At 46.9% G+C, this 1103109-nt stretch overlaps 1 protein-coding gene across 2 annotated transcripts; it reads left to right on the top strand.

Annotated features, from left to right (window-relative positions):
* The first annotated feature begins 163058 nt into the window (after positions 1 to 163058).
* On the top strand, positions 163059 to 1054149 carry NUP58 (nucleoporin 58). 2 transcript variants are annotated; one of them, XM_069640545.1, is made up of 16 exons: positions 163138 to 163462; positions 281951 to 282096; positions 283336 to 283371; positions 285177 to 285329; positions 285743 to 285868; positions 319850 to 319966; positions 343296 to 343320; positions 381208 to 381273; positions 403375 to 403549; positions 469521 to 469600; positions 469737 to 469855; positions 521187 to 521269; positions 656325 to 656526; positions 659389 to 659475; positions 819775 to 819867; positions 1051433 to 1052310. In XM_069640545.1, exons 1-16 carry the CDS (start codon positions 163359 to 163361, stop codon positions 1051597 to 1051599), a joined length of 1779 nt encoding a protein of 592 aa, XP_069496646.1. In that variant the 5' UTR covers positions 163138 to 163358; the 3' UTR covers positions 1051600 to 1052310. The 2 variants fall into 2 exon arrangements, with proteins under 2 accessions (XP_069496647.1, XP_069496646.1); XM_069640546.1 differs by lacking the exon at positions 819775 to 819867 and having other exon boundaries at positions 163059 to 163462; positions 1051433 to 1054149.
* The last annotated feature ends 48960 nt before the right edge of the window (positions 1054150 to 1103109 follow it).

The following is a 1103109-nucleotide window of genomic DNA, read 5'->3' as shown; positions in this document are numbered from 1 at the left end:
ATCTCAGAGGATGTCCCAGATAGAGTTTTTTTGCACAAAAGATCTACTTCAGTGGAAAAAGCTCTCTTAGCTGCGAAAGATGAAATATTATCTTATGGCTTCGACATCCAAGTTGAAAAACAACAAACCGACCAGGCAGAAGCTAGTACATCGCTGCCTGCAGGCGCAAAACTGTCAAATTAATCAAGAAGAGAGGTGTTAAGGCAACAATTCAAACTGAAATCGCCTATACCCTCCAACGAAGCACGTTACCAACAGGGCAATGACAATAATTGGAGAGGAAGTGCCCACTTCAGACAAAATTCATAACTAGCATACCTCAGTGGAGAGGTATCGTGTGGGTTAATATCATGGAACACAAGAGGTTTTAATCATCTGTTCCAAGACTGGTCTTTACCCTTGGAAAACAACTTTGCAATATTTCTCCATGAAACATGGTTGCGCGAAACCCCAGTAAAAGACGGATATACAGTACTGCTAAAAACAAGATGGCCCGTCCCTTTTCTGGGTTATTAACTTTGGTGAACAACGCCTACGGTTGGAAGATCACTGAAACATGCAACCCGAATCTCCATGTACAAGGGACTTTGCTGGTATTGGACACGGAAAATAAAAAGGAGGCGAAACACTTGCTATTGATAAACATTTACTGGAATCCAGTCATGATTTCTACAGCACATTTCATCTCTTCCGTTACTTCGATCATCGATCCGTGTTTAATAAAACACTTAAACCACGTTATAATAATTTGTGGAGATTTCAACTTCTCCTGGTACGAAGAACTGCAAACAAGCCGAATTTTGCCCACTACAAGCAAGTCAAGAGGTGAGTGTTGGAAACAAGCAATGAAAGCAAGAAATTGCGAAATGATAAATAGTAAAGTACAAGGAGACACTCCTGCTGGCTTCACATGGCAGAGGGAGAGCACTAAGAAAACATTAGACTACTTCTGGATCAGCTCCACACACTGGTCAAAAATTGAATGCTTAGATATACATAAGTCATCCAAAAGCAACCACCAATGTTTTGGAGCTGTCCTTGCTAATGGTAAGGTGTGGTGAAAAACGAATGTACAGCTGTCCACTAAAGATAAATCAAGCCGCAAACAGACTGAGAATACAGAATAGCCAAATTTAAATGCTGAATAAAAATCTAGAGGAAACGACCAAAGCTGTAGCGAAACGATTACATTTTTCACCTCTGCTTCAACAATTTTGTATTAAAACTCCTCAGTTGAGGAATACCAGTCAAACAAATAAATACACATTCAGTGTGTCGGTGAGCACCGAGAAAAAAAAATTGACTAAGGATATAAGACTGTTGAAAAAAAGCAGAGGCTGCGACATAGCGAGTAAAATCAGAAAGAGCAAGTCGAAATATCGTAATTGGCTCAAATCATTCAAACTAATAAGAGACCAAGAACGCGCACAACTTATGCTGAAGCTGATTGCACAACACAAAGCAAAAGACCTTTGGACAATTCCTAATTAAGGATCTCTCTGTCAAGATGCAAAGTTAGCAAATGGAATTTCAGCCTCTGCTTGGGAAGACCATTTCAACTCGGTGAATCAAGACAAATTGACCAAATAATTCTGGACTGTACAGCACCCTGGGATATGAATGAATCAAAAGATAAGATCTCGATAATGATTCAACAACTAAAAAACTCACATGCAGCAGGCCCTGACGGGTTGTTCAATATTATGCTCAAAGAAAAAAAAGAATTATGGGCTGAATTCATTGAGAAACTGTTTCAATTGATATCGACCTCAAAAAATATTCCAACGTCGTGGACAACATCAGTTATTGTGCCAATATTTAAAAAGGGCAATAGGGACGATCCGAAAATCTATGGCCCTGTTGCCCTCCTGGCCACATTAGGAAAAATATTTACAACAAAAGCTAACATCATGGGCAAGTGCTGCTGGGCTAATGGATTGTCGACAAACAGGCTTCACCAAAGATACAGGAACCGAGGTGAACTTATTAATACTAAATGTGTTAAAACTTGATGCACTAAAGCATAACAAGAAATTGTTCATAGCCTTTATTGATATGCGTCAAGCCTTTGATACAATTAATCATAGAAAACTGTGGATTAAACTTTTGTCATGGTCCTGTCCTCTGGAATTACTTCAACCACTGATTGCATTGCATAATGAAACCTCTTCCAGAGTACGCCTGGATGCATCTTGTCACTTGACAAATGAAATAAAAATCTCCAAAGGTGTAAAGCAGGGGTGCCCTGTTTATATTATTCATCTTGGATATCTCAAGCACTTTAGAAAGTACCCATGGTTTTCCTCCAAAATTGAATGGGCATCAGATCAGTTGGGCATATTCTGCAGACAATATAGTACTGTTCGATTCAACCCAAATTGGTTTGCAACGACTTTTGACCAATCCAGTCACTTATTTTCAAGAAAACGACCTTGCAATCAACACAGAGAAATCCAAAATTATGGAAATTGGAACAGCACTCAGAAATAAATCCAATCAATTCAAGTGGATGGCAGCAGGTGAGACAATCAAGACTGTATCAGTAATCCGTTATTTGGGTGTGCAAATAAACAGCTTTATTTGTGAATCGGATTGGGTGGTCGACTTGAAAAATCATATGTCTATACTAACAATGCAAGCTCAAAAGTTACATTATGAATACGGTAAATTCACGCTCCTACCATTTCTCACGGAATTCCCCCCTTCTCACCTGAGATCGCTCTTTGCAGGATTTCTTGGAGATAGTCTTCTTGCGCACGGATCGGGTTTTGTACAAGCCCGCGCAAGTCTCCTCTGACTCCAGCGTGCGTTCAGCGTTCCAGGATACTCGAATGCTCAGGCCGTCCAGGAAGCGAGGAAGTGTACACGAAGGAGGTAAACGAAATCGGGGAAACAAGGTAAGAGATGAGGGAGGAATGAATTGGGAAAATTAGAGGGTCCGGGAACCAAGGACAGGGGAATAGTTCAGCGAACTACGGAGTACACGTCTAGTCACTACCAGCGATAGCATTGAGACGCATGGGCCGTGGGGGCGTGGTCTATTTGTAGAATGTGCTACGTCCGACGAGGAAGCTGGTGCAAGGCGTACCACGTTAGACGGCCATGTTGGGAGTATCAAAGAGTGCAAGCCCCGTTGTGGCAAGGACCAGGAAGTCCAAAAGGGGCGCGTTCTGTGGATCATGACACCATTATGGACCTTCTACATACAGAAAGTAATTCCAGTAATTACGTATGGGGCAGAAGCAGGATGGAACATCGACAGCCGAATTTGGGCTGCATTGAAAGGTCAATTTTGAGTATTGCGTCTCCCAAGCAGCACTTCGATTGCTGCATTAAGATACGAACTGGGTCTGGAGGCATTGAATGGTACCATTCAATGGAAATCAATCGCAGTACTATGCAAAATGCATCTGTCAAATATAGCACCAGCGTATAAGATATTTGAACCAGCACTAAAGAATCCTCATACAGGAATGCTACTGGTTTGTGCTAATAAAATCAGAGAAATCTAGAGATAGCTGATATCTCGTGGCAGATGGTAATAGCAATGCCCCAACTTGCGAAGAAAAAACGAAGACAGTAGGAATTGGATCTCAAAGGAATAACTGTGAATGACAATGTCGTCATCCCTGAATCTAGGTCTGTCATGCAATTGTTTAGACAAACTTCCAAAATATCTATCAAGATTTCCTTCCCGACTGCATCGAAATAAGTTTCTGAGGTTAAGCCTGAACGTGTAGAAAACTAAAGAAGTCCTATGGAGAAGACATGATATGAAGACTGTAGATAATCTTTGTCGATTTTGTACAACTGAAATAGAATCACTAAAACATTTAATCATGGAGTGTCCCATATTAGCTACCCAACGGTCATGTTATTTAGGCAGATTTGCACCTACTGGTACCAGCCCAGAAGAATGGTGGTGGCGGCTGTTAACTGGTAACAACGTGATGTTAACCTGTTCAGTGATTGATCTCCTTGAGAAACTTTTGGAATAAGGATAAGGCTCCAAGTTGATTGTCTCAAATGGAGGCAGTACTCTAATAACTGAGCTACTATGTGCGATCAATTATGATAAGGCAATAGATGAAAAACGTTGCGATGGGAGAGTGAGAGTGATGTCTTTTTTTGTGATGTTTTGGTTTTCCTTTTGTTCTGTTATGTTTTGTAATTAAAGTTTGTATGAACTAATTGTTACAATAAAAAATAAAAAGTAAAAAGTCTTTCTTTTAAGCTGGACCAGCATTCACAGTGCCAAAAAGGTCCCTCGCTCACTCGCGAGCGATCCAACCTGCTCAGAGCACACGGTTTACCCCAAAGCATCCCGGAGTCACTCAAAATCCTTTGACTCACCGGGTGCACTATGTCCGGTACTGTTCTTTGCGTCGCCAGGCTCTCTGTGGCTGTCGCTCCTCCTGGCTCGGCATTCCTCAGTTACAGGATCTTTGCTGCCTCGGTTGAATGGAGAATACGTTCCTCCAACTCATGAGGGCTGCAGACCAGTTCTGCCACCGGGGACCTTTCCCACTTCTGCTTCAGTGACTCTGCAGCTCCTGGACATTTCGGGCACGCATCTCTCTGGTCTCTCCTCCAGCTTCTCCTGCAAGCGTTCCACAGGCGATCTCATTAGCCTCATCTGACCTGGCCATTTATACCGCCCTCCAGGTCCCAGGTGCAGGCAATGTTCTTTTACTGACTAACGGTCATGGTACTCAGCATCCCCCTTCCTCGTTCCAGTATCAGAGTGGTATTTGTGAATGTATTTGTTGATAAAGAGAGAATGTATAACTCTGGGTTGTCTCTTCCTCATCTCAGTACCTGATTGGGGTATATTGAGAGAGTGTTTTCTGCAATAATAGGGTAGGGCTTGAGACTACCCTATAAAGGCTTGGGGAATGTTTGGCTCCTTGTGAAAGGAAAATGGGGGAAACCAAGGGTGCCTCATCCCCACTCCACAAGTCTCCTCCACACAGGTGATCCTCCCTCACATATCCACCCCCAGGGTCAGGATCAGAAAGCAACAGCCTTTCCATGGCCACCTGGGAGGAGGCTATATTGGGGAAAGTAGTGAAGACGCCCTCAGATTCCTCACAAGAGTCAATGTGCAAGAGGAACAAGCTTAAGCCAAAGACGTACAACAAATCATCAGCTATGTGGGAGATTTAAAACTTGTGCGTCTGGCTATGCAACATGGTGTAGCAGTAGAGGAGGTGGTTGTAGTTCGGAGGAAGAAGAAGGAGCAGAAAGCCACAGAGGAAAAAGCAGGAGACAAGCTTTGAAGCAGAGTCACAGCAACAAGCTGTGCTGAAGAAGGAAGATGCTCACAGGCACCCTCCGTAGGCGTCATGTACCAGAGGAGAAGGACTCTGGGGAAAGTCAGAGGCTGTATTACCGGGTGAGAGACGGTCGTGCAGAACAGCAAAGGTTCCATTCCCTGAGGCGCAAGAGACAGTTGCGAGAACCAAGAGAGACTCTGTGTGAGCGAACAATGGTTCTTCATTAATGTATTCATTAAAGACACACACTAAGCCAGTGAGCCAGCCAAAAGTAGTTGGGGGCCACGGGACGTGTTATAAAGTTAAACGACACTTGAGCAGGCAATTTGAATATTATACAGAAGAGCAACAAGCGTACAATTCCCCTCATATGGGATGTCAGTTTGGGGAAACCTGTAACCCGCACTGCTGACAGCCAAAAGACTTTGAAGAAGAGAAAGAAGGCACAAAGCATGCAATTCTCCTCACGTGAGAAATCCGTTTGCGGAAACCTGGAATGCACATTGCCATAAGCAAAGAATAGGGCAAACATTGTGCAATTCTCCTCATATGGGATGTCAATGTGGAGAAACCTGGAACAAAGATTGCCACAAGCAGAGAAAGAGAGACATTAACAAGTGTGTGCAGTAGAGGCCATTCCTGGCAGGTGAGTAAACCAGCAAAGGAGCAATTTTGTCAAGTAAAAACCATTCCTGGTAGGCCAGTAAACCAGGAAAGAATCCCTTGTGTGAAGTAGAAACTACTCCAGGCAGGCGAGTAAACCAGGAAAGAAGAAGCTGTGTAGAGTGGAAATAATTCCTGGGAGGCGAGTAAACCAGTTACTAAACAGTCTTGTGGAAAGAAAACATTTACTTTATCATCCTGACATACTATTGTACAACAAGAGACATTTGTTATGCCATTCTGACAAAAGTGTTCTATGAGAAAAACACTTACTAAGACCACCTAAGAAAGACCTTCTATGAAAGAAACACTTGTGTTAACATCTTGACGAAGGTTTTCTATGGAAAGGACTGTTGTTACATCTTCCTACATATTCAACTTTAACATCTGGAGAAGAATATTTCATAAGAGAAACTGTTTTATTGGTTTTCTATGGAATATACATTTACTTTGGCCATTTCAGGGAAGTGTTGGATGAAAGAGACATTTTACGTTGAGCTGAATAGAATATTGTAGGAACAGGACTCTTTCAGAAGTCTTCCTAAATTGATTCAGGGGAAGGGAGTCAATCCCTGGATGCAAGGATTGCTTTGTTGGAGTCATACTTGTGAACCTTTGCACATTTTTGTTGAACTCAAAACAGACACATTTACCTTACACGTGTTGGTTCTATATGTTAGTGTGAGGGTCAGATATATTTGGACACAAGGTCAATTTTCTTTAGCTTTAATTTGATAGGCAGTGACATTCTTGTTAGGATAGGGACAGATATGACTTTATCCTATCCCCCTTTTAATTTTAATAAGCATGGCAAATGTTGAGAAAATTACACATTTGTGTGCGCCTCTCATTTATGACTCCTCACATATGGTTTCAGAGTGGGATTGGATACAGTTAATACAAACTGGGGATCCTACAAGAGTATGATAGGCTCTAGCCCTATCTACCTTATGTCTACTGAGAAAAGCCCAAGGAACACTCCTCTGACTACCAGGTCTTACCCCCAAGAGAATGAAACACATTCCCTTTCCTTAACTTCTATATCTGGGGACCAATTCCACCCAGATCCCTTTCCCATTAGGGGAATGGGATCTTTAAGGGAAGACAATGAGAACAAATGTTTTTGCAATCCTAGTATGGGGTTGGGTTTTCAGTTTTTGTCTAATCAGGCTATTCTACCTATTAGGAAAACAAAACTTTAGAAGGTCATATCAGTTGAAGATGGAGTTCCCTGTTTATATATTCATCTACATTATTCCCTATAAAGAAGGGGCAGTGAAAATGTTTACTTTACTGTCTTGTGGAGAAGAATTGAAAGCGGGTGAAGGTATCTCACCCACTAGTCCCAAGGGGTCTGTCATCCAGGTGGCCAGGACACAGCCATTGCTTTTGTATCCAGTTCCTGGGGTGGACAAGTGCGGGAGGATCACCTGGGCGAGGGGTGTTTGGGGAGTGGAAGTGGGATAACGGATGGTGGGAAGCAGTATCCCCTTCCCTGTAACACCTTTACCCCATCCTACCAGGTAGGATATTAGGAACTCAGCCCCCCTCTTTTCCAACACAAAGACTTTCTCACACTGTGAGAGAAAATGGACTAACACCCGAGCCATATACCTCACATGTCCTAATACAATGGTCAGGCAGGCTCAGGCAATTACTGATCATTACACTTCCATCACACTTCCCACATGGATAAAAGGTGGAGCACGAAAGCACAGTCTGAGCAAGGTAAAGCACACGAGGAAGCAGCAGTTTCAAGATGCCAATTTAATACAAGGCGAAAGACGGCAAGACCGAAGAGGGTTGCAAGGACGGAAATGCCCTTGACCTTTTCAACGGAAGACCATCTGGAGGCGCTAGTGCGGCTGGAGAAGGGTTGTAGGGAGATAGCGGCTATTCGAACGATGGAGGGGGAGGTCATGGTGAGGCTGGAAGAGATTGCAGGTACATTCCAGGGATACTACTTTCATGAACCTTCGAGACTACGAAATGTAAGACCCGATATCAAAGCTGAAGAATCGTGCATTGTGTGTCGGAGGTACCTGGGGCTCTCCTGCATCGATAGTCAAGATGGGGAGAATCGTTTGCCGCCGTGGTACTGTTCTTGGCTCCTACAACAAAGCAGTGCCAGTGAATTCAGGCCAGCCGGTGAGTGGGGAGACTGATACCAGACCAGTCTATGTTGAAGACAAAGGTCGAAAGAAGCAACATTGTATAGTGAAAACTGAAGTGAACAGTGTATGAAGCGTATGTGGCAAGTAACACAAAAATAATTAAACAGCAGATGAGTGATTTAACCTTGAATCCAAGATACTATACCATAGACACAGTGGTCCAGCACCACGTGGGTGCTCATTCGAAAGTCTCTGTTAGTTATCCAACTGAGAGGTGGCAAATGTTACAAGAAAATGAATTGTGAAATCAAAGTGGTCCTGAAACGGGTCAAGCAAAACACTGGGCACATTCGAAACTCTTCGATAGTAAGAATATAAAGAAAGTAGAGGAAGTTGGTCCAAGCCCGGTGGAGAAAGATCAGGTAAGAACTTTTGTTAAAGCAAATTTGTGTTACAAGTTACATGTGAAATTGAAATTGGTCCGAACCCGGCTGAGGGAGACTAATTGTGTTAAAAAGGATCACTCGAGAAAGAATATCGTACAAACATTGTAAAAGAGGATCTGAGCCCGTATGAGGGGGATCCAAGGTGAAGAACATTGTGATAAAAGGATCTGAGCCCGGCTGAGGGGGGATCCGGAGTGAATCGTGAATCGCCTAAGAAATTGAGGCCAACGGTCTGAACATTCTGACATATCCTTTTGTGAACACTTTCTTTTTCCTAACATTGTTTCCCACACTATTTATGTTTTGAGGTAAGGATTGGCAATAGGTTTATTAGTATAGGCCCTTTTATTTTGACAAGACACACTAGGACTGCATTATTATTATTTGATGGTTGTAGCTTGCTCCCATCTGTATATTTAGGATTAGATAGGTGTTTTCAACCTTTTTTGAACTTCAATAAAACACCCTTGAACTGTGGTCACTTACTGTCTGTCGTAATGTTGATACCATGCCTTCCTTACACACTCAAGGGTGCCTCATCCCCATTCCCCAAGTCTCCTCCACCCAGATGATTCTCCCTCGCAAATCTACCCCTAGGGTCAGGATCCGAAAGCGATGGCCTTTCCTTGGCCACCTGGGAAGTGGATATATTGGGGAAAGAAGTGAGGTCGCCCTCAGATTCCATGCAATCCCCAGTAACTGGGTTCTGTTCATCCCGTGCCTGCTGCGATTGCACAGAGCCTGGGGCATGTGGCATGGTCAGGATTGCATCTGCAGAGCTCCCATGTTAAAATACTATGGCCGGTCATGACAATCTCGTGACACATTGTCCCAATTGTCCCTGCTGTCCCTCCATAGAGTTCGTAATTACAGGCCCTTCCAAACAAATCTTCTCCAATTCTTTCTGCACAAGCTTAAACTCTGCTTTTTGTGCTTGCTTCATACTCACTCTTTCTTTTTCTTGCCTCCTTTTACAAAAATGTACAATATGTGCTTGAATCACCCGCCAACTCTTGGCCTCCATTCCTACCACCTTATCAAAATCATGCTGGACTTCCTTAAGGAGTCCCTCCACGCATCGGCACCATGTTTTTGGGCTCATTTTGCACATGGACTACACTGCCTTCCAGTATGAAGGCTCCTTGTCCTGCAAAGTTCCTCTTGCAGTTCTTCCGGGATCGTTTCCAGCGTCCCGACTTCCTGGTCTTGTCCCAACATAGCGAATTCTCTCCTTCACCCCTTTATGGTTGTTTCTTCTTCTTTTATACACCTGAGCCCCGTTAAGGGTTTCAGGTGTGCGCTGGTCACTTGATTTGCCTGGCTATTAGGAGCCCAATTAGTGGGACATGCCTGGCCTTCAGTACTGCATGCTCGTACACCTCTCTTCTTCGTCTCAGTACTAGAGTGGTGTTTGTAATATGAAGTGTGCATTGCTCCTAGTTGCCTCTTCCTCTTCTCAGTACTTGGTTGGCCTTTACTGCTCTGAAATATAGAGCATGTGTGGACATAGCTGTGAGAAGCCTGAGGGTGTTCTCCCAAGTAGATCCCGGGAAACAAACTAGCCCTCTCTTACCCCAACCCTGAAGGCAAACGATTAGGGAAAGATCACCTGGGTAGGGGAATCCAGGGTTATGCTCGGCAAAATGCCCAAGGTGAGGTGTGGTATTGTGCCAAAGAAGGAGCGGAGGGTGAGATATCTCAGGCTTTCATGGGCTGTAATGCATCTGCTTCCCTTCTTTCCATTACATCTCTCCGGCCCAGATCCAACAACCCCTCCATACGTAATCAATCCTCTAAGGTCCCAAATCTGGTTAATCCCAAAAAGCATAGCTACCAGAATCCTTGTTTCATCGCTCTCCATTCAAATACTCCCCATCCTTCTTCTTCTCGTCCCTCTGATTATTATTTTCCGCACTCCCAACCTGATCAGACAAAACACTACGATTCCACCAATCTCCTTTGTTTATGTCACGATCCCAGCTATTCCCGCTTAACCTGCAAACCCTACCAATCCAGTCCCTTTGATTATAATTTTTCCGAATTCTCACAAACCCTCCTGCTTATTTCACAAAACCTACTCTCCTGAGGGCATCACAAACCCCAATCCTAGGGTTTTAATTCCATGTATTACCTCTTTACCTTCTGACCCTTTAGGATATTCAAATTCTTTAACTTCCACCCCTTTCCGACACGAAAACCTTTGCACAAAGGACTTGTAATAAAACTGTTTACCTAACATGTCCCGACACAAGGGCCAGGCAATTGACTTAAATCACACACACCTGACGGCCCTTCCTTTTCCCCAAAGGGATAAAAGGTAGAGCAGGAGAGCGCAATATGAGCAAGGCAAGCATGGCAGACAGCACGACGAGACGGCTAATCAAGCGAGGCAGTTCGAAGGGAAGGTGAAAGGTGGGAGGAATGGAGTGGGGGGCGAGGAGAGAAGTGACCTTGCCCTTTTTGTCCCAGATCTGCAGAACCTTTGTGGAAGAACGACAAAGACCGCGAACAATAGCACCAGTGTCTTGCAGCAGAAGTCAACGGTACACGGGGCAAGCCTATGCCGATAAGCAGGAGCGAGAGAAGCACGCGAAACCGTAGTACAAGCCTTGACTCCAATGAAAATGAAAAGCCAAGCGCTTCATCACAGCCGGTGAGTCAAAGGGAAAACAATAAGAACCAGGCTGTGTTGAGTGAGAATCACAAAGTGGCAAGTTTTGAAGCAAAGTTTGATGAACTGTGAAAGAACTGTAAAGAGTGCAGAGGGGAGACCAGTGGCAGATGGAAACCGGCACCACGTGGGTGCTAAACTCAAGAAACTCTGGTTGATCCCCATCTGAGCAAAACTACAATTACCAGAAGGGCATAGGAGGGCCAGCAAAATAGGTCAAAGGGGTCATACCGAGGGTCAAGCAAAATCGATGTACAATCAAAAGACTTTGATCTCCAAGCAGTGTGAAAGAAAGGGAGGTGAATCCCACGAACAGTGAACTGAGTAAAAAGAGAACATTGAAATTAAAGAGGGGTAAGCGCCCAGAAGAGGGGGACTGAGGGATGAGCCACTATCACCCTGATCGAAAGCCACAGTAAACCCAGTGAAGGTAGGCTAAGAATTGAGAGGGGTCAGAGCCCGGCAGAGGGTGATCCAAGGGTGAAAGGTTGTCACCCCAAGAATGAGAATAGTGAAAGCTAAAGTTAAGAGACGGCATGAGTGAATCCAAAGGAGGGATGCCAGAGAAGAAGGGTCCGACCACGGCAGAGGGAGATCCACGGGTGCAACCATTACCCGAGTACTGACATTCAAGAGGGGTCCGAGCCCGACTGAGGGAGATTCAGGGGTGCAGCTATGATCCAAATTTCAAGTAAGAAAATAACTGACATATAAATTGAGGAATATGATACATGAAGGGTTAGCGCCCAGAAGAGGGGGACCCAGGTGTGAAACCATCACCCTATCTGAACTGTGGATTACAATTGAGAAGGGTCAGCGCCCAGAAGAGGGGGACCCATTGGGTGAATAATTATCAACCTAACAAACTTTTATTTGGTTAAATGAACTTTTTGTTTTGTTATATGAACATGTCAGGCCCTGAAGGCAAGATATTCTTAAAGGAAGCAAGACTTGGCCATCAACAATCCTGAGAACTGCCAATGGAACTGTTGTCTCGTGCTGAAGAAGCCCGAGACGGTACTGTGCACCAAGCTCCCATCTTGCCCCGTACTAAAAAACGTGAGGTAGGGAGACCCAAGCTACTGCATCCTGACATATTATTTGAGAACACTTCTTTCTTTTCTTGAGAACTATCCCACACCCCTTTTTGTATTTGTTGTAAGGTTTGGCAATAGGTTTCTTAGTATGGGCCCTTTTATTTTGACACAATGCCACTAGGACTGCCTTATTTTCATTTGATGGTCGCCGCTGTCATGATTCCGAGGTCACATTAACATTTTCGGGCCTCGCATTCCCGTGTGAGAATGCCTGCTTCCCGACATCTGCAACGCCTGGCTGCCCCGTTCTACTGATGCTGGTGGTTGCAGACTTCCATTGCTGCACCTCACATATCATCAGAGGGTCATGTGACTAGATCAGCAGGTCAGCGCGGTAGGCCCCGCCTCCTGCGTTCACTTAAGAGCCTCTCAAGCATGTCACTCACTGCTTCTGATTGAAGTTAGCTTACCTTGTTTGTGTCTCTTCGCTTTCTGGAATTCAGTTCACAGCCTACTGACTCCTGCCTGCCTCACAGACGCCTACCGCCTTCTGATTTTGTACTTCACTTGACACGCCATTGCTGACTCCTGCCTGCCTCACAGACTCCTAGCCTCTACTGATTTTGCACTTCACTTGCCACGCCATAGCTGACTCCTGCCTGCCTCACGGACTCCTACCACCTACTGATTTTGTACTTCACATGCCACGCCATTGTTGACTCGCACCTGCTGTATGGACCTTCCTCTGCCTTCCACCTGAGAACCTGATTACTCCTCGCTTCGCTTCAGGAACGGGTAAGGACACATTTCCCCAATGCGTGCTGTTGTGCTTCCGAACCCCAACCGTTTCCTGTTGGGAACATACAGAGATGGGCTATTCCATCTACAGGATCTGTGTGCACTTATTCAGGATGCTCTGCAGCCATCACCGGTGCACCACCCCGGAACAAGTGCGTCCCTTGTGCCGACCGGGCTCAGATCCCTACTAACCTTCCCTTTTTATTATTTGGCACTTACCTCGTTTGTTCAAGTGGAATTCGCTTCTTGCAACAATCCTCATCACCCTTCACTGAGCACCGGTAAGATAGTAGTCACTCAACCTAGCAACCCTACGTTACCTCATAGTCTCTTTGACCATCAGTGTAAACCTATCCTTATTGTTACAAGGTACCAGGGTTCTGGAAGAGAATAACACCATTGCTTTTCCCTGAACGCCCAAGATAAACAAAACAGGTTATTCAATTTCAGTAGTGTTCTTGTATACCTTTCTTCACTGACTACCATTAACCTCTGTGCTTTTTCCTTGCAGCCTGGTACCGTGTCGTTCTCCCTGCTCTTTCATTTGATCTGCTCCTCCGTCCTTTCCTTGTTATGATACAGTGTTCCCTCAAGCGAGGAGGCTTGGGTTAAGGACTAACCTAGCTCTTCAATCAATTAGGACAAGCCAGAAGTTCAGTACTCACCTATCATTGTCCCAAAATTGTACGAGGGATTGTACGAGTATCAAATAGATCATCCTTTCCTTGCTCCTGAAGACCCAAATTCACTTAGAAAACAATAATGTCAAAAACCTATACATATAATGAAAAGAGTCCATTTTTTGAAAAAAAATGTCAAAAAAAATGTCAATTAGCACTATCAATAAATACATAAACAAGAAGAGTATCATTTACTAGGGGGGTTTCCCCCCAATCCTCTTCACCCAACACCCCCCGGCCACCCCCCCAGGGCCCCACCACCCTCTCATCCCTCATACTCAACACATTTTAATTATATATATATTTATTTATTATTTTCTAAAAATTCAAAAAAATGTAGAAAAAATTCGACATTATTGTTTTTCGACATTATTGTTTTCTAAAAAATATTTTAGATATTTTGACTTTCTAAATTATTGCATTCTAAAAAATGACTGACCACCGAAATTTGGATTGGAGCTTGCAGTGTTTGGTGCTCGCTCATAGTGTCACAAGTTTTTTAAGCCACACGAAAGCATTGGCAAGTGCTATATAAGAGGAAAGGGAACAGATTTAAACATGGAAGACATAACTCCATTAGCACACTTATGCAAGCAATTGCCAAAGCACGTGTCCAAGCTAAAGAAATATAGCACTGAGTGGGTTAAAGGTACTGCCCATAAGATGTTTATGCCGTGGCCACAAAATGGGTCTTTATCTAAAGCCGTCTTATAACATATGACAACATATACAGGCAAGAAGTTAGAAAAACCTCTTGCTATTCTTGAATTGTGGAAAATGTACGAACAGGTAAAGGAAGAAGAGCCGCCAACAGATTGGATACTTAATGTATGCACTGAGGGGGGTGAGACGCCTACCGCGCCACCTGCCCCACACGAAACGAAAGATGAAGGAAGTAAGGTTGAGGGATTATACCCGTTGAGGGAACTTAAAGCAGCCACGGGGTACAGCAACCCCGCATATGAGTCACCTACACATAGTAGTGACAAAAATCAAGGGAAGGATAAGGACAAGAACATTACCTCCACAGTCCCAAGGAACAAGGGGAGGCGCGATGATGAAAGAAAAGATCAGGCACAGACAAGTGCATCTCTTGACAAGGAGAGAGAAGGGAAGAAATGGAAAGGGAGCGGAGACAGAACTGATGAGATAGCATTCGTGAAAGACGAATGGATGGGAGGACAAATTTTATTGAAATTCGATGGTAAAGGCATTGATGACACGAGACCAAAGGAGAGGTTAGATGAAACAGAGAGAAAGGGGAAAGAAAAGGAATTAAGAGACGAAAGGATAAGAAGGAAAGACAGACAAAGGCGAGAGAAGCTATATCGCGAGGAGCAAGAAAAACAGCTCGATCGCAACCCAAGAGCAGCCTACGATCAAGACAGACAGAAACAGCAAAGGTTAGAAGAGCAAAGAATACGTGAGAAAAGAATAAAAAGACAAAGAGATGAGGAAATACGAAGGGCAGATGAACGTAGAAATGAAAAGAGAAAGGAAGAAGATAGGGTCAGAGCAGAGGCGAGGAAGCGCAAAGAATTTGATGACGATATCGAACGTAAGTGAAGACAGAGAGCACGCGATCTTGAATATTTGGAGAGGGAGGTTAAAAAACCCGATCCAGTTGTAGACTGGAAAGACATTGAAGAATTTTTTCCTGTGTACGATTCATTACCAGGTACATCTAGGGCGAATATTGACGATGACTTCGACACCAGAAGCATCGGAGAAACGATCAATAGACTATATGATGAAATGGGGCTAGAACAAGTACCCAAGGGGAGGGGGAAGACGAGCGCCTGGAGAGCACTCAGCTGTATGACACTGAGGATGTCACCCGAAGTAGTGGGAAAAAAGACCTATCCCTGGATAGACCAGAAATAAGTATGAATAAAGAGGATACAAGAAGTTGCATAAATTGTGAACACACAATGTCCGACTCCGAAGGAAAGGAGCGCGAGGAAAGAGAAGGAGGGAGACAGAACGAAGGACATCTCCCAAGAGAAAAAGGGATATGATGGTCAGATACTAGCGAGTCTGCACCGAGGGCATCAGAGTCAGCCACGCGGTCTGACCGACATGAAGAAGTGTCTCACGGTCAGAGGGCGGTGTCTTCACCGCCTTATGTGGACAGACTAAGGACATTGCCAGGTAGACGGCGATGTAGGAATGTTACCCCTGCTATAGAATGGAGAACAATGAGAGAAGAAAATGAGGGCTACGCATTCCAGTTTCCGCTACTAGAGAAGGGGGGAGTAAGACCACAATATATTATGGATCGGGAAAACAAGCTTCCAATGCGGACATCGGGAGCCGGAAAATGAATACATCAGTTAGAAAAAATGACAGGGGGAAACACGTTAGCCTTAGGGGACATTAAGGGTCTCCTAATCGCCATACTCGGTGAGAGAGCAGACGATGTGTGGGCACGGGCAGGGTACACCGGTGTAACCACAATCAATACCGCACATGACAGAGCGCCATTTAACAATTGCAGAGCAGCAGTATGGAAAGCGCTACGAGTACTTTACCCAGATACTTCCGATATGGGAGCTATAAAGACTTGAAAAATGAAGGATTCTGAAGATCTGTTAATTTATATACAGAATGTCCAAGACACGTGGGTGCTCGAAACGCATGATTCTTGGACAAAATCCATACCTGTGTTTTACCATATATTGTGCCAAGGATTGCCAGAACCAGTGCAGAAACAACTCAAGAAATTGGTAGGAGTTGAGGCTAAACCTTGGGCTGAAATACAATTGACTATTGCACATTATTGCAGACTATTACAGGAAAAGAATCAAAAGAAGGAAGCAACTAGAAAGGGTGGGGAAGCGAAACTGGTGCAGAAGAAACTATCAAAGTATGCTCTTGAAGGAGCCATGCTAACTAACGCAGCTGAACAAAGCATGCAGCAGGTGGCTTGTCCACAACAGAATAATCAGGGTAACGCAGGATTTTACACACGGGTGTCACAACCCAGAGGTTGTTTTCTGGTTGTATGCAGTATTTCCTTTTGCTCAAGTAATCCTGGGCTTTTATGGAGATGCGCCCAAGACTTCCCTCCCAAGAGCTCAGCCTTCAGGGATAAATAAACCTGACAGGTTGGGGGCTTGAGCGAAAAGGCCGGAGCAGAATCGTCAGAGCTAGAGGGACAAAGAACAAAACAAAGAAAACAGTTGTTCAGAAAAATGCAGCCAAGTAGTGTTGGATAACAAACAGCCAACACCACCCCCAATCCCCACTCTTACCTGCACCGTAGAAATAATATACCAGTAACCTACTAGTATCGAATTGTAGGGAGGGAGGAGTGGAAGTTTGCCAGTATCTTAGGATCACCAGGGCGAAGACCGCAGAGCGTCCCAAGTAGGTTCAAGGCAATCCAAAGTATAAACAGCAGAGCGTCCCAAATAAAGGTTCAAAGCAATCCAAAAGGAAAACAGCAAAGCGTCCCAAATAAAGGTTCAAAGCAATCCAAAAGGTAAACAGCAAAGCGTCCCAAATAAAGGTTCAAAGCAATCCAAAAGGTAAACAGCAAAGCGTCCCAAAATATAGTTCGAAGCAACAGAAGTAAAAGGAAAATTGAAATGGGAAGTGAGCGTTCACTTCACGCTAATTTCCTTACGGAGATGTTCGAGGTATCGGGTCACCAAAGTTTAAGGATTTAGAATTAGGAGGTCGAGAATGAGTAAGCCGGGTTCAGAATATCCAAGGGGAACAATCGAGGGAGGCTGGCGTCGGGAAGCAGGTACGGACAAGGCGAAGGCAATAAGTTAATTCAGGCGCTGGTTAGTCAAGGATTCAAGAAACGGGTCCGGGAGCTCGCAACTAGCAACAGTTTAGGAGCACTCGATCTCCGGGTAGATGGGAGTTATATATCGTTCCCAACAAATGAAATCCTCGCAACGTCACGCGTACTTCACGCGGCTATGATAGCAGGCGTTGTGGGAGTTGTAGTCTCAGGGACTTTTACTTGCCGAATAGCGCTCGGATAATCGCCAAGGCAATTTCCAACCTGGCCGGGTCGTGACAACGGGAAAGAGGATTTAGGGGAAGAGGATGGCAGAGCAAAATAATCAGGGAGGCTTCCAAAATAATCAGGGAGGCTTTCAAAATATGCAAAATGGAAACCCAGATATGTCTAATGGGCAAAAAGTCCGACCACCGCCAGTATGCTAGCTGTGTGGAATGACAGGGCGCTTGGGGCGCACATGCAGAAATCAAGGCATGATGCAGAACGGCCAAGGGATGGGAGCAGGCATGGCGAATCCACCTGCAGTTGTACAACAGGGTGTTGCACAGAATCACATGGTGCAACAACAAGCACAAGGAGCGCAGCACGGAGTGCAACCTCAGAGCATGGGCAGTTTTCTGCAAGGACATATCCAACAGGCAATGAGCACAGGGCAGACCCAGAACCCTGGAAGGGGAAGCAACAATGGGAATGGGGAAAATCTACAAGTGCACAGTGGGCCAAACTTGAATATGAACTAGGACAGCTCACTGGGAACCCTGATGTGCTCTATCCTATCAGTGACAAACCCTCATAGGGAACCTAGGGTGGATGTCGTTATAGGGGGCAAAGATTATTCCTTCCTAGTAGACACAGGTGCAACACGCTCGTGCATACATGAAGGCAAGCTTTCCTTGTCCAGCGAGGCCATAGATACTCAGATTTGTACAGGAGTTCACAGTCGAGTTTCCTTTACAAATGCACTCCCAGTCTCCATAGGAGAGTGGGAAATGAATGTACCCTTATTATACTCACGTCAGACCCCAGTAAATATTTTCGGTTGAGACCTAATGACAAAGTTGTACATGACAATTTTGTTCACGGAGGAGGGCATAGTATGCTCAACTTCAGTAATGCACTACTAAAATGTATGTGAAATAATTAGAGCATACTCAGGACACATTGCCATGAGGGCCATACCATTAGAGCCAGAAATGTTCGCATATGGCATGCGTGTGCTTATGGCGGGATTGCCAGGCCTTGCAGATTAAGTAATGAGAACCCCTGATGAGTTCTTATTCACACCAGGAATACCAATGCATGAGGAGGAGGGACAAGTATTTCACTTAATAATACACGCTGCCGCAGTGCGAGGGAAATTGGTTTTGGTTGACGGTTACGATGAGGAGGGCAGACAATGGTGCGCGATTATCGCCATTGAAGAAGGATATCGAGTGACTGATGTCACTGATGATGATCTGTTTGAAGAACAAGCAGAAATGGGAGAGACAATGGTAGAAGTAAGCCTCACCTTTCTGGTAAAGATGATCAAAAGAGAGGTACCTCAGAGAATGATGTTGGCACTAAAACATCCCGAATATTTTGATGACGACATAGCTAAAGTACCTATCTCAGTGTGGACTACTGGACCCTATGACGTGGGTCTCCTGAAGGGGGTGGGAGAAGTAAGAATTAAATTGAAATCAGGAGCAATCCTACCAAGAGCTCGACAATATCCCATGTCCAGAGAGGCAGATGAAGGGATTTCTAATACAATTTCTGCCATGATGGACCAGGGCATCATAGTGACGTCAGAGTCACCATATAATACGTCAGTTTATCCTGTCAAGAAATCAAAGGGGTAGGGGGTCTTGAGGCTAATTGAAGATCTTAGACCGATAAACAATATTGTTGAGGCAGAGTTCCCTTTAGTCCCTAACCCGTCTACAATTTTATGTAATATACCTGTTGAGGCAAAATATTTCACGGTGATTGACTTGAAAAATTCATTTTTCTCAATCCCGTTACACCGTGACTCACAAGATCTGACGTCATTCACGTTCAGACAAATGCGTCTGAAAAGCACAAGGCTGCCACAAGGGTACTGTGAGTCTCCATCCATTTTCAACAGAATCCTGCAAATGGATTTGAGCAATATTATATTAGAACATGTTGTTTTACAATATGTGGATAACATCCTGATTTGCAGCACCACAGAAGAACAATGCAGGCACGATTCTGTTCAGCTATTGACTATATTGGCTGAGAAAGGATATAAAGTTGATAAGGAAAAGTTACAATATTGTCAACAAGAAGTGCTGTACATAGGCCAGTTGATCTCACATGAAGGAAAGAAAGTGACCCCAGAAAGGGCTGAAGCGATAATGAACACGGCTAAGCCACACATGCAATTATGTTAGAGCATGGGTTTTCGATTACAGCTCTTATACTAAGCCTTTACTTCAGGCTCTAAAGAAGGCCCAAGTGACAAAAGAAAAGATTGAATGGTCTGAAGCCATGGAGGAAGGGTTTGCTGAACTCAAGAGAGCAATGTGTACACCTCCAGTTCTCGGAATTCCCAATTATGCTGAGGGATTCTACCTGTTTTCACACACAAATGGCAGCGTCATGGCGGCAGTGCTCGCTCAAAGAACCTCCTTGGGGTACAAACCCCTAGCATACTACAGTGGGAATCTGGACCCAGTAATGAGAGGCCACTTCCCATGTGAACAAAGTTTAGCTGCAGCAGCATTCGCCATGGAGAAGGCTACAACCATTGTGATGGGATGCTCCATGACGTTGTACGTCGAGCACTCACTATTTGCCATTCTAGAAAAACCAAAGGGCACATTAACATCTCAGAGAGCTTCTGCTTATGAAGTGTTCATATCAAATCCATCGATCAAAATAGTCCAATGTAAGATAGTAAATCCAGCCATGTTCATCGCAGAACCAAACACTGAGGGAGAGCCGATACATGACTGCGAGAACTACGAAGAATTCTATGATGAAATTCCCAGGGTAAAAGAAAATGCCCTCGCAGGAGGAGAGATCGTCTTTATTGACGGGTCATCGAGAATCGAACAAAGTGATGGGCAAAGATACACAGGCGTTGCTGTGATAAAGCACACTGCAAATGGAGAGTTTCAAGTACTTCTTAGTGCACGAATACCATCTCACTATTCATCACAGGCTGCAGAATTATTGCTGTTGATGCTCGCCATTGAGAATCACGCAGACAGGAAGTAACGGTGTACAGTGACTATGCATATGTGACGTCGACAGTGCACGCAGGCTTAGCGCGCTGGAAAATGAGGGGCTACCTCCGAGCGGACGGCATGCCAGTGCAGCACGCAGCCTTATTGGACAGACTGATTAAGGCACTACAGCTTCCAGTCGGCATAGCGGTCTTGAAATGCACCGCCCACACTAAGGGTACAGATTTTGTCTCACGCGGGAACCAAGTAGCAGACACAGAAGCCAAGCGTATGGCATCCGAAAGTGAGACGATTCTGGAAGTGGAAATGGTGTGCACAAATGAAAGGATGATGGTTGCTCGAGAAACTTCCGAAGCCTATAACGATCTAGGGCAAACCCAATTAATGGAGCTCCAAGGGACAGCACCGCAGGAAGAGAATAACCTGTGGAAAAGTCGAGGACGTTCTTTAAACCCCTCTGACAGCTTGTGGTGAGAAGACAGTACTGGTAAACCAGTAATGCCTGTAGCCCTATTAAAAATAGCGCTGAAGCAGTTACATTACCCAGCGCATATGTCAAAAGAGAATCTAGCAGTAACGCTCGCGGAAGACTGGTTCATACCGAATTTAGCAGAGCATGTTACATTTTTTATGGTGAACTGAATAATCTGCCAGCAATTCACCGCTGGGCACACATTAAAAGTAATAAGAGGAGTCATCCCCAGGCCAAATGGGCCTTTTCAGCACTTGCATGTCGATTACGTCGACATGATTCAAGTTTGCAATGGGTACAGATACTAAATTGTTGTGGTGTGTCCATTCTCTAGATGGATAGAAGCAGGTCCATGTACACACCCAGACCCTACCTGTGCGGCCACATTTTTAGTGAGGGAAGTGTTTCCCAGGTGGGGGGGTGTGAAGTCATGAGATCAGATAATGGGGCCCACTTTGTTAATACAGTGTTTGAGCAGATTAGCTTGCTGCTTGGTATAAAACACAAGTTCTCGTCGGCGTAGCATCCGGAAGGTAATGGAATATGTGAGAGGCTCAACGGCTTGTTAAAGGAGAGAATAGCCAAGTTGAAGCTTACTCTAAAGAGGGGGTGGTTGCACTGCCTTCCATTGGTACTGTATGCTCTTCAGAACCAACCTGGCTCCAACCATCATCTTACGCCACACGAGATAGCCACAGGAAGAAGAATGAGAACTCCCCTCACACCCCGAGACAGAGCTAGATGTGATGCCCAGTCAACAGGAGAGGTTTTAGGGTCTGAAATGCAAAACTATCTGAACTGTATGACATCTTGCCTTACTGTAATTTCAGACCAGCTGCAGCAACGACAAAAAAGGTGCAGTGCAGCACAGAACACAGAAGGAGATACTGCATCAGCCTCAGTTCAAGGTCTACATGTCCCACTCCTCTTCCCTGGTGACGCTGTCTTGGTGAGGAATCATACAAGGAAAAAGTGGGACGAACCAAGATTCAACGGTCCTTTCATTATAGAGGACTGCAATCAGTCCGCTGTGAAGCTACAGGGCAGGAGAGCTTGGATTTCTCTTGGTGACATTAAACCTTACATCGGAGAAAGCCCCCTGCCTGCACCCCAATGAGAGGAATCGACGAGCAACGGGGAAGAACCACAGCACGTGCAGACAAGATCCATGACGAGGAAGAAGGACGCACGACCAGCAAAGTAAAGACAAAGAACTTTTGCCAAAGGATTGTGATGTCATTTTTGGGCATTCCTCTAAGCAAAAAAGGGGACAAGGACATAAAAACAGATACTCTGTGCATCCTAGTTGCAGGGTGCAGGGTGAAGAAGAACATTTTGCTTATCAGCCACAACATAGTCTGTTGATTTTGAACTTTGGACTGAGGCACGCTAAAAAGCCTTGATCAGAAAGAATATGCCAAATGTTGACCAAGGAAACATGAATTGAAATTTGATACAGTACCCTAGTTCCTTCCACACCGAGACCCTACTTGCAAGTCACTTATGGTGTCCCATGGTAGAGACATCACAAAGGACATAGTTACCTACTTCAACCTAGTGCTAAGATCATAGCCGTCATTAGTAGGAAGAATCACAAGTATCGCAGACTTTCTCCAAGATCCTGAAAACGAAAAAATAATAAGGCAACTCCTTACTGTCATTGCAGAACAATTCATTGTACTCCCTGAGTACAGTGAGAAAGATGCAAATGTTCCCAACACAGGCAGAAATAGATGAGCACATCAACACACTGTTCTTTCACATAATTGAAGAATGTCCATCTATTGTCGGGAGAACAACGGATACGTTAACATTCCTTCAAGATCCAACGAATACAGAAAACCTAAGTCGTCTCCTAAACAACATAATCTTTTTGGTCGCACTTCACGCAAACGGACAGTGCAGACATTTGGGGTCATTATGAGTATGGCGGTAGGGGTGTAACGGCACCGTTAAGGATGGCAGTGCCGTTAAGCCCCTACTGCCATATTCCGAGGTCCCTTAGCGGGTCCCAGCAGGAACGGCTGGTCTGACCAGCTGTTCTTAGCGGGACCCGTTAAGGTACCTTGGAGCAAATAACGGGCCCCTTATTTGCTCCTTCCCCATTTCCATTGAGCCATATGGGGGTTCAAATGGGAATAGGGAATGGTTTACTGAATGGGGATTTACCGGGTCCTCCAAGGTTGGAATGACCCAGTAAGTCCCCATTCAGTGAGACCGGACCCGGGTTTGGAGGTAGCCATGGCGCTAATAGCACCATGGCTACCTCCAAACTCGTAATGACCCCCATTGTTTACATCAAGGAAAAAACAGACAATCCTGAATCCCAGCGCAGACTGGACCGATGTCTCTATCACCAGAGGACAGCAGGCTGGTGCATAATGTTCTGTTTCGCCTAGTCACTGACTTCCCACAGCTAGTGGGGAGTCCAATCGATGTTGATGTTCTCACATTCATCAGAGATCCAGATGATATTGCACAAATGAGAACGCTATTGCACGGATTTATGCTGAAAGTGGAACTTTCCAATTATCAGAGAAGTTTTCTGACAAGATCGTGAAACCTTCCGTCGAGGGACAGATCGAGGGAGCAGAGTCAAAAACTCCATTTGTTAAATTTGTTGTTATTTTTCCCTATTTCTTCATACCAACCAGTGTCCAGCATGTCCTCAAGACTGAAGCAGATTCGGGGGATGGATTGGGAACCCACCCACTTTGAACATGCACAGTAGAAAAGACACACCGAAGTATTACTTAAATTGATTCCCTTTCCACAGTCTAGCAAAAGAACTGTATCCTGAAATAAAAGACAATTGTCACATGCAAGAAGGGGAAGGGGAACATCTTTTGATCAACTGACAATTCTAAACTCAGAACTTGAAGGGCGACATTGAATAAGGAAATACTAACATTAACAATTGGTGAATGATCAAGATGGGGGCCCAGAGCAGCAACCTGGTCCTCCCACAAGAAGAGAGGCATCCTGGCTTCTCTGGAAGGAAATGCTGTCGCCTCACGTATCAAACCATTATGTACTTATGCATTGTATTCATCATTATTTTACTGTCATTAACAATCCGAACTGCATTCTATATTGGTGCAGAAAGCGTTCCAATTTCAGTGCACCCACCTAATGATATACGCATGAAACCCACAAAAGCACCCAGACCTTATATAGTAATTCTAGTTCCTAGAAGATCTGATGGTGGAGTGAGTGAACTTGAAATGGATGTGACTAGCAATGATACACATACTCTTGTGGTAATGAATGAGCAGAAAAGCCGGAGACAGGGTCGGCACAAACTGAATGAAGAACAATTACTGACAACTACACGCACACAAACACTGAATGTCCTTGAAATAGGCCTAGCATTAATGACTGCAGAACCACAAATTAAAGCAGCAGAAAGGAAGAGACTGCCTGCCCTAAGAGACGTCACAGAAGCTGTCATGAGAAAGCAAGAAGAGTTAAAGGAAAAGCCAACAGAAGCAGTCATATCAGAACCTTTTGATAAAACAAGGGCAAAATCAGAAAAACTCTCTGAAAGGACACAAATGTTGATAGACCTACTATTCCCGCACATAGACAGAGCAAGGAAACTGCATGAGGAACTGAAAAATAAAACCGCAGAGACTGTATCGCCCAGCATACACGGTCCAACACAAAGGACAAGTACCAGTTCCACAGTACAACCATATACCGGGCCAGTGCCAGGTTGGTTGGTATGGGCATTTGCACGCAGCAGAGAAAAAATCCATGAAGAAAAAGGAAGAGATGCCAGACTCCTGTCCACTCAAATGGCGCAGATGAGAAGGCCTGCACCTTGGATCAGGATACCTGAGAACCCTCCAGCAAGAAAAAGCTACACAAATGCATTCAGAGACGTAGTCATAGCAAACTACATGAAAACCTTACGAATCAAGAGAAGTACACACGAAGACGACAATGAACTGAACGATTACCTGGATAGCACAGCACATCTAGGAAAAAACATTTGGTCCGAGCACATGAAGGAAGTTGGAAGACGAATTTCCGAAGGGGAATGCTATGTTTGTGCTCTCCTACCGTATAGCATGGGAAAATCCAAGATCTTCGTGGCTGTAGAAATTAATAGCCATGTGCAAAACTAGAGGCCAGTTAATGGGAAGTGACGCTTCACTGATATGGGCAACTGAAACAGCCTATCCCGATGAAGATGATTATGTTCAGGACATTAAGACAAGAAAAAGAGCTCATATCAGGAATCATGTGATCAGATACGAGAAGCCTGGAGTTAAAGGAGCAGGAATAAGATGGGAAGTGAACCCGAGAATAAATGTCCAAGTAAAAACTCCAGAGGAAGCTCGAAAGTGGAAAAACAGAGCCCAAATGCAGATTTGGGGAACAGTGCTTTCACCAGACGGATGGGAGAAAGGAGTGGTGATTTGCAGAGCTTGGATGATCACTGGACTCTACAAAGAAACTGTTGACATTGTGCAAAATGTCTGCAAGCCATTATAGCCAAAACTTGCAAAACTACTAACATTGGTCGAAGACAGAGGACGACCCTTGCAGATAGTACCACTGGAAAGCCCAAAATTCTGCTTCAGAAACAATGGCACAAGAAAGATGGCAGAGAATCAGAACTGTGGACGAGTTTTTGATGCTCCAGGAATGGTTCATGAAACAGCAGTGATCATGGATCATTATTGGGCATGTGGATCCAAAGCATACATCAGACTGCCAAGAGACTGGGGAGGCATATGCACGATTGTGAATGTCCACATTCCAGCATTAGTGATCCCGAAAAGTGACCTGTACATTGACAGTTTCCCGAAAGCAGATGGTCACCTGAAGAAGAAGAGATCTGTGGAACTGATAACTCGAATGAAGAGAGAGAATTACTTTTCTGCCAAATCAGAAGAAGCTGGTCATGCAATCCCATATGAAAACCGGCTGTTCAGCCTCACCTCATCAGTGTTCACGACAATCTTCATGCCAAGATTCCAAGTTGGAGCCAATACTAAATGGTTGCAGATAACCAGATGAGAGTTACTGCAGACCATCAACACGACCATAAAAGGATTCAATGCAACCAGGGAAGAGCTAAGAGCCACCCAACTGATGACTCTCCAGAACAGATATGTCCTTGACATGATCCCAGCTATGGATGGAGGAGTTTGTGCAAAAATAGGAAAATCATGTTGCACATTTATACCTTCTCACGACGAGGAAAATGGAACCTTAACAGAGGCTATAGGAATGCTGACAAACCTACAGAACCAGATGATCAATGAAACCGATGAAGTTGATGATGACAGCTGGTTTGGATCTCTGTTTTCATGGGTTCCACAGTAGATGGCGGATGCATTCAAGTTTCTAGGAGTCTTCCTAGCGATGATATTGCTAGCATTTTGTGTTATCAAGATAATAATCTCACAGTGCCAGAAAACTGCGAAGAAAGCCATAGGGATGAAGATCATGATTGATGTCAAACCAGGAAGGAAGTTCAGAGATCTGACTGACAAAGAAATAAGAGACTTTGTGAAGGCTAGCAAGCATGCACCAGAAGGTACAAAGTTTCTCTATCCCAGGAAATGCAGAAATTATGTGGGAAAATTGATTTATTGCAACCCAAATGGACAATGTCAGCTGATGACATAGAACAAAGACGAACATGTAAAGACAGCAGGAAACCTGAGAGGAGTGATAAAGATATGGACGCCAAAAAGACACTTCTTCAAGCCATCATGGACAGAGCCAGAAGATGAAGAGGGAATGAGCCCAGAAGAGGATATGAAGATGAATACAGAAGAACCAAGTAAAATGAATCCAAAGGAGAAAATAGAAGTGTTTGATAAATCGACCAGAGGGGGGAGTGTAGAGGAGGTCCCAAATAAAGCCTGCACTCCAGTCGCCCATTTTTAAAGTACCAGGAACATTCACACCGAAATATGTGATGTATGATGAGCAAATAAACCAGAAGAGAGCCGCAGTAGGGCTCTGCCCAGTACCTATCAGAAGAACAATACCTATTGAAGTACCAATAACCAGACAACCATGTGCAGTAAGATACCCATTGAGAAAACCCTACCAGCAAATGAGACGAAATGAAGATTGTTTAAGTACTGTACAGGAACAAACCAGAAAATTGTCATGCTGCCTACCCCCGGGCATCAGGACCAAGGCCCTCAGCTCCGGGAGCAGGCATCCAGACATTTGTTTAAACCTCAGCAGCCCCGGCTAGGGGCTGTCTGGGTTCAGTCCTGGCGCCTTAGGCGCCAGGCTCATCATAGAAATCAGTCCTGGCGCCATAGGTGCCAGGCTCATAGACTTTACTTACCTGATGCAGACCATGCTGCAAAAGAGTCCAAGCCTACATGAGGCCTGCAAGGGACTATTTTGTTACAGGGACTATTTTTTACTCTGGGTGTGGCTCTAGGGAACTTCTTATCTGGAACTACTTTGGAGGCTATTTAAACCAAACCCGAACAGCAGCACTGTCACGGCTCGCTCCCTTCGCTCCCGTTCCCGCCACTTGGGGGCATGTTTTGGGGTTTATTCCCTACTGGACATTTCCTCCGAACCTTATGCTACAGTGTCCTGATGAATTGGGAGCGCTAAAACCTTATTTCCCAAATTACTTCCCTTCCGGATCCATTCCAGGTTTTTGGCAGCCAGCATGCTACTGCTACTTTAATCAAATGACTATGCTTCCCAGAATGCCTGGCTCACTGCTTCAGCTCCTCCCTTGCAGGACAAGGCTGGGTGGAGGATAGGCAACACCTGTGGCTGCAGGTGCAGCAGGCGGCACGCCTGAGGGGTGTGCTCGTTAAGCAGCTTTAAAAGCCTCAGTTTGCTTCAGTCCAGCGCTGGTCATTGTTGCTGTGTTCCTGTTGTGACTGGTCCCTTGTTCCTTGTTCCTAGCTTTTGTGCCTAGTACCTAGTTCTTGTTCCTTGTTCCTATCTTTTGTGCCTAGTACCTAGTTCCTGTTCATCGTTCCTAGCGTTTGTGCCTAGTACCTAGTTCCTGTTCCATTCCTAGCGTTTGTGCCGAGTTCCTAGTTCCTGTTCCTTGTTCCTAGCTTTTGTGCCTAGTGCCCAGTTCCTGTTTCTTGTTCCTCTGCCCTAGATTTCAGATTCTTGTGCTTAATTGATTTCTGCTCACTGGATTTCCCTTTCTGTCTTCCTCTGTCTGCAGGCAGCCTGTCTCTGTGCTTTACCCTTTGATGCTGCCCAATTCGCCTGTGTTTTCTGTTTCTTTGTTGCTGTCCTTTGCTACTGAAGAACCTGATGCTTTAGTCTTTCCCTTTATAGATTTAGCTTCCTGCCTCAAGGTTTCCTTTTGTGATGTCATTTTCCCTGCTCCTGATCCTTACTTTCTATTGGGATCCATTCCATGTTTTCCATCTCACTTCTGCATTCATTTCCCATGGATTATTAGGTGTGGGTGTTATTGTAACTAGTCCCAGTGTAAATGCCCTTTTGTTTCCTCACTATTTTATATCACTATTTGTACTCGCCCCTTGACTAGGGTCTTATGTATTTAGTTTCCTCCACCCATTGCTGTTATAGCCTTCAGGGTTCCTGTTTGATCAACTGGGTTCGTGAGTTTACTGACATTCAAGTGGTCTTTCCGGTCCTCGTGAGTACAGTTTCTAAGTTCCTTATTCTGTATCATCCAGAGTGTCAGCTCACAGATCCTGTCCTTGCTTGCCCTCTACGTGGGTTTAGCGCTGTCAGTATCTGTAATAGCATAGTGGGTAAGGAGTTTGCCGACTTTCCTTTCAGTCATAAGGAGGTTCTAAGTGCTTACCCCACATTCCTTTTCATATATAGGTATTATTGTTTCTCCTGGGTTTTAGTATACACAAGTCTTGGCTTTTGTATGCACATATTTAGATTCAAAGTTGTACACTGTGAGATTCCGTGCACATTGCCTTCTTCCTTTCTTAACAGAATGACCAGCCGTTATTCCCGTTTGAATATGGCCAGTTTAAGAAAGAAAGGCAGCAAGGTAACTAACAAGTTAGTACAGAAAGTTTCCCCTAAGTCTACCTGTGACAATCAAATCATTGATCCTGACTTAAAAGAACTCCTTGATACAAATGGGTATTTACGTGCTGAGTATTTTACCCACAGGATGGCCCATCGTACATTGCCTGATCCTAGTTCTGTCTTTAATTTTGATCCAGATTCTATGTCCGCACAAGCCTTAGCAGCGGAAAACAACACACTGTTAGATTTATTACACACGAGAATGTCTGTTGTTGAACCCCATGATTCCGGTTGTGCTTTACCTCAGATTGAACAGTTTCATGATTCAAACATAAAGAATGGAGGGGTTCATTGCATATCTTCTGTTTTCAGCCCTCAGTCAACTGCTTACTCCTCTGCACAAGTACTTACTGTAGTCCCTAATGTCAAGAGGTCTGATGTCAGTAGTCTGCTTAAGGGTAACACAGACCAAGTCGGTAAGAGTGAGTATAGATCACAAAACCTGCAAGCAGCAAATGACAATGTACAATCAGTGCACACCCGGATGGTTAGGGCAGGATCCAGCCCTGATGCCACCATGCCTTCCCCTGTGCCTACTGATAGGGATGTACAGTTAAGGCGGGGCATGCTAAAAGCTGAACTTGAGGAGTTAAAACAAGAATACATTACTTTACTAGAGGAGGATAAGACTTTACGGTCTTTTCTGAATACACCTCAAACTTTATCCGTTGATGAAGTGAATACTGTTCAATCCCTGAGTGCGGAGGTTTTTGTAGGTCATGATACTTGTCAATATGAAGATTCTATTGGGAGTGAAAGTTCTCTTTCTAGCACAACACTTATTCAGGGCACAGGTTCTGACAATTGTTCTACCGTTTGTCAGGAATTGCCGTTAACTGAAGATTTACAAGCCACTCCTTTACCTAAGATTTCCTGTTTAGCAGTCAGTCATAATTCTGAGCTTGAACACATACATGCTTCTGATTCCCAAACACAATCCACAATGGTGGCATACACAGAATCAGTCACTACTGTAGGCTTAGGTTCAGCCCTTGATCTAGCTGCTGAGACTGAAGTAGACATTCAAGCTGATGTGGAAAACGATGCTACCTCTGTGTTCGCTCCTTCTTCTGCCAATTTTTGTCTCAATGAACAGTCAAAGACAGTACAAGATTCATGTTTTGATGGACTCATTCCACAGTATACTGAACCAAAGACCCGGCAGGCAATTTCTGAACTGTTGATTGTTAATATGCCACTTTCAGAAGCTAAGTCAGAGGAATAGACATTTGACGAAATCCTGATTAACAGAGACTTTACTATGGTGATTCCTCTGGTTGATTTTGACTTTTACAAAGGAAGAGACTCTGTGTCATCCACTAAGGAGAGGGACGGCATGGTTACAGCTCAGTCTTTGGTTACTGGTGCCAAGGAGTCAACCGCCCTAAAGGTGCATTCCATTCCTGAGCCACAAATGTGTCTGTTGACTTCTGGGACTTCTGTTTGTCCTCCTACAACCATTGACTCTTCGATTATCCAGTCCATGGCTCTGCAGTTATCATTGTCTAACGTGTCTTCAATCAATGAACAATTGCTATGTCTGCCAATCACTCAAGAGCCTTCACCATGTACGTGGTCAGAGTCAAAGACCTTGACAAGTTTGTCATCAGCTAACGAGACGGCTCCAGCTTGCATGCCCTCAGCCTCTGAATTTCCTCTGGCATGCCTGTTTTCGGCTACAGTGACTCATCCAGCGGATTATCCTTCAGCCATGGAGCCTCCGGTAGCACATCCTGAGTGCCTGTCTTCGGTCCCAGAGCCTACTGCTAATTTGGCTTCAGTTCATGAAAGACCTGTATCCTGCTCAGCCTCGCTGCCAATATCGGAGGTGCACCTGTCTGCTCTGTTTGATCGTGTTGCAGATTCATCTACTTCAGAGCTACCTCCTAAATCCCAACCATTTATTACGGATGAACGTCCAATCTGCCCTTCTTATGCTTCAGGAGGATCACCAGAAGGCCTGCCTTTTACACAAGTTAATTCTCCCAACTGCTTGACTGTAGAATCAGCATCTCCCGCATATGCTACATCTGAGTCTGAATCTTCTGCCAGAAACATCAAGCTGGATCACGACTCGGGAGGGCCTTACATGCAAGGCCGTTGGACTTGCCTGGAGTGTTACAAATGGGAGACGGATACCATCCGCCATGGCCCAGACATCGAACAAGTAGCCAACCAGGATAACGGGCTGGACGGTTCACATTTGGGGGCCGGTTTGGATCAGCCGCTTGACAGCCTTTTTGTTGCCGGATCCCACATGAGCCTGAAGGAAGGGACGGGCACGGCCCCCCAACTGCTGCACCATTCGGGTGCTAGTAGCCAAAGGAAGGATATGACTGCTGCAGTTCAAAATGTGCCCGTTATTGCTCCTGCTGCGAATGTGCCTGATGTGCCAAGTACTGCGTCTATCACTCCTATCGGTATGCCAAACGTTCCTGAGGTTGTATTCCATGTGCAACAAGGTGGCTACATGACTGACACCAGGAGTGCCAACCTCGTACAACCCATTGGACTTCCAGGCCCCCAAGGCGTGGGACAGATGCAGTCGAACCTTGGTCACCCTCAACCATAGGCCTTTAATCAAATGGATGATGAGAGAAGATCCGAACCTCTACCTTGGCCGCCACCTTCTTTGTCTGAACATGAACATTTCCTGAAACCTGCTGATTTCTCACCTCCTGTGTGTCCGCTCTCAGCAGGGGGGCTACCAGAGCATCAATCATTGTCCAAAGCATGTTGCACCAGCCTGCCTCCCTCCTCAATGATGTATGAGTGTTCGCTCCCAGAGACTGAGCTTCCTGGACCTTCCAAATCTGCTTCAGGTCCTGCAAGTCCTTCATGCCTTTCTTCGACCCATGAGTCTCTTCCTCACCGAAAACCTGCCTATGGCTCTTATAGACTGCGGTCTGATTCTATTCATTCCAGTCCTTCTGCTTCTGCCTGTGGGTCATCGTTTCCGTCAGTGCCACTACTGAAGACAAAGCGCTCCTGTCATGGAAAGAAGATGTTTTGTGCGAGTAACGGCCGCCTGGAGTCGGCCGTGGGAGGGGGTATAGTGTCACGGCTCGCTCCCTTCGCTCCCGTTCCCGCCACTTGGGGGCATGTTTTGGGGTTTATTCCCTACTGGACATTTCCTCCGAACCTTATGCTACAGTGTCCTGATGAATTGGGAGCGCTAAAACCTTATTTCCCAAATTACTTCCCTTCCGGATCCATTGCAGGTTTTTGGCAGCCAGCATGCTACTGCTATTTTAATCAAATGACTATGCTTCCCAGAATGCCTGGCTCACTGCTTCACCTCCTCCCTTGCAGGACAAGGCTGGGTGGAGGATAGGCAACACCTGTGGCTGCAGGTGCAGCAGGCGGCACGCCTGAGGGGTGTGCTCGTTAAGCAGCTTTAAAAGCCTCAGTTTGCTTCAGTCCAGCGCTGGTCATTGTTGCTGTGTTCCTGTTGTGACTGGTCCCTTGTTCCTTGTTCCTAGCTTTTGTGCCTAGTACCTAGTTCTTGTTCCTTGTTCCTAGCTTTTGTGCCTAGTACCTAGTTCCTGTTTATTGTTCCTAGCATTTGTGCCTAGTACCTAGTTCCTGTTCCTTGTTCCTAGCTTTTGTGCCTAGTGCCCAGTTCCTGTTTCTTGTTCCTCTGCCATAGATTTCGGATTCTTGTGCTTAATTGATTTCTGCTCACTGGATTTCCCTTTCTGTCTTCCTCTGTCTGCAGGCAGCCTGTCTCTGTGCTTTACCCTTTGATGCTGCCCAATTCGCCTGTGTTTTCTGTTTCTTTGTTGCTGTCCTTTGCTACTGAAAAACCTGATGCTTTAGTCTTTCCCTTTATAGATTTAGCTTCCTGCCTCAAGGTTTCCTTTTGTGATATCATTTTCCCTGCTCCTGATCCTTACTTTCTATTGGGATCCATTCCATGTTTTCCATCTCACTTCTGCATTCATTTCCCATGGATTATTAGGTGTGGGTGTTATTGTAACTAGTCCCAGTGTAAATGCCCTTTTGTTTCCTCACTATTTTATATCACTATTTGTACTCGCCCCTTGACTAGGGTCTTATGTATTTAGTTTCCTCCACCCATTGCTGTTATAGCCTTCAGGGTTCCTGTTTGATCAACTGGGTTCGTGAGTTTACTGACATTCAAGTGGTCTTTCCGGTCCTCGTGAGTACAGTTTCTAAGTTCCTTATTCTGTATCATCCAGAGTGTCAGCTCACAGATCCTGTCCTTGCTTGCCCTCTACGTGGGTTTAGCGCTGTCAGTATCTGTAATAGCATAGTGGGTAAGGAGTTTGCCGACTTTCCTTTCAGTCATAAGGAGGTTCTAAGTGCTTACCCCACATTCCTTTTCATATATAGGTATTATTGTTTCTCCTGGGTTTTAGTATACACAAGTCTTGGCTTTTGTATGCACATATTTAGATTCAAAGTTGTACACTGTGAGATTCCGTGCACATTGCCTTCTTCCTTTCTTAACAAGCACATGCTTCGCATTATTCTGCATCCAACAGCGTGACACTCACCGTGCCTGCAGCCAGCATCCACTCTTCTGCCACGCCTGCGTGCCTGCAGCCAGCATCCAGTCTTCTGCCATGCCCGCCTCGAATCTGGAGCTCCTAGAATAAAGAAGAAGAAAAGGACAAGGTTAGAAAACAAACTTATTTCAAATTCCTCACCTAATTCCGGAACCATTTCATCTCCGGACCTGGAAAGTACATCAGTCCTGCACGCGTCGCTTCGCCAGCTCCAGCACGGCGGCCATACTCACCAGTTCTCACAGCATCTTTCGATCCGGCACTACTGTCTCCATCATTTCTTCGCCATAATCCGGCACCTAGGGGACACAAGAAAAAACAAGGTGAGCCAAGGGAATCAACAAATACAACCTCTTACCACCATAGACTTACCTGATTTACCACCGGCGGTATTATTCCATAACTCTCCACATTTTCATATGCCGCATCTGTAAAGAGGGAGAAAAACAACACGTTAACGCATGCAATAGTTACCGGACAGCGTTGGGTAACACAAACTCCTATCTGAACGCCAGCAGCAGCTACGAGACCTTCTTCTCACGAACTCAGTTGCAATTTAAGGAAGGAAGGGGACAAGAGTGAACATCGGGCACATTGAACTCTTTGAACTTGATACTTAACAATCCCGCCAGGGACTTCAGAGTCAATACTTACCGGAACTCTCCCAACGCCTTCAAACCAGTGAAGTAACTGGTATCTATGCGCCCCTGCAAGACACGCAGGATGGAGAGCTCATCTTTTACGAACATAAGGTGAGGTTACTAAGGGGATATCGGAGGTGATTAGTGGGGGAGAGCGAGAACAGTTGGGAGGCCATCACTAAAACCCACAGGTGGTTAATCCCTGTCTCCACTTGCAGAAAAATACTTCTTCGCGTCCAGCAGACAAGACTAGGCGGGCCAGTCCAGACAGTCATCTCTGCACTACGCATCACGTTGAAGGAGACCGCAGCTGTCCGGGTCCGATCGACACCCCTGTGGGGTCCAGGTGAGCGTAACAAATACCCTTAATGCGGGGCGAATGGTGACGTCACGAGGGCCCGGACTAACGTACAGATAGAAGGCATGACAACCCAAGGATGACACAAAGAGACGAAACACCAGGAATAAAGATGTCGTGAAACTAAAAGAAGAGAACATTGTTGAAATACGAGAGAGCTTAAGCTGAAAGCATGATGAAGATATTCAACCAGCTAACGCCTGTACATATGCTTGGAACCGCTAGAAGCTAAAGAAAACAGTGCGGCTTGCTATGCTAAGTAGAAGAATAGAGCGCAAGCGCCATTGTACATAATCTACCTCAAAACGAAGCACAATATTATAAGTGCGGGTCCACTTTGCATAAAAAGCAGAACCAACACAGGTTATTACAGCCAAACGCAAGAAGTTTCATATTCTAGCACCAAGAGGAAAAAGGCTGAAACGAAACTCGGCAGAGGCAGCTTGTGCCAGGGAAACCGAGGTCAAATAGATAGAAGCTGCAGACAGTAGCTACTTTTAATTTAAGCTAAGAACAGAATATCCTGCCTCTGAAGAATCGAGATAAGAAAGTGAAGGCAGGTGGCAGGGTGAAATGAAAATCAAATGCACAAATGGAGAGAAACAAGGCAAATCCATGGTGTACTAGCACGTGACCAGCCAAGCGAAAGGAGGCATGGTTTCACATCTACGCCTGGCACCGGCCCAGACAGAGATATCAAAACTTTTCCAGACAGAAGATGCAGTTTCGGGGCCAACTACAGTGAACTAATTGACACATAGCCCATAAAGTGATGATTGATTGATGGAAGGCAGGGTGAGCTAAGAAACGTCCTGCACCTGGTTGACCATTCTGCATGCTGCTAGGCAAAGTGGAGAGTTATGCATGGGGTTGACGCTAACCCAATCACAGTGGATCATGTAATCTACGGTCCTATAGTTAGTAGAACCAATGAGACGTCGTACTTTTAGTGACATTTACAGTAGTCATTTATGAAGGAAGGGCTTAAATGTCCACCTGACAGTATTTACCCAATCCTCTCACTCCGTTACCATATACAGATATAGCACCTATATTAAAGTTACCTTTTTCCAACCAATAGAATTGCATGTTAACTTCTGGGTGTTACACGTCTGATTATGATGCATTTTTGGTATAAAGGTTATGTTTTGTATGAAGTTCGGGGGAGTTGAAGCGAGACGGGCTGTCACACTGCTCTAGATTTCCATGTTTCCCTGTTTTTTGTACTTGTCATTAACCCTTTAAGTGATAAGGACGAGGTATCTCGTCCTTGGAAGTGCACACGCAGTGCCAAGGACGAGATAGCTTGTCCTTTTCGGCACCTTGTTTTGAGCGATCCCTGCAAAGCAGGGATCGCTCAAAACTGTAATCCAACCCCCGGGCTATGTGAGGGGGAGGTCCCCCCTCACTGCCAGGGGGCTGGATTACCTTCAGTTTCATGTCGGCGTGCGTAACGCACGTCGGCGTGAAACTGAAAGTAAATTCCCTGCAGCAGCCATTTTCGGCTGCTGCGGGGAAGAGAGAAGGTAAGAGACCTTCTTTGTCCACCTCGATCTCCGGCTGTATTTCAAGCCGGAGATCGAGGCGGGTATCGTTGGAAAGGGGAGATTCTCCCCTTTCCAACGATACCCATTGGGTGGCATTGCTGCCCGCGGATCGAGCGCAGGGCGCGCGATCCGTGGGCAGCAATGCCACCGGATCAATACAGATCCGTTTGTGACGCAGGGGGAGGAGGGGGCTGCTTACTAGGTAAGCGCCCCCCCTCCCCCGTGGCCCCAAGGCATGGGGCCACAGCGGCAGAGACCCCTGGGGGCAGATGATCACTGCCCCCAGGGATGAAATAAAAAAAATAAAAAATCGAGTGATGGAGGGAGGTGGGAGGGGGTTTGGGGCCCTGGGGCCCACTAGACCACCAGGGATTTTGTAAAAAATGGTGTCCTTGGAAAGGGGGGGTTCCCCCCTTTCCAAGGACACCACATATAGGAGGCATTGCTGGTCACGGATCGGCGCAGAGCGCTCGATCCGTGACCAGCAACCCACTAGACCACCATGGATCCGTTTGTGGGGGGGGGAGGGGGCTGCCTCAAGTAAGCAGCCCTCTCCCCCTCCCGGCCCCCAAAGCATGGGGGCACATGCATGAGAACCCTGGACCATGATGGCTGATGGTTGAGGGCCACCCCCCGTTGCGGTACATCATGCGCTGCCAATTTAGGGTGCCCTCAGCCCCCCCTAAAAAGCAGCCTGTGATTTTGTATTTTGTTTTTTGTTTACCCTACTTTGCTTGGTGCAGATGGCCACATTAGTGTGGCTATCTGCCCCCAGGGTGCCCAAACCCTACTGCCCCATCTATTGGGGGTCCTGCCCCACCTTTTGGGGTGGCCCTCTCCCCCCTCACCCCAAATGGAGGTGGGGTGTACCTCACGCAGCCGTTTGGAGGGGGCCCAGGGAGGCCTGCATGAGGTGTGTCCCCCAGCCATTGGGGGTGGGGTGGGGGGGGCACCCCAAAAGGTGGGGCAGGACCCCCAATAGATGGGGCAGTAGGGTTTGGGCACCCTGGGGGCAGATAGCTACACTAATGGGCCCATCTGCACCAAGCGAAGTTGGGTAAACAAAAAAAAATATACAAAATCACAGGCTGCTTTTTAGGGGGGGCTGAGGGCCACCCTAAATTGGCAGCGCATTATGTACCGCAACGGGGGGTGGCCCTCAACCCCCCCCACCCCAAATGGAGGGCCCCACCTCATGCAACCCTCCCTGGGGGCAGATATCTGCTCCTAGGAAGGGGTATCTGACCCCAGGGAGGGATGCATGAGGTGGGGCCCCCCCTATCTGCCCCCAGGGTGGGTTGCATGAGGTGGGGCCCTCCATTTGGGGTGGGGGGGGGTTGAGGGCCACCCCCCGTTGCGGTACATCATGCGCTGCCAATTTAGGGTGGCCCTCAGCCCCCCCTAAAAAGCAGCCTGTGATTTTGTATTTTGTTTTTTGTTTACCCTACTTTGCTTGGTGCAGATGGCCACATTAGTGTGGCTATCTGCCCCCAGGGTGCCCAAACCCTACTGCCCCATCTATTGGGGGTCCTGCCCCACCTTTTGGGGTGGCCCTCTCCCCCCTCACCCCAAATGGAGGTGGGGTGTACCTCACGCAGCCGTTTGGAGGAGGCCCAGGGAGGCCTGCATGAGGTGTGTCCCCCAGCCATTGGGGGTGGGGCGGGGGGGCACCCCAAAAGGTGGGGCAGGACCCCCAATAGATGGGGCAGTAGGGTTTGGGCACCCTGGGGGCAGATAGCCACACTAATGGGCCCATCTGCACCAAGCGAAGTTGGGTAAACAAAAAAAAATATACAAAATCACAGGCTGCTTTTTAGGGGGGCTGAGGGCCACCCTAAATTGGCAGCGCATGATGTACCGCAACGGGGGGTGGCCCTCAACCCCCCCCACCCCAAATGGAGGGCCCCACCTCATGCAACCCTCCCTGGGGGCAGATATCTGCTCCTAGGAAGGGGCATCTGACCCCAGGGAGGGATGCATGAGGTGGGGCCTCCCCTATCTGGCCCCAGGGTGGGTTGCATGAGGTGGGGCCCTCCATTTGGGGTGGGGGGGGTTGAGGGCCACCCCCCGTTGCGGTACATCATGCGCTGCCAATTTAGGGTGGCCCTCAGCCCCCCCTAAAAAGCAGCCTGTGATTTTGTATTTTGTTTTTTCTTTACCCTACTTTGCTTGGTGCAGATGGCCACATTAGTGTGGCTATCTGCCCCCAGGGTGCCCAAACCCTACTGCCTCATCTATTGGGGGTCCTGCCCCACCTTTTGGGGTGGCCCTCTCCCCCCTCACCCCAAATGGAGGTGGGGTGTACCTCACGCAGCCGTTTGGAGGAGGCCCAGGGAGGCCTGCATGAGGTGTGTCCCCCAGCCATTGGGGGTGGGGTGGGGGGGGCACCCCAAAAGGTGGGGCAGGACCCCCAATAGATGGGGCAGTAGGGTTTGGGCACCCTGGGGGCAGGTAGCCACACTAATGGGCCCATCTGCACCAAGCGAAGTTGGGTAAACAAAAAAACATATACAAAATCACAGGCTGCTTTTTAGGGGGGGCTGAGGGCCACCCTAAATTGGCAGCGCATGATGTACCGCAACGGGGGGTGGCCCTCAACCCCCCCCCACCCCAAATGGAGGGCCCCACCTCATGCAACCCTCCCTGGGGGCAGATATCTGCTCCTAGGAAGGGGCATCTGACCCCAGGGAGGGATGCATGAGGTGGGCCCCCCCTATCTGCCCCCAGGGTGGGTTGCATGAGGTGGGGCCCTCCATTTGGGGTGGGGGGGTTGAGGGCCACCCCCCGTTGCGGTACATCATGCGCTGCCAATTTAGGGTGGCCCTCAGCCCCCCCTAAAAAGCAGCCTGTGATTTTGTATTTTGTTTTTTGTTTACCCTACTTTGCTTGGTGCAGATGGCCACATTAGTGTGGCTATCTGCCCCCAGGGTGCCCAAACCCTACTACCCCATCTATTGGGGGTCCTGCCCCACCTTTTGGGGTGGCCCTCTCCCCCCTCACCCCAAATGGAGGTGGGGTGTACCTCACGCAGCCGTTTGGAGGAGGCCCAGGGAGGCCTGCATGAGGTGTGTCCCCCAGCCATTGGGGGTGGGGTGGGGGGGGCACCCCAAAAGGTGGGGCAGGACCCCCAATAGATGGGGCAGTAGGGTTTGGGCACCCTGGGGGCAGATAGCCAAACTAATGGGCCCATCTGCACCAAGCGAAGTTGGGTAAACAAAAAAAAATATACAAAATCACAGGCTGCTTTTTAGGGGGGGCTGAGGGCCACCCTAAATTGGCAGCGTATGATGTACCGCAACGGGGGGTGGCCCTCAACCTCCCCCCACCCCAAATGGAGGGCCCCACCTCATGCAACTCTCCCTGGGGGCAGATATCTGCTCCTCGGAAGGGGCATCTGACCCCAGGGAGGGATGCACGAGGTGGGGCCCCCCCTATCTGCCCCCAGGGTGGGTTGCATGGGGTGGGGCCCTCCATTTGGGGTGGGGGGGGTTGAGGGCCACCCCCCGTTGCGGTACATCATGCGCTGCCAATTTAGGGTGGCCCTCAGCCCCCCCTAAAAATCAGCCTGTGATTTTGTATTTTGTTTTTTGTTTACCCTACTTTGCTTGGTGCAGATGGCCACATTAGTGTGGCTATCTGCCCCCAGGGTGCCCAAACCCTACTGCCCCATCTATTGGGGGTCCTGCCCCACCTTTTGGGGGTGGCCCTCTCCCCCCTCACCCCAAATGGATGTGGGGTGTACCTCACGCAGCCGTTTGGAGGAGGCCCAGGGAGGCCTGCATGAGGTGTGTCCCCCAGCCATTGGGGGTGGGGGGGGGCACCCCAAAAGGTGGGGCAGGACCCCCAATAGATGGGGCAGTAGGGTTTGGGCACCCTGGGGGCAGATAGCCACACTAATGGGCCCATCTGCACCAAGCGAAGTTGGGTAAACAAAAAAAAATATACAAAATCACAGGCTGCTTTTTAGGGGGGGCTGAGGGCCACCCTAAATTGGCAGCGCATGATGTAGCGCAACAGGGGGTGGCCCTCAACCTCCCCCCACCCCAAATGGAGGGCCCCACCTCATGCAACCCTCCCTGGGGGCAGATATCTGCTCCTAGGAAGGGGCATCTGAACCCAGGGAGGGATGCATGAGGTGGGGCCCCCCCTATCTGCCCCCAGGGTGGGTTGCATGAGGTGGGGCCCTCCATTTGGGGTGGGGGGGGTTGAGGGCCACCCCCCGTTGCGGTACATCATGCGCTGCCAATTTAGGGTGGCCCTCAGCCCCCCGTAAAAAGCAGCCTGTGATTTTGTATTTTGTTTTTTGTTTACCCTACTTTGCTTGGTGCAGATGGCCACATTAGTGTGGCTATCTGCCCCCAGGGTGCCCAAACCCTACTGCCCCATCTATTGGGGGTCCTGCCCCACCTTTTGGGGTGGCCCTCTCCCCCCTCACCCCAAATGGAGGTGGGGTGTACCTCACACAGCCGTTTGGAGGAGGCCCAGGGAGGCCTGCATGAGGTGTGTCCCCCAGCCATTGGGGGTGGGGTGGGGGGCACCCCAAAAGATGGGGCAGGACCCCCAATAGATGGGGCAGTAGGGTTTGGGCACCCTGGGGGCAGATAGCCACACTAATGGGCCCATCTGCACCAAGCGGAGTTGGGTAAACAAACAAAAATATACAAAATCACAGGCTGCTTTTTAGGGGGGGCTGAGGGCCACCCTAAATTGGCAGCGCATGATGTACCGCAACGGGGGGTGGCCCTCAACCCCCCCCCACCCCAAATGGAGGGCCCCACCTCATGCAACTCTCCCTGGGGGCAGATAGGGGGGGCCTCACCTCATGCATCCCTCCCTGGGGTCAGATGCCCCTTCCTAGGAGCAGATATCTGCTCCCAGGGAGGGTTGCATGAGGTGGGGCCCTCCATTTGGGGTGGGGGGGTTGAGGGCCACCCCCCGTTGTGGTACATCATGCGCTGCCAACTTAGGGTGGCCCTCAGCCCCCCTAAAAAGCAGCCTGTGAATTTGCATTTTGTTTTTTGTTTACCCAACTTTGCTTGGTGCAGATGGCCACATTAGTGTGGCTATCTGCCCCCAGGGTGCCCAAACCCTACTGCCCCATCTATTGGGGGTCCTGCCCCACCTTTTGGGGTGGCCCTCTCCCCCCTCACCCCAAATGGAGGTGGGGTGTACCTCACGCAGCCGTTTGGAGGAGGCCCAGGGAGGCCTGCATGAGGTGTGTCCCCCAGCCATTGGGGGTGGGGTGGGGGGGCACCCCAAAAGGTGGGGCAGGACCCCCAATAGATGGGGCAGTAAGGTTTGGGCACTCCGGCGCCAGATTGGCACACCAATGTGCCCCTGTGCACAAAGGGGAGTTGGGTTACCAAAGGAAAAAAGTGAAATTGTTGGAAGGTTTTTTAGGGGGGGCGGTGGGGCACCCCAAAGGGTTGGGAAAGTTTCTAAAGGAATGGGGCGTTAACCCCCCCCCTGCCCACAATGGAGTGGGTGCCATGTCATGCAGCCCTCTCTGGGACCAGATATCTGCTCCTAGGAACGGACGCCTGAGCCCAGGGAGGAGTGCAGGACAGCCTCCCCCCTTATCTGCCCCTTGGGAGGGCTACATGAGATGGGCCGCCCCTCAAATTGGGGTGGTGGTGGAGAGGTGCAACCCCCCTCACGTTAGAAAATTCCACAGCGGTGTAGGGGGCCCCTCCGCCCCCACAAAAGGGCAGCCTGGGTTCTTCGTTTACTATACCTGCCTTGGCGTAGAGGGGCACATTGGTGTGCCAGTCTGGCGCCGGGGTGCCCAAAACGTACAGGCCAATGCAACAGGGGGGGCCAATATGGGTGGTCTGGTATGTGGGTGGGCTGACACAGATAATATATGTTTTGTTCTTCCCTTTACAGGTCTTGAGCAGTTCAAGCTTCTCCCTTGTTATGTACGTATGAAATTTTGCTTATTCCAACATTTTATAGTGGGTGGAGGGCACATTGCTATTGGGATGGGGGTGAACAGGGCCTGTAGTGTTCTGTTGTGAAGGAAGTGGGTGCTCTGGGGAGGTATTGGGGTGGCCAGGAACACACTTGCCCGGGTTGCGGACAAAACACCCCCCAGTGCAGCTGAACAGTGCTGTTTCCCTGGGAGGGAAGTTTGCCACTTAGCCATCTGTGCAATGTTTTTTTTGTGTGCTGGGGGTTGCCATACACCCATTGGTCTTAGGCCAGTTTGCTATCACTGTGCAGTCCAGCCTTCTGTGGAGGTAGATGACTGAGAAGTTTCATGTATGTGGTGAAAGGAGCTGAGAAATGTACAGATATATGCCAGACAGTTTGGATGTGTTATTGGTAGGCAAAGCACTGAATGTAATTATTTTATGTTTCTGTTGCAGTTGCGGCTACTGAAAAGCTTATGCTGACTTATGTAAGTACCACATATATTACTTGGTAATGTGCGGGTGGAGGGTTACTGTGGTGGGAGAAACTGTGGCTGCAGTGTCAGTGGTATGGGTGAGAAAGGGTAGTAGGGCGGTTCGGGGGCCAGTGATGAGAGTGCCTTGCATTGAGGAAGGTGGCTGCTTTGCAGAAGGAAAAATTGGCCGACATAAGTAGCAGCTCCTTTTCAAAAATGTTGCCGGTAGTAATGCAGATGGTCATTTTGTTCTGAGCATGGTACGCGTACTTGATACAGAGAACACTACTTTTACTGCAACGATTACCATTTCTGTGTTCCTTTTCCAGCAGTCGTCCCAGTGAGCCCCGCCAGGCTCCCCATCCTTTTGCAGGGGGAAAAGCTGTAACGCAGGGTAGCTAGAGGGGCAGGAGGGGTGGGGGGTGAAGTCATTAGCCTTGGGCTTCCATCTCCCAGATGGATATTTTGTCCCTCAAAAGCAGCAGTGGGTGCAGGGTGCCCCGGCACGGTCCCCATCCCGTCCTAGAGGGGACAGCTGCAGTGCTGGCCAGGCAGAGATGTAGGGTGGTGGCGGTTGATGTGTGTGACCTTGGCTGCCTCTCTGCCTTGGTAGTCGAATGGCCCCAAGTTCACCAGTACTTTAGGAGCTGCGCTCCAATTTCTCACAATCAAAGTGTCCAAATTTGCATGCATGTGTAATGAATGGCGCACATTCTGTCAGAGTAACTATATTCGGAGAGGTTACAAAGCACCCTTGCTGCACAGGTCATATCCTCTGTCCGACTAGTCACCCTGCCAAAGTGTTATGGTGTAGCATGTGGAAGTCACCTTACCACCGTGCAGTGCAGGCGGTGGGCCACAGGAGCAGACAACCTTTACTGATTACAATTGCCCCAGCACAACTGTGTTATTGGCACAAGGTGACATACTGTCTTCTTCACCTCTTTCCCACCTCCTTCCCCTAAAACACAAGTGCCAATTACGTAATGACCTGTAAATTCACATGAGAGGTGCATTTCCGAATGGGTGAAGTGTGTGTCTGCGATTGTTACAAGAGCCATGTGTTCACACAATCATTCAGCTAGTTGGTAAACTGTATGTATAGGCATATTCATGGGGTTTCACTTGTTTCCATATCATAGTGACGATGAGGGTTGTGTAGATAATTGCCTACTCTTTCACCCAAAGGGCTGCACGATTTTCCGAGGGCCAACCACATCTGGCTCTCAAAGGGATGCCCTCCTGGTGCATTGCTTTGGGGTTAGGGGGAAGTGCTTTCACCAGCTCAGAGGAGCCATCAGCGATGTCCATGCAAAAGGAGATGCAACCCCCCCACCCTACAGTGGTGCACCTGGGAGGAAAAGATTTAGCGTCTGTGGGAGGGGAAGGGATACATGAGCTGCTAATGGAGGAACTGGAATGGATAGCACAGATGTTTCCAAACAGTGATGGTTTGGTGCCAGATTTCCGGGATTTATTTATTTTTATGTTTTTTCTGCAGGATGCCATATGCCCACTTGTCTTATTTCCATTTCCAATCCGTGTGCAGTCTAGCCTTCCGTAGTGGTAGATGACTGAGAAGTGTCATGGAACTGGTGGAAGGAAGTGAAAAATGTACAGATAGTTGCCAGACAGTTTGGATGTGTAATTGGTAGGCAAAGCATTGATTTTAATTCTTTTATGTTTCCTTTGCAGTTGCGGCTACTGAAAAGCTATTGCTGACTTATGTAAGTACAACATTTATTACTTGGTAATGTGGGGGTGGAGGGTTACTGCGGTGGAAGGAATTGTGGCTGCATTGTCAGTGATAAGGGTGGGAAAGGGTGGTGGGGAGGGTCGGGGGCCAGTGATGGGTGTGCCTTGCATTGAGTAAGGCAGCTGCTTTGCAGAAGGAAAGGTTTGGCCGACATAAGTAGCAGCAAATTTAAAAAAAAATTTTCCAGTAGTTATATAGATGGTCATTTTTTCTGAGCATGCTATGCACACTTGTTACAGAGCTCATTCCTTTCACTGCAAAGTTCACCATTTCTGTGGTCCAATTTCAGCAGTGGTCCCAGTGTGCCCTGTCAGGGTCCCCATCCTTTTGCAGGGGGAAAAACTGTAACGCAGGGTAGCTAGAGAGGGGGGTGTCATTGGCCTTGGGCGTCCGTCCCCCAGGTGGATATTTTGTCCTCCAAATTCAGCAGTGGGTGCAGGGTGCCCTGGCAGGGTCCAATCCCTTCCAGGAGAGGAAAGCTGTAGTGCTGACCAGGAAGCTATGTAGGATAGTGGTGGGTGATGGGTGTGACCTTGGCCACCTCCCTTCCTTGGTAGTGAAGTGCCCCCAAGGTTACTAGTGGTCCTGGAGCTATGGCCGAAACACTCACATTGAAAGTGTCTGAAGGTGCACCCATTTGTGGTAAATGTGGCACATTCTGTCAGGGTACCTATATTCAGAGAGCGTACAAAGCACACTTCCTGTGGACTTCATATCCTCTGTGAGACTAGTCACCCTGCCAAATTGTAATGATGTAGCATGTGCAAGTCACCTTACCACCGTGCTGGGCAGGCGGTGGGCCACAGGAGCAGACAACTTTTACTGATTACAATTGCGCCAGCACAACTGTGTTATTGGCACAAGGTGACATACTATCTTCTTTACCTCCTTCCCCTGAAAATAATGTGGCAATTATGTGTCGACCTACTGTTATCTCAAAAGAGAGGTGGTTTCCGAATGGGTGAAGTGTGTGTCTGGGATTGTTACAAGAGTCATGTATTGGTGCAATTGTTGTGTAATGTGGTAAAATGTATGTGTAGCCATAATCATGGGGGTTTTCCTGTTTCCATTTCCTAGTGAGGATGAGGGTTGTGTGGATTTTCGGCCACTCTTATATCCAAAGGGCTGCACGACTTTTCCGAGGGCCACCTACATCTGGGTCTGGAAGGGATGGCCTTGCAGTGCATTGGTTTGGGGTGGGGGGGATGCGCCTTCACCAGCTCCGAGGAGCCATCATCGCTGCCCAAGCAAAAGGAAAGGCCCCCCCCCCCTGACCTTATAGTGGTTCACCTGGGAGGAAATGATTTTGCGTCTGTGGGACGGAAGGTGGTACGGGAGCAGCTCATGGCAGACCTTGAATGGATTGCACAGAGGTTTCCAAACACTGTGGTGGCCTGGTCCCAGATGATTCCCAGGATGGATTGGAGAACTCAAGGGAATAGAAGGGCCATCAACCGCTCGGTGTGGAAAATGAATGGCGAGTTCACTAGACTGACAGAGGGCAACACCAGAATACGGACCATTCACCATGGCAATATCAAAGGTGCTGTGATGTTTCACAGAGATGGGGTGCACCTTTCCAAAACAGGCATGGAGCTGTTCATTGGAAACATAATGGATTTTGCCCAGACGCTATTTTAGGGGGGGTTTGCCCAGTGACTGATGGACACACTGGAAGATGTGAAAAGTGAATAGAAATGGTAGTAAGTATGTTGGCAGTGAGACTTCCACTTTCTAGCAATTGTTTGCATTCAAGGCATGTCAAAGCATTCAGTATGTTTCTGCTACTTATTTCTTAGGTACCCATCACTACTTGCTTCAGCCTACATCAATTTGCTTGGCCTTGCAATAATTTTGTCCTTGTGAGCTTTCCCCTTACAATAGACACCCCTATATGAATGAGCAGGTGTTTTTGTCAAAAGTGTGCCAGCAGTTGCCCGGAAGGGCCAGCCGTGTACGTTATTTATCTTCCCTTTCTGCTTCTTCATTGCCTATGGCTTTTCAACTCACCCAATCACTAATACGTTGCATGGTTCCTTCTCACCTCGATTTCCCATCCACAAGCATCCCATGGAGGAGGGCATGGTGCAAAGCATGTTGGCTGTTTCTGAATAGGTAGTGTGGCTGAAATCCTCGTCCCCACGCTTGTATTTCTGTACAGTTTAGCGGAATAGTACATTGTCCATAGATTTTTTGTTCTCTTTCTTTTAGGTGCAGGTGTGTTGTAGCTGTCTACCCACTTGTAGGAAAGCAGTCAGCTGGTCCTTAGCATTTCACGTGAGTGTTTGCAAAGTACTACTCCGTTTATTGTAGCGTGCAGGGACTACGTCATATTGCAGAGGGCTGCTACAGTTTGTGAGCAAAGTCTGGACCTTTTGGTGTACTTGTGTGGAGTAGGTTTGTGGCACTGAATACCACTTACTGTGCTACGTTCCATACTTTCAGAAGCACACATACTTCTTGTTTCAGTCTTCATCTGGTCTTTGGGCAGTGAAGGGTTCCATAGCAAAGGTACTCATGGCTTCTCGGCGATCAATGTCTGGTGCGGAGGCATTAGCTGCAGTGATGGAGTCTGGCTCAGAGCAAGGCACAGATGTGTACATGCATTCTGAAACAGATAGTGCTTCTGAGGGGCACGAGGGAAGTGATTGGGGAAGTGAGATGGCCATTGACGAAAGTCCCTCCTCCCACTCATCATCGTCATCATCTGATGATGAAGAGGAAGGAAGAGTGCGTCCACCTTTTCGCACACTTCCCACACGCAGGGGACCTGTAAGGGGGAGGGGACGTGCAAGACGGCCACGCAATGTGGCAGTTCCTGACACGACTCAAGAGTCGCTCTGGGTGCCTCCAGCAATGGGTCAGCCTGTTGTGCCCCCTTTCACTGGTATATCAGGGTGCACAGTGAATACAGAAGGGTTTCAGCCTATTGATTTTTTCAACCTTCTTGTTGATGATGGGTTCATTGCAGATGTGGTTCAGCAAACCAATTTATACGCTGCACAGTTCATGAGGTCTAGGGGTCCCACTCTGAAACCCCACTCCAGAGCACAAGCATGGGTACCCACAAACGATGTTGAAATGAGACAGTTTTGGGGTCTCATTTTGCTCATGGGAATTGGACACAAGCCGTCTGTCGCAATATACTGGTCTACTGTAGCACCACTTTATTACCCGTTTTTTCCAGCTACAATGAGCAGAAATCACTTTCAAGCACTGCACCGTATGTTGCACTTCAATGACAACTCGGCAGCATTACCCAAAACGGACCCAAACTTTGATAGGCTGTTCAAACTTACGCCATTTCTGGACCACTTCACTCACTGATTTGCAGAGGTGTATGTTTCTAGCCAGAACATATCCATTGATGAATCGTTGGTGTTGTTCAAAGGTCGCCTTCTATTCAGGCAATACATTCCTAGCAAGAGATCACGATATGGAATTAAAATGTACATGTTGTGTGAAAGTACCGCTGGGTATGTCAGCAGCATGAGTGTCTACACCGGTAAAGACTCTACCCTAAACCCTCCGGGCTGCCCAGCCCATTTAGGGACAAGTGAGAAGATTGTTTGGGATCTTCTCACACCATGGCTCCACAAGGGACATCATTTGTATGTAGACAATTTCTACACCGGAATTCCACTGTTCAAGGAATTGTTCAATGTGGGCACACTGGCATGCGGTACAATCCGCAGTAATCGCAAAGGCTTCCCCAGACAACTTGTGTGTAAGAAGTTGGCCAAGAGACAATGTATGGCATTGCGGCAGGATGAATTGTTAGCAGTGAAATTCTGCGACAAAAGGGATGTGTACATGCTAAGTACTATTCATGATGAAAGTGCTTCAGCTGTCCCTCTGCGCAGGCAGACTCAGCAAGTGTTGAAGCCCAATTGCATTCTGGATTACAACAAGTACATGGGTGGAGTAGACAAAAATGACCAAGTGCTTGAGTCATACCACGCTGAACGCAAGTCGCGTTTCTGGTACAAAAAGTTAGCCACACACATTGTGCATATGGCAACGTACAATGCTTATGTGGTGTACCGTGCAGCTACTCCAGAAAACAAGCTCTCCTTTTTGGATTTTTAATTAGAAATTGTTCAATCTCTGGCTAATGTTCATGTACAAATTCCCTCCTTTCCAGAGGTCGAAGATGTGGCCAGATTGCAAGAGCGACACTTTGGTGATTATGTTCCTCCCACTGCCACGAAGGCACAACCGTAACGAAAATGTAAGGTGTGTACAAAACAAGGAAAGAGGAAGGATACTCGGGTGTACTGTCCCCAATGCCCTTCCCAGCCTGCCCTCTGCTTTCAGCCTTGTTTCCTTTTGTATCATAAAAGGAAAATTATTGGGAGATCGACTGATTTCCGAAAATGCCCATCATTCCTTGAAAGGGACCCTTAGCCACTGAAATCGTGCATGTCTTGTAAAGGAATGGCACTCTTGCACCCTGCCCTGGAGGTGTACCTTCAATGAAAATGCAACAGGATGTCAACTCACTTCACTTGATTTAGCGTGCATTCACAAGCATCGCTAGTTCTGCTTCCTCCACTTGAGGCTTGCCTTGGAAAGGCAACCACAGCCGTAGCTTTCCCTTGAGGCCTGTCAAGAAAATGTACATCAGTCTAGATCCCTCAGCTCAAAGCGTGACTTGCAAAGGAACGCTAATCAGGCTCCTTCCATTGGAGGCGTGCCTACGAAATAGTAAACATTATGAGACCCTGTACTTGAGTTGTGCCATGCGGGTCTTTCCCCTTTGGCGTGCTTTGGCAAGCAATGCTAGTCCTGCCCCCTCCACCTGAGGCCTGCCTGGGAAAGAGACATCACCCCCGGTACCTTTCACTTCAGGTCTGCCTCATAAGGAAAAGGCAGTCTAGCTCCCTCTGCGCGTGGTGTGCCTTGCAAAGTAACGCAATGCTTGTTTCTTCCAAAGCAGGCACATCTTGGAAAGAAATGCCACTCTAGCTCCCTCCACTTGAGGTGTGCCTTGGAGTAGGTGGGGACAGCACTCTGCTTTACTCCCCTTTGGCGTGCTTTGGCAAGCAATGCTAGTCCTGCCCCCTTCACTTGAGGCCTGCCTGGGAAAGAGACATCACCCCCGGTACCTTTCACTTCAGGTCTGCCTCATAAGGAAAAGGCAGTCTAGCTCCCTCTGCGCGTGGTGTGCCTTGCAAAGTAACGCAATGCTTGTTTCTTCCAAAGCAGGCACATCTTGGAAAGAAATGCCACTCTAGCTCCCTCCACTTGAGGTCTGCCTTGGAGTAGGTGGGGACAGCACTCTGCTTTACTCCCCTTTGGCGTGCTTTGGCAAGCAATGCTAGACCTGCCCCCTCCACTTGAGGCCTGCCTGGGAAAGAGACATCACCCCCGGTACCTTTCACTTCAGGTCTGCCTCATAAGGAAAAGGCAGTCTAGCTCCCTCTGCGCGTGGTGTGCCTTGCAAAGTAACGCAATGCTTGTTTCTTCCAAGGCAGGCACATCTTGGAAAGAAATGCCACTCTAGCTCCCTCCACTTGAGGTGTGCCTTGGAGTAGGTGGGGACAGCACTCTGCTTTACTCCCCTTTGGCGTGCTTTGGCAAGCAATGCTAGTCCTGCCCCCTCCACTTGAGGCCTGCCTGGGAAAGAGACATCACCCCCGGTACCTTTCACTTCAGGTCTGCCTCATAAGGAAAAGGCAGTCTAGCTCCCTCTGCGCGTGGTGTGCCTTGCAAAGTAACGCAATGCTTGTTTCTTCCAAAGCAGGCACATCTTGGAAAGAAATGCCACTCTAGCTCCCTCCACTTGAGGTGTGCCTTGGAGTAGGTGGGGACATCACTCTGCTTTACTCCCCTTTGGCGTGCTTTGGCAAGCAATGCTAGTCCTGCCCCCTCCACTTGAGGCCTGCCTGGGAAAGAGACATCACCCCTGGTACCTTTCACTTCAGGTCTGCCTCATAAGGAAAAGGCAGTCTAGCTCCCTCTGCGCGTGGTGTGCCTTGCAAAGTAACGCAATGCTTGTTTCTTCCAAAGCAGGCACATCTTGGAAAGAAATGCCAGCACTCTGCTTTACTCCCCTTTGGCGTGCTTTGCCAAGCAATGCTAGTCCTGCCCCCTCCACTTGAGGCCTGCCTGGGAAAGAGACATCACCCCCGGTACCTTTCACTTCAGGTCTGCCTCATAAGGAAAAGGCAGTCTAGCTCCCTCTGCGCGTGGTGTGCCTTGCAAAGTAACGCAATGCTTGTTTCTTCCAAAGCAGGCACATCTTGGAAAGGAATGCTACTCCACCGCCTCTAGTTGAGGCGGGCCATGGAGAAGAAGGGTGGAGCACTCTGGGTCACTCCCCTATGGGAGTGCAGCTTGCTCCTGTTCGGGATCGCCTTACAAAAAAAAACATCTGGAAAACCCCATCCGCTTCCGGCGTACTTTGGACAGGAACCCAAATCTGGCTCCTTCTACCTAAGGTTTGGCAAGCAAAGAAAGGCCAGTCCCGCTCCCTCTACTCAAGCCGTGCGTTGTGGAAGACCAGAACACCATTCAGGTTCCCTCCACTCAAGGGGTGTCTTTTCAAAATAATACACGCCACTTTGGCTCCCTCCCTTGAGGTCTAAGTGTCATGAAAGTGGTACTTGGACACCAAATATATGGCAGCGGTGTCTTGCGTACCTCGTAAGATCCGGCCTTGTTTATTGTTTTACTGCAAGTGATGTTATGTGTGGTGTAAGTGACACGTCTTCTATAGGAATGAATTGGATATGATTGGTGTGTGAATTAGGTAAAGATACAAAGAACATGCAGATGCAATTTCTGTGAATGGACTTTTCCAGCACTGCCGAAATGATTGTCATGTTGCAGGATGGCTGTTTTGTGTGGGTACGGTGGAACATAAGAATGTTTGCCCATAGTTGCTATGGGCATACTGAAAGCTGGTGTGGAAGATAGCGCCTGTAGGGCAGGGTAGCGAAGTCAGCCAGTATGCACTTGCTATCACTGTCCACATGTGATTGCCGGCACATAAAGTTTGCATGCAGACACAGTTGCTATGAAATTGATGCCAAATGATAGTTAAGATATTGCTAGAGACACAGTTGCATTGTACACACATGTCCATGTGGTATAAGTGTGTAGATATGCTCATGTGTAGATACACTTGCTCTGGTGCTAGTGTTTTGGTAGAAGTGCAACTGCTGAAATGGATGCCAACTGACTGCAGACACGAAAGGGATACGAATGGCCAGTGATCCGGTGGGTGCCTTGTCGTGGCATCACTGCTCACAAGGACAAACCTTCTTGTGCAACACAAGGAGGTTTGTCCTTGTGCTAAATCCCACCTTGCGTGTCTAACTGCATTGCGTCTGGTATGTATGGGAAGTGTGAGGAAAGGTGCATGTGAAATGGCTTACTGCCAGTACTTTACTGTTTCCTAAGCGCACTACAGCGAAGTTACTATACTAAAGATGTACCCATTGTCACTCAGGTACCACACCTGCACACAAGAGGTCAGCCTCTCATTGGGACACGTGTGGCGATGCGGGAAGGTAGGCCACGTGTTGTTGGCGGTGTGTTTCGGTGAGTGGCCAGAGGGAAATGTCTGAGAATTGTCTTCATTTCCGGCCAATTTCAGAGACATTTCCCTGTGTCCACTCACCGAAACACGTCGCCAACAGCAGATGTCATACCTTCTCATGTTCCCACAGGTGTCCCGACGAAAAAGGTACCTCGCATGTGTGGGTGCACCTACCGGGGTCGCAAAAGGAAAAGGGTAACCCGCTGGTAACCCCAAGCCTTTCGCCACAGCACAATTTGTTCATGTGGGCAACCTACAGATTTGGGCCTAGGGTGTCGAAGCCAGCAAGGAAAACAGGGAACCCCATGCATTTCCCAAAAGAGGACACCCGTGGGAAAGCACAGAGGTCTGATTTGCGCGAAGCGGGCCAGAATTTATTACCCAGACACCCCCGCAAAGTCCGAAATGTGGGGAAAAAAACGCATTTTCCGCACATTTCACTCGACGCACCCATCGAAACACGCCCCCAACAACACATGGCCTACCGTCCCGCGTTCCCACAGGTGTCCCGATGAAAACGGTACCTCACATGCGTGGGTGCACCTACCTGGCCGGCAAGGGGCAAGCCGAAAACGCAAGCAACCCCCAGTCTGTTTGCAGAGGGGAATCTCAGCCATTCTGCCGACCGGCACAACATACAGATATGGGCCTCGGGTGTCCAAGCCACCAAGGAAAACAGGGAGCCCCATGCATTTCCGAAAAGAGGACACCCGTGGGAATCTGCAGAGGTGTGATTTGCGCACATCGCCCCAGATTTGTTTACCCAGACACCCCTGCAAAGTCCGAAATGTGGGGACAAAAAATGCTTTTTCCGCACATTTCGCTCGACGCACCCGTCGAAACACGCCGCAAACAACACATGGCCTACCGTCCCGCGTTCCCACAGGTGTCCCGATGAAAACGGTACCTCACATGCGTGGGTATACCTACCTGGCCGGCAAGGGGCAAGCTGAAAACGCAAGCAACCCCCAGTCTGTTTGCAGAGGGGAATCTCAGCCATTCTGCCGACCGGCACAACATACAGATATGGGCCTCGGGTGTCCAAGCCACCAAGGAAAACAGGGAGCCCCATGCATTTCCAAAAAGAGGACACCCGTGGGAATCCGCAGAGGTGTGATTTGCGCACATCGCCCCAGATTTTTTTACCCAGACAACCCTGCAAAGTCCGAAATGTGGGGAAAAAAATGCTTTTTCCGCACATTTCGCTCGACGCACCGATCGAAACACGCCCCCAACAACACATGGCCTACCGTCCCGCGTTCCCACAGGTGTCCCGATGAAAACGGTACCTCACATGCGTGGGTGCACCTACCTGGCCGGCAAGGGGCAAGCCGAAAACGCAAGAAACCCCCAGTCTGTTTGCAGAGGGGAATCTCAGCCATTCTGCCGACCGGCACAACATACAAACATACAGATATGGGCCTCGGGTGTCCAAGCCACCAAGGAAAACAGGGAGCCCCATGCATTTCCGAAAAGTGGACACCCGTGGGAATCCGCAGAGGTGTGATTTGCGCACATCGCCCCAGATTTTTTTACCCAGACACCCCTGCAAAGTCCGAAATGTGGGGAAAAAAATGCTTTTTGCGCACATTTCGCTCGACGCACCCATCGAAACACACCCCCAACAACACATGGCCTACCGTCCCGCGTTCCCACAGGTGTCCCGATGAAAACGGTACCTCACATGCGTGGGTGCACCTACCTGGCCGGCAAGGGGCAAGCCGAAAACGCAAGCAACCCCCAGTCTGTTTGCAGAGGGGAATCTCAGCCATTCTGCCGACTGGCACAACATACAGATATGGGCCTCGGGTGTCCAAGCCACCAAGGAAAACAGGGAGCCCCATGCATTTCCGAAAAGAGGACACCCGTGGGAATCCGCAGAGGTGTGATTTGCGCACATCGCCCCAGATTTTTTTACCCAGACACCCCTGCAAAGTCCGAAATGTGGGGAAAAAAATGCTTTTTCCGCACATTTCGCTCGACGCACCCATCGAAACACGCCCCCAACAACACATGGCCTACCGTCCCGCGTTCCCACAGGTGTCCCGATGAAAACGGTACCTCACATGCGTGGGTGCATCTACCTGGCCGGCAAGGGGCAAGCCGAAAACGCAAGCAACCCCCAGTCTGTTTGCAGAGGGGAATCTCAGCCATTCTGTCGACCGGCACAACATACAGATATGGGCCTCGGATGTCCAAGCCACCAAGGAAAACAGGGAGCCCCATGCATTTCCGAAAAGAGGACACCCGTGGGAATCCGCAGAGGTGTGATTTGCGCACATCGCCCCAGATTTTTTTACCCAGACACCCCTGCAAAGTCCGAAATGTGGGGAAAAAAATGCTTTTTCCGCACATTTCGCTCGACGCACCCATCGAAACACGCCCCCAACAACACATGGCCTACCGTCCCGCGTTCCCACAGGTGTCCCGATGAAAACGGTACCTCACATGCGTGGGTGCACCTACCTGGCCGGCAAGGGGCAAGCCGAAAACGCAAGCAACCCCCAGTCTTTTTGCAGAGGGGAATCTCAGCCATTCTGCCGACCGGCACAACATACAGATATGGGCCTCGGGTGTCCAAGCCACCAAGGAAAACAGGGAGCCCCATGCATTTCCGAAAAGAGGACACCCGTAGGAATCCGCAGAGGTGTGATTTGCGCACATCGCCCCAGATTTTTTTACCCAGACACCCCTGCAAAGTCCGAAATGTGTGGAAAAAAATGCTTTTTCGGCACATTTCGCTCGACACACCCATCGAAACACGCCCCCAACAACACATGGCCTACCGTCCCGCGTTCCCACAGGTGTCCCGATGAAAACGGTACCTCACATGCGTGGGTGCACCTACCTGGCCGGCAAGGGGCAAGCCGAAAACGCAAGCAACCCCCAGTCTGTTTGCAGAGGGGAATATCAGCCATTCTGCCGACCGGCACGACATACAGATATGGGCCTCGGGTGTCCAAGCCACCAAGGAAAACAGGGAGCCCCATGCATTTCCGAAAAGAGGACACCCGTGGGAATCCGCAGAGGTGTGATTTGCGCACATCGCCCCAGAATTTATTACCCAGACACCCCTGCAAAGTCCGAAATGTGGGGAAAAAAATGCTTTTTCCGCACATTTCGCTCGACGCACCCATCGAAACACGCCCCCAACAACACATGGCCTACCGTCCAGCGTTCCCACAGGTGTCCCGATGTCTGGGTAATAAATTCTGGGGCGATGTGCGCAAATCATACCTCTGCGGATTCCCAGGGGTGTCCTCTTTTCGGAAATGCATGGGGCTCCCTGTTTTCCTTGGTGGCTTGGACACCCGAGGCCCATATCTGTATGTTGTGCCGGTCGGCAGAATGGCTGAGATTCCCCTCTGCAAACAGACTGGGGGTTGCTTGCGTTTTCGGCTTGCCCCTTGCCGGCCAGGTAGGTGCACCCACGCATGTGAGGTACCGTTTTCATCGGGACACCTCTGGGAACGCGGGACGGTAGGCCATGTGTTGCTGGGGGCGTGTTTCGATGGGTGCGTCGAGCGAAATGTGCGGAAAAAGCGTTTTTTTCCCCACATTTCGGACTTTGCAGGGGTGTCTGGGTAAATAAATCTGTGGCGATGTGCGCAAATCACACCTCTGCAAATTCCCACGGGTGTCCTCTTTTCAGAAATGCATGGGGCTCCTTGTTTTCCTCGGTGGCTTGGACACCCGAGGCCCATATCTGTACGTTGTGCCGGTTGGCAGAATGTCTGAGATTTCCCTCTGAAAACAGACTTGGGGTTACTTGTGTTTTAGGCTTTCCCCTTGGCGGCCAGGTAGGTGCCCCCACACATGTGAGGTACCGTTTTCATCGGGACACCTGTGGGAACGCGTGACGGTAGGCCATGTGTTGTTGGGGACGTGTTTGGATGGGTGAGCCGAGCGAAATGTGCGGAAATTGCGTATTTTTTCCCACATTTCGGACTTTGCGGGGGTGTCTGGGTAATAAAATCTGGGGCAATTTGGGCATATCATACCTCTGCGGATTCCCACGGGTGTCCTCCTTTCAGAAATGCATGGGGTTCCATGTTTTCCTCGGTGGCTTGGACACCCGAGGTCCATATCTGTATGATGTGAGAGTGTGACATTTCCGGTGTGAAAACAGACTTGGGGTTACTTGTGTTTTAGGCTTTCCCCTTGGCGGCCAGGTAGGTGCACTCACACATGTGAGGTACCGTTTTCATCGGGACACCTGTGGGAACGCGTGACGGTAGGCCATGTGTTGTTGGGGGCGTGTTTCGATGGGTGCGTCGAGCGAAATGTGCGGAAAAAGCGTTTTTTTCCCCACATTTCGGACTTTGCAGGGGTGTCTGGGTAATAAATTCTGGGGCGATTTGGGCATATCATACCTCTGCGGATTCCCACGGGTATCCTCTTTTCGGAAATGCATGGGGTTCCCTGTTTTCCTCGGTGGCTTGGACACCCGAGGCCCATATCTGTACGTTGTGCCGGTCGGCAGAATGTCTGAGATTTCCCTCTGAAAACAGACTTGGGGTTACTTGTGTTTTAGGCTTTCCCCTTGGCGGCCAGGTAGGTGCACCCACACATGTGAGGTACCGTTTTCATCGGGACACCTGTGGGAACGCGTGACGGTAGGCCATGTGTTGTTGGGGGCGTGTTTCGATGGGTGAGCCGAGCGAAATGTGCGGAAATTGCGTATTTTTTCCGCCATTTCGGACTTTGCGGGGGTGTCTGGGTAATAAAATCTGGGGCAATTTAGGCATATCATACCTTTGCGGATTCCCACGGGTGTCCTCTTTTTCGGAAATGCATGGGGTTCCCTGTTTTCCTCGGTGGCTTGGACACCCGAGGCCCATATCTGTATGATGTGAGAGTGTGACATTTCCGGTGTGAAAACAGACTTGGGGTTACTTGTGTTTTAGGCTTTCCCCTTGGCGGCCTGGTAGGTGCACCCACACATGTGAGGTAACGTTTTCATCGGGACACCTGTGGGAACGTGTGACGGTAGGCCATGTGTTGTTGGGGGCGTGTTTCGATGGGTGAGCTGAGTGAAATGTGCGGAAATTGCGTATTTTTTCCCACATTTCGGACTTTGCGGGGGTGTCTGGGTAATAAAATCTGGGGCAATTTGGGCATATCATACCTCTGCGGATTCCCACGGGTGTCCTCTTTTCGGAAATGCATGGGGTTCCCTGTTTTCCTCAGGGGCTTGGACACCCGAGGCCCATATCTGTACGTTGTGCCGGTCGGCAGAATGTCTGAGATTTCCCTCTGAAAACAGACTTGGGGTTACTTGTGTTTTAGGCTTTCCCCTTGGCGGCCTGGTAGGTGCACCCACACATGTGAGGTACCGTTTTCATCGGGACACCTGTGGGAACGTGTGACGGTAGGCCATGTGTTGTTGGGGGCGTGTTTCGATGGGTGAGTCGAGCGAAATGTGAGGAAAATGCGTATTTTTTTCCCACATTTCGGACTTTGCGGGGGTGTCTGGGTAATAAATTCTGGGGCGATTTGGGCATATCATACCTCTGCGGATTCCCACGGGTGTCCTCTTTTCGGAAATGCATGGGGTTCCCTGTTTTCCTTGGTGGCCTGGACACCCGAGGCCCATATCTGTATGATGTGAGAGTGTGACATTTCCGGTGTGAAAACAGACTTGGGGTTACTTGTGTTTTAGGCTTTCCCCTTGGCGGCCAGGTAGGTGCACCCACACATGTGAGGTACCGTTTTCATCGGGACACCTGTGGGAACGCGTGACGGTAGGCCATGTGTTGTTGGGGGTGTGTTTCGATGGGTGCGTTGAGCGAAATGTGCGGAAAAAGCGTTTTTTTCCCCACATTTTGGACTTTGCAGGGGTGTCTGGGTAATAAATTCTTGGGCGATTTGGGCTTATCATACCTCTGCGGATTCCCACGGGTGTCCTCTTTTCGGAAATGCATGGGGTTCCCTGTTTTCCTCGGTGGCTTGGACACCCGAGGCCCATATCTGTACGTTGTGCCGGTTGGCAGAATGTCTGAGATTTCCCTCTGAAAACAGACTTGGGGTTACTTGTGTTTTAGGCTTTCCCCTTGGCGGCCAGGTAGGTGCACCTACACATGTGAGGTACCGTTTTCATCGGGACACCTGTGGGAACGCGTGACAGTAGGCCATGTGTTGTTGGGGTTGTGTTTCGATGGGTGAGCCGAGCGAAATGTGCGGAAATTGCGTATTTTTTCCCACATTTCGGACTTTGCGGGGGTGTCTGGGTAATAAAATCTGGGGCAATTTGGGCATATCATACCTCTGCGGATTCCCACGGGTGTCCTCTTTTCGGAAATGCATGGGTTCCCTGTTTTCCTCGGTGGCTTGGACACCCGAGGCCCATATCTGTACGTTGTGCCGGTCGGCAGAATGTCTGAGATTTCCCTCTGAAAACAGACTTGGGGTTACTTGTGTTTTAGGCTTTCCCCTTGGCGGCCAGGTAGGTGCACCCACACATGTGAGGTACCGTTTTCATCGGGACACCTGTGGGAACGCGGGACAGTAGGCCATGTGTTGTTGGGGGCGTGTTTCGATGGGTGCGTCGAGCGAAATGTGAGGAAAATGCGTATTTTTTCCCACATTTCGGACTTTGCGGGGGTGTCTGGGTAATAAATTCTGGGGCGATTTGGGCATATCATATCTCTGCGGATTCCCACGGGTGTCCTCTTTTCGGAAATGCATGGGGTTCCCTGTTTTCCTTGGTGGCTTGGACACCCGAGGCCCATATCTGTATGATGTGAGAGTGTGACATTTCCGGTGTGAAAACAGACTTGGGGTTACTTGTGTTTTAGGCTTTCCCCTTGGCGGCCAGGTAGCTGCACCCACACATGTGAGGTACCGTTTTCATCGGGACACCTGTGGGAACGCGTGACAGTAGGCCATGTGTTGTTGGGGGCGTGTTTCAATGGGTGCGTCGAGCGAAATGTGCGGAAAAAGCGTTTTTTCCCCCACATTTCAGACTTTGCAGGGGTGTCTGGGTAATAAATTCTGGGGCGATTTGGGCATATCATACCTCTGCGGATTCCCACGGGTGTCCTCTTTTCGGAAATGCATGGGGTTCCCTGTTTTCCTCGGTGGCTTGGACACCCGAGGCCCATATCTGTACGTTGTGCCGGTTGGCAGAATGTCTGAGATTTCCCTCTGAAAACAGACTTGGGGTTACTTGTGTTTTAGGCTTTCCCCTTGGCGGCCAGGTAGGTGCACCTACACATATGAGGTACCGTTTTCATCGGGACACCTGTGGGAACGCGTGACGGTAGGCCATGTGTTGTTGGGGGCGTGTTTCGATGGGTGAGCCGAGCGAAATGTGCGGAAATTGCGCATTTTTTCCCACATTTCGGACTTTGCGGGGGTGTCTGGGTAATAAAATCTGGGGCAATTTGGGCATATCATACCTTTGCGGATTCCCACGGGTGTCCTCTTTTCGGAAATGCATGGGGTTCCCTGTTTTCCTCAGTGGCTTGGACACCCGAGGCCCATATCTGTATGATGTGAGAGTGTGACATTTCCGGTGTGAAAACAGACTTGGGGTTACTTGTGTTTTAGGCTTTTCCCTTGGCGGCCAGGAAGGTGCACCCACACATGTGAGGTACCGTTTTCATCGGGACACCTGTGGGAATGCGTGACAGTAGGCCATGTGTTGTTGGGGGCGTGTTTCGATGGGTGAGCCGAGCGAAATGTGCGGAAATTGCGTATTTTTTCCCACATTTCGGACTTTGCGGGGGTGTCTGGGTAATAAAATCTGGGGCAATTTGGGCATATCATACCTTTGCAGATTCCCACGGGTGTCCTCTTTTCGGAAATGCATGGGGTTCCCTGTTTTCCTTGGTGGCTTGGACACCCGAGGCCCATATCTGTATGATGTGAGAGTGTGACATTTCCGGTGTGAAAACAGACTTGGGGTTACTTGTGTTTTAGGCTTTCCCCTTGGCGGCCAGGAAGGTGCACCCACACATGTGAGGTACCGTTTTCATCGGGACACCTGTGGGAATGCGTGACAGTAGGCCATGTGTTGTTGGGGGCGTGTTTCGATGGGTGAGCCGAGCGAAATGTGCGGAAATTGCGTATTTTTTCCCACATTTCGGACTTTGCGGGGGTGTCTGGGTAATAAAATCTGGGGCAATTTGGGCATATCATACCTCTGCGGATTCCCACGGGTGTCCTCTTTTCGGAAATGCATGGGTTCCCTGTTTTCCTCGGTGGCTTGGACACCCGAGGCCCATATCTGTACGTTGTGCCGGTCGGCAGAATGTCTGAGATTTCCCTCTGAAAACAGACTTGGGGTTACTTGTGTTTTAGGCTTTCCCCTTGGCGGCCAGGTAGGTGCACCCACACATGTGAGGTACCGTTTTCATCGGGACACCTGTGGGAACGCGGGACAGTAGGCCATGTGTTGTTGGGGGCGTGTTTCGATGGGTGCGTCGAGCGAAATGTGAGGAAAATGCGTATTTTTTCCCACATTTCGGACTTTGCGGGGGTGTCTGGGTAATAAATTCTGGGGCGATTTGGGCATATCATATCTCTGCGGATTCCCACGGGTGTCCTCTTTTCGGAAATGCATGGGGTTCCCTGTTTTCCTTGGTGGCTTGGACACCCGAGGCCCATATCTGTATGATGTGAGAGTGTGACATTTCCGGTGTGAAAACAGACTTGGGGTTACTTGTGTTTTAGGCTTTCCCCTTGGCGGCCAGGTAGCTGCACCCACACATGTGAGGTACCGTTTTCATCGGGACACCTGTGGGAACGCGTGACGGTAGGCCATGTGTTGTTGGGGGCGTGTTTCAATGGGTGCGTCGAGCGAAATGTGCGGAAAAAGCGTTTTTTCCCCCACATTTCAGACTTTGCAGGGGTGTCTGGGTAATAAATTCTGGGGCGATTTGGGCATATCATACCTCTGCGGATTCCCACGGGTGTCCTCTTTTCGGAAATGCATGGGGTTCCCTGTTTTCCTCGGTGGCTTGGACACCCGAGGCCCATATCTGTACGTTGTGCCGGTTGGCAGAATGTCTGAGATTTCCCTCTGAAAACAGACTTGGGGTTACTTGTGTTTTAGGCTTTCCCCTTGGCGGCCAGGTAGGTGCACCTACACATATGAGGTACCGTTTTCATCGGGACACCTGTGGGAACGCGTGACGGTAGGCCATGTGTTGTTGGGGGCGTGTTTCGATGGGTGAGCCGAGCGAAATGTGCGGAAATTGCGCATTTTTTCCCACATTTCGGACTTTGCGGGGGTGTCTGGGTAATAAAATCTGGGGCAATTTGGGCATATCATACCTTTGCGGATTCCCACGGGTGTCCTCTTTTCGGAAATGCATGGGGTTCCCTGTTTTCCTCAGTGGCTTGGACACCCGAGGCCCATATCTGTATGATGTGAGAGTGTGACATTTCCGGTGTGAAAACAGACTTGGGGTTACTTGTGTTTTAGGCTTTTCCCTTGGCGGCCAGGAAGGTGCACCCACACATGTGAGGTACCGTTTTCATCGGGACACCTGTGGGAATGCGTGACAGTAGGCCATGTGTTGTTGGGGGCGTGTTTCGATGGGTGAGCCGAGCGAAATGTGCGGAAATTGCGTATTTTTTCCCACATTTCGGACTTTGCGGGGGTGTCTGGGTAATAAAATCTGGGGCAATTTGGGCATATCATACCTTTGCAGATTCCCACGGGTGTCCTCTTTTCGGAAATGCATGGGGTTCCCTGTTTTCCTTGGTGGCTTGGACACCCGAGGCCCATATCTGTATGATGTGAGAGTGTGACATTTCCGGTGTGAAAACAGACTTGGGGTTACTTGTGTTTTAGGCTTTCCCCTTGGCGGCCAGGAAGGTGCACCCACACATGTGAGGTACCGTTTTCATCGGGACACCTGTGGGAATGCGTGACAGTAGGCCATGTGTTGTTGGGGGCGTGTTTCGATGGGTGAGCCGAGCGAAATGTGCGGAAATTGCGTATTTTTTCCCACATTTCGGACTTTGCGGGGGTGTCTGGGTAATAAAATCTGGGGCAATTTGGGCATATCATACCTCTGCGGATTCCCACGGGTGTCCTCTTTTCGGAAATGCATGGGTTCCCTGTTTTCCTCGGTGGCTTGGACACCCGAGGCCCATATCTGTACGTTGTGCCGGTCGGCAGAATGTCTGAGATTTCCCTCTGAAAACAGACTTGGGGTTACTTGTGTTTTAGGCTTTCCCCTTGGCGGCCAGGTAGGTGCACCCACACATGTGAGGTACTGTTTTCATCGGGACACCTGTGGGAACGCGGGACAGTAGGCCATGTGTTGTTGGGGGCGTGTTTCGATGGGTGCGTCGAGCGAAATGTGAGGAAAATGCGTATTTTTTCCCACATTTCGGACTTTGCGGGGGTGTCTGGGTAATAAATTCTGGGGCGATTTGGGCATATCATATCTCTGCGGATTCCCACGGGTGTCCTCTTTTCGGAAATGCATGGGGTTCCCTGTTTTCCTTGGTGGCTTGGACACCCGAGGCCCATATCTGTATGATGTGAGAGTGTGACATTTCCGGTGTGAAAACAGACTTGGGGTTACTTGTGTTTTAGGCTTTCCCCTTGGCGGCCAGGTAGCTGCACCCACACATGTGAGGTACCGTTTTCATCGGGACACCTGTGGGAACGCGTGACGGTAGGCCATGTGTTGTTGGGGGCGTGTTTCAATGGGTGCGTCGAGCGAAATGTGCGGAAAAAGCGTTTTTTCCCCCACATTTCAGACTTTGCAGGGGTGTCTGGGTAATAAATTCTGGGGCGATTTGGGCATATCATACCTCTGCGGATTCCCACGGGTGTCCTCTTTTCGGAAATGCATGGGGTTCCCTGTTTTCCTCGGTGGCTTGGACACCCGAGGCCCATATCTGTACGTTGTGCCGGTTGGCAGAATGTCTGAGATTTCCCTCTGAAAACAGACTTGGGGTTACTTGTGTTTTAGGCTTTCCCCTTGGCGGCCAGGTAGGTGCACCTACACATATGAGGTACCGTTTTCATCGGGACACCTGTGGGAACGCGTGACGGTAGGCCATGTGTTGTTGGGGGCGTGTTTCGATGGGTGAGCCGAGCGAAATGTGCGGAAATTGCGCATTTTTTCCCACATTTCGGACTTTGCGGGGGTGTCTGGGTAATAAAATCTGGGGCAATTTGGGCATATCATACCTTTGCGGATTCCCACGGGTGTCCTCTTTTCGGAAATGCATGGGGTTCCCTGTTTTCCTCAGTGGCTTGGACACCCGAGGCCCATATCTGTATGATGTGAGAGTGTGACATTTCCGGTGTGAAAACAGACTTGGGGTTACTTGTGTTTTAGGCTTTTCCCTTGGCGGCCAGGAAGGTGCACCCACACATGTGAGGTACCGTTTTCATCGGGACACCTGTGGGAATGCGTGACAGTAGGCCATGTGTTGTTGGGGGCGTGTTTCGATGGGTGAGCCGAGCGAAATGTGCGGAAATTGCGTATTTTTTCCCACATTTCGGACTTTGCGGGGGTGTCTGGGTAATAAAATCTGGGGCAATTTGGGCATATCATACCTTTGCAGATTCCCACGGGTGTCCTCTTTTCGGAAATGCATGGGGTTCCCTGTTTTCCTTGGTGGCTTGGACACCCGAGGCCCATATCTGTATGATGTGAGAGTGTGACATTTCCGGTGTGAAAACAGACTTGGGGTTACTTGTGTTTTAGGCTTTCCCCTTGGCGGCCAGGAAGGTGCACCCACACATGTGAGGTACCGTTTTCATCGGGACACCTGTGGGAATGCGTGACAGTAGGCTATGTGTTGTTGGGGGCGTGTTTCGATGGGTGAGCCGAGCGAAATGTGCGGAAATTGCGTATTTTTTCCCACATTTCGGACTTTGCGGGGGTGTCTGGGTAATAAAATCTGGGGCAATTTGGGCATATCATACCTCTGCGGATTCCCACGGGTGTCCTCTTTTCGGAAATGCATGGGTTCCCTGTTTTCCTCGGTGGCTTGGACACCCGAGGCCCATATCTGTACGTTGTGCCGGTCGGCAGAATGTCTGAGATTTCCCTCTGAAAACAGACTTGGGGTTACTTGTGTTTTAGGCTTTCCCCTTGGCGGCCAGGTAGGTGCACCCACACATGTGAGGTACCGTTTTCATCGGGACACCTGTGGGAACGCGGGACAGTAGGCCATGTGTTGTTGGGGGCGTGTTTCGATGGGTGCGTCGAGCGAAATGTGAGGAAAATGCGTATTTTTTCCCACATTTCGGACTTTGCGGGGGTGTCTGGGTAATAAATTCTGGGGCGATTTGGGCATATCATATCTCTGCGGATTCCCACGGGTGTCCTCTTTTCGGAAATGCATGGGGTTCCCTGTTTTCCTTGGTGGCTTGGACACCCGAGGCCCATATCTGTACGTTGTGCCGGTTGGCAGAATGTCTGAGATTTCCCTCTGAAAACAGACTTGGGGTTACTTGTGTTTTAGGCTTTCCCCTTGGCGGCCAGGTAGGTGCACCTACACATATGAGGTACCGTTTTCATCGGGACACCTGTGGGAACGCGTGACGGTAGGCCATGTGTTGTTGGGGGCGTGTTTCGATGGGTGAGCCGAGCGAAATGTGCGGAAATTGCGCATTTTTTCCCACATTTCGGACTTTGCGGGGGTGTCTGGGTAATAAAATCTGGGGCAATTTGGGCATATCATACCTTTGCGGATTCCCACGGGTGTCCTCTTTTCGGAAATGCATGGGGTTCCCTGTTTTCCTCAGTGGCTTGGACACCCGAGGCCCATATCTGTATGATGTGAGAGTGTGACATTTCCGGTGTGAAAACAGACTTGGGGTTACTTGTGTTTTAGGCTTTTCCCTTGGCGGCCAGGAAGGTGCACCCACACATGTGAGGTACCGTTTTCATCGGGACACCTGTGGGAATGCGTGACAGTAGGCCATGTGTTGTTGGGGGCGTGTTTCGATGGGTGAGCCGAGCGAAATGTGCGGAAATTGCGTATTTTTTCCCACATTTCGGACTTTGCGGGGGTGTCTGGGTAATAAAATCTGGGGCAATTTGGGCATATCATACCTTTGCAGATTCCCACGGGTGTCCTCTTTTCGGAAATGCATGGGGTTCCCTGTTTTCCTTGGTGGCTTGGACACCCGAGGCCCATATCTGTATGATGTGAGAGTGTGACATTTCCGGTGTGAAAACAGACTTGGGGTTACTTGTGTTTTAGGCTTTCCCCTTGGCGGCCAGGTAGGTGCACCCACACATGTGAGGTACCGTTTTCATCGGGACACCTGTGGGAACGTGTGACGGTAGGCCATGTGTTGTTGGGGGCGTGTTTCGATGGGTGAGCTGAGTGAAATGTGCGGAAATTGCGTATTTTTTCCCACATTTCGGACTTTGCGGGGGTGTCTGGGTAATAAAATCTGGGGCAATTTGGGCATATCATACCTCTGCGGATTCCCACGGGTGTCCTCTTTTCGGAAATGCATGGGGTTCCCTGTTTTCCTCGGTGGCTTGGACACCCGAGGCCCATATCTGTACGTTGTGCCGGTCGGCAGAATGTCTGAGATTTCCCTCTGAAAACATACTTGGGGTTACTTGTGTTTTAGGCTTTCCCCTTGGCGGCCAGGTAGGTGCACCCACACATGTGAGGTACCGTTTTCATCGGGACACCTGTGGGAACGCGGGACAGTAGGCCATGTGTTGTTGGGGGTGTGTTTCGATGGGTGAGTCGAGCGAAATGTGAGGAAAATGCGTATTTTTTCCCACATTTCGGACTTTGCGGGGTTGTCTGGGTAATAAATTCTGGGGCGATTTGGGCATATCATACCTCTGCGGATTCCCACGGGTGTCCTCTTTTCGGAAATGCATGGGGTTCCCTGTTTTCCTTGGTGGCTTGGACACCCGAGGCCCATATCTGTATGATGTGAGAGTGTGACATTTCCGGTGTGAAAACAGACTTGGGGTTACTTGTGTTTTAGGCTTTCCCCTTGGCGGCCAGGTAGGTGCACCCACACATGTGAGGTACCGTTTTCATCTGGACACCTGTGGGAACGCGTGACAGTAGGCCATGTGTTGTTGGGGGCGTGTTTCGATGGGTGCGTCGAGCGAAATGTGCGGAAAAAGCGTTTTTTTCCCCACATTTCGGAATTTGCAGGGGTGTCTGGGTAATACATTCTTGGGCGATTTGGGCTTATCATACCTCTGCGGATTCCCACGGGTGTCCTCTTTTCGGAAATGCATGGGGTTCCCTGTTTTCCTCGGTGGCTTGGACACCCGAGGCCCATATCTGTACGTTGTGCCGGTTGGCAGAATGTCTGAGATTTCCCATTGAAAACAGACTTGGGGTTACTTGTGTTTTAGGCTTTCCCCTTGGCGGCCAGGTAGGTGCACCTACACATGTGAGGTACCGTTTTCATCGGGACACCTGTGGGAACGCGTGACGGTAGGCCATGTGTTGTTGGGGGCGTGTTTCGATGGGTGAGCCGAGCGAAATGTGCGGTAATTGCGTATTTTTTCCCACATTTCGGACTTTGCTGGGGTGTCTGGGCAATAAAATCTGGGGCAATTTGGGCATATCATACCTTTGCGGATTCCCACGGGTGTCCTCTTTTCGGAAATGCATGGGGTTCCCTGTTTTCCTCAGTGGCTTGGACACCCGAGGCCCATATCTGTACGTTGTGCCGGTCGGCAGAATGTCTGAGATTTCCCTCTGAAAACATACTTGGGGTTACTTGTGTTTTAGGCTTTCCCCTTGGCGGCCAGGTAGGTGCACCCACACATGTGAGGTACCGTTTTCATCGGGACACCTGTGGGAACGCGGGACAGTAGGCCATGTGTTGTTGGGGGCGTGTTTCGATGGGTGAGTCGAGCGAAATGTGAGGAAAATGCGTATTTTTTCCCACATTTCGGACTTTGCGGGGTTGTCTGGGTAATACATTCTGGGGCGATTTGGGCATATCATACCTCTGCGGATTCCCACGGGTGTCCTCTTTTCGGAAATGCATGGGGTTCCCTGTTTTCCTTGGTGGCTTGGACACCCGAGGCCCATATCTGTATGATGTGAGAGTGTGACATTTCCGGTGTGAAAACAGACTTGGGGTTACTTGTGTTTTAGGCTTTCCCCTTGGTGGCCAGGTAGGTGCACCCACACATGTGAGGTACCGTTTTCATCGGGACACCTGTGGGAACGCGTGACGGTAGGCCATGTGTTGTTGGGGAAGTGTTTCGATGGGTGCGTCGAGCGAAATGTGCGGAAAAAGCGTTTTTTCCCCCACATTTCGGACTTTGCAGGGGTGTCTGGGTAATAAATTCTGGGGCGATTTGGGCATATCATACCTCTGCGGATTCCCCGGGTGTCCTCTTTTCGGAAATGCATGGGGTTCCCTGTTTTCCTCGGTGGCTTGGACACCCGAGGCCCATATCTGTACGTTGTGCCGGTTGGCAGAATGTCTGAGATTTCCCTCTGAAAACAGACTTGGGGTTACTTGTGTTTTAGGCTTTCCCCTTGGCGGCCAGGTAGGTGCACCCACACATGTGAGGTACCATTTTCATCGGGACACCTGTGGGAACGCGTGACAGTAGGCCCTGTGTTGTTGGGGGCGTGTTTCGATGGGTGAGCCGAGTGAAATGTGAGGAAATTGCGTATTTTTTCCCACATTTCGGACTTTGCAGGGGTGTCTGGGTAAAAAAATCTGGGGCAATTTGGGCATATCATACCTCTGCGGATTCCCACGGGTGTACTCTTTTCGGAAATGCATGGGGTTCCCTGTTTTCCTCGGTGGCTTGGACACCCGAGGCCCATATCTGTATGATGTGAGAGTGTGACATTTCCGGTGTGAAAACAGTCTTGGGGTTACTTGTGTTTTAGGCTTTCCCCTTGGCGGCCAGGTAGGTGCACCCACACATGTGAGGTACCTTTTTCATCGGGACACCTGTGGGAACGCGTGACAGTAGGCCTTGTGTTGTTGGGGGCGTGTTTCGATGGGTGAGCCGAGTGAAATGTGAGGAAATTGCGTATTTTTTCCCACATTTCGGACTTTGCAGGGGTGTCTGGGTAAAAAAATCTGGGGCAATTTGGGCATATCATACCTCTGCGGATTCCCACGGGTGTACTCTTTTCGGAAATGCATGGGGTTCCCTGTTTTCCTCGGTGGCTTGGACACCCGAGGCCCATATCTGTACGTTGTGCCGGTTGGCAGAATGTCTGAGATTTCCCTCTGAAAACAGACTTGGGGTTACTTGTGTTTTAGGCTTTCCCCTTGGCGGCCAGGTAGGTGCACCTACACATGTGAGGTACCGTTTTCATCGGGACACCTGTGGGAACGCGGGACAGTAGGCCATGTGTTGTTGGGGGCGTGTTTCGATGGGTGAGCCGAGCGAAATGTGCGGAAATTGCGTAATTTTTCACACATTTCGGACTTTGCTGGGGTGTCTGGGCAATAAAATCTGGGGCAATTTGGGCATATCATACCTTTGCGGATTCCCACGGGTGTCCTCTTTTCGGAAATGCATGGGGTTCCCTGTTTTCCTCGGTGGCTTGGACACCCGAGGCCCATATCTGTACGTTGTGCCGGTCGGCAGAATGTCTGAGATTTCCCTCTGAAAACAGACTTGGGGTTACTTGTGTTTTAGGCTTTCCCCTTCGCGGCCAGGTAGGTGCACCCACACATGTGAGGTACCGTTTTCATCGGGACACCTGTGGGAACGCGGGACAGTAGGCCATGTGTTGTTGGGGGCGTGTTTCGATGGGTGAGTCGAGCGAAATGTGAGGAAAATGCGTATTTTTTCCCACATTTCGGACTTTGCGGGGTTGTCTGGGTAATAAATTCTGGGGCGATTTGGGCATATCATACCTCTGCGGATTCCCACGGGTGTCCTCTTTTCGGAAATGCATGGGGTTCCCTGTTTTCCTTGGTGGCTTGGACACCCGAGGCCCATATCTGTATGATGTGAGAGTGTGACATTTCCGGTGTGAAAACAGACTTGGGGTTACTTGTGTTTTAGGCTTTCCCCTTGGCGGCCAGGTAGGTGCACCCACACATGTGAGGTACCGTTTTCATCGGGACACCTGTGGGAACGCGTGACGGTAGGCCATGTGTTGTTGGGGGCGTGTTTCGATGGGTGAGCCGAGCGAAATGTGCGGAAATTGTGTATTTTTTCCCACATTTCGGACTTTGTGGGGGTGTCTGGGTAATAAAATCTGGGGCAATTTGGGCATATCATACCTTTGCGGATTCCCACGGGTGTCCTCTTTTCGGAAATGCATGGGGTTCCCTGTTTTCCTCGGTGGCTTGGACACCCGAGGCCCATATCTGTACGTTGTGCCGGTTGGCAGAATGTCTGAGATTTCCCTCTGAAAACAGACTTGGGGTTACTTGTGTTTTAGGCTTTCCCCTTGGCGGCCAGGTAGGTGCACCTACACATGTGAGGTACCGTTTTCATCGGGACACCTGTGGGAACGCGTGACGGTAGGCCATGTGTTGTTGGGGGCGTGTTTCGATGGGTGAGCCGAGCAAAATGTGCGGAAATTGTGTATTTTTTCCCACATTTCGGACTTTGTGGGGGTGTCTGGGTAATAAAATCTGGGGCAATTTGGGCATATCATACCTTTGCGGATTCCCACGGGTGTCCTCTTTTCGGAAATGCATGGGGTTCCCTGTTTTCCTCAGTGGCTTGGACACCCGAGGCCCATATCTGTACGTTGTGCCATTTCGGCAGAATGTCTGAGATTTCCCTCTGAAAACAGACTTGGGGTTACTTGTGTTTTAGGCTTTCCCCTTCGCGGCCAGGTAGGTGCACCCACACATGTGAGGTACCGTTTTCATCGGGACACCTGTGGGAACGCGGGACAGTAGGCCATGTGTTGTTGGGGGTGTGTTTCGATGGGAGAGTCGAGCGAAATGTGAGGAAAATGCGTATTTTTTCCCACATTTCGGACTTTGCGGGGGTGTCTGGGTAATAAAATCTGGGGCGATTTGGGCATATCATACCTCTGCGGATTCCCACGGGTGTCCTCTTTTCGGAAATGCATGGGGTTCCCTGTTTTCCTTGGTGGCTTGGACACCCGAGGCCCATATCTGTATGATGTGAGAGTGTGACATTTCCGGTGTGAAAACAGACTTGGGGTTACTTGTGTTTTAGGCTTTCCCCTTGGTGTCCAGGTAGGTGCACCCACACATGTGAGGTACTGTTTTCATCGGGACACCTGTGGGAACGCGTGACGGTAGGCCATGTGTTGTTGGGGGCGTGTTTCGATGGGTGCGTCGAGCGAAATGTGCGGAAAAAGCGTTTTTTCCCCCACATTTCGGACTTTGCAGGGGTGTCTGGGTAATAAATTCTGGGGCGATTTGGGCATATCATACCTCTGCGGATTCCCACGGGTGTCCTCTTTTCGGAAATGCATGGGGTTCCCTGTTTTCCTCGGTGGCTTGGACACCCGAGGCCCATATCTGTACGTTGTGCCGGTTGGCAGAATGTCTGAGATTTCCCTCTGAAAACAGACTTGGGGTTACTTGTGTTTTAGGCTTTCCCCTTGGCGGCCAGGTAGGTGCACCCACACATGTGAGGTACCGTTTTCATCGGGACACCTGTGGGAACCCGTGACTATAGGCCATGTGTTGTTGGGGGTGTGTTTCGATGGGTGAGCCGAGCGAAATGTGCGGAAATTGCGTATTTTTTCCCACATTTCGGACTTTGCGGGGGTGTCTGGGTAATAAAATCTGGGGCAATTCGGGCATATCATACCTCTGCGGATTCCCACGGGTGTCCTCTTTTCGGAAATGCATGGGGTTCCCTGTTTTCCTCGGTGGCTTGGACACCCGAGGCCCATATCTGTATGATGTGAGAGTGTGACATTTCCGGTGTGAAAACAGTCTTGGGGTTACTTGTGTTTTAGGCTTTCCCCTTTGCGGCCAGGTAGGTGCACCCACACATGTGAGGTACCGTTTTCATCGGGACACCTGTGGGAACGCGGGACAGTAGGCCATGTGTTGTTGGGGGCGTGTTTCGATGGGTGAGTCGAGCGAAATGTGAGGAAAATGCGTATTTTTTCCCACATTTCGGACTTTGCGGGGGTGTCTGGGTAATAAAATCTGGGGCGATTTGGGCATATCATACCTCTGCGGATTCCCACGGGTGTCCTCTTCTCGGAAATGCATGGGGTTCACTGTTTTCCTTGGTGGCTTGGACACCCGAGGCCCATATCTGTATGATGTGAGAGTGTGACATTTCCGGTGTGAAAACAGACTTGGGGTTACTTGTGTTTTAGGCTTTCCCCTTGGTGGCCAGGTAGGTGCACCCACACATGTGAGGTACCGTTTTCATCGGGACACCTGTGGGAACGTGTAACGGTAGGCCATGTGTTGTTGGGGGCGTGTTTCGATGGGTGCGTCGAGCGAAATGTGCGGAAAAAGCGTTTTTTCCCCCACATTTCGGACTTTGCAGGGGTGTCTGGGTAATAAATTCTGGGGCGATTTGGGCATATCATACCTCTGCGGATTCCCACGGGTGTCCTCTTTTCGGAAATGCATGGGGTTCCCTGTTTTCCTCGGTGGCTTGGACACCCGAGGCCCATATCTGTACGTTGTGCCGGTTGGCAGAATGTCTGAGATTTCCCTCTGAAAACAGACTTGGGGTTACTTGTGTTTTAGGCTTTCCCCTTGGCGGCCAGGTAGGTGCACCCACACATGTGAGGTACCGTTTTCATCGGGACACCTGTGGGAACCCGTGACTATAGGCCATGTGTTGTTGGGGGTGTGTTTCGATGGGTGAGCCGAGCGAAATGTGCGGAAATTGCGTATTTTTTCCCACATTTCGGACTTTGCGGGGGTGTCTGGGTAATAAAATCTGGGGCAATTCGGGCATATCATACCTCTGCGGATTCCCACGGGTGTCCTCTTTTCGGAAATGCATGGGGTTCCCTGTTTTCCTCGGTGGCTTGGACACCCGAGGCCCATATCTGTATGATGTGAGAGTGTGACATTTCCGGTGTGAAAACAGTCTTGGGGTTACTTGTGTTTTAGGCTTTCCCCTTGGCGGCCAGGTAGGTGCACCCACACATGTGAGGTACCTTTTTCATCGGGACACCTGTGGGAACGCGTGACAGTAGGCCATGTGTTGTTGGGGGCGTGTTTCGATGGGTGAGCCGAGTGAAATGTGAGGAAATTGCGTATTTTTTCCCACATTTCGGACTTTGCAGGGGTGTCTGGGTAAAAAAATCTGGGGCAATTTGGGCATATCATATCTCTGCGGATTCCCACGGGTGTACTCTTTTCGGAAATGCATGGGGTTCCCTGTTTTCCTCGGTGGCTTGGACACCCGAGGCCCATATCTGTACGTTGTGCCGGTCGGCAGAATGTCTGAGATTTCCCTCTGAAAACAGACTTGGGGTTACTTGTGTTTTAGGCTTTCCCCTTGGCGGCCAGGTAGGTGCACCCACACATGTGAGGTACCGTTTTCATCGGGACACCTGTGGGAACGCGTGACGGTAGGCCATGTGTTGTTGGGGGCGTGTTTCGATGGGTGCGTCGAGCGAAATGTCCGGAAAAAGCGGTTTTTTCCCCACATTTCCGACTTTGCAGGGGTGTCTGGGTAAAAAAATCTGGAGCGATGTGCGCAAATCATACCTCTGCGGATTCCCACGGATGTCCTCTTTTCGGAAATGCATGGGGTTCCCCATTTTCTTTGGTGGCTTGGACACCCGAGGCCCATATCTGTATGTTGTGCCGGTCGGCAGAATGTCTGAGATTTCCCTCTGAAAACAGACTTGGGGTTACTTGTGTTTTAGGCTTTCCCCTTGCCGGCCAGGTAGGTGCACCCACACATGTGGGGTACCGTTTTCATCGGGACACCTGTGGGAACGCGGGACGGTAGGCCATGTGTTGTGTTTGTGTGGTTTTCATAACGTTTTGACCCATTTGCTGGAGCCCTTTGTCTCACAACCCTTTCTTTTCCCAAATGTGACCTACATTTAGTCGCTGCTTTAGCCACCATACACTTTTGTAACCTGCACAAGTCACCTACCCTTGAAAAGGTCTGCCTGTGCTCTTTCAAAAAATGTATGGCTGCCGTTCCTCACCACATTGGTTTTCCCAATTTACACATGCTAAGTGCGTCTGGTCAGGCCGTGAGCGTAAAACTCCTGTGTACCATGGCTCAGTGTTTGGCTTGTGGTATTGCTTGTTTTGTACAAACACCACGAAAATGGTTTGCTCTCCTAACTGCAAGAGTCGGGGGAATGTAGCGGAGCATTGCTTTTCTCAAAATTCATAGAAGCCATTGCCGTACCAAGCCAACCATGTCGAACACATACCTTTTTTTTCAGTCATTTTCCCGCTTTTCCCCCATTCGATGGCAGTTTCCCCTACCTAGTTGTTGCCTGACCTATGCAAATCACCCCTTCCTAAACTTGGAATTTTGTCTACTTTTCAGAAATATATGCCTTTCTGTCCTCCAATTTGGCTTTCCTGCCCTTTTCTTCCATTCCGTCCATGCATGTCCAATTGGCAAAAATGGCAAAAATCGCCTACCTCTCACAAAACGGTTGATAACCCCATCAAAATAATTTTTTTCCATTTCCACTCAACCTGTTCCTGAAAGCCAACGCATTGGGGAACTCAGCACAGCAAACCATTTGTTCCTAGCTCTTACAAGGAAAAAACCACAGGCTTCTTTTTTTTTTTTCTTTTTTTTTTTAAATTTATCTTTATTGACAATTTACAATTTAGGTTGGGCCTAACGGTCGACCCAACCGGCAAAAACAGCAAAATGAACCACATTGTCAGTAACATTTTCTTTTTCATTACCTTAACTCCCCTCCCCATTTCCCCCCTCCCGTACCTCCCCCCCAAACGATCAACATGCCAAGTTTAGAAGTGTTGCTAGTAGTTATAACATAGGGGGGGACGCTTGCGTACCACATGGTTGCTAAGAGCATTCCTTGAAACAGTGGGGTATAACCGGGAAACCATTAGGTAGGGGCCAGACCGGGACTTTGAGGGCTATGAGGGAATGTGCCATGCTCTCTCTTGTTCACTCTCTCATTTACAGGCGCATGGAAATACAATCATCATGCAGTAGAACTGCTGTCCATTCTTGTGCAAAATCAGGCAAGGTATCATTTGTTATTGCTGTGAGTTTTTCATATGTAAAAATCACCCTGAGTTTGCAGAGCCATTCCTCTTTGGAGGGGGCCGAGACACTCTTCCATTTTTGGGCTAGCGCCAACCTCCCTGCTCGCAGCATGGCACCGATGACCTTGGGGTAAACATTTACTTCCGACTCCGGCATGGGGATGCCCAATAGGCTTTCCAGTGGGTGCAGGGACGGACCATACCCCTCAATATCTTTGATCCAGCTAAGCAATTCCGTCCAGTAAACCTGTATAACCGGGCAGCTCCACCACATATGAAACCAGGTTCCCCTTTGGTGACATCCCCTAGGGCAGAAGGGGGACACTTCCCGAAACATCCTGGACAACAGGGCCGGGGGGCGATGCCAAGAATGGAGGATTTTAAAACTGTGTTCCATGGCAGCCGTGTACAGGGATCCCGTAAAGATGCATTTAAAAACCGCCCTCCAAGTGTGATCATCCAGTGTCATCCCCAATCTCTCCTCCCATATGCGTTTCAAGGGTTGTCTACCCTCTAGATCTGATGTTATCAGTACACTATAAAGCTTGGATAGCGAGCCCTTTCGAGATGTACTTTTAGCCAATATGAGTTCAAATGGGGTGAGGGGGCGACTAAGTTGTTCGGTCCACCGGGGTTGGGACAAAATCCCTTTCAACCGCAGGTATTCGAAGACCGTGGGGGGCCTATCCACCAGAACCTCGGCCAGGTTGTCATACTCTATGAAGCCCTCTTCACGTGTGAGTTGGGAGACTCTTTCCAACCCCATATCAGACCAGGCCTGAGTGTCGCGGAAACCCTTTGTGCCAAGGTCAATGGGAGGCCCCCAGAGCGAAGAAAGCGGCGAAGGCCAAGTAGTCAGTAGTTTATTAGCTTTACTGGGTTTCCATAGCGCCCACAGGGCTGATAGGGTAGGATGCCTTCTGAGCTGTAAGGGGATAGCCCTAGGAGCGGTCCAAAAAAAATCCCTAACCTTTCTCGGGTGAGCGTGAATGTCTTCGACATATGTCCAATACGTTCGCATGTCGTCCCGCATATGCTCCAACATCACCCTGAGCTGCGCTGCTTTGTAATATATCCTGAAGTCGGGGAGTCCAAAGCCACCATGAGTCTTTGGGAGGGTCAGGGTGGATGTTTTAACCCTTGGCCTTTTTCCGTTCCAAATAAAGTGGAGGATACGGGATTGGAGCACCTCGAAAAAGGTCTCGGGTATCACAGCGGGAAGGGCTGTGAAAAGATAGAGTAGGCGTGGCAGGATATACATCTTCACCGTGACCATGCGCCCCAGCCAGGTAAGCGTGAGGGGTGCCCATCTCTTAAGATCGCTACTGACCTGGGCGAGGATCCCCGGGAAGTTGCACTGGTATAGTTGTGTTAAATCTCTGGGGATGGTGGTGCCCAGGTATCTAGTGGATTTTCGTTCAATTTTGACCCCCAGAATCTCCACTTTGCTCCCGATGTCTTGGTCCCCCGCACCCATAGGCATGATACTTGATTTAGATGTGTTTATTTTCAGCCCAGAGAAGGAGCCAAAATAATGTATGAGATCGAACAACCGCGGTAGGGATTTTGGAATATTGGTTAAATAACTCAGTATGTCGTCTGCAAATAGGGAGAGTTTAAAGTCACACTCCCCACACTGTATTCCCGTGATTTCCGAGTCGTTCCTGACCGCTATGGCCAGGGGCTCCATTGCCAGGGCATACAATAGAGGCGACAAGGGGCAGCCTTGCCGGGTGCCTCTGGAAAGGGAAAAGGGCTCTGAGGGACCCCCGTTAACCAACACTCTCGCCGAAGGCGAGTTGTATAGTGTCGCGACCCACCCACAAAAGTTTTCTCCCAGACCCATCTTCCGGAGAACCTTGCCCATGTAAGGCCACTCGACACGGTCGAAGGCCTTTTCTGAGTCTAGCGAGAGGAGGTACCCCTCCACTCCCTGTCTAGTTGCCTCGTGCATAAGGTCGAGGGTTTTCCTTATATTGTCTGACCCCTGGCGCCCCGGGATGAAGCCCACTTGATCCCCATGAACTAGGGTTGGGAGGTGCTTTGCTAATCTATTCGCCAGGAGCTTGGCCAGTATTTTAACGTCGGTATTAAGGAGTGATATGGGGCGATACGATTGGCAATAAGCGGGATCCTTGCCCTCTTTAGGTAGGACTACAATTAATGCTGACATCATCGTGGGTGGGAGAGTACCTTGGACCAGTGCAGCATTGAACATTTTAGCCAAGAATGGGGCAAGTGTAGACCTATAGGTCTTGTAAAACTTGACTGTGAAGCCATCATCTCCCGGGGCAGTGCCGCTCTTTAAAGAAGTTATAGTATCTACTACTTCTTCGGGGGAAATGGGTATTTCTAGCGCCTCAGCTTTGTCGGGGAGGAGGCCCGGGACCGGGAGAGAATCCAAGAATCTGTCAATGTCCCTCCCATCCCCCGAATATTCTGTGCAATATAGTTTTTCATAGTATAGCCTGAATTGTTCTGCTATTTTGGAGTCCCTCGTGGTTGAGTCCCCTTCCGGGGTGTTGATTGAATTCACCCTCCTGCTTTTCCTAAGTTCACAGAGTCTCCAGGCCAATATCCTATCGGCCTTTTCCCCCTTTTCCATGTACTTTTGTTTTAAAAATGAGAGCTTCCTTTCCACTTGACCCACCTGAAGGTCGGCCAACCTGTCTCGCAGCCCCTGCAATTCCTCCCACTGCCCAGGAAACATCTGCGTTTTCAACTTCCCTCCCGGTTGAATAGCCTCTATCTTGCCCTTAAGCACCTTCTCTTCGCGGTCCCTCTCCCTCTTTCTCCCCGCCCCTATGCCTATAAGGGTGCCTCTAATAGTTGCCTTAAATGCCTCCCATACTCCCATGGTGCCAACCTCCCCGTTGTCGTTAAGGGTAAAGTAGTCTTCTATGGCTGTTAGGAGGGTTTGGCGTATCTCCCTGTCCTGTAGGAGAAGGTCGTTACAGCTCCACCTGGATCCGGCTATCGGGGGAGGGGGAAGGCCAATCCTAATCCTTACCATATCATGGTCCGTCCAAGGGACGGTCTCTACTCCTAAGCTCGAGACCTCTCCCTGCAGCGAGGAATCTACCAGGATGTAGTCTATACGTGAAAAAGCAGCATGTGGTTTTGAATAGAATGTGTAGCCAGGGTTCCGACCCTTCTTAGGTGTACAAGTATCACTTAAACCCAGCTCCCCATTCACTTCCAGAAAGGTCAGCGCCATCTTTTTGTAGTGACAGATGTTAGGGCAAGGATTCACGGATTTCCTATCCCTCTCGGGGCAAAGCACCATATTGAAATCCCCCCCCACCAGAAGGGTACCCTCAGCGAATGCCATTATTTTCCCTTTCATACTTTCCCAGAAGGTGTCCTGCGCTTCGTTTGGGGCGTATATGCAAACCAAGGTGAACAAACGGCCTCGTACATCTCCCTTTACCATGAGATACCGCCCCTCAGGGTCTGTCTTTGAGGCTTTAAACCCAAAATGGGCCCCGGGGGACACCAGTAGAGCTACTCCTCTTTTCTTTGCCTGGGTAGAAGCCATATACACCTGATCTATTGTTTTGGCCTTGAGCTTAGGCTCCTTCCCTCGAACCCAATGAGTCTCCTGCACGAAGAGGAAGTGTAGCCTCGTCCTCACAAATTCTCTTATAAGTAGCGACCTCTTCGTAGGCGAGTTTAGTCCACGGACATTCAGTGTCCCCACTGTCAAGGATTGGAGTGAATCATCCATTAGATTGCGGATCGAAGCTCATACCTCCATTTTCAACACAGCAAGCATTATTACTCCCCCGATGCTTTAGCAACCCATAGCCGTCTCGAGACAGCCCCTGGGGTGCAAGAGAATCCCCTTCCCATTCCACTGGGCCCTTTTTGCGGGCCAGTTCGAGGATCCTGCTTTTTTCAGAGAAGTAGTGAAAGCGGACCAAGACAGATCTGGGGCCTCTGGAGGATGTCCCCGCTCTGTGGGCCCTGTCGATGGTAGGTTCGTTGGTGTTGGCCCCCTCAAACAGCACTCTTATTACCTCGTTAACGGCCTTGATAATGTCCGTTTGCGTTTCACCGTCGTGCTCCGGGAAGCCTAGGAAGCGCAAATTACAGCGGCGTTCCCTATTCTCCAAGTCGTCAATTTTTAAGGAACATTTCTCTTCTCTTCTCTCGAGCTCGGACAGGCGCATGTCAAAATGTGTCTCGAAGATGTCGCTCGAGGCTGTAGTGTTCTCCAATGCCTGGACCCTGTCATCGATATTGTCCACCTTTTTGTCTAGGGTGTCCAGTCTTAGGGTAATATCTGCCCTGAAGCCTCTGATTTCCTCCAATAGGGCCGCCATACCCCTGGTAACCGTGCTTGCATCTGCGGATTCCCGTTGCGTTTGGGCCTCCATTTCAGGGGCTGTCAGGGGCTCGGGAGGCGGGCGGCGGAACTTTTGCAAGGTTTCTCTCCAGGTCATATGCTCTCTCCGTGTTCCTCTGTTCTCCGGGGGCTACCCCCCGGTGTTTGTGGGCGATGCGGCCTGCTTATCTCCCTCTTGGGGGGTGGGGGGGCCCTGTCTGCCTTGGGGCAAATGGGCAGGGACACAGCCCCGGGTGATACGTCCCCCCAGGGATCCCCCCACACCTCTCGATCCTCAAATGGCTCGACTTCCCTCCCTTCGAAGCCGTGTCGGTGTTTGTTGCCCCCGGGGGCGTTCGCGCGAAGGAGAGATCTCAGGGCCCGTAGCCTGTCCTTTCGCGAGGCCTGCTGGGGGTGCTTTCTTTCAGCCGGGCCTCAAGCGCGCGGCTGGGGAGTGCGCCGCACGGGAGAAGCCTCGTTGTCCCAGGCCCCTTCGGGGTTCGCCTGCATGCCGGGGGCTCACCCCCGCCTTTCTCCTGCTTCCCCCTTGGGTAGTCTCACTCTCCCGGAGGTTGCCTAGCCCCAGTCCGGACCTCCTTACCTCTCCGTGGGGGTTTGCATGTGGTACGTTCTGACCTGCGAGGGGCACCGCCTGTCTCCTGCGCCGCCGCCTGAATCTGCTCGCTCCTTTCTCCTTTCTTTTATTTTTTTCCTTTATTATTTTTTTTTATTATTTATTTATTTATTTTAAAGCGGGGTCCTCCGCTTTTCCGGTGCGGCCACCTCCCGAACCCGGGCCTGCCGCGTCTGCCCCCAGGGTCGTCCCGCCGCCGCCAGGTGGTTCAGGGCCAGGGCGGGAGCTGCCGGCCAGGAGTCGCAAGGGCCTTCTACAGGCCTCGCTCGGGCCCGGGCTCGCCTTAGATCTCCACGGAGCCGCGGGGCCGCAGGGGGGAGGGACTTCAGTCCTTCGAGACTCGAGGGTTCCAATCTCCGGCGCCGCACCTCGTTCGTGGCTCAAATTCGAACCGGGGGTGCCCGGCACCTTCGTACTGGCGTGGGTGGTGTCGGCTCTTCACTCCGGGGGTGTCGGGGGGGCTCAGGTCCCTCGAACAGTGCCCTGCTGGGGAGGCGAGCCGAGATGCGTCAGTCCATCTCTGCGCCCCCTGGTGGATCCATTCCACAGGCTTCTTTGTACATCATTTTATTGGCATTTTTTGAAAAAACCCAAAATTTTCGCACATTTTCCTTATTTTCTCTCACCCCCCTACAGCAACCTGGGATTCCTGGGTGGCGTTACGACCGCCTACATGTGGGAAAAAAAGGAGCCAAATCTGGCCGAGATATCTCATGTAACGAAAAAGTTACAAGCCATTGAATGGCCACATACCAAAATCACCAAAAAAAGGCTCTGGCACTGGGGAGAAATACCCATGGCACTTAAAGGGTTAAACGGACTCCCCTTTGCCAAACCATTGAGTTGTCCTTATTGATTGGTGTTGGAGTAAAATACCATGCACCACCATCCATCTCAAGGTGCAGCTATCTCGTCCTAAAGTATTGCAGAGCAAACCCCGACTCTATGGGCCGGCCGGGGGTCCCTCAGTACACACTGCTGCTGCAGGTACCGATTGCCAGGCAGAGGAACACCAGAATCGAGTGAGGGTCTTTAAGTCGGACCCGAGCTCCAGGAAGATCCTCCGGACTCCCATGAAGCAGGACTGACCAAGTCTGAGCCACCTCAACAGAGTGCTGGACCCCAGATGCGAGGAAAGTTCATAGTGGTATCCAAGAAGCGCAGTGGTGCTATTTGGGAGAGTAGTGAGAAGCTGAAACCGCGAAGTACCGCTGATCTGAAGCTTGCACACTGTTGCTGCCGACCTTCAATTCGTAGTGCAGGAGTCCCCAGGCGTCCTCCCTCTTGTCCCCACGACTGAGGCTCAGGAACAACAGGATCTGCAGACCTACACAGGAACAGAAGCCAGCTGAAACCAATTTCCTCTAACCAAAGGTACTGTAAAACTAAGGGGACTTACCTTTTATTGTGTGGCCTTGCTAGTTCTCAGTTGAGACTTGTCTTGGTTGCTTTTGCAGAGTTGCTTGCACCTTTGCCCCTCACAAGCCTCCTAGCTTGTGGCCCTAAAGTTATTTCATTTTATACAAAAACTTCTAAAACATTGTGCAAGACTTTTTACTTACCTGTAAGAAGTGCTTCAGCTCACCTAGACTTTTGCTCAACTAACATTAACTGTCCTTGCTCCCCGAAAGACTCTTCTTACCTCTGACTTTGTGCTTTGCCTTTCCCCCAGGAAAGGGTTAATTTACTTTGTATTGGAGTGTTCAAAAAGTACTTAAATGCTTAAGAATATTTGTTAACCATTGTTATATTCCCTCAACTTCTTCTTTTGACACTAACCTCAGAATTGCTCTAAATATACCAGTAATATATTATGTCCACAGTGTCCTCGTTATTTAAGTCACCTCAGGGTGTAGGAAGCCTCTGTGTGCCATCCCAAATGGGTATTTACTGATTTAAAGAAACTGAGAGTGTGCATTTTGAAGTATATTTTTGTGTTACATATATATTGCTCCCTTTGAAAGAAGGCTTATTCAACTGACTGTTAAATAAATTAATAATTGTTTAATCAAGAAACCTTGAGTGTAAGTGCTTATTTTGATACTTGTCACTGTGAATCTCTGTGTGATATCCCTACAGCTCACATTGACCCCTCTTAAAATAAGCCTGGCTGCTCGGTCACTCTACCAACGGGTGTAGTACATGCGTATACCAAAGGTTGGGTTAACTATTGCCAAGAGGTCAAGGTTGGTGCAGTCTCCCACAGGGTAATGCATACAATCTTGCCTAGCAAATACGATATGTGAAGGGTCATCACCCTATCTGAACTGTCTATTACAATTGAGAAGGGTCAGCGCCCAGAAGAGATCCAAGGGGTAAATCATTATCACCCTAACAAACTTTTATTTGCTTAATAACTATCCCACACCCCTTTTTGTATTAGTTATAAGGTTTGGCAATAGGTTCCTTAATATAGGTCCTTTAATTTTGACACAACGCTACTAGGACTGTCTTATTTTCATTTGATGGTCGCCGTTTGCTCCCATTTTAGCTTGGGGAAACCATGTGTGGCGATGACTTTCTCCATCATGAAGGGCTGTGGAGACAACAAACTACACTTTTGGATAACGGGACCACTGGTCTACCATGACCATAAAATGAGAGTCCCGCTGAGTGGATCCAAAATACATGTGCAAACACTCCCAAGCCGTTTCGCTCTAGGCCATGCACTCAATTCGGGGCTCTTTATGCTTTGGGGCAGCCGCCTTACACCATACAAATGTCTTCGACCGTTGAGTGCCGGAAACCAAACTTTGAGGCGCAAACAAGCCTTTGTCTACTTTTCCATTCACCCCTCATCATGGAGTCCCGCAAGAGGATGAAGCATTCCTCCTTTGCAGATTCATCCCTCAACTCTGTGACCTCCATTGAATTCGTAACAACCCCTCTAGTGACCAGCATCACAAAGTCCTCTGTTTCAGCTTCATCCCTTGTAAGTCTTTCGGGCGCCCGACCAGGTGTAATCAGTAATCAGCAGCATTCCCCGAACCTGGCCAATACACCAGTGCCACATCATACTCCTGCAATGGAAGGAGCCACTTCTCAATCCGTCACAGGTTTGCCGAATATTTTACAGATTATAGTGGTGACAGTCCCACAGCACTGCCAACGTCTCCCACTCAATCTGGGAGTACCGCCACTCTGTCATTGACAAAGCCCTACTGGCGTATGCCATCAGCTGGACTTACCCATTCCGGTCATACTGAGTGAGAACAGCACCCAGACCAAATGGGCTAGAGTCCACAACAATGTCCGTGTCCAGGCTGGGATAAAAAAAAAGCCAACGTGCACTCAGCCAAGAAGGCTGCCTTTATGTCCTCAAAAGCTCTTTGCTCCAGGGGGCTTCCAATGCCACGCCAAGTCTTTCCTTGTGAGCTGCCTGAGACACTCTGAAATGGTCGCCAGGTCTTTGGTGAACCGGCCACAATACGTGACCATGCCCAGAAAGCTCCTGACTTCAGACACCATTTCGGGGGCGTTTGCTTCCTGAATGTCTTTCACTTTAGCAGGGTCCGCCGAGATGCCTCCCACTCGGAATATGAAACCTCAAAACTAAATTTGTCTTTTCAGGAACTCACACTTTCCCCGGTTCTATGTCATTCCATTGGCCATTTTTTTAACTGCATTTTTTGCCACTCATTTCTTGCCACAAAAACTCATTAAATGGTTTTTTTGGGTGATATCCCCCAGAACTCCCTTCCCAGCTATTTACAACTTAGTTCCCACATCCTCCTACCCTTTATTTCCCTTAACCCCCCACCCTCAATATTTTTAGATGGGTTTATGTGGCAAACAATTCAGCAGCAAAAAGGCTGCGGAAAACAAATTGGCTGATGAATGAATGTCGTACCCTTTTCCTCATGGAGTGTCAACTCCAGAAAGCAAATACTTTCCAAGACCTTCTCAAGGCACACATGGTGCTCAGCCTCAGACCGGGAAAATACCAAAATGTCATCGCTGATGTTCAGCGCCCCTTGAATACCCACCAGAGCTCCACGGATGGCATTCTGGAAGACTTCTGAAGCCGAAGAAATTCTGAAACGGAGTCTCTTGTGACGATAGAGTCCCTTATGAGTTGTAAAAGGTGTTATATACCTTGAATCTTGATGCAGAAACAGCTGAGGGTAGCCAGATGTGAGGTGTCAGAAAAATGAGACAGGCACAAGGTCATAGTTTTCTTAAGGTTTGTCATTTTTATTGAAATAAAAAGGCATAAGATAAATGAATGTAGTCCCTATTCTAACAAGAAGGTCCCTATCTAGCAAACTAAGTACTAAAGAAGGATGACCTAGTGTCCGAATGACACTCACACTAACACAAATAACCAAAGTGTACAAGGAAAATATATCTGATTTCAATTCAACAAAACAGTGCAAAAGTGTAACCTTATAATTCTTTGAAAGTACTCCTTGTGACCAGGGTTTGGTTCCCTTCTCCTGGATCAATTCAGGAAAATCCTTGAAAAGTTCTGATTCAACAATGTTCTATTCAGTTCAACACAAAAAGTATTTTCCATCCAAGACACTTGCACTTGGTAATGAAAATGTATTTTCCAAAACCATTGTTCACAACCCAAAGCAATGGTTTCCTTCCACTTGGTAAAGTAGATGTCTTTTCCACAAAATACTTATTCACACCCCAAAGCAATGATTTTCTTTGCAGGATGTAAACCAAATACAAGAATATCACGATTGTACCAGTGAAATACTTTTGTGAGGACAGCACAACAAATGTCTTTTGTAAAGCAACAAAGTTTTCAGGATGACAAACAGTTTGTTTCCACAATTCTTTTTCACAACCATATTTCTTCAAACCCAATCTTTCTTTACTGGTATACTCGCCTGCCACGACTAACTACAGTTGATTCCTTTCCTGGTTTACTCCCTTACTAGGAAGAAAACTCCTACAAATACACTTGGTCTCTTCAATTATGGGCAATATTTGTTCCAAGGTACTCCACACCAGTATCCTAAGTGAGGAGAGTTGAACATAGTCCGTCTTTCTTTAAGGTCCCTTGACTCTTGGCAATGTGGGTTACAGGTTTCCGCAAACTGGCATCTCAAGAATGGAGAATTGCACCCAAGTTGCCTCTTTACTGCTCCTTTATAGCTTCTTGGCTGTTGGCAGTGTGGGTTACAGGTTTTCCCAAGTTGATGTTTCATATAAGGAGAATTGCGCCCTTGCTCTCTCTTTACTGCTTCTGTATAGCCTCTTGGCTGTTGGCAATGTGGGTTACAGGTTTCCTCAAGTTGACGTTTGATACAAGGAGAATTGTGCCCTTGCTACCTCTTTACTGCTTCTGTATAGCCTCTTGACTATTGGCAATGTGGGTTACAGGATTCCCCAAGTTGATGTTTCATACAAGGAGAATTGTGCCCTTGCTTCCTCTTTACTCTAATTGTTCAGTATTAAAGGTTATTTATTAGTGAAGGTTCTGGTCGGTGGGCCCTGGGGTTACCTTTTCCTTCAGGCCAACTCACCGGTCTTCTTCAACATCTCTGCGTTATTCCCTGCTGCTGCGACAGACCTTCTGCAATCTGCCCCTACCTTTGACAGCTCCTGAGTAGCTTCAGTGGTCTGCGCGGCTCTTCTCCGGAGCACCACAGGCTCTGTTGGATCTCCACGTCCTTCCGCACACCTGGGCAACTCTGTGACGGTGTGTTTAGACCTGGCAGGCTCACGTGTATCATAATATCTAATGAAGGCATAAACCAGGAAGTCCTACCTGTATGAACCCTGTATGGACTTTCCTCTAATGGCTTTTGGCTGTCATGTTTTGGTTACCTAGGAGACGGTGGCTTGCGCAGAGGAGGGGGAAAAAGACGGTTATGCTTGGGTGTATTGAGGAGGAGACTTGAAATGAAGAGGCTGATGGCTTTGGGCTGAAATAGTTACAAAGTTGCGCCGTTGCACCGATCCGAGAAGTTGTTTGTACATCTCAACAAAGCGATCGTTGTCGCTTACATGAGCGGGGAAATCGCCGCTGTGAAACGAAGAAGACAGCCGAGTCCGAAGGGGAACAGCTGATCACGTTCGTCTTCGGAAGAAGTAGGCGCCGGTGCGCTTGTAGTCAAGAGAGACCAGGAAATAATGAAAGATTACGCCGATCGAGGTGTTGCTGTAGCGTCTGGTCCCTGAATGAGGGATACAATTACCGGCTTCGAGAAACTGTAAGTAGAGGAGCCGCTCTGCTTAAGTGCCATTCCATTGGGAGCCGAGTGCCTGATAAAGACTTATACGTGCGGCTGTGTAGATAAACAGCAACCTGAAGAGTTTCTTTAAGTGCCTTGCCATAAAGAGAGAGAGAGAGTGTGATACGCTGAATCCGGTATCACTATAAACAGGAACTAGATTAAAAGGGGAGTTTGAAGGAGTGTTTACAGTATCATACGAAAGGAACTGTCACGTTTAAGAGAGGCTGTACGAACTCTGTGACTGTGTGTTCTAAACGGATATTCTCAAACATTAGCCTCTGCAAACAAACTAGAAGAACAGACATTAAACATGTTTGTGCTAAGTGTAAAACAACAATAGAAAGAAACTTAAAGGAAGAGAGACTGTATAAAGAAGGAAAGGAAGTCAAGAGAAAAGAATAGAACATTGAATAAAGAAAGGAAAGAGAGACATTTTGAACTGTTTTACTGAATGAGGAAAATACAGTCAGAGAACAAAGTATGGAGATAATGGATGTTAAAGAGACAGATAACTTACCCTGAGCCTGATGATCTGCCAATCCTGATACCACGTTTGGAAGATCCTGCATAAAAGACGTATCCTTTTCTTTAAAGCTGCATGAGAAAGAAAGAAGGAAAACACTGTTAATAAAATATTTGGGTTCTCGTTGAATTCCATACAAACTACTTATTGGCTCACAGTTTTATTTATACAGTACTGAAGTCAAGTACCCACATTTGGTGTCAGAAGTGGGATTGTGAGAACGCCATGGAGGACCTTATCAAGACCCTAAGTAAGGGACAACAACTGTTACAGCAGGCCTTGCAAATGCAGAGCCAACAGGCCCAAGCAGACAGACTAGCATTTCAGCAAGCATTACAAATGCAACAAGCCCAATTATTAGAAGTTACTAATACCAGGAACAACCCTCAAGTACCTACGTCTGTCTTGCAAAAAATACTCGGCCGGGGAAGATCCAGCACATTTCTTCGTAAACTTCGAAAGGGTAGCTAGAAAAGCCCAGTGGCCAGCCGAGAGATGGTGCCATTACATCGCACCATTGATGACCGAGGAAATGCAATCCGCCTATCAGGCCGCAAACCCAACGGGAGATAACCTATATGGAGATATGAAGAAAGTGGTGCTGGAGAGAATGGGTCATGATGAGGAAACGTACCGAATCAAGTTTAGAGAAGTCAAATTGGTTGGAGAGGAAACCCCCAGACAGTTATTTTATAGAGTAAAGGAACTGGCGGAGAAATGGTTACAACCTAGTCTGACCACTACAAATGAAATAACAGAAAAGGTGATCTTGGAGCAGTTCATTGAGGCCCTTCCCGGTCCTGTTCAGAGATGGGTCAAGCAACATCATCGACTGACTCTACAGGAAGCGGTAGATGTGGCCTCAGTTTATCAGAAAGCAGGACAGGGCCGGATGATCTCATATACCACAGGGTATAAAGCACATACAACAATAAATAAATTTGGGCCTCAACCAAGATGGCCTCACTCCATGCTGAGAAAGCCAGAAGGGGAAGTTCTACGGTCCAGACCTAACAGTGAGGGCCCCATAAATTATCGTCCGTCCACCACAACAGTCCGAGGACCTCAATGTTTTGACTGCGGAGACTGGGGCCACCTTGCTAGATTTTGCCCAAAGAAACTGAAAACGGAGCCAATGGATGTGGGGGTCTTCGACTCCATTAAAGAAAATGAATACTTTGAACAAGCGACTGGAAGGCAGTCACAATACCTGTATACTTGCGAGGCTGAGGTTGATGGAAAACCTACAACTGCCCTAGTCGACTCCAGGAGCCTTCAGACCGCAGTGACATCGGAGTTGGTAGGTGAAAGTTATCATTCCTCAGGGGAGATCCCAGTTCGCTGTGTCCATGGGGATGTAAAGGCTTATCCATCGAAGTACATCCAGATTAAGTTGGGCGGGGAGGAATTGGGGGTGAAAGCAGCCGTACTACCTTCTTTACCAAAACCCTTATTAATTGGGTCAGACATACCTGAATTTCCAAAGTTAATACATGAAATTGAGAAGAGCTGGTGGGAAAAGGCCCCTTTCAGTGAAGAAGAAATCTCCGCCCCATCCTGCAAACAACCTAAGAGCAAGAAATTAAAGAGAATCCTAAAAAGGGAATAGAAGAACAAGAATGTGCTTCCATTAGCAGTTGATTGGAGGTTGGAAGAGGATGGCGATAGTTTTAGGTCCGCTCAAGCGCTGGATCCGTTACTCCAATATGCTCGAGAGCGAGCATTAGAAGATCCTACGGGACAAGGTCCACATTTCATAAAAGAGAATGGGTTGTTATACCGAGTGAGTAAGTCCCAGAGTGGAGATGAATTGAAGCAGCTTCTAGTTCCAAGAAAATATTATCAGACAGTTCTAGAAGTAGCTCACTTACAAGTTGGTGCGGGGCATCTCAGAACGGAAAAGACTACTAGGAAAATTTTTGATAGATTCTACTGGCCAGGGGTATACCAACAATTGGTTAGGTTTTGTCAGTCTTGCGAGGACTGTCAGAAGAAGAATAGAGCCAATATAAAGAAAGCCCCGTTACAACCTATGCCACTTGTTCTAGAACCTTTTAGTCGAATTGGACTCGATATTGTCGGTCCTATAGACCCCACGAGAAGAGGCAATAAGTACATCCTCGTTGTGGTAGACTATGCCACGCGATACACAGAAGCCTTTCCCTTAAAAGCCACTAATACAAAACAGATATGTGATGTATTGATCCCCTTTATTGGACGAGTGGGGATTCCAAGAGAAATCATCACAGACCGGGGATCAAACTTTATGTCCAATGTCTTGAAGCAAGTCTGTTATATCCTGAAAATTGAACATCTAAAAACAGCTGTCTACCATCCACAGACTGATGGGTTAGTTGAGCGCTACAACCAAACTATTAAGCAGATGCTAAGGAAGACAACTTCGCCAGAAAACAAAGACTGGGACAGGGTGTTGCCGTGGATATTAATGACCCTAAGAAACACCCCACAATCATCAACAGGTTTCTCACCTTTCGAGTTACTGTTCGGAAGACCAGTAAGAACTTTATTAGATATTCTGAAAGAAAATTGGGAGGAGCAACCAGATCAGGAGCTGACTTTAACAGAATACGCATCTCAGCTACAAGATCGAATCGAAAAGCTACAAGCTATAGCTAGAAAACAACCTTCTTCAAGCTCAAATGAAACAAGAAAAATATTACACCAAAAGGCCCAGTTAAGTACTTTTAAAACAGGGGATCAGGTGCTAGTGTTACTGCCCACCTCAGACAATAAGATGTTGGCCAGCTGGAAGGGACCTTTCGAAATTCAGGAAGTACTGGGGCCTTTAACGTATAAGGTGAAGCAGCCGGGTAGTAGACTGACTTGTCAAACCTATCATGTAAATTTACTTAAAAAATGGATACCTCCAGTGCAAAACATTGCTATGATCACTAATGAAGTGCCACCAGAAGAGAACTTCCCGCAAATTAAGGAGAGGATAGGTGTGGAAAGCTTAAACATTAACACCGAATTGACTACACTGGAAAAATCTGACTGTCTCTCCTCTTACAAGAGTTTGCTGAGATATTCTCATCACTTCCAGGAAGAACTAAACTGACTTGCCATCGTATAGATACTAAACCCGGATCTATAGTAAGGCTCAGACCTTATCGTATACCTGAGTCAATGATAAAAGCCATCAACCAGGAAGTACAGGAAATGTTAGATTTGGGAATCATCGAGCCATCGTATAGTGACTGGAGTTCACTGGTAGTCTTGGTACCAAAGCCAGATGGCAGTGTGAGGTTCTGCATGGACTTCTGGAAACTGAACGAAATTTCTAAATTTGATGCTTACTCCATGCCACGCATAGAAGATCTATTGAATGATCTAGGGAAAGCCAAGTTCTTGACCACCATTGATCTAACCAAAGGCTATTGGCAGATACCGTTATCACCGACCGATAAGGAAAAGACGGCCTTTGCTACTCCTACCGGCCTATACCAGTTTACGGTGTTGCCCTTTGGGTTACATGGAGCACCTGCAACATTTCAAAGGTTGATGAATTACCTCATAAAAGGTCATGAAAATTACGTTGGGGCATATCTTGATGACATCATTATCTATAGTCACTCCTGGCAAGAACATCTGGTTCATCTGAGGAACATACTCACGACTTTGACACAGGCTGGATTACACATAAAACCTAAGAAGACCCATGTAACAATATTCCCTAATAAATATTTGGGATACTATGTGGGCCAGGGAATGATTAAACCCCAAGAGGAGAAAGTGAAGGCTATCAAGCAGATGAAGTTCCCGGAAACTCCAAAGCAAGTACGGGCCTTTCTAGAATTTGTGGGGTACTAGACAAGGTTTATCCCGCATTTTTCTACTTTAGCTACCCCTCTAACAGATCTGCTGAGAAATCCCACTGTACATAAGAAAGATTGGCAAACAGTTGAAGCGCTAAAAGCCTTTAATGCTCTAAAAGAGGCCCTAACCAGACGAGCTGTTTTGCAATGTCTGGACTTTAAGTCTCCGTTTCTTCTTCAGACTGATGCTTCAGGAACGGGACTCGGAGCAGTTCTTCTTCAGAACCAAGGCGAAGGGGAAAGGCCAATACTGTTCATCAATAGGAAATTGTTGCCACACGAATTAAGTTACCCGACCATAGAAAAAGAGTGTTTGGCCGTCAAGTGGGCCATTGATGCTCTTAGGTATTACCTGCTTGGTCGAGAGTTTACGCTAATTACGGATCATGCTCCCTTGGTCTGGTTAGCCCGTAATAAAGACTCAAACCAGAGGGTACTCAGGTGGTTTCTTTCCCTCCAGCCCTTCTCCTTTAAAACTGTTCATAGACCTGGAAAGCTGCTGTCACAAGCTGATTATTTGTCCAGAGCAGAAACCCTTCCTGAACGTAAGGGTTAAGTAGAGGGGGTGTGACGGTGTGTTTAGACCTGGTAGGCTCACGTGTATCATAATATCTAATGAAGGCATAAACCAGGAAGTCCTGCCTGTATGAACCCTGTATGGACTTTCCTCTAATGGCTTTTGGCTGTCATATTTTGGTTACCTAGGAGACGGTGGCTCACGCAGAGGAGGGGGAAAAAGACGGTTATGCTTGGGCGTATTGAGGAGGAGACTTGAAATGAAGAGGCTGATGGCTTCGGGCTGAAATATTTACAAAGTTGCGCCGTTGCGCCGTTCCGAGAAGTTGTTTGTAAATTTCAACAAAGCGATCGTTGTCGCTTACATGAGCGGGGAAATCGCCGCTGTGACACGAAGAAGACAGCCAAGTCCGAAGGGGAACAGCTGATCACCTTCGTCTTTGGAAGAGGGAAGAAGTAGGCGCCGGTGCGCTTGTAGTCAAGAGAGACCAGGAAATAATGAAAGATAACACCGATCGAGGTGTTGCTGTAGCGTCTGGTCCCTGAATGAGGGATACAATTACCGGCTTTGAGAAACTGTAAGTGCCATTCCATTGGGAGCCGAGTGCCTGATAAAGACTAATACGTGAGGCTGTGTAGATAAACAGCAACCTGAAGAGTTTCTTTAAGTGCCTTGAAATAAAGAGAGAGAGAGAGTGTGATACGCTGAATCCGGTATCACTATAAACAGGAACTAGATTAAAAGGGGAGTTTGAAGGAGTGTTTACAGTATCATACAAAATGAACTGCCACGTTTAAGAGAGGCTGTACGAACTCTGTGACTGTGTGTTCTGAACGGATATTCTCAAACATTAGCCTCTGCAAACAAACTACAAGAACATACATTAAACATGTTTGTGCTAAAGGTAAAACAACAATAGAAAGAAACTTAAAGGAAGAGAGACTGTATAAAGAAGGAAAGGAAGTCAAGAGAAAAGAATAGAACATTGAATAAAGAAAGGAAAGAGAGACATTTTGAACTGTTTTACTGAATGAGGAAAATACAGTCAGACCACAAAGGATGGAGATAATGGATGTTAAAGAGACAGATAACTTACCTTGAGCCTGATGATCTGCCAATCCTGATACCACGTTTGGAAGATCCCGCATAAAAGACGTATCCTTTTCTTTAAAGCTGCATGAGAAAGAAAGAAGGAAAACACTGTTAATAAAATATTTGGGTTCTCGTTGAATTCCATACAAACTACTTATTGGCTCAGAGTTTTATTTATACAGTACTGAAGTCAAGTACCCACAAACTCACGACGGGTTTGGGGCACATCTTCCACGCGGCTGGGCTTCTTTCCCCACTGCCTCCATGACTCTGCTTCCTGCTGCGCATACTCTGCAATACCGCATACCTTCCTTTCCTGTGTCGGCTTCAGCTGGTGCTCTTCCTTCTGCTTCTGCTGCATTCACAAAGCTTCGAACTGCTTCTGCCTCTGCTATTCGTTCCTCCAGCTGTGGCTCATTCTCAAGTATAAATGTACCCCGCAGGTGTCTTGTTTTACAACAACTAGACTGCACATTCTTTCCAGTAGCACTTCTAATCCTTACTAACTCTAGGTCCCTCTTCCTCATCCCAGTACCACAGGCATTATGAATCCTGAAGTCCATAGTAGTTTTGTTCTTTTGTAGTCATTTCGTTTTGATGGATTTATAGATTGAATATAATCAGAACTTGGAGAGGTTATGTGAGTAGCAGTTAAAATGCTTGGCTCTACTTTACAATGTGATATGATATGGTTCCAGCAGAATAGAGGAATCATGAGAATTAGAAGGTGTCCCGTTTGACTCAGGAACTCCAGCTGTACCAAACATATTCTGTCTAGAGGACTTATCAAAGAATGTTCTTTCAGTTTTCTCATGGGAGGGACTTGTGCATTGACAGCATGCCATCAGACATTTGGGAACTATAGGTCCTCATCCTCATAAGATGACGTAAACTGCATCCCTCCCAAAGGAGTCACCACTTACCCTTGACAGCCATCTCCTCCCATGTGATCCTCGTTCAGAATGCCAAACCCAGGATTGGGATCAGGTAGCAGTTGCCTTCCCCTGGCCACATGGCAGGAGGATTTAGGCTGCGGTTCAGTGATGACTCTGCAGAATTCATCACACAGCCCTCAGATCCAATTTCGAGAAAAACGTAGCACCCTGCAGGTCATCCATGATGTCATCGGTGGTGGGTGTGATATGGCACTCCCTTTTTATCACCTTATTTTTGTGAGGTGCATATCCACATAAATACAGACTTACTCAGGCTGCTTAGGTTTGCGGGCAATAATAGTGGAGAGACCTATGGAGTGGACCTATCCACTGGTTCAATGATGTCCAGTTGGAAGAGATTTTGAAGTTCCTGCTCAATCTGCTCACGCAGATGAAATGGCACCCACCTGTGCTTTAGTGCCACTGGTTGCACAGTCTCACAAATGTGAAGATGGATGGGCTCTCCTGTCATGTGTCTGATGCCAGTGAAGACATCCTTGAATCATGCCACTGGAGACTGCACGTCCTCCATGAAAACACCAAACGCAAAATGGGCCAACTTGAGTGCCTCTGTCTGTTGCTGCACACCCCGATAGGGTCTGTTCACTGACCTTCAATACAAAGAAACATGCTCTTATAGTCACTTGTTCATCCTGCACTGATCCCACAAATACGCCTTTGACGGTCAGGGGGGACTTACCCGCAAAAGTGAATATGCGCACACTGGTGTATCGTAGTGGCAGAGGATGGTGCCGAGCTTTGTAGTGTGCGTCAGCCATCTCATTGACAGACACACCAGTGTCAATGATCACAGGGTGCTTGTGTTCAGGATTTTTACCATGCACCTGGGTTGGCGCTTCATCTTACCCCAAGGTTCATCACCGTCAATATGAAGATCTCATCCTACTTATCCTCACTGTAAGGAAGGTGTGGTATTGTAGTAAGACAAACACAAGGGATCACAGTTCAAGGGTTTTTATTAAACTGTAAAATGGGTGAGATAAATGCCTAATCTAAACCTAAATCTAAGATGGGAGCAAGATACGACCATCAAATAATAATAATGCAGTCCTAGTGGAATTTAGTCAAATAAAAAGGGCCTATACTAAAAAACCTATTGCCAATCCTTACTACTATGCTACAAGAATGTGAGGGATAATGTTCACAAGAAAAGATCAGGATCTTATGGGCGGGTTCTCCCTTCTCCCCATTTTCTAGCATGGGGCAAGGCGGGACTCTTGAGCACAGCACACTCCTGGGGTTCTCCAGCACAAGGTTACAGTTCCTTTTCACAATATCAGGACCTTCTGTGTCCAAGTCTCTTTTATACAAAGTCTCTTGTTTCAGAGGGCCTGATGTATCACAAACAACAAAACATTTATCTTCACGTCAGGCGATTACTCTTCACCCCTTGCATCCCCCTCAGCTGGGCTCTGATCCTTCTCTCTATGTGAGCCTCCCTCAGTCGGGCTCAGACCAATCACTAACTGTGGACATCCCTCAGTCGGGTTCACACTTGTCATCACAAGGTTCACAGGTGTTTTAACACCATGCACGATTCACTTCCTGTGAATTTCTCCTGGCATCCCTCTGTCTGGTTCATGTTGCCCCTTTTATGCAGTTCAAAATAAAAGTCATTCTAGACCCCTTTGGTTCTTCCCTTTACCGAAGTCTGTGTCTCAGCCCCCAGTCAGGCTTTCTCTAAAGCCCCCAGTCAGGCTTCACACAGTTCATTCATCACAATGGGCTCGCAGGCTCAGAGTTTCACAACCCTCAAAGAGTTTGCAACCTGCCAAGGACTTTCGACTGTACAAGGGGTTTGGCTCGACCCTCGTATGACCACTTTGATTTCCCAGTTCAACATCTTCTCCGTGTTCCAGAAGAGCGAGGTATCAGTTAGAGTCCTTCCATTGGACACTCACGTGGCTCCAGACCACTCTAACTGATAACTATTTTGCTTACAAAAAATACTTTTGCCTCTAGTCTCGCCTCTCCTCGTCACCCTCTTGATTCCTGCCGCCTTCTCCTTCTTGTGAACTGCTGCACCTGCTTGCTGTCTTGTCGTGCTGTTTGCTGTACTCACCTTGCTCGTACTGCGCTCTCTTGCTCCACCTTTTATCCCTGTGGGGAAAAGGAAGGGCCGTCAGGTGTGTGTGATCTAAATCAATTGCCTGACTTTGCCTGACCCTTGTGTCGGGACATGTCAGGTAAACAGGTTTTACATTAGTCCATGGTCTTGGGTGTGAAAAAGTATTTGTGTCGGAAAAGGGGGGTGGGGGGCTGGAGTGTCAGAGTTTCCTATGGGACGGGATAAGGAAGGTTTGAAATTTGTGTAATTGACCGGGATGAAGAATAGAACATAGGGTATTGTGGGAACAGTAGTGTTCTGTCATAGTAGGTTGGGATTTTGGAAAATGACAATCAGAGGGACGGGATTGGTAGGGTTTACAAGGTCAGCGGGAATAGCTGGGGTCGTGACATGAACAAAGGGGATTTTGGGAATCTTAATGTTTTGTCTGATCAGGTTGGGAATGTGGCAAATGATAATCAGAGGGACAGAAAGAAGAAGCATAGGGAGTATTCGAATAGAGACCGGTGAAACAAGGATTCTGGGAGTTATACTTTTTGGGTGTAACCGGGTTTGGGACCTTAGAGGATTGATTACGTATGGAGGGGTTGTTGGCTCTGGGCCGGAGAGATCTAACAGGAGGAAGAGAGGCAGATGCAATACGCCCATGGAAGCCTCAGATATCTCGCCCTTCTCTCCTTCTCTGGCACAATACTGCATCTCAGCCGGGCTATTCCCTCGAGCATAACCCCGGGTTCTCCTACCCAGGTGATCCTCCCCCACTGGTCCACCCCCAGGAACTGAATCCAATAGCTATGGCCATGTCCTGGCCACCTGAATAAGGGATTTTCAAGGTCTTACTGGGAGAATACCCTCAGGTTTCTCACACTAGCTACATGTCCTGTTTCTCTATAGGAAAAGCAGACAGGAGGAGATGGTCTGCTTCCTTTAATTTCCTCCTTTCTACTTTCCTCTTTGGTTTTAGGATCAGCTCCTCTGATTTCTACTTTTTCCTGGGGCATCCCTTCTTTAATTCTATATGACCCTCCTTGTTTATCTATTCCCTGAGGTTGAGGTCAGTGGATAGGTCTATGATCCTTCCATTCCTCCCAACAATGGGCTGGGTGGAATTGTTTAGCTGCATCTGAGTAGTTTGTGCATTGTCAATGGCCGTGGCTAGGGTAGGTCGATTTAGCTGTAGAACAGCTTTCTGCAAAAAAGGGAGTAAGGCATTAGTTAATTGTTCTAGGGTTAACATCTCTGTCAGTTCTTCTAAGAATTTGTTATTAATCAACAGTGCCACAGTGTCTTTGAAACGTTCACCCATTTCTCAGGGGGTTTCTCCTGGGTTTAATCTTTTGCCGATAAAAATTGCTGGTTTCCCCCACTCTTTTTAACAGCCCCTCTTTAATGGATAGAAAGGTGGCTCCCTGTGCAAGATTAAGTAGTTGTCAGGAGGTTTGTAGTTTGCCTTTCAACAAAGGGGCCAAATAGCATCTTTTGAGGTTCTCCTCCTATCCTAGTTATTCAGCTAGGTGTTCGAAGTTTAAGAAAAAATTTCCTAAATCTTCACCTTCAAGATATGGTTGAAGTACCCCTTGTGGTAGTAAGGGTCTCGCTTGCAATTCAACCAATTTAGTTACACCTTCTTGGAGTCTAACTTCGGCCTGCATCTGATGGGCCGCTAACTGGGCAATGACATTGGCTAGGTTGCCCATTTCTTCTGGGGGTATAAGAGTTCCTTCAGTGGATGGTTCTGAATCAGAAAAGAAACAACTTTTGATCCCTTCGGATAAGGTTTTGAAGTCCTCTGATCCTTTGATTCTGAGTCTGCCGAACAGGCTTGGATAAGTTAATGTCTAATGTAAGGACCTCATGGTGGAAACAGTAAAGACAGACACAAGTGATCACAGTTCAAGGGTGTTTATTAAACTGCATAGGTAGGTTGGAAAAATGCCTAAATCTAAACCTAAATCTAAGATGGGAGCAAGCTACGACCATCAAATAATAATAAGGCAGTCCTAGTGGTGTCCTGTCAAATAACCGCTGAGCACAGCAAATTCTCAAGTTTTCCCAGCACGAGATGACCGTTCCCTTCTAAGTTATCAAGTTCTTGGATGGTTAAGTCTCTTTTATACAAAAAGTCTCTTGCCTCCCAGTACCTGATGTGTTCAAAATAACAAACAAAAAGTTCCTTTCCGTAGGTACGTTGGGAGATGGCTTTTCACCCCTGGATTCTCCTCTTCCGGGCTCAGATCCACAAAACAATCCTAGCGATATCAGGACCTTTGGTGGTTAGATCTCTTGCTTCCGAGGGTCTGATATGTTCAGAATTACCAAAAAGGTTCCTTCCTGATTGCATGTAGGATGACGATGCTTCACCCCTGGGTCCCCCTCTTCTGGTCTCAGACTCCTCTCGAATGTCAGCTTCCCTCCGTCGGGTTCAATATGGCTTGTATTCAAAAGATTTAATTTGTTGTATTTCATTTGTTGTATTCACGTGCCGTTGGGTGATGGCTTTTCACCCCTGTGATCCCCCTCTTCCGGGTTCAGACCCTTCTCAACTGTTTGCCTCCCTCTATCAGGTTTACTGCTGCTTTTACTCTCGAATGTCATCCTCCCTCCGTCGGGTTCACTATGGCCTGTATTCATATCAACTTCACTTATGGCATTCACAAATCTTAATGTCTTTTTAAATAGCTCACAGTCAACACACTGTTCATTGGGACTTTTAGGCTTCGCCCCTTCCATCGTTATCTCTCCGTCGGATTCACTCTTGCCAACTTTTGCCAATCACACAGTTCCTTCCACTTTTCTTACGCTACAGGATTCACTTTCCTTAACTTTACAAACATCTGTCGGTCAAAGATCTTCGACTGTGCAGAGGATTCTGCTACACCCCTGTATGACCACTTTGACCCCTTTCTTGCGCCTTTCCCAAGGCCAGCTGGTAATGGTATTTTCAACAATAGGGTAATCACCCAGAGTTTCTGGAGTGAGCACCCACGTGGTGCCGGACCCCTCTGAAGCTGGTTTCTCCCCCTCATATTAACAGTTCTTTGTATTTTCTATAATTAGCCGTTTGCCACTTTTGTTCAACACAGTTCGGTTTCTTATCGGCTCTCCCCTCGACTCAGCGGCTGTCATGAACCGCTTGGCTTTTCTTGTCTCTGGAGTCAAGGATGGTACTACGGTAGCAGGCATCTCTCCTTGGCTTGGTTATTAGCGAATGAACGACCCATGTACTGTTGACATCTGCTGGGTATTGTTTCCAGTTTTACGATTCCTTCCACAGAGGTTTCACGGGCCTTGGTTGGAAAGGGCAAGGTCGCTTCTCTCCTTGTCACCCTTTCGGTTCCTGCTGCCTTTCCCCTCCTCTTCAACTGCCGTGCTTGGATAGCTCTCTTGTCGTGCGGTCTGCCTTGCTCTTATTGTGCTCTCGTGCTCCTTGTGGGTCATCAGGTGTCTGTGATTCTGGTCAATTGCCTGACCCTTGTGTTGGAACATGTCAGATAAACGGTGTTAGTCTGTTGTCTTTCATGATGTGTGAAAGTGTTTGTGTTGGAAAAGGGGTGGCGGGTACAGTGTTTGAGTATCCTACGGGGTAGGATGGATAAAAGGTGTTATAAGAAGGGGGATACCGCATATTACCCATCAGTGTCCCACTTCCAATCCCTGAGGACCCCCAATCCAGGTGATCCTCCGTCACTGGTCCACCCCCAGGAACTGGATCCAATAGCGAAGGCTGTGTCCTGGCCACCTAGATGACAGATCCCCGGGGACTAGCAAGTGAGACACTGCTAGGTTTCTCACACGAACCCTGATGGTCCCGCAATGGATGCCAATTGGGTGCCAAAAAAAAGGTTTGGAAGGGGGGTTAAAAGCACTAGGACTAATAAAAGTGTGAGAGATGACGGGGGTCTAATAACACTTGAGGTTTAAGGAACAGATTATGTTGACCGGTCGGGATACGAAGTTGGGAGAAAAGCACCTCTTTTAGTCTGGATATGCAGTTGTAGTCAAGGAGTCCAACAATTCTATTTTCCCCTTCCGGTGGTACAATAATTCAATAATTATCAGCATGGATTTCAATTTGTATCAATCGAATCAAATCGCACTATTGGCACCATATATAAGGCAGGCGTGGTATCAAAGTAAGACAGACACAAGTGATCACAGTTCAAGGGTGTTTATTAAACTGTAAAATGGGTGAGATTTTATGGCCGAGGTCTCCCATCCCCATGTTTTCTAGCAGGGGGCAAGGTGAGACTTTTGAGCACGGCACAGTCCTGGGCTTCTCCAGCATGAGGTTAGAGTTCCTTTTCACAATATCAGGACTTTCTGTGTCAAAGTCTCTTTTATACAAAGTCTCTTGTTTCAGCAGGCCTGATGTATCACAAACAACAAAACAAAAGTTCCTTCTATTTATCTTCACATCGGGCGATTACTCTTCACCCCTTGGATCCGTCTCAGCTGGGCTCTGATCCTTCTCTCTATGTTAGCCTCCCTCAGTCGGGCTCAGATCAACCACTCACTGTGGACATCCCTCAGTCGGGTTCACACTTGTCATCACAATGTTCACAGGTATTTTAACACCATGCAGGATTCACTTCCCGTGACTTTCTCCTGGCATCCCTCTATCGGGTTCACATTGCCACTTTTATGCATTTCAAAAGAAAAGTCATTGTAGAGCCCTTAGGTTCTTCCCTTTACCTAAGTCTGGGTCTCAGCCCCCAGTCAGGCTTGCTCTAAAGCCCCCAGTCAAGCTTTGCACAGTTCATTCATCACAATGGCCTCGCAGGCTCAGAGTTTCACAACCCTCAAAGAGTTTTGCAACCTGCCAAGGAGTTTCGATTGTACAAGGGTTTTGGCTTAACCATTGTATAACCACCTTGACACCTCACGCCAGCCTCCCAAAGGGCCTCTGGATCTTTGTAGTTTCAGCACAAACCGAAGTCTTTTGACTGTACAAGGGGTTTGACTCGACCCTTGTATGACCACTTCAATTTCCCAGTTCAACATCTTCTCCGTGTTCCAGAGCTAGGCATCAGTTAGAGTCCTTCAATTGGGCGCCCACATGGCGTCGGACCACTCTAACTGATAACTATTTTGCCAGAGTGATGCCCGGCTCACAGAGGATCTGCCGCTGCATCTTGACCAACAAGCAGCCATGAATGAGTTGCTGCCTCACCTCCTTGTCTTCATTGGTCCATGCACATGTTGACGTAAGTTGGCAAATGCACCCGTGAAAAGCGTTCAAACTTTCACCGGCCGTCTGAAAGGCCAACCGCATAACAAATCTCTTGTAGCCCATATTCACCATGGGGCAAAGTACTCAGTGAGAGCAGCAACAGCAGCCACATACGAGCCATCAGCTGGATGTAGTGTCTTAAAGATCTGACATGCATCAGGATTCATTTCTTGTTCAGACGAAATAAGTATTAGAGCCATCACACTTAAGAATATTTGTTCTTATCACTGTATGTTAGGTGTCGAATTACTGTATCTGTTTCAATTTGTATGCACCACAATGTACTAGCTTTAGTTTTAGTTTTTTGGTGTATCATGTAAGAGAGACCTGTTTTTGTTCATTTTACCTTAAATGTTTGTAACCACCTGTTTAACAAATGTTATTAGTATATAATATTGTTGCACACAGGAACAACAAATAAATAGATATATGTTTCTACAATATGTATTGGTGAATAGAAACATGCTTTAAAAAAACAAAAACATATTTTCTTTGGGTTAAGGTTCTTTTTATACATCCAAGAATTTGTAACTTAGCATTTTTATCATGCAAACACATGTTGGTAACCCACCTATGTATTATTTTTTAAAGAGCTTGTGAACTGCTAGGCCAGCCAAATAAATGAGCATGGACAGTACATGTCGGGGTGCTGAAGCCACAGCCTCCACTGCGGGTCTAAACTCGTAGGAGAGCCATCCACATCAAACTCAATTAGGGATGCCAAGCAGATTTGCTGTCTGCCCCTGGGCGGTGCTCTTGCGTTGCCTCATCAACAGACATAATGCCACCCCAAAATCAAGGCCTGACTGTGAAGAAAGCCCTGGTTTGGGTCCCACTGCCACAGTCAGAGATGAAAACACCAGGCCGCAGTAATACACCAAACTTCTAGGGCGCTAGGGTGCATTAGCACTCACACTGGAGCTGCAACCCCAAACAGGCATATCCGTCACTGAAGTCAAAACATCTCTCCATAGAGAGCTGCAACCCAGGACATACTTGGTAACCCAGCACACTTGCAGAGTGCAGGCAAAATGGAGAAAAGAAAATGTTTCCTACTGCCACCACAGGAGGAGACTGTGAGAATCAGATAAGAAGTTGAAGCATAATGCTCGCCTCCGGTCTTGACATAGAATCAGGGCATGATGAAGACAGTTTGAAGTATGTCCACCCTAGGCAGGTCCCAACACAACCCATGGGGGGAAAGGTCAGGCAGTACCTGCCCACCAGACAGCACAAACAGAGTACGCCCCAGGAAATCCCTCTCCACGATCCCCTGGGGGAATGTTCCAAAAATGTGGTGCTCCGCACCAGTAAACCCTCACAAAATATGTCCAAACATCATCAGGGGAACCACAACCCACTCCTCCTTACAGGCGGCATACGTGGCATGATGAAACAATAAATAAAAATGACTGCCGTATCCTGAACGCTGCTGGAGACACCGAGTATATCACACACGGCCGCATGCGCTCCTGCAGCAGAGTTGCTGGCATCTGAGGTGGTCGCGTGAGTCCACAGCTCAATGCGCAGAGCCGCTGGGCCCCCTTGTTGCCATTTGTGGTGCAAGGGTACATGGATGCTCTCCCAGGCCGTAGAACAAAGGACACAGAGACAAGATGTTCACTCTCTGGTCCACACTCGTCATCGCACCTTAAAGAAACACACACCTCAGTAACTATTAGCAGCGACTTTTGTCTCGCAAAAATTCAAATGGTGGGTGATGAGAAATGTCTGCAGTGTTAAATAATGACTATGGCCCTCAATATAAGTATGGCTGTCTGGAAATATGGGTTCTGGTAGCAACAAACCGGCACCCTTTCCAGACCGCCATACTACAACAATGCCAGTAGGTGCCACTGATCCCCCGGCAGGCCTTACCGTCTGGGTTTTCAGGCCCCTACCAGCATGGTTGTCACTGAAGCACTGGCACCGTTAGCAACAGGGCTGGTGCTTCATGTTCCTATTGGACTCCATGGAAATGGGGATTTACCATTACCGCTGCAGGGATATCAGGCGGTGGTAAGGGTGTTACAGGGTTGCCAGTAACCCGCCACCTTACGGCAGGGTTTTACCAGCAACCCTGTAATGAGCATCTATGACTTAAACTCGAAGTGAGAACTGTTTAGGCCTGTGGTCTTCAAACTGTGGGGCTGCCCTCTCTAGAAGTGCCCAAAGGAATTCCAGGGGGGCGCAAGACCCTTCAAAAGGGGAGTATCGTAATTCCTATTAATAGTGAATACATGAAGAGATGGTATCTGGGGCTGTCAACAATATTTTTACTCAAGAGGGGGTGCTCAGCAATAATATTTTTACTCAAGGTGGGGCTCAGCAATACTTTTTGTACTTAAGGGGGGCCTTAGAATAAAGATGTTTGAATACCACTGGATTAGGCTCACATGTGGCCTCCTGTGGTGTCGTCAAAGAACACATGTCATGTGACAGGGGGCACAGGGATACAGGATCTGGAGGGGCGTGTAGCGGAAAAGGGAATTCAGTTTGAGGTTGCAGTTCATTAAAGAAAGGTGTTCTGAACCTCTCTCCGCCTCCCGCCTCGTATGTCAGGGTGATGCATGCTTGAGGCCCGGGAGGGACTCTGAGGGTCCACCAACAATTCCACACTGGCGGTGAGTTGCATATGAACCCGAAACGTTCGTACACCCTGCGCTCGTGGCAGGGATCAAGGAAGCCACTTGAGCAGCGGTGCCACCATCCAGCAGTAGGCGGAAGAATTTTCCCGCCAAAGGTGAGCAGCGGGTTGGAGCGAATCGGCTCCCCGCCGGTGGGCAGTGCGGCCCTCACCCTCATCCTGCAACTCCAGGCAGTCGAGGAGTACATCTCCTACCAACGGCAACGGTTCCCAAGCAGGTCGGAGCGAGGTGGCTCCCTGAGGGTGGGTAATACCCCACTTCCCCTCACCCAACAACTCTGGGCGGTAGAGGAGTATGTCTCCCACCAACAGCAATGTATTCCAAGCGGGCAGGAGCACAAAGCTCCCCCCTACTAGCAGCACTCCCGAGCGGTTCAGCGCGCCTCCCGCCAACAGCTGCAAACCCTGCCAAGACAAATAACGCGGTCACTGCAACCGCAACCGAAGGCGCCAGGCCCCAAACAAGAGCATGTGGCGCACAACTAACGCAGTGTAGGGCACAAGAAGACGGTGCTACAACTGCGGCGCACGTCGAAAAGGAGCAAGTCTCAACACACGTGGCGCAGGAGCCGTGTGTGCAACAGAAACGTCGAAGTAACATGCAGAGACAATAAAAACACTGGAGCACGTGGCCTCACCATCTGGCGATCCAGAAACCTGATTCCAGCACACAGCAGCACACGTCAAGAGCACATAGAAACAAGGTCAGTCTGCACACCAACAGAATTTGCAAAAGTGATCACTGCACAAAGCACAGTCTGATAAATTACACAGACAGTCAGAATGTCACTGTCAGGGGAGGACTCACTAACTGTCTGGCTGACACCCGCTCAAGCACTCCCCGCCAGGATGAATGACAGCCTTATGACACAGCTGCCCACAAATTTCGACCTCACCGACTCCGACACATAGAGCCCACGCTGGAAGAGGTGAATAAGAGACTTTGAAGTATACCTAAAGGCCACTGGCCCATTAGAAGATGAAAGAAAACACAGCCTATTGACATTCTCGATCGGCTCGAATGTCAGGGACATCGTTGACAAGCTTCCCGCAAGTGCCACTGACACTTACACGAGCCTAAAATCAACACTCACCAACTACTTTACGCCAAACAGGCAAGGGGTGAGACCACGGACGCCTTCGTGATGCGTTTGAGGCTCAAGATGAAGCACTGTGACTTCAATAATTACTCTAACTATGAGGCATTGCATTCACAAATTATAGTCGGGTGTGAGAGTGCAGACTTTAGAAAGCGTCTTCTAAAAGAAAACGCAACTTGGAGAAAATCCTGCATTTGGCTCGCTCAGATGCTGCATTGGCTGCACAAGTAGAAGGGTTAGACAACTTTAAGATCACCCAGGCAAACATGAGAGCATCAACAAACTGGAAGGGGCCACAAAAGGGAATGCTGAGCCGTTCTGCTATAGGTGTGGCTATGAGTACCCACACGAAGGACAGTGCCCGGCCATGGGACAGCAATGTGCGGCTTGTGGAGGGGACAACCACTACAAAGCAGTTTGCAATATATACCACAACAAAATGCGAGGGGAAGGATGGAGCGGGAGTCCCTCACAAGACAAGGAACAAAAGCTAAAGAATCCGCCTCGAGTGGTCACCCAGGCGCATGAAGCCCTTCAACGAAGGCACAAAGATGAAAAGCAGGACAGAAGATGGGAACAGACCTCTGGAGACTGGAGAGAGAGCCGACCACCCACATCCAGGCCAAGACAGAGACCCAGGAGATATTTCAGATATCTGGTCGAACAATCGCAATCTGACAGTGGTTCTAGTGTGTCCTCGGAGGAAAGCTCCAGAAGAAACGAAAAGCCACGGTAAGAACCCTGAAGGAAAGGATACTTGTATGCGCTGGGCACCCCAACAGCAAAAGAACACAGCCCAACATTAATCGTACAGATCAACAAGACGGCGGTCGAATTCCTGGTGGACACGGGGGCCACCTTGAATGTGGTGAGGAAATATACAACAGCATACCACACGCCCCACGCCTGCGACCCGCAAAAGCATTAATCTACCCGTACGGTCAAAGACAACCCTATTGTGCAAAGGCTATTTCACTGCATCGTTTAACTATAAGGGACAGTCCAAAGAAATCCCCATGCATGTGCTAGAAGCCGCCACCGAGAGTGGGATTATCCTAAGCTACAGGGCTGCCATCGACATGGGCCTCATCCATGTCCTCTACAGACTTATGGTATACAAATACCTAGACCCCACCACAAACATCGAGCAGGTATTCCCCACACTCTTCAGAGGACTGGGAAAGATGAAAGGCTGCCAGATTGAGCTGCACATTGACACCAAAGTCACCCCAGTAGCACAACACTATCGGGGAATGCCCATAAACATACAAATACAAGTGGAGGAAGAACTAACAAAGCAACTGGAAGCAGACATCATCGAACCAACAGAGGGTCCCACACCGTGGGTATCCCCCATAGTGCCCGTACCCAAGAAAGACTCAACAGACATCCGCATTTGCATGGACATGCGACGGCCAAATTAAGCTATACTCCGAGAATGCCATCAAGCCCCACGCATCACGGATATGGTGCACCTACTCAATGGGGCGACAATATTCTCCAAACTGGACCTCAACAAGGGGTACCATCAACTAGAGTCCAACAAAACATCTGATACATCATCACTTTTGCCACCTACCTGGGCTTACACAGATATAAGTGGCTCAGTTTTGGTGTCTCATCAGTGGCAGAAATATTTCAGTCTGAGACCCATAATGTCATTAAACACATACCCAACTGCCTGGACTACAGTGATTACATCCTACTGTTTGGGCAGAAACAAGAGCAACATGATAACACTCTCATGAGAGTGTGCATGGCCCTCGAAGAGGCCCACCTCCCCCTGAAAAAGGAGAAATGTGAATTCCGAAAACAGACATTTTGCTCCTTTGGCCACATATTCTGCTCCGTGTATAACTGGGGGGGTGGTAGCCGCCAGTTTAGAATTTGAACATATCTTGAGTGTAGGATGTTATAATATTCTGACATAGCTAAGTTGGTGTTTGTAACAATCACCAAGAACCCAACATGAAAGTATTCTGAATAGTGCTCACATGCGGTGAGGTTATGAGGCTAGATTGGAATGAATCACAAATCTGCTCCTGTTCAATAAGTCTCAAAAAAGGTTCATGTGTTTATTTACATGTTGTAGAGATAAAATAAAATGATGTTAGAACAATTAAGGTAGTACATATCATTTTAAGTATGCAAACAAAAGATAAAGACAGTATGCATATACATAAGGACCCACAAAAAAACTAAACATTGGTCTTAGAGTTGTGTGGCAAAAATTATTTACATAGAAAGGACATTACTCTTGCTATAAAAGGAACCAATCCTTACATTCAAACAAATCAAGAAAAAAATAAAGAAAAAAATCATTGCATTACAATTCTTGCAGTGCACTTATGAACTTCAATGAAATCAATATTTCAAAAGTAAATGAAGAAAAGAAAGAGAGAACAAAGCAAAAGATAAGCAATGTGTAAGTTAAAAAGTAAATAGTTGCTGTCTAGTAATAATTCCAGAGCACGTAAAAGTACTGAATATAAGAGGTACACAAAGTCCACTATCCAAAGTAAACATCAACTGGATTGATTACTGTAAGTGAAAATCCTTATTGTTATAAAAGGTGGACAGGGGTGGGAAAAGGTGTTGCACACTAGTTTGGTAATGGCCAATCCACATATTCTCCTCCAACGGGATGACACCAGATCCGGAAAAGGTCAGCACCCTCACAGACGCGGACCCACCCAACTCCACAACAGACCTACGGTCATTCCTTGGACTAGCGAGTTATTGTACATGTTATATAAAAGACATTGGGCCTCATTACAACCCTGGCGGTACGGGGTAAACGGCGCCGTAAAAGGTGCTGGCGCCATTTACCCCGTTCCGCCTCATTACGAGGTCCCCTCGCGGGACACAGGAAGCAACGCATGGTCAAACCAGGCGTGCTTACCGGGTCCCGCGAGGGGAAGAGGGAGCAAACAACGGGCCAACTCGTAATGGCCCGTTGTTTGCTCCTTCTCCCATTCCCATTCAGCCCTATGGAGGCTGAAATGGGGAAGGACCAGGTCCGGGTCCTTGGAGGGAGGAATTACCGGGCCTTCCGAACTCGGAATGGCCCGGTAGTTCCTCATTTTGAGGACCCGGACCCGGACGCGATTTCGGCAGCAGCCATGCCGCCAATAGCAGCATGGCTACCGCCGAGGTCGTAATGAGGCCCATTGTGTCTGTCAGTGAACCCCTGAGGGCCCTCACCAAGCAAAACGCAGAATTCAAGTGGACGGAAAAGTGTCAACAGGCGTTCCAATTAATAAAGCAATGCATATCTGACGCCAAGAACATGGCCTATTTCAACCCTAGGAAAACCACTGAATTGGTAGTGGACGCAAGTCCAGTGGGTCTGGGGGCTATTCTGAGCCAACTTGATGAGCGAGACAATGGGCCTCATTACGAGGTATGCAGTAGAGGGATAATGTGGCCAGTCCGTTATCCCTCTACCGCCCCATTACGAGGTCTCCTCGCGGGACCCGCTAAGGACGCCTGGTTTTACCAGGCGTCCTTAGCGGGTCCCGCAAGCAGACCATTAACGGGCCCGTTGTTTGCATCCTCCCCATTCCCATTGAGCCCTATGGGGGCTCGAATGGGAATGGGGATGTACGGGGTCTGGGTTCCCGGGAAGGGGAATTACCAGGCCCTCCAAGGTCAGAATGGCCCGGTACTTCCTCATTCCGGGAACCCGGACCCGGTACCTGGTATGGGGGTAGCCATGCTGCTAATAGCGGCATGGCTACCTCCATACTTGTAATGAGGCCCAATCAGGCAAACACATTGGGGGTCATTACGAGGTAGGAGGTAACCATGCCGCTATTAGCGGCATGGCTACCCCCTTACCGGGTACCAGGTCTGGGTTCCTTGAATGAGGAATTACCGTGCCATTCCGACCTTGGAGGTCCCGGTAATTCCTCATTCAAGGAACCCATCCCCATTCCCATTGGAGCCCCTATAGGGCTCAATGGGAATGGGGAGGGTGCTAACAACGGGAATGTTAATAACGGGCCCGTTGTTAGCACCCTGGTCTGCTCGCGGGGCCCGCTAAGGACGCCTGGTTTTACCAGCCGGTAAAGGTGCCGGAGCCGTCAACCCCTTACTGCCTTATTACGAGTTCTGCTCGCGGGACGCGCTAAAGACACCTGGTTTTACGTCCTTAGCGGGTCCTGCAAGCAGAACTCGTAATAAGGCGATAATGGGTTAATGGCTCCGGCACCTTTACCAGCGCTGTTACCCCCTTACCGCCTACCTCGTAATGACCCCCATTGTGTCTTATGCCAGCAGAAGCCTATCCAAAACCAAACAAGCCTACTCACAGGCCGAAAAGGAAGGGCTAGCCGTAGTGTGGGTCTGTGAGCACTTCCACCTATTCCTAACCCTTCACAATTGTCACAGGTCACCAGGCATTGCTATTCATTTATGGAAATGCGCAGGCCAAAATGCTGTTGAGAATAGCGAGATGGGCTTTGAGACTACAAGACTATCACTTCAATATAATCCACAGGCTGGGGAAAGACTACAACCCAGACGATTTTCTCTCACGGCATCCCTGCAAGGAGGCCCAGCCATCTCCATGCATTGCAGACTAATACATCTGCTACGTAATACACAAGAACGCTCTGAAAGGCCTCAACTCTCATCAAATAGCCCAAGAGACAAGCAACGATCAGGGAATGCAGATCATCCTGAGATGCTTGGAGACCGGACACTGGAAACAGGCCCGACAGTTGAAGGAAAACACGAGGGAGGATGTTAAGCAAGACATCACCTGTCTCCTTGCCGTCAGAGATGAACTGACAAAATCCGAAGAAGGAATGCTACTAAAGGTCACCAAACTAGTAATTGCACGAAACCTGAGACGAAAAGTTCTGGAATTGGCACATGAAGGCCACAGGGGCATAGTGTCCATGAAAGGGATGCTTAGACAGAAACTCTGGTTCCCACATCTCAATGCGCAAGTAGACGATCGACTCAAACACTGCCCCACCTGTGCTGTCATAAACCCCACATGAGACCAGAACTGTTGTGCATGACAGCTCTGCCAGAAGGAGCCTGGGAAGAAATAGCTGTGGACTTCTTCGGATCACTAAATGGGGGAAAATACATACTAGTAGCCATGGATGAATACTCCAATTTTCCAGACATCCAAATTGTGCCATCCACCCCGGCATTCCACATCATCCAAACTCTCGACAAAATGTTCGCCATCTACGGCATCCCAAAGGTAGTAAAGTGGGACAATGGGCCCCCATTCACAGGGCAGGACTTAAAGACATTCTCCGAATACATGGGATTTCACCACAGGAAGATAACTCCACTGTGGCCCCAGGCCAATGGCACAGTAGAGCGTTTTATAAGCAAGAGAACTGTACACATTTTGTATTTTATTTAATGTTTTATTGGTTTCATGATGAAGAAAAACAAACAGGTTGTTTACAAGATACAATTAAATCATTAGTATCGATCCAGTCCCATGCCTGAAGCTTCTTCTTGACCCTAGACGGGTTACACATTAAATCATCCACTTTAATATCCCTTCCCTTCAAGATTTTCTCCAATTTCAATTTCCAACATCCTAACTGACTCTCCAACTGCCCCTGCCCACTTTTCAATATCTCAAAGGGCAGAGCAGGAGACTCCTCCATGCATTTCCGATATAGGGGGCCATTGTTTTCCATATTACCATGGATTCAAGGGACTGCAAATTCAGCTCTTGCCTTATCACACAGATTGGTAATCCATTGTTAAGTCAGGAGATATTCCTTGACAAAGTAACCAGAATCCTGACTTCAAGATTTTGAACTCGTCGTGTAGAGGACGAATTCTTTTTGTCAATGTACCCAACAGAGAGGTAGAAGAAACTCTCTGACCAGTCAATTGACCAAAAGATGAGAGGACGTCACAGGAACCAGTCAACCTGCAAAGGAACCGTACATTAGTAACAGAAGACAACTTGAATAGCAATGCTCAGACAACCCAACCTCAAGTACCTGAAAATAGACTATAGTCGACTGACTGGCAAATCAGAATGGGAAGGTGGCGTCAGAATTCTAAGGGGACAAGAATAACCAGTAACTAACCGGAAACCATACAAGGACCAAAAAGTAGAATTAGAAAGAAAGGAACAGTCTTACCGGATGAGAGTTTCCAAGGAAGTCCAAAAACTGAAGGAATAAATGAAGAGCAGGAGTGATCCACCTACCCACCGCCGGCACGAGGACGCCTAAACAAGAATCCGGTAAACAGCAATGTCCACCTGAAACCGACGGCACGCGGACGCCTAGTATAAAGTCTCCAGTTCCAAGGGGAAATGAGGAAGTCCGTAGAAAAGTTCCAGTAGCAGCAGAATGGATGACGTAGATGGTAGCACCAGCCAAAAACAATGACAAGAAAAAATCTGTGAACCGTTCCAGGAGTCGAAAACCAAGCGGGCAAAATTCGAGCAGATGTCCGTGATCCGTAACAGTTCCAAATAGCAGTTCCGAGGGTCGGGACAACAACTAGAGGGGCACACAAGCAGGAATCCAGTAGGCGGTCCGGGTCAAAACACTAAATTCAACAGGAGCAAAGTCCGATACGTAGCGGCAAGAGAAATAACAATTTCAGAAGCAGCGAGTAGCGGGGAGGCGGGGCATAAGAACGAAAACCAAAAAGTCACGTGAGGTTCTAACAATGTGTAAAGACACGTGACCTCAAGTACGCAGAGTGACTGCGTTTCCATGGTAAAGCCCAGCGCTGCTTAAAGAACACAGAACGAACTGGCTGAGCAAACTTCCGTGTTCTGAAGCAGCGTCTTCGTGACAAAAGCGAAGGAACCCCAGGTGAGGAAAGTAAGCGAGTAGGAAAGGAAAGATTGCCAGTATGCCTCCCTGATTTACGAATCCTGACAGCATCCTCCCCCAATGAAGCATTACCCCCACGAGAGGCCAAGAATCGAGACATGAGATCAGGAGCATGGATATTGGAGGCCGGTTCCCAGGTCCTGTCTTCTGGACCATAACCTTTCCAGTCCACTAGAAACAACTGCTTGCCCCTGACCGTCTTGACATCCAGGATAGCCTGCACCTCATATTCTTCCGTACCCTGGACCATAACAGGTGGTGGACGAGGGAGAGAAACAACCGGTGAGAGGCAAGATTTGAGTAATGAGACATGAAAAACTGGATGAATTTTCCAGGACGACGGGAGATCCAATCTCACCGCAACTGGATTAACCAAGGAAAGCACAGGAAAGGGACCCACAAAACGAGGTAAAAGACATCTGCGACCTGGTATACGGAGATTCTTGGTGGACAACCACACTTTGTTCCCCGGTGTATACTGAGGGGCTGGTTCTCTATGCCGGTCAGCATACTGCTTAGCATGATCTTTCGCTAATTTTAATTGACGAAGTACAGCCTCATGAACCGTTGTAACGTCTCATAGACAACCCTGTACTGCCGGGTTAGCAATGTCCGTGACGAAATCCAGCAGAAGGGTCTGGGGATGTTGGCCATACATAGCAAAAAATGGTGTGGTGCCGGTGGAAGTATGGACAGAGTTGTTATATGCAAACTCGGCATGGATCAGCACCGAAAACCATGATTCCTGGAATTGCAATGTTAGACAGCGCAAATATTGCTCGAGGGTGGCATTGAGCCTTTCGGTCTGACCGTCAGTTTGTGGGTGGTAAGCACTGGAAAAGCGGTCGTCGATGCCCAATGAACTAGTAAGATGCCTCCAGAATCTTGAGGTGAATTGAGACCCCCTATCAGATATAATAATATCTGGGAGACCAAAATCACTGAAAACATGACGCAGAAATAGATCCGCAAGAACAGGAGCAGTAGGCAAACCTTGGCAGGGAACAAAACGAGCAAGTTTGGTGAAATAGTCCACAATAACCCAAACCGTATCAAAACCTTGAACAGGCGGGAGCTCGACAATAAAATCCATGGATATCATTGACCACGGACGTTCAGGGACAGGTAAGGGTTGCATAAGTCCCATAGGTTTCGTGGTAGATCCCTTGCACTGGGCACAGATAGAACAAGCGGAGACATAAACAGAGACGTCTCGCTGTAAAGACGGCCACCAACACCAGCGACGTAACAATTCCTGGGTCTTGCGTCTCCCTGGATGGGCCGCCAGCAAGGAATCATGGCACCATTGCATTGCCGTGCGCCGTGTAGCCAAATCGGGTAAATATAGGCGACCTTGAACATAAGGCAAGGAATTGACGATGTCCATGCTATATTCTTTTAACTCACTTGGTTCTGAGACCACCCAGTCCCGGATGGAGGAGACTAGTGAGGGTTGTAAGGTACAGGCCCAGACTACCTGGTGACTCTGAAGTATAGTACCCCCCCAAGAACGCAACGCGTTTCCATGCAGTCTTGACAAGGCATCAGCCTTGGTGTTCAAAGGTCCAGGACGATATGTGAGTGTAAAATTATACATGGAGAAGAACTCATGCCATCTGGAATGACGGGCCGTAGTACACTGTAAGGATTGTAAGGCCAGAAGATTCCTGTGATCAGTGTACACTTGCACAGGTAAGACTGCCCCCAGTAAGTGATGTCTCCAAACAATGAAGGCATCCCTTACGGCCAAGAGCTCCAATTCTGAAACGGTATAATTCTGTTCGTAAGGGGTGAGTTTGCGTGAATGATAAGCCACCGGGTGGAGTAAACCAGTATCTTTACACATTTGGGACAGAACTGCGCCGACCGCAACCTCAGACGCGTCTGCCTCCACAAAAAACGGTTGGGTCGAATCTGGATGCTGAAGCACCGGTGCAGTGGTAAAGGCTTGCTTCAACGCGTCAGATGCTTGTTGTGCCTCAGTATTCCAAACAAAAGGCTGTTTACTACTGGTCAATGCAGTGAGTGGAGCTACTGTTTCAAAGAATGAACGAATGAACCGACGATAGAAATTAGCAAAGCCAAGAAAAGACTGTAATGCTTTGATAGTAGAAGGAGTCGGCCAGTCCAACACTGCTTGAACCTTGACATTGCTCATCTTTATGCCAGTATTAGTTATGTCATAACCAAGGAACTCTACCTCGGTAACATGAAACAAACACTTTTCTAATTTGGCATATAAGCGGTTTTCTCGAAGACATTGCAAAACTGCAGATACGTGTTTTACATGTTCTTCATAGGATGAGGAGTATACCAATATGTCGTCAAGATAGACAACGACGTGACGATCCAACATGTCGCTGAACACATCATTAATAAACCTTTGGAAAGTAGCCGGAGCGTTGCACAGACCAAAGGGCATAACTAAATATTCGAACAACCCATATTTAGTTTTGAACGCTGTCTTCCACTCATCTCCTTTCCTCATTCTGACCAAATTGTAAGCTCCGCGTAAATCAAGTTTAGTGAACAATTCTGAAGAACCCAGTTGGTCTAGGAGAACAGAAATCAATGGAATAGGGTATTGGTTTCTGATGGTAACAGCATTCAGTTCGCGATAGTCTATGCACGGTCTCAGATCTCCCTCTTTCTTCGGCACAAAGAAGAGCGGAGACGCGGCAGGGGAACGAGAAGGACGGATAAAACCATTGGTTAGGGCTTTATCCAAATACTCCTTCAAAACGAGGTTCTCCTTTTGAGTAAGTGAATATATGCGTCCTGAAGGTATTTTTGCGCCTTCCAGTAAGTCTATAGGGCAATCGTAGGGACGATGAGGCGGAAGGGTATCGGCCCCTATCTTATCGAATACATCCTTGAACTCCTCGTATTCTTTAGGCAAGGCTGAGGAAACGCCACCAACCTCCGCGGCCGTATCCAACAAGGAGATGCAAGGCCCACAAGACTTCACAGTTACTGACAGAGAGTGCCTTTTGCAATGGTCTGAAGAGAACGTAATACAACCAGACTGCCAATTGACCAATGGGTTGTGGTGCACCAAGCAAGGTAACCCCAAGATGATCTTATATTGAGGTGCGGAAATGACGTCAAAAGTTATTTGTTCAGTATGGCCAGAGTCTAATGTCATAGTGAGTTCAATGGTGCGCTCCGTGACCAGACCTGACAATAGAGAGGTGCCGTCCACAGCGTTGACCACCTCTGGAAACTCCTTGGGTTCTACAGGGATTTTCCATTCCTGTAAATACTGTCCGTCTATGTAATTTCCCGTGGCACCGGAATCCAAGACAGCATGGACAGTCCATGGACTGGCAGACTGAAAGGCTAAAGTAGCTGGAACAAAAAACAGGACGGAGTGTCTGGAGTCCTGACCTAGTTTGCTCGGCAATGGGACACCATCTATTGCCGGGCCCTGGAGTTTCCCTGCTTCTTGGGCTTTTTAGGGCACTGTCTCAAAAAATGTTCGGCCGAACCGCAATAAAAGCACAAATTACTCTTTTTGCGATGTTCTCTTTCCTCCGTGGTTAATGGACCCCGTACTGCGCCTATCTGCATAGGTTCCTCGTTGCCTGGCACAGGGGTATTTATGGAAGCGGTAGCAGGAACGGGGCCCCGTTTTTCACCCTTCCGCTCTGCCCGACGGGCATCTATCTGGAGGACTAGATCCAACAATTCCGGAAACGTGGAGGGTACTACCGGGACTGTGGCCAGTATATCTTTCAGGGATTCAGAAAGACCCTTATAAAACAGGGCTGCCTTTTTCTCATCAGGCCAACCGGCTTCTGCTACCAACTGATTAAACCTAGCCAAATAATTCAATAAGGTAGTGTCACCTTGTTGCAAAGAGAGAAGTTCCAGATCGGTGGCCTGGGTCTTATACCTGGTATCAAAAACCCGTGACAGGGCTTTAATTAATGCATCACAATCATAGAGTAGATGGCTTCCCTGCTCCAACAATGGATTAGCCCAAGTTGCCGCTGTGCCACCTAAATATGACAGTACGAACGCTGCCTTGGTAGTGGAATCAGGAAATGAAGTAGGGCGGCACAGAAAATGCAATCGACACTGATTAATAAAGGTCCGAAATGTTTTTGGATCCCCGTGAAACCGCTCCGGTGGAGCCAGAGGGAATTGGGCAGCAAGAACCACGGGAGCGCTCTCGGGGTTGATAGGAGCAGATCCCGAACCGGCACCAGAACCAGAGGAGAAACCAGAGGTGCCGGCCCCAGCAGATTGAAGGCCTAATCGCAACTCATGGATGTTGCGTTGTGTGTCCTCATGAGCTGCTGTCATGTCAGCCCGTAGGTCAGCCACTAGTTGAGCCAATGCGGTTAACGGGTCACCTGTGACATCCATAATAAGGCTTCTGAATATGTTAAGTCAGGAGATATTCCTTGACAAAGTAACCAGAATCCTGACTTCAAGATTTTTAACTCGTCGTGTAGAGGACGAATTCTTTTTGTCAATGTACCCAACAGAGAGGTAGAAGAAACTCTCTGACCAGTCAATTGACCAAAAGATGAGAGGACGTCACAGGAACCAGTCAACCTGCAAAGGAACCGTACATTAGTGACAGAAGACAACTTGAATAGCAATGCTCAGACAACCCAACCTCAAGTACCTGAAAATAGACTATAGTCGACTGACTGGCAAATCAGAATGGGAAGGTGGCGTCAGAATTCTAAGGGGACAAGTAACTAACCGGAAACCATACAAGGACCAAAAAGTAGAATTAGAAAGAAAGGAACAGTCTTACCGGATGAGAGTTTCCAAGGAAGTCCAAAAACTGAAGGAATAAATGAAGAGCAGGAGTGATCCACCTACCCACCGCCGGCACGAGGACGCCTAAACAAGAATCCGGTAAACAGCAATGTCCACCTGAAACCGACGGCACGCGGACGCCTAGTATAAAGTCTCCAGTTCCAAGGGGAAACGAGGAAGTCCGTAGAAAAGTTCTAGTAGCAGCAGAATGGATGACGTAGATGGTAGCACCAGCCAAAAACAATGACAAGAAAAAATCTGTGAACCGTTCCAGGAGTCGAAAACCAAGCAAAAATTCAAGCAGATGTCTGTGATCCGTAACAGTTCCAAATAGCAGTTCCGAGGGTCGAGACAACAACTAGAGGGGCACACAAGCAGGAATCCAGTAGGCGGTCCGGGTCAAAACACTAAATTCAACAGGAGCAAAGTCAGATACGTAGCGGCAAGAGAAATAACAATTTCAGAAGCAGCGAGTAGCGGGGAGGCGGGGCATAAGAACGAAAACCAAAAAGTCACGTGAGGTTCTAACAATGTGTAAAGACACGTGACCTTAAGTACGCAGAGTGACTGCGTTTCCATGGTAAAGCCCAGCGCTGCTTAAAGAACACAGAACGAACTGGCTGAGCAAACTTCCGTGTTCTGAAGCAGCGTCTTCGTGACAAAAGCGAAGGAACCCCAGGTGAGGAAAGTAAGCGAGTAGGAAAGGAAAGATTGCCAGTATGCCTCCCTGATTTACGAATCCTGACAGCATCCTCCCCCAATGAAGCATTACCCCCACGAGAGGCCAAGAATCGAGACATGAGATCAGGAGCATGGATATTGGAGGCCGGTTCCCAGGTCCTGTCTTCCAGACCATAACCTTTCCAGTCCACTAGAAACAACTGCTTGCCCCTGACCGTCTTGACATCCAGGATAGCCTGCACCTCATATTCTTCCGTACCCTGGACCATAACAGGTGGTGGACGAGGGAGAGAAACAACCGGTGAGAGGCAAGGTTTGAGTAATGAGACATGTTCTGAAGCAGCGTCTTCGTGACAAAAGCGAAGGAACCCCAGGTGAGGAAAGTAAGCGAGTAGGAAAGGAAAGATTGCCAGTATGCCTCCCTGATTTACGAATCCTGACATCCATTAGGGAGATTCAAAACCTTGCGCCAGAATAAACCCTCCAACTTATCCCACAGAGAGAAGGAAAGATGGAGGACAACTTCGGCTCCATAGCTGATAATTTGGGACACTTTCTGTTTATAAAAGGAAATTATGGGGATAAGCGTGAATTTCCCATATTTCTTTTGCAAACTCATTCCCTGATTTATCAATATTGAGAGCCTAGATCTTAAATACAAGTAGTGATCTACTTCGCTTCTGCTTTTGTTGATTGTTACTCCCAAATATATAATCGTCTCAACCATTTCTAACGGGGTCCCCTCCATTCTCCAAGAGAATCTTTCCCCATTCCTTTTACTGGCTGCTTTCATGGCCATGATTTTCGATTTCCCGGCATTGATTTTCATGCCGTTTAGGTTCAGGTAGGACTCGAAGGCACTCACTCTCCTTTGCAAACCAATCTGCATCAGATCTAAAAAGACGAGATCGTCCGCAAAGAGGACCCACGGTATCTGCAATCCATTTATCTTTGCAGAAACGCCCTTACTGCAGTTTGCCAGTCCGCCAGATCCGCAATGTATAAACGGTATTACCCAAATGTACCTTTTACAATTGACCTTTTGCACAATTGACCTAATTCTAATTGGCCTAATTGACCTTCTGCACAATTGACCTTTATATTATTTTAGTTATTGTATATATGTATTGGGTTGGTTTTGGATTATAAATAATATAAGGGGATTGGATCAGGGGTTGCAGGGGGTTTGGGATTGGGTGGGGGGTTGTGGGGGTTTCCCCCTGCATATATGTCCTAATTCACCTTCTAAATTAGGTCAATTCTCCCGAGGTCAATTCTCCCGAGGTCAATTGTGAAAAGGTCAATTAGTATATAACCTTATAAACAGAATAGGAGTGGGGACAGAGTGCATCCCTGTTTTAGCCCCCCAGAAGGTGTTTATTCTCTCCGAAAGTAGTCCCTTATTTGACAAACGGATCAGGACAGAAGTGTCTGTATAAAGGGCTTCAACCAGATCTAAGGGGCATCTCCATTTCTTCAATTTGGCCCATAACCTTCCCCTGATAACGCCATTGAAGGCCTGTTGAAGGTCCATAAGTGCGAGATAGAGTGTTTTTCCCGAATTCAACGCCTTTTCTTTCAACAAATTTATAATAAAGAGATTCAGGGATATACCCACCCCCTTCACGAACCCTGTTTGTCGCGGGTCTAGTATACCACTCTTTAGTGCCCAAGCTTTTAGATCTCTTAACAAAACTGTTGAAAAGATCTTCCCTATAGAATCTAGCTGAGCAATAGGACGATAATTCCTAGGTTCTGCTTGACTGCCTTTTTTAAAGATGGGCACTATATTAGCTTCTCTCCAAGAAGCTGGTATCTCTTTATTAGCCATAATCTGCGAAAACATGATAACGTGTAACTTTGCCCAATGTACTTTACTCTTTTTCAGTTCTTGGTTGGACAGGCCATCAGGCCCAGCCGCCCTCGAGGAGCTAAGATTACCAATCATCATGTTAGCATCATGTTCATCAAACTCGAAATTCCACATTGAGGGTAGATGTTCAGTCATTTCCTCATCCTTCCAATCAGGATCTGCAAAGCGGGAGGCATAGTGGTGGACCCAATCTCCTTCGGACACCATATTCAAGGAATTTGCTTCTCTAAACACCCCCCACCCCGTTGTTAATTAATTCCCAGATGTCTTTTGATTTTTTCGCACAAACTGCTTTCAAGGTTACTCAGCATCGTTTTGCGATCTAATGGCCCTATAACTTTTGCACCAATTTTTGAATTTCTGCTGGATCTTCCTAATTCGTTCTGGCTTAGCCGGATAGGTATCTTCCATAATAGCTCTTATCACCTTTCTCATATTGGATCTCCTATTCACCAAATCCGTGTCATAAACATGTTTTTGAGACCAGACACTTCCCCTCCTTCCTTTATCCTTAAGATTAAATTCCTTAACGATTCCTCTGTACTCGATTTTATTGGGATTTTCCTGAATTTGGGCAGCATATAGACTCACTACTTCGTGTACTTCTTGATGTTTCAAATTCAACCTATTTCCCCGCCATCCAACTCCACTTTTCACATTTTTTAACTGAGGGTCTACACTCCCCCATACCGTTATATGAATGTCCAATAAATCGTGGTCACTCACACATTGAGGCTTTATAGAAAACCTCTCAATCATCTCTCTAAGGTTATTTGACACGAAGCAGTAGTCTATGCTCAACTCCAATTTGTCTGCTCTCCATGTGGTACTAACGAGTATATCACCCACTGTCTGACCATTTAAGAGGTGCATCCCTCTCATTAACATATTTAGCATCCATTCTCGCTCTCGTTCCATCCACTGACTCTCCTAAGGGGGACACCCAATTTATCCAACAATTTGATATTTAAGTGTCCGCAAATGACAATCTTAATCTCATCCCATTCATGCATCACTTCATTCACCACTTCCATCACTGAGGCTACCAGCTTTGTTTCCTTGGCCATATTAAAGCGCCAATAAATATTGATTAACAAAAGGAATTTCTCTCGGCTCCCACCCCCCCCATGCTTCAAGACAAGCGCTTGCACATAGGGACTTGGGCATTTGACCTTCCTTACATTCCAACCCGAGTCTATTTTGATTAGAGACAGTAGGCACACTGATGGGTGCCACCATTAATCCCTTCAAGGCTAAATTAAAAAATACAAGGTAGTCATCACAAACCAGCTGCCTTATTAGCCATGTTTCCTGGAACACTATATTTCAAACAAGTCCAAATCTGTCACTTTTTTCATAAACAAGGATCGAAATCCCCTAGTGTTCCAGCATCCAATTCTCAAAGAACCCTGGGTCAATACTTGATGAATCTAATCATGCGTAGGCCTATTTAAGGTACTGGCCAACCGTGACCACTTTCCCTCCTCCTGCAGTTTTTCCTTTGGTTCCTTTTGCTCATTATGTTCTTTCAGATTTGCTACTGTAAATTTCAAGGAGAGTAGGTCAGGCTTCACATAACTAGTTACAATGTCCCCTTTCTTTGGCATTGGCTTTTTTTCCTCCTTACTCCCATCATGATCCAAGGATTTGGATGGCATATTCTTCATATCACGTGAAATTTTCTTCACTTCCTTATTGCTCTCATAGTGGGTTGTAGATTTGGGTAGATTTTTTTTTACCTCCCGCGGCACTGTTGCCTCCTTCCAACTAGCCACAATTTGTTTTCATAGTCACTCACTTCATATCCTAGCCTTAAGAACTTATCTCTACTGGCTAGTATTAGATCTTTCTTGTGATCAGAAAGCATGTCTAAGAGGACCCAATCGGTCCGCTTCTCTCCCACAAACTCCACAATTTTAATATCCCTTGAGGTCACTTTATGTGTTGGGATAATACAATTTAGTAGCCTTAACACATTATGCCTATTTAGTACAGGCATGGGAGATCCACCAACCACCCTTTCTATATATATTCTCGAACTTTTCATCTCCTTTTGCACACGGCTCTCATTCCTCTTGTACAAATAGCTCAAAAAACAGGGGAGCCAGTGGAAAAGATGCTAGAAAAGATGCAAGAAAAGATGCAAGAAAAGATGCTAGAAAAGATGCAAGAAAAGAGCTAAGGGGAATGACCTAGAGCCTGGAGATCTGGTGATAGCCAAACAAGTTCAAAGCCGCAAGAGCATGGCTGCTTTTGGAGAAGAACCCCTGACCGTTATTCAAGTGAAAGGGTCCCTCATCACCGCTAAAGGTGACCAGAAAATCACATCCAGGAACTCCTTGCACTATCGGATGCTGGGAATTGTGCCAGTCGCTGATGGATCTTCACCCGTCACGAACGCTGAATGGGACTCACCTTACGAAGGGGATGGAGAAGACTCCAGTACAGAGACAACGCGTGGCTCTGTGAGGTCTGTGAAGAATCAGGGGAGCAGAGACTCCAAAGAGTGTGCAAGAAACCACAAAGACTCATTGAGGAAATGAACTAGAGTGGACTTCATGTTTAGTATCGGGGGAGGAGGGTGTCGCCAAAGAACACATGTCACGTGACAGGGGACACAGGACGGAGAGGGGCGGGAATGGGAATTCAGTTTGAGGTTGGAGTTCATTGAAGAAAGGTGTTCTGAACCTCTCTCCGCCTCCCGCCTCGTATGTCAGGGTGATGCATCCTTGAGGCTGGGGAGGGACGTTGAGGGTCCACCTACAATTCCACACCTCCCATTCGAAATGGGTAAATTAAAGCAAAAGCCATGCTCTTTTTGCTCAACATGTTTCTATGACAATGTATGTAGCGTAAGGTTAGTTTATTGTGAAATGCTTGTTTATTATGTAATGTTTGTTCTGTTGAAGGCATTGCTATAAACAAAATATTATTTTTTATTTTTATTTTTTTATTTGTGTTTAATCTAAAAGATTTTTACAAAAGAACAGCACAGAAAAGTTGTACGAAAATTTCACATTTCTTAACGAAATGACAGTTTTGTCTCAATTTTGAACGGTAGGGGCCGTTTTGTCTGTTGGCTGTTTGCCCGGTAAGTCAATGTGGTGTAGTATTTTGTAAATTACTAACAGCCACTTCGTTTTGTCCCCGCCGATCAATTTAGCCCAGCATGTAGGTTCATCCATTCGATTGAAATTCGACAAAATCGGCCACAGATATCGGGTTCTGCTCTGTTGATTGCCCGGACAATGAAGCAGAAGATAACAAATGGTTTCTTTTTCCTTAGTAGTGTTACAGAATCGACAGCTATTGATATTTGAAAGTCCTCTCACTTCCAAGATTTCATTCGTTGGCAGCAAATTTAAGCGGGCTCTTAGCAGAAAGTCTCTTCCTTGTCTACTTTTTTGATGTATGGTTGCAGTTCGTTTAATTTCCTTGTGTTTGTTGGAAGGTGAATGGTCAATTTGTTGCCTGCTGCTGCATCTAATGTCTCTATCCAATCTAGCTCTTTCCGTTTTTTCTGAATTCTTACTGGGTTATTTAACAGCGTGTCAACGTCACATTCAATAGACTTAAGAGACTTGATGTTGTTGGTTTTCCATAAAGACAGTGTGCCTCATTATGAGATGCCCGCTAAAAACTGAGTCATTACCGGCATGGAGGTATTAGCGCGTCTGTGCACCCTTGACGCCACTAATAGTGGCTGATTATGAGTGCTTGAGCACGCGCGAACCCCCATGCCGGTAATGGCTACACCGCCATGCCACTAAAGGCCCTCCAACTGTCATGGTCACTAGGCAAGAGCCTAGTTCTCCGCTACAGACAGGGTTCCAATGGACCCAGTCTTGGCACCTATGGCACCAAGCTCATTTCAAAATGTGCTCAGCACACAGAACATCAGGGCATCAGTGCAGCAAGGCCAGGCGTGGCCCAATTACCACTGAGAAGGCACGTGCAGAAGAATGAAGGAGGAGCTAGGTGGGGCCACAAGGCGGAGCCTACAGGGAGTGGCTGGAGCCAGGCTATATAATCCGGTCCCACCCGAACACTGGCGCTTCGCGTTAGTTTGCCATCAGCAACTTAACGCTCACCGCAGACCTGAAGCATCTTACCTGATCCAGCACGTGCTCTCCCAGTTTCCGGACCCCTTCGCCACCTACCTGATTCAACGCGCGCACTCCCAGCCACCTCGACCATCTTACCTGGAAAGCATCATCATTGGAGGCCTTGTCATTCGCTTCCTCTCTACAATCGCTGCGCTCGCCTTACCTTAGATCGCACCACCGTCGGAAGCACAGCCATCTGCCTTCACTCAGCGGTCGCATCGCAAGCGTTACCTGTGATCGCTTCATCACTGGAAGCCTCGCCATAAGCTCCCGACTCAGCCATAAGCTCCCGACTCAGCCGCAGTCATACTCACCCTCTCGGAGTCCTCGACAGGTACATCCAACAACCTTACCTGTACCGCATTCCATTGACTTAGGACCTTCTTGGGTGCTGTCTCCACGCGAACCTACGTCTCTGACCACCATCAAGAGCCAGGTACTGGCCTCCAGCCATCGCCAACCTGCCGTATCTGCAAAGAGAGTAAAAGAGACAAGGTGAGCGATAGCACAGACTTTAACCATTAAAGCGGCATAACTTATGAACTTGGTGCAATCTCAGAAACCACCAGCTTACCTACCAGTGGTGGAAATTTCCAGAGCTGCTTCCTTTTGCCATCATGCGCTCCTGGGTCATCTTCATTGCTACAGGGATGAGAAAGGACAACATACCCTCACGAACAATAAGTGTCAGTACAAGGACACAGACAATACGAAAGTCATAAGAACACTTATGTTCAAGACGGAATGGTTGCAGCTGGTCTGGACCGCTGCAATCAGGACCAGTGACATAACTAGGTCCATCCGCAGCGCCCCTGCTGAAGGAAAGCATGACAGAGAGCTCGCCCTTACATACTATGAGGTGAGCCTGCATGGGTAAACTTCTGTGCACCGTATTCTGGCACAGGAGGGCAGAAGAGAATCACGATTCCACCACTCAATCCTCATTGTCTCTCACCTTCTCGCCAGAACAGGTTCCGCCTTCCACGCCCACGAAGAGGCAGTTGTTGGGGGAGAGAAGCTGTCTGAGGGAGTCAACTACAGGGAGGGCTCCAACCGTGCCCCAACGCCCCTGCAGAGACCAGGTGAGCGTAACAGAACACAAAGCCTCTCTGAACCTCTGCCTGGGAGTTATGAATACCTCTGAGACCGACCAGTTGGCCCAATTGCTGGGGGATTTACGGGCTGAAGTACACGCCTCCAGACAAGAGACAAACTCTTTAAGGAGGGACTTAATCATTGCCCGAGAACGAACCGACGATCTGGCAAGACAGGTGCTTCAATCACATGCGGGGCAGGTCCTGTTACCTGGGAATGTGTCAACCCCTGTACCATCATCGGCACTAGTCCAAGTAGTACTCCCAGGGGTGGTACCACGGTCCCCACCAGAACGGTTTGTACGTGATCCCACCAAATTTGCTATATTTATGAGTCAGTGCCGCCTGCACTTCCTGTGCTGCCCAGGTGCATTCCCAAACAACACTTCTAGGGTGGCTTTTGTTCTTTCGCATCTAGGAGGCAGTGCTATGGACTGGTCGTTACCTTTGGTCAACCAGAATGACCCTGTGCTGCACAACTTCGGGGAATTCCAACGGGAATTGGAGAAACTGTTCGCAAGACACACTCAGGGACAGCCCTTAAATAACGAACCGTTGTCCCTCAGACAGGGGAATCAGAATTTACTTACCTATATAACCACCTTCAATCGTCTTATTGTACAAACCAACTGGCCTGAGGAGAAAAGGACTACGTTGTTTTACCGAGGGCTACGAGGGGAACTACAGGACGTGCTAGCTCAAGAAGTCAACCGTCCTGAAGCCTGTGCCGAATACATCAACCTAGCATTACAACTGGATCACAGACTACAGAGCCGAAAGATGGACCGCACTAGGTCTGAAGGGAGACCTGTCTATGTGAGATCCAGGGACAATCCAGGCAAGACCCACACAACCACTGAACCAATGCAAATCGGAGGTTAAGGGCCCCTATATCTAAAGCTGAGAGAGAAAAACAGAGGCAGGAACAAGTATGCCTATACTGTGGTAAGGCAGGACATTTCCTTCGGGATTGCCCCACTAAACCTCCTAGGAGAACTGTTGGTGCCACAGATAATACCGATAAGGAACAGGACATGGTTCCGGTAAACTCCAGTGGCCGGCAAGGGTAGGGGTCCCCTTGTCAAGCAAAAACCAGAAAGTAGTTCAGACCTCACATCTAGTCATTCCAGTACTCATAGCTCACCACCAGCAACCATCGAAGGTACACGCCTTGGAGGCATATATAGACAGTGGAGCAGTTGGTAACTATATCGATCAGGCCCTAGCCACACGAATTGGCCTCCCTCTTTGGCGCAAACCTCAGGCGGAGAAGGTTACTGCTGTGGATGGCTCACAACTATCCCCTGGGCCGGTAACGCAACACACCGAAAAGGTTACGCTGATTGTCAAGAAGGTCACCGAGAGGATATCTCTTTTGATCTTATTGGGGCTCCACAGTTCGAAATGATCTTAGGGATGCCGTGGCTAGAGGCTCAGAATGTCATGATCTCTGCTTCCAAAAGGTCAGGGTTTTCCCAACTCCCTTGGAAGCAGATCCATAACCCAGGTTCCGAGGGCCAACCAGTCCCAATTGGGACCTTTTGGACCCAGTCCTGGCGCCAGTGGCACCAGGCTCATAAATGTGCCCAGTCCCAGCGCTGGAAGCGCCGGGCTCATGATGCTTGGGTGGACTTACCTGCAGCAGACCATGCTGCTTACTTGCCTGCCAGCTGAGCCTCTGATCCTCTTCTGTTTGGAACTACTTTTCCTGTTGGGTGGGGCAGGAGCCACTCCCTAGATTCAGAACACTGGAACTCTTCTGGAAAGCAGGAACTCTTTTCTTACCTAGGCGTGGCTGTGGAAGGAGACACCTAAGCACTACAGGAGGCTATTTAAACCACACCCGGTGGATGAATCTTGCTTTGCGTTATTCTGCATCCTCTGCAGCAGAACGCTCATCGTGTCTTCTGCATCGGATCCTGGGCCTAAGGAAAAAGGCTTACCATCCTGAATCCAGTCTTCAGCAACACCTATAAAGACAAGAAAGAACAGGTTAGCATTCCGGCATCTGAAAGACAAAGGCTTACCTACTCTTCGTGCGCTCCGGAGGTCTTCACACTGCATTCCGGCATCTGAAAGACAAAATCTTACCGACTCTTCGCACGCTCCGGAGGCCTTCGGCGCTGCATCCTGCATCTGAAAGACAAAACAAGGTGCGTTTAAAGACATTGGGGAACTTTGATACTCACGTGCCATTACTCCTTTCCACATCAACCCCAGTGGGTATTCCGGCACCCTGCAGCCGCTCCGAACTCGTACCTGCAAAATAAAAGACAGTTAGAGCGCATCGTGAAGCAGGCAACAAGCGCTTACTTACGTGCTTCCAAGCGCTTCTATTCATCATACGGACTCCATCTTCAACTCACTTCAGCCCGTCATCCGCCATCGCCGGAACCTGCAAAACAAGAGACATCATTGCTAAAGACTTTAAAGACAATAGAATTACTCGAAACTTACCGTTCGTGCAGTAAACGACGGACAGCAGTCCTCTGAAGTCAAGAGGCCTGCGCTACCGATCCAGTGAAGAAACTGGTTACAGCACCCTGCCCCGAGGCAGATGGAGAGCTCGGCATTCACTTACCTAAGGTGAGAGCATTAACCTTTGGGGGTCTACAGGAGAGCAAAAAAGGGAAGAGATAGGGACACCCCAATAACCCCAGTTCATTAATCCCATATTTTCTGTCTGCAGACATCTTACTCTTGAAGTCAGGCATACAGTGCACAGAGGTCCAGCCCAAAGAGCCAACCGGGTGCTACACATCACCTTTGAAGATACGGTAGTCGCCCAGTCAAGACCGGCGCCTCTGCGAGAATCAGGTGAGCGTTACAGAACGCAAAGCCTACCGCAAAACTCTCGCCCAGGCGCTATGGAAACCTCGGATACTGACCATCTAGCCCGGTTACTTGGGGAACTAAGGGCAGAAGTGCATGCAGCTCGTCAGGAAACGAATGCTCTAAGAAGGGAACTAATTATTTCCAAGGAGAGAACAGACGGTCTTGCTAGACAATTGCTACAGTCACAAGCCGGACAAACCCCGTTACCCGCATCAGGGGCAAATCTTCCTTCAACATCCTCTATGAATCCAGTGCAGATCAACCTACCTGGGAATGTACCTCTGGCTCCGCCCGAATGATTTTCTGGTGACCCAAAGAGGTTTGCAGTATTTATCAATCAGTGCCGGTTGCACTTCTTATGCCGGCCAGCAGCCTTTCCAACTGATCAAGCTAAAGTAGCTTTTGTACTTTCGTACCTTAGTGGCAATGCCGCAGACTGGTCGATCCCTCTAGTTAATCAAGATGATCCGGTTCTCCATGATTTTCAAGCCTTTCAGCTTAGTATGGAAAAACTGTTCGCAAGACATTCACAGGGGCAGGCCTTGGACAATGAGCTTCTTTCGTTGCGACAGGGTAATCAAGACCTTTTGGCTTATATTGCATCTTTCAATAGACTAATAGTGGAAACTCAATGGCCTGAGGACAAAAGGATTACGCTGTTTTACAGAGGTCTACGTGGAGAGCTCAAAGACGTTTTAGCCCAAGTAGTGAATCCCCCACAAGACTGTTCGGATTATATAGACTTGGTCGTTCAAATAGATCATAGACTGCAGAACAGGAAGGCCGACCGTTCCAAGTTTGATGCTCGAGTATTTTCCAAACCGCCAACTCCTTCCAAAGGAGTAGACTCCGGGGAACCCATGCAAATCGGGGGTCTGAAAGGTCCTCTAACACAAAAGGAGCGGGAAAGGAGAAAACAGTTGCAATTATGCCTATATTGCGGAAACTCAGGGCACTTTCTTCGAGACTGTCCGATGAAACCTGCCAAGAAGGCAGTAGGAGCTGCAGTTACCAAAGTTACAAACTCTGAGCAGGGAAACGACCTCGCCCGACAAGAATAGAGGTCCTCTTGCCGAGCGTGAAAACCAGTTCCGTGACCTCGCATTTCGTGATACCTATGGTCCTCATTAGCCCTGATAATCCGGATCGATTACATGCAATTGAAGCTTACGTCGACAGCGGTGCCATCGGCAATTATGTGGATCATGAAATGGTTTTGAGGATGAATCTAACTCTTTGTCCCAAGGCTGTAAAGGACGTCATTACTACAGTGGATGGTACGGAGATAGCCTCCGGGCCAGTAACGCATACCACTCAAGAGGTGACGCTAGTAAGTCAAGATGGACACCATGAGAAGATCGTGTTCGATGTGATCAAGGCCCCTCAGTTTCAGATTATTCTAGGAATACCTTGGTTAGAGAAACACAATCCTCTGATCGATTGGCGAGCAAGAACGGTCCAGTTTCCAGAATGTGTCTCTACTTGTCACCCTCCACCTGGTGTTGCACTGGCAGCAATTTCTTCAGAGACTCCCCAGTTACCTCCCGAATACCTTGAATACCAAGATTTTTTCCGGAAGGATCAGGCTAACACTCTACCTCCTCATAGGTCTTATGACTGCCAGATAGACCTGATACCTGGATCTACTCCTCCTTGTAGTAGAATTTATGCCCTCACTGAGCCTGAGAACCTTCACCTTCGACAATACCTGGATCAATACCTGGCGAATGGGTTTATTCGTCCTTCCAAGTCCCCTGCTTCTTCAGCTTTGTTCTTCGTTCCAAAAAAGGAAGGAGACCTTAGAACTTGTATCGATTATCGCTCCCTGAACCAGATCACCGTTAAGAATAGATATCCGTTACCTTTGATCCCTGAACTCCTGGACCAAGTCAGAAAAGCATGCATATATACAAAGCTGGATCTTAGAGGAGCTTACCACTTGGTACGAGTAAAAGAGGGCGATGAATGGAAGACTGCCTTCCGCACCAAGTATGGGCTATTTGAATATCAGGTCATGCCCTTCGGACTTTGCAATGCCCCGGCCGCCTTTCAATATTTTATGAACGATGTCCTCAGAGAGCTCATAGATGTGTGTGTTGTTGTTTACATTGACGACATCCTCGTTTATTCTTCATCGGAATCTGAACATCGGAAACACGTGAAAATGGTCCTCGAAAGATTGCGTCAACACAAACTTTTCGCTAAGTTGGAAAAATGTGTTTTCAACGTGACTGAAGTTGAATTCTTGGGATTCATATTATCACCTGGCGGAGTACGTATGGATTCAAAGAAGGTCGATGCAGTTCTCAAATGGCCATCACCATCCTCCGTAAAAGGTGTGCAAAGCATGTTAGGCTTCGCTAACTTTTACCGCAGGTTTATCCCCGAATTCTCTCGAATAGTCCAGCCCATCACTGTCTTGTTAAAGAAAAACAAACGTTTTGAATGGTCTACCGAGGCGGAACAAGCTTTCCAGGATTTGAAGACTAAATTTATCTCTGCACCAATCTTAAAACACCCTCGCCCCGAACTCCCCTACATCGTGGAAACTGATGCTTCAAGCCTTGCCATGGGGGCAGTTCTATCACAAAAGGACCCGGTAACCAATCAGTTGCATCCCGTGGCATTTTGGTCCCGCAAATTCTCGCCTCCTGAAATCAATTACACGATTACTGACAAGGAACTTCTGGCTATCAAGTCTGCCTTTAAGGCTTGGCGGCATTATCTGCTGGGGGCCCGACACACCGTTACTGTGATTACGGATCACCGAAACCTGCAATATTTGAAAACCGCAAAAGCCCAATCCTCTAGACAACTCCGTTGGGCATTATTCTTTGCCGAGTTTGACTTCATAATTACCTATCGACCTGGTACAAAGAACGGTAAAGCTGATGCCCTTTCTCGGATGGGAGTGGAAGAACACTTGATCAACCCTAAACCTGTACCAATCATTCCCGAACAAAGAATTCTGGGTGTAATCGCCACAGAATCCATAGAGGAAGTTAAGGATAAAGCCAGGCAACTTGTAACTCCAGCAGACATACAGAATTGGCATCTGCAGGGAAAGGACTTTGCAGTAAAGGACAACTTATTGTATTTCCAAGAACGATTATACCTACCCAGCACAGATTTACAGAAAAAAGTAATCTCCTGTTATCACGATTCTTTAATGGAAGGTCATCCCGGTATGGCCAAGACCTCAGAAAAGATCAAGCGCTACTTCTGGTGGCCGTCTTGGAAAAAAGATATTAGAGACTTTATAATGGCCCTCATTACGACCCTGGCGGAATTCGGAAAACGATGGCGGAAATGCAATACCGCCATCGAATAGCGCTCGGTGCGACTATGACCCGTCACCGCAAAGTACGATGCCATTAGCGACACCGTAGTGAACGCCAACGCTAACTGCACCAAGCACGCGCGCGCGCGCCATGCCAAACCGTAAACACCACCATGGCGCAACGGTACGCCAATTCCGACCCCAGCGGACATGTACCTAACGCCATCAAGCATGGCGGAATGCACCATACCGCCATGGTGAGAAGTACGGCATCGCGAATCAACCGTAAACGGCCCCACTGACTGCCCGTACACCGCTCCCTGCCCACAAAGTACAACTCCCCGTAGGTGCAACGAAGCCACAATGCAACCAGTGAAATGCACAAGTCACCCATGCATGCCAACGAACAAATGGACCCCAAGAGGGGCCAATGGGAGCTGCAGGGCACAGATGGCACGAATACAGACGCCATCCCAATGGACATGACCACAGTCCCCCACCAAGAAACGCACGCAAACACAGGCACCTGTGACCAGCAATATTCAGAAAATCACAACATTCCACCAGTCCACCTGGCTGACCGGCATCTGTCACACAAAACCCAATCCCCCGCCCCTGAGCATGACAACATTCAAACTGTCATATTGGCAGCCCCCATCCCTGACCTCACGGGCTTCGTAGGCAAACGCGCCCAGTACAGGACCACGCAACAAAACTCCGAAGCTGGAACCCAATGCAGATCCCCTCACAATACATCGCTCCCCAAATAGGAATATGCCACATCACTTGCGAAGAAGAACGCTACACGGCCCATATCAGAATAGAATTTTAATGCACATCAATATCACCAAGCCCATACAGCCATCAGGCCATGAACTCCAAAACACATTTCACCATTGTGGGCTGCATCCGCAAGAAATGACCAGCCACTACTCGTGTGACGCCCTGTTCCCTCATGGTACACAGAGCCACATACACGTACGAAAAGGCAACATGGAAGCACACAGAACCGCAGGGCCGTCCCAATGGGGAGGCACTAGTCCAGCTGAAAGGCCGAAATGTTGCTCCGAGCCACCAGTACTGCGTAAGGGCATGTGGCCCATTGGCGATCGTCCCATAAGATCGTAATGCTGCTCCACTGATTAACACGAAGCAGCAGGTGTCGGGAGTAAAATCCATCTGCAGGAGTGGCATACAGATGGCAGTGGCAAAAGGGGAGGAGATACCTGTCAACCAAAAGAAAAGAAATAGAATAGAATGGCCATCAGAACTACATTCGAACAACTCACATCAATGATCACACTAGATTCACAGCCATATGCATGCAAGCCCACTCCAAAGGATCATCACCACCCCAAAACCACTTGCGAATCATAACTATCTATATCGAGGTGAAAACACCATCACAAACGAGTGTACCTGTGCATGCGCCTCTGAAAACAGAATCCTTCAGATGGGATTGGTAACGTGCATGGACACAAGTGTCTGAAGGCGCGTCGAGACAGGAGGGCTCAACAAGGCCAGATAGACGATGGTCCCACTATGGCAGCCCTGCATCACATAGCGCAGGGGGGGCGGACAGATCCCAAGAAGCCCTGTACATGGCAAACACTGTATCAAATCACCTGCCCATGCATCCATTCATCATTCCCTCATCCCGTAATGAAAACGCCTGAATATTTACTCACATAACATTAGAAATATCCATTGAGTCTGTGCGTTATGCAGCCTGCAAAATCCACAGTGCCCCAGCACGTAATTCCAGTCTAGTGAAGTAACATGTATTTGGGAACGTCCTGCCTTATCGTCCACTACGCAATTGCGCATCCCATACTATTCATATCAATCATAGCATTCTCGCCATGGCCCCTGTCCCAAGGACATTGAACAATAGAACGTTATATTTGCAGTCAGACCTGTGGGCATCTCCTCGCCGCTAGCTGAAAACCGAAAGCGCCGCCCTTCGAATTCCTCATTTGCAACATCACGTCGAAGAGGCATCTGTGGCCGTTTGAAAACACTAATTAATCCATCGAGTGCGGCTGTGTGTGAAAATGGCAACTGCCTTCACCCACGAATGGGACGCCCCGCCCGTCGTTGCAACTCGGTACAGTGATGAATGAGGGCCCACCGTTACTCGAGTACTACGTTCCACTGACCCTTCACAACTCTGTTCGCGACTGCACAGATAGTATGTGAAACAATGGGACCACAACAGAATGTACATATCAACCAATGTTACACGGCCATCGGGTACAAATACAAGATTGCAATAGCAAGATGCCATTCCACGAATTGCAGCGTTGTGCGCGGGACGTGCTCGGCCGAAGGGGAGAGCAGTTTGCACAGGTGGAATGAATCACCACAGGTGGAGGCCATTCAGCCTGGAAACACATAAATTGCACAGCCAGTCTCCTCCCACACCCACTCCGAAATGCTACCGGCAGGACTCGCGATGTTGGCCCTGGGGGACCTGATAGCACTGCAAGTACTCCAACTCCAAGAAGAAGACGAACACCAACTACAACCGGCCGCACGGAGGAGACCCAGGAGGAGGAGGAGGCCAAGGCAGGGCCAGCAAGGGCCGCCAGCACAGCCACTACCACCACGCAGGCAGCCCGCAATCCCACGCCTCCGAGCACATCCGTTCAACCTCACTGATGAGCAGATCCACACCCTCTACCGTCTGGACCGGGACACCATAACCGCCATTGTGGACATGACACAGGCTGACCTTGTCAGCATGATAGATAGCCCAACCGCCATCCCACCCCTACTGAAGGTGGTGTCTGTACTCCACTTCCTGGCCACAGGCACCTACCAGCACACAGTCGGACAGTTGCATGGCATTTCTCAGCCACTGCTCTCACGGACACTATTGCAAGTGCTCGATGCCCTCCTGCAGCACGCAGACGACTACATCTCTCTACCACGCTCGGAGCAGGAAATTACCAACACAAAAGTGGGATTCCATGCACTTGGCGGCATACCGGGTTGCATTGGTGCCATCGACTGCACCCATGTTGAATTGGTCGTCCCACATGCCATGGAGGCCCAGTACCGCAACCGAAAACAATTTCATTCCCTGAATGTACAAATGGTGTGTGACTCCAACAGGATCATTACTCATTGTTGTGCCCGATTCCCTGGATCAACCCATGATTCTATGGTCTTGAGGAACTCTACAATACCACGCTACATGGAGCGACACGCAGGGAACAGATCCTGGCTACTCGGTGAGTCTCATTACATGCATGATAATGTGGGGTATGTGATTCGGCAATGACCTGGCAGGAAGGGGGGGGGTGTGCGTACGTAGCAATGGCATTCCACATCATACGTTTCTCGTCCACATACAGGTGATGCTGGATATCCACTGAAGAGATGGCTCCTCACACCAGTCCGGAACCCACGGGACCAGCATGAGGAGGACTACAACCATGCCCACTCACGTACCCGTGTAGTCATTGAACAGGCATTCGGCCTACTGAAGGGTCGTTTCCGCTGCCTCAGCAGGTCTGGCGGGGCACTCCTGTACCGCCATGAGAAGGTTGCAAAGATGGTGATGGCATGTGTCATGCTCCACAACATGTGCGTACGTAGAAATGTGCCCATGCCCCCTGACGCAGAACTGCAAGCACCTGAAGATGGTCATGATGAGGGTGGGGATGTGGCAGCACCTCAAGGAGTCTGCGAGGCACCGGAGGCCCGTGACATTCGTCAGCATCTCATTGATGCATGCTTCTAGCACTCACGCCTGGTGGCTGATACATGGACACGGGATGCGTGGCACTGTGTGTGTCTGGTACATGCACAATATGGACTGTATGCCTATAATGGCCTAGTACACAAAGATCAATGTCCACACATCTCATTGGTTGATCGTGCACTTTTTATGGCATATGTGATATCATGTTGTACACCCTATCGACCCGCCACCCAAGTGAGCCCAACACACCCCCTCCACCCTCCCACCTCCCCCCCGAACACCAGTGTCCAAAGATGCTCATCGTCCGTGGGCAGTTGCTATTGCAAGCCCCCTCTGCGGGTATCAGGGGCACCCCTGCCTGTGGAGCGCAGGTTCCTCCCAGATCTACGTTGGGGGCTGCCCTGGACGGAACTTGCAACGGATGATGTCTCTGCCTGCTCACGTCCATGCATGTCCCTAAGGGTTTGCGAGAGCTCAGTGAGCACACGGCGCACTGCGGCAAGTTCACCACATACGTCTTTGGACGTCGCATGCAGTTCCCCCCTCAGGCTCTCGGTGCTTCTCTCCATTTGGACTCTCAGGCTCTCGGTGCTACTCTCCATTTGTGCCCTTAGTGTCTCTGTGCCACTCTCCATTTGTGCCCTAAGTGTCTCAGTTGATGTTTCTATGTCTGCCTTAGTGCCCCCACATTCATCGGCATGGTCCTTGAGGAGCGTGGCCAGTTGCTGCTGTTGCACGATTAACTGGTCGAGGGACTGTTGCCTCTGCTGGGCCATGGCCATTTGCGGGGGTGTCACAGAGGGGCTGTTGTCCTCATGTTGCCCTGCCACAGGGCTTGTGGGGGATGGCCAGTCGTCGTCTTGTGGGTGCCCCTGCGTGGTATCCTCATGTGGTACGGGATGGAACAGACAGGGGGATTGGGACAGGTCATGGATGGATCTGACTTCGACATCCCCGTCTTCTCTGTCGGAGCATGCTGCCATCAATGGGGTGTCACCTATGGTGCTGCTGCCACCGGAGGCAGTGCCTTCTGTGGCATCCGTTGGGGGGACCTGTGGTGGTGGTGTTGTGGCCATGCTGGCTGCTGGGGTGCCTGTTGATGTTCCCTCCTCTGTGCTGCCACCTGATTTGTGCTGCTGCCGTGTCTTGATGCGTGCAGCTGAGGTGGAGGGTCTTTGGCCGTCGGTCTTGGCCCTCTTTGCAGGTGTGCTGGTAGGGGTGTCCTGCAGCTCGTCGTTTGGATCGGACCCTGTGGTCGAGTAAAGGAGGGCGAGGGTTATTGGTGGGTCTGTGGGAATTGGAATGGCAATGTATCACATGCCTTGGGGTGGTACCTGAGGGTGATTTGGGTCGGGGCCTTGGAGGTGCTTCCATTTGTGTGTGGAGTGAGGGTGCAGTTGTTTGGCAGCCTGCAGTTAGGGTGTGCCTGCTGCACGTGTAGTGCGTGTTTTAGGGGTTTTTAATTATTTATGTATTTATTGTGGGTTTTAACGTGCGCTATCAGGCCAATGTGTGTGGACGTTCTCCTGGACATGTGTTTCTGTTGCACTATGGGGACACATGGTGCTTCGAATGGATGGACTTTGTGGATTTAGCATTGTTTCATTAGGCCCACCTACCTGAATCTTCGGATGTCTGCACTCCTTTCTCCATCCCTCCGACTCCCTCTATGCTCTCCATTCCGATGGTGGAGGCACAGATTTCTTCCCAGGGGGTCAGCTTGATTGGTGATTCCGACCCTCCCCCGGTGGCTGTGGCAATGTTGCGGTTGGCAGAGAGTATGCTGCGGACGCGTATCCGCAGGTCGTCCCATCGCTTGCGGCATTGCTGTGGGGTGCGGGGTGCGGTCCCCACCGCACTTACCCGCTGTGCCACCAGAGCCCATATGGCCTTCTTGTTTGCGAGTGCCGTCCTGGTCATTTGCGTGGAGAAGACGACGGCAGCATTCTCCTGGAGGGTCTCTGTTAGCACGGTGAGTTCCTCACGGGAGAAGTGGACCTGCCGCTTGCGGTCGCACGCTTTCTTCTCTACTTTTCCCATTTTTCTTGGTTTCGCTAGGGTGGATGACGGGTTGGGTTGTGTCTCAGGGTGGTGATTTTAGTGGTTGTGTGGTTTTAGTGGTTTTATAGGTGTACGGCGGGTTGTTTCCCGTTCCGGGCCCGTGTTTTAACTTCCGTTTCCGTATATTTCCGGTCACCGTACTTTACGGTAGGCGCACACTGCGGTGTCCGCTGTGATGGGTGGCGGTATTGCACCTAGGGCGCCGTACGGCGGCGGTGTGGGCCGTTTTGGGGTCATTTCCGCCATCGCGGACTTTGCACTTCCGCCATGCCGTGGTGCTCGTGCCCGATGGGTCGGAATGGGCCGCACTTTGCTCCTTCTTGCAATGGCGGAAACGCTATTTACGCTGTGGCGGTCCGGTCAGTCACTTTCCGCCAGGGTCGTAATGAGGGCCAATGTCTTGTGGAGTATGCGCCCAAAACAAGAGTCAAAAGGAAAGACCAGCAGGCCTCTTACGCCCTATTGACATCCCACCTCGCCCTTGGCATACGCTTTCTATGGACTTCATCACCGATCTACCTCCATGCTCCGGATACAATACGATTCTAGTAATCGTGGACTTATTCTCCAAGATGGCGCATTTCATTCCGCTCAAAGGCTTGCCAACAGCAGCAACTCTGGCCCGAGAATTTCTCGAAAACATCGTCCGACTACACGGTTTTCCTTCGGTTCTAATTTCGGATCGAGGTAGTCAATTTATTTCTCATTTTGGGCGAAGTTGCTGTCGGTCGGCTCAAATTGATGTGAGACTATCGACCAGTCACCACCCTCAGACCGACGGACAAACCGAGAGGACCAATCAAACTCTGGAACAGTATTTACGCTGCATGCTGCAACAAACTGAAAAAACTTGGAAAGACATCCTTTGGATAGCCGAATATGCCTACAATAACTCTGTCCATTCGGGAACTGGGAAAACACCGTTTTTTCTTTTGTACGGCAGTCACCCTCGAACCTCGGAGTTGGATCCCCTCCAAGATCTTGAAACACCAGCAGTAGACTACCTGCATTCTACAATCACCCAAGCCTTTAAGGAAGCTGTTTCTCACCTTCAAAGGGCTAAAGAACAATACAAGAAAGGAGCAGATCAACATCGGAAGGAAGCCCCTCAATATCAAGTAGGGGACCAAGTCTGGTTATCCACCAAATATCTACCTCTAAAAGGGCCACGCACATTCAACCCAAGATACCTTGGTCCCTATTCCATCACTACCATAATAAACCCAGTAGCGGTCAAGTTGGACTTGCCCCCTCACATGAAGATACATCCGGTCTTCCACGTCTCTCTATTAAAACCCGTGCAACCTCAAACCCGACTAACTAAATCTCCAAAACCCATCCTAGTTGATGGAGAACTCGAGTTTGAAGTCAAAAGCATTCTGGACTCCAAGATCTCCAAATCTAAACTATTTTACCTAATTGACTGGAAAGGCTACGGCCCCCAAGAGAGATCCTGGGAACCTGCTGAATATGTCCACGCTCCTCGCCTAATCAAAAGATTTCACCGAACATTTCCTGACAAGCCAAAACCCCCGGAGAAGCCCGGTTTGGGAGGGGCCCTGAGGGGAGGTACTGTCATGATCTCTGCTTCCAAAAGGTCAGGGTTTTCCCAACTCCCTTGGAAGCAGATCCATAACCCAGGTTCCGAGGGCCAACCAGTCCCAATTGGGACCTTTTGGACCCAGTCCTGGCGCCAGTGGCACCAGGCTCATAAATGTGCCCAGTCCCAGCGCTGGAAGCGCCGGGCTCATGATGCTTGGGTGGACTTACCTGCAGCAGACCATGCTGCTTACTTGCCTGCCAGCTGAGCCTCTGATCCTCTTCTTTTTGGAACTACTTTTCCTGTTGGGTGGGGCAGGAGCCACTCCCTAGATTCAGAACACTGGAACTCTTCTGGAAAGCAGGAACTCTTTTCTTACCTAGGCGTGGCTGTGGAAGGAGACACCTAAGCACTACAGGAGGCTATTTAAACCACACCCGGTGGATGAATCTTGCTTTGCGTTATTCTGCATCCTCTGCAGCAGAACGCTCATCGTGTCTTCTGCATCGGATCCTGGGCCTAAGGAAAAAGGCTTACCATCCTGAATCCAGTCTTCAGCAACACCTATAAAGACAAGAAAGAACAGGTTAGCATTCCGGCATCTGAAAGACAAAGGCTTACCTACTCTTCGTGCGCTCCGGAGGTCTTCACACTGCATTCCGGCATCTGAAAGACAAAAGCTTACCGACTCTTCGCACGCTCCGGAGGCCTTCGGCGCTGCATCCTGCATCTGAAAGACAAAACAAGGTGCGTTTAAAGACATTGGGGAACTTTGATACTCACGTGCCATTACTCCTTTCCACATCAACCCCAGTGGGTATTCCGGCACCCTGCAGCCGCTCCGAACTCGTACCTGCAAAATAAAAGACAGTTAGAGCGCATCGTGAAGCAGGCAACAAGCGCTTACTTACGTGCTTCCAAGCGCTTCTATTCATCATACGGACTCCATCTTCAACTCACTTCAGCCCGTCATCCGCCATCGCCGGAACCTGCAAAACAAGAGACATCATTGCTAAAGACTTTAAAGACAATAGAATTACTCGAAACTTACCGTTCGTGCAGTAAACGACGGACAGCAGTCCTCTGAAGTCAAGAGGCCTGCGCTACCGATCCAGTGAAGAAACTGGTTACAGCACCCTGCCCCGAGGCAGATGGAGAGCTCGGCATTCACTTACCTAAGGTGAGAGCGTTAACCTTTGGGGGTCTACAGGAGAGCAAAAAAGGGAAGAGATAGGGACACCCCAATAACCCCAGTTCATTAATCCCATATTTTCTGTCTGCAGACATCTTACTCTTGAAGTCAGGCATACAGTGCACAGAGGTCCAGCCCAAAGAGCCAACCGGGTGCTACACATCACCTTTGAAGATACGGTAGTCGCCCAGTCAAGACCGGCGCCTCTGCGAGAATCAGGTGAGCGTTACAGAACGCAAAGCCTACCGCAAAACTCTCGCCCAGGCGCTATGGAAACCTCGGATACTGACCATCTAGCCCGGTTACTTGGGGAACTAAGGGCAGAAGTGCATGCAGCTCGTCAGGAAACGAATGCTCTAAGAAGGGAACTAATTATTTCCAAGGAGAGAACAGACGTTCTTGCTAGACAATTGCTACAGTCACAAGCCGGACAAACCCTGTTACCCGCATCAGGGGCAAATCTTCCTTCAACATCCTCTATGAATCCAGTGCAGATCAACCTACCTGGGAATGTACCTCTGGCTCCGCCCGAATGATTTTCTGGTGACCCAAAGAGGTTTGCAGTATTTATCAATCAGTGCCGGTTGCACTTCTTATGCCGGCCAGCAGCCTTTCCAACTGATCAAGCTAAAGTAGCTTTTGTACTTTCGTACCTTAGTGGCAATGCGGCAGACTGGTCGATCCCTCTAGTTAATCAAGATGATCCGGTTCTCCATGATTTTCAAGCCTTTCAGCTTAGTATGGAAAAACTGTTCGCAAGACATTCACAGGGGCAGGCCTTGGACAATGAGCTTCTTTCGTTGCGACAGGGTAATCAAGACCTTTTGGCTTATATTGCATCTTTCAATAGACTAATAGTGGAAACTCAATGGCCTGAGGACAAAAGGATTACGCTGTTTTACAGAGGTCTACGTGGAGAGCTCAAAGACGTTTTAGCCCAAGTAGTGAATCCCCCACAAGACTGTTCGGATTATATAGACTTGGTCGTTCAAATAGATCATAGACTGCAGAACAGGAAGGCCGACCGTTCCAAGTTTGATGCTCGAGTATTTTCCAAACCGCCAACTCCTTCCAAAGGAGTAGACTCCGGGGAACCCATGCAAATCGGGGGTCTGAAAGGTCCGCTAACACAAAAGGAGCGGGAAAGGAGAAAACAGTTGCAATTATGCCTATATTGCGGAAACTCAGGGCACTTTCTTCGAGACTGTCCGGTGAAACCTGCCAAGAAGGCAGTAGGAGCTGCAGTTACCAACGTTACAAACTCTGAGCAGGGAAACGACCTCGCCCGACAAGAATAGAGGTCCTCTTGCCGAGCGTGAAAACCAGTTCCGTGACCTCGCATTTCGTGATACCTATGGTCCTCATTAGCCCTGATAATCCGGATCGATTACATGCAATTGAAGCTTACGTCGACAGCGGTGCCATCGGCAATTATGTGGATCATGAAATGGTTTTGAGGATGAATCTAACTCTTTGTCCCAAGGCTGTAAAGGACGTCATTACTACAGTGGATGGTACGGAGATAGCCTCCGGGCCAGTAACGCATACCACTCAAGAGGTGACGCTAGTAAGTCAAGATGGACACCATGAGAAGATCGTGTTCGATGTGATCAAGGCCCCTCAGTTTCAGATTATTCTAGGAATACCTTGGTTAGAGAAACACAATCCTCTGATCGATTGGCGAGCAAGAACGGTCCAGTTTCCAGAATGTGTCTCTACTTGTCACCCTCCACCTGGTGTTGCACTGGCAGCAATTTCTTCAGAGACTCCCCAGTTACCTCCCGAATACCTTGAATACCAAGATGTTTTCCGGAAGGATCAGGCTAACACTCTACCTCCTCATAGGTCTTATGACTGCCAGATAGACCTGATACCTGGATCTACTCCTCCTTGTAGTAGAATTTATGCCCTCACTGAGCCTGAGAACCTTCACCTTCGACAATACCTGGATCAATACCTGGCGAATGGGTTTATTCGTCCTTCCAAGTCCCCTGCTTCTTCAGCTTTGTTCTTCGTTCCAAAAAAGGAAGGAGACCTTAGAACTTGTATCGATTATCGCTCCCTGAACCAGATCACCGTTAAGAATAGATATCCGTTACCTTTGATCCCTGAACTCCTGGACCAAGTCAGAAAAGCATGCATATATACAAAGCTGGATCTTAGAGGAGCTTACCACTTGGTACGAGTAAAAGAGGGCGATGAATGGAAGACTGCCTTCCGCACCAAGTATGGGCTATTTGAATATCAGGTCATGCCCTTCGGACTTTGCAATGCCCCGGCCGCCTTTCAATATTTTATGAACGATGTCCTCAGAGAGCTCATAGATGTGTGTGTTGTTGTTTACATTGACGACATCCTCGTTTATTCTTCATCGGAAACACGTGAAAATGGTCCTCGAAAGATTGCGTCAACACAAATTTTTCGCTAAGTTGGAAAAATGTGTTTTCAACGTGACTGAAGTTGAATTCTTGGGATTCATATTATCACCTGGCGGAGTACGTATGGATTCAAAGAAGGTCGATGCAGTTCTCAAATGGCCATCACCATCCTCCGTAAAAGGTGTGCAAAGCATGTTAGGCTTCGCTAACTTTTACCGCAGGTTTATCCCCGAATTCTCTCGAATAGTCCAGCCCATCACTGCCTTGTTAAAGAAAAACAAACGTTTTGAATGGTCTACCGAGGCGGAACAAGCTTTCCAGGATTTGAAGACTAAATTTATCTCTGCACCAATCTTAAAACACCCTCGCCCCGAACTCCCCTACATCGTGGAAACTGATGCTTCAAGCCTTGCCATGGGGGCAGTTCTATCACAAAAGGACCCGGTAACCAATCAGTTGCATCCCGTGGCATTTTGGTCCCGCAAATTCTCGCCTCCTGAAATCAATTACACGATTACTGACAAGGAACTTCTGGCTATCAAGTCTGCCTTTAAGGCTTGGCGGCATTATCTGCTGGGGGCCCGACACACCGTTACTGTGATTACGGATCACCGAAACCTGCAATATTTGAAAACCGCAAAAGCCCAATCCTCTAGACAACTCCGTTGGGCATTATTCTTTGCCGAGTGAATTACCTATCGACCTGGTACAAAGAACGGTAAAGCTGATGCCCTTTCTCGGATGGGAGTGGAAGAACACTTGATCAACCCTAAACCTGTACCAATCATTCCCGAACAAAGAATTCTGGGTGTAATCGCCACAGAATCCATAGAGGAAGTTAAGGATAAAGCCAGGCAACTTGTAACTCCAGCAGACATACAGAATTGGCATCTGCAGGGAAAGGACTTTGCAGTAAAGGACAACTTATTGTATTTCCAAGAACGATTATACCTACCCAGCACAGATTTACAGAAAAAAGTAATCTCCTGTTATCACGATTCTTTAATGGAAGGTCATCCCGGTATGGCCAAGACCTCAGAAAAGATCAAGCGCTACTTCTGGTGGCCGTCTTGGAAAAAAGATATTAGAGACTTTATAATGTCTTGTGGAGTATGCGCCCAAAACAAGAGTCAAAAGGAAAGACCAGCAGGCCTTTTACGCCCTATTGACATCCCACCTCGCCCTTGGCATACGCTTTCTATGGACTTCATCACCGATCTACCTCCATGCTCCGGATACAATACGATTCTAGTAATCGTGGACTTATTCTCCAAGATGGCGCATTTCATTCCGCTCAAAGGCTTGCCAACAGCAGCAACTCTGGCCCGAGAATTTCTCGAAAACATCGTCCGACTACACGGTTTTCCTTCGGTTCTAATTTCGGATCGAGGTAGTCAATTTATTTCTCATTTTGGGCGAAGTTGCTGTCGGTCGGCTCAAATTGATGTGAGACTATCGACCAGTCACCACCCTCAGACCGACGGACAAACCGAGAGGACCAATCAAACTCTGGAACAGTATTTACGCTGCATGCTGCAACAAACTGAAAAAACTTGGAAAGACATCCTTTGGATAGCCGAATATGCCTACAATAACTCTGTCCATTCGGGAACTGGGAAAACACCGTTTTTTCTTTTGTACGGCAGTCACCCTCGAACCTCGGAGTTGGATCCCCTCCAAGATCTTGAAACACCAGCAGTAGACTACCTGCATTCTACAATCACCCAAGCCTTTAAGGAAGCTGTTTCTCACCTTCAAAGGGCTAAAGAACAATAGAAAGGAGCAGATCAACATCGGAAGGAAGCCCCTCAATATCAAGTAGGGGACCAAGTCTGGTTATCCACCAAATATCTACCTCTAAAAGGGCCACGCACATTCAACCCAAGATACCTTGGTCCCTATTCCATCACTACCATAATAAACCCAGTAGCGGTCAAGTTGGACTTGCCCCCTCACATGAAGATACATCCGGTCTTCCACGTCTCTCTATTAAAACCCGTGCAACCTCAAACCCGACTAACTAAATCTCCAAAACCCATCCTAGTTGATGGAGAACTCGAGTTTGAAGTCAAAAGCATTCTGGACTCCAAGATCTCCAAATCTAAACTATTTTACCTAATTGACTGGAAAGGCTACGGCCCCCAAGAGAGATCCTGGGAACCTGCTGAATATGTCCACGCTCCTCGCCTAATCAAAAGATTTCACCGAACATTTCCTGACAAGCCAAAACCCCCGGAGAAGCCCGGTTTGGGAGGGGCCCTGAGGGGAGGTACTGTCATGATCTCTGCTTCCAAAAGGTCAGGGTTTTCCCAACTCCCTTGGAAGCAGATCCATAACCCAGGTTCCGAGGGCCAACCAGTCCCAATTGGGACCTTTTGGACCCAGTCCTGGCGCCAGTGGCACCAGGCTCATAAATGTGCCCAGTCCCAGCGCTGGAAGCGCCGGGCTCATGATGCTTGGGTGGACTTACCTGCAGCAGACCATGCTGCTTACTTGCCTGCCAGCTGAGCCTCTGATCCTCTTCTGTTTGGAACTACTTTTCCTGTTGGGTGGGGCAGGAGCCACTCCCTAGATTCAGAACACTGGAACTCTTCTGGAAAGCAGGAACTCTTTTCTTACCTAGGCGTGGCTGTGGAAGGAGACACCTAAGCACTACAGGAGGCTATTTAAACCACACCCGGTGGATGAATCTTGCTTTGCGTTATTCTGCATCCTCTGCAGCAGAACGCTCATCGTGTCTTCTGCATCGGATCCTGGGCCTAAGGAAAAAGGCTTACCATCCTGAATCCAGTCTTCAGCAACACCTATAAAGACAAGAAAGAACAGGTTAGCATTCCGGCATCTGAAAGACAAAGGCTTACCTACTCTTCGTGCGCTCCGGAGGTCTTCACACTGCATTCCGGCATCTGAAAGACAAAAGCTTACCGACTCTTCGCACGCTCCGGAGGCCTTCGGCGCTGCATCCTGCATCTGAAAGACAAAACAAGGTGCGTTTAAAGACATTGGGGAACTTTGATACTCACGTGCCATTACTCCTTTCCACATCAACCCCAGTGGGTATTCCGGCACCCTGCAGCCGCTCCGAACTCGTACCTGCAAAATAAAAGACAGTTAGAGCGCATCGTGAAGCAGGCAACAAGTGCTTACTTACGTGCTTCCAAGCGCTTCTATTCATCATACGGACTCCATCTTCAACTCACTTCAGCCCGTCATCCGCCATCGCCGGAACCTGCAAAACAAGAGACATCATTGCTAAAGACTTTAAAGACAATAGAATTACTCGAAACTTACCGTTCGTGCAGTAAACGACGGACAGCAGTCCTCTGAAGTCAAGAGGCCTGCGCTACCGATCCAGTGAAGAAACTGGTTACAGCACCCTGCCCCGAGGCAGATGGAGAGCTCGGCATTCACTTACCTAAGGTGAGAGCGTTAACCTTTGGGGGTCTACAGGAGAGCAAAAAAGGGAAGAGATAGGGACACCCCAATAACCCCAGTTCATTAATCCCATATTTTCTGTCTGCAGACATCTTACTCTTGAAGTCAGGCATACAGTGCACAGAGGTCCAGCCCAAAGAGCCAACCGGGTGCTACACATCACCTTTGAAGATACGGTAGTCGCCCAGTCAAGACCGGCGCCTCTGCGAGAATCAGGTGAGCGTTACACAGAACCCCAGAATTGACTGGAGAACACGAGTGCTGACCTTTCTGCAAGAATGCGCCAAAACCTGTTATTTGCAGCAACCCAAGACTGAGACCAAACCTCTTCTGGCCCTTGCTGGTGTCCTTCTCCCGGAATATTTGGACTATCAAGATGTATTTCAGAAGGAACAGGCAAATACCTTGCCTCCTCATAGACCCTATGACTGCCAGATCAACCTGATACCCGGAGCCCAAATCCTGTGCAGTCTAATTTATGCCCTGACTGAACAAGAGAACCAACACTTGCGAACCTACCTAGACCAGTACCTAGCAAACGGGTTCATCCGCCCATCCAAGTCTCCTGCTTCCTCAGCGCTCTTCTTCGTACTCAAGAAGGAAGGGGACCTTAGAACGTGCATCGACTACAGGGCGTTGAACCAAATAACTATCAAAAACAGATATCCCTTGCCGCTCATCCCAGAATTGCTCGACCAGGTAAAAAGCGCTCAAATCTATTCTAAACTGGATCTTCGGGGAGCCTATCACCTCGTACGAGTTAAAAGTGGTGATGAGTGGAAGACCGTTTTCCACGTTAGGGCGGTGTTGGAAAAACTCCGCCAGCATCGACTGTTTGCTAAATAGAAAAATGTTCCTTCCACGTCACAGAGGTCAAGTTTTTGGGCTTCATGCTTACTCCAAGAGGATTTCATGTGGCCACACGTAAGGTTGAAGCTATTCTTCGATGGCCTTCCCCAACATCGATCAAAGGGGTACACAGTGTACTAGGCTTTTCTAAATTTTATAGAGGCTTTATACCACAATTCTCGCAAATTGTCCACCCGATCATGTCTGTTTTGAAGAAAAACAAGAAATTCCTTTGGTCAGCAGAGGCCGAACTTGCCTTCCAAGAAATAAAACAAGCCTTCACTTCAGCACCTATACTCCGACACCCTCGGCCTGACCTACCTTACGTAGTGGAAACAGATGCCTCAAGCATCGCCATGGGGGTGGTCTTATCACAAAAGGATCCTGAGATGGGGCAGCTTCATCCTATAACATTCTGGTCTGCAAGTTTTCTGCACCTGAACGAAATTACGCGATAACCGATAAGGAGCTCCTGGCGATCAAAGGAGCCTTCAAGACGTGGAGGCATTACCTTTTGGGAGCCAAACACATGGTTACTGTCATTACCGATCATCGTAATCTACAGTATCTGAAAACGGCCAAGGCACAATTCTCTCGCCAACTCCGTTGGGCATTATTCTTTGCGGAATATGATTTTGTGATCACCTACCGGCCTGGAGTTTGCAACAATATCTTGTCAAGAATGGGAGGGGATCAGGATGCCTTCAGCCCATCCGATCCCATAGCTATTATCCCCGAGGAGCGGATTCAACAACAAATAGCCATTACTACCTGCTGGGAAGAAATACAGACTGACCTTCAAGCCCACATGGACCCCACTGCCCAAAAGGAGTGGATACGTAAGGGAGAACAATACTCCATCAAAGATAATTTGCCATACTTCCAGGAAAGGTTGTATGTTCTGGACAAGGGATTACACACCAAAATTATAGCCAATTACGATTAGTCCTTAGTGGAAGGACACCCAGGGGTCGCCAAGACTAGATCAGGAAGCAAAATGAGTGGGCACCACTGGAAAATTCATCCACTTGTAAAAGGTATACCAAATCTCAAGAAGATACCAGTCTTTTCAAAAGTAGTCTTTTGTGCAGGAGCAGGCTGTAAAAGGTTTGGAGACACCCAAGCCAACAATAACAACTGAAGCAGGAGACCAGGTGAAATACCCAGCCATACAGCCGCTCTCCGAGATCCCAATCTGGGTTATAATTAATTTCAGATCCTATAGGCATTCAGTATCAACTGTAGAGGTAATGTTAAAAAAAACTCCAAAAATGCTGTTGTGTTTCAATGATGATTTTATCTGTAAAACCATAGTTTTATGAAAAAGTAGAAGGTTGTCACTAATGACGTTTTAGTGAGGAAGAATTTGCCACAATAGCTCAATAATCAGACTAAGTTATGCCAATGCATTTCGGAATAGATATTCCTTCATCAGGGCAAGTCTAAACAACATAAACATTATATGTACATTCACATAATTAAAGCAAACAGTGCATAATCCAAATTTCCCATACAATACGACAAGTATAAAGTACATACCAATAAGTAGGGTTTGCAGAAGCAAAAGGTAGACCGAATCAAAGAAAACAAAAGAAAAAGGAAAACCAATCAGTATTTAAGGTGAGTGCTAACTTAATGTAGCTATGTATAAAGAAAATAGTCAATTACCTGAGAATGGTAAATCAAACGTAGCAAATTGAATTAGGGCTGTCATAGTCAAATAAACGAACTGCCCCGCCGAGCTCAGTGAAGTACGTGTCACTGAAAAGCGGTATCTGTAAGCAGGAGGTCGTGTTAGTTTCTTTCAAGAAGCGTTCCTGGTTAAAAGCGTTGTTAAACGTATCATTGCTAGCAGAACGTGTATGTAAAGCTTACTGTCACGGAGAATGGAGCGGAGCAGTTCTCTCTGGGTCTGCCGATAGCAGACTGACCTCGCCGCATCGGAGCGTTGCTAAGCAACGATGTAATATACGACACGTGATCGCGGCCCCTCTAGAAGGGCGCGCGCTAATTGTCGAGGCTGCAATCAAGCCAGTGGGCTTGAGTAAGGTAGAAATAAATATTTATAGGACCTAACAGGCTCATGATAGGAAAACTAGTCATTTAAAAATAGAAATTCACTGGGCGAAAAAAATCATAGAAAGGGAAGAAATCCTCAAAACGAACCATTGGCTATACGATCACAGTAAATCGTCAAAACATCACCAATGAAATGGATTGAGATTCATAATTAGATACATAACAATTTCATCAATCACAGGTATACATCAATGCTGCCAGTGGTGTCGTCCGTAAGGGCGGCACCTTGGGTCCTGGACAGAGGTCCAGGAAATGCAGCATTTGTAACAGTAATACATTGTGTGTTGCATAGCCACCTGTAAATATAATACCAGAGTGTACCACCACGATTTCAAATTATCATCCACAATCATATCATTTGGGTCATGGTCCCACTTGTGCCTGAATCTAAATTTAAACAACTAAGTCCAAACAGAGAGAGTAACATGCAATTAAAGAAAACAATGATAATTAATATCCTCGTTTAGTCCATTAGGGACTAAACTGCCAAGTTTGTCTATCCAGAAGGTCTCTCTGCGATTCAGGCGTTGGCATAAATCTTCATGAGGGTTGTTTTTGGTTAGTACCTCCAAAATCACAAATCTTATCTGTGTCACATTATGTCCATTGGCCACCCAATGTCGTGCCACAGCTGAGTTGGTATTTGCATTTCGGATGCAGGACCGATGTTCACCCCATCTTATTTTGGCTGTTCTTGTCGACTGTCCGACATAGAATTTACCACATGGGCATTTAATACCATAAATAATATTGCTGCTGTCACAAGTGCCAAAAGTCTTGAGCAGAATCTTTTTCCCTGTTCCGGGATGATTAATGGTGTTGCCCTTAACAACAAAGTTACAATTAACACAATGGAGGCAAGGAAATGTTCCAGTGCGTTGAGTTGTGGCTCCCTTCGGTGTAGGTTTGGTTTGCACCAGTTCATCTCTCAAGTTTCTACTGCGTTGGTACGCGAATATTGGTGTCTCACTAAATAGATTCTGTACCCTGATGTCGTTTCTAAAGATCTCCCAGTGTTTCATGATGGTTTTCTTGATTTTGTTGCTTTGAATGGAAAATTTGGATACGTATACCGGTGATTTGAGTTTTCTTTTCTTTTTGGTGTCCTGTGTAGATAATAGGATCTCTCGTGACAAGGCATTGACTTTGTCAGACGCAATCTCAAGTTCATTTTGTTTATAGCCACGGGCCAGAAATTTCTCTTTCATCTCCATCTGTTGCATTTTACAATCTTCAGGGTCACTCACTATGTTTTTAACCCGTAATAACTGACTGTACGGCAAATTTCTGAGCAAACTAGGCTGGTGAAAGCTGAGGCGATGCAAGAGGTTATTGCGATCCGTCGCTTTCCGGAACAGTGAGGTTCTGTAGCACAGATGGGCACAGATGGCACGAATACAGAAGCCATCCCAATGGACATGACCTCAGTCTCCCACCAAGAAACACACGCAAACACAGGCACCTGTGACCAGCAATATTCCGAAAATCACATCATTCCACCAATCCACCTGGCTGACCGGCATCTGTTACACAAAAGCAAATCCCCCGCCCATGAGCAGGACATCATTAAAACAGTCATATTGGCAGCCCTCATCCCTGACCTCACTGGGCTTCGTAGGCAAACGCGCCCAGCACAGTACCACGCAACTATACTCCGAAGCTGGAACCCAATGCAGATCTCCTCACAATACATTGCTCCCCAAATAGGAATATGCCACATCACTTGCAAAGAAGAACGCTACACGGTCCATATCAGAATAGAAATTTAATGCACAACAAATTCACCAAGCCCATACAGCCATTAGGCCATGAACTCCAAAACACATTTCACCATTGTGGGCTGCATCCGCAATAAATGACCAGCTACTTCTTGTGTGACGCCCTGTTCCTCCATGGTACACAGGGGCTACATTCTCGTACGAAAAGGCAACATGGAAGCGCCTAGAACCGCAGGGCCGTCCCAATAGGGAGGCACTAGTCCAGCTGAAAGGCCGAAATGTTGCTCCTAGCCACTAGTACTGCGTAAGGGCATGTGGCCCATTGGCGATCGTCCCATAAGATCGTAATGCTGCTCCACTGATGAACACGAAGCAGCAGGTGTCGGGAGTAAAATCCATCTGCAGGAGTGGCATACAGATGGCAGTGGCAAAAGGGGAGGAGATACCTGTCAACCAAATGAAATGAAAAAGAACAGTATGGCCATCAGAACTTCATTAGTATTAGTCACTTCAATGATCACACCAAATCCACAGCCATATGCATGCTAGCCCACTCCAAAGGATCATCACCACCCAAAAACCACTTGCGAATCATAACTATCTATATCGAGGTGAAAACACCATCACAAACGAGTGTACCTGTGCATGCGTCTGTTAAAACAGAATCCATCAGATGGGATTGGTAACGTGCATGGACACAAGTGTCTGAAGGCGCGTCGAGACAGGGAGGGCTCAACAAGGCCAGATAGACGATGGTCCCACTATGGCAGCCCTGCATCACATAGCGCAGGGGAGGCGGACAGATTCCAAGAAGCCCTGTACATGGCAAACTCTGTATCAATTCATCTGTCCATGCATCCATTCATCATTCCCTCATCCCGTAATGAGAACGCCTGTTTCCATACTCACATAACATGTGAAATTTCCATTGAGTCTGTGCGTTATGCAGCCTGCAAAATCCACTGTGCCCCAGCCCGTAATTCCAGTGTTGTGAAGTAACATGTATTTGGGAACGTCCGGCCTCATCGTCCACTTCGCCATTGCGCATCCCAAACTATTCATATCAATCATTGCATCCTCGCCATGGCCCCTGTCCCAAGGACATTGAACAATAGAACGTTATATTTGCAGTCAGACTTGTGGGAATCTCCTCGCCGCTAGCTGAAAACCGAAAGCGCCGCCCTTCGAATTCCTCATTTGCAACATCACGTCGAAAAGGCATCTGTGGCCGCTTGAAATCACAAATTAATCCATCTAGTGCGGCTGTGTGTGAAAATGGCAACTGCCTTCACTCACAAATGGGACGCCCCGCCCGTCGTTGAACCTCGGTGCAGTGATGCATGAGGGTCCACCGTTACTCGAGTACTACGTTCCACTGACCCTTCACAAGTCTGTTCGCGACTGCAAAGATAGTATGTGAAACAATGGGACCATAGCCGAATGAACATATCAACCAATGTTACACTGCCATCGGGTACAAATACATGATTGTAATAGCAAGATGCCATTCGTCGAATTGCAGCGTTGTGTGCGGGACGTGCTCGCCCAAAGGGGAGAGCAGCTTGCACAGGTGGAATGAATCACCACAGGTGGAGGCCATACAGCCTGAAAACACATAAATTGCACGCCCAGTCTCCTCCCACAACCACTCCGAAATGCTACCGGCAGGACTAGCTATGTTGGCCCTGGGGGACCTGATAGCACTGCAGGTACTCCAACTTCAAGAAGAAGACGAACACCAACTACAACCGGCCGCACGGAGGAGACGCAGGAGGAGGAGGAGGGCAAGGCAGGGCCAGCAAGGGCCGCCAGCACAGCCACTACCACCACGCAGGCAGCCCGCAATCCCACGCCTCCGAGCACATCCGTTCAACCTCACTGATGAGCAGATCCACACCCTCTACCGTTTGGACCGGGACACCATAACCGCCATTGTGGACATGACACAGGCTGACCTTGTCAGCATGATAGATAGCCCAACCGCCATCCCACCCCTACTGAAGGTGGTGTCTGTACTCCACTTCCTGGCCACAGGCACCTACCAGCACACAGTCGGACAGTTGCATGGCATTTCACAGCCACTGTTCTCACGGACACTATTGCAAGTGCTCGATGCCCTCCTGAAGCACGCAGACGACTACATCTCTCTACCACGCTCGGAGCAGGAAATTACGAACACAAAAGTGGGATTCCATGCACTTGCCGGCATACCGGGTTGCATTGGTGCCATCGACTGCACCCATGTGGAATTGGTCGTCCCACATGCCATGGAGGCCCAGTACCGAAACCGGAAACAATTTCATTCTCTGAATGTACAAATGGTGTGTGACTCCAACAGGATCATTACACATTGTTGTGCCCGATTCCCTGGATCAACCCATGATTCTATGATCTTGAGGAACTCTACAATACCACGCTACATGGAGCGACACGCAGGGAACAGATCCTGGCTACTCGGTGAGTCTCATTTCATGCATGATGATGTGGGGTATGTGATGCGGCAATGACCTGGCAGGAAGGGGGGGGGTGCGTACGTAGCAATGGCATTCCACATGATTTGTTTATCGTCCACATACAGGTGATGCCGGATATCCACTGAAGAGATGGCTCCTCACACCAGTCCGGAACCCACGGGACCAGCATGAGGAGGACTACAACCATGCCCACTCACGTACCCGTGTAGTCATAGAACAGGCATTCGGCCTACTGAAGACTCGTTTCCGGTGCCTCAGCAGGTCTGGCGGGGCACTCCTGTACCGCCATGTGAAGGTTGCGAAGATGGTGATGGCATGTGTCATGCTACACAACATGTGCGTACGTAGAAATGTGCCCATGCCCCCTGACGCAGAACTGCAAGCACCTGAAGATGGTCATGATGAGGGTGGGGATGTGGCAGCACCTCAAGGAGTCTGCGAGGCACAGGAGGGCCGTGACATTCGTCAGCATCTCATAGATGCATGCTTCTAGCACTCACGCCTGGTGGCTGATACATGGACACGGGACTCGTGGCACTGTGTGTGTATGGTACATGCACAATATGGACTGTACGCCTATAATGGCCTCGTACACAAAGATCAATGTCCACACATCTCATTGGTTGATCGTGCATTGTTTATGGCATATGTGATATCATGTTAAACACCCTATCGACCCGCCACCCAAGTGAGCCCAACACCCCCCCTCCACCCTCCTACCTCCCCCCCGAACACCAGTGTCCAGAGATGCTCATTGCCAGTGGGCAGTCGCTATTGCAAGCCCCCTCTGCGGGTATCAGGGGCACCCCTGCCTGTGGAGCGCAGGTTCCTCCCAGATCTACGTTGGGGGCTGCCCTGGACGGAACTTGCAACGGATGATGTCTCTGCCTGCTCACGTCCATGCATGTCCCTAAGGGTTTGTGAGAGCTCAGTGAGCACACGCCGCACTGCGGCAAGTTCGGCACATACGTCTTTGGACGTCGCATGCAGTTCCCCCCTCAGGCTCTCGGTGCTTCTCTCCATTTGGACTCTCAGGCTCTCGGTGCTACTCTCCATTTGGAATCTCAGGCACTCGGTGCTACTCTCCATTTGTGCCCTTAGTGTCTCTGTACTTCTCTCCATTTCTGCCCTAAGTGTCTCAGTTGATATTTCTATGTCTGCCTTAGTGCCCCCACATTCATCGGCATGGTCCTTGAGGAGCGTGGCCAGTTGCTGCTGTTGCACGATTAACTGGTCGAGGGACTGTTGCCTCTGCTGGGCCATGGCCATTTGCGGTGGTGTCACAGAGTGGCTGTTCGCCTCATGTTGCCCTGCCACAGGGCTTGTGGGGGATGGCCAGTCGTCGTCTTGTGGGTGCCCCTGCGTGGTATCCTCATGGTGTACGGGATGGAACAGACAGGGGGATTGGGACAGGTCATGGATGGATCTGACTTCGACATCCCCGTTTTCTGTGTCGGAGCATGCTGCCATTAATGCAGTGTCACCTATGGTGCTGCTGCCACCAGAAGCAGTGCCTACTGTGGCATCCATTGGGGGGACCTGTGGTGGTGGTGGTGTGGGCATGCTGGCTGCTGGGGTGCCTGTTGGAGTTCCCTCCTCTGTGCTGCCACTTGATTTGTGCTGCTGCCGTGTCTTGATGCGTGCAGCTGAGGTGGAGGGTCTTTGGCCGTTGGTCTTGGCCCTCTTTGCAGGTGTGCTGGTAGGGGTGTCCTGGAGCTCGTCGTTTGGATCGGACCCTGTGGTGGAGTAAAGGAGGGCGAGCGTTATTGATGGGTCTGTGGGAATTGGAATGGCGATGTATCACATGCATTGGGGTGGTACCTGAGGGTGATTTGGGTCGGGGCCTTGGAGGTGGTTTCATTTGTGTGTGGTGTGAGGGTGCAGTTGTTTGGCAGCCTGCAGTTAGGGTGTGCCTGCTGCACGTGTAGAGGGTGTTTTTAGGATTTTTAATTATTTATGTATTTGATGTGAGTTTTGATGTGTGCTATCAGGCCTATGTATGTGGACGTTCTCCTGGACATGTGTTACTGTTGCACTATGTGGGCACGTGGTACTTCACATGATTGGACATTGTGGTTTTGGCATTGTTTTATTTGGGCCACCTACCTGATTCTTCGGATGTCTGCACTCCTTTCTCCATCCCTCCGACTCCCCCTATGCTCTCCATCCCTATGGTGGAGGCACAGATTTCTTCCCAGGGGGTCAACTTGATGGGTGATTCCGATCCTCCCCCGGTGGCTGTGGCAATGTTGCGGTTGGCAGACAGTATGCTACGGACGCGTATCCGCAGGTCGTCCCATCGCTTTCTGCATTGCTGTGGGTTGCGGGGTGCGGTCCCCACCGCACTTACCCGCTGTGCCACCAGGGCCCATATGGCCTTCTTGTTCGCAAGTGCCGTCCTGGTCATTTGCGTGGAGAAGACGGCGGCTGCATTCTCCTGGAGGGTCTCTGTGAGTACGGTGAGTTCCTCACGGGAGAAGTGGACCTGCCGCTTGCGGTCGCACGATTTCTTCGCTACTTTTCCCATTTTTCTTGGTTTCACTAGGGTGGATGACGGGTTGGGATGTGTCTCAGGGTAGTATTTTTAATGGTTGTGTGGATTTAGTGGTTTTATAGGTGTACGGCGTGATGTTTCCCGTTCCGGGACCATGCTTTTACTTCCGTTTCCGTATATTTACGGTCACCGTACTTTCCGGTTGGCGCTCACTGCGGTGTCCGCTGAGATGGGTGGCGGTATTGCACCTAGGGCGCCGTACGGCGGCGGTGTGGGCCGTTTTGGGGTCATTTCCACCATCGCGGACTTTGCACTTCCGCCATGGCGTGGTGCTCGTGCCCGATGGGTCGGAATGAGCCGCACTTTGCTCCATCGTGCAATGGCGGAAACGCTATTTACGCTGTGGCGGTCCGGTCAGTCACTTTCCGCCAGGGTCGTAATGAGGGCCATTGTGTTAATTGTAACTTTGTTATTAAGGGCAACACCATTAATCATCCCGGAACAGGGAAAAAGATTCTGTTCAAGACTTTTGGCACTTGTGACAGCAGCAATATTATTTATGGTATTAAATGCCCATGTGGTAAATTCTATGTCGGACAGTCGCCAAGAACAGCCAAAATAAGATGGGGTGAACATCGGTCCTGCATCCGAAATGCAAATACCAACTCAGCTGTGGCACGACATTGGGTGGCCAATGGACATAATGTGACACAGATAAGATTCGTGATTTTGGAGGTACTAACCAAAAACAACCCTCATGAAGATTTATGCCAACGCCTGAATCGCAGAGAGATCTTCTGGATAGACAAACTTGGCAGTTTAGTCCCTAATGGACTAAACGAGGAGATTAATTATCATTGTTTTCTTTAATTGCATGTTACTCTCTCTGTTTGGACTTAGTTGTTTGAATTAAGATTCAGGCACAAGTGAAACCATGACCCAAATGATATGATTGTGGATGATAATTTGAAATCGTGGTGTTACACTCTGGTATTATATTTACAGGTGGCTATGCAACACACAATGTATTACTGTTACAAATGCTGCATTTCCTGGACCTCTGTCCAGGACCCAAGGTGCCGCCCTTACGGACGACACCACTGGCAGCATTGATGTATACCTGTGATTGATGGAATTGTTATGTATCTAATTATGAATCTCAATCCATTTCATTGGTGATGTTTTGACGATTTACTGTGATCGTATAGCCAATGGTTCGTTTTGAGGATTTCTTCCCTTTCTATGATTTTTTTCGCTTTGTGAATTTCTATTTTTAAATGACTAGTTTTCCTATCATGAGCCTGTTAGGTCCTATAAATATTTATTTCTACCTTACTCAAGCCCACTGGCTTGTTTGCAGCCTCGACACATAGCGCGTGCCCTTCTAGAGGGGCTGCAATCACGTGTCGTATATTACATCGATGCTTAGCAACGCTCCGATGCGGCGAGGTCAGTCTGTTATCGGCAGACCCAGAGAGAACTGCTCCGCTCCGTTCTCCGTGACGGTAAGCTTTACATACACGTTCTGCTAGCAATGATACGTTTAACAACGCTTTTAACCAGGAACGCTTCTTGAAAGAAACTAACACGACCTCCTGCTTACAGATACCGCTTTTCAGTGACACGTACTTCACTGAGCTCGGCGGGGCAGTTTGTTTATTTGACTATGACAGCCCTAATTCAATTTGCTACGTTTGACTTACCATTCTCAGGTAATTGACTATTTTCTTCATACATAGCTACATTAAGTTAGCACTCACCTTAAATCCTGATTGGTTTTCCTTTTTCTTTTGTTTTCTTTGATTCGGTCTACCTTTTGCTTCTGCAAACCCTACTTATTGGTATGTACTTTATACTTGTCGTATTGTATGGGAAATTTGGATTATGCACTGTTTGCTTTAATTATGTGAATGTACATATAATGTTTATGTTGTTTCGACTTGCCCTGATGAAGGAATATCTATTCCGAAATGCATTGGCATAACTTAGTCTGATTATTGAGTTATTGTGGCAAATTCTCCCTCACTAAAACGTCATTATGACAACCTTCTACTTTTTCATAAAACTATGGTTTGACAGATAAAATCATCGTTGAAACACAACAGCATTTTTTGAGTTTTTTTTAACATTACCTCTACAGTTGATACTGAATGCCCATAGGATCTGAAATTAATTATAACCCAGATTGGGATCTCGGAGAGCGGCTGTATGACTGGGTATTTCACCTGGTCTCCTGCTTCAGTCGCCAAGACTAGAGCCAAAATCCAAAAGAATTACTGGTGGCCCTCCTGGAAGGAAAGACGACTCCCCGTTCATTACCACGTGCGGTGTCTGTGCGCAAAATAAATCCCAAAATGAAAATCCGGCAGGGCTGCTGAGGCCTCTTGAAGTGCCACCAACACCATGGCATACATTATCGATGGACTTCATCACTGATCTACCACCCTGTGAAGAGTTTAACACTATCATGGTCGTGGTAGACCTGTTCTCCAAAATGGCGCACTTCATCCCACTGAAACGATTTCCTACCGCCGCTACTTTGGCTACAGTATTCCTAGAACAGATCGTCCGACTACATGGATTTCCATCCGTACTAGTCTCGGACAGGGGGTCCCAGTTCATTTCAGCCTTCTGGAAAAGGTGCTGTAATCTAGCCCACATCGACCTTTCGGCTCTCTATTAGTCACCATCCCCAGACTGATGGTCAAACGGAGAGGACGAACCAAACGCTTGAACAATACCTGAGGTGCATGTTACAACAAACTGGGGACTCCTGGAAAGACATTCTCTGGTTAAGTGAGTTTGCCTACAACGACTCAATGCATACTAGCACTGGTCAGACCCCGTTCTATGTAATGAACAGTCGGCAACCAAGAACATCCTCTTTCGACCCTCTGGACGAGTTGGAAATGCCAGCAGTGACATTGTTGCATAAGAGAATCACTCAATCCCTTAAGGAAGCCAGTGAGAACCTAAAGCGAGCCAAGGAGCAGCAGAAGAGATTTGCGGACCAACAAAGGAGGGAGGCCCCACAATATCATGTTGGGGATAAAGTATGGGTGGCGGCTAAACACATTCCATTAAGAGGACCCCGTGCCTTTCGGCCGCGATATCTGGGCCTGTTTTCTATCAAGGCCATCGTAAATCCTGCAGCCATGGAATTAGATTTACCACCCAACTTTTGAGCCCACCCAGTTTTCCACGTCTCCCTTCTAAAGCCAGTAGAATAAGACACACGGATTCTAACACCACCACCACCGGAGGTCATAGCCAGAGAACTGGAATACGAAGTGAAGAACAACCTGCACTCCAAAAAGGTACGCTCAAAACTCTACTACCACAGAACATCAGGGGCATGTGCAGTAAGGCCGGGCGCAGCCCAATTACCACTGAGAAGGCACGTGCAGAAGACTGAAGGAGGAGCTGGGTAGGCCCACAAGGCGGAGCCTACAGGGAGTGGCTGGGGCCAGGCTATTTAAGCTTGCCCCACCCCAACACTGGCGCTTCGCGTTAGTTTGCTATCAGCAACGTAACGCTCACCGCACACCTAAAGTATCTTACCTGATCCAGCACGTGCGCTCCCAGTCTCTGGAGCCCTTCGCCACCTACCTGAATCAATATGCGCACTCCCAGCCACCTCGACCATCTTACCTGGAAAGCATCATCACCAGAGGCCTGGTCATTCGCTTCCTCTCTACAATTGCTGCGCTCGCCTTACCTGAGATTGCACCACCGTCGGAAGCACAGCCATCTGCCTTCACTCAGCGGTCGCAGCACAAGCCTTACCTGTGATCGCTTTGTCGCTGGAAGCCTCGCCATCAGCTCCCGACTCGGCCGCAGTCATACTCACCCTCTCAGAGTCCTCGACAGGTACAACCTTACCTGTACTACATTCCATCAATTTAGGCACTTCTTGGGTGCTGTCTCCACGCGAACCTACCTCTCCGACCACCATCAGGAGCCAGGTACTGGCCTCCAGACATCGCCAACCTGCTGCATCTGCAAAGAGAGTAAAAGACACAAGGTGAGCGATAGCACAGACTTTAACCGTTAAAGCGGCATAACTTAAAAATGTGGTGCAATCTCAGAAATCACCAGCTTACCTACCAGTGGTGGAAATTCCTGGAGCTGCTTCCTTTTGCCATCACGCGCTCCTGGGTCATCTTCATTGCTACAGGGGGGAGAAAGGACAACATACCCTCACGAACAATAAGTGTCAGCACAAGGACACGGACAATACGAAAGTCATAAAAACACTTACCTTCAAGACAGAACGGTCTGGACCTCCGCAATCAGGACCAGTGATGTAACTAGGTCCATCCGCAGCGCCCTTGCTGAAAGGAAAGCAGGACGGAGAGCTCGCCCTTACATACTATCAGGTGAGCCTGCATGGGTAAACTTCTGCGCATCATATTCTGGCATGAGAGGGCGGAAGAGAATCACAAATCCACCACTCAAGCCTCATTGTCTCTCACCTTCTCGCCGGAACAGGTTCTGTCTTCCAGGCCCACGAAGAAACAGTTGTTGGGGAAGAGAAGCGGTCCGAGGGAGTCAACTACAGGGAGGGCTCCAACTGTGCCCCAACGCCCCGCAGAGACCAGGTGAGCGTAACACCAACCCCCCCATAGCGTCATCACGGGACTCGTCGATACCGCCACCGCCAAGGATCAACCCCTTAATAACGACCCGGTAATAACAACATGCTAATACCGGGCACGCAATACCGGACCCGGAAGGAACGTCATCGCGTCGGAATGGGAAATGCACTGGCGGCCATCTTTAAAAACACAATCCATTGCAAACCTCTCAATCCAGCAGTGCTACAGAGGAGAGAGCAGGGCCATAGCATCCAGAATGTCGAAGGCTACCCGCAAAACTACTCTCCGCCTGCGCAGTAAGCGCTTCTCTGATGAGGAGCTAAATATGCTGGCTGATACCCTTTGAGCCCATGCAGAAGAGGTTTTTGCTAATAACCTCAAAAGGGAGGTCCAGCTGAGGGAGAAAGAAATCTGGGAGGAGGTTGCATGCAAGGTGTCAGCCGTTGGCACCACCCCACGCACAGTCAAAGACTGTAAAAAAAGATGGGACGACCTCCATCTCAGGGTCCGGAACATCCTGTCCAGCAATCGGAGGGAGGCCATGGCCACAGGCGTGGGTGCCTACTCACCAGTGAAAATGATGCACTGGGAAGAAACCTGCAGCACGACCATCCAAATGGCGTCCATAGAGGGCTTTGGGGAAATGGAGACGGGTGCCGCGAGATCGGGAGATGGAGGTGAGTGACCCTGCAAACCCCAGTAGGCCAAACCATGACGTAGTACAACTGATGTGAAAGTGAGCCAAGCCAATGCATGGCCCATCATACACACATATACAGATCCATGTCCAGATGGAGGCCCAAACCCTGCCACAATGAAATGCATGCTGTGTGCCAATCCCATTACCAACAGACGCCAAACACACAGGGACCATTTGCATGTCTTTCATCACACAAACCACAATACAATGGCATGCCAGGTGGTACGCATCAGTGCCGAATGGAGACACTGCGGCTTATGCCAATATGCCCCCTCCTTGAAACTACCTTGTGTGACACACCTATAAAATTGCAATGCATGAGAAATGAAATACTGTACAGCACCAACTCCTGCATCTTGCATGTAACACCATCACTGATGCCCTGCATCTCTTCTCCCCCACAGGCACTGATGCAGAAGGCGAAGGTCAGGATCCTGCCCCAAGGCCATCTACATCCAGGGCCAGACCACAGGGCACTGGCCATTCCACCTCCGGGGCAGCACCGCGGCCCACAGTGCAACCGAGGGCATGTGCACAGGCCAGGCAGGCTCATGAGGAAACCACAGCAGCGGACGAGACTGCGACTACTGAGCTTCCCACAACAGCTGAAGGGGAGGCTGATGGCACACAGTCCGCTGCCACAAGTCCAGTGGGTGAGGGAGCAGCCACAGCCCCACTCAGCGTAGTGGATGTGGAAGCGGAGGAGTATGAGGACCTTGATGGCACAATCCATGTGGAATGTCCCCACACCCCAAGCCCCCCGTCAACTCCCCCAACACACCACTCAGGGCACACTGTCCAGCCCCATGCTGGATTCTGCAGTTCAACTGCACAGTCCACATCTCACAACCACCCCAGAGGGCAGCCCTGCAATGGCCCACCCAGCCGCAACACCCTCTACCTCCACAGCCCCCACTGACATGGAGGCATGACTGTCAAGGGTAGTGGCCCGGCAGGACTCGATGATCGAGCTGGTGCGCCAATATGTAGCCGACGACAAGGAAACATGCCGAGAGATCCGGGAGGCCAATGCTGGGACCATTGCGGCCATAAATTCAAGTGCAATCATGATCCGTGACAGTTTGGGGGGCGTCAGACAGGTCCTAACCAGCATGCTCCAACACATGCAGCGCCAACAACCTGCACCTACGGTGCAAATCCCATCCACATCCACCCCATCATCCACACCTGCAAGCTCCGCTCCCTCCAGCCCTGTGCGGATGACGAGTCGCAGTGCAAGGCAGACAGAAATGCTGCCCCTGGACACAAAAAAAGCCCGGAAATAGTGTGGGATGACAATGGGTGAGGGGAGAGGTGGTGTTGGTGGTGTAGAGGGGATTAAGGGGGTGTTTATTGGGGGTATGGGGTGTTGGGGGGTATGTGGTGTTTGGGTGTTTTGGGAGGAGGAGGGAGGGCGTGTGAGTGGTGGAGGGAGGAAGCACTATTTTGTAATTTTTCTTAATACACCCGTTGTGTTCAAAATCATTTAATGCCTGGACATTGTTCATTTTGTGTGTGTCCATTCAATTCAAGACAGCGCACACTGCACAACTCCCCACACACCCTGTGTCCATGTCCACACGGTCCCAGTGCTCAGTGTAGCACTGACAAATAACCATCAATGTCCCTGTGGTTCAGAAGTAATCGTCAATCAGTGATTGGCGTACAGCACGGTCATCTTGTGCATCACGTACTGGCAGGGGTGCTGCTTCTCCTCCATCATCATCCTCATCATCCTCACCTGGTGCATGCATGTCAATGTCAGGTGGCAGTGGTACATTTTTCTGGAATCACATGTTGTGCAGCATTACACAGACCATGGTGATTTTTGCCACCTTCTCAGGGCCATAAAGAAGTGCTCCACCAGACCTGCTTAGGCAGCGGAACCGTGCCTTCAACAGTCCAAAAGTCTGCTCAATAACGACACAGGTACAGGTATGAACCTGATTGTACTCCTCTTCGTGCCTGTTACGTGGGTTCCGCACAGGGGTAAGTAGCCATGGCTTCAAGGGATAGCCTCCATCACCTGCATGGGAGGTATGTGTGAGTCAATCTGAGCTGACACCTTTAGGATTCACGGCTATGGCCGCAGCTATTTGGTGTTGACATGCACATGTCCCTGTTTTTATGCACACAGATCAATTTGATGCATTGTGTACTGCAATATGGTCTGCTAGTGTTGATTGCGTTGTACAGATGATGCAGGGTGTTCACTTGCATGCTGATGCGGATGTACTGTGGATGCAGAATAATTTCTTGCCACCCATAATTGCAGTGTATGCTACTCTGTACCTAATCACACTGGCGGCATTGCCATAGTTGTAATCATGTTTAGTCATGCATCGCTTGACATAACTATGGTGGCCTGCTTGTGCGTCTTGCATGTTATCATTGATGTACGACATTGGTCTTATGTATGGCATTGATGTGTCATGTTCGGGTTGGGATGTTCAGGTCAACAGTCTTTAGCTCTGAGTGCATTGTCCACTCACCGCCCATTACCAACCAGGTGGAGTATGCATCCCCCCCAACCCCACCCAGGTGGAGTATGCATCCACCCCAATCCCACCCAGGTGGAGTATGCACCCCCCCACCTCACAACTCCGATGCACTGCCATGGGCCAGTCAGGCAACTCACCAAGCAGCCAGGCACGTCGTCCAGCATGTCGTTCCATGTTACAGGGTAGCGTGGAGTTCCGCAGCACCATGGCATCATGTGTATATCCGGGATATTGGGCGCAACAATGTGTGATGATCTTGCTGGAGTCACATACCATCTGCACATTGATGGACTGGTATTGCTTGTGATTACGGTACACCACCTCATTGGCATGAGGGGCCGCCAATTCTACATGGGTGCAGTCGAGGGCACCGACGCAATTGGGCATGCCTGGCAGTGCATGGAAGCCTACTTTGGTGTCAGCGAGCTCCTGGCCAGTCCGTGCTAGGTAAATGTGGATGATTGCATGCTTCAGGAGGGCATCAAGCATTTGGGTCAGCATGCGGGACAAGAGTGATCGTGATATGCCATTCAGCTGGCCCACTTTGTGCTGGTAGGTGCCTGTGGCCAGGAAGTGGAGCACAGACACCACCTTTAGTAGAGGGGGGATGGCAGTGCGGATTTCTATCAGGCTGACGATGTCGTTGTGTATCATGTCCACAATGGTGGTGATGGTGTCCTGGTCCAACCGGTACAGGGTGTGGATCTGCTCAGGGGTTAGATTGAATGGACTGGGTCTGATGCGAGGGATTGGTGGCTGCCTACGTGGTACCACTGGCTGCACTGGTGGAACTTGCTGGGCCTGTCTCACCCTCCTTCTCATCCTGTGTCTCCTCTGTGCTGCCTGTTGTTGTAGCTGTTGCTGTTGTTGTAGCAGTACAGGCATGTCCTCCAGCCGCATGATTGCAACAGCTAGTGGGAACATTTTGGTGTAGGAAGGGGTGTGGTGTGTGAGTGTACTCCTTTTGTACTGGGACAGGCTCCATTGACTCCACCTGTGGTGATTGTGTGGACCTGTGGCAGTTGCCTGCACTGCAGGTTGCTATTTGCGGGTGGTCCGCGATGCCTGTGTTGCCGCCGTCGTGGACGCCCTAATTACCGCCATTGGGATGCCGGTAAGTGTATGCCCGCGTAACTTGTGATGCCCTCCTGTTAGCTGCATCCCGGTATTGGCACCGTGTAGGGGCGCGTGTACGTGCGCATGCCGGTAAGAAGGGGCACGGTATGGGCGGTGGCGGTATTGGCGGGTTGTCGGCTCATAATGGCCTGGACCCGTTAACGATGCCGGTAATGCCATTCCGCCTTCCTTTTTTCATTACCTCCATACTCTTAATGAGGCCCAGTGACTTGCTGTTGGAGGTCTCCAGTTCTTGATTTATTAGGTTGTAGATAGAAGGAACTTCTGCCAATTTACACTTTCTGTAGAGCATAAGGGTCGTGTATCTAACTTTACCCTGGAGGGAAAGTAAGCTGAGTTTGTGGTGGATGGAGGCAACCTGTGTTGAAGTTGGCAGCGACAGGACCTTTCTCCAAAATAGAGCTTCCAGCTTGGACCAGATAATCGGTGGAATGTTTGGAAATGCTTCAGCTCCATAGGTTAGTGACGGTATCACTTTTCTTTTATAAAATTCAAGTACAGGGACATCTGAATATCGTTCATATTTTCGATCTATAGCCTTGCCTTGTGTTGCTAGTTGTTTTGCTTTTTCCTTGAGTGTCTCTTGCATCGCTTTGTCTGTTTTTGAACTGTCTAACATTACACCCAGGTATTTGAAGTTTTGGAGTTTTTCAATAGGGTTTCCATTCAAAGTTAGGTGAATTTTCTCTTTGCTCCTCTTAGATTTTTCCAGAATCATAAACTTTGTTTTTTTCCCGTTAATTTCGAGGTAATTTTTCTGTGTGTATTGAAGTAAATTGTTCAGCTGGCGTTGCAAGCCAACTGGGGTATAGTCAAGCAGTATCAGGTCGTCTATTAAAGCAGATGAAAATCAAACCAAAGCCAAATACGTATTATCAACTAAACATGGGAATATTTTTGGTCAAGTGTTTAATTGCCCACACCCTGGCTTCACCACTTAACAAAGTGTATGATCGTGTCCAAATCATTTACTCTCACTGTGTTGTATCTGGAGTCCCTGTAAATTATTAACTTCATAGCTTATTGTATTATATTATTAAAAAATATAATTGTTTTTATTGGCATTTCGTAATAAATATATGTATATGCTATTCTTAAAAAAAACTCACTCATGGTTTAATGACTGTCGAGTTGCTCCAGATATAATAAACCGTTAATTGCCACTACCCTTACTTATGGCAACTTCTTGTAAACTCACTTCCCACTGTGCCTTTAAGCATGCTCCCTGCAATCCTGTTTTCTATGAAGTCACTTCTGTTGGCGTCAACACATACGCAAATGAGGATGTTTGCATACATTTTGCCATGCAGGATCTGGAGACAGCACGTCACGGGTGAGTGTGATGCATGTATGATGGTCCTACAGTTTTCTTACATGATGTGCTGCGTTTACATTAAAAGTCAATTTCTGCCACTAATGTTACCAGACACGGTGCTGTGAGGATTGGGCTCGAATGACAGACACCCTTTGAAACCGTGGGCACTGTACCGTCTAAACATTCCGGTAAAATCCTTGGTAAAGTTGGCCACTGCAACACTATGGAATCGTATAAGCATCGCAAAGCCCCGCCTCTGCTAGGGAGACCTCCCTGAACCCAGCATGCTTTGCGTGCCGCCGTACGTCCCTCCTAGTGCCGTGGGCCTGGCTGTGTCGTTAGTGTGATTGTGCGCAGTAGTACTGCTCATAGTGTGCGCGGGTATATCTCTTTCGTGCCATGATGTTTACATGAAGTTTCCGTGTAAGCGCCGGTTTCATGTCACTTTTTACACCTGGAACGTTAGCCACTAACTACCGTAGCCAGGACTGTAATATTCACCTCTCGCTGAACCGCATGAGCCCAGACCTAGCCACAAGTCACGGGGGTTAATCCTGGGACATGGCTACCGGCTTCTCGTTCGGGGCCGGCACTGCCACCCTGGGGGCGACAACTGGGGGTAGTGCTGCAGGCGGGGGCTTTTCATTCGGAGCGGCTGCGTCAAGGTAAGCAGTATCGACGAGGACAACCTCATTTACATGTGATTTAAACTCTCCAACACTCTATGCATGTTAATTGTCTAGGTTCGTGTTTCATGCTTGAGCTTGTGACAGCAACCATTATCTGCTGTGACTCGATTTTCGGTTTTACATTTCTTGAATGGGCACTAGAATAGGAGAGCCAAGCGAGTACAATTTCAACTGTTAAACCAGCAGCCGTCATCCGATTTTAGTAGCTTTCCTGTCTGTTAAAATTCTGAAACCGGTCAACGGCACACGTTGTTTACAAAATCTTGCTAACGCCTCAACTTCACAGGCAGTTCGCGTTCCTTTGTAAGTATGCATGCTCGCCATATACTCTCTCTTCCGTTACTGTCAAAGGAGTATCAAGAGTTGTGTGAGGGGTTTTCTGACACTGCAGGTGGCCAGTCCCCCGCCCCCCCTGCTGCCACCACCCATAGCTGCTCTACATTGTTGACATATTTGGGGTTACACTGAAGCTTGTACCTGCTCATTGTGGTTGATGGATGCACTGGCTATCGCCACTTAATAATCAAAGTGAGTCTGAGACAAGTGCAGGGGCTCAAAAACAAGTGCTTTGGCTAAGCCATTGTAAAACCCCCCAAACATTAAGCACTGAGTCCGCTCCACTCTGAATGGCACACATATTACACCTTGTAACAGGTGTTGATGTTAACTGCCCAAGAAAACCAGCATTGGCAATGCCACCAGTTTGGGATTTTGTGTAGGAATGGGAAAGGCATTTGCTAGCCACTGTCATAGCGGTATTAACTGGCCATAGATGGTAGCAGCTGCAAAATGGTGTACTTGGACATAGGGCATAAGTAACATGCACATGTAATCTAACATTAAGTAATTTGAGTAACATTAATGTATCTGTAACCAAACTCTGAGAGTAACATGTAAGTAACAGCACCCTGATGCCTAAGGGCTTGGTGCGCTATATAAATGTAAAATAAACCAAAACATAGAATAACGGTGTCTTGCAAATGCCCAATACATATACACAAGCCAAAACTGTTGGCTTTTCCAATGCGTGTTTTTTTAACAGGGCTTCAGTGAAGGACACACATAGTGCTTATAAATCGAGTGGTAGAAGGCAGACCTGGTTAAGACTTTATTACACTAGTAGTGCTGCTGCTCCTATTAACTCTCAGAAGACTTTGAACAAACAGTGGCCCTTCAAGCACAAAGTTGTATGCTAAGACTTGACAAAGTTAATTCAAAGAGACTGCAGGAGGATGTGTTCTGGGTGGGGAGGGGCAGGACGTGGGTTGGAATGGCCATAGCGATTAGCAGGTCCATGGCCAGTCAAGAGGTGGGTAAGTAACCAAATGCCTACGTGCTTGTGTCCCTCCCCATATGCCATTACTCCCAAGTTTTACTCTAATGCAATACAAGTTATAAATTCGTTTTCAAAAATGGATTAGCAGAATTTGCTAATTGAAGTAATCTGCAAACTAACTTGTTTGATTAACATTTATTACTAATATTTTTAGATGCCACCAAAAGTTATTTGTACCAAAGACATAAAATGAGCAACAATACAGCATTTTTTGTACCGCTTAAGCAAGACATTAGTGAGATGAGTCACTGTAAAATGTTAAGGTTAGCTGCACGATTGGACACAAATAGTTTTCAGAGCAAGGCTCTGTGGAGTCGGTGTTGCACAGGGCAGTGTCCCGTATAATATATGCTTGACCCATCATTTGCTGTGTAAGGTTCACAAAGTTAACGAAACTTCATAGCCTGAGACCAAGTATGTAGTATGGTGTTGCAGTAGGCAGAGTAATTGTCAACTTCACAAGATGAGCCTTGCCTGCAATTGATATTAACTGTTTTCAGTATAGTGTTAAACACCACTTTCAGGAGATGCAGGGCGCTAAACGTCTTCAAGCTCGAGACAGGTAGGCCTAAGCACAGCATTCTAGCCATGTGCACCCATGAAAGCAGTATTTATCACTATTAGCAAATAGAGCCGCCAACTGGGTTGCTGATACTTTTATTTGTTATTTTTTAAGGGAACCAGGCTTTGCGCACTTCATGCTTTCTGTATGTCTGCAACTGTACTATTTCCAGAACCTGGAGATGAGCCGGGAGGTGCGCATGTGCGTGGGCAGCAGGGTTGGGGAGGTCGATGTGTTGCACCCAGTGGAGACTTGACCTGGGGCAATGCCTCCATGGTCAGGGTGAAATGTGTACGTCTTCTTGCAGGTTCCATTTGCAGTCCTGAGCTCTGGATTGGCCAGCTTTCTCCAGCAAGTGCTACTATGTAATGCAATCATATTCGTGGAGCAAAGCAAGCTCCGGAGGCAAACTACAGTGAATGGTATTGCAGTAGATCTGTAAATGTACAGACTGGAAGGAACTAGTGAGCACTACTTGGCATATACATCTAGTTTGCTTTGTTTTATTCCTTTACGTAGGAAGAAAGAAGTAATACTAAGCAGAGTGGATGTTCAACAGGGTTCGAAATTGAGATTCGATGAGCAGGAGCTAAATCCAGCTCCTGGATTTTGGGCATCACTCTGTAGGCAGGAGCTATCGTGGGGGAACTAGGAGCTACCAGAAATTCTCCTTTTACTTTTTGTCCATTTTGTATGAACCTTTGTGTTTAAATGTATATTAGATGTGTTCTAATTCTTTATGTCACATTTACATTTTTGGAAGTCGCCATTTGGCCATAGGTGACTAATGTAGCTGTTGATTTCAGGCTAACCAGGCTCTACTATGTTGGAAGCAGGAGCTAAATAGCTCCCAGCTCCCCTAAATTTCCAGCCCTCGTCATATCGTGCAGAGAACTGGGCAAAGTAGGTAAAATATTGTGGTTTCTGACCAGCTCACTTTCAGGGTAGTTGATATAAACTAACAGGGTGATAAGATAGACTATCAAATAGTTTGGTATAAGCTCATAGGTTGAGCACCTGATGCAAAGATGTATGCAACCAGCAGGTCTCGGAAGTAGGTTTGCCATCAAAAGCATTTGGTTTATGATCATGTACATTTTCAAAAGTGATCACTCATCAATATGATGCACCTTCCCCATCACAATTAAATATAATTGATACTGAGATTTAGATGTACTAACTACTGTTTTGCAGCAGCAGTACTGTAATTATGCATTATGTAACAACTTGCATTTAGAGGAATGGAATTGCAGGACTGGGTTTTAAAAATAAAGTTAACACATACTGTTCTTTGCCAAATGGGATATAGTTAGCTTAATAAAAGTATCATCCGATTACTTCTGGTTTGCAATTATTTGGAAAAAGATAACTTTTCTTGCCTAGAACTCCCACATAGGCCATTGGCACTTTTTAAGATTGGAGAGGATTACTGCTGCACATATTCTCCTTTAGCCCCTTTGAATTGGTCAAGAGAGAAAAGAGGGCAGAGAGAGCAATGCAGGGTGACCTGTGCTTTCACTGAACATGGTAATTTAAAGGGCTATCTGTGCTACACAAGTCAATTTAATTAGCAAACCTAAAGAATTGCATAGCAAATTGCCATGCGACACTGCTTATTTTATGCCTTGCATTAGTGCCCCCTAATAGCCAAAACTAAAAATGGATGCCTCTCAACAGTATATGCCAGCATTGCCCCGCTTTCAAGTAGGTTCTGATTAAACCGGATATGAGGTACGTTCCCCTTTCATGCACTTTGTGCCCAAAGAAAGTAATGAGTGTGGTCTGAATAATACATGCCAGGATTGCAGCTGTAAAACACATATGTTCATTCTTTGAGTTGCCCAAAAGGCCTATCTGAGCAATATATGTCCACACTGCCCACCTTTTATGATGCTAGTATCAAATCCTGCATTCGAAGTCAATATATGCACATGCTGACCCCAGTTCGGCCTCATGTTGCTCTCAGTGCACACAAACTCCACCTTTGCCCCAGACATCCACACGCATACCCATCCCCACATGCACACAAACGCATTCAAACAAAGCGTTAAAAAAAGCCCTCTAAAATGTTTTTTATTTTATTAGCCTCTAAGCCAAACAACTATAATTGTTTTATTTGCATATCCTGAATTAATAAACTACAGGTCCCAGATTACAAATAAGTACATGTCTAAAGATGCTCTTTTACACTACTGTAATTAAAGCATGTTTAGACATGGAATAAAATAAATTTTGTACGTCATTGGGCATTTGTATAGCGCCTTTCACCATTGGTATGATCTCAACGCGCTCTGGGTTGAACACTCTCAGGGACCGCAGGAAAGTAGGGTGGTAAGTAGTGCGTGTGTGCACTCAATATGTGTGCAGCTATACCAAAATTTGTGGTGGGTAGCTGCATTCGAATACAAGTAGTGGGGAGGTTGTGTGAGACCAGTAGTATGCGTGCAGCTAGGCCGAATTGTCATGGGTTGCTGCGTTCTAGCGGAGGTGGTTGTATGGCAAGGCCCTTTCTTCTGCCAATAACGGTACTCAAAAAGCCAACAAATCCAATGCACAGGATATAAGAAAAACCAAAAATGTATTGCAAACTAATCAAGCAGGGAAATATCAACAGACATTCAACTTGTAATGGTGTGAGTACAGGCTTTTATTACGTTTTATAGAAAGCAAAAATGCAACAATTTTGAGCACTGCGTCTTCTTGATTGGCTGGTGTAAGTAATGATAGAAATGGTTGTAATCATTATACATTTTCATTGGCCTATTCTAAACCTATAGTAGAATATCAGATGTACAGTCATCTCTAATGAAGTCATTTTGTTTCACACAAGTTGGGATTTGTCGAAAAACACATGTAGCTAATTAGATTGCAATTTCTATTGGTTGCCTCAGTAGGTGTAAGAGTGGAGTGGTATGAATACAGTTGTTATAACCAATTATCTGCCTGTGAGGTAATCCATGTGACATATAAAATATAACTTTTTGTTCCAGAATCCTCTTCGGGTTACCATCAAAACCCTTTGACATTAAGATCTATGTTACATTTTGTAACTCTGCTCAGTGGAAACTTACTTGTACACAGTTTTCCTATTCCCATGACTCACCTATGTCCTGTCTCTGACCTTCTATGCAGGGCTTAGCTGCTTGTGAATTTGGCTCATTCAAGCACGTACAAATGTTAGTGCAGTGCACATAACAAAATGGCTTTATTTTCCTAATGCATTCAAACGGTGTGTCTTAAATATGGATTACTGCATTGCCCTTAGGCTCCCGGTTTAATGCTATGGTATAAATAATGCTAATTTTGTATGGTGTGACATCACAGGTTGTCTTTTATTAATGGGGCATTCATGTGGAGGTGTCTGTTTTTCCTACTATCTCTTGAAAGCCTGTGCTCTAAATAATGGTTTCTTCATAACGATTTGTTAGAAAAAGAGCTCTTGCACATGCTTATTTAGTCCACAAATGGCAGTGTGGTACTGTGCTCAATCTATAGCTATGAATGTCTGGCTGTTCCCTTTTTCTGCCAGAACACGGCATTCAGGTGTCTAGCCTGAGGGCACCATTTGTTATAGTTGTTCTAAAATCTGTCTGTGTGACTTGATAACCTTGTGTCATCTCAGCTAATCAGTACACCAAGTCCTGTCCTCGCCTCTGGGGTGACTATATTTTGAAAGTTGCATTTATCGTTCACTGCTGGGAGCTAAACTAGTGTAGGAAAAAGCTGTAGTCATTCTTAATTGTTGCACTGTCAATTTCTGCACGATATTAGGCTTCTCTGTGCAATGTTGCGAACTCTGGAATTAATTGTCGAATATCTTGCTCTGAGAGAAGGATTATGTGCTTGAAGAAAAATTAACTCAACTCTGGACTATGTGTGTTGCATTTAGCTAAAGTAAAATAATCAATACTCTTCCTATAGACGTTTCTAACTAAAATGATATTATGCTAATTGAGCTAGAAAACACATGATTGTATGTAATATATAATGTACATGGTGTGTGTTTCCATATGAGCCTGCATGCTATTTCATGCTCAGACTGAGGGAGAGAAAAGCTGTCTGAATTTGGAACTCTCATGCATTGTGTTTGCCAATATAAACTGGCAGCACTCCTGTATTTCATAACACCCTTTTATATATTTCTTAAGCTGATGCAAACTGCTACTATGATATGTCAAAGCACATGCATGCTTTAGCTAAATGAATATGTAGCTGTCATTTCCTGTTGGTCCTACATGTAATGCCTGTCACTAAATGGGCTTGTTTATTGGTTTTTCTCATCTCTCTATTTTTTAGAGGGGTGTCCACAGGTTGCATTTTCAGGTAGCGTCAAGGTGCTTAATTCACATCGTCCCCTATTATGGTGCTTGTATGAGATTGTGTGCATTTAAGCGAAAAAAGGACCTTAATTCACATCGTCCCCTATTATGGTGCTTGTATGAGATTGTGTGCATTTAAGCGAAAAAAGGACCTTGGCCGTGAAACCAGCGGTGCGGGCTGCACTCCCCAATTCCACACAAGCGGTATAGTTCTTTTCATGTGGTCTTAAGATTGGCTTTTTTCAAAAAAATCATCTCCATTTCGGGTGTATTTTTTCAAAATATGCTTATTTATAGTTCCACAGTTTCACGTCACTGTTGGGGCAGATGCACCAGAAAAGCTATCTTTGGCCTATGCATTTCGGATTGATATCCTTCCTCGGGGCCAGCTCATGCTGGTTAGTACGTTTTTATAACCCATATAAATAATACCCCACCATTCGTGTAAAAACCAATAATTCACATGAGTATGCGCAAAATTCCACAAAATGTTCATAACATCATGCCACACATTCATAGAATCCATCAATCACATAAACAAAGATAATCCGTATCATTGCCAGATTCCATTCATTAACGTCAAATTTTTATAGGACCAGTCCCGGGTTTCCCCCAGTTCGCCATCCCACATTGTCAGTACACAGTGGTAGCAGTCAATATGCGTTGCATAAAACCAAATTAATGCTGTCATACTATTGCATATGCATACATTAGCAATCATGTTCAATTAGTGAAAAGTATATCAAACATGTACATACGTGTTTTCATGTTGCCACGTGACATATCAGAGGTGCAAGGTAAAGGAAAAAATACATAGTGATCTGAATTAGCAAGGGTAGATATTCCTAAAGTAACCCTTGTTACAATATATAATACACGTGTCGACATGATGATCCACATAAACACTAACCTGTGCTTGTTGCTGCCAACGAATAATCTAAAATATATAAGTAAGAGTATGGGTTGGGCCAAAGAATCCTAATTCACGCCTTGTTATTGTAAAACCCTAGTGTGCAAATGGATCTTGGCTGTATCTTATCTATGTGCTTCAATTGTGGGCTGTAAAGCAGATTTCTGTATAACAAAGTACGGACTGCGTGCTGTAAAGAAACACGAGAGAGTGAGATTAGGGCGCTGATGACAATTAGTGTTAATGTACCACTGTAATGCAGCATAGTTCTCTTACCTCTGATCTGGTAATGACTGTCTCTAGAGATGCCTGGGGTGAGCACGCTCCGTTGCTGGGTAAGTAAAGGTATTGAGGTGGTTACCATGGGAACGTCAAAGGCAAGAAACGGCGGCGGCCATCTTAAGCTAGTCAAGACTGTATTAACTAACATGTTAGCACCCGTAACTCTCACTAGTTGTAATTTTGTTCAACGGTTTGTAACCAATATGTGTGAAATCTATACTGATGGCGCCTACCTCATACTCATTGCTCTGAGAGAATGTTTGTTGCACTGTTCTTCGTACGTATTCTGATGCTAACGATGTTTCAGAGGTGGGCACAGTTGGTGAACTATAATGGCTTAATGCTGTGGCTGCTACATGTTGTAGCTTGAGTCTAGTCAGCGTGGGAATATCCTAGTGTATATTCATGGCGGTAATTGTCTATAGATACAGCTCGTAAATTTAACATGTGTGCTGCCCTCGTATTATCACTTGGTGCGATTAATACTGTATCCGAGATAAGTCTAACATCAGATAACTGAATCTGGTGAATTTAAATATTGATATCTGCGCAGTGCTGACAGGAGCCCTAGAAACATCATGGTGAGGGAACTAATGCTGTTCTGCTCTACCCTGGTACTTACCATGAAAACACACCTTCTTTATGACAGATATGGTAATGACCTATTCTTAACTATTCATAGTGTCACCCTACTTACGGTTTCATGTTAATTATCATAAAGTTGCACACATCTATCACATGGTCTCTGGTACCACCTTGAACGAGGTTTGATCTTCATTATCACGAAATGTAGCTCCTCAGCAGTCTATCGTATAGATTCTGGTGTACATTCATGATAGGGTACATTACTAATCTCAGATTAGGATGTGGCGACAGCTATGTCTCGTGTGCATCTAGGCAGTTTTGTTTCTTCTTTCTTTGTGGGGGCTAGCTGCGCTCTAAAGATTGAGTTGTGCATGATGGTGTATAATTATGTGTGCAACTAGGCCGCAGGTAATCATGGGGGATAGCCGCATTCTATTGTTTTTTGGTGCAGAGGAGAGTCGGCATACTGGTAGGTATGTGCGAATATCCGTGCAGCTTGAAGAGGTCCCATCTAAATGCAACACATTTCCATACCGCCCAAAGACATTAAGTGCAGTACATAGTTCCCTAAACCTCTAACTGACTATCTTCTAGACCAGTGGTCTTCAAACTTTTTTGACCTCGGCAGAATTTGGGCATGGTTGTGCCCCCCCAAAAATGCCAAATGGACATTATGTATTGTGCGCCATCACCGCAGCACCCTACTCCCAATATAGTCCCTGGGCTCCCACACCTGCTCCCATCACAGTCGCTGGGCTCCCTCATCCCGCTCCTACCCGGTTCTGGACTCTCCCCACCCCATCACACACCCTGGGCCCCCCCCCCCCCCCTGGTCCCACCACTATCCCATGGTTCCTGCCCATCGTTCTCCCACCACAGTCCCTGGGCTCCCCCCATCCCGTTCCGAACAGTCTAACGGCCGGTGGTGGCTGGTGAATTTTTTAAGTGGAGGGGCAAAACTATTTCCCCCAGAAATGGCACAGCGACTGAGCGCAGCGAGGGAGCCCAAACCAAACCATTGTATAGCATACTTAAAAAATAAAAAAAATGGGGTAAATAGCCAAACAGTGCAATTGGTGCTGGGGGGGCCAGAGGGAAGGCATGACATGTTTTACTGGACAATCTATTATAGATGTCCAGTAAAAATATACCCTCAGAAGGAGAGCTGATTTTGGCAGGTGGGTGGGGGGGATACTGCATCAAAGGCATTTAGGCATTTTTAAAATGCCTTTGTTGTACAACCCTCTTTCCCATCTCTATCCCACCACTTGCCAAAATGAACTCAACTGACCAAAACAAACTAACACACATACATTCATACAGCAATCACTTTAGCATTCACACAAGCATCCATCACCATACACTCACTCATAACACAAGCATAAAAGAAAGAAAATGAACATGAACATAAACGTACCTTCTGCATTGGCATGCGTGTGGGTGCTGAAATGCCCTCCTCCAGGCTGCTCTGTCCGTATGTGCGAGGAGGTTCAGGAGCTCCCCCTCGCACATGCAGTGCCCCAGCCAGCATTTCCAATGAGCTATGCAATGCTGGCGAAGCAAACCTCCCCTCCCCCCCCCCCCACCCCTCCCCCCAGCCTTGCATGGCTCAGTGAGCATGTGCGGCTGTGTAATGTCAAAAGGAAATAGTGTTTCTCTTTGACAGTTCTGCTAGCCGAGGAGCACTCCACCTAGCTGGAAAAAGCAGCTGAGGCAGTGCTCATTGTTTCACTGGGCTGGCTCCTTAGCTCCTCCATAATCGGTGAAGGGGCCACTGGGTGTGCACCCACTCGCCATATGGATGAGCCGCGACACTCGGACCGGCCTATAGGGCAATACCTGTACCAAAAATACTATTGTGGGCCAGTCAAAATGGGCCACCTTTTTGGCTAATGTGGGCCAGTTTGATGAGTTACTTCACTATGCAGTTAGTAATTATGACCTTTGTTGCTGAATAAATATTCTTTAAATATCAAAATGGACTTATATTTTAACATAAAGTACTACTCAAAGTCTGTGACTAAAGGAATGAATATCCATTTACAACTGCGGGCCACTTTCTCATTGGTGCCTGAGACAGTTTCTTGCTTCAGCCCGACCATGTGAGCCGCCCCTGCCCGTTTCTTCCAATCTAACAGTTGGAATACCACTGTTCTAGACTAACGAAAGATCAGTGGAGATAATGCAGCTAGATTCAAAGCACACAGCAAGATAAACAGTTGTGGGGAGGAAAAGCATTCTGTGAAATGCCTAACATAGCTCATGCGTTCTGTTGTAAATCCTACGTGTGGATTGATCGACATGTGAGAGATCACAGTTAAGAAGAAATAGTTCAAACAGGATCGACAAACAGTGCGCTCTGTACCCAACAAACAAAGCACTCTTGCAATATATTCAAGTGAGAGCACTTATCTCAGGCCTGGTGGGGGAGGGGGTCTCGCCAGCACCTCCCCAGGCAAAGGTTTCTCCAGCGTTGAAAACGTACTCCTGCCGTGTTGCTCTCCTTTCCAGCGGGGAACAAAATACTGCTTGCAATGCAGCGTTTCACCGCCTGGCCTGGGTCTTGTGCACCCCCACACATAGTCTGCACCCCTGCTCCCCCCGGCTCGTGCCTGCCACAGCAACAATTGCCAACAGGCAGCAGGGGCTGAGGGATGCCTTAAATCGCCAAATGAAAATACCTGCCTCACTCCGGACCAACAGCACCCCAGAGGATCATGGGGATTGTAGTCTTTACCTGATTTCGCCCGAAACATTCTCCTAAAGCTGCATTTCAGGTCCTTTTTCATTGGTGCTTAATGCAAAAAACAGATTAGAAGCTTGGCCCTCTGAATTATGACTCTGCCCTCTTGTCCTACCTTTCTTCCAACTGATGATGGGTAATGTCTGGTTAGTTTTGGTTTATTACAGTGTAGTACCTATTTGTTTATTCATTCAGATTAGGTTACAATTACATTTTGGTGGACAAGCTTATTAGCATACTATACCACAAAATGCTTTAGTTGGGGTCTTATCTATATTCCTGGCTGGGGTGGTGGCAGCCCCTGGCTTGGGATGGCTTAAGCCCTTTGTGCCCAAGGTCTCCTTTCTTCTTTTTTTAAAAACATTTTATTGGTTTTCAGATAGAACATAACAGAACCTTACCAAGCTATACCCCACCCTTCCATGTTTCCCCCTCCCCAGTTTACAGGTCTTGACATTTTTCAACAGGTCTCAGAATGTCTAATATTTGTAATTTTTTCAGGCAATATTGTTCCATATAATCTCCATGTGAAAAGTCCAATATAGACGCCCATTCAGCCGAGAGTCTTGTGTGCTCCCCTTGATTCGCATACGTGACCCTTTCCAAGGACTTAAAGTTTCAGAGTTTGTGATGCCAGTCTCTGATATGCAGTGTGGGGGGGGGGGGTATTTGGGGTTTTTGGATTATCTTGAGCTACCACCAGTAGTGCTGCCATCTGTAAGATACAATATGCTTTTCTTCTTTGTTTCGGCCATTGTCTGGTTTCCTGTCTAGCCATGCCAAGAAGGCATTGCCCTACTGGTCACTCAGATTTTACTTTAAATATATCCTGGATATTTGTATTCACTTCTTCCCAGAATGGTTGTAATTTAGGGCAGGACCACCAAATGTGTAACCAGTGGCTCCACCCCCCCCCCCCACCCGACACAATTTCCAGCATGAGTCAGAGATGCTAGGTGTCATCTTGTGTAAGTCTTCAGGAATGTAATGCCATTGGAACATCAATTTAAAACCTAATTTCTAGATCTGGAGAGATCTACTGGGAATATCGCCCCAAATGTTAGCCCAGGTCTCTTCCGATGGCGTATAACCCAGTGTTCTCTTCCACCTAGTTTGGTAAGGTAGTGTTGTCTTCTTTGGCTCATCCGTCAAGAATGTGTATATCTTTGAGATCCTGTTTTCTTTCCTCGGAGTTAGAGCCCATACATTTTACGAATGGTGTGAGGGCTTTCTGTGCAGCGGATCTGTTTGAAGGGGCCATAAACCAGTGAGGAACCTAAAAGCATTGATACCTCTGATTCTCTTGAATCATTAGTTCCTCTTTGCATAAGTTAAATGATTTGATATTGTCACCCAAAAACATATAGCAGAATTTTGCACACCCCGCTATTTTCCAGTGTGAAAATTAGTTGGCGTTTAGACCTGGGATAAATTGCCGGTTCGCAAATAGGTGGTATAAGGGGAGGGAAATGTTGTGATACAGTGTTGTCGAATTGCTTGGTCTCATGAGTCTTTGACTACTTTGTAATCGTGCTGAGGTGTATATTCCGTGGCCTATCTGATCTCGGTAACCAGTATTTGTCCCCCGTTCTGCAGCCCACCACTGCCTTTTCCATCTGCCCCCATCTCCTATTTGTACCCTCCCCAAACTAGGTTTCAATCACTCGTAATTGAGCCGGCCAGTAATATTCGTGAAAATTTGGGGGACCTACTTGGTGGAAGCATTAAAGTTTTCAGCGCTATGCAAGGGGGCAGGCGTTATTTTTCTGAATAAAATTGGATATTGTCTTATGAAGAGTACGAAAAAACACGGTCACAATCGGGAGGGCTTGAAAGAAATAGAGCACCCGGGGCAAAATGACCATTTTGATAGTATGTATCTGCCCCAACCATGACATTGAGAGAGGATTCCACTCCTGTAGTTTGTTTCTGGATTTCCACTAATAATGGCTGAAAGTTAGCTAGGTATAATTCCCCAAGTGTGCATGTAACAGTCATCCCTAGAATTTGAATTGCCTTGGGGACCAAGCGAAGCTGTGTCGCTGTTTTGGCTTTTTCCAAATCCTCTTGTCCGACCGACTAGTTTATAATTTCAGATTTTGTAACATACATTTTTAGTCCGGCGACTGCGCCAAACCTTTCCAACTCATGAAGCGCTGCTGGGAGCGAAACAACCGCGTTAGTGACAGTAAGGAGCATGTCGTCCGCATAGGCAATCAGTTTGTGGACATCGCCTCCAAATGGTATTCCTTTTTAATAGTCTTTGATTGGCGCAGTTGTGACAACAGCTGTTCTAAGTGTAGCGCGTAAAGGAGAGTGGAAAGGGGGCATCCCTGTTTCGTGCCCCAGTAAGAGAAGTGACCGTTTATTAATCCGTGGGGTTGAAATAATTGACTTGTGTCATGGCTATAAATCTAGGGCCAAAGCCCATTTCTAGGAGGGTATTGAAAAGAAAGGACCACTCGACCCTGTCAAATGCTTTTTCTGGGTCGAGCGACACAACTACCACTGCATCCCCTTTCTTAGCCACTTTCTCCAGTAAATGCCACCCTCTTCTAATGTTATCGTTGGTTTGACGAATTTTGGTAAACCCTGTTTGGTCAGGGTGATTTAGTGTGGGCGTTACTTTTTCCACCTGGTTCGCAAGAGTTTTAGTGTATAACTTTGCATCGATGTTCATAAGTACGATTGGGCGCTATGAACCACATTTGTCTGGATCTTTCCCAGGTTTAGGGAAGAGAATTATCTTAGCCTCTTCCAGGGAAGGTGTTATTTTGCCAGCGGCACCAAACGAGTTGAAAAGGTCTATCAATTTGGGGGCTAGAGTTGCACGAAATTTCTTAAAGAAAGATGCCTGGTAGCCATCCTGGCGCGGCAATTTATTCACTGGCAAGTTCGCTATCACGTGGAGAACCTCCTCCCTGGTCATCTCTCTAATTTCTACCTGTCCAACAAAGAAATTTCATTTAATGGAATTGTGTGTAAGTGTTTGACTTTAGAAATATGATCAGGGTGATCTGACTCATACAGCACAGAGTAAAAAGATTGAAATTGTGCAGTAATGTCTTCTGTCACCGTCACCCTGTTCCCCATAGGATCCTCCACCCCCAGTATTGTTTGGGCCGTGCATTTCTGTTTAAGTTGCCTAGCTAGCAGCATATCTGCTTTGTTTGCCTTTAATATAATGCTTCTGCTTTAGATAAATTGGGCTTAATTCCGCTCGTTTCGTGTGAAGGAAATCCAATTTACCTTTAGTGTTCCTCTATAACTCATTTATTTATTTTTTATTTTATTTTTTCATTGGTTACACGCCCAGCCCCTGGGGTATCACGGCGTGGTTACAGACAGCTTAGAAATCAGTCATACAATTGTACAGTGTGCATAACGTTATTACAGCAAGCAGAATAATATACAATACACTCAAAATATTATTTACAGTTGGATCAGGTGTGCTTTGTTCTAATATTGGTTGAATAGCCATGTTTTTTGCAGTTTTTTAAAGCCGGGGAGCGAGGTCTCTTTTTTGATAATGATAGGGAGGGTGTTCCAGTGATTGGGTGCTAAGACCTGGAAGCTGCTACCCCCCGCTCTGGTGTTTTTATTCCGGAGAGTCACTAAGAGTAAATTGTCGTTAGACCTTAGAGTTCTAGTGGACACCCGAACTGGGGTCTAACTCTATCTATTTGAGTGTGCCCTTAACTTCTATTTCTAGTTCAGCCTTTCTTTGAAGTTTCCTCCTATGTGCTTCAATCGTTATGATCTCGCCTCTCAGTGTAGCTTTAAAGGCGTCTCGGACTACTGCTGTACCTGTTTCACCATTAGTGTTAGTATTGAAGTGAGCTACCATTTTGCTTTCTAGCTTGTCCAGATGACCTGGTCCGTCAGTAGCACCCTAGGGAATCTCCAGCTCCATAGTTTGGGTTGTAGTCTGGGGAGCTTAAGGTCAAACGGCAGTGGGACATGGTCTGAAATTGTGATTTTGTGAGTATCTGTGTTCTGTTTTTCCTATCAGCGTGGTTGATGCCCGAAAGTAGCAAGCACATTGGAATAGTAAGTATTAGCTATTTCCTTACCCTTCAAGGTGTTCCAGACTTCGCTGGCGTCAGTCGTTCAAATTTAGATTTGAGGGCAAGTGTTGGTGTTGGTTGAGTGTATTTTTTTTTTTTTAGCTTCTATCCCTAAGGAGATCCCATTGCAATATTTAGGTCTTGCATCAGCGTTATTTCTGGTTTGGCTAAAAAGTTCTAAACCGTAGAGGACCGATTTAAGAAACCCCTCTTATATGGACGCCATTGTTAGGGTTAGAGATTCAAGTTGTATCAAAAGAAAGAGAAACCGACCCTCTCTGTCGGCATTAGTATTCAAAATGGATACTTGGGTGCCTGCCCTGAAAGCGACAATAACCCCAACTGTCTTCTTCCTAGTGTTTGCTTGTATGATTGTTGGGTAATTTCTTGTCTTTAACTTATGACTGTCTTGGACTTCGATATACATTTCTTGAAGTGCGAGTATGTCTGTGTGATGTGTGGAAAGACGTTCCAATGTCCTCCTTTTGATGGGGGTATTTAGGTCCCTAATGTTAAGTGTGAGGCACCGGAACATGATTCTTTTTTCGTGAGGTTTACGCTTCTTCTAGGCATCCATTTACCAAGCGCTTGAAAGGAGGCAGAGAATCTATCTTGGAAATCCAGGAAGCAGTACTACACGTCCTCTTTGGAGGCAACCATATCGGGGTCTAGTGTGTTTGGTAGGTCTTTGCGGTGTCTGATGTACAATATGGGTTCGACTGTGCCTATGCAGACCTTGCGATCTTTGAGCGGTACCCAGTGCTTTTTTAAGCCACTGGTACCATGATAGATTGCCTTCAATCTAGATCGGTAATATGTAAGCCATAGATTTTATAATATACACATTACCTTTTTGTTTATAGGATTGGGATATCGTACTAAGAATCACTTACGATTTTTTTGACCACAATCACTGATCACAGCAACAGGTTAGTGAAGTAACTAACTCAGCTCTTTATCATTATTTCAGTTACTAATTAATTCAACAAATTATAAAATTAATACTACCATATCAATTTATTTAGAGTCAACTGATATCAATACCTGAAGAAGGGTTTAATAACCCAAAATGCGTAGTATGAGACAGAAGAGAAAACAACAAAACTTTCCTGTCCAGATATCATATTACCGGACTATAACTTGTATCTAACAGATCAAAATTGAATGAAATATTTATGCTGTTATCCAATGTTTAAAGAATGAGATATGTTTGTGTAATTTGAATCCAAATATTTGTGTTCTGTTTTTTTGATATAATTGTATGAGAAACTTGCTCTAATGAGAATCGCGTCTTTGTTTGAATACTATGTATAGAGTACAAACCAACAAGACTGTTGATTGGTCACTGTTATCAGTAATATTGCCTTGTATTTAAAGATTATCGTGTGGAATAATTTTGTCTAAATAATTACATTTCTTAAAGAACATATTTTAGTAGCTATTGGGCTGCTGTTGTTTGTGCACCTGTTTGTACCTCGAGTTGTCTCGAGGTACCATCCCTTTCCTTTCCCTATGTAGACCTTAGCCAACAGCTACAGATTGGGTATGCTTTGGAGGTATGCTGCCGTGTAGGCTTTTTTTTTTTTTCTTTCTTTCTTTCTCCCGGGTGCCTGGCATTGACCGCTAGCTCTTCTTGAGGGTCTCCACTAGTTTGTTTTGATCAGGTTACTTTATCTCAAACATGCACACGGGGAGATTGTCCCAGTATGCTCCAAGATCAGCCCACCCTGAGGTTCACCCTAATGTATGTGCATACCGCCCAGCATTGACTCTCCAGGGCCCAAATAATACCGGGATGCAGGGCACACCCCACGGGGGGTTCCAAGACCTCCAGGTGAGAGGATGGGGGAGGGAAGAGGGGAGCAGCTGATCCTGCATGTGCCCAAACTGGCTGGCGATTTGTGTCCCATACCCCCTCCCAACCCCCAGGGGGTCCGGGTGCTGTTCTGCTGCTAGCTTGTTACTCGCCATTCACTTGTTGGGGTGTGGGGGGGTGAGGGGAGGATATCTTCAGAAGTCACAGCCTGAGAGGCCCGCACCAAAATCTTCCCCTGCAGGGGGAGGTGACGCGACGCTCCTGCAACCCTGTGTGTGCGGTTGCGCCTCTTTCTAGGTAGATGGTTGCTCCTCTTAGGCCCCTGGGACACCTCCGGTCTCCAACGTGCTGCGACCCCTCCACCGGCTGGAGCGTTCACAGGGCCGGAGTCTGGAGGGCCCATTTCTGCAGACCGAACTCCCCCTGCCAGCCGGGCAGTGAAATCTGCAGTCAGCGGGATATGGGAACGAATGTGAGTTGACCCGGTCCCCCGTTTCCCTCTGGAGAGTGTCCACTGCTTCCTCTATCCACTGTCTCCACTCCTCGCCGTCTGCCTCGCAAAGGCCGTGGGCTGTGTTGCTAATGCGTCGTCAGGGTGCTTCCTGTGTTAGCGTATTGCAGAAGGTGCCAGCGCTTGTGGATTGATGGACCTCCAGTCGGGCTTCGGTCCTTCTGATGCCTTTTGTCACTGAGCTGGGTTTCTTTTAGGAATGGAGATCATACGACTGTTACTGAACTAGCAGGCGGCCATCTTGGAATCCTTTCTAACTTATTTGGAGTGTTGTAATGTTCAATGTCAGTATTAAGTGCTGTTAAGTGAATATCTTAAAGGAAGTTTAATGACATTACCATCTATCTGTTGTGTGTTTCTAGGATGCGGCCAGATACCCATCTATAGAAGTAGATTTGTATAATGTACAAAGAGTATTGTGAAAAAACATTTAGGCCTTTGTCTATGAATGCATTCAATTCCAAATAAGAAAAATTAAGCATGGTAACACATGTTCAAGTCCCCACAATGATGGTACCAGTGCTCCAGATAAGATTTCAGTGGTGGGAGCATTTTACCCTCTATTTTTAAACTTTGAGAGTAAATGTGATTTTAAGAGAGTAAAAATGACTTTTTTCTCCTTTGCAAGAGAGTAAACTGTATGTGACATCCAGCCGACATGTGCAAAAACTGTATGGAAATAATTACTATGCGGCAGCTTTCTGCATTGTGACAGAATACACCCTTCATTATTTCTGGCCATTTGATCTCTCATGTATATATTTAAATGTTGAAATCACAAAAACCTAGCCAATTATATAGTAAAGCAAACATGAATTGTGTTTTGAGATTTGATAATAGAATTGTCTTTTGATGTTTAATGAAAGTACTAATTTCCTGGAGCTATTACTACCTAGTGGTATGCCAGTGTTATGATACAACAGTGCAGAGAGGCAAGAACTCAATGCTAAATTCTATATCTAATCTAGTGGTCAAATGGTTATTTAAATAGCTCTTTTGGCAAAGTGCTGTTCATAGAACATTTATCACAATTGCCACCAAACAAAAGTCGGTACTCCTTTATTGACCTCGAAAGGATGAAAGGCTGAGTTGGACTTGCTGGGATTCGAACACGCAACCTACAGATCACACACAGATTGCAGCAACAAGTGCTGAACCGTCTGAGCTACCTTTTTAGCTAATATCCTTCAGAGGTTGGTTAACTGAATATCGACTGAGTTATAATAATCACAGTACCTAGATGTATGACGAGCCATTCATGAAGTGCTACATAAAGTTAAATACCTATCTGGATTATCACAAGGACCGGTTTTGCTGAGTTTCAATTTCATTTACCAATGTAACTTTCATTTGTTTTTGAACAGCGCTTGCACTTCCTTGAGTCAGGTTTTGGATGTTTCAATTGTAGTCTTGAAGATTTGAGAGGCTAGAACACCTGTGATCAGTGTAATGACAATCACTCACCCTTGAGCAAAGACTCTGCTGCCACTGACCATTTGTAGTAATGTACCCCATTGACTGCAAGGTTGAATGGATGTAAACTAGACTGTGCATAGTCATTTTACACACTGTTTTTATAATTAGAGTGTAAATTAAATTCTAAGTGTAAAAATGATCTGCCTCCGCATGATTGTGCACACAGCACCGGAACTTTGAAAAATGCAACTGTGCAATACTGGTTTGCTTTCACTGAAAATAAAAGCATAACTTGTTGAAAAATATGAATTCTCAATTTCAACTTAGTTTTCCATCTCTAGAAAAACATTCACAGTGCTTCTGAAGCTGCATGGAAAGAAACCATTCCTTTTTATCAGAGTGTGCAGTTTATTTTTTTGAAAGGCTTCAGAAAATACATTCTGTTTCAGAGGTGGCTTGCAATTACATCCACGTAGATAAACATCAAAAGAAGCCTTCTGGTTTTTGTCAAGTAACCTGACCTTTGTACTGCCCTCTGCTCTCAATCTGTGTAAATGTACCCAGGAAAATAATTAATCTTGTAAATACGACGGCAGCTTTTCATGCGTAAAAATACCTGGTACCCACCTTATCTGGAGGCCTGGATGGTACCGTACACGTGTTTAAAAATAGGCATTTGTGCATATTTGAAGCTGCATCCTATATTATTTATTTTCTGAACATATTTCTGCTATTTGTATATTTTTAAAACGCTGGGAAGGGTTAGTACTCACAAGACTGGTTTTCACACAGTCCCCACAAGGTAAAACGTGTGTGTGTGTGTTTGTGTATTATAATATAAAAATAAATGATGTCCTGAGTCACCATAACCACTGGCCAGTTCGAATTGCACTCCCAGCCAAATAATGTTAGTGTAGCAACCATCGGCCAAGAAACACAACAGGGTGCAGGAGTATATCTTGTTCCTAACGCAAGCTAACATTCCTCGCGCTCCATTATCTGTTTCTTAACTAAATAGGTCAGTCTGCATTTCGGCTCAGTAGCTCGGCTTTCAGAAATACACATGGCGTGAATTGTGCTTTTAATCATCTAGACACACATTTACACAATTAGGCGCAAGAAAGTTAGGAGTCAGGAAGACTGGAAGGCACCTAATTTACAGATTAGCTACATTTGTGTCAGCTCTTAAAGGCCCTACATGAAAGACAAACAATGGGCTTCAGCATTTCTCGCATTTCTGTTCAGGGGCATGTTTAAAGAGCTTTCAGAGTGGTGACTTTGTGAATCTTAACCTTCGGAAGATGCTAGGAGAGTTTTTGATCTCCCATCTGCAAGTTATAAGGAATGGCCTCTAAGTGGCCTGCAGTTAAGTCGCCCAATTCTGGCAGGTTTTCCATCTGCAGGTTATACCACATCGCCAGCAGGTGGAGTGCCAGGGTCTCTCCTCGTTATCAGGAATGGCCACCAGAGGGTGATGCATGCCTAGAATCCTGGGAAGTGAAAGGTAAACTATCAATTTTGTGTGTGGTATTTTTCATAATCATAAGTTTAAACCGGGACTTTTTTGTTTGGGAGGAAACCGTTTTGTCAGTTGAATAGATATAGCCTGGCAGCGATTTTTATGAAAGGGAAGCCTTTCCTTGGTTACCTTTTAAGGCATGTGCTTAGGCCAATACAACATAATACAGAATGGATGTACTTTTACAGAGGTACGTGTTATAGCGACTAAATTTGCGAAAATTACTCTCAATTCACTGTCACGTACTCATCAATAGGTTAAAATTATGCATTCAGTTCATTATCTGTGAAATCAAATTACATCTAATATGCAAAATGTCATTATTACGTGCATGCAGACAGAGCGAGTTCTCATAATGTCCCGTTTACTGCTTGATGTCAATACAGCATTGGCAATGCAATCCATCCTCTCGCAGTATTGATAACAGCTACAGTTGCCACGTTACCCCGAATGACTCACATTGAAACCAAGTGCCACTAAGGTGCTGCCAATGCTGTCATGCAGAAATAATAAAGGGACAATTATATGTGCATCTGATGTGACCTATACCCATGCATGTGGTGACACGTGGTAATGTAATAATGGGCCTGTTGTGAAATGTTAAGTGCGTATGGCATAAGAAGTCCTTCCCAAACTCGCAAGAGTGTTGCAAAACTATGCAAACACCCATAGTACGGTGCCGATGCTAACATAGCTTAACTCTAGTGACAACATGACTATTGTTATTGTTGCCTACTTAAAGTGCTCAATGCAATATGGCATAACAAGTCGATCCAAGACCTGTCCAAATGTCACAACAATGTGCAAACACAATTGGTAAAGTGCTTAAGCAACAGTAAGGTTTACGAGCACTAAAGTGCTAAATGCAATTTAACATAACAAGTCCTGGACCTGCCCTAGTGTGGCAACACTGGGCAAACACTCTAGCAAGGGTAACCGTATAACATAAAATATGGAAGTGCCAATTACGGCAAGGTGACATCCCAAGTGGATACCTAAAAGTGCATAGTGGAAACCTGCTAAAGTCACACAAAGTAGGGCTGAAAGTCCATGGGCCATATCTAATTAGAACCCACCCTAAACGGGGAGGGCCAAAATTGACATGCCGCTGGGCCATGTAGGCATGTAGACAAGAACGCCACATTTGTGCGATACTACGAATGTGACTGCGGGGAGATATTGCAATGAGGGCAAGATACCCAGGGATGCACTCCACCTGCCCAGCGATTCTAATGGGAATTTTTCAAATACATCTAAAATGCCACACAATACAAACCTGATGACCGCTTGTATTAAAAATCTTCATGTTCTCTATAATAGTCTATTTGTCCGATCTACTGCCTCACTCAAGAAATGGCATAATGCAAGATATTATAACGTACTGAACACACAGGTGCTTCTTCATAGGCAAACATAAGTGTAACAATTAAAATCGCATAATAATGCAAATTTTGAAAGGAGAAAAAAAGTTTACTTGGTGAAAAGAAAAAACAAGACCAGAGACAGAAAAAGATGCAGTAAAGTCACAATATTCGTGAAAAGATGCTTGTCACATAATACAGGCTAGTGCACTTCACCCACGTATTACATACATCCAAGGTATCCATACGCCTAATAAAGTGTACAACTCTTCATCTACACTGTGTCTTATTGGGTTCTTGGTTTCAAAGTCCAAAATGCACTGTTTCCTGCTGGCCAACATGGGTTCCCTATCGCCTCCCCTGGGTCCCAGGACTACCCTATGGATCCCAAAAAAGGAAAAACCATCTAGTTTACCCTCCTGTGTCTCCCAAAAATGTTTTGCCATGGGTTAAGTGGCATCATGATAATTAATTGCACGTACATGTTGCAAAATGCTGACCTTCAATTTGCATTTGGTGCTCCCAATGTACCATTTGTTGCATGTGCATTTGAGTACATATACCACAAAATCAGATTCACAGGTGATCTTGCAGTTGATCTTGATTGTGGTATTCAAGATAGGATGTTGGTAAGTGGTGCAATTATTGCCAAATTTGCAAATTTTACATTTGGTACATTTATGGAAACCCAAAGTAGCCTCATTGAGCCATGCGTGTCCTGCTTTCAAGTGTACGTCTTCCATGAAACTGCTCACTAGAGTATCTTTAAAGGATTTGTTCTTGCGAAAGCACCCATTGGGATATGTCCCAAGACCACAATTCAGGTCCGGAACCGCCATAAGTATTTTCCAATGTCGGCTAATAATTTACTTGATCGGAGTCACTGAGGTTCCATAGGTCAGTATAAGGCATGTGGCGTTTTTGTATTTAGATAGGTGACTGTTGGATCTATTGTTTGACCGGAGTAATGTTCTATCACACTTCGGGGCTTTGATGTAAGCTCTTTCAATAAAGAGTATGCTTCTAGAATTCCCCATACTGTAATTTGGCTTTCCCTGTCGAAAGCTTATAATTTAGAACAGTTTCTCTGTAGTTTTATAAACTCCACATACAGAATACTCCAAATTACTTTCTTGGAATGACAGCTTGTGGCATGTAAGGGCGTGTTAGCTCCTGTAGGCTTGCGGTGTAGCTCACTTATCAAATGATCGCCTTCGACAAGTACAGTCACATCCAAGAAGACGACTGATTTGGAGCGTGTTTTATAGTGAATTTCAAGTTCAATTCATTTCTCTTGAGTAGTTTCACGAAATCCAACCATTCCGCTGGACTGCCTCACCAAATAATGAAGAGGTTGTTGATGTAGCGTAGCCACTTGATGATCCTATTCATGTGGATTTCGTTCTCTTCATTCCAAACATTGAACTTGTCTAAAGTATTGATTATTAAACAAGAATACATTGTTTGTAAGGCACAGCGTGTTTGTGCATTACGGTAAGTGGAACATGTGTGCTTGCATTCCTGCTTTAGGGTGCAGAGGTTGGGTAGAAGTGCTGGTGCCTATGTTGCCTTTCTGAATTGTGGCACATGTCTACATGTTCGCCTGCATGGTGTTATGTTATATTGTGGTGGGTGTGGGCAAGGCCTAGACTGTTGGGTGCATGCCCGAAGGCCGTAGGCCATGCACCAATAGGCTAGGCCTTCATCACAGCCACCGCAATGCAGTCATGCACTTGTCAGTCTGCATGCATGTCAGGTTGGTGACTTGTACCCAATGGTTGTGGAGGACATGGTAGACTTGGTACAGTAGCCGAAGTGAGCTGCTATGGGTACATTACCATACGGTGCACATCATTGACCCTGTTCACAATGGGGAGCCACGTGTCACCATTTGCGTTTGCTATGGTTAGGCCCTTAGAAGAAGCTTGCTTTAGGAAGTGCTGTAAGATATGGCAGCATGAAAGGACATGCTCAGCAGCACACGTGTAAAACATTGGCAATGCACACAGCCTCCTACATACCGTTCATCACACCTGCACCCAACAGCCTTGGCCTTCATTACAGCCACCACAACATAATGCAGCCATGCAGTTGGCACTCTGCATGCATTTGAAGTTGGTGATTTTTACATAATGGTTGTGGAGGACATTGTACACTTGGTCGACCAGCGGAAGAGCTGCTATGCTTAAATTAGCATATGGTGTACATCATTGCCTCTGTTGCACAATAGGGTGCCACATGCCACCATGTGCATTTCATATGGTTTGCCCCTTATTAGCCCCTTGCTTTACAGAGTGCTTTAAGATATTGCAGCATGAAAGGACGTGTTTAGCACACATGTAATCTATGGCTAATATACACAGCCTCCTACATACCGTTCAGCACACCCAATGGACCGTTATGCAGCCATGGATCCAAATATGTGTCCAGCGTGAAAGCTGGCAGGCTCAACTGAAGATGGGGAGTGCAGTGCACATGGCATGAGCATTTAAACATAGCATGTACGATGGTGTCTTTATGCATTTGAAGTTGGTGACTTTTGCACAATGGTTGTGCAGGACATTGTAGACTTGGTACAGCAGCAGAAGTGAGCTGGTATGCATACATTTGTATACAGTGTACAACTTTGCCCCGTTGAACAATAGGGAGCCACATGCCACCATGTGCATTTCCTATGGTTTGGCCCTTATCCCCTTGCTTTTGGGAGTGCTGTTAGATATTGCAGCATGAAAGGCCGTGCTCATTAGCACACATGTAAACTATGTCTAACGTACACAGGCTCCTACATACTGTTCAGCACACCCAACGCAACCTTATGAAGCCATGCGTGCAAATATGTGCTAGGGGTGAAAGCTGGCAGGATGAATTGCAGATTGGGAGTGCAGTGCACATGACATGAGAATTTAACCATAGCTTGTACTATGTTGCGTTTTCTGTGGGGAGGGCATAGCGCCTTGCATGCATGGCTGGAATGGAAAGTGAAAAAGAGTCCTGCTTTACTGGGGCGCGGCACTCCTGGTTCTTGGGGAAGCGTACGTGGCACATTCTGCGTTTCTCACCATGCCGGCCAATGTAAATGGGACTATGGCCTTTGTCCAATCGGGGTGTGCGTCACAGGCAAGAGCACCAATGGGGAGAAGGACGACTCCTGCTCCACTGGGGCGTGGTACTGGGGTGGGGGGAGGCACGTGCCGCATTTTGTGCTTCTCACCATGGCGGCCAATGGAAATGGCACTGTGGGGAATGTCCAATCAAGTGCTCAGGGCAGCAATCATTTTTTCCATTCTTTTGTGTAGTGCGGCTGGCAAACATGGCAAGACGCAGTTTTCGTTGTGGGTTATGCCTTTGTGGATGATCTGTTCATGTATGCCCTCCAAGAAGGATTTTGTGGCAATTTCGGTTTGGAGGGAGTAAACGTTTTGTGCTGCAGTGTCGAATTGTGCTGTTTTGGTGGTGTGCTTGTAGAATGTCGACGCATGGCCTCTTCGGGAACTGTACATGTTGTGCACTTTGTAGGCTTCTTTTTGAGTTCCATGCCTTGTTGCTGTGTGTACCGTCAACTGAAGAAATGATGAAAGCAGTGCAGTGCATTTCTTTTCCCACTGCCAAGGTGCTTTCCTCATGTATACCCACGAGAATAGTGTGGAAGTATTCCATTGATTCCTGTCGACAGATGGAGGTCGGAAGGGGTCTCATCAACAGAAGCATGCGTGAGAACATTGGTACTCTATCTATAAACCTTTTCAAAGGAAATGGCATGTCTTTGTCGACCAGTGGCAATGACGTTTTGTTTCACAATCTACAGGCTGCACTGAAGACCCCTATTGTAAATGTGAGCTGACGTTGAAAACACAAAATTACTTATGAAAAATGCAAAGAAAGGTAGGGGGGGTGTGTGTGTGTGTGTGTATATGTTATATATATATATATATATATATATATATATATATATGTATATATATATGTATATATATTATGTGTATGTATGAACAAGGAGAAGTAAATGCACTTTTCCACACAGGGACAGCACTCAAAGCGGTCCGGACGCCAGCATAAATCTCCAGAAAATAAATCAATCCATCATTCGCCAAAGTTCTTGTGCCATATCCAGCTTTATTGAAAGCATTGCAACCTACGACGTGTTTCGCAACGCTCCCGTTGCTTGTTCACATACAAAACAGAAAACTGCACCATGCTTTTATATACAGAAGGGCTCAATCTCTATGGTTCTGCCCAGCACATTTTGTCCCTTTTCTCTTTCAACTCTTAAAATGTCCCATAGACATTCTATGTTGAATGCATGCAGCCATTTTGGAATGTGTCACACTCTTAATGCGTTTAAGCTAGTCCTTTATATATTTGGAGATGTTACATTAATCTTTTGGAGCCGCTCAGTGCACAGTGACAGGTTTTCATTTTTATTTACACAATAATTGAAGTTTTATAGTGTCTCTAATATTTATTGATTAGAGTCAAAGCCTGCACACTTGCACTTTTTTTTCCCAATCAAGGCCTGGATTTACAATTCAATACTGGCATCATAAAATGATTAAAATAATTTCACACTGTCGCCAATAAATTTCCTATTTGCCAAATATATATGTGTGAGGAGACAGCATTTCGATCCTTTGATCTTTTTCAGGTTCAAGATTATAAAGTGCATAGTGCTGTAAACATGACTCTCAATTCACCTTTAAAAACCTAAAGTGCATAGTGCAATGTGCTTTGTTGATATCTTGAACTTTGTTCCTCACAAATTATCAATTGGATTTTGTAAATATTTACTTGGAAATTACAATTATCGTCTGTGATAGCGAGGTAGAAAAGATACTTAAGTGCTAAGTGCTGTAAACATCCAATAGTACTTGCGGCCAGTATACAATATAAAACCAGGGTTTGGGCAATATAAATAAGTGCACATAAAAGAAAAGGGGGGAGAAGGTGGTTTGAATCGGGACTAAAAGCTGTGCAGTTCTCACTGTTACATAGAAAGTTAACACACAAAAAATAGAAAAAGTTAAAACAAGCTCAACTATCAATCTCAGCAAAGGGTATTTTCTTATACTGCTAACTTCAAGAGACTGTCGAGACTAAGGCAGAGGACGAAATTTATGTTCCAAGGAATGTATACAGTTCTTCATCCAAGTTATGTCCTCCTGGTTTCTTGGTTTGGAAATCTAAGATAAATCGTGTCTCCATCTGACGTAATTCCAGCTTGCGGTTCCCTCCACGTGGATTAAGCTTAATATGGTGTACTCCAAAAAACCTAAAACTGTCCAATTTGCTCTGATGTTGATCTCTAAAGTGGACTGCCATGGGGTAGGAAGCATCTGTTTTTTATGGGCCGCATATGCTGCAGTATTCTCAATTTCAGTTTGCCAATGGTGTTTCCCACATACCACAGATTGCATGAACAAAGCAGTACATATACAACGAATTCTGTTATTATGTTATTTTGGTTTTCACCTCAATATTATGGCCTAATATTGGATGTACAAAGTTTGTTTTATTCAGAGCAAATTGGCATGCTTCTTCAAAAAGAAAGGAGGAGCGGATGAATCGCACTCCCGCGGGCCAGAGGCAAATGCCAAACTCAATAATGAAAAAAACCCACCATGTAAGAAGTACAACGGGGGTATTTTATTAAACAAACGAAGCTGTGCAAAAAAAAGAAATGCACAGGAGGCAGCAAAATACAGACAGACAGAGGCAGGACGCCATGGGGCCCGGCATGCAAACAACGCGTTTTGCACTTGACTGAGCGCTTGATCACTTAGGGGGGAGGAGGGAGGACAAGCGTACATATCCCACATGGAGAATAGTCCTTCCACTCTGTTAGTTGGCTCAGTAAGGGCCAGACAATGCAGTGATAACACTGGCGGCCAAGGTGGAATGGACTAGGAAGCATGTAAATAAATGTGGACCAAATAAATAACAGAAAGCCATGTACATGGATGCATAGTGCAATAATGCCGGTGCCGAAAAATGACAATATGGCAAAAGCAAGAAAAGTAAAGCCGTCTGGTATACAATACATCAAATATATGTCAAAATGACAAAAGCACATGGAACATGCACAACCAGCAACAATAATGAGCACAAAGGCACCGCATGGCGAAAATGGTCCTCAAATTGAAATTAGATCATACATGCAAGTAAATGATAAGATGACAAATATTGTGAAAAATGGTCAAATACACAAACAATACGATGTTAAAGTATTAAAACCAAACAATAGTAGGCAGTAAAAAAAATGACCAACAAGAGGTGTGCATACAGGTGACATAAATGTTAAAAGCCCATACCGTAACAGACAGCAATGGTGGTTGGCAGGCTGTTAAAACCTCTAGTAAACATTACTCAAGTGCAAGAGTGGAGAAAAAAGAAAAAATATTTTTTCTTTTTCCTCACCATCAATAGAAGTGAGATATAATATCTCACAATAACAAGTCACATGGTAAAAAGCCAAAACCAAACTGGACCAAACGGCATAGTAATTATGCGTGGTCCTGTATGACATAGGGCACAACCCTACAGAGTTGGAAGCACATAGGGTTTAAAGAAACAATATGTAAGAGCACACCTCAATATAAAATGTACAACAATGTCATTCCATCATGAATGCCAACTGCGGCTGCCAATAGATGAACTGGTCAGTGGTATAATCATGAATAGGGGCAGAATATTAAAACACATACAAATATGGACAGTTCAGGCATAAAGTGCATAGGTAGCAAATAGCTAAGCGGAGAAATCTCCATGCTAAAGTGCAAGTGCAGAAAGAAAGCTCGAACAGTCCAGGCAGTCAAAAATGACAATGGCAATTGAGCAAAGCATATGTGCAAAAAAAAGGCCCAGAGGAAAAACCCTCAAATCAAAATGAAATTCATAAACTCAAATAAATAGGACCAACCAACTATATGCAGAAAGACAGAAATAAAACGGAGGAAAGGACCAAGAAAAAAAAATCTTCCTCCTAGGGCCAATTGTAGGCAAAAATAAGAGTCTAAATGAATAAGATAAAACTGATCAAATCCAGGGCTAGAAAAATTCCTGCAGGAACAGTGAAAATTCATAAGAGCATAATCCTGGAAGAAAAGAGGAGAGGCAAAGAAGAGCAAAATGAAGAAGAATACACAATAAAGAGAGAAAATAGGTCCCCAAAAAGGTATATAACTCCTCATCCACATTGTGGCCCTTAGGCGACAAAGTCCAAAATGAATCTTGTCTCAAGTTGTCTGAGTTTTAGGACACAATCCCCGTCTCTGGGATGTATGGGTACATGTGCCACTGCAAAGAAGGTTAATAAGTTAGTCATTCCCATGTTCCTGTTTAAAGTGTTTGGCCATTGGGTCCGAGTTCTTAATGGCTCTAAGATGTTGCAGAATACGGAGCTTGAGTTTGCAAGTTGTACTCCCAATGTACCATCTCATGCATGGGCAAGACAGGACGTACACCACAAAAGTAGTGTTGCAATTTATAGAATATTTGATCTTAAAAGGAATTGCGGTGACTGGATGTACGAATGACTTCAACACAGTGGCATGTGCGCAGGCTTTACATTTCATGCATTTGGAAAATCCTATAGAGGAGACGGGTAGCCAGGTCATACTAGGTACATTCATTTCAATGGGGGGAAAAAACTGGACCCCAATTTATCTTTTGGCGATGGCACACGTTTAAAGGTCATAGTAGGACGTTTGGACAGTAAAGAACTGAGATCATTGTCTAAAGTTAAGACACGCCAGTGTTTTTCCACGATTTTACATATGTCATTGGAGGCAGTGTCGAAAGAGATGATCAATCTAGGGTCATCATTGGTACTGGGTTTGACAGGTTTATTATCATACAAAAAGTTTGTCTCTAGACATGCCATGTGCCTTGGTGTATGCCTTCTCAATAGTGCTTTTGTCATAATCCTTGTTTCAGAAATGAAGCCGTCGCCAATGCACAATGATGGTCAAACCAGACAATGTTAGTACAATTTCGTCAAACTGATAAATTCACTGTAGGGAATTGATTTATTGCACGCTGGAGGATGGCAACTGTTGGCATGGAGGGGCAGGCCAGTATTGGAAGGTTTTTTGTGTAATGCCGTGTGAATGCCAGTGCTGTCTAGCATAACAATGACATCCAAATAAACAATCTCGGAACGGCTTGATGTCCTTAACAAAAGATAGCCAGTCATTCTCCATGCCCTTCCAAATAATAAACACATCGTCTATGCACCGCCACCAAGAAACAATTTGTGTCGGAAAACAAGATGAAAGTAAATCAGACAAAAAAGGGAAGGCATATCTGTGATAAGGTGATCGGTACCACCGGTACGTTGTGTTGAGCACTTGGCAGGTGTGGGATTGGCAACAAAACTTTTTTAACTTAATTTTGCGCAGGAACTTATCCAGGTCAATACGTGTTTGTACATAGTCAAAGTTCATGGTAGGACAAAAGTTTAGACCAAGAGACAAAAGCGAGGTTTGTGATGCAGTGAGGACGTGGGACGATAAATTAATAATTTGGCAACACTTCATGGTTTCCGTAGTTAATTTCTGATCCCAGAGCGCATTGATCTGCCCTGTTGCTGCCCCTTTAGACCGTTTCCCACGTCGGCCTCGTCGGATGACCCTCCTGCCTTGTATTTCTTTCCTCTTCCCCTTGTTTTGCCACGAGCCCTGCCTCTTTTCTGATTTTTTTCCATCTTGGCATAAAAGCCGCATTTCGTCTAAAAAAAAAAAAAAAAAAAATTGAGGTATGCGCTCATTAGTTTCAGACGCAGAAACAAATGATTTGGATGCGGCAGCAGCTGAGAACAGCCGACTGATTGTGTGGACGGCTGATAAATCTGGAACGCACTTTCAAAATATGTCAGCTACGCAGTTAATACAAAAAGTACAAGAAAAGATGAGGTTTTACAATCAAGTATAACAAATTTGTTTGCAAACATGCGTGGTACAAAGGAATACTGGTTTAGACGGCACGGAGACGTGCGTTGCATGATCAGAAACCTTGGACCACCAACTTGGTTTGTTACGCTCAGCTGTGCAGAATATGCATGGGAAGATTTACATGAGTTCTTAGAAGCAAACAGCAACAAAAACAACATAGATATATTAACACCTGGAGAACTTTGCTCTCTAGATCCAGTTAATGTCTCAAGATCTTTCCATCATCGTTTCATTGCAATGCTACACTTTATTTGCAATAAAACTGTTCTTCCCCTTGGAGAAGTGCAGCACTTCTTTTGGAGAAAAGAATATCAAGCGAGAGGAGCACCACATATTCACATGCTGTTATGGATCAAAGGTGCACCGAAATTTGGGCACGACAGTGATGGCACTGTTTTGCAGTTTATCCAAAAATATGTCACATGTGAAATCCCTTCACAACAGACACATAGTGAGCTAAAAACAAATGCACAGGCAGAATACGCCTATACGTATCTAACTGTTAAAAATCGGCAGGAAGGCAACAAAGAAAACATTAATGGGAAAGATGAAGGAAACCTGATGTAACAACGACACGAATGAAGGAGTATCACAAATCTGTAGGAACAAATGCACAGTTAGAATACGCCTACAGGTATCTAACTGTTGTTAAAAATGGGCAGGAAGGCAACAAGCATAACATTGATCAGAAAAATAAAAACACTGAAAGGAAAAAATGAAGTACTTAGTTGCATAATAAATGAAGGTTTTTTTAATCCGACAAGGATTTTTTTCCCCAGACCCAAGGATAAGAAAAGCAAACACAGAAACTGAGCGCAATGCACAGTACACTGGTTTGTGAACTAAATATGAGGGTCTAAAAAAAATTAACTGTCTATTATGCAATGTGGAAAAACTTCAAACATTAACGCACCTTTTTCTTTCATCACAGAAATGGAAAAAGTGATACTTCCGGCAAGTACGAAAACCAATTTAAAAAAAGTTTATGGATTCTGAACAAAGTAAGGAGTAAGTATATTGGCAGGCATTTTCTACGCATGGGAAGCTACTCGTCTAATCTATGGTAGTAATATGCTGCAGTGCCTGTAGGCTGGCCTTTCGTCTGCGGTGAGTAACCTACCACCTACGCCTTACAACCAAGTTTCAAGGAGTACAGTTCCTATCCACAACCATCGCTGCATATGTAAAACATGGTCCTTGTAAATTAGCTGCTTATAAATTTACTTTTCGGACCATCGTCTGCAGCCATGAAGTGAAGAAACTAGTGCATCAAAACAACAACCACAATCCACCACACCCATATTAACTTGTAACTCCACTGCTTATGACTTCAGTCTTGCATGCATGGGCTTTAGCCATGCACCCAAGACTGCAGGATCTCCCCACACCCACCTTGGTGATGTGTGGTAGTCGGGGTTATTCTATAGGTGTGTTATCCTTCAGTACCTCTGCCCAGAGGCTTCCGTCCTAGGTTTATCTCTGTAGATCTTACATGGGATGGGTGTGCAGTGTCTTCCAAGTCTAGTACTTGCCACTTTGTTCTTGGTTGCATGGCCTTTGGCCATGCACCCAAGACTGCAAGCACTCCCCACAACTTGCCAATCAAAACGCAACACTACGGGTGTGTGCATGGGTGGCACATGTGGCGGTGGTTGTGGCCAGGGCCTACAGTCTTGTAAGTAAGGCCTTTGGCCGACGGCCATGCATCCAAGACTCTAGGCCCTGGCCACAACCACTGTAGCATGTGCCACCCATGGCGGCGTACTCATGAATATAATAACAATTAGAAAAAATAATGCATTCATGGCATGTTGTCAATTTCAATGTTCACTAACACCACACATGTCCTTAAAAATCTAACCACTCTCCTGTGCACTGCACTGGCTGAAATACTGGCCTTATTGGACCCCTCATTTTCTGTGCGTACAAGGAGGCCACAGGACATATGTCATAAAGTAGGTATAAGTGTACTATTAGGTGCATGGCCTTTGGCCCTGCACCCAAGAGTGCAGAATCTCCCCACAACCGCACCCAACACTGCACACACTCCCCACAACTTGCCAATGAAAATGCAACACAAGGGGTGTATGCTTGGGTGCCACATGCGGCAGTGGTTGTGGCCAGGGCCTACAGTGTTGGAAGTAAGGCCATCGGCCGACAGCCATGCATCCAAGACTCTAGACCAGGGGTGCACAACTGATTTTGACAGAGGGCCGAAAGTACCTTACATGAGGGCTATAGTGGGCCGAAAAGTAAAAGTGGGCAGGGCGGTAGGCGGGACATGTCAGGAGGCTTTTTCAACCCCCAATTTGTATTAAACACATGGAAAAAGATGTTTTTGAGGGGTAACGATTTTTATTGCATTTCAAACTTACATTTTGTACTACACATTTTCCATTGCTATCATTTATTTCGATTTAGTTATTGTATATCGTCTGTTTAATTAAATTATATATATTTTATTGACCCTTGATTGGACATTCTGTTATTTTGGACTGCTATAGTTTGCTGTTTGGGTTACCCAAGAGGAGTATGGCCTTCGTTGAGTCAGGTTTCCTCAAAAAAGCAAAGGATGTACATCTCCTAACTGTGCCTGTTTTAGCTTTATTATTGAGTTCACTCTTGGAGTGCAACACTATGCCCCATGGCTCCCATCCCCAACCAAACACTATGCCCCACGGTCCCCTCACCCCCAACCAAACACTATGCCCCATGGCTCCCATCCCCAACCAAACACTATGCCCCATGGCCCCTTCACCCCCAACCAAACACTATGCCCCATGGGCCCCTCACCCCCAACCAAACACTATGCCCCCTGTCCCTCATCCCCCAAGCAAACACTATGCCCCCTGTCTCTCACCGCCAACCAAACACTATGCCCCGTGGCCCCCACCCCCAACCAAACACTATGCCCCCTGTCCCTCACCCCCCAAGCAAACGCTATGCCCCCTGTCCCTCACCCCCAACCAAACACTAGGTCCCATGGCCCCCTCACCCCCAACCAAACACTATGCCCCATGGCCCCCTCACCCCCAACCAAACACTATGCCCCCTGTCCCTCACTGCCAACCAAACACTATGCCCCATGGCCCCCTCACCCCCAACCAAACACTATGCCCCATGGCCCCCTCACCCCCAACCAAACACTATGCCCCCTGTCCCTCATCCCCCAAGCAAACACTATGCCCCCTGTCTCTCACCGCCAACCAAACACTATGCCCCATGGCCCCCACCCCCAACCAAACACTATGCCCCCTGTCCCTCACCGCCAACCAAACACTATGCCCCATGGCTCCCAACCCCAAACAAACACTATGCCCCATGGCCCCCTCACCCCCAACCAAACACTATGCCCCATGGCTCCCACTCCACCCAAACACTATGCCCCATGGCCCCCTCACCCCCAACCAAACACTATGCCCCATGGCCCCCTCACCCCCAACCAAACACTATGCCCCATGGGCCCCTCACCCCCAACCAAACACTATGCCCCATGGGCCCCTCACCCCCAACCAAACACTATGCCCCATGGCTCCCACCCCAACCAAACACTATGCCCCATGGCTCCCACCCCAACCAAACACTATGCCCCATGGCCCCCACCCCCAACCAAACACTATGCCCCATGGCCCCCACCCCCAACCAAACACTATGCCCCCTGTCCCTCACCCCCCAAGCAAACACTATGCCCCCTGTCCCTCACCCCCCAAGCAAACACTATGCCCCCTGTCCCTCACCCCCAACCAAACACTATGCCCCATGGCCCCCTCACCCCCAACCAAACACTATGCCCCCTGTCCCTCACCGCCAACCAAACACTATGCCCCATGGGCCCCTCACCCCCAACCAAACACTATGCCCCATGGCTCCCACCCCAACCAAACACTTTGCCCCATGGCCCCCTCACCCCCAACCAAACACTATGCCCCCTGTCCCTCACCGCCAACCAAACACTATGCCCCATGGCCCCCTACCCCCCAACCAAACACTATGCCCCATGGCCCCCTCACCCCCAACCAAACACTATGCCCCAAACACACTCAAGCATGCACCCATACAGACCCGAACCCCCCACCCGCCCCAACTCAGCGCACACACACATGCACCCATACAGACCCGAACCCCCACCCCCCAACTCAGCACACAAAAAACATTCAAATCAAAACATTCATACACATCCCGACCCCCGCATCTCAACATACACACAAAATACATTCAAATACAAACATTCACACCCCCCCACATCTCAACATGCACACAAAATACATTCAAATACAAACATTCATACACATCCGACACACCCCCCAACCCCCGCATCTCAACATACTCAAAATACATTCAAACACAAACATTCATACACATCCGACACACCCCCCCACCCCCGCATCTCAACATACACTCAAAATACATTCAAACACAAAAATTCATACACATCACACACCCCCCCGCCCCCGCATCTCAACATACACTCAAAATACATTCAAACACAAACATTCATACACATCCGACACCCCCCCCCACCCCCGCATCTCAACATACACTCAAAATACATTCAAACACAAACATTCATACACATCCGACACACCCCCCCACCCCCGCATCTCAACATACACTCAAAATACATTCAAACACAAACATTCATACACATCCGACACACACCCCCACCCCCGCATCTCAACATACACTCAAAATACATTCAAACACAAACATTCATACACATCCGACACACCCCCCCACCCCCGCATCTCAACATACACTCAAAATACATTCAAACACAAACATTCATACACATCCCCCCACCCCCGCATCTCAACATATACACAAAATACATTCAAACACAAACATTCATACACACAAACATAAAGCAAAACAAACCCGACACACAAATGGACCACTTACCGGAGACGTGCTGGAAGGCAGGCAGGTAAGCTGGAAGTCGCTGGAATCGCACTACGGCTGGCGTGGTCCAAGGCTGAAATGCCTTCCGGCATCAAGCCTTATGGGCCAGGCCAGCCGTAGTGCTGGCCCTCCATTGGTGCAGCACACACGCATTACGTGGCTCGTAGGAGCGACGTGATGCGTGTGTGCTGAGCCAATGAGGGCCAGTGTTTTCACCGGCCCGGAAGACAACAAAGACTTTCCTAATGGAGGGCGGCCGCGGGCCGCCCTCCATTAGGAAAGTCTTTGTGCCTCGCGGGCCGGTCAAAAGGGCATGGCGGGCCGCAACTGGCCCGCGGGCCGTATGTTGTGCACCCATGCTCTAGACCCTGGCCACAACCACTGTAGCATGTGCCAACCATGGCAGCGTGCTAATGAATATAATAGCCATTGGAAACAGTAATGTATGTGTCCTTACAAATCTAACAACTCCCCTGTGCACGGGCTGAAATACTGGCCTTATTGGACCCCTCCTTTTCTGTGCGTACAAGGAGGCCATAGAACAAAAGCCATTAAGTAGGTATAAGTGTACTGTGCATACAAGATGCACATGCACATTACATCATGACGACCGACCCCGAGAACAAGTGCATTAATCACCCATATGTTAAGACTGTAGCCCCTGGCCACTACCACCGTAGCATGTGCCACCCATGGCGCCGTACTAATGAATATAATAACCATTGGGATAAATAATGCGTTCACGGCATGTTGTTAATTTCAGTATTGCCTACCTATACCCGTGTGCTTTCAAGAGTTACACATTTCCTGTCCACTACATGGACTGAAGTGCTATCGTTATTACCCTCCACATTTACTGTACGTACAAGGTGTCCATAGAAATGACACCATGACTGCCGAAGAACAAATGCATAGATCACCCATTTCTTACTGTGTGAACCTTTCCCAATGCTCTGTGACACAGCAAAATAGGGTAATGAAAAAGCATGTGTACGCTGGTTGTTGCTCCGCTTTCCGCGGATCCAAGATGTCGGGCGCATCCAAACCATCTGACGCAGAACACGTCTCTCAGCAGCCAATGGGCAGAGACGTCGCGTGTAGGTGGTCATGACGGCAGCCCCTTAGCCAATCGGTTTCTTGTTCGTCGACCGAACAGGGAAGTGTGACCGCGGAGATATCACTAATTATTTCAGACCAACTTTTTCATAATTATAAATAAATGTACTGCATGTATGGTGACACAATTTACAAAAGCACGCTTTCTGTTCCAAGCCCCTGTGCCTGCCGCAGATTTCGTCAAAATCCGTCCAACGGTTTCACCTGTAGCCATGCGCAAAGTTTTTTCCCCCCATTCAGTCTATGGGAAAAAAGGACGTTTTGGGACCCGCTCCCCCTGGACGATTTCTCACCAAACTTTAGAGTGGCCCATATACTTTTTGCAAAGTTTGGTGAGGATTCGTCCAGGGGGAGTGGAGTTATAAGCCGCCGAAAAAGTGCTCCTCCTATGGAAACAGCAACTTAACCATACCTACAAGGCAGCTACCGCGGGCCGTGTTACACAGCCCGCGGTAGCTGCCTTGTAGGTATGGTTAAGTTGCTAAACTTGTAGGAAGAGCACTTTTTCAGCGGCTTATAACTCCGCTCCCCCTGGACGAATCCCCACCAAACTTTGCAAACAAAGTATATGGTCGGCAAGTTGGGGGGGGGGGGGGGGGGGGGTCAAGGTCACAGAGGGGTCCCAAATATTTTTTTCCCCATAGACTGAATGGGGAAAAACTTTGCGCACGGCTAAAGCCTGGACAGAATTTCACCAGTTTTGCAGCAGGAGCGGGGCTTTGGGTCAGAAAGAAACGTGCTTTTGTGTCTTTGGAGGGAATCTGACCAGTACTTTTGTTTGAAACGACTGAAATGTACGTCTCTAAAAATTTGTGAAATCTGGGTCCACTCAGTGGACCCATTTCCCTGTTTGCGCCGAAGCGGTGTTGGCCTGCGGTACGGCGTGCTGTCGGACAACTTTGGACGCGGCCGGTGGTTGGCTGGAGGGAAGCATGCTGTGCGTCAACAATGTTTGCGAAACTCTGCCATGGTGTCTCGGAGGAAAGTGCGCCGGCGGAAGGGTCTGCAAAATGTACCGGATGCCATGTGTTGGCCGCAGCAAGGGAGGGAGAGGGTGGGGGAGTGACAAGTGGTTAATGTGACATATGTAAGTAGGTGGAAGAAGACGGAGGAGTGGCTGCAGTATTGGTGCGTATACCGCGATTTGCCAGGTACCTAGACAGCCGACAATTTTGTGTTGTGGTTTGAGGCAGCTGTCGTAACGGCACGATAGCTTCTGCCGAGATCGGTTTGCAGCCACCTCTTTCCGTGGTGAATGGTGGCAGGTGATTTTCAGAAGGGGAGTGAATTGCACATGGCATAGGGTGGGAGGGATCTCGGGTGTCTGTACGATGCGGATGGATTGCGGTAGTTGGGGACATGGTGGCATGCATGGGTACATGTAGTTGTGGTGGGTTTGTTGAAGGATTAGACTATTGGGTGCATGGCCGTAGGCCGGAGCCCATGCTCTGAAGAGCCTAGGGCTTCAGCTCACCCACCGCAACTATGCATGTTACCCTGTCTCTGGTAGAGGGGGGTGCTTGCATAGTGTGGTGTGTGCAGATTGGTTGGAGTAGGGCTAATGTAGCGAACACTATGTGGGTAAGTTGGCAGTGATACTATACTTTGTGAATGGAAGTGGGTACGTCCGTAGTATGTGAATGAAAGTGCACAGGGGTGCAGGAGACAGTGTTTTGGTTCTATATTGGCGACATGTCTGCGGCAACCTCTTTTCGTGGTCAGTGGTGGCAGGTCAATTTTAGAAGGGGAGTAAATTGGTTATGGCATAGGGTGGGTGGGAGAACGGGTGCCTGTGCTATGCGGATGGAAGCAGTAGCTGGGGGGATGGTGGCATGCATGGGTGCATGCAGTTGGGGGTGGGTTTTCACTGTTGGGTGCATGGCTGAAGGCCATGCTCTCAAGAGCCTGGGGCTTCAGCTCACCCACCGCAGACTCTGTATCCCGTAGAGGGGGGGGGTGGTGCTTACATAGTGTGGTGTGTGCAGATTGGTTGGAGTAGAAGCAATGTTGCAAACAGTATCTATGTGGGTAAGTTTACAGTGACGCATTTTTTTTTTTATTATTGTTTTTAGTTGAGATTAATCAACTTTACAATTTATTTATCAATACAAAAACGAAAAACATGATTATGACGATAAAAGTTCATTTAAAATGGATTTAGGCGTCAGAAGGGAGCCAGTTCACAACAACAAGGTCAAATGTGCCCAAATTAATCGCATTAGCGTAGCATTTACTTTACATAAAAACATTTACATAAAAGTTCACTTCATTTTAATTTTCTTTTTCAGCATCAGAAGATGTTTGATTTTTATCTGGATTCGTTGATTCATTCCTTGTTTTTATCTTGTGTTCTCAGCTCTTCTAAACTATTTAAAAAATTTAAGGCTCCCATTCTTAACCGGATAGAAAGTCCACCAACTATCATTTTCCATAGGGTGTTATGTGACAGGTTTGTGTGATCTTTTACCGCTGGTTTTAAGAATTTAACCCTTTGGTTATAAAGTTCACTGCAGTCAACCAATAGGTGGCGTAAGGTTTCTGTTTGTGATGTAATTTTACAGAACCTGCAACCTTTTTCTGTTAAATTTTTTTTCCTTTTTGCTAGAACCTCTTGTGTTAACCACAGATTAAATCTTAATCTCATAAACTCTTTTCTATGTTGCACAGATGGGCTTATTAGTAAATATGGTTCAGCCAATGTGTATTTCTTATGTATGAACACCGTTCCATCGAAATCGTTATATCTTAAGCACGTATTTCTATTTCTACCCCAGTCCCACTGGAATAGCTTGGTTTTGACTGCATTAGGGTTTTCAATTAATAGCTTCAGTGTAACATCGGCATAAGCCATTGCATTTATGACCTCCTTGCGCAAAGGTGTCATCTGAGCAGAGTATGTGCTGTGCCAAAACTCCTATGAGCATGTTTGAATTGATTGCTAGAATGCACTTCCTGCTTAAAGATATTAAGTACCACAAATAGCGAGCGTAAATAGAAATCAGTCCCAATTCATTTCTGATTAATGCTATTGGAGTGCAGTTTGGTAAATTTAAAACACTCTTCCAGAATTTTGATTCGAATTTAGCCCATAAGCTTTCATGAAGGGTTGGTAGAGTTTCAGCTCCATACAGTAGTATCGGTGTTACCTTTTGTTTGAAATATGTCAGGATTGGTGAGATGGAAAACTTCCCATATTTTGCTTGAATTATTTTGGCCTGCGAGATCAACATGTCAAGTTTATTGGACCATTTTGATATTTGTGCTTCATGAGTATCTCCTGTGATTATCATCCCCAGGTACGTATATTGTTGAACTTTTTCCAATTTTTGTTTCTGTATTGTCCATATGTAGTTCCTGTTTTTTTGCAATGATGGCTTATATACCATGACCTTGGATTTTTCCAGATTAACCACTAATAAGTTTTCTGTTACGTATGTAGATAATACGTCCAGCAGTTTCTGTAGTCCCACAGGTGTTTTTGACAAAAGTATCAAATCATCGGCATATAACAAGGCCGGAATGCTTTTGTTGGCTATTTTAGGTGCATCTGCAGATATAGCAGTAAATATCCTACGTAAATCTGCTATAAAAAAGCTAAATAAAGCAGAAGCAAGAATACATCCCTGCCGAAGTCCTCTGTGTTTGAATAGCAGGGGACAAAAGGCCCTCTTGGTTTATCCTTATTTGGATACTTGTGTCCGAGTATAAAGCTTTTATTAAAGTAATTATGTACAACGGGCAATTTTCTTGAATTAGCTTTTGAAGCAACATTTCTCGTGAAATTGAGTCATAAGCAGTGCGGAAATCTACAAATGTCATGTACAGGGGTTGTCTTGTTTGTTTGTGATGTTGAATTATTGAGGTTAGGGTTAATAGGTTGATTGAGGTGCCAAGGCCTGCTATAAAGCCTGTCTGGCATGGGTCTCTTTTGTCGTTGTTTGTTGCCCATTTGTTGAAATCCCTCAAAATAAACCTAGTAAAGATTTTCCCTGGTACGTCTAAAAGGGCAATCGGTCTGTAGTTGGAAGGACATGTCCGATTGCCCTTTTTGAAGATGGGTACGATTATTGACTTCCGCCATGATGCCGGGACTATACCTGTGGTTATAATCAAGGAAAAAATGTTGAAGAGAATTTTTGACCACTGCTCAGGATGTTCTTTGAGCATATAATTACTCAACCCATCAGGGCCCGGTGCTCGTGATCTACTAGATTTCTTTAGGAAGCTTAAAATGTCTTCTTCTGAAATAAGTAATTCTTGAAAGTTGTCTTGGTTTTTTAAACTTTCTGGGTTTGTTATCCCTGTTCCAGCGTATAGGTCTTGATAATGTCTAACCCAATCCGATTCTAATACACCATTTATTTGTACTGACAGTTGGGTAGATTGGTTTGCGTTATTTAACAGTGTCCACATTTCTGAGATATTTTTGGATTCCAATGCAGTTAACATTTCCTCTCCTTGGTTTTGGTAGAGCCATGCTTTATGTGTTCTTAACCAGTTCTTATATTTGTTTTTTAAGGTTTTAATGATTCCACCTCTACCTTCCATTGATAAGGTCTTTGCCAATTTTATTTCCTTTCTCAAATTATTTTTACGCTGTTGGATTTTTTCATCAAACTTAAATTTGGAGGCATAAAAATTTTGATTACCCCTACTTGGGGTTACTTTATACACTTGTAAGCACGAAATATAAGAATCTTTTACAGCTTCATTTTTCTTAATTCCTAGTGTAATATCATAATTTAGTTTTTCTAAATTAATTGGGTTCCACCTAAAACTAGTTCTTGAGTTGTTAATCATTAGCACTGGAATATATCCTTTATTTTTAGTCATTTCATTCAGTTGTGTATTCTTCCAAGTAGCAGAAAGCATTTCATGGTCACTGTGTTTTTGGTGCAACACTTCAAAATTAGTTATTTGACTGAAAGTTTTAATGTCAACATACATATAGTCAATTATTGACTTACACGTGCCTCTTGCCCACGTGTTTTTGGGTGGTATATCATTTTTTTGAGACCCATTTAGCATGATAAAGTTGCAGGTTTTCATCAAGCTTTTCCATCTAAGACACACTGCATTTTTCTTATGAGTCACGGTAGATAGGCAATGAAGATTTAGATCACCCGCAATCAGAGTATTTGTTATTTCTTTCGTCATTAGAATAATGTTTAGTAAATCTTCTATGTCTTTGAAGAATTTTGAGTCTGTGATTCCCATCGGATTTCTATATATGTTGAGTGCTGCTATTGTGCCATGTTTATAGATAATTTTAACCAATTGTAGATATGGGTTAGGCGTACTCCAAGGTTCCAATGTGAAACCTCTTCCATTTTTTAGTGCCACTAACATACCCGAAGCTGGTCTACCATTTGTTTTGATTGCAGGAGATGAGATTATCTCATAGCCATTCCATAATGGTGTTGTGAGCAACCAAGTTTCCTGTAACATTACTATTGTGTGTGGTAAAAGGCTTGAGCAGTCATTAAGTAAGTGTACATAACCACATGTGTTCCAACTAACTATGGAGAGGTGTCTTACATCGCCCTCCTCCGATAGTTATGATGAGTTTCTTTGTAATTGAGATACAGATCTAGATGTTTGATATATTTCATTCATTTGGCTTTGTGGTTGATGTCGCTTATCCAATTTGTACACGTTCAGCTCTTTGGTTCTGTTTTTAGTTGTGTTTATATCCCACTCAATTTCATCATCATAATTAGTCGGGTCAATAGCAAGCAAAAATCCCAGTGCAAACAGTTCAAGTCGAGATTGCCAGATCACATTTCGAACCACATTCGAAGTGATCCACAGTCTGACCACCGCCAAGTTGTCATCGTTTAAGAATTCTACTTGTGCTATGTCACCAGACGTAATATCACTCAAACTCGGTAGATCACTAAAAATGCCCATTATACTTGTTCGGCACATATCATATTGCGGAAATGGTTCTACCCGGCATTTGAGGATAAATCTATGATGTATATTTATTTGGATTAAGCTTATGTTTAGAATCTCTTAAAGATTTTGTTTTTGTTTCTGCAAGTCTCCCTTCGTTACTTTTTTTGGTCGAATCTGTGACTTTTCCTACTTTTCCTCCTTGTGTTTCAATTTTGTTTTTTTGATTATCTTTTAGTTCCTCTTCTTTGTTCAATCCCCGATAGTTCAATTGAAAGTACTCGTCCATTGCTTTGTGAATTGTGGTGTGGAAGTTTTTTTCCATACTACTATCTGTTATGGTTTGAGCTTTACTATAGGGTATTGGCTCACTGGAGTTAGTTTCTGAGATCTTGGCAGCAATTTTTTGTGCTTCATGAATTAGTGGTGTTTTTGTACTATACTCCAGATTTTTCTCTGCAGATATCAAGGTTTTTTCATGTCCAGAATTAGGGATTTCAATTTCTGTTGTCGTGATCTCTTTTAGATTAGAAAATCCCTCCTTAAATTTCATATAGTCATCAAGAGATCTTTTTATCTCTGCTCTTATATCTTTTAAAATATCATCTGAGTAGAGAGTTTTGTTATCTATTTTTTTGGGATTTTCTTTCAGGAATGGTTGTACAGAAAATAGACTTGTATCAGTTTTCAGTGTTTCTTCTTGTGTTGTCTGTTCCATACTCACTAAAGATGTTTTCATTTTGTCTGGTTTTTCAAGCAAAGAAATTATGTCATTTAGAGGTGCATAGTCCTTATTGCTGTCTGCTTTTTTTATATAGAGGCTTCTTGTCTTAATTTTGTTAGATGATTATGCCGTAGTGATGCCCGACTGTCCGTTCTGGTTGCAAGTTTAAAACTTTTCAGCCGTTGAATGAAATTTTTAATATTTGTTTTTTTTTCTGATTTTTGGTTTTGTTTTGTATCTTTATCTTGAAATTTGATTTTTCTGAATTTGGGCTATTGTTGCCCAAGTTCTTATTTGTTTGTCTTCCAAATATGTTATATGTTAGTCCTATTTTAGGTGTTACACTTGTTTGAGCTGGCGATTCATCACTTGGTCCATATACATCTTCTTTTTGATCTTCTAATGTGACTGGGCGAATGATATATTCGAAGAAAGGGAGAGGCTTAGTGACCAGAATAGGGGTTAGGTTTGTTAGTATGTCTACATCTTTTGGTATTTTATCGATGGTTTGTATTTCAGTTGATGTATCCATAGTCAAAAACATCTTTTCTGCCTTCTGTTTTGCCTCCCAATCTTTCATCCATCTTCTGATTGCATCAATCTTTTTTTCCTGATTCCCTATTTTTGCTTCTAGTGTATTAAATAGTTTGGACATAGTCATTATTGTTGTGTTCATAGCCTGCAAAGTAATATCTAATAAGGCAACCCTTTTTCAGCAACTTTTCGAGGTGTAGAAGTAGTAGAAGAGCTACAAGGAGCAACAGTCTTTCGCGGAGTTGGTCGTGCGAAAGATCTAGATTGTTGCATTGATTCACTACTTAAATGGTCAAACAGGCTCGGTGACTGGTAAAGACTGATTTCAGCTTCCGCCATAGTTATTTTATTAATTATTTTACTTTTGGATTCTGATATGTTTATAGCAGAAATCTCATTACTTTGTGAGTCGGCCTCCTCCTTGTCTAATTCCAATACTTCATTTTCCATACTTTCTGGGTCACTTATCTGTTTCTGCAGATCTATCACTTCTTTGGCGATTTCGGATAGTTTTGTCGCATCATTTTGTTTAGCTGCATTCACCGTCATCTCTGTAATTTCAGACATGATTTGTGTATCAGATATTGTAATGTTCGATATTGGAATTAAATTCGTGTTATCACACAGGTCAGGGAACTGACCATTACTAAGATTAGGGCTTTTGGAGGTTAGATCATATGTATATAAAGTACAGAACTCACGAATGTCACCTAGAACCATACGTTTGTCTGGTATTACAATTGGGCATCCGCTAATTTTCCTCTTCATCGCAATTGTTGGAGAAGGTTTTGCTGGGGATGGTTGTAGCGTGACTGATGCTCGTGTTACCATGACATTGAGAGGCATTCCAGTTTTCAATGTTAAAAGTTTACTTTTTCCCGTCATATTTCCCCCGTATCACTTAAATTTATCTTCCGGAAAATGTTTAGTCAGCTCCCAGTCACCGGGTAAGGAACGCCCGACAGCTTAAGGAGCTGCCAGAGTCCGACTCTCCCCCCTTACCTCGGTGACGTATGGAATTCAGGGCCAACGTTATTACAAAGGAACTTCAAATCTGTAATACTCACTGAACAGGCACAGGTCACAGCCAAACAGCTTAACAGCGTTTCTCTCCAGCCCTTACTGCCTCCAGGGCTTAAAGCCGCAAGGGTGGATATACCGGCAATTTATGCTGGGATGAAATCACGTGACCACTCACGTGTGCGCGATAGGCCCCGCCTCCTCCAGGAAGCAGGGAAGGCAGCAAGAGCTCGGCTCGCAGTGCTGCTGGGCTCAAATTTCACTGCAGGCAATTCCAAACGCTCCGTTCATGAAGCGCACCTTCCAGTTGTTCAAAACACACAGTGACGCATTACTTCGTGAATGAAATTGGGTACGTACGTACTATGTGAAAAGTGCACAGTGGTGCAGGAGACAGTGTTGTGCTTCTACGTTGTTGTAAGTGTAGCATTTTTCCTGTATAGCTGTATGGTGGTGTGCAGGTCGGGGTAGGAGTGCTGGTGGCAGTGCTGTGTATGTGGATTGTCTTAGTTGGTGACATGAATTGTGCCATTATGTAGCAGTGAGAGTGTTGAAGGCCTGGACTGTTGGCTAGGACTTTAGGATTCACACGGCAGTAATGCATTTTGGATTCTGCAGCATTAGAGGGTTGTGCCTTGACGCAATAGAGCAGGAGAAGTGAGGTGCCATGCGTGCATGTTTGGTTTTGCAGGTGAGGACACTGTTGCAACATGGTAAAGTTTTTGATGTGCACTTGGCGATGGTGGTGTGAAAAGGCATGCAGTGTGGGCACTGGGTGCTGGGTTTGCATACTGTCAGTATGGAAGAGGATATGGTGGAAGTGAACCTTAAATGTGTGTTGTTACTATGCTGTGTGCTGATTTGTTGAAGTAGGGCCAATGTTGTGAAAAGGTTGTGGGTAGGTTGGTAGTGACACAATACTTTGTGAATGGCAGTGGGTAGGGGTGATGGAGGCTGTGGTATGTTTGTGGATGCTGCTAATTGCGACCTGTTTTCGTGAATGGGTGCTTTATGGTGTGAGGGAATTGGGTTGAAGTGCCGCTACATATGTTACGTTTGTGCACAATGTTAGCCGCCCACATGGTCGCATGCATGGATTCATAGTGTTCTGGGTGAGGGCAAGGGTGGACTGTTGTGTACATGGCGAAAAGTGTGTTGCGTGCGCTGCAGGATCATTGTGGCTGCTGAAATAGAGCATCCTGTAGGAAAGGTTTCTGGTGTAGGGGCTTTGGAAGCAAAGGGAACGTGTTTAACGGGAAATATGGAGTTGTGTACAGAAATTGTGTGCAATGCCGAGGTTCAGTAAGTGATTGGTGCAGGCTTTTTTGAAAATGTCAGTCTCCAATAGCCGCCAGTAAGGGAGTGTTGGAAAATTTGAGTGCAAAAGGAAGAAGTATTGTCTGCTTTACTGGGGGGTGGCCCTAGCTGTAGCTGGGAAAGTGCACATGTCACATCATGGCCTTCTGAGCATGGAGCCTTCGCAAATTGAACTGTGGGGATTCTCCAATGAGGATTCGAGGGTGAATACACTGGAAGGGGTGGTGACCTATTTACCCAAAGTTCGATGCAGTGAAGTTGGCAGAGATGGACAGATGGCGAGTGCTTATAGTCGGTGATCTTTTGTGCATGATCTGCCTTTGTTTGAAAGAGTGCAGGCCTTTTGGGGTACAGTTTGAGTGGGGTTTCGGGTGCATGGATCTGCTTTGCAAATGTGTGGCCTCTGTTGGTACTGGAGATGTGGTGGTTGTGCATTTTGGAGGACTATATTTGGGGCACATGTCATGCTCACGCTTGCTTACTTACAGAAGTTGATGACAGCTGTGATGCAGATATTTTCTACTGCAAAGGTGATTTTCTCATCGATGACACCAAGTGGACATTGGGAGCATGCTGGTGTAATTTGTCCACAGCCAGAGGTTGGGAGACGTTGGATAAACGGAAGCATGTGTGACTTTATGTGCAGTCGTGGGATGTTCTGCACCGACTATGAAAGCATTAATAACCAGCAAGATTTCCAGTGGTTCCAAAGAAATGGCATTTATTTGACTTCTATTGGCAATGCTGTTGTGTGTGCACTCTGCACAAACCTTTGCAGAGAATCCTGTAGCAATGTAAGATAACCGTTTATCTTCAGGCGAGAAAAATGCCAGGAGGAGAAGCAGACAGTGAGCAATGAATGCACATACATAAACACACGACAAAAATGTGTTTTTAGAGACCATCCTAAAGACACAATCCCCACCCCTGTCTTACATTCAAGCCCCCAATACAGCATGAACCCCCTCCCCCTGCAGTTTCTAGCACGGTAATGCCACGGTTTCCACAGAACTTTGAGGATTAGATGTGGCAGATCTTGCTGTTTTTAGGATGGCACCTATAGCATTGGCACTGTGGAGGCTAAGCCATTGGGCAATCTGGTTGCTGGTTGTGGTGTGTACACAAACACTGTGACACAAGGTCTGTTTGTAAAGATAAATGTAGGAGGCTATGGTGAAGGGAATTTCAGTACATGCATTACAATGGGAAGCCCATATTGTGAAGTGTACAAGTTATGTGGCAGGCATCATGTTGTTATGAGTGCAGTGTGCATATGATATGATGTGAAATGGTATTTTGTGCCATTTGTATCGTGTCACCATACAAGTGTGTGAAGGCGCGCCGAGGAAAGGGAGGCGGAATGGTGGCCACACAGAGACATTGATTCCTCGAGGCCAGTTGACCCTGAGAGTGCGCAAGTGAATGGGAATGGGGAGGGCAAAGTGCAGAGAGGTCGAGAGACACCGCTCGCAAGAGTGGTCGGCACGAGTCACGGGAGAGGTCCCGTTCGGACAAGGAGACTCGTTCTCGACGTACCCGTTCCAGGTCCCGGTCCTCGACGCGTTCGAGACCGTGTGCACCTGTGAGGTCTTCGAGGAAGACATCGACGTCTGAGGCGTCGAGGGCGTCGACAGGCTTTCTCGAGGCTCCGGCTCCGAGGAAGCCGTCGAAGCCGTCGATGCTCAGGTCGTCGAGGGCTGCGTCGATGCCGCCGATGCTGGCGGCGCTGCATCTGACGTCGACGTCGAGGACATCGGCGCCGATGCTGGTTCTCTCGACGCTGGCGCCGATTCGCTCGACGCCTTTCGTCTCGGAGGTACCCCGTGGCACGGGTGAACCCCCTAGGAAGGCTCTGGTTAAGAGCAAGCACTCTCGGGTGCCTTCTTTTCGCCACCTGGACTATATTTCAGAGGCGGATGAGGATTCTGATGGCCTGGTTCCTAGTCAGGTTCCAGATGAAATTGTCTCGGGCCATAGTCAGTTTGACGATTTGAGACAGTCACTGCATGATGCCAGTGGACTGGACACCTCTCCGGAGGTGGAGTTTTGTAGGCCTGAGCCTGGCTCTCATGCCGATTCCTCGTATCGGCGCCTTATGGCTAGGGTTTCTGAGTACCTGGGATGGTCTGCTCCCCCAGGGGAGTTTGTGCAGGATGATCTAACGGACATCCTTGTTGTTGGTCCCCCAACTGATCCGGTACTCCCGTTCCATATGGCTTTACAGAGAAGGGTGGCGGCGGCTTGGACTGCTCCGGAGAGTCTCCCGGCGGTGGGCAGATCCTTGTCGCGAAAATACCGTCCAGCCAGTAGCGACCCCTGCTACTTGACCAGGCACCCCACTCCGGAGAGTTTGGTGGTGCAGGCGGCCACGGCCCCGGCAAAGCAGGCGTCGTACCCTACCATCCCTCCTGATAGGGACGACAAACGTTTTGATGGCTGGGCGAAGAAAGTGTTTTCTTCTGGTGGTATGGCGCTTCAGGCGGCCAACTCCATTTGTGCCTTGTCTCGTTTCACACACACTCTGTGGAACTGTGTTGCGTTAGCAGCTGAACATATTCCCGAAGGGGACGAACGGGATGGTTTCCTTGCTATGGTCCAGGATGGTAAGGATGCCATGTGTGAGTCCGTTCAGTCGGGTTTGGACTTAGCTGAATGCGTCAGTAGGTCCATGGCGGCGAGCACCGTGATACGCAGGTTTGCGTGGTTGCAGAAGTCGGGGTTTGCTCCTGATGTGCAGTCTCAGCTCCTCAACATGCCCTTTGACGGTGAACACCTTTTTGGCAGCAAGGCTGACGAGAGCCTTGAGAGGTTGCAGACCTCGAAAGCTGCAGCGAAGTCGTTGGGCGCTGCAGTTCGCCAACCTCCGCCTTTTCGTCCTAGGGGACAGCAGTGGAGGGGTGGTTCCTTTCGCTATTACTCGTCCTTCAGTAAAGCGAGAGGAGCTGGCAGTCAAAGAGGCCAACGCAGGGGTACCAGAGGTGGACGACAGGGTACCCGAGGTGGACGACAGGGTACCCGTGGTGCCAAGGCCGCTTGGGCAGTTGCCTCTTTGCCCTCAGGTAACGCCGCGGCCGCTCCCACTCAGTCATGAGGCCATGTCCCATGGTTCGCCGGTTGGGGGAAGGCTGGCGCAGCATCTTGTAGAGTGGCAAGCCATTACTTCAGATGTGTGGGTTCTGGAGATCATAACCCACGGCTACTGTCTTTCCTTTCGGCACAGGCCTCGCGACAATCCACCGGGGAACCTCTCTTTGCAGAGTCCGGATCCGCTCCTTGCGCAGGAAATTCAAGCCCTGCTGGAGAAAGGCGCCATAGAACTGGTGCCTGTAGCGGAGAGGAACAAGGGATGGTATTCCCCTTATTTTTTGATTTCGAAGAAAGACGGGGGATTGAGACCCATCATGGACTTGCGCGGTTTGAACAAACTCCTCAGGAAGGACAAGTTCAGGATGGTTACTCTCTCTCAAGTCCTCCAGGCCCTTCAGCTTCAGGACTGGTTGGTGTCACTCAACCTCAAGGATGCTTACTTCCATGTGCCGATCCATCCCAAGCACAAGAAGTACCTGAGGTTCGCGTTGGTGACTCGCACTTTCAGTTTCGGGTCCTGCCGTTTGGATTGTCCTCCGCCCCGAGGGTTTTCACCAAGCTCATGGTGGTGGTGGCAGCGCATCTCAGGCAAGGGGGGATTCACGTCTACCCCTACCTGGACGATTGGTTGATCAGGGGGAGCTCTCCCGAGCAAGTCCTGGATCATCTGTCCGTCACCTGCCACTCTCTTCACAAGCTGGGCTTCTCCCTCAATTTAAAGAAGTCCCATTTGACGCCAACACAGCGGCTCCAGTACATCGGAGCAGTGCTCGACACTTCCATGGGCAGTGTTTTCCTCCCTAGGTGAGGGCTCTTCACATTCAGCAGATGGTGCACAAGTTTCAGCATGCCCAGACGCTCCCAGCGTTCGAGTTCTTGAGGTTGCTCGGCCTCATGGCATCCTGCATTCTTCTGGTGCCAGAGGCTCGCCTGCGGATGAGATCTTTGCAGTGGGTGCTCAAGACGCAATGGTCGCAGTCCTCCGGCAGGATGTCGGACCCGGTTCAGGTGCCGCCCTCGGTCGCCCGGGACCTTCTGTGGTGGGCCGTCGAAGGCAACTTGATGAAGGGGGCTCCATTTTGGCTTCCCTGGCCGGAGGTGACGATCGTGACGGATGCATCCCTCACGGGTTGGGGAGCTCATGCCAACTGGCTGACAGTCAGCGGTCGTTGGTCTCCGTCGGAGTCCAGACTCCATATCAATCTGTTGGAGCTGAGGGCCGTCAGGCTAGCCCTGAAGGCTTTTCTGCCGACTGTGCGAGGAAAGAGTGTCCTGATCCTGACGGACAACACGGTGGCCATGCACTACCTCAACAAAAAGGGGGGGGGGGAGGGTCACTTCCTCTGTGCAGGGAGGTGATGCAGCTCGAGTTCTGGGCCATCCAGCAGGAAGTTTCGATCTCGGCAGTTCATCTGGCCGGAGACGAAAACGTGACGGCGGACGCTCTGAGCAGGCAGAGCACAATCTCTCACGAGTGGGAGTTGGCTCAGGAGATTCTCCTGGAGATCTTCGCCCTTTGGGGGACCCCTCAAGTGGATCTCTTCGCCTCCAGTGTCAACCGGAAGTGCGAAAGGTTTTGCTTGCGGGAATTTCCTCCAAAAGGAGCCTTAGGAGACGCGTTCGTGGTGGAGTGGTCATTCCCGCTGCTGTACGCGTTTCCTGCAGTCCCCGTCATCCCGCAAGTGCTGCGGAGGTTACGGAAGTTCGGTTCCCGGATGATCCTCATTGCTCCGGCGTGGGCTCGGAGGACGTGGTACCCGGACCTTCTCGACTTGTCCATCTGCCCTCCGCGTCGTCTTCCCTACCGAGACGATCTGCTCTCACGGGAGGGGGGTCAGGTTCTCCATCCAGAGGTCAGATCCCTCAACCTTCACGCTTGGCTTCGGAAAGGTTGAGGTATAGGGATTGGGACCTCCCTGAAGACGTGATGGAGGTGTTGCTTTCGGCCCGAAGGCCAGCAACAAAGTCTCTGTACCGTTGGCGTACGTTCTGCGACTGGTGCAGAGTTCAGAATGTGGATCCTTTTGCATGTGACATCCCCATGGTTCTGTCCTTTTTACTTTCTTTGGTCCACAGGGGCTTGCAAGTGGGTACCATTAAAAGGTTACCTGGCGGCGCTGTCCATCTTTAAGCGCTCGTCTGAAGAGTGTTCTTACTTTAAAATCCCTTTAATTTCACAGTTTCTGAAAGGGCGCACTGTGTTCCCTCCGTCACCTTTCCTGGTGCCCGATTGGGATTTAAACCTTGTTCTTAAGTTTCTTATGGGTGCTCCGTTTGAGCCTTTACATTCTTGCCCTTTGAGGCTGTTAACTCTGAAAACTGTGTTTTTAGTTGCGGTTACTTCCGCTCCCAGAGTGAGTGAGTTACAGGCACTTTCAGTTAAGCCACCCTTCACTGTATTTCACAAGGACAGGGTTGTCCTTAGAGTTCGTCCTTCTTTTCTTCCGAAGGTAGTGACGGAATTTCATTTGGCCCAGAAGGTTGTTCTTCCGGCATTCTATCCTCCTCCGCATCCTGGTAAGGAAGAGGAGAGGCTCCATAGGCTTGATCCTAGGAGAGCTTTAAGCTTTTATGTTTCACGCATGTCCCGGGTCAGAGTGGACGATCAACTCTTTATTGGTTACGCTGGAAAGCGTTTAGGGCAAGCTTTGACGAAACAGACTTTGTCTCGCTGGATTATTTTGGCCATCTCGGAGTGCTACCGCTTGGCGGGTAAGGACCCACCGGCTGGCTTGCGGGCCCATTCTACCAGGGGTATGGCTGCGTTTACTGCCCTGCAGAGGGGTGTTCCTATTGGCAACATCTGTGATGCAGCCACCTGGGCTTCAGTACATACATTTGTACGTCACTATTCCCTCGATTCCATCCGAGCACAGGATCTGGCCTTTGGCAAGGCGGCCCTTTGCTCTGCTATTTGATTGGCTATTCTAAATTTTGATTCTAAATTCTTTCCCTCCTCCTTGCTCTGGTACTGCTTTGGGAGTCTGTCATAGATATGGAATACGTCGGAGGACCCAATCCCCTCGAAGAACAAGTTACTTTCTTACTTGGTAACGTTCTTTCGATGGGATGGTCCGACGACGTATTCCATATCGCTCCCGCCCTGCCTTCCCCGCTGCAGAATTTCTTTGCGATTGCAGCATACGTTCCGCAAGGCTTTGTGTCTGACTGGCAGTTGTCTAGTGTCACACGTTCTGGGGGAAAAAACTACAACTGAGGCTACGGGCGTCGTGCGTCCTACTTATCACATCGGATGACGTCGGAGGAGGTCCTCGACGACGGCGCATCGACGTCATCGACGCAGACGCCGAAAAGTTTCCGAAGCAGCACAGCTGTGGTGATTACATGTCATAGATATGGAATACGTCGTCGGACCATCCCATCGAAAGAACGTTACCAGGTAAGAAAGTAACTTGTTCTTCTCATGTATACCACCAAGTCGGTATATAACTATTCCAATGAATGTTGTCGGCAGCCAGAGGTGGGAAGGCGTGTTATCAACAGAAGCATGTGTAACTTTTTGCTTGCTGCTGGAAATTACTCCTGTGAGAATGACAACATTGGTTATCGATATGTGCACCTTCTCAATGGAAATGGCATTTCATTGTCACCCGGTTGCAAGGACATTTGATTTTCCAATCTACAGGCTGCACTGAAGACGCTTTTGTAAGAATGTGAGGTGCTGTGCAACAAATAAAAACAATTATAAAGGCCCAGAAAAGAGTTTACTGTGAAGCTGTTTTAAAAAATAACAGCTTTTTAAGAGCCACAACTACAAAGGACGTCTCCTATCCTGGTTGATTGTTTATTCCTCTACTCCCGCGCGCGCACACCTGCAAAAGTCAGCAGACATCATAACAGTTGGAGGGTTGTACGTGTAACATTCGCCCCTTTTGCATATGCTCATCTTACGTTTGGGATTGTGGGGGACATGGGATTGCACAATAAGCTTTCTGGGTATGAAGTGCACGCACTGACTGTGGTATACGGTATATTTTTATACCTAAATGCAGAGGGTAAACTTATGGCTGTGTGTTGTACACGCCACAGAGTATGCTTTGTGGGTGAATTGTATGTACATTACTTGACAGTGAATGGGAGTATGGTGGGAGTTGTATGGAGTTTATCATGTGGGTTTGTACGCGTATGGAGCACCTACACTGCAGTGATTGCTTTTCGTTTGTGTGTGTGAGAGACTTTGGTGACACTTGGTCCCGACGATGATGATGATGTTGTTGATTGTGGAAGGACAAATGCACACCATGTAACACGATTTTCAGTGGCGTTTATGCTGAGGGAGGTAGTAGGCCAGGTAATGCTTTTGTTTCCGATCTCGTGCATAATTATGTATCCCAATATGCAGACACCCATGTAAGCGTGTTATTTTTTATTTGGTCTGGAAATTGAGAAAGCGGGGTACATTGTGAAGAACTGTATTTGTGTCTTTTTACAACTTGTGCCATTGTCGTACTGCAGAAATGGGAATCTATCGTTTCACAGCACAAGCAGTTTCCCCCACAAATAGCGTTCTTGTTGATATTACTGCATTTCCGTATTCTGCACACACTATACACATTGTCTTCCCTTTTTGGAAGTATAGGAATAATGTGTGTGCTTGCTGTTGCGCACTTGCGCTCTTGAAAACACACTGCAACACGCATAACCATCGATTTCAACAGCCACCCATTTCTACCTGTTTACACTGCAGTGTTTTCCACAGTACCACGGTTCCTTCCATTTAGCACACAATTATGTGGAGGGTATATGATGCACGTTGCACAGCAGCCCTTCATTTCCACTTACATTGTGACACTCTACAAGGAGCTTTATATCGTATTCGGGCACAAAAAATAATGCTAAAGGGACACCTGCCGGTATAGCTGAATGTATTGCAGATAGTCTATTTAGTAGATGGTATTTGAATCATCTATAATGTTCAGCAATGGTGCCTGGCAAGACAGATTATAAGAGGGACTGATGCGGCTTTGCGCTCTGCTTCTACCGAATGCACGTACCCTGGGGCATAATGGTTGAGGTGTTATCATGAGTGGTAAACTTTAATAATTCTATTATATAGCACACTTGCGCTCATGAACACAAGAGATGGAAGAATGACAGCGATGAGCAGAAAACTCGCCCCCAATTTCTCGTAGACTTTATAGACATGCATTTGATGTATTGAGTAGATGGTATTTACGTAACTATTCATAACCATTTGGTCATTCTAATATGGCAGACTGATTCGTCTGGTATTGGATGTAGACATCAGCGATCACATGATCGGAAATAACGGGGAAAGGGGAGGAGCCTAATGCTCACGCCGGTTTTCTTCCTGTTTTAAATGTGTTGGTGTTTCACAAATGTGGATTGTAATTAGCCTGAGGAAGCTTGTTGTTTTCAAGCTGAACGTGTGGCGACTTCCACCCTGTTGGGGTGAGTGTTCATTTACCTGTATGCCATTAGGCTAGGCTTGTTATTTATGCCTGCCTTTAATGCTGTAATGCATTGTTGGTTGCACGTTTTTGATTCAATAAAGACTGGTTTTTCATAGAAGGTGGCATGGTCATGTATGCAAGGGAAGTTTTGTAACATCTTTCTTCAGAGGGTTTTTTGGAGTGTAACAACCCACTGTGACGTCGGATCTTTCACAAAGTCAAATTCCACATGCTCTAATATTGGCTTTGCCACCCGTTTTAGTTCTTTGTGTAAAAGCCATGGTGTAACAAAGCACACTGAAATGCCTACCATTTTTGCGTGTTCCCTACCGAAGTTCTCATTGTGTGCAAGTACAACCAGCCTTGTTCTGACATCCATTGCAGTCTGTCAAAAAGCAACCTTTTAGTCCTGTACTTGAGGCACATCCTCCAAATCACCACTGTGGCAAAATTCTGTCGGCACTTCAATCTGGTAAGCATTTTGTCGCACACAATGTTTTCAAGGGCTGTGTGAGGAAGGGAGCCTTTCATCAAACACTTTTCTTACATTCGTGCTCCTCACCTAAAGGTCCAGCATTGAATCCCACTTTCCAACAAGAATTTATAGGAAACCCTTACGTTTTTGAACTCCACCCAAGATGGTTGTTGATATACTCTGGCCATTTAAACCTTTCTTATGTTTTTTTTAATTTTTTTTTTTACAAGCAGCTGTTGGGATATTGACATCAAATTTCAAAGAACAATGTGGTCATCCACAAGCAACTATTTTGAGCTCTCATGCGAGTTGTGCCCTTTTGATAAGGGCGTGGGTGTATAAGGATAAAGCGAGTTACAGAGCACATGGTCCCATCCTAGGACACCGAGATATGTTGATTTCAGGGACAGAGTCTTCAAAAGGAATTATGGAGACACTGGGTCTACGGTGGACAATGGTCCCTAGAGGCAAGACTCCTTTTGACGACTTCATGGTATTCGGCACCTTGTGCCTTCCCATCCACTCGGCCCCCTTTCGAGCGCACAGTCACAGGTGACAACTGCCATATACTGGAAGGGGGGATGGATGTGGATGAGAAGTGCAATGGGACCGGAACCTCGTCTAAGGACCGAGAGCCATGTTAATTGCAGGGACAAGGATCTTCAAAGGTGAGTATGGAGACAACAGGTCCTGATTGTCGATAAACGCTAGAACACGTTGAGTTGTACGTTTACTTGCACTGTGTTGGACCTGCAGACCCAAAAATAAAAAAAAACTTTTAAAGGCTTTGAATAAATTAGTGCCTTTATAAGGGATAACTCTTTAGTTACATTATGCTATAGTATGAATGATATGTAAAAAATTGATTTCAGTAACACGAAAGTTTCTTGATGGAGATGGTATGGCATACATTTTTCGTTGGCGGTGTTGGTTTCTTAGAAATTACTTTTTATTCAATTGTCATATTGCCACATTGATTTACTATGAACAGTAACTGTTACCATGGTTAACTTGAAGGAGTTGTTTATTCATAAATAGAAGGTATTCTAATATAGATTACATGAAGGCAAAAAGTAACATGTGAATAAATGAAACAGGATTTTTCATTCATCCTTTGCATGTATAGATTTTTTTATTTTCACTGTAGTTTGTGCTCTGATGTCAAACTTTAAATGAAACATAGTAAATTTAAATAATTTGAACATTATTTTATACATTTTCTTTATTGAAAGTTACATTTTTTGAGTAAAAAACTACTTTTAAAATGAAACGTTGATGGAATATACCAACTACAAATTATACTGCTGTTGTTGAGGTAATGTTTGTATATGTCCCGTGTAGTGTCCAGAGTCACTAGGGAATGGTTCACGAATGGCTCGAGCCAGACAGGCAGGTATTACTCGTTGAATGCGTAATCAGAATCTTCCATTAATCCACCATTTGAACGCTTGATGGGCCACAAGCATATACCTTCTGTGGAACGAACACAGACAATGTTTTGTTGAATGAATCCAATAGTTAAAATGCAAGGGATTAGTATGTTTGAAAAAAGTACCTTTGTGAGTAAAGTACTGACAGTACAATTATTTTCAAGTAAGCGTGATCTAGATATGTGAATGCCCTTTTGAACAATAGAACATAGGAACATATGTAAATGTGTTTTTTTGTTGTTTTTTTAGCTTTAAAGGAAAAGAAGCGTTAATGCTAGGTTGTTAAAAATGTTGAATAGTTTGGCTTGAAGTAAGAACTAGCAAACGTAGGCAGGAGGAACCCCCTACTGGCAGTGATTGCTGGGATAATCTAACCACACAAAACAAAAGGTTCCACCACTGGAATTTCTTATTGTTCTTATTGATCTATTTTTTTTATTCTTTTTTATTTGTATTGGCTGAATTTAATCAACCTTTCAAATATACAAAAGCATTAATACAGTTCCAATAAAATTCACAATTGTTAAAACAATTACATAAAAAAACCAGTTGCAAAATAATTTTTTTTTTTTCCAAAATTGATTTTATTGATTTTTTAAAACAAGGTCATTGTGGATATCAATACATTCGTAACAGAGTAACAAGGCATTGGTAAACTGAGAAGAGAAAGGGAGGCAGAGGGGGGAAGTGGATGGGGGAGAGAGAAGGGGAGTGAGAGAGAAGGATTAAGAAAGTGAAGAAGTTGCGTTACATTTCTTTTTGATGCCAAATATCCCTGTTTTGATCCCTGCCCCCCCCCCCCCACCCCACACCCACCAACCCTGACGGATATGGTAATAAGTACAATTAAATAAAAGTCTGCGAGGGGAGTTCTGGTATGCTTTCAGATACTGAGACATCAGGAAATCGAGTAACAGACGACACGGTTGAGATTAAATGCTGCTCGATACAATGGGGTTCAGACAAATTCTATTGCACACTTGGTTTTACGTAATGTACTTGGCTCGAAATTCAGACCACTCATAATCAATGGAGGTGCGGTCTCCGTGGATGGCTGCTGTAAGTTTGTCCATGTAGAAGATGTTACGGGAGACATTGATCCACTCCGCTTTCGTTGGTAGGCTTGTCCTTTTCCAGACGGTTGTGAGACAAGCTCTTGCTGCTAAGAGGAGGCCGTGCGTCATTTTGGGTAGTTTAATCATTGTCATCCGTCTCCTCTAGGCCAAATAAGACCATGAGTGGTTGCTTCTCCCTATCCCTATCCTCCTGTGTGCAGGAGGATGTCACCTGCATATAGAACTAATTTATATTCTTGGTCTCCTACTACAATTCCCTTCACCTTCTTGTCAAGCCTTAGTCTCTGTGCCAACAGTTCAAGGGATACCACAAATAATATGGCTGATAGAGGGCAGCCTTGTCTGGTTCCCCCTCTCCAATGGAAACCACCTTGAGTAACCACCATTTACTGCCACCTAAGTTTTAGGGGATGTGTATATTGCTTTGATGGCTCGGCAGAGTTTGGGCCCGAGACCTATCCAAACCAGTATCCTTTCCAAAAACTCCCAATCGATTCTGTCGAACGCCTTTTCGGCGTCGAGTGATAGGAGAGTTGGGTTGTCGTGCCTGCCCTGTGCCTCATATATTAAGTGTAAGGTCTTCCTCATCGTGTCCACGCCCTGTCTACCCATCACAAAGCCGACTTGGTCAGAGTGTATTAACCTCGGTAGGTGCGTTTCCAACCTAGCCGCGACTACCATGGCGTAGATTTTAGCGTCTATATTAAGGAGTGATATTGGGCGGTACGACCCACAATGTTTTGGGTTTCTGCTCTCTTTCGGAATGACCATTAGGAGGGCCTGGGTAAATGTTGGGGGTGCTCGGCCTGTCTCAAAGATGTCCTTAAATAAGGTCGCCAGGAAGGGGGTGAGGAAGGCAGTGAACGCTTTATAAAAGCCAGGGGTGAATCCATCATCTCCCGGTGCCTTCCCTAACTTAAGTCGTTTGATAACATCGGCGACCTCGTCCTCGGTGACTGGTGTGTCGAGGACCTCAGCCTCCGAGTGCGATAGTGCAGGGAGGCCGATTTCCCTGAGATAGTTATCTACGCTCCCTGGCGGAGGGGGAGGGTCACTGGTGTATAGGTCTTCATAGAAGAAGGTGAATGCCTCCTGTATTCCTTCTGGGGAAGATTCTATTGTGTCTATTAAAGTGCCATCTGTCCTTTCTATCGTGTCCACCCATCTTTCTGCCCTTTGCGCCTTAAGCTGTGCCGCAAGGAGGGTGTCAGCTTTGTCTCCCTTTTCGTAATACTTTTGCTTCAAATATTGTAAGGTCTGGGTAACCTGGCCTATCTCAAGGGCTTTCAGCTCGTCTCCGAGTTCCTTGGCTTCAGCAAGGTGTATGGGTCGGCTTCGTGGGGATGTCTAACGCTCACCTGATTACCACAGAGGCGCCGACCCGTTCTGGACTGCTACAACTTCTTCCACGGTAAAGCGTAGTGCTTGGAAGATGGACTGGACTGGACCCCCAAACCTAGTCTGTCTGGCCCGTAGAATAATCCTTCTGTAGGTGGGAAAAGGGAGTTAACTGTCTGCTAGATTGTGTGTGAGATTCCCCCCTTTTTCCCCTTCTCACCCTCCTCGAACCCTAGCTGTGCCTTCCGCAGACTCTCACCTTAATTTCTGTATGGACGAGCTCTCTATCCTGCTTCTGACGCAGGGGCGTGTAGATTTCCAGTTACTTCACTGGATCTCGGATTTGGCGAGGGTTCGATGTCTGCTTGTCTTTACCAAAATGCTGCCGTAAGTATATAGTTCAAAAGCTCAAGTCTTATTTGTCCCTTGGCCTTTGTTTAATTTTCAGGGACTAGGTGAGGAATCCGTGTGGAGGAATGGATTCGCTGAGGTAAGCTCAGGTGAGTACTTTTAATGAAGGTGTGCCGTAGTGGTTTGCTCCGACACCTTAATGAGTGTGTCTTATTTCCCCATAGGGGCCGGGGTACGGAAAAGCCAGAAAAGCCGCTCCGACCCGAAAAGGGAACTGAGGTCCCAATAAAATTCAGGCAAGACTTAAGGTGAGTAATCTGTCCTTTTGCAATTCGTTGCTCACCTTGTTTTGTCCTTTTTCTCCGTAGGTCTTGAATGCGACCGATGTCGCCTAAGGGCACTGAAAAGGTTGCCGGCGCCACGTGAAGGTAAGTGGAAGCGGCGCGGCAGCGTGAGAAGCGGAGCGCTTCTAACTATTGGCTTTCTTTTCTGTAGGTGCTGGAATGCGGCCGATGTCGCCTATGACCGCTGAAGAGCTAGACAGTGCCACGTGAAGGTAAGTGGAAGCGGTGCTGCAGCGAGCGATGAGATGCGTTTCTAACCCTTGACTTTCTTTTGCAGGATCGACAGAGTGAAAAATCCGGATGCTGGATGAAGGTAGGTAATGGCCTAATGCTTGCCTTTCTCTCCTTGCAGGTGTTCCAGGTGCTGGCGGGCGTGGCAGGAGCCAGGATGCAGGAGCCGACTCAGTGAGCGTCCTGCTGCAGATGCAGAATAACGCGAAGCCCGTGTGGCCATCCGGGCGTGGTTTAAATAGCCTTGGAAGAGCTTCAGGTCAGTGTTCTTCCACTGGCCCCACCCGAGTAAGAAAAGAGTTCCTGAAAGAAAATAGTTCCTCCCCAGCCTTAGTTGGCTTGGACCTTCAGACAGCATGGTCTGCCTCGGGTGAGTATGCAGCATGGTCTGCCTCAGGTGAGTTCACCCAAGCATTACCATATGTTCTGCCATGATGAGCCTGGCGCCTATGGCGCCAGGACAGATGCCTTTTATGAGCCTGGCGCCAAAAGCGCCAGGGCAAGGTCCAAAGAGCCCCTATAGAGGTTTGCTGGGTCCTGCTTGGTGAGAATGAAGTCTGCTTACGGGGACGCTGGGCCTGACCTGGCTCCTCGGGAGCAGGCATCATGACAATGTCTGAGCTAGGTTCTCCGCTGTGGCCAATTTCTTTCTGAGGTTGTACTCCATCAAAGTGCGTTCTCTTTTCTTCCTGGCCCCTTCTCTAATCAGGACCCCCCGCCACGTGGCTTTTGCTGCTTCCCACACATTCGTTTTCGCAACCTGACCAGTATCATTAGTTATGAAGAATTGTTTAATTTCATTTTCCAGTTCCTCCCTAAAGGCTACGTCAGACCATAATGATTCATTGCATCTCCACTTAGAGTTGCGTGGGGGAAGACCGTCCCAATCTGGGTCCACCACGACCATATCGTGATCTGACCATGCAATGGGGTGTATGTCAGCGTTCTGAAGTATCTTCATTAGGGCTTCGGAGAGAAATACGTAATCTATTCTAGTGAGCGTGTCGTGGGGGAGAGAGCGGAAGGTGAATCCTTTGTCCGCTGGGTGTAGGCGACGCCAGCTATCCGAAAGGCCGTACAAGGCAAGGGTTGTGTAGATGTCTGCGTACTCATTTGCCTTGGAAGGGTGGGAGGTGTCGCATGAGGTTTGCCTGTCCATGGTACTATTCATCCATGTATTAAAGTCCCCCCCCCCCCCCCCCCCAAGTATTGTGTGCAATTGTGCTTTGTGAAACAACCATTCTGTCGTTTTAAGGAGGAATCTCTTCTGGCCCTGGTTAGGTGCATAAATTGTAGCTAGGGTCACAACAGTATTCTTAATGGATCCTACTACTACTAGGGCTCTACCCTCAGTGTCGGACCAGGAATTGAGGATCTTCATGCGGAGGTTCTTCCGGATCAGGATCCCAACCCCAGCTTTTTTCAGGACACCCGAACTCCAGAAGGTATGCCCCACAAGACCGCTGGGGATCGCTCTCTTCCCCCTTCTGATATTTCGTTTCCTGTAGGAACATATCTATGTTGGTTCTCTTAAATTCTCTCGCCACTAAAGAGCGTTTTGTGGGGGAATTCAGGCCTTTCACATTGAGTGTGCATGTACGTAATTTATGGCTTCTAAGTGTCGTCGCCATTGTTATTGTCTTGTATAAGGTAGCCCATTATCTGCATCTGTCTTCCTATCTCAATATCTGGTTCGAGCTGTGTATCGGAATTTGTGCGCGAGCACCAAAGACTGAGCGGTCTTGATAGGACCGATTCATATTCTGGATGCTCTGTAGACTGAATTTTCATGACTATTTCCATCTCCCCTTCCCTCGCATTTCGTTCCGTCCCTTTGGGTTGTGTTTTCCCAACCCTCCCCTCCCCCCAAACCACACGGCGTCCGATTCGGCTGGGTTATCTTCACCCAGACGTCCTCGGACCACCAGCGGGAACCGTACATCGAACGGTCCCAATTATAGTGTTACAACATAACAATGAACCCCCAACTTCCCCCTTGCAATTCAAACGTTTGATAACAAACTGAACCATTATGCCAGTTTACATCACATTCCCACTTCTTATGCCTCCCTCGCCTCCAGGTGGCTCATGAACCCTTGTCCCCCCCCGCCCGACCCAAGTGTCGAGCAGAGCGCAAAGGCTCCTGTCTCAAGTGTGGAACCTTGTCCCCGGCCAGTTTCTGGGTGGGATGTCCGCCTTGATATGGGCAGGGTAAGGGGGGTTGTAAGTCTCACCTTCGTTCATGGTCATTCGGTGCATGACGATGCGTAGTTATCGGCAGACGTCAGTGAGCTACGTGTCCGACTTAGGGTGCACCCATGGAAAGGTAGTCCAACGCTCTGGGCAACATCATTGCTCGGCGTTCGGGGAATTGTTCATCCGCCTATATTTCCTAGCACCGAGCATCTTCTTTCTTCGTGGACTCTTAGTGTGCCATTCCCCAACCTCAGATCTTTTCCCACTCTGCGATAATTCTTCTGCATGGGTTCCTAGTAGGTCGGCAATGCAATTCTGCACGTCCTTTTCGGTGATTAGTTTTATGGCGCTGCCCTCCCATTCGAACGCGAGTGAGAAGGGGTATCCCCAGCGATATCTCACCGCCTTCTCTTTCAACATTTTGGTGAGAGGGAAGCACTTTCTTCTCATTGCCAAGGTGAGTGAGGAGAGGTCCTGGTAGATGGTGACATTTGCGGTGCCCAACCTCACTTGTGGGGTGTGTCTGGTCTTTTCCAAGACCCTGGCTTTGTCTGGGTAATTGTGGAACCTGGGCGAGGACTGATCTAGGACCTCTTCGTTTTCCACCGGCTCTGTGGATGCGGTCAATTTTGGGCTCATCAACCGAGTCATCATTGAACAACGCCTTCATTAAGGTGTGCAGAGTTCTCTTCAAGTCCATCTCAGTCTCGCCTTCATTTTCTGGAATGCCAAAGATGCGTATGCTATTCCGCTGTTCCCTATTTTCCAGATCGTCAATCTTTAGGCGGAATTCTTACTCTCTGGCTTCAAGCTCCGTAATGCGTACATCCATTTGAGTCTCTAGAGTGGTCAGGGATGTCTGATTATGCTCTACCTCCTCTAGTCTGTCCTCCATCTTATCCATCCTCTGGGTGATTTTGTTTAGCTTACCACAGATATCTGCTCTCATACTCCTCATCTCCGCAAGGATATCAGCAACATCCGCTTTAGTCGAAGCTGCTTCAGGTTTTTGTAATGCCATCGTAGGGGAGCGAAGTGAGCAGTGGTTATCCGACTGTGGCGAGAAGTGGTATGGGGCCAATCTCTCCTTGGCGTTCATGTGACAGTTTGTGAGATGGTTGTTTTAGTGGGCCCTTTCGGTATGCGCTGAAGGGTGGGTGGTGGGGCAGAGGTTCTGCTGTACTTTTGAGTTCGCCGGGGTTCCCTGAATTGTTCAGCAGGTGGAGATGTGAATAGAGGGGCAGATCTGAGAAGGGCACACGCCCTGCAACGCAGGGGCCCAGCTCTCAGCAAAATTAGCTCAGGATTTCCCAGAGGTGTTCAAAGAGGTGCGGATTCAGTCTGCTTTTCACTCCAAGTTCTGTGGGTTGCTGACCCCTTTCAATGTCCAGCTGTTGGGTCAGGGATGTTCTCCAGCATGGGGTCTGGCATGGATTCACATGCTCATGAATATTCCCCGTCGTCAGGATGGGAATCCTCGGTAAAGAAAAAACCAGTATCAGTTTCGTTTCTGATCTGTCTTTCGTAGTAATATCCAATCACTGGTCTCTGCGTCATACTGACCACAGCCAATGACTGCCCTCTACCTAAGCACCGCCTCTGGCAGCCATCTTCAGATTTTTACCGCACGTTCATGTGTTGGGATCCTCGTGCTATTGCTCTCGAGCGTTAGTGCTACTTTTTCATGTTTTTTCTCAAAAAACTTCGTTTTTTTTGTCAAAAGAGCCTCAAGCTCCACCGACTCTCCATCCGATCAACGGGGACCCGTGTCGGATTCGTCTGCGCCCCTCAAGGGTGAAGATTTCGTCGAGCTACGCTTTTGGAGGACTCAAGAAGTTTCTCAGGCCCGGACATGGCCCAGGAGAAGGGATGCTTGACGCCCGGAAAGCTGTTCAGGGTCTGCCCTGGATGCCAGCTGCAGAACGTCTTTAAGGAGGACGAACACTCCTTTTGTCTCTACTGCTTACATGAGGACAAGACGCACGTGGAGAAGGACTGTGCGTTTTGCGGCAACATGTCGGAGCGGACCATGAAGGACCGCCATCAACGTCTCGCCAACTGGCTGGAATGTAAAAGCCCGTCAGGCGAGAAGAAGAAGAAGAAATCCGAGCGGTCTTCTAAGACCTTTGAGGACGCCCCGGCGACGGGGGTCCAACACAAGGCAAAGCACCGCAAGTCCGCTGGCACCGGGAGCGCCGAACGGTCGGGCTCTACGGGCGCCAGGCAGGGCGCACCCTCCCCGGCACCATCAACCACGAGCCAACGCTCTGGGTCGGGTAAGAGGAAGGCCGAGCACCCGGCGAAGCTCCTGGAGAGGCCCCGGTCGAGCTCGAAGGTCCCATCGGAGGGGGAGCGAGGCAGTGTCCCCCCCCCCTCAAGGATAAGGCGGTGAGCGCACCTAAGGTGGTGAAGGCCTTAATCCATCCGGCCAAGCCCTCTATCGAAACTGTCGCGGCGGCCCTGGCTCAGCCTGTGGGGGGTACACCAGTGGTGGCGACCTCGGGGCTCAGAGTCTCCCTGCCACCTCGGAGGGAGTCCTCTTTTGTGCCCATCGATAGGGCCCCCGTGAAATCCCCCGTGGGGAAGAAAAAGGGGGGGCAGGGCGTCGTCGTAGATTCGGCCTCAACCTCGGAGGAGGAGCTGGTCGAAGTCTTAAGCCACGGCCTCGGCGTGGAAGAAGACCGGCCCGTCGGGATGGATCCCGACGCAGGCGACGACGACATCATCGAGGGTACCGACGGGGCCCCTGATCGCCCGTCGGATTCCCCTCTGCCAGCGCCGCGAGACAGCTCGGCGGCCATTTTGTTGGCTATACAGTCCTTATGCTCAGAGATAAGGACGAGACTACCGTTGCCGACGGAACCTCTCCCGTCGGGGGACCCAGAACCGGGACCTTCTGGTGTTCCCCCTACCAAGAAAAGAAGGATCCACCCTCCGCCTCCTTTTCAGCCGTCGCGCCCCTTCCAGCCCTCCTCCCCGTCCACCCGAGGGGATGATACGGGGACTGACACGGCAGCGACGGGTACGGACGACGAGGTATACGACTAGGATGCACCGTCGTCGCCTCCCACCAGGGCTTCTCCGCCCGACGAGATTGGATCGTTCCACTCCATGATCACCAGGGCATCCGAGCTTTTCCAACTCTGCCCTGAGGAGAAGAAGAAGGAAGGTTTCCTTTATCAGCGGCGCAAGGCCAAGAGGAAGACGGTCCTCTCAGTGCCTCTATTGGACGACATTTGGGATGAGGGCCTCACCCTCCTCAAGAACCCTTCCACGACGCCAGCTAGAAGGGATCGGTACGAGAAGAAGTACCGGGTCCCGGACACGGCCCCCCTGTGCCTCCGGGCGCAGCCTACCCCGGACTCCGTCGTCTCCGCGGCGGCCAGGAAAAAAGCGGGGAGGGGGGGTGCGGCCTCCACATCGACTTCCCCACCGGACGGCGAGGGAAAGAAATTGGATGCTATGGGACGCAGAGTCATCTCGTCTGCGGCGACGACGATTAAAGCGGCCAACGCCTTGGCTATCGTGGCCCGCTACGACAGGGAGCTCTGGTACAAACTGGCTCCCCTACTGGACTTCTTGCCGGACGACAAGAGGGCAGAGGCCCTGGAGATCCTGCAGGAAGGTGAGGTGGCTTCGGACCACGCCATTACCGTTGCGACGGACATCGCCGACACCGGGTTCCGCCAGTTGGGCAACGGCGTTTGCCTTAGGCGGCGTGGATGGCTCAAGGCTACGGACTTCCGTCAAGACGTTCAGACCAGAGTCCTGGACATGCCCTTCGATGGGAACAACCTGTTTGGGAAAACAGTGGACGATTCCCTTCAGGCCATTAAAGCGGACACCGAGACGGCCCGGGCCCTTGGAGTTCTCCAACAACAACGGACGCCCTTTCGGAGCAGCGGAGGCAAGGGCGCCTCCAAAGGTTCAGGCGGCGGTTTCTCCACCTACCGTCAAGCGGCCCGCTCGTCGGCTCAGGAGGCCTACAGAGGACGAGGCAAGTCTGGCGGACCCCGCCGTTGTCGCCAAGGAGGTCAAGGCGGCAAAGCCTCGTCGAAGCAGGATTGAACCGACCGTGGGGTCGGGCCCCCACCGAAGCACCCCGGTGGGAGGCCGGCTGGCGAGATTCGTCAGCGTGTGGGAGTCCATCTCCACCGACCGTTGGGTGCTGGACGCCTTGGCCCGGGGCCACGCGCTCGAATTTCAAAGAAGGTGTCCGCGCGTCCCCCCCGTGGCCAGGAAAGAACTTCACGTCCCTCAACTTCTCCTGGAGGTAAAGGCGATGCTGAGGAAGGGCGCCATCGAACTCGTCCCAAAGAGACTTCGGGGCTCCGGAGTTTACTCGAGATACTTCCTCGTGAAGAAGAAGACGGGGGGATGGCGCCCCATCCTGGACCTGCGACGTCTGAACAAGTTCATCAAGGCGCAAAAGTTCCGGATGGTCACCCTCCAGCACGTCCTGGGTCAGCTGGAGGAAGGAGACTTCCTGTCGTCGTTGGATTTGGAGGATGCCTACTTCCATATTCCCATCCTAAAGGGGCACCGAAAATTCCTCCGGTTTGTGGTCCAAGGGCGTCACTACCAGTTCAAAGCCCTCCCCTTCGGACTACGGTCGGCCCCCAGGGTATTCACCAAGTGCCTTGCACCGGTGGCGGCGCAGCTGCGCCGCGAGGGGATCCACGTCTACCCCTACCTGGACGACTGGCTCATCCGAGCCAAGTCGAGGGAGCTCGCCCTGGATCACACGGCAAGGACCGTCCGACTTCTCACGGACTTGGGATTCTCCGTGAACTACGCCAAGTCTCACCTGGTACCCGCGCAAAACGCACTGTTTCTGGGAGCGAAGCTCGACACAGTGTCTCTTCTGGCCTCCCCGTCGGAGGAAAGGACCAGGTCCATCCTGGGCAAGGTACAGCGGATGTTGGTTTCCGACGTGGCCAAGGTGAGGTCCATCAAGTCCCTCCTCGGAATGATGTCTTCCTGCATCTACCTCATTCCCATGTGCAGGCTCCGGATGCGCCCGTTGCAGGAGTTCCTGGACGCGCGCTGGATCCAAACGACGGGCAGCTTCGAGGAGAGGATCACACTCGACGAGAGTTTCCGCCGAGTGGTCCGGTGGTGGGGCAACCGCACGCATCTGACGGCGGGCATGGACTTCCAGACCCCAGATCACCAGGAGACAGTGACCACCGATGCCTCCCTGGAAGGGTGGGGAGCGCACACCGAAAATCTGCACGCGAGAGGCCTTTGGCTCCCGACGGAGAAGTCCCTCCATATCAACGTCCTGGAGCTCCGTGCAGTGTTCTGGGCCCTCAGGTCCTTCCTTCCGACTCTCAAGGGCAAGGTGGTGAGGATCTTCACCGACAACACCACCACCATGTTTTACATCAGGAAACAGGGCGGAACCAGGTCCCCCAGCGCTGTCCAAGGAGGCGCAGGACCTGTGGCATTGGGCCGTCGCCCAAAGGATGTTTCTGGTGCCGTTTCATCTGGCAGGGATAAAAAACACCATCGCCGACTCACTCAGCAGGGAGCTGCGCTCGTGCCACGAGTGGGAACTACGGCAGGATCTAGTGGATCGCCTCTTCCGACGGTGGGGCACACCCCAGATCGACCTGTTCGCGACGGCGACGAACTCCAAGTGCCGGAGGTTCGCCAGCAGGTTTCCCCAGGCGAGGAGCATGGGCGATGCCTTCTCGTTCCCCTGGGAGGGCCTGTTCCTCTACGCGTTCCCTCCTTTGCCACTGCTAATCCGGCTCGTCAACCAGCTCAAGAGGTCACGGTGCAGGATGATCCTCGTCGCACCTGCGTGGCCGAGGCAGATATGGTTCCCGGACCTTCTGGACTTGTCAGCGTCCCCGCCAATCAAGCTGCCGGTGGACGCGGATCTTCTCTCCAGGGAAGGAGGCGCCATCCTCCACCACGACCCGAAATCGCTGAACTTGCAGGCCTGGCTCCTGCAGCGCTAGAGTTTGGAGGATACGACATACCGGCCGACTGCAGAGAGGTTCTTGCAAAGGCCAGGGCGTCCTCGACTCTTAAATGCTACGGACACAAATGGAAGAGGTTCTCTGTCTGGTGCCACGCACAGAAGATTAACCCTCTACGGATTACGGCTCCCCAGGTACTGCCGTACCTGCTGACGCTGGCCAAAGCTGGACTGGCACACGCGTCCATCAAGATTCATCTTGCTGCGATCTCCCGATACACCAGAACCACGGGCCGGACGTCCTTGTGGTCTCATCGTCTGGTGAAGGAGTTCATGAAGGGACTGTTCAGATCGTTCCCGCCGGTGAAGGCTCCGGCCCCGGCGTGGGAGCTCAACGTGGTGCTGACCAAGCTCATGGGACCTCCGTTCGAGCCTCTGCACTCGGCCCCGTTGAAGTTTCTGTCGTGGAAAACAGCGTTTCTTGTGGCCATCACCTCCGCACGACGGGTGGGAGAGATCCAGGCCCTTTCATGCAAGGCCTCGTACTTGACTTTTCACGACACGAGGGTAGTGCTCAGGACGCACCCCTCCTTCATGCCCAAGGTACCGTCGGACTTCCATCTCAACGAACCCTTGGTGTTACCTGTGTTCTTCCCGTCGCCTTCGTCGCCGGCTGAGAGGACTTTGCACTCGCTGGATGTGGCTAGAGCGCTGAAGTTCTACGTGGACCGCACGAAGTGTTTTCGGAAGACGTCACAACTCTTTCTGAATTTTGGACCTGTCAATCAGGGGAAGGCTCTCTCGAAGGCTTCCATTTCCAGATGGCTCTCCGGCTGTAACATGTACTGTCATCGGTTGGCAAACCGACCGCTGCCTGGCCGTCCGAGAGCCCATTCCACCAGAGCGATCGCAGCTACCACGGCGTTCCTTTCTGGTGTGCCCCTGCTGGACATATGCAGGGCTGCTACGTGGAGGTCGACGCACACCTTCACGAAATTCTACTGCGTCGATCGGGATTCCAGGGAGGAGTCCAGGGTCGGCCAAGCAGTGCTGCGCAACCTGTTCGCCTGAGGTGAGCCTGGTGAGGAGGTAAGATGCTTAATGTTGAGTTGGATGTACTGCTTAATGTTGAGCCTTTGCCACCTCCCATGGTTGTGCATGTGTGTACTGCTATGTATTCTTTATTCATGAGCATGTGAATCCATGCCAGACCCCATGCTGGAGAAGGAACAAGTTACTTACCTGTAACTGTTGTTCTCCAGCATGGGTCTGGCATGGATTCACATGCGAACCCTCCCGCCTACCCCTCTGCGGCTCTTCACTTGGTCATACTGCCACTTCACGTGCTTCCAAATCTGAAGATGGCTGCCAGAGGCGGTGCTTAGGTAGAGGGCAGTCATTGGCTGTGGTCAGTATGACGCAGAGACCAGTGATTGGATATTACTACGAAAGACAGATCAGAAACGAAACTGATACTGGTTTTTTCTTTACCTAGGATTCCCAGCCTGACGGGGAATATTCATGAGCATTTGAATCCATGCCAGACCCATGCTGGAGAACAACAGTTACAGGTAAGTAACTTGTTCCTTCTATTTGCCCCCTCGGTCAGCAGGTTTCGTGGCGTTGTGCTGGGTTGCCCTGCAGTGGCGTAGTCCCTGTTAACAGATTCGGAGGGCCTGTCCGGCACTGAAAACCCACCCCTATCGCGGTTTACTATGGTGTCCTGAGTGGGGGGAGGTGGCGGAGGCCCTCCTCGATTGTCGCCACCGGATCCAAAGCCAGGTACTCAGGCGAAATTGGTTCAGGAAATTGCCTGCGGTCGCTCACTGGGCTAAGTGGATTGTGCAGAGCAGTCCCATGGGGGGCTACCCCGCTCAGGGCCCGTGCACGCTCTCCCTCCAGAGAGGTCCGGGCACGTGCCTCCCTTTTCGCAAGTGGGGCCCGGCGTGCCGGCCTAAGGATACTGTGGGGATTTGAAACAAAGCCCCGCACGGAGGGGCCGTCGCAGGGAGCCGATCTCAACGGGAGCACGGGGGCGGGGGGGTGGAGGGGTCCCCACAGCGGAGAGCCTCTTTGGTGGTGGTCAGTGAGGCGGGACCTCCCCCCCCGGGCCGCGCCCTGCGCCAGCTGTACCTCTCTTGTGAGGAGTGCAGGCGTCTTCAGAAGCTTGTGGGGTCTGGGCTGCCGGGTCCCCGACCGACGAGCTCCCGGCCGCTTCCCGCGAGGTGTGGGTCCCGTGCAGGGCGGCCAGCGGGTGGATGGGTCCGCCGCTCCGGAGAGAGTATGTTGGGCCAGGCTGGGCTGGTGCCGAGGGGAGGTCTTTGCATTAGAGGCGGGGCGTGGGAACCCCGGCCTCGGTCAGTCCGCCTACGCAGTTGCCGCTCTGGGTTTCTCAAGTCGATATCTCTGCGAAAACACCTCCGTTTTTCAGTGTGCTTTTCACAGGGCGTGCAGCAAGCCTTGGGGCATCCAGATCAGTCGGTCATGTACCAAGGGGGGGGTCCAATAGTGGGGGCTCATACCACTTTTAATGGACCTCGGTGCAGAGCTCACTCGGAGGAGCATGCCATCCGTGCGCCCCCTGGTGGCCAGTGAAAACATTGTTTTTTGTATACATCCTTCTAAACTAAATACAAAAACATTAATAAGAAAATCTAGTTATTTAAAATAAGAGAGACTTAGGAAACCAGTACAAAGAAAGTCTATGAAGATTAAAATTAAAAGAAAAAAATGATCAATATTGGAATTTAACAGATGCTTCAGATATCACATCAAAGATGTTTTACAGACACCTTAAAAGGAAACACTTTATACAAAATTGCTAAATACACGTATTTGTCATTGAGCAGACAACTTCAGTCAGAACTTCAAATCTTTCTTTTAACCCTTTACATCTCAGTATCAACTCCCTCTTCCAATTTTAATTGTGAGAAAATTGATGGTAGCTATTTGAACAGGCATAATGTTCAAACCTAATATTATGGACCAACATTCTTGCTGTGTGATGTTACCCAATCGTATACAATGTCTACCAAAAAAGATTTCTCTTTTTGGTTGAAGCACATGGCATTCAGTGATATATATGAACTAGGGTTTTGCGTGTCCTTCACCGCGCAAAACGACATGAGTTATTTTCAGAAGACAAAAGTTTCAATTTTTCTTTAAGGTCTAGTGTGGCCCATAAATTAAAACGTAGGCGGAGTATACCACTTCTAATCTTGACTGAGGGACAACGTAACAAATATTGTGGTAGAATACACATTTTTTAGGCAGAAATCGAAGCACGTCCCCACCTCGGTAAGTCAAACATAGTTATCTGAATTTTATCCAGTCGAGCTGCTAGATCTTTAGTTTGGCTTTATCCGGAATTGCCCAACAGTGTCTCAATCGATATTTCTGTTTCAGCTGATTATTTTGTATACATTTCCTAGCCAATTAATTACAAATAAATGTTTAGCTGTAAACATATATAGTGCGAGACCACCTTCAATAAGACATTTAGTTCGGTTGACAATAAACATTTTCTGACAAGAGAGCACACTCGCCAATTGTAGTGAGCCTGGAGCAAAACCAGCCTAAGCTCATACCTAATCCAAGCTACCGGGATACATTGAGGGAGATGTAATACCGCTCTCCAATATTTAGCCTCCCATTTAGAGAATTGAAAGTAAGAATCACTGGGGATGGTTTCCAATCCATACATTAAAGATGGTATGGTTTTCATTCTTCAATAATGCCAGGCCGTCTTAATTGAAAATTGTCCGTATCTATACAAGATAATACGTGCTTGGGAAATGGCTGTGGCTAGTTTCGCTTCCACGTGCTCCAAATGGCCCTGTGCCTTCCCTTTCCCTTCGAAGAACATTCCTAAATAATTGTAATGTTGAACCACCAAAATGGGGGAGCTATTGATATTCCACTTTGGAGAATATTGCACAATTTGTGTCTTTGTTATGTTGATTTTAAATTCATTTAGCTGTATATATGCCAAAAAGGCGTCAAGTAACCGCTGAAGTCCCATCTGGGTTTTTGATACTAGTACGAGATCATCCGCATACATTAGGGATTGTATTTAATGGGAGTTAAATTTAGGAGAATCGGATGTTAATTTAGACAAAGGTATGCTGACATCATGAATGAAGTAGTTGAAAATCGCGGATGCCAGTGAGCATCCTTGCTTCAGACCTCGATACGTATGAATTTCCTTAGACAGTAACCCATCAGTGGTGATACGAACCCGAATTGTTGTATTTGAATGTAGCGAATGTATGATGTCCTCAGGCTGTTGTGCGCTATATAAATACGAAGGATGTCGTATAGGGAACTTGGGCAGAGATCTCTTTAATTTAGCCATCCATAGTCGACTAACGGAGTCAAATGCGGAGTTGAGGTCTATAAATGCAAAGAAAACTTGCTGTTTCTGAGCATGACATTCAGCTTTAATGGCATTTAATGCCAACAAATTGATATTTGTGCCCATATCCGCCACAAAGCCCATTTGGTTTGGGTCTCGTAGATCAGTTTTTTGTCCATTCATTAAATTTATTCAATACCAATTTGGTGAAGGTTCTTACCGGGTACGTCCAACAAGGCCATAGGGCGATAATTTGATGGGACGCACCGGTCTCCCTTTTTAAATATGGGGATGGTGAAGCCCGCGTGGAGTAAAGGGAGCGCTGTTGTCTGCTGTGTGGCTGCTACATTGAGACAAGAACTCTGTTTGGAGATATTGCATATACTTGCCTTTCGTACACGAGGAGCTTCGTTTGACAATTCCTCCAGCCGCTCCGAATCGCGTAAGTCTCACGGCCCAGCTGCGAGCAGTTGAAGTGAGCGGTAGCCTGCTGCAACACGTGACTCGTGTCACGTGACCTACAGAAGCCACTCCCCCTGCTGCAAGCCTCAAAAGCAGAACAGCGCGACCATTGCGGCGTGAAGCCCGCGTGGAGTAAAGGGCGCGCTGTTGTCTGCTGTTTGCGGCTGGTCAAGGCGGTAAGTGCTGATCAACAGATCTGAAAATCCCTTCCTGTGTCATACGCCCAGTTGAGTTGCAGAACCCAGCAATGGAAACACAAAAACCAAGAACTAGGCTACAAGGGAAGTTAGAGGAATCTACTGCACAAATTCACAAAAATCCCGTTGCTCATACGACAAGAGGAAAACACTCCACATGATGATAACAAAACAGAACATATACTCGTAGAAGGAAACAATGAAACACCGAAAATAAATGTAAGAGCAATACCGAAAAAAGAAAATGTACTCCCATTTCTTAAAGGGCAGTTGCCGACTAAAGATAATATAGCTGTAAAAGCTTCAACAGATTCGAATAGACCAAATAATCACAATGCGCAAAAATCGATTGCATTTAAAGCTGCGGGAACAAACAACTCTATGCTTGTAAATAGTTATTCACTGAACCCTCAACTAGAAGAACTAATGAATAATAATCAAGGAGATACATGTGTGGCGCAGATGACTCCATCTGATGGTATATCACACCCAGATCAACCAATAGGGAAAAATCGGATGAAAACAGGTGAAGAAGATAACTGCGTTACCCCGTCCTTACAAGAGCTAGCTAAAGCGGCCAAATTACTTCGGCAGTCAACATACACACCATCAGGGATTAAGACCATTGATCACAACAAACCTATAGCTCTCAGAATCGCTCGCCTATCTCTTGATATCACCAAAATTGACGCCATTATGGAGTCCCAGGAAAAAAGAAACGAAGTCTTTGATGGGTTAATTACGCCAAATCACCAAGACCTCCACGCCAATTATCCGATCAAGTTCCAGCTCAATTGGTGCTAAAAAGACAATCCAGTTGAACAAAGTGTCACCCAAGCCAAAGACGGAAGAATCCGACACCTCCGCCTTGAATTTAACAGCGGAACACCAATCCCAAGCACCGGAATCGCAACAAAGAATCCGAACGACCATGTTAGACCTACAAAATACATTGGTAGCAGTGCTGTCGACTGCAACGATTCCGTTTTTAAAGATACAGGAATATATGGCTGATTCTACAAAAGATCAGGCAACGTTGCTGGCAATGATAATGACTAAACAAACATATTTGGAAACATTCATAAATACTATTCAAGAACTGCTAAAACAAGAAGCCGAAGCATCTAGAGTATGGCAATCGCGATTAGCTGAATTGGCAAAAGTCGACCGACTAGACAAACAGAATCTCTTGGAGACGGTGTCAACGATTACCAAAAAATTGATGGATGATCAAACAAAAAAACAGGCGCACATGATGGAACAAAAACAACATGCAACAATTCAGACGCAAACCGAAGTTAGAAATAAAAAAGAAGATAAATCAGACCAGAGTTCTCAATATGAAATCCAAATCATCTTGATGACGCCAATAAATTTGCCAATACCCACACATCCAGTTAATACCGAACCACCAGCTTGTACCCCGTTCGATATATTTGATCTCTCGAAGCGTGGAATTGTGGGACAAGATCTAATAACTAAACCAAAGAGTAATAAAAAAAACCCAGAATGGATCTCGCGCATTTCTGAGAAAAATTAAGTTAACACAGAAAACATTAGCAGATAAGGCAAAGAAGGCCAACAACCAGCCTACTCTAAAACAAAAAGCTACACAACAAAAAACCATTGAAAGCAAAAAGGCGGTAACACAAAAAGAGCAGACCAATGTAGATATGAACATAATGCCCGAACCATTGGATGACCTGCTGGAAATAATCAATAACAAGATACCTAGTCAATTAAAAAAACCTACTCCATTAATAGACTTATCAACTGCTGATGATGAGTGTCCATAATTCCATATCAATTAATTCACAAGACGCGACTCTGATTGTCGTCGATGAATACCAAGATACGCCGATGGAACAAACCTTAACTGAATCTGAGGAGGAAGAGACAAATAGCTTTGCATTGGAATATTCAATAGTATCCAACGATGAATCATCGTTATCACTAGAGACGCAACCTGAAGATAGCAGACCTAATAGCCTGATGTCACAATCAAGTCCCATTTCAAAATCCACAGAATACAAGATCCGCCTATAGAATAGCTCTATTTCCAACGACAGCTATTACAGAAGACCCGGTAATAATGAATAGAGCCAATATTCTACGGTTGTTCAAAGCAATCCCACAAGTGGAGAAAATAAAATCGGATGATCTAGATCTAGTACTCTTTCCAAATAAGCAAGATATGGAAGAGGTTCAAATTGACTTTTACAATCAAGATATAATGGATTTGGTATTGAGGAAATCTTTGTCTCTCGGGCATTAGCTAAAAAAAAAGCAAAATTTCTGGCTCCATTTAGGCATCAGAAATCAATCAATGATGAGGACCAGAACAAAGGGATAAAGGTTGTTCAAAATCGGAATAACCCAAACACAAAGATGCAGGCCCAAGATGACCCGCACTCACAAGCTATATGGCGAGATTATCGCGAGATCCCACAAATGAAACCAAATTTGAAGACTAAGCAAAGTGGAACGAAAACCTAGCTATAACAACGAAAAAAGAATGAAACCCAAAAGTGTAGAATTTCACTGGGATCGTGGAATACAAGAGGAAATAATCATCTACTAGAAAAACACTCAAAATGCCTAGACAATTTGGATATCATCTGTTTGCAAGAAACATGGCTAACTGAAGAGGTGATTGCGATGGGTTTATTTAGTACACTAATGAATCCGGCGATTACAGCACAACAGGGTAGACCCGCAACAGGAATGTTGATACTATCAAAAATATTCCCAACATGGACAATCATAGCAAGTAAAAACATACATCCGTGGGCGCAATATGTAACCATCAAAATGGCAACAGACAACAAGGATGAAACAGTGGTCGCTTGGATGACTATTTGATATCCATCTTTAATGTATACTGGAACCCTAATGCAATGTCGGGGACGAAATTTATCGATTCCATATACGATGAAATTGATAACGTGGCCAGCGATAACAGCGGAACGGATTTCATTATAGTAGGGGACTTTAACTTTCATTTATTTGATAAAGGTGAGATGTTAGACCCTAGCTCACTGTCGAGTAGAGCAAAAAAATGGATGAGAGAAATGAAACCGAGAAACATAGATTTAAGTACACAAGACAGTGAAGGAAAACCTTTACCAACATGGTCAGGTGTAACATCCAATTCAATTATCGACTACATATTTAAATCGGAAAGAATCAGAAGCTTAACCACTTCAACAGGAAACTCAATTCAGCAGGATAGCGATCACCATTTAATCCAGATAGACTGGTCCAGTCAGCCAGCAAGTGACCCACGCCTAATACTACCTGACCTTGAGCTAACAAATGGGATGAACGGACTCAGGATAAAACTCAACCAAATGTCGGAAAACGTCTCAACCTTTGAAGGTGCACCAATCCAAGACAACATAAAAGTGGATTATGGTTGGATCCTAGAAAAATACCAACCTCAGGGTGGAAAGAATAAGCAAAAACCAATTCACCCTCATTTCTTCAATATCGAAGTTCAAACAAAAAAGAAACACTACAAATCGTTACGAAAATTGCGAAAACTCAAAGCTCCTAATTTTGAAATGGAAATAAAAAAAGAAGAGTAAGTATTCCAATGCAATAAAAGCTATCGAAGCATCGTTAAAACAGAACGATGCAGAAGCAATCTTGGCAGCACTTAACCAAAAAACTACGCGTCAGCTACGGTCAATGTTGAACATATCAGCGTCAAGACAGAATATGATTGAAGAAGTGGATGCAAACAGATGGGTGATGCCCTATTCGACATTATACAAAAAGACTGTACAAACAGATAGGAATGTTAGAGAAAGAGATGAGCCGTGGGACCTTAAATGGGTCAATGAAGACCTCATTAATACCATCAACTTAATCAAATCGTCGAGCACTCCAGGACCTGATGGGCTAGCAAACGGCGATCTAAAAGCAGCCCCAGACCAGTGGGCCAGGTTTGAGTCATCTATTAGGACTAATTGAAAAGACGAAAAAGATACCTTAGTCCTGGACTACAGCGGTTTTGATCCCAATTTACAAAACTGGAGATGGAAAAGATCCGGCCAATTATAGACCGATAGCTTTGCTGGACCCTTTGGGTAAATTATTTGCTGGCTTCCTACAAACCAAGCTGAATCTATGGGCGAAAGACGATAATAAAAAAAAGCCAAAAGACAAACAGGCTTTGTCAAACACATAGGTACCAATGTCAACCTCCTACTGCTGAATATGTTGAAACATGAAGCAATGGCTAAATCGCAACAACTCTATGCTATCTTCATAGACTTAAAAACTGCTTTTGATTCAGTTAATAGACAACTCTTATGGGCTAAGTTAAGAGACTGGGGTTGCCCTTCAAATATTCTGAATCCAATAAAAGAACTATATTCGAATAAGTCAATATGTGTCCGTTTGACAAAAGAGGGAAGAGTGACTGACTTCATTGAAGCTGAGAACGGCCTAAAAGCAAGGCTGTCCATTAGCCGCGTGTATAACCTTTTTACTTAAGACTTCGGAGAAAAAATTCAAACCAACTTAATGAATCCACCAAAAATCAATAGCAAAACCATTCAAACGTTAATCTATGCAGACGACATTATTATTTTGGACAAAACATTGAAAGGATTGCAGCAAACGGTGAATAAAGCACAAGATTACATGGTCGACAACAAGCTACAAATCAACATCGACAAAACAAGAATAATGAAACTGATTAATTTAATAATAAAGACACAACATAATATGAAGATTCAGATAGAAAATCAAGTGATCATCACAACCAAAACAATCAAATATCTAGGGGCTATAATCAATATTTCAGCTAACGAAGCAGAGTGGCAAGAACACATTGAAGCAAAAGCGAGATCTTTGGCAAAACAATGACGTCTTTCACTTAAAATACAGAACCTATTCGGCAAAAGCCACGATTCTGCTGTACAAACAAGTCATCCCAATTTTGACATATGCAAGCGAAACTCATTAATCAAAAAATAATGAGATGGCCTGTTTATGAGGCACTATTCTGGAGGAAAACACTTGCCTTGCCTAAAACGTTTCCTATGAACAGATTAAGATTCGAATTAGCCTTACAATCGGTACAATCGATAGTACTATGGAAACAAATGGGCTTGCTAAGAAAAATCATGTATGAAGATGAAATACCAGCTTTGGAAATCCTAAAAGAAGAAAAACAAAGCTTTCCAAACAGCAGCATTACTTAAATGGTCTAATGAAATCAAAGTGAAAATGAGAGCGGAAGACATCACAGAGGAATTGTTGATTAATAGACCACAATATGCAAAACGGAAAATACAAACAAATGTTTGCTTAAGAACAGTGGAATTGCAGAAAAAGTACAAACGGCACCTTCATGCAGAAACGGAGGTGAGGGCACTTAATCAATTACCTAAATATTTGGTACAGTTCCCCAGTTGCAATATTCGTGATTTGTTCCTGCGCTTTCGACTAAATATATTGCCTACCCGCGAATATCAAGCATTGATAGATAAAACGCATAATAAATCTGATGCCTGTCGCTTCTGCAACCAAGCTAGACCAGAAACCCTCTTTCATTTGATCATGATATGTCCAGCCTTGAAAGCGAAAAGAGACTTATATAAAGATTTCTTTAAAATTTCTGAAAAACAATTGACAACAGAGGAAAGATGGGCGGAACTTCTCGAAGGAAGCAACCAACGCCTAATATTTACTGTGATCAAATTTTGGAATGACTTTACTAGAGGAAACGTAGATGAATAACTCGAATGATAACGTGTGACAATTTTTATAGATATGGACAAATGAAAAGTTTGTTAATTCAAACAAAACATTTTAATAAAAAAAAAAAAATATGGGGATAAGTGAAGTTCTCCACGATGGTGGAATGTCTTTTGATTAATATTTCTTTAAAGCTGGAGTACAAGGTAAGTGCCCATTCGTGTGGATTCCTTTTAAACATGATTGGACAATCCATCGGGTACCGCCGCTCTTGAGCTGCTATTCTTTATTATCAGAGCATGTATATTATCGTATGAGGCCTCAAGCTGCCAAGCTAATTTGGATGTTGGTTCATATCGAAGCTTAGCATAGAGTGAATCTGCATATTGTGCAGTAAAGTGTGCAATCCACTCATGTTCCTGGACTCCATTTATTTGCACCTCGCCTTGTTGATGCTAGGTGCGATTGTTCAGAAGATGCCACATTTCGGAAGAATTCTTATTGCACATTGCATGGGTCATAGCTTCACTATCATGTTGGAACAAGAGTGCTCTACGCCCTCGCAGCCATTTTTTATATTTACATTTGGCGGTGGCTAAATCTTGCCAGCGTGTAAGTGAGGTAGATTTTAACAGGAATCTTTTAGTTTTCCTGAACCCAACCTTAATGCGCGATGGGTTTCATAATCAAAGACATGGGCATGACGGATTCTATTATGTGAATCGTAATTTTTTTTGCAAAAGGAATTAATAAGTCAGAATACTGTTTTGATTGCATAGAGCCCGAATTGTGATTTATGGCATTCTTGAACATGTCTAGTGTGTTAACATTCCAGATTAATCTCAATTGTGCAGAGTTTACTGTTAATTGGGGATAATGTATACTTGTATGTGTTTGTATGTGACTCCATTCTAACTGCAGGATCAGCAAAATGTGATTGCTATTTAAATGATCTTTGATGGTTAAATTTTTAATGTGCTAACAGAGTTTACGATCAACGTAGATATAATCTATAATGCTAGAGCTCCGTCCCCGATGCCATGTATAATGTGGCAGTGAATCACCCAAGACAGCACCATTGACCATGATGTAATTTCGTTCACTCATAAAGGTGATACATTTTTTTGCATGGTGTGATTTTCATAGCTCTCCTTCCAACAGTCTAGATTCAAATCTCCGACAATTATTGTGTATGTGATAGTATCTAGCAAAATACTGTGAAAGATATAATTAAACCAGCATAGAATACCTCATCAGTCATTGCTGCTACATTGTGATAGATGTTGATCAAGGCAAGGGATGTGTTATGGTGTGAGATTTTAACAAGCCGGATATGAGCACCCACAGAATCCCAGGGGGTGATCTTGAGGCCTGATTAAATGTGTACCGCTACAAGTAGACCAGATGTCGGCCTACCCCCTCGCAGGACAGCCTGTATCAGTGCAAGCTCATTGTTGTCCCAATTTGGAGTATTGACTAACCATGTCTCCTGTAGTGCTATGATGTTATACAGTTCCGACGTGTCTATAAATGAGCATGGCCTCGAGTGTTCCAGCTTACAATTGTTAAATTATGCGGGGTCGGTCCAATTAGTGGTAACTTGCGCGAATTCACCGTTCTTGTCGGTTCGAACCTTTCTCCATTGGAACCCCTGAAGATATTTAATTTTGTTTTGGGGATTTGTCCTCTTGGTGGAATGCTCACTGGATCCTCAGCTAATAAAAAACCCATTTATAAAAGTTGCATCTTGCAACGCCAGATGGATTGCCACACCATTCCTGAAGAGATCCATACTCTCACTACTGATGATACATTATCTGAGATGAATTCAATTTGATCAATAGCCAAAGTAGAAATATATATACTGGGTAGTTACCCTCTCTACATTTTAGAATGAAAGTAAAAAATAATTCTCAATATGGATGGGCATGTCAAGATGTGACCGGCAACTTAATCTTACGAGAAAACCATTTAGGTTGTGCTGTCTTATCATGAGACCTTTGTACATTCTGTTCATCGGACCAAGCTCTGTCAACGGGTCTCATGAGCATATCTGTTAGTTGGCAAGGGCGTGTCTCCAATACACCGCGAGATGCTTCCACCTTGGCGCATTGCAGCAATAATGGGTTGGAGAGAGCTTTGGCCAAGTTAATTGCTATATATTCATCTACTTTCTTTTTTATTTCATCAATTGCAGCTTATGTCATGCCAGACTCCTTTAGGGAACTTGTGTTGGGTAGTGGGGCAAAAGACACTGTTCTGGGTTGTAGCACAGGTTCAATCCCGGGTGGATGCAACCTCAGGAATTCCTGAGGAGTGTGGGCCACAGGTACAAGCAGGCCAACAGCGACTCGTGGATTCACGTCAATTGGTGCTTTTTTAGATGTAATGTTTGTGCCAGGCTTAACTATCCCCTCCACATGTTCGGATGCCAAGGCATTGTCCTTTAGTGTTACAGGGCACTTACCAACTGAGAAAGTGGAGAAAGAGAGTTTGTTGCACATTAAGTAGGCCCGGTAGCACTCACTGGTGGTCTCACTGGTGATATGCACCAATTATCAACTAACCCCTTCTTCACTGGTTCCACATTGTTTGCTGTTATGGCCACAGGCACCTTTGAAGAAGATCTAACTAGCCTCCTATCCGACAACACTAAAGATCACTCTCAAACACTACTGTTGGGAGATTTCAATCTAGGCTTTAATGATACAGACAACAAACATGCTGATTCTATTGCAGCCTTACTAAATGACCACGGTTTTACGCAAAAAGTCCTCTCCCCAACGCACATCAAAGGAAGGACTCTTTACTGGGTATCCAAACTAAACTGCAATATCAACATTACCGATATTGTCCCACAATCTTGGACAGATAATCACTTAATAAACTTCTCTGCCGCATTAGACCTTCTTGGCCCTAAGTCTAACAACATGGGACCGCCTCTCCCCACCAGAAGTAAGAAGGATATTACTGTTGAAAAACGTATCCCGCTTCTCCTCCCGGCCATCTCTGGAATGGAAAGTAACAATCCCGACGCTTTGGTAAATACCTTCAATAATGCAATGACTAAGGCAATCGACATGATCGCTCCTGTCAAATTTCGCAAAGCTAGGAAAGTAGCGCACCTGAATGCCTGGTTTACCCCCCCAACTCAAATCCCTTGGATCACAAAAAAGGAAACTCCATCTATCTGGCCTCACTCTCCCTCTGAAAATAACAAGAATAATCTAACGGAATTTGCAAAAATGTACAAAAAAATCACCAAAGCCAAAAAGACCACCTTCAATGACAGGATCGAGAAAGCTAAATCTAATACCAAAGAATTTATTCTCCATCCTCCGTGAGCTAGAATCCCCAATCCAACCGGCAAACAATATCCCAAATGGATAAAGCATGGTGTACGAGCATAGAAAATGCTCTGTCGAACAAAATCTCGTCCCTACAATGTAAAATTGCTAAAATAAAGGCCTCTCTAGCACCCCCTGATCAACAAACCACTCAACCTTTGGTGACTAGGACAACTACACCCTTTAGATTCAAGACCATCTCCATAATTGAAAAAGAAAAAATAATACTTTCCCTTAGAGGGTTTAACTGTAAAGGAGACACTTACCCAGCACAGATAATAAAGGATGCAGCTAGAGACTTAGCCCCTTTTATTTCCAAGCTTATAAACTCCTCATTCAAATCTAATACAGTACCGGCCAATCTCAAAGAATCATGGGTCCTCCCGCCACTTAAAAAAACAACCGCTGGACCCCACCATCCCCACCAATTACAGACCTATCACCACTGTGCCATTTCTACTCAAAATCTTAGACATAGCTGCTTACATACAAATCCAGGACTACCTGGAAGCAAACTACCTACTCGGCTCACGACAATCGGGCTTCCGCCTCCTCCATGGCACTGAAACAGCGCTGATAGACCTTAAGACACAAATTGAAGAACTAAAGGATAACGGAAAAATAGCCTTGCTACTCCTACTGGACGTGTTGGCAGCATTCGACTTGGTGGACCATGCAGTTTTATGCAACCACCTCCAATCTGCCGCCAACTTCACCAAAGATGCTATATCTTGGGTCCAATCCTTCTAAGCCAATATGACCATGAGAGTCTTCTCTACTTCAGCTGCTGCCGACCCTATCAAAATAACCTGTGGGGTCTCACAAGGTTCTTGCGTCTCCCCTACCATATATAATATCTTCACCAAGCCTTTGTTTGACAAGTTGGACAGACTGGGTGTCACCTACACGAACTATGCAGATGACACACAGATCCTCATACCCCTTTTGGGCAACTTCGAGGCGGACATAGCCTTGGTGAACAAGATTTACACCCTCATTCAGGCATCGATGGCATCCCATGGCCTCTGCTTGAATGACGAAAAAACTGAGTTACTAATCCTAGGTTCTGAAGCCAACATCCAAAAACTCAGCCCAAACTACTCTTCCTTCAACATTGATAACCACCCTATCAAGGTGATGTCTGTAGTTAAAACTTTAGGATTCTATCTGGACTCCTCTCTCACTCTCAACAAGCAAGTCAACTCTCTCGCCTCATCCACAACCTATACTTGCAAACTCATTAGAGCTTCCAGACCTTACCTCTCGAGTGCTAGCTGTATCACTCTAGCCAATGCTCTTTTCATGTCAAGATTAGACTATTGTAACACCCTGTACTCAGGAGCCAACAAATATCACAGACAAAATTCAAAGACTGCAGAATAACGCCCTGAGGGCAGCGTTGAACATCCCCTACAGAGAGCATCTTACCGAATTCAGGAAAGCGGCTAACTGGCTTAAAATAATGGATAGAATTCTCCTCAAAACAGCATCACCTACATCCAAATGCCTGAACAACTTAGCACCTCCATACCTAGCGGATAACATTACCAGTAGAACTACCCGTCCCACGAGAACTGCCAATTCATTTATGCTGTAGATTCCCAGGTTCAAACGCTCGACAGCGGGAGGAACCAGTTTCCCTGTTAAAGCTGCACAATCTTGGAACAAACTACCCCTTGACCTCAGACTAGAACAACCTTACCCTAAATTTAGATATAAAATACTCAACTGGCTACACACTAATGACACCTAACTGACAATGTACACCTCTACCTCTTAGGCCCCTACATGACCCTTGCCTTCTGCTAAATCACACTGCACTTTGGTTAACCGTGCACGCATGGCTATCTGCTTTGTCACATATGTATGTACCATGAATATACGTCGACAGACTTGTATGGTAGTATATACATATGTGCATATGTATGTGTGCATTCACTGATACTCAGGTTAACACCTCCTTGACTTACTAAGGCCATTGCTATGTATTTTATTTATCTTGTATCTTGCTCCTATTGCAATCTCCTTCTCTATGTACTGCTACCCTGTACTGTAAGTCATAAGATTTCTTGTTTCTGTTGTGCCCGTCTACCTAAGGGTTTGGCGTGCATTACCAAACAAACAAACATACATTGTTTTCCCGTGATGGGTGTGCGGTGGCAGATTTCTCAAGCGCTTTAAAAAAGGCATTAAGTGTTGTTTTGGGCTGCTTCAGTCCCGGCATGTTCTTTGTTTTTTTAATAAGCGCTAATTTGTGTTTTATTTTTGGGTGAATTTCACATTTCTGACTTGTAACTGCTGAATATGCTCAAAACCAGAATGTGGGATTCATCATCTTTCTTTTTATTCGATTCAACCGTAATGACTTCTGCAACGCTAGGAAGCGGCTGATTTGGCTGAACATCTAGAATGGATTGTGCAATTGGCAATGTTTCCAAATCACAAATTATACCTGAGATTGGTGGTATTAGGCATGGCCACAGGCAAAGCAGCTACTCGTGTCCGAGGAGCAGACTCCTCCACCTTAGGCACCTCCATACACACAACCGATTTACTCTGCACCATAGATTTCAACTGACTATGGCTCCTGTTATCTTCTTTAACTAGGTTCTGAGAACATAGCCATTTCATTAGTTCCTCAAATTGGTGTGTTTGATTAGCCAATTTGGAATGACTTGAACAGTTTGCATAGGCTGTATACAGCAGTATTTATGGCTGTGAGAGCTGGATGAATCATAAGCAATTGTTGGGGTGTATTATCAGAGGTAAAGGGATTATTGGGACGAGGGGTGGGGAGAGCGAAAGATTGCAACATTGGATTGGGATGCACTACGGAGTGACTGGTCATTGAAGTCACTATGGACTCTGGGCACACATGAGGTTGATTTCTGACTAGGCGTTATGTTCACTTTCTCCAATGAAATTGGAGACTCGAGTTCGCTTGCATGAATTGAAATGACAGAATGGTCAGGAAACGGAAGCGGGAATGCAATAGGGGAGATAATCTTGTCTAATTTAGACAATACGTGTCTATTTTTCAATGATGCTATCATAGTGACATCTGAAATGGGGTGTAGGTTAGCTCGTCCTAATGGCGTACAATTTGCTATATGGACTTCCCCTATGGTCGGGGGGAGAAAGCGTACCCGCACTTAAACAGGCAGGAAGAGTGGATGAGGAAGTCTGAACCACTCGGTTTGAATGGATTTCAAATGGGAATCTGGCCTGTGTATTTGTCGCACAAGCAGTTGGCGTGCAGGAGGAAGCAGAAAAAAAAGTTTGGAGATTTGTGGCTGAACCGGGCATATCTGTAATTAAAGGGACAGGGCAAAAGGAAGAAGTTGGCATTATTAAAGGTGCGAGTGGCGGCATGTTTGTCGTGAGCTTGTATGTCGAAAAAGCCATCCTTTCGCACAAAGTATATAATCAAGACAGCAAATAGTGTCAACAGCAATGTTCACAGCAACGCTAACACTGAGACCAAAGCGGTCAATTGTTTTCAAACACTCACAAACTGATTTTTGACACCAGTCCCAATTGTTCCCAATTGGTCCTTCAATATGCCCCTGAAATAACTACCATCCAAAAGCAACTGGGCTAAATAAATCCTATTATAGGATCTGACCTAATGATTATTCCCCTCCGTGCTTTTGTGGCTAAGTGTACTTACACAAGTACTTGCTAACGAGTGCGGGTGCGCGTGCAAACTCGTATTAGTAGAAAGCTGTAATTGGTCAAATGGGAGGGCGGGACCTCCACAGAAACACATTTTCCAAAGTTAGTTCGAAGTGTCCAATATGTTTCCTCTTACACTGGTAGGCAAACACTGGCTTACTTAGTCCACAATTCACGATCCAGGAAGGCACTGAAGCGAAATGCACTCTATCCCATCACGGGCAGCTGCAGGAGCAAAAGCACCCAACCGGCCAAGTGTACTTACAGAAGTACTTGCTAACGAGTGATCTAATTTGATTCTGTTGGTATCTGAACCTAATATCTCGCTTGCTATTTTTCTGGTATACAGAAAATGCAAGGAAACAACAAAACTTGTAGTGGTTGTTTGCTTTTTTTTCTAACGTTTCTACAGTCTGTTAAAGACAGATATGTAATACAACATAAATCAAACATTAGACAAAAAATGACATAGTGCCAAGGGACAGAACCGTGGACTAATAAATCAAAGGAAATAGAAGACCCAAAAGGTGTTTTAGCCTTTATCTCGGCAAGAATCCCTCTATACTGAAACATTGCTGAATAAATACAAAATGTAATTAAGAATTTATAAAAAGGATCAAATATATCCAAGGTTGGTAAAATACAAAGGTACTTATTTCCTTCACTTCCCAACAATTTTGGCAGGAGATGTAGAACCAGTGTATCTAGTCATTTGGTTTTCTTTGTTTTCAGCTAGATAATCATTATTATTTGCACCAAGAATCAATATTTGACCAAATAATTTTGTCAGTTCATTTCGTATCTCTTTTTCTTAGCGTAACATAGGATGTCTTTAAATAATGTTTTTCGTTACTAGAATCTTTTCTATATAGGGTCTGCCAACCTGTGTGTGTGTGTGGCATCACAAAGGTGTTGGGGTAGGGGGAATCGTGCCAGTTAGTCGGAGACCCCAGATGTTACGGTAGACAAAAGTGCTGGTCAAATCTCCTTCCTCAGGGCAGGTTCGAAGATCCTGTAAGAACATGTAATTGCACTTTAGACTCATGCCAGAAACTAACCTCAAATGTTTAGAAGTAATTTTGTCACCATGTCCGGCTTACCATATAAATGAGCAGGGGTGCTCCAAGCATCTTCTCCTCTCTCGGTGACAGAAGCCGGCAGTGGAACTCGTACTGCACTTGGAAAGTAGCTCCAGGAAATGGTCTTGCTGTTGCGTGTTGTCTGTCGGACTCCTTTACTCTGGGATCTGAGATCCTCGGATCTGGGGGAAGAGGTTAGAGAGCGATCATGTATTAATAGTGGGGGAGAAATAGGAAAAGCCCCCCCCCCCCTCATGTTGACAAGAATCGTGTCTAACAGGCCTCCAGTGTCTTTAGTGGTGACACCATCCTGCAATTTTAAGTGCAGGAGAAGAAAAAGTAAATTGCTGGTGGAAGAAATGAGAAAATTCAGGCATGGCCAACACTGTGGCGTCCCAGTTTAAACCCAGCATGACCAGTAGGAAAACAGGCTTGGAAACGTGCCATTCCTTATTACCCCTATGTAGTGCAGGGAGTTTGATAGACAAATGAATGTGACTCTCCCCAGCGTGAGAATAGAAGGATGCCATGCATTTATATTATAGTTTTCACAAAGTAGAGGGTTTAAGAAGTGCCCACATGGTGAATTTCCCTGTACCTCTTAGTGGATTGGTAGGGGCGTATCCTTCTGGGCATAAGAGCAAAGTCTCTGTATTCGAAGTGATTCAGGGTGTAGCCATCCGTCGTGGCTGTTTATAATCTGCAATTGGTACATCCAAAGTACATAAGTAAGAGGAGGGCACAGCGCACGTTTCGGATTAAAAGAATATTCTGCTTGCAGCGGTCTATAGAGGTCGACGGACTCGCCTTGTTGTTAAATGCAGGATGCCCACCGTCAAACTGTAGAGTGCCCGAGTGTTCAGATCAGGCTGCAATGTAGAGTCCGATGTTGTCAGCGTAGTTATGGAAACCCAGGACTCCATCCTAATAGTCAGTTGTGTCTCTTTGTGTTGACGTCATCATGTTAAACCCATTCTGTACACAGAAATGGAGTTGTAAAGCGGCCTCTGAATCCCACGCTGCGTCCAAAAGCAACCAGAAGAAACGTGCAGATCTGCTGTTCAAAGTATTAGATTGGGCCCTACAGGGTTGCACAATATAAATCGGCAACAGAGAAGCCCTAAAGCCTGAAGGTGAATGTGAATACTTCCATGTGCTACAAGGGTGTGCCCGTGCCTGTAGAACACTGGGGCTTCCTGGGTTCACCTAATTAATGACTTGTGTGACGAGGGGCAAATACAGACCGTGAAATCGGTCCATTAGGCCCGATGGACAAAAGTAAGATTCATACGAGGGGTCCTGGTACACAGGCGACATGTATAGTGTGTAATATCTGATTGCAAATTACTACAAATAATTTCAATCCCGGATGAGCTGGACATAGAATAGTGTGTGCTCTCCTTATGTAGTATTACTGAAGGGGTGATGGGCGGCATCAAGTACTCCAAGGAGTGCCATAAAGGTGATGTCTGTCTGTCGTAAATAAAGTTATGTTGTCTTACTCTATGGAGGGGATAGAAATTCCTTATTGAAAGCATGATTGTAGGTGGCAGGCCCAGTGTAGCTGGGAGAGTGTATTCAAGGCACATGCCTTTTCAATTGAAGAAATCCCTAGTTGAATCCATGAATATAGAAGTTTGGTAGTAAGTGATGTAGTGTCTTCAAGGCATGTACCTGATATGAAGTTAATTGTGTTGTCTTACTCTATGTAGGGGGTAAATCATTCCTCATTCAGTCCATGGTTGTAGGTCTGGTCTAGTCTATGGATCCATAGAGTTTATTTATCCAATAGACTTCTCTGTATGTTTGGTGCCTCTTTCACTACATCAAGTACCTGCCATAGTAGGTCATTGGATGAGTTTTGGAAATCGATGTAGTGGTTGACCATGGGTGCCATGGTATTTCTATATAGAATTTTCGATCTGTGCTCCCAGATCCTGGTGTGAATTGACCTCATGGTTTGCCCCACGTAGCAGAGACCACAGGGCCATTTTATACAGTTGTCCACTTGACTGGTTTTACAGTTAAATTGTGAAGTGTTCAGACCCTCTCGCCTATTGTGAATGTTTGCATTTTCTTAGTGAATTTCCAGGCGACACAGTTCCCACTAGTAAGTTCCATAAGCCTGTTCTTGATGCCTCTTTGATGAATTGAGTGGAACAGATAATCTCTGAGAACATTTGCCCGTTTGAAGGCAACGCATGATAGTGGTTCTCCTGGTGCCAATGTCCAGTATTTACATATCCGTTTTTTACCTGAAATCCATGTGTGCCATGTGTCATGAATGACATGTGCCATTTGTTTGTTGGTATCATTTTCTATGTGTTTCTTGGGGGTCAGAAGGGCTTATTTGGCTGCAAATCTTGCATGTTTTTCTGATCTGGTAAGCAAATGTCTAAGCTAGCCACATGCTGTAAGCCTGTAATCTAGTTCTGCATGTTTGTAGAATTCGTAGAGGGAGGTGCAGTTCCTCCTAATCCTTAAATATTGGCTGTATGGTAGATTCTCTTTGATATGTACAGGATGATTACTTTCAAAGTGCAAGAGTATTCCTATTGCTGGGCTTACGTTGGAGACTTCATTCCAGTTTGCCATGATGGTGTCTAATCAACCGGTCCAAAAATGGATTTCTGAATTACTTGTGTTCCATCATGCATTGACTGTTGTCAGTTATTGAGCCAGGTTAGAAATAATTGTAACCTTTCCTCAGTCATCCCATCCCATCATCAATGTATCATTTCCAACATTTAAGCTGTTCCGTGAATGGGTTCTGATCAGATGAGACCGGATTCGACTCATATCAGGCCATTAATAAAATCGCCAGACTGGGGGAGAATGTTGCCCCCCCATTGCAGTGCCTTTGGTCCGTAAGTAGAACTGTTTGTTGAACATTAAGAAGTTCTTACATAAGGCTTAAGTCCTATGTTCTACAATGACATTTTGAGGAACATGTGTCTGTAGTTTATATGCATTAGATATTCATGTATGCATTCAATAGGTTGATCTTGCGGGATACTTGTATTTAGAGATTTTATGTCCATCGTGACAAGTAGTTGGTTTCTTGGATAAACATTTTCCTGCTCAAATATTTGTATGGTATGCATTGTGTCTTTTAAGTATGTTTCAGTCGGAACACTGATGGGCTTCCAGAAAGTATCAACAAATTTGCATAGGGGTTCCAAAATGGAGCCTCATCTAAATACTATCGGTCTACCGGTTTTTATTTCGGTAACACTGTTTTGGGTAGGGCATAAAAAGTGGGGATATGTCCCTGCATACTGTTAAACTCTGATTCATTATCAGAAACCCTGTCCCGTTGGTGTCCATAGACCACAATTTCAGAGATGCTTTGGTGTAGATCCTTGGTGGGATCTTCTGAGTAGTGTGTAACTATCTGTGTCATTTAGTAGGGCATAGACCATCTCTGGGTATTCACCAGCAGTCATCACTTTATCTGCTTGTTTTATAAGTATGTTCGAGTTTCCGTGACAGAATTTGAAGCGCTTCCCTTTCTTCTTTAGATATGTTATGTTGAAGGGTCACCTTTTTATGTTTCAGCATGTTAGGATCTCTCAAGATACATTTTTCAAACGTGACAATGTCTCGGGAATGTGGTTATCAAGTGGGGTAAAAGATGGTATATGGAGACCTGAGTCTATTTACCTCATTTGATCTAAGTGTTACTTAAAGAAAGTTTGTAGCCGCACAGTTCTCAGAAATCTACAAACTTGCATCTCGGTGTCAAACCAATCCGTCTGACAGTACAAACGAGAGGCCTTTTTAGATAATGTAGAAATCTGGGCGAATGAGTTCTATTTTTGCCCAGTTGAATATAGGCATGGTTTGGGGGTCATTCATTGTTGAATGAGACACAGGAGACTGTCCTTCCATCTCCTCCCTATTGCATATTATTGTGCCCATGGTGGAGCCTCCATTTTTCTCCTCGGAATCCTCCTCTTCCTAAAAAAGGGGAGTGGAGGAGTTAAGTCATTCCTAAATGTAGGTTGTTGGTTGTACCTGGTATGTTCCTCCAAAGGGAAGTCACTACTCGAATCTGAGAATGTGCCCCACCCACCTTCTTTCAGAGGGCCTCTATTGTGTCGAGCGTCCTACTTAATGGTTTGCAAGTAGTTATCCGATGTGCAGGGATATACTTGTTCTAATTTAAATTCACGAATATCCCTCAAGTCTTTTTAGTTATGGTGGCAGATTTAAAATCATCAGAGTTTAATATCTCGCAGTTGGTCGCATGCATTAGTTAGCGTGTTGGATAGGAACTTTTCTTCCTCTAAATCTAGAGCTCTCTGTATCCCTGTGCTCACTCTTTGGGCCTTAGTCGTTGTCAAGATCTTTAGATCGTGACTACACTTGGTAGCAATAGGACAGAAATGTGTAGTGCATTCCTAGGCACCTAAGAATAGACGAGGTTTGTTTCTTACTATTAGGCTTGCTGGTATAATATTGGCCTTTAAGTATTCACGTAAGAAGTGTCAGTGGAGCTAGGTCTTGAAGTGCTTCTTCAATTTTAGGAGTTGTTGCTTGTGTTGGAATTGAAAACAGTTTGGTTCGTGCCCGTGGGATCGAAAAGTGACGGGCCCCTGATCACCTCTGAGATTTGTTGTTCTGTATAGCTCAGTTGCATTTTCTGCCATACTTGGATGTAAGATAATCTGGAAATAAATATATTGTAGTAAGAACTATACATTTATTCAGAAAAAATGAATATTTGTATCATCTGTCTCCTATTTAGTAGGAGAACAAAAACTGCTACAGTTCAAGGTTGTCACAAATAAAATGTATAAACACAAAACGTACTCATTACGAACGAGGCTGAAGTGTTGCTCTAAGTTTGCATCAGGACCATGATCATCCTCCTAAAGAATGGTCTTGTAAGGAAATTAATTTGTAACAAAGATATATATGTATGTATGTATGTATGTATGTATATATATATATATATATATATATATATATATATATATATATATATATATATATTTCAGTATTTATTTTTTCTTTTTGCGTTCCGTACAAACGCATGCTTTATTTATTCGTTAAAATCACATAGAACCGTATTGAAGTATAAAAGCAACTGTGAGAAAAAGTAAATGTGCCATCCATTTGGCTAAAGAAACGCAATGAGGTTTTAGTTTAAAATTCAAGGTTAAGTAAAATTATGAGGAGACCGACGTTTTTCAAAAACTCATAGTGCAAAAAGAGGGGGGTCAGAAATGTGAGGTGGACAAGTTTGTAAAGGTCTCTCAGCTTGGGTACTGGTGGTATGTTTGGGGTTCTAATAAGGCCACCCCACCAGTTTGTGGATATTTGCCCAAACATATACTTCATTCGTGGACCTTGTTTGGTTTAATGTCAGCCCTCTTTGTAAGTTGGCAATAGTTTGGTATTCATAAGATTGCTTAATTTGCCTATGAGCCTGCCTTTGTAACTTTGTAACTGTTTGGTATTTGTAATGCTTATTAGTTTCTCTTTGTACGTTAACCACAGTTCGGTATTGGTAGCGTTGCTTAGTCTGCCTGCCACTTGCTCACGAGTTATCCAGCCTGCTCTGAACTCATAGCTTGCACTGGAGTGCCCTGGAGTCACTTGCGTGGGTTAGATTCACCGGGTAAGCCACTTCCTGGTGCTTCTCTCTGTATTTACATTACTGCTGCACTTGTGACACCCGGCGCACCTTCTCCCTTTGGTCGCTGCCACCTCAGCCACATTGGTTTGGAGTCATCCTGACTCCTGAGAGTCTCAGGTGCAACTCTGCCACCTGAGCCTCTCAACTGCTCACACTACACCTGCATTCCGCTGCACCTGCTCTGCATGGCGTCCTCTTGGGTATGCGGTTCTTTCACACACTTCCAGCTGCGCGACCTCTGCAGTATAGGATAATGTAGGCACAGACCCGCTCATGACTAACAGCGGTCCTGGCATCTTCCAGCTTCTCCACTCCTCCACTCCTCTCCAACAGCATACACAGCCTCTGCTTCTCAAACTGCTTTGTCTTTTTCTTTCTCTCCTACCTGAGGGGTCCTTTTATGCCTCCCCCTCTCCCTCAGGTCATTCTGGCTAATTGGCTGACCACTTCTACATCTTGGTTCTTCTGTATCCCTCTTTCGAGGGGATTGGGTCCTCCGACGTATTCCATATCTATGACATGTAATCACCACAGCTGTGCTGCTTCGGAAAAATTTTCCTGCGTCGATGACGTCGATGCACCGTCGTCGAGGACCTCCTCCTCCGACGTCATCTGATGTGATAGGTAGGACGCACAACGCCCGTAGCCTCAATTCCTTTTTTTCTGCGAACGTGTTGCTTCGTGAATCTCGGCTAACGCCTCGACTCTTTGGAGTTCTGTTCTTCTCGGTTCTTCGAACCTGTTTGTTTTTGTGAAAATCCTTCGTGTGAAGATGTCTTCTACTCAGTCTTCGACCCCGCGTCCGGGCTTCAAGAAGTACGGGGAGTGTGGGTCCAAGATGTCGGTGACAGACTCGCACGACGCCTGCCTCTGGTGCCTCGGGGAGGCCCACGACACGGATGACTGTATCGACTGCCAGTCGCTCACGTCCAAAGCCTTACGTGAACGTAAGAAGAAGTTGTCGGTAGGTCAGGAGTCCAAGCCCAGGAAGTCGAAGTCTGCGGGTCTTTCGACGGATGATTCGAGAGGTGACTCTCCGCGTCATCGTCGGAAGTCTCGTGGGTCTCCTTCTAGGAGTCGGTCTCGCCACTCCTCAGCCTCTTCGAGGCATTCTCGGAAGCGTCGACACTGGTCGTCTTCCAGGTCCTCTTCGGAGGACTCTGCCCGGCACGTCGCTTACCCCACCAGCCGTGCGACGCCGGAGGAATGGGCTTCCTTCGGGAAGAAAATGCTGGCGATTCTTGAGTCGCAGGGTACTAAGCCATCCGCGCCCCCGAGTGGGGTCGGTCGTGAGAGGTCGAGAGACACCGCTCGCAAGAGTGGTCGGCACGAGTCACGGGAGAGGTCCCGTTCGGACAAGGGAACTCGTTCTCAACGTACCCGTTCCAGGTCCCGGTCCTCGACGCGTTCGAGACCGTGTGCACCTGTGGTGTCTTCGAAGAAGACATCGACGTCAGAGGCGTCGAGGGCGTCGACAAGCTTTCTTGAGGCTCCGGCTCCGAGGAAGTCGTCGAAGCCGTCGACGCTCAGGTCGTGGAAGGACACGCTCGGAGCTCCGGCTTCGAGGACTGTGTTGACGCCGCCGATGCTGGCGGCGCTGCATCTGACATTGACGCCGATCCTCTCGGCGCCGATGCCTGTTCTCTCGACGCCCTCGCCGCCTTTCGAGGCCGGGGTGTCGGAGGTACCCCGTGGCACGGGGGAACCCCCTAGGAAGGCTCTGGTTAAGAGCAAACACTCTCGGGTGCCTTCTTTTCGCCACCTGGAATATATTTCAGAGGCGGATGAGGATTCTGATGGCCTGATTCCTAGTCAGGTTCCAGATGAAATTGTCTCGGGCCGTAGTGAGTTTGACGATTTGAGGCAGTCACTGCATGATGCCAGTGGAGTTTTGTAGGCCTGAGCCTGGCTCTCATGCCGATTCCTCGTACGGACGTCTTATGGCTAGGGTTTCTGAGTACTTGGGATGGTCTGCTCCCCCAGGGGAGTTTGTGCAGGATGATCTCACAGACATCCTTGATGTTGGTCCCCCAACTGACCCGGTACTGCCGTTCCATATGGCTTTACAGAGAAGGGTGGCGGCGGCTTGGACTGCTCCGGAGAGTCTCCCGGCGGTGGGCATGTCTTTGTCGCGAAAATACCGTCCAGCCAGTAGCGACCCCTGCTACTTGACCAGGCACCCCACTCCGGAGAGTTTGGTGGTGCAGGCGGCCCCGGCCCCGGCAAAGCAGGCGTCGTACCCTACCATCCCTCCTGATCGGGACGACAAACGTTTTGATGGCTGGGCGAAGAAAGTGTTTTCTTCTGGTGGTATGGCGCTTCAGGCGGCCAACTCCATTTGTGCCTTATCTCGTTTCACACACACTCTGAGGAACTGTGTTGCGTTAGCGGCTGAACATATTCCCAAAGGGGACGAACGGGATGGTTTCCTTGCTCTGGTCCAGGATGGTAAGGATGCCATGTGTGAGTCCGTTCAATCGGGTTTGGACTTGGCTGAATGCGTCAGCAGGTCTATGGCGGCGAGCACCGTGATACGCAGGTTTGCGTGGTTGCGGAAGTCGGGGTTTGCTCCTGATGTGCAGTCCCGGCTCCTCAACATGCCCTTTGACGGTGAACACCTTTTTGGCAGCAAGGCTGACGAGAGCCTTGAGAGGTTGCAGACCTCAAAAGCTGCAGCGAAGTCGTTGGGTGCTGCAGTGCGCCAACCTCTGCCTTTTCGTCCTAGGGGACAGCAATGGAGGGGTGGTTCCTTTCGCTATTACTCGTCCTTCAGTAAAGCGAGAGGAGCTGGCAGTCAAAGAGGCCAACGCAGGGGTACCAGAGGTGGACGACAGGGTACCTGTGGTGCCAAGGCCGCTCGGGCAGTTGCCTCTTTGCCTCAGGTAACGCCGCAGCCGCTACTACTCAGTCATGAGGCCATGCCCCATGGTTCGCCGGTTGGGGGAAGGCTGGCGCAGCATCTTGTAGAGTGGCGTGCCATTACTTCAGATGTGTGGGATCTGGAGATCATAACCCACGGCTACGGTCTTCCCTTTCGGCACAGGCCTTGCGACAATCCACCGGGGAACCTCTCTTTGTAGAGTCCGGATCCGCTCCTTGCGCAGGAAATTCAAGCCCTGCTGGAGAAAGGCGCCATAGAACTGGTGCCTATAGCGGAGAGGAACAAGGGATGGTATTCCCCTTATTTTTTGATTTCGAAGAAAGACGGGGGATTGAGACCCATCATGGACTTGCGCGGTTTGAACAAACTCCTAAGGAAGGACAAGTTCAAGATGGTTACTCTCTCTCAAGTCCTCCAGGCCCTTCAGCTTCAGGACTGGTTGGTGTCTCTCGACCTCAAGGATGCTTACTTCCATGTGCCGATCCATCCCAAGCACAAGAAGTACCTGAGGTTCGCGGTTGGCGACTCGCACTTTCAGTTTCGGGTCCTGCCGTTCGGATTGACCTCCGCCCCGAGGGTTTTCACCAAGCTCATGGTGGTGGTGGCAGCGCATCTCAGGCAAGGGGGTATTCACGTCTACCCCTACCTGGACGATTGGTTGATCAGGGGGAGCTCTGCAGTGCTCGACACTTCCCTGGGGCAGTGTTTTCCTCCCCAGGTGAGGGCTCTTCACATTCAGCAGATGGTGCACAAGTTTCAGCATGCCTAGACGCTCCCAGCGTTAGAGTTCTTGAGGTTGCTCGGCCTCATGGCATCCTGCATTCTTCTGGTGCCAGAGGCTCACCTGCGGATGAGATCTTTGCAGTGGGCACTCAAGAAGATGCAATGGTCGCAGTCCTCCGGCAGGATGTCGGACCCGGTTCAGGTGCCGCCCTCGGTCGCCCGGGACCTTCTGTGGTGGGCCGTCGAAGGCAACTTGATGAAGGGGGCTCCATTTTGGCTTCCCTGGCCGGAGGTGACGATCGTGACGGATGCATCCCTCACGGGATGGGGAGCTCATGCCAACGGGCTGACAGTCAGCGGTCGTTGGTCTCCGTCGGAGTCCAGACTCCATATCAATCTGTTGGAGCTGAGGGCCGTCAGGCTAGCCCTGAAGGCTTTTCTGCCGACTGCGCGAGGAAAGAGTGTCCTGATCCTGACGGACAACACAGTGGCCATGCACTACCTCAACAAAAAGGGTGGGGCAGGGTCACTTCCTCTGTGCAGGGAGGCGATGCAGCTCGAGTTCTGGGCCATCAAGCAGGAAGTTTCGATCTCGGCTGTTCATCTGGCCGGAGACGAAAACGTGACGGCAGACACTCTGAGCAGGCAGAGCACGATCTCTCACGAGTGGGAGTTGGCTCAGGAGATTCTCCTGGAGATCTTCGCCCTTTGGGGGACCCCTCAAGTGGATCTCTTCGCCTCCAGTGTCAACCGGAAGTGCGAAAGGTTTTGCTTGCGGGAATTTCCTCCAAAAGGAGCCTTAGGAGACGGGTTCGTGGTGGAGTGGTCATTCCTGCTGCTGTACGCATTTTCTCCAGTCCCCGTCATCCCGCAAGTGCTGCAGAGGTTACGTAAATTCGATTCCCGGATGATCCTAATCGCTCCGGCGTGGACTCTGAGGACGTGGTACCCGGACCTTCTCGACTTGTCCATCTGCTCTCCACGTCGTCTTCCCTACCGAGACGATCTGCTCTCACGGGAGGGGGGTCAGGCTCTCCATCCAGAGGTCAGATCCCTCAACCTTCACGCTTGGCTTCTGAAAGGTTGAGGTATAAGGATTGGGACCTCCCTGAAGACGTGATGGAGGTGTTGCTTTCGGCCCGAAGGCCAGCAACAAAGTCTCTGTACCGTTGGCGTAAGTTCTGCGACTGGTGCAGAGTTCAGAATGTGGATCCTTTTGCATGTGACATCCCCATGGTTCTGTCCTTTTTACTTTCTTTGGCCCACAGGGGCCTGCAAGTGGGTACCTTTAAAGGTTACCTGGCAGCGCTGTCCATCTTTAAGCGCTCGTCTGACGAGTGTTCTTACTTTAAAATCCCTTTAATTTCACAGTTTCTGAAAGGGCTCACTAATGTGTTCCCTCCGTCACCTTTCCCGTGCCCGGTTGGGATTTAAACCTTGTTATGGGTGCTCCGTTTGAGCCTTTACATTCTTGCCCTTTGAGGCAGTTAACTCTGAAAACTGTGTTTTTAGTTGCGGTTACTTCCGCTCGCAGAGTGAGTTACAGGCACTTTCAGTTAAACCACCCTTCACTGTATTTCACAAGGACAGGGTTGTCCTTAGAGTTCGTCCTCCTTTTCTTCCGAAGGTAGTGACGGAATTTCATTTGGCCCAGAAGGTGGTTGTTCCGGCATTCTATCCTCCTCCGCATCCTGGTAAGGAAGAGGAGAGGCTCCATAGCTCCATAGGCTTGATCCTAGGAGAGCTTTAAGCTTTTATGTTTCACGCATGTCCCGGGTCAGAGTGGACAATCAACTCTTTATTGGTTACGCTGGAAAGCGTTTGGGGCAAGCTGTGACGAAACAGACTTTGTCCCGCTGGATTATTTTGGCCATCTCGGAGTGTTACCGCTTGGCGGGTAAGGACCCACCAGCTGGCTTGCGGTCCCATTCTACCAGGGGTATGGCTGCATCTACTGCCCTGCAGAGGGGTGTTCCTATTCGCAACATCTGTGATGCAGCCACCTGGGCTTCAGTACATACATTTGTATGTCACTATTCCCTCGATTCCATCCGAGGACAGGATCTGGCTTTTGGCAAGGCGGTCCTTTGCTCTGCTATTTGATTGGCAATTCTAAATTTTGATTCTAAATTCTTTCCCTCCTCCTTGCTCTGGTACTGCTTTGGGAGTCTGTCATAGATATGGAATACGTCGGAGGACTCAATCCCCTCGAAGAACAAGTTACTTTCTTACCTGGTAACGTTCTTTCGATGGGATGGTCCGACGACGTATTCCATATCGCTCCCTCCCTGCCTTCCCCGCTGCAGAATTTCTTTTGCGATTGCAGCTTACGTTCCGCAAGGCTTTGTGTCTGACTGGCAGTTGACTAATGTCACACGTTCTGGGGGAAAAAACTACAACTGAGGCTACGGGCGTCGTGCGTTCTACTTATCACATCGGATGACGTTGGACGTCGGAGGAGGTCCTCGACGGCGCATCGACGTCATCGACGCAGGACGCAGACGCCGAAAAAAGTTTCCGAAGCAGCACAGCTGTGGTGATTACATGTCATAGATATGGAATACGTCGTCGGACCATCCCATCGAAAGAAAGTTACCAGGTAAGAAAGTAACTTGTTCTACTCGTCTCAGTACTGAGTGAATTATGGGACTCAGTCCGCATTAAAGTTTTTCTCTACTCTTTCTACATTGCAAATTTGCTTTCGACTTTCTACAACGTTTAACAAAGGCTTATTCTCAGAGCCTTAAGGCCGGGTTGAGAAGAGGAACCTAGTTCTTTACTCATAAGACTTCCCTTCTTATACAACTTCCTCTTATTAGGATTTTGGGAACTGGGCGGATTATAGAATTATGATGGCAACAAGCCATTACATACTGTGGTAATGGTTGATTGTCCTCTCGACAAGAGGTTCAATAGTGTGTCTCATCCCATAGGTTGTCCCCCCTCTCCTGACCCTTTTCTCTTCCTGGGTGATCCTCCCACAGTATAGCACCCCAAGGTCAGGAAGAGTCTGCCTTCCCTTGGCCACCCGGGAGGATACTTTAGGTAGGGTTTCAGTGAGGGATCCATAGGATTAATCACAGAAGAGGAAAGGAATAGGTCCAAACATTGAAAATTCGTATTGGCACTGTAAGGAAGGCATGGTATCAACAGCAAGATGGACACCAGTGACCACAGTTCAAGGGTGTTTATTGAGCTTCAAAAAGGGTATGATAAACGCCTAGCTAATCCTAAATCTACACATGGGAGCAAGCTACGACCATCAAATAATAACGCAGTCCTAGTGATGTCTTGTCAAAATAAAAAAGCCTATACTAAAAGACTAATAAAAAACTATTGCCAATCCTTAGCTCTAAATATAAATAGTTTGTCGAATAATATTATGAAAAAGAAAGGTGTTCAAAATGACATGTCGGGATGTTCAGACCGTTGCCCTCCCTTCCCCACGTTTTTAGCACTGGGAAGGGCAGTTCATTCGAGCATAGCACAGTCTATGGATTATTTAGCACGAGTATACAGTTCGATCATTAGCATCGGGCCCTTCTGTGCGCAAGTCTCTTTACTTCTCAAAGTTTCTTCATTCAAAGGGTCTGATGCAACCAAACAAAAAGAAATTACAATTGTTTTCCTCTTGGGATTTTCACACATATTCAATTTAGGTGATTCAGTATTCCCCGGGATCGCCCTCAGTCGGGCTCAGATCCCTTTTTCCACAATGTTGGCAGGATATTCTTTTCAAGTGACTCACGGTTCATCCTGGATCCCCGTCAGCCGGGTTCAGATCCCTTGAGTACACAATTGGTCTTCCTCAGCCGGGCTTGGACCAATTTCAATTTACTTCAAGCATCAAACACTTTTGAATGTGCACAGGGTTTGGCTTGACCCGTTGCAGGACCACTTCGACTTTACAATTCGTTCTTTTTAACCTTTGTCACGTTTCAGTTGGATACCCAACAGAGACTTTCGAATGAACACCCACGTGGTGTCGGACCACTCTGTTTACAGTATCAAATGTTTAGTTTCAAAGTTCAGTCACTCATCTGCTGCTTTACACTTCATGCACTGTTCTCTCCAATTTCCTTTATACAATGTTGCTGCTTGCAACCTTGATTTCTGCACACCCCGGGCTGGTATAGGTCTCCTCAACTCACTGGATGTGCTGACTTCACTGGCGTTGCTTTTTTGTAGGAGCCAAGGAGAGTGCCACAGCGGCAAATGATTCTCCCCGCCTTGACTATTGACAAGGGAGAGCCCTGGGTACCTCCACACACAATGCAGGTTTCTTCAGCTTCAATTCCAGGTCTTGCGTTTCCTATTTTCGAAGACTCATGAAAATGATGGTCTTTTTGGTGAAAAGGTCAAGGGCACTACCATCCTTGCAATACTCTTCGGTTTCACCGTTTTTAGCCTTGTGTTGAACTGCCATCCTGGAACTATTTCCTTGTGTGCTTTGCCTCGCTCAGTGTGCTTTCGTACTCCGCCTTTTATCCGTGTGGGGAAGTGTGATGGAAGTCAGGTGTGTGTAATGATCAGTAATTGCCTGAGCCTGCCTGACCATTGTATTGGGATGCGTCGGGTATATGGCTTGGGTGTTCGTCTGTTTTCCCTCACAGTGATTTGTCTGTGAGAAAGTTTTCGTGTTGAAAAGGGGGTGGGGAGGTCTCTAGGTATCCTACCTGTTACAGGGAAGTGGATACTGTGTCTCGCTATCCGGTGTCAAACTTCCACTTTCTGAAGACCCCTCATCCAGGTGATCCTCCCGCACTGGTCCACTCCCAGGAACTGGATCCAAAAGCGTTGGCCATGTCCTGGCTACCTGGATGACAGATCCCTGGGGACTAGCGGGTGAGACACCTTCAGGTTTCTCTCAGCACATGTAAAAAAAAAAGTCCTGTAAATATAAACCCTTTTAAATGGTTTAGTAAAGACATTTGTTAATTGTATAAAAAATATTTTAAATATAAAGCGCTAACAGTTAATTAATTTGAGGTAGTGCAAGTACATGTTCTCAGTATGTCGTACTTGGTAGATAGCTGAACAGCGCAAAAAAATCGTGGAGGCTTGAAATTAAATATTGACACCACAAAGTTACAAAAAACTCTAATGCTGTCTGATCAGAGAGGGTTTGTTGATACTTAGCGAGGAAAGAAGCGTTGACATTTCCATGGAGACACCGATAGATGCGTACAGAGGACCTTCAAATGAGACGTACAATGGCAGTGTTACAAGAGGCCTAAGCGTCTAACGATGTCAGTTTGAGTAGCAGTGATCTGATTTACGCGAGGACACTTGAAGCAATGGATCAATATATAAGATTAGCACAAGATGGAGGTTTCCGACCCATGAGTTTCGTGTCTGTAAATGTGAGAAAATCGAAGGTAATATGCATTGGATTTTTTTTCTCGGATCGATGGATATATGTTCAAAAATACATTCCCGATCCTTTGGGCCAATACAATTCCTGAGAGAATTTCCCCGTTTAAATAGATTGCAATTTAAAGCATGGACAAATGGAGTATTGGTTATGGAGAGTCTGGTTGTCTGGATAGGAGTATTCTCGAAAAAGCCAGGTCTGGTGATTGGCATGCTGGAGCCAAGGGACTTGCAGAAATGTCTGGAAAAGGTGAGACTGAGTAAGTAGGCTGCCTCTGACATACTGGACAGTGGACTATTGGTTGAGGATTTTCTTTCTAAGTTTTGTTTCGTTCACAGGGTCATAACACATAAAGGGGGCGGTCTGGTGGGTGGATCAGATTGTTGCTGTGTGCTGTTGGAGTAAGCATGTAGCTCTGTTGATTATCCTGCAGGAAAATAAAGCTCGGTCTTTTGCTACTACTCTGAATTGACTAGCCTGAGCGATTACTTTACATGAGAGAAGCCTTCTACATGCCATATCTCGATAGGCATTAAAGAAATAATACTTAACTGAAGAAGCAGTTTTGCACTCGTAAGAGGAACATCCCAGATGAGATGTACAATTCTTCAATTAGTTCACAAGTATCTTTTGGTTTTAACTTGTTAAGAGTTTGAATGTAATAATTGAATGCGTCCTTTTGCTTTTTTTTTTTAGTATTGATATAAAGCGCTCACCATACTTTGTGTATCATTGGTGGGATTTCAGGAAATATTTATATTGCTTTCCTCTTGATAGTTTGTTTGCCAAGCACTAATTAATACACAGCATTGTTTGGTGTTATTAAAATGCATTATTTTCTATGGAAGCTCTTATTTCCTTTGTAATGTACCTGTCCGTTTTCACAAGGCATGATATATATTATGTATGAATCTTGGTGATATGGTGATGGTTAGCACAATTAACATTGTGTTCCAGATAGAATTTTATGAACGTTGTTGGTCTATTTTTCCAGAGCTCTCGGGTCGTTTTCCAAAATTTCAAACGGGAAACAAAAAACTACAAGTCCCTGAATGTGGAGGGGGCAGGGGGAAACAAACTGGATGGCCTTCTCTTGTGTGGCCATGCGAAACCTGAGAGCTCTGCATTTCTCTGATAATTGGATGAGATAACATTTCTTACTTTTTCTGATAATTCTGAACTTCATACATACAAGGACTAGGGAAGAATGTATCCTTGATGATTGGCACTCCATTAACAATTCTTCTGTCCCGAAGAAGGCACAGGAATGAATTATGTACCTTATCATGCCGAAACTGTGATTACTGTTGTGATTTTCCTTTTGGGTTTGTCAAATATTGTTTTTGTGGATTTAATAATTGAGTAGATGTTGAATAATTTGTTTTAGGTTTGTTTAATCGATATGTTTTAACAAGATACAATTGTTTTGTTATGCAGTGCCGTTGATATGTGCTTTTAATGTTTTTCCTGGTAATTGTTAGTGATTGTACATGTTCTGTCAAGCTATACCGAAATTAATTGCCTTTCTATTTTTGTTTTAATACAAGCAGTACTTTTGAACTTGAGGCGGTACACCTAATCATTTATGTGGGGATCTGTCTGGACATTCGCAACAGCTGTGTTTATGCATCTATCCTACAGCAACTCCAGCAATGCTCAACTGACTATATTTTTAAATTGTTTTACTTAAGCTTGGCTGAAGACATTAACATAGCATTTGAACAAAAGACCCTTTTTCTTGGCATCTCTTTTTCCCCATGTGCTCCGGTGTGTTTTTAATGTTACTGCTTCCAAAGTTCCTTCCCTCCTGTACTGCACCCAGGTACTGAATCAACATGTGCCGATAACAGAGAATCTTTTCACTATACTTTGGTATACCACACACCAACCCAATTGGCGCTGATACAATTGGGCACGGAAGCACTGCTGGTGAATGAACATGACTCTATTTGAAAAGGCCCGGCATCTAACTGCTGTATCATTCTCCAACTCTACTTCCTCCCTCCCTCCCTGTGCTTTCCGGCACCCTCCTCATGTCACATGATCCTGCGCACAGGCTTAGGGACATCACAAGCCCCCCCCCTTTTTTTTAACATGTCAACTCTCAACTCTTAGTCTGTCTCCTCAATGAGTCTGTGCGGTCTGTTTCTCGCTCTCTGCGGCCTTCCAGTGCTACTGTCCTCTGTCAGGGCTAGGTCCACCCGGCCGCTCTGCTAGGTCATCACCCGAGTCCTCCCCATCACCTTTGTACAGGGTATCCCAATAGTCCGGATCCGTCTCCTCTCCTCGTGATCTTCTCAGGATGATACCTGGCGTTTTCTAAAAGTGTGATGAATTGGGGTCCAATTCCTCCTGTCTCCTTCTGTGATACTGAGGGACCCCTTCACTTACGTAACTGTCCGCAGGACACCTCTGAAGGCTGCGGTCTGTTTGTGGCTCCGGGGTTTTGCATTATCACTGTGTCCCTGGGCAGTAGGGCTCACTCTAGCTTTCCGTGTGGCATCTGCTCGCCACTTCGTGCTCCCCTTGGCCTGGGCATCCTGCTCACTCATGCCCTTGTCACTGGCGTAGGCCTCTTCTGTGAGTGTAACATGTGGTAATCGTGTCTGGATTTATCAGCCGAACATGACCTCAGATGAGGCCCGGCCTGTCGTGCTGATAGGGGTGTTAAGGTAGTCCTGAAGCAGTTAATACACTGCCTTCTCTACTGGCTCCTGTTAAATGGGCATGTTTCAATTTACTCATTATAATGTTCATGTCTTTTGCTTCTTGGTTTGTTGCTATGCCAAAGTTTTCTAGAAGGTTGTTTTCAGGTCAATGTTATGAATTGCTATTGCTTTTTGACTTTTCCATCACACCTTTTCTGCCCCCATTCATTCATTCATTCATTTATTTATTTATTATTATTATTTTTATTATTATTTTTGTAAATATAAATGTTTTTTAATTAATTTTATTAATTTTTTTTCTCAATATATTTTTCATTATTATTGTAAGGATAATTGTCTATTGTATCTCTTTATTGCACTGATTTCTTCTGTTAATATTTAATAAATTGGTTTACATTAAATGGGCAATCTGTACATTCTGCTTGATCATGCGCATGAAACCTTCCACTGTTCCATTTCCCGAGGGCCACAAAGGCGTGACCCTTTGGTGCTTGAACCCCTTCTATTGGGCAAACGTTTTGAAGTCTTGTCCTGTGAAAGGTGGTCCATTGTCAGATTTGACAACTCTCGGTACCCCATAGGCAGTTAACATTCTATCCAGCGCCGGGATAGTATGGTAGGCAGCTGTACTCACCAATTGAATTTCCTGGAAGCAGGAGTATTTGTCCATTGCCACTAAGATGTATTCGCACTCCTCAATGAGACCAAAGAAATCAATGGCAACCTCGTCCCATGCTTTCTCTGGTAATTCGGTCGTGCGCAGGGGTTCCGGCCGGGTGTACGGGTTGATGACTGTGCAGGCAGTTCTTGAGGAGTGTTCCACTTGAGTGTTGAGTTGGGGGAACCACACCTTTTTGTCTCGGCATTCTTTTTGTGGACACTATCCCCCGGTGACCCTTGTGAGCCAACTCTAGTATTCTTCTTTGCAGCGTCTGGGGAATGACAATCTTGGCTCATTTGAGTAGTATGCCGTCCACTGACAGTGTCAGTTCCTCTTTGACCAGGACGAGGCTCCCAATGTATTGTTGTACCTCCGGTCTGACAACCTCTCCCGCCTGCTTGGCCTGTTTCCACTGGGCCGACTCCAGACACCTGATGATGGTCTGGACCGATTGGTCATTCTATCTCCTGCCCAATGTCCACTCCTTTCGGGGCCACCTGAATGATGTAGTGTATACAGTGCTCCAGATAAGATTTTTTTTTAAGTTGGGAGTAAAACAATTTTTAGGGAGTAATTCGTATTGCAAGTAAAAATCTTTTTACTGAAAAACCAAAGTTTTTGTTATATATTGTTTTCCAGCTAGTTATTCATGCACATGAAAAGATGCATGTTTACGTCTTACAATCAGGCAGTTCAAATAGTTTCTGTCTGTGGTACTACGTGTACTACTGGTACAAACATATCCATGGAGTTGTGAGGGTGAAAGCAGGGGTGCAAGATGCTATGTCGTCTTCCTATTTTTTTTTTTTTGGTGCTGGGAGTATTTTTGCTACACGTTTTTATTTTATGGGAGTATTTGCTAATTTTTTGTGAGTAAAAGTGGTCGATACTCCCCTTATCTGTAGGGCTGAGTGTATGTATTGGTCAGCAATGGAGGGACTTGAGACAGCCCAGGCGATGGGATGACGAGATAGAAAGTCATCCGGGTTTTCCTCCTTTCCTGGTCGATCGAAAATCTGGAAGCTTGAATCTTGAAGCCGTAAGCCCCATCTCGTGATCCTGTGGGGCATTTTCACTTGCAGGTTTCCCTAAATGAAAAACAACGCTTGATGATCGATGAAAGACTTGCCTTAGAGGAACATGAAAATGTTTGCCGGCCCATACTAAGGCCAGACCTTCTTTCTCAGCCTGCAAGTAAGTTTGCTCTGTTTAGGAGAGACACCTGCTGGCGTAAGAAACAATGTGTCCTTTCCCTTCCTCCATTGGCTCTATCTGTGTCAGTATTACACCCAGCCCCACTGGACTGGCGTCGACTACGAGCTACGATTTCCTGGCAGTGTTAAAATAAGCCATGTTCTCTGCAGATGAAATGCGTTGTCGAATGCTCTCGAATGCTTGCTGGCACGAATGGAGTCTGTTTCTTCGTGAGGGATCTGAGGTTCGTTCACCGATGCAAAGTCTTGAATGTAACGAGTGCAATAGCTGGCTAGCCCCAAGAAGGAATGCAGGTATGTTGGAGGGAGGCGTTGTGTTGTTGAGTGCAGCGACCTTCTCAGCGTCTGGCGTCACGCCCTGAGCTGAGAACATGTGTCCAAATAAACAGAGGGTGCCTTTCCTGAACTCTCACTTCTTCCTGTTGAGCGTGAGATGGGCTGCTTGCAGCGCCATGCATACCCTCGCCAGCTTGTTGTGCTGCTCTTGATCTTTCCCACACACCAGTATATCACGGCTGTAATTGAGACGTTTGGGGATATGCTTAATGACATTGTGGATCTCGGCCTGAAAGATCTCCTCCGCTGACGACACCCGAAGCTAAGGCGCTTGTATCTGTGAAGGCCCAGATGAGTGACGAAGGTTATGTACCTGGACTCTTCACTGAGTTCCAGCTGTTTGTAGCCTTTGTTGAAGTCGATCTTGGAAAATACGGTCGCCTCATCTAGCAGATGGACTATGTCTGTGATTCTTGGGACTTGGTGTCGTTCTCTCATGATGGCCTTGTTTGGCCAGCACATTTGCATGCATCATCTCATGGCATCAGCGACACCCACGGGGTGGACCATGCTGCTGGCTTGATAATGTCCTGCTCTAGCAGCTTATGTAATACAATATTTATTTATTTTAAATTCAAAGAAAATCGCACACTTTTAATATAGGGCAGCAATCACCAATGGGGATAATTACAATGCAAACTGATGAAATACACTTGGTTGACCTTCTACTAGAACATATCCAAAGCACAGATGAATAGGAGGAATGCTACTGTTCAGATAGATAGCACCCGAGTTAAGATTTCTCCCTGCAATGCTCCCTCAAACCCCAATTAATTGTAATTTAAGTGGATAGGAACGAGCAGCAAGGAGTCAGGGATATTAGGAAGCAAACAGAATTAAAATATGACCTTCCCTCACAAAATAAGAGACAAACACTTTGCAATTGCATAAAATGACACTCGGAATTGGTAAATAATTAATTTGACGTGTGGTTGAATAAATGAGTTAAATATGATTTATCACAGTCTCAGGGAAGTAATGTTATGGGTGAAATAGACAGAATCGGAATGCGTTTTTTAGGCTGGGTGATATATGCACATAACAGGGATAATATAGAAGTGAAGGGATGACTAGCTGAATAACTGGATGAGATTTGCAATGTGGAAGTAGATTTGGTTTTGGGAAAATAAAAGCAATTAAAAGAGAAAATTGGTTTGGAAAGAAAGGACAAGTTTTATTTAAACTAGATTATGAAGACTAGATTGTTAAAGAAAGACACAATACGCTCCAAGGTTAATTTGCAAAGTTCACCTTTTCACTCCTCGTTCAGTTCTATGTGGGAATTACTTAACGTATTCAAAATATGACTAAGGGTCTATGCAAGACAGAAATGAAAAGAAGAATGGCGCTAACACTTGGAGATCAAGGACAGGAGGCACAGAGAATTCAGATAGTTTATTAAAAAAAAAAAGTTTTATTATTTTGAAAACAAATAAACAATACAAACCAAACTTGCAGCATTATTTACAACAGACTCGTGAACATCAATTAACGCACGTTACTGCTCCCCAAATCCCTCCCCCCTCAAGAGCTTATTTGCATTTCTCGTTCTGTATCTGCTGCGTGTGGCCGGGTATCGCTTCCTTCCGAAGCTGCAGAATCCACCAATGTGCCAAACAGTCCTGTTATTAACATTCTCCAAGCCATCAGGTTACCCACTTCTTCCCCGCACTTGCTACATGCCTCCTGCCACACTACCGTTTCAGCCTCCGCCCATTTTTGCAAGTCCCGCCACCATACCTCAACCCGTGGCTTGTGGCACTGCTTCTAGCCCATGGCAATCCTTCTTTTAGCAAGCACATATGCCAGGTCCCTCAGTTTCCCAACATGTTTAGTATTCCGTGGTCTGGGAAACCCTCCCAACAGGCAGGCCCAGGCCGTATCTATGGTGAGCGTGAACCCTTTATCCGCTAGTTTTCGTGCCACTTCCCCCCCAAAAAGCTTCAATCACTGGGCAAGACCAGAACATGTGTGTCATATCAGCATTTTCTTCATCGCATTTTGGGCATGCTTGTCTTCCCACATCCCATCGGTCATCTGTGCCCCCACCTCCGCTTCCCAGTCCAGCCTCAAATGAGTCAAACCCTTCCCCTCCCGGGTCATCACCATCTCTTACAGTCTAGAGATCTCGTGCCATCCTTCTGATATGTCATATATTGTTCCCATTAGGACGTCTGGCTCCTCCGCCAGTACAGTTTCTGGCCAGGTTTTACGAATAGTCTGCACTAGCCTGAGATACGTGACATATTGGCCTCTGTGCAAACCTGCCTCTTCTCCCAGTTCTTCGAAATCTTTAATAATCCCTTCTTGCCATACATCTCCTAATGTGACCAGCCCGACCGATTCCCAATAGGTCCTAATTATCATTCTGAGTTGGTTGTCTCCCCCAGCTAAGGCGACTAGCGGCACCTGTGGGGAACACGGGTACGGGTTCTCCATCAGTTGGCATACTCTGCGCCACATCTTCCACCCAAGCCACATCATACCCGGGCGTTCTTTAATTTCAAGTCTAGGCACCCAGATAATCTCCTTTAGGTAAAACGGGGTGCAGTCCTGCCCAAACAGCCTAAATTCAGGAGTTACGTCATCAGAGAGCCATTTGGTTACATATTGCAACTGACTAGCTACATAATAGGCCTCAAAATTCGGCAGCTTAATGCCCCCTCTATCATGGAAGTTCTGCAGCTTCCATAGCGCCACTCTATTGCGAGTGCCATGCCATAGGAAGTCCCTGCACATGCTGTTCAGTTTGACAAAAAACTTTTTGGGGTATCGAGTATGGTATATTACTGAAGAAATGTAACAGCCTGGGCAGGACCACCATTTTGAGCATCGCCCCCCCCGTCCCATCATCGCCAGCGGCAGCTTCTCCCAAAACTTCATATTTGTTCGGATTTTTTTCACAGCCACCTCGGTATTATGCAAGTGTTCCCCCTACACCGTATGATACACATCTATTCCGAGGTTGCGGAAGGAATCAGCCGCCCAAGGTACGGACACCACTGGCAACCGCTCTAGAGGGGCTCCTGTGTAGCTCCCCAATGGGAACATGCTCGATTTTTGGGGGTTCACCGCTATGCCGGATAGTTCTGCATACTTTTCCATAACCTCTAGAATATACTGAAGATTATACTCCGGATATTTCAAATATAGTAGTAAATCGTCAGCAAACAAGGATATTAGGTTTTCTCTCCCCCTACCTCAATACCGACCATGTCATATTGTTGTCAGAGGTACACTGCCAGGGGCTCCAGGGCTAGAATGTATAACATCGGGAACCAGGGGCACCCTTGTCTGGTGCCTCTACTGAGTTACCACCTCTCAGATATCACCGATCCTGTGCGTACTCTGGCCAGTGGTTCACTGTATAGTAATTTTGCCCACCTACCTAACATAACCCAGCCCCATCCCGTATTCTTCCAGGGCCTCCAACAACCATGGCCACCTCACTGAATCAAAAGCTTTGACTGCATCTAGGGACACCACCGCCATTTCCCCCTCGCCCGGTGGAGTCGCCTATGGTTGTGGGTTATATTTCTGTTGGGGACATAACCTGTCTGGTCGGGTGTATCAGTTTGCTAATAACTCTACATAGCCTATTGGCCAGGACCGCCGTCAATATCTTGCTATCCTGGTTCAACATTGACTACGGCCTATAGGAGCCGCAGCTATGCCCTGGCTTGTTGGGCTTAGGGAGCGGCACAATTAACGCTTCTCTAAGCGATTCCGGCAGCCGACCCATCTCAAAAGACTCATTGAGCATCTCTAGCATAGGGGGGAGTACTTTCACTGTATATGTTTTATACAACTCGCCAGGGAATCCGTCCGCGCCTGGGGTCTTGCAGGTGGGCAGCTGCTTCACCACCTCCTCCAATTCCTCTAAGGTAATCGGTGCGTCCAGCTCCTCCCTTTCTTCAGCACTAATCTTAGGTAATTCCATGTCTTTTAGAGTTTCTCTAATCTCCTCTCGATTGTCCCCTCCTCTGTCCTCATATAATGTCCTATAATAGTCCAAGAATGCCTCGTTGACTCCCTCCTGGGTGTCAACCACCTCCCCGCCGCCTTTAGTTATTGTTCTAATCGGGGGGCCTAGGGGTTTCGCTCTTATATAACCACGCCAACAAGCGGCCAGTTTTATCCCCTCCTGCATGTTGCCTCTAGACATACTTCTTATAGTTAAGGTTGCAGAGCCTTTCCCAAAGCTCTGCGCACCTCTGCTGTAACTCGAGTACAAGTTCCGCATCCCCTCCCGCCCTGTTGCTTTCGCGCTCCAGTTTCTCTTCTGCTTCCTCTAGTTCCGTTAGGGCACCACCCTGTAGGCCTTTTGACTTAGCAATAGCAGCACCCCGCAATACCACCTTAAAGGCTTCCCAGAGCGTGCGCGCTGAGTTTACGCTGCCTGTGTTTACCTCAAAGTACTGTGTGATCGCATCCCTGATATCTTCCCTGAAGACCGGGTCCCGGAGCGCCTCCGCCCGGAGGCGTCATGTCGGTATCCGCACCCTGGGGCGGCAGCACTGCCAACTCGGCACCAGAGGCGAGTGGTCCGACAGGACCCTCGCTCTATAGTCTATTTGGGTGGTCTCTATCACCACATATGGCGTGGCAAAAAAGTAATCCAGCCTCGTATGCAGCTGCTACGGAGCTGAGTAATGCGAGTACTGTTTCATTAGGGTGTTTCAGCCTCCAAACATCTGCGAGCCCAAAGTCGTCTAGTAATGTCTGCAATACCCTGGCCGCTGGGGTGGGCCTATGAATCTTCCCATCAGATCTGTCTGCCTTTGGGTTGAGCACACAGTTGAAATCCCCTCCCCAGATAACCGCTCCTCCCATACACGCGCCCAGATGAGTACACAGGGTTCTAAAATACGTCGCAATGTTTTGGTTGGGGGCATACGTATTCATAATGCACACCTCTCTATTCTCTACCAAAGCCTTTAATATGACCAACCTCCCCTCCGTGTCCACCACCTCTTGTGTAAGTTGGAGCGGAACGTGCGGTGCCACCCAGGCCAGCACTCCCCTAGCATAGGCAGAATACGGAGAGCCTACTACAGTACCTCTCCACTTCTTCCCCACCAGTTCCAATTTTTGCTGGGTCAAATGTGTTTCCTGCAACAACGCAATATCAATCTTCTGTCTTTTTAAGTACATCATGACTTTGTTTCTCTTTAAGTAACTGTTAAGTCCACTGACATTCCATGTTACGATCTTAAGGTCCCCCCTGGCTCATGAGTGTCTTCTTGCCTTCCGTGTAGCGACTCCCCTTTGCCCACGTGATACAGATACAGCTCTCCATCTTTGCTTGTAGCTTCTCGTACCAGCTCAAACTCCCCATAACTATGTACACAGCAAATTCCCAACTTCCCTCCCCTCCCCCCACCCGTCCCTTCCCGAACATCAAACACCCCCACTGCTGCCCAGCTCCATTCTCGGAACTCGGGCACCCCCACATCTAGCCCTGCAAGCACCAAACAATGCACAGAGCTCAGTAGGGTGAAGTCGCCCTAATGGCCACTTAACTAAAATTGTTGTGGGGTAAAGAGATCTGCTCTGTAAGGCTCCCGTTAATTCAATAATAACTACAGTGCTTATAACATTTAGTGCAATAGTCTGACCTTCTCTACTGAAGGCTGCGCAAACGACTATATTCAAGTCTCATGTGCCGCGCCATCTTGTGGCACCTTCCTCGTGCATTACTTATCTCTTCCGTGCTCTTTCTCCGTTCGAACTTCTGACTCCTGGGGACATCCCTGCGCATCAAGCCATCCCATGGCATCCTCCGGGGTCTCAAAAAACAAAGTTTTGTGTTTATGAATGACTTTCAATTTTGCCGGATACAGTAACATATATTTGTGGCCCGCCTCTCTCAATCCCCGCTTTACCGTCCCAAAGTTCATGCGGCTACGCTGCACAGACAGGGTATAGTCCGGGTAGGCCGTGATGTTTGCTGCTCCTCGTGTAATCGTTCCTCCCTTACGAAAGTGTTCCAATATCTTCTCCCGATCACGGTAATTAAGAATTTTGGCTATCACCGGCATAGGCGGGTTCCCCGGCGGCGGCCTCCTTGTTAGAGCTTTATGTGCCCTTTCCACCGCAAATCCTTGAGATAGGGCTCCTCCGGGTATCTCTTGCAGTAGCATGGACTCAATGAATTCCGTGGGATCGTGGCCCTCCAATCCCTCCGGCAGGCCCACGATGCGGATGTTGTTTCGTCGGGCTCGTCCTTCCGCCTCCTCCGCTCTGCTCTCCAAGTTGCCCACTCTTTGTATCAGGGCATGCAATTCGGCCTTATGGGAGGCGCAATCCACAGTATTCGGGCTAACTTCCTTCTCAAGGGACTCTGCGCTCCGCCAAGGCCCTGACGTCTTGTCGGAGTAGATTAATGTCCTCCTGCACCTCTCCGACCTTGAGGTCCAGTGCCGTTTTCAGTTCAGTGACGGCTAGTTCGTGTTTAGATTCCCAGCCCGCCCAATCGCAGCTAGGACTTCTTGGTTAGCGCCTGATGTCGTCATGCCGCTTGCAGGCGGCTTGTCCCTGCTCTTGGTATTGTCTTGACCCGGGGACGTTTTAGCGAAGTCGTCTAAGGTGGGCTGTTTCGCCTTCGGCCTCACCGTTCTATTCGACATGACCCAGAGGACCTGTATTTTGCACAAATGACAAATGCGCACTCAGTACGCCCCTTTCGCTCGGTCACCGTGCGGCCTGCTCCTTCCTTTGTTCTGGACATTGGTCGGCCATTTTGTGTCGTCTTTCGTCTCCGGCGCTCCTTATCTTTTCCACACATCTCTGCTGCCGTTCTTCCTACACCATCCAGAAGTTCACCACGCGTGGCCCGATCATTCACACGCCGACATATGTATTTTCAACGGTCGTCGGCCCATCGTTACGCACTTTTTCGCCCGGATCATTAAAGGATCTCGGGAGCTCCTCCAGATCACGTCCTCCTACATGGCCCTCGTAGCCACGCCCCCAGCAGCTTATGTAGCTCCTCTTACGTTTGCCTCTGTATATTCACGGGGATACCTCGATAGCGTTGGGCCACAGGGTGTACCTCAGGGTTAATGGGTAGGGTGCTCTCAGTTCTTTAGCTTCCCTAAGCCCTGAAAAAGCATGGAAAGCAGTTGTTTTGCTGATGGGTCGATTATACTTGGCACAGTAAGATTTCCGTTGCCCAGCAGGGTAATCTGATGTCTGCTTGCTGGGAACCCCTTTGCCCCTTCATCAAAACACTGCTGCTGTGCCTGTGTGGTCACATGCTCCTTTCCTGCACTTGGGCTACTGCTTGACATGTGCCCCTAAATGACACTGAGGCAATTGCTGCTGGCCTTCTGTCCCAACACCCCAACTTCCTTATGAACTCCTCCCTGCACCACTGTTGCTGCTGGCAATCACTTCCACTTATCTGGGGAAAACTCCTCCCTTCATCCCCTTCTTCACTGTAGTTCATGCTCTCTGGAGGCAGGCTACTTAATGCACGTCCGCCTCATGTGAGCCTGCGTGAGCTGCATCCACTTCCTGGCTCTCCCCCGAGTGAGAATGCTCACCTTCTTGCCGGTGATGGTGGCCTGATGTGCCACATGCTGCCGCACCTGCTCCCGCTGTTCAAGGGCGGACCTTGTGCTGCGGGAGGCAGATCTGATGCGGCTGGTGCTCTGGGGCAGGCAACACGGCGAAGCCACTCTTGAAGCAGGTTGCACCCCACAAAGCGCGTTTCTCGCTGTCACTGGTACACCACACCACACCAGCTCGGCACGAGCAGGGTTGACTGCCTCGTCGCCACTTTGGTATCCCATACGGCAAACTAATTGCAGCTGACAGGCGAGCAGGCACTGCGGGTGACTGAACATGACTTCATTTTAACACTGTCAGTCTAGAAAAACTAGACACCCCTCGAACTGAAGGTAATGCATGAGAATTGGTTGGCCGAGGACCAACCACCTCATTTAAAGTGTTAAGAATATATGCTCATTAGTCATTACGTAGCTATTAGCTCAACTAGAGTGCGGCCATTTTAAGATGACCAGAATCGCCATTTTGTTTTCCCTCTGCTCTCTCTAACGTTGCCACTTTGCCTCATGTAAAACTGCTTTGCTGTAGATATTATTTTGCTTCAGTGGTCCAAGGTTACTAAAGACATGTTGAAACATTACGCTGGAGAGCCAGACAGAAATGCCCGGTTCCCTTCCTCACATATCCTTGAAGGCAAGGAGCAAGGCATTTTAATCAGTACACGGATGCCAGCGAGTCTCTTTAAAAGAATAGCAATGTACAAAACTAATATTAAAAGGTTTGAATTATGCTCTTCTTACGGCCCCCCTTTCTGAGCACTGTGAGGCCCCAGGGAGCAAGCTGACCTCTAGAGCGTGAATCGAAACCAGGAGATAGTGAGGCCTGGAATGTGCCAGTCCCCTACGCGCAGCTTGCCCATGAAAACAGAAGCGCTGTGTTCTCTCAAACAAAGAATGGTGTCTGTAAATTCGAGATTGCAAACTGTTACTAAATATGGTAGTCTGAGGTGTCATATTCGTCACCATGGTCAATCATCGCCTCCAATTCAAAGGGAATGAATTAGGGGTGGCATTGAATGTGTCATTACTGATTATAAGATGCTCATTTTGTATATATGTAACTGATGTAAAATTTTCGCTCTCTTGTGTCCCCCGAGGTCTGTTAGACACGTCGCGGGGTTTGGGACCATTTGGCCAACTGGGACTATTTGTTTTGCAATAAACCCTAGATTCTGGGAATACAACCTTGTGTCTGGTGTATCAGTTTGTGTGTGGTGATTGTGCCTTGTTTCCACATCCGAGGGTCCCTGAGGGGCCCCTTCAACTGCTGGCTTCTAACTGCTGTACCATTCCCCAAACTCCTCCTCCTCCCACCAAGTTCCCTCCCCATGTCACGTGACCCTCCGCACAGGCTTCAGAACATACACATAAAATGGCCAAAACTGGGTTGCTCTGCTTTTTTTATTAATTATTTTTGAGGTCATGGGATTATGTGGAATGGCAGTGGAGCACTGCTACCATGTGCCCTGCAGCGGCGTCCTATAATATCTCATGGCATTCAAACGTCATGAGGACCAGAAGACATGCTATGCCTAGCAGAGGCCTCTAGTCTGTAACCTCACTGGATGCGTGCTGCTACGATTGCATGTGAGCATTGGGTGGCAAACATGATGCCTGCACTTAGCCGATTGGAACAATTTTTGCACGTTATAAAAATGCTGGGCTGTGTTGATTTGGACTGACAATTCATCTGCCATGGCCTAGGTCAACAAACGAGGGGGTTTTGGGTCCAGGGCCCTAAATGTTCTGGCGGGTTGCTTCAGGGTTTAGGCTGAACAGCATTTGCTTTCCCTAGAGGCGGTACACATTCAAGGGGTGTATAATGTGGTTGCGGATCACCTCAGTTGGGTGTTTCTGGTATGCCCGGAGTTGATATTGTCTGATCTGGTGTTTGCAGGGGTTTGTCGCCGGTTCGGGACTACACTCTTGGATATGTTTGCTTCCCCCTCCTTGGCCAAGGTTCCCAGGTTTTGCTCACGGTTCCCGTCTGTGGGGAATGGGGGTGAAAGCCTTGATTATAGAGTGGCCTCATGGTCTCCTGTATGCCTTCTCTTCTCTTGCTCTTATTTCCCCGGTGGTACAGAAAATCTACTCAAGTTCTCTGCTGGTGATCTTGGTGGTTTCCAGTTGCTCATGGATCCCCAGGTGCGGGAGGTCGAGATGATTCCCTGCTGGCCTTGCCCTGTTCCGGTGGCAGGAGTTGCCTGTTATCCACTGGTCAGCTTGGATCCTGAGAAGGCATGGTTCTTGAATGTGGGGTTCTCAGCTCTGGTGGGGGAAACCATTCTCCATTCCAGGTGTCCCAGTACCTTGAAAGCCTATGATGGGTGTTCGGCCCATTTTTTCAGCTGGTGTGATGGAGCCGGTGACACCCCCCCGCCCCCCTTTCCGGGTTGTGGTGGCACAAGGGTGTTGCGGTTTTTGCAGTATGATTTTAATAAGGGGTTGGCAGTGGGCTGCATTGGAGACCCTGTTGGAAGGTTATGGTGTTCGCCTGTTGGTTTTGGGTCTGGTGAGTACATTCCTTAGGAGCATGGCATCTTCCAGGCCTCCTGTGTTCAGGTCCCCAGATCCCCTGCCCACTTGGATCTGCCCCTGTTGTAGCATTTCCTTCAATCGGCTCCCTTTGAACCAATTGGCCTTGTGAACACCTCTGATTGCCATCACTGCTGCACAGCGTCTTGGGAAGATTGGGACTCTCCTTTGCCGCCTCCTTTTCTTCGTGTCTTACCTGAATGCTTGGTGTTGAGGTGTGATCTCTGGTTCTTGCACAAAGTTGCCACTAAGTTTCATTTGCCTCAGGAAGTGGTCCTACCAGCCTTTTTTCCTGATCCTCTGTCCCTGAGGAGGTGTCTTGGCACTCCCTTGATGTGCATCGTACGGTCCTGGAGTGCCTGGCCAGGACGGAATCTGTTTGGCTTTCCGACAGGCTTCTGTTGACTTTTGGTTTAGCTGGTGTGGGAGGAATGCTTCGGTTGTTTTCATTAATCATTGGATCAAGTTGGTGATTTCTATGGCGTATTTGGTCTCTGTTCTTTCTGTCCCTCTGGGTGTGCAGTGTCATTCAACCAGTGGTATGGGCGCTACCTGGGCAGACCACCATACCTTTATTACGCATTACAGGCTTAATTTAGGCACTTCTAGGGATGGTTCCTTTGGTGTGGGTGTGCTGTCTGTGGCCCAGCTATGATTTTCTGTTGTTCAATTACTTAATAAACTTGGTGTTTTTGCATTGATTCCTGAATATCGTCTTGCTTCTGCTTTCCTTCGGGCTCTTCCACTTGATGTGGCTTGAGTATACCTCATAGCCGAGTACTGGGCCGTGGAAGAGGGACGTGAAGGTAATGCTCAGATTACTTACTGGTAATCTTCTTTACTCCTAGTCCTATTTTCTCTTAACAGTACTACCGACCCTCTGTAACCTCTCGTGGTGTAGATGGGCCCAGTGTCTGTACAGGTTTGCTATGTATTGGTATATTGTGGGTAAGTGGGAGGTTTAGAACTCCCGGGAGAACAAAGTTCCTTTTGGAGAGGCGGGCCTTTGGGTACTGTGATGAGGAAGAGTAGGACTAGCAGTAATGCAGATCACCGATAAGTAGTCCTTCTTTTGGCGGGTGCCTACTACTGCGGCCCCTCTTTGTAGTCTTGTAGATTGTGGACATTTGTCCTCTGCTCACTGTTAAATAGGATTATCCATACAGTGGGCCTCATTCCGAGTATGGAGGTAGTCATGGCGCTATTTGCGCCATAACTATTTCCCATACCGGGTCCGGGTCCGACCTGGTTCAATGGGGACTTACAGGTCCATTCCGACCCTGGAGCGAACTGTAAGTCTCCATTAAAAAAATCCATTCCCCATTCCCATTGAGCCCCCATAGGGCTCAATGGGAATGGCAGAAGTAGCTAATAAGAGTACCGCGGTTCCCGCTAAGGGTGCCTGGTAAAACCAGGCACCCATTGCGGGACCCGCTAAGGGACCTCGGAATAGGGCGAAAAGGGATTACCGGCACCGATGTCCTTAACGGTGCTCGGTATCCCTTTGCGCCCACCTCGGAATGAGGCCCAGTATGTAGCCTTTGCTTGCACAGTGTGCAAACTTAACATTGCCCTATAGTCAGGGCCGGCCTTAAGGGCAGCGGAGCCCTGGGCGAAATGACACCCCCCCCCCCTCGCCCACCGCGCCCCCTGGTTAACAGGGGGCGGCGCGGAAGGGGGCAGGGCCAGGATGGGCAACTTTTTTTTTTTCTTTTTTTTATAACCTCCTCGCTGAGGCGAGAAGGTTAAATAGGTGCCATTAGCACCCCATTGTCATTGAATGAGCCCGCCATTGCGGGTTCATTCAATGCCAATGAGGCGCCTGCCACACCTTCTGCCACCACGCCAGCTCGGAGAAGCGCTTGAAAGCTGGCGTGGTGGGGGGCTAATTGCGCCTTTTCTTGTGAAAAGTGTCCACGGCGGAGGGGCGCATTTAAATGCACCCACCGCCGCGGGCACCTTTGACAGTAAAAGGCCACCTGCTGCGCCTTGACCCACAACGCCAGCTCGGGGGAGCCCTAGAAAGATTCTCCCGAGCTGGCGTGGCAGGGGCAAAGGGCACCCTGGGGGGCCTGGCGCCCCGGGCGGTCACCCGGGTCGCCCCCCCGGATCCCCCCCCAAGACCGGCTCTGTCTATAGTGTTTTAATGCCGTAAATTTAGAACTTTAGAAGTAATCTATTTGCGTAGTTTGATACTTAATAATTCATTTAAACTGGCAGACTATCCATTTTAATAACTATTTGTTTCTATTGTTTTTTTGCAGTTCTAACCCTGGAACAGCAACCGGGTTAAGTTTTGGTACGCTTGGAGCAGCCACTACTCAACCATCTGCCACTCCAGGAACGTTCACTGGTGGGCTCTTTGGCGCTAAACCTGGTACCGGGTTCACGTTGGGAGGAACAAATACAGGTTTGTGGCGTTCCCACCCTTTTTCTTTAAACGCTTAGGTTTTATACTTGCTGCTGGTCCATCTGTTATTCTTTTGCAGATAGTCTAAACAACTTTTATGTTCATGGGTGCCAAAAGTGGGAGAATGGGTGTTTGCGTTTGAAGAAAGATGGTGGCTTAGTATCAAAGACTAGGCAGTGCATTGACTGCTTATGTTGGCTTGGATTTTATAGGCCAGCGTCCGATAGTGTCGTTTATAATGATGGTGTTTGTTTTTTAACGGGTTTTCTGTGAGGCATGCAAATGTGGCACAATGATGTTTGAATTATGGCATTTTGTGGTTCTGCTAAGGACTCGATTAATAAAAAGTGAGGAAGAGACTGACACACCTATTGGGAAGTAACGTCATAGAAAGTGAACATTTCCATAAGTTACATAACTTTAATTCAACTTGACTTGCACAATTGAATAACATGCACAGGAGAGATAAAGCTGCCAATAGAACATACTTTCCCATTACATTGCTGGTTAGTTATAAAACATTAAAAAAATGTTTAGATCTAAGAATCCTAACCAGACATGTTCTGTATAGCAGCATGTCGATATGAGCTATGTTATTGGTATACTATTCTATTGTTATACGATACGCGATTCGTGTGTATTTGTAGTTAAGCATCTTTCCCTACAGCCGCACGCCCAGAATGGAATCTTCTCAGCGTCAATGCCCACTTCAATCGTGTACAGCAAATTGGTATTTTTAATTCCTTAAATACACAGGGCGGACCAAGTCCACCTGGGTCATCCCTCAACCTGTGCCCTGGTTATTCAGCCAATCGTGCGTTGATTGGGTCGTTCACGCATTCCCTTTAATCAAAAACTGATCAGGGACTGCGAGTGTCTTCCGAGCACAGGGCTAGAGTTTTTACTGGATTAGGTATCTAGCATGCTTTTGCAGTGTGACTTGTTGGGGAAGGTGGGGAGGGGTGGGGGGGTAGCGGAGGGAGGGTAGCGTGTGGGCGGGGGGTGAAGCTGGAGCTATAATACATCAGATGCTTGGGATTTATATTGAATGATTGGGTGGAGTTATGCTGCCTCAGTTTTAGTAGGCCGTTTCTGGAGTAAGTCCGCCCCATGAATGTTTATTTCTAAAGATAATCCATTGCCCATTTAAACGATAACGTAATCGCAAGGAAATGCACACGTGAAGTCAGTGAGGTTTTCTTTATTTCCGTAACATGATTTGGATTTTTCTCTTTCCAGGAACAGTAGCACCCCTTTCAACAGGATTACAACTAGGTAAGAGATGTGCAGTAGTTTAACTTTTTTTAAATTATTTTTGGGTCAACCAAATATTTTTTTCATAGATAATGGTTAAGGTTATGGATATTTGGGTGCAGTTAAATATCCAACATAGAAAATATATTGCTTGTGTTGACTGAATTTGACTAACTCGCAGTATCTATATTTGTTGCTTCTTCATATGTCCCAGTCCACAAACTGGTTTCTGTATGTCTAGAGTGTTTGCATTAGTTTCACCATCGGTGGTCCCGATTGGACCACTGCTAGGGTGTGTGTGAGGGCCAGATCTTCCCTTGGGTGAGCTGAGTTTCTGTCTCGCCTGAGTTTCTGGTTAAATCCTGCAGCCATGCCCCAGAGATCCTGGGGACATGCTGCAAAGAGCCAAGTATCCTGCCCTGCTGTGAAGACTGTGGAAGACCTGTGGACTGCCCTTAGAAGGCCTGGCGGCTAACCTTTGCTGTAGTCCCGGTGGAGCCCTGTTTAGCTGGTGATCTTCAGAAGGCCTTCACTGGTACTTCGACCCTTTGAGTGGTGGGACCCACCATTCCCGACATCTGCTCGGTGCCCAGCCATCTGGAGTCTTTGGAAGCATCCTGTGGACTGACAACTCCAATGTGGGCTACAGCAGTAGAGGCACTGTGGTTCTGGGTTTTGACTCAGAACTTTGGGGACCCTCAGCCTTTGCTACCAGGGTCCCACCTGCGAAATATCGGCCTTACAACTTCAACGTAACCGGAGATAGGAGGCCGACTCCGACTGTGACAGCTGTGTCCCTTTGTGTCACCGTTCATGGGTGACTTATCGAAACTGGCTTCCCCGCATCTGGCCCACTGCCTAAAGAGTGCGGCATCTGTGTCAGTTGCATTAATCAACCGGAACAGGTTGCACCAGCTTCTGTGTCCAACCAGGACAGCTCTTGCGCCTGCAACGCCTTGCGACTGGAACCAATGGCGGGAAAACCCGAAACTCAGACGACCTGCCAAGTCTGAAGAGACACCGGAGTATGGGTGGAGGGGGTGAGGTGTTACAGCCATACTCACCCCCCCCCACACCCTAATCTCCACATATAAAGGTTTTGAACACTTTCAAAAGTTTTTTATCTTGTTTGGCTCTGGAAATACTTGTTGCCGAAAGCCCTCCAAAAGTGGGGGACAGTTTATTTACTAGAATAGATACTTACCTGACTTTTGTAACTAATTTCCCATCCACAAGACCCTCCACATAACTTTTTCCTGGCGATTGTGGACTGTCATTGCACATCTGCCCATCCCCTTTCCTTTCAGTATTGTGGGATGGTGGTATTGTGGCTTTCTTGCACTGGAAACTAGGACTGTATGTGTTTATTATAAGAGTTTTGTGATATTATTACTTGCTTATACTCGTTTTTATAGTGTTTACTTGCCATAAATATAGTAATTGTATAACTACTGGTCTAAGAGTACTCCTTGATTACTTTCACTCTGGACACATTGTGGACCCTTGATCAGGCTCACCCCTTCTGAGACTTTGCCTAGATCACTCTCCTTGATCCCTTGATTCGTTTGACTATAGCTACCAGAGTTTTCCCCGTTTACTAACTAAGCTGGCCACTTATACATCTGTCCACCAGGTCTAGTATGATGGAAGTCCAGTCTAACATGCAACGCATTTTACTCAAATGTTTTAAAAATAATTTTGGCCATGATAGAGATTGGGCAAAGATCACTAATCCAGGTGATTTTTAAAGTACCACAACGTATAAAAGGCTGTCTGGTGTACTCTGGTTGCTCATGCTGAATTGCTGATATTTGTTTTAATTTTAGGCACACCTGCTACAACATCTGCATCTACATTAGGCTTCAGTCTAGGATTCAATAAACCCACAGGATCAGCCACCCCCTTTGCTCTGCCCATCACAACTACCTCAGGAGGAGGCCTTTCTCTCTCGTCAACGTTGACATCCACTCCGGCAACAGGTAAACATTTAATTAAAAAGGTTGTGTGCTGATAATTTGTTACCTGTGTGTGTGTCTACCCTCTGCTGTACATGTTCTGTAGTCTCTCTTAGCATAGACTGTGCTGGAACACCTGTTGTTGCCCTTGCAGTGCCTTTGCTGTAGCCTTTTTTTGCTGCAGTTTCACTGCTTGTGTTGCAGCTTTCTAACGTTGCACTACTTGTTGCTTCCTTTCACGTAACTTTCATTGTTTGTTCCCTGTTCTTCTACAGGTAGTTTTTTTAAGCCTTGTTGGTCTTGTGTTGATTTGTTTGAATGGTTGCTGACATTTCATTAAGCTACATGCAAGATATTTTCATGAATTCACCTGTTGCGTCATTAGAAAAACCTACTGTATCAAGAGTTGCTGAATTTATATATATCTTTCTTCTCAGGCTTTGTGTTAAACTTGGGATCCACCCCGGCTACAGCTACAACTGCTGCAACAGGCCTCAATCTTGGTGGAGGTTTGCCTAGTTTAGGGACCTCCCTTTTCCAGAATGCTGGCACTGCAACGACAGGCAAGTTAATGCACTTCCCTTCAAACCTTTGCTTTGTTCCTTTTGTGCCCTATTCAGTGTCCCTCTTTGTTGCTTGCTTTTTTGCCTGTTGTATTTGTGGTCTGCTTTGAATCTAGTATTTTAAAAGCCTCCTGTTTCTCTCTGGATATCTAAAAGGGGTTTGAGTACTGTGGTGGATCGGAAGGAGGAGTCAGACAAGTTAAGGACATTCTGGCTTGCTTTTTAATTAACTTATGAGAAGGCCTATCTTTCTGTACAGCTGGAGCGGTTTCCCTGCCTATCTAAAGGAACAAAAAGGTGCTGGTCTGTTGTCAGGAAGTCACAAAGAAAATGTCCTCCGTACCAAATCTAATTCTACTTGATCCTACCACTAACGCAACCAACATAACCGAAGCCAGGAAAATAGCTTCATTGCCCTGGTATTCGGTTATCCTTTTTATATCAATGTCTCTCATTCTTGTGTTTGTTTCCTAACATGGATTTCTTTAATAGTCTCTGGATATCTTCTTGATTAATTCTTGTAACTCCTCCACCATATTCTTGGGTCTTGTATTCTCTTTAGTGATGTGCCTGCGACCCCTTTCCTTGTGATGCTTTCCCACACTTGTCTGAACTTGTAGACCTCCCATAGTCTGTTAATTCAGGCTTTATGCCATGTTTTCTGCACTCTTCACCTTTGTTTGTTTGTTTATTGAATTTATATAGCGCTTCAAGCCAAAGCGCTTTACAATAGAACAGGTACAAAAGTGAGAGAAACCTATATACAAGCATGAACAGGTAATTAGAACAATAAGTAGAACTATTTACTAGGGGGGGGGGTGGGAATAGGGTAGAGGAGGGGGTAGGAGAAGGGAGTAACGGTGTAGGATTTGAGGTGGGGGGGGTGGACGAGGGAGGGGAAGGGAGAGTTATCTGGTGTCCTCATTGCCTTTAAGTGGTATGTGTTACTAATTTAAGGTCAGAGGGGAAGGGGAGAGGATGGGGGAAAGGAGGGGGGCATGGGAAGGGGAGGAGGGGGAAGGGAAGTCAGGCGGGGGGGGGGAGTGTAGAAGATGAGCTTTCAGGGAGTGGCGGAAGAAGGGTAATTTACTTTCTTTCACTGTCTTTGTTCCCAGTCTTTATGTACTTCCCACACAGGGATGCTTGCTCTTCTTTTTCTATGCTTTGCACAATTCAAGTTCAACACTTTTAGTATCTCGTCATTACTGGGCCAAGTTTTTCTCGCTGTATAATATTGCCCCGACAGTCTCCCGTTCTCCTCGTTACCCCTCTTTATGCAGGGGAACGTTGCAGTGCATAGCATTCGCTCTGCTATTCTTGAGTGTTTGGCTTATCATTCCTTGGTTTCGCCGGTCTCCGTTCTCGGCTTCTCCTCTGGCTGCAGCGGTGTACGGGTGCTGGAGTTAGTAAGCTGTTTGTGCTCCCTTCACGGAGGGTCTCGGCGTGGTTTGTTGGGGGTCCTGCCCACCATGCTAGGGACATGGTCCCGCTACCACCTGGTACAGGATTCCGCTCTCCTGGTTCACAATGGTTACTCTGCTGTGGCAGACCTATGGCATATCAGACTGGCTTACTTTGCCTCCTCGAAAGCTGCGCGCTTCGTGGCTCGTCTCTGGTCCATTTCTCCAAGGTGATTGTCAGGGGGCTTCCCCTGCACACACTGCTTTTCCTTGTTACTCCACTCGTCTCAGTTAAGTACACGTTTCATCTTAAAGAGACACCTTTTCCTTTTTTTTAGGCTGCTTTTGATTCAGCATTGCCTTCAGCCAAATATGCAGCGCTCACAGTATTCTTTGTAGCAGATGCTACTATGGTGTGTTGCTTGGAGTTCCTCACATGAATGGGAGTCCTTGCTAAGGGACAGTCTCTCCAAGTGAGGTTCTACTTGACCAGACCCCTAAGGATGGTCTTGGTGAGTGGGCTCCCCTCCCTAGCCTCAAGGGGGGAGGGAATACCCAGGGTTTGTCACACTATGCAGACATTTTGTAACCTTTTGATTGCAAGTCGTCAGAGAAGATGCAGTAAGCTTTGTGCTTCAGTACTAAATGAGCCTTGTTGCGTCTGAGGTGACTCTGGTGAACCAGGAGGTAAGACGTGGAGCAGAAGATATTTTCACAACCTTTTTATTTGAATAAAAATAAACCACCTTCCTAGCCCTACTTCCAAAGGGGATTCTGCTCATGAAGATGTTGAATAATTCCAAACGATTTCCTTGGTCCTATCTTGTCGAACTAACTGGCCCTACCACTAGATGTAAAAAAGCAAACAAAAACCAGAGAAAGTGTCTTCACACTGGAGGTCGTCAATGCTCCTAGCTGATCCTTCTCTCCCGATGTATGGCAAGAAGGCCTCAAAGCGATGTAGCAACCAGTTCACAGCACCAGCGGTGAAAGGTCGACTGGACAAGAAATATAACCCCCCGCCCCCCACCCTGAGAGCACACCAATGTGCCTAACTTCTTAATCTGAGTCAGTGGTATCGCCGGCAGGCCTCAAGGCCAAGTCGTACAAACAGAAGTTCCCAGTACCCCTGGCCCGCAAGCAAGACAAGTTTGGGAAGAGGGGCTTCTACAGTAAGGCAGCAAATTCCCTGCGCTATTGCCCGCTATGACAGGGAAATGTGGCACAAACTGGATCCAATCCTGGTCATCTTCCGAAGGAAAAAGGCAAAGGTGATCCGTGAGGAAGGGGAGGAAGCCTCCAACCATAGCATCAATATGGAGATGGTCCTCGCGGGGATGGGCTTTAAGCAGGTAGGGAATGGCGCCGTCCTGAAGTGGCAGGCGTGGCTCTGATGTATGGATTTCCACACTGACAGCCATCCTAAGGTGGTGGACATGGCATTCGAGGGGAAGGAGCTCTTCGGCCCAAAGATCGGTGAACCCTCCAGGCCATCAAAGCCGATATGGACACAGTCCGGTCCCTAACATCTCTGCATAATCGCCAGGTAGGGAGGGCGTCCACATCCTCCTCTAATCGAGGCGGCAGGCAATAATCTAGGGGGAGGGGGGCCCATCGTACTAATCCCAGGGCTTCAAAAGATCGTACCAAGGGTATCAAAAGTCCAAGAATTCCAGGCAGTCAGAACGGCGGAAACAATGCTCCAGCTCTCAGAGGGCGGCAGGGTAAAACCCAGCAGTGACTGTGTACCACAGCTCAGCTCCATAGGGGGGGGGGGAGGGGGCAGATCTCCAGGTTTGCCCCCAACTGGAGACAAATGACAAGTGGGTGCTGGACACAGTATCATACGGACACCTCCTGGAATTTAAGGGGCGAGTTGGGGGGAGTGGGTGGGGACGAGGCAGTGGGCGGGGAGGGAGTGTACTCTCGGTACTTTGTCGTCTGCAAACCGGATCGAAAATGGAGGCCCACCCTGGATTGCGAAAACGCCAAGAAGTTAATCATGGTGATCTTGCAGGAGGTGATGGAAGCAGTTCATTAACATGACTTCCTGGCATCCCTGGATCTCCAAGACGTGTACTTCCACGTCCCCATCCATCAGGCCACAGGAAATATCTACGGTTCCTGGCCAATGACTCTCACTATCAATTTCGGGTGCTTCGGTTTGGCTTAAGGTCTGCACCTTGCACTTCAACAAATGGCCTCGCACCGGTAGCAGCCAGTCTCCGCAGGGAAGGCTCCCCGTCTCCCCATATCTAGACAATTGGTTGGTGCAAGCACCATCCATGGCAAAGGCAAGGCAGTCCATGGCAGCAATGGTGCGTCTCTTCAAGTACCTGGGCTTTGCCATCAACTGCATCGTCAAAGAAGCTAGTGTTTCTTGGAGCAGAGTTTTCAACGCAGGAACCCTAAGTGTGCCCATCTCCGGAAAGGTTGGACACCTTCTAGGCTCCTGACGTTCACACTAGGCACGTGGCTGACGGTGCATCACTGCATGCGGCTCCTCGGAACAATGACATCCTGCAAACCCCTCATCCCACACTGCATTCTCTGCTTGAGACCGCTAACTGAGTTCCTGGCAGACAACTGGTCCCAGGTCTCCGGGTCATGGGGGGGACAAAGTACAGCTCTCTTCCGAGCTCACAGCACAGCTCGAATGGGGCCAACCTCAACAAAGGGAACCCATTCCAAGAGCTGGCTCGGAGCAAGACACTTGTCACAGATGCCTCCCTACATGTGTGGGGTGCACATGTGGACCAGCTACACGTTGGGAGGAGGAGGAGGGGGGGGGTGGAGAGGGGCAGACTGGGTGGGGAGGTTATGGTCCTCCCACAAACCCTCCCTGCACACCAACGTGCTCAAGCTCATGGCGGTCAGGTCGGCACTCAAGCCCTTCCTTCCGGTACTCAGGGGACAGACAATCAAAGTCCTAACTGACAATACAACTGCAATGTATTATCTATGGAAGCAGGGAGGGACGTGGTCCAAGGCTCTGTCTCAGGAAGCGCAACGCATCTTGCACTGGGCCATCTCGCACGGCTTCGCCATACAGGCGTTCACCTTTCAGGAGTTCAGAACCAAACAGCGGACAGCCTCAGCAGGCAGATGTCGCAGAGCCATGAATGGGAGCTCGACCCCACTGTATTACAGTCTCTCTTCTGACGGTGGGGCCACCCGTCTACGGATTTTTTCGCCACAGTTCACAAAAAGAAATGCAGGCAATACCCCAGCAGGATACCCAAGCAGTGGCAAATGGGGGGGACGCATTCGCCTTCGTATGGAAACGGACTGTTTGTGTACACCTTTCCACCCTTCCCAGTCCTGCGTAAAACGGTACAGATCAGGAAACGCCAAGCAAAGTAATCCTCATTGCCCCAAACTGACCGCGTCGGACCTGATACTCTGAGCTCGTCCAACTTTTGAGGGACAGGCCAATGAGGTTATGCAATCACCCGAGCATCATGCAGGACCAGTGGAAGTTATTACATCACAGTATGGTGTCCCTCCCCCTAATGGCATGGCTCCAGACTTTGTGGAGCTTGGAAGCCTAACCATCTCTGAAGAATGCAGAGACGTCTTGTCAGTGGCCAGGGCCCCCTCCACAAATAAATCGAATAGCCTGAAGTGGAAATGGTTTTGTGTATGGTGTAAAGGTCAATGGGACATCAACCAAAGTAGCCTTAACCTGTTCGATGTTACGCTGTAGGAGATGCTGCCATACCTGCTCTCTTTGGCCAAACAGGGCCTCGCCCAGAATGCCATAGGGGTACACCTGGCTGTCATTTCGAGATACACAAAAAGGGCACCCCCCTTTATGGCGATAGGGCGGTCAAGCATTTCTTCAAAGGCTTGTTTCAGACTTTTCCTCCAGCGTGATGGATCTCGCTGAAGTGGAGTTTAAACACCATGTTGTCATGCCTCATGAAGCCTTTTGAACTGATGGCCACTGCGTTACTTTGCTACTGTCATGGAAGGTAGCATTTCTGGTGGTGGTGACATCAGCCAGATAAGTAGCCGAGCTCTTGCATTCAACCATCCATACCTGCGTTTTCATGGACATAGTGCTCCTGGTGACTAATCCACGCTTTATCTCCAAGGTCACTACGGATTTTCACAAAAACGCAGTAATTGCATTATCAGTCTTCTTCCAAAAGCAAATCTCTCTGGCGGAGGTAGCCCTACATTCGCTGGATGTCAAACGGCAGTGAAATACTACATTGACGGGACTCGATCGTTCCGCAGTTCAATGCAGCTCTTACTAGCTTACAGACCTTCTAGTAAAGGCATATCACGATGGATCTCCTCTACCGTTGCCTGCTGCCATAATCAGCAGGGAAGGATCTGCATGTCTCCCCCACGCCCCCACATGCGCACACTCCATGCGATCTACAGCAATATCAGTGGCATGGTGGGCAACATCTGCCAGGCGGCTACCTGGTCATTGCTGCATACATTTACGAAGCACTACTGTCTGGAGAGACAGCATGCCGCAGATATGGGCAAGGTACTCTCTTATGTTTGGGGGTTGAGAATATACGGTTTTATTCTCTGCACCGCCAATACCTGTGTACTGCTACTTGATCTATTCACAGCATGCAATTCTATGAAAGATCCAATGGTGGTGAAGAAGAAAGTTTCTTAACTGTAACTCCTGTTCTCCAGAATTGGTATCTTTCTTAGATTCAAACGTGCCCTCCTTCCACCCCTGAGTGTAAAAACGATGCTTGCCCTCTCGCTGGTCATAATCATAGGTCCGGATCCGAAGGGAGGAAGATGGACTCGTTTCTAACTACTCAAGGTCCTATTGGTTGGGACCAAAACCACCCATAACAAGGGTGATGACCTACAAAATAAGTTTTTCTTGCTTTTAGCAAGGGAAACAAAGGATTCCCCAGCCTGACGCTGGGGAATCTTCACAGCATATGAATCTATGAAAGATACCAATACTGGAGAACAGGCGTTTCAGGTAAGAAACCTTCTCATTACTGCATTCAGCCCTTTCTCTGTCCCATTTGTCAATTGTAACCGCTCGTAATTTGCAGCCATTTGGTGTTGGCTGCCATCTGAACACTGTTAGGCAAAGTTTATATGCAGTACCCTTTGGGAATTCTACAAACAACTATGATTACAGGTATAGGCAACCCAACCTTTGGTATAAGCTTGTACTACACAGTTTTGGTATCCTGTTGAGCAGCCAGGCTTATCTCAAGAGAGGAAATGTGAGCTGTAGTGGAGTTACACAAAGATTCACAGTTAAAATAAACTCTTGCACTGAAGGTTTCTTGCATACATAATTAATTTATCAGTCGTTTAAAAAGCCTTCGTCAGATGGGAGCAATAAAATAGCACACAAATCTACTTCAGTACTGTACACTCTGGGTTTCTGAATCAGACAAGACCCTTTTGGGATGGCCCACAGACACAACCTACACCCACAGGTGATTTCAGTACAAGGGTGCTGGGGACATTAATACCATACTGTTGGCATTCAGAATCCTCTTTAAAAGTTGGTAAAAGGCAAAGGTTATTAGAACACAAGAGACCAGAAATGTTCCTAAGCAGTGCAAATAATTAGAGTTCATTTGAAGAGTCATTCAATTCAATTGGCTAAGCCAAAGTCAATGGGCAAAAAGTCTTGGATAGGATAAAGCACTTCTGGTAAGTAAGGGGAAAGTCTTTGCACAAGTTCTTAGGAGTCTTTGATGAAAAGGAGAATTAAATGTAGGGCCACAAGCTGATTAGACTTGAGTTGTGGATGTTACAAGCACTTCTACAGTAAGTGGTAAGTTCTCTTAGACTTGCTTTGCAGTACCTTGGTAAAGAGGAAAAGATGCAGCTGATGATTTCTGTTCCTTTGCAGCGCTGCAGATCTCACTGTTCCTGGTCTCCAGTCGTGGGGACAAAAGGGAGGACGTCTGACTCCTGCACTGTACTGGCACTGTCAAAACTGCAACCGGCAAACTTTACTTTCAATGGCTGTTTCGCCCTTCAGCTCCTTGTAGTACAGGAAATGGCAATGAGCGCGGTTCCTGGTTGTCAAGGTGCACTGTCCTCACGTCTGGGATCCTGCACTCTGCTGAGGGGGCTCAGGCTTGGTCAGTCCTGCTTCGTGGGAGTCCGGAGGATCTTCCAAAAGCTTTAGGCCAGCTTAAAAGTAACGCACACAATCTGGTGTCCCTTTCCCTGGCTATTAGGTTCCCGCAGCAACTCTGAGGAAGTTCAACCAGCTCTGAGATGGTGTCCAAGTGGCTTACTTTGCAGTTGAATGGTCCCGCCAACTCAAAGGGAGAAGTCTTCCTTGCAGGGACTTCTCTGTCGATGCAAACTTGGCAATTAGTCACTGCAGCAGGGCTTCATTGGGCAAACCAATGGTCCAGGAGTTGCAGCAGACGTCCTCTTCCATCTTTTCTTTGTTTCCTTCATCCAGTGCTCGACTCTGCCTTCTAAGCCAAAAGATTCACCTTTTATTGGGAGCGTAGCTCAGTGGCAACCTGCTCGCCTTGGAAGCAAGAGGACAAGAAGCAACACAGGTTCGATCCCCGGGTCTGCAGTTAGAAACCTCAGGGTATTAAGTGCGTTATAAATAACCTATGAAATATCATATTCAGTTCTCTCCCATTCATTCCAGCCTAGCTGTTACTCACCTAGCAGGGTGGCTGTCCTTGCCAGACAGGCAGCAAGCCAGTCACCACAGAGTGCATTTGGGTCTCCTAGGAGACTAAGCACAGAGATTTTCGGGCACCTCCCTCTCTTCCTGCCCACCCCAAACGCTTTGGAGCCAGAGGCTGATTTCACTCCTGAAGCTTGCCAAAGGCGAATGAACAAAGAGACCAAACCTAGTTTGGCACGCAGAGAAAAACTCTACAAGGACCTTTCCACAAAGACATGGCGAAAAACAAAGACCGGGGACCATTTTAGCAACCATGGCTAGACACCATTTTGAAAAAGATGGCTCCCGCGGTTCACGTTACTGGGTCAGCGAACGGTTGCAGTAAATGCAGACCTTGGTAGTTCAAAATGAAACCACTGCCACCAGCCAGTCAATTGAGGAAAGGGTAACACAAAAGATGTTACATAAGCATTTAGACACAGGGGATACGAAGTTACCCCTCCAGCACTCTATTTTAAGATAGGGTGTGCTGGGTCTAGCAAGTACAATGCTAAGTAAAACCGATTTCACTCTAATGTTCTGGGAAACAGTTTATCTCAGAGAAGGTATTTAAACCTTGGGAAATCTAAAAGACCCCCTGTGCCAGTGCACTGAAGGTGCTGTGTGACACAATTGTAAAAGATGATGCCTATGGCACTCCCTGTGCCTAGTCTCCTTGGTTACAGGAATGCACCCAAAGGTGATTGGCTGGCTGTCCTCGGAGGACAGCCACCCTGCAATGTGATGACAGCTAGGCTGCGAATGTGGAGAAACATGCATAAAAGGCAAGGTCTTTTTTAGACAGAAGGCAGAGTCGACCACTGGACGAAGGAATCTGAAGAAGAACTTGGAAGAGGCGCTTGCTGCAACTACAGGACTGTTGGTTTTCCCGGTGAAGCCCTGATGCAGTGCTGAAGCTCCACATTTGCCTCGACTAGAGAAGCCCTGCAAAGGACGACTTCTCCCTTTGGGTTGGTGGGACCAATCGACCCCAAGATTAACTTTCTGGAAATCCTGTCGAAGCTGTCTGTACTTCCATTTGCTGCTGCAGGAACCGAGTGCCAGGAAGAGGAACACCAGAATCGAGTGTTGTTTTTAAGTCATACCCGAGCTCCAGTAAGATCCTCCAGACTCCCTCGAAGCAGGACTAACCAAGCCTGAGCCACCTCAACAGAGTGCTGGACCCCAGAACCAAGGAAAGCCCACAAGGTATCCGAGAACCGCGTAGGTGCTATTCGCGAGAAGCTGAAACTGCGAAATGCAGCTGATATGAAAATTGGCAATTGCTGCCGCCAACCTTCAAACCGTAGTGCAGGAGTCCCCAGACATCCTCCCTCTTGTCCCCACGACTGAGGCCCAGGAACAACAGGATCTGCCATACTACAACAGGAACAAAAGCCAGCTGGAACCAATTTCTTCAGACCTAAGAAACTGTTAACTAAGGGGTACTTGCCACTTGCTGTGTAGTTTGCTTGCTCTCAGTTGATACTTGAAGTTACTGCCTTTTTGTAGAGTTGCTTGCAGCTCTGCCTCTCACAAGCCTTTCATATTGCAGATCAGTCTAGGTACTTCCCATGGAGTGGTGACAGCAGGCAACTTGGTGGAGAAACCAGATATTAGCATTGAAACCAAAATTCCTTGTCCCAACCCTCTCGCTTGTGTCCAGCTCGTAGACCTCTTATGTTATGATCTCCTCCTCTAAAAGATTGTTCTCTGACAACTAAAAGTAGGCAATTTGCCTAAAAAAGTACCTCTAGTGAACTGAACTGTAGAACACACTACCTTCTCTGAATCTTGGGCAGCAGAGACTTGAAAATGCTCGTTTAAGCTAACATAGAAGATAACCGGCTTGAATTAATACAGTGCCAGCAATAACTTTCTAATCCAATCAGCTTTGAAAACGTTGCTATGTTGTGGGGCAAGATGGTGGTGGAGGGGCATAGTTTGGTGAAGCCAGACAGTCTGTTGACAGGGGCAGAATCTGTTGAACGTCTGGAATCTGGCACTGGTAGAATAAAGTTGGGGAGTGGAGGAGGGCGGGGTGGATGCACTTAGCTGAGCCTAGAGTAGCTGAAAGCACAAATACTCCACTGTCCACTGAAGATCACCTGTCATTGCCTGACCGTCGCGATTACCATTGCAATAGTTATTCGCTCCCGGTGGTCGCCTGCTCCGCCAAAGTGCTCAACTTTTCATTGCCAGGATGTTCAGCTGGAAGGTGCCTTTGAACAGAGATCTAAGCACCGTGACCAGCCAACTAAATCGTAGCCAGAAAAGTGACCTCGGCACCCACGATCCCTGGACATTCCTCTACCGGAACAAGCACAAACAATTGTGTTCCCAAAGGATTCCCTAACCTCAGCATAGGTCTATGGAGAATCTGAGTCAGGGGGCCAAGTTAACATACACACCTGTTCCCCACGCCTGACACTGCCCCCCCACACCACGCCCCCCCTTCACCTCGCCTCCAGTTGGGGGCTCCTATTGGAGTATCTTGAAATTGTGACCCGGCAAAGAGACCGCGACTCAACAAACGTCACCTGAAGAGATGACCACAGGGCAGCAGAGACTGTAGCAACCAAGACGGTTACAGGAGCAAAAAACTGTCCAGCTAGGGTCCCAGGTCAGCCTTGGGAGGAGTGGGGGAGAGGAGAAGGGTACAGCCAGCAAGCAGACCGTCCCATGATGGAGCCAAAATGTACCACGACTCAGATAAGTCGGCACTGCAGTAAGCCAATCTGGTTTCCAAGACAAAGACCACGAGAGACCTCCCCCCACCTCACATTAGGCACTTTAGACCAGAAGGAAGTTACTAATGGCCCAGCAACTACAGGTGAGGAAGAGACCAGCTAGTCCAACCAAATAAGAAGATGGCATGAAGCAAAGAGCCTTGGAAAGGATGCCACCAGCGGGGAGGAACAAGATGCACAGCTAAATGAGCCAGGATCTGACCTGCAGGGCCAAATGGGGATCTGGAGCAACAGCCCATCCTCAAGCAGTTTTCAGGTAAGAATCAAGTACAGATTGGAGGAATGCATAGGGTCCCCTACAGATTGACTTGGGCTGGTCCAAGCCATCCCACCCATCACATTCCAGGTAGTACGCACATGTTGAAAATTGCTAAAAACACAGCACTCTTGACACTAAATGTAGATTGCTAAATCTGGAGGACTTTAAACTAGTGGACATCAGTTTCAACCACAACCAAGAGTGCTCTTGTGGTCTCAGCATGAGCCGCTTCATCTAAGTGGCCATTTTGGCTGTGCTTTTTTGTCCACACACAGTGATGGACAGGAGCAGGGCTTAAAATGCTTTCTTACACCACTGGCTACCATGCATTTACTTTCGGCTAATAATGCAGTAAAAGTCACTACAGTCATGGTGTTGCTCTGGTGTTGGCAAAACTAAATCACAACACACTTTATGGGTGATCGCACTGTTAGGACAGTTTTTCTTAAGTCCAGTAAAACCATTCAACTGAGACAGTACAAACCTCCACTCTTCGTATAAGGCTATACCACCTGAGTTCAGGCTAGCTTAGACAGAGCAGCCAGGCTTATCTTAGGAGGGAGAGCGGGCTGTAGAGTCAGTACAAATAAATGGTATTATAAATATGGTCCAAAGAAACACTGACACAGTATGTATTGTAAAAATAAAGTATTTTATATACAAGCAGACCAAGGGATTCTTGGGTAAGTAAGTACCATCATAAAGCATATAAACACATAAACACAGCACTATGCTTTAAATACACAGATGAAAGCATGGACCTTATTTAGAACACCTAACAGTATTTCAGAGGGGGGGGTAGGATCATAGATTACTTTCTGATTATTTTCAGTAATACACGGGTAGTAGTGCAGGGAAATCATAGTCAACCAACTTGCAAATATACTTTTCTGAATAGTGGAACACAGATTCAAGTAACAGTGTATACCTCTACTACTTTTGTGATAACACAGTTATACCAGGTGAGTAAGACATGGTTGGTGTAATATACAATTACAGCTGCTTTTCTGCTTTGTGGAACACAGGCAAGAACTCTTTATCCTAATTTTGGATGCTTCGGGCAACCCAAGCTCAGCTAGAACTAAAGGAACACTTTCCAGGAATGGCACACAGCTATTCTTGGCAGGTAAGACCTAATGTTGTAATATTCTATTTGTTTGCTTTTCTGATCAGTTCAACACAGAGGTACGCAATAACTCTAACTTGTTTTAGGATGGCACACTGCTAACACAAAATAAGTAAAACCTAGATACTTTTTAAAGGGGCCATTAGTAACTTAAAAGTAAGCATAACCTTAGGCCGACTTATTCTGGACAGGCTGACAGCAAGTCAGGGGAAGCAAGACCCAATAGGGGACACTCGTACAGGAATAGTAAAGTGAAACCAACAGCATGACTTTTGAGGAAGAGGCACAACCAATTCACAGGTGTGTAAATTAACCTTATACATTACATACTTTTCAGAATAGTGCAACACACATTCAAGCTAAGTATAAACTTTTGTAACTGCCCACTCTGAGTAACAGTTACCACCCAACCTCTTTTACAAGTAAGCAACTTTTGCACACTTGTTATACTTAAAAATGCGGAACACTTTTCATATCCAGTCCTTCCCTTATTCTATAGCATGAGTTCACTCAGGGGCAGTAGAGGGACCCTAGTGGTTTAGGTGCCAGCTATAGGCAGGGTGAGAGAGGGTTCAGTTGCAGGCAAAGTCAGAGTTCCAGAGGAAGACTGTTCAAACAAGAAAGTATTTAACTTTAAAGTTAGTTCAGTGTCCAGGGACTTCAGAGAAGACACCCTAGGAGGATTCTGCAGTGGGCCTGAGTGAACTGGATGAGTAGCCTCCCAATCACAGAAGAACACCCAAAGCTATACAGAAATCACTAAGGCTTAAGGTAGGTTAAATACCCCAGCCAACACAGTTCTTCGAATTGCAGCAGGAACGCTTCAGGATCTGCATCCAAAAACCTGGTCGATGGATTCCTTTGTCAAGAAGATGGAAGGCAGGACTTAACTTTTGCAGCAGGATCACAGGCGAAGGCTCCAGGCAAAAGTCTCCTCGTGCTGGATGCAGCTCTGTGGATTTGGTGCCTTTACAGGAGCACAGAAGAAGACAGAATATCGCCAGTCGGATTATCGTCATTTGTAAAGTGCAGCCATCTTGTGAGGGGAATTATCGGACCTGAATCGTACCTATGGAGATCCAGCAGGATGGCCACCAAGTTTCGGCAAGATTCGGAAGACCGTGCACCGCACAATGGTTCGAGGTCACAGGGTATTGAGGTATTGCAGCCCCGCAAGGTTGCAACATGACATGGGATGGTTCAAAATGCAGGTCGTCTTGGGACTAGAGGATACCACCAGCCTTTGGGTAGGAGTCATGTTCTGGACTCCCAGGTCGATTGGAAGGAAGGGCTACAGCAGGCCCCAGTTACCAGCAGGCTCTCTGGTCGCTGCAAATCTTCTCAGCTGTGATTTCTTCATCTTCCTCTTCGGTTTTGGTTCCAGTGGTTGACTACCTCTTCAGCTTCCAGGATTGGACTTTTATGCAGGAACCCAGCCAATCAAACAGCCTTGCAACATTCAAACTTGGGGGGGGGGGGGGGAGGGTGTAGGGTGGGAGGGGGGGTAGAGTGGGTTGGCAGTCCTTTCAGGACAGCCAGCCTTCCAGTTTGAACTGGATTCTTGCAGTCAGACTGGAAGACAAATGGCTGCAGAGTTTTGGACTCCTTGCTTTCTGCCTTCACAGACACTCTGGAGCCTGAGCCCACGTCATGCTGCAACCTTGCACAAGTGAATTTCCAGCCCTGGATGTCAGGGAAAGGAACAAGAAATACCGAAGACTAAAATAGCGAAAAAAGGACGGGCCATTTTGGTAAAATGAGCACCCATGGGTTCCTTTACCGGGGCTGTGGAAACAGCCTGCGTTAAAGATGCACCGAATTAATAAAGTTCACTGCCACCAGCCATTAAAGGCAAGTTTGTCCTTGTAACACAAAGGTGTGGGGATTCTCAGTATCTCCCCAGCACTCCACATAAGGTGGTGGTCAGGGGGGCTGCTTGTCTCACTTGAAAAAATGTAAAAGGGATTCAAAGATCCTTTCTACCCTTGGGAACTGTAGTTCTCACAAGGTTAGCCAGAGAGAGTTAAACGGGGAGCCCCCAGGGCAACCCAGCGACAATAGGCACTTTCTTACACAATGTATACATAACATTCCATTACATAGAATCATAACTTATTAAAACCATGCAATACATTGCTACAATTACATTCTGTTAGGCAGAAACCTGTGCAGTTCCCTTAGGGACCACTGCAAAAGATTTAAGACTACAGGTGTTGGCAGTAAACCCACTTGGTAGCAGTCTGTACCACCCAGATTTACCTGGTAGCTGTGGCTGAGCAGTCAGACTTCCCTCAAGAAGAGTTAGGCAGTATGCAAAGTATACACAATAGGCACTCAGATACAATAATACAAGCAAACACTGACCAGAGCTTTGGTATCAAATTATATCATTATTTATTTAAAAACACACTGTTGAAAACACTCCAGCACTCTTATTGTAAAATATTCCAAACACAGTTACTATTATAATATATACACCCCTTTTTCCTTATCAGATAAGTCACAGTAAAACACCACTTATTTTCATACAGAGGTGAGCGCTTAACTAGATGGCACTCCAATAAGTTTGTGAAAAAGGGAGGGAAAAAGACACAATATGAAAAGTTACACCACTCTAAGATTCAGGAACACTGTTAGCAAGGCAGAAGAGCAAAAGTCACTGGTGAGCCAAAGTCCAAAGGCTGGGCCCACTCTTAGAGAGAGCAGAGCACAAATGCGCCTAAGATCACACAGTTACACTAGGCTTAGAAAGTCTTGCAGAGGGTTCAAAAAGAGTTTAGAGAGGCTTAGGAAAGTTTAGCCAGGGTGTCCCAGGCTAACCCAGGTTCAAAAACCGGGGGCTAAATCTACCCCGTACAGTTGGTAGCAAGGGAAGCCAGGCAGGACACGGTACATTAAGTGGGAAGAATCCTCCAGCGGTGGCAGTTGTTCCTGGTAGTGGGTGCAAGTTGCGTTGTCGTCCAGGGGAAGAGAAGATCTCGACTTGGAGGAAAGATGAAGGTCGTTGCACTACCAGGGAAGGAACCAGCCGCAGAGTTTTCCGGTTAAAGGTGGTACCTTCGTTTCGCGGTCGTGGTAAAACGTGATGCCGGGGTGCTTGGCACGGGCAAGGCGGCCACGAGGTACGTCGGGGAAAGTGAAAAGACGGTGAAACTGGTTATCCCCACCAGTCAAAGGAAGAAGACTCTCCGGCGGGAGATCTTCTCTGTTGTTGGGAAAAGTGGTGAGGCAGTCCAGCAGGGCTCCACCGGTGGTGGTGTCGTGGCAGGTCGGCTCAGCTTCTCCCTCGTCGGATTCTTGGGTCCTGTGGCGACTTCTGAAGTTCCAGTCCCCAAAGCCCTGCTTTTATGCAGCAAACCCCCATTCACTCAGCCTAGCTGTCACTCAAACATGCTAAGTGGTGAGCCGGCCGGCTCACCACTTGGGCCAATCAGGATGGAGTGCGACTTGAGTTGCCTAGGCAACTCAGTCCAGGGTGCCTAAATTTCCCTCCGCCCCTCCTAAGTACCCCAGACAGAGTGGCACCACTTTGGGAGGGCTTCTGTGGAGAAGCCCGCCAAAAAGTGGAACAAAGGACTTGACTTGGGTTGGAGTCACAGAAGAGAACACAAACGCCATTTTAGAATCAAGTTTTGGCAAAAAATACCAACCGGAGAATTAATATTAATTAAATAAACCGGCTGTATGTTCGAGGCTACCGTAAATAATTAAATAAAGATAGTAGCCTAAAACAATGGGAAATCCCATAGGAAAATATTCGCGGTTGAATATAAAAAGTAGTATCCACTGCCACCAGCAAAAACTCGATCAGGGGGGACGGAGACGTGCCCCCTCGACTAACAGACCCTGGGGCAATTGAATTGCCCCAGCCAGTACGTCCACAATATGATGGTTTGTACTGGTTCTGGTCAGAATTTAAGACTAGTAAAGTCAATGGTGACTTTACATGCCCTGGGAGACGGTCAGTCCCAGGGTATGGAGTCTATACTGGGGGGTCACTATGACACCCCTGTGTTACTGCACTGAGGGTGCTGTGTAACACACATCACAAAAACACATGAAGCCCAATGGAGTAAAAGACCCCATAGCCCATTAAACACATCTAGATTCAAAGAAACACACTCAAATCATGCCCAAGAGTGAGGGTAAAAGAGTCTCACTCTTGACAGGAGAAAAAAATAAACCCCAAAAATCCAGCAAAGCTGCTGGGGGACTCACTAGGTTAGGAAATTCAGCCTAAACAGAGAATTCTCCCTAACACATTCAATATTCATTTAAACAATTTCCATTTCCTACATAATAAAATTGTTTGAAAAATATTAAAAAGGAGCATATAATACCATTAGTTATCTTTAATGCCATATCTCTATTGGTTGAAGCAGTTGAGTATCGCTTTAGGGTATGAAAAGAATTTCTGTGCAAAACCAGATAACGTAGACATCTACCCTAGCATCATTTCATTCAGTCTAAGGGTGATTTTCTTCCATATATAGTATGCATCTCCCACATATACCAGAGTTTCTGCCATGTAAATGGTAGACCAAAATTGGTCTCTAGTTATCATTCTAAGGTCACATACTAAATCATTATAACCCTTATAATACCATTCCTGTAGGCAGTTACATGCTGTTAAGAGGTGCCTAATCGACTGTACCTCCTTTTGGCATAACATGCATACTCTTTCATCTAGGTGGGACAAGTGTCCAAGCCCCCAAATACTCCTAGTACGGCAGGATGTTAAAGCGGAGAAAGGCAATACATCTTGAAAATTCTTTGTTTTTTAGTAAATATTTTCGGGGTGTAGATATTTGTAACCCCCTGCAAGCTATATAAAACAAAGTTTCTTGACAGTCTAGCTGGGTTTTTGGCTGCATCCCATTCCACAGCCTTTGTTTTTAAACATTTATTCATAGATTTAATTTTGGATACCTCCCTCAGTATGCACAAGCCAATATCATTTAGGAAGGAATTAACAGTGAACTGTAAACTTTTCATTAAGCTATTAGGTTCTTTCATCATATACATATTCCTGCCAATCGTACTCATCAGGCTGTTATCCTTGCTTTCTAATATCCTGATTTTAATGTACAATTTGCAACAACATATCTTCCACAATGTCATTAAAGAGGTAAGGCCCAATTCGCATCTAATGACTTCTTGGAACAGACCATGGCAGTCTCAATACTGGTCTCCAGAGTTTACCCTCTATTTTATCCAGGCCAGTAATATATCTGACCTCCAGAAGTCTCAAGTGCATATAATGCTCCTGGCACAATGCTACTCTTATATATTTCAAGGAACCTTCCAATGAGTGCCCCCCCTCTTTTTAGCCATGTATCTCCTCATAACATTCATTTTCGAACGGATTGTGTCCAACGTATTCCACATCTTTGTGACGTTTTCCATATCTTTGACATGTAATAGCCACAGCGTGTACATCGGAAACTTTTTCGGCAGAGGGAGTCCTGTGTCCATGGCGTCTGGTCGATGTCCCTCGAAGGCCTCCGTCGAGGGCGACGTCACCGGATGTTATAAATAGGACGCACGGCACCCATAGCCTCAGTTCATTTTTTTTCCGCAAACATGTTTGCTTCACAGACTTGGTGCGCCTTGTGTATTCCTCTTGAAAGTCTTCTTCGACCCCTCCGACTTCGCAGTGTGGCTTCAAGACTTGCCGGGACTGCAAGTCTAAGATGTCGATTACCGACCTGCATCGCATTTGTTTGTGGTGCTTGAGCGAGAGTCACAACACTGACGACTGTTCCAAATGCCAGTCGCTGACTGCTGAGGCCTTGCAGGAGCGCAAGGGGAAGCTTCAGGTAGGTAGGGGTTCTAAACCCAGTAAATCCCATAAACCTAAGTCAAAGGGGATGTACACCGACTATTCGAACGGGCGACTCTCCGCGTCGGTAGGAGTCCTGGTCGTCTTGGTTCTGGAGTGGTTCCCGCCATTCGTCGTCCTTGTCTCTGCATTCTAGGAAGCAGTGTCACCGGTCGCCTTCCCTGTCGTCGTCTGAGGATGGAGCTGCAAAGAAAGTGGCTTGTCCAACAAAGTCCTCGACTCCGGAGGAATGGGCTGCCTTCATGGAGCAGATGCTGGCACTTTTCCAATCCCAGGGCACAGTGCCGTCTGTGCCTTCTGATGATGAAGCCAGCAAGGAACAGTCTTGATCCGTGGCTCATCCGCCTTGGGGCTCGGGTTGCTCCTAATCGGGAACCTTTGAGGTCCCCTTCGGACAAGGCTCGGGATGGTCGCAAGAGACGTTCTTCCAGGTCTTGGTCCTCGTCCCCAGCGAGAAAGCAGAAACCTGCTAAGGGCTTGAGGTCAGTTGCGACTCCGTCGGCGCTGTCTGTCGGATACGGACATTGAAGCTTTGCCTTCGTACCAGCCCTCAGCGCCGTTGTCGACCCCAAAGCCGTCAGCACTCTCGATGCCTTTGGGGCCTTTTGGCCAGGATTTGCTGTCCGAGATCTCTGGTACTGTGGATCCTCCAAGGAATGCTACTTCCAAGTCTGTAAGGCCTGATAAGGACTCCAGACCCTCGGTTGTCCTGAGACAGGACTTTTACCTCCCTCTGGATGACTTCTATGAGGAGGAGGAGGAGCAGTCAGATTTAGATTTTGACCCTGTTGAGCCTGATGTGGCTCCTGTGTTTTCTGGGGATTGTCAATTGGAAGAGTTAAGGCAATCTCTTCATGATGCCAGTGGCTTAGGCACTTCTCCGGAGGTGGAGTTTGACAGGCCTGAGCCTGGGGCTCATGCTGAGTCGTCCTACAGGAGACTGATGGCTAGGGTCTCGGAATATCTTGTTTGGTGCACTCCTCATGTGCCTCATGGCATAGGGCATTTATCTGGTGCCAGAGGCCAGGCTGAGCATGAGATCCCTGCAATGGGTCCACAGATGCAGTGGTCACAGTTCTCAGGCAAGATGTCGAATCCCGTTCAGATTCCAATCTCGGTCTCCGAGGATCTTCTGTGGTGGCCCAACGAGGGGAACCTGATTAAGGGGGAGTAGTTTTGGCAGCCGTGGCAGGAGGTGACTGTAGTGACGGACGCTTCCCTCACGGGATGGGGAGCTCATGCCGAAGACTTGGCCGCCAGTGGTCGTTTGTCTCCATCGGAGTCTAAACTCCACATCAATCTGTTAGAGCTGAGAGCCATCAGGCTGGCCCAGAAGGCTTTTCTGCTGTCTGTGCGGGCGAAGAGTGTCCTGATTAGGACAGACAACACAGTGGCCATGCATTACCTCAACAAAAAAGGGGGGTGTAGGGGGTCACTCCCGTTGTGCAGAGGCAATGCAGCTCTGGTTCTGGCCAATCCAGCATGAAATTTCGCTCGCAGCAGTTCATCTGGCCGGAGAGGACAAAGCGGCGGCGGAAGCTCTGAGCAGGCAGAACAGGATCTCGCACGAGTAGGAGTTGGCTCAGGAAGTCCTTCTGGAGATATTCACCCTTTGTGGAACCCCACAAGTGGATCTCTTCGCCACCAGTGCCAACCGGAAGTGCGAGAGATTCGGCTCAAGGGAATTTCCTCTGAGAGGAGCTTTAGGAGACTCATTCGTAGTGAATTGGTCGGGACTCTCAACCTTCACGCTTGGTATCTGAAAGGATGAGGTATAAGGATTGGGACCTTGCATATGACGTGATGGAGGTGTTGCTTTCGGCCAGGAGGCCAGCAACAAAATCCCTGTACCGTTGCCATAAGTTTTGCGACTGGTGCCGAGGACAAAATGTTGATCCTTTGCAGTGTTCCATTCGCCTGGTTTTGTCTTTCTTGCTTTCTTTGGCCCACAGGGGCCTTCAAGTGAGTACCATTAAGGGTTACCTGGCGGCGCCGACTATCTTCAAGCGCTCGTCTGAAGAATTATTTTAATTTGATTCCTTTTGATTTCCCAATTTCTTAAAGGGCTCACTGTGTTCCCGGCGTCCCCTTTCCAGGTGCCGGTTTGGGATCTGAATTTGGTTTTGAAATTCCTGATGGGTGCTCCGTTTGAACCTTTGCACTCCTGTCTTTAGAGATTGTCTTTCAAGATGGTGTTCTTGGTTGCGGTTACTTCCGCTCGCAAAGTGAGTGAATTGCAGGCACTTTCATCTAAGCCACCCTTTACTGTGTTCCACAAGTATAGGGTTGTACTGAGGGTACGTATTTATTTTCTACCTAAGGTAGGGTCTGAATTTCCATCTTTCTGTCCTCCTCATCCTGGTAAGGAAGTGGAGCGGCTCCATAGTTTGGACCCTAGGAGAGCTCTGAGCTTTTATATTCCTAGGTTATCCAGGGTCAGAATGGAATATCAACTCTTTGTGGGATATGCTGGACACCGATTGGGCCAGGCTGTTTCTAAACAGACCTTGTCCAGGTGGATTATCCTCACCATTACTGAATGTTACCGATTGGTGGGTAAGCACCCTCCTGAAGGGTTGCAAGCGCATTCCACTAGGGGCGTGGCTATTTCCACAGCCCTACAACGGGGAGTTCCTATTACGAATATTTGTGATGCAGCCACATGGGCTTATACCCACACCTTTGTTAAACATTACTCCCTGGATATGCTGCATGGTCACGATATGGCCTTTGGTAAGGTGATCCTTTATTCCGCCATATGATTGGGTGCTCTAAATAATTTTCCCTCAATTTTCTGGTACTGATTTGGGAGTCTGTCAAAGATGTGGAATACGTTGGAGGACACAATCCATTCGAAGAACAAGTTACTTAGCAACTGGTAACGTTCTTTCGATTGGATGTTTCTCCAACGTATTCCACATCGCCCTCCAGCCTGCCCCTCTGGAGAATTTCCTATGCGATTGCAGCTTACGTTTCCGCAAGGCTATGTGCAGTCATTGGATATGTTCATGTCACACGTTATGGAGGAAAAAACATAAACTGAGGCTACGGGCACCGTGCGTCCTATTTATAACATCCGGTGACGTTGCCCTCGACGGAGGCCTTCGAGGGACATGACCCGATGCCTTTGACGCAGGACACCTTCTGCCGAAAAAGTTTCCGAAGTACACAGCTGTGGACATTACATGTCAAAGATGTGGAATACGTTGGAGGAACATCCAGTCGAAAGAAAGTTACCAGTTGGTAAGTAACTTGTTCTTCTTTGTTACCTTTGCTTCAATTACATTGTTATAAAAGGTTTTCAGAGTATTATTCATGATGGGGATTCCCAATAGGGATAAACATCAACTACTTCTAACAGCACTGTATCAATCTTCCACTTAAAGCCATACTTTTTCTTGAGTCTATGCCCCTCCAAACACCATGATCTTGGTTTTGTTTGCATTGATACAGAAGTTATCTTTCGCATATAAATACATAGCATTCCCTGCAAACCTACCACTGTTTTATCCAGGGTGACCTTATCGTCTGCATACGTCATCCAACTAATGGCAACATCCCCAACTTTAGGGGGGTGGTTTTGTACGGTTTCCCCTCATCTCAGCTACATAGAGGTTATATAGGACGCGAGATGTGAGGCATCCTTGTTTCAAACCCATGTTTGTATTGACAGCAGGGGAAGTAATCGCTCCCTTATCCAGGCAAATAGTAACTTGTTTCAGAGTACATGGCTTTTAGAAAGTATAGAACTCTAGGGCAAACTTCCCAATTCGCCAATTTACTCCAGAGTGTATCCCTATCTACAGTCAAAGGCTCTTGAGTAATCTATAAAGCACATGTACAAGTTGGTATCCTTCGTACTAATTGTATCTGTGATAACATGGTTCAATGTTACCATGTTATCTAGGGTACTGTGACCTTGTCTAAAACCAGTTTGCTGTGGGCATAATAGGCATTTCTCCCTGATCATCTATTGATTTCCAACAAAAGGGTACAGAAAATCGTACAACTTGTCAGCCATGGCTAGCAGTCGATAGTTACTAGGACTGATTCTTTTCCTTATTTTTTAAAAAGGTTACTAGTATTCCCTTCGGCCAGCTTTCTGGAATAGTACCACTTCGCCAGATATAGTAAACAACTGGTTGAAGCGCATAAGTCCATTTATTCGGGTTTTGTTTAATAAGAGCATTTGCTAGCCCTGGGGCTGTTGATGATTTCATTTTCTTAATTATCATAAGGATATCAGCCAGATCAAAAGGACATATTGCTTTACTACTATCCCAAAACTTTACATTTATCCCGCAGGTCTTATGCTTCCTATAATATAGATGGCATACATATTTTAACCATTCCTCCACTGTCATTACATTTACATCTTTGTTATCATCCTCTATTCGATGTCTCTACAAATACCAACACTTTTGTGTTATTGGTTTTGCATAGTATGAAGACTTTTCTCCAATTAGCATTGTTAATATCATGTTTATGGCTATATGTTTCCGCCTTATTTATCATGCTATCATACGTTTATCATGCTATCATACGTGTTATGTTTCTTTCCAGTATGTTGAGTGACAATCATTCTACTTCTAGTTTTTTGGATCATTCCAAGCAGATCACTCACCACCTCGAGGCCATTTGAAGCAATCTCCTCTTCATCTATGGATAATATATTAAACACATGATCAAATTTATCCAGTTCTTTTTCAGTCCATAGTATTCCATTTCCTCCTGCTATGCTGTGGATATTCATAGTATCTCCCGTCTGGTGTAATTTCTTTTAATAAGTTTTGCAAAGTTTGCATTTAAGCGTAGTATGACTGCTTAAGGGGTTGAGGACATGTTTGAAATTATCCACTTGTTTGCGTATACCACTGCTAATAAACATGTAATCTATTTAACCCACTTTTCCATTTGTCCAAGTTGCTTGTTGGCTCCCCCCATATCGGTCGTCCAATACCACTACTAAGTGCTGGCTTAACCAAAATATTAAAGGCATCAATCGGAATGGTACCACTTACCCATGTCTCCTGAAAGGCAAACGCATCACAGTTCTCCATATAGCTTTTTCCATCTTTTTGTCGGAAAGAGCGGAACCCTCTGGTATTCCAAGAGATGATAATCGGCTCATGGCTCGTTTCCATTTCTCAAAGCTCTTCAAAATAATCCCTATTTGTGATCCACGTATCCATTCTCCTTTTTAGTTTGAGATTTGATCTGTGTTCCAGCTATGATTACTTGCTTTACCCTTTTTGGGCTCACTATTAATAATTTTGTTACAAATTACTATTTTGTAGCCCTTATCCCTCAGCATGTTCACTAATGAGTTCCACTATGACAGGTGTCACAAATTGGACAGTTGCCCAATTATCCCAACTTCCATATTCGGGGAGTGTCACCTTTTCAATATCTGTCGTTTATTATACCCTGAAGTTGAGGGACCCATGTAGGCGTTATAGGAGCCATGTTTGATTAAGGTAAGGGCTATCCTCTGAGGTATTCCTCTATTATCTTGATGCACGTGCTACCATGCCTACATTATCTTCAAATGCACCTGTGGGTTTTCCTATATAGTCCCTATAGTTAGTTATAGCCAATCCCTCCATTTCACCCAAACAGATATCCTTTTGCCTAGTAATAAGAGATCCTACCACCTTGTTCGACAAGGAGGTTCAGGTATCTCTCAATTCTCCCCTTACATTTCTCCTCTTCCACATTTTCCACAATGGGTGAAATGAGTGGGTCTACATTGATGTAAATTGCCCTCTGCTTGCCTTTTTAACCTTTCTTCCATCCCTATCTATACCATCTTTATTTGTGATTTTTCTTACTTCATTTTTTTCCTTGGAGGCTGTTAGGGAGAATTCTCAAAATTGTTTTAATTCCTCCCACCTTAGACCTCCAGCTCTTTTGCTGAACTTTGGACTTTTAAAATTCTTTTTCTGTCTGTGCTTCTTTTGGTTATGGAGTCTGACAAACTCTGTAGGCATCATCTTTTAATCTTTTACAACTGTGTCACACAGCACCTTCAGTGCAGTGGTACAAGGAATTCTTTTAGATTTCCCAATGTTTAAATACCTTATCTGGGATAAACTGTTTCCCAGAGCAGTAGAGTGAAATTGACTCTGCTTAGCATTATACTTGCTAGACCCAGCACACCCCATTTTACAATAGAGTGCTGGAGGGGTTAATTAGTATCCCCTGTGTCTAAATGCTCATTTAACATCTTTTTTGTAACCCTTTCCTCAGTTGACTGGCTGGTGGCAGTGGTTTTGTTTTGCGGACCCAGTAACATTAACCGCAGGAGCCATCTTTTGCAAAATGGCATCTAGCCGTTGTTGTTAAAATGGTCCCCGGTCTTTGTTTTACGCCATGTGTTTGTGGAACGGTCTTTCTAGAGTTTTTCTCTGCGCGCTAGACCAGGTTTGGCCTCTTGTTTCATTCGCTTTAGCCGTGCTTCAGGAGTGAAACCGGCCTCTGGCTCCAGAGTTTATGGGGTAGGCAGGAAGTGAGGGAGGTGCCCGAAACTCCCTGTGCTTGGTCTCCTAGGAGACCCAAATGCACTCTGTGACGATTGGCTGGCTGACTGTCCGGCAAGGACACCCGCCCTGCTGGGTGTGAGTGGCAGCTAGGCTGGAATGAATGGGAGAGAACTGAATAAAAGGCGAGTCTCTTGGCTTGGAAGGCAGAGTCGACTACTGGACGAAGGAACCAAAGAACTTGAAGGCTGCTGCAACTCCTGGACCGTGGGTTTTCCCGGTGAAGCCTTGCTGCAGTTCCGAATCGCCAAGTTCGCAAGGACGACTTCTCCCTTTGAGTTGGTGGGACCAATCAACTCCCAAGAAAGCCACTTGGACACCCATCTCGGAGCTGGTTGAATTTCCTCAGAGTTGCTGCAGGAAACCATAGAGCCAGGGATAAGGACACCAGATTGCGTGCGTTGCTTGTAAGCTGGCATAAAGCTTTTGGAAGATCCTCCGGACTCCCACGAAGCAGGACTAAGCCTGACACCCCCCCCCTCAGTTGAGTGCAGGACCTCAGATGTGAAGAAAGTCCACCTTGACAGCCAGGAACTGCGTGTTTTGCCATTTGCTGTACCGCAAGTAGCTGAAATGCGAAACAGCCACTGAAAGTAAAGTTGCCCGGTTTGCCAGCTTTGACGGTGCCAGCACCGACGTCCTCCCTCTTGTCCCCACGACTGAGGCCCAGGAACAGTGAGACCTGCAGAGCTGCACAGGAACAGAAGTCTTCAGCTGCATCTTTTTCTTCTTTACTAAGGTACTGTAAAACTAGCTTAAGAGAACTTAACTCTTACTGTGGAAGTGCTTGTAACTTCCACAACTCAAGTCTAATCGGCTTGTGGTCCTACATTTGGTTCTTCTTTTTATCAAAGACGCCTAAGAACTTGTGCAAAGATTTTTCCATTTACTTGCCTGAAGTGCTGCATCCTATACAAATACTTTGGCCTATTGACTTTGGCTTAGCCTATTGAATTGAATGACTCTTCTAAGTGCTGTCTCAAAGTATTTGCCCTGCTTATGAACATTTTGTAAATTTCTTGTGTTCTAATAACGTTTGCCTTTTATTTGCATTTTATGAATATTCTGAATGCCAACAGTAAGATATTGATGTCCCTAGCACCCTTGTTACTGAAGTCACCTGTGGGTGTAGGTTGTCTGTGGGCCATCCCAAAAGGGTCTTGGCTGATTCAGAAACTCAGAGTGTACAGTATTGAAGTGTATTTGTGTGTTACTGTTTAATTGCTCCCTACTGAAGAAGGCTTTATAATTGACTTAAATTAATTATGCAAGAAACCTTGAGTGTAAGAGTTTATTTTAATACCTGTAACTGTGGATCTTTGTGTAACTCAACTACAGCTCTCATTTCCCCTCTTGAGATAAGCCTGGCTGCTCAACACGCTACCAAAACTGTGTAGTACAAGCTTATACCAAAGGTTGGGTTGCCTATACCTGTAGTCATAGTTGTTTGTAGTGTTCCCAAAGGGTACTGCATACAAACGTTGCCTAACAGAGGCCACACTTAATTCAAATCTATCACCCATGGCTACACATATAACATTCTCTTTTACCGTCTCAGCAAGTGCTGTGCTATTCCTTTTTACACTAGTATTTTTGCTTACTCTTCCGAATTTTGCCCTTTTTTTGGCACTTATTGCTGAAAAGTTGTGAAAGAGAATAACTTTTAAAAGACACTATGGAGAGTATTAAACATTACACACACAAAGAGTAAAAGACTCTGTGAGTGTGGAAAAAGATTCCCACTCACTGAGGTATAGGGAAAAATAATCTGCCAGTTCAGCAAAATGTTCTGGAGTTCACACAGATCAGGAAGATGTATCACATCAGAAAGGAGGGACACCGGGACATGGGGATTTGAGTAGAAGCACTGCTGGTTCTATAAAACAAGTGGAAAATCCTTTGAAGCTAACAAAAGATTGGGGACCCGCAAAGATGGGATGCAAGAACGTGGGAAAAGGACCACACACGTTCTTGATCTTCCAAAGCATCTTTTCACTCACTGGTTGGTCTGGTGCTTTAAGTTTTCAATAATCTAATTAAGGTACACAATAAGTAACAGTTGCATCTGTATAATTTCAGAGGCTGTTGCTGATTGATGTAATCTGCAGGGCATCTACCTATTTGTTCACATCCTGCTACTGCAAACACTACTCTTTGAATGTTTATTGGAGTGATGCACAGTTTGGGCAGGCAAGTCTCTGAACCTTTTTGGTTAATTATAGATTTATGTAAGAATAATGCTTTGGAAATGTCCCAAAAGTATGCAGGAAAGGCGACTTATCTTAGCATTATGTGCCAGTTAATCACTGTGATCACTAATGTACTGACAGTCCATGGATTCCGCCATACTGCAGAAACCCTCTCACCAAAATCCTGCCTTTCTGCAAATTCCTGCCCCCTTAAATGGAAAAAGACGGAAGGGTGGAGACAGTATTTAGGCTTTCTGCTGCCTTAGGCACAACTAAGTGCATGCGCCCACATAACTTTCCCCCATCCATTTGCCAGACTCTACCTTCACTAGACTCCGCCCTTTCACCAGACTTCGAAAGTAATTTCTCTGACAATTCAAGCATGTTATCTGTTATGACACCTGAAAGTGTTTCCAAATCTCTGATGCCCAGGATTCGGGGACGACAGGGTGTTCTACAGTTGACTATACCAGAACAACCTTTAGAGCGCAATTACATACTTTTTGTTAGGTCAGATAATCCTCTTTTAGAGGAAGAGATAGGAACATGAGTTTTCTTCCAACTGAGCACAAGTATGGGAAGGTTGGAATGTAGCTTTTTAGTGTCAATGCTAAAACCTGCTTTCTCGTGAGTCACCTGCTGCCACCACAAATACACAGCTCCTCGACCGGTCTGTAATATGAATGGTTCATACAACATAACTAAAAATGTTAATGTGTGATCTTGTCAAATGTAAAGTGTACATATAAAATATATGCAGGTGATACTGGCACAGTTAAAAGAAAATGATTAAAAAGAACAAACCTTTCTCTCCTGATGCTAATGAGATGTTACTACTGTTGGATTAGCATTGGATATCATTTCAAAGGTTTCTTGAAGCGCTTAGATTTTCCCTTCCCCATCTTAACTTCAACACCATCTATTTCATGCTTTCTCCTTTCGGGTGGCGACAGACTTCCAAAATGTGGGCCAGCGAAGGAAAATAGTGCTCGTTTCTAAACACGTTTTTATACCCCACCTGTGGTAACTCCACGCTTGACTTAAGTGTAAGCATTCATTTAATATTATTGAATGGTGCATCATTTGTAACCTTTACTTTTTTGGAGGGAAAATGCCTGATTTTTGGAATGGTTTACAAAATGCATGTTATGTCGTGCGTTTGAACATGAACATTATTATGTGAAAAGTAAGGAGCAGTGTATGTGCACAATGATAAAAAAAAAAAAAAGTGAGCATGGATCGGGGCAGAAATAAAACCAGTGTGTTCTGACTGTTTGGCATAACCAAGAGCATTTGGGTAAAATAAGAAACCACTCTTAATAGCTGACAAATATGTCTGTGATAGTGTTGAATGACTGAACAGCTAATGAACACTTGGTTTTGTGCTAATTTCCTTTTTTTTTCAAAAGTGAACCTAAGAATAAGGCTTTTATAAAGATGAAACATATTTATGTTGGGAAATTAAATATTTTGGATGAGAATCTATGAATTCAAATCATTAACTCACATTAATTTGGGCCTGCTGCCCTTTGCATATCCGTGGGTTCCCTTCTGCACAATTAGGCCTGTGTGTAGAGGCCCTCACGGTGACCTGCTGCTTGTGCTCTGCTGTGAGCAGAAAGGTTATCAGTGCAAGCATCACATGTTCTTGTAGATAGGACTCCCCAAATAATAAAATTAGCTTTCATTTAAAAGATGACAACTAGTATAGTAATGGTACATAAACATGCAGCTCCACTGGCAATTTGCTGCTCTAGGGTAAGGCCTAGTCAGCCTAATTGTAAGTACGCCAGTGGGTGGAGCATTTGCAGAGCATGGTCATGCGCTAAATGAGTTTGGTTGCTCTACATACAAAAATAGGACTAGCCCCACAGATTGGCAGAGTGGTTGTTGGGGGAGTTTCCTGAAGCCCACTAGTAGGTAAGACTCTATAAAACTATCCCTTGGTATACATGTCCCTAACTTGTAGTTTAAGTCTGTACTACCCAAAAGATTGGTAGAATGGCAGAGCAGCAGGCTTATCTTTTGAGGAGGATGAGAGCTGTAGTAAGTACAATGAACCCAGTCAATACATTAGCCCAATGAAACTCTTAAACACTGGAAGTTATAATAAAATAAAAATGTATTTTATAAACACAAGGAAAGTAAATACTAATTTAGACTAATCAATACACATAGGAACTAACAGTACTTTTCATAAATGACTGTTTCAATAGTAGTTGCTTGTGCCCACAATTGTTACAGAAAATGACAGTAATGACAGTTACACTGTTTAAATAGTAGTGGCGCGCACCCGCATTTGTTAAATTGACAGTTTCAATCATTTACAATGTCACTCAAAGTCTGTAGGAAGGGACATTTGTATTCAGTACTTGCAGCAGTGATTTACTTCTTAGCAACACTTTTCAACGCTTTGAATGCTTTAGCAGTACAATCCCTAACTAGCCCAGAGTTCATCAAAGGCAGTGTAGGATGGGAGCAAAAGTCTTCTACAGTAGCAGGAAAGGCAGTTTAGTTACTTTTAAATAAAATGCTCTAGTAGGATAACACAACAAATCGGGACCTGCAAAGGACTCCCTAAAAGAGCACAAGCTGTTAAGCCTGGGCAAGGGTGGACACCCAAACACCTGTTATCATGCTCCAGTCATACGAGAGCAACAATTTGTCTTGAGGTAAATTCTACCTTGAGCCTCACAGTACTTTAGGGTCGTTGAAGAAAATGCAGCCGGATTCTTTCCTGGGCAACGGCGACGGACCCGGTCTCCTGATTCCTCAATCTGTTGACGAAAGGAAGGACTCTGAATGGGATGTCACAGCAGCAGTCGCGAGAAAGGATCCTCAGCAAGGATTTCTTTGATCTCCCACAGCGATCTACGGGCTTGGAGTCTTTTTATCAGTCTAACAGGGAGCAGTTACTGCCCGGTCGATCCGTCTCAATTCTGCACTCTGATGAGGGGACTTGGATGAGTGGGATTGTGCCTCTGGAGGTCCAACTGGAGCTCACCAAAGTTCTGGGAGGATTTGTTGATGCAAAGATGCTGCACTGCAATTGGGTCGGAGGTCCCCTTGTACTCGTGATTTACAGCCCTGGAAGGTCACAGCACATTGCGGGATGGCTTGATCTGCAGTTCGTCTTGGGGCTGGTTGGTCCCACCAGCCAAAGAGGAGTGGTCGTCCTCTTCAGAGCTCCTCGGACGATCAGAAAGCAGGGTCAGGGCAGCAGTGATTGCATCAAGATTACTGGAATGTTCTGCCGGTGTCTCTGATCATCTTAAGCTTCAGATCGCCTGTTCGAGTGGTCGACTTGACTTCTGCCTCAGGAACCTCATCTTTTATTCAAATTTCCCATTCACTCCTCTGCAAACTCTCCTGTAAACTTACAGAAAGGGGTGGGTGGCGATCCAATTGGGACAGCCAGCCCCCTGTGCGAACTGGTTCCATTCAGGCTCCTCCCATACTTGCTGTCCTCATACACACTGGAGCCTAGGCAGGCTTCTGTGAGGGAGGCATGATATCACAAGTACACTGATGCAAGAGCTGCAAGTTTCAAAACCTTTATTGCTTGTTTAAAAGGGGTTGGAAAACTCCTATCTTGCCCTATAGCTAAGATGCGAGTATTCTCGACCATCAAACAAAAAGAAAATGCAGTCCTAGTCAGTCCTTAGTCATGCCTGCCCTCTTTCTAATACAATAAATGTGAAAAGGGAATGTGTAATGCAAAAAAGGAAAATGTGTTCAAAAGAAAACTCCCTTCCCCACGTATTGTAGCACGGGATAAGGTGGCACACTTGGACCTTGCCACACGCGCTGGCTTCGGACACAAGGATGCAGTTTGTTTCATGGGCCAAAGCCCACTAGTTTATCCGCTGGACCTCTCGGCTTTCTCTCACTCCAGCTGAGGTCACCTTTTAGCTTATACAGTTCAACAAAAGTTTGTTTCCTTGTGGTTACCACAATGCAGTCCAGGTTTCTCTCTGCCGAGCTCAAACATTTCAATCGCAATTTGGGGTTCCCTTCCCCAAGTTTCAATCACACCTTCATAGGCTTCCGTCAGTCGGGCTCAAGCTTCCTTTCACTTCCCTTCCGCTGTCAAACTTTTGAAACTGCAAGGCTTTTGCTCTTAACTCGGCATGACCACTTCGACCTTCTTTCCTCAAATGTCACTTTTTCTCACCTACACCAAGGCCTCTAGATAAACGTTATTTCGAGCACAGTACTTACTTCAAAGTTGAAAGATATCTCTCACATACAGGTTACCCTCTGCTGGGATCAAACGTAGCAGTTCCAATCTTGCATCTGTTTCTTTCTCTTCCCGCCGCTTCTACGGCATCAGACATTTCAGAGACTTTAAATTGGGCAATCTTCTTTTGCCGGACCAGTGTGTTACTTTGTATCTTTAATTTACAGTTCTTTACAATACTTTGCTTTCTGTCACGTTTTATTGACGCACGCACAACCTTCATTCGTCGGATACTGTTGCCATCAAGTTTCATTTAACACAGACCGGGCTTTCATTGCTTTCATCAACTCATCGGCTGTGTTAATTCATTTTAATTTTCATCTTTTGCGGCTTTGATCCTGAAGTCAAGGCTGATGCCATAACTGGTGCTGCACCTCCCTAACTCTGCCGTTCAACCGGGAGGGTGGCTAGTATCTTTAAAACACAAGAGTTTTGTCTCTTCTCTCTAGCCTTCACCCAAGTCCGTGTCATTTCTTACTTTCCTTCTTTAATATCACAGTTCGTTCACTTAACCTCCAATGGGTCTCCCTCAGCCGGGCCCAAACCCTCCTTTTTACTTCTCACACGAGTCTCCCTCAGCTGGGCTCATACCCTCTCGCTTTGCACAAAAAGTTCACCCCAGAAAAATGTCTCTTGACTTCAAGTCCCATATGCAATGTTCGTATTTTGCACCCCCTTTGCCAGCTCCCCAAAATCAGTATTTTGGTGGTTTTAGGAGCTGCAGGTTTTTAAATGTTTCCTGAGGTCAGGGTCTCACCACCTGCCCTTCAAAGGCCTGGGCTTTAGTTTCTGACCCAGGGGAGTAGCTCTGGCCTGGGCATTGCCAGGGAACTCCAGCGGCCCCTGGTTTGGCTCTCTGGAGACAGAGATCCCTGCCCATACTGCAGCCTTCCCTCTACTCGCAGGCTCCATATTTTGCCAGTCCTTCCTCCAGGCCTTCCAGGGTTCCTCCAGATGCTGTTTCTTCCTTCTGTGCTTCCTCAGCTTCCCCATGTTGCTCGGTGTGCTCCACCATTTATACTGGCTGGGAGAATTAACAGTAGCCAGGTGTGAGTGGTTGTCCAGCCCTGCCTGACTCTGCTTGACCTGGTGTACGCTACACGATGGTACACTGGTTCCTATGGGTAATCTTCATAGTTCCACTTTGCCTCTTCTGCGTCCCAGTGGTTTTGGGAACAAACAGTGGGGAGGAATTATGGGAGTTGTAGTGGTGGTAGGAAAATTAGAAAAAATGCTGTTGGGAGAAGGCAAACAATCTTGGTGCTGCAAAACATTGGGTGATATGTGTTCTTTTTAAGGAGAGGGGGACACAATGTTTCACCTTTGGACTCCTCCCTCTCTGGGCCAGACCCTACAGCAGTAACTCCTCCTAGCCACCCCCGAAGAGGGGATGGGTGAAGAGCACTTGGGTTTTTCACACTAAACAAAGGGTTCCCACCAAAGGCAAAACGCACATTCCGACCTCTCCCTCACAGAATGGTAGAAGGGCTAACAAAGGACAACCGCACACAAATGGCGATAAATGAAAGAAGCCATCATGTTGGAAGATAGATGACCCTTTTGTGCATACCTGCAGCTGGGAATACAGCCTGCAGGAGAAAAATGCACAAAAGTTGGCAGAACACGTCCACTGCCACCAGCTTTAACTATAGGCTTGTCAATTTGACCAAAAAGTCACAGGAGCAGAGAGAATGGGGTTACTAGGTTTCCCCTTAGCACTCCACATAAGGTGGGGTGTGAGCATTCCACATAAAGTGGGGTGTGCTAATCTCATGTCGAAGTTTTACGAAGGATACCAAGTACCTCTGTTTTCTTAAGAACAGTAGTTCTTAAAAAAAAAATATATATATATATAAAAAGGAGAACCCAAAGGGTTCCCAGCAACACTGTACAGAGCGTGCCGTGTGCTGCAAAAGTATAACACGGATGCCCTTAAGAGATCTAGAGCAAAGCAAGACTCCATAAAAATAGGTAAAACATAAAGAACAGAATTCCCATGGTTGGAGCATGTAAGAATGAATGAGGGGGGGAAAAGGGCTCCCCTCATTCAGGAGAACAAGAAAAAGAGCCAGAAGTGTAGCAAAAAGTGCTGGGGGGGGGGTCCGCACTAGGAGAGGGGATTAAGCATAAGAGATAAATCTCCTGAACATTGGTGACTATGACCTAGAACATGACTCATTTTTTTTTTAATATATATATTTTTTAAACCTTGCTCACATGGTAACATATATATTTTAACCCACTCTTGCATTACTTTCCTGCTTTAGATGTAGGGTTACAGTAGCAAGTAGCACATTGATACACTACTGCAAATCATAAAAAGGCAAACGCACACCCTCAGTCACACAGAATGAATTGTAGGATCCACATGAAGTACTGCAGCATGGATAAGGTGTTCCTATGGTTTAATGACCATTTACATACATATTCAAAAATGCTAGAACTTGATAATGTTTGAAATGATTATATTATTTTGATGAAATAATCCAATATACCCATTCCCCCCCTATCCTCTTCCCTCCTTATCCTTATATGTCTCTAGTCTGTCTCCCTGTACGTCTCCCCCCAAATCTCTATTTTCACTACATATAAATCACTCGTTGCAGACCTGTGATATAATCAATTCTAAACTACATGTTATATTAATGCGGTTTATATCTATTATAGTTCATATTACATTCGCAAGTGAATTTAACAAATGACTTAGCCTTATAGAAATACTATTACAAAGGATCAAAATCACTTACTATGTCATTTCTCTGTGGTTCTTGTTTTATTCAAAGTCTGTAACCTGTTGATATCTGTATCAAAATCAATATTTTAACAATAAAAATCATTAAAATAAAAAAAAAAAAAATGAAAATACGTAGAAACAAATACTTAGCAATATCTAATACTTGTTAGTCTTGTAACCTGCTTTTTTTTAACATTTTTGGGGTAATATGTAAACGTGAATGCTTAATCACTGGATTTGTTTTATTTTATAGGACTTGGACAAAATACTTTGGGGCTGGGTTTAGGGTGCGTAGTTGCACCTGCAGCAACTACAACTACTAATGAAGGTCTTGGTGGAATAGATTTCAGCAGCTCGTCAGATAAAAAGTGTAAGTAAAGGCTGTTTTTCACATTTGATCTTTTGATGGGTATGAATATTTATTTTAGCTGAGTCCTCAGTCTGTCCCATTTCGAATGCAATGTTTTTAAACATCTCACCAGACTGAAGAATTGGACAATGGGAGCTATCCGATATACCAGCGATGTTCATGACCTAAGCACACCCCATAGTTTGTGAGACATGTCCAGGCATGCACAAGCGTTCTGCAGAGCTGATATTTGTATTGTTCCCCCTACCCCATCTAGAATGTTTCCATCAATGACGTCTGGTTGTGGCAGAGAACCAGAATTACTTTCTCCTGTAGAACAATGAGCAATTGATCTAATGTCTTTAGGTAGTTTGAATTCTGAAGTATGCCATTGTTTCCAGTGTCCTAAGAGGGATTGGTCCTTCTGACTGGCTTTCACTCTTTATTAACTAAACCAATTGTTGGCTATTTCAGAACCGTCACTAGTGTAGGTTTTTGAGAAGACTACTCTACTGGACCTGCAAAGGTTTAGCAAAGTCTACCCAAGCTCTGGTGTAAAGTACAGTTGCGATAAATGAGTATCAAGCATTAGATTGCTCTCTCAGGAGGTAAATATAAAAATATTCAACGCTGAGGCAGTAGGTCAAAACAAAGAAAGGTAAGAAAAGCAGTAGATGTACATATACACTCCACTTGCCAAATGGAGGACACTCCACATTTGGGAGTTACAGTTCTAGTTTAATTTACTGTGAAATAAAGTAGGGGTAACATATGATTATATAGGTTATCACAGGCCGTTTTAAAATTGTAATCCTGCCGTAACCTAAGAACAAGTGTTGAGATAGATTTCCAAAATCCACATTGGCGGCCCTGGTGGTGGGGGTTAGGGGCAAATTATTTTGAGAGGCCAACCTATTATGGTGAACAGGAAAGACACTGAAGTTTCGCCAAATCCAATCAAGGAAGGTAGCAAAGCGGTAAGGTTTAGACTTTGGAGGGAGTGCAAGAGTGGTCTAGGGTGACAATGTCCACACAGAGCAACACAATAATTCCTTTTAGACAGAGGAGACAAAAATATACAATGACACACTTAGCAAGCAACTTCTAGGCAAATATTGTGTCACACTATAAAATGACAAATCCCAGGTGTGGGCGAAACGTGATAGTGTTACATAGTGTTCTCTTATATCCACCTTTTGAAGCCGAATAAAAAATGTATTTCGAATGGATTGTGTCCCCCCACATATTCCTCATCTTGTGATAATTAAAACATTTCGGCAGAGGACGCTGTGCTCGAGATCGTGGTGTCGAATGTCCCTCGACGGGCTCCGTACCGTGTCGACATCACCGATGGTATAAATGGCTTGAGCCGTGCCCGTTGACTTCAGTTCAGTTTTTCCGATTGCTTCATTCTCGTGAACGGCGCGCTTCGAGATTTTCTGTCAAGAAAATGTCTTCATCGACGACTTCGACTCCCAAGACTGGGTTTAAGAAGTGTAATGACTGTGGATCGAAGATGTCCATCACCGATACTCACCGTATCTGTTTGTGGTGTCTGGGCTCAGACCGTCGACTGTGGCCCCTGTCCGTCTATGACGGAGAAGGCCCTCCGTCAGAGGAAAAGTAAGTTAGCGGTGGGGCGGGAGGCGTCGAAGAACTCTTCGAAAGCCTTATCTAAAAAACATAAAAAATCGTCTGACTCTAAAGAATCGGAATGCCATAAAAAGCACTCTAAGAGATCCCGATCCCGTAGCAGGTCAAGACGATCTTCGTCTTCCTCTAAAAAGCTCAAAAGGAGACATGAATCTCTGTCGTCATCGTCCGATTCGTCGACAGAATTGGTTCAATGTCCGACTAGATCGGATTCCCCTTCAAAGTGGGAGAGCTTTAGGAAAAGAATGTTGCAGGTCTTTGAGAATGCAGCCTTGACCCACTCTAAGAAACCTCAGAAAAGGCAGACCTCGGTTGCTCCTTTGGACGACGCAGGGAAGTCGAGAACTACAATGGTTAAGCCTAGTAGTACCCATAGATCTCGAGTCGACAAGTCGTCGAGAGATCCTCGAGGATAGAGTGCCTCTCCGATCCCTCATAAGAAACAAAAATTGTCATCGGCGCCGACTGCTCGGATGATGAAGCCTGGTTTATCTTCAACGCCTTTGTCGAAGGCTTCGTCGAGTGTGTCGAAGGTTCCTTCGACTCTCTCGAAGAAAACACTGATTCCTTCGACAAATGATGAGGAAGAAGAGAGAAGGTTTACACCTTTACCAAGATCGGACTTCTTTATGTCCATGACTTCAATTTTTGAGGAATCTGGTTCAGATGATGGTGAGGAGGTAACTCCTTTTGGAGTAAAATATGGAACTAGACAAGTTCCAGAGGAACTGATAAATCCTGACACAAAAATGAGAGATCTTTCTGAAACTCTGCATTCTGCTAGTGGCGTGGACACATCACCCGAATTGGAGTTTACTGCACCTGATCTTGCAGAACATGCAGACTCCAGGTATAGGAATTCGATGAATAGGGTGATTGAGTATATGGGTTGAACAAGACGATATGATGGATAGTCCGAGGACCCCGGAAAGATCCAGTTCTCCCCTTTCATAGGGCATTACAAAGAACACTTGAGAAAAACTGGGAAAAACCTGATAGCATTGCTGCAGTAGACAGCAATCTCCCAAAAAAGTACAGACCTTCCACTTCTGACCCAGAGTACCTGAGTAGACGCCCTTCTCAAAGCTTGGTTATTCAGGCAGCTACTACATCCAGGCAGACAGCATACCCAACCATACCTCCGGACAGGGAGGATAAAAAGGTTGATGCCTGGGCTCGTAAAGTTTTTACGTCGGGTAGCATGGCCTTGACATCTACCAATGTCACCTGGACAGGTTCACACATACCCTGTGGGAATGCATTTCGGCGGCGGCTGAGCATATTCCGGAAGGCAAGGAAAGGGAAGGCTTCCTGAATTTAGTCAATGACCGTATGGTGGCAATGGGGGAATGCCTCCAGTCTGCACTGGATACTGCTGATGGTATTAGCAGGTCCATTGCATCAAGCACAGTGCTTCGCACATTTGCGTGGTTGAGAAGGTCGAGGTTTGCACCAGATGTACAGACCAGGCTTCTCCACATGCCCTTTGATGGCTCGAGGCTGTTTGGTAGTAAGGTTGATGAGAGCCTTGAGAAACTACAGACCTCGAAAGTGGCCGCAAAGTCCCTTAGTGCCTCCATGCGACAGCCTCAGAAACTCTATTCAGGCTCATCTTCCTGGAGGGGTCGTCCTTTTCAATACTACTCCTCTGTTGGTAGAGGAAGGACAGGCTTTTCAAAGGGGCAGAAGAAATGTCACTCATGGTGGACGAGCAAAGACTACAAAGCCATCTTCAGGAACGGCATCTATGCCCTCAGCCGCTCATGCAGCAACCTCCAAATCTCTCTGAGGTCTTATCATACGAAACACCTGTGGGAGGCAGAATCTCTCAGCATCTGAAAGAATGGTGGGGCATTACTTCAGATGCATGGGCACTGGAGACAGTAGCTCAAGGTTACTGCCTACCCTTCATAAAAAGACCTCAAGATCATCCACCCGGAGCCAGCTCTACAGGAATTGCAGATCCGCTCCTTTGGCAGGAAATTATAACCCTGCTAGAGAAGGTGCAATAGAACAGGTACCCCTGTAGTGGAGAGGAACAAAGGCTGGTACTCCCCACCCCCCGCCCCCCTATTTTCTCATCCCTAAAAAGGACGGAGGATTGAGACCCATCATGGACTTGAGAAAATTAAACAAATTCCCCAGGAAGGACAAGTTCAAGATGGTAACGCTTTCTCAGATTCTTCAGGCTCTCCAACTCCAAGACTGGTTGGTATCATTGGACCTTCAGAATGCTTATTTTCATGTACCAATCCATCCCAAGCACAGAAAATACCTGAGGTTTGCAGTTGGCGGTTCTCACTATCAGTTTAGAGTTCTGCCATTCGGGCTGACCTCCGCCCCGAGGGTTTTCACCAAACTGATGGCGGTAGTGGCAGCGAGTCTCAGGAGAGGGGTGGGATTCACATATACCCCTACCTGGACGACTGGCTAATCAGAGCACGTTCTCTAGAACAAGCTCAGGAACACCTGTCGATCACCTGCCACTTCCTCCACAACCTGGGCTTCTCCCTCAAATTCAAGTCGTCCCACATGGTACCATACCAACAACTCCAATTTATCGGAGCAGTCTTGGACACTTCCTCGGGGAAAGCCTCGCTGCCCGAGGTGAGAGCTCTCCACATCCAGCAGATGGTAACAAAATTCCAAAAACCCCAGCATCTACCGGCCTTCGATTTCTTGAGGTTGCTCGGCCTCATGGCATCCTGCATTTTTCTGGTGCCAGAGGCCAGATTGAGAATGAGATCCCTCCAATGGGCCCTCAGAACTCAGTGGTCCCAATTCTCAGGGAATATGTCAGATCTTCTGCAAGTCCTGAGTGCAGTTGCTCAGGATCTATCATGGTGGGCTTGCAATGACAACATCCTCAAGGGAGAATCTTTTTGGCAACCATGGCCGGAGATGACAGTAGTGACGGACGCCTCACTCACGGGGTGGGGAGCACACACCAACGATCTGACAATCAGCGGATGTTGGTCTCCATCGGAGTCCAGAGTACACATCAACCTTTTGGAGCTCTGAAGGCCTTCCTGCCCTGCGTACAGAGAAAGAATGTCCTGATAATGAGGGACAACACAGTGGCCATGTACTACCTTAACAAAAGAGGAGGCGTAGGATCTCTACCTCTGTGCAGAGAGGTGATGCAGCTCTGGTTCTGGGCAATACTAGAAGGAATCTCTCTATCGGCAGTTCACCTAGCCGGAGAGCAGAATGCGGCGGCAGATGCTCTGAGCAGGCAGAGCACAGTCTCCCACGAGTGGGAGTTAGCTCAGGAAGTCCTTCTAGAGATCTTCGCCCTTTGGGAAGCCCCTCAAGTGGATCTGTTTGCAACCTCGGTAAACCAGAAGTGCGATCAGTATTGCTCAAGGGAATTTCCTCCGAGAGGAGCTCTAGGAGATGCATTCGTAGTGGATTGGGATTTTCCCCTGCTGTACGTGTTTCCTCCAGTCCCCGTGATTCCTCAAGTAATCAGGAGGTTGAGAACATTCAGGAAAACCATGATCCTAATTGCCCCGGATTGGGCCAGGACGACGTGGTACCCGGACCTTCTGGACATGTCCATCTGCCCTCCAATACGTCTTCCACAAAGAGAGGATCTTCTCTCGCAAGAGGAAAGTCGTGTTCTCCATCCAGAGGTCAACACACTCAACCTTCATGCATGGTTTCTGAGAGGTTGAGATACAAGGATTGGGATCTTCCGGATGACGTAATGGAGATTTTCCTTTCGGCCAGGAGGCCAGCAACAAAATCTTTGTACCGGTGTCGTTGGAATAGATTCAGTAACTGGTGCAAGGATAGAGATGTGGACCCTCTTCAATGTGGCACACCAATAGTGCTTTCTTTCCTGTTACATCTAGCCAATCTGGGGCTCCAGATCGTAACAATCAAAGGATACCTTGCTGCGCTGTCCATTTTTAAGCGCTCCTCGGAAGAGGTCTCTGTATTTAAAATACCATTATTAATACAGTTCTTAAAAGGACTTAGAAATGTATATCCACCAATACCATTTCATGTTCCAACCTGGGATTTGAATTTAGTTCTTAAATTCCTAACATGTATACCATTTGAGCCTCTGCACTCATGTCCATTGAGGCTTTTAACGCTAAAAACTGTCCTTCTTGTGGCATTAACATCAGCCCGCAGGGTTAGTGAACTACAGGCTCTCTCATGTAAACCTCCATACACCACTTTTTATAAAGACAGTGATTCTGAAAGTAAAACCATCTTTCTTACCGAAAGTAGTTTCCGACTTCCATTTGTCGCAGAAAATTCTTTTACCAACATTCTATCCTCCTCATTTGGGAAAAGAAGAGGAGAGGTTACATAGGCTGGACCCCAAGAGGGCTCTCAGTTTTTACATTGCAAGAATGTCAAAATTACGTCAAGACCAACTTTTTGTGGGATACACAGGTCGTAAATTGGGGTTAGCGGTGACAAAACAAACCATATCCCGCTGGATTATTCTAGCTATATTGGAATGCTACAGATGAGCAGGAAAGGACCCGCCGGATGGGTTACGTGCTCACTCCACAAGGGGAATGGCTACTTCTCCAGCATGGGGTCTGGCATGGATTCACATGCTCATGAATATTCCCCGTCGTCAGGCTGGGAATCCTCGGTAAAGAAAAAACCAGTATCAGTTTCGTTTCTGATCTGTCTTTCGTAGTAGTAACCAATCACTGATCTCTGCGTCATACTGACCACAGCCAATGACTGCCCTCTACCTAAGCCCCGCCTCTGGCAGCCATCTTCAGATTTTTACCGCACGTTCATGTGTTGGGATCCTCGTGCTATTGCTTCGTTTTTTCGGTCAAAAGAGCCTCAAGCTCCACCGACTCTCCACCCGATCAACGGGAGCCCGTGTCGGATTCGTCTACGCCCCTCAAGGGTGAAGATTTCGTCGAGCTACGCTTTTGGAGGACTCCAGAAGTTTCTCAGGCCCATCTCGGTCATGGCCCAGGAGAAGGGAAGCTCGACGCCCGGAAAGCTGTTCAGGGTCTGCCCTGGATGCCAGCTGCAGAATGTCTTTAAGGAAGACTAACACTCCTTTTGTCTTTACTGCCTACATGAGGACAAGACGCACGTGGAGAAGGACTGTGCGTTTTGCGGCAACATGTCGGAGCGGACCATGAAGGACCGCCATCAACGTCTCGCCAACTGGCTGGAAGGGAAGAGCCCGTCCGGCGAGAAGAAGAGGAAGAAATCCGAGCGGTCTTCTAAGACCTTTGAGGACGCCCCGGCGACGGGGGTCCAACACAAGGCCAAGCACCGCGAGTCCGCTGGCACCGGGAGCGCCGAACGGTCGGGCTCTACGGGCGCCAGGCAGGGCGCACCCTCCCCGGCACCATCAACCACGAGCCAACGCTCTGGGTCGGGTAAGAGGAAGGCCGAGCACCCGGCGAAGCTCCTGGAGAGGCCCCGGTTGAGCTCGAAGGCCCCATCGGAGGGAGAGCGAGGCAGTGTCCCTCACCCTCAAGGAGAAGGCTGTGAGCGCACCTAAGGTGGTGAAAGCCTTAATCCATCCGGCTAGGGCCTCTATCGAGACAGTCGCGGCGGCCCTGGCTCAGCCTGTGGAGGCTACACCAGTGGTGGCGACTTTGGGGCCCAGAGTCTCCCTGCCGCCGCGGAGAGAGTCCTCTTTTATGCCCATCGACAGGACCCCCGTGAAACCGCCGACGGAGAGGAAAAAGGGGGGGCAGGAGGTCGTCGTGGATTCGGCCTCAAACTCTGAGGAAGAACTGATCGAGGTCTTAAGCCACGCCGTTGGCGTGGAAGACCACCAGCCCGTCGGGAGGGATCCCGACGCAGGAGACGACGACATCGTCGAGGGTACCGACGGGGCCCCTGACCGCCCGTCGGACTCCCCTCTGCCAGCGCCGCAAGACAACTCGGCGGGCATTTTGTTGGCTATACAGTCCTTATGCTCAGAGATAAGGACGAGACTGCCGTTACCAGTGGAGGAACCACTCCCGTCGGGGGACCCGGCCCTTCTGGCAGCCCCCCTCCTAAGAAAAGAAGGATTCACCCTCCACCTCCTTTTCAACCGTCGTGCCCCGTTCAGCCCTCCTCCCCGTCCACGACTCGAGGGGATGATACGGGGACTGACACGGCCGCAACGGGTACGGACGACGAGGTGTACGACGAGGATCTTCCGTCGTCACCTCCCACCCGGGCTTCCCCGCCCGACGAGATTGGATAATTTCACTCCATGATCGCCAGGGCATCCGAGCTCTTCCAGCTCTGCCCTGAGGAGAAGGAAGGTTTCCTTTATCAGCGGCGCGAGGCCAAGAGGAAGACGGTCCTCGCGGTACCTCTACTGGACGATATTTGGGATGAGGGCCTCGCCCTCCTCAAGAACCCATCCACGACGCCGGCTAGAAGAGACCGGTACGAGAAGAAGTACCAGGTCCCAGACGCGGCCCCCTTGTGCCTCCGGGCACAGCCTACCCCGGACTCCGTCGTCTCCGCGGCAGCCAGGAAGAAAGCGGGGGGGGTGCGGCCTCCACGTCGAATTCCCCGCCTGACGGCGAGGGAAAGAAATTGGACATGATGGGGCGCAGGGTCATCTCGTCTGCAGCGACGACGATTAAGGCGGCCAACGCCTTGGCTATCGTAGCCCGCTACGACAGGGAGCTGGTGTACAAACTGGCTCCCCTGCTGGACTTCCTACCCTACGACAAGAGGGCGGATGCCCTGGAGATCTTGCAGGAAGGTGAGGTGGCGTCGGACCACGCCATCACTATTGCGACGGACATCGCCGACACTGGATTTCGCCAGTTGGGCAACGGCGTGTGCCTTAGGCGGCGTGGATGGCTCAAGGCTACTGACTTCCGTCAAGACGTACAGACCAGAGTCCTGGACATGCCGTTCGATGGGAACAACCTGTTTGGGAAAACAGTGGACGATTCCCTTCAAGCCATTAAAGCGGACACGGAGACGGCCCGGGCTCTCGGGTTCTCCAGCAACGGCGGCCGCCCTTTCGGAGCGGCGGAGGCAAGGGCGCCTCCAAAGGTTCCGGCGGCGGATTTTCCACCTACCGTCAAGCGGCCCGTTCGTCGTCTCAGGAAGCTTACAGGGGACGAGGCAAGTCAGGCGGACCCCGCCGTCGTCGCCAAGGAGGCCAAGGCGGCAAAGCCTCGTCTAAGCAGGATTGAACCGGCCGTGGGGTCGGGCCCCCACCGAAGCACCCCGGTGGGAGGCCGGCTGGCGAGATTAGTCAGCGTGTGGGAGTCCATCTCCACCGACCGGTGGGTGCTGGACGCCCTAGCCCAGGGCCACGCGCTCGAGTTTCAAAGTAGGTGCCCGCGCGTCCCCCCTGTGGCCAGGAAAGAGCTTCACGTCCCTCAGCTTCTCCGGGAGGTAAAGGCGATGCTCAGGAAGGGCGCCATTGAACTCGTCCCAAAGAGGCTTCGGGGCTCCGAAGTTTATTCAAGATACTTCCTTGTGAAGAAGACGACGGGAGGATGGCGCCCCATCCTAGACCTACGACGGCTGAACAAGTTCATCAAGGCACAGAAGTTCCGGATGGTCACCCTCCAGCACGTCCTGGGGCAGCTGGAGGAGGGCGACTTCCTGTCGTCGTTGGATTTGGAGGATGCCTACTTCCATATTCCCATCCTAAAGGGGCACCGAAAATTTCTCAGGTTCGTGGTCCAAGGGCGTCACTATCAGTTCAGAGCCCTTCCCTTCGGTCTACGGTCGGCACCCAGGGTATTCACCAAGTGCCTTGCACCAGTGGCGGCGCAGCTGCGCCGAGAGGGGATCCACGTCTACCCCTACCTGGACGACTGGCTCATCCGTGCCAAGACGAGGGAGCTCGCCGTGGAGCACACGGCAAGGACCGTCCAACTTCTCACGGACCTGGGATTCTCCGTGAACTACGCCAAGTCCCACTTGGTACCCGCGCAAGACGCACTGTTTCTGGGAGCGAAGCTCGACAGTGTCCCTTCTGGCCTCCCCGTCGGAGGAAAGGACCAGGTCCATCCTGGGCAAGGTACAGCAGATGTTGGTTGCCGACACAGCCAAGGTGAGGTCCATCAAGTCCCTCCTCGGAATGATGTCTTTTTGCATCTACCTCCTTCCCATGTGCAGGCTCCGGATGCGCCCGTTGCAGGAGTTCCTGGACGCGCGCTGGATACAAACGGCGGGCAGCTTCGAGGAGACGATCAACCTCGACGAGAGTTTCCGATGAGCGATCCGGTGGTGGGGCACCCGCGCGCATCTGACGGCGGGCATGGACTTCCAGACCCCAGGCCACCAGGAGACAGTGACCACGGATGCCTCCCTGGAGGGGTGGGGAGCGCACACCGAAAATCTGCACGCGAGAGGCCTTTGGCTCCCGACGGAGAAGTCCCTCCATATCAACGTCCTGGAGCTCCGTGCAGTGTTTTGGGCCCTCAGGTCCTTCCTTCCGTCCCTCAAGGGCAAGGTGGTGAGGATCTTCACCGACAACACCACCACCATGTTTTACATCAGGAAACAGGGCGGAACCAGGTCCCCAGCACTGTCCAAGGAGGCACAGGACCTGTGGCATTGGGCCGTCGCCCAAAGGATGTTTCTGGTGCCGTTTCATCTGGCAGGGATAAAAAACACCATCGCCGACTCACTCAGCAGGGAGCTGCGCTCGTGCCACGAGTGGGAACTACGGCAGGATCTAGTGGATCGCCTCTTCTGACGGTGGGGCATACCCCAGATCGACCTGTTCGCGACGGTGACGAACTCGAAGTGCCGGAGGTTCGCCAGCAGGTTTCCCCAGCCGAGGAGCATGGGCGATGCTTTCTCGTTCCCCTGGGAGGGCCTGTTCCTATACGCGTTCCCCCCACTGCCACTGCTGATCCGGCTCATCAACCAGCTCAAGAGGTCACGGTGCAGGATGATCCTCGTCGCACCTGCGTGGCCGAGGCAGATATGGTTCCCGGATCTTCTGGACTTGTCAGCGTCCCCGTCAATCAAGCTGCCAGTGGACGCGGATCTGCTCTCCAGGGAAGGAGGCGCCATCCTCCACCACAACCCGAAGTCGCTGAACCTGCAGGCCTGGCTCCTGCAGCGCTAGAGTTAGGAGGATACTACATACCGGCCGACTGCAGAGAGGTTCTTGCAAAGGCCAGGGCGTCCTCGACTCTTAAATGCTACGGACACAAATGGAAGAGGTTCTCTGTCTGGTGCCACGCACAGAAGATTAACCCTCTAAGGATTACAGCTCCCCAAGTACTGCCGTACCTGTTGACGCTGGCCAAGGCTGGACTGGCACACGCGTCTATCAAGATTCATCTTGCTGCGATCTCCCGATACACCAGAACCACGGGGCGGACGTCCTTGTGGTCTCATCGTCTGGTGAAAGAGTTCATGAAGGAACTGTTTAGATCGTTCCCGCCGGGGAAGGCTCCGGCCCCGGCGTGGGAGCTCAACGTGGTGCTGACCAAGCTCATGGGACCTCCGTTCGAGCCTCTGCTCTCGGCCCCGTTGAAGTTCCTGTCGTGGAAAACAGCGTTTCTTGTGGCCATCACCTCCGCACGATGGGTGGGAGAGATCCAGGCCCTTTCCTGCAAGGTCCCGTACTTGACTTTTCACGACACGAGGGTGGTGCTCAGGACGCACCCCTCCTTCATGCCCAAGGTGCCGTCGGACTTCCACCTCAACGAACCTTTGGTGTTGCCTGTGTTTTTGCCGTCGCCTTTGTCGCCGGCTGAGAGGACTTTGCACTCGCTGGATGTGGCTAGAGCGCTGAAGTTCTACGTGGACCGCACAAAGTGCTTTCAGAAGACGTCACAGCTCTTTGTGAACTTTGGACCTGTCAATCAGGGGAAGGCTCTCTCGAAGGCTTCCATTTCCAGATGGCTCTCCGGCTGTATCATGTACTGTCATCGGTTGGCAAACCGACCGCTGCCTGGCCGTCCGAGAGCCCATTCCACCAGAGCGATCGCAGCTACCACGGCGTTCCTATCTGGTGTGCCCCTGCTGGACATATGCAGGGCTGCTACATGGAGGTCGACGCACACCTTCACGAAATTCTACTGCGTCGATCGGGATTCCAGGGAGGAGTCCAGGGTCGGCCAAGCAGTGCTGCGCAACCTGTTCGCCTGAGGTGAGCCTGGTGAGGAGGTAAGATGCTTAATGTTGAGTTTGATGTAATGCTTAATGTTGAGCCTTTGCCACCTCCCGTGGTTGTGCATGTGTGTACTGCTATGTATTCTTTATTCATGAGCATGTGAATCCATGCCAGACCCCATGCTGGAGAAGGAACAAGTTACTTACCTGTAACTGTTGTTCTCCTGCATGGGTCTTGCATGGATTCACATGCGAACCCTCCCGCCTACCCCTCTGCGGCTCTTCACTTGGTCATACTGCCACTTCACGTGCTTCCAAATCTGAAGATGGCTGCCAGAGGCGGGGCTTAGGTAGAGGGCAGTCATTGGCTGTGGTCAGTATGACGCAGAGATCAGTGATTGGTTACTACTACGAAAGACAGATCAGAAACGAAACTGATATTGGTTTTTTCTTTACCGAGGATTCCCAGCCTGACGACGGGGAATATTCATGAGCATGTGAATCCATGCCAGACCCATGCTGGAGAACAACAGTTACAGGTAAGTAACTTGTTCCTTCTGCGGCTTTGAAGAGGGGAGTCCCTGCAAAAGATATTTGCTCAGCTGCAACATGGGCATCAATGCATACCTTCATCAACATTACTGCTTAGATGCCTCATCCTCAAATGAGGGTCTTTTTTGCCAGAGCAGTACTTCACTCTGTACATGAAAACAAAAACTAGCACTCCCACCTCCAAATTGGTCACGGCTATGGGAATCTATCACAAGATGAGGAATAGTGGGAGGACACAATCAATTCGAAGAACAAGTTACTTACCAACTGTAACGCTCTTTCGACTGGATGTTCCTCCCACGTATTCCTCATCGAGCCTCCCAGCCTACCCCGCAGTATAGTTTAGATTCTCTTACAATTTCCTCTCACGATGGGCCTATCAGTCACAGCATACGCCCAGATGTTCCACAAGTATTTCCTCGAAAAAACAGAACTGAAGCCAACTGGCGCGGCTCAAGCCATTTATACCATCAGTGACGGCGACATGGTACGGAGCCTGTCGAGGGACATTCGACGCCAAGACCTCGAGCACAGCGCCCGCTGCCGAAATTTATTTTCCGATGCAGCAAAGCTGGCGAAACAAATGATCACAAGATGAGGAATACGTGGGAGGAACATCCAGTCGAAAAAATGTTACAGTTGGTAAGTAACTTTTTCTTTGGTGAGCTGGAGGACTGATTTATGTGGGAGTGCCACCTCTGTGTGAGCCCTGCTGTGTTGCTTAAAATATAGATTTTTGAGGCTTGTAGATGTGCTTAGATCACATGCTATGCATAGGCCGCTGTCTAGTGGTAGTTGCAGAGTATTGCATGACTTGTTTTCGAAACTCAAAGGGATGTCGACTGGGCATTTGTAATACTATCCCTAGTGTGACGTCTACTGGTACCCATGGTCCTTCATGCATTGAGGTCCCTCAGATTTTTCTGTTTCCTCCATCCTAGTTGGTTGTGTGTTGCAGAGATATCTGGCTATATGCTTTTATTTTTAGAGTTTTAAATTTATATTTGCCGTTCCAGCCCTTAATCGCCTCTTGGTATCAAGCAACCTTTGGCGCTCTCTCGATGGATGGCTCTGGTTACCTGCATGGAAGAGGAATCCTCAATCTCTTGCAATCGCAAGTGCCCCTGGAAAGACGCACACCCTGTGTAAAATCATTATCTTCCATGAGATCATGCCGAAATGCACTCCAAGTCTTGCAAAATGTTCAAACCTACAACTTTAAAGGCTCGCCTCACGAAGCATTGGGCCGGCCACGCCAAGCAGGCCGAGACGTCCATCGACGTTGCAGGCGAGTCTGACGAAGGCAGCTACGGCGCACACAACTGTGACACCGAAGACTATCAGTGTTCCGCGGATCACCATCTGCTGGCCCTTGACTCTGGTAAGCAGGCCATCGGCCCTGGGATGGAGTCCACTCCCATACCTCCACCACACATATGCACAAACACACAACCCCACAGCCATATTCCGTTCATGTCGGAAAAACACAGCCACATGGTGTTGAGGGAGAAATAAAAATAAAAATGCCCACTGTCCTCTGGGTCCTGGCGATAACCACAAGACAAACGAACTCCTAAACAGGCGCTAAGTCGGTCGCTTCCGACAGTGCTCCAAAAAAGACCCATCTTTCGCATGCCGAAGAACATAAGTTTTAACATTAACCTTTGACGCACACCTCAGGCCCGTCAAATGCAACCATTTTAAAAATAAAAAAATGTTGAATGGATTGTGTCCTCCCATGTATTCCTCATCTTATATCTTTGTTTCCAGCTTCAGCTGCTTTGGAAAACATGTTCTTCTCTGCAGAGGGTGCTGTGCATTGAAACGATTAACCCAATGTCCCTCGAGGACCTCCACCTTGGTTGATGTCATCGTCGAGGACATATCCCATGTGCAGCGCCGTTTGGCTTCAGGTTTCTGTTTTTCCACGAATACGATTGCTTCAATTATTATGGTGCGCTTCAGTTTTCCACTAAAGCGTTTCAAGGTGGCCTCCTCTTCGACTCCTACTACCCCGAAGACGAGCTTCAAAAAGTGGCTAACTAAAATGCAGCAGAAAAATGTCCATCACGGAACTGCATAAAATATATACCTGCTCCCTGGGCGTCGAGCACAAAACCCCTGACTGTCAATCCCGTCAGTCGATGACTGGTAAGCCCTTAAAAGAGCGAAAAGGTGAAACTGTCAGTGGGTAGGATTGGCCCCAAATCCCTGTCCACTCCTTCGAAATTTGGGTCATCCCACGAGTCGAGAGATTGATCTTCTCACAAAAAAAGGTCAAAAAATCAATCTCACTCCAGAGGCAGACGCGCCGCTTTGTCATCAAAAAATCAGAAGAGAAGGCATAGATGACCACCTTCTTCTTCCTCCTCCTCAGATAACCCACAGAAAAGGCATAGTCCTCCAAAGATGAGTGGGACCTCTTTCGAAATAAATGTTGGAGGAACCGGCCCGTCCGCCTCTAAACATAAGAAAAGTGGCCATGCTGCGGTTGATGAGAAGCCTGAACGTTGCTTGCCACTGATACACTGGGAGGGATTTGGTTCCTGATCAGGTTGGAAACTAGGGAGAACTAAAAGATTGAAAAAAGAAAATTACTTTAATGGTGATTCTGGTTCTCATAATCCCTGCTTCACAACACCCACCGTCCATGGCCAAGACGACATGCATGATCCACCCGTTCATGGTATTGTGGTGAGGGATTGTTTGGTGCGGAATACCTCATGGAATACAGAGTGACTCTTGATTTCTCAACAGTGGTAGGGGGGGGGTCCACTCATGAGTGGCATGTAAAGCCCATTCCTACTGCATTACTGCATTACATTGACGGTACATCTTTTATAAATACTTGCAGGCCTTCCTGACGGTGCATGGATATCGTAACCGAGTTACGAAGGAAGCAGAGCAAGGACTAAAAGAACCAGAATCGTAACGATCATAACTTTTCATACTTTGCCCTCATGCCATGAAATAGGCTTGGTATAATCCACTAACAAATGCATATCTAGATCACGATAATTTTAAGGTGTGGAGAATAGTCTTTCTTTTACCAGTGGAGTTTTTTGCACTCCAATCACTTCAGGTTTGGGTTTGGTTTTGTCCCCAAAGTTGCAGTCACAGAAAGTGGAATCCAGCAAGACCACTTTCCATTCATGCTCATGGAAGGGAACCAGCCCTGCAGGGTCCTTTTTTTTTTTTTTTTTTTTTTTTTTTTTTTTTTGCTTGTCCCCGCTTTCCTTTTTATGGATGCGGGGGCACCTCCCGAAGTCCCAGAATGTCAAAGGGGAGCAGGGGATAGCCCTGCTTCCCTTGATCGACATTTTTGGAAAACTTTTATTTTCCCAAAGCCTTTTCTGTGTTTTCTTCCTTTCGTTTATTTGTATGGATTCCCTTGCATTGTATAGCTCCTCCTGTCCTAGTTTATGGCTTTGAAGCCCTTAGGCTTACTTCCCTGGAACCCCAACATTATTTGGTTGGGGTTGTACGTCAGATATCCAAATTTGCCAAGTTTGCAAAAGCCAGCAACAAAAGCGCAATTTTTTTTTTTTGCTCATTTGTCATGGTTACCAAAACCCTAGTCTTGTGCAGAAAATGTGCTTCTGGCCAGACTTTAAGCCTTCCAGTGTCATGGTGATCAAAGACGTGTTGAAAACCATGCCCAAGAAAACGCAGCGTGTAAAGCCCCTCTACTTCCTCGCATAGGTTGTTAGAATTGATGCAGTTGCGCAGCACTTAACTGCTTGATATTAGGTAAGCCACCTTTTGGTATAGGTCTGTACTACACATATTGGTAATGTGACTGAGCAGCCAGGCTGGCCTAGCTCGAGAGGGGTAAATGTGAGCTGAACAAATTAAATCCGTAAATACAAGTAACACTTACACTTTAGGTTTCTGGTATAAATAATTATTTATTTAATATCAGTTTTTACATACATGTTCTTTAAAAAGGCAATTTGTGTAACCATGTAAATATGCTTTAAAATTACTTTTTAGAATCCATACAAGTTAGTGGATATTGTTTGGATATGCTTCTTGCACAATTCCTACACCATGAGGTGACTTCCATCACAGGGAGAGTAATGGCATTTATATATTATACTTTGCGAATTCTGAGGTTGCAGAAAGTAAAGGTTTAGGGAAGGAAAAGGTTAAACGGCTTCTCAGTAAATGTGAGCACAACTAAATCTTCCAATGAAATCTAGAAAAGCCTTTCCCCAGCAGTAACAATTCACAACAAGATACCACATATGAGGGACTAACGATATCAAAGTCAATGGACTAGAAGAGTCTGCAGGAAGCCAGGGCATCCTAAGCCAATTAGAACAGTCTAGTTTAAAAAGGACATCCTGGTCTCCAACCCAGGCCTCCCTATCGCTAACACCTGTACCAGTGCCTCTTCCAGGGACACTTTCACAGACATCCTCTTTGTTGTTCCCTCTCTTGACCTATGGACCCCAACTATGCTCTCTATGCTCTCTCCTTTCTCTTCTTTTCCCATTAATGGTGGCACCCGTTGGGATGCCCTCCTTCCACTCCTCTAAGGTCATCATTAATGTCTATGTGAATAGCACCGTCCTGGTACAAGGCCCTCAGGCCAACCTTCACCTCTTCGATAGATGCTTCCCACGCCTCATTTTATTTTTTTTTCATCCGGCTGTCGCCTCTCCTTCCTACACGACATCCTGGCATCCCCCATCTGCCTCCTCCTCTGCTACCTTGCCCTCTCCTTCCCTCTCTGCCCCCCTCGACCTCCTCATGCCTCCCCCTCTGCTACCTTGCCCTCTCCTTCCCTCTGCCTCCCTCTACACCTCCGCAGGGCGTACCTCTGATTTGTACCCCTCCCCGGAAGTCCTTCAAGGATGACAACCTTCTCCATATTGCCACTCTCAACGCTCGCTCAGCTGTCACACTCCTCTGACATCTGCCGCCTTCTGGAGGAACTGCACCTTGATGTCCTTGGTCTCACTGAGACATGGTTCACGGCCAGCTCTGTCGCTAGCTTTGACATGCTCCTCCCTGACGGCTACAAGATCTTCTCCGCACCCAGGCTCAACCGCTCCGGTGGGGGTGTAGCCCTCATTTTCCCTGAATGGACTCCTGCCTCTGTCATTCCCACGCAGGCCTACGCCACCTTTGAATGCCTCTTCTGCAGACTCTCCCTTTGCCATTCCCTTACGGTGGCTACAATCTATCGGCCACCTGGTCAGTTCTCCTCCTTCCTCTCTGAGTGGACGGACATCTCCTCCCCACTCCTGATCTCGACCTCTCAACGCCTCCTTCTTGGAGACTTTAACATCCATCTGGATGCCTCATGTCCTCCCTCTGGACTCTTTCGCGACCTCTGCGACTCTCTCTCTATTCTCCCCTCTGGCCCAACTCTCACTGCAGGGCACACTCTGGATGTTCTGATCTCTTCAGACCTTCCCCTTTCTGCCCCTCTCATCACTCCTCTTTCCTGGAATGATCACTTTCTCCTTTCCTCCCATCTCACCCTCTCTACCCCTCAGGCCAAGCTACTACCATCATTGCCACCCACCTTCTCGGTCATCCGACCCATGAAGCGTGTCTCAGTTGAGGCTTTCGCTGCCACTTTCTCACCGCCCTTGGCTGACTCTCACCCTGACACAGCCCTTTCTTTGCTCCACTCTGCTATATCTGATACACTGGATAGTCTTGCCGCTGTCATGAGAATCTGCCTGAAGCCCAAAGCCAAGTGCAACACCTGGTACGACTCAGACCTTGTCACCCTTAAACGCAAGTGCAGGGTGGCTGAGAGGAAATGGCTTGCTTCACGTACATCCTCTGACAAACTGGCCTGCCGCCTGCTCCAAAGGCATTACCGCCTCTGTCCTCACCAAGAAGAGAGCTGTCAACCAAGCCTGCATCTCTGCGGCATCTAACAACTCGGCTGAACGCTTTGAAATCTGCGAGGAACTGGCCAATCCCGCCGCAGTCTCTACCTCTCCTGTCCCTTCCCATGCCCTCTGCACGGCACTGGCTTCTCACTTCATCTCCAAAACTCAGGACATCCTGTCCTCGCTCTCCTCCTCCCTCCCTCCCTCTACTCCCTGCTCTTCCTCTGGCCCTTCTGCAGCCACCTCTCCTCCATCCTTCTCTGCCTTTCCCCTGTTCTCACAAGTCCGATCTATGAAAGTCTCGTCAAAACAGGTACTCCCATTCCTCCAAAACCATCAAGGACCACATTGACTCCCTGGCTGCTGCCCTGGCCAACTTCTGCAACCACTCCTTTGCCACTGGAGTCTTCCCATCCCCCCTGAAGCACTCCCTTGTTCACCCTCTTCTTAAGAAACCCTCTGCCGATCCCTCCTGCCCGGCTAACTATCGCCCAATCTCCATCACTCACTTCCTGGGCAAACTCATCGAAAAACTGGCCATCTCCCAGCTTAATTTCCACACTGAATCTGTTGGTTGTCTACATGACCATCAGTCTGGCATCAGAGCTGCCAGAAGCATGGAAACTGCTCTCCTGGACATCAGTGAAGACCTGCTCGCCAACCTGGGTTCTAACACCCCGTGTCCTCATCTTGCTTGATCTCTCTTCTGCCTTTGACACTGTCAACCATGCCATCCTGCTCAAATGTCTCTGTGATAACCTTGGTATCACCGATCAGGTCCTGGCTTGAATGACATCTTTCCTCTCTGACTGACCCTCCCAGGTCCAACTTGGCCCTTCCTCTCCGCTATCGTTTGCTCTACCTGTGGTGTCCCCCAGGGGTCTAACCTCTCTCCCTGGCTGTTCAACCTATACCTGGCACTTCTTGCCCACTGCATTGCCGCTCTCTGCCCTAACTTTCAGTGCTATCCAGACAACACTCAGCTCATTTTCAGGCTACCTTCGGCCACCTCTTCTGTCTCTCATCTCCGACTGTCTGTCTGCTATCCAGGAGTGGTGTGCCACAAACGACCTCTGTCTTAATGCCAGTAAGACTGAGATTCTCCTCATCTGCACACCCGCTGCCTCCTTTCCTGTTGCTCTCTGGTTGGCCTCTATTGGCCCTCCTTTTCCAACCTGCGAGGCTAAAAACCTCGGGTTATCTTGGACTCCTCACTCTCCTTCTCTCCTCACATCTGACGTCTCTAAGAAGTCTCACTACCAGCTGCACCTCCTCAGAGGTATTCTACCTTTCCTCTCCTTCCCCCAGAAGCTCACTGTCTCCAGAGCTCTGGTTCTCTCTAGGCTGGACTACTGCAACAGCCTCTTTCTAAATCTGCCTTCCTCTACTCTCCGCCCTCTGCACCTCATCCGGAACAGGACTGCGAGAATTGTCCTTAGCCTCAAGCCCAGGGATCGTATCTCTGCAGGACTGAAATCTCTTCACTGGCTCGCAGTGGCTGCGAGGATCAAGTTCAAAACCCTCTGCATTGTCCACAAGGCCTTCTGGTGCCTGGGTCCTCAATACATACAACTCTCTTGCTAAATATCTTCCTTCTCGAGCTCTTTGCTCATCCGCCTCCAACTACCTCAGGGTCAGTCGCTTCTCCAAGCAACAAGTTGGTGGTAGATCTTTCTTTGGCTGTGGCTTCCCTCTGGAACAGCCTCCCAGAAACTTGAGGAGAACCATCTCTGGTTCCGGAAGCACCTCAAAACCTTTCTCTTTGCTTCTGCCTTTTCTCCTCCTCTCCCCTTCTGACCTCCTGGCTGAAACAGAATCTGCAGTGGTTACCTGGCCACCCTCTGATCCCGAGCCCAGGTCCCTCCCCCGCCAGTCACACACACCTGCACTGCCTGCCTGGCATCCCCCCGCACTTGGGGACTGATATGTATCCCTTCAGTCCCACTACCAGCACTTGACACCTGATGTCTGCACTTACCTCTGCACTTGCCCTCTGCTTGCCGTTAATTTTACTTATTATTTTATTCCCATGTACTGCACTGCCCCTTCCCTGACTCTAAAAGGTTAGCCACTGCAATTTCCCAACTGAGAAAAGCATAGCTAAAAGACAATGAGGTAAGTACCCTAAACCTAAATGGTACCTCTGGTTTGAAGAGTGGTCTAGCTGAATTCTGTCTTGCTACAGCGTTGCAGACCCTGTGTTTCTGAGCCTCAGTCGTGGGGACAAGAGGGAGGACGTCTGGAGGGCTCCTTTGGTCCTGCACTCTGGTGAGGAGGCTCAGGATCTGGTCGTCCTGCTTCTGGAGGGTCCTTGGGAGACTCCTGGAGCTTCTATCCAGATTCGTTACTGCATCAGACGTTTCACTCTGGGTTAGTTGGTCCCACTAACCCAAGGGGAGAAGCCGTCCCTTCCGGAGCTTCTCTGTCAAAATTAAATCAAAGGTCCAGGAGGATGCAGCTACCTATGTCACGGTTTCTTAATCGGGTGTTTCTCCTAGTAGTCGACTCTGCCTCTCGTCCCAAAACCCTCACCTTTTTAAGCAGGTTTCTCCCATTCATGCACAGCATAGGCAGTCAATCACACAGCAGGGTGGCTGTTCTGAAAGGACAACCAGCCAATCAGGACTGGTTGCATTCAGGCATTCCTAGAGACAAAGGAGCAGGGAGATTCTGGACCCTCCCTCCCATCTTTTTCTTCCAGAGGCTCAAACCTGGGTCAACACATTGAGTAAAACCTAAGAAAGAACTCACAAACAGAAAATGGTGAAAAAAGAAGTCAGGGGGCCGGGGGGGATGGACCTTTTTGACAAATTGGTCACCCATGGGTGCTGCACTGCAGCTGAGTGTTCAGCCTGCGGTAGAAAAGCACAATGGTAGGAAAGATTAAACCACTGCCACCAGCCATTTAACGTAGTGAGAGTAACATAACAATGCTAAATGAGAATGTAGGATAAGGGGCTACTAGGTAACCCCCCAGCAGTCCACATAAAATGTGGTATGCCGGACCTAAAAAAAGAAAAGGTAAATGTTAGGGAGGATTCTCAGAAATGTGCTTATTCCCTTCACCTTGGAGACCCCCAGCAACTTGTTGCTGCATTTTTGAGGACTTGATTTTTTTCCTGGAGAGAGTGTGAGCCCTTTTCCCCACTCTCTCATGTATTTTGATGTGTTTTACTCTTGTGTTCTTTGATTATGGAGTTTTAGATAACTCCATAGGCATCATCTTTTCATTTTTGTGTCACAGCACCTTTAGTGCAGTGGCACAGGGATGTCCTGTGGACTTCCCAAGGTTTACATGCCTTCTCTGAGGTGAACTACTGTTCCCATGAGAATGTAAAGTTAAATTGACTTTACTAGTCTTTTTTTTAAATTCATAGACCCAGCACACACTATCTTCCTATAGAGTGCTGGAGGGGTTACTTGGTGTCCCCTAGGTCTAAACACTCTTGTAGCTGTCAAAAGCTACTCTTTCCTATTGAAATGGCTGGTGGCAGTGGTTTTATAACGAACTACCATGATTTTTCCTGACAGCAAACACCAGTAGCTAAAAATCAGGGCCGCCATGTTTTTCAATATGGCCCCAAGACCCCTCTATAAAAATAGACTTTGGTCATCTTTTTTCGCTGTTTCTTTGTGGAAAGGTCCTTCTGGTGTTTCTCTGCGTGCCAAACCAGGCTTGGTCCCTTTGTTCATGAGCCTTTGGCGGGCTTGAGGAGAGAAGTCCGCCCTCTGCGGCTGAGTGTCTGTGGTGGGCAGGAAGTGAGGGAGGTGCCCGAAACCCCCTGTGCTCGGTCTCGTAGGAGACCCAAATGCACTCTGGCGTGATTGGCTGGCTGACTGTCCGGCAAGGACAGCCACCCTGCTGTGTGAGTGGCAGCTAGGCTGGAATGAATGGGAGAAAACTGTTTAGAAGGCGAGTCTCCAGGACTGGAAGGAGTTGAGCGCTGGAACGTCCGAACCGAAGACGAGCTGTAAGAGGACAGCTGTTGCAACCACTGGACCGTTGGTTTGCCCGGTGAAGCCCTGCTGCAAATCCGAATTGCCAGAGCTCCATTCGACAGAGAAGCTCCTTCAAGGACGGCTTCTTCCATTGAGTTGGTGGGACCAATCGACTCATAAGACACCTGGATACCATTCTCAATGCTGGTTAAGGTTTAGCCAGGGAGAGGGAAACCAGTTTGGGTGTTGAAGCAACGGCTACTTGAACCAAAGTGACTCCATTTTGTTTGCTCGGACGACGTTCCCCGTGCAGTGTAGGAGTCCCCCCGACGACGTCCCTCTTATCCCCACAACTGAGGCTCAGGAACAGCGCGATCTGCAGGAACTGCAAGGAACCAACGTCTTCAGCTGCATCTTTTTGCTTCACATTAAGGTACTGTGCCATCCGGTTGAGAGATCCTAACTCTCGCGGTGAAAATTCGTGAAACGTTCCCAACTTGCAAGCCTAATCAGCTTGTGACCCCTCCGTCTGTTACCAGAACTGATCTGTCCTATCCAAGAACACTAGACTATTGACTTTGGCCTGGCCTATTGAATTGAACTGACCCTCCTGGTACACTGAATCTTTGCATTGCCTAAAAGAAGTGTTTTCTAACCCATTGTACGAACTTGTATCTTTCTATTCCCATTGAAAGTAATTATTGCGATTTGGCTCTTTTTTTCAGGGGAGCACACACTGTCCCTACAAAAAGTAGATGGCTATGGAGTTTGTCAGACTCCAAAAACAGAGAAAACACATAATCCCAATCAGGTCAAAACACATGAGTGAGAAAAAGGCCCGCTCACTCCAGGGTTAAAATCAAAAAGTCCAGCAAAAGAGCTGGTGGTCTCTTGGGGTGAAGGGAATTAGCACAGAAATGAGAATTCTCCCTAACATAGACCCCGAACAGCCAGATTCTATATATGGGATTCTGACCAGATCTTACTTTGGAGCAGAAGCTCAGTCTGGCCTTCCTGGAGATGCCAGAGTCGTGCTAGGGCCTTTAAGGTAATGGTTATATTGGTGTGTGAGCCAGCAATCCTCTTGTGCTCTTGATTTAAGGTAATGCCTTTCTCACGTTATCTTATAAGTTCATCTGTTAATTGGTAACACATGTATTTGAAATAGCTAAACTTGCTTCGTAATAGAGGAAACTGCAAGTCATATTTGTATTGAACTTGGTTAATCACATATCTCTATAGGTGAAATCATGTAACGGTTTTGTATTGCACTACTTAAACAAATCTTTGTCTTCTTTTTCTAGGTGATAAGACTGGAGTAAGGCCAGAGTAAGAGATTTGTATTTTCTATTCTCTTCAACATTTAATATTTGTGGTAATAGTATTTTACCGATCTCACTAGAAACCCATTTTACATGCCTAACAGATTGTGTTCCAAGAAATGTGTACTGCCCAATGTATGTGGATCCACTCAAAGTAATGTTCAACTGTTTTTCTTCTCTCCCCACTCCCTTACCCCCTAACCTCCCTGAAGATCAAGTAGTTGATCTTGTGGTCAACGTCACCTTATGGGTCGAATATCTTCCTTTCAATGGATGCAATCTGACTAATGTATCTCTGAATGGTTATTTGGATAGTCTTTGGACTTTAAAAAAGCACTATTGTTGTCATACTCAAGAAATCAACACTGGTACCTCTGTCTCTGAATTTTCGTTTTTAGGGCACTCATGTACCCTGCAATTCACATGAAATGGATAGTTGGGGACTGTGAGAAGCCAGGAATGAGACGCGGACACATAGATTATATTGGCTAGAAACCTATATTTAAAATGAAAGGGAGTTGGAAAATGCCTTGCTGTCCCTATTCGAGGAGGTGATTCCCTTCCTCAACAAAAACGAAGGCTGTCAAGTTTTCAAAATGTCCAAAGCAAAAATGTCCCGTGTCCGAAATACTATTCTTGCCCTCACATTTTAAAGTAACTGTAAGATGAAAAGGGTAATGTATTTGTCCTTGAAAGTGCACAAATGTTGAAGTCCAAAAGGAAAGGCGTAACTCAGTTCCCAATGTATAACGTTCACGTTTCCAGGGGATGGCTCCATTCCCCAGGTTTTCTCAAGATAATCATCATCTTTTACATTCTCACACAGCACCTTCAGTGCAGTGGCACAGGGAAGTTTTTCAGAGTTCCCAAATGTTTAAATACCTTCTCTTGGATAAACTACTGTTTCCAAGAGCAGTAATGTTCAATTGACTTTACTTACAATTGTAACTTTCTAGACCCAGCACACCCAATCTTACAATAGAGTGCTGGAAGGGTTACCTAGTATCACCTTTGTCTAGTTTCTCATGTAAAAAAATGTTGTTACCCTTTTTGCACTGAATGGCTGGTGGCAGTGGTTTTGTTTGAACTACCATGGTGTGCCTTTACCGCGGGCTGCGTTCGCAGCTGCAGTAAAGCACCCACTGGAGCCATCTTTGTCAAAATGGCCCCTGGTCTTCCTTTTTCGACATTTTTTTGTGGAAAGGTCCTTCTTGAGATTTGCTCTACGTGTCAAACCAGGTTTGGGGTCTCTGTTTATTTTGCCTTTGGCGGGATTCACGAGTGAAACCCGACTCTGGCTCCAGGGTGTCTGGGGTAGGCAGGACGTGAGGGAGGTGCCCGAAACTCCCTGTGCTTAGTCTCTTAGGAGACCTTAATGCACTCTGTGATGATTGGCTGGCTGACTGTCCAGCAAGGACAGCCACCTTGCTGGGTGAGTGACGGCTAGGCTGGAATGAATGGGAGAGAACTGAATATAAGGCGAGTCTTTTGGCTTGGAAGGCAGAGTAGACCACTGGGTGAAAGAACCGAAGAAGAGCTGGAAGAGGACGCCTGCTGCAACTCCTGGAGCATTGGTTTGCCCGGTGAAGCCCTGCTGCAGGTCCGAAACGCCAGGTTTGCATTCACAGAGAAGCCCCTGCAAGGATGACTTCTCGCCTTGAGTTGGTGAGACCAATCAAAGTAAACCACCTGGACATCCATCTCGGAGCTGGTTGAATTTCCACAGAGTTGCTGCTGGAAACCGTATAGCCAGGGAGAGGAACACTAGATTGTATGCAATGCTTTTAAGCTGGCTTAGAGCTTTTGGAAGATCCTCCGGACTTGCATGAAGCAGGACTGACCGAGCCTGAGCCCCCTCAACAGAGTGTGTGACCCCAGAAGCAAGGAAAATCCATCTTGACAGCCAGGAATCGCAGTGTTGCTATTTGCGGTAGACGCAAGGAGCTGAAACACTGAACAGCCATTGAAAGTGAAGTTTGCCGGTTGCGAGTTTTGACCGTCCTAGTTCATTGCTGGAGTCCGCCAACGTCCTCTCTCTTGTCCCCACAACTGAGGCCCAGAAACAGCGAGATCTGCAGAGCTGCACAGGAACAGAGGTCATCAGCTGCATCTTTTTCTTCATTTCTAAGGTACCGTTAAAGTCTGAGAGAACTTAACCTCTTAGTGTAGAGTGCTTGCAACTTCTACAACTCACAAGCCTAATCAGTTTGTGGCCCTACATTTGATTCTTTTCATCAAAGATTCAGCACCATTGTTATTGAAATCACCTGTGGGTGTAGGTTGCGTCTGTGGGCCATCCCAAAAGGGTTTTTACTGATTTAGAAACTAAGAGTATACAGTATTGAAGTGTATTTGTTTTACGATTTATATTGCTCCCAAGGCTTATTCTAACTGACAAATTAATAATTGTTAATGCAAGAAACGTTGAGTGTAAGTTTATTTGAATACCTGTAGCTGTAAATCTCTGTAACTCCACTACAGCTCACATTGACCCCTCTTGAGATTAGCCTGGCTGCTCAACACGCTACCAAAACTGTGTAGTACAAGCTTATACCAAAGGTTGGGTTTCCTATACCTGTAGTCTGAGTTGTGTGTAGTGGTCCCAGAGGGTAATGCATACAAGCTTTGCCTAACATAAACTCCTAACTGTATGAGTCTTCCATGGAATTCTATGGTTTAAAAAAAATAAAACTTGTTTATAAAACAACTTGGCTTTTAGTGCCAATGGCATAGTATACCTAGTGTACTCCCTGCCAGGTTTCTTATCCACTTTAATGTAAACTTTTCTCACAATTGTGGCTTTGCCTGATGTCTTTTCCCACCAGGACTTCCTCATGTGATTCCCTTTGCACGCTTACAGACTTGTAGGTTTCTTGCATTCATTCAGTTATTCTCACCCCTCTCCCTGCTCCGGTCCCTGTTCCTTACCTCTAAAGCGATTACATGACGAATATGAATAAAGGAACTTGCTATACCTTACTTGCTGCCTCATTGACGTTCTTTCTCAACTGGTGACAATCTGGTCCTTGATCTGGGCCCAAGAGGTGAAGGAAGATTGAGGTGAAAAAGACATCTGCAGATGCGAAGGAGGACAAGGAAAGGACAAGCTGCTGTGGGGTGGGGGCGGTTGGCTGGGGTGCGGTGGGTGTAGTGTAGTCAGAAGGAACATGTTTTTGGAGAAAGGAGAGCACCCTCCGCCCATCCCCCGCAGCAGCATACCGCCCAAGGAGGGCAAGTAAAGGAAAATTAGTGTGTCTCCAGTTTCAGGGTTTGCCCAAAGTGGTGAGTAGTGTCCCTAATGACTGAGAGGGAGTGGAGTCTGCCCTGTTCTGAGAATCTGTGCAGTGTCCTGGACCTCTGAGTAATCCTAGGAAGTGTTTTGCTCAGTGGTCGAAGTGTAAGAAAAGAAGTAGTGGAACGATGTTCCCTGCTGGCCTGCCCCGCTCCTCACAAACCCCATCACCCTGCCTCTCCCAGACACGATACAAACCCCCAAACACATTTGCCTGCTGTTAAAGGGAATGTTCAGTGCAGTGCACTGAAAGTGCAAGTTTCAACTTCTTCCTACACTGTTATTTTAAAACGAAACCGTTCAAGAACGGTTTCTTTTTAAAATAACAGTGTAGGAGCTGTAAAACGGAATTAAAAAAAAGTATAGGAGCACCGCTCCCGCTCACTTTGACCACTGGTTTGGCTGCAGACTTTGTATAATAAGCCAGGGAGCGCACTGCATACTCACCAGGTTTTCATGTTGATGAACATGAAATTGGAGCCCCACGGAGCGTTGACTTTGTAGTCGGCAGCCCTGTGGGTGGGTGGAGACACTGGCATTGGAGGCCAGTGTCGGTTGCTCTTTGAAGCATCAGCAGTTGCAGCTATTGGGCATGCAGAACTTTGTTCCCTGTGCTTGTGATGGCTAAAGTGAGGATGTCACTGGCACACCGTATGCTGGTAACAATGGAATGCCGGTTGTACTTTCTTTGCCTGCATTCTTTTCGGTTGTGACCAGCGTCAGCCTTTCAGAGGTTGCCGGCAGGTTTGGAGGAAAGGACCTGCCGAAGCCTATTAATGCGTGTTGGAGTCACGTTTTCTATATCGTGAAGCTGGTCTGAGATGTCATAGTTCAATCAGCAATGCTTTCTGCCGGTGAAGCTACTGCATGTTGGAGACCTGAATTGGTGTGTTCTGGTCGGAATGCTGTGCTGCTGCTACCAGTGGGGCGTCTTGGACATTAAGCTGCCAAGGGACCTTACAATGTCGGAGACAGTGCAAGAAATGAACTTTGCTAGTAATGCAGCTTGCAAGTAAGAGAGAACGTCAGTAAAGCTGTGCGAATTACCCAAATTGATGGAATAAAAAATGGTCCAATTTGACTTAATTTGGGCAGTACCATTTAACTAAAACCCAAAATACTGAATATGGGGAGCAGGGGTTGCGGGGGTCCCCCCTTTCCTTGACAATGGAAGCAAGGGACCCAGAAGCAACAAAAAAAGGGACCCTGCAGCGTCATATCCGACCCGCGTTAGAGGGACGGAACTGATGCCGCAGGGGGAATGGGAGAAGCGGCAGCCAGCGAAAAGGTAAGTAGGGGGATTGGGGGTTTGATTTAGGGGAAACGTTAGGGTTGTTTTGCTGAAGTACTAACAGAATTGTGGCGAAATATACTATGGTTAATTCCGCTGTGATTCCTTTGATTTCGGTAAAACAACCCAAATCAGAGCTGCGGCTGTGCGCCTTGTTAAAAGCCTCGCCGATGGAGTGTCGCTGGAATGTGTCCGACACTGCTCATATATTTATTTCTGACAGATGGCAGGCTGGGCTGTTGTGTCTCAGGGAGGCACAGTCCTTTGCATTGTAATTGTTAGAGTAACATTTTGATGAATTTTAGGGCTTAACTGAGATGCTGCCAGGTGCAGCATGGATTTATGGACTGGACTTTTAAGGATGTCGGCACGAACTGTATTGGTTTTTGGTGTGAGAGTTATTTGTGTTAGCTAAGGTAGTTTTAATATTTTGAGGATTTTCAGGTGATTGCTACAGGGACTTTTATGTGAAGGTAGCTCCGATAACAACCAGTCGGGATGGCAGTTCCAAGTAAGGTAAGTTGAAGGCAGGTAAGGTCTGGCACGGATGAGGATAACAACCAGTCGGGATGGCAGTTCCTGAGATAGGTAAGTCGAAGAAAACAGGGTTTCGGTACACTTGCAGGCGAAAACAAAGACAAAACTTTTTTCTAGCGGGGTCCGTGTAAGCAAAACAGAGGTTCGGTACACAGGAAGGCAGGTCAACAAGGGAATTCCAAATAGCGGGTCCAGTAAACAATCCGAGTCGATTCCGTAAGAAACAAGAGGCAATCGAAGAAGGAACTTCTAAATGCCGGGAATAGCTGTAAACAGAAGCGGCGTCCTGGCTGCATCCACGGACTACATCAGTGAGAGAGGCGGGGCAAGCCAACGCGAGGCTCTACCGGCGAACTACCGCATGGAGCCAGGTTTTCTGGGAAGTGTAGTTTTCGAGTTGCTAACTTCCACGGCAGCTGCCATTGTGCATAGAATGAGGCAGCATGATGCCGTAACCTTTTGGGGAGCGCTACAAACCTAACCTTCCTGGTAGCTGCACTGGGAAACCTAAGTGCTAGGGATGCAGGTGGCTGGGTTTTGCACACAGGACGAGTTGAACGTCGACCCATAACAGACCCATTGAAATAGTGGGACCAACTATTCTTGCACCTTCATCAAAACCTTCAAGTAAGCCTTCTTGGAAGTGTCCCTGGGCCAACCAGTGGACTGACCAGCTTACGCAGGACCTTTGCTCTGTCACTGCTGCCGTTTCGAGGAGGCCCTCGAAACTTGGTACATCGCAAGCTCTGTGTTCACAGCACTCTTGCACCGAATTTTGTACACTTGGCGTTCCCATGTCTGGAGTAAAGTGAGTGCACCCAAACTGGAGTATACGCGGTTAGTGTCGCCCAGCCGTGGTGACAAATTTAGCAAGTTCATTGCAGCTGTGGTCCTCTGTGCCCTGAAACCTGCTACAGCGGAACTGGCCTGATCGATCCACCAGGAGCGGAGAAATCACCACTGTCACGTAGAGGAATCAACGCTGTATCGTCGCTGAAAGCCGCAGAACCGAGAAATTGCCGCATTCGAACCTGCAACCGAAGTGGACTCGACTGCCAAAGTTTGGTCCGTAGTGCGCCTGGGTCGGTGAGTAATTGCAACCCTAACCGTTGGCCCCTACTGCATCCATCCATCAATTTTTACACACCAGTGGCCGCCTTGCCCCTCCTTTCCACTGCTAGTGCGAACTATTCCCAACTCTTGGACTCAACTCTGCCCTCAAGTGGAGGCACTCCTCGAATAGTGGGAACCTATTCTGCATCACCTCACCTACCTTCCTGAGCTGCTACAGCCCCTACAAAAGACCCTGTTTCGCCCATTTGAACTACCGCGTGTGCCAGCATTGCAAGTACATTTGAGCAATAGGCTCCACTCAATTTAGGGATTTACTGCCTTTCAGTTAGGACTGTTTTTGATACAGAAGGGCCTAAAGACTATTTGCACTTCCTGCTTCCTTCCCTGTTTAGTTTGTGGACCCATTGATGCATCCATCCTCTTGTATATATGTGTTTAGATAGGATCGTATTAGTTTGATTGTATTGCTGTGATTTTCTTACTTTATGTTGAATTGCAAAGGCCTTGGAATAAATGCATTTGTATTGTGTGTGTGTATGTATGTGTGTGTGTATATATATATATATATATATATATATATATTTTTTTTTTTTTTTTGAGGCTTGTGGAATCTGCTTAGATCACATGCTGTGCATAGGCCGACATCTAGTGGAAGCTGAGGAGTATTAGTTTGTTTTGCAAAACTCGGAAATGGGCGTCGACACAGGGCGTGCCAGTAATACTATCCCTAGTGTGACGTCCACTGTACCCATGATCCCTCACGCGTCTAGGACCCTCAGATTGTTTTTTTCTGCCAAACTGGTCGGAGTTCCCTGGCTTTAGCCATAATTTTGAAAAATATCATATTTCCCCATTTTCTCCATCCCAACATCGAGTCACCGAAGTTCGCCGCCGGCCCGAAGAAGAAAACAACCGTCGAGAGCTGCACGACAGACTTTGGGCCTCAGAAGGCCTCTGGCCTCGGCCCTGCAAGTAGGGAGAGTCTGGGTGGTACATACGCTACGCTTTTTAATTTTTTTTTTTTATTCAATATATATAATCTCTACACACACTAGCCCACTGCCACAAGGTGCGTATGGAGGGTACCCCTTTCCAATTTTGCCCCAAGTGCAACCGCAAGTCCCTTGGGTTGACATACCCGCCACCTGTAACCTCTGCTTGCCGAGTGACCACCCCGAGGCGAACTGCAAAGTGTGTAGTCGGTTTAAGCCGAAAACTCTAAAGGACCGTTCGATTAAACGTTGGGCCCACCACGCCAAGCAACAAGAGGCCATGGAAGCGGAGGGTGCCTTCAGTGATGGCAGCAACACCGTGCTATTGGACGGCGAGGGCAACGTGGTGTCGAGAGACAGCCAAGCGCAAGTCCCCGACCTCGGAAGGTTGTCGAGCAGGGCCGCTATGGGGAACACCCCCGGCGACACGAGCGCTACCCACACCACTTCCAATAAACACTCAAGTCCAACCGAGACTCAAAGCGTGCGTCTAGTTCCCGGAAAGAGGCACACGGAGAATGGTCCAGCGAATCAGTGTCCTCTGGGCGTTCGTGGTCAAGATCGCCGCATGACACCAGGCAACCATCCACTGTTGCCAACAGTGCCTCGCTCACTAAAGTAACGGAGGTTCGATCGTCGGAAGACTAAGCCGACCACCATCCCCAGGCCGCACTCCAGGAGTCAGCGTCAGCAGACAGCGTGACGGCTGCTCCCGTGTCCCGACCTCCACACTCTAAGGAAAGGGACACTACCCCCGAATCTCGACGCCAGACGCCGAAAAGCTCTGAAAAGATGAAAACACCAGGGAAGCGCTCTTCCACTCATGGGGAGGGAGGAAAGCAGCAGAAGATACATTCTCAGCCTTCTTCTGCACAACAGAAACATAAAGACAGGTCGCAGTCTTCTGTAAAGATTTCCAAGACCCCTGCACAAGGCCATAGGTCCAGTCAGGATATGGCAGGGAAACCCTCCCAGGAAAGGGTACTTCCCAGCTCCAAGGAATGGTCGAGTGAGGATATAGACAGTTATGTCTAGAATGTCATCCCTAGCAGACTTCCATGCTAAGAATCCAGAGCACTTCCTCTCCTATACCCCTGACGGGGCTACCCTCTCAGGGTCTAGGGACCCGCAACCCCCTGGTAAGAAACCTTGAGTTGAGGCACCAACGCAAAGCCGGTCTTCTGACCCTTTCTACATACAGCCATACTCTCGGTATGCTGAGGATCCATTACGCGAGGATCCAGAATTGGCCACGTTGGACGACCAAACTGGGGTGGATTACTATGGTGATGAGGACTAGGAGGAGGACGAAGATGACCCAGAAGCGTAGAGTAGACTCCCCAGTAGGCAAAGAACCTCCTGTTACCGGCTCTCCTGTTGACAACCAACCTCTCTTAAATGAGGTTTTATCCAGAGCGGCTGAACACTTCCGCATAGATACTCAGGGAGCACAGGAGGAGAGGAACTTTGCCCAGGAACTAGTGGGAGAAAAGAGACCTGTTGCCCAGGCCATCCCTATTCTCAAGTCTATACAAAGGAGAATGGACCCTTCCCTTCTCAATCCCAACCTCACCAGGGCAGTAAACCCCAGGATCGAAAAACTGTTCAGGGCAGCCCAATCAGACCCGCTGTACATAAGGGGGCAACTGAAACCGGACTCCCTGTAATGACTAATACCCGAAAGAGGGCGGGAACACCAGATCTATGGTTTGGGAAGGAAGGTAGTCTCCACTTCCGCCTACCAGGCAAGGATTGCCAATTCCACCACCCTGCTGGCGAGTTAAAACTGCCATCAGTGGGAAGAAGTTGCGGCACTCATTGCTCTGCCCCGGAACCTTTAAAAAGCCAGTTGACACAGGTTGAGTCGGAGGTAAGAGCCGTGTCCGGTTGCATCCTTAAGGCAACCTTTGATGCCGCGGATGACGCCGGCAGACTGATAGCAGAGAGCACTGTTATCAAAAGACATGTTTGGTTAAGACAATCTGGGTTTAAACCCGAAACACAAGCATCCTTAATAGACAAACCGGTGGAGCCTGATCTACTGTTTGGCAAGGCGTTAGAGGACGCATTAAAAAATGCCAAAGATGAATACGAGACTCTCAAATCCCTGGGCCAGTTAACCAACAAACCCCCTAATCAAAGAGGGAATGGCAATTTTCGTCAGCCACACGGCCAAAATTCACAAAGAGGCTCCAACTATTCCCAGGGGCAGGGTACACCATGGAATAACAACAACCAGCAGTCTACCCAGAGTTATGGCAGGGGTAACAAAAGGGGACGTGGTAAGGGTAGAGGCAGCCCCAATAGAGGCGGCGGCACGCCGCCTGCAAAACAGTGACATTCCGTTCAGGGTCCCTTCTCACGCATCCCCCCAGTAGGGGGACGCATTTCCAACTTCACCCAAGCTTGCGAAGGGATCACATCAGACAGATGGGTGCTGTCCACAGTGTCCGCAGGATACTGCGTAGAACTGTTAGAGCGTCCATGAAACCACCCTCCACATCAAAAAGTACATTCATTAGACCACCAGAAGATCCTCCTCGAAGAGATCGCCAATCTTCTAGCAAAGGACACGATAGAGCTCGTCCCGGGTCACCAGGTAAACAAGGGTATTTATTCAACTTACTTCCTTGTGCCAAAAAAAGATTTGACAATGCGCCCAGTATTGGTTTTACGGCCTGCAAACAAGTATGTCAAGCCCCAAAAATTTCGCATTACTACTCTCCAAGAGGTAATCCCCCTCCTAAAAAAAAACAGGAATTACATGGCAACATTGGACCTGAAAGATGCCTATTTTCATATTTCCATGTTCCAAGCGCACAGAAGATTCTTGCGCTTCAAGGTGGACAGTCAGCACTATCAGTTCAAGGTACTGCCCTTCGGTATAGCCACGGCTCCAAGGGTATTCACCAAGGTACTGGCAGTGGCGACGGCACACCTAAGCAGGGAGGCAATCCCAGTGTACCCTTACCTGGACGACTGGCTCATCACGGGGGAGACCCCAGTAATTTGCAGATCAAACATTCAAAGGACGATCGACCTCCTCTTCGAATTGGGCTTCTCAATAAACGAGAAGAATCCAGGTAACGGTGTGCAAAGCGATGCTTTTGCTGGGCATGATGGCGTCATGTATTTACCTGGTCCCCCACGCGTGCCTGCGTCCCATACAAGAATGGTTGGCGAAACAGTGGTCTTAGGCAAGTGGTTAGTGGGACGATCTAGTGGTTGTTTCGCCAACACTTGTACAAAGTCTTCGCTGGTGGACAAGAGAAAACCTGTCAAAGGGGAAACCCTTTTACGATCCCGAGGTCCAGGCTGTAGTCTCAACAGATGCATCCCTGTCAGGGTGGGGAGTACACCATCTCCACCACACAGCTCTGGGTCTCTGGTCTCACTCAGTGGCCAAGAATCATATCCATCTGCTAGAGCTTCTGGCAGTATTCAGAGTGGTTCAAGCGTTCGAGCCCTACCTGTTGGACCTGTCAGTACAGATCCTGACAGACCGCACAACAGCTATGTTTTACCTGAACAAGCAGCAAGGGAAATCCGTCCAAGCTTGCCCAGAAAATGTGGATATGGGCACTCAGACGTAACATCTACCTGTCATCTCAACATGTTCCAGGGGATCTCAATTCTCTGGCGGACGCTTTGAGCAGAGATCTCCTCCCGGAAGAACACGAATAGTGTCTACACAGAGAAATCGTAGAAGATCTCTTCTTTCAGTGGGGTTTCCCCACTATAGACCTATTCGCCACAAGCAAAAAACAGACAGTTTCGCATCCAGGTTCCCCCAACCAGACTCCCAGGGGAACGCCCTGTGGATGAACTGGTCAGGGATGTTTGCGTACGCTTTTCCACCAACCCCTCATCAGGAAGGTGGTCAACAAGATGCACATGGAATCGATGACGCTCGTCCTAGTTGCTCCCATGTGTGCGAGACAACCGTGGTTCCCACACTTAAGCAGACTAGCGGTGTGCGAACCCATCAAACTCGCGTGCTGGTACGACCTACTGTCCCAGCACCAAGGTCAGACAGTGTATCCTCAACCCAACTCAATGAACCTGGCAGCATGGCTCCTGAGGTCATAGAGTTTGGACATCTCAAATTACCTCAGAGATGTATGGACATCCTAAGAGAGTCTAGGAAGCCAAACACGAGACACTGCTACTTTGACAAATGGGAAAGATTTGTTATCTGGTGCCAGAATAAGCAAATCAACCCAGTTGATTGCACTCCTTCCACTATAGTCAGCTACATGCTCCACCTGCTGGACGCAGTGTTGGTATTTAATTCACTGAAGGTACACCTGGCAGCTCTGTCAGCATACACCACCTTGCATAACAAAGTATAGTGGTGGAAAGTACCAGTGGTTAAAGCCTTCATGGAAGGAGTAGAGTCTTCACCCTCCAATTTATAACCCACCACCAGGATGGGACCTTGGTGCTTGTTAACTCATGGGCCCTCCCTTTGAGCCCATGCATAAGAGCAGTTTCAAACACCTGACATATAAAACTGCCTTCTTGGTAGGCATTACGTCTATAAGAAGGGTCAGTGAAATTCAGGCTCTTTCAGTGCTGGATCCTTTCTTTACTGTCTATAAAGATAAACTGGTTTTATGAATACACCCTGGGTTTATTTCTAAATTCCACGTGAACCAGTCCATCGAGCATCTGGCTTTCTTCCAAGACCCACAAAGCTCGGCTGAGGTGAAACTACACACCCTGGATGTGCGTAGGGCAGTCCTATACTATGTAAACCAAACCAGACCGCTAAGGAAAACAGACCAACTGTTTGTTTCCGTAGCTACAGGCAGAGAGGGGGATCGCGTCTCTAAAGGTGCCATCTCTAAATGGATTATAAACTGTATCCAGCTGTGTTACTCCCTTTCTGAAAAAACTCTGCCTTTCACACCTAGAGCCCACTCGACAAGAGGCATTGGGCACACTCTGGCTTTCATTGCAAATGTACCCCTTGACCCCATTTGCAAAACAGCTATTTGGAGCTCTATTCACTTTTACTCCGCACTACTGCATCGACACCCATTCCAAGACAGATACCCAAGAGTGACAAGCGGGTCCAAGATATTTATTTGCTCATGACCCTTCTCACATCCCACCACCTTCTTCTAACACCGCTCGCTAATCTATGCACAGCATGTGATCTAAGCAGATTCCACAAACCTCAGAAGGGATACATTACTCACCGTAATCGTATTTCTGATGCTTGTATCTGCTTAGATTCACATGCGACCCACCCTTCCTCCCCTCTGAGAGAAGGCGCATGGATGCTTGTAGTCTCATCTTTCTATCTATCTGCTTGGATAATCTGTACTCGCGCTACTCCTCATGCTACCTCATGTCAGAAAAAATACAATCTGAGGGTCCTAGACGCGTGAGGGATCATGGGTACAGTGGACGTCACACTAGGGATAGTATTACTTGCACGCCCTTTGTCAACGCCCATTTCCGAGTTTCGAAAAACAAACTACTCCGCAGCTTCCACTAGATGTCGACCTATGCACAGCATGTGAATCTAAGCAGATACAAGCATCAGAAATACGATTATGGTGAGTAATGTATCATATATATATATATATATATATATATATATATATATATATATATATATCTCTGTCTCTGAGTGATTTGTAAGAGTCCTTTACTCTGTGCTCATTGAGGTCTTTCAGTCACCCTCACCCCTCCTGAGACCTAGTCTTGACCGCCGGCAAGCTACCTTGATTGGGCTGGCTTGTCTAGGTTACCCGGTTCCAAGAAACTAGGCTAGCCTTCAGAACCTCTGCCCACCAGGTCAGCGTTCAGAAATCTGTCTTAACAATGTTTGTTTATTTTATTCTGTGAGATGAGTCTCCGAGCTGTTGCCATGAATTGTGGTGCTTGTGTTATAGTGGTTGGGACACCTTTCACATTCATGCAGGTGTTTGTTGGTCCCAGTGGTAAAAGGCAATTTCAGCTTGCTTGGGAGCGTCAATCCAGTGGGAAAAGCCAAACCATTTTTATTATGCTTGCTGGACTTTTGGTGTTCTGGATTGGATGGGCTCGTTGATGTTGGCATTAAAGATTTGGAGTATGTATTAAACGGTTGAGGGCCGGAGCCCTGTCCAGGTAGACTTTTTTTTTTTTTTAACCAGAGCACTGGCAAACTTTCCATCTTGATTTTTTTTTGTATTTGGCAGTACTGTTTGGTATTTTAAAGTGCCTACGCTCTATGCCCGTATAACATGAAGGTGTTGATTTGTGGCATCAGCACCTATTTCTGTTCTCAAGTTGTATCATAGAAAGTGACATGGTATTGGTTGGTTCTAGTTTCAGGCCAGCAAAATAGGATTGGGTTGGTGTTGATGGCATACCCCGTGTGGCACCGATCGTGGGGATCGACTCTGCGTGACCCGCCACGTTTAGCTTTGTGTTTCTTGTTAGTGTGGTGATGCCAGGTGTGTGCATTCAGAGTTGTATGAATGTTGCTTGACAATTGTTGGCTCTGGCATGTGTTGGGTTTTCAGTTGTGTTAGTCAAGCTTGGTTTGAGTGGCATGTCTGTATGCCAGTGCCCTATTTGTGTGGCATTTGGTGCTTAGGGGTGGCAGCCCTTGGATTCTTAGGTGGCAGCGTTGGATAAAAGGTGTCTTGTGTCAGATTTGTTGGCTATGAATGAAGCAGTGTTGTTGCGTGCATGTTAGTGGATACTTATACTCTAAGGGTATGGAATCCCTCTTTGTCATTGGCTGTGATGATGGTGTGCTTGGTTACCTGGAGGTGTTGTCTGTGTGCTTGGTGTGCAGATTGTGCCCTGGTGGGTCAAGAAATGGAGATATTTTGTCTCGTCTTTTATGAGTGCACGGACTGAACGAGGTCGACGATGGAATGTTCTGTAGTTATGGAATGTTGTTGTGGTACGAGTGTTCCACCCATGCAGTTAGAGATGTAGCCTGAGTGGTGGGAGCCAATGGGCTCCCCCCTCTCGCTGCTCCTGTCCTTTTTCGTTATCTCTAAAGATATTACATGAAGAGTATGAATAAAGGAACTTGCTATACCTTACCTGCTGCCTCGAGGACTTTCATTCTTAACTGGCGACAAGCTATTCCTTGATCCGGGCCCAAGAGATTAACGAAGATGAAGAAGGTGAAAAAGACATCTGCAATTTTGAAGAATGCCCATGAAAGTAAGTTGCTGCGTGGGTAAAGGAGACACAGCAGCAGCTTTGGTCAGAGGTAAGAGGGGGTTGCCCTGGACACCTCTATGTGCACTGCAACGTTCTGGAGCAACTTCTCGGAATCGGGTAAGCAGTACCTTTTCCACCACAGTACCTTGAGTTGGAAGAAAGTTTGTTGGCTCCTCCGCAATGTCGCAGCTCTGCACCCGACTTCTGGATTCCTTGGTCTGGTGATAAAAGGCAGGACAATGGACAGTGTCTTCCAGCAGCAGTCTCGAGGGGGGGGACCTGTAGCACGACTTTCAGCAACTTCTTGGTTTATTCTGTGGTTTTGGCAACAAAAGACGAGGATCGTCCGGGCAATCTAGTTTGCTTCCTGCAGTCCCACACTCTGGTGAGGGCATCTGGGCGAGTTGGATCCGATCGGATCTCTGACATGTCCTTATGGGCTCAGCACAGATTTGGACAGATTCAGCCTTTCCTCCGTGGTGCACTCATAATGGTCAGCAGTTCACCTGGTGTTGGGGTTCCGCAGCTCTGGAAGCTCCTAGGGCCTCAGGAGATGGCTAGTTTCCAAGTTTGTCTCAGGACTGGTTGTTCACACTTGTCAAAGGTAAGGAGTCCTCTTTGGAGCTCCTCTGCTGCATAGAAAACAGGGTCAGGACAGCAGTGTTCATTTCACGGTATTGCAAAGGGTCTTCAGGCGTCTCTGGTCGTCATCTTCTATTTCCAGTCGTCGACTTGCTTTACACTCCAGAAGCCACACCTTTTTATATAGGTCCAGCACGCACTCCTCTGCAATCTCTCTCAGCATTTTACAGAAAGTGGTGTTTGGCTGTCCTGATTGGACAGCCAGTCTTCCTGTGGGAGCTGGTCCTAGTCAGGTACTCTGGGAGACAGACAGGTGGGGTGGAAGACACCTCCCTCATTTATTGTATGTATGTACACACACACATCTACACACACATCTACACACACACACACCTACACACACACACCTACACACACCTACACACACACACCTACACACACCTACACACACACACCTACACACACCTACACACACACACCTACACACACCTACACACACCTACACACACCTACACACACCTACACACACCTACACACCTACACACACACCTACACACACCTACACACACCTACACACACCTACACACACACACCTACACACACACACCTACACACACCTACACACACACACACACACACACACCTACACACACACCTACACACACACCTACACACACACCTACACACACACCTACACACACACCTACACACACACCTACACACACACCTACACACACACCTACACACACACCTACACACACACCTACACACACCTACACACACACACACCTACACACACCTTTAGGAAACCCAACCTTTGGTATATCTTGTACTACACAGTTTTGGTAGCCTGTTGAGCAACCAGGCCTATCTCAAGAGGGGTCAATGTGAGCTGTTGTGGAGTTACACAGAGATTTACAGTTACAAGTATTCAAATAAACTCTCAAGGTTTCTTGAATAAACAATGATTAATTTTATCAGTCAGAATAAGCCTTCTTCAGAAGGGAGCAATATAATAACACTCAAATACATTTCATGAAATACACAAAAATCAGTAGATGACATTTTGGGATGGCCCACAGACACTGCCTACACTCTCAGATGACTTCAATTGCTAGGGTTCTGCGGACCTGATTATATCACTGTTGCCTTTAGGATCATCTAGCAGTAAGTCAAAGGAAAAGATTTAGAACAAACAAGAGACCACAAATATTCTTAAGCAGGCAAATACTTTTGGATCCCCCCCCCCAAGAAGAGTCATTCAGTACAATAGGTTAGGCCAAAGTCAATGGGCAAACGTCTTATATGGGATGAAGCACCTTCTGGTAGGTAATGAAAAAGTCTTTGCACAATGTTTTCAAAGTCTTTGAAAAAAGAAGAATCAAATTTAGGGCCACAAGCTGATTAGACTTGTGAGTAGTAGAAGATGCAATCAACTCTACAGCAAGAGTTAAGTGATCCTAGACTTTGTACAGTACCTTTTAAAAAGAAGAAAACATGCAGCAGATGACCCCTGTTCCTGTGAAGCTCTCACTGTTCCTGGGCCTCAGTCGTGGGGACAAGAGGGAGGACGGAGGGGGACTCCTGCGCTGGGATGGTCAAAACCGGTAAACTTCACTTTCAGTGGCTGTTCAGTGTTTTAGGTCCTTGTCTCTACCGCAAATAGCAATACCGCGGTTCCTGGCTGACGAGATGGACTTTCCTTGCTTCTGGGGTCCCGCACTCTGTTGAGGGAGCTCAGGCTCGCGTAGTCCTGCTTCCTGGGAGTCTGGAGGATCGTCCTGGAGCTCTTTGCCAGCTTAAAAGCAACGCACAAAATCTGGTGTTCCTCTCCCTGGCTATACGGTTTCCAGCAGCAACTCTGTCAAAATTCAACCAGCTCCAAGATGGATGTCCAGGTGGCTTATTTTGGAGTCGATTGGTCCCACCAGCTCAAGGGGAGGAGTCATCCTTGCAGGGGCTTTTCCGTCGATACAAATTTGGAGTTTTAGCACAGCAGCAGGGCTTCAACAGGCAAACCAACAGTCCAGGAGTTGCAGCAGGCGTCCTCTTCAAGTTCTTGTTCGGTTCCTTCGTCCAGTGGTCCACTCTGCCTTCCAAGCCAAAAGACTCGCCTTTTATCCAGTACTCTCCCATTCATTCCAGCCTAGTTGTCACTCACCCAGCAAGGTGGCTGTCCTTGCCGGACAGTCAGCCAGCCAATCACCACAGAGTGCATTTGGGTCTCCTAGGAGACTAAGCACAGGGAGTTTCGGGCCCCTCCCTCACTTCCTCCCGACCCCAGACCCCCTCGAGCCAGAGATGGGCTTCACTCGTGAATCCTGCCAAAGGCAAAACGAACAATGGGACCAAACTTACGTGTGCTTTCCTAGCTACAGCGGGGGCTACACCCCAGTGAAGCAGGGACCGTCTTTGTCCCCTCTCCCCGCTCCACTGTTCTTCTTTCAGCACTCTCATTGAGTACTGTGAAATTATCATGCAGCAATCACAGCCAAGAACTCTGCACACTATCATTTCTGTACAGTACTCCATATTTACTGTTGAACACTCAGAGTACACGTTGTAGATGCTTCCAAAGCACCTTCAGTACAAAGGTCTGGAAAAAGATCCACAATGTCAGAATCCAGAGCGGCACCCAGCACGCCTTTGACCATGCACACAATAGTCTACTGCTTGCCCACACCCAGCACAACATAATGGAGCCATGAATGCAATCATGTGGCCAGAAACCACAATCCACAAACGTAACATAGCCAGCAGCACTTCTATCCAACCCCAGCACCACAAGACGGCGATGCATAGAAACATTTATTTATTTTATTTGCATTTTTAAAGTGCACAGCTGCCCTCGGGCATCGTGGCGCTGTTACAGAAGGCTCACTTCACAGTAGGATATTGGTTACAGACATTGCTTGTGTTCCGGGTTACATGGGAACAGAGACATGGGTACAGTATAAGGGCACCGTAAGGATTTGTTACAGACATTACACGTGTTCCATGTACCTGGGAAGTAGTGGGTTAGGTACACATTACTTGAATAGGATGGTTTTCAGCACCTTTCTGAAAGCCAAGAGGGATGTTTCCGATCTCAGCTTAGGTGGCAGTGAGTTCCAAGATTTTGATGATGGAACTTCGAAACTCGAATCACCGGCTTTGGTTCTGTTGAAGGTAGGGATTGAGAGTTGGTGTGTATACATGTCTCTTTTGGGTCTAAGTGTCTGCACTTGGTGTATTCGTCAGTTAGATAGCTGGGAGCCGATTGGGATAGGTATCTATGGGTTATCATGAGAGTCTTGAACAAGATGCGCTCTTTGACTGGGAGCCAGTGAGCTTTTTGTCTAGCTTTAGAGATGTGTTCCCTCCTAGGGATACTGAGGGCTGCTCTCAGTGCATTGTTCTGTGTGATTTGTAATCTATTAATGTATTTGGCAGAGGTGCCCAAAAGGACATTGCAGTAGTACAGTGTTGCACCTATAGGGGCCCTGGCAATGTTGAGGCAGTTTTCAAACATACCACTGCCTCTGCCACCCCTACCCACTTCCAGCCTAACCACACAATCTTCACAACATTGGGCCTACTCCCAGGAAGCTACACAAACCAGAATATCCAAGCACGTCGAACATTCACTTCAAGCCCTACCCTCTTCTATACTGACAGTATTCCAACACTGCACCCACTGGGCACACTGCATGACATTTCAATGCACAATCTCCAGCCATAGACCAAAAACCGTAAGATGTTCGAACAACGACCTCACCCATGGAAGCAACAATATATACATGTCAGCGCACTTCTGGTGCTCTGTGAAGAGTAAAATGTGCTCCACAACCATTCCGTAAAGGTGAGCACCCTCTGACAGATGCAGTCTAAACTGCATTGCTGCGATGGGTTTGGGCAAGGCTTAGACTATTGGGTGCATGGCCTATGGCCTACGCACTTTGGCCATGCACCCAATAGTCTAGGCCTTGCCCACACCCACCGCAACGTAATGTAGCCATGCATGGAAACATGCAACAGTTAGCAGATTCTACAAACATTGGACCGCCTCCGGCACCCATACCCACTTTCATTCACACAGTATGGTGTTAATCACAACCAAACCAGAAAAATGTCTGCAACAGTGGCCCTACTCCCAGCACTCTATTCAGTACACAAAAGCAATACCTCATAGTGCTGTATAGTAGTCAGCACTCCGTGCAATGGACACTACACAATCCTATCGAATATGCCGTTCACCCCTATCCACTTCTCTGCGTACACTATTTGAGTATTGCACCCACTTCACACACTGCAGTATCCATGCACATAAAAGATGCACTTCAACCCTACCCGCTTCTATGCTGACAGTATTCCAACACTGCACTCAGTGCACACACTGCAGAACTGTTCACTTCATTAGCTGCAGTCATGGAGTGAACACTGTAGGATGTGCTAACAAGCACCACACCCATGGAATCAACAATGTATGCAATGCTGACGAACCACACACAGAAGGCAACAATGTCAAACCTAATTGCAACCACGGCACATAGTGGTTGGTGCAAAGCCTCCACGGTACATCGAATTGGCTGCGGCCTTACCACATGCAACACACCGGTACACGCTGTATTACAATGTGCATGTCATGTGCAATGCACTCCCCTTCTGAAATTGATCTCCCATTAGTCACCATGGAAAGAGGTCTCTGCACCAGCTGTCCTGCCGTACCAAAGCCTGCCTGCATTCAGCACACATGTTAGTGGCCTGTGCAGAGACCTGCGAATTGGCACTGTACGGACGAATACTGCAAGCACAACAACGTCTTCGTCCCCTATTGACATAGCTCAGATGAATCACTTCTCACTCCCCCCACCCTTTCCATCCCTTCTTCCCACCATCACATTGTGTAATGTTTTCCAATGCACTCCCCTTCTACAAATCAGCTGCCACTAGTCACCACGGTAAGCGGTCGCGGCACGAGCTATCGCGCCGTAACAAAGGCTGCCTGCATTCAGCACACATGGTATTCACCTGTGCAGGACCCAGCGAATTGGCGCAGTACGCACGGATACTGCAGGCACACCAGTCTTCGTCCACTGTTAGGGAGAACTCTTTAAAATTTGCTATTTTAAAAAAGGTAGCAGGCGCTCCTCTCCAGTTTGCAGCACACGCTTTTTGCTCACTGTACCTTTCACAGATGGGAAATATCCATTTGCATATCAGTTTTTGTCCCGGCAATTCCTCTCTGAAAAAGAGCATTAACAGCAACCCCATACACATGTTTCAGCCTTGTTGGGCCTAATCAGTGAGGTGAAGCTGTGCCTCTGAGCAAAGTGAGCAGGGAGTCCATGTCTGGTTGCCCCCAGGTAACTTGGGGTGACCAGGGAAATGTCTTCTCTGTGAAAAGAACAGTTAGCTAAAGACTTGGTTGAGACTCTTCCAGGGGCCATCCACCCAAGAACAAGTCAATGGGCTGTGTTCGTGGTGGTAGTTTCCCAGACACCCCTCTCTTTTGCATACCAAGTAACTTTGGGTCTCACCCTAAATTACCAGGGGAATCCAGACGTGGACCCCTTGCTCACTGCTCTTAGAGAGGCACAGCTACCTGGAGAGAGTGTGACCTTTTTTCCCACTCATGTATTTTGACATGTGTTTTACTCTTGTGTTTCCTTTTGGTTATGGAGCAGTGGCACAGGGAAACCTTTTCAGGCTTTCCCAAGGTTTAAATCCCTCCTCTGGGATAAACTACTGTTTCCCAGAGAAAGTAAAGTGAAATTGACTTTATTAGTCTTTTTTAAATTCCTAGACCCAGCACACCCTATCTTACAATAGGGTGCTGGAGGGGTTACTTAGTATCCCCTGTGTCTAGATACTCGCGTAGCAGTCAAATGCTACCCTTTACTCTCAGAATGGCAGGTGTCAGTGGTTTTACAACAAACTACCATGATTTTTCCCCGACTGTGAACTCTTTGTAGCTCCGGTAACGTTACATCGCGGTAGCCATGTTCTTCAAGATGGCGCTTGGTCCTCCTTTGTTAAAACTGGCCCCGCTCTTCTTTTTCTTGCCATTTCTTTGTGGAAAGATCCTTCTAGAGTTTTTCTCTGCGCACCAAACCAGGTTTGGCCTCTTTGTTAATTCGCCTTTGGTGGGCTTCAGCAGTGAAGACCGCCTCTGGCGCCCGAGCGTCTTTGGTGGGCAGGAAGTGAGGGAGGGGCCCAAAACTCCCTGTGCTTAGTATCCTAGGAGACCCAAATGCACTCTGTGGTGATTGGCTGGCTGACTGTCCGGCAAGGACAGCCACCCTGCTGGGTGAGTGACAACTAGGCTGGAATGAATGAGAGAGAACTGAATAAAAGGCGAGTCTCTTGGCTTGGAAAGCAGAGTCGACCACTTGAGCGAAGGAATCGAAGAAGAGCTTGAAGAGGACGCCTGCTGCAACTCCTGGACCGTCGGTTTGCCCGGTGAAGCTCTACTGCAGGTCCGGATTGCCAAGTTCGCATCGACAGAGGAGCTTCTTCAAGGAATGAGTTCTCCCTTTGAGTTGGTGGGACCAATCAACTCCAAAATAAGCCACCTGGACACCCATCTCGGAGCTAGTTGAATTTGCTCAGAGTTGCTGAGAGTTGGGAGAGGGACACCAATTTGTGCGCGTTACTTACAGCCACTGAAATTGAAGTTTGCCAGTTGTGAGCTTTTGACTGTCCCAGTGCAGGATTCCCCCGACGTCCTCCCTCTTGTCCCCACGACTGAGGCCCAGGAACAGCGAGATCTGCAGGAACTGCCAGGAACAGAAAACATCATCTGCCTCTTTTTCTTCATTGTAAGGTACTTTAAAATAAGACTAAGAGTACTTGCCTCTCGCGGTGAAAGTGCTTGGAACCTTTGCAACTCACAGGCCTGATCAGTTTGTGACCCAACATATGATTCTTCTTTCTACAAACTACTTCTAAAAACTTTACTTACCAGAACCGCTTTATCCTATCCTAGACATTAGCCCATTGACTTTGGCCTAGCCTATTGAATTGAATCGACTCTTCTGGTGAACCCAAAGTATCTGCACTGGCTAAGAATAAGTGTAATCTTTTATGTTCTGATAACCTTTGCCTTTTACTCCTCTTGAAAAGTATTCTGAATGCCAACAGTAAGATATTTATGTCCCCAGCACCCTTGTTTATTAAAGTTACCTGTGGTTGTAGTTTGTGTCTGTGGGCCATCCCAAAAGGGTCTTAGCTGATTCAGAAACTTAGAGTGTACAGTATTGAAGTATATTTGTTTGTTATTATATGATTGCCTCCTAATTAATGTTTTATTACTGACTGATAAATAGATTAATACGTGTTTATTCAAGAAACCTTGAGTGTAAGAGCTTATTTGAACACCTGTGATTGTAAACCTCTAACATCATTACTGCTCTGTAACATCATTACTGCTCACATTTCCCCTCTTGAGATGAGCCTGGCTGCTCAACACGCTACCAAAACTGTGTAGTACAGACTTGTACCAAAGGTTGGATTTATTACACCTGCAGTCATAGTTGCTTGTAGTGTTCCCAGAGGGTACTGCATTCAAACTTTGCCTAACATCACACATCTCAGATGAACCACTTCTCTCTCCCACACCCTACCCATCCCTTCTTCCCACCACCACATGCCTTCCGTTATATTTCTCAGTCCCTTACGGCGCCGCACTGTCCACCGATACACCATGGCGGCATTTCCCAAAAATGTTGACGCACACCATGCTTCCCTCTGAGCGAACAGGGAAATGGGTCCGCGGAGCAGACAGATATCATTAATTTTTTGAGACGTGCATTTGAGTTCTTTGCAACAAAAGTACTGGTCGCATTTCCACCAAACACACAAAAGCACACTTTCGGAACTAAGCCGCCGCAAATATGGTGACCATCTGTCCAGCCGTTCGGGCTGTAGCCGTGCACAACATTTTTGCCCATTCAGTCTATGGAAAAAAAAGAGGATCCCCTATAACTACAACCCCCGCACGAAACCTCACCAAACTTGCCGAAAAAATGCAGAGGGGGCCATATACTTTTTTTTTTTTTTCTTTTTTTTTGGTGCAAAATTTGGTGAGGCTTCCTCCAGGGGGGGGGGGTGGATCAAAGTTATAAGCTGCTGAAAAAGTGATCCTCCTATGGGTTTAGCAACTTAACCATAACTACACGGCCGCTACTGCGGGCCGTGTAATATATTTGAGGCTTATGGAATCTGTTTAGATAACATGCTATGCATAGGCCGACATCTAGTGGAAGCTGCGAGTATTACAGATGTTGTTTTCGAAACTCGAAAAGGGACGTCCACAGGGCATGCCAGTAAACTATCCGTAGTGTGTCGTCCACTGTACCCATGGTTCTTTACGCATCGATGTCTCTCAGATTTTCTTTCCTCCATCATGAGCGGTCACTTCTCGCGGAGTACAAATTCCGGCTGACTTCATTTGCTTATGATAAGTTTAAATATAGTTAATCTTTCTGTCCTTTTCCTTTCCACATCGACGCAGTGGAAAAGACAAGACAGTGCCATCGGACGAAGTTTAGATTCGACAGACCCTTTCGGGCTTGGAAGGCACTTCGGGTCTAGGCCCTTACAGTAGGGAGAATGGGGGGGGGGCGGTCATTGTACAATTCATTTTCCCACCCTTTGTCACCCTGCTGCCTTTGCCAAACATGGATAGGACACCTTTCAAGTTTTGCCCCACATGTAATAAAAAGTTTCTGTGGATCTATAAAGAGTGTGTGCAACCTGTCTTACCTGTGATCACGACGAAGGGCACTGTCGAGCTTGCAAGCTCTTTAAACGTAAGACCCTTAAAGATCGTAGAACGAAGTGCTGGGCCCATCACACAATGCAGGCCGAGGCTGCCATTGACGTGGAGGGAGCCTCCAGTTATGGCATCATCGCAGTCTTTTCAGACGGCGAACGCGACGGGAAACAGCAAAGTTTCAGAGTGCAGGCCCCCGATTCTAAGAGATAGACTGACGGTACTGTTATGGGGACGACACCTGGCGGCAAGAGCACTACCCTTTCACACGCCACTAAACAAACATCCCGAGTCGACGTCGTCGACCAAACACCCAGATACGGCGTTTAGGTGGTAATCCGTAGATTCACTGTCCTCTGGGCATTTGAATTCCCCTTCGCCCCGGAAATGAAGACGCCACCCGTCAAACATTGACCGATCGTCGACAGACGAGGCAGAGGTCCATCCCACTGCCGAAAGTTGACAGCCTTTGTCCAAATTGGTAATGAGCACACAGACCAAAACATCTTCCTCTAAAAGTTCACTTCACAATGACAGTCCCAAAAGGACAGGTCTGCCCCTTCCAAATCTCGGAAGGAAAAATCTAACCCTTTCTAAGGAAGCTGTACTTGAAGGTTCCCTGGCTCAGGTACTACAAAATAAGGGCATACCCACACCTACACCCTTAGTCCAGCATCCTACTCCTCCTTAACCTGGAGTCATACCCAGTTCAGCCCAATGGACTGCAGAGGGCATAGATGGGGTAATGTCAAGAATGACCTTTTTTGCAAATTGTTTTGAGGAAAAACCTTCAGGCTCTCAAACTTCCAAATTACACCGCCTACTACTCAGGCTTCCGGCTCAAGGCCCTGAACTTCCACTCATCGGCCCCTGTCCTCATCCCAGCCACCAGCAACGAGGTCTTGTATGTCAGCTGATCTTTATGATATTAACACAGACACTGAAGGGGATAATGAGGACTACCAACACTCTGATCGTGATCAATACTATGATGGTGATGATGAAGAAGCAGAGGTGTATACTATGTCGTCACCAATTCAACATTATTCCCCAGTGCCTGATTCTCTGGTAGATAATCAGCCCCTATTCAACGACATTTTAATCAAGGCAGCTGAGCACTTCGGTATTCAAACACAGGAGACTCAGCAAGACCAGGATTTTGTCGAAGATATCCTGGGAAACAAAAAAAGCTGCCACCCAGTTCATCCCCATCTTAAAGTCTGTCCAGAGAAGAATCCAAACATCTCTGGAAACACCCAATCGAACACTGGCAGCAAACCCGCAGGTAGAAAAAAGTTTCCGCCCTGCGCCATCTGACCCTTTATCTATCAGGGGACAACTTAAGCCGGATTTGCTCGTTGTCACAACTACCCGAAAGAGGGCTGGGACACTACTAACCTCTTCAGAAACTCCCCCCAGATAAGGAGAGCAAGAAGCTCTATGCCATGGGAAGGAAAGATGCAATTTTGGCAGCGTTTCAAACTAGAATCGGCAACAATTCCACACTGTTGGTGAGCTATGATTGTCATAAATGGGATGAGATTTCTGCCCTGATTGACTCTGCTCCAGCTCCTTTAAAGTCTAAACTTGCCCTAGTCGCAGCGGAAGGCAAAGCCACTGCCAGCTGCATTCTCAAGAACAATCTTGACGCTGCCGATAATGTGGGCCGTATTATTGCAGAAGGAACCATTATCAAGCGCCACTCCACTCTTGGCTACACCAGTCTGGCTTTAAACTCGAGACCCAGGCAACGTTGCTCAACATGCCAGTGGAACCGACCATGCTTTTCGGCAAAGCGGTAGAGGCCGTTCTGAAATGAGCCAAAGAGGAATATGATACCCTCAAATCCCTTGGGCAACTGACTAATAACCTGGCCAGAGGTGGGGTCAGGGGAGGGGGGCCACAATTTTTGCAGTTTTCGTGGCCAAAATTCCCAAAGAGGCTCTGGATACGGACAAGGCCAAAATACATCATGGAAAAACCAGGGTCATTCGTACCATGGTTATCCAAGAGGCCAGGGCAGATCCCGCGGCCGGGGGAGAGCCTTCACATCTAGAGGTGGAGGAACACCTTCCAAACAATGACCGCCTGCTACAGGTCCCCTCCCATGCTTCCCCGATCAGGGGACGGATTTCACGCTTCACTCACGCATGGGAGGGAATAACCACAGACAAGGGGGTGCTATCAACAGTAGCGGGAGGTTGTGTGGAGCTCCTTGAAAAACCATTGAAGTATCTGCCGCGCCAAAGGAAGACAAAAAAGGAAGAACAGCTTATCCTGATGGAAGAAGTCAATGCGCTGCTTCTCAAAGACGCAATCGAGATTGGGCCGTCCAACGAGGTAAACGGGGGTATTCATTCAACATACTTCCTTGTGCCAAACTAAGATCTAACTATGCGCCCAGTATTAGACTTGCGCCCTGCCAACACTTATGTAAAGCCACAAAAATTCCACATGACAACGCTACAAGAAGTAATCCCCCTGCTAAAGCGAGGGTATTACATGGCAACAATGAATATGGAGGATGCCCATTTTCATATTTCGATGTTCCCAGCGCACAGAAAACTCTTGCGGTTCAAGGTAGAAAACCAGCACTACCAATTCAAGGTGCTACTCTTCGGAATAGCTTCAGCTCCAAGGGTACTCACCAAGTTACTGTCGGTGGCAGCAGCAAACCTTCGCAGAGAGGCAATCCCAGTGTACCCCTACCTAGACAACTGGCTGATCACAGGAGAAACAACCCATCTTTGCAAACAAAACCCGCAACAAACCATAAACCTTCTCTTCCAATTGGGTTTCTCAATAAACAAGAAAAAGTCAACCAAACACAACAAAACAGTTCCTAGGAGCTGTCTTAGACACAAGAGCAGGCTTAGCCTTTCCATCCTTGGAAAGAGTTCAAAACATGCTTACCCCAGTTTCAAGACGGTCTCCAGATAAGCGTACGCAAAGAAATGTGTTTGCTAGGCATGATGGCATCGTGCCTATATCTAGTCCCACATGCACGTCTGCGCATGCAACCGTTGCAGGAGTGGTTGGCGAAACAGTGGTTTCAGGCAGGCAGTCAGTGGGACGATCTAGTGGTCGTTTCACCAACACTAGTTCAGAACCTACGCTGGCGGTCAAGAGAAAACCTGTTAAAGGGAAAACCCTTCCACGATCCAGAAGTGCAAGCGATTGTTACAACAGACTCATCACTCTCCGGGTTGGCGGCTCATTACCTTCACCACACAGCACATGGTCTGTGGACTCGCATCACAGCACTGAACCACATCAACCTGTTGGAACTACTAGCAGTATTCAAAGCACTTCAAGCATTTGAAATGCAATTATCAAACTAGTTGGTTCTAATTCTAACCGACAGCACCACTGCAATGTTCTATATAAAAAAAACAGGGGGACACGGCCTCTCCAAGTTTGCCCGAGTTGGCGCAGAAAATATGGAAATGGGCACTCAGACGGGGGGATATACCTATCCTCAACACGTTCCAGGGGTACTCGACACTCTAGTAGACTCTCTGAGCAGAGATCCCCTACCAGAGGAACACGAGTGGCAGCTAGACCCAAGTGTCGTAGACCACCTCTTCTCTCAATGGGGTTACCCCACACTAGACTTGTTTGCAAGGAAAAGTGCATAACAATGTACTCGCCTGCTTTATTTCTCCTTATTATCTTGATGTACGTTTGATGTTGCTAGTTGATACACTATTCTTTTAGTTCTAACTACCTTGTGTATATATAAAATCACTTTTTTTTTTTACATAACTAAGGGTGTAAGTATTTCTTTGGAGGTCATTGCTCGGAAGAAAGTGACGTGAGTAAGCAGATAAGCATAACTATACAGGGTCATGCGAAATCTGATGACTTAACGGCCAGCCTTCACACAAGAAGCCTCCCCCAAGAAGTAGCACAAAACTGGCAATGGCTGGCAGCAACACTGAATAGTAACCAACCACAATAACGCCAGAAGGAGCTTGCCCCTCAGCAATGTTCATTAGGCTCCTGGAACACGCAAGGCTTTTGTCACCTGTTTAACAGTGAGTGGTTGGGTGACCTGTCTATTGCCTGTTTACAGGAGACTTGGCTAAGTAACACTCCGACTGTAATGGGCTTTCAGATCGCTGCAAACCCTGCCATACACCCTGAAAAGGGGCGCCCAATGGCCGGACTTATAACGTTGGTAAGAAGTGCATCTGGCTTCAACATTTCCAACTCTGTAAACCACTCTCCTTTTATCCAAGAATCAACAATCACCAGAACTGATTGTGTGTCTCTAGTAATTGATCAAATGACGATCATTAACGTATACTGGAATCATGGAAGAGCGGGGAAGGAAGAGTTTATTGATGCGCACTCTACCATTATAGACTGCCTACTTGTGGACCAAAAGGGCTCCAACATAATACTCTGCGGGGACCTGAACATGGACCACTTCCACGCTAGGACATCTTTGGTAAAAAATGTATCGTCGAAATGGACGAAAGAATTGCGTGCAAGAAACATGCAAATGCTGAATGGCCACACTCAAGGTGACATACCGCCGGCCCCGACATGGAACAACGGGAGCCAAGGCTCCATAATCGACTATATATTTGTCTCAGCAGACTTTCACAAACGAGTGACAACACTGAAAGTGACTCCAAAAGAAAGCAGCGACCATGACATGCTAATCATGGAATTCACAAATTCTATACAAAACGTTGGCTCCAAATGGCCGCAAAAGATTAAAGTAGAATCAAATAGAGTGAGGCTAAGGTTAGCTGAGGAAGAGGTCGTGCAGATATCCAACCAATACTGCATGGGAGGAACCACGCTTGATTATGCAGGCCTATTGGTCAACTTCATAACAAATAACGGTGGCCTAAAACACTTGACCATAAAACATTGCTTTGATCTAGACATACTGAAACAGAAACAACTGATGAGGCGCATTATTGGACAAGCTCAGACAGCCGATAAGGCCACCTGCACAGTAGCGAAGAAAGCCGCCAAACAGCGTTATAAAAATTGGATCAAAACACATAAATGCACAATGATGCAACAAGACTCGGAGCGTATGTTAGAAAGTCTCCAAAATAAGAACACTAGACTTTTGGAACATCATTAACGACGCACAAGCTCCCCAGGCCGCTCTTCAAGCATCTATGGTTCCAGAACCAGTGTGGATTGCCCACTTTAACGACTTATACAAAAAGAACTCAAAAACAACTGCCTTACCTGTCCCAATTAAAACTAAATGGGCCCTAACATTTCACAAAGACGACATTGTAAGCATACAAAGCTAACAACTCACGTGCACCTGGGCCGGATGACCTGACAAACTTTACGCTCAAGCAACATCCGGAGTTATGGGCCAACCTTTGCGTGGCCCTTTTTCAGAGGGTAAACGACCAAGGTCAAACGCCAAACTCATGGAAATCGGCCTTGATTGTGCCGGTGTATAAAAAGGGAGATAGAGCTTGCCCAAAAAACTACCGACCAATCGCCTTACTTGACGTCTTGGGAAAGATCTACGCAACTATGCTACAAGTCAGGTTAGTCAAGTGGGCTACACGATCAAACCATGTCGACATCAGACAGACTGGTTTTGTAAAACACGTCGGATGTTCGCTCAATCTATTGCTGCTGAACTTACTGAAAATGGAGGCAATCGGATCACAAACAGTTGTATACCTTGCCTTCATTGACTTCTCTTACGCTTTCGACACGATAGATCGCGAACTGTTATTGAAAAAACTGAGTACATGGGGCTGTCGCGATGAACTTTTGGCTGCAATAAAAGATCTACACACCGGCACCTCTGTCAGAGTAAGATTAGACCAAATCGGCACTTTGTCACCACCGATCGAAACATTTAAGGGAGTCAAACAGGGTTGTCCTCTGGCAGCCGCTATATTCAGTTTGTTTATATCTGACATCGGCAATTATATCAAGGCCGTACGATCTTTCCCGCCAAAGATGCATGGATCCAATCTGAGTTGGCTCTTGTATGCAGATGACCTCATACTATTGGACTTAACACCAATCGGTCTGCAAAGAAAAATGAACGCAGTACAGCAATACGTGGTCGAAAACCACTTACTCATTAACACAAAGAAATGTGAAATCCTTGCGCTGAAAAACCTTAAAAGTGGTCAGAGAAGAACGAAAAGAGCCAATCTTGGTTTATGGGACAAGAAAAACCTCTGATATCACCTAGTGTAAAATAAGTTGGAATGATCATTAGCTCTAGTCTTAACGACGATCCATGGACAACAGCGACAAAACGTAAATGTAAATCAAGCCCTAGTGCTAAGGAAAAGATTCGGGAGGTTTTTCCTCAAAGCAGTCCTTCGATTTTACCAACAAAAAGTAATACTAGCCCTAACATACGGGGCGGAAAATGCTTTGGGCTGTTCATGGGAGATGTGGTCAACGCTTGAGAACACCTTCTGGACAAAAGTTCTGGGTATAACGAAAGGCACTTCGATGGCTTCAATCAGGTATGAACTATCACTAATCTCTATTCACGCACGAGTATGTTGGAGTCTGTTATCCTTATACCGGAAAACAAAAGCTTGCGAACAAATTCCGCAATTTGCCATTTTTCATAATGCAGACTTGTCAGCCCCAGATGTTCTGGCCATGTGGTTGAAAGGCTGTGAAAGCTTAATGTCAGAGTATGACATCAAACCAGAGCTGCTACAGGGAAATCCGGATGCAGCAAAACTAAAATTGTGGCGCTTAGACTGGGAGTCGACATGCTCCGACAGAGGGGCCTCGACGCTACTGAGCGAAGTGCCCCCGGAGGCTCGGGCATTCAACAGCTTGCAAAAATATATTAAATTATTTCCAGATCCAAATGCAAGGAGGTTGTTCATGTGCTTTCGGCTTAACATGTTTAAAACCAAAGAACGCTTGAGAGCATGGTCAGCTAACGCGAACTTGAACCCTATGTGTCGATGCTGTGCTCAGGAACCTGAAACTCTAAAACATCTGGTGCTATTCTGCCCAAACCTATGTACTGAGAGAACCTGACTCCTGGGTACCTGGGGAGAGTGGGATCTATCCCTCAACGCAGAGTGGTGGCAACACATGTTCAGCAGAACAGACCTGAAATTGATACTGCCGCTGACAAACTTTTTGGCGATAATTGAAAAGCATTTATAGGTCTAATGTGTTGGACTATAAGAGATGTAATGAGGACTAATGAATGATCTTATTTTAAAGGTTTGTACGTAAACCAATAAAATTAATTAATAAAAAAAAGATTTCTTTGGAACTGTGTATGTTTTTCTATGTACTGATTTACAACTCACATTCCTCCTTCCAAAATAAGCCTGGAAGCTCTGCCACTCTACCAACCTTGGGTAGTACAGGTCTATACAAGAAGTTGGGGCCCTATAACCAAGGGCTAAGTTTTATAGGGTCAAATCCCAATTGTACTTTAGAAAAACCTACCTAACAGGGGCCTACATGCAAGGCTTAGTGGGAGGCCTTTACAGAGCAGATGCTCAAGATGTTTAAAAAAGCGGGTGCGGGGGACCCCTCGAAGCAGCAGGCTATGGTGGCGTCCGGTGACCCCAGCCCCAAGCTGACCAGTGTGACAACACCAAAGCCCTCGGGCTCTGCGCCGAGTGGGGTCTCGGTGCCAACAACCAATGTGCACCAGGCGCCGAACCGCCTTTCAACACCTATGGACACAGTACCATAGTTATTGGCGCCGATAGCCAAACTTTCATATGTACTGCAGCCGTGAACCAAGGATTTGGACAAAATGGCAACAATTTTCGATGACAATGACGACCAGATGTCATGTGGCTTCAATCCTGCTTATGCAGGTGCTGAAGGCAGAGATTTATTTTCGCTGCTCAGGAAGATTTAGTCTCCTAAACTGAGGTCCTCCATGATGCCAGTGGGCTGGACTGGACCCTTCCCTCGACTTGGAGATGCAGCAGACTCACCCTTATGCACATGCCAATGCCAAAGACCATGCCACGGTGGAAAGGGTGGTGGCTACCCTAGGTTGGAGTGCCCCGGCCAGGCCTTTGTCAGACTAAGAGCTCACAGATATTCTGGAGGAAAGGACCCTCTACTTAGAGGGCCATGCCTTTCGATGTGGCTATTGCCTACCCCATCGCCACCTTATGGCAGAGGCCGTGCACCACTCCCCTGGTCAATTTAGACTTCACAAAGAAGTATTGGCCGGCAAGGGGAGACCTAGTCTCTCGCTCTCCACTCGCCCTACGTCCGAGGGATTAATGGTGCAGGTGGCCACTGTTAACACTAGGTGAGCCACATCCACACTCCCTACGGACTCCCTATGGATAGGACAGGAAAGGAAAGGAAAGGTTGACACCCCCGCCAAGGTGTGCTCTTTGGGAAGTATGGCTCTTAAGTCTGTTAAGGCGTCCTGCGCATTCGCCCAGTACATGTTTGGCTTGTACGGTGTTAGGGAGAATTCTCAAAAATGTGCTAATTTCCTTCATCTTAGAGACCCTCAGCAACTTTGCTGTATTTTGAGGACTTGATTTTCTTTACCTGGAGAGAGTGTGACCCTTTTCCCCCACTCTCTCATGTATTTTGATATGTGTTTTACCCTTGTGTTTCCTTTGGTGATGGAGTCTAACCAACTCCATAGGCATCATCTTTTCATTTGTCACACAGCCCCCTCAGTGCAGTGGCAAAGGGAAGCCTTTCAGGCTTTCCCAAGGCTTAAATACCTTCTCTGGGATAAACTACTGTTTCCCAGAGTAAGTAAAGTGACATTGACTTTACTAGTCTTTTTTAAATTCCTAGACCCAGCACACCCTATCTTTCAATAGAGTGCTGGAGGGGTTACTTGGTATCCTTAGATACTCCTGTATCATTCAAGTGCTACCCTTTCCTCTCAGAATGGCTGTTGGCAGTGGGATTACAACGAACTACCATGATTTTTACCGACCGCAAACTATTCGTAGCTCCGGTAACGTTAAATCGCGGGAGCATGTTTTTCAAGATGGCGCCGAAGCCTGCTTTGTTAAAACAGGTCATGGTCTTCTTTCTTTGCCATTTCTTTGTGAAAACTCCTGGACCATTGGTTTGCTCGGTGAAGCCCTGCTGCAGGTCTGAATCGCCAAGTTTGCATCGACGGAGAAGCCCTGCAAAGGATGACTTCTCCCCTTTTGAGTTGGTAGGAGCAATCAACTCCCAAATAAGCCACCTGGACACCCATCTCAGAGCTTGTTGAATTTCCTCAGAGTTCCTGCAGGAAACCGTAGAGCCAGGGAGAGGGACACCAGATTGTGTGCATTGCTTGTAAACTGGCCTAAAGCGTTTGGAAGATCCTCTGGACTCCCACGATGTCGGACTGAACGAGCCTGACCCGCTTCAGCTGAGTGCAGGACCTCAGAAGCGAGGACAGTCCACCTTGACAGCCTGGACCAGCGTTGTTACCAGTGTGGTAGTTGAAACGCGAAACCGCCACTGAAATTGAAGTTTGCCAGTTGCCAGCTTTTGACTGTCCCAGTGCAGTGCAGGAGTCCCCCGACGTCCTCCCTCTTGTCCCCACGACTGAGGCCCGGGAACAGCGAGATCTGCAGGAATTTCCAGGAACAGAAGTCATCAGCTACCTCTTTTTCTTCATTGTAAGGTACTGTAAAACAAGATTGAGAGAACTTATCTCACTGCGAAAGTGCTTGAAACTTTTGCAACTCACAGGCCTAATCAGCTGTGACCCAAAATATGATTCTTCTTTTTACAAACTACTTCTGAGAACTTGTGCAGAGACTTTTTCGTTTACTTACCAGAACAGCTTTATCTTATCGACTTTGGCCTAGCCAATTGGATTGACTCTTCTGGTGAACTCTAAGTATTTGCACTGTCTAAGAATAATTGTGGTCTTTTATGTTCTGACAACCTTTGCCTTTTACTCCTCTTGAAAAGTATTCTGAATGCCAGCAGTATTAGTCCATGTCCCCAGCGTCCTTGTCACTAGTCACCTGTGGGTGTAGGTTGTGTTTGTGGGCCATCCCAATAGGGTCTTGTCTGATTCAGAAACGTAAGTGTAAATAATTGAAATATATTTGTTACTATATGATTGCCTCCTTCTAATGAATGTTTTATAACTGACTGATAAATCCCTAAGTATTTATCCAAGAAACCTTGTGTATGAGTTTATTTCTACAATCTGAGCTTGTAGACATCTGTGTATCATTACTGCTCACATTCCCCTCTTGAGATAAGCCTGGCTGCACAACACTCTATCAAAACTGTGTAGTACAGACTTGTACCAAAGTTTAGTTTGCTTACACCTGTAGTCCTAGTTGTGTGTAGTGTTCCCAGAGGGTACTGCATACAAACTTCGCCTAACATACAGCTATCGGGGAAGCCACTCAGTACATTCCTGAAGGGGAGATGAGGAGGGCTTCCAAAGGATTGTGCATTATGGGAAGGAGGTGGACTGGACGTTGCGGACTGCATATATCTTCACACAGAAATGTAAGGACTCAAAGTTGGCCGCAAAGTTTCTGGGCCTAGCTGTCTAGCAGCTGGCAAAACCTGCCTTTGACATCGCCTCAAGGAGAAGAGGTTACAGGTGTTGTGTTCCATTAGCCAGGAAGGCTCGCTTCCTGCAACCCAAGTAGGGGCAGAGGCGTTTCCTCTCATCCGGAAGTGGCAGGGGGGCCTCCAGATGCCAGCAGACGGCAGCAGCCACTTGGGAGGGAGGTGAGGGCTCAGTCCTTGAAGCCGCTTTGATTTCTCTTGCCCCCTACCCCCCTGTTTCCCTGGTTGGAGGACGGATAGGCAAGCACTGGCCCTAATGGCGGGATATTTTCTCGGATGCCTGGGCACTCCAGGTCATCCAGTGGGATTACTTTCTGCTTTTCTTAAAAGGCTGCCGGACAGGCCACCCACTTCCTCCCCAGCAACCAGAACAGGAGAACCAGGAAGGGCTGCAAGCCCTGCTTTTGATGGGTGCTGTGGAAGAGGTACCTCCCGAGCAGAGCGGATCGGGCTGGTATTTTCTGGTACCCAAGAAAGGGTGAGTACTCCATCCCATCTTGGACCTTAGTGCCTTGAACAAGTTCCTGAGAAAAGAGAAGTTCAAGGTGGTGACATTGTGAGAGATTCTCCACGCTCTCAGATTTCAAGACTGGCTGGTGTCTCCTGTGTCAGGCAGATGATTCAGCTGATCCAGTGCCACAGTACGGCCTCCTGCATCTTTCCTGTGCGTGAGGCCAGACTGCGGAGGTTGTCTCTATAATTGCTCCTGTGGGGGCCAATGGTCACAGTATTTTATCAGTTAAGACATTCTAAAAGTGTCCAGCTCAGTGACCAAAAATCTCTCTTGGTGGGCCAGCAGCGAGAACTGGCGTGGGAACCTTTCTGGCCACTGTGGCACAGGCCAGGGTGGTTACGGATGCATCACTGAAAGGTTGGGTTGCTCAGGTAAGCGGCCTTTGGTCTGTGATAGCTTAATGGCACATCAACAGGCTGGAACTGCGAGCGATCAGGTTAGCCCTGAAAGCTTTTGCACCCTCTCTAAAAGCGGAGCACGTCATGATCATGACGGACAATACAGTGGTCCTGCAGTACCTGAACAAGCAAAGTGGCTTGCGCTCCCCTTTGCAGAGAGACTATGCAGATGTGGTTCTGATTTTATAGAATCTGATCTGTTTCAGCAATACATCTGGAAGGGACAGTTAATAGATTGGCGGACGCTCTTCAGGCAGAGCACAGCCTCTCACTAGTGGGAAGTGTGCCAGGAAATCCTAGAGTAGGTCTTCTCTCAGTGGGGTACCCCAGTGGTGGAAGTGCAGACCATATTGGAACTTCAATCTCCACTATGATTTCCCTCAGATTGCTGTCATTCTGTGGGTTCTCAGGAGGTTGAGGTTCCGAGCAACCCTGATCTTGATTGACCCGTATTGGGCAAGGAGAACATAGTACTCTGAGCTTTTGCACTTGGCCATGCGCCAACCCCTCTGGTTGCCTCTGCAGTCATATTTCCGATCTCAGTCGGAAGGTCGAGTACTCCACCCGAAACCGGAATCCCTCAACCTACATGCCTGGCTCTTACATCCGTAATACCTCCAGGTACATGCGTGGCTCTTGAGAGGATGAGATATGATGACTGGGACCTCTTGGAGCAGATACTTGAGGGTGCTGCTGGTTGCACGTAGACCGGATTGATGTATGCATGCAGGTGGAGGGAGATTCGAGGCATGGTGCAGGGAAAGCGAGATTAACCCTATTTGGATCCACCCCCTAATCTCCCCCCCTCCCCCCCACTACAGCGATGGAGTTCCTTCTGCCACTGGCCTTCAGGTTGCCACAGTACGAGGATTCTTGGCGGCGTTGTCTGTGTTCCAACGGTCTACGGATTAAGGGTCTTTCTTTACGATCCCGGTGATGGCCCAATTCCTGAAGGGCCTTGTGAATAGGTTTGTGCCTGTTCCCTTTGTTGACCTAGACTGGGACCTTAACTTGGTTCTCACTTTCCTCCTGGTGGCTCACTTTAATCCTTTGCACTCTTGCTCGATTAGTTTACTCACTTTAAAGACTGCTTTCTTGGTGGCCATTATGTCTGCCAGACTGGTCAGTGAGCTGCAGGCCCTGTTATGTAAGCCACCATTTCTCCTTTTTTTTTCTGGGCGAAGGTTTCTTTGGGTGACTGGAGTTTTTACCCAAAGTGGTCTCAGAGTTCCATTTGTCCCAGGCTATTGACCTGCCAGTTTTCTACCCGCCTCTGCCCACCCCCCCCTCCAAGGAGGAGCAGTGGTTCCATAGGCTAGACCCGACAAGGGTTTTATGTTGGGAGAATGGCGGAATTTAAGAAAGTGGACCGACGGACGTGGTCTTCTCGCTGGCGAGAAAGGGTTGGCTGTCTCCAAGCAAACCATCTCTAGGTGGATCACACGCTGCATTTCAGAATGTTACCTCAATGCAGGGAAGGAGTTCTCTTCGGGCATCGGAGCCCACTCCACAAGGGGGGTGGCTTCCTCTTCGGCCCTGCAAAGGGGTGTTGCCAGTGAGAGCCATCTGCCGAACGGCAACTTGGTCCTCGCTTAATATCATCACCAAGCACTTCTGCCTGGATGTAGCCGTGGGGCTCATGCTCGTTTTGGGAGATAGGTTTTATGTTTCCTCGTGCAGGGACTTTCATCCCGCCTTATTCACACATACTGCTTGGAGAGTCTATCTGATGAGGAATCTGTGGGAGAAAGGCAATCTATTGAAGGAGAAATTACTTACCCTAATGTTCTTTCTATGAATTCTTCCCCCGCTGATTCCTCATCACCCTCCCATCCTACCCTGCTATGAAAGTGTCTGTAGTTAATCACTAACTTCTCTTTAGTAGAAAGAGGTGAGCTCTCGTTTAAAGGGCTTACGTTGAACCTATGAGTGTGTTTCCACATTCTTTGTGTGATCCCTCTTCCTCACGGTTCTGAAAAGAATAAAAGAAAACCGTGGCTAGGTTTTTTTTTTTCACTACGAGTTGTGGCTGTTCGGCTGAATCTTTGAATTCTTCCTCTGCAGCAGCTGAGCTTGGAGGGGAGGGAGGGAGTTGGAACTGAGGTACAAGGGTGTAGTGATGCAGTATACGTACGAAGACCACTGCATGTAGGCAAGGCGGATCGTCTGAGACGAGGTGCACTACGCCCCCTTTTTTAAAGTTTTCCGAGCAGTTGACGGCGGAATAGATATCTATCTGATGAGGAATCTGTGTAAGAAGAATCCATACCAGGAGCATTCCAGTAAGTTATTTCTCTATTGCTATATAACAGCATGCCCTTTCTCTTTCTGGTGCACCTCGAGATAGCCGCCAGGTGGACTCGTATGGATGCATGAGCTAGAGCCTGTTTAGCTAAGTAGAGTAGCTATGGAAGCAGCTGTTTTGGTTGCACCTGGAGTTGTTGTTTTTCACACCAAGCACACAAACCTTTCCATTTGAGGTTATATGATTTATTGGTGCCAGGAACCCTGGCCGCTGACCATATCTTTGTAGTCCTGAGTTATGGAGCCTTTTTGCTTGTGAAATGACATTGTGTTGAGTCACGGTGGCACACCTGTCCCAAGTACATGTTAGAAAACTATCCACAGTGGTCCTAGTATTGCCAGAAGTGAACCTTCTAATGTTATGCAATTGTGCATTGCTTATCAGTCACTCCTAAACTATTACATGCACATCTTATAACCTTAGATTGAAAATCGTGTTTTTTATTTTTCAGAGATAGTAAAGCACTGAAAGATGAAAATCTGCCTGTACTTATCTGCCAAGATGTGGACGCTTTCCAGTAAGTAGAATGACCCCACACTCCTCCCTGATCTGTTTTGAACCTGTGTTGGACTTTACAGCCTAAAATCTAGGTAGCTGTTACAAAACCAAAGACCCTGTCCTTTTTCAAAATGTCTTACTGCGTCTCAGACAAAATTAGGTACTCCCTCATTCATGTGGTAATCTCATACTCTGCAGAAAGTAAGACCTATTTAGCATCTGTTCCACATACATTTCATGAACCAAATAAATTCATAGCAGATAAAATGTTTGTTTCTCAAGAATGACGATCAATCAGAAATTAATCTGATCAAATGTCATCAAGCTGTGTTTGTGTTGCAGTAGACAAGGATGGTGCTCACTGGGATCTCTCAAGAGCAGGCAAAGCTAACCTACTGGTGATCAACATTATGTGATAGTTATAGCAACTCTTGCAGATGCAAATAATGTATTTGTTAGGAAAGATTTTATTTTTGCTTTTTTCCTCCCATAGACTCTGACCTGACATTTTGGAGGCAAGTTAAGCCTTCTGCTTTACTTACCTTGCTTTGTGCTCAATTTTATGGTGAGACTGATGTGCTGAATCGAGGAATGCGTCCCTTCTCCCCAAGGGGGAGCCTCTACCCTTGAGGCTAGGGAGGTGAGCCCGCTTCACAAGACCCACGCTAGGGGTTTGGACAATTGGAACCTAACTGCGAGAGACTTCCCCCTTATGGGACGAGACTACTGTTTCTTTGAGTAACTCCCAAAGCCATTCCCCATGGTAGTATACATGGGACTGTCTGACTCGAAGAACAACATAAAATCCGGACACTTGGCTGAAGGCAAAACTAAAATATGTTGTTGTTAGCAGGAAAAGGGTGCTGTCTCTTTAAAGAGAGACATCCACTCGATTGGGATAAGTGTACTGAAAAAGGACACTCTGAGCCAAGGAGAGGGAGAACGACGCAAGCAGGGGATGCCTCCTTAACACGTAGCACCTGAAAGGAGTCTACAAGAGCTGCAGAGCCTGCGACTTTGAGTTGTTCTGACAGCCAAAATGGAGCGCTGGAGCGCCAGCATTCACCCGCAACGAGAGACTGGAGAGAAAAGTATGTACAACCCGGTAGTGGTGTGACCTTGGTGACTTCGCAGTGGGCAGCGTGCCCGTCTAATGGCACCGAAACCACTCCAAACAAATAGCTTACCCGATAACAGGACACCAAGTGAGAGAGGATCAAGAATGGCAACTCTGTTGAAGGGAACAGACAGAGAAGCAGAACAAACCAGAACAACCAGAGTGAGTGTAGGCCCTGTAGAAGTTCCCCTGTAAGACCCGAGGTAACGGGAGGGACGCCAGGGAATCGTTATTTATCAGGAGAAACCCACCCCAGTGAAATTGACGAAGTCTTGAATGCAAAGTTAATGAAGTTGAACTTGGATAATGTATTGGAGAGAATCGTGCTTAAGCCTGAGTGGAAGGTCATTAAAACCTGGGTACAAATACCCTGGGAAGAGTGGGAAAGTAACCTACATAGGAGGAAGTAAAGAATGTGCTAACAGGAAGAGAGACTATTCCACTGAGTGAAAAGGAGTTCTGATTAAAAGTGAAAGAAAGATCATTAAGTTTCAAACACCAATACCTTCGGAAGAGGGGAAAATATCCAATATCCTAAGAAGTAGGGAAGAGTGGAACAATACAGGAAAAGAGTATACTAATGAGAAGAAGAAAGTGTAAGGGTGTAGAAGCATGAGACTGACCAACTGGGTGGCATGTAGTTTGTTATAGACGTTTATTTAAAACCAAAAGAAAAGGTAAACCCTAACAATCCCTATCTCTAAAAGGGGTTTCCCTGCCTATAATTAACTAAGGTTTCTGTCAGGAGGTTGTGTCAAAAGTGAATGGTCCACTGTTGTCATAAACCTATCCGCTTCCTTTACACTCTAAATCAACTAATGAGAAAAAGGATGATGATCTTGCTTCAGAAGAGTGATTCTTTATTCTGGATGATACCTCCACTTTCACTCGTAGGGCAAAATAAAATGTTCTGCGTCAAGGGCATAACGGCAAAACAAGGTCTCAAACGTTCATTGGACTGACTCTCCACCAAGGCACAAAAAATAGAATATAAAGTCCCTTCTCTTCATAATGTTCACATCTCCTGAGGGAATGTTTCCCTTCCCCAGATCTTTCTCGAGTTTCTTAGGATGCTAAGAGAATTGCTTCCTTCTCTTGGCTGTCTCAGAATGTTCACACCACACCAGGGGGCATGACTCACTTTCCCTGGTTTCAGACTTTGTTTTACCACCGACCTGGTTTTTCACTTGGCCAGGAATTACTATTACAATGCTCCTAAGTGTGTCAAGGGTAACGCTTCCCTCACTTTTGGACTCAGTCAGCCTGACTTGACTCCCTTCGCTGTCAAGGCACTAACTTTTAAGATTGATGTGGCTACTTTAATGGGTGTGGGTCCCAGACTTGCATGCACATTCCACCTGGTATATTCTCCTGCCAGTTACTGTTATTAGGCAGATCAATGTAGATGCTCTTTTGGGTGCGGTCCCCCACACTCAGTCCACCTGGTATACTGGTACTGTGACTATAATGGTGGCCTTGATCGCCTTTGAGTGTATATCCCCGACTCTCACTTTCTTCTTTCCACGTTCAGTCTGTTACAGGCTCGTCCTGCTCCCCCCCGATACCAGTGCTCATCCAGCTCCCTCACACCGTCTCAGGCATTCCAGGTACTCGGACACAAATAATACACAAGAGATGAGAAGTGGGGTGAAAAGCGCTGTAATGCTAACGCAGACCAGTGCTTGGGAGGGCTGCATATGGTTCTGGCCAGGCCTGGCTCATCCTTGTGTACATTGGAGCAGCTACATATTATTCTTTGCCCATTAAAAATGTATTATAACAAGGTGATTTCGCTGAACGGGGGGGGGGAGTCGAGGGGGGAGGAGAGGAGGGAGGAAGAAAGTACATTTCGTAACTGCAGCCTGTTTCTGCGAGGCAGCCTCTAGCAGCCTTGGGACTTGAGCCAGCAGCGTCATAAATGTGTACTTCTCAGGAGGGGCTGTTCATGCCCGTCTCTGAGGATTCAAAGCATTCGACAACTCTGCGATGGCCTGGCTTGAGTGTTCAGCTGTAGGCCAGTCTATCTGCATTAGGTGTATTTCAAGAAACCAAAAGAAAGTGCAGAATCAGAAATGTAACATGTGCCCACTTTTTTTCTCTCCTCATTTTATCTATGTATCGCTGACCAAAGTTTTGCACTAATTCTGCATAAAGCACACTGCAATAAACCTATTCTGATGCATAAAAACTCAATAAGGAAGCAAAGAAATCAAACTAAGACTTATTTTTGTCTTAACTCATCTAAAGCCATTCATTCACTGTACTGTATTGCATGAGCACCCCTGCCTACTAGCATCAGCCATAACCTAGGGTGTATCTAAAACAACAAAAACGGGCATAACTACATGTCCTGCATTTTCTAGCTCGGAATATCTGTCACTTTCAGCAGCACCCCCTTCATGCGTCTGTCATGTTTGTTTGTACTGTGAAAGCCAATGTTTCTCCTACTTTTGAGTATACAGTCAGCCTCTAGTACCTCCCAGTCCCTAGATGCAACCGCAGTCCGTGTCAGCAGCAACTTGTCAGTGCTTGTCATATTTTTCCCAAATAGCAGTGTTAGGCAAGGTTGTATGCAGTACCCTTTGGGTGCACTAAAACAACCCTGACTACAGGTAATAGGAAACCCAACCTTTGGTCTAAGCTTGTACTACAGTTTGGTAGCGTGTTGAGCAGCAAGGCTTATCTCAAGAGGGGTCATTGTGAGTTTTTAGGGGGTTACACAGGGATTCACAGTGCCAAATATTTTATTAAACACTTACTCACAAGGTTTCTTGAATGAACAATTATTTATCAGTCAGTTAGGGTACGCCTTCTTCTGAAGTGGGCAATATAACAGTAACACTCAAATATACTTCATGAAATACACACTCTTAATATCTCTAAATCAGTGAATACCCTTTTGCGATGGCCCACAGACACAGCTTACACCCTCAGGTGACTTCAGTAGCTAGGGAGCTGGGAACATTAATATATCACTGTTGCATTTAGAATCATTTAGGAGTAAGCCAAATTAAAATGTTATTAGAACATTCAAGAGACCACACATATTCTTATTCTTAAGCAGGCAAATCTTCTACTCCCAAGTCTAATTTGCTTGTGGCCCAACATTTGATTCTTCTTTTCTTCAAAGACTTCTAAAACATTGTGCAAAGACTTTTTCATTTACCTACCAGAGGTGCTTCATCCCATATAAGATTTTGGCCCATTGACTTTGGCTTAGCCTATTGTATTGAATGACTCTTTCTGGGGGGATCCAAAAGTATTTGCTTGTTTAATAATAATTGTGGTCGCTTGTATGTTTTAAATAATATTTTCCTTTGACATCTTACTCCATGATTTGAAATGCAACAGTGATGTATCAATGTCCCCAGCACCCTAGCAATTGAAGTCACCTGAGGGTGTAGGTAGTGTCTGTGGGCCACCCCCAAAGGGTAACTACTGATTTAGAGCTATTAAGAGTGTATTTCATGAAGTGTATTTGAGTGTTACTGTTATATTGCTCCCTTCTTAAGAAGGCTTATTTTGACTAATACATTAATTGTTATTCAAGGAACCTTGCGTGTATGAGTTTATTTGAATACTTGTAACTGTAAATCTCTGTGTAACTCCACTACAGCGCACATTGACCCCTCTTGAGATATGCCTGGCTGCTCAACATGCTACCAAAACTGTGCAGTACAAGCGTATACCAAAGGTTGGGTTTCCTACACCTGTAAGGAGTTGTTTGTAGTGTTCCCAGAGGGTACTGTATACAAACTTTGCCTAACAGAGACTATGATTAACTTGTACGCTTTCACAACTTCTTATACTCTCAGGGTAGGGGTCCCATCCCCTTGACTCTAGTTTCCCTTCAATTTCCCAGCTTCTACACATTGCTTTGCTCCCCTTTCACCTCCCCTTGCGTACCTGTCTCTATGGGCCGAAGTGCTCTTGTGGCTTCTGTAATGCTTCTGGCCCACCTCAGTGTTTTTGCCATTCAGCGGTAATCCTGATGCTTGTAGCAGCTGCGTGAGGCAAATTGTCTCCCAGCATTCGTGCATCCTGCTCTGCACATTCACTGTCCCAACAGGCCACCAGGAGCTGCTGCTTCTTCCTTCATAGAATGTCCTTACACACAGGAACCCTCCTTGTGGTGGTCGTTCTCCCTTTGCAGTGTCCCGGACTGCCTTCTCTCCCGTGATTCCTTCTCTGGACTCCTGGTTCCTCTCGGCAGGGCTCGACGTTAGTCTGAGTCCTTCCTCAGTTTTTATGCACACCAAGTCCATATTGACTAAACTGCTCACATTGGTTTTGCAGGGTATTCCTTAGTACTCTGCTCCTCTTCCTCGTCTCAGTACTAAATGGATCAGTCTCCCAACATCGAACACAGTTCATCATGGTCTTGGTATTAGGAAGGGGAACTTTATATGGGCAGTCGCTACTCTTCCTCGTCCCAGTACTAAATGAGTCATTCCCCCAGGAATTGATAGAGCCCTTCTTTATCTTGGTATTGTGAGGAGGAACTCTTTTCTGACAGTCCTTGCTGTTCCTCTTCCCAGTACTTCCTGTGCTGAAGTATAAGAGAAACGCATGGGATCAGTGGGAATGGTACTAGTATGGGTTGGTGAGGAAGGTGGGCTAGGGTAAGGTGGGTTGTGGGGATAACATGACCTTCCCAGGTCATCTCTAATCCCATAGGGGGTTTCCCCTCCCCACCTGCTGTGTACCACACTGTAGGGGAGGAGTGGTCCAAAAGACCCCCCCTTGCCTACACCTCCACCCCAGGTGAGGGCCATGGCTCATCGGGCGTCCCCTCCTTACCACCAGGGCCCAGGTGGTGGATGGCTCACCTGCTGAAGACATTGCCCGCACGTATAGAATTTAGCTAGGCCTCAGAAACCATTTTGTCTACTAAAAATGGTGTGAGCTCAGCGCACTGTAGCGCGGCCCCCACCTTCGGAAAGTTTCAGTTATCCCTGTCGCCGCGGCACCCTGGCAGATCCGCTGCGAGCCCGTTCCCACGAACAAGACGGACATGAGCTAGCGTAATACACTAACATTGTAACAGTTCACCTTCCGCAGTGTATCATCGCTCCCAGCATGACCCGGCCAGCAGGCCTGGGCAATGAAAAGAACAGTAAAATGGTCATCAGATGGCAGAAAGTCTCTACATATTAATGCCAAGACCACTTGCAAAGTATGCTTTTCTCCACAAAATCTCTTATATTACAAAAGCCTGTAAAATGTATAAACATAAGAAAGCATGCTTCCATGATATAAGCAATGGCGAGCCCACACCATTGCAGTTGGGTGCTAATAAAAAAGGAGCGTTCCAGGGATCTATTTGTCACGTGTATCACTGGGAAACCTACCCTCCATGGTTTTGCGCCATAACCGAGCTAATGCTGCTAGAGTACACGAGAAGCCATACTGTGGACTCATGTGAAGGATGCGCGAGAATGCACTTGTCATGTGTATGTCTAAGCCCCTTATGTGCCACCACCGTCACGTACAGTGGCGGGTCATTTTCTATGTACTCCACCAACCTGACTACTACCTCACTTACTGCAAATGTATATGCATATAACTAAATACTGTAGTTGTTAAAACATAGTGTACGAATACGGTGCTCAGACTGGGTATAATTGAGACACATCCAGCAAAGTTGAAATGCATGTTTTAAAGTGATTTGAATAAGTATTATAGAGTGTTCAAATGTTTGATGTTTTTACCTAAAGTCGGCAACACACGAGGGAGATACCTTTGTGATTACGTGCAAGGCCATTCCCCCTCCCACCCTGCGAAGGCTGCCAAAACATGAGAGCAGAGGCCCGCGCCGCGCTGCTCCACCTCCCCCAACCAGACTGGAGCCGCTTCAAAGATTAGTAGCCCCCTCTGCAGCACCCAAGGCCGCGGCCCGCCACCTGCATTATTTACAGCACAGCAGTAAACCTCTGCCTGAACACACACTTCCAAAGGCGCCCCCTCGTAAACCCCATAACCCACCGGATCATCTTAGACTTATGGCCCTGTGCAATCAGGACACCCAACACTTTGACAACACACAGCGGCACATCCATAACAACTTCTAACAAGACAGAAAGACCTGTACCGCCCGTCCCAGGCCCTGAAGCTTAGCACCTCGACCTATGGCCCCGGTCAACAGGACACTGGTAACCATGTCCTGACGTATTACCATCAGACCCCTCACAAGGTGCATTCCTCCTGTGTTGCGTTAACCTGTAGAATAACCTATTGGAAGATTTACTAAAGAAGATAATATTGCAATGACTGAATGACTGCGGTGTGCATGGCCTAGGGCAAATAAGTCAGGAAAAGACATTAATCTCTGACACTGGCCGCAATGGCACAACACCGCCCGGATGAACTCAGCCAACCTGCCAGGCCCAGCCCAACCCACGAGGCTGACCAGTGACGTCTTCCAGCCAAAGCCAACCGCATCGCAGCAGCACCCATAGTTAGTCATCGCCACCCAATCCCATCGAACTTGTGCCCCCTATAGTATGTAGGTTCTTATGACGTTTTTTGTAAATATATACGCCTGTCTTTGCTATTGTCAGACAGAGCGCTCTCGGAGTTTGCAGAGTTCTTTGCATGCCCTATTCTGATTGATAAACTCCCATTTAAGCTCACCCGCACTCTGTCTTGGCTTTATTCCCGATATTGGGAGAGTCCTTCATTGTCTCTCATTGCGGGGAGGATCGTGCTGGCTGGGGACGCTTGCCTTCAGTGGTGACCCCGAAAGCGTGATTATTATTATTCTTTCCTGACCTAACATTACCGTCCCCTTTTGGCACGAGAATCTCCGGTCGAAAAGGGATACGCACGGTGAGCCGGCTCCGGGAGGCTGCCCGCCAACGGCGACCGGTACACTAAGAAGTGCGCACTCAATAGAGAGAGGGTACGGGATCCCGGTTGAAAAATCCCCTTTGAGTACCGCTCGCCGGAGCCGGGGCTGACTGTTGAGCTGACGGCAACACTGCCTGGACGGACCCAGTTTCGGAGACTATCGGTTCAAGACGGGTACGTGAGTATTGAGTGCGAGCGATTGTAAAGGGAGTGGGGGAAGAAGTGTAGGACAGGGAACGAAGAGGGGGTTCGCAGATCTACTAAGGATCATCCTAAAATTTCCTTGCTTTTTCTTTGCATATGGCCATTAGGATTAAGAGGTGAATAAGAGATAAAAGTGACGGGAACCTAGCTCCGAAAGGGGGTGGAAGGCGGCGCCGCATAGTGCTATCTTGACTAGTACTGGGAATATATGAAGAAGTGGAATATAAGATAAGTGTCCAGCAAAAGGGGGCACTGAGAATATATTGGTGACCGCTATTACTTCTTTCTTTTCTTTTCTTTAGGGTTAGGGGGAAAATAAAAAGTGAGATTAGCACAAATTTAGGGAGAAAGTAAGAGAGAAAGAGTCCTACTAGAAGAGGGAAGAGCAGACCAATATATATATATATGCGCATCCATATATCCGAGTAAGACGGACAGGGACAGCCGGCTAGGGAGGAAAGGGAGGGCAGCTTGAATTGTGAATAGTGTTACCAAGAGGTGTGTGCACCTCGTATGTGTCAGACGACAATTTGATGTTGTGAATGTGTAAAACGGCTATAAATGTATAGTAGTTAAATGGTCATGGTAAGTGTGCCCGGATAGAACTTTTTGAAGACAAAAATGACACGGTGAAGTGAGTGGGTACCTTTTTGATTTCCAGGTTGATATTGTCAAAATAAATGATGGTTTGCTCTTGTATGTGCCCCCCAAAGAGAATAGAATAGAAACTGTGTACAGCCAGTTTTGTATTGTGCAGGCAGGGGGAAGAGCACAAAGGAGCCCATTATTGATTGTGAAGTAGAAAACGAAAAATAATATTGATAATACATCTACATTGTAGTTGCAAACACACAGAGACACACAAGTACTAGGAGGGCACAGAGATGGGGGCCGAAACACCCTTATCACATATTTGTAAGAATCTACCAGGGTACGCGGAGCGGATTAAGAAATATCACGACCAATGGATAACAGAGCTGAAGGGAGAGGGGCTACCCCAGATATGGCCAGAGGGAGAGGGTCCTTTGATAAAAGTGTTCTGGATATGGTGGCCACATGCATTTGTTTGAAATACAAGGGGAAGCACTTGCATAATAGGAGGGAATTTTGGATCTCTGGAGGTTATTTGAAGAGATACCACCGCTTAAGGCACCAGCAGTAAACCCTGACCTACCACCCACCACCATTAGAGAGCCCTGTGAACTAGAATGGTACCAGGAGGTGTGGGTAGATTTGGCAGGAGATGGCGAATGTATATACCTGACTTGTACCCCAGATGAATATGCCAGAAGAGGGGAAAGCTTACTGGGGGTGTGCAGAGCATGGATGCCCATAAAAGGCACACCTGCATGGGACGAGGCAGTAATGGACGAAGAAGAATGTAGAAGGCTGGAGGGCTTAAAGTATGTATTATCGGCTAGCGGCCTCACCTCCCCGACCTCATGAGATGGGGCTCCTCCTAGGGGACAAGTGACGACATCTGTGGATTTGTCACAAAAATAAGGAATACATTTGAACAGGTCGTCAGTAAAACAAGGACACCAAGACTGGGGAGGAAATAGTCCCTAATTCAGGAAGCACAAAGTGGAACATAAGAGAGAATTCTGTGAAGTAAAGGCAAGAGGAACCCATAAACACAAAGTAAATCCTGCCAGATGGAGAAAGTAAACACCTGGGGAAAGGAACATTACGAACCAAGAATGCATACCACAGTGTTACCGAAACCTCCAAGACATGTTAGCCTGAATCAAAGAATAACCCAGAGTGCAAATAGGGGCTCCTGGAGAACAACCCCTAAAGAAGGACAAGCCCAAAGGCCTGGTGAAAGAATTAAAAGAATTCATGCAGAGGGTGACATGAGCCCATTTAAGAATATCCTATTAGCAAGAGCTCTGAATCAGAAACATTTGAGACAATCGGGAGAAGGGAGACATTCTCCTGACCTTAGTTTGTTAGAATAGTGGTAGTGTCAGTTAGACTTAGTTCTTGGACAGCTGACTTATTCATTTGGACGTTTCCTTACGACTAACGAGCACCTTAGTTATTCACATAGGCAGGGAACCACCCACATAGAAATACAGTGAAGATAGGACTCGGTCTTATATTCTAAAATAACACTCAATAGAAATGTCAGTGTCCGTGCCCTCTTTCTGACTCTGCACACTGATCAGTCCAAATGACTAAAGGGCTAAGAGACTGTCTCTTTATAGATTTCTTGTTTTTTACTTGTGCACATTTGCAATTACTGCAAATTGCTACTAAGAGTGGCTAGCATTTAAGATGGATGTGCCATGAGATTTTTTGCCTATACTTTTGCCGTATTGTTGTTTGGCCGCCTTCTTGTTTGCTCAGGGCTGGACTTGCCTTATATGGAATGACGTTTCCCAGGGAAAGCTGCTGCTTTTGGAGGTTAAGGAGGTGTGTCTGTGCTGGGACGGCCTGGTCCTAGTACACATCGTGGCACCTGGTTGTCTGTTGCTGGGCAGATGTTTTGTCCATTGGCTATCCATGATTGCATATCAACTGCGGGTTTGAATAGTGCAGATCCTTTCCATTGGTTGACCTGGGTGAGCTTCCAGTCCAAATTAGAAAAAGGATTCCTTCAGCCAATCGACAGATCATCGTTGGAGCCAAGACCCCTATGAAGAAGTCTGCTGACAGCTACTCCTGCAGTGGACCAGCACCAACTCCAGTGAAGTCCCGGTGAAGCATTGCTTCTCAGCCTGATCTCAAGAAGACCCTAGTTGGTGCTTCCACCCCTGGACAGGTGGGGTAAAAACATTCTTGATCCATGAACAAGGATCCCTGCCTTCTGAGCTTTTCGTAAGTGTACCTGGACTAACTGGTGGACTTTCTGGGCTACCTTGCAGTAGCTGTCACCGTTCGGAGTGCGTCCTTGAAACTTGGAGGATTTTCAGCTTGTACTAAAAGATCCCTGGTCCTGCTGCCACCGGACGTGGTGACTTCAGTTGCAAACGGTTTTCTTCGCTTCCTGAGGTTGCTCATTTCTTCGCAAGGGTGTTCAGCTGGACGATGCCTGGAACAGAGATTCAAGCACAGTGATGAGCTGAAACTGAATCTTGTGTCCCAAAGTGAACTCTGCATGTGAGACCATTGGGCCTCCCTTGACTTGACTGGACTAAGCACAGAAGGCTTTGTCCCCAACGGATTGGACTCAGAGGAATTCTGAGTAAGGGGGGCTAAGTTAACATACCTGTTCTCCCCCCACACCCTTTTTATATACTCCATAGGGTTGCTTGAGCCTAGCGTCCTGTCACCATGTCTCACTTTCTTGACTTAGATCAGAGGTGATCTGGTCAAGGATCGTCTCCTAGGTCTATCCTAGTGTTGTGGAATTGACAGTGATCTTTCCTTAACTTTTTGAGCTCTGAGTCACAAGCACTGGCATTGTGCAGTCATATAGTAAACCTACCTGAAAATATAACTTTGTAACTGTTTATTTTAGGGCACAGGGCCCCAAAGAATCGTATGGCTGGACTCACTAAATGCTAGACAATTGCTTTATGGGTACTCAAGTGGTTCTACTTAACTTTATGCATGCAAGTACTTACCTGTGTTACTGCTTATTGGATGAAATCCGTTGTCTTCTCCTAAAGATTAATGTATATATATTTTTTGAGGTTTTTGCACCTGCTTATAACCACATGCTTTTCATAGGCCGACATCTAGTTGTTGGTGCAGAGTATTACATTATTTCTTTTCATTGAAAATAGGACGTCCGCGGGCATTCCCGTAATTCTATCCCTACTGTGACATGTACAGTACCCATGATCCTTCATGCATCAAGGTCCTGGGATGTATTTTTTTTTTCCAGTGTCTGTCGCTATATGCAGAGTTGGTAGATTTATTGCTATTAAGCTCGATCAAGCAAGATTGATTCTATTTATTGATAGTTAATGGTCATCAACACCATAGATCAGTTGACAGTCTACTTGCTTGAAACTATTAATTGTAAGCAGGCCTCATGATCTAGATCTACGGTCGACGTTGTTTTCAGGCCTTTTATGTTGCGTTTATATAGCACCTTTCAGTCATTAGTACCCTGCGTCGGCAGCGAGGGGGGTCGCAGCCTCTCAGCTAACGAGAAGGCTCGGAATGGGGGAATTACCAGCAGTAATCCCCCCCCACCCCGCTCCAACCTGCCTCACAGCTGGAGGCTGCCATCTTCCCCCGCTGGGGAACTAAGTGTGGTCCCCCTCCCTCCTCTCCCGTCCATTCCATCCACAGCATTTCCTCCCCACCCCCAGCTCCCAATTACCTTCTTTAAAGTCATTTTCGGGGCGTTGGCTCCCGATCTGCTACAGGCCATCATGGAAAGGAAGAAGCTAGCTGCATGAATGGACCCAAACAGAAAGAGTTATTATTTATTTATTTTTTTACATTTATTTTCTTTTTCTTTTAGTGTCTATTCATGCAGCTAGCCTTTTATGTTTTACAGACACTCCTCCAGGGTTTGCAAAGTCTATTCACCCTCTTGCATAGTCGAGTAGTTTTTTGGAAAGGGTACCATTTTCACGGGATGTTTAAAACTTATATTGAACATTTAGTTTGTTTACAGTAAATGTCAAATAAAAGTTTCACTGTGCATGGCTGGCAGCTGTGTGCCAAAGAAAGTGGGTTAGTGGTGACATGCACCATTTTACAGAAAGTGCATTTACATTTCTTTTCATCCATTGCTATGTGTCGAGTGTATTTCTCTTAGGTCAAGTAGGTAAACTGTTAATCGACCTGCAGGTGTGGCAGAATTGCAAAGAATTTGCAAGGCCAGTCTCATCTCACAAATGTCTTACTTAAGCAGTACACACTTGAGTACAGACATGTTATAAATTACTTATTTAATTATCACTAAAATGCAGCATTGTTGCTGATTTTATGTCTTGGACAAATGTCTTGTGACATTAAAAGTATTATTGCAACATTGCTAATCAAATGGGTGTGTTTGCTAATCAAAAACATTTTAATTGGCAATCTCTGCTAATCAATATTTGAAAACGAATGCCTTGAGGATACGTGGCTCCTCTGATCTGCTGGAATAGCAGCAAGGCTACTCCTCCTCTAAATTCAGGTGAGTAATTAAACTCAACCCTCCAATTGCAAGGATGGGCACCACTCATGCAAGCCAGCAGTGGTCCAATCAGGGACCACTGTGAGGCTGACTCATACTTGCACACAGACATATTGGCACCAGTTTGTAGATTGGGACCAGACAGTCCCTGCCCACTTTCTGAGTCCATAAACATGTCATGCACTAGCCTGCGAAACAGCAGCTTTCCTGGGAAAATGCATGACCATAAAAGGGAATTCCTGACTTGAGAAGTCAGGAAAAAGGCCAAAGAACAAAACAGCCAAAGAACAAGCGAAAAAACCTTGTGGAGCAGGCATCTTAGGCTACTAGTATTCTGAAGGGTACCTGGTTACTGCCTTGCTCTGCCCAGGTTGGTACAATAATATCAAAAAATGAATGAGCAAGGTCAGGTCAATCTTGCTGAAGAGTAACCACAGCTACACCCTGAGTGCGTGACCCCTTGTGTGGGTGGTGACAGAATTATCATGTCAAAGACATGTATTATATGTTGTTGTTCAACTCTTGATTGTGCCCACACTCTATGGGCCCCTCCACCTGTTTATGATTCCACTGAATTCTCTAAGCTTCCTTCCCAAGGAACCTATAGAGAATGAACAAACTGTACAGGTAGATGTCTCAAATATTGACTACTTGATCATTCGTACTTAGGTACTACACTTTGTATGTCCTCAAATGTGAATGTCCTATGTTTTTTTTTAAAAATACCAGTGTATTACTACACCACTGCACTTCAAAATAAAACCCTTTTGTGCAGAAGAACAGTTTCATGATAATTCTGTGACCACCCACACAAGGGGTCACCCACTCAGGGTGTAGCAGTGGTTACTCTTCAGCAGAGATTGACCTGACCTTGCTCATTCATTTTTTGATATTATCTTAGGCTACTAGCCACTGTTCGTAACCGAATGTGGTAAACGTGAGTGAGCGAACTAAAAATATAGCAACCAGAACAGAAAACCTGAGGTGTGCCAGGTGAATAGCGCTTGAGCAAATAAATATTGCAGAATTGACCCTGTTTAGCCTCAAAGGATAGGCTGCTGCACCCTGAGGGAAAAGCGGGCACCTCAAACCCACTTAACAAAACAAATGGAACACTGGGTATTCCCACATTTTGGATGCGCTACCAGAACAAATCATTTAAACATCCTGATATTGAAAAGTCCTCATGCACACCCCCTGTGCAATAATTGTTATGAATAACACATGAATAAAAGTTTTTCAAAATTTAATCTTCATCACATCCAGTATGTGATGTCACATGACAGAGTGATATGCCAACACGTGTTTCGACCTCTCTCGGTCTTTCTCAAGGCAAAACTCTGTTCAACAGTTATTGTGTACAATTTTTCAGTGCATACAAAAAGTCCCCATTTGTAAACCAGGACATAAAATACAGAGAACACAACAAACAAGGGTAATGAAATGTACGTATATACATTACCAGCAGCCGTCCGATACAAAAAACATTTTTCATCATCAGTAATAAGTCCACGCGAGTGCCATTTTTGAATAAGGTCAGATAGATTGGCAACCGTTTGAAGAGTTGGGTTCCCTGGCAATAATTGATAACAACCGGGGGTAGCAAGATGATCATTTGCCATCTGAATGTAATCGTCTCTATTTAGTAAAACTATATTGCCGCCTTTGTCGGCTTCCTTAATGACTATACCCGGATCCAACATCAAAGTAGTTAAAGCTTGTTGTTCTGCGTCAGAAAGATTGTTATGGTGTCGCAATCTGTTCTTTGGGTGATCCATGAGAAAATGCAAATCTTGTATAACAGCCTGGTGAAAAGTGTCTATTACACTCTCATTATGTGATGGTGGTACATATTTAGATGGCTTCTTATGTTCTACCAGTTTAAGAGGTAATTGTTGTATGCCTAGTTCCTGTTGTAATTGACCTTCCTGATAGTCAGAAGCTCTGACAAGGACAACAATAATGCCGTATCTTCAATATCCGATATCGGGATCTGACTAGGGGACCTTGGAAAATATAGCAAACATTGTAAAAATTTAACTGCTCTAAAGATAAAAGGGGGAATTCTGGGATGCACCTGTACCTTGGTATGTGCAGGCCTGACCCCACCCTGGAATCAAATTGTACTATGAAACAAAAGAATTTCAGGAAAAGCAAGGTATATGAGGTAATAGGAAAACAAAGGTGGTGAGTGCACAAACACACAAACTAAAACAATTACAAAAACAGAAAAGCTTTAATCAATTTTGCCAAAAAAGGCTAAAGATAACACAAAATGACAAATGCACAATCTTATTAGATGCTCAAGGAATCAATGGCTCATATACAAAACACTGCTTTAAGAGCTGCATATTAATAACGTGCTAGCATGACTCCAATTCAAACTAAAGTAGAACTAGCTATATTAGGGAACCAAATGAATCATCCTTGTTCGTATTAAATAACAGATCACACATAGTTGGCGTACTAGTAATAATTACAGACCCCTTGTTAGATACAGGGGCCATCACTCAACAGGTTTCTTTTCCTTATCCCAATATATGGTTGAGCTTTCCTCAGGAGTTGTTAAAGATAGTCACTATTTTTTATTGGGACCATTCTACCGATGTCCTAAATTAGCTCTAGTGTGCTGACAGAGCGTCAAGTCTTGCACAACACTTGTTTTCCCACACTGCAAAATTACCAAGAAAAACATATAGATAGCCATAAGTGCTCTATTGGTTAATTGGAAGCGTGCAACTACCCCTCCCATGCCTTTAGAAAAGCAAAGATAAATGATAAAATAAGTTACCTCTAAGGGCGTGTAGGAAACTTCTCTTAATTAGATCACAGGATTGCTTTTCCAATAAAAATTATTTGTAATTGCGTCTGTGAATACTGTAAGGGAAGGCATTGTATCAACAGTAAGACGTGAAAGAAAAATGGGCGGACCCTCTTTTTTATGGGGGCTTTGACTCAGGAGGGTGAATAGGTACAATGAGACAAGAAATGAGTCGAAGCTACCCTGATCAGTGGCGTGACATGGGTCACCGAGATTTGCTGTGGAGCTAGAAGGCTGTTAGCTCAAGTGGTCAAAAAACCCAGAGGAAGTGAAAAATAGCAAAAAAACAGGGTTTTTATTTTACACTAACACAGAAAAAGAAAAACAATTTATTTACAAACTGTGCCGTGGCGCTGAAGATATGCATATTGAGCACATTGGAGTATGCATTAATTTGTGAGTTAGTATGCAGAGTGAAAAAACACAGTATTTTACATATGTTGTTTCAAAAGACAGGACGTATCACCTTGTCTTAGAGTAGGCGATACGTCCTGTCTTTTGACTTCCTCTGGGTTTTTTGTCCACTTGAGCTAGCAGCCTTCTAGCTCCACTGCAAATCTCAGTGACCCCACGTCACGCCACTGGTCAGGGTAGCTTCGACTCATTTCTTGTCTCATTCAACAGTAAGACGGACACAAGTGACAAAGTTCAACTGTGTTTATTGGACTTCAACCAGGGTATGATAAATGCCTATCGAAACCTAAATCTACAGATGGAAGCAAGCTACGACCATCAAATAATAATAATGCAGTCCTAGTGGAGTCTTGTCAAAATAAAAAAGGGCCTATACTAAAACACCTATTGCCAATCCTTACAACTCATTTACAAATAGTGAGGTGATGCTCATGAAAAAGAAAGTGTTGACAAAATGTCAGGATGTTCTGGCTGTTGGCCTCCCTTCCCCACGTTTTCAGCACAGTGCAAGGCGGTTCACTCGAGCAAAGCACAGTGGCTTCTGCGGCACAAGGATACAGTTCCATTGCCAGCATCAGGACCTTCTGTGTCCAAGTCTCTTTTCTTCTTAAGTCTCTTGTTTCAGAGGGCCTAATATACAAAAACAAGATGCAAAGGTTGTTTTCTTCTTACCAATATTCTATTTGGAGGTTCACCCTGGATCTCCCTCTTCCGCGCTCAGATCCCCTTATTACAATGTTCAGAGAATATTCTTTCTCGCGTGAATCATGGTTCACCATGGATCCCCCTCAGATGGGCTCAGATCCCTTTCATTTACTCAGTCTCCCTCTGCCGGGCTCGGACCAATTTCAATGTACATTAAACTATCAAAGACTTTTGAATGTGCATAGGGTTTACCTTGACCCGTTGCAGGACCACTTCGATCTCAAGATTCCCCTTTCTTGCATTCAGCATCAGCTGGATACCTAACAGACACTTTCAAATGAGCACCCACGTGGTGCCAGACCAGTGTCTACGGTGTCTTTTCTTGACCTCCCAAAGTACAATCACTCCTTTTGGTTTCCAATTATATTTGCTTTGCTAGTCACATATTTCTCACACAATGTTCTCTTTAGATTTCTTCATACAATGTTGCCGCTTGCAACCTTGGTTCAAAACACAGGCTGGTTTGGTATCCGTCTCTCTGACTCACTGCTGTCTTTAGTAATGCTGCTTTGTTGTAGCAGCCAAGGCCAGTACCATGGCAGCAATCGTTCCTCCCCACCTTGGTTATTGACACGGGAGAGCCCCGGGCACCTCCGACACACCGTGCAGGTTTGATCAGCTTTAGTTCCTGGTCTTAGGTTTCTTACTTTCCAAGGTTCATGAGAGTAATGGTCTTTAAAGGTCAAGGGCACTTCCCTTCTTACAACTCTCTCACTGCCATCTTGGAACTACTGTTTCCTTGCGTGCTTTGCCTTGCTCAGAGTGTGCGTTCGTGCTCTGCCTTTTATCCATGTGGGATGTGGGGGGGGGGGAAGTGTGATGGAAGTCAGGTTCAGGTGTGTGTAATCAGTAATTGCCTGACCTTTGTAAGTCGAACTGTCAGGTATACGGCTCTGGTGTTAGTCCGTTGTTGGTCACGGTGAGCTGTCCGTGAGACCATGTTTGTTGGGCAAGGGGGCTGGGGAGAGCTTGAGTTCCTAGGTATCCTACCTGGTAGATATAGGGAAAAGATGTTACAGGGAAGGGGATAACACGTCTCATCCATTGTCCCACTTCCACTCCCAGAAGACCCCTCATCCAATTGATCCTCCCACACTGGTCCAAAAAGCGATGGCTGTGTCCTGGCCACCTGGATGACAGATCCCTGGGGACTAGCGGGTGGGACACCTTGAGGTGTCTCACAATACACAGAAATGTGTATTGGAGAAAACCAATTAGATCGGCTTCACTAGCAACAGCCCTCTGCGTTAACCGGGGGTCCCCAAAAGTGCAGGTTCAGGAGGTACAAACCTTATTTAAATTTGCTTCTCTGTACACTGTATGTAGGAACTTGATGAACTACCTGGAGAAGTTCTAGATTCTTTCTGTATATTCCAGTATTGGCACCTCAGTGTATAATCTGTAGTGGTAAAACAGTCCGATATTGCTCCACTATTTCGTTATGAGTTAGCAGCAATATCGTTTGTTTTAAGAAAAATCTACAATTGCAGGTAGAAAAAAGAATTGTGGGACACCCCAAAGGACACAGTGACATTTAAACAGTCCTCACCTGAATAACGATTAACTTGTGGTGAATGGACACTTGGATGCGTTGTAAAACGCTGTTTGTCCCATGTATGGTGAACAATATTGATGGTCTCTCGTAAAAGTAGAAATTCTAGTCAACTCTGCATAACCTGCTGTTTTTTTTTTTTTAACGAAAGGATAAGAAAGCGCCCGCGTTAATGCGCTAGCGCTAAAAGGCTAAATAAATATATAAACAGTGTTGTGAGGCAATAGGTGCAGTATTTCAAAAATATAAATACCATTCAGTCCATGTTCGTGTTGCAAGTTCTTACCAAAAAGGGGCGTGTGACTCGCCTGTAGAGCCTCTGCAGATGGCTTGATAGCAAGTCCCTGGCTAATGTGGGGAGAGGGAGTTTCACATTTATGGGTAGTTTTATGCTGTTTATTGTGCAATGGTTACATGTCGGACATCTTGGTATGGAGCAGGGCGGTCAAAAGCACAGTATACTAAGTGCTTCACTGGTTCTCATAATGATAAAATCTGCCACCTTCCAATTGAGAAAAGAGATGCCAGTCAATTTAAAATACAACACCATCCCTGTGAAAGATGGGTTGAAGAAAATATCAATTAATAAACCTATGAGCTAAATTCTAACAGGTTGGAGAGGTAGAGCATGCTGACTTAGTGCCTCGTGAGCCCAACTAAAAAATACTGAGGGGAAGTCGCCCTATTTCAAAGGCCTATGTCCTGTATGAAGCCCGATTTATTTGATTATGTGCCACTCCATGGCCTCATTTAGACCTATTGATTCGCTCTTAGTCAAAAATATCAACTTTGGTTCTCTTCCAAAGAGTTTCTCTTCTCTCGCTTTTAGACCATGTCCCTTTTCAGTCTGTAAAACTGCCCATTTCATATCCTCCCACACATGTTTTTTTCTTGGAAGTGTTTTGCCATGGGTACTTGTTCGATTTTTATTTTTGAGGCAACTACAATGCTCAATTTATCCTTGTTTTAACTTTGCATTTCGTTTTGCCTATACATTTTAATCCACGTGGGCAAATGATCAAATAGAGCACATGGGTCTGTATTGCAATTTGAAAATGTATTCAGTTTCCATGGTCTATCCAGACCAATATCTATCGTTTTACATTTCCCGCATGGGTAGTTTTCAGTGACTGGGTTGAAGCCCCATGTAGACATGACTGATGGTAAATTCTTTCTTTCTCTGTAGTTTCCTTTTGCTAATAGTTACCAATGGAAGTACTTTTTCCATAAGCAAAAATGGGCCGTTCCAACTGGTTATCAGCCCGTTGTAATACTTTCCAATGTTAATTAATGAATTTGTGAATTTTCCGTCTCTGGTTAGTAAATGTTGAAACACATATAAGACTGTTATAACCTGTCTTATTAGGGTTACTTTCTATGAGGGCTTCTCTAATTGTATATGCCCTTTTAGCAGCTCTTGTAATCAATTTTGTGAGGTGCCCCCCTTGCTTGTAATTTAGAAGATAATGCTGAAGCCTCATTTTCAAAGGCATCTTTGGTGCTACTATTTTGCTTGAGGCACATAAATTGCCCAAAGCACAGGTTGTCTTTCGTGTTTTTTACGTGAAGACTAGTATATTGTAGAAGAGAATTTTTTTTTAGTTACTTTACCATAGGGATTTAGCAATGGTGGTGGTGTTAGTGAAAGATAGTGATGTCAAATTATCTTGATAACTCATTGCTCTGGCTTTTAGTGAACTTTAAATAACTGCTTTGGTTGTTAAGCCATTCAAAGAACAAATTGACTGACTCCGTAGACCCTTCCCAGATGACCAGAATAGCGTCACTATACACTGGACCCGGTTTTATCTGTGCTTTGTAGGGGTTGAGGTAGGAATAGATCTTATTTTTCTTGAAACTCTCTACATAGAGGTTAGCGAGGCTTGGGCTCTTCCCTCGATATGTTGGTAAAATACCCCCGATAATTCAAAATAATTCTTGATTAAAGCAATTGTGATACACCACATTATGAAAGAGTACCTGATTTTCCCCTCCAAATTCTAGTACCAAACTCTTTCCCCCATAACAAATGAGCTGAAGGCTTCTTTCTCTGCAAGAAGTCGGGGCAACGGGTTAGATCCCTCTCGTACCGATACAGCGTTTGATCTCTGTATCGGTACGAGAGGGATCTAACCGGTTTATTGTGGTGGATTAATTCCAAATGTAATAGGGGCACTAGAGGAATCCAAGTAACCCTTCTAGCTATGTGGATGTCTGATTATATTCTATGTTTAACATGAAAAAATGTTTGACCTATGGTGCTATGACTGACTAATGGCCCTGATTTGAAAAAGGTCTCAGGGAGACCGAAACACGTGTCATCACTTAAAGGGCACTTTAAAAATGAAAAATAAAGAAACCTCTTTGATGATTGGGCGCAGTCTCCTTCCGGGTTATTCATACTTTATACTAGATGTAGTGTTGGCCCCCGGCCTTGAAAGATTTGTGGACGATGCAGAGGGTCTTGAACTTGATCCTTTCAGTCACCAGGAGCCAGTGGAGAGATTTCAGGGCCGGAGAGATAGTCCCTGGGCTTGAGGCCAAGGACAAGTCTTGCAGTCCTGGTCAGGATTAGTTGCAGAGGACGGAGAGTAGAGGAAGGCAAATTGAGAAAGAGGCTGTTGCAGTAGTCCAGCCTAGAGAGAACCATTGCTCTGCTTCTGGGGGAAAGTGAGAAAAGGAAGAATACCTCTGAAAAGGTGCAGGTGGTACTGGGCCTTCTTGGCAAGGTCTGTGATATGAGAAGTGGAGTTGAAGATGACGCCAAGGTTTTTAGCCTCACAGGAAGGCAAAGGAAGAGGGCTCAAGGATGGCGGCCAGAGTGAGAGAGGGAAAGCGGAGCACGGGTCCCAATAAGGATTTCAGTCTTACTGACATTAAGGCAGAGATCATTGGTGGCGCATCAATTCCGAATTGTGGATGCAGTCCGGAATGAGCGAGAGAGAAGAGGCTGATTGGAGCCTAACAGAGAGCTGAGGGTCATCAGCATAACGAGTTATTGAACTTTAGTCCTACTAAACTTAATTTTAAAATCCACCACCCACGAACTGGATTACATTAATGAGAACAAACCGGGATTTAATGGCTCTAAAATCTACCGTAAGTTTCTCATTGGAGATCAGTTCAGATATTTCCATTTACTATGGAGAAGCTTATTTTTTTCACCAGCTGATTAAATCTGAAGATAAGCCCCTATTTTGTAAATTCAATGGCAGTCCTAAAAATAAAGTGCCCAACTGCTAGTTGTAGCCGCCACACTTCAGTATATTTAAAAAGTGGAGCCCAACTTAGGTGAAATGTAGGGGATGGAAAGACATGTGTTACAGTTTCTTGTAGATCTTCTGGCTTACTATTGTATTTTTGTTCTTCTAGGAAATTTGTTAAGGAGCAGAAACAGGTCCAAGAAGAAATTGCTCGAATGTCCTCAAAAGCCATGCTCAAAGTCCAGGAAGACATAAAAGCTCTGAAGCAGCTTCTGTCCGTGGCTGCTAGTGGGCTGCAGAGGAATGCTTTAGCCATTGACAAATTGAAAATGGAGACTGCACAGGTATTGTAGAAATAATGCGCGCCTGCATTTAGTCTGTTTGTGTTAAAGTCTGAAACTGCTTAGCATATGAAAGTGAGATATCACAATGCCAGGCACTGGATAGGTTGTGATAGATATTCTTAAATAGGTTATAATTAGGGGGGACAGAACTTTGTATTCTCCAACGTTGGCTCTTACATAGATTCGCATGCTGCTTGAACAATCCAAGCCGTATGGCTGGAAATCCGCTGTAACATTAAAAGCAGTTGACATTTAAATTTTAAGACTGGTTTCACTTTAATGCTCTTTTGGCTGTGGGGGCAGTATGACCCCAGACAACTCTAATAGACTGGTCCCCCTTCGCTCCACCCCAAAAAGACCGCTTCACATTTTTTACCACATGTTCACTGTTGAAGTTCTCAAAACACTCTCTAAATCATTAGATTTTGAAGATAAAACTTAATTTACTCAACAGTTTTCTGAACTTGGAGAAGTTCAGAGTTCTGGCACTTCCATCGGTGGTTGGGTAGCGACATCTCGCCTGCTCTTGGCTGTTTCAGCTTCCATCGTGGAGGCCCTATTGGTGTGGTGTCCTTTGACACTAGGGCAGACTCCAGAAAGAGTCTCTTCAGGGCATGTTCATCTGCCACCTAAGAATGTCTTCATTGAACACCATCCCAACAACTCCCTTTACTGGCTGTACCCGGACCACGACATGACCTGTTCAAATTCATAAATGCCACAGACAGTTCCTGAGGTTTACTGCGGCAGGAATGCATCATCAATTCAAGGCCTTTCCCTTCGTCCTCAAGCCCGCTCCTTGGGTGTTCACAAACTGCCTTGCAGCGGCTCACCTCAGTCATTCGGGGATCCACGTCTACCTGTCCCTCGAGGACTGGCTGGTTAGGTGTATCTCGCTATCTCTCGCTCTCTAGCGAAGACTACAGCAACCTTGACCGCCTGGTAATAGGGAACACAACCTTTGATATAAATAAGTCTGTACTACACAGGTTGGTAGTGTGTCTGAGCAGTCAGGCTTATCTTAAGTGGGGTCAATATGAGCAGTAGAGTTTTTACACAAGAGATTCACAGTGACAAGTATTCAAATAAACTCTTACACTCAAGGTTTCTTGATTAAACAATTATTAATTTAACAGTCAGTTCTATAAGCCTTCTTCAGAAGGGAGCAAGATGTGTAACAATTATAATACACTTCAAAACACACTCTGTTTCTCTAAATCATATGATACCCATTGGGGATTGCACACAGACACTTCCTATACCCTCAGGTGACTTAAATAGCTAGGACACTGTGGACATTGATTTATCACTGGTACATTTAGAGAAATACTGAGTTTGGGTGCAAAGGGTTAGATAGGGGAATAAAACAAAGGTTAACAAATAATTAATAAACTGGTAAGTACTTTTAAAACCCTCCAATGCAAAGTAAATCGACCCTTTCCTGAGGGAAAGGCAAACGCACAAAGTCAAAGGTAGAAGAGTCTCTCACTGAGCCAGGACAGTCGATGTTAGATGAACAAAGTCTAGGGCAGCTGAAGATCTTCTTTGCAGGTAAGAAAGTATTTCACAATGTTTTTAGAAAGGTTTGTTGAAAGAAGATTCACTTGAAGGGCCACAAGCTGGGAGGCTTCTGAGGGAATTGCTATAAGCAACTCTGCAAGGGCACCCGAGACAAGTCTCAACTGAGAACATGTAAGGCTACAGAACAAGAGCTAAATCCTCTTAACTTTACAATACCTTTGGTTAGAAGAAATGGTTCCAGCTGGCTTCTGTTCCTGTACAGCTCTGCAGATCCTTTTGTTTCTGTGCCTCAGTCGTGGGGACAAGAGGGAGGACATCTGGGGACTTCTGCACTGCAATGGGAAGGTCGGCGGCAGCAATGAGCAAACTTCAATTCAGCGGCACTTCGCGGTTTCAGTTTCTTGCGTCTGACAGCAAATAGCACCACTGCAGTCTCTTCGATACCACTCTGGACTTTCCTCGCATCTGGGGTCTAGCACTCTGTTGAGGTGGCTCAGGCTTGGTCAGTCCTGCTTCAGGGAAGTCCGGAGGATCTTGGTTTGGTGTTCCTCTCCCTGGCACTTTGGTTCCAGCAGCAGTGCAAGTACAGCCGAGAGGATGTCCAAACAAGTTCACTTTGGGGTTGATTGGTCCCACCAACCCAAGGGGAGAAGTCGTCCTTGCAGGGCTTCTCTAGTCGAGGTGAATTCAGAGCTTCAGCACAGCAGCAGGGCTCCACTGGGCAAACCCAACGGTCCAGGAGTTGCAACAGGCATCTCTTCCCAGTTCTTCTTCTTAGTCCTTCGTCCAGTGGTCAACTCTGCCTTCCAAGCCAAAAAGCCTTGCCTTTTATGCAGGTTTATCCCATTCATTCCAGCTTAGCTGTCAATCACACAGCAAGGTGCTGTCCTGTAACCAAGGGGATTAAGCACAGGTAGTTTCGGGCACCTCCCTCACTATCTGCCAGACATACTGGATTCCCGCCAAAGACAACACACAGGGACCAAACCTCAAGAAGGACCTTTCCAGCAAGAAATGGCGTAAAAACAAGACCGGGACCATTTTGACAAAATGGGCACCCTTGGGTGCCTTACTGCAGCTGCGAACGCAGACTTCTGTAAAAATACAATTGTAGAAAAAAGTAAACCACTGCCACCAGCCATTAATTGTTTAAAGGGTAACATAAAAATGGTACATGAGAAACTAGACAAAGGGGATCCTAAGTAACCTCTCCAGCACCCTATGGTAAGTGTCTGCTGGGTCTAGAAAGTTACAAAATGTAAGTAAAGTCAATTTCACTTCAATGCCCTTGGAAATAGTAGTTTCATCAAGAGAAGGAATTTAAACCTTTGGTAAATCTGAAAGACTTCCCTGTGTCACTGCACTGAAGGTGCTTTGTGTCAGTGTAAAGATGATGCCTATGGAGTTTGTCAGACTCCAAAGTCAAAAGAAACACAAAAAACACATAGAATTAAAAGTACAGAGTACAGCAAAAGGGCTGGGGGTCTCTAAGGTGGGAGGAATTTAGCACTAAACAGAAAATTCTCCCTAACAGTTATCCTGCCTAACCTGCTTTGAAACATTTTCGGCAGGGGGCGTGGTCTGCTCGTTGTGAAAGACTCCCTCGTATACGGCCGCACCACTCCTTGACAACGGACGTGATGTTGATCGCTGTATTAAAGGAATGCACTCTGCCCCCCTTATGTTGGTTCCTTTATTCCATGCGCTCAGCACTCTAGAGCGAAGTTCTGTACTGGATGTTAGATCTGTGTTCTTTGACTCGATGCAGTCGATTCTTGAGGAGGAGGGTGAACAGAGAATGTTTGGCTTTGAGCCAATGGGGGTGCGGCCCTGGATTCGTGGTCAGATCTTATGGCAGACCAGGCAGGGCTACTGCAACTGGCAAGGAACCTCCATGATGCCAGTGGATTGGATACATTCCCTGATGTTGAATTCCAACAGTTCAATTCCTATGCTTACTCGAACATCCAATACAGCAAGGTGGTCGAGAAGGTCGGGGCTCAGCTAGCTGATGAAACCGGTGTTGCATTACGACCTTACCAAAATCCTGGACTTTGGGCCGCCGACCTGAGCAGGCTTTACTGTTCAATGCTGCTATAGCGGACCTGGTCATAGCCTTGTGGCAACTGTTGGGTAAGATTTTCATATTTATGATAAATCTTCCTGACCCGTGTTAACCCCAGAACTTTTTGCTTGGACTTGGTGATTATTTTTCCTTGTCGATACGTGAGTGGGAATCTTTTTCCCCTCTCACCTAGTCTTTTACTATTTTTATGGGTGACCTTTTTTTTGTCTCTCTGTAGTGTGTGTATGGATTTATAGTTCTCTAACTTTTCAGCTTAGGCTGGGTTGCTTCCCTTTGTAATTTCTTGTATTATCTCTTGGGCGAACTACAGTTCCCAAGAAGTAAAGTGGGATTCCTATCCCCTTTTACGTTTTATATAGTGAACCAGCACACACCACCTTATGTGGACTGCTGGGAAGATGTACTCTATCCCCATTCTCACTTACCTGGTAACATTTTTGTTACAATTGCAAGTTAACTTTAATGGCTCACGCAGTGCGGCTTGATGTGATTGTGAGCACGGCTGTAAGCGCCTTCCTCCAAGCCGAGGGAGACAGAGCTGGAGCTGAACCTTGCGCACTGAATCCTTCGAACCCTGCAACCTGTCTGCCCGCCTGCCCCATTGAGCGGCTGGCTGCCTGAGCCTGAGAGGGAGAGGGATTTGCCTGACTTGCCCCTGCAGACTCCAGGGTAAGCAGTGCTGGAGGACGAACTGGTACCCTGGGAATAAGTGTTTACCAACCTTTGCACAGGCTGTGCCAGTGCGGTGAGTGCAATCAGCACCCCGCAGGGTGTGAACATCTGTAAAGGGAGTCGCTGCAGGCTTCTGCAGTTATTGATGGTTGAAGTGACGTGCAGCATCTGTGAGCACTTTGGCGTAACTTTTTGGATGCCCTGTGAGACTTTGAATTTCTGGTCTAACGTGCGCAGTCTGTCTCGTCATCTTACTTGCTGCTGCCATGCCTTCCTATGACCTCCGCACTTACTCATTCGCACTTTCATTACCCAGCTCTGCTGTGCCTTGTCCTTGCCAAATGCGGACAATCAGCTGCCTCTTTCTAGTTCATCTTCTCCGGCAGGTGAGCAAACAGAATTTGAACCGGCAGGGGAGGAGCTAACGAAACACCTTGCTACTTCTGATTCAACCCATTCGCCTCAAGTGAACTTTGGGAGGGGAGATGTTGGAATCCTTCCTCCTAAGCAGCTGCAGGAATTGTTACTGGAGGCAGTTCCCTTGTTTTCTTCCCATGCATCGAAGCAAGTTTGCTTCCACGCTTCTGCCCAAACGTCAACGCAAAGACTTACTACTGCTAAACTGGGCCTCCCAAAGTCAGCCCCTCCTAGGGTCCCCATGGAGAATACAGAGGGCAGGGTGTTCCACTTTGGGAAGTCCCAATGTCAGTCGTTTTCCTTCCAGAATGACACCAATTGGGGGCCTCCTCCTCCTCCTCTTGTCGTTTCAGTACGACCCCAAATACTGCACTTAGCACAGTCACATAGGGTAACTTAATGGAGAACTACCCCTTTTTGGCCCTTCTTACTAAAAATAAGGAAATCCTGAAATGCAGACCTGGAACCTGGCTCCTTTAATGGGGAGTGTCTGGTCCCCTAGTCCTCTGACTAAAACCACTGTGACCGAAAACCAGACGGGCCTCAATGTGAATGCTTCTTTCTCAGACACCCTAGTAAATGATCTGAATAAAGCTGGTATTAACTCAAGGCTCCCTTCTCTTCCTTCTACTCCATCTGAACAATCACTAGGCAACTTCGAGGCCCTCCATCCAGCTTCTGTGCTTCAGTCACCCTTGGCTACTGTTTCTACCATCAATCCCCAGGGGTGTAGGGCTCAACCACACAGGCATTAGCTTAACCCTGTGCAGATACTGAAAAGGGAAGAAGCGGGCGGATGCTGTTTGCAGCCACTAGCTGAAGCTGCAGCCAGCTTCTTTGAAGACTCAGGGCATTATGGTTGAGGCATCGGTTTACATTGACCCCGCCGTTATGCAAACGGCTGAGTCCCTCCTGATAGAGGGAATGGGGGGGTTGTAATTTGCAATAGCCCGGATGTGGCAGCTTCCACCACTGAAAGCCTAGTGCCTTTTGCGATCTTTGTGGCTCGTGATATCAGTGCAAAGAAGGCCCCTAGGCAACCCAAAACTAATTTGACTGAGCAGAGGGCGTACAGGCCTGCAACCGCTGTTGTACCAATGAAATACAAAAATAGGAAAACCCTCCATAAGAATGTGGGCAGGGTTTCCAGAAGATTCTTGCTAAACCCAACTCTGCTGCAGCTACCTTTTTTAAGCCCCATTCTTAAAGGCCCCCTCCACCCCCCCCCCCCCAACTAAAAACTCTGCAGCAACCTGTGGCCTTGGGTCTGTGTGTATTGAAACCGTCGCAAACGGAAACTCCTATACTTGTGAGACTGACTCTCAGTGAAGCAGGGGATGGTGGTGCTGAGACTGGGAGGGGGTAGTGGTGACGTGGGAGTGGCCACCGTGGTCAGAAGTGACCTGGTGCAGCGAGAGCCCTGCATATCCCGGGCCCCGTTGGAGGGTTTTTCATCTATGCAGGAAGCGATCCCCTTGTGCTGGGCTCCTACTGGTCCTGCTCATATCCCTCTTGGAGTGTGTGAAGAAAAGCGTTGTGGAGCCCATTCATCAACAGATGGCTGACGGGAGGTTGTCACAGTTAACGGCTATGGAGGAGCGCTGCCTACACCACCATAAATAAGGGCTCTGTTGAGTCTCCGACACCCCCAATCATGGTGAACTCGAAATTGCAACTACTCTTGTCTTGGGAGTTAAAAGACTGCATACAACTGACTTTAAATAGGTCAGCAGTCTTGAAGATGCTAACAAAAGTGCCTTTGCTATCTCATGTTGGCTTGGTGGACATTAAGCAGGTGGAATTTTCGAACCATTTGAGATTGGATAAGGTAATTCTCCACTTCGGCTCTCATTTGGTTTTGGCATCCTCTGCCCAATTAAAATCATGGCGCTTTTCAATTGCTTTTTACTTTGGAAACCAGCCACAATCTATTTTGCCCATCTTGACTGACAGGTGTGAAACAACCAGCTTTGATCAAGTGCAAACGGTGTCGCAGTCTCCTCCTATCCTATCAATAACCTGCTCAAGGGAGGATTCTGTTGGTAGATATACCACCCGCCCCCTAATAGGCAATGTGGAATCCCATGGTGGCACGGATTGGAACTGGGTTGCGGCACGCTTGAACGCATGCAGTCACTAGCAACTCAAATTAAGTAGGGCTGTAGCTACTAAACACATGAACTGCCTTTCATGGACTTGCAGGCGTTAAACTACTCTACCCACGGTTTTGCCAATTTTTTAAAGCTGATTTGTTTTGTGTCCAGGAGTGTTGGCTCCTGGAGCCCCCAAGTGTGTAAGGATTTCATTCCTTGCTGAACCCGGCATATAAGGGGGTTAAAGGGAGACTGGCTTCCAGGCTATTGTTTGTCATTCGGAACGACATTAGTAACAGTGACCCCCTTTGTAGCTCTGAAAGCATTTGTGCAAGCAGTGGAATTAACTTGGGATAAGGAGTTGTATGCAGAAATATCTTCCACTCTTATAATTGATGTTTACTGGAACCCCAATATGATTGCACAAGACATCTTGTTTGACGCAATTGAAGATCTAATCTATGATTTGCAAAGTGTAAACAATTGTAACTCTATCATGCTTTGGTGACCTGAACGCATTTTGTTGGGAGCATGTTGGTTTGAGTATGTATGGCTGTAGTATGATGGCAAAGAAGCGGGGAGGCGCATGGATGGAACCTTTGAACTCCTGGGAGTTGAACATGGTGAGAGGTATGGTTACTGGGGACATTCCACCAAACCTGACTTGGCATCGGGGTACTTCAAATTGTATTTTGGGCTACTTCTTTGTCTCGGGTGAAATTCTACAGAATGCTAACTCAATGACGGTCATAAAAACAGACCTTAGTGACCATTAACCCTTACTTTTAGGGTGGAAAAAACGGGAGCAATACCTAGGACCAGGTTTTAGAGGTTGGGTTTGGTCAAATAGGGTTTGCTGGAATAAGACGAGTATGGAGAAGTTCTATGGCGCTCTTGGCCATTTATTCTCCTCAGACAAACTTGAAGTTGCTTTACAAACTGTCCCATATAGGCGCATCTTGGACCAAATGTATGACCTTATGCCTCGCCCCAGTCAAAGAAGGAAAATACTTCGGAACCATGTCTATGATCCCGTAGTTCAATAAAGAAAAGGGACTTGAGGCGTGCCTTATGCTGCTGCTTGCCATCTGAGGCTGAAAAAAGAAATGCATTGAAGTTGGGAAATGGACAATGGCCTTGATTCTACAAATATGACATCTTGTTAAATGATGCATCAAAAATGCTGCAGCTCGTAGGCTCAAAAGAGTGCTCGTCCTTTCGGCGAATGATTAATAATCTTGTGTCGCCACTCTCCTCTGCCCTGATCAATCCGATTGGAGAGCAGGGGTGGATTGATCACTTCACTAGAGTGTATAAGGGGGGTTTTGGGGAGCAGAATTGCCTCTTGAAACCGACATTGCGTTTGTGGCACTTGACCTGTTCAGAGGAGCACATTGTTTCATTAATGTTAAAGGACATTTGTACCGCGCACTATCGCCACCAAAGTGGTCCCCTGGCGCTCTGGCGGCTCTGAAAAAGGAGAGGAGAGGGGGTCGGTTAGTGGGAATAAGCTGGAAAAGTGCAAGAGAGCAGTGATGTGCTATTGACAGCCTCAGCCCGTTGGGTCTGTTGGCTGGGCTTGGGGTGTTTTGTGGTCCGTAGTCGTCGTGTGCTGTTGTGCAAGTATATGTGGTTTGTTTTGTTGTTGCATTGTTGTGAAGTTTGTGCGGATTGCTGCGTTTTAGGTTTGTGGTTGTGTTTGGGTATAGTTTGAGAGGTGTATGAAGAGGGATGGAATTGTTAGTTGGTTGGTTAGTTGGCATTGCTGTCCTTGCAATTGTGGGATTCCATATAGGTGTGGCACATGCCAACAGTCACATTTCCATCTAGATGCGACGCAAACTAGGTTCAGAATTCCAAGTGTGGTCATGCTGAGAATCATATATGCTAACAATCACATTTCACTCTAAAGTAAGAAATCCTGAGCCCAAGGGCCTGATGGTTTATCAAATGTGGTCCTAAAACTTGACTCCAGTTTATGGACACACATCTTGGGCACAATTTTCAACACAATTACCTCGCCAGCGAGTATGCCGACATCGTGGACTCAGTCCCTCATTGTCACGATTTTTAAAAAGGGTCAATGATCGTGACCATTTAACTCATTTAACTATAGACCTATAGTGCTTCTTGAAGTTCCTGCAAAGATTTATGCCAGCATAGTTCTGAGGCCGATAAAAGATTGGGCTTTTGGTGTGGGGAGATTGGACCCATTGCAAACGGGGTTCAGGAAGGGTAAAGGTAAGAACGCTAACATCGTAATTTTGGGTATGCTGAAAAAGGAAGCAATGATGAGATCAAAGCCCATATACATGGTGTACATTGACTTCTCCATGGCATTCAACATTGTAGATGGAACTTGTCTATGGTACGAACTCAGACAATGGGGGTGTCCCACTCATTTGCTGGGGATTCTTATGGCCTTACATTCTAACACATCTGTCGGACTTTGCCTTAATACTCAGGGCAAACTCTCAGCGTCTATTCCTGCAATGTGTGTTGCTCTTTAGACTTTTTCTTTCGGATCTTGCTGAGATCTTCCAGAGCATTTTCAGCTTTTCTCAGAGTCTGATTAACCTTAGCATGGATTACTTGCTGTGTGCTGATGATCTTGTCCTGTTTGACTACACTTCGATAGAACTACAGCACAAGCTAGATGCTTTGGCAGTTTATGCGGAAAGAAAATCACATAACTATCAACATAAAATAATCTCAGATACTCTAGTTTAGGCTGGGGGTGAAACAAAAATAGAAGACGTTTTTTCTTGGCACATGAGTAGTACGACCCTGGAAAGCGTCTTAAACTTTTGCTATCTGGGTTGTCGATTAACGGAACTTCAGAATAAAATGAAGTCTCAAAGTTAACATTGTTCCAAAATGTTAATGCTCGCCACTCAAGCATGTGCTGGAAATCAGAAATTAAGTAACTTTTTTCTGAAACCATTGCTAAAATTCTATAAAATCAAGTTCTTGCCGACTATAACATATGGGGGTGAGAGCTGGGGTCTCCCTATACTCTTGGACTGCGCTGCTCTGGAGGCGATGTTTTGGAGGAAGGTCCTGCAACTACCAAATGGAGTCACTGAAGCTGTTATTCGCTACGAGCTAGGCTTATCCTCCATACAGTTACATAATTGGAAGAACCTCTCGCTATTGAGGTATATTCCTTCTGCACAGGAGGGTTATGTTTGGTGGCTACTAAAGCAGTTGCTTAAGAAATCTTGGGCCGCTTTAAATACCTGGGAGATCGAGTGTAACTCAATCTGTGAGGGGCATGACATCTCGAAAGCCACACTTCTGTATAGACCAACTGTACTTAAATGGAGACTCAAAGAATGGGACTGGATTGACACAATCCACAAAGTCAGAATTTATCATCTATACGCTGATTTATTGATTGATGCTAGACCAGTCTGAACCTATCCTGATTACTTGAGTCAATTTACAGGTAGATTTTGGCTATCGAGAGTTATGAGACTGCGGCTGAATTTGATCCCGACAAACGAAATCATGGGTGCCAGTAATAAAACTCGGAGCCCTAAGACGGTGTTGATCTCCAGTATGGGGTCTGGCATGGATTCACATGTTCATGAATATTCCCCATTGTCAGGCCGGGAATACTTGGTAAAAGAAAAAACAGTTTCGAGGGGATTGGGTCCTCCGACGTATTCCATATCTATGACAGTAATCACCACAGCTGTGCTGCTTCGGAAAATCTTTCTGCGTCCTGCGTCGATGACATTGATACGCCACCCTCGAGGACCTCCTCAGACGGCCGACGTCACTAGATGTTATAAGTAGGACGCACAACGCCCTAAGCCTCAGTTCTGTTTTTTCCGCGAACGTGTTCGATTCGGAGATCTCGGCGCGCCTCGACTCTTTGGAGTTGCTGTTCATTCAGTTCTTAGAACCTGTTTGTTTTGTGTAAAGTATTATCGGGATGTCTTCCTCTTCTTCCACCCCGCGTCCGGGCTTCAAGAAGTGTGGGGACTGCGGGTCCAAGATGTCGGTGATGGACTCGCACAACGCCTGCCTCTGGTGCCTCGGGGAGGCCCACGACATGGATGATTGTGTCGACTGCCAGTTGCTTACGTCCAAGGCCTTGCGGGAAGGTAAGAAGCTGTCGGTCGGTAAGGTGTTCAAGCCCCGGAAGGCGAGGTCCACTGGGCCGGCTTTCGACAGACGATTCAAGGGGCAACTCTCCGCATCGTAGTCGTAAGTCTAGGGGGTCTCGGTCCCAGAGTGGGTCCCGCCACTCCTCTGCCTCTTCGAGGCACTCCTGGAAGAGCTGTCATCGGTCGCCTTCCCTGTCCTCTTCCGAGGACTCTGCCCGTCGGCGGGTTTCTTATCCCACCAAACGTGCCTCTCCGGAGGAGTGGGCTTCCTTCGGGAAGAAAATGTTGGCGATTCTTGAATCACAGGGCTCCGGTCTGTCTTCGCTTCCAAGAGGGGTCGATTGTGACCGTGTTGGAGAGACCGCTCGTACGCCTTCGGGTGGTCGGCACGATTCGCGGGAGAGGTCACGCTCGGACAAGGTGAATAGTTCCAGTCATGCCCGTTCCAGGTCCCGGTCCTCGATGCGCTCGAGCCCGTGTGCACCTGTCAAGTCTTCGAAGAAGATGTCGACACCAGTGGCGCTGAGGTCGTCAACGGACTCTCTCGAGGAGAGAGTCCGTTGACGTTCCTCAGAGAACTCAGAGAGTTCCTCTGAGGAGAGTTCCTCAGAGCTCGGCCTCTGAGGAAGTCGTCGACATCGGCGCCCAGGATGTCGAAGGACACGCTCGGGATCCGCCCTCGAGGCCTGTGTGGAAGCTGTCGATGTTGTCAGCGCCGCGCTCCAGGTCGAAGTCGATTCACTCAACGTCGATGCCATTTCGCTCGACGCCTTTTGAGGCTGTGGTGTCAGAGGTACCCCGTGGCATAGGGGAACCCCCTAGAAAGGCTCTGGCCAAAGCAAAACATGTCTTTCTCCCCTATTCAATGCCCACTTTACAGCCTATGGAATAAATTTCCGAGATGGAAGAGGGTTCTGAAGATGGGTTGGTTCCGGACACGGTACCAGATGAGATTCTTTCTGGTCATAGCCAGATTGAGGACTTGCGTCGGTCACTGCATGACGCCAGTGGTCTGGACACCTCTCCGGAGGTGGAGTTCTGTAGGCCTGAGCCTGGCACCCATGCCGAGTCATCGTACCGGCGCCTTATGTCGTGGGTCACAGACTACTTGGGGTGGTCGGCGCCCCCAGTTGATTTTGTGCAGGATGACCTTACGGATATCCTCGATCAAGGTCCACCCACTGACCCGGTACTGCCATTCCATATGGCTCTGCAAAGAAGGGTGGCAGCGGCTTGGACTGCTCCGGAGAGTCTCCCGGCAGTGGGCAAGTCTTTGCCGTGAAAATACCGCCCTGCAAGTAGTGACCCCTGCTACTTGACCACGCACCCCACTACGGAGAGTTTGGTGGTGCAGGTGGCTACGGCCCCAGCTAAGCAGGCGTCGTATCCTACAATCCCTCCTGATAGGGACGACAAGCGTTTTGATGGCTGGGCGAAGAAAGTGTTTTCTTCAGGGGGGTATGGCGCTTCAGGCAGCCAACTCTGGGTGTCCCACAGTTTCTGAAAGGTTGAGGTATGTGGATTGGGACCTCCCTGAAGACGTGATGGAGGTGTTGCTTTCGTCCAGAAGGCCCGCAACGAAGTCCCTGTACCGTTGCCGTTGGAGAAAGTTCTGCGACTGGTGCAGGGTTAAGAATGTGTATCCTTTTTCATGTGACGTTCCTATGGTTCTGTCTTTTTTGCTTTCTTTGGCCCATAGGGGCCTGCAAGTGGGTACTATCAAAGGTTACCTGGTGGCGCTGTCCATATTTAAGCGCTTGTCTGAAGAGTGTTCTTATTTTAAGATTCCTTTAATTTCTCAGTTTCTGAAAGGGCTCACTAATGTGTTCCCTCCGTCACCTTTCCAGGTGCCCGGTTGGGATTTGAACCTTGTCCTTAAGTTTCTGATGGGTGCTCCGTTTGAGCCTTTGCATTCTTGCCCTTTGAGTCTGTTGACTCTTAAAACTGTATTTTTGATTGCGGTCACTTCCGCTCACAAAGTGAGTGCGTTACAGGCACTTTCAGTTAAGCCACCCTTCACTGTATTTCATAAGGACAGGGTTGTCCTTAGAGTTCGTCCATCCTTTCTTCCGAAGGTGGTGTCGGAATTTCAATTAGGCCAGAAGGTTGTTCTTCCGGCATTTCATCCTCCTCCACATCCTGGTAAGGAAGAGGAGAGGCTCCATAGGCTCGATCCTAGGAGAGCTTTAAGCTTTTATATTTCACGCATGTCCCGGGTCAGAGTGGACGATCAACTCTTCATTGGCTACGCTGGTAAGCGTTTGGGACAAGCTGTGGCTAAGCAGACTTTGTCTCGCTGGATTATTCTGGCTTTTTCTGAGTGTTACCGATTGGCGGGTAAGGACCCACCGGTCGGCTTGCGGGCCCATTCTACCAGGGTTATGGCTGCCTCTACTGCCCCACAGAGGGGTGTTCCTATTCGTAACATCTGTGACGCAGCCACCTGGGCTTCGGTCCATACTTTTGTACGTCACTTCTCCCTCGATTCCATCCGTGGGCAGGATCTGGCCGTTGGTAAGGCGGTCCTTTGCTCCGCAATTTGATTGAGCATTCTAAATTTCTTTTGCTAAATTATTTTCCCACCTCCTTATGTTGGTACTGCTTTGGGAGTCTGTCATAGATATGGAACACGTCAGAGGACCCAATCCCCTCGAAGAACAAGTTACTCTTACCTGGTAACGTTCTTTCGATGGGATGGTCCGATGACGTATTCCATATCGCTCCCTCCCTGCCTTCCCCGCTACAGAATTCCTTAAGCGATTGCAGCTTGCGTTTCCGCAAGGCTTTCTGTGGTCATACTGGCAGACTATTGGTGCCACACATTCTGGGGAAAAACTACAACTGAGGCTACGGGCGTCGTGCGTCCTACTTATAACATCTGGTGACGTCAGCCGTCGGAGGAGGTCCTCGAGGACGGCGTATCGACATCCTCGACGCAGACGCCGAAAGATTTTCCAAATCCGCACAGCTGTGATGATTACTGTCATAGATATGGTATACGTCGTCGGACCATCCCATCGAAAGAACGTTACCAGGTAAGAGAGTAACTTGTTCTTCTCTGTGTGAGAGGAGCACTTTCAGTTTCGAGTGCTTCCTTTTGGCCTCTTTTCGGCACCATGTGTCTTTACGAAGATGATGTCGGTGATCGCGGCCTATCTTCGTCTGCAGGGTATCCATGTGCATCCGTATTTGGATGACTTGCTCTTACGCAGCCCTTGCCCTTTGAAAGCTGCCTGCAATCTTCAGTCTCTCTTCCAGCTCCTGTTCCACCTCGGGCTGTCAGTGAACTGGCGGAAATCTTCCATGACTGTCTCTCAGGACTTCATTTTCCTGGGTTTTCGCTGGAACACGATCGACTGCAGAGTGGTGTATCTGTTAGCCATGTGCACTGTCTCTGAGAGCATGTCAGCCTGGTGGTTTCAGAGGCTGCTGGGCCTCATGGCCTCATGCATTTTGGCGCTTCCTCTTGCTCGCCTCAAGATAAGGTGGACTTGGATGGTTCTTCGGAGTTCTTGAATTCAAGCTGTGGATCCGGACTCCAAGTTGATAACGATTCCGGCTTCCATGAGAGCGGACCTGGACTGGTGGTTGTCTCTCAGCAACCTGTCGGTTGGGGTAGTTTTTCAGGACCCAGCTCCGACGGTAACGGTCACGACGGACTCCTCCATTCTGGGGTGGGGTGCGACGTTGGATCTTCTTCAGGTCTCGGATCTTTGTTCGTCTCGGGACAAGCTCCTCCACATAAATCATCTGGAGCTCCTGGCGATCTTCCTAGCGCTCAGGGCGTTCAGACCGATCATAGCCAACAAGGTGGTCCGTATTCACAAGGATAATGCAGTGTCGATGTATTACATCAACAAGCAAGGGGGCACCAAGTCTCCCCCACTCATGGACCTGTTCACCCAGATTTGGGAATGGGCGGTTCAGCATGGTGTCTGGCTACTTGCAGTACACATTCCGGGCCAGCTGAATGTCACGGCAGATGCCCTCCGTCGGCGGATGATAGTGAGCTAGGAGTGGGAACTGAAGGCGGAGGTCCTCATGGATTTTCCTGCGCTGGGGCACTCCGAAAGTGGACCTCTTTGCTACGGCATCAAACAGGAAGCTTCCTCGGTATGCCTCCAGAAACGGACTGGGAGCTTCCTCTCTGGGGGGTGCTCTCGAGATTCCATGGCACAACATGAGGGTTTATGCCTTCCCGCCTCTGCCTCTAGGTCATCGGACTATTTCCAAATTGAAGAACTCTTGGTTCTCAGAACTTCAACACCTGTCGGTATGTCTGTCGATCAGGTTACCGGTGACCCCCGATCTTCTTCACCAGGGGGAACAACTGTGGCACCCCTCCCCACAATCACTCAGCTTGGCGGCATGGTGAGTTCAGGTCTTTAGAACATCTTAGCCTGTCTGTGGATGACTTGCGCATTATCCAGGCTGCCAGGAAGCCCTCGACTAGGTCCCAGTACAAAAGCAAATGGCTCAGTTTCTGTCATTGGTGTTTAAACAAGCAGTTGGACTCAAGGCATGACACAATTGACACAGTGCTGTCCTTTGTATCCCACTTAGCAGAGTCAGCTGTTCACTTTCTGTCATGTAGAACTTATCTTTCGGCGGTTTCCGCCTACCTATCTACGGACCAATGCTCTTACTCTGTCTAATCCAGTGATTAAGAGACATTTTGCAGGATTGAGACGCCTTTATCCTCCGATTCGTAGTCTGCACCTGGCGTGGTATCTAAATGTGATCCTGATGGCTTTGTGCCATAAACCTTTCAAACCAATGGCCACGGTGGACCTCAAGCACCTGGCATGGAAGGTGTCCTTTTTGGTTGCTGTCACTTAGGCAAGGTGCTTGAGTGAGCTCCAGGCTTTGTCAGTGGAGCATCCCTGCTTGGCTTTTCACAAGGATAAGGTGGTCCTACGGACAAATCCTGCTTTCTTGTCGAAGGTGGTTTCTGAGTTCCATCTAAACCAGTCTATCTCCCTGCCGGTCATTTTCCCGAACCCCGCTTCAGAGGCGGAAAGGGTTTTACACTGTCTGTATGTTAGAAGGGCTCTTTAATTCTATCTGGACAGAACATCTGAATTTAGGAGCTCTACTCAACTGTACTGACCTTTGGTAATCCACAAGGTAAGCAGGCCTCTAAGGCGACCATCTCCCGATGGATCGCTGCCTGCATTACGGAGTCTTACACCGTTCAAAGGCTGAAGCCTCCTAAAAGTATTCATGCACACCTGGTGCGGGGCAAGGCAGCTGCAGTTGCCTTTCAGAAATATGTCCCCTGGGAGACCATCGCAAAGGCGGCTACTTGGGCCTCCCCATCGGCTTTTTGTAAGCATTATTGTCTAGACCTGAGCTCAAGATCCGATGGCCAGTTTGGTCAGGCTGTGCTGAAGAACCTTTTTTAGTAAGGTTTTTTTCCATCCACCCATAGTTCCTGTAAGGAGTGCTTGGGAATCTCCCATAAATATGGAGGAAAGGGGACGGGACGTAGGAGTATAACCAGGTTACTCACCGTAGTGACCACCTTACTCCTAGTCCCCTTTCCTCCATATGCCGTCTGCCGTCCCCTCTAAGGTTCCTCTGTTATTGCTAAAATGTCTCTGACCTGGCGATAGAAAAGGACAGATGGGCGATGCGCGGGGCGGAGCTGAGATGGGCGGGGTTACGGCCGCGTGCCGGGCCCCGCGTAGAAAGAGGCGTGACTAAACATTTTTGGGAAATTTTGGGATGCTTTTACAAAGTGCTCCGGTCCCGTCCCACAGGACGGAGGAATGTCCCTTAAGTATGGAGGAAAGGGACTATGGACTAGGAGTAAGGTGGTCACTACGGTGAGTAACCTGGTTATTCTGTTTCACCTGGCGGGAGTCAAAAATAGTCGCCGACACTCTCAGCAGGGAGCTGCACTCTGTCCACGAGTGGGAGCTTAGGCAGGATCAAGTGGATAACCTCTTCCTCAGGTGGGGCAGACCCCAGATCGATCTATTTGTGACGGTGGTAAACACCAAGTGCCAGAGATTCGCCAGCAGGTTCCACCAGTCGGGGAGCATGGAGGACGCTTTCTACAGCATGGGGTCTGGCATGGATTCACATGCTCATAAATATTCCCCGTCGTCGGGCTGGGAATCCTCGGTAAAGAAAAAACCAGTTTCGTTTCTGATCTGTCTTTCGTAGTAATAACCAATCACTGGTCTCTGCGTCATACTGACCACAGCCAATGACTGCCCTCTACCTAAGCACCGCCTCTGGCAGCCATCTTCAGATTTTTACCGCACGTTCATGTGTTGGGATCCTCGTGCTATTGCTCTCGAGCGTTGGTGCTATTTTTTCACGTTTTTTCTCAAAAACTTCGTTTTTTCGGTCAAAAGAGCCTCAAGCTCCACCGACTTTCCATCCGATCAACAGGGACCCGTGTCGGATTCGTCTGCGCCCCTCAAGGGTGAAGATTTCGTCAAGCTACGCTTTTGGAGGATTCCAGAAGCTTCTCAGGCCCGGGAGAAGGGAAGCTCGACGCCCGGAAAGCTGTTCAGGATCTGCCCTGGATGCCAGCTGCAGAACGTCTTTAAGGAGGACGAACACTCCTTTTGTCTCTACTGCTTACATGAGGACAAGACGCACGTGGAGAAGGACTGTGCGTTTTGCGGCAATATGTCGGAGCGGACCATGAATGACCGCCATCAACGTCTCGCCAACTGGCTGGAAGGGAAGAGCCCGTCGGGCGAGAAGAAGAGGAAGAAATCCGAGCGGTCTTCTAAGACCTTTGAGGACGCCCCGGCGACGGGGGTCCAACACAAGGCCAAGCACCGCGAGTCCACTGGCACCGGGAGCGCCGAACGGTCGGGCTCTACGGGCGCCAGGCAGGGCGCATCCTCCCCGGCACCTTCAGCCACGAGCCAACGCTCTGGGTCGGGTAAGAGGAAGGGCGAGCACCCGGCGAAGCTCCTGGAGAGGCCCCGGTCGAGCTCGAAGGCCCCATCGGAGGGGGAGCGAGGCAGTGTCCCCCCCTCAAGGATAAGGCGGTGAGCGCACCTAAGGTGGTGAAGGCCTTAATCCATCCGGCCAAGCCCTCTATCGATACTGTTGCGGCGGCCCTGGCTCAGCCTGTGGAGGCTACACCAGTGGTGGCGACCTCGGGGCTCAGTCTCCCTGCCACCTCGGAGGGAGTCCTCTTTTGTGCCCATCGATAGGACCCCCGTGAAATCCCCGGCGGGGAAGAAAAAGGGGGGGCAGGGCGTCGTCGTAGATTCGGCTTCAACCTCGGAGGAAGAGCTGATCGAGGCCTTAAGCCACGGCCTTGGCGTGGAAGAAGACCGGCCCGTCGGGATGGATCCCGACGCAGGTGACGACGACATCGTCGAGGGTGCCGACGGGGCCCTTGATCGCCCGTCGGATTCCCCTCTGCCAGCGCCGCAAGACAACTCGGCGGCCATTTTGTTGGCTATACAGTCCTTATGCTCAGAGATAAGGACGAGACTACCGTTGCCGACGGAGGAACCTCTCCCGTCGGGGGATCCTGAACCGGGACCTTCTGGTGTTCCCCCGCCCAAGAAAAGAAGGATTCACCCTCCACCTCCTTTTCAGCCGTCGCGCCCCGTCCAGCCCTCCTCCCCGTCCACCCGAGGGGATGATACGGGGACTGACACGGCAGCGACGGGTACGGACGACGAGGTATACGACGAGGATCTACCGTCGTCACCTCCCACCAGGGCTTCTCCGCCCGACGAGATTGGATCGTTCCACTCCATGATCGCCAGGGCATCCGAGCTTTTCCAACTCTGCCCTGAGGAGAAGAAAAAGGAAGGATTCCTTTATCAACGGCGCGAGGCCAAGAGGAAGACGGTCCTCGCGGTGCCTCTACTGGACGACATTTGGGATGAGGGCCTCGCCCTCCTCAAGAACCCTTCCACGACGCCAGCTAGAAGAGACCGGTACGAGAAGAAGTACCGGGTCCCGGACGCGGCCCCCCTGTGCCTCCGGGCGCAGCCTACCCCGGACTCCGTCGTCTCCGCGGCGGCCAGGAAGAAAGCGGGGGGGGGGGGGTGCGGCCTCCACATCGACTTCCCCACCGGACGGCGAGGGAAAGAAATTGGACGCTATGGGACGCAGGGTCATCTCGTCTGCAGCGACGACTATTAAGGCGGCCAACGCCTTGGCTATCGTGGCCCGCTACGACAGGGAGGTATGGTACAAACTGGCTCCCCTGCTGGACTTCCTACCGGACGACAAGAGGGCGGATGCCCTGGAGATCCTACAGGAAGGTGAGGTGGCGTCGGACCACGCCATCACTATTGCGACGGACATCGCCGACACTGGGTTTCGCCAGTTGGGCAACGGTGTGTGCCTTAGGCGGCGTGGATGGCTCAAGGCTACGGACTTCCGTCAAGACGTACAGACCAGAGTCCTGGACATGCCGTTCGATGGGAACAACCTGTTTGGGAAAACCGTGGACGATTCCCTTCAGGCCATTAAAGCGGACACTGAGACGGCCCGGGCCCTTGGGGTTCTGCAGCAACGACGGACGCCCTTTCGGAGCAGCGGAGGCAAGGGCGCCTCCAAAGGTTCCGGCGGCGGTTTCTCCACCTACCGTCAAGCGGCCCGCTCGTCGTCTCAGGAGGCCTACAGAGGACGAGGCAAGTCTGGCGGACCCCGCCGTCGTCGCCAAGGAGGTCAATGCGGCAAAGCCTCGTCGAAACAGGATTGAACCGGCCGTGGGGTCGGGCCCCCACCGAAGCACCCCGGTGGGAGGCCGGCTGGCGAGCTTCGTCAGCGTGTGGGAGTCCATCTCCACCGACCGTTGGGTGCTGGACGCCTTAGCCCGGGGCCACGCGCTCGAGTTTCAAAGAAGGTGCCCGCGCGTCCCCCCCGTGGCCAGGAAAGAGCTTCACGTCCCTCAACTTCTCCTGGAGGTAAAGGCGATGCTCAGGAAGGGTGCCATCGAACTCGTCCCAAAGAGGCTTCGGGGCTCCGGAGTTTACTCGAGATACTTCCTCGTGAAGTAGAAGACAGGAGGATGGCGCCCCATCCTAGACCTGCGACGTCTGAACAAGTTCATCAAGGCGCAGAAGTTCCGGATGGTCACCCTCCAGCACGTCCTGGGTCAGCTGGAGGAAGGAGACTTCCTGTCGTCGTTGGATTTGGAGGATGCCTACTTCCATATTCCCATCCTAAAGGGGCACCGAAAATTCCTCAGGTTTGTGGTCCAAGGGCGTCACTACCAGTTCAAAGCCCTCCCCTTCGGACTTCGGTCGGCACCCAGGGTATTCACCAAGTGCCTTGCACCGGTGGCGGCGCAGCTGCGCCGCGAGGGGATCCACGTCTACCCCTACCTGGACGACTGGCTCATCCGAGCCAAGACGAGGGAGCTCGCCGTGGAGCACACGGCAAGGACCGTCCAACTTCTCACGGACCTGGGATTCTCCGTGAACTACGCCAAGTCCCACCTGGTACCCGCGCAAAACGCACTGTTTCTGGGAGCGAAGCTCGACACAGTGTCCCTTCTGGCCTCCCCGTCGGAGGAAAGGACCAGGTCCATCCTGGGCAAGGTGCAGCGGATGTTGGTTTCCGACGCGGCCAAGGTGAGGTCCATCAAGTCCCTCCTCGGAATGATGTCTTCTTGCATCTACCTCATTCCCATGTGCAGGCTCCGGATGCGCCCGTTGCAGGAGTTCCTGGACGCGCGCTGGATCCAGACGACGGGCGGCTTCGAGGAGAGGATCACACTCGACGAGAGTTTCCGCCGAGCGGTCTGGTGGTGGGGCACCCGCGCGCATCTGACGGCGGGCATGGACTTCCAGACCACCAGGAGACAGTGACCACGGATGCCTCCCTGGAAGGGTGGGGAGCGCACACCGAAAATCTGCACGCGAGAGGCCTTTGGCTCCCGACGGAGAAGTCCCTCCATATCAACGTCCTGGAGCTCCGTGCAGTGTTCTGGGCCCTCAGGTCCTTCCTTCCGTCCCTCAAGGGCAAGGTGGTGAGGATCTTCACCGACAACACCACCACCATGTTTTACATCAGGAAACAGGGCGGAACCAGGTCCCCAGCGCTGTCCAAGGAGGCGCAGGACCTGTGGCATTGGGCCGTCGCCCAAAGGATGTTTCTGGTGCCGTTTCATCTGGCAGGGATAAAAAACACCATCGCCGACTCACTCAGCAGGGAACTGCGCTCGTGCCACGAGTGGGAACTACGGCAGGATCTAGTGGATCGCCTCTTCCGACGGTGGGGCACACCCCAGATCGACCTGTTCGCGACGGCGACGAACTCCAAGTGCCGGAGGTTCGCCAGCAGGTTTCCCCAGGCGAGGAGCATGGGCGATGCTTTCTCATTCCCCTGGGAGGGCCTGTTCCTCTACGCGTTCCCTCCTTTGCCACTGCTAATCCGGCTCGTCAACCAGCTCAAGAGGTCACGGTGCAGGATGATCCTCGTCGCACCTGCGTGGCCGAGGCAGATATGGTTCCCGAACCTTCTGGACTTGTCAGCGTCCCCGCCAATCAAGCTGCCGGTGGACGCGGATCTACTCTCCAGGGAAGGAGGCGCCATCCTCCACCACGACCCGAAATCGCTGAACTTGCAGGCCTGGCTCCTGCAGCGCTAGAGTTTGGAGGATACGACATACCGGCCGACTGCAGAGAGGTTCTTGCAAAGGCCAGGGCGTCCTCGACTCTTAAATGCTACGGACACAAATGGAAGAGGTTCTCTGTCTGGTGCCATGCACAGAAGATTAACCCTCTACGGATTACGGCTCCCCAGGTACTGCCGTACCTGCTGACGCTGGCCAAAGCTGGACTGGCACACGCGTCCATCAAGATTCATCTTGCTGCGATCTCCCGATACACCAGAACCACGGGCCGGACGTCCTTGTGGTCTCATCGTCTGGTGAAAGAGTTCATTAAGGGACTGTTCAGATCGTTCCCGCCGGTGAAGGCTCCGTCCCCGGCGTGGGAGCTCAACGTGGTGCTGACCAAGCTCATGGGACCTCCGTTCGAGCCTCTGCACTCGGCCCCGTTGAAGTTTCTGTCGTGGAAAACAGCGTTTCTTGTGGCCATCACCTCCGCACGACGGGTGGGTGAGATCCAGGCCCTTTCCTGCAAGGCCCCGTACTTGACTTTTCACGACACGAGGGTAGTGCTCAGGACGCACCCCTCCTTCATGCCCAAGGTACCGTCTGACTTCCATCTCAACGAACCCTTGGTGTTGCCTGTGTTCTTCCCGTCGCCTTCGTCGCCGGCTGAGAGGACTTTGCACTCGCTGGATGTGGCTAGAGCGCTGAAGTTCTACGTGGACCGCACAAAGTGTTTTCGGAAGACGTCACAACTCTTTGTGAACTTTGGACCTGTCAATCAGGGGAAGGCTCTCTCGAAGGCTTCCATTTCCAGATGGCTCTCCGGCTGTAACATGTACTGTCATCGGTTGGCAAACCGACCGCTGCCTGGCCGTCCGAGAGCCCATTCCACCAGAGCGATCGCAGCTACCACGGCGTTCCTTTCTGGTGTGCCCCTGCTGGACATATGCAGGGCTGCTACGTGGAGGTCGACGCACACCTTCACGAAATTCTACTGCGTCGATCGGGATTCCAGGGAGGAGTCCAGGGTCGGCCAAGCAGTGCTGCGCAACCTGTTCGCCTGAGGTGAGCCTGGTTAGGAGGTAAAATGCTTAATGTTGAGTTTGATGTAATGCTTAATGTTGAGCCTTTGCCACCTCCCGTGGTTGTGCATGTGTGTACTGCTACGTATTCTTTATTCATGAGCATGTGAATCCATGCCAGACCCCATGCTGGAGAAGGAACAAGTTACTTACCTGTAACTGTTGTTCTCCAGCATGGGTCTGGCATGGATTCACATGCGAACCCTCCCGCCTACCCCTCTGCGGCTCTTCACTTGGTCATACTGCCACTTCACGTGCTTCCAAATCTGAAGATGGCTGCCAGAGGCGGTGCTTAGGTAGAGGGCAGTCATTGGCTGTGGTCAGTATGACGCAGAGACCAGTGATTGGTTATTACTATGAAAGACAGATCAGAAACGAAACTGATACTGGTTTTTTCTTTACCGAGGATTCCCAGCCTGACGATGGGGAATATTCATGAGCATGTGAATCCATGCCAGACCCATGCTGGAGAACAACAGTTACAGGTAAGTAACTTGTTCCTTCTCTTTCCCGTGGAAGGCCTGCTCCTGTACATGTTCCTGCCGTTGCCTCTGCTACTAAGAGTAATCGGTCAACTCAAACGGTGCCGGTGCAGGATGATCCTCCTTGCCCCGGCGTGGCCGAGGCAGATTTGGTACCCGGACCTTCTTAGCCTGTCAACACCACCTCCAGTCAATCTACCAGTGGTTGCGGACCTGCTTACCAGAGAAGGAGGCACAATCCTGCACCACAAATCAGTATTGCTAAACCTGAAGGCCTGGCTCCTGCAGCCTTAGAGTACAGCGGGTACGAGCTGCTGGCGGACTGCAGGGAGGTCTTTGCCAGGGCCAGAGCACCGTCGACTCTTCATTGCTACGGGCACAATTGGAAGCAGTTTGCGATGTGGTGCCGGTCGCAGAAGACCAACCCTCTGAGGGCCACGGTCCTTCCTTGTTTGTTGTCTTTGGCTAACGGGGGGCTGGCGCACGCCTCCATCAATGTGCATCTCCCTCTACACCAGGTCTCCGCTTTGGCCTCACTATCTAGTCAAGGAGTTCCTGAAAGGACTATTTTAATCCCACCGGTGAAGGCACCTTCCTTTGCGTGGGAACTCCACGTGGTGCTGACAAGGCTCATGGTGGCCTATGCATCAAGCTCCTCTCAAGTTCCTTTCGTGGAAGACAGTGTTTCTTGTGCCCATCATCTCTGCCAGGAGGGTGGGAGAGATCCATGGCCTGTCCTGCAAGCAGCCCTTTTTGACTTTCCACGATACAAGGGTGGTGCTCATGCCTAAGGTTCCGTCAGAATTCCATTCCAACAAACCTTGTGTTGCCTGTGTTTTTTCTGATGCCTTCGTCATCGGCTGAAAAGACTTAGCACCTCACGACTTTTCGTGAACTTTGGTCATGTGAACCATGGGAAAGCTTTGTCCAAGTCTTCCATTTCCATGTGGCTCTCCGGCTGTATCTCTCACTGTCACCGGTTGGCAAACCAACTGCTGCCTATCCGCCCGAGAGCCCACTCCACCAGAGCGATTGCTGCGACGACAGCATTCCTGTCTGGTGTGCCCCTGCTGGACATCTGCAGGGCTGCTACGTGGAGGTCTACGGACACCTTCACGAGATTCTACTGTGTCGAAAGGGGTTCCATGGTGGAGTTCAGAGTCAGCCAAGCAGCGCTATGTAACCTGTTCGCTTGAATGTGAGCCTGGTGAGGAGTTAAGAGTAATTGCTTCTGTTGAGCCTTCCCACTGCCTGTGTTGGTATGTACTGCTATGTGCTCTTTATTCAGGAGCATATGAATCCATGCCAGACTCAATGCTGGAGAAGGAACAAGTTACTTACCTGTAACTGTTGTTCTCCAGCATGGGTCTGGCATGGATTTACATGCAAACCCTCCTTCCTACCCCTCTGTGGCTCTTCTTCGTCATTTTGCCACTTTACATGCTACCAAATCTGAAGATGGCTGCCATAGGAGGGGCTTAGTCAGAGGCAGTCATTGGCTGGTGGCAGTATGACCCAGAGCTCAGTGATTGGTTTATAGTAGAAAGACAGTACGTGAAAGTGAAACTTTTTTTCTTTTACTGAGGTTTCCCGGCCTGATGACTGGGAATAATCATGAGCATGTGAATCCATGCCAGACCCATGTAACTTGTTCCTTCTGTTCCCTGTCTGATCATTCTTTTGTATTGTAGGGCTCTAGATGAGGGGCGTCTGTCCTATTTCTTCAACTTCATGCCCAGGTTTCTAGTGGAAGAGCGTGGCAGAATAAACTCTCATGGTCGCAATGACTGGATGGTTGCTGCAATTCATTTCTTAAAAGGTGTTTTGGAGTCACAGAAGCTAACATGATTGTTTCATTTTTGTGCTTCTTTTACGCTTTTGCTTTAATTATTTTCTTAATTTGTATCTGTATTCTGTATTTGGTAATTTTGTTGTATTTTTAAAAATGTTATGTATATTTTGTTAAAGGTAACTTGTTAACCAAATAATAAAAAAAATGTCTGGTTGCAGTGAAACTACTTTTATGACTTTTAGTCATTACTCACAGGCTGTAAAATCAGCCGCGGTAATACACAGAAGGGTCACCATTCTGCTAGAATGGGGGGGGCTCCTTTTTTTCACCATTTCTCGTTTGCTCGTTGTTTCTTAGGTCTTCTGTCGTCCTAGTCGGGAGCGATTTTATTTGTAGTTTTGTCTTTCACTGATATCCTTTTGAATTTCCCACCTGTGCTTCAGAGTGTCTGAGAAGGCAGGAAGGGAGGAGTCCAAAACTCAGCAGCTTTCATCTTGCCTGAATGAGATCTACTAGTCTCAAGACCACCTGCATTTTGAGCCATCCCACAGCATGCTGCGACCTTTCTGGGCTGTAAACCGCCAGTACCCCTGGACCTCGAGCCAGTGTGCACTGCATGTTCTTCAGAAGTCTGATTCCATCCGAAACTTTGCACTCCTTCTGGGCCTTCAGAGACACGATTCAATTCCCTGACATCCCCTCACCATAGTGTAGGAGGACCGAGAGTGTGGTGAAGAGAATCAGACAGCCGATATTCATTCTTCATCTGGCTCCTGTAAAAGGGTGCCAAATTCACAGAACCACGAGAATCTGTGAAGAAACCTTTGTTGGAAGCCTCCTCTGACTACTGCTGTTGCAAGTTCCCGTTCAGTTCTTTCATCTCCAGACCAAGTGTAAAAGTACTTACTTGCTAAAGAATGTAGTGTGGTAATTGTATCTCTGTAATAGAAGAATGGTGTTTCCGCCCCTTCTGAAAAGAAATGTGTTGGTACTGTTTTATTTTTCGGTACTGATTGAGTGTAAAAGCTTACCAATAGGGTTTTCCTACCTTGAGATATATTGTCTTAGTGTACCATTGAGTATTGCTTTCCCCGATCTGCTTAGTGCAGTTCTAAAACAGTATTGAAGTTAATACTTTACTCCTACGTCCCGTCCCCTTTCCTCCATATTTGTGGGACATCTCTCCGTCCTGTGGGACGGGACCGGAGCACTTTGTAAAAAGCATCCACATTTTTTTCAAAAATGTGTCCCTCCTCTCTTTCCTGCGCGGGGTCCGGCACGCAACCGTAACCCCGCCCACCTTGTCTCCGCCCCGCACATCGCCCATCAGTCCTTTTCTCCGCTCGATCGAGGCCGGATGCACTTGCATCATCGGAAGATTTTCTTCCCTTTTTTCCTCTCTGGCTCTCGCTAGCGTTCGTTTACTAGTCTGTCTTTCAAATTAGACTTTCCAGATTGTTCATCGTGTCACCGTCGCTTCACGAGGGCGGACCCCATCCTCTTTGTTTAAAGTGTTTGGGTCTGGAACACCGTTGGGACTCCTGTTTTTACTGTGACTCCCTTTCGGTCCGGGCACTTCAACGTCGGTTGGAGCGGTGGGAGGAGGTGTTCCGACGAACTCCTCCTTCGCATTTTCAGGCGTTCATCGACGAGAAGAAGAAACGCCCGGTAAGTGCTTTACTTTTCAGAGCACCCCGGCCGGGGGATACCTTTCCCGGTTCCTCTCGGTCCGGGAGGGCCGTTGATCGCTCTGTCACCAGGGTTCGCCCTGAGGTTGCCGTTGGGCCTAATAATTCTACCAGAGTTTTCTACGAGGGTCTCCGTAAGGGCCCTCTGAACACCGGAGTACGCTCCGAGGCCCTTCCTGTGGGGACTGTTTGTGGGCCCAGTTCTACTGAATCGTGGGGTACCGGAGCTTGCTCGGAGGCCTCTGTCGGCTTCCCTCAAAAACAAGACCGGGGTGTGCCCCGAGGCCTTGGCTGGGCTGGTTGTTACCGAATGGATGTTCGAGGCCTGTGCAGATAAGGCTGTTACCTTCTAGGGTGGGGTGCGACGTTAGATCTTCAGGTTTCGGACCTCTGGTCGCCTCAGGACAAGCTCCTGCACATAAATCATTTGGAGCTTCTGGCGATCTTCCTAGCGCTCAGGGCGTTCAGACCGCTCATTGTCAACAAGGTGGTCCGCATAAGAACGGACAATGTGGTGTCAATGTATTACATAAACAAGCATTGGGGAACAAAGTCTCCCTCCCCTCGTGGACCTGTCCATCCAGATTTGGGAGTGGGCTGTGCTTCATGGTGTCTGGCTGCTTGCAGTGCACATCCCGGGCCAGCTGCATGTCACAGCGGATGCCTTCAGCCGGCGGACAGTGGTCAGATACGAGTAGGAATTGAAGGCGGAGGTCCTCTCATGGATTTTCTCGCGCTGGGGCACACCAGAGGTGGACCTCTTCGCTACGGCGGTGAACAAGAAGCTTCCTCAGTATGCTTCCAGAGGGGGGCTGGGAGCCTCCTCTCTGGGGGATGCTCTCAAGATTCCATGGCTCAACATGAGGGCTTACGCCTTCCCGCCTCTGCCTCTAGTTCACCGTGCAATTTGGAAGTTGAAGAACTTGGCGAACTGTTCCCTTCTACTCATAGCCATGTGGTGGCTGGCCAGGTTTTGGTTCTCAGAACTTCAACACCTGTTGGTGTATCCGCCGATCGGGTTACCAGTAACTCCCGATATTCTTCACCAAGGGGAACAGATGAGGCACCCCTCCCCACAATCGCTCAGCTTGGAGGCATGGTGCCTGAGTTCAAGTCTTTAGAGCATCTGAGTTTGTCTGCGGATAACATGCGCATTATCCAGGCAGCCATGAAACCCTCGACCAGATCTCAATACAAGAGTAAATGGCTCAGGTTCTGTCATTGGCGTTTGGAGAAGAAGTTGGATCCAAGTGTGGCCACGATTGAAACGGTGCTGTCCTTCGTGTCCTCCCTAGCAGAGTCAGGGGTTCATGTCCTGTCATGCAGGACTTATCTCTCTGCGGTTTCCGCTTACCTTTCTACAGACCTGTGTTCTTATTCTCTAACTAACCCAGTGGTGAAGAGGCATTTTGCTGGCTTGACACACCTACCCTCTGGTTCGTAATCCGCACCCGCCATGGGACCTAAATGTAGTCCTGACGGCGCTGTGCCATAAGCCCTTTGAACCAATGGCTACGGTGGACCTCAAGTACTTGTCTTGGAAAGTGTCCTTTCTTGTCGCCGTTACTTCAGCAAGGAGAGTGAGTGAGCTCCAGGCATTGTCGGTGGAGCATCCTTTCTTGGTCTTTCACAAGGACAAGGTAGTCCTTCGGACAAACCCGGCTTTTCTACCGAAGGTGGTGACCGAATTCCATCTGAATCAGTCGATCTTCCTTCCGGTGTTTTTTCTGAACCCTGCCTCAGAGGCTGAAAGGTTTCTACACTGTCTTGATGTCCGAAGAGCTCTTAAGTTCTACCTGGACAGGACTTCCGAGCTTAGAGGGTCTTCTCAACTTTTTGTGACCTTCGGTAACCCTCGGGGCAAACCGCCGTCTAAGGCCACTATTTCTAGGTGAATCTCCGCCTGCATCAGTCTTTCACCGTCCAAGGGCTGAAACCTCCTAAGGGTATCCATGCACACCTGGTGCGGGGCAGGCAGCTTCGGTTGCTTTTCAGAAATATGTCCCCTGGGAGTCCATCGCTAGGGCAGCTACTTGGGCCTCCCCATCTGCTTTCTGTAAGCATTACTGTCTCGACATGAGCTCAAGAGCTGACGCTCAGTTTGGTCAGGCTGTGCTGAAGAACCTGTTTCAGTAAGGGGTATTTCCATCCACCTGTAAGGAGTGCTTGGGAATCTCCCACAAGTATGGAGGAAAGGGGCCGGGACGTAGGCGTATTACCAGGTTACTCACCGTAGTGACCACCTTACTCCTAGTCCTTTGAGTTGCTTGTAGCCCCTCTTAAAAGTTTACGGGTCTTTACTTAAATTGAATAGCTGGTGCTCTTCTAAAACTTGTAACCCTGGGTTGTGTTTTCCCTGGATTGCTTACTGCATTCTAAATTGAGTAGTCATACTTCTCATTGAGTAGCTTAAGAAAGTATGAGTTGCTTTACTAGCTCCGAACTATGTTCTACAAAGTAATGTTGCAATGTGTATACTTGTAAAATGGTTTGTCTATTACGCGATTTCTGTAACTGAGTGTCACTGCATGACTGACTGGGTCTATGGCCCTTGATTTGTCTGAATGTAATCCAAAAGTAACTAACTGTTTTACTCCCCAAGAATAGTTGAAAGCCATTCTGAATGTGTTATAGGTTTGACTCAACTTAAACTGGTGATTGCTATTCCTAATAAGGTTATACTTTGTTTTGTATACCATAAGTATTGTGTTGGTTTTTATAATTGTGTTTATATGCTATGTTATAGTACTTACTTCCCCAAGACTTATCTTCGCCAACTTGTATTTAAATAAACACTTTATTTTTACAGTACATAGTGTTTGTGTTTCCTTGGACCATATGTATGCTACAATTTGTTTGTACCAAACAGCCCTCTCTCCCTCCTAAAATGAGCCTGGGTGCTCTGTCTACGCTAACAAATGTTCTCAGGTGGTACATCCTTATACTAAGAGTTGATTTATATACTGCCTCAGAGGTATGGTTTTATGACGCTTAGTTGGATTTAGGAAAACTGCTAAAACACCTAACGCACGGTGCCCCCTTTCGCCCTCCAGCTCACCATGCCACAGTGACAATCGACACCTCCCTAGAGCAGTGGGGTGTGCACACCTGAAATATTCGTGCCAGAGATCTCTGGCTACCGGAGGACCAGTTGCTCTATATTGATATTTTATTTCTATCGCGCTCGTACACAAGTGTTTCAGAGAGCGTGACGATATCAATGTGTTAGTTCTGGGTGGAATTCTAGGCTCTTGTCTTTTTATCCCCAGCTGCGGAGAAAGGTGGTTTGCATATTTACAGACAAAGCTACCGGAAGCAAGCGAGGGGGCGACCTGCTCTCCAAGGGGGCTCAATCGCTGTGGCACTGGGCTATAGCTCAAGCAATGTTCCTCATTCCACTTCACCTGGCTGGTATCCACAAAACCATTGTGGATGCCCTCAGCAGGGAGTTGCGATCTTGCAAGGAGTGGGAGTTCCATCACAATCTGGTCCAGCAACTGTTTGGGGGATGGAGTCGACCTCAGATCGGGTTGTTCGCCACACGGGCAAACTCCAAGTGCCAGCAGTTTGCCAGTAGGTAGCCTCACGTAAGGAGTCTGGGGGAAGCGGTCTCCATCCCTTGGGAGGGTCTGTTCCTCTACGCGTTCCATCCGATCCCTCTTATTCCAAGGACCCTCAATGCACTCAAACAGAGCCGATGTAAAATAATTGATTGCCCCAGCATGGCCACGCCAAATCTGGTATTTCGACCTGCTGCCTCTGTCGGTTGCATCATGCATCAAGCTTCCTCCTCTTCCGGAGGACCTGCAGTCCAGGGACAACAGAGCCGTCCTTCACCGCGACCCAGCTTCTCTGAAATTGATGGCTTGGCTCATGTAGCCCTAGATTTTGGGCACATACAATTATCCGTGGAATGCTGCGAGGTTCTGGCCAAAGCCAGAGCTTATCTACTCTTTCCTGTTGCAAGTATAAGTGGAAGCAGTTCTCAATATGGTGTTGGTCTCAACATCTCGACCCTAGTCGGATCAAGGCTACCCAGGTCCTGCCTTATTTGCCGTCATTGACTAAGGCAGGCCTAGTGCTCGTTTCCATAAATGTTAATTTGGCTTCTCTCTTACATTTGGAGCACTGGCAAGCCTTCTCTTTGCTTGCATAGGCTTGTAAAGGAGTTCCTCAAAGGGCTTTTCAGGACTTTCCCCCCCAGTAAAAGCACCTGCTCCAGCATGGGAACTCAATGTGGTGCTTTCCAAGTTGATGGGCCCTCATTTTGAACCTCTTCACCAGGCGCCTTTAAAGTTTCTCTCGTGTAAGACTGCGTTCTTGGTTGCGATTACATCTGCCAAAAAACCCATGAACTGACGCATTTTCTTTGGCTTTCCTACCTTTACTGCGGATAGGGTTTTGCACTCAGGGGACAGTTCCAGTGCTTTAAAATGTTGTGGCACCCACAAACGACTTTCGCAAGACTTTGCACTTGTTTGTGTCTTTTGGGCCTGCTGAGAAAGGAAAGCTTTATCTAAAGCCTCCATCTCCAGCTATCCGGCTGCATTTCACATTGTCATCGGCTGGCTAACAGTCCTCTGCTGGCCAGGCTAAGGGCACATTCCACCAGAGGAATGGCTGCAACAATGGCGTTCTTTCCATTGCTGGACCTCTGCAGGGCTGCTACGTGGAGGTCTACCTCCACCTTCATGATATTCTACTGCCTCGACAGACTCCAGGGAGGAGTCTTGTGTTGGTCCGGTGGGCTACACAACCTTGATGCTTGATGCTGGGTAAGATTTTCATAACCACGATAAATCTTCCAGACCTGTGTCAACGCCAGAACATTTTGCTTTGACTAGGTAACTATTTTACCTTGTACTTAAGTGAAGGGGAATCTCACCCCCCCCCCCCCTCTCTCACTTAGCCATGTACTCTTTTTATGTCTCTCCATGGTGTATGGTTCAAGTTAGTTTCCTACAACCTTTGAGCTTAGGCCGGGTTGCCCTAGGGGCTCCTCTGTTAATTTATCTTTCATGTATTACAGTTCCCAAGTTGTAAAGGGGGATTTTCATCCCCTTTACGTGTTATATACTGTGCCAGCACACCCCACCCTATGTGGAGTGCTGGGGGGATACAATGTATCCCCTTTCTTATTCAACTAGTAACGTTGTGTTACAATTGCAAGTTTCCTTGAATGGCTGGTGGCAGTGTAATTACTTTTAGGACTTTTTAGTCTTCGATTTGAATGACGCCTTGCCTAGTAGGATCGTTGTTTGTCCTCCCATTGTCCCGTCCCCCCCGCCGCGCCTTGAAACACTTGTGCATAGGCGCGTTATAAATGCCATATTATATCATATATCATTACCCGCAGGCTGTTAGTTCAGCCTAGGTAAAGCACTGAAGGGCCAATATGTTTCTAAAATGGTGGGCTCCTTCTTTTTTTTTGCTATTTCTCGAGTGCTTGCGGTTTCTGAGGTCTTCCCCTGCCATTCTAGGTAGAAGCCACCTCAGTGGCTGCTTTGCCTTGGGCCGCGCCCAGGCTCCCGCAGGGTCTGGAAATGCAGGAAGCGAGGGAAGTGTCCAAAACTCTGCAGCCCTTCGCATTCACCTAGCCTGAAAGGAACACACTCCCAGTGGGGGGCTGGCTGTCCTGATTGGACAGCCAGACCAACCCTTTCTGTAAAATGTGGGGACAGAATGCAGAGGTTGTGCTGTAGTTCCTGATAAAACTCCAAACCTGGAAGCTGCGGTCAAGTCGACAACTGGAGCTGAAACCAACGAGGAAGATGACAAAATAGCTGTAGTGATTTCCAGCGACCGGAGAGCCTGCTGTGTAACCGGAGCCTGCTGTAACCCTTCTTTACAATCGACTTAACGATCCCGACCCAGAGCCTGGTGAGATCCACTAGATTAAAGAAGACCTGCATTTTGAGCCATCCCATGTCGTGCTGTGACCTTGCAGGGCTGCAATACCCTGTGACCTCAAGCCATTGTGCGTTGCATGGTCTTCCAAATTCCGAATCGAACTGAAACTTTGGTGGCATCCTGCTGGACCTGCGGAGATCTGATTCCAGTCCTCAAAGTCCCCTCACCAGAGTGCTGGTCCAGATTAGCGATGCAAATGCAATCAGCAATATTCTGTTTTCTGGCTCCTGAAAAGGGCGCCAAAACCAGAGCCGCATCCAGCCGCGAATACTCTTGCCTCCTGCCTTCCCCATTGATCCCTGCTGCAAAAGTCCTTGCAGTATCCTGTCTTCATGATAAAGGAATTCAGTGACCAGGTTATTGTCTGCAACCTCTTCTTCTGTGCTGTGTAAACCATGCGAATATCCTCTTGCCTAGAGCCTTCCCTGTGATATCTGCTGCAAAAGTCCTTCCAGTGTCCTGTCTTCAATCTTCATGATAAAGGAATTCAACAACCAGGTTATTGGCTTCAGATCCTGAAGGCTTCCTGATGCAACTTTGCTTCCATGTTAAGGTACTGTGTTGGCTGGGGTAATTTCTTAATTTAAGCCTGTGTGATTTCTGTAAAGCTTTGGTGTGTTTTCTGTGATTGGGAGTCCTCTCATCCAGTTCACCCAAGCCCACTGCTGGAATCCTTCTAGGGTGTATTCTTCGAAGTCCCTGGACCCTAACTAACTTTAAAGTGAACTACTTACTTGTTGAGCAGTCTTCCACAGGAACTGCGACTTTTGCCTGCAAGAGAAGCCTATCTCTCCCTGCCTAAAGCTGGCTCCTAGACCACTAGAGGCCCCTCTTCTGACTCTTGGTGAACTCATGTAATCGAATGGGGAAGGACTGGGTAAGTGAAAGATTCTGTCTTGAAAAGTATAAGAAGTGTTGAAAAGTATTTATTTGTGAAAGTTAGTTGGTAACTGTAAATCTGAGAGTGAGCAGTTACAAAAGTTCTTACTTACCTTGTTGGGCAAGATTGTGTGCAGTACCCGTTGGGAAACTACAGCAACCTTGACCTCCTGGCAATAGGAACCCAGCCTTTGGTAGAAGTCTGCACTACACAGGTTGGTAGTGTGGCTGAGCAGACAGGCTTATCTCAAGAGGGGTCAATGTGAGCAGTAGGGGTTTTACACAGAGATTCACAGTGACAAGTATTCAAATAAACTCTTGAGCACAAGGTTTCTTGATTAAACAATTATTAATTTAACAGTCAGCTGAATAAGCCTTCTTCAGAAGCGACAGTCAGCCGCCCAATCACCTTTTGGGTACATTCCTGTAACCAACGGGATTAAGCACAGGGAGTTTCGGGCACCTTCCTCCCTCACTTCCTGCCCTAGCCAGACCTACTGGAGCCAGAGCCGGGCTTCACTCGTGAATCCCGCCAAAGGCAAAACAAAAAAACAAAGGGACCAAACCTGGTTTGGCACGCAGTGTAAATCTCAAGAAGGACCTTTTCGACAAGAAATGTCGAAAAAAGACGACCAGGGCCATTTTACAAAATGGGCACCCATGGGTGCCTTACTGCAGCTGCGAACGCAGTCCGTGGTAAAAACACAATGGTAGTAAAAAGGAAACCACTGCCACCAGCCATTAACTGTAGAAAGGGTAACCTAAAAATTTTACACGAGAAACAAGACAAAGGGGGATACTAAGTAACCCCTACACCACCCTATGGAAAGATAGTGTGTGCTGCGTCTAGAAAGTCAATTTCACTATATTGCTCTTGGAAACAGTTGCACCACATTTGGGAAATCTAAGACTTCCCTGTGCCACTCCACTGAAGGTGCTGTGTGTCACAATGTAAAGATGATGCCTTTGGAGTTTGTCGGGCTCCCAAGTCAAAAGAAACAGAAAAATACATGCGAGAGTGAGAAAAAGGTCTCGCGCTCTCCAGGTTAGAAATTAAAGTACTAAAGTCCAGAAAAAGAGCTGGGGGTCTCTAAGGTAGAAGGGAACTGGTGTATATTTTCAGAATTCCCCCTAACACAATCCCTTACAAGGGCGGTTAACCCTTGAATGGAAAAGATGTTTAAACCTGCACCTTCTGATCCCATTTACGTTTGGGGCCATATTACAATCGAAACTCTAGTAGTTACAACTACTAGAAAGAATGCTGGGGTTACTCTGTCTAATGCAGAGGCACCTCCAGATAGGGGATTTGCAAAAAACCTTACGCTCTGGTAAAGAGTGACCACTTCTGCTGTTTACTCAACATGCATTGCTAACACCACTCTTTTGGCAAGTTAAAATTATGTTCAATGGGGGGTTACTAATTTAGATAATGCCCCTGAGCATGCAAAGTCCCAATTTCAGAAAATTGTCAGAGGGTAGGCAAGTTACAAATCATCTTAAAGAATACTCTCAACTCTGCAGAAACAGCGGGCAGAATCTTTGCTTAGGGTACTTTATTGAAAAGATACTCATGGCTTCGCAATACTGTTTTTAAACCTGAAACCCAAACCACTCTTATTAATAAACCAGTTTAAGAATCGGTCTTGTTTGAAAAAGCTGTTGATGCCATTGTAACAGCCAAAAAGGAGCATGACACATTTAAAAACCTTAAGTCAGATCTCCAGTAAACCATACGTTCATCAGAGTATTCAACACCCTCTGTTGCTTTCGTTACCAAACATTCGCCAGACCCATTAAATCGGGGTTCTCCTCGGGTTCTTCTCCCTGGTACTCAACGCAAGAAACATAGTACAATTTCCAAACCGCTCAGCTTTGAGGTTTCAGGCAGGGGTAGAGGTAGGAGCGCAGCCACTAGAGGCTCTGCTACCCTTGCCAATAAAGGACTTACCCGTCAGGGTCCACTCCCAGGCATCTCCGGTAGGCGGTCGAATCGTATAGTTGACCCACACATGGGAGGAGATAACTTCAGATCAGTGGGTGTTGATGACGGCCAATGCTTATTCTATAGAGTTCCTTCAGAGACCCTGTTACCATCTGCCACGATCCAGGAGGATGTTGCAAGACCACCAACTCATCCTACAGATGGAGATCCAAACATTAATCCAAAAAGGAGCGATGGAACTCGTCAGTGTTAGAGGTAAACGAGGGGATCTATTCAGTGTACTTCCTTGTACCCAAAAATGACTTAACCATGTTCCCTGTATTAGATCTGCATCCTGCAAACAAGTATGTCGAGCCTGAAAAATTCAGGATGACAACACTGCAGGAAGTAATTCCCTTGTTCCAGAAGAGGAATTACATTGCAACTTTAGGTATGAAAGTTGCATACTTTCATATTTCTGTTGCCTGCGCACAGGAAATTCCTAAGATTCAAAGTAAGACACACTCCCTACCAATTCAAGGTGCTTCCATTCGGCATAGCCTTAGCACCAAGGGTGTTCCCCCAAGGTTTTGGCAGTGGTGGCAGCCCACCTGCACAGACAGTCCATTCCAGTGTACCCTTATCTGGACGACGGGCTCCTTACAGGAGACACTCTTCAGGCGTGTCCAAAGAAACACGCAAGATAAATCAACCTACTGTTCCAACTAGGGTTCTCAATCAACAAGAAGAAATAGTCTTGTTCCCAGCCAAGGAAAACAGTTTCTTGGGGTTCAAATTTGGACCAGGATGGTCTTGTCTACAACACGAGGGTCCCAAAACATTATTTTCCGAATTCCACAATATATACCTGGCTGTCTGTTAACCATTCAAAGGGCCATGGGACTGCATGGAATTATGGTTTTGTGCATTTACCAAGTGCCACACGCTCGTCTGCGTCCAATGCAAGAGTGGCTAGCGAGACAGTGGTCTCAGGCAATCGGTCAATGGGATGATCTAGTGGTTGGCTTGCAGTACCTCATATTATCTCTGCGGTTGTGAACAAAAGATAATCTTTTGAAGGGGAAAATCTTTCATCACCCCCACAGTAGAAGCTACTCTAACCACAGACTTATTCCCCTGTCAGGGTGGGGAGCGCACTTTCTTCATGCGGCGAACAGCCTATAGACTCAGTCGTTAGCAGCCAAGCCCATCAGCCTTTTGGAACAACTAGCAGTGTTCAAAGCCCTAAAGGCTTTCAAAAACCAGCTACAAGGGACACCACTCCTAGTCCTTACCGACAGCACAGCAGCCATGTTCTATATAAACAAACCGGGTGGACTTACTCACCAGGTCTGTCCAAACCAGCCCTGATCATAAGGTTTTGGGCACTGAGTCACATGTTTCAGGGGAACACCATCTTCTAGCAGATGTGCTCAGCAGAAACGTATAACTCCCCATAGAACACGAATGGCAATTGCACGCAAACATTTTAGATTGCGTCTTCTCAGACTGTGGTCGTCCAGAAATCAAACTTTTCTCAATACTGGAGAACTCAGTGCCCAGACTACGCCTCCAGTTATCCCCAAACAAGATCAAAGGGCAAACCCCTGTGGATGAATTGGTCAGGGATATTTGCTTCTGTGTTTACCTCCCCCGACTCCTCATCAACAAGATAGTGTACAAGATGCACCAGGAACAAGTCAAACCTCATAGCACCAATATGGGCCTGTCAACCATGGTTCTCACATCTAATGAAAATGTCACTCTGCCCTCCAATCAGACAATTTATTGCATTTATCATACGCCCAAACCCAGGGGGTGTTGCGGCGTAGTTAGACAGCTTACTTTTAAGATAATACAGTACATAGTACAATTCACATAATTACTACAAAATAGTACATTTCACAACATTATGCTTTTAGCTGAGGATGGCAAAGCACGAGTTGTTCGGGAAAACGTGCTATTCGAGGGGTGGCCTAGTGCTTACTGGGTTTGGTGTCAGGGTGAGCAAGGGGGCTTTAGGTTCATATTGGTTGACTAGCCATGTTTTATATGTTTTCTTGAAGCATTGGTTTGAAGGCTCCGTTCTCACATGAAATAAGAGTGAGTTCCAGTGTTTAGGGGCCATTTATAGAAATCTGCTTCCCCCTGCTGTGGGGCATTTGAAACGTGGGACAAAGAGGTGTTCATTGTTAGATTTTAGTGTTCTCGTGTTTCTGTTTAGGGTAACTGTGTTGTTGATATACATGGGGGCCTTCTTGGCAAGACATTTGTGAGTGACGCAAAGTGTTTTGAAGATGATTCTGGCCTTGATGGGAAGCCAGTGGGCTTCCCTCCCGATGGCCGAGATGTGGTCCGATTTTATTATTTTGTTTTTTAGTCCAAAGGCTGCACACAGAGCTTTGTTTTGTAGAAGCTGTAGTTTGGCTAAATTGGCATTCGAAGTGTCTAGCAATAGTACATTGCAGTAGTCTAGCTTGGATAAGATGAGCGCCCTGGCTAACGTTCTGCAGTTTTGAGGTGTGAGAAATGTGTGACTTAATGCGATCAGTTTAGATGTGTAAGAAGTGGCCCGAAGAAAGGGTGTTTACATGTTTGGACATTGTTAGGTTTGGGTCTAGGTGAACACCAAAGGTTTTTACGTTTTTTTTTTTAGAACTGGAATAGCTGTTCCATCGATGATGATTGTGGAGTAGTCAGAGTGGAGGGCATTGATTTTGGCAGGGGAGACCACAATGAGAATCTGTTTTCTCATCGTGTAGGCAAAGGCTATTCACCGCCATACAATTTTGAATTATTGCTCATTTATTGTTAATCATAATGGTGTCCTGATTATAGTTCCCAGTTATAGTGTTTAGGATCTGCGTGTCATCAGCAAAATTCGTATAGATGACACCCATGGCATACAGCGCGTCGAATAGTAACTTGGTGTAAGCATTATAGAGGGTGGGCGAGAAGCATGACCCTTGTGGCACTCCTAGCGGAACTGGTATCGGGTCTGCAGCTTCTCTCCCAATGGAGACTCTGGAGGTGCGATCTGCCAGAAAGGATTTGACCCAGAGAGTGGCGGCATGTGAGAACTGGAAATTGTATTCTAGAGTGGAACAGATTGGTCCTGATCCACTAGATCGAATGCAGCGGATAGATCTAATAAAAGGAGAATGCAGAGTTTGCCAGCGTCTCTTATGGAGTCCATCTGGATTTTAAGATCCAGTAGAGCTGTTTCGGTGCTATGGTTAGGCCGAAAGCCTGATTGTCTCGCTCCTAGGAGGTGGTTTTGTTCAAGGTGAGATTGTATTTGTAGATAGGCTATTTTATCGATAATTTTCAATAAGAATGGAACCGTGGTTATGGGACGGTAGTTTGTGGGAACTGTTGGATCCAGTGTGTTTTTATTTTTTTAAGGAGAGGGGTCACCCAAGCGTCTTTGATACTGGCAGGGACTGTTGGTGCTAAACGATGCATTGACAAAATTAATGATAGGGGAGAGCATAGGAGGGCACAGTTTAACAGGGTGGGCTGGGAAGCTGTCACCTTTACAGTTGGGAGGTATTAGTTTGGAAATGTTGTCTAGTACTTGTGATACTGGGGTGAATTTAAATTGTATGCATGAGTTTTCGCTGGGGCTATCTATAGTTTATACGGGTATGTTTTTGTTGGCCAGTAACTTTCTTTTGCAGGCAATTTCCTCTTGGAGTACCTGTATTTTGGATGCTAGAGCATTTTGTATAGTAGTGCACCGTACTTTACTTGAGTTTACTTGGGTGGAAGGTGGGACGGAATTTTTCAATCCTCGCAGAACTGTAAAGAGCTCTTTGGATTTAAATGCCGCATTGCTGATGCAGGTATTTAGGGCGTTGGCTTCATGCGTTATAATAGCAGTTTTGTAGATTTTATTGGCTTCTCTGAAGGCTACTGAAGATTCATGGGATAAGGTCTGTTTATGGATATGTTCCAATGATTTTTTGTTGTGTCTGAGTAACAACAGTTTTTCATTGAACTAAAAAGTTGTAAGTTTGTCTGGTCGTCGAGTTTTAGTTGTAAGCAGGGCTAATGCTGACAGTTATGGTAGAGGTCGGTCAGACAGCTGGGATTAGTGCTCAAGATGGAGTTTGTAGGAAAGTCTTCCATAAGGATAGGGGTGAGGCTGTCTACTGTTAGGTTCAGTTTGTTCCTCATTTCTATAGTGTCCATTATAGTGGGGGTGAGGGAGATTGTTTTTTTCAAAGGATAGTGTGAAGTTAATGAGGTGATCAGTCCAATCAACTGCTACGTTGCTGTCTTAGTAGTTGGGTATTTAGAGTGAGTATCCAATCTAATACTCTACCTTAAACGTGTGTGGGGGCTTTAACTAACTGGGTAAAGCTCATCTCTGATGGGGAGGCATGAAGTGCCTTCACTTTATGGTCTTGTTTGTCATTGAAGCCTAAATTGATATCATCGAAGATGATCCATTTGGTGTTGGGTTTGAGGAGGGGCGTGAGAAGGAGTGGGATGCCCAACTCCGGGTGGCTGTTATTAATGGGTGCTCTGTAAACGGCCAAGATGTTGGTTGTGGTTTTAGGGTCTGTGGTCAGTTTGGCAAAGAGTAATTCATCGCCTTCTAATGGGTCGAGTGGGCAGACTCTTAGTTGGAGACTGGGTTTGGCTATTATGGCCACACCGCCTCTCTGTGCATTTGTTCCGTCGGTCCTCAGGATATCGAATCCTGGAGGGATCTCCAACGCTAGTAGGGGGCCCGAGGCAGGTTTTGGTCATTACAAGGTCGTCTAAATGTTGGTCCAAGATGAGGTCATGGATTTCAATAGCATGGGCGCCGAGTGAACAGACATTGAGAAGTGCACCTTTCATGCTAAGGGGGAGTTCAAGCAGGGGTGTGGGGTGGGGGGGTGGGGGGAGTGGGCACTACTACTTGAGGGAGTGTAGGTCTGGCCGGTGGAGGTACTAGATTGTGGTCTGGTCTTGTTGGGCTGTGGCATAGAAGCGGGCGTGATCAGCTTTGTAATGGTATTGCTTGTGGGAGACTTATGCGTCGAAATGGGCCGCGTAGCGAATCTACTGGAGCTAGTGATGGGGAGGTGGTAGGTTATTGTTCTTAGCCTACTTAGCCTGGTAGCACCCATGATAAGAGTATGAGGTCTTGGTGGCAGGTGAACTGGGTATGGTGTGACAGCTAGCGGTATCGCTAACGGTGGGACCTGTTGAAATGGGCATAGTTGAGTCGAGGTTAACTTTGGTTGTCTAAGGGCTATTACTGTTGACTGCGCATTGAACATTCCTCAGGGGTACAATGGATTGAAAAGAGGGGTGTTCGGTAAGAACGGGGGGGGGGACTGGGAAGGGGGTGGTGCTGATAGCATCCTAGTTTGGCAAGGCCATAGCCTACTGGGATGTAACTGCCTCTTGAGCATGGTATGGCATTGTCTATAATGTGGAGTGGGTACATGCTGCGCTGTATTCCCTGGGTGACTTGTGTGGAATGGGGGTAGAACGACGTGAGTGAGGTATGGCCTGTGGGCAGGTTGAGTGTCCCCTCTAACAAGATGGATGGCACTTTGTATGCACCGCTTGCACAATGGGGTTGCTATACAATCAAATGTGAGCTTGTTCATGCAAGTATGGCATTTTGTGTTAGAGTGGGTTTGGGGAGGTGCTGGTCTACTGGTCCTCTGTGACTATACTATTGGCGTGGTTGTAGTGCGGCAGCACCGTGGGGCAGTGGGAAAGCGTTTGGGTTCCTAGGTAGGTAAACGTGGAATGCAATGAACTACTATGGTAGTACGGGCCGGTAGCAGTTTACAAATAATGCAGCGAATAATCAGCACGCTATTTCACGCAATTGCAAGCAGGAATGCAATGAACTACTATGGTAGTACAGGCCGGTAGCAGTTTGCAAATAATGTAGAGAATAATTAGCATAATTTACAGTGGTTACACAGGTTATACACAACTTTTGACAAACCAAGCATTGCCTGGCATATTGGTCACATGGCGAGAGCAGGCATTTTCGTTCAAGAGAATGGGTGAATATGCTTAACGGTGGACTGATTTACACAGCTCTATAATGGTTGGCAAAAGTCAATGCGTTCCGCTTCAGGTGGGGCGGGCAGTGAGGTTGGGTGAGCTACGGCGGGGCTTGCATCTGTAGAAGCATACGAGTTTACTCACGATTTAGGAGGAAAATGTACAGTTCGAGGTAGTTGGCGTTCCTGCAATCCTCCCGGCTCTGACAGGCTTGGGACAGGAGCCTAGTTAGTTAGCCTCAGTAGTGGGCCGGCTGATGCCTTCCATGTTCCCTGATAAGTTAAGACCTATTGGGCAACCAATCCGGTTCCAGAAGGCGGCAACAGGCACTGGAGGTGTGAACATTTATGCGGCGGCCATATCGAACGCTGTTAACCTTGTGGTTAACTTAGGGTCCGATGTTACAAAATCAAGCAAACCTTCAGATCTTGGCGGCATGAACGACACATAAGAGCATCAACCTTGAATTATTGCACAGCATCTGTCACTCCTTTTTCAAAGTCGCAATGTAGCACGCCGATGAAAGGGGCCCACGGGCTTACCGCCAAATGTAGGGGGACTTCAGTGGATGCAAATGCTGCTCCAGCAGCACGCAGGCGGAGGGGAGCTCCAGCTCCACAAGGATTTGCATCCACTTGCAGGCTCGGGACTACCGTGCTCTTACAACATGCTGTCCCAAGATCAGGGGTCAACACTACATTCATGTCCTCTAACACTGAACCTAGCAGCTTGGCTCCTGAGCTCCAATACCTGACGCATTTATTTCAATAAATGTAAATGCTTTGTCATTTGGTGTATTTCACGTAGTACCAATCCAATTGACTGCACACCTCATATTTATCTATACCTACTTTACCTCTTAGACTCAGGACTAGTCTTTAATTCACTTAAAGTTTGTCTAGCTGCTCTGTCTGGATACACCACCTCTCAGAGTAAAGTTTCATGGTGTAAGGTACCTTCCATTTAAGCCTTTACGGAAGGAGTCAAAAGATTGCGCTTTCAAATCCAACTCCCGGATGGGGCGTGAATGTTGTCCTCACTAAACCTTTGGGTGCTTCTTTTGAGCCAATGCCTAAAACAAGTCTTAATTACCTTACTTCTAAGCCTGCTTTTCTCATGGCCATTACATCAATAAGGAGGGTAAATGAACTGCAGGTGCTCGCAGTTCAAGATCCATTTGTCACCCTTCACAAGGACACAGTGGTTTTGCACCCACATCCACTTTTCTCTTCCAAATTCATCATGAAGTTCCATGCTAATCTCAGTATATGTAACTTGCAGCTTTCTTCCAAAATCCTACAAATTCAGCAGAGAGAAGCCTCCATACATTAGATGTAAGGAGACGTGTAATGTATTACCTCAATAAGACAAAATCACTACGGAAAACAAACCGTTTTCATAACCACTGCAAGAGGAGATCCTGTATCCAAGTCGGCCATTTCAAAATGGATTGTAAAATGCATTCAGATGTGTCAATCTCTTTCAAAGAGAATTTACTTTTCATGCCAAGAGGCACAGGGGCTACATTCGCTTTCATTGCAAATGTACTTTGGGGCCATATTCAAGGCAGCTACTTGGAGTTCCGTTCACAACTCTACACAACATTACTGCTTACATACGCATTCTATGGGTGATGCACAGGTGGGTCAGGCGGTTTTCAGACATGTTTTTGCCACTGTACCTTCAAACAGCCCACCATAATCTCCTGCTCGCTAGTCTATGCACAGCATGTTATTCTAAGCAGATCCACAAGCCTCAGAAGGCATACATTACTTAATGTCATTGTATTTCTGATACTTGTATCAGCTCAAATTCACATGCACCCACCCTTCCCCCTCCTCTTGGAGTTGAAGGCACATAGATGGCTAACACTTTCTTTATCTTCTGTACTCACGCATACTTCATGCTCCCTCTTGTCAGAAACAAAACAGAGGGACCTCAACGCGTGAAGGATCATGTGTACAATATACATGTCACACCGGTATAGTATTGCAAATACACCGTCGACGTCCCTTTTCGAACATTGAAAACCAGATGCAATACTCAGACCTACCACTAGATGTCGGCCTAGGCACAGAATGTGAATCAAAGCAGCTACAAGCATCAAATATGATTACGGTAAATAATGTACGTCATTTTATAGTAGGTTTGTGACAATACTACCTTGAGGTTTCATTGCTTAGTATGTAATCAATCATTGTAGATTTATGTACTTAGCTGTCTGGAATTATTGTGTTGCTCTGTGTGGACTCATTTTGGCCTTAGTCCACCCACACCCTTCCTGAGTCTAAGGTTTGCCGCTCTGCCACATACCTTGATTGGGCTTGTCTAGACTTCATTGTCTTTTCTGTTCACCATAATGGGTTACCTTCCTAAATCCACCCCAATGGTTGATTTTAGAAATCCAACTTAACAGTGGAATTGGCACCAATTTATTATCCCCCCATGCAGCAACACTGGGTGATGAGGGAGCACAGCCATCCTCCATTGGTTCCAGAAGTATGGATTCTAAATATATATATATGACTTTGCACATGGGCCCTGTTAGGAAAGAATTTCTTTTTGCAGCTTTCCCTCCATTATTTTCTAGGGAGAGAGTGTTTTGAACCTCGCAGGCTGGCTGTATACTTTTATTAGTTTTTACTGTTTTAATCACCCCACATCGCTTTTAGCTTGTAGCTCTGTTCTTAGCATTGCTCATTGTACTTTTTTCATTCTTCATTGACATTAACGTACTTGCTGCTCTTTTAAATTCCTGACTAAATTGAACTGCACCTGACACTTTACTTGTGTATTTTGTTTTGCTGCTCTCAGACGAACATGCGATTAGAATCAGAGCAGCCTTACTCTGCACGCACACATGTGATCCCAGAAGAATTACAAATCCTAGCAAGATTGTAGCGCTTTCTGCTTACATTTTTGGTCCCCTGGCGCGTACGGGACTAGCCGGCCTGTGGCGGTCCGTGCTGGGACGTGCTAGTGCCACAGGACCCCTTAACCCTATTATTAGGACCAAACCTGCTCGGAACCCGCCAATCTGGATTCCGTCCCCAGCATGGAACAGAGACTGCCCTTATCGATCTCAAGGCCCAAATAGATCAATGTAGGGACAATGGCCAAGCAGCCTTACTCCTCTTGCTAGACCTCTCAGCAGCGTTCGATTTAGTTGACCATACAGTCTTATGCAGCCACCTAGACTCTGTTGCTCACTTCTCTAAAGAGGCCATATTATGGATCAAATCCTTCCTGAATAACCGCACCATGAGAGTCTTCTCTCCATCAGCCTCAGCTGACCCGATCCCTATAACGTGCGGTGTACCCCAGGGATCTTGTGTATCACCAACCCTCTATAACATATTTACAAAGCCGCTCTTTGACGAAATGGATCATCTGGGTATCGCCTACACCAACTATGCAGACGATACCCAGATCCTCCTTCCGCTTTCAGGAGATTACGTCGTGTATCTGGCCTTAGTGAATAAAATTTACAGCATCGTTCAGGCATGGATGGCCACACACGGCTTATGCCTCAACGACGACAAAACTGAGCTCATAATTCTAGGCACCCCGACATACATAACTAAACTTAACACTGACTATGCCAGCTTCATTATCGATGGGAACAATATCAAAGTAGCAAAGGAAGTCAAGACCCTAGGCTTTTACCTTGACGCCACCTTAAACTTTGGCAAACAAGTCCACTCCCTAGCCTCCTCTACAGCATATACTTGCAAACTCATTAGAGCCAGCAAGCAATTCCTCTCTACAGACAGCTGCATCACGCTTGCCAGAGCCCTTATACTGTCCAAACTGGACTACTGTAATGGTCTCTACATTGGGGCTAACAAACAGACTATCCAAAAAATCCAGGTCCTACAGAATAATGCCCTGAGAGCCGCGCTTAAGATCAACAGGAAAGAGCATATCTCCTCTATAAGAAGAGAATATAAATGGCTATCCACTCAGGACAAAATCCAACTTAAAATTGCCTCCCTTACTCACAAGTTCCTTAACATGGCACCACCCTACCTCATGGACAGGCTACACTTAAGAACCTCACCTAGACCAACAAGAATGGTCAATGCGAATTGCCTCTATGTCCCTCGCTTTAAACGTGCCACTATTGGAGGACATAGCTTTGCAGTCAAAGCAGCACAGCTTTGGAACTCCCTACCACATGACATAAGAGAACCCCAGCCCTTTACGAAATTCAGGCAGAATTTGACCAAGTGGCTGAGAGCTAATGACATCTAACTAATCCGACCTGCTTGACCTGACTGTCCCTACTAGCGACCCACCTGCATGCCCCAGCTCTGATACCACGCTCTGTATTTTACACCATTGTATATTACTGTACTTATTCCACTGTATATCACCTCCACATTGTTCACCTCTTGTCTGGACCTAGCTCCAGCCCTGCTCATTCTTGCTTATTGTATACTGCATTATGCCCACGCACATGTACCTGTATATATTTTATTTATTGCTGAATGTACTATGATTATGTAGATGTACCTGTAACAAAGTTGAGCATATTCTTGTCTTGTGCGCCCTGATGCTCCAGGGCTTGGCGCGCCCTACAAATAATAAACTAAACTAAAATACTCACTATGGGTATCGCAGAGGTACTCGAGGCGATCAAGGTCGCAAGATGAAAGTCATATGCTAAGTTTCCTAATGTCCCGGGCCGTCCTGGTGGAAATCTAACCCAGGGCGGTGACAAATATATATAACGACCACCCCCTGTGTTCTAATAAGGTAGGTGAACTCCCCCCGGTACCGCTATTATCGTGACATTGCTTGCCGAGGCTGCCCCTCACTGCGAGGTTGTTAACATAACCTGTGAGGGGGGAGCCCCAGTCAACACAATCGACAGAGGTGTTGTCATCAGTAGAGCGATCCCAACATGGGAAACACGACACTAAGAACTAAAAAACAGACCTTAAATTGCGGGGATGCTTACTGTCCTTCCCAAACCACTGTCGAAGCACCCTGTAACCATGAGGTTACCTACATGGCCCAGGAGAGGGAAGATCCTGAGATCCTGGTGAATGGGCTTTTGAACCCCCTGAAGGCAAACTAATTTAAACGCAGAGTTGAGGCTTTTGGGTGACACTCTCAAACCCACCTCTACTAGGGAGCAGAGTGAATCTCATATGCTGACATTTTCCCTGGAGATGCCCACTGCCAAATCCCTGAATTTCGCCCTGCTCAATACCACGTCATTAGACACACTTTGGACGGCCACAATTTTATTTTGGAGCACGATGTGGATATAATGTGCATCACTGAAACTTGGCTCTCAGAAGCCCATGGCCTCGTTATAGAGCAAGTGACACCCGCCCCTGGACTGTTTTCTTTGGGAAACACCCCGAAAACAGCCTAAATGGTGGAGTTGCTATTGTGTGCAAAAAGAATCTTGAGATGTATGAGGTCAAAGTGGAATGTGAAGGGTGCGACATACTGCATACCATGATTATTTCCAACCATAATGTTGGTATAAATATTGTAATGATTTACAGACCACCTAGTAAATCCTCTCGTTTCAATGAAGATCTTATTGATCTGTTATCCCCCATGCGAAAAACTAACACCTCTATAATACTTCTGGGAGATTTTAACCTCTGCAGAGGGAATTCGAATGATAAGAAAGCTATGGAACTGGAGACATTTTGAACAATTAGAACATGATTATTAATCTTTCTGAACCCACAAACATAAAAGGAAACCTCTTCGACTGGTTGACCAGTGAAAACATCATACTGACAGGGGTTACTACTACCCCGTGTGTGTGGTCATACCATCCCTCCATCATGTGTCCGATTCAACTTCCCACGCCATTTAGGCAGCAACATGAGCTGCCACACAAGGTATTGGGCAAGAACTGTAGGGCTATCGCATCCGCCGGTCCGACGGCCTTTATGGATGCCCTGATAACAAAATCTAATGATGCAGACTAACCCGAAATACTCATTGAGAACTCTAATAGGGATATGATGACGCTGCTTGATGGGCTTGCCCCGATTAAGGCAAATGTAAGGGATGCTCCAAACCATCACCAATGGTTTTCACGGGAATTGGCCCAGTTAAAAGCAAACAAGACAGGTCGAGCATGCCTGGCTCAAAGATAAAAATCCTAACAAAGCAGCATGAAAGCATAAAGAGAAGAAGTACAAAGATAAGATCACTGAAGCGAAATGTAATCATTATAATGATAAAATAAATAGGGCAGGGAACCAAACGAAGGAACTATTTTTTAAATAATTCAGAACATGGGAAAAACCCAAAGTCCTCAATCAGAATATAAAACCATCTCAGGAAGACTGTGAAAGAGTTCCAAAAGCCTTCTCAGATAAACCTCTGATTGCTCAAAACAAAATAAGGGAAGAGCTCTACAAACTGAGGCCTGTTGCTGCGGCAGTTAATACCAGAAATGGGTCATTGGATAAAACTGTCGACTCTACTTGCCCTTACTCTGGGGCGCAAAATCGGGAGGCTTCCCTTACCCTTTTTAGCTTTTCCATGATAACACCTTTGGAAACTCAGGACATTCTCAAGGCCATGCATGCAAGGTCATCCTGGAGCACTTTTGAAATGTTTGCCCCTTATTTGTGCCTATTTGTCAATGCTTCCTTCAAACATTGTTTCATTCTGCAATCCATTACGGATGTGGTGGTGACCCCACTTCTTAAGAAACGGGGCTTAGACCCCAATGACGCTGCAAACCTCTGTCCTATATGCAATACCCTGTTTTTCTTAAATCTGGTCGATAAGGTGGCCACTATACAGCTCAATTGGATATGGATGCTGCTAGTATTCTTCATAAGAAACAGTTGGGTTTTCAATGCTCACACGGCACGGAAAACTAGCTGATAGACCTGCAGACACAAATGCTGACGGTGTTGTAGAAAAGTAGGTCGGGGCTGCTGATTCTACTTGAATTATCAGCAGCCTTCGATTATCAGCGGCCTTCGATATACTGGACCACAAGATTTTGATGGAAAGACTGGCTACTGGGGGCTTTTCGGATGATGCGGCCAAATGGATGAGATCTTTTCTGGAAGGTCGTAGATTGAGGGCGTATTGGGGAGACAACTCGCCAAAGGCGGAACCTATTGGCTGTGTAGTCCCTCAGGGGGCATGCTTGTCCCCATCGCTCTTTATCATGTATATTCAGCCTCTGTGTTTGGAGCAGGAGAGATTGGGAATCTTTTTCACCAATTATGCTGACGATTTTCAGCTGTCGTTGGGGATTGGTGGGAATCATGCAGAGGATCAGGAAAAGCGAAATCATCTTTATCTGGTTATAATAAAATGGATGTCGACAAATTGGCTATGTTTGAATGCTGGAAGAACTCATCTCATGCTCTTTGCATTCAAACAAGCTAGGGTTGGCCTTGATCAGGCGTTCGCCAGCTTTGTGATTGAGGGCAGCCGGATTGTAGTAGCTACCAAAGTGAAGATCCTTGGTACATACATGGAGGCTAATCTGAATGCAGACGCCCATGTGGATTTTATAGTAAAAAATACAAAATAACATTTGAGAGTACTGTTAGGCAGAATTGTATGCGGTACCCTCTGGGACCACCACATACAATTAGGACTACAGGTGTAAGCAAAACCAACCTTTGGTATAAGTCTGTACTACAGTTTTGTGGTAGCGAGCTGAGCAGCCTGGCTGATCTGAAGAGGGAATGTGAACAGTACAAGGTTACACAGAGGTCTTACAATCACAGTGGTTCAAGTAGACACTTACAATCAAGGTTTCTTGGTAAAACACTTAATGTATTACACAATCATGTAGAAAACATTCACTAGAAGGATGCAACTTAATATTATACACAAACCCACTTCAATACCAAACCAATACGTTTCTGAACAAATTGGGCTCCGCTGAAATAGGAGCAATATGGCATTTGTTACTTTCAATGGGATTAAAAAGGCACAAGTTAGCAGAATAGATCACATACTTTCTTAGGCAGTGCAAATAGTTTTAGTTTACTAGAGGACTCGATTCAGTTCCATAGGCCTAGGCCAAAGTCAATGGTCTAGTGTCTTGGATAGGAAAGAGCACTTATTGAAGTTAACGGTTAAGTCTTTGCCAAAGTTCTCAGAAGTAGTTTGTACGAAAAAGAATTATATGTTGGGTCACAAGCTGATTAGGCCTGCAAATTGGTTAAGTTCCGTAAATTTTCACCGCAAGAGGCAAGTTCTCTCAATCTGGTAGGCACAGTACCTTAATATGAAGCACAAGATGCAGCAGAAGATGTTGGTTCCTTCTCCAGAGTTTTCAGCTTCCTATCATCAAGGGAGCTTGACTGGAGCTGCTCCTTTGACTGCGATTTGCCTGCATAAGAGGTCTTTGCGAAAGTCTGCATTTCTTCTTCGACTGGGCTTGCATCTTGCATCTTGTATTTGCACCCAAACTGGAAGAGCACTCGAACCTCTTACCTGAACAAAGGACAGAAGACCGCTCTCCAGGCGACCCCCAGAGGATCCATCTTGACCCCTGGGAAAATCAGTCAGGGAGATGGGGGGCTGGGGGAAGTAAGCATACCTTTGCCTGACCACCCATGTCCTCAGGAAAATAACATTGGGAATTGGGGCAACCCTTGGTCTCTTATCTCCCTTTGGTCAGCAAACCAGGGTCAAGTATTCTCGGTTTGCCTTGGGTCTGGAAGAGAGGGGACAACTTGACTATCTTCTGATAAATAGTTGTTGAACTCTTTTGAATCACCACCACAAGCCCATTGCATGCCTGCAGAGAATACCTTCCTGAGAGAAACCTTGTATTGGAACCTGTGACTTTTGGGCACTGGGCCACATACATCTGAAGGCTGAAGTTCAAAGGGATTTGCACCTGTGACAGATTTGCAGGTTACCTACATTGGAGTACTTAACCTGTTACACCTGGTTAGTTATTTAGTGATGTATTGTAAGTGAACCTACAGGTGAATGTATCTGTGTGCTATATCGTTACCTGCAAGTTTCATTTTTTGGTGTGTTCATAAAGGCCTTATTAACTTTTGTTTCTTTTTATAAAGAATTATATGAGCTAAATTATGGTATGTTGTGTGTGGACTCATTGTGGCTCCTGGCCACTCCCACTGAAACAGAGCCTTCACTGCTTTCCACACTACCTTGATTGATAGGATGGCTTACTAGAATCTGCCCACTACAGTTGATTTTTAGAAATCCATCTTAATAGACCAGCACCAGCGTTGAGAATCTAAAGAGGCTGACATGGTGGCTGCATCATGAGTTCCATTTTCGAGAGTCTTAAAACCATTGAATTGCTTTCGTCCTTTCAAGGATTCCATACCGGGCAACTCCTGCAAGAACACTAGAGTCAGCCAGACCTTGATAGTTTCTACAGAGACACTCCTCCTATTAGGAGGCTGAAAATTGACACTTGCATATTTCCTGGGTAGCTGAGGGAATATCTTGGAGAATTAGCTACAAATGATTTTTCATTTCATCTTTACTCACTCTACTCTCAATCTTCAGAGGTTCAAGACAATCCTACCTTTTCTTAGTGTTTCACTGTAAATGGGGAGGTGTTGATGAGATGGGATGGGAGGGGAGTGGTAGGGGTGTTGCTGCATATTGCATAAACATACCCTTGACTTGTAACACCTTAATAATATAGGCAGGCTCCATACACCTGGAGCCCAGGCGCAGTAATAGCTTTTGACTTTGACATGTTTTAGTCATCAAAGTGATGCATATTCATATGCGTGTCATGCTAATTGGGTTTGACATATTATTTTTTCTTTCAAAAATAGGTCACGTGCACATAGTTGATTAATATTGTCCACTGAATATGACGCTGGTGTAGTAAAACATGCGTCCACTGCTAGTGAACATGGAATGTGCAATAAAAAAAATAAACGTGCAAATATTTCATATTTACCTTGTTTTGCTTACAGATCATTTTGTGAAAATGTGGCTTTATGCTCCGTGAGTGCATACAGAACAAATATCATATATGCTAATTTTATTGTAAAACGGATGAGCACATTCAAAACCTATCAAGGCGATTTGTTAAACTTGTGTAACAATGTGTGTATTCAATATTGCCAAGAACTCTGGGACCAACAGCCCCCCCCCCCACCCCCACCCTCCAACCTCCACTATTGGCACCAGCTGCCTTATCCAGAAACACACGCAACATCACAGCAAATAATATCCTACCTTTGCTATACCCATAACGTCTCACCTAAACACAGGGACTAACGACTCCTCAATCATGGTTGATCTATACAACCAAACCATCCTTGCAGCCATCGATTAAAATAGCTCACTTATCCTTGCGCAAAGCTAAACCTCTAGCTGACCTCAACTCTTGGTACACTCCCAACTTAAAAACCCTCCGTAGCACTAAGAGAACTGCTGAGGCTAACTCGAAAAAATTCCCAACCGAACAAAGCAAACTTCGCAGAGTCGTCCAAAGATTAGAAACGGGCAGTCCTTCATATGAAATATTCCACGAGAGAATAACTAACGCCAAATCAGGAACTAAGCATCTCTTTACTATCCAGAGTCCCCAGTGCCACTAATAGAAGTCTGCAACAAAGGCACAACCTGGTGCACCGGCATTTCAAAAGCCAGCCTCAATAAAATAGCCCTCTTAAAATCCAACATTGAAACGAAAATAATCATTAAACTGGCCCAACAACCTCAACTGACTACGAGTCACACTAGTCATAAGACGGCTGCACTATTCGAACTCACACCTGTCTCTAACTCAGAAGTCCCGAAAATCATTTCCAGTCTCAAACCTTCAAGATGCCAAGGTGTCCAATGCCCAGCTGTGCTTTTCAAAGACTGTGCGCCTGAGCTTAGACCTTTCATCACAAGACTAATCAACACCTCCTTTGAAAGCAGCACCGTCCCAACTAATGTCAGACACTTGGGTCCTCCCTTTACTAGAAGAAACCTACTCTAAACCCTAACATCCCGACAAACTATCTACCTATAACCACAGTGCCCTGCCTCCTCAAAATCCTGGACATAGTATCGTACCTCCAGATCCCAAAGTAGCTGGAAAGTAACTCCTTGGCCTATGCCAATCAGACTTCCGCCCTAGACATGGGACAGAAACAGCGCTACTAAACTTGAAAATTCAAATGGATGAGTTTATAGACATAGGCAAACTGTGTTGTTGCTTGACCTGTCCGTAGCGTTTGGCCTAGTCCATCACAAAATACTCCGTAATCATCTTGCGTCAGCGGCCCACTACTCACTGAAAGCCATTCAGTGGATACAATCTTTCCTTACAGATAGAACCATGAGTCTTCTCACCCAGTGCAGTAGCACAGCCAGCACCGGTCACCTGTGGTGTACCACAAGACTGTGTCTCACCCACACTAAATAACATTTTTATGAAACACCTATTTGACAGCCTTGACGACTTGGGTGTCACCTACACTAACTATGCAGATGACATTCAAATCCTCATTCCTATCTCAGGCTCCTATGACATTGTTTCTGCATCACTTAACATAATCTATCAAACCATGCAGACCTGGATGGCCCAGCACAGATCATGCCTGAATGATGAAAAAACCAAACTTCTCCTCATAGGATCACAATACCGCTTGAAAAAAACTTGACTCCTTTAAAGCCTTAAATATAGACGGCATCACCATCAACATTTCAAAGGAAGTAAACACCCTTGGCTTTTATTTGGACTCGGCCCTTACTTTAACCAAACAAGTCCACGCCGGAGCGTTGGCAGCAGCTTATACATCTAAGTTCATTAATGCTTGCAGACTCTTCCTGTCACCCGACAGTTGCATCACCCTAGCCAGAGCCCTCATTTTGTCCAGACTGGACTACTGCAATGCCCTTTACGCTGGCACCAAGAACCACAATATTAAAAAGCTACAGGTGATTCAAAACAACGCCTGTAGAGCAGCTTCAAAAATCCCTAAAAATACTCACATTTCCATGCCTAAAAGGAACACCCATTGGCTACCTGTCCAGGAGCGCATCCTCTTCAAAACTCTCAATTTGGCGCACAAATGTCTACACAAGTCAGCCCCTAAATACTTGGCATAAAAACTCAATACCTCTCAATCCAATAAGCCTACGTGTTCGGCACACCTACACCTGCTCTCCACACCGAGATTCAAACTGAAGGAAGCCGGAGGCAGCAGCTTCCCAGTGGTAGCTACCAGACACTGGAAAACATTACCAGCTTCACTAAGGTCAGAATCTTCCTTCTGGACCTTTCGCAAACACTTGAAAACATGGCTCTTCACACAGGAACTACAAAAATAAATCTTGATCGTTATTAACTATAATCCCTGTAATTTAAGATGTTATAATCCAACTTCTTTGAAATGTATGACTTGTATATGCATAACTATTTAACCTGTGTTTTTTTTTTTTATAACTCTTCAAGCATAGCGCCCAGATGCCTACAGGTTGGGTGTGCTTTACAATTACAAAATAAAGACTGGAGGGAGGTATCTGTATTTCTGCCCTATACATGGTTGGGACAAAGGTACAGAGCACCCCAGACAACGTTCTCTATATGGTAGCATGGACGAGCAACCAAGGCTTAAGCACTCAGGAGGGGATGCAGACAGGTTCTTAAGTACAGTGGGTCCCCAAGCCCCCACAAAGTAATATCCACACACACACTGTTAGGTGATAACAGCTTCTTTATATAAAATAAGATGGCGTAATATATATTTCTGGAGCTTGTGGATCTGCTTGGATCACATGCTCTGCATAGTGTGACATCTAGTGGAAGTCAGAGTATTAAAAGAATTGTTTTCGAAACTCAAACAGACGTTGACAGGGTGCGTTTAGTAATACTGGCTTTATTGTACTGTGTACTGTACCCATGGTCCTTCACATGTAGAGATACCTCAGATTGTTTTTTTCTGTCATCGAAGTTGGTCGCAAATGCAGAGTTCTCTTCCAGGCTGATGCCTTTTGATTAGCTAAAGTTGTACATAGACTTTCTTTCCTTTTGTTGTTCGCCTTGCAGCATGACTGCTTGATTGCTCCTGATGAACACCCTCATCATCGTCGTCGTCAACGACGTACCGATAACCAGAAGCGGCCTTCAGAGGCCTCTTCGGGTTTCAGCCCATTACAGTAGGGATAGAGGGGGAGGTTCTTCATACTGACCTCTTTAGAGAATGCTTATTCCATCATCCCCTTTCTCCTTTTCTCACCCATCTGCCCTTCTAAAATACAATGGACAAAACCCCATTTGGATTTTGCCCCTCCAGCCACTGAAAATTCCTGTCGAAAGACACGCAACACGTGTGCAATTGCTGTCTTCCGAGGGATCACGCCGAAAAGGATTGTAAATCCTGTAAACGTTTTTGGCACAACACCCTAAAGGATTGGCGGACCAAACGCTGGGCTGCTGACTTCATGCAGGCCGAGGTCTCCATCGACATGACGGAAGACTCCAGCGAGGCCAGTATTGGGGTCATGAGTGATGCTGAGGGCAAGGGGGGTCCATCGGAACCCCAGGTGCGGGCCCCCACCCAAGAATTAGACCGGCAGTTCTGTGATGGAGTAGACACCCGGTGGCCCAGGCACACACAAACACACTAAAGACATGCCCCACGGCCGACTGGACGGGAGTGTCGAGGCCCATGCTGTGTCCATCGATAAAGCCTCAGGTTCTTCACTGTACTTGTTAGGCAGCATTGCATGCAGTACCCTCTGAGACCACAACATACAATTAGGACTACAGGTGTAAGCAAAACAAACCTTTGGTATAAATCTGTACTACAAAGTTTTGTGGTAGCGAGCTGAGCAGGGAGGCTTATCTCAAGAGGAAATGTGAGCAGTACAAGAGGTTACACAGAGGTCTTACAATCACAGTGGTTCAAGTAGACACTCAAGGTTTCCTGGTAAAACACTAATTTATTACATTTATTACACAATCATTTAGAAAACATTCACTAGAAGGAGGCAACTTAATATTATACACAAACGCACTTCAATAGCAAACCACTATGTTTCTGAACATATTAGGCTCCCCTGAAATAGGAGCATAATGGCATTTCAGTTACTTTCAATGGGAGTAAAAAGGCACAAGTTAGCTGTGATTGATCACAAATATTTTCTTAGGCAGTGCAAATAGTTATAGTTCACTAGATGACTCGATTCAGTTCAATAGGCCTAGGCCAAAGTCAATGGACTAGTATCTTGGATAGGAAAGAGCAGTTCTTGAAGTAAACGGTAAAGTCTTTGCCAAAGTTCTCAGAAGTAGTTTGTAAGAAAAAGAATCATATGTTGGGCTCCAAGCTGATTAGGCCTGCAAATTGGGAAAGTTCCATGAACTTTCCCCGCAAGAGAGGCGTTCTCTCAATCTGGTTGGCACAGTACCTTAGTATGAAGCAAAAGATGCAGCTGAAGACGTTGGTTCCTGGCAGTTTCTGCAGATCTCACTGTTCCTGAGCCTCTATCATGGGGACAAGAGGGAGGATGTTGGGGGACCCCTGCACTGCACGGGATCGTCAGAAAACGCTGACAAAATGGAGTCACTTCAGTTCAAGTAGCTGTAATTCAAGCACACACGCTGGTGTTCTTCCCCCTGGTTAATACTAACCAGCTCCGAGAATGGTATCCAGGTGGCTTACGAGTTGATTGGTCCCACCAACTCAAAGGAAGAAGTCGTCCTTGAAGGGGCTTCTCCGTCGAGGTGAATTTGGCAATTCGACCTGCAGCAGGGCTTCACCGGGCAAACCAACGGTCCAGGAGTTGCAGCAGCCATCCTCTTCCAGCTCGTCTTCGGTTCTTTCGTTCCAGTGGTCCACTCTGCTTTCCAGTCCAAGAGACTCGCCTTTTAAACAGTTTTCTCCCATTAATTCCAGCCTAGCTGCCACTCACCCAGCAGGGTGGCTGTCCTTGCCGGACAGTCAGTCAATCACGCTAGAGTGCATTTGGGTCTTCTAGGTGACTAAGCACAGGGAGTTTTGGGCACTTCCCTCACTTCCTGCCCACCCCAGACACTCGGTTGCCAGAGGCGGTCTTCAGTCCTGAAGGCCGCCAAATGCATGGAAACAAAGGGACGAAACTGGTTTGGCGTGCAGACAAACATTAGAAGGACCTTTCCAAAAAGAAATGGTGAAGAAAGAAGACTGGGACATGTTTAAACAAAGGGGCTTAAGGCGCCATCTTCAAAAACATGGCTCCTGCAATTTTTAGCTACCAGTGTTCGCGGTCGGTGAAAAATCATGGTAGTTCGTTTAAAAACCACTGCCAACAGCCATTTCGATAATGTGCACTACCGAAGCTATGGACATAGCCTGCGTTATAAAAAATACACAACAGTTGGTAGAACACGTCCACTGCCACAAGCCATAACTAGGTAATTGTCTGTGACTTAAGTCACAGGAGCAGAGAGATGGGCGAAACTAGGTATCGCTTTGGCACTTCGCTGAAGGTGGTGTGTGCTCCTATCTCTCACTATAGTGTTTTGGGGGGAGATATTAAGTGTATCTCTATCCTTAAGAACTGTAGTTACTTGAGGATATAGAACATTATTTCAGAGGTGCACCCTAAGGGCCCCCAGCAACACTGCCATAAGGAGCTGTGTGGTGCAGTAGTAAAAACATAGATTCCTTTAAGAACTATGGAGCAGACAGACTCCATAATATAGGTAGGATACAAAGAACAGCGTTTCAAAAGACAGAGCCCACAAGAATGAATGCATGGAAAAAAGCTTCACTCATTCAGGATTGAAATAAAAGTTCTAGAATTCCAGCGAAAAGTGCCAGGGGTCTCACTAGCCGAGGGGATGAAGCATGCAAATAATAAGTTACCCTAAAAGGCAAAACACACATTCAGACACCCTCTCCTAGAATGGTGGAAGAAGTGCTAACAAAGGACAACCACGATCAAAATGGTGAAAAAATGAAGGAGCCCCCATGTTGGAACACAGGTGAACTTATTGTGCATAACCAAGACTGTGGATTTAACCTATTTAACACTTTATTTAGAGACTTAGTTGCACAAAATGCAGAATAAGATCATACATACAGCTGCACTATGATGATGAGCTTTAGGGACATCCTATCGATAGCCTTGCAACTTGGTTCAAATTGTGATGTACATAGTGATCACATGTACATGTCGGGAATCGCAATTCCATCGTATAAAAATGCATACCCTCAGCCAATAATTAATTGGAGTATTCCAGACCATCACTCAGGGCAAATTATCCATGGGTTACTGCAAACATGTGATTGCTGTAAGAGGAAGTTTCTGAAATATACCCAAATGTCCTTATGCTTGGAGGACTGCTTTAGCATGGTGGCAGACAGTTCTTCATTATCATTGGCCAAAGTTACTACTTCAACTAGTCCTTGACCAGGGGGAGCCCTGCGTGCCCAACACTTAAATATACATTGATTTGCCAGCAAACCACACAATTTCACAAATCTTTGTATGATTGTGACATTGCATCTAGTATTCCAAACCAATCAAAGGAGACAAATCTATAGTTTCATCAAACATATTCGAGAGCGACATGCACACCTGACCCCAAAAATGGCATAATGCCTACCCGCTCCTGATCATGTGCATATAGCCAGCCAAATCTGGGGAAATGACCCTGGCATATAATGGAGTCTGTGTAAAACTTTAAACTGCATTATTCGGAATCTAGAATTGTAGAACACATTGCCTGTGAGTTTTCACATATTTTGCTAGTTCATCTGTAATGTGTACCTTCAAGTCAATTTCCCATTTGCCTCTCAGTTCAGTCAGAACTATCGTTGAATCCTTTTGCAGAAAGGAATACAGTGCTGTGACTATATGCCTGCAACCTTGTAAGTTAGTGATTTATGCAAGGATTGGTTTATCGGGGGGAGGCAGGGAGAGATGACCATTCCATTCTAAATGCTTTATTTTGACAAATTGTGATAAAAGTAACAATTACCACAATACATTAAAACAATGCACAAGAAATCAGCAGAAATATTACGAATCCAATAAATATTTGCTAAAATGTTTCATTAAGCAGTGAATAATTCATAAATGTCTAAGCCCGACTTCGTTGTCATTGCACCATGTTCTTTCTTGCTCTTAGTCTCCATGCCCTGTGAGAAACCTGAAGGTATCCTCACTCCTACACCCCCTGTATCCTCTTCTCAGGTGGGCAGCGAAAGGCCATCACTTTTGGCAGACCCAAGAACCAGACTGTCGGAAGCGGCGGAGTTTGTTCTATCAGTGCGGCTTGACGGTTTTTTGGTGTGTTACGTGTTACGAGTGGCGTGTTACGAGTGACGTCCACTCGGTCTCCAGGTCCTTTCCTCTGATCCTGCTTTGTTGTAATCGGAGTTTGGAGTTGGAGTCGGCTACCCCATGCGGTGTCCGGGAGCCTGGAGTCGGGTGCCGTTTGTCAGTCCTGCTAAGCGGAGCCTCGCGGATCCTCCTGTGCGCTGTGGAGTGTGCTGCAGGGGCTGTGGGAACAGCGAAGGTTAAAGCGGGGGGGGGGGGTGTGTGTAGCCGGGGAGTGACAGCCTGAAAAGTGAAAGAGGCTACACTCCACCTGACTTTTAAATAGATCTGCAGAGTGGTTCGCCTCTCTTCAGCTTCCGCGGCCCTAACGAGAGACGAAAGCGGGAGTGGGATTTGGGGGTAAGTGGGCAGGGACGAAGTCTGCTGGCCGTCCGCTATACCTTGTTTTTTGCACTTTCTGCACTCTTGGGGCTCTGCTACTTTGAGCTATTTTGAGCTATCTTTTCTTGGAAGTTGGGCATTTTGGCTGATTGCTGATGACACTTTTGATTTGAGTTTTTTAGTTTTTCTATTCTGCTTCCCTGACGTGCGGACTGTTGGCATCTTCTGCTTTTGATCTAAGGAAGTGTGATTATTGGCTCAAATCAAATACTCTAGTACAAAAGGGGGAAATGTATGACCTCCGTAGCGCGGCTCTACCCGCGGAAGCCCATAGACCACTACAATTTGCTCCGGTGGATGCGGGCAGGAAGCCATCGCGCAAAGAAAAGGAAAGGGTGAGAGCATCTTTTTTCAAACCGTACAAATCTGGTGGTGGTATTTTTCTTCCTCCACCCAGCGTTTATCCCTCAGATGACCAGTCACCTGCAGGCTCAGGTTTTCAGGATTCACTATCGCAGATGAGGCCGTTAGAGGGCCAGTCAACGCCTTTAAATCACCCCATCCGCGCGCATTTTCAAGGTCATCTTCATTTTACCCTGAGGACTTCTACTATGAAGAACGTGATCTCAAACCATCTAATCTCTACTAGTGAGCCATCTCTGACTAATATTATGCCTCCTTTTTTAGTGCCAGTGATGGGCTCAGTGCAATTAGAGACTTCCTTGACTCATCGGTGTGATGATTTTAGTGAACCTAGAGATGATGATATGCTGGAGCTGGAAGCGGTAGTCTTGGCCTCCGACGTCTGGGGGACTTTGAGACCGGTTGAAGAAAGGTCTCAGGAGACCCCCCATGACCAGCCAATTGTATCACCTGAACAAGAGAGGCCTGTTGATTATGTTCAGAACTCCCGTGAAATACTTGTGCCACGGACTATAACGGCTCTAAATTTTGTTCTATCCTCTTTGGTTAAGGTTTTTTGAAAATCTGAAAACTGAGATCTACCAGCATACGGGTATACTATTAGAGATTACTAAGGATTTGGAATTAAATTAAATTGCTATGGTGGCCTTAAAATCAGCAATTAATGTCTCACTGGGAGGGTTTCTGACTGAACTCCATAAAGAAGTAAAGGACCAATCATGTAAAATGGCTCATTTGACCGAATTATGTGGGGATTTAAAGATTGTGTCTGTGACTCTACTAGAAAAAGCAGAACGCTATGATAACCAGACACAGGAAGGTCCCCCAGGATCTTTTGCCCCTATTCTACCTGAGGCCACTTTTGATGATACTCCCCTCTCAACATCTGTGCTGATGTTAAGCTCTACCTAAACAGAGATGCTCTTCTTGCTGGCCAAATGCTCGCTCTCATCTCTTCCCCTGCCGATTCAGTTCCCACCTGACACTCTCCCCCTATTCTTCAGCTAGAAACCTTTTCATCTCCAAAACTGCAACAGCAGTTTGCTTCAACTTCCTAAATATTAGAGCAATCGGGCAACTGCTTCCTTTCAACACAAGCAAGCATCTCTTAACCACTCTTGTCTTCTCTAAACTGGACTATTGTCCAGGATCCTCTTTGGTCGCCCCACCTGTGTTTTCTGTCCTCTCGAGAAAGATCATTAACTTTGCTACCAGGACTCTTTGAACTCCCTCACTTCACACCTACTTCCTCATACCGTCTTTAGGCTGGATGCAAAACCCAGCCAGATTGAAATGTCTTCTCCTGGTTCATAAATCTTTCCACGGTAAAGCACAACCATCTCTATCCTCTTTCCAACTGTACAAGCCTTCTTGTGATCTCTGCTATGTCTCCTTGCCTACCCGTGTGGCTCCTTGTACGCCCTGTGCTTCCTCTTGCTCTCTCTCTCCTTGCTCCACTAGCATGGAGTTCTCTTCCCCGGACATTCGATAAACCGTCCACACGGATATGTTTATAACCAAACAAATAGCCTACCGCCTGGACTCATAATTACCCTCTTAACCTACCTCTCATCTGCCTTATAGCTAACTTTGTTCTTTCGCATCGAACATGCCTCTGTCCTTCACTTTCTCTGCCTCCACTCTAGCCCTTCACCCATTATGGTCCCATCCCGAGCAAAGCTGTCTGTACTGCCTACCTGCTCTTAATGGCCAATGTTGGCAGTCCTTAATCTGTCTATCCACTTATGTATTGTCCACAGTGATTTACTTCCCCTGGCCTCCCCCCACCCCCACAACCTGGTCAGAATGTATTTATTTATACTGCGCCAGGAACCCACAGGTATCAGGGCACCAACACAAACACGAAGGGACATGTAAGAGGACGGGGCATACATGAAATGTTCAGACCCTTTCACTGCTTAATTAATGGTTCAAATGTGCGAGTTCTTTTGAAGAGCAAGGTTTTCAATTGGTTATGGAAAGTGTTAACTTTTTTTTCCAGACTGGGCGAGCTTGGGACTGAATTCCACACGTATGCTTCCCTCGTGGGGAAATCTCAACCAAGTGCGTCTTAGATGTTTCCGGAGATTGCAGTGGTTTCACTGTCCTCCAATTTACATCACAGTTCCAGGAATGATTCTTCTAATGAGAAAGCTTATTTGTCTTTGGGATTGTGAAGCCATCAGTTTAAATCGCCTACTACCAGCGTGGAACAATTCGGGCCATTGATGGTTTTTACAATTTGTAGATCTTTAAAATGGGACATATCCTGGGGTGGCCGATACACTAGGATAAGGTTAAAGCTGCTACACGGATAGGGTGTGAGTTTTAAGTGTAGTACCTCACAGTCGTCACAGGTGCTTTAAAAAAACTGAAAGCGCTTTTTTACAATAACTGCCAGTCCACTTGCATATCCTCCGGCTTGACTTTTTGCTAATAATGAAGTATCCTTGCCGGAATTGCGTAATCGATGGTTGGACTGTTGGTATCGGTCAACTAAGTTTCGGTCCAACAGAAGATATCAAGGTTGTGGGAAACAGGAAAATCATGGATATCTAAAGCATGTTTGTTTAGTGATCTATTTCCCCTCCAATCTGGTTCAGACGACAGTCGATATTAGGGATTTTCTCTGTGTGGTTTCTAAATTGCAGATTTCATTTGTACTTGGGGAGCCTACTGTTCCGTAGGTCTTTGACTTATGGGCCGTTTCAGTAAGCTGTGTTTGGGGCATTTGGGCTGCTTAGATGTGTTCACAACACACATCCATTACTACATCGGGCACAACTGAAACACAAGTCTTTCCCTGCCTCAATCCGGGCATTGACATGAGAGGGAGGGTTTTCATCTAATTTCAACGCTAGACAGTTAACTACAATGGCAAGTCTTGCTGCTTTTTGAGCTGCCAGAAACAGGGAAAGTTGGGAGGGAAGCCCATAACTGAGCCTTGCTTCCTCTAGTATTGTGGCCAAGATCAGACGTCAGTCCTGTGCGGTCACTTCCGTGGATTCGTGTCTTGGCATTCCGACGACGCCGGACGATGACTGGCGAAGACCAGCTTTGTCTCAGTTGCACCTGCGCTGGCCCTCAAACTTAACCCATTGGAAGAAGTTCCCTGCTTCCCATCAAATATGATTTATATTTTTTATGTTCTTGTGATCAAATGAGCATTGTTCCTCCCTGCATGTAAATATAAAATATAAACAATAGTGTATTTTTCATTATCTCACTGTGGGTGTATACTTATGCCATTTTTGGGAATAACTGTACTTTATTACCAGACTGCTCTGCCACTGTGGTCTTCCCTTTTTGGTGAGACACACGCCTGTTGTACCTTTTGGGGTAGATGATTACACCGGCCTCACCAGAGGGTTGTGCCAAGCATCTCCCTAACACCACCTAATGGCTTCAGTATCAAACTAGTCCTAACCATTGTTTATGAGACACATTAACCATGGTTTAGATGCCTTCTGCTGAAGATCAAAGTAAATTAAACCGTTTTCTGTTAGCAGGAAAAGCAAAACCATGTTCCTTCTGCTCTGCTGTTGAAAAAGGGTTTTTTTTGGCAACTTTCCCTCCATAGTTTACTATGGAACTTCATTCTTTTTGCTCCGTTTTTGATCCTATCATGACTTTTTTCAGGGGAAGAAAAGCTTTCAGCTTCACTTCCTTATGTCTCATTTATAATGGGGAAAGTCATTGGTCCTTCAGACTCCATACTGGGTAACGTTATTTCCTTTTTCAATCCATGTATTTTTACAATTGCACACAGCACTTTACAGTGGAATGGGGGTAACTTTGTCACCCTAGCTTTTTAGACATGGGGCTTTTGGTTACTTTTATGTGCTTAAAGACAATCTGGTGGGTAGCAGTTAAATTTGTTTAGTTTTTTTGGCATTATTTTGGCATTTACCACGTATGGCCCTAAAATGGCCATCTAAAAAACAAAAAACGTGTATCGCTACACGTCAGCCGCCAGTGCACTCCAAAGGGAAATAAATCCCAGTTCTGTCTGTTTAGCAGGTTAAAAGAAGTCTAAGTTAGACTCTAATGCCTGCAATTTTTTTCTGTTCTATATTTATTATTGATCTGTATTCGAAAGGTGGATATATTAGGTCCGTAGAGATCAATGTCTTCTCCCAGACGTGGTGGTTAATTAACTAAATGTTATTCAGTATAGACATTTCATTTTTCTTTAAATTCAGAATTTCAAACATTTTCATTCAACACAATTTTGCCCAATGTTTCAAAGAAGCAATTTCAAGAGGCAAAAAACTTTTTTTTAACAAATACTGTGCTTTTTACTTCAAAACACCAGATCTTTTTTTTTCAGAAAGAAAAGAAAACACTACATTATTCTCAGTACATTACAAATCTTGTAACCAATAATTTTTTTAAACAAAAAATGTCTCCTCAAAACATATTTTTCATTCTCTGTGTATAACATAAGAGTCGGCTTCACCTGGCGAACCAACAGCTTGAAACACTATTGTTCACAAAGCCTTATCAAAAACTTTTTCTATGCACAATTATAGAAGTCTTCTTGGCCTATATTCACAATGTCCATTTATAGTCATAAAGAAAAGAGTCTTTAGGTTGAAAGTCACCAATCCCAAATAGCACCAATTATTCACTGTACTGCCAACGCGCTTCAGATTATACAAAAGTCCATCTTCAGGGCAAAGAATGCTACTGGTTCCAAAACATAGGTATATCCACACCTTCAATTCCTATTGGGAAATATATGAAATGGCCATGCCACAATATTTTCGCTTGTTGCGCATGCAGGTGCAGGCACTGAATAGTCTCAGTCCACATAACTGTTGCCAGAAAGTCTGCTTATGGGGCAGATGTGAAACCAGTAGCTGTCCCTGATTGGACAACTACTGGCTGTTTTAATGGTGCAGATCCTTCACATTGTTGGGCTTGATCCAGCTCGTATTTTGGATAAGAGGAGGCTTTCTGCAGCTATTCTTCAGCTCTACTTTGGAGCCAAGAATCCCTCGAAGAGAAGCCAGTTGATGACGCAATGTCTATTCCTGAAGTGGCCCAACATCCCCTCCAATGTCCGGCGAGGTGAAGCCCTGCTCCTTTGCCTGATCTCCAAAGACGCGGAGTGGTGCTTCAGCTCTTGGACTAGTGGGACCAACTTGTCTTTATGCCTTCTGGAGGATCCAGCACCCTCAGAGCCTTCGGTAGTATCCCTGGACTGCCCAGTGTACTGACTCGCTCTCTCGTGGTCTACCTTGCCAGAACCATCGCTTTTCAATGGTCAAGCCCGTAGCTTTGGTGGTAGCTAGCTTGCGTCACAAGTCAACTTCTCCCCTTCAGCTTCCTATCTGGACAGGAACCTGTCCTGGAACAGTGTCTGTGACTGGAAGGGACGCCTGTCCCCCCGCAAACAGTGACCATCGCTGGAACTCACCTTCCTCCATCCATAGTAGTGTCCTGAAGAGGTCTGCATCGTTTGATTCTGCATTTCTTCACCAACCGGGATTGCATCTTGCAGTTGCACCCGACCGCAAGAAGCCTCAAACCTGCAACCCCTGGGCACCTCTCACTGGAACAAAGGATGGAAGACCTCAGTGACCCACTAATTCAGCCCATCCCTTGGACAATCGGATTCACTGGGGTAGCAAAGCAGAACTGTGGCCGTACCCCTCTATCCTCTATTGCATAACCTTAGGAATAAGTTACTTGGTCTTCTGGTTACCTCTCACTCACCTTTGGTTGTCGAACCTGCGTTTGGTATCCTGCCCCCGGCTTATCCTTGGGTCTGGAAGAGGAGAATGTACCGGTCTCCTGTTAAATTGTTATTGAACTATTAATTAGTTTGAAGCTAACCGCCACCACAAGCCCATTGCATCCTTTTTAAGAGAACTCGTACCTGTGAGAAACATTGTGTTGGAATCTATATCTATTGGGCACAAAGCCCCATATATCTTGGGGTTTAGACTTTATTGTACTTTTAACTGGTTGCCATCATTTTACTGTATCTGCGTTATTTACTGCAAGTTATTTGATGTTGCATATTAAGTGAACCTAATGGTGATTGTATATATTCGTATTAGTGTTGTGACAATACTACCTGCTAGTTTCTTTTTTTCAGTGGTTTTTTTAAAGGCTTAAATAGTATTTTCATAACTGTCGAAGCCGAATTATGTGTTCTGTGTGAATTCATTGAGGCCACTGACCGCGCGCTCCCAAGACTAAGCCTTGACTGCTCTGTACACTACCTTGATTGGAATTTGTGTAGACTCTGAGCTTCCAGTTGACCATAACTAGGGTGGCCTGCTCAAATCTCTCCATCGGGCTAGAAGCTAGGAATTCATCTTAAACACCCACCTAAAATATGGTTTAAAAATTCATGCCTGCTTGGGCACTTTGATTTCACTGTGGAAACAAGATTTGATGACCGTATCCGACAGTCTGATTCACTTTTGCATTGTTTGCATGGGTAATAATATACCAGACTTTGCCAGAACTAAGTTTCTGTATAAAGTCCAACCTTTATTACCCACTTGTTAGTCTTCATCAGTCTTGAATCGTATTCAGGGTATTCCAACTGTGCATGAAAGCGGACATATCTGAACTTTTACAAGTTCCCATGTGTTCCTGAATAGACAGCATTACAGATAATGTGCTTAAAGCATAAAACGAATAATGCTCCAAATGTTTTCTAATGTGCCCTTTGCTTTACTTAGGAACTGAAAAATGCTGAAATAGCCCTCAGGACACAGAAAACGCCACCTGGTCTTCAGCATGAAAATACAGCCCCTGCTGAGTATGTTTATATTTATCTTCTGATGTGTGCTCTAGATGTGACTTAATCTAACAATTATGATTCTTGTGCTACAGTATGTTTTAGGTATACATTTGCAGATTTCTGATGTAATCCAAATATTTTCTTTTTTGTACAGCTATTTTAGAACATTGGTAGAGCAGTTTGAAGTACAATTACAACAGTACAGACAGCAGATTGAAGAACTGGAAAATCATCTTGCCACTCAGGCAAACAATTCACATTTGACTCCTCAAGGTAAGTTTGCCATGTTCATAGGTCTTCTCCCTTGCTGAAGTGCAAGAACGTAAAGGTTTTTGATTATAAGGTTATTATGTTCCAAATATTTACAAGCCTGGGACTTTTGAATAAGCAATGGTAGAGTCCAACTAGATAAACAGGTAACATCACTGGAGAACAATATGGAGAAGGATGCATGGCTTCAAACCAAAATCCTGGACAATTGTTTGAGTTCCTACAAAGTATGAAGAAATGCATTGGCAGGCTCTTTGAAGTCTAATGAGCATGAAAACGCAAGCAGCAGTCTGGAAACTGAGGTATTTCCCTGACTCCTTCCTTAGGCTTGAGGGAGGACTGTGGAGTTACAGGAAAGCAGGCCTATTAAGGTGTTGCCTGAGCCATGCGTTTCCTGCAAGCAGCACAGTGCAGAATGGGGCTGTGGGGGTGGCGGGCAGTCAAATGCGGGTGTTGCAGACCAGAAAGTGGGCTGGGACAGGCTGGTCCCAATCTACACACTGGTTTCTGTATGTTTGGAATGTATGCATGAGTTTCACTAACAGTGGTCCATGATTGAACTACTCTGTGCTCACCTGAGTGTTTGGGTAAGAGGTGTCCTGCAGCCATTCCCCAGAGATCTGAAGAGGAGCAAAGTATCCTGCAAGGCTGTGAAAACATCAGAAGACCCGTGGACAGATTGAGAAGGCCTGGAGATCAACTTTTGCTGCAGTCCCGGTTGACCCCTGTCTGGCTACTGATCTTAGAAGATCTTCGTTGGTGCTTCGATCCTTTGGAGTGGTGGAAACAACCATTCTCAATGTCTTCTTGGTGCCCTGCAATTCGGAGTCTTCAGAAGCGTTTCTGGGCCATCCAGTGGACTGTTCCAACATATTCTAAGTGGGATGGATGATTTTACATCATATACCTGGGTGGTATATCAATCCTCAGCCCCACGTGGAGGAACATATTGGACACCTGGATATAGTGTTTCAGGGCCTTCATCCATGTCCATGAAGGCAACCCTGTGCCAGATTGTTCAGCACTCAGTGGTGTACCTTAGACATGAAATTGGTATTGTGGAGGACAAAACTTCCTCTTCTCAGTGAAGTACACTCTGTACAGAAGTGGGCAATCTCCCCTACCAACACCCAAGTGAGGACTTTCCTGGGCCTCACTGGAAAATACAGGAACTTTATTGGCAGACAATGGAAACATAGCTGTCTCTCTGACTGCCCTCACTACTTCCAGAAGGCCTGAACTTGATTCTTGGTCTATGGAGTGTGAGAAGGCCTTCCCGAACGATTCTCTTAGTCAGGCCCCTGTTCTTAGGCCACCTGATGATTACAGGAGATCATTCATTCTCAGTGCACACAGATGCCTATGACACTAGGATAGGAACAAGACAATCACAGCTAAATGACAATGGTGAGGAAGTTCTGTATGTTACAGCAGTTACCAGTTTAGGGGCAGAGAACTCGCGTGGCCCACTGTGGAGATGAAATATAGTTATCTTGTATAGAGCCTTAGGAAGTTGATTGATATTTTATTTCTATCACGCTGGTACACAAGTGTTTCAGAGCACAAATTGCAGTCCTACCTCCATGACACTCACGTCACTGTGTATACTGACTGTTATCACCTTGGAGACCCCCAGCACTTTTGCTGGAATCTAGGACTTTTTAATTTTCAACCTGGAGAGAGTGAGACCTTTTTCCCACTCATGTCTTTTACTGTGATTTTAAACTGTTTCTTTTGGTTTTTGGAGTCTGGCAAACTCCATAGGCATAATTTCTTTTACATTGACACATAGCACCTTCAGTGCAGTGGCAAAGGGAAGTCTTTCAGATTTCCCAAAGGTTTAAATACCTTCTCTTGGATAAACTACTGTTTCCAAGAGCAGTAAAGTGAAATTGACTTTTTACAATTTTTCTAGACTCATCGGACACCATCTTATACAGGGTGCTGGAGGGGTTACTTAGTATCCCCTTTGTCTAATTTCTCATTTAACAATTTTATGTTACCCTTTCTACTATTAATGGCTGGTGGCAGTGGTTTACTTTTAACTACCATTGGGAGTTTTACCGTGGGCTGCGTTTGCAGCTGCAGTAAAGCACCCATGGGTGCCCATTTTGTCAAAATCGCACCAGTCTTTGTTTTTTCGACATTTCTTGATGGAAAGGTCTTTCTTGCGATTTACTCTGCACGCCAAACCAGGTTTGGTCCCTTTGTTCGTTTTGTCTTTGGCAGGATTCACGAGTGAAGCCCGGCTCTGGCTCCAAGTATTTTGTATTGTTTTGTATAGCGCCTTAATCCAAGGCGGTTTACAGTTAATAAGTAACACATAAAACATGGAACAGTAGAAGCAAAACAGTAAACCTGAATCAAGCCATAAAATCGGTATTTAGAGTAATTTGCAAGTAAGATGGGAGAGGAGGGTGGAAGAGAAGGATCGAGAGAGTAATGAGTGCAGTGAGCAACAAAAGACAGATCATCATAGGAGAGACAGGGACAGAAAGATAACAGAGGATAATAGAAGGAGGGAGAGGATAGAGAGAGGGGGAAGGTATCGGGTAGGGGAGTGAAGAAGTTCTTTCAGTGAAGAGCGGAAAGAGGAATAGGTGAGGGAAGAGCGGATAGAGAGGTTGGGAGTTGCAGTGTAAGGGGGCAAGAAGCTGAAAGGGTCGGAAGCAAGAAGAGGCAGATGGTGGTGGGGGAACAAAGTAAGAAGAGATCAGCAGAACGAAGGGAGCGAGAGGGGGTATAGAATGAGAGAGAAGAGGGGTAAGGAAGAGCAACGTCATGAAGAGATTTAAAGACAAGACAAAGGAAGTGAAATTTAAGCTGGAAGTGGAAAGGAAGCCATCCTAGGTAAGAAAGTGAGTTGGGAATAGTCATGAGAATAGGGTAGACAGAGAGTACATATGTCAGTGATAAAGGGATTTGAAGGGGGCAAGATGGGAAGCGGGAAGACCGAAGAAGAGAGAATAGAAAAGGCGAGCGAAGATGAGGGAGGAAATTAAGAGGTCGGTAGCATGGAAGGTGAGGGAAGGACGGACTTTACGGATGTTGAAGAGATGATAGCGACATGCCCGAGTAGTGAGGGATATATGATGAGAGAAGGAGAGGGAAGAGTCAAAGTATATGCCTAGATTACGAGCATCGTTGGAGATTGGAAGATGAGAAGGGGGGAACATGTATGGAGTTAGGGGGGAGATGGAGAGGGTAGGGCGTTGGAAGGAAAGAACAAGACTTCAGTCTTGTCAGTGTTAAGAGATAGTGAGATGACATCCAGTCTTTAATGGCAGTAAGACATGAAGAGAGGTTGAGATGTAAGTCAGAGGTGAAGGATGAAAAGAGGAACAGCTGGGTGTCATCGGCGTAGAAATGGTGAGAAATCCTGAAGGAAGAGATAATGGGGGCAAGGACAGAGGTGTAAAGAGAATAAGCAGGGACCGAGGACCGAGCCTTGGGGGACGCCGTAATTAAGAGGAAAGGTAGTAAAGGTTCGGCCTCCCCAAGAGACTGCTAAGGAGCGGTGGGAGAGGTAAGAGGAGAGCCAGTTAAGAACAGATCCTTTGAATCAAAGAAAGGAAAGCGTGTTGAGAAGTAAGGGGTGATAGACCGTGTAGAAGGCAGCAGAGAGGTCGAGGAGGATGAGGATCGAGGAATGTTTAGAATAGCAAGCAGTAAAGAGGGAGTTAAGGACATAGGTAAGAGTGGACTCAGTGGAGTGTTTGGGGCGGAAGCCAGATTGAGAGGGGGGGGGAGGAGAGAGTGGGTAGTGACGAAAGTTGAGAGCTGAGAATAAGCTAAGCGTTCAAGTAATTTAAAGAGAAAAGGTAGAAGTGAGATTGGACAAAAATTGGCGGCAAGAAGAGGATTAGCAGAACGGTTTTTTTAGTATAGGGATGATAGTGGCATGCTTGAAGGCAGAGGGAAAGGTGGCCGTGGATAAACAAGTGTTGAAGGTTAGGTAGGGAATGAGAGCAGGGGAAATCTTAGGAATAAGAAGGGTAGGAATAGGGTCAGAAGGGGCAGCAGTAGGATAGGATTTAGTTAGGTGAGGGACATCAGAAGGAGTGATAGGAGAAAATTTAGATATGTGAGCCGAGGGGGGAGTGTAAGGAGAGGGGAGGGGAAAAAGGAGTAGAGACAATTTTTTGGCGAAGAAAGAATTTTTTCAGAGAAGAAGTTTGCAAAGTCAGAAGAAGAAAGTGAAGTAGAAGAGGGGTCGGGAGCTGGAGGGGAGATGGGACGAGAGAGAGTTTGAAAGATACGAGGAGGATGGGAGGCTTGGGAGTGAAGGAGGTTAGAAAAGTACACACATTTGGTGCAGTTAAGGCAGGAGTCCTATAAGGAATGATTAGAAAAGTAGGAGGTTTTGTTAGGAAGAGTGGGGGATTTCAGCCAGCAACGCTCAAGGCGACGAAGGAGATGGCACATGGGCAAGGTGAGGAGAGAGCCAGGGTTGGGCAGGTTTACGAGAAGGGCGGAAATCGGAGAGGGGGTAGAGTTGGTCGAGACTAGATGAGATAGAAGAGTATAGAAGAGGACATGGCAAGGTCAGCTGGGAGGGAGGAGAAATCAGAGAGGGGAGGAAGAGAAGAAGAGCAGGTATCAAGGAAGAGTGATGCGCAAAAGGTCCCGAGCTCCCGTCGAGTAAAAGAAGTGGAAGAGGGTAAAGGAGAGGAAGGTGAAGTGCTGGGGGTAAGGGAGAACGAGAGCAGGACATGATCAGATGGATATCTGGGTAAGGAGGAGACAGGAGAGGATGAGCAGAAGGAAATAAAGATGATATCAAGAGTGGAGCCAGAGGAGTGAGTTGGAGAAGAGAAGTGGAGAGAGAAGGTAAGAGTCAAGGATCGAGAGAAGAGGTGAGGGTTGAGGGGGAAGTAGGAATCTGGAGGTTGAAATCAAGTACAGTGAGGGGAGAAGGGGAGGGTGAGATGAGCGAGTGGAGGTGGTCCAGCTCATCATAAAAAGAGGAGATGGGGCCCCGGGGGTCTGTAGATCGGGAAGGAGATGGGATGAGGATGAGTGAAAGATTTGAAAAGGTATTCAAAAGAAAAAGTAGGTAGGGACAGTGAAGAAGTAGATGAAAGGTATTTAGGATGGAAGAAGGTGCCCGAAACTCCCTGTGCTTAATCCCCTTGGTTACAGGAATGCACCCAAAGGTGATTGGCTGGCTGGCTGTGGAATGAATGGCAGAAACCTGCATAAAAGGTGAGGCTTTTTGGCTTGGAGGGAAGTCTCGACCACTGGATGAAGGAATTTGAAAAAGAACTTGGAAGAGACGCTTCTGCAACAACTGGACCGTTGTTTTGCCCGGTGAAGCCCTGCTGTTGTGCTGAAGCTACGAATTCGCCTCGACTAGAAAAGCCATGCAAGGACGACTTTTAGACAGAATAGCGAATATTAGCCATTGCCACATCTAGACTGCGCTGCAAACTTTACCAATGCCACATTTAGGTAGAATTGTGAATGCTAGCTGGCTTCACACAAGGCGGGCCAGTGCCACATTTGGATATAATTATGAATATTGGTGTGCGCCATATATAGACAGGATTGTGAATATTAGCCGGTGCCGGATCTAAATGGAAATGCAGAGATTCATGTGCCACATGTAGAAAGAATGTTGACATTTAGCACATATCACTTCTAGATAGCGAGGCTGGTGACCAACCCACTAACAATTCCAACCCACTAACAATTCCACCCCTCTGCATACACCTCTCAAGCTCTAACCAAACACAACCTTAAAGCACAACAAACCGAACAAACTGCAACGCAACAATAAAACAAACCACTCATAGCTTCGCACATCATCACATGATGGCCACCGACCGGAAAGCACCCCCAAGCTCAGCGAACTGAGGCTTCCAACAGCACATCACTGCTCTCTTGCACATCCGGCTTGTTCCCACTAACTCGCCCCCCCCCACCCCCTTTCCTTTTCAGATCTGCCAGAGCGCCAGGGGACCACTCCGGTGGTGATAGTGCGCGGTACAAATATCCTTGAACATTAACGTTAATGACTTCTCCCCTTGAGTTGGTGCGACCAATCAACTCCAAAGTGGACTTGTCTGGACATCCTTTTGAGGCTGGTTGTACTTCTGCTGTTGCTGGAACCGAAGTGCCAGGGAGAGGAACACCAAATCGAGTGGATCGCTTTTAAGTCGTACCCGAGCACTAGGAAGAACCTCCGTACTTCCCTGATGCAGGACTGACCAAGCCTGAGCCACCTCAACAGAGTGCTGGACCCAGAAGCAAGGAAAGTCTGAAGTGTTAACAGAGAACCGCATTTTTTTTTGCTGTCTGACGCGAGGAGCTGACACGCTGAAGTGCCACTGAAATTAAGTTTGCCTTTTGCTGTCACCGACCGCCCCGTTATGTTGCATGAGTCCCCAGAATTTCTCCCTCTTGTCCCCACTGAGGCCCTGGAACAAAGGGATCTGTATAGCCACACAGGAACAGAAGTCCGTTAGAACCATTTCTTCGAACCAAAGGTACTGTAAAGTCTAATAGAACTTACCTCTTGTTGTGTAGCCTTACTTGCTCTCAGTTGATACCTGTCTTGGTTGCTCCTGTAGAGTTGCTTGCATCTTCTACACCTCACAGACCGATTCTACTTTTTCTACACAAAGACTTCTAAAACATTGTGCAAGACTTTTACTACCGGCAAGAAGTGCTTCAGCTCACCTTGACTTTTGCCCAATTGACATTGGCTGGCCTGGCTCACTGAATGACTCTTCTCCCCTCTGAATGTTAAGGATTTCAATCAGGCGACACACACCTTGGTCTCGGCCTAGTATGCAGCGCACGACTGAAATGCTTATCTTTTTATATTGATTCAATATTGAGATGGTACACCACTCGTATCACACCCCCTTTTCAAATAACCCGGGTCACAATGGACCATGAACCAGGCTGGTTGGTAAAATACATTATTTTAAAATTCAAAAGAAATTATGCAATTTTCTTTTTTATTTTTGGCATAACAAGTCGTACAAATTCTGTGATTGTTACATGCTTTACAAACTTGTTAGAACATTTAGTGAAGACCACAGCTCTTTATATAACTAGGTCTTAGCTAATCCTGCGTTCTCTTCAAAAACAAAGTTGTTAACTACAACTGAGTAGGGGAACGGGAACAGGGGGCAAGGAGCTGTGTGCACATTAGGAACAGAAAACTGTTTCGACAAGGAGATAGTTTCAAGGGTTCAATGCGACTCTTTAGCTGGGTTTGGGCTAGGTACTTTGACGCCGGAACCTCAAGGTTGGGGTGAATGGACTGGTGGTTTGTGGCAGTTCAGGGGCGTGGAGGAACTCTGTCACGTCTCTGGTCTGGTTCTGCTCCCTTCTTTTCAGTCTTGGGTTTCCATCCAGCACAAGGTTGGGGGTTGCCTCGCCACCCCGGGGAATTGCTGCACATAGTCCAGAAAGGGGGCCCATATGCGTTCGAATTTGTGTTTATTGCCTAATCCGATGACTGACTTTCTCGGCTCTGACAATTTCCCAGCATTTGGACCACCACATTTGCGTGGACGGGCCCTCTGGGTTTTTCCAGAGTCTGGCGATGGTAATTTTGGCAGCTGTAAGGAAGTGGGAGCAGAAGTCTGCCAGGCAGCCGGTTAGGGGGAATTGGCCGTCTCCTGTTGCCCCCAGTAGCACGATTCCTGGGTCCCAGGGGATGTTGAGTCTGGTGATTCCTTTAATTTGTTCCAGGATATTCCTCCAGAATAGGGTGGCTTTCGGGCAAGACCAGAAGAGGTGGAGTAGGCTTCCACGGTCCGGGCACCCCCTCCAGCACTGAGCAGGGATAGCCGGGTTACACTTGTTTAGGATTACCGGAGTTCTCTACCATCTGTAGCAGACTTTAAACGTACTTTCTTTATTCGTCATGCATTTTGAGCTTTTCGGTGCGCGGGACCAGATGTGGTGCCATTACTCTGGTTCAATCGGTCTTCCGATGTCTTCTTCCCATTTCACCATATACGGTTCTTTTTTAGTGGGGTCTGTTCTATCTAGTATTTTGTACAGTGCGGATCATTTCCCTTTAGGGGGATTTGCTGAGAGGGTGAGTTCCAATGCCGTTAGCTCTCTGCTGCCCAGTTTCCTGACCCGAGGGTTCGACAGCCAGTGCCTCAGTTGCGTATAGCGGAACCTTTCAGCTTCCGGTACCTTGAATTTTGCTTTACACTCTTCAAAGTTTAAGGGGAGGCCGTTCTCGAAGAAATCTGAAATAGTTTCCAGGCCCCCGGCACGCCACTCTGTGAACTGGTTTGGTGAGATTCCGGGGGAGAAGTCGGGGTTGTCCCAGATTGGCGTGAGGGGACCCATTGTGCCTCTGCATTTCCACCGGCGGGCTGCCGCTTTCCAACTGGCGACTGTGTTTCTTGTTGCTGCTAGGGGACCCGGGTCCTGGGCCCCTTTGGGCTCTTTGGAGTGAGGTAGGGAATCCAGCAGGGTCTGGCTCTAATCCTCCTACAGTTGTAACCACCGAGGATGGTTGGCGAGGAGCTTCCAGGCGAAGGCCAGGGCTAGTTGGGCAGCGAGACAGTACCTTGTTACGTCTGGGACCCCTAGGCCTCCCAGGGCAACACTTCAGAGCATGATGCGTTTCGGGATGCAGGACTTCTTTCCTTCCCAGACTAGGTTCAGAATCTCTCCTTGCAGCTTTTGCAGGGCCTTTTCCTGGATCGACACTGGCAGAGCTTGAGCATAATATAGCATCCGTGGGGTTAGATTCATTTTTATCGCCACGGTTCGGCCGAACCAGGAGATTTCTTGTTTTTTCCAGCGGTTGATGTCATTTTTCAGGTCTCTGAAGAGTGCCGGGAAGTTTGTCTTGTACAGCTTCTCGGTTTTGTTGGGTATTTGAACTCGGGTCACAATGGACCATGTGGACATGCTGCTCCTTGCCCAGGGGATCTGGAACTCTGCTTCGAGGTAGGATTTGGACTATCTTGGGATATTGAAGCCTAGTTCTACTGATTTGGAGATGTTTATTGTGAACCCTGAGGCTACACGGAATTCTTCAAGAGTTTGCTGTAGGGCTCTTATTGATTCTTGTGGTTTGGTGAGTGTGAGGAGCACATCGTCCGCGTATAAGGAAATTTTGTAGGATTCTCTTTTAATGGTTAGGCCAAGTATTGATGAATTTCGGCGGACCCTGTCCGCGAATGGCTCCATTGATAGGGCGAAAATAAGTGGGGAGAGAGGACATCCTTGCCTCGTGCCTCTGGTTATGTTTATCCTGCTGGATTTGGCCCCAGTTGAGGCATAGATTCGTAGAAGGTCTTTGGTAGATGGCTAGGACCCATTTTGCAAAATTTGGGCCGAAGCCAAAGTGCCTTAGAATTTCCTCCACGTAGCCCCAATCGAGCATATCGAATGCCTTATGCGCATCTAAGGAGAGGACTGCAAGCCTTGTGCCCAGCCTGTTTGCTGAATCAATGATGTTGATGGTTCTGCAGATGTTGTCTTGGGTGCCCTGGCCCGGGATGAAGCCTGTTTGGTCTGGATGGATGAGATCCGGGAGGGAGGGGGCCAGCCGATTTGCTAGGATTTTCGCAAATATTTTCGCATCGTTGTTTAGGAGCATTATGGGCCTATATGATGCACATTGTGTTCTGTCTTTCCCTGGTTTAGGGATCAGTACTGTTATCGACTCGTTCATGGACGAGGTTGTGGAGCCAGTGGAGAGGAATGAGTTGAATACATTTGCCAGCTGTGGTGCTAGCAGGTGAGCAAACTTTTTGTAAAATTTTGCCGAAAACCCGTCTGGACCGGGTGTTGTGATTTTCAGGTGGCGGATCGTTTCGCTGACTTCCTCCGCTGAGATGAGGCCCTCCAAGTCAGAGAGTGACAGAGGTGGCTGTGTCTTTGGGATTAGGGCCAGGAATTGAGTGATGGCTGAGGTGGATGTCGGAGGCCCTGCCATGATTTCTTTATGGTGCTGCACCATTAACTCGAGTTTTTCGGGGTCCAGATGGTGTAAGGAGCTGTTTTTGTCCAGCAGGGTTTGGATGTGGTTCCTGCTTTGAAGCTTTTTCAGTTTGTGTGCTGAGAGCTGATTCATTTTGTTACTGTTCAGGTAGTAGTACTGTTTGGTATAGGTTAATGCTCTGGCGGCTCGGTCTCAAGCTCTTTTAGCTCTTTTTAGTTCACAGTGCGTTGTTTTAGTATAATGATTTTTTAGCTTGTTTTCCAGTTCTGTGAGGCATTCCTTGAGCTTCTGTTGCTTCAGTAGGTTTTGGCGCTTAAGTCTAGCTGTTAAATCCATTGCCACCCCTCGGATCACCGGTTTCCTGGCGTCCCACACTGTTGCTGTTGAGGAGCCAGGGGTTGTGTTCTTGGTGAAGTAATTCTGAATCGCCTCCATGAGGTCTGAGCTGGCCGCTATTTCAGTAAGGATGTAGTCTTGCAGCTTCCATTGCCGTTGGTTAGGTTCCGGAGCTCCCTGAAGAAGCAGCAACATTGTGACTGGCGCGTGGTCCGAGATTGCGATGGGTCCAATTTGGATATTCTCCACGCAGGGGGCCATGTTGTTAGTGGCTAGCAAGAGGTCAATCCGTGAGTAGCCTTTATGCACATGCGAAAAGAAAGTGTAGTCCTTTTCTCTCTGGTTGCGGCATCTCCATATCTCTATTGTCTCAGTTTCCCGCAAGAATTCCGCCAGGGCCAAGGATTCGCCAAAGTCTTCCCTCAAGGCTGGGAGCGTCTTATCCACCCTCGGATCCGGGGGGGAGGTTGAATTCCCCTTCGATTAGCAAGTGGCCCACAGAGAAGGTCTTAATAGTTGGGAGAAGGCTGTGGAGGAATTGGTCTTGCTCTTTATTTGGCGCGTAAATGGCCACCAAGGTGATCGGTAGTTCGACTAGGAGGCCCTTCAGAAGCAGGAATCTGCCCTCCGGGTCTCTTTTGATGGTGATCTGCATTAGTGGGAGATCTCGACTTAGCAGTATAGCAACGCCTCACTTTTTCTGTGTGGCAGAGGCAAAGTAGCATTTTGGGTAGCGCCGGAACCGTAGTTGCTTTTCGTCTTCCGCAATCAGGGTGGTTTCCTGGTTAAAGATGTCAGCTGTTAAATGGTCTAGTTTGTGTTCCACTGATTTCCGCTTTCTAGATGCATTAAGCCCCTGCACATTCCAGGTCGTGATAGTTAGGGTTTTGTCTAGCGAACCCATCTTTTGAGTTTTATGTAGGTCGTTTCGTAGTTTTCCTTGAAGATTTCTTGTTCCTTGTCTTCCAGTGCTGTTCCTACGTTCTTCCCTCTTCGTGAAGATCTCCTCGCCTCCTCATCCCCACCTCTTTCCCCTCCCCCCAACCCCCAAACAATAACAAGGTTTCCGGACCAGCCTTCGACCAACGAGGCAGTCAGTCCGACCGGTGTGTTAACTCTGCTTGGAAGCAACTATTGCCTCTTCTGTTGGCCAGTAAACATTCAGGTTAAGGTTAGAGAGCCTGATTGATGGAGGCAGCTTGAGGTCTTTCGGTGTCCCTTCACGGGAGGTAGACAGTCGGGCCAGAGAGGAGCGTGTGGTTCGAATGGTCGAGGCTACCCACTCAGCGGTTGTCCCCCCTTTTCGACTTGCCTGGGGGGCTACGATCTCTGCGGCGACCCAGAATCTTGGTCCAGGATCTGGTGGGGTCTCCACGGGATCTCCCCGGGGCCTCCACGGCTTCAGGGAGGGACCCCTCTTCACTCTCCTGATTAATGAATCGCTCGGCTTCTGTAGGGGAGGGGATAGACCAGGACCTGCCCTCCCAATTGAAGAGTAGAGATGTTGGAAAGCCCCAGCGGTAAGTTGTTTTCCTTTCACACAGCCATTCGGCCAGTGGCTTAAGGGCTTTTCTTTTTGCGAGGGTGGTCGCAGCTAGGTCCTGGTACAGGGATATTTCGGCGTCACAGAAGTTAATTCGGGCCGAACTTCTGGCTTCCTGCATGATTTCTTGCTTGACTTTGTAGAAGTGGATTCTTGCCAGAACATCCGGCGTAACGTTTGCTTTTTGTCTGGTTCTGACCCTGTGGACCCTGTCCAGTTCCAGGGGAGCTCCGTCTGGGAGCGTTATGATGAAGCGAAATAAATCATTGACGTAGGTGTTGAGCTCTTCGTCGGGGACAGAACTCGGAATTCCCCTCAAGCGGATATTGTTGCGCCTAGACCTGTTTTCAACTTCTTGTTTGTTCTCGAGGGCTTCGCATCTAGCCTAAAGCGCGGCAAGTCTGTCAGCCCTTTCCCCTATCTCGAAGTTTTGTTCAGTCAGGGTGGTTTCAATTTCTTCTGTTCTAGATTCGACTTCCCCCACTCTCTTGTCAAGGGAGGAGATTTTGCCCTTTAGTTCTTCTGTCCCTTTTTGGTACTCCTTAGTTATGGCGGAAAGGAGCTCCTGGAGGTCCGCTTTAGTCACTGCTTGGGTTGGCGACTCAGTGTTGGAGTCCGGGGGGGGCACCGGAAGTGTCATTGCGCTCCCCTTTCTTTGTTTTCTTGGCCATGTTGGCGGATAGCAGGGTCGCAATGTCCGTTTGTTTGGATAATTTCTGGTTCCTGGACATTACTCCTTGTTCCTTGAGCAGGAGCCTGTGCATCCCCCACCTGGGGTGGGTTGTTATGAGAAGTCAGGGGCCTCCTCTTGGCCCTAATATCCCAGCCGGGCCGAATTGTGAGGCGTCTTTGCTGTGGGGCAGGTCGAATGATCGCCCACTGTGTTCTGTGTCTTGGAATGTCGGCAATGGCAGTGGTGGTAGTGGTGGTGGTGGAAGAGGACAGGGCCGTGGGCCGTCCTCGGGAGGAGCACCTCTGTTGGCTCCGTAGTACCTCTGAAGGGAGGGGGCTCAGTGCGTGCAGAAGAATATGGCCTCTCCTTCAGATTTGGGATCCAGTTCACTCATGGGGGGTTGGGGGAGGTTCGTGCTCGGGTGGATACCGAGGGCTCCCACGTAATGCGGCAGGTGCCGCCTTACCTTCCTCAGGGAGCAGGAACCTGCGTCCGCAGCACCGGGGTTGCCAAAGGATCCGACTTTCAGGCTCCGGGAGTAGCAGTTGGCGGTCTCTTGCAGGGAGGACCCCCCACCCCCCCAGCTCCGGCCGGGGCGCTGGGATCCACGGGTCTCACGCGGATACCGCGGCTGCAAGCGCTGGTGAGTTGGTGGATCTTAGAGGGGGGAGGAACCACTCGCTACCCTCTGCTGGGCTCAATCCACTGCAGCCACCAGCCCCCTCGTGTCCGAGCAGGGGAAGGGTCTCCAGGCTTCGTCGGGGGAACAGTGGAGAACTGAGGATTTCCTCCGGGCCGCAGTGGGAGAGGGGAAGGGGGCCGGGCCCCGTGTTGTGTCTCTCTGTGGCGGGCTTACTTCTCTGCCGCAGATGGCAGTCGTGGGTCTTGGCTGGCCCCGATTGGAGGCAGGGTCCCCGGAGTTCGGAGATGGGTCCCGCTGTTGCCGGAATGGCGGGCACCGTGGTAGCTGGAGATTCCTCAGGCTGTGGGAGGAGGGTAGACCTTTGTTTTGGAGAGGCCGGGAGGAGTAGTTCCGTGCTGCCGCTCCACTTAGCGGGAATAGCCCCGCAGCTGCTGTTGGCCTCCGGACCCAAAGCCTCGGTCCCACCGCACCAGGACAGGGGGGGGATTAACCGGGCATCGTCCGGAGGAAGGGCCCACTGCTTTAGCGGTTGGGCGCTACGCCACTGCTGATGCTTCCTGAGGCGAGGGTGCAGGGAGGCTCCAGTACTTGCTGCTTCAGGGCGAAGATTTAGGGTCAGCTCCGTGTTGAGCTTCCAGAATTCCGTCTCGACTCGGGTACTGACAGGGAGGCCGGATTCCGCCGAGCTGCTGTCCGCCATCTTAGGTTGCCGCCAATGCTGAGGCCACTCGCTGGGGGGGTTACAGAACAAACTCAGTCCCCCATCTGTTCAGGGCGGCAAATATCGAGGCACTGGATTCCGAAGCCTCGCGGCTCTGCAGGAAGCTGATTTTATTCGCAGAAACCTGAATTTACTGGGGCATTGCTGGTAAACACGCGGTCGGGAGCTCTCACCAGACCCGACCGTTCACCATGACGCCAAGCCACGCCCCCAATTATGCAATTTTTAATATGGGGCAGCAATCACCAATGGGGTGATAATTACAATGAGAATGTGAGCAATGCGCTGGGTTTAACCTTCGAGTGGAACATATACACAGCACAGTGGAATATGAACACTTTTTGATTCAGGACAGATAGGACCCAAGTGATGAGTGGATGAACAGAAGCATCAGGTAATCGGGAATAAGAATATGGAAACGGAATCCAAATCTAACCTTCCCTCCCCAAATAAGAGAGAAAAACAGATTTTAAACCCCTTGCAATGTTATGAAATGGCACTCGGAAATGGACAAATAATGAATGTGTGTTGAAAACCGTGTAGCAAATATAATTCCTCACTAAAGCAACAATGCAAAGACACCAACAATTGCACAGAATGGATTTCCAAAAGCATACAGTCTGAAAATGAGTGGAAAGTTTAAAACAGTTTTCAGCAAAATGACATGTGTGAAAGTTGCATTTTTTTCATTCCCGCCTAAAATTAACCAAACAGGTTTGAATAAAAACAGGTGAAATCCATTATTTGGAGTGCGGTTCTTTGGTTGGGGAATACCTATATATATCGGGTACAACATGAATGGGAAAGTAAGTCTCTAGCTGGTAAATTGGATGAGTTATGCAAGATATAAAAAGGTGCACTTTGAGTAAAATGAAGACTGTGAAATAGGAAAGAAAATCAGTTGTGACCTAAACAGTTTTACTTTACACTAGAGTATTCAGGCTAGGCCACCAAAGAAGGACACAGTAAGCGTCAGGGTTGATTCGCGAGTTCAACCCTCTCAACCCATCGCCCAACCCCGGCGGAACCAGTCCGATCACTTGAAATAGGACTAATGGCTTAGGATTTACACAAGACCAAATTACTAAAGAGATGGCGCTAGCACTAGAAATCAAGGGCAGGGTTGCAAGAATGATTCTGACAGTTTGAGCAAGTTATCAGGATAAGGATAGGATGACTTAAGAGAGTGGAATAAGGACAAAGACCAGATAGGCTATGGGTTTAGATGGGATAGGGATGATACTTACAGTCCACTTTAGTTTGGGATTTTGGACCGTCAAGGGTTCTGGTCACTACACGGCAACACGCCTGGCAAACAGCCGGGCAGTTCTGGTCACCGGATGGCACTTCTGGACTGGCAATTCTGGTCACAGGATACTAAAGGTCAGCTGGATGGCAGGTTTGCGGTTATGCAGTTAGGGAGCAGCAAGCCAGGCTGGTTCAGAATGCTTCCCCAAAACACCACAGCTTTCCCCTTGGGTTATTTGGGAATTTTAGTGGGATTTCAGAATTGAGGCCTTGCTGGAGCAGGATCAGCAATGCTTGGGTTTTGCTGTGGGCCCTGGAGTAGGGTCAGCAATATTTTGGCCTTGTAGTTGGGAACTGGAATCTGGATGGATGGAACAGGAATGCCTTACCACCCACCATCCGAGGTGAGGCCTCCCTCACCACCTTCCGCAAAACGCTGAAAACTACCCTCTTCACATAAGGCCAGACACATCAGCACGAATACTTTCATGCTTGTTGTATTATATAACCAAATGCAACATCTGTAACCGTATGATGTCATGTTGTATTCATAATGTGTCAATAATCGCTACCATGCCTGTACCATGTAACTAAGTTATTGCAAGTAACAGCGCCTCAATGCCCATGGGCTGTTTGCGCGTTATATAAATAAATAAATACGAAAATTGTCAGATTTATGAGGTGAGTTTTACAATTCCAAAAACTTCCCAGTTACTTTAACTAAAATCCAATTTTGCCACAAACATACATTCATACAATTGCAATCTCTTAGCAAATTATATACACAGATTACATATTTTGTGCAGCACATCCAGTCCAAGCCTCCAGTCCGGGAGACCTCGTTTCGCCCTTCTATCAGTTTTTCGCGCTTTTCAGTGGGATTTATATTACTCATCCTTCTATAATTTTATACATGGGTGTGGATTATCATACAGGATGTTGTGGGATGCATCAACCCACTCATCCAAGCCCTGCAACAGTACTGTGCATTGCTGGCAGCAGAAACATCAGAAAGGAAAGCATGCTGCTCGCTCAAAACCATCCAAAAATGCGCAGTAAAAATCTGAAAGATAGGCTGCCATCCACTTTTGTTTATCTTAGTGAGCACAGGAGATCACTGCCTAAAACCACCATTGGGCCATCCACAAAGCAGCCTGAAACCACTTGGAAAAAGCAATGCTGATTGCCAAAAGCAACACAGAGCTGTTTTGGAATTCATTTTCTTGATTGTCAAAATGTGCTAAAATCATGGCTCACAAATCACCAAAAAGATCCAACCTTCTTTTTGGGTGTTCCACGTTATTCTACTGCACGAATCCACATCAACACAGTGTCAGCAAGAATCATATGCTATCAAGCTAAATCCCCTTTTAAAGACAGCTGTCAAAAATGGGTGCAATACCGTTACTCGCCACTACCAGAAGCCAGCATTTTAAACCATTTCTTTGTAAAAGTTGAACAGGGAACCCCAAACTATGCCAAAGAAATACTTGCTATCAGAAGCCTAACGGGTGGAGATAATTTAAAACTATATTTTGAAATGACTTGAAGGAAGCAATTGTTTAATGTATGTATTAAAAATGTGGGTTATATTGTAAGAAAAAAAACAATTTGTAGACATTGGTGGCAGAGTTAAAAAGTGTTCCCACACTGGGATCAAACAGATTCCACACCTTTTCCCTGGACAAAAGAAGCTTCCTTCTGTCCCAGATCAAGATATTGACAAGCTGGTGTGAACAGGAACTAGGCAAGCCACCCTGGACTGATGCTTTGCTGCCTGGAAACAAGACAATGGATTCTTTCAGCTGAATAGAATATGCTGATTTGGGTGTGCCTGGTCAACAACTGCTCTAGCAGGAAGTCAGGCCATGTGACCATCTGACTCACCCAGCTCTGGGGGGCGGACCAGACTGGGATATGGATTTAACATTGCACCAAATATGTTTAAGGAAAATGCTTCTAAAATATTGTAACAAGCTGGCAAAAATGTACAACTTTGAGATTGTGACAATGAAAAATTCACTCACAATTTAAGTCTAAGCTGGATGTTCTGAGACCAAACCCTGGAATTTATTAATATTGCAGTTGTAGTGTTTTTGCTATGAACATAAGAACTTAAAGTAATATGCCCAGAGATGATCTGCATGCATGTATCAAATTTGGTGCAGAACCAATATTGGAAAACCCACCAAAATTGCGAATAAGTTGTCATTTGTCAACCAAAGCTCCTAGGAAGATCAGAGTTGGACAAGAATGTACCTTAAGTAATCTGTGATGTGTGTATGTATTATGAACAAGTTGTGCACCTTGGAAATGTGTTTGTTATGAAAGAGATTTTCTATGTAAAAGCAGAGGGGAGGGATGCCAGCTAAGCCATGAACACAGCATCATGACGATACCTCATGACACGCTGATCCTTTCTCCAGTCAGAATGCAGAGAATTCTCTGACCTATCAAATCCTTGGGAGGGGGGTTGGGCATAGAGAATAAGCCTCCACACCCACTTTGAAAACACATAAAAAGACACTGTTTAGGACAGATAGGAACACTCATTTTTTCCACTACTCACTGATTCCTGCACTCTGCCAGATCCAGATAATATCCAGATAGAGTCTAGATCCAGAGACCAGAACTTAGAATCCAGACTCTAGAACCAAGCTCTAGAACCCTGAAGCAAAGGCCTAATTCACAAGCTGAATCCTTCTCAGCAGGCCTTCAGAATCTTTTGCAACTTCATTCTAACCCCTAAACTTCCACAGGGCCTAACCAAACCATTCAACAGCCTTGCTGAGCTGTGTTTGCATCTAGCTAAGAACCCTGTGCTAGAACCCAGATCCGGACCCAGAAAGCATTGCTGTAATCCAAGACCCGTCGGATCCAGTTCAAGAGGCCGCAGACCGCCGTGCAGTGCTGAACGCAGAACCCAGAGGGCCTGAGACCGTCCGGTGGCGAGAGTGAAGCCAAACCCCTTGGCCAGATCTTTGACGAGGCCCATCCCATAGCTAGGAGTGCGTATCTAGTCTAGAACTGTCCATAACCAATCACTTAGTTTAAAGTAATCCTCTTCCAACCATTCTAACCTGTCCAGAACTGCATTATAGAATCTTGTGTCCATCCTGTTGATTCCAAATCTGTAACATGCAATCTGTCATTTCTGAAATCTTGACTTTATTTCTGCAAAATCTACCTTCACAAAAACATCCGTAACTTTTGAACAGCACATCCTAGAAGCGAAATTTAACTGTCATTTTAAAGCTAAGTTCCTAAGTTTTCCAACAAACCCATTCCCAAAAACATTCCAATTCATTATAGTTTTTCCGTAATCGCGATTTTGCCCACAGAAAAATTGACGCGAATTGCAATTTGGCTCAATTTCATTTTCTGTCAAAATAGCTGCTCCTTGTTCTCAATTGCTGAAATTCGTTATCAATTTGATAATCATTCATGAATCATTGCTAGTGTTGACCTGAACTAATCCAAAGTAACTATCACTTATTCTAAATATGTTTTAGTAAATTAAAATCAATTTAGTAGATTTTCCCATCCATTGCAATCACATTTAAAAGTATTTTTGCCTGTTTTAAAATCCTACCTGTTTCTCTAAGCTTGCTGGGGGAACTGGGATTGAACTGCATTCTTGATTGTATTTCTGAAACCTGTGTGCCCTCATTTCCATCTCTTCATATTGCATAGGGGCGGAGTGAGTAGTCACAGGGGAAAAAGTGACCATATTATCTTTTGATTGAAATCATATCAAGTTATTTTTGTGTTGCATTCTTTCCCATCATTGCATTTCCTTGAATCATATAAGGTATTCTCTGCTACAGTATCCTTCATATTCATACTCCTAAGTGATTAAAGAGATTGTCAATTTTGTAATATTCCCCTTGTTGATTACCGTCCATATTATATATATATATATATAGTTTAATTATTCAAATAAACCTTTTAATTTGCAAAACAAACCTACTTCAAGGGTTCATCATCCAGATTCATAAAACTTTTGACATAAAAATATATAAATAAGGGCTTCCATTGGGTTTCCCCTACTAAACATTGACTTAGTTGGAGTGCTGAATTGAAGTCACTTACAATCTATGTACAAAAATTTGCATTTGCAACATGGAGGCTTTTCTTGTAATCCGCCATTTCTGTCCCCAAGGTGTCAGTGAATTCTACCATGTCTTAAAAGAAAGCCCAAAAATCACTTTTACACTGGGAAAATTCTATATTTTTACAAAGTCTTGCTCCAGAGATAAGTCTTTAAAGTTTATTTATGAAATAGTCTTTGGAAACAAATGGCAGTCCTTTGTCACTGGGTCATTTGTTTTTCCTTCCTTCAAATGCTACCAACTGTCACTTCCTTCAAAGCATGGTAGGGGTTTCTCAGCTTGATTGCAGGTTTAATTGCCTCTTCACACTTCAAACTTCCTTGCCCTGGGAGTCCCATCGTCCATGGGTAACCCTAGCCTAGATTCTTTCCAACCTAGCAATTATCATTTAGGTGTTAGTATCTGCTGAGAGTTTATGGTGTGGCTCCCTTCCTTAGGGGGAAGTTTCAGTCTCTGCCATCTGGAATAACTGGTTTTTGAGAGCTTGCAAATTCAGCCCATGTGTTTTTAAAATCTTTATTTTCTAATTTTGGGTCCTGAATTAAAACAAACCTGTGGAATAAAATAGCCCTGGTGTGTATTATCACCAACCCCTTTACATTGCTAAATAAGGCAACCTTTCATTCAACAATTTCCTTTTTAAACGGGCCATTTTTTTCCCCTTTAGTTTGCAAAGGCCCATTTTCACATGTGTTGGGAAAAGCTATCATTTCTTTCTTTAAATTCGGTTTGGCAGCGCCATCAGATTTGCACACTGTCTTTGCAGCCAAAGTCATTTTCTTGAAAGCACGAGTTTTGTCTGAAACAGATATATTGAAACTGACCTGGCTCAGAGAGTTCGTCTCTTTGAACTGCTGAGCTTTGGATACTTTTCGAAAGAAATAAACACATGTTCCTGTGCAAGTAAAAGTAAAGTTCCTTGTTGATTTCTCTCAGAGTTGGTTTGGCAGGGCCTGTCATTCAGAAATCTGGCCTGGTTTTGCTGAGGTACAATGAAATATCCTAGGCATGGCAGGGCCTTTTTAATCACAGTAGATTAAGACAAAACAGATAGAATTGGTGTCAAAGCAGCATTTTTAAAGGGTGAAAAAGTTTCATTTTGAAGTGGAATTTTGGGTTTTCAGCAACGCAGTGCTGCCTTTTCACTTCCATTTATGTTTCAGAACACACTGGCACGCTCCTTCAGTGTGCCCCCTTGTTCCATCCTGCCTGAAGTGTGCTTGGTATGACGGTGCAGCCATCTTTTTGTTGCTGCAAAAACACAGTTTTGAGGTCCTGGTGCACACAGGAGCCAGCACAGCCATTTGCTGTTTTCTGCAGACAGGCAGCTTGGTGATGTGGTGAAATACTGTTGAGTGGGTCAACATATCCCACAATGTGTGGTTTTACCTTCCTTCCAGGAAAAGGGTTAACTTACCTTGCATTGGGGGGTTCAAAACTACTTACCTGCTTTAGAATATTTGTGTGATCTCTTGTCTTATTCTGAAACCTCTTTACTTCGACTCTCACTTCAGTATTGTTCTAAATGTACCAGTGAATATTAATGTCAGTGTCCTAGCTATTTAAGTGACCTGAGGGTGTAGGAAGTGTTAGTGTGCCATCCCAAATTGGTATTTGCTGATTTAGAGAAACTAAGTGTGTATTTTGGAGTGTATTTGTGTTACTATTGCCCCTTCTGAGGAAGGCTTATTCAAACTGTCTGTTAAATACATTAATAATTGTTTAATCTCAAAACATTGTGTAAGGGTTTATTTGGATACTTGTCACTGTGAACCCCTCTTGAGATGAGCCTGGCTGCTCAGCCACACTACCAACCTGTGTAGTCCAGACCTATACCAAAGGTTTGGTTTCTATTGAGAGGAGATCAAGGTTGTTGTAGTGCACCCAAAGGGTACTGCACCAAATCTTGCCTTACACTGACCCTAGACATTTAAAGTGGATGCTGGACATTAAGCAAGAGAATCCAAAGTTGCTTATGTGGTCCATGAGTCTGGAATAAGTGCCTGTTGTTGCTGGGTTGCCCTAGGGGCTCCTCTTAACTTTCTTGTGCTAACCTTGAGTGAACTACAGTTCCCAAGGATAGAAAGGATTTTTGGATCCCTTTTACATGTTATTCTGTGAAGCCAGCACACCCCACCTTATGTGGAGTGCTGGGGAGATGCAATGTATCCCCTTTCACACGAAAACTGTAACAATTCTGTTACAGGGACAAGATTACCTTCAATGGCTGGTGGCAGTGATACCTTGTATTAATTTGGTGCACCTTTACTGCAGGCTGTGTTCAGAGCTGCAGTAAAGGGACCTTAAGGGTGCTCATTTCACCAAAATAGCCCCTGTCTTCTTTTTTCGCCATTTTAGTGTTCGTCATTTCTTGTTCCTTCCCCTGACATCCAGGGTGGGAAATACCTTTGTGTGATTTTTGTCTTTGGTGGGAATCCCCTGGACTCCCCAGGCTCAGTCTGTCTGTGAGAGCAGGAAGTGAGGAAGGAGTTCAAAACGCCAAAGCCCTTTGTTTTATGCCTTGCTTAAATGGGGACAAATCCCAGTGGGATGGCTGGCTGTCCTGATTGGACAACCAGACCGCCCCTTCTTGTAAAATGCGGGGAGAGAATGCAGAGGTTGTTGTAATTCCTGATAAATACTGCGAATCTGGAAGCTGAAGAAAAGTCGACCACTGGAACCGAAACCAAAGATGAAGGAAACGCGGGTGAAACGATTTCCAGTAACCAGAGCCTGCTGTAGCCCTTCCTTCAAATTGACCTGGGGGACTCTGAAAACGACAACTCTGACCCAGAGCCTGGTGAGACCCACTAGATTCGAGAAGACCTGCATTTTGAGCCATCCCATGCGTTGCTGCAATACCCCAATACCCTGGGACCTCGAGCCACTGTGCGGTGTGCGGTCTTCCGAATCTAGCTGAAACTTCGTGGGCATCCTGGTGGATCTCCAGAGGCATGAATTTAGTCCGGAAAGTCACCTCAACAGAGTGCTGGACTTTTGTAACGAGAATTCACCCGTGATTTTCTGTCTTCTGTACTCCTTGAAAAGGCACCAAATCCGCAGAACCGCATTCAGCTACGACTGAAACCTTTCCTAGAGCCTTCTTCATCGATACCTGCTGCAAAGTCTCTTCTGAGGTCTTGTTTTCAGTCTCCACGACAAGGAATCCACTGACCGGGTATTTGGCTGCAGACTCTGAAGTCCTCCTGCTGCAAAAATCTTGTTCAATGCTGAGGTACTATGTTGGCTTGGTTATGTACTTACCTTAAGCCTGTTAGGATTTCTGTGTAGCTGTGGGTTGTTTTCTGTGATGGGGGGAGGCCTCTCATCCTGTACACCCAGTCCCACTGCTAGAATCCTGCTAGGGTGTCTTCTGCGAATCCCCTGGACCCTCTTCTAACTCTTAAGTGAAGTACTCGCCTGTTTGCCCAGTTTTCCTAAGGAACTTTGACTTTTGCTACTAAATAACCAATTCCGACACAGCCTGCTGTTCACTAGTCCTATTGACGACCCCGCCCCCCGCAACCGATACCCCCCTCACCCCCCCGTTCTGCCACCCAGAACAATCATGCTCCAAGAATAAGGGAATTTCAAGGGATTGGGACTTGGGCCTAGAAAAGAAAATAAGTGTTTAAAAGTAACTTACTTGTAAAAAGTTGTTGGTAACTGTAATTCTAAGAGTGAACAGTTACAAATGTTCTTACTGATCTTGAATGTGTGATGCATTATACTTAAAAGTATGTTTAACTTCTGTTCTTCCTTAGCAACTGTTTTGCCAGTTTAATAGAAAGTAGATGTGAAGGTATTTTACTCTTCTGTGATTAGGTTGTGCCTCTTCCCAAACGTAAAGTGTTGGTATCACCATATTAGTCCTGCTAGGATAATTGCATGAGTGTCCCCCCCAACTGGGTCTTGCTTCCCCTGACTTGCTGCTAGCCTGTCTAGAATAGGTCTGTATTAGGTTGTTGCCTACTTAGAATAACTGAGTCATTCCCTAAAGTGTGACATTGGGTTTTACTTCCCCCTTCACTGTTAGGTTAAAGTATGTGGGTTTTACTTACCTTGTGTTAGCTGTGTGCCATCCAAAGATAAGTTAAGAGTTACTGCTTACCTCAATCCGCGGTTCCCTGATTTCAAAAGCACCTGTAATTGTATATTACATCTTTAGGTTTTACTCACCTAGTATAACTTTGTTTAAAAGTAGTGACATGTTTTTACTGCACTTAGAATAAGTGTTCCACTATTCACCAAAAGTATATTGTACAGTTGACCGATTAAGTGATTTGTACTGAGAATCATTATACAACTGGAAGGGTCTACTGCCCTTGCATTACTGAATGTAATTGTTAAAAGTAACCATTGGTTTTTACTCCCCAAGAATAGGCTTGACCTATACTGAATGTGTATGAAAAGGTTTTGACCTAGAACTACTGTTGGATACAAATAAGGCCTATACTTGGATCTGTGTACTTTCAAGTATAATGCTGTGGTTTTATACTGGGATTTCATATAATTGTTTAGTGATTACTTACCCCTAGATGTATCTGGGCCTACCTGTATTTAAATCCTTTATTTTTACAATACAAAGGGCCTCATTCCGAGGTTGGTGCTAGTCATGGCGCTATTAGCACCATGACTAGCACCAATACCGGTACCGCCACCGACTTGGTGGCATGGGGACTTATCGGTCTATTCCGACCTTTGCAGGACCTGTAAGTCCCCATTTGAAAAGCCATTCCCATTTGAGCCCCCATAGGCCTCAATGAGAAGGGAGAAGGCGTCAATAACGGTACCGCAAATTGCGGTACCGTTATTGACCCCGGTATCCCTTTGCGGGTCCTGTCCATAACGCCTGGTAAAACCAGGCGTTAAGGGAGGGCCCCGCAAAGGGACCTCGGGATAGACCGCAAAGGGATTACCGGCACCGGTGTCATTACCGGTGCCCGGTATCCCTTTGCGCCCAGGTCGTAATGACCCCCAAAGTGTTTCAGTGTTTCTTTGGATCATTTGTATTACAATTTCACTTGTACTGATTCTACAGCCCTTTCTCCCTACTAAGATAAGCCTGGCTGCTTGGTCTACGCTACCCTGAACTCAGGTGGTACAGCTTTATACTAAGAGTGGAGTCTTGTACTGCCTCAGTTGAATTGTTTTACTAAGCTTGCACTTCAGAAATACTGTCCTAACAATGCTGATGGGCTATCCGACTGGGATAACTGACTAGAATAGGAGACACATCCAGGGGTGGATTAGTCCCCCCCCCCCTTCCCCCCTTCCACGAGTCTGGGGGGGTGAGGAGAGTGTTGGGAAAATGTTCTCTTAGCAACGTTCCCTCCATATTCTATGGACCCCTCCCCCCAAACATTTTTCCTTTTGCACTTTTTCCTGACTCTTTGAAGTGGCCTTTTTGCTCACTTTTTATGGTAAAACGGACGCGTCCTTCAGACTGTCAGTACTGGGAAACTTTCCCTTTTTTAAAAATGTTGTTTAATGTTATCTATTTTGGGTAACTTTCATGTTGCAGACTGCACCTTACTGTGCAATACAATGGGGATACTTTTGTATCACCCTAGACTACTCTCAAAGGGATTTTTGGTTAATTGCAGACAAACTGGTGGCAGGAGTTACTTTTTCCTATTTTTACTTTAATTTTTGTTAGCCTTCTCGCGTTTACCGCGTTTGACTACTAACTGTGGCTTGTGTACTAACATGGGTGTGCCACAAGGATTTCCGCTTGTTTTTTGGCCATTTTGTCTTTTTGCCTTCTTCCTGCCTTGCCAGGAAAATCCTTTTATGGTCATCTATTTGCCTGGGAACGCAGTGTTTTATTTTGTGGGCTAGCGCAAGCCAGGAAGTGGGCTGGGGCTGGTTGGTACCAATCTACAAACTGGTTTCTGTATGTCTGGAGGGTATGCATGAGTTTCACCAACAGTGATATGATAGTTTATTTATATAGCGCCTATACAGAAAGTGTTTCACAGCGCTTCACAGCAAGGGAGGGAATAAGGGAAAATACAATGACATTCTTACAGGCCATGAACAACAAGAATGTGAAATTAACTATCGTACTTGGCCTTGAAGAAATTTCAGATAGCACAAGAGCTAAAACACAGATAGGAAGGAAATGGCAAACAGACAGGCGACTACAGTACTAGCCCTGACGACATTTCAGATAGTGCTGGAGGGGAGTGGGTGTGGGGGTGGGGGGAGGGAGAACAAGTAAAGGGAAGGGGGAGGAGACAAACATTTGTTGCTATCATACTTGGTCCAGCGACAATTCTGATAGAGTAAGTGCATAGAAAAATGGAAAGGAGGGCGGGAAGAGAGGGAGAGGAGGAGAAAACAGAGAATAAAATGGTAAGAAAGAAAAATGTGGTCCCTGTTGGGGAGAATCCTCAAATGTGCTAATTCCACCCACCTTAGAGACTCAACAGAAACTTTTCTGGATTTTGAGGACTTGATTTCTTTAACCTGGAGAAAGGTTTTGTCTAGCTGCTCATGTATCATTTTATGTTACCCTTTCCTCACTGAATGGCTGGTGGCAGTGATTTCATTTGAACTATCGTGGTGTTTATTTACCGCAGGTTGCATTTGCAGATGCAGTAAAGGACCCAAGGGTGCCATGTTTGTCAAAATTGCCCGGTCTTCTTTTTTCGCCATTTCTTTGTGAAAAGGTCCTTCTTGAGATTTAATCTGCACGCCAAACCAGGGGTGGTCCTATTCGCTTTGCCTTTTGGTGGGATTCACAAGTGAAGCCTGCTTCTGACTGCAGGGTGGCTGGGGTGGGCAGGAAGTGAGGGAGGTGCCCGACACTCCTTGTGTTTAGTCTCCTAGGAGACCCAAATGCACTCTGTAGTGATTGGTCGGCTGAGTGTCCGGCAAGGAAAGCCACCCTGCTGGGTGACTGACAGCTAGGCTGGAATGAATGGGAGAGAACTGAATAAAATGCGAGGCTTTTGGCTTGGAAGACAGTCAACCACTGGACGAAGGAACCGTAGAAGAACTTGAAGAGGACGCCTGCTGCAAATCCTGGACTGTTGATTTGCCCGGTGAAGCCCTGCTGCTGTGCTGACACTCAAATTTGTATCGTCTAAGGGATTCCTTTCTAGGGACCCCTTGAAAAAGCCTATTGTAGGTTCAGAGGTTGTCACAACTTCTGAGGAACTGTTAGAGCAGATGCCCTATACCGTAAATAAGAAAAATGTACCAAACAAGGTTTGTAGGTCCTATAGCTTGCAAATGATAACACCTGATAAAGTGTCATAGCAAGGGTTACAAAAGGTTGCTGGTGTACTCAGCAGGCCATTTAACCGACTTGCAACAGGAGATCCATCCTGGTGGGGATTGGATCCTCCTGTCCCTTAATCTGGGGGTGACGAGTGTTAAGGAGAATTCTCATAAATGTGCTAATTCCCTCTATCTTGGAGACCCCCAGCTCTTTTGCAAAACTTTGGGGCTTTGAACTTTTTAATTCTGTTTGTTTTCTGTTTTCTTTTGGTTATGGATAACGTATTCCACATCTTTGACATGTAATGTCCACAGCTGTGTACTTGAGAAACCTTTTCGGCAGAGGGTGTCCTGCGTTACAGCCATCGGGTCGATGTCCCTCGAAGGCCTCCGTCGAGGGTGACGTCACTGGATGTTATAAATAGGATGCATGGCGCCCGTAGCCTCAGTTCTGTTTTTTCCGCAAACGTGTGTGCTTTTGAGACTCGGCGCACCTCGTGTACTCCTCGTGAACAGGTCGTCTTCTTCGACCGCTCTGACTTCGCGGTCTGGGTTTAAGACTTGACGGGACTACAAGTCTAATGTCGATTACGGACCTGCATTGCATTTGTTTGTGGTGTTTGGGTGAGAGTCATGACACTGACGACTGTTCCAAATGCCAGTCGCTGACTGCTAAGGCCTTGCGGGAGCGTAAGGTGAAGCTTCAGGTAGGTAGGTGTTCTAAACCCAGTAAGTCTTGTAAAACTGCTAAGGGGATGTCCACCGACGATTCAAGGGGCGACTCTCCGTGTTGGAAGGAGTCGCGGAGTTCTCGATCCTGGAGTGGTTCCCGCCATTCGTCGTCCTCTGAGGATGGTGCCGCGAGGAAAGTGGTTTGTCCTACTAAGTCCTCGAGTCCGGAGGAATGGGCAGCCTTTCCCAGAGCAAATGATGGCGATTTTCCAATCGCAGGGCACAGTTCCGTCCGCGCCTTTGCAAGAAGCCGGCACGGAAAGGTCTCGGACCGTGGCTCGTGCACCTTCGGGCTCTGGTCCTCTGCGCGATTCTCATCGGGAACCTTCGAGGTACCGTCAGACAAGGTTCAGGCTGATCGCATGAGACGTGCTTCCAGGTCTCGGTCCTCGTCCCCCGCGAGACCGCAGAAACCTGGCAAGGGATCGAGGTCGGCGTCGACTCAGTCAGCGCTGTCTGTCGGATATGGATGTCGAGGCTTTGCCTTCGCACCAGCCCTCGGTGCCGTTATCGTCGCCGAAACCATCAGCGACCTTGACGCCGAAACAGTCGACGCCTTCAGGGCCTTTTTTTGTCGAAATTTGCCAATGGAGATGCCTGCTATGGTGGGTCCTCCAAGGAAGGCTACTGCCAAGTCTGTGAGGCCTGTTCAGGTTTCCAGACCCTCTTCTGTCCCGAGGCAGGACTTTTTTCTTCCTCTGGATGACATCTATGAAAATGAGGAGATGTCAGATTTAGAATTTGACCCTGTTGAGCCTGATGTGGCTCCTGTCTTTTCCGGGACAGTCAGTTGGAAGAGTTAAGGCAATCTCGTCATGATGCAAGTGACTTGGGCACTTCTTCTGAGGTGCACTTTGGCAGACCTACAGGAGACTGATGGCTAGGATCGCTGAGTATCTTGGTTGGTCTAGTCCTTCCGAAGCTTTCGTTCATGATGACTTAACGGATATTTTGGATCAAGGTCCATCCTCTGACCCGGTGTTACCTTTTCATTTGACATTGCAGAAAAGGGTGGCGGCTGCTTGGCAGACACCAGAATCTCTTCCGGCAGTTAACAAATCGTTAACAAAAAAATAATGCCAGCTACCTTTCCTCTCGCCCCACTCCTGAGAGTTTGGTGGTTCAGGTGGCTACGGCCACCTCGAGGCAGGCGGCGTACCCTACCATCCCTCCTGATTGGGAAGACCAATGGTTTGATGGTTGGGCCCTTAAGATGTTTTCTGCGGGGAGTATGGCGCTGAAGTCGACCAACTCCACATGGCAAGATTTTCACACATTCTGTGGAATTGTTTCTCTAGCGGCTGAGCATATTCCAGAAGGGGAAGAAAGGGATGGGTTCCTTGCTCTCGAACAGGATGTCAAGGAGGCCATGTGCAAATCCCTTCAGTCGGGTTTGGACACGGCCGACCGTGTTAGCCGGTCTATGGCTATGAGCACCGTTATACGCAGGTTTGCGTGGATGAGGAAGTCGGGGTTTGCTCCGGATGTGGAAACCCGTCTTTTGAACATGCCCTTTGATGGCGCACATTTGTTTGGCAGCAAGGCTGACGAGAGCCTTGAGAGGTTGCAGACCTCCAAAGCTGAGGCTAAATCTTTGAGCGCAGCTGTGCGTCAACCTCTGCCTTTTGGTCCTAGGGCACAACAATGGAGGGGAGGTTCCTTTCGTTACTATTCTTTTGGTAGGACGAGAGGAAGCGCCAGCTAAAGGGGCCAACGAAAATGTACCTGTGGTGGTCTGGGAAATGGGGGTGCCAAAGCCGCTCAGACAGCTGCCGCTTTGCCTTCAGGCGTTGCCGCAGCCGCTCCAAATTAATCATGAGGCCATGTTCCATGTTTCGTAGGTTGGGGGCAGATTGTCTCAACATCTCGAAGAATGGTGATCCATTACTTCGGATGCGTGGGTTCTGGATACAATAGCCCACGGCTACTGCCTTCCCTTCCTAAAGCGGCCTCACGACAATCCACCAGGGAATCTCTTTGAAGCTTCCAAACCCGCTTCTTGTGCAAGAAATCCTTACCCTGCTGGAGAAAGGCGCTATAGAACTGGTGCCTGTAGCGGAGAGGAACAAGGGATGGTATTCCCCATATTTTTAGATTCCAAAGAAGGACAGGGGGATTGAGACCCATCTTGGACTTGCGTTGGTTGAACAAACCTCTCAGGAAGGACAAGTTCAAGATGCTCACTCTTTCTCAAGTCCTCCAGGGCCTTTGTCTCCAGGATTGGTTGGTGTCTCTGGACCTACAGGATGTTTACTTTCATGTGCTGATTCATCCCAAGCACAAAGTACCTGAGGTTTGCTGCTGGCAGCTCATACTTTCCGTTTCGGGTCCTGCCATTCGGATTGACCTCCGCCCTGAAGGTCTTCACCAAGCTCATGGTGGTGGTGGCAGCTTATCTCGGGCGAGGGGGATTCGCGTCTACCCCAACCTGGACGATTCCTGTGCGTTCTCCCGAGCAAGCAACGGGTCATCTTGGTCTCCCCTGCTGCTCCCTCCACAGGCTGGGCTTCTCCCTCAATTTCAAGAAGTCACATCTGACAACGTTCCAACTGCTCTAGTACATCGGGGCTGTGTTTCAACATGCCCAGCGTCTCCCGGCTTTCGATTTCTTAAGGTTGCTTGGCCTCATGGCATCCTGCATTTTTTCGGTGCCAGAGGCCAGGCTGAGGATGGGATCCCTGCAATGGGTCCTCAAGATGCAGTGGTCCCAATTCTCAGGCAAGATGTCGGATCCTGGTCAGATTCCACTCTCGGTCTCCCAGGATCTTTTGTGGGGAACCTAATGAAGGGGGACCTGTTTTGGCAACCGTGGCCGGATGGGACTAGTGATGGACGCTTCTCTCACAGGATGGGGAGCTCATGCTGAGGATTTGACCGCCACGTTGGTTGGTCTCCGTCCAAACTCCACATCAACCTGTTTGAGCTGAGGGCCATCAGGCTGGCCCTGAAGGCATTTCTGCCGTCTGTGCGGGGGAAGAGTGTCCTGATCATGACAGACAACACAGTGGCCATGCATTACCTCAACAAAAAAGGTAGGATATGGTCACTCCCGTTGTGCAGAGAGGCAATGCAGCTCTGGTTCTGGGCAATCCAGCAGGGAATTTCACTCTCTGCAGTTCATCTGGTCGGAGACAATGCGGTGGCGGATGCTCTGGGCAGGCAGAGCACGATCTCTCACGAGTGGGAGTTGGCTCAGGAAGTCCTTCTGGAGATCTTTGCCCCTTGGGCATCCCCACAAGTGGATCTCTTCACCACCAGTGCCAACCGGAAGTGTGAGAGATTCTGCTCAAGGAAATTTCCTCAGAGAGCCTTAGGAGACGGATTCGTAGTGGATTGGTCATTCCTACTCTGTACGCCTTTCCTCCAGTCGCCGTCATTCCTTAAGTGTTAAAGGAGTAGTGCGCTCAAAAATATTATTGTCCCAAGCGCTCGGGCATATGTTTTTAAGCATACTTTGATCGATCGTAAAAACATTTCTTATGCACCTTGGTGGTTTTCCTCACTTTTACACATGCGAAATCAGGCAGCAGGGCGCTGCCATTTTGTGCTAATCGTATCCGCTTCATCACCTTAAGCTCAAGTGCCCTATCGGCACTAAATCATAGTCCCCACCCCTGAAGCTAACATCACCATTCCTAGCGGTATTCTCTGCCTATCTTTGTGACGCTACTGTGCAGCGTAGCCAAATCCGCCCAATGATCACCTACGTCCCAGCGTCAGTTGACGCAGAACCCGTAATATCAACACGCATCCTCTCACAGCACAGCGTGTCCCAATTCTGAATACAAAACATTATCTTTAAAGGAAACTGCAATACTCTGCAATTTATAATGTGCTTTTATTTCACAATAAATGCTCCGAAAACATCCACCGATTTACATATTCAACCAAATTTTGTTTATTTGTTCTCGATCCACTAATGTTTATCTTGAGTCACACGTTGTTCCTTTCGGTATAAGCGCATTGGATGGAGACACCGTCATTCGCACGGCTTCGGCATCAGCTTGTTGCTCCACCACATAAACAATGTCAAGGTACTCCTTATTGCCAGTACCGCGAAAGGGCAAATGGGGCCGGGACGATCGTCCCAAAACAGTGTGATGGTCATCCAACCATTGAGGTGTATAATTTGTATTTATTGTTTTATATAGCGCCTTAATCCTAGGTGCTTTACAATGAACAAAATATACATTAAACAAGGAACAGTAGAAGCAATAACGATAAACATGAGTCAAACCAGAATATCAGCATGTAGAACAATTTGCATATGAGAAAGAAGAGGAGAGGAGGGGGAGTAGAAAGGAGGGTGAGAGAGTGTAGTGAGTGAAGTGAGTAGTCAGAAGAAGGGAGATTTAGAAGAGAAGGGGAAGATAAAAACACGGAGAAGGGTACAAGAAAGAGGGAAAGAAGGGTAAAAGGGGGAAGGGGAATGAAAAGGGAGATTTCAGGGAGGAGCGGAAGGAAGAATAGGAAGGGGAGGAACGGATAGAGAAAGGTTGGGAGTTCCAGTGTAAGGGGGCACAGAGCTGAAAGGAACGGAAACAGAGGCACAAGGGGGTGGGGGAACTGAAAGTAAGAAGAGATCGGCAAAACGAAGGGAGCGAGAGTGAGTAAAAGGAGAGGAGAGGTAAGGAGGAACATGGTCGTGAAGAGCTTTAAAGACTATACAATGGAAATGAAATTTAAATTGGGAATGGAAAGAACGCCATTCTAGCTGAGAAAGTGAGTTGGAAATGGAGTCATGAGGAGAGAGAAGACAGAGGGTGCTGATGGCAGAGTGATGAAGGGATTTGAGGGGGGGCAAGGTAATTGGTATCTGGAAACTGACATTCGCAGTAGGGCAGGATGTGGCTGTGTATAAAACATAAATGTGTCTCAGTAGCCGTTCTTTATTCTAATCGATCCATTACTTATGCAAAGTGTGAAAACTAATGATGAACACAAACGAGAAACAATGCAAACACAGAAAACAACATGAAATGTTGGAGTCTACGGTGTGATTGAGAGGTTGGTGCTATGCAGTGTGTATCTCGCAATGGGAGGTCGATGTGGAAGTTGACGGAAGAATTCGAATAACACTTAGACAGCATTTTAATGTAACATTAGCCTAGAATTGGGCGTTGGTGGAACCTGTGCGAACACAGACGTAGACTGCATGCATTTCGGTGCTGGACTGCCCACATGCATGGGACAAATAGCAAGTACACACCAGTTGTTTCTGAGTGTCCTCACAAATTGCCAAAAACAAGCCATTGCAATGCTAGCCAGCCAGCCATACCGTCATAAAATGAAATCTTTACTCCTTTGTCTACAAATTCGTCTACAGTAAAACTTACATAATAATCGGCATTTCCATTCACTCTGCGTAACGGAGTGTCCTTTCAGATCAACGAATCTTCATAAAATGAAATTAAATGTTCAATTGTCTAGTTTTGGAATGCTGAACCTTATCATATTTGACGGTTTTAGATACCTCCCCCCATTCCTTTCCTTACGAATCTCCCTTTCTTTCCAAGGATGGAAAACAATACGCGTTTATGGCTAGCTTGCTTTTGCTAAATTAAAGTCACACATAAACTTGACAGGACGAAGGGAGTAGACCGCTCAAGGCATTGACCTTCAGTCCCACAGCATCGATTCCCTCGTGCACCACTGTAGCATTAGGAATATTTATGAAAAACAAATTGTTTGCTGGAATACACCCATGGCACGCAAAATTTCCAGATATTTACTCATTTTATGAAAACACTCGGAATTCATAACCCACCTGTCAGCTGAGCACGTCTCCAGTTTTCGGCTAGCAAGCGCTACGCACAAGGAGCACCAACAGCCCCCACCTTTGCAAATGCCGCGCACAGCTAACAGTTACTGCCCCCACCTTTTTCCATCCGACACCTGTGTCAGACTACCCTATTTGTAACGGCTGGTCAACCGCGAAGTGTTATAATCAAACAGTGTATTGGTTTGGCTTCCTTCCTCTGAGGAGTGTGACCATTCATTGCTGACCACCCTAGAGTGCCCAATATAACTGCCTTTATGCCCTCCTTCAGTCTCAAAGCTTGGGGTACATCTTGCCCACTCATAAGGTTTTGGAAGAGCAGTACCCCCCACCCCTGCAATCATTTGGAAATGGAATGTGTTTGATATGTTTTACAGGGTGGCAGAGTTATCAGTATGCTGAATCTCTATAAAGACTTTATTCTTCTCAATGCCACTCTCCTGGTCTCATTCCCTCATGGATGTGTACAATTATTATTATATTTTGTATTTTGGGGACTCTGCGCCTTCAGACCCTACTCCCGCACCACCTCAAATTCACCTACCATATACCTAATATGGAGTGCTCAAACAGGCACTTCTTGCAAAACAAATTGACAAACGGGGTACATCTGGAAAGACATTTTTTGTACGCTTTATTTGGACAATTTATACTTTTGATAGCTTTGAAATTCAAGTTATGTTTTCCATTGGTCTTGTGCAATGTATCAAAATTGTTGAACATATAAATAGCTGCTAATCATTTGTATCGGGAAGCAAACTGTTCAACGAGTTCTGCTTTCGGTGTACAGGGCACGTTTGCAATGTTTTGTGGCAATGTATGTGTCCTAGGAACCAAACCACAAACGATTCTATGAGTATGCCTGTCCAACACAGTCAGATCTTTCACGAAATCGAATTCAATTTCCTGGTATATTGTCTTGACCACCCATTTTTTTGCTTCTTTTTCCAAAGGCCATTTCGTAACGAAGCATCCCAAATTTTCCAGCAGTTCTAGATTGTTGTCTGCCTATGTTCTCGTTATGCGCTATTCACGCCAGTAGTGTGCGAGATTCCATACCCTGCATACCGAAATACAATCTCTTGGGCCGTTACTTTAGGCAATATTGTGCAACACCTCCAAATCTCCTGTGTGACAGAATTCTGTGACTCCCTTCAGATCTCTTGATAGTTTTATCAAACATGATCTTCTCAAGAGCTTTGTGTGCAGGTGAAGATGGAACCAACCACTTCTTCTTACGTTCCTGCTCCTCCGATAAAGGTCCATCTTCACATTTGTGAAAATGTCGGTTTCCTGTCCATGAGTGAACGTTGGAGCAGTGGTGCATCAATGAGCGCCATTTTTCAATTAGAATTTCCACAGACCCATCACAAGTTTTGGAGCTCCACCAAAGATGGTTGCTGAAAGATTGGGACCACTGCAAAATATTTTCAGAACCCTTTTTTTTCCTAGCAGCTGTGATTTTTTTTTTTAATTGATTTAGCTACGTGGCAGACATCAAATTGATGGCATATGTTTGGAAATTGCTTGTCCTTGACCTTGGCAATTGAAACATGTCTGTCAGTGGCTATGAGGTCTCTTTGCATTCCCCTCGATTAGACATCTTGCAGGGATTTTATAAAACCATGTTTCTCCATGGCCACTGAGGATTTACATTCGGACACCCGCAATTTTATTAGTGCCCATGTCCTGAAAGTGGTATGTGCAGTACTTTGCAGAAAAACAGGGGCTGTCACACTGTCCATCGCCAGCTAGCCTGAACCGTTTGCCAGAGAATGTCCGATCAATTTTCCAGGCTTCACTGGTAGCAGGGAATAAAAATTCACGTTGATATTTGAAATACTGCGTTTTAGCGAGGAACTAAAGTCCCACAAATGTACATAAACTGGACAATTTACTAAAGCTCGAACCACTGAAAAGCAAAGCTGCTGCACACAGTATATTTCCAGCTGGCACTTTGCCCAGCATTGGTTGAGCAGACCATGAACATGGCGCATGGAGCAGGGCACAGGTGGCTTTGATTTTCAAGGTAGTGCCTTGTGATACACGAGTAACATTCACCAATGGCTTCCCGCATTCTACCCTCCTCACTGGATGGACACATTTCAGCATCAGTATAATCTGTACTTGCCAGTTGTCGATTACAATGTATTTGTGCTCCTTTACTAGACTATCATCCTGCGTGAATGTGGTTTCTGACTCAACTGTGGTGGACATATCCGGCAAACTGCCCACACTGAAGTCGAGATCTTTGGCAAGTTCCTCTGACAATTCAGTTGAGGCTTCAGTCTGTTATTTCATCTTGTGTTAATTGCTCATGAATTGGAGAAACCACCAATGTGGATGGTTTATTGGGTGGCCCTTTTTTGGGGGTGTAGATTGTGTGATGGGGTCAGTGAGTAATTCAAAAGCATCTTCCCTATATTCAGTTCATCTTCATCTTGTCCAGTTGTCGCATTGTAGCAATGGTCCAACAACACTTTGCTTGCTTCTCAGGTCACATTTAATTCATTTTCTGGCCATTGGGCATAAGCCTCTCTAGTCTGCTTATTGACTGGAACACGCTGCGCCTCAAATAATAGTTGCTCCATGGTGAGATCTGTTTGGCAAGCAGCATCCTTGGTTTGATATGTTGTCTGTGTGCTCATGGTTCTTATGCTTCTGGGCCTCTAAGAGATGGGTTGTAAAAATGTTAAATGTAAATCCAACATGCAGTACATAGCACTTTAGATATAAAATGCATGTTATGAAGACAACACCAGCACAAAACACTTCGCAAACAAATTTGTGCACAACTTACCCTTGTTTTCTTGTATTTCTGTGCATTCATCTTCGTCTGTGCAAGCGTCTTATTCAGTGTGACGACTGCACCAGCAAGCTGGTCCACCACCTCTGATCCATGTGCCTCTTCTTCTAATTCACCTCCTTGTATACATCCCTGCAATCGAATATTCATTTTTAAAAAACAAAAAACAAATTATTTGGAATCAAATTCTTTCAACGCACAAGTTGCTTACATACACACCGTCTTAAACAGTGTATCTCATTTAGTAAAAATCATTTTGAATTTCACCTGGTTGATGGCAAGTGCACTCGATCAGAGATCACCATGCAAAACTAACTTTATTCTAATGTTGCACTGAAGCATTTGGCATTGCATTCTGCATACCTCAGACTCGGGAACAGCTCCAAACGATGATGTAACTATAGTCTAGGTACAATCATCACCCTGTAACACAGTACTTGTTTTAGAATGGATGAAAACAGCAAAATTGAACAGACTATCCGATGCAGACATTTGGTACACATATATATATATTTCTGAGGCTTGTGGAATCTGCTTAGATCACATGCTGTGCATAGGCCCACATCTAGTGGAAGCTGCGGAGTATTACAGTTTGTTTTTCGAAACTCGAAAATGGGCGTCGACACAGGGCGTGCCAGTAATACTATCCCTAGTGTGACGTCCACTGTACCCAAGATCCCTCGCGCGTCTAGGATCCTCAGATTGTTTTTTTCCGCCATACTGTTCGGAAGCATTTTGCGGAGTCCCCTGGCCTTAGCCAGACTTTTGCTAAAATATTTAAAATATTAATTTATTGACATCCTTCCCCATCCCAACTTCGAACCTCGACGCCGGCTGGAGAAGAAATCGACAGTCGGCTGTTGCACGACGGATTTGGGCCTCGGAAGGCCTCTGGCCTCGGCCCGGGCCTTGGAAGGCCTCTGGCCTCGGCCCTGCAAGTAGGGAGAGTGGGGAGTTGTACATACTCTACACTCTTGGTATATAGGTACACCTTATACATTTCCTACACTTAACTGCCCGCTGCCTCAAGGTGCGTATGGAGGGTACCCCTTTTCAATTCTGCCCCAAGTGCAATCGCAAATACCCTTGGGTCGACGGGCACGCCACGTGCAATCTCTGCTTGCCGAGGGACCACCCCGAAGCGAAATGCAGAGCGTGTAGTAGGTTTAAACCTAAGACACTTAAGGACCGTTCGACGAAGCGTTGGGCCCACCAGGCAGGCGGCCATGGCAGCGGAGGGCGCCTTCAACGACGGCAGCGACGCCGTACTTTCGGACGGCGAGGGCATTACGGCGTCGAAAGACAGCCGAGCGCAAGTCCCTGACCTCAGAAGGTCGTCCGGCAGGGCGGCTATGGGGAAGACCCCCGGCGACACAAGCGCTTCACACACTACACACACGAAGTCCAACCGAGACTCGACGTCGAGTTCTTGGAAAGAGGCACAAACAGAATGGTCCGATTCGGTGTCCTCTGGGCTCTCTCGATCGAGATCGCCGCATGACTCCAGGCAATCATCCACTCTTGCCAAGAGTGCCTCGCTCCCTAGGCTAACAGAAGTTCGATCGTCGGAAGACGAAGACGACTTCCACCCCCAGGCCGCGCTCCAGGAGTCGGAGCCCACAATCAAAATCAGCGAGGCCCCACGCTCGAAGGACAGGGACCCCACCCCCGATCCTCGACGCCAGGCGTCGAAAACCTCCAGAGCGACTAAAGGACAGGGAAAACATTTTTCCACTCACGGGGAGGGGGGAAAACAGCAGAAGAAGCAGCCTTTGCACTCTTCCACAACTGTGAAACACAGCACCCCCCCTAAACAGACAGACAAAACCAGGTCTGCTGATATGTCTAAAACCAGCAAATCTACTCAAGATAAATCCCATAGACTTGCTGAGAGAGTCATTCCCAGTTCCAGAAAATGGTCGAGTGAAGACATAGATAGGGTCATGTCAAGGATGTCTTCTTTGGCTGATTTTTATGATAAAAATCCAGAACATTTCCTCTCGTATGATCCACAAGGGGCGACATCCTCAGGCTCTAATGATCCTATCCCCCCGAGTAAGAAGCCCCGGTTTGAAACACAGATGAGGTCTACAGACCCCTTCGAGGTACAATCATACTCTAGACCATACTCACTGTATCAAGGAGAGGCTTCCTTTGGTGAGGACCAAGAATTTGGCATGGTAGAAGAGCAAACCGGGACGGGCTACTATGGGGATGATGAGGACCAAGAAGAGGAAGACCCAGAAACATACAGAGTAGATTCCCCGGTAGAGAACGAAGCCCCGGTTACCGACTCCCCTGTCGATAACCAACCCCTCCTAAACGAGGTTCTCGCACGCGCAGCAGAACATTTCCATATTGACACCCACGGTGTCCAGGAGGAGAGAGACTTTGCCGAGGAGTTAGTGGGAGAAAGGAGGCCTGTTGCCCAGACCATCCCTATCCTTAAATCCATTCAGCAAAGAATAGACCCGTCCCTGGTGAACCCGAACCTCACCAGAGCAGTCAATCCCAGGGTTGAAAAACTTTTCGGGGCAGCCCAGTCTGACCCTCTCTATATAAGAGGACATCTGAAGCCAGACTCCCTAGTTGTCACTAACACTTGGAAGAGGGCTGGAACACCCTTGTCATCGTCCGAACTCCTCCCGACAAGGAGAGCAAAAAACTATACAGTTTCGGCAGGAAAGTAGCCTCAACGTCTGCCTATCAAGCAAGGATTGCAAACTCCACCACCCTGTTGGCCAGCTACAACTGCCATCAGTGGGAAGTAGTCGCGGCACTCATAGCCTCTGCTCCTGAACCTTTAAAGGGCCAGTTAGCTCGGATTTCCGCAGAGGGTAGAGCCGTGTGAAAGCAACCTTCGACGCCGCGGACAACGCAGGCAGATTGATAGCAGAAGGCACTGTTATCAAAAGACATGCGTGGTTACGGCAGACTGGTTTTAAGGCAGAAAAGCAGGCATCATTGTTGGACAAACCGGTGGAAACCGATCTGTTTGATAAGGCGGTCGAAGACGCACTGAAGAATGCCAAGGACGAATACGAGACACTCAAGTCCCTTGGCCAGTTAACCAATAAACCCCCTAACCAGAGATGGAATAGTAATTTTCGTCGCCCACGCGGCCAAAATTCCCAGAGAGGATCTAACTATTCCCAGGGGCAGGGTACACAGTGGAACAACAACCAACAGTCTACCCAGGGTTACGGCAGGGGTTATATGAGAGGTCGTGGTAAAGGCAGAGGCAGCCCCAGCAAGGGAGGCGGCACGCCTCCACCAAAGCAGTGACGCTCAGTTCAGGGTCCCTTCTCACGCAACCCCAGTAGGGGGACGCATTTCCAACTTCACCCAGGCTTGGGAAGGGATCACATCAGACAGATGGGTGCTGTCAACAGTATCCACAGGATATTGTATAGAACTACTGCAGCATCCCCGGAACCATCCTCCACGACAAAGAGTACACTCTTTAGAACATCAGAAGATTCTCCTCGAGGAGATCGCCATTCTGCTAGAAAAGGACGCGATAGAACTCGTCCCGGGACACCAGGTAAACAAGGGTATTTATTCAACTTACTTCCTTGTGCCAAAGAAAGATTTGACAATGCGCCCAGTATTGGATTTACGGCCTGCAACAAGTATGTCAAGCCCCAAAAGTTTCGTATGACCACGCTACAAGAGGTAATCCCCCTCCTAAAAAAGGGGGATTACATGGCAACCTTGGATATGAAAGATGCTTATTTTCATATTTCCATGTTCCCAGCGCACAGAAAGTACTTGCGCTTCAAGGTAGACAGTCGACACTACCAATTCAAGGTACTGCCCTTCGGGATAGCTTCAGCACCAAGGGTATTCACCAAGGCACACCTACGCAGGGAGGCAATCCCAGTGTACCCTTATCTGGACGACTGGCTCATAACGGGGGAAACCCCAGGAATTTGCAGGACAAACATTCAAAGGACTATCAACCTCCTCCACGAGTTAGGCTTCTCAATCAACGAGAAAAAGTCAAGCCTGGTGCCAAGCACCTCCAAACAGTTCCTAGGAGCAATCCTAGATACTCAAGAGGGGTTGACCTTTCCTTCAGAAGAAAGAATTCGGAATATACTACTGCAAATTCCGCATTATCAGTCAGGTCAAAAAATAACGGTACGCAAAGCAATGCGTTTACTGGGCATGATGGCGTCATGTATTTACCTGGTCCCCCACGCGCGCCTGCGTCCCATGCAGGAATGGTTGGCGAAACAGTGGTCTCAGGCAAGTGGTCAGTGGGACGATCTAGTGGTCGTTTCGCCAACACTAGTACAAAGCCTTCACTGGTGGACAAGAGAGAATCTCGCACAGGGGAAACCCTTTTACGATCCCGAAGTACAGGCAGTAGTCACTACCGATGCATGTCTGACGGGGTGGGGAGCTCACCATCTCCACTTCACAGCTCAGGGTCTCTGGTCTCCCTCAGTGGCCAAGAACCACATCAATCTGCTAGAGCTTCTGGTAGTATTCAGAGCGCTTCAAGCGTTCGAACCCCACCTATTAAACCTGTCAGTGCAAATCCGGACGGACAGCACGACAGCCATGCTCTACCTGAACAAGCAAGGAGGGACTTGTTCGCCAAATCTGTCCAAGCTTGCCCAGAAAATGTGGATATGGGCACTCAGACGGAACATCTTCCTGTCATCACAACATGTTCCAGGGGAGCTCAATTCCCTAGCGGATGCTCTGAGCAGTGACTCCTTCCCAGAGGAACACGAATGGGTTCTACACAGAGAGGTCGTAGAAAATATCTTCTCTCAGTGTGGTTTCCCCACTATAGACTTATTCGCCACAAGCGAAAACAGACAATGCCCAGGATTTGCATCCAGGTTCCCCCAACCAGACTCCCAGGGGAACGCCCTGTGGATGAACTGGTCAGGGATGTTTGCGTACGCTTTTCCACCAACTCCTCTCATCAGGAAAGTGGTGAACAAGATGAACAGAGTCGATGACGCTCATCCTAGTTGCTCCCATGTGGGCGAGACAACCATGGTTTCCACACCTACGCAGGATGGCGGTGTGCGAGCCCATCAAACTTCCAGCCTGGTACAACCTACTGTCCCAGCACCAAGGTCAAACAGTGCACCAGCAACCCAACTCAATGAACCTGGCAGCATGGCTCCTGAGGTCATAGAGTTTGGACATCTCAATTTACCACAGAGGTGTATGGACATCCTAAAAGAATCCAGGAAACCAAACACAAGACACTGTTACTTTGACAAGTGGAAGAGATTCGTTATTTGGTGCCAGAATAAACAAATCAACCCTGTTGATTGCACTCCCTCCAACGTCGTGACATACATGCTCCACCTGCTGGATGCAGGATTGGTTTTTAACTCTCTGAAAGTACACCTGGCAGCCCTCTCGGCTTACACCACATCCCATAACAAGGTGTTGTGGTGGAAAGTACCAGTAGTTAAAGCCTTCATGGAAGGAGTAAAGAGACTTCACCCTCCTATTTCAAACCCACCGCCAGGATGGGACCTCAATGTGGTGCTAGCTAAGCTCATGGGCCCCCCTTTCGAACCCATGCATAAAAGTAGTCTCAAACACCTGACTTATAAAACGGCCTTCTTAGTAGCCATTACCTCTATAAGAAGGGTCAGTGAAATTCAGGCTCTGTCAGTGCAGGATCCTTTCTTTACTATCCACAAAGACAAACTGGTTTTACGCACACACCCTAGGTTTTCACCTAAATTTATATCAAAGTTCCATGTAAACCAGTCCATCGAGCTTCCGGCTTTCTTCCAGAACCCGCAAAGCTCGGCTGAGGTGAAACTACACACCCTAGATGTGCGTAGGGCGGTCCTCTACTATGTAAATAAAACCAGACCGCTAAGGAAAACAGATCAACTGTTTGTCTCCGTAGCTACAGGCAGAGAGGGAGATCGCGTCTCTAAGGGCGCTATCTCGAAGTGGATTATCAACTGTATACAGCTATGTTACTCTCTTTCTGAAAAAACTCTGCCTTTTACGCCAAGGGCCCACTTTACTAGAGGCATTGGGGCCACTCTGGCTTTCATTGCAAATGTTCCCCTCGACACCATTTGCAAAGCAGCTACTTGGAGCTCTATTCATACTTTTACTCAGCATTACTGCATTGACACTCATTCCAAGACAGATACACAAGTGGGACAAGCGGTTCTAAGACACCTGTTTGCTCATGACCCTTCTCACATCCCACCTCCTTCTTCTGGTACTGCTCGCTAATCTATGCACAGCATGTGATCTAAGCAGATTCCACAAGCCTCAGAAGGGATACATTACTCACCGTAATCGTATTTCTGATGCTTGTATCTGCTTAGATTCACATGCGACCCACCCTTCCTCCCCTCCGAGAGAAGGCGCATGATTGCTTGTAGTCTTACCTTTCTGTCTATCTGCTTGGATTATCTGTACTCGCGCTACTCCTCATGCTTCCTCATGTCAGAAAAAATACAATCTGAGGATCCTAGACGCGTGAGGGATCTTGGGTACAGTGGACGTCACACTAGGGATAGTATTACTGGCACGCCTGTGTCGAGGCCCATTTTCGAGTTTCGAAAAACAAACTCTAATACTCCGCAGCTTCCACTAGATGTCGGCCTATGCACAGCATGTGAATCTAAGCAGATACAAGCATCAGAAATACGATTACGGTGAGTAATGTATCCCATATATATATATATATATATATATATATATATATATATATATATATATATATATATATATATATATATATATATATATATATATTCCTACACACACTAGCCCTCTGCCACAGGGTGCGTATGGAGGGTACCCCTTTCCAATTTTGCACCAAGTGCAACCGTAAGTACCCTTGGGTTGACGGACACGCCACCTGTAACCTCTGCTTGCCAAGGGACCACCCCGAGGCGAACTGCAGAGCGTGTAGCCAGTTCAAGGCTAAGACTCTAAAGGACTGTTCGACAAAACATTGGGCCCACCCCGCCAGGCAACGAGAGGCCATGGAAGCGGAGGGCACCTTCAGTATTGGCAGCGACGCTGTACTATCGGACGGCGAGGGCAATGTGGCGTCGAAAGACAGCCAAGCGCAAGTCCCCGACCTCGGAAGGTTTTCCGGCAGGGCAGCTGTGGGGAGCACACCCGGGAACGAGAGCGCTACCCGCACCACTTCCACTAAACACTTGAAGTCCAACCGAGACTCGGAGGCACGCAAAGAACGGTCCACCGAATCGGTGTCCTCTGGCTGTTCTCGGTCAAGATCGCCGCATGACACCAGGCAACCATCCACTGTTGCCAAGAGTGCCTCACTCACCAAAGTAATGGAGGTACGATCGTCGGAAGACGATGCAGACCTCCATCCCCAGGCCGCACTCCAGGAGTCGGCGTCAGCAGACCGCTCGACGGCGGTTCCCGTTTCCCGACGTCCTCACTCTAAGGAAAGGGACACTACCCCCGAATCTCGACGCCAGACGTTGAAAAGCTCAGAGAAGGTGAAAACACCAGGGAAGCACTCTTCCACTCATGGGGAGGGGGGAAAATAGCAGAAGAAACCCTCTCAGCCTTCTACTCCTCTGGTACATCAAGACAGTGCTAGGTCTTCTGATAAACAGTTTATTAAGTCCCCTGCTCAAGTCCATAGGTCCTGTCAGGTTATAGCAGGGAAACACTCCCAGGAAAGGGTAATCCCCAACTCCAAAGAATGGTCCAGTGAGATTATAGACAGGGTTATGTCTAGAATGTCATCCCTAGCGGGCTTCCATGCCAAGAACCCAGATCACTTCCTCTCCTATACACCTGACGGGGCTACTCCCTCAGGGTCTAGGGACCCGTTACCCCCTGGTAAGAAACCTCGAGTTGAGGCACCAACGCAAGGATGGTCTTCTGACCCTTTCTACGTACAGCCATACACTCAGTATAGTCAGGATCCACTACAAGAAGAGGATACAGATTTGGTAACGTTGGACGACCAAACTGGAGTGGACTACTATGGGGATGACGAGGACGAAGAGGAAGATGACCCAGCAGTCTACCGAGTAGACTCCCTGGTAGGCAAAGAACCTCAGGTTACCGACTCTCCAGTCAACAACCAACCTCCCCTAAATGAGGTTTTGTCTAGAGCAGCTGAACACTTCGGCATTGACACCCAGGGAGCACAGGAGGAGAGGGACTTTGCCGAGGAACTGGTAGGGGAAAAGCGAGCCATTGCTCAGGCCATCCCTATTCTCAAGTCTATACAGAGGAGAATTGATCCTTCCCTTATCAATCCTAACCTCACCAGGGCGGTAAACCCCAGAATCGAAAAATTGTTCATGGCAGTCCAATCAGACCCGCTTTACATAAAGGGGCAACTGATCCGGACTCCCTAGTAGTAACTAATACCCGGAAGAGGGCGGGAACGCCCCTATCTTTGTCTGAGGCTCCAGACAAAGGAGAGCAAGAAGATCTACGGGTTGGGAAGGAAAGTAGCCTCCACTTCCGCCTACCAAGCATGGATTGCCAACTCCACCACTCTGCTGGCTAGTTACAACTGCCATCAGTGGGAGCAAGTTGCTGCACTTATAGACTCCGCACTGGAACCTTTAAAAGCCAGTTGGCACAGGTTGCGTCGGAGGGGAGAGCCGTGTCCGGTTGCATCCTTAAGGCAACCTTTGATGCTGCGGATAACGCTGGCAGGCTAATAGCGGAGAGCACTGTCATTAAGAGGCATGCTTGGTTAAGACAGTCAGGGTTTAAACCTGAGACACAAGCATCCTTAATCGACATGCCGGTGGAGCCTAATCTACTGTTTGGCAAGGCGGTAGAGGACGCATTGAAAAATGCCAAAGACGAGTATGAGACTCTGAAATCCCTGGGACAGTTAACCAACAAGCCCCCTAATCAAAGAGGGAATGGCAATGTTGTTCGCGCACGTGGGCAAAATTCACAAAGAGGCTCCAACTATTCTCAGGTGCAGGGTACATCATGAGGTAATAACCAGCAGTCTACCCAAAGTTATAACAGGGGAAACAAGAGGGGCCGTGGTAAGGGAAGAGGCAGCCCCAGCAGAGGGGGCACGCCTCCCGCAAAGCAGTGATGCCGAGATCAGGGTCCCTTCCCACGCATCTCCAGTAGGACGCATTACCAACTTCACCCAAGCTTGGGAAGGGATCACATCAGACAAATGGGTGCTGTCCACATTGTTTGCAGGATACTGCATAGAACTGCTCGAGCGTCCCCGAAACCACCCCCCACGACAAAAAGTACATTCCTTGGACCACCAGAAGATCCTCCTCGAGGAGAGTTAATCTTCTAGAAAAGGACGCGATAGAACTCGTCCCGGGCAAACAGGTAAACAAGGGTATTTATTCAACTTCCTTGTGCCAAAAAAAGATCTAACAATGTGCCCAGTCTTACTTACGCCCTGCAAACAAGTATGTCAAGCCCCAAATGTTTTGCATGACTACTCTCCAAGAGGTAATCCCCCTCCTAATAAAGGGGATTACATGTCAACTTGGACATTAAAGATGCCTATTTTCATATTTCCATGTTCCCAGCGCACAGAAGATTCTTGCGCTTCAAGGTGGACGGTCAGCACTACCAGTTCAAGGTGCTGCCCTTCTGTATAGCCTCGGCTCCAAGGGTATTCACCAAGGTTCTGGCAGTGGTGGCGGCACACCTACGCAGGGAGGCAATCCCAGTGTACCCTTATCTGGACGACTGGCTCATTGCGGGGGAGACCCCAGCAATTTGCAGTTTAAACATTCAAAGAATGATCAACCTCATCGTCGAATTGGGTTTCTCCATACACGAGAAGAAATCAAGCCTGGTGCCAAGCACCTCCAAACGGTTCCTAGGAGCTGTACTAAACACTCAAGAGGGGTTGGCCTTTCCATCAGAGGAAAGAATTCAGAATATACTACTGCAGATTCCTCAATATCAGTCAGTTCGCCAGATAACAGTGCGCAAAGCGATGCGTTTCCCAGGCATGATGGCGTCATGTATTTACCTGGTCCCCCACACGCGCCTGCCCATGCGTCACATGCAAGCATGGTTGGCGAAACAGTGGTCTCAGGCAAGTGGTCAGTGGGATGATCTAATGGTCGTTTCGCCAACACTGGTACTAAGTCTTCACTAGTGGACAAGAGAGAACCTGTCAAAGGGGAAACCCTTTTACGATCCAGTAGTACAGGCTGTAGTCACTACAGCTGCATCCCTGTCAGGGTGGCAAGCACACCTCCTTCACCACACAGGTCAGGGTCTCTGGTCTCGCACAGTGGCCAAGAATCTTATCAACCTGCTAGAGCTTCTGGCAGTATTCAGAGCACTTCGAGCGTTCGAGCCCCACCTGTTAAACCTGTCAGTGCAGATCTTAACAGACAGCACAACAGCGATGTTCTACATAAACAAGCAAGGAGGGACTCGTTTGCCAAATCTGTCCAAGCTTGTCCAACAAATTTGGATATGGGCACTCAGACGGAACATTTACCTGTCATCTCAACATGTTCCAGGGGATCTGAATGCTCTAGCAGATGCCTTGAGCAGACCTATTCGCCACAAGCTAAAACAGACAATGCCCAGAAACCGCATCCAGGTTTACCCAGCCAGGCTACAAGGGGGAACGCCCTGTGGACGAACTGGTCCGGGATGTTTGCTTACACTTTTCCACCAACTCCTCTGATGAGGAAGGTGGTCAACAAGATGCACAGGGAATCGATGACGCTCATCCTAGTTGCTCCCATGTGGGCGAGACAACCGTGGTTCCCACACCTGCGCAGGCTAGCAACGTGCGAACCAGTCAGACTCCTGTGCTGGTACAACCTACTATCCTAGCACCAAGGTCAAACAGTGCATCCTCAACTCAATGAACTTGGCAGCATGGCTCCTGAAGTCATAGTTTGGACACCTCAACTTACCACAGAGGTGCATGGACATCCTAAAGGAAATCTAGGAAGCCCAACACGAGGCACTGTTATTTTGACAAATGGAAAAGATTCGTTATCTGGTGCCAGAATAAGCAAATCAACCCGGTTGATTGCACTCCTTCCACCACCTGCTGGACACAGGGTTGGTATTTAATTCACTAAAGGTACACCTGGCAGCTCTGTCAGCATACACCACCTCCCATAACAAGGTATCATGGTGGAAAGTACCAGTGGTTAAAGCCTTCATGGAAGGGGTAAAGAGACTCCACCCTCCAATTTCTAACCACCACCAGGATGGGACCTGAATGTGGTGCTGTCTAAACTCATGGGCCCCCCATTCGAGCCCATGCATAAAAGCAGTCTCAAACACCTGACATATAAAACTGCCTTCTTAGTAGCCATTATATGGATGATAAGGGTCAGTGAAATTCAGGCTCTGTCAGTGCATGATCCTTTCTTTACTGTTCACAAAGATAAACTGGTTTTACGAACACACCCTATGTTTTCACCTAAGTTTATTTCTAAATTCCATGTAAATCAGTCCATTGAGCTTCCGGCTTTATTCCAAGAACCCCAAAGCTCAGCTGAGGTGAAACTACACACCCTAGATGTGTGTAGGCGGTCCTATACTATGTAGACAAGACCAGGCCGCTAAGAAAAACAGACTGTTTGTCTCCGTAGCTACAGGCAAAGAGGGAGATCGCGTCTCTAAAGGTGCCATCTCTAAGTGGATTATAAATTGTATCCAGCTGTTACTCCCTTTCTGAAAGAACGCCAAGAGCCCACTCGCTCTACAAGAGGAATTGGGGCCACTCTGGCTTTCATTGCAAATGTACCCCTTGACACCATTTGCAAAGCAGCTACTTGGAGCTCTATTCACACTTTTACTCAGCACTACTGCATCGACACCCATTCCAAGACAGATACCCAAGTGGGACAAGCGGTTCTCAGACATTTATTTGCTCATGATCCTTCTCACATCCCCCTCCTTCTTCTAACACTGCTCGCTAATCTATGCACAGCATGTGATCTAAGCAGATTCCACAAGCCTCAGAAAGGATACATTACTCACTGTAATCGTATTTCTGATGCTTGTATCTGCTTAGATTCACATGCGACCCACCCTTCCTCCCCTCTGAGAGAAGGCGCATGGATTCTTGTAGTCTCATCTATCTGCTTGGATAATCTGTACTCGCGCTACTCCTCATGCTACCTCATGTCAGGAAAAAATGCAATCTGAGGGTCCTAGACACGTGAGGGATCATGGGTACAGTGGATGTCATACTAGGGATAGTATTACTGGCACGCCCTGTGTCGACTCCCATTTTCGAGTTTCGAAAAACAAACTGTAATACTCCTCAGCTTCCACTAGATGTCGGCCTATGCACAGCATGTGAATCTAAGCAGATACAAGCATCAGAAGTACGATGGTGAGTAATATATCCCATATTCCCCAGCTTCTAACAGTAGGGAGCTCCCTTTAATTAATGGAGCCTCACTCACACCCCAGCAGTGGCCAAATCAGGGACCACTGTTGGTGAAACTCAAGCATACACTCAAGACATAACAAAACCAGTTTGTATTTCGACCAGCCACTCCCAACCGACTTAATGGCTTCCACACAAATGCTCTGCACAAGCCCGTGAAAAGCAAAGCTTTTCTGGGCAGGAAGGCGACCAAGAGACAGGATGGACAAGGAACAAACAAGATCACGGCCATGTTAGGACACTAGCCACAGTCAGTAGCCAAATATGGTAAATTTGGTAAGACTAAAGAAAAATACTTTTAACAATATAGAAAAAGTAAATGCTGCCACTTCTTGGAGAACCAAAAAATCCCTTTGAGTGTAGTCTAGGGTTGTTAGTCAAGATGGTATGTAGTAACCCCGTGGCAGACTACACCAGCCATGTCCTCTTGGCAATAGGTAATTCAACCTTTGTTAAAAGTCTTTACTACACAGGTTGGTAGAGTGACTGAGCAGCCAGGCTTATCTGAAGCGATGTCCATGTGAGCTGTAGGGTTGCAACATAGTTTCACAGTGCCATGTATCCAAATAACACTCACAAGGTTTCTTCATTAAATAATGATTTATTAATTTAACAGTTTGAAAATAAGCCTTCTTTAGATGTGAGCAATTGGCAACAATAAAAATACATTTCAAAATACTCATTCAGTTCAGTAAAGTAAGATGATACCCTTTTGGGGTGGCACACAGAATTTCCTACTCCCTGAGGTTACTACAATAGCTAAAACACTGTGGACATTAATATATCACTTATTATCCTGTAACTGTAATATTGAGATTATGGCGAAAAGATTAGGTAAAGAAACAATGGTTAACAAGTTTCTCAAACAGGTAAGCACTTTTTACACCCCCCAATGCAATGTAGATTAACCCTTTCCCAGCTATACATGTAAGGTATGTATGACTTTTTGGAGGGATAGTTAACACAAAGTCAGAGGTTAGAATCTTTAGGGTAGGACAGCCAATGTCACTTGAGCAAAGTCTAGGGGAGCTGAGGCACTTTTTGAAGGTAAGTAAAAAGTCTTGCGCAATGTTATAGAGAGTTTTGTTGAAAAGAAAATCACTGTTGGGCCACAAGCTGGGAGGCTTGTGGAGGGCAAAGGTGTAAGCAACTCTGCAAAGGGCAGCCAATGCAAGTCTCAACTGAGAACAGGCAAGCTACACACACAAGAGGTGAGTATCTTTAATTCACAGTACCTTGGGTCTGACAAAATCGTTCCAGCTGGCTTCTGTTCCTGTTAGTCTGGCAGATCCTGTTGTTCCTGGGCCTCAGGTGTGGGGACAATAGGGCGGACCCCTGGGGACTCATGCCCTACAATTTGAAGGTCGGCGGCAGCAATGGACTAAGTTCAGATCAGCTGCACTTCGCGCTTTCAGCTTATTGCGGATAGCACCACTGCGGTTCTTGGACACCTTCTGGGCTTTCCTTGCTTCTGGGGTCCAGCACTCTGTTGAGGTGGCTCAGGCTTGGTTAGTTGGTTAGTCCTGCTTCGAGGGCGTCTGGAGGATCTTCCTGGAGCTCGGGTCTGGCTTAAAAACTGTTCTCGATTCTGGTGGCCTGTCGCCTGGCACTCTGTTACCTCTTGTCGTGTAGCCTTGGTAGTTCTCAGTTGAGACTTGTCTTGGTTGCATTTGCAGAGTTGCTTGCAGCTTTGCCCTACAGTTTCATTTTTATACAAAAACTTTTAAAACGTTGTGCAAGACTTTTTACCTACCTGCAAGAAGTGCTTCAGCTCACCTAGACTTTTGCTCAACTAACATTGGCTGTCCTGGCTCCCTGAAATAGACTTCTTACCTCTGACTTCCTCCAGGAAAGGGTTAATTTACTTGGCATTGGAGGGTTCAAAAAAGTACTTACCTGCTTAATATTTGTTAACCATTGTTTTATTTCCTCAACTTCTTCTTTTGACACTAATCCCAGTAGTGCTCTAAATGTACCAGTGATATATTAATGTCCACAGTGTCTTAGATATTTAAGTTCCCTCGGGGTGTAGGAAGAATCTGTATGTCACCCCAAATGGGTATTTGCTGATTTAACGAAGCTGAGAGTGTGTATTTTGAAGTATATTTTTGTGTTGCATATATATTGCTCCCTTTTGAAGGTTTATTCATCTGACTGTTAAATAAATTAATAATTGTTTAATCAAGAAAGCTTGAGTGCAAGTGTTTATTTGGATACTTGTCACTGTGAATCCCTGTGTAACAACCTTACTGCTCACATTGACCCCTCTTGAGATAAGCCTGGCTGCTCAGTCACTCCACCAACTTGGGAGTACATGCTTGTACGAAACGTTGAGTTAACTATTGCCAGGAGGTCAAGGCTGGTGCACTCCCCCACAGGGTACTGCATACAAAATTGCCTAGCACAGGGCAATAAATTGGTCCATGATGCCATATGCTTTCTGTAAGCATTAATCCATGGACTTGCCAGTGCCCTGCCCCCCGCCACCTCCAAGTCTGATGCTTTTTTTAGCCAATTGTTGTCCAATAACCTTATTGGCGAGATATGCTAGTGTTGTAGATTATGTATCAGTGAGTACAAGTTGCAATAGTGCCTTATTCTAGATGTATATACTCTCCCCTTTCTAGTGTATGCTTCATCCTCCAGATATTGAGTTAATTGGACGTGAGTCGGACTGAGGTCCCAAAGCTGCTACCTGTATAAAGGAGACTTGGCAGATCCTGAAGATGGGCCCCATGGTGTCAGAGTTACAGCCTTCCAAATAGTTTGTTTGCAAGAAAATCTTGTATTAACATAGATTTGAATAAACAGGCAATACATAGAAAAGTGGGCATGGAATGTCATTGCAAGAGTCACTAAAATAGTCGTTTAGCCATGCCACACATCCCTTGCTTGGATTATATGTTGGAGAGGAACTCTAGCAAGTGAGGCTAAGCCAATGTTTTGGGGCATTCCATTTCTACTGATAATGGTTTGCAGACTTTGTGTACAGGAGTTATTTACATTGTGGGCAAAGGTATTGTTCATTTATTTGTTCTAGGAAATGAGTATATGTATAATTTGGAGCAGTAACTTGTCAAACATAGCTTTATGTTTCTTTAATGAGGACTAATAACACATGTCAAACTGATTCAGTAGTTGAAGGGGTATGGTGAATTTGAATTGATGATTTTCTATTTTATTTTACATCGTCGAAAGATTTGTCGTTGGCAATGCAGAAATTGTACCAGACATTTGTTGCCTTGGCCGCTCAGCTTCAGTCAATTCATGAGAATGTGAAGGTAAGATGTATTGACAGTCTTCTTTTTTTAAAAAACTTTATCACAACAGTCTCATTGTCACTTCACATTTATTTCAATACATACAATTTTGTTAATATTCTTTTCGACATAAAATTTCATTTTCCAAGTTGCAGTTCAGGAACCCTTATTAGGGCTGCTTATCTTCAATGCAATGAGTTTGTACATTATAACTGAACAAGGGAAATTGACCTCAACAGATAATTAGTTATCAACCCCCCAGCTCCCTTAACTCAAGTATGGCTTATTACAGATCTTGTCTCACTTGTTTGTTCACCCAGGCAGAGCTCTTTGTGGTATACTTGTCTCCATATTATAATATGCTCACATTTTAAGCAGTTTTGGCTTTTGTAAGCGGTGTTTTTTGTCCTTGACATATTCATGAAAAGGGAGCAAAATGTTCAAGAACTTCTGATATGCCCAAGCCTTCAGAGCACACACCTTTTCCATTGCTAATACACCCCAGATCATGACCCACCAACATGCTAGTATAGGTCCCTCAACTGTTTTTGAGCTCTGGGCTAGGGTCACCCTGGCACTGTCAATCGGTGTGTGATGAATGCAGTGGTGGCCCCACTTGCTGCATAGATCCCCTGTGCCTCCGCCCCCAACAATATCACTACTGGTGAGTCAGGTAATTGTGCCCCTGTGATTCATTTAATATGACCCAAGACTTCTTTCCAATAGATTTTGGCCTTAGGACACGACAACCATATAGGACCCAGATTTCCTGTTCACCCTGCATTGCCTCAAACATAAAGATGATCAATTTGTGTTCATCCCATTTAGCCGCTGGGTGGTCAGGTACCATCTGTAGCAGATTTTGTACGCATATTCCTTTATGGCCGTACATGGATGTCGTATGGGCCCTCCTCCAAATTTGTCAATTCCTCTTCCGAGATAGTGACCCCCAAGTCTTTCTCCCATCTAGCCATATAGGGGAGGCCGTCTGTAGGTTCTGTTCTATCTAGTAGCTTGTATATTCTCGAGATCCCTTTAACGATAGACCCCTACTGCATGGTTAATTCCAGTCCCAATGGTGCCCTTGTGCCTGCCATCTTTATGTCCCTTTGGGAAATCCAGTGTATAATTTGTATATATTTGTACCTCACCTTCCCCTACCTGAAATTTCTGCTTGCATTTCTCAGAGTAGTGGGGTTCCCATTGTGATGGAAGTCTTCTAATGTCAGTTTATCCCTCCCTTCCCATCTCTCCCAATAGGTTCTGTCCCTTCCCGGGGTGAAGCCAGTGTTATGACACATTGGGCTATGAGCCCCTAATCCCGGGGTTACCTTTCCACATTTCAGTGCTTGATTCCATCTCTGAAGTGATGCTTTTGTTGCTTCTAGTAGGTCTCCTCCCGCTCCCCTATTCCCAGGGACTGTAGAGCACTCAGTGGAATGGAGGTCACTTCTTGCTCAATTCTGCTCCAACCCTTGTGTGTTTCAGATTCTGAACATCGTAACATGTGCGCTAATTGGGCTGCTAAAATATACCTCTTCACATCCGAGACTCCCAATCCCCCACATCCATGTCGGACGGATAAGAACCGTCCTCTGAATCCTAGGTGGTTTCTTATGCCATATGAAAGAGATTATCTCTGTTTGCATGGATTTACTCAACCGGGTTGGTACGTCTATGGGGAGTGAGCTAGTTACATATAGCATTCGGGGTGGGTATTGTCATTTTAACTGCTGCTATTCTTGCGAACCATGAAAGCTCCTGTGCGTCCCATCTGTGTTGGTCCTCTATTAACCATTTCCACAAAGGAGGGATGTTTGCCCCATATTGTCCCTTGTATCCTTTTGTTAGAATTACCCCCAAGTATTATATGCCTTTATCTTCCCAGGTCAATGGGTGACCCCAGCTCAACTCCCGTATCTCATTCTGATTATTGTTATATTTAGGGCTGTGGATTTGTTGAAATTAATGGTAAATCCTGAGACTGCTGCAAATTCCCAAAATCTTGCCATCACTTTCGGCAGAGTTTTTGTGTCTCAAACATAAGATATCATCTGCATACAGTGCTATTTTGTGTGTCCACCCCCCAACCCCCTACGCTTTTTATTCCCAGGATTTCCTGATCTTGTCTGATTATGGTCACCAATGGTTCCATGGCCATAGCGAATATTAATGGTGACAGCGGGCATCCTTGTCATGTGCCCCTCTGGATCTTGACCTGTTCCTTAAACTGGCCGTTCACCAGGAATCTCGTTAATGGAAGTTGTAAATTAGCGAGTACCATCCGCCTGAATGCTGATCCGCACCTGAATGCTACCCACACACATTCCAGGAACCCCCAGTCCAAACTATCGAATGCTTGTCTCGCATCTAGAGCCGTAATAGAGGATTTCTGCTCTGTTCTAGTACCCATGTCTATTATGACTATTGCCCTCCTTATGTTATCTTGCGTGCGTCTCCCCATTACGATCCCGGCTTGGTCTTTGTGTATTATCCCTGGTAGGACTGTCGCTAGCCTCCCTGCTAGGACCTTTGTGTATATTTTATCATCGCTATTTAGCACGGAAATAGGGGGGTAATTGGCACATTCAGTTTTGTCTTTCCCTGATTTGGGGATCAGCACAGCGGTGGATTTACCCATATCCTCTGACTGTCCCTTCCTCTCTGATCCTATTAAATGGGCGTGCCATGGGTTGGGGCCATTTTCACCAGTTGTACTCTGAAAGTTTTACAGTATATGTTTCCAAAACCATCTGGTCCGGGTGTTTTATTACCCAGTAAGGTTGTTATGGCTTTGTAGATTTCGTCTGCTGTGATGGTGCCTTTCTAAAGTTTCCCGTTACTCTGTGGATAGCTGGGGCAACTAAACGCTTCCAATGTGAGCTGCTTGGAGATCTGGGTCTATCTCTTCCCGTTTTAACAGGGTTGCATGGAATTAATCCATGAGCCTCACTTGGTCCGCCTCTGCAATGTATAGGGTGCCCTGCTCATCTTCTAGCTGTGATATATTTTTTGCTTCCGCATTTTCGCTGCTAGCAATCGTTTAGCCCTGCCTCCTTGAGTGTGATATGTTTGGTTAGTATTCAGCAGGTTCTGCGCAGAGCGCTCTGCCGTACGTGCCATCTGTCTATCTACAGATTTCTAATATCGCGCCACACGCCCAAAGGCCTTCTAATTGCACTCTAAACTTTCGCAGTGTGCGTAGCACTCTATGCGATTGTTTAGTTTTGTGTTGTGTCTCTATTTGAACCTCCCTTTTCAGGTCCTTTCGCAGTGCTTCTGTCCCCTATATGTATGACGCAGCCTTTGAGATCAATTCCCCCTTCATCACCGCTTTTCCAGCATCCCGTACCATACGCCAGTTCACTTCCCCAGTGTCGTTCTCTGTGAAATAGTAATCACTTTCTCCATGTGAGACCTAAGAGCAATATCACCTAAGATTAATTTTTTCAGCCTCCATTGTTTCTTGCCCTCCTTTTTACTCCCATGCAAGTCAATTTGTAGTATTACCGGAGCATGGTCCGTGAGGTATTGAACCCAAACGTCTATTGTTGTTTGGGTGGTTAATGTTGCCTACACTAGAACCATATCTAGCCTAGAGCATCCCTTTTGCACTGCTAAATATGTATAGTCCCTTTTGGTGTTAAGGAAGAATCTCCAGGCCTCTCTGAAGTCTAGGACCAGGGGGCAGTGTTTTATCTAGCATGGGGTCCATGACGCAGTTAAAGTTCCCTCCGACTACCACCTGGCCCTCTCACCAACTGCCTATATTTGGAGCACGTTGCCCAGAAATAATCCTGCTTATCATTTGGGCCATAGAGTGCTGTTGAAGTAAATTTCTGTCTTCCCAGGATGCCTTTGAGTACCAGATATCTCCCATCTGGGTCCCCGTAAAAGGATCTGCTTCTGGAATGTCAGTGAGGCTCCCAATAGGATTGCCACCCCCCTAGTTTTGGCCCTGCTTGTTGCAAAATATTGTTTGGGGAAGACAGTGTGTCGTCCTCCTTTCGTCTGTAGATAGGTGTTTCATGCAGGAATACCACAGATGCTTGAAGATCTAATAGCCGTTTTAGCGTGGAGCAGAGGTTCATTAGTGAGTTTATACCCTGACCGTTCAGGGTTACCATTTACATATCAGCCATACGCAAGAGGTTGTAGAGCTCCCACTTGCCGTTGCCCTTTTTCATTCCCGGTTCCCAATGAGATCTGAGCCATGTAACTACCCCTAAAAACAGTAAGTAATTCGACCTAAGCCCCCCACCCCCAAACATCCCCAACTTGTGATTCGTATGCGTGTTCCACACGTTGAAACACCTGGTCCGGGTGGATGACCCAATTGGCGTTTCTATCCGACCCTGCGCCATCACTACCCCCCTCCCACCCATTGGATCCACAGATCTGTCTTTCTCTGGCCCCTCCTTCTGAGTTCTTTATTTCTTCTTCTTTTCCCCCAGAAGGTATGTCATGCTTGTGTATTTCTTACATCTCACCTTAAAGTCTCTTTCAAGTGTCAGCATTGTCTTGTGGGTAAGGATGCCCCTGTCCCCATCCTTCCTTTTCTAGTTGTACGGCCTGGGCGTTTGGCAGACTCTGTATCTGGTGATGGGTCTTTTGAACTTTAGTCTTCATCGTTGTTCATCAGGTCCACCATGTCATCCTCCTTTGTAATGTGGTATGTCTCACCCTGATAGTCGAACTGAAGTCCGCACTGGAAATTCCATCTGGAGTGGACCCCTTTGTCTTGTAACCAGCTTGTGACTACCCGAAGCACTTGTTTTGAATTTTCTAAACTGCACAAATTTAAAATACATGAGATTGTAAAGCATTGAAAGATTTTAAAGATTGAAAGTAATGTTATATGTGCTCATTAACGTCAATGTCCTATCTGTATTGCACTGATTGTGGGCTAAATGTGTTAATTCTCATTATTGTTTTCCTGACTCACATTGGAGCTACTTGGTGTAGCCAGGGTGATATGTTTTTATCTTAATTACATCACCCAACCTATGACTTCAGATGCTACTTAAGGCAGAATTACTTATCCCTAAAGATTTTGCTTTTTCCCTGCTTAATTTTTGGGATCTCTGGCTGTGGTAAGACTACTAATATGTCCCCCTGCAAGCAACCCTTTTGGAGTTTATGGTCTCTGAGTAGCCCATATGACTCCCGGGACTGTTGTGCCTTTTAAGACACCCCAGCGCCCCTTTGGCCTTGGGGTGATCACACTTCATTGGTTTTGGGGAGTAGGCTGGTGGCAGTTGTATTTTGGTGTTGACTTCACCAAGGGTACAAGTGGATTTCAGCATTGGTAGCCCAATGTACCTTTTTGCAGCCATTATTAAGTCGTTTTTATAGAGTGCAGCACACCCAGAGGCCTCAAGTGTGTTTCATTGCTGTTTGTATTTCTCTTTTGAGCCCTGCTCTCTATTTTGCGTTTGTGCTATCCCTTTGTCTGGGGAACCCAAAAATCAGGCCTAAAATGGCTGTTGTTCACACACCGGTTCCCTTTTTGCCCAGCCCTGGACCCACTATGGGTTTGCACCAGTTTAGACCATACACTTTATCTGGGCCGGCCATTACAGATCCTGTTGGAGGGTACCTGAATGTTTGCTGGTTTGTGGGGTCAACCTGATTTGCTGGCCACCAAAACCTTTGTTAGGATCATTTGTGGTGATTGAGGGGGCTGTCTTAAGATCAGCCGATGTGTGCTTGTCAATATTTTTCATGAATTAGTTGGTCTCCCCATCTGCTGGGAGAATTGGGGCCAGGAAGCTGCTGCTCTTCATTTAACAAAGTTTGACTATAATGGCTGATTGTGCCTCTATCGAAGCTTTGTTTCTCGTCTTTGGCTGATGGGTGTCCTCCGTGGGATGGGCTCCATCACTTAGGCCCCACTGTCTACACTGAAACTTCCATGCTGGGATGAGAAGATATGTGCAGGAAAACTATTTTACTATGGAAACATAGTTCTACTGCAGCTGATAGTGACCATAGTGACAGATCAGTGCCCTCAGAAACCGATGAGCTTGCAAGGGAAGTGAAGCAAAAAACCTTCACTTACCTTGAAAATATCAAGACAGGCCCAATACGATCGTAAAAAGTGTTGTCTCGATGTCTATGGTGGGGAAAGCAGCGAAAAGAGAAATATTTCCCAACAGTCTGGAAAGAATGGGACCTGCAGGATTGGCTAGTCCCATTCGAACTCCAGGATGCATAATTCCATGTGCCCATCCACAGGAAACACAGGAAGTAGCTCATAGTGAAGGTGGGAAATTGCCATTATCAATTCAAGGTCTTGCAATTCAGCCTTTCATCAGCACCCAGGGTCTTCTCCAAGCTTCTGGCAGTGGTGGAGACTCGCCTAAGAAGGGAAGGCATCCATATATTTCCCGATCTGGATGACCGAGCAGGCGTCGGTACACTTGTACCGTACCTGCAGCCTGTTGCACAGCCTGGGCTTCTCCTTGAACTTCAAGAAGTCTCAGGTTTCGCCATTCCAGCCCTTCAATTCATTGGGCGGTCTTGGACATTCACCTGGGCCGGGCCTTCCTATCAGAGGACAGAGTAGCTAAAATCTCCATGATGATGCATGTCTTCTAGAGTCGGGGGCAGGGGGAAAAGTCTCCTGTCCTGCTTTTCTGCGATATTCAAGGGTTTATGGACTCATGCATACTTGCAGTGCAAGAGACTGGGCTTTGCATGAGGTTGCTTCAGTAGCTTCTGAGTTGCTAGTGATCTCAATTTCAGGGATGTACCCCTGACCTTTCCCCAGGTCTCGGCAAAGGTGTCCAAGGGCCTGGAATAGTGGTCCTGGAAGGACCGCTTGCACAAGGGTGTGATGTTTTGACAAACCTGACAACAACTGACTTTAGTCACGGACGGATCCCTGAAAGTGTAGAACACTTGACTCCAAGATCTGACTCTTGGTCTCTGCTGGAGTGCTGGGAACTCGTCAGTTTGATAGACCTGCGGTTAATAGGCTGGCTCTGGTTGCTTTCCTCCCATTGATACAAGGTCCCTCTGTGTTGAGCCTGACGGACAAGATAGTGGCCATGCACTACCTCAACAAGCGTGGTGGGATTCTTCCCACTTTGCAGAGAATCAATTTGATCATAGTTCTGGTCACTGAAGATAATATCAGACGGCTGCTTATCTGGTCGGCAAGGAGATAATGTTGATGGGTTCTCTGAGCAGACAGTGCTTGCCTTCTCATGAGTGGGGGCCTGTCATGAAGTTTGGGGGTGGGGGAGAGTGGTTGTTCTCCCATTTGGGGACCCTCTCGGGGGATATCTTCGCTTCTACTGTGAACAGGAAGTGCAAGTAGTTCTGCTACAGAGAACTTCCTTGACGGGGAGCTCTTGAAGACACTTAGATAATCGTGTGCAACTTAGAACTGCTCTTTGCGATCCCGCCAATCCCTATCAAACATTTTGGTTCTAAGGGGGCTAGGTATGTTCGGGTCCAAGATGATCTTGATCCCCCCTGGATTGGGCCCGAAGAAGGTAGTACCAGGAGTTGCTGGACATGGCAGCTGCCTTTCCTAGCACCTTCTGCTGAGAGCGTACATCCTCTACCAATCGAAGGGGCGAGCCCTACACCCGAACCTCGGTAGTGATCCAGAAAGTTATTCAGTACTAGCAGCAGTGATTTACTTCTTGGCAACAATTGTCAAGGCTCCTATTGCTTTAGCAGTCCAATCCCTAACTAGTCAAAGTTCATCAAAGTCAGTGTAAGATGGGAGCAAAGTCTTATGCAGCAGCAGAAAAGGCAAAGTTATTGTAAATAAAATGTTTTAGATAAAACAGTTAATAGGGACCTTGCAAAGTCTCTATTAAAAGTATCCTTTATAGCCCTACCTTTGGGGGGATTTCCGCATTTTACACCTTCCAAAGTCAGGTCCTCTTGTGGCCTTTTTTAGACGTCTGTACATATGACGGAAAAACTAAGAACAGAGTGATTTATTTAGTTTGTAATTACATTTTAGGCTTGTGGATCTGCTTGGATCACACGCTATGCATAGGCCGACATATTACATTTTTTGTTTTCAGAACTCGAAAAGGGATGTTGACAGGGCGTACCAGTAATACTATCCCTAGTGTCGCGTCTACTGTTCCCATGGTCCTTCATATGTCGAGGTCCCTCGGATTGTTTTTGTTTCCTCAATCGTAGTCTGACGCATATCGCAGAGTTCCTTCTTGGCCGACACCATTACTAAATAAGTTAAACTTAGTATTACTTTCTCTCCTTATGACAACCGTTTGCCACAAGATCTCGGGCAACGACTTCAAGGACAAGACCATCCGTCAACGACCGGGACCCCCGTCTCGACTAACTTTTGCCATTCAAGGCCCCAACGGGCCTCGGCCCTGCACAATATGGAGAGCTGGGGAGGTTCATATTCCAGTCTCACTAAAAGAATGCCCATTCCCCTTTACTGCCATTTATTTCACCAGGCTGCATCCTTGTACACGATGGAAAACACTCCTGTAACAGGAAATTTGCCTGGAAGGATTTGCATGGAGTGTGTAACCTTTGCCTCCCGAGTGACCATGCTGAAAAACAGTGAAAGTCTTGCAAACTGTTCAGGCCAAAAACTTTAAAGGACTGCAAGACTAAACTCTGAGGCCGCCATGGAGGTCGAGGGATCCTCCAGTGATGGCAACATCAGCGTCCTAATTGACGCTGAGGGCGATCGGGATCCTTTGAATTCCTGTGTGTGAGCCCCTGACCCCAACAGGCAGGCCGGTGGGTCTGCTATGGGGACGACACCCAGCGGCTCAAGCACTACCAAGTCCCACCACACCAAGAACATCCCCCATGGCCGAAAGTCGACCACGTTGTCGAATGATAAACCGCATGCGGTGTCGAGGGGAAGGTCGGAGAATTCCCTGTCCTCTGGGCCGTCACGATCACCACATGGCAGGCACCCAAAACAGACATTGGTCTGTTTCCAACACCATATCTAAATCTGTGAAGTCCTCGGGTTCCGGCGAGACTGCGTCAAAAGAAGAGGGCGGGAGGAGTTCAGAATTAAGGGAATTGATAATAAAACACGTTTCCAACACCCTACTAAAGCCCATAACGTCAAAAAACCATTAATGTTTGACGCCCCAGGTCACAAAATCACAGGTTACTAAAAGTAGGGATTACACTACCGCTGAAGGCACTCTTCCACGGACTATACATCATAAGCAGATACCTGTCCCAGAACCTATACCTGCCTCGGCTACTCTCCTCCCTCTGTGTTGCCAAGCTCCTCCCGATGGACCATTGAATAATTTGATAGGGTCACGAGGAGAATGTCCAGTTTTATAAACTTCTTTGACGAACACCCTGAAGAACTCCAAAACTTTCAGGGGCAGCAGGCACACAGCTTGCAGCCAAAAAAAGGCCCACTGGTCACCACGCAGGCTACCACCTCGTCATATCAGGACCTAGGTCGGGACACACATTATAACACTCGAGGCTCACAGGACCCTGGTTCATATACAGACCTAGAGGACCAAGGGAACTCGTATACATCATCCAATCCCCAGACTACACCGATCCACTGCTATTAGCCAGCTATAATCGCCACAAGTGGGACAAACTCGCATAACAAATAGACTCAGTTCCCAAGACCATAAAAACTTGGCTCTCACTCACCATTGAGGGGAAACAGGTAGCAAGCTGCATCCTTACAAATAACCTGGACGCAGCAGACCACGCAGGAAGAATTGTGGCAGAAGGCACTCTGATCAAACGCCACGCATGGCTCCGTCAATCGGGGTTCAAACTGGAGACCCAGGCTACCCTCTTTAAACATGCCCATTGAGCCCAATGCTTTATTTGGCAAAGCAGTTGAGGATTCACTTAAAAGCGCAAAAGAGGAATATGATACCCTCAAATCCCTGGGACAGCTCACTAACAAACCCTTTGGGCAGAGAGGAGGCTCGAACTCGCGTGGGTTTAGCCGACAGAACTCCCAGCGGTCGTCCAACTACAACCAGGGCCAGCAAAGTTCGTCCTGAGGTTATGCACAAGGGCAGTCCTCCCAACAGGGTTTTTAAAGAGGCCTAGGAAGATCTAGAAGTAGGGGCAGATCCTCCTCCTCAAGAGGGGGCTCAACCCCTCCTAAGCAGTGATCACCCTCTACAGGTTCCCTCCCATGCCACTCCAGTAGGAGGTCGTATTTCACACTTTGCCCACTTATGGGAGGGGATTGTGTCGGACAAGTGGGTACTATCCACCATGGCGGGGGGTGGGGTGTAATGCATAGAGCTGATTCAAACACCAGCTAGTCACCCGCCGAGACAAAGACAGACTTTACAGGAAGAACAACGCATCCTGTTGGAAGACGTCAAAGTACTGCTACTAAAGGACGCCATAGAGATCGACAGGTAAACATGGGTATTAATTCAATGTACTTCCTTGTGCCGTAAAAAAAGCTAACGATGCGCCCTGTCCTAGACCTGCGCCCTGCAACCACCTATGTCAAGCCACAAAAATTCAGCATGACAATGCTACAAGAAGTAATCCTACTGCTGAAACGGGGAATACATGGCAACCTTGAATATGAAAGATGCATACTTTCATATTTCAATGTTCCCAGCAAACAGAAGATTCTTGTGTCTCAAAATAGCGAACAAACACTACCACTTCAAGGTGCTACTCTTCAGCATAGCCTTCGCTCCAAGGGTATTCACCAAGGTACTAGCGGTATTGGCAGTGCACCTACGCAGAGTCACTCCCAGTGTACCCTTGTCTGGACTGGCTGATAATAGGGTAATCACCCCCACCCCCAAATTTGCACGCAAAATAACCAGAAATCAATCTTCTATTCCAATTGGGATTCTCAATCGGCGACAAAAAATCAAGTCTCGTTCCCAGCAAAACTGTTCTTAGGAGCTGTCATAAAGACAGAAGGGGGTCTAGTCTTTCTGTCTATAACTCGGTATCCAGCTGGTCGCCAAATAACCGTACGCAAAGTAATGCCCTTGCTCCGGATGATTGCTTCATGCATTTACATGGTTCTTCAAGCACGGTTGCGCATGCGTCCAATGCAATAGTGGTTAGCGAAACAGTGGTCTCAGGCAAGCGGTCAGTGAGACGATCTAGTGGTTGTTTTGCTAACCCTAGTTCAAGTGCTATGCTGGTGGACAAAAGAAAATCTGTTGCAGGGAAAACCTTTTCACAACCCTATAGTGCAGCTGATTGTCACATCAGACGCATCTCTCACCGGGTGGGGAGCCCATTACCTTCACCACACAGCGCATGGCCTGTGGTCTCAGATCGCAGCCCAAAATCACATAAATCTGTTGGAGCTGCTAGCTGTGCTCAAAGCAATGCAAGCTTTCCAAGTGCACCTGTCGGGTCAGACAGTACAAGTTCTCACGGACAGCACCACTGCCATGTTTTACAAGTGGGCACTCAAGCGGGGCATGTTCCTAACGTCGCAACATGTTCCAGGGGAACTCGGTTCTCTGGCAGAATCATTAAGCAGAGATCCTCTACCCGAAGAGCACGAGTGGTAACTCCACAGAAATATCTTAAACAATATTTTCACCCTATGGAGTTACTCCGTTTTAGACTTGTTCGCTACAATCAAACTCCTGTGTTCCTACAACATGCTCACCCAGCACGAGGTTCCACCCACACCCTCAGTTTATAACCTTGGCAGCTTGGCTCCTGAAGACATAGAATTTGGCCATTTAAAACTACCTCAAAGGTTTATGGAAATCCAAAAGGTCCAAGAGTCGCCCGAGGAAATCCTTGTTTTCGCCTAAGAGCGAGGTCGAAAAAACGACGTCACATGTCGTCTTCCTCCTCCTCGTCTGAGAGAATGGTGACTTATCCTTCCAAGCACGATTCATCTGAAAAATGGGAGGCCTTTAGGGCTCTGAGGCTTAAAATCTTCGAGAAAGCAGCCCAGACCCCCTCGAAAAAGCCGCATGGAGATCATGCCCCTGCCCATTCCAAAAGTGACAGAGGGAGATCAAAGAGCAGGCACGCAAGATCCAACAAACAGTCGAGGGTGTCATCAGGGGAAAGTTCTCGGACACCTCATATAAAGGCAAAACCACTGGTGCATAAATTGGGGGTAGCGGAATTGACGTCAAAATCTGACTCCACACAGTCCAAGACTATAGTGTCGAAGTCGCCACTGAAAATGGCGTTGACACCTTCGACAGTGTCGAAGCCTACTTAGACGGCATTGAAGCCTACTTTCAAGACGTCGAAGCCAGCGTCCATACCATCAACGCCTTCGACCCCTTTATCGAAGCATTCCTTAATACCGATGCCAAAGTCGACGCCATTGTCCAAGCCTAAGTGGGTGCCACCCCCTTTACCAGAAAAGGTTTTCCAGCCTCAACCCAGACGTCATAGATCTGAAAAATTGCTATCTATTTTTGAAGCGAAGTCCTCTGAAGATGTAGTTACTTCAGCTGGGGTTAGGTTTGGAGCCAGGGAGGTTCCTGAAGGGTTAGTAGACCCGAGTACCAAGATGACAGATCTTTACGATTGTCTTCAAAATGCCAGTGGCCTAGACACTTCCACTGAAGTGGAATTTGGGAAACAAGACCCTGCAGATCATGCAGACCCTGGGTATAGGAACCTCATGGGTTGGAAAGCAGCTTCCCCAAGTTTTGACCAGGATGATATGACTAGTATCCTGACTGAGGGACCTCAAAAAAATCCTGTCCGGCAAATTGGGATACCCCTGATTCGGGTTCAGCAGTAAATAAAAAATGTGTGGCAAATACAGACTATCTTCATCAGATCCTATCTAAACATCCTTCGCCTGAATGTTTAGTGGTACAAGCTGCAACCTCCACTAGGCAGTCAGCTTACCCTTCAATACCACCAGATTGAGATAAGAAAGTTGATGCTTGTGCCCGGAAAGTCTTTTCTTTGGGCAGCATGGCCCTTAAATCAACTAATGTAACTTGCACTTGGGCAAGATTTACATACACCCTGTGGGACTGTATGACATCAGCGGCTGAACACATCCCAGACGGTGAGGAACGGGATGGTTTCCTGGCGATAGTGAAAGATGGGAAAGAGGCTATGGAGGAATGCATCCAGTCAGGACTGGACACTGCTGATGGTGTAAGCAGATCCATGGCATCTAGCACAGTCCTGCGCAGATTTGCACTGATATGCCGTCCAGATTACTCAATATGCCCTTTGACGGCTTGAGTTTGTTTGGCAGCAATACGGACGAGAGCTTGGAGAAGCTGCAGACCTCGAAAGCGGCAGCGATAACACTCAGCTCCACTATAAGATAGCCTCAACAACACTCTTACGCAGGGTCATCCTCCTGGAGGAGTTGTCCCTTTCGTTTCTACTCCTCTTTTGGAAGAGGGAGGGGGCAGGCCAGTCAAAGAGGCCAACGGAGAAAACCCCTTTGTGGTGGAAAGGGGAAAGGTGCTACATCAGCCCCAGCAGCGGCTACTACCTCCTCAGCCACTGCAAAGTCACTTTGAGGTCTTCACCCACAAGACCCAGGTGGGAGGCAGAATCACTCGGTATCTGAACGAATGGCGGAGCATTACTTCAGATGCATGGGCGCTAGTGATAGTGACCCATGGTTACTGCCTTCCTTTTCATCAAAGACCTCAAGATCATCCCCTGGGAGCCAACTCTGTCAAAATTCCAGACTTGTTCCTTGTGCTGGAGAATTCAGCCCTGCTAGAGAAAGGTGCAATAGAACATGTACCTGCAGCGGAAAGTAACAAGGGTTGGTACTCCCCTTATTTTCTCATCCCCAAAAAGGATGTAGGATTGAGACCCATCTTGCTTGAGAAATTTTAACAAATTCCTCAGGAAGGACAAGTTCAAGATGGTGACCCTTTCTCAGATCCTTCAGGCTCTTCAACCTCAGGATTGGCTGGTTTCAATGGACCTTCAGGATGCTTACTTTCATGTGCCAATCCATCTCAAGCACAGAAAGTACCCGAGGTTCGCCATTGGCAGTTCTCACTATCAGTTTTGGGTTCTGTCATTTGGGCTGACCTCCGCCCCAAGGGTTTTCACTAAGCTGATGGCGGTAGTGGCAGCGAGTCTCAAGAGAGGGGGGGATTCACATCTACCCTTACCTGGACGATTGGCTAATCAGGGCAAGTTCACCCGAATGAACCCAGGAACATCTAGCCATGACCTGCCACTTCTTACACAGACTGGGCTTCTCCCTCAATTACAAGAAGTCAAAAATGATTCCAAGCCAAAGACTCCAATTTATCGGAGCAGTCCTGGATACTTTCTTAGGGAATGCCTCTCCTCGCGAGGAGAGAACTTAACACATTCTGCAGATGGTAACAAAGTTTCAAAATGCCCAACATCTGCCGGCATTCGATTTTCTAAGGTTGCTAGGCCTCATGGCATCCTGCATTTTTCTGGTGCTAGTGGCCAGATTGAGGATGAGATCTTTTCAATGGGCCCTCAAGACTCAATGGTCCCAATTTTCAGGGGAGATGTCGGATCTTCTGCGAGTCCCGGCCAAAGTGGCTCAAGATCTTCTATGGTGGGCTTGCAAGGAAAATATCATCAAGGGAGAACCTTTTTGGCAACAATGGCCGGAGATGACAGTAGTGACAGAGCCTCACTCACTGGGTGGGGAGCCCACACCAACAATCTGACAATCGGCGGTCGTTGGTCTCCATCGGAGTCCAAACTACACATCAACCTTTTGGAGCTGAGGGCAATCAGACTAGCGCTAAAGGCCTTTCTGCCCTCTGTACAGGGAAGGAATGTCCTGATAATGACCGACAACACAGTGGCCATGTACTACCTCAACAAGAGAGGAGGTGTATGATCACTACCACTGTGCAGAGAGGCAATGCAGCTCTGGTTCTGGGCAATGCAAGAAGGAATCTCTGTCGGCAGCTCACCTAGCCGGAGAGCAGAACATGGTGCCGGACGCTCTGAGCAGGCAGAGCAGTCTCTCATGAGGGGGAACTAGCTCAGGAAGTCCAAGAGATCTTCACCCTTTGGGAAACCCCTCAAGTGGATCTGTTTGCGACCAGTGTCAACAGATAGTGCGAACTGTACTGCTTAAGGGAATTTCCCCCAAGAGGAGCTCCAGGGGACGTGTTCGTGGTGGACTGGGTATTTCCGCTCCTATACGCCTTTCCTCCAGTCCCCGTGATTCCTCATGTAATCAGGAGGTTGAGAAAGTTCAGGAAAACCATGATCCTAATTGCCCCAGATTGGGCCAGGAGGACGTGATACCCGGACCTTCTTGATATGTCCATCTGCCCAATAGATCTTCCACAAAGAGAGTATCTTCTCTTGCAAGTGGAAGGTTGCATTCTCTATCCAGAGGTCATGACACTCAGCCTTCCCGCATGGTTTCTGAGAACCTGAGATATAAGGATTTGGGCCTGCCGGTTGACGTAATGGAGATCTTGCTATCGACCAGCAACAAAATCCTTGTATCAGTGTTGTTACAAGTTCAGTAACTGGTGCAGGGATAACAATGTGGATCAATTTTTATGTAGTACTCCTACAGTACTTTCTTTCCTTTTACACTTGGCCAATTTGGGGCACCAAGTTGGTACTATAAAAGGATATTTGGCAGCGCTATCTATCTTTAAGCACTCCTCGGAAGAGGTGTCCTATTTTAAAATGCCCTTGGTTCATTCTTGAAGGAGCTGACAAATGTGTACCCTCCGACACCTTTTGAGGTGCCCATCTGGGATTTGAATTTAGTCTTAAAATTTCTTGTGTGCCCCTTTCGAACTTCACATTCTTGCCCATTAAGACTTCTCACTCTAAAAACAATTTTGTTAGTGGCTATAACTTCTGCCCGCAGGGTGAGTGAGTTGCAGGCGCTCTTGTAAGCCTGCTCGCACCATTTTCCATAGGGACAAAGTTATTCTAAAAGTCAAACCATCCTTCTTGTCTAAAATGATCTCCGATTTCCATCTGTAAAATAAAATCACCTTACCTTCTTTTTACCCTCCTCCACACGCTAGTAAGGAAGAGGAAAGATTGCACAGTCTGGACCTAAAAAGGGCTCCGTTTCTATATTTGTAGACTGGCAAATTTCCGACAATGTGACCAACTATTTGTTGGGTATACTGGACACATATTGGGCCTTGGAGTGTCTAAGCAAACTCTATCCAGATGGATAATTCTAGCAATCTCGGAGTGCTATAAATTGGCTAGGATGGAGCATCCAGATGGGTTAAGGGCTCATTGAACCATGGGCATGGCAACTTCCATGGCTCTCCTGAGGGGTGTCCCGGTGCAGGATATTTGTGTTGCGGCCAACTGGTCGTTAATGCACACCTTTGTGAAGCATTACTGCTTGGACTCTGCATCATATCAAGGAGGACTCTTTGCAAAAACTGGCCTTTATTCAGTCCATGATTGACATTTCTGGTACTCCTTCCTCCAAATTTTTACTGCTGTGGAAGCCTATCTAAGATGAGTAATACGTGGGAGGACACAATCCATTCGAAGAACAAGTTACTTACCAACTGTAACGTTCTTTTGACTGGAGGTTCCTCCCACGTATTCTCATCAACCCTCCCAACCTACCCCTCCGTACAGTTTACGCCAGTTGTACATGAACTTCCTTAAGAGCCTGAGGACTTTAAAGCCTGATCAACTGATGCGACCGTGAACACCGTAAAAACAGAACTGAGGTAACGGGCGCAGCTCGAGCCCTTTGTACAGCGGATCATTATAAAGTAGTTTTTAATCTACTTACACCTCAACTAGCAAAAAAACCTGCAAATGAAGCAAGGAAAGTGTTCTCAAGAAACTTTACAAATATTTAAAGTACGGACTTTGCGTCAACAGCATTCTTGCTGACATTACGGAAAAGGACTCCTGTGACACTATTATTAGCAAATATGACCAATATGACCATAATCTGATTGATTAACCAGAAAGCTCCTAGTCGCGAAAAAACAGTTAGGCCTAATGTCATCCATCAAAAATGGTTCACACCGGAGCTAACCAACCTAAAAAAAAAGGAAGAAAAAAATAGTGAACTACAATGAAAAAAAAATCCAACAGATAAGATCAGTTGGAAATCAATAGAAAAATCCTATAAGAACAACATTAAGGAGGCCAAAAAGAACTACTTCAATCACCAAATCGAAGCATCCTCTAACTCAGCCAGTAAACTCTTTGACATCCTTAAATCTATAGATAAACCTCAGGCCTTGGCTCCCAATTTCACTCCATCCCAAACCAAATGTGAAAACACTCAGATAGCTTTTGCTAATAAAATTACCAAAGCTAGGAAACGTATTGCCTCTGCTCTTGAGATCAAATCTCAATCTTACCCCCAGTCGAATTGACGACTATTAAGGGAAAAGAGACATTCCAATTCCAACAAATATCTGTCAATGCCATGATGTAAACTTTAGCATCCATGAAACCATCGTCTTGTGCAGAACACAAGCTTCCCCCAAGATAATTCTCGAACACCTGGACATCTTTGCCCCATTATTCACTAAAATTGTAAACTTTCTGTGATAAAACGGTTCCGGAAAACATTAAAAAAAAGTCACCATTACTCCGCTTGTAAGAAAAACCCCAATTTAGACCAACGTGACCCCAACAACCTGAGGCCTATCACGAATTGCAACTTCACACTTAGTCATGGATAAGATAGCAACAGCACAACTGCAAGAATACGTAGAAAAACACGAGATTCTATATCCACAACAATCTGGGTTTAGAGCTCTACATAGTACAGAGACAGCAATGCTAGACCTACAAACGAAAATGTTGGAAATCATGGACAAGGGCAAAACTGGCCTATTAGTGCTTCTAGATCTAAGTGCTGCCTTCGACTTGTTAGATCACCAGCTACTACAACAAGCACTCGCCAAAATTGCAAATTGCTCCAAGGAAGCAATAAACTGGCTATCCTCCTTCCTTCTCTCGAGTCCACTGGGGAGACAAACTCTCCTCCGACACAACATCTTATGTGGGGTTCCACAAGGAGCTAGCTTGTCACCCCTGCTCTTTAACTTATACATACGCTTCCTGTGTGAGTTATTAGAACAACTCCAGGTGTTTTTTAACAACTACGCTGATGACACCCAGCTGGTCCTGGAACTGAGCGGGGACTACGCAAAAGATAGTATGACATTGAACACCCTCTACAAGAACATTGAAGAGTGGGTGAACAATAATTGGATGTGTCCTAACAGCAATAAAACCGAGCTAATGGTCTTCGGATCCACTCAGGCACGCGCCAAACTCTCCGCCGACCATCAGGCATTTCGAATCAACGAATCCCGTATCGAAGTAGTGGGTAAGGTCAAAACACTTGGTATGACCCTGGAAGCATCTTTTAATGCAGATGCTCAAGTCATGTATGTTAGTAAAAATTGTAATTACTACATTAGACTTCTTAAATCAATCAGACCCCTACTTGGTGAAGAGAATTGTGCCATTATTGCTAGAGCCACCATCTTATCGCTTCTAGATTATGGAAATGCACACCTTGCAGGTGCTAGCAAGCAAAGCATGCACAATTTCCAACTGATCCAAAATAATGCGATCAGGGTAATTAAAGAAAAATCAAGGAAAGATCATATCGGTGAAGCCAGACGTGACCTCCACTGGTTGAAAATGGAGGTCCGCGTACAATTCAAGTCCTTATGCCTAACTCGTAAGTGTCTATATGGCAAAGCGCCCGCATATCTAAAGGCTAAACTCTCACCCTACAATCCCACCAGGACATTAAGATCAGAAGCTAAGGGCTTGATAACAACACTGAAACATAAAAAAGAAGTTGGACTGGGGAGAGCCTTCCCAAACCGCGCGGCAGCTAGCTGGAACAGACTACCGACCTGTCTCAGGCTGGAAACAAACCTCTACTCTTTTTGCAAAAAACTTAAAACTATGCTCTTTAAATAAGCACTGGTAATATTCCTGACCACCGCTTGTCCCCAATCCCTCTGCAATTGTCACGTCCTGTCGCTTGTTTCGTCATTTTTCGTCTTTGTCTCTACATATGCGCCCCGATGCTTGCGAGCGGTCGGCGCTATACAAATAAACAAATAAATAAATGACGTTGCCACTCGACAGTTTCCCTCGAGGGATTACGACTGCGGCTTCTAGCAAGATGAGGAATATATGGGAGGAACATCGTCTAAAGAACGTTACAGTTGGTAAGTAACTTGTTCATCTAAGTTCCATATCAACTAGTTCATTTTTTATTTCAAAACCCTACAAGCTCAGCTGAGACGAAACTCCATGCACTAGATGAAAGGAGAGCGGTCCTTTACTATGTAAACAGGACATGACCGCTACGAAAAACAGAGCAACTGTTTGTCTCCATGGCACCTGGCAGGGAAGGGGATCTTGTTTGAAAAACGCCATATCCAGATGGATATTGAAGTGCATACAACTCTGCTACTCTCTATCACAGACGACTCTGCCTTTCACACCAAGAGCTCACACTACCAGGGGTACAGGAGCTACTCTGGCATTTATTGCAAACATCCCGCTGGGCGCCATTTGCAAAGCAGCAACATGGAGCTCGATAAATACATTTACCCCGCACTACTGCATTGACACACATTTTAAAGCAGATTCACAGGTGGGACAAGCAGTGCTAAAAACATCTATTTGCCGCGGTACCTTCTCACAATCCACCACCTTCTAAAGACACTGCTTGCTAATCTATGCATAGCATGTGATCCAAGCAGATCTTCAAGCCTCAGAAGGGATACATTACTAACAGTGTATTTCTGATGCTTGTATCTGCTTGGTTTCACATGCGCCCACCCTTTTTCCCCTATGGAGTAGGTGCATAGAAGTTTCTCTGGCTTAACCTACTCATCTGCTTTATTACATCGTTACTCGCGCTATACTTCATGCAACCTCATGTCAGATACAAAACAATGTGAGGGACCTCAAAACGTGAAGGACCATGGGTACAGTAGACGTCACACTAGGGGTAGTATTACTGGCACAGCCTGTCGACGTCTCTTTCGAATCTCAAACACAAAATGTTATACTCCGCGGCTACCACTAGATGTCGGCCTATACATAATCTAAGCAGGTGCAAGCATCAGAAATATGATTACCGTGAGTAATGTATCCCTTACTGTGTACAGAGTCCTTTATTTTGCAGTGTGAATTTATTAACTGTACTTTATGACCACTCCACTCACCTAACTGTTAATCATGTATGCTGTGTCGTGCTAGAATTGAGAACAAGGAGATTATTACTGGAAACAGCCTAACACCATGGGGTGGTTTTTCTAACACCTCACCAGAGAATACCTGAAAATTCTCCCCAACAATCACCTTGTTACAAATGTAGCTACATCTTCCACCAACCACAAATGGGCGCCCACAGCGTGCTGTGCAAGGATATTTACACAGAGGGCAGTGCCTTTTAGGACTTCCCAACTTTAAAACTAAAGGTCTGTCAGGGAGACCATGATTCTCATCCGCATGCAGGCTCTGATTCTGGACTTATTTGCAAAAAGAGGCTGATCAACCATACTGAATAAAGCAAAAGGTACAGGGTCTCTTTCCAGAGGGAAGAAGTAGGACTTTTACACTTGCAGTACCAAATTCAACAGTACTCTTCAGTATATACCACAAATGAGTATACAACACCAGAGATAGGAACACTTATGTCCACTCGCAAAGCATTTACAAAGGTTTTGTGTTCTTTTTAAACGACAAATTCTAATGGACTTTGTCCTCCCACGGATTCCTTATGTCTGAAATAGTGATATCCTGCTTGCAGCTTTGGAAACATTTCAAAAGACGGCGCTGTGCGTTGTCGAGGTACCTCAACAGCTTTTATCCTTGTGCTTGGACATGATGTTGGCACTGGTATTAAATGGCACGCACCTCTCCTGTTGTCTCAATTCCGTTTCTCTGCATGCACAGCAAGCTTCAAGTGGTTTGATCGCCTGAGAAATATTTCAAATGTGTATTTCTTTTTTGAGTATGTTTGCTCCTAAAAGTGGGTTTAAGAGGTGTGCAGACTTTGATTCGAAAATGTCGATCACAGATGCGCACAATATATGCCTCTGGTGCCTTGGAGTGGATCACAAGGTCGGGGATTGTGGGTCTTGCCAATCTATGACCAACAAGGCCTTAAAGGAGAGGAAGACAAAACTCACCGTAGGTCGGTCGGCGTCTAAATCCCCTTCGTCCACTCCTTCGAGGAGATTGTTTTATGAAAAAAGTTTGAGGGACAGTTCTCATCAGAGACCGAAGAAGCACTCGAGGTCCAGGAGCGCTTCACAGCACTCTTCGTGGTCTTCTTCACAATGTAAATCGAAGAGGCACAGTAACTTGTTGTCTTTGCCAGACTACTCACTCGACAGGAAGAAGCTAAGCTTTTCAAGTAAATCTGCCTCTAAAGCAGATCGGGAGGAATTCCGTCTGCAAATGATGGAAGTGTTCAAGAAGGTGGCCTTGCCCAGTCCTTGCAGTGAACATGTCACAAGTCTAGGCGGAGAGCACAGGGCAGAGGCTCTATCTCACTGTATGAAAGTAGATTAAGGGAGGTTCCGTAGGCAATGCTAGCATATAACGGATTAAAGGTACATACCAAGCTGTTAGTTGAAACAGGTTTTCACAGGAACTGCAGGAGCAGCCTGTAAACAAAGGGACAGAGAAAAGGCAAAGAAAAGCAAGTACACTGGGCAACTTAGATTGATCAGAAATAAGGGTGTACTGCAATATAAGAAGAAAGCCCTTGGGATAGCTACCAACAGATTACTCTTAACAACAGTTATACAGCAACGTCATGACTTAGGCTGCTGAGGAGACTGTTATACACAGTGCAAGGATACAACTGAAAGACCATATACTGAGGCAGGTATGACTTCAACGGGCTAGGTGGAGGCAACAGAAGTCTTCCCTTATCTGATCCAACCTAGGGTCACACTGTTAAACAGATTCAAGTGGCAGAACTACAGTGGACCAAGATGTATACAAGTAGAAAGCAGTGTTGAAAGAAATAACCAGGTACAGGACAGGATAGGATATCAGAAGCTAGAACTGGCAGGTTGCAAGGCAAGGAGCCCAGAGGAACAGGGCAGAAGGCAGTGGTGTGCGGCAGAGCCGTCGGGTGGGAGCCCAGAGGAGCAGGGCGGAAGGCTGCAGCAGACTGGAGAGGGAGCTGCAAGCATCAACAAAAACAGGAATCAAAGGCCAAAAGAGGATTTCCAGGAAAGGTCAAGGAGCACCAGCACGAAATCCCCAGTGGAAGCAGTTGACTGACAACTGCTTCTGTTCAAAGTGAGCTTATAAAGGCCCTCCCGGCCAGCAGGATGAAGCTGATTGCAGACTCTGGCAGCAGTTTTTGTTAAGCCCAGCCCTGGCTTCAGTAGCCTGCAGCAGTAGCAGCAGTGGTTTCTAATTAAGTGCTCTCCAGCTCTCTGCAGCCTAGCCTCCAGTAGCTTGAAACAGGTGAATGCAAATCAGGCCCTCTGCAGCTCTTAGTAGCTTGCTGCAAACAAATGTCTTTTAGTATGCCTCCTCCAGCCCTCTGCCTTATGGACAGCATATATATGTCCAAGATTGCATCTGCTGGATTAACCCAAAAGCCGAAATGGAACAGGCAATTAGATTAGTCCAAAACTGCAGCGGTAAAACAAGGAAATAAAGGCAGGGGCGCATGTAGCAGTGCTTGGTGGCTGGTGAGTAGGATCGTGACAGAACCAAAGAAAGCTTCCAACCCTGTAGCTCTTTGTAAGGCTGACAAGGAGTCATCTAAGAGCACTTCTCGCACACTGCAGGCAGCCGACGCGAGGTGAGAAAGGCCATCCGGGCCCTACACACCTCTATTGGTGGCAACTAGGCCCCCAGACCCCCGGCGCATCCCTCTCCCACCCCGCACCCTCTTCCTGGGTCCCGCTCCCCTCCCGCCTCCCATCCCGCCCATCCCCGCTCTGATTGGGCCGTGAGCCCTGGCTGAAAGGGTCTAGCGACCCTCCTCGCGCCGGCCCCTGCATTCACTGCAGGCAGCCGACGCGAGGTGAGAAAGGCCATCCGGGCCCTGCACACCTCTATTGGTGGCAACTAGGCCCCCAGACCCCCGGCGCATCCCTCTCCCACCCCGCACCCTCTTCCTGGGTCCCGCTCCCCTCCCGCCTCCCATCCCGCCCATCCCCGCTCTGATTGGGCCGTGAGCCCTGGCTGAAAGGGTCTAGCGACCCTCCTCGCGCCGGCCCCTGCATTCACTGCAGGCAGCCGACGCGAGGTGAGAAAGGCCATCCGGGCCCTGCACACCTCTATTGGTGGCAACTAGGCCCCCAGACCCCCGGCGCATCCCTCTCCCACCCCGCACCCTCCTCCTGGGTCCCGCTCCCCTCCCGCCTCCCATCCCCGCTCTGATTGGGCCATGAGCCCTGGCTGAAAGGGTCTAGCGACCCTCCTCGCGCCGGCCCCTGCATTCACTGCAGGCAGCCGACGCGAGGTGAGAAAGGCCATCCGGGCCCTACACACCTCTATTGGTGGCAACTAGGCCCCCAGACCCCCGGCGCATCCCTCTCCCACCCCGCACCCTCTTCCTGGGTCCCGCTCCCCTCCCGCCTCCCATCCCCGCTCTGATTGGGCCGTGAGCCCTGGCTGAAAGGGTCTAGCGACCCTCCTCGCGCCGGCCCCTGCATTCACTGCAGGCAGCCGACGCGAGGTGAGAAAGGCCATCCGGGCCCTGCACACCTCTATTGGTGGCAACTACGCCCCCAGACCCCCGGCGCATCCCTCTCCCACCCCGCACCCTCTTCCTGGGTCCCGCTCCCCTCCCGCCCATCCCCGCTCTGATTGGGCCGTGAGCCCTGGCTGAAAGGGTCTAGCGACCCTGCTCGCGCCGGCCCCTGCATTCACTGCAGGCAGCCGACGCGAGGTGAGAAAGGCCATCCGGGCCCTACACACCTCTATTGGTGGCAACTAGGCCCCCAGATCCCCGGCGCATCCCTCTCCCACCCCGCACCCTCTTCCTGGGTCCCGCTCCCCTCCCGCCTCCCATCCCGCCCATCCCCGCTCTGATTGGGCCGTGAGCCCTGGCTGAAAGGGTCTAGCGACCCTCCTCGCGCCGGCCCCTGCATTCACTGCAGGCAGCCGACGCGAGGTGAGAAAGGCCATTCGGGCCCTGCACACCTCTATTGGTGGCAACTAGGCCCCCAGACCCCCGGCGCATCCCTCTCCCACCCCGCACCCTCCTCCTGGGTCCCGCTCCCCTCCCGCCTCCCATCCCCGCTCTGATTGGGCCATGAGCCCTGGCTGAAAGGGTCTAGCGACCCTCCTCGCGCCGGCCCCTGCATTCACTGCAGGCAGCCGACGCGAGGTGAGAAAGGCCATCCGGGCCCTGCACACCTCTATTGGTGGCAACTAGGCCCCCAGACCCCCGGCGCATCCCTCTCCCACCCCACACCCTCTTCCTGGGTCCCGCTCCCCTCCCGCCTCCCATCCCGCCCATCCCCGCTCTGATTGGGCCGTGAGCCCTTCATCACTGGTCCTCCCAAGGCAGCCCTCTGCCCGGCAGCCCCAGCGGCTAAGGGCCCCATGGCCAAGGGCGGCTCCAACAGAGGCGGCTCCAGGAAGTGTCAGCAGGTGTCCGCCGGGGACGCCAAGGAAGCCAACAACCAACAGACACCACCAAAGCCGTGAGTGTGGTATGGGTGGGGGAGTAGAGCAATCACTCCACTCCAGAAAGCCCATGCCACTCTATCTTACTAGACGGAATTGTGAAAGTTAGCATGTCCACTCTAGAACTGTGTAAGTTAGCATGTCCACTCTAGAACTGTGAAAGTTAGCATGTCCACCCTAGAACTGTGAAAGTTAGCATGTCCACCCTAGAACTGTGAAAGTTAGCATGTCCACTCCTATACGGAATTGTGAAAGTTAGCATGTCCACTCCTAGACGGAATTTGCGAAAGTTAGCATGTCCACTCTAGAACTGTGAAAGTTAGCATGTCCACTCTAGAACTGTGAAAGTTAGCATGTCCACCCTAGAACTGTGAAAGTTAGCATGTCCACTCCTAGACGGAATTGTGAAAGTTAGCATGTCCACTCCTAGACGGAATTTGCGAAAGTTAGCATGTCCACTCTAGAACTGTGAAAGTTAGCATGTCCACTCTTAGACGGAATTTGCGAAAGTTAGCATGTCCACTCCTAGACGGAATTTGCGAAAGTTAGCATGTCCACTCTAGAACTGTGAAAGTTAGCATGTCCACTCCTAGACGGAATTTGCGAAAGTTAGCATGTCCACTCTAGAACTGTGAAAGTTAGCATGTCCACTCCTAGACGGAATTGTGAAAGTTAGCATGTCCACTCCTAGATGGAATTGTGAAAGTCAGCATGTCCACTCTAGAACTGTGAAAGTTAACATGTCCACTCCTAGACGGAATTGTGAAAGTAAGCATGTCCACTCCTAGACGGAATTGTGAAAGTTAGCATGTCCCACTCTAGAACTGTGAAAGTTAGCATGTCCACTCCTAGACGGAATTTGCGAAAGTTAGCATGTCCACTCTAGAACTGTGAAAGTTAGCATGTCCACCCGAGACGGAATTGTGAAAGTAAGCATGTCCACTCCTAGACGGAATTGTGAAAGTTACCATGTCCACTCTAGAACTGTGAAAGTTAGCATGTCCACTCTAGAACTGTGAAAGTTAGCATGTCCACTCTAGAACTGTGAAAGTTAGCATGTCCACCCGAGAACTGTGAAAGTTAGCATGTCCACTCCTAGACGGAATTGTGAAAGTTAGCATGTCCACTCCTAGACGGAATTGTGAAAGTTAGCATGTCCACTCCTAGACGGAATTGTGAAAGTTAGCATGTCCACTCCTAGACGGAATTGTGAAAGTTAGCATGTCCACTCCTAGACGGAATTGTGAAAGTTAGCATGTCCACTCCTAGACGGAATTGTGAAAGTTAGCATGTCCACCCTAGAACTGTGAAAGTTAGCATGTCCACTCCTAGACGGAATTGTGAAAGTAAGCATGTCCACTCCTAGACGGAATTGTGAAAGTTAGCTTGTCCACTCCTAGACGGAATTGTGAAAGTAAGCATGTCCACTCCTAGACGGAATTGTGAAAGTTAGCATGTCCACTCTAGAACTGTGAAAGTTAGCAGGTCCACTCCTAGACGGAATTGTGAAAGTTAGCATGTCCACCCTAGAACTGTGAAAGTTAGCATGTCCACTCCTAGACGGAATTGTGAAAGTTAGCATTCCACTCCTAGACGGAATTGTTAAAGTTAGCATGTCCACTCTAGAACTGTGAAAGTTAGCATGTCCACTCTTAGATGGAATTGTGAAAGTTAGCATGTGAAAGTGTCATTTAGAAAGTGTGCCCTACAGCCTCTCCGTCAAGCTCAGAAATGTGCCCAATAGCCTCTCTGGTAAATTGAATTTAGATGTGTGCCCAAGATTGTCTGTGAAAGATGCATTTAGAAGTGAGCCCAATAGCCACTCTGTGAAAATTACATTCAGTAGTGTGCCCAATAGACACTCTGGAAAGCTGCATTTAGAAATGTACCCAATAGACACTCTGGAATGCTCCATTAGAAGTGTGCCCAATAACCTCGCTGTGAATTTAGTAGTGTTCCCAATAACCACTCTGTGAAAGTTGCTTTCAGAAGTGTGCCCAACAACCCCTCTGTGAATTTAGAGGTGTACCCATTAGCCGCAATGAGAGTTACATCTAGAGGTGTGCCCAATAGCCTCTCTGGTAAATTGAATTTAGAAAAGTTCCTAATAGCCTCGCTGGAAAACTGAATTCAGAAGTATCCCCAATAGCCTCGCAGGAAAATGAAGTTAATAGTGCGCCCAGTAGCCTCTCTGTGGAAAATTGAATTTAGATATGGGCCCAATATCCCCTGTGAAAGCGGCATTTAGAAGTGTGCCCATTAGCCATGCTGTGAAAGCTGCATTTAGAAGTGCTACCAATAGCATCTGTGAAAATTGATTATAGAAGTGCATCCAATAAACACCCTGGAAAGTCTCAAGTAGAAGTTTGCCCAATAGCCTCTCTGGAAAATTGAACTTAGAAATGTAGCCCAGTAGACGCTCTGTGAAAATTTGCATTTAGAAGTGTACCCAATAGCCTCCGCGAATGTTACACTTAGAAGTGCGCCTAATAGCCTCGCTGATAAACTGAATTTAGAAATGTTCCCAATAGCCTCTGTATGGAAAATTGTACTTAGAAGTTCGCCCGGTAGCCTCTCTGGGAAAGTGATTTTAGAAGTTTGCACATTGAAAGAGCATATAACCATTCTTACCACACCCCACGCTTACTCTCTCCTTTACATCACCACTCAACTAGAACACAGAGATACTATGACACCATTCGGTATAACTGTTCCCATACGAACATCCACCGCTTACTCCACATCATTCTATGTAAACACTGCTGGTCTCACACCCCCAGCCAGGCGTTTCCCTCAGGCCTAACGCAGCCACATCCGTTCCGGATAAATCCTGCCAGAACGAACACATTCTCCTGATCTCTCAACCGCCACACCTACCAATAAGAATCAGCTATTACATGTGTACCGCACGAGCTGCACACATATCCGGTGCACACACGCACCTTTTGACTCTCCCTACTCTCTCTACTGATCTGAACTTCGGTTCCCAAGGGCGTTCAACCTACCAGCGCCTTCAGACCATACCAATGGTATATAAGGCGCTATATAAGTGCAAAATAACAATAACTTAAGAGCCCGGGTGTGTGTTGAAGAAGCACCCTTAAGTGGGGTCATCGACACAGAAAAAGTTTAAGCCACTTCCCCTCCATCGATTGACATCGAAGTCTTTCTCAGACCAATCTATGGCTTTTAAGCCTTTGTCGAAAAAATGCTTACTTTTAGGTCTTAGGTACCAATTTATGAAGGAGAGGATGACGATTCTTTCTTTGGGATTAGGTATGGCACGCCTAATGTACTGGAGGAGCTCCTCTCTGAGGGGATTTGGTTGAATGGCTAAAAGATGCCAGTGGTCTTGACATCTCACCGGAAGTAGAGTTTGCCACTTCTGATTCAGCTGGCCTTGCTAGTAGCTCTTACAGGTCTCATCAGTAAAGTGACAGATTACTTGGGCTGGGGTTGTCCTGCCAATGACCTTGAGCATGATGATTTTACAGACATCCTTGACTAAGGAAATTCTGGAGAACTGGCATAAACCAGACACTACTATTCTGACGCTGTGAACCATTTTAATGATACATCAGTGTATGTTGGTGAACATTATGACCCTTTCAATTAACAATAAATACAGACTGGAATGACGTTTAATGGTGTTAGTACATGCATTAGCTGACACTTATCACTAGAGACGCATTGTGATGTTCTCCGGCAGAGATTTGACTTGTAGGTGCTTATTAATTAATATCAGTAAAAGTAACATTGTGAGTTGCATAGACAAGTGGGTCATATGGACACAAACCATACCTTTCTATATACAAGGCGTTAACTTTGTGTCAGAACATGTCAATTCCCATTTATGCGAAATGCATGAACGGGAGTTTCCATTTATAAATACCTATGTTCTGTGTAGTCTACTGACCGATTGCTCTAATGTTAACGTCGCAATGAAGCAATCGTCTTTTGTTTAGGGGAACACGGAAATAAATAAGTGTCCTTATTTGCAAACACCAATGCTAAATATTTACAGGTTTTTAATTCCTGACAACACTGCAGGGAAGCGATAAAAGGTTCTTTGAACATAACGTAGGATTGCCATGGAGACCATGTGTCCCGCCTTTCCGTTGCTATGGAAAGCTGGTACGTGAGGCGCAAACTCGAAAGCTGCTTGCAGATGACGGGCAGTGCTGTGCTGGTCTCCATGGCAACCCATAAAGCCTCCAAGGGCAGCGCGTTCTAGCGGGTGTCCACAGAGCGTTGCAGCAGACGGTTGCTCTGGTAAGCTGTAGATTTGTGAGAGGTGTCCATACTATCGGTTTATGAACAACATAGAATACTTAACACAGTATTTATTTCAGGCAACCTTGATACATACGAGACGCCGATCACGGGAAAACTACACATGTAGAACCCCACACTTGAGACTCGGACACAAAAGTACACTTAAGACTGCTCTTAAGCAGACACTACATGCATTAACGAATTGCAGCCAGAATGTTGATTTGTTTCTTTTTTTTATTTTTATTTTTTTGCAATACTTGTTCTTTCAAACACAGGATAAGCTTGAATGCACATTTGGTATGCACCTTCATAAATATTTGTATGCGTGTTTGAAAATGTTAACTGCTTTGGTGAATCTAATATATGTTACTTTAGCCCTGATGATGGTGTACAACGAAATGCATTTGCTGAAATGTGTTATATAGAGACCAAAGAGTCTTATTGCCTACGAAAATGTGTGAATTAAACACTACTTGCTACTTTTTTTAAATAAGGAGTTCTTCCATTTTTTGTGATGGACTGAACATTTTGGAATATCTAGGAAAATGAGTTTGAGAAACTAAGGAAGCTGAAAAGTGGAATAATAGTCGAACCTGTTGTTTTTCTTTTTTTTTTTTTAAATATAAAGGAATGAATTGGCTCATAAATTGAGAACATCAGACGTAATGAGGTGATTCTCACCTGATTTCTTCTGTCTATTGTCTGTTGTGGTTCTTGTGTCATAGGACCAAATTTGTCTGATAGCTCCTAGTACCTCTATAGCGTAATGGAGAGTGTGAAATACAGAAAGATTGAAATAGTGCCCACCTCTACCCCTCCTTTTTGACAAACCAGACACTAAACCAGCTGTCTGAAAGGATCTGGTCAGCAAATTTAGACCATCTATTGACCCAGAGTTCTTAGCTAGACATGCTACTCCAGAGAGTTTAGTAGTTCAAGTGGCTACGTCAACTTCTAAAACCGCTGATTACCATACAATCCCTCCTGATGAGGATGACAAGAAACTTGATGTTCTCCAGCATGGATTCACATGCTCCTGAATATTCCCCGTCGTTAGGCCGGGAATCCTCGGTAAAGAAAAAATCAGTATCGGTTTCGTTTCTGATCTGTCTTTCTTAGTAGTAACCAATCACTGATTCTGGGTAATACTGCCCCCAGCCAATGACTGCCCTCTACCTAAACCCCTCCCCTGGCAGCCATCCTCAGATTTTTACCGCACGTTCAAGTGTTGGGGAGTCCTCGTGTTTTAGCTCTCGAGCTTTTACTGCGTTTTCGCGCTTTTTCAGGAGATTTTTCCATTTTTTTGGTTAATCGAGCCTCAAGCTCCACAGTTTCTACTTCCGATAACGGGGACCCGTTTCGGAATTCTTCTATGCCCCTCAAGGGTGAAGTTTTCGTCGAGTTACGCTTCTTGGAGGATTCCAGAAGATCTGTGGCCTACCTCACAGGAGCTGCCCAGGATGCGGATTGCAAAATGTTTTCAAGGAGGACGAGCATTCGAGATGTCTCTACTGCCTTCATGAGGACAAGACGCACGTGGAGAAGTACTGTGCGGTCTGCAAGAACCTGTCGGAACGGACCAAGCAAGATCGTTGTTCCCGCCTCGCCGCCTGGCTGGAGAAGGCGAAGAAAAAGTCTGAGCGGTCTTCTAAGTCCTGTGAGGGCGCCCCAGCGACGGGGGCCCAACAGAAGGCCAAGCACTGCGAGTCCGCGGGCACCGGGTGTGCCGAAAGGTCGGGCTCCTCGGCTGCCAGGCAGGGCGCGACTTCCCCGGCATGATCAACCACGAGCCAGCGCTCTGGTTTGGGGAAGAGGAAGTCCGAGAACCCGGGTAAGCTTCTGGAGAGGCCCCGGTTGATCTCGAAGGGATCCCAGGGGGAGCGAGGCGATGACCCTCCCCCGAAAGCGAAGGCCCAGGATGCACCTAAGGTGGTGAGGGCCTTGATCAACCCGGCAAAGGCCTCTATCGAGGTTGTCGCAGCAGCCCTGGCGAAGCCGGCAAAGGCTACGCCAGTGGAGGCGGCCTCGGCGGCCCAGAGTTTCCCTGCCGCCGCGGAGGGAATCCTCTTTCCAGACCATCGTTAAGACCCACGTGAAGACCCCGGTGGAAAAAGAGGGGGGGGGGGGCGCGGTGGCCATTACGGACTCTGATTCAGCCTCCGAGGAGGATCCGGTGGAAGCAGTGAAAGGCCTCAACGAGAGGTTCAATCCCAGGGGATGGTTCCCGCTGATGTGATCGAAGATAGCGACGACGAGGGCCCGGTGGAGCAGCCATCCCGTCCGTCGCAGCCATTACCCGAGCCCCAGGATAGCTCGGCGGTCATTTTGTTGGCAATCCAATCCTTATGTACTGAGATAAGGACGAGGTTACCACGGGCCCCGACGGAGGATCCAGAACCAGGCCTGTCGGGAAGCCCTCCGAACAAGCGGATGTCATGATGCCTACCCCCGGGGACCCAGACCAGGTCCAGCAACCCCGGAAGCAGGCATCAAGTTATTTTGGGCAAGCCCAAAAACCCCTGTTAGGGGCTGTTTGGGTGTGGTCCTGGCGCCTATGGCTCATAGAGTAGAGCTTACCTGATGTAGACTATGCTGCAAGCTTACCTGATGCAGACCATGCTGCAAGAGCTCCAAGCCAAATGAGGCTTGGAAGGGACTATTTTACCTAGGGACTATTTTTTTTACTCGGGCGGGGCTGGGGAGGAATACTTACCTGGGACTACTTTGGGGGCTATTTAAACCACGCCCGAAGAGCAGCACATGCTTCGTGTTATTCTGCATCCAGCAGCGTAACGCTCACCGTGCCTGCATCCAGTCTTCTGCCACGCCCGCCTCGAGTTTGGAGCTCCTAGAAAAAGGGAGAAAGAAGGAGAAAAGGTTAGAACAAGAGCAATACCTTTGATCCTTACCTGAATTCCCGATCCATCGCGCCTTCGAGCTGGAAGAAAGAAGTTATTTTATGCGCGTCGCCTCGCCTGTTGCAGTGCCGCGCTGAACTCACCGGCCTTTGCAGCATCTTCACATTCCAACGCATCCTCCTGCATGTTCCCGCCGCATTCCGGCACCGAAGGAGTAGACAAGAACAGCAAGGTGAGCCAAGGGAATACACAGAGGAATATTAGTAACCCCCCCCCCCCATAGACTTACCTGATTTTACCACCGGGGGTACTATTCCTCTTCACGGGTCGGCGCAGCTTCCACTGCATCTTTGCCGAACCCCGGCCCGTAAGGGGAAACAAAAGGACAGCAAGGTGAAACAAAGGGACTATCAAGGGGAACCCTCCTCACCACATTACTTACCTGATTTTACCGCCGGAAGTATTATTCCCCGAGACTTCATACTTTCTCTCAGTGCCTGAATAAGTGAGAAAGCAACAGGTTACATATTGACATTATTTATCGAACTGTGTTGGAAATACAAATCCTTACCAGAATATTACCGGTTGCCACAAGGAACTCTTCACTAGGGTCAAGCTGCAATCTGCAAGGAATCGGACAAGAGTGAAAGTCAGGCATTTGAACTCTTACGAACTACATACTTTTCGGAGTCAATATTGCTCTGGAACTCACCAATTCCTTCGAGCCAGTGAAGCAACTGGTTATCAACACGCCCCTGCGCTCAATGCAGGATGGAGAGCTCATCTTTTCAAACCATCAGGTGAGACTATAAGAGGGGACATCAAAGGTGATCCGTGGGGAGAACAGCGGGGGTGGGGGGGATTTACACTCAACTCCACGGGTGGTTAATTCCCTTTATCCATTTGCAGAAGAATATTCCTATGGGCCAAGCAAATGAAGCTAGGTGGGCCAGTCCAGTCCGTCATCTCGGCCCTACGCGTCACATTGGTGGAGACCGCAGCTGTCCAGTTCAGATTGACGCCTCTGTGGGAGCCAGGTGAGCGTAACAGCGGAGGAGAGTCCACCCTGCTCCGCCCTTCGTGCCTGTGAGGCCTGTGGACCCCTCATCCCCCTCGCCGGACCCTCGGGAGGATACGGCGACAGATACGGGGACTGACGACGACGACGGCGGCAATGACACAACGGACATCCCGTCATCACCCCCCCACCCCACCCTCGGGCCTCTCCGCCCGATGAAATTGGCTCTTTTCACGCCATGATAGCCAGGGCATCCGAGCTCTTCCAGCTCTGCCCTGAGGAACAGAAAAAGGAAGGTTTTCTTTACCAACGACGAGAAGGCCAAGAGAAAGACGATCCTCGCGGTGCCGTTGCTCGACGACATCTGGGACGAGGGGCTGACTATCCTCAAGAACCCTTCCACAACACCCGCCAAGAGGGACGGGTACAAGAAGTAGTACCGGGTCCCTGATGCCGCCCCTTGTGCCTCAGGACCCAGCCCACGCCGGACTCTGTCGTCTCGGCAGCGGCCAAGAAGAATGTGGGTGCCGTGGCTTCAACTTCCACTTCCCTGCCGGACAGCGAGGGGAAGAAGCTAGACTCCATGGGACGACGAGTCATCTCGTCGGCGGCGACAACGATTTAGGCGGCCAATGCCTTAGCGATTGTGGCCCGTTACGACAGGGAGCTTTGGTTCAAGATGGCTCCTCTGCTAGACTTCCTACCGGACAATAAGAGGGCGGAGGCTCTACAGATTCTGCAAAAAGGAGAGGTGGCGTCGGATCACGCCATAACGGTGGCAACGGACATTGCCGATAACGGATTTCGCCAACTGGGCAACAGGGTTTGCCTCCGACGACGAGGATGGCTGAGGTGACGGACTTTCGCCAGGACGTCCAGACCAGAGTGTTGGACATGCCGTTCAACGGCAACAACCTGTTTGAAAAGACGGTGGATGAGTCCCTCCAGGCCATCAAGACAGACACGGAAACAGCCCGTGCCCTAGGAGTCCTTCAGCAACGGCGGCCCTTTCGGAACTCTGGAGGCAGACAGGGAGCCTCCAAGGGATCCAGCGGCGGCTCTTCTACTTACCGCCAGGCGGCCCACTCCTCATCCCAGGAGGCCTACAAAGGCTGCGGCAAGAAAGGAGGGCCTCGCCGCCGTCGGCAAGGAGGCCAAGGCGGCAAGGCCTCTTCCAAGCAGGACTGAACCGGCCGTAGCGTCGGGCCCCCACCAAATCACCCTGGTGGGAGGCTGGCTGACGAAGTTTGTCAGCGTGTGGGAGTCCAACTCCACCGACCGTTGGGTGCTGGACACCCTGGCCCGCGGACACTCGCTGGAATTTCAAAAGAAGTATCCTCGCATTCCTCCCGTTGCCAGGAAGGAGAATCACGTCCCTCAACTGCTGTTGGAGGTAAGGGCGATGCTCAAGAAGGGTGCCATCGAGCTCGTCCCCAAGAGGCTCCGGGGCTCTGGAGTATACTCGAGGTACTTCCTCCTCAGAAAGAAGACAGGCGGTTGGCGCCCCATCCTGGACCTGCGTCGGTTGAACAGGTACATCAAGGCACAGAACTTCAGGATGGTCACCCTCCAGCACGTGCTGGGACAGCTGGAGGAGGGCGACTTGCTCTCGTCGTTGGACCTGGAGGATGCTTACTTCCACATCCCCATTCTAAAAGGACACAAAGTTCCTCAGATTCGTAGTCCAGGGGCGTCACTACCAATTCAGAGCCCTGCCGTTCGGATTAGTCGGCACCCAGGGTGTTCACCAAGTGCCTTGCACCTGTGGCGGCGCGGCTGCGCCTGCAAGGGATCCACGTCTACCCCTTCCTGGACGACTGGCTAATCCGTGCAAGGTCAAGAGAACTCGCCGTCGAACACACAGCGAGGACCGTCCGCCTGCTCACGGAGCTGGGATTCGCCATCAACTACCCCAAATCCCATCTGGTCCTGTCGCAGGTGGCACTGTTTCTGGGAGCGAAGCTCGATACAGTGAAGCGACTGACATCTCCGTCGGAAGAAAGGACGAAGGCCATTTTGGGCAAGGTGCAGCGCCTGTTAGCCACGGATGTGGCCAGAGTGAGGTCCATCAAGTCGCTCCTCGGGATGATGTCCTCATGCATCTACCTTGTGCCCCTTTGCAGACTTCGGATGCGTCCGCTACAAGAGTTCCTCGACGCCCGCTGGATTCAAGCAGCGGGCAGTTCCGAAGACAGGATCCGGCTCGACGAGGAGTTCCGTCAGGCGATTCTATGGTGGGGCACCCGGTCGCACCTCACGGCAGGCATGGACTTTCAGGCCCCGGCGTATCAGGAGACTGTAACGACGGACGCCTCCCCGGATGGATGGGGGGCCCACACTGGAGATCTCCACGCAAGAGGCTTCTGGCTCCCGGAGGAGAGGTCTCTTCACATCAACATCCTGGAGCTACGAGCCATGTTCTGGGCGATCAAATCGTTCCTTCCGTCCCTCAAGGACAAAGTGGTGAGGATCTTCACCAACAACACCACCACGATGTTCTACATCCGGAAGCAGGGAGGCACCAGATCCCCAGCCCTATCCAAGGAGGCCCAGGATCTGTGGCACTGGGCCGTCACCCAGGGGATGTTTCTGGTTCCCTTCCACCTGGCAGGAATAAAAAAACACCATCGCCGACTCACTCAGCAGGTAGCTGCACTCGTGCCACGAGTGGGAACTACGCCAGGACCAGGTGGATCGACTCTTTCAACGGTGGGGCAAACCCCAGATCGACCTGTTCGCGACGACGATGAACTGCAAGTGCCAGAGGTTCGCCAGCAGGTTTGCACAACCGAGGAGCATGGGCGATGCTTTCTCGTTCCCTTGGGACGGCCTGTTTCTGTACGCGTTCCCTCCGTTGCCGTTGCTGCTCCGTCTCATCAACCAGCTCAAGAGGTCCAGGTGCAGGATGATCCTCGTCGCACCGGCGTGGCCGAGGCAGATCTGGTTCCCGGACCTTCTGGACTTGTCAGCGTCCCCACCTATCAAGCTGGCGACGGACGCAGATCTTCTCTCCAGAGAAGGAGGTGCCATTCTCCATCACGACCCGGAGTCGCTGAACTTGCAGGCTTGGCTCCTGCAGCACTAGAGTTTGGAGGATACGATATCCCGGCTGACTGCAGAGAGGTTCTTGCAAAAGCCAGGACGTCCTCAACTCTCAAATGCTATGGACATCTCTCTGGCTGGTGCCGTGCACAGAAGATTAACCCTCTACGGATTACGGCCCATCAAGATACATCTGGCTGCCATTTCCCGATACACCAGAACTACAGGACGGGCGTCTTTGTGGTCTCATCGCCTGGTGAAGGAATTTATGAAGGGACTATTCCGATCGTTCCCGCTGCTGAAGGCCCCTGCCCTGGCGTGGGAGCTCAACGTGGTGCTGACCAGGCTCATGGGGGCCCCATTCGAGCCTATGCATTCGGTGCCGTTGAAGTTCTTGTCGTGGAAGACAGCATTTCTTGTGGCCATCACCTCTGCACGTTGAGTGGGAGAGATCCAGGCCCTATCTTGCAAGCCTCCATACTTGACTTTTCACGACACAAGGGTGGTGCTGAGGACGCACCCCTCCTTTATGCCCAAGGTGCCGTCGGACTTCCACCTCAACGAGCCCTTGGTGTTGGCAGTTTTCTTCCCGTCGCCATCGTCTACGGCCGAGAGGACTTTGCTCTCGCTGGATGTGGCTAGAGCGCTGAAGTTCTACATGGACCACACAGAGTTTTCGGAAGACATCCCAGCTGTTTGTGAACTTTGGACTTGTGAATCAAGGGAAGGCTCTCTCGAAGGCTTCCATTTCCAGATGGCTCTCCGGCTGCATCATGCACTGTCACCGGTTGACAAACCGACTGCTGCCCGGCCATCCGAGAGCCCATTCGACCAGAGCGATCGCTGCTACCACGGCCATCTCCCGATATACCAGGATTACGGGACGGGCGTCCTTGTGTTCTCATCGCCTGGTGAAGGAATTTATGAAGGGACTCTTCCGATCATTCCCTCCGGTGAAGGCTCCTGCCCCGGCGTGGGAGCTTAACGTGGTGCTGACCAGGCTCATGGGAGCCCCATTGGAGCCTATGCATTCGGCGCCTTTGAAGTTCCTGTCATGGAAGACAGCGTTCCTCGTGGCCATCACCTCTGCACGATGAGTGGGAGAGATTCAGGCCCTATCTTGCAAGCCTCCATACTTGACTTTTCATGACATGAGGGTGGTGCTGAGAACGCACCCCTCCTTCATGCCCAAGGTGCTGTCGGACTTCCACCTCAACGAGCCCTTGGTGTTACCAGTTTTCTTCCCGTCGCCTTCGATGCCGGCCGAGAGGACTTTGCACTCGCTGGATGTAGCTAGAACGCTGAAGTTCTACATGGATCGCACGAAGAGTTTTCGGAAGACGTCACAACTGTTTGTGAACTTTGGGTCTGTGAATCAAGGGAAGGCTCTCTCGAAGACTTCCATTTCCAGATGGCTCTCCGGCTGCATCATGCATTGTCACCGGTTGGCAAACCGACCGCTGCCTGGCCGTCCGAGAGCCAATTCGAACAGAGCGATCATTGCCACCTTGGCGTTCCTGTCTGGTGTGCCCCTGCTGGACATCTGCAGGGATGCTACGTGGAGGTCGACGCACACCTTCACAAGATTCTACTGCATCGATCGAGACTCCAGGGAGGAGTCCAGGGTCGGCCAATCAGTGCTGCGCAACCTGTTCGCTTAAGGTGAGCCTGGTGAGGAGGTAAGAGATGCTTAATGTTGAGTTGTTGTATTGATTAATGTTGAGCCTGTTGCCACCTCCCGTGGTTGTGCATGTGTATACTGCTATTTATTCTTATATTCATGAGCATGTGAATCCATGCCAGACCCCATGCTGGAGAAGGAACAAGTTACTTACCTGTAACTGCTCTTCTCCAGCATGGGTCTGGCATGGATTCACATGCGAACCCTCCCTCCTTCCCCTCTGCGGCTCTTCACTTGGTCATAATGCCACTTTAAGTGCTACCAAATCTGAGGATGGCTGCCAGGAGAGGAGCTTAGGTAGAGGGCAATCATTGGCTGGGGGCAGTATGACCCAGAGATCAGCGATTGGTTACTACTAAGAAAGACAGATCAGAAACGAAACTGATACTGGTTTTTTCTTTACCGAGGATTCCCAGCCTGAGGACGGGGAATATTCATGAGCATGTGAATCCATGCCAGACCCATGCTGGAGAACAACAGTTACAGGTAAGTAACTTGTTCCTTTTGGGCACGTGTTTTCTCAGCTGGCAGTGAGGCTTTGAAGGCCATTAATTCTACTTGTGCATTGGCGAAGTAGACCCATGCCTTTTGGGGTGTTATAGCCCAAGCAGCTTAGAAGATACCGGAAGGGAAAATTAGAGCAGGCTTCTTAAATATTATTCAGGATGGCAAAGAAGCAGCATTCAAATCCTTACAATCAGGATTAGACTCCTCTGATTGTGAGGGCTTTTTTATGGCTGCTAGCACTGTCGCAAGAAGGTTTGCGTGGCTGCAGAAGTTGGGTATTGCCCAGGATCTTCAAGCCAGACCATTAAACATGCCTTATGTTGGAGCCCACCTTTTTAGCACTTAGGCTAGAGTCTTGATAAGTTGCAGGCCTCTAAGGTGGCTCCTAAACCTTTAGGAGCAGCCATGTGCCACCCTTGGCAAAGCCATTCTTCTCAGAGTTGGAGAGGTCGCTCCTTTCAAATTTACTCTTCAGTCGGTGGGACCAGTGGCCATGCTGCCTAGAGAGGTCAGAGAAGACTCCCTTGTGGTGCACAAAGTTATCAGGTAGTACCACCCAAGCAGTCTCTGCCTCTTCAACTTCTGTTGCAGCCACTAATGCAAAACCCTCTTGGAGTCCTTGACTCACAAGTCTGTAGTGGGGGGCCAGGTTGACTCGGCATCTCGAAGAATGGCGAAGCATTACTTCGGATGCTTGGGCACTGCAAACAGTAGCCCAGGGTTACTTCCTTCAATTTTTAAAAAGACCTCCAGATTGTCCCCTGAGCAAACTATTTCTTGGCAAACCAGACCCTCTCCTTCTGCAGGAGATTCTCTCCCTGCTGGAGAATGGTGCTGTGGAAAGGGTACCTGTAGCGGAGCAATACCACGGCTGGTACTCCACCTATTTTCTGGTTCCCAAGAAAGACGGTGGAATGCAACCCATCTTGGACCTGATACGCTTGAAGAAGTTCCTCAGTAAGGACAAGTTCAAGATGGTCACTTTCACAGATCCTTCAGCTGCAGTTTTGGATGGTCTCACTCGATCTTCAGGATGCTCACTTTCAGGTGCATATACATCCCAAGCGCAGAAGTATCTGAGTTTCGCCATTGGCAGTTCTCATTTTCAGTTTCGTGTACTGACTTACGGGCTCACCTCTGCCCGAGGGTCTTCACCAAGTGGATGGCGGTGCTGGCAGGGAATCTTAAGGAAGGGCGGGGATTCGCTTCTTTCCCTATCTAGGCAATTGGCTGATCAGGGCTTGTTCTCCTGACCAGGAGGTTTTGCAGATGGTGGAAAGTTAAAACTGCCCTGCATCTGCCGCCCTTCAATTTTTTAGGTTGCTTGGCCTCATGGCATCCTGCATTTTCCTAGTGCCAGAGGGCCATCCGAGGATGAGATCTCTCCTTTGGGCCCTCCTATCCAAATGGTCTGTTCTCCAGAAGTATGATGGACCTTCATCAAGTCCTGAGGACGGTCGTGCAGGATCTGCTATGGTGGGTCTGCAAGGAAAATGTTTTGAAAGGGGTACCTTTTTGGCAACCGTGGGTGGATGTGACAGTAGTCACGGACTCCTCTCTCCCGGGATGGCGAGCCCACTTGAACTATCTAACGATCAGCAGTCGTTCGTCTCCATTAGAGTACAAACTGCACATAAACCCTTTAGAGCTGATGGCAATTGGACTAGCTAGGATGGCCTTTTACCTTTTTGTATGGGGGAAGAACATCTTGATAAAGATGGACAACACAGTGGCTATGCATTACCTCAACCAGACAGGAGGTGCAGGGTCACTACTACTGTGCAGAGAGGCAATGAATTTCCTCAGTGAGGAGCTGTGGGGGAAGCGTTTGTGGTAGATTGGGGTTTTATTTATTTGGATTTGTAGAGCGCACTTCAGCCACAGGCATCAAGGCGCTATTACAGGAGAATGTAGGTAGGCTTGATTCAGGGTTACAACGAATGTGGCCCAACAGTAGAGATTTCTTAGTTACAATTACAGGTGGTTATGTAAGATTCATACAGACAAAGGTAAATTGAATATTTGGCAAATAATAATTACAGGTGGGTGAGTAGAATTCATACAAACATAAGTAATTTAAGTATTTCGCATATACAATTTCATGAAGGTTTTCATATTCCATTTGGATAACATCCAGCCGCATATGCAAAATCAAAAGATGCAAAGGGGAATGTACAAGGTACAGAGTCATACAAATAGCCTACTCTTAATTGCTTTGCGGAAGGCTACGTGAGTTAATCATCCTAATATGAGAGGGGAGGGAGTTCCATTATGAAACGGCCATGGTAGGAAAACTGGTACCACCAGCACGAACTCTGCGGGTTTTAGGCACAGATTCTATTGGTGTAGGCCATTCTAGTCGGCCTAGCGGAGGTCGGCATAGCAATACTTTGGCCCAAGTAAGTGGGTGCCAAATCATGGACGTATTTATGCTTAAGGGCGAGGGTTTTAAAAACAATCCTCTTTAGCGGGAAGCCAATTAACCTGCCTCCTCACTTCAGAGATATGGTCCCTTTTAGAGATGCCTGTGGTGGCCATAAGGGCATTATTTTGTACTAGTTGTAGTTAGCGATATTCTTGCAAGAAGTCCCTACAAAAAGGGCATTACAGTAGTCCAGTCTTGACTCAATTATTGCCCTAGCAATGTTGAGGCAGTTCTGTTGGGATAAGAAGGGTCTGGCTGCATTAGGCAGTTTGGAATGGTAGGCTGAGGAGGAGGCAATGGCATTAACCTGTCTGTTCATAATCAGGTTAGAGTCCAAATAGACACCCTGGGTCTTGACTGAATGGGTCACAATGATATGTATATTATCAAAAGTGAAGCAGCTGTATTGCTTGTCCAGTTTACCCAAGGTGGCCGGGGATCCAATTAACAGAAGTTCGTTTTTCTCCCCGTTGAGGCATAACCAGTTTTCTGCCATCCAAGATTGGATCTTTGAGTAAATGGAGGTGAGGGTGTTCAGGTCGGACTTTAATCACCAGAAAGGGATAAGCACCTGGGTGTCATCAGCATAGTTGTTTTAGGAGATGCCCAGTGCGTCCAGAATGTTGAACAGAGGCCTTGTGAATAGGTTATAGAGGGTGGGTGCAATGCATGAGCCCTGTTGGACTCCACATTTAATGTGACTTGGATTGGCACATGAGTCATAAAATACCTTCATAGCCCTTTCCTGTAGAAACAAGGTGATCCAAGCACAGGCCCAAGGGGAGAAATGTGCCGCAGTGGAGAGATGATGGCAGAGTGGCTTGTGATACACCAGGTCAAAAGCTACAGATAAATCAAGGAGCAGGAGCGCAAGTTTTCCTGCATCTTAGAGGTCGTCCATTTGATTTTTAAGGTCCAACAGTGCTGTTTTGGTGCAGTGTCGTTGCTGGAACCCAGACTGCCGAAGGCCAAGAAGATGGTTGTTTTCAAAGATTTTTGGGACTTGCAGGTAAGCTGCTTTGTCCAAGATTTTTTAGTAGAAAAGGGAGAGTAGTAATGGGTCTATAGTTCCCTGGTGCCGATGGGTCGAGGGAGGGTTTCTTAACGAGCGGTCATACCCACGCTTCCTTAAGTCCAGTTGGGACATGGCCAGACTGGAAGGATGCATTAATAATAGCAGTGATGAAAGGGGCAAGGGTGGGGGCACAGTCTTTAAAGGCATCCCCTTTGCAATTAAAAGGTTTAATGGAGTTGAGGAGGGCAATGACTTCAGGTTCACTCATATCTTGAATTCAAAAGACTGGGATTGATCAGAGTTAGTTACAGGGGACGGGTTACACTGATGGTTAGCTATAAGGTGAGTAAGAGCCTGTTGATGAGCTAGGATTTTGGTTTTCAGGGTGTTCGGTTTATAAAACATGGCAGATTGAATGTTGTTACACCAGTGTCCATCCTTCAAAAGAGTAGGAGGCGGGGTGGAAGGATTTTCCAACTCTCGAAAGATGGCAAAAATGTCTTTCGTCCCTGATTTTGCATTAGCTATCTTCGTATTGAAGGATGCAGCTTTGGCCTTAATTATGGCAGTTTTGTATTCTTTGGAGATAGCCTTGAAATGTACCTTTGAGGTGTCATTAGGATTTGTCGAGAGCGCTGCTCTTTGCTTGGAACGTAGCTCCAGAAGCTCCTGAGTGAACCAGGGATTGGAGTTCTTCGGTCTCTTGGCTTTCTATAGGGTGAGTGGGGCAATGGCATCAATAGCTAGGGTGATGACCAATTGCAACGCACTCGTGAGAATTTCAGCTTCCTTGGAAAAAGGGGGCAGGCGGGCAGGCACCATAGGGTAGGGAGTGATATTTTCCTTGGTGAGCTGACAAGAGCTTCTTGTAGGTGCCGCAGGGAGAGGGATCATTTGCTTAGGGGGCCCTTTAGAGGTATTAAGGTCAAATTTAATAAAATGGTGGTCCATGGAATAGGAATAATATCAGTGAGCAGAACAGAACAATTATGGTGGGACATCCAGTCCAGTTTGCAACCTTTAATGTGGGTTGGCTTAGAGATGGCTTGAGTGAACCCTAAGGTGGATAAGGCTTTATTCAAGGCAGTAGCATGGGCATCGTTGGGGTCATTAAGGCCTAGATAGAAATCTTTCAAGAGCATGACTTTGGTTGTTTTTTTCAAATTGTCAGAGAGAGTGAATTAAGGCTTCATGGAAGTCGGTGACTGGACCAGGAGGGCGATAAACGACATGGAGAGAGATCGTACAGTTGGAGCGAGAGCCTGATTTTGAGCAGAAGGTAGTCTCAATTCTGACCAAGTTCCCCTTCAATCCTCCTGATTGAGATAGTCCTCCTGGTAATGAGAGCTACCCCTCCACCCCTCTGCGAGGAACGGTCTTGCCTGAAAATGGTATAGCTGACTGGGATGGCGAGAGCAAGGCCGGAAGTTTCATTCAGCTAGGTCTCACTAAGTATCAATAAGTCAGTTTTATCCCAAATTATAAGGTCATGCACATCGTGTGCTGGGAGGGAGCAGGCATTGACCAAGGCACACTTCAATGGGGCCGCAGGTGAGGGACACAGGGTGGAAGTAGGAGGGGAGAAGGACACCTATGAGTAATCTGTGGCAGTATTTGGCGGAAGAGGAGCTAGGCTAACAAGCCCTGACCCATGTGAGTCAGCAGGCAAGGCTGTGGTGGGTATGTGCACGTCAGTTGTAATGGACTTGGGAATGTGCAATTCAACATGCATGACAGGGGTAACGGGCACAGGAGCACCAGGAGTAGCATTAGAGGGCATATGCGGTTTATGGATGCCAGGCACTGGCACAGGTGCAGCAACAACAATGGCATTGGAGGGCATATGCGGTACATGGATGGCAGGCACTGGCGCAGGTGCAGCAACAACAATGGCAATGGAGGGCATATGCAGTTCATGGATGGCAGGCACTGGCGCAGGTGCAGCAACAACAATGGCATTACAGGGCATATGCGGTACATGGATGGAAGGCACTGGTGCAGGTGCAGCAACAATGGCATTGCAGGGTGTTGGGCAAAGTTTGACTGCAGTACCCTCTCCTTGCGGTACAGTAAATAGCAATAAGCGCGGTTCCTGGCTGTCAAGGTGGACTTTCCTCACATCTGAAGTCCTGCACACAAGTGAGGGTGGCCAGGCTTGGTCAGTCCTGCTTTGTGGGATTCCGAGGATCTTGCAAAAGCTTTAGGCCAGCTTACAAGCAATGTATACAATCTGGTGTCCTTCTCCCTGGCTCTACGGTTTCCTGCAGCAACTCTGAGGAAATTCAACCAGCTCCGAGATGGGTGTCCATGTGGCTTACTTGGGAGTTGATTGGTCCCACCAACTCAAAGGGAGAAGTCATCCTTGTAGGGCTTGTTTGTCAATGCGAACTTGGCGTTTCGGACCTGCAGCACGGCTTCACCAGGCAAACCACAATGGTCCAGGAGTTGCAGCAGCCGTCCTCTTGTTCCTTCGTCCAGTGGTCGACTCTGCCTTCCAAGCCAAGACACTTGCCTTTTATTCAGTTCTCTCCCATTCATTCCAGCCTAGCAGGGTGGCTGTCCTTGCCAATCACCACAGAGTGCATTTGGATCTCCTAGGAGACTAAGCACAGGGAGTTTCGGGCACCTCCCTCACGTCCTGCCTAGCCAAGCCACTCTGGAGCCAGAGGAGGGTTTCACTCCTGAAGCCCGCCAAAGGCGAATAAACAAAGAGACCAAACTTGGTTTGGCGTGCAGAGAAAAACTCTAAGGACCTTTCCACAAAGAAATGGTGGAAAAAAAGACTGGGGTTCCATTTTAACAAGGGAAGCTCAGCACCATTTTGAAAAACATGGCTCCCATGATTTAACATTACTGCAGCTGCGAACAGTTCGTGGTCATGGTAGTTCATTGCAAAACCACTGCCACCAGCCATTTTGAGAGGAAAGGGTAACATATAAGATGTCACATGAGCATTTAGACCCAGGGGACACCAAGTAACCCCTCCAGCACTCTATTGTAAGTAGTCCGTTTCACCCTACTGCTCTGGGAAACAATAGTTTATCCTTGTCACGACTATAGCCCCTGTAGCTCACTCTCACACATCCACAGGCAAATGCCACATTATCACCACTTGATATCTAGGTATGGAAAGGGACTCGATTGGGCTCAAGCATGGCACTCTTGGCACCATTCCCTGAACTCAGTATAATTCTGATCACACCCAATATGGAGGGTTCCATTCTGCCTCATTCTGATCACACCCAACATGGAGGGTTCCATTCTGCCTCTTGGGAAGCGGTCTAGACTCTGGGTGTGGCTGGCTATTTAAGCCACACCCAGGCATGCTCCACCGCTTCGCGTTACTCTGCTCAAGGCAGCTGAATGCTCACCGTTGCTCCGCGGCCCAGCCTATGGACCTCCGAGTCCTATCGCCGCTCCGGATTCATCAGTCCTCCAGCAAACCTTACCTTTGCGTTCCGCGGCGGCTCCTGCAGTCCAGATTTTCGCCGTCTCCAGTCTTCGTTCCGCGGCGGTCCTGTCCTCGTTCCGTATCGGCTCTTGACTCCTCCTCTCGCGGCCCACGGAACTTCCAGCTCTCGTTCTCCTGTTTTCACAGCGCACGCGACCAGATACGGAAGCAATTCGATTGCGCGTAAGGACTAAGCATGTAAAAGAACTTGATTACAAGGCAGTGGTTGTATTACACTCGAACTTACCAAAAGACACTGAACATTCCATTGTTGTGGTGCATAGACTGAAATCCACTTGAGTGAAGCAACTCGGGAGGATTGGAGCAGCACACGTTTGAGAGTGCAACGCGCTAAGGGCATTTGAATATCAGATCCCCTGGAGACATCATTCCAGTGAAGTAACTGGTGTCAGCCGAACATTGCACCCCTGCTGTCCAGTGCAGCAGGACGGCGAGCCCCCTAACCCATAACACAAGGTGAGCTCACGTGGAGGGGTGGGACCACGGGTGTGGGGAGGAGGGGGAAGAGGTTACCTACTGAAGCCCACATAGAGTTCTAACACTCAGTACCCAATCTGTATTCTGTTCATAGACACCATTGTCCTGGTGGAGCAGTCCGGATCAGTCAGAGATTCCCCACGGTCCGGCATTGAGGTTCCAGGTGCTCCTGCAGAGTTAAGGTGAGCGTAGCAATCCAAGAGAAGGTATTTAAACCTTGGGAAACCTGAAATATTTCCCTGTGTCACTGCACTAAAGGTGCTTTGCGCCACAATTGTAAAAGATGATGCTTATGGAGTTTGTTAGACTTCATAACCAAAAAGACAGAGGTAAAATTCACACAAAAATACATGAGAGAGCGGGATAAAAGGGTCACACTCTCTCTCCAGGTAAAAAATAAGTCCTCAAAATCCAGCAAAGTTGCTGGGGGTCTCCAAGGTAGAGGGAATTGGCACATTTTTGAAATTCTCCCCAACACAGGGCATATGCGGTTCATGAATGGCAGGCACTGGCGCAGGTGCAGCAAAAACGATGGCATTACAAGCCATATGCGGTACATGGTCCTGATTGCTCTGGATTGGGCCTGGAGGATGTGGTATCCTGAACTTCTGGACATATCCATCTGTCTTCCAATTAGTCTTCCCCAGAGAGCAGATCTGCGCTCCCAAGAGAGACCATCTTCTCCATCCAGAAATCAGGGCTCTGAAACTTCACGCACGGTTTCTGAGAGGTTAAGATGCAAAGATTGGGACCTCCTGGAAGACGCTATAGAGGTGTTGCTTCTGGCTAGGAGGCCAGCAACAAAAACCTTTTACTACTGCTGTTGGAACACGTTTTGCAGCTGGTGTAGAGCTAAAGAAATTCGATCCTTTCATTTGTGACACTTCCACTGTATTATCCTCTCTGTTACATATGGCCCACCAGGGGCTTCAATTGTCTACTGCTAATGGTTATTTTGGCTGTGCTGTCTATATTCAAGCACACACCAGAACAAGGCTCTTATTTTAAGGTTCCCAATTCAGTTCCTCAAGGGATTTACGAATATCTTTCCTCCGGTTCTATTTGTAGTTCCAGCTTGGGCCCTTAATTTAGTTTTTAATTGCTTAATGGGTGCTCTATTTGAGGCTTTCCATTCTTGTCCGGTCAGTTATTGACTCTAAAAAAAAAAAAAAGAAAATGTTCTACTAGCCATCACCTCCGCTTGCAGGGTGAGTGAGCTTCAGGCTCTGTCTGGCAAGCCTTCCTTCACCATTTTCTCCAAGGAGAAGGTTGTTCTGAGAGTACGCCCTTCCTTTCACCTTAAGGTGGTGTCGGATTTACACCCATCTATGAAAATAGTTCTACCAGCATTTTACCCACCTCCTCATCCTTCCATGGATGAAGAGAGGTTACACCGACTAGATCCTAGGAGAGCGTTAAGCTTTTATGTAAGCAGACTTGCTTACAGCCGACAAGACACCCAACTTTGTATTGATTATACTGGACATATCTCAAAGCAGGCTGTTACTAAGCAGACCTTGTCACAGTGGATCATTTTGTTTATCACAGAAGGCTATTCCTTGTCTGGTAAGGATGTTCCGGATAATCTCAGAGCACATTCTACTCGGAGGGTGGCAACCACTTCAGCCCTGCAGAGAGGTGCAGGATATTTGTAATGCCGTAAACCTTGTCTTCATTGCTCATCTTTTCAAAGCACTACTGCCTGGATTCCTTGTCTGGTCAGGACACAAAATGTGCAAAAGCTTTCAACACAGCATAAAGCAAAAACATAATTTGTTGGCCCAACTGCCTTTTACAAACTGCTATGGGCGACTGTCAAAGATGAGGAATCTGTGGGAGGACACAATGCATTAGAAGAACTAATTACTTACCCTCGGTAATGTTCTTTCTGACGGAAGTTCCTCCCAAAGATTCTTCATCGTCCTCCCAGCCTGCCCCTCTGACTGTAGGTAAATTGTGCTGTTAGACCCTCCTCTCTTTCAATGCCTTGGAGTTTTTTGAAGCATCAATTTGGCTGTTCAAGAAGAGGGGAAACACTTGAACTGAGAGACTGGGTGCAGTGCGTGGTATTTATACCAGGGTCGATGTCCTGTCCAAGCGCAGGGATGGAAGCCGCTGAGGGACCTCTACTCGACGACGTACGGCATCCTCTGCTGTCAACGTTTCTGAAGCTGCAAGCAGGATATCTGTGTATCAAAGGTAAGGAATCCATGGTGGGAACATCCAGTAGAAAACACATTACCTGGGGTAAGTGATGTATTTATCTCATTCCTCCTTTTGCAACTTAGTTCTCATTAAAAAATAATCCTGTTGCCATAATGAGGACCCTTCTGAAACCATCTCTACAGTTCACATATGATAGTGTATTTATATAGCGCCTATACACAATGTCTTTCAAAGCGCTTCACGGCAAGGGAGGGAACAAGGAAAAATACAATGACATTCTTACAGTCCATGAAGAACAAGAATGTCAAATTAACGATCTTATTCGGCCTGACTACATTTCAGATAGTGCAAGAGCTAAAACACAGATGGGAAGGATGCAATGCTAAACTACTAAAACTCTGGATTTTTGTTTTACCCTACTCTCATTACAAAACATACTAGTGCTTCCGTCCACATTTGTGAAGTTCTTGGAAAACGCCCCCGCCTTCACCAGCACACAAAACAAAAACCTGATGCTGTTTCTTTGTCATTAGTTAACAATCACTGTTTTCGGTCTGCCTTGCAATAGCAAGATTCCAGAAAGGTATGTAACCCATAACATTTCTACACACTTGAATTAAAGTTTCTCAGTGATATACCAGCTGACATTTGTCCATGTTTTTCCACAAAATTCACACTTCTCCAGCATGGCGTCTGGCATGCATTCACATGCTCATGAATATTCCCCGTCGTCAGGCTGGGAATCCTCTGTAAGTGAAAATGAATGTTTTTTCTTTTACTAACTGTGTTTCTCCTCTAAACCAATCGCTGTGTTCTGGGTCATACTGCCCCCAGCCAATGACAGTCCTCTCCCTAAGCCCCTTGTTAGGGAGAATTCTCATAAATGTGCCAATTCCTCCCACCTTAGAGTCCTCCAGCTCTTTTGCTAAACTTTGGGACTTTGAACTTTTAATTCTGTGTTTCTCTTGTGTTTTCTTTGATTATGGAGTTTTAGACCACTCCATAGGCGGCATCTTTTGATGTGTGTCACACAGCACCCTCAGTGCAGTGGCACAGGGATAGCCTTTCAGGCTTTCCCAAGGTTTAAATACCTTCTCTGGGATAAACTACTGTTTCCCAGAGAAAGTAAAGTGAAATTGACTTTACTGGTCTTTTCAAATTCCTAGACCCAGCACACCCTATCTTACTATAGAGTGCTGGAGGGGTTACCTACTATCCCCTGTGTCTAGATATTCATGTAGCAGTCAAATGCTAGCCTTTCCTATCAAAATGGCGGGTGGCAGTGGTTTTACAACGAACTACCATGATATTTCCCGACCGCGAACACTGGTAGTGTTAAATCGGGGGAGCCATGTTTCTCAAAAATGGTGTCTGAACCCCCTTTGTTTACAGGTCCTGGTCTTCTTTTTTCGTCTTTTCTTTGTGGAAAGGTCCTTCTGTAGTTTCTCTGCGCCCCAAACCAGGTTTGGTCCCTTTGTTTCATCGCCTTTGGCGGGCTTCAGGACTGAAGACTGCCTCTGGTGCCCGAGTGTTTGGGGTGGTCAGGATGTGAGGGAGGTTCTCGAAACTCTTTGTGCTTAGTCTTTTAGGAGACCCAAATGCACTCTGGCCTGATTGACTGGCTGACTGTCCGGCAAGCACAGCCACCCTGCTGGGTGAGTGGCAGCTAGGCTGGAACGAATGGGAGGAAACTGGACACAAGTCCGAAGATGAGCTTGAAGAGGACGGCTGCTGCAACTCCTGGACCGTTGGTTTGCCCGGTGAAGCCCTGCTGCAGGTTTGAATCGGCAAGTTCAGCTCGACAGAGAAGCCCTGCAAGGACGACTTCTCCCTTTGAGTTGGTAGGATCAATCAACTCGTAAGCCACCTGGACACCATTCTCGGAGCTGGTTGTATTTTCCTCAGAGTCCTGCAGGAAACCGAATAGCCAGGGAGAGGGACACCACTTTGTGTGCTTGACTACAGCTACCGAATTTCAAGATTTGCCAAGTGCCAGCTTTGACCAGTGCAGTGCAGGAGTCCCCCAACGTCCTCCCTCTTGTCCCCACGACTGAGGAACAGTGAGATCTGCAGGAAATGCCAGGAACAGAAGTCTTCAGCTGCATCTTTTTCTTCTTTGTAAGATACTGTGAAAACACGACTGAGAGAACTTACTTCTCACTGCGAAAGTGCTTGGAACTTTAGCAACTTGCAGGCCTAGTCAGCTTGTGACCCAACAAATGAATCTTTCTTTAACAAACTACTTTTGAGAACTTTAGCAAAGAATTTTCCGTTTAACTATCAAAACTGCTTTATCCTATACAAGACTTTAGCCCATTGACTTTGGCCTAACCTATTGCATTGAATAAGATCCTCTGGTGAACTCAAACGAGTTGCACTGTCTAAAGGTTAACTGTATCTTCTTTTCGTTAACCTATGCCTTTTTGCTCCTCCTAAGTAGTTTAAATGTCTGACGCGTACCGTGTAAAGTACTGAAGTATATTTTTGTGTCCTATAGTTTGCCTCCTTCTAGTGTATGATTTATAACGGAATCGAAGTGATTTGCCCGTGGCTGAAAGTACCACAGGCAAAACGTTTGCATGAGAAAGGGTGCGAACTACCAAAAGTTTGCACCTTTCTCATGTGAACACACATACATTCTCACACCCCCACACACACAACACACCCATAACACCCTCCCCACCCACACCCCCAACATAAACAAACCCCACTTACCTTCATCTTCACGCTGGGTTCCTGCAGCGTCAGTTCCCTTTCACTTCTGTGATCGGGAATGGGCGCTGCAGGGTTCTTTTCTTTTCTCTTTATTTTTTTTAACAGAAGGCTGCAGGGGTAACCCCGCAGCCCCCGCTCACTATACTATAAAGTATAGTGAGCGGGGCGATGCGGGGGACACCCCCGAAGCCCGTTTTTCTTTTTTTTTTTTTAAACAATGCTACCACCAAAGGTTCGAACTTTTGGTGGTAGCATTTTTAGAACCTTTGGTCATTGCAACCTTGAGTGTAAGAGTTTTTTTAATACTTGTTATTGTAGACCTCTGTGTAACATCCTTACAGCTCACATTCCCTATTGAGATAAGTCTGGCTGCTCAGCTCCGCTACCAAAAACTGTGTAGTAAAGACTTATACCAAAGGTTGGATTTGCTTACTCCTGTAGTCATAGTTGTGTGTAATGGTCCCAAAGGGTACTGCATACAAACTCTGCCTAACACCCCTCCTCTGGCAGCCATCTTCAGATTTTTACCACATGTTCAAGTGTTGGGAGTCCTCTAATTTTGCTCGGTGGTTACATCTGCAGTTTATTTTCCGACGGAAAAAGTTTCTATAATGGTAGCTCTCCATCTGCCGACAGCGGGGGCCCATTTGTCTGTGAATTTCAGTGCCTCTCAAGAGCAAGGATCTACGAAATTTCCAGAAAGCCATTGTGCCTACTCTGCACCTCCTTCCATGACAGAGAAGGAAGGAAGAGCCCTTTTCAAGCTGTGCGCCAGATGCAGACTACGGAACTTGTTTGGGGAGGACAAACACCTTCAGTGCATCTGCTGTCGTTATCCGGACCACAAAGAAGGAGACTGCAAGATCTGCCTCAAGCAGGGTCATGCTTCACCCAAGACCGGCTGGTCTGAGGAGTGGGCTTCTAAGTCCTTTGAGTGCGCCCCATCCGTGGGGCCCAAGACGAGGCCAAGCACTGCGAGTCCGATTCCATTGGGGTTGCCGCGCAAGTGGGTTCCGTGATGTGCTGGGTGTGATCAGTGTCACCATCCGCCTCCATCGCCAGCCAGCGATCGAGCTCCTCCTAAAAAAAAGTAAATCGGCGGGAGAAGCCGGAGAAGCCAGAAAAGCCCACGATGGAGAAAAAGGCAGCCAACCTGCCCAGGAAGGCACAATCGGCACAGGAAAAATCTTTGAGGATTGAGCTGGTGGTGGCTGCTCTCTCGAATGCCTAAGGGGGTGACCCTGTGAAGGTAGCCCCTACTGCGCCCCGGATGTGTCTGCCTCTGAGGCTAAAAAAGAGGAAGCGCCATCAGACGCCCTGTATCATCCTCCACCTCCGCGTCAGATACCCTCCCCCCTGGTGGACACAGGGACGGTCACAGTGACGACAGACTTTGATCTCCACGCACCCGGGGTGTCCCCACCGGATGAGGTGGTGTCATTTCATTCCATGGTCGCCAAAGTTTTCAAGCTTTTCCAGCTTACGCATGAGGAAACAAGGAGGGTTTCCTGTACCAGAGGCGCAAGGCCAAGATGAAGACAGTCATGGCAGTACCCCTCCTGGACGACATGTGTTAGGAGGGCCTGGCCCTCTTGAAGAATCATTGCACAGCCCCAGCCAAGCGGGATAGACTGAAGAAAAAGTTCTGGATGCCTGAATCCGAACCCAGATGCATACGGTTGCACCCATCACCGGACTCAGTGGTTTCGGCATGCAAGGAAGAGGTTAATGAACCCTTCCTCATCCTCAGTCCCTCCAGACAGTGAGGGGAAGAAGTTGGGTGCCTTGGGGAGGAAGGTTATTTACACTGCTACGCCGACCGTCAAGGTGGCTAACGCACTGGCGATCCTGAGTTCGTTCCTGATGACAAAAGGATGGAGGCGATCGCCCTCTTCCAGGAGGGAGTGGTGACTTTAGACCACGCCATCACAGTGGCGCTAGACATCGCCGACGCTGGGTTCTGGCAGATGAGGAATGGTGTCTGCCTCCGTCGTCAAGGCTGGCTAAAGGCCGTACATTTCTGCCGCAACATTTAGGCGAGGGAACTGGACATGCACTTCGACGGTGATGACCTCTTTGGGAAGGCTGTTGACGAGTCCTTGCAGGCCATCAAGGGGGTTGCAGAGATGGCCCGTGCCCTGGACACTCTCCAGCAACACTGCTCTTCCTTTCATGCCTCCAGAGGAAAGTTGTGCAGGTAGATGAAAGGATTCTTCTTGTCGTACTGAGAGTCCTCAAGGTCCACGACCCAGGAGGCCTACAGAGGCTGTTTCATGGCCTACGGTGGAGTTTGTCACCGCTGTTGTTTTCAAGGTAGGACGCCAGCCCTGAAGCATGACTGAAGACGTCGGGCCCCCACCCAAGCACCCCAGTGGGAGGCCGGCTGGTGTGCATAGTCAGCGAGTCGAAGAAGATCTCCACCGACCGATGGGTGCTGGGCGCTCTTGCCCATGGACACACTCTAGAATCCCAGCAAAAGTGTCTGCGGAGATCTCCAGTGGCCTGGCAAAAGCAGCACATCCCTCAGCTCCTGCAGGAATTATAGGCCATAAGAAAAGGGGTGATAGAGCTGGTTCCAAAGTGACCCCGGGACTCTGGAGTCTACTCCAGATACTTCTTGGTAAAGAAGCCCGGGGGCTGGAGCCCCATTCTAGACCTGCTGCGCCTCAAAAGTCCCAGGAATTCAGGATGGTCAGGTTGCAGCACATGCTCGGCCAACTGGAAGGAGGAGAGTTCTTGACGTTGTTGGATCTGGAGGAAGCATACATCCACGTCACCATTTGCGGGAAGCATCAAGTTCCTGCGCTTCATAGTTCAGGGAAGGCACTATCCATTCAATCCCCTCCCCTTCGGACTGAAGTTGGCACCCAGGGCATTTACGAAGTGCCTGGCACCAGTGGCGGCCCAACTGAGTCTACAGCGGATACACGTGTATCCGTACCTCGACGACTGCCTCATCCGGGCCAAGTCAAGGGAACTGGGCGTCGAATACAGGGAGAGGACAGTCCAGCTGCTGACTGATCTGGGGTTCTCTGTCAGCTATCCAAAGTCTTGCTTGATAGTATCGCAGAATGCGCTGTTCCGGGGGGCCATACTCAACACTGAGCTGGGTGTTCCCAAACAGCCCTTTAAAGGAATGGTTCGCCCAAAATTTTTTATTTAAAAAAATAGATAGGCAATATTTTAAAAAAACGATTGCCATTTTATTTTTTTCGAAGTCCCTATGTAAAATTTTGAGCAATTCAAGCTCAAAAATTTGCAAAAGCAAGCACATGGGAGCATCCATTTTGTGAAATGGATGCCCGCCTGTGCTGGATTTTGCTTTTGCGGCACTAATGAAGGAAAAGCCAGCCAGCTGTAGTAAACAAGCTGAGAGCCTTCGCAGCTGCAGTAAAGCACCCAAGGGTGACATTTTTGTCAAGATGGCCCTGGTCTTCTTTTCGCCATTTCTTTGTGGAAAGGTCCTTCTTGAGATTTACTTTGCGCGCCAAAGCAGTTTTGGTCCCTTTGTTCGTTTTGCCTTTGGTGGGATTCATGAGTGAAGCCCGCCTCTGGCTCCAGGGTGTCTGCAGGGGCAGGAAGCGAGGGAGGTGCCCGAAACTCCCTGTGCTTAGCCTCCTAGGAGATAGGAATGCACTCTTAGGTGATTGGCTGACTGGCTGTCCGGCAAGTAAAGCCACCCTGCTGGGAGACTAACAGCTAGGCTGGAATGAATGGGAAGAACCTGCATAAAAGGCGAGACTTTTTGGTTTGGAAGGCAGAGTCGACCACTTGATGAAGGAATCCGAAGAACTTGTAGAGGGTGCCTGCTGCAACTCCTGGACCCTTGGTTTGCCCGGTGAAGCCCTGCTGCTGTGCTGAAGCTCTGAATTCGTCTAGACTAGAGAAGCCCTGCAAGGACGACTTCTCCCCTTGAGTTGATGGCACCAAACAACTCCAAAGTAAGCCACCTCGACATCCTCTCGAAGCTGGTTGAATTTCCACTGCAGTCGCTGCTGGAACCAAATAGCCAGGGAGAGGAACACCAGATTGTGTGTGTTGCTTTTAAGCTGGCCAAATGCTCCAGGAAGATCCTCCGGACTCCCATGAAGCAGGACTGACCGAGCCTGAGCCACCTCAACAGAGTGCTGGACCCCAGATGCAAGGGAAGCCCATCTTGACAGCCAGGAATTGCAGTGTTGCTATTTGCGGTAGACGCGAGGAGCTGAAACACAAAATTGCCACTTGTTTGAAGATTGCCGGTTGCGGTCGGTGACCGTCCCACTACAGTGCAGGAGTCCCCAGAAGTCCTCCCTCTTGTCCCCATGACTGATGCCCAGGAACACAAGTATCTGCAGAGCTGCACAGGAACAGAAGCACCTGCTGCACTTTCCTTCAACCTAAATGTACTGTACAGTCTAAGAGAACTTGCCTCTTGTGGTGTAACCTCACTTGTCCTCTTTGGAGACTTGTCTTGGTTGCTTCTGTAGAGTTGCTAACAGCTTCTTTACCTCACAAGCCTAATCAGCCTGTGGCCCTACTTTGATTTCTTCTTATTCTGCAAAGACTTCTAAAATTTTGTGCAAGACTTTTACTTACCTGCAAGAAGTGCTTCAGTTCACCTTGACTTTTGCTAACTTAGCATTGGCTGGCCTGGCTCCTTTCATGAATGTTCTCTCTTCCTTAAAGGAAAGAGTTAACTGACTTTGCATTGTTTTTTTTAAAAAAAATTAACTGACCCCAGTAGCTAAATTGCTTTGACCCCAGACTGAACTTACTTTTTTTTACAGAAATCTGGCACTGCAAGCTCATCTGCGCTCTTGCCGGCAACTGCCCTTCCAACGCGCTTCCTGGAGGAGGCGGGGCAACGTCGTGACACGTGACTTTCACATGATCCTGGGATCATTGAAAGACCGGAGGCTACCACCCTTGCGGCGTTAAGCCCAATAGGAGTAAAGCCCTGAGGCTGTTGTGTGGCTGTTTGGTGCCGATGGTGCAAGGCAGCCGAAATTAAAACAGAACCTGGCGAAGACAATCCTCACGAAACAAATAGGGAGTAGGCAAGAATTGACAGTGGAGACTGCGGGTTTATAGCCTTTGATCCAATGCAAGACACAACGGTCTGACAGATACATCCAGACAAGGACCCTGTGAACAGAACCAAAGGAAACGACTAAATGATTCGGACAACAAAGCGCGGAAAAACCGCTAACTTAACACCACCGCATATGAATCTTAGAGGAAAGGCAATGGAGACGCCTGAAACACAACACGCAAAAATCAAATCAGGTGCCATTAACAGACACCACCCTAAGGGAATGTAATACCGAAGCCCCAAACACCTGCATGGAAAGTGACACCAACAAATGTGGAGAAACAGAAATGAATCCAATAACCCACACACACAAAGGAAATGAGGGAAATACAAGCAATTCTCCATCTCCAAACATGACAGAAGACACAACAGAAAACCCCCCCCCGACCAAAGTGACATTAAACGCACTTGAAATAAACGCGAAGCCTGTATCAGGCCACTCAGCACTTTGGGAAATAGAGGCCATAAAGGCGGAACAAAAAAACAGAACTCCCACCAGCCCAAAAGACAAAACAAAAACGACTTTGGAGGATGAGACAAAGGGTAATGAGAAGACACCCAATTTACTGGCAATACAAGAACGAAGAGAAGACAAAGAAAGAAAAATTATAACACAAGAAAAAGCTGCCAAAGCTCAAAAGAAATGGCAGGCTCTGTATGAAAGTCGCAGACACTCCCAACAGCTTGACCCAAAGAAAAATTAGACTACACATCCTAAAGCTGCAAGATTATCACTTGACATAACAGAAATCGAAAACCTAATGATGAACCATGAAAGAAGGAAAGAAGTCTTCGGAAATTCATCATTACCGACAAAGAAAATAGATACAGATCCATGGATACAAAAGTCACAAAAAGGGAAAGTACCAACACCAAAAGAACAAGATTTCTATAGCAGAGATAAGAGCACAAAACCCAAACAATACGAATATAGAAGGAGAAAAAAACCCAACTCCAAACCTAGAAACATCAGATAAATGCAGCTGCGACCTCCGCTCGGACCACGAGCTAGCTTCTATACCAACTTCAATGCTAAACCTACAAAATATGCTGATAACGACTACAACGCAATCTTTATTATCGTACATGAAGCTACAAGAGGCACTAGTAGACTCAATAAAAGACCAAACAACACTCGTGGCTTTGATACACTCCAAAGTTATCTAGAGCAACGCATGAATAAAATATTGGAGCGACTAGACATCGAAGCACAAAATAGCCACTTATGGCAAAGCAGGCTATTTGACATTGCCCGCATGGCTATTTGACATTGAAAAGACAGACCTCACTCACGCACTAATCAAAATGATGACAGAAACTAACCAAGTAAAATCAAAACAGATGCTTCATTCAAAATACCAAAGTCATAGTAATATGGAAAAACAGCAAGAATGGTCTGAAAACAACGAACCCTCATATTTACTGGAAAACAAGTAGCAAATAGGAACCTTACTCCTGCAGAAATTAATCTTATTGACCTTACCGGAGAATCCTCCAAGGAAAGGAAGGTACACACCCATATAGACACAGACACAGGAAAAGAAATTAACAAACGAATTGACGATGAGGGACTTATACCCCATTTAAAAGGGAAAGAGACGTATGAAATCTTCTCCAAAGGAAACAAGATACAGCCCAACAGAGAGCAAGAAAAAAAAGGAACAATAATCAATAAACAAAAAAAGCAAAGGGGCTCACGAGCATTCTTGAGAAATCTAACAAATCCTCCAAAAGAATTATCCCAAGATGAACAAAGCAACACAGCAGAATAAACAAAACAAACTTGAACCCAAAACAAAAAAGAAAATCCCAAACAACAATGAAGTAGACACAGAACTAGATGAACTAATTAACCTATCAACCTACATGGAGGACGAAATTGATCAATCTGAAGAAGCCCAAATCGAAATGGCAGCGGCATCATTGATTACGGTAGATGAATATGAAGGTGAGAAACCAGAAGAAGACCAAAACCTCTAAGTATCAGGATACAAAATGACACTCGATGAAATATCCAAAATAGAATGGGAAAACAACGATGAAACCGCATCGGATACGAATAACTATCCCTTACCCATAAGGGAGACCCAAAGCAGCTACGATGATGATAAAACAACCGATGGACAAACAGAAAAAATAATAAAACTGCCAATTTTTGTGCTTCCACAAAAACACCAGACAGAAATAAAAGCCAAAATTATCAAGAATAACAACAAAAAATGACAACCTAATCATGAACCGCTCAAATGTACTAAGATTGATACAAGCCATTCCTAACATGAAAGAAATTACAACTAAAGATATAAGAACAGTCGAATTCTGTGATGAAATAACATTGGACCAAGTGAAGATATCTTTTGATTCTGAAAAAACACTGAACAAAATGATAGACAATAAAAATATTTACAAGCAACTAGGCTTCAAAGTGACTGTGATCGAAGAAATAAATAACACAGGGAGGAGAAAAAAAACAAAAAACAGTAAGCTGGAACCAGCCTGAAAAGAAACAAAGCAAATACGAACTGGACGATGCCTATAGAAATACATCACCAGAACACAAGAACGTGGCGACATGTACAAGAGTAGAGCAAATGACGACAAAGATTATCAAAGTCGTCATGACCTTTTATAGAAAATATGGAATATGGAGGCAATCGGAGAACTCATTCACAAATACAGAAGATATACACAACCAAAGAAGATAACAATTAAAGGAAGAAAGTCCACATCCGACCAGGATCTGCTCATGGAACACGCGGGGACACAGCCATTTATTCAATACAAATTCAAATCTTATAATGGCTGACATAATCTGCATCCAAGAGTCATGGATAACGCAACAACCAATAGCAGATGGATACACCATATTAATGAACCCTGCAATCCAAAAGCAAAAAGGCAGACCGTCTGCCGGACTCCTAACTTTAATCAAAAATTGACAAACCATCGATATACTAGAACACAATTTAAACCCATGGACTCAAATTACCATACTTAAGCAATGTACGGACAATAAAGACAAAGATCCCACAACGAAGGATCACAAGAAGGAATGCTTATGGGCCCTAATGAACCTATATTGGAACCCAGCAGGAATAACGGATGAGAAATTTATAGACACAGTAACCTCAGCAATAGATAACACCAAAGGAAAATACGAGATATAATTTATATTATGCGTCGATTTAAACATCCATATATTCAATGCAAAAGGAGAAGAAATAGAAAAATCTAACCTATCACCCCGAGCCAAATGCTGGACTAAAGAATTATATTGCAGAAATATTAGGAGATCTGACAGTATCGACACAACCACTGGAAAACAAATGGAAACCTGGGCAAGAGGCAAATCCACCGTCATAATTGATTACATATACATGACTGAAAATTTACACAAAGATTTGCGGGAATCAAGAAATATCAAAACGGAAGAAAGTGATCATTACATACTGGAAAGAACGCTGAATACTAGAAAAATGGTGAAAGATAAAGCTGATTTAACAAAAATGGAAATAAATATCAGCAACAACAGATTAAGAATTGGGAGGAAAAGAATGGAAGAATTGCCAAAAATAATGACCAACTCAACACTAGGTGACCTAGAAAAGATAAACTATGGTTGGTTACTGTCACCTTATAGATGCAATAATACACAAAATGGAAAGTCAACAGTTAAAAACCACATCCACGCATACAACAATATAATGAACAAGAAAAGAGAATTGAGAACTAAAATAAAATTAATTATGAAACAAAATTTACCGGATAAATACAAAGAAATCAAAACAGCAAAACAACATTACAGAAATTGGCGAAAGAACAACAAAGCCTTGATATTACAAGAGGATGCAGAAAAGCTGCTGCTGACACTAAAGAACAGAAACACAAAATAACTATGGGCGTTACTACACAACAAAACCCACACACAAAACAGCATGGTAACTGATGTACCAGAAGCAAGTTGGACCGAATATTTCAGAGATCTATGCGGGCAAAAATCCAACGAAAGAAGCAAAATATATACAGCAACATATATGGCAATGGGAATGGGACCATGAAGATCTAAAAAGGGCGATTAATACTCTAAACGCTTCCAGAGCCCCACGGCCTGTCCAACATGATGATCAAGCAGAATGCAGCAGTATGGACAGAAATATGCAAAAGCTTCTTCCAAATGATACAAAACAAAAAAACAATCCCAATTACATGGAAGCAAGCCACCATCGTACCCATATATAAGCAGGGTGATACAAGAGATCCACAAAACTACTGACCGCTGATGCTCCTAGACCCTTTGGGCAACATTTTTGCTAAAATACTGCTAGATAAACTAGACAGATGGGCAAAAAAAGAAAAAAAATATGCTACAAGACAAACTGGCTTCATTAAAACACTGGGTACCAATATCAACCTGTTCCTACTAAACATATTAAAGCATGAAGCCATAAGAAACAAAATCCAAATCTATGCCGCTTTTGTCGATTTACGGCTAGCATTCGACTCTGTCAACAGAGACATTCTATGGGTCAAACTGACCGTTTGGAAGTGTCCAACAGACATCATCCAACCGATCAAACTCTTATACGCGGACACCTGCGTCCGAGTCAGATTATCGAAAGAAGGGGCCCTCACGGATCAAATCAGAACATGGAATGGACTAAAACAAGGATGCCCATTGGCTGCCACTTTATTTCATCTTTATATGGCAGATCTCGAACGAAACATCTATACACCTCAAACGAACCCCTCAAAAATCAATAACACAGCGATACCTTGCATTATATATGCTGACGACAAAGTACTCCTGGCTAAAACTCCGAGAGGCTTACAAATTGCACTTGAAAAATTAGAAATATACATGACAAAGAACAAACTGCAAATAAATACGAAAAAAACAATAATCATGACACTAAAAAAAGAAAACAATATCAATCGTCAGCTCGTCTCCTTTTATATAGGCAAGGAAAAAATGGAAACAGTAAAAACCATAGAATTTCTTGGAATATGGATATCCCAATCAACAACAGAAGAAGAATGGGCAGCACAACTTAAAGAAGAAACCTTGTCCCTAGCCCGACAAGCAAAAACAATACATCGAAAATATGGAAAATTCTCCATGAACCCAGTAGCTACATTTTACAAACAAAGTCACGGCCATCTTAACATATGGAGCAGAAAGCATGATAAACATCAACAATGACATCTGGGATAAACTAGAAGGGAGCTTCTGGAAAAAAGTGCTAAATTTGCCAGCTTCATTACCATACGAATCCGAGCTGAATTTGCACTTCAATCGCTTGAGTCCATTGTTCTATGGAAACAACTTGACTTATACAGGAAAATATTGACTAAAACCAACACTCCACCTTTGGAAATATTCAGAATAGAAAACGGCTGCAACTGCGATCATGTCTTGGAAAAATGGAAAACAGCGACAGAAGTGAAAAGAAAAGAGCAAGAAATATCGATGGAAATGCTAACGGAGACCAGAAAAAGCGAACAAAAAAATTAAAAGAAAACGATTGGATGAACACCAACCGAGAGAAAAACAAATACCAGCACAACATACAAAATCCATCTCAATCAACTCCCTTCATACTTACAAATATTTCCATCGTCTAAAACAAGAGACACACTTATGAGATTGCGGCTAAATATCCTCCCAACCCGAGAAATAATGGCAGCCAGAAAACAAATACCCGAATGTAAACAATACTGCCGATTTTGCAAGAACCCTCAGATGACCGAGAGCCTTCATCATATAATTATGATATGCCCGGCACTGAATGAAAAACGACAACAATCGAGAGAATGGTTTATGAACACACAAACTGTTCTAACACCAGAAGATCGTTGGGCAAGATTGCTCTCTGGAAAAAAATAGTATTCACACTAACATCGTTCTGGAACAACATCATGTACAATAAAGGAACAGCATAAAATATAAGCAAGCAGGATCAAAACAAGAAGAAAGTACATGAACAAGGACAACATTTCACTGGCCCACACTGTAATTTGAGCAATAAACACAAGGAAAGTCAGATGAAAGGTTTAAAGCGCAAACCAAACATCAAAAAAAAAAAATCTAAGTACTTACTTTGTCATATTCTGAAACCTCTGTTCTTTGACACTCCTCTCAATAATCTAATGCAACAGGGATATATTAATGTTCCCAGCACCCTAACTATTGAAGTCACCTGAGTGTGTATGTAGTGTCTGTGGGCCATCCCAAATGGGTATTCGCTGATTTAGAAAACTAAGAGTGTGTATTTTGAAGTGTATTAGTGTGTTGCTTTTATATTGCTCCCTTCTGAAGAAGGCTTATTCAAACTGACTGTTAAATGAATAATTGTTTAATCAAGAAACTGTGTGTAACAGTTTATTTGAATACTTGTCACTGTGAATCTCTGTGTAACTCACCTACAGCTCACATTGACCCCTCTTGAGATGAGCCTGGCTGCTCAACACGCTACCAACCTGTGTAGTACAGACTTATACCAAAGGTTGGGTTCATGTTGCCAGGAGGTCAGGGTTGTTGTAGTGCACCCAAAGGGCACTGCATACAATCTTGCCTAACAGTGGGCTTGGGCATGCTCCCAGCCTGAAAAAAGTAGGGCCCCTGCAACTGTTCATCCGATCATCGTTGGAACCAAGTCCCCCATGAAGAACAACCCGCTGAGTTTGTGACAATATTTGACTAAAGAATTCACTTGCTTAGTGTGCACTTTAAAGGCCTAATAAATGATTGTATTTTTGTACTTCACCGCCTAATTGAAATGACTGCATAGCTCTGTGTACACAGCCCTAGCTCCCTCTCACATCCTTCCTGAAACTAAGCCTTGCCGCTCTGCTACCATATCTTGATTGAGTTTGGCTAACCACTGTGTCTTCCCTGTTGCCGATAATAGGGTGGACTCCCAAAATCCTCCCGGCAGGACTAATTCTGGAGTTCCATTTTAACACTTATGGTTTGGCGAGTGACTGTGGGACATATACAAACACGTCCTCGGAGGAGAAGGAACTCCATATTGATGTTCTTGAGCCCTGTGACGAATCGTGGGAATCCATTTCTTCTCCCTGGATGCTGGGAGGCCGAAGTAGCAACCAGGACGGTTAGAAGCAAGGTGGAAAGCGACATGGATGCCTTTTCTTTTAGGCAGATGACAATTGAGGAAATATCAACAATTGTTGAAAATCTTAAACCTACTTCATGTAGGGGTGACATTTTTCCTGCGTCCTTGTTTAAAAAATATTTCACCAGCATAGCTGCCCCTGTCACGACATTTATAAACTGCTGCTTTCAAAAAGGGATAGTTCCAAGGTGCATTAAAAAAGCCTGGCTCTCCCCCTTATAGAAAAAAGATGGGATGGATCCACAGAAACCTTTGAACTATCGCCCTATTACCAACCTTCACTTTCTCCTCAAGATTATTGATAAGTCGCTTGTACACAATATGACACATTTGTGGAGGAGAAAGGCCTGTTATCTGGCAGACAATCACGATTTAGGAAAAATCATGGCACAAACTGTGCTGCTAGATGTCAAATCCATGTTAACTAGAATAATTGACCAGGGGAAAGTGGCAATGCTGTTGCTATTAGACCTGTCCACCGCATTTGATCTTGTTAATCATGAAAGACTGGCGCACAGGGTAATTGAGGTGGCCAAATGTTCTAACTCAGTTGCAAACTGGTTTAGATCTTTTTTGGGTCCCAGGAGAGCGAAGGTCATCTACAGGGTTTTTAAGTCCCCCCTACCCCAACAGGCCTCCAGCATGCCCCACTGCTCTATAATATATATTTGAAGGGATTGTGTCCTCCGACGTATTCCTTATCTTTGATAATACGTTTCCAGCTTGCTGGCCTCGGAATTTCTTCTGTAGAGGGCGCTGCGCGTCGACGTCCGCCGAGTCGATGTCTCTCGACGGCCACCGTTTCGGCGCCGACGTCACCATGCCCATGAATAGCCACGCGCTGCGTCCGTTGCTCAGTTCAGTTTTTCCACGCTTCGTGGGGCCTCGGAACGTCGTTGCTCAGTTCAGTCAGGATAACTCTATATCTACTCAAATAATACCTACTCGTTCTCGATGGCATCTTCATCGGAACCGACGACGCCGCGATCCGGCTTCAAGAAATGTCGAGACTGCGGTAAAAAAATGTCGATAACGGATCCACACAGGATCTGCTTGTGGTGCTTGGGATCCGAGCACCATTGTTCGGAGTGTGAGGACTGCATGTCCATGACGGCGAAAGCCTTGAAGGAGCGCAAGGGGAAGCACGAGAGAGGTAAGTCAATCAAAACCTCCTCGAAGGTTTCTTCGGCTGAGTCGAGGCATTTGTCTCCTCGACGTCGAATATATTCCCATTCTAGATCTCGAAGTAGCTCACACCATTCGTCGAGATCAAGACACTCAAAAAAGAGACGTCGAAGATCCCCTTCCTCATCTTCTGTGTCCCCAGAAAGGTCTCCTGTCCCACAAAACACAGCTCTCAAGCTGAGTGGGAGGAATTCGGAAAGAAAATGTTAAGCGTCTTCGAGAACACGGCCTAGACCCCCTCGAAGACAGCTGAGGGTGATACCGCGGGTGAAAAACCCAAAAAATCAAAACGCAGCGAGTCGCAGCACCCGGCGAAACATTACACCCGAGAGCGCACGAGCCATCGGGTAAGAAGGCACCATCTTCAACGCCATCGTAGAAGATTCCTTCGACGCATGGATCGGCGCCATCGACGCCGTTGTCGAAGGGTTCCTCGACGCATCGGTCGATCGACTCGACGCCATCGTCGACGCCGATGAAAGAGAAGACCAAGGCTGCTCCACAGCCAACTGTGATTTCAAGGGCCCCCGGCACAACGCCGAGACCGCCGTCAATGTCCTCGAGTAGGATCCCGATCCTCTCGAGTTCTTCGAGACCCCTTCCAGTTTTTTCGGCGCCTTCGAAGCCTGTCACATGGGCATCGACGACATCGACGTTTTCTCGCCCAATAATGACGAGTTTGGCTCCTTCTGCCTTAGAGATGGGTTTTACACCATTTCAGAGGTCAGAGTACCCTGGACTATCTTCAATTTATGGAGAGGGGGAAGATTCTGACCAGGAAACATTTGGGTTACAGAGGGCCACACTGCCTATTTCAGAGGATTTCACCTCTGAGGAAAGAAGGCTGAAGGACCTACAAGAGTAACTACATGAGGCAAGTGGGCTGGACACTTCCCCAGAAGTGGAATCTGTTAAGCCAGACCCAGGGGAACATGCCGAAACACCCTATAAAACCCTTATGGCACGAATTATTGAATTTATGGGTTGGTCTGCGCCTTCCCCTGTTTTTCAACAGGATGACCTAACAGACATATTAGACAAAGGTCCACAGGAGGACCCTGTGGTCCCCTTCCATGCAGCTTTACAAAGGAAGATTACATCTAATTGGGAAACTCCTGAAGTTATCCCTGCGGTCAATAAAAGATTGTCAGCCAAGTATAGGGTAGCGGCTGCTGACCCTGAATACTTATCAAAACACCTGACTCCAGAGAGCCTGGTGGTTCAAGCGGCAACTTCATCTAGCAGTAGGACCGCTTACCCTACTGTCCCACAGGATAGAGATAAGAGGTACGATTCTATGGCGAAGAAAGTCTTCTCTGCTTGTAGTATGGCGTTGAAGTCCATCAATGCCACCTGTACGCTCGTCCGGTTCAGTCACACACTATGGGAGTGTGCTTCATCAGCGGCTGACTGCATACCCGAAGGAGAGGAAAAGGAAGTATTCCTTAACATTATTAAAGATGGCAAAGATGCCATGTGCGAATCACTTCAAACGGGCATCGATTCCGCTGACAGTATCAGCAGGGCCATGGCGGCAAGTACAACAATCCGCAGGCATGCGTGGTTGCGAAAGTCTGGCTTTGCTCCAGATGTGCAGGCCAGACTTTTGAATATGCCCTTTGACGGCTCTTCACTATTCGGAAAAAAGGTTGATGACAGTCTGGAAAAGTTACAGACTTCTAAAGCAGCAGCAAAATCTTTAGGAGCTGCTATCCGCCAAACTCCTTTTCGCCCCTCAGGAACCTCTGGGAGAGGAAAGTCCTTTCGTTATTATTCCGCATTCGGGAAAGGCAGAGGACAGCCGGCTCAAAGAGGCCAAAGGAGATCCACCCAAGGTGGACGGGTCAAAAGTACTAAGGCCGCAGCAGCAGCAGGTGCCTCTTTACCCTCGGCATCTGCATCAGCCGCCCCCAAACCACTCTGAGGCCTTTCCACACAATACACCTGTAGGGGGCAGGTTAACTCACCATCTGACGGAATGGCAGGCTATAACGTCAGATGCTTGGGCATTGGAGACAGTTGCCCAGGGTTACTGCCTACCCTTTCTACACATCCCTCAGAGTCATCCACCGGGGAGCAGCTCTCTAAAAGTTCCAGATTCGCTGCTCTTGCAGGAAATTATAGACCTGCTAGAGAAAGGTGCCATAGAACCGGTACCGGTACCTGTACCTGTAGCGGACAGGAACAAGGGCTTGTACTCCCCCCCCCCTACTTTCTCATACCAAAGAAGGACTGAGACCCATCCTGGACTTACGAGAATTGAACAAGTTCCTCAGGAAGGACAAGTTCAAGATGGTAACTCTCTCTCAGATCCTTCAGGCCCTCCAGCTCCAGGACTGGCTGGTATCTCTGGACCTTCAGGATGCTTATTTCCATGTGCCAATCCATCTAAAACACAGGAAATACCTGAGGTTTGCAATTGGCAACTCTCATTATCAATTTCGAGTTCTGCCATTTGGGCTGACCTCTGCCCAGAGGGTCTTCACCAAGCTGATGTCGGTATTGGCGGCGAGTCTAAGGAGGGAAGGGATCCACGTCTACCCCTACCTGGACGATTGGCTGATCAGGGTTGTATCTTCGGAACAGGCCCAGGCCCAGCTAGATTATGTCTGCCACTTCCTCTACAAACTGGGCTTCTCCCTCAATTTAAAGAAGTCACAGATGATACCATCACAGAGACTCCAGTTCATTGGAGCGGTCCTGGACACTTCCCTGGGAAAAGCCTCGCCACCAGAGGTGAGGGCTCAAGATATTCTACAGATGGTCACCAAGTTTCAAAATGCCCAACGTCTCCCAGCCTTCGACTTTTTTGAGGTTGCTAGGCCTCATGGCATCCTGCATCTTCCTTGTGCCAGAGGCTCGCCTGAGAATGTGATCTCTTCAGTGGGCACTGAGAAGTCAGTGGTCACAATTCTCAAGGAAAATGACAGATCTCCTCCGGATTCCGGACAGGGTAGCCTGCGACCTTCAATGGTGGACCTATCCAGAGAACATCTTGAAAGAAGAACTGTTTTGGCAACCATGGCCGGTGATAACAGTAGTCAGACGCCTCACTCACGGGGTGGGGAGCCCATGTCAACGACTTGACCATCAGCGGTCGTTGGTCTCCATCGGAGTCCAGACTACACATCAACCTATTGGAGCTGAGAGCGATCAGACTAGCGCTGAAAGCTTTCCTGCCATCAGTACAGGGGAGAAATGTCCTGATAATGACGGACAACACGGTGGCCATGCACTACCTCAACAAAAGAAGAGGCGTAGGATCACTGCCACTGTGCAGAGAGGCGATGCAGCTCTGGTTTTGGGCAATCCAAGAAGGAATCTCTCTATCGGCAGTCCACCTAGCCGGAGAGAAGAATTTGACAGCGGACGCTCTGAGTAGGCAGAGCACAGTCTCCCACGAGTGGGAGCTAGCTCAGGAAGTCCTTCAAGAGATCTTCGCCCTTTGGGGAACCCCTCAGGTGGATCTGTTCGCCACAAGCACCAACGGGAAGTGCGATCTGTTCTGTTCAAGGGAATTTCCCCCGAGAGGAGCTCTAGGAGACGCGTTCGTAGTGGACTGGGAGTTTCCACTCCTTTACGCGTTCCCACCAGTCCCTGTTATTCCTCAAATGATCAGGAGGTTGAGAAGATTCCGGAAAACCATGATCCTAATTGCCCCGGATTGGGCCAGGAGAACGTGGTACCCGGACCTTCTAGATATGTCCATCTGTCCTCCAATCCGTCTTCCACTCAAAGAGAAGCTTCTCTCGCAGAAGGGAGGTCAGGTTCTCCATCCAGACACCAGAACCCTCAACCTTCACGCTTGACTTCTGAAGGGTTGAGGTACAAGGATTGGGATCTCCCTGATGACGTCATGGAGGTGTTGCTTTCGGCCAGAAGGCCAGCAACAAAGTCTTTATACCGCTGCCGTTGGAACACATTTTGCAGCTGGTGTAGGGAAGAGAATATCAACCCTTTTTCATGTGGTACACCAACGGTGTTATCGTTTCTACTCTACTTGGCAAACTCAGGCCTTCAAGTTGGCACTGTAAAAGGCTATCTCGCAGCGCTTTCCATCTTCAAGCGCACTGCGGAGGAACCATTGTATTTCAAACTTCCTCTAGTGGTACAATTTCTCAAGGGATTAACTAATGTTTATCCCCCAAAACCATTCCAGGTTCCTTATGGGACTTAAATTTAGTCTTAAACTTCCTAATGGGCACTCCATTCGAACCACTTCACTCTTGTTAGCTGAGATTTCTCACGCTTAAAACGGTCCTATTGGTAGAACTAACATCTGCTAGGAGGGTGAGCGAGCTACAAGCTCTCTCCTGTAAACCCCCACATACAATTTTCCACAAGGACAAAGTTGTCCTACAGGTGAAGCCTAATTTCCTCCCAAAGGTGGTTTCTGAATTTCATATTACTCAGAAAATTACCTTACCTTCGTTCTACCCTCCTCCCCACCCGGGGAAAGAGGAGGAAAGGCTACATAGGCTGGACCCAAGGCGAGCTCTCAACTTTTATATCAGCAGAATTGCTAGGATCAGGCAAGCAGACCAACTGTTTGTAGGATACTCAGGTCACAAGTTGGGACTACCCATAACAAAACAAACAATCTCCAGGTGGATTATTCTGGCCATTCTGGAATGTTACAAACTGGCAGGGAAAGAGCCACCCCAAAAGCTCAGGGCTCATTCAACCAGGGGTATCGCAGCCTCTTCGGCTCTCCAAAGAGGGGTACCGGTCCGAGACACATGTGCGGCTGCCACATGGTCGTCCGCACCTACATTCACAAAATTTTACAATCTGGATTCCTCCACTACTCAAGAGACTAGATTTGGCAAGGCCGTATTACATTCGGTCCATCCCTAAAGGGATAGATAACATTCTCACTCCCACCTCCAATTACATGCCACTGCTATGGGAGTCTATCAAAGATAAGGAATACGTCGGAGGACACAATCCCTTCGAAGAACAAGTTACTTCTTACCTTGTAACGTTCTTTCGACGGGATGTTCCTCCAACGTATTCCTTATCGCCCTTCCCATCCATCCCCGCAGTGATACTTCACTTGTGGGTGCAGCTTACGCTCCTTCAAGGTCAATAACCAATACAAAACGGAACTGAGCAACGGACGCAGCGCGTGGCTATTTATGGGCATGGTGACGTTGGCGCCGATACTGTGGCCGTCGAGGGACATCGACTCGGCGGACGTCGACGCACAGCGCCCTCTACAGAAAAAATTTCCAAGGCCAGCAAGCTGGAAAAGTATTATCAAAGATAAGGAATACGTCGGAGGAACATCCCGTCGAAAGAACGTTACAAGGTAAGAAGTAACTTGTTCTTCTATACTCTGTTTTGATGTGTTGAACGGTCTGAGTGTCAAATTTGCAAATTATGCAGATACACCCAGATTGTCCTGGAATTTACATGCTCCTATGAGGCAGACTCCCTGCTGGTCACCAGAGTCTTTGATGCCAAGAAGACCTGGATGCAAGACAACTTCTTTGCACTTAACGACAAGAAGACAGAGATATGATCTCAATATGAAACATTCTTAGTTGGAGGAGCCACTATTCAGGCCTCCAGTTCTGTCAAGACACTTGGCTTGGTCTTTGACAGCAACTTAACTTCTTTTTTTTTGTTTTTTTATTGTTATGGCTGATTAGTATTACATTTTTCAATTTTAATGATACAGTATTTGAAAAAAGGTTTCAAAATAAAATCATTTCACATGGTCACACCACAGTATATAAAATAGTCAGCATCTTACAAAACTTAAGACAATAAAAACTGTCTCAATTAAAACTAATGAAAAAAACAGATCAGGTGCATTTAAAAGATTTCACTCATCTATAAAAATTAAAATCATGTGAAGCAATAATAATGTTGACTTTATTAAAGATTTCAAAATAATTAGAATCCTGAAATGTGTCAGGCTAGTTCACGAGATTACAAAATCTGCATATAGTCTCTTTCTTATGTTACCACGTCAAGCTAAGACTCATGGTCACAGGTTAAGTCTAAATCTTAAGTAGGCACTTCTAAATTTGGCTGATGTACTTCTGCTCATGTAATTGGCTACAAGATGCACATTTTTTGGCTCAAAAGGGTTGGACTTGAAGTCAACATATGTACGTTTTGTTGCGTGATTATCCAGTCATGCTGATAGTTTTCTTAGCTGTAAGTGGGTTTGTTAGTAGAGCTAAAGTTATATCGGTGTCAGCTAAGGTGTTAAGTACTATTGACCTCCATTTGACTATGAAGTCATGAGTAACATTGAGAACATAATGTGCTAATAACCCTGGCAATGTTTTTGTTTTGGGAGCGTGTAGAGTGGGGGGGGCGTGTAGAGTGGGGGGGCGTGTAGAGTGGATGAGTTTAGAGAGCAAATGAGTTTAGAGAGCAAATGAATTTATAGAACTGGACTACTGCGTACTAACGAATGACTCTAAGGGGCTGATGAGTGCATACTAATGTTGAATGCGGGGAAAGCATGAGTGCATAGAGCGGGTGAGTGTGTGGAGCTTGTGAATGCAGGGAGCTGGTGAGTGCCGGGAGTGGGAGAATGCGGGGAGCGGGTGACTGCGCACGGTGGGTGAACGCGAAGTACAGGCGCAGACGGGGTGCGTGCGAGGGGCAGTCAGGCGCGCGGAGCAGACTGGAATGCATGAATGCATTGAGCAGATCGGAGTGTGTTGCACTGATGGGGACGCATGGAATGAATAAAAGTCCATAGAACGGACAGAAGCGCATAGAACTGCGCGACGTACATAGTATGGTCTGGAATGCAGAGAACGTATGAAAGAGCATATAACCCATCATATCACACCCCATGCTTACTCTCTTCTTTACACCACCACTCAACTAGAACACAGAGATACTATGACACCATTCAGTATAACTGTTCTCATACCAACACCTCCCGCTCACTCCCCATCACTCTAAGTAAACACTTAGACACCCCCCAGCCAGGCGTTCTCCTCAGGTCTAACGCAGCCACAGTCGGTCTGCATAAATCCTGCCAGAACTAACACATACCCCTGACCTCAACCACCACACCTACCGCTAAGAAGCAGCTATTTAACGAATACCGCACCAGCTGCACACATACCCGGTGCGCACACGCGCCGTTGACTCTCCCTACTGACCTGAACTTCGGTTCCCAAGGGCGTTCAACCTACCAGCACCTTCAGACCATACCAATGGTATATAAGGCGCTATATAAGTGCAAAATAACATAACATAACATAAAAGAGAGCACAATTTCCAAGAATAACTTGTGTTGAAGGAAATGAGGCCTTGTTCGAAATGAATGATTGCCACAGGGACACAGTTAGGAAGATGCCGAACTTGTCGCCAGAATTTGCCTTCTATTCTGTCCCATAGCTTAATGTTTTTAGACTCTGAGCCATATAGCAAAACTGGCACGGTTTTCTGTTTATAGTACATTAAAGCCGGGAGACAGGAAAACTTGCAATATTTATAGAGTATAATTTTTGCTTGGTATATGGCTGTAATAAGCTTTAGCGCCATTTAAATGACATATAAGTGATCATTAGGACGATGATTGATATTAACCCCTAGATAGGTGTATTCATGCACAAATTGGAGCTGTTCAATTTGTAATGTCCAAGTTGCGATTTTGGTCCCTCAACCAGGTTTGACACAGTGCATTACTTTTGGTTTTGGACAAGTTTATTAACAATTGATGATCTTCCACGTACAAGCCGAATTCAGTAAGCAACCTTTTGGAGACCTTTAGGAGTTTGTGAAAGTTATACAAGGTCGTCCACGTGAAGGAGCCATGCAATGGGCTGTGCTCCTAATTTAGGCGCATGTGTAATTCTGTTGGCCAACTTTTCCATCATGTCTAGGATGAAGAAATTAGAGTGCAGAGGCCAAATTACAGGCCTCTTTAAGTCAGAATATGTGCAGAGAAGAGGCCATCAAATGTAAGTCCTACTTGAATGGAGGTATCTGTATGCAACAGTTTAATCAAATTTATGATAGTGGGCGAGCAATGTGTGCTTTTCAACTTATCCACGAGTAGTTGCCTTGATACTGAATCGAAGGCAGACTGGAAGTCTACAAAGGCCAAATATAATTGTTTTGTTTGGATGCAGTGTGCTTTTATATAAGCCAAGGTCAGAAGATTGATGCTAGTACCCAAACCAGCAATGAAACCAGTCTGGAAGGGGTCTCTATGGTTTGTGTTATAAGTCCATTCATTGAAATCTCTTAAAACAAATCCTGCAAAGCTCTTGCCAGGGGCATCGAGGAGGCCTGTTGGCCTATAATTTGTTGGGCATTGACGATCACCCTTTTTAAAAATGGGTAACACAATAGAATGTCTCCAGGACGCTGGCAAGGAATTTGTGTAAATGGCGTACTTAAAGATGTTCAAGATAATCTCGGCCCAAGTATGCGGATGTTCTTTAAACATTACGTTAAAGTCCATCCGGACCTGGGGCTATTGATCGACCTGGATTTATAGATAAAATGTAGAACATCATCCCTAGTTATCTGGAGTGAAAACGTGATCACTAGAGGAGACTGATTCAGTGGATAAAGGACACGCATACAGATCTTGTAAATGTGCTATCCACTGGTATTCGGGCACACCATTTATCTGATCTGACTCTAGGGAAATATAATTAGCCCGATTAAGAAGTGACCACATCTGGGCAGAGTTTTTTTTTTTATGATTGCGTCCAACATACACGTGTTTTTCTCAGACGGCAAAAACCATGTTCTAATGGATCAAATTACACTCTTTACCACATGGATAAGACTAATAGTATATATAACAAAAAAAGGGTGTAAACATCGTAAAATATACCCACAGTGGTGACAAACACCAGGAATCGTAAATTCCCGAATATATTTATTCATACATTAATTTATTTAATTATAACACTCTTAAAATGATCACGTTACATAAAATTCATAGTTAAACACAAAATATATAAAACATCAAAAGACTGTACTCCACAAAACACATGAAAATCCCAAATATGGGTTAATTCTGCTGATTTGTAAATTGACTCCGTGTGGACCTCCACACTGGAGTGATTTCTCTTTTAACTAGGTTATTATTGGTACTTGCTCAGTAACCCTACTAGTTCATGTGTTTTGTGGAGTACAGTCTTTTGATGTTTTATATATTGTGTGTTTAACTATGAATTTTATGTAACGTGATCATTTTAAGAGTGTTATAATTAAATAAATTAATGTATGAATAAATATATTCGGGAATATACGATTACTGGTGTTTGTCACCTCTGTGGGTATATTGTACGATGTTTACACCCTTTTTTTGTTATATATACTATTAGTCCAACATACACTCACCATCTTTTTGATATACGCAGGCTTTACTTTGTCGAAGCCAGTTTTTGTACCTAGTTTTGATACTTATTAAAGCATCATTCCGGAGTTCATTGGGAGGAAGGCCTGCTATTGTTTTGTCTTGATGATATTTTGTTGTCCTGTCTTTAACCTCGGCAACGCTGATGTCTAAATTCTTGTAAGTAGTTGGCCCTGACTTTTTCCATTGAGTGTTGAATAGTTGTAGAATGGTATAATATGGACTACTTTGTTGTGGGGTCCCAAACTCCTGTGTAGAGGAGTATGCTTGTAAGAGGTGGTCATTTAGATTATATAATGATAATGCGGACCATCAGAATCTATTTTGTCTGTTTAGAGAAAAGATTCCTTTATGTTGAAATTTGAAAGCAGGAGTTCGAATACCCATGCCAGGCCATGTCAAAACTAACATTTTGTGGTCACTACTATTGTGCTTAATCACCTCTGTACTAAGGATACTTGCAAATAAGTTGTGATCTACATAAATCTAATCTAATATGGCTTTGTGCCCTCCTCGGTTCCAATTACTCTTTGGCTGGATATCCCCTGGGAGTGACCCGCTAGTCATGACAATGTTTCTCTCCATAAAGGATATCCATCTCTGTTGTGCTACATTTGTTCGGATTTGAGTATTTGAGAAACAGTGTAAATCCAGATCACCTGTGAGTATGATCTCAATAATACAGTTGGTCTGATTAATGAGGTCATATTTGTTCTAAGTCATGGAAGAAAATGTCTGATATTCCTGCAGGATTGCAATAAATGTTGATCAAGGCGATAACCTGAGAATTTGCTTGAACTTTGACACGTTGCATAAAATTGTGAGCCGCCCATGAAGAAATCTTCAGGCCAGAGCGCAGTTTGACGGCTGCTAAAAGGCCCGACATTGGTCTGCCATTGGAAGTTCGCTTGGCTGGGTTTAGAATGATGATGTGGTTATCCCAGGAGGGAATTTGTCAGCCACGTCTCTTATAAAGTGACAATATCGTAGCTATTTAGTTAGCTATCAGAATCATTCAGAAGATGAGTGAAACCCAGCGTATTTCATAATATTTGATGCAACAAGAGTAACGGATAGTTACGTAGGACAGGCATTACAGTTGCACATAACGTGTGCATTTTTAGACATTTCGTCCATCTTGGGGTTTGGAAGTCGGAGTGAAAGATTGAAGGGGCTTGTATGGAATAATATTCACAAGTTCTCGTGAGCTCTCCTTCAAATTTGATGGTGTGTGAAATTGTAAGGTTAGGATTATTGTAAAGCCCAAGGTACGGAGTTCCTGTTTAGCCTTGCAGATGGTATTGAAGACTAAACCTGATGTTATCCATAGCCTAGCTATTGTTAGATCCATTCCTTCAAGGAACTCAACTTGATCTAAAGCAGTGGAACTAACATCTTCCAAACTTGGAATGTCCGCAAATATTGCCAAGATGGAGGTTCTATTAAGATCATACTCTGGATATGGAACTGGGTGACATTTCATGATGAGATGATGGTTTTGGGATAGACGCTAAGTGTGGTGTTTGTTCAGGTGCAAGGTATTAGTAATAGGTTGCTGAGCAGGCACTTGTTTGAGGAAATTTCTATTCCGCATGTGTGGATTTGTTATGTATTGTTGAGCATGGTGCAACTCAGGACAGTGCAAAATGTTGCAGCAGGGATGGCTGCCAACCAGATTTACAACCTGCTTGTGGACCTTAGATTGATGATGAGCGGACATGTAGAGCAAGTCAGCACATTGTGTTGCCTCTCACGCCTGTGAGTTATCACAGCAGGAGTTTTAACTTGATTGCAATATTAGGAACGGTGTTGATCAGACATGTAACGATCAACTTCTCTGCGAATTTCAGACCTTCTCTGTTCTATGGCAGGCCGTTCAGAGTTTAATGGTATAAATTGGACTGTGGCAGGTGTTGAAGGCCTGTCTTTTGAGATGGAAATATTTTTATACTGTTGAGCTTCTTGAATTAGTGCATCAAGAGGCACATAGGATTTTATAGGCTCGCTGACCTGATCTGAAGCTTTTTTCTTGGTTTGAGTTACTTTAACATATTTTTTTATTATCGCTGATGAGGCGTTGGCAGTTTGTTTTTTCGGAAGAGTTATTTTACTCAAAAACTGTTTTGCAGTCGAGTTTGATGACTGAAAAGGAGTTCTCATGTTCTTTGTTTTTTTTCCCCTGAGTTTGCGACACAGATTTATTTCCATTTTTTTTTAACTGCTGTGAAGATAGTGTAGGCAATTTTCTGATTTTTTTTCTCTGCCTCTGATTGTCTCACAGGGGCAAGAGGGTTGTCTTGAGGTAAATTGCTGTATTCTAAAGCCTCACTAAGATGGATGAAGTTATCAAAAATGGGTAAGGCGGTGGTTATGAAGTTGGTAGGTTTTAAGGATACATGAGTCTGTTCATTGCGATGGGTAGTGGCAGTTTCGGCATCATGATTTGGTAAGAGGATTGAACAATGTAGTGAAGTTAGGCCTCTTTCAGTGAGAATAGTGAATAGGTGAGAATCGCGATCTAGTTTCTACAATGAGCAGTTTGTTTATTTTGCAGTCCGAGGTTTCAAATAGTTTAACTAGAGAGATGATCGTGGTATTCATAGCACTCAATGTTATGTCTACAAGAGTTGCTGAGGGTGTTTGACACGGTGGAGCTGCCGCTTGTCGGGAGGCAGTGTTTGCCTTACGTGAGATAGGACGCGAGTATGATAAAGATAACACAGAGAAATTTTGTGGGGGAAGTTCCAAACAATATAGGTGATTGAGATAGATCATTGCTAGGAATAGGAGGCACTATACTTCTTGTTCCTGTAGCTCTGTTTGGAATTTGAGGGACTTGGATGTGACTGACCGTTTCCGAGTCAGTGGGGTAATATTTGTTGTCTCTTGCCGTCTGATCAAGAGAAGGTTCAAGGGAGGAAAGCGAAGCTGGGGCTAAACATTGCGGAATAGAAGACGTGGATGAGTTTGTAAGTCGTTCACTAACCTCCTGTATGGGTACTATAGAACTAGGGTCGGATTGGAGCTGGTATTCTGACCATAAAGGAGTTAGAAATTGTGATCTGTGTATCGTCTGTTAGGGACATGGGCGGAATGCCAGAAAAACCAGCGCCATTTAGTGAGTCCGGAATCACTATCACACTGGTTTCATTTGGACAAACTTGTGGGGGGGTCAAAGGTTGTTTGTAAATTCAAAACTTGAGCCTTTAATACTTTTGTTTCCCCCACTCGACAAAACTGCCCAATATCAGGACTTTGCGCATGCATTTTATTTTTGCACGATGGAGAGCCGGATAAAGGGGAATGCAATGCTGAAGTAACTGCAGAAGTGTTTCTTTGCACGGAACGCTTGAGGCGAGTGGAGTATTTCGCTGATTGGGGGGCATACCTGATTTAAGCGTATATGCTGCTGTTCACATCTCCAGATGTTAGGGGATAGTTGGAATAACGTCTGGCCTTCACTGTGGGAACTTTTGGTGGATAAGCAGAAGCAGCCAAAGGGAGCACTAAAACTGTGCAACACTCCTACAAAAGAAAAATAAATAGTGTTGCTTGCAGTGCTGGTAAGCGGTATATAGTGTACTTAGTCTGATGCGCATGCACAGGTGTTTTTGAGGATTCTGGGTTTGAAAGGGGCGGGACTTGGAGTGCAAAGTGAAAATCACTCACAATTATGATAGAAGTGCAAAGTCAAGCGGGTCCCATCGGTAAGCGGTACTTCGTCTGGTGCGTCTTAACCTTTGAAAATCAAGTTACCAATATAAGTTCCAGCTGCACTTAAACTACACTTTTGTTGTGGCAGATCTGTCCTTACCTTTCAGAAGGCAACAGAGCCTTAATAGCAACAGCAACTATCAATTCAAAGATGACTACTGCAATGGCCTTCTGGTCGACACTACAGCAGGCAATGTTAAAAAGCTGCAGACAATCCAAAATGGTGCCGTTCGAGCAGTGTGTGGCTTAGGACACAGAGGAAGCTGCATTGGTGTCCAGTTTAAAGCATCCTGCTTAGTCTATAAATGCCTTGCAGGCACTGCCCCAAGGTGCCTTCATTCATGCTTCAAGAGACTGCCATTTAGACATACGTTGCGTTCTAATGATGGGGATCTCCTATCTCAACGTAGTTTTAAACTGAAGACATATGGGGATCTGCGCTTTGATGCCTGGGGACCAAGAGTTTGCAACAGTCTCCCCTTCCTCATCAGACAACCACCATCGTCTGCTCAATTTAGGAAAGCACTTAAAACCCTGTTGTTCGACAGTGGCGGCATCTAGGTTTTTGCCACCCTGATCCCTAACTAACCCTGACTGGACTGTTATTTTTCTGTAATTCTCTGCTCTTTGTTATTGTCTGTATAGTCTGTTGAGTGCTCTGAGGCCTGCAGGCTTTATACAAATATATTAGAATAGAATAGGGGGAGCCTTTTCCTTGTCAGGATAGGCAGGTGAGCCTGCGCCGCAAAACCATTCCTGGGGTTAGATGCAAGTGGGATACAAAAAATACACAATTGCGTGTCTTAAATTTCAAAGGGTTCCGTCCATGCGACGAGAATATAACGCAAGAAATTGGAACACTACCCCAAGTAAGTGATCAAAAGCAACAAAAAGTCAAGTTCATCCGTAGCGGTCCTAAGACAAGGGTCGCTCCGGAGAAATGTCAGGGGGTTGGGGGGGGGGTTAAGGGGGAACTCTGTGTAAGGTACATACAAAAGAAGACAGTAGGATAGAGGTGAGTTCTAACTGTCCCTGCCTAGGGACCCACTTATACGAGAGTGCTGATGTGCCGCTGATCTAAAAGTGGCAGGAGATGGAATGGAATAACCAATTTCTAGTATGCACCGATCATGAAATGGTAATTAGGTGGGATCTCGCAACCCAAATTGGACACACTATATGGATATGAAGCATGTCCAATGATTTAGCAGTAAAAACTTGAGCAAAACAATGGAGCGCAATCACACTCCATGTCAATCTACTTGAGAATACAATTTAATAACCTGTAGAATTGGCTAGGAGTGCTGAGGTGTGAATAAAAGATGACCAGAGTCCTCAGTTTAGTAAAACCGGGTACTGAAGTAACCCAACCCATATATGCAAACCTACAAATTGTTTACAAATAAATCGTCTCAAAGTAGGCGACTGAAGACAAAACTAAAGCATCCACAGAAAAGGGAACTGCCTGGAATGGCAGCCACTTCAGTGCGGAAGCTATAACCGTTAATTTCTTAAAGTTCAGCGTCTACCGGTTTGTGGTTTTTAATTAGATTTCTCCACTTTCTTCTGGACAGTCTATTACGTACCAGAAAAAACCGGAGTGAAAGAGGGAGAAGGATTGCAGTTTACTCTAATCCTCCTTGTCGATACTGCTAGGTAGTCTGTGAAAGGAATCTGTGGCCCTGTAAAGAAAAATCAATACCAGGGTCACTAGAGTTGTTGCTGAGGCTAAGTCAATTGGAACAAACATTGCTGATTTTAGCATGTTCGTGACACACACCTGGGAATGAACGACAATCATTCTCCTCATTAAATGAAGCCAATTTCTATGTCTCCCTGATGGGTTCAATAGGGACTGACAGTGTCTGTCTAGTGGGCTCAACATAGACCCTTATGATGCCAACACCTCAAATAGTACTGCAAGGTATTAGGTTACATTAGTATCTCATATTCATCAACTGGTATGATATGCTCTATCAAACACCAGAGTTGCAATTGCCCACCTGGAATTTAATCTCTCATGTACTAGAGCGAGTGACTTATGCGTTGCAATAAGGTGCGTGGTTTCATGGGTTTTGCTCTATTAATCGTGATTCCACAGCTACCAAGGAAAAGAGTGGGGGTTAAGAACTGCATAATTCCCAGTTACCCTTTGTAATAGATAAATACACAGACCCATTTTACTAGGTACCTGTAGTGTGGTCTCAAGTGCTGGAGCTTCCGCACATAGGGTATGCATACATGATGCTTGATGGGTCTGCACAGCTGCGAGCACCCTCGCCCATATCAATGTAGATCTGCTGTGCTAGTAGCGAAAACTCGCCATCTCTCTATGAGGAAAGATGTCACCATTGTAAATAATATGGTGCGTGCCTAACGGTCTAGTGGTTGGTGGCACGGTTAGTGGAAAAGATTACATCGCAAAAGGGTGCCGTTCCAAACGGCGATGTCGCTAGCAGTGTTGCTCCAAAATGTTCTATAAGCAAGTGGCAACTTCTGCTAGACGCTGTATTACATTTGAAAAACCAAATGAATCGAAAGAGAAGAACAAAGCCGAGACGTTAACTCGAATCTACGTCAAGATGTTGCAGCGTATGGGCCATACAAGATAAGTCAGGCTGCAAGAGTTAATCTGATGGTGATGCGCCACCTAGTGTTGAAAAGTGCTAGAAAGGTGCATATGTATGCATCAGAGCATATCATACCAGTGGATGAATATGAGATACTAATGTAACCTAATAACTTGCAGTAGTATTTGGGGTGTTGGCATCATAAGGGTCTACGTTGAGCCTACTAGACAGACACTGTCAGTCCCTGCTGAACCCATCAGGGAGACATTGAAAGTCACCAGGTTCACTTTATTTAATAAGGAGAATGATTGATGTTCATTCTCAGGTGTGTTTTACGAACATGCTAAAATCAGCAGTTTTTTCTAATTGACTTAGCCTCAGCAACAACTCTAGTGACCCTGGTATTGATTTTTCTTTACAGGGCCACAGATTCCTTTCACGGACAGCCTAGCAGTATCGACAAGGAGGATTCGAGTAAGCTGCAATCCTTCTCCCTCTTTCACTTCAGTTTGTTCTGGTACATAACGAAGACTGTCCTGAAGAAAGTGTGTAAATCTAATTAAAAACTACTGAAACCGGTAGACGCTGAACTTTAAGAAATTAACTGTTATAGCTTCCGCACTGAAGTGGGTACCTTTCCAGACAGTTCCCTTTACTGTGGAAGCTTTAGTTTTGTCGTCGGTCGCCTACTTTGAGACGGTTTATTTGAAACAATTTGTAGGTTTGCATACATGGGTTGGGTTACTTCAGTACCCGGTTTTACTAAACTGATGACTCTGGTCATCTTTTATTAACATCTGCACACTCCTAGCCAATTCTACAGGTTTTTAAATTGTATTCTCATCTCAAGTAGATGGACATGGAGTGCGATTGAGCTCCATTGTTTTACTCAAGTTGTTACTGCTAAATCATTTGGACATGCTTCATATCCATATAGTGTGTCTAATTCGGGTTGCGAGATCCCACCTTATTACTATTTGATGATAGGTGCATACTAGAAATTGGAAGTTATTCCATTCTGTCTGTTAGGGAGAATTCCCAGAAATGTGTTAATTCCCTCCACCTTAGAGCCCCCCAGCAACTTTGCTGGATGGATTTTGAGGACTTGATGTTTTTAACCTGGAGAGAGCAAGGCCCCTTTTTTTCCCACTCTCTCATGTATTTGAATGTGATTTAAAAAAAAAAAAAGTTTCTTAGGTTGTGTAGTCTGACAAACTCCAGAGGCATCATCTTCTAAAGTGTGTCAGACAGCACCTTCAGTGCAGTGGCACAGGGAAGTCTTTGAGATTTCCCAAAGGTTTAAATACCTTCTCTGGGATAAACTACTGTTTCCAAGAGCAGTAAAGTGAAATTGACTTTACTACCATTTGTAACTTTCTAGACTCAGCACATACTATCTCACAATAAGGTGGTGGAGGGGTTACCTAATATCCCCTTTGTCTAGCTTCTCATGTAACATTTTTTATGTTACCCTTTCCTCACTGAATGGCTGGTGGCAGTGGTTTCGTTTTAACTACCATTGTGTGCATTTACCGCGGGCTGCGTTCGCAGCTGCAGTAAAGCACCCAAGGGTGCCTTTTTTTGTCAAAATGGCCCCGGTCTCTTTTTTCGCCATGTCTTAGTGGAAAGGTCCTTCTTGAAATTTACTCTTCGCACCAAACCAGGTTTGGCCCCATTGTTTGTTTTGCCTTTGGCGGGATTCATGAGTGAAGACCGCCTCTGCCTCCAGTGGGTCCTGGGTAGGCAGGAAGTTAGGGAGGTGCCCGAAACTCCCTGTGGTTAGTCTCCTAGGAGACCCAAATGCACTCTGTGGTGATTGGCCCGTGACTGTCCGGCAAGGACAGCCACCCTGCTGGGTGATAGACAGCTAGGCTGGAATTAATGGGACAGAACTGAATAATAGGCGAGGTTTTTGGCTTGGAAGGCAATCAACCACTGGACGAAGGAACTGAAGAACTTGAAGAGGACGCCTGCTGCAATTTGTGGACCGTTGGTTTGTCCGGTGAAGCCCTGCTGCTGTGCTGAAACTCCAAATTCATAGCGACAGAGAAGCCCTTGCAAGGACGACTTCTCCATTTGAGTTGGTGGGACCAATCAACTCCAAAGTAAGCCACCTGGACATCATCTCGGAGCTGGTTGAATTTCCACAGAGTTGATGCTGGAAACCGTATAGCCAGGGAGAGGAACACCAGATTGTGTGCGTTACTTTTAAGCTGGTCTAGAGCTCTAGGAAGATCCTCTCGACTCCCAGCCTAAGGCCCCCTCAACAGAATGCGGGACCACAGAAGCAAGGAAAGTCCATCTCGACAGCCAGGCTGTTGCTATTTGCGGTGGACGCAAGGAGCTGAAACACTGAACAGCCACTGAATTGAAGATTGCCGGTTGCCAGCGGCAGGAGTCCCCAGAAGTCCTCCCTCTTGTCCCCACGACTGATGCCCAGGAACACTAGTATCTGCAGAGCTGCACAGGAGCAGAAGTCATCTGCTGCACTTTTCTTCATTCTAAAGGTACTGTAAAGTCTGAGAGAACTTACCTCTTACTGTAGAGTTGCTTGCATCCTCTACTACTCAAGTCTTAGCTTGTGGACCTACATTTGATTGTTCTTTTCTTCAACGACTTCTACAACACTGTGCAAAGACTTTCTACTTACCTACAAAGAAGTGCTTCAGCTCATATAGACTTTTGCCTGTTGACTTTGGCTTGGCCTCTTCCACTGAATGACTCTTATTGGGGAATCTGAAAGCATTTGCCTGCTTACGAATATTTGTGGTTTCTTGTATGTTCTAAATTACCCTTTCCTTTGACTTATTACCATATGAATCTAAATGCAACAGTGCTATATTAATGTCCCCAGCACCCTAGCAATTGAAGTTACCTGAGAGTGTAGGTAGTGTCAGTGGGCCATCCCATAAGGGTATCTACTGATTTAGAGCTATTAAGAGTGTGTATTTCATGAAGTGTATTTGAGTGTTTGTTATATTGCTCCCTTCTGACAAAGGCTTATTCTAACTGACTGATAAACACATAAATTAATAATGGTTTATTCAAGAAACTTTGAGTGTAAGTTTATTTGAATACTTGTAACTGTAAATCTCTGTGTAACTTCACTACTACTCACATTGACCCCTCTTGAGATAAGCCTGGCTGCTCAACACGCTACCAAAAATGTGTAGTACAAGCTTATGCCAAAGGTTGGGTTTCCTATACCTGTAGTCAAAATTGTTTGTAGTGTTCCCAGACGGTACTGCATACAAACTTTGCCTAACACTGTCACTTTTAGATAAGTGGTACATCAGTGCTCTCTAGTATGAGTGGGTACCTAGGCAGGGATAGTTGGAACTCGCCTCTATTTTCCGGTCTTCTTTTGTATGCACCGTACACAGAGTCTCCTCCTGACATTTCTCTGGAGCGACCCTCTTTTTAGGACCGCTACAGATGAACGTGACTTTTTGTTGCTTTTGATCATTACTTGGGGTCGTGTTCCAATTTATTGTGTTATATTAGAGGCAAGCAGGACCTGACCCGGAGAGACTTCCCCTCTGGGGACAAGGACTCCTGTGCTTATTAGGAACTCCCCAAGCAACATACCACTAAATCTACATTCAAAAACACAGTGAAGAAAGATATGAAGAACAAACCAAAATGTTATTGTCATCAAAACACTTGATTTGTGCCTATGAAGGAAAACGTATATTGTACTGTGATGGAGAAAACCTCTATAAGAATACAGAGCATGAATCAAACCGAGAAGGACTGAGGCATTGCGCCGGGGAAGTCTTGTTTCAGCGTGATAGAAGATGGATGCAGAGACATTGTGAGTGAGAATCCGCAAGTTTAAAATTTGCTCGCAGACGTACACTGAAAGAAACCAGGATATGCAGCATCTGAGAGAGAAGCCCAAGTGCAGCTTCCAACGCTCAGTGTTGGAAAGGAGAGGGGACGCAAGAAACCGAGGTGGACGCAAGGCGTCCTGATCTGGAGCAAGAGATGTGGTGGCATGACCGCAAGCAAGTTGAGGTGGATCAGTGGGTCCGTGAACAACACTGATACCACTTCTTTGATGTAAACTGTACTGACCGAAGGAAGAATGGAGAAAACCGTATGCGAGACCACAGAGGTTATGAGAAGCCAACCTGACAAGCGTGAGAGAGGGTCTCAGCTGGTTAGGAATCTGTTGACGTTATCCCTGAACAATCTAGGTAACTGGGAAAGCAGGAGACCGAAGATTACTGGAACGCTCATACTCGTCCCAGTGATGACATGGTATCAGGAGAATCATTTTTTGAATTTTAAAACTCGCCCAGTGGGAATAAAATAACTAGTGAATCGAGGGAAAGATCATCCTTAATGGAACAGTTTTGCCTTCAAGAGGTCAAAGAGGGGACACTGAGATACTGCAGAATATATGAACCTGTCAGAGAGGAAAACCAAAAGAGCAGATTGAGTTAGAAAACCAAAGATTGCAAAGCACAGATTAGGAAGCATTGAGGTCAAGGGAAAACATGTTCTAAATGCTGGATAAAGTTATCGCATGAAAGGAAAAGGATAAATGTAAATGGAAGATGGCCAGAAGAGAACAGTAGAGTAATTGAGTGAAAGAGATGGTTGAAACCTTGAAGAACCCCAGTATCAGAACTGTGTGACTTAATAAAAGTAGTTACCAAGAACTACCCAAGGATACTTTATTGAATGAAACTTGGCAAAGGACCAACTCACAGGTGAAGGGGGTTGTTCTCCTGCACTTTAGTTATAATATGGGTAGGTTTAGGATAGGTTAGTTTGGACAGAGGACTGATCTTTATTTGCACTCTCACTGACGAGCACCTTCATTTTGTTAGGTAGGGAAAACCCTTAGCATAGGGAAAGACAGGGGGTCTGTGTTCATCTGACCGGCCACAGCTCTTGGCGATCTTAAAGCAGTTTGATTACTACTGCCTATGACTCAGAACTCCACTCATAAGGATTTACAGTATGATGGCCCCTTTTTATGTTAGAAAACGGGGGTTCAAGGTCTCCTCCCATCTGTCAGCCATTGATTTGATTGATATTTTATTTCTATAGCGCTCTTACTCAAGTGTTTCAGAGCAAGACAAGGGAAGGGAACAGGGGAGAGCAAAGCGGCGATCTTACTAGGCCCAGTGACATTGAGAACGCACAAGTGCATGGCGTGGGGGACAAGTGGAAAGTGCGAAACAGATGAATAACAATAAATAATAAAGGCAACACACAGTCATGGTGCAGCCAGCAATTTGCAAGTGCTAGGTTTAAGGCAGCAGACCGGGTAGGTCTGATAAGTGCAGGAAGAAAAAAGGGGGGCAGGGCAGTATGGTACAGATAGACCCCAGTGCAAGGGGTGGCCCGGAGGCAGTGCAGGAGGGTGGCGGGGTGAGCAGGTACCTGGGCCCAGAGGACAGAGGGTGGCCAGGTGCACAGTGCCAGGAGAGAACAGGTCAGCAGGGGAGAGGGGGAGCAAAGGCAGAAGAAAAGAGGAAGGTCTTGAGGTGCTTCTGAAACCGGAGATGGTTCTCCTCAATTGTGGCAGGGAGGCTGTTCCAGAGGGAGGCCCCAGCCGAAGACCGAGATCTACCCCCAGCTCGTTTCTTTGAAAAACAACTGACCCTGAGGGAGTTGGAGGTAGAGGAGCAAAGACCTCGAGAGGGGAGGTATTTGCGGAGGGATAGCTGAAGGTATTTTGGACCCAGGCCCCAGAAAGCCGTGTGGACAATGCAGAGGGTTTTGCATTTAATCCTTGCATCCACTGGGAGCCAATGGAGAGATTTCAGAGCTGGAGAGATACGATCCCAGGGCTTGAGGCCAAGGACAAGTCTTGCAGTCATGTTCTGGATTAGCTGCAGAGGGCGGAGATAAGAGGCAGGTAGATTTAGAAAAAGGCTGTTACAATAGTCCAACCTAGAGAGAACCAGAGCTTGGGGATACCATAAGCTTCTGGGGGAAGGAGAGGAAAGGCAGAGTACCTCTGAGGAGCTGCAGTAGGAAGTTTAACTTTTTAGAGACTTCAGAGATGTGGGCGGAGAAGGAAAGGGTGGAGTCAAAGATGACCCCAAGGTTCTTAGCCTCGCAGGTGGGGGTAGGAGGAGGGCCAAGGGAGGCTGGCCAGAGAGAGGGGAAAAGGATGGTGAAGGTGTGCCGATGAGGAGGATCTCCATCTTGCTGGCATTCAGACAAAGATCATTGGCGGCACTCCAATCTTGAATGGCAGTTAGGCAATCGGAGATGAGAGAGGAAGAGGAGGTGGCAGAGGACAGCCTGAAAATGAGTTGTCGTCAGCACAACACTGGAAACTTGAGCAGAAGGTGGCAATGCAGTGGACGAGAGTTGCCATGTATTGGTTGAAAAGCCAGGGCGAGAGGTTAGACCCCTGGGTAACACGTCAGGTAGAGAGGAAGCTAGATGAAAGGAAGTACCCAAGTTGGACCTAGGAGGGTCGATCTGAGAGGAAAGAGGTCCACCAGGCCAGAGCCTGATCAGTGATACCCAGGTTTTGACGGGACGGTTGAGCAGGATGGTATGGTTGACTGTGTCGAAGGCAGAGGAGGATGAGGACAGAGGGAATATTTGAGTCAAGGTTGGAGAGCAGATCTTCATGGATGTTCAGGAGAGCAGTTTCCGTGCTTCTGGCAGCTCTGAATCCAGACTGGTGGTCATGGAGACAGCCAACAGAATTGGTATGAAGGTTAAGCTGAGAGATGGCCAACTTTTCCAGGAGTTTGCCCAGAAAGGGGGTAATGGAAATTGGGCGATAGTTAGCTGGACAAGAAGGATCAGCTGTGGGTTTCTTGAGAGGAGGATGCACAAGGGAGTGCTTCAGAGGGGAGAGGAGGGATCCTGAGGCAAAGGAGTGGTTGCAAAAATCAGCAAGAGCCAGAGCAAGGGTGTCAATGTGGTCCTTGATGGTTTTAGAGGAACAGGGATGAACCTGTTGACGAGGCTTTCATAGATCGCCTTGTCTAGCGACCTCATCAGGGGAGAAAAGAGGAAAGGACAAGGATGGTGGGGGCGGTGTGGCTAAAGGAGGGTCAGCAAGCACAGATGGAGAGGGGAGAAGAGGGTGCTTTTTTTATTAAGTGATTGGCAAGGGTATTGCAAAGAGCCTGGGAGGCAACAGGAGGGTAGAGACTGCAACAGGGTTGGCAAGCTTCTTGCAGATTTTAAAGAGTTCGGCCGAGTGCTTTTTTGCTGCAGAGACACACGCTTGAATGTGGACTCTCTTCTTGGTGAGGACAGAGTCGGTATTGCCTTTGTTGCAGGCGACAGGCCAGTTTGTCGGAGGATGAACAGGAAGTCCTCCATTTCCTCTCAGCCGCCCTACACTTATGTTTAAGTGTAGCTAGGTCAGAGTCATACCAGGAATTGTACTTGGCTTTGGACTTCAAATGGATCCTAATGACAGGGGCAAGAGCATCAGAAATTGAAGAGTAGAGCAGAGACGGGGCTGTGTCAGGATGTGAGACAGCCAAAGGTGGAGGGAGGGGGAGAAAGTGGCGGCAGAAGCCTCAACTGACACACGCTTCATGGCCCGGATGTCTGAGAAGGTAGGTGGCAGTGTTGGGGTAGGGGGTAGGGGGGAGAGGGAGAGAGGAGGGAGTGATCGCTCCAGGAGAGAGGCATGGTCAGAGGGATGGAGAGGGGGAGGTCGGAGGAGATCAACAGTGTGTGCCCTGCAGAGTGAGACGGGCCAGAGAGGAGGATGGAGAGGCAGTCGCAGAGGTCACGGAAGAGTACAGATGAGGAGCAAGGAGAGTCTAAATGTATATTGTGGTCACCGAGGAGGAGAAGTTGAATGGTAGAGGCCAGGAGGGAGGAGGAGAGGTCCGCCCACTCAGAGAGAAATGAGGTGATTTGACCAGGAGGCATGTAGATGGTTGCCATAGTAAGAGAATGGGTAGGCGAGCGAGAAAGCCTACAGACAAGGCTTTGAAAAGAGAAGTAGGTCTGAATGGGAATGATAGGGGCAGTAATCCACTCAGGAAAGATCAGGGCTAAGCCCCCCACCGGACCGGGAGGATCTGGGTGCTGAGAGGATCTTGTAGCCATCAGGGAGGAGTGTCAAAGCTTGTGACAGAGCTGGCTGTGAACCATGTCTCAGAAAGACCAGGGACATCAAGGTCTAGTTCTTCAAGGAGGTGGCAGATGTCGGAGGAGTGTCTGATAGCAGAGCGAGAGTTGAGAGTGGCAATATGAAGGTTGCCAGCCTTACAGACCTTCCACGGAGGGGTACAGATCAGAGGTACGCCCTGCGGAGGAGAAGGAGCCCTAGGAAGGGAGGAGGAGTAGGAGAGAGAGAGGCACAGTAGCCATTCACATTTGGGAATGGACTATTTGAGGGGATTGGGTCCTCCGACGTATTCCATATCTACGTATTCCATATCTATGACAGGTAATGTCCACAGCTGTGCTGCTTCAGAAAATCTTTGGCTCCTGCGTCGATGCGCCATCCCTGAGGACTACCTCCGACGGCCGACGTCACCCGATGTGATAAGTAGGACGCACAACGCCCATAGCCTCAGTTCTGTTTTTTCCGCGAACGTGTTCGCTTCGTGAATCTCGGTACGCCTCGACTCGTTGGAGTTTGCTGTTTTCAATTCTCGGTTCGTTGAACCTGTTCGGTTTTTTGTGAAGACCTGTTCATGGCGATGTCTACTTCGTCTTCAACCCCACGTCCGGGCTTCAAGAAATGCGGGGACTGTGGGTCCAAGATGTCGGTCACGGACTTGCATGACGCCTCCCTCTGGTGCCTCGGGGAGGCCCACGATACGGACGACTGTGTCGAATGCCAGTCGCTCACGGCAAAGGCCTTGCGGGAACGCAAGAAGAAGCTGTGTCGGTAGGCCGGGTGTCTAAGCCCCGGAAGTCGAGGTCTGCGGGGCTTTCGACGGATGACTCGAGGGGCGACTCTCCGCGTCATCGTCTGAAGTCCAGTGGGTCTCCTTCCAGGAGTTGGTCTCGCCACTCCTCCGCCTCTTCGAGGCATTCCCGGAAGCGCCGGCATCGGTCGCCTTCCCCGTCCTCTTCCGAGGACTCCGCCCGTCGGCGGGTCCCTTATCCCTCCATGCAAGCGACACCGGAGGAATGGGCTTCCTTCGGGAAGCAGATGCTAGCGATTCTTGAATCACAGGGCACCGGTCCGTCCGCGCCTCCGAGTGGGTTGGTCGGCACCGGTCGAGAGGCACCGCTCGTACGCCTTCGGGCTCGGATGGTCGGCACGGCTCGCGGGAGAGGTCCCGCTCGGACAAGGGTAGTCGTTCTCGCCATGTCAGTTCCGGGTCCCAGTCCTCGACGCGCTTGAGACCGCGTGATCCTGTGCCCTCTTCGAAGAAGACGTCGACGCATGTGGCGCCGAGGTCGTCGACGATTTCTCTCGAGGCTCCGCCTCCGAGGGGGTCATCGGCGCCTAGGTCGTCGAGAGTCACACTCGGAGCTCCGGCTTCGAGGCCTGTGTCGACGCTGCCGATGCTGGCAGCGCTGCAGTTGATGTCGGCGCCGACTCGTTTGGCGCCCTCGACGCCTTTCGAGGCGGTGGTGTCGGAGGGGCCCCGTGGCACAGGCTTTTTGCCCCTAAAAAGGCTCTGGCTAAGGTCAGGCACTGCTTTGATCTCCAGAGGTCTTCCTCTCCCCGCCTGGAGTACATTTCAGAGGGTGATGAAGGCTCTGATGACTGCTTGGTTCCGGTTTCAGTTCCGGATGAGCTAATCTTGGGCCATAGCCAGTTTGATGACCTGAGGCAGTCACTGCATGATGCCAATGGACTGGACATCTCTCCGGAGGTGGAGTTTTGTAGGCCGGAGCCTGGCACTCATGCCGATTCTTCATATCGGCGCCTTATGTCTCGGGTCACCGAGTACTTGGGTTGGTCAGCTCCCCCAGGGGAGTTCGTTCAGGATGATCTCACGGACATCCTTGATCTCGGTCCCCCCACTTACCCAGTTTTACCGTTTCATATGGGTTTGCAGAGAAGGGTGGCGGCGGCTTGGACTGCTCCGGAGAGCCTCCCGGCAGTGGGCAGGTCTTTGGTGCGAAGATACCGTCCAGCCAGTAGCGACCCCTGCTACTTGTCCAGGCACCCCACTCCGGAGAGTTTGGTGGTGCAGGCGGCTACGGGCCCGGCAAAGCAGGCGTCGTATCCTACCATCCCTCCGGATAGGGACGACAAACGTTTTGACGGCTGGGCGAAGAAAGTGTTTTCTTCAGGGGGTATGGCGCTTCAGGCGGCCAACTCCATATGTGCCTTGTCTCGTTTCACACACACTCTGTGGAACTGTGTTGCATTAGCGGCTGAACATATTCCCGAAGGGGACGAACGGGATGGTTTCCTTGCTATGGTTCAGGATGGCAAGGATGCCATGTGTGAGGCCTTTCAGTCGGGTCTGGACTTGGCAGATTGTCAGCCGGTCCATGGTGGCGAGCACCGTAATGCGCAGGTTTGCGTGGTTGTGGAAGTCTGGGTTCGCTCCTGATGTGCAGTCCCGGCTCCTCAATATGCCCTTTGACGGTGAACACCTTTTTGGCAGCAAGGCTGACGAGAGCCTTGAGAGGTTGCAGACCTCCAAAGCTGCAGCAAAGTCGTTGGGCGCTGCAGTTTGCCAACCTCTGCCTTTTCGTCCTAGGGGACAGCAATGGAGGGGAGGTTCCTTTCGCTATTACTCGTCCTTCAGTAAAGCGAGGGGAGCTAGCAGTCAAAGAGGCCATCGTAAGAGTGCCAGAGGTGGAAATAAAGGTACTCGAGGTGCCAAGGCCGCTCGGGCAGTTGCCTCTTTGCCCTCCGGCAACGCCGCAGCCGCTACCACTCAGTCATGAGGCCAGGTCCCATGGTTCGCCGGTTGGGGGAAGGCTGGCGCAGCATCTTGTAGTGTGGCAAGCCATTACTTCGGATGTGTGGGTTCTGGAGATCATAACCCACGGCTACTGTCTTCCTTTTCGGCAGAGGCCTCACGACAATCCACCAGGGAGCCTCTCTTTGAAGAGTTCGGATCCGCTCCTTGCGCAGGAAATTCAAGCCCTGCTGGAGAAAGGCGCCATAGAACTGGTGCCTGTAGCGGAGAGGAACAAGGGATGGTATTCCCCTTATTTTTTGATATCGAAGAAAGACCGGGGATTGAGACCCATCATGGACTTGCGCGGTTTGAACAAACTCCTCAGGAAGGACAAGTTCAAGATGGTGACTCTAGCTCAAGTCCTCCAGGCCCTTCAACTTCAGGACTGGTTGGTGTCTCTCGACCTCAAGGATGCTTACTTCCATGTGCCGATCCATCCCAAGCACAAGAAGTACCTGAGGTTCGCGGTTGGCGACTCGCACTTTCAGTTTCGGGTCCTGCCGTTCTGATTGACCTCCGCCCCGAGGGTTTTCACCAAGCTCATGGTGGTGGTGGCATTGCATCTCAGGAAAGGGGGGATTCACGTCTACCCCTACCTGGATGATTGGTTGATCAGGGGGAGCTCTCCCGAGCAAGTCCTGGATCATCTGTCCGTCACCTGCCACTCCCTTCACAGGCTGGGCTTCTCCCTCGATTTAAAGAAGTCCCATTTGACACCGACGCAGCGGCTCCAGTACATCGGAGCAGTGCTCGACACGCCCCTGGGGCAGTGTTTTCCTCCTCGGGTGAGGGCTCTTCACATTCAGCAGATGGTGAACAAGTTTCAATTGGCCCAGGATCTCCCAGCGTCCGAGTTCTTGAGACTGCTCGGCCTCATGGCATCCTGCATTCTTCTGGTGCCAGAGGCTCGTCTGCGGATGAGATCTTTGCAGTGGGCACTCAAGCTCCAGTGGTCTCAGTGTTCCGGCAGGCTGTCGGACCCTGTTCAGTTGCCGCCCTTGGTAGCCTGGGACCGTCTGTGGTGGGCCGTCGAAGGCAATCTGATGAAGGGGGCCCCATTTTGGCTGCCCTGGCCGGAGGTGACTATCGTGACGGACGCATCCCTCACGAGATGGGGAGCTCATGCCAACGAGTTGACAGTCAGCGGTCATTGGTCTCCATCGGAGTCCAGACTCCATATCAATCTGTTGGAGCTGAGGGCCGTCAGGCTAGCCCTGAAGGCTTTTCTACCGTCTGTGCGTGGAAAGGCAGGGTCACTTCCGCTGTGCAGGGAGGCGATGCAGCTCGAGTTCTGGGCCATCTAGCAGGAAGTTTCGATCTCGGCTGTTCATCTGGCCGGAGACGACAACAAGACGGCGGATGCTCTGAGCAGGCAGAGCACGATCTCTCACGAGTGGGAACTGGCTCAGGAGATTCTCCTGGAGATCTTCGCCCTTTGGGGGACACCTCAAGTGGATCTCTTCGCCTCCAGTGTCAACAGGAAGTGCGAAAGGTTTTGCTCGTGGGAATTTCCTCCAAAAGGAGCCTTAGGAGACGCGTTCGTGGTGGAGTGGTCATTCCCACTGCTGTACGCGTTTCCTCCAGTCCCCGTCATCCCGCAACTGCTGCAGAGGTTACGGAGGTTCGGTTCCCGGATGATCCTCATTGCTCCGGCGTGGGTCCGGAGGACGTGATACCCGGACCTTCTCGACTTGTCCATCTGCCCTCCACGTCGTCTTCCCTACCGAGACGATCTGCTCTCAAGGGAGGGGCGGTCAGGTTCTCCATCCAGAGGTCAGATCCCTCAACCTTCACGCTTGGCTTCTGAAAGGTTGAGGTATAAGGATTGGGACCTCCCTGAAGACGTGATGGAGGTGTTGCTCTCGGCCAGGCGGCCGGCAACAAAGTCTCTGTACCGTTGCCGTTGGAGAAAGTTCTGCGACTGGTGCAGAGTTAAGAATGTGGATCCTTTTGATTGTGACATTCCCATGGTTATGTCTTTTTTGCTTTCTTTAGTCCACAGGGGCTTGCAAGTGGGGACCGTTGAAGGTTACCTGGCGGCGCTGTCCATATTTAAGCGCACGTCTGAAGAGTGTTCCTAGTTTAAGATTCCTTTAATTTCGCAGTTTTTGAAAGGGCTCACTAATGTGTTCCCTCCGTCGCCTTTTCTGGTTCCAGGTTGAGATTTGAACCTTGTTCTTAAGTTTCTTATGGGTGCTCCGTTTGAGCCTTTACATTCTTGCCCTTTGAGGCAGTTAACTCTGAAAACTGTGTTTTTGGTTGCGGTTACTTCCGCTCGCAGAGTGAATGAGTTATAGGCACTTTCAGTTAAGCCACCCTTCACTGTGTTTCATAAGGACAGGGTTGTCCTTAGAGTTCGTCCTCCTTTTCTTCTGAAGGTGGTTTCGGAATTTCATTTGAGCCAAAAGGTTGTTCTTCCGGCGTTCTATCCTCCTCCTCATCCTGGTAAGGAAGAGGAGAGGCTCCATAGGCCTGATCCTCGGAGAGCGTTAAGCTTTTATATTTCGCCGGGTCAGAGTGGACCATCAACTTTTCATTGGTTACGCTGGAAAGAGTTTGGAACAAGCTGTGACGAAACAGACTTTGTCTCGTTGGGTTATTTTAGCTATCTCCGAGTGTTACCGCTTGGCGGGTAAGGATCCTCCGGCTGGCTTGCGGCCCATTCTACCAGGGGAGTGGCTGCGTCTACTGCCCTGCAGAGGGGAGTTCCTATTCGTCACATCTGTGATGCAGCCACCTGGGCTTCAGTACATACTTTTGTACATCACTACTCCCTCGATTCCATCAGAGGGCAAGATCTGGCCTTGGCAAGGCAGTTCTCTATTCCGCAATTTGATTGGGCATGCTAAATTTGTATTCTAAATTCTTTCCCACCTCCTTGCTTGGTACTGCTTTGGGAGTCTGTCATAGATATGTAATACGTCGGAGGACCCAATCCCCTCGAAGTTTCTTACCTGATAACGTTCTTTCGATGGGATGGTCTGACGACGTATTCCATATCGCTCCCTCCGTGCCTTACCCGCTGCAGAATTTCTTTTGCGATTGCAGCTTGCATTCCGCAAGGCCTTTTATGTCTGACTGGCAGAAAACTGGTGGCACACGTTCTGGGAAAAAACTATAACTGAGGCTATGGGCGTTGTGCGTCCTATTACATCGGGTGACGTCGGCCGTCGCAGCAGGTCCTCGGAGACGGCGCATCGACGTCGTCGACGCAGACGCCAAAGATTTTCCGAAGCAGCACAGCTGTGGACATTACCTGTCATAGATATGGAATACGTCGTCGGACCATCCCATCGAAAGAACGTTACCAGGTAAGAAAGTAACTTCTTGTTCTACAGTGTCCCTTCAAGCAATCCATTTGGGGGGGTATCTAAATATGAAAGCAAACAAACTCAGTCTGGTCTCCCTCCAACCACTTCCGTATCCATGTTTTTTTTTTACAGAGATAGATTAATCCACAAGTGAACTTATCTGCAATGTCTCAAAATCGCAAGTGAAATCTTTTTGCATTTTTGATGTGCCAGCGTTCAAGCTCCTTGGGAGACGCTCTACAAATATTGTGGAATCACAGAACACTTCCCTCCACTTCCATTGATGCAGAGTTCTAGCGAAATTTCTCAGCTCGATTGCCTTCTGATTCTAATAGCCACGAATTGGCCAACTCACATCTGGTATTCAGATTTGCCGAGGCTGAAGCTTGCAGGTCCGCTTCATCCTGCTAATGTCGTCTGATCTCCTCAACCAGCAGGGGGTTAGGTGCTAAATCCCTCCCCTCAGATGCCGAGTTTTGCACCCTGGTTCCTGTGTAATTAGCCTATGGCATTTTAGGAATATCTAAACAAAGTCTGGCTATAATTCAAGGAGCCAAAGATGGAGCTAGTAGGGGACAATATAAAAGCAAATGGCCTGCTTATGCTGTTGGATGCTGGAGTGATCCTCATTGCAGCTTCTTTGCATGATTCTGTCCTTGTCTTTACTTGTATAGTCTGGGATCAAGATCCAGTCATGCAGGTCTTATTTATTGGCTATTGGAGCCTATTTAGTATTTCCTTGCCTATGTCTCTCTATGGCTAGCCCTATCATTAAAAGGCATTTTCCAGGCCTGCTACGCTTCCATCTATCGGCCATCCTCTGACCTTAATGTCATCTTAGCCCCTCTGGCTCACAGCCCGTTCATGTCAATGGCGGCAGCGGTTATTGTTAAGATGGATTTCCAAAATCAACCCTGGGAGTGGATTTTTGGAGGCTACCCTATTATGGTGAACAGGGTGACACTGACAGGCAAAACCGAATCAAGGTAATTTTGCAATTGGTTATTTATAACGTGCTTAATACCCAGAGGTTTCTGAACGCGGACCGGGGGATTGAACCTGTGTCCCGCGACGAGCGTGTTGCCCCTGAGCTATCCTCCTGAGATTAGTAGCAGAGCAGCAAAGCTTAGTCTCAGGAGGGCTCTGAGAGTGGTCTAGGACTACAATGAGTCCACACTGAACTCCAATAAATAAAGTTGGATACAAAAATAGATTATTTATTAGGCCTTTAAAATACACACTAAGTAATTAAAACCTCTAGGCAAATATTGATACACATATTGTCAAACAGATGTATACATTCACACTTAGGAGACAAATTGAAGCATATGATTCAGTAACTAGGGAAACACAGGCAAGTACTCGGAGGTATGAAGTTTAGTAAAGATACTTTAGACTAACTACAGAAAAGCTTCCCGAACACTAGTCTAATCCTAAGATTATTTGGAGCCTTGTGCCCTAAAGTCATCCGTTCCAAAGTTGTACTTTCAGGTAGGTTTACTAAGAGATTTGGATGATGCCTGTGGTTCTGATACAAAGTTCATAAAGGTAAGTAAACTCGCACAATCCCAGTAACTACTATAGGCCTAGGAAGGGATCCTTGATCAGGCCTCCGCTGACCAAAGTCTAAGCAAGTGAATCGGGGATAGGATTTTAGATGCATCTAACCCTCTGGAGAACATGAGGGGCCGGCGAGGGGTGGAACATGTATGTTAACCTACCGCCGTGACTACGATTTCTCCGAAGGCCACTGGTGAAGTTCCAGAATCCATTGGGGACACAGTCTTTGGTGCTTGGTCTGCTTGAGGAAAGCCCAGGTGTTGAAGGTGCAAAGGTCACTTTTGGCAGGGTGGGGGTGAGGGGAGTGATTTATTTTTCATTGGTTGCAGTGCTTAGGAATCAGATCCAGACACCTTCCAGCTGAACGCCCAAGCAAGGACAATATCGAAGTCTGTGGTGCTGGTGACCTCTGAACACCTCTAGGATGCAAAGAAGACTGATTGCAACAGGAGTCACCGTGGTCGGGCAGCAGAAGGACGAACAAAGGAGCACGTCCTGGATGGCTTCCGTTGATGCAGGAAGGCTGAAAATGAAGGAGCCAGGCATCTTGCAGTACAAGTGTCGCGCCCTCCAAGTTCTGAGGATGCACTTCGAACAGTGACTGCTGCAGCAAAGTAGAACAGGAGAGCGGATCAGTCCACTGGTTGGTCCTGGGACACTTCCGAAAGGCTCAGAAGGCCTGCATCCTCTAGCAGGGGCAGAGAATGGTCGTTCCCATCAGTGCAGGAGTCGAGGCACTGATGAGGGTTGTCTTGAGATCAGGCAGAGGAGCAGGGCTGCTCTTTTGTGTCGAGTACTTGGCTCCAACGATGATATGAAAACTGGCTGCACGATTCCTCCTTTTATTCAAGACCTGGACTGGAAACTCGCCCAAGTCCACCTATAGTAAAGGTTTGCACCATTCAAACTGGCAGCAGCTAGCCACTCGTCGATACCCCCTAGCCACCACATCAGCCCAGCAACAGACATTCAGGAACCAGGATGTGCATTGGGACCATACAGTCCTAGCCCCCACATCCAGTCTCGCATGCAAACCACTTCTTTGACCTGGGGAAGGCCATTTCTTATATGTTATTTCCTGACCCGAGATGGTGGGAAGAAGGCCAAAGCACAATACGAGGTGACAGGGGTGAAGGGGTACTGTCCCAAAGAATCGCGCCAAGTTTTAACAAAGTTAAGGGTGTTTATTAAACTTAATTGTCAGAATGGCTGTTTTTCTCTTTTGGTTCTACGGGGCCTAATGGAACAGAAATTTTGGCTCTAGGGCCGGTCCTTTTCTTTCTTGACTTTCCCTGGGCCTGTGTGCCAATTCTGTCGTTCCCTTACTACTCCCGCCACCTTCTCCCTTTACTCCCAACTACTACTAACTCTGCCCCTACCTATGCTCCATTCCGCTACTCCTAATCTTCTCTCACTCACACAAACACTCCACAGACCCCACCTCACCAATAGTTTCCACACTGCTTTGGCCTCCTCTGGTCTCTTTTGGGTGTCCTTCTCCACCGCCTGTTCTCACCCAACTAACCCACACCACACAAGTCACATACACCTTCTTAAATACCCCACGCCCTCCGAGGACTGGATACTCACCCTGTCCAATCACGTACCTGGCTCAAGGGGGTTTGGCAGGTAAAGTGCTTAGGGAGGCTTCAAAAAGGGCTTATAAGGGCCCATTTTCTGAAGGCACTTCTATCAAGGAAAGTGAATTACTTCAAGGAACTGTAGTCCCTGTTTAGAAGGCCTTCTGACAGGATGACAAGCACCAATATTCTGGTGGGAGCATCATCAATAAGACCTCCTTTTCTAAATGCCGTGCAGATCCCTGGAGACTTTCCTGTCCCCCCACCCCCCTTTCACGTGGGGTAGGTGTTAGGCTGCTGGTTGTCTGCTGCGACAAACTGCGAACCGCTGCTGTGTGATGGCTTCCCTCTGCCGTGCTTTTCCCCCTTCTGTGTTCTCCATCCTCATAGGTAATGGGGGTGGGGGGAGTTTGTACACACTTGCCCGAGGACCAAGGAATGTTTGGGGTGGACTCCCTCTTTTTCTTGGCACGGCCTGTAAGCAGACCTTGTCACAAGGGCCAAAAGAGAAGTGAAACCCCAGTTGCCGGCCAGCAGAGTTCCTGTATTACCCTTTTTCTTGCCCCTCGTTACCACATCTCCTTCGTCTGTTGTCTTTCCTTCATCTGTCTGTCCTTTTTCTTCATCTGCAAGGAACTTGTGGGTCATTTTTTACTCTAATCTTTCTTTCTCGTCTCATCTCTCATCTTTGGCTAAATCCTCACGATTCACTTTATAGAAAATCACTAATCCGTTAATTTTGTATGTTTCCTGCCACCAAAAATTCGTATTACCTCTCGTTTTTTCCCCCGGTTGGATTATTAGACCTTTTTACTTGGCTTGCCTGCATATGCTCCTTCTACTACCGTTAGGTAAGATTTCCACAGAGCTGGTAGATCTTCCTTTCCTGGTTCAACTCCAGAACTTTTTGCTTTTCTAGTGGGATATTTTTCATTAGTACCTCAGTGAGTGGGAACCTTTTTCCACACTCAGCTAATCTTTAACTCCTTTTTATGGGTGTCATTTTTAAGACTCCTCATAGTGTATTTTTAAAGTTATCATGTCTAACGACTCATTGGCAGTAAGTGCCTGTTGCTGGGTTGCACTAGGGGCGCCCCATTTAACTTTCTTGTGCTTACCTGGAGTGAACTACAGTTCCCAAGGATAGAAAGGATCTTTGGATCCCTTTTACATTTTATTCTGTGAAACCAGCACACCCCACCTTATGTGGAGTGCTGGGGAGATGCAATGTGTCCCCTTTCACATTAAAACTGGAACAATTCTGTTCGTGACAAGCTTACTGCTGGTGGCAGTGATAACTTTTACTAATTTGGTGCACCTTTACCGGGGGCTTTAATCGCAGCTGCAGTAAAGGCATCTAAGGGTGCTCATTTTACCAAAATGGCCCCCGTCTTCTTTTTCTGCCATTTTGTTTCTTGTCATTTCTTGTTCCTTTTCCTGACATCCAGGGCAGGAAATTCCTTTGTTTGAGTTTTGTCTTTGGCGGGAGTCCCCTGGACACCCCGCCCAGGCTCCAGTCGGTCTGTAAGCACAGGAAGTGGGGGAGGAGTCCAAAACTCCCTCATCCTTTGTCTTACGCCTTCCTTCAACTGGGACAAATCCCAGTGGGGGACTGGCTGTCTTGATTGGACAACCAGACGTCCCTTTCTTGTAAAATGCCATGGAAAGAATGCAGAGGTTGTGCTCTAGTTCCTGATAAATACTGGAAACCTGGAAGCTGAAGTCCTATCGACCACTGGAATAGAAAACCGACCGGAGAGCCTGCTGTGTAACCGGAGCCTGCTGCAGCCCTTCCTTCCAATCGACCTGGTGTCTCCGAAAACGACGACCCGAACCCAGAGCCTGGTGAGACCCACTAGACTCCAGAAGACCTGCATTTTGAGACATCCCACGGGTTGCTGCGACCTTGCGTTCTTGCAATACCCCAATACCCTTGGACCTCCAGCCATTGTGCGGTGCACAGTCTTCCGAATCTCGCTGAAACTTCGTGAGCACCACAAGAGTGCTGGACCTTTTTAAACGACGAGAATTCAACCGCGGTTTTCTGTCTGCTTCTGTGCTCCTTGAAATGGCGCCAAACCTGCAGAACCGCATTCAGCCATGAGAAATCTTGCCTAGAGCCTTCATCGATCCCTGCTGCAAAGGCCCTTCTGAGGTCTTGTGTTCAGTCTCCAGGACAAGGAATCCACTGACTGGGTATTTGGCTGCAGTCCCTGAAGTTCTCCTGCTGCAATCTCTTCTTCATTGCTGAGGTACTGTGTTGGCTTGGGTATATACTTATCTTAAGCCTTTTGGGATTTCTGTGTAGTCCTGGGGTGTTTTCTGTGATTGGGAGATCCCTCATCCAGTGCACTCAGTCCTACTGCTAGAATCCTGCTGGGGTGTCTTCTGTGAAGCCCCTGGACCCTATTCTAACTCTAAAAGTAAAGTACTCACCTGTTTGCCCAGTTTTCCTAAGTAACTCTGACTTTTGCTACTAAAGAACTTATTCTAACACTGCCTGTCGGTCACTAGTCCTAGTGACCCCCCTTCTGCCACTGAGAACACTCATGCTCCAAGAATAAGGGAAAGACTTTGAAGGGATTGGGACTTCTGCCTAGAAAAGAAATTAAGTGTTTTACTTACTTGTAAAGAGTTGGTTGGTAACTGTAATTCTAAGAGTGAACAGTTACAAAAGTTCTTACTGATCTTGAATGTGTGATGAACTATTCTTAAAAGTATGGTTAACATCTTTTTTTCCTTAGCCACTGTTTTTCCAGTCTAAAAGAAAGTAGATGTAAAGGTATTTTACTCTCCTGTGATTAGTTGTGCCTCTTTACAAAAGTAATGTGGTGGTTTCACCAGATTATTCCTGTAGGTTAATTGTATGAGTGTCCTCCAACTGTTGGTATCACCAGGTTAGTCCTGTTAGGATAACTGTATGAGTGTCCCCCAACTGGGTCTTGCTTTCCCTGACTTGCTGCTAGCCTGTCCTTATTAAGTCTACATTAGGTTGTTGCCTACCTAGAATAACTATTCAGTAAAGTGTGACATTGGGTTTTACTTTCCCCTTCATTGTGAAGTTAAAGTATGTGGGTTTTGCTTACCTTTTGTTAGTTGTGTGCCATCCAAAACAGGTTATCAGAGTAATTGCTTACCTCAATCTGGGGTTCCCTGATTTCCAAAGCATCTGTATTTGTATATTACATCCTTAGGTTTTACTCACCTGGTATAACTGTGTGTTATGACAAAAGTAGTTATAGGTTTCTACTGCACCTAGAATAAGTGTTTCACTATTCACCAAAAAAGTATATTGCCCAGTTGACTGTTTGTGATTTGTTCCAAGAGTCACTACAACTGGAAGGGCCTACTGCCCTTGTATTACCAAAAGTAATCTGAAAGTAACCATTGGTCTTTTATTCCCAAAGAATAGGCTTGACCTATACTAAATGTGTATAACAAGGTTTGACTTCCCTAGAACTACTGTTAGGTGTTCCAAATAAGGTTTATACTTGGGCCTGTGTGCTTTCAAGTATAGTGTTGTGTTTTATATTGTGATTTCATATAATGTGTTAGTACTTACTTAACCCCTAGCTGTATTTAAATAAATCCTTTATTTTTACAAAACATAGTGTTTCAGTGTTTCTTTGAATCATTTGTATTACAATTTCACAATGTACTGTATCTACTGCCCTCTCTCCCTCCTTTGATGAGCCTGGCTGCTCTGTCTACGCTACCCTGAACTCAGGTGGTGCAGTCTTATACTAAGAGTGGAGCCTTGTACTGCCTCAGTTGAATGGTTTTACTAAGCCCTTAGTTGGACTTCAGAAAAACTGTCCTAACAACTACGGTCTATTTTTAATGCTTCTATGTGTCTGTTATGTCAGTCTTCCCCTACGTTCTCCTATAACTCCCTCCCTTATTTTACTTCGCTGGCTTACTTTTCGCTATTGTATTTTTACATTTCTTAAATATTGTTTATATGTTTACACAGTCAACTCCTCTGTATCAGTCATTTTTAATATATCTGTAAACTCCTCAACGCTGTGCTACTTTATTTCTTCTGTCTGCACTTCTGTCACCCTGTGCTGTCACGTTTCCAGACTGTTTCCCTGTTGGATCCAAAAATATAAGAACGCACTTACCCTTCACATTCGGTTTACTTCCTCTCATGATTTTTTTGCACTTTACTAAATGACCAATTTCTCTTTGTCTGCAACTTCTTGATTGCCCTTTTCGTGAATTGTCAATATTCCACATTTTGTACCTTATTTATCTGATTTATTTGTTATTATTGTAACAGCCCTTTGGCGAAAGTGCTTTATAAATAAAATAAAAATGCACTTGGGGTGCTAGCCACCTTTAGTAGCTCTGTGGTAAATGCAAAAGTGCACGAGTAAAAAGAATAAAACAAATCTGCTGACAACAGCTCATCCTAGGCATATTGCAACATTTGCCACCAAGCTATTACAGAAAGTTATACATGTACAAGTATCATAACCGCATTTCACCTTAGGGTGATGTGTGCAATTGAAACAATACAAGAAATTCAGAGACCTGGTCTCACGGTACCGATCGTCTCTTTCCCCATAAGTGTTAGGAAAATTCTCAAAAATGTGCTAATTCCTCCTTACCTTGGAGACCCCCAGCTCTTTTTCAGAAATATGGGACTTTTAATTCTTTGTTTTCTGTTTTTTGTTTCTTTTGGTTATGGAGTCTAACCAACTCCATAGGCATCATCTTTTACAGTTGTCACACAGCATCTTCAGTGCAGTGGCACATGGAAGTCTTTCAGACTTCCCAAGGTTTAAATACCTTCTCTGGGATCAACTACGGTTTCCCAGAACAGTAAAGTTAAATTGGCTTTACTTATCATTGTACTTGCTAGACCCAGCACACCCTATCTTACAATAGAGTGCTGGAGGGGTTACTTAGTATCCCCTGTGTCTAAATGCTCATGCAACATTTTTTTGTTACCCTTTCCTCAATTGACTGGCTGGTGGCAGTTGTTTCGTTTTGAACTAGCAAGGTTTGTATGGTTCCCGATCTTCTTTTTTTACCAGGTTTTTGTGGAAGGGTCTTTCTATATAATTTCTCTGCGCGCCAAACCAGGTTTGGTCTTTGTTCATTTCGCCTTTGGCAGAGTTTCTGAGAGAAACCCGCCTCTGGTGCCAGTGTCTGGGGTAGGCAGGAAGGGAGGGAGGTGCCTGAAACTTCCTGTGCTTAGTCTCCTAGGAGACCCAAATGCGCTCTGTGGTGATTGGCTGGCTATCCGGCAAGGACAGCCACCCTGCTGGATTAGTGACAGCTAGGCTGCAATGTATGTGAGAGAACTGAATAAACGGCGAGTCTTTTGGCTTGGAAGGCAGAGTGGACCATCGGACGAAGGAACCGAAGAAGAGCTTGAAGAGGACGGCTGCTGCAATTCCTGGACCGTTGGTTTGCCCGGTGAAGCCCTGCTGCAGGTTCGAATCACCAAGTTCGCATCGACGGAGAAGCCCCTGCAAGGAGTTGGTGGGACCAATCAATTCCAAAGTAAGCCACCTGGACACCCATCTAGGAGCTGGTTGAATTTCCTCAGAGTTGCTGCAGGAAGCCGTATAGCCATTGAGAGGGACACCAGATTGTGTGCGTTACTTTTAAGATGGCCTAAAGCTTTTGGAAGCTCCTCGGACTCCCACGAAGCAGGACTGACCAAGCCTCACCCTCCACCCCCCCCACCCCCTTGCTCCCATCCCCGTCGAGTGCGGGACCTCAGATGTGAGGAAAGTCCACCTTGACAGACAGGAACCGCGCTTATTGCTATTTGCTGTACCGCAAGAAGCTGAAACGCCAAACAGCCACTGAAAGTAAAGTTTGCCGGTTGCCAGTTTTGACAGTACTGATATGGTGCAGGACTCCCCCAATGTCCTCCCTCTTGTCCCCACGACTAAGGCCCAGGAACAATGAGATCTGCAGAGCTGCACAGGAACAGAAGACGTCGGCTGCATCTTTTCTTCTTTACCAAGGTACTGTAAAACAAGCCTAAGAGAACTTACCTCTTACTGTAGAAGTGCTTGTAAATCTAATCCAGCTTGTGGCCCTACAGGCTTTATTACTGACTGATAAATACATTGTTTATGCAAGAAACCTTGAGTGTAAGTTTATTTGAATACCTGTAACTGTGAATCTTTGTGTAACTCCATTACAGCTCACATTTCCCCTCTTGAGATAAGCCTGGCTGCTCAACACCCTACCAAAACTGTGATGTTCAAGCTTATACCAAAGGTTGGGTTGCCTATAACTGTAGTCATAGTTGTTTGTAGTGTTCCCAGAGGGTACTGCATTCAAACTTTGCCTAACAATAATAATGAGCAAAAACAGAATAGAATTAAAGCAGAAGGCTTTATTGATCTCCAAAAGGTCAGGACAGGAGTCTAAACAAAGCAAAAAGAAAGGGTGTCCCATAGAAATCTACAGGACTAAAGCAGCAAAAATAAAATCTTTCCTAATAGTCTATTCCTTCAATCCTGCTTCAGCGGATCCCATGATTCATGCTGGAAACATATGCTTGCTTGCATACTGCTATATCACATGGTTTACATTTATCACAGTTTCAGAAGCCAGAGCATAGCTTTGGGGGCCTACCCCTGTCTACAGCCTAATGGGTTTAACGCTTTTGAGTGACAACGGCTCATAGGGCTTTGTGGCCCTACTGCTTAAGATGTTGCCTTTCAAGTATGACTACCAGTGTTCGCTCTAAATGTTGTTTTATATATTCAAAATGGGAGCTTGTTAAAATATGGGTTCACAATAAGAATCATATTGCAAAACCTGGCATGTGATGGGAATTTGAGCATGTGAAGCTGTACCAAACATACACAGATGTAATTTGTGTAAAGAGCTGCACCTGGGCATGTGCTTGCTATGCCTGGCATACACTGCTGGATATAGTCATAGGCTGAATGCACATAGTGTTTGGTTTTTCCTACAAAAATGTCAGTTCCTTACTTTGAGTCTGTTAAGGTGGATTTCTAGAATCTAGCCAGGTGGACAGATGTTTGGACAGGGAACTCTGTGAGGTTAGCCAAAACCCAATCAAGGTAAACGTGGAGAGCAGTCGAGGCTATTCTGAGTCCACACAATATAATGCACAATAATTCAATTTAGACATGTATGTATAAAAATACAAGTATTTATTTTAGGCCTTTACACGCCCTAAACAATGAAACTAGCAGGTGATACAATCACACAAGACCCAAACATTTCTTGCAAAAAAGTTCGAAAAAAGGTGCATCAACTGGGCTTGTTTGTAATACTACTTCTTGTGTGATGTGCACTGTACCCATGGTCCTTAAGGCGTTGAGGCCCCTCAGTTGTTTATTTCCCAACCATCCTCGTCAGTGACCTCTATGCAGAGTCTGTAGCTTTCACTACCTTAATATTGATAGTTGCGTTACTTTTATCATTCTAGCGCCTTTCAACAGGCGCAATCTCCGCGCATGTTTGTAAAGCAACATTCAACATCAGTCAGCTTCAGATTTCGACAAATTAATTGACCAATCGAAGCTAGGCTTCGGTCTACACCAGGTTTCGGCTTTGCAGTAGTGAGTGTGGGGGGAGTTGGGGAGTTACTCATTAAGTGTGTAACCACTGCCTTCCTTGTGATCATCCAGAAGGGTTGGTGTGAGTCATGTAAGCTCTTTACGCCCAAGACGCTCAAGGAGAGACGTACCAAACAGTGTCTAGTCAAATGGTCGACAGACAAAGGGCCGACAGTCAAAAGGTTGACACAATTTGGTCGACAGGTCAAATGATCAATTTTTTATTTTAGTTATATATATTTTTTTAGGTTTTCGTTTAGGGGAAAAAAGGTGGTTCGGGGGGAACCCCTCCCCAAAAAATGTGAAAAAACAAAAAAAAAAATTCGATCATTTGACCTGTTTACCTTTTGTTGTCGACCATTTGTCCTGTTGACCATTTAGATTCGATCGTTTGACCTACAACCGTACCAAACTGTGGGTGGTCTATGCTATAATGGTTGGGTCTGAAACTCCCACCTGTGCCTACAAATAAGATTTAAATGCCAAGGCAGTGACTGCTCCGTTTCGGATGCCGAAGAGGTTTTGGAGAAGTCGCCAACTCCTGTGTGTCGGCCCCCATCCCGGAAGGCAGGCACAGAGCTCTGCTACGGGGAAAACCCCTGGCGACACACCAACATTGAAAGCACACATCCCCAAGTTGGTCTTCAACGGTTACGTCAATGAAACGCCACACGGCAGCTGAATTCACTTCCAGGCCTTACGATTCCACGCGCCATAAGTCTGCTGCGCTTCTGTTCTCGTGTCTGACGCAAGGCAGTAGTAAAGACAAACAGATGCCGATTGACGTGCAATCTAACTCTTCAATGGAACAACTTTCGTGTTCGTCAAAATCACTAAAACATACTATTTCAATAAGAAAACTCACATAATCTCCTCAAGGGCTCTCCCGTGACACCTTTTGATTCTATTCCAGTTACCAGTTAATCAGTAACACCCTCTACACTATTGCACAGAAAAACTGAATATATTAGGCTCGCTTCTCCCTTGTCTAAATCATTACAAAGGATAAGACAAAATGTAGACCCAGAAGCTATTGTGTTTCCGCTTCCAGAAACTGCCAAAACAGGTACAGAGACCAGGGAACGCTTCGAAGACACAATGGATAAGGTTGCATCCTTTGTAACCTTCATGGACAAATACCCCGTAAAGCAAAAGTCTTTGGATTTAATATTCGGGGAAGCACCAAATCTCCTAGAGTATACAACTCGCACATCTCTAAGACATAGCGTCATCAATGTCACTGAGCAGTCACAACAAGACTTGCCCCAAGATGATCAAAACTATTTTCAAGACCAAGACATCAATGAAAACCAGGGTGAGAATGACCAGGGAAACTGGTATAAGGACCCTAATGATCCTACCAGCTATGACCTAGATGACCCAGAAAACGCAGACTTAACTATTTTACCGTCTCTGGACATTAATACCGAACCTGGATCTACATAAAAAGCAGCAGATCATTTTAAGATACAGACCCAAGAAACTGTAGAGGCCTCAAATTTATTTTGTGGACAACATTTTAAATGAAATAAGGCAGTTAGTCTATTCCTCTCCTCTCAATTAAAAAAGAATTGCTCCATCACTAACTACACGTCTCTTACACGTGCAGATGGAGAATGTTTTTAAGCCTGCTCCTTCAGACCCCCTTTATATCGGGGGGCCATGCAAAACCAGATTCATTTGTTACCACAACAAGAAAAAGGACAGACGTGCCATTGTCTAATCCTGAGGCGCCACCTGATAGAGTGCAAAATGCTGCATGCACTAAAGAATAACCACATCTGGAGCTTTCTGTATGTGTATAACATAATAATATATTTATCGTCCGTCAACAATGCCCAGTGGGATTCAGTACAAAGCCAACTAGATTCAGTCCCAGAACCTGTTAAGTCTCAGATACTGAAAGTTGTTAGAGGGAAAACGGGTAGCCCAAAATATCCTTCAACACCCTAGATGCTGCTGAAACTGCAGACAAGGTTATAGCTGAGGGTGCCTTGCTTAAATGCCATTCATGGCTTTGCAATTCTGGCTTTAAGCCTGACACTAAGGCAAACCTTATCAACATGCCTATGGAGGACTCCGTCCTGTTTGGTAAGGCAGTAGATGACGTGTTGGAAACAGCAAAAAAAGAACATGAAACCTTAAAAACAAAAACATTAGGGCAAATATCTAACAGACCGTATGTTCAATGGGGATATTTTAATAACCGGCATTCATTTCAAAGCCAAGGATTTGCAAAGACAGCTCTTTCAGGGTTTGGTTCAAGCTCATCCCCATGGTACACCTCACATGGACAGTCTTCCACCTTTCAAACCTCCCATCATTGAGGGTTTCAATGAGGCAAAGGTTGAGGCAGGAAGGTGTACTACAGGCTCCACTGCTCACGCCAACAAATGACTTAAAAGGTCAAGTTCCCTCTAATGCTTCCCCATGGGGGGGGGTGTCACAGCACTCTTTTCACCCATGCATGGGAGGGCAGAACATCAGACAAGTGGGTTTTAATTGTAACCAAAACTGTATTCAATAAAATTCCTTGAAAGACCTCGCCACCATCCGCCAAGATCAAAGACAATTTTGCAAGAGCATCATTTGATTCTACAAGCAGATTCTAACACTGCTGGAGAAAGGAGCAATAGAGCTGGTTCCATTTCTAGAGTTAAATAAGGGCATTTATTCAGTTTACTTCCTTGTCCCCAAAAAGGATTTAACCATCCACCCTGTTAGACCGATGCCCTATAATTCGGCTTCTGAAACAAGGGGTTTACATGGCAACATTGGACATGCAAGATGCATACTACCATATTTCAGTGTTGCCAGTGCACTCAAAATATCTAAGGTTCAAGAGAGGAAATACTCACTACCTGGTACTACAAAGTACTTCCTTTTGGCATATCCTCAACAGCAAGGGTATTTACAAAAGTGCTTTCAGTGGTGGCAACCCATCTGTGCATACAGTCCATTCCAGTGTACCCTTATCTAGATGACTGGATAATAACAGGAGACACACCACAGCTGTCAATGGAACACCCAAGTACCCATCAAGCTTCTATTTCAGTTGGGGTTCTCGATCAATGAGAAGAAATCAAGCCTTGTTCCAAGTTAGGTAAAACAGTTTCTTGGCGCGCTAATTCAAACACAACACACCCTGGTATTCTCCTGCAACGAGAGGGTCCAAAACAGCCTCTTTCAAGTACCACAAGATGCAGACGGTAGTCAGGTAACCGTGCGAAAGGCAGTGCTTCTTCTAGGAATGATGGTTTCCTGCGCATGTGTCCAATGCTAGCAAAACAATGGTCGCAGGCAAGTGGTCTGTGGGACGATCTAGTGGTGGTTTTGCATTCCCTCATTCAATCACTGCAGTGGTGGAAAAATGAAAATCGTTTGAAGGGCAAATCATTCACTATCCTCACAGTCAAGGCCACTCTAACAGAAGCATCACTTTCAGGGGGGAGAGCTCACTTGCTCCATCACACTGTTCACGGCGTGTGGACACAAGCGTTAATAAACTAGCATTTCAACCTTGTGGAATTACTAACACTGTTCAAAGTTTGACAAGCTTTTCCAACACCAGCTGACGGGAAGACAGTCCTAGTCCTGACAGACAGCATTACAGCCATGTACTATATAAACAAACAGGGAGGGACATGCTCTCCATGTCTGTACAAACTATCCCAGAACATCTGGAATTGGCACTCAAATGCAATATGTTCCTCCTGTCGCAATATTTTTCAAGGGGAACAAACTGGCAGATGTGTTAAGCAGAAACATACAACTTTCTTCAAAGAACGAATACACGTTAGACACAGACATTATACACAGCATCTTCAAAGACTGGGGCCATGTCATGATCCCTGTCCCTAACCCTCTTAGGCAAAACACTGGAGCCAGGCTACGATCCTCTAAATTGGCCTTAAAGCACCCGCCCCCCCATCTCATCTGAGACCCTCTTGGAGTCAGTTCTGGCACCTTTGGCGCCAGGCTCATACATGTTCAGAGGAAAGACTTGAGAACTGGACTTGGTAAGGGACTTTGGTGCAATATGGCCGCCCCCACATAGCTCAGTTCTAGGAACTGTGCTATGCGTTCTATCTTTTTGGGTGTGGTAGGGCCCAGGGATACCTGGCATATCTGGAGGCTGTATAAACCACGCCCGGGCAGAGGAACACGCTTCTTGTTACGTCACTCCTGCAGCGTGACTCTCACCGGGTTCAGATCGGTCTCCTGAGATCTTCACCTGCTTTCCTAGCACTGCGTACCTGGAAGAACAAGAACGTTAGCTCAACACTTACCTTGAGTAGAATCCTGCTTCCATCCATCGCCCCTTTGGTCCAGAGAACAGCATCTCGGCAGCGCCGTCCTCAATTGTAAAACGCTGCATCCTGGGAAGAAAAAGAACGAAGAAAAAGACATTAGTAAGCGTTCTCATATTCCGATTCCGAAAACAGCAAGAATAATCGCATGCTTACCTGGACTCGAGCCGCTCATGGTCACTTCCGTTCCGGAGCATACCATCGACCTACAAAGGAGAAAAATCCCAGGTTAGCACATGAAAAGACCAGAAGGCGCCGCGCATTACGCTTTACTCACCGCTAATTACTCTCTCAGCCCGCAGCCATACTGGGACTTTGCAGCAGCTTGCAAGGGAAAAGAGAGACATAGGTCAGCACAAGAAAAAGGCGAATAGCGCCGTGCATCGCGCTTTCACTCAGTGCATCGTGCTTGCCCCCCCTGAGCAGCACGACACCATCGACCTCTTCCAGCACCTAAAGCGAGAAGAGACATTATTAAGGGCAAGAGAAAAGAAAAGGACAGTTCATCAAAATCAACAAACCTTCCTTGTCGGACTGGAGTTGCAGCAAGTCCAGACTCAGTGGGCCCGCACCAGTGAAGCAACTAGGTCGTGCCGCGCCCACAGCAACAACGCACCCCTGCACCGAGAAGCAGGACGGAGAGCGCACAATACAAGGAAACAAGGTGAGGAGAGGACCTTGGGGAAGGTTTGGTCCTCAAAGGAGGTGTGAGTCAAGCAACAAGAGACAGTAAGGTTAAATCCGAAACTCCTGTATTTCAGGCCCAATCCTCGGTCGAACAGATAACAAGGGAAGGGTTTGAGATCGTGAGTGGTCCAGTCAGGCTGAGTGGGGTCCCCGTGGATATCGGGTGAGCGTTACAGGCCACCCAAACCTAGATCTCTTTGCAACACAAGAGAATGTACAATGCCAAGACCACACATCCATATAATCCCCAGACAGGGTCCAAAGGGAATGCATTGTGGATGGCTTGGTCAGGGATATTTGTGTACACTCTCCCCCTCCCCCCAACACCACTTCTAAAAAAGATAATACCCAAAATGTACCAAGAACATGTCAACATGATCCTAATAGCACCAATGTAGGCACGTCAGACTTAGTTCTCACACTTATTGACAAAGCCTGTTTGCCCACCAGTCAAACTATTGTGCCCTTACAACATGTTATCCCAACATCATGGGACAACACTGCATCCATGTCCACAAATGCTGAACTTGGCAGCTTGGCTATTGAAATCATAGAATTTGGACATTTGAACCTGCCCTAAAATGTATAGACATCTTAAAGGAGGCACGTAAGCCCAATGCAGTACACTGCTATTTCAACAAATGGAAATGCGGTGTTTTCTGGTATAGAACATGCAGCATCAACCCTATTGACTGCTCGCCTTCACATCTAATGCACTATCTGCTTTATATACTGTATTCGGGTATAGTTTATAATTTGCTTGGAGTTCATCTAGCAGCACTTTAAGCATATACCACATCTCAGAGTAAAATCTTGTGGTGGAAAGTCTCAGTGGTGATAGCTTTTATGGAGGGGGTTAAAAGACTTTACCCTTACATTTCGAGGGGATTGGGTCCTCCGACGTATTCCATATCTGACATGTAATCACCACAGCTGTGCTGCTTCGGAAACTTTTTTCGGCGTCTGCGTACTGCGTCGATGACGTCGATGCGCCATCGTCGAGGACCTCCTCCGACGTCATCCGATGTGATAAGTAGGACGCACGACGCCCGTAGCCTCAGTTCCGTTTTTTCCGCGAACGTGTTGCTTCGTGATTCTCGGTTCACGCCTCGACTCTTTAGAGTTCTGTTCTTCTCGGTTCTTCGAACCTGTTCGTTTTGTGAAAATCGTTCGTGTGAAGATGTCTTCTACTTCGTTTTCGACCCCGCGTCCGGGTTTCAAGAAGTGCGGGGAGTGTGGGTCCAAGATGTCGGTGACAGACTCGCACGACGCCTGCCTCTGGTGCCTCGGGGAGGCCCACGACACGGATAACTATCGACTGCTAGTCGCTCACGTCCAAAGCCTTACGCGAACGTATGAAGAAGTTGTCGGTAGGTCGGGTGTCCAAGCCCAGGAAGTCGAAGTCTGCGGGGCTTTCGACGGATGATTCGAGGGGTGACTCTCTGCGTCATCGTCGGAAGTCTCGTGGGTCTCCTTCTAGGAGTCGGTCTCGCCACTCCTCAGCCTCTTCGAGGCATTCTCGGAAGCGCCGACACCGGTCGTCTCCCAGGTCCTCTTCGGAGGACTCTGCCCGGCACGTCGCTTACCCCACCAGCCGTGCGACGCCGGAGGAATGGGCTTCCTTCGGGAAGAAAATGCTGGCGATTCTTGAGTTGCAGGGTACTAAGCCATCCGCGCCCCCGAGTGGGGTCGGTCGTGAGAGGTCGAGAGACACCGCTCGCAAGAGTGGTCGGCACGAGTCATGGGAGAGGTCCCGTTCGGACAAGGAGACTCGTTCTCGACGTACCCATTCCAGGTCCCGGTCCTCGACGCGTTCGAGACCGTGTGCACCTGTGAGGTCTTCGAGGAAGACATCGACGTCTGAGGCGTCGAGGTCGTCGACAGGCTTTCTCGAGGCTCCGGCTCCGAGGAAGTCGTCGAAGCCGTCGATGCTCAGGTCGTCGAGGGACACGCTCGGGGCTCCGGCTTCGAGGGCTGCGTCGATGTCGCCGATGCTGGAGGCGCTGCATCTGACGTCGACGCCGATCCTCTCGGCACCGATGCCGGTTCTCTCGACGCCGGCGCCGATTCGCTCGACGCCATCGACGCCTTTCGTGTCGGAGGTACCCCGTGGCACGGGAGAACCCCCTAGGAAGGCTCTGGTTAAGAGCAAGCACTCTCGGGTGCCTTCTTTTCGCCACCTGGACTATATTTCAGAGGCGGATGAGGATTCTGATGGCCTGGTTCCTAGTCAGGTTCCAGATGAAATTGTCTCGGGCCATAGTCAGTTTGACGATTTGAGACAGTCACTGCATGATGCCAGTGGACTGGACACCTCTCCGGAGGTGGAGTTTTGTAGGCCTGAGCCTGGCTCTCATGCCGATTCCTCGTACCGGCGCCTTATGGCTAGGGTTTCTAAATACTTGGGATGGTCTGCTCCCCCAGGGGAGTTTGTGCAGGATGATCTGACGGACATACTTGATGTTGGTCCCCCAACTGATCCGGTACTGCCGTTCCATATGGCTTTACAGAGAAGGGTGGCGGCTTGGACTGCTCCGGAGAGTCTCCCGGCGGTGGGCAGATTCTTGTCGCGAAAATACCATCCAGCCAGTAGCGACCCCTGCTACTTGACCAGGCACCCCACTCCGGAGAGTTTGGTGGTGCAGGCGGCCACAGCCCCGGCAAAGCAGGCGTCGTACCCGACCATCCCTCCTGATAGGGACGACAAACGTTTTGATGGCTGGGCGAAGAAAGTGTTTTCTTCTGGTGGTATGGCGCTTCAGGCGGCCAACTCCATTTGTGCCTTGTCTCGTTTCACACACACACTGTGGAACTGTGTTGCGTTAGCGGCTGAACATATTCCCGAAGGGGACGAACGGGATGGTTTCCTTGCTATGGTCCAGGATGGTAAGGATGCCATGTGTGAGTCAGTTCAGTCGGGTTTGGACTTAGCTGAATGCGTCAGTAGGTCCATGGCGGCGAGCACCGTGATACGCAGGTTTGCGTGGTTGCGGAAGTCGGGGTTTGCTCCTGATGTGCAGTCTCGGCTCCTCAACATGCCCTTTGACGGTGAACACCTTTTTGGGAGCAAGGCTGACGAGAGCCTTGAGAGGTTGCAGACCTCGAAAGCTGCAGCAAAGTCGTTGGGCGCTGCAGTTCGCCAACCTCCGCCTTTTCGTCCTAGGGGACAGCAGTGGAGGGGTGGTTCCTTTCGCTATTACTCGTCCTTCAGTAAAGCGAGAGGAGCTGGCAGTCAGAGGCCAACGCAGGGGTACCAGAGGTGGACGACAGGGTACCCGTGGTGCCAAGGCCGCTCGGGCAGTTGCCTCTTTGCCCTCCGGTAACGCCGCAGCCGCTCCCACTCAGTCATGAGGCCATGACCCATGGTTCGCCGGTTGGGGGAAGGCTGGCGCAGCATCTTGTAGAGTGGCAAGCCATTACTTCAGATGTGTGGGTTCTGGAGATCATAACCCACGGCTACTGTCTTCCCTTTCGGCACAGGCCCCGCGACAATTCACCGGGGAACCTCTCTTTGCAGAGTCCGGATCCGCTCCTTGCGCAGGAAATTCAAGCCCTGCTGGAGAAAGGCGCCATAGAACTGGTGCCTGTAGCGGAGAGGAACAAGGGATGGTATTCCCCTTATTTTTTGATTTCGAAGAAAGACGGGGGATTGAGACCCATCATGGACTTGCGCGGTTTGAACAAACTCCTCAGGAAGGACAGGTTCAAGATGGTTACTCTCTCTCAAGTCCTCCAGGCCCTTCAGCTTCAGGACTGGTTGGTGTCACTCAACCTCAAGGATGCTTACTTCCATGTGCCGATCCATCCCAAGCACAAGAAGTACCTGAGGTTCGCGGTTGGCGACTCGCACTTTCAGTTTCGGGTCCTGCCGTTCGGATTGACCTCCACCCCGAGGGTTTTCACCAAGCTCATGGTGGTGGTGGCAGCGCATCTCAGGCAAGGGGGGATTCACGTCTACCCCTACCTGGACGATTGGTTGATCAGGGGGAGCTCTCCCGAGCAAGTCCTGGATCATCTGTCCATCACCTGCCACTCCCTTCACAGGCTGGGCTTCTCCCTCAATTTAAAGAAGTCCCATTTGACGCCAACACAGCGGCTCCAGTACATCGGAGCAGTGCTCGACACTTCCCTGGGGCAGTGTTTTCCTCCCCAGGTGAGGGCTCTTCACATTCAGCAGATGGTGCACAAGTTTCAGCATGCCCAGACGCTCCCAGCGTTCGAGTTCTTGAGGTTGCTCGGCCTCATGGCATCCTGCATTCTTCTGGTGCCAGAGGCTCGCCTGCGGATGAGATCTTTGCAGTGGGTGCTCAAGACGCAATGGTCGCAGTCCTCCGGCAGGATGTCGGACCCGGTTCAGGTGCCGCCCTCGGTCGCCCGGGACCTTCTGTGGTGGGCCGTCTAAGGCAACTTGATGAAGGGGGCTCCATTTTGGCTTCCCTGGCCGGAGGTGACGATCGTGACGGATGCATCCCTCACGGGTTGGGGAGCTCATGCCAACGGGCTGACAGTCAGCGGTCGTTGGTCTCCGTCGGAGTCCAGACTCCATATCAATCTGTTGGAGCTGAGGGCCGTCAGGCTAGCCCTGAAGGCTTTTCTGCCGACTGTGCGAGGAAAGAGTGTCCTGATCCTGACGGACAACACAGTGGCCATGCACTATCTCAACAAAAAGGGGGGGGCAGGGTCACTTCCTCTGTGCAGGGAGGCGATGCAGCTCGAGTTCTGGGCCATCCAGCATGAAGTTTCGATCTCGGCAGTTCATCTGGCCGGAGACGAAAACGTGACGGCAGACACTCTGAGCAGGCAGAGCACGATCTCTCACGAGTGGGAGTTGGCTCAGGAGATTCTCCTGGAGATCTTCGCCCTTTGGGGGACCCCTCAAGTGGATCTCTTCGCCTCCAGTGTCAACAGGAAGTGCGAAAGGTTTTGCTCGCGGGAATTTCCTCCAAAAGGAGCCTTAGGAGACGCGTTCGTGGTGGAGTGGTCGTCCCCGCTGCTGTACGCGTTTCCTCCAGTCCCCGTCATCCCGCAAGTGCTGCGGAGGTTACGGAAGTTCGATTCCCGGATGATCCTCATTGCTCACTAATGTGTTCCCTCCGTCACCTTTCCTGGTGCCCGGTTGGGATTTAAACCTTGTTCTTAAGTTTCTTATGGGTGCTCCGTTTGAGCCTTTACATTCTTGCCCTTTGAGGCTGTTAACTCTGAAAACTGTGTTTTTAGTTGCGGTTATTTCCGCTCGCAGAGTGAGTGAGTTACAGGCACTTTCAGTTAAGCCACCCTTCACTGTATTTCACAAGGACAGGGTTGTCCTTAGAGTTCGTCCTTCTTTTCTTCCGAAGGTAGTGACGGAATTTCATTTGGCCCAGAAGGAGGTTCTTCCGGCATTCTATCCTCCTCCGCATCCTGGTAAGGAAGAGGAGAGGCTCCATAGGCTTGATCCTAGGAGAGCATTAAGCTTTTATGTTTCACGCATGTCCCGGGTCAGAGTGGACGATCAACTCTTTATTGGTTACGCTGGAAAGCGTTTAGGGCAAGCTGTGACGAAACAGACTTTGTCTCGCTGGATTATTTTGCCCATCTCAGAGTGCTACCGCTTGGCGTGTAAGGACCCACCGGCTGGCTTGCGGGCCCATTCTACCAGGGGTATGGCTGCATCTACTGCCCTGCAGAGGGGTGTTCCTATTCGCAACATCTGTGATGCAGCCACCTGGGTTTCAGTACATACATTTGTACGTCACTATTCCCTCGATTCCATCCGAGCACAGGATCTGGCCTTTGGCAAGGCGGTCCTTTGCTCTGCTATTTGATTGGCTATTCTAAATTTTGATTCTAAATTCTTTCCCTCCTCCTTGCTCTGGTACTGCTTTGGGAGTCTGTCATAGATATGGAATACGTCGGAGGACCCAATCCCCTCGAAGAACAAGTTACTTTCTTACCTGGTAATGTTCTTTCGATGGGATGGTCCGACGACGTATTCCATATCGCTCCCGCCCTGCCTTCCCCGCTGCAGAATTTCTTTGCGATTGCAGCTTACGTTCCGCAAGGCTTTGTGTCTGACTGGCAGTTGGCTACTGTCACACGTTCTGGGGGAAAAAACTACAACTGAGGCTACGGGCGTCGTGCGTCCTACTTATCACATCGGATGACGTCGGAGGAGGTCATCGACGCAGGACGCAGACGCCGAAAAAAGTTTCCGAAGCAGCACAGCTGTGGTGATTACATGTCATAGATATGGAATACGTCGTCGGACCATCCCATCGAAAGAACGTTACCAGGTAAGAAAGTAACTTGTTCTTCTAATCCTATTCCATGTTGGGAACTTAATGTTGTCCTCACAAAACTGATGTGGTATCCCTTTAAGCAAATGCATAAAGCCAGACTTAAACACTTCACTTATAAGACTGCTTTTCTCTTTGCTATCACTGCAATTAGGAGGGTCAGCGAACTGCAAGCTCTTTGTTGAGCATCCGTTTATTATTCACAAAGACCAAGTTATGCACACATTCAAGCTTCTCTCCTAAATTTATTTGAATGTTCCATGTATCAATCCATTGAACTTCCTACTTTCTTTCAAAATCCTCAAAATTCAGCAGACGGAAGCCTCCATACACTAGACGTCAGCATGGCAGTGAATATATTACCTAGACATAACCAAACCATTGAGGAAAACAGATCAATTCCCTTGCCACAGGAAGAGAAGGGGATCCTGTCTCTAAGTCAGCTATTTAAAATGGATTGTCAAATGCATCCAAATCTTATTCATTGTCCAAAAGAACATTGTCATTCACGCCCAGAGCACACAACTCTAGGTACTGGGGCTACTCTTTGATAATGTGCCCTAAGATGCTATTTGCAAATCAGCTACTTGTAGTTCAGTTAACAGGTGGGACAGGCAGTGTTAAGATCTCTTTTCCACTGTACCTTCCAGCAACCCACCACCTTCTTGAGGTACTGCTCGCTAGTCTGCAAAGCATGTGATTCTAAGCAGATCCACAAACCTCAGAAGGCATACATTACTTACCGTAATCCTATTTCTGCTGCTGGTATCTGCTTACATTCACATGCGCCCACCCTTCCATCCCTCTTGGAGTTGAAGGTACATAGACATCTTACATCTTTCCCTACCTTTGTATTCTCAGGGATGCACTTCAGGTTCTCTCATGTCGGAAATAAAACAAGCCAAGTGACCTCGACGCGTGAAGAACCATGGGTACAGTAAACGTCACACTAGGCATAGTATTACAAACACACCCAGGCGACGTCCATTTTCAAAATTGGAAAACAAGTCATGGAATACTATTCACCTCCCACTAGACGTCGGCCAAAGCATGTGACTCTTAAGCGGATACAAGCATCAGAAATAGGACTGATCTCGGGAGGATAGCTCAGGGGCAACACGCTTGTCTCGGAAGCAAGATGACGCGGAGCATCACAAGTTTGATCACCGGGTCCACGCTTTGAAACGTCTGGGGATTAAGCCTTTATAAATAACCCATTACAATTACATTTCAATTATGGTAAGTAATGTGTGCCATATACATTCACCATAGCTTCTTAAAATGCATTCAATTGACTTAACAGAGGAGGTAAGTCAATGAATGCAATAAGGGTGGAACCAAGTCACAAGTGAATTGTCTTAACTTCATCAGTCCAATTCATAAGATGAATGATGCCTTCTGCCCAAAAAGTCACAGCACCGTCAATGCTTCTCCCCAGAATGTGGTCTCTGTAGGTAAATTCTAATTTTACTTGTGTTGGTCATTGTTTAAGGAAGACATTCAACCAGGTTACTAGGTAAGTAAATTGTGTTCTTATCTTTCCGAAAATATTACCCAGGTTCGACCAAAAAGCAGTGGAATGGAAGGGGGGGCAGGGGGATTTGCGTTTACTTACTCCCCCCCTTCACATCTCCCCCCCCCCCCCACCCCTGACTCTGATTTTCCCAGATGACTTGATGGGTTGACTTGGGGTGGGGGTGGTCACTGGAGGTTGCATTTCCCGGCCTTGGTTCTGGTGAGAGGTACCCAGGAGCTGCAGGTGCGAGGATTCTTCTGGTCCGATCCACATGCAAGATTCACTGATGCAGGCCTCTTCAGGACTCTTCACAGGATGGTGGAAGGCGAGTTCCAGCGGTTCAATGTTCATTCTTCGTCCGTTTCTTTTTTTGTGGCACTTTTTGCAGAATAAAATCATTGTATTTTTTAATTTTTTGGGGGGGCTAAGGGTTTAGCCCTCACCCCCTCCCTCTTTTCGTCTTATCCTATACAATAAAACAAGCAGGTAGTAATATCACACAATACTCAATTATCTAACATATACAGTCACCTTTAGGTTTTTAGGAATGCATACAATAACTTAACAGACAGTAAGTAGCGATGCAGTTGAATGAAACCAGGTGGCTAGAATTATGCCCTAACTTTATAAGTCCAATCCCTATGATATATCGTGCCTTGTGCCCAAAAGTCACAAAACTTTTTTATGCTTCCCCTACGCCTTTGACTTTCCCTTTCAACACTCAAACCTTAGATATGAGAAACATTGTTATGCAACACTATTCTCACTCATTGTCACTTCTTTCTAACGCCGAACAGTAATTGCTCACAATCTGTTGCAGAGACCTGTCAGGTCATTTGGTACGTGCCGCAACCAGGCGACTGTGGGATAATTTATTTTTTTGATCTCGGCTGCATTAGTGTCTGCAGGAATTCATTAGTCCATGGCAATCAGTTTTGTAAGAGTCTGTTGTCAATCTACTGTACATACATATTCTTGGCAGATAATTATGATGGAGTCTGAGGCATTCTGTATAACTTGAGTGGTCCCTGCAAGAAGAGTACATTGAGTCTGCCTCATGCTGTCGTATAAGAAGGGTAAACAATTGAACTATATTCTGCGCAAGTGAAATCAGAAAAACACAAATTCCGATGGCAGCACGATGAGTAAGGGTTAAATAGAAAAAGCAAGAACCTCTAGCAAAAGGTGCAATCACAAACTTTTTTTCCAACGAATGCTCAGCCAGAAAGAAATTCCACTGTTATTATGGCGACATTGAAAATAATTAGCTTCTGGAGCTCTGCTTGTCAATGAAGAGATCCATGACTCCGGCACCCATGAAGCCTTCGGAGACAAACCCTTGCGGCCCCCAGACTGAAGAGCCCATCCCCCGGAGGAAGCAATGGCGAGATTGTCAGCTTCTCCCAACTTAGACATACATGCAGATCCCTCTACAGATGGAAGAGACAACAAAGTGACCTGCGTTTCATCAACAAGCCCTTCAGATTTGGGTGAATTACAATCGTCTATGAATTATAATCGTCTATGGCTTCACTCCAGTTTGTCCTTAAGATACTGCTTTAAAATGTGCCGCTGTATACAGGAGACTACTCTCAATTTGCTACCTCAGGGTGCAGTTAAAGTATCCGCCAATGAAAAAGAAATGATAACCTCTCCACAGGCTTAACATTGTTTAACCGAGCCCACTGGGAAGTCTGAGATTGAACCAAATGCAGCCGATACATCAGAAGTATTTTTCTCTCGTATACAACAAAGGCTTGCCAGAAGAGCTGCTATGAGCAAGAAACCGTGTGTGATAGCATTGGCGCTACCAGAAACAGTCCCTGCGGGTAAATGCCCCAAAAAATCGGAAAAGAAAGGCATCATTACCTAAAAAACAAAATGATAAAAGGGTGGGCTATCTAAATAGCTGGCTCCACTCGGATAATGAAGCTGACAGTTACAGAGAAGGCAGAGATTTGCCTGATTTGGGGTCATCCAATTTAAGTAATGACAAGATGAGAATTCTTCAACACCAAATAGAAATCTCAAAGATGACACCAGGGACGAAATGTGCAAAGTTCAACCAAAGGAAATGAGTAAAGACAGCATGGGCACTCAACCTGGCAATCGTATATGCCTCATTAAAATCCTTTATCAGCAAAGTGAACAAAGTTGGTTTACAAGACTTAATCTAGCTTGCAGAGTCTCTACAAAGGTTGAACTCCCAGTGAGATTTTGCAATCATCTAATGGAACTGCAGAGGCTTCAAGCATTTATTTTCCCCCACAGGTTCTGTTCCCTCACTTAGTAACCATTCCTGTATGTCTACAGGAAACGCGGCTGACTTTGCCCTTTGTGCTTAATGGTTATTCAATCTACCAGTCCCTCGCTAAAAAGGGGAAGAGGGGAAGGCCCTATGGCGGGGCTTATTATAGGTGTAAGACATGCTGTAAAATCAAGTCGCAAGAGAACTAACCTCGAAGATAATATTGCTGTTGAGTTATAAGGCGAATATGGAGCTGATGTTGAAAGAACTCTGTTAATCTGCCTGTATAATCCATCGCGAGTTAATGCAAGATAACATTCAGGAGGGCTCTGCATGACCTCCTTGCTCAATGGACTTTGATTGCCGGAATAAAGCAGTTATTACTGGGGATTTTAACTGTCATATTAAAGGCGCCAAGGGCACTGCTACTCATCTTCTATTGAAGTCCAAAAGCGTAATGACACATGAGATTGAAGATCCAGAGGGATTGTGCTGGCTGAGTTTCTTTAGCAGCTGGGACTTGGAGGTTATTAATGGGAGAACATTAAGTGATTGCCCAGGTAAACACACATGGCAAAGTAGTAGGTCTAAAAGTACTTTAGACTACATATGTGAGCCCAGAAATGGCCTTGAGTCAGACATGAAGATTAACTTGAACGGGTGGAGTGACCATTGTTCATTCACTTTAACGTTCAAGGTTAATGTAGAGGACGAGAAAGCTAAGCCTCTGGGTAATATGATAGTTAATCACTCTGGGACCCGTATCCGATGGTCCAAAAAAAACATCAGCAAAGCTGCCTCCTCAGCGCAGTCCTTCTATACATGCGATTATAGACAATTCCATACAATGTCAGTGAATGACATCGAAAAGTCGATTGCTTCATTTGCGTCGATCCATGCTACTACTGCGATTGGTATGATTCCTAAGGAAGGAAAGCCGATTGAACCCTTTGATAGACGCATCAGGGATGCAAAAAGGGCACTCAGAGCTGCAGTTTGTAGGGCCAAAATAGCCAACTGATCACCCGGATCGTACTACTCATATGTACGTCTTTAAAGAATAAATGCAGAGCCTGGATTAAATCTAGGCAAATCACTGAGAAGATTAGACGTTGGCAGAACATGGTACAGATCATGTGCTCTAAAAACACCAGAAGCATCTGGGCCATGCTAGGGTAAGCAAGGGGATGTGGGAAAACCTCTATGATCAACCCCATAGGAGTCCAACAGTGGACTGACTTCTTGGCAAGCCACAATATTCTGCATAGTTGGGCGGATCAGTCTAGTGAAAATGGTACCCCTTGTGTCTCCTTTTAGTGTCACAATTGATCACATAATCCTTAAGATCAAAACCTTAGAGTCTTTGTGCGCACCTGGCCCTAATGGCCTGGCAAACACTGTATTGAAAAGTAAACCAGAATTCTGGGCTAGCCTGTTGAAATTCCTATTTGAAAAGATTCTGGCTGAAGGTCAAATTCCTAAAACCTGGCAAACAGCCTTTCTAGTACCAATATTCAAGAAAGGCAATAAACTGGAACCTGGCAATTTCAGGCTATTATCTATGCTTGATTGCACAGGCAAAATGTTTCCATCATTATTAGAGAAGCTGGAGGATTGGGCTGCTAAAGCAGGAAAAAATCAACCGATTCCAGAGTGGTTTTAGGAAAGGGTACCCTACCATACAAAACATCACTATCTTGGACATATTGCGAACGAGAGCCAAGAAAACTGGTAATCCTCCTCTTTGTGCTCTTTTCGTAGATTTTCGTGCCGCCTTTGACTTAGTTCGGAGAGAAAAGTTATGGTCTAAATTGGAACTTCTGGGCTGTTCTTATGAACTCTTATACTATCTCAGATTATTTCATCAGAATACTACTGTAGTACTAAGGTTAGATAGTCAGTGGAACATGACCAAAACCATTGTACAGAATAGAGGAGTCGAGCAGGGCTGCGTGACAGCACCTTTTCTTTTTGATCTATTTACTTATGATCTTGCTATTGTCATATCTGCAGGACATAATTGCCCCCCTGTTATCCGAACTGCTCACTTTCCAGTGTTAGCACACGCTGATGATCTTATAATTATGCATTCAGCGGGTTACAAAGATCAGCTAACACTCTTTGGGACTATGCGGAGAGCAATGGGCTGATAAGTAATCGAGAAAAAACAGTTAATGGTATTCTCAGGCAGAAAGATTGCCCGGCCCAGACTTATGGTTCATGAATCTGAGATCAAATACACACACCAATATAGATACCCAGGTGTAGAGGTAGATACAAAAGGAGAATACATTTCCTGTATACAATCACGTAAAATCAGGGCCACTCAAATAACATCACAGATAAGTCAATTCTCAAACAAGAAAAGTGGTTTTACTCTCTGCGGAATTCGTCAATTGTATACACAGGTTTTGGTACCTATGTTCGTTTATGGTTTGGCGGCATTGTTATCTATTGACTGGAATTGGTTACAAGTGGTGGAGGGTAAATTTTGGAGGAGAATACTAGGCCTTCCTCCCTGTATATTGATGGTGATTATCAGACTGGAGCTTGGTCTATCCTCTTTAAAATCTGTTTTGAAAAGGAGAGCTGAAATGTATTTGAAGATGAGCAATAATCCTGAAACTTTTTCCGGGAGATATGTTGGACCTCTAGGTGTGGGGGTGGGGGGGTTACAGCGATCCTGTGAATATTGCTCTATCAAAAAAGGTGGATCACTGGGGTTGGTTAGAAAATGATTAGCACCTGGGTAAGCTTCGCAAATGCCATTCACACACTACATGCTATATTCATTTGAACATATGCAGAACTGCATCAACCTTTGCCCTTCAAGTAAACTAAGACGATTCATCCTACTTCTGAGGATGGACCACTTACCTGTCTTGGCCAACAGAGGTGCCTACAGACACAAGTCCCCCTCTGAAGGATACTGCCAAATATGCAAAAGCGTAGTGATTAGAGAAACTGCAAAACATATTCTAACAGAATGTGCTGCTATGATACAAATTTACCATCTATGCTACGAAAGCTATGTACATGACTTGGAGTTCATAGGGGAGCCTACTTTTTGGTTCTGTTGTTATTTCGCAAAGCTTTAAGGTATTAATTGCTATGTTTAATGTTTGGCTTAAAATTGAAAATCTTCTGGGTGTATCCATTTAAGACTGATCAACATTATTGCTCAGCTGTAGGATCGGATTTAGAAGGTTATGACGAGTTGGACTACATGTCGGGTTGAATAGATCTCCTTGTGCTATGTCTTTAAGCTTACATTTAATAAATGCAGCTGTGAACGAGTAATAATGGTTGCTACCTTGCAATCCCTGGAGGTTAACTTTGCATTGTTGAATCTCAATCTGTTACCTAGAGAAGTGAAAATGATTGTTTTCTTAATGTCTTTATTTTTTCTCCTATTCTTTTTTCTTTGGTTAGAAATATGTGAAAATGAAATGGATGTATTATATCTTCTTGTACGTTCTACAAATGTGTAAAGTTTATTTATAAACTGTATCACATTAGTAATACATTTAAATTTAAAACACACCACTGTGCTTAAATAAACCGATCAAAGCACATACCTTATTTAGAACACCTAACAGTATTTCTAGGTAAGTCAGACCTTTGTATACACATTCAGTACATATTCTTGGGGAGTAAAACCATGAGTTAATTTCATATTACTTTACAGTAATACAAGGGTAGTAGACTAAAGCAGTTGTACCGTGAAGCTCAGCAAGGAAATCATAGTAAATCAACCAGACAACATACTTGACAGAATTTTGTAACACTTGTTGAAAACCTATAACTACATTTGTGAGAACACACACTTATACTAGGTGAGTTAAACCTAAGGGTGTAATATAATATTACGGGTGCTTTTTGAGATCAGTGAATCACAGATTGAGATAAGCAATAATGCTTGTAACTTATTTTAGGATGGCACACAGCTAACTCAAGTTAAGTAAAACCTATACACCTTTTAAAGGAGCTATCATCAACTGAAAGGCAGGTGTAAACCCAAGACTCTGTTTGTGTCCGTCTAAAACAGACCAGGGAAAGCAAAACCCAATGTTAATCTAAATGAATGACTCAAGGTTATTCTAAGTAGGTAAAACCTAAGGCAGACTTATTCTGGACAGGCTGACAGAAAGTCAGGGGAAGCAAGACCCAGTTGGGGACACTCCTACATTTATCCTAATAGGAATAGTGACGTGGAACCAATAGCATTACTTTTTGGAAAGAGGCACAGCCAATTTACAGGTGATTAAAATAACCTTGCATCTATTTTCTGTTAGAATGGCGAAACAGTTTTCTAAGGAAAGAAAGATGTTACATGCTTTTCAGAAAGGCAGAACATTTCTAAGGTAAGTAGTAACTTTTGTAACTGTTCACTCTGAGTTAGTTAACAACCAACTTCTTTTACAAGTAAGACATTTTTGAACACTTATTCTCCAGCATAAGGTCTGGCATGGATTCACATGTTAATGAATATTCCCCGTCATCAGGCCAGGAATCCTCTGTAAAAGAAAAAAGTTTCACTTTCACTTACAAACTGTCTTTCTCCTTTAAACCAATCACTGAGCTCTGGGTCATACTGCCCCCAGCCAATGACTGTGTTCTCCCTAAGCCCCTCCTCTGGCAGCCATCTTCAGATTATTACTGCACGTTCAAGGGTTGGGAGTCCTGTTTTGCTCCGTGAGCTTATTTACAATTTATTTGTGCTTTTTCAGTAAAAATGTCGATTTTTGTCTAATAAAGCATGTGTGCTCTTTCGTTCCTTTGACCGGCAAGCGGGCATCGGTTTCTCGGCATCTTTTGTCACTCCTCAGTGGCAAGAATTGTCATGTTTTCATTGAAGATTCCAGAAGGCCATTGGGCCTACACCGCACACAGGACCATGTTGGAGAAGGACAGAGGTTCTCTCTTAAAGCTCTGCTCCAGTTGCGGACTGAGGAATGTCTTTGTGGATGATTAACAGTTCCAGTGCCTCTACTGTCCCCATCCGGATCACAAGGAGGCGAATTGTGAAATTTACCTGGGAGTCACGAAACGCACCATGAAGGATCAGCACAGCAGATTGGCCTGTGGCTCAACGCCAAGGTCTCTCCCCTGTGCACCAAGCAGGGACATGCCTCACCCAGAATCGTCCGGTCCGAGGAGCAGGTTTCTAAGTCCTTTGAGGGCGCTCCATCCGTGGGGGCACAAGACAAGGCCAAGCACTGTGAGTCCATTTCAGTCGAGGTCACTGCGCAAGCAGGTCCTGCGGCGAGCAGGGCGCGATCATCATAATCACCATCTTCCTCCATCTCAAGCCATCGCTCCAGCTTCTCCTCGAAGAGGAAGTCTGCTAACCCCGCAAATCTGTGGGAGAAGCCAGAGAAGGTGTTACACTCACCTGGCTCCCACAGAGGCATCGATCTGAACTGGACAGCTGCGGTCTCCACCAATGTGACGCGTAGGGCCGAGATGACAGACTGGACTGGCCCACCTAACTTTGTTTGCTTGGCCCGTAGGAATATTCTTCTGCAAATGGAGAAAGGGAATTAACCACCCGTGGAGTTGAGCGTAAATCCTCCCACCCCCGCTGTTCTCCCCACTGATCACCTTTGATGTCCCCTCTTATAATCTCACCTGATGGTTTGAAAAGATGAGCTCTCCATCCTGCATTGAGCGCAGGGGTGCGTATATAACCAGTTGCTTCACTGGCTCAAAGGAATTGGTGAGTTCCAGAACAATATTGACTCCGAGATTCCCGGCAAGACGCCGTAAGTATGTAGTTCGTAAGAGTTCAAATGCCTGACTTTCCTTCTTGTCCGATTCCTTGCAGGTTGCAGCTTGACCCTATTGAAGAGTTCCTTGTGGCAACCGGTAATATTCTGGTAAGGATTTGTATTATCCAACACAGTTCGATAAAATGTCAATATGTAACCTGTTGCTTTCTCCCTTATTCAGGCGCTGAGTGAAAGTATGAAGTCTCGGGGAATAATGCTTCCGGCGGTAAAATCAGGTAAGTCTATTGTGGTGAGGAGGGTTCCCCTTGTTAATCCCTTTGTTTCACCTTGCTGTCCTTTTGTTTCCCCGTAGGGGCCAGGGTTCGGCGAAGATGCAGTGGAACCTGCGCCGACCCGTGAAGAGGAATGGTACCCCCGGTGGTAAAATCAGTTAAGTCTATGGGGGGGGGTAAACTAATATTCCTCTGTGTATTCCCTTGGCTCACCTTGCTGTTCTTGTCGTCTCCTTAGGTGCCGGAGTGCGGCGGGAACATGCAGGAGGATGCAGTGGAATGTGAAGATGCTGCGAAGGCCGGTGAGTTCAGCGCAGCGCTGCAACAGGCGAGGCAACGCGCATAAAATAACTTTTCTTCCAGCTCGAAGGCGCGATGGATCGGGAATTCAGCTAAGGATCAAAGGTATTGCTCTTGTTCTAACCTTTTCTCCTTCTTTCTCCCTTTTTCTAGGAGCTCCAAACTCGAAGCGGGCGTGGTATAAGACTATGCAGACTTGCAGGCACGGTGAGCGTTACGCTGCTGGATGCAGAATAACGCGAAGCGTGTGTTGCTCTTCGGTCGTGGTTTAAATAACTTCCAAAGTAGTCCCAGGTAAGTATTCCTCCCCAGCCCCACCCGAGTAAAGAAAATAGTCCCTAGGTAAAGTAGTCCCTTCCAAGCCTCTTTTGGCTAGGAGCTCTTGCAGCATGGTCTGCATCAGGTAAGTTTTAATCTATGAGCCTGGCGCCTATGGCGCCAGGACTGACCCCCCATTTGAGCCTGGCGCCATAGGCACCAGGACTGCACCCAAATAGCCCCTAGCAGGGGTTGTTGGGCTTGCTTGGGATAACTTGATGCCTGCTTCTGGGGTTGCTGGACTTGGTCTGGGTCCCCGGGGGTAGGCATCATGACAGCAGGCTAAGGTTCTGAGTAAGGTGACCAACCAGCCCCTGAAGGCCCAAGTGATCTAGGAGAAGTCATCCTTGTCAATCGAGCTGGTGGCGGCCGCCCTCTCGAAGGTGAAAGGGGCTGACCCGGTCCAGGGGACCCCGGCTATGCCCAGAGTGGCCCTGCCTCCTAGGCGGGAGGCTTCTGTCAAGCCGGTGGAGAAAACACCGGAGAAGATGCTATCCCTGAGCCTGGCTCTGATCCCTCAGAATGCAAAGAAGGGGGGGCGGCAGTGGAGGCCTCTATGGTGCTCCAAGGCACAGATATTTCTTCATTGGACGAAGAGGACATGGCGTTCCATTCACACAGACATGGAGGACGTGGGGAGTGACGACGGCGGTGGAAAAGCCGAGGAGGATGACAGTGAAATGGTTGAGCGGGACGACGTAGGTGCTCGTCCCAGCAAGCCTACTCCCCCTCTCCCCCCCAGCCCCCGCACAGCTCCCAGAGATGTCGCTGGAAATACTGTCGACTCTCCACGTGCTTGCGTCAGAGATCCAGAGGAGGATGCGGACAGTGCCAGCCCTGCTGGGTCTGGGGGCCCCCCCCCCGGCAAAGAAGAGGAAACGGCATCCCACACCTTCTCAACTGCCTCACATGCCCTCCCCCCACCCCCTTGGGACACTGGGACTGACACGGCAGACGATGACGGTGGCATCTCCCCGCCGCCGAGAGCTTCTCCACCGGACGAAGTGGGATCGTTCTACGCAGTGGTTGCCCGGTCAAGGAGGAGGGTTTCCTTTACCTGTGCAGAGAGAGGCGAAGAGCAAGACCATTCCAGCAGTGCCTCTCCTGGATGACGTCTGGGATGAGGGCCTGGCACTCATGAGGAATCCCGCCTCAGCCCCAACAAAAAGGGACAAGCTGGAGAAGAAATACCAGGTGCCGCAGTAGGCACCCAAGTGCCTGCGATCGCAACCCTCCCCGGACTCTGTGGTCTTGGCGGCTGCAAGGAAGGTGGCCTCATATCCATCATCTTTGGCCTCGGTTCCCCCGGACAGCGAGGGGAAGAAGTTGGACGCCACAGGCAGAAATGTGATCTACTCTGCGGCGACGCCGGTCAAGGCAGCAAATGCTCTCGCAATCCTGGCCACGTACGACAAGGAGCAGTGGTACAAGATGGCCCCGCTGCTGCTGTAATGTCTGCCCGATGACGAGCTGGTCGAGGTGCTGGAAATGCTCCAGGAGGGCGAGGTGACAACAGACCATGCCATCACCGTGGCCAAGGACCTCGCGTACACAGGGTTCCAACAGATGGGGAACAGTGTTTGCCTCCTTCCTCGTGGCTGGTTGAAAGCCACCCATTTTCGGCAGGAAGTTCACACGAGGGTCCTGGATATAGCTTTTTTCGACGGAGACAATCTATTTGGGAAGGACGTCGAGTCATCGCAGGCTGTCGAGTCTGACACGGAGACAGCCCGGGCCCTAGTCACGCTGCAGCAGAATCAGCCTTCCTTTCGTGCCTCAGGAGGCAAATCCAGAAGATCGTTGAAGGGTTTCGGCGCGGGATCATACCGCCAACCCTCCAGTTCCACGAACCAGGAGGCCAACAGAGGCTGTTCCAAGGCATTTGGAGGTGGCAGCCACCGTTGCTCCCAGGGTGGCACGCAGGCCCTGAAGCAGGATTGAACCGGCCAGTACATCGGGCCCCCACCTATGGACCCTGCTGTGAGGCCCGCTGGCGGGCTTCGTCAGCGAGTGGGAAAAGATCTCCACTGACAGATGGGTGCTGGACGCTTTTGCTCACAGACACTCTAGAGTTCCAGCAGAAGTGACCCCAGATACCACTGGTGGCCTGGCAGGAGCAGCACATCCCTCAGCTCCTGCAGGAAGTACGGGCCATGCTAAGAAAAGGGGTGATAGAGCTCGTTCCAAGACGACTCTGGGCTCTGCAGTCTACTCCAGATACTTCTTACTAATGGAGACTGGGGGTTGGAAGCCCATTCCCGACCTACAGCGACTAAACAAGTACCTCAAGTCTCAAAAATTCAGGATGGTCATGTAGCAGCACGTGCTCGGCCAACTGGAGGAAGGGGATTTCCTGACGTCACTGGATGTAGAGGACTCCTCCTTCCACGTCCCCATTCACGGGAAGCATTTGAAGTTCCTGCGCTTCGTCGTACAAGGTCATCGCTACCAATTCAAGGCCCTTCACTTCAGGCGGAAGTCGCCGCCCAGGGTGTTTACGAAGTGTCTGGCACCAGTGGCGGCCCATCTATGTCTGCAAGGGATACACCTGTACCTCGACCACTGGCTCATCCCGGCCAAGGCAAGAGAGCTTGCTGTCCAACAGACAGGATGTCCGGCTGGTGATGGATCTGGGGTTCTCAGTGAACTATACAAAGTTCTGCATGATTCCATTGCAGGTCGTGCTATTCCTGGGGGCCTCGCAGGAAAGAATAGTGGCCATTCTGCGTGAGGTGCAACAGCTGTTGGCACTGAAGATCGCCACGGTACAGACCAAGTCGCTACTCTGCATGTAGTTGTGTATCTACCTGGTAAGACTGCAGGATGCAGATGCAGCCCCTTCAGGAATCCTGGATGCTCTGTGGGTCCAGGTGTCCGGAAGCTTCATGGACAGGATTGTGCTCAATCGAGGAGCTCAACATCGCCGGGGCATGGATTTCCAGAGTCCCCCATACCAAGAGACAGGCACCACGGACTTGTCCCTGGAGGGCTGGGGAGCCCAAACTGGACATCTCCACACCAGAGGCCTGTAGCTACCGGAGGAAAGGGACCGCCACATCCATGTCCTGGAGCCCGGGGCACTGTTCTGGGCCTGCAAGTTGTTCCTTCGGTCCCTCAAGGGCAAGGTGGTGTCCACCATGATGTTCTAAATCAGGAAGCAGGGGGGAACCAAAACCACCAGCGCTCTCCACGGAGGCGCAAGAATTGTGCCACTGGGGCGACACCCAGGCGATGTTTCTCATTCCTTTTCAACTGGCGGGAGTCAAGAACACCATCGCCGACTCCCTCAGTAGGGAACTATGCTCTTGCCACGAGTGGGAGCTTGGACAGGATCAAGTGGACATCCTCTTCCTCAGATGGGGCATACTCCAGATCAACCTGTTTGTGATGGCGGCAAACTGTAAATGCTAGAGATTGGCTAGCAGTTTCCACCAGCCGGGGAGCATGGGGGGGACTCATTCTCCTTCCCGTGGGAAGGTCTGTTCCTGTACACGTTCCCCTCCACCCCACGTTGCCGCTACTGCTGCAAGCCATCGGAGTTCCTGCTAACACCATTTTTACGCTATGCTCCCAGTCAGCTGCGCTCAGTCTCTGCTAACCTCACCGTTCCTCCCTTCCATTGTACGAGGATCGGTGGTAGGGCTTTCTCTATAGCCGGTGCTAGACTGTGTAACGAACTCCCCCCCCCTACAATAAAAAACCTTTCGAATAATCTAGCCTTCAGGAAAGCTGTTAAAACCGTTCTTTTCTAGCAAGTTCTACGGTCTAGTCTGCTCTACTAGTAGCTTCCACTATGGATGTCTGCCCGTCTTTCCAGCGCCAAGTTACTTATGGTGGCTGTGCGCTTAAGGAGTAACAGTAACATAACGTAACTCAAACTGTGCCGGTGCAGAATGATCTTCGTCGCCCCGGCAATGCTGAGGCAGATTTGGTACCCGGACCTTCTCAGCCTGTCAACGTCCCCTCCAGTCAAGCTACCAGTGGTCGCAGATCTACTCACCAGGAAAGGAGGTGCAATCCTGCAGCCTTGGAGTTCGTGGGTACGAGCTGTCGGCGGACTGCAGGGAGGTCCTTGACGGGGCCAGAGCGTTGTCGACTCAAGTGCTACGGGCACAAGTGGAAGCGCTTCACAACTTGGTGTCGGATGCAGAAGATGAACGCCCTGAGGGTCACGGCCCCTCAAGTTCTGCCGTACTTGTCTTTGGCAAAGGCGGGGCTGGCGCACTCCTCCATCAAGAAACGTTGTACTGACCAGGCTCCCCTTCGAACCTATACATCAAGCCTCTCTCGTTTCTTTAGTGAAAAACTGCTTTTCTCGTGGCCATAACCTCTGCCAGGAGGGTAGGTGAGATCCAGGCCCTGTCCTGCAAGCAGCCTTATTTGACTTTCTCTGAGACGAGGGTGGTGCTGCGGACCCACCCCTCCTTCATGCCAAAGGTTCTGTCGGAATTGCACTTCAACAAGCCTTTGATGTTGCCTATGTTTTTTTCTGACGCTTTAGTCGCCGGCTGACAGGACTTTGCACTTGCTGGATGTGGCGCATGCTCTGAATTTCTATATGGCACGCACAAAGTTTCTGGAAGACGTCTCAACTTTTTGTGAACTTTGGTCCTGTGAAACATGGGAAATCTTTGTCCAAGGCATCCATTTCCAGGTGTCTCTCTTGCTGTATCACACACTTGTCACCGGTTGGCAAACCGACCGCTGCCTGGCCATCAGCGAGCCCATTCTACCAGAGCGATCGCTGTGACAACAGCTTTCCTGTCTGGTGTGCCCCTGCTGGACATATGCAGGGCTGTTACGTGGAGGTCTACGCACACCTTCACAAAGTTCTACTGCTTCGACGGGGATTCCAGAGAGGCGTCCAGGGTCAGCCAAGCAGTGCTACGCAACCCGCTTGAAGCTGAGCCTGGTCCAGAGGTAAGAGTAATTGCTTCTGTTAAGCTTTTCTACCTCCTGTGGCTGTGTATGTATGTACTGCTATGTATTCTTTATTCATGATCATGTGAATCCATGCCAGGCCCCATGCTGGAGAAGGAACAAGTTACTTTCCTGTAACTGTTGTTCTCCAGCATGGGTCTGGCTTGGATTCACATGCGAACCCTCCCTCCTGCCCCTCTGCGGCTCTTCTTGCTCATACTGCCACTTTACGTGCTACCAAATCTGAAGATGGCTGCCAGAGGAGGGGCTTAGGGAGAGAGCAGTCATGGGGGAAGTATGACCCAGAGTTCAGTGGTTGGTTTCAAGGGGAAAGACCGTGTGTAAGTGAAAGTGTAACCGTTTTTTCTTTTACCTAGGATTCCCAGCCTGATGACGGGGAATATTAATGAGCATGTCAATCCATATCAGACCCCATGCTGGAGAATGACCGTTATAGGTAAGTAACGTTCCTTCTTTTCAAGGCAGAGCAATTTTCTTATCCAGTCCTTCCTTCAATCTGTAACATGAGTTCACTCTGAGGCAGTAGAGGAGGGACCCTATTGGTGTAGGTGCCAGCTGTAGTCAGAGTTCCAAAGGAAGACTGTTCAAACAAGTACATATTTCACTTTAAAGTTTGTTGAGGGTCCTAGGGACTTCAGAGAAGACACCCTAGGAGGATTTCGCAGTGGGCCTGGTTTAACTGGATGAGTGGCCTCCCAATCACAGAAAACACGAAAATCTACAGATAATCACAAAGGTTTAAGGTAGGTAAAATACCCCAGTAAATACAGTACTTCAGCACAGAAGAACAGTTGCAGCAAGAAGACTTAGGATCTGCCGACAAAAACCTGGTCAATGGATTCCTTTGTCAAGAAGATTGAAGGCAGGACTTTTGCAGCAGGGATCTCGTAAAAAGGCTCCTTGCAAGAGTTTCCTCGTGGCTGGATGTGGCTCTGTGGAGTTGGTGCCACAAAAGAAGACAGAATATCGCTGGTTGTATTCTCGGCATTTGCAAGGTCCAGCACTCTGGTGAGGGGACTTTTCGGACCTGAATCGTGCCTCTGGAGATCCAGCAGGATAGTTTCAGCGAGATTCGGAAGACTGTGTACTGCACAATGGCACAAGGTCCCTGGGAATAGGTGTTGCATCAAGGTGTGGAATGGCTCAAGATGCAGGTCCTCTTGAGTCTAGTGCGTCTCCCCAGGCTCTGGTCTACAGCAGGCTCCGGTTACACAAGGCTCTCCGGTTGCTGGAAGCTGTGGTTTCTACATCTTCCTCTTCGGTTTGTGGTTCCAGTGGTTGACTACCTCTTCAGTTTCCAGGATCAGACTTTTATGCAGGAACCCAACCAATGAAACAGCCATGCAACATTCAAACATTGAGGGGGTGGGAGAACAAAAGTGCTGCTGAGTTTTGGGCTCCTCCCCTTGCTTCCTGCCTTCATAGACACCCTGGCGCCTGGTCGGGGAATCCACAGGATTCCCACCGAAGATAAAAATCGCACAATAGAATTTCCCGCCCTGGAGGTAAGGGGAAGGAACAAGAAAGGACAAGGAATGCTAAAATGGCAAAAAAAGAATTTTGGTAATCTGAGCACCCATGGGTGCCTTTACCGGGGCTGTGGAAACAGCCCGCGGTGTAATGAGCACCCATGGGGGCTTTAACCGGGGCTTTGGATACAGCTCGTGCACCAAATTAATAAAAAAAAGGTTTACTGCCACAAGCCATTAAAGACAAGTTTTGTCCTTGTAACATAAATGTTACATTTAATATAAATGAGAAAGGGGATACTCAGTATCTCCCCAGCACTCCCCATAAGGTTGGGGGTGCTGGTCTCACCTGATAAAATGTAAAAGGGATCCAAATATCCTTTCTACCCATGGGAACTGTAGTTCTCCCAAGGTTAGCCAGCGAAAGCTAAAAGGGGAGCCCTTAGGGCAACCCAGCAACAATAGGCACTTGCTGCCAAAAAAAGTTGTCAGAGGGTAACTCTTTAAAATACACTATTGTGAGAGTCTTAAAAATGACACCCATAAAAAGAGTAAATGATTCTGTGAGTGTGGAAAAAGGTTCCCACTCAGAGGTATAGGGAAAAACAATCTACCAGTCCAGCAAAATGTTCTGGGGTTGACGGAGGTTAGGAAGATTTATCATTGATATGAAAATCTTACCCAGCCCTTGTGGCATGAGATGGTGACCACCAAAGTTCAGGCGGAAAATGCTGAACGGGGACAATTCTACCAAGGTAGCCCACTGGAGAGCTGGCCAGTCAACCGGGTGGTCCAAGGACACTTCCGAAGGCTCAGGGCAGCTGGATCCTCGAGCATGTGTAGAGACTGGTTGGTCCCATCAGTCCAAGGGTTGAAGCTCGGGGCCTTTGCAGATCAGGTAGTAACACAGCTTTGGCATGCTAAATGCAGGAGGTGATGCCAGGTCTCTTCAGTAGTCCACAGATCTTCAGTTAGCTGCTCTTCTATACAGGATACTTGGCTGTAACGCTGATCTGAAGAAATGGCTGCAGGAGTCCAATAGGGGACCACTGTGGGTTTCACTCATACCACACACCCAGACTCTCTGGCACCACAGATGTGGAGTGGGACCAGACAGTCCCATTCCTGGGCCACACCCACCCAAGACATCATTAGCCTTGCAAAAGCAACAGCTTTCCCGGGCAAGGGCATGACTTTACATGGGATTTCCTAACCAGAGAAGGCAGGAAGAAGGCCAAACAACAATATGTCAAAGGACAAGTGATAAATCTCGTGGCACGCCCAGTTTAGGGCACTAGCCACGTTTATTAGCCATATGAGATAAACCCAACTGTTCACACTATAAATAATTAAACAGTATAAAATAATGTGTTGCCACAAGCTTGTCTTTAGGCACATATAAAATGACCAAAAATCCCAAGTGTAAAAGACTACGTGATACAAACGTATCCCCACTGAACTGCATTGTAAGATACCGTTAAAAAGTTGCGATAAAAGGAAAACCGTTTCCCAACCAATAGCCAGATGTACTGATCCTTTTCCCCAGGACAAAATTAGAAAAAGGCCAGGAGTGTGAAGCTGAAGGCTTCACTTCCCTGTAAAAAGTCAGGACAGGTTCAAAAGCAAACAGTTTGGGTGTCCATACAATATGGAGGGGAAAGTACCCTAAAGAGAAATCTTTCCTAACATCTGCATGTAGCATCACACGCTAACACTTTTGCATGTGAATGATGGCTATAGCTGGTTTATAATCCCGCTAGTGGACTTAAATAAAGCCAGACCAATTGCCTTTGACAATACTTGAGGAATTATGGCAAACCAATCACATAACTGGGCTGAAATGATTTTATTGATTGAGTTTTTTGGTTCAAAACTGTGCAATGTGTTTATTTAAATAAGAGGAAGGCCCACCACTTATAAAGCAGATTCTCACAGGCATTTGTGATACACACATCAGCATGGATAATGCCTGATTAGGGGTGAAAAATTAGGGCAGATGTGGCAATCCTTGTTGGAAATTAAGACCAGGTACTATTGGGAATAGAAATGTTTTAATGTACAAGTAGTTGATGGGTTTCACTATTAATTAAATAGTTTATATAGAAGACAGTTCTTTCAGAGTTGAAAATGTTGACATTCAGGAATGCTGGAGCGACATTTCATAAGAAATTGGGAACCTCATTGGTGAAAAGTATGTTTGGAAGGGACCCTGTTCAGAGCAGCCAGTACAATAGGCTATTTCTGTTAAAGTCCGTCATCGTCGCTCTAATTTTGATGCAAAGGGCATTGAGTTAAAATGATCCTCCTATGATTGTATTGTGAATAAATAGATGTGTTCTGCATTGGGAAAATAACTGGCTGTTGAGGATAGCGTGTATGATATTTGAGGCTCTTATTAAGTCGATGATGGGTAGACATTTGCTGAATTATACAACCCAGTAGGAAGACCTGCCATTCATCCACCCAAATGGGTCTGAATGCTAGAGTTTAGAAATTACTATGGTCAGTAACCTTTTTCCTTAACATTCGTTAAACATTGAAGTTGTCTGTTGAGTTACCATGGACACTTTACGCAGGGTATTCTCTGCGATTTGCAAATTTGACGCCCCAAAGATTTTAACAAGTTGGATTTGACAGAATGACATGGATACACACATGTTTTGGTTTTTAAAGCAGTCAAGGTTTTAAACTGTTCTAGAATTTCCCATCTGACGGTGAAGTGAGTAAATATCCCATTCATACTGTGCTACATAAGTGTATTGGTCATTTTGCTTGCCTTTCATATGCTGGGAGGTGCCTAGGGCAGCCCATCTTTCATGTGAATGTATGCAATTTGTTTTGTAATTCATAGAGAACTGTATATTCCGCTTACAAATGTAGCACTTTTGATTTCCTCTTTCCACAGATGCTTAAAGAGCAGTACCTTGGCTACAGGAAAATAGTCTTGGGGGATGCCACCGATGTGTTTGAGGCAAGACGAGCAGAAGCTAAGAAGTGGCAGAGTGCCCCACGTATTACAACTGGACCCACCCCTTTCAGCAACATACCAAATGCAGCAGCTGTTGCGATGGCTGCAACTCTTACACAGCAGCAACAGCCTGCTACAGGTCGGAATGCATTCAAGTTATAGCATATTCCTTCACATGTATGCAAGATAGGGCAGTCTTCCGTTGTGTTGACAGACTAATCAAAAAACAATTCCAAACTTAAGTTATTAGAAATTGCAGGGTAGATTTAGCAATAATTGTAGACCAGTATTTAATCTTTAAAATCGTATTGGTCTTGTGTACTGCGCTTGTTTAAACAGCTCTTGGAATGTGCGCCTTCATTCTAAAAATTGCATCCTGGACTATGCATAATATAGCATTTTAAGAACACCTAATGATTGTGGAAATCTTTTTCAAATGTGGGAAAGCGTGTGTACACTTTATTTACATAAACGAAACTAGTTTACAAACTTAAACAAATATAAAATGTGTCATACGGTCCTTTTGAAAAACTTTGATATTTTCATATTTTGGAGCAACAGGGAGATCTCACACTGATTACCTTCATGATGATTATACAGTTGTGGGGACTTTTACCTTTAATTTGACTGGGAAATCTGGTATTGCGTCATTAAAGACAGCCAGATTGAGCACTGCAAAACTTTTTTATTTTCAAATGTAGGCTGACATCCAAGTATTGGTACAGAATTTAAAAAAAAGAAAAAGCTTTGACAAACATTAAGTAACATTTGAGTAGTTTGCAATTGTTTAGTTTGTGCCCTTTTAAACCTCGCTTAATTGTTTCATTGTTCCCAATGTGAAAGGAAATTGAGCTTAGTGTGTGTACAATCAGACCTCAATGCCTAAATTGGTTGACTAAAGAACCTTCTATTGCTACATGTTTCTTTGTCCTTTAAACACACATTTAGTTTTTTAAAAATTGAGCTTTTCACTTTGTTCAAGTTGTTGCAAACCTCTCCATTTAAAGACTCATTGAGCTGCATAGTGTTGGGTGATTTTAATTGTGCCAATCATTCTTGTATTAAAAAGTATTAGCTATCACAAGATATAACTCTGGTTTGGGTTGTTAAACTGAACATGCTAAATACACACAATTCCTTAACTTAGTGAGCATTCTGGTATAGAGATTTGCTCTTCTAATTTACACCCCTCTGTTGATAAATATTTTCATGTGTAAACTATTATTAAAACATGTTTTTTATGCCTAGTTTTTTATTTTTATTTGTAGCTGCCACTGTTATTTTGTTGCCAAATATATTAACCATCGGAAGATTAGAATTTAATCTTTCTTACAGCCAAAGTGCATTTCCTGTCCGTTTAGCAATAATATGACTCCAAAATCGCATGTTATGGTACACCTTAATTTTTGTGAACTGATCTTGTGTTCAGGTGCAATCAAATTTAGGGTGTACTCCATCATATAGTCTGTACGGTACAAATTAGTGGACAGAAGATGTTGGTAGTGTCCCACTCTTCTGCATAGTGCCTGTAATAGTCGTCAAGGATACTTTATGCACTCTATTTTAACTAATACTGACCACTTTTTTTTTATTGCCTTAGCTGTAATTCACCCAGATCGTTTTTTTTTTCATGTTAAATTTAACCATTAAAATGAAAATGGTGACACATTTAGGGAACATGTTTTTATCAATAAATGTTGCTGTTGGAAAGCCTTGCTGTGATGGGGGTAGAATGCACCGATGGGGATAGGGTTTGGTTGGTGGTTTAACTTTATTTTAACACTAAATCTTATTTACACACCTCATTCAGCAGTGGTCGCTAAAGGGCTTTGGATTCTATTTGCAAAGTATTAAATGGATTATATATTTTTTTAACTTATGAACCCTTCATAATTATTTTAATGCACTTATCACTGTCTGAAAGAGCAATGGAAGAACTGAACTGTGAAAACTGTCAAATCATGTTTTTTAAATTATTTTTAAAATACACATTTGTAGATTTCTTTTAATTATTTTTATTTTTTGTAACTTCAGGGTTTGGTAAATAGTTGAAGAGAACACCCTGAAATATTTAACCTTTTTAGACTTCTGGTTTTGACAGTGGCACAATTTAGTGTGTGAATCTGTTTGGGGCTCTCTACCTAATGAAAAAGTAGTGGCAGATATAATTTTTGTTGAACAATTTGAATGTATTACTTGGATTAAGGCACGCAACTGCCTTGTAATTTGTAAATCTCCATAAAGCAGGTGCTTTAAATATTTTGCCTTACGGGATGGTGTAGTTCAGAATAGTTAAACAAAACTCAGTTAAAACTTTGTGTGAACATGTTAGAATTGTCATGTTTCTGTATTGACTTGCTTTAAAATGAACAATAAATTAATTAAATAAAATATATTGTCTTGTTTTTTTATCTGCCTTCTCCTCGTCCCCACGAGAAATTTGTTTGCATAAAAATTGATAAAATGACTTGGAATGCGATCCTACTTGGGTCATACGGTTTTCACGGTTTGGTATTTGGATTGGGATATTAAATCCATGTTTTTCTGTTGTACAAAGATAATTTTTCTTTGTGCTATGCGGGGGAGGAAAGCTTACACCACCAATACTAATTCTTAATAGTAGGTTCATTCTAATTCATCAACTTGTGCATTGTGAAAGCACAATGGATCTACAACATATGGTGCCTATTTTTAGAGAGTAGAGATGAAACCTGTTTCTCCTGAATGGTTAATATATATTTACCCGTTGCTAGGTCCTATCCTATTGGTTGCCATTCATTAGATGGTGCTGGTTTGTTTTGATGGTATGTTTTGTTAGGTTTTCCAAGGTGCATGAGTGGATGTTTTGGAAATATTTGGAGAAATGTAACATATTGGGATTTACATGGAACTAATGAAAACATGTTTATGTGTAATGTTTGATCTAGTATTAAATGAAGGTTGTGCAATAATTTTAAAGGAGTGAGGCACTTTTTTATTCCCGTGTTTCTTTTTATATTAGGGCCACAGTCGTCTCTGGGAGGTAGTTTTGGAGCACCATTCGGCTCTGGCTTGCAATCAAGTGGCTTAGGTTCTTCAAGCCTTGGAGGTACTCTTTAACTTTTCTTATATTCCACTGAACTATGAAACGTTTGAAATCATTAAAAATGTTCAGTTTACTTGCCGGGACTTTTCTTCTGCTTTGCAGTGGGAGAACTACGTTTGGTATTGTCAGGTTTGGACTAGTTGTGACATGTTTTTTCGTGATTTATGTTAATACTGTTCGGGAATGCTGAAGGGTTGCAGTTAGTGCTAATCCTATTGGTGCATATGTACTTCCTTCAGCATATATGTGGGATGAGTGTAGTTCTTTCGGCTGCCAAAGAGCAAAACTTCAAGCAAGGCTTATGTCTCTGTCGACATGGTCGCCCCTAAATGTTCTACCACAAGTTAAGGTTGTTCAGTGAAGAATTTTTCATTTTGGGGTTTTATCTGTAGAACAAATATGGACAGTAAAACATAAATGCAGAGACTTTATGATTAGTAATTTACCCCAACTTAATTGGTCTTGGTTGTGACAGGGTAACAACATACCGAAATATTAGCACAGTTTGGTTAGTGATGACGTAGTGCATATTTGTGTGTTATATCAGAGGATGGGTCAAGACCGTGTTTGTTTTTCTGGCTCAGTGCTCATTTTAAAACGTCAAATGTAAATGTTCCTTACTTGGTATTTCCATATTATGTGATGGTAATCTTGGCTGTTTTCAAAAATTGGATTTATGGAAACTCCTTCTTTTTGAGCTTAGTAAAAGGATCACACACAAGGCTGCATACGGGAATTGCACACTGCCTTCACTTATCAAGCCTTAATTGGCTAACCAGAAAGGGCTAGGGGCACTTTGAGGTGCTGTGATGCTGCATTTCTATTTAAAAAAATAAATAAATTTAGGGCCCATGCGTCTCCATTCTGGGCATGTCATGTATGCTTGGCTTTTAGAAGGTTCCTTCTCATATGCTTCAGAAGAAACCTAAACGGTAGTGCTTCGGTGCTGTCCTCCCACTTTTCAAACTCCCTCGTTCTGTGCATCCATGATACTGGCCACTGTCTGCATATTAAGAAAGCTTTGGTGATCTGGCTGTTTTGTCAGTAGCCTGTGGTCCAGTTATTCAAGTTTGAAATGTCTTGAATGTGTCCTGAAGGTGTTTGGGTGGTATGTGGTGGAAATCAACTTTTACTCAAAAATATCACTTTTGAGGTTTTAAGTATCCCTGTGACTGCTTTAAAATGAGAACCAATTACTGATTTACCCTGTTTGTTCTTACTGGTTTCCAACTTTGAGGGGAATCCTTAACTAAGAGACCGCATTTAGAGGGGGAGTGATCATGAACAAGAGTTGTCAATTTCCAATGCTTCTTTGATCTAACAATATCACTTCAACCTGTGCATTTTTGCATAAAGGCCTAAATGATTCTGCCATCCACTGGGGTAAATTCCGTCTTGTTCCATGTTGTTCCCAATGCCTGGTCAAGGTCTAGTAGTTTTTTGTTTCTCTGGAGTCTTTCATTATCAAGTGGTTGTTTTTTTTGGCCTTCCTGATAACTTTAAATTCCCACCCAGGTTTCCAGGGAAATTGTGTTCAGTAATCCCTCTTTGATAACCCCAAATTAAAGACTTGAAGCTGCCTTCAAAAAATCCCCTGGATCACAATCCAAAAGTAAATGTGTGCATTTTACATACTCTTTGTGGTGCATGTTTAGCATCTGTTGTCCTCTTAATGATTCTATCAATCTTGTCCCATTCAGAAGATTAATATGCATTGACTTCGAGACCTGCAATGTTTGCTTGTCGTGGACATTTTGTTGTTTATAGCTGAGTGAAACTTGCGGTTAAATTGTTTTCAGCTGCCTTTTGATATAAATTATCAATAAAATGTTATAGTTTAGCACTATATTTTAATCTGCCATTTTCTGTGTACAATGTTTTTGTAAATCCTCAGCGACAAAAGACTTGTACAAAAATCCCATGAAAGTGGCATTAGTAATATGGGTTAAAAATGCCTAAAGTACTTAATGCAAGACTTTGCTTTAGTAGAGTGGCACACTACAAATAACTTTGTCTAAACCCTGGATGCGTAGTTACCCCGAAATCTCCCATAATATGTATTGCTTTAAGAATCTAGGTTGTTAATTCTGCACAGTTGGTATATACCTTGATAGAATTGCTAGACTGACTTATTGCTACATAAAGTGGGAGAATATATACATTTCTGGGGTATGTAACTGTTTAAAATAACATGCTATGCATATTCCACCATCTACTTGTGGATTTGAAGTGTTAAATTGTTTTTTCCTTAATACAATGTAGACATTGAGAGGGTCTTTGCTGTCACACTAGCACTATCCTGTGTGTACAGGGTACCACTCATTAGCACACACTCCCCAGATAAACTCTTACTTACAAAAACATGGTTCAAACCCCACCACACTCCAATTATCTCTAACATGCTTCCCCTGCACTATCTCATCCACCACAGAGACCGCCAACACAAGGTGGTACCATTGCCATCATATTTAAAGACCCACTCACGCTTAGTAATCCCACACCCCATACACATCGTTTCGAGCACTCGCTCACCTCCATTGCATGCATACCACATCTTTCTCCACCTAATGTATCGCCCTCCAAATTCCACACAGACTGGAATGACTACACTACTAACAATCACACCTCCCCATGCAACAGCATCGACCTTGGGGACTTTAACCCCCGGTAGTTCCCTTTCAGACACCAATCCCATACTATAGACTCTCCTCACCCCTTATGACCTCACATAACTCATCACCTATTCCGCACACATTGCTGGCAACACCCTGGACCTTTTGAACACAAGCCAAAATCATGTATCTGTGGGTAATCGACACTGGGTATCGTGGACTGACCACTTTGCTATCCCCTTCACACTCGCACAAAACAATCCCACCACCTGCCATCCACCCCCTTTGCCCCCCAGCAAGACAAACAAAACACATTACAGACATAGCCTTAGAACCACTCATACCACCACCACTCGCACATCCTTCCATCCTACTCCACCAATACAACACCATCCTCACAGAGGCACTTGACAAAATTGCACCTCTCGCATTACAACCAGAAAAAACAAAAACCACTAGAATCCATGGTTCAATAGTTCCCTCCTATCAATCAAGCAAGAAGCCAAATGCCTAGAAAGAGCCTGGCTAAAGAACCCATACCCCTCAACTAGGACACCCCTCAGACACTGCTGCAACAAATATAAAACAGCCATAAGCAATGGCAAGCCATCCATTACTTCCAAGAACTCCAATCCATCACCAATCGTACCGATAAACTATTCAACATCGTCAAGTCCCTCTCTAAGCGACCATCCACACCTTTCGCACCTCCATCCACTGCGGTATGCAACTCCATCATGAACTACTTCCAACTCCAAAATGCACATCAGGACAGACCTCCCCACAGCTCTTCCACTCACCCCACTCCCAAATGTTCCAACACATGGGAAACCTTCCACCCCACTGACACATTCACCACCCTCACTGCCACAACAAAACCTGCATACTTCCTGGATGAGGAAAGAGAGAGACATTTCTAACACTTGCACACCATTGGTCACATGAGTATTATTGGTTATATAGGATAGATTTTAAAGGATTGTATGGATACTTTTAGGTGCAGGGGAAAAGAAGTGCAGCCCTGGCAAATGGGCTGTGTAATGAATAGAAAAAGGTAAGTTCCCTATTTGGGAACTCCCGTCCCCTGCACACTATTCAAGGCTCAGGAAGCCAAACATTTACAGATAGTACTTTTGTCAATTTTTCAAACTTTTTCAGAATATTTCGTTTTCATAGTATACATTTGTAAAAAAGCCAATAAGTAGAAAGAATAAGTTTTCCAATTAAGTGCAAAATATATTTTTTTATTCACAAGAGGGTACTATGCCCAACGCGTTTCGAGATGAGCTCTCTTATTCAGGGGCCAATACAATTTCAGATTATTTTCAATCTAGTCAAAAAAATCAAACATGTATGTGATTAGAAATCAACTAATTTCAGAGTGTGTACATATCAACATTCAATGGCATAAATTTAGATTTTCAGCAATATATTCCACAAATTATAGTTTGGAGAAATAGACATTCATAGCTTCATTGTGATCTCACAAATACTAGACAAAAAGAAGAGCTAATTGTTAAACCAGCTAAGGTGATTCAGAAAAAAGCCTGCTAGGGTCATGGTTCAGCTAAAATAAGTTGGAGAATACCTATCTGAATTAAATATTCTTATCCTATATGTGTCCAAAGGCTGCATATAGCAGGGAGTGGTATGCATATTCATCCACTCTGCCAGTAGATTGAATCTATAAAATGGATGTTCTTTATAAATACAGGACAAAAATTTAGGACACAAATTTACCAGCCCAGTAATAAAGGTGGTGTGTGGAATAATTAGTTCCTGTAGATAGAGGAGTTAGCTTCACTTGAGGTCAATATTATTCTCAATAGGATGTGTGGAACGATAGAACCAGCAGTCCTGATGATAAGTGGTGGTCCTGAAAATCAGGTAAGAATGATGGTTAAGTAAATTGGGTAAGTATTACAAAGAACTAAAGCATTTTACAAAAGCGGGGAGGAAGGAAGCAGAGTGATCCTGCTGATCTGGAAAGGTCACTTACTTTTGATTGTCAAGCAGCAATCCTGGGTATCTGTGGCGTTCCTAGGAGCCCAGGAGGGTTACCTCAGGCTCCAAGGCGAGATATATTAGGTCTGGCAGCGCTGCCATTTATACTCTGTTTTTACGTCATAAAACCAGAAGTGACGTCACGCGTTGATGACATCATATGTAAAAAAACATGTGTCCATTATAGAAATTATTTGGGGGGGATGAAGAGGGGGAATTATTATTTTTTTTGCTTTTCGTGAGAAACCATGCAAGATGGCCTAATGTAGTAAGAGGGAACAACCTATGGTTAATCATAATGTGATGGAATACGCGATTATGACAAGTGGTAATAGTCGTCATAGTCATGGTCAATGTCAAGTGGCAGTGTCTGCGGTACTAATTGAATGTCGCACAGATGATGACTGAGTTAGACCCGAAGTGCGCAGTATAAGTGAAATCCCGGTATTAATTACAGACTGAAGTGTCTGTAAACATGGTTTCTTAAAAAACTAAGAAACATTTCTATCCGGACCCATAGCTATGAGGAAGTTCCTTACCTTCTAAAACCAAACTAAGGCTGGTAGTTGAAGTCCAAAAGAGTCCAGAGTCCAAATACTAAGTAACTAACTGGCCCTACCACTTAAGAAAATATAACTAAAAGGAAAAAGGGCTGCTTGCACCATAGCCTTGGACTGGGCTTCTGCCTGGTGCGACTCGTAGAAGACTTATTTTCAGTCTCAAAGTTCCTTTGTAATGTTTCAATGCAGCTCAGCCTTCTTAAAGAGTTGCTAGTCCGACGTTATCACTTCCTCATATTGTTGGCTTTCCCAGCCTTTGCAAAAAGCACACGTATGACTTTCACTCCATTTTTAGATTCTCCTATGCTCTCGTATTGTCTTTGGCTTCTCCAGCTTTGATATATAAAATTTGTATCGCTTTCACTCTGTTTTATCTGGGTCATGCGCCCCTTCTGTTCTTTTCGATTCTCGTCCCTTGGCATCCTCACTTTGGGAGCGTTTGCTTCCCCATTGGTACTAGTTTTGCCGTGTGGCACTCCGGGGATCATGCTCCCTTCCTTCCTCTGGTCTTGGCGTCAGTTGCCGGGCTCCAGGCCCATCACTAGTCTCCAGTAGTCACGCCACCAGGGAAGACTGTTTGTTTTTTTTCCACCTCGGTTCCTCTTTTGACTGGAGATACTTGCTCATCCAGGGGCATCTTTCTCTCAACCGCCAGCTTGCGAGTATTGATTCTGCCACGCCACCACTGGTTCCGCAGCTTTGCGTAGCTCCACCCCACCTGGACGTTCTACAGAGGCTTTCCCCTGCATATCAAAGATTCGCATCCCTCCTCCCTCCTTAGGAGTCTCTCCCTGCGTAGGAGATCTCTCTATTCACAGTTCTTGCTGTGTTTAAGTCATCACAATCGACGGCAGCGTTCTGATGAATCCTAGCATTACCTGCAGCCAACAGGGTGGAAGGAGGATCACTGGTATCTGTAGTCCAAATATGAAAACAGTTTTTTCAAGTCCCTTGTCCCAGAGAGGGGAGTTGTTCCCATTGAGGTCCCACTTGTCCAGACCCCAAGGGAGGTTCTTGCAGAGTGGCTGGCCTCACAGGGGGTGGCTCCCCTATGGGGAGAAGGGACGAATTGACCAGATTCAGTGCAAGACACAAATGATACAGTGAGTCATCCCCTATGGCAGTGAACTTTGAGGCTGAAATCTGTTGGTTTTGAAAGCAAAACGGACTGATGAGCATTTTGCTGAGTTAACTATTTTCTTTATAGCCAGTTTCCAACTGCATAGGGCTGATGTCCATTCTCACTGTAGAGACTACACATGGTGACATAAAGGCTGGACATTCTAAAGTAAAATAAAAGAAAGACTATGTGCTTCTGCTTCAACTCCATCCAAAACAATAATGCACGATACCCATTCAATAAAACATTTGCCCCACTATAAGCCGAAATAAAATAATTGACATGGGTCGTGCCAGGTCAGTGTCAGAATACTCTTTGCACAATGTTAAGACGATGGAGTCGAGGTTAAAAATGTCAGCTTCTAGTATAGTGACCTCTGATAACACAAACATCAGGCATCATCTCAAACAGTAGGGAGTTCTGAAGGGAGTGGCAATCTAATAGATGGCATGCTTAAAAAAGGATTTATTAACACGCCTGATTTGGATGAGGAGCATGAGGGCAAGGGTTTGCACTCATCTACAGGCAGTTGGACTAAAGAAAGGTTCAAATCCACTATGGATAACATGTCTCCCTTCATGGACTTCCTAGAAAAGTGCCTATATGAAAGAAAGTGTTTCTGAAGAAACACTTTCTATTAAAAAGATAAAAATGTGGGATGTTGAGCATGAGGAAGAATGAGTGGACCTGCAGGAGGTAATTCTGGATGAGCCGATGTTGATCCAGAGGACTTAGTCTACCTTCACCAGATGTGGTAGAACAACCAATAACATCACCAACGGATGATCAGTCTTTGAAAAACAATCTATTAAATAGGGCAGCTCATACATTTGGCATTGAGACCAGGGAATCGGAATAAGACGGATGTTATTGAGAATATTCTGCAAGAGAAAGAACTGTAGCACAACATATACAAATATTTTCAAATTTAACTTTATTAGCATAGGTAGTTAAAAAGAGAAAAAAACTCCTGCTTTAATTAATCTGGTCCTTGCTAAAGCCATGCACCAACAATCAAAAATGGAAACAAAATACAAACCTGTACCCTGTGACCCCCATGCACATTAAGGGACATTTAACTCATTAATTAGTAGTTATCACTCGCAAAATATTTGGAACCCCCTTTGTCTACTCAGAATATCTCCCAGACAAGGAAAGCAAAGAAATGTATGCTCTCCGGAGGAAAATGGCCACCTCATCTGCCTACCAGGTATGGATTGCTAATGCCACTGCGTGTATGGCAAGATACAGCAGGACACAATTGTGATCAGATGGATGATTTCCTAAAATGTACCCGAACCGTTATGGTCAGCCATGGGGAATGTAATAAACAAGCAAACTGCCAGTGCAGTCATTTAAAAATTCCCTTGACTCAACTGATAGAGCCAGCAGATTAATAGCTGAAAGCACGGTTAGGCATGAATGATTCTGAAGCGTGGGTTTCAGCTAAGAAAGTAATGCAATGTTTTTACACATGCCATTTGTGGATGTGCTGCTTTTTGGGAAAGACGTGGATGATGCTCTTGAAAAACAAAAAAGAACTTAAAACCATTAAAGTTCTGTCAACTTTCAAGCTGACCGAACAGCGAGGAACTTCAACAAACCGCAGGTCTTTTCGACCCCAACAATCTAGTCTTACGACTCAAACTGTTGGTGAAGTCTGGTAAGTCAGAGGTCTGGGTGTTACTACAAGCTAACCGGTTCAGCTCCCAAGTGCCCAACAACCCTTCCTGCAGAAAAAACGGAGGACGTTCGAACTGTGAATTACAATAACCGACGGGGAATCATACAGGACATGCAAAAATCTCAAGAGACTTCATTCCCAAACCCATATCAACCCTTTTTTATACACAATGTCGTCACAATGTGGGCCCTCCCCGAAAAAACCTATCACAAGGTTGGGTGCTTGGAGTGGTATACACTATGGATTGCCCTTATAGATCTTACTCAGTTGGTCCTACCATGTCAGGTGGCTGGCCTGCCCCTTCTACAAGAAACTATATATTACATTGTTGCAGTATCTCAGGATTACCATTTGCCCTTGCCCCCTTCCATCCACCCCTGGATTTCAGTCCCCTGATTGGCTGGAACTGGCCTCCTCAGTCATTGGACTCAGTTATGTTCTCGGCGCTCTGTGCACCTCTTCAAGGTGATGTGAATGACTGTTCCCAATGTATCTGTTAGCAACACCACTTTTGTCTGTGAGCGTGCTCTCCACATTGCAACGTTGTTAACTTGTTCATGCTTCACTTCATGTCTGTATTGCTGAGAACTGTTTTGTCTTTCTATCGCGGGTGTATGCCCATTGTCTAGTTCGGCCTCATCACATGGTTGAGGACCACAAAATCAAGCTCTTCTGGTCTGCAATTATGAGGATTTATTCAGTTTTTCTGCACATGGCCCCTTGTCGTTTTAGGTTTGGAATATGCTGCTTGTCTCTGACCTTGGCTGTGAGCCCTGACCTTCCTTTTCTGTGCAGCCTGGTTTTGCTTTCCCCTCGTCTCGTGTCTTGCGGCTTCTGGCCTTATGTGATCTTCATTCTACTTCAACTATGATTTCTGCATATCTATATTGTGCTATATTTCATATAGGTTAGTCTTATTTGGTCCTGCCAGGCTCCTTATGTAGTCCTGTAGTTCCATAGGGTTAGTTGCCATAGGCATCTGCAAGCTTGCTCTGCATCTCTTCGTTGCCTTGCGTTCAGCGTTTCTGCACTTCGCTAATGCTAAAATAATAAAAGATTTGACAGTATGTACATATATCTGTCCTCTCTACAAAACTGTGTAAGCATGTTCTTCATGTATATGAGTATGGGTTTGTGTAAAGATGTGCATGGTTACGAGTGTACTTCATGACTAACGTGGCTATGTCGTGGTACCACTAATGACGTCTGCACAAAGGTTTCTCAGCATTAGTCAACGTCATCCATCATGGCATTTGGGTCTATGACCACTGTTGAAGCACCTGTATTTATAAAGACATTCACTGGATAAGGTTTGAATGGCTGTCTGAGAGAATATTTCTCTGCATATGTGTCCGTCACTGGCGCTCCTGAGGGCTGTCCGAATGAGTGATTTTATGCTTTTTCGACTCTTTGGGGTGTCATGTTCGTGGGGTTGGGGGGGGGGGGGAGGGCATTCCGGAGACCCTCTCTTCAGAACCACATACACACCAAGTACTGGCACATGGTACTCCAGTCAAGGTTGACAAAATTCAGCCACATCAGGGGCCCAGTGACATTTTAGATGTGGCAGAGGACGTGGTAGAGGCCAAAATCCAAGAGGAGCTGCACCTGCCGCAAAACAATGACTTTCCCGTACAGGTTCCCTCCCATGTCTTTCCCAGTAGTGCGGCGCTTATCATACATCCACGCATGGGTGGGTATAACATCGGACAAGATGGTGTTGTCCACAATCACAAACTTATATTGCGTTGAGTAGGGACTATAAGCACCACAGGATCATCTGCTGCAACACACGCTACCAGCAGAACATCTGCTACTGTAGGACAAAGTTCATATGTTAATGAAAGGAGTTATCAACGAGGTGCCTCAACACCAGGTAAACAGGGGAATTCTTTCTCAATACTTTCTGGTTGCCAAAAATGACAAGTCAAAAAGGACGGTTTATAAGACCAACAAAAGTTCATTATGACCACAGCACGAGAAGTAAATACCCCTGCTAAGAAAGGGAGGTTATATGGCACTTTAGATATGAAAGATGCATACTTTCACATTTCAATTTTCCCAGTTCATCAAAAGTATTTATGCATCAATATGGATCACAGTTTGAAATTGCCTAGGCACCTTGTGTATTAAGTTGCTCACACTCAGGGTAGCCCACTTATGTTGCAGGGGTTTCCCAGTTTATTCTTATCTAGATGAATGGCTAATTTCTGGAAAGAGTGCAAAACCGTTTCAAAATTGCAGACTTTTAATTGGGTTTTTCAATCAACAAAAAGAAATGTAGCCTCTGTCCAGGTCCAAACAATTCCTAGGAGCATTTGTAAATGCAATTTGGCTTTGGCATATTCTTCCCTCAAAAGGGTTCATGCCCTTCTAGCACAAATTTCAGTTTACACAGTGGTCAGTCACCAGATAAGTCAGAATGGTTTTGAGGTTACTCTGCATGATGGCATCATGCATATGCATAATCACACGTGCAATACTCAATATGCACCCCCTACAACAGTGAGCAACATACCAGTGGTCTCCAGCAATAGGCAAATGGGATGATCTAGTTGCAGTTTCTCAGATTCTATTATTGACCATCAAATGATGGATGAAAAAAACTATTTTAAAGAGAAGACCTGCAAATACAGATAAGCACAAATAACGCATCCATGGCAGGATGGAAAGCGGATTGCCAAACTTACCACACAGGCAAAGTGAGAAGCACAACAGGCCAAACACACATACATGCCAGAATTGCTGGCACTGAAGATAGCGCTGTGCTGGTACCGGTGGACCATATCTGCCGGTTCCATATCCGCTGATACCTGCACAGAGAACCAGCCACTGATCAGATTGAAGAGCCTGCACTTGGGCAGCCAAGATTCCTAGCAGTTTAAACGAACAGCAGGATAAGAACCTTTGAGGAATTTGACCAGTAAATCACTGAGATTAAAACGCAGAATCCTACAACTATCTAAGCCAGCCATCCACCAGTTTTCCAACTTTCGCGAGTCTACACCTTGTACAAAAAAATGGATCCCAGAAACCATCTGATGACCAACCCCAAGCAGCAGACCACATTTTGAATCCACCTTGCCTATAAAAACCCTTAGATCGGAACGTGTTGGCTTTTCTGTTCCTTCGCCAAAGCACTACTTTGTCTATTATTATAATTGTAACCTGTTAAAAGGACAAGTTGGACACTGATGCAGCTCTACTTATATCTACTGAATGTGCTGTCCCATTGCCAACAAATAAAACATAGGAGAGAGAACTCATTGACAAACACTGCAAGTACAAAGTTGCCTTTGGTCCTTTTCTCTTTATTTCACTTACGGTGCACTTGGCAGCTTTGTCAGCATACACATTATCTCACCGCAAGGTTTCTCAGTGGAGAGTTTGTTATTCCAGTTGTGCACCCAAAAGGCGCTCTGGGACAGTGCTGCAAAGCTAGTTACCTTTTTCCACAAGGACAAAGGTGATCAGATTTGATCGGGGTCCCTTGGCGTGTAAAAAATGTCAGAAGGCTGAAAAGGGAAGCACCAAAGAGGTCCTACTCACCCAACTTCTTGGCAAGAAACTGTTTCGTCCTACAGGCTCCTATGCCCAAAGGGATTATGACCATGCCACCCTGGGAAGACTGCAGGGCACACCCTTCCCGAGGTGCAGGTGGAGGTGCCCCCAGAGGCGGATCAGTTCCAGCTACCGTTTCTTCAGCACCTCAAGTGAGCAAATCTGTGAGGTTTTCTGCCAGAGTTCCCCTGTCGGGAGGTGGGGTGGAGAAGAGGGTCCGTTCCCGGTTCAGCACGGAATGGGTACATTAAACCGGGTAACTGTCTCCCTTTTATGCAGTATACTCAAGATTGACAGCCCTTACACTAGCACTGTGCCTCTGGATCCCCATCCTCTTGGGGGCGGTCCATCAGCTTCTTTAGATAGAACTGGTGCCGCTCTCAGAACAATGCCAAGGCTGGTACTCCACTTATTTTCTGGTGCCATAGGAGAACCGGTGCTTGTGTTCCATTCTGGATCTGAGGATGTTAAATTTGTTCCTGTGCAAGGACACATTTAAGATGGTTACACTCGCTCAGATCTTGAAAGCTCTCGATCTGCAAGACTGGTTGGTATCACTGGACCTTCATGATGGCTACGTCCATGTGCTGATTCATCGGAAATGCAGAAGTACCCAAGGTTCGTGGTGGGCCAAAATCCATGTCAGTTCAGAGTCCTGCTGTTCGCTTTCTCCGACTCCCAGGGTTTTTACCAAGCTGCTAGAAGTGGTGGCAGCTCACCTCAGCAGGGTGGACATTCATGTCTTTCACTACCTGGACGACTAGCTCGTCCTCGCCTGCTCCCCAGATCAAGTGTTGCAGCATCTTCGCATATGCACTGTATTGCATAGCCTAGGCTTTTCTTTTAAAAAGTCTCCAATTTTGCCATTACAGTTTCTCTGATTTAGTCTTGGCAACTAGTCTGCCCCAGAGACAGAGTGGCGAACATCTTTCGGATGCTCAGTGTCCTCCAATCCCAGCCTCCGCCTTCCTGCGCCTTCTGGGCCTCGTGCATACTTGTGGTGTCAGAAGAAGCCAGGCTGCGTATGAGATAGCTTCAGTGGCTTTGGTGCAGTGGCAGTTTTGCGGCCACTTGTCAGACCTTTTACAGGTCTCGTACCAGGTGGCTCGGGATATTGCGTGGCCATGTGAGACAACTTGCAGAGAACCGCATTGTTTTGTCAGTCTTGGCTCCAAGTGACGGTGGGGCTCACTTGTCAAATCTGACTGGGAGCGAAATATGGTCTCTCGCAGAGTCTCAGGAACGCATCAACTTGCTGGATCTGGGGGCGATCAGGCTGGCCCTGGTAACCTTCCTCCTCTCTGTGAAATGCAAGACCAAACGAACAACACAGTGGCCATGCACTACTTCAACAAATGAGGTGTTGTGGGGGTCCTTACCCCTGTGTAGAGAAGCAGTGCGAGTGGTTCTGGCCGCTGGAGAACAGAATCTAACTGTAGCCCATCTGGTCGGAAGAGAGAATTTTACAGCAGATGCCTTGAGCAGACAGACCTCTGCTTCCACAAATGGGAACTCTGCCAGGAAGTTCTGCACGAGAGCTTCTACTTTTGGGGAACTCCTCAAGTTGACCTCCTTGCTACCAGTGTGAACAGGAAGTGCAAGGAGTTCTGCTACAAGGAATTTCCTCATAAGGGAGCTCTGGGGGACGCACTGACGGTAGAGTTGACTTTCAACCTCTTCTGCCTCCCCATTGATCCCTGTCATTCAGCTGGTTCTAAAGAGATTGCACTTGTTTGGAACACTGTTGATCCTGATGGCTCCGGACTGGGCCCATGGAACTTTGTATCCAGAGTTGGACATGTCCATATGCCCTCTCTGGCACCTTCCGACAAGAGCCGTCTTGCTCTGCCAATCGGAAGGGTGGGTCCTTCACTCGAACCTCAGCAGCCTGAACTTTCTTGCTTGGAGTTGGACTTGTCGTGTAATGTCCTTGATGTGCTTCTTTCAGTTCGGAGACCTGCTACAAAGTCAGCATTTTCGGCTTGGTGTCTGGAGAGGGATTTGGACCCTTTATCCTGTCCATTATCCCCTGTACTGGATTTGTTTGTTCTTGGCCCAACCAGGCCTGCAGATTGGCACGGTTAAGGGATACCCCACTGCTATTTCAGTTTTCAAGAACTCCCTGCAACAGTGCTTGTACTTCACAATCCGCACTGTCCTATAGTTCTTGCAGGGTTTGTGTAAAGAGTTTCCTCCACGCCAGTTTGTTGTCCCGGTGTGGGATTTAAATGCGATTGTCATTGCTTATAGGAGCACCGTTTGATCCCCTTCATTCATTTTCTATTAGACTGCTCTCCCTTAAGGTGACTTTCATGGTTGCCATCACTTCCACAGTATGGGTGAATGAGCTCCAGGCTTTGTCTATTAAACCTCCCTACTTGGTTTTCTCTAAGGAAAATGTGACTGAATGTGAGACCCTCTTTTCTTCCAAAGTCGGTCTCTGATTTTCATGTCTCTCAAAAGATCCATCTTCCGTTTTTGTTCCTCTGCTTCATCCTTCTAAGGCAGAGGAATGATTCCATTGGCAGAGTATGTCGATTGTTTTGTTGCACTTCAGACTGCAGGAGAGTCTATTTTCCGTGCCATTGCATGCTGAAGGAGAGGCCAACTCGTAAAAACACTCTGTACCTGAGCACAGTGTCGAGTGTTTTGTGTTCTGTGCGGCGGTGCACTTGGGAAGGTGCAGCGAGGAAACAGCTGAAAACGGAGAACGGACTCTGGCCGTCACTAAGTTCTGATCAGAGATTTTCTTTGAACTGCTCCATTGGCAGTCGTCTGTGCTAATAATTTGGGCTTCAGCTAGAAGTCTCCTGACTTTAACACTGCTAAAGTGTAAATAACATTGCTATTGGTGTTTGTTCGATACTTGCCTTTTGAAAACTGCAACAGAAAGTAGTGAGTAAACAAAGCTAATAAGACGAACAACTCCTAAACTAATCTGAGTCAAGTAAGCAATCGGGCGGGACTGTGGGGTTACGAATACCCTTTGAGCCACTGACGAGTTATCTTTTCGATTTTCCATGTTGCTCCTAACTATATACTCACTCAATACTGACTCTTAAACAAAGACTATCGTCCGACATGGTGCTTGGATGCCTAGCAAATACCAGAGAAATGAATGTCTGAAAGACGATCTTAAGGCGCCGGAGAGGGATGGACACACACAGATTGGCGAGATCAGAGCTTGTGAGTTCTAGGATAGCCAGAGGGATCATACTGGTGTGACTGGGCCAGATAGTCGCACGTTGACTCAAGCACTAGACCGGTCCTCGGAAGAACAAAGTTTGATACTGGCTTCTAGATTCCCCCCCCCCCGGCAAGCTTGTCCACTGGAGGGGGCTGGGGGTCAGCTCAAAAATACTCTGTACTAATTCGCTTTCAACATAGTCTTTTAAAAGAACAATAACGCATTTTGTACCAAGGAAAAATGCACACCGTTTAGGAGAGGCAGATGCTATGGTCTCTACTCCTGTTTGTGGGGATACCAGGGGGAATCCTCAAACCAAAATAAAGACTCTGTAAAATATATTGGAGTAGCACTGAAATCCTTCTACTCTGGAAGGATAGATGGGCACCAACCACCAGTAAATCAGGTTGCTGAGTGGATGAACACTGAAAAAGAGTCTGTGAACATCAGAGGGGTTATTACTTGGAGCGAAGAAGATGGTGGTGGCGCTTAGTTGTGTATTGAACTCGATGGTTGATGTTTTTGAGGCCCTGAAGAGTGAAGTTCAAATGCACACGGGTGTTCTTCTGGAAATATCAAAATAAATGGGTTGATGTGATGCTTTAATGCTGCGTCTCAGGGAAGTGATTAACACCTCATCGATGGGCGCCCTTAAGACTATGATTTCATCACGCAATGATCAGGTAGTAACCATGCAGTCATTTAATGAAAATCTTTGCAACCTCAACTTGCAGTTGGGTGCAATTAGAGGCGAAATTAATAATTTAAAAACTCTTAATTTTACAAAGATGTCTGCTATTAATAGAAATGCCGTGGAATTGGCTACACAATGAGGAATTCTCAATGGATGGTTCACCCCACTCCCAATCCGTGCTGGAGGAGTTTGTCAGTCTTGCATAGATAGCGGATGAACAGCCCATGAAGGTAATCAACCTAATAAAAACAGAGGAGCTGGCAACTAGTGCTTCAGTCGTCTTTGAGAACAAAGGCGTAAAAAACAAGAGAGGAAAGAAAACGAAGAGCTCAATGGTGGGAGTAGAAATTGAACAAACTACATGTAATGAGAATAAACCGCACAACCAAGGAAAAATTAGAAAAGGGCGAAGGAAAAACGTCTTCATTGCTTTAAAGAAAATCTGCGACAAAGAAACCAAAGGAAAAAATACAGAAAAGCAAAGGAAAAAAGTCATTCGGCCAATAAACTGACGTGGAAAATGATTCGGAGCCTGGTGTTGAGGTTGTGGTCCGGGCGAAAACTACTATTGGCCTACAAACGGAGCAGCCTTTGACACAGGAGTCCATTACGACTGGGCCAATATTCTGTAGGAAAAGTACGAATTTGGGCACGGTTCAAAGGCTGAGTTGCAAAAGGAGAAGCACACGTCTACAGTGTCAGGCGTATCAACTCCCGACTATTCTGCGCACCATACTCCCTCTGATATCCAAATAAGCTGCATGGTTTGACAATAGAGGAGGTGGACAAGACAGCGGTTACACTACCGGACCAGTTTGAGACAAGATTTCCAATTATAGGGAACAGAATGCAAGGGAAAGCCAGTTTGACTATAAATGCTGATGGGAAGATGCTAGCCCCTAAACCCTTCATCAAACCACAAGTTTGCCACTCTGCCATATATTTAGCCGTTTTAGACAGAGCGTTACATCGTAGTGTTATACTGTCTGCAATTTAAAGCAATTCCTGACCTATACCTGTTGTCGACACATGACATTGTGGGCATAAGCTTCCCATATAAAGAAACCACACACATAGCAGAGAGAACCCTAAAAACAAGCATGGGCGCTATGGCAGTTATGGACTGTGTCGAGAACTCTAGAAAATTGGGTATAGAAGTAGTTGCCAATCTTCCTGACTTTTCTCCCTGGTCTGAGGGGTAGACTGGAGATTCAACCTCTGCCCAAAATAAAGAAGAAAGATGTGGGGGGTAAAAATTGTACCGAGGAGGAGTAGGAGGACGAGGACGAGAAGGAGGTGGTGGTGCAGGAGGAGGAGGAGGAGGAGGAGGAGGAGTAGGAGGAGTGAGTGGGAATGTAGTTCTGGGGAGGATGGAAAGATGAAAATCTGGGCTCTCCTTCCAGACATATTGACCCAGGTATTTCAGAAACATGGAGGGGAAGTTGCTTTATCAAAAACAAGGCTGCACTTTATTAGTTGGAACACGCAGGATTCAAGTTCTTTTAGAGACAATGGGTGAGTTTATGTTTTGCAACCACAATTTTGATCTTATTTCAAGAGACGTGGCTGCAGAAATGTTTACATTTCGATGGTTTCATGGTCTGGGACTAATTGGCAGTGTGCCCTTATGGGGGTAAACCATCGGGAGGCAGCATGATCATAGCAATACAAAATTCGTCTATATCTAGATCTGAAGTGGTGGATATCAACATTCAGGGAATAATGGTTATAAGAGTGTTCTACAAAACAAGGAAGGGTACATAATCTATGATGGTCATTGACATATACTGGAATCCCGCGCATTCCAATCTGTCAGTGTTCTTGGAGGGCCTGTCCACTATTTTAACAGAAGGACATGGTTCCCCTCGGATGGTGCTAACAAGCAGGTGATCTCAACTCACACTGTCTATGAAATCTAAACACTTTAAATGAGGTCTCAACTGGGAAACGCAAAGGTGAGAGATGGCTACAATTCTTTGCAGACTGGAATCTTGCAATTGGTGAATGGAACGTTAATGGGTGATCTAGTCCCTAGAGCGACCTGGACAAATGGGAAGGTGAACTCTACATTGGACTATTTGATACTATTACCTGAACTATTTAACTGTTGTGAAACTCGGAGCATCAAAGAAATGGGTTCTAGTGATCATAAACCCCTAATGGCTTTCTTTGTCTTTGATCTGCTGGAAACAAGAACTGGAATGTGTGTAGGTTTAGTTATAAATATGCCAGCTAATAGGATCTCAAAATGTGTTAGGGAGGGAAAGGGATTGAATATAAAACTGAGAGAAGTAATGGAGGCCAGCTCAGATTTAGACTGGGAAAAACTACATAGAGCAGAGGGTTTTGTGGAATTCCTTTGGGACCTAGATAGCCCTGGTCTAATGAAGAGATGCTGTCAGATCTCACACAGCCATAGCTTTGATGTGGAGACTATTTGGAGAAAGTGCTGAGAAAGGTGATCTGCGGCTAAAAAATCTGAGCCTTTTGCAGCCGATATTGGCTCTGAAAAAAAGTTTAAGTAATGGCTACAGGAACTAGTTGAGATCACAGAAGATGGCCAATCCATGTTGAAGGCAGTGCATGCCAGTCACTCAAGGAATTTCTGGGCAATAATTAATAGTCAGAAGCAACTCCAACGGGTTACGCAAAGTAGATCAGTATCGGAAGAGATTGGGTGAGCTACTTTGGCAAGGAGTTTATGCAAACAAGTTTGGCAACAGAGGTTCTATCGAATGAGGCCCAGTGGGCCCTCCCGCTGTTGCAAGAAGCGATTGAGAAATGAATAGTCAGGGCTTCCAAATCTAGCAGATACAGCTAATTACCGCCATATCGTTCTGCAGGGAGTAACATATTTACATGCTTAGTGCTAGGAGAACTGGAAGACTGGGCAGAAAGAGTATTGTTATCAAAGTACCAAATTGGCTTTCACAGAGGATTATCTACTGCATTCGATGGGCTCATACTAAATATCGTGAATAACGGTCAGGTAGTCTATAGAGCGTGGATTGACCTGTCAAAGGCCTTTGATACAGTGAGGGGGAAACTATGGGCCAAATTGAAAAAATGAGGAACACCAAAGGGTCTACTTGCAATAATAATCTATCTACACATATGCCTACAAGTTAGGCTTGAAAGGCAAGGCAATTTGTCATCTAACACTTCTACAGAGAAAGGAGTGAGGCAGAGCTGCATGTTGGCCCCCTGCCTCTTAAATCTCTATCTGGCTGACCTTGCGGAGATGATCTGGTGCTTTCGGACCACAAATCAATAGGCATCCAGCTAATGATGTTAGTGCTCCAAGAACATGCTGTAGTGAATGCTCTCCAAGTAAACTCTTGCAAAAGTCAGTGTTATGGTATTTGGTAATCCAAAGAGAAAGCACTCTAAGTTCAGATGGAAGTTGGTCGATCAGATAATTCCTGTCACCAAGGAAATCCTATACCTGGGCTCTAGATTTAGGGGGTCTACAACTATGTTGCCAAATGAAAAAAGATCCTTGCCACCTATTGCAGATTCTCACTTCTCCCTTTGATAAAATTCTGTAAAGGGAAGGTAGTGCCAGTTCTTCTGTATGGTACGGAAATTAATCCGAAGGCCCGGAATATGAACTGGACCACCATAGAGGCCCCTATGTACTTATCTGTAGCTCGTCTGCGCTCTGAGTTTGGGTTACAATCGCTGCAAGCCTGTTATCACTGCAGGTGGGTTTCTCTATATAGACTGATAGTGAGGTCAATAAGGAACTCCTTGTATACAGACATTGAAGTTCATCTCAAACTTGGCAAATGTGAAATTCTATGTGATTTGAAAAACGATATTATGATTATTCTGAAAGAAGGTGATCAGGCTGAAATAGATTTAATAGAAAATCCAATGAAAGTGAAGGCTATAATGGAATTTGATTGAATAACCACAAAGGGCAAATTTAGCGACTCAAAATATTTTGAATCTCTTGCAGTCGGGGATACATCTAAGGGATATGTTTGGCTGTATTTACGGTGTTTTCCTCATCCAAAAATGAGGGCACAACTGCTGAGATTTCGCTTCAATCTGGTGGAAACAAGTGAGGTCAACATTTTTGTAGAAAAGTTACTATGAGGGAAAGGAACTGACCTAAGTGGGGGTTTGAGCATTCACAATCTGAGGCACTTGTTTGTAGAATGGGTCACAAGAAAATCTTGCAAGATTTGTGGGGAATGTGGACTGTTTGGACACAGCTGCATTTTGGTGGAGAAGATCTGCGGGGCACGAAATGTTTGGGTATATTGAAAATCTTGAAGGAATTGGGATTGATTCAATTTTGATGGTTTTTAGACATGCGCAAAAAATAGGTTTGTTTTATAATGCACCAGATGCATTTATTATGTTTTTGACCTTTTCTGTAGTTTTAAAAAAATGTACATTTTATTTAATGCTGCATATTGTGAAGACACATTTTGGTTAAGACACAGAAAAAAAAGTCCATTGGCTGGACCCAGTGCAGGCTCTCTGATACTATTGTTCTGGGGGAGAGGAAATCGCCGACGGGCCCATAGGTCAGCGCTCACCCTCTAGAACTTGTAAGACAAGATAGCTGCACTATGTGAGGAAAGGGGGTGCAGGATTCACTTACTCCAACACGACTCAATAATGAGGACTCAGTAAATTGGCAAAGGGAAGTCTGTTTAATGACAAGTACATCAAACAGAGAAACAAATGGAAATCGGCAGCGTTGCGATCACCTGTCTCGCTCCGACTTCCTGGAACTTCAGTCGAACAGTCATTGTTATAGGCTAAGCTCATCATCACTGACATCTAATTCTATAAAAAATCATCATGCAATAAAATTGGTTAGGAAAGGTAACTTAAGTATAGGTTTTATATCTGTATATGATAATAGGGCATGCGGATTGGATAATTCTTATCGGGTCGGCGTCTACGCCCATCCCTCTACATCACGCGTGATAGACGTCACTACAACTATGACGTCCTATTGGTTACAGTATCTATAGGACTCCCGATAACTTGGTCCGTTGTGATTGGGCAGGTTACACCCCTAGACATAAATTTCCACTTTTAATTAGCAGCATGCATAATGGACACCCCTGTGCCTGGTGTCCAAGTTTCACTCGGCCTCCCTTCCATCAATAAGTGTTTTAGGGCGATGTGTCAAATAGTTGGCTAAGGATGGCCTCGAAACTGTAGTCTCTTATCGGGGAAAGTTATGGCATCCTCGGGTCCTGGATGACATCAGGCGGTGGTACCTCTTCGCGCCTGGCTGGTCACGTGTTAGTTCACCATGAATCTGCTTCAGTTTCCAGCTTTAAGTGCATTTAATTCTGTTTCAGCCTCGCCACCTGCATGGGCCCCCTTATCTTGACCTTCATGAGGCAGGCTGGTATGCTCTGAAGTTGGAGTCTTGTTAGCTGACGCTCTCCTCCCTTTCTCTGGGTGACCTCGATTTCCTAGGCATCAGCCGCTCTTTGTTGAGTTTCGATTCCGTTCCTTCTCTTGCCTTTGGCTGGGTTTCGAAACTTGGCCTGTCAGGCCTCTGGCCGCCTGGGAACATTTCTGATTTTACAAAATGTAGTTGCACTTGTATAATGTACCTTATTGAGGTAGATATATGGTTGGCGCTTACCGCTCTATCTTCTACTAAGCATTGCAAGCAGTGTCGATTTCTTAGCATCTTGCGTTTCAAGCCTATTTACACACGTTTAACAGGTCGGTTGCTTCCCTCTTGTCACGTAGCACCGTTTCCTCATGTTTTAACATTGTCTCTTCTCTGTGTCCATTACATTCATTTGCGTAGTTACTCGCACTGGCGTGCTTGTCTTCGATAGCCGCTTTTGTTAATTCACTAGTCTGTTCAGGCCCTTGTGTCATTTCCACTGGCCTTCCATTAAGGCTTTTGGGGTTTCTTTGTGCACCGTGTGTAGGTACTCCTCATTTGGAATCAGCGGCTGGTATGGCTGTCTGATAGGGTACCCTGCTGCCCAGGGTTGTCTGGTTATGGGTGCTTCAACTGGTATGGATTTTCTGATGTATACTGGGCAGAGTCCCAGTGCAGCTCTTTGTAGGTTAATTTGCTCTTCATACGTCACATAGCTTGGCGAGTACGCTCCTGGTGCCTCGAAATGAGGGGAAGGTGTGCAGGCCATGTCTTGTACCTCCTGTACACTATGCCTCTAGGACGAGAGAGGCTAGGAAAGATGACCAGCTTTTCGTTGGTTATGCTGGTGCTTGTCCTGGCAGGGCTGTGACCAAACAGACCCTGTCAAGATGGATCACTCTCTTCATCTCGGGATGGTATGATCCAGCTAGGATGGGTGTGCCTGGGCATCTCGGAGCCCAAACTGCCACAGGAGTGACTGCCACCTTTTTCCTGCAGAGGGGAGTCCCTGTCCTGGACATCTGCCAGCGGCAATGTGGGTGCGTCGATACACGTTTGATGAGCATTATTACTTGAACTCCCTTTCAGGTCAGGACACCGGCTATGCTAGGGCAGTCCTCCAGCATTTTCTGGTCTGAGTTATGTCCCTGCTCACCTCCTGCCTCCATATTTTCGTACTGCTCTGGGAGTCTATCACAGATGAGGAATCCATGGGAGGAAGGAATCCTTTAGGAGAATTCATTACTTAACTAAGGTTCTTTCTAATGGATGTTGATCCCACTGATTCCTAATCGTCCTCCCTACTTGGCCTTCTTGGCAGATAACTAGTATAGAATCGGTTCTGTGGTCCCTCAATGTCCGAGTGCCCGGGGAAAAGGTTGGAACTGAGGTTACAGGGTGTGGCACCTCAATATATACCGGCCCTGATGTCATGTCCAGCATGCAGAGGAGTCGGACGGAACCGACACAGAGCCGTGCTGCACCCCCCCCCCCCCCGGTGGCAGAAATGTTTCCGAAGAGCAGTTGCACTGTGGGGGTAGCATTATCAAAGATGAGGAATCTGTGAGCGGACCATTACCGATAGGCAAGTAATTTGTTCATGTGTAGATTTTTTCCAATGGGGGTGGGGGGGGAACTCCTCAGGCATACCTGTTTGCTTCCAATGTGAACGGGATGTGACAGTTGCTCTGCTTCACTGAATTTACTAAGCAGGGAACCCTGGGAGATGCAATGGTGGTCAACTGGACGTGTTCCCTGGTTCTAATGAGGCTGCAGCTTTTCAAGTTCCCATGGAATTTTTTTTTCAAAATCAATTTTATTATCCTTTTGTCAATATTATAACAAACTTTAATGCAAGCCACCATTCGTAGCATATTACTCTTGTGAACTAGAAGACCCCTATTACCTCCCTCCCCACCCCTTTCCCCCCACGTGTCAGACTAAAATCTTAACAACTATCCAGAATTAACAATTTCCAGCAACCTACTCTGGTTCCGACCCTCAATCAGGCTACTTCTGATATTTAGCAAAGAAAGGGAGCCAAAGCTCTTCAGTCTTCAGTATTCTTTTTTGGCTCGTCCAGGACGTGTGTTAGGTATTACATGTCTTAAATCACTCTAAGCAATTCCTTTTCTGAGGGCGCCCTCTTATGCTTCCAATTCTGGGCATCACATCACCTGGCCGACAAGAGTAGGGCCCTCCCGCTTCTTTGATCTAGTCTCCCTAACAAACCCCAAAAAACAACCACCACCACCATGGTGAAAACCTCTTGGAGACCCCATCAATCACTTTTATCCAAGAGAGAACCTTCCCCCAGTATGTCTGGATATGGGTGCAACTCCTCCTCATGTGGAAGTAGTCTGCCCGGGGCTATGACCCCTCCAACACTGCGAGTTCACCCCTGTGTACATCTTGGATAAAGTGGCTGGGGGATACTGCCAACCATCTAAAAGCTTTATTACCTGCGTTCAATATTGTAGCAAAACCATGGAATGTAAGACCCTTCTACACATCCTACACCATTATTAATCCGAAATGCCCCTCAAGTCAGTTGCCCATTTCTCTGTGGCCGGCAAGCGATAGAGGCTTGACCTGTAGCAGTGTCTTATAAATAGTGGCTGTCCAGCAGGAGAACCTGCTCAAAAGTAGTTTGACCCCTGCACAGGCTTTACCCCCATTTTGCATGACCCTTTGCGCGGCAAGTATCGAAAGGGGGGAGAGTTTATACAGAGGCATTCCTCCAGTTGCCCGATAGAGACAAACTTTCCCATCTATTCAGTTTCCTAGGGAAGGGGACCAAATGCAGTTAAGGGGCTTCCCAAACCCTTCAACATTGGATGTCTCAAAGCTCTATTAGGGATATCTTTCTGAGGAACCCGCAGCCATTGCCCTAACGTAACTGGGGCCAGTATCATAGTCCATCCTGACCCACTGTTTCCCTCGGCCCGAATCTAAATGATCAATCATGCGAAACTGTGCTGCCCGATATGTCTCGAGATCTGGTAACCCCCTAACTCCTTCTTCCCATGGGAGTGGGAGGACCCTATAAGCTATTCTAGGCCTCGCCCTGGCCCATAGAAAAAGTCTCCTTTTTGACTAGATAGAGTAATGGTGGAGGCATCGCAATGGGGAGCATCTAGAAGAGAAAGAAACTTCGGCAGAACCTCCATTTTGATGCAATTCAGTTGTGCCATCCAGGGGCGGTTCAGTCTAGTCCACTGCTCTAAATCTACCTTCACCTTATTCCAGAGAGGGGGTAATTGTCAGAGAATAAGTTACAGATCCCTAGGTATCTCAAACCTCAGGTATATGAACCCGGCCAGCTGGGAGCAGAATCCCAGACCCTTTACATATTCCCTGTCTGAGGTCCCAGACTGGGGAGTGTAGTATTTTGGGTCTTGCAGAGATTTTCCGATCCCTGCCTATTCAAAATGAAACCAGTCTGGTCGCTGTGAATCAACCTAGCAAGATGAACTTCCAGCCTGCAGGCCAATATTCTAGTGAGCAGTTTGGCATCCATGTCCAAAAGCGAGATAAGTCTGCATGGCTGCCACAGCGCAGGTTCTTTCCCGGGTTTTGGGATTACTACAATCCTCACTTCGTGGAATGTGGGTGGGACCTCCCCTGCGCCGCTGATGGCATTGAAGACTTTGGCCAAAGGCATCCCCAGAATGTCCTGAAACTGCTTATAGGAGCCTTTCCTACCTTCTAGTGTTCTGTGGCTAGGGGCACCTCTTCTGGCGTGATCTTTGCTTCCAACAGTGTTACTTCTGCAGTCGTCAATTTTGGCAATGCATGATTGCCCAGATATACACGGATGACCCTGTCTCCTGGTTCCAGGGCATTCGTGTACAGTGTTTAATAGTAATCGGTGCAACACCCCAGGATCCCTTCATGTAAGCCTATTGGCTTTCCTGAGTGCCTCTACTCTCCGTTCCCCCCTCTATTAACCCTCACCCTGTTAGCAAAGAGCATCCCATCCCCTTTATCATAGTAGTTTTTCTTGGTGTGTAGCATCTTCTTGACCACTTTATCTATCAGTCGAGTGGAGTGCCGGTCTCTTATCCCTCATTTCGATCTGTACTTTCTCCCTACCACTCACCATTCTATTCAACTGGGCTCTCAACCCTCTTATCTCAGAAACGTATTCTCAATCAGGCACCTCTCCCTTTTTCTCTGGTCCCCTTCTGCGATGAGGAGCCCCCTTACCTTGGCTGCTTCCCACACCATGTTCGGATGAATCTACTCTGTACCATTGGTCTCGAAATCGAAATAACTGCAGACCTCCTTGCCTGGGAATTCCTTGAAGAGAGGGTCTCTAAGGAGAATATCATTGTAGCGCCACCCGGGGTCCCCCTCCTTCTCATATCCATTCGCCAGACTGCTGGAACCATCTCGTCACCAGTCCATGTGACAGTTTCTATTCTAGTAGAGGCCGTGTCCCCTCCTGGTGAAGCAGAACTAGTAAGAGATCAATCCCAGTGTATGTTCAATGCTGGGGTGAGTTCCCCGAAAACATTCTTCAGGAAGGGGAGCTGGCCCGTATTAGGCGCGTGTAGCATGACCCACGTGATCGCCTCTCCCTCAAAACAACCTTTGATTGCCAGGAATCTTCCTCCAAAACCCCCCTTCACCTGTATTGATTTTCAACTGGAGCGACTTCACTAGAGCAATTCTGACCCACACTTTTTTATGGTCTCTCTGAGGACCAGAACATCTGCCCAGAACCTCCTCCTTTAGCGGGTGCTCTTTCCCCTGCTTAAAGTGAGTTTCCTGTAAAACTGACTAACTTAACTTTCGGAACATATTGTACATCAATTACTTCTCATTAGGGGAATTGAGCCCCTTCACATTCAAGGTAGCCACTGTCAGTTCATCCGCACGCTTGCCTTGCAATTGATACTTCCCTGTTTGCTGTTCTCTTGTTCAGAACCCCTTCTATTAAACCCATTGCATGCACATGCTCATCCCCACCCACCGTACCCCACATAATGCCCCCATCTTTTGCAACAAACAACCAATCTGGGTATCGAGACACCTAGAGACTGCCAGGTCACTAGGTAGTGTGGAGTTCAGCCATCTTTCATCAATTCCGATAATACAAACAACCTTTTTTACTTTATCTAATTATTCACCCCAGGCATAGGCATCTTCTATCATCTTGGAGGAGAGGATTGCGTACCCAGGCTTTTCTGGATCACTTGGAGCTTCCATCACGTCTGTGGTTCTTTGGTTGGGCAAAGGCCCTCTAATAATGCTCCAGTAGCTGGTGCTGACTGTCCCATTTCTACCCGAACCCCTCTTTTTGCAACTGCCATATGAGTTTGTCAGCCTCTTCTCGCAGGCGTAGTGTGTACTGCTCACCTTCGTATTCAAACGACAATGCAAAGGGGAAGCTCCATCGGTACTGGACCCCCTTGCCCTTTCCTGGAGCCAGTGCATGAAGGACCTGCACTTCCGCCTTTGATCAATGGTATATCTTGAAAGGTTTTCACTGAGGTGCCTTCCCACTGTATAGTACCCACTGCTCTGGCCTTTTGTAGGATTTCTTCTTTGTCTCGGTAGTAGTGGCACTTCGCCACCACTGAGCGAGGATCATCTCCCGATCCTGTCCCTCTGAGCTGTGTCGTATCTGATTTCTCTCCTAAGTGAGGCCTAGGAGCTTTTGCATTACTCTTTCCACTAGGCGCTCCAACTCCTGTGGTGTTTGTGTCCTTGCCATGGAGCCCCCATATTCTCAAATTATTCCTCATCTCGCTGTTTGTTAATGTCATCCAACTTTTTCCACACATACCTTTCTTTTTGTCCAAACTTTTTAATCCATGCATCAATTTGGCCCTCCATTATGGCCACTGAGCCTTGGTTGTGCTCTAGTGCGTCGATTCTGTCTCCCTTTTGTTACTCTGTCTTAGAGTGCTACCTCATGTCTTCTCTGGGTTCTCCAATATCTTCCTTCTCGGCTCTTCGCTCATCCGACTCCAACTCCCTCAGTGCCAGTCGTTTCTCTAAGCAACGAGTTGGTGGCAGACTACTCTCTTCGGCTGGGGCCCCTCTCTGGAACATCCTTCTTGCCTCTCTGAAACTCGAGGAGAACCATCTCCGGTTCCGGAAGCACCTCAAAACCTTCCTCTTTGCCTCTGCTTTCTCTCTCTCCCTCACCCCCCTTCTGATTTCCTGACTGAAACTGCTCGGGTTACCTGGCCACCCTTTCGGACTGTGCCTCCGGTAGTGGGCTCAGTCCCTCCGACTCTCCATACCACGCTCAGGGGTGTATGTTCAAAGCTTGATGAAGGTACTTCTTATTACAACAGGCTGGGCGTGGAGCTCCACAATTGGGCACCCCCTTAGTGGTCTACATTCATGTTGATTTTGATCGCTATTGATGGGGCTCTGAGAGCGTGGTACCTAGAATTGCTGGACATGTCCATCTGCCCACCTTGCACCTTCTGATGCTTGTGGATCTGCTCTCCCAGTCAGGAATTCTGGTACCTCAGTATCTGAAGTCTGATTGCATTTGGCGATTCTTAAACATTTTTCTTTGAGATTTTCTAGTGTGCATCCTGGCCCCATAGAACTTTTTAACATCCGACTTGTCCGAGTATGGTGGGTTCCCACAACTGATTGATTTTAAGTTAATTATTTAAGCTGTCCATTGACTTTTATGAGACATTGACAATACTACTCCAGTGTTTGATATAGCCCTACTAGGGGAGGAATTTAAAGGTTAAGGGATCCTTTACTCAAGCTATGGAAGAAACCCTGCTCTGCACAAGCAGTACTTATTTTTATTTTTTATTAGCACTTTGGTTTACAAACTTTGAAAACATTTGGCTATTTTTCTAGTCTACATCTCATATCTGTACAGTTTCAAGGGAAAGTAGTAGGGAGAAAAAAATAAAATACGAAGAAAAAGAAAACAGACATAAAAGATGAGTGATAACAATTGCAGTACATTGAATAATAAAGTAATAAAATCGGTCACAATGCCATAAAGTAATAAAATCGGTCACAATGCCAACTTTGGTGAAATAGTTGTCGTTCATGGTCCTTTGTGACGTTTCTAAAACAAACCCGATGAAACTGTTGGGTGTCAGTCTTGTACTTCCTTTTTAGGACTCTAAGAATGGTTGTGTCTGAGTGTCTTTCACGGTAGAGTTTTCAAGTTTCTTGATTATCACCAGAATAAATTTTGTCTCTGCTAAATTGATTCTTGTTTTCACCACTTGAAGTATGTTCCACCAAGTGTCTATCTCTCTCAGTTGGTGTTCTTTCCAGATTTCACCCAAGTATAGGTGTCTTTCGTTTTGAGGTCCAGGCATTCCAAGGTTAAATGTTTCATTGATTCAATTGTATTCAAATTTTTACACAGTCGACAGTACTTTCGTTCGTTGATATCTATTCTGCGGTACGGATTGTCTCTGCATGGTAAGAGATTTAAACGAAATCGTAGGTAAGTGTTCCTCAGAAACCAGTTCGGAATAAGGGTCAGATATTTTGGCAGTCTTTAATTTATAGGGGGTTGCCCAAAAATCGTTATATCTATGGTATTTCAAAATGTCCTCCTGGGTCTCTATGCAGTCATATGTGAACATCTTTTTCTTTACTTGGTCTGGATTGTTCAATAACTATTCCTTCGTTTCGTTCAAATTTGTTAGAATTGCCCTGCATGTTCTGAAAGAATCGGCTCAGTGTTTTCTTCGAGGGCCTTTCTCAGCGCCTTGAGCCCTCCATTTTTCTCTACATTTACGGTAAAAGGAGATGACCCTCCAATCTACAATTGCTTTTAACGATGTTAATGTCAGTTCTTTGCGAATTATTTGGAATTTGGATGGGATAGCTTTTAGGTAGTTGGAGTGCAGTCCTCCAAAAGATTCCTTCCAAAAGGGGCCATGTTTTGGCTGGTAATAGGAATGATGTTTCTGCTCCATACGTCAGAATTGCCACTACCTTGGCTTTATAGAATTCCACCAGTGGGGCAATTGAGAACCTGCAAAATCGTCTTTTGAGGATTTTTGCTAGATTTGCTAGGTTTTTCGTTTTGTTTCTCAGATCTAGCATTTGTGTGGTCTGTTTCTGTCATTGTTAATGCAGACTCCCAGGTAGGTCATTGATGTAATTTCCATGACTTTGTTTTTTAGCGTCCAGCTGAATTTTTTGTTTTTGTTCGTTCTCTCAGGTATACCCAGTTGCAAGATTCTCAATTTGTCCGCATTAATGCTCATGTTACTGTCCACGTATCTCTGTATAGCAGTCAGTTGATGTTGTAGGCCTATGGGTGTCTGATCAATCAGAACTATATCTTCTGCATATATTAACCTTCTGACTGTAATTCCTGCTATCTTAGGAGGGAAGATTCTTATTTCTGTGAATGCTTCATCAATGTCAGATATTAAAAGGGTTATATAATTCCGGTGCTAACGGGCATCCTTGTTTTAGGCCGATGTTCGTGGCTATGCTTTCTGACAACAGACCCCGTTTGTTTAATCTGACTTTAATTGCTGTGTTTTCGTGGAGGTCCTTGATGTTTTCTAGGACCACTTCGGGACAATTCTAGTTGGCTAGTTTTTTCCAGAGATCTACCCTTTTCACTGTGTCAAAAAGCCTTAGATAGGTCTATAAACGCCACGTAGAATCTTAGTTCGCTATTTCTTACTGTTCGTGTTTTAAATAATTTAAATAAAGATGTTCAGTGTTGTTCCTCTCCTTTTTACAAAGCCCGTTTGCCATTGATCTCTATGGCCGTTGGATTCGCTCCATGTTAGGGCTTTTAGCAGTAATGGAGGCAAAGATCTTGCCTGCCACGTCTAATAAGGCTATAGGCCTGTAGTTTTATGGGTTGGTTCTCAAACCTTTCTTGAAGATTGGGACCACTAGGCTCTTTCCAGGATTTGGGGACACTTCCTGAGAGCAGGATGTATTTGAATAATTCGTGCAAAAATTTCGACCAATGTACTGGGTCGCTTTGTAGGGCTTCGTTCGTCAGCCTGTCCGGGCCTGGGGCTCTGGAATTTGAGTTTTCTGATGAGGATTTCGATGGTATCACTGCTGATGTCCAAGGGCCCTTGGTTTCCACTTCTGTGCCGCCTGCAATTCACGGTGTTCGGTGCTTTGTCTTGCAACTGGGTTTAATAGTTTTGCCATTAGGCTCCTGATATTGGGTTACTCATTAGGGCGTCCTGGGGTGTGTCTATTTCGTTTATCAGCCTCCATATACCAGCCGTGTTTCTGTTTCCCATCGTTGCTAGCATTCGTTGGGAGTCTTGGTTTAAGCTTGTTTTTTTTGTGTCAGTTTTGTTATTTTTGTTTGATTTTATAGCGATCCTCGTTTGCCGTTGTTGGATTTTTAAGTTGTCTAAGATTTTTTCTTAGCTCTCTTTTTTTCAGTACAATTGTTCTGACGTAGACATCTCTGAGACATTAGTGGGTTTTTAGATCCGGCTTTCTGAAAGGTTTCAAAGATCTTCAGTAGTGGGATATAGTCGATTGTTGCCAGGGGTGTTTGCTGATCTAATTCAGTTATTGTATTCAATAGGTCACTGTTTAGGGCTGCTATTTTTGAGCTTTGGATTTTTAACCTGTTTCTTCCCTGGTTGATTATATCGTGCACTTAGTAAGCTCGGAGGGTTATACTTTTAGGTGTAAAATTCAAGCAAGTTAGCCTCACCGCATTGTGATTGCTGGCCTCTGTTGATTTCACTTCCAGGTATTTAATTTAGGCTGATAGGTTAGATGAGATGATGAGACTGCAATGTAATCTAGGATGGCTGTCGATTTTGGCCCTTGCCAGGTAGTTTTAGCTGGTATGTCTCCCGCTATAGCTCTGTTTAGAATTATGCAGTCTTGGGATTCCAATGCATTTCTCCATGCAATACCCTGTTTCTTTTTTGGTGTAGGGTTATGGGTTTCATCCCTTATACCTTTGTTGTTTCTTTTGTCTATGCATGTGCAATTGAAGTCTCCCATGATCATTAGACAAGGAACCGGACATTTTTCTCTCTGTTCCGCGATTAGGTCAATAATGTTTGCCAGGAGGGAGTTTTTCTTATCTTTGCCCGGCGGCCAGTAGATGTTGATTAGGATTTGAGGGCTTTTGACATCTGGTGTTATTGGCGTTTGTATTACCGCCATCAAGATGTAGGGGGAGGGTTTCATGCAAGTCAGTACGGTCCAGTTAAGATCATTTTTTAATTGCTGTAACTAACCCTGCCATAGGTCGGTCTTTAATACCTTTTTACTGCAGGATTGATGAGGACTTGATAATCTTCTATCAGTGGTGCGTGTCTTAACCATGTTTCTTGTAAACAAATTATTTCAGGTCTGTTTCACAATTCATTTTGTTTTAACAGATGAGTGAATCCTCTTGTGTTCCAGGTTATCACTGACCATTCTTTTTCGTCAGGTGCTTGTAGGCGTTTTCTCTTGCATTCTTTCAGCCGCTAGATTAGCCAACCATTTCCATTTGGCTTGGTGTTCATCTGCTCCCCCCTTATGGTTGTGCTGAAAGACTGATTTCTTGTGGTTGTCGTATGCCTCTTGGAATTTGGTTTTGGTTTGGTCTGCAGGCTCTTTCTCCGTTTTCATATTAGCCTACTGAGTTTTTTCGCACAAATCAAATCCCATTGTTCGCAGAGTTGTTACTTCCTCCAAGAGTAATTGGTGGACAATGTCGGAAGCAATGTGGACGTAGACCCTGTCCATGTATTTCTTTTCTGGAAATTCAATCAAAGTCAGATCGTTTGATTAAGTGCAGTGCCGGAATGCGAATAAACGCATCACGTTAGCCCGATTCAGCATCAGACCGTTGCTGAGGTTTAAGGTTCTCTCTAAAGCAAGGCCTCTTCCCCTCTGGTTTCCTTTCCGCGAAACTGAAGATGCCTTGCTGTTTGCAAGGACGGTCTTCTCTGTCTTGCTTGGGTTGTGATAAGTTTGCCTTGTTCTTCTTACTGGGTGGTGTTAAGCTGTCTTTTGTTGGAACCGTCCCTAGGTTTGACCAAGGGGTTGTTCTTCTGTTGCTGGCCTTCCTTGTCATGTTAACTGTTTTTTCATCAATGTAGCTGATTAGGGCTTTGTTATCACTTGACTTTGATTCATTTGAGTGGTTATTTGTTTGGTTTCTCCCTCTTTTTGGTTTGGGCTCAATCATTTTTTGCTTTTTTAAGTTGGAAGTAGGTGCCTTTGTTTTCCTTAGTGATTGAGCAGGTGCGGCCTCTTCAGTACATGATTCATCTGTCTCCACTTGGCCGGTTTAGTTATCGGCCGACTCGTCCGAGACGTTTTCCTCTTCTAGTGTCGATTTTATCTTCTTCTCGGTTTGAGTAGGTAGAGAGATTCATCAGGTCTGTGTCTGATTGGTCTTTCTCTGCCACTCTTTCCTGATCGCTTATTATTTCTTGTGGTTGTTGAATTGTTTTGTTTTCTTTGTCAGCCAATTTGCTTGCTTTCATTACTACAGTTTCTTTGGGTGCTGTTAAGTTTCTAATAAAAGATTTGCTTTTGTTAGCTTTCGTTCTCTGAGGCACCTGATTTTTTTATTTTTGTCTCGGTCTACGTTGTGCTACGGTGCCTTATTTCTTGTTTTGTGGTCCTATATATTCAATTTCTTGGAACCACTTGTTTGTTCTCGATCAGCCTTCGTTTCTTTAGGAATATTTCGCACACCTTAGGTTCCGGTAGATCTAGATATTCGTTTGTCTCATGATCCGGTCTCAATCTTGAGTCTGTTGTGTTTTTCTCGTTTTCTAGTTGATCTCGGCCATGGACTAGATTATCTCTGTGTTTGACTGCCATTTGCTGGTGAATTTGATTGTCTGTTAACTTCCGGGCCAGCCTCTGTCCCACTCCTTTTTGTTTAAAGGAGAGTTGTTTGGGGGATTCTTCTTCGATTGATAGTACTTGGGTGTTGTCTATTAGGTTAGAAGTGCTTCTGACCGCAGGCATTTTAGTTGGTATCCCTAGTGTCTGGCTAAGTTCTTTAGATGGTGCATTAGACGTGAGATTTGTTGGTGGCGCGTGGTCGTGGCCTTCTGTTGAGGTACCCAAACCTACCCTCGGAGACCTCTTGTATTTAGGTGTTTGGGTTATCGTGGTCACATCTACAGGACACTCCTCTGCTGTCCGTGGGTATGCATCTGGAGGCTTGTCACAACTCTCTAGTTCTTCTATTCTCGATGACTTACACCTGGTTCTCTTTTCCTTCATTATAGGTCCAAGTATGGACTGTAGTAATTGAGAGATCCGTAACTCGACGTTATTCATGTTAGTTTGTAAGGCCGTAATAAAACCTTCTATGAAGATCATCTTCGAGTGGAACATTGCCAATAGCATTGTATGGTCTTTTAAAGTGTCTGTGGCGTCCTCATGTAGCTTCATGAAGGGTGCTAAAATTGCCGTCAATTTTGAAATCATTAAGAAGTTGCCTTTTTGGGGCGATGTTGGGTCCAAGGCTGCATTGGGACACCCTTCATTGTCTGTTGAGTATTTGTCTGGGGATCTTGGAGGTGAAGATGGTGCCACGTCTCTAGCTTTCCCTACCAGCCTTATGCTGTGTTTGAGTTAATTGGTTTATTTGCGTCTTGGTTCTTTGATCTCTCACCGGGGTCCCCGGGTCAATTGTTTGTTACATCTACTTTTAAAATGGGATCTTCCATCATCAAGGAGTTCTCCAGTAATAGTGCGTCTGAGATCTCCATGTTTCATCTCCCTTCTCTTTGTTTATCGTGGAGTTCGAGGAGGTTTGTCGCTTCCTTGTTACTTAGGGTCGCTTTTTGTCCAAAAAATGCACTTGAGGGCCTCCAGCCCTGTGCAAATGAGTTGATGTGGTTTCCTGCAGTTTTTCTTCCTTCCGATGTAGGTAATCGGCCGCAGTTTGGTCCTTCCTCTGCTGGCAGATTGTTGTTGTTGTTGCATTTGTTTTTTGCCCATTTGTGTGTTTTCAAGAGATTGGACGCAGCCTCTAGCTATGTGTCATTTTGTAGGGCTTGTGGCCATGTCCGCAAGTGTTAGATTTAGTTTGAGGTGTGTCTGGGCTTCTCCCATTTCCTTGTCATTGTTGTCTTGATTTTTGTCATGGGTGGTTTTGTCAATTGCAGTTGCCTTTTGCTTGTTGTGACCTGCCTTTTGTGGCATGTTGGTTAATGTGGGAATTGGAAGCCCCGTTTTGTCGTGATCTTCCAGATGTGGTGCATTAGAGATTGTGCTTTTTCTGCGTTCTACGTCTCCTGCTTTGTAGGGTATCATTGTCCCCAGTGTGTCCAAGGATTTCTGCATTTCGTATTCAACCAATTCTGGTGTTTGCGTATTACTGGGCACAATTATTGAGGTACGAAGCAGGCCTTTGTTTTTTTGAGTCACGGATGACTGTGAGACTTGTGGGTTTAAGTTTTGGCCTTTGTCGAACTCTGTGTTTAAGACCTTTGTGGTCTCACCTGCAGAGTCGTTAGCTGTACTCTGATCAGGTGGGTTGTTTTCAGTCAAGTTTTCTTTGTCCATTGCGGGGGCTGAATCAGCCCATGATGTCTCTTAAGTGGGTATCTCGCCTGTGGGGAGTTAGGGGCGTATGTTGCGCAGTGTTGCCTTTGACGGTGTGGTCGTCAGTCATGATTGGTAATTGAGCACCACCTGCTAGACCACTTGTTTATTGTAAAACGGCCGCAGTAGAGTCCAAGTGCAGTGGAAACAGGATAAATACAGTACAAGGCCCTACCGTTTTCAGGGGTTGTGATTGGTCTGTTTTTCTTTTCCTTTCAGTTCTGCTTAATGTTAGTTCCCCCTCTCAGTTAGTACCCACGAGTTAGTGCGGATGTTACCAGGCCAGGCGGGTCAAAGGATTTCTCCCGCTGTCCCCGCGCGGCCTGTGTTGTAAGTAAAGATCTATATGATCAGTGTACTTCACGGTTTTAAGTTATTATGGGGAAGACCTCACTTGAGTAGCTGCTTTGCTGAGCTGCTGGCGTTTGATGGTTTCGGTTGTGTGCAGGAGCCAGCTCCAGCTAGCGCTGGCCCAGGTTCAGCAAACAGCCAAACAGCAGAATACCGGCGCCCTCTATGCTCGCGGGCTCAACGCCGCAAGGGCGGCTGGGGTGCGATTTTGAAGCTCCACTTCTGGATGGGCGGGGCGAGGGTGGGGCCACTGGTTTCACATTGTTTAGACACTCTTCCGTATCTTTCCTCTTGCTGTTCGTAGGCTGCAGCAGCAGTTTTTAGCAGTTTTAGCAGTTCTGTGTGTCTGAAGTAAAACAGATCAGGATCAGGACAGCCAAACAGCAGAATACCGGCACCCTCAACGCGCGCGGGCTCATTCTAGTCCGGAAGTACAGCCCAGCATCCTCTGACCCAGACTTCCTCTCCAAGCATCCTAGCCATGACAGCTTGGTGGTGCAGACTGCAACACCAGGGACAAAAGCCAATATATATCCATATTTGCCCCCAACAAGGACATCAAAAAGGTTTTGGATTGGGCAGTAAGGTCTTGAATGCCATTTAGGCGACATGCACCCTCCAAATACATCCATCGTTTATGGCCCCTTATATCTGAGGCTGCAGAGCACATCCCGAGGGAGAAATTAGGGACGGCTGTTAAACATTGTGCTTAATGGTAAGAAGGCAATGTGCCGGATGCTTCAGTTACCATGCAGGCTGATTGTGTTGGCCGAGCCAAGGGCACACGTTCGTGTGCCTGAGATGTTGGTGATAAGGGAGTCAGGGTTTGCACCAGACATGTAGACGAGACTACTAAATATGCAGTTTTTAATTAATTTATTTTTATTTGTATATGGTTAATGTACATCAACCTTTACAATTTTGGGATTCATCTGTATAATTTCCTATAGTGTCAAGGCCAGATGACTCCCGTACTTGGGCCATCATCATTTGCCCACTGCCTCCCTGCATGAGGCCCTGGCTATCTGGCTCCAATTTTGTGTGTCGCTATCTATATTCCGTTGCACTGGAGCATGACTAGCCTTGTTACTTTCAGTAAGTGATTCAGGTTGGTCCATTAAAGTCTGAAAACTGTCTGAGACATTTACAGAAAGTGAGTCAGTAGGGAGAACCCTCTTTGTTTTTTTTCCTGTGGCTTATCTGACATTTGCTCTAATCACTCTTTTTTTCTTCTTGCCGCCCTTCTTATTTTTACTGAAGATTGGTTCTAATAGAGGAGTGTTCACTTCCTCCTCCTTCTCCTCTGTATTTAGATTTCTTAAAGGTTTGCGTGAAAACTTCCATTGGTTTCCCCTGCATTTCATATTTTTGGATTTCATTTGAGCACCATTTTTTAAAACATTTAGATTGTTTTTGCTGTGGTGATTCCATGCTCTTTCTGAACTTCTTCACTCATGAAGGCTACTCACGTCTCCACTCTTCTTCCATCAAACCCAAGGGCAGCTCGTCGAGACAGCCTCACCCGTAGATCTTGACTGTCAACGATTATCACTTCTGTAGAGTACCCCCTTTCTAGGGACTTCATATTTGCACTTTGGTTCTGCAATTTATTCCGTATAGTTAATAGGGCTCCTTTACCTCTGCATCAATGTTTTTATACAGTTTAATGAAAGAAGTTAATGCAAAATTTAGTGCAATCAGGACGTTCTGTCTTGGTTCACTTTTCATGTTCTGTTTGAGCATAGAGGAGAGCTCACTCTGATTAGTTCTTACAGCAGAGGGAGAAAATGAGCTATCAGAATTCTCTGAATCGTCATTCTCAAAAATAGTTGGTGTGTTTAGGCATGAGTCATCTAACCCAACTGGGACAATCCATTCAATGGGAGGTTCACCTGCTTACTTCCCACTGCCCACACTTATGCCAACGACCTTAATCCCCATGGCAGCATCTTCTCCACCTTTCCCCTTTGCTGATATACTTTCCCCTCCTCCGGCCGCAGTGATTTTATGCGCTTTCACACCTTGTACAGGCGCAATCACGACCTTCAGAGGAATCGTTTGCTCACTCACAACTTCAGTGGGTGATGCTGCTAGTGGCAAAACCCGTGCTAGTTAAATGAGTGCTTTATCCGCCTTCATAAGTAGAACCTCCGGCCTTCTTCTAGGATTATATAATGACTTGTATAATTTTTTTAAATTATTGTTTATTAGCATCTAGTTTCTATTTGAAACCTTTCAGCTATTTTATAAAAAAAATCAATATTTAAACATAAAAAAAGACACAGCATCCGCAAAAAAAGAAAGATAAAAAAAAAAGAGAAAAGAAAAAGGTTAAGGTTTGTCAAAGGCAAATACTTTTTAAGAAATGACTTTCGCTTCAATTTTTGCAAAAATAATCCTGACAAATTCCAATAAAGCAAAAGTCACTGAAGTTCTTGACCCGTGAATTAAAAAGGAGCAAATTTCCGACTGAGTAAGTGCGCTGTATTCAGAAAAGAATTATTTTAATCAAATTTGTTCTTGAATCCCCAATTCCTGAACAATTCATGATTAAATGTTTGAGATTCATATGGATGACTGCATAGTCTACAGCGGTAATCCCTATTAACCGCTGGTTTCCTAGCCTCAAACAGTTCCTTAGTAGGTAATAAATTCAATCTCATTCTGAGGAATTGAGTGCAAGCTATGTCTGATGGGAATTTTTGGAGATAGAATTAAGTTTTTCCTCGTCTTCTGTTTTCTACACAATATTTGCTGTATAGCTTATATTCTAATGCAGCATTTAGTGTATCAATCCAGTCTTGATCCAATAAAGCCTTCTTGACACACTCGGGATTTTCCATTAATGACTGGTTATTTCTCCCACAGTTACTTAAAATGTTCATGCATTTGAAGCCCCATTCCTCCAGAAGGTGGTAGCTTCCCGCACCAATGGCTTGGTTTAATGTAGTTAACCCTCCTTCTGTTGGTGGTAACAGACATTTCCGATAGAAGCAAAGGCTCGTCCAAACAGTTTGTATATATAAAGATGCTAAGCCCAACTCTCTTCGAATAATAGTGACTTGCATGGATATAGGTAAAGATAGGACATATCTCCAAAATATACCCTCAAGTGCGTTCCAGATTTTCCAAGGCAGATAAAAGGAGCCTTCGGAGCCGTACGTCAATATGGGAGTGACCTTGGTGCGATAAACGGTAATGACAGGGGTGAGTGTGAATTTGCAAAAACGTTTCTTAATGATCTTAGCCTGGATAGCCAGGCATTTAGTTTTCCTCCTCAGGTCCACCTCATGATCAGTGCTGTCATTTATTGATACTCCCAAGTATGTCATTTTGGTTATCACTGGGATCTTTGAGCCTTCAATATACCAATCACTGCCTTTCACTTTACACCAGATTTCCTCCCAAAAATCAGTACACTTGATTTAGCAGAGTTTACCTTTAAGTCATTTGCACTCAGAAAGCTGGATAGCGCATCCAACTGTCGCTGCAGCCCTATTAGTGTTTCCTCTATAATGATTAAGTCGCCCACATATAGCAATCTGTTATCCTGTATTCCTTTGATGGTAGGAGGGGAAAAAACCTTGTTTTAACCCAATAGAAGTGAAAATTGGGTCAGTCAAATCTCCAGTATTCACTCTTATACGCACAGAGGTTTGGTTGTAAAAACATTTTATGGCTTCCAAGATGTCACAAGGGCAGCCCCAGGCCTGTAGTTTGTTCCATAGGGTTTGGCGGTTGACAGAATCAAAAGTCCTAGATAGGTTGACAGATGCCAGGTACAGTTTCTTCCCGTTTCTCTGAGAAGATTTTAATTTCAACAGGTTTATAAGAAGCCGATTCAATGAAGTTCCAACACCCCTTTCAAAGCCCCACTGCCATCGGTCTCGGTGTTTAGTTTCCCGTAGCCAGATTGTCAATTGCTTCAGAATCAGGGCTGCAAATATCTTTCCCATAACATCAAGAAGGGCGATAGGTCTATTGTTTCCTGATAATGACCTATCGCCCTTCTTAAAAATAGGAACGATAATAGATGTTCTCCATGAAGCTGGTATTTCCCTCCACAGTTTTATGATTTCAAACAAATGGTGCATGAAAGATGCCCATTCTTCTGGATGATTCTTCAGTCATATTTGTGAGACCATCAGGACCACCAGCTCTGGCGGTACCTGAGGATTTGATCAGGGTCAAGATGTTATCCCTGCTTGTGTCAAAAGTCCAGGAGTGACTTGGCATACCGTCAACATCAATATCAGCACTAACCATAAGCTTACTTGAAAAGAGGTTGCTAAAATGAGTGATCTGATCCCCTGACGAGATGGGGTTTGCTTGCAGGGATTCCTGAGGCGCCTCCATAGAATTCAGAATCCTCCAGAATTCACTCAAATTTTTAGCAACTATACGCTGGAGGATATATTCTACATCCTCCTGGATTATTGGATGTATGTGTGATTTTAGCCAGTTTTTATAGACTGGTTTCCCCTTTTTAAAAGCTTCTAGATGTTTATCAGAGGGCTTTTTCTGCCATGCCCTTTTTAATTTATTCAGCAGCTTTTTCCTTTCAAACACCGATTACATAATGACTCGTATCATAGGTTGTGTGCAAGCACCAACGCAGCCAAGAGCAAACTAACAGTGCTCGGCAGTACTCGTTTTGTGTGACGGCTCCCACTTACAAGATCGACATGAGATTTTTCACTCAAATCAATAAGCGCTATAAAGGTTGTGGGGCATTTGATCTTGCCCATTCCAGGTGCGTGAGCTCTGGCCTCATAACCTAATTCGTCCTGGCCCAGTTTGCCAAGACTGTACTCGACCTCACTCCACTCACGGTGCTCTGCTCCTGGGAGGAAACTTTGTAAGCCCACTGGGTGTCGCAGTCAAAATGTTCCCCGCTCCAACACCCACCACAGGGAATTTCAGCCAAGACTGTGCTGAACCTCACCACACTTTGCTCACACTCATATGCCATTTGATGCTTCTAACCTTTTTCAGAAAATAACCTGGAGAAGTTGCAAACCTCCAAAGCAGCTGCTAAGTTGCTAGTGGTAGCAGTATGCCAACCCACTCAGCTGGCAACTCCGACCTAGAGCGGAACGCCTCTTTTTTTGCAGCTACAGCGTTCACTGTCAAAAAGGGAAAGGTCAAACACCTTGCAGATGACCATTGAGAAATGGAAGTGGACTAAACATCCCAGTCCACTCCTGCTTCAGTCCCATCTAGGTGATCGGTAACTCCAAAACCTGCTTTGAGAATTTCTCTAATTTTACTGCGATAGGGTGGCATCTGGCTCATCATTCCAAAGAATGGTGCCATATTACTTTGGAGAACTGGGCTTGGCAGGTTGTTTCCCAATGGTACGGCCTCCCTTTCTTGCTGTGCCCCCAGACTGCCCCGCTCCCCTCCTCAGCCACCTCATGTTCTGTACCCGCTACTTCAACAGGCGATAGCCACCCTGCTAGAGAAGAGTGCCCTAGAACCAGTACCTTAAGCGGAAAGGAACAAGGGGCAGTACTGGTTCCAAAAAAGAACCGACAAGGTCTAGATGGTCGTACTCCTTGAAGATCTTGCAGGACCTAGAATTCTTCGATTGGTTGTTGTCACTTGACCTCCAGGACGCATACTTTCAAGTGATGATCTATACAAAGCACACAAAGTACCTGTGGTTAGTCATCGGCAGTTGTGACTACCATTTTCGTGTTGTCTTTCGGGCTAACCTCCGCCCAAGGGGTTTCACCAAACTGTTGGCAGTGGTGTTAGCCAACCAGAGGAGGAGAGGAATTCACATCTTCTCCACTTGGGCGATTAGGATCAAGTCCGGATCTTCTCAGCCACACTTGCCACCTGTTTCAAAGACTGGGCTTCTTCCTCAACTTCAAGAAGTCCCACGTGACACACTATCAAAGTCTCCAGTTCATTGGAGCCGTCCTGCACTCTTCCTTGGGGAAGGCTTTTCCTCCCAAGACGAGGGCTCTGCATATCCAACTGAAGGCCAACAACTTCCAAAGCGCCCACTTACTGCCGGCCCTGAATTTCGTATGGTTGATGGGTCTCATTGTATCCTGCTTTTTCCTGGTGCCAGAGGCCCGCTTGAGAATGAAGTCAGTATGTCATCAAGAGATGTGGTGTAGGGTCACTACACCCTGTGCAGGGAAGCAAAGCCGTTCTGGTTTTGGGAAATGCAGGAAAAGAACCTTTGTCAGCAGTTCACTTTGCTGTTGTGTTCTCTATCCTTGCTAACACCAGGAGCAGGCAGGGCACAGTTTTTTTACTGCGCTGATCAATAGGTCCTTCTCAGTTGGCAATGTACCAGAGAACCTAAAAGAAGGTTGGGTACTCCCACTCCTCAGAAAGCCTCTATTAGACGCCAATGTTCCCACCAAGGACCGCCCTATATCGACTGTACCTTTCCTCCTTAAAATACTTACTTGTCAGAGTAGCAAAACTACAAATAAAAAATGACCTGGAAAGTTACAATCTACTCGTCCTACGCCAATCGGGCATCCGCCCCGGTCATGGAATGGAATTCGCACTCTTGGATCTAAAAATCCAAATGGATGAAATCAAAGACGAGGGCAACCTGGCCATCCTCCTCTTACTTAATCTCTCAGCAGCCTTCAACCTGGGCAATCACAAAATCATCTGCCAACACACCTCAGCTGCCAATTTCCCAACCAAAGTCATAGCCTGGATAGTCCTTCTTATCTAATCGCACAATGAGTGTTCTCTACTTCTACTGCAGCCCACCCGACCCCAGTCAGCTGTGGGATGCCACAAGGCTCATGTGTCATGTGTCTCATATACACTATACAATATCTTTACTAAGCCCCTCTTTGACCTCCTAGTCGACTTGGCTGTCTCCTACACTAAATATGCGGATGACACCCAAATCCTCCTACATATCTCTGGAAACTATGACACTGACTCCACGCACTCGGCGAAATATACCAAACCATCCAGGCCTGGATGGCACAACACTGACTATGCCTAAATGATGAGAAGACTGAACTGCTCCTCATTGGCACACAATCCTGGCTAAACAAACTTTACGACTCATACACATCCTTTACTATCGATGTGTATATCATCACCGTTGCTAAAGAGGTCAAAACCCTGGGAGTATACTTAGACTCTGCGCTATCCCTAACCAGACAGGTAAACGCTATTGCATCTGCAGCAGCATACATCGCCAAATTAATCAATGCCTGCATGCCCTTTCTGACCACTGATAGTTGCATCACATTTGCTAGAACCCTTATACTATCCAGGATTGACTACTGTAACTCACTCTTTGCAGGCGCCAACTCCTGCAATACAAATAAATTACAAGCCATCCAGAATAACGCTGTAAGAGCCGTACTTGACATCCCCAAAAAAGATCACATCACACCTAGACTAAATATCCACTGGCTCCCGGGCCAAGAACGCATCAAGTTCAATAATGTCTATCAAACACTGCCCCGATTTACTTGTCCAGAAAAATCTCCAAGGCCCATTCCACCAGACCCTCGCGGGCTGCCTACTCGCACTTACTCGCCATTCCCAGATACAGGCGACAGAAGGCCGGGGGCAGCAGCTTGCCTGTAATCGCTGCCAAACATTGGAATGCCCTACCGCTAGTCATGAATTTTCATGACTCTACAAGCACTTGGCATTTGTCACTGCCACATAGAGCAGAAACACAGATCTATGAATTATATATGTACCTCCTATGTTTGTAACCATTGGTAGCCGCTACCTTCATGTAAACCAACACCTGCTTGTAACCGCATGTAACTACTATGTTCATACAAACCAGCGCCCAGATGCCCCGAGTTCTATGTGCTTTATAAATGTCTAAATAAATAAATACAGGAAGTGTGAATTGTTCTGCTCCAGGGAATATTCCCTGACAGGTGCATTGGGGATGCTTTCATCGTGGGCTGGACCTTTCCACTTCTGTATGCGTTCACAATGATCCCAGTCATACCTGAAGTCATCAGGAGGTTGAGGCTGTACACAACAAACGTGATCCTGATTGTTACAAATTGGGCCAGGAGGTCATGTTACCTGGACCTTCTGTCCCTCATTGCTTCTTCCCCAGAGAGCCGATCTCCTCTTGCAGGAGTGCGGTCTGGTTCTACACCTAAGCAGGTGCACCCTTAACCTGCATGCCTGGCTATGGAAAGGTTTCAGGTACAGAGATTGGGATCTGCTGAAGAAGTTATGCAGGTGTTGCTTTGGGCTAGAAGGCCAGCGACTATGTCACTGTACCGATGCCAGACATTTTGCAGCTGGTGCACAGCTGAGGGTGGGATTTCAAATAATATACAAGTTTCTTTTGTTCCTGTTACATTTTGAAGGGCTTGCCATCTTATCTGACACGCCCGAACAGGAATCTTTCTTGATTATGATTGTAATGCAGTTGTGCGGGCCTTTGAGCTTCTGCATTCTTGCCTGCTCTGGTTCCTCACATGGAAAACTGCTTTCCTTGTAACTATCCCATCTGCATGTAGAGTGGGCAAGCTCCAAGCACTCTAATGTGAACCACTCTTCACGATCTTCTCAATTTACAAGATCACACTAAGAGTACTTCTTTCCACCTAAGGTGGTGTCAGAGGTCCACCTTGCCCAAAATATCTGCTTACCAGATTTCTATCCTCCATCTCACCCATCCAAAGAGGAGGCAAGGCTACATAAATTAGACCCTAAAAGGGCATTGACTTTTTATATCAACTTAAGAAATAGCTTCAGATCGGACGACCACTGCTATTTATTGTATACATGCACTACGAACGGCAAAGGTGTGATGAAACCGACCATATCTTTGTCAGGAAAGGACATCCCTGATGGTTTCAGGGCACACTCCACTAGAGAACTGGCCACCACGTCCTCCAAAGTGGAATTCCAACACAGGACATTTGCCAAGCGGCAACGTGGGCCTCCATACTTTTGCAACACATTATTGCCTGGACACTGCTAGGTCAGGACCCCTTTTATAGTCCAACACACTTGCAACTTGTTTTGTTGTAATGTCAATGGAGTTTGTTCTTTCCTCCTGGTAATTTGTTACTGCTATGGCAGTCTAAGAATGAGGAATCAGAGGGGTGTGTGGAGGGACACGACACAAGTTCTCAAGTTGCTGCCATGGTTGGGGTATTTAACCCAGTGTTGTGCCCCTCAGACATGATTTTGGAGTATCTACTTTTCTGAGACAAATCAGTACTGAAATTGCATGCAGTTTAGATAATTGGCTGCCTGCTCTTCAAGAGGATGCCAGAGCAAGTTTTGGATTTGACAGTCTCTCTGATGCTGCAGTCTTCTCAGCATTTCCTCTAAACCTGTTTGTGGACTCTTATCGTGATTTAACTTGACCCAGCAGTGTTAGAGCTGCACGTTCTGTTTCCCAGTCATTTTCACAGTTCTCAGAAGGTTACCTGCAAGGTAACTGTTTAGGGGAATTGAAGCCTTTGTTCTTACCGAAGGGGGTCTTCAAATTTCATTTGCCGCAAAAGATTAATTTACCAGTTTTCTTTCCTTATTCATTCAAGACTCAGGAAAGGTTCTTCAGGCTGGACTGTAGATTGGCTCTGAGGTTTTACATATTTGGAACAAATTAGCGGGCTACTGGACAACTTTTTGTTGGATTTGTCCTAAGAAAGGCAATCTTATAGCCGGGCAAACTGTCAAGATAGGTTTTGCAGTGAATTAAAACATGTTATGAACTGGTACAGAGTTTCCAGCGTGTCTTTGAGCCCACTTAACCAGAGGAGATGAAACAACCTCTGACTTGCAGAGGGGAGTCCAATTAATGAACATTTGCCAAGCTGCTACATGGGAGTCTCTAGTCACCTCAGCAAGGCAATAAAATGGATTTTCTGGCTGATGAAGAAGTAAGGGTCAGGAAGGGAGTTCTGCAAAACTGCTTGCTTTTAAAGAGGTGCTTTCTCGCCTTTATTCTCTCCTTTATTCTGTCTCATTGCATGACTTTGATAGTCTTTCAAAGATGATGAATCTCAGGGTAATTTTATTATAATCGATTGTATTCTCTCACAGATTCCTCATCTCGATAGATGTCCATCCAGCATCAGCTAGTCTGAGAAGTTTAAACTGGGCATAGTGCATCTCGACAGTCTCTCCTGCCTTGTGTTCGACCGCACCACTCCTAGTCTCCAGACGTGACGCTGAACGCCGTACTAAAGGGATGCACTACGCTCCATTACCTTGCTTCCTTTTTCTGTGCTCTCAGCATGTTATTCGGAAAGCGACTCGATTCTTCGATTCAACATACTTGCTACGCCAGAATGTCTGGACCTAAATAAACTAAATGGTTTCAAGTGCTGCAAGGACTGCAACCCCAAAATATCTCTCACAGACCCAAACACTATCTGTGTGTGGTGTCTCGGTGACGGGCACGATTCAGAGCAATGTGGTCCTTGTCTGGCCATGCAAAACTGTTGATCCGTAGACCCCTGTCGCAGCATGACAGGGGTGTACTCCAGATAAACAATTGAAGCACAAGCGTTTTAAGAAATCCAAAAACGGTAGTACTCTGTCATCTTTGCACAAAAAGAAGCGCTAATGCGATTCCAACTCATCGGACGAAAGGGTTAAGTCCTACCCTGCGAAGGGTGCATCAAGGGAGATGTGGGAAGAATTTTTTTTAAACAGGATGCTGGTGTTTGAGCAAGCTGTGGCTGGTACGACTTCGGATGCGACGCTGCAGGGGGATTCATCTCAGACTTTCCCCATTCGAGTACAAAGGCGACCAAGGTGCAACAGCAGCCCACTAATTAGAGTATTGCTTTTGGGTCGAGCAGATGAGGCTACAGGCAGGCAGTATGCCACCTTCTATAGAAACGTGCTGCTTCCTCAAGCCAAGCAGGGGCAACCTAGGTTTCCATGGCCGGGGAGAGGAGCTTCAAGACAGATGACCCCTGCGGTTGCGTCAACTGCACCCACGTCTCAGAAACGTCTTTGAGGTCTCCCCCATGTGTCTCCGGTTGGATGGAGTATCTCTGGGTTCTTGGACAAATGGAAGGGGGACCACTTCCAATGCCTGTGTCCTTGAGTTGGTCAAGCTAGGCTATTGCCTGCCATTCGTACAGTGCTCCCCAGACAGACCTCCTCCATCACCCCTTTCAGCCAGAATTGGAACTCCAGAGTAATTGCAAGCCCTTCTATCTAAGGCAACAGGTGTTGGCCTCAGAGAAGGGCTTGGGTTGGTACCTTGATACTTCTGATTCCCAGGAAATGTGAAGGACTCTGTTCCATCCTGGAACTCAGGACTCTGAACAAGTTGCTGAGGAAGGACTGGTTCAGGATGGGGATGTTGAAGGGGATTCTTCAGGCTCCACAGCTCCAGGATTGACTGACATTGCTTGACTTTCAGGGTTCTTACAGGAATCACAGGAGGTTCCGAAGTTTTGTCATTGGGGAAGCCCATTACCAGCTCAAGGTGTGCTCCCCTTTGGCTTGACCTCCGCACTCAGGGCTTTTACCAAGATGATGGCAGTGGCCCAAATCAGGAGTTCCGGCATCTTTGTACTCCCAAACTTGGACGACTCGTTGATCTGGGGTCGGTCCCCAGAGAAAGTTTCGAGACATCTTGAGGACACTTGCTCCCTGCTACACAACTTGGGCTTCTCCCTGAATTTACAGAAAACGAGTCTCTCACCAGCAGAGAAGCTCCAATTCATCTGTGTGGTAATGGTCAACTGGGAAGGGAAGGCCTTTCCTCCAAATAGAGAGTCACCAACGTGGCAAAAATGGTCTGTATATCCATAATTATAAGCAATTTCCTGTTGTCAGATTTCATGCATCTGTTGGGCGTCATGGAATCCTCTACCTAGTGCCATAGGTGAGTCTCCGGATGAGATCCCTGTAGTGGCTTCTCAGGAGCCAATGGTCGCAGTACTCTAGCGAGATGTCAAATGTTCTTCAGAGGCCTGTTGTCGACGACCTGGCTTGTTGTAGTGACAGGACGAACATGTTGTCAAGAGAACAATTCTGTTCACCATGGCCAGAGACACAGGTAGTCATGGACACTTCACTGAAGGGCTCCATGCAGCCCTCTCCAGGTCAGCAGTCACTGGTCCCAGTAGGAGAAACGTCACAATCTTCTGGAGTTGCAGCAGTCAGACTAGTGCTTACAGCGTTTGTGCCTTCCCTCCAGGGAAAATGTGTTCCACTTCCACGGTGAAGGAGTTTGTGTTTGCCTTAGCCATTTCAGGCGTACAGGTGGGTATGATAAAGGGATAACTGGCGGCCTTCTTTGTTTAAAGGGATGCCAGAGCAAGGTTTATTTTTTTCCATACCAGTGGGTGGCCCAGTTCCTTAAAGACCTTATTAACTCTGTCTCTTTGGCCTTTTGTTCCAGATTGGGATTTGAACATGGTTCTGACTTTTTTAATGGCGGCTCCATTTGAGCCTTTACATTCCACTGCCATCAGGCTTCTCACCTGGAAGATAGCCTTTTTGTGGCAATAACCTCAGCAAGACAGATCAGCGAGTTGCAGGCAATCTTGCAAGGCCCCACTTTTAAAATTCTACAGAGAAGGTATCCTTGAAGGTTTGCCAGAAGTGTTTACTGAAGGTGGTGTCAGAATTCCACTTGAGTCTGAGTATAGAACATACAGAATTCTTCCCTCCGCCTCACCCATCTAAGGATGAGAGAGAGCCTCCAGAGACTGAATCCTAAGAGGACATTGAGTTTTTATGTGGCCAGAACAGGCTCCTTCAGAAAGGTTGATACTGTTAATTGCATTTTCACAATCCAGACTGGGGGCGGGATGTTACTACACAGACAATTTCCCGATGGATAGTGTTCTGCATCTGAGTGCTACCAGACTGTGGGCAAGGAGGTGCCTTAGGGGCTTGGGCCCATTCATCCTGAGGGGTGTGGCCTCTTCAGCCCTCAAGAGCGGGTTAACTGTAAGGTACATTTGCCTGGCGGCAACGTGGTTTTGGTTGCATACGTCTGCCAAGCATTACAACTTAGACCTTGCCTGAGGGACTGATGCTTATTTTGTAAGAGCAGTTCTTCAAAGTTTTTTGGTGTGACTTGCATCCCTCCACTATTGAGGATTCTGCTTTTGGAGTCTTTTAACATGAGGAATCTGTGGGAGAATGCAATCCATTGAAGGAAAATTATAGTAATGTTCTTTCTTGTTTTTAAGCGCTGGTTAAATTGGCCTTCTCTGTTAGTGCACCTTTCCTCTCGCACGCTGAGCCCAGGGGGGGTGAAGGTGGGGAACTGAGGTAAGGGGGCGTAGTGCATCCTTTTAGTATGCTGATCAATGTCCCGTCCGGAGTCTAGGAGTGGTGCGGCCGAACACGGAGGAGTCGAGGGACAATGTTGAGCCGCACTATCTCCCGTTGAAGGTTTTCCAAGCTACTGACACTGGTTGGACATCAAGATGAGGAATCTGTGGGAAAAGAATACATAGAGCATTACTGCCAAGTAATTTTTCTCTCTGATGGATACGATTCCTCCCCAGATATTACATTGTTACCCGGCCTGCCCCTCAATTCATTGATCATATGTTCAGTTGGAATTTTTGCAATCCCTAATTGGATTGATTTCATTGATAGGAGGCAGGAAGGTAGACTGTGGACCTGGGGAATATGGTGCTTAGTGGTTTTAGGTGTATGTATATACTGATGCCATTTCCATTGCAAAGGCACACCAAGAAGACATGGCGAATTTTACCTAGGAAAAGCCCCAGGCCATTTGGTGTCTTTCAAAATCTTTGTTGTAAACTGCGTATGAGGTGAATTTCATAGATAGGAATCTAAGAGGAATCACCCTAGCCATTAGAAGGAACATTACTGATATTTAAATTGGTGGTTGTACAAATTGTCTGCTAATTTAATTAGGTCTGTTTTCAAGATGGGATTATTTGTAAAATATGCTTCACAATGACTTGCCCATGCATTCTCAAGTATTACTACTTTAACAAATGTAGAGGTTTATAGAGTTGATTTCTGGGCTGCTCAGGTTAAGCTGGCACACACGTAGCATGTCTATGATTTTTATGAAACAGTTTTGCTAAGAATATTGCCCAGTTAGTTCGGTCCTATGTAAAGCTACCAGTGTGTGGTAGTTCTCACCAGAAACATGTTCAAGACTTCCTTGTTACTACTGACTTCTGAATGCTTTCGAAAATGCTTAGTTATGTGATTTCTTACATGTTTCTTTCCCATAACTGCCTTGAATTACATTTCTCAGTGTTAGTCATTCACATTACCTATGTCTAGTTATTTGTGTTCAATGATAAATTAATATTAATTCGGCTAATAATGATGTCTGGCTCAGTTGTGGACATGTTGGGGTAATACACATTCTCAAACTGAAGTTTTGCACTCAGAAGCCATGGGATCATATAGATGTTCCTTTGTAAGACATTGATATGCTATAGGTACAGGTTGAGATACTTGTATGCAGTTTCTGGTCAGTAATCTATTTCCTTGCGAATAGGCATGCACATTTGAGACATAATATAAAATGATTGCTTATTAAATGCAGACAGGTGCTCATCTGAGAGATTGACCACAAACTGCTTCAAATATACTATACTGTTTACCTATGTATAGATCTGGGACCCCCCTCTAGAAACACATAGAGACACAGAACATACGATTCCTTGCCCAGTGAGGGAATTTAAAAAGCATTGGGAGCCAAATATCCTTCTCCCTTATATGCCTGCTGCCTGCCTATTTTGCAGGCATAAGTTTATTGTCCAATCATGTTTTTTTACCACAATTTCTCAAATTTAGACATTAATGCCCAAACTAGGCCTTTTTCAGATCGTGTCTGACCACCTTGATTTCCCCAGCCCCACGGGTAATCCTGCGCGTTCTGCGATGCAGTTTCATTTTTGTCCCTTCTTAAAGGGGCTCTTGCAATCACCCACCAAAGTTCCAGATCTGAGGAAGCCTTTCAGGAGAATCTGGCACTTTGTTTAGATGAAACAAGAGATCCATCTTTCTCACAGGTCCTTCCATGTTAGATAATTTCTTTCATGATGGTTCCAACCGTCTAGCAAGGACTCTCTTGGCCAGATCCAACATTGGTTGTATCGCAGATGCACATGGCTCCTAACACAAGGAAAGCGCCTGTGGTGCCTTCTCAACCAACAGACTATGCCTTGGTAAAATCTAACTCATAAGAAACAACCCTTTCCTGAGGCATGCTGAAAGGTGATCAGTACGTTAAGACCCAGGACCCATCCCAATGTTTCCGAAAGGGGGCTCAAACCAAGATGTCTATCAAAGCTCCTGCTTCAATCATTTGGCTCGGCTCAGTTTCTGAGCAGCAGTTGTCTGTGAATTTGTGTGGCTCGCGTACCATCATGTGGTGGCACATAACCAATCATCTGTCAAAACCCTTGCACAAAGCTGGTTTTCCAGATGGCACTGAGCAAACGAAAATCTGTATGCACTGGTTAGTAATCTTTACTCTTAACACACCCCAAAGAATCTGAGACGATGACAAAAAGCTGTTTGGTTCCCCTGCTTCAGCTTCAGCAGGTTACATGTCTCAGCTTTCAGAATGCAGAATACCAGGCTGGAAATCTTGGCCCAATCATGTAGTGGTGTTTGGGGCCCGTTTTGATAGTGGGGGAAGCAGATGGTTTAGACAGTGTTCCTTTGCAAGGAGAAACTTTATTCTTCTTGTAATGCCTGTGAAAACTTGGGCCCAGTTCCTTTCCTGTCCACGCAGGGATTCCTGTGCTGATCTGTTTCTACTGCCTCATATAGAGGATGGGGACTCTGATTAATCTGGCCTCCAACACTGGTGTAGCATTGAACTCTGGTAAGTGCTCAGCAAAGTCAACACATAATTAGGTGGTTCCCTACATTTAAAGGAATAGTGCGCTCAGAAATATTATTGTCCCGAGGGTTCGGGCATGTACACATGCAAAATCAGGCAGCAGGGCACGGCCGTCTTGTGATGATCTGATCTGTTGCCGCATCGCCCAGGCAGGACTGCCCTAGCGGCACTAAATCATATCCCCCGCCCCTGAGCTTGACATCACCAAACCTAGTGATATTCTCTGCCTTTCTCTGTGACGTTACTGGGCAGCGTCGCCAAACGCTCCCTGTCATCACCGTGACGTGACGCAGAACCCGGAAATCAACACACATCGTCTCACAACACAGCGTGTCACAATTCGGAATATAAAACTGTACTTTACAAATTGTACAGTCTTGCTGTTTCCTTTTAAAGTACTTTTATTTCACAATAAACGCTCCAAGAACATCCGGCTATTGCCGTATTCAATCACATAGGATTTTTTTTTCTTTGCTCTCGATCCGAAAATGTTTATCGTGAGTCACGCGGCGTTCTTTTTGGGTACACAAGGTGTTCGTTTTGGGTAAAAGAATCGCTTTGGTCGCACGGTGAATTGCAGAGCTTGTGCATCAACTTGGGGCTAGACCACCGTAAAGGATGTTGTGTTGCTCCTAACGACTGGTACCGCGTAAGGGTATATCGGCCCTTGGCGATCATCCCAAAAAAGAGTCAAATATATCTAGTTATTGACATGCATCTGCAGCTGCCGGTTGAAGAACCCTTCAGTTGGTATCTGGAATCGATGACAATCGCAGAAGGGAGAGGATGTACCTGTTTGGATAACATAATAGAAATGTGTCTCAGTAGCCGATCTTTATTACAATTGATCATTTTCCTTATTAATTCGGCATCCAGTTAAAACTAACCATTAGCACAGATGTGAAACAATGTGAACAGAGAGAAAACAACGTGTAAAGTACTATACAATTTGCTTCCGAGGATAGTGCTATGGAGTATGTTCAGCTCTAAACGGGATACGGAAACTGACACTACAATTCGAGGTGCACATAAATGCCATTTTAATTAAATATTAGCATTGAACATGGGGGAACCGAGTGGTGGTCTACAGGCATCTCGATGCTGGACTGCCCATGTGCCCGGTAGGAAGACCAGTACACTCAAAGGCTGTACTTGCGTTTCATTGTAATATGCCACACAGAACAAACGAGTACAATGTAACCCAGCAATAACGGTCAGCTAATGATAAGTTGATGCTCGTCGGGTATAAAATCGTCGAATGTCAAACTTACATTATATTTGGCATTTCCATTCTCTTGGCGTAACTTAGACCGTAACGCAGACTCTGTTCGCATCAACTATTTTTCATAAACTGAACTTACATGTTCCTTAGTCCAGTTTTGGAATGGAGAACCTTATCATATCTTACATTATTACACCCCTCCTTTGATTCAATTCCTTTCGGAATGGTCCCTTTCTCTCAAGGTAAAAAACTATTGAACCTTATACTGTGTGTGCTATGCGTGGGCTTCCTCAGCTCGCAAGCAAAAATTCAAAGCTGGTGACATTCACTCAGAATGAAGATACATTCTTAGTTTGCAACATCTTGGCTCACCGCATCCATGAGAACTGAAATTGTGATGCACGTGCACAGGAGGAAAAATGTGGGGCTGTCCTTGCTTGATGATCGTGGCGCTGCTGAGGGGTAGGGGAAACTTGGCAATGACAGAATGCGCCCTACTCCAAAATTGGAGTCGAGGTTACACAAAAAGGAGTCTGTGTGTCTAGCAATAGCCCCACGTCTGCTTATGTCACGGCCTCCTTCCCTTATGTAGCCTAGGACTCATCCCTTTTGTGGGATGAGCATTTATTCAGCTATTTGGGCAACTGTACGGTAATGCAACTTCTTTAACACTATTATCCTTCTGGCCCTCCCACGATCAGTGAAGGTCCCACAGCATCTCAACGAAGCAATGAACTGTGAAAGCACAGTGTTACATTGTAAGTCAGTTGTAAAAACTGCACTATTTGAAAAAAAAATTAACAAAGAGGATACATTTTAACAGGCAAATTGGATGCTTTATTTGGACACTTCATAAAAACATTGTTGATCAAAAAAACAGATGGTAATCATTTGTACCTGGATTTGAACTGTTCCACAAGCTCTGTTTTAGGTGGACAGGGCACATTGGCAATGTTTTTATGGCAATGTATGTGTACTCGGAACAAAATCGCACGCAATTCCATGATTATGCATCTCCAAAACATTAATAATAAGATCTTTCACAAAATCAAATTCCATTTCCTCATATACTTGCTTGACCGCCCATTTTTTGCTTCTTTGTGTAAAGGCCATAGTGTAGCGAAGCATCCCAAGGTTTCCCGCAGTCCTAGATTGTTCACGGCCTACATTCTCGTTATGCGCTAATACCGCTAGTAATGTCATATATTTCATACCTTGAATCCCGAAATGCAATCTCTTTGGCCTGTACTTTAGGCACATATTGTGGAACACCTCCAAATCTCCCCTGTGACAGAATGCTGTGAGTCCCTTCAGATCTCTTGATAGAGTTCTATCAAACGCAATCTTCTCAAGGGCTTTGTGTGGAGGCAAAGATGGAATCAACCACTTCTTCTTCCGTTCCTGCTCCGTTGACAAAGGGCCATCTACACATTGGTGGAAATGTTGGTTTTCTGTCCAAGAGTGAACGTTGGAACAGTGGTGCATCAGTGACTGCCATTTTTCTAGTAGAATTTTCACAGACCCATCACAAGTTTTGCAGCTCCACCAAAGATGGTTGCTGAAAGACTGGGACCACTGTGAAATACTTTCAGAACCTTTTTCTTTTTTCCCTGTAGCTGATATTTTTTTATTGATGGATTTGGCAACGTGCCATACATCAAATTGATGGCGAATATTTGGAAACTGCTCTCTCATTGTCTTGGCTATTGACACGTGTCTATCTGTGGCTATGAGGTCTATTTGCATTCCCCTCGATTGTAGATCTTCCAGTGTTTTCTGAAAACCAAGTTTCTCCGTGGCCACTGAGGATTTACATTCGGACACCTGCACGACCACCAAACTCAACATTTTTTTTTACTTTCCATGTCCTGAAAGTGGTATGTGCAGTACTTTGCTGAAAATCCGGGGCTGTCACACTGTCCATCGCCAGCTAGCCTGAACCGTTTATCGGAGAATGTACTTTTGAATAGACAATTGTTCAATTTTCCAAGCTTCACTAATGGCAGGGAATAGATATTGACGTTGATATTTGTAGTACTGCGTTTTAGAAATGAAATGGATTCCCACAAATTGACAGAAATTGGACAACTTAATGAAACTAGTGCCACTGAAAAGTAAAGCTGCTGCACACAGTATATTTCCAGCCGGCAGTTTCCCCAGTATTGGTTGAGCGGACCATGAAAAATGTTCATGGAACATTTCACAGGTGGCATGTATTATGAGGTTACTGCCTTGTGATACACGAGTCACATTCACCAATGGCTTCCCACATATTTCCCCTCTCACTGAATGTACACATTTCAGCATCTTTATAATCTCCATCAAGCTGCTGTCGAATACTACGTATTTGGCCTCTTTATTAGACTGTCATCCTGCATTAATGTTGTTTCTGACTGAACTGTGGTTGACTTATCAGCCAAACTGGATGTACTGTAGTCAAGATATTTGTCTAGTTCCTCGGTCAGTTGTATTGATGCTTCAGTCTGTCATTTCAGTGTCTGTTACTTGAACCTCAATCGGAGAAAACATCAATGTCGACTGGTTTTTGGGTGGCCCTTTTTTGGCGGATGTGGATTGTGTCAAGTGGTCTGCGACTAATTCAATTTATCAATAGCAATCCATGAATGAAACATTGTGTAAACTAATGACACGGTACGTAAATATGATCAGATTATCTCAAATTCCATACATAAAACAATTCCGGAACTGAATAGCTAAGTAAGACTACCTGATAGGCGCTCGAAGTGGTTGGTGACTCCAGGCAAGACATGGATGCTGAATCTCGCTCTTCCATATTCAGTGCATAGTCATGGAGTTGTAAAGGGAAAATATTTGATTTAGAAATGCTAATCTTAAAAATTGGCATGTAAGTAGACAGATTACGAAAACATTATGCTTATTTCAAAGGACACTATAGCATAGTTATCTGTGACCATAAATCAATTTTCTATGAGCCTTCTAAAACAAGGACCGATGTTTAGCAAAATGGTCTTTATTTAAAAAGCAATACAATCTTAATATGATGATAAGTATTAAGGGACAAAAACACCTAAAACACCAATCCGTCCATTTAGTTACCTGTTCATGACCCAAAGAGCTACAGCTAAATCCGGAACCGTGACTCATCTGAGGCGGCATGTGAACAAATAGAGTCGGTATTGCATTTGGGAGCAATTTTCGAGTCGTTCTGAGTTGATTCTTCTTTGTGTACATGGATGGGTTGTACATATTCTGGGTAAAGTGCAGGCTGCAGATGCGGAATCGATCACCCCTCTTGTCCTCCAAGATATCTTTGACTCTACTTTCAAGCTCTTCCTGCGCATATCCGCCATATCTGACCCATTCTCTTATTCGATCTACAGTCTTTGGGAATACAGCATTGTAGTGCCTTCAGATTTCTCGTGGGTCTTAGAAGGGCAACCGAAAATCGCACATGCAGGCATTGTAAATTCTGCAACAAAAAAAAGGAACATTATTCGAAAATTACTTTGCATAAAAACATGAGAAAGAAGGATAATACCATACATTCTTCTATGCAAGGTATGTTTTGGTCACCACAGCAAAACCAGTGTAGTGTGGGCGGCTGTATTATAGGATAACTTTCATAAACAATTCTTTGATGTGACGAAAATCAGAATGTTACTCGTCCCTTAAATGTACTATCGCGCATCAAAAGGAAACATGCTTATAATATTGACATGGTCTGCGAAGGATGCAATTCGATTCCAATTGACACTGATGACAATTGATATATCGATAACATAACAAATTAAACTCAAGTCAATGGCAATGAGACAAATGAACATAACACTACTGTGTACGCTCGCTCGAAAAAGATAGAAATTTAGAGATCAAGGAGATATGATTAGGAGACATGCCCTTACCTTGACCAACCAACAGTTCGATTCAGCAAGAAGGGTAGTTAGTGGCAGGAGAACAGGGAGGTGTTCACAGGTTGCACTACGACTAGTAGAGTCGCAGTGGTCACTGAGGTTCTCAAGTAGCACGTTCACAAGTTGACTTGCAGTGCTCAAAGATGCTCTCATGATAAATATCAAGTGGTTTATAAAGAATTAGAAAAGAGGGTGTGTATGTGAATGAATGACGTGTTTATGTCGTGGTCTTATGTGGATTGCAGTGGCACGGTCTGCTTCAGGGGATCCTGCCTGGAGACATGGGGTCTGTATAGGCCATGTGTAGAATGGCCCCTGTGCGGAAGATGCCTTTGAAGTGTACATGGTGTTTGGCACCTTGGCCGTTCCCACCCCTGCCAGCCCCCTTTGGCAGCGCAAATCAACTGGTGCCAACTGTCTTTGATACTGGAGGGGGGGTGGATAGGACTGAGGCGTGCAGACAAGGGCCGGAACACTGCTGAATGGAGACACACTTGATTCACTGAAACAACCATTGATACAAATTCTGTAGTGCTTTATCTGGTTTCTTAATTTTATGACAGAAATGTATTACACATTATAAAATTCAGGATGCAGCACAGTGAGGGAAAATCCACGGTATTGACAGCTGTCACTGGGGAATGTGTCGCTAATGGCACCAACGGCACAGGCGGGTGTTACTCGTCGAACGCGCTGTCCAAGCCTCCCATGAAGCCACCATGTGTATGAACGATAGGCCCACCAGACTGTACCACCTGTGAAAGAGAAAGGTACAAACTGTTTTTAAATGATCAAGATAAGTGTATTAAACCTTAGTTGCCAATGACAATTCTTGTATCCAATGGCATTGTTGCCAGTGCAAATGCTACCTAGACACTGTACAAAATAGGACTATTATACGAATATTACTATAAAATTGCAAGACTAAATTGATTTGACAATGATATATTGAAGTTATTACAATATAGGAGATAACCTTGAAATAGTAGTGGCCTAAGTGACATCACAACCAGAGTATACTTACTCGTTACTTGGATTCCGAGGGCGAACTGTTGCGCGAAGTTCATGCATAAGCACCATCAAAATCCTCAACATGGAACGTGTGAGGCAGGCTGCCCTGAAGTCTGGCAGCTCGGTAACGCATTGCAGCCGTGGCTCGCCTTCCGATATGTAGGACAAGCATCCAGAGTTTTCTCGGCAGCAGCAGTTGTTCTCCTCGGTTGGCATTAGTGCGTACCGATTGCAGGTACACCAGGTGGAATCGCCGTCCTTGCGACTAGGACTAGGCTCTTCATCTGTTGAATTATCCTCCCAACTGTCGTCCGAAGCCCCACTGTTTCCTCATCTTTTTCTTTCAAGTAATTCCGCCTCAGAACACTCGTACTGGTAGGGCTGTATTGTTGCCATTGTACGGGAAACAACCGAAAATAATTTATGGTACTGGTATCTCTTTGCACTGGCTACAAGCAACGAAGGTAGCTGACCAGAGCACAGAAACGAGGCACAAAATACTTAAAGAAATACAGTGAGAGGAATGGAAAAGAAAATCTGATGTCTGTTGTGAAGCGATCTGTTTCTCCAGCATGGGGTCTGGCATGGATTCACATGCTCATGAATATTCCCCGTCGTCAGGCTGGGAATCCTCGGTAAAGAAAAAACCAGTATCCGTTTCGTTTCTGATCTGTCTTTCGTAGTAATAACCAATCACTGGTCTCTGCGTCATACTGACCACAGCCAATGACTGCCCTCTACCTAAGCACCGCCTCTGGCAGCCATCTTCAGATTTTTACCGCACGTTCATGTGTTGGGATCCTCGTGCTATTGCTCTCGAGCGTTAGTGCTATTTTTTCACGTTTTTTCTCAAAAAACTTCTTGTTTTCGGTCAAAAGAGCCTCAAGCTCCACCGACTCTCCATCCGATCAACGGGGACCCGTGTCGGATTCGTCTGCGCCCCTCAAGGGTGAAGATTTCGTCGAGCTACGCTTTTGGAGGACTCCAGAAGCTTCTCAGGCCCGGACATGGCCCAGGAGAAGGGAAGCTCGACGCCCGGAAAGCTGTTCAGGGTCTGCCCTGGATGCCAGCTGCAGAACGTCCTTAAGGAGGACGAACACTCCTTTTGTCTCGACTGCTTACATGAGGACAAGACGCACGTGGAGAAGGACTGTGCGTTTTGCGGCAATATGTCGGAGCGGACCATGAAGGACCGCCATCAACGCCTCGCCAACTGGCTGGAAGGGAAGAGCCCGTCAGGTGAGAAGAAGAGGAAGAAATCCGAGCGGTCTTCTAAGACCTTTGAGGACGCCCCGGCGACGGGGGTCCAACACAAGGCCAAGCACCGCGAGTCCGCTGGCACGGGGAGCGCCGAACGGTCGGGCTCTACGGGCGCCAGGCAGGGCGCACCCTCCCCGGCACCTTCAGCCACGAGCCAACGCTCTGGGTCGGGTAAGAGGAAGGGCGAGCACCCGGCGAAGCTCCTGGAGAGGCCCCGGTCAAGCTCGAAGGCACCATCGGAGGGGGAGCAAGGCAGTGTCCCCCCCCCTCAAGGATAAGGCGGTGAGCGCACCTAAGGTGGTGAAGGCCTTAATCCATCCGGCCAAGCCCTCTATCGATACTGTCGCGGCGGCCCTGGCTCAGCCTGTGGAGGCTACACCAATGGTGGCGATCTCGGGGCTCAGAGTCTCCCTGCCACCTCGGAGGGAGTCCTCTTTTGTGCCCATCGATAGGACCCCCGTGAAATCCCCGGCGGGGAAGAAAAAGGGGGGGCAGGGCGTCGTCGTAGATTCGGCTTCAACCTCGGAGGAAGAGCTGATCGAGGCCTTAAGCCACGGCCTTGGCGTGGATGAAGACCGGCCCGTCGGGATGGATCCCGACGCAGGTGACGACATCGTCGAGGGTGCCGACGGGGCCCCTGATCGCACGTCGGATTCCCCTCTGCCAGCGCCGCAAGACAACTCGGCGGCCATTTTGTTGGCTATACAGTCCTTATGCTCAGAGATAAGGACGAGACTACCGTTGCCGACGGAGGAACCTCTCCCGTCGGGGGATCCTGAACCGGGACCTTCTGGTGTTCCCCCGCCCAAGAAAAGAAGGATTGACCCTCCACCTCCTTTTCAGCTGTCGCGCCCCGTCCAGCCCTCCTCCCCGTCCGCCCGAGGGGATGATACGGGGACTGACACGGCAGCGACGGGTACGGACGACGAGGTATACGACGAGGATCTACCGTCGTCACCTCCCACCAGGGCTTCTCCGCCCAACGAGATTGGATCGTTCCACTCCATGATCGCCAGGGCATCCGAGCTTTTCCAACTCTGCCCTGAGGAGAAGAAAAAGGAAGGATTCCGTTATCAACGGCGCGAGGCCAAGAGGAAGACGGTCCTCGCGGTGCCTCTACTGGACGACATTTGGGATGAGGGCCTCGCCCTCCTCAAGAACCCTTCCACGACGCCAGCTAGAAGAGACCGGTACGAGAAGAAGTACCGGGTCCCGGACGCGGCCCCCCTGTGCCTTCGGGCGCAGCCTACCCCGGACTCCGTCGTCTCCGCGGCGGCCAGGAAGAAAGCGGAGGGGGTGCGGCCTCCACATCGACTTCCCCACCGGACGGCGAGGGAAAGAAATTGGACGCTATGGGACGCAGGGTCATCTCGTCTGCAGCGACGACGATTAAAGCGGCCAACGCCTTGGCTATCGTGGCCCGCTACGATAGGGAGCTATGGTACAAACTGGCTCCCCTGCTGGACTTCCTACCGGACGACAAGAGGGCGGATGCCCTGGAGATCCTACAGGAAGGTGAGGTGGCGTCGGACCACGCCATCACTATTGCGACGGACATCGCCGACACTGGGTTTCGCCAGTTGGGCAACGGCGTGTGCCTTAGGTGGCGTGGATGGCTCAAGGCTACGGACTTCCGTCAAGACGTACAGACCAGAGTCCTGGACATGCCGTTCGATGGGAACAACCTGTTTGGGAAAACAGTGGACGATTCCCTTCAGGCCATTAAAGCGGACACTGAGACGGCCCGGGCCCTTGGGGTTCTGCAGCAACGACGGACGCCCTTTCGGAGCAGCGGAGGCAAGGGCGCCTCCAAATGTTCCGGCGGCGGTTTCTCCACCTACCGTCAAGCGGCCCGCTCGTCGTCTCAGGAGGCCTACAGAGGACGAGGCAAGTCTGGCGGACCCCGCCGTCGTCACCAAGGAGGTCAAGGCGGCAAAGCCTCGTCGAAACAGGATTGAACCGGCCGTGGGGTCGGGCCCCCACCGAAGCACCCCGGTGGGATGCCGGCTGGCGAGCTTCGTCAGCGTGTGGGAGTCCATCTCCACCGACCGTTGGGTGCTGGACGCCTTAGCCCGGGGCCACGCGCTCGAGTTTCAAAGAAGGTGCCCGCGCGTCCCCCCCGTGGCCAGGAAAGAGCTTCACGTCCCTCAGCTTCTCCTGGAGGTAAAGGCGATGCTCAGGAAGGGCGCCATCGAACTCGTCCCAAAGAGGCTTTGGGGCTCCGGAGTTTACTCGAGATACTTCCTCGTGAAGAAGAAGACGGGAGGATGGCGCCCCATCCTAGACCTGCGACGTCTGAACAAGTTCATCAAGGCGCAAAAGTTCCGGATGGTCACCCTCCAGCACGTCCTGGGTCAGCTGGAGGAAGGAGACTTCCTGTCGTCGTTGGATTTGGAGGATGCCTACTTCCATATTCCCATCCTAAAGGGGCACTGAAAATTCCTCAGGTTTGTGGTCCAAGGGCGTCACTACCAGTTCAAAGCCCTCCGCTTCGGACTACGGTCGGCACCCAGGGTATTCACCAAGTGCCTTGCACCGGTGGCGGCGCAGCTGCGCCGCGAGGGGATCCACGTCTACCCCTACCTGGACGACTGGCTCATCCGAGCCAAGACGAGGGAGCTCGCCGTGGAGCACACGGCAAGGACCGTCCAACTTCTCACGGACCTGGGATTCACCGTGAACTACGCCAAGTCCCACCTGGTACCCGCGCAAAACGCACTGTTTCTGGGAGCGAAGCTCGACACAGTGTCCCTTCTGGCCTCCCCGTCGGAGGAAAGGACCAGGTCCATCCTGGGCAAGGTACAGCGGATGTTGGTTTCCGACGCGGCTAAGGTGAGGTCCATCAAGTCCCTCCTCGGAATGATGTCTTCTTGCATCTACCTCATTCCCATGTGCAGGCTCCGGATGCGCCCGTTGCAGAAGTTCCTGGACGCGCGCTGGATCCAAACGACGGGCGGCTTCGAGGAGAGGATCACACTCGACGAGAGTTTCCGCCGAGCGGTCCGGTGGTGGGGCACCCGCGCGCATCTGACGGCGGGCATGGACTTCCAGACCCCAGACCACCAGGAGACAGTGACCACGGATGCCTCCCTGGAAGGGTGGGGAGCGCACACCGAAAATCTGCACGCGAGAGGCCTTTGGCTCCCGACGGAGAAGTCCCTCCATATCAACGTCCTGGAGCTCCGTGCAGTGTTCTGGGCCCTCAGGTCCTTCCTTCCGTCCCTCAAGGGCAAGGTGGTGAGGATCTTCACCGACAACACCACCACCATGTTTTACATCAGGAAACAGGGCGGAACCAGGTCCCCAGCACTGTCCAAGGAGGCGCAGGACCTGTGGCATTGGGCCGTCGCCCAAAGGATGTTTCTGGTGCCGTTTCATCTGGCAGGGATAAAAAATACCATCGCCGACTCACTCAGCAGGGAGCTGCGCTCGTGCCACGAGTGGGAACTACGGCAGGATCTAGTGGATCGCCTCTTCCGACGGTGGGGCACACCCCAGATCGACCTGTTCGCGACGGCGACGAACTCCAAGTGCCGAAGGTTCGCCAGCAGGTTTCCCCAGGCGAGGAGCATGGGCGATGCTTTCTCGTTCCCCTGGGAGGGCCTGTTCCTCTACGCGTTCCCTCCTTTGCCACTGCTAATCCAGCTCGTCAACCAGCTCAAGAGGTCACGGTGCAGGATGATCCTCGTCGCACCTGCGCGGCCGAGGCAGATATGGTTCCCGGACCTTCTGGACTTGTCAGCGTCCCCGCCAATCAAGCTGCCGGTGGACGCGGATCTACTCTCCAGGGAAGGAGGCGCCATCCTCCACCACGACCCAAAATCGCTGAACTTGCAGGGCTGGCTCCTGCAGCGCTAGAGTTTGGAGGATACGACATACCGGCCGACTGCAGAGAGGTTCTTGCAAGGGCCAGGGCGTCCTCGACTCTTAAATGCTACGGACACAAATGGAAGAGGTTCTCTGTCTGATGCCACGCACTGAAGATTAACCCTCTACGGATTACGGCTCCCCAGGTACTGCCGTACCTGCTGACGCTGGCCAAAGCTGGACTGGCACACGCGTCCATCAAGATTCATCTTGCTGCGATCTCCCGATACACCAGAACCACGGGCCGGACGTCCTTGTGGTCTCATCGTCTGGTGAAAGAGTTCATGAAGGGACTGTTCAGATCGTTCCCGCTGTTGAAGGCTCTGGCCCCAGCGTGGGAGCTCAACGTGGTGCTGACCAAGCTCATGGGACCTCCGTTCGAGCCTCTGCACTCGGCCCCGTTGAAGTTTCTGTCGTGGAAAACAGCGTTTCTTGTGGCCATCACCTCCGCACGACGGGTGGGAGAGATCCAGGCCCTTTCCTGCAAGGCCCCGTACTTGACTTTTCACGACGCGAGGGTAGTGCTCAGGACGCACCCCTCCTTCATGCCCAAGGTACCGTCGGACTTCCATCTCAACGAACCCTTGGTGTTGCCTGTGTTCTTCCCGTCGCCTTTGTCGCCAGCTGAGAGGACTTTGCACTCGCTGGATGTGGCTAGAGCGCTGAAGTTCTACGTGGACCGCACGAAGTGTTTTCGGAGGACGTCACAACTCTTTGTGAACTTTGGACCTGTCAATCAGGGGAAGGCTCTCTCGAAGGCTTCCATTTCCAGATGGCTCTCCGGCTGTATCATGTACTGTCATCGGTTGGCAAACCGACCGCTGCCTGGCCGTCCGAGAGCCCATTCCACCAGAGCGATCGCAGCTACCACGGCGCTCCTTTCTGGTGTGCCCCTGCTGGACATATGCAGGGCTGCTACGTGGAGGTCGACGCACACCTTCACGAAATTCTACTGCGTCGATCGGGATTCCAGGGAGGAGTCCAAGGTCGGCCAAGCAGTGCTGCGCAACCTGTTCGCCTGAGGTGAGCCTGGTGAGGAGGTAAGATGCTTAATGTTGAGTTTGATGTAATGCTTAATGTTGAGCCTTTGCCACCTCCCGTGGTTGTGCATGTGTGTACTGCTATATATTCTTTATTCATGAGCATGTGAATCCATGCCAGACCCCATGCTGGAGAAGGAACAAGTTACTTACCTGTAACTGTTGTTCTCCAGCATGGGTCTGGCATGGATTCACATGCGAACCCTCCCGCCTACCCCTCTGCGGCTCTTCACTTGGTCATACTGCCACTTCACGTGCTTCCAAATCTGAAGATGGCTGCCAGAGGCGGTGCTTAGGTAGAGGGCAGTCATTGGCTGTGGTCAGTATGACGCAGAGACCAGTGATTGGTTATTACTATGAAAGACAGATCAGAAACGAAACTGATACTGGTTTTTTCTTTACCGAGGATTCCCAGCCTGACGACGGGGAATATTCATGAGCATGTGAATCCATGCCAGACCCATGCTGGAGAACAACAGTTACAGGTAAGTAACTTGTTCCTTATACTTTTTTAAAAACAATTTTATTTTATTTTAACAATACAAACCAAACTTGCAATACATTTAACATCATTCCAATGTTGCTTCGCTTCAATGGTATATACTGCTCCCTCAACCAGGACCCCTCCTCCCGAGCCTATTCTTCCATACCTTCTGTTCCTGCAACTTGCAGGTGGGTTCCTTCGTCTAAATTCTCTACTGAGTCTCGGTCACTCGACCAATCGTGCGTAGGCCCAAATAGCGTGGCCACTAAATGCTTCCAAGTTGTCAATTTTTCTGCTTCCTCCTCCCCACCACAGTTACTTGCTTCTTGCCATACTGCGGTTTCAGCTTCTGACCATTTCTGTAGATCTTTCCACCACACTTCTACTATCGGACCATGGCATGCCTTCCAGTTCATAGCAACTTTGCGTTTCGCAGGTATATATGCCAGATCTTTAAGTTTGCTGACATGCTTCAGTTTACTTGGTCTGGGAAAGCCTCCTATCAGGCACGCCCATGCCGATTCTACCATTAGCTTAACCCCTTTTGTGTTCAGCCTCTCCGTTACTTCCCTCCAAAGTCTTTCAATCACTAGGCACGCCCAAAACATGTGCACCATCCCAGCATCATCTTCGTTACATTTAGGGCATGCTTGCCGTCCTGCGTTCACAAATTTAGCTGCTATTTGGGGCGTCATGTACGCTCTGTGGGTGGTAGACAGCTGTATCTGCTGCAACCTTGCATTTCTTGACACCTTATGATATCTTTGGGCTCTCTCTCACATCCCATCGGTCATAGGGGTACCCACCTCTTCTTCCCACTTATGTCTTAATTGTGCTAGTTCTTTCCCCACTTTGGACATAACCATCTCATATATTCTGGATATCTCATGTCCTCCCTCTGCTATGTCATATATCACATCCAGGGTGGCGTCCGGTTGACTTGCCAATATTACCTCTGACCATGTTTCTTTAACCCGCCGCACCACCATGTGGTACGTGATAAATTGTCCCCTAGGCAGCCCAGTTTCCTCCACCAAAGTCTTAACTTCTATAATCCTCCCCTCTTGCCACACATCACCCAGCGTTGCTATCCCTACTGGTTCCCAGTGCTTCCTAATCATCTTCATTAGTTGGCCGTCTTTTCCCACAAGTGGCACCTGCAGGGAACATGGGGAAGGGTTCTCCATTAACCGACAGACCCTGTGCCATATGTCCCATCCCAGCAACATCATTTTCGGACACAGCTTCACATTCATTCTGGGCAGCCACATCATTTCTTGTAAGAAGAACGGTGCACATTTCGGTTTTAACAGCCTAGATTCCGAGTTTGAGTCTTCCGATAACCATTTTGCTACATATTGTAATTGACTCGCTAAGTAATAAACCTCATAGTTTGGCAATTTTATCCCCTCTTTCTCATGCGTGTTTTGCAGCTTCCAGAGGCCGATTCTATTTCTCGTCCCACTCCATAGAAAATCTCTACATATGCTATGTAATCGGGCAAAGAATCGCTTTGGTATCAAATGCAGTATGTTACTAAAGTAGTGCAATAGTCTCGGCAGGACCACCATTTTCAACATTGCCCCTCTTCCCATCATCGCCAAAGGAAGCTTTGCCCAGAACTTCATGCTACTTTCGATACTCTGAACCGCCCTCTCAGTATTATGTAGGTGCTCTGCCTCCACCGTATGGTAGATGTCTATCCCAAGGTACCTAAACGTGTCAACTTCCCATGGTATTTGTAATACAGGCAATTGCTCTAGCAGGATCTCCTTATCTGCCCAGCGGAACATGCATAATTTTTTGGGATTTACTGCTATGCCAGACAGTAACGAAAATTATTCCATCAAATCTAGTACGTATTGGAGGTTTTCCTCAGGGTATTGTAAGTACAACAATATGTCGTCTGCATACAGGGAGATTAAATGTGGCTCTGATTTTATGGCAATGCCTGTCACATTGTACTGTTGGCTTAGGTATATTGCTAGGGGCTAAAATATATAACATTGGGGACCATGGGCAACCCTGCCTAGTGCCCCTGTTAAGTTGCCACCTCTCTGATATTATCGCTCCCGTTTTCACCCTGGCTAAAGGCGCGCTATATAATAATTGAACCCATCTAAGGTACCCCAGCCCTATCCCATAGCTGGTCAGGGCAGCCATCAGCCAGGGCCATTTTACTGAATCAAAGGCTTTTATAGCGTCCAGTGATACAATTCCCATCTCTCCCTCTTCCTCATTCGCATACTCAATGACTCGATGAAGCCGCCTATGGTTATTTGTGATGTTTCTGCCTGGGACATACCCGGTCTGGTCGGGATGTATGAGTTTGGTGATAACTCTTCTCATCCTGTTTGGTAAAACCGCTGTATTTTGCTGCCCTGATTTAGCATTGACAATGGTCTATATGATCCACATTCCTTGGCAGGCTTATAGGGTTTCGGGAGTGGTATAATTATCGCCTCTCGTAGGGTCTCCGGGAGCCTACCCTTGTCATACGCCTCATTGAGCATTGCCAAAAGCGGGGGGAGCACCTCATTCTTGTAGTTTTTGTAAAATTCACTCGGGAGCCCATCGACTCTTGGGGTCTTGCTCGTGGGTAACTGCACCACTACCTCTTTCAGTTATTCCAGTGTGATCGGGGCATCTAGTTATTCTCGTTCTTCCGCACTAATTTGTGGCAAGCCTATATCTTCTAGCGTTTCGTTAATTTTCCTATGATCACTTCCTATTTTGTCGCCATATAGGGTTGTATAATATTCTACAAACTCTTGATTAACCCCTTCTTGAGTGTCTACCGTGCTCCCATCATCTCTCGAAATCGTCCTGATTGTGAGCCTAGGGGTTTCATTTTTATAAAGCTATTATAGCAGTCTTCCTGGTTTATCCCCTCCTGTATGCATTCGCTCTACATACTTCTTATAGTTCAGATTACACAATCTCTCCCAGCATCCCACACATTTTTGCTGCAATCTGAGTGTCTCACCGTTCTCTTCATCGGTGGTGCCGCCTTTTGCTAGCACTTTCTCTAGTTCATTTTCAGCTTCTTGTAATTCTATCACCATCCCTCCTTGTAATCCTTTAGACTTTGTTATAGCTATCCCCCACAACCACTTTAAATGCTTCCCATAACATCCCAGCTGACTCAACACTACCAGTATTAATAACATACCAGTGCAGTTTCTATCCAAAACAATTATTTCCACGTGTACTCATATAGGCTTGGTCCCCAGCTTCAAATAACACACAACTCCCCAACACCAATCCCACCCACCCCTTCCCCCCCCTCCCCAACTTACCCCAACACAATATCTACCCCTCTACCACTCCCCAACCCTCCCAACTGTTGCCCAGCTCCATCCCTGGATCTCAGGCACCCCTGCATCTAGCCCTTAACGCGACAATTCGCACACTCGAGGCTCAGCAGGGTGATTCCGCCCTAATGGCTTTTATCCTCACTCTATTTACCGGGGGTAGGCCATGTCCCTCTTATGTCTCCTGCATTAACCATCACATTTGGAAATCAATATCAATGTTTAACTGTGCCGTCTATATTCCAGTCCAGTATGTCCAACATTATTCATCTTGTGCAATCAATGCCACTCTGCGACGTCTGCCCCCGTTATTTTACTAAAACGCGTCTCTCCCAGAGTATCCCTTCCTCGGCTACCCACAGCGTTGCTTCATGTCACTTATCTTGTGCCTCTCGCCTCTGTTAGTCATCGTCTAGGCAACCCTGGGCGTCCAGCCATTTCGCTGCTTCTTCCGGGGTGTCGAAGAAATGTGTTTTATTCTTATGTATTATCTTGAGTCTTGCAGGATGCAGGAGCATGTATTTAAGACCAGCTGTGCGTAGTCTCCTTTTCACCGCTACATATCCGTAGCATTGTCTCTGCACTTGCATGGTGTAGTCAGGGTATGCTGTTATGGTCGCAGCCGCTCTTTTGATCGTCCCTCCTTTCCTAAAGAACTCCAGGATCTTCTCCCGATCCCAGTAGTTCAGGATCTTCGCTATGATTGCTCGGGCGGAGACCCTGGCTGCGGCCTTTGCATCAGGGCTCTGTGTGCGCATTCAACTGCGAACCCTTGGGAGAGCTTGCCTGCTCCAATTTCCTGCATAATCATGCTTTCCACATAATCCGTTGGGTCTTGGCTTTCCTCTCCCTCCGGAAGGCCCACCACATGTATGTTACGTCTCGCTCTCCCTTCGGCTTCCTCTGCTCGGTTTTCTAAGTTGGATACCTGCTGTTTCAATATGTGAACCTCCTTAGCGTTACTGGCACCAGTTTCTGTATTGGTTTTCACAGCACTTTCGAGACAGGCTGTCCTTTCTGCGAGCGCTCTCATGTCTTGCTGTAATAGATTGACCTCTATTCCCACTGCGTCTATTTTGGTCCCCAGCGCCACTTTCAAGTCTGCCATCATTGATCCTCACGAGGTTTTCAATTCTGTAATGGCAGCTAGGATCGCCTGGTCATCTCACAGGGGTGCGACTTCTGCTGGCGCGCTGGTGGGGGTCTGTACTGGTGTGGTCGGGGTCCTAGAAAATGTCTATAGTTGGCTGTTTGGCCTTCGTTTTGCCCCCTCTCACCAACATTATTCCATTCTTGAATAATTAACTGCGGGTCACCAGCAACTGGTCCTCGCCCGGGTCACTGATTCAATACTGCTTTATGTGCTGTGCTGTCTGGATTCCGGCCTCTGCGCCTCTGATGTTCTTCAGTGCTGATGTGGCCATGGGGGTTATGTATCATGTGCACTTATTTAATTCCCAGCCACCTTAGGCCTCCCCCTCCAGCTGTGGCCGTGTCACTGACATACACGCAGCGATCTGCGTTATGTTAAATTTCAGGCACTATCTTTTGCGTGGGAGCAGCCACCATCTTCATTAAATTTCGGCGTCTTCTGCCGAGTCAAATGCCTTGTGGTTGCCGTTTCGTTTCACATCTAGGGCTAACTCGCCCCGTGCAGCTCATGTGCCCGCAACGGCAGGCTTGTCCTTTTAACTTGTGCACCAGCACTGCAGCATGTGCTCGCTTGGTTCTGGCGGGATCAGCTAGAGTCTTAATGAGGCCTGACATCGCTCACCATTCTATATTGTGCTTGCCGATGTACGGAGCGTGTTTCTTACTCCTCCGTTTATCCGTCAACTCATACGGGGGTCCAACGCCTAGCTATATCGGCATTGCGTGCCTCATCCCCCTTGCACTGTGCATTTCGCCTTCTCTTGCTCTGGCGCTTCGCGTGTAAGCGCTCTCGATCTCCGACAGTCTGTTGCCATATATAATTGATCAGCTTCCACACCGCGCTACATCACACGCTCAAAGTTGGCTCCGGCGGTGATACATTGTTGCATTTGGTCCACTGTGTGCGCGTCTCTGCCAGTCTTGTGAGACTCATCAGCTGCGAGTGCTGCCACAGCCGCTCATTTGTTTCCAAGTCGTAGTTCAGTATTTTAGACCCGCCGTTGTTGACGAACTGTGCAGCTCCGCGATGTTTCAATGTGACTGTCCAGGGACTCCCTTTGTTCTCACCTGAGCGCCATTTTGTTTCGCTTGCTGTCTAGTGCTCGCTAACTTCATTACTTCACAACTTGGCGCTCCTTGTACAATTCTCGCCAGCTCATCGACTTCCGCATGCTTCCCATATTCATGTATTTGCAATTTCAAACAGGCAGCACTTTGCAAGCACAAAGTATGTTTTTTTGCCCGGATCGACGTCGGATCAGCAGGAGCTCACAGGGATCACGTCCTAGCCTGTGGCCATGTAGCCACGCCTGATCTGTTTATAATTATTGAGGAAAGGTGCGTCCTGCCATTTCCATGGAGACACATCATTAGCTGAGGCGCAGAGAATGTTGACACGAGACGTGCTTTGGCATTGTGAAATGGGCGGTACGCGTCTAGTGATGTCAGGCTCAGAGACGGGGATATGATTTAGTGCCACAAGGGCAGTCCTGCTTGGACGATGCGGCAACGGATTATATTATCATAAGATGGCTGCGCCCTGCTGCCTGAGTTTGCATGTGTAGAAAAGAGGAAAACTACGGTAAGGTGCATTGGAAATATTTGTGCGATCGATCAACGTATGCTTAAAAACACATGCACGAACCCTCGGGACAATAATATTTCTGAGCGCACTATCCCTTTAAGTACCTATGTAAAATCCTTTAGTCTGCTTTTATTTCCGATTGATAACTTTATGAAGTTGGACTTATCAAAGATTTTTCAATCATTGTGATTGCGAAAGTCCACCTTACACCAATGCCTCTGCGCTTATTCTCCAGCACTAGATCTTTCTTGGATTCATATGCGTTAAATATTCCCTGCCAGGCTGGGAATTCTCGGTAAAGTCTGTTTTTAATATATATATTTCTGATGTTTGTTAATCTGCTTAGAATCACATGCTGTGCATAGGTCCGACATCCAGTGGTCACTGCGGAGTATTGCATTTTGTTTTTCGTAGTCGAAAAGGGGACGTCGACAAGGCGTGTCTGTAACACTATCCCTATAGTGACGTGCGTTGTACCCACAATCCCTCACGCGTCGAGGTCCCTCAGATTGTTTTTTTCCGCCCAGCTTATGGTCGCCTTACACGGAGCTCCTAGAGAGACATTGCAAAACAATTACTACGGACCTCGGTCCTTAATATATACTTATTGTAAAGATCCCTCCCCTCGACGTTAGCTGTGAAGCTGTTTCTACGCCGTGCAAGTTTTCGACGGAGGAGATCCCTCGGCGCTGCCGAACACGTGGCCAGGCCTCGCCAGCCAACATACAGTAGGGAGAGTGGGGGTTCGAACATTTATCTTCTCGTCGAGAATGTCTTTCTTTCTCCCCTATCTTTCCCTTGGGGTTGTTATCACCAGTTTTTATTGCCTCAGCTATGGAGAGGACACCTTTTAAGTTTTGCCCACGCTGTAGGGGCAAATACACTTGGAAGGACAAACACAAGCTCTGTAATCGTTGCTTGCCCCTCGATCATAAAGAGAACAGCTGCGCGGCCTGTAAGCTCTTGAAACCAAGAACACTTAAAGAACGGAAAGTTAAGAGGTGGGCGGACTACGCTATGTCGAAGTCAGTTTCCTCACCCGCTGCCGCTGTTACAGAAAGTGACGAGGAGGGTGATAACTCGACGTCCGTTACGGAAGTCATTAACCCCCAGAAGGAGCGCTCGCGCTCCTCGACGTCCGTCCCCGACGGGCTCGGCTCACGCCCTGCTTATGGGGATGAACACCCCGGCGACAAGGACGCACACAGACCCCATAGGCCTAAGCACACAACCCACGGCTCTTCTTCGTCGAGGACGAAGGATCCACCAGCGCCGAAGGGGACGCAGGGCACTCCGGCTTCGACCTCAGACCGCAAGGGTCTCAAGCCCCACCCGCAAACGCAGCCGCGACCAGCGATTGGGCTTTCATCTAACACGGGCGCTACATCAAAAACATCCGACGTAACGCTCCATAGAGCGGCCGTCGAAAAACAACGCGCAGCGCAGGCAACGCCGACTCCAGAACCCTCGACTGACGAACTCGTCGTCGAGAGTATGGCGAGAATTGTTTCCGAGGATAAACGTAAGCGGACGACGAAACAGACGTCGAATACCGCACCCAAGGAAATAGAAACGCCGAAAAAGCACAAGAGTAGCCAGGACTGCCCCATTCATCTAAAGGCACTTCTGAACTACCGGAGGGGTTTTCTGAGGGCGACGGAAACCTTTCGTCGACGACGTGGGAGCGTTCGAAGCGTTTTGAAGGTGATAACACTGATTTCCCCCCTCTAGACTATTCAGGGGTTCCCCATGAGATCATGGAAAGACTCCATTCTTGTATGGAAAAGATGGAGAGGTTTTTGGGTAGCCAAAACCCACCCACACCCAAAAGACCAAGAGAATGGACCCAGGATGACCCTAGGGTCAAGATTCCTAGGCTGTTTCCCCCTTCTACAGATGCATATGACCTCACTGAAGAGGAGCAATACCTCCAGGAAGATGAGTGTTTAGGTGGAGAGGAAGAACATGAGGAGGAGAGGTTTGAGGAAGACCCTTACACTAGCGCAGGAGCTTTTGAGGAAGATACAGCTACCTCACAGCCCTGGCACTCCCCATCAGTGCAGCCTTGGCAATCCCCATCAGTGCACTCAGACCCTGATGTCTTTCACCCTTCTCCTCCCAAGGACTCACCTATTGGGAACACCTCCCCCATAGATGACCAGCCTTCACTTAATGCACTATTGCGCAAGGCAGCAGCGCATTTTGAAATAGACACAGGGGAGACTCTTCTGGACATAGACTTTGTAGAAAAAGTTATTAAAGAAAAAGCCCCGGTCAGTCAGTCCATTCCGCTCCTGGCTTCTATAAGGAGAAGAATAACTCCTTCCCTTTCCAATCCGGCCTTAGTCAGAGGGGTCAACCCTCGGATAGAAAAGCTCTTCAGCCCTTCGTCTTCTGACCCTTTGTACATCAGGGCACATTCTATTCCGGACTCTCTGGTAGTTACTAACGCAAGAAAGAGGGCGGGGGTACCACGATATACTAGTGAGGCACCACCTGACAAAGAGGGCAAGAAGCTCTATGCACTTGGGAAGAGAATCACGACCTCCGCCACCTTCTCAACTAGGATTGCGAATAACAGTTCCCTATTAGCTAGCTACGCAGATGCACAGTGGAGCAAGCTGTGCAGCGAAGCAGAGGACGCACCAGAACCCCTGCGTTCACGCCTGTTGGCTACTATATCAGAGGGAACTCTTGTAAACCAGGGCATCGTAAAGAACTCCTTGGATGCCGCAGAGACAGCTGGACGTTCCCTGGTTCAGGGAATACTTCTCAAACGCCATGTCTGGCTGCACAATTCGGGATTTAAGCCAGAAACCCAGGCTTCCCTAATAAATAAGCCCATAGAGCAAACACATCTGTTTGGAAAAGCAGTTGATGAGGCCCTAGAACATGCGAAGAAGGAGTTTGATACCATCAAGACTCTTGACCAAATTTCTAGGCCACCTAACAGACGCAGCTATGGCAATAGACGCTCCTTTCGTGGCCAACGCCAGCAGCAAAGCCAACAACAATTTTACTCTACCAACTGGCCCTCTAACCAAAGCACCCAGTTCAGTCAAAGAGGCCAAAGTCGTGGCAAAGGAAGAGGGCGCGGCTCCAGTCCAAAAGGCCCCACGCCCAATACCAACAAATGACCCAAAGATTCGGGTCCCCTCCCATGCATCACCGGTCGGGGGCCGGCTAACATCGTTCCTTTCAGCATGGGAGGGAATAACGTCAGACCGCTGGGTATTATCCACCATAGCGCACGGATACTGCATCGAATTCAACGGTTCCCCAAAATACAGACCCCCACGGAACCGGCTCATGACACCGGAACACCTCACTATTCTTCAAGAAGTAGAAGAGCTACTAAAAAAAGAAGCTATAGAGGCTGTCCCCCTATCGCAGGTAACAGAAGGTATTTATTCAGTGTACTTCCTTGTACCCAAAAAGGATTTAACCATGCGCCCTGTATTAGATCTGCGTCCAGCGAACAATTTTGTCAAACCCCAAAAGTTTCGTATGGTAACCTTGCAGGATGTAATCCCACTGTTATCACAGGGGGATTACATGACAACACTAGACATGAAAGATGCATACTTTCATATTTTAATGTTGCCAGCGCACAGAAAATACCTCAGGTTCAAGATAGAGAACAAACACTACCAGTTCAGAGTACTACCCTTCGGGATAGCATCTGCACCAAGGGTATTTACGAAAGTACTGGCAGTGGCAGCGGCCCACCTGCGCAGATTATCCATCCCGGTTTACCCGTACCTCGACGACTGGCTCATAACAGGGGATTCTTACGAAACATGCTTCTCCAATACCCAAAGGACCGTAGACCTTTTGTCCCAACTGGGCTTCTCCATCAACGAAAAGAAGTCCAGCTTAGACCCCAGCCAAATCAAACAATTCCTAGGGGCTCTAATTCGAACAAAGGACGGCCTCGTCTTCCCCTCCAACGAGAGGGTCCAAAACATGCTGTTTCAGATCCCCCATTATGTGGCAGGTCGAGAGGTTACGGTACGCAAAGCAATGCGTTTGCTAGGGATGATGGCGTCATGTATTTATTTGGTACCTCACGCGCGCCTGCGCATGCGCCCAATGCAAGAGTGGCTCTACAGCCAGTGGTGTCAGGCCAGCGGACAATGGGACGATCTAGTGGTGGTCTCGCAGGCCTTGGTTCTCTCGCTACGGTGGTGGACAAAGGAAAACCTGTTATTAGGGAAAACTTTTGCCACACCCGCAGTGGAAGCCACTCTAACCACAGACGCATCCCTTACAGGATGGGGGGCTCACCTATCCCATCAGACTGCTCACGGAGTGTGGACTCCGAGCTTAGCATCCAAACATATAAACCTGCTGGAACTATTAGCAGTGTTCAAAGCACTGAAAGCCTTTCAGGAACACTTACAAGGAAAGACAGTGATGGTCCTCACAGACAGCACCACAGCCATGTACTATCTCAACAAGCAAGGGGGCACTCACTCTCCAGGACTGTCCAAGCTGTCCCAGAATATATGGAAGTGGGCTCTCAAACACAACATGTTCCTACTATCACAACATGTACCAGGGGAACTCAATCTGCTAGCAGACAAACTCAGCAGAGACTTCCCCCTACCCAAAGAATACAAATGGCAATTGCAAGAAGACATCGTCTTAAACGTCTTCACGCAATGGGGTTTCCCGGAAATAGACCTGTTCGCAACCCTGGAGAACTCACAATGCCAAAGTTACGCCTCCAGGTACCCCCAGAACCAGTCCAAGGGGAACGGTCTGTTGATTCAATGGTCAGGGAAATTTGTTTACGCCTTTCCCCCGACTCCCCTCCTCAACAAGGTGGTGCACAAGATGCACCAAGAGCAGGTGACCATGATACTAGTGGCCCCAATGTGGGCCCGGCAGCCATGGTTCGCTCACTTGATGGAGATGTCCCTATCTCCCCCAATGAAACTTCCTTGCCCGTACAACATGCTGTCACAAGACAAGGGCAGGACACTGCATCCATGCCCTCAGACCATGAACTTAGCAGCCTGGCTCCTGAGATCATAGAATTTGGACATTTACATCTCCCTCAGAGATGTATGGACATCCTCAGGGAAGCCAGAAAACCTAATACTCGCCACTGCTATTCTAGCAAGTGGAAAAGATTTGTCATCTGGTGTAGAAGTAAGAACATCAACCCGGTTGACTGCTCTGCCACTAACATTATTCTGTACTTGACCCATTTACTGGATTCAGGTCTAGTGTTTAATTCCATTAAAGTCCACCTAGCGGCACTTTCTGCATACACCACTTCCCAACTTAAAGTGTCGTGGTGGAAGATACCAGTTATAAAGGCTTCATGGAAGGGGTAAAGAGAATACACCCCCCAATAGCTAGCCCAGCTCCCGGATGGGACTTAAACGTGGTACTTTCTAGACTCATGGGCACTCCTTTCGAACCCATGCACAAGGCAACTCTTAAATACCTCACTCTTAAGACTGCTTTCCTAATAGCTATCACCTCCATTAGGAGAGTAAGTGAACTACAGGCTCTTTCTGTATTAGACCCCTTCGTATCAGTTCACAAGGATAAGGTGGTTCTTCGCACACACCCAAGGTTTGCACCAAAATTCATCTCTAAATTTCATGTAAACCAATCTATAGAACTAACAACGTTCTTTGAAAACCCTTCCAACTTGGGAGAAAAAAGTCTGCATACACTAGATGTACGCAGAGCTGTCATGTTCTACATGGAAAGAACCAGACCACTGAGAAAGACTAATCAGTTCTTTGTCTCGGTGGCAGCAGGAAGAGAAGGAGATGCAGTCTCTAAGTCCACTATATCTAGATGGATTGTACAATGCATCACTCTCTGTTACACTCTTGCTAAGAGAGAACTACCCTTCAAGCCAAGAGCACATTCCACTCGAGGCACTGGGGCATCCATAGCATTCATTGCAAATGTTCCCCTTGAGTCCATCTGCAAAGCGGCTACCTGGAGTTCTGTGCACACCTTTACAAAACACTACTGTCTAGATGCACACTCAAGATCTGACTCCCAGGTGGGACAGGCAGTATTAAGACATCTTTTCTCTACTGTTCCTTCTCATAACCCACCGCCAACTCCGGGTACTGCTCGCTAGTCTATGCACAGCATGTGATTCTAAGCAGATTAACAAACATCAGAAGACAATGCATTACTTACCGTAAAAGCATTTCTGATGGTTGTATCTGCTTAGATTCACATGCACCCACCCTTCCTCCCCGCTCGGATGGAAGGAACATAGACTTCCTTTTATATCTCTCTTTTCTGTACTCACTCACGTCTAGAAGGCTCCCTCAGGGCAGAAAAATACAAACAGAGGGACCTCGACGCGTGAGGGATTGTGGGTACAACGCACGTCACTATAGGGATAGTGTTACAGACACGCCTTGTCGACGTCCCCTTTTCGACTACGAAAAACAAAATGCAATACTCCGCAGTGACCACTGGATGTCGGACCTATGCACAGCATGTGAATCTAAGCAGATACAACCATCAGAAATGCTTTTACGGTAAGTAATGCATTGTCATATATATTTCTGAGGCTTGTGGAATCTGCTTAGATCACATGCTGTGCATAGGCCGACATCTAGTGGAAGTTGCGGAGTATTACAGTTTTTGTTTTTCGAAACTCGAAAATGGCCGTCTATACAGGGCGTGCCAGTAATACTATCCCTAGTGTGACGTCGACTGTGCCCATGATCCCTCACGCGTCTAGGACCCTCAGATTGTTTTTTTCCGCCATACTGGTCGGAAACATTCAGCAGAGTTCCCTGGCATTAGCCATACTTGGAAAAATATTTTTATATTTCCCCCTTTTTCGACACTCGACGCCGAACCGGAGAAGAAAGCGACCGTCGAGAGCTTCACGACGGAGTGGGCCTAGGAAGGCCTCTGGCCTCGACCCTACAAGTAGGGAGAGTGGGGGGTGGACATAATCTACACTCTTATATACTTTCTATATATTCCTACACTTACCAGCCCGCTGCCTCAAGGTGCGTATGGAGGGTACCCCTTTCCAATTTTGCCCAAAGTGCAACCGCAAGTATCCTTGGGTTGACAGACACGCCACGTGCAATCTCTGCTTGCCAAGGGATCACCCTGAGGCAAATTGCAGAGCGTGTAGTAGGTTCAAACCTAAAACGCTAAAAGACTGTTCCACCAAGCGTTAGGCCCACCACACCAGGCATCAAGAGGCCATGGCCGCAGAGGGTGCCTTCAGTGACTGCAGCAACGCCGGACTTTCGGACGGCGAGGGCAACACAGAGTCGAAAGACAGCCAGGCGCAGGTCCCTGACCTCGGAAGGTCGTCCGGCAGGGTGGCTATGGGGAAGACCCCCGGTGACGTAAGCGCAAGCCACAGCACTTCCAAACACACGAAGTCCCACCGAGACTCGACGCGCACGTCGAGCTCTCGGAAAGAGGCACATAGGGATCGGTCCGAATCAGCGTCCTCTGGGCGTTCTCGATCGCCGCATGACTCCAGGCAATCATCCACTATTGCCAAGAGTGCCTCGCTCCCCAAGGTAACCGAGGTTCGATCGTCTGAAGACGAAGCCGACCTCTATCCCCAGACCGCACTCCAGGAGTCGGTGTCTACAGCCCAAGTAACGCCTATTCCCGAATCCTAACCTACATGGTCGAAGGATAGTACCACCACTACCGAAGCTCGACGCCAGGCGTCGAAAAGCTCCAAAGGCCCAAAGAAGCAGGGTAAACACTCTTCCAGCCACGGGGAGGGGGGGGGGGGAAACAACAGAGGAAGCAGTCTCAGCCTACTTCCACACCGCAGAAACATTCCACTCCTCTCAAACAGACCGATAGGTCTCACATCTCAATTATAGATGAGACAGGGAAACTCCCCCCAGGCAAAGTCATTCCCAGTTCAAGAGTGGCCAGGTGAGGACATATATAGAGTCATGTCAAGAATGTCATCATTGGCAGATTTATATTCCAAAAACCCTGAACATTTTCTCACTTATAGCCCCGACGGGTCAGCACCCTCAGGTTCCAAAGATCCTAGCCCCCCAAGTAAAAATCCTGGTTTGAAACAACACGGTCTTCAGATACCTTCCACATTCACCCTTATTCTCAAGAGGAAGATCCTTCCCTTTGTGAGGATACTGATTTGGGCATGTTGGAAGAACAGACTGGGACAGGCTACTATAGGGACGATGCGGAACAAGAGGAGGAAGAGGACGACCCAGAAACATACAGGGTAGATTCCCCGGTAGATAAGGAACCACCGGTTACCGACTCCCCGGTCGACAACCAGCCCCTCCTAAATGAAGTCCTATCTCGAGCAGCAAACCACTTCCACATTGACACCAGGGTGCTGAAGAGGAAAGAGATTTTGCCGAAGATTTGGTGGAAGAAAGGAGACCTGTTGCGCAGGCCATCCCTATCCTTAGGTCGATCCAAAGAAGAATAGACCCGTCACTGGTAAACCCCAACCTCACCAGGGCAGTCAACCCCAGGATTGAGAAGCTTTTCAGGGCAGCCCAATCAGACCCACTGTATATAAGAGGGCATCTGAAACCGGACTCCCTAGTCGTTAAAAACACCCGCAAGAGGGCAGGAATACCCTTGTCATCATAAGAAGCTCCTCCGGACAAGAACAGCAAGACAATTTATGGGTTCGGCAGGAAGGTTGCCTCCACTTCCGCCTACCAAACAAGAATCGCCAGCTCCACCACCCTGCTGGCGAGTTATAACTGCCACCAATGCGAGGAAGTCGCGGCACTCATAGATTCCGCCCAGAACCCCTAAAGAGCCAATTGGCACGAGTCTCAGTGGAAGGTAGAGCCGTATCCGGTTGCATTTTAAAGGCAACCTTTGATGCCGCAGATAACGCTGGGAGATTGATAGCAGAGGGTATGGTTATCAAGAGACACGCTTGGTTACGGCAGACTGGATTCAAGGCCGAAACCCAAGCATCATTGTTAGACAAACCGGTGGAGTCAGATCTATTGTTCGGTAAGGCGGTCGAGGACGCGCTGAAAAATTCCAAGGACGAGTATGAAACACTCAAGTCCCTAGGTCAACTAACCACTAAGCCCCCAAGTCAAAGGGGTAATGGCAATTTTTGCCGCACACGCCGACAGAATTCCCAAAGAGGGTCAAGCTATTCCCAGGGCCAGGGTACGCAGTGGAACAATAACCAACAGTCTACCCAAGGTTATAGCAGGGGGAATAAGAGCGGACGGGGTAAAGGTAGAGGCAGCCCCAGTAGAGTTGGCGGCACGCCTCTACCAAAACAGTGACGCTCCGCTCAGGGTCCCTTCTCACGCATCCCCAGTAGGAGGACACATTTCCAACTTCACCCAGGGGAAGGGATCACATCAGACAGATGGGTGCTGTCCACAGTGTCCGCAGGATACTGCATAGAACTGTTAGAGCGTCCCCGAAACCACCCTCCACGACAAAGAACACATTCTTTGGACCACCAAAGAATCCTCCTCTTGGAAATCGTCAATCTGCTAGCAAAAGACGCGATCAAACTCGTCCCGGGACACCAGGTAAACAAGGGTATTTATTCAGCCTACTTCCTTGTACCAAAGAAAGATTTAACAATGCGCCCAGTATTAGACTTACGGCCTGCAAACAAATATGTGAAGCCCCAAAAGTTTCGCATGACAACTCTCCAAGAGGAAATCCCCCTCATAAAAAAGGGGGACTACATGGCAACATTTGACATGAAAGATGCCTATTTTCATATTTCCATGTTCCCAGCGCACAGAAGATACTTGCATTTCAAGGTAGACAGTCAGCACTACCAGTTCAAGGTACTGCCCTTCGGGATAGCTTCAGCTCCAAGGGTATTCACCAAGGTACTGGCGGTGGCAGCAGCACACCTACGCAGGGAGGCAATCCCGGTGTACGCTTACCTAGACGACTGGCTCATCACGGGGGAAACCCCAGCGATTTGCAGAACAAACATTCAAAGAACTATCAACCTCCTCTTCGAATTGGGTTTCTAAATAAACGAGAAAAAGTCAAGTCTGGTGCCAAGCACCTCCCAACAGTTCCTAGGAGCTATCCTAGACACACAAGAGGGGTTGACCTTTCCATCAGAGGAGAGATTTCGGAATATACTACTGCAAATTCCTCAATATCAGGCCGGTCGTCAGATAACGGTACGCAAAGCAATGCATTTGCTAGGCATGATGGTGTCATGTATTTACCTGGTCCCCCACGCGCGCCTGCGCATGCATCCCATGCAGGAATGGTTGGCGAAACAGTGGTCTCAGGCAAGTGGTCAATGGGACGATCTAGTGGTCGTTTCGCCAACACTGGTAGAAAGCCTTCACTGGTGGACAAGAGAAAATCCTGAGATACAGGCGGTAGTCACAACCGATGCATGCCTGACTGACAGGGTGGGGAGCTCACCTCCTCCACCACACAGCTCAGGGTCTCTGGTCTCACTCAGTGGCCAAGAATCACAGCAACCTGCTAGAGCTTCTGGCAGTATTCAGAGCGCTTCAAGCGTTCGAGCCCTACCTGCTGAATCTGTCAGTGCAAATCCGGACGGACAGCACTACAGCCATGTTTTACTTAAACAAGCAGGGAGGGACTTGTTCGCCAAATCTGTCCAAACTTGCCCAGGGAATGTGGATATGGGCACTCAAACGGAACATCTCCCTGTCATTGCAACATGTTCCAGGGGATCTCAATTCTCTAGCAGATGCACTAAGCAGAGATCCCCTCCCAGAGGAGCACGAATGGTGTCTACACAGAGAAATCGTAGAAGATCTCTTCTCTCAGTGGGGTTCCCCCACCATAGACCTATTCGCCACAAGCGAAAACAGACAATGCCCAAGATTTGCGTCCAGATTCCCACAACCAGGCTCCCAGGGGAATGCAATGTGGATGAACTGGTCAGGAATGTTTGCATATGCTTTTCCACCAACTCCTCATCAGGAAGGTGGTGAACAAGTTGAACAGGGAATCGATGACGCTTGTCCTAGTTGCTCTCATGTGGGCGAGACAACCGTGGTTCCCACACTTAGGCAGACTAGCGATGTGCGAACCCATCAAACTCCCGGGATGGTACAACCTACTGTCCCAGCATCAAGGTCAAACAGTACATCCTCTACCCAACTCAATGAACCTAGCAGCATGGCTCCTGAGGTCATTGAGTTTGGACATTTCAATTTACCTCAAAGATGTATGGACATCCTAAAAGAATCTAGGAAGCCTAACACGAGACACTGCTACTTTGACAGGTGGAAGAGATTTGTTATCTGGTGCCAGAATAGACCAATCAACCCAGTTGATTGCACTCCTTCAACTATTGTTACATACATGCTCCACCTGCTGGATGCAGGATTGGTGTTTAACTCACTGAAGGTGCCTCTGGCAGCTCTGTCAGCATATACCACCTCCCATAACAAGGTGTTGTGGCGGAAAGTTCCAGTGGTTAAAGCCTTCATGGAAGGAGTTAAAGAGACTTCATCCATCTATTTCAAACCCACCACCAGGTTGGGACCTTAATGTGGTGCTAGCTAAACTCATGGGGCCCCCATTCGAACCCATGCATAAAAGCAGTCTCAAACACCTGAGTTATAAAACAGCCTTCTTAGTAGCTATTACATCCATAAGAAGGGTTAGCGAAATTCAGGCTCTGTCAGTGCAGGCTCCTTTCTTTACAGTCCACAAGGATAAACTGGTTTTGCGTACACACCCTAGGTTCTCACCTAAGTTTATTTCCAAATTCCACATGAACCAGTCCATCGAGCTTCCGGCTTTCTTCCAAAACCCACAAAGCTCGGCTGAGGTGAAACTACACACCCTAGATGTGCGTAGGGCAGTCCTCTACTATGTAAACAAGACCAGACCGCTAAGGAAAACAGTCCAGCTGTTTGTCTCGGTAGCTATAGGCGGAGAGGGAGATTGTGTCTCTAAAGGTGCCATCTCTAAGTGGATTGTTAACTGTATCCAGCTGTGTTACTCCCTTTCTGAAAAAACTCTGCCTTTCACGCCAAGAGCCCACTCTACAAGAGGCATCGTGGCCTCTCTGGCTTTCATTGCAAATGTACCCCTAGACACCATTTGCAAAGCAGCTTCTTGGAGCTCTATTCACACTTTTACTCAGCACTACTGCATTGACACACATTCCAAGACAGATACTCAAGTGGGACAAGCGGTTCTAAGACATTTATTTGCTCATGAGCCTCCTCATATCCCACCTCCTTATTCTAACACTGCTCGCTAATCTATGCACAGCATGTGATCTAAGCAGATTCCACAAGCCTCAGAAGAGATACATTACTCACCATAATCGTATTTCTGATGCTTGTATCTGCTTAGATTCACATGCGACCCATCCTTCCTCCCCTCTGAGAGAAGGCGCATGGATGCTTGTAGTCTTATCTATCTATCTGCTTGGATTATCTGTACTCACGCTACTCTTCATGCTACCTCATGTCACAAAGAAAAAAACACAATCTGAGGTTCCTAGATGCGTGACGGATCGTGGGTACAGTGGACGTCATACTAGGGATAGTATTACTGGCACGCCCTGTGTCGACACCCATTTTCGAGTTTCGAAAAACAAACTGTAATACTCCGCAACTTCCACTAGATGTCGGCTTATGCACAGCATGTGAATCTAAGCAGATACAAGCATCAGAAATATGATTACGGTGAGTAATGTATCTCATATATTTCTGGGGCTTGTGGAATCTGCCTAGATCACATGCTGTGCATAGGCTGACATCTAGTGGAAGCTGCAGAGTATTATAGTTGTTGTTTTCGAACCTCGAAAAGGGACGTCGACAGGGCGTGCCAGTAATACTATCCCTAGTGTGACGTCCATTGTACCCCTGATCCCTCACGCGTGTAGGTCCCTCGGATTGTTTTTTTCCGCCATACCAGTCGGACACATGTGTGCGGAGTTCCTTTCGGAGTAACGCCTTTATCTACTTTCAATTACGTTAGATTTCTTCCTATCCTTTGTCCGCCGAAGAACGACGCCCGTGAGGATCAGAGAGACTTCCGTCGGAGACTGCTGCGACAGACCCTTGACCTTGGAAGGCCACTCTGGGCCTCGGCCCAGTCAGTAGGGGGAGTGGGAGGAGGCCATATATATTATATTCCCGTTTTCCTACATATTATTCGCCCGCTGCCATAATTTGACCATATGGCGAGCACTCCATTTAAATTCTGACCCAAATGTAACAAAGTTCCATTGGGTAGATACACTTTAACTTGTAATCTGTGTCTCCCTCAAGACCATACCGAGGCATCTTGTCGGGCCTATAGGCTCTTCAAGCCTAAAATCCTAAAGGACCGTTCCACGACGCGCTGGGCCCACTGCGCCAGACAGCTCAAAGCCATTGGATGCGTTTTCAGCGATGGCAGCAATGCCACCGAATCGGACGGCGAGGGTGATGGGACAGCTTTGGCTACCCAGGCACAGCCGCCAGACCCCATAGGACAGGTCGGCGGCCATGTTGTGAGGACCACACCCGGCGGCAAAAGCGCAACACATACACCCACCACCAAACACATTAGCTCCGGATGGGACTCGACACTTGCGTCGAATGATCCGCAAGGGGTTGACACCTAGGGAGCGGTCCACCGAATCCCTGTCCTCTGGGCGTTCTCGCTCACGGTTGCCTCACGACAGGGCCCAGCCATCCTTGGACGGAAAAGGTGTCGCCCATCAAACTACCCTGTGTCTCCTCAACCCCCTCTTAAGCGGTCTCGCCTGCTACGGAAGAGACATTTGTATCTTTTTATCTGCAGGGATTACTGGGTGCGTTGACGCCCAGTATGGTTAACAAAATTCTATCTGTTTCAGAGTACAGGGAAATGCTCCCTTACCTAAAGAATACCCCCATGGGAATAGGATTACATTGTTTTACTCCCTGAAATCTTTGTATTCAAATACTGAGGCTATGGATACTCCTTCGTCAAAGTCTTCACTTGAAGCATGATTACCACGGAGTATAGGTTATGGCTGGGCAGCCATTCTGTACTCTCTAGTCCTCCCTTTACTCGGGTGGGGAGGTGTAAAGGGAAGTGTCTAAATTCAAACAAACACCATCTCAGTTTATAGCACCTAGATGTTTTGCTATAGTCATCTGACTGATACATGCCTAGACAAGGCTGTCAAGTCGGTTGTTCTTAGAGACCCATGCTACACCTCATTGATGACACCGAAACATATATGTTGTTGCCTGTGTTCTCATGCAGAAATAATGTGACCTTTCAGTCTCGACGGGCTGCCCCTTTTTTGGGTGGGAACAAGCCTGACTTGCATATTGCAGGGGTCTGCAAAAATTAGCTCACCTGATGTTTTGGACTGCAACTCCCATCCGCCATAGCCAGCCTAGACAGTGGACCCTGGGAGTTGTAGTCCAAAACATCTGGAGAGCCATATGTGACACTCTTGGCATATTATCTTTACCCTGTAAGGGCATGGCAGTCTGAAAAATAATGGCCTTGAAAGTTGCCCTGCACAGTGACAGAGTTGGTGGTTCAATATAAACCTGCACATTCCGGATATTGTGTTTTTGTGTTTTATTTAGCAGTGTTAATGTGTTCTTGGGCTCTGGAACCCCTAAATGTCACTTTCTCATTTTAGTTGGGAATCACAGTACACATGCCGATTACCTGGGCAGGCTGACTGATTCTTCCCATAAATGGCTGTTCAATGGTGAAGAGTTACGCATTCTTCTGATAATGTGGCTGATTGGCAGCAAATCGGTTTGCCTGCTACCTAAACCGCATATTCAATGTTGTGGGATAAAACTAAGTCCAAAATGCTCTTGAATTGAGCTGGAAACTTTCTGGGTCCATTTCTTCCTTGTCCCTTCCTTTCCAGAGTGGTTATACAATTTTTGAAGTGTGCAAAATGTCACTTTATCACGTGGTTCCATTTTGTCCAAACAGGTAATAGTTTTATGACCACCTATGTGACAGATTCTCCCCAGATTCTTCCTCCTATCGGGTAGAGTCTCTCACTAAACTATAGGAGCTTTTACTGCACCTATGACCTTGAATTCTGATCTTGGCTATTTAGTTCCTAAAGAGCTAGTGGCGATTTGCAAAGCAAATCTGAAATTCAGACGGCCAGAAAGTGCTGCTCTGGAAAAATAGTACAATTGGTTTTGTGCTCGTCAGTGGACCATTTTTAAGAATGTAAACTCATTACACTGCTCACTGTCTATCCAATTCAAGTTTATTTTGAAGACAATTCTGCAAAGTGTGCAATAAATCAACCAATGAAAACAAACTTTAAAAGCAGACACACACCCTCTCCTAAAAACATCTTGGAACTATATAATCAATAAAGTTAATTAACTTCAGTACATGCAAGTGCATTATTTCAGCATGCTAGTTGGCCCACCATGAAATACAAACAACCCCAACAATTTTTATTTTATTATATAAAGCTGCTGAATTTTCAGTGACTACCCATAAAATTCCAGTACCTAATGGATTCTTTAGCTTCAAGCCGTGTGCGCACTTTGACCAACAAATGTGTCTCGGATCCACACCCTATTTGCGTATATTGCTTGTGCGAGGGGCATGACACCCAGGATTGCAGGTCATGGCAGTCCATGCACCCAAAGACCCTCCAAGAGAGGGGCAGCAGCAAAGTTCTTCACTTTCATCCAAGGGAAAAGGTGAGGCTCGGCACTCTCGGTCGAGCTCCATGGCATGGAAAGATGCTGCGAGAAGCAAGTGGCTCTGTGTAGGAAAAAGGACAAGAAGCAGCAGTATCGGAAGAGGTCCTGCTCCCCAAGTGACTCCTCACACCGACATTCGTCATCTTCCATAAAGAGCCATCGCTCCAGGGAGTCCCCTGATCGTCCAGAGCAGGTACCTTTAACTAGCTGGTACCTCACGCCGGAGGAATAGAAGAACTTACACCTGAAGCTTTTGGACATCTTGTTCAAGCCACTGACCGCTGCAGTGCTGCAGGGTCCCATTGCTTCTACTGGGACCAGCAGGTTACCCTCTGGGGTCCTCGCCTAGTCGCTTAAGGACTCGGGTCTGGACCAGGTGGGAACGGGTCTCTCGGCGCTGACAAGTCAAGCCTTGGAGAGCGGCACCCTGGGCGTTGACACCAGCGTCATCGTCACTGACCGGCACAGCAGAAATACGGTCCACTCCCTAGGGGATGCCTTAATGTCAAATATGTTCAACATCCATGACTAGGAGGAGCGCCCATGTCCCTTTTGGGCTTTAACCTATGGGTTTTAGGGAGATGAGAGATTTCCCAGAAGTATTCTACATTGAAGGTGTGAGGATGTGTTGGGCCTGGCCGAGGACTTGCAGGTGGCCAGTGGCCTCGACACCTCCTGGGAGATGGACATTTTGCCAGCTCCCAACCCAGGAAAGCCTCACACCGCCTAGCAGCGCTTGATGGCTAGGGTTCACAGTACTCTGGGGCTATCTGCTCAGTGGGATCTTTGCAATGTCTGGACGATGCCCCAAAGTAAGACGGTACTGACATTCAGTGTGGCAGTGCATGCCCCTGTATTGGAGGTGTGGGTGAAACCTGCCTCTGTTCCAGCAGTGGACAGGTATGTGGTGAGGAAGCAGTTGCGCTCCGTTGGACCCAGCCTTTCTTTCCTCCCATGCGTCGCTTGAGAGATTGGTTGTTCAGGCCGTGACGGCTAGCCTGAAGACTTCTAACTTCCTGTCCCTTTCACCGGACAGGGAAAGTAAGAGGTTTGACGCATGCGGAAAGAAGGTGTTTGCGTCTCGCAGTCTTGCACTGCGGCCTGTCAATGTCTCTTGTGCCATAGCTAAGTTCTCCTTTGCCTTTGGACGGCAGTGGGCAATGTGGCTGAGTATGCCCTGGAGGGAGGGATGGCTTCCTGTCCTTGGTCCACTAACACAGTGGTCAAGTGCCACTTGTGGCTCAGGACGTCAGTTAGGTTTTGCAGCCGACGTCAAGACCAGGCTGTTAGAAATGCTGTTCGGCCATTACCTTTTTGGAGCGAAGGCTGAAAACCCCCTATAGAAGGTCCAGTCATCTAAGGTGCCTAAGTCTTTGGGACAGCAGTACAACAGCCTTTCACGCAGCCGTTGTCTCTGGGGTGGGCTTTTCGTCCCTTTCCTGCATTTTCCCTGAGGGGTTGTGATCAGTCTGCCCCGGGAAGCGGACAAGGCAGGCACTTCATGAGAGTCAAAGAAGGGGGTGCCCAGTGAGTCAATATCCTCCAATCCCAGGGACAAGTCGCGGCCTCGTCCTTCCTGCGCCTTCTGGGCTTCATGGCTTCCTGCATCCTAGTGGTGCTGGAGGCGAGGCTGCATATGAGATTGCTTCATTGGCTTCTCCCTTGCCAAAGACTGCAATTTCAGGGCCACATGTTTCACCCCCTGCAGGTTTCAGATCCGGTGGCTCAGGATCTTGCGCTTTGGGCCGTACGAGACAACTTGATGAAAGCTCTGTTTCGTCAACTTGGCCTCAGGTGACTGTGGTTACGGATTCATCTCTGATTGGTTGGGGCGCTCACCTGTCAGACCTTACAATGAGTGGACTGTGGTCTCCTGCTGAGTCTCAGGAATACATCAACTTGCTGGAGCTGAGGGTGATCAGGCTGGCCCTGGTCATTTTCCTCCGCTTGGTGAAATGCAAAACTGTACTGATCCTGACAGACAACACAATGATAATGCACTATCTCCATAAACAAAGTGGTGTGTGGTTCTTGCCTCTGTACAGAGAAGCAATGTGACTGTGGTTCTGGAGAACAGTGGGTCTTTGTCGGTGGTTCATCTGGCCAGACACGTCATTCTGTTCGTTCTTATGAGATTTGGAGAATGTGGTATGCAGAGTTGCTGGACATGTCCATCTGCCCTCCACTAGGCCGTCTCAGGAGAGTTGACGTGCTCTCCCATTTGGATGGGTGGGTCCTCCACCCGGACCCCAGCAGTCTGAACATTCATGCTTGGCTACTGAGATACATGGAGTGGGACTTGTCGGACGTCCTCAATGTGCTCCTTTCAGCTCTGAGGGCCCGCTATGAAATCTATTTAACCCTGCAGGTGGCGTACATTTTCCATTTGGTGCCGTGAGGGGGAACTGGATCCTTTATCATGTCCTCTGTCCCGTGTTGGACTTTCTTCTCTTTGGCCCAGGCGGGCTTGCATATTGCCACTGTAAAGGGTTACTGTGCCGTTATTTTGGTATTCAAGAGGTCCCCGGAACAGGGCTTGTTTTTTTTACCATCCCCTCTGTTATGCAGTTATGTGGTGGTATGTGTAACCAGGTTCCTCACCTCCCGTTTGTGGTTCCGGCGTGGGATTTGAAATTAGTTTTCGTTTCTTTTGGGTGCACCGTTTGGGCCCCTTCATTCCTGTTCTACTAGATTGCTCACCCTTAAGGCAATTTTCGTGGTTGCCATCACTTCCGCATTGTCTGTTTGACCTCCCTATTTGGTTTTTTCTCCGAAGGGAAGGTGACGTTGAGAGTGAGACCCTCCTTTCTGCTGAAGGTGGTCTTGGATTTTCATTGCTCACAGAAGATCCATCTGCCCAAGTTCCTCCCCAAAGCCCCTCCCCCACCCTTTTAAGCCAGTGGAATGATTCTATTGGCTGGACCCGTTACAGGCCCTTAAGTTCTAAGTCTCTCGTACTAAAGGCTAGGAAAGATTACCAGCCGTTTGTCGGTTACGCTGGTGCTTGTACTGGCAAGACTGTGAGAAAACAAACCCTGTCCAGGTGATTCATTCACTGCATCTCAGAATGCTACAATCTGTCTGGTAAAGTGGTGCCTGAGGATCTCAGAGCTCATTCTTCCGGGGGAGTGGCTGCCACCTCTGCAGATGGGAGTCCCAGTCCTGGATATTTGCTTCGTGGCAATGTGGTCATCCTTTGACATGTTTGCTAAACATTACTGCTTGGATTCCCTTGCGGGCCAGGATGCCTGTTCTGGTAGGGCAGTCCTTCGGAGTTTTCTGGTTTAGGTGGTGGTCTTGTTTTCTCCCTCCTCCAGGTTTACATACTGCTTAGGCAGTCTGTCATAGATGAGTAAGGAGGAAAGAATCGATTAGTAGAACAAATTACTTGCCCACGTTAATCTTCTTTCTGATGGATGTTACACTCACAGCTTCCTCATCGCCCTGCCTACCTGTCCCTCCTTGCTGGAAGCTAGAACACAGTCTGCTCTATGGGCCCTCCGCTTAAGAGTGCTAGGGAAAAAAGATAGAGCTGATGTCATGGGGCGCAGAGCCGCTATATATACTGGCCCTGACATCCTATCCAGCGCGGGTGCGTAGAGGCGTCAGACAGAGCCGAAGTGGAGCTGCGTTATGCCACCTGGTGGGCCGAATTTTTCCGAAGAACATCTGCACTTGGATAATGGTTAACCTGGATGAGTAATCCATGGGAGGAACATCCATCAGAAAGAACATTACCCATAGGTAAGTTATTTGTTCAACCATTTAAAGAAATCATATTTGAACAAATTAAAGAAAATATCCCTTATTTATACTACTCATTTGTTTGAAACACAAGGAATAAGTCCTTCACCAAGTATAACATAATTCCACTAATTTCTTCTGCAATTCCATGACACCATTATTACAAATTTGAACAGGTGTGATCCAATTTTATACCTCTCAATCACTAATCTAAATATGTTACTCTGCTTTGTCAAGAGTAACACATTCTTAAGTGCCTTTGTCGTTCGAAATCCCAGCCTGCAAAATCGTGACTAACCTTTGATGCCTATGGTAACCGTATGAGGGGCAGAATACCAGAGAATGTTCTCTAACAAGCCCAGGCTGCATAAACAATGTATGGGACTAGAAAGTTTGCCTTTCCATCAGGCCTTGCGCCCCAGTAGTTGTAACTGCCCCAGTCCCAACTTCTTAATCCGATATCTATTCACATAGTTTGGGCACATGATTTCTGATGCTTGTTAATCTGCTTAGAATCACATGCTGTGCATATGGTCTGACATCCAGTGATAACAGAGTATTGCATCTTGTCTTTCGGGGACCGAAAGGGGACGTTGGCATAGGCGTGTCTGTGACACTATCCCTGTAGTGAACCCAAAATCCCTCACGCGCGGAGGTCCCTCAGATTGTTTTTTTCCACCCAGATAACTGGTTGCCCTATAGCGGAGCTCTTACATAAGAGACATTGTTCACCTTAAACCGACTTGTCGGTTATTCCCCCTTTAAGTCACTTTGACGGCAAGAACAACTTCGACGAAGACTGCGGGGGATTTGTCTACGGCGGTGGATTTCGGCACCTAAGATCCGGCGGCTGAAGCATCCACGTGGCCGGGCCCTCTGACAGGCCTTCACAGTAGGGAGAGTGGGGTCAGAGTGGCCATATCTTCATTGTGTCTTTCCTCTTTCCCCCTCTTTGCCCTCTAGGTCTGTTCATCTTTGTTTACACCTTTCGCTATGGAAAGGACTCCATTTAGCTTCTGTCCCAAGTGTAGGGTCAGATACCCGTGGAAGGACGAGCACAGAATGTGTAATTCTTGTCTCCCCTTAGATCACAATGAGAAGTGGTGTGCGGCTTGTAAACTCCTTCGGTCTAAGACCCTTAAGGAGCGCTGTGTAAAGCTGTGGGCAGGGGTATGCTATTTCACTGGCAGAACCCTCTTCCCCCACCGCCACACCCGCCGAAAGTGACGGGGGCACCTCCGATGACCAAACATCTGTTGCGGATGTTATAGACTTCGAGGTGGACACTTCTAGGTCTGCCACGCCCGTTCCTGACCCTTCAAGGCCTGACGCTAGTCTCGCTTCAGAAACACCCGGCGGCAGGTGCGTACAAAGAACGCATCAGACTAAACACACAACCCCTCCACCTATTTCAACGGATACGCCGGAAAAGGTGAAAGCACCAGCAGGGGCGTCGAAGCGGATTCCTCTGATCGTCCAGATCAGCAGCCTTCCCGCATCCGAAGCAGCGTTTTGCGACTGGACATTCCAAAACAAACAAGGGCGCTAGCCCTGAATCAGGTTTACACGTCGAAGCGCAGACTTTCGATGCTCCGACGGTCCCTAAAGGCCCGGTAGGCCCAAAATCTACGACTAGGCCTCAAGGCGAGAAACCCACCGCTAGGCCCTCTGCCACGTTAGGCGGTAAATCTACCGATAGACCTTCGTACCCATGAACTCGCACCTATTTGGCGGTGATTGAACACAGTATCGCAAGAATTATTTCGGCGGTTGGGCTGATTCCCACTCCGTCGAAAAACATGGGGCAGGCTGTGGGCAAACCTATAGATACGCCATGGGGCCCCGATTCTCGCGAGACCTACGAGGACAGTCAGGAGCCTCTTTCCAACACCCTGAGTGACAAATATCAGCGCCAAGGGGCGGAAGACGATGTTTTTCCACACGTAGCCCCTTCTGGTTCCTCTAAGTGGACAAGGGAGAAATTTGAAGGCTGCATGGATCGTCTTGAAAAAAATATCAATTTTTCTGGACATCCTTCCCCGAAAAGATCTCGTGGAGAGCCTAATCTTAAATTGGCTTCACGTTTCCAAGATCATCAGCCCTCGGTCCCCGTCCATCATGAAGACATCGTCCAGATGAACACTTATCAGGACATTTAGAGTGAAGATGAAGAACCTTCCTTCCTGCAGGGCTACAATGAGGACCAGGCGGATGCCATGTACAATTGGGAAGAAACCCAGCAAGTGGGTACGGACCCATGAACGCTACCCCAACAAGATCAGGACACTGATGTTCTGTGCCTGGATTCTCCTCCGTCCACCCCGGCTCACCTGTAGGCGACCAAATGGCCTTCAATGCCATTTTAAGGAAGGCAGCACATCACTTCCAAAGGTACCCGAGCATGACTTTGTGGAGGACATTCTCAAGGAGAAACCCCCCTCAAGCCAGGCCATTCCCCTCCTTAATTCTGTTAAAAGAAGATTGGCCCCCTCCCTGGTGTTGCCAGCTCAGACCCGGGCAGTGAACCCAAGAGTGGAAAAGCTTTTTCATCCAGCTCCTTCGGACCCTCAATACATAAAAGGGCAGGCCACCCCACCCACCCCTTCTACCCCCTGACTCCCTGGTAATGACTACCACCCAGAAACGGGCAGGAGTACCCCTTGCTAAGGGGGAGGTGTCTCCGGATAAAGAATCCAAGAGGTTGTATGTCTTAGATAAGCGGGTTACCTCGGCTGCTGCATATACCACACGCATAGCGAATAACACTACGCTGCTGGCGAGTTATGCAGACACTCAATGGAACCTAGTACAGGAAGGTCTCCAGGAAGTCCTAGAACCCGTCAGGTCCAGGCTTCTCACCATTGTGGCCGAATGCAGGCAAGTAAACCAGAAGGTAATAAAGAAGACTCTGGACACTGCTGAGACAGCAGGCAGGTCTCTGGCCCAAGGCACTTTACTTAAGCGGCACGCTTGGCTTCGTAACTCAGGTTTCAAGCCTGAGACACAGGCCGCTCTCATCAACAAACGCATTGAAGAAATTTACTTCTTCGGAAAGGCGGTCGATGAGGCCCTGGAAACGGCCAAAAAAGAGCATGAGACTCTTAAGTCCCTACTACAGATTACTCAAAAACCTTCCCCCCCAAAGGGGAGGTAATTCTCGTCGGTCCTTTCGAGGGCAGTCCTGTGCAAGTCAGAACAACTATAGCACGACAAACTTTAATGCTGGACAAACATCAGGAATCCCTGCATACTACCCACCAAGGGGTCAGCGATGCGGCAAGGCCAGAGGTAGAGGCCTCAATCCTAGAGGAGCCGCAGCCTCTGGTCAGAAATGACCATCAGATCCAGGTCCCCTCCCATGTCACCCTGGTTGGGGGGCGCTTAACATCTTTCCGCACAGCATGAGAGGGGATAACTTCAGACCAGTGGGTCATAAAGACGGTCGCCCAAGGGTACTGCGTGAAATTCGCCCGACCTCCACAGTTCAGACCACAGCGCTCACTGCGCCTCTCACCGGACCATCTGGAGATTCTGAATCAAGAGGTGGAAGCGCTGCTGGGAAAGGACGCTATAGAAGGCGTCCCTATTCTTCAGGTAAACAAGGTTATTTATTCAGTGTACTTCCTTGTACCCAAAAAGGACCTCACCATGCGCCCTGTTCTAGACCTGCGCACAGCGAACAAGTTCATAAAACCTCAATTATTTTGCATGGTAACGCTACAGGAGGTGATCCCACTGTTGAAACAGGGGGACTACATTGCAACATTGGACATGAAAGATGCATACTTTCATATTTCAATTTTGCCAGCGCACAGGAAATATCTAAGGTTCATGATAGAGGACAGGCATTGCCAATTCAAGGTGCTCCCCTTTGGCATTGCCTTGGTGCCAAGGGTGTTTACAAAGGTCCTGTCAGTAGCGGCAGCACACCTGCGCAGACTATCCGTCCCGGTTTACCCTTACCTCGACGACTGGCTCATAACAGGGGACTTGTACGACACGTTATTTAACACCCAAAAGAGCGTAGACCTTCTGTTCAGTCTGGGTTTCTCTATCAACCAGAAAAAATCCAGTCTAGTCCCCAGTCAAAACAATTTCTGGGCGCTCTAATCCAGATGGAAGACGGCCTCGTCTACTTTCAGGTAAGTAGGGTGAATAGATCAGTTAAAGGGACAATGCCCCAAAAGTACTCTGGAGGCTTCGCAATTGCGGTTAAAGCTGGTCGGCTGTTTAGACAGACTGAAAAAAATCAATGCGCATTGATTTTTTTCAGTCTGTCTAAACAGCCGACCAGCTTTAACCGCAATTGCGAAGCCTCCAGAGTACTTTTTGGACATTGTCCCTTCAGCTTAAATTTCAGGCTCTATCCCTATTAAGCCTCAGATGAAGAGCCGTGGAAGGCTCGAAACAAGTGTAGGCTGTTGCTTGTACTAAACCTTGGACTTTAAAGGCTGTTCTTTCATACAAATCACTTGGACTCCCGATTTTTATTTTGCTATACTTGGCGCAGTGAAACTGGGACTTGTTTGTGTTGCATTTGTACTTACCTCAGTGGAATCCTACTGGCAGTATATCCACACTACCCAGATACCTGCAGCCTTGACGCTCTGTCTAATTTATACTTACAAGCGATGTGGATCGTGACTTTTTCTGCCAGTTTGTTCTTTAAATAGATTAGTTAGTGCGCTCTTCCCCTTCTGGTTTCTAGTTACTTAGTTTTTGATTATTTCAACTGTGGGGGCCAGTAGCTGCATCGCTACATAGACTGGTATCCACAGACCAGTCAAGGGGTAAGTAAATGCAAGTTTTGGGGTTCTATGTAAGCATGTGCGCTTTGTATTGCACTTCTTTCGAGGTTGCCTCTTCAATGATTAGTTTACACTTGTTGGTTAACAGATTTGTAATTTATTCAGTTCTTCAAACGTATTCAGTTACAAAGTTTTGTTAATTTAAAAGTGCTGCCAACAAAACTCTGCTAGGGGGCACGTTCATGCGTTTTGCCCGGTCTTGGGCTTTTTCAAGGCACTAATAAAGCAGTTCATCGAACAGTTATAGGTACATTTTTAATATGACTTTTGAAATACTTATTTAACATAATGTTCATATTGCAAAGACAGTTTTCTCTATTTTTTTCCGTAGTTAGTGATGCTGAGTATACAAGGTTCTGTGGTTGTTAAACGTGAGATAAGGTTATTCCAATCGTGGGTAGCTGAAAGTGATTCTGGGGCATTGATTTTTAGGTTTCCAGGTGTCCAATTTTCTCTGTGGTTATTGCAGCTTACTTGGTATGTGATGGATTCTTTCCTTATTAGGTTTTATGTCCGTGGTCACGGCTGCAGCTCTGCTACGCGCCCCGTTCCTCCTGCGCTCACATACCAAGTATCCAAACTTAGTTTTTTAACTTCAATAACCACACCTCACCCCCCTTTTCTCTGTGCCCCTTCAGCGCTTGGTCTGTGCGTATTTCCCTTGCTTCACTTGCGTTTGGACCCAAGTGTTAGGCCAGAATTTCTGGATTGGCTCTGGCTCAGCCCTAGCTTTGCGGTCCCTGGGTCTTCCAGCTCTAGGGGCCTCATACTTTATACGTTTGACAACCTGGACACTGGTGAAGAGCAAGACTTTCCCCAAGGACTTCCTCGGGCTGGATGTAGGCCTATCTGATTTGTTAAAACTTCGTATGTGGTACAGAGTATGTGATATACTTTTCTTTTATTCCATTAGTGCCGACACGTGTTTCAACCTTTGAGGTCTTTCTCAAGGCTGCATATTAGTGACATGAGTGACATGGTGCACGTTGAGTAGTTATAGAGGAACATTCATAATTATTAAATTAAAGCCCATAATTGGTTGTCAATATTTGACGGTGAGACCATAGTTAACAAGTTCATAAACAATGTTAATAGTCCCTTGACATTTGTCCGGTGTGACAGATTCACATATTAGCAATGCATTTGTGTGTATGTTAATTGGTCACATGAGTTAAATTAGCATTGTATTTTACCATCGTCAGTCAGCTATAGTCATATTATGCAATTGTTATTGTTTCATGGCATAATTAACAAAATACACCGGGGACAGTTAAAAATAAAAATGTGTTTGGGGAGGTAATAGGAGAGGGAAAAAGAGAGAGAAATTGCTCTTTAGTTTCCTCGTTTGTTGGTCTAATTAAGATTTGTAAAAGCTTATGAGGTTGGTTGAGTAAAGCTTACCAAATGTAGGGTTAGCTCCTGTATGGTTGGAATTGAAATTCTTATGTTCAGCAATGGTAGAGGGTGACACCTATGTGGAAAGAGATTGAGGTAGTACTGAATTCTTGTATGTTGTCCTAATGCTAATAGTTGCATGGTTAGTTTGGGTTTCTTAGTGCCTCCATTAGGTGCAATTCACCAGCTTTAAGAGAAAGGGGGGCACACGGCCTGGTCATGCCACTGATTAGTGTTGGCTGTGCTCATGGGTAAGTAGGCTAGAGAAGTAGCTTGCCAAAATAATGCAGTGAAAACCACATATCCAGTGCTCAGTACATACAGAATGAGGAAAGTCCTCCATAGCGTTAATGGGGTTCCATGGTACGTTAAACTATTGCTCCTGTGCAGAGGATCTTGCGTGCCCGACTGATCCAGTGAATATTATGTAACCAGTAATCCATATTTACAATGCGCAGAAGTTCCTTCATGGTGTTTTGCCAGGGATCCCAAGCGTGTTAAATTAAATGGTCCTGTGCTTAGGCAAGTGTGTTTCCCACTCCCGTTGGTACGTGTCAATTTCAGTAAATAGTTAAGTTGTTGTGGGCCCATTATCTTGCCCAAATAGTTGAATGTAGCCCCAGTGATTATGGCATAAGTGCCGTGTTGGTTCAGCTTCATGTAGGTTACAAAAAATACACATGGTTTTAAGGAGTGTGGTTTTAAAAATGTTTAGCTTGCCTGTAAGCGCTGTAATCCTTAGCGTTGCATAAATGACAAGGTGCCTATATTAGTGCCCATTTCCTAGTGCATGTTGCCGTGAGTATGACGTGACCAGTTAAAAAGGGGGGGGGGAGAGAATTGGTTGCAATGGATACAAACTTCCAGAAGGTTAAGTTAGGTCTCTATCATAAGGAGGATCACTAGTTGTTACCAGATAGCGCTTTTAAATAAACTACATGTGGGGCCTAGAATTGTTGGCAGTGTTCCCTCTTACTCTCGGGTGAGTGTCCGTGTAGTCTCCTAGTCTCGTGGTAATCTGCTTCAGTGAGCAACACCGCGAGACTGCAAAAGTGCTACCATTAAAGTGTAAGCTGTCCATCCATTGGTCCCGGCCCAAAAGCGTTCCTATTGGTCCATGTCAGCTGTTTGGGATGAGCCAATGACGTGGCTCAATTGCTCCCCTCATTGCACTGGGTAATATTTGGGGCCCAATTGTGCAGTGAAGTTACATTTTGGCAAAGCCGCCTGTGGTATTAGAAAAAAGGGGGCCGGGCAGGGGGGGACGAGGAACTATGTTTTGTTGGGAATGCTCATTAGTTTGTCACGGCTCCTCCGGTGCCTTGTTTCAAAATATTTGCAATGAAATTGCAAACGTGTGTGTCACCAAACGGGTGTTTGGGTCTTCCATTAGTCCCACAAAGCAAGGTGTTCCATAGACCCCTGATGAAAACTAACACTCTGTAATTTAATGGATCAGTAATTTGTCTGTGGCCATACTAGATGGTGGGTCAACATCTCTAGTCATAGCTGCTCGTAAGGTGGTCCCTGAAGAAAGGTTCACATTGCTAATGGGGGCATATATGACATGTCCTCTCCACTGGTATACAAAAAGTGGTTGTTCCTAAAATTCTTTAGGAACAACCACTTTTTGTCCTCCATTTTCCCAACCTAGTTGCCAAGGTTGAGTCTTTTCTCCCCCGCACCTCAAATTATCTCTAATTCTATAAAGGTTACTCTAAAATACCCTAATACTCTTTTGTTAAATCATAGGTGTGCCCCGTGTTTTTGCTCTTCTCCACTGGTATAACCAGCCAGGTGTTCTCAAGGATGTTAATTTATAGGTTAAATTTTAGCAAAGAATATGTTGGTCACAAGAGTGACAACCGATGTGTGAATTACTGAAGGAAAAATAAATCAACAAATGTTGCAAACACCTAACGTGTGTGGAAATTAATACTCATTGGATACTAAGCAATCCTTGTTCAGTGCCTAACTTCAAGTTTTTGGATCTCAGTATCCCAGAACATCCCTCCTAAGATAGACCCTGCTTCACTTTAAAACCAGGTGTGACTGCACCAGTTTTGACACTGTGGCAGTAGGCAACCGCTGTTCCGTTGGTGGAGTGTGACTGGCAAAAACGTGCAGTTATTGTCTACTGATCTCATGACCGATAAACTCGTAGTGTAGGCCTCTATAGCGGTCAGTCTGCAATCTTCCCTTCCATGCCCCCAAACAGAAAGAGCAAGAAGTTGGATGCCTGGCATCCATAATCTGTGTGCCTAGATCTCGGAAGCATTACATCATTTGATGATACAGGATCTTTGTGCCCTTAGTGGTGGATCAAAAGGAAGCTGCACATCAGACACTACAATCTTGTCTTGACACCACAGACTGTTGCACTAGGCCAGTTATTTGCTGGCATTCATGGTTGAGCACTTCAGATTTCGGCCATGGCCGTTGAGTCCTTGGAGATGTTTCGGACCTCCAAGGCAAAGTATGTGGGTTTAGCTATCCAACAGCCCTCTGAGCCCACGTCGAGGGGCAGTTCTTTTGGCATTTCCCCTCTTTTGCCCAAAGGGGTAGGGATTAAACACCCATGGGTAAACAAGTACAGCAGTGCTTTCCTTGTACTGCTAGGGGCTGAGGTGCCCCGGCAGTTTAAACTGCTGTCCCTGGTCCAAAACCCTTGAATTTTGACTTGGTCCATTTTCTCCAGTGGGTGGTGTGTGGAATGTCCCTTGTTCGTCAAGGAAGCCATTTGACCACTTGTAACTTGGAAAGCCAAACATCGGCTCGTAATGATAGTCTTCGTTTCATTGATCACCTCACCACCCTTCTCCACCCCCCAGCCCACCATCTCTGCAAATCCTCTCCTCTTGGCAAAGGTCCAGGTTCTCTTGGAAAAGAGCACCATCAAGCAAATTTAAACAGGAAAATTATGAATGTTATGTAACAGAGGGTTATGAATGGAAACCTGTTGTGTTTCGAATAATGTGTTAACAACATTTCGGATTTATTGTGTCCTCTCATGTATACCTTATCTTATGATATTTCCAATATCCAGCTTAGCTGCTTCAGAAAAGATTTTTTCAGCAGAGGGCGCTGCGCGTCAATGCCTGTCCACTTGATGCCCCTCAGAGGCCTTCGTCTCGATGTCGACGTCACCGAAGGCATATATATATAGCGCGCCTAGCATCTGTTGGCTTCAGTTCCGTTTTTCTGCGTTAACGCTTCAGATATGGTACACTTTGTTCTTTTGTGGAGAGAAATCTTTGAAAAATCGCTTTATCATAGGCGTCTTCTACTCCGAAGTCGTGTTTCAAAAAATGCAGTGACTGCGGTTCGCAGATGTCTGTTACGGACCCACACAGAATATGCTTGTGGTGTCTGGGATCCGCTCATCCTTCATCTGAGTGTGTGGACTGCCTGTCCATCTTGTGGAAAGCCCTGAAAGAGCGCAGAGGAAACTTGCGGCAGGTAGGACCCATGAATCCCCTTCGACTTTGTCGAAAAGACAGACTTCTGACAAGTCGAGAACTGTTTCTCCTCGCCATAAGAAAAATGAGCGATCCCGATCATGAAGTGGTTCCCACCATTCATCATCGTCTAGACATTCGACGAAACAGTGCCATAGGTCGCCATCTTCGTCTTCGAGTTCCTCTCTGGAACGGGTCGTATGACCAACTAAAACTGCCCCACCAGCTGAGTGGGAAGCATTTAGGCTTAAAATGATGGTGCTTGAGAATGTGGCCTTGACCCCCCCTTGAGTACAGTCAAAAGCCATGCTCCGGTCGAAAGATCCGATAAATATAAAAGCTGTGCACCTTTGGGCCCAGCAGGCTAAACTCCTTGAGAGTGGTCCAAGGATCTCTCCAGTCCAGGAAAAGTCCCTTCGAGGACTGAGTCATCGGCGCCAAGAGACTCTTCATGGATGCCACAACGCTTCGAGCCGCAAGCTCCTCGATGCTACAGGCGTCGAAATCTTCGACGCAGCCATTGAACCGGTCGACTGTTTCGGCACTGTTGTCAACAAATATAACCCTATCGGGTACTACGGTGAAAACATATACCCCTTTGCCTAGAGCTGACTTTTTCTAGTCTCTTGCCTCCTTTTATGAGGACACAGAGCCATCAGCAGATTTGTCTAAACCTTTTGGCCACCAATATGGTACACCATCAGTCCCTGAGGCCCTAATTTCTGAAGAGTCCAGAATAAAGGATCTTCAAGAGTGTCTGAATGATGCCAGTGGTTTGTACACCTCACCAGAGGTAGATTTGGCATATTGGATCCATCTGATCATGCAGAGGTTACCTACAGGCTGTTGATGTCAAGGGTAGTTTAATATACGAGGTGGGCTAGACAAAGTCCAGTTTTTGAACAAGATGACTTGACCAACTTTCTGGACAGGGGGCCTCAGGAAGACTCAATTTTTCCATTCCATGCAGCTTTGCAAAAGCGTGTAGCTACCAATTGGGTGAGTGAACTTCAGGCCTTATCCTGCAAGCCTCCTTACACTATTTTGTGTAAGGACAAGGTGCTCCTCAAGGTGAAAACCACCTTCTTATCCAAAATTGTATCTGAATTCCATCTGACTCAGAAAATTAAATCACCATCATTTTACCCTCCTCAGCACCCTAGGAAGGAAGAGGAGAGACTACACAGGCTTGACCCTAAACGTGCACTAATCTTCTATATTATCAGAATGGCAAAAATAAGACAAGATGACCAATTGTTTGTTGGCTACTCAGGCCACAAGTTGGGTATGGCTATTACTAAACAGACATTATCCAGATGGATAATACTGGCCATATCTGAATGCTACAGACTGGCTGGAAAAGATCTTTCAGAAGGCCTTCAGACGCATTCGACCAGAGGCATAGCGACTTCCTCTGCATTACAGAGGGGGTACCAATAAAAGAAATGTGTACAGCTGCCACATGGTCGTCCGTACATACTTTCATTAAACATTACAGTTTGGACTCTTCTTAGGCCAGGAAGGCTTACTTGGTAAGGCAGTATTGCATTATGTGCACACAGACCCATGAGAACTAATACATTGTCATACAAATTCCTCCTCCAGAAATACTAGAAACTGCTTTGGAGGACAAAACCCATTCGAAGAACAAGTTACTTACCCCTGGTAATGTTCTTTCAACTGAAAGTTCCTCCCATGTATTCCTTATCGACCCTCCCAACCTACCCCACAGTGGAATTTCCTTTTGCTATTGCAGTCTGCGCTATCTCAGGAGGAGTAACTGTCAGGTATGGGATAGATCCTGTATTTGTAAAAACAGAAGTTAAGCCAACGGACGCTGCGCGTACTATATATGCCTTCGGTGACATAGACATCGAGACAGAGGCCTCCCAGGGACATCGAGTTGACAGGCATTGAAGAGCAGCGCCCTCTGCTGAAAATGAGTTTCCCGAAGCAGCTAAGCTGGATATTGGAAATATCATAAGATAAGGAATATGTGGGAGGAACATCCAGTCGACAGAACGTTACCAGCGGTAAGTAACTCGTTCATCTTGAAAATAGAAACACTCACCTACACTGGAAGAACGATCCTGTTTAAATTTGAAACACGCAGTCGTTCATAGTCATGCAGTTCTTTAAAAATAAATTTCTATGGATTGCTTTTCTCCTGCAGATTCCAGATAGATATCCCTTCCAGCGTCGGCTGCTTGGAAAACATTTCGACAGGGGGTGTTGGTGCACTTCAACTCGGCCATTGATCCGTCTTGACTCGATGCACCAGTCATCGACTCCGTATATGATGTTGGTCGCCGTACATATACTGTGTCAATATGCCCCCTGTACTTCAATTACTTTTTTCTGCGCACTCCATGCTGCTCGAGGTACTTTCTCTCACGACAAAGCTGTAAGATGCGATGAATTCATCATTTTGTTCGACACCGTTTTGAATTGTCAGCTAATCATGTAACTGGGTTCAAGCATTTCAGGGACTGCAGTTCCAAGATGTCCATTACGAACCTGCACAAAGTTTGCGTGTGGTGCCTCTGTGCCGGTCACGTCACCGAAAGCTGTGGTTCCTGTAGAAAAATGAATCTGAGGTCTCTCAGAAAGGGCAGTCAAATGCATGGTGGGCCGACCTCCTTTGGAGTCTCCGGCACGGTCGACCGTTCGGTCGTCGGACCTGAGATCGAGGGGCCTACTTCTGAGGACAGAGACACTGAAAGAAAGGCAATAAGAGGTCACACTCCCAGAGTCACTCCTTCCTCCCATCGGTGCAGGAAAAGGTCCGACTCATCGGAAGACCCCAGTAAGTCGTGGACGGGGCCGACAACCAGGGCCAAGTGGGATGCTTTTAAGGAAAAAATGCTTGATATGTTCGAAAAGGCGGCTGCAATCATGGGTGATCCCTCATTGCAGAAGGCACTAGTGGCGCTCGGTAACCCTGGCCCCAAAGTGACCACTGTTATGTCAGCGGAGCCGTCAGGCTCAGTGCTGAGTCAAGTTGGGCTGTCTTTGGCACCGCTAGTGTCACCGGCGGTGATATTTGCCAGTGCGCCCCTACTGTAGAAGCTCCTTTTGGTGCCATTTGGCGGCGGTCTACGTAAATTGCTGCGGTCAACTTGAAGAGAACCATCTCTGGTTCCGGAAGCACCTCAAGAACTTCCTCTTTGCTTCTGCCTTCGCTCCCCCTCTCCCCTGCTGATCTGCTCTCTCTTGGCACTGTGCACCTGGCCACCCTCTGTCCCCTGGGCCCAGGTACCTGCTCACCCTGCCACCCTCCTGCACTGCCTCCCGGCCACTCCTTGCACTGATGACTGTATCTCTACCCATACAGCCCCTCCCCAGCCCCATTTTTTCTTATTTTTCTGCACTTATCAGACTACCCAGTCTGCTGCCTTAAACACAGCACTTCCCACTTGCTGGCTGCACTACCACTGTTTATTGCCTCAATGTTCTATTATTATTTATTCTGCTCTCCTCTGCTTCGCACTTTCTTCTCAATGTCACTGGGCCTAGTAAGATCGTTGTTGTATTGTGTTGTTTTCTCCCCTGTTCCCCTCCCTTTCCTAGTCACGCTCTGAAACACTTGTGTACAAGCGCGATACAAATAAAATATCATATCATATGTGACTAAATCAAGGAGTGAGTTCTCTGGCACCATAACCGATATTTTCGGCGATGACAACCAAATCTCGACTGGCTTCGACCCTGCTTATGCAGGTAATGGAGGGGCAGATTATTTTACTGACCAGGCAGGTTTGGTCATCCTGGCTGAGGTCCTTCATGACGTCTGTGGAATAGACACATTCCTGAACATAGAGACGCAGCAGGCCCATCCTTATGGCTATGCTAATTCTAAATACCGAGCTCCGATGTATAAGGGGGGTAGATAACCTCAGCTGGAGTACCCCAGCCAAGCCCTTGTCAGGCTGTGAACTTACAGCTATCCTGGAACATGGACCTTCAACTGAGAGGGCCATGCCCTTCAATGTGGCTATTGCCGACCCCATCGCCACCTTGTGGCAGAGGCCATGCACCACACCCGATTAACTTTGACTTTGCCAAGAAGTGCAGGCTGGCAAGGGGAGACACACCTTCTCTCCACTGACCCAGTACCAGAGGGGGGTTAGTTGTGCAGGCTGCCACAGTTGACACCAGATCGGCCACATTCATGTCTGTTCTCCCGACAGAAATGGAGGGGAAAAATGTTTACGCTTTAGCAAAGATTCTTTTTTTTTTCCAGCAGTATGGTCCTGAAAGCAGTGAACGCCTCTTGTGGCTTTGCCAAGTTTTAATTTGGCTTGTAGTCTTCAATTGGTGAAACCGTCCAGTACATTCCTGAAGGGGAGATGCAAGATGGCTTTCAGAGACTTGTGGATGATGACAAGGAGGTGGCCTGACAGTCATTTCAGATGGTCCTGGACGTTGCAGACTGCTTCGGCAGATCCATGGGGTCGGCGACTGTCTTAAGGAAGCAGGCTTACATGGATACATCTGGGTTCTCGCGAAATGTCCAAAACAAACTACTGGAAATCGCCTTTGATGCGGAGAGCTTCTTCAGCCCCAAGGCAGACTAATCCTTGGAGAAGACTGCAGCAGCGGCAGCTCCGCCCTCGAAACTGCTTTGATTTGATTCCCTGCGATTCCCTGGTTGGAGGACTGATAGGCAAGCACTGGGCCCAATGGTGGGGGATTTCCTCAGATACCTGGGCTTTTCAGCTCATTCAGTGGATTTACTGACTACCTTTCTTAAAAAGGCCACCGGAGAGGCCTCCACCTCAACAACCGGAACAGGAGCTCCAGAAAGAACTGCAAGCCCTGCTTTTGAAGGGTGCCCTCGAAGAGGTAGCTCCTTAGCAGAGAAGATCGGTCTGGTATTTCCTGTATTTTCTGGTGCCTAGGAAAGAGAGAGGACTCTGTCCCATCTTGCAGCTCAGGGCCTTGAACAAGTTCAAGATGGTGACGTTTAGAGAAATTCTCCTTGCTCTCATATTTCCATGTGCCGGTCCATCAAAAGCGCAGCGAAGTTCAAGGTGCTCCCCTTTGGGTTGACCTCCGCCCAAGGGTCTTGACCAAGCTTGTTGCAGCTCACCTCAGGCAGTCCGTTTTGTTGCCCCATCTCAAGGTCACCTGTTCGCTACTCCACAGGATGGGCTACTCCCTGAAATCCCATAGGACACCAACACAGAAACTCCAATTTATTGGAGTGGTCTTGGAATCTCTGGTGGGGAAGGACACGCTCCTCCCACCCCCAAGGAGAATGTTTACAGTCTCAGACTGATGGCCCAGCTGTTTCAGAGCCACAACGCCTTGTCAGCGGCCTCCTTCCTCCATCTCTTGGCTCTTGTGGCCTCCTGCCTTTTTCTGGTGCCAGAGGCCAGGCTGCGAATGCGGTCTCTGCAATGGCTCCTGCGGTGTCAGTGGTCCAGTATTTCAGCACTTTAAAAGACATCCTCCAAGTGTCCGGGTCGGTGGCCAACAATCTCTCTTGGTGGGCCAGCAGCGACACCATGTTGGCGGGGGAAAATTTCTGGCCGCAGTGTCCTCAGGCCAGGGTGGTCATAGATGCGTCCTTGAAAGGTTGGGGTGCTTCACTGTGATGATTTGCAGGTGAGCAGCCTCTGGTCCGAGATGTTGGCCCAATGGCGCATCAACAGGCTTGGGTTTTCGAGCCATCAGTTTGGCCCTGAAGGCATTCATGCCAGCTCTGAAAGGGAAGGATGTTGTGATTATGACAGACCATACGGTGGCCATGCACTTACTGAGCAAGCAGGGTGGGGTGCACTCCATCTCCCTTTACAGCGAGGCTATGCAGCTGCGGTATGGCTTCTGGAGAATCGGATCTCAGTCTCAGCAGTACATCTGTCAGGGACAGAGAACGGTTTGGTGGATGCTCTGAGCAGGCAGAGCATGGTCTCACCCGAGTGTGAAGTGTGACAGGAAGTCCTAGAGGAGGTCTTCGCTCTCTGGGGTACCCAAGCAATGCATTTGTTTGCCACAGAGTCCAACAGAGAGTGCAGACAGTTTTGCTCAAGGGAATTCCCACTGAAGGGCGCACTGGGGAGTATGTTTCTGGTGTAGTGGATCTTCGATCTGTACTACGCCTTACCCCCCGATTCCTGTCACTCCATGGGTTCTCAGGAGGTTGCAGCGGTTTTGGGCGACCACCAGATTGGGCGAGGAGAACGTGGTACTGAGTTTTTGGACTTGGCCATCTACACATCTCCCTGGTTGCCTCATCAGCTGGATCTCCTATCACAATCGGAAAGGTCAGGTGCTCCACCCGAACCAGGAATCCCTCAACTTACATGCGTGGCTCTTGAGAGGATGAGATGATTTGGACCTATCGGAGGAGGTATTTGCGGTATTGCTGGCTGCATGTAGACCATTAACAAGATCGCTGTATGTGTGCAAGTGGAGAAGATTTGAGTCCTGGGGCATGCAACGCTGTCGTGTTGCATGCATCAGGCCTCAAATCTATCTCTTGCCCCACCACTACAGTGATGAGTTCCTTCTGTCACTGGCCTCGTCTGGCCTTCAGGTCACTACAGTCAAAGGATACTTGGTGGCTTAGACTGTTTAAAAGGTTTCTGATGCAAGGACGGTGGAGTTTAGAAAGGTGTACCAGCTGTTTGTATGTAGCCTTCTCCATGGCTAAAAAAGGTTTGCCAGTTTCCAAGCAAACCATCCCGCAGTGGATCACGATTTGCATTTCGGAATGCTACCAAAATGCAGGGAAGGAACTACCTCTGGGCATCAAGCCCCACTCCACTAGAGGGGAGACTGCCTTTCCGTCCCTAGAAAGGGGAGTACCGGTGAGGGATGTTTGCCGGGCGGCATCCTGGTCCTCGCTGTATACCTTTACCAAACACTACTGCCTGGATGTGTCCCATGGAGCTGACGCTCGGTTTGGGGAGAGTGGTTTTACAAAATGTCTTCTAAATATAGAGTGCTGCTTTCTCTTGTGTTTGTATGTTTATACTGTTTGCGCCACTATACCTACAGGCCTGTCTTATGCGCCATGTAAATAAATTGAATAGACTTTCATCTCGCCTCCATCACAAATACTGCTTGGGGAGTCTATCTGATGAAGAATCTGCAGGAGAAAAGCAATCAGTTGAAGGAGAAATTACTTACCGTAATGTTCTTTCTATGGATTCTTCTCCCACAGGTTCTTCATCACCCTCCCATCCAACCCCACTATGAAAGTGCCTGCAGTGAATGACTACTTTATTGGGAGAAAGAGGTGACCTCTTGTTTCGGGGCCACCGCTCACTTATGTTTGAGTGCTGCATTCTTTCTGCAGTCCCATTCCTCACAAAAAAACACAAGTTAGGTTTGTGTCTTTCTTCCTATCAGGCGCAGCTGTTTTAGCCGCATCGTCTAGTTTCCTCTGCAGCAGCTGAGCTCGGGGAGGCGTGGAGGGGGACGGAGGGAGGGTAGGTGCGAAACTGAGGTACAGGGGCATAGTGACACAGTTAATGTACGATGACCAATGTCGCATCCGGGGTCTACAACCAGCGCATCGAGTCAAGACTGTTCGACGGCCGAGTCGAGGTGCACTACGCTCCCAGTCAGTTTTCCGAGCAGCTGATGCTTGAAGGATGTAATCTGCGGGAGAAGAATCCTTAGAAATAACATTAGGGCAAGTAATTTATCCTACGTGTTGTTGATGTAGTACCAAAGAGGAGTTACATAATGAGTTGTGTACAGAGAAATTGTCATTTTTTTCTAGATAATTTCATTCACTGCATAAAACGAACAGGTGTTTTGTCAAATGTATTAATTTTAATACACTTAATGGTAAGGAGCACATATATGACGGTATGTGACTATACAAGCAGGACTAACATTTTGCGAATATTAAAGAAATGATAGCGCTAAGTACGCCTGCAACTGCAATTAGGAGCTACGAAGATCGAATATATAGAGCACAGTGCACTTTATAAATGCAATCCGACACTTTTCAATGCTAACAAACTATGCACTTTAAGAGTTGGAGAACTCAAATTCGATTAGGAAAATCTGTGCTACAAACACGTAGCACATTATGAAAGTATGCATTATAATATGTCATACGGATATCATAAAAACCGGACGTATCCATTGTAAATGCATCGTAAGTTTAAAATGGCAATTGGTGTTAACTGTCTCGAGCTAAGTTGTCCTATATATCATGATGATAGGTTTTTATCTATTTGCACACTTTGATTCCTATTTAAAAGGAGGTAATGTGGAAAACATTTTGTATGCATTTGGGAATACCAAAATGGCTGAATTGTATTCATAATGTACTGCTAAGGTCCAAAATGCAACTAGAATAGAAGATGGACCTATGTAAAGGCAAAGTTTAATCCCCTTTCTATGTCATGTCAACAGTTAAACAGGGAATAAATCTAATGAACCAACGAGAGCAAAGCATGTGACCAAGCTACCAGGAGTAGCGAAACACGTCATCAGTTTGCTTCTGCCTCTCGTGAGATTTTCCTGGGTGCGAAAGGGAAGGAACAGTTTTTAATGTTAATTCAAGAATAAAGAGGTGATTTTGACCTTATGAACTGTGGACATGGATGTTATGGAATTCACAACTGCTGAACCCATTAACTTTGGATGCCTGTGAGTGCAACTCTTACCCGTGTTTCGCACTGGTGAGTTTAGGAATATATATTTCTGAGGCTTGTGGAATCTGCTTAGATCACATGCTGTGCATAGGCCGACATCTAGTGGAAGCTGCGGAGTATTACAGTTTGTTTTTCGAAAATCGAAAAAGGGCGTCGACACAGGGCGTGCCAGTAATACTATCCCTAGTGTGACGTCCACTGTACCCATGATCCCTCACGCGTCTAGGATCCCCAGATTGTTTTTTTCCGCCATTCTGGTCGGAAGCACTTCATCGGAGTTCCCTGGCTTTGCCATATTTGCACTTAAAACTAAATCTAATTTGCCCCGTTTTGTCACCCTTACGTCGATCAGCATCTCGACGCCGAACCGGGGAGGAGATCAACGTCGAAACCCGACGGATTGGGCCTTGAGGCTTCCGCCTCGGCTCGGGCCTGGGCCGCTGGCCTCGGCCCTACAAGTAGGGAGAGTGGGGGGTGGTACACTTCCACACTCGGTTATAGACACCTTCTTACCTACACACACTTGCCCGCTGCCCACAGGCGCGTATGGAGGGTACGCCCTTTCAGTTTTGCCCCAAGTGTAATAAGAAATACCCTTGGGTAGATAAGCACGCTACGTGCAACCTTTGCCTGCCCAGAGACCACCCCGAGGCGGGTTGCAGGGCCTGTAGCAGGTTTAAGACCAAAACTCTTAAGGACCGCTCCACCAAGCGTTGGGCCCACCACGCCAAGCTAGCAGCTATGGAGGCGGAGGGTACCTTCAGCGACGGCAGCGACGCCGGACTTTCGGACGGCGAGGGCAACAAGGCGTCGAAAGACAGCCTAACGCACGTCCCCGGCCTCGGAAGGTCGTCCGTCCCGGCGACTATGGGGAAGTCCCCCGGCGACAAGAGCGTTACACATACACACGCTAAACACAAAAAAGCCACCCGAGATTCGACGTCGTCGAAACCTCGGAAAGAGGCACAGAAGGAGCGGTCCGAAAGGACGTCCTCTGGGCGGTCCCGGTCGAGGTCGCCGCACGACGTCAGGCAAGCCTCCACACTTGCACATAGTGCCTCGCCCATTAACATCACGGAAGATCACTCGTCCGGAGACGAACACGACTTCCATCCCCAGCCTGCACCCCAGGGAAAGGGCACATCACTTGGGAGTAAGGAGGGCCCAGTTTCGAAGCCTAGTTCGAAACACAGGGATTCCACCTCCGATCCTCGACGCCAGGCGTCGAAAAATAAGGGAAATGGTAAACACACTTCCACCCACGGGGAAGGGGGTAAGCAACAAAGGAAACAAACCTTACAATCCTCCACAACAATAGAACTGACTTCCCCGTCCAAGTCTTCTCAGGGACAGTCCATAGAGAGTTCCAGCAAGGTCACCCCAAGCTCAAAACTCTGGTCATGCGAGGACATTGACAGAGTAATGTCAAGGATGTCCTCCTTAGCAAATTTCTTCGAAAGACACCCTGACCAACTACTAGCTTTAAACCCTCAGGAATCTTCTCCCTCAGGTTCAAGGGACCCTATCCCTTCAAATAAAAGGCCCCGGGTCGAGACACCTTTAGAGGCTTCAGACCCCTTCGAGGTCCAACCCTATTCTTGCCTTTTCCCTACAGGCCAAGGAGACTCTTCCCTTATAGAGGGCCAGGATTTTGAGACACCAGAAGATCTCGCAGTGTCAGATTATTACGGGGAGGACGAAGACGAGGATGAGCCAGAAAATAGCCCAGATATTTTCAGAATGGACTCACCAGTCGAAAGGGAAGCCCCAGTGTCTGATTCCCCAATAAATAATCAGCCCCTACTGAATGAACTGCTCTCTCGGGCAGCTTACCACTTCCACATAGAATCACAAGGTGTCCAAGAAGAGAGGGACTTCGCGGAAGAACTAATAGGGGAAAGGAAGACAGTAGCCCAGACCATTCCCATCCTGAAATCTATTCAACGTAGAATAGCACCATCCCTTGTCAACCCAAACCTGACAAGACCTGTAAACCCTAGAGTAGAGAAGCTGTTTAAAGCAGCCCAGTCGGACCCTCTATAGTTTCTAGGAGCTATCCTAGATACTCAGAAAGAATTGACCTTCCCTTCGGAAGAAAGAATTCGGAATATACTTCTGCAAATTCCGCATTATCAGTCAGGTCAACAGATAACAGTACGCAAAGCTATGCGGTTACTGGGCATGATGGCGTCATGCATTTACCTGGTCCCCCACGCGCGTCTGCGCATGCGTCCCATGCAGGAATGGTTGGCGAAACAGTGGTCTCAGGCAAGTGGTCAGTGGGACGATCTAGTGGTCGTTTCGCCAACACTCGTACAGAGCCTACACTGGTGGACAAGAGAGAATCTCGCAAAGGGGAAACCCTTTTACGAACCCGAAGTACAGGCAGTGGTGACTACAGATGCATGCCTGACTGGGTGGGGAGCTCACCTTCTCCACCACACAGCTCAGGGTCTCTGGTCTCACTCAGTAGCCAAGAACCACATAAATCTGCTAGAGCTTCTGGCAGTATTCCGAGCGCTGCAGGCGTTCGAGCCCCATCTACTGAACTTGTCGGTGCAGATCAGGACGGACAGCACGACAGCCATGTTCTATCTGAACAAGCAAGGAGGGACTCGTTCGCCAAATCTGTCCAAGCTTGCCCAGAAAATATGGATATGGGCACTCAGACGGAACATCTTCCTGTCATTGCAACATGTTCCAGGGGAGCTCAATTCCCTAGCGGATGCTCTAAGCAGAGACTCCCTCCCAAAAGAACACGAATGGGTCCTTCACAGAGACGTAGTAGAAGATCTCTTCTCTCAGTGGGGTTTCCCCACTATAGACCTATTCGCCACAAGCGAAAACAAACAATGCCCAGTATTTGCATCCAGGTTCCCCCAAACGGACTCCCAGGGGAATGCCCTGTGGATGAACTGGTCAGGGATGTTTGCGTACGCTTTTCCACCAACTCCTCTCATCAGGAAGGTGGTGTACAAGATGAACAAGGAATCAATGACGCTCATCCTAGTTGCTCCCATGTGGGCGAGACAACCATGGTTTCCACACCTACGCAGGATGGCGGTGTGCGAGCCCATCAGACTCCCAGCCTGGTACAACCTTCTGTCCCAGCAACAAGGTCAAACAGTGCATCAGGAACCCAACTCTATGAACCTAGCAGCATGGCTCCTGAAGTCATAGAGTTTGGACATCTCAAATTACCACAGAGGTGTATGGACATTCTAAAAGAGTCCAGGAAACCAAATACAAGACACTGTTACTTTGACAAGTGGAAAAGATTCGTTATCTGGTGCCAGAATAAACAAATCAACCCGGTTGATTGCACTCCTTCCAACGTTGTAACATACATGCTCCACCTGCTGGATGCAGAGTTGGTTTTTAACTCTCTGAAAGTACACCTGGCAGCCCTCTCGGCTTACACCACATCCCATAACAGGGTCTCGTGGTGGAAAGTACCAGTGGTTAAAGCCTTCATGGAAGGAGTAAAGAGACTTCACCCTCCTATTTCGAACCCACCGCCAGGATGGGACCTCAACGTGGTGCTAGCTAAGCTCATGGGCCCCCCCTTCGAACCCATGCATAAAAGTAGTCTCAAACACCTGACTTATAAAACGGCCTTCTTAGTAGCCATTACCTCCATAAGAAGGGTCAGTGAAATTCAGGCTCTGTCAGTGCAAGATCCTTTCTTTACTATCCACAAGGACAAACTGGTTTTACGCACACACCCTAGGTTCTCACCAAAATTCATATCCAAGTTCCATGTAAACCAGTCCATCGAGCTTCCGGCTTTCTTCCAAAACCCACAAAGCTCGGCTGAGGTGAAACTACACACCCTAGATGTGCGTAGGGCGGTCTTATACTATGTAAATAAAACCAGACCGCTAAGGAAAACAGATCAACTGTTTGTCTCCGTAGCTACAGGCAGAGAGGGGGATCGCGTCTCTAAGGGCGCTATCTCTAAGTGGATTATCAACTGTATACAGCTGTGTTACTCTCTTTCTGAAAAGACTCTGCCTTTTACGCCAAGGGCCCACTCTACTAGAGGCATTGGGGCCACTCTGGCTTTCATTGCAAATGTTCCCCTCGACACCATTTGCAAAGCAGCTACTTGGAGCTCTATTCACACTTTTACTCAGCATTACTGCATTGACACTCATTCCAAGACAGATACACAAGTGGGACAAGCGGTTCTAAGACACCTGTTTGCTCATGACCCTTCTCACATCCCACCTCCTTCTTCTGGTACTGCTCGCTAATCTATGCACAGCATGTGATCTAAGCAGATTCCACAAGCCTCAGAAGGGATACATTACTCACCGTAATCGTATTTCTGATGCTTGTATCTGCTTAGATTCACATGCGACCCACCCTTCCTCCCCTCCGAGAGAAGGCGCATGGTTGCTTGTAGTCTTACCTTTCTGTCTATCTGCTTGGACTTCTGTACTCACGCTACTCCTCATGCTACCTCATGTCAGGAAAAACACAATCTGGGGATCCTAGACGCGTGAGGGATCATGGGTACAGTGGACGTCACACTAGGGATAGTATTACTGGCACGCCCTGTGTCGACGCCCTTTTTCGATTTTCGAAAAACAAACTGTAATACTCTGCAGCTTCCACTAGATGTCGGCCTATGCACAGCATGTGAATCTAAGCAGATACAAGCATCAGAAATACGATTACGGTGAGTAATGTATCCCATATTTATACATATTTATTCAGTGAAAAAAAAAGTTTGTTAAAGGGACGTTATGGTTACACGTAAAACCGAAAAACCCCTGAAATTCGACAGTTATGGTAAGCTAAACAACCATAACTCGCGCCACCACCGTGCACTGTTAAGAATAACACCCAGGACATCAAAGACCATAACGTCCCTTTAACAAACTTTTTTCACTGTATTTCAAAGGTTTTTAGTAGCGCAATTTAACCATAACATTCCTGTAACAAAGTTTTTTCACTGAATCTACATATATAGATAATGTAAATTTGATAAATGTTCACTAGGATGCCCTTAGTTTATATACATATAACCTAGAACATACTGAACCCCCTACCTGCGCTAGTGCGTCAGATTTCCACAAACCATGCACCTGTTCGTGGACAGACTCTGACAACATCAACACTATCCAAAAACTCAGGGGGTATCTTACATTGTTATATCATCCAAAAAAACACTAAACATTTTCAAAAAGCAGCACATAAATTACATTCAATAATAAATAATAAGTGAAACTGTATGTAAGACACTAACAGTCCAATTACATAGCATATGCAACATAGTGGAATATACCAAAGCATAATAAATATGCCTCCAACAGAATTACCTCACAGAAACTGCAAAGCAAAAATCAACAGGACACCTAAGCAGCAGTAACAGCAACACTCAGCAAGAAACTAGTGAGTGCACTCCATTTATTGTATATATTTATAAACTTTCTGTATTAGGTACACTTAAAATATATTTTCTTTTTTTACACAAAAATGTCCAGTACTTTGGAATGGCTGAAAGAAAATTTTCCTCGGGATGAAATGAGTGAAGACATTGATACAAATGGTCTTTTTTAACAGAGCGTACAGACATTAAAAATAATATACCAAGAGAGACGTTAGAAAATCCTCTGCAGCGAATGGAGCTAAAAATGGATCTGTTAATGAAAAATGTTATTCTTTTAAAACACTTTGTGGAGGACCATATAAAAGAAAACATAAAATATCACTGTCCCACATGTAACTGTTCGCCCTCTCCATGTCCCAGCCAACTATCCCCATACCCTCCCCAGCAAGAAAAATGTTACGATGAGATTTCCATCCCTTCCTCCCCTCCCATCCATCATGTCCAAACCCCCTAATTCCCCTGTATTTGTTTGTTTCTGCTTCCCCCTTTCTTTTGTAATTTTTATACTGTTATACAATAATAAAATATTAAGTGTGCTGTTAGTATATTCCTCTGTGTCTTATTTGTTTTTTTTAAAAGGCAGTTAGGGTGTCTGCGAACAGCGCGGATGTCCTCAATTAACCAAAACGGGGGTGTCCTAAGGACACTATGCCTGTTCGGATTGTTGGCAATCAAAATGGAGGTGTCCTTAAGACACACAAGATGTCCGCCTGTCCGTATTTAACCAAAATGGGGGTGTCCTAAGGACAGCATACCTGTTCGAATTGGCCGTAGTCAAAATGGGGTGTCCGCAGAACACTAAAGACGTCCGCATGTTCGCAGCTATGCAAAATAAAATGTCCTAAGAACATTCCCCTGTTCGCATTGTCCGTAACCAGAATGAATATGTCCGTAGAACACATAGCCCGTCCGCCAAGTTATGACGCACATTTGTTTTGTTCGGGGACCTGTACACTGTCTGTAATACACCCGCGCGTATGCGTACCACACCCTTGCCCCTACGAACATCGTGCCTGTCCGCAAGTGTCCGCCGTACGTGTGTCGCTCTTTTAATTAGTTCGAGGACTGAACACTGTCCGTAGAACAACTGCACGCATGCGTAGACCGGACCATGCGCATTTGGTGTCCTACGGACAGCGGTCCCATTCGCCAACGTATCCCCGACATACCCGCACTAGGCGTAACAAACACTGTCCGGGCCCCTGGACACCTAAAAAGTTTTTTTTTTTCAGCAATCAAAGGTATTTTCCTGGGAAAGTTCACCCTTGCACATGTCCCACACTATGTCCGTGGCAATCTGCATACTTTTTGGAATTTTTTTAGCCCTTTCTTCGTGTTCGATGTGTCCTGGGACAGTGCGGGTGTCTGCGAAGCGCACCCTAGCACCCCTATAAAAGGCCACACCCCAGAGATGCTCCTTATTCTGTTTTTGGGCTCCCAGGACAGAGACTGCTCCTTGTTGCATTGGATTGCTCTTGCTCTTTGAAACAGCTGTCCTCCTGGCATCCATGGCTGCTGCTGGTGCTACTGCTGTCTCAGCAACACCCCCAACACCTCCACCACCAACACCTCCCCGAGGGCCTGCAGAGAGGAACAGGTGTCAGGATACAGAGGAGAGTGATGAAGAGGATGAGGTAGTGGAAATCCCTACTACTAGTTCTCACCATGAATCTTGGGTGTGGAGGTTATTTACCACTGTTGATGGAATACCAAAGCATGTGCACACACGGTGGCCTGCAATCAGTGCAAGATAGTGCTGACTCGTGGGAAACCGGGTTTGTACAGCTATGGTACTACCTCATTGAAGTGACACCTAAAATTGTCTATTCGGAAGGTTGTACCTTGCGATAAACATAGTAGGTTGAGTTCCTCTGCAGCATCCTCCGTTTCTCCAGCATGGGGTCTGGCATGGATTCACATGCTCATGAATATTCCCCGTCGTCAGGCTGGGAATCCTCGGTAAAGAAAAAACCAGTATCAGTTTCGTTTCTGATCTGTCTTTCGTAGTAATATCCAATCACTGGTCTCTGCGTCATACTGACCACAGCCAATGACTGCCCTCTACCTAAGCACCGCCTCTGGCAGCCATCTTCAGATTTTTACCGCACGTTCATGTGTTGGGATCCTTGTGCTATTGCTCTCGAGCGTTAGTGCTATTTTTTCACGTTTTTTCTCAAAAACTTCGTTTTTTCGGTCAAAGGAGCCTCAAGCTCCACCGACTCTCCATCCGTTCAACGGGGACCCGTGCCGGATTCGTCTGCGCCCCTCAAGGGTGAAGATTTCGTCGAGCTACGCTTTTGGAGGACTCCAGAAGTTTCTCAGGCCCGGACATGGCCCAGGAGAAGGGATGCTCGACGCCCGGAAAGCTGTTCAGGGTCTGCCCTGAATGCCAGCTGCAGAACGTCTTTAAGGTGGACGAACACTTTTTTTGTCTCTACTGCTTACATGAGGACAAGACGCACATGGAGAAGGACTGTGCGTTTTGCGGCAACATGTCGGAGCGGACCATGAAGGACCGCCATCAACGTCTCGCCAACTGGCTGGAAGGGAAGAGCCTGTCAGGCGAGAAGAAGAAGAAGAAATCCGAGCGGTCTTCTAAGACCTTTGAGGACGCCCCGGCGACGGGGGTCCAGCACAAAGCAAAGCACCGCGAGTCCGCTGGCACCGGGAGCGCCGAACGGTCGGGCTCTACGGGCGCCAGGCAGGGCGCACCCTCCCCGGCACCATCAACCACGAGCCAACGCTCTGGGTCGGGTAAGAGGAAGGCCGAGCACCCGGCGAAGCTCCTGGAGAGGCCCCGGTCGAGCTCGAAGGCCCCATCGGAGGGGGAGCGAGGCAGTGTCCCCCCCCTCAAGGATAAGGCGGTGAGCGCACCTAAGGTGGTGAAGGCCTTAATCCATCCGGCCAAGCCCTCTATCGATACTGTCGCGGCGGCCCTGGCTCAGCCTGTGGGGGCTACACCAGTGGTGGCGACCTCGGGGCTCAGAGTCTCCCTGCCACCTCGGAGGGAGTCCTCTTTTGTGCCCATCGATAGGGCCCCCGTGAAATCCCCCGTGGGGAAGAAAAAGGGGGGGCAGGGCGTCGTCGTAGATTCGGCCTCAACCTCGGAGGAGGAGCTGGTCGAAGTCTTAAGCCACGGCCTCGGCGTGGAAGAAGACCGGCCCGTCGGGATGGATCCCGACGCAGGTGACGACGACATCATCGAGGGTACCGACGGGGCCCCTGATCGCCCGTCGGATTCCCCTCTGCCAGCGCCGCGAGACAACTCGGCGGCCATTTTGTTGGCTATACAGTCCTTATGCTCAGAGATAAGGACGAGACTACCGTTGCCGACGGAACCTCTCCCGTCGGGGGACCCAGAACCGGGACCTTCTGGTGTTCCCCCTACCAAGAAAAGAAGGATCCACCCTCCGCCTCCTTTTCAGCCGTCGCGCCCCTTCCAGCCCTCCTCCCCGTCCACCCGAGGGGATGATATGGGGACTGACACGGCAGCGACGGGTACGGACGACGAGGTATACGACGAGGATGTACCGTCGTCGCCTCCCACCAGGGCTTCTCCGCCCGACGAGATTGGATCGTTCCACTCCATGATCACCAGGGCATCCGAGCTTTTCCAACTCTGCCCTGAGGAGAAGAAGGAAGGTTTCCTTTATCAGCGGCGCGAGGCCAAGAGGAAGACGGTCCTCTCAGTGCCTCTATTGGACGACATTTGGGATGAGGGCCTCACCCTCCTCAAGAACCCTTCCACGACGCCAGCTAGAAGAGACCGGTACGAGAAGAAGTACCGGGTCCCGGACACAGCCCCCCTGTGCCTCCGGGCGCAGCCTACCCCGGACTCCGTCGTCTCCGCGGCGGCCAGGAAAAAAGCGGGGGGGGGGGTGCGGCCTCCACATCGATTTCCCCACCAGACGGCGAGGGAAAGAAATTGGACGCTATGGGACGCAGAGTCATCTCGTCGGCGGCGACGACGATTAAAGCGGCCAACGCCTTGGCTATCGTGGCCCGCTACAACAGGGAGCTCTGGTACAAACTGGCTCCCCTACTGGACTTCTTGCCGGACGACAAGAGGGCAGAGGCCCTGGAGATCCTGCAGGAAGGAGAGATGGCTTTGGACCACGCCATTACCGTTGCGACGGACATCGCCGACACTGGGTTCCGCCAGTTGGGCAACGGCGTTTGCCTTAGGAGGCGTGGATGGCTCAAGGCTACGGACTTCCGTCAAGACGTTCAGACCAGAGTCCTGGACATGCCCTTCGATGGGAACAACCTGTTTGGGAAAACAGTGGACGATTCCCTTCAGGCCATTAAAGCGGACACCGAGACGGCCCGGGCCCTTGGAGTTCTGCAACAACGTCGGACGCCCTTTCGGAGCAGCGGAGGCAAGGGCGCCTCCAAAAGTTCAGGCGGCGGTTTCTCCACCCACCGTCAAGCGGCCCGCTCGTCGGCTCAGGAGGCCTACAGAGGACGAGGCAAGTCTGGCGGACCCCGCCGTCGTCGCCAAGGAGGTCAAGGCGGCAAAGCCTCGTCGAAGCAGGATTGAACCGACCGTGGGGTCGGGCCCCCACCGAAGCACCACGGTGGGAGGCCGGCTGGCGAGATTCGTCAGCGTGTGGGAGTCCATCTCCACCGACCGTTGGGTGCTGGACGCCTTGGCCCGGGGCCACGCGCTCGAATTTCAAAGAAGGTGTCCGCGCGTCCCCCCCGTGGCCAGGAAAGAACTTCACGTCCCTCAACTTCTCCTGGAGGTAAAGGCGATGCTGAGGAAGGGCGCCATCGAACTCGTCCCAAAGAGACTTCGGGGCTCCGGAGTTTACTCGAGATACTTCCTCGTGAAGAAGAAGACGGGGGGGATGGCGCCCCATCCTGGACCTGCGACGTCTGAACAAGTTCATCAAGGCGCAAAAGTTCCGGATGGTCACCCTCCAGCACGTCCTGGGTCAGCTGGAGGAAGGAGACTTCCTGTCGTCGTTGGATTTGGAGGATGCCTACTTCCATATTCCCATCCTAAAGGGGCACCGAAAATTCCTCCGGTTTGTGGTCCAAGGGCGTCACTACCAGTTCAAAGCCCTCCCCTTCAGACTAAGGTCGGCCCCCAGGGTATTCACCAAGTGCCTTGCACCGGTGGCGGCGCAGCTGCGCCGCGAGGGGATCCACGTCTACCCCTACCTGGACGACTGGCTCATCCGAGCCAAGACGAGGTAGCTCGCCCTGGATCACACGGCAAGGACCGTCCGACTTCTCACGGACCTGGGATTCTCCGTGAACTACGCCAAGTCTCACCTGGTACCCGCGCAAAACGCACTGTTTCTGGGAGCGAAGCTCGACACAGTGTCTCTTCTGGCCTCCCCGTCGGAGGAAAGGACCAGGTCCATCCTGGGCAAGGTACAGCGGATGTTGGTTTCCGACGCGGCCAAGGTGAGGTCCATCAAGTCCCTCCTCGGAATGATGTCTTCCTGCATCTACCTCATTCCCATGTGCAGGCTCCGGATGCGCCCATTGCAGGAGTTCCTGGACGCGCGCTGGATCCAAACGACGGGCAGCTTCGAGGAGAGGATCACACTCGACGAGAGTTTCCGCCGAGCGGTCCGGTGGTGGGGCAACCGCACGCATCTGACGGCGGGCATGGACTTCCAGACCCCAGACCACCAGGAGACAGTGACCACCGATGCCTCCCTGGAAGGGTGGGGAGCGCACACCGAAAATCTGCACGCGAGAGGCCTTTGGCTCCCGACGGAGAAGTCCCTCCATATCAACGTCCTGGAGCTCCGTGCAGTGTTCTGGGCCCTCAGGTCCTTCCTTCCGTCCCTCAAGGGCAAGGTGGTGAGGATCTTCACCGACAACACCACCACCATGTTTTACATCAGGAAACAGGGCGGAACCAGGTCCCCAGCGCTGTCCAAGGAGGCGCAGGACCTGTGGCATTGGGCCGTCGCCCAAAGGATGTTTCTGGTGCCGTTTCATCTGGCAGGGATAAAAAACACCATCGCCGACTCACTCAGCAGGGAGCTGCGCTCGTGCCACGAGTGGGAACTACGGCAGGATCTAGTGGATCGCCTCTTCCGACGGTGGGGCACACCCCAGATCGACCTGTTCGCGACGGCGACGAACTCCAAGTGCCGAAGGTTCGCCAGCAGGTTTCCCCAGGCGAGGAGCATGGGCGATGCCTTCTCGTTCCCCTGGGAGGGCCTGTTACTCTACGCGTTCCCTCCTTTGCCACTGCTAATCCGGCTCGTCAACCAGCTCAAGAGGTCACGGTGCAGGATGATCCTCGTCGCACCTGCGTGGCCGAGGCAGATATGGTTCCCGGACCTTCTGGACTTGTCAGCGTCCCCGCCAATCAAGCTGCCGGTGGACGCGGATCTTCTCTCCAGGGAAGGAGGCGCCATCCTCCACCACGACCCGAAATCGCTGAACTTGCAGGCCTGGCTCCTGCAGCGCTAGAGTTTGGAGGATACGACATACCGGCCGACTGCAGAGAAGTTCTTGCAAAGGCCAGGGCGTCCTCGACTCTTAAATGCTACGGACACAAATGGAAGTGGTTCTCTGTCTGGTGCCACGCACAGAAGATTAACCCTCTACGGATTACGGCTCCCCAGGTACTGCCGTACCTGCTGATGCTGGCCAAAGCTGGACTGGCACACGCGTCCATCAAGATTCATCTTGCTGCGATCTCCCGATACACCAGAACCACGGGCCGGACGTCCTTGTGGTCTCATCGTCTGGTGAAAGAGTTCATGAAGGGACTGTTCAGATCGTTCCCGCCGGTGAAGGCTCCGGCCCCGGCGTGGGAGCTCAACGTGGTGCTGACCAAGCTCATGGGACCTCCGTTCGAGCCTCTGCACTCGGCCCCGTTGAAGTTTCTGTCGTGGAAAGCAGCGTTTCTTGTGGCCATCACCTCCGCACGACGGGTGGGAGAGATCCAGGCCCTTTCATGCAAGGCCCCGTACTTGACTTTTCACGACACGAGGGTAGTGCTCAGGACGCACCCCTCCTTCATGCCCAAGGTACCGTCGGACTTCCATCTCAACAAACCCTTGGTGTTGCCTGTGTTCTTCCCGTCGCCTTCGTCGCTGGCTGAGAGGACTTTGCACTCGCTGGATGTGGCTAGAGCGCTGAAGTTCTACGTGGACCGCACGAAGTGTTTTCGGAAGACGTCACAACTCTTTGTGAACTTTGGACCTGTCAATCAGGGGAAGGCTCTCTCGAAGGCTTCCATTTCCAGATGGCTCTCCGGCTGTATCATGTACTGTCATCGGTTGGCAAACCGACCGCTGCCTGGCCGTCCGAGAGCCCATTCCACCAGAGCGATCGCAGCTACCACGGCGTTCCTTTCTGGTGTGCCCCTGCTGGACATATGCAGGGCTGCTACGTGGAGGTCGACGCACACCTTCACGAAATTCTACTGCGTCGATCGGGATTCCAGGGAGGAGTCCAGGGTCGGCCAAGCAGTGCTGCGCAACCTGTTCGCCTGAGGTGAGCCTGGTGAGGAGGTAAGATGCTTAATGTTGAGTTGGATGTACTGCTTAATGTTGAGCCTTTGCCACCTCCCGTGGTTGTGCATGTGTGTACTGCTATGTATTCTTTATTCATGAGCATGTGAATCCATGCCAGACCCCATGCTGGAGAAGGAACAAGTTACTTACCTGTAACTGTTGTTCTCCAGCATGGGTCTGGCATGGATTCACATGCGAACCCTCCCGCCTACCCCTCTGCGGCTCTTCACTTGGTCATACTGCCACTTCACGTGCTTCCAAATCTGAAGATGGCTGCCAGAGGCGGTGCTTAGGTAGAGGGCATTCATTGGCTGTGGTCAGTATGACGCAGAGACCAGTGATTGGATATTACTACGAAAGACAGATCAGAAACGAAACTGATACTGGTTTTTTCTTTACCGAGGATTCCCAGCCTGACGACGGGGAATATTCATGAGCATGTGAATCCATGCCAGACCCATGCTGGAGAACAACAGTTACAGGTAAGTAACTTGTTCCTTCTGCTCCTGCCACCACAAGAGACACTCCTGTGGGGCAGTGCATCCCTCCAGCTGCCTTGCAGGCCATACACAATGCTGTTGATCCTTACCTTTCGAGGGTCACAGTATTGTGCATGTACTGCGACGCAGTACTCTGCAGGGGGGAGAACCTTCAAAGTGCTTTTGAAACTGTGGTCAAGGAGCATCAGAAGAACTGCTGCCTACCTGAATAAGGCCCACCCTACATCTTCCTCACTCCACCTGCCCTTTCTTATCCCTGTGGTTTGTGCCCCTTCCTTACCCTCCTTTCCCTTCCTTTCCTTGTGTGTCGTGTTTAAAAAACCAAAACAAAATATAAAACAACAAAAAAGGCTCTTTTCAGAGCCGCCTGTCACAGGGCCCTGTGCATTTTTAGAAGTCCGCGGACATCTAAAATCTGTGCAGTGCTGCCCTGTAACAACCATTGCACTTTTCTCTGGGAGGAAGTGGTGGCTCTGAAAAGAGCCTTTTTGTGGTGTTTTTTTGTGTTTCAAAAACTTCAAATGGTCAACGCCTACTGCAAAATGGATTGCTATAATTCTAAGGGTCGCAATGCATTTGGTATATTTCGCAGAAAAATCTGATTGCCATCATAAGTAAGATGTACTCCATCTCTGCGAAAAATGTGTGTACTACTAAACATATTTTCATTGTGAAGAGGGGACATGCCAACATCTCTCAAAAAGCCACAAACAGCCTTGTTGATGTTACGTCTCGCTTTCTCCATTTGTGGACCAAATGAAGAAGAACGCAGCCACATTTGTCTCTGCGCAATACGAGAAAAAAATGTCTTTCTCAAGTCCTTCTTTGATTGCAAATTGCAAAGAGATACCAGAGACATGTCCTAAACTGTTCCCTCCACAATGAATAATAATGATGTCTGGATGACACTTTGTCACCAAAGTAGCACAAAGAGGTACCAAATCCAGCCACTTCATTCCACGCACTCCATGCCAGTGCACTTACACATGAGGGAATCCAAGATGTGCAGCCACTCCACAGCGATCTGCATGCCCCTCCAACCAATTTATCCACAAGTCTCCCAAAATCCAGACAATCTGCTTTCTGAAACACACAGCCATAGCTCTCTCCTCTCCCGAAAATGACTTTCTGACAAACTCTGACAAACTCTGTGCTCACACATCACACCCAGTAAACCCTATTGACCAATCCCTTGCTCTGCACAGTCTCGTTTGCATGCCTGTAAACTGCAAATTCGCTGTATGTAATATGTGCTGTCTGCAGAGAGTGCAGGGAATCAAAATTTAAATAGTGTGCCCCATTTCCCCTTTGAGGTTGGCTCTGAAAAGAGCCTTTTTTTTTTTTCTCATTTTTTTCATTACTCTCCTCCAAAAATCTTCACATTAGCTTCTCCAAAGCAACTCTTATGTTCTAAAACAGCATGACATTTCCCATAAAAGATAGACATGCCATCTTCTTTAAAGTAATCAACATTACCAGAGTCAATGTTCTCATTGTTGCAAAAGAACATGGCACCTCTAGTCATAAAAGCAAACATGCCTCGGTTGATTAAAGACCTACCAACGTTTTACTGAGGAGAAAAAACAGAACTATTGTCCCATACTGCCCTAGGTACCAAAGCAGAAAAAAATACTTTCGCATTTGCAAGCCCTTTCATGACTGCATGAACCAAGTTTTGCAGATCTTACAACAAAGTAGGGGCACTGACATAGCCCAAATGCAAAGCACCACAGTGCAGAACAACCACATGTGGACTATAATACCTAGCCATATCCTGACAAACTTCTAGCATTGCCTGCAAATTAAAACCGGGCACAGTGCACCACACCACTTCCACTCCTTTTGTGTCAAAATGCTTAGCCGCATTCCTAGATTTAGCATACTGCTCCAAGCCATTCACAAACATATCTCCAAGCACCACCACCCTGACTTTCTCCACCTCTGCCATCTTCACTACAGATAGCCTCTCTCAATACGAAGCAGAACCTCAACACCTGATTGGCTAATCCTCAAAATGCACTCCCATTTCATGCTCAGAAGCCCTGCATGTGGCATGCCCTGTCTGCGAACAGCCGCACTGCCCGTGGATCGCGTAAGTAACACTACGGCAGCCCTTCTACCCTCTCCACTTCACTCTCTGCACCATTCCCTCATTGGCTACTGTTAAGCAGTCGCACAACCATCCACCAATCACATGCAAGACCTCTAGATCTAACTCCATCACAATTCAGCACTTTAGATGTACTGATGATCACTCTGAGTACAATTGCGCTGTGACTACAAAGCACCTACAGCAACTACTGCAGCATTTCTACTTGCAGATTCATGCAACATCCACATGCATGAACACAAAGTACAGGTATGAATATTTGTTGCACAGTACATCATACATGCCAACATTCCGACCCACCTGGGAGGGACATTTCCTCCGAAAAATCGGGAGACAACATTTGTGTCATAAGGATGCATTGGACAAAGATATATTTTCAGCGGGAGAACGTGAAAAATAACAATATTTTTCACAGAAAAATCAGGAGTCTCCCGCCGAAATCAGGATTGCCATTTATGGTACATGTACATCTCTTGCATAAATGCATATAAACAGAGTAACTGCCATTTACCCAGTGTAACCTGTAAAACAAGCTTACTGTCATTTCTCCATCTTGCAAAGTTGTCTGCTCTCCACATTTTTATTTATCCATATTAACTGCAATGTGCAAACTGTTATTTTCTTCTTTCATTCTATCATTTCTGTAACCACTGCCACGTATTTAACCACATTTCAACCATGATAGCATTTAATGCATTGTAGTGCATAAGATGTACATACAATTTCCTTTCTATACATTCTCCATATTTCACATACATTCTATAATTTCAACTTCTACAAATGACTATATTAGTAATCAGACACAACACACACAGCTATCCAACAAAGTGTCATTTCTTGTTAAAAGATGGGAGAAATAACAGTATAATTATGAAAAAAGGCTTTCTAGTGTGTTATAAAATGACACGCAGCCAGGATGAGTACATGCATCTTTATTCATGCACACAGATAGACAATATCATTTGAAAGGCTCCCAGCTAAAACACCACCACTGCCTCTACAACTGTTCTTCCAATCTACACAGCTCTCTCATTCCAGATGCTTGTCCGTTCCGCGCTAGATTTCACAAAAGCATTAAACTATGCACCGGTGCAGTCATATCTATCACATCATCTACAACTATGTACAGTGTAGTAAAGCAAGACATACAACATATCCCCCTACCCTTCAGTCTGCAACACGAGCACCGGGTCCTTCCTTGCAACTCTTACTTTATTTCAGACTCTCCCATCTCCAAGCACCACAGAATCTTAGTAGTAAGCTGCTGACCATCAAATCTTTCACAAATACATACATTTCCATACAGTTCCTGCCATTTACCCTGTAAAAATAGCAAACAAAGCCTACGATTATTTCTTCTAGCTCCTAACATCCAATAACGCCTTACGAAATTTCTAAAGCACATTCAACTAACGGATTGGAAATAAAATATACAGACTGCACATAGGCAAAGAAAAGTTCATGTGCATGCTATGCACAGTTATCAGAAAGCACTACTACTGCAAAAACAAAGAAATCCATGTCTACATTAACAGCGTCTGAAGTACGAACGAGAACTCAGAAGAAACCTACTCTTTCCAAAAAAGTAAGTGCTTCCCCTCACCAATCCACACATCATCTCACTATCCTATAAACACTATTATACTACTACCAATCAGTGCTCACATTTTTTATAACAATTCCCCTAAGCAGCCCACATACCACAATCAAAATGTTTGGTAGCATTGTAGAGTTATGCACCCAAGACTCTAGGCCCTGGCCACAACCACTGCAGCATAACACACCCATAGAAACAAACACCTACCAAATGACCACAACCCAAAAACATAATACATCACCTCAAAACTATGCACTTCAATTAACAATCTAAAGAATTATTACAACCAACGTACAAACTCTTCAATACATACCCTCTTCACCCAATGCCCTTCTAACGACCCAAAACCAACATCAAACTAAACTAAAATAGCCAGTAGTGCGCCTAATGTTTAGTATGTCCGCGGACAACCGCGGTTACTGCGGACACCGCAAACACATCACAGCTTTCTCCCTCCTAAAAAAATACAGCATTTGAACCATCTCTTTCTCCCCCACCCTCTCCAAGCACTCATACACACCAACACACCCCAAAATTGGATTTATGCTCCCTTCCAGCGCATGTCTGCGCATCCAATATGACGGTAGCATCAAAATAATTTGACGCACCTCACGCCTCATCCCAGCCAGTCAGAGAGCACGTCATGCGTCTGCCGGCATTACGTAAGCTGATTATCCAATCGGTGTCCTGTCTGCGGAGCGAACAGGGAAGTGTGTCCACGGAGCAGACGTAGATATCACACATTTTTTTAGACCTACTTTTTGGTCATTTAAAAAATAAAAATACTGGATGGATTTTCACCAAATTTACAAAAGCACACTTTCGGGATCAAGCCGCCGCTCCTGCCGCAACTTTGGTGAAAATCAGTCCTTCGGTTTGGGCTGTAGGCGCGACAAATCTTTTCTCCATTTAGTCTATGCGAAAAAAAGAAATTTTAGGATCCCCCTATAACTTTGCTCCCCCTGCCCCCAGACCAAACCTCACCAAACTTTGCAGAAAAATTCAGAGTGGGCCATATACTTTTTTTGTGCAAAGTTTGGTGATGATTCCTCCAGGGGGGGCAAAGTTATAAGCCACCCAAAAAGTGCTCTTCCTATGGGTTTAGCAACTTAACCATAATTGCACAGCCCGCTACATACTGCATGTATACAAAAAAGTCCCAAGCGCACACGACCTGCTACTTTAAAACATTTTCTTTTATTCATATAGGTACAGTGCATCACAACAAAGGTGAACATGAAACCACGTTCACCTAAATGGCGACCAAATGGTAACAAAACACTTGCCCACTTGGGTGGAAAAGCCACGCGTTCCACCTGAATACTCGGACCTCTTCAAACTAGTAAAGTCCAATCGTGCCGAATGCACCAAAAAGTGTTAAAAGGCATAGCTAGAGCGGTCTGCTCCGCCCTTCATCACGTTCAAAACGATCATGTGATCGCAACTCAAGGAAGAATAATATTGTCAAACTAGCCTCCACATTGGAAAGGCTATTAGTATCAAAAAGTAAGAGTTAAATACTCTAGTGTGATACTCATGTATCTTCTAGTCATCACCAACATAATGGGGCCATTGGATTCGAACCTCTCCGCTATGCCAACTTAAAAAAAAAAATGTATTTCAATTTATTAGGTTCATATAAAAACTCACAAATGTCACAAATTCAATTGTTATGGCCATGCATTACTATTAAATAGCAACACGTGGTCATGTGCCCCAAAGGGGTGTGTATTTAAAACAAATCCGGCAAGCTGCGGATGTAGAATCTCTTAATGTCAGAGATGACGCATCTACTTTCAAGCAATGTGTGAATTACGGTGCCATTGCTTAATTCACACATGTATGCAGACCTGAAGGGTTTATAGCAGCTAATAGTCTAATGTGTAACAATTCATATGATGTATACCCATCGTTGAACCAAGAGAGACACAACAACAAACATATGGCACAATCCAGCCGGTTGTACATATAAAGTGCTATGTGCATAGGTGCAATGATTATGATCTCTGTATTGTCAGAGATGTTAGTCAAAGATGTAAAGTCGGAGAGCATCATATCTCATTTTTATAGAAAATGCAAGTGCATGTTGTCACTAATCAATTAGTGTGCTGGTGCATCCTTATTAGGTAGAAAAATAAAAGGCATACCGATACATACATCATCTGCCATCTTACTTGAAGACTCATACTTTACATGGAAATAAAGTGCTAATGCATCTCCACTAGTGTCTAACTGTACACTTGATACCTCCTGTTCACAATAAAAAATGTATGAGTTGTCTCGGAAGGACACTTATGGGCTAGACCGGTTTATACATTTGACAAACATACAAAATCGTGAATCTCAAAGGGAACATAACTTTAGGTTTGCAAAAACACATACATCTCTGCATCAATACTGAGTCCCTTAGGTTTTAACGTGTCAAATTTGCATATTAGGGAAGCCTCTAGTTGTCGTAGCTTTAATTCACGATTGCCTAGTCTTTTATTCTGAGGTATGTGTGCTAAACCCAAAAATGACACATTTCCTACCTCGCCATTATGTTTCTCTTGAAAATGACCCATAAGAGGATACTTTGTGTCCCCATTTTTGATAGCTCTATAGTGCTGTAATATCCGTAATTTCAACGGTGCTATTGTTCCGCCGATGTAATGAAGCCACATGTGCATGTTATGGCATATACCACATATTTCGTGGACATGAGATTCTTTTTGAATTTCCATTTTAGGTCATTAGTACTGACAAACTTGTTCTTGGATACAAAGTTACACAGTTTACAACTAGCACATTTGTAAAAAAACATAATTTTGGTTCACATTCAGTAGACTAGAGGTGTTTGATGGTTTGGTTATTACCATGCTTGGTGATAACATCTTTTCAGGGTGGGGGCTTTCCGGTAGGTTATGCTAGGACTTTTATCTAGTACTTGCTTAAGATCAGAGTCCATAAGCAACACCTCCTAATGTTTTTTAATGATGGATTTAATTTCCCTGGCCCGATGGTTGAAGCTTGTGAGAAATCTAATTTTCTCAGCCTTAGATTTACTTTTGCTAGAGAGGAGATTCTGTCTAGTGATTTTCTCCGCTTTGCCAAAGCATTCTGAGATGGTATTTTTACTATAGTCTCTTTTTTGACAAATCTCTGTCCGATGTGTCTTGCTTCAGTTTTGTAGTCTACATTATTGCTACAAGCTCGTTTTACCCTGAGAAATTCTCCATAGGGGATAGACTCTATTAACGCTCTGGGATGGTGGCTCTTTGCATGGAGAGTCGAATTAGAACTTGTTGCTTTCCTATACAATTTAGATGTGAGACCATTATTTTCAATCTGAAGTTTCACTTCAAGGAAAACCAATTCCTGTTGGCTACAGGCAGTTGTTGGTTCCAAATTAAGAGTATTGTCATTGTTAGGCAGAAACCTGTGCAGTTCCCTCTGTGACCACTGCAAAAGATTTAAGTCTACAGGTGTTGGCAGTAAACCCACTTGGTAGCAGTCTGCACCACACAGATTCACTGTGGTAGCTGTGGCTGAGCAGTCAGACTTCCCTCAAGAAGAGTTAGGCAGTATACAGAGGATACACAATAAGTACAGAGGCACAGTAGTACAAGCAAACACTGACCAGAGCTAGGTGTAAAAAGTATAAACTTATTTATTAAAAGTACACTCATAAATTACACTAGCACATTAGAAAAGGTAAGATAGTCAAACACAGTCACTATTACTCATATGTACATCCCTAATCATTTGTTGGACAATTCTAAGTTAACCCCACTTATTTCCAACCAGAGGTGAGCGCTTAACGTTAGATGGTACTCCAACAAGTATTACCAAAAGGGAGGGAAAAGGCAGAAATAAAGAGAGCAGTAAGGTAAAACACTTTTCACATAAGGTTAGCAAAGACAGTCAATGGTGGAACAAGGAGAATTAGTTCGGGGCCCGCTTTAGAGGGAGCCAGGCGAAAAATGTGCCCAAAGTCACAAGTCTTTGCGGGTGAGAGAAAAGGTTTTACTACGGTTCTGAAAAGTTTAGTTAGGGTGTCCCAGACCTACCCAGGTTCGAGAGCCGAGGGCTAAATCTACCCTGTACAATCGGTGGCAAGGGAGGCCGGGCGGAACACAGTACCTTTAAAAGTGGAAAGATTCCTCCAGCGGTGGTAGTCGTTCCTGGTAGTGGGTGCAAGTCGCGGCGTCGTCCCGAGGAAGAGGTGGTCTCGACGTAGAGGAAAGCTGCAGGTCGTTGCACTACCAGGGATGAGGCCAGCCGTGGAGTTTTCCGGTCACAAAGGATTTTTACCCCTCTTTCGCGGTTGAGGTAAAAAGTGGTATCCCGGTTGCCGGGGTGCTTGGCACAGGCAAGGCGGCCACGAGATGCTTCGGGACGGCGAAAAGAAGGCAGCAACTGGTTGTCCCCACCAGTTAAGGGAAGAAGACTCTCCGGCGGGAGATCTCCTCTGTCGTCGGGAAAAGTGGTGAGACGGTTCTGCAGGGCTTCACCGGTGGTGTCGTCTTGGCAGGTCGGCTCGGCTTCTCCCTCTTCGGCTTCTTAGGTGGTGAGCGGGGTGGCTCACCACTTGGGCCAATCACACTAGAGTGCGACATGAGTTGGCAAGGCAACTCAGTCCAGGGTGCCTAAACCCCCTCCCACACCCCCTGTGGTACCCAGACAGAATGGCACCACTTTGGGGGGCTTCTGTGCAGAAGCCCGCCAAAAGTGGAACAAAGGCTCGACTCGGGTTCAGGGTTACTGAAGTGAACCTAGACGCCATTTTGGCGGCGAGTTCCGGCAAAGAATCCCAACCGGTGAATTTATATTAAATAAATAAACCGGCGATATCTTTAACATTGCACCAAAAAGTGGTGCATCAAAAACAATGGGAAATCCCATTGGGAAATATTCCGGTGGAATATTTCCGTGGTATCCACTGCCACCAGCCAGAACTCGGCGAGGGGGGACGGGACAGTACCCCCTCGACAACAGACCCAGGGGCAATCTAATTGCCCCCTACCAGTACTTCCACAGTAATATGGTTTGTACTGGTTAAGTTCCTAAGTTAAGACTAGTAAAGTCAATGGTAACTTTACAGACCCAGGGAGACAGTAGTCAGTCCCAGGGTGTGGAGTCTATGTTTGGGGGTCTCTAGGACACCCCTGTGCTACTGCACTGAGGGTGCTGTGTAACACACATTACAAAAACCAATGATGGCCTATGGGGAAAATTACCCCCTAGCCCATAAGCACATAGCAAGTCACAGAAACACTCTCAAGTCATGTCCAAGAGTGAGGGTAAAAGAGTCTCACTCTTGGCAGGAGAAAAAAATAAACCCCAAAAAATCCAGCAAAGCTGCTTGGGGACTCACTAGGTTAGGAAATTCAGCCTAAACAGAGAATTCTCCCTAACAGTCATCAATAAAACAATACCAAACAATAATATGTTTGGTCAAGTGTTCTAATTCTTCTGTCCATGCTGTCTGCGTCTCCCACCATCCCATGTATAAGTTAACATATGTTGGGGCCATACAAGACCCCATAGCTGTACCCTGGCTTTGTTTGTATATTTGATTTTCATGGAGAAAATAATTGTTCTAGACAAAATTGAAGCATTTGCAATAACATCTCGTTGTGCTGTAATACCAGTTTAATGTAGAATAGAAACATGGTTTCGAGGGGAATGGGTCCTCCGACGTATTCCATATCTATGACAGTAATCGCCACAGCTGTGCTGCTTCGGAAAATCTTTTGGCGTCTGCGTCCTGTGTCGATGATGTCGATACGCTGTCCTCGAGGGCCTCCATTGAGCCGACGTCACCGGATGTTATAAGTAGGATGCACGACACCCGTAGCCTCAGTTCCATTTTTTCCGCAAACGTGTTCGCTTCAGAGATCTCGGCGCGCCTTGGTCTTTCTGAGTTCTGTTCTTTCGGTTCCTCGAACCTGTTTGTTTGTGAAGATCCATGATGTCTTCTTCCACCTCGAGGCTGGGTTTTAAGAAGTGTCAGGACTGCGGGTCTAAGATGTTGTTGACGGGCTGGCACGATGCCTGCCTCTGCTGCCTCGGTGGGGACCACGACACAGATGATTGTGTAGACTGCCAGTCGCTTACGTCGAAGTCCTTGTGGGAGTGTAAGAAGAAGCTTTCTGTTGGTAAGGTGGCCAAGCCTCGGAAGTCGAGATCCACTGGGCTTTCGACTGACTATTCAAGGGGTGACTCTCCGCATCGTCGTCGTCGTCGGTCCGTGGGGTCTCGGTCCCGGAGTAGGTCCCGCCATTCCTCTGCCTCTTCGAGGCACTCACGGAAGCGCTGTCACCGGTCGCCTTTCTCGTCCGAGGACTCTGCCCGTCGGCGGGTTGCTTGTCCCAACAAGCATTCCACTCCTGCCGAATGGGATTCATTTCGGCAGGAGATGATGGCGATTTATCAGTTGCACGGCTCCGTTCCGTCCGCGCCGTTGAAAGACGCCGGCCGTGACTGTTCTACAGACACCACTCGCACGCCTTCGGGCTCGACCGGTCATCGCGATCACTGGGCGCCTTCGAGGTCCCGGTTGGACAAGGATGGACGCTCTAGAAATGCCCGCTCTGGGTCCTAGACGTGCTCGAGACCGTCGGAGCCTGTGAGGTCTTCGAAGAAGACATCGACGCCTTTGGCGCCGAGTTCGTTGAGAACTCTCTTGAGGCTCCACCTCCGAGGAAGCCTTCGGCGCCAAGGCTGTCAAAGGACAAGCTCGGGGCTCCGCCCTCGAGGACTGTGTCTAAGCCGTTGGCGCCACGCTCGATGTCGACGCTGATTCCATCAACACCATCGACGCCTTTCGAGGCTGTTTTGTCGGAGGTACCCCGTGGCACGGTGGAATCCCCCAGAAAGGCTCTGGCCAAGGCTAAGAATTTCTTTGTCCCTTTTTCTGTGCCCTCATTCCAGCCTCTGGATTATATTTCTAAGTGTTACGCTCACCTGGTTCCCACAGGGGTGTCGGGCGGAACTGGACAGCTACGGTCTCCTCCAACGTGATGCGTAGTGCAGAGATGACTGACTGGACTGGCCCACCTAGCTTTGTCTGCTTGACCCATAGAAGTAGTCTCTTAAAGGCGGAGAAAGGGAATTAGCCACCCCTGGAGTTGAGTAATAGCCCCTCACTGCGTCACCATTTATCACCTCTGATATTCCCGTTTAGAAAGCTCACCTTATAGTTTTGAATGATGAGCTCTCCATCCTGCGAGGAACGCAGGGACTCGTTGATGGCCAGTTACTTCACTGGCTTGAGGATATTGGAAGAGTTATAGACAAATCTTGGCTCCAAAACTCCTGGCGAAGGGCCGTAAGTATATAGTTCTAAAGAGTTCAAAAATATCTGAATAATCACTCTTGTCCAATTCCTTTATCTTGCAGCTTAGACCCAAAAGAAGATAGTTCTGTGGCAGCTGAAAGTTTAACTCGCTGCTGTCTCTTTTCTTACAAGTGCGGCGTAAGAAGATTTGGCGTGCTGGTGAATAATGCCTCCGGCGGTAAAATCAGATAAGTATATGGTGGCAAGAGATTGTCCTTATTTGTTTCCCCTCGGCTCACCTTGTTGAAGTATTTTTCTCGTTCAAAGGTGCGATGAATCAGGTAAGAAACCCAATAATGTTCTTGTTCTAACCTTTCTTCTTCTTTCCCTTCTTTCTAGGCGCCCTGGACTTGAGGCGAACATGGCACGAGGCTGGATGCTGACTGCAGGCACGGTGAGCGTTACGCTGCTGGATGCAGAATAACGCAAAGCGTGTGCTGCCCTTCGGGCGTGGTTTAAATAGCCTCCAAAGTAGTCCCAGGTAAGTATTCCTCCACAAAAACACACAGAGTAACAAAATAGTCCCTAGGTAAAGTAGTCACTTCCAAGCCTCACATGGGCCTGGATCTCTTGCAGCATGGTCTGCATCAGGTAAGTTTTAACATATGAGCCTGGCGCCTTTGGTGCCAGGACTGTTCCCCCATATGAGCCTGGCGCCATAAACGCCAGGACTGTACCCATATAGCCCCTAACAAGGGTTGCTGGCCTTTCTCTGGGTAACATGATGCCTGCTTCCGGGGTTGCTGTACTTGGTCTGGATGCCCGGGGGTAGGCATCATGACACTGAGGTGGATGAAGGGTCTGAGGAGGTACATGACGAGATTTTGTCTGGTCATAGCCAGATTGAAGACCTGCGTCTGTTGTTGCACGACGCCAGTGGTCTGGACACCTCTCCGGAGGTGGAGTTCTGTAGGCTTGAGCCTGGCACCCATGCCGAGTCCTCGTACCGGTGCCTTATGTCTAGGGTAACGGAATACTTGGGGTGGTCTGCGCTACCAGTGGATTTTCTGCAGGATGACTTGACAGATATCCTCGATCAAGGCCCACCGACTGACCCGGTACTGCCATTCCATATGGCCTTGCAAAGAAGGGTGGCAGCAGCTTGGACTGCTGCGGAGAGTCTCCCGGCAGTGAGCAAGTCTTTGCTGCCAAAATACTGTCCAGCCAGTAGCGACCCCTGCTACTTGACCACGCACCCCACTCCGAAGAGTTTGGTGGTGCAGGTGGCTACGGCCCCAGCAAAGCAGGCGTCATACCCTACCATCCCTCCTGATAGGGACAACAAGCGTTTTGATGGCTGGGCGAAGAAAGTTTTTTCTTCAGGGGGTATGGCTTTGCAGGCAGCCAACTCCGTGTGTGCCTTGTCACGTTTCACGCACACTCTGTGGAACTGTATTTTGTTAGCGGCTGATCATATTCCCGAAGGGGAGGAACGGGATGGTTTTCTTGCTATTGTGCAGGATGGCAAGGATGCCATGTGTGAGTCTGTTCAGTCGGGTCTGGACATGGCAGATTGTGTCAGCCAGTCCATGGCGGCGAGCACCGTAATACGCAGGTTTGCGTGGTTGCGGAAGTCAGGGTTTTCTTCTGATGTGCAAGCCCGGCTCCTCAACATGCCCTTTGATGGTGAACATCTTTTTGGCAGTAAGGCTGACGAGAGCCTTGAGAGGTTGCAGACCTCAAAAGCTGCAGCAAAGTTGTTGAGCGCTGCAGTTCGCCAACCTCCGCCTTTTCGTCCCAGGGGACAGCAATGGAGGGGAGGTTCCTTTCGATACTACTCATCCTTTGGTAGATCAAGAGGAACTACAAGTGAAAGGGGCCACCGTAGGAGTGCCAGAGGTGGAAAACAGGGGACTCGAGGTGCCAAGACCGCTTGGGCAGTTGCCTCTTTACCCTCCGGCACTGCTGCAGCCGCTTCAGCTCAGTCATGTGGCCATGTCCCATGGTTTACCGGTTGGGGGAAGGCTGTCGCAGCATCTTGTAGAGTGGCGTGCCATTACTTCAGATGTGTGGGTTCTGGGGATCACAGCCCACGGCTACTGTCTTCCTTTCCGGCAGAGGCCTCACGACAATCCACCAGGGAACCTCTTTGAAGAGTCCAGATCCGCTCCTTGTGCAGGAAATACAATCTCTGCTGGAGAAAGGCACCATAGAACTGTTGCCTGTAGCGGAGAGGAACAAGGGATGGTATTCCCCTTATTTTTTGATTTCAAAGAAAGACGGGGATTGAGACCCATCATGGACTTGTGCGGTTTGAACAAGCTCCTCAGGAAGGACAAGTACAAGATGGTTACTCTTTCTCAAGTCCTCCAGGCCCTTCAACTTCAGGACTGGTTGGTGTCTCTCGACCTCAAGGATGCTTACTTTCATGTGCCGATCCATCCCAGGCACAAGAAGTACCTGATGTTCGCGGTTGGTGACTCGCACTTTCAGTTTCGGGTCCTGCCGTTCGGATTGACCTCCGCCTGAGGGTCTTCACCAAGCTCATGGTGGTGGCGGCAGCGTATATCAGGAAATGGGGGGTATTCACATCTACCCCTACCTGGACAATTGGTTGATCAGGGCGTGCTCTCCCGAGCAAGTCTTGGATCATCTGTCTGTCACCTGCCACTCCCTTCACAAGCTGGGCTTCTCCCTCAACTTAAAGTAGTCCCACTTGACGCCAACTCAGCGGCTCCAGTACATCGGAACAGTACTACACACGTCCCTGGGGCCGTGTTTTCCTCCCCAGGTGAGGGCTCATCACATTCAGCAGATGGTGCACAAGTTTCAACATGCCCAAAGTCTCCCGGCGTTAGAGTTCTTGTGGTTGCTCGGCCTCATTGCGTCCTGCATTCTTTTGGTGCCAGAGGCCAGGTTGCAGATGAGTTCTCTGCAATGGGCTCTCAAGATGCAGTGGTCACAGTCCTCCGGCAGGATGTCGGACCCCGTTCAGGTGCCGCCCTCAGTCACCCAGGACCGTCTGTGGTGGGCCGTCGAAGGCAATCTGATGAGGGGGGCTCCATTTTGGCTACCCTGGCCGGAAGTGACGATCTTGATGTACGCATCCCTCGCGAGATGGGGAGCTCATGCCAACGAGTTGACAGTCAGCGGTCGTTGGTCTCCGTCGGAATCCAGACTCCATATCAATCTGTTGGAACTGAGGGCCGTCAGGCTAGCCCTGAAGGCTTTTCTGCCGACTGTGCGAGGGAAGACTGTCCTGATTTTGACAGACAACACAGTGGCCATGCACTACCTCAACAAAAAGGGGGGAGCAGGGTCACTTCCTCTGTGCAGGGAGGCGATGCAGCTCGGGTTCTGAGCCATCCAGCATGAAATTTCGATCTCGGCAGTTCATCTGGCTGGAGACGAAAACGAGACAGCGGATGCTCTGAGCAGGCAGAGCGCGATCTCTCACGAGTGGGAGCTGGCTCCGGAAATTCTCCTGGATATCTTCGCCCTTTGGGGGACCCCACAAGTGGACCTCTTCACCTCTAGTGTCATTCCGAAGTGCGAAAGGTTCTGCTCGCGGGAATTTCCTCCAAGAGGAACCTTAGGGGACGCGTTCGTGGTGGAGTGGTCCTTCCCACTGCTGTACATGTTTCCTCCAGTCCCCGTCATCCCGCAAGTGCTGCAGAGGCTGCAGAGTTTCGGTTCCCGGATGATCCTCATTGCTCTGGCGTGGGCCCGGAGGAAGTGGTACCTGGACCTTCTTGACTTGTCCATCTGCCCTCCACGTCGTCTTCCCTACCGAGACGATCTGCTCTCATGGGACGGGGGGGGGGTCAGGTTCTCCATCCAGAGGTCAGATCCCTCAACCTTCACGCTCGGCTTCTGAAAGGTTGAGGTATAAGGATTGGGACCTCCCTGAAGACTTGATGGAGGTGTTGCTTTCGGCCAGACGGCCAGCAACAAACTCCCTGTACCTTTGCTGCAAATTGGTACCCTTAAAGGTTACCTGGTGGCGCTGTCCATATTTAAGCGCTCGTCTGAGGAGTGTTCTTATTTCAAAATTCCTTTAATTTCTCAGTTTCTGCTAGGGCTCACTAATGTGTTTCTGCCATCACCTTTCCAGGTGCCCGGTTGGGATTTGAACCTTCTTCTCAAGTTTCTAATGGGTGCTCCATTTGAGCCTTTACATTCTTGTCCTTTGAGGCTGTTAACCCTTAAAACTGTATTTTTAGTAGCGGTCACTTCCGCTCGCAGAGTGAGTGAGTTGCAGGCACTTTCAGTTAAGCCACTCTTCACTGTGTTTCATAAGGGCAGGGTTGTCCTTAGAGTCCGTCCTTCGCATCTTCCGAAAGTTGTATCGGAATTTCATTTAAGCCAGAACGTCATTCTTCCGGCATTTTATCCTCCTCCGCATCCTGGTAAGGACGAGGAGAGGCTCCATAGGTTAGATCCTAGGAGAGCTTTAAGTTTCTACATTTCACGCATGTCCCGGGTCAGAGTGGACGATCAGCTCTTTATTGGTTACGCTGGAAGGCGTTTGGGGCAAGCTGTTACTAAGCCGACTTTGTCTAGATGGATTATCCCTGCAATTTCTGAATGTTACCGCTTGGCGGGTAAGGACCCTCCGGTAGTCTTACGGGCCCATTCTACTAGGGGGTATGGCTGCCTCTACTGCCCTGCAGAGGGGTGTTCCTATTCATAACATCTGTGAAGCAGCCACTTGGGCTTCGGTCCATACGTTTGTAGGACACTACTCCCTAGATTCTATCGAGGGGCAGGATCTGGCCTTTGGCAAGGCGGTCCTTTACTCTGCAATTTGATTGGGCATTCTAAATTTCTATATTCTAAATTCATTTTCCCTCCTCCATACGTTGGTACTGCTTTGGGAGTCTGTCATAGATATGGAATATGTCGGAGGACCCAATCCCCTCGAAGAACAAGTTACTCTCTTAGCTGATAACGTTCTTTCGATGGGATGGTTCGACGACGTATTCCATATCGCTCCCTCCCTACCTGCCCCGCTACAGAATTTTTTATGCGATTGCATCTTACGTTTCCGCAAGGCTTTCTGTGGCCATACTGGCAGTAGATTGATGCCACACGTTCTGGGGAAAAAACTACAACTGAGGCTACAGGCGTCGTGCGTCCTACTTATAACATCCGGTGACGTCGGCTCGACGGAGGCCCTCAAGGACAGCGTATCGACGTCATCGATGCAGGACGCAGACGCCGAAAGATTTTCCGTAGCAGCAAAGCTGTGGTGATTACTGTCATAGATATGGAATACGTTGTCGGACCATCCCATCGAAAGAACTTTACCAGGTAAGAGAGTAACTTGTTCTTCATGTTCACCTTTGTTGTGATGCACTGTACCTATATGAATTAAAGAAAATGTTTTAAAGTAGTAGGTTGTGTGTTGTTGGGACTTTTTTTGTATACATGGAGTATGTAAGGTTTTTTATAGTTTTAGAACTTTACTAAAGCATGTGTTTTTTACATACCCAATGAATTTGGTTGAATTCATAACCTTAAACACAAGCTACATTTGTAGGCAGAGCGCTACATTTGGCTAAATTTAGTTCTTGTGTATATATATATATATATATATATATAATCTATCTATCTCAGGTTAGGGTTCGAAAAAGAATACCTGTGCAACCACTCTAGCAATAAAAAGGTTCTGCGCATACAGCATTCACCTATGCGCAGGGCTTTGAAATAATGATACAGTAGAATTGGGTTCTAAAAGGTGACTTGCGCCCTGCCTTGCTAAAATTATTCAATGTAATCAAATGGAGTATAGTTTCAATTTTGTGCATCAGATATGTATTCTCAAAAAAACACTGTTTCTTTCTGGTACTTCAGCCAGCACGTGTTTCGACCACAAAGGTCGTCCTCAAGGCACTTCTTCAATAAACACAGTATATTGGCTGTGAATGACTTATTGTGCGAGTAATGCGCTTGAGCCAATAGTATTAGGATAATAAAAGTGAGATTGAGTATTCAAGAATTCTTGCAGTGCACCAGTGCAAGGGAGTCTGCCCCAGTATTATGAACACGCCAATGGAGGCAGTGATTTTGCAGCTACTTCGATCGGGATAAGTCATCCATACAGCATAGTTTATTTTACAACTTATATTACCCATTACACAGTGCACTGCAAGAATTGTTGAATACTCAATCTCACTTACCTTTATTATTCTAACAATACTATCTTGCGCAATAACACTCATTCACGACGTCCAAGAGGGCCTAATAAGACCAGGACATTTAAAATGGACACAGGTGAACAGCGAGGGAGAGAAGCAGGTAGAGAAGCAGCAAGACTAGCAGACCCTGCTGCTGCGGCAGCTAACTTGTTCTGACGCTGTTGGGAAGACTGGGTACGAGCAGACTGTGAACCGCTGTGCAGAGGCGAGACACGTGTGCAGAGAAGCTAAATCGGGAGAAGTTTGCTGTGTCAGTCAACGGCAGATGGAGCTGCCGCACACCGGCAGAGGGAAGGCGGAAGCAGAACAACTTGCAGAACTCGCTGTTCGAGAGTGGGCCAAAGGCAAAGCTGTGGATGAAACGCAAGGGACACTGAAGCATCCACAGAAGACCGGTAAGCCTGGGAAGAGTGAATGGGTTACCGGGGCACTTCAGGGTGAATGCTGCGTACGATACACTGTGACTGAGAGCCCATGCGAAGGATGTGAAACAGTTGATAATATTCACATTGTTATGAGTCTAAGTAAAGACGGTATAGTTGATACCAACACAAATATTAAGAGTCCAAGGAAGGACAGTGAAACTGATATGAACATTAAGAGCCACATTGTTAAGAGCCAAGGAAAGAGAAATAAAACTGACACATTGTTGCGAAAGGTTCGGTGACACAGCATATGAAAAGGATTGTTTTCTACATACAACAGAGATTTAATGAAAGGTGGAACAGCCCATAACTGGTATGATAGTGAAACGGGCAGTGTGCGAGTCTGGAACCTGCACACAAGAAAGTTCTAACACCCTGGCAGGTGAGTAAGCCAGGGGTAAGAAGAGGAGTAAGAGAAACAAGGGATTGAAATTCCAATCTGAAATTGTTGAACATTGAAAAAAAGGGAGGACCCATACCTATGTCTAAAAAGCAAAATTATAAAGTTGCAATAGCCTGGCAGGAGAGTACACCAGGGAAAATGTAAAGACTGAGAAAGTCCACGGGTCATTACTGCTCAGTGAAGTTGTCAAAACAGTAACAATAAAGCTGTATGTGCTTCAAGGAGGTTCAAGGTAAAGGCATTCCCCCTTGAACAAACCATTTAAGAGAAATGTGTGTATTCAAGAGAACTGTGTTATTTTCAAGTGAATTGTATACTTTAAGGAAATTCAAGGGAAGAGCATTTCCCCCTGGAATAAAACTGGAACTTTACCAAATTGACATTTGGACCACTAGAGGAAATCTATGGGAAGTTACAACACCTTTCCTAGTTGAAATCAATTGTTTTGTTTTTGTGCACCTTTGAATTTTCTTTGGTAACTTTGGGAAAGTTTCCAGTGTTTAGTTACAGAAAACCCTATGTACACATTACATTAAGTTTACCATATAAGGGTCATTTAAGGTATTTTGGACACAGGACACTTTATGGTTTAACATCCTGACACAGACGTTCCTTACTTTTGTTGAGGCAGGGAACATCGCTTAGAAATAGGGGCAGATGGGATTTCTCCAACCTGTATTCTTTTATGAAAATAAGTCTGTAACCCACACTCAAGAGGCCACTGTGTCCAAGTCTTACTCTTGATCCCTTACTATACATATTTTTTTTCTGAGGGTTGTAGATCTGCTTAGAATCACATGATTGTATTGCACAAAGTTTTTGTTTGAAAAGGGATGTTGACAGGGCGTGACTGTAATACTATCCCTAGTGTGATGTACCCCTGTACCCATGATCCCTCACGCGTCAAGGTCACTCAAATCATTTCTTTCCAACATTGTGGCAAGTTGTTTCACAGAGTCCATAGCTTCACCTACTTTGTGAGTTAAAACTCATCCAAACCTCTTTTGTCGTTTGCGTTTCGACGCACTAATTCGACTGCCGTTTCCTTTAAACATCTGGACAGCTGATCCCAGTTTCAGAAACCGACGTTCTGTTCCGACGACGGGCTTCGTCCTACAACAAGCTTTGGCCTAACCAGTAGGGAGAGTTTAGGGGACTGATCCTTATTTGTTAAAGAATGTATACCCCCATTTCCTGCCCCTACATTTGTCCCTCTGCCTCTGTGTCTGCCTTCCACTATGTAGCACACCCCTTTTAAATCCTCTCCCAAGTGCAACAGAAAATTACTGTGGGTTAACAAACAGAGTTTGTAACCACTGCGCAGTGGGCGGCATACATCATGTTGGCCGAGTCAGAAACAGCCATAGGGATTTTTGAGTCTGACCACGATGGGCGAGGCGGCCGAGACTCCGATTCGGAGTTAGAGGAGACTACCGTGGAACAAGCTAGTTCCTGCATGCCTGTCCCCAGCCCCTGAAAGGCATTCGCAGCTTGCAGCAATGAAGGCCTCTGGTGATGCCGGCGTACACACCCACACTTCCCATAAACACATATCCCCTAGCCGTCACTCAACGGGTCTGTCGAGGGAAGGCTGCATGCAGTCAGTTGACTCCTCCCGGCCTTCGAACTTTACGCCTACCGCGCCCGCTGTAGTGCCGCCTAGTTGCTTACAACAAGGCGATCATGCAGACACTCCAGCAAAGGTTGTGCACAAACAGTGCTTGACAGCTGAGCCAGACATGCCAAAACAGTCGGCCAAAAAGATCAGGACAAGCAGACCTCTCGGCCCTCTGGACATTGTGTAGTCCTTCTCACCTTTGTCTTCCGGCTTCCACAAGAAGCGCCCCCTGGAACCTGAGGACACCCCTGTAGCAGATTGTGTGGTGGAAGCATCTCCTATGGCCCCTAAGGTCACTCCAGAGCCACCAAGATCTATCTTGTCTACCTACTGCCCCCTGGACCCAGTCACTGTTTGAGGACACTATGGGCAAAATGTCATTCTTTATGGACTTCATGAGTAAGCTGCCCACTCACTCAAGGCCTGCTGAGCAACCGCTTATACCTTCCCAGTGTCAACACCTTCTCTCCCAGCCCCAGGCCTGCCACCCGGGGAGCCTTCACATACTTCAGGAAGACATGCAGTGCAACCATTCTGATCAGGATATGTGGGTGGATGCCCACGATGATGCCGTCCAGGCAGATGAGGACTACTTTCAAGACCAGGATGACCCAGACATCCTCTTTGCCATCCCCTCCGTAGTTGAGGGTGGTCACTCATCTCCTATTGCAGACCAACCTCTCTACAATGACGTGCTGAAAAAAGGCTGCTCACCTTTTTTGCATGGACACTGAGGAATCCAGTCCCGCTGGATCAGACTCAGTTGAAAATATTCTCAATGAGAAAAACCTGTTATCCATGCTATTCCTTTCCTAGAATCCATCAAAAAGAGGGCAGCTCTGTCCCTGTTCCCTCTCTTACTAGGGCGGTTAACCCACAGAGGAGAAAGATTTTAGGCGCGCCCCTTCAGTTCCCCTCTACATTAGGGGCCACGTCAAGCCTGATTCTCTGATGGTGACCGCACACGCACACGTACACGCTCACACACGCACACACACACACACACACACACACACACACACCCCCCCCCCCCCTCCGCTGCGTACCTCCGCAGGATAGCGGACAACGCCACCTTGCTCACCAGCTACAGCAGAACCCACTGGGATGAGGTCTTGCAGCATGTAGACTCAGTACCGGAACCATCTCGCTCCCACCAGCTCAAGACCACCACCGTAGGCAAACAGGTTTCCCAAAATATCCTAAAAAATGTCTTGGATTCTGCAGACACCTCCGGAAGGGTTATTGCAGAGGGTACTCTCTTTAAAAAAAAAAAACATTCCTGACTCAGGATTTAAGCCAGAGACACAGGCGGCCTTAATCAACATGCCCATCAAGGAGGGTCTCCTCTTTGGCAAAGCTGTTGAAGACCAGCTGGAGACAGAAAAAAAAGGTGCATGAGACAATCAAGACTCTTGGTCAGATCTCCAACAAGCCCTTAGTTCCTAGAGGAGCTCTTAACACATGCCATAACTTTAGGGCGCAAGGCTCAGGAAAAAGGCTGAGCCAGAGCAAGCATGTCTGATTCCTCCTTTTACAGCCTGCCTGTTAAATCATCCTACCAGTAGCATGGGTTTCGCTGTTAAGGACCAGGCAGAGCTGCAGCCTCTAGGGGCACAGCAGCCCCAGCCTACAAATGACATGCCGATCTGCGTTTCCTCCCATGCGTCCCCAGTCGGGGGTCTCGTAACACTCTTCGGCTAGCAATGGGAGAGAATAATGTCAGACTGCTGGGTCCTCATTACTGTGGCCCAAGCATACTTGGTGGAGTTATTTCAAACACCTCACCACCATCCACAGCGTGTAGGACGAATGTCCTCCGAACACCTCCACATTGTCGACGAGATCCAAATCCTATTACAGAAAGGAGCCATTGAGCTGGTGCCCTTCATGGAACAGAATCAAGGTATTTATTTAATGTATTTCCTTGTTCCAAAGAAAGATCTAACAATGCGCTCAGTGCTGGACCTGTGCCCTGCAAACGCACATGTCAAACCTCAAACATTCATGATGACAACGCTGCAGGAAGTCATCCCACTATTGAAAATGAGGGATTACATGGCAACATTGGACATGCATGCATACTTTCATATTTTAATGTTGCCAGCTCGCAAACAATACCTGATTCAAATTGGGAAACGAGCACTACCAATTCAAGGTGCTACCATTTGGCATTGCGTTGGCCCGCAGGGTATTCACAAAAGTCCTAGCAGTGGTGGCTGCCCACTTGCGCAGCCAGTCCATTCCAGTGTACCCTTACATAGACGACTGGCTAATTAGTGGGGACTCTTCCCCAGAGTTGCCTTAAAAACATGCAGCAAGCTATCAATCTGATGTTCCAATTGGGCTTCTCCATAAACTAAAAGAGGTTCAGTCTAGTGCCCAGCCAAGCAAAGCAATTTCTGGGGGTACTATTCAAAACAGATGTTGGACTAGTCTGCCCCTCTGAAGAGAGGGTCCAAAACACACTGTTTCAAACACTGCAGTATGTAGCCGGTCGTCCAGTGACGGTACGAAAGGCAATGTGCCTGCTGGGAATGATGGCTTCCTGCATCTACCTAGTGCCTCACGTTAGGCTGGGCATGCATTCAATGCAAGAGTAGCTAGCAGAAGAATGGTCACAAGCAAGCGGGTTGCGGGACAATCTAGTGGCGATTTCGCAACCTCTGGTTCAGTCGCTACCTTGGTGGAACTGACAATCTGCTAAGGGGACAGCCTTTCCACACACCAGCGATCGAGGCTCACTTCCTGCATCACACTGCTCACAGCCTGTGGACACATGAGCTAACCAGGAAGCACATAAACCTTCTTGGGACTTCTAGTGATTCTCGAAGCACTTCAAGCGTTCAAGACACAGCAAGCGCACAAGACAGTCCTAGTTCTTAGGGACAGTACCATGGCCATGTTTTATGCGAACAAACAAGAGGGTACTCATTCTCCAGGGCTGTCCAAACTGGCACAGAGCATCTGGTGGTGGGCCCTGCATCACAACATGTTTCTAGTGGCAATTCTCTGGCAACCTACTAAGCAGGAGTACAATGCTACCTTCAGAGCACCAGTGGCAACTAAACACAGATGTGCTAAATGACATCTTCTCAAACTGTGAGTTTCCAGAGAGAGACCTTTTTGCAACCCTGAAAAACGTGCAATGCCAAGATTACGCATCATGGTTTCCCCAGAAAGGGTCCAAGGGGAACGCACTTCTGATGAACTGGTCAGGAAAATGTGCATATGCTCCACAACACACCCCGCTTCCTTACACCCACCAACACTTTCGGTCAACATAATAGTCCACAAGCTAAACCGGCAACAAGTAACACTGTGCCTAATAGCTCCAATGTGGGCCTGCCAGACCTGGTTCTCACACTTATAAATGATGTCCCTGTGTCCTCCCATGAAACTACCCTGCACGGACAACCTGCTGACCCAGGATCAGGGACCAACGCTGCACCCATGCCCCCAGAAGCTGAATTTAGCAGCTTGGCTCTTGAGATCATAAAATGTGGTCACCTTAACCTAGACCAAAGGTGCATGGAAATACTCAAGGAGGCACGCAAGCCTAACACAATGCCACTGCTATTTTAGCAAATGGAAACACTTTGTGTTATTTAAAGAACAGTCTCTCAATCCAACCAACTGTTGACCCACCGATATAGTCAACTTACTTGCTCTACCTACTTGACTCAGGATTAGTCTTTAACTCTTTCAGAGTACGCCTAGTGGCTCTCTCTGCTTACACCACGTCTCAGAACAACATTTTGTGGTGGAAGGTGCCCGTAGTTAAGACTTTCATGAAGGGCGTCAAAAAACTGTACCCTCCCATCTCTAATCCTACTCCCGGCTGGGACCTCAATGTCGTTCTCGCAAGGCTCATGAGGGCCCCCTTCGAGCCTATGCACAAAAGCCAGCCTTAAACACCTTACATACAAAATGGCCTTCCTAATAGCCGTCACTTCTGTCAAAAGGGTCAGTGAATTACAAGCTCTGTGTGTACAAGGCCTCTTCGTGGTTATACAGAAGGACAAAGTGGTGCTATGCACACATCCTTTCCTCCCTTCTCACGCAAATTCATATAAAAATTCAATGTCAAAGTATAGAGCTTCCTTCTTTTTTCCAAAATCCAACAAACGCAGCAGAAAAAAGGTCTACATACGCAGAGCTGCCAAGTTCTACATTCAAAAGACAAAGCCGATCAGAAAGACAGGTCGTTCCTTTGTATCTGTAGCTGCTGTAAGAGAACGGGACCTTTACTACATTACTCTCTGGACACTCATTCTAGGGGTGATTCGCAGGTGGGAGAAGCGGTGCTTAAAGATCTCTTTACACCGCTACCTTCTAATAACCCACACCTTCTACTGGTACTAATCTAGGCAAAGCATGTGATTATAAGTAGATCCACAAGCCTCAGAAGGGATACATTACTCACCGTAATTGTATTTCTGATGCTTGTATCTGCTTAGATTCAAATGTGCCCGCCCTTCCTCCCCTCTTGGAGTAGCACGTGCCTTGGGGGAAAAATGCAACAAAAAAAAGCATAGATCTTTCACACCTCATTGTCTCTACTTACACTTCACACTTACAACTTAGACTCCCTCTTGTCAGAAACAAATAATCTGAGGGACCTAGATGTGTGAGGCATCATGGGTACAGGGCACGTCACACTAGGGATAGTATTTGTCACGCCCTGTCGACTACCCTTTTCGAACTTCAAAAACATAATGTGTAATACTCTGCAGCTTCCACTAGATGTCGGCCTATGCAAAGCATGTGAATCGAAGTAGATACAAGCATCAGAAATACGATTGCAGTGAGTAATGTTTCACATATATGTACAGCACCACTGCCTGCGCCGAAAAGAAAACGCGGGCACACGTTCTACTAAAGTGCTACCAGTGCCATTTATTCAAAGAAGTCCAAGTTCATGAGGAAAATCAAATCGTGTGCAAGGGGCTAAAGCCCATGAAGGATACAAGAGAACGCCACATGATCCGTCCCAAACAGGATTCTGGCAGTTCTTCAAATACGGATTGCAGGCTGTCTGTATCACAGCAGCCGAACCCTCACTTCATGTATTTAACATCACAAATCACGTGATCATCAGATTCAAGAAAAGTCCAATCTTAATAGGCGCCATCTTAGAATGGAACCAACATATCAAGAACCTAATAGATGTAGGGCCTGATTCACAGAAGCGTTTTATAATGGTGCACTCCCATAGGAAAACGTTCCATTAATCAGGCCCTTAATATCGGCACATATTATTTAAAGAATTATTTAAAATTCTGAAGGAACTAGAAAACCCTATCTCACCTCCAGACACCTGTCTGAAAGACAAATCCTGGTGCACCAGCATCCAAAATGCCCTCAACAATAAAATCTCAGGACTCCAAACCAAAATTGAGGACAAACGCCAACAACTCTCCAATAACAAGGTCACCAACCCTAGTCTACCCACGCCCAACAATACTAGCTCAGGCTTCTCGTTTAAGAAAGTCACCATTACGGAAGTCCAAAAAATCATCATCTCCTTGAAACCATCAAACTGCAAAGGAGACAGCTGCCCCGCCAAGGTCATAAAATATGCAGCTAGAGAGCTCTCCCCCTTCATCACCAAACTTATCAACCTATCCTTCACCAATAACTCGATCCCTAGCAACCTAAAACAATCATGGGTTCTCCCACTCCTGAAAAAACAATCCCTCGACCCAGCCATACCCACCAACTACAGGCCCATCACCACAGTCCCCTCCTTCCTACTAAAAATCCTGGACAGAGTTGCCTACATCCAAATTCAGAAATACTTGGAATCCAACCAACTGCTACGAATACGTCAATCTGGCTTCAGACCTCAACACGGAACGGAAACCGCCCATGTTGATCTCAAAAGCCAGATTGATGAAATTAAAGACCAGGGCAATGCCGCAATCCTACTCCTCCTAGACCTCTCAGCGGCCTTTGACCTGGTCAGCCATGAAATCCTTCGTAGCCACTTAGCCACCGCAGCCCACTTCTCCTCCTCTGCCATCACATGGATACAATCCTTCCTGGCAAACAGAACCATGCGGGTCTTCTCAACAACAGCTGCAGCAGACCCCATCCCCATCACATGCGGGGTCCCACAGGGATCCTGTGTATCCCCCACTTTGTACAATATATTTACAAAGCCTCTATTCGACCAACTGGACCGTCTGGGTGTCACCTACACAAATTACGCTGATGACACCCAGATACTCCTCACCATCACAGGCAATTACCAAGCAGACGTCGCCCGGATCAACGAAATATTCTCCATCATTCAGGCATGGATGGCCTCGCATGGCCTCTGCCTGAATGATGAGAAGACAGAGCTCCTCATCGTCGGCTCCCCCAACACCCTAACTAAACTCAATCCTAGCTACAATAACATCACAATCGATGGTCACACCATCCCCGTTGCCAAAAGCGTGAAAACCCTTGGCTTCTATCTGGATGCCAACACCAACCTCTCCAAACACACCAATATGACCGCCTCAGCCGCTGCTTACACCGGCAAGCTCATTAGGGCCAGTAGACCATTCCTATCACCCAACAGCTGCCTCACCCTCGCCAGAGCCCTCATACAATCCCAATTGGATTACTGCAACAGCCTGTACATAGGTGCTAACCAATCCGTACTCAACAAGCTGCAGGTACTACAAAATAACGCTCTGCGCGCAGCCCTCAACATTCCTAGACAAGAGCATATCTCTGCTACTAGGAAAGCCTGCAAATGGCTCTCCATACGCCAAAAAATTGATTTAAAAACCATCTGCCTCACGTACAAGTCCCTCAATCACCTGGCACCACCATACCTAGCTAACAAATTCACCATGAAACCTGCTACCAGATCCACCAGATCCTCCAACACTCTGTTTGACAGTGCCCAGATTCCACCTAATAAGAGCTGGAGGGGCAAGCTTCACAGTATGTAAGAGGATTCAATTCAACACTACAGCTAAGTCAATGCCTAGTCTGGGATACTGAATGGAAACGCTTATTGATATATCTTAATGTCCAGTTCATGCGTTCTGGATGACTACCCCTATATAACACCCCTCTCTTGGAATCCCCCTGACCCCACTGAGCCAAGAAGTAGTTCTGTTTTGCAAGTTAAAAGGTTTATTTGAGAATTTAAACTATATATATATATATATATATCACACTTTATAATAAATTAATAATTGAATATCACACTTAATCTGATATGATAAAGATTAACAACGGAGAATCTGGCACTAGCACACTTCTTTATAATCACTAAGGAGTTGACATGAAATGGATAAGGTAGCACACTGGTAAATAGCGACAGAAGAATAATGTGGTAGAGAATGCTTTATAGGGTTCAAGGAAATGCAAGGTTGAATGAATGAAATGCAGTATAGAAGATAAACTGATATGGTTTCACAAAAGACAAGGTAATCACTTTCCCTTTGTGGCAATTCACCCCCCCCTATACAATGTAAGGAGATGGAAGGAAGAGCACACAGTTCAGGTATACAATCACAATGTAATACAGAGTTCCAGTTTCCCAGCAAGCTTAGAGGAGAATAGATATGAGTTTTACACAGGCTCAAAATGCTTTAAAATGTGATAGCAATATATTGGAAAATGTGCTAAAATGATTTTAATTCCCTCTGGAGGTTCAGGTTGAGGATTAGTTGGTTTAAATAAGTTCAGGCTTACTTTAGCAATGTTCTAGGAATGATTGGCAGGTTAAACAAATTTTTGGCAAATGAAAGCAAGGAAGCTGCTGTTTTCACACGTGGAGAAATTTGCAAATCGCGGTAAAATTCGCGAGTGCGGCAAAAGTATAGGGAATAGGAATGCGTTTCCAGGTTCGTTGAAAAGCCAAGATTCCCAGCTTTCAGAGGAAAGTTACTGCAAGTCTCTAAGACAAGCGGTCACGGAGATATGAGCGATATGGTAAAGGTCGTTTTTCAGATTTGAAATTTTAAAAGTTCAAAGTGACAAGTTACAGCTAGCAACTAGAAATGACAGGTGACAGCTTTGCAAATGACAGGTGACAGGAGACAGTTCTGGTTAGATTAAAATAGATTGAATTATATTATTTTAACTAAGAGATTGGTTCTGCACAGTTCTGCTAGGTACTCACAATATATTTAGAAATAGAATGGGCCTCGCCACGGATCTGGTCAGGTTTTCTTCACTCGCCACGGACGGTCTCTGCGCACAGCGTCTGGGTCAGCTCTCTAGTTCTGCGAACAGCGGTACTGCTCTGCTTTCTCTGGGTACAGCACTGCTTCTGGATTTTTCTGCACAGCTTTCTCTGGACCCAGCGCTGATCTGCACGGCTCCTGGATGCTGCTATCGCTGTTAGGTTTGCTGGATGCTGAGGCCCACTGAGAAGAGTTCTCAGTTTGTGGGTTTAGGCCCTTGCTTTGAGTTCTGAATCAAGTTCTTTGGAGTTTTAAAGTCTAAGTGTTGAATCTAGTATCTTCTGGATGTTTTGTGGTCCGGCAGAGCGCGTTGCAGCAAATGGAATTGAATGTCTCTATCTGTCCTGACTGTCTGCTTTTATGTGTTTTGAAAGTGGGTGGAGAGGCTAGCTTTCTAGGCCCAACCCCTTCAGAGTTCTGATAGGTTGGAGAATTCTTTGCGTTCTCACTGGAGAGCAGGATTGTGTGTCAGAGTGATGTCACTTAATGGCTTTCGGAAAGGACACTCCCCTGTCAAATTGCACACAATCTATATTTGATCAAAAAGACATATTTGCACAGGTACACATTTGTTTAAAATTACATGCACCCATCACATATCACAGGAGGTATACCCTGTCCAAATCTGCTCTTCCTGGGGGCTTGCATTCAGAAATGGCAACATTTGCACTTTTTAACTGGTTTTGCAATATCGGACATTAACCCAAATTTACACACATGTGCGCAAGGAGTATGGCCATTAATTGATGAAGTGTCAGATTTTTAACATGCATACATTTTAAGTAATACCCTCTTAACTGCTAGCTTGCCCCCAGATCATATTTGCTCTCACAGGCAGTGCTCCTCCCCTTTCCTTCCAGGAGGAAGCCACATTTACGACTCCCACCAATAAAACATTTGCCTGAGTCAGGACAGGGCTTTGTTCAATTTCCTGCAGAGCCCAGGTAATTCAATCAGAGAAGTGTCATATCCCTTTTGGTGGGAACAGCAAAAGGCAGCTAGGCCTGGGAACACAGCTGTTGTGCAAGTCTCATCTCCTGTCGGGGGTAGCTGGTGGGCAGAATTCAGTTCCTTAAGCCAGGCCCCAGCTAATGTCACTTTTAGTTACCCAGTTTTCTGCATTCAAATAAAACTAACCATGTTTACATATGCAGCTAGAATGCTGATTCTAAGTTTAAAACTATGACATTTAATCAATTGAAACCTATGTGACACTCAAAAGTAGGTCACTCATTTCTTTTAAACATTTAGATTTTTAGTGTCTTTCAGTCCAAATTTACTTAAACTGCTGAAATCCACAGCTCAGCCAGTCTTATTTAAACCTTCAAGTCACTTCAGAATATAACTTTACATTTGATCCACCTCTCAGTAAGTCTTTCTTTGGCCTGCTTTGGGTTCATTTATTCAGTTTTACACAAAAAAGTCTGGTGTTGTTTTAAAACACCGGCTTTCTGATAGTGGTGAGTACTGGTAATGCACCCATTTTTGGGATTTAAGAAAATGAATTCCCCACAATTCTAGGTTGCTTTTGGCAATCAGCATTGCCATTCCCAATGGTTTCAGGCTACTGGGTGGGTAGTCCAATGGTGGTTTTAGGCAGTGCCCTTCTGTGCCCATAACATCGGCAAAAATGGGTGGCAGCCTATTCTTCATGCACTTCCCTGGGCATTTTCTGGGAAGCTCTGGCCATCATGATGTTTTCAATGCCAGTACTGCACAGTTTTTGAGGTAGGGCTCGGATGCATGGGTAAAAACATCCCGCAAGCACTTGCCCCCCAACTCTGGAACACCCTACCTCTCAACATCAAAACTATCAAGTCCTTCCAGATCTTCAGGAAGCAGGTCATCAGCTGGCACCTAAACAAAGAGTAGCCCCACTAACACCAGACCTTTCACCCCTGCGCGGTAACTGGCTCATGTACTGTAGGTATATTGTAACTGTATATTGATAAATGTATATATATGTATGTATTATAAGTATGCACGAAGTATGCAACACAAAGATACTTCTCAACGCTGTAACCGTATTCTTAAGCGCCCTTCTACCCCTGGGTTTGGAGCGCTATACAAATAAAATAAACAAAGAAACAAACAAACATACTAAGTAAAGAGCATAGACACGTATGCATTGACATATCCCAAGTAAGCAACGATTCTAAAAGTCTAATATCAGCAATCTAAATTTAAGAGCCAAAGTGCATTAAAGTGACTACTTGGTCACTCCTGACATAGTGTGCAATTCCGTGACTGCTTCACGGCCAGTGGTGCTAAAGCGGCGGCAGCATCCAAAGCGAAAATATCAAACTCTCTCATATTACAAACATCAAGTAAACACAAGTGGGCAAAAAGCATCCAAATTAAGAAAAACGTTTTTTTCAAAACACAGTCCACAGCTAGACAATAGTGTAAGAAATCAACAGACTGATTTAACAAAGAACACAATGGCATAAGCTATCATCAATCTAGAAAAACATACAGCTCCTCATCTCCATTGTGCCCTTTTGGTTTAATCCTGTTCATTTGTATGATCAATCTCAATTCCAATTGGCACAATCTCAGTTCTCTATTACCCTTTTGTTTATGTTCATAAGAATGTGCAAGTGCAGTAAAAGACATGAGTGCAACATCACCATTACCGAATTCTTTAAAGTGTAAAGCCATGGGGTAATTCCTATCCCCATTCTTGATCGCTCTATAATCTTGTAAAATTCTCAATTTGAGAGGTGCAATAGTTAAACCAATGTACTTTTAATTACAAAGACGTTCAATTGAATGTACTACAAATTTAGTAATTCAAGAAATAGCATGTTGGATTCGCCAAATCCTATGTTGACCATAACAGACTTTACACCAACCTAAGCATAAGTACACATCTTGCATTGATTACACTTTTAGAATCCATTTGGCTTTTTTTTTTTACATTACACAGCCAATTGGTCTGTACCTGTTCCAATTCCTTGGGCATGATAGCGGCAATACTATCCTTCAAATTGGGGGCTCTCAAGAATGTTCTCTGAGGAGAGCTGATGAGCACCTTATTCAAAACCTCATCATTAGTCAGTCAGAATTAGCCAATGTTTGGACAAAACCTTTCTCATGATTGAACCTAGTGATGATTCTGATGTACTGTTTTCTTCACCTTTAGGTCTCGTACTAAATATCTCAGATCTTTTATTTAGTTTGGCCTTCTGATAGGCTTTTTAAACTATATTACATGAATAACCCCTAGATACAAATAGATCTCCAATTCTTCGATGTTCCAGATCGTAATCACTTTCCCTGGAGCCATTCTTTCTGGCCTGCAAACACTCGACATATGGAATACTGTTCTTCAATGATTTAGGGTTATAACTCGAAGCATGCAACAAGGAATTGGGAGATGTGGATTTCGTAAACAATGTAGAAACCCAACGAGCCCAACTAGAACATTTCACATCCAAGTAAAACAATTTATCATAACTCGCTGTAATAGTTCATTTCAAATAAATTCACAGAATTGTCATTTAGACAGCCAACATATTCATGCAGCACCTCCATAGAACCGTCCAAAATGATGAATACATAGTCTATAAAATGATATCAATGTCTCCTATAGTTCATACATATCCTATTGTTCTGACCATGCCAATATATATATATTTTGTTTTCATGCAAATTTAATGGAATAAAGACTGTTTTGATAAATAAGTGAATTGAGTGCAGATGAGAAATTGAAACCAGCGGTGTCATATCTATGCTAGGATATGTATACACGTGTACTGTGAGGGTTCCATAATAGTCTGTAATAGTTAGTCGGCTCCAGATGCATTGATTGTCGAGTGGAACTTCAATCTCCCCTATATGTTTCTGCTAATTGCGGTCCTCACTCTGACTTTTAGGAGACTACTGAAATTCAGGTTCACCATGATCCTGCTTTCCCTGGACTGGGGTAATGTGGCACTTGGAGCTTACAGGCATGTCCTATTGTCTTCCCTGGGTTCTCTCAGTGAGGGCTGGTTGACCTGCTCTCCCATTTGAGCAGTCTGTGCCGGTCTTTCACCCGAATCTTAGTAGTCTCCACCTTAATGCTTGGCTGTTGATTTACAAGGAGTGGGATCTTCCTGACAATGTCCTGGTATTCTGCTTTATGCAATGATGCCATTCATCTATGTCTGTAGGGTTGTGTGTGTATTCAGCTTGATTCTGGGTGCAGATTCTGGACCCTTTGATCCTCTGTGCTTGATTTTTTTTGCTCTTTGGCCAAGTAAAGGCTTCAGTCTGGCTTTGTGAAGTGGTCCTGGTCGACAATTATGGTCTTTAAGAGGGCAACCGAGCATGGCTTATTTTTCACTAGCGCCACTGTTATGCTCTTTTTTTTGTCGGGACTATTTAACTAGTTTCCCCCATGCCAGTTTATTGTTCCCCTGGAATTTGAAGCTTGTTCTTAAATGTCTTATGGTGGCTCTATTTGAGCCTTTACACTCGTGCTCTGTGAGATTTAACCCATTGATGTTGATTTTCCTTTTTGCTGTCACCTCTTTGCTGTTAATCTAAAAGAAGATGGCTACTACTGTGGGCTATACTATCTGCATTGCCAACCCAGCTGACCTATTCAGTCGGTAAGACCCTGCAAAATGGGCAGACACGCAAGCTCCCCTACAGGATATGCTGTAGTGAGTGAGCACTCAAAAGTTCATATTTCAGGAGGGACAACTAGCTGCTAATGCCGTCCTCAAAAGCAGCCTAGATGCATTAGAAACCGCAGGACACCAAGCAGCAAATGCAGTCATTCGAAAATGCTTTACAAGTGACACTGATCAGCATGCCACTGGATGAAGAACATCTGTTTTGCAAACTAGTTTGATGCCTTGGAAAATTCAAAGAAAACAGGAAATATGAAGTTGCTGGGCCTATCACTGTTCACTTTCTTGCACAAAGGATCATCAAGCACAAGGTCCTTCCTTCCCAGTCATAGCAGGGTGTTAAAACTACCCAGAGCAGCTGGCCACAGACCCTAAGCAAACAATCTTGTTAGTAGATGAATGGATGAGTATGTGTTCGAGATGCCCTCACCAAAGGCAAAACAAAGCAATGACTCAATCTGGTGCCTGCCCATAAATAACCCCCTTAGGGGAAAAGACTTCAACAATTTGTCAAAGCACTGGAGAAAATCGCTGCAGACAGGTAAAGGTACTGTATGGTTACATATGCCACTGTACAATATTCCACCAAGGAAAATACAGGACAGAACACCTTTATTCAGAGGTTACAGCATTCCTAGCAAAACTGCGTTACTGGAGGTTTCTCACTAAGGCAGAAAAAGAGAAATCATTGAGCGTACTTCCTCCCCCCAAACGAGCACAAGACCAGCAACCATCCAGGATCTCCAAAGCTGGAAAACAAATGTCTTAAACCACAAAGATTCAGAATGTCAAAACCCTAGTAATTGATGCCATTGCTCTATGAAAGTCAGCTCTATGAAAGTCTCATCCAAACAAGTGCTCCCCTGCTCCTCCAGAACTATCATTTACCACATTGTCTCCCTTGCTCCTATCTTGGCTGATTTCTGCAATCACTCGTTTGCTACTGGATCCTTTCCCTCACTCCTCAAGCACTCCCTTGTGCACCCTCTCCTCTAAAAACCTTCTGCCGACCTTTCCTGAGCTGCAAACTACAACCCTATCGCCATTACCCCTGTTGGAATGGATTTCGGAACTCTGCTCTGGTGAAAGAATGTTCAAGAGGCCATCCTGGTTTAATGAAACAGGGAACACTTCTACAAAGTTAGCCAGGACAATTCAAGATAGCTTCGAGAGCAGTCAAGGCTAAGTCTCAGGATTACTGGGGGTGATCTGAGGTCTTGTATGAGCACACACAGTAGGACACAAGAATTACTCCTAAACAGTAGTATATCAAAAATATACAATTTATTAGGCCCAGAACAAACACAGGTTAATATTGAAGAACACAGTAATACTACTACTTAAACACACACTATGTAAAATATATTTACAGTCACTTTTCGGTCAATGCGGTAAAGTGCGGATTCCGGCCAAAACCTCCAAGGAGGGAAAGCATACAAACTTTATAACAATGGCTAAACCTCACAGGAACAAAAAGCTTCCTACAGGCTGATTTAAACAAAAAGCATGCCCTGGCCTTATTTATTTATTGGACATTTATAAGATGCCCATACATCAAGAACAGTGTTTCAAGACGCCACAAGTCAAAGAGGGAAGGGAATAAGGCAGTAAATTATAACAATGGCAATGAATAAATAATAAAACGAACAGCAGTCCTACTAGGCCTTGTGACATTTGGAATTTGCAAGTGCAGAGAGAAAAAAAGGGGGTAGCCTGGGGGATAAGTGTCGGAGGTGCCTGTTGGGGAGGCAGCAGGTAAGCGCAAGGGCAAATACATATGATGCACAGAGTGGGAGATCTCCCGCCCAGTTAAGTACCGGGCGAAGATAATCCTGGGTGGTGGAAAGTCTGCCGCCCTAAAGGCAGGTGTGGGCCCAGCGGGCAGTGCAGGAGTGGTGCTGGTGGCGATTGGTTAGTGACCTGCACCCTATTAGACTCTACAGGGACCAGGCCGCCAGTCACAGCGGCAGTGGGGTAGTTAACAAGGAAGGAAGGGAGGGAGAGAGGGAAGGAGGTGGAGAAAAGAAAGATAATGAGTTGTTGCGAAACTTGATATGATGGAGAGAGAGAGATATGTATTGCTGTAATCCCATATTCTTGCTCATTTTAGTACTTGGACAGCCCTTTATTTAAACACCACAATATCCTCCCAGTTCCCCTTTGCTTTTGATTTGTGTACACACTCTTCAAATGGTCTCATGTGAAGCTCGGATCTAACATTAGATCAAACAAGATTACATAATTCCCAGTAGTTTCATATCCTTTCTTATGGGTATAGTATTTGATGATAAAGAAAAATGGTCATGAAGAACACTTGGATTCTTAGATGGGAAGGCTATCTTAAAAAATACTCTCCTTGCAGATCCCTTTCGATCTTGCAGCTCCAACTTTCTGCTGATCAAACACTTCTCTAAGCAGAGTGCTGGGGGCAGATCTCTCTCTTCAGCTGGCTCCCCTTCCTCTGGAAATACATATTTGTAAGTCCCCCAGTGCAATTGATCATGAAAACAGACACCTCCATGACAGAGTAGGGCCCAGCTCAAATCCCTCAAAGCCTAATGCAAGTCATACTGCTCAGGACCTGAAGTTGCATATCCATGTTCTAGAACTCGAGGAAATTCAGCTGGCATTACGTAGCTTCCAGAGAAGAAATGAAGGGCAAAGTGATCTCATAAAGACTGACAACACTAAAGCAATGTTGTAAATGAATGCCAAATAACGTATCATAACATAATCTGGGGGACACTCTCTCGGTCACTATCCCAAACAGTACACCTGATTTGTCACTGGTGCATAGAGAAGATATTATACATACAAGTCCAAGCATATTTCAGGAGTGTAAATTGCCTGGCCAACCGATATACGGGAACATGAGTGGGAACTCAACACAAGTACATTCAGATCAATGTTTGGACATAGACTTATTTGCAACAAGTACACACAGAAAATGTCAACTTTGCATCTGGGTATCCAGAAATAAGTTTGCTCGGTAATGTGCTGTAGATGACAAGATCTGGGAATTTTGCATACATTTACCCACTGACAACTCTTGATACAAAGTAGTGCATAAGCTCAGGACTCTTATTTTGATGCCTCCAATGTGGGTACAACAAGTGCGTTTCAAAAACAGTAGTGTCAACCGATCACGCAGAGTTTTCTTGGCTAGATGCCTTAATTATTATAAGTTTAATCTTATACCTTTATTACTGCCCTTCGTTTGTCGCCTTCAAGAAAATGTTAGACGGTGCTCGTCAGACGGACCCAGCGTCGACGAAAAGCCACATTTGACAGACAGTGACTGTGGCCTACTCTGGCCTCAGCGGGCCACGGCCCTTTACAGTAGGGAGCATGGGGAGAGGTCATACACACTTACTTTTAGAGAAGGCCTTTTTTGCCACTTTCCCTTCCATCGTTGTGATGCTTTTCACATCCATTATGGAAAATAAACCTTTTAAATTTTGCTCATCTTGCGGTCGGAAATATCCCTGGAAGGACACTCACCGGGTGTGCAACCAGTCTTCCATGGGATCATGTCGAAAGCACTGCAAGCTTTTCAGACCTTAGACCTTAAAAGATCGCCGTACTAAGGGTTGGGCTGCCCACGCCATGTAGGCTAGGACTCCATAGACGTGGCGGGTGAATTGGTATAATTGACCTAAAAACATTTCACCTAAAATATTTGATCAAATTATTTTTACCTTTTTTTGTCAAATTAAATATATATATATATATAATGGGGGTGTGTAGGGGTATAGTAGGTTGGGGGGGGGAAGTAGGCAGGGTTGCGGGGGATCTCCCTCTGCATTTTAGTCTGAAAAAAAGGTCAAATAAATTCAATCAAATGTGACTAGGTCAAATGTTTGCTGTCAAATAGACCCAAACCCATTGTTATCATATTCGAGGTTATGGGGAAAAACATTATTTTTAAAATATATATATATTTTGACAGCTACAGTGAGGTAGGTTGTGAAAAACCACTACAGCCATGGCTAGTCGTGGTAGTGTTATCTATAGAGTGGGCACGGCCAACGTCTGTGAACGCTAGCCTGGGCCGAAGGCCCTGGTTAGTGGGCCTGATATACATGCATAGTGGACACGGCCAGAGCCCATGGCTAGAAGCCTGGTAATGTTGTAAAATATGCAGTAGACCCGGCCAAAGGCCGTGGTCAGTGGCACAGGGGGAAAACTATGGTATAACAAAACCCTTGAAATTTACTCAAAAAACAAAAATGTAGTTACGTTGCCCACATGTATCGCAAAAAAAATCCTGAAATTCAGCGCATCCTGGAAGTTATGACCGCCTTAAATCGGCGCGTTCCCATTGCAGAGTCCAAGAGTGCATATATATCATAAGAGAAGGGATTCACAATAACATCCAAAATGGCATTATGGGTAACATAGCATTATAGGGCACATCAATGGAAGCACAATGAGTTAAGCTGGTCATAACTTCCTGAATGTGCCAAATTTCAGGGGTTTTGTTGCGATAAATGTGGACAACTTAACTAATCTTTAACTTAGGTGTTCTCCGTGAATATATATTCCGTGAAAACACTTTGGTTAAGGAACAGTTAAGGTGATCAGATTTAACATTAAAAAAACAGCAACAAAACCTTCCAAATTCAGTGAAAAAATCTTTTGATAAGAGAGTTATGGTGATCAGATTTAACGCAACATAACCCTTGATATTCAGCAATCTCATTTGAAGCAAATCAACATTAACTTTGCGCCGCCTGTTGCGCAGCGAATGACCACAATGATGGTCTCACAGAATTTCAAACGTTCTTTTATACTTTAGTGTTTTTGGCCAATGTACATGTTGCAGCAATAGGTTTCTTTGGGCCCACTAGCAATGGCCTTCACCCGTGGTGATAGGAGCGATGTCGTCTGTGATGCGATCGTTATAGTCATACGCTGCACAACGGGGGGGTGCAAAGTTAAGGTTGACTTGCTTCAAATGCAAGTGCTGAATTTTTTTTACTGAATTTCAGTGGTTTTGTTATACCATAGTTTCTTTGGGGCCCACTAGCCGTGGCCTTCGACCGTGGCCACTTTACATGTTGCAGCATTCTTTGTGGCCCACTAGCCATGGCCTTTGGCCGTGGCCACTTTACATATTGCACCAATAGGCTTCTTTGGGGCCCACTAGCCATGGCCTTTGACCGTTGCCACTGTACATATTGCACCAATAGAGTTCTTTGTGGCCCACTAGCCATGGCCTTTGGCTGTGACCACGGTATATGTCGCACCAATAGGCTTCTTTGGGGCCCACTAGCCATGGCCTTTGACCGTTGCCACTGTACATATTGCACTATGATATGATATGGCATTTATAACGCGCCTATATACAAGTGTATCAAGGCGCGTCGAGGCAAGGGAGGGGGAACAAAGGGAGGACAGACAACGATCCTACTAGGCCAGGTTCCATTCAGATTGCCCAAGTGCACGGGATGGGCACAGTGCAATACATGGGAATAGAATAATAACAGAAGTAAACATAATGGCCAGCAGGTGGCAAGTGCAAGGAAGTGCAGACGTCGGGTGTCAAGTGCTGGTAGTGGGACTGTAGGGATACAGAAACAGTCTGAGTGCGTGGGTTGTCAGGCAGGCAGTGTGGGCTTGTGCGACTGGTGTGGGAGGGACCTGGGCCCAGATCAGACGGTGGCCAGGTAACCAGTGCAGTTGCTGTTTCAACCAGGAGGTCCGCAGGAGAGAGGCGGAGAAAAAGCAGAAGCAAAGAGAAAGGTTTTGAGGTGCTTCCGGAACCGCAGATGGTTCTCCTCAAGTTTCAGGGAGGGAGGGAGACTGTTCCAGAGGGAGGCCCCAGCCGAAGAAAGAGATCTACCACCAACTCGTTGCTTGGAAAAGCGACCGACCCTGAGGGAGTTGGAAGCGGATGAGCGAAGAGCTCGAGAAGGGAGATATTTAGGAAAAGCGAGTTGAAGATATTGAGGCCCCAGAAGGCCTTGAGGACAATGCAAAGGGTTTTGAACTTAATCCTCGCAGCCACTGGGAGCCAGTGCAGAGATTTCAGTCCTGGCGAGATACGATCCCTGGGCTTGAGGCCAAGGACAAGTCTTGCAGTCCTGTTTTGTATGAGTTGCAGAGGGCGGAGAGTAGAGGCAGGCAGATTTAGAAAGAGGCTGTTGCAATAATCCAGCCTAGAGAGAACCAGAGCGCTGGAGGCAGTGAGGTTCTGTGGGAAGGAGAGGAAAGGAAGAATACCTCTGAGGAGGTGAAGTTGGTTTTGTGACTTCTTAGAGACGTCAGAGATGTGAGGAGAGAAGGAGAGTGTGGAGTTGAAGATGACCCCGAGGTTTTAAACCACACAGGTGGGAGCAGGAGGGCGGCCAAGCGAGGCCAGCCAGAGTGTGACAGGAAAGGAGGGAGTGGGTGTGCCGATGAGGAGAATCTCAGTCTTACGGGCATTAAGGCAGAGGTCATTGGCAGCACACCACTCCTGGATAGCAGGCAGTCAGTGATGAGGGAAGGAGAAGAGGAGACTGAAGGTAGCCTGAAAATGAGCTGAGTCATCCGCACAGCAGTGAAAGTTGGGGCAGAGCACAGCAATGCGGTGGGAAAGTAGTGCCACATATAGGGTTCTTTGGGCCCACAGTACATTTTGCACCAATAGGTTCCTTTGGTCCCACTAGGTATTAAATCTTTTTTTTTTCCTCTTTCGATTCCCACGGGATCCCCTCGATAATGGCAATGAACTATAGATACAGCGGCAATGAACTACTCATGCCCGCTGTATTCCCCTGGTATTCCCGCGATAAAGCAAAAACGCTCAAATAAAAAACGTCCCTGCCCTCAGAGGCACTCAACAAATGCCCCCCTTCCTCTTTCCATAGCCCCAAACATGTCCCGGAAATTATTAAAAATAATGACTCGAGACTATCACCTTAACTGAAAGGCCTAACCTTGCAATGTGTCTGTTTTTGAGCCAGTTAATTGAGTAGGGGTGCATTTAAAGTGACATCATTGTCTGTTGTGCATTCACCATATGCAGCTTTAATGTGCTTAGCAGTTGGAGACTTAGCGTTTTGCTGAGGTATTTGGACGGATGGAAGTTTATTACTGCTGCTCCAACACACCTGAATGCGTTTGGAAAATAATTGACGCTCATTTAAGGCAAAATACTGATAAAAAAAACACCCGACATGGAACTAAGCAGTTTGTTTGCTATCCCACACCTGTTCAGTAAAGATATCCTTCAGGCTTCTTAGGTAAGTTGCCATTTTAGATTACATAGATCATCTGAGCATGTTTTATTCAATGGTTGTTTGCTCGCTTGGGCAGATTGGCTGCCCCCAAATAATGTGAGAAAGCCATTTTCCACAGACCCGAATGAGAAAACAGAGCATCCATTGGCTTTTAGGTAAGCCATGTGGTATATTTTTTTTTCTTTTTTGAAGGTGATAAATGGTTTGTTTAAGTACCAGTTGTTTATTTTTGTTGCATGTCTTTCTACTACTGTTCCACTAGGATTTGGAAGTAGCTCTGCTTTTGGAAGCAACACCACATGCTCATCATTTGGATTTGGAACTCCAGCTAAACCCTCGGGAAGTCTTAGTGCAGGTTTGTATATGTAAGAAATGTTTACCTGAGGCTGGTACTGCCTGGGCCTCTACAGGCCATTTGCTGTCAGTAGGCGGTCTTTTTGCAGTGATCTGCCCAGGATTTGAAGAGGGCAGGCATTTTTATGATTTCTAAGAGCACTGAACCTACATTTGAGGACAAACATTTAGTTTTGGATGGCCAACCTTAAACATTTCTAAAACTGGGCTTAAAACGGCAGGGCTCTCCTTAGAAGGGCAGTACGCTGTGCCCTGCATAAGAGTTCTAGGCAGATCACTGTTAGGCTTGTATACAACTGAGGATTTTGTGGTGGTGAAAGAGTGGCCTGCACATTTGTCCCAAGAAGTACAGTTTGACTTTAGAAGATACTTGTGATTGCACCATGGCATTATTTGAATTGTAATACTTCCTCAGTATGTACATGTATAACCAGCATAAATACAGAAGCACTCTGTCGTTAAGCCTCACATTTGGGTGCATTCCCTTTCTGATGGCATTCTTCTTTTCAAAGGTAAATATATTTGTACATGCAATTTCTAATGGGTACTTTCATTCCACAGATTCCCCCCACCAGCCCCACTTTTTAAAATCGATCTAGAAAATGTATTTGCCATCTGGGGACGTAGGAGCTGATTTAGCTTGACTGTCCTCTTAAAAATTCCGCCTTTTGTGCCTGAACTGTTACCAAGAAGACATGGCTTTAAGCCTGGCAAATAATGCAAACTGCAAATGTCTGCACCAATTATTTGTGGTACCTGGGTATAGACAATGACGCAGACATTAGGGAGTCTTGCTTCACAACGTACTTAAAGGCCATCTTAGCGCATTTTGCACAGCTCTACATAGAGCTGAAAGTATGGGTGCGGAGGGCCGACTGTTGAAATCTCATCAAGGGATCGACAAGACAATTGCCTCTTGCAATAATGCACCTAATGGGGCCATCGGTTTAGTTCTCTTTTCTAAAGGAAAGTTGGCTCTGGAAAATAATCCGTGCTTTGAGTAAATTAAACTTGGAGAGCTTAGGGAAGGATCTTTGATGGTCTACTCTGGATGTCGATACTCTGGCATTCTTCTTATGCCTTTGATGAGCAATATAGTTTGCAGGTATGTTGGTATGTGCAGCATGACTTTAGTGTAATGTCTAGCTGTTGATTTTCAGAATGCTAGTTGCAGTCGTACGTTAATGAAAATGTATTCTTCATTCTATTATGCTGACCTTCTGTTGAATTTTGCTCCGTTAGTCATGGCTCAGGCCACTAACATTTATCAGAGAAAGCAGCAGCAAGCCTGAAAGAGTGGATATGCTTACCAACATCCCGGTGTCCGATGCCAAGTCTGAAGGTTTCCTTCTGTTCAGTGATGGCCTAACGGAACTCTTGCTGACTTTCCTTGCTCCATCTATTTTCCTTTCAGTTCACCCTACTCTGGTGAGCCGAATGGTCAAGGTCTGTAGAAACAGTCCATACAAATGGGTTTCGTTATCTGTCCACAGATTGGGAGTAGGGGTAGGCAAAATCAGAAGAACGCAAAGCCCGAAGCTACATACCTCCTGAAAGGAAGGGGTCTTTCATTAGGTAGACTTGTGCTCTGAATTTGTGGGATATGACTATGTACTTAGAACAACACGTGCTATAGCAAATGCAGACCCTCATCCTAGAGATGGCAGTTACAGTGCTACAATACATCCTTAAGATGGCCTGGATCCTGTTTGTGTTTGTATTGTGTTGGTATTTATATGGAGCTTATGTCAAAGCCTGTTGATTGACTTGGCAGGTTGATGAGTACAGTGTTGGCAATATACTTAGTTTTATCACTTGTTCAATACAAGCTCAGTGATATGCTTTAGAGACTGGTAAGGCGTTTAAAAATTCAAGGGCCATGAATAAACTGTTTGGGATGGTCTATGTCAGTCAAACAGAATCATTATCAATTTAGGACAACTTTTTCAAGACAATCCTTCCAGTAGAGTACCAAACCGCAACATCATTAGCACATCATACGCATGTTCGCTCTGGAATGGGAATAGGTGCATTACATGGCTACTTTGCCCGACGGACCAACAAGCTTCTTTAAGGAAAAAGTTTGTACACTTCACATCTTGTGGGAGGGTGAGCGGAATAGATCGGAGAGAATATCACGTCAGCGCATAATCTATAAAATACCTCCTGTTAAGACTTTCCAAGTACATCCCTTCACAGTGACCTCTTGAGTCGGAAAGCTATAGTTTTGCCTAAAAAGCTTTTTGAATAAGTTCCTGTTCAGTAACTCAGAGAGAGCTGGTTTTCATGTTAATCAGTATGCAGAGCCTGAGAAGTGCAGGTTATCCAATACTTTTCAGAAGTTGATTGTGCGGTGTCCCATAATACTCAGGCTGCATACATCCACATACCTATACATTTAGCTGGTACCCACAATTCTGTTTGTACTAAGTGGCAAAATATTTGTACAAAACTGCCCTTTGGACTTAAATCTAAACCAAAGGTCTAGGTCTTTACAAATGTCCTTACAGGTTGCTCATCTCAGGAGATACTGTATTCAGCTCATATCGGCCTCCAGGCATCACAGAAGGCATCATAGCTTCACCACGCTCACCCTCTACATTGATTAACAATCTCACAGCCAGGCTGACATCTGTCAGGGAAGGCCTCAAATTCTGATCACCCTGATTGAACAAGCCAAAGTCGCTATTCACACTAGGCTTTTGGTGCAGCGGCATCCAACTCTTCTGAAACTTCCCTGTGGAGTCATCGACTCCAGGCAGTCTGCATTGCCTGCAGTGTATGTGAAGAGGCCATGACAATGTTGAATAGTGTGCTTTACAATATCCGTCTAGTGTAGCAAAACTGTTAATTAGATTTTTCAAACAGTGAAGCACTGCGTCAAACCCTGCCACACTCTGCAGTCTGCTGACAAACGCAACACCATCAACATCTTCAAGATGAAGATGGACGTAATAAAGCAACACATTGTCCACTAGGCCTGCAAAGTATCAGAATGAATTACATTTGGGACAATTACGCTCACAGCCCTCAAACCTTGCATCTACAAAAACATGCTCGTCCTTTGTGAAGATCATCACAGGTGAAGCATTCGAACCACATCTTAACTCCAACAACCCATCCCTCACACAAGACATGTTCTCAGATGCACTGAAAAAGGGACTGAGCCCCTTTTGTTGATGAAATACACATTCATCCCAGATCACCTGATCAACTATTGCCCCAGCTGGCATCTACTCTGCCTCAGCAAATTGATTGAACAAAACGGTTGCCCTCCATTTGCACAAAGGGATTATTCAGCATAATCTCCTATATGACTATCAATCTGGGTTTCCAACCATGATGCAGCACAGAGACTGCCACCATCCAAGTTATCATTGCTCTACACTGACTAAAGGGGGACACCCCACCTGCTTATTCATCCTCTCTGCCTCCTTACCATTGACCATGAAACACACCAACTTCCTTACTGCCTGCATTTGTTTACCTCCTACCTCTACAAGAGGGTGAAGCTTGTACAGATGGGCTTCAACAGATACCAGGGCCACCCAGCACCTGCAGAGTTCAACAAGGCTCCATCCTGTCTCCTGTCATCTTCAACCTCTACATGGAACCTCTGGGAGTGAGAGGGTGGGAAGGGAATCGCGTCGGACAGCCTTGCCCTACATGCAGTGAACACTTCTTGCAGTCTAGCCAAGTTCTGTTTCGGCTTATGGTCTGCTGCGGCAGGGGCGGCTGAGCACATCCCTGAGGGTGAGATGCGGGCCAATACCTGTTCGGAGCAAAGCCGGACAATGCCCTCCAGAAGTGCCGTCATCAAAGGTCACGGCTAAGTCCTTTGTGCCAGCCGTGCAGCATCACTCCAAAGGTAGGGGTACTTGCCCGCTCCCTGCCGATGCCGCTAGAGGCTGGCGTCAGGCTGCCCAGGAAGTTTGCCAGGCAGATGCTTCCCGGGGGCAGAATTGGAGATGCCCAGAGAGAAGGTGCAGCTACATCCAACATTCCCTATGCACCCCAGGGCGCAAAACCTCAGTGGCTGGCTCCATAACTATACCAAACTCTTGAATGTCAGGCTGCTTCTTTCAAAGAGCGCAATAGAACTGTTACCGTGCTTGGAACGGGACAGAGGGTGGTACTCCCCCTATTTTCTGGTGCTGATAAAGGCCGGAGGCTTGCATCCTATTCAGGATCTGCTGCTGCTGCTGAAAATCTTTCTTCGCTCTGACAAGTTGAAGGTGGTTACACCAGCACAGATAATGCAGGCTTTTGACCTACAGGACTGGTTGGTATCACTGGAATTTCCGGATGCCTACTTCCATGTACCAATTCTTCAGAGATACATGAAGTAAAAAAGATTTGTGGTGGGCCAACTACACTACAAACTCAAAGTCCTGCCGTTTTGTCTTTTCTCTGTGCCCAGGGTTTTCACCAACCTAATAGTGGTGGTGTTGGCTTATCTCGAGGGGAGGGCATCCATGTCTTTCCCTACCTAAATGACTGACTTGTCTGACCTCACTCCCTGAGTCTAGTGTCAGAGCATTGGCTCCACACATGCACCCTTTAGCACAGACTGGGTTTTTCCCAGAACTACAAAACGTCTTGAGTTTCACCATCCGTTTCTCCGATTCACCAGAAAAGACTTGGACACTCTCCTGGGCAGGGCATTCCTGCCAGAGGACCAAGTGGCAAACATTTTTCAGATGGTCCATGTCTTTCAGTCCCAGGAAGGTGTCCTGGTCCCAGCCTTGTTGCGCCTTCCGGGCCCTATGGCTTCCTGCATCCTAGTGGCGCCAGAGGTGAGGCTGCGCATCAGATCGCTTCAGTGGCGTTTGTTTCCAAAGGTCGCAATTTCAGGGACACATGGCAGACATTTTATAGGTCTCAGACCACGTGTCCTGCAGTCTAGCATGGTGGGCCGTGCGAGACAACATGCTGAAGGCCATGTTTTGCCAACGTTGGCCCTAGGTGATGGTGGTCATGGATGCATCTCTGAACTGGTTTAGGTGGTCACCTGTCTGATCGGACAATGAGCAAACTGTGTTCTCCTGCAGAGTGTCGGGAACAAATCAACTTGCTGGAGCTGACGGCAGTCAGGATAACCCTGGTTGCTTTCCTCCCCTATGTGAAACGCAAGAGTGTGCTGATTGTGATGGACAACACCGTAGCTATGTACTACCTCAACAAACGATTTGTTGTTGGGGTCCTTACCTCTGTGCAAAGAAGCAATGCGACTGTGGTTCTGGGCTGTGGAGAACAGCATCTCTCTGACGGCAGCCCAGGGACATAGTTTAGGGGTTGCCAGGGGTCGCACCTGTGACCCCTGACGTCTCCCTTGCTAGCCCTGAAAAAGAAAGAAGAAAAAGTTTTTTTTTTTTTTTTTTTTAAATTAATTGAGGCTCCTGGGCTGCGGCCAGCAGCATGTGGCTCTTTCTTTCTGCAGTGGCTGGTTTTCTGACAGCTATTGCCAGTAGGATAGCTCAGTGGGATGAGGGTTTGCTGCTGCAATATTTTTTTTTTAGTGTACTTAGAAACAATGTTATGTAATGCCACTTCCTGTTTTTCCAAGGGGTAAGAGGTTGTGTTCCATCGCTTCCTGTGATGTCACTTCAGGGTGGGGTCAAATGACATCACTTCCTGTGATGCCATCAGAGGTCAACAATCATGTGATGTCACTTCCACTACCCCTTTCATTTGGGTGAAATGACGTCCCTGCGGCAGCCCGTCTGGCTGGAAGAGAGAACGTCACAATTAATACCTTGAGCAGACAGACTTCGGCCTTTCACGAGTGGGAGCTCTGTCAGGAAGTTGGGGAAGGGGGGGGATCTTCTCCTGTTGGAAACTTCTCAGGTTGACCTCTTTGCTTCCAGTGTCAACACGAAATGCAAGTTCTGCTCCAGGAAATTTCCTTGTCCGGGAGCTCTGAGGGACACGACGATGGTTGAGTGGACATTCAACCTCCTTTATAAATTTCTGCCAATCCTTGTAATTCCGCTGGTTCTTAGGAGCTTGCACCTGTTCAGAACCACACTGATTCTGATTGCAACGGCTGGGCCCGGAGAACGTGGTATCTGGAGTTGCTGGACATCTGCTTTCCTTGGCGCCTTCCGAGCAAAGTGGACTTGGCCTCCCAGTCGGAGGGCAGGTGCTCCGCCTCAACCTCAGCAGCCTGAACCATCATGCTTAGCTACTGAGAGGCTGGGATACTGGGAGTGGTAATAGTTGGATGACGTCCTCAGTGTATTTATTGCTTTCAGGTCAGGAGGCTCGCCACAAAGCCTCTTTATACCTGTAGATGGCATACATTTTTGGCTTGGTGCTGGGAGAGGGATCTGGACCCTTTACCCTGTCCTTTATATCCTGTGTTGACTTTTCTGCTATCTTCACAATCCCCACGGTTACGCAGTCCGTGCATGTTTTGTGTAATGTGGCAAGAATCAGGCCAGAGGACACATTGAAATGTAGTTTTATTTAAATTAAACAAACAACTCTACTTATAAAGTACAGATAAATACAGAATGCAGCAGCAAGACTACTCGGCAAACTTCCTAGGAGAGAATACATCACTTCAGCGGTGAGAGCACTACATTGGTTACCAGTCCAAAAACAAATCTTCAAAGCTCTGCGTAACACACATAGCAATCCATGGCCAAGGAGCGGAATTCAAACTGAAAATTCTCCATCTACAAGCCAACATGAACACTAAGGTCCATCAATGACATTTGCCTCGAACAGTAACAATACGTAAAACACAAATACGGAGGATCAGCATTCACCTGCATAGCGATGAGACTTTAGAACTCGTTCCCAAATGAAATTCGAATAACAAAATATCACCTAAAATTCAGGAAACTTAAAAACATTGCTCTTTAACTCACCAAGCTAAAGGGGGGGAACACTGGCAAAAGATAAAATGCAAATGGAACACAATAAGAAACTGTAAAACCGGATCACCCAAAGAAACCAACAAAAGTAAAATGGTACCCTAAATTAAACAGAATAAGATTAACACAATGGATCAACCCAACGTACAGAAAAAGACCTGTGCACCTTCTGACTAACCCTGCTAAAAACTCTCTAATACTCTGCAGACCCCACCACCCAACAGTGAAGAAACAAGACATAAACTGTTGCCACAAAAACACTGCAAACTACAAACACTCAACCTGCTCCACACAACTCCCAAGACATACATAAAACACTTGCATGCAACCAACTATCAATGATCAAGTGAAAACATACCAGCACACAGTGACCGGTTTTTCCAAACTGAAGCCACCAGCAGCACATCAAAGCTCTTTTGCACTTTTCCCTCCCAATCCCATTAACTAAGCATCAGCGCCTGGAGACCATGAAAAGGGCAACGTTGTGCGTTATAAAACACAATAAAATAACTGATAGGTTAAAATTTCACTTATTGCTATTTGTAGACCGCCTAAAGTTTGCCTTTGTTTAGATGCCTGTCCTGACTTTCTGCCAGTGGAGCATAGCCTGCAAAAAGTTTAGGTGGTCCACAAATATAGAGGAAATACAGAGGAAAAATAGCAGTAAGTGAAATATTCGCGCCTAGGAACAGTTGTGTACAGGCAAGTTATGCAGACCGTGATGCAGAATCCTCTGTCAACTTTTTCTCAAAAACTGAACTTATATGTAACTAGGTGCAGTTTCGGAAAGGGCAACCTTATATCATACGTTATTACACCCCCCTTCAATTCAATCCCCTTCGGAATGGTCCCTGCCTCTGAAGGTCAAAAAACAATAGAACCTTATACTGTGCGAGGGAAGCGTGGGGCCTCACAGCTCCCAAGCTGAAATTCAAAGCTGGTGACCTTCACTCAAAATGAACGTACATTCTTGCTTTGCAACATCCCGTGTCAAGGCATCCATGAGAAAATGAATTTTGAAACACGGGCTCAGGAAATAGGGGTCCGCTCGTTGTTTGTGGCGCTGCTCAGCTGTAGGTGAAATTTGCCAGTAGGGCCACCTCTGCTTATCTCATGGCCTCCTACCCCATGGCATGTTTTCACAGCCAGTACTTCTTGCATGCCTAGAATGTTTTGTGGCCAGGTCTAATCCCTTTTGTAGGTCCAGCAGTTATTCAGCTTTTTGCAGAACTTTATTGCAAGACAACTGCCAAAACCCAAATATTCTAACACACTGTTACCCATTGTTCATTAACACGAAAAATGAAGGACCCACAGTATCTCAATTAAACTGTGAAATGTGAAAGCAAATCGTAATAATTGTAATATATTTTTCAGAAAAGGACTGAGGATAGATTTCAAAAGACAAAATGCATACTTTATTTATACAGACCATAGAAACATTTTTTGCAACAAAAAAAAAAACAGACTCATCATTTCAACCGGGATTTGAACGATTTAACAAGCTTTGCTTTGGGTGGACATGGGACGCTGGCAATGTTTTGTGGCAATGTATGTGTGCTCTGAACAGATTTGTGCACGATTCCATGACTATGCATCTTGACATTAACAATGAGATCTTTCACAAAATCAAATTCCATTTCATCATATACTGGCTTGACCACCCATTTTTTGCTTCTTTTTGTAAAGGCCATATTGTAGCGAAGCATCCCTAAATTTCCAGCTGTCCTATATTGTTCACGGCCCACATTCTCGTTATGCGCGAATACCGCTAGTAAAGTCCTACATTTCATCCCCTGGATGCCAAAATAAAATCTCTTTGGCCTGTACTTTAGGCACATATTCTGTAACACCTCCAAATCTCCTGTGTGACAGAATTCTGTGAGTCCCTTTAGATCTCTTGATAGTTTTATCAAACACAATCTTCTCAAGGGCTTTGTGTGGAGCTGAAGATGGTATCAACCACTTCTTCTTCCGTGCCTGCTCTGGGGACAAAGGGCCATGTTCACATTGGTGGAAATGTTGGTTTTCTGTCCAGTGGTGAACGTTGGAACAGTGGTGCATCAGTGAGCACCATTTTTCCAGTAGAATTTCCACAGACCCATCACATGTTTTGGAGCTCCACCAAAGATGGTTGCTGAAAGACTGGGACCATTGCAAAATACTTTCAAAACCTTTTTTTCCCCTGCAGCCGAGATTTTTTTATTAATTGATTTGGCAACATGCCATATATCAAACTGATGTTTAATATTTGGATACTGCTCTCTCATTGTCTTGGCTATTGAAACGTGTCTGTCCGTGGCTATGAGTTCGATTTGCATTCCCCTCAATTGTAGATATACCAGTGATTTTATAAAACCAAGTTTCTCCATGGCCACCGAGGATTTACATTAGGACACCTGCACGACCACCAAACTCACAATTTTCTTACTTTCCATGTCCTGAAGATGGTAGGTGCAGTACTTAGCAGAAAATCCGGGGCTGTCACACTGTCCATGGCCGGCTAGCCTGAACTGTTTGTCGGGGAATGTACTTTCAATAGCCAATTGTTCAATTTTCCAAGCATCACTGATGGCAGGGAATAGATTATCACGTTGGTATTTGTAGTATTGCGTTTTGGAAATGAAATGGAGTCCCACAAACTGAAAGAAACTGGATAACTTTGTGAAACTAGAGCCACTGAAAAGTAAAGCTGATGCACACAGTAGATTGACAGCTGGCAATTTCCCCAACATGGCATGTATTTTCAGGTTACTGCCTTGTGTTAGACGAGTCACGCTCACCAATAGCTTTCCACATACTTCCCCTCCCACTGAATGGACACATTTCACCATCTTTATAATCTCCATCAAGCTGCTGTCGAATACTATGTATTTGGCCTCTTTTATAATACTGTCATCAGGCAACATTGTTGTTTTGGACTGACCCGTGGTGGACATATCAGCAAAACAGGACATACTATAGTCGATATCTTTGTCTGTTTCGTCGGTCAATAGTGTTGATGCTTCAGTTTCTGTCATTCAACATCTGTTACTTGACAATGGATAGGAGAAAACATCAATGTGGACTGTCTTTTGGGGGGTATTTTTTTGGCGGGTGTCGATTGTGTCAATTGCTCATCGAGTAATGTAAAACTATCTTCTATAAATTCAATTGCACCTTCCTCTGGCGGAGCGGGCGCATTGTAGCAATGGTCCAAGAACACTTTGCTGGAATCGCTGGTCTTATTAAATTCATTTTCTGGCCATTGGACATAGGCATCTCGAGTGTGAACACGACGCGCCTCAATGAATAGTTCCTCCGTGGTGAAAACAGTTTGGCAAGCAGCATCTGTCATTTGTATCGCTGTCTGTGTCTGCATAGTCCGTACTCGATTGGGCAACTACAGGACAGATAGGAAAAGGCATGTTCAGTGTAAATCCAACATAGTGTTGTACAAATGACATTAAAAAAGCATATAATGAAGGCCTTGGCACAAAACTTTTGACAACAATTGAAAGTGTTTATAACTAACCTTATTTTTATTTATTTTCTTTGAAACTTTCTATACTCTAACATCAGCAAACTGGCAGACAGACTCTGATACACGTTCCTCCGGTTCAATATACGGATCTTGTATACATCCCTACAAAAAATAGTATCCATTTAAAATAAGTCATTGGCATTACACATCTAATTAGACCGACTTTCTTTTATTCGATGGTACTGTCAGTGCGCATACCTCTCTCTCCGGAGCAACTGTATGGTCTGGTTCCGGAACACCCATAATGGATAATGTAATTGTAGAGGACCCCGCAGCATCTCCCTGAAACACAGTACTTGCATTAGTAAGGTCGAAAAGATTGGAAACGGGACAAAGACAACAAAGGTACATATCAACAGTAAAGTGGCAAAGAAACATTGTGCAAAGCAATGATAAGTTGCGAAAATATGATCGGATTATCTCGTCCTATTGAGCTATGTAGACCCATACCTCTGACACCGGATCTACTACGAGGGGTGTTCTTATTGTAGTGGATGCTTCAGCATCTCCCTGAAACACAGTACTTTCATTAGTGATGTCGAAAAGATTGGAAATGGGACACACAATTTTGAAAGACCACATAGGTACTTATCAACAGTAAAGTGGTAAAGAAACATTATGTAATGCAATTATACGTTGCAAAAATATGATCACATTATCTAGAATTCCGTACATAAAACCAGTCTGGAACAGAATAGCTAGGTAAGATTACCGGATACGTGCTTGAAGTGGTTGATGACTCCATGTAAGACATGGATGTTGAATCTTGTTCCTTCATATTCGGTGGATAGTCATAGAGTGGTAAAGGGAAAGTATTATTCGATTTAGAAATTCCAACATTACAAAATGGCATGTAAGGAGACTGAATAAGAGATAATGACACTTATTGAAACGCATAATATAGCATAGTTATCCATCCCCATAAATCATTTTTCTAAGTGGGTTCTACAAAACAAGGACTGATGTTTAGCAAAAAAGTCATTATTTCAACAGCTATTCAATCACATAAATAATGAAAGTACTTTAAGTGGTATTTACACCGAAAATACAGGCGTAAAGCTAGATCAGGAAGCGTGACTCACCTGTGGCGGCATTTTCACGAGTAAAGTCGGAATAGCATTTGGGAGCAATTTCCGAGTTGTTCTCGGTTGATTCCTCTTTGTGTACAAGGATGTGTCGTACATATCCGGTGAGAAGTGCAGGCTGCAGATGCGGTATCAATGACCCCTCTTGTCCTCCAAGACTTGGTTGACTCTACTTTCAAGGTCTTCCAGTGGATATCCGCAACGTCTGACCCATTCTCTTATTCGATAAACAGTCTTAGGGAACACTTGCATTGTAATGCCTTCGGATTTGTCATGGGTCTTCGAAGGGCAACCGAAAATAGAACATGCAGGCATTGTTGTAAATCCTGCAAAATAAAGGTCAACATTATTAGAAAATTATTTTGCATAAGCATGTGCAAAAGAATTAATTGGACCATACATTGTTTGATGCACGCTTTCTTTTGGGCACCACAGCAAAACCAGTGCAGCGTATTATAGGATACATTTCACAAACGATTCATTGATGTGTTGAAAATCAGAACATGTTACTCGTCCCTTGAATGTTCTATCATGCACGAAAATGAAACATGCTTATACTATAGGCGCGGTCCGCGAAGGATGCAATACGATGCCAATTGACAATAATAAAAATAATGATAAAAATTGATATACCGATAACATAACAAAAGAAAGTCAATAGCAATGATACAAATTAACTTAGCACTACGGTGTTAGATTCTTCGGAATAGATATAAAATTACAAATGGAGATATGATTAGGATACATGTCCTTACCTTGACCAACAAACAGTTGGATTCAGCAAGCAGAGTAATTAGTGGCAGGAGAACAGGGAGATGTTCACAGGTAGCACACTGACGAGTTCACTCAAAGCGGTCAGAGTAGCACGTTCACGAGTTGACTTGTAGTGCTCAAGGATGTTCTCATGGTAAATATCCAGTGGTTTATAAAGAATAACAAAAAGGGGTGTGTTTGTGAATGAATGATGTGTATATGTTGTGGCATTATGTACATTGCAGGGGCGCGGTCTGCTTCGGGGGAGGCCTGCCTGGAGACATGGGGTCTGAGGAGGCCATGTGAGCAATGGCACCTTGGCGTGGGATACCTTTTGAAGTGTACATGTTGTTTGGGCACCTTGGCCGTTTGCGCCCCTAGCAGCCCCCCATGGCAGCACACAACTACTGGTGCGAACTGCCTTTGATAGTGGGGGGTGGGATAGATGGGCCGGGAGGCATGCAGACAAGGCACCGGAACACTGCTGAATGGAAACACACTTGATTCTCTTAAAAACTGAAACCACCATTGATAAAAAATATGTTGTGTTTTATTTGGTTTCTTATTTTGATGGCACAAAAATACTACACATTGTAACGGTCTGGTTGCAGCTCGGTGAGGGAAAATCCCCTGTACTGACCACTGTCACTGGGGAAAGTTTGTCTAATGGAGCCAACGATACAGGCGGGTATTATTCGTCGAACGCGGTGTCCAAGCCTCCCATGTAGCCACCATGTGTACGAACGATAGGCCACCAGCTGGTACCACCTATGAAAGAGAAAGATGCAATCTGTTTTTAAATGACCAAGATAAGTGTATTAAACCTTGGTTGTCAATGACAATTCTTGTATGCAATGGCATTTTTGCCAGGACAAATGCTAACTAGACACTGCACAATATTGAACAACTTTTATGCGACTATTACTAGAGAATTGCAAGACTAAACGGATATAACAATGATATCTTGAAGTTACGAGAATATAGGGGACAACCGTGAAATAGTAGTGGCCTAACTGACATCACAACCAGACTACACTTACCCGTTACTTGGATTACGAGGGCGAACTGTTGCGCGAAGTTCGTGCATAAGCACCATCAAAATCCTCAACACGGACCCTGTGAGGCAGACTGCCGTGAAGTCTGGCAGCTCAATAACGCATTGCGGCTGTGGATCGCCTTGCGATATGTAGGACAAGCATCCAGAGTTTTCTTGGCAGCAGTAGTTCTCCACCTCGGTTGGCATTAGCACGCACCGATTGCAGGTACACCAGGTGGAAACGCCGTCCATGCGACGAGGCCCAGGCTCTTCATCTGTTGAAACGTCCGCCCAACTGTTGTCCAAATCCCCATCGTCTACAGAGCTTGCTCTTTCCAGTAATTCCTCCTTGGAATACACGGGCTCGTACAGGTAGGGCATTATTGTTGCCATTGTGTAGTAAAGAAACGAAAATAATTTATAGCGGTCGTACAGGTATCTGTTCACATGGGCTACAAGCAACGAAGGTAGCTGACTAGAGCACAAACGAGTCACAGAATACTCAAAGAAATACAGCGAGAGGAATGGAAAAGAAAATCTGCTGTTGTGTGTTGTGAAACACTCTGTTTATACTTTTTGAGGAAAGAGGCTTCCTGCCATTTCCATGGCGACACGTCATTAGCTGAGGCGCATCGAATGTTGACACGAGACGTGCTTTGGTGTTGTGAAATGGACGGTACGCGTCTAGTGATGTCAGGCTCAGGGGCGGGGGATATGATTTAGTGCCGCAAACGCAGGTCACCCAGGGCGATGCAACAAGTAATAAGATTATCACAAAATGGCCGCACCCTGCTGCCTGATTTTGCTTGTGTTCAACAGACGAAAACTCGGGTAAGGTGCATAGAAAATGTTTGTACGATCGACCAAATTATGATTAAAAGCACATAGCTGACCCATCGGGACAATATTTTTTGACCAAACCATTCCTTTAACCAACTTTGTCACGCAGTGGGAGGACATCACCACCGACAAATGGGGGCTAAACAACATTTGTTATGGCCATGTCCTAGAATTCATGGGTAAATGCCCCATCATCCTTCCCATCCCAAAGAAGGAACAACACTAATCCTTGCTTTTGCAAGGGGTACAATCCCCCCCTAAGCAAAGGGGCAATCAAAGTAGTCCAATCGCACTTCCGGGGCTCTGGAATGTACTCCAGATACTTTATGGTGAGGAAAAAGTCAGGAGGATGGAAGATGGAGACTTCCTCTCCTCTCTAGACCTAGATGATGTGTATATCCATATCCCTATCCATCGATGGCACAGGCATTTCCTCCTATTTGTAGTCTAGGGAAAGCAGTATCAGTTCAAAGCATTACCCTTCGGGCTGAAGTCTGCATCACAAGTTTACCTCCATCGCTCAGGCGTTTACGTTTACCCTTATGTGGATGAGTGGCTAGTGCGAAGAAAAGCCCTACACATGAACGTTTTTAGAGTTGAAGGCAGTGTTCTGAGCCCTGAAGTCCTTCAAACCGCAACTTCAGAGCAAAGTGATTTGCATCTTCATGGCCAACACCACCATCATGTTTTATATCCAGAAGCAGGGGGCTACCCACTCTCTGGTTTTGTTTGTGAAAGCACAAGCGCTATGGAAAAGTGTACTGGCGCAGAACATGTATATTATCCCCTTCCATCTACCGGGGGTCCATAATACCATTGCAGACTCGCTTAGCAGGGAACTTGGGTTCTAAAACAAATGGGAAGTTCACCAGTCAAGTTCCCCACCTCTTCTGAAGTGGGGGTATCTAGAGATCATCCTGTGAGCCACAGTGACCAACACAGTGTACCCAGTTTGCGAGTCAATTTCCAGAAGCAGGGAGCCTGCCTTTTCAATCACTTTCAAGGGTCTGTTCCTGTACCACCGCCCCCCACCCAACCCCCAATTCCTCTAATTCTTCGAGTTAGAAGTACACTCAAACGGAACCGCTGCAAGATGATCATCATGGTCCTAGCATGTCCACGCCAGATTTGGTACTCTGACCTACTTCACTGATCAGTGGCTTCATACATCAAACTGCCTCCTCTCCCCGACCTGCTTTCCAGAGACAGTTGGTCAGTGCTACACCATGATCCAGCGTCGCTGTGCTTGGTGGCTTGGCTCCTGCAGCCCTTCAATACGGAAGCATCCTGCTACCTCCAGAATGCAAACAGATTCTGGCCAGGGCTAGAGCATCCTCTACGCTGTCCTGCTATAAGAACAAGTGGAAATGTTTTACCACATGGTGTGAAACCCAACAACTAAACCCGTTGCACATCTGAGCTGCTCAGATCTTGCCATAACTCCTGTCTTTAGCAAAAGCAGGCTTGGCACAATTATCTATCAAACTGCATTTAGAAGCTATTTCCCGCTGCAGGTGAGCACCGCAAACCATCCTTCCCTCTGGTCTTAGAGGCTGATAAAGGAATTCCGCAAGGGACTGTTCTGTGCGTTCCTTACATGTTCGAGCCCCAGCTTTAGCTTGGGAACTTAATGTGGTCCTCTCAAAACAAATGGGCCCTCTGTTCGAGCCACTCCACCGAGCTCTGTTAAAGTTTCTGTCCTGGAAGATGATGTTTCTAGTTGCAAAGCGTTATCCTGTAAGCCTCCATACTTGACTTTTCACCAGTCTAAAGTGGTTCTCCGGGCAAACTCTTCATGGCGACGGTTCCCTCGGCTTGCCACCTAAATGAACCACTGATGCTGCCCATGTTCTTTGGCTCTCCATTGGAGCGAGCCCTACACTCTCAATGTTGCACAAGCCCTGAGGTTTGATGTGGCTCGCACAAGGGAGGTCTGCAAGTCATCACACCTGTTTGCAAAGCCCTGGCAAAATCTACCATTTCAAGATCGCTGTCAGCGTGCATTTCACACTACCATCATCTGGCCAACTGGCCTCTTCCAGGAAGACAGAGCGCACTCCACAAGAGCTATGACTTCTACAAGGGCCTTCCTGTCCGGTGTTACTCTGCTCGACATCTGCAGGGCAGCCCCTTCGAGGTCTGTCCATACTTTCACAAGTTTCTATTGCTTCGATAGGGATTCCAGGGAGGTGTCCTGAGTCGGCGAGGAACCTGTTTGAATGAGCTAGTGTTCTAGAGGTGAGTTAATTGCTTCTGTAGAGCTATGCCTCTACCCATTGGTTGTGTATGTACTGTTGTACAATTGTATTGATTGAGCATGTGAATACATGAAAGATCCAATGCTGGAGCTAGAATAAGTTACTTACCTGTAACGTCTGTTGTCCAGTATTGGTATCTTTCATGGATTCAGGTGCTACCTTCCCTCCTACACTTCTCTGGCTCTTCTTGGTTCTTACTGCCACATTACGTACGCTGCCAAATCTGAAGGTGGCCACCCAGGGTGGAGCTAAAGGGACTTGTCTGATTGGCTGTGGGGCACTATGACCCAAAGTGACACAAATGGAGTACTAAAGTGGCAAGCAGTTTTAAACTATAAAGGTAAACTGCCCGATGACGTGTAATATTTCATTAGCATGTGAATCCATGAGAGACAAATACTGGAGAACAGGAGTTTACAGGTAAGGAACGTATTCCTTCCACACACTCTGCTTGCTTTAGTAACATCGCTCTTAAAATGTAATCAAATTTTTCTCAAATTTTTTGCATCTTGTCTTGTTTTTCAACGCAATGCTGAATAAATAAAGTCCTCGAGTTTCAAACCCTGCGTGGATTGCGGGCATCAAATGTCCGTTTCGGACCGGCACCACAGTTGCCTTTGCGGTCTTAGTGAGGGCCACGACACGCAGGATTGCACGTCCTGTTAATCGATGCACCAGAAGGTGCTTCATGAACAAGAGGCAAAAAGTCTTTAGCTTCCCCCACAAGCAGAACGGTTATAAGCAGACCCATTTGAGGTCACAGGCATGGGTCGTCTCACCGAGAAACAATACCCACTCCGAAAGGACAAGAAGAAGAAGCACTGCAAGATGTCGAGATCCCCCAACAGTTCTTCGAGGCACAAATCTTCATCATTGAAGAAGAGGAGCCACCACTCCAGGGATGCCCAGGAGGAGGCCCCACAGTTATCTTGTCACACAGTCCTCCAATCCAGAGGAATGGGAGGTGTTCATGATGAAGATGGTTGACATCTTCACGGCGGGCGCAGCCTCAGTGCTGGTGGCCCCGGCATCGATGGCTTCAGGTCAGGCCAAACCGATGGATCCTGCCACGCTCAGACGAGCTGAAAGTGAACCCGAAAGCAGATGCAACAAGGTCACATCCAAAGGTTACACTGTTCTGCCTCCGGACGTCGGTCCTCTGACCACAAGTCCCTCTCTCACAGCACCAATGGTGCTGGAATCAGGACAGGTTTTTCCCTGCTCCCATTTGGAGGACATTTTTTTGCTGAGGAAGGGGAACCAGTACTGTTTGGGCTGGAACTCCTCCACCCAAGAGAGGTCAGACTTTCCTGAGGAGTTTTATGGGGAACAGTGTGACTTAGTGGACCTTGAAGCGAACTTGTGGGAGGTAATTAGCCTGGTCACCACACCTGAGGTTGACATAGTCCCTGCTGCCACCCTGGGCAAGCCACAGGCTGCTCGTCAGCGTCTGCTGGCGAAGGTGGGCGACAGCTTAGGGTTGTCTGCCTCTTCACGTCATGTTCAGTACAAGCTTACAGACATCCTGGAAAAGGGTCCAAAGAAGGAGATGTTGCAGCCCTTGAATCAGGCAGCTGAGAGGCCAGTGCTAGAACTCTGGGCCAGACCAGCTTCAGTCCCCTCGGCAGAAGGCAACCTTGAAAAGAAGCACAGGCCCGGACCTTATGTTTCTTTCTGCCCACGCTTCACCACAGTTTGGTGGTCCAGGCCGCTACGGCGAACCTTAGGACCACTAGTTTCCCATCTTTGTGCCCTGACTGGGAAAGCAAGAGTCTTTATGCATGAGGACGGAAGATGTTCAGCTTTTCAAGGCCAGGTCTCCAGTGTGTGAACAGTTAATGTGCCCTGGCCTCCTTCGGCCTGTGGTCCATCATGGCGGAGGTTTCTGAGCACATTTCCAAAGGGGAGATGTCCGACTTATTTAAGGGCCCTGATCAGGGACAGCAAGGAAGCCTCTCTACGAATACTGCAGACTGTGGCACGAATGATGGCCGTGAGCATGGTCTTGCACAGATTCTCTTGGCCTAGAACATCTGGTTTTGCTACAGCCGTCCAAGATCAGCTTCTGGACGTGCCTTTAGATGGCATGAACTTATTCAGCACTAATGCTAGTGAGTATTTGCTGAATTTCTAGGCCTCAAGGGCTACCGCTAAGTTGCTACGACTAGCAGACCAGCAACAGCTGTCTGCTAGCCCTGGCGGCAGGGGAGGGGTTTGCCACATGTGCCCAACGAAGTGTTGAGGCCAAGCTCTGTCGGACAAGCAAAGGTAGCTTTGTCTTACACGGGCCACAATATTGATCTCTCCTACTGTGCCTTGAGAGCGTGGTACCCAGAGTTGTTGGACATGGCCATTTTGCCCTCCCTGGTGTCTTCTGCAGAGGACGAAACTCCTTTCCTGCACCTGATCCTCCGCAGACTGAATCTTCATTCATGGCTGCTGAAAGGTTGATTTATCAGGACTAGGATTTGATGGAGGACGTTCTGGACGTACTTCTATCTCCTAGAAGACACGCCACAAAGTCCATTTATGCCTGCAGGTGGCAGAGGTTTTTGGCATTGGTGCCAGGAGAGGGTTCTGGACTCTTTTACTTGATCTTCCTCATCTGTGTTGGAATTTCTTCTGCCTTTGGCTCGGACGGGCCTACAAGTTGGTACAGTGAAGGGGTATCTTGCAGCCATTTCAGTCTTCAAGAGGACCCTAGAGCAGGGCTCCTTTTTCACAATCCCCACGGTTATTCAATTCCTGAGGGGTCTTTCCAAAATGTTTACCCAATGCCAGTTTATTGTTCTGGCATGGGATTTGGATTTAGTGTTGGCTTTTAATGGGTTCTCAGTTTGAGCCCCTTCTTTCTTTAAGAGGGCTCACCCGTTATGGTGATATTCCTGGTTGCCATCACTTCCGCTAGACGGGTGAGTGAGCTCCAGGCTCTTGTCTGTTAATCTTAGATACTTGGTTTTCACCAACGAGAGGGCAAGGTTGAGAGTTGGACCCCCATTCCTTCCAAAGGCGGTCTCTGATTTCCATCTCTCTCAAAAGATCCAGCTAAATGTCTTCTTAATTCTCCCTCACCCTTCCAAGGCTGAGCAAAGGTTCCATTGGTTAGATCGAGTATGGGCCCTCAAGTTCTATGTCTCTTGGACTCAGGAGAATAGGATTGTTGACTAGCTTTTCGTTGGTTACGCGAGTGCTCGAGCAGGGAAGGCTCTTACATAACCGATCCAGTCTCGTTGGATCAATCGCTGCATCTCAGAATGCTAGGATCTGGGCAGCAAGGAGGTCCCTGAGAGTCTCAGTGCTCCACCAGAGGTTCGGCGGCAGCCTCAGCTCTGCAATGCCGAGTGCCTATTCTGGATATTTGACAAGCAGCCATGTGGGCTTCCTTGCACACGTTTGCTAAGCATTCTCCAGCATGGGGTTCTACGTGGATTTGCATGCTGATGAAGATTCCCCGTCATCAGGCTGGGAATCCTCTGTAATTTTAAAGTAGTTTCACTTTAAAACTAAAACTGCTTGTCACTTCTATAGCCTATTGCTTTCCCTTTGGGTCATACTGCCCCAGCCAATGACACTAGTCCTCCTAAGCTCTACCCTTGGTGGCCATCTTCAGATCTTTTTATTTTGGGAGTCTTCGTGTTTCGCTCCTCGAAAATCAATAACTATTTTGCCTATTTGTGTGAGAAATCGTCTAAATTTTGTCTTCATCTTCAGTCACGTTGTCTACCGGTGGGGGTCCCATTGCTGGAGCAGATACTTCCATAGTCGGATTTGTGGACTGTGGGTGACCGCAGGCACAGGCTTGGGCCTTCTTCACACATGGCGGATGAAACGAGAAGCCTCTTCAAGGCCTACAAAAATTGCGGCCTGAAGAGAACAACATCTTTATTGAACATCGGCACCTCAAGTACATCTACTGCTTACACCCCGACCACAATGCGGACGCATGTTCCATATCCCGGGCCTTCTCGTCCAAGACTTGGAAGGACCGCCATAGAAGGTCAGTGGTGTGATTTAGAACGGGAAGACCTCAGACTCAGCCTCTATGCAAAGTCATGCCTCTTCCAGGGGCGGAAAGCGCAAACAGCATGCTCTCTCTGACAAGACAGGGTTGAGATCCTTTGAGCACACTTCCCAGGGGAAGATAAAAAAGGCTAAATCATCTCACACTCCAACGATGTCTCCATTGATGGTCGCCATGGCTGTGGGGCTCAGGTCTGAGAGACACTGGTCGTAGTCACCCTCCCCCATCGACGGGTGGTCTACTGTCAAGTGGCCAGTTTTCATCTGCAAGGAAATCTCTGATGCCAGCTGGCAAGCATAAGACCTCGTCGACACTGATCCTGTCAAGGGACCCGTCAGCAGCTCTATCCGCGACAACCTCGTCGTCGCAGACCTCGAGGGACCCGTCGGTGACCTAATATACCAAGGCCGTTATCCCATTAATGGCTACTGCATCGACAATTACCCCGTCGACTTTGTCCACGAAGACTGGTCTTCTGTGAAATACTTCAATCCCATCGACGGGTTCGTCCACTACAATCACCATTGACATGACGATGATTACCACTCCCACAGTGGCTTTGTCTCCTAGTCTTCTGTCGGCAATACCGACAGTGAAGGCTCCATTACCTGCTCTGCAGGCCCTGGTGATCGCTTGCTTTCCCAGGGACTCAAATTTGGAGAGATCCTTCCAGCTCTTGCATTTCTCGCTAGATCCACAAAGAACGCACCACTTTTCACTCTTTCCCCTTTGGGGCCTCCCAGGGTTCATCGCCCGTTAGTCATTCACTCCTCCAGTCCTTCTGAGTGACCTACCAGAGGGTTTTTACTCCTGACGAAGAAGGGTGGTCAGGGGAGCCTGATCCCATTTTGGTAGTGCCACGGCGTGCTCAACCATCTCTTCAGCCATCTCTGCCTCTTAGCCCTTTGCCTCATCTACCAGCATGGGCTCCTGCAGCACCAAGGTCTATGTCAATGGACATTTTGTCCACTCTCCACATGCTAGTGTCAAAAATCCAACAGAGTCTACCAGCTGCTCCATGATTGTTCCCTCCAAGGCCTGCCCGAGCCCAGCTGACGCGGTCTCATCCAACCCCAGCTACCCCTCGATCATTGCCAGCTGCACCTCCTCCTGTGGTGGAAGAGGCAGCTCTAACAGACCCTGATACTGTCACGACCCAGGATTCACACAGGGACTAATACGTTTGATGACTACCTTCGCACAAAGGGGAGCCTCCTAGCATCCTGTCGTCAAGGTGCCCTACAGGGATTCTCCGCCAGACAAGATCGGTTTGTTTCATTCAATAATGCCTGAGGAAAAGAAAAAGGAAGGTGACCTTTTCAAGCTGGCCAGAATCCACCAAGAGGACTATTGTTTTAGTTCCCCTTCTGGATGACATTTGGGAAGATGGGCTGTTGCTCATCAAGACCCCTGGCATGACCCTGGCAAAAAGGGATCATTTGGAGCAAAATAGGCACAGCCCTGAAGTGCCTCCAGTTCTCAACCATCACCAGACTCAGTGGTCTCTGCTGCAGCTAGAAAGAGGTCCTCTAATTCCTCTTCCCCTATTGTTCCTCCTGATCAGGAGGGTAAGAAGCTAGATGGGAATGGCAAGGGCATCGTCATGACAGCAGTGTCTACTATCAAGGCTGCCAACGCCCTAGCCATTCTCTCGAGGTAGACAGAGAGCTTTGGTATAAGTTGGGACCCATCCTCAACTTCCTCCTGGAGGAAAAGGCAGATGCCCTAGCGGCGTAGCAGATTCAGGATTTACGTAGATATGCAATGGTGTGGCCCTCTGCCGCCAAGGTTGGGTTAAGGCCACCAACGTCCGCTTGGATGTACAGACAAAGGTGGTAGACATGCCATTCAATGGTGACAACCTTTTCGGGAAGACAGTCGCCAACCTGCAGGCCAAAAAGACTGACACTGAGATGGCACATTCATTGGGTACTCCAACAGAAGAGGCCATCCTTTTGTTCCTCTAAAGGGAAAGTCTTCCCTATTGCCAGGCCTCTTGTTCAACCAGCCAGGAGGCATATAGGGGACGTTCCCAGGCCTACATAAGTGGCAACCAGCGTTGTTGCGCTCCAGCCTCCAAAATTCAGATGCCAAACCAAGCCTGCCCTCACATTCCTCCTGGTCCCAGACAATAACTGCACGTAGCACAGCTACTGAAGGGGGTTCAAGCCATGCTAAACAAAGGGGAAATGGTGCGAAAGAAGTCAGGAGGGTGTAGACCCATTCTAGACTTGCGAAGCCTCAACAAATTTCTCAAGTCCCGGAGGTTCGGGATGATCGCATTGCAGTATGTTCTCAACCAACTGGAGGAAGGAGATTTCCTGGTGACCCCCGACTGGGAGAATGCCTACTTCCACATCCCCATTCATTGCAAACATCGGAAGTTCCTGCGCTTGTCGTTCAGAGAATACATTACCAGTTCAAAGCCCTGCCATTCGGCCGGAAGTTGTCCCCAAGGTTGTTCACAAATGCTTTGCTCCAGTGGCTGCGCACCTGCGTCGCAAGGGACTCTTCATCTATCCTTACCTAGACTGCTGATCGGATCCTGCTCTTACACGCTGGCAATCGAGCACACCACAGAGACCAGCCAGAGCCTAACTTCTCTGGGGTTCTCGATAAATTATAAGAAATCCTGCGTAGCACCATCTCGGAACACGCCTTTCTGGGGATCCCGCCTCAACACACTCTTGTGTCTAGTGACTCCTTCGGAAGATAGAAGAGTGATGGTCGTCCAGGGAAAGGTCCAACGGCTATTGACCGCTTCTGGTCCATGATGCCCCTGCTAGGGATGATGCCCTCTTGCATCAATCTGGTCCCACTTTGCAGACTACAGACGAGACCCCTTCCAAGAGTTTCTGGATGCCATGTGACAGCAAGTCTCTGGTGCATGCAACAACAAGAACGTCCTCACAGGCATTGCTTCAGGCCATGCAATGGTGGTCAGTTAGCCAACACCTCTCAAGGTGCTACCTCCGTATCGGGTGACAGTCACAACCATTTGTATGCCAGAGGCCTCCGGCTCCTGGAAGCGAGAGAATTTCACATGAACTTCCTAGAACTGTGGGCCGTTTTCTGGGCTATATAGTCTTTTCGAGGGGATTGGGTCCACCGACGTATTCCATATCTATGACAGTAATCACCACAGCTGTGCTGCTTTGCAAAATTTTCGGCGTCTGCATCCTGCGTCAATGACGTTGATACGCTGTCCTCGTGGGCCTCAGTCGAGCTGATGTCACCGGATGTTATAAGTAGGACGCACGACGCCCGTAGCCTCAGTTCCGTTTTTACCGCAAACGTGTTCTCTTCGGAGATCTCGGCGTGCCTTCGTTCTACTGAATCCTGTTCTTTCGGTTCTTCAAACCTGTTCGTTTGTGTATTAACAATGTCGTCTTCGGCTTGGTTTGCGGGTCCAAGGTGTCGTTGACGGACACGCACAATGCTTGCCTCTGGTGCCTTGGGGAGGACCACAATACGGATGACTGTGTCGACTGCCAGTCACTTATATTAAAGGCCTTGCGGGAGCGTAAGAAGAAGCTGTTGGTGGGTAAGGTGGCCAAGCCCGGAAGTCGTGATCCACTGGACTTTCGACGGCCGATTTGAGGGGTGACTCTCCGCATTGTCGTCGTGAGTCAGGGGGGGGGGTCTCGGTCCAGGAGTCGGTCTCGCCATTCCTCTGCCTCTTCGAGGCACTCACGGAAGCACCATCACAGGTCGCCTTCCCCGTCCTCATCCGAGGACTCCGCCCGTCGGCCGGTTGCTTGTCCCAACAAGCATTCCACTCCTGAGGAATGGGATTTGTTCCAGCAGGAGATGATGGCGATTTTTCAGTTGCAGGGCTCCGTTCCGACCACGCTGTCGAAAGATGCCGGCCGTGAGCGTGCTAGAGACGCCACTCGCGCGCCTTCGGGCTCGAGCGGTCGTCGCGACCACCGGGCGCCTTCGAGGTCCCGGTCGGGCAAGGCTGGTCGCTCTAGGCATGCCCGTTCCATGTCCCGGTCCTCGATGCCGTCGAGACCGTCAGAGCCTGTGAAGTCTTCGAGGAAGACATCGATGCCTTTGCGCCAAGGTCGTCGAGGGACTCTCTCGAGGCTACGCCTCCGAGGAAGCCGTCAATGCCAACGGCGCCCAGGCTGTCGAAGGACACACTCGGGGCTCCGCTCTCGAGGACTGTCGACGCCGTTGAAGTCGGCTCGACGCCGATTCCGTCGATGCCCTCTATGCCTTTCGAGGCTGCTTTGTCAGAGGTGCACTGTGGAACCCCCTAGAAAGGCTCTGGCCAAGGCTAAAAATGCCTTTGTCCCTTTTTCTGTGCCCTCATTCCAGCCTCTGGATTATATTTCTGAGGTGGTTGAAGGGTCCGAGGAAGGTTTGGTTCCTGAGGAGGTACCTGACGAGATTTTGTCTGGGCATTGCCAGATTGAAGACCTGCGGCAGTCATTGCATGACGCAAGTGTCTGGACACCTCTCCGGAGGTGGAGTTCTGTAGGCCTGAGCCTGGCACCCATGCCAAGTCCTCATACCGGCACCTTATGTCGAGGGTAACGGAATACTTGGGGTTGTCTGCGATTTTCTGCAGGATGACCTGACGGATATCCTCGACTAAGGTCCACCAACTGACCCGGTACTGCCATTCCATATGGCCTTGCAAAGAAGGGTGGCGGCGGCTTGGACTGCCCCGGAGAGTCTCCCGGCAGTGAGCAAGTCTTTGTCGCGAAAATACCATCCAGCCAGTAGTGACGCCTGCTACTTGACCACGCACCCCACTCCGGAGAGTTTGGTGGTGCAGGCGGCTACGGCCCCAGCAAAGCAGGCGTCGTACCCTACCATCCCTCCTGATAGGGAGGACAAGCGTTTTGATGGCTGGGCAAAGAAAGTGTTTTCTTCAGGGGGTATGGCTTTGCAGGGAGCCAACTCTATGTGTGCCTTGTCACGTTTCACGCACACTCTGTGGAACTGTATTTCGTTAGCGTCTGATCATATTCCCGAAGGGTAGGAATGGGATGGTTTTCTTGCCATGGTGCAGGTTGGCAAGGATGCCATGTGTTAGTCCGTTCAGTCGGGTCTGGACATGGCGGATTGTGTCAGCCGGTCCATGGCGGCGAGCACCGTAATATGCAGGTTTGCGTGGTTGCGGAAGTCGGGGTTTGCTCCTGATGTGCAAGCCTGGCTCCTCAACATGCCCTTTGATGGTGAACAACTTTTTGGCAACAAGGCTGACGAGAGCTTTGAGAGGTTGCAGACCTCCAAAGCTGCAGCAAAGCCGTTGAGTGCTATAGTTCGCCAACCTCTGCCTTTTTGTCCTAGGGGACAGCAATGGAGGGGAGGTTCCTTTCGATATTACTCATCCTTTAGTAGATCGAGAGGAGCTGCAAATCAAAGGGGCCACCGTAGGAGTGCCAGAGGTGGAAAACAGGGTACTCCAGGTGCCAAGACCGCTCGGGCAGTTGCCCCTTTACCCTCAGGCAATGCCGCAGCCGCTTCAGCTCAGTCATGAGGCCATGTCCCATGGTTCGCCGGTTGGGGGAAGGTTGGCGCAGCATCTTGTAGAATGGCGTGCCATTACTTCAGATGTGTGGGTTCTGGAGATCATAGGCCTCGTGACAATCCACCAGGGAATCTCTTTGTAGAGTCCGGATCCGCTCCTTGTGCAGGAAATACAATCCCTGCTGGAGAAAGGCACCATAGAACTGGTGCCTGTAGTGGAGAGGAACAAGGGATGGTATTCCCCTTATTTTTTTATTTCAAAGAAAGACGGGGGATTGTGACCCATCATGGACTTGAGCGGTTTGAACAAGCTCCTCAGGAAGGACAAGTTCAAGATGGTTACTCTTTCTCAAGTCCTCCAGGCCCTTCAACTTCAGGACTGGTTTGTGTCTCTCGACCTCAAGGATGCTTCATGTGCCGATCCATCCCAAGCACAAGAAGTACCTGAGGTTTGCGGTTGGCTACTCGCACTTTCAGTTTCGGGTCCTGCCGTTCGGATTGACCTCCACCCGAGGGTTTTTACCAAGCTCATGGTGGTGGTGGCAGCGTATCTCAGGAAAGGGGGGGATTCACGTCTACCCCTACCTGGATGATTGGTTGATCAGGGCACGCTCTCCCGAGCAAGTCCTGGATCATCTGTCCGTCACCTGCCACTCCCTTCACAAGCTGGGCTTCTCCCTCAATTTAAAGAAGTCCCACTTGACGCCAACTCAGCGGCTCCAGTACATCGGAGCAGTGCTCGACACGTCCCTGGGGCAGTGTTTTCCTCCCCATCTGAGGGGTCATCACATTCAGCAGATGGTACACAAGTTTCAACATGCCCAGAGTGTCCCGGCGTTCAAGTTCTTGAGGTTGCTCGGCCTCATGGCATCCTGCAGTCTTCTGGGGCCAGAGGCCAGGTTGCGGATGAGATCTCTGCAGTGGGCTCTCAAGATGCAGTGGTCATAGTCCTCCTGCAGTATGTCGGACTCCGTTCAGGTGCCGCCCTCGGTCGCTCAGGACCTTCTGTGGTGGGCCGACGAAGGCACTCTGATGAGGGGGGCTCCATTTTGGCTATCCTGGCCGGAGGTGAGGATCGTGATGGACGCATCCCTCACAGGATGGGGAGCTCATGCCAACGAGTTGACAGTCGGAGGTCGTTGGTTTCCGTCGGAGTCCAGACTCCATATCAATCTGTTGGAGCTGAGGGCCGTCGGGCTTGCCCTAAAGGCTTTTCTGCCGACTGTGCGAGGAAAGAATGTCCTGATTCTGACGGACAACACAGTGGCCATGCACTACCTCAACAAAAAGGGGGGAGCAGGGTCACTTCCTCTGTGCAGGGAGGCAATGCAGCTCTGGTTCTGGGCCATCCAGCAGGAAATTTCGATCTCAGCAGTTCATCTGGCCGGAGACGGAAACGAGGCGGCGGACGCACGGAGCAGGCAGAGCGCGATCTCTCACGAGTGGGAGTTGGCTCAGGAGATTCTCCTGGAGATCTTCGCCCTTTGGGGGACCCCTAAGTGGATCTCTTCGCCTCCAATGTCAACCGCAAGTGCGAAAGGCTCTGCTTGCGGGAATTTCCTCCAAGAGGAGCCTTAGGAGATGCGTTTTTGGTGGAGTGGTCCTTCCCACTGCTGTACGCGTTTCCTCCAGTCCCCGTCATCCCGCAAGTGCTGTGGAGGTTACGGAGGTTCGGTTCCCGGATGATCCTCATTGCTCCGGCATGGGCCAGGAGGACGTGGTACCCAAACCTTCTCGACTTGTCTTCTGCCCTCAACGTCGACTTCCCTACCGAGACGATCTGCTCTCACGGGAGGGGGGTCAGATTCTCCATCCAGAGGTCCGATCCCTCAACCTTCACGCTTGGCTTCTGAAAGGCTGAGGTATAAGTATTGGGACCTCCCTGAAGACGTGATGGAGGTGTTGCTTTCGGCCAGATGGCCGGCAACCAAGTCCCTGTACCGTTGCCGTTGGAGAAAGTTCTCTGACTGGTGCAGGGTTAAGAATGTAGATCCTTTTTCATGTGACATTCCTGTGGTTCTGTCTTTTTTGCTTTCGTTGGCCCACTGGGGCCTGCAAGTGGGTACTGTTAAAGGTTACCTGGCGGCGCTGTCTATATTTAAGCTCTCGTCTGAGTGTTCCTATTTCAAAATTACTTTAATTTCTCAGTTTCTCAAAGGACTCACTAATGTGTTTCCGCCGAGACCTTTGCAGGTGCCCGGTTGGGATTTGAACCTTCTTCTCAAGTTTCTAATGGGTGCTCCATTTGAGCCTTTACATTCTTGTCCTTTGAGACTGTTAATCCTTAAAATTGTATTTTTAGTTGCGTTCACTTCCGCTCGCAGAGTGAGTGAGTTACAGGCACTTTCAGTTAAGCCACCCTTCACTGTGTTTCATAAGGACAGGGTTGTCCGTCGAGTTTGTTCGTCCTTTCTTCCGAAAGTGGTGTTAGAATTTAATTTAAGCCAGAAGGTCATTCTTCCGGCATTTTATACTCCTCAGCATCCTGGTAAGGACGAGGAGAGGCTCCATAGGTTAGATCCTAGGAGAGCTTTAAGTTTCTACATTTCACGCATGTCCCGGGTCAGAGTGGAAGATTAGCTCTTTATAGGTTACGCTGGAAGGCGTTTGGGAGAAGCTATTACTAAGCAGACTTTGTCAAGATGGATTATCTTGGCAATTTCTGAATGTTACCGCTTGGCGGGTAAGGACCCTCCGGTAGGCTTACGGGCCCATTCTACTAGGGATATGGCTGCCTCTACTGCCCTGCAGAGGGGTGTTCCTATTTGTAACATCTGTGAAGCAGCCACTTGGGCTTCGGTCCATACTTTTGTACGACACTACTCCCTAAATTCTATCCATGGGCAGGATCTGGCTTTTGGCAAGGCGGTCCTTTACTCGGCAATTTGATTGGGCATTCTAAATTTTTATATTCTAATTTCTTTTTCCCTCCTCCATTAGTTGGTACTGCTTTGGGAGTCTGTCATAGATATGGAATATGTCGGAGGACCCAATTCCCTCGAAGAACATGTTACTCTCTTACCTGGTAACGTTCTTTCGATGGGATGGTCCGACGACGTATTTCATGTCGCTCCCTCCCCCGCTACAGAATTTCTTATGCTATTGCAGATTACGTTTCTGCAAGGCTTTCTGTGGTCATACTGGCAGTGGTTTGGTGCCACACGTTCTGGGGAAAAAACTACAACTGAGGATACGGGCATCGTGCGTCGTCCTTATAACATCCGGTGACGTCGGCTCGACGGAGGCCCTCGAGGACAGCGTATCGACGCAGGACACAGATGCCGAAAATTTTCCAAAGCAGCACAGCTGTGGTGATTACTGTCATAGATATGAAATACGTCGTCGGACCATCCTATCAAAAGAACGTTACCAGGTAAGAGTAACTTGTTCTTCAGCCTCAGCTCCAGGGTAATGCGGTGCAGGTGTTCACAGACAAAAGCACTGTCATGTTTTGCATTAAGAAGCAGAGCGGGACGCGTCCCCCTTTCTCTCTGGGGAAGCACAGAATCTGTGGCACTGGGCCATTCCTCAACAGATATTTCTCATCCCATTTCACCCAACAGGCACAGCGTTCAGAACACCATCGCGGACTCATCAGGGAGCTGCCTTCCTGCCACGAATGGGAGCTCCAGCAGACAAGAGTCTAGTCTCTTCAATGAGTGGGGTCACCCTCAATTCGACCTCTTTGTGACAGCTAACAACGCCAATTGTCAGAGGTTTGCCAGCAAGGATCCTCAGCCAAGGAGTCTGGGCCTTCTCCGTCCCTTGGGTGGGTCTCTTCCTGTATGCATTGCCGCCGATTCCTCTGTTGCCACGAGTGATCAACACAATCAGATGTTGCCACTGCACCGATGTGGCCCCGGCAGATCTGGTACTCGGATCTCCTCCATCTGTCTGTGGTCCCAGCCATCAATCTGCCTCCCCTTCCAGTCTTGCTCTCCAGAGAAGGAGGGTCAATCCTGCACCACAACCCAGTGTCTCTGAGCCTCGTGGCCTGGTTCCTGCAGCCATATAATTCATAACCTACTCGCAGCCTTTAATGCAAGAACATTCTTGCCCGGGCCCAAGCCCCCTCACCCAGGCTCCAGAGAATCTCTCCCTGTGGTGGCACAGGCTTGTTAAGGAGTTCCTCAAGGGCCTCTTCACGACATTCCCTCCGGTGAAGGCTTCTGCCCCTTGGTGGGAGCTGAACGTGGTACTGTCGAAGCTAATGGGGCCTCCGTTTGAACCTATGCATCGGGCCTCCTTGAAGTTCTGTCATGGAAGACCGCGTTTCTGGTGGCAATCACCTCGACCAGGGGGGGTTGGGGAAATACAAGCCCTCTCCTGCAAGCCTGCATACTTGTCATTCCATGCAGCTATGGTGGCTCTGCGAACTCAGACTTTCATCTAAACAAGCCTTTGGTTCTACCAGTTTTCTTCGCAAACCCTTCTTCACCTGCTTGAAAGATGTTTGCATCCGCTGGACGTTGCGCGTGCTTTGAAGTTCTATGTTGCACGCACAAAAGACTTTCAAAAGACTTTTCAGCTTTTTCTCAATTTTGTACCTGTGCGACATGGAAAGGCCCTGTCTAAGGCTTTCATATCCAGGTGGCTCTCCGGCTGTATCACGCATCTCTATCATCTGGCCAACAGACCGCTACCAGGCTGGCCGAGAGCCCATTCCACCAAAACCATTGCATCCACTATAGCGTTTCTCTCTGGTGTTCCCCTACCCGACATCTGCAAGGCTGCTACTTGGTCTACCCACCCCTTCACAAGATTCTACTGTGGTGACATGGATTGCAGGGAATAGCCCCAGGTCGGCCAAGCAGTGCTTTGCAACCAGTTTTCGTGAGGTGAGGATGTTCCAGGGGTAAGTGTATTGCTTCTGTTGAGCCTCTCCACCTCCTGTGTTTGTGTTTATGTACTGCTGTGTAATCGTGTTCATGAACATATGAATCCATAGAAGATCCCATGCTGGACAAGGAACACGTTACTTACCTGTAACTACTATTCTCCAGCATGGTTCTTTTAAGGATTCACATGCCAACCTTCTCTCCTTCCCTCCTTCTTGGTTCTTACTGCCACTTTACGTGCACAACCAAATTGAAAAGGGCCTCTCAGCATGCAGTTTAGGAGGACGAATGTCATTTCCTAGGACAGTATGACCCAAAGTGACAGAAATAGGCTGCAGAAGCGACGAGCAGTTTTATCTTTAAAGCAAAACAGCATTAATATTACCAAGGATTCCAACCCTGAGGGGGAATATTCTTGAGCATGTGAATCCATGCAAGACCCATGCCGGAGAACAGGAGTTGATTCTATGTCTGGTCAGGACGCTTGTTTCTAGCAGGGCTGTCCTTCAGAGATTTCTGGTGTAAGGGGTGTCCTTGCTACCCTCCCTCCCACCTCCAGGTCGAGGAATCTGTTGGAGGAAGGAGTCCATTAGAACAAATTACCTCTCAGTAATGTTCTTTGTGATGGATGTTTCATCCCACGGATTCCTCATCGCTCTCCTTACCTGCCCCTCTTGGGGTAGCTAGTACACCTTAGTTCTGTGGTACCTCAGTGTAAAGTAGGCTGGGGCTAAAAGGTGGAACTGAGGGCAGTAGGCGTTGCGTAGCAGCTGGCGCTGGCAGATAGATATCCTAGATGAGGAATTCATGATAGGAACGTTCACCAGAAAGAAAATTACAAGTGTGTTAAGTAATTTGTTCTTCACACTCTGATTTCCTGTTGGAGTCCGCTAAACTGTAAACCACGAATAGGTGTGCATGGCAGATATGGCACCCGAGCTTCTCTAACTGGGAGGGAAGGAAGAACATGGCAACTTGCACACATTGAGGTCTACAGAGCAGAAAAGCTGTTTGCAGCCCACATTCATCATTGTTGGACACCTTGATGACAAAACATTGAACTAGAAGTTGGTACCAGCTACACATTGATGTTGGTTTAAGCAATCTACCAGGCCTTGGTCATCTGATGTTATCCAAAAGATTTGCAACCGAGGGGCGTATGTTGAGCTGATTTTAGTTAAACTCTACTTAACATATAAACATTTATGCAATTCCTCTGAGTTCGTCACTTTAGAGCTGACCAGTGAAACCTTCAGTGCTTACCCACTTGCCAAAAAATCTGCTTTGGCCTCTGCTAACTCCTAATCCCTCTTGTAACTTTTTCAGCATATGAAAAGTTGTTAATTATGATCACTTGCTGAGTTTATCTGATGTTGTGGATGCCTCTAGAATTAGCCTATCATCAAAGAACCGTAAGAGAATTTTGCACCAAACCGCAAATTAAGATTTTGGCGAAACAATTAGTGAACAGCTATATTTCTTATCCCACAGATATATATATATCCTGCTTTGGCCTTTAGCTCCACCTTATAGTGCATGTAGTTTTTTCCCTCACCACCAAATCTTATCTGCAGATGACTACCACACGGTTCATACAATGCTGTGTAATTTGCTTCGAACGTGCTCTGCGACCAGCCAGCCACCACTTGAATAAAATAAGCTAGAAAGACACTTTAGTCCCACAGTAATGTTTCCCAGTTGGGCAAACTTAGAATGAAGGTTTGCTATGTCGTCTCATTGCTTGGCACTTGATCGTATCCCAGTTGTACATTGTCAAACACTTTCTACAGGTACATAGACTTGCATGGGTTTCCATTAAAAACTATTATAGCAGCATCCTTTTTTTTCATTTTCTCTTGCTTTTCTTTCTGCTCTTGCTTGGTATATTTTGCTACTTTTATCCCTTTTGTCTTGACAGTTTAATCTTTTATGAAGCATGCCTTGGACCCAAATTGAGTGACGGATGTTGCAGCTATTTCATCCTTATATCCAAATCCTAAGGCTTTTTCAATGATAATCTGGTTCATGGTTACAACCCCTTTGAAGGGATGAGTGTTGTGAAAAAGGAAATGAGCACCAAGCCCAGTGTGCATTATGTACTTGGTGATTCAAGTATACAACAAAGTTATCTCTGGCCTATTTATCAAATCTGAAGATTTCTGATAATTCATGTGTTCCTAGAATGCACTTTCATTTTATGTAACAGTAAGAGAACAAGGGTGTACCAGACTTTCCCTCTTGTAATGATATGCTTCTATCAGAATGACCTAGTCTAGGTTTTGGTGATGTGCTTTGCTCAATACGTTTCATGTTCTTCTTATGAGTAGAATATATACTGGAAGTCCGCATTAGAAATGTACATTGTATAATTTTAAAGAGCCAGTTTGCAATGTTAATACAATTTAATTTCCTTTTTTTAAACGGCTTCTTATGGCAAGAATACCACACCATTGTGTCTCTCAATGTCCTTCCTTCTCGGAAAGGGTTGCATTCCGATTAAACTAATGATCTTTCTCCTTGTACCTTCAAGACAATGTTTAATTTTTCCTGCTGACTGATTGGTTGTTAGTGCTGCTGAATACGCACATTTGTTACTGCATGCACAAACCGTAATGCACACAAAATAGAAAATAACAAACATAGGTGTAGGTTCTGCAGCCTGGTCCTCACTGTTCTCTTCCTAGGTTTGTTGGAATCAGAGCCCCGCGGCTCCATAGAAGTTTATCTGCAACCCCCCCATCCCTTTGCCACCTCCCCACTTTATGGAAAAAGTGTGATTGAAACATTACTGGAGGACACAGACAATGACAAAATGTCTCCAAATAATAGTCTTGTTCTCACCTTGGTGTGTTATGTTGCCTTTGATGCTGCTGTCTTTCTACTTTTAATCATAAAAAAAGTTCCCACCTTGAAATAGTTTTTCTTCTACTCGCACTACTGATATCAATGACAGCGACTTGGCTCCATCAATGCCGCTGTTGCCCCAAGAGAAATGTGGTAAGAGAGAACGTGAGTTCAGAGCGAGGTAGAAAGCTTGCACAATCAGGGTATGATATGCTGAGTACAGCTAGTAAGTAATAACTCTTCATACGCATGCAATAAGTCGTGTGCATTTTTGTCCACCTAGAGTTAGCCTATTGAGTTATAGATTTACCCTTAATTAGACATTTGAAACCAAGAGTTGTCATTCATATACGCCTTAGAACTAGAGACATATTAGCAGAGGATCCTGCTTGCTTTAAGGTCATTAAAACTGTCGGCAGCTTGGAACAAACATTAGGAGGAACAAAGACTGAAAGATGCATATTTTGAGAAACTTGCACTTCTAAAATCACCTTGGGCAGAATGAAGCCTTCTCAAGAGACATTTGCATTGGAGAATGCCAGGAAAAAAGGGTCCTGACAAAGCTTGCAGAAAACATTTGTCATGTAGTGTCTATTCCAGCAGGTCTCGTGTGTAGGTTTCAACAATCCTCTGCCTTTTTAGTGCCTAGTTCCAGAGGCAAGACTGTAGATGTTGTTCCTGCAATGAGCTCTATGGTATGTGGTCCTAGTTTTGTGGAGATCCAGAATACCTTATCAGTGTCCTTCATGTGTCCTTTGGCATCTGCTGCGCTAAGCTACTCCACCCATTTTACTCTTTGGAAAGCTGCTAATAGCCCACACCTTTTTAGGTCAAATGATGGACTCCCCAAATAATTGGTTAGAGGACACTGGGACAAGCAGACGAAGGGGGTGCTACTGTGTTAGGCCAAATTCTATTTTTGGGACTCTTTTGTCAAGCTTTCTGTCCCCTCCATTTTCTGCTAGATTCTTTTCTTTTGACTCCTTTTTTCTCCCAAAAAGGTTTAATATCTAAAGCTTCTCTGGGAGAGTGTCTGTAGTTTGTGTGCTCGGATTTAAGTGTCCCAGTGTCATAGTTGTCTCGGCTGGCCCAGATAGGTATATCTGGCCAGGTACTAGCATGTTTGTAGTCATTCCTGGTGGATCGGACCCAGACGCTGTCCATGCCACCTTTTCTATCAGCCCCCTGCATTCTTAGCTGTGGAGTCCCACAGGGGTCATCTTTGTCTCAGATTCTATTTAATATCTATATTTGGGCCCTTGTGTGTCTCATCCGCTCCTTCAGTGTTAGGTGTTACTCGTATGCAGACGACACTCAGATTTTGATCCGGCTAGATCTTGATCAAGCTGAGATGTCGTCGCGCCTTCGGTGATGCCTATCTGCCGTGGGAGCTTGGATGAACCTCAACTGGCTCAAAGTGAACGGAGACAAGACGTAGGTGTTGGTCATAGGGTGTCCCCCTGATCAGTCACTCTGGGGTTCTTCTTTTTGGCATACCGTCCTTGGTGTCCTTCCCTCCGCTGTGAGTAAGGTGAAGAACCTGGGTGTTATTTTTTTCGGCTTCTCTGTCCATGGCAAACCAAGTTGCTACGGTTTGTCTGGGGGGACACTTTCAGTTGAAAGTTCTAAAGAGAGTCCTCCCTCTGATTCCCGCTCCTCTTCGCCACCAGTGGTAGCAGCCCTGATACTGTCGCGGCTGGACTACTGTAATTCACTGTATTTGGCCCAGCCTAAGGGTCTCATTCAACGTCTACAACGCCTCCAGAACAAGGCGGCTTGGGCTGCCACTGGCACCCCTTATGGAGCACACATATCTCTGGTGCTGCGCTCTCTACACTGGCTCCCTGTAAATCAGCGCATTAGGTTTAAGGCGCTATGTATAGTCCACGCGCCATACATGAACAGGGTGCGGAGTTCCTGCAAACTAAATTAATTCTCACGCTACGTTCCCCGTCGTCAGCTGCGCTCAGTCTCTGCTAACCTACTCACTGTCCCTCCCTTCCTCCATATGAGGATCGGAGGTAGGGCTTCTCTATAGCCAGGCTAGACTGTGGAACGAACTTCCCCCTCCAATAAAAAAGCTTTCAAACCATTTAGCCTTCAGGAAAGCTGTTAAAACCTTTCTTTTCTAGCAAGGTTTACGCTCTCTTTTTAGCAGCTTCTGCTATGGATGTTGCCCGCCTCTGCAGCGCCAAGATACCTATGGTGGCCGTGCGCTTAAGAAGTAACAGATTAAATTAAATAGTGTCTGAGCTGATGTATCCTTCCTGTCAGTCGTGTGTAGGCTGGACACACATTCCTTCCTCTGGGGACACCTGGAAAGCACCTTGATTCCATCTCGCTTATCTGGGAAGCTCACAGGCTCATGTTGCCCCTTTTTGCTCAACCACATTGCCAAACCTGCAACCAAAACCACTGAGGTTGATGCTCCTTTCTGGTGTAGTTCTGAAGAATAATTGATTCTAATCCTCCCATGGGATCTCCTGACGCAATCCTTGGAATCCTTCTCCTGGGTCTGTGGACATGTTGGAAAGGAGCATCGGCTGTGAGTGCCACCCTCCGCTCCAAAGACCAGTCCCCTACTTCCAATGCTTCTGGCTTGAACCCGTTGCTGATTTGGAGGTGGTCTGCCGGTCCTCTTTGCACCAATGCATCATCACTGGAGCCTTCTGGGATCTCTGGAGAACCTTTCCTTTTCACTGCCCCTGGAACCACGCATTACATCCGCAGTGGGACTGGCTCTTCGACCTTGGGATTCATCTTCCTCCATTCTGGCATTCCTGGAGGGTGGCTTCTTAATCTGTTTGGATTTATGGGTCTCCTACCCGTCAGATCTGACCAGAACTTTGGGACTGTAACTGTACTTCAATGGATTGCTTCTCTCCCGCAGATTCCTCATCTGATAGATTATTCCCTCCAGCTTTGGAAAAGTTTTCGATAGGCGGTGTAGTGGACCTCGACCCAGCCTTCGACCGTCGATATGTCTTGCTCGGCGTCTGTTCATCGGCTCTGGGTGTGACATCAGGCGGGATAGAAGTAGTGCGTCACTACGCCCCAACATCACTTCCTTTTTTCCGCAAGCTAACACGCTGCTTAAGAACACAGAGTATCAACTCTTTTGATGTTTTTCATCATAAATAACTTGTTTTTTCGCTAATTCCTGGAAGCTAGATGTCGGCTTCAAGGGTGTCCGTTTTCAAGCAGTGTTCCGACTGTGGCAGTAAGATGTCCCTCACCGACCCACACGAGTTGTGTCTCTGGTGCCTCGGCACGAGTCACGGGACTGACTGGTGTCCATCGTGTGCCAAGATGCAGCCAAAATCCCTTTGCGACCGAGCTGCTAAACTCGCTATGGTTTGACCACCCTCAAAATCTCTAGCGGTTCGGTTTTCAGATGCTGAAACCGAGGGGCATACCCCCGAGAAACACAGGCGGAAGAAGAAAATATTCCACTCGAGGAGCCACTCTTCCTCGTCCTGGAAAAAGAAAAGGCACCACTGCCTGTGACTGGGACTCTGAGTCGTTGACGGAACAAGGTAAGCTTTTGGCTGGGTCTACCACCCTCCAGGAGTGTGAGGATTTAAAATCCTCAATGCTTGGAAGGTTCAAGCAGCATGCTGCGGTCGGTACGGCTCCCACTGCTACACAGCATACCTCGGAGCCAAGAACGGCACTCTGTGCACCCAACCCCTCTAGTGCCCCGGTACTGACCGTCACAGCTGATTAATCTTTTGACATCCTAAGAAATATTATGGAAGCCGAATTACCCCCGGGTGTCCAAGGATGTCGACGGTATGGCGTCTCGATTGCGGTTGCCGCCAACATCCACCATATTGGCGCTGAAGGACAAACAGTCGACGATTGTAGATGCATTCTTTACTCCTTAACCCCGGTCCTAAATTTCCGTCACCATGACAGATATCTTCGGCGATCACGACACCGATGACCAAGATGTCGACCCGATTTTCTCAGGTTCAGGAGGGGTCGACTGTATTTGCGACCAAAACCGGCTGCTACAGCTAGCTCAATGCCTCCAAGATGCTAGTGGTCTTGACACTTCGCCTGACATTGTTTCAACAGTCCTAGCCCTACCTTCACAATATATCTAAATACAGGGCTCTGATAGAAAGGGTTATCGGCACCCTGGGATTACACTCAGCAGTGCCGCCGGCGCAAGGTTATGACCTTACCGACATCCTTGAGGAAGGTCTTGCCAATGGACGCAACATGCCTCTAAACCCGGCCAATGCCGATCTTTTGATATCTCTGTGGCAAACCTCATGTTCCATTCCTCCAGTCACCGCCACCATTTCTGGGAAGTATTGGCCGGCTAGAGGAGATCCCTCATAATTCTCCTCTCACCCTTCCCTGGAGGGGCTTGTCATGCAGGCAGCTACATTCTCTTCTAGACCTGCATCTTGTACATCCAGTCTGCTCCCAGACAGAGAAGCAAAAAAAGTAGATGCCTTGGCAAAGAAGATATTCACCTCGGGTAGCATGGCCCTCAAAGCTACGAATGTGGCAAGCAGTATTGCCATATACTCTATGGACAGCAGTGGAAAACGCTGCCCATTATGTCCCAGAACGTGAGATGCGCGAGGGTTTCCTACAGCTAGTGGAGGATCAGAAGGAGGTGGCCAAGCAGTCGCTGCGAACGGGCCTGGACATCGCCGACTGTGTGGGCTGATCTAGGGCTTCAGCCATAACAATGAGAAGGCAGGCCTACCTGAATACTCTAGATTTTTACCGAACGTCTAAGTGAAACTTTTGGACATGCCCTTCGAGGGTGATCTTCTTTTCGGCCACAAAGCCAACAATTCTGCCAAATCCTTAGGCCTTGTTGCGCAGCAGGCCAAGCCTGCCTTTATCTTCACCTCTAGGGCACGAGGCTACAGGATATATGCTCCTTATGGTAGAAGAGCGCAGCTCCCACTGGCCAGGCAAGGGCAGAAGTGTTTCTTGTGCTCTGGAAGGGACAAAGGGGCTTCTATATGTCAACAGGCAGCATCAGCGGTTGGGATGACCCAGCCTCCAAAGCACACTGGTTGGAGGGCGCTTGACAGAGCACTTGCTCCAGTGGCAGGGAATTACTTTCGATGCATGGGCTCTACAGCACATCCAATGGGGTTATTGTCTGCCTTTTCTAAGAAAACCACAGGACAAACCGCCCCCACCTCCAATCCAACCTGGACAGGAGCTCCGTGGAAGAGGTACCTCCTGAGCAGAGAGGATCGGGTTCATAATCCCAGTATTTCCTGGTACCCAAGAAAGGATGAGGTCTCCGTCGCATTCTGGACCTTGGGGCCTTGAACAAGTTCTTGAGGAAAGACAAATTCAGGATGGTGACGTTGCGAGAGATTCTCCACGCTCTAGAACTTCAGGACTGGCTGGTTCGAAGACCTATAGGACGCCTATTTACATGTGCCAATTCATTGAAAGCACAGGAAGTTCCTAAGGTTCAACATAGGAGATATGCAGTTCAAGGTGCTTCCCCGTGGTCTTATTTCCGCCCCAAGGGTCTTCACCAAGCTCATGGCGGTAATTGCGGCTCACCTCAGGAGATTGAGTCCACATAGTTCCATATCTGGATAAATGGCTGATCTGAGGGAAGTCTGTAGTGCAGGTCTTGTCCCATCTGGAGGAAACCTGCTTGCTGCTGCACAAACTGAGCTTCTCCTTTAACTTAAAGAAGTGCCACATGACACCAGTCCAACAGCTCCAGTTCATCAGAGCAGTCCTAGATACCCGGGTGGAGAAGGTCCCTCCTGAGGAGAGAGTAGTCAGCTTGACACAGATAGAGTGGCATTGTTCCGGAATAAATTCACTATCAGCGGCTTCCTTCCTCCGCCTCCTAGACCTCATGGCTTCCTGCATTTTTCTAGTGCCAGAGGCCAGGTTCCGCATGATATCACTGCAATGGTTACCGAGAGATCAGTGGTCTCAGTACCTCGGCACACTCTTGGATATCCTCAGTGTTTGCGTCAGTGGTCCACGACCTATCCTGGTGGGCAGACTGCAACAGTCTTGGCGGGGGAACCCTTCCGGCCTCCTTGGCCTCTGACCCGAGTTGTCACGGATACATCCTTGAAAGGATCTGCAGGTGAGCGGCTGCTAGTCAACAACAGAAGCCGGGTGGCACATCACCAGGCTGGATTTCCGAGGTGTCAGGCTATCCCTGAAAGCGTTAGCCTTGTGTCTGCGGGGAAAAAAAAGTCCTAGTCCTGACCGACAACACAGTGGCGATGCACTACCTCAACAAGCAAGGTGGTGTGCACTCCTGCACCCTCTGCACGGAGGCGATGATGCTTTGGTTCTGGTTGCTGGAGAACAAGATCTCGGTCTCAGCAGTTGTTCTGGCGGGCACAGGAACAACTTGGCGGATGCTCTGAGCAGGCAGAGCACCGTCTCACATGAGTGGGAAGTGTGCCAGGAAGTCCTAGAGAAGTTTCTCTCTCTGGGGTACCCCAACAGTGGATCTGTTCGCAACAGAGTCCAATAGGAAATGCAAACTGTTCTGCTTGAGGGAATTCCCAGTGAACAGTGCAGTGGGGGATGCGTTTCTTGTGGATTGGACCTTTCCTTTCCTTTACGCATTTCCTCCGATTCCATGGGTTCTGCGGAGGTTGGAGAGGTTTCGAGCGACCATGATCTTAATCGACCTGGACTGGGCGAGGAGAACATGGTACTCTGACCTCTTGGATCTTTCCATCTGTCCACCTCACTGGTTGCCTCTGCGGCCGGATCCCATAACCCAGTCAGAAGGCCGGATACTCCATCCGACCCCAGAATCCCTAAACCTACATGCGTCGCTCTTGAGAGAATGAGATATGATGACTGAGACTTCTGCAAGGAAGTTCTTGAGGTGTTGCTGGCTGCACGCAGACCATCTACAAGATCTTTGTATGCTTGCCGATGGAGAAGATTTGAGGTGTGGTGCAGCCAACGCAAGACTGATCACATTTCTTGCCCCACCACTACAGTGATGGAGTTCCTTCTGTCATTGGCCTCTGCAGGCCTTCAGTTCAACACGGTCTAAGGATATTTGGCATCCTTGTCCGTGTTCAAGAGATCCTGGATCAAGGTTCGTTTTTTAAGATCCTGGTAATGCACAATTCCTGAAGGGCCTTGTAAATAAGTTCCTGCCAACTTCCTTTGTTGTCCCACATTGGGATCTTAATCTGGTTCTAACATTTCTGATGGCGGCTCTTTTTGAGCCTATACACTCTTGTCCTTTATGGCTTCTCTAGTTGAATACAGCCTTCTTGGAGGCTATTACATCCGCTAAGTGGGTGAGTGAGCTACAGGCTTATGCAGGAGAAAGTTTCACTCAGGGTAAGGCCCAGTTTCCTTCCCAAGGTTGTGTCAGAATATCACTTGTCACAGTACATCGACCTTCCGGTCTTCTGTCCTCCCCCTCACCCTTCGAAGCAGGAGGAACGGTTCCATCGTTTTCACCCTAAGAGGGCATTGAGTTACTCTGTTGCCAGGATAGCTGATTTTAGGAGAGCTGACTAGCTCTTTGTGGCATTCTCCTTAGCTTGTAAGGGCCTACCCATAACAAAGCAGATTTTATCCCGTTGGTTAATTCTCTGCATAGATGAGTGTTACCGGCCACTGGGAAAGAAATACCAGCAGGGATCGGGGGCCCACTCCAAATGGGAGGTCGGGGGGGGGGGTGGTTGCCACATCCATTGCATTGCAGAGGGGGGTCCCTGTCTGGGAGATTTGGCAATTTGGCACGCTGTGAACATGGTCACCTTTGCAAAACACTGTAGCGTGGATGTGGCTCGCACTTCTGATGCACGTTTTGGCACTATTGTTAGAACAATGTTCGTTTTAGGACTGTGGCAGGAAGACAAAACGAATACAGAAGACCATCACCAAGTCCACGTGAAATAGAAAGATGCGCACCAACCACCGACTTTCTGAGCAAGGATGGATGGGAGGGGAGATGAGGAATCTGCGTAAGAAGAATTCATAGAAAGAACATTACAGTAAGGTAATTTCTCCATTTAGCAAAGATGAGACCTTCCTCTGCAAATCATTTTTCTGAAAGCCTGGTTCTATTGCCTTCCTTTTGACATGCATTTTTCCTCCTTTTCTAAAAAGATTTTAAAAGGCATTACTTATTGCCTCTTAAATGTTCTCCCCAAACTCTGAAAAAGACTTTCCTGAGCTGACCAGACCTTTGGCAGACTTTAAACTATTGTTGCTTACTGTACACATTAATCTTGCCAAGCTTCTTACCTGCAAATGTAGTAGTTTTCCTTTTGACTTCTCTACATTGTAATTACCTCCTATCGATGTATTGTATTTACTTTTTAATCATGGATTATTTTTACTGAGAAATATCCCTTATATAATGCCCTCCATTACTACAATCCAACCCCAAAATCTGGGACAAGAAACTGGCTGTTTCTAATCAGAGCATGCTGTTTTTTTTTTAAATTAAGAAATTAAAAGTGGTTCCCTACCTTTCAATGGTGTGGAAGTCACATACAGTACTCCACATAAATACATGCAATTGGCTATAAAAAGGAAAATGCAGACTGTAGTCTGTTGTCTGACTTACATTTTCATCATAATCCATTATCAAACTTATTTTGCATACTCATGCCAACATCCTTATACACACATATATTTATTTTCTGGAGCTTGTGAATCTGCTTAGGTCCTCATCTAGTGGTTGCTGCAGAGTATTACATGTGTTTCTAATTCATAAAATGGGCATTGACAGGGGCCTGCAACACTATCCCTACTCTACTTGTGCGGGTACCCATGATTCTTCACTGCTTGACAGTCTCCGATGCAATTAGGTTGGATGCTAAATGCGAAGTCTCCGCATTTAAGTATGCGGGCTCAAGTCCAACGAGGCCAATCGAGGTCTAAGATCATATCTCATTTGTCTCTGATTGGTGAGGGAAGCACCAGTCAACATTGTGCCGAAAGGCACACCACGCCTAAAGAGTGCAGTAGGAAGCGTGTGGTATGGTGAAAGTTTCACACGTTATTCCCCGTTTTTTTATATCATACTTCCTCATATATTTACGCAAGTAAGATTGTTCACTTTCAACCCCCATGGGGAAAGCTCCATTTAAATTCTTGTCCAGCAAAACCAAGTTCACTTGGAAGGACATGCACCATGTGTGCAATAGTGGTTTTCCAAAGGGCCACACCGATTCTCTGTGTCGAGCCTGTAAGTGCTTTAGACTGAAGACATGTAGGAGTGTCGAACCAAAAGTGTGGCAGGCTACGCTTTGCATGCAGAAAAAACATTGGCTGAGTCTACCACCACTACTACGGAAGAACTCTATGGGACGGAAGGATAGCTCTGTGGCAACACGCTGGTCTTGGAAGCAAGACCACGCTGAGCAAACACAGGTTTGAATCCTGGATCCGTGCTTGGGGATGGGGGGGGGGGGAACACGTTATAAATAACCTACCCTTCCAAAATGAAACTAGCGCCTAGAGACCTACGGGTTATGTGCGCTGTAAATAAATGCTAAAATAAATGAATAAAATAAAATATGCCGGAGAGCTGAGCATCGGTTTCGAGAGCAATGCTGAGGAGCAGAACAGGGAGGAAACGCCAAACGTTTCTTCGCATCTGGCCCCCAGCTCCACATGGCTGACATGAAGTGGAGCTGTGGAGTCCACCACGGGCATCCATAAGGCGGCTCTTGGTTTCGACACTGAGGCCTAAGATGAATATCAAACGCAATGCATTTGTCGAAAACAAAGCCTAAAGCACACACACGCTGCCCAAAACCAAGCACAGAAAAATCAATAGTTAAAGACTCCAACTCCTAAGACCAAACAAAAGAAACCATTGATGTCTGTGGAGGGAAAGGTACACGTTCAACTATGTAAAAAAAAATGGGTATTGCTTCTTTTGAGCCTGAGGTGGAGCTAGAGGAGTAGCAACACATTATTATTATTATTATTATTATTATTATTATTATTATTATTATTATTATTATTATTATTAAGACATGCATGGCTTAGGGGCTCAGATTTTAAACCCGAAACACAGGCTAGTTTATTTGACAAACGAGTTGAAGAGCTTGATTGGTTCAGCTGTTGATGGGACCTTTGAAAAGGCCAAAAAAGAGCATGACACTAATAAACGTTTTGGTCAAATTACTGGCAAGAACATTCAGCAGAGAAGGACTTTTGCCGGTAGGTGATTCTTTCGAACTCAACCTTGTAGTTATGCAATGGGCCACCTGCCAGGGAACGCATTTTACCAGTGCTCCTTTGCACAGGTAATAGTATATTTTACAGCCCATCACCAAACACACAGAGGCAGGGCACGCCGCAGAGGCCATGCCTCCAGGGGGGAAGCACCTGCTGCAAAATGACTCCCTCAGTGGTAGGCCCCTCCCATGTGACCCTGCTAGGGGGTCGGGTGGGGTCACATTACATCAAACAGCCATTCACGTGAGGGGGTATCAGACAAGTGAGTGGGTGTTAAGCACAGTCATGGAGAGGCACTGCATTGAGCTATTAAAGCTGCATGATCGGTCACTGACATCTAGAAGAATGCCCCAGGAACATCTAGCACTACTACAAGAGGAGATCTAAGCACTCACTTTGCAGGGAGCAATAGAACTACTTCCACTCAATCAGGTAAACACATAAATGTTCTCAGCATATTTTCTTGAAACCAAAAAAGACAAATCCAAGGCAAACATATATGTAAAGCCCCAAAAATTCAGTATGACCACTTTGCAGGAGGTCCTACACCTTCTAAAGATTGGAGACTACATGACCACATTAGGTATGAAAGATGCATACTTTAATATTTCAATGTTCCCAGGTCATCGCAAGTATCTTCGCTTCTAGATAGAACAAAGACATTTCCAAAATCAATCAGCACCACTTGAGTTCACAAAGTTTCTCACAGTCATGGCAGCGCATCTGTATGGCAAAGCAATTCAAGTTTACCCTGAAGTGGCTGCGTCGGGTCTACCACCCTCAGCACTCTTGAAGCCAACCTCCATGCCAATGGCCCTTGAGGCGTCAACGTCGAGAGCCCCCGTCTGGGCAGCTATGTTGACCAGCGTTATGTTGCCAGAGTCTAGGTCAGGATTGTTTGAGTACATGAGAACCATTTTCAATGATTTGGGAGACCGGACCTCTTAGGAAAGGAGGCCATCAGAGGTGCAGGAGACGAACATATGGCTGATTTTCTGATGGTCCAAGCTAATCTCTTTGCCTTAGCCTACGGGCTGCATGACTCAAGCGTGCTCGATACTTTGCCAGACCTTGACATGCAGCAAGCATTTCCCTACACCCATCCTAACGCACAGTACAGGAAGACAGTCGCGAGAGTGGTAATGGATCTGGGCCTCTGCGTCCCTGCCAAACATTACTATCCTACAACAATGGGCATCCTTGACAAAGGCCTCAGTCTGAGAGAATTCTGCCCTTTAATAATGCCCTTTCTGAATGTGAAAGCTAGATTGCTTGACATGGCCTTCGATAGGGAGCACCTATTTAGGCCAAAGGCTGATGATTCTTTGGAGCATTTCAAGGAGACAACGCATGCCGCAAAGTCACTAGCCTTGTGGTTCAACATGCCAACCAGTTTCTCATTTCGATCCAGAGGCAGGGGTTGTAGAAGCTACGACCCTTTTGAGAGAAGGGTGAAGCTACCGCAGGCAAAGCAGGGCCACCAAGGTGTTTTTTGTGTCACAGCAAGGGCAGAGGAGCCTCTAAGGTTATCGGGGGGCAGCAGTTCCCCCTAAACCACTTGGAGTGCTCCCCAAATGTTTCTTGGGTTGGAGGGAGGGTCTCCAACACTGGGACAGATAGAAGTAACCTCTGATGCCTGGGCCCTGCAGCTGGTCATGTTGGAGATATTGCCCCCCCCCCTCCTCAAGAGACCACTGGACAGACCACCACCCCCCACACCTCCCCAAAAAAACAGAGCCAGAGCTCCAGGAAGGCCCTGCTTTTAAAGGGTGCAGTGGAGGAGATGCCAGCCGAGGAGAAAGTTTGTGCTGGTACTCCCGCTACTTACTGGTGCCCAAGGAAGGGGGAAGACTCAATTCCATCCTAGACCTCAGGGGCTTGAACAAGTTTCTGAGGAAAGACAAATTCAGGAATTCTCCAAGCTCGGCAATTCCAGGACTGGTTGGCGTTGCTGGAACTTCAGGATGCGTATCATCATGTGCCAATCCATTGGTAGCACTGGCATTTCCTGAGGTTCGTCATTGGGGACACTCATAAGTTCACAGTGCTCCCTTTTGGCCTACCCTCTGCTCTCAGGGTTTGCATCAAGGTGGTTGCAGCCCACCTCAGGCGATTTGGCATTTGTGTTCCCTTATCTGGGCGTCTGGTTGATCAGCGGAAGGTCTCTAGAGCATGTATCGAAGCAGCCCAAGGATACATGTTCCCTTCTCCATGAACTTCCAGATGTCACAAGTTACACCAACACAGAATCTCAAATTGATAGCAGTCCTGAACACCCGGTGGTGAAGACTCACTCCTGCCCCCACCTCCTATCACCCATCCCCCTCTTCCCTAGGAAAGAGTCACCAGCGTGCATGAGATGGGTAACCCTCTTCCAGAACTACAGCAGCCTTTCAGAGTCTTTCTTCTGCCTTTTTTTGATCTCATGGCCTCCTGCATATTTCTGGTGCCAGAGGCTTGGCTGCAAATATGTGATCCCTTCAATTGCTCCTGTGGAGCTGGTGGTCACAGTACTTAGATGACATGAAGGATGTCAGCAGGGTATCTGAGACAGTGGACAGCAACCTCTCCTGGTGGGGCCCAACAGGGAGAGCATTATGGTGGGGGAAACCTTTTGGCCTGCAGCGCCAGTGGCCATGGATGCATCCCTGAAGGGCTGTGGTGCTCACTGCAGGGATCTGCAGGTGAGCAGCCTTTGGTGTCTGGTGGGAACACCTTTGGCATTTCAACAAACTGGAGTTGCGAGCAATCAGGCTAGCCGTCGATGGCTTTTGCACTGCCCCTCAGGGAAAAGCATGTCCTAATTTGACAGACCACACAGTGGCTATGCAGTACCTCAACAAGAAAAGGGAGTGTATAGTCACTGTGCCTGCGCAGGGAGGACATGTAAATATGGTTCTGGCTTCGGGAGAACAGAATGTCAGATTCTGCAGCCCATCTGGCAGGAACGGAGAACTGGTTGGCAGAGCGTGGTCTCCCAGAAGTGGAAAATAATCCTAACGCACATCAACTTCTTGCAATTTACAGCTTTCAAGCTTGTCCCTGTTGCTTTTTTGACCACCATCTCAGTAAACTTCCTGCCGAACTTAACAAATAGAAACCCTCAAATGCATTAACTTAATAGGGAACATTGTAGGTCTTCTCCCTCTGTGCAGAGAGGCAGTGTTTATCAGGTTCTGTCCACTGTGAAAAGGGTGTTCCTTCTCTATAGCAATCTGGCCGAAGTGAATGTCCTTGCAGATTCTCTGAGCAAAGGAGTTGTTTTTGTGAATCCATGGGAAGTGAGGTGACTCATAACATCTTTAAAACATGTGGGTCCCTAGAGTTAATCTGTTCCCCTTTGTCAAAAAACCAAGTAGTATCAACACTCAAAAACATATGGTTCAACCAGGGCATATTCGGGTTCTTTCCAGTTTTGGGCCAGCTAAAGAAAACCAATGTAAACATTTCAAAAGCAGAATGGCTTTTCCGTGAACTCAACAATTCCATCCTTCATTAGTAAACCAAATAAAGTCATGTGATCCTTCAACAAAGATGACTTCTCTTGGTGTTCAACAAATCAAGTCTCAATTGGGAAATCTCGATCCGAGTGCGCTTCAGGGTGGATGATCCATACAGTCACTCAATCCTCGGGTATTTAAATGTCCTTCCACACGTCTTTCTTGGCTCCTCGGTTGATACTCAGATACTTTTGCTTCTAGTCTTCTCTTCCAAGCAGGCTCAGGACCCCCACGTGCGCCAGCATGCTAGGCTATAACACAGCATACGCTGTGCAGGGTAGTGGTTGCCCAAACCTCTAGAGCTTGCACCAGGATCTTGGGAATCCCAACTTTTCCAGAGGCTTTCTGTCGGCATTATCGCCACCTCCCTTGTTCAGGGTCCTAACCCTTCTGCCTAACCCCCGTCCTCACTTTTCTCTTCAACAGGTGGCCACCGTCTTGTACTAGAGGAACACCTCATGTCCTCTCCAACCTCTCTCTAATGGGCCTCCTCACTGCTGTTTGCTCTACACTGCTGAAGTTCACCCATACTAAGGTAAAGTGTTCAGCTCTTCCTGATCTTCTACACTACCGATCTGCACCAACATGCCCCGATCTTTACCTCCTCCCTTCTTTCCACCCGCCTGCCAAGTGTCCTTTCCTACTTCCTCTTTGAGATTTCTGTCAACCTCCTGCCATTTATTTAGCCCCTCTTCCGAAGAACTCTCATGGTCCCCTCTCTACCTCTTCTCTCTGATCTCCCTTTTCCCACCTCTCTCCACACACATGCTCACATACCTCTCCTTTTCTCTTTCCAGTTTTTTGCCAGCTCTGCCTCCTTCCGCCTAGATGACCTTACTCAGTCGGGTATCTTCTTTGAACTTCTCCTTGGTGTTTGTGATCCCCTCTTCCTGGGGGGTCTCAATGAACCTTTTCTCATGTCTACCTCCTTTCTGATGTTCTTCGTTTGTTTTATCTTCTCCTTGCACTTCTGGAAGGTTCTCCTCTGCACTGGCCACCCTGCTAGGGCCTTTCTCTACTTCTTTCCTTCATGTCAACCTCCTTCCCTTACTACCTACTGTCCTCACTGCCTCTCTTGGCTCTCCTCTCCTCTGTCTCGATTTCCTCTGTCCTTTTCTCTCCCTCTTATCTCCCTCTTCAACATCCTCCAACCACACACTGTCAATATCATCCTTCCTCAGCCTCTCCTCCACTGTTGCCAACTCTTTCTGTACCTCTCACAAACTCTGATCACCAACAATACTCGTAACCTGCCTATTCCTCTTATAAGTGCTTGGCCCCTCACACTGAGCTACCAGACATTAGCGTGGTTACACCAGTGCATGTTTAATGAAGCTACATGGCATTGGCTCAACGGTTCTATGGCATTTGGTTCTGCTGATGAATCCCCACTGTGAGCAGAGCACATTTCAGGCTTGGCTTCTATCTTGAATGTCATCTTGGGTGCTGCCAAGAGTACCAGCCTTGCTCTCACTCTCCAAAAGACTGCATCCACTCCCACTCTGTATCATTTGCTGCCAGGTGGCTTGCCAGTTTGTGTAAGAGTGTCATATGATTTCTTAAACTTGAAATATCACAACGAGGAATTAAGATATTGGGGACCATTAATATACTAGATCGTACCATGGATCTGCAACTTCCCTAAAGAGGACTTCAAAGGTGGGATGGTCTGTAGGGTCCCAATATAACATGGTGGTTGACAACTCAAAACAGACATGACCACCTATTCCTTTTCTCCAGGCACATGCAGGGGACATCACACCTTCAATCCTAAACTAGAAGTTCTGCTTCGGTTAGTTGACTTTTCGAGGTTCTATGGAGATGTGCTGATTTGATCTTGCGTATGGTTTCTTTACTGTTGCCCTGATTCCCCTAGCCCTACAACTGTTGACAGTAGAGAGTGAACACAATGTTTGTGGCTTCAGACTGTGTGAGAAAGACATGGTATTCAGAGCACAGGGCGCTGTTATCCTTTGTTGAGAATTCCTTCAAAGATTGGTTTTCTGTTGCTGACAGGTCCAAAGTGTTAAGTGTCTGAAACTTTGTGCCGGTCAACTAGTGTTTTTCTTTTTTTTCATTTCCTTATCCGACTTCTCAGGGTCACAGTTCATGGAGATAAGGGGTTTGTAGGCCCATTAAAGGTCTAAGCCATTACTTAACAGATCTTTTCAAATTGTTTATTATCTCCCGCAGATTCTTGGTGTCAGTGTGGCTTCGGAGTTTTTTCATCCATCATGGGTTGTGCTTTTTCTGTTCAGCGTAATTGGTGCCCTTGACTCTGGATATGGCATCAGTAGTATTTATGAAGCTGGCTGTGCCATGTTACCTCAGTTCGTCATGGTTTTAAAGACTAGCCTAATTAAGTTGGTAGGAGCCATGTTAAGGATTTCAATCAGGCGACACGCACACCTTGGTCTCGGCCTAGTATGTAGCGCCTAACTGAGGTGCTTTTCTCCTTATTTATGTGGATTCAATTTTGGGATGATACACCACTCATATCACACCCCCTTTTCAAATACCCCGGGTCACAATGGACCATGAACCAGGCTGATTGGTCAAATGCAATATTTATTTAAAATTCAAAAGAAATCACACACTTTTTAAGATGTGGCATCAATCACCAATGGGGTGATAGTTACAATGAGAATGTAAGCAATGCACTGGGTTTAACTTTTTAGTGGAGCATATACACAGCACAGCAGAATAGGAGCACTTTTTATCTAGGACAGGTAGCACCCAAGTTAGAATTTCCCCCTGCAATGTTCCCTCAACCCACCAATAATCAACTTTTGAGTGGGTACAAAGGAGCAGCAGGTACTCATGAATAAGAAACTGAAAACAGAATCTAAATCTGACCTTCCCTCCCCAAATAAGAGAGAAAATGGATTTTAAACCCCTTGCAATGTAGTGAAATGACATTCGGAAATGTATAAATCAATAATGAAGGTGTGTTCAAAACCTTGAAGTAAATACTATTCCTTACTAAAGCAACAATGCAAAGATATTAACAATCACAATGAGTGGATTACCAAAGGCACACAGTTCAGAAATGAAAGGAAAGTTTAAAACAGATTGCAGTCAAATAACACGTTTTAATAACGGCTGATTTGGAGTGCAGTTTTTATGTTGGGGGATAGATATAGATTACAGGTACAAAATGGAATTGAAAGCAAGTCTCTAACTGGTAAATTGAAAGTACCGAAGTACTGTTTACTGTGGTGGAGCTGGAAAAGTGTCTCTCTGACATTTACTTTGGACACATTTCGCTGTGGAAAGCGCTCAAGGCTGCAGCAGGTGGACCGTAATTGCTGCTACACCCAAAGACTTCTGGTCCTTTAAGAGTGTAAATATTTGTTTTCCTTTTGTAAGCAGCGCGAGCGGAGCAACGCGGATAGTAGAGTCTTGGTTAAGGCGGTGCCTCTATGTGACGCGTTCTGAGTCTAGCTACCTAGTAAATTCCAGTCCGCTGTTTGCGTCTCCCTCCCCGTTCCCCTATAGTTTCCCTGAACAGTGTGATTGACTGAAGGAAATCCCGCCTCAAGGAAGCAAACTAGAACTACCTACGTCCTAGCGCACCCTGCGCACGCACTCGTGAAGTACCGAAGTACTGTTTACTGTTCACGGTGCGCGGCGTGCAGTGAGCAGGGGCCAATAGTTAGTCCAATGTGCATGACAGAGGTTATAGCCATTAACGTGTGGTGAAAGAGAGGATATAAACATCCGAAAGTGCCCCTTTTCCCCTTCGCCTGGTTGGCGAGGCTTTACTGAGAAATTTTCTGTTAGCTAGAAAATCTCTGCCCAGAAATGATGCCTCACACACTTAAAACTGGCATGCCTTCAAAACTTGCTCCGCTGTCTGAGTGAGAGCCCTGCCCGACGTTCTCAGACCTCGAATCATGAATACTCCACACTTGTTGGAGGGAAAGGTAATGTCCATGGGCTTGTGAATGCAGACATCCGCCTGTTTTGTAAAGGCTCTCTATCAGCACATAGAGCCAGAAAAACGCCAGATGAGAATTCAGCACTTAGTGTTATAGCGAGTGTGAGTGACAAGCAAGCTTTTTCCATTCCGGTTCAGGCCCCTTTAAAATGTTTGTTGCTGGTGTCCATCACAGCGGACTGCTCTGTATCTGTGCGTCCTGTACAATTACATCTAAACAAGATGTCCTTAACAGATACAGCTATTCTAGATACTTTGCAAATGGCAGCTAAAATATCAGCTATTACCCCAGGTCTTGGTCAACTGAATGAAAGGACATAAGTCCATGCTTTACCAGAGAGATGGAGCTAATATGTTGAAGATTTTAGCAGAGAAAATCATCGCCAAAATGAGGACTGTACTGAATCAAGCTCTTAGTGTGCATCAATTAGATCTACACATTTCCCTAGTTGACACCCAGCAGTGGGTCTCATACTTTGAACGTCTGTACTCACTTCCTCCTGGCTCCAGGGTTCAAGATCCATTATCATCATTAGTTGAGTTTCATTTTAAGTTTGATCGAAGTGCAATTATGAAGTTTATCAAATCAACTAGCAATTCGCGAGCTGTAGGCCCTGATGGCATTTCAAATCATATTATGAAGGGTCATCCAGAGATTTGGGCGTCCATACTTTTCAACATATTTTCGGCCGTAAATCAGAAACAGAAATTGCCGAAAACCTGGACTCAATCAATTACGGTTCCAATTTACAAAAAGGGTGACCGTCAATTGCCTGTAAATTATCGGCCAATCTCATTACTAGATGCCCCTGGGAACATTTTCTGCAGATTCATTCTGAGTGAACTCAATATATGGGCCGACGCAAAACTTCTGAAAGACCCCTTGCAATCGGGCTTTGTAAAGGGACTGGGTACAATACCAAATATACTAGCACTCAACATGATACAAGCACAGCATGTAGCGTGTGGCCAATCATTATTCTTGGGTTTCATCGATTTCAAAGCCACATTTGATTCGATAGACAGGACTCTATTATTTGCAAAATTGCGTAAACTTTAATGTCCCTCCTCCCTATTAGCTCTGATAATATTGCTCCACACAGATACATCCATGCGGGTAAGAACGAATTGTAATGGAAAATTGTCCCGAATAATAGCGACTCAAAGAGGATTGAAGCAAGCCTGTGCATTAGCCTCTTTTTTGTTGAATTTTTTCATTTTGGACATCGGGAAGTCGATCATGAATTGTATGGGTGATCCTCCGCGATTGGGTGTCCGGAGAATCCCAAATCTACTCTATGTGGACGATCTGATATTGTTGTCCCAAACCCATAGGAGCCATCAAAATATGCTTCATCAAGTAGGCTCCTATGCATTGGATAACAATTTAGTTATCAACACCCAAAAAACACAAATCATGGTCTGTAATAGTAATTTGTCGAGAAAAAATAAATACAAATGACAACTACAACAATGTGAACTTTTAAGTGTGTACCAATACAAGTATTTAGGTGTAACTATCCAGCATAAGAAAACAATGAGACAATTCACTTGTGAAATCAAAAGTAAATTACAATCCTTAATATCTCAATCAAAAATACTCCAAGCAAAGTTTGGAAAGTTCTCACTAAAACACACTCAAGGTTTTTACAAAATGAAAGTTACACCAATCATTTTGTATGGAGTGGAAGCTTCACTCCCTCAAGATCGTAAGTTCTGGGATCGCATAGAGTCCAAGTATTGGAAAACACTTCTACAACTACCTTGCAGTACCCCAACAGCCATTTTACGATATGAACTGGGTCTATTGTCGCTGTATTCCCAGGTGACTTGGAAGCAAAGCACACTTCTTCGTAAAATGTTGGAGGGATTAAGGAAAACTACCATCTTGGAAATATTAGCACATGATTTAATCACATACAAGAAAACTTTCTCAATCAGGTGGCGGAGTCATGTTTTGAATGCTGAAGCTGATGCTGCTGTAACGATTGACCTCATAACTAATCCAGATCGAGCTATGGTAAACATTTTCCAAAATGATTGGTCTGGGAATCTTGCGAAGTGCTCTAACTATAAGGACTTTAATATACATCTGTTTGGTACCAAAAAATATGGTACCATGGCTGACTAGCTTACAAAATGTCCGTCGCAGTATTTCCACAGGAAATTCTTGAGGTTCAGATTGAATCAGTGGAATACTAGGGATATACTGTGTAGGAGGAAGCAGATCATTTCAAAGTTGAATTGTTGTCGCTATTGCTTGAACATTAATCAGAGAGACCTTGCAATATCTCATAATTGACTGTACCGCTTTGAATGATGTAAGACACAAATGTTTTGAAAGAAAATTGATTGTGCAGGAGTATCTGGATAGAGAACAACTATGGCATATTTTATTCTCAAATCCGAGAGTCGCGATACAAATAGCGATAGTTCTTGACAAAGTGCTACCAGCGATAGAACACCAGAATGATTAAGAAATAGCCAACTCATCTATAGAAGGCCATATTCATTATTACATCTATGAACTGACACATTGTGATGCAATGCCACTTACATGCTGGGCCTAATGAATTTTTCCTTCTTTGGATGCATTGCATCGTATTGAGAACGATGATTTTATACATGTCTGAGAAAACTTTTATATATATTATGTTATCCACTTATGTTTTTTTCATGTTTGTTTGCGTCTATTTTGTATTTTGTATAAAGAAAAGTAATTTGAAAAGTTGTATTTTCAACTAAATAAATTAATAAAAATTTAAAAAAAAGAAAATCAAGAGTTATGCAAGATAGAAAAAGGTGCGCTTTGAGTAAAATGAAGGGTGAAATTGGAAAGGAAATCAGTTTGGGAAAAGAACAGTTTTACTTTAACTAGATTTAATGACTAAGAAAAGAGGAATGCCACCTGTGAATTCTCCAAGTTATGCTGCAGATGTAACCCTTCATGCAGTGTACCCCTTTTCTTTAAGGAAAATTACTTTATTTAATCAAAATATCGCTAAAGACATACGATCTCTGCAAGACAGGAATGAAGAGAAAAGTAGCGCTGATACTTGGAGATTAATGACAAAATGCACAGAGAATTCTGACAATTGGGCACGTTGTAAGGATAGGATGACTTATACAGTGGGATGAAGACAATACAAGACAACGTATAAAAGGGATTTCTATGGGGCGATAAAATTCTCACAATCTACTTTTTAGTTTTGGGCTTTTGGGACAGTCAACCGGGTCTGGTCACTACACGGCAGGGCACCTGGCAAACAGCTGTGCGGTTCTGGTCACCTGCTGGCAAGGACTGGACGTGCAATTCTGGTCACTGGATACTACAGGTCATCAGGCTAGCAGGATGGCAGCAGCATTCAATTAGTAGCAGCAAGCCAGGCTGGATCAGGATACCAAAGGTGCCACATCTTTCCTCTTGTTAAAGGGAGATTTGGTGTTTTTTGTTGTTGTTTTTTTTAGGACTTGCTGGGCATGGTATCAGCACTGCTTGGGTTTTGCAATGGGCCCTGAAGTAGGATCAGCAATGCTTGGCCTTGTAGTTGGAGTCTATCTGGAAGAGGGCCCACTGCACTTTGCCAGTCAGGCAGGCAGAGGGCCCTGGGTACCAATGTGCTTGTTCCAGGCCCCCACCATGGAGACAGCTCCTCTCCTGCGCCATACAGCTTGGCCTTCTGGCATCATAATTGCAGTGCAGGGTGACCCAACGTTGGTCTCTGTGTTGTGCTCTGCTGGTCCCTATTTGAGGTAGAGTAGGGCACAAGATTTGACATGGCATGCAGCCTTATATCTTGGCCAAGATGGGACCGATCTCGCCAATTGTGGGCTGAAGTAAAGGGAGGATGGTGAAGTTGAGGACTGAAGAGGAACTTTATAGTATGTATGAGGATCTGGCCGGCCTTGATAGCTCACCCAAACTTTCACGCATGCCTGGTCCCATGGGAAGCCCCATGTGTCCTTTCAAAGGACCATCACCAAGACTGTTACTACATTGCAATGGGACATCACCTATTTCTTAGAACAAGGCCCTTCTAAGGACACTACTCCATATTTCATTTCTGCTGTCTCCGATCCATTCGTAGCAGTCTGGCTTAAGCCTGCCTCGCTGTAGCTTTTCACATATATTTAGCCAGCAATCGCCACCTGGCCCCTTCTGACCTGGGTTTTCTGCAAACAGCCTAGTTCACTTTGTCTGGGCTAAACATTTGTGGCAGTGGTGGCCATGTTTTCCTCCTTGCCACATAACTGGGAATGCTACAAGCTTAGATGCCCTGGGACATGTGGGCTCTGCTAAGGACGTACTTGTGTTTTTTCGTTTTCACCTGATGTACAGGCTAAACTTTACGATATGCCTTTTGATGGGGCCAAAAATGTTGTTCTAAAACAGACGAGTCGCTTGAAAAATTAAAAGCATCCAATGCCACGGCCAAGACGATAGGCTTCTGCTTCTTTTTGGTTGATCATTATCCTATCCATAGGGTTAGAGGTCACATTTTCTATGGCAAACCACAAGGTCCAAAACCCTTTTAATTTGGGCCCTGTCCTTTCTTCTCTGGTGGGGGGGTGGTGGGATTGTCCTCGTTGGTCCCCCAAATTTATGAACAGCACCTCAAATGCCTCCCACCACTGTTACCATTCCTTTCTAACCCCACAAAAAGTGCCCTTCTGTTCCTTGCTCTCACTTCCCCAGTTACCTTCCTAGTGGAGGAGATCTTGCACCTTCTGTCAAACGCCACAATTCATTAGTACCTGCCACAGGAGGGAGCAGGGGGGGTATTTCCATTTCTCCATCATGGGGTCTGGCATGGATTCACATGCTCATGAATATTCCCTGTCAGGACAAATTCAAAATTGAAATTTTAGGGCAAATCCTCCAGGCCCTGGAGATGCAGGATTAGTTGGTTTCACTGAACCTTCACAATGCTTTTTTTTCATGTGCTGATACATTCCAAACATAAAGTGCCTGAGATTTGCAATTGGCAACACTCTATCGATTCTGGGTCTTGCCTTTTGCTCTAACCTCTGCCCTATGGTCTTCACCAAGATGTCAATGTTGGCGGCAAGTATATGGATTGGGAGAGTTTGTGTATTCCCTTATCTAGACTATTGGTTCATTAGGGTTCCTTAACCAGGGCAAGCCCAGGACCATCTGAGCCAGACCTCATCTCTTACTCAAATTGCCCTTCTACCTAAACTTCATGAAGTCACAGGTGACACCACCTTAGTTGCCCACCTTCAAGTTGCTTGACTCACTTGGGTAAATTTATCCTCCCAAAGACAGGGTTGTGAATATCACCCAAATGGTCAGGAAATGTCTAAATGCCCAGCCTCTCACTTTCTTCGGTTGCTCTGCCCCATTGCTTCCTCTATTTTTCTGGTGCCAGAGGCGCGATTGAGATCCCTTCAACAGCTTCTCTGGTCCCAGTGGTCAGTTACCAGTAAGCATGATGGACCTCTTGGAAGCTCCAGGTCTGATTTTACAGGAACCTCTGTGGTGATATTGCAGGATGAACTTGAGGACAGCTGAACCTCTTTCGCAACTGTGGCCAGAGGTGACTATGGTGACAGGTGCCTCCCTGAAAGCCTGGGGCGCTCATCTGGACGAGCTCACAGTGCTATTAAAGACACTGATGGCCAGGGAAGTGTCCTAAGCCTGACGGCCAACACAGTGGCCATGCACTGCTTCAACTAGAGCGGGTGTGTTGCAGGGAAATGATGCAGCTCTGGTTTTGGACATTGGACAGTAGTTCCCTCTCTGCAGCATTTATAGCATGAGCAGACAGGGTTCAGTCTCCCATGAGTGGGAGCTGTGCCAGGAGATACTTTTGGAGAACCCTGCAAGCGAGCCTGTTCACATACAGTGTCAACAGGCAGTGTAACATGTTCTGATCCGGGGTATTTCTGCCAAGAGAGGCATTGGAGAATGCATTTGTGGAGAACTGGAACTTTGCACTACTCTGCGCGCTCCCGCCATTTCCAGTCTTGGGAGGATAGCTCAGGGGCAACGTGCTTCCCTTTAGAAGCAAGATGACATGGAACAACACAGGTTCAATCCCCGGGTCCCCGCTTAGAAACCTTTGGGTATTAAGCGCATTAAAAATAACCAATGAAATTTAAATGCAGTCATTCTCATGTTCTCAACCGTATGAGGACCACCATGATTCAGATTGGTCCGGGTGGTTTCATTTGGCGTCATCTGCAAACAGATTTGCTCTCCCCTGCCAGGGGGCCTAGTCCTTCAGTGGAACCTTGCAACACTCAACCTTTATGCTGGGCCCTATGAGACTGAGTTCTAGGGGTTGGGATCTAATAGAGGATGTAAACTGAGGTCCTTTTATTGGATAAGACTGGCCACAAAGGCCATCTACAGCTATTGCTGTAAAAAGCTCTCGCTGTATTGCAAGGACAGACAGCTAGAGGATTATGCGCTACAGGATTTGTTGCCTATATCGTTCTGAGCCTTGTTCAGCAGTGAAGGTTTACCCGACTGCCCTATTGATGTTTTAGAGCACACCTGATCAGGGATCTTATTTTTCTGTGCATACGATCATGCAATTCCTACAAGAACTGGTGAATATGTTCCGGCCAGTACAATTTATCGTCCCCTCCTGGGGTACTGAACTTGGTTATAACTTTCTTAATTGGTGCACCCTTTGAGCTCATGCGCTCTAAGGCTATGTGAGCACTGATGTGAGAGACTTTTGCCAGGCTTTTCAACATCTGCAAGGAGAGTACAGAAGTGCTGCCCCTCCCTTGCAAGCCACCTTACATCATCTTTTATAGAGAAAAGGCTACTCTGAGTCGGGCCATCATTTCTACCCAAACTTCACTCCTCACAGAAGATTCATCTCTCAGTATTTTAACCTCCTCATCTAAAGAAGAGGCAAGGTTCCACAGACTTGATCCTAAAGAGGCATTGTGTTTGGTAACTAGAACTAGGGAGTTCAGGCCGGGAGGCAAACTTTTCTTTGCTTAAACTGGCTCTAAATTAGGGAAAGCTGTAACAAAACGGACCTTATCCCATTGGATAGTGCTTTGCATTGCAGCATGTTATTCGTTTGGGGGCGAAGGAGGTACCCAAAGGCCTCGGAGCACATTCCACTTGATGGGAGGTGCCTTTCAGCTTTCAACATTTGCCAAGGCTTGACTTGGTCATCATTGAATAATTTTGCCAAGCATTATTGCCTTGAGACCGCCTGGTAAGGACTTCCGATTTAGTAGAGCTATTCTCCAGAATGTCCTGGTTTAAATGCTTTCTCTCTGATCTTGCTTTTCCTACTTCTGGGGGAGGGGGTGAATTACTGCTATGGGAGTCTCAATAAAATGAGTAATCTGTATCTGTGGCAGGACACTATAACAATTACTTCCTTCCAGTAATGTTCTTTCTGGTTGAATTTCCACCCATGAATTCCACATGACACTCCCAGCCTACCCCACTGACTTGGTGCTTGTCCACTTTTCCTTATGTTTCCCTAATGCAGCTGAGCACGCGAGGCAAGTGAGGGAAGGACTGAGGTCAAGTACGCAGGGCGAGGTAGATATTGCTGCACGATGTCATGCGCATTGTTGAGGACTAGGATTCAAAGATGTCACGAACTGACCCACACCACAACTCCCCCTAAATAGTACTAATTCTAGTGTAAATGGTATTTGTTCTTGCTCATGCTTGCCAGTCTGTCTTTAAAAATTCTATTGAATACCTGGTCCAAAATGGAGTATTTCGCAGTAGGTATTGTGTAGTTAAATGCTGTTTATCTGTTCCTTTGCCAGATTACTGAGTTTTTTAAGATGCACACAATTTGAGGCAGTAGATGATTCAACCTTCCTAGGTGCCCCATGCAAAGGTACAGGGATCCCGAACATGGGGTGAGAAAACGACCATTAGCAATGTTTGGTTTTTTGTGCTAGCCTTATTTTTATTTCTTAAATGGCTTTTTCTTGTAAATTTTATAAAAACAAACATTTAAATTCAAATGTATAGGGAAAGAAGAAAGCATGGAAAGTACAGTCAAGCACCAAGATTTTAACATTACATGATTCAATCAAAAACTGGTAAAGAACTGTGTTGTATAAACAAAAGAGGTAAACCGTTTTCTAAGTCAACTTTTCACATGTCTGCATAAAAAGTATGCAGAAACTCCTTATGTTTAAAAAAAGAAGAGATTAGAGGTATATGTCATATTACTTCATATCGAAATACAACCTCTTAGTTACAATGCTGTCCAATATTATATTTGCAATTGGATTCTTTGCATATAGTAGTCTAGATGGGTTATTTTCACTTCTGTGTAGAAGTAGTTCTAATAATAGTGGCCAGCCAAGGCTGGTCCTAGACCGGGAGAGACTGGTCCGACGTCTGTTTAAAGAATAAAGAAAGTTCAGTGTGTTCCTTGGTAGTGGTTTTGCAATGGGAAGCCACGGGGGAACACTGACGTTTCGATTGATAGTAATTCTCAATCCTCTTCTGGGGCCTTATATGTGCAGGTCTCCCTGAGGGAAAAGGAAAGAAAAGGAGACTCCAATTAGATTAGGGTACCAAGTGTTTTCCATAAGGGTCACAGTATATGGGGGGAAGGTTAAAATGAATGCACTAGGTAGTGGCTTTCTCACCCCATGTTCGCGATCCCTGTACCTTTGCATGGGGCACCTAGGAAGGCTGAATCATCTACTGCCTCAAATTGTGTGCAGCATAAAAAACTCAGGGAGGACAGGACCACCCAATGTATTCATACTTTGACCATTCAGCACTCTATATCCTGTCCGAATCCAGGGCTGTCCCTCCAGTTATAAATGTTAGCACATGGTGGCAGTAGCGATACATGTTTTGGAGTTTTTGTAAAAAAAATGTTGCTTTAAGAGTGAGTAAAGTAAATCGACAAACTGAGTATGTAAATAAAATTATGTGGTTTTATTTTGTAGTATTTAAATAATATGGTTGTCTTCCTAAGTTATGCATTTTAATTACAACTTGGTTGAATGTAATTGAGCTCCAATGGGTTTAACATGAGCATGCTTTAGGTGTCATGTATAAGTAAACAGTTTCTCTATAAGAAAGTAAAAGCATTTTCCAATGTTTTCTCTTTCATGTTCTAAATAGCATGTTGCAGCAACAAAACGTCCTCCAAGAGAGGAATTGTATTGTTGTTTCCCTGACCTGTCTGCTTCTGAAGACTGAATGTTGCGAAAGCAGTCAATACCATTAGTTATTAACTGTACTCTAAACATTCTGATTGACTGAGAGGAGGTCAATAATGATTTCCATGTGCTGATGATCTTAATTAGGGGCATACAAAATGTTATTTGCCAAGATAAAACTCTACATCAGTGAGGCCCTCTTTTAATTATTGTTTTGCACAGGTGCATGAAGATGCCGACTTCATTTTATGGCTCACTGAATTAGTGTATTTTTCTCTCTTTAAATGTGTGGCTAGTGTGAGAAACCTGTGGGTATTCTCATTCCTACTCCCCTGGGATCTTCTTTCTCAGGTGGCCATGGAAAGGCCATCACTTTTGGATCCTGACCCTGGAGGGGTGGACAAGCGAGGCAGGATCACCTGGGTGGAGGGTCCTTAGGGATTTGAAGTGAGGTACCTGCAGGCGAGACACTCCCCCAATCCCCATGGGCTATTACAAATCATCTCTTTATTTTCCCACCTGTGTCCTTTAACAGAACTGTGACTACAAAGAAGCGACTAGGATTAATGACCGCTAACTCCCAAGACAACATTAACACTGCAACGAGGAAGAGGCTTGCTAAAAGCTATAGGGGTCAGGCATGTCCTCTTAATCAAAGTCAGGCAGAATTGGACAATGGTACACGCCTGCAGCCTATTGAAGGACTACAGGTGTATAGAATGAGAAACCAAGAAGTGAACAGAGAGAGAGAGACACCTGGGGAACTGTCGAGGAATAGAGCAGCAGGAAACTGCGGAAAACTGGAGGTGGCTGTCGTGGGTCCTGAGGTGGAGCCGGGACACCGACCGACATCCCTAAGCCGCGTGGAGCCTCCGATGTGAAGTAGGAGCAAATGGAGCTGCGGCGAAGCCAAACTGGAGGAGGGCGCTCTGTCCGTCCTCGCACCATTCGAGCTCCAGTCCACAGGCCAGCGGGGCTTCGGAAACAGAAGCAGCAACCGGAGCAGAGAAGAAAAGCAGCGGAAGACACCGGAGGAGGAAGCTGACGACTGGTGAGTGCTGGGAAAGCCACTCAGAGACTGGGGCGCTCTGGCCGGGCTGCAAAAGCATAGAGCAGCACCGAAGGAATGAATGCTTCAGTTGCAGATGAGTTTGTGATACTAAGTGACTGTAAGAAAGGCAAGTTGTGCGAGGCAAGTAATTGGCACTATTGAATAACGAACTGAAAGAAACTAGCAAATCAAGTCGAATTGAAGACAAGTCTGGGAAACTATTTGAACCCTGAAACCGTTTTAAAGGACAGTAACCTACATACTTGAAAGAAGCGAAGCACAAAATGGGGAAAAGGGTCACCAAAAGTGAAGTGTGAATAAAACCCTGAAATACAATGAGACATTGAATGTGTCCAGAACAAGGATGTCAAGGACTGGTGGCTCAGAGAAATGTCCTCTATGGAAAACCTAAAAGGCTGACACAAGGAAGCTAAATTAAGGAAATTCAAAAAAAGGCAAGATACTGAGGAGCCTAAGTTTGAGCAGGAGAACAAAGGGTTTCTGATTGCGTGACTTGTGATGTGGTGGACTGTTTGGTCTGACAACTGAGCCCAGACCAGAGAAAGTTCAAAATAAATATGCAACGTGTCAAGAAGGAAGATTACCATTGTTCCATTTAAACCATGCAGAAGGAATCCCTGAGCTGTGAAGAATTGTTGGAAATTGCCCTGAGGGCAGAGCCTCAAAACAATTTCTTTTTTGGTCACTGTTACATTGAACTTGGGGAAGGAACCCCGAGAAAGGTGTGGAACTGTATTACATTGAATCCAATAGAAGGTAACTTGTAAACTGTTGTAAACTTGTTTTTACTTGAGGAGGGGGAACTGAAGAAGCCCTGAGCTGGAAATATCTCAGACTTTTACTTTTGGAACATTGTTCAGTTTATGGTTGACATCCCTACATATTGTTTAGCTTTAGTTGTGAGGACAAGTACAGGTTTTGGACACAGACCTTTAAGTTAAACCCTTTGACTCAGACTTTTATTAGTTTCGTTCAGGTGGGGAAATCTCATCTTAATATAGGGCAGGTTAGGCCTTACACCATTGTGCCATTTAAGTTAATACAAGTATTTTTGTTTATATTGAATCTGTTGTCTGTGTGGTGCTTCATGATGCCTTCATACTAGCCGCTGCTCACATGTCTCCTCCTGACCTGTCATGCATTTCTAAGCTGAGCCAGTGTTGAACTGCATCCTGAGTAAGTCTCCTCGTGTCAGCGATGATAGTTTGACATGGGTGAAAGGCAGGTAATATGCATTCAGACTGGAATCATTGCATGAGCTTTGGTGGACTGCAGATTAGAACTCTTCCCCTGTGAGTGAGCATCTCCAAAAGCTATGGATCCTACCCATCAATTACCTAGTTTTATTTTAATTCCCAGACAGCCCAGTAAGTCGGCACAAGCTGGGCTCAGTCACACTCTTCATTGCTTTCATGAAAGTCCTTATATGAATTCTTAGTCCCTAATTCCATGCCCTACAAAATGACAAAAGCAAAGCATACTTTCTTGTTACGTGGTGCCATTTATTTTGTTTACTATGTAAAATATTATTTTGTTTGACTGCCAAATGAACATCTACTATTTTACATCATTGTTCAGTTTCATTTTTTATGTTTGCCTGTTAATAAAAAAAATGCTGAATGTCAACTTGTGGCTTTAGTAGCCTTTGGCTATCTGCCACCAAGGGTGGTGAGCATAATCATTCAACCAGTCAGTGACTTGTGCAAGGAGTATTGTGTACACTGTGGTACTGTGAGTGTTATATAATGTGGCATTAAGCACCTTTTCCAAGGGGGTGAGGGGGAACAGTCCTCGTGCAGAAGAAAAAGGAACCAGCGGCAGCCACAATGAGGTAAGTGGGGAGGGATCATTTAAAAAGTGGCCCAGGGTGAGGAGAGAAGATGGTGACTGGGGGAACTAGCCATCGGGTGGCTTGGAATGCAGGCTGAGATCGCCAGTTTCAGCCCATGCTCCTAGCCACCTTATTGGCTGGCTTCCCCAAGCAGGGTGCTAATGAACTTGCATAAATAATTGCAGCTGCTTCACATGTGGTCACTTTGCATTGGCTAGGAGAAAGAGCACAGGTGCAGCATTTGGAATTCAGTTCCTATGGTCTTCAAAGTCCCTATCTTTGTTGGTTAAGATGTCAAAGGTTATTTTGTACAACTGTTCATTTTATTATTTTGCTTTAAATGTAAACCATTTTATAGTGAACAGTTCAAAATTATTAAACTCGGGTAGAGTACTAGTACACCGCACAACACTGTTTTCTTTTTTCAAAGTCAAGTGTCTGTTCCTCTACACTACTACATACATTAAATTATACCTTTGGCATTTTCTCATTTGATATGCAATTGATTGTCTACAGTCCTTTTATTGTAGTCCAACCACATTACTATATCAGATAATGAAGTTTGCAGCCTGACAAAGCTTACCCTTGGAGATTCCATAAATGTTATTTAAGTTCACTGGTTGTCTGGTAGAGGATAGTCCCGCTATGTGTGGCTGCCACACAGTCAAAGTGAAGTACTATTGGGAGAGGGGTGATACTCTAATGCGCCAACCAGTAGTTGTAAAACTTTTAGTTATTTATAGATTGAAAGCTATTGTAGGGTAACGTGGCGAGTCAAGGTTCAAATGACAATCTGACAATGTTCTGTTGCCAAAAAAGTAAATTATTTATTTCAAAGAGTATTCTGTTCATCCAAAGGTGAAGAAAATAATGATTTAAGAACTGAGTTTGAATCTCTCGACACGTTTCACCATTTTAAATCCAGTGGTTCATCAGGAGAGATAACATGCATAGGTTGTTCTAGAAATAACAGAAATAATATGTGTAAACATTTCTTAAGTCTTTGAATTTTGGAATGTTTCATATTACATCAATATAGTCAAAGTAATGTAGATTTCTCTTCATTTTAAAAATACTTTTTATGGTTAACAAAAACATCATGTTGAGTTATAGTGACTGCATTTAATGAGATAGTTACTTAAATGACCAGTATGGTTGTGGTATTCAATTCTGAGGGATGACTCACCAAAATATAATAGTCCTGGTATGGTATTTCTTAGAGCTACAGTATGGTCAGTTTCTGTATTTGCTTCTCTGTTAGTTTGATCATCAGACTGGCAAAGTGTAGATTGGAGGAGGGAAATGGGAGGAGACAGAAACAAAACTTGGAAAAGGTTTTTGTTAAGTATTTGTTTTAGTTTTTGCTGAAAATGAGGGGTTTTAAAGTTATTCTTCATAAGATAATCTAAAAATAATAGGGTCATGGTTTTGCTTACCTTGTAGGTCTTTTCATTTGAAAAAGGAAAAAGGCTATGGTAAGCATTACTATATCATTTGACCTTTATATCATTCCTCTAAAGACGCCTCAGCAATCGGAGGATAGATGTATCTGAATGCTATATGTAGAAACTGATCACCAATGAAAACTTGGAAGAGGTTGCTTAAGGCCTTGTTGGTTTTGGGACAATGTGCTGAATGGGAACAAGCAATGGCAGGCTACAACAATAAACTCAAGAGTGTAATAGTGCCACTGAAACAAGGTTTAAAATACAAGAACATAAAACCTACAAATTGGTATTCTTCAACCTGATATCCTAAAGCCCTAAGCAAAGCAGAATCTGCCTAGTGAAGGACTATCATGGTCACATAATTCTACTAGTCCCTTTGGGGCAGCACATTTTCCAAAGGAACTCTATTCAATTGGTGTAAAACTCTGCAAAACTAATACAATTGCTAATTTGATTTCCCCTTCTGGTCTGCTGTTTGAGCAACTTGGCACTTCCTTTTTACCAAAAACATGACGCAATTTAAAACTGGAAAATAAGTCACTTGTTTCATTCGAGGCTTCCAAATTCCATCCAAGATCATGCATGCCATTGTCACCCAAGCCCCTGGTATCAGTAGTGATACAGCAGTTAAAGGAATGTGTAGAGGGCCTAAGCCTGCTGGACTTGCACCAAGCATTTTATCGACCAACCCATAGCACTAAAGCATTGGTGGTTTCCATAGCATATGACTTTCTTAAACTCATGGATACGGTCTGCGTCATAGCGTGATCTTATTGGATCTGGCTCGATAGACTGGAAATACTGCCCTAATTTGGCTCCACTTGGGTAATGGCGTTCCCACTTTGTCATCAGCATGTATAATGCTCTGTTGAGTGCCACAGGGATCCGCCCTGCCACCCCTATTTTTTAATCTTTACCTATGTTCACTGGTCATCCTCCAGAGACAGCACATCCTTACATTTTAAATCTATGCTGGTGAGAACCAGTTTCTCCTGTGGCTAAATCAAGATCGCAAGAATGTAGCCTAGAAATGTCATCCCAGCAAAAACAGATAGTTATGCGGGTCACACAGGAACAATGGGATTTTGTACTTCCTCACAGGGTAACTGTCCCAATCTTGTCCAGGAGGTACAGAATCTAGGTATTATTTTTGCTGACATCCTGATGTTGTTGCAGCTAACAAGGGCCTCAAGAGCTGCTGTTACCAGATGAAAATTCTATGCATAATATATTTATTTCCCTTCCCAAGTTACTCTTTATTTTTAATATGTATTTGTTTATATAGGGCAAAAGCCTGCCGGCGTGGGTGGGGCGCTTACAATAGACACAATGGATTTATGAGACGGGACAAAAACATTAACGCATGACTCATTTACCTGGGGGCGGCAGCATGAGGGACAAGGAGCACAGCAGGGAGGAAGTTATCCCAATAAAAAGATTTTTAAAGGTTTCCGAAACACCAAGTATCGTGGTTCCAAACATAAGTCCATTGGTAGCTTGTTTCAAGCTTGAGCTGCAAGGATGGCAAATTGCCCGAGCCTCTAGCTCTTTTACATCTTGGAACGATCAAGTACCCACAATTAATCGAGCGTTGTAATCCCAAAGGGGCGTACGCGTTAATTCGTTCCTTGAAGTCGACAGGTGCATCCCCATTAATACATTTATGGGTTAAAGAAAGGGCCTTAAAACGTATTCTTGCTGGTGCATTCAGCCAGTTAAGATTCTTCCTAACCTGCGAGATATGCTCCCTCCTTGAAATGTCACAAATGATTTGCACTACTTCATTTTGAAGTATTTGGAGTCGGTTTATGGAGTTTTTGTTGGCCCAAGCAAGAGGGCATTATAATAATCCAATCGTGGCATGACAATGGCTCGTACCAGAGTACGCCGGTTTTTAATGGACAAGAGTGGTTTGGCATGCCTCAACACCTTCAGATGGTACTGTGTGCTGCCAACCGCTCCGTCAACATGTGCATCAGAGCCAAGGGAAGCTTCAACATAAACACCCAACGTCTTAACACAATCCGTGATGGTTATACGATTTCTCTCAATGTACATGTGGGTGTACTCTGTACCTAATTTGGCTCTGGCCTGCGTAGATCTAAAGATCATCAGCTCCGTATTTGCTTTATTCAAAGACATCCAATTCCTGGACATCCAGCTTTTTACTGAGCAATAGATGTAGTTTAGTCTGATTGAGTCGGCCTTATAGTCTCCACTCAACTCTATCAAGAGTTCAGTGTAATCGGCATAGTTTGTAAAATGAAGTCCCTGTGTAGTTAGGTCGCATAGGGGTTTAAGGTAAAGATTGAACAATGAGAGAAACAAGCCCCCTGCAGGACAGTGTATTGACTCAACATCAGAAGAAGCATCGCTTGTGAATGATTTTATTTCTGAGTGTTTGGATTGTTATGCAGTCTATTTTAGACTACCAAAATCTTCCATCTTCCACCTTCATCTCATTAAGATTCATCTTGACTAGTCTAGTATCATTTAATGCTGTGAGACCGTGGCCAGCAGGATTATATTGAAATCGGTCTGCCTTATTCACAGAGCATTGGCTTGTGAACGCCCAAAGTCATCTTCTGAGTTTATTTTGAATAACCCTTTCATACACCTGCACCCACTGGTGGTTTCTGTTTCTTAAACGATAAGAGCATAAGGCTGGGCCATCATGTTACGGAAGACACTGACAGTTGCATAGTGAACTATGATAAAGCAATTCAGGCCTACAAGTAGGATAGATTCTCCCTAATAGAGGGGTAGCCTACTTGTGGGCCAGGTCAACAGGAACCTTCTGGAGACTGCCATAATGTGGCTCTCAACAGTAAGGTTGGGGGTAAAGGAGACTGGATTGTCAATGAATAGCGTCTGAGGAAACAAGCTAAGACCATTACAAACTTGACCTAGGGCGTATCCACCCACTCCCCAAGGGAACCTTTGTGGTGGAACAGCTACTAAAATGAGAGGTTCCTGCAAGTGACACCACTAATGGATTCAGAACTTGTCAGCAAAGGATGTGTTCTCAGGATTGGAGCTGTATGAACCATGAGTGGCAAAGCTGTAGATGCAGGAGAAGAGGTAAAGAACAATAGACCTGCACAGGGAGAGGTCGAAGGCCCTGTTCACCTTCAGGGAATGCCACAGTAACCAAGGATGGGGTAGGACTATGTAGGAACTGCTTCACTCTCTTAATGTTCCTCACACGAATGGCATTGCTGGCAGCACCTCCCCAACAACTCGTGCATACTGGTTCATGACTTTCGGCATAACCGGGATTGTAGAAGAGGCATAAGAGTAGAGGGTGTAGTGGTGGATGTGTATGTCAGCAGCAGACGCTGGAGGAAAGGAATATGACAAGACGAGAGAACAGGGGCTGCTTATGCCAGAAGCGACTGCCAAAGGAGAGAGTAGTGGAGCAGTGCAATGAGTGGCATGTCAGGTCTCCTGGGGGGCACCTGCACCGATGACTCTGAATGCGAGGAGCAATCACCCCGTCTGCCATGTGGCAGAGAAGACTTCCAGTTCATTGCTGTTGAGCAGGCCCATGGCGTGGTGAAGTGCCACTCAGGTGAGTGAGACTGAGAGGGTCTGTGGTGCAGTAAAGTGCTATTACGGTAGGTGATGAAGAAAGTCTGTGGCGGGGCTCGGGAACGAGCGCATTGCAATGTGCACACGCTCACGAGTCTTAAAAGCCAGCCATCCCTCCAGTAGTGTCAGCGGCAGGCTAGTCACATAGCTGCTCGCTTGCACATACACCAGTCTCCGATACTTCAGGCGTAGAAATATGGAAGTCACTGCCCGTCTCGCTACGCCTTACAATCATTTGAAATTCAGAAAATGCGTAAAATAATCCTGTTTGCAATTATTTAGTTCCACTGACGTGACTGACTGCTTACTGGTGGTTGTATTTCTCGTCTGTGTCATAATTCCTATTTGGCGACAAAGCACTCTATAAAGTGATATAGTACTACTGCCACTAGCAGTCCTGCGGGCATGAAGCTTGTACATCTTCGGGGTGACTTTGACGGACTACACTGCAGGACAGTAGGTATTTCAACATGTTGATTATGGCTAAACCCTTGCATACAGGCATTGCTATTTGTGTCTTGCTCCACACCATGGAGTGTAAAGGTGCAGGTATGTAGCATTATCTATGATGCATTGTATTTGTATGGGAAGGGAAGAAATACAAATGTTGCATATGGCCCACTTAGATGCAGGGTATCTTATTGCAGCAAACGGTACATCATGTGTTGAACGATATTGCAGATGCTAAGTACTTTACCTCTGGTGGCTAATCCCCCCACGGTGGCCATTGGGCCTCCTTCATTTAATTAATGACTGGATATTGATGTAAATCACCTTAGGGCTTGCCAAGGAGACACTCAGGCCAGTGTTGGTTATAGTGCTAATTTTATCACAGTCTATAATGCATACTTTATAATACACAGTGCCTGTTCAAAATCTTCCTCTAATTATCTCAATAGCTGACATTTTATAAATCTTCCTAAGACATTTTAAGATCGTGACGATGATCAACTGTTATCTTCGTGTAGGAGTACAATACACCTTCCTGGAACCTTCCTTAATCATTGCCATCATTTTTACTTTGTGTTATGGTATAGTGTTCCTTCTAGCAAAGCTCCAACGTATATAAACAAACACACTTCACAACTCAACTGCTTTGTTTGCAGAAAGATGTGGAAGCTGCTCGATACCAATATTGGCAAGTATTAATGATAATAGTATAAAGTACTTTTTAGTTTATTCTGCAGTGCTTCTGCATAAACGATGCAGGTCACTAAATGTCTTATTTCAAATAGTGGCCTGCTGTATTTGACGTAAAAAGAATAATTATTTCAGATACGTGCTTTCCAATGAGCCACAACTGAAACTCACTTTTCCTTTAAACCAGTCATCTGTGAAGGGCCCAATGTCGATTTAAAGTAAGGAACTCATCAGCCAAAGTTTGAATTCATAATTAGGAACATATAAGCCCCAATTCTTGGTTTTGCTGCATGCACCTTCTGTCCAACATACATCCACTTATGTCGACAAAGTATGGCGGGGAAAACCCAATTGATTGAATTGAAAGGAAATCGTTGCGGCACATATGAAACTTATTATACGGCCACTCTCTGAATATCAGGGAAAAGGTATTGGGCACAATTTGCAAATATTTGATATCCTGATTATAAGGGGTCTTCTCACAAAAGGTGCTAATGGACACCAATCCATCTCTATTCTGTTAGCAGTTCCTGTTTCATTGCATATGAAAATATTTTGTTTGCGATCCTCTGGATTCATCCGCGAATCAATCATTATTGTTAACTAGGTTATTACTACGCATACTGTGAATACGGGCCACATGCCTGCAATAGGTGGCTCGTGGCCATGTGCTTTGACCATTATAGCCCTATCCCATGCACAGTATTCCTGCACAGAGAACATGGCCCGGGCTATGCCCTGTTGGGACTGCACACCAGGTATGGGTTATAGCCTTAGTATCACTACACTGCCCTCCTCACCCCCAGAGTACGTGCCCCTTCTTTCTATGCCAGGTTGTCCCATCAGCTGCTCAGCAACCCTCACCATCAAACTCTGCCAGGAATCTATATATATGTTTTTGAGGCTTGTGGAATCTGCTTAGATCACCTGCTATGCATAGGCCACCATATACAGTTGTTGTTTTCGAAATTCGAAAAGGGACGTCGACAGGGCGTGCCAGTAATACTATCCCTAGCTTGACGTCCACTGTACCCATGGTCCTTCATGTTTCGAGGTTTCTCAGATAGTTTTTTTCCGCCATCGTGAGCGGTCACTTCTCGCAGAGTTCAATTTCGGCTGATGTCATTTGCCTATGCAAAGTTTAAAATATAGTTACTCTTTCTGTCCTTTTCGACTGCTGCTCTCGACGCAGTGAAGAATCAAGACAAGGAAAACACAGCCCGTCGGACGAAGTCAACTTTCGACTGACCCCTTTCGGCGTTGGAAGGCCCATCGGGCCTAGGCCCTTACAATAGGGAGAGTGGGGGGCGGTCATTATACAATGTATTTTTCCACCCCTTCCCCTTATCGCCCAGCTGCCTTCCCCAGACATGGATAAGACACCGTTTAAATTCTCCCCAAACTGTAATAAGTTTCCGTGGATTGATAAACACAGTTTAACCTGTGTCTAAACCGCTACTACAACAAAAGGGCTCTGCCGAGCTTGTAAGCTCTTCCGACCCAAGACCCTTAAGGATCGCAGAACGAAACTCAGGCCGAGGCCACCATGGACGTGGAGGGAGCCTCCAGTGATGGCAGCGGAGCTCTCTTTTCGGACAGCGAGGGTGACTGGGAACAGCCACGTTCCCAAGTGCTTGTCCCCGTCCCTGGAAGACATGCCAGCGGCACTGTGTGGGGACTACACCCGGCGGCAAGAGCCCTCCATCTCCCCACACTAAACACACAACCTGCAGCGATGTATCGGCTCTGCCGGACAAACGCAGAGATCGGGTTTCTAGGGGTAAATCAGTGGATTCCCTGTCCTTTGGGCACTCCAGGTCTCGGTCGCCTTATGACAGGCCACATAAAACTACAGATAGCGCCCACAAAACTTCTTCAACCGTAGGTTGAACATCGGCAGACGCGGCAGAGGTCCTTACCAGTGGCGAAACTGGTTTACAGTGAAAATGTCGACTGCAAAAATGTTGAAAAAAATAATGTAGAAAACATTTTTTCGAATGTTTTTTTTTTACATTTTTTTTAATGGGTGGGTTACCCCTAACACCCTGTTTATTTTTACTACCTAAACCCAAAAAAAACATACAAATAAAAAAAAAACACATTCAGGTTTTTTTTTCGACATTATTTTTTCGACATTTTTCCATTCAACTTTTTTTTTGTTGATATTATGAATGGATACCGGCGAAACTAGATGCATTTTGTCGAAATCTGAAGGGAAGTCTAAAGGTCAGGGTTATTGTACCTGATTAAAAAACATGTCCCAGTGAGCCTTATTAAAGTTTCTAATTCCAAAAAAATCTTTCTCTAAGAGCTCTAATCATAAAAACAAGACCCAAAGAGATAGGTCTCCTAGGGTAGAGTCTGCGCCTGCCAAGGAGACTGTAACTGTCCCACAAGAGGAGGGTGCATTAAGTGAGGCCCTACATAATAAGGACCTACCTACCTACACCCCCCACACCTGCTGTACCTTACCCTGGAGTCATCCCCACCTCAGCCAAATGGTCAGCAGAGGACATAGAGTGATGTCTAGAATTACTTTCTTTGCAAATTTCTTTGAAGAGAACCCTCATGCCTTAAAAAGTTTACAAAATATACCTCCCACTGATCAGGCCTCGAGCTCTCAGCCCCAGTCTTCCACTACTCAGCACCTAGCTCCACCCCAGCCTCCAACAAAGAGGTCTCACACTTCTACTGACTTTTATGATATGCATGCAGACACAGAAGGGGATCAGGACGAGGATCAAAACTATGATGAGGATGATGGGGCTAATGACTGTGTCAGAGGTGTATACTATAGACTCTCCAGTTCCACAAGATTCCCCTTTACCTGATTCCCCAGTGGATAATCAGCCCTTGTTTAATGACCTCTTACTCAAAGCAGCTGAGCACTTCGGGATTGAGACTCAAGAAACTCAGCAGGACAAAGATTTTGTCGAAGATATCCTGGGGGACGTAAAAGCTGCCACCCAGTTCATACCTATTTTAAAGTCAGTTCAAAGGAGGATCCACCCTCACTTGAAACGCCCAATCAAACAAGGGCAGTCAATCTGCAAATAGAGAACCTTTTCCACCAGGCTCCATCTGAACCCTTATATATCGTAGGACAACTTAGGCCTGATTCACTGGTGGCCACAACTACCCAGATTAGGGCCGGTAGACCGTTGGCCTCTTTCTTGCTCCGCCAGACAAGCAGAGCAAGAAGCTATATACCATGGGTAGAAAGATTGCAACCTCAGCAGCATTCCAAGCTAGGCTTGCCAACAATTCCACTCTGTTGGAGAGCTGTGACTGCAATAAATGGGGCAAAATTACGGCCCTTATTGACTCTGCTCTAGAGCCTCTAAAATCTAAACTTACCCTTGTAGCTGCTGAAGGCAAGGCCACTGCAAGCAGCCTACTAAAAAGCAACCTCGACGCTGCAGGCAATGCCGACACATAATTGCAGGAGGGACCATTCTCAAGTGCCATACTTGGCTTCGCCAGTCCGGCTTTAAGCTGGAGACGCAGGCAACGTTGCTCAACATGCCGGTGCAACTTAATGTACTGTTCGGCAAAGCGGTGGAGAATGCTCTGAAGTCGGCCAAAGAGGAGTATGATGCACTCAAATCCCTTGGGCAACTTACCAATAAATAAACTGGGCAAAGGGGCGGGAAATATTTTCACGGTAGCGGGAGGTTATTGCATGGAGCTCCTAGAAACACCATCAAACCGCCCCCGCGCCAAAGGAAGACATCAAGAGAAGAACTCATCTTGATAGAAGAAGTCAACGTGCTGCTCCTCAAGGACACCATAGTCATTGTGCCATCCAACGAGGTAAACCAGGGTATTTATACAACATACTTCCTTGTGCCAAAAAAAGATATAACCATGCGCCCAGTATTAGACTTGCACCCTGCAAACACTTATGTAAAGCCACAAAAGTTCTGCATGACAACGCTACAAGAAGTAATTTCCCTGCTAAAACCGGGGAACTACATGGCAACATTGGATATGAAAGATGCTTATTTTCATATTTCAATGCTCCCAGCGCACAGAAAACTCTTGCGGCTCAAAGTAGCAAACCAGCACTACCAATTCAAGGTGCTACCCTTTGGAATATCATCCGCTCCAAGGATATTCACCAAGGCACTGGAGTTGGTGGTGGCGCTCTTGAGCAGGGAAGAAATCCCAGTGTACCCCTACCTGGACGACTGGCTGATCACAGGAGAAACTCCCCATCTTTGCAAACAAAACATGCAAAGAACCATAGATCTTCTCTTCCAATTGGGCTTCTCGATAAACAAGAACAAGTCGAGTGTTGCACCAAACACATCAAAACAGTTCTTGGGACCTGAATTAGACACAAGAACAGGCTTAGCCTTTCCATTCATAGAAAAAGTGCAGAGCATGCTTTGGCAAATACCCCAGTATCAAGCCGGTCTCCAGATAAGCGTACACAAAGCAAAGCGTTTGCTAGGCATGATGGCATTGTGCATATACCTAGTCCCACACGCACGTCTGCGCATGCGACCAATGCAGGAGTGGTTGGTGAAACAATGGTCTCAAGCAAGTGGTCAGTGCGATGATCTAGTGGTCGTTTCGTCAACACTAGTACAAAGCCTACGCTGGTGGTCAAGAGAAAATCTGTTAAAGGGAAAACCCTTCCGCGACCCTGAAGCACAAGCGATTGTCACAACAGATGCGTCACTCTCGGTGTGGGGGGCTCATTACCATCACCACATAGCACATGGTCTATGGCCTCACAGCACAAAACCATATACACCTGCTGGAACTACTAGCAGTATTCAAAGCACTGCAAGCCTTTGAAAAACAACTATCCAACCAAGCAGTTCAGGTTCTAACGGACAGCACAACTGTGATGTTCTACATCAAAAAACAGGGTTGCACACACTCTCCAAGTTGGTGCAGAAAATATGGAAATGGGCACTCTGACGGGGGATGTCCCTATCCTCCCAACACGTTCCAGGGGTACTCAACACTCTAGCAGACTCTCTGAGCAGATATCCCCTACCAGTGGAACACGAATGGCAACTAGACTCAAGCGTCTTAGACCACATTTTCTCTCAGTGGGGTTCCCCCACACTAGACTTTTTCGCTACAGGAGAAAAGCAATGCCCAGGCTTTGCATCCAGGTTCCCCCAGCCAGACTCCAAGGAGAACACCCTATGGATGAGTTGGCATGGGAAATTTGCTTACGCTTCCATCCCCACCCCCCTGACACCCTTAATGAGCAGAATAGTGAACAAGATGCACAGGGAACAGATTACACACATCCTAGCTGCTACTATGTGGGCGAGACAAGCATGGTATCCACATCTACGCAAACTGGCGATGTGCGCTCCCATCAAGCTCCCGTACCTGACCAACCTGTTAACCCAACATGGGGCAACAACGGTGCACCCACAGCCACACTCAATGAACATGGCAGCATGGCTCCTAAAGTCAGAGTTCGGACACCTTAATCTACCACAGCAGTGTATGGATATCCTCAAGGAGGCACGAAAACCAAACACTAGGCACTGCGATTTCGACAAGTGGAGACGATTTGTAATTTGGTGCCAGTCAAAAAAATAAACCCATAGAATGTACTCCTTCACACATTCTAAATGATATGCTCAACTTGTTAGATTCAGAGTTAGTATTCAATTCTATAAAGGTCCAGCTGGCAGCGTTATCAGCCTATGCCACCTCTCAAAGTAAAGTATTGTGGTGGAAAGTGCCAGTTAATAAGGCATTCATTGAGGGAGTTAAGAGACTCCACCCTCTAATTTCAACCCCCCTGCCAGGATGGGATCTCAATGTGGTACTATCAAAGCTCATGGGACGCCCTTTCGAGCTTATGCATCAGTCACGTCTTAAACATGTGACATACAAAACTGCCTTCTTAGTGGCTATTACTTCCATAAGAAGAGTTAGTGAATTGCAAGCATTGTCAGTGCAGGACCCTTTCTTTATTATCCATAAAGATAAATTGATTTTACATACTCATCCTAGATTCTCTCCTAAATTCCACGTGAACCAATCCATTGATCTTCCGGCTTTCTTTCAGAATCCAAATAGCTCAGCTGAGGTTTAACTCCACACACTATGTGTGAAAAGAGCGGTCCTCTACTACATAGACAAGACCAGGCTGCTTAGGAAAACAGATCAACTGTTTGTCTCCATAGCAACAAGCAGAAAAAGTGACTGCATTTCCAAGAATGCCATCGCCAGATGGATAGTCAAATGTATACAATTATGCAATTAATTATCAAATAAGACACTGCCTTTCACACCAAGAGCTCACTCCAAATGGAGCACAGGAGCTACTCTGGCTTTTATCGCAAATGCCCCCTTAGACAGCATTTGCAGAGCAGCTACATGGAGCTCAGTACGCACCTTCACTCAGCATTACTGCATTGACACACATTCCAAAGCAGATACACAGGTGGGACAAGCGGTTTTAAAACATCTTTTTGCCGCTGGTCCTTCTCAACCCACCACCTTCTCCTAATACTGCTCGATAATCTATGCATAGCATGTGATGTAAGCAGATTCCACAAGCCTCAGAAGGGATACATTACTCACCGTAATCGTATTTCAGATGCTTGTATCTGCTTAGATTCACATGCTCCATCCTTCCTCCCCTGAGAGGAGATGCATAGATGTTATATGAGCTTTCTGTTATATATCTGCTTGGATACACCTGTACTCACACTACACTTCATGCAACCTTATGTCAGAACAAAATAATCTGAGGGACCTCGACGCGTGAAGGACCATGGGTACAGTGGATGTCACACTAGGGATAGTATTATTGGCAGGCCTTGTCTACGTCCCTTTTCGAATTTAGAAAAAAAACAACTGTAATACTCTGCAGCTTCCGCTAGATGTCAGCCTGTGCATAGCATGTGAACCTAAGCAGATACAAGCATCAGAAATACGATTACGGTGGGTAATGTAGTCCCGTTCCTCTTAAAAATCCTAGACAAAGCAGCTCACAGCCAGATACAATCATACATAGAAGCTAACTCCATACTAGGCAAAAGACAATCCGGATTCCGTGTTGGGCACGGGACAGAAACCGCCTTATTGGACCTAAAAAATCAAATCTTTCAGATCATGGATAAAGGCAAACCTGCACTACTCCTCCTACTTGATCTATCAGCTGCATTTGACTTGGTAGATCACCAAACTCTTACCACTCACCTCACCCATGCAGCTCATTTCTCTAAGCAAGCAGCATCTTGGATCACATCCTTCCTTGAAGGTAGAGCCATGAAGGTCTATTCAGAAACAGCAAACGCAGACCCTACTACTATCAACTGCGGTGTCCCCCAAGGATCCTGTACAGCCCCCACCCTCTATAACCTCTTCACAAAACCCCTTTTCGACCTACTGGACTCTAGGGGTATAGCATATACCAACTATGCAGACGATACCCAAGTACTTATTCCCCTATCTGGACTCTGTCACCAAGACACCACGACCCTACACAACATCGATGCCACTATCCAAGCCTGGATGGCAATCAATGGCCTGTGTCTTAACGGGGAAAAGACTGAAATCCTCATCCTTGGCCTAACAAACACCTTAACGAAGCTAAGCCCCCGATACGCCAATTTCAACATAGATAACACTACCATCCCAGTATCATCCACTGTCAAGACTCTTGGTGTCCACATTGACGCAAATCTATCGATGAACAAACAAGTCAGTGCCATAGCCTCTGCATCCGCATTCAGCACCAAACTCATCAATGCCATTAAACCATACCTATCCACCCCCAACCGCCTAGCCATAGCTAGAGCCACTATAGGTGCCGAATTCGACTACTGTAACGCCCTCTTAGCTGGCACCTCCGCCAAGAACATCCAAGGACTACAAACCAAACAAAACAATGCACTCAGAGCCGCGCTAAGCATCCCTAGAAGAGACCACATATCTCACGCCAGACGTGAAGCTCATTGGCTCCAGGTCAAGGACCGCATCACTCTGAAAATCCTCACTATCACACACAGATGTATCCACAATACCGCCCCAACATACCTATCAGAAGCAGTATCCAGGACCACATCCCTTCGCCCCACCAGAGCCCAGTACACCAACCAGCTACTCTTACCACACATAAAGAGAGCTAGTGCGGGAGGGCTAGGATTCTCCTACATTGCTCCAAAACTTTGGAACTCTCTCCCGGCCACCCTTAGAGCCGAAACTTCCATCACTGTCTTCCGCAACAACCTCAAGGCCACCTTCCTCAACTAGCCCTGCCCAGGTTACCCCGATTGTAATGTAACTGAAATGTATATCTATATTGTAACTTATAGCTATATTACCAACGACTATATAACTATTTTGTATCGTGTATATATATTGCAAATGACTATGTAACTAAGAGCTGTACTGTAACAAGTGCCACGATGTCCTCGGACTGTTGTGCGCTATATAAATACGAATAAAACAAACAAACAAATGTATCCCATTTGTGAAAGTGTGCTTCGGGGTTGGCTCCAGCCCCATAACAGTTGGGGGGGCTGAAACTTTGGCCTAAGGTCGGCATACCAGTATAGGGTGTACTTGGAATAGTGGAATTTGACCAACCCCACCCATTCGCCCTGCACAGGGTGGGGTCTGGCCCTGTGCTCACAGTTTAGGTGATTTCGGGAGGTTGCGACTTTTCCAAAAATGGGAAGTTTGGTTGCAAACGTCAGCATATCAGTCTGTTGTGAATTGGCGATAGTGACATTTGATTCACCCCACCCATTCGCCCTGCATAGGGGTGGAGCGGACTCCGGCCCTGTGCTATCAGTATAGGCAATTTCAGGAGATTAACGATTTTGCGATGTTTCAAAAATAGGAAGTTATGACACAATAAAACATACACAAGGCGGCTATAGCAGACCCCCACGTGCATGTCAGCTACAGACCTGTGCAACGCTGGATGGTACCGCTAGTTGCCAATATTTGCTTATATTACTGTATCATTTGCCAAGAATGTCGATCACAAGTCTAGCTACTCTTAAACCTTCATAATTTACCCAGCTGTTTACTCTTTTTGTGAGATCTTCCAGTGCCATTATTTTCTTTCAGTTTTTGTAGGTATTCATCTGCCCTGCCACTATTTGCTCTTGTTCTTGTCAACTGTTTGGGTTTCCCATTAGTTCCCTGCTCCCCTGTCCCTCGCCTCCATCTCACCCCAACAATGCTTCCACTCCAAACATTTCTACCACTGACTTGCGGCAGGTGCACTTTGCTTAGTAAGTTAACCTAAAGGTGTGCTGGCTGCCTCTGAAGGCTCCAGTCTCTCCATACACCACTGCTTGTGATGTAAGCTACATTGTTCATGAATATGGAAGATAGCCCATTGCAAATGGTGTGTTAGCGAGAACATCAATTTTTATATGTTGATGCTATCCCCTGTGAACACAGCCAGTTAGGTGACACTTTAGCCCATGCAACTGTGTGAGGGTGATGCTTGCAGAGGCTTCGACATCATTGTAGTACAAATTGCTGTTTTTACAGGGAGTTCAGGCTATGGATGGTTGGTGGGGCAAGCAGGAGCAATTGCATAAGTAATCTAAGGACAGTGGTGGGTGTTTTAGTATTACAAGCTGGTCAGAACAGGGTTCAGTCCGCATTGCCTTATTTTTATAGTGAGAGTAGCACCCTCCTTTCTTTTTTGGGGTAATACAAAGAGTGTAAACATGTAATGGGTTTCTTAATTAAATGCCCATTGCTCCACCTCACCTTTCCTTTAGCAAGCTGATGTTCTAGCAATGTTTATATGATAATGTTAAAGGTATTTGCACCACGCACTGTCACCAACGGAATTGGTCCCCAGGCGCTCAGGTGGATCTGCAAACAAGAAGGCGGGGTGAGTTTAATCGGGTGAAGAGGGAGTAGGAAAGTGAGAAAATTGATGTCCTGTTGGTAGCTTCAGTTCGGTTTTCACTGTGCCTGAGCTTGGGTGTGAATATCAGATCGATGTGAGTCCTTGTGTGCTGGCGGTGCGAGTTATGTGTTTGTTGTTGCAGTGTGGTGAAGTGCGTGTGGTTTGCCGTGCGAGAGGGTGGTTGTGTGGATTTATGTGTGAGTTAAGTATGCAGAAATTTGAGCTTTTGGTTTAGTGAGTTATATGTCTTAGTCCTTATAATTCTTGTTCTCTGTATCCGGTTGTCCTATGGAGTAGGCAGATTTGTTCTCTTTTTCTTTCCTGCCCGTCTAATTGTTAGGAGTGATGGCAAGTTCCCAGCTGTGTTATTTCTGACCTTTGTGTACCAGGTTGAGGCGTGCATTGTCCCCCACTCCATTGGTGCCGTATATCTCTAACTGGCCATGACATTTTCACCACAACCATTAGAGGTTCCTCTGGGTAAATGCCCTGACCTTCCCAGGTGCCAAGTTTTGGACAGATTGATGTAAATATGCCCCCAGAATTTTATTTTCCTTCCACTGGTCTCCGAATCCTGTATTTAAAGTCTGGTAACCCCAGAAAGAACCTATAGTGAAATATTTGTCTGGCCACCACCAATCAGATTGCTCTGCTTGTTTTCAAAATTTCTGTTTAGGATGGTTTGCCAATACAACTAGCCATAGAGCCATATATGTATTGGGGTATTTATCTCAAAACTAATAAAGGTTTACACTGAACAAATGTGTGTATCTAGAATGCCTCATTTATATTATTAAAAGCCACATGTCTACATTTCTTATAATCTAACCACGTCACTTTACTGTACTCCATATGCCTTTGTTTTTAGACACCACTGTAGCTCAGTATTTTGTTTAAACAGAAAAAAATTCCAATGGATTCCTTCCTCCTACGGATTTCTCATTTATTTAGAAACCTTTTCAGCACCAGGGGATGCAGAACGGTACCACGTCTGCTCTGCACACCCGAACCTGTCTGGGCCAGTGCATATAGAGCCACTTCGCCTCATGACATCAGTTTATTTTTTCCATGCTTTCTGTACACTTCAGGAATGCCCCTTTAGCTTCTCTGCATCATGCATAATCTCGCAAAGGCCTCGGAAATCAAGCCCTGCAGGGATTGTGGACAACAAATGTTTGCCTCCGGCCCTCAGAGGAAATAGAAGGAACACAACACCCAGGATTGTTGGTCATGCTAATCCATGCACCCTAAGGCCCTACGGGAGTGTGCAGGAACACCTTTCACCTTTTGCCATAAGGAGGGCAAAAGGCACAACAAGAGACATCTGTCAAAATCCCCACGTGTGAAGCAGAAAACTGATGCTTGACTTTTAAATCTAAAAGAAAACACTGCAAGAGGTCCCGCTCTCGAGCATCCCTTCTAGGCAACGTTCCTCTTAGAAAAAGAGGAGCACCGTTCCAGGAAGTCCTTGAAGGATTCGGCTCAACAGGTACCATTTGCTACCCCATCCTATCTCCTGGAGGAATGGGAAGAGTTCAGGCTGAAGACGCTTTGCATCTTCAGAAAGGCCCGACTGCTTAGGCCTCGTTGCAGAGGAATCCCACAGGACCACCTAACTTGGTGGAGCTAGCAGGGACCTGCGCAAGACTGCGACCGCACGCCTAAGGGCTCTGTTCTGCCTCCGTTGAACTTGAATCCAACCCGGCGTTGGGTTGCCCTGTCCCTCTGCATTGAGTGGCTGTCGCCAGCTTCACCTGCAGCAAGGTCTTTGGCAAATTTATATCGAAGATGGCTGAGGTCTTCGATGGAGAGGGATTTCCTGGATGATTTTATGTTGAAGGAGAGGATCTATTGGAGCATTCCTCAAATTTACAAGAAGCAAGCAGTCTCTTATGCCTCCTGGAGCTTATCCTTCCAATGCCAACTTCAGGGAAGCCTCATGCTTCCTTCCAAAAGATAATGGTGAAGGTTGTTGACACACTGGGCTTGTTGACTCAGATTAGACTGAAGGTTCAATTTTAACATAGACATTTTAGATGAGGGCCCACAAAGAGAGGCCTTCCTTTTAACACGGCAGTTAAGGGTTTTGAGACCTGTGAGAAGATGGCCTCTGTCCCTGCTGTTGAGCAAGACCTCCCAAAGAAGCACCTCCTGGCACCCTCAGATCAGGTCACTGTTTCCACTCATGCCTCACCTTAGAGCTTGGTGGTCCAGACCGCAACAGTCAACCTCCTTTAACTCTTTGTCTCATGACAGGGAGAGCAAGAGACTGGATACATGTGAGCGAAAGGTGTTCTCCTCAGGTAGCCTTGCCTCAAGGGCGGTGTACTCTTCTTGTGTCTTAACCAAGTTTTCTTCTGGCCTCTGGACTGTGGTTTCTGAGGGTGCTGAAAATCTGCCGGCCAGCGACATGAAAGAAGGCTAAGGCGCCCTAGTTCAGGATGGCAGAGAATCTGTGCGCCAGATACTGAAGTCAGGTCCTGCCACAGCAGACTGCATTGCCCCTGGAACTTCCATATGGAGGCACTCCTGAATGCAGACATGGGGGCTCATTACAAGCATTCAAGCAAAGCTTCTGGACATGCTTTTCGATGCACATAACCTGTTCGGCGCACAGGAAGATGACTACCTTCAGAACTTCCATGCTTCTAAGAAAAGGCAAAGTCCCTGCGTCGGGCGGTCCAACAGCCCTCACCTTCCACCAGTAGGGTGATAATTGCCCTATACGGCAAGGAGTTGCACCTTAGCATGTCCAAAACGTTGGCCTTGCAGGTCGTAAATCAGAATCACTGTCTCCTTTGCTCAGCGCCCTTTACTGTCAACCCCTCTCCTGTTAGAAGAAGCCCGTCAGCTTCTGGGAAAATGTACCATAGAACCTGTACCGCGCTCAGAATGAGGCAGAGGCTGGTATTCCCCTTTCTGGTTACGAAGGAGGATCAGGGTCTATCCCATCCTGGATCTGAGGCTTTGTAACTTGTACCTGCACAAGAACAAGTTCAAGATGGTCACCCTGGCACAGATCGTCCAGGCACACCAGCTGCAGGGCTGCTTGGTGTCACTGGAATTTCAAGGCGCCATTTGCTGATCCATCTCAAGCACAGGAAATATAAGATTTGTGGTGGGGTCTTCGGACTACCAGTTAGTTGAAGGTTCTACCATTCGCCCTTTCCTTGATGCCCAAGGTCTTCACTGGAACTCCTGGCAGTGTTTGTGGCTCACTTAAGGACTGAAAGCATCCATGTATTTTCTTTACTGCATGATTGACTTGTCCGAGCTTGCTCCCTATCTAGTCGTCGACACATCTGTACTGCACGTGCAGCCTGTTGCTCAGTTTGGCTTCTTGAACCTCAAGAAGTCCCATATATCGCTGTCCCAGTCCCTCTCATTTATTGGTGCGGGGGCAGAGATTTTTCAGGGGGCATGGCATTCTCTTCCAAATATCGGGTGGCTAACATCTTCAGATGGTTTATGTCCTTCAATCCAGTCAGCTGGTCTCGACCTCTACCTTTCTGCGCTGACTGGGCCTTATGGCTTCCAATATTTTGGTGGGGCCAGAGAACTGGTTATGCATGAGGTCTATTCAGTTGCTAATCGGTAGTCAGTGGTCTCTGTTTCAGAGGAACATGTCAGACCAGTTGCAGGTCTCAGACAGTGTCCCCACCAGACCTCGTATGGTGGTTCCTGCGATACAACCTCCTGAAAGGGGTGTTGCTCTGGCAACCCTGGCACCAATTTACGATGGTCACAGTTGCGTGCTTGAAAGGCTGGAACGCTCACCTGCTAGGTCTGACAGCGGCCTATGGCCACCCACAGCGTTTCTAGAAAGCATGAATTTGCTGGAATAGAGGGCAATCAGGCTGGCCATGGTTGCTTTTCTTCCCTCAGTGTGGATGCAGGTGTGTGCTGGTCATAACAGACATTACAGTGGCCATGCATTATCTCAACAAGAAAGGTGATGTGGGGTCCTTGCCTCTGTACAGAGCAGCAATGCAACATTGGTTCTCGGCTCTTGAGAACAGCGTGTTTGATAGCAGGTGTTCTAGCTGCAACAGAGACGAACATAGCAAATGCCTTGAGCCAGCACACTTCGGCCTCCCAACGAGTAGGAGTTAATCCAGTTAATCCAGGAACTTCTGGAGGAGATCATCTCCCTGTAGGGTGGTACCCTGGTGGACCTCTTCGCCCTCCTGTGCCACTTCGAAGTGCAAGTTCTGCTTCTGGGAATTACCTTGGCAGGGAGATCTGAGGGATGCACTAAGGTAACTTCGATCTACTCCATTAATTTCCACCAATCCCTGCCATTCTGCTTGCTCTCAGGAAACTGTACTTGTTCGAGTCAATGTTGATTTTGATTGACCCACGTGCGAGACAGACGCCCATGACCCCCGGCTGTCCTAGATCTCTGGCTTGGCTACGTTACACCCAGGTAAATGCACCCACACATGTCGGGTACTGTTTTCTTAGGGACACCTGTGGGAATGTGGGGAGGTAGGACATGTGGTGTTGGCGGCGTGTTACGTGGTTTCTGGTGGCAAATGTCTGAAAACTGTGTTTTCCCTGTATATTTTGGACTTTGCTGGGCCTTGTGGGTAATTCATTCTAGGGTGATTTGTGCAAGTCAGGCCTCTTTGTATTCCCACGGGTGTCTTCTTTTCAGAAATGCATGCGGTTCCCCATTTTCCTTGGTGGCTGTGACATCCCAAGCCCAAATCTGTGGGTTGTCTACAAAGCCAAATCCAGTTTTCCCCAGGGCGTTCGATGTACCAGTGTTTAGCCTTTTCCCTTTGTGCCCCGGTAGGTGCACCCACGCATGTGAGGTGCCGTTTTCGTCTGGACACCTGTGGGAATGTGGGACGGTAGGACATTTGTTTTATTTTGGTTTTGATAACGTTTTCATACATTTGCTACTGCACTTTGTTACACAACCCCACTGCTTTAGGCAATGCTCTTTTGCAACCTGCACAAGTCACCTATCCTTCAAAAGGTCTACTTGTGCTCTTTAAAAAAATATATGCTTGCCATTCCTCGCCACATATGTTTTCCTTATTTTTAAATGCTAAGTACGTCTGTTTAGGCCATCAGCATAAAAATCCTGTGTTCCATTGCTCAGTTTTTGGCTTGTGGTATTTCTTGTTTTTTGAAACATTATGAAATATGAGTCATTTCCTAACTACAAGAGTCAGGGGAATGTAGCAGTGCATTGCTTTTCTCAATATTCATAGAAGCCAATACCTTACAGGCCCAAACGTGTCCAGCACATATCTTTTTTTCTGTCATTTTTCCAATTATTTCCCAAACTCTGGGAATTTTACCTGGATAGTTGTTGCCCGAGTTGCGCAAATGACCCCTTCCTAAACTTGTAATTTTGTCTACTTTACAAAAATGTATACCTTTCTGTCTTCCCATTCAGCTTTGGTACCCTCCTCTTCCATTCCGTCCAAGCATGTCCTATGGAAAAAAGGGAAAAATCGCCTACCTCTCACAAAACTGATGGGAACCTTATAAAAAATGTTTTTGTTTCCACTCAACCTGTTCTTGAAAGCTTGAAAAATGGCGAATTCAGAACAGCAAACCATTTGTTTCTAGCTCAGGCGTCTATGTACATAATTGTATTGCCATTTTATGAAAAAACAGAAAATGTGCTCTATTTTGTCATTTTCTCTCACTCCTATACAGCAAACTAGGATTGTGACGAAAAGGGGCCAAATTTGGCTGAGATATCTCATGAAACAAAAAAGTTACAAGGGATTCAATGGTGATTTACCAAAATCTCCAAAAAAGGAATGAGCACTGGGAGGGATAACTCAGCAGTTAAGGGGTTAATATTGCTCACCCTTCAGTTGCTTTTCCGGTTTCCTCGAAATGGGTGCGTGAGCTCCTGATTTTTCTCTGATAAACCGCCCACTTGTTTTTTCAAGGAGAAGGTGACTTCTGAGTGAGGCCGTCCTTCCTTCCAGAGATGGTCTCAGATTTTCATCTCTCTCAAAAGATCACCATTTCTTTGATGGGAAAGAGAGTAAAACCAAAGGCTGAGGAGCGATTGCATCGGCTGGGCCCAGTTGGCCTTCAGCTACTACATCTCTTATACAAGGGATGACCAGTTTTTGGTTGGTTATAATGGTGCCCGTGCTGGCAGAGTCGACACCAAATGAACCCTGTCAAGGTGGATCACCATCTGCATCTGAGTGCTATGATCTGGTTGGGAAAGATGTACCTGAGTATTTCGGGACTCTTTCGACCAAAGGCCTGGGTGCCACCTATGCCCTGCCAGGGGGAGAGGGAGAGGCCCTCTTTCTTGGACATTTGCCAAGTGGTTATTTGGGCCTTGCTGCAAATGGTTGCCTAACATTACTGCTTGGATTCCCTTTCAGGGCAGGATGCTCTCTTCCGTCTGCCATAGTTCTCTGCTCTCGGTGTTGTCTGCACTTTCTCCCCTCCCTCCCTCCTTCATATCTGCATACTGTTATGGGAGTCTGTCGTAGATGAGGATTCCATTGGAGGAATGAATCCATTAGAAGAACAAATGACTTGCCTCTTGGTAAAATTCTTTATGATGGATGTTCCTTTCACAGATTACTCATCGCCCTCTCAACCTGGCCTATGGTGGATAGCTTGTACAACTTCTCTGTTATGTGGTACCTCAGCGGCTGCTAGGAAAATGGACAGAATGAAGGCAATGGGGTGCAGCGGCTCTATATATACTAGCCCTGATATCACATCCGGCGCAGATAGGCTTGAGCTGAGCAGACGCCGCTCTGTGCCGCACCCCCTGTGGTGAAACTTTTTCCAAAGATAGCTGTTCTGTAGATAACATTTCTGATGCTTGTTAATCTGCTTAGAATCACATGCTGTGTATATGGTCCGACATCCAGTGGTAACCGCAGAGTATTGCATCTTGTCTTTCGGGGACTGAAAGGTGACGTCGGCATAGGCGTGTGTGTAACACTATCCCTACCGTGACGTGTAGTGTACCCCAAATCCCTCGCGTGCCGAGGTCCCTCAGATTGTTTTTTTCCGCCCAGATAACTGGTCGCCCTATAGCAGAGCTCTTACATAAGAGACATTGTTTATCTTTAACCGGCTTGTTGATTTTTTTCCCCGTTAAGTCATTTTGACGCCAAGAACAACTTCGACGAAGACAGCGGGGGAATTGTCTACGGCGGTGGATTTCGGTGCCTAAGATCCGGCGGCCGCAGCTTCCACGTGGTCGGGCCCTCTGGCCGACCTTAACTGTAGGGAGAGTGGGGTTGGAGTGGCCATATTTTCGTTATGTCTTTTCTCTTTCCCCCTCTTTACCCTTTAGGTCTGGGCATCTTTCCCCGTCTGCTATGGAAAGGACTCCTTTTAGGTTCTGCCCTAAGTGTAGGGCCAGATATCCTTGGAAGGACGAGCACAGTACGTGCAACGCCGGTCTCCCCTTAGATCACGACGAGAAGCGTTCTGCGGCGTGTTAACTCCTTCGGCCTAAGACCCTTAAGGAGCGATGTGTAAATCGGTGGGCTGCGTACAGTATGTTGTGGGTGGAGGCCCCTTGCCCCCACTGCCACACCTGCCGAAAGTGACGGGGGTACTTCCGATGACCAAGCATCTGTTGCGGATGTGATAGACCTCGAGGCAGACACTTCTAGGTCCGCCACGCCCGTCCCCGACCCTTCAAGACCTGACTCTGGTCTCGCTTCAGGGACAACACCCGGCGACATGGGCGTACAATCGCATTTCACTAAGCACACAACCCCTACACCTATTTCGACGGGTACGTCGAAAAAGGTGAAAGCGTCAGCAGGACCGTCAAAGATTTCGGCGGAAACCTCGCATCGCACAGATCCAAAGCCTTCTCCGCAGCAGCGTCTTGCGACTGGGCATTTTAAAACAAACAAGGGCGCTACCCCTAAATCAGGTTAGGCTCACACGTCAAAGCGCGGAAATCCAACGCTATGACAGTCCCGAAGGCCCATGGTAGGCCCAAAAATCACGGCTAGGCCTCAAGTCAAAAAACCGACCGCTAGGCCCTCTAACGCTGTAGAAGGCAATAAATCCACTGATAGACCTTCGGAACCATTGTCTCACACCGATTCGGCGCTAATGGAAGAAAGCATCGAGAGAATTACTTTGGCGGTTGGGCTTACTCCTGTTCCGCCGAAAAACATGGGGCAGGCCGCGGACAGATCTCCATGGCATTCTGATTCTCACGATAACTGAGGACAGCTAAGAGCCTCTTTCTAACACCCTAAGAGACCATTTTCGGCGCTGTAGGGCGGAAGACGGCGTTTTTCCACCCGTAGGCCCTTCTGGGTCCTCTAAATGGATAAGGGAGAAATTAGAAGTGTGTATGGACCGCCTTGAAAGAATTATTAGTTTTTCTGAGCATCCTTCCCCGAAAAGATCTCGTGGAGTGCCTAATCTTCAATCTGCTACATATTTACAAGAAGATCAGCCTTCTGTCCCCGTCCAGCATGAAGACATTGTCCAGATGGACACTTAAAGAGACATTTATAGTGAAGATGAAGAAACTTCCTTCCTACAGAATTATGATGAGGACCAGGCAGATGTCACGGGCAATTGGGGAAAAAACCCAGCAGGTGGGGACGGAGCCATGGACACTTACCCATCAAGATCAGGACACTGATGTATTGTGCCTGGATTCCCCTCTGTCCACCCCGGCTCGCCAGGCTGCGCCTGTAGACGACCAAATGGCCTTCAATACCATGTTAAAGAAGGCAGCTGAGCATTTTCAGATCTCTACACAAGAAGCAGTGCCTGAGCGGGACTTTGTAGAGAATATTCTTAAGGAGAAACCTCCCTCTAGCCAGGCCATTCCCCTCCTTAATTCTATTAAGAGAAGATTGGCTCCCTCTCTCATGCCACCAGCGCAAACTCGGGCAGTGAACCCAAGAGTTGAAAAGTTATTTTGTCAGCTCCGTCGGACCCACAATACATTAAAGGACACGCTACCCCCGATTCTCTGGTAGTGATTACTACCTGGAAATGGGCAGGAGTACCCCTTGCCGCGGGGGAGGCACCTCCGAATAGGGAATCCAAGAGGCTTGTATGCCTTAGGCAAGCGAGTCACCTCGGCTGCCACATATACCACGCGTATAGCAAATAATTCTACGCTAGTGGCGAGTTATGCTGACGCTCAGTGGAACCTACTTCAGGAAGGCCTCCAGGAGGTCCCAGAACCCGTCAAGTCCAAGCTTCTCTCTATTGTGGCCGAAGGAAGGCAGGTGAACCAGAATGTGATAAAGAACACTATGGACACGGCTGAAACAGCAGGCAGGTCCCTGGCCCAAGGAACCTTACTCAAAAGACATGCTTGGCTGCGTACCTCAGGGTTTAAGCCCGAGACTCAGGCCTCGCTCATCAGTAAACCAATCGAAGAAGCTAACCTCTTCGGAAAGGCGTCGATGAGGCCCTAGAAACAGCCAAAAAAGAGCATGAGACCCTTAAGTCCCTGCAACAAATCACTCAGAGACCTTCCCCTCAGAGAGGAAGTAACTCTCGACGGTCCTTTCAAGGGCAGTCCCGTGCAAGCCAGAACAACTATGGCACAGGAAATGTCAATACCGGACAAACATCAGGAAGTCCCGCCTACTACCCTCCAAGGGGTCAGCGACGCGGCAAAGCCAGAGGTAGAGGCCCCAATCCTAGGGGAGCCGCGGCCTCCGGTCAGGAATTAACATGAGATCCCATGTCACCCCGGTCGCGGGGCGCTTAACATCTTTCCTCACGGCATGGGAGGGGATAACTTCAGACCAGTGGGTCATAAAGACGGTTGCCCATGGGTACTGCGTGGAATTCGCCAGACCTCCCCAATTCAGACAACTGCGCTGACAGCGCCTTTCACCGGACCATCTGGAGATCCTGAATCAAGGGGTGGAAGCGCTGCTGGGAAAGTACGCCATAGAAGCCGCCCCTATTCTTCAGGTAAACGAGGGTATTTATTCAGTGTACTTCCTTGTACCCAAAAAGGACGTAACCATGCGCCCTGTTCTAGACCTGCGCCCAGCGAACAAGTTCATAAAAAGTTTTGCATGTTAACGCTTCAGGAGGTGATCTCACTGTTGAAACAGGGGGACTACACGGCAACATTGGACATTAAAGATGCATACTTTCATATTTCAATGTTGCGAGAGCACAGAAAAGATCTAAGGTTCATGATAGAGGACAGGCATTACTAATTCAAGGTACTCCCCTTCGGCATCGCCTCGGCGCCAAGGGTGTTTACGAAGTTCCTGGCAGTAGCTGCAGCACACCTGCGCAGGTTATCCCTCCCGGTTTACCCTTACCTCGACGACTGGCTCATAACAGGGGACTCGTACGACACATGTTTTTTGAATATTCAAAAAACCGTGGACCTTCTCTTCAGTCTGGGGTTCTCGATCAACGAAAAAAAATCCAGTTTAGTCCTGAGTCAAATAAAACAATTTCTGGGAGCTTTGATCAGGACGATAGACGGCCTCGTCTTCCCCTCCAACAAGAGGGTTCAGAACAGGCTTTTTCAGATCCCTCTATATGTAGCCAGTCCGGAGGAGATGGTGCGCAAAGCCATGCGCTTGCTAGGAATGATGGCGTTATGCAAATAGTTTGTTCCCAACGCGCGGCTGCACATGCGTCCCATGCAAGAGTGGCTCAACAGCCAGTGGTGTCAGGCCAGCGGACAATGGGAAGATCTGGTAGTTGTCTCATCAACCCTCGTTCTCTCTCTGCAGTGGTGGTCAAGAGAAAACCTCTTGAAGGGGAAGACCTTCACCACCCCTGCAGTGGAAGCCACTCTCACGACAGACTCATCTCTCGCGGGGTGGGGGTGCTCACCTTCAGCAGACAGCACATGGAGTGTGGTCCCCTCAGGTAGCGTCCAACCATATACATTTACTGGAGCTATTAGCGGTGTTCAAGGCACTAAAGGCTTTTCAGATGCAACTACAAGGGAAGATGGTGCTGATCCTAATGGACAGCACTACAGCCATGTATTACCTGAACAAACGGGGGCACTCACTCTCCAGGGCTATCCAAGCTGTCCCAAAACAGTTGGATATGGGCTCACAAATACAAGATGTTTCTGTTGTCCCAACATGTTCCAGGGGAACTCAATCTTCTGACAGACGTGTGCAGCAGAGATTTTCCTCTGCCTGAAGAATACGAATGGCGTCTGCACGAAGACATCGTGTCCAACGTCTTCGCCGAATGGGGCTTCCCAGAGATCAACTTGTTCGCAACTCTGGAGAATGCCCAATGCAAAGACTACGCCTCCAGGTACCCCCAGAACCGCTCCAAGGGGAATGGTCTCTGGATAACATGGTCAGGGAAATTTGTCTACGCTCCCCTTCTCAACAAGATAGTGCACAAGATGCATAAGGAACCAGTTACCATGATACTGGTGGCCCACATGTGGGCCCGCCAACCCTGGTTCGCTCACCTGATGGAAATGTCCCTCTCCCCGCCAGTAAAACTGCCCTGCCCGTATGACATGTCTCAGGACAGGGGGGAGACCCAACACCCATGCCTGCAAACTCTGAATTTAGCAGCCTGGGTCCTGAGGTTATAGAGTTTGGACACCTACAGCTCCCTCAGAGGTGCATGGACATACTCGGGGAAGCTAGAGAACCTAACACACGTTATTGCTATGCCAGCAAATTGCAACGTTTTGTCATCTGGTGTAATACCAAGGGCGTGAATCCCATCAATTGCTCACCCACACACATTTTGTTGTACCTAACCCATCTGTTAGACACAGGGTTGGTCTTCAATTCCCTAAAGGTTCATCTGGCTGCTCTCTCAGCCTACACCACATCACAACAAAACGTGTTGTTGTGGAAGATACCAGTGATTAAGGCCTTTATGGAAGGGGTTAAGAGGATTTATCCTCCCATTTCTCACCCAGTTCCTTGATGGGACCTGAATGTGGTTTTGACCAGGCTCATGGGATCTCCCTTTGAGCCAATGCATAACTCAAGTCTAAAAGACTTGACTTACAAAACGGCGTTCCTAGTGCCTATCACTTCTATTAGAAGGGTTCGCGAACTACAGGCTCTTTCTGTTCTAGACCCCTTTGTTACAGTCCACAGGGATAAGGTAGTTCTGCGCACTCACCCCAGATTTGCGCCTAAATTCATCTCGAAGTTCCATGTAAACCAATCGATTGAACTACCAACTTTTTTCCAGAATCCCACTAGCATGGCCAAAAGAAGCCTTCACACACTAGATGTGCGCAGGGCAGTCATGTTCTACCTGGAAAGAACTAAACCACTGAGGAAAACTAACCTTTTTTTCATATCAGTGGCAGCTGGTAGAGAAGGGGATCCAGTCTCTAAATCAGCTATCTCAAGGTGGATTGTCAAATGCATCACACTGTTACAATCTTGCTAAGAGAGAACTGCCCTTCAAGCCTAGAGCACATTCTACTGGGGGCACTGGGGCATCCATAGCATTCATTGCAAATGTTCCCCTTGAGTCCATTTGCAAAGCGGCAACCTGGAGTTCTGTACTCACCTTTACAAAACACTATTACCTAGACACTCTTTCTAGGTCTGATTCTCAGGTGGGACAAGCAGTACTAAGACATCTTTTCTCTACTGTTCCTTCTCACAACCCACCTCTAACTCCGGGTACTGCTCGCTAGTCTATGCACAGCATGTGATTCTAAGCAGATTAACAAGCATCCGAAGACATGCATTACTTACCGTAATAGCATTTCTGATGATTGTATCTGCTTAGATTCACATGCGCCCTCCCTACCTCCCTGCTCGGGGTGGAAGGAACATAGACTTCTTACTACTGCTCTCTTCATGTACTCACTCACAATAGCCTTGGGCTCACTCATGGCAGAAAAAATACAATTGTAGGGACCTCGGCGCGTGGCGATTTTGGGTACACTACACGTCACGATAGGGATAGTGTTACAGACACACCTATGCCAACGTCTCCTTTCAGTCCACGAAAGACAAGATGCATAACTCTGCGGTTACCACTGGATGTCAGACCATATGCACAGCATGTGAATCTAAGCGCATACAATCATCAGAAATGCTATTACGGTAAGTAATGCATGTCATCAATGAGTATGTAATTTCTTCTTCTGTATAGTATTTGGTAGCAGTGAGCTGCTTTATCCAACCACTTAGCTTGGTGGAAATGTTTTAGTGTAGGTTCTCCCCCATCCTTGTTCTTTGTCCCTGCTAATGAATTAGTCCCCACATATCAGATCCAATACTACTATTAACACCACTCGTGTAGTATCTGGGTGTAGTTTGGACTTGCCCCCTACATAAATAATGCTGCTCTAAAATGTCTTGTTTTGAATTTGAATACATTACTCAGATTCCAGGATTAATACTGAGATGCCCTTTTTTTCCAGTACCACACATTATAATTGCTGTCACCACTGCTAATAGGTAGATGAAAGGACTGCCATGAGGTACTCGTCATTCCAGAGAAATGTATGTGGTGACTGGTATAAATGTATTACCATTCCCTGCTTTGTTTTTATTATATCTTTGTTGCATGTTGTTATGTTACTGTGATTCATACCATTTTTCCTTACATACATATTACAATTACAAAACCGGGGCAGGGCCCTCTATTAAGGATGCTCATTATTCTGTGTAGAAAACTGTGCCTTTGTTATGGCAAATACCCTAGGTCCTCATTAACTTAATAGGGGTAAGCATTTTAACTGTGTGCTAAACAATGTTTTGAGTCCCACATCCAGACAAGCGCAAAGCCGATTTCTATCCCACATGTCGGCATACCCTTACCTAACAAGCCTCAACCCCGAATGCCAGCAAAATTAATCTGTGCCACTCTTCCATCTACTTAAGTTCCTATAAACCTGTGTCATACCAAGGGGTGGCTCACTGTTGTTGCTGCCTATTGGGACTGTGGAACATGGCTCCGGGCAAGGGTCAAAAATGCTATCAGAGAGTACCATTATTTATACCACTCATCCACTGAATTAACAGACTATACCTGAGCCGACCAAGTCACCCCAGGTCCCAAGATGGGCTCCAAGAAGCGTTCAAGCCTCCCCACGAGGATGGGGAAAAGCATAAGAGGAACAGGAAGCAGAGCTGCACCATCTAAGTAAGCAGAAACAAGTGCACTCAGACACCAGCTTCTCCTCCAATGTCAAAGGCATCATGAACTTGTTCCTCAGCGCATAGCTGGTTAAGCCTCCTGTCTAGCTCATTACAACCACTGACACTCTCCTCTTCAGGGAGATCAGACCACTGCATGTTCACTGCTGCCAGGCTAGATGACCAAGCATGCAATATCAGTGGACATCAGGGCCATCACCAAATATGCAAGCACCAATTCAAGTAAGGGTAGCAACCCAATTAAAACAGGTGCCTTCGTTTTGCAGCCCCAAAAGTCTTTCTCTGAGGTGATGCAGCACTTTAAAAAAAAAAAAAAAATTACATTTTCTTTTTTAAAAAAAAGGTAACTCAATAATATATACTAGCTCTAGCAAATCGCTAACAAAAATTAACCAATGTACTATTAAAGTTAGAACCAGTGGCACCCCAATTGCCTTACACCCCCCAACCTTAGATATTTAATGCCATAGCCTTCTCTGTAATCTTCAGATGTTCCTCTCCGGTGTCTCAGGAGATGTATTTAAAAGAGAACGAGGGATGCGTAGAAATGTATATGTTGGACAGAGAAGCCTGAAAATATTTAGCATATCACCAAAAATCAGGACGACTGCTGCATTTACATATTCTGAAGATGTGTGATCCACTATCTACTATTCCGGCACGCCCAATTGCTGAATTTACACAATCCAACTGGAAATTGGTGCAATATTAATACTCCTAATGTAAGTCAATCACCACTGTAGTCTTAAAGCGCAGATGATTGCTCTAAAGTGCTCCAACTAACACAATATCATTAGAAAGTTTACTCAACAGTGAACAAAATATTGCATTATGTTTTTATTCGTGGAGAGGATTGTGTGCCTAGCAAACACTGTTGAACAAGGAGTACCCTTGCAGCTGAACATTCCCATTTTTGATTGCCTTACAATTGGTGTGCAGTGTTTTTAAGGTATACAATGGGTTGACTTGCGAAGGGGGAAGATGAGAACATGAAATGTGGATAGTACAGACAAAGTACTTGGTATATATTGACAGCTTTGTACAAGTGAGCACAGGTTTGGGGCACAAGGTTGATGCCTTTGAATATACTAAACTACATGGACAGCTTTTTGCTTTTGTGGACGAAGTTGGGGAAGCAGGCAGAGTAAAGACAATGCTTTGCCTCGCATGAGCAGGTCAGATTGGTTCCATGTGTTAATATCCCCGCAAAAATATTGCGATAAAAAAAATCGCCATATTTTTGCGGCGATATTGAGCCATGGACCCGAGACACCCGCAACCCCCACATTATTTTAAGTGTGCGTGGGACACCCCCTCAGCCCCCGCTCCCACAAATGATCCCCCCCAAAAAATATTGCCTATGGCGAGACAAACGACCATATGTACGGCGATATTTTTGGTGGGGATATTATGTAGGGATACCGTCAGATTGTTATTGAGAGTAATTGTAAATGTCTGAAGAAATGTTCTAAATTTTGAGTGGTTCTATTGAAATATGGAGTTAGTAGTGTAAATGAGTAGGAGACAGTGCAGGGTGTGGTTGCCAGACTGCAGTGATTGGGGTCCCAGAGTTAAAGATGTAGAGCAGTCTATGTGAAATGAGGGATTTGGAGCACTCAGACAGATTGGGATGGGGAAAGCCCATTGGGGACAGGTTTTGCATAGAAGTCCCACCTTGGTGAAAGCAGTGTGTGGAAAGGAACGCATGGGAAGTTATGGTGTGTGTGATTTGCAAAGTTGAGTATTTTGTTGAGAGTAAAGTCCAGTAGTAAAGTTCACTGAGGACAAATGTGTGGAAACCAAGGTTTTAGTAGAGTGATGGGCAAGGTGGGTGCGTGTTATTAGTATTTTAAGGAGGTTTGTGTAGATGGGTGTGACTTATTACTTTCAGTATTGATAGATGGGAATTTACTAAATTAACCTGTGAGTGCAGGCTGATTGAATCATGTTGTAAGATAACAAGATAACTCACCACAAGATAACTCACCACAATTAAAAATAATTTGAATGAGATACATTCTTGCTTTTGTAGAATTGTGGGCCTAGAACGAATATTTCAGTCTGTTCTAGTTTTTGTAATGGTATCTTACATCATCTATTTTTGTATTTGGTTTCCAAATGTGCACAAGACCAACGATCCTAAAATCTAATGAAAGCAATGTGAAAAGAAATTTGGGGATAATTTTATCCATAACGAGGCACTAAACGTACATAATCAGTGTCAAGCCAAAGGAAAATCCCTTATCTTGCATCATTCCATAGCATCCCATTCTTCTAGGTAGAAGATGACGTTCACCGAGGCTATGCTCAAGGTTTTTAAACAAGCACCTATAGCTGGCTCGATGCCTACTGCTCCTCTTGAATAGTGATGGGCACCAAAAAGCCCATTACCGCCCACCTAAGGGCTCTGGGCCGTAAAAGGCACTTTGTGAGCCTGTGCATTAAGCACAGAAGTGGAATCTAAGCCCTGGAAGTCTGGCACTTCAAAGGTGAGTTCTTTAGGGCCAATGCTAGCATAGCCCACTCATTGGAAGTAGTGGCCCAATTTGGAAGGAATCAAATTGAGATTCACCCTATGCCACGCCAGGCGCACACAATTCAGACGTTTTCTTTTTTAAACGGATGACAAGGGTGACCTCCCATCTCTCTTCATATGGGTTACTCCCATAGAGATTATGATCTTTCTTTGGAGAAGCTTTTGGACGATCAGTTAGAAGATGCCCTGCAATAGCTTCAGAGTGATCTGGAGACCACAAGTGGCTTACATACCTCCCTAGAATCTGACATTTCTGTGGACTCTGGGGCCGGGTTTTATGTATTTCATGGCTGTTTTAAAAGGAGGGTTGAAACATTTAGGTTGGTGGCACCTTCTGAAGAGGTGAGGAATCCTATGATTACAGACAAGTTTGAGCCAAACCCACTTAAGTCTCCCCTGTTGTCATTTAGTGGGACACTTGGAGATGCACCTTTACTGGTTTGGTTTTGAAGATGCTTGTCTCCATTTCATGCTTTGTTTAATATTTAGCATAAAACATATGACAGACTATCATAACCTAGTTTTCTTACTCCACCCTACTCAAGAATGTCTGGTGGTGCAAGCTGCTACGGGAGGTTCTAGGCCTGCTGCATGTCCTTTCACACCTCCCGCTAGGCAATCAAAAACGATAGATGCATGGGGCCGAAAGCTCTAAGCATCAGTTTGCTTGGCATTGCAAGCACTGACTCATGTGCACTTTCAAGGTACACACAGGCTCTATGTGGGAGGGGGCTGAGTTGGCTAAGGATAATTTACCCCATGAGATGCAGCTTGCCTTTGAGCAGTTAGTCAGACTGTGAAGAAACTGCAAAACCTCTTTAGTTTTAAGGTTTCGATGGTTCCGTTTGTGGGAAGATCCATGGGAACTGCTGTCGTCTTGATTAGGTTTGCCAAGTTTGCAGCCGAAGTGCAATCGAAGCTTTGAAATGCCATTTGATGGTTCAGATTTATTTGGGACTAGAGCTGATGCAACTCATGAAAGGCTTCAGACTTCCAGGTAGAAGCTAACTTCTCTGGTGACCCCTTCTTCTACATACTCCTACTCCATGGGGATAAGAAGATGTAACCCTTACTACATACCCCTTACTGCTTTGGGATGTATCCATTGGAAGAATACAATGCTTACCTTCGGTAATGTTCTTTCTGATGGATACAAGGAATACTACCACAGATTCATATTCCGCTCTTACCTAGCTCCCTAAATTCAGTCTTCTAATTGGAATGTTTGCAATTCCATTGTCATTTTTAAGAGTGAAAATTCTGCTATTCTTTGTTGGTCCCCGGGGTCAAAAAGCAGAATATAGGAAAATTGTGCTAGTGGCCTAGAGTATATGAATGGATGGTATCACTTTTGGCATTATGAAGCCCACCGTGGATCACAAGGAGCTGCAAGGTGGACGAGTGCTCTTTCCAGGGTGCAGTTTGAGATGTATTTGATAAAATTAGGAATTTGTGAGAGGAATCATTGTATCTATCAGAAAGAACATTACCAAAAGTAGGTGATTTGTTATGTTCCTTCTTTGCAGTTAAGTTATTTGTGCTTTGTTTTTCCATGGGTAATTCTCATGACTTTGAGCTAGCAGGTGCAATGTTTTGAATGATGTTCACTGCATAACATCATGCTCAGACTCTGCAAGATGCCAATGATTTACTTGGGTTTAACGCAAAACAATAAAGGATGTCTTGAACCATACAATTACTTCGTTTCTCCAGCATGGGGTCTGGCATGGATTCACATGCTCATGAATATTCCCCGTCGTCAGGCTGGGAATCCTCGGTAAAGAAAAAACCAGTATCAGTTTCGTTTCTGATCTGTCTTTCGTAGTAATAACCAATCACTGGTCTCTGCGTCATACTGACCACAGCCAATGACTGCCCTCTACCTAAGCACCGCCTCTGGCAGCCATCTTCAGATTTTTACCGCACGTTCATGTGTTGGGATCCTCGTGCTATTGCTCTCGAGCGTTAGTGCTATTTTTTCACGTTTTTTCTCAAAAACTTCGTTTTTTCGGTCAAAGGAGCCTCAAGCTCCACCGACTCTCCATCCGATCAACGGGGACCCGTGTCGGATTCGTCTGCGCCCCTCAAGGGTGAAGATTTCGTCGAGCTACGCTTTTGGAGGACTCCAGAAGTTTCTCAAGCCCGGACATGGCCCAGGAGAAGGGATGCTCGACGCCCGGAAAGCTGTTCAGGGTCTGCCCTGGATGCCAGCTGCAGAACGTCTTTAAGGAGGACGAACACTCCTTTTGTCTCTACTGCTTACATGAGGACAAGACGCACGTGGAGAAGGACTGTGCGTTTTGCGGCAACATGTCGGAGCGGACCATGAAGGACCTCCATCAACGTCTCGCCAACTGGCTGGAAGGGAAGAGCCCGTCAGGCGAGAAGAAGAGGAAGAAATCCGAGCGGTCTTCTAAGACCTTTGAGGACGCCCCGGCGACGGGGGTCCAACACAAGGCAAAGCACCGCGAGTCCGCTGGCACCGGGAGCGCCGAACGGTCGGGCTCTACGGGCGCCAGGCAGGGCGCACTCTCCCCGGCACCATCAACCACGAGCCAACGCTCTGGGTCGGGTAAGAGGAAGGCCGAGCACCCGGCGAAGCTCCTGGAGAGGCCCCGGTCGAGCTCGAAGGCCCCATCGGAGGGGGAGCGAGGCAGTGTCCCCCCCCTCAAGGATAAGGCGGTGAGCGCACCTAAGGTGGTGAAGGCCTTCCGGCCAAGCCCTCTATCGAAACTGTCGCGGCGGCCCTGGCTCAGCCTGTGGGGGCTATACCAGTGGTGGCGACCTCGGGGCTCAGAGTCTCCCTGCCACCTCGGAGGGAGTCCTCTTTTGTGCCCATCGATAGGCCCCCCGTGAAATCCCCTGTGGGGAAGAAAAAGGGGGGGCAGGGCGTCGTCGTAGATTCGGCCTCAACCTCGGAGGAGGAGCTGGTCGAAGTCTTAAGCCACGGCCTCGGCGTGGAAGAAGACCGGCCCGTCGGGATGGATCCCGACGCAGGTGACGACGACATCATCGAGGGTACCGACGGGGCCCCTGATCGCCCGTCGGATTCCCCTCTGCCAGCGCCGCGAGACAACTCGGCGGCCATTTTGTTGGCTATACAGTCCTTATGCTCAGAGATAAGGACGAGACTACCGTTGCCGACGGAACCTCTCCCGTCGGGGGACCCAGAACCGGGACCTTCTGGTGTTCCCCCTACCAAGAAAAGAAGGATCCACCCTCCGCCTCCTTTTCAGCCGTCGCGCCCCTTCCAGCCCTCCTCCCCGTCCACCCGAGGGGATGATACGGGGACTGACACGGCAGCGACGGGTACGGACGACGAGGTATACGACGAGGATGTACCGTCGTCGCCTCCCACCAGGGCTTCTCCGCCCGACGAGATTGGATCGTTCCACTCCATGATCACCAGGGCATCCGAGCTTTTCCAACTCTGCCCTGAGGAGAAGAAGAAGGAAGGTTTCCTTTATCAGCGGCGCGAGGCCAAGAGGAAGACGGTCCTCTCAGTGCCTCTATTGGACGACATTTGGGATGAGGGCCTCACCCTCCTCAAGAACCCTTCCACGACGCCAGCTAGAAGAGACCGGTACGAGAAGAAGTACCGGGTCCCGGACACGGCCCCCCTGTGCCTCTGGGCGCAGCCTACCCCGGACTCCGTCGTCTCCGCGGCGGCCAGGAAAAAAGCGGGGGGGGGGGTGCGGCCTCCACATCGACTTCCCCACCGGACGGCGAGGGAAAGAAATTGGACGCTATGGGACGCAGAGTCATCTCGTCTGCGGCGACGACGATTAAAGCGGCCAACGCCTTGGCTATCGTGGCCTGCTACGACAGGGAGCTCTGGTACAAACTGGCTCCCCTACTGGACTTCTTGCCGGACGACAAGAGGGCAGAGGCCCTGGAGATCCTGCAGGAAGGTGAGGTGGCTTCGGACCACGCCATTACCGTTGCAACGGACATCGCCGACACTGGGTTCCGCCAGTTGGGCAACGGCGTTTGCCTTAGGCGGCGTGGATGGCTCAAGGCTACGGACTTCCGTCAAGACGTTCAGACCAGAGTCCTGGACATGCCCTTCGATGGGAACAACCTGTTTGGGAAAACAGTGGACGATTCCCTTCAGGCCATTAAAGCGGACACCGAGACGGCCCGGGCCCTTGGAGTTCTGCAACAACGACGGACGCCCTTTCGGAGCAGCGGAGGCAAGGGCGCCTCCAAAAGTTCAGGCGGCGGTTTCTCCACCTACCGTCAAGCGGCCCGCTCGTCGGCTCAGGAGGCCTACAGAGGACGAGGCAAGTCTGGCGGACCCCGCCGTCGTCGCCAAGGAGGTCAAGGCGGCAAAGCCTCGTCGAAGCAGGATTGAACCGACCTTGGGGTCGGGCCCCCACCGAAGCACCCCGGTGGGAGGCCGGCTGGCGAGCTTCGTCAGCGTGTGGGAGTCCATCTCCACCGACCGTTGGGTGCTGGACGCCTTGGCCCGGGGCCACGCGCTCGAGTTTCAAAGAAGGTGTCCGCGCGTCCCCCCCGTGGCCAGCAAAGAACTTCACGTCCCTCAACTTCTCCTGGAGGTAAAGGCGATGCTGAGGAAGGGCGCCATCGAACTCGTCCCAAAGAGACTTCGGGGCTCCGGAGTTTACTCGAGATACTTCCTCGTGAAGAAGAAGACGGGGGGATGGCGCCCCATCCTGGACCTGCGACGTCTGAACAAGTTCATCAAGGCGCAAAAGTTCCGGATGGTCACCCTCCAGCACGTCCTGGGTCAGCTGGAGGAAGGAGACTTCCGGTCGTCGTTGGATTTGGAGGATGCCTACTTCCATATTCCCATCCTAAAGGGGCACCGAAAATTCCTCAGGTTTGTGGTCCAAGGGCGTCACTACCAGTTCAAAGCCCTCCCCTTCGGACTACGGTCGGCCCCCAGGGTATTCACCAAGTGCCTTGCACTGGTGGCGGCGCAGCTGCGCCGCGAGGGGATCCACGTCTACCCCTACCTGGACGACTGGCTCATCCGAGCCAAGACGAGGGAGCTCGCCCTGGATCACACGGCAAGGACCGTCCGACTTCTCACGGACCTGGGATTCTCCGTGAACTATGCCAAGTCTCACCTGGTACCCGCGCAAAACGCACTGTTTCTGGGAGCGAAGCTCGACACAGTGTCTCTTCTGGCCTCCCCTTCGGAGGAAAGGACCAGGTCCATCCTGGGCAAGGTACAGCGGATGTTGGTTTCCGACGCGGCCAAGGTGAGGTCCATCAAGTCCCTCCTCGGAATGATGTCTTCCTGCATCTACCTCATTCCCATGTGCAGGCTCCGGATGCGCCCGTTGCAGGAGTTCCTGGACGCGCGCTGGATCCAAACGACGGGCAGCTTCGAGGAGAGGATCACACTCGAGAGTTTCCGCCGAGCGGTCCGGTGGTGGGGCAACCGCACGCATCTGACGGCGGGCATGGACTTCCAGACCCCAGACCACCAGGAGACAGTGACCACCGATGCCTCCCTGGAAGGGTGGGGAGCGCACACCGAAAATCTGCACGCGAGAGGCCTTTGGCTCCCGACGGAGAAGTCCCTCCATATCAACGTCCTGGAGCTTCGTGCAGTGTTCTGGGCCCTCAGGTCCTTCCTTCCGTCCCTCAAGGTCAAGGTGGTGAGGATCTTCACCGACAACACCACCACCATGTTTTACATCAGGAAACAGGGCGGAACCAGGTCCCCAGCGCTGTCCAAGGAGGCGCAGGACCTGTGGCATTGGGCCGTCGCCCAAAGGATGTTTCTGGTGCCGTTTCATCTGGCAGGGATAAAAAACACCATCGCCGACTCACTCAGCAGGGAGCTGCGCTCGTGCCACGAGTGGGAACTACGGCAGGATCTAGTGGACCGCCTCTTCCGACGGTGGGGCACACCCCAGATCGACCTGTTCGCGACGGCGACGAACTCCAAGTGCCGGAGGTTCGCCAGCAGGTTTCCCCAGGCGAGGAGCATGGGCGATGCCTTCTCGTTCCCCTGGGAGGGCCTGTTCCTCTACGCGTTCCCTCCTTTGCCACTGCTAATCCGGCTCGTCAACCGGCTCAAGAGGTCACGGTGCAGGATGATCCTCGTCGCACCTGCGTGGCCGAGGCAGATATGGTTCCCGGACCTTCTGGACTTGACAGCGTCCCCGCCAATCAAGCTGCCGGTGGACGCAGATCTACTCTCCAGGGAAGGAGGCGCCATCCTCCACCACGACCCGAAATCGCTGAACTTGCAGGCCTGGCTCCTGCAGCGCTAGAGTTTGGAGGATACGACATACCGGCCGACTGCAGAGAGGTTCTTGCAAAGGCCAGGGCGTCCTCGACTCTTAAATGCTACGGACACAAATGGAAGAGGTTCTCTGTCTGGTGCCACGCACAGAAGATTAACCCTCTACGGATTACGGCTCCCCAGGTACTGCCGTACCTGCTGACGCTGGCCAAAGCTGGACTGGCACACGCGTCCATCAAGATTCATCTTGCTGCGATCTCCCGATACACCAGAACCACGGGCCGGACGTCCTTGTGGTCTCATCGTCTGGTGAAGGAGTTCATGAAGGGACTGTTCAGATCGTTCCCGCCGGTGAAGGCTCCGGCCCCGGCGTGGGAGCTCAACGTGGTGCTGACCAAGCTCATGGGACCTCCGTTCGAGCCTCTGCACTCGGCCCCGTTGAAGTTTCTGTCGTGGAAAACAGCGTTTCTTGTGGCCATCACCTCCGCACGACGGGTGGGAGAGATCCAGGCCCTTTCATGCAAGGCCCCGTACTTGACTTTTCACGACACGAGGGTAGTGCTCAGGACGCACCCCTCCTTCATGCCCAAGGTACCGTCGGACTTCCATCTCAACGAACCCTTGGTGTTGCCTGTGTTCTTCCCGTCGCCTTCGTCGCCGGCTGAGAGGACTTTGCACTCGCTGGATGTGGCTAGAGCGCTGAAGTTCTACGTGGACCGCACGAAGTGTTTTCGGAAGACGTCACAACTCTTTCTGAATTTTGGACCTGTCAATCAGGGGAAGGCTCTCTCGAAGGCTTCCATTTCCAGATGGCTCTCCGGCTGTATCATGTACTGTCATCGGTTGGCAAACCGACCGCTGCCTGGCCGTCCGAGAGCCCATTCCACCAGAGCGATCGCAGCTACCACGGCGTTCCTTTCTGGTGTGCCCCTGCTGGACATATGCAGGGCTGCTACGTGGAGGTCGACGCACACCTTCACGAAATTCTACTGCGTCGATCGGGATTCCAGGGAGGAGTCCAAGGTCGGCCAAGCAGTGCTGCACAACCTGTTCGCCTGAGGTGAGCCTGGTGAGGAGGTAAGATGCTTAATGTTGAGTTTGATGTACTGCTTAATGTTGAGCCGTTGCCACCTCCCGTGGTTGTGCATGTGTGTACTGCTATGTATTCTTTATTCATGAGCATGTGAATCCATGCCAGACCCCATGCTGGAGAAGGAACAAGTTACTTACCTGTAACTGTTGTTCTCCAGCATGGGTCTGGCATGGATTCACATGCGAACCCTCCCGCCTACCCCTCTGCGGCTCTTCACTTGGTCATACTGCCACTTCACGTGCTTCCAAATCTGAAGATGGCTGCCAGAGGCGGTGCTTAGGTAGAGGGCAGTCATTGGCTGTGGTCAGTATGACGCAGAGACCAGTGATTGGTTATTACTACGAAAGACAGATCAGAAACGAAACTGATACTGGTTTTTTCTTTACCGAGGATTCCCAGCCTGACGACGGGGAATATTCATGAGCATGTGAATCCATGCCAGACCCATGCTGGAGAACAACAGTTACAGGTAAGTAACTTGTTCCTTGTTACAGAAAACTGATGTAGGACTCAAGCCCCTAGTGAGTTTGGTTTGAGGAATCTTTAATACCAGTACTGCAGGGTTAACACAGAAACAAACTGAATACAAACCCCTAACAATGCAAGACTTTTCCCCCACTCCCTTACCAACATGGTTTTCTAGCTTTTTAGTATATTTACTTCAGTGCAATGAACAGAAGATTGTATGACCTCACTAAGGAGGTGTTCAGTCTTCCCAACTTTTACAATGGACTTTTGTGAAGCAAGGTGGACCTAGACACCCAAGTCACATTTCCAGTCTTCAAGAGTTAACCAGCACAGAGGTGTGCCCTTAATACAATGAAGACTTTCACTCTATCACCATTTGTTTGAAGGAAGTTTGTTTGTGAAACACGGATATACTTTTGCCATGGTAAGCAAGGTTATAAGTAATGTTGATAAGGCAGCAGACTACAAACGTGCAAACACATTAATTGCCAAACTTCCTTTCTCCATCCTGACCGCAAGCATGAAATTAAAAATGGAGGTTTTATTTCTTTAGCTTCATCAGGTCCAGTGCGGAATCTAGTGGCCTAGTCCTTCTTGAATCAGTATGCTTCTTTCACTTACACTGGAGTTCTCTTACAGTTACATATCCCATCAACTTTCTTTAGACATTATTTTGCATATATCTGCATTTTTCATCACAAGTTAATGGTGCACTCCATAACTTTTGTTGTGCCATTAGGGCCTTCCTGTTATGAGAGCCAACCAATCCAGAGCATTCATTGCTCGCTCGATTCGCCAGTAGAATGTGTATGTTAGCAAGCACTATTTTATGTCCTCGGTGTATGAAGCCATTTTTTCTGATTGACATGTTCCTAACAGCAGGTGGGGCAGTCTGTCATGTACAGTTGATAACGAAGTACAAGATACTAAATGCTTTGTAAGGAGAAAGCGTATACCGTTCTTACATCAAAGTTAATTACTTTGTGGTAATTCACTTCGATGCAATTACTTTGTGTTGAGATAATTTAAATAGGTATGTTTGGGTGTACGGGTGGGGTGTTGGAAGGGCAAGGGGGTATGGAACTTGGGTCAGAGGCGTCCCCCATTATTTAAAAAAAAAAACTAATAGATAAAACTAAGTAATTGCATCAAAGTGAATTACCACAAAAGCAATTCACTTCAATGTAACATTTAGGAGGGTTAGTAGGGTTAGAGAGACATGGGGAATGAAAGGGTAATGATAAATGGTGTAGTAACTTATACCATAGTCTTTATACAACCAACGTATGGTAGTGCGTCCACTTTTTTACAATCCAAATTGAGCCCCTTCCCAGGTGAAGTTATCTGTTTCCACGCTTCTATTGTGGAGGAGTCTTCCAAACATCTCAAATGTATAGGATTGAACAGGATACTTTTTCTTAGTGTGGTAAGTATTTGGGTTAATAGTTCAGTTACTTTTTGCTACTTACATTGTGAAATCAACAAATCTAGTAATTCTTTGTTGTATGATGACTGAAATTTGCTACCTGTATTCATGCAACTACTTATCTGTATACCTCTACCTCAGATCAGCTTGAACAATTCTATCCTTTACATTCCTGAATGTTTTGTGGGCAAATGCGTATGTAATACTGGCTGCAAGTATTGTGCATCTTCCTTTATTGAAAAACTCATACATCAAAATTTAAGACTAAAATTGTTTCCCATGACGCCTAGATGAACGATCTGTAGTTCACCAAAAAAGTTGCCATCTGTACTCCGGCTACAATCTTTACAAGCCTGTGTACTTAATTCTCTAACACTCCCTTTCTTCCTTTCGCTTTGCAAAAATTCTTCACACTGAAAACCATATGAATTATGCTTTGAACTGACAAAAAACTCCCATTTCCACTAAGATCAAACAGATCCACACACAATCTGTTCCCTTTCTATGAGTACCATGATCTGCCATGCTTTGTCCTCAGGAAGGCTTTTTTCACTGCTCCTGCAATGACATAATAGTCTAACCAACAGGAAAGAGAGTGAAACATAAATCCCATAGTTACAATGGCCTTAATATGGTACATGAGACGGCTACAAATTAATCTCTCAGAAAGCATGACCAATTATATAACCTATGCGGCAATGCATACATGTTCTGAACCACAGTTCAGAAAGATGTATTCATGATTATTGAGAAATGACCATGCACTTTATAAACATGACTGCTAGTTGTGAGGTAAAATGCTATGCTCTATGACTTCCTGGTAATATGAAGTCTGTGAATTCATCATAATTAGTTGTTTGAATATTTATCATAAAAGCACTACAACTCCACATAAATGCCATGAATACAATATATACATTTAAACAAATGAAAACAATCAAAATTATTTACAATTAGCTAATTCTTAAATTCATATAAAATGTATCATGCACATTATCCATGACACCTCATTTATTTCCAAGATTTTTTCCCAAACTAAGCTGAATACTTAATAATGCATATCCTTCAAGGAGTTATTACAAATATTTAATATCCCAGCTACGCAAATTAAGTTGTCGTATTTATAATCTTCCTTCTGTAATACCATGCTTTGCACACAAAGTTGGACACTGCATAGACATCTTCCATTTAGATTGTGGAGGACAAGACAAAAAGTGTCAGTAAAGTTCAGATTTTTTATAATTTTGTTAACGTGATTTTAATTTTGTTTGGTGAACATCCTCATACAATGGACATCTACACAGGAAATGTTGCACTGTTTCTTTAGACCTACAAAAGGGGAATGTATCTTCAGTTAGAGGATTCCATATTTCGGTTCCTGTGTCTAGGGGTAGAAGGCATTGCAACAGTCTAAGGCAAAGTCTTCTTGTGAAGGGAGATTCAATAATATCAGAGTAACTCTCAATGTAAAATCTCTATTCTCTGTTAAGAATGACGGCAGTTCAAAATATATTCTCTGGAGCTATTCACATCCTTTATGATGTTATCTAAATGGGCACCTACTGGATAAGCATTGAACTTCATAGACCCTGATGGAGCATCTAGCAACTCTGTACCCACAGAAGCCTGCTCCATAGACCACATAAACTAGTCAGCTGAAGTGGAGGATGAAACTAGGATGTGATGTTTCCTCACCACAATTAGCTACTGGACCGGACGTCTCTGCTGTTGATCCCCAGTAGCCACTGTAGAGGTAGTATGACTCTGAACCACATAGGTTCCGGTGATCTGGGAACATTAGATGGGTAATTCAGATAGATCCACAGATCTAGAGACATGACATACTATACTGTCCAGAGAATAAACTCTCAGAGATAATTCGAGAACTGACATGTGAACTCCTACCACAGGACACTAGGCATGAGAGCGTACTAGGTTTACTGGATAACAGTTTAATGAAAACACAACTGAACCAATTGGAGCATCACTTTGATGTCCCCCAGGAACTGAATAACTAACTATTCTGGTGATGACTTGCTGCACCCCTTGAGCATCCTACAAATCAAGGCATGTTCACCCCTGGGATCATGTTTAGTTGAAATGGTTGACCTGCATGTGTTCACTGTCCTATTTATATGTATGTGCTGAAAATGATATAGCGCAAATCTAACTGCGTTGCAATGGTGCGCTGTACAAAAAGGGGATACAATAACGGGGTACAATTATAAATACAATAAAGGAACACTTGGAAGGACATGGAGAGAGGGGGGATACAAGTTTAGGAGAGAAAGGTGGGAATTTTCATGATAAATATTTTGTTTTGACAATAGCTGTGCTCCAGTTGAAACAATATTTCTTTATGCGTTATATGATGGGACTTTCCAAGCTATGCCATTGAGTTCTGGGTATGCATAGGCGATTCCCTTCCTTGCTGCCTTGTTCTATCACAGACAAAGCCTTAGTCACACAGTCCTCAAATTCAGCAAGTCATTAAGCTGCTCCTCCCACATTTTGCCAATCTTTTTTATGCACGCGTTTACATGATTACACACTTCTGATTATGTTCACGTAATTCAATTTTCATACAATTTTGTTGGATATAATGAGAAGGAAATATTCACCAAAGAAGCAGTTGGTGTATTGGGGATCTCCTGCATAAATGTGTAGGTCTCGGATTTTAGGCTAAAATGATATGGCTGACGGGGCTATATGGGTTGGCCTTAACATAAAAGAAAAGTCATCCGTTACAAGTGTGGGAAAAGGGAACTATGGGTTTGATATCAAAATGTAATGTCAGCTTTGTGAAGGTCTGTTGGCATTTCCCATTTGGAGAGGAAAAACATGTTTTCTTCAAAATGGACTCCCCAGATATGTGTAGAAGGTTGTCGGCTGGGGTATGAGAAAGATAATTATTTGTAAGTCACAGAATATTGTCAAAACATCAAAACATGCGAGTCTCGGCAGAATGGTGCAGGCATCATAAAACATTGCAAAAAGTTGTAAATATTGCATAACAATACAGTATATCCACACAAAACATTGCGCATGGGGTCACAGAAAGTGAATGTCTGTTTCTATATGTACTGAGTATTTTCCCTTTTATTCTCGCCCAATCTCGCAGATAGTGTGCAACAAATATTTGGGAGTGGCAAATGAAGGGAAGCGTGGCTACCTGGAAACTCAACTCATTTCCCTACATGCCTTAATAGGAGTATCTGGGATGCATGAACCTTTAATTTGAGAGAGATGTCTCACAGCGATATGAAAAACCCACACTTTGTATCTCTTTTCTAAGTGTGATCTCTTAAACTACCATGCACAGATGCTTTGCCCATTGGTGCTTGCTTGATATTTGTCCCTCAGTGTTTTTTAGGCGATTGGCTGAGGTCTAGTCCCTGGCCATTTGCCCATTGAATCTGCCCCAGTGATGCTTGAAAAATTTGAGACTTAGCTAATTGGGCATCAACGTAGTAGACGAATAGGGTACAGAGTGTTTACAATATTTCAGTCTACAGCCTGGAGTTCTCAAGGTGGGAAAGCGTATCATAACATGTACTCCATATCCAAAATAAGTTGCTGTCCGACAAACACATAGGAGCTCACCAATAAAAGTGTTTCGAGGGGATTGGGTCCTCTGACGTATTCCATATCTATGACATGTAATCACCACAGCTGTGCTGCTTCGGAAACTTTTTTCTGCGTCGATGACGTCGATGCGCCGTCGTCGAGGACCTCCTCCGACGTCTGACGTCATCCGATGTGATAAGTAGGACGCACGACGTCCGTAGCCTCAGTTCTGTTTTTTCCGCGAACGTGTTGCTTTGTGAATCTCAGTTAACGCCTCGACTCTTTGGAGTTCTGTTCTTCTCGGTTCTTCGAACCTGTCCGTTTTTGTGAAAATCCTTTGTGTGAAGATGTCTTCTGCTTCGTCTTCGTCCCCGCGTCCTGGCTTCAAGAAGAGCGGGGAGTGTGGGTCCAAGATGTCGGTGACGGACTCGCACGACGCCTGCCTCTGGTGCCTCAGGGAGGCCGACGACACGGATGATTGTATCGACTGCCAGTCGCTCACGTCCAAAGCCTTACGTAAACGTAAGAAGTTGTTGTCGGTAGGTCGGGTGTCCAAGCCCAGGAAGTCTAAGTCTGTGGGGCTTTCGACGGATGATTCGAGAGGTGACTTTCCGCGTCATCGTCGGAAGTCTCGTGGGTCTCCTTCTAGGAGTCGGTCTCGCCACTCCTCAGCCTCTTCGAGGCATTCTCGGAAGCGCTGACACCGGTCGTCTTCCAGGTCCTCTTCGGATGACTTTGCCCGGCACGTCGCTTACCCCACCAGCCGTGCGACGCCAGAGGAATGGGCTTCCTTCGGGAAGAAAATGCTGGCGACTCTTGAGTCGCAGGGTACTAAGCCGTCCGCGCCCCCGAGAGGGGTCGGTCGGGAGACACCGCTCGCAAGAGTGGTCGGCACGAGTCACGGGAGAGGTCCCGTTCGGACAAGGGAACTCGTTCTCGACGTACCTGTTCCAGGTTCCGGTCCTCGACGCGTTCGAGACCGTGTGCACCTGTGATGTCTTCAAAGAAGACATCGACGTCTGAGGCGTCGAGGGCGTCGACAGGCTTTCTCGAGGCTCCGAGGAAGTCGTCAGAGCCGTCGACGCTCAGGTCGTCGAAGGACACGTTCTGAGCTCCAGCTTCGAGGACTGTGTCGATGCCGCCGATGCTGGCGGCGCTGCATCTGACGTCGACGCCGATTTACTCGACGCCGATCCTCTCGTTGCCGATGCCTGTTCTCTCGACGCCTTTCGAGGCCGAGGTGTCGGAGGTACCCCGTGGCACGGGGTAACCCCCTAGGAAGGCTCTGGTTAAGAGCAAGCACTCTCGGGTGCCTTCTTTTCGCCACCTGGAATATATTTCAGAGGCGGATGAGGATTCTGATGGCCTGGTTCCTAGTCGGGTTCCAGATGAAATTGTCTCGTGCCATAGTCAGTTTGACGATTTGAGGCAGTCGCTGCATGATGCCAGTGGACTGGACACCTCTCCGGAGGTGGAGTTTTGTAGGCCTGAGCCTGGCTCTCATGCCGATTCCTCCTACCGACGCCTTATGGCTAGGGTTTCTGAGTACTTGGGATGGTCTGCTCCCCCAGGGGAGTTTGTGCAGGATGATCTCACAGACATCCTTGATGTTGGTCCCCCAACTGCCGTTCCATATGGCTTTACAGAGAAGGGTGGCGGCGGCTTGGTCTGCTCCGGAGAGACAACCGGCAGTGGGCAGGTCCTTGTCGCGAAAATACTGTCCAGCCAGTAGCGACCCCTGCTACTTGACCAGGCACCCCACTCCGGAGAGTTTGGTGGTGCAGGCGGCCACGGCCCCGACAAAGCAGACGTCGTACCCTACCATCCCTCCTGATGGGGACGACAAACGTTTTGATGGCTGGGCGAAGAAGGTGTTTTCTTCTGGTGGTATGGCGCTTCAGGCGGCCAACTCCATTTGTGCCTTGTCTCGTTTCACACACACTCTGTGGAATTGTGTTGCGTTAGCGGCTGAACATATTCCCGAAGGGGACGAACTGGATGGTTTCCTTGCTATGGTCCAGGATGGTAAGGATGCCATGTGTGAGGCCGTTCAGTCGGGTTTGGACTTGGCTGAAAGCGTCAGCAGGTCCATGGCGGCGAGCACCTTGATACGCAGGTTTTCGTGGATGCGGAAGTCGGGGTTTGCTCCTGATGTGCAGTCCCGGCTCCTCAACATGCCCTTTGACGGTGAACACCTTTTTGGCAGCAAGGCTGATGAGAGCCTTGAGAGGTTGCAGACCTCAAAAGCTGCAGCGAAGTCGTTGGGCGCTGCAGTTCGCCAACCTCTGCCTTTTCGTCCTAGGGGACAGCAATGGAGGGGTGGTTCCTTTCGCTATTACGCGTCCTTCAGTAAAGCGAGAGGAGCTGGCAGTCAACGAGGCCAACGCAGGGGTACCAGAGGTGGACGGCAGGGTACCCGTGGTGCCAAGGCCGCTCGGGCAGTTGCCTCTTTGCCCTCAGGTAACACCGCAGCCGCTACTACTCAGTCATGAGGCCATGCCCCATGGTTCGCCGGTTGGGGGAAGGCTGGCACAGCATCTTGTAGAGTGGCGTGCCATTACTTCAGATGTGTGGGTTCTGGAGATCATAACCCACGGCTACTGTCTTCCCTTTCGGCACAGGCCTCGCGACAATCCACCGGGGAACCTCTTTGCAGAGTCCGGATCCGCTCCTTGCGCAGGAAATTCAAGCCCTGCTGGAGAAAGGCGCCATAGAACTGGTGCCTGTAGCGGAGAGGAACAAGGGATGGTATTCCCCTTATTTTTTGATTTCGAAGAAAGACTGGGTATTGAGACCCATCATGGACTTGCACATGAACAAACTCCTAAGGAAGGACAAGTTCAAGATGGTTACTCTCTCTCAAGTCCTCCAGGCCCTTCAGCTTCAGGACTGGTTGGTGTCTCTCGACCTCAAGGATGCTTACTTCCATGTGCCGATCCATCCCAAGCACAAGAAGTACCTGAGGTTTGCGGTTGGCGACTCGCACTTTCAGTTTCGGGTCCTGCCGTTCGGATTGACCTCCGCCCCGAGGGTTTTCACCAAGCTCATGGTGGTGGTGGCAGCGCATCTCAGGCAAGGGGGGGATTCACGTCTACCCCTACCTGGACGATTGGTTGATCAGGGGGAGCTCTACCGAGCAAGTCCTGGATCATCTGTCCGTCACCTGCCACTCCCTTCACAGACTGGGCTTCTCCCTCAATTTAAAGAAGTCCCATTTGACACCAACACAGCGGCTCCAGTAGATCGGAGCAGTGCTCAACACTTCCCTGGGGCAGTGTTTTCCTCCCCAGGTGAGGGCTCTTCACATTCAGCAGATGGTGCACAAGTTTCAGCATGCCCAGACGCTCCCAGCGTTCGAGTTCTTGAGGTTGCTCAGCCTCATGGCATCCTGCATTCTTCTGGTGCCAGAGGCTCGCCTGCGGATGAGATCTTTGCAGTGGGCACTCAAGATGCAATGGTCGCAGTCCTCCGGCAGGATGTCGGACCCGGTTCAGGTGCCGCCCTCGGTCGCCCGGGACCTTCTGTGGTGGGCTGTCGAAGGCAACTTGATGAAGGGGGCTCCATTTTGGCTTCCCTGGCCGGAGGTGACGATCGTGACGGATGCATCCCTCACGGGATGGGGAGCTCATGCCAACGGGCTGACAGTCAGCGGTCGTTGGTCTCCGTCGGAGTCCAGACTCCATATCAATCTGTTGGAGCTGAGGGCCGTCAGGCTAGCCCTGAAGGCTTTTCTGCCGACTGTGCGAGGAAAGAGTGTCCTGATCCTGACGGACAACACAGTGGCCATGCACTACCTCAACAAAAAGCGGGGGGGGCAGGGTCACTTCCTCTGTGGAGGGAGACGATGCAGCTCGAGTTCTGGGCCATGCAGCAGGAAGTTTCGATCTCGGCAGTTCATCAAAACGTGATGGAGATCTTCGCCCTTTGGGGGACCCCTCAAGTGGATCTCTTCGCCTCCAGTGTCAACCGGAAGTGCGAAAGGTTTTGCTCGCGGGAATTTCCTCCAAAAGGAGCCTTGGAGACGCATTCGTGGTGGAGTGATCATTCCCGCTGCTGTACGCGTTTCCTCCAGTCCCCGTCATCCCGCAAGTGCTGCGGAGGTTACGGAAGTTAGGTTCCCGGATGATCCTCATCGCTCCGGCGTGGGCTCGGAGGACGTGGTACCCGGACCTTCTCGACTTGTCCATCTGCCCTCCACGTCGTCTTCCCTACCGAGACGATCTGCTCTCACGGGAGGGGGGTCAGGTTTTCCATCCAGAGGTCAGATCCCTCAACCTTCACGCTTGGCTTCTGAAAGGTTGAGGTATAAGGATTGGGACCTCCCTGAAGATGTGATGGAGGTGTTGCTTTCGGCCCGAAGGCCAGCAACTAAGTCTCTGTACCGTTGGCGTAAGTTCTGCGACTGGTGCAGAGTTCAGAATGTGGATCCTTTTGCATGTGACAGCCCCATGGTTCTGTCCTTTTTACTTTCTTTGGCCCACAGGGGCTTGCAAGTGGGTACCATTAAAGGTTACCTGGCGGCGCTGTCCATCTTTAAGTGCTCGTCTGAAGAGTGTTCTTACTTTAAAATCCCTTTAATTTCACAGTTTCTGAAAGGGCTCACTAATGTGTTCCCTCCGTCACCTTTCCTGGTGCCCGGTTGGGATTTAAACCTTGTTCTTAAGTTTCTTATGGGTGCTCTGTTTGAGCCTTTACATTCTTGCCCTTTGAGGCTGTTAACTCTGAAAACTGTGTTTTTAGTTGCGGTTACTTCCGCTCGCAGAGTGAGTGAGTTACAAGCACTTTCAGTTAAACCACCCTTCACTGTATTTCACAAGGACAGGGTTGTCCTTAGAGTTCGTCCTTCTTTTCTTCCGAAGGTAGTGACGGAATTTCATTTGGCCCAGAAGGTTGTTCTTCCGGCATTCTATCCTCCTCCGAATCCTGGTAAGGAAGAGGAGAGGCTCCATAGGCTTGATCCTAGGAGAGCTTTAAGCTTTTATGTTTCACGCATGTCTCGGGATAGAGTGGATGATCAACTCTTTGTTGGTTACGCTGGAAAGCGTTTGGGGCAAGCTGTGACGAAACAGACTTTGTCCCGCTGGATTATTTTGGCCATCTCGGAGTGTTACCGCTTGGCGGGTAAGGACCCACCGGCTGGCTTGCGGGCCCATTCTACCAGGGGTATGGCTGCATCTACTGCCCTGCAGAGGGGTGTTCCTATTCGCAACATCTGTGATGCAGCCACCTGGGCTTCAGTACATACATTTGTACGTCACTATTCCCTCGATTCCATCGGAGGACAGGATCTGGCTTTTGGCCAGGCGGTCCTTTGCTCTGCTATTTGATTGGCAATTCTAAATTTTGATTCTAAATTCTTTCCCTCCTCCTTGCTCTGGTACTGCTTTGGGAGTCTGTCATAGATATGGAATACGTCGGAGGACCCAATCCCCTCGAAGAACAAGTTACTTTCTTACCTGTTAACATTCTTTCGATGGGATGGTCCGACGACGTATTCCATATCGTTCCCTCCCTGCCTTCCCCGCTGCAGAATTTCTTTTGCGATTGAAGCTTACGTTCTGCAAGGCTTTGTGTCTGACTGACAGTTGACTAATGTCACACGTTCTGGGGGAAAAAACTACAACTGAGGCTACGGGCGTCGTGCGTCCTACTTATCACATCGGATGACGTCGGACGTCGGAGGAGGTCCTCGACGACGGCGCATCGACGTCATCGACGCAGGACGCAGACGCAGAAAAAAGTTTCTGAAGCAGCACAGCTGTGGTGATTACATGTCATAGATATGGAATACGTCGTCGGACCATCCCATCGAAAGAACATTACCAGGTAAGAAAGTAACTTGTTCGCTGCCTATTTCAGTGGTTCTTGAACTCCCCTGGTGTTGAGTCCCCTCAGTCAGTAATCAGATTGTGCATGCTTCACCATCTTCCAGGGGACCACAACATTCACAATCTCAGCTCAAGATGTTGAAAAAGGATTTAAACCTCTGAACACTAGCCACAGATCTGGCTTCTCTGTAACACCTCAAGGTGCAAGGTGCCCTGGATTCCCCAATGAATTCCATAGTGTCACCAGACAGGTCTAGGAATTACCTAGCATGACTTGCAATTCTACAAGCCGTTGACACTACGGTGCGCTTTAAGGTGTTGCTGCAATTGGTCGGAAGACATGGATTCTGGGGAATACTGATTCGAAAATGTAGCCGGGATCTGTGCCATCTTGGCAACTGGGAAGGAATTGTACTATTTACCCTTGTCCTAGGGCTCTAAGTGTGCATTTGACGCTGCAGCAAGTTGACATCCAGCTGAAGGACAAAAGCGCTGCGTTGAGGTGGGAAGTAAAGAGATGGTTTGAAACTGAACCCATGGCTACACCAGCCTCTGCATTATGTCCTACCCAACATACTGTTTCTGAAATGTCTCGAGTACCTACAGTTGAGTCTGCCACCATGTTAGAAAGGCCTGGCAGTAATATCAGAAGTCTTTTGTTAGTTCTGCTAACATCCCGGACCCGTCCAATCCTCCGACATGGGACTGTTCTCTGTGAGAAACCTGAGGCATTTTTCCCAGGTTATTCCCGGGATCCTTTGTTCAGGTGGCCAGGGGAGGGCCATTGCTCTTGGATCCCAACCGTGGGGCCGGACGGGCGAGGGAGGATCACCTGGGCACGGGTTCCTTGGGGACTATGGGAGACACGCCTTTGGGCGAGACATGGTATTCTTCCCGTTCCGATACACCCCTATGGGACATCCCCTCAGTTGTCATGGGATATTGTAAACCGAGTCCAATCATACCCCAGTACCTTTCTGTAAGGAAAAGGCAAAACCATAATGGAAAACAAAGACCATCCCTAAATTCCAACATGAGTTTTACCACTCTTTCCTCAAAACCCACTTTTCAACAACCCTACATTCAAACCCCTTTTCCTGACAAAAATTCACAACATCTTTATCCTTTTTTTGTAGAACACCACAATTCCCATTCCCCTATAGAAATTCACAAGGACTGGGACGAAGAAGAGGCAGATGGGAGTCATGAGGATTACCCATAGGAATCCATGGGCAATTGATTCTTATGGGCAGTCTTTATGTTGTCCTCATAATGACGTCAGGCAGTCAGACAGGGAGGGACAACTACTCACAACTGACTCCAATCAGCTCTAACTGGGAGTATAAAAGCAGCAACCAGAAACAACATTTTGAGCGAGCTGGGGATGCTGGATGGTGCTGAGAATCCAGAGGAAGGACACGTGAGCTGCAGAGACCCTGTGAGACCTGGAGGAGCGGACACTGCCCAGACACTGGACCTTTAAAAACAGGGGAGGCTGCAGTGTGGAGAGGGAACTGTACCTCCAGGAGGCAAAACCAGGGGCACCTGGCGTCTCCTGGCGGTGCCACACCAGAGCTCCTCCCCTGGGCCAAGCATGTGAGCCCAGGTCAGGCCTTGAGACCCTGATCTCAATACACATCCCCATTGAAACTCCTGCAGCTCCCAAAGCTATGGAATGCTATTTTGGGGAGCTGTGAAGTGGGAGCAAAATACACCACAATGCATTCTGGGACTGGATGTCCAAAACTGGTTCTTTGTGAAAACTGAGAGGGGTCCGAGCCTGGCTGAGGGAGAAGCCCAAGAACCTTTGGGGAGAAGTCAGGAACACAGAGAGGACCCACCCGAAAAGCCAGAGTGCATAAAAAAAGCCTTGAGAGACCAGACAAGAACGTGAAGCCAAGATGCCAATTCAGAATGAGAGTCTGTGGCATGGCAGACGAGACGTATCTCCAGGCAGCCGGTGAGTTCAGAGAATTTGTGAGCTGTGTTGAACAAAGGTTGCCAGCAACGAGTGTGTCACTGATGAAAAATTGGTGAAACCGTAAGTGAGATGATCCAGATAAAAGTGGAACATTGGGGAACACAGGAATAAAGATAGACCCCCTTTTTTTTACATGATAGCAGAGTGGTCCCGCACAAAATGGGTGCCCAGTCAAAAGATCTCTGCCAGGAAGGTGTACTGCAAAAAGAACTTTTCAGATTGGATAGAAAGATCGAAGTGGTCCTGCAAGGGTTAAAGAAAAATCCTTAGCACAATCGGAAGTCTTCGATCCCAAAAATACCAAAGAGAATGAAAGATAGGGCCAGTGAAGGGAGCCTGCAACATTGACAAACATATAGTATTGAAGTTGCTCAAGTCAAAGGACATTACAATCAGTGAAAGGAAGGTCTGAGCCCGAACGAGGGCTTGGCCTACGGTGTCATTGAAAGCGAAGGGAGTCCAAACCCGGCTGAGGGAGACCCCAGGGTGGATGATCCACCCGATATGTGCTACAAGGGAAAGGAAGAGTAATTTTTTTTTAATTTAAATTTTTATTGATTTTGTAACCAGAGGGCAGTAAGCAGAAGAACATGTATATAATATTCACATTGTAACAGCAATACATCATTTCTGTTGATGATAGGCGGTAGTGTGATCAAATGTTTCCTTCCTTCGCCTCTACGTTAAGTCATTTTGTTCCCTTACCCTCCCCCCTCCCACTCCAAGACGGCGTTTTGTATTCTTCCGGTACGTTGGCATGAACATAGTTTGAGATTCTTGCAGGCTGGGACATTATCCTCAATTGGTTTGCATATGTTCGGATTGTGCAACAGGTCTCTTTGCTTGTAATAAGGCAGGTGGTGTCCATGTCTTGTTCATGTATGTTGCTTACGGGGAGTCGAAGTCAGTGAATTGTTTTTGTCTCTGGCTTGGGATATGTAGGTTGGCGAAATCGCACCAAGTTTCTTCGTGGCATGCTGCCCTTCCATGAAGGGCCACCGTGATCTTCTCCATTGTGTAAATATTTATTGTGGTATTTATCCATTCTTTTCTGACTGGAAGGCAAAGACTTTTCCATCTAATAACTAGACCGGCTCTTGCGGCTAATAACAGTGGGGATGCCAGCCCCTTTATCCTGTGTAGTTCATAGTCGTCTTCTTCTAGTCCAAATAAAGTCAGGAGGGGGGGGATGGGGTCCCTTTCAATGCCATCTATTTATTTGATCCATCCAAGGACTTCATTCCAATATATGCAGACTTTGGGGCAGTCCCACCACATATGCCGGTAGTTGGCATTCATTCCACGTCGCCTTCAGCATTTTGGTACTGTTGGCTTGGTGCATTTTTGATAGTCTGTGGGGGTCGTACTGCCATCTGTGGAGTAGTTTTATTGCATGTAGCTTGTATTGTGCAGCTATTGATATTCGGGATGGAGTTTTGCAAATTGCGTCCCATGCCTGCTGATCGAACTCTCTGTTGAAGTCTTTTTCCCATTTTTCTTTAAGTCTGAGGTTCGAGACTTGGTCTTTGCAGATCAGGGCACTGTACATGCGTGCTATCAGGCCTTTGTTCGTGGAGGTAGTATCCAGGATTTTCTCGAAGGGGGTGAGAGCCCTTCTTATCTTCGTTTTCCATTCTCATTTGGATAGGACGCCCTTCAAGCGTAGGTAGAGGAAGATCGGGATTGGGTGTGATTGGAGGGCTTCCTCCAGTTCTGTGATTGGTGTAAATTTGTCATCCCTCCATAGCTGTCCTACTCTTTCGAGTCCTGCATCAAACCAGGTTTGATATCTGGGGTGTTCTGGGATTTTTTCTCAGATCCCTGGGGCCCACAGGTGGCTCACGGGAGATGGCCATGTGGTCACACCCGTCATTCCCTTTCCCTCCTTCCATATGTTCAATATTGTACCTAATATTGGATGGTTGCGTAGTCTTCTAGTGAGTTGTGGTCTGGGGACCCATAGCCATTCTGCAAGGGTTGCAGGGATCAGGTTGTCGTCGTCCAGCTGGACCCATTGCAAGTCCTTTCTGTCTCTTAGATGCGGGATGAGTATTTGTAGTTGGGCGGCATGATAGTATTGTTCGATGTTAGGGAGACTGACTCCTCCTTGATCTTTGGGTAATATGAGAGTTTCATAAGGTATTCTAGGTTTCTTTCCGTTCCATAGGAATCCCGTTATTGCACTCCTCACTTGTTTGAAGAAATCTTCTGGGATTGTCACTGGGAGTACCTGGAAGGGGTATTGGAAGCGTGGGAGACTAACCATCTTGATGGCATTCAGGCGTCCGATCCATGAGATTGTGAGGGATCGCCATTTTGGGAGGTCTGCTTTGAAGGCGGTGAGAAGTTGGGGGAAGTTGTCCTCGTATATATATCGGCGACGTCTCTTGTCAGATTGACCCCTAAGTATCGTAATGTCGGGCCTCCGATGGTAAGGCCCAGTTGCTCAAGTCGGCTATTTGGCTCGTGGTGGGTTCGCTTAATGGGAAGAGGATGGATTTGGTTTTATTGATTTTGAAGCCAGACAACGCGCCATATTCTTCAATGAGGTGGATCGCCTGGGGGATTGATGTAATCGGTTTCTGCACATGGAGCAGAATGTCGTCTGCGTACAGGGCCAACTTATATTCTTTTCCGTTCACGTGTAAACCCTCGACGCCTTCATTCGTTCTGAGCGTGTGTGCCAGTGGTTCCAGTGACAGTGCAAATAATATTGCCGAGAGGGGGCACCCCTGTCTCGTTCCTCTGCTCAAGGAGATCCAGCGTGAGTACTGGGAGTTTATTGAAACTGAGGCTTGTGGGGAGGTGTAGACAGCCTTGATTCCTCGTCGAAGAGCTGGGCTAGGCCTATTTTCATAAGCGTTGCTTCTAGGAAGTGCCATTCGACTCGAACGCCTTCTCTGCATCGATTGAAAATAATGCGGGGCGTTTGGCATTTTTTTAGCTTCATGAATGAGGTGGAGGGTCTTACGAGTGGAATCTGCTCCTTGTCTGCCGAGAATGAATCCCACCTGGTCGGTGTGTATTATAGCAGGCATATGTGTCTCCAACCGCGCAGTGAGGACCCTCGTGTACATTTTAGCATCTGTGTTTAGGAGGGAGATAGGGCGGTCGGATGCACATAACTTGTTGTCCTTGCCTTCTTTGGGGATGACCGTGATTAGTGCCTCGGAGAAGGATTCGGGTGCAGAGCCTGATTGGAGGATATGGTTGAAGAGCTCAATCATAAATGGAAGGAGGGTATCGATGAAGGTTTTGTAGAACCCTGCCGTGTAGCTGTCATTTCCAGGGGCTTTCCCTGTTGGGAGTCTTTTGATCGCCTCCTCTATCTCTTCACCTGTAATGGGGGCGTCGATGGGATGTGCTGTATCCTGTGATAGGCTTCTTGGAATAGTTATCTTGCTCTGGTAGTCTGCGGTTGCTTCCTCGTCTGGCATGGTGTCTGAGGTGTACAGTTTCTCATAGAAGCTGTCAAAGGCTTCAGGAATATCTGGTGGGTGGTCGCCATGGAGGCCAGTCTCGCTTTCTATAGTTGCCACCCATCTTTCTTTGCGTTGTCCGTGGAGTCTGACGGCAAGCAAAGCATCGGCTTTGTCCCCTTTTTCGTATTGTTTTTGTTTCAAATATTGGAGTTTGCATATGATTTGTTCAGTTTCCTGCTGCCGCAGTTCGTCTCTCTTGCTGTTGGCCTCGTCTATTTTTTGGTTTCTGTCTGTGCCAGCCGATTGGGCGCTGTGGTCAAGTTGGGTTATTTCGTTGCTGAGCTTTTTTTCTTTTTTTTTTGACAAAATATTTTTTATTGAAATACCATATAATCATGAAATCATCTATTACATTCATATGGAAAAGCATTAAGAACAGTCAATAGTAATCAACCCAACGATATTTCATGTTCAACTGTTTAAATTCATCAGACCATCTAATTCATCAGTAACCGATGTCTAATAAGAGAGATTAAACTAAAGCCAAACTCTTATAGTCAAAGGACAAACAAGATGGGAGAAGAAGAGAAAAGAAAAAAAAGAAGAAAACGGTTCATAGAAACCCACAGCTGATGAACTCAGCCTCACGCTCTGGAAACTCCCTCTCAACTCAGAGACCCTCCCAGGTATACCACAGTGTCCATGTTAGAAGTCCCTTACGGTCTCAGAAGGTATTTAATCAAGCGGGGTTGAAAAAACATATGCTCTCTCTCAGCAACATGTTTTAAGAAAGGTCCCCATATTCTTTCCAATATGGCTGTTCACTTTTCTGAGCCCAACAAGTCCCATATCTTAACCCACCAATATGCAATATGCAGGCCTTCAGAATCTTTCCAGAACCTGGCACGGGTGAGCCGGGCTGCCATGAGCAGGTGAGATATCAGTTCCGCTCTGGGACCTGACTGCGGGTATGTACCGTCATCCAGAGTAGCTCCCAATATCCTTGTCCGCGCGTCCATAGGGAGGAGAGTTCCACAAATGTCTTTGATCTTAGATCTGACCTCCAGCCAGAAAGCCTGGATGACTGGGCAATACCACCACAGATGGCCTAAGCTCCCCTTTGCCCCACATCCGTGCCAGCAGGTGTCTGGATAAACAGCGTTAATAGCATGAAGTTTCTGCGGTGAGAAATATCATCGAAAGCAAATTTTGAGGGCACATTCCTTCACCGCAGAGCATCTAGAAACTTTGTGGGCGCTCCCCCATATCCTTTGCCAAGATTCCTGGTCAATTTGCCTTCCCAAATCTCTCTCCCAGGCCAACATATAGGGCATTTTCTCCCCTACAGCATCTTCCTCTAAAAGGCGGTAGCATGTAGCTACCCTCTGGGTGAGTTGACCTTCCATCAGCGTTAATTCTAATCCTGTGGGGGATCTGGTGGCTGCCTCCTTGACACCTGGATTAGTTATCCAGTGACGGAGTTGGATATACTTGAACCTTTCGTTCTCTGGAAGGTTTAATTTCGCTTTACATTGCTCAAAGGTTAGGGGGGGGGGGAATTGTTCACGTAAAGGTCACTTAGTCTCAGTGGTTTCTCTCTCGACCATAGAAGGAAAGATTTAGGTTGAAGCCCAGGAGCAAAAGCTGGATTTCGCAATACTGGGGACACTGGCCCCAGTCCCGGCACAAGACCTATTTGGGTACAGGACCTGTCCCATGCACAGTGTGTGGTTTTTTGTGGAAGGAAGTAGGGATCCTCTGTGAGGACGCATTTCACGAGAGGGAAAGGGGAGGTGAGTCAGGGGCGTCATGGTGCAGTGTTGTTCGATTGCCTGCCATCTAGGGGGTTCTTTTGGGTGACACCATCTCAGAATGGCAGCTAGTTGGGAAGCACGGTAGTATCTTACAATCGAAGGGAGGCCCAGTCCACCCATTGGTCTACCCTGGGTCAAGAGTTTGCGTTGGTTACGGGGGGGTTTGCGCGTCCAAACAAAGCAGCCTATTTCCCTCTGCAGTCCCAGGAGATCTCGGTCAGGGATCATTATGGGAAGTAAAAAAACAGGGAAGTAAGTGGGCACCACTAGTTTAGAAATGTTTATATATCCAGGTAGATGTAGAGGTAAAAAATGTACAATGGTAGATATTTGAATGGAGCTGGCTGTGACGAGTCTGGAGACACCCGGACTTCAAAATACACCAACAGCTAAAGACCAAGTAAGAATACAAGGTCACACAACCGCTCTCAAAAAGGGCCCAGATCCGGGCATTCAGTCAAGACATTCAAAAATATAGTTCTTATCAAGGTATCACAGAAGTACTTCAAGGTTGGTAAATAATAAAGATGAGGTTGTCAGTTGATTTTCATATAGTATTTTATCGGAAGAATAAAGCTGTCACTAATATTTCCTTAGTGAGGGAGCATTTGCCGCAACCCATATATATTTCAGACTAAAGCTAATGCATTTCGGAACATTTTTCCTTCATCAGGGCAAGTCTATGTAATTCAACATTGAAAAAATAATATGCCGATTATAATACACCCACTACAAACAGTGATATAAATAATGAAAACATACCGATCAGTAGCAAGTCCACACATGTTCATAAAATAGAGAAAAACAAAAATAGAGAAAAACAAAAATGTAACATAGTAAGTGGATTAATGGTAACCAAATACAAAATGAGAATCAGAACAAGAACTGGTTTTACCTTGGAAGATTTGTATGGGAGCTGACAAGCGTTAAAGCTGCCCACAGTAGGGTGCAGCGGTGCGGCATGCAGCAGGCAGCCGTAATGTTAACACGTACGTGTTTCAGAGTGAAATCTGTTTGGAAACAAAGGTCGGGTTCAGAATGTCAGCGTGTCTGACAGGATCTGTGATAAAGGCAGAGTGAAATGGAAATGCTAGCGAAAATCGCGGCGAGAAAGTCGCGTACCTTAACGCATCTGGAGCACAGAAAAGCTCCTGCGTGTAGCCGCCGTGCTTAGATTCCACTGAGCAGTGTTTAGGCGGTTGCCTGGACGACCGCTCGTGTTATAGTACACGTGACTCACAAGCACCATTAAGTGGCCGGTGCTCGCGGATCACGCTGCATACAGGTGTGGGCCTGCAACATTACACAAATTAACCAATTTAGAGGCATGCTAGGGTGAAATGCATCCTAAAAATCAAATTTAGCTAGAACCTAAAATGTGGAGTTTTTCATAGATATAGAAAAAACACTCAAATATGATGAACATGGGTGATGAAATAAACAAACAAGTGTGGATGTATCTAAAATATTGGAAGTAAAGCAGAAAACAAAACAAAATACAAAATGCAAGATACAAGTTTTAGCGGGATGCACTATGTTGAAAATTAGTGCATAGGCAAGGCTGGTACAAATATGTGCAGTCATGAAAAGTAAAGAAAGGTCAACAGACAGAATTCATTAGGCATATCCTCGTCCAAAGTGGTGTTGCCCACAGGAGGCAGCACCTTGGGTCCCAGACCAAGGTCCGGGAGGTTGGACGAGGAGAATACAAAGGTCACAAGCAGTCCTAGTGATGCATGATGTCTTAAACGTTTTAAACATATTGGTCAGTATTGGTATGAGCACAACAGGAACATCAACAGCCAGCACAATAAGCGTGCAGAAATGGATTCAAATATAACAATGGTAATTTATCTCTTCGTTCAAACCATGGGGGACCAAACTACAGAGTTTATCGATCCAGAATGTTTCTCTACGATTAAGACGTAGGCCCAAGTCCTCGTGGGGATTGTTTCTGGTTAAAACCTCTAACACCAGGAATTTGATCTGTGACAAATTGTGGTTAATCGTGGCCCAATGTCGTGCCACAGCAGCGTTTGGATTGGAAGTTCGGATGCAGGAACGGTGTTCGTTCCATCGGATCTTTTCAGCTCTGGTGGATTGGCCCACGTAATATTTTCCACATGGGCATTTAATGCCGTAAATGATGTTGGTGCTGTCACAGGTACCAAATGTTTTTAGAAAAATCTTATTGCCTGTTCGTGGGTGAAAGATAACGTTTCCTTTGATTACCGAGTTGCAGTTAATGCAATGGAGGCAGGGGAATATACCCATGCGCTGTGTGGACATTTTGGTTGGAGGTAATCTTGTCTGGACAAGTTCATCCCTAAGATTCCTGCTCCTCTGGAAGGCAAATACTGGTGGTTCACTAAATGGATCCTGGACTCTTGTGTCGTTCTTAAAAATGTTCCAATGTTTCTTGATTGTGTTCTTGATTTTGTTACTTTGAATTGAAAATTTCGACACATACACCGGTGATTTCAATTCCCTAACCGGTTTCTTTGAAGCAGAGAGTAGGGTGTCCCGATCGAGGCTATTGATTCTATTAGCAGCAAGATCCAGTTCCTCTTGGCGGTAGCCTCTCTGAAGAAATTTCTCTTCCATTACCAGTTGTTGTGCAATGCAGTCTTCAGGGTCACTAACAATCCTTTTCACTCGTAGTAGTTGGCTGAATGGTAGATTCCTGAGAAGGCTGGGTTGATGGAAACTCTGCCTGTGGAGAAGATTATTACGATCGGTTGGTTTCCGGAATAATGTAGTCTTGTAGGTCATATCTTTCACTGTAATTTGCACATCAAGAAATGTAATTTTCTCTCGTGATGATTCTCTGGTAAACTGTATCCATGGGTCAATGCTATTGATATATTCATGGAACTCATCGAATCGTTGCTCAGTGCCTGTCCATACACCGAAGATATCGTCAATATAACGGGTCCACATGTGGATGTCCTTCTTCCATTCTTGTTTGGTCAGTATGTGATCCATCTCATATTTAAACATGAAACAGTTGGCGTAAGTTGGTGCCATGGTGGCACCCATAGAGGTGCCTGAGGTTTGTAAATAAAACTTATTGCAGTGTTGAAAATAGGAATTTTCAGAGATGAATTGCAACAAAGCTAGGATAAATTATTTTTGTGCGCGTAAATCCGGTGATTGAAGTAACAGCCATTCAACGGCTTCAATGCTGAGGTTGTGTGGAATGGAGGTGTAAAAACCTTTGACGTCTATGGTGAACATCAATTAGTTCTCTTGTGGGTTGATTAAATTCAGTTTTTGCAGAAAATGGGTAGTGTCTCTGGTGTAGGTCGAGGTTTTCTGTATCAGCGGTTGAAGGAAAAAATCAATGTAGATTCCTAAGGGCTGGTTGAGACTGTCCACCCTGCGACTATGGGTCTGCCAGGGGGTTTTCTGAGATCTTTGTGGATTTTTGGAAGTGTGTAGAAGTTGGGAACTCGTGGGTGGTTGTTAAGGAGAAACTTGCGTTTATGTTCATTAATCCATTCCAGTTCCAATGCTTTATCAAGCAGGATAGCCAAGTTGTTTCTGATAGAGAAGTGGGATCATGATCTAATCTTGCGTATGTAGTATCATCCTGAAGTTGCCTATAGCATTCGGCATCATAATCCACAGTATTGAGAATCACAAGGGCACCCCCCTTGTCAGCTGGTCGAATTGTGATTCGTGTATCGCTGTACAAATCTTTAATCAATCTCATTTCATGCGGTTTAAGGTTTTTGTATGGTGGAGTTCTGTAGTTGATCCGTTCAAGATCGCGGGTAACAAGCTTCTGAAAAATCTCTATAGAGGGTACATTGATGGGTGGTACAAATCCGCTTTTAGCCCTAAATTCCTTAAAGTCTGACATTTGGTCTGGTTTGTCAATGATTTCAAGTTCTTGAAAAATACTTTCAATTTTAGCTTTCTTACAAATTTATATAGTTCGATCTTGCTATTGAACAATGTAGTCCCATAGGTCGGTACAAAGCTGAGACCTTTTTGGAGTGTTTCTTCTTCTGGTTTCCTTAGGATCCTGTCCGAGATGTTAATGACTAACTTTTAATAGGCTTCTTTTAATAGAGTAGGAACATTGGCCTTCAGCAGTCCCGCAAAAGTCGGGGTTAGCCAAATTCCAAGATATTCAATGGAGGTGTTCGTCCATTGGAGGGAGTAGAGACTCGGCCAGGCTCTCAAGGTCTTGGGCGTTTCTGATATGTTTAACCCCATAGATTTGGCCATATTTATTGTGAATCCCGAGATCTTCCCGAATCGAGAAAGGAGGTCCATGAGGTGGGGGAGTGAGGCTCGAGTTTCTTTAAAAAAACAGAGGATGTCGCCCGCCTATAACGCGACTTTGTGACATTGATTCCCGAAGGTGAAGCCTTTAATCTTCGGGTGAGCACAAATGTGTTGAGCTAGGGGTTCAATAGCTAGGGCAAATACTAACGGGGATAAGGGACAACCCTGCCTAGTCCCTTTACCCAGTGGAATTTTGGCTGACCAAAGTGAATTCATCCTAATTTGGGTTGAGGGAATCTGAAAGTTTGAGAGGATTAATTTGGAAAATTTCTGGCCGAATCCGAAGCTCTACAACACTAAAGGCAAGTAATCCCAGGCCATGCTATCAAATGCCCTATGGGCATCTAGAGCTAAAATAGACAAAGGGCCTGGAATAGTGGAGGCAAGGGAAACCAGATCGACCGCCCTGCGGACATTATCGTGTGCCGAGCGCTCTAGGATAAATCCGGTTTGGTCTCGGTCTATGATAGCTGGGAGTATCTCGCCTAGGCGTTGGGCTATAATTTTGCTAAGGAGTTTAGCATCTGTGTTAAGTAGAGCTATAGGGCTATATGAAGTACAGTCTGTCGGGTCTTTCCCAGGTTTTAAAATTAGGGTGGTGGAGGAAGCTGCCATGGAATGGGTGACAGAGCCCGTTTCCCACAGGTAATTAAATATTTCCATGAGGTGAGGTATAAGCTTGGGTGAGAAAACTTTATAGAATTTATTGGTGAAGCCATCGGGACCTGGGGCGTTACCCAAGGGGAGGGATTTAATCGCTAGTTCCACTTCTTGCGTGGTAATCGGGTTTTCCAATGACCCACGCAAGGCTTGCGAAATTTGTGGGAGATTTGCTCTATCCAAGAAGTCCTTAGAGATCTGTGGATCACCTAGGTGGGAGGCAGTTTTTTCAACAAGGAATTTATCGATAATAACAGAGTTTGCCTTCCTCCGAATAAATGCACTTCCCCTCCTCATCTCTCAGAGCGTCTATTCTGTTTTGTTGGTTCTGCTTTTTTAATTTGGCGGCGAGGAGTGTATTCGCTTTATTCCCCTTCGAATAAAAGTATTGTTTAGTGAGCAGCATTGAGTAAGCCGCTTTTCCCATGTGATGCGCCTCCAACGCTCTCTTCCCTATTCGCATCTCTCTCAGGGACTGTCGGGAGCCTTTTGTTTTGTGTACCTCTTCTAGCTTGCGAGCTTCCTCTTCTAACTGCAATTGCAGAGCCTTCCTGGCCCTCCCTCTCTACACTGCCTAATCAATCAGGTGGCCCCTGATTACCGCCTTGGCTGCATCCCAAAGTGTCCCCAGGTTCACGTCTCCTGTTTTGTTCTCGTGAAAATAGGAGACTAAGGTTTCTCTTATGTGTGTGCGGACTAAAGGGTCTTCAAGTAAGAAATCGTTCAGCCTCCATGGGGGTTTCTGAGGCGGGGTCTCGTGGAATGGTGAAAACATGAGTCTCACAGGTGCATGGTCAGAGAGCGCCTCTGGCAAGATCTCCACTGCCCTCCCCAGCAGGACTAGGGAATCGGTAACAAGAAACACATCTAACCTAGAAAAGCCCCCATGTACTGCCGAAAAATGTGTAATCTTGCTCAGTTTTATGAAAATAGCGCCAGATCTGAATAAGGGAATGATCCCGCAGTAATGTGGTAAGTCCCCGAAAGTTGTTTTTATCTGCCAATGATGGGGGTAGGGTTTTATCCATGAGAGAATTTACCAACGCGTTAAAATCACCACCCAGGAGAATTTCCCCATCTGCATGATCAAATAGGGCTTTGGATAGCTTTGCAAAAAATACATCTTGTTTAGCATTTGGGCCATAAATGGAAACTAGTGTTACTTTGCACCCCTCCAGCAGCCCCACAACCAGCAGAAACCTCCCTTCATCTTGGACTACTTCCAGCGTCCTAAATAGAGTACCTTTGCGAACCAAGATGGCGACACCTCGTTTTTTGAACCCACTAGAAGCGAAAAATGTTGTGGGGTAAAATTTGTTAAGACGTGGTTCATCCGCAGGACATAAGTGGGTCTCTTGTAGAAATAAAAGCGTCGCCTGTAATGTGGCCAATCTATGAAAAAGCGCTTTGCGTTTTAAGGGAGAATTTAAACCTTGCATGTTCTATGTGACACATGTAACTCAGGGTGGTGCCATCTATGGTTCAACCCGGCATCCCTGCCCCATGCTAGTGCCTACAGACGTACCAACTACCTCTCTCTGCTGCTTGTGATCCAGCTTGGGAAGATCAACCAATCTATCAGCCATTCCAATAATATGGGACAGGACATATGTGATATACAATGAATAAGGGCATGGAGCCGGTTTGTCAAAATCATACACAGAAAGGAAACTAACGAAAAACCAATGAAAAAATACAGCAGTGCTATATAAAAATAGTAAGTTAATGTTGGAGCCCATCCTAAGAAGATGGACCTACTTAAGACACCAGTTAATTTCCTCCAATTACTACACATGTTGGGCGCAATCCACACAGGCGCCCTAAAATGCATATTGAACTGAGTTTTAAACGCCCTAATATGCCTGTACTTAAACATCAGGCATTCCGGGAGGGCAGGCAGAGACCCACCAACAAACCAAACCAGTAGGCAACATTACCAAAACCGAACTCTCAAAGAATATCCGGGCCTAGAAGGGGGTCCCCCACATGGGGAACTCTGGGTTAGCTTCCAAAGGTGAAGGTGAGGGGGTAAACCCCCTCTAATTGCCAGACCCAGGCGCTTTTCTAGAGTGGGCGTTCGGGTCAACCGTCTGGCGTGCTGGCTCTATCTTTCTCTGCGAAAGACTCCTCAGGTCTCGGATCCTTGATAGTCTCTATGACTTCCCCTTCCCGTTGAGGCGCCGGTTCCAAACGAGGCCTCCTCCGCTTATCTCTTGGGGTGGGGGCGAAAGTTAGATTGGCCGAGGCCTGAGAACAGGAATCCGTGGAGTTTGACCCAGCTGCTCCCGTAATCAAGGCGTCGGCCTCCTCCTCCGACATGATCGCATGGTGTTGGTTCTGGAATTCAAAAGTAATTTACAGGGATAAACCCAACAATAACGGATCTGTTTAGATCTCAGCCAGGCCGTAACGTTGCGCAGAGGTCTTCTGTTAGCAAGTGTGTATGGAGAGATGTTCTGAAAGAGTTGCAGTGTTGTCCCCCGAAATTGCACCGTGGAGGCACCTCTGGCCTGCTCCATAATCTTTTCCTTCTGTTGGAAAAAGTGCACACGAGTGAGGACGTCCGGAAGGTGGTTTCTTTTAAGTTGAGTGGCGGAGTAGACACAATGGGTTCTGTCCAACAGCAGTTCCTCCGATGGAGTGTTCAAGATGGATCTGAACAACGCTTCCACGTAGCTAGGCAACTCCTTATCAGAGACCTGCCGGGGGACCCCCCGAAGCCGGACGACATTTCTTCTTGACCCATTTTCAAGGTCCGCTTGTTCCGCCCAGACCTCCTCTAGGTGATCCTCAATGGACTTCACTCTTTCGGTCAACACCTCGACCTCGTGTGTGTGCTCACATGCCACATTTTCCAGCTCGTTAATTCTCGTTTCCAGGCCTGTAAGATATGCTGTCAGATCCGCCAGCGACTGGGCCAAAGAGTCTTTGGAGGTTTTAATTTCCAACTTAATTTCTATTGTGATTTCTTGCTTGAAGGATCTGAACATTGCTTCGAAGTCATCTCTGGATAGAGCCATATTCAGATCTTGACCACTAGGCGGAGGTGAGTGTATTTCTGCCACCACGGTGCGAGAAGAGAGGCGAGGGTGCCGTCTGCGGTGTTAAATAAGCTTGAATGCCCTGTGTTCTCCGTTTGGCCGCTGTTTTAGGCATTGCCAGGGCATTGCCCGGATTGTTGTCACTTCGTTTGTGGCGGTAAATTAATCACATCAGGAGCGGGGAGTGGGGAAGCGCGCTGTTTCCCACCGGGGCAGAGAGGATACCCACAGAATGTCTCTCCACCAAGATCTCCTTCCCCTGGGGTTGCGGCAGGGTTTGAAGCGTTAGCACTCCCAGTCCGCTCGCTTTCAGGCAGACTCAGTCCCCCACTCACTTTTCCCACCACAGACAGTCAATCCCCCTGCGCGTTATAAAGTTCTTCTCTCAGGCCGTTCCGTTCGCCCCTCACCTGGTTGTCCTCATGGGTCGTTCGTGAGTGGCTGGGGCCCCGTCACAGCTCCGGCATGTGAGGCGGTCCCTAGGCGCCGGTGCAGATGGGGATCACAGCGCCACCCGGGCCGTCTAAGCGTGGGCCAAGGTGCCGCTGGTGCAGAATGAGCTGCAGTTTCAAGGGATGTGTTCCCCCTCGCCCTCCGTGTCGCTGGAGCGCAATGACAGGCACTCCGCTCAGGCCCCCAGCATCTGCGGCTTCTCAGGAATATAGGGGGAGGGAGCAGGCGCGTCACCCCCAGAAGGCAATCCCCACGGGATTCCACTAAGCCGCTCGCCCGGAGCCTCCGTAGCACCCACGAGCCGCGGTCCGTCTCCTCCGGCTCTCCCCTCCCCTCCGGCAAGGACCAGCAGATTCGTGGGCAAGTCTCCAGCGCCCGCTCTTCCCTCCTCACAAACAGGGACTCGGTCCGCTGCAATATCGGGCACAACAGGTAATCCACACCGACGTCATCTGGCAGCGCGTAGGGTGACTCGTCTCGGGAAGATCTTGAACGAAATTGCCGACTTCCACGGGCGACATAGTTTCCAGCCCTCTCTCCTCAAATGCTATGTTGGATCGCACCCACGCAGGACAGGAATCTGCCAAAAAATTACAGCATAAGGGCATCTTTAAAGCGAACGTTCGGGCACCTGTAGAGGAGCTCATCTCCGGCACATCCGCATGGCGTGCCGCTTAGCCACGCCCCTCCTGAGCTTGTTTTCTATCTATCTAAGTTCTTGTACTGCGCCACTAAGCCGAGGGCCTCAGGGCGCACACAGGAGAAGGAAAGGAGACTGACAACAGGTAACTAGAACAAACAGAGACAAAAAGCACAATAGAACCACAGGAATCCAGTACTCGCAGAAGCCAAAATAAAGGTAAAATATGGCGAGATACAAGATTCAGCACAGTGCCGGGAGAATGAATGTGTCTTAACCTTTGTCAAACAGGGAGGTCTTTAGCTGTTTCTTAAAGATAAATAAGGAGTCACTATTAGCAAGGTGTTTGGGAAGTGAATTCCATAATCTTTTCAGAGTAAATGGAGGTTGAACCAAGACAATATTACTGCTTGAGCGCAGAGGACGACCAACTGATTTCTTTTTTAGCCTAGCAGTAAGATAAGATGGAGCTTTACCATATAGGCATTTAAACACAATGGTTAAACCTTTATGTTGTAATCGCTGTTGAACTGGCAGCCAATGTAGGCTACGCGTAGCATCGGAAACATGCATATTGCGCTTGAGGCCCATTACAGCACGTACTGCACTATTCTGTATGACCTGCAAGGTCTTAAGATTAGCCTGCGAGGTACCAATCAGCAGACTGTTGCAGTTATCCAACTTAAAATTTACAATTGCAACTGCGATCAGAGCAAGATTTTCTTTGGACAGATATGGACGTATCTGCCATAAAAGCTGGATATAGTAAAGGCAAGAGGATTTAAGGTAATTGGTCTGACGGGTAAAGGATAGCTGAGGGTCAAAAAAGACCCCCAAAGTTTTTACAGATTTAGATATAGGAATGACATGTTGGCCATTCAAGAAGTTGTCCTATTTTATGTCAAGTTTATTTAACCTCTGCTGTGTACCCAAAATCGACAGCTCAGTTTTGGCATTATTGAGGGCTAGAGAATTTAACGCCATCCATTTCTGAATTTCAGCAAAGATGTGATTAATGTGCTCTACATCTTTTAGATACTCACCAGTAAGTTTGATGACAATCTGCGTATCTTCAGCATAATTGGCGAAATAAATGCCCATGGCTGACAAGAGCGCAGAGAAGACGTGAGTAAATAATAATTTATTTATTTTCAAATTTGTTTATTGGCATTTCTTATTTAACACATTTGCAGGACAGCATATATGTCTAAGGTTCAAGGATAATGAGCATTACTGGGAAAAATAATAACAAACGAACGATACAACATAACTTTCTCCCAATGATTTGCGTGTTGAGCCGATACCGCGCAGTGGGCTAGGGGGGAAGGGGTTCCAGGTGGTTTAGGGAGGGGGGGAAGAAAGAGAAAGAAAGAAAGGGGGGGAAGCAGCATGAGGGCTTGCAAGCTCTAGTCCCAGGTCTGTGTTACGGTGGACACATACCAGTTCATGGGGGCTTGTCATCTGAGGGGTATAGCAGGGAGTCTGTGAGTTCCTTCCAAGCTTCCAGGGCCATACTGGAGTCATCTGTGGATCTGGTTACACTGTCCTCCCAAGCCGAGGTTTCTGCTCGTATCCAGCGTTTCAGCTCAGAGTACTTGGGGCCCAGCTGCTTTCTTCCAGGACATTGCCATAGTTCTTTTTGCCAGTATGCACATAATGTCCATTAGTCTGGTGAAATGCTTTAGTTTAGCTGGCCTAGTATACGTGCCCAGTAGGCACTCCTCTGGGGTCCATTTGTATCCGGTCGCCCCCATGTTATTACTTGTCTGCTGTGCGGCGGTCCACAAGGATTGCGACTTAGTGCACCTCCAAAACACATGAATCAGGTAGGCATTACTCTGTCCACACCATGTGCAATTGGAGGGCACCTTGCTATTGAGTTTTGACAGCCTGGATTGCGTCAAGTATGTTCTATGTAGCAGGTTAAGTTGTATTTGTCTGAATCTGTGGTTTATAGAGACAGATTTAGAGAATGACAAGGCCCTCTCCCATTCTTCATCAGACATTTCCCGGCCTATGTCAGCTTCCCATTTACCTCTCAAATTGGCGCTCCGTGGGTTGGGGATGTCGCTTAGTTGGGCGTATATCTGGGACACCGGTTTCCATCCTTCTCCCAAAGCGTAAAGAAGCATGATTAGGGGGTTTGTTTCCGGTTCCTCTGGCCTTGACGTCCACTTGGTACGTGCTACGGCCCTCAACTTCTGGTATCACAGGAACTGGCCTGTGTGGACTCCCTCTTCTTCCTGGAGTGTTACAAAATCTTTAAAAACCCCGTCTGTGAACAGGTCCCCCCATGAGTATATCCCCTTTCTTTCCCAGTGTCTGAGGTGATGTAGATCTGTGACGGACCCACATAGATCCGCGAGTAGTGGTATGTCCGGGGCGTACTGGTGCTTGGAGCGTGCAAGGGTTTCTGTCCTGCGCCAGATTTTTTGTCCCAGGGCGGCCATGAAAGGGGCATTCCGCATTAGGTGGGAAGGGGCCCAGATAAGTTCTCTCATGTGCAACGGGCATACTAGGGTCTGTAGCAGGGGGGTCTCAGATGTGACTTCGTCTGCTAGCCATTTGGTGACAAAACTAAGCTGTGCCGCCAGATAATACTTTTCGAAATTTGGGAGTTGGATTCCAGCCTGGGAGTATGGCAGCATCAGGGTGGAGAGTGCAATTTTGCGTCTTCCTGACCCCCACAAAAAGTCCCGGATTATCCTCTCCAACAGGCGGAAGAAAGGCACATTGATGTAAAAATGAATATTCTGAAACCCGTATAAAAATCTGGGAAGGACAATCATTTTAATTATTGCCGCTCTGCCCATCATGGATAGGGGAAGTTTCGCCCAGAATTGCATGGATTTTCTCAGGGCAGGAATCGCAATCTTCGTGTTGTGCTCATGCATTAAAATGGGGGTGTGCATTATGTGTATCCCTAAGTACTTGAATGAGGCAAGTTCCCATTGTATTCCCACCACCGGGAGATCTGTTATGTCTTTCCCCTTGAGGCCTGCCAGGGGGAATAGGCAGGATTTCGCCCTACTGAACTGGATACCAGAAAACTTTGCAAAGTTGTCTAAGACGTCTAACATCGTGGGCACGTTGTTTAGTGGGTCCCTGACGTACAGCAGTACGTCGTCAGCATAAAGGGAGATAATATGATCAACTCCCCCCAGCCGTATCCCAGCGTCAAAAAATTGTTTACGGAAGTAGATAGCAATGGGTTCCAGCCCTAGCACGTAAAGCATGGGGGAGAGCGGGCATCCCTGCCTGGTGCCCCTGCATATATCCCAGGCCGCCGACACGTATTCTTTTGTTTTTACTCTGGCTTTAGGTTTGTTATAAAGTAACTGGATCCAACTAATGAACCCCGGGCCGAAGCCAAAGCCAGCCAGAACCTCCACCAGCCACTCCCAAAATATTGAATCGAACGCCTTAATGGCATCAAGGGACAGCAGTGCATACGGCTCCATGCTAGCCTCTGTCTGAGCAATAATATGTTGTACTCTACGGAGGTTCATGGTCGTGTTCTGACCCGGTATGAAACCACATTGGTCCCCATGCACTACCTCCCCTATAATTTTGGCCAGTCTATTTGCTAATACCGTGGTCAATATCTTCACATCATAATTAAGCATAGCTATCGGGCGGTAGGAGTCACATTTGTCAGCAGGCTTATTGGGCTTGATGATTGGAATCAACAGGGTCTCCCTCATACCGTCAGGAAGTATCCCTCTCTCATGTGCTTCTTGGAAGACCTCATGCAGCAAGGGCGTTAGGGAGGCCTCATATGCCTTGTAGAACTCGGTGGGCAGGCCCTCGCTCCCAGGGGTCTTACCAGTGGCTAGAGACTTGATTGCCTCAGTTATATCCTCTGCTGTGATAACTGCGTCAAGAGCTGCGGCTTGTTCCAAGGAGATTTTGGGGAGTCCTATTTCCTCCAGGGTGTCTATAATTTGTTCTCGGGGAACCTGGACACTATGAGAATAGAGAAGTTTGTAGAATCCCTTAAAAGTGTAATTTATATCTTGTTGGGTCTGTACTACCATGCCTTCTTCAGTCTGTAACTTGGTAATAGTGTGTTGAGGGTACTCTTTGCTGCATAGCCAGGCCAGCATTCTACTAGGTCTATCAGCTTCTCTGTGTATTCTGTTTGTTTTGGTGGCATAATCAAATTTAGCTAGTCTTTCCCATGCGAGGGTACATTTAGTTCTGAGTTTTTTAAGGTTGTCTTCCCTCTGGTGAGTGCTCACCGGGGTGGCTTCAAGCAGCTCAACCTGGCGTTCCCACTGATCCAACTCTCCCCTCAATTGTTTCCTAATGCCCCCTGCTTTTGCGATAATTTCTCCCCTCGTCACTACCTTAAGAGCGTCCCACATTGTACTCAGGTGGTCAACGCTCCCCCTATTTCTTTCAACGAAGTTTTCTATGAATTCCTGTAGTTCTTCCCTGAACGCAGGGTCACTGAGAGCGTCTATCGGCATCCTCCACATAGGGATGGGGGGGTCTGGGGCCAGATTGATTCCATTCTATTAAAAGCAGGGAGTGGTCATAGATGGTCCTGCCTAAATGCTGTGCCTCCTCTATTTGTGACAGGTGTTCTTTGCCTATGAAGATGTAATCTATCCTCGTGTGGAGATCATGCGGGGAGGAGAAATATGAGTACCCCCGGGAATTCGGATGACGTTCCCTCCAAGTGTCAGCTAGATTCAATCTATTTGTTAATGGGGACAGAGCTGTGGTTGCCGGTGAGGGGCCTTTCGGGTGGGGCAGGGATCTGTCTAGGTTCACATCATGGACACAGTTAAAGTCTCTCCCCCCCCAGAGAAAAACTCCATGCCTGTAGGGTGCGATTTTAGCATACATGGCGTTCAAAAGAGCTGGGATGTTGGTATTGGGGAGGTAAGAGTTTATTATGCATACTTCTTCGTGTTCCAGTCGACCCCAGAGTATGACAAACCTCCCCTCAGGGTCGATAACTGACATGATTAGATGGAATGGGAGTTGGGGGTGGATCCAGGTGAACACACCCCTTGCAAATTTGGAGTAGGCGGTGCTCACTCCCTGTCCTCCCCAGTGTTCCCCCAGCCTGGCCTGGGAGTCCGCCGTGCAGTGGGTCTCCTGTAATAGTGCTATTTGCACTTTTTTCCTGTTCAAGTATGACTTGATTCTATTTCGGCGTAAGTAGGTTCCCAATCCCCTCACATTCCATGTCATTACCTTTATTTTTGCGTTGGATGCCATGTCGGGTCACTCAGATTGTCACCGAAACAGTCCGGCACCCATCGATGCCTTCTGAACAATTCTCCCAGTCCCAACCATCCCCCCTCCCGTCCACCCTCTCCAGCAGCATCCGTTTCGCACGTGGGAGATTTTGTAACTTGGGTAACTTCCATTACCTTGAATGGGGAAGATGAACAAAACAAACTAAACAAAACAGTAAAACCTTGAACTGCCCCCAGCAGTTGCTTCGAACTTGCAACACTCAGGGGTCCCGAGCCTTCCAGACCAGTCCTGGTCATCCGGATCGGGCGGCGTGTGGGTAGATTACCAACACAGTTTCCGGAGGGGTGGGTCATTCTGCAGGTGCTCGTGCGGTGCTTGGAGTTCTTGCCCGATCAAGCGTTCATCTCAGTAGGACTCTGGTATAGTGTAAATGTCTGCTTGACTAAGCTTGCGGGTAGAGATCTCGGTATACCTCTTAATTCAGTGTGGAGATGGTCATCCCATTTCCGACCTCGGGGGGGGGGGGTCCTTCCTTGTCGTCGGCCAGGTTGTTATGTTCTAGCCACAGATTTGCTGCGGCTGGGGTCTCCAGGAATATAGCTCTTCCTTTATAGAGAATCTTGAGGCGTGATGGATAAAGCAGCATGTATTTTAGGTTGAGCTTTCTTAGTTGCGCTTTTATTGGAATGAAGGAGTTCCTTGCTCATTGCACAGTGGGGGTGTAATCTGGGTATATGACGATTGTCGAGTCCTTCCGTTTGATCTCGCCTCCTTCTCTGGAGTATCGCAGTATTATTTCCCGGTCGCGAAAATTCAGAATTTTGCCTACAATTGGGCGTGGGTGCGAGCCTGGAGGTGGACGTTTCTGGAGGTATCGGTGGGCTCTTTCCACAGAGAACCCCTGTGAGAGGTACCCTGGGCCAATTTCCTGCAGCAGGAGTGATTCAACAAATTCAGTTGGGTCTGAGCCTTCCAAGTCCTCGGGGACCCCCAGCAAGCGGATGTTACTTCGGCGGGCTCGGCCCTCGGCGTCCTCTGAGCGCGCCTCCAGCCTTGCCACCTTTTGTTCCAGATCCTGGACTCTCGACTTCAGGTCCTGGGTGCCTTCCACATTCTCTTGTAGGGTGTTTTCTGCTTCCGTCACCCTCTCCGTGAGGTTGCGGGCATCCTGACGCATGAGCAGCATATCCGATCTCATCTCCTCTATCTTCCCCTCCACTGACGTGCGGAGGGCCGCTATCGCCTGCAGGACTTGCTCATGCTTAAGGTCTTCACCCTGCTGAGGGGGCTCTTCTAAGGTTTCCTGGGCCTGTTGTGGTAGCCTTTGGGGCCTGACCATCGTAAAGGAATCCATTGTGACCAACTTCGGCTTGGTTTTGGTGGGAGACATCGCCCTCCTTAGGTCCTTCTGCTTCTGGACCAGGTCCTGCTTTACAAGGCAAGAGGGTCTCGCTTATGGCCCTTGATCAGTGTTTCAGAACTGGAGTTACCCACTGAGGTTTCACAGGCAGAGCCCCCTATCTGGCCAATGTCCAACAGCTACAATTATGATGCAGACCTTGCAAGTTCAATTTCCCCGCCCACAGATGCACGCAGAGGGGGTACCGTACAGGCCGGCTTCTGGCTATTTCAGGGGGGTTCAGCTTTCCGTGGTGTTTCAGCCGCAAGTACTTTTATTGTTCCGGGTGCCAGCTCCAGCAGCAGGGGGCCCCTGGGTCAACCGTCTAATTGGTAGTCTTTCCTCTGTGCTTGTTATGCCGCCTGCTTAGCTCCAGGGGAACCCCTGCCTGCCAGTGGGTATCAAAGTATGGCTAGGAGAGCCCCGGGCTCCGGCGAGCCAGCGAACCTAGCCACCTTCACCTTAGTTGTTCGGAGACTCGCAGGTCGCCACGGTTTCCTCTCCGCAGCCTCAACGGCGCCGCCGTGGCCGTTCCAATGGTCTGTGCTCACCCCCTCGGAGGAGCCGTAATGTTCGTGGGCCTCTCCGTAACGTTGGGGCTCTGCCAGTGTTCTAGGGGTCAAGTTGTAGGCACCCCGCTTGCCAGGCAGCCGTGCAGATTGGGGTCAGGGGCCCCCGGTAGGGGGGGTAATGGAAGGGGCGCCCTGCGCTGCGTTTATGCAGCAGCCCGCCACCACCTCAGCTCTGGCAAGCCCGCTCAAGTGTGGTTCCAATCAGACTCACCTGTGTGTGGGCAGCGTCAGCTCCTCAAGCCCGGAACCTCGTCTCCGTATCCTCACGTCTCAGTGGACAGGCCTGTCCGCCCCGCTTCAGCATGCCTGGTCCTCCAGTGCGTGTTGTCGTCGCTGGAGCCGCAGGGCACCAGCCTCGATCCCCCGATTATGTTTACTGGTCGCAGGAGCCAGGGGCAGCTCGCCGCCGCAGCAGTCCGCAAGGCTTCTCAGGAACGTAGCCTCACATTAGCCTCGGTCCTCGCCATCTTGCGAGTTCTGGGAGCGCTAATTCCGGCTTCCCGATTCGGGTCTTCGGTGTTGTTTTGTGTTAATGTCTTTTGCCCTCTTGGTACAGGCAAGTCCGCTTGAGCGCGGCGCCAACCTCTCCGATGTGCGGACCCAATCCACTCCCCCTCAGCACAGCGGGTCCTCCACTGCGTTCCGTTGGTGCCGCAAGGCTCCTGCCCCGATTTCTCCGTCTCCTTGTCTCCCCTGCTGGAGCTGGGATACGGTCAGGGGAGCCGGCGGGCAGCCCCTCAACGTCAGCGCCAGAGAAAGCTCCTTGTTATGGCGGTCTGCGGGGCGTCCTGGGTCCGCAGCGTCAGTTAGCTTCTCTCCTTCGCGGGCGCCGCCATCTTGTGGGTCCGGGGGGCGCGAGTTCAGAGTCCCCGTTTCGGGTCTTCTGTTTTCCGATTCGCCTCAGTAACGCAGTCGGGCTCAGGAAATCGGATCCCCTTCCGGAATATGCATTTGTTTTATTCTGCAGAGTGGTTTTTAGCGATAGTTATTTGGTTATCAAGGATCGCGGGACCGAGCTCTGAATAAACCTGTCTTCACGGCATGCCTGCTGGCCAGGCCCCCCCTGAGTAAATATTAAAGAGTAAAGGCGAAAGACATGAGCCCTTGCGGAAAACACCACATAGTAACAAGGATGCCATAGAATAAGCATTGTCCTTTGTTACCTTCATGTTCTGTGGACCCAGGAATGATTTAAACCAGGCTGATTGTGATTAGTCTATCTGCCAGAAGTTGGTGATCGACTAAATCGAACGCGGTAGATAGATCTAATAACAGCAGCAAGGCTGTATGACCTTCGTCAACAAGACTGGCAATAAAAGATTTTAAGTCCAGCAGCGCAGTCTCAGTCCCATGATTGGGACGGAACCCGGACTGTTGAGTGGCTAATATATCGTGTTCCTCAATGAAAGTTTGATATTGACAATACGCAATTTTGTCCAAGATTTTCAACATAAAGGGAACGTTGGTAATGGGACGATAATTCCCTGCCTCAGCAGGATCCAGGTTTTCCTTCTTAAGCAAGGGTGTGACCCAGGCTTCCTTTATATTCTCAGGGACATAGGATTCCTGAAAGGATCTATTGACAAAGGTAGTGATCCATGGGGCAAGAGTAAGGATATGATCTTTAAATAAGGAGGCTGGAAAAACATCTCCTTTGCAGGAGGTAGGTTTAAGTTTAGAGACAGTGTCAATGACTTCTTCTATAAAAACAGATTTAAAAGTAAAAGCAGGAAAACATCAGTAGAATCAATATTATCTATAGTAGGTGATGTATTGGCAGAAATGAGTTTGACCTGAGTACTAATATTATTTTGATGAGTTAGAGTTTTATTTATGAAGCTGTTGTGAATGTTTTGACACCATGCACTGTCCGCCGGAGGCAACGATGTAGTAGTACAACCCTTAAGCTTCTGGAGGATAACAAAGCTCTTTAGAGCTAGATTTAGCTTTAGAAATCTGGGAGTTAAGATGCAATTCTTTAGTGGAGCGAATAAGTGACTTATAGTGTCGGAGAGCATGCTGGTAAGAGGTGAACCTAGACTCAGCTGGTTGTTTATGCCATTGTCATTCCAATTGGCGTTTTTTAGAGCGAGCTTCAGTTATTTCAACTGAGAACGGGAGTATAGGATACATTTTTTCCCTTTTTTTTATTAGAGGATTTAAGTGGAGCAAGTATTTCAAAAGCATCATCAAGTGCAGATCTTATGTTTGCTACAAAAACTTCAAGTGGCATGGACTTCTCCAAAGATGGTAATAGAGGTATGACCGTAGCACAAAAGGCATCTTGTGTGATTTTGCGTATATTCCTTGACATATCAGGTGAAATTGACTCATTTGTATACATAATATAGTTGTGGTCTGTCTGAAAGCTTACAGAAAAATGATCTGACCAGATGCTTTGATCTACATTAATGTTACTAATGGGAACGTCTTTTACTATTACCCAATCCAGTGTATTACCACCTATATGGGGGGGAACCTTGACATACTGGATAAAGGATAATGAGGCTAGAGATTCAGTTAAGGAGGTAGATGATCCATCCAGTAGATTATCAGCCCAGCGGTTAATATCTCCTGGTATGATTGTGGGTGAGTGAGGTTTACAAGAGTTGCCAATAAAAGCCAGCATTTGTTCTTCAAAAAGGGGAGTGTTAGTAGGAGGTCTATAAAGCACTAAGAAGTTAAGAGAAACTGTTGTGGTCAAGCTGAGTTTGAGAAAGAGTTTCACATTGGTCAAAGACTAATTTTCCAGATTCATGTATTTTGAGGGCAGTTCTATAAATTACTGCCACACCTCCGCCACGGTTTTTTTGTCTATCAGAATGGAAAAAAGGAGTAACCAGAGGGAGTAGCCATTTGTAGAGTGAAAGGCGTTTTTCAGTGAGAGCACATATATCCACTTGTTTCTGGACAATGAGGTCAGCAACCTCATGACAATGCTTAACTAGGGAACGTGTATTAATCAACAAATATTTCATTACAGTCCCTGTTGATGTAATTTTACCAGGTGGGTTTAAGGCCAACCTAGTGACAGGTTCCATTGGCAAAGTCTGCTCACATTGACTAGAAATAAGGTCAGTAGTCAAAAGTGTTGGAACGGGAGCAACATAAGGTACAATATTGTCATGCATGCTCAGTAAAAGCCTATTTCTACGATTGCGTGAGATAGAAGATACAAGGTCGCAACGAGATGCCATGGCTAATCAATTATCAATTGAAAAAGGCAATATAAACAAACAGGAGTTGGCAGATACAGATACTCACCACCACGAACCGCCAAAAACTGTCCCAGACGCGCCGGCGCTGACGTGCCTGACGTGTCAAGAAGTACGGCACAAGAAGTACAGAACTGCTGGTATTTGTAGTTCTATATTCCTACAGATACGAACTGCTACACGTTTTCCCCTTAGGAGGAGCAATTTCTAATAGAAGCAACAGAGTATGAAATGCAGTCTGAGTAAAGTAGGTCCTGCAACTACCACTGTTACGTGCACGGAAGTGCTTACTATTAAAATACTAAAACTAGGCTTCTATAAAACAAGAGCTGAATGTTTTCTAAGCCTATCTATGTAACGAGCGAAACATACACAGATTAAAAATCTAAAATCTTAGGAAGCACTGCAGCTGTAATAATTAAAGCGTTGAGTTGACGCTCCCTTTTCTTTGCTGCTCCTTCTTTGAGAAGAATGCCTCTCCACATGGCTTTCTCTGCCTCCCATACTGTGTTTGAGATTTCGCCTGTGTCGTTCAGCTCGAAGTACTGGTCGATGTCCTTCGTGAGTTGTTCGCGGAATATCGGGTCCCTCCATAGTGTCACGTTGCAGCACCATTTAGAGCTTCTGTGGGGGAGCACCAACCGGCTAAGGGTGACCGTGACCATGTCGTGATCTGACCATGTTATGGGAGATATTCTGGACGAGGACATCGCCTCCGTTAATTCTGGTGTGAGATAGATATAGTCGATCCTAGTGTATATGGCGTGTGGTGCGGAGCAGAATGTGAAATTTGTTTGCTGAGGGTTTATATGCCGCCATGCATCGTTGTTTTTGGGCATCCATCATGTCTATTAATCTCGTGCGGCCCGCCTCTGTTGCCTGTGGGTTGCCGGCTTGTCTGTCCAGTGCTGGGTCTGCCCGCATGTTGAGGTCACCTCCTAGAATCACCTCGCCTTCTGCTTCAATCATGACTTTGGGGACTATATGTTGTAGGAACCTGGACTGTCCAGTGTTGGGGGCATATATGGATGCGAATGTGATGATAGTGTCCCGTATTTTACCGACCAGTACGAGTGCTCTGCCACTTATGTCTGCCCAGGTCTTCAGGGGTTTGTTTCCAAGCTCTTTACTAATGAGGATGCCGACACCTGCTTTCTTGAGTGGGCTTGAGCCCCAGTGGTCAGTGCCTATTTTGGTATATAGGACCCTGCTTTATTCCCCTTTGCTATATCTAGTCTCCTGTAAAAAGAGTATGTCAAGCTTAGCCCTTTTGAATTCTCTGATCACAAGTGACCTTTTGGTGGGGGAATTGAGTCCCTTGACGTTCAGTGTCCCAATCATAATGTTGCTGAGCCTGTCGCTTACCGTGTTGTGACTATCGACCATTTATATGCTTTCTTAGTTTGTCCATCGGGTCCCATTTTTTTGTCGCTGGGTGCCAAAGAGGTTGGAATGCTCTTGTGATTGTGTGTGGCCGTCTTGAAGTTAAATATTATTCCCCTTCCCTCCCTCTCCCTCCCCTTAGAGGTATCCAACACGATACCTCTGGCCCTCTGCTTCCATTCTCCGTTTTTCCCCTGAACGGTGAGGGTTTGTGTCTTTGTTGGCGTCCGATTTGGACTGGGTGGTAACAGACCGTCCAATGTCAGACCACCGGTGGGGACCGTTACCGCACGGTCCTTGTTACAAATACAATCAATTTAATGTTTTGAGCCCCCTTCCCGCCCCTCTCTATCTCCCCCAAACACATTAGAACTCAACTATAACTTTTATGAACAAAAATGCAGTGATACATACGGTTTCAAGGCTCATCATCAGCTGAGTGCTCCGACTCTCTGTTCGAGGGTGTGCTCTTCCATGAGTTTGACCCCACTTTGGGATTGCATGAGTCGCCGGAGTTTGGACGGCCGCACTTACTGTGTCACATGATATTCGGTCTCTCGGATGTGGGCTCTCAGAGTAGGTTTTCATTTGTCACTGTCTGGTATATTATTGCCTCGTCTGTACTTTCTGGATCCCTTCCCTCTTCTTCTCCTTGGTCCCTGGAGTTCCCATCTCTTTCCATTCTGCTCGAATTCTTCTCGATCTCCTTCTGTTGGACCTGTTCCAAGGAGTTCTGTGATGCAGTCTCAGATCTCCTCTTCTGATCACAGCTGTATCCTTCTGCTTCCGTGCTCGAAGGTGTGGGAAAAGGGGCATCCCCACCTATATCGGGTACCTTGCTCTTTGAGCCATTTCGTCAGCGGATTACAGAGGCGTCTCAAGACTAGAGTGAGCAAGGATAAGTCCTGGAATATGGTTATCTGGGCTCCTCCCAATGTGAGGGGGCCACCGGATCTGGCTTTCTCTAATATCCTGGTTCTGTCCTACTATAGGTGGAATCTGGCAAGGACTGATCTTGGGCCTCCAGCTCTGTGTATTCTTTCTGTTATGGGCTCGTCGATGTCCTCATCTGCCGTAAGGATTTTGATAATGTCATGAATTGTTTTTTAAGGTATACCTCTGTTTCCCTTTCATGTTCCGGTATGCCAAAAAAAACGTAGGTTGTTCCTTCTTTTTCTGATTTCTAAATCGTCCATCTTCAGGCGAAACTCTTCTTCTCTTTTCTCAATATTCCGTATTCTCATGTCCATTTGGGTCTCAAGGGTGTCTAAGGAGGTTTGGTTGTTCTCAACCCCTTCCAGCCTCTCTTCGATATTATCCATCCTCTGTGCGATCTTGTCTACTTTTCCACCTGTTTTTTATTTCATTCAGGAGGGGAGCGATGTCACCTTTGGTGGCGGCTGCACCTGTCTCCGAGGTGTCTGTTGACATTGTGTCCCTGTACTCAGAACTCAAGGGGGATGGAATATATGCGTACTTGGCTAGTTTGCCCTTAGTGTTCATGAGGTGCTTATTGTGTCAGAGGAGGCACACGCCCCTATTGTGGGGGCCTTACCCTCTGTACCACTGCGTTAGCCGATGGCTTTAGGCTGATTCCGGACCTTTGGGGTGTGACGCAGCCTGCTGTGTGGGTGGGAGGCAGGTCCAGGATCTCTTTGTATGGCTTTGCGTCCTGTTAGGTCCGCCCGTGGCCGAGGTATTTATGGAAGGACTTCCACTGCATGTAAGGGCATGGGATTACTTCTTGTAGGGTTGGAGCGTGGTCTTACTGCAGGACAGTCTTGCGTGAGTGAGTTCGGCGGGGGGTCCGGGGAGAACCTATTTCCTTTCAGTCTGTTTCGGTGGGATATCTCGATCTACCCCCCGATGCTGTTATGCTGCCGTTATTGGGATGCCGCGGGAGTGCACAAGGGTGGTTTGAGATGGGCTTCCACGTGTTGCACTGCTGTGAGGAGGTGGCGTTTTATCTTTTGTGCCCGCTAATTAGGAGTCCTGGAGGTTCAGGTGGGGACGAACCATGTGGGCACTCTACCCATGATATGCACGATGATCTCCGCTGTGGGATCTCACTTGGTTCCTTAAGAAAGGGCAGGTAGTGCGCAGAGGTTGAGGGGTTATGTGTCCGTGCAATGTGGGAGCTGGTGGAGGATTTATGGCATTGGTATTCACTCTCCTTCATACATCTCCATTTTACGAATAGCAGCGCGGTGACATCCTTGTGGTTGGCGTATGAAGTGTATCACTACATTTTGGATGAGAGAAAAGTCATTGTGGTTGCCATGCAGTACACCATCTATCATTAGAGGTCCGGGGACAGAATTATTTGCTGACTACTTGAGCAAACTACTATCCTTTAACTGCCCTGGTAGTCTGGCTCCGTATTTAATGCCTCTGTAATGTCTGTCACTCTCGATGGGATTTCCAATGGAGATGGCAGACTTTGGACCCGGCCGTCTTCTATATCGGTCCAGGCTGCTGAGCGTAGGACACCAGGGGTGCCGACTCTCTGATGGGTGGGGGCCCTCCAATGGACCTGTGTTGCCTCTTTGTGGGTCAGGACGCTTCCACGGGTCACGGCGCCCCGGGGCTCTGCAGCCGCGGCTGACAGTCAGAGCCGTGAGTGGCTGGGGGCATAGCCTACCTCCAGTGATGGTGGGGCCCTCCGTGTGCTCCGGCGGTCCGTGGGCTGGAGGGTCTGCACTGGGCAGCAGTTAAGGACACTTCTGGACCACAGCTTCTGTGCAGGTCACGCGGGAGGAGGGAGCCGGGAGAACGCGCTAACAGGCGCCTCTCAGGGTGTGCGTTCTCTCCGGAGGGGCTCGCTTTCCTGCACGGCCGTGTGATCTGGGTGATACTTTCACGCCGTCCTCAGCGCAAAACTTCTCACAGCGATTTCTTGGGTTCCCCAGGTCCGATTTGTGTCGGATTTTCTCCTGGATGGTGGGGGGGTATTCCGATTTGTCTTCCTTGGGTTATCCTCCGTGGGGGGGGTCGTGGTGTGGGGGCTCGGGTCACCTCGCAGACCTACGGAGACAGAGCTTACACGGAATAGGAGATCTGTGCGCCCCCTCGTGGCTGTTCTAAGGAAGAGTAATTTAAGTTGTTAGATCTTTTTTGTTGAACAAGATTTTCTCTGAGCGAGAGACTATTTTTGCTGTTAAGAGACTCTGTCCTAGAAGGTCCTGCCATGCCTTAGAGACTGCCTCCTCGTTCTAAGAGAAGCCAGAGTGTGCTCTAGAGCCTGAGTGCTCTACCTTACCCGTGCTGAAAACGTGGGGAAGGGAACGTTATTGCTCTACCATTCTGACATATTATTTTGGACACTGTTTCTTTTTGTATTGCATCCCCCTTTCACATTTTTTTGTATTTAGAGGTAAGGATTGGCAATAGGTTTTTTAGTATTGGCCCTTTATTTTGACAAGACACCATTAGGACTGCGTTATTATTTGATGGTCGTAGCTTGTTTCCATCTATAGATTTAGGATTAGATAGGCATTTTTCAAACCCTTTTTAGTCAATAAACACCCTTGAAATGTGATCACTTGGTTTCCTTTCATCTCCCTCCCAGTGTGATAGCCATGCGCCAAGCACTTTGGCATAGCCCAGGGCTGTTCCCCCTCAAGAGGCACAGGAGAAATTCCATATCACCCTGCCCTCTAGATTGGAGATTGCCCAAATTTGGTGGTTCTTTGATGAAGATGGGGACAGTGTAGAATTTGGATTTGATGTGGGTAATCTCACGACTGCTATCAAAGGCTGGTTTACAACGTTTGCCTGGCTCGGTGAGAGGTAAGGATGGTATTCCCATTCATTATGTTGGTGCTTAAGGAGGATTGGGCGCTGGAGGTGTCTAAAGACCAAGTTCGATTTGTGGCTGCTAAACAGAAACCTGCACATGGTCAAGTTCAAGGTAGTCATCCATGTCCACATTCTACACCTTGGAGCTTAATAGCTAGTTGATTACCATACACCTTGCAGTTACCTCCTTTCTTGTGCCAGTTCATCCCATCCACTACCAGCTTGTGTTACTGCCCTTCAAGCTGTCCTTTGTTCGCAGGGTTTTCACTGAGCTATTGATTGTGGTAGCTGTTTGTCTCAAGAGGGGACATATTCACATCTTTCCCTTCCTGGAACACAGGCACATTCAATCCCGCTCTCCTGAGCTGGTGTCGGTCCACCTGTGCCATATTTGCCATCTGCTGCACTGATTGGGATTCCGTCGTAACAGATTCTGCCTGTTAAATAGGACTTCCAGCACTAGTTCCCTTTGGAAACTTTTTCAGCCACAGCCGGCACCATGCGGCTCTGCTCTGTATTTAGGGTGTGAATTCCAGGATAGTCCTTATGTAGTCACTGGCTTCCAATGACCTCGGCTCCTTTTTTCCATACACTTAGTAGGCCACTTGCATTTTCTTTCTAAACTCAAACCTATTCTTCGCCTCAACCCCTCCAACCCCCAGCCCCTCCCTACCGCCAGGGTCTTGACTGCTGAGGGAGGAAAATTGCAGTTCGTGCCAGTCCATGCATGGAAAGGCCTCTAGAGGCAAGATGCTAAAGTGTACACCTTCCTCCACAAGGGAAGGAAATGCGCTCCTTCAAAGTCCCTCCAATGCTTCAGAGCCCTCTTCCAGAAAGACCTGGTCTCCAGATGGGATGGAGGTGAAATGCTGTTTGAAGAAGGAAAAACTTTGAGAAGATGGCAGCTTACATAAAGTTGACGAACGAGAAGCAGTAGCATCACAAGTATTCTCACTCCCCATCTTACGATCTAGATGCCATTCCTCCAAAGATCCATCACTCCCGTTCCAGATTGATGAACATTCTTCAGGAAAATCACCACCCTTGATGGTACAGTTTCCCAATTGCTCCTCTAAACTGTTGCAGTGGGAGGAATTCAGGCGAAAAATGCAAGTTCCTCTGTTTTCAGATGTTATATTACTGGCGTTCTCTGCTTCAGCCCAACGCACCGGCTAGAACCAACACCTCTGAGTTATTCCAGTATCAACGACGCAGTTGCATATGAGGTTGCTCCAATGGCTGCTCCCCAGTCAATATTGTCATTTTCAGGGCAACATGGCAGAACTTTTACAGGGCTCTAACAATGTGTCACAGGATCTCCTGTGGGGATCCCTCTGGGACAACTCATGATGGGGGAGACCCTTTTTGGCAAACTTGGCCACAGTTTAGTGATCAAAAATGCCTCTGATGCACTAGGGTGCTCACCGCTGATCCCCTGATGAAGTGAGGGAGCGACCAACCTCCTGAAATGGCGGGCCAATCATGCTGGCACTGGTTGCTTTACTTCCACTTGTGGGGGAAAGTCTCTCTAGATTCTGTCTGACACTGTGGCCATGCATTACCTTAACAAAAGATCTGACTGCATTGAAGCAATCTCGCTGTGCTTCTGGATAATGCCATCTCTCGCTCGGTAGCTCATTTGGCAGCAACATAGAATGGTGTTGCAGAAACTCTGCATAGGAGTTTGTCACTGATGCAATGTTTTCGACAAGAACTTCACCTCTTCGAGGTACCCCTCAAATTGTTCTCAGTGCCCCGTTGTCAAAGGGCTGTGCAAGTTGAGTTGCTCCGGGGAATTTCCCTGGCAGCATTCTCTTGGAATTACATTTATTGTAGAGTGGAACTTCTCCTCTATGCACTGCCTCTGATTTGTCATCCTGGCTGTCCTCAGAAGACTGAAGGGATGCTGGACCACCCTCACCCTGATTGATGTGGATGTTGCTCTCCCAAACGGAAGGCATGGCCTGCCATCCGAAACTTGGCAATCTCAACCTTCATGCTTGGCTGTTAAGAGGATGAGGTACAAGGAGCGCAACCTGTCTGATGAGGTCCTGGGTGTGCTTCTCTCAGTTAGGCTACAAGTCACTCTCACTTGCTAGTTGCATAATTTCTCTGCTTGCGCCTTCAAACTGGTAGTGGCACTTAGCCCCTATTGTTATCTTTGATTTCAGCCAAGCAGGGCTTGTTCTTTACTTTCCTTGGGGTTATGCAGTTTTTGAAATGGTTTGTTAAGCAGTTTTCACAACGCCAGATTGTTCGCGCATGGGATCTAAACGTCAGACCTTTGTAATTGTGGCACAGTGTCAGCATTTGTATTTGAGTCCTTTGTGATTGCTCACCCTTAAGGGGGCGATGACTTTCCTGGATTCCTTCACTTCCACAAGTCTGCTGAGTGAACACCAATCTCTTTTGGTTAAGCCTGCTTACTTATCCTTCTCCAAGTTCACTTTGTAGGTGATATTGTCCTATCTTCCCAGGTTTGTCAGACTTTTGCGTGTTTCAGGAGATCTGTCTTCTATCCTCTTCCTCAGGAGAGTTCACATCACCTGGACCGAAAAAGGGCTCTCAAGACCTATTCCTAATGAATCACTTCTTCCCACAGATTCCTCATCCAAGATATATTCCGAGGTGCCTGCTGATCTTCGGAAACACTTCAACTACCAGGCAATGTAATGCGGCTCAGTGACAGTTCCACAAGGAATCCACTCACATGCCTCCGGATACTTTGTGGTTAGTATGTGTAGAGTCGACAGCGCCACATGACATCAGTTCCATTTTTTTCTGCATGTTTAACATATTGTTTTACAAATAATATCTTCTCTGCATATCTTGTCATGCTGTGCAGTTCTAGGGCTTTAAGCATTTCGAAGTCTGGAGGAGCAAGATGTCCATAACAGACCTCCATTGGGTGTGCTACGTGGCTGACCATAGTAGGTTAACTGTGGCTCATGACGATGATCCCCAAGGTCCTCTGAGAATGGGCTGCAAAATTGTTTATTGCACTTCACAAGGGCGGCTTATAGGCCCCTTCCACTGGAACTCCCTCCAAGTTCCTTGAGGAAGCAAAAAAGGCAAAGGCAGTTGATCCTGTACAACAGGAAGAACTGTGATCCTTAAAAGGGGCTGAAGAACCAAGGAAGGAAGGATTGGAGGAAGCGTGTAAGATTTCTCCTGTAGTGAGTCCCTCAATTTCTTCTCATCTGGATGACAATAGTTGACGCCTCCAGAGACTCATTACTGCTTAAAGCCAATGCCATCGGTTTGGCCACATTTCCTTGAAATTGACTTAACGCAGGCTGCACCATATGCACATACAAATGAGGCATTTTACAAGATTGTTGCCAAAGTTGTTTGCGCCTACCACTTCTGTGGCACATGACGATTTAACAGGATAAACATTTTAGTCCAGAACTGCCCCAAGGAAACCTTGCTACCATTCAACCCATCGATTGTGGATCGACTCAGGGTGCTGTGGCAAAAACACAACCCTGTCTGCTGTGGATGAGAAATTGGTAAAAACACATTGCCCTACCCCTACATATCTCTGTGTATTAGTTCACCCCACCCCTGCGAGTCTGGTGTTGCAGGATTACAGTCCTCTCCTTGTCTCTCCCTTTGCCAGACTGGGAGTAAGAAACAAGATGCTATGGGACAAAAGATTTTTTCCTTGTGCAGCCTGCTTCCCTGGGTAATCACTATGGCATGCCCCATTGCAATATTTAGGATTAAAGGCTAACCCTGGTGTCTTTCCTTCCCTTCATTCAGGGTACATATTTTGTGTCTGGCAAAACAGTTGCTAAAAACAGGTAAAGTTCCCAACTTTTTTTCTCGGGGGATTAGAACTCAAAGGGAACTAACTCTAAAGAGAAAAACATAAGGTGAGTCTAATTACCCCTCTTTCCTTTACCTAAATGTTTCAAAATGACCAACAATTATCAATTAAACAAGTACCATATTGATGTTATTGTTGTGAAACATCATGAACCCGACACATAAACAATACACCCCGTGTCTTCTCATTGTTTTGTGTCTTTTTTATCAAAAAAAGTTTTCATCAATGGCGAATTGTTGAAATGTGCATTATTATATATGTGGCAATGTGTGCCTTTTTACCTATATACAATATGTGATAATTAAATTGAATTGTTTCTTGTAACTATTGTTTGTGTCGGGTTCATGATGGTTCACAACAATAACATCAATATGGTACTTGTTTAATTGATAATTGTTGGTCATTTTGAAACATTTAGGTAAAGGAAAGAGGGGTAATTAGACTCACCTTATGTTTTTTTCTTTTTTCACTGGCAAAACAGTGGCCATACACTACTCCTTGGAAAGATCTTTGACCTCTGGGCGATGTCTCAAATTGACCTCTTCTCCCCCTTTTTGAACAGGGGGAGAAGAGACCAAAGAGGAACCCTCATATCTGATTTTCCGAAAAAAAAGTTAAAACAGCGTTGTTTCATAAATACACTTAACAGCCTCCACTACACCTAGCATGCTTGACTGAAATGGAAACTCTTTGCTAGGCCCTGTCTCTTTGGCTTAAACCTGTATACTCCGCTTCTCTTTTGCTCTTGACTTGTGACCACAATGTAACCTCGTTGTTGCAACAACTGAAACGTAACTGGGATGTTGTTTGTCCTCGCCTTGACCACTATGTAACCGCTCTGGTAATAAGCCTCACTAGCGCCGTGATACCTTCAAGTCTGGGCGATAACAACAAATACAATAAATAAATAAATAAACAGTGAGTGAGAGTTGTTCAGCTCTAAGGAACTTCTTCTGAGAGGGGCACTGGGGGGGATGCAATTGTTGAATGTTGAACTGCATTATTCTCTTGGAATTCCTGTCGATTCCAGTCATGCCATTAGTTCAGGTTTCAGAGGTTTGAGTCCTCCATGATTTTGATTGGCTTTAATTGGGCTCACTGGACGTGGTACCCAAAGCTTCTGGACAAGGCCACCTGCCATCATCAGAGTCTCTTGGATGGACCTCGTCCCTCAGGGCATCAAGTCCTCCATCCGAATCTCAGCACCTTGAAGCTTCATGCTGGGCTGCTAAGAGGATGGAATATGAGGAGTGGAGTCTATACGATGATGTACTCCTTTCCACCAGGAAACACACCGCAAAGTCTATTTAGATCGGCAGATTATGAAAGGTATGCAACTGTTCTGGATTTTCTTCTTTCTCTGGATCAACAGGACTGCCAGTTTGGCATTCTAAAGCGGCATCTGGCCAATATGACTTTTCAAGAGGACCCCAGAACATGGCTTTTCTCATTCCTACATTTATACAGTTTCTAAAAATGTTCTCATGTGTTTTCTCTCGATGCCTGTTCATTGTACCTGCAAATAATTTAAATTTGGTGTTGATGTTTCTCAATCATGTTTTTTTTTAGGCTACTCACTTGTTTTCCTGTTAATCATCACCTCTGCTAGGAATGTTAGAGATTTTGAGGCATTGTTATGTAAACCTCCAAATCAGTTTTTTTACCAAAGAGAAAATTATAAGAGTGAGACGTATCTTCTTGCTTAAGGTTATCTCGGAAGATTCACCTGCCTGTTTTCTACCCCCTACTGACTGTCCGTTTGAAGAGAGGTTTTATCTAGTTCCCAAAATAGCTCCGTTACATTTAATGGACAAGAATAGATTAGGACAGCAGGCCAGTTCTTTTTATTTGCTGGTGCACGAGTTGGTTGGCAAGGCAGTCTCGAAGCAAACTGTCTAGATGGATTGGGTTCTGCAAATCTGATTGCTACAAGATTGCATGAAATGGGACTCGAGGGCTCATTCTACCAAGGGCCTGGCAGCCACTTCTGTGGCTTCTTTGAACACGTTACTGTCTGTACTCGTTGTCGGGGCAGGATGCTAATTTTGATCTGGCAGTTCTAACTTCCCTAGTTTAAGTAATGGTTCTTGCTCTCCTCCCTCAGTGTTCTGTACTGCTTTGGGAGTCTTAGATGAGGAATCTGTGGAAGGACGCAATCCATCAGAACAACAGGTTACTTACCTTTGCAAATCTTTTTTTATGTATTAGTCCTACTTCCTACTTGCTGGCCATACTAGACACTGCAAAATATGCAGTGCTTTTTAAGTATCCTGATAGTGTAAGGGCTGACAATAAAAGCTTGGATGGAAGAGGGCAAGAGACTAACTATTCTCGTTATATATATATTTTTTTTAGAGACGCAACCTTTTAAATTAATATAAACCCCTCTTTCCTTATCCCAGCGATGTGCCTTTTGGAGTTTCACGGATGCGCTCACAGTGCCGCTGAACACCCCTAGATATCAAGAGTCTGCAGTGAGACCAGTTCTAATTTATCCCAGTTCATCAGGAAACCGAAGTTCTGAATCAGTCGAGCTAACTGTCGGAGAGCAGTGGTGTAGTACTCAAAATGTTGTGGAGCCGCAGAGTTACCAAAGCTCAGAGATCATCGCTTGAACCGAGCAGGTTTCACAGACACACATAAAAGCAATTTAAAGGAAAAACGCCATGAAATAGAATGAATAGATAGTCAACATAAGGAACACTAGTGGTGTACTTTCCTTCTCAAACAGCAAAGAAATACGAGAGGCTTATGAATGAGGGGAATCAAGTATTCAGATTTGTAGTGATTGGATATTTAGATTAGATAACTAGCTTTAGATAAAGTACAAAAGGTTCCCCAAAAGTCATGGCAAATGTTGTTTTAATTAATTTTTGGTAAGAATAAGGTAGGGTATAACCGATTACACATGCGCTTAGGCTCCTATATCCAAAAAGGTGCTCGCGTGCAGCGTTGCTGAGTATATGGAGACAATACCATATGCCTCCTATGTTCAAGACAAGTCATCAATTGTAGTAGCAAACGCCCTTGCTTAACTGTTTACCCCATTGTTATTCCTTAATAATTTCACGACTTTGTTCTGCACCAAACATGAAATTGAAAGGTTATCGAGTGCATTCGTTTTATTTCAATTATGTTCAAGCCGTGCTTCAAAAGAACTTCAAGTAACTGCCAACACGTGTTTCGATACTAGGTCTTTTTCAAGGCTGTGGTATTACATACACAAAACACAAACAAAAACCAAATACAGCAAAATAAAATATATGAAAAATTATATACATACCAAATGTATGGTTCGCAAAGAGGTAGAATAGAGGGTTCCAAACGGAAACAAGGTCAACAAGTTATTCATGTCTTCCTAGATAGCAGTATGAGATACATTGTCAATCTAGTTTGTGTGTCAAGTTCAGACCAAACATTTGTTACATGCCCAGCTGCTGAAAAAGGGTTGGATGAAGCAACCAAAAACACCAGACTTTCAATTGCCCTGGTCAAATGAAAAGGAACTGATCAGAGATGCGCAAGTATAATTTTCTACAAATCACCAAGTACTGTGAGACTTGATAGCAACTTCTTTAGTTAAGGGTATATTCAAACTCTCTGGGATTAGTAACCAAAGCACCAGGGAACACCCGTGTGTAGTGAATATCTTGAAGAATTCACCAATAGCAAATCTAGTTCTGTCCTAAGTGGCAAAAGAAAAATAGAGATCCTACCATCAAGACTCTGAACAGCCGCACCTTTAGATTACTAGAGTTCTCCCATGGTGAAAGATTCCACACCGGGCACTTATCCTAGTTCAATCTGTGTGGGTCTTTAAATGTGAACGAGGATTCCATCACCTCATCATAAAGTCTCTAGTTTGCTGAGAAAATATATACACAACCGATCTAATTAAATAGACAAATTAGAATGCACTAGCCATCCATAATTGAACACACATTCAACTCTTACCTTATCTAATAACGTGCACAATGACCGTAACTTAATAGCATAGGTTTCCGCATTCATTTATATTCCTGCATAGAAAACAGGAAGGCAGAAAATCACGAGTTTCAAAAAATAAAAGTGAAAATATATTCAAATAATACTATTAACTTCCAGACCCAAAAGCTTGGTTGCCCAATATCTCACCCGTAATTTATAGACGGCGTCCTGTTTGGAATCTACCCTTGTTGTGACCTGCGGCAAGTGCCTGTCACTGCCATTTCGATCATTATTTAAAACAGCCTTGGGGCATAACATGTGTAATACACAAGGATTGCGTAGGCATGAAGCCTGCCATGTTTGAGTTGCGGTGTATTGATAAAGCAAAGTGTGTATTGTATTGGAAATACCTCAGGCGTGTAGTACGTGCTGTGTTTAAACATTTTGGTACTTGGGGGTTTTGACTAAAGGATGACTAGAGTAATGCTTTCCCGGATCTTGTCCATCTGCTTAAAAGCCATTGAACTGCTAACTCAATATTGTAATACAGATATATGGATTATGCATGAGTGAGTAGATGCTTGAACAGGAGGAGACTCCTGATCAAATGTCTTCTCTTTACTTTTTAAAATACAATTATAAGAAGTCTATGGTTGTACTGTTTTTTTTTTAGAAGAGCAATTATGAATTAGAGTAAAACTTGACTGCCAAAGTCATGATTTTGATATTAACCTAAACCTTTACATGAAACCGTTGCCTCAGTGAAGTTTGGCTGTTCCTTCAGCTGGAATAATACACTACAGCAAAGTAATCAGAATTGACTTTGCTTATCTCCATTGTAATTAAACTGTATCTCCTCTTATACTAATTTTACTTGTTGTTTTTTATTTAAAAAAAAGTTAATACTTAAACATAATTTGCTGAGTGAAGAAAGTCTTGCAATTGTTTTTTATTTCAGAAACTTTAGCTCTTTGGAAAGGAGCTGCCTGGTTTTAATCAAACAATATTTACTTTATTTAGATTGTTTGAGTGTAGCTCTAGTTCTTTATTCTCTAAATACATTTCCTCTCTGTTTCAGAGTCAATTTCGTTTTCGTTGCTCTGAATTCTTCTTATTAGTTGCATATTTATATTCAGTTGGTGAGCTGGTCATTTGGTCCAAGCCCCACCCACTAGTCAATCACTGCTAATGTGTTAGTGCTTTCTTGTAGTTGGTGAACTGGCGCAAGTGGATCTAGGTTATACGACCTTAACCCCACCCACCTGCTTAGCCCTGCCTCTTCCTTACTTTTCTTAACTCTTAGATCAAGGGCATCTCATCTGGGCATTCGAAAGCAAAGGTCAATTTCTGTTGGACTGAAAAGACCCTGTACCAGAGCCCCGGCTCCTCCGGTGAGTTTGCTGAAATGTGTTTCACCCCTCTGTCCCAACAGCCTATCCCACTCATCGCCAACTACACTTCTCACAAGCAAACATAATGGACACTGCATCGCATCAACCTCATCCGCATCACCATTGACCCATCAGCACTCCATCATCCATCAAAGTTGATCACTGACTGAGGCACACAGTTTACATCGCTTTTCTGGTCAGCTTTGTGCAAGCACATTGGTATCCATGCTGCCCTTAGCTCAAGTTATCACCCCCATAGTAATACAGACTGAGTGCTCTAACCAGACCATGAACCCGTATCTTTGCTGCTACGCGAACACCTAACAGTCCAACTGGAGTGACCATCTCAACACAGCGGAGGTGGCATACAATAATTCAGTCCATGCTGCTACCAAATCCAGTCCATTTTACTTTAGCTACGCCCTGCACCCTAAACTCCTCCCAATAGAACCCGTTAGTCATGGTCTTGTGCAGTCTGCTGATGACTTTACCTGTCTCCAGGCTACTCATTGGCTGGCACGGGTTCATGTTCTGGCCACGAAGGAGTCTGATAAGAGGGCTGCTGACAAGAAAAGGTCTAAAGAACTTGCACATGCTGTTGGCAACAGGTTGTGACTTTCTACTTAACTGCATGCAATTGACGCAAGAGGTTTGCTCCCAAATTTGCAGATCCTTTCTAGATATTGCACCATGTCTCAGCAGTGGTTTTTGCCTTTAGTTTCTGGCTTCATGGAGAATTCACCTAGTAATCCATGTGTCCCTCTTCAAGCCTTTTCGTCTGGACATGTATCATCGTCTTTTGCCTCGCCCTGGTCTCCTGCTGGTGTCTGGTCTTCTGTAATTCAAGGTTGAAAGCATAAGCTATTCTTGTGACTGCAGAGGACGTTTCTACTACTTTGTGACCTGGAAAGGATAGGCGATGTGTGATTGGTCTTGGGAACCGGCCTCTCAGGTTCATGCGCCTGGTGTGCTGGTAGCGCTACCCCGAGTGGCACCTCAGCCACTCTCCGGCCTCTTACCTGCATGGGGGCTGTTTCCTGTTCTGTGCATGTGCAGAGGACCGCAGTCTCTGTTCCGCACATACGCAGTGTATTCTGCTCTGACTGTTGCCACAGCTGCTAAGTGCTTCATTGGCCGATGCGTCACAAACTTCTCTATCCCTTTGAAAGTGACACTGCCATTTTTTTCCCCCATCTTCTTGATCTTGCCTGTTCCCCTCTCTTGGGGCTCTCTGTCAGTGTAATCCTTGTCCGAGCCAGGGGAGTCTTTTGCGATGCCCGCCTTCTTACCAACTACCACCAGTACAACGCTGCAAGAACGCTGGATCAAGCCAAAGGCCGCCCCGCAGGTACCAAGGCACTGCATGCTGCAAAGCTTGGTGCTCACTGAGTCCTGAAATCTGCAGGAAGAAACGATCCAGACGACGGCCCTTCTTGGTCTACGCCACCAGTATCTGGATCCTCCTCCACATCAACATCAGAACCTCCCCCTTGCTTCAGGAAGGAGTGCAGGACCGCCCTCTTCAAGAAATGGCTGCTACCTTACGCCTATGTCAAGACACCTCCACTTCCCACGTAACCCGAGACTAGGTGACGTACTTCCCTGTTTCATCCCCGTTCAATAGAGATTGTGTGCTGCAAAATTGCCCGCCCCTCCCCTGCTGTTGGCTCCCTGTTCCCTTCCATCTGTGCTTCCCTGACCGCGCCTGTCCCCCTCTGTTGCTTCCAGAATCAGATTTAGAGTTCTTAAATGCCCAGCAAAAGCCCCTTTCTGCTATCTAATCTAGCGCCTTGATTAAGAACTTGAGAAGAACAGAAGTTTGCATCTTCTGGAAAACCGCTACCTCCAGGAATAAACAATTGCTTTCAAAATTGTACATTACCCACACCTGCGCTGCTGGTCTCGAGCCCTGCACTGGGTTGCAGCTCCTGGGCCCCCTGTGACTTGGCGCCCTCTGTTATGACGGCGTCGAGCAAAGATTTTGCCATGGTTCCTAAGCAGAGCTGCCCCCACTGAGTGCATGCATGTGCTTTAATGCTGGAATGCACTTGCAGAATCTCACACTCCTTGTGAGACCTGCTTATGCATGCCTTCTGTAGGCTTTTCGGGAAACAATGGTGATAATGTTGCGGCTCTAACACACTCGCTTATCTGACTTGTCTATGCAGTGATTGCTTAAATTGACTCTTTGGCAACATACATAACTGCCACCCAGTGCCCTCGAAAATCTGGAAAGCATACATTTCCGGAACAGTTTGTACTTGCAATGTGTACTCTACTTCCCTTGGAACGACACTAAGTAAGTCCTGCAGGCAACGACAAAGGGTCTTCCTTGGCTATGGTACTGTAATGGACTCTGATCTGAACATTAGACTTAAATGCCCCATTTCTTCTTGGAACTACACTGAATCCTTAGATGAGGTCAAACAGTCAAATAATGTTCCTCCTGTGGCTGTGGAGCCAAAGATGATCTGTCTGCATCCTACCTAGCTGATCACTTAGCAAGGAGATTAAGTACAAAGAGGAAAGCATATATTTTGCCTTCCTTCCTTAAATGCCTTGTAGATCGCCCCAACGCACATGCCTCCCACCCTCTTCCCATCTGCCTCTGGAAGGCACCTACACATGCTTTACTGCTCCTCCATGCTTGCTCTGTAGTTAAACATGCCATCATATGAATATGCTACCACCAGACTTCAAGATTCTTCAGAAGAACCAGTTAGTTGGTAAGAGTTTCAGCCGGCTTTCATCCATAAAGCAGCACCTTTGCAACTGCCATCAACCTCTCGCTCCACACACACTCTGAAACCATGCTAATCCACTCCCATTCCATCAACCTCGTTAATTTCCACACCTCCTTCATGTATCGACCATCCAGTCGTAACTCTGCTTTCAATTAAATGTTTGTAGACACTGGTGCCCTATTTCTCCAGCATGGGGTCTGGCATGGATTCACATGCTCATGAATATTCCCCGTCGTCAGGCTGGGAGTCCTCGGTAAAGAAAAAAATCAGTATCAGTTTCGTTTCTGATCTGTCTTTCTTAGTAGTAACCAATCACTGATCTCTGGGTCATACTGCCGCCAGCCAATGACTGCCCTCTCCCTAAGCCCCTCCCCTGGCAGCCATCCTCAGATTTTTACCGCACGTTCAAGTGTTGGGAGTCCTCGTGCTTAGCTCTCGAGCTTTTACTGCATTTTCACGCTTTTTCAGGAGATTTTTTCGGTTTAATCGAGCCTCAAACTCCACCGTTTCCACTTCCGATAACGGGGACCCGTTTCGGATTTCTTCTACGCCCCTCAAGGGTGAAGTTTTCGTCGAGTTACGCTTCTGGGAGGTTCCAGAAGATCTGAGGCCTACCTCAACGGACATGGCCCAGGACAAGGGAAGCTCGACTCCCAGATCCAAGCTGTTCAGGAGCTGCCCGGGATGCGGATTGCAAAATGTTTTCAAGGAGGACGAGCATTTGCAATGCCTCTACTGTCTTCATGAGGACAAGATGCACGTGGAAAAGGACTGTGCGATCTGCAAGAACCTGTCGGAACGGACCAAGCAAGATCATCATTCCCGCCTCGTCGCCTGGCTGGAGAAGGGCACAGCAGGTGAGAAGGGGAAGAAAAACTCTGCGCGGTCTTCTAAGTCCTGTGAGGGCGCCCCAGCGATGGGGGCCCAACAGAAGGCCAAGCACTGTGAGTCCGCGGGCACCAGGAGTGCCGAAAGGTTGGGCTCTTCAGCTGCCAAGCAGGGCGCGACTTCCCCGGCACGATCAACCGTGAGCCAGCGCTCTGGTTCGGGGAAGAGGAAGTCTGAGAACCCGGGTAAGGCCCGGTCGATCTCGAAGGGAGCCGAGGGGGAGCGAGGCAATGACCCTCCCCCCAAAGTGAAGGCCCAGGACGCACCTAAGGTGGTGAAGGGCCTTGATCGACCCGACAAAGGCCTCTATCGAGGTTGTCGCAGCGGCCCTGGCGAAGCCGGCAGAGACTACGCCAGTGGAGGTGGCCTCGGGGCCCAGAGTTTCCCTGCCACCGCAGAGGGAATCCTCTTTCCTGCCCATTGTTAAGACCACCGTGAAGACCGTGGTGGAAAAAGGGGGGGGGGCGGTGGCCATTACGGACTCAGATTCAGCCTCCGAGGAGGATCTGGTGGAAACCGTGAAAGGCCTCAACAAGAGGTTCGAAGGCCTCAACGAGAGGTTCGAGAAGGTTCGATCCCAGGGGAAGGATCATGCTGATGTGATCGAAGATGGCGACAATGGCGACAACGAGGGCCCAGTAGAACAGCCATCCCGCCCGTCGCAGCCATTGCCCGAGCCCCAGGATAGCTCGGTGGCCATTTTGTTGGTGATCCAATCCTTATGTACTGCGATAAGGACGAGGTTACCACGGACCCCGACGGAGGATCCAGAACCTGGACCGTCGGGAAGCCCTTCGAACAAGAGGAGGAGAATCCACCCCACAACGCCCTTCGTGCCCACAAGGCCTGTGGACCTCTCATCCCCCTCGCCGGACCCTCGGGATGATACGGCGACGGATACAGCGACGGGAACGGACGACGGTGGCCATGATACAACGGACATTCCTTCATCACCCCCCAACCCCCCTTGGGCCTCTCCGCCCGACGAAATTGGCTCTTTTCACGCCATGATAGCCAGGGCATCCGAGCTCTTCCAGCTCTGTCCTGAGGAACAGAAAAAGGAAGGCTTTCTTTACCAACGACGGGAGGCCAAGAGAAAGACGGTCCTCGCGGTACCGTTGCTCGACGACATCTGGGACGAAGGGCTGGCTATCCTGAAGAACCCTTCCACGACACCCGCCAAAAGGGACCGGTACGAGAAGAAGTACCGGGTCCCCGATGCCGCCCTCTTGTGCCTCAGGGCCCAGCCTATGCCGGATTTGGTTGTCTCGGCAGTGGCCAAGAAGAAAGCGGCAGGTGTGGCGGCTTCAACTTCCACTTCCCCGCCGGAAAGCGAGGGCAAGAAGTTGGACTCCAGGGAACGACGAGTCATCTCATCGGCGGCGATAACGATTAAGGCGGCCAATGCCTTAGCGATTGTGGCCTGTTACGACAGGGAGCTCTGGTTCAAGATAGCTCCCCATCGAGACTTCCTACCGGACGACAAGAGGGCGGAGGCCCTACAGATTCTGCAGGAAGGTGAGGTGGCGTCGGATCACGCCATAACGGTGGCAACGGACATTGCCGATACCGGATTTCGCCAGCTGGGCAACAGGGTTTGCCTTCGACGACGAGGATGGCTCAAGGAAACGGACTTTCGCCAGGACGTCAAGACCAGAGTGTTGGATATGCCGTTCAACAGCAACAACCTGTTTGGGAAGACGGTGGATGAGTCCCTCCAGGCCATCAAGACCAACACAGAGATAGCCCGAGCCCTAGGAGTCCTTCAGCAACGGCGGCCCTTTCGGAGCTCCGGAGGCAGACAGGGAGCCTCCAAGGGATCCAGCGGTGGCTCTTCTACGTACCGCCAGGCGGCCCGCTCCTCAGCCCAGAGCCTACAGAGGTCGCAGCAAGCAAGGAGGGTCTCGCCGCCGTCGTTAAGGAGGCCAAGGCGGCAAGGCCTCTTCCAAGCAGGACTGAACCGGCTGTAGCGTCGGGCCCCCACCGAAGCACCCCGGTGGGAGGCCGGCTGACGAAGTTAGTCAGCGTGTGGGAGTCCATCTCCACTGACCGTTGGGTGTTGGACACCCTGGCCTGCGGACACTCGCTAGAATTTCAAAAGAAGTGTCCTCGCATTCCTCCCGTGGCCAAGAAGGAGAATCACGTCCCTCAACTGCTGTTGGAGGTAAGGGCGATGCTCAAGAAAGGTGCCATCAAGCTCGTCCCCAAGAGGCTCCGGGGCTCCGGAGTATACTCAAGGTAATTCCACGTCAGCAAGAAGACAGGCGGTTGGCACCCCATCCTGGACCTGCGTCGGTTAAACAAGTACATCAAGGCACAGAAATTCAGGATGGTCACCCTCCAGCACGTGCTGGGACAGCTGGAGGAGGGCGACTTCCTATCGTAGTTGGACCTGGAGGATGCTTACTTCCACATCCCCATTCTAAAAGGACCCAGAAAGTTCCTCAAATTCGTAGTCCAGGGGCGTCGACAACCAATTCAGAGCCCTGCTGTTCGGATTAAAGTCGGCACCCAGGGTGTTCACCAAGTGCCTCGCACCAGTGGCGGCACGGCTGCGCCTGCAGGGGTTCCACGTCTACCCCTATCTGGACGACTGGCTAATCCATGCAAGGTCAAGAGAATTCGCCGTCGAACACACGGCGAGGACTGTCCGCCTGCTCACGGAACTGGGATTCGCCATCAACTACCCCACATCCCACCTGGTTCCGTCGCAGGTGGCACTGTTTCTGGGAGCGAGGCTCGATACAGTGGAGCGATTGGCATCTCTGTCGGAAGAAAGGACGAAGGCCATTTTGGGCAAGGTGCAGTGCCTGTTAGCCACGGATGTGGCCAGGGTGAGGTCCATCAAGTCCCTCCTCGGGATTATGTCCTCATGCATCTACCTTGTGCCCCTTTGCAGACTTCGGATGTGTCCGCTACAAGAGTTCCTCGACGCCCGCTGGATTGAAGCGGCGGGCAGCTTCGAAGACAGTTTCCCGCTCGACGAGGAGTTCCGTCGGGCGATTCTATGGTGGGGTACCCGTGCGCACCTCACGGCAGGCACGGACTTTCAGACCCCGGCGTATCAGGAGACTGTGATGACGGACGCCTCCCTGGAGGGATGGGGGGCCCACACCGGAGATCTCCACGCAAGAGGCCTCTGGCTCCCGGAGGAGAGGTCTCTCCACATCAACATCCTGGAGCTACGAGCCGTGTTCTGGGCGCTCAAATTGTTCCTTCCATCCCTCAAGGACAAAGTGGTGAGGATCTTCACCGACAACACCACCACGATGTTCTACATCCCGAAGCAGGGAGGCACCAGATCCCCAGCCCTATCCAAGGAGGCCCAGGATCTTTGGCAGGAATAAAAAACACCATCGCTGACTCACTCAGCAGGGAGCTGCGCTCGTGCCACGAGTGGGAACTACGCCAGGACCAGGTGGATTGGCTCTTTCAACGATGGGGCGAACCCCAGATCGACCTGTTTGCGACGGCGACGAACTCCAAGTGCCAGAGGTTTGCCAGCAGGTTCAAACAGCCGAGGAGCATGGGCGATGCTTTCTCGTTCCCTTGGGACGGCCTGTTCCTGTACGCGTTCCCTCCGTTGCCGTTGCTGCTCCGTCTCATCAACCAGCTCCAGAGGTCCAGGTGCAGGATGATCCTCGTCGCACCGGCGTGGCCGAGACAGATCTGGTTCCTGGACCTTCTGGACTTGTCAACGTCCCCACCTATCAAGCTGGCGACGGACACGGATCTTCTCTCCAGAGAAGGAGGCGCCATTCTTCATCACGACCCGGAGTCCCTGAACTTGCAGGACTAGAGTTTGGAGGATACGATATCCCGGCTGACTGCAGAGAGGTTCTTGCAAAAGCCAGGGCGCCCTCAACTCTCAAGTGCTATGGACATAAGTGGAAGAGGTTCTCTGTCTGGTGCCGTGCACAGAAGATTAACCCTCTGCGGATTACGGCCCCTCAAATATTGCCGTACCTACTGTCGCTGGCCAAAGCTGGACTGGCTCATGCCTCCATCAAGATACATCTGGCTGCCATCTCCCGATACACCAGAACTACAGGACGGGCGTCCTTGTGGTCTCATCGCCTGGTGAAGGAATTTATGAAGGGACTATTCCGATTGTTCCCGCCGGTGAAGGCTCCTGCCCCGGCGTGGGAGTTCAACGTGTTGCTGATCAGGCTCATGAGGGCCCCATTCGAGCCTATGCATTCGGCGCCTTTGAAGTTCCTGTCGTGGAAGACAGCATTTTTCGTGGCCATCACCTCCGCACGACGTGTGGGAGAGATCCAGGCCCTATCCTGCAAGCCTCCATACTTGACTTTTCACGACACGAGGGTGGTGCTGAAGACGCACCCCTCCTTTATGCCCAAGGTGCCGTCGGACTTCCACCTCAAAGAGCCCTTGGTGTTGCCAGTTTTCTTCCCGTCGCCTTCGTCGCAGGCCGAGAGGACTCTGCACTCGCTGGACGTAGCTAGAGCGCTGAAGTTCTACGTGGACCGGAAGACATCACAGCTGTTTGTGAACTTTGGACCTGTGAATCAAGGGAAGGCTCTCTCGAAGGCTTCCATTTCCAGATGGCTCTCCGGCTGAATCATGCACTGTCACCGGTTGGCAAACGGACCGCTGCCCGGCCGTCCGAGAGCCCATGCGACCAGAGCGATCACTGCTACCACAGCGTTCCTGTCTGCTGTGCCCCTGCTGGACATCTGCAGGGCTGCTACGTGGAGGTCGACGCACACCTTCACAAGATTCTACTGCGTCGATCGGGACTCCAGGGAGGAGTCCAGGGCCGGCCAAGCAGTGCTGCACAACCTGTTCGCTTAAGGTGAGCCTGGTGAGGAGGTAAGAGATGCTTAATGTTGAGCCTGCTGCCACCTACCGTGGTTGTGCATGTGTATACTGCTATGTATTCTTATATTCATGAGCATGTGAATCCATGCCAGACCCCATGCTGGAGAAGGAACAAGTTACTTACCTGTAACTGTTCTCCAGCATGGGTCTGGCATGGATTCACATGCGAACCCTCCCTCCTTCCCCTCTGTGGCTCTTCACTTGGTCATACTGCCACTTTACGTGCTACCAAATCTGAGGATGGCTGCCAGGGGAGGGGCTTAGGTAGAGGGCAGTCATTGGGTGGGGGCAGTATGACCCAGAGATCAGTGATTGGTTACTACTAAGAAAGACAGATCAGAAACGAAACTGATACTGATTTTTTCTTTACCGAGGATTCCCAGCCTGACGACGGGGAATATTCATGAGCATGTGAATCCATGCCAGACCCATGCTGGAGAACAACAGTTACAGGTAAGTAACTTGTTCCTTCTTTTCTTCTTCATTTCAATATGAAGACCCTTGGCCTTAAGCCGCAGGTATAGGGCCATGCTCATTGAAAAGGCCATATATACAATCTGCAGTGTTTTGATTATTTGCCTCTCCTATGCATATTCCTTGATTGGAGCACTTAGGCATCCTCTTCACCTTTCGACTCCCAGTAGCCGACACGCCACTGTTCCACTCTCTTACATTCACTTTATCCAAGACCTTAAACAAATGGCACTGCTCCATATCTTCTCTCCTTTAGGATTGCTCCCAACAAACCCCATGATCGTCCCTTGCTGGTCTACCTTCAACAACCTCTTTGGCAAAGCTTAAAATGCTTTTGCTTCATCCAAAAAGATAAAGATCTCCATTACTGACATAATATGATGGGGAACAATCTCATAGGTTTCAATATTTTCTCAGGCAGCCAACATCCCATGCTTTACATTACCTTCCCTCCCCTTCCCACCTTGCAATAAAAGATTTCTAGTAACTTCCTCCAGAAAATAAATCTTGTGACGATAAATGCCCACCCAACACTACTTTCAACTGGGCAAATCAGACTCAGGATATATTTGCCAGTGTTTCAACACAACCCAGATATTTTCTGAGAAGATCCGGCCCCCTTCTGAAATCCACACATGCAGCGCGCCTCTGCAATTGCCAATATTAGTATTAAGACAGATCTATACAATGAGGCAGACGCCCCTGGACTTTGGGGGACTTGGGATGGCATTTTTCAGTTTTGTCGCAGAGTAGTGAGAAGGGGCAAGGGTAGCAAAAGGAAAGAGCAAGAAGTGGCTGAGGCAAATTAGGACAAATTGTTAGAGAAATGCAAACCAGTAGGTGGCTAGATCAGATGAGCCTAACAGTGGTAGAGCTCACACTTGAGGGAAGCAATAGAGTAGAAACTGTTGTGGGCTTTGACCACAACACTGGCAAAAGCCAGAACACAGGAGGTGGACAATTCAAAAAGACCCTCCCAGGAACGTTGATTGACCAAAATGCCAGAGGTAGCGGAAGTGACATCACAAAACTGGTATATATTAGACAAATGTGGTGCCCTGTGGATTCAGAGAGTATTTTAGGAGAAGCGACTAGACTGCAGTCCTAATCCATCATTATTCAATTTTATTATTTCATAAAAAATCATTACAAAAATATTCACTCAAACATTAAACCTTACATTTTATTCCTTCATGCATAGCTAATATCAAGAATACCACAATAATAAATCAATTCATCATTAAGAACCTTTTTTTTGTTTAAATTTTTTTTTTTTAACACAAATGAAGGCTTCTATTGCAGCCTTTTGGCTTCCAATTTTGTTATTAGGAGTGGTGTGACCACTCTTACTATTAGTCAACACAAAAAAACGTTATCAACTATAGGTGTCCTTAATCTTCAACATTCACTTTACGTAGGACTTCCATTGTATTAGTTTCGACTTAGCAACATCTAGCCAATTTCATCCAGATGTATGTCCATGTCTTCTTCGGGATTTGTGAACTTTTGGCCCAATTTCTAATTTTTCAATTCCTTAGCATTTATTGGACAGGCTCCATAATGCAAGCTTCCATGGTGAGCAGTGTCAAATTTTCTTTTCAGTCTAATCGCATCATAGCATGCGTAGAGTCTGGACGTATGCTTCAGCGTGTACGATACAGAATTATTTGCATTTTTTATATATATATTTTTAGGCGATGCTTGGAAAATGCTCTTTACGCAGTTTGAAATGCCACGCCTATTTTAGTATTTACTTGAATGTCCAAGCGTGGACGAGTTTGCATCTAAGCTTTGTCTTAATGCATCCTTTAGCGTGTCCAATAAATGGTTAATCACATTTTTGTTTTTGTGTTGTTTTTGTTTAGCCAATGTCCCGGGGTCACTCTTTGGCCAACTGGTGGTGCCGCACCTATTCTCGCGTTTCCTTCATTGATCAAACCTTGAAGGCATCTATGTCTAGGCTTGGTTGTGTCGGGGCGAAATGCTTTTTTCTCTCTCTCAAAAAAGGATTCTTCTGAGAGAGAAAAAAAAGCATTTTTACAGGAAATATATGCAGAGAATGTCATTGCATAAACTGCAAAGGAAGCTAACCGCACACCTGAGGACATATAAGGAGATGCTGTCCTCCGTGATGAGTCCCAGGGCTGAAATATCATTACATTTATATGCTTTGTCTTCTTAACCTACAAGGCTCCCTACAAAGGTCGGGTCTCTTAAAATGGATCCCTTGGCACTAAAGAAATTGGCAGCCCTAAAAATCTGGGGGAGGCATAAATGCTAAAACATTGGCTGATTTGGCTTTAGCGCAACACTAGAGACGTGGAAAATGTGGTTGGGAAAGTTCATTAGAGGATTAACATAGTGGTGAAGTCAAGTGGGCTAGTCTCTTGTATGGATACTCATTGACTATTGCTTTAGTGAATATTTTAATAGTGTCACAAAATGTTGGGGGACATTTTTTCCTTGATTAGTCCACCATAATGAAGTTGGGAGTAATTTGTCGGATAGGTGGAAAATGTAATCTTGGGGGTGAAAGGGAGTGTCTTATAGATATATACTATATTTTGTTATATAGTATTATGTTGAATGAATTAATATCTGTAATGTTTGTTTTAGAATGTTGGGCATCAAGTAATTTGTTTCCATTTGTAATGAACTAAGAGTTGTGAAGTATATGATTACAAATGTGTTTAAGTTTTTAATAAACTATAAACACAAAAAGTAATAGGCTGAGGCACTGCCATAGATATGCCAATTTAGCATTGTATAACCAGGTAACCAGTTACTTCCATATGATGCCAATTATAGCTGCATGTCTATTATTGTCATGATGTGAAAAGTAAAACCCCTACATTGCCAGTTGCTGCGATAAAACGGTTTCCAAAAATGTAGTCACTTTAGGTGCACTGGAACTTTAATGATAATGATTTGTTATTTATATAACACTTTCTCCAAAGTGCTGTACATAGCTCATATTTACATACAACTATCATCCCAACCGGTAATGAGGCTTATTTATCAACCTCAGAAGAATAAAAGGCTGAGTTGACCCTGCCAGGATTTGAACCTGCGGATCGCACATAGATTTCAGCAGTGAGCTGTAGGCCCACTCCCCGACTTACACGTCCAAAAATACAAAGGAATAAGGCACACCCCAGCAGGGAATGAGACCAGGAGAACAGGCTGCAAGAGTTTAGTCGTTTATATGAAAATTGGCATCCAGAGAGCTCTGCTGCCCGAGAGCGCTCTGGCAAACATTACAAATGTGCCAGTTTAAGAAGGTAAAAAAGTCACAACTGACATCATGCTATAGGGGACTACATGGACACAGGATTGGATAAAACATTCGGCTACATATGTCTTTGATGACGTTGCTCCCGCTGGATTGGTTGTTCAGTTGTCTGATCTTATCACATCACAAATGCCCCACCTTGAAAAGACCTCCCGCCCCAGAAACTTAGCGGCACACTTGGCGTCAGGGTGGGGGCACGGTCCAGCCTCAACCCACCTCGAAAATGGGCACACAATCACTATTAAGTACCTCGCTCCATTGCACCTTTCTCCCATATCCGCGTAATCAATATGGAGCTCTCTAAATGGTCCTATTGGTCGTGATAGTGTTCCTGTTGATGTTCTCAGTGTCATTCCTGAACTGAATGTTTGACATGTGTAATACATTCTATTGTAAATTTGGACAGCTGTTCTTGCAAGTTGAGAACGAACCAATGTTCCTGTATGTCTGCGGCAATGTGTTTTGTCACATGTGTCGGGAAGTGCAACTGCTGAAATGCAATTTCTAGTAGTTCTACTGGCATCACTACCTTCCCTGTTAACTGTTGCCTCCATATCAAATCAGTCGCTGATTGTTTGCACCCTCTTTTAGCCCATAACTCCTCCTCACTGGGCGCACGCTTTTGAAGTTCTATCACTTGGGCAATTGGCGTATTGTTATATCCTTCTCCCTGTATCTCTGTTGTTGGTGTTTTTATAATGCATTTTGTTGTTGGTGGCATATTGAAATATGCGGCATCTTTTCCCAATGAGATGAAGTCTGTATTTGCTGTGTGGGCCTGGCATTTTACCAAAGCTACTACTGACGGTTCTGCTAACGCGTCAATCAATTCATTTAACAGGGCGGCATGCTGCATTGGTGACCCATCTGCCCTGCAAAACCCCCGACGTCCCCATCGTGAGAGCCCCGAGTGAACCGTGGTTGTAGCATATGCCGAGTCTGAATATATCGTTACTGCACAACCTTTAGCAGTGCGTAGCGCTTCAATTAGTGCTGCCAATTCCGCTGCCTGAGCTGAGTAATGAGGGGGTAGGCGTTTCTTCACAATGATTTCATATTCTTCCTCTTCCATTCTTACAACTGCTGCCTCTACATGTTTTTTTCCCGTTTCAATGTCTATCGATGCTGATCCGTCAACAAAATATATCTCTCCCTCCTGTAGTGCATTTTCACTTGCTTTAGGAAGATCATCCCCTTCACCTTCATATGTAGCGCAATCGTGTATTTTAATGTCCTCCACTGTGCAGGGCTCCATGATGAACATGGCTGGGTTTACTGATTTGCACCCGACGACCTGGACATTGGGGCTTGATATTATTTCATACACTGTTGCTCTCTGAGTTGTCAATGTTGATTTTATCTTTCCAAGATTGCATAAATGAGTGTTCAGCATACAGAGTTACTGAGCATCCCAAAACAATCGTGGTGCTCTTTTCTATTACGAAGGCCGCTGCAGCGAGAGCTTGTTCGCATGTGAAGTGACCATGCATTGCAGAATAGAGTGTGCTGCTATAATAGGCCAATGGCTTGTGGCCTAATGATGTTTTTTTGAGTCAGCACTGCAGTTATAAGGAAGCCATTGCTGTGTGAAGAGAGATAAAACTCCCGATCATAGTCTGGGTTTGCTAAAACTGGAGCGTGTGTGATGAGGTCCTGCAACTTAAAGTATTGTCATCATTTCATTTGACCATTTTATTGGGACATTATTCTTCTGTGCTTCTTTTAGGTCCTGTAACAGTGGGCGCGTGTAAGCTGCGTAGTCCCATATCCATGCACGGCAATAATTACATATGCCAAGAAATGTCTGCATGTCTAACTGTTTTTGGTATGATCATGTGACGTATTGCTGCTGCTCTGTCTGGTAAAATCCTCTTACCGTCTTTTGAAATCAACTGTCCTAGGTAAAGCACCTCTGCTAGGCAATATTGCAGCTTCCTTTTGTCCACCTTGTATCCTTTCGTGGCCAATAAATTTAGCAGTGCTATCGAATCAGCCCTGCACTTCCCTCGCTCTCACTGCAGACAAGCAAATTGTCTACGTATTGTGCTCTCTACACCAATGTTTCCAAGATCTTCATGCAATATTCTATTAAAAATGCTCGGGCTCTCACAATACCCTTGAGGTAATCTGCAATGTTCGTATCTGTTTCCCCCCAGTGTAAACGCTGTGAGATATCGGGAGCTTGGATCAAGTGGTATCGAGAAAAAAGCGTTTTTCAAGTCCACCACTGTAAAGCATGTAGCATCTTTTGGTATGCTGCGCAATATTGATGCTGGATTGGGAACTAATGGGAACTCTTTCTGTATTACGTCATTGAGTGGGCATAGGTCTTGAATCATCCTCCAAGCCCCTCCTGTTGCTTTTTTGATTGGGAAAATCGCTGTTACATGGTGAATTTGATGGCACTATTATCCCTTGTTCCAGCAATGCATTAATTGTTTCTTGTATACCTTCTTCTGCTTCCCTTGATAAGGGGTACTGTTTTACTCTAGGTGGTAGGGCACCTTGCTTTAATTTTATCCTGATTGGCGTGACCTCTTGCAACAATCCTACATCATGTGGGCCTGTTGTCCATATTTCTGGCAATACCTTCTCCATGTCTTTTTCATATATAATAGGTGTTATGTTGACACTGGCCATGAGGGGGTTGTGTATCTCTCTGTGTTGAATCATGATGTCACATGGCACACTAATTTCCATTATTATCTCCCCATCACACTCATTATCTGTAAATAGCTCTTCATCAGTTAAATTGCGCAACATTATGTTTTGGTCTATGCACAACAACGTCCTCCATTCGCATCCATGTGTGTCCAGTCCTATCACTGCAATACACTTGCTTGATACTTGTACCCCTTCCAAATCAATAGACAAAATCATTCCTGGGACAACATCTGTGTTTACAATTGGGCGGAAAACCAAATCTGAAGGCACCTTCCATTCCTTTCTTGTTATCTCTGGAACCACCCTTGCCAGTACTCTGATGCCATAAATAAACATGTCCATATCAATAGGCACCCCTCTTACCGCAACTTCGTTTGTCATTGTGCTAACCATCAACATTGCCCGCACGGGGCACACTCCTGGGGTGGAACAAACTATTCCCCTCTCGGTAAAGGATATGGTCATGTTCACTTGCTCAGAAGGTCTCTTCCTAACAAATTGATCGGCGAGTCTTCATGATACAGTAGGGGTGTTCACACTGTTCCCCCCCCTCCCACTATTGTGTCAAGGTCTTTCTTGTAAGGAACTTTTAAAATAGCCCCAGAGAACCCCTGTGTCTCCAAATTTCTGCCCGAGAGCGGAAACCGGCATTCCACGAGGCACGATTTTTCAGCTCCCGGGTCCACCATAAAGATGAACTGTTTGTTGCCTATCTCCGCACCCACTAGTGGTTCCTCTTCTGCACGTAGAGTGGTGGATAGGACTGGACACTCAAGTGCTTTCTGTGGGCTGTCCTAACCTGCATTTGTCTCCGTTCCTAGAACAGAGAATACATTGTCCCCCACTACTGCCACACCACGGAAAGGCGCCGGCGCACCGTTTGCAGATGTTGCAAAAATATTAGTGTTTGCGTTTGCCATAGTGTTTTTGTCGTGCCATTTGTTGCGGGATCCCTCTCTGCTGTGCATGTTGTTGCAGTGGCTGTCTCTGCTGCATTTGTGGTTCGTTATAGCATTGTTCCTGTTGTCCATTCCCTCCCATAGGTAACCCATAGGGACTGCCTGGGTGTGGGTGACCATACTGCTGCTCATTTCCCATGGGGGGTTGCCCTGGGTAATATCCCATAGGTTTCCTTCTGCATTCCCGTGAGTGATGTCCCCACCTTCCACAGGTTCAACATGATCCTTGTGGTCCTCCCCTTGGCCAGGCCCTCCAAATCCTCTATTTCCCATTCCTCCAAACCCACCTCTTGGTCCTCTGTACCCACCTCGCCCTCTCGTAGGCCTTCCCTACTATTGTGGCCCTCCGTACTGCTCCTCTCCGTCCCACTGCTCCTGCCCATTTCCCGTCCATGTTGCTGCCATCCTTACTGGGCTGTTTCCTCCCCCTTTTCCTTCCTCCTGTCTGGCTGTTGATGTTGTAGCATTCATAGCTGTGACCTTCACTAATTTATTCTGTACCAACTTCGCTTTGTCTGCCAACCTTCACTGCGCTATCTCCTTCTCCCTTTCTTTGAACCTCCTACAATGGTGTACAATTATACTTTGAATCTCTGGCCAGCCCTTGGCTTCTATCCCAGCTATTTTATCCGCGGCCTTCTGTACCTCCTTTGGGAGCCCTTTTTTTATTATGAAATAGAGCAAGGCAGTTGATTAGTCCCATGGCGTACCAGTTTCACTTCTCCACAGGTTTTGCACCTGGAGGATGAATTGCGTAGGCTCCTCCTCCTCTCCCATAGTGCATTGCATCACCAAGTGTAAATCTGGAGTGTCTGGAAATGTCCTTCACAATGCATCCCATACTTGGACCCTGACGTTATTAAATGCTGACCCGTCATGACGGTTGCAATTCATAGTCACACCTTGAAACCCCGCCTTTACCCACACTGTGTCTGATTGATCCCCCACAGCCGACACCAACAAGCTCTTTACGTCTCCTATAGCTAGAGGGACCCCTGCCGTGTGCTTTTCAAATGCGTGTATCCACTTCCCCGCCCCACCCGAAAGTGGGGGGAGAATTTACAACAAGTTATTCTTGTCCATTTGTGCCCATGGTATGTAGCTGGGCCTCTGTGTATCAGAGGCATCTGTAACTTTGTCTTTCCCCCTCTCTTACTTACCGTTCCTTTCTTCATTTTACTTACCAGTATGTTTCCTACTCTGTCTCAACCTCCCTTGCCACCAGGGTGGTGACCTAACATCCACCTGATCAAAGTGGAACGGCAGCTGTATTCCCGCTGCTGCCGCTCCTTCTTCATATTCATCTAAGTCACTCCATACTTCTTCCACTTCCTCCTCTGACTCCCTTTCCTCTTGTCCCTCCCCTCTTTGGCTGTCTGGGGTCGCAGGTCGTATTACCTTAACAGGTCTGCCATTTAGATGAAACAGGAACTCTCCCGACTGCCACTCTTGTTCTTGTCCCCTTGGAATTGGCGGCGGGGAGTGTATAGACCCCCCCGCAACACTTGCCCCTGCAACACTGGCTCCGGCAACACATGGTGGAGGTGTAAGGTCACCCGTTGTCAATGGTGGTGTTTCCTCTCCCCCTAGCAGCGTTTGGCCCCGATCACACAACGATCTCAACCGTGTTCTCCATCTGTGCATGCGCAAGCTGTCTAAGTTCCCCGTTAATCGTACAATATCCACTGGCGGGGCACTGGTTGGTCCATACAACCCTCCTGTCTCATAGGGAGGCGGGCGGTGGGTGATGTTGCTGACCTGGGTGTGGAGGTGGTGCTCGCTGGAACATACAGGGGCTCACTATACCCTACCGCAGGCTTTGTCATCAGTGGGTAGATTTTTGTGCACTCATTCTCTTTTGGCGGTGCTGCACATTCTCCCCCTGCACACCATTCTCCCCCTTCCTGTATTTCTTCATTTTTTATAGTTTCATTTTTACTTACCTCACCACTAGGTGCTATTTCTTCAAACATCCACCACAGATCTAGTACCTCTCTTCTATTCTGTAACTGCTTACCTCGGTATTTAGCCAGCAGGTGTGTTGATACCAGATCCAGTACTCTCTTATCAAATGACCCTCCCTCTGGCCATACAGGCTGTATACTGTCTCCTTTTATCTCCGTCACCCACTGATCATGGTATTTTTTGTATTTTCTCACTATATAGACGGAGATGTTAAAAGCTGTGCGCTAACGGTGTGTTACTACCCATTGTGCTGCATGTATTGCTCTGGCTTGTGCTTAGCTCCTCCTTTTTTTTTTCTTTTCTCAAAATGAATGTTCGTTCACAACTGTCGTTACTTACCTCCCCCTGGAAACAATTTAACCAATCCCCTTTCACTTTACACCTCTTACTTTTGCGATTCAATTGTGTCGACAGTTACCATTAGTTCTACAATTATTTAAAAACACTTTTGGTCAAAAGTCAGAGTTTTGTTAACACATTCTCCTGTTAACCGTTATATTTCTCAAACCACAGATAAAATGGCACTTACTGATAGACCAACATGTAACAGACACACAGAGAACATATAACATAAACTACCTTTTCGTTTTCCCTCTTTTTGCTAGTTTTACCTTATCACCCTGTGCTCCTGCTGTCTCACACACTCCCCCACCTCTAAGCCCCCTGGGGCTGTCCTTTTCAAGAATACTGCTCACACAGAAAAATAATAATCTAAATTACCACTCCGAGTCTATTCAACATATATATAAGACTCCTCCTTTTTGTCACTTTATCTTCACTATTCCCTGCACTGGACGAGACAATGCTATGCGGCGCCGCCTTCTGCCCCGTTCGGGCTAGGCTTCCTTATTTCTCTTCTACTTCTTTTTACCACAAAAACCTAATGGCCATATAAAGGATAGATGAGAAAAAAGCCTCAGTAACATTCACACAGACTGGGAGGCAATGGTTTTGATGGGGGCATCCCGGATGTCGCCGCACGGCACAGGGGCCTTAGGGCACCTGTCTCGATCACGTTGCGGGGGTCACCAAAATGTAGTCCCACTCCCTGACTTACATGTCCAGAAATACAAAGGAATAAGGCACACCCCAGCAGGGAATGAGACCAGGAGAACAGGCTGCAAGAGTTTAGTCGTGTATATGAAAATTGGCATCCAGAGAACTTTGCTGCCTGAGAGTGCTCTAGCAAACATTACAAATGTGGCAGCTTAAGAAGGTAAAAAACGTCACAACTGACATCATGCTATAGGGGACTACATGGACACAGGATTGGATAAAACATTCGGCTACATATGTCTTTGATGACGTTGCTCCCGCTGGATTGGTTGTTCAGTTGGCGGGAGGGCGTGTGCCACCAGGTCTAGTTGCCTGTGTCCGGGCGGGGAGAAGGTCAGTTCACGATGAAGCAGAGCAGACACTAACTAATCTAACATACCATATTGTTTTGAGCATGCACTAAATAAGTCACTGAGGCTCCTTTTAACAAATCATTGTACTCTATAAATTCTAGGTTTATGCTAACATCATTAGTCACTGAGACTTGTGGGGTTTATCAGGACTTGGGGGTCTCACCTAGGTGGGATCATTGATCATGGGGTGGGTCTGGGCACATCAGAAGAACTGGGGGGGCATGCTGACATTTGTTAGTTCTAAGGTGCAATATACTGTGACAGAGGTTGGCCTTTGTTAGTTGGGGCACACTGGGGTGGGGAATCACACCAAGGTTACACGTCTGGTACATCAAGAGAATACCTAGCGGGGCTATGGGGTTATATTGGCAATCATTTCCCAACAGCAGGGGTAAAAGGGCACCGGCAGGTTTGTGGAGATGGATGGGCTGCAAGGCCTGGTTCGAGCCGGTTCACGCACAGGACAGTGATCTCAGAGGAAGGGTGAGGCGTTACCACGGGGCCCGCATCCACCTCGAGGTGAGCCAGCTGCGACCTAAAGATCTCCTCCTGGTGTAATCCACTCGTTTGCAAACCAGCAGCAGAGGCGGATTACATCCTCCTTTTCACTCGATCCTATGCCTGGTCTGAAAATGGCCGTGCGGCCCACATGCAACGCAAGCCTTCATCTTCTGCCCGTACCTATTCGCCGGCAGACGGAAGCCGGCACCAGCCCTTCCGGCAAAGGCCTGGAGGACAAGGCCCTGTTTCACGCCTGTTTAGCGCGTGGATGTGCGTATTTGCCCTGGACCCTGCCAACTCTGGAAGCTTCCCTACTTCTGACTCTAGCAGCAAAGGGTTACACTGCCAGAGCGAAAACAAGTAGCGAGAGAGAGTGAACCCATATCTCTAACTTCTTGTCAACATGAAATCCACTTGCAGATACCCTAGCCATAGGAGCTGCATAAAGAGCGAAGTCCCATTCACCAGCACCTCGCTCATGAGGCAGGAGCCTCGTCCAGCCAGCCATCCAACCCCGTATGATCTCTATAGTGCTGCCATCCTGCTGCACGCCAAGGATGAGGAGTACAGGAGCCGTGGGTAAGCAATAATTGCAGCCGCTCCCTTCATCCCGTTCCCTCCGAGATCCCAGCCCTGCAAAGCAACCGCCACATACGAGGAGCGCAATGGCGGGTCCCTCATTTCTCTTTGTTTACTCTTGCTAAGCTGTGCATCACACTGCCTGCTCCACACTGTGCTGCCATCATAGAGTGAACTATCTACGCGAACCAATTATATTAGCAGTACGGCCCAAGAAATCATATCCGCCTGCTACCGCCACACCTGCCCAAGTGTATAATCTGCTGCATACTGTAAGTGTATTGCTAGTGTACTCCTACAATTTGGCTCGCCATGAGCTGCCCTATGTAACCAATTACTGCTCTGCAATTCCGCCTCTCATGCCTCGCCCTTCCGCATTGCATTGACCCTAATACCGTACAATACAAACCCTTGTGATCCTTGCTGTACATGTGTGGATCGAATCTAGTGAAACACAACCACATCTAGTCATTGCAATCTAATGTGTCTTTAACTGCTTATTTGATTATCGAATTTAGGTGAATCTCTGCCCCACCTAGTCAATGCAATCCAGTGTGACACTAACTACTTTGCGATTCTCATACTTATTTGAAGCCCCGCCCCACCCAGTATATGCAATCTGAGGTGATTTTTGACGCTCCTGTGATTCTGAAGCCTACTGCCCAGACCTCCAGCCCTAGGAACTCAGCAACTCCGGAACCAGCTGATAGCAGACACTTGTCCACTGTTCTCACCTCCTCCCACCAAAATGTGCCTACCAGGTATATACTCAGTATTGCTGAGAGTCATCCTCCACCTTATCCACGTATCTAATAATCTCGATTATCAACCTCTACACCTGCTAGTAAATCTGCCACTACACCCATAACAGGTGCTCTAATCAATGCGTGATCTGTAGTAGCTCACGCGTCAGACATAGCAGACCTCATCCTAATGGAAGAATTAGACTTTTTAGCCATCACTGAGACCTGGCTTCATGCAGCCGCTGGCCCAGCCCTTGCCATCCCTGAGAATTTCTCCATCCTTCGAGCAGACAGAACAGATTCCAGAGGCGGTGGCCTCGCTATAATCGCTAAAACCCACCTTAACCTTAAACCTGAAACTACTGACCACTACTCATGCGAATTTCTCACAGCCAAGCTCCCCACCACTAACTCCTAAACCATCACCATCCACCTATTATACAGACCCTCGGGACCTCTAGGCTCCTTCGAGGAAGACCTCAACTCCATCCTCTCCAACAACTTAAAAAATACCTCCCAAAACCTGCTCTTAGGAGACTTAAACCTTGGCTACAATGACTCCTAAGACCCCCAAGCGTCCGCCATTAACAACTCACTGTCAGAACTAGGCTACACCCAAAGAGTGTCTACCCCCACTCATAACAAAGGGAGAACCCTTGATTGGATAGCAGACCACAACTGTGTGATCTCCATCACTGCCATCACCCCGCAACCATGGTCAGACCACCACCATCTTCTGTCCTTCACACTTGAAGCGTCTAGCCCAATCACTAATCACTCTCTAGCCACTGCTATCGCGACTAGAAGCAAGAAAAACATAACTGTGGAAAAACTCATTCCTCTCATTCTACCAACCTTGAACCAACACTCGGCCAACTCTAACCCCCACCACCTTGTTGAAAGCTACAACAATAGCATGTGCTTAGCCCTAGACGCCATTGCTCCTCTAAAGCTGAGAAAATGCAAGCCGATAAAACACCTGAACACCTGGTTCACCGCCCACCTAAAAGCCCTTGGATTAGAGAAACGCAAAAAGGAACAAATTTGGAGACAAGCTCCCACAGGCAGCAATAAGCTAATTCTCAACAAAATAGCTTCTACCTACAAATAAGAAATCTTCCGGGCCAAACAAGAATCGTACAACCTGAGAATACTTCACGCCAAATCCAGCACTAAAGAACTATTTACCATCTTAAAAGAGCTAGAAACACCCATCCCTGCCCCAGACACCTGCAAGAAAGTTAAACAATGGTGTACCAGCATCCAAAATGCCCTGTCCAAAAAAATTGCAGGCCTCCAAATCAAAATTAATAGCAAGAAAGAGGCTTTTTATCCAACTCGTCCAAACCCAACAACACCGCCCCGTGCACCTGTCCTCAACACCCTCCCCCAAACCCCCTCGCCCGCTTCAGCTTCTCCAAAGTTTCCACGCTAGAAGTGGAAAAAGAATCATACTCCGCCTCAAACCATCTAACTGCCAAGGCGACCTTTGCCCACCTCAAATCATCAAAGACGCAGCCAGAGACCTATCTCCATTCATTACCAAACTTATCAACGCCTCCTTCTCATCAGGTACCATCCCCAACAACCTCAAAGAATCCTGGGTCCTCCCCCTACTAAAGAAAACCCTCACTAGACCCAGCCGTACCCACTAACTACAGACCCATCACCACCGTCCCCTTCTTACTTAAAATCCTTGACAAGACAGCCTACCAACAAATTCAAACATTTCTTGAACAAAACCATCTCCTAGGAGTCCGGCAATCAGGATTTAGACCCCAACATGGCACAGAAACCGCTCTCATTGACCTCAAGGCCCAAATCGACACTCTGAGAAGTAATGGGAAAACGGCCTTACTGCTTCTCCTAGACCTATCGGCAGCATTTGACCTTGTTGATCATAAAATCTTATGTAGCCACTTAGATTCGTCTGCCCACTTCTCCCAAGAGGCTTTTGGCTGGATCAAGTAATTCCTGAGCGGGGGGCGCTGTTGCGCACGCGAGAAAATGGTGGCTTTCGTGTGAGCTCCGGCGGAACTCAGGGCCGCGAGCCAAAAAAAGACAACTTGCCCGACCCGGTTTCACGCGATTTTGGAGAAGAGAGGATAACAATACAACCCGACCACCCACACGAAATTCGGGTTTGATCAAAGCAGCGGTTCCGGAGATAAAAGCCCAGCGGTCCCACGAAGCGGCCTGAGACTTGGCGGCTGACGAGAGAGGGGAGGAGCCCCGCCCTGGGCCGGCGGGCGTGACGGCAGTGGACCGCTCGCTTCACCAGCTATCCGGCGGACGAGAATTGCGGGCGCTCCGACCATCAAGGAGCGCCCGCGGACCCCATAGGCCTTCATCGCGCCGGCAACATGAGCAAGCGACGGCCCATGCCTGGGTCGGGCCGCGGCTGAAGAGGTAAGCTCACCCCGCTTCCTCTACATATCACTGCCCGTTGCGCACCCTGTGGACAGCGCTGTGACCCCCCCAGTGGATAAGGGGGATCCTGCACAACCTCCGCAGCGAGGCAGGGCGGTCCCGGGGCCGAATAGCTCACCTTCCCTCCGCCGAGATACCCATATCTAGAACACGGGCGCTAAGAGCTCGGAAGCGCAAACCATTAATCCAGCAGCAAGACGGATCAGCCCCCAACATTGTCACGTACCAGGAAAGGAATCCACAATCACATTATAACAGAGGGGTACAGGCATAAACCACATACGTCTGAGAGAGCCCCCAGACCAGAGACGATGCCCAAAAATTTTGGACCAAAGAAAAGCAGAGAGACCATCGATAAATACACGACCATGATGCAGAAAGAAACGGAAACCGACGGAGACGAGGTAACACCCGTGCATGAGAGTCAGAATCCCCCGGCCACCATGATGGATCCACAGGCAGTTTTTCAGGCGATGAAACAGGGATTCGCGGCCCTCACACACGAGCTGGATGGCATCCATGCAACAGTCGCCAATATAAAAACACAACCAGACAAGACAACCACTTTCATGACCGAGGCGGAATACAGGATATCTGGCACTGAAGACGCCCTGGAGTCCTCGAAGAACACAGTATCCACAATGGCCATCGAACTAGGCACAGTGAAAAGCAAGTGTGAAGATTTGGAGGCGAGGTCCAGGAGAAACAATATCCGCATAATTGGTGTTCCGGAAGGGTCAATAAAGGGTCCAATGGAGAAAGCGATAGAGGACATTTTGCGCACACTATTGGGAGATCCGGGATGGTCGCCGACGTTCATAGTGGAAAGAGCGCACAGATCATTAGCCCCAAAGCCAAAACCCGGAGCATATTCCAGGCCCATTATAGCACGCATGATGAACTACAGAGACAGGGATCTGGTTCTAAAAACCGCTAGAGAGAAACAAGAGCTAAAATGGGAGGCAAATGTCATCCGCATCTTTCCAGACTTCACCCTGGCGGTCCAACAGGAAAGGAAACACTTTACAGGAATTAAGAAAATGCTGCATGAAAGACAGGTACAATATGCAATGCTCTACCCCGCCAGGCTCAAAATTCAACATCAGAATAAGCCATATTTTTTCACGTTTCCCGAAGAGGTGGCAAAATTTATTGAAACGCATATTCCCCCTAGTAATGGACAGCCCTAAAGTGTGGACGATGTGGACAATCTGAAATCTAAATACAGTTACCATGATCTCGAAATGCGAAGGAACAACATTGTCAGAAGCTTCCCTCCGGGAAGTTCATGTCTGGGTTGCTAGAAATGGAAAGAAACATACATGTCTCAAACAACAACGGAATTATCATCCCAAAAGCTCTGAGATGTGTGAGAGTAACAGGAGTGAACCGGACAAAATACTTGTCATTAATTTGGCTCGGGCACTGGAGACGCCGCAGCCCCCCCTGTAGCAGGTGCTCGAAATGTTGTGGGGAGGGGAGGGATGGACGGGGACAGACACAGTTGAAGTTAAGGGAACTGTGAGGGAGGGGGGAGGGTCTAACTTGGGAATGTTGGGGAGTTGTTCTCAGAAGTTTTGTTTTAAAAACAAGGTTGTAAAGCAAAAAAGCACACAGGTTCTAAGCACTGAATCTATTGAGCAAAAAACACAGACATACCGAGACACACAACATAGCATATACCTCATAGACAATGGATAGGCCTGAAGCTGAAACCATTAATGTACTGAGTTGGAATGTTAGGGGTTTGGGCTCCAAGATCAAGACGAGGAAGATAATGGCCTACCTCAACAGACAAAAAGCCAAGATAATTTTCTTACAGGAGACACACATAGGCCCACGACACGGGGAACTATTGATAGCAAATTGGGGCACTCATCAATACTTCACGACTTACTCCACAAGGGCAAGGGGGGCGGCGATATTGATACACAAAACACTACCGTTTGTCTGTGAAGGGACCGAATGTGACCCTGATGGGAGATATGTTCTAGTACATGGCAGGCTATATGATAGAGAAATAGTTTTCTTAAATATATATGGCCCGAATACTGACCAGCCAGGGTTCTACTCCAGTGTTTGAAAAACTAGCGAAATACCCTACAGCCCGGGTGCTATGCAGGGGAGATTTCAACACGATACTGGATGTACAGTTAGATCGTACATCGACGCAGGCCAGAACATTAACCAAAACAGCACAGACAATACTTACACAAATGACAGATTTAAAATTAAAAGATGTCTGGAGAACATTGAACCCGGGTAGCAGAGAATACACCTACTACTCCACAGTCCACGATATGCACTCTAGAATTGACTTATGGCTTATAGACAATGATAGCATGGCCTGGGTAACGAAAGCCCACATATTTCCCAGAACCTACTCCGATCACTCCCCGATACAACTAACACTGCAAATCCCAGACAAAACCAGCCCAAGGCCGCCATGGAGATTCAAGCCAGCAGCCCTAATTGACATAGTATATAAAAATTCAATGGCGCAATATGTTCAAGAATACTTCGAGATCAATGAACATTCGGTCACAACCCAGGCTACACTTTGGCAAGCATTCAAAGTCTGCGTAAGAGGCCACTCGATATCCATTGAAGGGGGAATCCTTAAAGATATTAGGGCTAGACTGGAAAGACTCGAGGCGCAATTATCAACACTACAGACCCAGTATACCATTGCCCCGACCCCACAATTGGGCACTGAAATTAAGATCAAACTAGAAGAGTACCGAGAAGCAGCAGACCAAGAGATAAGATATTTCGACAGGCCCATAGCAGCATGTAGATACGGTGAAGGGGAGGGCCCTGGGAGACTACTAGCCAGAACGGTGCGGGGAGAAAGGGGCCCCACTAATATACCCTGTATACAAAGAGACGATGGTACAGTATCAACAGACCAGAATGAGGTAAAAGACACATTTTACAAGTTCTATAAAGAACTATATTCCCCCCAGGGCACTGTCACAGACAGCGAGATAGAACAATACCTATCCAAAATACCGACAACACTCATCGCAGAATCGACAAGGGAACTACTAGAGGCACCCATCACTGAGGCCGAAATAAATATGGCAATAAAAGCTCTTCCCAACGGAAAGGCACCAGGTGCAGATGGGCTGGGAGCTGAATTCTATAAAGAGTTTAGCCCAGTTCTGACTCCCAGATTACATGCTGTCTGGGAGGAAGCTCTGAAAATGGGAGAACTCCCCGAAACCACCAGGGAAGCAATAATCACACTATTACTTAAACCCGGCAAGCCCCTGGAAGAATGTGGATCATATCGCCCATTATCACTAATAAATACAGATGCCAAGATCCTGGCCAAAGTGCTAGCGGCAAGACTTACACCATACATGCCATATGATACACGAAGACCAGGCAGGTTTTATTACAGGTCGATCTGCAGCCACTAACATCAGACGATGCCACCAGATAATTTTGTCTATACCGGCCACCACTCAGGGTGTCGCGGTATCCCTAGATATGAAGAAAGCATTCGACACAGTCTCATGGACCTTCCTTTTTGGAGTGCTGCACAACTATGGATTTGGCCCAAACTTCATAAAGTGGATTCAGGTGCTATACACACGACCATATGCAAGGATCAGAGTGAATGGAACCCTCGCAGACTTATTAGAACTGTTGGGAGGTACCAGACAAGGATGCCCACTCTCCCCCCTGCTTTTTGCCCTGCTGATAGAACCACTAGCAGACATCCTTAGATCAAGATACAGCTCGTTTGGGTTATACCTCGAAGGAAAACTACAAATCATTACGCTATATGCAGACGACATACTTTTATATTTAAAAAACCCAGACAGGACGCTAGGCAAGATCCTAGCAGAAGTCAGGAAGTTCGGTGAATACTCAGGACTGCACCTCAACCCCCACAAGTCAGAAATATTTCCGCTCACAGACGCCACAACACAGCCCCGGAACCTTCACAGACTCATATGGAGTCCGATACACATAATATATCTAGGGGCCCACATAGCCAGAACGGCCCAACTATCCCGAGCACTGAACTACACGACACTAGGCGAAACACTATGTGCAAAAATGAAACGATGGACCGTGCTCCCAATATCAATGGCAGGACGGATAGCCTTAATTAAAATGGTGATACTACCGAAACTTCTCTCTCTTTACCACAATCCCAGTGTGGCCAGGTCGTGCTCTGTTCACCGAAATCAATAGCGCCTGTATAGCATTTGTCTGGGGCAGACACCCCAGATTGAGCTGGAGAGTCTTGACAGACACATACCCAAGGGGAGGACTGATGGCGCCAGACATGGAACTCTATTATTTGACTGCACAGGCACAGCAGGCAGCCAAATGGGCCACATGTTTTCTTCACCCTACTGACATAACTGGGTCGCCGCAGGAGAAGGAGGCAGTAGAGACGCTGCAGAAGATGACTAGACCCACCCCGAAGCATTACAATACGATCAACCTCTCTAGAGTCACAATCACAGCATGGTCCAGAATTGCAGACATATTTGGTGTCAACAAACTATATCACCCGAGTATGCCTATATGGGGAGATCCACAAACGCCACTCAATAATGAAAATGAAATAGCTAGACATTGGAGCAGCAAAGGTAACACACAATGGGGGCAGCTGTATTCGGACCAACACTTTAAATCATGGGAGGATATTAAAGATACGCTGGGCAATACGAACACACATAAACAGCAATACCACAAAGTCGCAACCTTCACACAGCAAATCCAACCAACATTTCCAGAAGAGCCAGAAATAAACACGTCTTTAGGCTTATATATTCACAGGAGGAACACAGAAGGTAACTGCATCTACACTATACAAAACTATGATACAAACACGCCCAGCAGTAGCCCACACAGCTAAAGGGAGATGGGGAAAAAGATCTGGGCCAACGGATAGACGAACAAGAATGGGCCCAGATTTGCGGACTGACTAAAGGGATATCCTGCAACTCAAGGTTTAAACTGATACATTATAAAATAGTGCACAGAACACACTATACTCCATTAAAGCTTAAGCAAATATATCCTACCTCAAAAGGTGCCTGTCCAAGATGTAAAACCGAAGATGCAAGTATATATCATATGCTATGGGCCTGCACCAAATTGAGACGCTATTGGGAAGAGGTATGCGAAGCACTTAACAAAATGGCAGATCAACCCGTGATATGGACACCTCGCACTTGCATGTTGGGGGCAGAAGGGAAAATGAATCCGACGTGGCGGAAATTGCTGAACCTGGGTTTACTCATAGCCAAGAGGGTCATACTAATGAGGTGGAAGGATGCACGACCCCCCACAATAGACGACTGGAACAGGGACATGGTCTGGATTAATGACACTGAAGAACTGTATATTGACTCGGTCACCCCACGAAGCAGACCCAGAAACATATGGGCACGATACAAGCAATATTTGGCTGAACTAAATGAATCGGAACTAGACACTGAAGGCAACTGAATTATATATGTAATATGTCTGTACAATCGTAAATTGCTAATGTATGTGCATAACCTGTGGGCAAATATAAATAAAGTTGTTAAAAAAAAAAAAAAGTAATTCCTGAGCAATGGATCCATGCACGTCTTTTCCACCACGGCCTCCGCTGACCCCATCCCCATCACTTATGGGGTCCCTCAGGGGTCATGCCTCTCCCCTACACTTTACAACGTGTTCACTAAGCCCCTGTTTGATGATCTCGACGGTCTGGGTATCACCTACACTAACTATGCTGATGATACCCAGATCCTCATCCCGCTGACGGGAGATTACAACACGGATTTGGCCTTGGTGAACACGGTGTACCTCATCATCCAGGCATGGATGGCCTCCCATAGTCTATGCCTGAATGATGACAAGACCAAACTCATCATCCTGGGATCAGCCACGACTCTAAACAAATTGGACCTCAACTACTCCAGCTTCACCAAGCCTTTTCGTATTATCGCAGTGAGGCCTAGTCCAAAGATGGAGTCGAGGGTGCCCAAAATGGATGCCAAGTGTCTCTGCAACTGCCCCACCTATGGCGTCATCAGCACGGGGGCTGGTTATGCACACGGGCGAAGGAAGCGTCCCCCGCTGTTGGTCGAGCAAGTGATGCATCTTGAACTGAATGGGTGGGGGGGGGCCGACTGGCCCACCACTCCCACACAGAGTGCTCAACCTGCTGATCTGTCTTAATAAACATGCAATGCCACCATAAGAAAGCAAATCCAAACTGGCTGCACCATGTAGGCCAGGCACGTAATTACACTTATCGTGTTTGCTGTAGCCTTGATGATGCACAGTAAACAATGCCATGCCACAATAAGGCATAACTAGACTGGCTGCACCAAAATGCCAATCTAACCGTATAACACTTATCATTTTTACTTTATCATAGCTGCTCAGAAAAATATACAATGCCACAGTAAGGACTGACTGCACCCAAAAGCCAGTCTAGCCAGGTAATTACATTTATCAAGATTGCTTTTTCATAGATGCCCAGTACAAAATGTCAGGCCAAAGTAAGAAATGGGTAATCTAGCTTGAGCAAAATGCTAGCCTAGACACATCATAACACATATGATGCTTACTTTATTATAGATAGCCAGACAATTATGCCATGATGCAGTAAGAAATGGCTTGGCTGACTGCACCGAAATGTCAGTCCAGACAGGCAATAACACGTCATGCTAACTTTATCACAGATGCCCTGTAAAAATATCATGGCACATAAAAAAATGACTGTACCAAAATGTGAGTCTAGACACTAATAACAGATATCATGCCTGCTTTATCATGGATGCTCATTACATGATAGCGCACCCCCACCTGCCCCACCCTCCAGACACATCCCCCATCCCTTCAACTCTCCTCCTCCAACACCAAACTCAGACCCTTGGCCCAGCATTACCTCCATGTCCCTCATCCTTGTCCCAGTACTTATGCATGAGGCAAGGTGCTTCAAAGGCAAGTACTGGAACGAGTAAGAATAGGACTAGGAGTAATGAGGATTACAAGTAAGTAATCTAGGTATTGAACACAAGCTCACCATTCACATGCTCACTTACACTGCACCCATACACCATTCATTCATAGACCCAGCCACTCATACATCATGCACTCACTCCCGCATTACATAGTATGCATGTACATACACACACCCTTTCATGCAAGCATGCACACACATTTACAAAAAAAACTTAACTTTTTCCAAATCTATTGCTGCTTTGAGGATCTCCTCTGCGGGCATGCCTCTCTCCCATGCGCCCCGCACTCAAGGAGCCAGCTCTGGCTCTGGTCATGTACAGAGCAGGGGAGACGGAGCCTTCCATGTCCTGTATGGGGTGGGGAGAGGGTTCTTTTGGAAGTCAGTCCAACTTCAAAAAGAAATTATTTGAACAGAAATGAATGTAAAGAGGGCTGTCGCATGAGAGCCCTCTTTACTTTTGGTTTCTCTCTGCTGCTGCAGACCCCAGGGATCACAGAAGCAGAGCCAGATGTTGCACAGGAGTTGCCAGAGGTTGCAATTGTGAACCCCAATTGACATCCCTGGGCCTTCTGGCGAAAGAACTGATGAATTGGCAGTGGCTAAACCAAAGGAGTCACTCAGTGAGAAGCTGAGTTACCATAGGTTTTGAAGCCAAGGATGCCACAGGGAGGGAGAGCAAGATACTGTGGAGGTGGCCAAGCCAGGACGGCTGCCCTGGAAGAGAACACCATTGTAGGAGGAAGCTAGAAACCAGCATTATTGCCAATCCTGTTAGTTGCTGCAAAGTCACCAGAGTGGAAGAGATGCTAGGAGGCTTTTGAGGGTTATTGTTACTGCAACCTTTGAAAGGTGTGGAGTGGGAGAAATCCTACCTAGAAGATTTTCTAGAGGACCAAATGCAGGGGTTATTTTGGTAAACATCTGGAGAGACTCCCATGCTAAGAAGGGGGAATGTTATACGGTTATGCCATAGTAGAAGCATGTTGCAGTGCTACGTAGTCCCAGGGGATTGTATATTGCTGGCATCACATGCAAAGACCAAGTCAAAAGCTGGACTTGGGGCACTTGCAAACAGACTGAGGTAGTGAATGAATCGGCAAATGTTCCTGGATGTGTAAACCCTGGAATGTGTAGGTTAAGATTGGGACTGGATTTTGGGACTGGGATTGCCAAGAATTTTTAGCATACGAATGCAAGTTACTCCATCCACAGAGAGCAGGTGAAAAGGGAACTTGGACTGGAGGGAAGACTCTGAAAACCCCAAGCCAGTATTTTGTTGTCCCCTGTCCCGCTCTCCTATTGTCACTTGTATATGAATAAGTGGTTGTCATTAAAAGTAATGAGATTGTGTTTCACCACAATTCTGTCCACCATTTCACTATTTGGGATGAAACTGGCACCACTCCTATAGTCCATCAGTAAAACCTGGCTACCTACTGCACTTTAGAACTACATTTGTACATATTGCTGCATTATGTCAGACAAATTGGGCATCTCTCTAAAACATCTCGTCACTAAGCAGGGTTCAATTAATTTCAGAAAGTCTTCAGAGATAATGATCCTTTCACCACTAGGGGGCTGTTTCTCATTCAAAGGGCATCATGTGCTGGCCCTAGAAAAAAAACACCATGTGTGACTGGGTACTCTTCTCAAACATAGGTGTTCACGCTCTGGTAGTTCTCTTCAAAAGTGCTGGTTGCGGGATTACGCACTGACCTTGTGGACCAGGGTTGGAAGCTGGTTTGCGCCTCATCAACTTGGTGACCTCGAAATCACCTGTGTCTCAGGTTCCCATTTGCTCCCCAGATCTTTTGATTGTGTTCTAACACCTGAGGTATTGATTTCTTATTTGTTTTTTTTTCATCTGCTTTTTCTATTACTCAATCTCTTTTATAAATGAATATTGGGAAAAGGGCATATCAGCACTTGATCCACAGATCACAAAGGCCATAAACAAAAGCAGAAAAAGCAAAGTGTCGTGGGGGTCCGCACTTCAATATTGGTCATTGTTCAGAATATTGCAACTTACAATTAGACTGTCATGCTGGCGTAGTTCCTTAACTACAGTACATTTCCCAGAACCTGCCTGCTGAGATCACAAGTCTTGTATCGCAGCGAAGGATCTATCGTGTGTCTGTCAATGTTACAACCACACAAACATACAGTAGCATTTCTGTACCCTTGTTAGACAGTCATTATGACAGTGGGACAGTTACAGGACAGTCTGGTATCTGCATCAAATGTCCTTGAGCAGTGTAATACACTTCCTAACTCCCCTTCTCCCCACAGCACCAGTTCCTTCGGAAGTGCGACAGACCTTGATCCTGCCTCTCCTCGCTCCCTTGCCCTCCTCGCTCCCTTCCCACCTCATCAAATCTGACACAGTGCCGTGCAATGCCTTCACTGAATGTAAATCAATGCATTTGAGGTGTATTCTTGCCCAGTAGCATGGTGGCTTCTAAAATCAGAAATTGCAACCATCGATGCGAGGGTGATCAGAGGCCTGCACAATAATGAGCTAGGCATTTAGGTGACCAAAGTGTGTCATTCCTTCTGGTTTTTGCCTCACTTTGTCTGGAACTTCCCTGCCAGTGGCCATCTTCGATTGGTCACTGACATCACTTCCAGCGGCCATCTTGGATCTGTGACATCACATCCTGTGGCCATCTGCACCAACCCCATCTCCAGCCGAAAGCCACAAGAGGCGCCTCTGGAAACACCAATCGAGAAGAAATTGCCTCATCCCAGCAACAGCACGGACAATATCAGAGAGACCACCCACTGATGGACTAGGCAATCAGGTGACAAGTGTGTCTCATCCCTTCTGAACTTCCTAGGGGTGTCCAGCCAGGGGCATCCCAGTGAAGGCCGGAACAGTGAAGGGTGAAGACCAGCCTTTGACCAGCCTCTTAGCCTATGAGCCTTTGCTTTTGCCTTTCTCCCTGTTGCATCTGTGAGTACCCAAAAATTACTGTACTCTCTCCACACTATGCTACGAACCTATAAATGCATTCACTCCTGCTGCTACTCCTACTCACCTCTCCATTCACTTTCTCTAATCAAGCTACAACTTCCTCCTTTCCTATCCCTATTAGGGAAGGGAGGACAGGGGGGGGGGGGGATATGAGTGAGCCAGATAGAGGTGGGGGCCAGAGAAGTAAGGAACCTCAAAATGTCAGATGGACCCAGATCAGGACAGAGCCGAAACAGGGGAGACTACGCAAGCCTAGCGCTTCAATTCAGGATAGAGATGCCAATTACCCAAATCCACTAACAATTTCCCCTCTGCATACACCTCAAACTCCAAACCAAACACAACCAAACCTACAGCATAACAAACCGCACAAACTTCACTACATTGCAACAACAAAACAAAAAGACTCGCACAACAGTACACGACGACTACCGGCTGCAAACACCCCAGGCCCAGCCAACGGACCCACCGGGCTGAGGCCGCCAACAACACATCACTGCTCTCTTGCACTTTTCCTGCTTCCTCCCAATAACCCAACCTCCCCTCCTTTTTCAGAGCCGCCAGGGGACCACTCCCGTGGTGATAGTGCGCGGTACATATGTCCTTTAACATTAACATTATAAAACTCACAACTTCAAACTCCCACTACTCCATTTCTCTTCCGTCTCCTTCCAACAGACAAAGCCGACAAGCTAACCGTACTTTAATAAACCTAGACGGCATGAAAGTGTAATCGGATAAGTTTAATTGGGATATGGTAAGTATAAGACCCCCAGGTGCGCTCTCATTCTCTCTCCAGCAAGGCAAAAGCAAGAGTTATAATGGCATTTTCACCAACTGTCAAAAGACAACCGTTATCGCCTCTGTGCACGAATTGGTATTCCAAAATAGAACGTAGGGATGCCATCACGCGCACCGAGGGATAGATACAACATATGTTCCTCCTTATGCAGAGCAATACACATTGAAAAATAGCATAAAGAAACGATTACATATAAAAGCAGTAACTGTTACAGTATAAAAGGCATAACAAAATGCAATTTAGCTAGACATTACTATGATGGACAGCAGAAGAATAACGGATGAAGATAATGGTCACTTGTAGAGTTCATAGTCATTAAATTTTGTCAGTCTTCTTCTCATGCAACCTGTCATCCCACCACCATTAGCATACTCAGCCGCACCCCTTGTTTCCCTCTTGATGTCAGTGGGTTGAGTACCACCTCCTGGTTCACAATTGGATGTAGTTCTCTGCTCGACATTGGGGCTCTGTTCCCCGTCCGACACCACACTGCACTCTATCTCATTGTCGACTGATCCTTCCTTGTACCATTCATCCTCTAATGCATTGTAACATGAACTATCCACAGCACTTTCCCTTCGGGGTGCCTCACAATAGCCATTCGATTCATGCTCCAACGTTTACCATCACTGGTTACAACATGTTTCTCGCCTTCCTTCATCACTTTAATGGGTTTAAAATATTGCGAGCACCCTTTTGGTACTCAGAAGGATTTTTTTTCCATCTAACTTTTTTGTTGGTATTTGAGACAAAACACTGTTTGGCAGCTTTATGATTAACCCGTACCCTTTGCCTGCCCCCTTTGCCCCTTCACCCTCCATGGTCCTGCCCCCTCCGGTTTCTCCTTCTGTGGTTGGTGAGACTTAGAGACCTCTTTTCCCGTAAACCTTAGTATCTTCCCCTTCCTTGTCCATAGGCCGAGGATGGGCCCTGGCATTGACCGTTGCCTTTCCTTGTCCAACCATGACTTGGTCTGGTTCTTCATATCCAGTCCAGAAGCCGAGCCCTTTTTGAGCATCAATTTCCCTTGGCGTCCTGCATAACGAAGTTCATCACAAGATCCCAATCCATGCAGAATTTCTGGTGGTCTCCCAAGAGCAAGTAGGGGACCTACTCCATAGTCACAAACTCCCACACTTTTCCTATCCATTTGTGTTCAGTGGGCTCGGCCCTAGACTTCCAATTATGGTCTATCACCAAGGCCCCCGCCAAGACCAACGTCACATACACTTTGCGCTGGGCCCTTGTGGGTAGCGATTCCAGCTCTCCCCCAGCCCCAGGATGAACAAACCCCTATTAACCCCTGGGTTCACTCCCAATATGTATATGACTGCAACCTGTATTGTGTCCCAGAATCGTTTGATCTTTGGGCATTGCCACCAGATGTGCCTCCAAGTCCTTTCCCCGCCAGCAAAGTGTAGAGCTCGAACGGGAGAATGTTGCCAACCTAGCCGGGGTAATATGCCACTGATGCACCATTTTCAACCAGATTTCCTGTATTTGTATCGATTTAGCAAGTCTGGGGATAGTTGACCATAGTTCCCTCTAGTGGTCTGCTTCTGTGGCCTGTTCCCCCTCCCTCTACCAATTGGCCATGAAGTGCCTAGCTCCAACCTTTTCTCTGTCCTTGATGAGCCCATGAAGATCTCCCAACAGACTGCTGTCCCCTGTATTGGAAGTTATATATTTCTCGAACAGGGTTAGCTCTCTAGTCACCGCCTCCCTAACGGTGGGACTCAATATCAAGTGTTGTAGCTGGACGTATTTGGTACCTTCGAGGGGATTGGGTCCTCCGACGTATTCCATATCTGACAGGTAATGTCCACAGCTGTGCTGCTTCGGAAAATCTTTTGGCGTCTGCGTCCTGCGTCGATGACGTCGATGCGCCTCCCCTAGGACCTCCTCCGACGGCCAACGTCACCCGATGTGATAAGTAGGACGCACGACGCCCATAGCCTCAGTTTTTTCCGCGAACATGTTTGCTTCGTGAATCTCGGTGCGCCTCGACTCGTTGGAGTTTGCTGTTTTCAATTCTCGGTTCATTGAACCTGTTCGGTTTGTTGTGAAGACCTGTTCGTGGCGATGTCTTTCTCATCTTCAACCCCGTGTCCGGGCTTCAAAAACTGCGGGGACTGTGGGTCCAAGATGCCGGTCACGGACTTGCACGACGCCTGCATCCGGTGCCTCGGGGAGGCCCACGATACGGACCACTGCGTCGACTGCTAGTCGCTCACGGCAAAGGCCTTGCGGGAACGCAAGAAGAAGCTGTTGGTAGGCCGGGTGTCTAAGCCCCAGAAGCCGAGGTCTGCGGGGCTTTCGACGGATGACTCGAGGGGTGACTCTCCGTGTCATCGGAAGTCCAGTGGGTCTCCTTCCAGGAGTCGGTCTCGCCACTCCTCCGCCTCTTCGAGGCATTCCCGGAAGCGCTGGCATAGGTCGCCTTCCCCGTCCTCTTCCGAGGACTCCGCCCGTCGGCGGGTCGCTTTTCCTTCCATGCAAGCGACACCGGAGGAATGGGCTTCTTTCGGGAAGCAGATGCTAGCGATTCTTGAATCGCAGGGCACCGGTCCGTTCGCGCCTCCGAGTGGGGTCGGTCGGCACCGGTCGAGAGACACCGCCCGTACGCCTTCGGACTCGGGTGGTTGGCACGGCTCGCGGGAGAGGTCCCGCTCGGACAAGGGTAGCCGTTCTCACCATGCCCGTTACAGGTCCCGGTCCTCGACGCGCTCGAGACCGCGTGATCCTGTGCCGTCTTCGAAGAAGACGTCGACGCCTGAGGTCGTCGTCGATTTCTCTCGAGGCTCTGCCTCCGAGGGGGTCGTCGACGCCTAGGTCGTCGAGAGACACGCTCGGAGCTCTGGCTTCGAGGCCCGTGTCGATGCTGGCGGTGCTGCAGCTGACGTCAACGCCTTTTCTGTCGACGCCGACTCGTTCGGCGTCCTCGACGCCTTTCAAGGCGGTGGTGTCAGAGGGGACCCGTGGCACGGGGTTTGCCCCTAGAAAGGCTATGGCTAAGGTCAGGCACTGCTTTGGTCCACAGAGGTCTTCCTCTCCCCGCCTGCAGTACATTTCAGAGGGCGATGAAGGCTCTGATGGGGGCTTGGTTCCGGTTACGGTTCCAGATGACCTTATCTCGGGCCATAGCCAGTTTGATGATCTGCGGCAGTCGCTGCATGATGCCAGTGGACTGGACACCTCTCCGGAGGTGGAGTTTTGTAGGCCGGAGCCTGGCACTCATGCCGATTCTTCATATCGGCGCCTTATGTCTCGGGTCACCATGTACTTGGGTTGGTCAGCTCCCCCAGGGGAGTTCGTTCAGGATGATCTCACGGACATCCTTGATCTCGGTCCCCCCACTGACCCGGTTTTGCCTTTTCATATGGCTCTGCAGAGAAGGGTGGCAGCGGCTTGGACTGCTCCGGAGAGTCTCCCGGCAGTGGGCAAGTCTTTGTCGCGTAAATACCGTCCAGCCAGTAGCGACCCCTGCTACTTGTCTAGGCACCCCACTCCGGAGAGTTTGGTGGTGCAGGCGGCTACGGCCCCGGCAAAGCAGGCGTCGTATCCTACCATCCCTCCGGATAGGGACGACAAACGTTTTGACGGCTGGGCGAAGAAAGTGTTTTCTTCAGGGGGTATGGCGCTTCAGGCGGCCAACTCCATATGTGCCTTGTCTCGTTTCACACACACTCTGTGGAACTGTGTTGTATTAGCGGCTGAACATATTCCCGAAGGGGACGAACTGGATGGTTTCCTTGCTATGGTTCATGATGACAAGGATGCTGTGTGTGAGGCCGTTCAGTCGGGTTTGGACTTGGCAGATTGTGTCAGCCGGTCCATGGCGGCGAGCACCGTAATGCGCAGGTTTGCGTGGTTGCGGAAGTCTGGGTTCACTCCTGGTGTGCAGTCCCGGCTCCTCAACATGCCCTTTGACGGTGAACACCTTTTTGGCAGCAAGGGCGCTGCAGTTCGCCAACCTCCGCCTTTTCGTCCTAGGGGACAGCAATGGAGGGGAGGTTCCTTTCGCTATTACTAGTCCTTCAGTAAAGCGAGGGGAGCTAGCAGTCAAAGAGGCCATCGTAAGAGTGCCAGTGGTGGAACTAAAGGTATTCAAGGTGCCAAGGCCGCTCGGGCAGTTGCCTCTTTACCCTCAGGCAACTCCGCAGCTGCTACCACTCAGTTATGAGGCCAGGTCCCATGGTTCCCCGGTTGGGGGAAGGCTGGTGCAGCATCTTGTAGTGTGGCAAGCCATTACTTCGGATGTGTGGGTTCTGGAGATCATAACCCACGGCTACTGTCTTCCTTTTCGGCCGAGGCCTCACGACAATCCACCAGGGAACCTCTTTGAAGTGTCCGGATCCGCTCCTTGCACAGGAAATTCAAGCCCTGCTGGAGAAAGGCACCATAGAACTGGTGCCTGTAGCGGAGAGGAACAAGGGATGGTATTCCCCTTATTTTTTTATTTCAAAGAAAGACGGGGGATTGAGACCCATCATGGACTTGCGCGGTTTCAACAAACTCCTCAGGAAGGACAAGTTCAAGATGGTGACTCTTTCTCAAGTTCTCCAGGCCCTTCAACTTCAGGACTGGTTGGTGTCTCTCGACCTCAAGGATGCTTACTTCCATGTGCCGATCCAGCCCAAGCACAAGAAGTACCTGAGGTTCGCGGTTGGCGACTCGCACTTTCAGTTTTGTGTCCTGCCGTTTGGATTGACCTCCGCCCCCAGGGTTTTCACCAAGCTCATGGTGGTGGTGGCGGCACGCATCTCAGGAAAGTGGGGATTCACGTCTACCCCTACCTGGACGATTGGTTGATCAGGGGGAGCTCTCCCGAGCAAGTCCTGGATCATATGTCCGTCACCTGCCACTCCCTTCACAGGCTGGGCTTCTCCCTCAATTTAAAGAAGTCCCATTTGACACCAACGCAGCGGCTCCAGTACATCGGAGCAGTGCTCGACACGTCCCTGGGGCAGTTTTTTCCTCCTCAGGTGAGGGCTCTTCACATTCAGCAGATGGTGCACAAGTTTCAGTTTGCCCAGGATCTCCCAGCGTCCGAGTTCTTGAGACTGCTCGGCCTCATGGCATCCTGCATTCTTCTGGTGCCAGAGGCTCGTCTGCGGATGAGATCTTTGCAGTGGGCACTCAAGCTCAAGTGGTCTCAGTCCTCCGGCAGGCTGTCGGACCCTGTTCAGGTACCGCCCTCGGTGGCCCGGGACCTTCTGTGGTGGGCCGTCGAGGGCAATCTGATGAAGGGGGCCCATGGTGACGATCGTGACGGACGCATCCCTCACGGGATGGGGAGCTCATGCCAACGAGTTGACAGTCGGCGGTCGTTGGTCTCCGTCGGAGTCCAGACTCCATATCAATCTGTTGGAGCTGAGGGCCGTCAGGCTAGCCCTGAAGGCTTTTCTGCCGACTGTGCGCTGAAAGAGTGTCCTGATTCTAACGGACAACACAGTGGCCATACACTACCTCAACAAAAAGGGGGGCAGGGTCACTTCCGCTGTGCAGGGAGGCGATGCAGCTCGAATTCTGGGCCATCCAGCAGGAAGTTTCGATCTCGGCTGTTCATCTGGCCGGAGACGACAACGAGACGGCAGACGCTCTGAGCAGGCAGAGCTCGATCTCTCACGAGTGGGAGCTGGCTCAGGAGATTCTCCTGGAGATCTTTGCCCTTTGGGGGACCCCTCAAGTGGATCTCTTCGCCTCCAGTGTCAACCGGAAGTGCGAAAGGTTTTGTTCGCGGGAATTTCCTCCAAAAGGAACCTTAGGAGACGCGGTCGTGGTGGAGTGGTCGTTCCCACTGCTGTACACGTTTCCTCCAGTCCCCGTCATCCCCCAAGTGCTGCAGAGGTTACGGAGGTTCGATTCCCGGATGATCCTCATTGCTCCGGCGTGGGCCCGGAGGACGTGGTACCCCGACCTTCTAGACTTGTCCATCTGCTCTCCACGTCGTCTTCCCTACCGAGACGATCTGCTCTCACGGGAGTGGGGGGCAGGTTCTCCATCCAGAGGTCAGATCCCTCAATCTTGACGCTTGGCTTCTAAAAGGTTGAGGTGTAAGGATTGGGACCTCCCTGAAGACGTGATGGAGGTGTTGCTCTCGGCCAGGCGGCCGGCAACAAAGTCTCTGTACCGTTGCAGTTGGAGAAAGTTCTGCATCTGGTGCAGAGTTCAGAATGTGGATCCTTTTGAATGTGACAGTCCCATGGTTCTGTCTTTTTTGCTTTCTTTGGCCCACAGGGGCTTGCAAGTGGGGACCATTAAAGGTTACCTGGCGGCGCTGTCCATATTTAAGTGCTTGTCTGAAGAGTGTTCCTATTTTAAGATTCCTTTAATTTCGCAGTTTTTGAAAGGGCGCACTAATGTGTTCCCTCCGTCACCTTTTTTGGTGCCAGGTTGGGATTTGAACCTTGTTCTTAAGTTTCTTATGGGTGCTCCGTTTGAGCCTTTACATTCTTGCCCTTTGAGGCTGTTGACTCTGAAAACTGTGTTTTTGGTTGCGGTTACTTCCGCTCGCAGAGTGAATGAGTTATAGGCACTTTCAGTTAAGCCACCCTTCACTGTGTTTCAGAAGGACAGGGTTGTCCTTAGAGTTCGTCCTTCTTTTCTTCCGAAGGTGGTTTCGGAATTTCATTTGAGCCAGAAGGTTGTTCTTCCGGCGTTCTATCCTCCTCCACATCCTGGTAAGGAAGAGGAGAGGCTCCATAGGCTTGATCCTAGGAGAGCGTTGAGCTTTTATATTTTGCGCATGTCCCGGGTCAGAGTGGACGATCAACTTTTCATTGGTTACGCTGGAAAGCGTTTGGGACAAGCTGTGACGAAACAGACTTTGTCTCGTTGGATTATTTTAGCTAACTCCGAGTGTTACCGCTTGGCGGGTGAGGACCCTCCGGCTGGCTTGCGGGCCCATTCTACCAGGGGAGTGGCTGCGTCTACTGCCCTGCAGAGGGGAGTTCCTATTCGTCACATCTGTGATGCAGCCACCTGGTCTTCAGTACATAATTTTGTACGTCACTACTCCCTCGATTCCATCAGAGGGCAAGATCTGGCCTTTGGCAAGGCCTTTCTCTATTCCGCAATTTGATTGGGCATGCTAAATTGGTATTCTAAATTCTTTCCCACCTCCTTGCTTGGTACTGCTTTGGGAGTCTGTCATAGATATGGAATACGTCAGAGGACCCAATCCCCTCGAAGAACAAGTTACTTTCTTACCTGGTAACATTCTTTCGATGGGATGGTCCGACGACGTATTCCATATCGCTCCCTCCCTGCCTTCCCCGCTGCAGAATTTCTTTTGCGATTGCAGCTTGCGTTCCGCAAGGCCTTGTGTGTCTGACTGGCAGAAAACTGGTGGCACACGTTCTGGGAAAATACTATAACTGAGGCTATGGGCGTCGTGCGTCCTACTTATCACATCGGGTGACGTCGGCCGTCGGAGGAGGTCCTCGGGGACGGCGCATCGACGTCATCGACGCAGGACGCAGACGCCAAAGATTTTCCGAAGCAGCACAGCTGTGGACATTACCTGTCATAGATAGGGAATACGTCGCCGGACCATCCCATCGAAAGAACGTTACCAGGTAAGAAAGTACTGGGAGAAGGTTTTAATCTCCCCTCCCTCGCACATCTCTCGAAGTTTGTAGCATTCCCCCCCCACCCTCTGCCATCTCTGGTAGCCTTTGGCCCGCGAGACCCACGGTAAATTTTGGGTTTCCGAAAATCGGGGTAAGTGGTGAGGGAAAGGAAGTCAGGTTAGATTTTCTTACCAGCGTGTCCCATGTGTTAGCCACAAGGGTCTTGATGTCACTACAGTATATATTGGGGGGCCTGTCTTCTTTTGGTAGCCAGAGGACGTTTTCCAGACAGTCCCCTATCACTGTTCTATCCATTTATCTCAATTTTTCCCCTCTGTCGTCCCTGCACCAATACCTAATTACTTTAATCTGTGCTGCCTGGTAGTACGCCTTAAGGTCTGGTTCTCCCATTCCTCCATTTTGCCTTGGCAGCTTCATAATTGTGCCTGCTATTCTAGGTTTTATTACGAGCCCAAATTAAGTTGCTGGTAATACCTTGAATGGCTTTAAAGTATGTCATGTGGATTCCTATGGGGAGGGCCATGGAGGTATATAAAAACGTTGGCAATATGGCCATTTTCAGAAAGTTCACTCTCCCCATCCACAATATCGAATGAGGGCCCCAGGAAGCTACAAGTTTTTAATGGTGCCCATTAGGGGTGGACAGTTTGCTGCAGAGAACTGGTCAATTCATCTGGTGATTCTCACCCCCAGGTATTTGATGCTATTGGATGCCCAAGTGTATGGGAATACCCCCTTCAGTGCCTTTTCTCTATCCTGTGGGATTGAGAGGTTCAGGATCTCTGATTTGCTTCCATTTACTTTCAGGCCTGCTACCTCTCTGAGAGGGCCAGTGTCTCATCTATGGCTCTAAGGGACGTCTCTGGGTTTGTAAGCGTTAGCAACATATCATCCGCGAATGCTGCGACTTTGTCTTCCTTCTTGCCAAACGGGATACCCTCCATTTCTTAGTCTTTCTTATTCTGTTTAGTAGCTGTTCAAGGTGAAGTGCATAGAGGAGTGGTGAGAGGGGGCACCCCTGTTTGGTTCCCCTAGAGACTCTTACCGGGGCCGAAAGTTCCCCGTTGACTAGAAGGCGCATGAACGGGTTGCAGTAATTGGCAGAGACTTTTTGAGGGACACCTCCCCAAAGCCCATCTTTTCCATGGTGTGTAGTAGAAAGCGCCACTCTACCCTGTCGAACGCTTTCTCCGCGTCCAGTGCAATTAACAGAGCGGGAGTGTGCATTTTGTTAACTTTTTCGATCAGGTGGGCTATTCTACGGATATTGTCATGTGTCTACCTGCCTTTGATGAACCCCTGACTGGTCGGGATCTACCAGCAGCGGTATTCTGTTTGCAAAAATCATGGTGTAGATTTTGACATCTGTGTTTATTAGCGCTATCGGTCTGTAAGAGCCGCAGGCAGTGGGGTCTTTGCCTAGTTTGGGGAGGAATATCACTTTTGCTTCTTCTATAGTGGGGGATATCCCTCCACCATCCCCAAATTTGTTTGAGGGCGTTAGGCCGGGGGCAAGCTAGTCTTTAAAAGTTTTATAGTACTCGATTGTGTAGCCGTCAGGGTCTGGGGCTTTAATTGGTTGGTAGTGAAGTGATAGCTTTCTTTACCTCTTCTAGTGTGATGGGTTTCTCCAATTCCTCCCTCTCCTGGGGTGTAAGTTTAGGTTGATCACAGCCCCTCAGACATTCCCTTTGGGCCCTAGAGGGTGGGTCGTCTGACTTGCATAGGGTGGAGTAGAAGGCTACGAATTCCCTCGTAATCTCCTGAGTATTGGAGCATTCGCCCCCTTCTGTTTTTTTTATTTTAAGATAGTTCTCTCCTTTTCTTCCTTTCGTAGCATTCTCGCCATTATTTGATCAGCTTTGTTTGCTTTCACGTAGTACCTTTGTCTAGGCATGCAAACGCTCCGCCCGTCTGGTCTGCATGGCTTGCATTTGGCCCCTAATTGCCCTATACTCTCTTCTAATTTCTCCACTCATTTCCAATGCAATTCTAAGCATCACAGTCTTCAATTTAGATTCTAGCTCCTCTTCCAAACCTCTAAGCTCTCTATCTCTCCTGGCCTTGATCCCGATTATTTTCCCTCTTAACATAGCTTTAAAGGCATCCCATACCATGTGGGGGTTGATGTTGGGGCTTTCGTTGTGTTGATAGAATTCTTCTATTTCCTCCCCTAGCTTCTCTCACAGCTGTTCATCCCTAAAGATATATGGTGGGAATTGTCACTTCCAAAGTCCTGGGGGTCCCTCCCTCCTTCTAACCTGTAACGTAATAGGAGTTTTATCTGGCAATGTTATTGCCCCACCTCGATCTCTGGTATTTGCCCCAGTAGGCTGCGTGAAACCCACATATAGTCAATTCTCGATGCAGTTGTATGCATGTATGAGTAAAATGTATATCCCCTTGTGTCCCCCTTTTCTTTCGCCATGCGTCCACTAGTGCCAATCTATCAATTTTCTCTTTAAGCTCCTTTGAGGGTTTATTATGGGTGTAGGAGACTCTTGCACTCCTGTCCCTGTCTGGGTCCCAGAGTAGGTTGAAATCACCCGTGAGGATGATTTTCCCTTTACGAACCCCTCCAGTTTCTGTATTGAGGATTGCATAAACCGTTCTTTCCCACGTTTGGGGCGTAGAGGGTGGCAAGTATGTACGTTTCCTCTCTCCCCTGAAGATTCAATGCTAGGAATCGCCCCCTACTATCTCTAATTGGGTTGATCACTGTGAAGTCTAGGCTGTTTTTCATCGCTATAGGGACTCCCCTTTTTTGGCCGCCTTGGACTGTTCCACCTTACTGTATCCCTGGATTCCCACCTTTAATTTGTCCCTGCTGTATGTGTGTCTCCTGGAGGGTGACCAAATCTGGGCTTTCTCTCTTTAGGAAGTGGTCTCACTTCTTTCTTTTTATTGGGGAGTTGAGGCCCTTAATGTTCAGTTATAGAACACTTGGTGTGTCCGGCCTGGCCATTTTATGTGAGGTATATGTGGTCTCCGTCTTCTTGTTGAGGTATGTGTGCCAGTGCGGACCAGGATTCCCCCCCTCTTTACCCCCTGCCCAAGCTTTCCTCTCCCCTCTCCCTTTCCCTCTCCCTTCATCCCCTCCACCTCCCTGGTGTGACCCAACCAGCCTCTGGACCCCTGCTCTGCCTCCTCAGGGGTTGGGATTCTCCGTGCTCCCAGCAGGTCCCCCTTGACCCTTGTCTTACTCCCAAGAGAAACCCCTTCCGTGACCGCCCCCTCAGATTTTGTAAGTGCCCCCTCCCGCGACACTTTACTTCCCTGTATTATTCTTGCAAGGGTGACAAAGCACCCCCCACCCCTGGAGTCTCCCAGGGGTTTCTCCCCTCTCCTTTGGTCTTTGCGGCTGCCTCAATTTTTTCTGTGTCCATCTGTATCTGATTCCCCTTTTCATCAGTTCCTGTGGGACCGGCTGCATCGTTCTTCTTTTGGTGAGGGTGACCTGAGAGATGTCTTGATATAGCTGTACGGGGACCCCTTTGCAGCTTAGTTCTTTTACTGTCTCGCTTTCCCAGCTATTTTTTTTTTATTTCTGAGCATAGTCATGCATGGCTGCCAGTACATCCTGTGGGCGTGCCCCAGGTCTGTTCCTTTTTGGTCCCACTCTGTGGATTCTGTCCACTCGGATCTCTGCAGGGTCCAGGGAGGCGACTAGGTCTGCCAATAATTGTTGGATGGCATGGGAAAGTTCTGCGTCCCCTACTGTCTCTGAAAGTGATTTGATCTTAATGTTCCCTCTTCTCAATCTGTTCTCCAGATCTTCTGTCTGAATTTCCAAATTGTGAGTAGCCCTAGCCAGTTGCTCCATCAGGTCCTCCATCTCGTGCGGGTCATTGGCCACGTCCTGCAGTGCTCGCTTGTTCGTGTCCACTCTCGCTTCGAGGGAGCAGAGGTCCCCCTTCACTTCTCTCATTGCTTCCTTTACATCTTGAGATTGTATGGTTGAGACCATTCTTTCCCCCAAAGGATTGAAGGCATCGCTCGAGAACCTTTTGGGTGATCATTTGGTCCGTTGCTCCCTACGGTTGTTGGTCCTGTGGGAGATGTCCTTCCTCCCTGTCTCCCTCTTGCTCAGTGTCAGATTGGGGTGCTCCCTCCTTCCTCCATAGCTACTGAATCGGAGCCTCCTGAGGTTTATTCTCCCCCCGCCCCCCTTCGCCAGGATCTGTTTGGTGTCTTTCCCTCTGTTTTTCTGACATTGTGCGGCCAATATGTGAGAATTTAGGGTACTTTGAATGCGCTCGGCCTCCTTCTGTTGGGTGGGGTGTAGGCCTGTCTCCCGCCTTCCCCAGCCCAACGTCCCTCCTGGCCTTGTGAGGGGGACGGATGCTTCCAGGCCCCCCTCTATCGCTCCCCCCCTTCAGTTCTCCTCCTGGGTTCCTTGGTTGGGGATCCTGGTCCACTTGATTAAGTGTGTCCCTGTCGCCTAAGCTGTTGATCTGGTCCTGCCAGGCCGATTTCCTGGCGGTTGGGGGGGGTTTTGGCCTGGTATCAGTTTCTATTTTAATGGAGGGTATTGCTCCCCCTGGTGGAGTTGATGGGGAGGCTCAGCCCGTGGCCAGCCCATCTGTCTCTGGGTGGGAGGGTTGGGGGGAGGGGGGGTGGACTGGTCATCTCTGATCTTCAGCTGAACCACTTCTTTTTTTCTTTCTGAGCGGAGGTTGCAGTTGTTTTGTTGGGGGCCCCTCTTTCCCTTTGGGGGTGGGGGGCCTTTGAAATGGGGCTGACCTCCTTCTGTTCCCCCTTGGGGGACTCTGAAATTGCTGTTATTTACGGGCTACTCTTGGCGTTGCAGAAACCACTTCTGGGCCCCTCCCCCGTTCTTGCGCACCCATTTTTTTATGCTTTTCCGAGATCTGCACACAGGGCTGGGGTTGATAGCAGTCCCTGTGGGAGCCCGCTTGTTGTATGAGCAGGGGTGAAGGGAGAGTGGGGCTTGCCGTCTATGACTCGTATGTTGAGTTGGTCAAGGAGAGCGGATGGCGGCCCGGTCTCTTCTCCCTCATGCCCCTCCTTTCCAGTCCCCATGCAGTTCCTCAGACCCAGGGTCTATGCTGGGGGGGGGGGGGGAGGTCCGGTCCTCTGGTGTACAAAGTGCCAGGTCCTGGAGCACTGTGATGCACCCCGGCGGACTCTTCTTATTTGTTCTGATCCTCCACACCAGATTGCCTGCCGGGCGGCAAGCCCTCAATTTGCCAGCCTGACTCGCCGCGTAGGCCACATGTGGCACCGGTCTCCGTGTTCTGGTCCTCGCGCCTCGGCACGGCGATGCAGCAGTGACAGGACGCCATTTTCTTTGGCGTTTTTCTAGCTCGCCTGCTTCTCAGGCTCGTTTTAGCCTTTTACTGTGCCCAGGGAGGTTGGCGCAATTGGCTGTTCAATTCATCTTTTGGCCTGCGGCGGCCGGAGCGCACCTCCTCTCTGTGTGTTCCCCACGGCGGCCATCTTGGCAGTCAGAAGGGTTTTTTAATCCTCACATCAACACCCACTCTTACTGCTCCCTCCACCCCCACACGCTTATGCTTCTCAAAAACGCAGTTATCCATCATCCAATTAGGGCTTAGGTCAGAGCGCATTATCCTTCCCCTCATAATTTCGAACAGTGAAACCTTTGTCAACATGTGTGGGATATCACGGTGAGCCATCAATATTTCACCCATAGTTTTTTTGCTCTGGACAACTAGATAGTCTCCTAAATTGTCCGGTTAGTGCGTTCGAATAACCCGTTTTCCCATGCGTTATATAATGCCGTGCAGTGGTTCTCAATTCCATGTAGTTCGGGATACTGCCTCATTTCACTGGACACTAACTGGACACTGTTGTCAGATATGATTATCTTGGGATACCCCTCACTCGCAAAAAATGTTTCTTCAGATGATCACAATGCTGGTTGTGATTCTTTCCATGAATTTCACCTCAAACCACCTTGACGCATAGTCTGCCACGACTATGGCAAACCTGTGCTCTCGCCCCAATGTGTTCGTAGGGCCCATGAAATTGATGACAACCTTTTCCCATTCCTTCTGTGGAATGTCCACACTGCCCTTCTCCACTTTGAGTTTTGATGGCGTCCATGCCCAGCCACCTAAAACCGTCTGTCTCCTTTTGGTTCAACATTTTCCCAGGTGTCTCTTGTGGGCACGCTTGGTCAATTCACTCTGCCGGGAGACTTGGGGGGGGGGGGGGGGGGGGGGGAGGGGGGGGGTGGACCACCCTCTCTCTGCAAGCTAAACCCCGCTCAGAACAGCTTAATTAATTTCTGTACTTAAAGAACAGAGAGTTTATGGATACATCCGACTTCTAACCCTGCTCTGCTCTCCATTGCTAACCTCATCTCGTGATCCTCTGACTGCATACAACCAATCCTCTTTTGGAAAACCATTGATCACTGTCCTTTCGTCTTGCACGATCCACTCATCACATATATCAGCCTCAGGAACACAACTTTCTAAGGGAGCTCTTGACAAGCAGTCAGCTACAGCGTTACATTGTCCAGGGCCATACTCAACAGTGAAATTGAAACTCCACGAAGCAGCAAACCATCTGGCAATTATGGGGATCGCCGACCCCGAGTCGTTCGTAGAAAACAAATCTGCCAATGGCTTATGATCACTTCTGACATTAAAGGGTAAACCCCAAATGTAGGTATTAAAATACATAGAGGCCCAATAGCATGCAAGACTCTCTTGTTCAATAATGGAATACCTAGGTTCCGTATCCAATAATGCTTGAGATGCGAAAGCCGCGGGTACTTCCTTACCATCCCTGACTGGACTTAACACAGCACTAAACCCACGGCACATGCATTTACCGACACAATGGTCTCAGCTATAGGATCAAACCTGTATCCCGGGAGCATTTCACACCATGAACGTCCACCAACAGATCCTTCATAATTTTTTGGACGACAGCATATGCTGATACCAAACCGAAAGGCATTCTCTTGAACTGATAGGCACCCATCGGGGTGATGAAAGCAGTTTAGGCGCGTGATGAGGGATTTAAGTCTACCTGGTAATATGCAGATGAGAAGTCTAGCGTACTATACCATTTAGCCTCTTCCATTGTCATGAGCGTCTCACTAACCTTGGGCAAAGAGTGCCTGTTGACGCAGATAGACTTTTTTAAGTCCCTTAATCTACACTTAATCTAACATGATCATCGGGTGTTGTGTGACAACAATGAGGACCACCACTTGCGGCTGTCTTTGGGTTCAATTACATCCTGCTTACGCAGGCCACGTAACTAGTCTTTCTCACTCTTAAAGGGAGATTCCACACTTTGTGCACCCAGAGCATTGCCTGCGAATACTACTGGATCTTGTGGTAATACCCCTTTAATTTCCCAATGCTCTGCTGAAACGCCTGTCTGAATCTGGACCCAACCTCCTTTGTGAATTCCGCTGCTTTGTTAAATCCCCCTGAGCTCACCTGTAGCTCTTTCCCTGGATGCAGTTCGAGGCCCAATTTGCCTTTTTGACACCACCCCAATAAATAATCACCCTTGGCTGCCACATAAATCTTTGCCCTTATGTGTTTGCCACCATAAGTAATGTCACCTGACACAAAACCCATTATGTCATTCTTCCCACCTCCGTAGGCTACTGGCCTGTGTGTCGGTCGTGTGTAAGACATGTCCCTTGTCTCCCCAGATTTCTTTATACATTGCCACTGAAATTATGATATACGTTGAACATGAGCCCGTCAAGGCTTTCACTGAGCATCCAGGTACTATGATCTCAACTTCATGGGAACATATTCCCCTTGCTCATCCTCATTAATTCCGCCCACAATGTGGACAATTTTGTTGTACCACTCGCCCTTCTCCTCCTCTACACACTGGATATACCTGTCAACCTCCTGGGACTTGCTGTTGAACTTGCACAACCTGGCAAAATGCCCCATCTTTCCACACCTCCTGCATTTGACTTTCATGGTCGGACATTCTTTGGCATTCATGGCATGCTTTTCAAAACCATACCTACAGCATTGCCCCTTGCGGGTATCTTGTGCTGGTACATGGCTCCAACTCGCTACAGCGGACTGACTCCCCCCGTTTGTCCCCATCCCTACTCTAATTATTTTCTTACCGCGCACCCTTTGGCTTAATCAACACCAGCTTCTTGTCCCCTCACATTTTCAGCTATAGCATGCGCAAACTCCTTGCTGCCCTTACCATTAACCTCCTTCAAACACATACTAGTTAATTCCATTCTTTTAGCAATCGCCAGTGCCTGCTGTAGTGGTGGGCTTTTTGCTTGCTACAACCATTCCTGAATTTTTGGGTTCGCCGTGTGCATCATTAGCTGGTCCCTGATGTATTCATCCTCCCTCTCTGTGAATTCACAAGATGACAATAGTACCGTAAGATCTGCCACTGAGGGATATATACAACATATACCTCCTCTAACACATATCCACTTCACCTCTCTTCCCTCTTCCTTACCTCATCAACTGAACTTTGCACTCTGGAATGCTCAGTCTGTATGCAACAAAATGTCCTTTATCACTACCTTCACTCGAGCTCTCCTCCCCTATACCTTCTTGCTATCACTGAAGCCTGGATTTCTCCACCTGCCACTCTGGCAGCCCTTCACAACGCCAAACTATCCTTTGTTCACTCTCCTCGACTTACTGGCAGAGGTGGAGGCGTCAGAAACCTACTCTCTTCCTGCTTCAATGTCTCACAAATCTCCAATGCCACGTCTTCTCCTACGTCTTTTGAATTCACAATCTCTTCTTTTGTTCTGCCTCACTCAATTCACATCATCTCCATCTCTCGCCCTCTTGGTCCCACTGGACCATTCTTTGATGATCTTGGGCAACTCCTTGATTCCCTTTCCACTAAAAATCACCCTTTTCTCCTAGGTGACTTTAGCCTTCTCTCTCCAACCACTTCTCAGAAATCTGAACTTCAGTCTTTCTTAGTACCATGCTCTCCACTCTAGCCATAACCTACCCACCCACACAGTGGGTAACTCTTTGGATCTCATTAATCTCCACCTATCTGTAAGCCACTAATGCTACTGTCACACCATCCATATCTGATCACTCAATTGTTTCCACCACCATCTCCTTTCCACCCTCTGACCTTTCCTCACCACTTGCTTCACCTGTAACTAAAAGGAAATGTAAACCTTTTTCCATTCCCCCTTTCTCTCCGACCTACAGTTCTCTCTCCTGCTTCACACTTGATACCTCTTTTACCAACAATGCCTTCTCCAGCTCCCAATCCCTACTATGACTCCTCCTCTCACTGCTTACTTTCATCCCTAAGTCTCTGCATCCTCAACCATGGGTCACCCCATTCATGCGCTCTCTCCGCACAGACCTGCATCGGCCGCTGCACAAATGGAGGCATACCCACTCCCATGAGGGCCTGCAATTCTACCTCTTTGCGCTGAACTCTCTCAAGTCCACGCTTGATCGAGCTCACATGGAATTCTACCTAACCCTCATTAACTCTCATTCCAACCATCCTCGCCACCTACAGAGCCCCCTAAGCTCACTCCTCACTCCTGCTAGGTCCATGACTATCAACTTCACTCTCACAGTTAATTACCTAGTTGAATACTTTGCTGCAGAACCTTCCAAAATTCGAGACTCTCTCCTGACGTTTGTCGCACTCCCTTCTCCTACATTTTACACACTGCCTACTCTACCATTATCCTCTCCCTGTCTATCCCACTTTAGTCACACTAATACTGATGAAGTACTATCCCTGTTGATGAAGGCTAACCCCTCTTGTGCCCCATCAGACCCTCTTGGTCCTCAGCTAGTGAAGCCTATTGCCCCTATAGTGGCCTCTTTCTAAACCCTTCAACCTGTCCTTTGACTCCGCTTCAAAACAGCCACGTTCACTCCCCTCCGCCCCCCCCCCCCCAAAGAAGCAAGGGGATGACCCGAACCTACTGGCTAACTTTTGCCCTATGTCTCTCCTTCCGCACTACTCTAACGTGCTTGAAAGGGTTGTGTTCAACCGTCTTACAAGTTTCTTAGAAATCCACAACCTTCAAGACCCCCTACAAGCAGGTTTCCACTACTGTCACTCCACGAAAACTGCTCTCATGAATGTGTCCAACTTCATCGCCTCTGCTAAGCACTGAAACCTATTTGCTATCCTAATTCTCCTGTACCGGTCTGCTGCCTTTCACACTGTTGATCACTCTGATTTCCTTAATACTCTTTCTTCTTGGAATTCATGATCAAACCTTGCCCTGTATTTAGTCCTACCTTGCACCTTGCCAATTCTCGGTCTCCTGGAGCAACAAAACCTCTCAACTCACTCCTCACACTGTTGGTGTTCCACAAGGCTCTGTCTTGGTCTGCTCCTCTTTACACTCTACACTTCTGCTCTTGGGGTACTAATCTCCTCCTTTGGTTTCTTGTACCAACTCTTTGTGGACGACACTCAAATCATCTTCTCTTTTCCTGAATTCTCCACTGATCTTTCTATCAAAATGTTGGTATTGCTTGAAAATATCAGGGAAAATCATAACGAAAAAATGCTAAAAACCCATTACACCGAACAAGGGGAGCAGGGGTTGCGAGGGTCTCCCCCGCTCCTCTTGAACGGTACAATGGTTTGCAGGGTTGTTCCCCACTTCCAGTACATGGAAGGCGCAGGGTACAATGAAGGTAAAACGAAAAAACAAATACAAATGGACCCTGCAACGGAAGTTCCAACTCACTTTTGGGATGGGCAACTGACGTTGCAGGGAGAGGGCCAAGATGGGGGAAAGAAAAGAAGGTAAGTTTGCTAGCGAAAGAAAACAAGTGGGAGTTACATTAGGACATCCTAAACAAAATAATTTGTACACCCTGCGGGTAACCAGACCTAGATCTATTTGCCACAAAAGAAAATGCAAAATGCATAAATTACACCTTTAGGTTCCCGGCAAAGGAATCCGAGGGGAACCCACCATGAATCAGTTTGTCAAGGATATTTGCTAACACTTTTCCTCAGACCCCACTGTAAAACAGACTAGTCCACAAAATGCACCATGAGAAGTTAGCACTGATCTTAATAGCTTCTATGTGGGATCGTCGGATGTTGTTTTCCCACCTCCTCAAAATGTCCATATGTCCAGCGATAAAACTACCGTGTCCTTACAACCTGTGTCAGAATTAAGGTTTAACCTTTCATCCTCAAGCAACCAATTGAGCAGCTTGGCTCCTGAAGTGCTAGAGTTCGGTCACTTTAATTTGCCTTTCTGATGCATGCAAGTTCTGAAAGAAGCCTGTAATCCCAAAACTATACACTATTTTAACAAATGGAAACTATTTAGTATGGTTTAAAAAATCAAATGTCAACCCTATTGACTGTTCTCCATCACTTATAGAGCACTATTTATTGTACTGATTAGACTTGGGTTTCTATTTAATCCATTAAAAGTACATCTCACAGCTCTGTCTGCTTATACCACTTCTCAAAGTAAGTTCTCTTGGTGGAGAGTACCAGTCGTCAAAGCCTTCATGGAAGGAGTCACCCGCCAATTGCAAACCTGCCCCCTGGTTGGGATTTGAGTATTGTCTTAAGCAAGCTCATGGGGCACCCCTGTGAGCCAATGCATAAAGCAAGCCTCAAGGATCTCACTTACAAGGTTGCTTTTCTCAAAGTAGTTACACCCATTTGCAGAGTAAGTGAGCATCTAGCATTATCAGTGGCAGGATCTTTTGCAACAATACACAAGAACAAGGTGGTTTTAAGAACGCATCCACGGTTTTCACCTAAATATATTTGTAAGTTTCATTTCAAACAATTAATTGAACTGCCAGCATTCTTTCAAAACCCGCAAAATTCAGGGGAAAGGGTACTACACACTCTGAATGTTCGAAGGCCAGTCCTGTACTACCTCAACAAAACTAAGCCATTTAGGAAAATATAACAGATTTGAGTTTCCTTAGCAGCCGGAAGAGAAGAATCCCTGTCTCAAAGGCTCCTATTTCTAGATGGATTGTAAGGTGCATCCAGCACTGTTGCACATTGTCACACAAGCTACTGTCATTTGCACCTAAAGCTCATTCCACACATGGTATAAGGGCTACATTGGCATTCATTGCTGACATGCCACTGGAAGTAATCTGCAACGCCGCCACATGGCCTTCAGTTCACACTTTCACACAAAGTTATTGTGTGGACAAACAGGCCAGGAATGACTCACAGGTGGGACAAAGAGTGCTAAAACATTTGTTTCTCAATTCCTTCTATCAACCCACCACCATATTCTGGTACTGCTTGCTAGTCTACGCAAAACGTGTGATTCTAAGCATAGCCACAAGCCAAATATTACATACCTGTAATCGTCTTTCTGATACTTGTATCTGCTTAGATTAACATGTGCCCACCCAGCCTTCCCTCGTTGTTAGTAGAAGCACCACAGACAACACGTATGGTATGTGAGGTTTTTCAAACAATTCTCAACATTCACACTTTACTGTATACTACACGCAACCTCTGGTCTGAAAAAATAAACATCTGAGCACCTCGACACATTACGGATCAAGAGAACAGTAAATGTCGCAGTAGGGATAGTATTACAGTAACGCCCAGTCCACGTCCCATTTTGAAATCGTAAACACTATTTTGTAATACTCTGCACCAACCACTAGATGATGGCTTATGCAAAGCATGTGAATCTAAGCAGATACAAGCATCAGAAAGACAATTACAGGTATATAAAAATTTTTATGGTAAAATGCAAATATTTATTGATGATGATTCAACCTAAAGAGTGCCTCTTATGTTAAAATGCTAATATAGTATACATGTATTGTACCTGCCACGATGGTCTGTTGTAAACACTTATGTTGATGCATCTATGGGCGGCATAAATTACTGCCTTAAACCCGGCTGACAGGCAAAGATGGGCAATATGTTTTCCACACTTTATGAAGTCTGATGCAGAGTACTCTCTGAAATTAAACACAAACAATGGACAACAGCCTGAGAGCCATTGACAGCTCGTTTCCGAGCGTAGTCCCTTTTCCCATCCTACTCCCACTAATCGTATATTTTAAACTGTTGTACTGGGGGTCACGCAATGTGAACAAGCAACAGGTTCCATGCGAAACGCGTCGTTGGGGTGCTGCCATACCTTGGCCTGCTTTTTGGGATTGTTCATTTTTAATTGAAACATAATAAAGGTATACATTTTAAAATCTTTATTTAAAACTTAGCCAAATATTTTTGGACTCCAACCCATTGGAAGTGCGATTCGATTGCCTGTATAGTTACTGGCTGCAAGAAGATGTATATATTTTTTTCACAGGAAAAAAGTCCTTAATGGGATGTTATGGTTAAGTTGCACTAATAAAACCCCATAAAATTCAATGAAAAAACGTTGTTAAAGTACTGCTTTGGTTACAAGTAAAACCGAAAAACCTGAGAAATTCACCAGTTATGGTAAGATAAGCAACCATAACTGGTGCTACCACCGTGCACTGCTAAGACTGCATTATGACTCTTTTCAAAAAGTAAAACACAGACACATTTGCAAAACCATGTTTTCAGGTCCTTTCCAATGCTCCTTGCACGAGTTTGCTGCAAATTCGCCCATGTTTTATTTTTGAAAAGTGTTAAAATGTCCGTACATAAGAAAAGTCCTATAACTTAGCCCCCACTTGACAAAATCCATTCACACTTTGCACAAACATTCACGGTTCGGTCTATAATCTTTCTGCAAACTTATGTGCACATTTGTCAAATGGCAACAAAGTTATAAGCCATCTAAAAATGTTGAGACCCCCTCCCCCTCTTGACAAAATCCCACCAAACTTTGCAGAACCACCCAAGGTCAGGTCTAGAATGATATTGCATTATTTCATTGTTTCATTGAGTGGCGCCAGAGTTATAAGCCATCCAAAAACAAACTGCTTTTCACCAACCCTGTAATTCAAAAATAGGCATGGATGTCCCCGAACATCAGAGATGTTCGCGCACATCAGAGGACTACATCCGAACATCCAGCCTGTTTGCAGAGTTCTTGGGATGAAAAACACCATTTTTTTTAGCTTCTTATGGCCATGTTCCATCCCATTCTCATCACCTCTCACCTCCCCAGAGATTTTTTCATTAGTTTGACAAGTGCAATGTTGCGTTTTCTTTGTGTTTTTACTGCGATGTTCGCGGACACCGGGTGCTGTCCGCAAATCTAACATGGCGGGTGTTTCCAAAAAATGTTACGCACCTCACACTTTTCACCATCCAATCAGTGGGCGTGTCCAATGTCCGGGGACGACATGCCGCCCTCTGGACCAATCATGGGCCCTTCCATGGACCGAACAGGGAAGTGAGTCAGCGGGTCGAACCCAGATATCACTAATTTGTTTTTACCTACTTTTTGCTTGTTTTAAAAAGAACTACTGGACTGATTTACACCAAATTTACAAAAGCAAGCTTTCCGGACCCAGCCGCCACTCCTGCCGCAAATTTGGTGAAAATCCGTCCAGCGGTTTGTGCTGTAGGCGTGAGCAACATTGTTTTCCATTGCATCTAGGGGAAAAACCTCTAATTGTATTTGCAAGGTTTCTTGAGGATTCGTCTGGGGGGGGGGGGGGGGGGTCAAAGTTATAAGCCTTCCTATGGTTCGTGCAACTTATCCATAACTACAGGGCTGCTACCGCAGGCCCTGTAATATTAATTAAAAAAAAAAAAAAAATATATATATATATATATATATATATATATATATATATATATATACATACATACACATATATATTTCTGAGGCTTGTGGCTCTACTTAGAATCACATGCCTTGCATAGGCTGACATCTAGGGGTAGGTGCAGAGTATTGCATTGTGACAAATCAGGGAGAAAAGGTGCAGATCAGAGCCAATTAAGTAATGGTGCAGTCAGCCAGGAAGTCTGGGAGGATTGTGATGTCAGCAGGTCATGATGTCACGATGGGAGGGTCTATCTCGGAAAGACATGTCTTTGGTCCTATGAGAAAGGAAAGATTGGCTAGGAGGTGCTTTTCTTGAACAATACTGTTTTTTCCCTGTTTCATGGGTTGTTGTTAGTTTTTTTTGGCCTGGCAGGTTGTGGATTGGGACGAGGAAGAAGGAGATTCCCAGGAAGAAGCTGCTACGTATGAATGGCCGTATTAGATGGATAGACTAGTTACAGAAAGTTAAAGCGCTCCGGTTGAGCATGTTAGAAACGGATTACTTGTGTGAATATAAGTTGGAGATTCGTCCGACGCGGCGCGGTTTTGTCGGAGCCGAAGGCCGAAGCCCAAACAAGTGAAGGCCAGCTGTGTATGCTGCAGGGCGTGCGTACAAACAGCTGAGCGGTGATCGCTCCTCCTTTCTGGCCCCCACCGTCAGAAGGGTGGAGCTATGCTGTGAGGCAGCTGACGCGGCGTGCCTGCACGAAGACGGCAAGCTGACCGTCATCCATCAGCTGTCACCGAGCCGAAACAAAAGGGGGCGGAAGTCTCCAGAGACAGTCGGTCTCGTGCAGACTGTGAAGCGGAGTTAAAGGTGGAAGAGGAGTATTGAATCCCTGCGACCGCATCCAGCGGAAACTAAGTATGATCGAAAGGAGGTAAGGAGGGAAAGGCTTCCTCAGCGTGACAGAGGGAGAAGAGGAGGTTAAATGCTGCAATTATCTGGGGATAATGTGAACTGAGAGGAAAGGTCGGGTGAGGGCATTAAAAGGACTAGCCATTTAAAAGCAAACTATAAAGATCTGAAAATAGGAGAGGCGGGCCCTGTCAGCAATCTCCACGTCTGCCCTCGAATGGAAGGGATGTCTGCCATCTTGAAAAGAGTCCACCAAGTGAGTTATGCCCTGAACTTTACAACCTGAAGTAACAGCCAATTAAGACTCATTTCATATAAGCCAAATCCCTCATGTTTTAAAAGACTGCGTATGAGAAGAGAGGGTCAGGTGGCCTACCTACAGAAAAGACAGTTTGTCAACCTTATAACTTAATAAATTATAGTGGTTTCAACATAATCTGTTTCCAGAGTGGTCTTTCCCATCCGCACCCTTACATGCATGACATGTTTTCCAAGTTGCAAAAGGTGCGTCGACTGGGTGTGTTTGTAATACTATCCCTAGTGTGACGGGTACTGTACGCATGGTCCCTCATTCGTCGAGGTCCCTCTGATTATTTTTTCCACCATCGTGGTCATTAACTCTATGCAGAGTTTCTTGTTTAACGCCATTACTAAAGAGTTAAATGTAAGTTCTTTGTTCGCTGCCAATGCTTCACCATCGCTCGACGATCAACTCTTCATTGGCTTTCGATGAACATCATCTAATTCCGAATCTTTTCAGCGACTTTTCTCTTCAACTGAAGGACTCGATAGCTTCAGCATACACTAGGATCTGCCCTGTTAGAGTAGGTAGAGTGGGGGATTCTCATACATTTAACCACTTCTGAGAATGTCTTTCCTCATCTTCCGCTTTTGCACTCGATGTCGTGCTACCTCTTAAAAAAATAAACTGGAAATACTCCTTTTAAATTCTGTCCGTCCTGCAATAAGGAAGCATCCATGGAAGGATATGCATCGCGTGTGCAATCATTGCCTTCCAAGGGATCACGCTGTCTGTCCTGTAAATTGACTTACTAAACGTTGTTCCACCTGCACCATGCATGCCGAGGCTTACACAAAACCTGACAGGCGTGGATGAGTCAGAGGGTGATCAAGGCAGCTATGGTGCACAAAGTGATGTAGAAGACGTGGGTTCCGCCAAATCCCACGTGTCAGTCCTCGCCTCCAGGAAAACAGGCCAACGGTCATGTGGTGGAGACTACACTTGGCGACAAAGGCAGGCACACACAAGCATTCCCGCACTAAAAACACAACCCCTAACTGTCTGTTGACTAAAAAGTCGAAACATGGCCACGCGGTATCAGAAAAGGGGTCACAGCTGATTCTGACTCGAAGCATCTTTTGTCCTCTGTGCGCTCGTCTTCATGTTCACCACAAGACAAAGACCCTAAACAGACGTTGATTGAATGAAGCAATTTGCACAACCGCGCATAGATTCCCTTCGCGTACCAAACGGCAAGCATTGAAACATAAATCAGACAGTACGTCGAAAGGTACACATCACAAACAAGTTTATAAACAAGTTTCCACGCCCATACAAGGTATGTCATCTCTTTCGGAGGCTTTAAAGTCAAAACTACATTTTCAAGATGTAGATGATTCTATAGCTTTCAATTTCCAAGAAGACCCTAGTACAGGGTATTGGTCTAAAGACAGGTTTGAGAAGACTATAACTAAGTTTTTATGTTTTGTAAACGTTTTAGAAAAGAACCCTTTAAAACAATATTTTGATAAAGATGAGGGAGAACCTCCTGCTAAATCCCCAAAGTTGCAATCTCTGTCCAACCCACAACAGTCAAATGTATACCATATGATGAACAGGACCAACACCAACGTGCTCAAGGTTTAGGTGATGATGCTTAGTGTTAACGATCGAGGTCAGTTCGATGATCAATATACCCAAGATCAGGATGACAATGATGATCCTGACATTTATGTGTTGCCATCGCCGGAAGAGCAAGATCCTAGATTCCCCTATGCACGATAAAATTCAATACAATGATCTGCTTATCAAAGCAGCTAATCATTTTAAAATCCAAACTCAGGAAGCCCTGCAAAGCACAGATTTCGTCAATGACATCTTGGGAGAAAAGTCTGTTGGGCAGTGTATTCCTTTACTTCAGTCAGTTATTAAGCGTATTCAGCCTTCTTCATCTACTCCATTGCCATCTGCTGAGGCACCACCTGAAAAATGGAGCATAAAATGGTATGATCTAGCTAAAAAGTCTCAACATCATCAGCTTACCAGGTACACATCGCTAACAATGCCACTCTTTTAGCCTGCTACGATAGTTCACTTTGGGACAGTGTCCACGGCCAACTTGATGCTGTTCCTGAACCGTTACACTCATAAATGTGCAAAACAGTGTCCGAAAGACAAATCGGTTGCCAACTGCATTATTAAAAATAATTTAGACACAGCAGATATTGCTGGTCGAATCATAGCTGAGGGTACTTTTAAAAAACGTCATTCTTGGTTATGCCAGTCAGGCTTTAAACTTGAGACACAAGCAACACTGCTGAATATGCCCATTGAACCCAATGTCTTATTTGGTAAGGCAGTAGATGATGCTCTTAAAAATTCTTAAAACCTCTAGGGCAAATCTCAAATAAGCCTGATATCCAAAAGAGGTGTTTCCAATACACACCACTCCTTTCAAGGGCAAGGATACACACGTACATCACAGGCAGGTTTTAGTCTGGGACCTTTCACACCATGGTGTACCTCCCAAGCCCAATCATCCCCTTATCAATTCACCTTTCAAAGGGTCTACAAAAGGTGAATAGGTAAAGGTAGGGCTACCGCCGCTAGAGGTCTCTGTGGCCGCTAAGGAATTACGCACACATTCAGTTTCCCTCCCATGTCTCCTTAGTAAGGGGTTGCATTTCTCTATTCACCCACGCATGGAAGGGGATCATGTCAGACCAGTGGGTGCTGTCAACTGTGTCCAAGGGTTACTCCTTTGAGTTTATAAAAAAAAAACACATCATCCACCAAGACACAGGAAGATGTTGCAAGAACATCAGCTAATTCTACAGGCAGCGATCCAGTCTCTTCTACAGAAAGGTCACAATAGAGTTAGTCCCACATCACCAGGTAAACCTGGGTATCTATTCGGTATTTCCCAAATTGACCTTTTACAATTGATCTTTTGCACAATTTACCTAATTATTGTGGTCCTAATTAACCTTCTGCACAATTGACCTTTATATTATTTTAGTTATTTTATATATGTATTGGGTTGGTTTTGGATTATAAATAATATAAGGGGATTGGGTGGGGGATTGCCGGGGGGGGGGGGGGTGTGGATTGGGTGGGGGGCTGCAAGTCCTACATACATGTCCTAATTGACCTTCTAAATTAGGTCAATTCTCCCGAGGTCAGTTGTGAAAAGGTCAATAAGTATACAACCATCTATTGTGTCCTTCAAGTTCCAAAGAAGGAATTAACTATGCGCCCTGTGTTAGACCTGCGTCCAGCCAACACATGTCAAACCACAAACGTTATGTATAACAACTCAAGAGGATGAGGCAGAATACATGACGTTGGATATGAAAGATGCATATTTTGCGTATTTCAATGTTGCTAGTGCACAGAAAATACTTGCGCTTCCAGATAGGAAAAACACACTACCAGTTCAAAGTCCTCCCCCACTTCTTCAGCGCCAAGGTTGTTTACCAAGGTGCTGGCAGTAGTAGTGGTACACTTAAGATGGCAGTCAATCTCATTGTAGCCTTATCTAGATGATTAGCTCATAACGGGAGACGCACCACAGATGTGTCAGCAGCACACACAAGCCACAATCAACCTTTTGTTCCAATTGGAGTTCTCAATCAACAAGAAAAAAATCAAGTCTCGTCCCCAGCCAAGTAAAACAATTGCTGGGTGCATTGATACAAACCCAAGAAGGCGTAACCTTCCCCTCCAACGAGAGTGTACAAAACATGCAGTTTCAAATCCCTCATATGGCTGGTGGGCAGATAACCATATGAAAGGCAATGTGCCTTCTCGGGATGATGCTTCATGCAAATACCTTGTCCCACATGCACATCTGCGCATGCATCCAGTGAAAGAGCGGTTAGTGAAATAATGCTCTCAAGCAAGCAGTTATTCGGACGATCTAGTGGTCATTTCGCAATCGCTAGTACAAGCACTACTGTGGTGGTAAAAAGAAAGCATGTTGAAGGGAAAACCCTTTCGCAACCCAGCAGTGCAGGCCACTCTTACAACACACACCTCACTCTCTGGGCGGGGGCCACATTATCTCCATCAAGTCGCTTTTTTTGTAATTGCAATTGGTTATTTATAACGCATTTAATGCAAGGAGGATCCGGGGATTGAACCCCGCGCTACTCTGTGGTGTCTTGCTTTTAAGGCGAGCATGTTGCCCCTGAGCTATCCTCCCTGAGAAAAGCACTTCAAACTTTTCATCATCAGCTAGCACGAAAGACTGTTCTAGTCTTCACAGACAGCACTACTGTCATGTTCTACGTAAACAAGCAGGGCGGGACACACTCTTGAAGTCTGTCCAAGTTAGCTCAGAGAATTTGGAACTGGTTACTCCGCTGCAACATATTCCTCCTGTCTCAACACATTCCAGGGGAACACACCTCTCTGGGAGACAACTTAAGCAGAAGTTTACACAAGTGGCAAATACACACAGATAATTCACACAACATCTTCACACAATTGAGGCAACCAGACATCGATCTCTCTGCACACCTGCTCAAATTGTCTCTTTAAATACCAGCCAAACTACTGTGCCCTTACAACATTCTATCCGAACATCAAGGGACAACACTCTATCCATGCCCTCAAACACTGAACTTGGCAGCTTGACTTCTGAAGTCATAGAGCTTCGACATTTAAACTTGCCACAAAAGATGTATGGACATCTTGAAGGAGGCACTTAAACTCAACACAAGACATTGCTATTTCAATAAGTGGAAAAGCTTTGTCATTTGGTGTAGAACATGCAGCATCAACCCAATTGACTGCTCACTTTCTGATATAGTACAATATCTTTACCTTTTAGATTGGATTAGTCTTTAATTCCCTTTGAATCCATCTTGCAGCTCTTTCAGCATACACCACCTCAAAGTAAGGTGTCATGGTGGAAAGTACCAGTGGTTAAAGCATTCATGGAAGCTGTTAAAGGATTACACCACCCCACCCCCAATTTCAAATCCAACTCCCGGATGGGACTTCAAAGTTGTAGTTACTAAACTCACGGTTCCTCGTTTTGAGCCAATGCATAAAGTCAGTCTTAAAGATCTCACTTCCAAAACTGCATTTCTTGTAGCCATTACATCAATAATATGGGTCAGTGAACTGAAAGCCCTCGCAAATCAAGATCTATTTGATATTCATAAAGACAAAGTGGTTCTAAGAACACACCCACGTTTTTCGCAAAAATGTATCTTAAAGTTCCTTGTCAACCAGTCCATAGAACTTCCAGCTTTCTTCCAAAACACATCCCATTCAGCAGAGAAAAGCCTCTATACATTAGACGTTATTAGAGCTGTAATGTACTATCTGAGTATAACAAAGCCACTGAGGAAAACCGATCAGTTATTTGTTTCCATAGTCACGAGAAGAGAAGGGGATGCTATCTCTAAGTTGGCTATTCCTAGATGGATTGTCAAATACATTCAAAATTATTCTCTGTCCAAGAAAACGTTACCTTTCACGCCCAGAGCACACTCAACTCAAGGCACAGGAGCTATTCTAGCATTCATAGCAAATGTACCTTTAGATGCCATTTGCAAGGCAGCTACTTGGAGTTCCGTTCACTCCTTCACACAGCACTACTGTTCGGATACACATTCAAGAGAAGACTCCCAGTTGGGACAAGCAGTGTTAAGACATCTTTTTGCGACTGTACCTTCTAACAACACACCACCATCTCCTTGTACTGCTCGCTAGTCTATGCAAAGCATTTGATTCCAAGTAGAGGCATACATTACTTACAGTGATAGTATTTCGGATGCTTGTATTTGCTTATATTCATATGGACTCACCCTTCCTCCCCTCTTGGAGTTGAAGGTACATAGACATTTTAATTCTTTCTTACTTTCCTGTACTCGCACATAAATTTTATTCTTCCTCATGCCAGCCACAAAACAATCTGAGGGACCTCGACGCGTGAGGGACCATGGGTACAGTACACGTCACACTAGGGATAGTATTACACACACACCCAGTCGACGTCCCTTTTCAAACTTTGAAAACAAGTCATGCAATACTCTGCACCTACCACTAGATTTCGGCCTATGCAAGCATGTGACTCTAAGCAGATACAAGCATCATAAATAAGATTATGGTAAGTAATGTTTGTGTGTGTGTATATATATATATATATAACACTAATAGCTTTTTTAATTAATATCTGCAAGTAAACCGCATACAAAAATTATTCTATCTTCGTATGATAAACTGGATTAGGTGTAAACGTACAGGGAAGTGAAACTAGGTCACATCAATTGTTATTATTAAATATCAATAAACACTAAAACAATTGACAACTAAACATATTTCATTAATATTGTATACTGGTATACTATACCATAGAAGCGTTTGTAGATGCTACTTGTGGATTGCAAGATGTTTCAAACCACAAATCCAGTCGGCCCTGCCCCATTGAATGCGTGCAGCTCAGAGGAAGTTCATACCCATTGCTGTTAGTAAACATTCTTAAATACAAGCACATGACATTACTAAACACTTTATATTATGAATGTACAGTATGCTGGTCTCTGCATACTGAAGAAGAGGATATGTGCATGCGACTCGAGTGCTCCATGCCCTATCACCTCCAGAGTAAAGAGAATGGCAACACCTACAGCACGGTTGTGTGCAGTAAACCAGGGGCCCAATTCACAGAATCCTTTTATAATGTCAAAAACCCATTGGAAAACGCTCATTTAGGCCCGATGTGTCATTAGAGTTGCAAAGTCCGGCCATCGGCTAACAGAAAAAGCCGTCCTTGGACCACTCCGTACCTAAATGGCTACCCAACATTTATTCTCCCTTCCCATCCAAACTCCTTGAAAGGACAGTGACCATCTAGCTTTAATCATATTTCAAGGACCACAATCGTCTAAACAACAACCAGACTGGATTCCACCCCCTACATGGAACTAAAGTTGTGATCACCTCCATTGTGATTGAGGGGTGAATGCTGGCTGATGACGATGGAATCCGCTCCCAGAGCATGCTTGAGCTATCTGCTGCTTTTGACACAGTTGACCTTGACATTCATCTCTCCCACCTCCATTCTTCTGTTGTCATGGACCACCTAGTTCTGAATTTCATTCCCTCCTCTCAAACATTAATCTAGTCATTTGGGCTCTTGCTTTCTATTGTTATTCTGACAAAATCTTGATTGGATTGGACAAATAACGTTGGTACACCTCAAACAGTTTATAACTTTTCATGTCCACCATCTATGTTTGGATGTGTGAAGATTGCCTCAGTCAACAGCAATAAAAGCCCCAAAACGCAATTGCCAGTACTTCCCACCATTCACCTGGCTTCTAACCCTTTGCCTCCCCTCAATCCCATTCCCAACCCCCATTCTGCACTTATATACTCCTGGGTGGTCCCCATTTGGGACCTTGCTGCTACATGCACCCTACTAGAACATCTGCACGGCTACACCAGATAGGATACTCTAAATGCCCACTTAGTTCTGCGTTGCCCATTTCCCCTCACAAAAAAGGTCAAATTCAATTCTCCACCTTTTAATGTGCACATCAACTATTCCACCCACATGGCAATTGAACAATACCTTCCATCAAGCATTAAACCCATCATACCTCTACTTCTCTCCTGCCAACCTGTTTGGCACTCTCAGCCAGTGCACCCTGTCTATATGGGTATACAAGGCTTCCTTTGGATACAAATACATTAAGTGGTCTTAATACAAATTGCCTAAAAAGCATAATGCATGCATAACCCAGGTTCCTCCTAACCAGCCGACACCAACACAATAGCAAATCTGTCTTGCGATTTCCCTCTGTCCCTTCTAAATAAATCCACCCCACTCCTTGTGCAGATCCCATAGGGCCCAGACACCATGCACATGGAAAGGGAACTTCATAAAACCCAATATAACTGTGGTGAGTTAATTCAAATCTTACCATGTGAAGGTTTGAGCCACTAGGGACTGGATTTGTCTGCCTGCTTCCCGATGTGCCTTACAGAGGGAAAGGGTGAAAGGAGTAGCATCAGGTAAGCTTGCCACCTCCACCAAGGCACAGCATTCCACCATAAAGGATGTTTGAGACCGCTCAGCAAGAGACATCCAAAACCCTGCATTCTAATGAATTCCCTTCTACCACAGATTCCTTATCTTTGATGTTTTGTCTCCATATCATATCCAGTGCCAGCTGAACTCCCCAAAAATGTTTACCAGACCAGCATGGGCCCCAGCCCTGCTCTGGGTTTGCATCTGTCACTCCACGCAGGGTGAGAATTTGGAGCGATATATACGGAGCCACTGCTCAATATAACCTCAGTTCCTTTTTTCTGCACACGTCATACTCTTTGGATACTCCACTTAGCTTTTGCTGTTCTGTCATGTCTAACCCTGGTACGACCTTGGACTTTGTTCGAATTATGGTAGGCAGATGTCCATCTCAGACCCACACAGGATTTGCCTGTATTGCCTTCGGGAAAGCCTTGATCTGCCGTACTGCAGATAATTCCAATATATGCACCCGAAGGTCCTTGAGCAGCGTGCCACTACATTGTTCACCTACTGCCATATGCATGGTACGAGGACACGTTCCACGTTTCTGTGCGCAAAACCCTGGAAGATGTCAGTAGAAGAATCGGCTGAGAAGTTGAAACAAACATGGCTTCATTCAGGCTCTTTGCCGCTCTGCTTTTGGGCGTTGAGCCCTTGGCCTCAGTCCCCCTCGCGCAGTAATTGTATTTGGCTCTGGCAAAGCTGGCAACTCGCAGGAGGAGGTCTTGCTCCAGATGGGAAAATTCCTCTTGAAGATGCCCGACATCTACGATGAAGGGTATACCATCCTTTTTCGACAGGAACTCCATTAGACTGGTGGGCCTGAGGAATTTTATGGAGAGGGAGAGGAGCAAAGGAATTTGGCTGCAGACCTGCAGGAGGCCAGAAGCCTGTACGCTTCAACAGAGCTGCATATCCTTCTGCCTTGGACTCCGGTCAGGCCTCATGCTTTTCAAAGAGTGGTAGCCAAGTTTGTGTAACACTTAATTTGTCCGCACCCGCCAAACCCCCAGCTCTCATATGATTTGACTGATATTCTTGTTGATCTGGCGATGTCGTCCCGAGTGAAACCTTCGAATCTGGGGATTCTATCCATTCATGCTTTGCCAGAGAGATTGGTGGTACAGGTCACAATGGCAGGCCTCAACACAACCTCTTTCCCCTCACTGACTTAAGACAGTGCAAGTAAGAGATGAATGCTGTGGCACACTGTGTTTTCGTTGTGCCATCAATACGTCTTGCACATTGGACAAGTACTCATTTTGTCTTTGCTGCACTGGAAGCCGGCCACAGCACCAAGGCCTGCACTAAGGCCTCTGACCTGTCCCTGCCTGTCCACGCCTTCCCGGCCGTCGGCCGGCCACTCTGCCTGGAAAGAACGTTATAAGGTACATTTCCTGAGAAATGCTGCATGTTCCACGACTGTCCCTGCCCCATCATGCACACTGCACTATTCCTGCACACTAAGTCGCAATTATAATCGCTGAGGAAACTGCCCCGTGAGTATCAGCGCTTATGCTCACCTCCTCATATGTTCATGCTACCCTGATCCATATGCCTGCAACACATAGACCCAGTACGCATGAATGTCCTCCTGTTTCAACTTGCCTGCATTGAAAAAGATTTTAACTAGCTTGGTGATTGTTCTAGTGATAAGCTGTTTTGCCAGTCTGTACAAAAGTCGAATCTAGCTGTTGCACTACCTAGACCCAGTACGCATGAATGCCCTTCTGTATCAACTTGCCTGCATTGAAAACGATTTTAACTAGCTTGGTAATTGCTCTAGTGATCAGCTTTTTTGCCAGATTGTATCAAACTTGAATCTAGACGGTTGCAAATTTATACTAGCCCATTACTACACCATACTAGCTAAGCTAAGTCCAGCCTACTTCCTGCACTGCTCCAACAAAATAAAACTTGCCCATCTGTGCATGCCACCTGCACACCAGAAGTAGTTATCTGTTATACCACTAGTATAACTTCATCCGTCCACCCTGTAAACTACACAGACTAAGCTGTACCCGTACATGTCTAACCGCCTGCAACTGGCCATGGTGCTTACATGCATGAGCCCAGCCAACAGTATCTAGCATCCCTTTAGCATCACACCCCAACATTGCCTCTGAATTATGCCAGCCTGGCTCATCCTCATCATGTTCCCCTTCTGTGTCATGCCCAATCACACGCCACAACTACACTCAACTTAACACCCTACCTACCCATCAGAAAGGTAGAACCTTAGACTGGCTCTCTGCCCACAACTGTAACATCATCTGGAAGGACCCCCAACCACTTATATGGACTGACCATCCCCTACTATCATTTGACATTAGCATTAATAACCCGTACCACATACAGTGCCCCCCTACACCAGCATGTTTGACTAGAAACAAGCGCAACATAACCGTGGAAGCCCTCATTCCACTGGTTCTACCCATTCTAAACTCGATCCCCGACACATCGGACCTTAACCTACTAGTAGACCCCTACAATGATGCCATGACCAAAGCTATTGACACCGTTGCCACACTAAAACTATGTAAAGGTAAACCCAGAGCCCATCTTAACTCTTGGTATACAACTGAACTTAAAATACTAAGAAATAAGAAAACCCTAATGGAAACCCTATGGAAAACGAATCCATCAGAGGAACACAAAATCAATCTCACAAATGCATCCTCCCTCTATAAAAAAAAGAAATACTCCGCACAAAAAAGGAAGCCTACAATGTAAGAATAAGCAATGCAGGCTCCAGTGCTAAAGAACTATTCACCATCTTGAAGGGGCAAGAAAACCCCAACTCACCGACGGACATGTCCGTGAAAGACCAACTATGGTGCACGAGCATCCAAGATGCCCTTGCGAATAAAATCACTGGTCTGCAAACGAAAATTGAAAACAAAAGACTACAACTTTCCAGTAGTAACCCCCCTAGCCTACCCACCACCTCTAATACTAACCACAGCTCATGGCTCATGTGTTTCCCCCACCCTATACAATATCTTTACAAAGCCTCTCTTTGATAAACTGGATCGTCTGGGTGTCACCTACACAAACTATTCGGATGACACCCAGATACTCCTCACCATCTTCGGCAATTACAATGCTGATGTCACCAGGATCAATGGAATCTTCTCCGTCATTCAGGCCTGGATGGCCGCACATGGCCTCTGCCTGAATGACGAGAAGACTGAACTGCTCCTTGTCGGTTCACCCAACAATTTACAAAAACTGAGCCCCGACTACTCAATATCATCATCGATGGCAACACCATCCCTGTCGCCAAAAACGTGAAAACACTCGGCTTTTATCTCGATGCCAATATTAACCTCACTAAACAAGTCAATTCGACCGCTTCAGCTACCGCTTATACAGGGAAACTAATCAGAGCCTGCAGACCATTTCTCTCCACTAATAGCTGCCTTACGCTAGCTAGAGCTCTCATACAATCTAAGCTAGACTATTGCAACAGCCTCTACCTAGGTGCCAACCAATCTGTAATCAGTAAACTCCAGGTTCTTCAAAACAATGCGCTACGAGCAGCACTAAACATTCCTAGGCGGGAGCATATTTCTGCCACCAGAATCACATGCAAATGGCTCTCCATTCAACAAAAAATCGATTTAAAAACTCTCTGCCTCACCTACAAAGCCCTCAACCACCTAGCCCCTCCCTACCTTACTAACAAGTTCACCATGAAACCGTCCATCAAAACCACTAGATCCTCCAACACTTTGTCTCACGGTGCCCAGATTCATTTCTAAAAGAGCCGGAGGCTCGAGCTTCACAGTCCTCGCCTCCCAACTCTGGAACACCCTGCTCCTGAGCATCAAATCGTCCAAATCCTTCCAGTCTTTCAGGACACTTGCCATTGGGGGGCTACTGACAAAAAGTCAACCTTAAGCTAGACCTAGCTACAATCTGTATATATTGTACATGCCTCACTTTTGTCAATACTATATGCATTTACTACCACTTTCTGTATATACTGTATATAACCTTTGCTAAAGTACCAATGCTAATTACCGTGTACTGTGCCTTGTAACCTGTCCTAAGCGCCCTTTTACTCCTGGGTCCGGAGCACTATATAAATAAAATAAACAAACAAACTTCCCAGCAAAGGAGATTGAGGTCTGTAATGACTTGAAGGATGGCAAGAAGGCAGCACACCAGGCTGTGCAAGCTGACCCCAACACTGTTTGGTGCGTGCCATGGGCACTGGGTCAGTCCTGAGGCTGCACTTTTGGATGAGGACCTCCAGATTCAACCACAACATCAAGTCAAATCTTTTGGACGTGCCATTTTACGAATGCAACCAGTTCAGGCAATGGTGGATGATCCCCTCCTGAAGCTTTAAGCCTCCAATGCCACATCCAAGTCTATAGGTCTGGTGGTTCATCAGGCTTGCGCCTCCATCTTGAGGGGATGAGGTTTCCTTCCCTTTGGCTCATTCACCCACCGTCGTAAGGGTCAGGCACCCTCTAGCAAACCGAAGCAGTGTTGCCCCCTCCTCCATGCCAGCGTAGAGGTAGTGTAACCCACAGAGGAGGTTTTACCGCCTCAACTGTTCCTACAGCTGCCACAAGGGGAAAAACCTCTGTAAAGGGGACTTTATCCATTTCAACTAAGTGGATGGGATGATGACCCTTGACTGACATCGCATCACTTTCAATGCTTAGGTCTTACAGGTCAACACCTAGCCACCCACCCTTCTTATATCCCATAACTGCATATGGCCCTTACCCTCCTGGGGGAGGTTGGTCTGCTTCTGTCAAATGTTTCTATAGAATCGCTTCGCCGCTCAGAGCGAGGCAGGGGCCGGTACTATCTGATTCCAAAGAAACGCCATTGCCAGAGTCCTATCTTGGATCTGATGCCTTTGTATTTGTACCCGCACATGAAGTTCATGATGGGTACTTTGGCCTAGATCCTTCTGGCTCTTGAATTGCCGGACTGGCTGGTATCTCTAGATCTACAGGTTTAAACCTTTGTGTGCTGATCCATCACAAGCACAGGAGGCATCTGAGGTTTGTAGCCTGGACATCCCACACGTTCAAGGTTCTGTCATTCTGCCTTTTCTCAGCAGCAAGGGTTTTCACTAAACTGTTGGCTGTGGTGGCAGCTTGCTTCTGGAGTGAAAGTATAAATATCTTTCCATGCCTGGATGACTGACTTGTCCAAGCTCTCACCCAGACCTGGTGTCTGTGCATTTGTTCCACGCATGCAGCATGTTACACAGTTTGGGATTCTCCTTGAACTTCTCAAAGTCCCATGTTTCATCTCAATCCTTGCGGTTTATCGGAGTGGTCTTGGAAAATCCCCTGGGCAGGACTTTCCCTCCCTACGGTCGACATCAAACCTCTTCCAGATAATTTGTCTTTCAGTCCGAGAAGCTGGTTCCGGCCACCACTTTACTGTGTCTACTGGGCCTCATGGCCTCCTGCATTCTGGTGGTCCCAGAGGCCCAGTTATGCATGAGGTTACTCCAGTGGTGACTTCAGTGTTGGGGGTCTCAGTTGCAGGGTGACATGTCAGACCTTTTGAGGGTCACGGACAATGTGTCTCGAGATCTTTGCGGCCATCCCTGTAAAACTACTAACTGAGTGGGGCATCGATTCAACAACCCTAGCCCAAACTGACTGTGGCCAGAGACTTCACTGAAGGGCTGGGGTGCTCACCTATTAGACCTTACAGTGAATGCACTCTGGTCTCCGGCAAACCCAGGAGCACCCCTTTCCCGCTCTGTGTGAGGCGTGACTGTGTTGTTCTTGTCAGACAATACAGTGGCCATGCACTACCTCAACAAACGCTGTGGTTTGGGGTCATTACTTCTGTGCAGAGCAGCAACGAGACTGTTGTTCTGGGCTCTGAAGAATGATGTATCTGACGGTAGCCCATCTCTCCAGGGTGGGAGTCGCTTGTACCGGACACATTGAGCAGACAGACTGTCCTCTCACATGAGCAGGAGCTCAGCTTGGAAGTCCTCCTGGAGAAATTCTCTTTTTGGGGGATCCCTCATGTGGACCTCTTTACTTAGAACTTGAACAAGAAGTGCGAGTTCTTCTCCAGAGTGTTTCCTCTGCAGGAAGCTCACTTATAGGTTAAAGTTTTGACTCAAAAGGGTCGAATGACAAAAGGGTCGAGTCGATTCGACTGGAAAAAAAGTATCGAATTATTTATTTTGTTTGTATTTTTTTGGGGGGCGGGGGGTGATCCACCCCCCCAAACCCCTGTTTTTGGTGTAAAAACACCTTTTTTACCGATACTAAATAAAAAAAATTATATACATTTAAAAAAAAATGTGATCCTTTTGTTTTCAGTCGAATGCACTCTCACCTTTGGCATTCGATCCTTTTGATTTCGTAACTTTAACTGGACACCAGGAAGCTCTGGTGGATGTATTGACAGCTGAGTGCATTCCTGCCGATCCCTGCAATTCCACTGGTTCTCAGGAGTGACTGGCTGTGCAGGTCTATGTTGATTCTGATCGCTATAGACTGGGCCCAGAGCAGCATGTGCCTGGAGTTTCTGAACATGTCGATCTGTGTACCCTGGCACCTTCGGGCAAAGGTAGGCCTGCTTTCCCACTCTGTGGCATGCCTTCCATCCGAGCCTCAGCAACTGAACCTTCATGCTTGGCTTCTGAGAGTCTGAGGAGTGGGATTTGTCGGAAGACATCGCAACTGTATTCTTTTCTGCTCGGAGGATGACCACCAAGTCCATTTATTCCTGCCAGTGGCGTACATTCTCAGCTTGGTGTTGTAAGAGGGGTCTGGACTCTTCCGCCTGTCCTACCACCCCTATTCTAGATGATTTTCTTTTTTTTTTACTCCCTGACCTGATGGGGATGGAGGAGAAGACTGCCAATTGGCACTGTAGAGCGGGTACCCGGCTCCCATTTCGTTCTTTAAACCCCAGAGCAAGGCTCTTTTTTCATAATCTCCACTATTATGCAGTTGTTTGTGGTTTGTGCCATCAGTTTCCCCAGTCCCAGTTTGTTGTTCTTGTATGGGACATTAATATGGACATTCCTAATGGAGCTCAATTAGAGCATGTGCAAACATATTAAGGTTTCTGACCATCAAGGTGATTTTCCTGTTAGCCATCACTTCCATGAAATGAGTGAGTGAGCTCTAGGCGTTATGTTAAACTTCCCTATTTGGTGTTTTCCCAGGAGAAGATTGCTTTGAGGCTGAGATCATCCTTCCTAAGTTAGTGTTGAACTTTAATCTCTCAGAAGATCCATTTACCTGAGTTTTCCAACTGCCTCACCCGTCTAGAGAGAGAAATTATTTCAATGGCGGGACCTGATGATGCCCCTGAGCTACTACGTCTGTCAGACATGAGATGTCAGAAATCTGGATGGTGGTTTTTGTGCTTGTAGGCCTGTGACTAAACAGACCCTGTCAAGATGAGTCCTCCTCTGCAACTCTGAGCGCTACGATCTGGTGGGTAAGGATGTGCCTGCCAGTCTCAGGGCTCATTCAGCCAGAGACCTGGCTGCCACCTCTGCCCAGCCGGTCCCTGTCTTGAACATATATCAAGCAGCTGTGTGGGCTTCTCTGCACACGTTTAACAAACATTACTTCCGGGATTTCCCATCAGGGCCGGATGTTTGCATTGGGGGAGTGGTCCTCCACAGTTTTCCACTTTTATCATTCTCCTCATTCCTCCAGATTTACATACTGCTATGGGAGTCTATCAATTATGGGGTATCTGTGGGAGGAAAGAATGCATTAGAAGAGCAAATTACCTGCTTCTCAGTAGTATTCTTTTCTGATGGCTGTTTCTCCCACAGTTTCCTCTCGGCACCCTCCCAACCTTCCCCAACAGTACTACACCTCATCTGTTCAATCAGCAGCTGGCTGCTACGCAAAAAGGCAGCACTGAGGTCATATGGTGTGTTGGCTCCACGTACTCTGTCCCAGACGTCCAGTTCGTCATGGGTCGTGTATCTGCACGGGGCCGCGCCACACTCCCTTGTGCTGAAAGAATTTACCAAGCTAAGCCGGCAGTATACATTATCAATGATGAATCTTTTTTTCTAGGCGATTTAACTTCACAAAGTCCTTGTTACCTGAAACTGAAAACCATGACCTCACAAAGCTCTAAAATGATACCATCCCTAATTCCCAAATACCTCTGGTATGGGAAAGTAAATCTCCAAATCGAAGGTGTTCAGGTGTCTGTGAATGGAAAAGAAATTAGTGTGGTTTTCAAAGTGAGGGATTCAACCTACCTTGACCCAAGCAATCGCGAGCTGACAATGTGGAAAGCAGATCATTCCTGTGCAAAAGTGGAATTGCGCCTACAGTCACCTGGGCGAAGTTCCCAGGTCGAGGCCACCAATGTCATGTCAAACAAGTGAGAGCAACTTAACTGCAGAGAGGCTCTGTTAGAAATATTAAAAAATGTGTTAAACAGAAATACCACAAGTCCTAAAAATACGCAGGGCTGACATAAAGAAAACTGTTAACCAATGTCAAAAGGGCTGAACAAGCCCCCTCATGGCGTTATTCAGCGTATAGTACACAGAAAACAGAATGCACAGAAAAGTGAATGCATGAGCTGGAGAACACCCCTTGGAGTAAGTTGGCGACTTTGCTGGAGAAGTTGTTCACTACCCAAGCCCTGACACAATAGTGTTAAACGTGCTACAGGTCCAGGCGGATCCCCGTCAAAGCAGCAGCCGAACCCCCAAGTCATGGTGAGTTCTAGCAAGTGCTTTTGAAACCCCCAGTCGTATTGAGATTTGAGCAAGGAACTACCGATGCGCCACATCGTGTTAAGACCATTTCAAGTGCTGCTGACAATATCTTATTGAGACCTGATCACATGTTGTTGGAAACGTAGGTCCTGGTCGGGCCTACCAAAGTGAATGTCCAGATCTTTGAGAGGTCTGGATCTTTGAATTCTTGATCTCTGAGGTGGAGAGAGCTGTGTGGAAGCGACTTGTTTGGCAAGTGAAATGCCAGGGGTTGGACATGGACCCAATAGCAAATTGAGGGACGCTGACTATTCAACCTTAAGAATAATTGGAACCAAAGGTGGACCCTGAAGTGGTGTCTGTGAAGACTAGGATGTGGGAAAGGACTGGAGGACGAAAGCCAATGCAGGAAGGATAAGTGACCAGACTGAGTAAATCCTTGAAGAGCCATTCTATGGAAGATTCTTACACAGAACCAACATCTTCTCTGGATTTGCACCACTTCCAGCAACCACGTTGCCTTTTTCATCATCCTAATACCTTGTCTCTTGAATGAAGAATTGCTCCACTGCCTTTGCCCCCCCCCCAGCCCCCCCTGCTCCACTGGGATGAAATCGACAAGAGACTACTCTGTTGGCGCTGTTCATTTTAAACCCACAATGATGACTAATCGATGATTAGCCTGTTTCTTTACCCGAAGTGTCGACAGAAGAAAGATGGTTGGCCAGCTGAGAATTGTATTTCTCATAGTTGACTTAAAATCCATAGTGTGTATTCCGTAAATGTAACATTTATGTAGCTACCAACTACCTACATACATATTTAATATCCCTACTTTCCAAGAGCTTTAACCTTTGCACAGCCTAAGATAACTCTGAAAATATTTCCTTGAACAGTGTTTCTGAATCAGACGGTCATAGCTAGCAGGACCAGGGGCCAAACACATGGTGAGCCTTGGAATTCTGAAACGTATTTGTAGGGGTTTTCTTTTATTTTCTCTTTACCCTGAGTGTCGCTTCAGTAGTCGCTTCAGTAGTGTTATAGCCACGCTACAGAAATGTATCCTTCATGAGGTCCACACCCTTTATGCAGTGTTGTGCATCACAATAGGTTATAACAATGTCCATGAATTGATGGAGGAGAGACCAATTTTAAGAACTTGTTGGTTTAAGAAAAACGAGGTTTCATTCTGTACGTCCAGTAGAGGTTTAGTTGCAAGGGTGTCTCCTAACTTATCTGGGAAGTCAACAGTACAAATAATTCCCAGTGAAGTGAATGGGAGAATGTCTTTTGAGTGAGACAAAATCCCACAATTCATATTCAGACCATTCCAAGCACTCGGAATAATGCACTGTGGTCGTGAGTTTTGAAGTTTTTCCCCCATTATATATGATTGAAAAAGCTTCACGATGTGGTGCAATAATTCTGATGAAGCTCTGAGGAATCTATTCGTCATATAATGTCTGTATGTCAAGAGCAAGTGATGAAATGGACTGCCAGAATGTGCATAGTCCTCTTGATGGCTTCAGATGGTAATTTTTGATTCGTATCAAGTGTGAGAAAACAATAGCTTTACTAATGGTGGCAATTCTTTCCTCATTTTACAAGGTTTTGGCAGCTCAGCTACTTCCGGATTCAACTTCAGCAATCCTGGCATCACTGCATCAGCTGGGTTGACATTTGGCGTATCCAATCCTTCAACTGGTTTTGGAACAGGTGGGCAGCTTCTGCAGCTTAAAAAACCTCCAGCTGGAAACAAAAGAGGGAAAAGATAGACGGTTTACTAAAAAATAAATGTTGGTTGGTGCATCCTTAAAGATCTATTTTTCTAAAACGGCTAGGATTGCATCCCAGGAGATTTATAATGTTTTTATATTTTTTCCCAATTCTGGAAGATTGATTTTTGAGCGTTACTGCATTTGTCACAAATGGTTATTTTCATGTTAATGAATTAATTCGTGTGCATTTTTATTCCTGCTATCAAAATGATATTCTGACTTGAGTCTACAATGAAAGCTCTTGCTCAGCCGTATGTAAGCTCTTGAAAAACTAATATTTCCTGCAGCATGGTTTTATGAAATATTGAGCACATGTGCAAATGTATAGATGTAAATACATATAGCTGTTACCATGATAGGTACAACAGTGTGTATTGCTAGGCTCTACTTCTGTCTAAAGGTTAGACTTAAAATATTGTTCTGCACATTGTGTGTGTGTGTATAAACTTATAGAAAACATGTAGATCAGGACATGTGTCCGTTTACTTTGTTCATGTGTACAATTGATTTTCTATGCACACTTTATATGCGCACACACAATATTTCGAATATCTGCTGGCTAGAGTGATATTTATGAAGTAGGGGACTACTTATAGATAAAAGGTAGTCTTTACCTCTGGCTACATTTGTACTCCTGCTCTGAAAAATGTCCAGCCCGTATTTGATTTTGCACAAGATGTCACTGTGAATAAATAATATCCTACCATATTCCTTTGTCCTATGTTGGTCTTTCAACGCCATCTTAAAATATTATATTGTTTTAAAGCTAAAGTATAATAAACTCAAACTCCTATATCTTTAAAACTGCAACTATGTAAACAAATACACCACATAGCCTAAACAAGCAGTGCTTCGGCATCCTGATCTGTCACACTGGGGCAAAATAGATTTGACTTTTATTGTTTTTGTTCCATTGATGTCATAACCTTGAGAGGTAGATTGCTGAGCAGTGGAACTAGGTCATCATGTTTCAATCTTATGTTATAAAGATGACCCGATACTTTTTCCATTATTTCCGTCCTAGACTGGCCAACACATTTTTAGATTCAAGATGCTAGGAAAGTTTCAGATGTTTACTCAAGTGTGGAAATTAGTACAGCGTGGACGCCTAGTTATTTCACTATTATACATGATCATTTCTTGCCCATATTTTTTTTTTTATGAAACATCAACTTAAAAAACCAAAAAGCCATTTGCCGCTGTGCATAAGTTCCCACTCTCCTCATCCCCCCAAGGCAGTAAGCCAGAAGAGTTCAATTACATTTTCACAAAATAATGGCGGGCTTGTCCTGCATTGTTTAAAAAGCTACAGGCTATATTTCTTTTAATATAAGTCCTTAGTGCACTATGGGTGATATCGTTCATTACTACTAAAAAAAGAACAGCACAGTAGCAAAAATGTAATTGTCCCAAGAATCATGATGACAAAAACATATGTTAAAATGGTTTACTGAATGATAAACCATGTTCTCCAACTTCTCAGAGATTGGATGGCCTGCTTGGTCAGAATGTAATTCTCTGTTCCCATCTACTAAAGTAATGTGCTTCACGGTCGTTAACCTCCTTTTTGGTAATACAGAGTATGCCATGTGCAATGTGCTTGTTGATGTCCTTACAGATCTTGGACGCAGTTGTGAAGCAATCTTTGACACCTTTGATTGATCGCATTCATAGATGAAAAGGAACATTTTTGAATGCCAAATCGCCAATAAACTACCAGATGTGGTTAATTCTACTTCGTAGTAGTCACCTCCACGTGTACGCTGTGATTTCAAAAGAACTATTTATAATACGATTGGGGGTTTACATTTGCTGGAAATAAAAGGTCTACAGTCTCAGCATTTTTATTAACAATTGCACAAGCTAGTTCAAGGGTTTAAGCACTGTTAATTCAGTTTCATTTTAAGACTGTTGCCTTTCCTTCATTAAAAATGTTTCATTTACTGTGCACCAAGTTTATGTTCCTAGTGATTTCATCAATACTTTCTTGTAATCGATTACAGGTATGCAAGTAAGTATATTTTATTTTAATGGTCTTGTCCTGTATACTTCTGTATGTCCTAAGACTAATGATATTATGCAGCATTGATTTATCTTCGTCATGAAAGTACATTTGTGTTAGGCAAGTGATGCATTGACAATAGAAAAGGGTATTATTATTTTTAGTACATCAATAACGTTCTTGCACTACTGTATGTGTGCTTAAGACACTTGGCATATGCATATTTTTGTGATGATCAGTTTCACCCATTTTGTGTTTTAATAATGGCAGCAACAAGAGAAGCAGAAACTGTAACTGTTCCGTTGGGCTGCAGTCAAAGATGTGTTGTATGTCATTCAAGTTCATGCTTTTTAAACTGCTTTTGAAATGCTGAATAACTCGTCTAAAGTAATAATCCTGTTTGTAAATCTTTTTTTTTTTTAATAAGACTTTGTTCACCTTTGTGCAACCTACCACTGTTCAACACAATACATTTGTATTGAGTAGATAAAGCTATTTGTTATCAGAGGGAACTTGATGTTTAATTAAAAAATGATATGCACATATTTTATGGAGTTGCTTCTATCTTTTCTTTTGTAGCTTTTATTTTACATGCCAAATTAGTAAAAACCATTTTCATCAACAAACAGTAAATTCATAACTCCTTGATATATACGCTCATACTGATGGGAAACCACTGCAACAACGGATACCTCAACTTTTCAAATAGCTTGCACAGATCCCGAAATCCTTAAACCACCAAGAGCTACAGTTACAAGTCCATGAGTGGGCCAATCCTAGAATTATGCGTGCTGACTGTAATATAGCTAATATCTGTATGAAAACTCACATCACCCATACCTTAGTTTCTTTTATCTATGCACCACCAGAGTGGCGTCTTGTTCATGAAGGGTGGCAGGCACCAACCCACTACCCATTATGCAGAAGCCACGCAGCAAGCAAAAGCAGAGAAACATGACATTGCGACCTTGTAACTGCAAACATGATTAGTGTTCTGATGTGGAATACTGGCCTACTTTGGTTCAGCCAGTTTTCTTACAGTGGCATGGCATGTTTTGCAAACATTATGGGCAAAGCGAACTTGAGTGTTTTTAACTAGAGGTGGGGAATAAACTACATTCTGGAAACCAGCATGCACTTTTTCTTAGTGGCATTGCATGTTTTGCTGGTGTGTTCTAAGCCGAACGTGAGTGTTCTTATGGAAGCTTGTCATTTTTTTACTGCCATGGACAGAGCCAGCAGGAGCGCATGTTCTTATGTGAAAATGATGGCATATATTGGTGCAGGCTGAATTAAAATGTTTGTCCATACTAGCATATTTTGTGGGCAAAGGCATCATGAAAATGTGTCGGAAAATATACCAGCACTCTTGGCGGCTTAACATCTATTGGATTTCTTTCGTTCACTTACAAAGCCATTGTAAAATACAGCTTTTTACTCATTTGTTTTACGGAAAGTGAAATGCACCGTTTTAACCCATTATTTTATAAATATTCTTGGATGGGGGGGTAGGTGGGCTGGTGGTAATGAGGAATTCCCCCAGCACAGCAAAGGACTGTAGTGATGGCATCTGTATGTAGTATTATCAGAACAGCAAACCTGCTAATTTCCAGGGCATTTTTGTGTTTGATGGGGTTACCTGAGGCTGCCACACCCATGCGGGTGCTTCTTGTGATTATGATGACCTTAATGTACCTGCTGGCACTTAAGAACCAGACCCGAAAGTGAATGATTTGACTTTTGCCCTTCACAAGGCCAATGGATTGATTACGTCCCATGTACTTGATTTCCATGATGTGTACTCCGGTCCTTTATTCAGTGTCCTACATTTTGGTTTTTCGTGCATCTGCTGCCTGTCCCTGTAGCCTCAAGGATAGTGAACATGCTCACTGACATCTTGAAGGTATGTGCAAGACCAGAAGCCCTTATCTCATTTACTAGGGCATTGTAAGAGTCTTTAATTACAAGAAATATTATGCCAACGTTTTGTTTTCAAAAGCAAGGTTATATTCAGAACTCGCGCATTTACATACAGGTAATAGACTTATCTGTATTTCTGGTGCTAATCCTTTGCTTTCTAAGCTCTGCTATTCCATTTCACATGAATTCACAATCTTTGTTAAAGAAATACATTGTTCCTTGAAAAGGCAATCTGTTATCAACTAACTGCCATTATATGCTTTCTCCACCATATCAAAAAGGCTGGTACATTGAAGCTCCCTACAAACCTAGAGCTCCGCTAAGGGTTTGGCTTGTGGCAATCAGACCTTTTTCCTTGTCACAGGAAAAAGTCTTAGTCTGTACCCGCATCTTTGTGGTTGCAGGCATATGATCACCTACTTGCTGTCTGTACTAGACCTTTCAGTGACTAGTCACATGATCTACTGAACTGTTTTCAGAATTCCTGGCCACCATTTAAGAGGTCCCTAGCTTTCTCTTGTCCTCATTTAACAATTATCTTAACAGTAATTTTCCTAAGCTCCAACTCGCCACAGTTCAATGTATTTCCACAGTCCAGTGTGTTTCCTTGCTTTCTTGCAAAGTCCTGCATATTTGGTCTTCCTTGTGGGTTCATTAAATTGACGATTTAAACTAAAGTTCTGGTAGAAGGACACTCAGAGTTAAAGGATTCAAATGGATGGTATAAGAGGAATGTGGAACCTGTATGTTTGATTATGTAGAGTTAAGTATTGAAATGGACAACATCCCAGTTATGGAAACACTCCATTTTGCCACAGAGTAAGTAGTCTGGTTGCTTCAATGGCTGAGGTGGAAAAACATTGATGCCAGGTAAGATTTGGACACATTTTCATGTCATTGTATGGATCAGTCAAATGCATTGTGAGACAAAATGCATAATGGAACAAATTGATTATTATTCTAATTGTTATTGTGTTTTTAGAAAATAGTAACCTGATGCAGGTATTTTGCACTGGAACATATAGTTTTACACTGAGGTATGTTCACTAGTACATCTTGTATGATAAATGAACGTGAATATTTACAATACATTTGAACCATAATTCTGAGAAAAAGACCATTGAATACATCGGGTATTTGAAAATAATAGTGGTACAGCACTTTATTTGCTATTCAAATGAACATGGCTTGACAACAGGAACACAAAGTAGGTTGCAATAAAAGGTCATTGATTAGGTTGAACTACAATTTGGTGAATGCACAAGTTCAGGCGAGTTTGGAACGATGAAGCCGTTTCCCACTATCCTTGGGCGGGGCCATGCTGAAAATGGCAGTCCTGATTAAACCTTTGTCTGTTTACAAATATTATGTTCCCTCTGCCAAACAGCTTCTTACATTGGCTGCAGGGAATGTGTACTCGATTCATCTGGCGCCGGTAAGCTAGCTCAGCGAGTTGAGCACTTGCTGCTGCGATCTGAGCATGATCTGCAGGTCGCAGGTTCGAATCCCGGCAAGGCCAACTCAGCCTTTCATCCTTCCGAGGTCGATAAATTAGTACCAATTTCGGTTGGGTGATATTGTATGTAAAAATGTGCTTTGTAAAACGCTTTGGATAAAGGCGCTATATAAATAACATATCATTATCATCATTATCTGGGCCAGAAAGATTGCCCGTGTAAAATGGGGGGTTCTGACAGCTCTGTTGAAGATGGGTGGACTTAGGGCCCCTGATATGTTTAGATATTTTCTGTTGGCCCAAACACATTACTTGTCCTATTGGTACACTGAGGACACTGTCCCGTCACATGTTATTTTGGAAGCTGTTTCGGTGGTTATCACTGCAAGGACACCACGGTATGGTAAGGAAATGAATGTGCTATCTTGATGTCCTAATCCTGGAGAAGCAATGTTAGTATGAGGATTGATGAGCGAGGTGTTGATTATAGATTGAAGTTCGTGCATTCTAGATTCATGAATCAGGCACACTATGGTCGCAGAAAGCTCCATAAGATATACCCAGACTTGCCGGAGTCCTGTAATAGTGGTTTGATTGCTAGTTTCTGGGGTGAAGTTTTCCAAGCAGTGTAAGGAACTCATGGTGGCAACAGTAAAGACAGACACAAGAGATCACAGTTCACATGTGTTTATTAAACTGTATGTGCAGGTTGGAAAAATGCCTAATCTAAAAACAAATCTAAAATGGGAGCAAGCTACAACCATCAAATAATAAGGCAGTCCTAGTGGGGCCTTGTCAAATAAAAGGGGCCTATACTAAAAAACCTATTGCCAATCCTTACAACTAAATACAAAAAGGAGTGTGGGATAGGGTTCACAAGAAAGAAAGAAGTGTACAAAAATGATAAGTCAGGATGTGGTAGCCGAGGGTCTCCTTTCCCCACGTTTTGAGCCCTGGACAAGGCGGGACTCCTGAGCACAGCACACTCTCGAACTGTCCCAGCCTGAGATGACAGTTCCGTTTTCAGCTATCAGTGCCTTGGTTGGTTAAGTCTATTTTCTACAAAAATGTCTCTTGCCTCCAAGGACCTGATGTGGTCAAAGTAACAAACAAAAAGATCATTTCCGTATGTATACTGGGTGATGACTTTTCACCCCTGGATCCCCCGCGTTCGGGCTTAGATGCACAATAAGTTCCTAGCGATATCAGGACCTTTGTGGTTAGATCTCTTGCTTCCGAGGACTTGGTATGTTCAATATTATAAACCAGTTCCTTTCCAATTGTACTTGGGGGAAGATTCTTCACCGCTGGATCCCCCTCTTCTGGGCTCAAACTCCTCTTGAATATCAGCCACCCTCCGTCAGGTTCACTCTGGCTTGTATTCAAAAGAGTTCTCTGTTGCATTCACTTGTCGATGGGGTGCTGGCTTTTCACCCCTGGAATCCCTCTCTTCCGGGCTTACACCCTTCTCGAATAGCAGCCTCCCTCTGTCTGGTTCACTATGGCTTGGTGTCCAAAACAATTTCACCTTTCGTATTCACAAATCTTAATGTCTTTTTAAATACTTCACTGTGGACATCCCTCTGTCGGGTTCACTCTTGTCAACACACTGCTCATTGGGACTTCAGACTTTGCCCCTTTCCATCAGCATCCCTCCGTCGGGTTCACTCTTGCCAACTTTTGCCAATCACACAGTTCTTTCTCTTGTCTCACTTTGCAGGATTCGTCTCCCTTAGCTTCCCAATTATGTGCCTTAAATGTAAGCTTGTATATGAGCTTAGAGTAAAGGCACCGAGAAATTGGTCCCAAAAATGGGTAGTTGCGCACCCACTAGTGGTTAAATGCTAATATTATGGTGTAGAGGGGTTGCAACAGTAGCAGAGCGCAGAAGGGTAAATTCTCGGTACCCCTTCTATGTAAGCAAGGTAGATAAAATGGTAAAGGCCTGCCAGTCTGCGCTCCCCAATGGAGGTGTAGGTCTGAAGTTTGTTTTTACAACCAGTTAGTCCAATACCAGTGTGAGGTGGGTTATAATGTGATTATTTATTCACAAACGAATACACTACACGCCAACACGTGTTTCAGCCCTCTCTGGGCCGTCCTCAGGGCGTATTGATATCCATATAGTGCGAAACTGAAAATGGTAAATCTGCCATAAATCAGTCTCAGTAGAAATCGTTTGTAGGAATTGGATGGTACCAATGAAACTGGATTGGAAATCCGTACAAATAATACTTTGCTGAAAGGTCTAGCGATCGTTTGTAGGAATTGGATGGTACCAATGAAAATGAAACTGGATTGGAAATCCGTACAAATAATACTTTGCTGAAAGGTCTAGCGTCTGTAAGTTACAAGCTGCATCTTCAACCCAGCCGCACCCACATTCCACTCAGAGAGTCTCTGCCTGCCGGCAGAAATCGCCGTGCAGGAACGCATTTAGGCGATGAAGATGCAGCTTGTAACTTACAGACGCTAAATACAGATGCTAATAATCAACGAAGCAGAGGACTTAGCTAAACTTGCACCTGCAAAAAAAGGCCTTTTAGGCCGACCATCATCCGGATTACTCATGGCATGCAGTAATGGTGTAGGTTTAAGAATGAAAGAAACCTTGCTGTCAAACCAATCCATACTGGCAGTACTCATTGATCTTGAAGGCTGCGAAAGGACGTCAAGCACAGAAATAGCGATCTTGAACACCTACTGGAATCCGGCAGCATTAGACGCAAAAAACTTCACTCATGTGATTGAAGAAATAATCGACGAAATTCAGTCAAATCGCCAAGTCTCATCCTTCATAATCTGTGGAAACCTCAACATCGCTCTCAAAAACCCCAGCTCAATAGAGGAGAAAAACTCCAATTCGACAAAAGCAACTCAAAGAGGAAAACTTTGGTGCAAACTGATGACCTCACGGCATATGTTAAACCTGGACACGGTCTTTTCAGATAAAGACCGTTTGCCGACCTGGGAACAGGGAGCGTTGCGAGCAACAATTGACTATACCTACGTCTCCCGTCCCTTTTTGGACACTGTAACAACCTTTAAGGTGTGCAAGACAATAAACAGTGACCAGAACCAACTAATAACAACGTGGTCAACCAACTTCTGCAGAACCAGCAACAAACCATTTGGCATTGGAGTAAATAACCAGGGAAATCGGCTAAAACTTTCAACATCGGCAGTAAGGAAGCTCACACAAAGATACTCCGAAGGGGGTATGTCGGAAGAAAATCCAGAACCTGACTATGTGCCTCTGCTTGTGGCTTTTTCCACAAAAAAGACAGCTCAAATTACCGACACCAAACACAAGCATACCTATGATGCCCAGTTAGCCCAAAAAAGAAGCGAGTTTCGAAAAATCAAGAGGCAACTGAAGCACACGCAGTCCAGCGACCAGGGGTCAAAACTAGCAGAAGCCTCGAGAAACTACAGAAATTGGGTTAAAAACCATTGCTCAAACCTCTACCAACAAGATTCGGAAAAAGTACGGAAGGCGATTTGCAGCAACAAAGCAAGAGAATTTTGGTCCCACATAAAAACCACGTCATCATAAAAAAAAAAACTCGATTATCAACTCAATGGGGGAGTAGAAATGGATCAATCACTTTTCAAAGCTCTTTGAATCTGCAACCAAAGAGGACGTTGGGCCTAGAGAAAACGACCCCTCGAGCTGGTTATGTTTCGATAACCAAGAAGAAATCTTCGAGACTCTAAAAAAACTAAAAAACTCACGAGTGGTTGGCCCAGATGGAATTTCCAATAGGGACCTTAAAATAAATCCGGCAAAGTGGTCAAAACTACTAAAAAAGATCTTCATGAGATGCGCAAAATCTAAATCCATTCCACCATCCTGGCCCAAGGCAACCATCGTCCTGATTTATAAAAAGGGGGATGTGTGTGACCCTACAAATTTTCGGCCAATCGCCCTTCTAGACTTTATTGGAAAGGTCTTCGGAGCCTTACTGCTGAAAAGGCTGCAAACTTGGACTAAACGTGCACCATGCCACGATCGATTCCAAACTGGCTTAAAAAAAAACATTAGGCATCGAAAAGATCGGACAAATTCAAATGGTATCTAGAAGATACAGAGATTGAAAGAACAAAAGAGTTCAAGTACCTGGGAGTGACCCTTGACAGTTCCCGCACAGAAAGTGCAATGCAAGAAAGCCTAAAAATAAAAATCAGAAAACTAGCAGCCACAAGGCAAAGCTATAGATCTCAAATTCGGAAAATGTTCAACAATCCCGGTAATTGAATTCTAGAAGAAAAAAGTAGTACCATCAATTACATACGGAGCCGAAGCAATGCCCCAAATTCCAAAAAAACTCTGGACAAAGCTTGAAGGGCACTTTTGGAGAAAAGTGTTGTCTGCCAAATTCAACTTCAATGCCAGCGATTCGACGAGAATTGAGCCTCCTCTCTTTAGCAGGCACGGTAAATATCAACTCGGTCCTGCTCTACCGCAAGTGCATCGCCCAAGACAAACAAAACATCTACACGTTGATTGGCGAGGAAATGAAAATGGACACAGTGAAAATGTTGACAAAATGGAAAACGGAAAATTTAGCATCACTGGATTCAGTAGCTTGTACAGAAGCTGACCTGTCCTCAAACCCGGCCAGAGTGACCGAAAAACTCAAAAATCTGGACTGGTGAATCACCATAGCAGATGCTACAGCAAATAAACTTTTAAGTCATCTGCCTCACACCCAGTGCAAAGTAAATGAACTTCAGAGGTACATTAAAAAATTCCCAAACAAAGCTTCCAGAAACTACCTACTCAGGATAAGACTAAACTGAATCGAAAAAACGAGATTCGCCACATTCGAGGTATCTCTGAAACAAGCGAGTGCCGATTCTGCGGCGCCGAAAAGGAAACAATTCGCCACCTACTAATGGCCTGCCCAAAAAACCAAGCGATAAGATCTGCTTACCTCGACCACCTACTCGCAAACGAACACTTTGATGCGGACCAATGGTGGCTAAGACTGATTGGAGGGGATCGAACAACGTGGCAAATCGCCTTGGTAAAGATCATCCAAGAAACATTGAAAATCCTAGGCATAGGCCCCTGAGGACTTGCGGATATAAAGGAACAAAATTTTGTAAAGTTCCATTTTGGAACAAACAAATAATAAATAAATAAAAAAAATAAATAAAAAAATTTTTGTGCCGGTCAAAGACTTTCGACTGTACAGGGGTTTTTGCTAGAGCCCTGTATGACCACTTCGATCTTTCCTTGCGGCTCTCATATGGCCTTTTGGTACTGGTAGTTTCAACCAACGTGGGATCAACTAAAGTCTCACAAATGAGCACCCACATGGTGCTGGACCCCTCTGCAGTTGGTTTTCACTTAATGTTAACAGTTCTTTGAACTTTCCTCAATTTGCCGTTATGACTTTCGTTCAACGCAGTTTGGTTTATCGGCTCTCCCCTCGACTCACCGGCTGTGATGAACCGCTTAGCTTTTCTTGTCTCTGGAGTCAAGGCCTGTACCACGGTAGCAAGCGTCTCTCCCTGTTCTGATTATCAGTGTAGGCGTGCTCCGTGTACTGTTGACATCTGCTGCAACACATGCTGGCCGTTGTTCACGGTCTTATCATTCCTTCGCGGGCGCTTCGTGGGTCTTGGACAGAAAGGACAAGGTTGCTTCTCTCCTTGTCACCCCTCTGGTTCTCGCCACCTTTCTCCTCCTTTTGAACTGCTGTGCTTGGATAGCTGTCTCGTTATGCGGTCTGCCTTGCTCATTGTGTGCTCTCGTGCTCCACCTTTTTATCCCTGTGGGGAAAGGAAAGGGTTGTCAGGTTTGTGATTCTGGTCAGTTGCCTGTCTTTGCCTCACCCTTGTGTTGGGACATGTCTGCTAAACGGCTCTGGTGTTAGTCCGTTGTTTTTCGTTGTGTGGGAAAGTGTTCATATCGGAAAGGAACGGTGGGGGTTGAGTGTCTGAGTATCCTATGTGGTAGGATGGGGAAAAGGTGTTATAAGAAGGGGGATACCACGTCCCACCTGTCGGCATCCCTCGTTGACTCCCTGAGGATCCCCCATCCATGTGATCCTCCCTCATTGGTCCACCCCCAGGAACTGGATCCAATAGTGATGGCTGTGTCCTGGCCACCTAGATGACAGTTCCCCGGGGACTAGTAAGTGAGACACCTTCAGGTTTCTCACAGTAGCCTCTAAAATGATTAGGGGTTGAAGTGGAGGCCTCTCCTCTACAAAGGTGGAAAGGAGAGATGCCGGCTGTGGTATGGAGATACTGGGGGTTGGTGATTGTGTTAGCATAGAAGTGTTTAGCTCAAGTATGGATAAGGGAACCGGCCCCAAAATGTGTTCAAAAGAGATTGCTATGTGTTTCGATTAGAATACAGCAATTCGTTGCTGCTTGCTTGAAGGCCCGAAGACATTTGGGGACCATACAAATTGTTTCTTTTGCAAGCGGCTGGTGGGAAATGAAAATGTGGATCCAATTAGGAACTACTAAACAGACACCTAATTGCTTGGCCCACAGGCTGGCCATAGCTGGGTTACCTCAGTGTTGTAATGATTAATCTTTGGCATTATATGAAACTGTACCCATCTTTTTTTGTGATGTTCTCAATAGGAAGCAATTTAAAAATAGATAATGTCCGTCTGCATATATCCCTGCTTCAACTATCCAATTTCCAGGATAAGATCCCAGTGCACGTAATTTAAATCTATGAATTAGTGTGACTTGGTTACACTCACTTTTTACCAATAGGCATCAACCCCAGAACAGCACTGCTCTGTTATACTTAAAAGGTTTACAATGTATACATTTTGAAAACTTTAAAACCTAATATCAATGTTTTAAGAAATATCACACTGAAGATGCACTAAAGTTATAGGATTTTGAGGATGATGTGCAAACATATTTAAAATACTCAACCATACAGGAAGGCTGTCAAAAGATGACCTACAATGAAGTTCTTTCCAACAACTTATGAATATCAGCAATCGCTCGATCTTCCTTCTCGCTTCAACTCGAATTAATTTCAGAAAAAACACATCATTTATACCAAAAACTCATCATCACTGCGTGTAACACTTAAAATCTGGCATGCAATTCTATTGGTTCTAGGAAGGTAACTTTAATACAGGTGCTATATCTGTATATGGTAACGGGGAGTGGTGATTGGGTAAACACTGTCAGGTGGGGCATCTAAGCCTTCCCTCAAAATTGCCACTGTAAACATCGCTAAAAGTATGACATCTCATTGGTTATACTAACTATAGGACCCTAGATTACTTGGTCCACTATGATTGGGTTGGCAACAACCCCACTTGTACTTTTCCACTTGCTTAGCAGCGGGCATAATCGCCGTCCAGGTGCAGGGAATTCGTCTGCACCCCCTCCAATTATTGCTACAATCGATCATCAGCTCATTGGTCATGTGTCCATTATTTCTTTGTGGTTGGCCTCGAGACTGCTTCTTGGTCTGGAAAAGTTAAGACATCTGTGCATGGCAAAAGTCCATGCGTAGGTGTGAACGTTTCATCCCTTCTCGCTTGTCTGGTCATGTGATTCCGACACCGTGAAATCATCTTATTCTTCATGCAATTTGTGTATTTGATTTAATTCTGCCAGCCATCTGTGGCTTATCTTGACCTTTCTGAACAGGATACTCTGTTCTTCTTTTCATAAATTGTATCCACTGTTGGTCTATTTCAGCCGATACGACCTTGGCTCCTTGGCACGATTTGCCTTCGTCTGAGTTCCTCTCCGTCTTTAATTCTCAATTTTTTTCGCTGCAAAGCTCTCCTCTTGAGACCTTTAGTAACCTTTGGTTGATTCTGCTCTTGTGCATAGTGGAAGTGTACTTTTATAAAGTGCTCCTTTTGAGGTAGTTATGTATAGGTGGCACTTGCCGCAATCTATTTTACTACTAAGCATGAGCAAGCCTCACGATTTCTATGCTTCTTGCGGTTCCTTGCATATGTACACATTTAAACTAACTGAATATCTTCATCGCGCATGTGGCATAATTCCTGACATCTTTGACATCGATTATTTCATTTTAGGCTCAGGATATCACTTATCCATGGTGTTTCGTCTCTTTTCATCATTCACAGGTCGTTATATCTTCTATGTGTGAGTCAGTCCAGGTTCTTGTGACGTCACCATTCGTCTTCCTTCAGTATCTTTTTAGCTTCTTCAGGGATTGCATTCGGACAATCTTCATTCTCTCTCATTTGTCGATATGATTTCCTCAATGGGTACCTTACTGTCCAGGTTTTCCTAGGTGTCGGTCCTTCAACAGGTGCTGTTCTTCTCAGCCCAACTGCGGCTCTCTGCTGGTTTATTTACTCATATGTCACATATTTCGGCGTGAATATTCCTGGTACTTCAAAATGGGCGGTTGGAGTGTGACTCGAGCTTGGCACCTCCTCTACACTCATCAAACCAGATGTTATGTTTGCTTGCCCTTTTACTTATGATCTTACAGGTTCTGGTGAGAAATGGCTGTATGGTCTTAATCAGATTGTCATATATAGTATAAATATCTGTATCTCCCAGTTCCATTATTGAAAGCTGCTGTAAATCAGGCAGAATCGACTCATAGATTTTTGGTCACAGATATTCCAAATCGAGATCGAGCCCTTTAATCCTTTGTTTGGATTGCCCTTGAATTTGAACAGCATTGCTATGATTGCTTTGATAGTCAATCATTTGTTTACCTAAATCAATAAATATTAAAAACAATGGCTTATGTGGGTTTTGCCTGCTGATCTTTTTCAATTCGCCTATTATAGGCCCTTAACCCCATGCCAAATAAAATGGCTGCACAGCCAAGAGCCTGTGAATGGACCCTACTCTGTATGTTAGAGTCCAATGGGGGGCATGTTTTCAGTCTGAAGATGAGGGCCTTTAGGGTCCCTTTCATATCTCCTACCCACCTGGTTTGGCACAGAGAAATGTGGGCATTGGGCTGATATTCCACACTTCATCTAGATCATCCCATAGCCCCTCCATATCAGACAGGGGCTCAACTTGCAGGTTCAGATCTCCAACAAGTATGAATCGTGGACCCAAACTCCTCCTCCAAGATTCTTTGCTATTTCAATTGAGTGGTTAATCCCCTAATTTTAACCAGATTGTAGATGTTAAAAAAGGAAATAGTTTCGGCACCCGTTGGCGTAAGCACCAAGTACTGTACATCAGGGGAAACAGATTCAATAACTCAGATATGCCAGTCAAGAAGTGTACTTATAAATATAGCCAGCCCACCAAATGGTCTTCCTCTAGTCCTCTTGGTTGCCGGCACCTGAGATATCTCATACCCCTTGAATGTGATCGATCCCATTTCCTATGTTTCTTGGAAACATGCTATATCATGTCCCCAAACGAAGCTACACAAATCGGTTTCTGCCAGATGTTTGCTGAGACCTGCTATATTCCAAGAGATTATTTTAACTTCTCTCTCTCTTGCCCGTTGCTTCAATTTGGGGACAGGATTTTGTCAATCTGCATCCTCTGTCATTTTCAACCCGTCTACTACCGAATTCTTGTCCATTGAATCCCCTTCCTACTGATCCAAATCCCCGCAATGCATGGTTGACATTTTGGAAGTCCATAGTCTTCATGTGAGCAGTTGGCCTGATTGTGATTCTTGACCCCCAAGGTGGATATGCTCGTAATTCTAGGGACAATAAACCCTCCATTAACCAATCGTTTTTTTAAATATACCACAATCTTATCCTCATTCTGGTCATGCATGCTATGTCTTACACATTTAAGTATATCACTTCTAATGATGGCCATTCACTCTCTTGCATGCCTGAAGTAGTGTATGCAAGTGTTGGTCAGGGAGTCCTGTGTTTCACAGGACCCGTTTGTAAACATTTCCACATTAAGTAGTGTGACAGATGGATCAGTCTGTCCTACCCCTGGGAAAGGGAGTCTTTTTGATATTTACTGTGGTCTCTATTGAAATTTCTCGACAACCCTCCCATCCTCACATTCCCCAGGGGTACTATGTTAGGAGCACTAATCCATGGCAGTTTTGATTTTTATGTATTCTGGCTGTGTGTCTGCATGTTCCCAGCTGGTGGATGGAGGGGACCGTTCTGCATTATTGGATACCCTCGGTCCACACAGCCACACAACCCGTGCATGTTTTCAGTCTGAAGATGAGGAGGGCCTTTAGGGTCCCTTGTATATCTCCTACCCACCTGGTTTGGCACAGAGAAATGTGGGCATTGGGCTGACCATCATCTACACAAGATTTAGTCTACTTTGTACACCAGTCAGGCGGCCAAAGGTGAATTCAGTGCTCTGCAGTGGAAGAAGCACTCTGTTGTGACCTATCTAGATTTTGAGACCGTGTAACTGGGGGGTGTTTATGTGAAATATCAAGTTGTTTCACTCAACAGAGATTTTCAGTCCCCGATTGACCATTGCACAATACATTGATGGTCAGCCCGACCCCCAAATGCCCTCCTCCTGGGAGGGCTATGTGAGAAGGTGGAGGACAAAAGTGATGCCCCAGTCTGCAGGCACGTTGCTCCCATTACTTTGTATACCCATATATTCATTTGCGCAGGCATGGCAATCATTGTGAATCAGCAATAGCGGGAGTTCTGAGTGAATACATTAAATGCTGTTCGTCTGTGCAACGGTGTGCATTTGCCGTTATATTTGGCAGTTTTTCCAGTCTGAGATGTCTGGGAAACCGCTTAGAATCGAGTAGCAGCCATAGTCTGCTTTCACTCTTCCTGAACCAAGTCAATATGTAAGGGGACGGACCAGTATGATGCCCATCCCAACCTGAGGATTTTGGCTGATTTTGAGTGCTTCCCTTACCGAGTTAGGCAGGCTTTCATTCATAAGATGACAGTGAGGCGGGTAGCCTTGTAATTCTGTAGACATGGAGCTTTTATTTAATCTGCAAGGTGAGCGCAGGCTGTTTTGAGCCCTGGACAGGCTTATAGATGCCGGTGGCGCTTGGTAGCTTTGTGCAGCTGCACACAGGGAAAATTGGATTAACGGCAGAAGCTGCAGACAAAATCTATGTGCGCCAACAGTCACTAAGAGGGCTCATGCAGCTTAGCGATAGGAGTGGTTTGGGGTCTCCCTATATATACAGCTTGCCCAAGATGAAGGACACAGCAAGATTATGTGCCGCTTTGCCTTCCAGATTCATTCTAGTATGGAGCAGCACATTATCTACTGTGGCGATGGAAGCAAACGGTTGCAGCGGCCCTATACCCGTAGCCCAAGGTGACGTTGGGGAAGTGGCGACATTGTACCCCTGTTAGTGAGCACTGAACAGCATGTAGTTCAATAAAGACACAGACATGGTAAATATATACTGAGTGATCTATTATTGGGTTCTGTTATGGAATGGAAGCAGAAGAGTGGGTGATTTCCAGGCAATCTACCACAAGTGAGTGACGCTGCAGTTGGTTCGCTTTTTGACACAAGCCGTCAGAGGAGGCACATAACAGATAAGCCATAGGTAAGGCAGCCGACAGCAAAGGTTGCAATTTGTCAGTACGTGATGCAGAATTGGTTCGCCATGGATGCTGATATTTCTCTCCCTGTATCTTGCACCCACAGGAGAGGGTATATTGAAAAACGCCAGCTCATGTAGAGGGCCAACAGAGAAAATTGGAGAAAGCGTATGAGACAAGTAAAAGGTACACACCAGCTTGAGAAATTTGAGTTGTAACTAAATCATTGAACATGATTGAGCCATCTAAAATAGTAGAGTGCAGACAGAATTTGTAACCCAGATGAATTTATTTCTATTGTAGACATCCACGAATACTGAATTGTAGTTGGAGTGGTACAACATTGAGATGCCATTCTTTTCCTGATGAAGGCCGGATCAGTATTTAGCCTGACTGTATGACTAACCGGCTGAAACATGTGTCAACAAATAGAAGAATTAGATACAATTTTGTTATTAGAGGTGTTTGTCTATAGTTCATTGATTCATTGTTAGTAGTCTGTTATCCCGGTAATGAGACGGTGCGTTATTGTAACCTGACGGTTGTGTGTGTCAGAAGTAATGAATGTGTATGATCTGCGGGATATGTTTGTATTCAGTGGAATGAAGAGAGGCGTCTGTTGATCTAATGTGCAGTTTATGTACACTCATGAATTGTTAATATTGATTTTAAAATGAATAAAAAGAGATCTTTGTTCAAAAAGAAGGTGTGAAGACATGTATGTATGTCTAGCTCGGTCTGTTACTATTGGTCTTGATCAGAGTTGTGTATCGGTATGTTATGAGAGCCTGAAGGATCAAGACTTTTCCAGGTACCCTTGTTAATTATATATAGCATTATCAGCAGATCAGCCAATTACCACTACCAAGAAAGAGAAGCATAGATTTGTTTTTAATGAAAGGTTACAAAGACGCAGTGGTGCAAAGGGAGCCGCATCATGCAAATGAGTCACAAGACAGACCCAATTGGTGATTAAGCTCTTCAACTGCCATTTCAAAAAATCTGAAATAAGTTTTCTTTGAAAATGATTGAGGTTTGTTCTTACAAACTACAGTAAAATGTTTGAAGTTGCAGCATACTTTGAGGAATTACTGTAGAGTATTTATTGTCTCAAACAGCCCCAATAGAACATTGAAGCGCTCATAATACAGGGAATATAGAACACAATTACTAGTCTCACCAAGTGCTACACCACCAGCATTGGGGAACTTTTATAAAACAGTGAAACTCAAATGCAAGAAACTACAGCACACAGAGATTGGGATATAGGAACGTAAGAAAGCAGGCCAGTTAGCAAGTTGGGGATTAATGCAGCTCTAACAGTTAAAACTGTAGATAAATGTGTAATAGTCTCGATGGACCAAGTGAAATATCTCAAGGACTGTAGAAGAAATCTGGAAGTTCAAACTATCGGAATCTAAATTCTTTTATAACAACAGTGGACCACACAACTGAAGAGTTTAGAAATCCATAAATAAAGTGTAAAGACTTTGCAAATGATAACTTGAAACATCTTCACTTAATGGTAAGGATGTAATACAGCAGCAAATAAAGCATATTAATTATGATCTGTGGATCGAATGTAAACCCAATTGAGCGAATCATGGAAAATAATTGATCGATTTTGTATATAGACCCTGGTCAAACTGTTTCCAAAAAGTTATTACAGTTTACACAAGACAAGACAAAATAACTAAAGACAGTTTAGTAAGAGAAGATGAAAAAGTGCTGAGATGATTAAACCTACCCCTCATCACAATGTGGCGTGTTTGCACACCTCTAGTTGGATTCTAGCTACCTTCCAGACTAGCATGCAGCACCCCAAAATGAACGCAAGGTAAAGTGAGGCTCCTTATAAAACTATATTTGTCCTGTTTGTGTAGTCAGTCTGCACCTGATAACTGTAATTTACAGGATTATTCTGTGGTGTACTTTATCAAAATTATCGAACTGCTCCCTCCTTCACTCCAGACAAGGGTTCCACACAGTGGGGGGTTCCTTAGACCTTGAAATGATTAGGGCCCCTTCATCTCTACCGATGCGCAATCATTTCACAGACACATCTACAGACATTTTCCTAACCTGACCAGCATCACCAAGACAGAAACCCGAATACAAGTCGCCAGCCAGAATCTGCAGCATGTAGTGGCACTTCTTGGCTGGGTTTCTCTCTGCGACAATAGCAATAATAAGACCCATCATTCTTGCCTCGGGTAGTGCTGGTCTGCCAAACAAGTCAAGTGTGCACAAAAACCATGTGGGGCTTAGAACTATTTACATTATGCGATTTGTCTTAATGAAAATAATACAGAATTCCATAATGACGCAATCAATAGGAAAAGAGTCAGGTTGTAAGTGGTCTTCCTGCCTGGGGATAAGTTACTAAAGGTGTCGGTTACTATACAAGAGGGCCAAAAAAAGCTCCAACAAATGTATCAATGCAAGTCTGACGAGGATGAAATTGCCAAAATGCTGACAGTACCAAAACAGCAATCTGGAGCAGCCTCTGCTTGTAATCTACTTTAATGTAACAAAATGTGTAGAGCGCATCTAAGGCAAAAGGGCATCTAGGCACTAGAGTTCCCGACGAGCACTATTCAACTTCCCAAATGAACAGTAACAGCTCCTGAGCGGCCAAAACAGACGCACACAAAAGCCCAGATATAGTAAAAACCTCTGGGTCATGCGCAGGTGCATGCAGGTTCTTCAGCATTGGGTACGGAGATGGATCAAATGTCTCTTTGGAAGAGAGGATGGCAGTGGAACTGTTGCTAGAAGGATGGAAGCCCCTAAAAACTGAATTGAAGTATGGGCTTCCTGGCCAACAGTTCCACAACTGTACATTTAAAAAGCGGGACACTGCTCAGCTAGAAGAATCAAAAAGCAAGTGCGATTTACCCCCCACTGACCAGCACCTCTTTGCAGGCCATTGAATTGAGGTTTGTAAATGTTAATAGTGCATTCATGTCGGTCATGGAAATGACTGAAAATGTCAAGCTTTTTGAGGTTTTCTTTTTTTTAAAACTTTATTTTGAGTCTCACATCGGTACCAACACATTACAAGAATATCAAAGTCAGTGCAACATGAGCGCAGTATCGTATACATGAAATAAAAACAGTAGATCATGGTGTGGAGGTTGAAGAAAAGTAATTGTCGGACAACATATCACACAGATAGTCTCTAAATGGTGCCCAGCTGTCTTTAGGGCGGCTTGTTACAAGCATAATAAGCACATATTGCTCTTCGCATTCATTAACAAATGTAAGTTCACAAAGGAAATCATCAGTTCGGGGGACGTTTGCAGCTTTCCAACATTTCAATATACAACGTTTTGCAACAGCACAAACCACATTGAACAGACGTCTGGTGGTTTCAGCCACCTTGCCAATGCCTCCGAACAAATATTTCAAGGGGGATAGAGACGCCGGGATTGATGTTATTTTCTCGAGGATCTCTGCAACAGAACCCAGTTATCAACGGTCATGCCCAGTACATATGAAAAGTGTTTAGCTTTTTTGATGTTTTCTAAGATAACAGGTAGTTGTTGCATGCTGCAATATTCAGTGGCTCTGCTTGCCCGGAATGGAGGGCGGAATCGCCTTCTTCATAAAATGGTCTGACTCCTGGAGAAACCGTGTTTTCATCGGAACTCATGGAGACAGTTGAATTGGAGTTGGTAGATGGAAGGAGCTCTTGGAGGGGGCACACCCTTTCGGTGCAACTACAAGGGGAAAGAGTAAATACATCAAACAAATCTACCCGTTGCCTCCTGTCACTTCTGTTGCTGTAGTGTTGACCTCAACACACCAACAGCTATTTCCAGAAGCTGGTGCCCACATTCTCTGATGATGCAAGGTTGTTGCTGTTTTTGTCTTTGCAAACCCAGCTGCAAAATAGCATTACTTTGTTAACCCATGGTTCCCTCGCCCCCCCGGATTTGGGGTTGGTGTCCGAGATAGGAAGGTGCTAAAAGGTGTATCCTTTAGACCGGCATACAGATAAGTGGGAGAATTTTACTCCCGATTTTATTTTAAAGGCATGACAAATATATTTTAACTTTACAATCAATCTACCCTTTTTTATAATCCATACCTCTCTCCATCCAGTAAATCCTGCAAATTAAATTATGCATTTTTACCTCTTTGGGTTAGGCACTAATAACATTAGTGTCTGTTTGTGGCAATGTTTTGGTTTTACACGATATGTTGATGCTGCCTCCCATAATGCAATTACCCCTATCTCTGGTGATGGGTTATTTGTGAATGCTGCTTCCCTTCAGGCACGTACCCCAAACTGTGCTGCAATGCTACCTGTAAATGCTGTTGCTGCACACCATGCAATTACCCCAAGCTACTTGAGTGACACCATCACAGTCGGCAATCATTGTAATGCCCCCATGAAGACGTCAGCACTGAAACTCCCACTAGTCAATGCATGCTCCCTCACTACCCACTCTCTAGACATCCATGACCACCTCATCGCACACAATCTGGATGCCCTAGCCATCTCATAAACATGGCTCCACAAAGCTTCCGGCCCTGCCCTAGCAATCCCTCTGGGATATACCATATCCCGTAAAGTCAGACACAATGCAAGAGGAGGAGGAGTTGCACTATTTGCCAAATACTTCTTACCCATAGGGCTCTTCAACACCTCCATTGAGGAGAGTGGAGATATCCTCTCACTCACATTAACTACCTCACCCACCAGTACCATCACCATCCACATCACCTACCGCTGATTTGGACCAATTCTCACCTTCAAGGAAAACCTCCTCTACATCATTAGTAACATTAAAGCCTCATCCCAAATCATCCTCTGCGACCTTAACGTAGGCCTTAACGACCCCTCCGACCACCAAGCCACCTCTGTCTCGAACTCTCTGAAAGCCCTTAACTTCAAACATCGGGTCACTGACCCCACTCACAGCAAAAGCTGCATGCTTGACTGTATCACCGACCTTAACTGCCACATTACGGTAGACTCCAATATCCCTTGCCTCTGGTCCGACCACAATATCATCTCCTTTACCATCCACCACCCCATGACAGCCAAATCCTCCCCATCACTCTTCGCCCCTGCACTCACACATAGCTCACCAAAAATCGCATTGTGGCACTATTAGTTACACTGCACCTAGAACCCCACCACCTTGGAGACCCCAACCTAAATCTACACAACTGTCCGAAACTCTGCAGTTGACACTGCCACCCCCCTGACCCAAAACAAAGCTTAACCCACAAGGCATCTTAACTCCTAGTTCACCACAGATTTCAAAGACCTGCGAGACAAAATAACTACTAGCAGAATCCAGATGGGTAAAAAATCCCTTGTCCCCCACCAAAATGGAGTTCACAAAGGATTCCAAAACTTACAAGCAAGCCATCATCTCTGAGTTTGAAACCCCATCCACTGCACCCACCCTACCCACCTCCATCACCAAGGATGCAGCCTGGTGCACAAACATCCAGTCAGCCATGCTCAACAAAATTAACTCTAAATAAGAAGATCTAAAATAAACAAGAAACCTTACAACCCCAGCTATGCTCCACTGCCACTTCCATGGGCCGGAATCAGCATTACTAGAACTAAAAAATCTGATAGAGGAACTCGGAGACTCAGGGAAACCATCCCCTTCTCCTGCTTCACCTCCCGGCAGCCTTCGACCTGGTCAACCACAAAATACTCTGCACCACCTTATCTCCTCTGCCAACTTCTCTGCCGAAGCCACGGTTTGAATCACCTCCTTTCTAGAGGGTAGAGCTATGAGAGTATTCACCAACAATGCCTGCGCTCCCTGTAAGGACGGCATGGTATCAACAATAAGACAGGCACAAGTGACCACAGTTCAAGGCTGTTTATTGAACTTTCACAAGGGTTTGATAAACACCTATCTAAACCTAAATCAACAGATGGGAGGAAGCCACGACCATCAAAAAATAATGCATTCCTAGTGGAGTTTTGTCAAAATAAAAAGGGCCTATACTAAAAAAACTATTGCCAATACATAATACTAATTTACAAATAATGTGGGGTGATCACAAAAAAAGAAAGATGTTCACAGAATGATACATCAGGATGTTCGGGCCGTTGGCCTCCCTTCCACACATTTTCAGCCCGGGGCAAGGCGGGTTACTCAAGCAAAACGCACACTCTGGCTTCTGAGTCACGAGGATACAGTTAGTTTTTCACAGTCTAGGAACCTCTGTGTCCAAGTCTCTTTACTTCTTGCAAGTCTCTTGACTTCGAGGGCCTGCTGTACAAAAGAATAATAACACACAAACGTCCCTTTCCTTTTTCCATGTTCAGCTTGGGTGTTACCCGGGATCCCCCAGGTTCAGATCCCTTTCAAACCAAAGGGTTCAACGTTGGGTCCCCTGCTTCCTGGTCAGACCCCTTTCACTCACTCAATTAGTCTTCTTCAGCCGGGCTTGGACCAATTGTGATGTACATTAAACTATTGAAGACTTTCGAATGTCCACAGGGTTTGGCTTGACCCGCTGCATGACCACTTCGATCTTAATATTCCTTTTTCTCACACTCAACATCAATTGGATACCTAACATAGACTTTCAAAATGAGCGCTCATGCAGCGTCGGTCCACTCTGTGTATGGTATCTCTTCTTGGCCTCCCAAAGTTCAAAATATGAAAGTGTGGCTCCTTACAAACGCCACATACACTGTTCACTTCATACAATGTTGCTGCTTGCAACCTTGGTTCAATAGACACGCTGGTTTGATATCGGTATCTGCGACTCACCAGCTGTGCTGTCTTTTATGATGCTGCTTTGTTGTAGGAGCCAAGGACAGTACCACAGCGGCAATCGGTCCTCCCCGCCTTAGTTATCGACACGGGAGAGCCCTGGGTACTTACGACACACTGTACAGCCTTAATTTCTGGTCTTGGGTTTCTCACTTTCCAAGGCTCACGAAAGTAATGGCCCTTAAAGGTCAAGGGTACTTCCCTCCTTGCAACCCTCTCCGGTCTCGCCGTCTTTCTCCTTGTATTAAACTGCCATCTTGGAACTGCTGTTTCCTTGTGTGTCTCACCTTGCTCAGAGTGTGCTTTCATGCTCCGCCTTTTATCCCTGTGGGGAAGTGTGATGGAAGTCAGTTTTGTAATGATCTGTAATTGCCTGACCATGGTGTTGGGACATGTCGGGTATACGGCTCTGGTATTAGTCCGTTGTCGCTCACTGCAAACTGTCCTTGAGAAGGTGTTCGTGTCGGGAAAGGGGATTGGGGGGTTGAGTTCCTAGGTATCCTACCTGGTAGGATGGGGAAATGGTGTTATAGGAAAGGGAATACCGCGTCTCAACCTCCGGTGTCCCACTTCCACTCCCCAAAGACACCTGATACAGGTGATCCTTGGGAACTGGTACATCGCCAGCAACTGGATCCAAAAGCGATGGCTGTGTCCTTGCAAACTGGATGACAGATCACTGGGGATTAGCAGGTGAGGCACGTTCAGGTTTCTCACACCCCCCAGCTCCTTTCCCATGCGGCGTACTCAAGGCACCTGCATATCCCCACACTTTACAATATCTTTAGCAAACCCATATTTTGTCATTCTCTATTCCCTCGTCACAGACTATACCAACTACGCCAATGATGCAGAAATCCTCCTAACCCTCACTGGCAACTGTGAAACAGACTCCAGTACTCTTGACGCCACATACACAACCATTGAAGCCTGGATCGCCTCAAACCACCAATGCCTCAATGATGACAAAATTGAAATCCTGCCAATATGCTCCCCTGCCACACTCAAGAAACTCAGCCCCCAATACACAGCATTCGGAGTTGACAACTGCCATATACCTCAGTGAAGATGTTAGGTGTCCAAATTGATGCTTCTCTTTCACTGACTCGCTACGTGAACACTATTGCAACATCTGCTGCCTACACAACCAAATTGATGAATGCCGCCAAACCCTTTCTCCCCCAATTGAAAGGGACCATTGCGGCGCAGCCATCGGTGCCAGGCTTGACTAGTGCAAAGTCTTATTTGCAGGTACCTTATCCCAAAACATACATAAGTTCCAAACCATCCAAAATAATAACCAGCCGCGCTCGACATCCCCACCGCCGCGAGGAGAGCGTTACACTGGCTGCCCATTCATCACCTTCAAAACATTCTATCACCCACAAGTGCCTCGCCAACACTGCACCCCCTTACATCGCTAATAAAATTAACAAAGCACATTCTTCAAGGCCCACCAGAACCCCCTATACACACCGACTCTGCCTACCCAAAGGGAAATGCAGCAAAGCCGGAGGCTCCAGTTTCCCTGCTATCGTTGCCAATCAGTGGAACTCCCTCCCACCCTCCCTGAGAGCAAAGCCCTCCTATTGGGTCTTCTGGAAAGCCCTCAAAACGTTGCTATTTTCCTAGATTGAAACCCATTCAAAAAGTATCTCGATACCGCCCTCTCGCTCACAGCGCCACCCTTGTAACTGTCCCCCATACGTTATATATATATATATATATATATCTGTTTTCCACGCAAGTAACTAGTTGCAACAGCACCAAGATGCCTACGGGTTGCTGTGCACTTTATAAATGAAATAATAAGTAAATGTGTGGATTACATGGAGGAAGCTGTGCCTAAGAAACAGAGGGGGTGGGCTCCTATGTGTCAGTTTCCTTTTATTTGGGAGTATTTTGTACTCTAGATTTATTTTTTGTGATGGGGTATTTGCTAGTTTTTAGTGAGTAAAGCTGACTGCTTTGCAACATATATGTAAAGCTGCATATAGGTAAGGAAGTCCACTTAGCTCAGTATTTAGGCTCCTAGTGGAAGGCAATGCAGATATCTTAATACTGTCCTAATATGCGCAAACCTGCTGTCCACAGAGACCACACTGGCTGGGGAGTGCAGTGCCGCCTAACAGGTGATTCCTCATTTGGAACCTGGATAGCAAAAATATTTTCTGTAAATGTTCCTGTAGGGTGGTAACCTCTTTCTATCTAAAGAAAATATCAAAAACAGTGAGCTATTCTAATTGCATATAGTATATTCAAAAACTCTTAGTAACATTTAAATCTAGCAATTAGTCCTTAACCACCACAATATTGTACATTATTTCAGAAGACATTTTTACCTATGCATATTCTACCATGGCAAACAAGAGGTTGTTGTGTCAGGAAATGTACTGTGGGCTGGATGGATGAATAGGAGAGGACAGCGAGGCAAGCACAGAATAGCCTTTTGGAGGCAATTCCTTTAGAGAAAAATGAATCAGCGTTGGAGCTGTTGGTATTGATTACTTGGCCCTTTTTAGAGTAATGAGTTTCCACCTTGCGATTGGTTCTAGAGACTATTTATTGCCTGCTGCTAAACGCGTCATGATTCCTTTTGCTCTCATCCAGGACTACTCACTGCACAGTCCTCTGCCAAAAATAATGTGCACAAGTGTGATCCAGGATATCTCACAAGTGCTTTACCCAAAGGGCAAGCATGGCAATACCGGATGGATGCTCCAAAGCCTTCCACTAACCTCCATGCATAACATGCTCAACCTCCATGTACAGGTATTAGCATACTTGATCGCAGCCCAATTGACCTTTTCCAAACATTTTTTGTGTTCGCTTTTTAGGAATGTCGGTCAATTTTAATTAAATATAGATGTGGGGTGGGGTAAGGAATAGGTTAAGGTGGGGGAGAAGTGGGGTCTGTGGGGGGTCTCCCACTGCATTTTCGAACAAAAAAAAACAAACAAAAATGTGTTAAATTCGGAAAAGATAATTGATTTCAATCAAAGAGACCTAAACCCTATGTACACACTATACGCATACCAATGTAGTCACTTACGCAGGGCTTTTGAATGACCTTTCCAACAGATATTAAATACAACGCTGTTCCTCTGCAATCAGCTTGATTGTCAAAGTCCCTGCCAATGCATCCTTGCACCATTTGCCCACGAGGGTCTCCTCTGGCTACAAATGCTTTATGCTTTATGCTTTCTGGAAGAAAAGAAAATGCAGTCAGACGAGATGAGGAGCCAAAAGAATGTTAAGTTGCAATGTATGAGTAAGTTAATTCTGATCAAAAGAAGAAAAGGGGGGAAAAAGTTAGACAGCTTGGCTTTACAATCCTTGCACCAACCTGCTACAGTTTGAAAGGGTGTCATTTTGAAATACATGACAATTGTGTCCCCACTCGTGGAGAGGGCAGGAGCCCACACACTCACCGGGAACAAGGACCCTGCGAGGAGCACTCTGCATCCGAGCAGCAGCCCGCCCTCCCTGCCTGCAGACACCAGCTGATGCCACATCCTGCCTTGCCTGGGCACCCCATTGCCTCCCCGACACCCTTGGGCCCTAATATCACCTCAAATCTGCACGCGCTGACATCCAACATTTCCAAAATGTCGGGCGCAATGCGGGATGGAAACGAGGCTGAGACGCCTCCACGTTGCTAGGCAATGTGTGTTTGCATTAATATTTAAATACAAACATCCGCCGGCAGGCGGAAGAGCCGGCGGCCATCCGAAGGCCTCTTAAGGCCATTCAAACCTGTTTGCCCCTGTTTGCGCACTGTGGCGCCCGTGGGGCCAGCCCCCTTCCCTGGCCGTATCTAAAGATCCGCACTGCTGCACATAAATCAGTCTGGACCTTCACCAACCTACAAGATCTGCTGACACCGCCGCTTGGTCACCTATATAGCGCTAAGCACCTTCAGGTACCTAAGTAGTGCTCATCCCGTATGCATATGGTGATTATATATTGACTATACAATGTGTGCCCTATATTGCTGTGCTCAACCTCTCCGATGCATCTAACTATCATACGCCCATTTCTCTACTAGTATTGCACAAAGATTGCTAACTCACTACCCTGCCCACTCACCTGCATTTTTAACTGTAAAACTTCACTGAAACGCATGTAAGATTGCTTGTGCAAACAACCCGCCCACGCAATAGATCACATGTATCCATCCATTGATATACATAGACAGCCAAGCAGCACTCTGCTAACATGCGCATCTCCTTTGCTGACTTCTTCCTGATTTAGTGAACTTGCATTTAGGATGCCTGTGCATGCATAATAATTGCCTACCAATGCTTAGCTTTTACCCGCATGCTTTAGCAGATATGCATTTAAGCTGACTACAAATGCCCACTAGCTACTAGCCTATGCCTAGCTATTCTTGCCTATCTTAGCAAATTCGTATGTAGGTTTGCTTTAGTAATTTGCATTTAGGCTGCCTGTTTTAGTAATTTGCTCTTAGGTTGCCTGTATCTGTCCACTAGCCACCAACGTACCTATTTTGGCCTGATTTAGTAAATCTGCACTTTAGGCTGCCGGTACATGCCCAACAGCTATTAGACAGCGCTCACCTATCTTCGCCTGCACGATCAAAGTTTAGGTTGCCAGCAGTCCAAGCCACCTACATTAGCTGACTATGTATATACCACTATTCTACACAGTTCTACTCAGAACCATCCTCTATTTGACCACCCTTCACGACATGAACTTATCCCAACCACAGAACCAGCTACCTCACGGAAGTGTACCCCTGGAGCAAGCCAACATGGCCACTAAACCCTGCAGCCTCCAACAACGAAAACTTAAGACTCCGCGCCAGACTCTCAAGAATTTATGACCCTCTATCCAATGCCCAATCCGCCTCAAACCACAATAGGCATTCCATGCATACCACTAACATTCCATCACACACAGATAACATTGCCCAACACTGACTACAACTTAACAGTCGAATCTTTAGAGAATCCACCTCCCCGCAAAATGCCAACACAAAGTCCAACCTCCCTCTGCCCCATCTACCCTACATGGAATAAAAGGTCGCTTAATAAATGCCCGTTCTATGGTAGCCCATGCCACCGAAATAGCGGACATAATCCAAAACGAGAACTTAGACCTCCTGGCCATCACGGAATCCTGGCTTCATCCCGCAGCAGGACCAGCCATCATGCTAGTTATTCCAGACAATTACACTCTTATACGCATGGATCACACCATGTCTAGAGGCGGTGGCCTTGCTATAATTGTCAAAAATAATCTAGCCCTAAGACTCTCCTCACCTCATAATACCAACTCCTGTGAATCCCTCACAGATAAACTTTCCATTGCCAACAATCAAACCATCACCATCCACCTGATATACCGACCGCCAGGCCCCCTAGGCTCCTTTGAGGAAGACCTCATGAACCTATTATCTGACAACTTCAAAAACTCTACTCAATGTCTCATCTTAGGCGACTTCAACCTCGGATTCAATGACTCACGTGACCCGAATGCCCTACAAATTAACAGCACCCTTGAGGAACTAGGATTTACTCAAAAGATTACAGATCCCACACATATCAAAGGAAGGACCCTTGATTGGATTGCCGAACATAATTGCCCAACTACTATCACTTCCATAATGCCTCAGTTATGGTCTGACCACCACATGATATCCTTCACCCTAGAAGCCACCACACCCATGAACAACAGTATCTTAGCTCCCACCACACCTACCAGAAATAAGAAAAATATTACCCATGAAAATCTCATCCCCCTCATTCTCCCCACTCTAAACTCCATCTCAGAACAGTCCGACCCTGCCTCCATGGTAGAAAAGTACAATGAAGTGATGCTTGCCTTTCTGGACGCTATCGCACCACTGAAAATTAGGAAGAGCAAACCCCGCCAACACCTAAATACCTGGTTCACACCCCTACTGAAAGACATCAGACAAAAGAAACTCCTAAGCGAAAAAACCTGGAGATCAGACCCCTCGGACATCAATAAAAATAACCTGAAGAATTTAGCCACCCTTTACAAAAAAGAAATTATCCTTGCGAAACAAACATCCTACAACACCCAAGCCAAATCCAACATCAAAGAATTGTTCCCCATCCTAAAGGAAGTAGAATCCCCTATCCAAGCCCCCGATTCCTGCCTCAAGGATAAGAACTGGTGCACAGGCATACAAAATGCCCTTGCCAACAAGATAACAATGCTTCAGACGAAGATTAATAACAAAAAAGCTTCTATAACTGTCCCAAATATTGTCAACATAGGCACCCCATCCAAGGCGACTACTAACTCATTACCAACTCTGATATCCACTCCTTCACCACCCACACTGGACATCCCTCCCTTCTACTTTCGCAAAGTCTCCACCAAAGAAGTCGAGAAAGTCATCCTCACTCTCAAACCCTCCAACTGCCAGGGCGACCCATGTCCAGCCCAAATCATAAAAGATGCCGCCCGCGATCTCTCACCCTTCATTACTAAACTCATAAACGCCTCTTTCACATCAGGTACCATACCTAGCAACCTGAAACAGTCCTGGGTCCTCCCCCTCCTCAAAAAGCAAACTTTGGACCCCTCCATCCCAACCAATTACCGCCCCATAACCACTGTGCCGTTCCTATTGAAAATCTTAGATAAAGTAGCTTACTTACAAATTCAGCACCACTTGGAACTAAATCACCTCCTAGGAGTTCGACAATCCGGCTTCAGACCACAGCATGGTACTGAGACTGCACTCCTAGACCTTAAGGCACAAATAGACACACTAAGAGACAAAGGTACGGCTTCACTCCTACTACTCCTTGACCTCTCTGCCGCATTCGATCTGGTAGACCATGCAATACTCTGCAAACATCTGGTCACGGCAGCCTGCTTCTCCCATGAAGCAGTCGCATGGATCCAGTCCTTCCTAAATAACAGGACAATGCGAGTTTTCTCTCCTCTAGCAGCTGCAGACCCTGCACCTATGTCATGCGGCGTACCCCAAGGATCATGTGTATCTCCTACACTTTACAATATATTCACAAAGCCCCTTTTCGATGATCTAGACGGTCTAGGTATCACCTACACTAACTATGCAGACCATACACAGATCCTCATCTCGTTGACGGGAGATTATGAAACGGATTTGGCCTTTGTGAATAGCATCTACCTCATCATCCAGACATGGATGGCCTCCCACGGACTATGCCTGAATGATGACAAAACCGAACTCCTCATTCTAGGCACCTCATCCAACATCAAAAAACTAGGTCCCAACTATGACTCCTTCATAATTGACAATAATATCATTACTGTGGCCAAAGTAGTCAAAACACTCGGCTTCTACATAGACTCTACGCTGGCTTTTGGTAAACAAGTGAGTGCCATGGCCTCAGCCACCTCCTACACCTGCAAGTTAATTAGAGCAGCCAAGCCTTACCTCTCACCCAATAACTGTGTCACCCTAGCAAGGGCACTAATCCTGTCGAAGCTAGATTACTGCAACGCCCTCTACATAGGTAGTAACAAACACATCACCGCCAAAATACAGTCACTTCAAAATAATGCCCTGAGAGCGGCCCTAAACTTCCCTAAAAACGCCCATATATCAGACCTTAGGAGATCCACCAACTGGCTCTCCACAAAAGACAAAATCCTCCTTAAAACAGCATCTCTCACACACAAATGTCTTAACCACGCAGCCCCGCAATACCTTATAGACTGATTCACCAGACAAACAGCCTCTCGCCCCCTAAGAAAAGCTAATTCCAATCTTTTGTTAGTACCAAGATTCAAACTCACAATCTGGTGGGAGCAGCTTCGCTGTTAAAGCAGCACAATATTGGAACTCCCCTCCCCCTGCTCTAAGGGAAGATCTACCCTACCGGCAATTTAGATCCAATCTGATTCAACGGCTAAAAGAACACGATGCCTAACCTCCACCCACTGACACCTGGGATATTATGTATATTTTGTACATCTGTTTTGCTTTATTTGTGTCGCACGTGTATTCTTGTAAATTTACTGTATGTACAGCTGCGATTCTTCGACTATACATGTCTACAGCCTTGTAACCGTAGCTGTACCTCCTTGTTTAATATGTAACTGTAACCTAAGTTGAACAACCCTCTTTTTGCCTTCGCGCCCGAATACCCCTGGGTCTGGTGCGCAATACAAATAAATAAACAAACATACATATATGCTTGCTGACAAGCTGAAGTTCCTCTTTGGCACACATGTATCCACACACTTGCTAGCTTCTGCACAGCCCTTTATAAAATTCTGCACATGCACCTAAATTCAAACAGAATACTGATGAGATTTAGTTTGTTTAATTGGGATGCTAGTGCATAGCAGCAGTGATCATTTTTGGGAAGCGTAGCGTAATTCTGGGGAGTCGAGAGCTTGGCTGCTTTATATTAAAGCTTATGTTGTACTACTTATATGATGTGAATAGCTCATTTAATCATAATTCTGTATAGGATGGTACACTGGTGAGGGGGTATGGAGGATCTGGATTGTCTTAAACGTATTTAACATGTCCTATGTCCACCTAGCAATTGCTGCTATTAAATAAATACCAATCTAACTTCACCAGAATTCGAGTCCAGAGCACAGAGTACTTTGGTTTGTACACATCAACCGCAAAGCTATCTTGCAATTTCCCCCTTTCTTCCCACTAATATAACACACCAAATGCCAGCAGTGTTCAGAATAAATCCCAGTAACAAAACCTATTATTTCTTTTTTGCTACCAGTACCAATTTTCCTGGATCGTGCTGAGGCAATTTAAATTAGTTTTTAATCATCATTCAGTAATGAATAAGCCTGCACAGGAATCAATTGCAGATGCATATATTTGTACTGGGACTGCTGCATAGTACTCTTCTTTCTGAGGTAATTTCGGTTGTAAATAATTGTTTAATTTCAGGAGCAAAGAGAGGCTGAATTAATCACCTCAAGGTACAGAATTCACAACAGCAACAAATGACTGGGGAAAATGACAGTCTTTGTGAGCACTGGAGGTTTGGACCCAGTACCATCAAGAGGCACAGGACATGGCCGGGGAATGTGCAGAGGCTGTGGAGGTGGCACAACTTGCCGGCAAGGACATTTGAGTGGATTTGTGTCAAATAACACAGCTCATCACTATTGCAACAGGAGTCATATTGGAAGTATGAGTGCTTGAATTGGCCTCTGCTCCATGGTGCTGGGGGATGGACTGTGGTTCCTTCTGCTCCTCCTTTTCCAAATGTATCAATCCAGGGAGTTTTGAAGTATCAAAATAATAAAGGTTAGGATTGCCAAAGGGTTACTGACACATTTTTTCTAAGTGTTAATACCAAGAAAGTATGTTAATTATAAAATCAATGGTGCAATATCTAATAGACACAAGAGCAAATCACTCTGCAATACATGCAAAAGACTTGCTTTATCCTCTGAAAATATGGAATTTCCAACAAACCAGTAAGTCATCCTGTGACCAAACCGTTTACAATTTCTATTGGTCCCATTTCAGAGCAGCACGCTCATGTTGAGCCTTCTATCTCCGGTGAATCTGCTAGCCCGGCACCTACTGTACAAATTTAGGTGTACTATTTAATGTAGCACAGGTGGTGTATATTAAGATATTCCATTGAGCATGAAAATTATATATATTCCATTGAGCATGAAAATGAGATAATAGCTATGCTGTGAAATTAACCAGTAAAGAATAATAGTCATGAGTCGCATTTATTTATTCATACCGTGCCATAGCCCGCAGACATCAGGGTGCAAAATCACACATGGACATGGCAGGTAAGACAGGACAAGACAAGACAAGAAAGGAGCCTAATCTAGATTCTCTATTTGAAGAGTACAGTTTTCAGGTGTTTCCTGAAAGTCAGAATCCTTCTTTCCAAGCGTAGATCTACCCGACGCTTATTCCAAGCCTGATCTGCTTGCACCGGATAAGATCTACCATTGCCAATTGTTCTCTTCACACGGGAATGGAAAGATGTTGAGCAGTGCTTGATTGTAAAGATCGGCATGGTTTGTGGAGTGCCAGATTTTGTTTGAGGTAACGAGGGGCTTCACCGTACAGGCATTTATGGGCTAGGGTGAGTATTTTAAAATGAACCCTCGCCGCCACTGGAAGCCAATGGAGTTCTTTCCTCAAATTAGTTATGTTCCTTCCTCCAGGTATTACACACAATTCTGATGGCATCATTTTGGATTACCTGCAATTTCTTTATGTATTCCTTGCTTGCTCCACTGAGCCTGGAGTTACAGTAATCCAGTCTAGGCTCTATGATGGCTCGCCCCAAGGTTTCACAGTTCTGCCGTGTGATCAGCAGCTGCCTCTGTCTTAAAACTTTAAGGTGATGGTGCATGTTTTTTAGGACACTATTTACCTCGAAATCCACACTAAGGGAGGCTTCCATAAAGAAACCAAGAGTGTTTACTTTTTCTGCTAGTGAGATCCCAATTTGATCTGTAGACCATGAGCTCTGTTTTAGAGCTATTTAAGCACATCTGATTTTTCATTATCTATCCTTGGAGTGCATAGATGGTCCTTTAAGTGATTTCCACTCAGTTCCATCACTAGCTGAAAATCGTCCCCATAGTTTGTAAAATGAAGTTCCATCAGTTCCAGTTGATCACATAAGGGTTTGGTATATACATTGTATAGTGTCGGCGATAGGCAAATCCCCTGTGGAATACCGTAATGTATATGGATTAACTCAGCCGTAGCATTGCAGATCTTAGGTTTCTATCACTTAAAAATGAGTTTATCCATAAAATAGTATTCTACAAGCGGTTTCCTGAGTCAGCTAAGGTTTGTAGCAGATGCTTGTGGTCCAGCAAATCAAATGCCGCTGATAGGTCTAATACGATCAGCATTCCTGTGTTGCTGTTCTCTAGGGTGCTCAGCATCGGAGTTTGCAGGTCTTGAAGGGCACTCTTGTCCCATGGTTGCTACGAAATCGAGATCGTTTCTCATGGACGGCCTCTGATGTTCCTAGATATTCTTGCAGTTGGGAAGCTGCTATTTCATTTTACCAATGATCTTGAGTACAAAAGGGGTATTTGTGATGGGGTTTAAGTTGGAAGATTCCTTGGGATTCAACCCTGTTTTTTTTAGTAGGGGGGTCAACACCACTTCCTTAATTGTGGCAGGAACAGAGTTGTGAATGAAGGAGGAATTAACTAATCTCTTCAGAAAAGGGGCAAAGGATTTAAAATTCCCCATAATAAGTTTGGAGGGGATAGGGTCACCTGGACAGGTAATAGGGTGCATGTTCTTGAGCATCTTCATCTCTGTAGTGGAGACTGGTTTGAATCAGAACTGGAGGTGTTCCTTTTCGTTTCCCTGGTTCTTTCCAAACTCCTCATCTGAGGTATTCTCTTCTTTGTTCAGGTTATTCTTGCTTTTGTTACCTGCTAAAGTAATCTTTTCTGTAAAAGCTTGCTATTCCCTGGTACAGTCCTCATTGTCGGGTAAGAGAAGTTGTACCAAGGCATCTGATTTTTCTGGTTTTCTAAACATTTCACATAGTGTTCTTGTGTCATTGTCTGCATTTTCTATTTGTTCATTGAAAACGCATTTTTTGCCTCAAATGTTATGTTTATAGTCTCTCTCCAGAAGCTTCTATAGCCTTTTATTTTTATTGGTCATGTCTTTTTGCCAGGCTTGTTCAGCCTTTCTCTGGGCTTTTTAAGTATAGTCAAGGCTGAGGCAGGGACATCCTTTCACCAAAATCCAGGGGTAGCGGAAGTGACATCACATGACCATTGACCTCTGATGACATCATAGAGAGTGATTTGACCCCACCCCGAAGTGACATCACGGGATGCAATGGAACACAACTTTTAACCCCTTGACAAAACAGGAGGTGGCATTACATAGCATTGTTCCTAAGTACACTACGATAAATATGGTTACAATATCTCTGTAATGTGATATACATTTCATGCAAGAATTATTCACTATATTTATCGTTGATATCCGTGTTTATAGGCCCATATTACAAAATTACTGTGAAAGCAAGCAGACTCCCAAGGCCAAATGATAATGATGTTATTATATAGCACTTACACGCTTTACAACAAATATGCATACAATATCACCCAACCTGTGTTGGTACTCATTTATAGACATCAGAAGGATGAAAGGCTGAATTGGCCTTGCTGGGATTTGAACCTGCAGATCACACACACAACGCAGCAGCGAACACTCAACCGACTGAACTATCTTACCAGCTATAGCTATCTTGCCGGCTATAGTAAAATGGGCAATTACATGTCTGAATGTTCTCAAAGTCATAAAGCAAATTACACTCTGTAGTGGATACCAATAAACTGGGTTTATGGTCCTTGCATCGAATTCCTTGCATCGACATGCATTTGCATCACATTTTTTCCATCTAAAAATGTGCATCTGTTTTCGAAGTGCTAAGACCTCGATCAGGCTTTTCTTCATCTCTTCCATCCTGGGGCCCTCTGTTGCTCTCTGGGGCTCTCTGTCACCCTCTGGGACCATCTGGCATCTCAGCAAAAGCAATTCAAGCAGCAGGCAAGGAGGCAGAGTCAAGTTCATCAGGTTTTATTTCATGCCAGGCTGACATAGATCACAAACAGCATTGTTGGCAAGTACACGAACCCCTCAGCCAACTGAAAACAGAGCTCCCTTTTATATCTGTCAGAGAAAGAGGATTCAAACCCCCACCTTTTCTAAACATGTCTAGGCAAAGTTCTCCGCCGACTACATTCGCGCACAAGGCAATTATTTCTTATCTGTTTAAACCTTCAAAATGAAATACATTCTGGCACCCATCCTAGGACTTTCCCGGTCACTCTACCCCAAATATGGTCATGCAACTGTTTCCCTTAGCTAAATTTTCAGACACAGCCCAATTAACTGTCTGGTTTTTCACAGGCTACTGCAACCTTGAATTGTTCAACTCTGGGTTGACTATGCTGCCACTGTCTGTAGCGAGTCAAATCTATTATTTTACTTGTATGAATGCATTGTCAGTTAAAGGTATTGTTGGTTATATCTGTCTGGTTATAGGTAAAAATGTATATAATTTTCCTACTCAATTTTTATGCTATGCATTCTGTACCTTGCCTACTTACTAAACCATGATGAAAGCATTTTCGACCTTATACACATAACACTATTAAAGGTACTAATGTCTTTTAACCCTGTGAGTCTATTTTCACACATCTACCATACTAAATCATTCCATACAAATTTCTCTGCCTGGCTTTAAGTGGAGGGGGGCTGCCCCCTACTGCATTCAGTTGTTGGTACCTCATCTTCATTTCAGCACCTCCATTACACTCCCCCATCTTTAAAGTTCTTGTTTTGTTAAAACAATGACTCTCAACCATTTCCATGTCCACCCTCCTTGATACTTATCTAAAAACCACCTATCACAATCCTACAATTTGTCACATACTAACGCATTGTTCTTCTTACAACACGACATGTGTGTGTCTCTAACTATTTTTATCTTCTTCCCTTTAATCCCCACTTCCTTTCTCCATTTGTTTTAAACTAACTGTATGCCTTAGATAATTTCACAGCCATTGTGAGTCTCGAGAGGTTGGTCAAGCTTTGAGATAACCCATTAGCCCATTGTTTCTTCGTATGTCATATTTTGTCTGCAACTCCCACCCCAACAAAATATAATCTCTCCTTAATTTTCTTCTTCTGACCATGCATATATATATATAACTTTTTCAAACTGTGTCTTTCCCTCTTGTTCCACACATTTTCTTCTTCCTCATCTTCCACTTTACTCATCTTTAGTTTGGCATCGGTGGACCGTGTGTGTCCTGTCGTCTTTGTCCTTTCTTTTGAACTGTTTTCACAGTCAGTCTCCCACGTTCTTTTAATGCTTAGAACAGGAGTCTTTTTTTTTCATTTTCACAAAGAGTTAATTTTTACTCGAGTGTCTCTCTTTCAATAAATACATTGTTCAAATGAGTCCAAAAGAGGGGATGTTTCGGCATGGGGACACAGGGTTGGGGCAAGTCTTTTGCAGACACAATTCAGACCATCATCTTTGTTGGGCTTCCACTGGGTTTCTCTACGACCTCCCTCTTTTCTCACGTGGTTTGATGTTAATTGCCCAAGGCATACAGGTCCCTCGATGTATACCTGTACTATAAAACTGAATGAGTTTCTTTTGTAAAATAAACATGTCTCTTCTATTTAACACATTTCCTACCAAACCATTTCCTTAAAATCTCTCTTGTTCACATTAGCTCTCATACCCTACTTCCTAAAATATCGCGAGACATTGCCTTTTATTGAACCCCCCTTCATCCTTTGTCAGCTGGCTAGAGCCTGAGTTTTTTTTTCTCAATAATATACGATACATGTTGTCCTTCATGGGACAAATTTGTCCCTTGAGGGTGACACATGCAACCCTAAGGAGACAAAAATAACAATTAAAGACGTCTTCTTCTTTTCTGGTCTTCTAGGCGCATCCGTAGCAGATGACAGAGACGTCCTTCGGGATCCCCGTCATCTGTAGAAAGTCAAAAATAGGAACAAAAGTAATTCAGGCACTGGTAAGAGGTCAGGTTTTCTTCCCAACCTCAACCCTTTCTTCCTTTTCTGCTATCAAAAAATACTTTCTGGATCATTCTCCCCTATTCGTTGGTGCATATAAACAACTATTTTCCAACCACCCCGCAGGATACTTAGTTTAGGCTTGGTTCTTTGCTCAGTTTAGATGCATGTGCTTCCTGGTTAGCAGTAAATACTTGATCCTTAGCAGTAAATACTTCATCTTTTCTTCTTGTCTGTTGGGCCATGGCCTTTGCTTGTGCTTTTGCATTCATCCTATGGAGACAAAACAGAGGCTTTTCGCTGCACACCGTCTCTACCTAACTTAATCTAGTCTACCCCTGTTTTTTGAGACTATGGCAGCAACTCTTACTATGTGCCTCCATTTTTTATCGTACCCAACAATGTTTGCCTCTTCCAATAATTGCATAACCCTATCGCATCAACCTTCTTTGACATTATGAACACACAAATAATTACTCGCCTTGAATTTAACTTCTGCTTTCTGTGGTTGTCTGAAATGGCCATGTTGTCATCTATTTTCTACTCTTTCCACACCTGATTGCACCTATCTTGGGAAAAACAGCTAAACACTTGAAGACATTGTGTCTCTTACTACCTCTTTTCCTGTTACTCACCTGGATCCTCTTACTTTTCGTGCTGATCAATTGTGTGTTCACACCCTTTTAGCGTTAACTAGTACTTACCTTTTTCTTTTTCTCCCTAATTTAAGGCCATGCAGACATTTCTCATGCTTCCACGCAAAGGTCCATAACTTTTATCTGTAAAATAAATCAAAATTGTTACAGGCACTCAAAAAATTGTTTTTTACATACCTCACTATATTTTCTTAAAATGGCTTGTGTGTGATTTTCCCTTGTTTGGTTGACCCAATTTTTTTGTCAGCCATACTTCTTTTCTTAGTCTTCATGGTCACTGATGCTTTTTATTGCCCTATGCTCCTTTTTTGCTGTTGGCCAGGAAACCTCCTAAGTGCTATTTGTTTTCCAATTTTTTGATTTCTTGTCTATTTTATGCTTTTGAGTATATTCCCTATCATTTTATTCATTTGCCCAATTGTTCCCTTCCTCAATTTGTCCTTTATTCATTTTTTATTTAAGATAATCAAACATTTTCATCTTTTCCCTATTTATTTTTGGGATCCTGTGTAACAGAGGCCTAAAGTCTCCCTAACATTTTTAATCCTTTATTCTAATCATCTCTTATTTATGTTGGGCATTTATTTCATTAGTATTTTGTTTTTCATGTATACTGAAACATGCTTCCTTTCTTTTTCTGCGTGATGCTGTAAGGAAAGTACCATTTCATACTCCAACAAGCCCTATATGGCTGCATTGTCATCTATGACATTGTTTAACTTAAATCTTTTTATTTGAACCATTACTGTCCTTCATGATTCGTATTTCATTCTGTTTGCTTCTTATTCATTTGCCATGTTTCCCTACGTTAGTTATGGCTGCCTCTAATTTCCTGGAGGTCATCTGACTCTTCCTCTTGTTCATAAATGTTCATGGCCTGCGTCTGAATTTATAAAATATTTTCATTATTTCTCCACCAGGTCATACAGCTGGCTGTATTACCATGCTGCCAAAATAATGAAATCCTTTCGTTTTTTACCCAAACAATCTCATTGGCCTTCTGTCGTTTTCCTGCCCTCAAAATTATGCTTGTGTATAAATGGTGCATGTCCCAGATACACAAACATGCTTTCCTTGATATCCTAAACACCATCATCTCGCTTTCATGCTTTTTCATTCAATCCTTTCTTTAAACATGTGAATCCTACAATACTAGAATCTCGACTGATCGTCCTGAATCAAAAAGGTTTTTCACAATTTTTTCTCCACGCAAGCCGCCAAGGCCTCAAAAATTATAAAATACTAACCCTGGTGTAACACTATTCAGGCTGTCCCATCACACAAGGTGGAGCTCCTAAAAAAGGACCTTTAGGAGAACCCCCCAAAAAAACCATTCAGTACATTATGCTATCCTCAAAATTCCCCAAACAGCAGGTCACGAACGACCCAATAACCCCCTTCAACCTCAGAGGGCTTTCTAAGTCAGAAATAATAGAGAACATGAATAACATTGGACCATTCAGCTACAAGGCGATGCCTTCTCCTGACCGGAGGTTAGTTTAAAAACCCTGTATAAAATCACTTGCTCCACATCTCATGACGTTCACCAATCCCTCCTTCAATCCCAACACTATTTCTGTAGCTGTAAAACAACCCTTAGGAGTGTTCCTCCACTCACCCTTGTCCATGCCATGCCAGATAACATGCTACAATCTGTTCTGTTGCACTTATCATTTGAGTGCCATTGCTTCCGCTTCACTACCACATTCACTAATGTCATCGGCCCTTTCCTTTCCCCACAATGCTTGCAAAAACTGCTAATTCATTTCCTGTGTCGTTATCAGAGTTAAATTGGATTACTACACTACCATCCTTGCAGACATCCTAGCAAAAAATCTTCACAGGCTCTAAAAGTGCAGAGTGATGATGAGTGCAACTCTCAGTATTCTCAAAAGGATATACATTACTAATGCCATGCGAGCTGCTCACTGGCTACTCGTGAAGGAAAGGTTAATTTCAAAATACTAACCATTATGCACAAATGTATGTCTCACACAACGCCAGCATATCTAACTGATGCTGTTAATAGTCAGTTCAGCCTGACCCGAAAGAAGTCACCATGTCACTCAATTACAAGTACCTTTAATATTGTTATGTGTACAAGGTTGAAAATGCTTTTATCATGGTTTAGTAAGTAGGCAATGTACAGAATGCATAGCATACAAATTGAGTGGCAAAATGATATAAGTGTTTTCCTATACCCAGGCAGAAAAGAACTCTGCCATTCATGTAACCAACAATGCCTTTAACTGACAATGCCTTTATACAAGTAAAATAATAGATTTGACTCGCTACAGACAGTGGCAGCATAGTCAACCCAGAGTTGAACAATTCAAGGTTGCAGTGGCCTGCAAAAAACCAGATACGCACTGAAACCAGACAGTTAATTGGGCTGTGTCTGAAAATGTAGCTAAGGGAAACAGCTACATGACCATATTTGGGGTAGAGTGACCAGGAAAGTCCTAGGATGGGTGCCAGAATGTATTTCATTTTGAAGGTTTAAACAGATAAGAAATAATTGCCTTGTGCGCGAATGTAGTCGGCAGAGAACTTTGCCTAGACATGTTTAGAAAAGGTGGGGGTTTGAATCCTCTTTCTCTGACAGATATAAAAGGGAGCTTCATTTTCAGTTGGCAGATGGGTTTGTGTACTTGACAACGATGCTGTTTGTGGTCTATGTCAGCCTGGCATGAAATACAATCCGCCTCCTTGCCTGCTGCTTGAATTGCTTTTGCTGAGATGCCAGAGGGTGACAGGGAGCCCTAGAGAGCAACAGAGGGCCCCATGATGGAAGAGATGGTGAAAAGCCTGATCGAGGTCTTAGCACTTCGGGAACACTTGGAGAGCCAACCCAGGATGTATAGGATGATGAACAGAATACTGGACAACTCTTCAAGCCGAAAAAGAACCTGGACAATCAAGACTAAGAGACTAAGGTGAGCCATACTGTTCTGCCCAAGATAAGAGTGGAGTAAAGGGGATAGAAAATAAGATAGGGATGGGGCAGACTGCAGCTGCCCTAGCCGATAGAAAAGAAGGGACAGGGACACGGGAAGGGAGAACAGAATGGCAGAAAGGGGAATATATATATATATATGTATATATATATATATTCGTGGTAACTTTTCAGGGAAAAATAACAATGGCAGTCCAGATTTGAAAAAAAAAACAAAATATTTACAGCATTTAAAAAAATCACAAGAGTAAAATATTCATGGGGGACCCCAGCAAAAGGTAACTGAGGGAGTATAATGTGTATATATAAGGGAAAAAATATTGACTCAAGGTAGCCGAGCAATAGAGAGAGATACCAGGAGGATACCTGAGAAGAGAGAGATACCAGGAAGATACCTGAGGAGAGGAGATATCGGGGAAGACGCCCTGAGAGAGGATACAGCAATTTGCCTAGCGTTTAAAGACGGCTGGATGGAGTTTTTGCACCCAAAGCCCCGGGTGATTAGGAGACCAAGAGAATTTAAAGATTCCTTGAAAGGGGTGAACTCACGTTTTGTAAATAAACACACATATAGGCATAGAAGTGTACCTTCAGAGGCAGGTGACACTAGGAAGTGCACTTAAATGTAGCCAGCCGCAGTCTGTCTGATTTTTTTTGTCACATGTCATGTTATTGTAACGCTCACCTGACTCCCAGGGAGGTGCTGCCCTGGTTCGCGCTGCTGTGACCTCTTCTAAGGTGATGCGCAGGGTTTGGAAGACGGACTGGACCGGGTCCCCAAATCTGGCTTGTCTGGCTCGCAGAAGTATCCTTCTGTAGGCGAAAATAGGGGATTAACTGTCTGCGGGGTAATGCAATCAGCCTCCCACTTTCCCCTCTCACCCTCCTCGAAACCCTTCTGTGATTCCTCGTAGCGTCTCACCTTAGGGTCTGGAAGGACGAGCTCTCCATCCTGCTTCTGATGCAGGGGCGCGTTGGTATCCAGTTACTTCACTGGATTTTCGGATTGGTGAGAACCAAACTTGCTTGGCTTCCAGGTAAGTTTTTTGATAAGAGGTTCCCCTTGTGTCCATGCATTAATGTACTAATGCTAGTGTCTTTTTCCCCATAGGGGCCGGGGTACGGAATGCCGGGGAACAGGCACCGACCCGAGATGAGAGGTGAAATCCTTGTAGAAATCAGTTAAGTCTTTAATGAGCGTTTTTTGGTAATGTCTTTTCATTCGCTCATTAATGCTGATGTCTCTTTTTCCCCTTAGAGGCCGGGGGCCGGAAATGCCAGGATGCGGCGCGGACCCGAAATGAAGAGGGAATGAATCAACAGGTAAGTCTTAACATGGAGATTTAGCTTTCCTTATTCCCTTCTCTCTCTCTCACCTTTTGTTCTGGTCTTTTTCTCCCTAGGCGCTGGGGCGTGACTGCGAATCCGGATGATCGCTGCTGAACATGGAGGCGCCCAGTAAAGGTGAGTGGAATGCGGCGCTGCAGCGATCGGCGCGATGAGCTTTTAAATAAAAGTCTTCATTTTCAGGATTGTCGGCGAGATGTCTCCGGGATGCGGATTTAGCAGGTAAGGACTTTTCCTTCTTCTGTTCTCTTCTTCTCTTCCTTTGCAGGTGATCCAGGATGCTGGCAGGCGTGGCAGAAGTCAGGATGCAGGAGCAGACTCGGTGAGCATCCAGCTGCTAGATGCAGAACAACGCGAAGCACGTGTGGCTGTTCGGGTGGGGTTTAAATAGCCTTGGAAGAAGTTCCAGGTATGTATCCTTCCTCCAATCAGGTATGTATCTCCTTCCCCGACCACGCCCGGATGGTAAATTAGTCCCACAGGTAAAGTAGTTCCTTTCAGGCCTCAAGGAGGCCGGGATCCTGCAGCATGGTCTGCATCAGGTAAGTGCACCCAAGCACTTCCATAATGAGCCTGGCGCCTATGGCGCCAGGACTGATGTCTTTTATGAGCCTGGCGCCATAGGCGCCAGGACACTGTCCAAAGGGCCCCTTATATGGGGTTGCTGGGTCCTTCCTTGGGGACTGGATGTCCGCTTTCGGGGACGCAGGGCTTGAACCGGCTCCCCGGGAGCGGGCATCATGACAGCACTCCCCCCCCCAAGGCCCTCTCCAAGGATAATTTTGGACCTGATGGGGGCAGCTCGGGCTGGGAAAGTTTCCATTGGAGGTCTTGATATGAGGAAAACTCCATGATAGTTTTGAGACAGCTTTTCAACTACTCTGATTTTATTTTGTTCAAAGATCTGCTAGAAATTCTATTGGGAGGTTTACGAGAGTGATGTGGTTTCTCTGGCATTTATATAGTACAATCAATAAGAGTTGGACCAAATGCATGGTTCTGTATTGATTTCCCCAATACTTATGTTCCTAGATGTCACCCTGTCCAGGGTATTGCCTTTCACACATGTGGGTTTGTGGTTCTATATTGGGATGCTGTTCGAGGGTTAGGGCTTCCTTATCTGCCGTATCCCTCTTCCATCTGTTCAGGTCCCCCAACATTACTGTGGCACAGTTGGGTTTATTCAGGGTCGCTAGATGATGGCATAAGTCCTTGTTAAAGGAAGGCATATCTGTAGGAGGTCGATAAATATTGGGAGTACATTTTGTGTGGATGATTTTGCATCCATCACACTCTATATTAGTTTCAAACAAGCCAATCTTCTTTTTACTCAGGATAGCTACGCCTCCTCCGGAGCCATTTTATGCAATTTTTACAGAATAAATCATGACCTGCGGGGCATTGCTAGATCGATTTTAGGGTCACTAGAGGACTGTAACCATGTTTCTGTTATGCACAGTATGTCAGTATCTTTGTCAGTGATATGATCGTATATGTCCAAAGCATGTTTGGATAGTGATCGCGTATTGATTAGCGATAATTTCATAGTCTGGGAGCACTTAGAGTTCTTATCCTTAACCAGTGAGAATGTCAAGGGCCGGTTCATATGCAAGTTGAGGGTGTAATCCAGAATCTTTCGCTTGATCAAGAGTTCTTGTGGATACCATGGGAGGTGTTATTAAATGATCTTCTATCCCCCGTTCAATGCCTTGAACTGTATTTCTCACTTGAGGCCTTGGAGAAGTCGCGTTTTCCACCTGTCAGTTGTCAATATAGTTACCAACTATCGCTTTGCGGTGAAGTTTCTGAGGAGCAAGGAGTAACGTGAACTCCGGATGAAGCCCCATAGTCAGCGCCTACTTAGTTAATGTGTGATACTATAAAGATACAATGCAGTAACTTACCGGGATCAAAATTGTGCAGAGGGAAGAGGCAGGGTGCGCACATGTCCAGACGCGGACCAACCCAAACCTGCCAGTGCTAATGCACAGACAACAATGTTAAGTAGCCTCTGCTAGCAGGGAGATGTAGTTCCAAAGAACTGCAGAAAGATCACAACATGGCTTACAGGGTCTGCAGGACTTCCCCCGCATAGAGAAGGTGAGGATGTTGATGTTTTAGCTCAAGTGCCCTAAGAGTTGTGGTTTCAGCAAGCTAATTTTTTATGTATGAATCTACATAGACCCAAGTAAAACCTTACCCAGGAAGCCTCAACATCCAATGAAACTGGAGGCAGAAGTAACAATAGCTATATTAATAAATGTATTATTTCATCAGGGAACACTTGTGCAGAAGAAAATAATGGTAGGAGAAAAAAGTGCATTTTTTTAAAGTCAAAAGTCTGCGCTGCAGCCTGCGCACAGCTTCTGAGAAATCACACATGCGAGGAAATGTGCAAGGTTTGCAGCCCATCTAAAATAAAAGCATATGTTCAATAATATTTGACAAGGGACAAAAATGAATAGTTGTGTAACAGAAAGAATCCAGAAAACTTTTGTTAAAATGGAGAACTGGCGAATCTTGGATGAAAAGCACAGCATGTCACCAGAAAGGCAAAAAAACGTATTTGGGCATTGCATTGTGCATGTTTCTGGACTGAAAATCAGCTTTGAGTAAGACACACAGCGATAGCGAAGGTATGTCTTTGTGAAAGGACTTTGACAAAGAAAAGGTTATAATGTTGTTTTGTTTTAGGTGACAGTTGCAACATGGAAAAAAGGTGACTTTATAATGTTACATTTTATGAATCAAGCACCAGCTTTGGGCCTAGAAACTGTATGGTATTTCCATGCACAACCCCCGCAGCACATCAACAGGACAGAGGCGGTGACTTGCTTCCTGAGAAGGAAATTAACTCAGGCCAGAGGTGGGACTGTAAATAAAAAGAAAAATTTTAAAAACCTTGACATTTGCTTTTGTTGTATGTTCTGTGCCTGTAATGAAAACAAATGCCCCCATTTACAACTCGCAATCGTTTCTGTGCCTAAGCTAACATCTTTAAATATGGTCTGAAAGATGGTCTATAGTGGTCCCTCCTTCACGTAATCATATCCTGCAATAAGCCCAGCTGCTTCCAGGAGGCAATACCTAGCACGTAAGACTGAAAGTCTCTCTTAAGTGATAGAAAGTGTCTGTAATCTCTCTAGAAGATGGGACTGAGTGGTAAAGAGTCCTGACAGATTTGTAATTTAAAGAAATCACCAAAACCTGTTCCACCCCATTCATACATGGCCCATCTCTCTGGCTTTCAGAGGGAACTGAGGCCGTTTGCCTGTGTTAGGCCAGGAACTGGGGCTATATGTAATACTTGGCAAGTAAGAAAAAATGCATCATTGAAATAGCATGGTAAATCACATTTTTGCTTGCAAATTTTGAGTGGGAGGTCCTAGAGAATTAATCATTTTTAAAACATGTTCAGCTTGAAAGGCTCTGATAGATGAATGCAAAAGGAATTGTTTTTTTGTATTATGTTAATTATGTGAATGTCGATAGTTACACCGAGAAATGGTGCATGTTAGTCATTCATTTATTCTAGCATCCCTGTTGGCGAGCCTGTTAGTTTGTGATGGAAAAAATGTTTTGGGGTAAAATTAGTGTATAAAAAGACAAAATAACTTGTTAAGTGCTGAGGATGAGTAGGCTTGTCCCATTTGCATAGAAATGCATAATAGCCCAGTAGTTAAAGGGTTAAAATGTACTCTTCGAATTCCATTTCCATTGACAATTGTGTCCCGATTAGTCAAGCTTAGTGCTAACCACAATACGCCTGTTGGCATACTCCTTCTTTATAGGCCTCCCAGCATAACATCAGACTTTGTTGACCAGCTTCTAGCATGTCTTAATGACAACATGAAGCCTAATTCACACTTCTTACTATTGGGAGATTTCAATCTCTGGGCTAATAATGACTCTAACCCACATGGTGTCGCACTGTTGAATGCGCTTGAAGCACTTGGCTTCCATCAGCATTCCAAGACTGCCACACATAAAGATGGAAACATCTTTGACTGGCTGCTCTCTCTCTTGATATGTCTAACTTTTCATCGAGCACTGTCTGTGGTCTCATCACTTGCTATTTATCTTCCAGTTATTACTTCCCATGGTCCCTTTGAGGGTTGACTCCAATCCAAGAACCTTGAAAAGTGTGAGAAACCGGAAAAAGCTCTCTCCAACAGCTATTGCCCCTTTAGCGCTCCCAGGTTTCTCTAAGCTATGTGATATTGTGAATTCTAATAAACACGGAGACCAATAAAATACCTTGTTTAGTGATGATATCATTAAACTTCAGAAAGTTAAACGAAAGCGTGAAAGAGCCTGGCTGAAAAATACCTGCCCTGAGTCCTCGCATATTTGCAGGCAGTCTGCAAAGGAATTTAATTGTGCTATTTGTTCAGCCAAGCAGGTGGACTATAATGTGAGAATCTCCAAAGCTGAATCCAGTTCGAGAGAAATGTTTTTAATTCTCAGAGAGCTTGAAGGAACTAATAGTTGGAAGAGGTGATATGCACATTCATCATGCTTGGTGTCAAGACATAAAACACGAGTTCATGAGCAAAATCTCTAAACACCACCAGGCGATTATGGCTCAGGAAATGTTGTTCGACAACTCAGTGTCACCTATGTCTGGTACCTTTTCAGTGTCTGACTTGCCCAAAGACTATCTCAGCTTTTCCTTTCACCTGGTTTCTGAAGCCAACTGTTTGCCTGGATGATGTATGTTCGACACATAGTTTAGATTTTCTTCTTCCTTCAATGACAGACTGCGAATGCTTCTTTTCTGGACTCTAGTGTTTTATCTTGCCTTAAAGAAGCCTGGTTTACCCCCTGCTCCCCACTGCCCTCGAGAAGGATAACCTGGACCCTGCAGTTTCTAGTAATTATAGGACTATAACAAATGTCCCTTTCCTGAGGAAGATTATGGACAGATTTGCCTATGTGCAAGTGCAGGATTTCATTGAATCTCATCTTTTGGGAGTTCATTAGTCAGGTTTCCAGGCTAAACATGGAACAGAAACTGTGCTTCTTGACCTGAAAACCAATATTGTCAAGATCATCGACGAGGGCCATACTGCCTTGTTGATGTTATTAGATCGGTCTGCAGTTTTCGACCTAGTTATTCGCTCCTTATTAGTGAAGAAGACTGGTCATGGGAGTCAGATTCTCTGATAGTGCAGCAAGGTGGATTAAGTCCTTTTGGGGCCTCGGTTGGTGAGTCGCTCTGGGTGACTCCAAAGCCTGTCCTGTCAAACTTAATTGTGGCATTCCTCAGGGATCATGTCTATCCCCAACCCTCTTAATGTATACACCAGACCTATTTTTGATCTATTGGATAGTGCTGACATTAACTTCACAAATTACACCTATGATATGCAAATCTTTTGGGATTAACACCTTGATTCACAGGTGATCAATCGGATCTATTCCTTGTTGCAATCCTGGATGGCGGCTGTTAAGATGGACTTCTGAACTCTGACCTGGTGGGCAGAGGTTGAGAAGGCCAGTTTAGTTTCTTGGAACAGGGTAATCTTCTGGACAAGCCAGACCAATCAAGGTAGCATTGGCGGCAGTCAAGACTAGGTCTCAGGGGGGTGAGGATGACTGAAAGACCTCAATGAGTACACAGAGTAAAAGACACTACAAATCATTCCTGTATATATATTAAAAATACATGTACATTTATTCAAGGCCTTTGAACTTCAAAACAAAGCAATTATTCAATAGTATACATAAAACCAATACAACACTACTATAACACATATATACAATACCAAGAGGCCTACAGGGTTAAAAATCACAGAATGCGTCCACAAGCTAAAAGGGAAGGAAGCGGTGCAAATAGTCTTCAGGCAGTTCAATTCATTAAATTAACCCTAACTGAGAGGCAGTCCAGTCCCTACGAAGAGAGGAGCCTAGTGCTCAATATACTTTCAAATGCTGGTGCACACGATAGTGCAGAAAGGTGAAAACAGGGTCTCTTGTAGGGGCTATAGCAGCTCAGGAAGGTACGCAATACAATGAAGAATAAGTTCCCACTATTCGTGGAGGGTCTCCCCAAGAGGGCAGAACAGTTTCCAGGAGTTGGGAATGGGGCGGTAGCACAGGCTAACTGTGGAAAGGTGAGTGGTCCTCAGGGGACACTTGTGCATAAAAGTGGATGGATGCCCTAGAGGCCACCGGTAAGGGTTGCAGGTACTTGTGACCCCTGGCGCACTCTGGACCAAACTTCGCAGTCGAGTCCACTTTGGTTGCAGGTTCAAATGAGGCAGTGGTGATTCCCTGGCAAATTCCCTGGTTGGGACAGTGGTGATTTCTCTGCTCCTGGTGGATGGATCAGGCCAGTTTCCCTGTAGCTGGCTTCAGGGCACAGAGGGGCAGAGCAGCAAGGCACCTGTGAAATTCGTCATCACGGCTGGGTGACAAGGTAACCGTGTGTACTCCGGTTTAGACGCTCTCTCTTTATTTCAGACCTGGGAATGCCAAGTGTACGAAATTCAGGGTGAGTGTGTCGTGAACGCAGAGCTTACGATGTACCAAGTTTCAAGGGTTTCCCCAAAATTGCGGCAGTGGTGTCAGGAAAAAAAAGGTCCTGCGCTAGCTGGTCAACCCACTGGTTGGCTGTCATGACCACTGTCAGGGACCACAAGCTGTGGCACAAGCAAGCTCCCAGAATTACTCTAAGGGCCTCAAGACTTCAGCAAAAAAGCTCCTGGAGCCAGTCCTGGCGCATCTGGCACCAGGCTCATATACTGTAAGGAGATACTTACCAGGCTTACTTTCAATTGACTACATGGGTCTTTAAATCCAACATGGAGGCACCCACACAGCCTCGTTCTTAAGAACCAAACCATGCGGTCTAGTGTTTTAGGTGTGGCAGGCCTGGAACCACTTTCCCTGGTACTGCTTTACCTGGACTTTATGGACAAAAGCAAAGCAGGAATACTGATGCTTCTCGACCTATTTGCGGCTTTTGACCTCTTTGACCAGGAGAAACTTATATCTACACTGTCCTTAGTAGGTCATTGTTCTCCATCAGCTGTGAAGTGGCTGAAGTCCTTCCTATCAGACAGGATGTCAAGGGTGTGCTGGGGACAAGCTTCCTCGGGGAAAGTACTGTCTACGTGCAGAGTGCCACAGGGAGATTGTCTATCCCCTACACTCTAACCACCTATGTACGCCCCCTGTGTAATCTCTTGGATAAAGCAGGGGTGAAATTTACTGACTATGCTGAAGATACTCAGTTATTGGTAGAAATGAGCAGAAATTATAGTGAAGGCCTGAAATCCATGCAGAACATCTATCTAATCATCAAGGAGTGGATGGCTCAACATTGGCTATGCCTCAATAGCGGAAATACTGAGCTGTTGCTTTTTGCATCTTCCCAAGCAAGTTCAAAATTGTGGCAGAATATATGCAGAATTTAATATTGATGGCCATTTCATTAAGGTCTTAGACCTGGTCAAGACTTTGGGAGTGATAGTGGATCATTCACTGGGTGCTGACTCTCGTGTTGGAAATGTTGTAAAATAAATCCCAGTACAACAAGAGGCTCCTTAGATTGGTCAAACCATTTGCTACTAATAAAAACTGTGAAACCTTGGTCAGAGCCATAATGATGCCACACATTGATTATTTCAATGCCTTGCTTGGGGGAGCCAGTAAAAATTGCATACAGAAACTCCAGGTCCTTCAAAACAATGCAGCTCCAAAAGGGAGCATATAACTTTGGCTAGGAGGGAACTTCATTGGCTGCCTGTTGCATCGCGAATTACCTTCAAGATTTTGACTAGAACACATAAATGCCTTTATGGGCTGGCCCCTACCTATCTGAAGACTTGCTTTACCCGGCAAACACAGGGTAGGTCAACCAAATCAAGCAACACCACTCGTCTTGTCTGCTCTAGGATTAAGAGAAGCCAAGTCAAAGGTCATTCTTTTCCGGTCATAGCCACTCTTGTGTAGAATGATCTCTCAGCCGAGATGCGCATAGAGGAGAGCCTGTCAATTTTTTGAAAATGGTTTAAGACTTTATTTAAATAGGAATATCTGCCTCTGCCCATTGACTGCTTCTGTCCAGAACTGAGTACTTTTGTTTTGTCTTGGTCTGGTTCTTGTTTAAGTGTTATATGTGTGCCCTGATGCCTGCGGGCTCTGGCGCGTTATAAGCATAAACTTACTTATTGCCTATGGCCACATGGTTTACTATGCACTATGCTCAGCCTTCTTGTCAGTCCCTATGCATCCCAGCAGTCAATATTTCATAGATTTCTCCCACCTAGACTGGCAAATGAAGTGGACCTGCCTCCCACCGCGGTACACGTAGAGCCAAACCCTTTCTAGCCAATCTTTCTCTGAAAGATATGATTATTATATTCCCA

The sequence above is a fragment of the Ambystoma mexicanum genome, chromosome 7q, assembly GCF_040938575.1.
Source record: "Ambystoma mexicanum isolate Mex_15411 chromosome 7q, UKY_AmexF1_1, whole genome shotgun sequence".
Lineage (NCBI taxonomy): Eukaryota > Metazoa > Chordata > Amphibia > Caudata > Ambystomatidae > Ambystoma > Ambystoma mexicanum.
The sequence above is the reverse complement of the archived record's forward strand: the minus strand, read 5'-3'. Positions and strand labels throughout refer to the sequence as shown.

Excerpts from the sequence above, each read along its gene's own strand:
- NUP58 (XM_069640545.1), top strand. The coding sequence starts at position 163,359 with ATGGCTACCGGCTTCTCGTTCGGGGCCGGCACTGCCACCCTGGGGGCG. Across the intron at positions 285,869-319,849 it reads TGCTGGCACTGCAACGACAG|GACTTGGACAAAATACTTTG; the intron begins GCAAGTTAATGC and ends TTTATTTTATAG. Across the intron at positions 343,321-381,207 it reads AAGACTGGAGTAAGGCCAGA|AGATAGTAAAGCACTGAAAG; the intron begins GTAAGAGATTTG and ends TTTATTTTTCAG.